This window comes from Loxodonta africana, chromosome 2 (genome assembly GCF_030014295.1).
Source record: "Loxodonta africana isolate mLoxAfr1 chromosome 2, mLoxAfr1.hap2, whole genome shotgun sequence".
NCBI classification, from domain to species: Eukaryota; Metazoa; Chordata; class Mammalia; order Proboscidea; family Elephantidae; genus Loxodonta; species Loxodonta africana.
This window is the reverse complement of record NC_087343.1, coordinates 186,033,951-187,187,383: the sequence shown is the minus strand read 5'-3', so window position 1 is coordinate 187,187,383 and position 1,153,433 is coordinate 186,033,951. Positions and strand designations below refer to the sequence as shown.

General features: G+C 43.2%; 4 protein-coding genes and 2 non-coding genes across 9 annotated transcripts; 3 read left to right on the top strand and 3 right to left on the bottom strand.

Moving 5' to 3' along the window:
• Window positions 1-193,439: 193,439 nt before the first annotated feature.
• SLIT3 (slit guidance ligand 3) lies at window positions 193,440-947,949 on the top strand. Of its 2 annotated transcripts, none has more exons than XM_064279080.1 (36): window positions 193,440-193,651; window positions 267,101-267,172; window positions 275,750-275,821; window positions 335,236-335,307; window positions 708,445-708,516; window positions 752,643-752,714; window positions 776,839-776,910; window positions 784,046-784,209; window positions 795,788-795,929; window positions 807,504-807,575; window positions 813,619-813,690; window positions 818,191-818,262; window positions 832,160-832,303; window positions 833,844-834,007; window positions 845,452-845,602; window positions 846,846-846,920; window positions 852,403-852,546; window positions 853,349-853,492; window positions 857,245-857,408; window positions 858,466-858,598; window positions 873,606-873,674; window positions 875,550-875,621; window positions 876,240-876,311; window positions 889,370-889,441; window positions 891,198-891,361; window positions 894,634-894,758; window positions 906,457-906,554; window positions 911,087-911,226; window positions 914,576-914,669; window positions 919,597-919,734; window positions 921,083-921,323; window positions 925,591-925,721; window positions 940,576-940,730; window positions 942,224-942,509; window positions 943,924-944,132; window positions 947,336-947,949. In XM_064279080.1, the coding sequence occupies exons 1-36, from the start codon at window positions 193,455-193,457 to the stop codon at window positions 947,569-947,571; spliced, it is 4,572 nt and encodes a 1,523-aa protein (XP_064135150.1). In that variant the 5' UTR covers window positions 193,440-193,454; the 3' UTR covers window positions 947,572-947,949. The 2 variants fall into 2 exon arrangements, with proteins under 2 accessions (XP_064135150.1, XP_064135151.1); XM_064279081.1 differs by having other exon boundaries at window positions 193,455-193,651; window positions 894,598-894,758.
• Window positions 924,330-924,401, bottom strand: TRNAG-UCC (transfer RNA glycine (anticodon UCC)). Its single transcript has one exon. It is a non-coding gene; the product is annotated as a tRNA-Gly (tRNA).
• An 89,580-nt stretch (window positions 947,950-1,037,529) lies between the features above and the next one.
• Window positions 1,037,530-1,069,024, top strand: PANK3 (pantothenate kinase 3). 3 transcript variants are annotated; one of them, XM_003404878.4, is made up of 7 exons: window positions 1,037,530-1,037,682; window positions 1,049,758-1,050,110; window positions 1,050,874-1,051,127; window positions 1,053,430-1,053,606; window positions 1,054,846-1,054,969; window positions 1,056,981-1,057,106; window positions 1,058,115-1,069,024. In XM_003404878.4, the coding sequence occupies exons 1-7, from the start codon at window positions 1,037,655-1,037,657 to the stop codon at window positions 1,058,163-1,058,165; spliced, it is 1,113 nt and encodes a 370-aa protein (XP_003404926.1). In that variant the 5' UTR covers window positions 1,037,530-1,037,654; the 3' UTR covers window positions 1,058,166-1,069,024. The 3 variants fall into 3 exon arrangements, with proteins under 3 accessions (XP_003404926.1, XP_023407095.1, XP_023407089.1); XM_023551327.2 differs by lacking the exon at window positions 1,053,430-1,053,606; XM_023551321.2 differs by lacking the exon at window positions 1,056,981-1,057,106.
• LOC111751842 (U6 spliceosomal RNA) lies at window positions 1,065,073-1,065,180 on the top strand. The gene has a single exon (XR_002786907.1). It is a non-coding gene; the product is annotated as a U6 spliceosomal RNA (small nuclear RNA).
• A 15,889-nt stretch (window positions 1,069,025-1,084,913) lies between the features above and the next one.
• FBLL1 (fibrillarin like 1) lies at window positions 1,084,914-1,086,709 on the bottom strand. Its single transcript, XM_010594181.3, has one exon. The coding sequence runs from the start codon at window positions 1,086,707-1,086,709 to the stop codon at window positions 1,085,738-1,085,740; it is 972 nt and encodes a 323-aa protein (XP_010592483.2). The 3' UTR covers window positions 1,084,914-1,085,737.
• A 24,351-nt stretch (window positions 1,086,710-1,111,060) lies between these two features.
• On the bottom strand, window positions 1,111,061-1,148,820 carry RARS1 (arginyl-tRNA synthetase 1). The gene is made up of 15 exons (XM_003404647.4): window positions 1,148,721-1,148,820; window positions 1,146,680-1,146,814; window positions 1,142,596-1,142,784; window positions 1,141,227-1,141,335; window positions 1,140,068-1,140,168; window positions 1,138,096-1,138,217; window positions 1,136,636-1,136,756; window positions 1,134,823-1,134,952; window positions 1,133,620-1,133,724; window positions 1,131,845-1,132,023; window positions 1,131,147-1,131,256; window positions 1,122,166-1,122,271; window positions 1,112,734-1,112,906; window positions 1,112,112-1,112,359; window positions 1,111,061-1,111,278 (listed from the first exon to the last, which is right to left on the bottom strand). Exons 1-15 carry the CDS (start codon window positions 1,148,763-1,148,765, stop codon window positions 1,111,169-1,111,171), a joined length of 1,983 nt encoding a protein of 660 aa, XP_003404695.1. The 5' UTR covers window positions 1,148,766-1,148,820; the 3' UTR covers window positions 1,111,061-1,111,168.
• Window positions 1,148,821-1,153,433: the final 4,613 nt, after the last annotated feature.

Sequence of the window (1,153,433 nt, the reverse complement as noted above, 5' to 3'; positions counted from 1 at the left end):
GATATTGACAGAATCTGAGGAACAGGAAAGGCGTGTGCTATGATCCATTTCACAAAGGTGTGTCGCTGAAAGAGTACAGGAGACTGGGCTTTGGGTCTCAGCTCTGACACTTACTAACTTTGTAATCTTGGGCAAAGCAAATTAACTTGTCTGAACCATGATTCTTCATCTTTAAGATCAGAGTGATAAAGCCTACCTGACAAAATCTTCCTCCACACAACACATAGCAGTGGCTGAGTGGTGCAAATAGTTAACACTCTTCTCCACTAACTGAAAGATTAGAGGTTCAAGTCCACCCAGAGGTACCTTGGAAGAAAGGCCTGGCAATATACTTCTGAAAAATCAGCCATTGAAAGCTCTACAGAGCATAGTCCTACCCTGACACCCATGGGGCCTCCATGAGTTGGAGTCGACTCCACAGCAGCAGGTTAACTGGTGGCAGTACCTGATACTCCTTTGTGAAAAGCTTTCTTCTCTTGGTATCTGTGACATCATCCTCTGCATTTTATTCTTACCTTCCTGGCTCCTGCTTCTCCTGTCTCCTATGCTGGTCCCTAGACCAGCTTGAGTAGAAATTCCTCAAGGTTTGAATTTAGAAAAACTTGTCTTCTCCCTGGCTATTCTGTCCCTGGATAATTTCATTCATACTCATTTTTATTACTCTACTGGAAGAGGCGGGGAGAGAATTTTCCCATTACTTGATGGAACAGAACCAAAAGGAAGGGAACATATAGTAACAAGTTGGCACCTTAAGAGGTTTTTGCATTTGGGATTTTTCCAGAAAACAGCACCCTTGGTAGGTCAGAGTCTCCTAGAGGAGCAGAGGGGGTGGACTAGAATGGGAACATACTCAGCTGGCATGGCCAACATCCTATATTCATGGCAGATGCATCCAAAGATCATGGACCACCCATAAGATACTGTTAGTGACTTCTATGAATGAGGGGGACTCTACTGTGGGCTAAAGTCCTGCTGCTATGCAGGAGCCGGTGGGGGCACTGAGCTGCAGAACATGGCTACTAGTGCCAACTTGCCCAAGTTTGTCCCCACGGGTTCGTGAGCCCAAGAACATTAGGATTATAAAGGTAGAATGCTTAACCTATAGTAGACATTTCATGTATTTTAAGTCCCTCCTTTCTCCCCTATTTGTTTGGATGGCAGAGTCTCTAGATATGGCTTAGAGCTAATCATTTTGCTCTAATGATTGAGTTTCGGTAAAGATTTCATAGAATTTTCGAGCTGAAAGAGCCCTTAAAAGGTCAGGTGACCCAACTCTTCCAGGAGGATTAAAGAAGCTTCCATATGCAATCAGAATAAAATAAACCATTTAAGGATAAAAGAAAACTGGGAACATCTGAAGGACATGGAAGGAGTTGATGTCTCTAGGCACCTGATTTGGACTAATTATAACACTTGGGTAATACATTTTTGGCACCAGCTTCCTGGCAGCCAAAGCAAAGTAGAAACATGTTGGGTTACTTAGTTTTAGTTTTCTGACAATGGAAAACATACAAATTTTTTCTGTACAGACAAACTTTTTCCTGGAACCAAACTTAGGAATTTATCACATGAGTCATGTGTAAAGGACACTGAGGGACAGAATGAACAATATCTCCCACTGTGGCATTTTATCAAATTTTCAGTTTTTCCATCTGGATGTTCACATCTTGACCATTTGTAAAAGCAAAGGGCATACATTCTCTCTCTAGTAACTAGTAATCCCCTTTACTACACACTGAGAGTCTGGAATAAACTTAAAAAGGAATTCCTTATGCTGTTCTCCTCACCGCTAACCTATGGTGAGAAACTTTGGAGGCAAATCTATTTGTTTGATACAATCTGAAGGCAATAATAATAATAGTTCTTGTAGCTGCCGTTTAGGCGGCTCTGATTCATGGAGACTCCATGCAGAACAGAATAAAATGTTATCCAGTTCTGTACCATCTTCATAATTATTGCCATGCTTGAATCCATCGTTACAGCTACTGTGTATTTTGAGTACTTTCCAACCTAGGGGCTCATCTTCCAGCACTATGTTGGACAATATTCTGTTGTGATCCATTGGATTTTTATTGGCAAATTTTTAGAAATAAATCACTTGGCATTTCTCCCCAGTCTGTATTAGTCTGGAAGCCCTGTTAAAACTTGTCCACCATGGGTGACACTGCTGGTATTTGAAATACCAGTAGCATAGCTTTCAGCATCACAGCAACACACACACAATGTCAAGGGTTTTATAGACATTTCACCTTCAAAACTAATCAGAACGTAGATATTATTGTTCCCATTTTATAAGCAAGTTAACAAAGGCTTAGTAAGATTAAATAAGTCTTTCAAACTCATACAGTTATTAAACGGAACTTATCCTGGTTACAATTCTATTCCTTTGATGATGGGTCCCTGAGGTACTGTGTTGAGGAGGACTCTGAGGTCACATCTGCTTTCAGTGGGAAAGAGCGCCATGATCAATTAGCAATGTTTGCATGTGGGAGGGGACTGAGACATGCCTGCCATGCATTTGCCATCACTGTGTGATTACATGTTCCTGCCAGCAAAACAAATTTCATATGACAGTAATTAGCAGATAAATGTGTTGCCTATAATTCCTCTACATTTGTTAGTGGAAATACCCCCAAGATGTAAGTTACTTGCCTACTTTTTATTACCTACCTCTTGGAACTTCAGGGTTCCTAGAAGCTGATATACGCATATAGGAACCAAATTAAATTACCCAAAATTCCAACCATAAACCCTTCCAAAAAAAACCCAAACAAACCCAATGCAAATTAGAATTATTAATATGAAAATTAAATATTTCTATATAATTCAATTCACAAATGATTAACCTTTTTTAACTTTCTCCATAGCTAATGACTATATGTGTGTGTGTGTGTAACTTACCTAAGTAGTAGAATCCATTTGGAGTTGGAAGTTTTACAAGGGCTCTATGTGACTTCTTTAATGATTGTGTGATTCCTTGAATGATTCATTGATTGCAGGTTGTATATGCCAGTTGAAATATAGTGAGTTTGCAACCTAAAAGATTGTGGTCCTTCAAGATGAAACTTTATTCCAAGGTTGTCCAAGGCAACTTCTTGACCTGAGATGGGCAGCTGCTGCTCTTGCCTGTCCAGCCACTCTTCATCTGGTAACAGAACCACCTCTTCCCCATTCTGGGAGCATTTGGTTGTGGTTATGGTAGAACTGACTCCTCCCCTACAGTAGGCATGTGACCCAGCCGGGCCAATAGTGGACCACACTCCCAGTGTGAATCGGAGGTGGGCACATGTCAGACCAATTAAACCCTAATTTGGACTTTTGCTGGAAGCAGAAAGTAAAGGCTCTTAGAGTCCACTGAGGTTGCTCGCTGGTAGAATATACGCCAATACATGCAGATGAATATACCCCCTGAGAATGAATTCAGTGCAAAAGAAAGTAGAATTGAATGGAAAATTAGAAATTCCTGAAAATGTTGTGTAAGCACCTGGATCCAGCCGAACCTGAAGCCAGAAACTTCTCAGTTGTGTGAGGCCATACATTTTCTATTTTTCTAAACCCATTTTGAAGTGATTTCTGACAGTTGCAACTGAAAGAGTCCTGTTAAACAAATGGCTGTACTCTATGGGAGAAACAAAGCTTGTACACAGGAATCCACAGAGACAGAATATATATAAGGTATAGAAATGCATTTCTACAGGGCAGATCACAGGTAAATTAACTGGAGGGCTTAGAAATCTTGTCCTGCATTTGTTTTTGAGGCAACAGGACTAGGCCTACCATACGTCCCCGACTCTTATGCTATTCATGAACTGAGAGCTCCTCTATTCTTTCTGGTCTTTCATATTTCACAGCTCTGACCACCCTGACACCCAAATGCACCCCTTTGTGGCCTGACTCCTTAAGGTGTGAAGTCCATATCTTAGTGTTTGACCATTTCTGTCATGCCCAGATTATGTGATTTGAGTTTCTCTTATGGATTTGCCAAAGCAAACGTAATAATCCCAATTGCCTAAACAGAAAGGTTGCTATAGGAGGGGTACCATATATGTTGCAAAGATGAGGCCTAGCTAGGGGGCTGGGACACATGCTCAGGGTCTCACTTTTGCTACTGCTACAATATTGGTGGTCAAGCATCTATACCCTAGAGCTCAGGCCAGAGAGGGAACTCAGGAGCTGATGGTCTGCTGGTTGGACTGACCCCACGACTCTCATACTTTCTGCATTTGGATCTGTTTTATAGTTTCCATAGGATTGGAAAACTGTCATTCAAAATGGCCCTGGCTGACTATTCATTGATCAGTAGAGGCATAGGGAACAATTGCAACTTCTCTTACTATTAAGCAAGAAGGGAGTGGTTAAGTCATCTATGGGTGGGACTGCAGAAGTGGAGAAGACTTGGATTGGCTGTTGCCGTTTACAATGTTGGTTGGTATCATACATAGGAATGGTAGAGAAGAAGGAATTAAAAGCAAGCAAGAATAGAGGGCTTAGAGAAATGATACCCCTGCCCGTTATCACCTGCTGAGATGTTTCTCTTGTGGGCCACGTATCTTCTGTTTGCCTCTCTGAGTCACTCCCCGCCATGCTCCATGCTCTGGGAAGCTAGCCAGTATGTACCACATCAGGGGGCTCCTTGTCCTCTTGCTTATGGGGACCAGGAGATCGGATTTAGCCAATGGGCCAGAGGCCAGAGGCCAGGGGCCAGAGGCAGGGAGAAAAGTGAGGTTGGAATATACATTCCTCCTCTCCCTCCTGTTAGGCCAGTGTGGACTGGCTGCATCCTGCACCAAAGCTCTCATCTCCTGTCAAGTGGTCACATCTACCTAGCCTTTCCTATCTCTGATTCCAGGAGCCTCTCTTTCCCTTTGCCCTCCAGGCCTACAGGGGGTGTTGGAACCCTCATAGCAATCTTTATGTCTCATCGTAGCCCTTATAAGAATTAAAAATTTTAACTTCTGTATGATCACTTGTTGAATGTCTATCTCTCCCATTAGACTGTATACTTCCACTAGGGCACAAAGACTGTATTATCTAATTCATCATTGTACCCCTACCCAGTGCCTAACCGAGTGTCTGGCACCACAGAATATCAAAAAACCAGTTGCTGTTGAGTCAATCCTGACTCATAGTGACCCTATAGGACACAGTAGGGCTGTTCCATAGGGTTCACAGAAGCAGATTGCCGTATCTTTCTCCCACAGAGTAGCTGATGGGTTCGAACCAGCAACCTTTTAGTTAGCAATCAAACACTTAAACCACTGCACCATGAGGATTCCCTCACCACAGAATAGACACTTAACAATATTTGCTCAATGAAGAAATGAAAGAATGGATGGTTGAATGAATGAATGAGATACCTACCCTGAAGCTGCTAGGATATATCCAGAAACACCAGCCTATTAGTTCGGCAAAAGAGGCTGATCCGGTTAACATACTGCAAAACCAGCTCCCCGTGTTGATGAAAAAGAGAAATAAATATCGACTTGAAAAGAGAGAGTGTGGTTACACATGCAGATGTGTAATATTTGTGAACAAGAAGTGGATTGTTTGTGTATAGGAATGGTGAAGGGAGAGACTCGGTAAGCTGGACCGAAGTTAAAGTAAACTATTCATTGCACTAACTAAGCCGCAATGTGGTTGCCAACTGGTCACAACAGCAGTGGTTCATTTTTCTTTTCCTTTTTTTTTTTTTGACTTTGTTCTCTGCAAGATAGACTGAGTAATAGGGAAGGAAGAGATCGTGATGCTCATGACTTGCTTGTGGCATCCTCAGCTGTTTAGTGCCTTACTCTGTGAATGTTTAGGTCTGTAACCAGACGGGGAAAGAATGGGATGGGAGAGAAGCCAGATGCATACCTTGTTACTTGGGCGAGCAGCTTGCAGAGTGGGTCTTATGCACTTCTAGAAGCTGGGGCTTGGCAAAGCTGTTCCTGAAACCATTGAACTAAATAAACGACAAAATATAGACGGAATGCACAAAAAGTCATGAAAAACAAGCTGGTGATTCATAGAGATTACGGTCTAATGGCTACAAGATTTCCCCAGCTTTGATTTGACCTTTTTCAAGAAATCAGTTACCATAGAAGCTCCCTTGGTGATTTGAGATGAGAGGGGATTTTCTGGAAATAATGGGTTTTTGTTTTGGGTGTTTATTTTATTTTTAATAAAGCAAATATAGATTTTTTTCTTTTGCTCCTCCAGTGAAGAAATAAAATCTCTAAGTAATTCCAGATTCTGGATGCAGGCAGCAGAAAGAATTATCTACACAAAAACAGGGAGGTTATTTCAGGGATGGGATGATTTTTGTTTTGGTCATTCACGAGCACCTCAACAATCACACAAGGAGTTACAAATGCCAAATGTGGAAGTAAGAGGCGCAGAGATGTGTATTTTTTTCCTTCCCTTTTTTTTTTTCTCTTGTACCCAATGAGTCCTTGATTAGAAATGCGGTAAGATCGATTCCTTAAATGAAGATCTCTATTTATGATAATCCACAGGATTATAATTGATTTAGAAAAACAAAAAAAAAAGATTCAAATAAAGAAGTAACCAGGGCCTCATTAGGTCTGTCCTGGCCAGTGGGGTACTTAGTAATGCATTTTTATGAGCACGCACTCCAAGAATTGTAGTACTGATGGTACAAATGGTTAACACACTTGGCAGCTAATCAGAAGGTTTCAATCCATCTAGAAGCACCGCAGAAAAAAGGCCAGACAATCTGCTTCCAAAAAATCAGCCATTGAAAACCCAACGGAACACAGTTCTACTCTGACGCACATGCGATTGCCATGAGTTGAGTTGCCTCCACAGCAAATGGTTTAACTACAAGAGTTCCTGGATACAGTTCAAATATCCAGCCTAGCTTTGCCCAAACCAAAAAAAAAAAAAACCTAAATCTACTGCTGTAGAGTCAGTTCTGACTCACAGTGACCCCTGTAGTGTTTTGCTTCACCCTCTGTCTCCAACCGAAAGTCTCCCACTTGTCTACTGTTTTTGCTGTCAAATTCACCAATTATTCTTCATTTCTTTCAGATAATCCCATTGTTTCTAAACCCTTCTGATCATGAAAATCACCTGGGATGCTTGTGACAATTACACATTCTAGGTTCCATACATCTTTGCTCTTCAAGATGTCACCCTTTGAATTGTGTTGGCGAAGAATATTGAATATACCATGGACTGCCAAAAGAACAAACAAATCTGTCTTGGAAGAAGTACAACCAGAATGCTCCTTAGAGGCAAGGATGGCGAGACTGCGTCTTACATACTTGGACATGTTGTCAGGAGAGATCAGTCCCTGGGGAAGGACATCATGCTTGGCAGAGTACAGGATCAGTGGAAAAGAGGAAGACCTTCAACAAGGTGGATTGACACAGTGGCTGCAACAATGAGCTCAAGCATAACAACGATTGTAAGGATGGCGCAGGACCGGGCAGTGTTTCGTTCTGGTGTGCATGGGGTCACTATGAGTCGGAAATGACTTGACAGCACTTAACAACAACAACAGGTTCCATACACAGAAACAGACTCCTTGAACAAATCTCTATTTTTAGGAAGTGCTCCTGGTGAAAAATGGAGCTAATGATAACTTTTTAGTTTCACTTTATAACATAGCATTTTCATAAAACTCTTTTATGAGATCATCACTATAAATCTCTGACTAAAAAAAAAAAAATTCTTATTCCGGTTTTACATAAAAGGAAACTGAGCCTCTCAAAGGTAAAGTAGCCTGACTGAGGTCACTGGGGGCTGAGTGTTGACTCCAGGTCATGTGGCTGCTGACCCAGACCCTCGCCACCCAGCCCCATGGCCTTCCTACAGCACATGGTGATGGGTGATGGAGATAATATTGGTAGAGAGAAAGCCTTGTGGTAGCAAAGAAAGGAGAGAAGGAAATTATGATGGAGCTCTGATAATACCCAGTCTAAGCCTTGAAGAAAGAACAATCATTTTACAGTTGAAGATGAGGGAATGATGACAGCAGGCAAAGAGAGTAAGTGAATAAAATCCTGGAAATGGGAAAGTCAGCATATTCTTGATTAATGAGAAGAGATTGAAAATAATTGGAGCCTGTGATAGAGTTTTGAAAGTTCCTTTCACGGAACAGAAGTTCTCCAAGATGCTCCATGAAAACGGAATTCTGGACTCAAATAAATTAGGAAAACACAGTGAACTTTACTCCAGTCAATTGATTCCCAGAGCATGCGGGAGGTTTGGAGAAGTCCTGTTGCAAAGAAATCATATTAAAAATTTAACCTGAAATATCCCAAACTTATATAACCTCTTTTTTTTTCTTATAGAATATACACAAAGAGCAGTCTGAATACACTTTGGAAAATGCTGGCCTAGGTATAGATTTAGAACTGGGAGTATATATTGACAGCCTTCAATACTAGGTCAAGGGCTCTAGTATACTCTATAAGCCATGTGGAGCTGTATTAATGGTTTGGCTAGAAGAGTGACTTAATTGTAGATGAAATGTAGAAGATTTCACTAGGACAAAGGTTGTGGAGTGACAGTGCACAATGGGATATAGCCTGACAAAGGATTTTTTTTTTTTTTTTTTTTGCCTATGCATTATTAAAGGAGCACTGGTGGCACAATGGTTGAACTCTAGGCTGCTAATTGAAAGGTCAGAGGTTTGAACCCACCAGTGGTTCTGTAGGAAGAAAGACCTGGTGCTCTGTTTCCATGAACATTACAGCCTAGGAAACCCTATGGGGCAGTTCTACTCTGTCCTATCAGGTCACTATGAGTCATAATTGACTTGATGGCATCCAACAACAACATACCTTGTTAATTTGCAGTGTTAAGTTTTACATTGCTATGGTCGAGACTGGATTCATTCAGCATGACAGTTAATTTCCCCTTGCACCTACCTACCCCCCAGTATGTAGACATTGTGGTTGTTAGGTGCCTTCGAGACAATTCTAGACTCATAGCGACCCCATGTGACAGAATAGAACTGCCGATAGGGGTAGTAATCTTTATAGGGGCAGGTCTCCTGGTCTTTTCTCCTGCAGAGTCACTGGGTGGGTTTGATTCAGCAACTCTTTGGTTAGCAGCCAAGCACTTAACTGTTGTGGCTCTCTATTAATTGGTCTTTCTGACAGTTTGGTGCCATAATGTGCTTGAATTAGGGAAAAAGAATGTGAACAAAAATGGTGATTGCCACATACAGGTCTAAGTCTTAAAAAGGTCTCATGCAATCTTCCACACTCTCTTTTCATCCAGCTCCTGGAAGGAAGTAAAGGAACCTGAAGTACTAGGGAAAGGTGGAGCTCCAAGAGTGAGGAGTCTCAGTTCCATGGTCACTGTTATTGTTGCTATTGTTGGCTGCCATTGAGTTGACTCTGATTCATGAAAAACTAATGTAGAGCAGAATGAAATATTGCCCAGTTCTGTGTCATCCTCACGTTCACCAGCATGTTTAAGTCCATCATTACGATTATTGCGCCAGTCCATCTCACCAAGGGTCTCTCACACCCTCATTGGCCATGATATTCTCTTCCATCTATTGATTGCTCCTGATGACGTGTTGAAAGCAAGAGAGTAGGACAACGTTATGTTGTAATCAATAAGGTCTTCATTGGCTGGTTTTCAGAAGTAGACCACCTAGCCTTTCTTCCTAGTCTTTTTTAGTCTGGAAGCTCTGCTGAAACCTGTTCACCATGAGTGACCCTGCTGCTATATGACATACTAGTGGCATAGGTTCCAGCATCACAGTAACACACAAGCTATTACAGTACAACAAACTGACAAGATAGGTGGTGACCTGGGTCACTACTTGGAGAATATCTGCATGGCCAAAAATACCTGCCTTAGACTGTTAGAGGAGTGAGAAAGAAACTTATGTTAACCTTAAAAGTTTTGTGATTGTTTGTCACAGTGCTTAGTCTACCCTGATTAAATTATTCTACATAAAAATCCTTATTTCCTGATTGTCTTGAATAATCGGAAGATACGACAAAAAAAATTTTTTTTATGACATGCTGGGGCTGACCCACATTCTTACATGACAGTTACAGTGGGTGCTGAGATGAGGCCACCGTCTTTAGATGAGCCATACTCTCTAGTTTTCTACAGTTTCCACCACTCTCTGTCACTTCCCCAAACAAATGCCTAACATGCTATATTTTTTCTTATGGTAGAGTTACAAGGAAAGCAAAATGTTTTTTGTACTATTAAAGGGTGGCACCTTATGAGAAAAATGTGAGAGGATGTATTTCTCTGTGGAACTTAACATTGTTCTATGCATGTAACGTATATTTGGAATGAAAGAAATCAAAGTATAAAGACCACTATAAAGTAACAACGTGCTTTACTTATTTGTTACTTGCCTTGCTTTTTCATCTCCTCTAATTACATCTAAATATGAAGTTTAATATCCTACAATTGGGGTGAAGCTTCTCCTAATTTCTTCCCTCTATTTAAAAATTGAGATTCTGTTGTATCTTTGCTCATTTTGGGGCTTGAGGGTTGAGAGAGAGAGAGAGAACCTGTAAAGTAAGCAACAGAGTACTTATTGCTCTAAAGTTTGTTGATTCTCTCTTGTTACTAATACAAAACAAGTGTATGGCATGAGAACCAAGCAGGAGCTGAGCTAAACCCAGAATGTGGGAACCCGGCCTGTCTGGAGCCCCTGGCTCTTTCCAGGCATCTGGATTGAAGGCCCTGCTTGTCTTCCTTAACTACCCTTTCCAGTCTGCTTTCTGAGGACGGGACAGGCTAAAAATGTTGCCTCATTGACGTGCTTCCTGCTTCTCGTGTATTTATCCATGAAGATTCAGAGGGATCCTTTGTTGCAGGGCCCACAGCTGCCCTGAGCAGAGCTCATGTGCCTCTGGTCAGGGAAAAGAGCAGCAGAGGCATAACTAGGAAGGCTCTCCAACTGTGTTCAAGGTTCCCAAGATGTAACACTACTGTGGTAAGAATAAGGATGCTATCTGCTTATGGTTATGAGTCCCATATGTCAGAGCCCGATGGCACCCAGAGACGCCTTTCAGCTTGGGTGGGTAACTGGGTGGAGATAGGTGTGGGTATGTAATAGTTCAAATGGTTGGATTGGCTCACAAAGACGGTGAGGGACTGGAAGGGAGTGATTTTGTTCCTTTTATTCTTTTTAAACTTAGCTTTTAAGCAGGCAGAAAATTTATTTCAGTTGCTTGTGTTTAGATGCTTGGACCTGCTTGATTTCTCAGTAGTGTGAATCCTGTCGTTATTGCTCAATTGGACTCTAACCTTGCCTTGTCCTGTATCAGAGACTGCAAAATGGCAGTTGAAGACCGATGGGTTAAAGTTTTGTTTGGAAGGACAGTGTTTAAAAATACGAGTTGAATTTGAATGCATTTTTGAGGAACAGTTTACTACCATCTCGACATTTCCTGTGGTTTGCTGATTAATACTTAACAACAAGCTCTCCAAAAAATAATAAAGTGTGTGTGTACACATACATATACGCATCGTTTATTATATTTTTCAGATATAAAGGACACATAGTATAGAATTTATAAATAATAATAAAATACGTATTACTCTTCATTATAAAGTTTATTATAAACCATTTGATTCTCCCAGGATTATTACATTGGTTTTTATCAAACTCTTGTATCCTTAGCCAACCTATGGATGCATCTGACAAACAAGTGTAGTTTAAACATGAATGTTTGTTGACATTTTTGTTTCTGTTAACAAGTAAGAAAGTGAAACAATGAAGGCATATGTCTGGGGTTGCCAGATTTAACAAACACAAACGTAAAGCTTGAATTTCAGATAAACAACAAATAAATTTTAAGTGTGATTATGTCTTATACAATATTTAGGATATACTTATGCTAAAATGGAAACCCTGGTGGCATGGTGGTTAAGTGCTACAGCTGCTAAACAAAAGGTTGGCAGTTTGAACCCACCAGCTGCTCCTTGGAAACTCTATGGGGCAGTTCTACTCTGTTCTATAGGATCACTATGAGTCAGAATCTACTTGAGGGCAATGGGTTTGGTTTTGTTAATGCTAAAATAGTCATTGTTCATTTGAAATTTAAATTTAACTGGAATCCTATATTTTGTCTGGCAACCTTACATGCCTTGGAACTTCACTCATTCTTCGAGGATGTGAGTAACTTCTTTCTTGAATCACTTAATAGTTTTTTAATACTGGAAGACTATTCCCTCAATATTTTGTGTGGTTCAGAATGTAACGACTATAAATGCAACACGATTTTAAGCTTTCTTAATGATATTTTCTCCATTGCTCTCTAAAGTGGAGAAAGCCAACAAAACAATATACCAAGTCCTGATATGTAGCATTTGCCAACTTCTGAAATGTATATACTCTCATCATGGCCAATTTCAATCTACCAAAGTGACATCACTGAATGAGGAATTGACAAGAGATGTATAGTAAACCTGGTGGTATAGTGGTTAAGTGCTATGGCTGCTAAGCAAAAGGTCAGCAGGTCAAATCTACCAGGCTCTCCTTGGAAACTCTATAGGGCAGTTCCACTGTATCCTATAGGGTCACTATGAGTCGGAATCGACTGGATGGGTTGGCGTAGTAAACCCATTGCCGTCAAGTCGATTACGACTCATGGCAACCCTATAGGACAGAGCAGAACTGCCCCATAGGGTTTCCAAGGAGCAGCTGGTGGATTCGAACTGCCTACCTCTTGGTTAGCAGCCAACATCTTAACCACTGTGTCACCAGGGCTCGATATTCCCACCATACAGCCGCAATTTATGTAAATAACCTTTGTTGTTGTCGTAAGTTGCTGTTGAGTCAGCTCCACCTCAAGGTGACCCCATGTATAACAGAATGAAGCCTTCCCTCGTCCTGTGCCATTGTTGCAATTGTTGGTATGGTTGAGGCCATTGTCATGGCCACTATGTATTTTGAGTTCCTTCCAACCCAAGAGGTTCATTTTCTGGCACCATATCGGACAATATTCTGTTGTGGTCCATAGGGTTTTCATTGGCTAATTTTTGGAAGTAGATTGCCAGGCCTTTCTTCCTAGTCTGTCTTAGTCTGGAAGCTCTACTGACACCTGTCCACCATGGGTGACCCTGCTGGTATTTAAAATACTGGTGGCATAGCAACACATAAGACACCACAATATGACAGATAGGTGGTGGAAATAGCCTCCAAAGCATAGAAGAGAGAAAAACGTAGCAAAGTTAATTCAGAAGTGACTTTTGAGTATATATTACCTTTGTTTCTAATATAATTTATTCAATGGTCAGTTAATAAAAGCTTTGCTTGAACTGGCTCACAAAATTCCTGACAATATAACAATGGGCTCTTGTGAACTGGTAACACTGGCTGGAGCACATTACTGAACCTCTCCATATTATTTTACACCTGGCCTATTTAACGCATTTGTAATATCTGTGTCCTCCTAAAGGTGTTTAAGTTTGTGACCCTTGTTAAGTTGTTGGAGAGATTTAAAAGAAAAAATAACATAACCCTTCTCTAGGGAGCCTAAAGCTGCTCAAGTGAGTAATTAACATTTATAGAGCATCTTGTCTATTCAAGACATTGCCCTCTGCTATGGATTTAAGACTACAATCTCATAAAATCTCACGTTATGAAAAACCAAAAAAATAGAGGGGACATGCACTCTAGAGATAAAAATGTCATTAACAGTGTAAGGTGGAAAGTCAGGAGATGAAATCAAAATTCTTAACCACGGTTGCAATATTATTGATCATCTATACCCAGAGTTAAAGATTGGAAGGGATTATGCATAAATAATTGCTCTCTTATAGCAGTAGCCTTAAGGGGTGATGCATTTTCTTCTTCATTTTTCTTTAATGTCATTGTGAAGATTTTCTGGAAGATAAGCACTAAATCTATGATGCACACAACAAATGCATTAAAGTCAGCAAAGGGGCATTCCGCCTGGCTGGGACAGCTTTTATGGAGTACGCAGAGCATAAGCTAGGCCTCAGAGGATGGGAGGGATTTAGACAAGTGGGGGAAGCATTTCGGGCAGGACAAACTGCCTAAGCAAAGGGTTAGAAATTCATATTTTGAAGGGATAATAAATAAAATTGTCTGGCTGAAGAAGAAGGGTTGGATTTATACATATATATGAAAGCCATATAAAACCACAGCCAATAAGTCCACTCTTGGCATGGAATCAAATTCAAAGAACTATTAGTTGACAATTTTGAACCAAATTTAAATCTTTACCCCAGCTTCTTAGGAAAACACCAAAATGGCATACGTCCACCCCTCATCACCAGTCTTTCTCTCCCCTGGATCCTCATCTCTCCTGGTGAATTATTTCCTACCTTCTTCAGCATGTCTTCACTGTTTACCCCAGTTTTCCCTTTAAGTCTCAGGAAGAGAAGGGAAAAGGATGTGTGACAACCAGAATTTTCCTTAGCAGTCAGGCGAGGAAAATAGGCTATGGATACTAACGCAAAAATATGTTTTGTCTGACACATCTAATAATAATAGTCATACCCACGCCTAACAATTACATCAATGAGTAATTTCTTTATGCTCCCTCCTGTCTTCAACTCTGCAATATTAAATAACGCTTATTTCTTGATTTCCTTTGGTGTTCTCCTTTGCCTTAAGCCTTTGTATCGGCTGCTCCCTCTGCAATAGAATTTGTTGTTTCCTTTGTCTTTTACCCACCCAGTTCCTGTTATTCCTGAAAGATCCAGTTTAGAAGTGAGCTCACCTGGAAGTCTTCTTTGACCACTCACAAGTGGATTAGTTTCCCCTCATCTGTGAACCCAAGTACTGTGTCCTTTCTCCTGTTTTAGTGCTCACTACATTATAATTGGAGCCCTGGTGGTACAGTGGTTAAGAGCTTCGCTGCTACCCCAAAGGTCAGCAGCTCAAATTCACCAGCCACTCCTTGGAAACCTTACAGAGCAGCTGTACTCTGACCTGTAGGATGGCTATGAGTTGCAATCAACTTGACAGCATACCATGATAACATGTCTATTTTATCTATCTTGTCCCTCACTGGGAAACCCTGATGGTGTAGTGGTTAAGTGCTACAGCTGCTAACCAAAGGGTTGGGGGTTGGCATTTCAAATCCGGCAGGCACTCCTTGGAAACTCTATGGGGGCGGTTCTATTCTGTCCTATAGGTTCGCTATGAGTTGGAATCGACTCGACGGCACTGGGTTTGATTTTTGTTTTGGTCCCTCACTGGACTGTAAAACCTTTGGGTGCAAGGCGTAGGTTTTAATTCTTGTGCATGGATACACCTGTGCGTGTGCGTGCGCGCGCACACACACACACACACACACACACGTATCTACTTATTTATTTAGCATTCTTTTTATATTTTTGCATGAATGAATTCATCAATTTGCATCTCCTATGTGTCAAACACTGTATTAAGCAATTAGTAAACAAATCTCTTTTCATTCTCAGACCAACCACATGAAGTCGGCATTACCCTGAATTCTCAAAAGAGAAACCCAGGACTGAATGAGGTGAAATGGTTGCCCAAGGTCACATACCAGGAAATGACAGCATCAAGATTTGAAAAATTTGAACCCAGGGCTACGCGATTGGCCCATGGGATTGCTGAGGCATAAGAAATCCATTAAGGAGCTTGTTTTCCATGGGGTGAGAGGAGATTTGTGTCACCAGATAGGGAAGTAGGGGGCTGTGTGGGTCTGTCAGCCAGGCTCTTGGTTGGCCATGAAAAGAGGCGCTTGTGCCAACTAGCTGCTGCTGATTCAGTGAAATGGTGAGGAAAGGAGGAGGGAAAGCAGATGCTAAGCACACAGCCATTGCCTGCAGTTAAGAGGCTCTTATTTATTGACTTTGCTTTCCTTATTATCTTGTTGTTGTGTGCTGTCAAATCGATTCTGACTCAAAGTGACCCTATATGATAGAGTAGACCTGCCCTCATAAGGTTTCCTAGGCTGTCATCTTTATGGGAAAGGAGCCCTGTTGGTGCAGTGGTTAAAAGCTTGGCTGCTAACTGAAAGGTTGACAGTTTGAACCCACCAGGCTGCTCTGTGGGAAAAAGATGTGCAGACTGCTTCCATAAAGATTATAGCCTTGGAAACCCTATGGGGCAGTTCTGCTCTGTCCTATAGGGCCACTATGAGTCAGAATCTACTAGACAGCAACAGGGATTAATCTTTGCAGGGCAGATGGTCAGATCTTTTCTCCTGTGGAGTGGCTGGTGGGTTTGAACCACCAACTTTTTAGTTCGCAGTTGAGTGCTTTAACCATTGCCCACCAGGGCTCCTTCCCTTATTATGAAACATTTGAATATAAACGGCATTTCTTTTCAATAATGATCTCCTGCTGTCCTTCAGGAAGCCCTTGTTCCTGGTCAGAGTGGGCAGGGATAAGAGAGGTGGAGGCTGTCTTAAGGGGTTGTCAGTTATTTCTGGGTCTGCTCCAATCTTCACTGAAGTTATGAGCTCGTGGAGGGTAGGGACAACCACAGGAGGACTGTGAATAAGTGGGGTGTGGTGGGCCCCTAGGTAACAAGCACATCGTTTCTTTTGCAAATTTATGACAATCATGTGAAGTTGTATCAGTTTCCTGTTGTTGCTATAACAAATTACCACAAGCTTAATGACTTAAAACAATACTTTTTTTTTTTTTAAGTTCTGAGGGTTAGAAGTCCAACTCAGGTCTCATCGGGTTAAAATCAAGGTGTCAGCAGGGCTGCATTCCTTTCTAGGGGCTCTAGAAGAGAATCCATTCCTTGCTCTTTCCAACTTCTAGAGGCCACCCACATTCCTTGACTCGTGGCCCCTTCTTCCATCTTCAAAGCCAACAGCAGTGCGTTGAGTCCTTCACATGCTGCCATCTCTCTGGGCATTGTTACAGTCTTTTCTGACCACAGCCTGGAAAAGTTCTCTGCTTTAAGTATTCATGTGATTAGATTGAACGCACCAGGTGATGCAGAATAATCTTCCTATTTCAAGATCCTTAACCTTCTTCACGGAAACCCTGGTGGTGTAGTGGTTAAGAGCTATGTCTGCTAACCAAAAGGCTGACAGTTCAAATCCACCAGGCGCTCCCTGGAAACTCTATAGGGCAGTTCTACTCTATCCTAGAGGGTCACTATGAGTTGGAATTGACTCGATGGCAATGGGTTTGGTTTTGGGTTTTAACCTTCTTCACGTCTGCCAAGTCTTTTTGCCATGTTAGGTAACGTAGTCAAAGGTTCTATGGATTATGGTGTGAATGTATTTGGGTACTATTATTCTGCCAACCACAAATTAGCTCCATTTTACAGATGAGGACATCAACAATCAAAGAGGGAAAGTGTCTCTCCTGGAGTCACAGATCTAGTAAGTGACAGATCTGGAATTCAGACTTGGGTCGGAGTGACCCAGAAATGCTTGCTCTTTTAGGGTAGCAAGTGGCATCCTCTTACACTCCTGCCCCAGTTCCAGAGCTGGACAGCAATGTTGAATAGGTGTCAACTTGTACAGTGTAATGAAGCAAAGAAGCATTCTTAGATAATGAGAAAACAAAGACTCCTCAGTGGTCATGAAGATATTGTTCCGTTTTATCCCAAATGTCTTTTCATAGTTTCCCAGAGCAGGTTACAGTTGAGCGTGAGTACTATCACACATTAGCTATAGGACTTTGGCACATGAGGGGCACTCCTTAAATATTAGCTGAGTGAATGAATCTTATTTTCTAAACAAATGTACTAGACGTTTACCAGGACTTAACATTTATTGCTTTTTATCCTTAAGACAACCTATGATTTTATATGTATATACGTAATATATATATACACACACCCTCTCCTCACTTATCGACATGGTTAGTTTCCAAAGACCAGGTCATTATGCGAAATCTGCGTTACGTGAAAATGAAGGATCAGATCTCAAAATGGAAGATGATTACATCATTGCATATCTGCCAGATTACATCATTACACAACTGCTAGACCACTGAGAGGAGCCTTGGTGGCATAGTGGTTAAGAGTTTGACTACTAACCAAAAGATCAGCAGTTCAAATCTACCAGCCGCTCTTTGGAAACCCTGTGGGGGAGTTCTACTCTGTCCTGTAGGGTCACTGTGAGTCAGAATCGACTCCACAGCAATGGTTTTTTGGTTAAACCCCAAGCTGACATATAACCTTAACCATCATAGCCAGCCCTACTCTCATCTCTCAACTTGGCATTCATTACTGACAGATGCACATCATTAATGTGCAAAATAGTTGCATAGTATATTTTTTACTATGATCGTAAATGCAAAATGTCAGATAATGAGATAGTAAGTGAGGAGACCCCCCTCCACCGCACTACCCACTGCCGTCTAGTCGATTCCAACTTATAGCGAACCTATAGGGTTTCCAAGGCTATAAATCTCTATGGATACAGACTGCCACGTCTTTCTCCCGTGGAGCCACAGGTGGTTTCTAAACACTGACCTTTTGGTTAGCAGTTGATCGCTTTAACCACTGCTCTACCAGGGCTCCTTAAGTGAGGAGAAGGTGTGTGATCCTGTTTCTGGTCTGTTGTGGGTTGTTCAGGGCCATTTTCTCCTGATACCTCTGACCAGGAGTTAGGATTGTCAAGTCTTGGCTTCCACCAAACAAGTCTTATAGGTTATTTTCCCTCTATCCTGTATAAAGGGCAGCCTTCTGTAAGAGGGGAAATACAGTAAAACCTGAGAAAGCGGGAACCTGTATAAGGTGGAAACCTGTCAGAGAAGGGAGATTCATGTATTTTCCACTAATAGCTATATAAAAATGGTAAGACATCACCCTGTCAAAGGCGGAAAACTTGCGAGACCCGGAAAAACAAGGAAGTCTGTGGAGTTCAGGCTCTCGTAGTGTTATGGATTGAATTGTGTCCCCCCAAAATGTATGTCAACCTGGCTAGGCCATGATTCCTAGTATCGTGTGATCGTCTACCATTTTGTCATCTGATGTGATTTTCCTATGTGTCGTAAATCCTTCTTCTATGGTGTTAATAAGCCAAGACTCAATCTACAATATTAGGTTTTGCCTTAAATCAATCTCTTTTGAGATATAAAAGAGAGAAGCGAACAGAGAGACAGGGGGACCTCATACAACCAAGAAAGTAGAGCCAGGAGCATGTGTGTCCTTTGGACTTGAGGTCCCTGCTCTGAGAAGCTCCTAGAGCAGGGGAAGATTGATGACAAGGACCTTCCTCGGAGCCAACAGAGAAAGCCTTCCCCTGGAGCTGGCACCCCATATTTGGACTTCTAGCCTCCTAGACTATGAGAGAATAAATTTCTGTTTGTTAAAGCCATCCACTTGTGGTATTTCTGTTACAGCAGCACTAGATACCTAAGATACATAGGTTTCACTGTACTAGCCCCCAGGCCAGCACTTCCACTGGCCTCGTGGTGCAGTGGTTAAGAGGTTGGCTGCTAACCAAAAGGTTGGCAAGTCAAATCCACCAGCCCTTCTTTGGAAGCCCCATGGGACAGCTCTTCTCTGTCCTATAGGGTCACTATGAGTTGGAACCAACTTGACAATTGATTGTTGCTTTTGGTTTAGAGATCAGTGAAAGGGCTGGGAGGATCCCTCTGGAGCACATCACCTGGAGTAGTTATGATGGAGGCCCATGTTCACTGTATGTGCTCTTACATGGACCACACATGGGGTACTTGCTTTGCATTCACTCCATCAACCTACTGAGTAAGGATTATGTGCCAGGTGCCGGGAACTATACAGATTATTCTATCCTTAAGGTGTTTCTAGCCTAACTAGGTAAACCACCGGGTACAATATGCTATGCTAAATGCTATATTAGAGGGAAGGGTAAGAGGCTATGAGAGTATGAAAAAGGGGCCTCTAAGCCAGGCTGGAAGGAGCCCTGGAGGGGCAATGGTTAAGCACTCACCTGCTAACCAAAAGTTGGTGGTTCAAACCCACCCATTGGTTTCATGGGAGAAAGACCTGGCAATCTGCTCCCGTAAAGATTACCTCTTTACTGTCAAGTCCTTTCCAACTCATAGCAACCCTATAGGACGGGGTGGAACTGCCCCATAGGGTTTCCAAGGCTGTGAATCTTTATGGAAGCAGACTGTCGCATCTTTTTCCATGGAGTGGCTGTTGGGTTCCAACCATCAACCTTCAGGTTAGCAGCCAAACACTTTAACAACTGCACCACCAGGGCTCCTTCCCATAAAGATTACAGCCTAGGAAACTCTATGGAACAGTTCTACTCTGTCACATGGGGTTGCTATGGGTCAGAATTTACTCCACAGCACCAAACAACAAGTCAGGCTGGAAGGTTGGGTAGGGCTTCCTGGGGGTGGTGATGTTTGGGCCCAGTATAGAAGGATGTTGTTGTTGTTAGGTGCCTTCGAGTCAGTTCCGACTCATAGCGACCCTATGCACAAAAGAACGAAACACTGCCTGGTCCTGAGCCATCCTTGCAATCGTTGTTATGCTTGTGTTCATTGTTGCAGCCGCTGTGTCAATCCACCTCGTTGAGGGTCTTCCTCTTTTCCGCTGCCCCTGTACTCTGCCAAGCATGATGTCCTCCAGGGACTGATCCCTCCTGACAACATGTCCAAAGTATGTAAGGTGCAGTCTCGCTATTCTCGCTTCTAAGAAGCATTCTGGTTGTACTTCTTCTAGGACAGATTTGTTCATTCTTTTGGCAGTCCATGGTATATTCAATATTCTTCGCCAACACCACAATTTAAAAGCATCAACTCTTCTTCGGTCTTCCTTATTCATTGTCCAGCTTTCACATGCATATGATGCGATTGAAAATACCATGGCTTGGGTCAGGCGCACTAGTCTTCAGGGTGACATCTTTGCTCTTTAACACTTTGAAGAGGTCCTTTGCAGCAGATTTGCCCAGTGCAATGCATCTTTTGATTTCTTGACTGCTGCTTCCGTGGCTGTTGATTGTGGATCCTAGTAAAATGAAATCCTTGACGACTTCAATCTCTTCTCCGTTTCTCATGATGTTGCTCATTGGTCCAGTTGTGAGGATTTTTGTTTTCTTTATGTTGAGTTGCAATCCATACTGAAGGCTGTGGTCTTTGATCTTCATTAGTAAGTGCTTCAAGTCCTCTTCACTTTCAGCAAGCAAGGGTGTGTCATCTGCATAACGCAGGTTGTTAATGAGTCTTCCTCCAATCTTGATGCCCGGTTCTTCTTCATATAGTCCAGCTTCTTGGATTTTTGTTCAGCATACAGATTAAATAGGTGTGGTGAAAGAATACAACCCTGACGCAATCCTTTCCTGACTTTAAACCAATCAATATCCCCTTGTTCTGTCCGAACAACTGCCTCTTGATCCATGTAAAGGTTCCTCATGAGCACAATTAAGTGTTCTGGAATTCACATTCTTCGCAGTGTTATCCATAGTTTGTTATGATCCACACAGTCAAATGCCTTTGCATAATCAATAAAACATAGGTTAACATCCTTCTGGTATTTTCTGCTTTCAGCCAGGATCCATCTGACATCAGCAATGATATCCCTGATTCCACGTCCTCTTCTGAAACCAGCCTGCATTTCTGGCAGTTCCCTGTCAATATACTTGCTGCAGCCGTTTTTGAATGATCTTCAGCAGAATTTTGCTTGCGTGTGATATTAATGATATTGTTCCATAATTTCCACATTCAGTTGGATCACCTTTCTTGGGAATAGGCATAAATATGGATCTTTTCCAGTCAGTTGGCCAGGAAGCTGTCTTCTATATTTCTTGGCATAGATGAGCGAGTACCTCCAGCCCTGCATCTGTTTGTTGAAACATCTCAATTGATATTCCATCAGTTCCTGGAGACTTGTTTTTCACCAGTGCCTTCAGAGCAGCTTGGACTTCTTCCTTCAGTACCATCAGTTCCTAATCATATGCCACCTCTTGAAATGGTTGAATGTTGACTAATACTTTTTGGTATAATGACTCCGTGTATTCCTTCCATCTTCTTTTGATGCTTCCTGCATCATTTAACATTTTCCCCATGGAATCCTTCACTATTGCAACTCAAGGCTTGATTTTTTTCTTCAGTTCTTTCAGCTTGAGAAATGCCAAGCATGTTCTTCCCTTTTGGTTTTCTATCTCCAGCTCCTTGCACATGTCATTATGATACTTTACGTTGCCTTCTGGAGAGGCTCTTTGAAATCTTCAGTTCTTTTACTTCATCAATTCTACCTTTTGCTTTAGCTGCTCGATGCTCAAGAGCAAGTTTCAGAGTCTTCTCTGACATCCACCTTGGTCTTTTCTTTCTTTCCTGTCTTTTCAGTGACCTTTTGCTTTCTTCATGGATGATGTCCTTGATGTTATTCCACAACTCGTCTGGTCTTCGGTCACTAGTGTTCAATGTGTCAAATCTATTCTTGAGATGGTCTCTAAATTCAGGTAGGATATGCTCAAGGTCATATTTTGGCTCTCGTGGACTTGCTCTGATTTTCTTCAGTTTCAGCTTGAACTTGCATATGAGCAATTGATGGTCTGTTCCACAGTCGGCCCCTGGCCTTGTTTTGACCGATGATATTGAGCTTTTCCATCATCTCTTTCCACAGAGTATAGAAGGATAAGACCTATTTATCCAAGGTAAGAAAGTAGAGGAAGGAAGGAAGGAAGGGTGTTATATTTTCATGAGCTTTTGCTTGAATTATGACTGTGCCATTCCTCTGTGTGTGTGCTTTCATACCAAGGAAAAGGGTAATATGTATCAAGAGACTTCAAAATGAGTATAACTCTTGATCCGGTAAATCCACTTCTAGGAATTTGTCCTAAAGAAGTTAATAGACATGCACGTAAAGATTTATGTATAAGGATGCTCATTGCTGCATGATTTATAATAGTAAAAAATTAGAAACAGCCTAAATGTTTATAGAAAATTGGGTAAATGAATCCATATGATGGAATATAATGCAGCCATTAAGAGCCATAGTTAATGAGGGGAAAGTGCTCAAGCTGTATTAAATGGGAAAAAGTAATTTAAAATGTGATCCAAATATTGTTAAACTTGTATATAAAGTGAGCTCAAATGCATATTATGGGTATAAGTTGTGCATGGAAGAAAAAAAACGACTGGCCTAAAATATACCAAAATTAATGATTTCAAAGATTTTATTTTCTACAGAAGGCTTCATTATGTTCATAATTTTAATGTAATTTTTAGCCCCTTAAACATCCAGAGAGTCATTTATCCCATCCACACATCCCTCTAACACCCTGCCACTGTCATGTCCTTTCTGTGGCCGTTGCCCATGCCTTCATCTCTACCTGTGTACAACCTGCAGGAAATACAAGAGCACAATTTCAAGAAGGCACTTTGACTTCAGTACCCCCAGGTTTTTCTTTTTCTGTGTCCTTTTCAACCCCCTGCTCTGTGCCTTTCCCCCAGAAGGATCCATTCTGCCCAAGTGTCTCTCTTTAACAAAGGGTACCTTAGAAAATAAAATGAGTACATTTATTGAGCACTGACTGTGTGCCAGGCACTGTTCTAAGCACTTTACAAGGATTAACTCAATTAATCCTCACAATACCTTATACCAATTACCAGTTGCCATCCTGTGAATTCCTACTCATAGCAACCCCATGTGTGTCAGAGCAGAACTGTGCTCCATAGGGTTTTTCAGAGGCTGGCTTTTCTCAAATAGATCACCAAGCTTTTCTTCTGAGGCATTTCTGGGTGGCCTTTACCTTCAGCCTTTCAGTTAGCAGCCAAGGGTGTTAACTGTTTGAAGCACCCAAGGACTCCACAACACCCTGTGAGGTAGTTATTATTTTAACTTCCATTTTACTGACGGGGAAGCTGAGGCCTAGAGAAGTTAAAGAACATGCCTAATTTACCTAATTAGCAAATTCTGGAGCCTGAGTTTGAATGCAGGGAGTTCTCTGTATACTCAACTGCCTCCCCAAGAGATGCTGATAACTAAACAGGAGCCAAACCTTTCCCAGATAGATGTGTGTTTTAGTAGAAGACCAAATTCTCAGCTGGCTTAAGCCAAGTCATGGGATCGGGGTGGGGAAGTTAATGTTTAGGGTGTGTTGGACCTCCCATTCCAATGAGATTCTCAGGGTATTCTATGGACCTGTTGACATGTGGATCTTTATGTTTCTATTTCTTTGAAGTTAGCTTCTGGGCAAAAAGCCCTGGGAATAATGAAGAACTGGGCTCCTGCATCGAGCTGAGAGGGTGTGCCTGGAGAAAGGGCACAGAGAGCTGTGTTCTGTGATTCTGCAATTTCATAAGCCTCTGTGCTATTGTTTTACCTCATGTCAGGGAGGGGAAAATCCAATCTGTAAATGGTTATATGCAGAAAGAAAAAAGCTAGCTCGCAAAAGGCCTGGCCAGAGTTTTTATCATGTTGAGAACCCGGATAGACAGGTTCCTGTGTGAACAATTCTGGAGGGATCCCTTAGTGAGGCAAACCCTTCCTACTTCAGTCAGTGTGGGTGGCAGAGGTGGGGGCCTGGACCCTGGTGCCCAGCATACATAAGCTGAGTTTTCAGGTGCTACAGCTCGTTGGCATTCACCAGTCAACCGAGCCCAAAGGTGACCTTTTGCTTTTGTGTCAAAGTGTTCCGTCGGGCACAGAGCACTCAGTGGTTTATGCAGCCCTTGGAGGGAATTCTTTGACTTGTCTGAAAGGACATTGTTAGAGGGGCAGGCTTCTGGCCAGGAGATTTCTTTCAAGCTTTAGTAAAGGAAGACTAAAGCCAGGATAATTGTGCAGTAATATTAATAAGATCTAGGTCATTCACATACTTTCACCCAGGGGTGAGAAGAAGTGTTTTAAAGGCCACGTGGATGTTCTCAGCCTATTGTCTTTGCCACAGGGAGGTGTTGCTTTATCAGTCATCTTGGTTTCCTCTTCATATTGGGCCTGTATCCTGAGTCAGTAGGGCAAGATGTGTAGGACCCAGAAGGCTTGTTCTCCCTTGGCCTTATTCCCAGCCTAAGGCATGAGTCACTCACTGCAGAACCAGCAAAGGCCACAAACTCATGCTACCATTTTCCAAAATGTGAGATGGAAGGAGGATACTACTGGATGTATGCAGATAAGTTTTCCCACTTTAAGATGAGAGAGAAGACAGGTGAGTTGAGGAAAAAGGAGGGAGCCCTGACAGTGTGAGACTGATGAACGAGGAGCTTCCAATCCAACAGAGACTTCTCATCAGCAGAGCCAAGGGGCAGCTAAGACAGCACCCACTTGTCTTTGTCACTGCCAACCAGTGAGGGTGACCAACCAACAGGTCCCTGATAATTGTAGAGTCAGACGTAATGCTTGTCTGGACCTAAGGCTTTATGTGGACCCCATCCATCTACCTCTTGCAGATCCTGCATGTGGAGAGGTGGGTTCAATTCCCAGCCAGTACACCTCATGTGCAGCCACCACCCCTACCCCTCCATCAGTGGAGGTGTCTATGTTACTATGATGCTGAATAGGTTTCAGCAGAGCCTCAAGACTAAGATGAGATCATATCAGGGCAGATGCAGCCAGATGTGTCCAATGGCAGAGGAGCTCACACCCTCATTGAATGGCCCTGGACACTCATCCATCTTTGAGTAAAGGAGGACCCTGCTACGCCAAGAGGCCAGTGGCTGGCATGAGAGGATGTTCTAGCATCTCACCAAGGTGGGACTAGACAGAACCAGACCTGGGATGTTTACTGAACCTGGGTCATAGGTAGAACTCACAGCCCCAGCTTTTGTGTAGGTGGGTGATGGTAATTGTCCTCCATGATCCTCCCTGTCTCAGCAGCAGGGTGTTCCTGGAAAGAGCCCAAAGCAGAAAGAGCCCAAAGCAAAGAACCTCATCTTGGGAAATGACTCAAGTCAGAACCTCATCTTGAGAGCTAACCAGCCTGGGCCTTGGAATAAGTCCTGCCAGTGCCCTCTCTGAGTATCCGCTGCTTCCAGTAAAAATATCAAGTCAAGTGATTTCAGTCAAATCTGACTGAGGTTCAATCACCTGCTCTCCCACTTACGATCCTATGACCTTAGGCAAACAGACTCTGATCTCTTTGAACCTCAGTTCCTTCTCTATGCTAATGTTTGGGGATTGAAATCCCTACCTCAGAGAATAAAATAAGAAAAAACGTAAAATAGTCGTTTTCAGCCCTGGCTGCACATTGAAATCATCTGGGGAACTTTAAAAATTAGTGATACCTGAGTTTTATCCCCCAAAATATGATTTAATAGGTCAGGGGTGCAGCTCTCAGGTGATTCTACTCTTTAGCCAAAGCTGAGAACCCCTAATGTGAAAGAATAGCACACTTTCCGGGCCCCAAATCTACACTCAGTAAATAGCAGTTCTTGGATAATGCCTTGTTCCTCTCAGGCAGTAATTTCCTTAATACGCATGAGACTCCATAAGATAGTTCCTGATGGCAAAAACCTCAGGTCAGGTGGCTTTTTGTAACCGCTAAAATCATATCAACTCCACATTTTTGGGTTAATATCACATTGAGAGCAGTAGTAGTTCAGTGCTAGAATTCGTCCTTCTACGCGGGAGATCTGGGTTCAATTCCCAGCCAATGTACCTCGTGTACAGCCACCAGCCCTCTGTAAGGAGAGGCTTGTGTGTTGCCGTAATGCTGAATAGGTTTCAGCAGAACTTCCAGACTAAGACGAGATCATATCAGGGCAGATGCCGCCGGATGTGTCCAATGGCAGAGGAGCTCACACCCTTTCTAAAAAATAATTTAATTTTCAATGGAGAAAATTTGGAAACCATAGATAGTTATCAGGAACTGCATCACTGAGAGCCAACAAAAAGTTAATTTTTTCAATCAACTTTAGATTCCCTGGTGGCAGAGTGGTTAAGAGCTACGGCTGCTAACCAAAAGGTCGGCAGTTCGAATGCACCAGGAGCTGCTTGGAAACCCAATGGGGCAGTTTTGCTCTGTCCTTTCGGGTCACTATGGGTCGGAATTGGCTCGATGGCAAAGGGTTTGGTTTTTGGTTTTAGATTCAACAGTTACTATTTATTATGTGCCTACCATGTATCAAGCACTGTTCTAGATGCTAAAAAGGTTATTGCAGTGCACAACGCAAACTGCGATAGAATTTTTTGTTCTGTTTCCCTTCTCAACATTTTGAGTGTGTTTGTCAAGTTTGCGACCTTACTAAATATTCTTCCAAATCCATGTTTGCTAGTGACTAGACTATAAGCCATTTCATGGTTGTGCCACAGTTGGATATTTATGTAATTTCTTGTAACTCATCAGATCTTGGAAATTAATTTTAAAACATTTTATTAGAGAAATTCTAAAACATTGGTCCTGCATCTGAGCCAGCCATCTAGTTCCACCTAGGGGGAACTAGCTAATTCCCACAAAGATGCTTTCCCAGACATTTGCAGGGCTCCCTCCCTCGCTGCCTTCACATCTTCACTGACGCTTCCTCTCTGCTATGAGGCCTCCCTGACAACCCCAGCTCTCCCTATCCACATCCCTGCTTTATTTTTCTCCATAGCTCAGGTATCATACTGTATATTTTACTTTTAAAATTGCATTTGTTTGTGCATGTCTACTTAAGTGTAAGGAGTCCCTGGCTGGTGCAAATGGTTAACACGTTTGGCTACTAACCGAAAGGTTGGAGGTTTGAGTCCACCAAAGGTGCTTCAGAAGAAAGGACTGGCAAGCTATTTCCCCAAAATCAGCCATTGAAACCTTGTTCTACTTTGACACACACGGAGTCTCCATGAGTCGGCGTTGACTCGACAGCAACTGGTGTAGTCTAGCTTGAGTGTAAAGTTCATGAGAGCAAAAATCATTTCTGTTTGGTTCTGTTCACTACTATATCCTCTGTGCCTAGACAGGGACTTGCTGCATGAATAGACAACATTTATCATGGATCATTCCCAATAGAGATGGGAGGGAGGGAACATATGCTGTTGGAGGAACTGACCAAAGCCCTGAGCGTCTGAAGCACACAGCACAAGAGAGCCCAATTTCAGAATAAGGAGTAAAATCTTCTCTACACTTGACTGTACTCTCCCTTACCTTGTCCTAGGACATAGAGCTACAGGAAGCCGCTCTTTAATGCTGTGCTCTGGGGGAGCTGAGAGCTCAGTTTTCTGCATTAGTATTGGAGTTTCTCCTTCTTTAGGAAGGTTTACCCTGAGATTGTCTGTAGTGACTGGCCCAGCTCAGTATCCATGGACATATGTTACTCCCAAGAATTAAATGACCTGAAGGAGACAGAAAGACCTGTTATGTTCAAGGCACACCTGATCACTCTCCTACCTCTGGACTTGTTTGGTTACATGAGAGGGCTTTCAATTACTTGCAGGCTAACATGTTGTTGTTGTTAGATGCTGTTGAGTTGGTGCCGACTCATAGCAACCATATGTACAACAGAACAAAATGCTGCCCAGTCCTGTGCCATCCTCACAATCATCTCTATGTTTGAGCCCATTGTTGCATCCACTGTGTCAATTCATCTCGTAGAGGGTCTTCCTTTTATTTGCTGACTCTCATCTTTACCATTCATGATATCCTTCTCTAGAGTCTGGACCCTCCTTATAATATGTCCAAAGTACATGAGACATAGTCTCACCACCCTCATTTCTAAGGAGCATTCTGGCTGTACTTCTTCGAGGGCAGATTTGTTGTTCTTCTGGCAGTCTATAGTATATTCAGTATTCTTTGCCAACACCATAATCCAAAGGCATCAATTCTTCTTTGATCTTCCTTATTCATTGCCCAGCTTTCACGTGCATATGAGGCAATTGAAAACACCATGGCTTGGGTCAGGCACACCTTAGTCCACAAAGTGACATCTTTGCTTTTTAACACTTTAAAGAGGTCTTTTGCAGCTGATTTGCCCAATGCAATACGTCATTTGATTTCTTGACTCCTGCTTCCATGGGCGTTGATTGTGGATCCAAATAAAATGAAATCCTTGACAACTTCAGTCTTTTCTCCATTTATCATGATGTTGCTTATTGGTCCAATTGTGTAGATTTTTGTTTTCTTTGTATTGAGGTATAATTCTTACTGAAGGATGTAGTCTTTGATCTTCATTAGTAAGTGCTTCTAGTCCTCTTCACTTTCAGCAAACATCGTTGTGTCATCTACTATTCCAGGTTGTTTCTGAGTCTTCCTCCAAACCTGATGCCCTGTTCTTCTTCATATAGTCCAGATTCTCAGGCTATTTGTGCAACATACAGATTGAATAAATATGGTGAAAGGATAAGCCCTGATGCACACCTTTTCTGGTTGTAAATCATGCAGTATCCCCTTGTTCTGTTTGAATGACTGCCTTTTGGCCTATACATAGGTTCCATCTGCATGAGCGCAAGTAAGTGTTCTGAAATTCCCATTCTTTGCAACGTTATTCATAATTTGCTATGATCCACATAGTCGAATACTTTTGCATGGCGAGTAAAACACAGGTAAACTTCTTTCTGGTATTCTCTGCTTTCAGCCAAGATCCATCTGACATTAACGATGATACCCCTTGTTGCACATCCTCTTCTGAATCCATCTTGAATTTCTGGCAGTTCCCTGTCGATGCACTGCTGCAGCTGCTTTTGAATGATCTTCAGAAAAATTTTACTTGCATGTGATATTAATGATATTGTTTGACAATTTCTCCACTCCATTGGATCACCTTTCTTTGGAATGGACATATATACGGATCCTCTCCAGTCGGTTGGCCAGGTAGCTGTCTTCCAAATTTCTTGACAGAGACAAGTGAGCACTTCTAGCATTGCATCCATTTGTTGAAACATCTCATTTGGTATTCCATCAATTCCTGAGCATTCTTTTTTGCCAATGCTTTCAGCACAACTTGAATTTCTTCCTTCAGTACCATCAGTTCTTGATCATATGCTACCTCCAGAAATGGATGAGCATCAACCAATTCTTTTTGGTACAGTGATTCTGGGTATTCTTTCCATATTAATTTGATACTTCCTGTGTCATTCAATATTTTGCTCATAGAATCCTTCAATATTGCAACTTGAGGCTTGAATTTTTTTCTTCAGTTCTTTCAGCTTGAGAAATGTTGACTGTGTTCTTCCCTTTTGGTTTTCTAACTCCAGGTTTTAGCACGTTTCATTATACTATTTTACTTTGTCTTCTCTTGCCAACCTCTGAAATCTTCTGATCGACTCTTTTACTTCATCATTTCTTCCATTCACTTTAGCTACTCTACATTCAAGATCAAGTTTCAGAGTCTCTTCTGACATCCATTTTGGACTTTCTTTTCTTTCCTGCCTTTTTAATGACCATTTGCTTTCTTCACATATGATGGCCTTGACATTGTTCTACAACTCATCTGGTCTTTTGTCATTAGTGTTCAATTCATCAAATCTATTCTTGAGATGATCTCTAAATTCAGGTGGGATATACTCAAGGTCATATTGTGGCTCTCATGGACTTGTTTTAATTTTCTTCAGCTTCAGCTTTAACTTGCATATGAGCAATTGATGGTCTCTTTTGGAGCTGACGCCTGGCCTGATATTGAGGTTCTCTGTCGTCTCTTTCCACAGATATAGTTGATTTGATTCCTGTGTATTCCATCCAGTGAGGCCCATGTGCAGAGTTACCATTTATGTTGTTGAAAAATTTTTTGCAATGAAGAAGTTGTTCGTCTTGCAAAATTCTGTCTTGCAATCTCTATCGTCATTTCTATCACCAAGGCCACATTTTCCAACCACCGATTCTTCTTTATTGCCAACTTTTGCACTCTAATTACCAGTAAGTATCAATGCATCTTGATTGCATGTTTGATCAGTCTCAGATTTAAGAAGTTGATGAAAGTCTTCAATTTCTTCATCTTTGACATTAGTGGTTGGTGCATAAATTTGAATAGTAGTCATATTAACTCTTCTTCCTTATAAGTGTTGTACTTGAAGGATAGATCTTGAAATGTTCTTTCGGAAGATGAATGTGACACCATTCCTCTTCAATTTGTCATTCCTGGCATACTATAGCATATGATTGTCTGATTCAAAATGGTCAGTACCACTCCATTTCAGCTCACTAATGCCTAGATTATCTATCTTCAAGCATTCTATTTCATTTTTGACAACTTCCAATTTTCCTAGATTCATACTTCATATATTCATTGTTCCAGTTATTGATGGATGTTTGCAGCTGTTTCTTCTCATTTTGAGTTGTGCTACATCGGCAAATGAAGGTCCCCCAAACTTTCCTCCATCCACATCATTACAGTCAACTTTACTTTGAGAAGGCATCTTTGCCAAGTTGTATTTTGAGTGCCTTCCAACCAGGGGGCTCATCTTCCATCACTATATCAGTGTTCTGCTGCTATCCATAAGGTTTTCACTGGCCAATTTTTTTTTTCAGAAGTAGACACTCAGCTCCTTTTTCCTAGTCTGTTTTAGTCTGGAAGCTCCACTGAAACCTGTCCACCAGTGGGTGACCTTGCTAGTATTTGAAATTCTTGCAGCATAGCTTCACCATCAAAGCAACATGCAAGCCACCACAGTACAACAAACTGAAAGACAAGCCTGACATGTACTAACAGATATTTTTAAAAAGCAGTGCTTGAGGTTTGGCTTTCCCTGATCTCCCCTTTTCCTACTCAATTCCCCATTACCTGCCCAAGGTGACATGAAGATCAGGAGAGTGGTCTACCCTGTCTTTCCCCCCTCACTTGGAAGCTGCTCTTTCATTGCTTCATTCTCTTTTGGCAAACACCCTACCCCACTGACCTGTAATGAAGAGAGGGCCTGATTGTTGTTTCAACTGACTGTGATTTTCGCTCTGGCCACTCATAGCTGCTGAGCCTTCCAAGAGAAGTTAAGTGCAGCTTCCCAGCTGTCCTCCAGAAACTTACTCTTTGAGCATTTCCTGTTGGTTTTCTTGACAAGTTCAAAGTTGTAAGCATTTAGTATTAGAGTAGAAAGGGCTCTTCTAGAGTATTTCCCCCTAGGAAGCCAGGATGGCTTTGGATAAGTCATCAGGAAAGACCAATCTGTAAAAAAAGACATCATGTTTGGTAAAGTAGAGGGTCAGCAAAAAGGAGGGAATTCCTCAATGAGATAGATTGCCACAATAGCCACAACCATGGGCTCAAACATATCAAAGGGCATGAAGATGACATAGAAGAACCAGGCAATGTTTCATTCTGTTATATGTGGAGTCAACATGAGTTGGAGCCAACTTGAATGCAACTAACAATGATAATGCAGGGAGAGTGGAAAGCAGAAGTAAGGACACCTGTGCCTTCCTCCAGTTCCACTGTAGGCTCTGCTCTTTTATGCCTTTGCCTGTGCCCTGGGAGACTGACCCCTGCAGAGTACGCCAACCAAGCCCTCTTCCCTTCTGGCTTCTATATTGGTTTGGCCAATGGGAGACAGCAATAGGAAATCAGAAAAAGAGACCTGTAAGGTACAGGTGTTATTTTCCCCTGCTCCCTCCCTGTCTCATTGCAGTTCTGGCAGGGTGGGTATTCTCTCAGGACCATAGTTCTTGCTAAGTGAAACTTCTTCCATGTCTCCATCTCTCACTGGGATCTGGTAACAGTTTTTCTCCCTTTGCTCCTTCAGGCCAGGAGTGGTGATGGCTCCCTGAATTTATAGTCCCTGGGTACTTCATCAGCCCTGTGCATTCCCTAAAAAACCTGTCCACACTGCTATGAATAGAACAATTAAACCCCTGCAGTTAAAACCTTTGAGTATGCGCCTGTTTCCTGCCAAGACCCTGACAATTACAACAATTAACATTTATTGGTGTGCTCACCGTGTACCAGGCATAGCTGCTATACACCTATCATTTATTACTTAACTTAACCTTTCTATAATTTTACCCCTATTTTACAAATGGAAAAGCTGAGGTTCAGAAAGTTTACATGACTTGCCTAAAGTTCCACTAGCAATAAATTGTGATACTAGTTTGAGACCCTGTCTTTCTGACTCCAGGTTTTTTACTTGATCTCCTTGGCCCTCTATTCCCGCCTATCTTCACTGGACATCAAGAGCAAGAGTCATGAACTAGTGGTCCTCTGATGAGTTTAGTTTGATTTGTTCCAGGCTTTAAAAAGTGGAGAATTTCACAGAAATCTAGCTTTATGGCTTCTACCATAAATTGCTACCATCTGGCAGCAATGAATTTGCATTTTGTGTGGAAACAATTGTCTGGAACCGAATAGCAACTGCCCCTTTTAGATGCGGCATGAGATCTCCAGTTCCCACAGTCCCCACCACTCCTTATTGTCTTGCAACTAGATCACTTTGCACTTGGCTGTTGCATATCCATGAGCCCTGGTGGTGTAGTAGTTAAGCACTCAGCTGCAGTGGTCCAAACCCATCAGCCAGTCTGTGGGAGAAAGATGTGGCAGTCTGCTTCCGTAAAGATTTACAGCCTTGGAAACCCCATGGGGCAGTTCCACTCTGTCCTACAGGCTCCTATGAGTCGGTATCGACTCAACGGCAGTGGATTTGGCTTTTGGGGTTGCATATCCAGCCACTAGAAGCATTGGGTTTGTGAATCCAGTCCTTGAATCTCAATATTGTGTTTGTTGCATGTTAGCTAGAGAAGAGTGCCTCACCAGAATCTAACCTCCACAAGGACCGGGAGTGTTGTCTATTTTCTTAACTGTATCTCCAGGACTTAGAATATACCTGGGGGTGGGGGGCGGGGAGTGCTAAACCAACAATAAATGTTTGAGAATAAATGAATGAAGAATGTTTAATCCATATGGCCCAGATGTTTTGAGGCTGATGGCTTGCCAAAAATGCCAGGTGAACATTCAGTCCGGTAGGGGGCTCCTAGTAGCATCACTAGGTAGGAAAATCCCTATGACAGAGAAAGATTTGCAGGGCCATCTCATACTGAATCTCTTTCCTTGTCTGGATTCAGACCATGGAGATCTTACCACTTTTACCCATACTGAACTTGGGGTTAGGGACAGATGCCCTGAATGTTGCAAGCCCACTTCTCATCCTTTACATCCCTGCTCCACTGGCACATTCTATCCATGGCCCCTGAGCACCACCCCCCCACCACCATCTGACTGTAATCCTTTAGGTCTCTGAATCCCCGCCAATCTTCAGCATCTCTCATGGGTTCTTTCTTCACCACCCTATTTAATGAGATTCTACACACAATATACCTGCTTTACTTTCAGAGCTCCAGATGCTTTGGGTGGGTTCTTGGGGAAGGAATGGACATTTGGACCTAGATGAAATGTGTTAAGGATAACTGGGTTTGGAAATCCCTGGGCTACTGGTTTAGGGGAGAAGAGGTGGTTTGGCTTCAGGGGAGGTCTTTGGGGACTTTCTCCTCCTCTATTTGGGTTCATGTGAAGCTTAGAAGAGGCTGAATTTAACCCTCCTGGCTCTTCAGTGACTCCATCCAGAGGGAGCCAGGCTCAATGGGGCAGCAGATCTTCTACCTCACCTATGCAGTGTAAGGTGTACAAAACATTTTGCTGGAACTGAAGTGGGGGTGCTTATTCCATGACATCTGCTGGTGGAAGTAGTTTTTGCTACAACTTAAGTGCAGCTTTCTGTCAACAATACAGGGGGTTGCTTGGGAGGAGGTGAGCCCCAGTCACTGGAGGTTCGCAGTGCTTTTTTCCCCAGAGCCATATATCGAGGAAGAGAGTTGGAGTTTGTGAGGCAAAAAGCAGCTCTCCACAAGCGCATGCTATATGCTGCATATCTGTTATCCCTTTTTATAAATAAGGAATTTTATAAATGAGGAGGCTGAGGCCCAGAGAGTTTAAATGATTTACCCTAAGTTGTATAACCAGTATGCAGGAGAGCCAGAATTTGAGCCCACCAGTACCAGGTGCCATTTAATCAATTCTGAGTCATGCCAACCCCATGTGTGCAGAGTAGAACTGCACTCCATAGGGTTTTCAAGGCTGCGAGACCTTTCTGAAGCAGACCACCAGGCCTTTTTTCCAAGGCACTTCTAGGTAGGTTCTAACTGTTAACCTTTTGGTTAGCAACTGAATGTGTTAGCCAGTCACACTATCCTGAAACTGAAAACCAGCCCTGTTGCTGTGAAGTCAATTTTGATTCATAGTGATCCTATAGGACAGAGTAGAACTGCCCCATAGGGTTTCCAATGATATAATCTTTATGGCAGCAAATTAACACATCTTTCTCCCACTGAGTGGCTGGTAGATTCTAACCACCAACCTTTTGGTTAGCAGCCAAGTGCTTAACCACTGAGCAAACAAGGCTCATTTTGCACTACCAGGGACTCTGAATTTGAACTCAGAAGTCCAAAATTCCTTGTTCTTTGTGACAGTGCTTTGTTAAAGAAAAGTTGAAAGATAGTGTCTTAGTTATCTAGTACTGCTATAACAGAATACCACAAGTGGATGGCTTTAACAAACAGAAATTTATTCTCTCACAGTGTAGGAAGACAGCTCCAGGGGAAGTCTTTCTCTCTCTGTTGGCTCTGAAGGAAGGTCCTTGTCATCAACCTTTCCTTGGGTCTAGGAGTTTCTCAGCACAAGTTCCCTGGGTCCAAAGGATGTACTCTGCTCCTGGCTCTTCTTTCTTTGCTAGTACGAGATCCTTCTCCTCTCTCTGCTTACTTCTCTCAATTATATCTCAAAAGAGATTGACTCAAGATACAGCCTAATCCTGTAGATTGTGTCCTGCCTCATTAACATAACTGCCTCCAATCCTGCCTCATTAACATGATAGAGGTTAGGATTTAAAACACATAGGTAATTACTTCAGATCACAGGATGGAAGATAACCACGCAATACTGGGAATCATCGCCTAACCAAGTTGATACACGTTTCTGAGGGACAAAATTCAATCCATAACAAATAGTGTATAAGAGGAGCAATTTACATTCACAAGACAAAGGTGTGCAGGAACAGAACATGGCTAGGGAACAGCAGGAAATTCAGTGTAGCTGAGCTAAGTGGGGAGATTCATAAGGAGACCAGATTGCAAATGGCCTCAGAAATATGTGTCATGGTGACTAGCTTTTTTATTTTATTTAAGCAATTTTTATTATATTTTTAGAAATATAGAAAAAAATACATAAGCTGTTCTTCATGGATATTGGTGTAACAAAGCTGAAAGATTTTGAGATCTAGACAATAAATCAGGAGTCCATATTCACTTAACATTTTTACCACTTAATCCTTAAATCATCCCTCACCCGCCCACAGTCTGCAGCCAGGGCCAAAGGGGTCTTGGCTCCTCTTACACAGAAACCGAAGCTGCTTCTGTGGTGAGCCACAGCTCCCTGGGGTCGGGCCTCTGATGAGGGCTAGTGACATCATCTTCGGCTGGTGTTTCAGCTGGAGAATTCCCCAGGGACCTAGCAATAGATAAGTCTCTTGCCCCCTTTGCCTTCCCAGCCAGAAAATACGTCCATTCCCTGAGTCTTATATGTTGTTCTAATATCTCAGCCGGCCACCAAGCTGGACACCCCTCCTTACTCTCATCTGCCTTCCCCATGCCATTGAAGTCAGGCTCAAATTTGGTGAACTTCGGAGTATTTCAGCAACACACATTCCAAAAGGTAGAAAAGTCATTTTCCGTTTTTCCTCTTGGCTTCCTCAGTGATTAGGGAAGAGGGATCAGGGGCTTCAGTGAACACTCCCTCTCTTTAAGGACAGCAGACACTCTTTTATCTGTTTTAGATTTTGAGCTTCTGCATATAATTATTTTCAAACTGGGACTGAAAGAGTTCAAAACCTAACTCCTTGCAGAACCTCTCCACGGAGGTGGCAGAGGTGCTGGGGAAACTGATTGAACAGCATTGCTCAGTCTTCCTCTTCCCTCCTGGTTTTCCTTTTTCTGGGCAAAGCTATTTGAGGCCCATCTGGCAGGACAGACGGGAGTCATAATGTGAACTCATGGAAGGGGCAGGAATAACGTTCTCTTCCCAGCCTCACTTTCATTACTGGAAAGATGTATGGTAGAGAATTATCATGCATCTCATTCGATAAATATTTTATTTCTTCCCTCCCCCAAGATGCCCTCCTGGCTTTGATCTCTTTGCCTCTGGAGTGGACTTCATGATGCAAATCAGGGTCAGCCTGGCTCCCTGCCCAGGCTTTGATCCTCCACTGAAGGAGAAGGCTGGTGGGAATGCCGTGGGTCCTGGTCCCTGCTTAACCTCTGCATCTCTGTGACCTTGGGTGAGGTTGGGCCTGTGGAATGGCTTTCCTTTTTGCCGTATTGAAGAGTAATATGAGTTGTAGCAGTATTCGTCAAGCTACCTGAGTTACAGTAATTTAAACCACATGAAGCACTGGAAGAACTAAGGAGGAAAGGAAGTCTTGTTTAAAAGATTTCAGCTATTTACTTATTTTCACTCAAATACAGGCTAAGAAGCTAAGTTTAGGGCAAGGCCAATGCATTGAAAAATGATAGGTTTTCCACCTGTCTTACAAAGGGAACTTCTATTGAATCTGAGAAAAGCTTTCTCCCAGTCCCCAAATGTTCGTACTTCTTGTAGCCCCTCTTATCTTGTCAGCCATTGATGCTTCACCATGAGTCTGTGGTAGAGAAGAAAAAGGATACGACATGCAGGAGGTGAGAGGTCTGAATCCACCCTTTCCTTCAGGGAAGTACAGGTTTATCAGGAAGAACCAAAAAAAACAAAAAACCCAGGGCTGTCAAGTCGATTCCGACTCATAGCGACCCTATAGGACAGAGTAGAACTGCCATATAGGGTTTCCAAGGAGCGCCTGGTGGATTCGAACTGCCAACCCTTTGGTTAGCAGCTGTAGCACTTAACCACTATGCCACCAGGGTTTCCTTATCAGGAAGTGGAAATAAAAATAATTTCTAACCTTTCCAATCCTGAGGCTTGTAGGGAGAAGAAAGGAGGCAGAGGGAAGAGAGGCAGGGTAGAGGCATGAATGTCCCAAATTTTTCATGACCCATAATATGATGATGAGCCCTGGTGGTGCAGTGTTTAAGCTCGGCTGCTAACCAAAATGTTGGCAGTTTGAATCCACCAGCTGCTCCTTGGAAACCCTATGGGGCAGTTCTACTCTGTCCTATAGGGTCATTGTGAGTTGGAGTTGACTTGAAGGCAATAGGTTTTGTTGTTTAGTGCAACTTTAAAAGGAGCCTGGGTGGTGCATGTGGTTTGCGATCAGCCTCTAATCTGTTAGCCATTCGAACCTACCCAGCCACTATACAGAAGAAAAACCTGACTATCTGCTTCCAAAAGTAAACCCTATTGAGCAGTTCTACTCTGTAACACATGGGGTCACCATGAGTCAGAATCAGCAACAGGCTTGGTTTTTTTGGTCTAGTGCAATTTTAAAGGGACCAAGAGTCTGAAGAGGTCAGTTCCAGTCCCCCTGTCTTATTCTATCTAACGTTCAGTTTGCAGCTTTTCAGTTCTGCCACATAATTCTATTATGACAGATGGTACAAGTTCTGGCATTTAACCCTGGCCTTTTTTTGTCCACAACTCAAAGAATACATTCAAGTGTCTTAGACCTTGAAAAGAGCATGAACTCTGGACCTCTCATTTTATAAATGAGGAAATGGAGATTTTAGATGGGTACTGTTCAAAAATCCCATATATACATAAAAGCAGAGCCAAACTAGAACTCTTTTCCCATGACTCCAATGCAGCACTTTCCACTGAACCAGAAACAGGCTGGAATTCAGGGGCCAGCAAAAGTGGGCACATGGAACATCAAAGATACAGGTGGGCAATTTTCACACCACCAAGCCCCATTTAAACAGAAAACATTGCTCGCTTTCACACAGGTTAGCAACCAGGTTTCTCATTCTTGGTGGGCTGCTGGCACCTGTAAGTCCAGCTCACCTCACTCTAAGCTTATATGTAGACTTTGCTTAGCCTAACTCCCTTCACATTCCAGTGACAGGCATTGACTCAGTATCCTCCATTCCCACTATTTGCTTCTCAAAAGGAAAGGGGTTGGGCATCTTGGCACATCTTTTTAAAGGCGGTTCCACATGTTTTTGTAAGCTTTCTAGGAGCATGGCAGTATTCTGAGCTCAGGGACTTCAGCCTGCATAAGCTCCTCAAGTGTTTACTTACATGGGTTTTTTCAACTGCTTTATCTAATCTGGCCTGAAGAATTAGGCAAAATGACTTTATCTTGGGCATAGTAAAATGGATTCTGCAAAGTGCTATTGGTTAAAAAATAGCTCTCCATATTTGGAATGTAGAAGTGTGCTAGAGAACCATCTTTATAGAAGGTTTTTAAGATAAAAGCAGTGATGTTTGTGGATTAGGGATAAGCTGGGTGGCAGGAGAAAGAAGCAAGATTTCTCATGATTCTTTCTAGCTGCAGCTCTTAAGAAATAGTACTTTCCTTAAATATCATAAAGAGGAAGATACATTTCCTGATTTGGGATTTTTTTTTTTTTATTAAGCCCTTGAGGCAGATCTGTGACTTACAGGTCAATCAACTTCTGGGTCTACTTAGTCAAAATTGTGGATTCAGCCAGTCCTGTTTTCCCTACTCCATCATTCCTTTCAGCACATTTTCATGCTCATCATAAAAACTCTTTTCTCTTTCTTCATGTGGAATTCCATTCCTTTCTTTTTCTCCTCCTACCCTCCATTATCAAAGCCTGTACTCAACACAAAGTCTGCTAGACATCAAGGACAGCCTAAGGTCTACTGAGTGATGCTCATTAGCTAATATGTTAATTAACTTTAGAGGGACTTCTCCGGTATTTCTGAAAGTATGAGAGGCAGGAGGGATCCTCTTACACTCTAGTTACACATTGATCCTGGCCCTCTTTGCCTAGAGCAGTGTCATGGAAATAGCACCATCTTCGGAACCAGAGAGACCTGCATTGTATTTCTGACTCAGCCACTGATTATCTGGATGACCTTGAGCAGTTGTTAATTTCTTTGAACCTCAGTTTCCTCCTTTGTAAAACTATAGCTATTAGGGTGAACTCTGTGAACTTGTCATTTTAGTATGTCAACTTAATATCTCCCAGTGCTGTCCAGAGTTTTAAATGAGATAATGTATGCCAAGTGCAAAGTATTTAGCACACAGCCTGTCACATGTGAAATGCTTGTCCAGTGTTAGTTCATTCGCCTGACTCATTCAGTCTATTCCAATGTAATGACAATGGTATGACCCTTTCTTTGTAAAAATGAAAAACAAAGCACGACTTTCCATGGAAATTCCCTTCATCTTTCTGTTTGTGGTTCACATGTTGCAATATTGCTCATCTAAATAGCAGAGAGCTGGTAGGATTTCCTTACATCCAGGGTTTTCCTTTAGTAACTGATAATGGCCTCTTCCCCTTCCCCCTTTTAATTTTTTTTTCCTCCAAAAGATACTCTGCCCTAGAAACTGGCTATTCACAGCGTGTATGTTCCAGAAACCCCTTGTAATGAACCATACAAATCTATTTGTCCTGCTGCTACTATAATTGCCTATATCTTATTATAACTTAATATGTAACAGATTTTTTTTGGTGAGGCCAGAAGCAACTGAGCATTCACTGAAAACACAGATGCTGAAGGTTGCCGAGGAGCCAGTGAACCCACTAATTGGATAAAGGGGGGTGGTGTGGAAATTTAATTAAACTGGCATTTGCTCTAGCTGCTGAAAATATTAATCAGAAAATGAGATATATATAAAAAAAGTAAAAGGTGGGGGGGTGACATTAAAAATGCCATTGGTGCCATCCTTCCTGGCACTGATGAGAAGGTGCCTCTTTTTCTTCCACAAGGTGTTGGTCATCTGTCCATTGAGCTCTGACGACAGCCTGCTTGGGCAGTGATCACAAAGATGCTTGGAAAGCTGGAAATTGGGAGGAGGAGTATGAGATTTTTGATTTGGGGACCAGATGCATCTCTTGGCAGCCCTTGGTACAAACATAAAGATAAAATATGTGTTTAAGAAAAAAAAGGAGAAAAAGGAAGCCAGTTTTTCCTCTTCTTCTTAAGAAACACTCCTCCCAACAAAAGATGATCTGAACATCTGCATCTATTCAAGCAAGAATACTTAAACAATTGTCAGATTTGAGAGGAGTGGACAAGGGTTTTGAACCAGGCATTTAAATACATTCCATAACCCAGGAGCCATTGGGAAGATAACACCCTCCCAAGACTTGAAAACAAAAGTGGGAGTGCAAACACAGATGGGAACTCTTGTTTTTGGTTTGAGAGGGTCTCTGGTAGGTTTATTTAAGTACTCTGAGTGGCCTGCACGTTGTTCCCCTAGAGATCATTGCCCTGTCGACTACTGGAGACAGCTGGGCCCTGCAGGAAACTCTGGGTTAATGGATTTAGCTGAAGAGCCTGTGAGAGAATTCTGCACTCAGGAGGCAAATGGCCCCAGAGCTTTCTCCTCAGTCTTGGCCATTTGGGCTTAGGTTTTCAGAAGAGCCTCTCTTATCAATCAGGTTTTCCAGTTCCAGGGTGTCATGCTTCAAGAAAACCTATTACATGAAAATCAGACCTTAAAAATGCACAACATTCTTGCTACTTTTTCGTGATTGATTGTTTGTTTTTAATCCATTGAGAAAACTCTGAAGACCAGTGCTGATCGGGGACAAAATTTGTGGCAATTCTTTTATGGGTGACCAGGGTGCTGAGAACTGCTGCCCCCATGCAAGCAACTGCTGAATGGGGCACACCTCATGGCCTCTTTCCTGCAGCCTCCAATGTCTACACCCCTGGCTGCTTCTTCTCTTTCCTTGACCATGTAGCAAAAAGGGAGCACAAGCAACCAGAAGGATGGGAGCTGTTCTTATTTGATTTCTCTCAGTTCACCCAGAATAACCTCTGTATTAATTTCCTAGGGCTGCCATAACAAAGTACCACAAACTGGATGGCTTGAAACAGAAACTTATTATCTCAAAGTTCTAGAAGCTGGAAATCTGAAATGAAGTTGTCATTAGGGCCATGTTTCCTCCAAAGGCTCTAGAGAAGAATCTTTTTGCTTCTGGTGGTTGCTGGCAATCCTTGGTATTCTTTGACTTGTTGAGTCATCACTCCAACTTCTGTGTCAGCTTTCATACAGCCTTCTTTCCTTCGTGTGAATCTCTGTATCCAAATCTTCCTCTTTTTCCCTTGGGGAAAGACACCAGTCACCGAATGAGGGCCCACCCCAATCCAGCATGATCTTATCTTAATTACATCTGCAAAGACCCTATTTCCAAATAAGGTCCCATTTACAGGTGCCAAGGGTTAGACTTCAACATATCTTTTGGGGCACACAATTAAACCCACAGTCTCATTGAAAGACATAGCAGTGTTTGGGTTCACATGCCTATGTCACCGTTTTGGTTCACCTGCCTATGTCAAGTTTACAAATCAGGTCAGTCTCTCATACAAAAATTTACATACACCTTGCTATACACTCCTAATTACTCTCCCTTTAATGAGATAGCACAGCTCTTCCCTCCACACTCTCTCCTCATGTCCATTCAGGTAGCTTCTGGCCTGCTCATCTTCCCTCCAGACAGGAGATGCCAACATAGTCTTATGTGTCTACTTGATCCAAGAAGCTCATTCTTCACCAGTATCATTTTCCCTCCCATATTCCAGTTCAATCAAGGTCTGGAGTTGGCTTTTGGAATGGTTCTTGTCTTGGGCTAACAGAAGGTCTGGGGACCATGGTCTCTGGGGTTCTTCTAGTCCAAGTCTGACCACTAAGTCTGGTCTTTTTATGAGAATTTGAGGTCTGCACCCCACTGCTCTCCTGCTCCCTCAGGGATTCTCTGTTGTGTTCCCTGTCAGGGCAGTCATTGGTTGTAGCTGGGCACCATCTAGTTCTTCTCATCTCAGGTTGATGTAGTCTCTGGTTTATGTGGTACCTTCTGTCTCTTAGACTCTTATTTACCTTGTATCTTTGGTGTTCTTCACTCTTCCTTGTTCCAGGAGTGCTGAGACCAATTGATGCATCTTAGATGGCCACTTCCTAGCTTTTAGGACCTCAGACACCACTCTCCAAAGTGGGATGCAGAATGTTTTCTTAATAGATTTTATTATGCCAATTGACCTAGATGTCACCTGAAACCATGGTCCTCAAACCCCCACCCCCTGCTACGCTGTCAACCTGGTATTTAAAGAAGGTCCATGATAAAAATTGAGTGTTTGCACTCTTCTTTGTGTATGCTAGTGAATGTAGATTTCCTAAGTAGGCTAAATTTTGTACCAAAAAAATAAATTACATGCAAAATAACATTGCAAATTAAAATACATCTTACAATTTTTCTACATTTAAAAGGAATTTAATCTCTATTTTAAAATCGATGTTCTATTGCCAACTGTTTTTTCATACTTCATTGCGACTTTATAGCAGGACTTTCAACTGGTTCTGCCCTGTTCAATCATGGCCGATGAAGCGAAACCTGAATCGACCCAACTTTTTAAATGTGGGAGAGCTGTACCCATAACTGGAACGGGAAAAATTACCCACCCAGCTAGAAACTTAATCACTCTCTTAGAAAACAAGGGCTGTGTACACACTGAAAAGCAACCAAAGCTCTTGACTGGTAGTCAGAAACAGCGGTGTCCTGCTCAAAAATGACGTCCGACCATACTGTTTTGAATGTGTTTCGCTCTCCCCAGTCCTAGCAATAATCCAATCTCCGCATCAGGTGTCTGAAAGGCCTCACTACACCTCTTCCAAGGCTCCCATTCCAGGACTTCAATCTGTAATTTTTCCCTTTCTGGTTACCAGTCCAGATCACCCAAGTTTTAAAAAAATCGGGTTTGTTCTGGTTTTGCTTCATCGGCCATGACTGAACCAGGTTGAAATGGTTTGAAACTCTTGTCTATAGCCTTAATGCATTTTGCTGTTAAAATGTCCCTTTTATTATAAATAATGATAATTATAAATTGTATATTTTTCTTAACTTTTAAAAAATATTCTAACTTGGCAAAATAAAAAGTTGACAATCCTCTGTCAGTTCCTAAAATATTTTTGGGCATTTTATGATCCAGTAGAGTCCAAAAGTATGGGAATCATTGTAGTAGGAGATTCTTATTTTCATCCTTTATGCCTAAAGAGTTTCTTTTATGAAAGTAATCTGCTTTTAAATAGCAGCCATCACAAGTTCCACAGGTTTCGGGTTTTGTTGTTCTTGTTGTTGTCATCCATAATATTAACTATTCATCCAGGGATGGAAGAGGGTGGGAATTTGGATACAACCCTGAGACTGACGACAGTAAATTAGAAATTAAGGATCTTTAAAATTTAGTTGTCAATCCATATGGAAAATAAATTCTGCATATTCTCAGCTTTTCAGGGACTCACCTTCTTCATCAAACACACTGTGTTATTTTCAAATTGTGATGTCAATGCCTGCATGCGTATTCAGTGTTTGTCTGGAAAAAAAAATTCTACAAGCCTCCACGTAAGTGGTCTGAGCCAAGGAACATCTCTCCTTAGCAGGCATGAGATTGGAGGGCCCAGCCCTGCACCTGTCAGGAGTGAAATAACAAGTTAGCAGGTTACAGGTAGGATAGCTGATGAACAATCATCTAAATAGTGGATATCTAGACTTTTTATGAGAAAAAGTAGTTCACATCTACACATTCCAGCAGGAACTGTGTCTTATAAGAAGGAAGCTCAGAAAGCGTTATACCTAATGGTCAGACAAGATTGACTCTGGATATTGTTGGTTAAGCTTATCAGAGTTCTTCATAACTCTCAAAAGAAGCTGATTAATTAGTTACAGGTAGGATATGAAGAAATGCTGACTAGATTGTGGTTACCTAGTGACAGGCATCAATGCCAGAATGGCTTAATAAAATTGATCTGCTGTTCTAATGGTTTTCCATTACTGAGTGGACAACTGGAAGAACTTCCTATCAGGACCTGGAGAAGAGTTTTTCCCAGAGATTTTTTGGTTCAGACGAAGTGATGTATGTCTGGGATGGGTAGACAACTTCCCGCCAAATGGGCCAGGAAAGAATGTCCAACTTGTATCCCAATGTATACCAATGATCATGAAGATGGCACCAGGTAACATTTGGTTGCCATGAGTTGGAGCCAACTGATCAGCAGCTAACAACACAACAACATTCCATTGTGATGGCTGTGCTGGAATTTTCTCTCTCTCTCTCTCCTTCCACGGTTTCCATTTTGTGTTACTGTGAGTGCAGGGAACAAAAACATGGCTCTCTCTGCCATGACTCTCTCAAGTTGTGTTCACAGAGAGAGTATGTGTACTTACATGTAGACATGCCCTCCCTCACCTATACATGGCCCATGGTCAGTTTTAATTCTGGTGAATTATCATTTTTAGATTAGGTCTTTTTTCAAATGTAGTAGGCTTTTTGGGGGCATCCTAAACTGAAGAAATGCCTTTTTATGGAGAAGGGAATTTTGACTCTTCTCCCTACAATTCTACCTAAGCACAGAGGGAAGGAAACTCAACCCACCCCCCTCCACCCCACATCAATTTCATCCTCCCCAAGGAAGTCCTGCATACTTGATTGGCCAGAGCAAAGAATAATCACTGGGCCACCTTATGGCAGCGGGCGAGTTATCTGCATCAGGCCCCAGGTTTTAAGGGCCTATCTAATCTTTGGCTAAAGGGTAAGTCTCAGGAGTGACTTCATTACTGAGCTAAAAGGGTGTCTGGGGGCCATGTTCTCAGGTTTCTCCAGTCTCTGTCAGGACAGTCAGTCTGGTCTTTTTTTGTGAGTTAGAATTTTGTTCTACATTTTTCTGCAGCTCTGTTTGGGACTTTCTATTGTGATCCCTGTCAGAGCAGTCAGTGGTGGTAGCCGGGCACCATCTAGTTGTACTGGATTCAGTCTGGTAGAGGCTGTGGTAGTTGTGGTCCATTAGTCCTTCGGACTAATCTTTCCCTTGTATCTTTAGTTTTCTTCATTCGCCCTTGCTCCTGAAGGGGTAAGACCGCTGAGGTATCTTAGATGGCCCCTCACAGGCTTTTAAGACCCCAGACATTACTCATCAAAGTAGAATGTAGAACATTTTCTTTACAAAATATGTTATGCCAATTGAGCTAGATGCTCCCTGAGACCATGGTCCCCACAGCAGATGACTGATTTTTGTCTATTATATTACTAGTAAGTTTTCGAAAAAGATTTGTCCTGAAATTTTATTTTTATAAATTAGAAGTTCCACTATTCCTCATCTTTCTGCCAACCATCACCCTGTGTTACTGAATGGTGGACACATTAACTCTTTGAGTGGGAATGCTGATATTGTGGAGAAATTAGTCTTTAGTCTTCTCGTGTGCATTGGGAACCAGTTGAGGAACAGATACAGAGAGCAGAGAGGAATCAATATTTCAACCTTATCACTTATTGAGAATGAGTTCCCCTCTTTCCACCTAAACTTTGACCAATGTATCCACACATTTACAAGATGGAGAAGCCCTGCTCAGTTGAGTTTGTCTTTGACAGGACTGCAGGAGGAGAGAGAACAGAACACACGTGCTCTGTGGACAGACAGATCCCAGAAAGTCCACCCAGAAGGGTCTAGTCCTACAAGTTCTGCTCTGGCTTTCCATCTAATAAGTCACATAAACCATTCTTTCTTCTTTGATGAGTGGTAGAGGGAGACATAAAAGGAAGAGAGGAAGCAGTCTCAGAAAGGGGAGAAGTTTCTATTTTATGGGCAAGGTAAGATACTGGGAGAAGTAAATATTTTAAAAAAAGAATTTCTGCATATTAATTATGTGACCTTGGGCAAGTCATTTGACCTCTCTGTGCCTCAGTTTCTTCAACTATAATGTAGAAAATAACAGTACGGTACCTCAAAAAGATGGTGTGAAAATCAGTGACTCAATATATGTAAAGTGCTTAGAATAGTACCTGGCACTTTATGTTTAAACATAAAATATTGAAGTTGTCAAGGATTTCATTTGAGTTGGATCCACGAACAACACCATGAAAGCAGCAATCAAGAAATCAAAAGCTGTATTGTTTTAGGTAAATCTGCTGCTAAAGACTTCTTTAAAGTGTTGAAAAGCAAAGATGTCACTTTGAGGACTAAGGTGCACCTAACTCAAGCCATGGTATTTTCAGTTGCCTCATATGCATGCTGGACAATGAATAAGGAAGACAGAAGAAGAATTGACACATTTGAATGATGGTGTTGGCAAAGAATATTGACTGCCAGAAGAACGAACAAATCTGTCTCGGAAAAAGAACAGCCAGGATGCTCCTTAAAATTGAAGATGGCAAAACTTCATCTCATGTACTTTGGACATGTTATCAGGAGGGACCAGTCCCTGGAGAAGGACATCATGCTTGGTAAAAAGAGAAGGACCCTGGACAAGATGGATTGAACACAGTGGCTGAAACAATGGACTCAAACATAGCAACGATTGTGGGGATGGGACAGGAATGAGCAGTGTTTTGTTCTGTTGTACATAGAGTCACTATGAGTTGGAACTGACGCAACAGCGTGTAAGAACAACAAAGTACTTAGTACCTTATATCCTTACTGCTAAGTTCCACGATGGTAAGAACACAATGAATTCATCTTTGTATCCCCCATAGCATCTAGCACAATGCATAAGAGATGCTAGATGCTAAAAAAAAAATGATGACATAAATTGTATTTGAGATATAAAAACTGGATGCACAAGAAAATTAAGGTATGTAAAAAAATATAAATGCAATTAGTTTAAATAAAATTGTTCTCACAAAAAGAGAAAAAGAAAAAAGGTTTCTTCTATACAGAAACAGTCTCCTAGATTCAAAACCTTGATCTCAGTTGATTCTAGGTTGACAACGATGTGGTTTTTCTCATGTTTTAAAATGAAAAGCTTTTCATCTCCTACCCGCCCCCCCCATTAAGTCCCCATATGGCGGGGTTGGGGAGGGGAGTGTATCCTACCCTGGGTTGTTTTCTGTCATGGATTGAATTGCATCCCCCAAAATATGTGTGTCCATTTGGCTAGGCCATGATTCCCAGTATTGTGTGATTGTCCACCATTTTATCATCTGATGTGATTTTCCTATGTGTTGCAAATCTTACCTTTATGACATTAACAAGGTTGGATAGGTGACAGTTACATTAATGAAGCAGGACTCAATCTATAAGAATTGTGTCTTGAGCCTATCTCTTTTGAGATATAAAGGAGGGAAGAGATCAGAGAGACATGGGGGCCTCGTACCACCAAGATAGCAGCACCAAGAGCACAGCGCATCCTTTGGACTCAAGGTTCCTGTGCAGAGAAGCTCCTAGTCCAGGGGAAGATTGATGAGAAGGACCTTCCTTCAGAGCCAGGAGGGAGAGAAAGCCTTCCAATGGAGCTGATGTCCTGAATTTGGACTTCTAGCCTGCTAGACTGTGAGAAAATAAGTTCTCTTTATTAAAGCCATATACTTGGGGTATTTTTCTCAGAGCAGCATTAGGTAAGTAAGACACTATCATAGTCCTATTTTAGGCCAAACAATTGAGATCTCACAGCTTGGACACCTCTTGAATATATATGGTACCATTATTTTTCACTAAGAACAAATAAATAAACATAAATAAGGCAATAAAGTCCTCTTTAATTCAACAGACTTCATTGAATATCTGTCATATGCTAAGCTCTGTCCTAGGTGGGTCTATCCTAAAGATGCTTACAGACCAATGGGGAAGAAAGGTACATAGACATAAGATGACAGTAACAAGTGGTGAGAAATAAGAGTATTTATTGAGCACTGAGTCTGCCACATACTGATATAAGCACTTTACATGTATTATGCAATTTAATCTTCATAACAGCCCTACAAACAGAATACTTTTATTATCCCCATTTTACAGATGAGATACTTGAGACACTGAGATATTAAGTAACTTGCCCAAGAGAGCATCATTAGTAAATGGCAGAGCTGGGACTTGAACCCAGGTAGTTGGACTAATGGCCTACGGTATTGATTAACACAGAAGAACTATGCTACGGATAAGCATGGGTAACTCTAGGGCTCAAAGGGATCCTCTCAGGGGAGCCTCAGGGGCCATAAGTTGTTTCTATAGCCATTGTTTGGGGGTGGCAGGAGCAGATTGCTGTGGCGAGCAGAGCTTTCCCTTTCTCTTGATGCAAGGCCCAAGGGAGTCTGTGTCTCCTCAACAACCTGCTTGACCTTGTCCTCACTCCCTTCCTTCCTGGAGATGGGTCCAGGGAATGGACCAGTGAACCCATATTCCTCTTCCTTCAAAACACTCCCAGGGTGAGGTGGGTCCAACATGGCGGAATAGCCAGATGCTTCTAGCAATCCCTCTCACAACAAAGGCTCAAAAAATCAAGTGAAATGATTATGTTTATGACAAGGTAGGAGTCGTGAACATCAAAGGCAAAGTCAGAAAATGGTCTAAGTGGCAGGGGGAGAGTGAGACCATTCAGAAGCAGAGAGGAGTTGCCGGACCTGAATCACTGAGATCCCTGAGGTACCATTTCCGGCAGCAGCTGTGGAGGGCTGGTGGTAGCATTTGGCCACAGTTTTCTCCAGCAGAAGCAGCCAGCCACACAGCCTACTCACACCTGCAGAACCAGGGAAGAATGGCATTCTCAGCAAAAGCTAAGTACTCCTGTATATTTTACCGTGCCCCTTCCTCCAAGCCAGCATCAGTGGCTGTTGATTTCCCTTGGCCTAAGATTGGCCCATTTGAGCACGCTGAGCCATGCTCCCGGACTTGGAGAAGGAATCAATTCACAACGGGAGAAAAGATACTTTGTTAGCTCCACTACCCTGGGGAGCTCAGGACAGAAAGCAGCTCCTGTCCAAGCATAAACGGTCTGTGGACTTTGAATACCTTTCACCCCTGCATGGACCTGTGTGGGCCTATTCCAGGAGAATAGGTCCTTGTTGGCAGACTGTGAGTATTTAAGCTCTTGGTGGAGAGGTGGGTGTTTGATATTTGACATGGCTTTGCCTATTAAACAGGGTCCTCACCTACCCACATCAGGGGCCTAAGCACTGGTGGCTTCTCTCAGGTCACCCAGCCCCTGCAACAGGGATCCAAGGATAAATGGCACCTCCCAGTCTTTACAAGCAAAAGCATTTGGTGCCCAGGGTCTGTCTGCAGAACCCACCCACCTGCATGCTCTAGGGAAGAGGGATGTGCTTTCCTCAGAGACACTTGGGGGATAGTTCTCATCCCCCTACCTTGTTCAGAGCATGACCCCCTGCTGCAGCCAAATACTCGTACCTACATCAAACACCCCTGTCCCTCTAAGACTGTAGGACAGGGCCTGTACCATACACTTAACGACCAGCTACCTGGACAACCGAGCTGAATCCACACAAGAAAAGTGAATAGACTCATAAGCTCATATACCTGATAACAGCTCTAACCATCTGGTGACAGGACGTCAGATCCCCAAAGGTGAGAATAGTCAAGCTGGTTCACTCAAGCAACCCATGTGGGCATATCAAAACAAAACAAAGTGAGAAAATAGGAAACAGTAAGCAAACATAAAATAAACTAATACAATAACTTATAGATGGCTCAGAGACAACAGTAAGTATCAAACCACATAAAGAAACAGACCATGATCGCTTCAACAAGCTCACAAAATAGAGAATCAAAAGATCTTATGGATGAAGATGCCTTCCTGGAATTACCAAATCCAGAATTCAAACAATTAATATACAGAACTCTTCAAGACGTAAGGAAGGAAATCAGGCAATACATAGAACAAGCCAAGGAACACAGAGATAAAACAATTGAAGAAATTAAAAAGGTTCTTCAAAAATATAATGAAAAATGTAATAACCTGCAAGAATCCATAGAGAGACACCAATCAGAAATTCAGAAGATTAACAATAAAATTACAGAATTAGACAACTCAAAACAAAGTCAGAAGAGCAGAATAGAGCAAGTGGAAGGCAGAATTGGGGACCTTGAAGATAAAGCACTTTGCACCAATATATATGAAGAAAAATCAGATAAAAGAATTAAAAAAAAATGAAGAAACCTTAAGAATCATGTGGGACTCTATCAAGAGAAATAACCCAAAAGTGACTGGAGCACAAGAACAGGGAGCGTTAGCAGAAAATACAGAGAGAGTTGTTAAAGATTTGTTGGCAGAAAACTTTCCTGTTATCATGAAAGATGAGAAGATATCTATCCAAAATGCTCATCGAACTCCACATAAGGTAAATGTTAAAAGAAAGTCACCGAGACATATTATAATCAAACTTGCCAAAACCAAAGAGAAAGAGGGAATTTTAAGAGCAGCTAGGGATAAACGAAAAGCCACCTACAAAGAACAGTCAATAAGAATAAGATCAGACTACTTGGCAGAAACCAGGCAGGCAAGAAGGCAATGGGATGACATATACAAAGTTTTGAAGAAAAAAAATTGCCAGCCAAGAATCCTATATCTGGCAAAACTGTCTCTCAAATATGAAGGTGAAATTAGGACATTTCCAGATAAACAGAAGTTTAGGGATTTCATAAAAACCAAACCAAAACTACAAGAAATACTAAGGGGAGTTCTGTGGTTAGAAAATCAATAATATCAGGTATCAACCCAAGACTAGAGCACTGGACAGAGCAATCAGATGTTAACCCAGACAGGGAAATTGCAAAAATAAATCAAGAAAAAAAAAATGCTCAAAACAGAGAAACAGCAATGTCATTATGTAAAAGAAGGCCACATTAAAATAATAAAGAGGGACTGAGAAATGTAGTCATAGACCTTTCATATGGAGAGGAAGACAAGGCGATATAAAGAAATAAAAGTTAGGTTTAAATTTAGAAAAATAGGGGTAAATATCAAGGTAACCACAAAGGAGACTAACTATCCTACTCATCAAAATAAAATACAAGAAAAAAAAGACTCAGCAGAAACGAAATCAACAGCAATGAATAAGAGGAAAAGACAATACATAAAGACAAACTACTCAGCGCAAAAAATTAAGTGGGAAAAAGAAACTGTCAAAAACACACACACAAAAAAAAGACATCAAAATGACAGCACTAAACTCATAACAAACTCATACCTATCCACAAATACGCTGAATGTTAACGGACTAAATGTACTGATAAAGAGACAGAGTTGCATAATGGATAAAAAAACACAATCCATCTATACGCTGCCTGCAAGAGACACACTTTAGACTTAGAGACACAAATAAACTAAAACTCAAAGGATGGAAAAAATATATCAAGCAAACAACAAGCAAAAAAGAGCAGAAGAGGCAATATTAATTTCTGACAAAATAGACTTCGAAGTTAAATCTACTACAAAGGATAAAGAAGGACACTATATATTGATTAAAGGGACAATATATCAGGAGGATATATCCATATTAAATATTTATGCACCCAATGACAGGGCTGCAAGATAAATAAAACAAACCCTAACAGCACTGGAAAGCGAGATAGACAGCTCCACAATTATAGTAGGGGACTTCAACAGACCACTTTTGGTGAAGTACAGGACATCCAGAAAAAAGCTCAATAAAGACACAGAAGATCTAAATGCCACAATTAATCAACTCGACCTTATAGGCATATACAGAAAACACCCAACAGCAGCCAAGTATACTTTCTTTTCTAGTGCACGTGGAAAATTCTCTAGAGTAGACCACAAATTATGTCATAAAGCAAGCCATAGCAGAATCCAAAACATCAAATTATTACAAAGCATTTTCTCTGACCATAAGGCCATAAAAGTAGAACTTAACAACAGAAAAAGCGGGGAAAAGAAATTAAACACTTGGAAACTGAACAATACCCTGTTCAAAAAAGACTGGGTTATAGAAGATATAAAGGATGGAATAAAGAAACTCATAGAATCCAATGACAATGAAAACACTTCCTATCAGAACATTTGGGACACAGTGAAAGCAGTGCTCAGAGGTTAATTTATATCAATAAATGCACGAATACAAAAAGAAGAAAGGGCCAAATCAAAGCATTATCCCTACAACTTGAACTAATAGAAAGAGAGTAACAAAAGAAACCTTCAGGCACTAGAAGAAAGGAAATAAAAATCAGAGCAGAACTAAATGACACAGAAAAGAGTTAACAAGACCAAAGCTAGTTCTTTGAAAAAATTAACAAAATTGATAAACCATTGGCAAAACAGAAAACAGGAAAGGAAGCAAATAACCCGAATAAGAAATGATATGGGTGATATTACAACAGACTCAACTGAATTAAAAGAATCATATCAGATTACTACGAAAAATTGTACTCTAACAAATTTGAAAACCTAGAAGAAATGGTTGAATTCTTAGAAACACACTACCTATCTAAACTAACACAAACAGAGGTAGAACAACTAAATAGACCCATAACAAAAGAAGAGGTTGAAAAGGTAATCAAAAAACTCCCCCCCACTCCCACCAAAAAAAAAGCCCTGGCCGGGACGGCTTCACTGCTTAGTTCTACCAAACTTTCAGAGAGGAGTTAACACCACTACTACTAAAGGTATTTCAGAGCATAGAAAAGGACAGAATACTACCAAACTCATTCTATGAAGCCACCATATCCCTGATACCAAAACCAGGCAAAGACACCACAAGAAAAGAAAATTATGGGCCTATATCGCTCATGAATGTAGATGCAAAAATCCTCAATAAAATTCTAGCCAATAGAATTCAATAACTTATCACAAAAATAATATACCATGACCAAGTGGGTTTCATACCAGGTATGCAGGGATGGTACAACATTCGAAACGCGATCAATGTAATCCATCATATAAAGAAAACAAAAGGCAAGAACCACATGATTTTATCAATTGATGCAGAAAAGGCATTTGACAAAGTTCAACACCCATTCATGATAAAAACTCTCAGCAAAATAGGAATAGAAGGAAAATTCCTCAACATAATAAAGGGCATTTATACAAAGCCAACCGCCAACATCATCCTAAATGGAGAGAGTCTGAAAGCATTTCCCTTGAGATCGCGATCCAGACAAGGATGCCCTTTATCACCACTCTTATTCAACATTGTGCTGGAAGTCCTAGCCAGAGCAATTAGGCTAGATAAAGAAATAAAGGGCAGCCAGATTGGCAAGGAAGAAGTAAAAGTATCTCTATTTGCAGATGACATGGCTTTGTACACAGAAAACCTTAAAGAATCCTCAAGAAAACAACTAAAACTAGTAGCAGAGTTCAGCAGAGTATCAGTATACAAGATAAACATACAAAAATCAGTTCGATTCCTTTACACCAACAAAAGAACATCAAAGAGGAAATCACCAAATCAATCCCACTTACAGTAGCCCCCAAGAAGATAAAATACTTAGGAGTAAATCTTACCAGAGATGTAAAAGAAAACTACAAGACACTACTGCAAGAAACGAAAAGAGACCTACATACGTGGAAAAACATACCTCGCTCATGGATAGGAAGGCTTAACATTATAAAAGTGTTTATTCTACCAAAAACGATCTATAGAGATACAATGCAATTCCCACCCAAATTCCAGCGACATTTTTTAATGAGATGGAGAAACAAATCACCAACTTCATATGGAAGAGAAAGAGGCTCCGGATAAGGAAAGCATTACTGAAAAAGAACAAAGTGGGAGGCCTCACCCTACCTGATTTTAGAACCCATTTTTTTTTTTATATACCACCACAGTAGTCAAAACATCCCGGTAGTGGTACAGCAACAGACACATGGACCAATGGAACAGAATTGAGAATCCAGACATAAATCCATCCACATATGAGCAGCTGATATTTGTTAATTCTTTCAATTGTTTTTCTGTTCTCTAATTCATTTAGTTCAGCTGTAATTTTTATTATTCGTTTTCTTCTGGTGCCTGATGGACTCTTTTGTTGCTCTCTTTCTATTTGTTCAAGTTGTAGGGACAGTTCTCTGATTTTGGCTCTTTCTTCTTTATGTATGTGTGCATTTATCGATATAAATTGACCTCTGAGCACTGCTTTTGCTGTGTCCCAGAGGTTTTGATAGGAAGTGTTTTCATTCTCGTTGCATTCTATGAATTCCTTTATTCCCTCCTTAATGTCTTCTATAACCCAATCTTTTTTAGGCAGGGTATTGTTCAGTTTCCAAGTATTTGATTTCTTTTCCCTAATTTTTCTGTTATTGATTTCCACTTTTATGGCCTTGTGGCCTGAGAAGATGCTTTGTAATATTTTGATGTTTTGGATTCTGCAAAGGTTTGTTTTATGACCTAATATGTGATCTATTCTAGAGAATGTTCCATGTGCTCTAGAAAAAAAAAGTGTACTTTGCAGCTGCTGGGTGGAGTGTTCTGTATAAGTCTATGAGGTCAAGTTGGTTGATTGTAGCAATTAGGTCTTCCATGTCTCTATTGAGTTTCTTACTGGAAGTCCTGTCTGTCTCTGAAAGTGGTGTGTTGAAGTCTCCTACTATAATTGTGGAGGTGTCTATCTCACTTTTCAGTTCTGTTAAAGTTGGTTTCATGTATCTTGCAGCCCTGTCATTGGGTGCATAAATATTTAATATGGTTATACCTTCCTGGTCTATTGTCCTTTTGATCATTATGTAGTGTCCTTCTTTATCATTTGTGGTGGATTTAACTTTAAAGTCTATTTTGTCAGAAATTAATATTGCTACTCCTGCTCTTTTTTGCTTGTTGTTTGCTTGATATATTTTTTTCCATCCTTTGAGTTTTAGTTTGTTTGTGTCTCTAAGTCTAAGGTGTGTCTCTTGTAGGCAGCATATAGACAGATCGTGTTTCTTTATCCAGTCTGAGACTCTCTGTCTCTTTATTGGTGCATTTAGTCCATTTACATTCAGCATAATTATAGATAAGTATGTGTTTAGTGCTGTTATTTTGATGCCTTTTTGTGTGTGTTGTTGACAATTTCATTTTTCCACTTACTTTTTTGTGCTGAGACATTTTTCTTTGTAAATTGTGTGTTCCTCATTTTCATAGTAGTTGAATTTATGTTTGCTGAGTCGTTATGTTTTTCTTGGTTTTTATTTTGAGTTATGGAGTTGTTATTCCGCTTTGTGGTTACCTTAATATTTACCCCTATTTTTCTAAGTAAAACCCTAACTTGAATTGTCCTATATCGCCTTGTTTCCATCTCCATATGGCAGTTCTGTGCCTCCTTTATTTAGTCCCTCTTTTTGATTATTGTGACCTTTTACATATTGACTTCAATGATTTCTGTTTTGAGTGTTTTTTTCTTTTTAAAATTAATCTTAATTTGTTTTTGTGATTTCCCTATTTGAGTTGATATCAGGATGTTCTGTGACCTTGTGTTGTGATGGTATCAGATATTATTGATTTTCTGACCAAACAGTTTCCTTTAGTATTTCTTATAGCTTTGGTTTGGTTTTTGCAAATTCTCTAAGCTTGTGTTTATCTGTAAATGTTTTAATTTTGCTTTCATATTTGAGAGAGAGTTTTGCTGGATATATGATTCTTGGCTGGCAGTTTTTCTCCTTCAGTGCTCTGTATATATCATCCCATTGCCTTCTTGACTGCATGGTTTCTGCTGAGTAGTCTGAATTTGTTCTTATTGATTCTCCTTTGTAGGAGACCTTTCTCTTATCCCTGGCTGCTTTTAAAATTTTCTCTTTGTCTTTGGTTTTGGCAAGTTTGATGATAATATGTCTTGGTGATTTTCTTTTTGGATCAATCTTAAATGGGGTTCGATGAGCATCTTGGATAGATATCCTTTCATCTTTCATGATGTCAGGGAAGTTTTCTGCCAACAGATCTTCAACTATTCTCTCTGTATTTTCTGTTATCCCTCCCTGTTCTGGGACTCCAATCACACGCAAGTTATTCTTCTTGATAGAGTCCCACATGATTCTTAGGGTTTCTTCATTTTTTAAAATTCTTTTATCTGATTTTTTTTTTCAGCTATATTGGTGTCAATTCCCTTGTCCTCCAGATCCCCCACTCTGCATTCCAATTGCTCGAGTCTGCTCCTCTGACTTCCTATTGAGTTGTCTAATTCTGTAATTTTACTGTTAATCTTTTGAATTTCTGAATGCTGTCTCTCTATGGACTCTTGCAGCTTATTAAATTTTCCACTATGTTCTTGAATAATCTTTCTGAGTTCTTCAACTGCTTTATCAATGTGTTCCTTGGCTTTTTCTGTAGATTGCCTTATTTCATTTCTGAGGTCATCCCTGATGTCTTGAAGCATTCTGTATATTAGTTTTTTATATTCTGCATCTGGCAATTCCAGGATCGTATCTTCATTTGGGAAAGATTTTGATTCTTTAATTTGGGGAGTTGTACAAGCAATCATGGTGTGCTTCTGTATGTGGTTTGATATCGACTGCTGTCTCCGAGCCATCTCTAAGATATTGTAGTGATTTATTCTATACTTGCTTACTGAGTCTTATCTTGTTTTGTTTTCTTTCAATATATGTAGATGGGCTACTAGATTGTGCTGTCTTGATTGTTGTAGCCCTTGAATCACTTATGTCCTATTACCAGCTGGTTTGGGCTGTTACCAGATATATAAGCCTAAGAGTCCATTCACTATTCTTGAGTAGAATCTTGGGTCATCAAGTGTGTGGTGCAGACTGTCACCTATCCACCTAGAGGAGTAGTGGTGATAGTTGTGTGCACCAGATTCTAGTAGCAGCAGGGGTTCACACTCCAGGGGGGGAGGATGCTGCCAGGCTTCCCCCAAATGCCAATGAGGTAGGTGTGTCTCTATTCCTATAGCACTTTGGTGGGTGGGCCCTGCAGCTGTACCTTAGGCACCCAATGCAAGTACCTCTACAGATTGGTAGGTGTCACCCTCCTTAGACCCCTAAGGCAGGAGGCTAGGTGGTCTTGGGGGAGCTTCAGCCCTCAGTTCCCTGTTGTGGGTCAGTGAGGGCTCTGTTGAATACGCAGAGATACCAGACGTGGGAAACTTGTCTTTCCAGTAATCCGCTAAAACAATTACAGTCAGATCCCTATCAGAATTGCCTTTGCATTATAATAGCCACCTTGTTCCCTGTAGGGATGAAAGCCCAAGGCTGTAGATCACATATGCTTGGCTGGAGCTGGTTCTGTATTTTTAGTGCAATTAGGGAAGGATTTTTGGTCCCTGGGTTTTTTTGTAGCTGCTTCTCTCAGGCCAGGATAATGCGTTAGGGAAAGACCAAAAAAAAAAGAAAAAAAAAGAAAAACCACAGCACACTTCACTCTCTGGCTCAGGAAATTCCAATGTTATTGAAGCCACCTGAGAAGAGGAGGGGAGGGATCAGATAAATAGGAGAGAGTAGCACCCTGGAATATAGACAAAGTTACTCATCTTGTTTGGCAATGACTATTTTATCTGAAATTCCCAAGGGGTGTGTAGCCTGTGTGCATTGGCTGGGTCGAGATTGTCCCCAAGGGTCAGGCCCGCGTCCCGTGCTTGCGCTGTCTCAGAAGCCGTGGTCAGTTCCTCTGCTCCCAGTCCAAAGCCCCATGCCAAGGTTCCCTGGCTGGGATGCTGCACTCCAGACTCCAAAATCAGTCGCTGCCTCCCTGTGACTTCTCCTCCTGTCAGCTGCGCATCACTATGCTGCCTGCGTGCACTGGCTGGGCTTTCTCCGAGGTCACTTCTGGGGGCTAGGGCTGCGTCCTGTGTTTGCGCCATCTCAGGATGCCATGCTCAGTTCCCCTGCGCCCAGTCCAAAGCCCAGCACCAAGGTTTCCCGACTGGGACGCTGGCTCCAGGCTCGGAAAGCAGCCGTTGCTTCCCCATGGTTGTTCGTTCTCAGTCTCTGTCACCCAGGTCAACTCCTTAGATCTGTGTTTGATGGTCAGGGTTCGTAGATTGTCGTGTATGTGATCGATTCACTTGTTTTTCCTAGTCTTTGTTGCAAGAGGGATAGAGGTAGCTTCTACCCAGTCAGCCATCTTGGCCCCCAATCAGCAGCTGATATTTGACAAAGGCCCAAAGTCAGTCAAATGGGGAAAAGACAGTCTTTTTAACAAATGGTGCTGGCATAACTGGATATCCATCTGCAAAAAAATGAAACAAGACCCATACCTCACTCCATGCACAAAAATGAACTCAAAAGGGATTAAAGACCTAAATATAAAATCCAAAACAATAAAGATCATGGAAGAAAAAACAGGGACAATGCTAGGAGCCCTAATGCATGGCACATAAACAGTATACAAAACATTACTAACAATGCAGAAGAAAAACTAGATAAATGGGAGCTCCTAAAAATCAAACACCTATGCTCATCCAAAAACTTCACCAAAAGAATAAAAAGATTACCTACAGATACAGACTGGGAAGAAGTTCTTAGCAATGACATTTCCAATCAGCATCTGATCTCTAAAATCTACATGATACTGCAAAAACTCAACTGCAAAAAGACAAATAACCCAATTAAAAAATGGGCAAAGGATATGAACACACACTTCACTAAAGAAGACATTCAGGTGGCTAACAGATACATGAGAAAATGCTCACAATTGTTAGCCATTAGAGAAATGCAAACCAAAACTACAATGAGGTTCCATCTCACTCCAACAAGGCTGGTGTTAATCCAAAAAACACCAAATAATAAATGTTGGACAGTTTGTAGAGAGTCTGGAGCACTGATACACTGATGGTGGGAGTGTAAAATGGAACAACCACTTTGGAAACTGATTTGGTGCTTCCTTAAAAAACTAGAAATAAAACTACCATATGATCCAGCAATCCTACTTCCTGGACTATATCCTAGAGAAATAAGAGCCTTTACATGAACAGATACATGTACACCCGTGTTCATTGCAGCACTGTTTACAATAGCAAAAAGATGGAAGCAACCAAAGTGCCCATCAAGGGATGAATGGATAAATAAATCATGGTATATTCACACAATTAAGTATTACGCATCGGTAAAGAACAATGACGAATCCATGAAACATTTCATAACGTGAAGGAACCCGGAAGGCATTACGCTGAGTGAAATTAGTCAGCTGCAAAAGGAGAAATATTGTATCAGACCACTATTACAAGAACTTGAAAAATAGTTTAAATACAGAAGAGAATATTCTTTGATTTTATGAGAAGGTGAAGGGAAGGAGAGAGGGAGAGGGTTTTCACTAATTTGATAGTAGGTAAGAACTATTTTAGGTGAAGGGAAAGACAACACACAATACAGGAGAGGTCAACACAACTGGACTAAACCAAAAGCAAAGAAGTTTCCTGAATGCTTTGAAGGCCAGCGTAGCATGGGTAGGGATTTGGGGGCCATGATTTCAGGGGACATTTAAGTCAATTAGCATAATAAAATCTATTAAGAAAACATTCTACATCCCACTTTGAAGAGTGGTGTCTGATGTCTTAAACTCTAGCAAGCAGCCATCTAAGATGTATCAATTGGTCTCCACCCACCTGGAGCAAAGGAGAATGAAGAGCACCAAAGACACAGGGTAATTATGAGCCCAAGAGACAGAAAGGGCCACATAAACCAGAGACTACATCAGCCTGAGACCAGAAGAACTACATGGTGCCCGCTACAACTGATGACTGCCTGACAGAGAACAAAAAAAAGAACTCCTGAGGGAGCAGGAGAGCAGTGGGATGCAGACCCCAAATTCTCATAAAAAGACCAGACTTAATGGTCAGACTGGGATTAGAATGACCTTGGAGGTCATGGTCCCCAGACCTTCTGTTAGCCCAAGACAGGAACCATTCCTAAAGCTAGCTCTTCAAACAGGGATTAGACTAGACGATGGGATAGATAACGATACTGATAAAGAATGAGCTTCTTGGATCAAGTAGATGCATGAGAGTATGCTGGCATCTCCTGTCTGAAGGGGAGATGAGAGGGTAGAGAGGGTCAGAAGCTGGCCAAATGGACTCAAAAAGAAATAGAGGAGGGAAGGAGTGTGCTGTTCCATTAGGGGGAGAGCAATTAGGGTATATAGCAAGGTGTTTATAAATTTTTGTATGAGAGTCCAACTTGATTTTCAAAGTTTCACTGAAAGTACAATAAAAATTAAAAAAAAAAACAAAACTCTCAGGGTCCTATTCAATGTCTCTTTGTTAGGAATCCAGAAATGGATTCTCTCTTTTTGCCAGCCTTTGTCACAAAGAACAGAGTTTCACGTGTGATTCTGGCTGCTTCCTGCCTAATAACAAAGAGGTAAACATCTCCCCACCTCAGTCAAGTGTGGGGTTTATCTGACTAGATCAGCTTCATATTCCTTGGAAGATGCTTGGGCCCATACAGCATTCTGGAGAACATTGGTCCAAGTTGCTTTGGAAATGGAGTGGGAGTCCTGTGAGGAATTTCATTCAAATCCATCCATGGACTGAATGCAGGCTAAATGCTCTCAGTCACAAAGTACAAATGTGGTTAGTGTCTGAGTAGGGTCTGTTTATCAGCTCCAAACTCAGCTTACTGGCATCTGCAGACCAAGGCTGTTCATTATATCTAGGACACACTTTCTGTTCTCACACTTTCCCCTAGCACTGAGGTGAAGAGAGTAGGTTTTGGAATTATGGAGTCCAAGCTTGACTCCCATTTCTCTACTTACACAGTTGGTGTTATCTTATAAAATAACGCCATAGAATTGTTGGGAAAAGTCTATGAGCTAATGCAGGTGTCTTAGTCATCTAGTGCTGCTATAACAGAAACACCACAAGTGGAAGACTTTAACAAAGGGAAGTTTATTCTCGAACAATCTAGTAGGCTAGAAGTCCAAATTCAGGGCGTCAGCTCCAGGGAAAGGCTTTCTCACTCTGTTGGTTCTGGAGGAAAGTCCTTATCATCAATCTTCCCCTGGACTAGGAGCTTCTCTCTACAGCATCCCCAGGTCCAAAGGACTCACTCTGCTCATTGTTAGATTCTCTTTCCTTTTCTCTCTTGTAAGGTAAAAGGTGGTGCAGGCCACACCCCAGGGAAACTTCCTTTACATGGAATCAGGGATGTGACTTAGTAAGGGTGTTTCAATCCCACCCTAATGCTCTTTAACATAATCTGATCTTGCCTCATTAACCACAGGCAGAGATTAGGATTCACAACACGTAGGAAAATTACAATCACAAAATGGACGACAACCACAGAACACTGGGAATCACGGCCTAACCAACTTGACCCATATTTTTGGGGGACAGAATTCAATCTATGACAGCAGGTTAAAAACTGTGCTCTATATGTTGTCAGCTCCCAATAAGCAGTGGAGAGCATTGTTACTACTGTGTAGTTATCAACTGTTGACAAGTGAGCGTGCATAAATTTCCTAAATTTAAGATACAGCCTTATCATATGGAATTCTCTGAGGCTGCCTTCCCATCTTTCATTTCTCCAGGACTGTGTGTGGCAGGCTGGTGGGGGCCCAGGTAGAAATGGAGCTCCTGATGTCAGGTCTATATCCCAAACCTATTGATTTTTATCCAGGAATTTACCTAATCACTTTTGGAGTTATTTATATTTTCAGAAGCTAAGGATCCCAGAAGTTTCCTGCTGCTTTGTAAAGAAGCATTTCGGCTGTTGCTGATATGTATGGATTATATGAGCCTTTCTCTGTTCACTTCACCCATGCCCAACGTGCTTTTATACACTTGCCTTTGTTTTATTTCCTCAAAGGAAGAACTTCTTCACAAATACAAATGTGTGTTTAAAGGGCCACTCACACATCTTCTTTCTTGCCCTAAGAGAAGTGGGAAGGCTCTAGAATTTGGATTGTCTTCTTTACTAAATCTTAATTCCATTCTTTCTCCAGATGCCTACATCCCAAAAGACAGTATGACCTGGTGGCCGAACATGTGTTTCAACATCTTACTATCCAAGCCCCTCAAGCACCAGCAGTATGACCTCTCCAGCCATAGATACTAATCTGCAAATGGGGATGATATTAATAATTTCTACTTCATAAAGCCTTTATAAGACTTAAATGAAGCAATTGATATAAAGAGTTTGGTATAGCACAGAATAGCGTAATCCTTAATAAATGGAATATTAGTACTAGTATTGCTAACTGGAAATGAAATTAGAAATAGGATGAATATTAAAATTAGTACTTTATGTCTTTGCACATTCTATACCTTTGTCTGGATTGGCCTTTCCACTTGTGTACCTAGCAGACACCAACTCACCCTTCAAAACCCAGTTCAAATATTGCCTCTTCTAGGATACCTCCTTTCCTCTCTGATGTAGTACCTTTGAACATTCCTTCATTATAATACTGGTCCCCCTAAATGACATTCATTTATTTACATGGCCATCTCTCCCACTGGACTGTACTTTTTGAGAGTGGGCATTGGACTAGGCCATATCCCCACCACCCACAGCACCTACCAGAGAACCTGGCACAACTGGACCCTCTTAAATGCTTCCTAAGGAACTGAGGAAGCTGCTGAGAAGATAAGCAGACCCAGAAGTGCAAAGAGGTCTGATTAATAAAAGAAAATCAAGATGAAGCTCTCCAACCTAGTTGCTCTGTGCAAATTACAGAAAATGTTTCCTTTCATAGGAACTGGGCCAACAGTGCTGGGTTTGGAACACAGTGAGAAGGTTTAACTTCTGCAAGTTATACCATGTATTGCCCTTCCCAGAACAACAAGAGCCAGTGAGGGACTACACCTTGTCGTGCTGTCAGATGCAGTGGAGACAATTGAGCGTATGATGGTGAGTGTGGCAAGAGGGTAGTTCACTTTTAATTTGTTGGCATTGCTTGATTTGTTTACTTTGTAGGAAGGAGTTGTTGTTAGGTGCTATCCAGTCAGTTCCGACTAACAGCAACCCTACGTACCACAGAATGGAACACTGCCCAGTCCTGCACCATCCTTAAAATTGTTGTTATGCTCGAGCCCATTGTTGCAGCCACTGTGTCAATCCATCTCATTGAGGGTCTTCCTCTTTCCCACAGACCCTGTTACTTTATCAAGCATGATGTCCTTCTCCAGTGACTGATCCCTCCTGACAACATATCCAAAGTATGTAAGACGCAGTCTCACCATGCTTGCTTCTAAGGAGCATTCTGGTTGTACTTGTTCCAAGACAGATTGGTTCATTCTTTTGGCAGTCCATGGTATATTGAATATTCTTTGCCAACACCACAATTCAGAGGCGTCAATTCTTCTTAGATCTTCCTTGTTCATCATCCAGCTTTCTCATGCATATGATGCAATTGAAAATACCATGGCTTGGGTCAGGTGCACCTTAGTCTTCAAGGTGACATCTTTGCTCTTCAACACTCTAAAGAGGTCCTTTGCAGCAGATTTGCTCAATGCAATGCATCTTTTGATTTCTTGACTCCTGCTTCCATAGGTGTAGATTGTGGAGCCAAGTAAAATGAAATCCTTGACAACTTCAATTGTTTCTCCATTTATCATGATTTGGATTACTGGTCCAGTTGTGAGGATTTTTGTTTTCTTTATGTTGAGGTATAATCCATACTGAAGGCTGTGGTCTTTGGTCTTCATCAGTAAGTGCTTCAAGTCTTCCTAACTTTCAGCAAGAAAGGTTGTGTCATCTGCATAATGCAGGTTGTTAATGAGTCTTCCTCCAATCCTGATGCCCCGTTCTTCTTCATATAGTCCAGCTTCTTGGATTATTTGCTCAGCATACATATTGAACAGTATGGTGAAAGGATACAATTCCGATGCACACCTTTCCTGACTTTAAACTACTCAGTATCCACTTGTTCTGTCCAAGATCTATGTATGGGTTCCTCACGAGCACTACCAAGTGTTCTGGAACCCCCATTCTTTGCAATGTTATCCATAATTCGTTATGATCCACAGAGTCAAATGCCTTTGCATAGTCAATAAAACAGAGGTAAACATCCTTCTGGTATTCTCCGCTTTCAGCCAGGATCCAGAAAGAGAGTTGGATGCTTATTCCAGTCCTGGCCCTTCCCTTTTGAAAGGCTCCTTTCTCCTTGGTATTATTGTCATGAGTCACTTCTCTGAGTGCCAGATGGGAGATGCAGAATTTCCTGACTTCCTGTGTAGAAACGTGATGTTTAAGGTGGAGGATCAGGCTGAGTGTGGAGGGGAAGCAGAACTGGGCTGCAGACATCTAGATTTGCTTTTAGACAGAATCGTGCATTCCATCTCCTCCCTTTGGTCCCATAGAGTTTGATCAATTCTCTAGAGATGGTTATTCTCATGTGTTTTCCCTCTTGCTCTTTGAGCTCATCTGTAAATTTGCAGAAGAAATGTAATCCGTATGGGCTGGTTGATTAAACTCATTGAGCTGTTTGTTTAATGAGAAAAATTTTGTGGCTACAAATCATTCAAAGTTTACTCCTGGCAGCCACAATTTCCTGTTTGTGAAAAACTTGGGCACTCAGGTCTGAGGTGGTTGTTCTGGGGTCCTCTTGTTTTGAAACAGAGGCTTATCTCAATTTCAGATAGGACTGACGAGGCTGTGTCTCCAAGACCAGATGCAGCACTGACATCATATTTGTCTTTCTAGGTCAGGATGGCCACATCCATCTAGGCCTGGAAGCTTTGAGACTCCACAGATGCTATGGTCTTTTGGACTTAGAACAGATTACATCACTTCCATGAATCCTGTTCCAATAATCTGGCTGGATATCATCTCTTCTTTAGTATGATTCTCTTTCTAGCCACGCCATCACCAGTTGCTGTCAAGTTGACTTGACACTAACTCAGGGCAACTCTGTGTGTGTAAGAGCAGAACAGTGCTCCATAGGGTTGTCAATGGCTGGTTTTTCAGAAGTAGATTGCCAGGACTTTCTTCCAAGGTGCCTCTGGGTGCACTTGAACCTTTAACTTTTCAGTTAACAGCTGAGCACAATAACCATTTGCACTCCCCAGGGGCTCCGATGATCTTTCTACCTCTCTTCTATAACTGTTCATTTTCTTTTTAGTATTAAAAATACAACTGATATCCTCTACTAGATGATGAGTAATTGGTAGATAGTGCTTGAGAGCACAAACTTTGGGGTCAGGGAGACCAGGCTGTTTTGAGTTGATGGGCATGCCACATTGGAAAAGTCAATTAAAATCTCCAAGCTTTGGTATCTTATCTTCATTCAAAACCTCTTTTAAAATTGTACAATACAAAATAGACAAACAAAAAATGTATAAAACATAAACACACAGCTGAATGGGTTCTTATAAAGTGAATGCACCCAGGTGTCTACCAATCGGGGTGCGATATAGACCTTGACCAGGACCCTAGAATACCTCCCTGTGCCCTTTTCTCGTTATTGCCCCCTCTTCCCACCCAAATTTTATTTTTAGAAAAATAATTTCTTTGCATTTCTTTGCAATTTTACAACCTAAATATCTCTAAATACTATATTTTTACCTGTTTTCAGTTCTGTTAAAATGAAACTCTGTAGTATGTATTCTTTTGGACTTAACCTCTTTTGCTCACTAACATTTATTTGTAACACCAAAATAATACTTGCAGTGCTTTCACAGTCATTTGTAGACTTTTGTGGAGCAGCAAAAAATTTGAATTGAGAATCCAGACATAAATCCATCCACATATGAGCAGCTGATATTTGACAAAGGCCCAAAGTCAGTTAAATGGGGGAAAAGACAGTCTCTTTAACAAAAGGTGTTGGTATAACTGGATATATGTCTGCAAAAAATTGAAACAAGACCCATACCTCACACCATGCGCAAAAACGAACTCAAAAGGGATCAAAGACCTAAATATAAAATCTAAAATGATAAAGATCATGGAATAAAAAATAGGGACAATATTAGGAGCCCTAATACATGGCATAAAGAGTTTACAAAACATTACTAACAGTGCAGAAGAAAAACCAGATAATGGGGAGCTCCTAAAAATCAAACACCTATGCTCATCCAAAGACTTCACCAAAAGAATAAAAAGATTACCTACAGAAAAAGTTTTTAGCTATGACATTTCTGATCAGTGTCTGATCTCTAAAATCTACGTGATACTGCAAAAACTCAACTACAAAAAGACAAATAACCCAATTAAAAAATGGGCAAAGGATATGAACACACACTTCACTAAAGAAGACATTCACGTAGCTAACGGACACATGAGGAAATGCTCAAGATCATTAGCCATTAGAGAAATGCAAATTCAAACTACAATGAGATTCCATCTCGCTCCAACAAGGCTGGCATTAATCCAAAAAACACAAAATAATAAATGTTAGACAGTTTGTGGAGAGACTGGAACACTTATACACTGCTGGTGGGAATGTAAAATAGTACAACCACTTTGGGAATCGATTTGGTGCTTCCTTAAAAAACTAGAAATAGAACTACATAAGATCCAGCAATCCCACTCCTTGGAATATACCCTAGAGAAATAAGAGCCTTTACACAAACAGATATATGCACACCCATGTTCATTGCAGCACTGTTTACAATAGGAAAAAGATGGAAGCAACCAAGGTGCCCATCAGTGGATGAACGGATAAATTATGGTATAGTCACACAATGGAATACTACGCATCAATAAAGAACAAAGATGAATCCGTGAAACATTTCATAACTTGGAGGAATCTGGAAGGCATTATGCTGAGTGAAATTAGTCAATTGCAAAAGGACAAATATTGTATGAGACCGCTATTATAAGAACTCGAGAAATAGTTTAAACAGAGAAGAAAATATTCTTTGTGGTTATGAGAGTGGGGAGGGAGGCAGGGAGAGGGGTATTCACTAATTAGATAGTAGACAAGAACTATTTTAGGTGAAGGGAAAGACAACACACAATACAGGCGAGGACAGCACAACTCGACTAAACCAAAATCAAAGAAGTTTCCTGAATAAACTGAGCATTTCAAAGGCCAACATAGCAGGGGCAGGGGTTTGGGGACCATGGTTTCAGAGGACATCTAGGTCAATTGGCATAATAAAATCTATTGAGAAAACATTCTGCATCCCACTTTGGAGAGTGGTGTCTGGGGTCTTAAATGCTAGCAAGTGGCCATCTAAGATCCATCAATTGGTCTCAACCCACCTGGAGCAAAGGAGAATGAAGAGCACCAAAGACACAGGGTAATTATGAGCCCAAGAGACAGAAAGGGCCACCTAAACCAGAGACTGCATCAGCCTGAGACCAGAAGAACTACATGGTGCCCGCTACAACCGATGACTGCCCTGACAGGAAATACAACAGAGAACCCCTGAGGTATCAGGAGAGCAGTGGGATGCAGACCTCAAATTCTCATGAAAAGACCAGGCTTAATGGTCTGACTGAGACTAGAAGAACCTGAGAGGTCATGGTCCCCAGACCTTCTGTTAGCCTGAGACAGGAACCATTCCCAAAGCCAACTCTTCAGACAGGGATTGGACTGGACTATGGGATAGAAAATGATACTGGTGAGGAGTGAGCTTCTTGGATCAAGTAGACACATGAGACTATGTGGGCAGCTGGTGTGTAGAGGTTAGATGAGAGGGCAGAGGGGGTCAGAAGCTGGCCGAATGGACACGAAAATAAAGAGTAGAAAGAAGTAGTGTGCTGTCTTATTATGGGGAGAGAAACTAGGAGTATATAGCAAGGTGTATATGAATTTTTGTATGAGGGACTGACTTAATTTGTAAACTTTCACTTAAAGCACAATTAAAATTAAAAAAAAAAAAAAATTGAGTTGCCCAACATACATGTTCCCAGATGAAGACAAACAAGGGAACTAACGCTCTGCCTTCTTGTTTCAGCTCCACACTGTAAACACTTATCTTTTCAGAAGCCTATTTAATGCCACATTTTTTGCATTTTTGTGCTCTTTGTTAAAGATTTTGCACAGTGTTAAAGTGCTGACTGGTGTTCCTATGCCCAAGAAGGCTGTGATGTGTCTTAAGGAGAAAATATGTGTCTTAGATAAACTTCATTCAGACATGAGTTACAATGAGTTCAATGCTGGCCATGATTTCAGTTTAATGAATCAACAATATAGTACATCCAGGAAAAAGAAAGAGGAAATTTGATCATGTGAATGTGAGGCTGCTCCAGAAAGTGTTAAAATAACATCCACAGTGTGTGATGAAGCTATGGACAAGATGGAAAAGTGGCTACATTTGTGTAGTCACAAGATTACAACTGATTTAAAAAAAAAAAAAAAAACTCAAAAAAAGGATAATTAAAAACATTGTTATGAGGCCAAAAGGCAAAGAAATTTTCAGTCACTTTACCCAGGGTCAGGAAAATGTTAAACCCTTCTCAGCTACTGTTTTATGATAAGGAAATACTAACCAAACCAAAACCGAATCCATTGCCATCGAGTCGACTCTGACTCCTAGCGACCCTATAGGACAGGGTAGAACTGCCCCATAGGGTTTCCAAGGAGCGCCTGGTGGATTCGAACTGCCGACGTTTTAATGGTTAGCAGCCGTAGCTCTTAACCACTATGCTACCACGGTTTCCAAGGAAATACTACATATAATTAGTTATTTGTAAAATATTTATATATATGTATATGTGTTGTGTGTATATAAACCCATGTGTGTATATATATGTATACAGAGAGAGAGAAATAGAAAGAGAGAGCACCCTGGTGGAGCAGTGGTTAAGCACTCAGCTGCTAACTGAAAGCTCAAACCCACCAGCTGCTCTGTGATAAAAAGATACAGCAGTCTGCTTCCTTAAAGATTACAGCCTTGGGAACCCTATGGGGCAGTTCTACTCTGTTATATATATATATAATGAGTTGTCTTTAAACAGAAACACACATGAAACAAGGTTATGTATTGATCAATTGACAAAGACATTTTGACCAGAGGCTTGCAGGAAACCAATCCTATATTTCCCTTAGGAGCAATGGCACAGTATTTGCTAATTCAGTGTTTGTTATGATTTTATAGAACATATCTGTAAAAGCCAGTTACCATTGAGTCAGTTCCAACTCACGGCAGCCCCATGGTATCAGAGTAGAGTTGTAATCCATAGAGTGTTCAATGGCTGATTTTTCAGAAGTAGATCACTAGGCCTTTCTTCTGAGGTACCCCTGGGTGGGCTTGATCTCCAACCTTTTGGTAGGCAGCCAAGCACTTAATGTTTGGACCATAGAATGTAACTATCATGGATAATGAGAATCAAATGTATGTAGCTATAATCCATTCATTTTTGTTTTGCATAGTATCCCATTGTACAAATATACCACTATTTACATCATTCTGCTTGGGATAGACATTTTCTTTTCTCCTTTCCAATCCTTCTGGAACCCCAGTTACAAGTATATTAGACCTCCTAACTTGCATCCTCTGTAATTCTACCTGCTGTTGCCTATTTTATGTACCGTTGCCTCTGTCACGGATTGAATTGTGTTCTCCCAAAATGTGTCAACTTGGTTAGGCCATGATTTCCAGTATTGTATGGTTGTCTTCAATTTTGTAATTGATATAATTTTCCTACATGTTATAAATCCTAATCTTTGCCTGTGGTTAATGAGGCAAGAATGGATTATGTTGAAGAAGATTAGGGTAGGATGTAACACCCTTGCTCAGGTTATGTCCCTGATCCAATGTAAAGAGAAGACTGATGACAAGGACCTTCCTCTAGAACCAACAAAGAGAGAAATTCTTACCCTAGAGCTGGCACTCTGAGTTTAGATTTCTAGCCTTCTAAACTGTGAGAGAATAAATTTCTCTTTGTTAAAGCCATCCACTCATGTTATTTCTATTATAGCAGCACTAGATAACCAAGACAATCTATGCTATTTTCTGAATACTGTAGTTTCTTCCAAGCTCTCTTCCAGTTTTCTTATTCTCTTTATATCTGTGTCTAATAAGCGAGTCCCTTTTTTAAGTTCTAAATTTCTAGTTAGTCATTTTCCAAATTTGTGAAACCATCTTTTATAATTTATAAGACCACTTTTTTAATTTATAAATTTTTTATTAAAGCCATCTTTTACAATTTCTAGTTCTTTGATGAAAATATTAAGTTCAGCTTTTAATTCTATGCAAGTAGTTTTTTCTTTTAGTAAGCTAGTTGTTTTACAGTCTATATAAAATAGTAGTAAGCAAGTTGTAGTATAGTCTATCTGGGTCACACAGATGATTTAAAATTAAGCAGCATTCCCTATGAATATAATTTGGTTGTTATTCCTAGGATCTAGTTTATGTCCCAATTCTTAGTATAGTACTTTTACCCCTAACTGCGGCAAGCCCTGGACTTGAACTCTTGTCTTCTTAAACCTATAAGGCTGCTCAGTCTCTCAGTTAATTCTTTTGCATTAGTGAATGTCCTCTAGGCTAAAGGAGCCCCAAATCCAGGCTCACCTTTCTGGATGTTTGTTTCCTCCCAGATCTTTGCCCAGTAATTCCTCTCTAACTTGATTGCTCTTCAATGCTTTTAAGAAGGTGTTTTACATATTCTAGCAGGAAGATCAGTCTGGATTACCTAATCCACTACTATTCAAGACTTGATTTCTTCATCTGTAAAACAGGGTCCACAATATTGACCTTGTGATGTTATCATTAGACTTAAAAAAAAAAAAATCCATTGCTGTCAAGTAAATGCCAACTCATAACAACCCTTTAAGGACAGAGTAGAATTTCCTCACAGGGTTTCCAAGACTTTCTTTACAGAAGCAGACTGCCACATCCTTCTTCTGTGTAGTGGTTGGTGCATTCGAACCACTGACCTCTTGGTTAGCAGTCAAGCACTTTAACCACCATGCCACCAGGGCTCCTTGAACCAACCCTTACTGGCAACAAGTTCTTCATCACAATGACCTTCACTTGCTGTACATGCAGCTTTTAAATTACTGAAAAGACTTGGAGATTTTTCTTGCACTATAGTAAGGCTAAATAAGAACCATGTATACCCGGCCCAACTTACCTATAAATTATTAAAGACACAGTTAGGAATGGATCACATTTGTAACCTGGGCACTACCTGTAATCAGGGACAGATTAACCAGTGAGCACGGTACGCACTGGCTTATAGCAAGCAAGATATGCACAGGATTAATTGTGCTTACTTAATAATCTGTAGTGAACAATTTCGCCTGGCTTTCACCACATCACCAGGTAAAATTGTTCACTACAGTTTAGTAAGTAAACACAATTCAGCCTGTACATACCTTGCTTATTGGGTAATCTGTCCCTGCTTGTACCTGTGTAATAGAATTATTATTGTAATTACAGACATGAATTGCCAAGCACTTTACACATTTTAACTCACTGCAATCATCACAACTGTCATTTGTTGAATGTTGTTATTATACTCATGAAGAAATCAAGGCATGGGAAGTTTAATTAATCACCCAAAGCTACACATTTAATAAGTTCTTACTAACCTTTCTAGTCTTTATGTTTTCCGTATGCAAAATGGTCAATAGTAATTAAACTTGCTGGGATAATTGTTATTATTAGTGCCTGGGCTTCAAACTGGTTCATTCCAGTTTGACCCTCTGCTTAGAAGTTGCATTTCCACCCCAGAAGGATCTCGTTAAAATATAGATTCTGATTCAGTATATCTGGGGTGGAAACGCAAATTTTCAGCAGGCAGTCAAACCAAATGAACAGGTTTGAAGCCCTAATTATTGCTGTCGAGTCAATTTTAGCCTCATAGTGACCTGATGTGACAGAGCAGAACTGCCCCATAGGGTTTTCTAGGCTGTAATCTTTAATTATTTATTTTTTTAAATCTTTATGGGAGCAGATTACCAGGTCTTTCTGTTGTGGAGCTGCTAGGTGGGTTGGAACCACCAACCTTTCTTTTAGCATCTGAGTGCTTAACCGTTGTAGCACCAGGACTAAAGTAATTGTGTGATATGCCTGACATACAGAAAGTAGTCAGTAATTGCTAGTTTCCTACATAGGCAGAGACATTTCATAAAACTGTAAATCCACTAGAGTTCTTTTCCCTTGGGTGGGCTACCTTGCTCACTGTAGTATCTCGGCTCATTGCACGGTGCTGGGTACAGCATTGATGCTCTATAAACATTTGTTAAAAGAGTAAACACCTGAATCTTAGAGTTAACAAAGGGCCTTAGAAATCACCTACTCTAACCTGACTCCATGAAGGAATTCATTTTTAGGGAACCTGCAAAGAGGAAGGGCAACTAATTCACCATTTTCACAAGCCAACCCATTCTTTTGTGTGCGTGTCAGGCTAGAACTGTGCTCTGTAGGATTTTATTTTTTTTATTATTGTACTTTAGATGAAGGTTTATAGAACAAATTAGCTTCTCATTAAACAATTAGTACATATAATGCTTTGTGACATTGGTTACCAACCCCACGACATGTCAACACTCTCCCTTCTTGAACTTGGGTTCCCTATTACCAGCTTTCCTGTCCCCTCCTGCCTTATAGTCCTAGTCCCTGGACTGTTATGCCCGCTTAGTCTCATTTTGTTTTATGGACCTGTCTAATCTTTGGTTAAAGAGTGAACCTCAGAAGTGACTTCATTACCAAGCTAAAAGAGTGTTCAGGGGCCATACTCTCGGAGTTCCTCCAGTCTCTGTCAGGCCAGTAATCTGGTCTTTTTTTGTGAGTTAGAATTTTGCTGTACATTTTTTTCTAGTTCTGTCCAGGACCCTCTACTGTGATCCCTGTCAGAGCAGTCAGTGGCCGTAGCCAGGCACCATTTAGTTGTGCTGAATTCAGCCTGGTGGAGGTTGTGGTAGATGTGGTCCATTAGTCCTTTGGACTAATCCTTCCCTTACGTCTTTGGTTTTCTTCATTCTTCCTTGCTCCCAATGTGGTAAGACCATTACAGTATCTTAGATGGCCACTCATGAGCTTTTAAGACCCCAGATGCTACTCATCAAAGTAGAATGTAGAAAGTTTTCTTTATAAACTATGTTATACCAATTAAGGCTAGATGTTCCCTGAGACCATGGTCCCCACAGCCCTCAGCCCAGTAATTCTGCCCCCCAGGGAGTCTGGATGTGTCTACGGTGCTTCTATGACCTCGCCTGCAAGGCAACCTATTCTATTTTTGAAGACTCTTTATTCACAGAAAATTATTCCTTTATGTTAATGCAAGCGTTCTATAATATGGGCCATCAACTCTGATTCTGCCCTCTGGAGGTGCACAGAACAAGCCTAATTTTCTCCTCAAATCTCCTTTCAGGCGTCATGCTATATAGCTCATAGATCCAGGTGGTACCTTACATTCTAAGCCAGATATGCCCAGCAACTTCAATCATCCCTCATGTAAACCAGATGTCAACTGAGGACAGTCTGTCCTTTGAGATTTAAATAAAATTGGCTAGCACCTCCTATCCCACATCCTGTGGGAAATCCAAAGCCCAACCCAAGGTTTCTGTGAATTCCTGGGCATTTATATCGTTAAGGTGACCTCTGGCTTTGGGTTCCTAATTCCACAGAACTCTGTCTCACTTATGCTTCTTTGTCTTAGATCTTCTGAACTGTCTACTTGATCATGATCTTGACATGGAACTCAGTCTTTTCAATGCCCTAAACCACAAACACTGAGCATTCAGGTGCATGGCAAACTTCACCAATGGTTGTGATAGAGGCCATTTCCAGTGCCAAACACAAACAATTTGAAAGTAAATACTTGGCATTATAGTTCTTCAAACCCATTATCCACTCTGCCACCAGAAATTTCTTATTTGCCCCTCTTTCCTTGAGCCATGTTTTCTAGCATATTGCCCTAGATCCTTCACTTCATTAATCTCCCCCATATTGCCCTAGATCCTTCACTTCATTAATCTCCCCACTTCCTACTCCTTTCTTTAACAGCATACAAATTTCTGCTCATTACTTGCACAGACCTCTCTCCTTCCCAGCTGTGACCACTGGGTCTTGTCTTCCATACCAAAGCTATTTGTAAAAATATTTTTCTAGACAACAAAAATCGCCTTCTTACAAGAGCCCATGATACATATTTATGATATGATTTTAACCCTTCTCTCTCCTGGATGTCTTCATTAGACAAGTTTTATTTGTCAATATCTCCCTTGGAATAGAGCTCCCAGAAGGAACATGGCGAAGCCTGAGAAGACATTTCTAGTAATGTAAAAATGTACCTGATGGAATTCCAGAATGGTGTGCAGGCAGGGCCCTGCATGTAATATAAATGCTAGACATGAATAACAAGGTGTCTGTTATTTATTCTCCCTCAAGGTGTTTCAGCCAGCTTGAGGTTTGATTTACATATGTATGCGCCAGCAGAATCCTCAGCTGATACTCCAGCAAATATTCTGCACCAGGAATGGGATGCAGATGCCTTGGGTACATGATTCCCATTCCAAGTGATGAACATGTTTTCTTCATCTTCAAGTACCTGGGAAAAGCTCTATTAATGTTGCATGCATACTTTCAGATCTATACGTGATTGCTTATGGATGTCAAGATGCGACTTGGACTTTTTAGAACATGAGAAAGCAGAGAGCCAAAGCTCCAATTTTGGTCCACCAGTTGTTTTGGAGTTCCCTGGAAAGCTAACTTTGAGGTTGTATTCATGACTGATGGCATGAAGGACATGGGGAACTGAGATACTTTCAGCAGTAATAGTATATATTTCCCAGGTACTTAGTTTTTTTTTTTTTTAGGCCAGGTACTGTGCTAAATGCATTAAATACATTATTATATATGAATATACATGTTGTCTCATTTCCTCTCCTAAGGCCCTGTGTATGTTATAGGTAACTTTATTCTACCCATTTTATACATGAGAAAACTGAGATATAGAGAGAGAAAATAACGTGCTCAAGGTGACACAGCTAAGAAGTGGGAGAGCCAGAAGGCAGTTTGAAAGCCAGTTTGTAACCACTGTCCTGTTCTTGCAGCCCTTCCATCTGGAGAGGAGGGAAAAAAGAGACTGGCTGGAGCATTCCTCTTTTTAAGTTTTATTTTTTGCTGGGCACCTCAACAGCCTCCTTTTGGGTCTCTAACATACCACTACTGGCAAATCTAAACCAGGTGCCCGGTCAATTTTTTAAAAGGGAGCCTGGGAGAGAAATTGCTTCTTTGCCTATCCCTTCTGGAAACCAGAGCTGAAAGAAATAATGAGTGGGTTCACTGAATTTTAAAGAGGAAAGGGGCAATAGCTCAGATGGAGCATGAAAAGGTTACCAGGGGGATGCATGGGGTCACAGTTATCAGAGATGAGCTGGCCTCCATCTTGGTCTCTGTGGAAATGTCAGTCCCTTTCAGAAAGGATTATTTTGCATCTTGATTAAAGTGTCTCGGGAGATGAACCTCATTAAATAGAACCAATGGATTGGAAGTGTGTAATTAAACTAAACCATTTTTGTTCTTCTTAATGTCTTAAATACCTGTTTGTGTGGAGGCCTGAACATCAAATAGCTTCCTCTGGCAAAAGACAATGGGAGCCTGCAGAGCTACTACAGTAGTAAGAATTCTCTGAACGATTAAGAGTCCTCGTATTTCCTCAGGGGCAGACCCCTCCTTCCAAAACTCTGTCCTCCAAATCTACTTCACAGAAAACACACGTGCACAGTCACTGAGTCTGGAATAGCAGAGTCACAGACATTTCTTGGAATTTCACCTACTTCAGGGATTCAGTCATCCACTCATCTATTCATTCAACCTTTAGTGAGTGCCTACTGTGTGTCAGAAACTAGGAACCAGGAGTGAGTAAGACATTGCCCTTGTCCACAGGGAATTTACGTGCTGGTAAGAAAGACAGCAGGCTTCTTTTAGTGTTCTTCAGGGACTCATCCTGAGTCCCTTTTCCTTTCCTTCCTTTTTCATGCTAACCTCAGCTGGTCAAGCTTAGCCATTCCTATGGTTTTATATCTTTTCTATGAATATGTGTACATATATATATATTCAAAGATATAGCACCTGTCCTGTCCTCTCTTTGGAGCTTCCCACCCATACATCTAACCATCTACATGTTCTCTCAACTTACATGACTCACACGAATCTCAAAGTTCACATGTCCAGAATTCAACTTTCAATCATCCTCTAAAACCTTTTCCAATCATCTCCCATCTTGGTGTCCAAATCTGAAACTTGGGAAACACTCTGAACTTACTTCTCTTTCTCACCCCTCCATATCCAATGAATTCACAAGTCTCCATCTTACTTCCAAAATTCATCCCATTAGATTTACGTTCTTCATCCCATTTGCTGTCTTACTCTAAATCTTCGTCATCTTTCACCCAAGCTACTACAATAAACTTCTAACCAGTCTTTACACTGCATCGTTATCCATCTTCTATCTGTTCTTCACACAATGGCCAACGTGGTGTTCTCAAAGTATAAATTAGACCATCTGCCTATTCCATGTAAATTAGAAAATTTTAAAGCCATTTTAGTGATCTACCAGGCCCCTCATATCTAGCCCCTGCTTACCGTCAAACTCGTCTTAGAAATATCAGACTTCACAAGCCTAGTTGGGCCGATATTAGGCTGTGGTGGGGAGAATAAAAGATTCTAAAGTCCTTATAACAATAGCTACCATGTGTTCATCCTTATCCTAAATGGTTTACCTATGGGATCTGTAACATCAAACCACACCTTCCTACAGTGGAGGCTTTCATATATACATTTTATTGATAAAGAGATGTAGGTGAGAAGTCATATAGCTAGTAAATGGAGGATCCTAGACTCGATCCCAGGCCTGTTTCATTTCAGGGGCACCCCGTGTCTGATTTATCTTTATCTTTCTGCTTAGCATTCAACAAATATACTGCCTTAAGTAGTACAGTCTCAGGAAATATTTAAACTGAAATTTGAACCCAGGACTCCAAAGCATGGGCTCTTTTCATGCTACTGCGATGATTCTTTCTCTTCTACTGGAAGCCTTCCATGGTGACCTGGAGCTATGGGGATAGTCCTGGCTATGCAGGAGAATGTTCTTAACTTCTGTATCAGTGATTTCATCACAAAAGAATGAGGCCCAGAGCCTACCTCAGGAAGTCTGACTTAATTGGACTGTTGTAGAACCAGGGTTCCAGGTATTTTCAAAATGTGTTCCAAGTGATTCTAACATGAAACCACAGCTAAAAACCTCTGTCCTAATTTGACTGGAAAGAGCCTGCCTGTGTCAGGTTGAGATGATCCTCTTGAATTCTTTCTCCTTCTCCAAGCCCACTGAAGAGTACGTAGGCGGCTTTGGTGCCTGAGTGACTGGAGTCTCATGCGGAGCCCACAAAGTGCTCCCTGAATGGCATTCTTGGCGGGGAGAGCACTTTAAGAGAAAATGACAGTAAAGAGGATGCGCTTCTAGAGGCTTTTTGGTTACACAGAATCATGTAAATGATAGTTTCAGATCTATTTCAAAATGTCATTTCATGCTGATCAGCCCCTGTGGAAATGCCATCCACATCTCTTTTCCCACTTTCTTCTGGCAGTTTCTGTTCAAGCAAGGAATGGTTCTTGAAAGTGGAGGTGCCCATTATTTGCTCCAGGCTTCACTGACAGTAACTTTGCAAGACTGATAAAGTTCTACAAGGAGTTTGGGAGAAAGTATGAAGAGTTAAGGATGAGGGTTGGATAGGGAAAGAAGATATTACTAAGCTCTCTCTTTTCTCTCTCTTTTCTATTCCATTGAGCTGTCCCTTGGGCAGATTTTGGAATATCCTTAGCAGGTTAAACTGAGAGTTAAAAGACACTCCATTTTTAAAGAAAGGAGAATAGCAGTCACATTGTTTTCAAGTTTCAGATCTTACCTAGTGGAGTAAAGATACCATGACAATGAACACCATCTTTCTCCTTACTTACCATCATTACATCATCATTCTTCACTATTATCCACCAGATTCGAAATAACTGTGGTTACAAGCACTGCCTTTATGATGTTAGAACTGTATAGTTAGGAACCTGAACCCTGGAGCTTGATTCTCTGGGTACTGAAAATCTGTCCCTTACTAATGGAATGACTTTACGCAAGTTACTTTGCCTCAGTTTCTCCAGCTTAGAATGAGAATTCTAATAATGGCTATCTCACAGGTTGTTATAGGGATTAAAGGAATTGATATGTGTATAGCACCTGACCCTTAGTAAATACTGTATGAATATTTGTTTTAACCTGTCACAAAATACAGCCCACAACCAGGTGGATTAACTGCCAGCTTATCAAACTCCCACGAGGGATCCAGGAAAATGATCAGTGATTGAGTTTGGAGGTATTTTCCATGTCCTGCACACTCTCCTACAAGGTGGAGATCTGGAGACGGCTTTTCTCACCATCTCTCAGTTCATCCGACAGGCATGGATATTAGTACAGGCTCTTGGGGTGTTTTTTTTTTTTCTTGGGGTGCTCATGCGGCACACTCAGTGATCATCAGGAAAACCTCACATGCCTTCTTAGTTGCTGCTTGTCCCTCTGCTCCCACACTTTCTAATCCTTCCAATTCCTTTGTTTCCCCTACACTCTACTCCCCACTTCCCACTGAGGTTCTGCCTATTCATTTGCTCAGTTTGTCAATTATCCAGCTCTCTGCATCTACCATCACATAGAGGGAAGAGGTAGGATCTTGAGAATGGAGGTAGGAAAGGAAGAAGATGTTAAACCCGTGCTGGTATATTTGGTGTTGTGCTAATAGTCCTTCTGTGGCATTATTTTCCTGGCTTTTCATGGGCCAGCTTCCATGGGAGTTGTATCTATCCCACCATGAAATCGTAAACAGCAGCTACCACTTATTGAGCGCCTACTATGTGCCACAGACTATAGTGATGCTGTAACTTTTCAGACCCCTCAAGAGGGCTATTGTTTCAACTTAGAGTCAAAGGAATCAAAGATCGTAAGGGATTTCTTCCTCCACATGATGCTGCTTTTCAAGACATCAAAAAGTGAGTCACTTTAAGAACCACAGGCATCAAAATAATTAAAGACTGCTCTAGCCACATTTGTACATCTATTCTTTGAAACACCAGTGAAGCATTAAATCTTTCCCATTCTGCAAATGAGAAAACGGAATTTCAGAGAATTTAAAGGACATGCCCTGGATGACACAGACAGTACAAAACTGGGACCAAAAGCCAGGTTTCCTGACTTGAAACCCATATCCTGTCCACTAGACCAATTGCAGTTATTACTTGTGGATTCTCTTAGCACAAAACATCAGGTGGGAGCCTGGCATGCACTAGACAAACATCGAATACTTGTTGAATAATGAATGAAAAAGTGAAGGCTGTCTTCAACCCCGTCTCCATTTTTTTTTCACTCTGTAGCCCCTAGATGGCTAATCTTGGCTGATACTCAGGAATTTTCTACCCTATGGCCTCCAGGCGGCTTCCTGTTCTCCAAGTCTTTAAAAACTTACCCTTCTTTTATATCATTCTTTGTAGGTTATAAGAATAGAGGTTTTAACATCAGTTGCCATTTACTGAGTATACTGTATGCATTAACCCCTGCTGTTGTTGAGTCAATTTTGACTCATAGCAACCCTATAGCACAAAGTAGAACTTCTCCATCAGGTTTTCTAAGCTGCAGTCTTTATGGAAGCAGACTTCCACATCTTTCTCTCGTGGAGTGGCTGGTGGGTTCAAACAGCAGATTTTTCGGTTAGCAGCAGAGTGCTTAACCACTGTGCCACCAGGGCTCTTTCACTATTCATTAACTACTTACAAATGTAAGGGTTTAGGATTACTATTTCCATTTACAGATGACAGAACTTGAGAACTTGAAAATTACAACATGAATTACAAAGTTAGTAAGTGTGGGATCTGGTCTTCTATCCCATATTTATCAGACTCCCTAAGAACTCTCCTGCCCCAATGCAAAGCTGACAGTGACTCAGTGACTGCCAAGAGCTTTTCTTTATAATGCATCCGTCCCAGATGGCATTGCATTTTAATTGAATCCTTCAATGATTTAGCCCAATGGCTTTCAAAGTACAGTTCTGAAAAGTCAAAACTAGTTTCATAATAATACTAAGATGTTTTCTTCCTTTGTCACTGAGTTAAAATTTGCGCTGATGGTTCAAAAGCAACAGTGGGTATAACTGGTGTCACTTTAGAACAAATCAAGGCAATAGCACTAAACTGTCATTGTATTCTTCAATACCACACATGGGGAAAAAAGCCAATTTTCTTAAGAATATTTACATGATAAGTCAGGAAATATTGTTAATTTTATTAAATTCTAACTTTTGAGTAGACATATTTTTAATATTTTCTATGATAAAATGGGAAACTTACATAAAACACTTCTGCTGCAAACTGAATTCTCAAGGACAAGCACTCAGCGATTGTGTTTGCTGTGAGCTGAGTTAGCCCCTTTTTTCATGGAACACCATTTTTCCTTGGAAAAAGTAACTGACAGACAAACTGGTTATTCAGACTTGGAAATTTGCCAGACATTTTTTCAAAAATGAACAAAGTGAGCCTGTCACTTCAAGAAAAACAAAACCCTCAACATTTGATGCCAATGATAAAATATGAGCTTTCGAGCAAAAATAAGAATTTCTGAAAAATTTCTGTCACCATGAACTTGACAGGTTCCCAATACTAAAAGGCTTTTCTGATGAGATTAGTGGAGATATTAATTAAAGAATACGACTTTTTGATATTGTATAATGAGGGATGCAAGTATTTGTAAGATCTGTATAACTCAGTGAGACATTATTTTCCAAATGACCAATGGAGGTTGTTACAAGATCATGCATGGGTAAAAAAATCCATTCAAAGTAAAGTATAGACCAACTGAAAAAAAAAGAAAAACGGTTGCCATCGAGTCAATTCTGATTCGCAGCAACCCCATGTGTGTAAAAGTAGAACTGTGCTCCTTAGGGCTGATTTTTCGGAATGGCTGATTTTTTGGAAGTAGATCGCCAAGCCTTTCTTTTGAGGTGCCTCTGTGTGAATTCGAACCACCAACTTTTTGGTTAGTAACTGAGCGCTAAACCACATTTGCACTACCCAGGGACTACTGCAAGACAGACCAGTGGATTTGAATGTAATGGAGTATACAAAGTTCACTGATGTGCTTTCATGTTCCCCACTACAACTAACCTGTTCTGGTGTAGTAAAACAAAACAAAACAAAACAAAACTAAACAGTCATCTGAAAAAGCAATCGAAATACTTCTCCCTTTTTCCACCTATGGTATTTTTTCACAAATAGTGTACCCACATAAATAACACACGCACATATATAACACCCAGAGAAATGACAAAATTATGTTTAAAAGTTCTAGCATAGTGCGCCCATGCATACACTCATGATATTTTTAGAAGTGAATTTTGACCTCATTCACCCTCATTCGATAGCCTGAAAATGTTAGTTTTGATCATATTTGTACAGTAAAAGTTTAAGCCATGGCTAAGAAGTCATGAATCAAGTTTGGTACTAGCCCAGTAATTAGAAAATAAACAACTGAAACTGTGTTTTTCTTTTCTTTTTTTTTTTTCTGTTCATAATTACATCCCTGTCGCTTTTGAGTCGTCAGTCAGAACCTTGAACCTACTGAAGCCTGTCCATAAAACATGTGCTATCAGTTGGAAGCAGGAACAAAGAGAAGCCTGCACTGGCATAAATGGCATTGAGTAGCTTTCAGTAAGAATCTCGATTCAATCTGCATTGAAATAATTATCACAGTCTGGCTTTTAGTTGGAGGAGTAAACAAAGCAAAACTGATACATGATCGCTCTTGGCTCAACAGTTGAATGTGAAACTTATCCGATCATCTTAAGTGAAACGATTAAACTATGTTAGGTCTGCTTATTTCATAGCCTAATTATGTCTTATGAGCGCCAATATCTTTGATCAGTGATCATGAGTCACCTTAGTCATCTGCTTGCCAGCATATAAAAAGACACTTGCTTCTTGGATACATCCCACATTTGAATTTTTGTTTTTTTTTACTAGAACTACCAGTTATCAACTATGTTGTGCACATTTTTTCAGTTTATAAATCGAAATCTTAGAATACTTATAGAATCATATCAGGAATTAAACGCAAGTCCTATACCACTGACTTCAAACTGAAAGTCCCTGTAAGGGCTGAAGGAACAGGCAACAGAGAGGCAGCGAGAGAGATCTAGGTTAGAGAATCGTCCATTCACGAATGGAGAAGGAAGAAAAAGCAGCTGGAGAAAATGAACCTGTAAAAATATGCAAGTCATGGGCCCAAAGTGAAACGGCCCAAGTTGGAAAACGACTTGAAAGAGTGAATTATTTCTCTAAAAGAGCAAAATGAAGCTATCTCTACTGTCAAAATTCAGATCAAAAAGAAGATTCTGACAAATGAAGGACGGATCCCAGATTGAAAGGTGGGTTTCACCTGGATTTCAAAATTCATGAAAATGAATAGCCTTTCTGGGAGGATCAGAACCACTGTAGGCCAGGAACTTCCAGATGACTGGGAGCAAAAGATGCTCAGCTTTTATGAATTCGTCACCAAAGAAATCTCTGAACTTGGTATCTCTGCAATGGACGTAATTAATATGGACAAGGTTTTGATGTCTTTCGATATTCTGGCCACCAGTACTGTAGCAACTTCAGGTATGAAACGTATAACTGTTACAACCACTGGGCGAGAGGGCCTGCTTCACTGTAGTCCTTGGTTGCACTGCAAGTGGGATGAAATTAAAGCCGATGGTGACTTTCAATAGAGTTACTGTGTCCCACGAAAACTGCCCGCCAGTGTATTTGCTCATTGTAATAAAAAAAGATGGATGGACTGTGATGTTATGAAAATATATGTAGATAAATGTTATAGCCAGGCCGGGGAGGGGGGGATTCTTTTCAAAGAAGTCTAGTAATTTTCAACACCATGACTGCTCACGAAGTAAAAAAAAGCTTCAAAATTATATTAATTCAACTGGTACCCATATAGCAGTCATACCTGGTGGCTTTACCTGCGAGCTGCAGCCACTAGATATAGTGGTCAACCACGCATTCAAGACTTTTATAAGAAGAGTGTGGGATGAAAGGATGAATTCTGAAATTCATGAGTTCACACCATCAGGACAACCGAAGTCGGTGACTGACTGAAGTCTGCAAATGGGTGGCTTCTGCTTGGGGAAAAATAACCTCAGAAACCATCAGCAATGGCTTCAGAGAGGCTAGGACTGTGTGGCAGCAGAATACTGATGACAAAGATGAAGATGCTGAAGGCAGTGATGATGATGGCCTCAGTTCAGAAGTCACAGAAGGGCATCTGCAGGCAGCTCTGAGATATTTCAGCGATGATAGTGATGAGGGATCAGATTCTAAAGTGTTCTGGGAGTAGGACGGTGATGATGACAATGAATAAATGAACTAAAATAGTAAAACGGCCTATTTTAAGATAAAAACACAATTTCTTCTGGTGACTTTTACTAATTTCTAGCTCTTTGTGCATTCATACTCTGGTGTCAACATGGTGTCCCATGTCCCTCAGGGGCCCGTTCAGTTCACCATTGATTACACCTGGTTTTGGGAAATACCTACCTTAAATGAAGTTTCCATGATCATTTTTATCGTGGTAACATTAAATTCACTGGACAGAAAAAAAAAAAAATTGAAATTGAAGTCAGTCAGCAACATGTAAAAAAACATTGGTAAAGCATGCTTATGAAAATAATGCATTGGGGGGGACTGCACAGTTTGCAAAAACATATAACATGTGTGTTAATTGTGTGAAAATACAATACATGCTGTGTGAGGCCAGATTTCCTTCATCAACTTCAACCAAAACAACATATCTCAACAGATAGAATACAAAAACAGATATGAAAACCCAGCTGCCTTCTATTAAGCAAGGCATTAAAGATATTCACAAAAATATAAAACAATGCCACTCTTCTCACCAATTTTTTTTTTTTTAAAACGTGTTTATTTTTCAGGAAAAAAAATCATGTTAACCTATAATGGTGTGTTATTTTTACAATGAATTAATAAATTAACATTTTAAACATTTCTCGTTTTTAATTTCAACTATGATACATATTGAGAGGTATAACCCACATAAACACAAGCTCTTTGGGGTTCTCAATCATTTTTAAGACTGTAGAGAGGATTTGAGACCAAAATGTTTGAGAACCCCTGCTTTAATCCAAGGAAATGATTATTTATTTCGTTGTTTTTTCAGACCAGTGCGGCAGGCACCAGGTGAGAGGAATTTTAGCCTCCCTCCAAAATTGAATGGGTAACCTAGTCCTACTTCTCTGAGAACACTTGCTCCCAGGGACACCCCCAGTCTAGTCCTGGGTTAGGTCCTCTCACTACATCACCATTTCACAGCACCAGTTAAATTCTGTGTTCAGGCATAAACTCAATTTGGTATGCATTTAATTCAGATTTTGTTCATGAATCATGACCTTTAGACTGCAGGAGTGCAGAAGGGAAGTGGGTTTCTACTTCATACTGCTGGGAGGGTGTCCGTCATCCTCAGTGTGAATTTTAGTCAGAGAACATTTCTTGCCTGGGTCTGAGAGCCTGTATCCAATTAATCACCTTGTTGGTCACTCGAGTGGACAGCCCTCGGGGCAGAAGGGAGAGGCCTGGGAGGCAGAACAGAATAAAAAACTTTATCCAAATCAAGAATGAGACCAGCTGCCCAGGTTGTTATTGTGGCCGCAGCTCCTGAGGCTGCTGCCCATGGCTGCCCCTACTTACTCCACTGCCCCTTGAAGGTGCCTCCTTCCCACGCAAGCAGCCAGTCCAGTGCATGAATTTGTGGGTTGGACTCTAATTGCTAGCTGTGCTGGGAAGCCCGCCTCCCTCTAATTCAACCTTGACACAAATAGCTAGAAAGCTCACTTCCAAAGCCACAAATCCCACAGCAATGCACCAAGGGGTCCCCTTCTGGAGAACAGACTTCTATTCCATTCAACAACTACTTACTGAGTGCCTACTTAGTTCTTGGCACGCTCTAAGAAGGGTGAATTCCAAAGGCAAACCTGACAGAAACATAAAGGCTTGGCATTTCCAGGCTTCTCAGTTGACAATTAACCCACCCACAGAAGCCTATAGCCTCCACTTGGACCACTTTAGCAATGAGGAGCTGACTGCCCCCTGAGGCTTTTTCAGAGTTTTAAGCAATTGTGGTCTTATTGAGTCACACTCATGGCAACCCCATATGTGTCAAAGTAGAACTGTGCTCCATAGACTTTTCAATGGCTGCTTTTTCAGAAGTAGATCACTAAGCTTTTCTTCTGAGGTGTTTCTGGGTGGACTTGAACCTCCAGCCTTTTGGTTAGCAGCCAAGCACGTTAACCATTTGCACCACCCAAGGACTCCTTGCTTTAGTTGACAGAAAAAGGTTTCTGCTTGTTTGGGAGAGTCTGTGTAACAGTGGTTAAGCCCACAGGTTTTGCAGCCACATAAGCTTGGGTTTTAATCTCACATTTTTTTCAGTCACTTGCTATCTGTTAGATCTCAAGCAAGTTGCTTTATCTATCTATGCCTCAGTTTCCTCATCTGTAAAAAAGGAATAACAATACTCATCACAAGCCATTGTTGTATTTTAAAAAAATGATGCTTATAAAACATTTTGCCCAGGTTCTGACACAAATTAGGTGCTTATGAAACCATTTCCACCATATAATCGCCTTTGGCCTTTGGTAAATTTGGTAATCCCAGGCTTTTTTGTAAATGAAGTAATGCCTACATCATAGGATTATGAGGATGCGTCCCTGCTCAGGAATGTACTGGTTTTAATACCTTGGGCATGTTACTTTAAATTTTCTAAGTGTCAATTTGTTTCATTTGTAAAATGGGGGTAGCGATTCAACTTAATGTGTTTTGTGAGAATTAACACATACGAGTATGTGAAGGAGTCCTGGTGGCACCAGGGTCAAGCTCTCAGCTGCTAACCTAAAGGTTGGCAGTTTGAACCTACCCACCAGCTTTGAGGGAGGTAGACCTGGTGATGTGCTCCTACAAAGATTAAGAAAAAGAAAATTTTCTTTTTATAGCCTACAAAACACTATGGGACAGTTCTACCCTGTCACATGGGTTTGCTATGAGTTGAAATCGGTAACAGCAGTAACAAGATACCTGTAAGCTTAGAGCCTGGCCCCCTATCTGTTTCTGTGCTCTGTAAATAGTAGTCTTTGTTATCATTCAATTTCACCAATGTGTCTTGATAAGCTGTTTCCCTTAATCTGTGATCTTCATTTTGAATCTACACAGACTAAGTCAAATCTTTCTTCTAGGTGGATCTTTCATTAATGTCTCCAGTTTAGACCTCCCAGTATTTTCAAGGCATTTCTCACAAGATATGGTTTTGAATACCTTTCGCCATCCTGAGAATGTTCTCCAGATGGCTTTATGTTTGCCAAAGTTCCTTTCAAAATATGGTGCTTACATTGAAAAGTGCAACTCCGAGTGCAAGATGACCAGCTCAGAACACTTTGAGACCGTAACCTCCATTGTGTGTGATGTTACGCTGCCTGAATGCAACCAAAGTGGTAGGCTCACCACGTTGCTCATCCATATTGTACTTGAAATTGATTCAAATTCTGAAGTTGTTTCACATTTGCTGCTTTTAAGCCACATTTCCCCAGTTCCATACTCATGTGGTTTAATTTTTTTGTTCATAAATATAGGACCTTTTCTTGATCCCTGATAAAATTGTTCTCATTGTTTTTTTCCCGTTCTTCTTGTCTAGTTCCTTTAAAATGAACCTAGATTTTTTTATCCAGCATATTAACCTACTTGTTATAATCTCAGTTCATAGATTTAATCATAATGCCCTTTGTTTTCACTAATTAAACTGTTGAAGAGGATAAGCCAAGCCAGGGCTCTGTGGGGTGCAATGAGAAGCCCCTCCAATCCAGGTAGATTTTTATCAACATTATGGAGGTCTAGTCAGTCAAAGAGGAGCCCTGGTGATGCAGTTGTTAAGTGTTGAATCCACCCGCCTCTCTGCAGGAGCAAGATGTGGCAGTCTGCTTCCATAAAGATTCCACAAAAACCCAAAACCAAACCCAGCCCCATCGAGTCAATTCTGACTCATAGCGATGCCGAACCTTTGGTTAGCAGCCATAGCACTTAACCACTATGCCACCAGGGTTTCCTATGAGCCATAAAGATTACAGCCCTGGAAACCCTATGGGGCAATTCTACTCTGTCCTATAGTGTCGTTGTGAGTTGGAATTCAGTCAATGGCAATGAGTTTGGGTTTTTTGGTTTTAGTCAAAGAAGGAGCCCTGGTGATGCAGTGGTTAAGAGCTCAGCTGCTAACCAAAAGATTGGTGATTCGAACCCACCAGCTGGCTCTGTGGGAAGAAAGATGTGGCAGTCTGTTTCTGTAAATATTACAGCCTTTGGAACCCTATGGGGCAGTTCTATCCTGTCCTATAGTGTCACTACTAGTCAGAATTGACTTGGTGGCAACAGGTTTGGTTTTTGGTTTTAGTCAGTCAAAGGAATATAAACTCTCTACCCTGTGTTATCATCCATCTCATAGTTGCTTATCAGTTCACATATTCAGGGCTTGCAAAATCCAGAAATGTGAAGGTGATCACATTCTTCCACCGCATAAGGGAAAAAGTATAGCAGAGAACAGGGGTTCAGATTTCTGTTCTTTAACATATTTGTTGTGTCTCTTGCGGAAAATTACTTAAACTTTACCCTCAATTTGCTCATACGCAAAAACAAAAACAACATGAATACATTCCTCAGAGTTTATTTAGAAAATTAAGAATGGTCGTAATTATGATAGATTTTCCATAAAAGGCAGGTAATTCTGTGTTTCAGTAAATGTGATGGAACATAGATTGACTTTTATTCTTATATATATTTTAAAGATATTACACAGCTGAGAGAAGTAAAGTAGAACTAAGACTCAAACGTGTGTGTCTTCCTTAAAAATTCATCATCTTTCCAAAATGCCATGGTACCTTGCTCAGATAATGTATGTGAAACACGTTTTGTATTATAAAACTCTAGATTGTTATGAATTGTCATTATAATTTAGTTTACCAGCTTAGAAATTCCACTGAAAAGTTCAATTAGGTTCATTTGCTGTGTGATTTGTCCTCGGTGAACCAAAGTGCTCTCTGATGATTAAAAATTCACCTTTTTTTTATATTCTTACAAATCATTTTCATTCCTTCATTCTAGAATTTTGACAGATTTTGACTTTAGTCACAATAAGTTCAGAACTTCTAGAATCATCCTATCTTTCCTTTTCAGAAAAATCAGAACAGTTATCATTCTCTAGGTTTTTTTGGCAACTTCTCCCATCCAGGAATATGACATGTTCTCTGCATACAAAATCCTTTCATGAAAGTGAGGGAAACTAGACAATAGGCAAAGATGAAATGAAATATAGTCAGGTATTAAAATGAATGACAGAAACAAACAAACAAAACAGGTTTGGGTGGTCAAAAAAGTGGTTAATGTGGGCTACAGGTATCAAGGCATGCCTTGTGATAAGAACCGTAACCCTGAATTCCAAGAGGTTGGTCCTTGATTTTAGGCCTTTCCAGAATCAAACACGGAGGCACTCTTTGCACTCCTTGGAGATTCCAGGAATTCTGTCTTCACTCTTCCGTGCCTGCTCAGTCTCCCTGCTGTCTGCGTTGGGACCCAGCAGCAAAGCTGACCCTCAGGGCTTTCTAGTTCACTCCCATTGAACTGTGGTCAGTGAACTGAGACACAAAGAGCTGGCAGACACTGTCAGAGGAGCCTGTGTAGAGTCCTGTCTAAGAGGAAAATGCTGACTAGGAGCAGGGAGGAAGTCATTACCTAGAATGTCTGCAAAACGGATCTGTAACAGGCCTGGGCACTTCTACTCAACCACAGGTTTTCAACTGATTTATATTACAAATGTACATTGACTGTGTACTCTATATTAAGCACTGGACTAAGTGCTGGAGATAAAAAGTCAAGCTTAACACACTCTCAGAATGTTACTCACAGAAGGAGGTGCTTGAGTTCAGATTTGAGGAACCACTAGAGGTTGGTTAGGTGAATAAGGGTGGTAAGGAGTGGTAAGGCATGTCAGATATAGGAAACAGCTTGAACGAAAGCAAGCAGAAAGCCCTGAAATAACTTGACAAATTTGGGAAGCTGCAAATGCTTCTGGATGACAGACAATACATTGACTGTGTGACAGTGAAGGGAGCAAAGCTGAAGAAATGGACAGATGATGAAAGATTTTGGTAGATAAGACAGGGAGTTTGGACTCTTGTCCTGAAAGCTACAATGACCCCAAGTGAAATGATTATAACTGTGTCCTAGAAAGATGGCTCTTGTGAGGTATGTGGCTAACAGATTGGAAAAGAGCCATTCTGAAAGCCAGAGAGTCCAGTTATGAGGCCATGGTAGTGACCAAGGCTGGAGGAGATGGAAACTGACTAAAGCAGTGGCCATCAGTGGGGATGGAGCAGAGGTGACCAGTGCAAATGGATGTTAAAGAAGCTGAAGCAGTGACCTTGGTGACAAACAGGAAGAGATGAGACGAATGGAGTTCAGTTCCTGAGAAGAGAGTAGGGCAGGTCTCACATTTTTTATTTGGTTGACTGCACCGATCATGGTTCCTTTCCCTAGGTGGGAACATGAAGAGGCAGGACCAAGTTTTGGGGATAAGATAAGTTCCGTCTTTGACATGTTGAGATTTAGGTCCATGAGATTTCTAAGGAGATATTTCCAGTTGGCAGTTTTACATAGGTGTCTGGAGCTCCCTTGAGAATCTGGAGGAGAGATTTGCCAATGAATAAAAATGGCAGTTTGAAGCCATGGGTTGACGCAGGAAGTGCAGGTATTGATAGCCAACACTTCAGAGCATCTGTCCAAACCACAGATTTCTCCTCTACGAACTTTTCCTCACTTTACCCACAAGTAGGCCCTGTTTGTCCTATGTGATACTGTCAAATTGTCCTAATAGTCATAGCTGATTGGATCAACCAGATAATGTATGTCAGGAAATCTGGAATTAAAATATTCTTGTACAATATATGGAGGAGCTCTGATGGAATAGTGGTTAAAAGCTTGGCTGCTAATCAAAAGGTTAGCAGTTCGAATCTACTAGCTGCTCCTTGGAAGCACTATAGGACAGTTCTACTCTGTCCTATACAGTCACTATGAGTCAGAATCGACTCGACAGCAATGGCAACAGTTGTACAATATATCTGTAAGTTGTTTTTGACTATGGAAATGTAAACTCAGATAATGTGGGCAAGCCACAGTTGGCTATGAAAACACTAAGCACGTTAAGAGGAATGGGGATGAGGCTGGAGAGGAGGGGAGAGAGAAGCTCTGTGTTTCCTTTTAGTTTTCAAGGCTCTGATAGTGCATCCTGAAGCCTTGGTTCCCAGACATATTTCAGTAACCTTCCAATAAATCCCACCTCCTTCTGCTCACACATCCTTGTTTTTCTTAATCTTGTATAGAGTGAAAAGTGTTACTTAAAACCAGAAGATAATTAAAATATTATCATTTTTTTATTGTAATTTAGACAAAGGTTTGCAGAACATACTAGCTTCTCATTAAACAAGAATATTACCATTTTGAATCCCCTAGTGAAATTATGTGGGGCATTGGTTGTTCAGTGATAGAATTCTCACCTTCCATGTGGGAATCCCTGTTTCAATTCCTGACCAATGCACCTTACGTGTAGCCACCACCCATCTGTTAGTGGGGGCTTGCATGTTGCTATGATAATGAACAGGTTTTAGCAGAGCTTCTAAACTAAGATGAACTAGGAAGAAAGGCCTGATTATCTACTTCGAAAAATCAGTCTTTGAAAACCCTGTGGATCACAACGGTCCAATCCGCAACCAGTCATGGAGAAGTGTTTTGTTAAGTTGTACAGAGGGTTTCCATGAGCCAGGGACCAACTCAACAGTAGCTAACAACAGCAACAAATGAAATTATGAAGTCAGGCAGAGAGTATTAATAGCTGGTAACATCACAAGAATTAAGTATGCATATAAAACCAAAAACCAAACCAAACCTGTTACTGTTGAACCGATTCTGACTTGCAGCGACCCTATAGGACAAAGTAGAACTGCCCCATAGAGTTTCCAAGAAGCAGCTGGTGAATTCAAACCTTGACATTTTGGTTAGCAGTTGAGCTCTTAACCACTACACCACCAGGCTCCAAATATGCATATATAAATATTTAATTTTTTAGGAGAAAGAGAAATAACATAGAAGAGTCAATTAGCCTTTGCCAGCTTTAGAGTAGTAAGTCTCAATGGAGAGATGGGTGCAACAACCAGGCCTCATGAGCTAAGACAAGAAAGGGAGGTCACCATTATGGTGGCCCCAGGTTCCCTCCCTGGTCTGATAGTACTTAAATCTGAGTGTGTGCTGGGGGGCTTAAGGATCTTTCCAGAGTCATCTCTCCTAGTAAATACTTCCAGTGTCCATTATTAGGCTGCAGTAGAAGAATTTTGCTAGATATCAAGAGTATACTGGGCTAGCACTTGGGGCATCTGTTTTCTCTGTGTCATGGGTTGACACAGGAAGAGAAGATACCAACAGCCAACACTTTGGAGCATCTGTCCGACCCGCAGACCTCTTCTCTAAGAACTCTTCCTCACTTTACCCACAAGTGGACCATGTTTGTTCTATGTGACCCTGTCGTGTGCCCTAATAAAAAAAATAGTCATAGCTAATTGGCCCAAACTGGACCAACCAGATAATATATGCCAGGAAATCTGGGATTAAAATATCCTTGTACAATATATGGAGGAGCCCTAATGGCACCTAAATGGCTTTTCTTTGCTATTTGACTCATCTTTTTTTAAGCAGAAAATAAATGGAAAATTACTTTGGAATTTAGATCATTCAGAAGAATCCCTATCTCCTGATTCCCAGTACAGTGCTCTTTCCATTGAAAAACACCAGCTGAGAGAACGGAGTGGTCCCTACTGGGGATGATGGGTGGGTTGGAAGGAACTGGAGGGGGCCAAATGGCTCTACATAATTTTGTTGGCTGTAATATAACCCATTCTAGAAAACACTTTCCCGTGAGTAAAAGAGTTCATGAAATTCAGAGCAGCCAGAAAAGGGAAACAGGAAAGAAGACACTAACTACAACTACAAGAAAAATGACAACGCTGATGACAATAACCAACACTTTCATAACTTTTATTAAATGCTGAACACATTTCTAAATGTTTAGAATTCATTAACACATTTAATACAACAACGATTTACAGCAAGTATTATTACTGTTTTCATTTTATAGATGAGAAAGCTGAAGGACAAAGATTTCATTTGACTTGCCCACAACAAAAGAGTTGGAACTGTTAAGACAGTGATTTTCAATCCCTATGGCACATCAGATTCCCCGTGGGAACTTGTAAGCCTCTGATGCTTAGGCCACACCATATGCCAATAAAATCAAGCTCTCTGGTGGGTTTTTAGATCTTGCCAGGTGAATTCAGTGTGCTGCCAAGGATAAGAACCATTGCAGTTAAAGTACAGCCAGTTCTTACACAATGAACAGGGTAAGAAGCCTGCTAGCCTGATATTACAGTATTCTCTGGGTTTAAAGACAGTAATACTCAGAAGGTGGTTCCTGGAAACATTGGCTGGGAACTTAAAAGTGAAAATTCTCAGACCTCAGCCCAGACCTACTGTATTGGTTTTCTAAGGGTGCTGTAACAAAATACCAAATTGGGTGGCTTAAAACAACAGAAATGTATTCTCTCACTGTTCTGGTGACCAGAAGTCCAAAATCAAGGTGTTGGCAGGGTTAATTCTTTCTGAAGTGTGTGTGGGAAAAGCTTTTCCATGCCTCTGTTCTAGCTTCTGGTGGTTGCTGGCTGACCTTGGCATTCCTTGGCTTATATCTGCATCACTATAGTCTCTGCCTTTGTTTTCTTATGGTCTTCTTCCCTCGGGTTCTCTGTGTCCTCTCCTCTTCTTATAAGGACACGAGTCATTGGATTTAAGGTCCACCCTAAATCTAGGATGATCTCATCTTGATATCTGCAAAAAAAAAAGTCCTTTTCCAAATAAGGTCTCATTCACAGGTAACAGAGGTTAAGGCTTGAAAATCTTTAGGGTAGACAGAATTCACTCCACTACACTCACAAAATCAGAAGCCTTTGTGTGGGATCTAAATACCTTTGTTTTAACAAGTCCTTCAAAGTGATTCTGATGCTTGCTCAAGTTTGAGAGCCACTGGTATAAGAAGTATGACATTTTTTCCCTTCTTCCCTTGGAACATGGTTTAGCGGTCTGCAGATCTGAACTGAGTGCAAACTTTGCGTAGAGCTGTACATCCAACTGGGTCCTCAGATTCTTCATTTGTAAAGTGAGGAGAAAGACAAGAAAATCTCTAAGTGTGTCCTCATCTTAAAACTCTATAATTCCATAATTCCTCCCTACTTCTCAGGATTCATTCAAGTTCCCTGAAAGAAGGGGGTTTGCCTAAACCATAAACAAACACACTCTAATTCCCAGGCATACGAAGTCAGTATAGAAAAGAAATTAAGAGTGTGAACTTCTAGCTCAATCTGGGTTTGATGCCAAGTTTCTCTTCTTACTGTTTGACCTTAAGAAAGTTTCTTAATCTATGTGAGCCTCAGTCTTCATTATAAAATTCAGCTAATATTCATAACTACTTCATAGGCTTGCATGCCCTTGTTTAGTACAAATAGTTTGCTCTTGGCTACTAATCAAAAAGTTGGCAGTTCAAATCTACCCAGCGATGTCACAGAAGAAGGTCATGGCAATCTACTTCAGTAAGAATATAGTCATTGAAAACCCTATGGAGTGCAGTCCTACTCTGAAATATATGGGGCCACCGTGAGTTAGAATTGACTCAACGGCAACAGGGTGGGTCTTGGTCATAGTCTTGTAGTAAGGGTGTCTTAGTTTCCCAGGGATCCCATAACAAAATTCCACAAACTGGGTGAATTATCAGAATAGAAATTTATTTTCTTATGATTTTGGAGGCTAGAAGTCTGAATTCAGAGTGCCATCAGGGTCATGTTCTCTATAAAGTCTTTAGAAGAAGATCTTTTCTTGTCTCCCTCAGCTTCTAGGAGCCCCAGATGTTCCTTGGCTTGTAGGTGGATCTTCATATGACTGTCTTTCCTCTGTCTCTGTGTCTCCACCAATCTTCTATCAGTGATTAGAACCTATCCTACTCTGGTATGACTTCATGTTAACTTAGAACATCTTTGAAGACCCTGTTTCTAAACAAGGCCACATTCACAGATACAGGGGCGGGTGGGGGCAGAGAGAGGCTGGGATTTCAACATATCTTTTGGAGAACAGAATTCAATCCATAACAGAGAGCTAAAAAAAAAGTGCTTACAAGTACTTCCCACCAAAGGGGCACACAGTGACTCCTCAATAAATGGAAGCTGTCGCCAAAATTATGAGTATTGTTCTTCCACACTTGGTGTTGCGTGAAACTAGAAATTCAATCTTGCCCCCATTTCCCAGCACTCCTCAAGGGCAGGTATGGAATGCAAAAGAGCAGAGACAAGATGGTAGGAGTGGAATCCTAGGATCACTGTGTCTTAGAGTTGATGGGGACTTTAACTGCTTTAGACCACCTCATGCAAAACCCGTGGAGCAGGAGAAGAAGGGCCAGGTTGGGGCAGATTCTTGCCTTGGGGAGCAATAATTTATGAGGCATTAATAGATGGAGTCCTCTGAATGGATGTGCATGGAGTTGGGCTCTCCAGAGACCAACAGCCTACAAATATTCTGTCTGCTATTGCTTCCAAGGAGAATGAAAATCTGATGCGGGGAGTGGAGAGGAGATTTTTGATGGAAGAAGACCAACATCGTCTTAACCACCAAACTATCAAGTGGTCCTCGTGGCTCACCAGGATGGCTCCTGGAAGTAATGTGGCTTGCTTACTGACAGGTCACCTGTCAGTCAGTTAGTTATGTGTGAGAGTTCCAAAATTGAGGTTCTTGGCTCATATCAGAATGATTGGCCCAAGTCTGAGCCCCAGCTCCATCTTAGCTTTTGCTTCTCTCCCCTGCAACTGTCAAACCCTCAGACTTAAAAATAAAAAAATCATTGCCCTCCAGTCAATTCCAACTCAGAGTGACCCATAGACAGACTTAAGTATGTAGAAAAGGAAACTTTTTTCTCTGTGGTTAAACTAAAGATATGGAAAGAATGTTTCTAAGGGAGGGCCTGAAACAAGACCCTTATCAGAAATCCCCTCAGCAGCCCTCAGGAAGTGTTTAAAATAATTACCTTATGACCACCCTGTAAAGTCCCCCTTAGTCACATATTTAAAGTAACCAATTCAAATAGCCTACATTCATGTTTTCAACCAAAAAAACAAAAGAAAAAAAACCCACTGCCTTCGAGTTGATTCTGACTCATAGCGACCCTATAGGACAGAGTACAACTGCCCCTTAGAGTTTCCAAGGAGAGCCTGGCATATTCGAACTGCTGACCTCTTGGTTAACAGCCATAGCACTTAACCACTACACCCCCAGGGTTTCCTGTTTTCAACCAGTCACCATAAATCACCTGCTTTGAGTTCTCCCACCTCTAGCTTCCCTGACCTTACAACTTCCAATCAGAATGCTGTACCTATAATTCTTTGATTTTACCTCATAAATATGCCTCTATTACTCCACCATTTTGGAGTGTTTGATTTCACTTTGTAAGATCAGACACATCTCTGGTTTGAACTCTTTTGAACCTTCAGTAAATCTCTTTGCTTTCATTTTAACGGAGTACACATTCTTAATCATTGACAGTTGTGTGTCAGATACCCACAAAATACCTCTGCTACCTAAAATTTCCCTGTCCCTTTCCTGTGCCAAATAATAATTTTTAAAACAAACATGAGTTGAAGGCAAAGGAGAGAAGAGGATGCAGAATGGAATTAAGGTTCAAACAGTTGTATGTGCAGGGCCAAGGAGGGCACCAGGAGGCAGGAGGTGTTCTTGGCTATGGGGAGGCAGAATGGGAAGCTGGATGCTCACCGCCAGAGGCAGGTACAGAAGTCAGATACGGGAGACTGTTGAGGACAAATTTTACCCTTTTAATTTTTTTATTCTGTTGTGTTTTAGGTGAAAGTTTACAGAGAAAATTAGGTTTCTATGTAACAATTTTTATACAAATTGTTGCACAACATTGGTTACTATTTTCGCAGTGTGTCAGCATTCTCATTATTTCCATCCGTGTGGTCTGTTTCCACTGATCTAGCTTCCCTGCCCAACTCATCTTTGCTTTTTTGGGTAAATGTTGACCGTTTGGTCTCGTATACTTGATTGTTTAAGCGAGCACTTTCCTTATGGGTGATATTGTTTGTTTACAAGACAATCTATTATTTGGCTGAAAGGAGACCTCCAGGAGTGGCTTCAGTTCCCAAGTTAAAAGATTTCTATCAGTCCAGCTGTCTGGACTTTTTTAGGAATATGAGTTTTGTTCTACATTTTTCTCCCATTCTATCGTTCTATTGTGTTTGTAGTGAAAATGGTTGGTGGTGGTAGCAGGGCACCACCCGGTTCTTCTGGTCTCAGGCTAGAAGAGGCCTAATTTATTTTTTTTTAGTCCTGTGAACTAGTTTCTTATTCTAGTCTTTGGTTTCCTTCATTATCTTTTGTTCCAGACAAGAAGAGTCAGTAGTTCTATCTTAGATAGCCACTCACCAGCTTTTAAGATGCCAGATGCTACTCACCAAATTAGAATATAGTACACTAGCTTTATGACAATTGACTAAGTTGTCCTATGAGACCATGGTCCCAAGCCCTCTCACCTAGTAAACCAGTTCCATGAGGTGTTTGAATATGTCTAGTGGAGTCTCTGTAACTGTGCCCCCATGTGCTTTATCATATATATGAATGTATATGCAGCACACCCAAACATGTATATATGCAGCACACCCAAACATGTATATATGCACATACATGTACTCACATATACCTTCCTCTACACATATAGCTTACGTTTCTATCTCTGTAACCACACACATACTTTGTGGTTGTTATTGCTTTTGTTGCAAAATTGTATATGTTATAACATTTACTGTATTTGTCCTTTATTCTTGTGTACCTCTCAGTGTCTTCATTTACCTTGGTCAAGTTGTGCTGACCTCACCCATATTGTATATTGCATTTCCCACCACCAAAAATAACAGATGTCTACTATACAGCAAGTGATTCCCCCTCCCTCCACTCCTATCTCTAAAAAAAAAAAAAAATTAACCCTCAAATTACATTGCTTTCTGTGTGTATACCTATTCTTGACTTTTTATAAAAGTAAGATTATACAATCTTTGTCCTTTTGTGATTATTTCACTTAGCATAATGCCCTCCAGATTCATCCATGTTACAAGATGTTTCACAGACTCATCATTATTCTTTATAATTGTGTAGTATTCCATTGTATGCATGTTCCACAATTAATTTATTCATTTATCTGTTGATGGACACTTAGGTTGTTCTTTAAGTTTTTGTGTAAGGTGTGAGGTATGGATCCTTTTTGCTGTTGTGAATAATGCTGCAATGAACATGGGTGTATGTATGTCTATATGTCTATTCATGTCACTGCTCTTATATCCCTAAGATACATCCCCAGGAGTGGGATTGCTGGATCATAAGGTGATTCGATTTCTAGCTTTTTGTGGAAATGCAATACTGGTTTCCATAGCGGTTGTACCATGTTTCAATCCCACCAGCAGTGTATAAGAGTTCCAATCTCCCCCACAACGTCTCCAGCATTTGTTGCTTTCTTTTTTTTTTTTTTTTTCCCACTGCCATTTTTGCAGGAGTGAGATGGTATCTCATTGTAGTTTTGATTTGCATCTCTCTAATGGCTAACGATTGCGGGCATCTTTTCATGTGTTTGTTAGCTGCCTGAATGTTCTCTTTGTGAAGTGTCTGTTCATGTCCTTTGCTCATTTTTTGATTGGATTGCTTGTCTTCTGGTTGTTTAGTTGTTGACATTTTCTGTGCATTTTAGAGATTAGACCCTTGTCAGATATATCAGTACAGAAGATTTTTTCCCAGTCTGTAAGTTCTCTTTTGGTAAAGTCTTTTAATGAGCATAAGTATTTAATTCTTAGGAGGCTCCAGTTACCTAATTTATCTTCTGTTTTCGTATATTTTTAGTTGTGTTAAAAGTCCATTTAAGCCAAAAATTAGGACCCCTAGTTTTGTTCCTATGTTCTCTTCTAGGAACTTTATAGTTTTAGCTTTAACATTTAGGCCTTTGATCCATTTTCAGTTAGTTTTTGTGTAAGCTGTGAGGTATGAATCCTGTTTCATTTTTCTGCAAATGGATATCCAGTTTTGCTAGCACCATTTGTTAAAGAGGCTGTTTCTTTCCCGTTGAATGGACTTCTTCCCATTTTTGAAAATCAGCTGCCCATAGATGGATGGATTTAGTTTTGGGTTCTCAATTCTATTCCACTGGTCTATGTGTCTGTCGTTGAACCAATACCAGGCTGTTTTGATTACTGTGGCTGTATAGGTAAGTTTTGATATCAGGAAGTGTGTTCTTCTTCAATATTGCTTTACCTATTCGAGGCATCTTTCCATATAAAGTTGGAAGTTAGTTTTTCCATATCATTAAATAATGTTGTTGGAATTTGGATCAGGATTGCATTACATCTATAGATCACTTTGGGTAGTATTGGCATTTTCACAACGTAAATCTTTCAATTCATGAGCAGGGAACGTTTTTCAATTTATGTAGGCCTGTTTCGGTTTCTTGTTGTAGTGTTTTGTAGTTTTCCTGATTTAAGTCTTTTACGGCCCTAGTTAGATTTATTCCTAGGTATTTTATCCTTTTGGAGTTATTGTAAATGATAGTGTTTTTTTCTTGGTTTACTTTTGGAGTTTTCCTTTTTAGGGTAGAGGAATCTAACTGATTTTTGTGTGTTGATCTTATACCCTACGACTTTGTTGAACCTATCTATTAGTTCCAGTAACTTTCTTGTAGAACCTCTGGGATTTTCTACATACAGCATCATGTCATCTAGGAATACGGATAATTTTCCTTATTCCTCCTCAATTTGGATACGCTTTATTTCACTTTCTTGCTTTATGCTCTAGCTAGGACTTCCAGTATAACATTGAATAAGAATGATGATAATGGCCATCCTTGTCTCGTTCCCATTCTCAAGGGGAATACTTTCAATTTCTCTTCATTGAGAATAATGTGGGTTGTTGGTTTTGCATATGCGCCCACAATTATGTTGAGGAATTTTCATTCTATTACTGTTTTGCTGAGAGTTTTTATCAGTAACGGGTGTTGGATTTTATCAAATGCCTTTTCTTCATTGACTGAGATGATCATGTTATTCTTTTCCTTTCTTTTATTTATGTGGAGAATTACATTGGGTGATTTTCTAATGTTGCACCACCCACGCATTCCTGGTATGAATCCCACTTGATCATGACTCATGATCATGTTTCATGATTTTTTTGTGTGTGTGTGTGTGTGCTCGTATTTTGTTGGCTAGAATTTTGTTGAGAATTTTTGCAACTGTGTTCATGAGAGATATTGGTCTGTAATTTTCTTTTTCTGTGGTATTTTTGTCTGGCTTTTGTATCAAGGTCATGCTGGCTTCATAGAATGAATTAGGGAGTATTCCTTCTTTTTCTATATTCTGGAATAGTTTGAGTAGAATTGGTGTAAACTCTTCTCCGAATGTTTGGTAAAATTCTCCAGTGAAGCCATGTGGGCTGGGGCTTTTCTTCATTGGGAGGGTTTTTCTTTTCTTTTTTATGACATCTTCAATTTTTTTTTTATTGTTGTTATGTTTCTGTTCAGATTTTCTACCTGTATTTGTGTTAGTTCAGGTAGGTAGAGTGTGTTTCTAGAAATTTTCGCATTTCTTCTAGGTTTTCAAATTTGTTGGAGTACAATTTTTCATAATATTCTATTATGTCCCTCTTTGTCTCAGGTGTTTCTGTTGTAGTGTCACAGATTTCATTTCTTATTTTGGTTATTTGCATCTCTCATTTTTTTGCTTTTCCTTTTTCAGTTTGGCCAGTCGTCTGCCAATTTTATTGATCCTCTCAAAGAACCAACTTCTAGTCTCGTCGATTCTTTCTACTGTTTTTCTGTTTTATATTTCATTTGTTTCTTCTCTGATCTTTATTATTTCCTTTCTTCTGGTAACTGTGGTCTTCTTTTGCTGTTCCTTTTCTATGTGTTTAGGTTGTCAGGTTAAGTTTTTGATTTTGGAACTTTCTTCCTTTGTGAAATGTGCATTTATTGCTATAGATTTCCCTTTGAGTACTGCTTTTGCTGTTAACCAAAGATTTGGTATGTTGTATTTTTATTCTTATTTGATTCTAAGAATTTTTTAATTTAATTTAATTTTTAATTTATTCTATTACCCAATAATTTTTTTAAAAAGGTATTACTCAGTTTCTAAGTATCTAATTTTTTTCCTTGCTCTTTCTGTTATTAATTTATAGCTTTATAGCATTACAGTCAGAGAAGTTGCTATGTATTATTCCAATTTTCTTGAATTTATTGAGGTTTGGTTTGTGGCCTAAAATATGGTCTCTTCTGGAGAATAAAACATGTGCGTTGGAGAAGAATGTGTACTGTGCTGCTGTTGAGTGGTGTGTTCTATATATGTCTATGCAGTTGAGTTGGTTGATTGTGTTATTTACAGCTTCTGTATCTTTGGTGAGTTTCTTTCTAGTCCTGTCCATCATTGAAAGTGATGTGTTAAAGTCTCCTACTGTTACTGTAGAACTATTTCTTTTTTCAATTCCATTAGAGTTTGTTTTATGTATTTTGGAGATTTGTTATTGTGTGCATGCATATTCCTTATTGTTATTTCTTCTAGGTAAATTGACCCTTTATTCATTATATAATGCCCTTCTTTGTTTCTTATAATGGATTTTGACTTAAAGTCTATTTTATCCAAAATTATTACTGCCACTCCTGCTTTCTTTTGGTTACTGTTTTGAGTTGTTTGATGTATTTTTTTTCCATCCTTTGATTTTTTAACCTATTTATGTCTTTTTGTCTAAGGTGTATCTCTTGTAGGCAACGTATTGACGGATCTTTTTTTTTTTTTGTAATCCATTCTGCCACTGTCTGCCTTGTAACTAGTGCATTTAATCTATTTACACTCAGCATGATTATCAATAGGTATGAATTCACTGCTGACTTTTTTATACTGTGTGTGTGCGTGTGTGTGTGTGTGTGGTGTTAACAGTTTCTTAATTTTCTGTGCTGAGTTCTTTTTGCATGCGGGTTTTCTTTTCTTATCATTTGATTGTTGTTGTTTTTGCGTTTACTGGGTCTTTTTGATTTTCTTCTTCTTTATTTTGGTAAGTACCCACCCACCCACTGCCGTCGAGTCGATTCAGACTCATAACGACCCTATAAGTAGGTTTATTAATTTTCTTTGTGGTCACCATGAAATTTACCTTTTACCTCCTAAGTTCAGAGCAGTCTGTTATATCTTGAAATCACCTTCACTTCCTTTCCATATGAAAGTTCTATAACTACACCATTTATTCTCCCTTTTTGTTTTTAAGTTTTCATTGTTTATGGTTTAACATCTCTGGTTCTCTGCAATCTGTTTTACAGATTTATTTTACTTTTGTGAAGTCTTTATCTGGGTTGGTATCTAGTTGATGCTGTTGTGTGTCTTTATCTCAGTTTGTGGTCTGATGCCATTAGTTCTCTGTCCAAAGGGCTCCCTATAACATTTCTTGTAAGGCCAGTATGATTTTTACAAATTCCCATAACTGCTGCTTATCTGGGAATGTCCTACTTTTGCCACCATTTTTGAAAGACTGTTTTGCTGGATGTATGATTCTTGGTTGGCATTTATTTTCTTTCAGGATTTTATATATGTCATCCCATTGCCTTCTTACCTGCACGGTTTCTGATGAGAAATCAACACTTAGTCTTATTGGTGCCCCTTTGTAAGTGATATTTTATTTTTCACAAGCCACCCTGAGAATACTTTCTTTGTCTCTTGTATTGGGAAGTTTGATTATTATATGTGTTGGTGAATTTCTTTTGGGGTCTACCTATATGTTGTTTATTGAGCTTCTTGAATGGAAACCTTCTCATCTTTCATGATATTTGGGAAGTTTTCTGCCAATATATCTTCAAAAATTCTGCCTGTACTTTTTTTTCTCCTCCGCTTCTGAAATTCCTATTATGTGTAAATTATCCCTCTTGATGGTGTCCCACATAACTCTTAGCTTTCTTCATTCTTTTTTTCTGATTGTTCCTCAAACAGGTTAGTATCAAAGGAATTGTCCTCTATTTTGCTGATTTTTCTTCCATTGATTCAATTCTACTTCTATGTCCTTCCGTTGAGTTATCTATTGCTGATATTTTATTGTTAATCTTCTGGGTTTCTAATTGTTGTTTTTGAATGGTTTCCATTTGTTTACTTATCTTGTTCTTGTATTGTTTTCCTGAAGTCTTTAGGTTTTTTTTTGTTTTGTTTTCTTTGATCTATTTGAGGAATCTAAAAATAAGTCTTTCAAATTCCTTATCAGGTAGTTCTATTATCATTTCTTCCTCAGGAAGGTTTTTGGCCCCTTTATTTTGCTCACTTGTTTGAGCCATTTTATCATATTTCATCATATGATTTATTATTGTCTGCTGTCTCTGATGCATTAAGGTGTTAATTTATTGATTGCATGTTTGTTTTATTCTGATTTTTTTTTGTTTGTTTCTTTTTGATATATCAGGATCTTTATTTCTTCGCTTTCTCTTTAGAATGTCTTTCTTTCTTTGTATTCTTTTGTTGTTTTGTGGTACTGATCTATGTGTGAATTTGGTGGTGTCAATTGACTAGGTGTGATTTCCTCTCACTAGTGGGTATGGTGGGTCACATCCACTTGTGAATGCTCTGTGGTTAGGTTTGTATGTCTTCCCTTACAGGATCAAGTGGAGGTAGGAGAACAAGTTCTATCCCTGATGTTGGGTGACAAATATTGGGTGGTCAGGGTCCCTCCACAGCACTTGTGGGACCACTGAGTCCTTCTAGGTTGGTGCTAGCAGTTTTTGCATGCTCAGGTAGGGAACCTCCACAGCCACTGTGAATCAGTACTACCCAAATGGACAGGATAGGTCCTCCATGCATGCACAAATTGGCATTACAGTACATCGTGAGAGATCAAAAGGTTCCAGTGCATGTGCAGTAGGCCTGCAGGAACTGTCTGGATGTGTGATGTGTGCTTGTCACTTGGCACAAGTGCAGATGGCGACGGTCAGGAAGTGATGGGCACTGCTGATGAGGTGATGTGCCTTCTAGGCGGTCACCAGATGAAGGTGCAGGGAGCATTCTCACCAGGTTGTAGGCACAGTGGGTCCACACTACCAATTGCCAGGTGTTCCAGGCGGGGGTGCATGGGTCACCACTCACCAGGTGGGCAGCACCAGAGCTCGCATCACCAGTTCCTGGATGAGGGAGGGACTTGCACCACCGCTTGCTAGACAAGTGGTGTGGAAGCACTTGCTGCTGGTTGCCAGCCAGACAGGGCAGCGGGAGGCTGAGGGGGGGTGTCAGGGAGGGTACCTACCATTTGTCACCAGTCTGCTGGTGTGAGACCACATGACTCTGACCACTAGTTGGGCAGGCGGAGCAGCAAAGGTGTGTGTGGTGTGGATATAATCCCCAGTCACTGGTATGGTGGCGCAGGAGCGTGCACTGCTGTTCATTGGTCTGGCAGCACAGGAGTGCATACCACCGGTCACCAGTCACCAGTCTAGTGGCTTGGAATTGCGCCCTGCTGGTTGCTGGGCAAGGAGTATGGTTGCTGGTCGCCAGGTAAGTGGGATGGTGCATGTTGCCAGTCATGAGCAGGGCAGGGGAGAGGGGAGGGCTTGCACCATCAGTCACCAGGCAGGTGGGGGGGTGGTGAGAACACTACTGGTAACCACGAGAGCTAGTGCAGGGGAGAATGCTTCTCTGGTCACTGGCTCGGGCACCAGGGTACTTCCTGTAGGCTGCAACTGGAGATCAAGACCTGGCCCCAACCAAAAGCAAGGAGGAGGGATGCTTCTCAGAGTCCAGTCAGGAGGGGTATCTCCAGCTACCACTCTATGTATCCACTACTCTGTGTGCGCCACACACCCAAATGATTAGGGACTACTGCTATGAGTAGTCTTGTCCCTAGTTTCTGACTCCATCCCTGCTCTGTTGTTACCAGGAACCTGTATCTCTTACCCACCTTCCTGCATTTTCCCTCCTTAGGTCTGGTTCACGTTCTACTCATCTTGCTTCATTCTGGGTTTGTCTACACAGTATCTATGTCTCTCTCCTATTGGGAATTTCATGAAGTTGCCTTTCTATGCTCCTCACCCAGGAATGCTGCTTGATTTGTCTCAAGATGGCCATGCTGCACCGGGCCAGCTGGCAGAGCGCCTACTATCCATAACTCTCCGCGTTCACTGTTTTCATTCAGTTTCTCTTTTCATTTGGCGTTCCATCTAATTCTTCACCCTTTTGTTTGCTGTTCAGCATTCCAAGACTATCATCTGTATCTGTTTCACTTGGTTTCTCAGGTCTTTGATGTATGGGGACAGCACGGTGTGTGTGACTAAGCCGCCATTTTGGGCTGTCTCCAATTTTACCCTTTTAACAATTTCATGAACTTCTGACCCCTGGTCTGTGATAATCTGTTATTCTCTCAGAAGCAGAGAAAGATGGAAAGTAAAGACTCTGGATCACTGAGGTAGCATAATCCTTTCAGGAAACAGTCCATACTCTGCTCCCATTTCTGGTTAACAGAGGTCCCACAGACACTTTCTTTGGTCACTGGATTTCTTGAGTCTTCAGTTTTCGTCTCTAGCTCAGGGCTGTGTGGCCTCTGGGCACAATTCCCACTGCCTTCTTTTTCTCCCTGGAGAAGTACAGAGGGGTTCCTGTAGCTTCCTGTAGAAGGAGTGCACTGCAGCAGAGGAAGGCCTCAAAGTGGTCTTCCTGGAGCTGCTGACAGATGATTTCTGTGCAGAGAAGTTGAGCTGGAATGAACCTCATAGCATAGTCATCATATGGTCATTTTATGGAGGAGTGGATTGGGACCAAAAAAGGTTAAGTAGTTCTTGCCCAGGTACATGGTAACCAGAATGCAAACTTCAGTCTTCTCACCTGAAGTCTAGCACACTTATAACAAACTCAGCTCTGTACTAGCCACTATAGGAGAGCCAAAGGAAGTATAAAATTTCATTCAGTTAAAGATGCACATTGTTTCACATTTTTAAACCTCTGGAACCAAGATGCCATTTACAATCAATGGCCCATCTAATTGGGAGTGTTTTCTCTTTCTTTCTTTTAAATTTTCTTTTACATTTTTTTATTGTGCTTTAGGTGAAAGTTTACAGAGTAAAGTAGTTTCTCATTCCACAATTTATACACAAATTGTTTTGTGACATTGGTTGCAATTTCTGTGATGTGTCAACACTCTCCCCTTTTCCACCCCAGGTTCCCCGTTTACATTCGTCCAGTTTTCCTGTCCTTTCCTGCCTTCTCATCTTTGCTTTTGGGCAGGTGTTGCCTATTTGGTCTCATATACATGATTGAACTAAGAAGCACATTCCTCAAGTGTATTGTTGCTGTTTTCATAGACTTGTCTAATCTTTGGCTGAAGGGTGAATGCTTTCTCTTTCTTAATGGAATATAACAGTAATCATGCACCTCACTTGGGTGTCTTAGATCCAATAAAATACTATTTAAGATATAGCCCTAATCTCCAAGGAGTCTCCTCTCAAATTAAGAAGATGAGATTTTTGTCACTTAGGTCAAATAAACAGTGTAACGCAGAGTATAACTGAGAACTTCATATTGTCGGCTTTGACTATGGAAAGCAAGAAAAAGAATCAACTGAAAATTCAAAACTCATAAACTCATCACCACTTCTTTTCCAAATCCCTCGAATGGCTTCCCCCTGCTGTTAGGATTTTGTTAAAACTCCTTATATGGGTCATAAGGCTTGGCAGGTACTGGTTCTTCCTAAATATCCATCCTTATCTTGGGTCACATTCTCCCTCACTCTCTCACTGTGGTCCTCTTCCAGTCCATCATTCTTGCCGTGCTTCTCCCCACCAAGGGGACGTAGCCCATGTTGTTTCCTCTTCCTGGAGTGCCTTCCTTCCATTCATCAATCGCATAAGTCTTAATTGCCTTTCTTATTTCTTGACAAGGGTCACTTCCTTGGAGAAACCTTCCCTAATTCTATGACTAGGTCAAACCTATTCCACATATGGTCTAAGAGAAACTCACATGTTTTGTTTGTAGTAGTTTCCATGGACACATACAGTCATATATTTGTTTGATCATTCAGTTAGTACTAGTTTCCCCCACTAGACTTGAAGCTCCTTGAGGATGGGTTCCTGTCTGGTTTTCTCATCATTGTATCTTGGAGCCTGTATATAGGTGATGCCAACAAATATTTGTTGGATGAATGAACAATGAACATGTACATGCTTATAGAATATTTCATGGTGGCTGTATGATTTGACCTTCACCTTGAAAAATAGTAGGCAGTAAGCATAGAGGAATAGCAAGAGGCATTGGCTCACACAAACCTGGAGTAAAATCCCAATGCTGCCTTCAATGGAATTATTGGTGATAATATAATGAAATAGCAGATAAAGTACTTGTGCAGTGTCTGGCATATGGATAACACTTAAAAATTGTAGTTCTTGTTTTTAATATTATGTGCTCATCTTTACAGGCTGCTCAAGGTAAGGACCCAGTGTGATTCAATTTTTTATGTACATTTCTTGTGCCCTGTACCTACCAGGTGCTCCATAAATGTCCACTGACTGAATGAATAGCAGTAAGATTTAAAAAATGAAAAAAAAAAATTTCCTAGGGTAAGTACAAGGATGATCGAATTTCCTTTGTACCCAGATCTACTCTGTAAATGTTGCCTTCGTGGTTTTCAAGGTACTGTTAATGGATGATAGGAAACTTAATCCAGTCTCTCTTTCAGTGGGAATGTTTCTTCTGTAGTATCTGTAATTCAGCAGCAGTTTCAGGTTTGTTACCAGTTCATAGCCCCAAGGGGGTGGTGAAAAGAAACCAAACCCTTCACCGCAAGTTGATTCCAACTCATAACGACCCTAAGGGGGAAGAAAAAAACCAAATCCATTGTCATCGAGTGGATTCCAACTCATAGCAACCATATACGACACAGTAGAACTGCCCTATAGTGTTTCCAAGGAGCACCTGGTGGATTTGAACTGCCAATCTTTTGGTTAGCAGCCGTAGCATTTAACCACTATACCACCAAGGACTCCCTAAAACAAGTGATGGGGGAAGGTTTCATCAGCAGCATTGATCTATGTGCTTCCACTCTGGCCCCAGGGCTGCTCACCCGCTCATGGTTCCTGGCTGCTTCTGACTGTCATTTTTGACTGCAATCCTCATAATATAGAACATCTGACACTATGTATTTCAGAATAAACTTTTTTCTTTCATTATGCCTGGTTTTAGTGAACCAATTAGTAAATATTGGCGAGATTTTTTTTTTTTTTTAGCATAGGAACATTGTTTCTAGCTTCATTTCAAAACACAGTTTGTATTTTGAATCTTTATTCTCTTGTTTCCAACTTTCCCATATATGTATATATATGTATGTGTGTGTCTTTATAACTTTATCTTTTTTTATTAATTAAACTTTTTATTTCAAGATAATTGTGGGTCCTCGTACAGTTGTAAGGAATAATAGAGATCCCATGTATACTTTATTCTGTTTTTCCCAATGATAATATCTTATAAAACCATTGTATAACATCACAATCAGGATATTGACAGGTATACAACCCACCGATCTTATTCAAATTTTCTGTTTTACTTGCACTTGGGTGTGTGTGTGTGTGTGCTTAATTTTATGCAATTTTATTACATGTGTAGGTTCATGAATCTACCACCACAGTCAAGATGTAGAATAGTTCCATCACCACAAAGATATTTTGTATTGCCCTTTTATAACCATACCCACTTTCCTTCTATTCTTTTTCCAATTTTATCTTTGTCTCTGCATTATTTTTACGTTTGTCCACTACATTACGCAATTTGATTTTCTGCAATGTTAATTCTGTTCTTTACTGCCTCCAGTATAAATGTTAATTCTACTATTATATTTTGTTTTCTCACAATCCTTTTTTTAAAGTCATATTCTTGTTCCTTGTTTTCTTGTCCTCTTTCCCTGGGGCTTTTTTCCCATGAGCATAAAATTGTGTGAGAGCCTACAGGATCATCTAATCCAGGTGAAAATTCTTGGCAGATATGCTGACACACACTTCTCTCCAATGGCAGACATTGCTCTTCAAATACTGCTTATGGTTTGCAGTATTCCAAGCAAATACAACCAATTGATTGGATATGGTCTACAAAAGAAAAACTCTTTGCCATTTGTGGTCTTTTCCAGTCTTTTATTTTACATATGGAGAAAATAAGGTAAAACATAAGAGAGTATGTGCCAAAATCACGAAGGTAAATTAGTGTTCAGATTGGAAATAGACCCATGTCTGACAATAATAAAATAGTAACCAATGCTGTTTGCATTCTGATAGTTCCAAGTTTTCGCTTGGCCTCGGGGATGTTTTGCATCCTTGCTATGTGTGTGGTACTTCTAGAAGGCAGAGAGCTCACAGGAGAGAATTGCTGATAAAGCTGTTTTTCAAAGAGTTCTCTACCTGAAGATTCTCTTGCCTAAATAAGAGAGGAGAAATAAATACAGAAGATCGCATCTGTAAGCCTTTGTTTATGTTATTTGAAACTTCCCTCTCCCCGCCTTTCTTTTCAACTAGTCAAATCATGCTTTAAAAGCAATAGGGTTCTATCTGGGTGCATGTGACTAAGAATACAAAATAGCACTGCCTTTAATAAATAATGTTTCTCTCTAGTATAATAAAATAAATATAGAAGTAGGTAGTTTAGGTCCAGTATGGCAGCTCCAGAATGACCAAGGACACAGAACTCTTCAACCCTTTTTCTACCATCCTAAAAACATAGCTTCCACCTAATGGCCTAAGATGGCTGCTTAAGCTATAGCCATCGTGTACACATTCCAACAGAAAGACAAAGGAAGGCTCAAAGAAGAAAATGCCCTCTTTGTTTAAGGACAAGTCCCAGTAGTTGTTAAGGACATTTCTGTAAATATTCCATTAGGTATTTATTCACATAGTCACATGTTACCGTAAGGAAGGCTGCAAAACATAGTCTTCATTCCCAGCAGTCATGTGTCCAGCTAAAATTCAGAGGTTCTCCAACTCAGGAAGAAGGTAAGAATGGATATTGAAGGATAAGTAGCAATCTCTAACACAAAGAATACTACCGTATATGTAGTCCTCACTTCAGAAGAGAAACAGTATTACTTAGTGGTTAGGGGCATAGACTCTGGATCCAAATTCCCAGGTTTAAAGCCTAGCTTCAGCACTTGCTATCTGTGTGACCTTGAGCAAGCAACTTAAACTCTTTGTAACTCAGCTTATTCATATTTAAAATGTGGAGTATACCATCAGTTCTAAGATGCCCTGGTGGCACAATGATTAAGTGCTTGGCTGCTTATCTAAAGCTGGGTCGTTTGAACCCACTCAGAGATTTTGCAGAAGAGATTTTACAGGATCTGCTCCTGTAAAGATTACAGGCTAGGAAACCCTATAGGGCAGTTCTACTCTGTCACATAGGGTGGCTATGAACCTGAATCTACTCAATGGCACTTGAAAGGGGTCCTGGCATATAGTAACTGTTTGCAGTTATCATTTTGACTATGTTCCAGATCCAATGCACATAATGATACTATAAAATAGCTGTTATTTTTTTCCATTTTACAAAGAAGGAAACTAAGACTCCGGGAGTTACATAATAAAAACAAATGAGTACTAAGTTAGGAAACAGAAGAGAAAGCTATTATTTCCAGCCTGGGGAAGTCATAGAATGCTTCTTAGAAAAGCAGATATATGAGTACAGATTGAAGAAAGGAGAAGATTCCAACATGCATAGATGGGGGAAAGAGAAAAACTTTCCATGCAATATACAAAGCATCAGTCTCCTGGCGGAGGAAACTAGATGCAGCAGGCAGGTATCAGCACTGTCATTCTGTTCATTACACACTTACTGAACATCAGCTAAACCCATACTATGATACAATATGCATAAGATATGATATCATAGTATGGGATACTATGATGGGATATATAAGGTAAAACAATAAAGAAAATATAAGCCCAGCCTCACAGGTGTCTACTACGCATTTTGTCTGGAGAGAAGAAGGAGAATGGAGATAGATGCCTCTCATGCCTTTTCCACCACCCCCCCCCCCCTTGGCATTATTTTCTACTGAATTTCTGAGCATTGAGCAGGTAAAATTTTATAAACAGATAATCTTTTGAGGTCCACTCTTCTGTTAATGAAAATGTCATCAGTTTGATCTCTTGGTTATGGGTTCAGAATAAGGAATGCAAATTCAAATGCCCACAGGGACCAAAACGGTGCAGTAAACCAGTGAAACATTCTGGGCATAAGTGCAAGGGCAGGCAAGTGTGAAAGTTGGGGTGGGGACTATATGAACCTGGGGAGCATATAGCCTGTATAAGGAGCACCGCTCTTCCCTCACAAAGAGTTATTTTACAAAGGACTTTTGAATCTTTGAGACAATCCAGAAGTCTAGAATTTAATGTGAAATCTCCGTATTTTTAAATATTGGATCAATTTTTGTAAACGAAACCATATGTGCCAAACAAAACATGTTTGACGGTCATTTTTTGCACTTGGCTACCATCTGGAGCTTAAACAAGCAACAATATGCAATGGACGCTGTTGTCCTTTCCAGCTCAGTGAGCAAACCCAAAGACCCTGCCTTTGGTCGCTCCCCTGCCCCCCAGATAAGTGCCTCACTCCCACTGGCTCCTGGACAAAACCAAACCTATTGCCGCGGAGCCACTTCTGACTCATAGAAACCCTACGGGACGGTGTAGAATTCCTCCATAGGGTTTCCACGGCTGTAAATCTTCATGGAAGCAGACTGCCACATCTTTCTCCCACAGAGCAGCTGATGGGTTCCAACTGCCAACCTTTGGACAATTTGAGCCAAGAGTCTTACTGCCAAGGTATTGCTGCTGAGGTTTTCAAATCTCAAGTCCTGAGTTTAGAGTGAGTCATCTCAAATTCAATTACTGGAGAGTTCTTTTGGGTTCAGTCACCATTGGCAGAGGAGGATATGGCAGACAGTGGAGCATGCAATGCCTAATTGGTCCAGCATGTGAGGCTTTTGAAATCACTGGGCATGGTGCTCATGGTGCCCAGGGGAGCACAGAGGAAGGCTGGAGGTTGCAGCATACTCCCAGCTAAACTCACTGTTGGCTCTTTTGTACTAAAGAGAATTTGAGATTTTTGCCTCTGACCTCAAACATAAAGTGGGTCTAGCACCTCAAGGAAATGTATTATTATAAGCCCTTGTCCCCTTCTTTAACCTTGTTTTGTTCTGCCTGCCCAAACCATGTACTTTGCATTTTGCCCTTATCAAACTATTTGCAGTTCCCAGACTCTGTCTTGCCTTTATACCTTTTGTACATGTCTTTTTGTCTCCTTGGAATGCCTTTTGCCTTTATGTCCCTCTGGCAAACTCCTATTCATGCTTTAAAGGCCAAAATAGACATCACTTCTTTTGGGAAATTATCTCTAACACTTTTCATTTGGAGTTAAACTTTCCTTCCTTTCTACATTGATAACTCGTGCATATTGGGGCTGCGGCACTTTTCACATCACGTGGTAATTATTTGCTTATTTACTTGTCTGTCTGATTAAGGACTGGCACTTGAAGTCAGGAAACTTGTCAGATCCCTCTTTACATTTCACAGTGCCTTACATGGGTAGGCAGTCAATACTGGTTTACAGAACTCTATTGGATTGAAATACTATGCAGTTCTGAAGTCACCACAATAGGACCTGTCTCAATCCTACGGTCCAGACCTAGGGCATTATTAGCTCAGTCCTTCTGAGTTTTCTGTAGGTATGTGTGATGTGGTTTGAGCAGGGAGAGCAGGAATACACAGATAATCCAAAAGTCAATAGTTTCACTTTAGCCCTATCATTTACTCAAATTCAGCAAGCACTCATTGAATAAATTCTCCATGTCAGGTGCTGTTCTAGGCACTTGGGATATAGCAGTCAAAAAGAACAGCCTGGCCCCTACTCTTATAATGCTTATAGTATGTGTGGTAAGGGAGGACAGAATAAATCAGTAAATATAAACAAGAGAATATCAGGTAACATTAAGTGCAATGAAGAAGTCACACAGTATAATATGACAGACTGATGGAGTGGGGTAGGATTTTAGGTAGAGTGGCAGGTTTGGTCTTTCTAGGTAAATAGCATTTGTTCTGAGACTTAAGTAATGTGGTATCAACAATAATAAGATGCGAGGAATAGAAGAATGTTCCTATAGAGACAGCAATGACTGGACATGCTCTGAGCTGGGAATGTACTAGGTATGTTCAAAAATAAAGAAGGCAAGAGTGGCTGTGGAAAAGTGGAAGAGGCAAGAAATAAAATCTAAGTCATAATCAGGGGCCAGATAATGAAGGGTAATGAAAAGAATCTGAATTTTTTGAGTATAAGTGTTTTATACAATATTCTTTTATTCCATGACTTTCTTCCAGATGGAATGGGTTGCTCCATGACAGAAGGAAGAGAAACAAAGGAATTGAGTAAGTGAGAGCTGAGAATGAGCATGGAATGGGCCAAATTTGTGACCTAAATCAGTTGCTGTCAAGTCAATTCCAACTCATGGCAATCCCATGTGTGTCAGGATGGAACTGTGCTCCAAAGGGTTTTCAGTGGCTGATTTTTCAGAAGTAGATTTCTTCCAGGTTCCTCTGGGTGGACTCTAACCTCCAATCTTTTGGTTAGCAGTCAAGCACATTAATCATTTACACCACCCAGGGGTTCCTAACCGGTGACCAAAAGACCTTTATTGCTGGTATTGAGGCCGGAGTTTCTGGCAGTGCTATTAGAACCCTTGTAGACTCCATGAGGCACAGTATTATGAAAAGATTAGACATCCTAAACAAGCAATGTCCTTTCAGATGGATACAGGAATCTTTGTGGGCCTACATCGTTCTTTCGCCTATAAAATCCACTAGAACATTGCTTCTTAAACTTTAACATGCATGTGAAGCACCTTTGTATTGTGTTAGAATGCAGAATCTGATTCAATAGATCTGAAGTTCTGCATTTCCAGTAAGCTCCCAGGTAATACTGAGGCTGCTAGTGTGAGGACTACATGTTGAGCAGCCCTGGAAGTAAGGCCCCATTGACTGGATGCAGCCAAGGCCCTTGGATCCAGTTCACCTGTTTAGAGTCAATCACCTCGATTCTAGGACTGGAGTGACCTCATGTAAGTAGAAAAATAAGATGAAAAGGGACCAGGAGCAATTTGAAGACATACCTAGGCCCATGGATTTCTGAACCACGCAGAGAGGCCAGCTGCACTACATCAAATCAAAGCCCTGAACATTTCAAGCAGTCATTCCAGGTGCCCTACTGAGGCTACCAGACCAGAGATATTTGTTCCAGAATCTCCAGGAAGACAGAAAGCCATATGAAATCATATCTGACCCCTGAGCACCCAGGATTGGCCAGTGGGGCCGACTGACCTTGATCAAATAACACCCCATTCATTTATCCTAGAAACGCCAGGCTTCCCAAGGCTGCCCCTTCACGGAAGGTTCAAAGTCTTGCACAGGATATTAACTACTTCCTTCTCTATAATTCATCGTTTCACTTTGCCATCTGGAATATTTCTCTTTTACAAGTGCCTAAGTTGTTACAGTTTGGAGCAGTTGAATCTTAAATTTGCCATTTTGGATTATTTATTGTTTTTAATGCTTTCTTCCCAAAATTCAAATTCTGTGGTTTGGAAACTAATTCAGCCAGGATTTCTGCTTCCTAGTTGGACATCTGGTGGTCTCTTCTGTCCAGGTCTTCTATGGGGTTATTTTTCCACCTCTCACAGATGACTGCTTGAGGGTATCCTCAGCTCACTCTTCCTACCACATTCCCATACCATTCTGTCCTCAATACCAAGGTCAGACTCCTTGTTGTGGGAACCAAGGAAAAGTGAGGGGGAACCATCAGGATGTAAATTTCAGTTGCAACCAAAAGGACTTCCTGTCCCTAAAACATCTTCCTATTCATACCCCAAGTTCTACCTTTAGAAATCCTTTGGATTATTAGTTACCTTCTTGATGCATGGCAGACAAACAATAGTTGGAAATATGTGCAAGGAAAAAAATGAGGTTCAAGAGGAAGAGGATCTAACATTTGTTGAGTATTTACTAGGTGTCAAGCACTAAACTGACAGAATAGGTGATGTTACTATCCCTACTTTACAGATGAAGGAACCAAGGCTCAGAATAACTTTCCCAGAGTATCCTGAGTTACAGAGCAGTAAGGTCAATATTTGAACCAGATCTACCTCAAAGTCCGTGGGTTCTTCATTTCTTCGTGCTATCAGGTTAGTATTGGAGGGTTAGATGAGGAACAGGAGACTGGGCAGGTGATAAAAACCAGGTTCTGGGAGTATCAAAGTGTGGGGTAGCTGAGCACAATCAGGCAAGGAGGAAGGATGGGCAATAAAATTTCAGGAACTAGGCACAACAACCAGACAGAAGCCCCATATTGAACACTATTGCAATATTATTGGCATTATTAAAGCATTTTATGAGTTTCTTATTATGGAAAGAGCCACACCCTAAGTTTGGCTAACTTGAAGCTTCCAAGTGAAAGTGAATAGCAATAGCATGCTTTATAGAAATTTTGAGTAGGAGTGGGGCAAGATTAGTTCATCCCTGGAACCTGTTCCATGATATTCTTTGACTTGGTGTTTTTAGGTAAAGTACCCGTCCTCAACCTAGTTGCGTGCCAGAATCCCTTTTTGAGTTTTGAATAATTTGTATACCTGGGGCCCATCCAAGACCAACTGAATCAGGTGTCTAGGTGTGGGGTGCTGGCCTCTGCACTGAATTAAGCTATCCAGGTAATTCTGACGAGCAGCCAGGGTTGAAACCAGAGCCCAGGACACATGAGCTTCCTATTGTTCTTTTCCTTGGCCAAGAGACCAGAGCTGCAATGCTGTACAACTCTAGGGGGTAGAGGGAGAGTGGGGAAGTTTTCTTGCTGAAAGCTGGAGAAATGAGTTTTTCTCATTTTGGAATGAGACAAGTTTTACCCACCTCACAATTTTGCTAAAGCTCCTCAGAGGCTCTCTTCATTCTATGGTTTGGTAAGTCTAACTCCCAGTGTTTAACTTAGTGAAGTCAAGGTAAGGATTTACTTTGATAATATCTGATATCCACTTTAAAAGCCCAATTTTAAATCTTATTGCACTATGGGGTCTCTATTTGTCTAAAGTACTAGAATCCCGGGAAAATGGTGTTTTGTCAATTTTAGACCCATAAAATCTTAGAGACAGAATGGTAATTTGTCCTCACCAAGGTTGCTTACTGAGCCATCTAGGAACCAGAGCCATCTTCTTTAACTGGAGCAACATTTAAAATGGTTCTGGAGTGTGATGATAAATACAATCATCCCTATAAAATTAACAACAGGTGATTCTGAGGGGGGACAGCCTCTGTGTGCCCAGCTTCATGATGGCTACCAGAGAGTCCCAACTCTTTTGCAAGTCATCTCTCTTTTATGAATTGCTGTACATCCCCAGGAAAATGAACTATGTCCTATTGAATCAGAAATAAACTGTAAAGGATGACGGAAACTTCAGAGCAAAATTATCCCAGCTAACATCTACCCTTTCCTGACTTGTGGTGGGTCTATTTCATGAATTTTATTACAACTCTGAAAAAAAGAAGTGATCTAGATCTACTAATATCTAAATTAGATCTTTGCCTAAGAGAAGGTACAGCCAAGATGAAAACATCCAAGCCCCACAGAGCTGAACTAGGCTCTAGAGATCATCTAGGATTCACAACCAGAAACACAAACAGCTTCCCTTTCTCATGTTGGTGGAATGTTATCTAAAACGGAACCCTAGCTGCAAAGGAGTCTGAGAAATAGAGTTTATTGTTTCCCAATACCTCTAGAAAGGTGAAAAAAAAAAGGTTGAGAGAGGCAATCTAAGTATCTCACACAACCAGCAGTTCTCTACCTGTTCTCTACAGCATAGAATGGAGTACCGGTGGTGCAGTGGTTAAGAGCTACAGCAGCTAACCAAAATATCAGCAGCTCGAATCCACCAGCCACTCCTTGGAAACCCTGTGGGGAAGTTCTACTTTGTCCTATAGGGTCGCTGCGAGTCAGAACTGACTGGACAGCAATGGGTATACCATAAAATAGTGACATGTGACTAGATGTTTGTTTTTAAGAAGTTTTGTTCTTAAATAAATTTGAGCCATGCTTGACAAACCAATGTTAAACATGCTTCTTTATTGCAATATATCTTAGTGTCTTTAATATCTATATGTGCACCCCAGTTTTTAATATTTGGAGGAACATGAATTGAGGAAATACTAATCTAAGCCCATTACACAGATAAGAAAACTGGATTCCAGAAAAATTAAATAATTGGCTTAATGCTGAACAACCAGTTATTAGTAAAGTGTGAACAAGAATCTGTGTCTCTTGACAATCAGTCAAGAATGTTCTTTCTGCTAACAGGGAATGAGAAGAAGGTTAGGGAGGCAGGCAAGCCAGACAGAAGAAAGATGAACCTGATAGACAGGTAAGAGGGGCTAGAAATCTAGAGGAAGGCTTTGTATCTATGTGTCCCCCAGTTATTGGAAGTAGAAAGTCAAGGAGTCTGCATGTGTCCTGACCCAGGGCCAGAATGAATTAATAGAAGAGGTCAGAGCACTGAACCCACGTCTTGGTCCTTTTCCACATGTGCCTGGAGTATGTGCTTTGGACTCAATTAGCAACAGGGAAAACTGTATCTGTAGGACATGTTTTTATAAATAGAACCAGAGTCCAGTGGTTTCTAAACAGTCAGGGGACTCTCTGTCTTCTAATGTCAGCTATTTATTTATTTCCGTTTCGTAAAAAGCATCTTTACCAGTTGTAGGCTCTGACCCATTTAAGCATCTGCTTCCCCACCCTAGATGTGTTACATATATTCCTGGGCCTCTTGACTCAACTCCTCGGGGGGTAGGGGGGACGGGGAGTGGGTAGGAACAGTGGGCATTTTCTCCTCTGGTCCTACGAAGATTGGCACTGTGGCGAGGATGTTTTTTTGTCAAGATGTTGGGAGGACTTTGGACTTTAGCAGCAACTCTTCCCTAGACTGTGCACTTAAGGAAGAGAGGAAAAAGAAAAATACCTTTCTCCTGCCCTCTCAGTGTCCACATCTCAGCTGCCACATCCTTTTCTCTCAAGCAGCCTGCACACTTCATTGGTTTCTTTTTCACAAGTATTTTTGTGTGTGTCAGTTCCTTTGGTTTGGGCCAATCCTGTCACTCACCAAAAATGCAGAAAGTAAACAGTAATTCTGAAAGGATACTTTAAGTTGAGCATATCTTACCTTTCTTAAAAGCCTTCTGGGCATTCTGGTTGATATTATGCTGTGGGTTCCCTCCCTCTACTCCTCCCTTTTTCTCTTTTTTTCATATTCACTATCTGCTTCAGGCAACAGACACACACCTCTGGCTTCAAACAGTAGGACTGGAAAGGATTTAGAGCTCCCCAGTAAAACAGCATTTCCTTCTATAATTGTTGTCTTGACTCTACGTGGGCCATTCTGAAAGTGAGAACTCACTACTTTGTGAACCAACTCATCATATAGTTAACTATTAGCCGAGAATGTTTGAGTTGCAAGTGACAGAAAAGCCAACTCAAACTGGCTTGACAGTCCCTCCCAAAGCAAAGCAATAGTGATTACCTAAAGAAAGGATAAAGGATAGAACTATTTCTTATATTGCTAGATTCGGGAGCTAAAGTGATGTCATCAGGACCCTATTTCTCTCTCCCCCTCCAACTCTTAGCCCAGCTTCCTCTATGTAGCTTCACGCACACGTAAATTCTTTCCATCTCATGGCCCCCAGATGTCCCCAGGCTGACATCCTCACAGCTCCAGGGCCAGCAGAAAGAGAGATTCTGTCCCCCACACTGGTCAACCAAGGCCTGGGATTGAGTCTCACTCACCCAGCTTAACCACATCTGGACTCCTGACCAGTCACTGTGGCCAAGACCAATTTATTGTGCTATTGGCAAGGCCCGGGTCACATGCCTACCCCGGGAGGGGTGGAGGACCCTGTTACCCGAAGAAGGGGGAATAGATCCTGATCTGGAAGATAACACTCTCAGCTACACTCTGCTTATTCATCTTCATTCACTCATTCATTCATTCACTCATTCATTCCATTTGCAGAGATGAATTGAAAGCATGCTTTCTGCTGGAAACTGGGGATAAAATCCTGAATAATGTCTACTCATCCTTCAAGATACAGCTCAGGAGTGATCAGTTCTCTGGTGTCGTGTCTCACCACCTCCCACTAAGCAGAGTGTTCCCTCATTGATGCTCCTGGCCCTCCCAGTAAATGCCTCCACTGCAGCACACGTCATCCAGGATCACATTGATATGTCTCTTCATCTTTCTCCCTAATTTATTATTAGCACCTGGAGGATAGATCCTGCATCTTATTTATCTTGGCACCCCCAGGTACCAACAGTAGGCACAGACAAAGTGCTCAAAATTTTTTTGCTGAATGACTACATGAACGATGAGTGATATATCTAATTATTGAATTAACATATATAATCCCAGTCCTTGGAGATTTTTCAGACTATCAGGAGAATAAATCCATAAATAACTAGTTGTAATACAGTGTGACCAATGGGGTCACAGTTGATTGAGCAAAGGAATGTCAAGCACAATAGAAGGTGAGATGTGTTTGGCCTGGCAACAGAATCATTGAACATTTTTGGGATATTCACCTATTATCCTATGACTTCGACTCAGATATTCTTAGTCCCTCATTGTTAAGTAACTCCAAATAAGTCTACCTGCTGTTCTAGCATCTGTGAAAATTACTGACAACACATAATGCTCTTAATAAGTATTTCTGAAAATAACTAATTGCACCTTTTCAGCCTCACAGCAAGATCCATTGCACGAAAGTAGATATTTCATCCTACACCATCAGAAGAGCTAAAATATTCTATTGGTAACAAGCCTGTGTCTGAATGTTTGCATCCCCAAAGTCCAATTGAAAATTGTTGTTTGGAACCTGAGTTACATTTTCTTTTAGGTAAAATGTGTTAAATGATGCTTGCTTCCCAGGCTAGCATACAGTAGATGAACTAGGATTCTAGTGTTAACCTGGGACATAGGAGTCAGAAGCTGAAAATATAGCATCTCTCATTCAAAGTGTGAGTTGGGCTCTGGGCAATATTGGGTCAAATGGGTCTTTAGCCCCCCACTCCCCTTACCTGTTGGTAATCCTCTCCTTTCCTCTTCACTCCTGTTCACCCATGGGCTTCTGCTAAATGAGACTTGCACAGCCATGGTGGCCACTCAAATCTCCTGCTGCACCACGGGAAGCAAAACTGATGGAAGCCCCAGCTGTTACACTCTGAATCCTCTGTGCCATTTGCTTGGAGGCTTTGCTTCCTTTGGCTGCTCTTAGCCCATGATTGAGCATAAGAGGGATCTAAGGCAGGCCCATTCCTACAAGATACTGAATGACTTGACCCTAGGACTCTCCATCAACCTGGCCAAAACTTTATTAGAGCTGAAGACTGAAACCCCACCTATGCAACCCTCCTTCCTTCCCATTCTCCTTCACAGGGACCAGACTTGCACTGCAGTTTGACAGCTCTCCCTGATTCCTCCAGCTGCCTCCTCTGTCCCCATCACAGGCATTTCCCTAGTCTCTTACATAGCTAATACCCGCTTGGCCTCTGCTTCTAGGAGGACAAGGACTGATACGATTGCAGTCTTGTGATTGCATGTGGGAAACATGCAGCAAGGGAACTTCCCCACCCCAACAATGATAAGCACTCCCCAGTCATAATTACCTAGGCCAGAGAAGTAGGGAGAAAGGCTAGGCAATGACTCAGGGAAGTATTTCTTGTAGCAAGAGGAATTGGAACGACATAATAGGTTTCAGTGAAGCTTCCAGACTAAGACAAGGTAAGAAGAAAGGCCTGGAGATCTACTTCCAAAAACCAGCCAATGAAAACTCCATGGATCACAACGGTCCAATCCTGTTGTGCATGGCATCACCATGAGTTAGGGGCCACAACAATGACAACAACAACCTAGCTGAAAAAGATCTGAGGTTCCTACACATGCAACTAGCACAAAAACCCCAAGGCCAAGTAGATGGTCTGCTCTTCTCTATTTCCTGACCTACATTCCAGCCTGTTTTTTGTTTTTCTTTGTTTTAACGTCATTTCCACCTTAAGGCTACTGTTGAGATTGGCTTTACTCTGATTTTACTTGGAAATAAATGGTTATGGAGAGAAAAGGTTTACAGTGCAATATCCCTGAGTTTCTGTCCCTCTGCCTCCCACCACCGGTGTCCATGATCTCTCCGCCCAGGCCAGACTGAGCCATGTACTTCTCAGGGCAGTAATTTGGCACATCTTTACGCTCTCATTCTTTAAATGTCTGTTCAACATTTTGTAGGAGTGGAAAAAATTAATAAATGTGTAGGCCTCTTCATACTCAAAATAAAGATTTGTTTTCCATATACTTATTACATGCGATTTTCTGAACTGGACTATTTCTTGAGAGGCATATTAAACTATTAAAATGTAGACGTTCTAATAAATCATGCCCAGTAAAGAGCGCATACAGCACCATGAATTTTTCCATTTCAGAATTTCAGCTGGCTGGACTGTAACAAGCAACTCTCAGAAGGCTGGTCTCAAAGTTGTGGTGAGGCTTTATACGCAGCATGTACATTGCACGTACTTGCCTCAAAACACATCAATGGAGATAGGTTGTCAGCTGTAGAGAGTGTTTAATTGCAGCCAAACCAATTTATGTTTCACCAGTTTTGTCAGCAGTCATGTGGAGACTTGAGTTGACTGATTTCCTACTCTGGCTTTATCCCAGCGACATTTTAGTTGGGACAATGATTAAGTGCTCCGCTGTTAACTGAAAGGTTGGCGGTTCAAACCCACCCAGCCACTTTGCAGGAGAAAGGCCTGGTGATCTGCTTCTGTAAAGATTACAGCCTAGAAACCCTATGGGACAGTTCTATTCTGTCACGTCGGGGGCTCTATGAGTTGAAATCAACTTGACAGCACCTAGCACCAACAACAACATAAATTGGTGCCCCGGTGGTTCTCCCCTGAATCTGGCTCTTAAGCCTGGAGCGTAGAATATACTCAGTCTGCAACACCACACCATTTGGCCAGGGGAGGACTAGGGAGAGGGGAGCCTGGTGCGGGTAGATGAAGGGACACTCTGCTGTTTCATGCACCTGGAAGGTAAAGGAGGGATGTGACAGGGAGCCACAAGATTTTTCTCATCACCCTAGAGGGAAGGTCTTAAGATTAGAGAAAGAAGGAGGGGAGTAGTGGTTCTCAACCAGGGGCAATTTTGCCCTCAGAGAACTTTTGGTAATATCTGGAGAATTTTGTGGTTTTCACAACTGGATGGGGGTTGCTACTGGCATCTTGTAGGTAGAAGCCAGAAACCAAAACAAACAAACTAACAAACCCATTGCTGTCGAGTTGATTGTGACCCTGTAGGACAGAGTAGAACTGCCCATATGGTTTCCAAGGATCACCTGGTGGATTCAAACGGGCGACCTTTTTGGTTAGCAGCTTTAGCTCCTAACCACTATGCCACCAGGGTTTCCAGAGATGCTACTAAACACTCCACAATGCACAGGGCAGCCCCAACAACAAAGAATTATCCATTCCAAAATGTCAATAGTGCTGTTTAAGAAATCCTGCTAGACCCAAGTTTAAAACCAGGCCTAGGATTTTCTTTCCTTTCTAAGATTAAAACTTTTCTATAAAACAGGCATCATCCTCTGCTCAGCCCTGGCTTGTCTTCTTCTCTCCTAAGATCTGCAGCTTCTACAGTCTGTTTCAAGTGCTCAAACCACACTGATGGAGAGCCTGCAAGACCAGAACCTGGGAGGGAGGGGATGGCAGGGAAATAAGAATTAAGGAGCTTTCCATCCCCCCTGGTGGGACCTCTGACTTGTACTCTGAGGCATGCACAGGAAGGGAAACCCTGCAGCCTGAAGAAGGGGGATGAAATCCAGAGCTAGCAGGATTGAGATTTATGCAGAGAAGGGAAAGCTTTCCAGGAGAGTGGCACCTCCTTAACAATTGCTTGGGAGTGGGAATGTGTGTGGTATGCTTAAGTTCCATTTGTTTAAAAATTGTTCCATGAGATCAGAGACCTATGTTTTCATGATTCTATTAATGCATAGCAAACCACCCCTTGAAACAATTTATTAGTATCTGTCACAGTTCTTAAGTCGACTGGGCTCATCTGGGTGGTTCTTGCTTGGACTTTTTACATGTGGTTATGGCCAGATTGACCTGAATGTCCAAGGCAGCTCGCTCATGTTGCTTGCAGGTCTTGTTGCCTCAGTGGGACTTCATGTGGCTTGGGCTTCTCACAACATGGCACCTGAGCTCTAAGACGGAGTGTCTCAATAGCAAGCTGCAAAGCTTCTTGTGATCCACCTCAGACGTTTCAAAATTCTTTTAAGACAAGTCACTGAAGCCAGCCCAGATTCAAGGGAAGGGAAACTAGACTCTTCCTATTAAAGTGAGGAGCAGCATGTGCACAAGAAGGGAAAAGATTGATGCTCATTACCTTGGACTATCTACCACTTCCTATTTTTTGATGCCTTTAACTCACCCCACTGCTCCCTGCCTTCCTGAACAAGAGGGCCTAGCATATTGTGGTGCCAAGGAGATAAGAGCCAGAATGATTTATTGGTGAAGAACAAGGATTTTTGGAGGCAGGGAAACCTGGGTTTGAGTCTGGATTTTCCACTTCCCAGTATTGAACCTTCAGCAAGTTGTCTAACCTCAGTTTGCTCCATGCATGGTTGTGAGATATAGATTTGGCAATGCATATATGCTGCCTGGAATAGATGAAGCATTCAATAATGGTTTGCTAATAAATGTAAAAGTGAAAAGAAGCTTGCTTCGCTTCTTCAGCAACCATTGTATATCCTAATCCATCATTAAGGTAAACTCAAAGTATAAAGTCCTACAAAGCAGCTAATGTTCAGGGACCCTCCCACCCCCCCCACCCCCCCCGCTCCCTGGCAAGGAGGCCATGAACTCCAGAAAGTTAAAGCCAAGGCTCTGGGAGTGGGCATTGCCAAGATGACCCTTAGGAGAGTTAGAGAAGGAAAGGAATTTTTCCAAGATAGGAAAAATGGAACAGCAGGGTCTAACCTAGGCAGAGCATACTAACTGAGGCAGTGTGGCAGAGGGGGGTATAACTCTGCCTCTGGCTCACCTTGGATAAGCCCCTTCTCTTTTCTAAGCCTCAGTTGTCTCACATCAATGGATGGTGTGACTTGAAGATTACCACGTTCTCCCCGTCTTGGCCAAGAGTTACTGTGTTAGAAATCCCCAAATCTGCCTACTTCTGTCCAGCAACTGATGCACTGTTCTGACTCAGGCTACCATTATTGCTCCCTTGATTACGATAGATGCCTCTTTACAAGTCCTCCTGCTCTTAATCTTTGCCCATCGGTTCTCTACAGAGAAGTCAGAATTATCTCTTGTGTAACGTAAATCTAATCAAGTTCACAGGCAAAAAGCCTTCTATGTTGGTTATTCTCCATTTGCCCCTGCAATGCCATTCTCCGTTCTTCTCTGCCTCACTTCGTGCACTGGTTGGAAAAGGAAGTGCTGATCTACTTTGGGTTTTTGACTTCTGTTTGGATTCAGTCAATTGAAGAATCTGGAGATGGAAGGCAGGAGGGGAGAGAGTTTGAAGTCTTTATTCCCCCAGTTCCCTCCCCACTTATGTGCTGTGGTCTGTCACTAGCTGTGACTTCCTGCAGTGCTGCTCCTTCTTCTAGGCTCCAGCTCTCGCTGAGCTCTGGTATCACTGTCCCTCCCCTCACCTCTTCAGACCTCAATGTAGTAATGGCTTCTTCCCATTGCTTTTCTTGGTTACCTTGCTGGCCTTCTTTGGTTTCCTTAGCTCCACCCATACAGCTAAAAAAAATCCTTCTTTGTATTATCTACAGCATTCCTATTGAATATGGCTCAGGGAAACGAGCTGTTTCCTGGTGAGCCCCTAACAAGCCACAGCCTTCAATGACTTTCTATTAGTCTCAGGATGGAGAAAAATCTCTTCACACGACCCCTATAAGGGATTGAATTGTGTCCCAAAAGACATGAAAGTCCTAACCCCTGTACCTATAAATATGCCCTATTTGGAAATAGGGGTTTTCAGTTGTTATGTTAATGAGGTCATACCAGAGTAAGGTGGGTCCTAAACCTAATCACTTCTGAGTGGTGTCTTATAAAAAGAGCAGAACATGCATGAACATATACGCATGGAGAAGACAGACACCATATGAAGACAGACACACACAGCAGATACATCTACAAGCCCAGGAATGTCAAGGGTTGCTGGCAGCTGCTAGAAGCTGAAATAGATGAGGAAGGACCTCCCTTACAGCCATGCCCTGCATTCGGACTTCTAGCCTCACGAACTTTGAGAAAATTAATTTCTGTTCTTTAAAGCCATCTACTTGTGGTGTTTTTTTGTTGTGGAAGACTAGGTAACTAAGGCGACCCCAAGGCCCTGCTCGATTTAGACCATGCCCACCTCACCAGCTTCACCTATGCCACTTCTGTCTCCGTCTCTGCATCAGCCACCCCAGCCTTCCTTCAGTTCTTATAATGCACCATGCTCTTTCCTACTGCCCAGTCTTTGTGTGTGCTTTTAGGCCCTCCTGCAAGTTTCTTCCCATTTCCATTGCCCCTCTTCCCTTGCTTGGTTAATTCTAGCTATCCTTTGGGTCTCAGCTCAAATGTTACTTCCTTAGGAGACTAGTCATGTATCACAAGGATTAGGCCCTTATCAGTTTCTTAAATTTTCTTCTATATCCTGTATCACAGTTTATATTAGATCAGCCTGTCTCCCCCACTAGACTGAAAAATGAAGGAGAACAGGCACCACATCAATTTTTGCTCACCTTTATAACCCCACAATCACCCATCTGCCAGTTTGTCACATTGCAATGCCTTGCATTGTGCTGTCATGCTAGAAGCTATCCCTCTAATATTTCACATACCTGCAGGGTCACCTATGGTGGACAGGTTTCGGAGGAGCTTCCAGGCTAAGATAGAATAGATAGAAAGGCTTGGTGATATACTTCTGAAAATGAGCCAATGGAAACCTTATGACACACAACAGAACATTGTTCGACTTGCTTGCTTTGGACACATCATTAGGAGGGATTCGTCACTGGAGGAGGGTATGTTCGGTGAAGTAGAGGGCCAGCAAAGGTGAGGGAGACATTCGGTGAGATAGATTTGCACAATAGCCACAATGATGGACTTGAACCTGCTGGAGATTGTGAGGATGACACAGGAACTGGCAACATTTTGTTCTATTATACATGCGGTGGCCGTGAATTGGAACTGACTCGATGGTAGCTATCTATATATCCATCTTATATTCCCAACATCTAGCATGGCTCCTGAGTCCGTCATAGATCCTCAGTAAAGAATTTTTGAATCAATAAATATAATTCCAAATCCTACATTTCATTACTGGAGGTCAGAAAATGTTCGACGCTTCCAAGGTCATTTTATGAAGATAGAAGCTGTGATGAGGACTTGAGTCATCAAACCTCATACAACTTAAATTGCTCCCCCCACCTTCAAGTCCTTTTGGATATTTTTAGAAATACTGTGTCCAAACAAAGCTCTGCAAGGAAAATTTATTCTCTTTCCCCTCCCCCCACATGGGTGGTACGCAGTGGACCAGAAAAACAATCAGAAATGCTCTTGATGAAGGAGAAAACAATAACACTTGAGTCCCTCGGCAAGGCATCTTGGGGAAGGCAGTCGAAAAGCTGCTTGCATTAAAAATTATTGCTTTATATTTATGGTGGGCAGGCAACAATAAGTAGTTTATAGCCTATAATCTAACACAAATGACTTAGGAAAACATTCTTAATGGATCGTTCAGCTGAGTGTCCCAGGGTGTTAGGAAGAGCAATGGGGAACACTCAGAACTGGCCCTCATTGATCTGACAAATATTCACTAACTGGGTGGGTGTTAAACCATTTCTCTGCACAATTTTATATTCTCTCACTGTGCAAGACTCTGTAAAATATTCACCAAATTCCGGGGGCACAGGCTCCACCAGATTCCTCAGCCCCCAACCTCCCTGCTGGCTTCTTAGAAACCAAGCCCTCAGCCTTGAGCCACAACAAGCAGGGAAAATGAAGTGTGACCTTGTAAAATATCAGTTCTGTGTTTTTTATCTCCCCTCTAATTGTAGGGATGTTATCAGGATAGAAAAAATATATCATTTTCTGCACTCCACTCTGGAAAGCGATACCCATCTGTGGGAATGCTGAGCAGGCATGTTTGCTGTGGCCAGGCGTGGTATCAGGCTGACAGGCTGGGCAGCAGTGTAGGTTACGCAAGCGGTCAGTGGGAATAAAGGAAGTAGGCTTTGGCAGAGTTTATATTCTCCATGAAATGGACACATGAAAGACCTGAATAACCAAAAGAGCCAAAGGCCAAATGGTACAGGCAAGTTGGAAACCAGTGCCCTTTCCAGCCTGGCGATACTCTTTTTTCTGGCCCTTTCCCCAATGCCCTTAGCCTTCTTGCTGCCTCCACTATCCCCATTTGAGGCTGTAACATCACCTCCCATGCCTGACCATGGGCAATACCTTGTGTGGCTACTTTCACCAATCCCCTCACCCAAGTTGTATTGGTCTGTCCTATGCTCTCAGCTCTCTTTCTTCTTAATAGCTGAAATTTTAAGATCTAGAATCAGAGAATTAGAGGCTTATGTTCCAGCCCTCTCATTGTAGTGTGATCTTCCAGGAGTCATTTAACCTCTCAGAGTCTTGGTGTTCTTCTCTGTAAAATGGGAATAATACTAATACCCACCTTACAGCATTGTTGTAAAGACTGAGTGTGATGTGTATGGTGTTACAGCTGTTTGCACAGTTCCTGTCACATAATAAGCACTCAGTAAATATTAGCTTCTCCTCCTTTTCTCCCCTCCATCCTTCTTCTTATCATGATAGCGTAATCTCATCTTGGTCTACAAATACTTATGACAATCTATAAGAAAGTAGGTGCTTTCTACTGGAATAATTTCCTAGTGGCATTAGGTAAGGAGAGACACAGAGATCTGAGACATGAACCTGGCCTTGAAGAGCATGTAGTAGACTAGTAAGAAATGTATATAATACAGGAGCCAAAAATATAAGGTAGTTAAGATCTAAGCTCCCAACTGAGGGGAAAAATGCTTTGAACATAGAGGAAGGAATAAGCTTAGAGAGCTTGGGAAATCATATCAGGGAAGTAGGGTCTTAGAAAAATTAAGAGGAAGAGAATAAGTATTTTGGATTAGAAAATGGCATCAATAGAGATGAGTTAAGAAATATAGTAGCAAGTTCAAAGGGCAATAAATAGACAATGTGACTAAACTGTCCTGCGTGTGTTTGGAATATGGTGGATCATATGCCTACAGGAAGCATTTTCTCCAGAAACCATAGCCCCGTGGGTGCTTTGCACATGAACTAGGGGTACTCAAAGTCATAAGTGTGATATCTCTACATGGAGGGTCAACTTACTTGAGAAATAAATTTCAAATAACATTATTTTTCTATTAAAATAAATCCAGGTACAATATGGAATAGATTGCAAAATTCACATCAAAATTTAAGATGAAGATTGAGAATTTACAAATATTTTGCATTGCAGGAGGCTGCTTAGTGCTATGCTCCCAGGCCCTAAGGGGAACCTTCCATTAGAGTACTTGGGGGGGCAAAGTTTGAGACTCACAGCTAAACCAGACAGGTGTTTGTAATGACAAAAATTGCATGGGACCAACAGGGAAATATTTTAGGTAAGAGGAAAACAGAATGGTAAAAGTCTAGGTACCAAATCCTTTTCTCTAATTTTGAAAGGTGTTCGGACTGAATGCAGAAATTATTAATATCACACACAAGTGAAATTATGCTGAAGATCATTCAAAAGTGGTCGCAGCAGTACATCAACAGGGAACTGCCAGAAATTCAAGCCAGATTCAGAAGAGGACATAGAACCAGGGGTATGATTTCTGATGTCAGGTGGATCCTGGTTGAAAGCAGAGAATACCAGAAAGATGTTTACCTGTGTTTTACTGACTATGCGAAGGCATTTGACTGTGTGGATCATAACAAATTATGGATAACATTGTGAAGAATGGAAATTCCAGAACACTTAATTGTGCTCATGAGGAACCTGTACATAGAGACAGTTGTTTGAACAGAACGAAGGGGTACTGCATGGTTTAAAGTCAGGAAAGGTATGCATCAGGGTTGTATCCTTTCACAACACCTATTCAATCTGTATGCTGAGCAAATAATCCAAGAAGCTTGAGTATATGAAGAAGAATGGGGCATCAGGATTGGAGGAAGACTCGTTAACAACCTGCGTTATGCAGATGACTCAACCTTGCTTGCTCAAAGTAAAGAGGACTTGAAGCACTTACCAATGAAGAGCAAAGACTACAGCCTTCAGTATGGATTACACCTCAACATAAAACAAAAATCCTCAAAAGCAGACCAATAAGCGATATCATGATAAAGAGAGAAAAGATTGAAGTTGTCAAGGATTCAATTTACTTGGATCCACAATCAACATCCATGAAAGCAGCAGTCAAGAAATCAAACAAAGCACTGCATTGAGCAAATCTGCTGCAAAAGAGTTCTTTCAACTGTTAAAAAGCAAAGATATTACCTTGAAAACTAAGGTGCACCTGACTCAAGCCATGGTGTTTTCAATTGCCTCATATGCATGCAAAAGCTGGACAATGACTAGGAAGACCCAAGAAAAATTGACACCTTTGAATTATGGTGTTGATGGAGAATATTGAATATACCATGGACTGCCAAAAGAATGAACAAGTCTGTCTAGGAGGAAGTACAGCCAAAATGCTCCTTAGAAGCAAGGATAAGGAGATTACATCTCATATACTTTGGACATGTTAGCAGGAGGGATCAATTCCTGGAGAAGGACATCAGGCTTGGTAGAGGGTCACCAAAAAAGAAGAAGACCCTCAAAGGAATGGATTGACACAGTGACTGCAATACTGGGCTAAAGCATAACGATTGTGAGGATGGTGCAGTACTGGGCAGTGTTTTGTTTTGTTGTACATAGCGTCACTATGACTCAGAAGTGACTTGACAGCACTTACTGATGACAACAATTTTGTGTATAATGAGGTTTCAAGGAAGAAGGTCTTTGCCTATGCCCTTTAAATAACAACCCAGAGATAGTTCTATGTAGGTGGCTCTAATACAAATCGTTCCTCTGCTTCTGTGATGTTCCCTTAAAATTAAACATTACGACTTGTGGTAGAAACCTAGTGAAATGGTTTTCATGGATTGGAAGTTTCTGTGCCAGCAGCCTAATTGTCCATTGACAAATGAATGGATAAACAAAATGTGATGTATACATACAATGGAATATTACTCAGCCATAAAGAGAAATGTAATTCTGATGCATGCTACTATATGATGAACCTTAAAAACATTAAGCTGAGTGAAGTAAGTCAATCACAAAAGGACAAATATTACATGATCTTACTTACATGAAATACCTAGAAGAGGCAAATGTGTAGAGATCAGAGTTTATTAGTGGTTTCCAGGTGCAGGAGGGAGTGGGAAAGGGTAAAATACAGTTTAGGAAGCACTGAGTTTATAGTGATGGAAAATTTGGCAATGGATATTGGTGATGGTTGTACAACATGACTGATGTAACTGGTGGCACTGAATTAAACACATGAAAAATGTTGAGTTGACAAAGGTGTTATATATATTTTACAGCAATAAAAAAAAGTAAAAAAAAAAAATCTTCCCATACATGGATCCTGCTTCTAGATACCATTTCCAGTCTATGAAAGGTTGGTAGGAAGTCTTTCACATGGCTGCTAATAGATTTTTGCTCAGGTTATTATTTTATAAAAGCCTCCAGCATTTTCAGTTCTCACTGTGATGGAGGTAGGTGAAGTGCCTGTAGGAAGGTGACCAGTTTTTCCCTGATCTTGCTGGTATTCAGGAGTCCCAGAGACCCAGGTCAGTGAGGAGGCCAACTCACTCAAGGGCAGTGTCCTCCCAGGTTCCAAAAACACATGGAAATATCTTCAATTTTTATGGTCCCCATGTTGTGCTGTAGGAAGGTAGAAAAAACATGAACAATAAATTAGCAAACTGACTCCAGAAATCATGACCAAGTAAGGTTTTCAGGGAAGCCTAAGAATGGTTTCCAAGTCACAAAATGGGAAAAAATACTTATGATGCACATAGCTGACACAGGATTACATCCAGAAAATATAAAACTTTCTCATAAATTAATAAAGGAAAGATCATATTACAATAGAAAAATGATAATTCACAGAAGAAACTTGGAAAGCCAATGGCCATGAAAAAAAAAGTCTTACCCTCATAGTAAACATGTAACTGTAAATTAAAATCACCATGAGATAACATTTTATATCTACCATATGGGGAAAAAAAAAAAATTAAAGGTCTATGACACAGTAATTCCACATCTAAATATATAACTGAAGTGCATGTATACAAAGAACATTTATCTAGCAGTATCTGGAATAGCAAAGAATTAAAAAACAACTTAAATTTCTGTTAATAAGGAAATGGGAAAAAATTGAATCTTTTTGCAGCAATTAAAATGACTAAGGTGGATCTATATTTATCAGCATATTTAAATGTCAAAAACATGTTTACTGGAAAAAATAAATTGTAGATGATAATCACAATATGATGCCATTTGTATAAATTTTAAACCACAGATCAATAAAATATACTATTTTTAGACACATACATACATACATATTGAAAGTCTAAACACATGGGTGGGAAAGATACAGGCCATCTTCATGTTCCTTTGAGACCTGTGAAGACACTGCACTTGGGTTGGATTGGTAATCAGAGGTAATACTGATTACTTCTGGGGAAGAGAGTTGGAAAATGAGATTGGAAAGGACACACAAAAAGCTTCAAGTGAGCGCTGGGTGGCTCAGAGATGTCAGAAATTTCCCATGAGAAATCAAATCCCTAAGCTTGTGCTTGGGTGAGTGTGAGTCTAAATGTATAGCCCCCACATGGCATAAAAATCTCCAACTGAGAAATTAATGTTTAAAAAAGCAGTCCTGGACTGATGAATCCTCTAAAGTGCTTGGCAGAAACACTTTCACAACTTGGGTAACAAATGAATGACCAGCACACTCACACACAAATAATTCCCTACTGATGATTAGCTCACAAACAAAAATTATAAAAGACTTAAGAAAGTAGTCCATCCTAAGGGAGAGTCAGCAGACACCATTTCCTGGAGGATTAGCCCTCCAAGAATCTGATATTATAGAAAATTGCTAAAGATACCATAAATAGTCAAGGAATTCCCATCCCTAGTGTAGGGGACCCTCACAATATATGTCCAATGCTATTCCAGAATTGCCACAGACCAATGACTAGAGTGTCTCCCTTTCCCCCTTTCTATATGGATGTATTCACTGAAATATCCTGTTGGTGTTCCACCCCTGTGTTGGGGGGTAGGGCAGATATCTGGTCTTCCTTGTTCATAGACCTCAAGGCCAAAAGGAGCCATGTCTGGATCTGATGGAGAGGCTAGGCTTTGAGCTGGGTGAAATGACTAAATGGATCTTTGAGTTGCTTCCTTTGGATGAGCCGGAGGGGGCGGGGGTAGGGGCTTGAATGTGTTCCATGACTGAGAAGAAGGAGGCAAAAGAGTATTTCGGTGACCAGAAGAGAAGAGGCGTTTACTACTCACCAAATATCCATGTGTTCCCCCACATCTTCCAGACCATTTGCAGTCAGCAGAACCAGGTGACTATTTCTGGACAATGGGCTATAAGTAGAAGTAACAGGTGCTACTTCTGGGCAGAAGCATAGAAGACAAGGCATAAGATCTCCTACTCTCCCTTCTCCTTCCTTAGTGACAGTGGCAGCATCTGCATCTTGAAATGATTTAGCAACTAGATGAAAACAGCTGGATTGCTGATTCACTGCTTGAAGGAAACTGCAGAATTTGCATGAGAGAAAAATAAACTTTCATGTGTTAAGTCAAAACTGACATTGCGCGTGACTCTTATACACACACACAATGCCCATTGAAGATAAGCTTATTTAAAAAATTAAAACCATATGGGAAGGCAATCCACTATTGGGGGAAATAGCAGACACAACAAACTGGATAATTAATGTCCCAAGAACCTGAAATAATGGAACAATCTGATAGAGAAGATATCTGTTGTTGTTGTTGGGTGCCATCAAGTTAATTCCAACTCATAGTGACTCCACGTGACAGAGTAGAGCTTGATTGTAATCCTTATCAGAGCAGATCATCAGGTCTTTCTCCTGCGGAGTAGCTGGGTGGGTTTGAACACCAACCTTTCAGTTGGCAGCCAAGTGCTTAACCATTGAACCACAGGCTCCTTAAAGACAAAATTATAAGTACATTTTGAATATTAAGAATCTTTTAGAGAAACAAAGTACTATATGGAAAATTTAAAAAAACCAAAAACAATATTTGAAAAAGAAACTGGCAGATCTTCTAAAAATGAAAAACTTTGCATTTTAAATTAAAAGCCAGTGAAAGACATTCACTTGGATGTTCATTTGTTTTATGACAAAGGTGAAAGTGAAATGCAATGAGAAGTGAAGGGTCTTTCCAAAAAAGTCATTCTTCATCAATTGGATACCCATATGAGAAAATGGGATTTTGATCTAATCTTTACACGTTACAAAAAATTCCAGGTGCTAAATAAGAAAACAAAGTTTCTAAAGGAATGTATTTACTCCTTTATTCCTGGAAGAATAACTTTATGCAAAGATTTCTTGAATAGCATACTAATCACAAATACTAACAATAAAAAAGTTGGACCATGTTAAAATTAAGAACCTCTCTTGAGTTCTTAAATAAAATTTTAAAAAGGCACCATTATGGTAAAAATGGGCAAAGGACTTGAACATACATTTCGTCAAAAAAGAAATAGACAACAAGCACATGAAAAGATGCTCACCTTTATTAGACATTACCAAAACCAAACCCATTGCCAATGAGTCGATTCCAAGTCATAGCCACCAGGGAAATGCAAATCTTAACACAATGAGACATCACTTCACCCCCACTAAGATGGCTACGATTTAAAAAAAAAAAAGGAAAATAACATGTTGGCGAGGATGTGGAACAATTGGAAACCTCACCCATTGTTGGGAATCCAAAATGGCATAGCCTCTGTAGAGCACAGTTTGGACGGTCCTCAAAAAGATAAACTGAGAATTATAGAATCCAGCAATTCCACTCCTGGCATATACCCAAATGAATTAAAAGCAGGAATACTAACAGATACATATCCATCACTGTTCATTGCAACACTATTCACAATAGCCAAAAGGTGGCAACAACCTAAAGGTCTATCAACAAAAATGTGGTACATATATACAGTGGAATATTACTCTGATAAGGAGAAATGAAGTCTTGATACATGCTGCAACGTGGATGAAAACATTATGAGTGAAATGAGTCAGTCACAAAATAAAATTTTTTTAAAGAATTGTATGATCCCACTTATATGAAATATCAAGAATGTGGTGGAGTAGTTAATATCTCAGGCTCTTAACCAGAAGGCCTGCAGTTTGAATCCACCACCCACTCCTCGAAAGTCCTATGGGGCAGTTCTACTCTGTCCTATAGTGTCACTATGAGGTGGAATCCACTCGATGGCAATGGGTTAGAATAGGCAAATATATAGAGACCAAAGTCCATTAGTGGTTACCATGGGTGAGAGAAAGGGGGAAGGACAGAGTCATCGTCTGGGGGGCACTGAGCTTCTGTTAAGGATGATGGAAAAATTCAGGAATGGATAGTAATGATGGCTGCACAACATGATGAAAGTAATTAATGTCACTAAATTGAACATGTAAAAAATGTTGAAATGGCAATTTTTTATTATATCTATACTCACCACAATAAATGAAATTTAAAAATAAATAAAAGCTACCTCTATGAGAGGCAAACCACACAATGGGAGAAGATATAGTACATAGATCTGACTAAGGATTGGTACCCATAATATCTAAGGAAATCTTACAGATTAATAATGAAAAGACATAATACCCAGTAGAAAAATAGGGAAATGACACAAATAGGCAGTTTACAAAAGAAGCTTTCCAAAGGCCAGTCAATAGGAAAAAGAAAAAAAAACTCAACATCATTAGTCATTAGGGAAATGAAAATTAAAACTTCAGTGAGATACCAGTACAACTTGACCAAAATGAATAAAATTTTAAAAAGTTAAGTTAATAATGTTGGCAAAGATATTGATCAACTAGAAAACCCCTAAACTGCTGTAAGAGTCTAAATTGGTACAGTCACTTTGGAAAACTATTATACAGTAATATAAAGCTGAACATATGCATACTCTATGTGGTAGACAGAATAATGGCTCCCAAAACAGGGATCCCAAGGAGGGATCAGTCCCTGGAGAAGGACATCATGCTTGGTAGAGGGTCAGCAAAAAAGAGGAAGACACTCAATGAGATGGATTGACACAGTGGCTGCAACAATGGGCTTAAACATAACAACAATTGTGAGCATGGTGTAGGATTGGGTGGCGTTTCATTCTGTTGTACACAGGGTCACAATGAGTCTGACTTGATTCGATGGCAGCTAGCAACAACAAAGATGTTCACATCCTAATCCCTGGAACCTATGAATATGTTGGAGTACATGGTAAAGGGGAATTAAGGTTACAGGTGAAATTAAAGTTGCTAATCACCTGACCTTACAATAGGAAGATTGCCCTGGATTATCAGGGTGGGTCCAGTGTAATAAAAAACTGAATCAAACCCATTGCGGTGGAGTAGATTCCAACTCATAGCAACCCTACAGGACAGAGTACAACTGCCCCATAGAGTTTCCAAGGAGTGCCAGGTGGATTCAAACTGCCGACATTTTGGTTAGCAGTCATAGAACTTAACCACTACGCCACCAGGGCTTCCCTACTGTAATCACAAAACCCAAGGATCAAGAGTTGATTCTGACTCACAGCAGCCCTATAGGACAGGGCAGAACTGTCCCACAGGGTTTCCAAGGTTGTAATATTTACAGACGCAGACTGCCGCATCCTTCTCCCATGGAGTGGCTGCCTTAAAAGTGGAAGAGAAAGTGAGAGAGATGGCAGCATGAGAAGACTTCATCCCAATGAAGGAGGAAGGGGGTCATGAGCCAAGGAAAGGGGGTGGCCTCTAGAAGCTGGAAAAGACAAGGGAAGGAATTATCTCCTAGAGCCTCCAAAAAGGAATGCATCCTGATGACACCTTGATCTTGGCCCAGTGAGAGCCAAGAGGGACATTTGATCTACAGAACTGTAAAATAATAAATTTGTGTTGCTTTAAACTACTAAGTTTGTGGCAATTTGTTACAGCAGCAATAGAAAATTAATCTACTCTGTTGTTCTTAGGTGCCATCGAATTGACTTCAACTCATAGGGACCTTACATATGACAGAATGAAATGTTGCTGGTTCTGTGCCATCCTCAAAATCCTTGCTATGTTTGAGCCCTTTGTTGCAGCCATGTGACAATCCAAATCTACTCTATGTCTCAGTAATTCCTCTCCAAGATATATACTCAACAGAAATGCTGAGATATGTACACCAAAAGTGTGTACAAGAATGTTCATACGGCATTATTCATAATTGCCTCAAGCAGGAAGATTTCCAATTTCCATCAATGTATGCTAGATAATTTGTAGTGTGTTAATACAATGAAATAATAAACCACATTGAGAAATAAGTTCGACACACAACACTATGAATGACCCTCAGAAATACAATGTTGAGTGAAAGGAGCTAGGCACAAAAGAGTTCAGACTGAAAATTCCATTTATCTTAAGTTCAAAAACTAGTAAAACTAATCTACAGTGTTAGAATCAGGATTGTGGTTGTCTTGGCAGGGGGTCTAGTGAATGAGAGGGGTGCAAAGAGGGTTTATGGGGTGCTGGTAACATTTAATTTCTTGATCTGGGTGCTGGTATCACAATGTGTTTTATTTGTGAAAATTATTTGAGCTAACATTTATGATTTATGTATATTTGTGTATATATGCTATGCTATGCTTTAATAAAAATTTTTACTGAAAAAAGGCAGTGGATTGCTTAAAGAAGACATCAGACACAGCTGAGGTGAGAATTGAAAATTTAGAAACGGGTGTGAAGAAATTCTCCAGAAGGCGACTTGAAGATAAAAAGATGGAAAATACAAAAAAAGAATTTAAGAATGGGAAGAATCAACTTTATCTTTAATAAAATCAAACCCATTGCCATTGAGTTGATTCCAACTCGTAGCTGCCCTATAGGACAGAGTAGAACTGCCCCTTAGGGTTTCCAAGGAACGGCTGGTGGATTTGAACTGCCAACTTTTTGGTTAGTAGCCGAATGTTTAACTGCACTGCCAGGGCTCCTTATCTATGATAGATGCTCCATAAAGAGAGAATATAGAGAATGGGAGATGAAAATAATTAAAGAGATAATGGTGAAATTTTTCCAGACTTAATAAAAGATACGACTCCTCAGATTTGGAAGGCAAGATAAATACAAATGAAAAGAAATGCATTCCTTGATATATTGTAGTTAAGATAAGAAGTATCGTTACCAACAACAGAGAATGGAAGGCAGTGAAGTAATAATTTCAAAGTGCTGAGGACGAAATAAAACAGTCGACCTAGAATTTCTTTTTAACTCAGGTTTATTGAGGTATAGTTTCCATAGGGTAATATTCTTTTTTTTAGTGTGTAGTTCCATGAGATTTGAGAAATGCATAGAATCATGCAACCTCTACTACAATCAAGATATAGAATAGCTTCATCACACAAAAGAATTTCCTCAAGTTTCATTGTGGTCAACCCCTCCTCCTGCCCCAGTTCACAGCAACCACTGATTTATTTTTTGTCCCTATAATTTTCATTTTCCAGAATATCAAATAAATGAAATTATACAGAATGTAGCATTTTCAGACAAGTTTATTTCACTTAACATAATGCACTTAAAACTCATCTATGCTGTTTATGTATCTGTAGTTAATTTTTTTTGTTGGTTAGTATTCCATTGAATGGATTAACAAAGTTTATTTATCTGCTCACCAGTTGAAAGGCATTTGAGTTGTTTCCAGTGTTACCATTTATGAATAAAGTCTCTACAAGCATCTGCATACAAACTTTTGTGTGAGCAGGCTTTCATTTCTTTTGGGTAAATACCCAGGAATGGGATTGTTAGGTCATATGGCAAGTGTAAATTTAACTTTATAAGGAAACTAGTTTTCTAAAGTAACTATACTATTTTGCATTCCTACCAGTAAGACATGACAGTTCTAGTTGTTCCACATCTTCGCCAGCACTTTGTATTATCAGTATTTCCCCAATCTAATATGTCAGTAGTGATATCTCACAGCAGTTTTAATTCACATCGTTTCGTATGCTCGTTTGCCATTGGTACACTCTTTGGCTAGTGTCTTTTCAAATCTTTGCCTATTTTAGCGAAGTTGCTTGTTTTCTCTTTTGATTGTTTTAATTGTATTTTGAAGAACAGAGGTTTTTAACTTAGATGAAGCTCAAGTTATCATTTTTTATTTTATGTACCATGCCTGTGGTGCCATATCTAAGAAATCTTTGCCTAATCTAAGTTCAAAAAGATTTTCTCCTACTTTTTCATATAGGAATTTTAGAATATTAGGTTTTACATTTAAATCCATGTCCATTTTGAGTTGCAAGGAAGGAGAGGAGGTTCTTTTTTTTTTTTTTAATCTTTTTTTCTTCATATGGCTGTACCATTAATTGTTCCACTACATTTGCTAAACGACTATCTGTATTGAACTGCCTTTGCAGCACCTTTGTCAAAATCGATCAACCATATACATGGAGGTCTATTTCTAGACTCTATACTACTGTTCTCTGGGTCTGTCTTTTCACCAATATCACACTGTTTTAATTACTGTAGCTTTATACTAAGTCCTGGGATCAGATGGTCCAAGTTCCCCAACTTTGTTTTTCTTTTTAAAATTGTTTTAGCTATTCTAGTTCCTTTGCCTTTACATATAAATTTTAACCTCAATTCATCAACTTCTAACAGAATTTTGATTAAAATTATTTTGCACCTTTACGTCAATTTGGGGAAGAATTGATATCTTTAGAATATTGTGTTTATCTATATATGGCTTTGATATATATCTTTATTTATTTAAAAAAAAAAAGGTCCCTTTAAATTGTGGGTTTTTTGGTATTTTGTAGTTTTTAGCATACAGATCTTACACACAGTTTGGTAGACGTATGCATATTTATTTCATCGTTTTTGGTGACATTATAAATTGCACTCTTTAGAATTTCAGTTTTTCTTTACTAGTGCGGCATACATTACATAATGTCCATTCAGGCAACGTCCCACCATATATATGTCCGTGGTCTCATAAGGTTATAATAGAATTCATAAATTCCAATAGGACAACAAGACATAGTGGATGTAACTGGACATAGCGAATGCAACAGCTTCCTGCACACAACACTTGTATCTCATGTCTCTTGAATACAAAGTGATTGCACTGCCAGGTATATGATGGTACAGTGCATATATAACCTATAGCACGTATGTCTTGAAAGTCATAATAAACAAAATGTAATAAATGCCTATGTTACTGGCTTACGTATGTACTGTACTGCACTTTCTATCTTTTTTTAAATATGAACTTCCCTATTTACAAATAAAAAGTTCACCATGTAACAGTGTATGCTTCATCTCATAGGCAGCAGCATCCAATCTCATGTATTGCACATCTCTTGAGCGTTGTAGCGTTATTTCTCTATTAATTTTCTTTTGAAAATAGTACAGTGAAGTGCATCACGCCTCCCAAACACAGCAAAGCCAGTGTTAGTGATAGCAGCAGCAAGAGGCAAATGAGAACTATCAATTCAGAAGTGAAATAAAAGGTTATTAAACAACATGAAGATGAAATATCAGTGAATGCTATTGCTAGCCATTTAGGCATGTCACACTCGACAGTCACAATGATCCTCAATAACAAAGAAAAAATTCTCCAAGCTGTTAAAGGATAGGCTCCACGGAAAGCTCCAAGGCTAATGAAAATGTCAGAGGGAACTACATCAGATACGAAGAAATCACTAATGACATAGATTGAGGACCAAACAGAAAAGCAAATCCCTCTCAGCACATTGACGATCACTGTTAAGACGTACTTAACCCATGTATTATTACCTTGCCAAATACGTTAGCTGAAATACAGTACTGTATGTGTACAGTACCTTGGCTATTTAGTCAATACAGGTACACTATAGTATCCCATGTAGCTTTGTTAAGTATATAACATGGTGCTCACGCAACATCCAAATTACATAATGCCCTATTTCACAGAGTGTATAGTGGACATTAAGCAATACATGACTACATAAACAATTAAATTTTTAATCCTTTTATCCTATAACATATTAGTGCTAGGGTTTTTTTTTTTTTTCTTTTTTGCAGGTTCCTTGGTATTTTCTGTTTAACAATCATATTATCTGTGAATAGAGACAGTTTTATTTCTTCCTTTCTAATGTAAAAATTATTTTTCTTCCCTAATTGCACTGGCTAGGGCCTCAAGTATGATGTTGAATAAGAGTCAAGAGAGTGAATATTCTCACTTTGTTCTTGATCTGAGGGAGAAAGCATCCAGTCTTTTAGTAATAATACATCTATAAAAACCTGCAACTAACATCACACTTGTTGGTAAAAGACATCAATATTAACAGCAGCAACCAACCTTTATTGAGCATACCATGTAAATGGCACTGTGCTAAGCTCTTTGCCTATACCACATAATTTAATTTTTCTACAATGGCTCTATGTAATAGGTGCTACCACTGCCCTTTTTTAGTAGTAAGGAAAATAAAGCTCAGAATGGTTAAATAATTTGCTCTAGATCACCAAACCCACTGCTGTCAAGTTGATTCCAACTAGTAGTTACCCTATAAAACAAAGCCATGATATTTTCAATCACCTCATATGCATGTGAAAACTGGACAATGGATAAGGAAGACCAAAGAAGAACTGAGACCTTTGAATTGTGATGTTGATGAAGAATATTGAATATACCGTGGACTGTCAAAAGAACGAACATATCTGTCTTGGAAGTGCAGCCAGAATGCTCCTTAGAAGCAAGGATGGCAAGACTATGTCTCACATACTTTGGGCATGTATGTTATCAGGAGGGATCAATCCCTAGAGAAGGACATCATGCTTGGTAAAGCAGAGGGTCAGCAAAAAAAAAAAAAGGAAAATCCTCAACGAGATGGATTGACACAGTGGCTGCAACAATGGGCTCAAGCATAGCAACAATTGGGAGGATGGTGTGGCACCAGGCAGTGTTTTGTTCTGTTGTGCCTGGGGTCACTATGAGTTGGAACGGACTCAACACCTAAGAACAACAACATAGGACAAAATAGAACTGCTCCAGAGGGTTTCCAAGGCTATAAATCTTTATGGAAGCAGACTACCAAATCTTTCTCCCATGGAGCAGCTGGTGGTGGGTTTGAACTGCCAACCTTTTTTGGTTATCCACTGTGCCACCAGAGCTCCTTCTGCTCTGGGCCATACAGCTAGAAAATGGCAAATCTGGGTTCCCAGTCAAAGTCTGATTGACTCCGAGGTCACACTCTGAAGGACTACCCTACCTGCTTTCCTGAGTTCATGGGTCTTCTCGCTAAAGCTAGGCATAGTCTCATGGACCTGAGCTCTTTCAAATATCTCATTTGAAAAATTCCTTGCTTATACCTCACTCCATGGACAACCATTCTCACACACCTACATTCAGAGGTGAATGAAAAGGAATGGTTCCAATTCCAGAGTCTGGGGTAGAGGTCTGGGATTAAGATGTAAAATTTAAAGTCCTCTGTATAAAACCCCAAACCAATTGCTGTTGAGTCGATTCCGACTCATAGCGACCCTGTAGGACAGAGTAGAACTGCCCCATAGAGTTTCCAAGGAGCACCTGGCGGATTCAAACTGCTGACCCTTTGGTTAGCAGCCATAGCACTTAACCACTATGCCACCAGGACCCTCTAGGACAGAGTAAAACTTCCCCACAGAGTTTCTAAGGCTGTAAATCTTCATAGAAGCAGGCTGCCACATCTTTCTCCCTCAGAGCCTCTGGTGGATTCAAACTGCCTACCTTTTGGTTAGTAGTCCAGTGCTTAACCACTGCACCACCAGCGCTCCTCCTCAGCATATAGGAGTAAAGAAGAATTTTCTCCATTTTTAATGGAATAAAAACAAAGGATGTTTGTATCCTGAAGAGAACGGCACAGTAGAAAAATGAAATGGCATAGGAGAGAAAGGAAAGGATTGCTAGAATGATAAAGAAAGGAAAAGGGGGAAGCATAGGAATAGGAGCCTAGATTTAGATGGAAAAATGGATACTTAACACTTAGCCGAGAAGGCAGGGTGTATGGATGGAAATCGTAGAAGGTGCGGGGCTAGATGTGGTGGTGGGAATCTGTAGAAGTTCTGTTGTGATTGGTTTGATTTTCTCAGTGACATAATAACCAAGTTCAGAGACAGAAAGAGATTGAGAGGACAGGGGAGAGAGATACAGAGTTAGAAATAGAGAGAGGGAAAGAAATTGAGAGAGAAAGCCAAAGAGAGAGATTTCTTTGTGTGTTTGAGGAGACAGAAAAGGAGAAAATCAGATATATCTTTTGAGTTTCAGTTATATTAGGGAGAAGAATTAATAAACTACATAGACTTTGTAAAGGTTGGCAATAATGTATCAAAAACCAACGTTAAAAAAAAACCTCATAATTATCATTATCATCATCCAATCTAGTGTATCTGCTTCACTCTCGACACCAGCTCTCTGAGCGCATGAATCATGTGGTACTATTTTCTTTAAACATTACCTAGAAAAGTATGGATTCTATTTGATTTCCTAATTTTAAAAATCATAAGAAATTAGAACAAAAAACTGCAAAAAGAGAAATCAGCCATAATTTTGCCACATCTTCTGGTGTTTTGCTATTTCCTTACAATAGTTTTTATGCTAACAGCCCCATAATTTAAGTATCACATATACATCCAATTTTACATACTGCTTCTTTCAATTAACATTATGCATTAAGCATTTTCCAAAATGTTAATCTTCAAAAACATATTAATGGCTGCATAATTTAATTTTCATCATATGAATGTACTATATTCTACATAACAATTTATTACAGAAAATTTAAGTGTTTCAATATGTTATGAAATATATTATGCTGAATGTCTTTGAGCATATGTATTATTCCATAATTAGTGGGTTTATAATAAAGCTATGTATCATTTAATCCCCAATTACTGACTGCCATTTATTGAGTATTGTGCTATTTTTCATCTCATTTGATGGTCTTAATAACAGAAACAATGATTTTTATGTTGAAATATTTTAATCCTACAAAAAAGGTGGAAATAATATTTTTAAAAACTCCTAAACCCACCAAACACCTTTGGTAAATCCTAACATTTAGCCATATTTATTTTAGAATTTTCTAAAGAAATAAAATATTACAGACAGAATTGTGGCTCCTCATCACATTTCCCTCCCTCCTTCCCCATAGTTGCCATATTTTTAGGGAAATAGTGCTTGCCTTCTGTATTTGTTTACCAGCCACTCCCTCCGCACAAGAGATTAGGCCCATACACCACCTCCCCCCATATTCTGCTGGCCCCCAGTCCACCCCACGACAACCCACCATCTACCCTTTTTTTTTTTCTTTCTTACTCTTTCTTCCTTCACTAAGCCCCATATGCCACTGGGCCCACACTGCCCCTCCCTTCCTACCTCTCAACTAGCTGCTGAACATTGGGAGCCAAGCCCATACCAACCCCCATCTCACATCCTAGCCTATGTGGCAAGATGCTGGGAACACTCCCACATCACTGGACAAATATCAGGAGGCAGACAGAGGCCACCCACTTAGGCCTCAGCCATCTCACCAAACCAATGTACAGTGGAATCAGCTTGTCCTGCCTTCTACCACCCTACTCACCCAAAGTGGTGAGAGGTATCATGCCCACAGATAAGCAAGCAGCAAAACAAATCTGGCCCACCCACCCTGATATATTAAAACAAAACAAAAAAAAAAAAGCAGGATGAAACAAACTAACATACAATCAATAAATAAAGAAAATAATGCCATAAGGTCTCTTAGACAGCAGACAATATCAAAGCATGTAAAACAGTGGGACAACATAGCTCTAGAAAGTGACCACAATAAAAAATCAAATGACCTTCTGTTAAAAGAAAAGGCAGTGGAACTACCTGATTTGGAATTCAAAAGACTAATATTTTGAGATTAGGAAGGAGATCAAGGAAAACACAGACAAAACCAAGGAAAAAATAGACAAAATCATGGAAAACACAAACAAAACTAACCAAAACATAGACAAAATCAAGGAAAACACAGACAAAGCAATAGAGGAATTCAGGAAAATAATATAAGAATAAAATATCAAAATAAATAAACAACTAGAAATCATACAAAAAGAACAATTAGAAATACAAAAGATAAAAAAACAAATTTCAGAAATGGACAACTCAATAGAAGGTTTTAGGAGCAAATTTGAAACAATGGAAGACAGAATCAGTGAAATTGGAGACAAATCCATGGATGCCACTTTAAAAATCAGAGAAAAGAATGAAGAAAAATGAGGAAAACCTAAGAATTATGTGGACATAGTCAATCAAGAGCAGAATATGCATATGCTCACAGCTCCAGTACAGGGGGGAAAAATGGAAAACGCAGAGAAGATTGTTGAGGATTTGCTGGCAGAAAACTTCCCAAATATCATGAAAGAAGAAAAATTGACCATCCAAGAAGATCAATGAACCCCATGTAGGATAGACCCCAAAAGAAGTCACAAAGACATATCATAATCACAATGCCAAAACCAAGCAACAAAGAAAGAATCCTGAGAGCAGCTCAAGAAAAACGCAAAGTCACTTACAAAGGGGAAGCAGTAAGACCAAACTATGATTACTATTACTCAACAGAAACTCTGCAGGCAAGAGGACAATGGGATAACATGCATAAAACCTTGAAAGAAAAATAACCGCCAACCAAGAATAATATATCTTGCAAAACTCTCTCTCAAATATGATGGCAAAATTATGACAATGCAAAGCATTGTCTCTGATCACAATGCCATAAAAATAGAAATTAATAAAAGGAAGAACAAGTGAAAAAAAATCAAACACATTGAAAATGAATAATACTTTGCATAAAAACAACTGGGTAATAAAAGAAATCAAAAAGGGAATAAAAAAGTTCCTAGAATGAAATGAAAGTGAAAATACATCATACCAAAACCTTTGGGAGACAGCAAAGGCAGTCCTCAGAGGTCAATTTGTAGCAATAAATGAACAAATAAAAAAAAGAATGGGTCAAAATCAAAATGTTAGCCCTACAACTCAAGCAAATAGAAAGAGAAAAGCAAAAGAAGCCCATAGCCAACAGAAGAATGAAATAATAAAGCTTAGACCAGAAATGAATGAAATAGAGAACAGAAAAACAATAGAAAGAATCAACAAGACCAAAAATTGGTTCTTTGAAAAGATCAACAAAATTGACAAACCACTGGCCAAACTGACAAAAGAAAAAGAGGAGACAAAGCAAATAACTCAAATAAGAAATGAAATGGGGGACATTAAAACAGACCCAACTGAAATAAAAACGATCATAACAGAATACTATGAAAGGCTGTACCCCAACAAATTTGAGAACCTAGAGGAAATGAACAAATTTCTAGAAACATACTACCTACCTAAACTAACACAAGCTGAGATAGAAAATATGAACAGACCCAGAACAAGAGAAGAGATTGAAAAGGTAATTAAAAAAAAAAAAAAAACTTTCAACAAAAAAAGCCCTGGCCCCGACAGAATCACTGGAGAACTCCACCAAACATTCAGAGAAGCGCTCATACCAGTACTACTCAAACTATCGTAGAACAGAAAAAAGGAAGGAATACCCAGGAATCCATTCTATAAAGCCAGTATAACCCTGATACCAAAGCTAGTCAAACACACCACAAAAAAAGAAAATTACAGACCAATATTAAAAAAAAAAAACTAAACCCACTGCCATCAAGTCGATTTCAACTTATAGCAACCCTATAGGACAGAGAAGACTAAGGTGTACCTGACCCAAGCCGTGGTATTTTCGATCACATCATATGCGTGTGAAAGCTGGACAATGAACAAGGAAGACCGAAGAAGAGTTGATGCCTTTGAATTGTGGTGTTGGCAAAGAATATCGAATATACCATGGACTGCCAAAAGAATTAACAAATCTGTCTTAGAAGAAGTACAACCAGAATGCTCTTTAGAAACAAGGATGGTAAGACTGTGTCTTACATACTTCGGACATGTTGTCAGGAGGGATCAGTCCCTGGAGACGGACATCATGGTTGCAGATTACAGGGTAAAGGAGGTGGATTGACACAGTGGCTGCAACAATGAGCTCAAGCATAACAACAATTCTAAGGATGGCGCAGGACCGGGCAGTGTTTCGTTCTGTTGTGCATAACGTCGCTATGAGTCAGAACCAACTCGACGGCACCTAACAACAACAACAACATAGGACAGAGTAGAACTGCCCCATAGAGTTTCCAAGAAGCAGCTGGTGGATTTGAACTGCTGACCTTTTTTGGTTAGCAGCTGTAGCACTTACCCACTACAGCACCAGGGTTTCCCCCGTGAATATAGACGCAAAAATACTCAACAAAATTCTAGCCAATAGAACTTGGCATCATATAAAAAAATAATACACCATGATCAAGTGGACTTCATACCAGGTATGTAAGGATGGTTCAATATTAGAAAATCAATCAAGACAATCCACTGTGTAAATAGAACAAAAGAATCATGTGATCTTCTCAATTGACACAGAAAAGACATTTGATAAAGTCCAACACCCATTCCTGATTAAAAACTCTCAATAAAATAGGGATAGAAGGGAAATTCTTCAACATTAATAAAGGGCATCTATATAAAACCAACAGCCAACATCATTCTCAACAGAGATAGCCTGAAAGAATTCCCCCTAAAACAGAAACAAGATAAGGTTGTCCTTTATCACCATTCCTGTTAAACATTATGCTGGAAGTCCTAGAAAGAACAACAGAGCAAGAAAAAGAAATAAAGGTCATCCAAAACAGAAAGGAAGAAGTAAAACTATCCCTATTCACGGATGATATGATCCTATACATGGAGAACCCCAAAGATTCCAGAAGAAAACTACCAGAACTAACAGAAAGATTCAGCAGGGTTGCAGTATACAAGATCAATATACAAAAATCAGGTAGATTCCTATACACTAACAAAGAGAATTTTGAAAAGAAATCAGGAAAAAAAAATACCTTTTATAATTGCCCCTAAAAAGATAAAATATTTAGGAATAAATCTAACCAGGGACATAAAGTATCTACATAAAGAAAACTACAAAACACTATGCAAGAAACCAAAAGAGTTCTACGTAAATGGAAAAACATACAATGCTCACGAATAGGAAGACTCAACATTATGAAAATGTCAGTCCTACCCAAAGTGATTTACAGGCATAATGCAAGCCCCATCCAAATACCAACAGCATCCTTTAACAAGATGGGGGGAAAAAAATCATCAACCTTATGTGGAAAGGAAAGAGGCCCGGGATAAGTAAAGCACTATTGAAGAAGACCAAAGTACCTGACCTCAGAACCTACCATGCAGCCGCAGTAGTCAAAACGGCCTGGTGCTGGTAAAACAACAGTAACATATGCCAAAGGAACAGATTCAAGAACACAAATGTAAATCCATCCACCTATGGCCAGGTTGTCTTTGACAAAGGACCAATGTCCATTAAATGGGAAAAGACAGTCTTTTTAACAAATGATGCCGGCAGAACTGGATGTCCACCTGTAAAAAAGTGAGATAGGACCCATAACTCACACCATACACAAAAACTAACTCAAATTGAATTAAAGATCTAAATATAAAACCTAAAGTGATAAAGATCATGTAAGGAAAAAATCGGAAAAACGCTAGGTGCCCTTATACATGGCATAAATACAATACAAACCATAACTAACAATGTACAAACACCAGAAGATAAACTAGATGACTGGGAGCTCCTAAAAATTAAACACTTCTGCTCATTGAAAGACTGCACCAAAAGAGTAAAAAGAGAACCTACAGGCTAAGAAAAAAAAATTGACTATGACATATCTGACAAAGGCCTAACCTTTAAAACCTGTAGAACAAAAAGACAAATAACCCAATTAAAAAGTGGGAAAAGGCTATGAACAGACACTTCACCAAAAAAAGACATTCAGACAGCTAATAGATATATGAGGAAATGCTCCCGTTCATTAGCCGTTATAGAAATGGAAAACAAAATTACAATGAAATACCATCTCACTCCGACATCACTGGCACTAATCAAAAAAACAGAAAATAACATATGTCGAGAGGTTGTGAGGATATTGGAACTCTTATGCACTGCTGGTGGGAATGTAAAATGGTACAACCACTATGGAAAATAATATGGCACTTCCTTAAAAAACTAGAAATAGAAATACCATATGATACAGCAATCCCACTCCTATATCATAGAGGAATATGAGCCATCACACAAACAGACATATGCAAACCCATGTTCATTGTAGCATTATTCACAATAGCAAGAGGATGGAAACAGCCTAAGTACCCATCAACAGGTGAATGGTCTTAGCTACCTAATGCTGTTATAACTGAAATACCACATGTGGATGGCTTTAACAAACCGAAATTTATTCTTACAGGCTAGGAAGCTTGAAGTCTGAATTCAGGGTGCCAACTCCTGGGGGAAGGCTTTCTTTGTTGTTTCTGGGGGAAGGCCCTTATCATAAGAATTCCCTTGGCTGAGGAGCTTCTCTGTGCAGGGACCCTGGGTCCAAAGGATGTGCTCCACTCCCGGTGCTTCTTTCTTGGTGGCATGAGGTCCCTATCTGCCTGCTTGCTTCTCTTCCCTTTTATCTCTTGTAAGATAAAAGGTGATGTAGGCCACACCCCAGGGAAACTCCCCTTACATCGGATCAGGGCTGTGACCTGAGTAATGGTGTTGCATCCCACCCTAATCCTCTTTAACATAACCTAATCTTGCCTCATTAACCACTGGCAGAGATTAGAATAATACAAGAATTACACCAGATCACAAAATGGAGGCCAACCACACAGTTCTGGGAATAATGGCCTAGCCAAGTTGATGCATATTTTGGGGGACATAATCCAATTCATGATGAATGGACAAACAAATTATGCTACATACACACAATTGAATAGTGTGTAATGATAAAGAACACTGATGAATCTGCAAAATATTTCACAACATGGATGAATATGGAGGGCATTATGCTGCATGAAATAAGTCAATCACAAAAGAACAAATATTGTATGAGATCACTATTATAAAACCCAAGAAACGGGTTACACACAAAAAATAAACTTTGATGGTTACAAGAGAGAAAAGGGATGGGGAGGGGGATTCACTAACTAAATAGCAGACAAGTTAACTTTGGTGAAGAGAAAGACAACACACAGTATAGGGAAGGCAGCACAACCTGACCAAGACAAAGTCATAGAAGCTCCCTGGACACATCCAAACACCTTGAGAGACTGAGGTACTGAGGCTGGGGACCATGATCTCAGGGGACATCTAGGTCAATTGGTATTATATAATCCATAAAGAAAATGCTCTACATCCTACTTTGGTGAGTAGTGTCTGGGGTTTTGAAGGCTTGCTAGCAGCTGTCTAAGATACATCTATTGATCTCATCACGTTTATGGTAAAGGAGAAGGAAGAAAACCAAAGACACGAGGAAAATGTTATTCCAAAGTGCTAATGGACCACATGAAACACAGCCTCCACCAGCATGAGCCCAGGAGAACTAGATGGTGTCCAACTACCACCGCCAATAGCTCTGACAGAAATCAAAATAGAAGGTCTCTGATAATGAGAGAAAAATGTAGAACAAAGTTCTAATTCACAAAAAAAGACCAGACTCACTGGTCTGACAGGGACCGGAGGAACCCCCGACACCACGGCCCCTGGAAATCCTGCTAAGTCAAAACTGAAGCCGCTCCCAAAGTCCACCTTTCTGCCAAAAATTAGAAAGACTTATAAAACAAACAATAACACACGTGAGGAATGTGTTTCTTAGTTCAATCAGGTATACAAGACTAATTGGGCAACACCTGCCCAAAAGCAAAGATAAGAAGGCAGGAAGAGACAGGAAAACTGGGCAAATGGACACAGAGAATCCAGGTGGAAAGGGAAAGGGGGGGAGTGCTGGCACTTTGTGGGGACAGCAACCAATGTCACAAAACAATTTATGTATAAATTTTTGAATGAAAAACTAATTTGTGCTGTAAACTTTCACCTAAAACACAATAAAATAAAAAAAAATAAAGAAAACGTGCTCAACATCATTAGCCATTAGGGAGATGAAAATCAAAACTACAACAGAATATCACCTCATCCCCGTAGAATGGCAATGATAAAAAAAAAAAAAAGGAAAACAAGTGTTGACGAGGTTGGGGAGAACCTAGAACCCTTGTACATTGCCGATGGGAATCTCAAATGGTGCATCCACTGTGGAAAACAGTTTGACAGTTCCTCAAAAAGCTGAATATAGAATTACAGTATGACCCACCCATCCCAATCCTTGGTATATACACAAAAGAAGTAAAGGCAGGAATGAAAATAGAAACCTGTCTACCAATATTCATTGCAGCACTTCTCACAATAGCTAAAAGGTGGAAATAATGGAAATGTCCATCAACAAAAGAACAGATAAACAAAATGTGGTATATGCATACGAGGGAATATTAGGCAGCCATAAAGAAAAATAAAGTTCTGGTCCATGTCACAACATGGTTGAACCTTGAAAACACTATGCTGAGTGTAATAAGTCAGTAGCAAAAGGACAAATACTGTAGGATCTCACTTATATGAAATAAGTAAGTATATAGAAACCAAAGATTATGATTACCAGGGTGGGAGGGAGAAGAAAGGAGGAGTTTTTGTTTGGGGAGCATTGAATTTATGTTAATGGTGGTAGAAGGTTTTGGTTGAGGATAGCAATAATGGTGGCACAACATAAAAAATATAATCAATGTCATTCAGTTGTAAATCCAGAAATTGTTGCATTGGAGAATGCAGACTTTCTTAAGTAAAATCTACGGACTTTGTCACTGTCATGTATTGAACTGTGTCTAAACGTATGTGTCAGGTGGATCTTAGCTGAAAGCAGAGAATAACAGAAAGATGTTTACCTGTGTTTTATCGACTACGTGAAGGCATTCGACTGTGTGGATCATAACAAATTATGGATAACACTGCAAAGAATGAGAATTCCAGAACATCTAATTGTGCTCTTGAGGAACCTGTACATGGATTAAAAGGCAGTCATTCGAACAGAAGAGGGCATGGTGCGTGGTTTAAAGTTAGGAAAGGTGTATGTCAGGGTTGTATCCTTTCACCATACTTATTCAATCTGTTTGCTGAGTAAATAATCAGAGAAGCTGGACTATATGAAGAAGAACGGGGCATCAGGATTAGAGGAAGACTCATTAACAACCTGCATTATGCAGATGACACAACCTTGCTTGCTGAAAGTGAAGAGGACTTGAAGCACTTACTGATGAAGATCAAAGACCACGGCCTTCAGTACGGTTTACGTCTCAACATAAAGAAAAAAAAATCCTCACGACTGGACCAATAAGCAACATCATGATAAACGGAGAAAAGATTGAAGTTGTCAAGGTTTTCATTTTACTTGGACCCACAATCAACAGCCATGGAAGCAGCAGTCAAGAAATCAAACAGCATATTGCATTGGACAAATCTGCTTCAAAAGACCTCTTTCAAGTGTTAAGAAACAAAGACGTCACCTTGAAGACTAAGGTGCACCTGACCCAAGCCATGGTGTTTTCAATTGCCTCATATGCATGTGAAAGCTGGACAATGAATAAGAAAGACCAAAGAAGAATTGACGACTTTGAATTGTGGTATTGACGAAGAACATTGAATATAACGTGGATTGCCAAAAGAACGAATAAATCTGTCTTGGAAGAAATACAACCAGGATGCTCCTTAGAAGCAAGGATGGCAAGACTCTCACAGGCTTTGGACAGGTTATCAGGAGGGATCAGTTCTTGGAGAAGGACATCATGCTTGGTAAACTAGAGGGTCACCTAAAAAGAGGAAGACCCTCGATGAGATGGATTGACATAGTTGTGGCAATAATTGGTTCAAGTATAACAACGATTATGAAGATGGCATAGGACTGGAATTAATTTGATCACTTGTACACAGAGTCTGCATGAGTTGGAACCAACTCGCCAGCACCTAACCACAGCAAAAATATGTGTATCGATTTGGCTAGGCCATGATTCCCAGTACTGTGTGACTGTCCACCATTTTGTCGTCTGGTGTGATTTTCCTATGTGTTCTAAATCCTGTCTCTTTGGTGTTGATGAGATGAAATCAGCAGCAGTTACGTTAATGAGGTAGGGCTCAATTTACAAGATTGGATTGTGTCTTGAGCCCAATCTTTCTTGAGATATGAAAGAGAAAAGAGAGCAGAGAGATTTGGGATCCTTACACTACCAAGAAAGCAGTGCTGGGAACAGAATGTGTCCTTTGGACCTGGGGTACCTGTGCCTAAGAAACTCCTAGACCAGGGAAAGATTGATGACAAGGGCCTTCCTCCATAGCCAACAGAGAAAGAAAGCCTTCCCCTGGAGCCAGCACCCTGAATTTGAACTAGCCTCCTAGACTGTAAGAGAATAAATCTCTGCTTATTAAAGCCATCCACTTGTGGTATTTCTGTTATAGCGGCACTAGATGACAAAGACAGTCATCAATAGACTGGTCTTGCAAGAAATATTAAACGAAGTTCTTCAGACAGGGAAAATTATATAGGCAGAAACTCACACCTTACAGAAAGAAAAAAAGAGCATTAGAGAAAGAATAAATGAAGGTACACTAAAATCTTTTATTTTTGTTATTCTTAATTGATCAAACAGATAAAAGTTTGTTCAAAATAATAATAGTAACAATGTACTTGGTAGTTATACCTTATGGATAAGTGAAATAAATAACAGCCGCCAATATTATAAAGGATGGGAGAGTTTTTAAAACTCAAAAATAAGAAAACAAACAGCCCATTTAAAAATTGGGCAACTTTATCACCGCTCTTATTCAACATCGTGTTGGAAGTCTTAGCCAGGGCAATTAGGCTAGACAAAGAAATAAAAGGTATCCGGATTGGCAAGGAAGAAGTAAAGTTATCACTATTTGCAGATGACATGATCTTATACACAGAAAACCCTAAGGAATCCTCCAGAAAACTACTGAAACTAATAGAAGAGTTTGGCAGAGTCTCAGGTTATAAAATAAACATACAAAAATCACTTGGATTCCTCTACATCAACAAAAAGAACACCGAAGAGGAAATAACCAAATCAATACCATTCACAGTAGCCCCCAAGAAGATAAGATACTTAGGAATAAATCTTACCAAGGATGTAAAAGACCTATACAAAGAAAACTACAAAGCTCTGCTACAAGAAATTCAAAAGGACATACTTAAGTGGAAAAACATACCTTGCTCATGGATAGGAAGACTTAACATAGTAAAAATGTCTGTTCTACCAAAAGCCATCTATACATTTAATGCACTTCCGATCCAAATTCCAATGTCATATTTTAAGGGGATAGAGAAACAAATCACCAATTTCATATGGAAGGGAAAGAAGCCCCGGATAAGCAAAGCACTACTGAAAAAGAAGAAGAAAGTGGGAGGCCTCACCTTACCTGACTTCAGAACCTATTATACAGCCACAGTAGTCAAAACAGCCTGGTATTGGTACAACAACAGGCACATAGACCAATGGAACAGAATTGAGAACCCAGACATAGATCCATCCACGTATGAGCAGCTGATATTTGACAAAGGCCCAGTGTCAATTAACTGGGGAAAAGATAGCCTTTTTAACAAATGGTGCTGGTATAACTGGATATCCATTTGCAAAAAAATGGAACAGGACCCATACCTCACACCATGCACAAAAACTAACTCCAAGTGGATCAAAGACCTAAACATAAAGACTAAAACGATAAAGATCATGGAAGAAAAAATTGGGACAACCCTAGGAGCCCTAATACAAGGTATAAACAGAATACAAAACATTACCAAAAATGATGAAGAGAAACCAGATAACTGGGAGCTCCTAAAAATCAAACACCTATGCTCATCTAAAGACTTCACCAAAAGAGTAAAAAGACCACCTACAGATTGGGAAAGAATTTTCAGCTATGACATCTCCGACCAGAGCCTGATCTCTAAAATCTACATGATTCTGCCAAATCTCAACCACAAAAAGACAAACAACCCAATCAAGAAGTGGGCAAAGGATATGAACACACATTTCACTAAAGAAGATATTCAGGCAGCCAACAGATACATGAGAAAATGCTCTCGATCATTAGCCATTAGAGAAATGCAAATTAAAACTACGATGAGATTCCATCTCACACCAGCAAGGCTAGCATTAATCCAAAAAACACAAAATAATAAATGTTGGAGAGGCTGCAGAGAGATTGGAACTCTCATACACTGCTGGTGGGAATGTAAAATGGTACAACCACTTTGGAAATCTATCTGGCGTTATCCTAAACAGTTAGAAATAGAACTACCATACAACCCAGAAATCCCACTCCTAGGAATATACCCTAGAGATACAAGAGCCTTCATACAAACAGATATATGCACACCCATGTTTATTGCAGCTCTGTTTACAATAGCAAAAAGTTGGAAGCAACCAAGGTGTCCATCAATGGATGAATGGGTAAATAAATTGTGGTATATTCACACAATGGAATACTATGCATCGATAAAGAACAGTGACGAATCTCTGAAACATTTCATAACATGGAGGAACCTGGAAGGCATTATGCTGAGCGAAATGAGTCAGAGGCAAAAGGACAAATATTGTATAAGACCACTATTATAAGATCTTGAGAAATAGTAAACCTGAGAAGAACACATACTTTTGTGGTTACGAGGGGGGGAGGGAGGGAGGGTGGGAGAGGGTTTTTTATTGATTAATCAGTAGATAAGAACTGCTTTAGGTGAAGGGAAAGACAACACTCAATACATGGAAGGTCAGCTCAATTGGACTGGACCAAAAGCAAAGAAGTTTCCGGGATAAAATGAATGCTTCAAAGGTCAGCGGAGCAAGCGCGGGGGTCTGGGGAACATGGTTTGCGGGGACTTCTAAGTCAATTGGCAAAATAATTCTATTATGAAAACATTCTGCATCCCACTTTGAAATGTGGCGTCTGGGGTCTTAAATGCTAACAAGCGGCCATCTAAGATGCAGCAATTGGTCTCAACCCACCTGGAGCAAAGGAAAATGAAGAACACCAAGGCCACACGACAACTAAGAGCCCAAGAGACAGAAAGGGCCACATGAACCAGAGACCTACATCATCCTGAGACCAGAAGAACTAGTTGGTGCCCGGCCACAATCGATGACTGCCCTGACAGGGAGCACAGCAGAGGACCTCTGAGGGAGCAGGAGATCAGTGGGATGCAGACCCCAAATTCTCATAAAAAGACCAAACTTAATGGTCTGACTGAGACTGGAGGAATCCCGGCGGCCATGCTACCCAGACCTTCTGTTGACACAGGACAGGAACCATCCCCGAAGACAACTCATCAGAAATGAAAGGGACTGGTCAGCGAGTGGGAGAGAGACGCTGATGAAGAGTGAGCTAATTATATCAGGTGGACACTTGAGATTGTGTTGGCAACTCTTGTCTGGAGGGGGGATGGGAGGATAGAGAGAGAGGGAAGGAGGCAAAATTGTCAAGAAAGGAGAGACTGAAAGGGCTGACTCAAGAGGGGGAGAGTAAGTGGGAGTAGGGAGTGAGATGTATGTAAACTTATATGTGACAGACTGATTGGATTTGTAAACGTTCACTTGAAGCTTAATAAAAGTTATTAAAAAAAAAAAATTGGGCAAAAGATCCAGAAATGGCAAATAAGTATATGAAAAGGTGATGAGTATCATATATCATCAGAGAATTGCAAATTAAAACAACCATGAGATACCACTTTTCTTGGTTATCTAGTGCTGCTATAACAGAAATACCACAAGCAGATGGCTTTAAAAAAGAGAAGTTTTTCTCTCACAATCTAGTAGGCTAGAAGTCTGAATCCAGGGTGCCAACTCTAGGGGAAGGCTTTCTCTATCAACCTCCTTTGCTCCAGGAGCTTCTCAGTGCAGGGATCCTGGGTCCAAAGGATACACACTCCTCGCTCTACTTTCTTGGTTGTATAAAGTGCCCATGTCTCTCTTCTCACTTCTCTCTTTTATGTTTCAAAAGAGATTGGTTTAAGATACAACCTAGTCTTATAGATTGAATCCTGCCTCATTAACATAACTGCCTCTAATCCAGCCTCATTAATATCATAGAGGCAGGATTTACAACACATAGGATAATCATATCAGATGATTAAAAGGTGGACAATCACACAACTAGCCAAGCTGACACATATTTTGGGGGGACACAATTTAATCCATGACACCATTACACACATATTAAAAAAAAAAAAAAACACTTATTAGAATAGATAAAATCCAAAACGCCAAAAGCATCAAATGCTGTCAAGGCTGTGGAGCAACAGAAATTCTCATTCATTGATGAAGGAAACGCAAAATGATACAGCCATTTTGGAAGGTAGTCTGGAAGTTTCTTACAAAGCTAAATGAAGTCTTACCATATGATCCAGCAATTGTGCTCCTTGGTATTTACCCTGATGAGCCGAAAATATGTTCTTAAAAAAACCTGGACACAAATGTTTACAGAAGTTTTATTCATAATTGCCAAAGCTTGGAAGTAACCAAGATGTCCTTCAATAGGTGAGTGGATAAACAAATTGTGGTACATCCCTACAATGGAATATTATTCAGCAATAAAAAGAAGTCAGCTGTTAAGCCACAAAAAGACATGGAGGAAACTTAAATGCATATTGCTAAGTGAAAGAAGCCAGTCTGAAAGGGCTACATATTATTTAATTCCAACCATGTGAGATTCTGGAAAGGGCAAAACTATAGACAGTAAAAACATCATTGGACTCCAGAAGTTCAGGAGGAGGGAGTAAGTGACGACTAGGGGGAGTACAGGCAATTTTTAGGGCAGTAAAACTATTCATGGTACTGTAATGTTGGATACAGGACATTCCGCATTTGTCAAAACCGACAGGACTGTAATACACAAAGAGGGAACCTAAATGTGAATTATGGACTCTAGTTAATAATAATGTGTAAATATTAGTTCATCAATTGTAACAACTGTACCAAACTAATGGAAAGTGTTAATGACAGGAAAAACAGTGTGCAGGGGTAGGAGTGGATATGCAGGAGTTTACTTTCTGTGTAATTTTTTGTAAATGTAAAAATGTTCTACCAAATAGTCTATATAAAAAACAGAACAAGCAAACAAAAAAAGCAAAAAATCTTGAGTTAGAAAATAAAGAAGGGAGCCAACATGGTACTATAGACAGAAGCACTATGCCATGCCTACACAGCAAAGACCAAAAAAACTAAGTAAAACAGAGACAAACATCAATTCTGAAACCCTAAGCATCAAACAAAGAGGTAAAGAACTCAGCCAAGCACCGAATGGAATAAGAAACTGACAGAGAATAGAGTGAGAAGAGATATGTTCAGAGGTCCCCTATCAGCTAACGCAGCACAGATTCATCATCTTGGACTCCTGTCAGAGTTTGGTGGACAAGGAGTATGGGAAAGCAGTTTTATGGAGCTCCCAGAAGGAGAAGGAACACCCAGTAATCAGTGATGTATGCTTTTCCACCTCCTATCCTTCTCCCCACCCCATGCCCGGCTCAACCTCCTCTGCTGTGGTTGCTTGGCTGGCCAGGAAGTGCAGGGTCTGTGCTGCTTGATTTGCCCCACCCACATTGGAGCTTGGCAGACAGGGAGTACAAGAAAGCAGATTCACGGAGCTCCCAGCAGGAGACAGAGCACGAGGTAACCAGAGATATACGCTCCCCCCCCATTCTTCCCCCCAGTTCAGCCTCCTCTGCTTTCTGCTGGCCAAAGTCTCTTGGCCAGGAGGCACCAGCTTCAGCCCCATGCCACTTGGATTTGCCCCGCCCACACTGGCCAGCTCCCTGAGTGACATTTTTGTTGCTGGTGTTGCTTTATTCTGCTCTTTTGGTTTCTTAAAGCCTCTCACCACCTCCCCCCTCCATTCTCTCAAACAGCTGGATCCATATGCCATCTTTGCTTCTTGGAAGGCTATGAACCACCACTTGACTGGGGAACTCCCTCCCCAGCCCACACCACCATGTTGGTGGGGTCCCTGGGTTTTTTTGTTTGTTTTGTTTTTGTTGGTTTCCTTTGTTTGTTGGTTTGTTTTTCTTTTCATAGCTCAGGAGCCTCTTCTAGCTGGGCGGTGCCATGCAACTTGGGAGCCACTTCATGGTCTGCACAGCCATGCCGGTGCGATCTCTGGGGGCATTTCTTTTTCCTTTTTTTTTTTTTTTTGTCTTTCTCCATTTCTCAGTTTCTTGTCTCTCTATATTTACCTTGTTTTCCTGTCTCCTGAATACTTGGCACTGTGTGACATCTTTACCCCTTCTAACCAGGATGTACTATGTGGCCTGGGAGTCACTTTCCTGGTCTCACAGCTGCACTGGTGGGATCCCTGGGGGCTTTTCTTTTCTTCTTCTTTTTTTTTCTAATTTTTATTTCTTTTTTCTGTTTCTCATTTTTTTTTTTTTTTGCCACTTCTTGGTTTCTCATCTCTCCACTCCAAAATGGCAAGCTCCCTTAGCACTTTTTTTGTTTGTTTTTGGCTCCTGTATCTCTCTCCTCTCTCTCCTCTTTTCCATACCCATCTTAGCTCCACATATCATAACTTCTCCCCTACCGGCACCATGCACTGAACATCACACCCCCAAGCAGCATAGGCATAGCCTACCAAAACCTGCCCACACTGATTCCTGGCCTTCCCTGTCAGCCCTAGCACATGCCACAAAAAACCCATCCCAGCCCCTCCCCTTCAGCTGGACATGCCCTGCTGTAGCATAGCTGAGTGACTGGCCCTGCCCATTGAACAAGGAGGTGAACAGTATCATGCCAACAGATAAGCAAACAACAAAGAATGCACAGCCTGCCTACTCAGACATAACCAAATAAATCAAAAAAGCAGGATGGAACAAACAAATCTACAATCAGTAAATGAAGAAAATAACTACTGAATGTCCAGAAGGTGGGAGACAATATCAAAACATATATATGTGTATATATTATATATATATATATATATATATATATATATATATATATATAAAAGGACAGAATTGTTTGAGTAGGCTTCCAAAATAAAACACCAGATGACCTTCCAGTAGAAGAAAAGTCATTGGAACTACCTGACAGGGAATTCAAATCTCTAATATTCAGACCTATCCAAGAAATGAAGCAAAAAGCAGACAAAAATGAGGAAAAAATAGATAAATTCATAGAAAATATGGACAAAAAATGGAAGAATTCAGGAAAATAATACAGGAACAAAATGCCAAAAATAAATTCACAACTAGAAATCATACAAAAACAACAAATAGAAATCCAAAAGATAAAAATATTTCAGATATGGACAGTGTCATAGAAGGGCTGAAGAACAGCTTTGAAACAATGGAAGACAGGATCAGTGAAATTGAAGACAAACACATGGATACAATTCTGTTAGAGGAAAAAAAAATCAGAACAAAGAAAAATGAAGAAACCCTGAGAATTACATGGAATACATTCAAAAGCAAAAATTTGTGATTAATCGGAATTCCAGAACAGAGGAAGAAAACGGAAAACACAGAGAGGATCATTGAAGAATTGCTGACACAAAACTTCCCTAATACCATGGAGATGAAAAGCTGACAACCGAAGAAGCTCAATGAACCCCATATAGGATAGACATCAAAAGAAAATCACCAAGGCATAATCACACTTGCTAAAACCAAAGACGAAGAAAGGCTGATGAGAGCACCTCGAGAAAAACGAAAAGTCACATACAGAGGAGAAACACTAAGAAACTAATTATTTGGCAGAAACCATGGAGGCAAGAAGGCAATGGGATGACATAATATAAAACATTGAAAGGAGGCCTTCTGGCCAACATGGCACCATAGATAGAAGAACCATGCCATCCCTCCACCACAAAGACCTGAAAAACTAAGTAAAACAGAGCAAAATGTAATTCTTGGAACCCGAAGTGTCACTCAGCTATGGTGTGGTATGGCAGTGTCAAATGAAGTGTCAAATGAAGAGATAAAGAACTCAGCCAAACACCGAATGGAATAAGAAATTGACAGAGGACAGAGAGCTAGGAGAGATATGTGTGGGGCGGGGGCCCTTTCAGGTAACACAGCATGGATCGGCCATCTTGGACTCCTGTTGAGGATCAGCGGACAGGGAGCATGGGAAAGCAGGTTCACAGAGCTCCCAGCAGGAGACAGAGCACCAAGTAACCAGTGTTACACACTTTCCCACCCCCCATCTTCTCCCTGCTGCCCTACCTCCAGCACCCAGTAACAAGCCACCCTTCTTCCTCTCCCCCTTCAGCTTCCACTGCTTCCTGCCAGCCACAGTCTCTTGGCCAGGAGACAACTGCTTCCACCCCAGGCCACTTGGATTCACCCCACCAGCCAGGTTCCTGAGCTGGTGTTGCTCCTTTCTGTCTCTTTGGGCTTCTTCAGTGCCTCCCACCACCTCCCCCTACTTTCTCTCAAACACCTGGCTCTGTGTGCTGTCTTTGCTTCTTCTTGAAAGGCTGTGAAGCCCTGCTTGACTGGGGAACCACTCCTCCAGCCCACAACACATGCTGGTGGGTTCCTTGGGGCTTTTTTTTTTTTTTTAATTGTTTTGCTTTGTTCTGTTTTATTTTGTTTGTTTGGTTGTTTTCTCTTTTCGTGCTTGGGAGCCCCTTCTAGACAGGCTGCACTGCACGGCTTAGGAGCCACTCTCCTAATCTGCACAGCTGCGTAGGTCGGATCCCCAGGGGCATTTCTTTTTTTTCTCTCTCTCTCTTTTCCCCTTTCTGTCTTTCTTCATTTCTCAGTTCTTGTCTTATCTATACTTACCTTTTTTCCTGTCTCCTGAATACCTGGTATTGTGTGACTCCTATATCGCCTCTAGCCAGGCTATACTGTGCAGCCTGGGAGACTTCCCCGGTCTTTGCAGCCACACCCGTAGGACTCTTGGGGGATTTTTTTTTTCTTTTCCAAATTTTTATCTAGTTATTTTTTCTCTTTTTCCTTTTCTCTATTTCTTGGTTTCTCGTCTCTCCACTCCAACAGCAAGCTGCCTTTGCACTCTTTTTTTTTTACATTTGTTTATTTTTTGGCTACTGTTTCTCTCTCCTCTTTCCCACACCCATATTAGCTCCATACATAACAACCTCCTTCCTGTTTCTTGCCTACCTGCACCATGTGCTTAACATCACACCTCTGAGCAACACAGGTACAGCCTACCAGAACCTGGCCTGCCCTGTTGGCCCTAGTATGTGACACAAACAACCTACCCCAGTCCCTCCCTTTCAGCTGGACCTGCCATACCGCACCATAGCTGAGTGACTGGCCCCACCCATTGGACAAGATGGCAAAAAGTATCGTGACTACAGATGAGCAAACAAGAAAGAACCCACAGCCCACCTGCTCAGACATAACCAAACAAAACAAAAAAACAGAATGAAACAAACAAATCTACAATCAAGAAATGAAGAAAATAACTACTGAATGTCTGAAAGACAGGAGACAATAACAAAACATGTAAGAAAACAGGACACAGTGGATCCAGTAGGTGTCCAAAATAAAACACCAGATGATGTTCCAGTAGAAGAAAAGGCACTGGAACTACCTGACAGGGAATTCAAATCTCTAATATTCAGAGCTATCCAAGAGTTGAAACAAAAATGAGGAAAAAAATAGACAAATTTATGGAAAAGGCAGACAAATTCATGGAAAATACAAAGCAATGGGAGAATTTAGGAAAATAATACAGGAACTAAATGCCAAAATAAATTCACAGCTAGAAATCATACAAAAGCAACAATAAGAAATAAAAATGATAAACAGCAAGATTTCCGAAATGGACAGTGTTGTAAAAGGGCTGAGGAGCAGGTTTGAAATGATGGAAGACAGGATCAGTGAAATTGAAGACAAACACTTGGATACAACTCTGTTTGAGGAAAAATCAGAAAAAAGAACAAAGAAAAATGAGGAAACCCTGAGATACAATCAAAAGCAAAAATTTGCGAGTGATCAAAGTTCCAAAACAGGGAGAGAAAATAGAAAACACAGAGAGGATCACTGAAGAATTGCTGACAGAAAATTTCCCTAAAATCATGAATAATGAAAAACTGACCATCCAAGAAGCTCAACTAGGATAGATCCCCAAAGAAAAACACCAAGGCATATCATAATCACACTTAACTAGGATAGACCCCAAAAGAAAAACCAAGGCATATCATAATCACACTCGCTAAAACCAAAGACAAAGAAAAAATCCTGAGAGCAGCTCAAGAAAAAAAAAAAAAATCACATGCAGAGGAGAAAAAATAAGACTAAGCTCTGATTATTTGGTGAAACCATGCAGGCAATAAAGGCAATGGGATGGCTTATACAAAATCTTGAAAGAAAAAAATTGCCAACCACAAATAATATATCCTGCAAAACTTTCATTCAAATGTGGTGGTGAAATTAGGACATCTCCAGATAAACAGAAATTAAGGGAATGTATAAAAAACCAAACCAAATCTAGAAGAATTATTAAAGAGAGCCCTTCAGCCTGAGAACAAACAACGTCACCACAGCCTGAATCTAGGATGCAATACTGAACTAGCCAGATACAAACATAGGAAATGAACTCTGAAGGACTATCCAAAACAAAAAGAATTGCAACAGGGAACCAGACAGGTTAATCTGTACATGACAACAATGTCAGAACAATAAAAGAGGGAATAAATGGTGTAGGTATAGAACTTTCTAATGGAGAGGAAGGTAAGGCAATATCAAGTAATGATAGACTGGCACAAACCTAAGAAGATAAGGGTAAATTTCAAGGTAACCACAAAGAAAATTGACAAACCTACTCATCAAAATAAAGAAGAAAAACATGAAGTCTCAATAAAACAAAATCTACGAAAACAAAAGAAATCCACAAACAAAAGGAACTCAGCACAGGAGAGTAATGGGAACAAAAAAAAAAAAAAATGTTAGCACCACAAAAGAAAAAAAAAAAACTACAAAATGAAGCAATAAACTCACACCTATCAATAATTACATTGAATGGAAATAGTCTAAATACACCCATAAAGAGACACAGAGTGACAGAATGGATTAAAAAAAAAAAAAAAGATCCATCAATATGCTGTCTATAAGAGACACACCTTGGAAACAAAGATGTAAACTTATTAAAAACCAAAGGATGGAAAAAAAATATATCAAGCAAATAACTTCCAAAAAAGAGCAGGAGTGGCAATACTAATCTCAGATAAAATAGACTTTAAAACAAAATCCACCATAAAAGACAAAGAAGGGCACTGTACAATGATTAAAGGGACGATCCATCATGAAGACTTACCATAATAAACATCTATGCACCCAATGGCAGGGCTCCAAAATACATAAAACAAACTCTAACAGTACTGAAAAGAGAAATTGACAGTTCCACAATAGTAGGAGACTTGAACACATCACTCCCGGTAAAGGACAGAACATCTAGGAAGAAACTCAACAAAGATACAAAAGAGCTAAAGGACACAAGCAGCCAACTTGACCTCACAGACATACATAGAACACTCCACCCAACAGCTGCAAAGTACACATTCTTTTCCAACGCACATGGAACGTTCTCCAGAATAGACCACAGAGCAACCCTCAACAAAATCCAAAACACTGAGATAATACAAAGTATCTTCTCTGACCACAATTCTATCAAGGTAGAAATTAACAACAGCAAGAGTGAGGGAAAAAAAAATCAATTACATGTAAACTGAATAACACTCTCTTAAAAACCACTGGATAATAGAAGAAATCAGAGATGGGATCAAAAAATTCCTAGACTCAAAGGAGAATGAAAACACATCATACTAAAACCTTTGGGACACAGCAAAGGCAGTCTTCAGAGGTCAATTTATAGCAGTAGATGCACACATCAAAAGAGAAGAAAGGGACAAAATCAAAACATTAGTTACACAACTTGAACAAATAGAGAACAGCAAAAGAAGCCCACAGCCACCAGAAGAAAGGAAATAATAAAGATCAGAGCAGAAATAAATGAAGCAGAGAATAGAAAAACAATAGAAAGAATCAACAAAACCAAAAGTTGGTTCTTTGAAAGGATCAACAAAATTGACAAACCACTGGCCAAACTGACAAAAGAAAAACAGGAGGTGCACCCTTCAGCCAAAGATTAGACAGGCCCATAAAACAAAGCAAGACTGAAGGGGCACAATAGCCCAGGGGCAAGGACTAGAAGGCAGAAGGGGACAGGAAAGCTGGTAATAGGAAACCCAAGATGGAGAAGGGAGAGGGTTGACATGTCATGAGGTTGTTAACCAATGTCATGAAACAATATGAGTACTGTTTAATGAGAAACTAGTTTGTTTTGCAAACCTACATTTAAAGTGCAAAAAGTTAATTAGTTTAAAAAAATACCAAAAAAAGTTAAAAAAAAAAAAAAGAAAGGAAATGATGAAGCTGCAAGTCACAGGTGCTCACTAAATACCAGGCAAAATTAACTTAAAAAGGTAGATAACAAAAAAAAAAGGCATATCTATATTGACACATAATGCTGTCATTAAACTGCTAGTTTTCCACTATATAAATACATAAAAATTTATTGATACTTTATTTTAGTGGGCATTTAGGTTTTCTCAATAATTTGCATTTGAAAACAAATTATAATTGTTGTTGTTAGGTGCCATCAAGTCAGTTCCAACTTGTTGCAACCCCAAGTAAAACAGAACAAAACACTGACTGGTCTTGTGCCATCCTCACAATTGTTATGCTTAAGCCAATTGTTGCAGTCATTGTGTCAATCCATCTCTTTGAGGGCCTTCCTCTTTTTTGCTGACTCTCTACCAAGCATGATGTCCTTCTCCAGGACAGATCCCTCCTGAAAACATGTCCAAAGTCTGTGAGGCAAAATCACACCATCCTGGCTTCTAAGGAGCATTCTGACTGTACTTCTTCCAAGACAGATGTGTTCGTTCTTTTGGCAGTACATTCAGTATTCTTCCCCAAAACCATTATTCAAAGGCATCGGCTCTTCTTCGGTCTTTCTTATTCATTGTCCAGCTTTCACGTGCATATGATGCAACTGATCAGGTTCACCTTAGTCCTCAAAGTGATATCTTTGCTTTTTAACACTTGAAAGAGGTCTTTTGCAGCAAATTTGCCCAATGCAATGCATCTTTTGATTTCTTGACTGCTGCTTCCATGGGTTTTGATTGTGGATCTACATAAAATGAAATTTGGGCATCTTGGGTCTTTTCTCTGTTTATTATGACGGTCCAGTTGTAAGGATTTTTGTTTTCTTTATGTTGAGGTGTAATCTGTACTGAAGGCTGTAGTCTTTGATCTTCATCAGTAAATGCTTCAAGTCCTCTTCATGTTTATCAAGCAAGGTTGTATCATCTGCACAATGCAAGTTGTTAATGCATCTTCCTCCAATCCTGAGGCCTCGTTCTTCTTCATATAGTCCACTTCTCAGATTATTTGCTCAACATACAAGTTGAATAAGTATGGTGGAAGGATACAACTCTGATGCACACCTTTCCTGACTTTAAACCATGCAGTATCCCCTTGTTCTGTTTGAACATCTTCCTCTTGATCTATGCACAGGTTCCTTATGAGCACAATTAGACGTTCTGGAATCCCCATTCTTTACAATGTTGTCCGTAATTTATGATCCACACAGTTGAATGCCTTTGCATAGCCAATAAAACACAGATAAACACATTTCTGGTATTCTCTGCTTTCAACCAGGATCCATCTGACATCAGCAATGATATCCCTGGTTCCACGGCTTCTTTTGAATCCGGCTTGAACTTCTGGCAGGTCCCTGTTGATATACTGCTGTAGCTGCTTTTGGATAATCTTCAGCAAAATTTTACTTGTGTGTGATATTAATGATGTTCGGTAATTTCTCCATTAGATTGGATCACTTTTCTCAGGAATAGGCATAAATATGGATCTCTTCCAGTTGGTTGGCCAGGTAGCTGTCTTCCAAATTTCTTGGCATAGACGAGTGAGCACTGCCAGCCCTGCATCCCTTTGGTGAAACATCTCTATTGGTATTCTGTCAATTCCTGGAGCCTTGTTTTTCGCCAGTGTCTTCAGTGCAGCTTGGACTTCTTCCTTCAGCACATTGGGTCCTGATCATTTGCTGCCTCCTAAAACGGTAGAACGTCCACCAATTCTTTTTGGTATAGTGACTCTGTACTTCTTCCATCTGCTTTTGATGCTTCCTGCATTATTTAATATTTTCCCCATAGAATCCTTCCATATTGCAACTCGAGGCTTGAATTTTTTCTTCAGTTCTTTCAGCTTGTGAAATGCTGAGCACGTTCTTCCCTTTTTGTTTTCTATCTCCAGGTCTTTGCACATGTCATTATAATACTCTGTCTTTCTGAACTGCCCTTCAAAATCTTTTGTTCAGCTCTTTCACTTCATCATTTCTTCCTTCTGCTTTAGCTACTCGATGTTCAAGAGCAAGTTCCAGAGTCTCTTCTGACATCCATTTTGGCCTTTTCTTTGTTTCCTGTCTTTAGAGTGACCTCTTGCTTTCTTCGTGTATGATGTCCTTGATGTCATTCCATAACTCGTCTGGTCTTCAGTCATTAGTGTTCAGTGCATCAAATCTATTCTTGAGATTGTCTCTAAATTCAGTCGGGATATACTCAAGCTCATATTTGGTTCACCTGGACTTGTTCTAATTTTCTTCAGTTTCAACTTGAACCTGCATATGAGCAATTGATAGTCTGTTCCAAATTTGGCCCCTGGCCTTGTCCTGACTGATGATATTGAGTTTTCCATTGTCTCTTTCCACAGATGTAGTCGATTTGATGCCTGTGTATTCTATCTGGCAAGGTCCCTGTGGATAGTCACCATTTACGTTGTTGAAAAAAGGTATTTGCAATGACAAAGTCATTGGTCTTGCAAAATTCTATCATGCAGTCTCTGGTATCGTTTCTATCATTAAGGCCATATTTTCTAGCTACTGATCCTTTCTTTGTTTCTAACTTTCACATTCCAATCACCAGTAATCACCAAAGCATCCTGATTGCATGTTTGATCAATTTCAGATTGCAGAAGCGGAAATCTTCAATTTCTTCATCTTTGGCCTTAGTGGTTGGTGTGTAAATTTGAATAATAGTCATTATTAGCTGTTCTTTCTTGTAGGCATGTGGTTATTATTCTATCACTGACAGTGTTGTACTTCAGGATAGATCTTGAGATATTCTTTTTGACGATGAATGAAACACCATTCCTCAAGTTATCACTTCCAGAATAGTAGACCACATGATTGTTAAATTCAAAATGCTAATATCAGTCCTTTTCAGATCGCTACACTCTAGGATATCGATGTTTATGTGTTCCATTTCGTTTTTGATGATTTTCCTAGATTCATACTTCATACATTCCATGTTCCGATTAGTTTGCAGCTGTTTCTTGTCATTTTAAGTTGTGCCACATCAGCAAATGAAGGCCGCGAAAACTTGACTCCATCCATGTCATTAAGGTCGACTCTACTTTGAGGAGGCAGCTCTTCCCCAGTCATCTTTTGAGTGCCTTCCAATCTGAGGGATTCATATTCCGGCACTGTATCAGACGATGTTCTACAGCTATTCTATAAGGTTTTCACTGGCTAATTATTTTCAGAAGTAGACCACAGAGTCCTTCTTCCTAGTCCTTCCTAGTACGGAAGCTCAGCTGAGACCTGTCCTTCATGGGTGACCCTGCTGGTATTTGAATACCACAGTGGTAAAGCCTCCAGCCTCACAGCAACACACAAGCCCCCAAAGTATGACAAACTGACAGACTCCTGGGGGAAATTATAATTAGTATCTTTATATATGTCTACATGTAGGACTCCTTTGTTCATGTGTGTGTGTGTGTGCATTCACCTAGTGCTTACATATAGATGTAGAATTGCTGGTTTCATTAGGATATATATTTAACCCATTGCCATCAAGTCAATTCTGACTCCAAGGAGTGGCTGATGGATTGGAACTGCCGACCTCTTGGTTACCAGCCAAGCTCTTGACCACTGTTCTACCAGGGTTCTGGGCATGTGTTTAGATGTGAAATTAATTGGTCTGGGTTGAGGTTTAGGAATTAGTACTATTTAAAAGCTTCCCAGTGATTCTAGTGTGTAGTCAGGGTAGAGAACTGCTGCTCTAGATTTTATCCATCTCAGGTATAGTGAAATTGTCTCCCACTGTTTTTTCTCTTCGTAAATGTAGAACCAGATGCATAAAATCCTGATTGCTGAAGATGCTGCCTCACTGGTCTGGGGTTGATGGGTCTTAACAGCAGATGTAGATATGGTCTTTTAGAGATTTCAAAGCAGGGCTTCCAACTGATTCATTCTGGTTACACCCCTGCTGAGAATTTTCATTTCTAACAAGTCCCCAAGTGATGCTAATACTGCTGGTTAGGGACCAATTCTGAGAACCACTAGTAGGGCCACCCACGGCCATAGAGTCAATTCCACTCATAGTGTCTCCATAGGGTTTCCAAGGCTGTAAATGTAACGGAAGCAGATTGCCACATCTTTCTCCCACAGAGCCGCTTGCTGGTGGTTTCGAACCGCTGACCTGTTGGTTAGCAGTTGATCACTTTAACCACTGTGCCACAGGTCTTAGTAGTAGGGTAGTGGTTCTGAAAATTTATTATACAAAAGAATCACCTGGGGATCTTGTTAAAATGTAGATTCTAATTCAGTATATTTGGGGTGGAAATGCAAATTCTCAGTAGATGTTCAAACTGGAATGAACTGGTCTGAGGCCCTGTTTCAAAGCCGACTTTGGTCACTAAATAACGCCTCTTCAACTAGTCTGCCACCTTTGTCTATGCTTTTACTTGTAGGAGGTAAGACTCAAACATAAACCAGACAAGCTCAGTTACTACAGAGATGACAATCCATTACTGGAGGCCATCTAAGGAGAGTAATTAGGATGGTTGTGAAGCTACCTGGGGCTCTGTGTTGATGACTGCTGTGATTGATTAGTGATGTCTGCCATAGGTTAGATAGAGGGAAGTGGCAATATGGGTGCATAATTGCCAACCTACCAATAGGATTTGCCCACCAGCAGTCATTAAGGAAAAGCAGATGTCTGGAGATAGGGGCCTGACCTAATTAAAGAGGTGATCTAAAGTAAAGCTGAAGAGGAAAGTTTAGCAAAGTATTTACTGACATTTCATTTCTTTCTCTCTTTCCAAAGTTTGACCTGAATTAATTCCTGAAGCCAATATGTTCTTGCTGAGGCAGGGCGAGCTCTTGATCCTTCTCTCCCTTCTTCTCTGGGAAAGAACATGGACTGAATGGTGTCCCCCAAGTATATGTGTTGTAAATCTTAACCCCTATACCTGTGGTTATAATTCCAACTGGAAATGAGTTTTCTTTGTTATGTGAATAAGGTAGTATTAGTGTATGGTGTGTCCTCAGTCAATCTCTTTTGAGATATTAAAGGAGCAGATTAAGCAAGCAGAGATGGAGAAAGACAGATGTCAAGCCACATGAAGACCGCTGAGGAACAGAACCTCGAAACAGTCGAGGACCTTCCTCCAGAGCCGACAGAGAGAGAAAACCTTCCCCTAGAGCCGGCACCCTGAATTAGGACTTCCAGTCTCCTAAACTGTGAGAGAATACATTTCTGTTTGTTAAAGCCACCCACTAGTGGTATTTCTGTTATGGCAGAACTAGATAACTAAAAAGACGCTGGAAATACAGCCCAGGCAAAGCCATCAAACCACTCAGTGCTTCAATTCTTCATTGAAAAATGGGAGTCATACCTATGTTATAGGTAATTGAGAGGGTTAATTATAAGTATTTCTCATTGTCCTGAGCCCAGTTAGTAGATAATGGTACTGGTTGCTATATTTTCCACATCATCTTCATTATTATTATTATTAAAAAGAAAATAATGATCATGGTGATGCAGTCTGCACATATGGCTCGTTTAGAAAATCCAGATATGGATAAGTTTAGGGTTTTTTTCCTCCAGTTGAAATAAATGACTGGAAATTGGGACCTATAAAATGAGATGAACAAGAATATTTGGGGTGGTGGAGTTTGAGAGGGTGGTAGACACTAAAATTGAACAACGAGAATAACAGTTACAGTTGGATTGGGATGAGAACCCTGCTCAACTCTGAGGCCTAGTGAGAAATTTACTCAATTGCAGAGGAAACGGAACGGAAGAAAACACAAAACAGATTCGATTACTCCGAGTGTAATTATGTCGGCTATGAAAACGCATTTACAAGTTGCACTGCTTTGTGTCAGATCCCTCTTACCGCCTAGGCTGTGAGAAATAAATAGAAACTTCTTTGAGAATTCTTCCTTCAACCCAGTCAACATTCCATTGCTAGCTAAGAAAAGAGGGCAGGGCATGAGTTAGAAAAGCAAATTGTTCTCACAGTCTGGAGTCTGGCATGTCTGTTTGGATTCTTAGAACATTTATTGACTCTTTTCTACCTCTTTTATTAAATGTCATACTCACTTAAGTATTGTGAAAGCTACTAATACATATGGAGCATAGTAGGAGATGCATGTCATAAATGTGTTTTAACTTTATCAATGACACAAAACTGCAAAGGGTGATCAAATCCATTGCTTAGGAATCAGGGCTAAGATATTACCATAGAAAAGGGACATTTTTAAAGACAAAGGTAATAATAGACGTTACAAATTTATAGATGAGGAAACTAAGGATTAGCCGAGATTTTTCTTTTGGGTTTTTTGATGAATTTGCCTTTTTTTAAAGAGTATCATGTGATGAGTTGTGACAAACATATATGGTCATGTAACCAAAACTATAATTAAGATAGAGAACATGTCCATCACTGCAAAAAGTTTCCCTTGTGTCCTTTTGCAGGCAATCACCTCCCTTCACCCCCAACCAAGAAAAAAAAAAACCACTGCCTTCGAATTGATTCTGACTCATAGTGACCCTATAGGACAGAGTGGAACGGCCCCATACGGTTTCCAACGGTGTAAATCTTTACAGAGGCAGACTGCCAGGTCATTCTTCTACAGAGAAGCTGATGAGTTTGAACTGCTGACCTTTTGATTAGCAACTGGGTGCTTTAACCACTGTGCCACCAGGGCTCCTCCCTTCACCCCCAGTCCTAAAAATCACTGATTTGATTTCTAATCTGCTTTTGCCTTTTCAGATTGTCACATAAATGTAATTATTGGTTATATAAGTTTTGCACTTTTTTTCACTAAAAAAAAAGTTCCTATCGAGTCAATTCATGTGACCCCATGTGGTCAGAGTGGAACTGTATTCCGTAGGTTTTCAATGGCTGATTTTTTGGAAGTGGATCACCAGGCCTTTCCTCCCAGGCACCTCTGGGTGCATTAACTGCACAATCCAGGGACTCCTTTCTTTCACTAGAATACTTCTTTTGTGAGTCATCCAGTTTTTTGCCTGTATCAATTTTATTTTTTAAATGCTAAGTTGTATTCCACTGTATGAATGAACCATAAATTGGCTATCTATTCACCACTCAATGAAGATGTGAATTGTTTCCAGTGTTTGATTATTATAAAGAAAACTTCTATAAGCATCTGCATACTGGTGTTTTGTGAACATATATTTTAATTTTTCTTGAGTAAAATATTAAGGGTCCGACTGTTGGGTCATTTAAGAAGTATATGCATAACTTCATGAGACTTTGAAGACTTTACCATTTTGCATTCCCACCAATAATGTAGGAGGCTTCCAGTTACTCTATATCCTCACCAGTGCTTTATAACTTTAGTCTTCATCTGGGTGTATAGTAGTATCTTGTTGTGCTTTAAATTTGTATTTTCATAATGACGAAATGATATTTAGTTACTTTTCATGTTTTTAATTGCCATCTATATCTCTTCTATGGTGAAGTGTCTATTCAAGCTTTACACATTTTTTTTAATTGGCTTATTCATCTTACTGAATGTTGAGAGTTGTTTATATATTCTATACACAAACCCACAATTAGGTATGTTTTACAAATATTTTCTCTCAGTCTGTCACTTTTTTTTTTTTCCTTTTTCTAACAATGTCTTTCAAAGAATTGTTAGGTGCTGCCCAGTCGATTCCAACTCATAGCAACCTCACGTACAACAGAAGGAAACACTGCCCAATCCCACGCCATCCTCGTAATCGTTGTTATGCTTCAGTCAGTTGTTGCTGCCACTGTGTCAATTCATCTCATTGAGGGTCTTCATCTTTTTGGATGACCCTCTACTTTACCAAGCATGATGTCCTTCTCTAGGGACTGGTCCCTTCTGATCACAAGTCCAAAGTATGTGAGACGAAGTCTTTGCCATCCTTGCCTCTAAGGATCTTTCTGGGTGAACTTCCAAGACAGATTTGTTCGTTCTTCTGGCAATCCATGGCATATTAAATATTCTTCACCAACACCATAATCCAAAGGTGTCAATTCTACTCTGTCTTCCTTATTTATTGTCCAGCTTTCATGCATACGATGTGATTGAAAACACAATGGCTTGGGTTGGGCACACTTTAGTCCTTTAAGTGACATCTTTGCTTTTTAATGCTTTGAAAAGGTCTTTTGCAGGAGATTTTTCCAATAAAATGTGGCAGTTTGATTTCCTGACTGCTGCTTCCATGAGCATTGATGGTGGAACCAAGTAAAATGAAATCCTTGACAACTTCAATCTTTTCTCTGTTCATCATGATATTGCTTATTGGTCCAGTTGTGAGGATTTTTGTTTTCTTTATGTTGAGTTGTAATCCATACCGAAGGCTGTGGTCCTTGATCTTTATCAGTAAGTGCTTCAAATTCTCTTCACTTTCCACAAGCAAGGTTGTGTCATCTGCATAACACAGGTTGTTAATGAGTCTCCCTCCAATCCCGAAGCTACATTCTTCTTCAGAAGGTCAAGCTTCTGGAATTATTGCTAAGCATACATATTGAACAAGTACAGTGAAAGGATACAACCCTGACACACACCTTTCCTGGTTTTAAACCACACAGTATACCCTTGTTCTGTTGGAATGATTACCTCTTAATCTACGTACAGGTTTCTCATGAGCACAATTAAGTGTTCTGGCGTTTCCATTCTTGCAATGTTATCCATAATTTGTTATGATCCATACAGTAGAATGCCATGGCATAGTCAATAAAATACAGGTAAACATCTTTCTAGTATTCTCTGCTTTCAGCCAGGATCCACCTGACATCAGCGATGATATCCCTTGTCCCACATCCTCTTCTGAATCTGGTTTGAGTTTCTAGCAGTTCCCTGTTGATGTACTGCTACAACCAATTTTGAATGATCTTCAGCAAAATTTTACTTGTGTGTGATATTAATGATATTGTTTGATAATTTCCACATTCTGTTGGCTTGGCTTTCTTTGGAATAGGCATAAATATGGATCTCTTCCAGTTAGTTGGCCAGGTAACTGTCTTCCAAATTTCTTGGCATAGATGAGTGAGCACTTCCAGCACTGCATCCATTTGCTGAAACATCTCAATTGGTGTTCCTTCAATTTCTGGATCCTTGTTTTCACCAGTGTCTTCAGTGCAGCTTGGACTTTCTTCCTTCAGTACCACTGGTTCTTGATCATATGCTACCTCCTGAGATGGTTGAATGTAGACCAATTCTTTTTGGTGCAGTGACTCTGTGTATTCTTTCCATCTTCTTTTAATGCTTCTTCTGTTGTTCAATATTTTGTCCATAGAATCCTTCAATATTGCAATTCGAGGCTTGAATTTTTTCTTCAGTTCTTTCAGCTTGAGAAATGCTGAGCGTGTTCTTCCCTTTTGGTTTCCTAATTCCAAATCTATGCACATGTCATTATAATACTTTACTTTGTCTTTTTGAGCTGCCCTTTGAAATCTTCTGTATAGCTCTTACTTTATCATTTCTTCCATTCGTTTTAGCTACTCCACGTTCAAGAGCAAGTTTCAGAGTCTCTTCTGACAACAATTTTGGTCTTTTATTTCTTCCTGTCTTTCTAATGACCTTTTGTTTCTTCATGTATGATGTCGGTGTCATGCCACAACTTGTCTGGTCGTCTGTCATTATTGTTCAATGCATCAAATTTATTCTTGAGATGGTCTCTAAATTCAGGTGGGATCTACTCAAGTTCATAATTGGTTAGTATGAACTTGTCCTAATTTTCTTCAGCTTCAACTTGAACTTGCATATGAGCAATTGATGGTCTGTTCTGCAGCTGACTCCTGGCCTTGTTCTGACTGATGATCTTGAGTTTTTCCATTGTCTCTTTCCACAGATGTAGTCGATTTCATTCTTGTGTTATTCCATCTGGTGAGGCCCACATGTATAAAAAAACATGTATAGTCACCATTTATGTTGGTGAAAGAAGGTATTTGCAATGAAGAGGTCGTTGGTCTTGCAAAATTCTGTTATGTGATGTCCTGCATCATTTCTATCACCAAGGCCATGTTTTCCAACTACCAATCTTTCTTCTTTGTTTTCAACTTTTGCATTCTAATCACCAGTAATTATCAATGCATCCTGATTGCATGTTTGATCAATTTCAGACTGCAGAAGTTGGTAAAATCTTTCATTTCTTCATCTTTGGCCTTAGTGTTTCATGGGTAACTTGACTGAGAGCTGTACTAACTGGTAGTCCTTGCAGGCATATAGATATTATCCTATTACTGATAGCAATGTACTTCAGGATAGATTTTGAAATGTTTTTGACGATGAACACAATGCAACACCATTCCTCTTCAGTTTGTCATTCCCAGCATAGTAGACCTTATGACTGCAATTCAAAATAGCCAATACCAGTCCATTTCAGTTCACTAATGCCTAGGATATCGATGTTTATGTGTTCCATTTCATTTTTGATGATTTCCAATTTTCCTAGATTCATACTTCATACATCCCATGTCATGGTAATTAATGGATGTTTGCATCTGCTTCTTCTCATTTTGAGTCATGCCACATCAGCAAATGAAGGTCCCAAAACCTTGACTCCATCCATGTCATTAAGGTCAACTCTACTATGAGGAGACAGATTTTCCACAGTCATATTTTGAGTGTCTTTCAACCTGAGGGGCTCATCTTCCAGCTTTATGTCAGCCAATTGTCTGCTGCTATTCATAAGATTTTCATTGGCTAATTTTATTCAGGTCCTTCTTCTTTGTGTGTCTTAGCCTGGAAGCTCAGCTGAAACCTGTCCACGATGGGTGAACCTGCTGATATTTGAATACCAATGACATAGCTTCTAGCATCACAGCAACATGCAAGTCACCACAGTACCACAAACTGACAGACGTGTGCAATTTTCAAAAGAATAGATGTTTTTAATTTTTATTAAGTCCAATTTATCAACTTTTTTTCTGTTATGGTCCATGCTTTCTATATCTTATCCAAGGAATCTTTACCTAGCTCATATTCAAAAACATAGTCTCCTATGTTTTCTTTTGTAATAATTTTGTTGAATATTTTTGAGTCAATGTTCATGAGAGCTGTTGGTATATCCTTTTTATTTCTAATAACATGTTTGTCTGGTTTTGGTATCAGGGTAATTTTGATCTCATTAAATGAGTTGGAATATGTTCTCTCCTTTTCTGTTTTTTAGAAGAGTTTGTGTAAACTCGTAGTATTAATCAGTGAAGTTTTATATAGGGTTGAATTTTCTCTATGGGAAATTTTTTCAATCATGTCTTCAATTTCTCTAATAGATGTAGGACTAGTTAGGTTATTTATTTCCTCTTGAGTTAGCTTTTGTAGTTTGTGTCTTACAAGGAGTGTGTCCATTTCATGTCAGTTATCAAATGTTTTACATAAAGGTTTCATGTTAATTGGCTGTTAATTGCCCATATATTATTCCTCATACTTATTTTTTTAATTATTACTATTTCTCTCTTTCTCTCGCTTTTTTTCTCTCATTCTTCTTCATGATTAGTCTGGCTAGAGGTTTTTTTATTTTATTTATCTTTTCAAAGAACTAGATTTTGATTTTATAGCTTTTCTCCTTGTTTTCCTGTCTTTAATTTTAATTTTCTGCCCTTTATTATTTCCTTCCTCTGTTTACTTCGGGTTTAATATGTTCTTCTTTATCTAGTTTCTTAAAGTGGAAGCTTATGTTATTCACTTCAAACTTTCCTTCTTTTCTAATATAAGCATTTAATGCTATAAAGTTACCTCTAAACACTGCGTTAACTTTGTTTCACAAATTCTCATATGTTGTGCTTTTAGTTTCATTGAATTCAAAATATTTTCTAATTTTCCTTGTGAATTTGTCTTTAGCCCATAATTTATTTAGTAGAGTGTTGTTTAATTTTCAGAATTGTGCTGATTTTCCTTATATCTTTGTGTTTTTTATTTCTCATTTAATTCCGTTGTGGTCAGAAAATACTTTTATATGATTTCACTCTTATAAAAATTATTTAGTGTTGCTTTACAGTTCAGAATATAGTTTATCTTGGTGAATTTCCAAGGGGGCTTGAACATAATGTGTGTTCTGCTGTTGTTGGGCGAGAATTCTCTAAATGTCAAGTAGGCTTACTGTATTTTTACTCAAATAACGCATGCCTTCTGGGGTTGTCTACTGGGCATGCTCTCCCCCGTGAGGTATGTTCATGGGTGCCACTATGCCATTTTTTTTTTACATGTTGCTGTAGAGAAAAATTAGCATAGCACATTTTCAGGAATCCTTGGGGAGGGGGGCAGGGAGGGCAGCAAACAAATGTAGAAGGCACTTGTTATTTGTGCAAAAATACAGTATTTGATGGGTATTTTTCAAGTCTCCTATATATCCTTACTGATTTCTTGTCTACTTGTGCTAGCACTTACTGACATAGGAATATTTATATCTCCAACTATAATTGTGGATTAGTCTATTTCTTTTTTTAGTTCTATCAGTTTTTATTTCATGTTGTTTAAAACTCTGTTGTTGGTGTATACAAATTTAGAATTATTATGTCCTCTTGGTGAATTGCTCATTTATCATTATGAAATGCCCCTCTTTATCCATGGAAACAGTACTTGTTTTAATACCTGCTTTGCTATTTGGAAACACTGGTGGTGTAGTGGTTAAGAGCTATGGCTGCTAATCAAAAGGTTGGCAGTTTGAATCCACTAGGTGCTCCTTGGAAACTCTGGGGCAGTTCTACTCTGTCCTATAGGGTTGCTATGAGTCAGAATCAACTCGATGGTAAGGGGCTTCATTTGGTTTCGGTTGTCTAATATTAATATAGCTACTCTAGATTTCTTTGAATAGTGTTTGCATGTTGTATTCTTTTCCATACTTTAACTTTTAACTTATTTGTGTCTTTATATTTAAAGGAAATGTCCCATGGGTATCATCAGTTGGGTCTTGCTTTTTTATCAAATCTGGTGCATCTTGGCCATTAAATTGAATTGCTTAGACCATTTATATTTAAAAGTTAATTATTGATATATGGGTTTAAATCTATCATCTTACTATTTTTTCTCTTTTTCTCATCTATTTTTTCTGTCCTTTTATTTTTCAATTTCCTTGCCTTATTTTAGATATACTGAGAAATTTCTCACTTCATTTTGTTTTCTATATTAGCTTTAGGCTGTATTTCTTTGTTTTTTTACGGTTTTCCCAGGGATTACAATATATGTGGAGCCACTAGTTGCTGCAAACAGTTAACACACTCAGCTGCTAACCAAAAGACTAGAGGTTCAAATCTACTCAGAGGTGCCTTGAAAGAAAACCAGGGTAACTTACATCTGAAAAATCTGCCATTCAAAACCCAATGGAGCACTGTTCTACTCTGACACAGATGGAGCCACCATGATGCAAGGTTGACTCGATGGGAACTAGTTTACAATATATATATATTTAACTTACAGTCTATTTTCAAGTAATATTATACCACTTTACCTAAATGTAATAATAACCTTACAACAGTATACTTCCATTACCTTCCTCCTATCCTTTGTGCTATATATGTTACAAACACATCGATATATTGTTACTGTTTTACTTTAATAATAAAATTTACATTAAAATAAAATAACCGATCTTCAGTTCTGTTTGATTAGTTTTAGGAAGTTTATACAGGTGTGTGGCTAAGACCACAATCCACTTTTAGAATTCTTCCATCATCCTAAAAAGTTTCTTCATGCCTGTTAGCATTCAGTTTCCTCTTCCCACCTTCCCTCAAGCCCCACGCAATCACTATTCTACTTTCTATCTCTGTAGTTTTGCCTTTTCTTTAGATTTCATACAAATGCAATCATATAATACATAGTTCTGTCTTTTCATTTGCTTTCTTTCACTTGACAATATGTTTTTGAGGTTTATCACTGTCATTGCATTTATCAGAAGTTTATTACTTGTAGTTAGTAGCATTCTATTGTATGGTCATACCACTTTTATTTATTTTTAATCTAGTCACCAGTTGATATATAGTTTCCAATTTTTTCCTATTATGAATAATGCTGCTTTGAGGATTCACCTACAAGTCACTATGTAGATAAATATTTTCCTTTTCCTTTGGGGGACATTTAGGAGTCAAACTGCTGGGTCACATGTTTGTGTATGTTTAACTTTTAAGAAACTGCCAAACTGTTTTCCAAAGTGAGTGTACCATTTTATATTGCTTCTAACAATGAATGAAGATTCTAGTCTCTCCACATCCTCACCAAACCAAACCCGCTGCTATCGAGTCAATTACAACTCATAGCGACCCTGTGCGACAGAATAGAACTGCCCTAAAGGGTTCCAAGGCTGCAAATATTTATGGAAGCACTGTTACATCTTTTTCCCTCAAAGTGGCTGGTGGGTTCGAACCACCAACCTTTCAGTTTGCAGCCGAGTGCTTAACGGCTGCAATACCAGGTCTCACATCCTCACTAAAACTTAGTAATTTCAGTCTTTTTTATGTTGGCCATCCTAGTGGCTGTGTAATGATATGTTATTGTGATTTTATTCACATTTCCCTATTGACTAATTATTTTTAATATTTTCCCATGTAGTCAATTTCTATTTCTATCTCTTCATATACCTTTTTTGATAAGTGCCTCTTCAAGTGTTTTGCCCATTTTTTATTTGGCTATTTGTCTTTTTATTATTGGGCTGTATCGGTTGGTTGTTTTTGTTTGTTTGCTTTACTAAATTCTGAGTACAAGTCCTTTTGCTGGGGCTTACCTGCCATTAATTCTATCCAGTATATTAATTTTAGATATTGTCTTTTTACACTTCTAGAAGTTCCATTTGGTTCTTTTTTATAGCTTCCATTTTTCTCTTATCACCTAAACATGTGAATAGTATTTCTGATAGCTGTTTTAACATCCTTATCTGTTAACTACAACATCTGTATAATTTCTGGATCTGTTTCTATTGATTTTATTTATTTTTCCTTTTTATAAATCATATTTTCATTTCCTTTGTACTCTTAGTAATTCCTGATTTATGCCAAGCATTATGAAATTTACGTTGTTTGGTGCTCTTGTTATATTTCTTTCAAGACTATGGGACTTTTTATTTTTTTATATCACAGTTAGGTTACATAGAATTAGTTATATCTTTCTAGGGTTTGTTTTTAATCTTTTTTTAAGGGTGGGTCCAACGTATCTTTAACTCCATTACAAAGGCAATATTCTTCCGAGATCTCTACCCAAAGCCCTATGTTTTATGGGTCTTTTCACTCTGGCTAGTGACAACGTTATTCCCAATCTTGTGTGAAGTCTGGGAATTATTCAGATACTGCTCTCTGGTAGTTCTTCCTATTGCCTCAGGTTTTTTTTTTTTTTCCTTGCAAATACTTAGCTGAAGACTCAAGGGCACCACTCTGAAGATCTCTGGAATTCTTTCTCTGTTCAGCTCCCTCCTCTCAGGTAGGTAGACTTACAATTCTAGACACATTATCCTCTTCAGTCCCTATCTCCGCAATTTAGACTGCTGAGTTTTCCCCCATATTGCCTGGAAATTATCCCTAGGCAATAAGCTGGCATAATCGTACATCTTACCTCATTTGTTTCTTTTATTTCAGGATCATAGTCATGTGCTTCCTATTTTCTAATGTTTGATAGCCATTTCACTCTGTTTTTCTTTTTTTTCTAACTTTTTAAGGTGGTAGGGAAACCCTGGTGGTGTAGTGGTTAAGAGCTATGGCTGGTAATCAAAAGGTTGGCAGTTTGAGTCTACCAGGCACTCCTAGGAAACCCCATGGGGCAGTTCCACTCTGTCTTGTTTGGTGGTTATCAGTCAGAATCAACTCAATGGCAATGGGTTATGGGTTATGGGCTATGGGTTAAGGTGGGAGAGTAAATCCAGTCCTTATTATTCCTTCATAGTTAGAAGCAGAAATCTCCACTGGAAGCTTTTGATCACAAGAGTGACATGAACTGACACAGGTTTTAACAGGATGCTGGCTCCTCGGTGAAAAATTGACTCCAGGAGGTGGGCAATGTTGGAAGCAGGGAGTTATAATACTATTATTATAACCCAGGCTAGAAGTGACAGTCACTTGGACCAGGATGGTAATTGTAGAAATGAAGAAAGTGGTTGAGTTCTGATTTGAAGACAGAAAAACAGGGTTAGCTGATTGTTTGGAAGCTGGATATGAAAGAAGGGGAGTAATGAAGGATGACTCTCAGGATTTTGGCCTGAGCAACTAGAAGGATGGAGAAGCATTAAAAAGAACAGTTTTCAGGGAAAAGACCTAAAAGGGGCGAGTTCAAGGAAGAATAGAAGAAAGGAACTGTACACAATGAGGCTAGATCACTCTCAAGAAGTTCAATAACTCACATTCCTTGCCCTCAAGGAACACACAATCTAGTTGGGGAAGGAAAGAAATGTGTAAAGAGTTAGTTATATTTGTGTAAGGAATACAGTCCACCACGTTTGTCCGTTTGTAGTACTGTGATGGTTTGCATGTTGCTATGATGCTATGATGGTATTTCAAATACCAGCAGAGTCACCCATGGTAGACAGGTTCCAGAGGAGCTTGCAAATCAAGACATTCTAGGAAGAAAAGACTAATGATCTGCTTATGAAAATTAGTCAGTGAAAACCTGATGAGTTGTAATAGAACTTTTGCTTTGGACACTGTCATGGATTGAATCGTGTCCCCCAAAATATCTCTATCGACTTGGCAGGGTCATGATTCCCAGTATTGTATGATTATCTACCATTTTGTCTTCTGATGTGAATTCCCTGTGTATTGTAAATCCTATCACTACGACGTTAATGAGATGGATTAGCAGCAGTTATATTGATGATATCTGCAAGATTAGATAGTGCCTTAAGCCATTCTCTTTTGAGTTATAAAAGACAGAAGTGAGCAGAGAGACATGGGGACTTCATACCACCAAGAAAGCAATACCAGGAGCAGAGCACATCCTTTGGACCTGAGGTTCCTTTGTGGAGAAGCTTCTAGAGCAGGAAAAGATTGATGATAAAGACTTTCCTCGAGAGTCAACAGAGAAAGAAAGACTTATCCTGGAGCTGACACCGCGAATTTGGATTTGTAGCCTACTAGACTGTGAGAGAATAAATTTCTCTTTGTCAAAGCCATCCCCTTGTGGTATTTCTGTTATAGCAGCACTAGATGACTAAGACAGACACGTCATCAGCAGGAATCAATTGCTAAAGGAGGGCATCATGTTTGGTAGAGTGTCAGTGAGGGCATGGGAGGCTCTTGGTGAGATGGACTGGCACAGTAACTGCAATGATAGACTTCAGCACGCTGATGATCTTGACAATGACACAGGACTGAGCAATGTTTCTTTCTGTTGTGCATAAGGTCACCATGAGTCTAAGTTGACTCAACAGCAACTAATTAAAAACAACACCAAGGAATACGATAATAGAGGTTTCGGCAGGCATGGATAAAATGAAGAAGTCTCTAATTTAGTGAAGATATTAAGGAAGGAGAGCAGAAAATGCTTCACAGAGGTGATGTTGAGCTGAGTGACAAAGGACCAGTGGAAGGAGGTGGGAAAGTGTATTGCAAAAAGAAGGAAGAGTATGGAATAAGTTCAGAGATGGCAAACATCAAAATACATTCTGGAATCTTTAATTCTCCATGCCTCAGCCTAAGGTGGGAATGGTGTGTGAAGAAATGACAGGAAATAAAGACAAGGACAAGATTAGTTGATAAAGATCCTTCTTTGCCATGTTATGGACTTTAGACTTTATTATGGAAGTAATACAAGCCCCTCTAAAGCTCTGGAATATATCTGGACAGCTGTTGGGCTAGGAAACCAGTTAGAGTACCTGGGTGAAAGGCCACTGAGGCCTGAAAAAAGGCAGAGAAAATGGGGCATTGGGATTGGGAACTCAGAAATTTAGGTTGGGCAATCAAAAGGTCTTGGTGAGCTAATGGATGGGGTGAGTGAAGAGAACAAACCGAGAGGAGTTAAGGGTAGCATTAAGGTTTTTGGCCTAAGCATCTGGGTAGATGGTAGTGTCATTAGCTAAGCTTGAGAAAGTTGAAATTTGTACAATAAAATATTTCACGGATACACATATGACTTACTCAGGATTAAGCAATCATTCAGTGAGGTAGTGGCTCCAAGGACTGATTTAAAGGAGCTGTGGCATCCTATCCCAGTGGTCTCCATGTAATATACTCCACCCCCCAAAACCACATCAAAAAACTTAAAAGTTGTGGAAAAATATGTTGCTGCTTATATGAAATAGCTTTAATACAAACCCCCTAACTAGATTGCCTATTATCAAACCCCTGTATACAAATACCCCAGGACTGCAGTAGACTCTATGTTAGGTCAGATTCATCTGAAAGTTCAGGCCACTCTTCATACACATAACTGAAAGGGGACTATTACTCATCCTACTTCACCTACACTGGGGTCCGTACAGCAGGGAAGGAGAAATAATTCTGACCTTCCCCCAACAGATCTCCCCCACTTTCTAGGTTTCAGTCACAGTGTCCTTCTTTAAATTCTTCCAACTAGCTAAGTCTTATCTTAGGGCCTTTGTATGTGCCCTTTTCTCTTTTGAAATAGTCACCCGTGCCACTCCATACCTTATTATATCATAGCTAGATTCTGCTTGTCCTTTGGGTGTCCTTCCCTGACCATTTTTTTAAAAGCTTGGCAAGCTTCTGCTTTCCTTTATCACATTACCCTATTTCTTCCCTTTCCAACCCTGTGTAATAAGTAATTATATATTAATTTTTTTAAAGGAGCCCTGGTGGCACAATGGTTAAACATTTGGCTGTTAACCAAAAAGTTGGTGGTTTGAACCCATCAGTCACTCCTTAAGAGAAATATGTGGCAGTTTGCTTCGGTAAAGATTTATAGCCTTGGAAACCGTATGGGGCAGTTCTGCCTTGTCCTAAAGGTTTACTGTGAGTCAGAATCGACTCCATGGCAGTGGGGCAGTGGGTTTGGTTTAGTTTTTTGATATATTAATTTTATCGTTTAATTGTTTTACACCTGTCATTCATAAAAGACTCCTTGAGAGCAGGGATAATATTTGCTTGTTCATTACCATAATGCTTACAACATTACCTACACCTAGAAAGTACTCAGTAAATGTACGTTGAATGAATGAATAAGAGGGAAGCAAAGGGCAAATAATGAGGATAACTATTTAAAAGCATTTCAAGGATTAATCAATAGGAAAAGACACTGTTTTGGGATAGAGGAAATTTCCTGTTGTTTCGGAAATCACACCATATAGGCAGCAACTTGCTCTACGATTGGTCCTGTGTTATTTGGGGGAACATAATTGTCAAGATTGGATTGGTGTAGACTGAGTCCAGTACAACTAGATGGTGCCGAGCTACCACCACTGGCTGCTCTGACTGGGATCACAATAGAGGGTCCCCGACAGAGCTGAAGGAAAATGCAGAATAAAATTTTAACTCAAAAAGAAAGACCAGACTTGCTGGCCTGACAGAGACTGGAGAAACCCTGAGAGTATGGTGCCTGGACACCCTTTCAGCTCAGTAATGAGGTCACTTCTGAGGTTCACCTTTCAGCCAAAGATTGATCAGGCTCAGGGAACAAAACAAGACTAAAGCGGGGCACCAGCCCAGGGGCAAGGACTGGAAGGTAGGAGGGAACAGGAAAGCTGGTAATAGGGAACCCAGGGTTGAGAAGAGAAAGTGCTGACATGTCGTGGGGTTGTTAACCAATGTCATACAACAATGCGTGTACTGTTTCATGAGAAACTGGTTTTTTCTGTAAAGCTTCATCTAAAGTTCAAAAAATTTTAAAAAACCATAAAGATTGGATTGGTGTATGTGATGGTTAATGCCATGTGTCATCTTGGCTAGGCTTATGATTCTCAGTGGTTTGGCAACACTAATGTAATCACCCTTCATTTTGTGATCTGATGTGAGCAGCCAATCAGTTGAAAGGGGTGTTTCCTTGGAGGTATGGTCTGCCTCCAGTATATAAATTGAAGTTCTGGCAAAGGTCTCTCTCTCTATCCCACACTCTTCTTGTTGCCTGACCTCTAGTTCTGCAGATTTTGGGTTTGTCAACACCCACAATTACATGAGCTATTTCCCCACAATTGCGTGAGCCATTTCTTCGAAGTAAATTTATATACGATTCAGGGTTTTGCTCCTCTAGAGAACCCAGACTAAGACAATGTGTCAGGCAGGGAGTCAATGCAAACTGCTACATACACTGCTATACACCCCAAAATGTCAGTGAGTGGTTTAGGTTTCTCTCATGTTATAGACTATTTAGGTGTTTGGCCACTGGCCTTCTATGTGGTGATTTAGTATTTTCAGTGCCCTCATTTCTGTGGCTCAACCATCCTCTCAGACACACTGGCGTCCTTCACTGTGTCCCCTCCATTTGTCTAGTTAACAAGCAAGGAGAGGCTTGGTTGATTATATAAGGTTTCAAAGGCCTAGTCTGGAGGCGGTATGCATCACTTCTTCACATGCCCCATTTTTTAGAATGAGGCACATGATCCCAACCTAACTGCAAGGGAAGCTGGGAAATATAGTCTTCCTCTGTGCCCAGGAAGATGAAACTGGATCTGTAAGCACCTCATCAACTTCTGCCACCACAGAGGATTCTGTCTGGTTGTTGTGAGAATTAGAGAGTTAATATATGTATAGCATTTAGCACATCATAGGCATCCATGATTCTAGGTAAGTTGTGAAAGGGGTTTCTCTGAGTTCATACTAGTCATTGCTTGCTAAACAAGCCTGGTGTTCTGAAAGGCTCTGTCAAGCCCAACAGCTGGCTGGAGAGTGTTGGGAGCTCCAGTGCCCAAGGAGGCCAGCCAAGGCTGCAGATGCCACCGCCAAGTCTATGCAGCACATTCTCACGCTTTGTTTAATTTGGTTCCCTGGGTGGGATGAGTTTTATGAGCAGGTGTTCTGGTTAATTAGGTGATTAATACTCTTCAAATTGGAGAGCCATTTCCCCAGTGACAGTCCTTACTTTGCTCAAATATGAGACAAATCTGCACTATATAGTTTGGGGACCACTCACCTGTCTGCCAGGCCTTTCAGGTCAGCCCTCTGGCCCTGAGAACGAAGAGCCTGACCTCACACCTGGCTGATTTGCCATCTCAATGCACCAGTTTAGGGAAACAAGAGCTCCCCAGATCATCTGGCCTCCTCTAAGAACAGGGCAAAGTAGATCTGGGGGCACATTTCTGGTTCCCTTCTGGGGATTCCAATCCTTATCATCTCTCAAGGTCAGAGCCATTTCCTTTGCACAGAGCCCTCCAGTTTCTAAAGCAAGATGGCCAAGCCACAGTCAAGGGGAATATTAGGCCAAGCTCCCACCCTCCACCCCCACACATCATTCTATTGTTAACTCCTTGCCTTTGCTTCCCCCAGTGCTAAGACCATTCTCCTTCCCATTGAGCTCATCAAATCCATGCATCCTTCAAAAGCCAGACTGCATTCCTCAGTCCAGCTTAGCATGATTTCTCCATCTTCAGAATTTTTGTAGCACTTACTATCTGATTCATATAATCTAGCATTTAATTATATACCATATCTTTTCTCTTGCTTCATATATTTTAATCTTGTCTTCCTAATTAGATTGTTGGCAATTTGCACACTGTGTCTTCTCCTGGGAGTAGATGAAGTTCTCAATAAATTGTTGTTTGTTAAATTTAAGCTAGATGCCACTAATACTTCTGGAAAATGGGCCACATTCATTTTCTGACCCTAGCTTGGTCCACACAGCTGAAAATATGGCCACTCATTCCTGTTCTTCACATGTCCCAAACTGGCAATCATGGAGGGCCTGGACCTCTTTCTCCAGTTCTAGTTGGAAAAATCTCAAGGAAGAACTGTGTAAAAATGGCTTGGGAGCAGTGCCTGACCTCCTCCAATCCCATAAGTGGGAAGGAAGGAGAACCAAGATCAATGACGCAAGCCTGACACCCATGAGGTAGAGGCCAGACAAGCCTCCTCTCTCTGCTATTTTTACCAATTCTGTCACCAACCATCCCAAGCAGAGCACTCTCTACTTCTCTGCGGGGTTCAATAATTCATTGCAATGGCCACACAGAACTCACAGACCATACTCACAATTTTGGAGTTTATTAGGGAATTAACAGTTATAATTCAGGCTTAGAAATACTCAGGATACAGTTCTTCCATCAGGATAGCCTTTTCCCAGCCATACTCACAGGCATGCCTCTCCCTGGCCCTCAGACTCTGCCCAAAGGAACTCAGCTTTCTCTCTCTCTGTGGGCTGGGAAGCCCACTGCATCGTCTCCTGCTGCCAGGTCTCAGCTGCCGGGTCTTTCCTACCACCGCTTCCCATTGTCTTCAGGGTTAAAGCTTGCCCATTCTCTCTCTCTCTCTCTTGCTCTTGCTCTCCTGCTTCTAGGAGCTTCTCAGCACAGGGTTCCTGGGTCCAAAGGATGCACTCTCTGCTCCTGGCTGCTCTTTCTTGGCGGTGGTAAGATATTCCTCTCTGCTCTGGAATTGGCTCTCTTTTAAGGCAAAACTGATTAATCCCCTTGGTGGGCCACAAGTACCTTATCACACAGTCCCATCCAATCACCTGGGTGGGAGTTACAAGACCATGGCTAGAAAGGTCATGGAAAAGTAATCAGTCACACAGTAGACTCTGATTGCCCCACCCCCAGAAAAATCACTGTGTTTATGTTCAAGACCATATAAGAACCAGAAAGTTTGAACCACATGGTTGGAGTGGGAGGACTACTTTTCAGTAAATGGATGGGTTTCCCAGAATGAAAGACCAAATAATACTTGTTCGCTACTGGATTTTCCCAGGTTTTTTCCTCTATCTTCTTCTCTGAGACAGGCTATTTATTTTTAAATTACATTTCCATTCATCAAACATTTATCTAGTTAGAATAGATATTCTGCCCCTTGAGAAGGCTCAATAAATTAACTGGAAGTAAACCTTTATTGTTCTTTCTTTCTCAGGCGAGAGAGAAGGATGTGCATTGAACAAATTGGCCTCCCAGGTCCAACTGATGGTATGTTTCCCTTAACCTTGCTCTCCAGAAGTGATCTGAAGTTCATTTACTTGAGCAGTTATCTCTCACAGGAGGATTGGTACATTCATAGGAATGATAGTCAATCTCAAAAGGGGTTTTTGATCTCCCCCTCACTAGCTTCTTCCTGTTCACCTACTCTTCAGCAATCTGCCTCATTGGTTCAGTGAGGCAGTGTGTCAATTTCAGGGTACCTGGTAGGAAACAGATGACGCAACTCAAAGGGGGTTATTGAAGAAGGTAAAGGGACCATTCAGAAAGGTGAAGCAGGTGAAGGAATCAACAAGGGATGAGAACTGCCAAAAGCGTCTACCCCTAAATGAGCAAGTGAAAGGGCGTGGTTATCCAGGAGAAAACCATGTGGAGGAGAGGGCTGCCTGACATGAACTGTGACCTTCAGGAGAGGAGGGTACTCAATGCCAAATTGCAGTCCTATGGCCTCTCTCCTCCAGCTCTTTGATATTCTGCTGGTTCTCCAGGCTCAAGGGAGTGCAGGTGCCTAGGAAATAGAGCAGGGTGATGGTGGGCAGAGAGGGGACCTGGAGGGACCATTGGAGAATGTCCAGCACAACTCTTCATGGGATGGGAGCAAACATACCCTAATGTAAGGGCAGGGTGGGTAAGATGTGTACAATTTGCAAAAATCCCCCTCCCAGAGATTCTGGGAGAATGTAGTTTCCCTTCCCCTGAAAGATTAAGACACACTGATCAAAATAAATAGAATGACAAAATAACAAAAGAACCAAACCAGGTTATCAAGTCAGTTCCAACTCATGACACTCCCACATGTGCACAGCAGAACAGCACCCCAGAGAGTTTTCAAGGCTATGACCTTTCAGAAGCAGTTTGCCAGGCCTTTCATCCAAGACAGCTCTGGGTGGGCTCGAATTGCCAATCTTTTGGTCAGTAGTTGAGTACTTAACACTTTGTGCCACACAGGCCTCTAGAACTGCAAAAGGAGAATGTCAAATAACCTAGTTGATTAGGAAGACCGTTCACTCATTCACCAATCATCAAAGGTTAAGGTGCACCTCTAGGCACCATGCATGCAAAAATGGATTAGACATTTCTGCATTTTTAAAAATGTCTTAATAAAATATTGGAAGAAACAGGTTATACAGGTCACTGTCCTCAAAAGAATATAATAGTCCAGACCAACAAGGTTTCCTGGAGGAGTTGACAGCTAAGCTGATTCTGGGTTAGCCAGATAGGAAAGAGCAGGGAAGAGTGCTGACTGGGTACAGGAGAGTGATGGGAGCTAAGGCAGTGTTACCCAATTAGGGTCACAGTAGTGGAGGCAGAAATCTGCCCAAAAGTTCAAAACTGCATTGTCAGGGTCTGAGTTTTAGAAAGACCCTTTGATCATCATGGTGTCCTGAGTGGTACAAATGATTAACACACTTGGCTGTTAACCAAAAGGTTGGAGGTTTGAGTCTAACCAGAATCAACTTGGAAGAAAGGCCTGGCAACCTATTTCTAAAAAATAGCTGTTGAAAATTCTATGGTACTTTGATACACATGGGGTCACGCTCAGTTGAAATCAACTTGACAGAAATTAGTTGGTCGTTAGAGCAAAGGATGGATTGGTAGAACAAAAAAAATCAAAGTAGAAAAATGAGTTGGGAGGTTATTGTGAGCAGTGACTAGGATCTGAACAATGGCAGAGCCACCAAACGTGAAGAGGGGCAGAGTCAAGAGATACTCATGGGGAAGCATTGATGGGACTCCATCATGGAATGGCACTGTGTGAGTCCGAGGTAAGATGCTCAAATGCTATTCAGTACCCGACACTGGGTGCTGTTTTGCCTTCTCATCCTCTTCAACCACTTTTCAGCTAATAGCTCCCCACTTTTCCTTTGAGAGAGCATCTTCAACCTGCCCAGCTGACTGTGGTTTCTGTGGAATTGTCAACCATAGCTTCTTGTCTTCTCTGGCCAAGGGGAAAACCATGTGACCTGTGCCAGATCACTCAGTCCCTCCCTTCTGAGAATTTGGAAATCTAGGGCCTGGTACATAAATCCTGCCTTGATTCTTGTCTTCTTTGAAGCCTTCTTCCACAGTTTTTCCTTAAATTTTGTAAGCTTTTCAAGGTCTTCTAAAAAAAAAGTCCTTATTTTGGCTTTAATTAGCCACAGTTATAATCTGTTGTTTGCAACCAAAGAACCTCAACTGATTAAGGTAGTCGTGTGAATGGTGGTGCCTCCCACCGAGAGACAGAGAACAGGTGTGGGGGGGGGTGGGGGGGGAGGAGTTTAAGAAGAGCTTTCTTGGGAAGAGGGAGGGTAGGTGTGGGGTGGATTGTTTTTGAGAAACCAGTGGATAAGGAAAGTAAAATATCCAAAAGTTGGCCAAGGAGGCTCACAACTGTTGTTATGCTTGAGCCCGTTGTTGCAGTCACTGTGTTAATCCGTCTCGTTGAGGGTCTTCCTCTTTTTCACTGACCCCGTACTTTACCAAGCATGATGTCCTTCTCTAGGGACTGACCCCTCCTGACGACATGTCCAAAGCATGTAAGACGCAGTCTTGCCATCCTTGCTTCTAAGGGGCATTCTGGCTGTATTCCCTCCAGCACAGGCTGACATATTTTGCAGATTCCCCAGAATCTGTGTGGGGAGTGGATGGAGCCCTGCTCTGGGCAGTGGGAGTCCTGGGTCCTGGCTCTGGCTCTCTCACTGTCTTAGTCAGGGTCCTCTAGAGAAACATATATGTATGTGAGCATATATATATACATATACACACATACATACATATACATATAGAGAGAGAAAGACACTGAGCAAGAGAGCCATTTTCTTCAAGGGACTGGCTCACATGATTGTAGTGGCTGACAAATCCAAAATCCATAGGTCAGGAGGCAGGCTGGAGACTCCTGTAAGCTTGTGTCCCAAGTTCTGTAAGTCAGGCAATGGAAACAGTGCAGAGTGAAGACAGTTTTGCCAAAATATCTATTTATAGTTTGGAGATAGAACACACCTTAAGGAAACTCCCTTTTCAACTGGCTAGTTGATTATATTAGTTTACATTGTGAAAAGTGATTACATTATATTGTGTTACATCATATTACATTACATATGGAACAGCAAGTAGACTAGTGTTCGGCTAAACCACTGGGAACCATAGCCTAGCCAAGGTGACACATACAATTAACCATCACACTCACTAATTAGCTGGGTGACTTTAAGCAAGTGCCCATCCCTCTCTGACACTTGGTTTCCTTGGTTGTAAAATACAAGGGTTGACTTGTATTGGGGATTCTCAAACTATGTTCCAAGTAAATCTTAGGTTTACTTGAAAAGGGGACAAATATACTGAGAAACTGAGTTAAACGAATCTTAAACAGGTTTTCTTATTGCAGGACTTCTCAGGGTCTTACATACCTTCACCTACAATGCATATCTCCAAGAAGGGTGAAAGTATGCAGTATTTCTCACTCTATTTTTACAAGGAAACTTTTTCTTTTTCCTCCTGAAGAAATATATGGAACTACTAGTTCTCAGAACACGCTGGTAGAAATGCTTGAGTAGGTGGTTTCTAAAGTTGTTCCAGGCCAAACGCCCCAAGATTTTGTGCAGCCGGGTCTCTGTACTCCTTCTGTCTCTTCCACTTGCACCTTCCTCAGGGATGATTTCCTCTGATGGATTCCCCGGGTCTGTTCTAAGGTTGATTCTCTAAGGGGAATGCAGACTTAACTGTCTATGAAAGTCACTTAAAGATCTAGTCAGGCTAATGAAATCCCTCAGCAGCTTCAATGGAAAACACAGCCCCCCACTGTGCTCAGAGCACAGACCCAGGCCCAGCCTGAAGGGATTGAAAAACATGCTCTAGCGTGCTTTGGGGAAAACAAAGAAAGCCCTACTCCTTTCTGCTCCAGACAGTCTGAGACGCTTTTGTGCCCTTGGGTCCTTGCCCGGTTCTCTCATCTGCCTCCGTGCTGGTACTAAATTGGTTCAAGGTTTGGGGGAAAGCTTCAGAGGAAAGAGGGAAAAGGATGTTTAGAGTTCTTAAATGCTGAAGTCACCCTGAGGACCAGAGCAAGACCCTCTCTGGCCACCAGAGGGCGATGACAACAGCATCTGCACAGAAAGAGTTCCCAAGAATAACAGCAATAAATCGCACCTAATGTGTTTATGAATGATGGAGAGACTGGAGTGATGTGTGCGTGCGTGCGTGCGTGTGTGTGTGTGTGTGTGTGTACACTTGGGTGCCTGGGGCTAAGAATCTGAAACTATGCTCAGTGTAATAAAATACAATCTGCCCCTCTATTATATATTCACAGGACGTGGTCAAGTAGCTGAAAGTTTCCTTGAAGGAAGATGAGGTAGGAGGAATCAGATTAATATGTATGCAAAGGAGAAGGTAAATGCAGTCCTCAGAACAGTGTTGTTGCCCTGTGTGAGTGCATGTGTGTACACAAGTATGTGACTGTACGCATAGGCATGACTGTATGTATAGGCATGTGTGTGAGTGCATGTGTGTACCCCGCTGTGACTGTGTTTGTGTGCAGGCATTGCTGTGTGCGAGTGTGTGTGTCACTGCATGTGTGCACAGGTGTGTGTGTAGGCATGGCTGTGTGTGACTGACTGTGTGTGTGCACCAGTGTGTGTGTGTGTAGGCGTGGCCATGTGTGAGTGTGTATATATGTAGGGCTCATTCAGACTTTTCCACTGTGAGTGAACCTCACGGAAGTCTGGGCAATACTTCCTCCAGTTCCTGCCCTCTCCAAACAAACAAACAAAATCATTCCTACAAGTATTTATGGAGCCTCTAACATACACACACCCCTCCCCACGGCATCTGGAAAAGCTCAGACCTGGCCAATTTAGAGCCGGTGCTGCCAAAAGGAAGGCTACGGCGCTGGGGGCAGAAAGGATGCCTCTCAGGCAAAAGACTGTTGCGCAAAAACACTTTCTCTTCTTTGATGCTTCAAACAACCCAGTAAGGTGGATTCGGATAGGGCTCTGGACCCCTTGATTTACTTGAGGCAACCAAGGCTCAGAGGTGAAATGATTGACTTAGGGTCGCCCAGTCAGCTTCAGCTGATCTGAAAAACCTGGACAACTGCGCTTTTTTATGACATGCGTGACTGAGGTGCACTGGTGTCAAAAAAGTAGGTCCTCTTGGAAGAAGCTGTGGTCTTTGCCAAGAGGACTGGATGATGTAGGGGCACAGCTTCGATGAGCTCTGATGTAAAATGCGGGTGAATAAGAGTGCTGTACTTGGAGTTCCTTAGAAGTTGGGTGACCTCAGGCAAGCCACTTCACTTCTCTGAGCGTTGTTGTTGTTGTTGTTGTTTTTTAACAAAACGAGAGTACTCATACTCCCCTTTGGGTGACCGTGTTGGGGTTGAAGGAGAATATATGAACAGAGTGCCCAGCTCCGGGCTAGGAATAAAGAAGTGCCGCAAGCCCTATCTGCTCTTGGCTCCTAGGAGTGAATGAATGTTTCTTTCCCGGGGCAAGTTTCCTGAGGCCCTACTCGCCGAGCCCCTGAGTTCCCCCCGCTCCTTCCCTCTTGCCTCTCTGTTGCCTCCTCCCTCCTGGCTCTCGGCTGCTCCAGCAAAGTTCCCAACTTAGTCGACATGACGCGCGGGGCAGCCAATAGGAGGCGAAGCTGGCGTTTTTGGGGGAGTGGGAGGGGTGGGCCCCGCGTCTCCGGTGTCTGCCCTGCTCAGTGAATGGAGAGAGCAAGCGCCGGCCAGCTCACCCGGACGCCCTGTGCCCCAGCCGCCGCCGCCGCGCTCCGGAGCCCAGTCCCAAGCCGGACCTCCCCGGGCGCCGCGCTCCACTGGGCTCGCCCCAGGTCCCCGACCCGGCCCACGCTCCGGGCTGCAGGCTAGCGGGGCCAGGGGGCGCCCGGCACCTGGACACTTGGAGCGATGCGCAGCGGGGCAGCGCCGGCCCCGCCAATGGAGCTGCTGCTGCTGCTGCCGCCGCCCGGCGCGCCCCTCTCCGCCCGCGCCCCGTGCGCCTGAGCGCCGAGCTCGCCCCTCCTCCGCGACAACTCCGCCGCCTGCTCCTCAGGCCGCCCGCGCTCCCCGCGCGCCTCCCAGGTCTCCACGCTACTTGCCTAGCTGAGGCAGCCTCTTCAGAGCGCGGGCCCCTACACACCATGGCCCCCGGGCGGACAGGGGCCGGCGCCGCGGTGCGCGCCCGCCTGGCGCTGGCCTTGGCTCTGGCGAGCGTCCTGAATGGGCCCCCCGCCGCCGCCTGCCCCACCAAGTGTACCTGCTCCGCAGCCAGCGTGGACTGCCACGGGCTGGGCCTCCGGGCGGTTCCCCGGGGCATCCCCCGCAACGCCGAGCGCCTGTGAGTACCCCCTGTCCGCTCCGCCCCACCCGGGCCACCCACCTGGGCCCCAGGGAGGGGCTCCCAGGCGCCAGATCCTTCCTTTCTCCTTAGCCGCGCCGGATGCCATCTCTGCTCTCACCCCTTAGGCGATCCGACCCCTCACTCTCTGAGTTGGGGATTTGAGGCTTTGGGCAGGTACAGGGAGAAAGGTCCCGAAGTCCCCCACGATGGGCACAGGGCAGCGCCCCTCCAGCGGCAAGGGCTCCCTCGGCAAGGGCTCCAGCCGCAGGGCCCGCTGACAGCTTCTAAGGAGACCGCTGGTAGGAGGTAGAGGGGAAGAGAGGACACTGCAGCCAGCTAGGTCTTGGGGTGAGGGTAAAGAGCCCGCGCTCATTACAGAGGGGGCCAGGAGAAAGCCGAAGGGTGATGAGGCGTCAGGGTACGTCAGGAGGCTGGCGAGAGGGCCCCAGACTGTGACCCGCTTGGAGACAAGAATGGGCCATCCGCTCACTGGCTGCCCTTGCAAGGAAAGTTGAAAGTGTGCGTGAAGGTCTAACTTCTGAGGAACCGGACGAATTGAGAGCGGGTGCTCACAAAACCCGCCCTGCGTGGAGCGCAGCCTCGGAGATGCCAAGTTGCAGCCCGGGTGCATTTTTTATGGCTCGGTTTTAAATGCCTCCCCAAACGGGCCGGAGAATGGAAATGCTGACAGCCCTTTAAATGAGACCGAGCGCTATAATCTTACAAACCGCACTGAGCCTCCGATCCTGGGCTTGGCAGCTTGTGGAGAGACGCTTGGAGAGCAGGGTGGATTGACCCTCGTTTTAACCCCAATTGTGCAACCAAATATTTACTTTTCATATGTCAACGTTTTGGAAACATTTATCATTTTGATCCTCGGACCAAATTCAAAACTTGGACTCCAGGGGTGGGCTCCTCTTTAGCCCGCACTTGTGGGGGGTAGGGTAGGAAGGAGAAACGGTGGAGGGGGTGGGAAATGTCTTGGGAATGGAGCTGAGAAGTGAGTGAGGGTTTGTTGGAATGTGATCATTCACTCTCGCCATGTCTCCCTCTCAGTCTCTCCCACTTTTCTCACGTGTCTTAGGGGTTAGTGCCTGGGTCTTTGATTCTGTCTACTGGCATAGAGTAGTGATGAGACTAAGATGAATTCTCGTAGAATGTGTTAATTCCTGTTTTCACCTCCTAGCCCCGTCAGCCCAGTTCTTCTCTTCCACTTTATGTATCTCTGGGTGGAGACTTAATACAACTGCCTTCCTTATTCCTAGAGCTTTCCTTTGGCTCAAGACATTTCTTTTTTAAGCACAGTGATTGTTTCATCAGGCCGAACCATACAATCCTAGAGGGTCAGAGCAGAACCTTCTTTAGCATTTGTAGAAAACCAAGCTCAGAAATGTGATTTGCACAAGGTCATACAACGAATTTATGGCAACAAAGGGGCTAGAATCCGTTATTCAGACATTATACCATGCCTGTCTTTGCAGAGACAAACTTGTTTTAGTGGTATTTTTGGATACCAATAACATTTAAACTAAGTCCCCCTCCTCTTCACACCAGCACCAGCCACTGCGTTAGTGAAATAGTAACTGTACCTTATGTTTAATGGATGCTTTCCATGCCCCAAGTTGTTTGTATGTGTTTTCTCCTTGAATCTCCTCAACAGTCCTATTTTATGTTGCTGTAGTTCGTTGCCATCAAGTTGGCTCTGACTCATGGCCACCCCATAGACAACAGAAAAAACACTACCCAGTCCTATGCCATCTTCACAGTCATTGGTGTGCTCAAGTCCATTGCTGTGGCCTCTGTGTATTTTGAGTGCCTTCCAACATTATAGGGGGCTCATCTTCCAGCACTGAATTGAACAGTATTCTGCTGTGAACTGTAGGGTTTTCATTGTTTAATTTTCAGAAGTACATCTCCAAGCCTTTATTCCTAGTCTTTCATACTCTGGAAGCTCCACTGAAACCTATCCACCATGCATGACCCTGCTGGTATATGAAGTAGCATAGTTTGTGGCATCATAGCAACATCATTCAAGCGGGTGGTGGATTAGTTGTATAAACTAAAAAGAAAAAAACCCCAAACCCACTGCTGTTGCATAGACTCTGACTCATAGGGACCCTATGGGACAGAGTAGAACTGCCCCGTAGGGTTTCCATGAATAGTCTTTACAGAAGCAGACTGCCACATCTTTCTCCTAAGGAGTGGCTGGTGGGTTCGAACCACTGACCTTTTGGTTAGCAGCTGAGCGCTTAACCACTGCACTACCAGGACTCCCTATTAATTATATAAACCAAAAAATCAAACCTGTTGCCATCAAGTCGATTCCAACTCATAGCAACCCTATAGGCCACAGTAGAACTGCCCCATAGGGCTTCCAAGGAGCCGCTGGTGGATTTGACCTTTTGGTTGGCAGCCGAGCTCTTAACCACTGTGCCACTAGGGCTCCTATTAGTTATATATCAATAAAAACAAAAAACCTGAACCCACTGACATTGAGTCAATTCTGAATCATAGCAACCCCATAGGATTTCCAAGCCTGTAAATCCCTACAGAAGCAGACTGCCACATCTTTTTGCCACAGAGCCACTGGTGGTTTTGAACCCTCATCCTTTTGGTTAGCAGTCCATCGCTTTAACCACTGTGTGACCAGGGATTCTATTCCTTATATAGGAAATGTTTATTGCCGCATTTTACAGTTAAGTCCTCTTGACATTTGCTTAAGGTCATGTTGGCAGTAAGTGTTTTAATCCAAGCCTGCCTGGCTCCCAAGCCCATGCCCCTTACCACTCTGCTATACATCTTTGCGACAAGGGTCCATTCAGGCCAGATCTGTAAACAGACAGTCCTGGGAGGGCTCCGGATGGCTTTGGGTCTTAGAATAGGCTGCTGCTGTTGAGGCTAGGAATATACCTTGCAGATATTCAGCTTGCTTTAATAGTAGCTCTCTTGCTTGGGGTCTTGAGGCTGCCTCTTTCCCGTCTTCGAAATCATGTTGCATGTTTGGGAAACCAAGGAGAGTGGGCCCCTCTCCTCCTGGTATGTTGGAAGTTTTCAAAAGTTGCAGGCACAGCATTGCAGCCAGCGTGCCACCCAGCCACCTCCCCCAGGAGACCCAGGCAGCTCAGCGCTGCCCATCTGCTCCACAACTGGAGACACTAGGTGGAGACTGGAGTCTAGGGCGCTCCCATGAGCTCCCTGCTGCAGTCATGGTCCCTGACAGACATTGGCAGAGTAGGAGTTGCTTCGAAATATCCAGGTCTCATCTGCCTTGGTTCTTGTCACTGTTGCCACTGTGGCTGGGATGCATGAGGTTGATGGGGATGCCAAGACTGGTTCCTCTTTCTACTCTTCTTCCTCCCTGGGGTGGGGGGCTGGGGTAGCTTTCAGGAGCAAACTGGGTCAGATTCAAGGCAGCCCACCAACAGTCTTTCACCACCCCCACACCCTTTCTTGATCAAGTGAGATGTAACATTTCAATTCTGCAGGCTCTTGGGGGTATTTGACATTTCTAAGCTATGCCAAGGATTTCTTGAGGGAGGCATTCCTCATTCATCCCTCCCTTCACTCATTCAACAAACATTACTGGAGCGTCTACTGTGTCCCAGTAACTGTATATAAAGTTATTGCATATACAGAAGAAAACCAGCAATTCAACTGAAAGAATGTAAGCAGAAGATGGAAGGAGGAAACTGCCCTTGGTGAGACTTTTAAACTTCACAGCGCTCATTTTTCCATGGGGCCTTAGTTTTGCCAGCACTATAGTCAGAGGCACAGGATTTCCTACAATCCAGTTTTTTTTTTTTTAATCACAAATATTTAAATTACATTTTAAAACAAAGAAGAAGCCTTTTTCCCCTTCTCCATTTCTGCATCTCTGCCTCCCAAAGACACTTTTATGAATGGATTTTCTTTTTTATTTTAGGAGGGGGTGGTGTTGCTCCTTTGGATGCTTTTGATATCCGAGACCTGTTTGCTCACGGTTCAACATTCAGGAGAATCGAGTTATAATGACAATGTGGTCACCATTTGATCTTTGCTTCAGGCCTGGAAAGGGGCCTGTTAAATTGTTCATAATTATGCCAGTATCAGAGCTGGGGTCTGTGTTCCAGCTTCTTCCCCATAATGTCAGCACATCACACAGAAAGAGAAACTCTCTGTCTTTTATAAACTACTGACAATTTTTCCCCCTTGTTGAGGAGGTGACACCCACAAGAAAGCTAAATAAATGCTGAGGAGAACTCAGTGTAATTTATTATCTGTGCAGCAAAGATAGAGGAGAGAGGGAAGGAAGTGAATGGTGGTGCCTGAAACAAAACATTTACCGTGGAGCACAGAGTAAACAGATGTTGCATTTACCCTTCTGAGCACAAAAGGAGCCCCCAGATGTAATCCTTCTCCAGCCACAATCTCAGCCTGGAAAAAGAAGAGACAGATGAAAACGAACTCTCATGCACAGGGCCTCTTCTCCCTGTCCTGCTTGAGAAAGGCAGAGGCCCCTTTCTCACCCTCAGAGAGGTGGCGGCCTGAGCACCAGAGTGGGGCAAGACTGGACATCTTTGGTTTTTCACTTGGCTCCAGCACATGCTGGAGACTGCTGTATTTAAATAAACATTTCCTGTTTGCGAAGGAAAACGGGCGAAAGGCTGAAACGTGAGAATGTGGTAACTTAATTTTCTCCATCACTCCAGATGACGGCAAACTTCCCCGGTGGTTGGGTCCAATAAAAACCGACACCGTGTCATAGGCTTTCCCTCACTTGACCACAGAGGTCCCAAGGTCAAGTGGGAGACTTTCCAAGATGTTCAACAGCCAAGCCCTACGTCCTGGTACTCCCAGCCCTCTGGGCCAGCTCAAAGGACAAGGGGCAACCTGGTGAGTTATGGAGCCTCTCAGGGCTAGCCTTGGTGACTTGACCTTTCAGGGAAGCAGTATACTCTCCTGGTGAGCCTACGGGGCTGGGCGTGAGCGCCTGAGCCTGCCCACCTTCAGGAAACCCTGATGGTGTAGTGGTTAAGTGCCACGGCTGCTAACCAAGTGGTCAACAGTTCGAATCTGCCAGGGGCTCCTTGGAAACTCTATTGGGCAGTTCTACTCTGTCCTACAGGGTCGCTATGAGTTGGAATCGATGCGACAGCAGCCGTTTGGTTTGGTTTTTTTACCTCCAGGATGCTGTGCAACTCTAAACAGATTACTTTACCTCTCTGGTCCTCATTTCCCTGAAAGTGGGCTTCTAGTATAGTCTAGTGGTTTTCCATGTATGGTCTACAGACCACTGCAGAACTGTCAGGGTTCTCTTCCCCAGTGCCTAGAAGGAATGCCTGGCACATAGTAGATTTCCAACTATGGCTTCCAACCAGTTCAGTCATGGCCGACACAGTGAAATCGAAACAGACTCAGATTTGTAAAATGTGGGTATACTGGAACGATAACCAGAACGGGAAAAATTATGGGTCAATGCCCTGCTAGAAACATAATCTCCCTCCTAGAAAATAGTGGCAGAATGTGCACTGCATAGCAACCAAATCTCTTAACTGGCAGAATCAGGAACAGTGGTGCCCAGCTCAAAGACGGCGGTTGATTGCAGCACTTTGAGTGTGTGTCATGCTTCACAGTCCTGGCAATAATCCAGACTCCTATATCAGGCTCCTGAAAGGGCTCACTATGCCTCTTCCACGTCTCCCATTTCAGGGCTTCAACCCATAATTTTTCCCAATCCAGTTATCATTCTAGTATACCCCAATTTTAGAAATTCGGGTCCTTGCCTGTTTTACTTCATGGGCCCATGACAGAACTGGGAAGAACTGGTTCGAAGCCCTGTTTCCAACAAATATGTGTTGAATAAGTGAAAGATGAGCCTCAAAAATCATGTGTCTTTAGTTCTTACAAGTGAAAGATGGAAATTATAGGTATGCATTTTTATATTGACTAAGGATTACTTACTAGTAACCTATTACATGAGTTATGAAAGCTTCCCAAAATTTGGCTTTCATAAACTAAAATTATTGCCTTACTAGAATTACCAAGGACTCCTATTGAGTGATCCACTCTGTGGTCTGGTTGCCAGGCGTTGCTTAGCAACCTTGCAAAACTCCTACTGTGCACATGCCTATGAAAAGAGCTAGAAATCCTGAACACTTAAACCACAGGATTTTCTAATCGGTAACTTATCAGTGTTGTTACTCTTCTTGTATTAATTGATGTGTTTGAAAGGTCATTATTATTAAGTTTTCTTTGGCCAATCATCTGGGTCTTATGTTATTTCTGCATTTTTGCCATTTTGGGTTTTATTTTGTTTCTCTCCTATTCTGTTTGTTGTCAGTGAGTTCTTTTCTCCCCTGGAAAGTGAGAATGGTAGGGTCTGAGAACTGTGGGGTCTTTTACCTTGGCTAAGTGGGCTGTGGGAAGAAGGTTTCAGAGCCCTGACATTGTTTTGGGCTTGGGTTCCAGAGACAGACAGAGCTGGGTTTGAATTCCGGCTCTGTTACTTCCTTGCTGTTGTACCCTGGGTAGGTTACTCTACTCCTCTGGGCTGCTGTCTGTGTAATCCTTTTGAACCTTCTTTCCTGAGGCATTGGTGGTTCTGTGGTAAAATTACCATCGCTGGATCATTAAGAGGAGCTGTTGGGAGCCTGATTGGCCTAAATTTGTGTCTAGCTTCTGCTCCTTCCACCTCTGTGACCTTGGGCTTCATGATTCTGATGTTCAGTTGTCTCACTTTGAAGTTGGGAATAATGGCAGATATCATCTCATTTAATCCTTTTTACAGACTCTGCGGCACAAGTATTATTCCCATTTTACAGCTGAGTAAAATGGTTCCCATTTTACACATGGGTGCAGTGGTGGTTCAGTAGTAGAAGTTTTGTCTTCTCTGCAGGACATCTGGGTTTACTTCCTGGCCAGTGCACCTGAGGCACAGCCACCACCCACCTGTCAGTGAAGGCTCGTGTGTTGTATAACGCTGAACAGGTTTTAGCGGAGCTTCCAGACTAAGAGGGACTAGGAAGAAAAGCCTGGTAATCCACTTCTGAAAATCAGCCACCGAAAACCCTATGGATCACAATGGTCTGATCCACAACTGATCACAGAGATAGTGTGGGTTCAGAGTTTCGTTCATTGTGCATGGAGTTGCCACGAAGCCAGGATGATTCAGTCTTAGCTAACAACAGCAACAAGTTGTTGTTAGTTGTCATCAGATTGATTCTGACTCATGGCGACCCCATGTGTGTTAAAGTAGAACTGCTCTATAGGATTGTCAAGGCTTGACCTTTCAGAAGTAGATCGCCAGGAGTGTCTTCTGTGACACATCTGGGTGGATTTGAACCACCGACCTTTTGGCAAGTAGTCGACTACTTAACTGTGCCACACAGGGACTCCTACAGCAACAAACCAAGAATGATAATTGCATGGTCCCTTGAGGATGCTGTGAATGGGAACTGACACAACCTCTACAACATACTCGACACAGTGCTTGTCTAGTTCACTCATTATTATTGCTATGATCCTTTCCTCGACTGTAAAGTGTCTATAATGAATGTTGCTATTTGGGAGGGCTAAACAAACTGATGTATGGAAAGCATGTAACAGCACCTGGCTCGTAGTAACCCTTCCCAAACTAGTAATGATAGTGACTCTGGTTATTATTTCGATTTCATCTTGGGCCCCATCCAGCTGGAACATCTGAGAGTGCCCACTCTAAATTTGCTCCAGCCCAGAGCCTTGTCGAGGCAGGTTTCTCGCCTGCACGGAGGCTGTGCCTAGCACCCTCTTGCCTGGGCCTCTCCCTCTCCCTCCTGCCCCTGCAGCTAAGACCAGGTTGGCCTCCATTCCATACAAAAGGGGATTACAATTGAAGTGGTTTATATCTTTTCCATGGGCGTTCTGCTTTGTGGTCTATTTAAATAGACAATGCATTTTATTTATTTATTTATTGGGGGGGCGGATTTGCATGGGGAATTCTGGGTTCTGACTTTTTTTTTCAATGCTCATTCCTTCTATCTTTCCTTAAATACCTTTTTTTTACTGACTTCCCGTGTCTGCCTGTGTTACTGCTTTTACTTGAAACAGCTGTATTTACTAGCATGCTCCACCCTCATTACACAAGATGGTCTTAACCCTTTCGAGCACTGCTAAAAAGAAAATAATAAGGGTGTGGAGGCTTTTCCAGACAGCTTTTCTGGACTACCACCAGTCCTGAATGGATAGATGCAGAGGGTTCCTGCTGTGGTGCACTGTGTTAATTTCTCATTTTCCTCATTCCCCATCCTTAATTTTAAGTCAGCCTTGCCAGATGGGAATAGTTGTATCAGGAGACAACACAAGACCTGGACTGCATTTTCTAACTACTGTTACTGTAAGTCTGCCAATAGGCTATATTTTCTTCCCCACTCACTGGGGTCTTCATAGTTCTGTTGGCAGCACCATATTTGATACATAGATGCCCTGGGAAGCATTGCTCTTGTAGCGGGTGATTAAAGGGTCTTACTCCTGAGCGGACAGGCAGGTGGAAGAAGTAACATGGACTCCAGAGCCAGGTGAGGTTCACATTCTGGTTCTACCACTTATAAACTGGGTCACCTCAGTTTTCCCATTTGTAAAATGAGAATAGTAATAGTACCGCCTTCATAGGATGCTGTATTGAATTATCTTACATAGACTGCCTGGAAAATAGTGAACCCTCCATAGAATTTTCTGTCATGATTGTAATTGGCTCTAGCCCTCCTTCCAGAGCATGCTGAAGATAAAGCCCAATTTGGAAAAATATAGATTGTTAGTTTTGAAAGGGCTCATCCTGTCCAAAGGTCCAACCATACCACATGCAGGTTGATCTTGCACCAACATAACTTTGGGGAAAGTGTTCATCCTCCCTTGCTTGGTTACATCTAGTGGTGAGGAACTCAGTACTACCTAAAGGCAACTTATTCCATTTTTAAAATACAGTTCTAATGAGAGCTTCCCCCCGCCCCCCAGGTTGGGTGGAAGCTATACCCCATTGATGGTTGTTACATGGAACAAGTATAATACTTTTTCCAAATGATAAGATTTTAAAAATCTTATTACTCTTGTGTTTCTCACCTCCCACTTATCCAGGGCTTCCCTTTTATTCCATGAACTTTTTATAATTAAGTATCCAGATTTGTTAGAGTTTTGAAACAGGCCCTTTCCCCCACTCCTAGTTATCTTCTAAATAGATTCCAATCTTCTTTGACCAGAGGCCACACACTAGTTAGGTTGGGCCCTTCTGCTGTCTTGCTGTCTTATTTGACTTATACGAATACATTTTAAACCAGCATTTGGGCACTGTACAGCTATGCCCCTGAATTGACTGCCGAATCCCGGTCGGCTCAGTCTTCACCGTTGCTGATTCTTTTTTTCTCCCATCCTAGACTGGTGCACTTGGCTTTTTGGAGTCTAAGTGCAAACTTTTCATTTATCTCAATTAAATTTTGGCAAATAGTTTCATTTACCCAGCTTGTCAGGAAAATTTTCTGTTTCCATATTCTCATCTAGCACACTAACCCTTCCTTCCTCCATTGCCCACTATTTATTTCCTCTGCAGATTTGGTGCGTTTTCCCTATAGATCTTTATCCACGTTGTCAATATAATCAGCAGAGTCCTTGCTGCTGTCTTTGAAGTCTTCTATGGTCCAGGATGTGGATTACATGAATATATTGTCTTGTTCTTTCTGGCTGGGGTAGATATAAATCTGAGATCTTATTGACGTGTAGCATCTTCTTTCACTAGGGTTCTGTTGTTCAGATTTTCCCTGGAATGATTTCTTATTAATGCTTAATTCCTCTATTTGTCAAATTTTCTCTAAACCCTTGGTTTTTCATAGCACTTCCCATCATGGCTTTAGGGTCATCCTCATCCTATGTGGCTGTTATTAGAAGCCTACCAACATGGAATGTGGGGTGTGTGTGTGTGTGCGCGCGTGCGCTATTCTCTCCCGGCAAATAGTTTAGCCTGAGGAATTGGGCCCTTCTGGCAGCAGCAGAGTTCAGGTAGCCTTGGCTTTTAAATACAGTGATTTCCTTTGACATCTTGGGTGACCGTTGGACAGATGGCGTGGGACACATTTACTTCAGTAGTGCTGGGAATCGGTGTGATGGAAGATGGAGCATGGAAGACTGAGGCCTATAGGCTCCCAAACCTTTGTAAATGATAATAATGATGATGACAACCATAATAATAACAACAATCATCACCACAACAATGTCGATGTTGTTAATGGCCTTCAAGTTGGCTGTGAATCATAGCAACCTTGAGTATATCAGAACCAAGCATTGCCTGGTTCTGCACCATCTTCATGATTGTTGGTATGTTTGAGTCCATTTTTGCAACATTGTGTCAATCCATCTCAGTGAGGATTCCCCGCATTTTCGTTGGTGTTGGCCAAGAATATTGAATATATGAGGGCTGCCTAAAGAATGAACAAATCGGTATTAGAAGAAATATAACCAGAATGTTCCTTAAAAGTGGGGATGGTGAGACTTCAACTTGCTTACTTGGAACATGTCATCAGGAAAGACCAGTTGCTAGAAAACGATATCGTGGTTGGTAAAGTAGAGAGTCAGCGAAAATGAGGGAAACCCTCAGAGAGGTGGATTGACACCACAACAATAGCTAACATTTGTTGAGCCCTTCCCTGTGCCTGGTACTGCTCTCACACATTACATGCATGAACTCGTTCAATCCTCCAACAGCCTTGCGAGGTAGGTGCCAATGCTGCCCTCATTTTACAGATGAGAAAACTGAGGTCAAAGAGGCGAAGTAATTTCCCCAGCTAGTAAGCAGCTGGAAACCTGGTGGTGTAGTGGTTAAAAGCTATAGCTGCTAACCAAAAGATTGGCTGTTCCAATGCACCAGGTGCTCCTTGGAAACACCATGGGGCAGTTCTCTATGTGGTAGGGTCGCTGTGAGTTGGAATTGACTCCATGGCAACAGGTTTGGTTTTGGTTTTTTTTAAGCAGTTGGAGGCAGGGTTCAAACCAGGCAGGCTGGTCTCAGAACCTACATTCTTAACCACTGGTCGTGTCATTCCTCCTCAGATCTTTCAGGTCAGCCCCATTCTGTCTGTCTTCCAAACTCAGTTCTGAAAGAACAGCCAGAAGAAGAAAGCATGCATCCACCTTGAATCAGTGAGCACCTGTTTGATGCAAGGCATCATCAGAGGAGTATCATAGATATGTTCTGGGCACCTGGCGGAGGTGCAGTCATGTCCAGTTTGGGGAATTGAGTGGTATTTGAACTGGAGCTTGTAGGATGAATAGAATCCACATAGGTTAAAATGAGAAAGTGGTACAGATTCACAGAAGTTATTGGTTAGATGGAAACTAAGAGGGTCTGGGCCCAATTTAAAATGATAGGCGCTGCACTTCAGGAAACTATCTAAGAGGGGCATTTAGAATAGAATCCAGTAGGCCAAGCTTAAGAAAAATATTCTGATGGTCATATGGATAATTATTATTATTTTTTGTTTGGGATTTGAGGGGATAAAGCCTTCAAGAGCAATTCTTACAAGCTTTGTTGATCAGTCTTTCCCCCCTCATGTATCTGCTGACAATTTTAGCAGAGATTGTCTTCCTTTCCAGTTAGAAGGACCACTCACTTAGCTCTGAGCTCAGGGTTCCTCCCACCCTGGGATTGGATCCTACGAGAACGGGATATATATAAAATCCATCCTGGCTGGAGTAGAATGTGACTTCACTTATCACAGCCTTATCACAGCTTGTGTGGGCTTTAGACCCCTCCGCTGTTGTCTGGAATGGTGGTCTGGGTTCCTGACGGACATACCCACTTGTGGCTCCCCTGCCTTCTAGAATGAGTGTGTGCCCTGATTGAGGCTGGTCTGCAGGGCATGAGGTCCATGCTTCTCATCCAGTCTGAAACTTTGATCCTGACCATGGACTTGTATGTCTTGTGGACCTCTACCTGAGCCTGAACAGCACCTGGCCTTGACTTCTCACCTTGACTTCTTGCCCCTTCCTACCCTCCATGTGGCTTCCATAGCCTTGGTAATGAATTTGGACTGTTGCCATCCAAGCCTTAGGTCCTGAGATTGGATTTCGTGAGAATCTTTATGGCTTGAGTTTCATCGGAGACTGGCGAGTCCAACTCATGTCTCTGTCCTGGAAAGAACCTCAGACTTGATCTTCATAGCCATCTGAAGCCTTTTATGATGCCCATGGTGATGTGTGGATGCTCTGTGGCTAGGCTTGGTACATGATGAATTACTCAGACATACTCTGAGCTCCCTGCACCCCAAGCAGAGAATAGAGCAAATGTTCTGTAATTGGAAAAGTGCAGCAATAATGATGTCACTGGAGAGCTGTCCTGCTCAGAAATGTGCTGCAGAAGTTTCTGGACTGTCTAATACTTCACTGACATACTTTTTCCTCTTCCACAACTCTGCCCAGCTCTAAAATATAGGTAGACAAGTATAATATACATGAGCGTTCTAAGTGGTATTAGTGGGAAACCACTGGGGAGTGCAATTTGGACGTAAGCTTAAATGAGTGGAAAGACCTAGGTGGAATGCTGGTTTCCATCATTTTCCAACTGTGGAACCTTGTATGAGAACCTTTCTGAACCTTAATTGTCTCATCTATAAATTTTGGAATGGTAAGAATAACAGTTCCCTCATGGGGCTGATGCAAGGTTTAAATGAGATCAGATGTCTACAAATGCCTAGTAAAGTGCTATACAAATACTTTAATGAGTCCACCCACATTATCTGATTTTAACCACTAAATCCTGTATCTGCAGGGCAATCCGAGCATATTTTAGGTTCTCTCATTTACAGATGAGGAAACTGAGGCTCAGAGGACTCAAAAGCCTTGCTCAGAGTCAGCCACGTCTTCCAAATCTTATTCCAGTTTTCCTTTTCACCCATCACGGTGCATCTTTTACAAATGCACGTACAGCCTCGCACTCGTCAACAACACTTCCTGGGTAATTAGTAAGTGACAGTGTTCCAGACCATAGGACAGAAGAGTAGCCTGGAGGTGCAGTGGTTAAGCACTTGGCTAATAACTGAAATGTTGGTGGTTTGAATCCACCCAACAGCTCTGCAGGAGAAAGACTTGGCCGTCTGCTCTGATAAAGAAAACCCTATGGGGAAGTTCTTCTCTGTCACAGGGAGTCGCTATGAGTCAAAAATCAACTTGACGGCATTCAACAACAACAACAGGACCAAGTAAGGGGATCCATGAAGGATGGAATCGTTTAAAGATGCCACTTATTGAATGCCCACTATGTGGCAGGAACAACAATGAATAAAGTGAGTGAAATGTCCTCATTGCCAGAATAGCTCAAAATAATATGAAAATCAGTCTGGGCTTCCCCCTTTCCCACCAAATGACAGACATGCTATTTGACAAGGCTGTTTGTGATGCTAGATTCAGAGAGGAGATTTATGGGATGGTTGGGAAAATGCTAGAACAATGACGGGTGCAGTACCAAGCCCTCAGGAATCACTGATGAAAAGCAAGTCCTGCTCATCCCTTTTAGTGGGTACAAGTATGTAGCAAAACTTGCACATCATAAAAAAATAGTACAAATGGAATTAAAAAAAAAAAAAACTCATGGGGAAAATATTAATCCGAGAACAATTGTATCTGAGAAAGCATTCAAGTGTGCCTCTGCAGCAAGTTGGCAAACAGCACAAGTTCTGCATTTTATTAGAGTCCTAATTCTGTGTAGAACACTGACCTTATTTGCAAAGCATTTCATAAACACAAACACACTGTATAGCAGCATTTGAGGACATGAGGAGTTACAGATTCCCCTCTGGGAAGCCAGCTCCCTCTCCCCACCTGGGCTATTCCAGCTGCAACTGGACCACTGAACATTGTTGCCCTGTGGTGGTCACTCACATATACTTCTCTCTTAGATTTAAACAAGCAGGTAGGATATTTCCCAGGGAAAAACGAGGGATGGGGCTTTGGAATGATAATTGGCCCATTGGGCAGGTTTGGCCAGGAGTTGGGTAGGCGAAGGGGAAGACGTGGCCCTGGCGAGAAGGGCCTGAGAATGCTCATTTGGCATACAGTAGGGTTTCCTTTTGGAGATCTCGCCTTGTACCTGAAGACCAGTGATGTGTATGTGTGCAAGAGGGGGCTTCTCAGGCAGCATTCACCTGGCTTTTTGCAATGGAAGACATGTGACTCGCAGTAGCCCTAAGAAACACGTGCATGACATCTCTTCTTGCTAGAAGCTGGCACTTTCCTTTCCATCTGCTGTCAGCTTACAAGTCCTGAATCTCTGCCATGGAAATCAGTTCTGTTCCTCCCTCCCCCTCTCTTTTCCCTCCCTGGCCAAATGATTTTCAGACTTTTGAGGTATCTCTGGAGATCATCTTGTCTACCCCCTTCCCACTGATCTCAACCCATCTGGAAAGATGAATGTCTTAGATATGTAATAGGAGGGGTCGTCAGCTTCTGGGTGTGATCTGAGAAGTTAGCCCTGCTTCCACTTCAGCCTCGTTCACAGCATTTGGTCCTCAGTAGAGATTGCTTAGAGCCATAGGAAGCCTCAGCCAATCCAGGAAGCTAGGAAGACACAAAAGGGAGCAAATCAGGTACGCAATAATAATAAGGAGACAGGAGGAAGAAGCATCTTAGATGGGCAACTTGGAACTGCAGATGATATTATGAGAACTCTAAGCACTAACACTGTAGCTTGTTTAGGGTCTGGAGAGGGAAGATCCCAGTGGGAAGACTGCAAGAGAAAGGACGCTGGGGAGCAAGACTGGAGCAGGAATCCAAAATGGGAAGTTCATTTACTTCATGGGAGTTTTTAACGATTCTATCCCCCCTCCCCCCATTCTAATTACTTTATACCACAAGATGGTAACCAATCTGCACTGTTTACTCTGCTTAGATTTAATACTTTCTGAAACATTCCTCATACCCTTCTCCTACCATGCACCCTCCTTGCACATTCTAGAAATTTCACAAGGCCCTAAATCTCCTCTGGGTTCTCTCCTGACTGGAGCTGCATGCTGATTTGAGCCATATTCAGCCAGGAAGTTCTCTTCCAGTCTTTAAAACGAGAAACATCTCCTTCCAAGAAGACTGCACTACAGTTTTCTTTGTGTTGCTAACGAACAAAGAGGCCCCATTGCAAAACAAAATTTCATGAGCAGAGCGGGGCTGATAGCACCTCTTGCCAAATGTGACTGTGTGTAGTTGTGTGGGGGAAAACAGCTTTGTCAAGAGGAGGGCTGAAGGAGGCAGCTCCGGGGAATTTATAGCAAGTACAGCATGGTGTAGTGGAAAGAATGCTTGCCTGGGAATCTGGAGACCTGGCTGTGCCTCTGACACACGGTGTGACCTTGGACAAGTCATTTGACCTCTCTGGGCCTCAGTTTCCTCACCTTTAAATGAGGGGAATAGACTGGATAATCTCCAGGGATCCTTTTAGCCCTAGGCACCCTCACTACTGGGGGCTGGGATTTGGGGTTTATACCAGAGCCAACATCCAATCAACCCAACTTCTAGAGGCAGTAGAGAGGCCAGGACAGCTGCTTCAGGGAGTGGCTAGTCCTTGATTAAGGCTCAAATAATTAGCTCAGCTCCACCATAAACCTCCTGAAATTAAGAAAGAAAAATACGTTTAGTTTTAAAAATAGCAATTGGTGTTTCTTAAAACTGATTGGCTTTGGGCTTTGTAGGCTCCCTACAAAGACAATTTCCCTTTGTGAAGGAGCCTGGTAGTGCAGTGGTTAAGTGAACAGCTGCTAACTGAAAGGTCAGCAGTTCAAACCCACCAGGTGCTCTGCAGGAGAAAGATGCAGCAGTCTGTTTCCGTAAAGATTACAGCCTTGGAAATGCCGTGGGGGAGTTCTACTCTGTCCTTTAGGGTCACTATGGGTCAGAATTGACTCAATGGCAATGGGATATTGCGGAGTGGTTTAGAGTATAGATGCTGGAGTCAGTGAGTCCCTGATTTGAATGGCGTCACTAGCTGGGTGATCTTGGGCACATTCTTTAGCAATACTACCTGCTTCATTGAGTTACTGGGAGGATCAAATGAGGTCATACACATCAAGGTTAGAGACAGTGCCTGGCATTAAGTAACTTCTCAAAAAGCCATTCCGATTACCTATTACTGCGTAACGTACCACTCCAAAACTTAGTGGCATAAAACAACCATCTTATTAAGCTCACTGATTCTTTGGATCAGGATTTTGGACAGGGTTCAGTGGGGATGGTTTATCTCTGGTCTGTGATGTCTGAGACCTCAGCTGAGGAGATTGTAACTACTGGGGGCTGCTTGAATGGCAGTGCTGGAATCATCTGCAGGCTGTCCACCGATGTCTGGCACCCAGGCTGGGATGACCTGAAGGCTGAGAGTGTTGACCAGAGTGACTATATGTGACCCGAGTTTCCTCACAGCATGGTGGCCCCAGAGTCTAACTTCTTACAAGAAGACCCAGGGCTCCAAGAGCAGGTGTGGCGTGAACAACCTAGAAGGTGCATGGATTTTAAAGAATTAGCATTAAAAGGGACATTATATCCCTCCTGTTGTATTCTACTGGTCTAAGCAGTAGAAGCTAACTCAGATTCTAGGGTAATTGCCACCTCTGAAAGGAAGAAGGGTCAAAGAATTTAAGACCATGCCACAGCCATATGATTGTCATCATTATTTTCTGTACTTTCCTAATCTCTGTACTAGATTAAAAGCTTCTTGAGGGTAGGTTTGAGGGTAGGAGCTGTGCATTTCTTTACAGAAGCTCAGCACAATGAAAATAAGACTGAAGTCAACATCTTCAAATACAAAATTGAATTGGGCAGGCAGCAGCTTTTGTGGAAAGACCCTGGGCTTTAGAGCCAGAAGTCTGGATTCAAAATTTGGATTCAAAATGTGGCCCTAGGCAAATTACTTGTCTTTCTAGACTCAGTTTCCTCATCCTCCCCACTCCCCAAATGGAGATAATAATACCTATCTCAAGGATTATTGTAAGGATCAGGGAAAATATTTGCAAAATGCCCAACACATCGTTGATGCCAACAAAATTTTGGATGTGGCAAGGTAGCGTGGTATTGTGGCAAGCACACAGATGCTTAAATGAGATAGATCTGGTTTCAGATACCATCACTTATGGTTGTGAGACTGTAGCTAAGTCCCTTCTATTCTATTTGAGTCCTCATCTGTAAAATGGGTATGATAGTAACTGCCTTTTAGAATTATTATGAGAATAACAAATGCATCATGTAAAGCTTCTAGCTGAGCCCATGATAATAAAAAAAAATGTAATGATAATGATAATGTAGTAGGGATTAAATGCGTATAGTACCTATAAATTGAATAGCCAAGTGACAATTTTTGTTTGTATATTCATTTATGAATTTATGCATTGTGAATTTACCTAACTTACAATGGCCTTGTTTTCCAAGTCCCTGCAAGCTAAGGTATGTTGATGCCTAGAACTGGGAAGATACCCTCATGGGATAGAGAACTGGCCCTTTGGAAAGGAGCTTAGAGGTCCAGGCAATCTCCTGGTGTCAGTACTCTATATTAACGACACCTACAACTGAGCTTTAATTGCCCCTGCTAGCTTTTGACCCCAGAGCGCCCCCTGGCTTCCCCTGGTTATAACCACTTTGCTCAGAGATCTACATGCTCCTTTCCTTTTGGGACGTATCCTATACTCTGACTACTGTGTGACTGTGGGCAGGTATGTTAACTCTTACCTAGTGTCTGTTTTTATTGCCTTTTTTTAAAGTATTATTTTCCTGGCTTGAATTTGGTCAACCCTACGGGACAGTTCTACTCTGTCCTATAGGGTCACTATGAGTCGGAATCGATTCAACAGCACTGGGTTACCAGCCTTGTCTGTGTGGTACCACACCAGGACATCAGGTTTAACTTTTCTGGGTAGTTCCTGGGACTTGAAACTCTGTTAGGAACCATAGACTGTGAGCTTTCCTTTTCTTTCCTCAGCTCTCCTGAAAGCCTCAACATTAGCTTTTTTGAAAAGTCTAGATAATCTGATAAAAGACATTGACCTTATTTTTAGAAAAATGCACAAGGTCACAATTTTTTTACAAATGGTTTTTAGGACATTCCTGGCTTCCTCCCGGGTTAAGAGCAACCTTCTTCATATTTCTCCTGCATGACCCTATCTCTCTCCAAGACTTCTGGATTTTTGCTGAGTTCTAGTGAAGGTCCTTGAGTCATGGAAACGGTTTGCTCTCGCCTACTAAACTAAAGGTTGGCAGTTCAAACTGCTGTGGAAGAAAGGACTGGTGATCTGCTTTTGTAAAGATTACAGCCAAGAAAGCCCCATGGAGCAGTTCTACTCTATATACACATGGGGCCACCATGAGTCAGAATTGACTCAACAGCATTTTTTTTTTTTTTTAACTTGGAGATAATAGTATACTTGTGAGAATATCTTGTATCTTCTTGCTTTTATAAGTCCCTCCATCCCCTCCATTTTGGTAGATTTTTTTTTTTTTTTTTTTTGGCTGTCCGCAAAATATAAACTATATTTGGGATTCAGCCCCCTTCTTAGCAGCAGCCTTTCTTACCTGACTGGAATATTGCCTTCTGCACCCCAGGGACACAGTGTGGTGGATTTGTAATCAGGAGCCTTGCCATCTCCTAGTCAAGGGATGATGAGCTCATGACCCAAGTGAGGGCAATGGGGTGCTTCCTCCCTGAGGAAGGCAGGGATGAAGGTATTGAACAGGGTGACTTTCCGTTCTTCTAAGTGCTTGTACAGTGACCAGACCATGCCTGGTTTCCTTTTTCTTAGTCCCATTCTCAAGATCACAGTTGAATCCAGAAGTTCCTCAAAGCCTTCCAGCGGATTCACTTTTGCCTAATTTCACAAACTCGCAACCAAATCACCCTAATTGAGAAATCCATGGACAGTAAACTTCTGGGGAGGAAGTGACACGATGAAAAAGATTATGGCCTTTGGAGAAAGGCGGCTCTGGATTTGAATCACACTTTCACCATTTACCAGCTGGGTGCCCTTAGGCAAGTTAATTTTTCTCTTGGGATGTCAGTATCGCCTTAAAATAAGACTAATGATTCCTGAAACCCTGGTTCTCAAACTTGGCTGCATATTGGATTCACCTAGGGAGATTTCAAAATTACCAATGCCTGGGTCTTATCCTCAGCGATTCTGATTTAATAATTCTGGGATGCAGCCTGGGTGTTGGAATTTTATAAAACTCCCAGAGCTTTCTAATGTGCGGTAGTGTTTGAGACAACTGACCTAAAGAAATCCTTCAAATTGTAGAGGAGATTAAATGAGATAAGATGTGTGAGACACTCGCACATGTAAGGATTGATAAAGTCACTCTCCTTTCCTTTCCTGTCTAGAGGGGAACCAGAATCACTTGTTTTTGCTTCTAGCACAAATTTCTTTGTTTGGAGTCATCATAGTAATGCACGACAATCACAGTGCAATATAACCTCGCTTATTTATACCATTTAAGGTGAAGGCCCATCATAAGTGCAGCCAGAATTATAGAATGTACAAAAATGTGATTACTTTCACATCCATGGAATAACGAGGGCAAGTTCAACAGTGCTTTGTGAGAGCGTTCTATGGAGTAACTGCTTTTAATGGATAGACAGAATTGATTTATAATTACCATGGCAACAGCAAAATGGAATGATGTCTTCCTGAAAACCTGGACCAAGACCTAGGAGGAGTCTCTCCCAGGTCTGCCCTGCAGCTGCTGAGTGGCCTTGGCTCAAGTAGTTCATCTCTCTAAACCTCAGTTTCTCCAGAGCTCACTTTGCACATTGGTACTGCTTCAACAGAATTTTTTTTTAAGGAAATATGTTGAAGTGACAGTTGTTAAGACAATGACGAGAAGATGCTGAAGGAAGCCAAGTGAAAGCAGGGCCTTGAGCCTCACAGAGGAGATAATTATAGATGCTGGTTCTCCCACCTGCCATCCCCCTCCTCCCTCCACCCCACGGCCCCTCCCATACCCTGTGGTGTGGGAACCTATCCAAACCTCTGTCTCTAAAGTCCTTTCTGTAAAGAGCATGCAAATGGAAGCTTCACCACTTTGGCGCCATTGATGTTTTGGGCTTGATAATTGTAGGGGAGCTGTCCTGTGCACTGTAGGATATTTAGCAGCATCTGTGGCCTCTACCCACTAGATGCCAGTAGCAACCTTTTCCCTAGATATGACATCCCAAAGTGTCTCCAGACATTGCCGAATGTCCCCTAGGGAGCAAAATCACCTCCTGTTGAGATCCACTGCTCTAGCCCAATCCGAATGAAGTATGTTTAAATCAATGAAGCAGTGTATGTGTCTTGCATACGCACTGTTTAATCTCTGTCGCACCCTCACAGATTTTTTCAGATGTTCATAAACCAGGTGGCTATCAGGAATCCTTAAATCCATTGTTACAGATGGGGGTTCTGAGTTACAGAGACGTTAATAATAATAATAATGACCGCAGCTACCATTTATTGAGTGTTTATTATGTGTTATGCACTGTGCTAAGTGCTGCTTTATATATTACATTGTTTCACATAATCCTTGCATTGACCGAGTTTGCAAACCAGTGGCCAGTTGGCCAAATCCAGCCCTGCAACATGTTGTGCTTACAATATATTGGCACTTGCAGTGCTTTTTTTTGTTTTTAAATGTCAATTTCTTGCCAACGTTTAAAGGCAGGGTGATTTTATAAAAATCTTGTCTCTTTCCAACTTTTTAAAAAATTGGAAAATCTGGCAACAGGGGGTCTGTTTGTCTCTATGGCAATAATTGTCTAGCTTTTAGATGAGGCATGTTGCTAGTTCACCACAGTCCCCAGCACTCCCTATTATGACTCTTCATGCTGAGATTGTATATCAGCTGCCATTTAGCGTCGTGTTGCTTTTCTCTTGCTCATCCTAATTCGTCCATTTACATCATCTGCATGGCTTCTGTATTTGTGGCTCCTGCCTTAAACCTCACTATGCTCATTTTAAAGATGGGAGAACTGAGACTTAGCAAAATGAAAGCTCTTGTCCAATGTCACACTGCAAATAAGCAGCAAAGGAGGGAGTGGAATCTGAGACTTCCTGCCTCACCAGCAGAGCCCTGCCCAGGATCCCAGAGGAGCTGCTGGCAGAGCCTCCTTGCATCTTGAGATGCCCCAGCCGGCTCTTCTGCATCTTAGGATTTCCTTGGAGAACACCATCTCAGAGTCTCTTTGTTCACCAGGAAATCCACATGTCACCAGGATGGGAAGAGAGGCCTCCAAGTGTAGCTCCCTGAGCTGCGTTTCTCCTGTGTCTGTGCCACTCTTTGGGCTGAGTCCAAGGTCTGCTCACACCCTCCCACGTAGCTGAGGGGCCAGCTGGTGTGTGTGCTTCTGCCTGAGAGGAGGCTGCTTGCCTGCGGGGAGGACGGGATTGCTTTAGGAAATTAAGTGGGAGTGATTAATTAGGAAATGTACTGAGGACTCTGGAAAGAAATAGCAGAAGTGAAGAGAAAAAAAAAATTGGAACTCTAAATACGGAATGCTTTTGGCCACACAGCTAACGATACTGCCCTGAATGTGACCGGAAGCATTTGACCCTGTTATTTCTGATGCTGCTGGTTTGACACAGTCCCCTTGATGAGGATGCCAGAGGAACGATAAAATCAGCTGGTGCAACTTCTCTCCTTTCACCAAATGGCAAATGAAGGTTTAAGGAGACCACCAGGAGAAGGTGGGGAGCTTAGAAGAAACAGCAGGGATTTAGACTCAGAAAGACCTGAGTTTGAATTCCTGCTGTGTCTTTCCTAGATGTATAATCCTGAGCAAGTCTTTTCTGAGTCTCACATTCCTTGTTGTGTTCATAGCATTGACTATTGCAAAGGGTTGTTGCAAGGAACTCATGAGCAAAAGCAGGCCTAATGACAGCTACCCATTGTTGTCGAGTCAGTTCTGACTGATAGCAACCCTGTAGGACAGACTAGAACCACCCCATAGGGTTTCCAAGGAACAGCTGGTGGATTTGAACTGCCGACCTTTTGGTTAATAGCAGAGTTCTTAACCACTGTGCCACCAGGGCTCCATGATGACAGCTAGTAAGTAATATATGAACTCAGGCATACCAACAATCATGAAGATGGTGCAGCGCCAGGCAACGTTTCATTCTGTTACACATAAGGTTCCTGTTACGAATTGAATTTGGTCCCCACCCAAATGCTGTTGAATCAGTTTGGCTAGGCCATGATTCCCAGTACTGTGTGGTTGTCCTCCATTTTGTGATCTGATGTGATTATGCAATGTGTCCTAAATTCTAACCTCTATCATGTTAATGAGGCAGGATTAGAGGCAGGTAGGTTAATGAGGCAGGACTCACTCTACAGGATTAGGTTGTATCTTGAGTCAATCTCTTTTGAGATATAAAAGAGAGAATTGAGCAGAGAGGAGAGGGACCTCATACTATCAAGAAAGAAGTGACAGGAGTAGAGCTCATTCTTTGGACTGGAGAACCCCCTGTGCTGAGAAGCACCTAGACTAAGGGAAGATTGATGACAAGGACCCTCCCCCAGAACCAACAGAGAAAGCATTCCCTGGGAGCTGGAGCGCTGAATTCGGACTTCTAACCTCTTAGAATTTCTGTATGTTAAAGCCATTTACTTGTGGTATTTCTGTTTTTTTTAGATCACCAACACAGTCACCATGAGTTGGAGCCAACAACAAAGTGATATGTACCAGGCACTCTTCTGCCACTTCGCTTGTGTGTGCTTAACTCTTAAAACAATCCTGTGAAGTTGGTACTGTTGTCTCATTTTATAGATGAGGAAGTGAGACACCGAGAGGATGCATAACTTACTCAAGGTACCATAGCTAGTAAGCGTTAGAGTCAAGATTCCTATCCAGTCTGGCTCAAGAGACCACACTCTCAACCACTAAGCCCTCTGCATCTTACCTTATTATATAATTTATAGATAACATTATATAATCAATCATTAGACTGTCTTTATATATTTTTTGTATATAAAAATATATATGCATATATATATATATATATGTTAGGTTCAACCCTATGGAATAGCCATTTTTGTAGATAGAAAAAGGTTGAATAGTAGCAATTTCAGAGTTCATCCTAAGAATACATAAGTCACAGAACGTTCTCTTTGTCTTTCTCACCTTTTTGCATTTATATACATGCACACTCAGTGAGTTCCTAACTTTGAAACTCAGTTTCCTCCTCTATAAAATGGGACTAATACTCCCTAATGCATGATGCTGCTTGCTCTGTGCTATCAGTCAGACAATGTGTGGAAAGCACCTAGCACAGTGCTCAAAAAATAGGATCCGTTGTTATTATTCAGGGTCACAGCCACAGTTCCCACACACCTGCAGAGTCTTGCTATATAATACTCTTTCTATTACCCCCCCCCAGCCTGGCTTTTGGTTTGAGGGTCTCTATGTGCAATAAAACTTTTAAGTTTTAGATGAAGAATTGGGCCCAGGAGTTATTTTTTTTTTTTATTCCGTGGGACTTTGATATTTTCAATATGCTTCAGTCTAATACAAAGCTCCCCGTCAACCCAAACTGAATGTTGTTGCCTTCCACGTACATAAGAATTACGGTGCTGCCAGCAGGAAATACCACCCTGCCCAGCCTCATAGCTCAGACTTTCTATATTTTCTCTGGGGTCCTCAAGTACAGGTCCCCCAACCCCCACTGTTCTTGCTGAATTTTTGGCGTCTTTCAACCTTCTCTTTGGAAACCCTACCCAACTCCAGCTCCATCTGTGTGTTTTAATACAGTTCTTTCTGATCTCTTGGGAGGTGAGTGTTGGGGATTGTCAGGACAGCTTTGTGGCGATGGCCCTACTCTCTCCCCACCCCAGTTGCCATTGTGTTGATGCCAACTCATGATAACCCCATGTGAGTCAGAGTAGAGCTATGCTCCATAGAATTTTCAATTGCTGATTTTTTGGAAGTAGATTGCCATGCCTTCCTTCTGAGATGCCTCTGGGTGTACTGAAACCTCCAGCCTTTCTGATATCAGCTGAGCACGTTAACCATTTGCACCACCCAGGGACTCCCCCTGAAATAAAGCTCCCTGATATGTGTGGTCTCAGCTGCTACCTGAATTCCTTTTGGAACCTGGGCTTGCTTGTGTGAATTCTGGATCCTAACCAATAGAAGGCTTGGGCAGAGTTGTGTAAGACATCAAATCCAAGGGGGTAATGCAGAGCTGTACAAAGGAGCTCCCGTTCATTCATTCATTTGCTCACTCACTCATTCACTGATGATCAGTGGGTTACAAGCTCTGTCTTGCCTCAACAACTTGCTCTTACAAAAAACACCCTCATCGAACGAGAAACAAAAAGTCTTCTTTGTAAAGGGGTGGACTTGTATAGAAGTCAGTTTCTCATTCATCTCAGCACCCAGGCCGCATGCCTAGTGCAGGGCCTGGTGTGTAGTCGATACACATTTCTTTTTTGCTGAGCCAATCTGGGAGCACAATGATTCCATTTGTGGTTGAAAATGGCAGTGAGGCTGAGGAGTGTAAATTTTACTACCATGGCAACTGTGGAGCACAAAGATGATAAATATAAAAAAGGCATTCATATTTTTGGCAGGTGGGGTCACATGGAGGTAATGTGTCCCATTGCAGGTAAATATAAGATTTGAGGGAGAGTGAATTATTAGTAATTGTTACAAAAACTCAGAATCCCAGGTAGGCTGTGTCCTCTTTGTTCTACTTGAGAGCACCCAGGCAGCACTCTGGCCCAGTTGAACCAGAAGGGATGAGAGGATGAAGTCCATGTTGGTGGTGGACTCCAGGATTCTTTGTTAGAAGTCTCAAGGGAAGGTTTTGAAGACAGTTGTACTTGGCTCTGTTTCTTTACAACACAGTTTGCATCTTCAGCAAGAGGCAGTGTGGCCCACATATCTCCTTGGCCATTAGCAGAGACACAGCTGGGACCTGGGAGGGAGAAGAAAGAAGACCACAATTTGGCATTTAAGAAAATAGACCTGGGAGGAAATAAAAGGGGCTCAGGTTACTGTGCCGTTTCATAGGCCGGAATGCCTCTTTTAGAGGAAGAAAATGATTCTAAACGCTGGCGTGAATTTTGTGTTGTGTTCTGTTGTTTTGGGTTGGGAAGGAAAGACCTTGCCCCTCTCCCCCTGCCATGCACACACATGGACAACACAGACATGCACACATGTGCACACTTAATCATTAGCATGGGGGAGGAAGCAGTTTTAGAACCCAAGAGAATGTTCTCCTACAGACCCACCATCCTGTCCTTCACCCACCAATGAAGTCCTCCTTCCAGACTCAGAGTTCTGAGCTATATCCGTTTCCAGTGCTTTGTGTGACATAGTCACACCATGAAGGAGCCCAGCCCTTTGGCACTGGGACTGGGCAAACCTCATTTGGAAAGGTCTTTAGGCAGCCTCTGGGGGAAGGTTGGGTGACTTTATGGTAGAGTAGAAAGACTGAATTTTGGAATTAGGGCTGAATTTGAACCCAGACTTTGAAACTTGTTGGCTTTACTGTGTAACTTTGGCAAGTCACTAAACCTATGTGACCCTCAGTGTCCTCATCTGTAAAATGGGACCTACAGCCCGGGGTTCATGCACAGCACTCATATGTGTGAAGCTCTTCAACAAAACCTGCATGAAAGCACCTGCCCAGTACTTGGAAGCTACTGTAATTATGGAGAAACCAAGCAACCATTTTTTGTTAATTGGATCTGGCAGTAAAGTGTACTGACACACATCCACTTGAAAAATCCCAGCCAGCCATCATTTAGCAGAAGTCAAGACAGGACCCATCTGTATGCCATGATACAAAAAGCAAATGTTAATAAATCATTTACTATATTTAAAGCCCAGGAGCCCTGGTGGCTCAGTGATGCAGAGCTACAGCTGCTAACTAATAGGTCAGCAGTTCGAATCCATCAGCCGTTCCTTGGAAACCTTGTGGGGCAGTTCTACTCTGTCCTGTAGGGTCACTGTGAGTCGGAATTGACTCCATGGCAATGAGTTTGGTTTTGGTTTTTTATATTTAAAGCCCCATCTGTAGGGGAGGAGAGGGAGGAAGGAGGGCCTGACAAAATTTTAGTAACACCAAGAAAACATCAAAAGCAGTATTTTAGCAATCTTAAAAAAGTGGCTAAGTGCTTGACTGCTACCCATGGTTGGCCATTCAAAATCACCCAGAGGCATCTCCAAAGAGAGGCCTGGGAGTCTGCTTCTGAAAGATCACAGCCTTGAGAGCCCAGTTCTACTCTGACACACGTGGGGTTGCATGTGTCGGACTCAACTAAACGGCACTGGCTTGGTTTTGTTTTTTAAGAAAATATCCTGTTCTTATGAAAAAATAAGAACAAGTAAAAACCAGTGAATTAAATCCATGGGGTTAGTGTTTTAAAGTTGATTTTCCGTGTAATTATAGTTAAGTCTTGTAATCACTGCATTTGTGTATTGTTTAAAAAATATTCAAAAAATCCATTATATTAAATTTGTAATTGCAGTTTAAATGCTTAAGAAAATTTAATTAGTTTGCAACCAGTGCTTAAATATTAAAGAAAATTGATTTTTCAAAATTCTGTTTATGGATATATAAGTTGAATAAATTGAGCATTAAATTAAAAAAAAGCCCAAGCTAACTGCTTTACATGCATTGTCATGATAAATTCTCACAACAGCCCTATAATAGTGGTATTATCGTTATGCCCATTTTTCAGAAGAGAAAACTGAGCCTTAAAGAGACTGACCCACTTAACACTACCCAACTAGTAAGTATTTGAACCCAGACAGTCTGACTGTAGACCCAGGTGCATAACCAACGCACTGGATGCTGTGGGCAAGAAAGCCTACTTTGAGGCCTCTTTTGAGGCAGAGCCAGGAAGGCACCACTCTCAAGATTTGAAACGTGTTCTCTCAATCTTTGACACTCTAGTTATATCATGAATATCTCCCCATTTGCCCATAGGATGAAGTCCTGTTTGTTGCTTTTCCAGGCTTGTCAAATCCAGTCCTCATCAGTTGTGCACTAATTAATTCATTCTTTTATTCATTCCATCAGCATTCACTTATTACCCTACAGTTGACAAAATAGAGGCAAAGGAGGTGAAGGTCGTTGCCTAAGGTCCCCTGTCAGAGCCAGGATTCAAGACCTTCAGCCCTAGATCAAGGAGATGTCTTCTTTTTTAAACTCCTGTAACATTATCAGTCTTCTAGACTTGCTGTTGTTATTAGATGCCACTAGTTGGTTCTGACTCATAGTGACTGTATGTACAACAGAATGAAACACTGTCCTGCGCCATCTTCATGATCATTGTTATGCTTGAGCCCATAGTTGCAGTCACTGTGTCAATCCATATTGTTGAGGGTCATCTTCTTTTTCTCTGACCCTCTACTCTACCAAGCACGTTGTTCTTCTCCAGGGACTAGTCCTCCTGTTAACATGTCCAAAGTATGTGAGATGAAGTCTTGCCATCCTTCCTTCTAAGAGCATTCTGGCTGTACTTCTTCCAAGGCAGATTTGTTTTGTTCTTTTGGCAGTCCCTGATATATTCAATATTCTTCCCCAACAGCATAATTCAAAGCATCAGTTCTTCTTCGATCTTCCTTATTCATTGTCCAGCTTTCGCATACATGTGAGGCGATTGACAATATCACGGCTTGGGTCAGGCGCACCTTAATCCTTAAAGTGACATCTTTTCTTTTTAACGCTTTGAAGAGGTCTTTTGCAGTAGATTTGCCCAATGAAATGTGTTGTTTGATTTCTTGATGGCTGCTTCCGTGGGCGTTGATTGTAAATCCAAGTAAAATGAAATCCTAACAACTTCAATCCTTTCTCTACCTATCATGATGTTGCTTATTGGTCCAGTTGTGAGAGGAATTTGTTTTCTTTATGTTGAGGTGTAATCCTACTGAAGGCTGTGGTCTTTGATCTTCATCAGTAAGTTCTTCAAGTCCTCTTCACTTTTAGCAAGCAATATGTCATCTGCATATTGCAGGTTGTTAATGAGTCTTTCTCCAAACCTGATGCCACATTCTTCATATAGCCCAGCTTTTCAGATTATTTGTGCAGCATACAGATTGAATAAGTATGGTGAAAGGATACAACCCTGACTCATACCTTTCCTGACTTTAAACCTTGCAGTATCCCCTTGTTCTTGTCAAACGACTGCCTCTTGGACCAAGTACAGTTCCCTCAAAAGCACAATTAAGTGTTCTGGAATTCCCAATCTTCACAATGATGTCCATAATTTGTTATGATCCACACAGTCAAATTCCTTTGTGTAGTCAACAAAACACAGGTAAACATCTTTCTCTTCTTTTAGCCAAGATCCCTCTGACATCAGCAGCGATATCCCTTGTTCCATGTCCTCTTCTGAATCTAGTTTGCATTTCTGGCAGTTCCCTGTCACTGTGGTGCTGCTGCAAACGCCTTTGAATGATCTTCAGAATTTTTCTTATGTGTGATGTTTTAATGATACTGTCTGATAATTTCTGCTTTCTGTTGAATCACCTTTCTTTGAAATGGGTACAAATCATGGATCTCTTCCAGTTGGTTGGCCAGGTAGCTGTCTTCCAAATTTCTTGGCACGGATGAGGGTGCACTTCCAGCGCTGCCTCCATTTGTTGAAACATCTCTATTGGTATTCTGTCAATTCCTGGAGCCTTGTTTTTCACCAATGTCTTCAGTGCGGCTTGGACCTCTTCTTTCGGTACCAAAGAAGTTGAACGTTGACCAATTTTGGTACAGTCACTCTTTGTATTTCTTCCATTTTCTTTTGAGGCTTCCTGCATCATTTAGTATTTTCCCTGTAGAATTCTTCAATATTGGTAGAGATAGAAAACCAAAAGGGATAGAGGTAGAAAACCAAAAGGAAAGAACATGTTTGGGATTTCTCAAGCTGAAAGAACTGAAGAAAAAATTCAAGCCTCTAGTTGCAATACTGAAGGATTCTACGGGGAAGATACTGAATGACACACCAACCCTCAGAAGAAGACGGAATACACCAAGTCACTGTACCAAAAAGAAGTGATCGACATTCAACCATTTCTTCTAGACTAGTAGTTCCCAAACATTAGCAGGTGTCAGAATAACCTGGAGAGCTTGTTAAAACAGATTTCTGGCTCCACCCCTAGAGGTTCTCATTCAGTAGGTTGGGGAGAGGCCTGAGAATGTGCATTTCTAACAAGCTCCCATGTGGTGTTGATGCTGATGCTTCTTGTTCAGGAACCACATATTGGGAGCCCTTGCTCTAGCCTAAGGAGCCCTGGTGGAACAGTGGTTAAACCCATGGCTGCTATCCGAAAGGGCTATGGTTTGAACCCACCAGTCACTCTGCAGGAGAGAGATGTAGTAGTCTGCTTCCATAAAGGCTTGGAAACCCTATGGAGCAGTTCTGCTCTGCCCTGTATGGTTGCTGTGAGTCAGAATCGACTCAATGGCAACAGGTTTGGTTTTTGGTGATTTTTGGCACAAGGTAGTTGCTTCATATGTATTTGTCTGAAGTGTTCAACCGCACATTCGTATCTTCTTTATATACCATCTTGTGTTGTGATTTCTCCATGTGCATATGCTTTGTTGTTGCTGTTGTTAGTTGCTTTTGAGTTGCCCCCAATCCCACTCACAGTGGAATGAAATGCCGCCTGATCCTGCATTATCCCCATGACTGGTTACAAATTGGACCACTGTGATCCATAGGGCTTTCATTGGCTGATTTTTGGAAGTAGATCACCTAGCCTTCCTTCCTAGTCTGTCTTAGTCTGGAAGTTCTGCTGAAATGTGTTCAGCATCATAGCTACACACAAGCCTCCACTGACAGACAAGTGGTGGCTACAGATGAGGTGCATTGTCTGGGCATCGAACCTGGGTCTCCAGCTTCTCGGATTATTTGTTCAGTGTACAGATTAAATATGGTGAAAGAATACAACCCTGACGCACACCTTTCCTGACTTTAAACCAATCAGTATCCCCTTGTTCTGTTCGAACAACTGCCTCTTGATCTATGTAAAGGTTCCTCATGAGCACAATTAAGCGCTCTGGAATTCCCATTCTTCAGTGTTATCCGTAGTTTCTTATGATCCACACAGTCAAATGCCTTTGCATAATCAATAAAACACAGGTAAACATCCTTCTGGTATTCTCTGATTTCAGCCAGGATCCATCTGACATCAGCAGTGATATCCCTGGTTCCAAGTCCTCTTCTGAAACCAGCCTGAATTTCTGGCAGATCCCTGTCAATATACTGCTGCAGCCGTTTTTGAATGATCGTCAGCAAAATTTTGCTTGCATGTGATATTAATGATATTGTTCTATAATTTCCACATTCGGTTGGATCACCTTTCTTGGGAATAGGCATAATTACGGATCTATTCCAGTCAGTTGGCCAGGGAGCTGCCTTCCATATTTCTTGGCATAGACGAGTGAGCACGTCCAGCGCTGCATCTGTTTGTTGAAACATCTCAATTGATATTCCATCAATTCCTGGAGCCTTGTTTCTCGCCAATGCCTTCAGAGCAGCTTGGACTTCTTCCTTCAGTACCATCGGTTCCTGATCATATGCCATCTCTTGAAATGGTTGAATATCGACTAATTCTTTTTGGTATAATGACTGTGTGTATTCCTTCCATCTTCTTTTTTTTTTTTTAATTAATTTTTATTAAGCTTCAAGTGAACATTTACCATTCCAATCAGTCTGTCACGTGTAGGTTTACATACATCTTACTCCCTTCTCCCACTTGCTCTCCCCCTATTGAGTCAGCCCTTTCAGTCTCTCGTTTCGTGCCAATTTTGCCATCTTCCCTCTTTCTGTATCTTCCCATCCCCCCTCCAGTCAAGAGTTGCCAACACACTCTCCAGTGTCCACCTGATTTAATTAGCTCACTCTTCATCAGCATCTCTCCCCCCCCCCCACTGACCAGTCCTTTTCATGCCTGATGATTTGTCTTCGGGGATGGTTCCTGTCCTGTGCCCTCAGAAGTTCTGGGGAGCATCGTCTCTGGGATTCCTCTAGTCGCAGTCAGACCATTAAGTATGTTCTTTTTATGAGAATTTGGGGTCTGTATCCCATTGGTCTCCTGCTCCCTCAGGAGTTCTCTGTTGTGCTCCCTGACAGGGCAGACATCGATTGTGGCCGGGCACCAACTAGTTCTTCTGGTCTCAGGATAATGTAGGTCTCTGGTTCATGTGGCCCTTTCTGTCTCTTGGGTTCTTAGTTGTCGTGTGACCTTGGTGTTCTTCCTTTGCCTTTGCTCCAGGTGGGTTGAGACCAATTGATGTATCTTAGATGGCCGCTTGTTGGCATTTAGGACCCCAGGCGCCACAATTCAAAGTGGGATGCAGAATGTTTTCATAATAGAATTATTTTGCCCATTGACTTAGAAGTCCCGTCAAACCAAGTTCCCCAGACCCCAGCCCCTGCTCCGCTGACCTTTGAAGCTTTCATTTTATCCCGGAAACCTTTGCTTTTAGTCCAGTCCAATTAGGCTGACCTTCCTTGTATTGAGTGTTGTCTTTCCCTTCACCCAAAGCAGTTCTTATCTACAGAATGATCAATAAAAAGCCCTCTCCCTCCCTCCCTCCCTCCCTCCCCCCTTTGTAACCACAAAAGTATGTGTTCTTCTCCGTTTTTTCTATTTCTCAAGATCTTATAACAGTGGTCTTATACAATATTTGTCCTTTTGCAACTGACTCATTTCGCTCAGCATAATGCCTTCCAGATTCCTCCATGTTATGAAATGTTTCAGAGATTCGTCACTGTTCTTTATCGATGCGTAATATTCCATTGTGTGAATATACCACAATTTATTTACCCATTCATCTGTTGACGGACATCTTGGTTGCTTCCAGCTTTTTGCTATTGTAAACAGAGCTGCAATAAACATGGGTGTGCATATATCTGTTTGTGTGAAGGCTCTTGTATCTCTAGGGTATATTCCCAGGAGTGGGATTTCTGGGTTGTATGATAGTTCTATTTCTAACTGTTTAAGATAACGCCAGATGGATTTCCAAAGTGGTTGTACCATTTTACAATCCTACCAGCAGTGTATGAGAGTTCCAATCTCTCTGCAGCCTCTCCAACATTTATTATTTTGTGTTTTTTGGATTAATGCCAGTCTAGTTGGTGTGAGATGGAATCTCATCGTAGTTTTAATTTGCATTTCTCTAATGGCTAATGATCAGGAGCATTTTCTCATGTATCTTTTGGCTGCCTGAATATCTTCTTTAGTGAAATGTGTGTTCATATCCTTTGCCTACTTCTTGATTGGGTTGTTTGTCTTTTTGTGGTTGAGTTTTGACAGAATCATGTAGATTTTAGAGATCAGGCGCTGGTCTGAGATGTCATAGCTGAATATTCTTTCCCAGTCTGTAGGTGGTCTTTTTACTCTTTTGGTGAAGTCTTTAGATGAGCATAGGTGTTTGATTTTTAGGAGCTCCCAGTTATCTGGTTTCTCTTCATCATTTTTGGTAATGTTTTGTATTCTGTTTATGCCCTGTATTAGGGCTCCTAGGGTTGATCCTATTTTTTCTTCCATGATCTTTATCATTTTAGTCTTTATGTTTAGGTCTTTGAGCCACTTGGAGTTAGTTTTTGTGCATGGTGTGAGGTATGGGTCCTGTCTCATTCTTTTGCAAATGGATATCCAGTTATGCCAGCACCATTTGTTAAAAAGACTATCATTTCCCCAATTGACTGACACTGGTCCTTTGTCAAATATCAGCTGCTCATATGTGGATGGATTTATATCCGGGTTCTCAATTCTGTTCCATTGGTCTATGTGCCTGTTGTTGTACCAGTACCAGGCTGTTTTGACTACTGTAGCTGTATAATAGCTTCTGAAATCAGGTAGAGTGAGGCCTCCCACTTTCTTCTTCTTTTTCAGTAATGCTTTGCTTATCCGGGGGTTCTTTCCCTTCCATATGAAATTAGTGATTTGTTTCTCTATCCCCTTAAAATATGACATTGGTATTTGGATTGGAAGTGCGTTATATGTATAGATGGCTTTTGGTAGAATAGACATTTTTACTATGTTAAGTCTTCCTATCCATGAGCAGGGTATGTTTTTCCACTTAAGTATGTCCTTTTGAATTTCTTGTAGCAGAGTTTTATAGTTTTCTTTGTATAGGTCTTTTACATCCTTGGTAAGATTTATTCCTAAGTATTTTATCTTCTTGGGGGCTACTGTGAATGGTATTGATTTGGTTATTTCCTCTTCGGTGTTCTTTTTGTTGATGTAGAGGAATCCAAGTGATTTTTGTATGTTTATTTTATAACCTGAGACTCTTCCAAACTCTTCTATTAGTTTCAGTAGTTTTCTGGAGGATTCCTTAGGGTTTTCCATGTATACGATCATGTCATCTGCAAATAGTGATAGCTTTACTTCCTCCTTACCAATCTGGATACCCTTTATTTCTTTGTCTAGCCTAATTGCCCTGGCTAGGACTTCAAGTACGATGTTGAATAAGAGCAGTGATAAAGGGCACCCTTGTCTGGTTCCCGTTCTCAAGGGAAATGCTTTCAGGTTCTCTCCATTTAGAGTGATATTGGCCGTTGGCTTTGCATATATGCCCTTTATTATGTTGAGGAATTTTCCTTCAATTCCTATTTTGGTTAGAGTTTTTATCATAAATGGGTGTTGAACTTTGTCAAATGCCTTTTCTGCATCTATTGATAAGATCATGTGGTTTTTATCTTTCGTTTTATTTATGTGATGGATTACATTAATGGTTTTTCTGATATTAAACCAGCCTTGCATACCTGGTATAAATCCCACTTGATCAGGGTGAATTATTTTTTTGATGTGTTGTTGGATTCTATTGGCTAGAATTTTGTTGAGGATTTTTGCATCTATGTTCATGAGGGATATAGGTCTAAAATTTTCTTTTTTTGTAATGTCTTTACCTGGTTTTGGTATCAGGGAGATGGTAGCTTCATAGAATGAGTTGGGTAGTATTCCGTCTTTTTCTATGCTTTGAAATACCTTCAACAGTAATGGTGTTAAGTCTTCTCTGAAGGTTTGGTAGAACTCTGCAGTGAAGCCGTCTGGGCCAGGACTTATTTTTGTTGGAAGTTTTTTGATTATTATTTCAATTTCTTTTTTTGTTATTGGTCTATTTAGTTGTTCTACTTCTGAATGTGTTAGTTTAGGTAGGTAGTATTGTTCCAAGAATTTATCCATTTCTTCTAGGTTTTCAAATTTGTTAGAGTACAATTTTACGTAGTAATCTGAAATGATTCTTTTAATTTCATTTGGTTCTGCTGTGATGTGGTCCTTCTCGTTTCTTATTCGGGTTATTTGTTTCCTTTCCTGTATTTCTTTAGTCAGTCTAGCCAATGGTTTATCAATTTTGTTAATTTTTTCAAAGAACCAGCTTTTGGCTTTGTTAATTCTTTCAATTGTTTTTCTGTTCTCTAATTCATTTAGTTCAGCTTTGATTTTTATCATTTGTTTTCTTCTGGTGCCTGATGGATTCTTTTGTTGCTCACTTTCTATTTGTTCAAGTTGTAGGGACAGTTCTCTGATTTTGGCTCTTTCTTCTTTTTGTATGTGTGCATTTATCGATATAAATTGGCCTCTGAGCACTGCTTTTGCTGTGTCCCAGAGGTTTTGATAGGCAGTATTTTCATTCTCGTTGCTTGCTAAGAATTTCCTTATTCCCTCCTTGATGTCTTCTATAACCCAGTCTTTTTTCAGGAGGGTATCATTCATTTTCCAAGTATTTGATTTCTTTTCCCTAGTTTTTCTGTTATTGATTTCTAGCTTCATTGCCTTGTGGTCTGAGAAGATGCTTTGTAATATTTCGATGTTTTGGATTCTGCAAAGATTTGTTTTATGACCTAATATGTGGTCTATTCTAGAGAATGTTCCATGTGCACTAGAAAAAAAAGTATACTTTGCAGCAGTTGGGTGGAGAGTTCTGTATAAGTCAATGAGGTCAAGTTGGTTGATTGTTGTAAGTAGGTCTTCCGTGTCTCTATTGAGCTTCTTACTGGATGTCCTGTCCTTCTCCGAAAGTGGTGTGTTGAAGTCTCCTACTATAATTGTGGAGGTGTCTATCTCACTTTTCAATTCTGTTAAAATTTGATTTATGTATCTTGCAGCCCTGTCACTGGGTGCGTAAATATTTAATATGGTTATGTCTTCCTGATCAATTGTCCCTTTTATCATTATATAGTGTCCTTCTTTATCCTTTGTGGTGGATTTAAGTCTAAAGTATATTTTGTCAGAAATTAATATTGCTACTCCTCTTCTTTTTTGCTTATTGTTTGCTTGATATATTTTTTTCCATCCTTTGAGTTTTAGTTTGTTTGTGTCTCTAAGTCTAAGGTGTGTCTCTTATAGGTAGCATATAGATGGATCGTGTTTCTTTATCCAGTCCCTGACTCTCTGTCTCTTTATTGGTGCATTTAGTCCATTTACATTCAGCGTAATTATAGATAAATAAGTTTTTAGTGCTGTCATTTTGATGCCTTTTCATGTGTGTTGTTGGCCATTTCATTTTTCCACATGCTTTTTTGTGCTGAGACGTTTTTCTTAGTAGCTTGTGAGATCCTCATTTTCATAATGTTTAACTTTGTGTTTGTTGAGTCGTTATGTTTTTCTTCGCTTTTTTCTTGAGTTATGGAATTGATATTCCTTTTTGTGATTACCTTATTATTTACCCCTATTTTTCTAAATAAAAACCTAACTTGTATCGTTCTATATCACCTTGTATCACTCTCCATCTGGCAGTTCAATGCCTCCTATATTTAGTCCCTCTTTTTGATTATTTTGATCGTTTATCTATTGATTTCCATGATTTCCTGTTATGTGTATTATTTTGTTTATTTATTTATTTTTTAGAATTAGTCTTAATTTGTTTGTTTTTGTGCTTTCCCTATTTGAGTTGCGTTGATATCAGTACGTTCTGTTTTGTGACCTTGTATTGTGCTGGTACCTGATATTATTGGTCATCAGGCCAAACAATCTCCTTTAGCATTTCTTGCAGTCTTGGTTTAATTTTTGCAAATTCTCTAAACTTGTGTTTATCTGTAAATATCTTAATTTCTCCTTCATATTTCAGAGAGAGTTTTGCTGGATATATGATCCTCGGTTGGCAGTTTTTCTCGTTCAGTGCTCTGTATACGTCGTCCCATTCCCTTCTTGCCTGCATGGTTTCTGCTGAGTAGTCTGAACTTATTCTTATTGATTCTCCCTTGAAGGAAACCTTTCTTTTCTCCCTGGCTGCTTTTAAAATTTTCTGTTTATCTTTGGTTTTGGCAAGTTTGATGATAATATGTCTCGGTGTTTTTCTTTTTGGATCAATCTTAAATGGGGTTCGATGAGCATCTTGGATAGATATCCTTTTGTCTTTCATGATGTCAGGGAAGTTTTGTGTCAGGAGTTCTTCAACTATTTTCTCTGTGTTTTCTGTCCCCCCTCCCTGTTCTGGGACTCCAATCACTCGCAAGTTATCCTTCTTGATAGAGTTCCACATGATTCTTAGGGTTTCTTCATTTTTTTTAATTCTTTTATCTGATTTTTTTTCAGCTATGTTGGTGTTGATTCCCTGCTCCTCCAGAAGTCCCAGTCTACATTCTAATTGCTCGAGTCTGCTCCTCTGACTTTCTATTGCATTGTCAAATTCTGTAATTTTATTGTTAATCTTTTGGATTTCTACATGCTGTCTCTCTATGGATTCTTGCAACTTATTAATTTTTCCACTATGTTCTTGAATAATCTTTTTGAGTTCTTGAACAGTTTTATCAGTGTGTTCCTTGGCTTTTTCTGCGTTTATCCTAATTTCATTTGTGATATCTTTAAGCATTCTGTAAATTAGTTTTTTATATTCTGTATCTGATAATTCCAGGATTGTATCTTCATTTGGGAAAGATTTTGATTCTTTTGTTTGGGGGGTTGGAGAAGCTGTCATGGTCTGTTTCTTTATGTGGTTTGATATGGACTGCTGTCTCCGAGCCATCACTGGGAAACTAGATTTTCCAGGTAATCAGCTAAAAAAAATGCAGTCAGCTCCCTATCTGAATTCTCCCTCTGGCTCCGGGTATTCGGATGTTAATGGAGCCTTCTGGGGAGGGTGGGGGAGGGATCAGAGAGCTAGGAGTGTAGCACCACAGAATATAGAGCTGATCACCGTGTTCACGCTCCGCCCCCGTCCACCAAAATCCGGGCGGGATGGCTCCCCGGTTGGGACGCTACTCTGCCCGCTCCGAGACCAGTCACTTCCTCCCAGGGACTTCTCCCTCTGGTGCACCGCACCGCTCGCACGAACTGGGTGGGCGTCTCCCACACGAACGGGTGGGCCCGCCCCCAGGGTCTATTCAGGAGAATATAATTGGACGCCGCGCTCACGCCCCGCCCGCTTTCGCCAAAATCCCAGCGGGACAGCTCCCCGGCTGGGACGCTGCTCTCCCCGCTCCAAGACCAGTCACTTCCTCCCAGGGACTTCTCCCTCCGGTGCGTCGTGCCACACTCGCGAACTGGGTGGGCGTCCCCCCCCACGAACGTGTGGGCCCTGCCCCGGGGTCGCTTTAGGGAAATATAGCTGACCCCCCCCTGCTCGCACCCCGCCCGCTTCCCGCCAAACTCCCGGCGGGACGGCTCCCCGGCTGGGATGCTGCTCTCCCCGCTCCAAGATCAGTCACTGCCTCCTGGGTGCTTCTCCCTCCGGCTGTGCCACTATGCCGCCCACGCCAACCAGCTAGACTCTCTCCCGGGATGGGTTCGGGGGGGTAGGGCTGGGCCCCTTGTCTGTGCCGTCTGCCCCCTGGGCTCTGCCCCAGATCGGGCTCCAAAGGTCACCTGCCTGGTACGCTGGCTCTTAGTTCTGGAAACGGTCGCTGTCTGCCCGGATTTGTTCGTTTTCCGTCTCTAAGTCTGTGCTTGTTGTTCAGAGTTCATAGATTGTTATGTATGTTATCGATTCACTTGTTTTTCCGAGTCTTTGTTGCAAGAGGGATCCGCGGTAGCGTCCACCTAGTCCACCATTTTGGCCCCGCCTCCTCTTCCATCTTCTTTTGATGCTTCGTGCATCATTTACTATTTTCCCCATGGAATCCTTCACTATTGCAACTCGAGTCTTGAATTTTTTCTTCAGTTTTTTTCAGCTTGAGAAATGCCAAGCGTGTTCTTCCCTTTTGGTTTTCCATCTCCAGCCCTTTGCACTTGTCATTGTAATACTTTATTTTGTCTTCTGGAGAGGCCTTTTGAAATCTTCTGTTCAGTTCTTTTACTTCATGAATTCTTCCTTTTGCTTTAGGTGCTCAACGCTCAAGAGCAAGTTTCAGAGTCTTCTCTGATATCCACCTTGGTCTTTTCTTTCTTTCCTGTTTTTTCAGTGACCTCTTGCTTTCTTCATGGATGATGTCCTTGATGTCATTCCACAACTCGTCTGGTCTTCGGTCACTAATGTACAATGTGTCAAATCTATTCTTGAGATGGTCTCTAAATTCAGGTGGGATATACTCAAGGTCATATTTTGGCTCTCGTGGACTTGCTCTGATTTTCTTCAGTTTCAGCTTGAACTTGCATATGAGCAATTGATCGTCTGTTCTACAGTCGGCCCCTGGCCTTGTTCTGACCGATGATACTGAGCTTTTCCATCACCTTTTTCCCCAGATGTAGTCAATTTGATTTCTGTGTGTTCCATCTGGCGAGGTACATGTGTATAGTCGCCGTTTATGTTGGTGAAAGAAGATATTTGCAATGAAGAAGTCATTGGTCTTGCAAAATTGTATCATTCGATCTTCGGCATTGTTTCCATCACCAAGGCCATATTTTCCAACTACTGATCCTTCTTCTTTGTTTCCAACTTTTGCATTCCAATCGTCAGTAATTATCAATGCATCTTGATTGCATGTTCGATCCTTTTCAGACTGCAGCAGCTGATAAAAATCTTCTATTTCTTCATCTTTGGCCCTAGTGGTTGGTGTGTAAATTTGAATAATAGTCAGATTAACTGGTATTCCTTGTAGACATATGGATATTATCCTATCACTGACAGCGTTGTACTTCAGGATAGATCTTGAAATGTTCTTTTTGACGATGAATGCAACACCATTCCTCTTTGACATGTCATCCCAGCATAGTAGACTATATGATTGTCTGATTCAAAATGGCCAATACCAGTCCATTTCAGCTCACTAATGCCTAGGATATCGATGTTTATGCATTCCATTTCATTTTTGACGATTTCTAATTTTCCTAGATTCATACTTCATACATTCCAGGTTCTGATTATTAATGGATGTTTGCAGCTGTTTCTTCTCATTTTGAGTTGTGCCACATCAGCAAATGAAGGTCCCGGAAGCTTTACTCCATCCATGTCATTAAGGTCGACTCTACTTTGAGGAGGCAGCTCTTCCCCAGTCATCTTCTGAGTGCCTTCCAACCTGGGGAACTCATCTTCCAGCACTATACCAGACAATGTTCCGCTGCTATTCATAAGGTTTTCACTGGCTAATGCTTTTCAGAATTAGACTGCCGGGTCCTTCCTCCTAGTCCGTCTTAGACTAGAAGCTTAGCTGAAACCTTTTCTCCATGGGTGACCCTGCTGGTATCTGAATACCGGTGGCATAGCTTCCAGCATCATAGCAACACACAAGCCCCCACAGTACGACAAACTGACAGACACGTGGGGGGCAAATGCATAGGCTCTGCCATTTAGGTTTCAAGCTCTTGGGGGAGAGATTTCACCTTATACTTCTTAGCACCTTGTGCAAAGCCTTGCACACTCTGGGTGTTTGGTAAATGTTAGCCGGTTGGATAGTTGATTCAGAGACTAAAGTCTCTAAGACCCAAATTACCAAACTAGATGGATTCTGAGAGGATAACTCTTGAGTCAATCCCTAGATACCCTGAAGAGGGCCTGCTACACAGTTGGTGCCCAGTAGTGTTTGTTGAATGAATAACAGTGGACGCTGTAACTTTGTGGCCAACAGCCTGAGGGTTTATCTGATCTCTTGAGCCCAGTTCCAGCTTGGGAGCTCAGCCTGGAAACATAGGTTGGTGGATGGGATTTTCCAGGGCTTGGAGTTTACTGACAGCAGTGATAATTAGCTCTGGCTGCATATCACCAGGGGGCTTTAAAACAATATAGATACCTGATACCTACCTTCAGAGAATCCAGTTTATTTGGTCTGGAGTGAGGCCTGGGAATCAAATTTTTTTAAATCTCTCCAGGTGATCCTAATGTGCAGCCAAGGTTGTGAATTTCTGGTCTAGGGCACTTGGCTACTTGATTTTCTCTTCTGTATTTACAGAGGGCTATGCATGTATAGTGGAAAGCCTGGTGGTGTAGTGGTTAAGTGCTATGGCTGCTAACCAAAAGGTTGGCAGTTCAAATCCAGCAGGCGCTCCTTGGAAACTCTATGGGGCAGTTCTACTCTGTCCTATAGGGTCGCTATGAGTTGGAATCGACTCGACGGCAGTGGGTTGTTGTTATTTTGTATGCATATATAGAGTCATTATAAGTCAGAATCAACTCGATGGCAGCGGGTTTGGTTTCTTGGTTTATGCATGTATGAGGAGCCCTGGTGGTGCAGTGGTTAAAGCGATCAACTGCATACCGAAAGGTCGGTGGTTGCAAACCACCAGCAGCTCTGTGGGAGAAAGATGTGGCAGTCTGCTTCTGCAGAGATTTACAGCCTTGGGAACCCTGTGGGGTTGCTATGAGTTGAAATTGACTCAGTGGCAGTGGATTGGGGATGTATGTGTGAGGAGCCCTGGTGGCAAAGTGGTTAAGAGCTGTGCTGCTAACCAAAAGGTCGACAGTTTGAATCTACCAGTTGCTCCTCGGGAACCCTATGGGGCAGTTCTACTCTGTCCTGTAGGGTCACTGTGAGTAATAATCGACTCGATGGCAATGGGTTTTAGTTTCTGATGCATATATGAAGGAGCCCTGGTGGTACAGTGGTTAAAGTGCTTGGTTGCTAACCAGAAGATTGGCAGTTCAAACCCAACAGCTGCTCCATGGAAGAAAGATATAACAATCTGCTCCCGTAAAGATTTAAAGTCTTTGCAACCCTATGAGGCAGTTCTACCCTGTCCTGTAGGGTCTCTATGAGTAGATTTGGCTTGATGGCAGTTGGCTTGGTTTTTTGGTTTGGTGCATGTATGGGAGTCCTTGGGTGGTACAATTGTTAATGCACTCAGCAGCTAAGCAAAAGGTTGGAGATTCAAATCCACCTAGAGGTGCCTGGAAAAAAAGCTCTGGAAATCTACTTTCAAAAAATCAGCCATCAAAAACCCTATGAAATGCAGGTCTACTCTGACACACATGGAGGTGCCTTGAGTCAGAATCGACTCAACAGCAATTGGTACTGGTACTGGTGCATGTATGTGCATGTGTGTCATGTTAAAACTATTATTATTATTTCCCAGCAATAACAATTTCCTACCTTTGTACAGCCCCTTTTAGTTTATAAAACATAGAGAAGCCCGTGGCTCAGTGTTCTTCTCGAGTGGTGCAGAGTGAGCATCTGTGTCTGACTCTGGGATGAGGATGTGGTGCCGGAAGTCATGCCTCAGATGAAAACTGGCAAAGTCAGTGCGTATTTGAGAGCCTCAAGGATGCCTGCCTCCCGGCCACCTTTGCCCAGCTGCTGGCTGCCACATTCCAGGGCAGAGGGGCTCTGTTTCAAGGACGAAGGCAGCGGGTGGTGGGCTGAAGGCAGGTGGTGTGGATTTTGCAAGGCTCTTTTGTTCTCTCTTGGTTCGGAAGGAGCAAACCTTCAGAGGCTGAGGTGTGGGGCTGAGCATTTGGTATTCTGTGTATCAGTGAGGAGTTTATTCTTAGGTTTCTCGGTGGAAATGCACATGGCTACTTGAGACCCACGAGCTGGCTGAGAGCAATGGGAGAGGTCATGACTGGGCCCCCATCTCAGCAGGCTGCTTGACTCAGCACAATCCTGGTGTAATTAAGCGTGACAAGAAGAAAAAGGGAGAAAGGGCTGGTGCTTACCGGTGAGCACTCAGCCCAGGTCCCGGGGAGGGGCGGGGGTACGAGGGTATTCAAAAGTGCCAGCTGTTCTCAATTTTTTTGGAGCCAAGGTTTGGCTCACCTACAGCCATCTCCATCTCTTTGTTCCCGGTAAGCTGGGTTCTACTTCGGTGGACCTGCAGGCTTCAGTCTCCCAGAGAGACGGTTGAGTGATCACTCCCCATTCCTTCCCTTCATGTGGCCTTGGAAGCTGTGAGTGAGAGACAGGATTGTTAGCACATTCAAGTCATCCAGTGACGTTTGGGCATTGTGTACGATTCTTTGCTGGGTACCAGAGCAAGGACTGGCGTGGATAAGACTTGATTTCTTTCCTAACTGAGCTTTTACACAAGGTAGGAAAACATTTAGTCATTATAAAGCCTTGAGTCAAAACCAATTACCTCCCTGGGCCAGCCAGTATGAATGGATGAATGGAGCTGCCTATGAAGCCATAAGAGGTGAGGGGGCTGTGGTGAACTAGGAACCACGTGCTCAGCCAAGAGGCATTTAAAAAAGCCTCATTCTCAGCCAAACAAAACAGGGTCTGTACAGTGGGACTCAGCTGGTGGGCAGCCAATTGTGGTACCCACTTCTGGCCACTTTGGGTGGTGAGCACCCAACTAACGGGTCTGGAAACTCAAAGCCTACATGACTGGGTAATGGGTAGGGTTATCGTGATCCTGGGGATGTTCTCTTCCAAAGCCAGCTCCACCTACAATGGCTGCTAAAGGAGCCACTATTTACTGAGCACCTCAGGAAGCTTCCAGAATAGGTGGATAAACAGCTGCCATTCAGTCAACTCCAACTCATGGCAACCTTATGTACAATAGAATGAAATGTTGCTTGGTCCTCCATCATCCTCATGATTGCTGCCATGTTCAAGCCCGTCATTCTGATTACTGTGCCAATCCATCTCCCGAAGGTCTCCCTCGCCCTTTCTGGCCCTCTGCTTCACCAAACATGACGCCCCCCACCAGCGTTTGATCTCTCCTGATCACATGTCCAAAGCCAGTGAGCTGGTCAATGTTCTGTTGTGATCCATAAGATTTGCGTTGGCTAATTTTCAGAAGTAGATCACCAGACTTTTCTTCCTAGTCCATCTTAATCTGGAAGTTTCACTGAGACCTGTCCACCATGAGTGACCTTGATGATATTTGAAATACTGCTGGTATGGTTTCCAGCATCACAGCAACACACCAGCCACCACAGTAGGAAAAACTGATAGGTGGGTGGTGGTGAACAGAATAGAACTAGCCAAGCCTGGAATGTGCGTGTGTGTGTATGTGTGCTTGTGTATGTGTGTACATATGTACGTGTGTGTGTGCACGCACATGTATGCATGTGTGCCTGTGTGTGTTCGTGTGTGTCAGCCTCAAGGGTCCTTCTTCTAAGAGACTGAAGAGGAAAATCAGACTTCAACTCTGGGAGAGAGAGTGAGTCCCTTTCTTTGGGTCTGAAGCACTACCAAGCTTCCAGTGCTCTCTTGCTTCTGACATGGTACTATTTTTAGCATCCTTCTCCAGATATATAGGACCCTTCCACTGTTGTTTTCTTTGTATTCATCCATGTGCTTGTGTTTTCCGTGGAGATGTGTTGCAGTGAAATGGTTCTTGCAAAGCCCCTTGTCTTCTTCCTAAAACAACCCCCTCACCCTTGCAGTGCCCCACGTACCAACACCATGGCCCCATGCCACGTCAGGGTAAACAAACCACAGGCTGAAATTGCAGCCATTCAGAAGAGAGGAGCCTTTAATTTGGGCTTAAAATAGCCCGCAGTCTGAGAGTTTGAGGGACCAGGAGTGAGATGTAATCACGGGAATGGGTGTTGGGGCCCTACTCCATCATTATTGAGCAGGAGCTGTGGGTTGGGAGAAAGGCAGGCGTAGGGATCAGGGGCTGAGCTGGAGCCCCCCAGAGCTCATTTGAAATTGTCCTCTTGGATCTTTTTCATAATGGAAGAGTGAATGACTTAACAATAAAAATGCATGGAAAATGCCTCCTCCGTCTAGAATGCCTCTCTCTTCCTCCCTTTCCTCAAAATTCTGTACCATAATCACGGCCACCATGTTGCTGAGCTCGTGGGTCACCATTCCCCTTCGCTTCTCCAAGGGTGCCATTCTCACTGTGCACTATTGCACAACGGCCCTGGAGCTGTGTAAGCAGTACTACTGGAAACAATATGAGCAAAGAGATGTTGAACATTTATGTACTAGGCATTGTTTGTGGCGCTGTTTGCTGACCCCTGACTTAGAGTGCAGGGATTGGGAAGTTATGTGTTTATTTTGGAATCCCTGGGTGGTGCAAAGGGCTAACATGCTCAGTTGCTAAATGAAAGGTTGACCATTCAAGTCTACCCAGAGGTACCTTGGAAGAAAGGCCTGGTGATCTACTTTGGAAAAATCAGCCACCGAAACCCCATAGGGCACAGTTTTATTCTGCACACATGGGCTTGCCATGAGTTGGAATCAACTTGATGGCAACTAGTGTTTATTTTAATTGGCGACTTCCCAGGGTGTATCTCTTCCATAAATGCTGAATGAATTCCCCGGTGGTGGGCTCTCTCAGGTGTGTTGGTTGACTCAGGGATGCTACTTATATTCAGAGGATCAGTAAAATATTCTCTTTCTCAGAGCAAGTGATGGAAATTCAATCTTTGTCACAATGCCTGAGGAGAGCTCACTTGTGAGTCTCATAGAAGTTTGTAGAATAATGAAGAGAGGTTCTTCTCCCCATAGGGTTGCTATGAGTCGGAATCAACTTGATGGCAACGGGTTTATATAAAGGATAGAGATTTATCCTTCCCAAATAGACCTACAGAATGTGATCCATAATAGGAAACAGATTTTCCACTCAAGATAAATGGAATGTCCCCACCTCCCAAACTGAGAAGGGAATTGTTTCCTCTTCACAAAGGAAACAAATTGGACTCTCAAAGGAATAATCAGAGACATTTTTTAAATTGTCATAATAAGCAAGATATGGTTTCATGGATGATGAAAGGGAGATTTGCCTTCTTTGGGCCTGGACATGCAGGGCTGGTTGGAGATCAGATGGGCCCTTCTCCTTCTGCCTAATTTCTGTCCCTTGGCATTTTATCAGTGCCAGATGGGGCAGAGTGGCTCCCACCTGGGCTGGCTTGGTGGGCCCACACCGGTCCCAGTCTCACTATAAAGACATTCTCTTCCTTTACAACTCTTCTTCAGCACGCTGCTGAAGTAGGTCCTCATTCCTCAGCCAAGCTCCCTGACAGCTGCAGTTCATTTTGATCTGTGGGAGAGGGCATTGCAGACGGAGACCTGCCTGAGCGGGGCATGGTGCTCAGAATGAGCCTGGTGGGTGCATGGGGACCTGCCGGGATGGATGAGCTGTTTGGGCTGCGTTTCCAGGTGGCCGAGGCATTAGGTGAAGGCAGGGAGCGTGGTGGGTTGTGAGACCAGTTCCATGCACCTGGATGAAAGTCTGTGTGTTTGGCCAAGCGCCGTTGTGCATAGGTGAGAAGAGCTGGTATATAAGTGAGACCGGTCAGGGCAAGGGAGGAACTGGAGTCATTTATCCAAAAGCTTTAACTCCCCAGTTCTTTGCTGAGCCCTGGAGACATGGAGGGAATTCTGCATAGCCCTCGCGCTAACAGGCTAGTAAGGGAGGCAGAAGGTACTTACTGGGAATCTTCAACTTCCTGGGGGCTATGGAAGCAACGAGCAGGAAGCCCAGACCATCCAGATCTGCCCTCTAGCATCATTACCCTGTGAATTATACAACATGTGTGAACCGGGGCCAGTTACTTAACCTCTCTGGACCTTAACCAGCTGAACCAAACCAGTTGCCATAGAGGTGATTCTGACTCGTGGTCACCCCATGTGTGTCAGAGTAGAACTGTGTTCCACAGGGTTTTCAATGGCTGTGATCTTTTGGAAGTAGATTGCCAGGCCTTTCTTCCAAAGCACATCTGGGTAGGTTTGAAACACTAGCCTTTTGGTTAGTAGCTGAGCTTAAGCTTAACTGTACCACCCAGGGACTCCCTCTGAACCTGAGTTTTCCTGTCAAATAGGTTTAATAATGGTATCTACCTCATAGGATTGCTATGAAGATTCAGAGGAGTTGAAGAGTGCCTAATACTTTGTGAGAACTCAATACATGTCAAAACTATTATTATTTCTCAGCAATAACAATTTTTTACATTTGTGCAACCTTTTTTTAATTTATACAGCTCTTTCTCTTACATTACCTCATTTGATCATCTCAAAAGCCCTCTGAGGTTTAGCAAGTGCTGTGAACCCATTCTGCAGATGAGAAGCATGGCTTGCCCCAAACCGTTCAGTTAGTAAGTTACGGAACTGTGACTTCAGCCCTGGTGCTACAGCTCTTGGCCTTCTTATCATCGAGTCTGTGCCCTTCTGCCTTCTCACAGGGGCATGGGGCCGTGTCAGCACTGTCTGTGATGCACAGATGTGTGAGACATATTCTCTACTCTCAAGAAGCTTATGGTCTAGTTGGAACTTGAAGAGCCTTGGTCTAGAAAGTGGAGAGTCCACGTTCAGGTAGACGCCACTTTTGATGCAGTTAGAGAAGACAGGCCAGACATCAACCAGCCAAGAGTCTTGTATGGCGCCATGGGATGACACCCAGAATGTTCTTGTGCTGAACCTGCAAAGACCTGCCTCTGATTTCCTGCATGTTGCTCGGCAAATTCCCTCCATGTGTGAAATGAGCCATGGAGCCAACTCTCTGGTGGATGGTGTGAGCTCCAAGTTGCATCACATCCCCCCTCCACCACTCCTCCTTCGCAACAGACCTTCACATTATTCTGTGATTACTTCGCATCATCCTTCCCAAATGTGCATCAAATTAAAGAGTTATTAGGGCAGGGCAGGACATGTTTATGGGGAAGAATTTCCTTTAAAGTCACAGCTCAGCCTGAACTCACTTTATTAGTGTTTATACAAAGTATGTAGTCTGTTCCAATGCAATCCATGTTTATATTCCTGCAGCAATCATTGCATTCCATGGGCTGCTCTTTCCTGTTTTCTAAAGCTATTACTGCACCTATATTAAAATTTAATAGTGGGCGTGCTTTGTGGTTGTCCAGACCTGGAGATGTGCACCAGTTAGAGAATGACAACCACGATGCGTCTTGCAAATAGCCTTAGTCTTCCAAGTGGTCGGTGGTCCAAGAGGACTAGAAGAGAGGCTCCTTAAGATCAAAGACATGATGGGCAGCCATACCCCTGAGTACTTCCTTTGTCACTTGCCTCTCTCATAGGCATTTTGTGACTCTAGCTAGGGTGATCATTTGCGTTGATATGCCCAGGAGTGTCTCAATTTCTGCTTGTTTTTCTGGTGTATTTATTAACTGCATCCCCTTTGACTCACAAAAGCATTCAAGTCTGGATAATAAATTATATAATTCGTGTAGTTCTAACCGATGCCTAGACTTAGTGGTATAAATGAAATACTGACATTGACTTTGGGTCTAAAGCCATTGTCAGCGAAGCTCAAATGTAATTCAGTTAAAACGGTTGATACAGAGTGCAAGTTCAGATCATTCAGTCATTCAGTAGATTTTATTTGTGCCTTCTGTGGGCCAGGCATTGTGCTGAAGCCTGGAGATACGAATATAAGACATGGCCCTGGCTCCCAAGAAGTTGGAGTTTATCAGTTTGGCTAAAATTTTGATTATGTTACTAATACTCAATTTGTCTTTGACCTGTCAGGACTCTGTATTTGTTCCTTGCGAGTTAACTGGCTAAAGTCTCAGGCACCGACAACTAACTGCATGGATAAAAATGTCAATTTGGTACGTAATGGCTTATGTGCATCAAACCAAAAGCCAAACCCATTTCCGTCGAGTCACATTCTGGCTCATAGTGACCCTATAGGACAGACTAGAACTGTCCCATAGAGTTTCCAAGGCTGTAATCTTTATGGAAGCAGACTTGCACATCTTTCTCCCACAGAGCAGCTGCTAGATTCGAACCTCAGCCTTTCGGTTAGCAGCCCAGTGCTTAACCACTGTACCACCGGGTCTCCTTTTATACCCATAGACAAGTACTTTATTCTTCACGTTCCTCCATTTGTTCATTCATAAAGTGGGAATAATGATAGAATCTACTTCCGAGTCCGGTTATGAGGATTAGAAGGAGCACTGAATGTGAAGTACTTGGTATAGTGTTTGGCACTTGGTAAGCACTCAATACGTGTTAGCTCTTGTGTGATAATTACTCATTCAGCAGATATTTATTGAAACCCTACTGTAGGCTGGCAGCATCATAAGTACCTCTGTTGACTAAGAGTTAAGTAGACTTCTTATAGGAAGTATCATTTAAGAAAATGTATGTTCATAGGATTCAAAGTCAATGACAATTATATATTGTGACCCTGGGAATCAACCAGTTAATTTCCCTCCTTTTATAGATGGAGAGGTAGATTTTCCAAGATCATGTTATGAGTTAGACACAGAGCCTGGAGAAAGATCAAGGAAATCTAACTTCTAGGCCAGTTTTTATTGCCATGGGTATCAGTCAGCATAGGTGAAGCTATGTTGTGGGACAAAAAAGCCTAGACTTATTTCATCCTAACAACACCTCAGGAAGTAGGTACTGTTATTTATCCCATTTTACAGACAAGGAAACAGAAGCTTAGAGGTGGGTTAAGTAACTTGCCCAGAATCACGTCACTTTTCATTTGGGTTTTGAGCCCAGGCTATCTGACTCCAGGACCTGCTTTCTTAAGTATTATGCTCTGTAGCTGGGATCTCAACCTCAAATAACTACAGGGACCAAGCAGGTAATATGAGTGAATGAAGCAGATCAGGTTGACTGGTGCATTGTGGAGCACATGCCTTGTCCAAAGTGGCCAGTTGCCCTTAGTTTCAGCTGATGGTGGTCCCAAAGGCCCAGGGTTATCAGATCACTTTATTATTATTTTAGATAAGCCAGAATTCCAGATCTGTATGTAAAATGTTCCAAAATTGGCAATTTATTTACAAATGTTAAAATCACAGTGCAACTAAAAACCAAACTAAACCTGTTCCTGTGGCGAGTCGATTCTGACTCACGGCGACCCTATAGGGCATGATAGAACTGCTCTTGAGAGTTTCCAAGGAGCACCTGGTGGATTCGAACAGCTGGCCTTTTGGTTAGCAGCTATAGTTCTTAACCACTATACCACCAGGGTTTCCAATCACAGTGAAGGTGAGACTAATATGCCTGCAGGCTAGAATTGCCTGTGGGCTACTGGTCTGCAAGCTCTCCTGTACTACATCTAGCAAAGAGCGAGATCAGCCCCCTTCCACGTATGCCCTTTTCTAATGCAGCATGAAGCTGAGCAAAGGAAGACAGGGGCAGGGAGTTCTCCTGCTCCACTAGAAGAGAGCTCAGAGACCCCACACCCACCTCCTCCTTGCAGGCCCTCAACACCACCACATCCCAGCCACCCAATCTGCCCCTCTCTTGGCCCATTCTTCTCCCTGCAGGTAGCTGTCTGCACAGTGCTGGCTGCAAGCTTTTGCAGGTGTAAAATTATATATGCGAGAGTGTTGCCAAGCCAAAAATTTAGCCTAGGGAGGCCTAGTTCCCAAATAACTGAGGTAGTGTGAAGCCAGTTTTTTAAATCAAATTCAGCCATTTCTTTCCCAAATGCGTGTGTTTTTAAACTTGTATGTGGTTATGTAACTGAGGAGAATGAAGTACAAAACTCAGGAAATAATTGAATAACACCGCCTGTCGTGAGAGTCAGGAGAGGTAAAGCATGAGATGGGAGCTCTGTGAGGGTGATTCACAGGGAAGTCTGGCCGCCCATGACCTTGGTGGAATGGTAATTTGAGGGTTCATGAACACACACTGTTTTCTGTCTTCAATCAAGGGAGGTAGATGGATGGCATTACGCCCTTTGGGCTGGGACAAGGAATGAAGAAAGAAAGGCATCCATTGTTGTTAGGTGCCCTCGAGTCATGTCTGACTCATAACGACCCTATGTACTCAACCAAAGCCAAACCCATTGCCATCGAGTCAATTCCGAATCATAAAGACCCTGTAGAATAGGGTAGAACCACCCTGTAGAGTTTCCAAGGAGTGACTGGTGTATTCGAACTGTCAACTTTTTGGTTAGCAGCTGTAGCACATAACCACTAGGCCACCACGGTTTCCACTCTATGTACAGCAGAACAAAACACTACCACATCCTGCTCCATCCTCACAGTCATTGCTGTGCTTGAGCAGTCACTGCGTCAACCCGTCATGTTGAGGATCTTCTTCTTTTTCACTGACCCTCTACTTTACCAAGCATGATGTCCTTCTCCAGAGACTGGTCCCTCCTGATAACATGTCCAAAGTATGTGAAATGAAGTCTCACCATCCTTGCTTCTACGGAATGTTCTGGCTGTACTTCTTCCAAGATACATTTGTTCATTCTTCTGGCTGTCCATGGTAAACTCAATATTCTTCACCAACACCGTAATTCAAAGGCTCAGTTCTTCATTGGTCTTCCCTTATTCATTGTCCAGCTTTTTAATGATTTTTATTGTACTTTAAGTGAAAGTTTACAAATCGAGTCAGTCTCTCATACAAAAATTTATATACACCTTGCTATGTACTCCTAGATACTCTCCCCTAATGAATCAGCACACTTCTCCCCACCCTGTATTCCCTTTGTCCATTCAGCCAGCTTCTGTTCCCCTCTACCTTCTCATCTCCCCTCCAGGCAGGAGCTGCCCACATACTCTCATGTGTTTACCTGAGGCAAGAAGCACACTTCTCATCAGTGTTATTTTCTATCTTATAGTCCAGTCCAATCCCTGTCTGAAGAGTCGGCGTTGGGAGTGGTTCCAGTCTAGGGCTAACAGAAGGTCTGGGTACCATGACCTCCGGGGTTATTCTAGTCTCAGTCAGACCATTAAGTGTGGTCTTTTTACAAGAATTTGAGGTAGCATTCCACTGCTCTCCTGCTCCCTCAGAGGTCCTCTGTTGTGTTCCCTGTCAGGGCAGTCATTGGTTGTAGTCAGGCACCATCTAGTTCTTCAGGTCTCAGGCTGATGTAGCATCTGGTTTATGTGGCCCTTTCTGTTTCTTGTGCTCATAATTACCTTGTGTCTTTGGTGTTCTTCATTCTTCTTTGGTCCACATGGGTTGAGACCAATTGATGCATCTTAGATGGTGACTTGCTAGCATTTAAGACCCCAGACACAATTCACCAAAGTGGGATGCAGAATGTTTTCTTAATCGATTTTATTATGCCAGTTGACCTAGATGTTTCTTGAAACCGTGGTCCCCAGATCCAGCCCCTGTTACTCTGACCTTAAAAGCATTGTTTAAGTGCACTTCCGATCCAAATTCCAACGACATTTTTTAATGTGATAGAGAAACAAATCACGAACTTCATATGAAAGGAAAAGAAGCCCCAGATAAGTAAAGCATTACTGAAAAAGAAGAAAGTGGGAGGCCTCACTCTACCTGATTTTAGAACATATTATACAGCCACAGTAGTCAAAACAGCCTGGTACTGGTACAACAACAGGCATATAGACCAATGGAACAGAATTGAGAACCCGGATATAAATCCATCCACATATGAGCAGCTGATATTTGACAAAGGCCCAGTGTCAGTTAATTGGGGAAAAGACAGTCTTTTTAACAAATGGTGCTGGCATAACTGGATATACATTTGCAAAAAAAATGAAAGAGGACCCGTACCTCACACCATGCACAAAAACTAACTCCAAGTGGCTCAAAGACCTAAACATAAAGACTAAAATGATAAAGATCACGGAAGAAAAAAATAGGGACAACGTTAGGAGCCCTAATACAAGGTATAAACAGAATACAAAACATTACTAAAAATGACAAAGAGAAACCAGGTAACTGGGAGCTCCTAAAAATCAAACACCTATGCTCATCTAAAGACTTCACCAAAAGAGTAAAAAGACCACCTACAGATTGGGAAAAAATTTCCAACTATGACATCTCTGACCAGCGTCTGATCTCTAAAATCTATATGATTCTGTTAAAACTCAACCACAAAAAGACAAACGATCCAATTAAAAATTGGGCAAAGGATATGAACACGCACTTCACTAAAGAAGATATTCAGGTGGCTAACAGATACATGAGAAAATGCTCTCGATCATTAGCCATTAGAGAAATGCAAATTAAAACTACGATGAGATTCCATCTCACTCCAAGAAGGCTGGCATTAATCCAAAAAACACAAAATAATAAATGTTAGAGAGGCTGTGGAGAGATTGGAACTCTTATACACTGCTGGTGGGAATGTAAAATGGTACAACCACTTTGGAAATCTCTCTGGCATTTTCTTAAAAAGTTAGAAATAGAACTACCATACAACCCAGAAATCCACTCCTCAGAATATATCCTAGAGAAATAAGAGCCTTTACACGAACAGATATATGCACACCCATGTTTATTGCAGCACTGTTTACAATAGCAAAAAGCTGGAAGCAACCAAGGTGTCCATCAACAGATGAATGGATAAATAAATTATGGTATATTCACACAATGGAGTACTACGCATTGATAAAGAACAGTGATGAACCTGTGAAACATTTCATAACGTGGAGGAACCTGGTAGGCATTACGCTGAGTGAGATTAGTCAGAAGCAAAAGGACAAATATTGTATAAGACCATTATTATAAGAACTTGAGGAAAGTTTGAACTGAGAAGAAAACATTCTTTTGTGGTTACGAGAGAGGGGAGGGAGGGAGGGTGGGAGAGGGTTATTTATTGATTAGTTAGTAGATAAGAACTACTTTAGGTGAAGGGAAGGACAACACTCAATACAGGGAGGGTCAGCTCAACTGGACTGGACCAAAAGCAAAGAAGTTTCCGGGATAAACTGAATGCTTCAAAGGTCAGTGGAGCAAGGGCGGGCGTTTGGGGACTATGGCTTCAGGGGACATCTAAGTCAATTGGCAAAATAAATTCTATTAAGAAAACATTCTGCATCCCACTTTGAAATGTGGCGTCTGGGGTCTTAAATGCTAACAAGCGGCCATTTAAGATGCATCAATTGGTCTCAACCCACCTGGATCAAAGGAGAAGGAAGAACACCAAGGTCACAAGATAATTATGAGCCCAAGAGGCAGAAAGGGCCACATGAAGTAGAGACTTACATCATCCTGAGACCAGAAGAACTACTTGGTGCCTGGCCACAACCGATGACTGCCCTGACAGGGAGCACAACAGAGAAACCCTGAGGGAGCAGGAGAACAATGGGATGCAGACCCCAAATTCTCATAAAAAGACCAGACTTAATGGTCTAACTGAGACTAGAAGAATCCCGGCGGTCATGGTCCCCAAACCTTCTGTTGGCCCAGGACAGGAACCATTCCTGAAGACAATTCATCAGACATGGATTGGACTGGACAATGGGTTGGAGAGAGATGCTGATGATGAATGAGCTACTTGTATCAGGTAGACACTTGAGACTGTGTTGACATCTCCCGTCTAGAGGGGAGATGGGAGAGTAGAGAGGGTTAGAAACTGGCAAAACGGTCACGAAAAGAAAAACTGGAAGGAGGGAGTGGGCTGACTCATTAGGGGGAGAGTAAATGGAAGTATGTAGTAAGGTGTATATAAGTTTATATGTGAGAGACTGACTTGATTTGTAAACTTTCTCTTAAAGCATAACAAAAATTATTTTATAAAAAAAGCGATGTTTATTCAGGAAACTTCTTTGGTTTCGGTTTAGTCCAGTTGTACTGACCTCTCCTGTATTGTGTGTTGTCTTTCTCTTCACCTGAAATAGTTCTTGTCTACTATCTCATTAGTGAATACCCCTCCCTCCCCACCCTCATAACCATCAAAGAATATTTTCTTCTACTATTTCTTGAGTTCTTATAATGGTGGTCTCATAGAGTATTTGTCCTTTTGCAACTGGCTAATTTTACTCAGCGTGAAGCCTTCCAGATTGCTCCATGTTATGAAATGTTTCACGGATTCATCATTGTTCTTATCAATGCGTATTATTCCTTTGTGTGAATACATCATAATTTATTTGACCTTTCATCCATTGATGGGCACCTTGTTTACTTTTTGCTCTTGTAAACAGTGCTGCAGTAAACATGGGCGTGCATATATCTGCTCATGTAAAGGCTCTTTTTTCTCTAGGATATATTCCAAGGAGTGGGATTGCTGGATGGTATGATGTTTCTATTTCCAGGTTTTTAAGGAAGTGCCAAATTGATTTCCATAGTGGTTGTACCATTTTACATTCCCACCAGCAGTGTCTCCACAACCTCTCCAACATTTATTATTTTGTGTTTTTTTAGATTAATGCCAGCCTTGCTGGCGTGAGACGGCATCTCATCGTACTTTTGATTTGCATTTCTCTAATGGCTAATGATTGTGAGCATTTCCTCATGTGTCTGTTAGCTACCTGAATGTCTTCTTTGGTGACGTGCCTGTTCATATCCTTTGCCCATTTTTTGAGTTATTTGTCTTTTTATAGTTGAGTTTTTGCAGTATCATGTAGATTTTAGAGATCAGATGCTGATGGACAATGTCAGAGCTAAAAACTTTTTCCCAGTCTGTAGGTAATCTTTTTACTCTTTTGCTGAAGTCTTTGGATAAGTATACATGTTTGATTTTTAGGAGCTCCCAGCTGTCTAGTTTCTCTGCTGCATTGTTAGTAATGTTTTGTGTACTGTTTATGCCATGTATTAGGGCTCCTAGCATTGTCCCTATTTTTTTCTTCCATGATCTTTATCATTTTAGATTTTATATTTAGGTCTTTGATCCATTTTGAATTAGTTTTTGTACGTGGTGTGAGGTATGGGTCTTGTTTCATTTTTTTGCAGATGGATATCCAGTTATGCCAGCACCATTTGTTAAACAGACTGTCTTTTCCCCATTTAACTGACTTTGGGCCTGTGTCAAATATCAACTGCTCATATGTGGATGGATTTGTGTCTGGATTTTCATTTCTGTTCCATTGGTCTATGTATCTGTTGTTGTACCAGTACCAGGCTGTTTTGACTACTGTGGCAGTATAATCGGTTCTAAAGTCAGGTAGAGGGAGGCCTCCCACTTTGTTCTTCTTTTTCAGCAATGCTTTACTTATTCGGGGCCCCTTTCGCTTCCATATGAAGTTGGTAATTTGTTTCTCCATCTCATTAAAAAATGTTGTTGAAATTTGGATCTGTATTGCATTATATCTATAGATTGCTTTCGGTAGAATAGACATTTTTACCATGTTGAGTCTTCCTATCCATGGGCAAGGTATGTTTTTCCACTTATGTAGGTCTCTTGGTTTCTTGCAGTAGTGTCTTATAGTTTTCTTTGTATAGGTCTTTTACTTCTCTGGTAAGATTTGTTCCTAAGTATTTTATCTTCTTGGGGGCTACTGTAAATGGTATTGATTTCGTGATTTCTTCTTCAACATTCTCTTTTTGGTGTAGAGGAATCCAACTGATTTTTGTATGTTTATCTTGTATCCCAATACTCTGCTGAACTCTTCTATCAATTTCAGTAGTTTTCTTGAGGATTCCTTGGGGTTTTCTGTTTATAAGATCATGTCATCTGCAGATAGAGACACTTTTACTTCTTTCGTAGCCATCTGGATGCTCTTTATTTCTTTATGCAGTCTAATAGCTCTGGCTAGGACCTCCAGCACAATGTTGAATAAGAGTGGTGATAAAGGGCATCCTTGTCTGGTTCCTGTTCTCAAGGGGAAAGCTTTCAGACTCGCTCCAAATGGATGATATTGGCTGTTGGCTTTGTATAAGTGCCCTTTATTACGTTGAGGAATTTTCCTTCTATCCCTGTTTTGCTGAGAGTTTTTATCATGAATGGGTGTTGGACTTTGTCAAATGCTATTTCTGCATCAACTGATAAGATCATGTGGTTCTTGTCTTTTGTTTTATTTATATGATGGATTATGTTTGTTATTTTTCTAATGTTGAACCATCCCTGCATACCTGGTATGAATCCCACTGTGTCATGGTGAATTATTTATCATTGTCCAGCTTTCACATGCATATGAGGCAATTGAAATCACTATGGCCTTAGTCCTTACAGTGACATATTTACTTTTTAACACTTTAAAAAGGTCTTTGGCAATAGATTTGCCCAATGCAATGTTTCCTTTGATTTCTTGACTGCTGCTTTCATGGGCCTTGATTGTGGATCGATGTAAAACGAATTCTTTAACAACTTCAATATTTTCTCTATTTATTATAATGTTGCTTATTGGTCCAGTTATGAGGATTTTTGTTTTATGTTGCGGTCCATTAGGGCAGGACATTATGAGCTGTAATTGACTCGATGGCAACAGGTTTATTAGGGCAGGATAATCTGAGCAGTTCTGAAAAACTCTCCTTGCAGCTCACAGGATTATGCAACACAGAGAGTGAACCCTAATGTGAATTATGGACATTAGTTAAAAATGTTGTAATTAGCTGCCATTGAGTCACCTTCAACTCATGGCAGGTTTATGTACAACAGAATGAAACATTATTTCGCTCTGTGTAATCCTCACTGTCACTATCGTGTGGCTATTGTGTTAGTCCATCTCATTGAGGGTCTTCCTTCCCCTTACTGTCCTGCAGCAATTTTTCCCTCCTGATGATACGTCCAAAGCAAGCATGTTGGACTGTGTTCTACTGTGACCCACAGGGTTTCTTTGGCAAATTTTCAGAAGTAGATTACCAGGCCTTTCTTACTAGTCTGTCTTTGACTGGGAGTGCCACTGAAACCTGTTCACTATGAGTGACCGTGCTCTTGTTTGAAATTCTAGTGGCTTAACTTGCCAGATCACAACCATACTCAAGCCATCACAGTAGGCAAGCTGACAGTGTTGTTATCATGTGCTGTCGAGTTGATTCTGACTCCTAGTGACCCTATAGAGCAGAGTAGAACTGCCCCCATAGGGTTACCAAGGAGTGGCTGGTGGATTCGAACTGCTGACCTTTTGGTTAGCAGTTGTAGCTCTCAACCACTGTGGAATCAGGGCTCCAGAGAGACAGTGGTGGTTAGTTAATAATAATGTATCAATATTGTTTCATCATTTACAACAAATATACTACAGGAAAGCATGACCTTAATAGGAGAAACTGCAGGGGGAAGGAGTAAATGGGAATTCGCTGTACTTCTTGCACAGTTTTCCTATGAACCTAAAACTGTTCTAAACAGATAAAGTTTTAAAAAAAAAGTAACAAGATTTTAAAACAAAACAAAATAACTTCCCTTGGGACCCTCAAGAATCTTCTTTCTTTTGCCAGATTTCTGGAGATGTAAAATGTTAAAAAAAAAAAAATGCCACCCTTCCAGAGAGATAGTGTGTGTTCTGAAGTGTCCCCAGGGGGTCTTACTTTATCTGAGGGGTCCAGGAGGAAGTACAGGAGGAGAGTTTGTGGTCTTGGCTCCCACTGAGCTTGACGATCCTCTGGGAGACAAGGCGAACACACAGGAAACAGGCCGCAACACATGAGGTGGAAGGAAATGTGATCAAAGGCCAAAATGAGTTGTGCAGAGGCTAAATGATTCTGAAGTTCAGAAGTTCAGAGCAGGGAGAATCAGCGTGGGAGGGAGTGACTGGGGAAAGGTTCAGAGAGGAGGGGGCTTGGACAAAGCCTAGGGGTAGGGATAGGATTTGAGTGGAGAAGGACCGTGGAGGGCTTTCAAGGCCATCAAATCACAGGAACATATATGTCGATGGGAGGGCAGTGGTGGTTCAGTGGTAGAACTCTCACCTTCCATGAGGGAGACCCTAGTCAGTATATCTAGTGAGCAGTCACCACTTGTCTGTCATTGGGGGCTTGCGTTTTGCTATGATGCTGAACGGGTTTCAGCAGAGCTTTCAGACTAAGATGAGCTAGGAAGAAAGGCTTGGTGATCTACTTCTGAAAATCAGCTGTTGAAAACCTTATGGATTCTAAAGACATTTTTTAATGAAATGGAGAAACAAATCACCAACTTCATATGGAAGGGAAAGAAGCCCCGGATAAGTAAAGCTTTACTGAAAAAGGAGAACAAAGTGGGAGGCCTCACACTACCTGATTTTAGAACCTATTATACTGCCACAGTAGTCAAAACAGCCTGGTACTGGTACAACAACAGGCACATAGACCAGTGGAACAGAATTGAGAATCCAGACACGAATCCATCCACATATGAGCAGCTGATACTTGACAAAGGCCCAAAGTCAGTTAAATGGAGAAAAGACAGTCTGTTTAACAAATGGTGCTGGCATAACTGGATATCCATCTGCAAAAAAATGAAACAAGACCCATGCCTCACACCATGCACAAAAACTAATTCAAAACGGATCAAAGACCTAAATATAAAATCTAAAATGATAAAGATCATGGAAGAAAAAAATAGGGACAATGCTAGGAGCCCTAATACATGGCATAAACAGCATACAAAACATTACTAATAATGCAGCAGAGAAACTAGATAGCTGGGAGCTCCTAAAAATCAAACATGTATACTTATCCAAAGACTTCAGCAAAAGAGTAAAAAGATTACCTACAGACTGGGAAAAAGTTTTTAGCTCTGACATTGTCGATCAGCATCTGATCTCTAAAATCTATATGATACTGCAAAAACTCAACTACAAAAAGACAAATAACTCAATTAAAAAATGGAAAAAGGATATGAACAGGCACTTCACTAAAGAAGACATTCAGGCAGCTAGCAGACACATGAGGAAATGCTCACAATCATTAGCCATTAGAGAAATGCAAATCAAAACTGCAATGAGATTCCATCTCACTCCAACAATGGTGGCATTAATGCAAAAAACACAAAATAATAAATGTTGGAGAAGTTGTGGGGAGACTGGAACACTTATACAACTGCTGGTAGGAATGTAAAATGGTACAACCACTTTGGAATTCGATTTGGCACTTCCTTAAAAAGCTAGAAATAGAAATACCATACGATCCGGCAATCCCACCCCTTGGAATATATCTTTGAGAAGTAAGAGCTTTTACATGAACAGATACATGCACACCCATGTTTATTGCAGCACTGTTTACAGTAGCAAAAAGATGGAAGCAACCACGGTGTCCATCAACGGATGAATGGATAAATAAATTATGGTATATTCACACAATGGAATACTACACATCGATAAAGAACAGTGAAGAATCTGTGAAACATTTCATAACATGGAGGAATCTGGAAGGCATTATGCTGAGTGAAATTAGTCAGTTGCAAAAGGACAAGTATTGTATGAGATCACTATTATAGGAACTGGAAAAATATTTTAAACAGAGAAGAAAATATTCTTTGATGATTACGAGAGTGGGGAAGGAGGGAGAGGGATTTTCACTAATTAGATAGTAGATAAGAACTATTTGAGGTGAAGGGAAAAACAACACACAATACAGGAGAGGTCAGCACAACTGGACTAAACCAAAAGCAAAAAAGTTCCCTGAATAAATCAGATGCTTCAAAGGGCAGCGTAGCATGGGCAGGGGCTTGGGGACCATGGCTTCAGGGGACATCTAGGTCAACTGGGATAATAAAATCTATTAAGAAACCATTCTGCATCCCACTTTGGAGAGTGGTGTCTAAGGTCTTAAACACTAGCAAGTGGCCATCTAAGGTGCATCAATTGGTCTCAACCCACCTGGATCAAAGGAGAATGAAGAACACCAAAGACACAAGGTAATTATGAGCCCAAGAGACAGAAAGGGCCACATAAACCAAAGGCTACATCAGATGGTTCCTGGCTACAACCAATGACTGCCCTGACAGGGAACACAACAGAGGACCCCTGAGGGAGCAGGAGAGCAGTGGGATGCAGACCTCAAATTCTTGTAAAAAGACCAAACTTAATGTTCTGACTGAGACTAGAACCCTGGAGGTCATGGTCCCCAGACCTTCTGTTAGCCCAAGACTGGAACCATTCCCAAAGCCAACTCTTCAGACAGGGATTGGACTGGACTATGGGATAGAATATGATACAGGTGAAGAGTGAGCTTCTTGGCTCAAGTAGACACCTGAGACTATGTGGGCAGCTCCTGTCTGGAGGGGAGGTGAGAGGGCAGAGAGGGTCAGAAGCTTGCTGAATGGGTACGAAAATAGAGAGCGCAGGAAAGGAGTGTGCTGTCTCATTAAGGGGAGAGCAACTAGGAGTATATAGTAAGGTGTACATAAATTTTTGTATGAGAGACTGACTTGATTTGTAAACTTTCACGTAAAGTACAGTAATAATAAAAAAAAAAGAAACAGAAAACCTTGTGGATCACAGTGGTCTAATCTGCAACCAGTCATGGGGATGGCACAGGTCCGTGCAGTATTATGTACTGTTGTGCATGGGGTTGCCATGAGTTGGGGGCCAACTAGATGGCAGCTAAGAACAACATGTGTCAGTGGGGTGCAGAGCACAGTGCCTGTACTTGGAAGGGGCTCAGTAAATACCTGTGGACGGAAAAAGGGAAGAACTAAGTGAGGCAGGCTAAGGACAGCGACGAGACCCACCTGGCTGGAGGCCTATCAACCTGCGGAATGATGGGCATTTTGGGGAAATTAATCAGATTGCACATTAATTAATTAAATGGGCAGGGTTGATGTCAGGGGAAAGAAGCTGACAGCTATTAAATCAGTCATTTCCCTGCTTGACCCCTTCCATGGTTCCCAATTGCTAAGGATATGAAATCTGCTCCATGGACCCTCCACAGTCAGAGGCCATCTGCCCTTTTGATATCCTTTGGTGCCATTCTGCTCTGCCCTCACCTTGCCCCAGACACCTGAGCTCCTTTCTGTTGCGTGCACCCTCCAAATGCTTTCTTTGCTCATGAGCTTTGTGTTTCTGTTCTTCCACCTGGAAACTTCTCCCCTTGGCTTCTTGCCTCAGCTGGCTCCTTTTTTTCTTTCGGCTTTCAGACCAAATATCAGTCCCTGTCTTCATTGCTCTGCTTCCTCTCACCTTCATTCTGTTTGCCTCACTCTGAAACTAATTCCTATTTATCTACTTACTGAAATCTGTACTTCTGGTGTTTACCTGAGGTTGCTATGCTATGTAGCTATTGGTATGTAACACTGTTACCGCCAACTTAGTGCTTTGAAATAAAATGTATTTATCATCTCACAGTTAGCTGGGTCCTCTGTTCATTATCTCCCAAGGTTGTAATCAAGCTGTTTGTTGGGGCTGTGGTCTCATTTCTCAAAGCTCAACTGGGGAAAGATCCCTTCCACGCTTTCTAGGTTGTTGGCAAAATTCTGTTCCTTTCAGCCTGTTAGAATGCGGACCTTTGTTTCTTGCTAGTTGGTTATTGCTGGAGGTGGCCCTCAGTTCCTTGCCACATGGATCTCCCTGATATGGCTGCTTGCTCGTCTTCAAGCAAGGCAGGTGTTACAATCTTATGTGACATAATCACAGAAGTGACACCTCATCATCTGTGCATATTGCATTGGTTAGATGCAAGTCACTAAGTCCTGCCCACACTCTGACACTCTGACACAAAGGTGTTACTACCAGGAGGTAGGGCTTATGGGGGCCACCTTAGGTCTTCTGTCACACCTTCCAATAGCATAAACATTTCTTGAAGGCAGAGGACTTGTTTGTTTCTTTTTTAGTGCTCTAGTCTTATCCACAAGGAGCCCTGGTGGTACAGTGGTTAAAGTGCTTGGCTGTGAACTGAAAGGTTAGCACTTCGAACCCACCAGCTGATTCAGGGGAGAAAGATGTGGCAATCTGCTTCCTTAAAGATTACAGCCTTGGAAGCCCTATGGGACAGTTCTGCCCTGTCCTATAGGGTTGCTATGGATGGGAATAGACTGAACTGCAACGGATTTGGTTTGGTTTTATTTTATCCTTATCCACAAGCACAGTGCCACGTCCAGAGTAGGTGTTTAATAAAGGCTTGTGAAAAGCGAGAAAGGAGAAAGGAGGGAAAGAAAAAAGGAAGGAAGGAAGGAGAAAGACACCTCTCCTGCTACGTGCTTTACCAGCTAAACAAATCTACTTGCAGCTACCCTAAGGCAATGCCTCTGTTTCTTTTACCTGGAATCCTTTTTCTCCCTCTCACAGATTCCCATGCATACCTGGTTATGGACAGCTCATTCTTGAGGTCTCAACAAAAATGTCACCTCTTCCTGGAAGCCTCCCCTAGTCCCCTGTAACCTAATTAGATGCTCTTTCTCCACACTCCCCCATAAGCTTCTGTTTACACCTCTGGCATAGTGTAGTACAAGAGTCTGTAAACTACAGCCATGGGTCAAATCTGGTCTTCAGCCTGTTTTTATAAATAAAGTTTTATTGGAACACAGTCACACTCATTCATCTGCGTATTGTCCATGGCTGCTTTCACACTACAGCAGAGATGAGTAGTTGTGACAGAGGCAGTCTAGGCCGCAAAGCCTAAAATATTTGCTCTCTAGCCTTTAAAGAAAAAGTTTGCCAGTCCCTAGTATACAGTGTTTACCATACTTTATGGTAATTGCCCTTTTATTTATTTCTTCCCTACTAAGCTATGAGTTTTTTAAAGGTAGGGACCATGGCGGTGTTGTTCATATCTTTATTCCCAGCATTTATCACGGCACCTGAAACTTAAGGATCAAGGTGTATTTGTTCAATGAATGAATGAATGAATGGTATATAAGTCAGAAACAGGAAACAGGTAGAAAATGCAAATTGGGATTTTTTAAGGAGGGTTGACTTACAAAGGGACTATTTCCCAGGTGTGGATGGGGTGCGGGGGAACCACAAGCATACTGTAGAACTCAGCACTAGCAGCAATGGAGCTGTTATCACCCTACAACCAGAAGAGAAGATAGGAGCTTTCAGGAACCAGGAGGGAGTCCTGAAGAGCAGGAGTTGTGATCTTTGGTGGAGAAACTAGCTCACCCTCAGGGACGGAACCAGGAGAATGAATTCCATTTCCTCTCTCTGCTCCCTTTCTCTGGTCTCCTGCTGAACTCAAAGGGAAATAAAAGGGCCCGGGAGCCAGCCTTGTGATGTAGTCCATTCAAGTCAGCCTCTCAGGGCACAGAGCAGGCTGGAAAGTGTGGAGAGCAGATACCTGAAACTAAGGCCAGAGTCCTCTCTTTAATTGGCTCTGGCTTGGCTGAAACCTCTCTGGTAGTAATGGGGTCAGGTTGGATTGTAAATCTTTTTAATCCTGGCATGTTTTACCCCTTTCCTGAGCCGGATTCCCTAAATCAGGTTATGCGGTCTCAAAAGTGAGTGCACCACCCCATGGAGGCTTTTTCAGGAGCTTCAGTGACAAGGATCTGCCTTGTCCTCAGACCCTTTGTTTCCCTGTGACTTCCACCATCACCCCTGCTGTCACCACTCCTCCATAATGGCTTCCTTCCTGTCTCCACCAGGAGGTCTTCTCTCTGCCTTCTAGCTCTCCATGGTCTCTCAGGTCCCCACGCCCACTGCCCACGGACTCTAGACCACACTCTTAACATTTAATTTTGTGTGTTTTTTCATCATTCTCTAAATGTCTCGTGAGCCTTAATCCATTTCCTCAACTAAACTTCAGGCCAGAGGTATAACGAGAGTAACGAACACCCAGGGCAGTCTCTAAGTTTGCTTGTCCAGTTAGGGGTAGAGGGGTGATTCCCAGGCTGGCGTCATCTGGCTCCCCCTTGGATTTGTGCCCAGGGACAAATCCCCCCCCGCCCACCAACCTCCCTTTACTAGATCTCTGTTTCAAGCTTCTTGAGGGCACAGACCAAGCTGAGTTCTTTTTTCATTTAACCTTTTTGTTTCTGGGCCCCACAAATAAGAGAATTACAGATTTCAAAATTGATAGGACTCAGTAGGTCATGTGATGTCCCCCATGCAAATAGTTAAAGTGCTCAGCAGCTAACTGAAAGGTTGGTGAGTTGAGTCTGCCCGGAGACACCTCGAAAGAAAAGCCTAGAGATCTGCTTCTGAAAGACCAGCCATTGAAAACCCCGTAGAGCCCAGTTCTACTCTGACTCACATGGGTCACCACGAGTTAGAAACGAATGAACGGTAACTGGTTTTCTAGGCCATGTAGTCCAGCCTCGTATCTATCACAAGGGCCCTAAGCGTCGTGCCCAACATGAGTTAGCTGCTAATCGCTGTTCGCGTTACCCTTTGTAATAGGGAACCATTACATCATAAGGCAGCCCTTATAAGTTCGTCTTACATTGAATCCCTATCTTCTTTCCTGCAACCCGGAAGGGGCTCCCTGTACACAGTCTGTCCTTGGAGGCAGCTGGTCTCCAAAGTCAGCTCTGAATCCATGGTGGATTCTGTAACAGTGGAACGTTCGCCATCACAGATAAACTTGTTTTTTTTAAAAGCTTTTTTAACCTGTACCATTGAATCCTCTTTCTATCATTGTTGGGTGTGGGAGGAAAATGAACCATTCCAAATGCTATTTAGAAAGCACTGCCTTATAACACTTTCTCACTTGAGTCTCACGGTAACCCTGTAGAACTGGAATTTTTGGTCATGCTTTACAAAAGTCACAACTCCACAATCAATAGTTGGGCTTGATACATTTAAGTGGCTTTCCCAAAGTCAGACAGCTAATAAGGGAGGAAGCTGAGACTCAAGTCCACGACTTCTAGGCTGACAATTGAAAGCCTTTTCTCCACGTTATGCTGCTTCTCTGGAGGCCGTTTCTTATGCCTTCCCTTTCCCAGATGTTCCCTGGCAAAAAGAAAATTTTGCAGGAATGCCACGATGAACAAAAAGAAGGGTATGTGCCAAGATAGAGACAGTGGCCTGCCCTAGAAAATGTCATTTTTGTTTCAATTTTTCCAGTGTTGTTCTGAATTCTCCTTCCTCCCCACCCCTCCCAAGGTGTCAAACAGATGTGAAAATGCCACAAAGATCCAAGTCACAGCATTGGTTTGTGATTCATTGATTGGGATGGGGAAAAATAATGCGGGAGATTACCACAGCAATGTCTGTTTATGCAAGCAGTATGGTGGATAATGAGCAACATGATGAAAACCAGACATGGGCAAAACACCCAAGACAGCACTTCCCCTAAGTTTACAGAGGGACTCGGCACTCCCACTAGCTCTGACCTCATGGGGAGAAATGTGCCCTCTTGGCTGGAGTGGGGAGCAGAAAAGTCACCAGGAAGTATCTCTTTGCTTTTTTCAAGACACGTAGGTGGCAAACTCTGTTCTCTTCTAGTCTGATATTTATTCATTTACTTTTTTTTTTTTTTAATTCAGAAGATAACATGATGCAGTGAAAAATACTTTGGTTCTAGAGAGAAATGAGCAGCATGATATGATGGTTAAAACATGGCCTCCCACAGCATAGCAGGCGTGGGGGCTTGGGGACCGTGGTTTCAGGGAACATCTATGTCAACTGGCATAATAAAATCTATTAAGAAAACATTCTGCATCCTACTTTGGAGAGCGGCGTCTGGGGTCTTAAATACTAGCAAGTGGCCATCTAAGATGCATCAATTGGTCTCAACCCACCTGGAGCAAAGGAGAATGAGGAATCAAAGACACAAGGTAATTATGAGCGCAAGAGACAGGAAGGGCCACAGAAACCAGAGACTACATCAGCCTGAGACCAGAAGAACTAGATGGTGCCCAGCTACAACCGATGACTGCCCTGACGGGGAACAAAACAGAGAACCCCTGAGGGAGCAGGAGAGCAGTGGGATGCAGACCCCAAATTCTCGTAAAAAGACCAGACTTAATGGTCTGACTGAGACTGGAAGGACCCCAGTGGTCATGGTCCCCAGACCTCCTGTTAGCCCAAGACAGGAACCATTCTAAAAGCCAACTTTTCAGATGGGGATTGGACTGGACTATGGGATAGAAAATGACACTGGTGAGGAGTGAGCTTCTTGGTTCAAATAGACACATGAGACTATGTGGGCAGCTTCTGCCTGGAGGGGAGATGAGAGGGCAGAGAGGGTCAGAAGCTGGCCTAATGGACATGAAAATAGAGAGGGGAGAGAAGGAGTGTGCTGTCACATTAGGGGGAGAGCAACTAGGATTATTTAGCAAAGTGTATATAGATTTTTGTATGAGAGACTTGATTTGTAAACTTTCACTTAAAGCACAATAAAAATTTTTAAAAAAATGGCCTCCCACTCAAAAGCCTGGGTTCAAATCCCAGCCTTGGCACACTTGCTGGTTGTGTAACCTCACAGCAAATTTCTTCACTGGAAAAATCTAAGCTTCTAAACTGGAGTGAGGGGTGGGAGAAACTATCCTTATCTGGAAAATGGGATAATAATAGTACCTACCACATACTTACTGTCTTGATTAGGGATAATGAGCGTAAATTGCCACTATGCACAGTGCCAGGGACATAGTTTGGGCCAAATAAATATCAGCTCTTATTAAGGCTTATCTACAACATTTTGACCTGTTCACAGAAGATCATAATACCTACCTTTCATAACTTGTTGCAAAGAAAAGAAAAAAAATGAACGGAAATCTCGTGATGCATAGATACTGCATTTATCAGTGTAGACTAACTGCTGGAATAAGTACTCCCCAGACTTCAGTGGCTTATTTCCTGATCATGCCTGAGTCTTATACAGGTCAATGGGGAGGTGCGGGGGGGCGTCTCTGTTCCACATAGTCATTCAGGGACTGAGGCTCTTTCCATCCAGAAGCTCTGCCATCCTTATGATCCTCCAGTGGGTCCACTGAATCCAGCCCAAGATGAAGGAAGAGAAAGAATGTGGAGGATTGTGCAGGAAGTTTTAGGGATCAGGCATATGCTTCTGCCCATACAATATTGATGAGAACTCATTCATGTGGCTACACCATCCTACAAGAAGGCTGGGAAATGTAGTCTATTTGTGTACATAGGACAAAGGGAAATGGTTTGGTGGGCAACTTGTTAGTCTCTGCTAATGCTCAGTGAATGCTAACCACTGTTATGATTAGTAAGATAGCATAATGGTTATTCCCATGATAGCCTCAGCCCTACTTGTGGAGATGGATACCCCTAATTATGCAGTGTCTGCCCCTCAGAAATTGAGAGCCAATTCTTAACTTATCTTTAGGCTGACATGGCTGTCTTCGGCCACTGTGGGACACCCTTGACCATAATGACACGAACACACACAGATCTGACTGAGGGTGGAGGGTAAGTCTCATAAATAACATGCCCTTGAGAGCCATGTGAATGGAGTTCCAATTGTTAAAGGTATATTAAATCATGCAGAATATGGCTTCCTCATTCTTTCTGTGCCACTTATCTACTGTTGTAAAATGAATGACCCCAAATCTTAGTGTCTTAGAAGAGCAGCCATAATTATTCTCTCTCACAATTTCTGTGGGTCAGGAATTCAGTAGAGGCTCAGCTAGATGGTTCTAGGTAGCTGGGGCCGAGGTTTCAAAAGTGTCTGCACTTACATGTCTGATTGGAAAGACTCAAACATCTGGGGCTGGAATAGCTGGGGCTCCTCGGGCATCTTTCTCTCCCTCTATCTGTGGTCTCTTTCTGTGGTCCACCAACATGGAAGCTTGGGGTAGCTGGTCTCCTGGTCTTCTTACATAGCAGCTCAGGGCTCCAAATAAGTGTTCTTATGAGAGAGAGAGAGCCAGGCAGTCACTGTATTGCCTTTTCTAACCCACGCTCAAGTTCCCCAGCATCATGTCTGCCTCAGTTGTATTCATCCACACAATCACAAAGGCCAGCCCAGGTTCAAGGGAAAGGGGCATAGACCCTACTTCTTGGTAGAAGGGGTATCAAAGAAATTGCAGATGTGTTTGAAATCTACCACACTTCCCCATGCCACATTTAACCTGTTAACCCATCGCCACTGAGTTGATTCCAACTAGTGGTGACCCCTTGTGTAACCGTAAAACTATTCCACAAGGTTTTAGGCAGTCTTTTCAAAAGCAGATCACCAGGCCTTTCTTCTGTGGTGTTACTGGGTGGGTTCAAACTGCCAAACTTTAGGTTTAGCAGTTGAGTGCAAGCTGTTTGTGCTACCAGGGCCCTCTCCCCACATTCAGTGATCCCCACATAGGATCACTCCATATGGGATCACACTGCCCACCAGTGATTCAGAATGCCTGCTAGACTGAAATGTACTGATTCCCTCAGATTCCAAACCTGAAGGTTCAGAAATCTCTCCAAAGGTCCAGAAGAGCCTGGATAGGATGATGTGGCTTGAGGGAAAGATGGGCACACCAGGTAGGACAGCCTCTCCACAGTGCCAGTTTAATTAGTTCCCATTGTCAGGCAGGCATGTTTGGAGCTCATTATATGGTCTGCAAGCAGGAAAGGGTTTCGTAAAGCATGGAGGTTCAGAGAAGTTAAGTACGTTACTCAAACTCACACAGCTGAAGGGGAGTAGGGCAGAGCCAGGAACCTAGAACTGCCTTACCTCAAAGCCCACTTGCTCCCCTGGCCTTCTCCCTACAGTGTGTGTGTGTGGGGAGGGGGCTGTGAGGCAGTAGATTCCATCCAAGCGACAGCCCCGCCCTCCCCTATGGTTCCCCACACCACTGTCTCTGCACCCAGGTACCATGGAATCAGTGTCACAGTAATGCTGTGAGGGAGAGGCAGCACGAGGGAGCCGCTCTTGGCACTGTCACTGTATTTATCAGCCACAAAATACACCCCTCTCTTTACCTGTAGGATGGTAGCACAGCAGCAGGGAGTGTCTGGAGGAGGATCCCGGGATCCATCTGTAGGCACAAAGTTTGGGGACTGGGCTGGTCAGCTCCTCTAGATGTACTGAAATTTCAGAGTGGAAGTGAGGAGAGGATATAGTTCAACTAAATATAATAAAAATACCTGCAATTTAGTGAATATTTAACAAGTGTAGGGTCAGCCCTGGGTATGCATCATCTCAGAGGGCAGTGGTAGTTCTATGGTAGAATTCTCACCTTTCATACAGGAGACCCGGCTTCGATTACCAGCCAGTGCACCTCATGCATAGCCACCACCTGTCCACCCATCTGTCAGTGGAGGCTTGGGTGTTGCTGTGACGGTGAACAGGTTACAGTGGAGCTTCCAGACTAAGATGGACTAGGAAGAAAGGCCTAGTGATCTACTTCTGAAAATCAGTCAGGAAAAACCCTATGGGTCACACCATGGGGCTGCCATAGGACCAAGCAGCATTTCGTTCTGTTGTGCCTGGGGTCACCATGAGTAGGGAGCTGACTCCACAACAGCTAACAACAGCAACAATACATCGTCTCACTTAACCCTCATAAAGACGCCTCAGGTCAAGGTTGAGACCTTCATTTTGCAGAGGGGAAACTGGGCCTCAGAGATGAAGTGAATGCCCTCAGGTCACTCAATAGGCGGCAGGGCTGGGATTCAGTCAGGACTGCTTGCCTCAGACAACTCAGGCTTCCAAACACTGACTCTGTGCTGAGGCCACCCCTGCAGCCTCCTCCACCCAAGTCCTTAGCATTTCCGTAGCACACTCTGTGCCCCTTTACATAATAAACATTAATTGAAAATATTGGTGCTGCAGCCACTAGCACAAACCACCAAGATACCATGCTGTGTCCTGGTAATTAAACCTGTGGTCGCATTGTCATATTCACAGTTGTTAGGGTCCCCAAACATCCAACCCAATGCAGACGGGAGGTGAGAAGGATATTCGTGGTAATTATGAGCACTCACAGATTCCTGTCTGTGTGCTGGCTTCTAATCCTTGCATGAGTACGTGTCCCATTTATCTGTCAGTGTAACTCTTGCTCCGCCTTTGCCAGCACTCAGCTTAGTCTTAGAATTCCAGATACTCCCTCTCTCCATCACAGGAACAACTTCTGGTTAAAAAACAACTTTTGTTGCAATGTTTTGTTGTTATTGTTGTTGTTAGCCTCTGTGGAATCAGTCCCGGACTCATGGTGACCCCAGGTACAATGGAACAAAACCCCGCCCAGTCATTTACTATCTCCACGATCGGTTGTGGGTCAGACCGTTGTGATCCATAGGTTTTTCATTGACTGATTTTCAGAAGTAGATCACCAGGTCATTCTTCCTAGTTCGTCTTAGTTTGGAAACTCTGCTGAAACCTGTTCAGCATCATAACAACACGTAAATCTCCACTGACAGACTGGTCGTGGCTGCTCAGGAGGTTTATTGGAATCAAACCCTGGTCTCCACATGGAAGGCAAGAATTCTACCGCTGAACCACCAATGCCAACAACACTGGCTATTTTTAGGTATTGGAAAACTGGATGAGGAAGGGAAGAGGGTACCCGGGTAAGATAAGGCAAGGACTCGCTTGATTTTTATTTCAGCCTGATTTCTAATACCAGGGCAATAATCCCTACTCAAACTTGACTTTTCCTCACATGCCAGAATCTGAATATTATTTTCCTGTTCTTTCTATGCAGCTGTATAACTCACAGGTTTTTCTGTGGCATTATTGCAGGATGGCTGCTTTAGGACCTAACTAGGAACACCAAGAAGTAGTGAACCTTTAGATGGAAATCCATCACGGGGAAGATAGCCCCTTGGTATCTAAATGTTCAGGAGGAAATCAAAGCCAGTTTACAGACACATTGCTGACACTTCAAGAGCCAAAATCCTGAAAAGTTTTTCATAAGGAAGTGTCTTAGTTATCCAGTGCTGCTATAACAGAAATACCACAAATGGATGGCTTGAACAGAGATAAACTTATTCTTTCACAGTCTAGTCGGCTAGTAGGCCAAATCCAGGGTGTCAGCTCTGGGGGAAGGCTTTCTCTGTCAGCTCTGGAGGAGGGTGTCAGCTCTGGGGGAAGGCTTTCTCTGTCAGCTCTGGAGGAAGGTCCTTGCCATCAGTCTTCCCCTGGACTAGGAGCTTCTCTGCACAGGAACCTTGGGTCCAAAGGACACGCTCTGCTTCTGGCGCTGCTTTCTTGGTGGTATGAAGTCCCCCTGTCTCTTTGCTCGCTTCTCTCTTTTGTCTCTCAAAAGAAACTGGCTCAAGACACAGTCCAGTCTTGTAGATTGAGTCCTGCCTCTTTAACATAACTGCGACCTGTTCCACCGCATTAACATCACAGAGGCAGGATTTACAACACGTAGGAAAATCACATCAGATGACAAAATTGTAGACAGTCACACGATACTGGGAATGATGATCTAGCCAAATTGATACACATGTTTTTGGGAGACACCATTCAATCCGTGACAGGAAGTTATGGTAAATGGAAATTGTTTGGTATCCATTATTGTTGTTGTTAGGTGCCGTTGAGTCAGTTCTGACTGACAGTGACCATATGTACCACAGAAAAAAACATTGCCCAGTCCTGCGCCATCCTCACAATCACTGTTATGCTTGAACCCATTGTTGCAGCCACTGTGTCAATACATTTTGTTGAGGGTCTTCCTCTTTTTTCTGACCCTCTGCTTTACCAAGCATGATATCCTTCTCCAGCGACTGGTCCCTCCTGATAACATGTCCAAAGTACATAAGATGAAGTCTTTCCATCCTCACTTTTAAGGAGCATTCTGGTTGTTCTTCTTCCAAGACAGATTTGTTCATTCTCCTGACAGTCCATGGTATATACAATATTCTTCGCCAAAACCATAATTCAAAGGTATCAATTTTTCTTTGGTACTCCTTATTCATTGTCCAGCTTTCACATACATATGAGACAATTGAAGACACCATGGCCTGGGGCAGCTGACCTTAATCCTTAAAGTGACATTTTTGCTTCTTAACGCTTTAAAGAGGTCTTTTGCAGCAGATTTACCTGATGCAATGTGTCTTTTGATTTCTTGACGGCTGCTTCCATGGGCATTGATTGTGCATCTAAGTAAAATGAAATCCTTGACCACTTCAATCTTTTCTCTGCTTATCATGATGTTGCTTATTGGTCCAGTTGTGAGGCTTTTTGTTTCCTTTATGCGGAGGTGTAATCCATACTGAAGGCTGTGGTCTTTTGATCTTCATCAGTACTGAGTTTCAAGTCCTCTTCACTTTTGGCAAACAAGGTGTGTCATCTGCATAACCCAGGTTGTTTCCAACTTTCACATTCCAGTCACCAGTAATTATCAGTGTATCTTGATTGCACGTTTGATTAATTTCAGACTGTAGAAGTTGGTAAAATTCTTCAGTTTCCTCATCTTTGGCCTTAGTGGTTGATGCGTAAATATTTGAATAATAGTCGTATTAACTGTTCTTCCTTGTAGGTGTGTGGATGTTATCGTATTACTGACAGTATTGTACTTCAGAATAAATCTTGAAATGTTCTTTTTGATGGTGTATGCAATGCCATTCCTCTTCAATTTGTCATTTCCGGCAGAATAGACCATATGATTGTCTGATTCAGAATAGCCAGTACTCATCCATTTCAGCTCGCTAATGCCTAGGATATCGATCTTCAAATATTCCAATTCATTTTTGATGATTTCCAGTTTTCCTAGGTTCATACTTGATACGGTCCACATTCTAATTATTAATGCATGTTTGCAGCTGTTTCTTCTGTTTTTGAGTTATGCCACATCACTTTTTTTTTTTTTTGCATCCAGTCTTCTTAGATAATTATAGTGAACACAGAATATTTGTACAGTTGTTTATAAGTTCATTCCTGACTTCAGTATGCCCTAAGCCTGGTTTTCCACCACCAGCTGTGCCCTGTCACCCCCAACACCCGAATACAACCATAAGTTTTTAAGCTCTTCAATGGCAAAAATTCTTTTCTCCGGGGCCATTTTCAGAAGCATAACCCTACAACTTCAGGCAGAAATAAGCCCTGCACATGTCCTTACCTAATGCATGAGATTAGCAAAATCATCTGCACTATGTGCAGGGTATATATTGTGATATGGTCTTTGGCCTTAGGGAATCTGGCATCTAACTGGAAAATAGACAAGCACTTAGCTAGGTTTTAAAATCAGTCAAGATTGTCTGGGTTTCAAGTGAGTAGAAAATTCACTCAAATGGGTTTAAGCCAAAATAGAAGGGAGATGGGATAGATTGGTTCCTGTAACCTTGAAGTCCAGAGGTATTTGGGTCCAGGCATGGGTGGATCTAGATCTCATATGTTATTATCAGCAGTCATTCTTATTTGTTTATTTATTTATTTTATCTGTTGGCTCAGGCTTCCAGTGTGTTGGCTTTCTTCTCATGTAAGTTCTCTATCCATGATGGCCAGATGATGTGGCAACCCCCAAGAGCTTAGCAACTCCAGTAGAGAGAGAACTATTGGGAATTTGAGCCATGTATCCATTCCTGAATCAATCAGAAGGATGGAAGCTGCTTATTGCTTATTTGCTGTATCAAGTGTCTATCTCTGGAGCTGGAAAGAGGGGTCAGCCCCACTTACACTACGTAATCTGAGACTTTGTCGGGGGAGGGGGGCTCCCGAAGGAAATTTGTTACCTGAAAAGGGGGAACAGAACCCAAGCAGTTAAATAAAACAGAGCTCTACTACATACAGAATGAAAAACTTATTCCATACAATGTCCTTAAGGTTAGTTGGGCACGCTCAGGGGATATCATTAATCATTGGAATTACCTTTCCTCCAGTCCAAGCCAGTCTGCATTGAATAGACCATAAGTCTAACCTGCAAAATCCTGACAAGCAACATCCCTCCATTCCAAGCCAGTCTGGGTTGAATAGACCATAAGTCTAACCTGCAACAATCTGACCCTAATTTGTTCTCCATTGCAGTGACCTGGACAGAAATAATATCACCAGGATCACCAAGACAGACTTCGCTGGGCTCAAGAATCTCCGTGTCTTGTAAGTAGCAGATGGCTCTCCAGTGCATTTTCATTTTCAGCTCTTCAGCCTTGTGAAAATGTTTCACTGCCCTGACTTCACACCCCAAAGCCCTGGGCAACAGGGATTCACCACTCTGCAGCAGAAGGCCCTTCATTAGAGTACCCAAGTGCCCACAGGTATCTCATCCTGTGTCTCTCTGCGCTGGCTGCAGAGCTAGACCGATGGAAGCAGTTCCAGTGACAGGGAAAACAGAAGGCTGTAAATGAATAAATCAACATGCCCAGCTTCCAGGATGACAGCAATGTCAGGTTGACTAACCATGCTTCCGTTCCATAGAGATTATAATTTCTTCTCCAGTCTGTGCATTAAAGGGGCAATCAGAACAAAAGTTATTTATCTTGTTACTTAATGGAGAGAAGGGGAGGAGGGAGAGAGAGAATCAGACAGGGTCAGAGCCCTTGCTGAACACCCACAGCTGTGCAGACAGGTAGCAAAATTTGAGATGGGCATTGGTGGAATGGAGGAGCAGGGAGTATCAGGTTTCATTGTTAAGTATTGAAAACTTTCACCCATTCTTAAGTCTGTGAGTAATAAGAAGCTGCCCAAGTGCTTGTTCATTGGAAAGTCTAAGACACTCAGAGACACAAAAGAGGAGTAATTGGATCCTTTTTCCTTCTTGACCCAGAGGTTGATAATTTTGGCTTCAGACCTGGAAGGCAACCTAGCTAATCTGGAGACTGCCTTTTTTCTTATTGTATTTGTGGAATCTTGGTTGATAAACCTTTAGCTGCTGAAGTCTTGGTATCTGAAGTCACCATCTTCTTTTCACCAATAGCCTTTTATAATAGAATGAATTTTATACTAGGGACTGGAAGTACTGGGTTCTTATCTTGACTCAGAATTAACTCCATGTGTGACTTTGGACAAATCACTGTATCACCTTGGGCCTCAGTCTTCTCACCTATAAAATAGAGAATGAATAGTTAGAGGTCCCGTGTAACTTTGACTGGTATGAGTCAGAATCAACTCGACGGCAATGAGTTTGGTTTTGGCTTGGTTTTATAATTTCCGTAGTTACACATATAGTGCTTTACGGTTTTCATATTTTCATGAACAGTCTTTGTTTATCCTCACTACAATTTGTGAAGTATTACTTTTGTAATTGAAAACAAAAAATTGTTTTCCTGATTGAGAAGCGGTAGTAGCAGTGATGATGATGATAACCAACATACACATGGCGTTTACCATGGAACAAGCTCTATGCCATGTAGCCCTGGGCTGTCTCTGAGGTAGGCACCATTATTAATGCCTTTTTACAACAGAGGAAACAAGGCACAGATAGGTTAGTGTTACGGATTAAATTGTATCCCCCCAAAATATGTGTTGAATTTCTAGCTCTCGTACCTGTAGATGTGATCCTGTTTGGAAATAGAGTTTTTATTTTCTTATGTTAATGAGACCATACCAGTGTGGGGAGTAGGTCCTAAACATAATCACCTATGAGTTATAAAAAGAGCAGATTAGACACAGAGACACACACATGGAGGAAGACAGGTGCCATGTGAGGATCGGCTATAAGCCAAGGAACCTCAAGGGACCAAGGAACCCTCGGGGCTATGAACAAGGAAGAAATCAACATGGCCAAGAACTCAATTTGCCTTTTAGCCTTCACAACTATGAGAAAATGCAGTTCTGTTCTTTAAAGCTGTCCACTTGTGGTATTTGTGTTGTAGCAGCACTAGCAAACTAGGACAGCTGAGTAATTCCAGCTCCACAGAGGCGACTGAAGAAGTTGAAATTAGAACCCATGATGTGTGCTCTCTAACCTCCTTGCAGTGCTCTGTTCATTTGCAGTTTGGAATGTTTAGAAAACCAAGTGGGTAGTGGCATGCCCCTTATGTACTTGCAGCACTGATGCGCAGCAGCTTACGGGAGTTTCCTGAGCACCAGTGTGAGGGGACCTGGGATCCTACTACTGGGCCCACAGGTGGCAGGTGCTTTCCCCACTGACGTGCTCTCTGGTCCTCTCTGGAGAGCTTGCCATCCTAGGAGGGAGACCAGACTCTGTGATGAGTCTGTCTTTTGCCCTAAGCAGTCATTCCTCTGCCAAGTGACCAGCAGCCCTGACCAGGGTATATGGGGGTCATGGGGTTGGCACCAGGGGTGGGGGAATTCTTTGGTTCAGTTTTAGGATGATTTTTTATTGAAGAGACATAGGCAATAAGCTCCTGGTCCCAGGTAGTTTGCCAGTTTAAAAACATAGACATTTACCTTCTCCCTTTTCTTTACTTTTTCTTCGCCCTGCATCTGTAAGAGATCGCCTCTCTCACAAGTCAGAAATTTCACTTAATGTTTCATTTTTGAACAAAGTCAAAAATAACCCTTTGATTTTCTTACTGTTACATCAGAAAGGCTAATAAAAATCCTAATTTCCATATCTGCTCTCAGTGAATAGAACGTTTAAAATAATCACAAAAGATTGTATTAATATCTTCTGGATGGCTGACAGCATTCCTGTGACTAAAGTTTATTTTTTTGGTTAATTGGCACATTCTTCTTTTTTTGATAAGCAATGTCAAAAAGCCAATATACCGTGTTTCATTATCTTCTTTATCAACTCAAAGACAATCCCATTCAAGTGGCCCTTTATTACTGTCAAAGAATCTGCTAGGTGGGATAGCTGAAATGCTTTCTAACTAACACCAATAAAATATCCAGACATTTTACCCGTATTTCCCCTCCATCTATTCTTTTTAGCTGAGTAACTTAGACAACTATCTTTTTTGAAAAGCTTTCATCATACCTTGGCACACTCCCTGTATCTGTTTCTTATTTACAATTTATAGCAAAGCCAGAAAAGACTCAATTGTCTTGAATAATTTGAGCTTGCCACCCATTTCCATGCAAAACTCTTAATACAGTGCAGGTAACCTGAATAGGCAAAAGCAGATAAAATGGATTAGGAATCTTCAGTCTCATCCCAAGGCAATTTTCCAAATGAAGTGCATTTAAGGAGAAGATATAAGAATTGCCCATAATAATTCTTCCTCCCCCAGGGTGGGAGTAGGAAAAGGTCTCTTCTGGTGGTATCAATTATATTCCCATTCTTAGTCGTCTGTTCCAAGAATTCCTCTATGCCCACAACGTGGGAGCCAGCTTTATGCCAAATGGGGTTAATAAAACAGTTGAACTCTGCCCTAGCCATCATCACATGGGGCAATTTCCAATTCTGATCCAGTGCTTAAACTAAAAAAGTATATAAAATAAAATAACGATGCCAAAAGGGCTGAAAATGAACACAGCCTGTGCCACTCTAATTCAGAACACAGTCAAGGCATGGACAGCCCTTCTGGGTGCCCAGCTCTCCCTGGGTCTCCTGTCCTCCTGCATCTGGTCAGTAAAATGAAGGTGAGGTCATTGGCTTTAGAGCATGCTTGTAACATGCACTCAGCCTAGAAGTCTGCAGAGATTCTTAGCTCCTTCATTCATTGATTCACTTGTTCATCAAATATTATTTATTGAACCTTTAAGTGCTAGATATTAAGCTGGGCTCTGATAGATCTAGAAGGTAGATCTGGAGGAGACCTACATACCTTATCAGTCAGGGCCCCAGCAGGAAAAGATGGCACTCACAGGGGGAAAAGGAAAGGAGCTGCCTAAAGGAGTTATTTACAAAGGTGTGGGCAGGATTAAGAAACCAAGAAGCCCTCAGGGAACAGCTTAGTCAATTGGCATTACATAGTTCACAAAGATAGTGTTCTAGCTTGCGAGCTACCCTCTAAGATACAACTATTGGTCTCCACTCATGTGGAGCAAAAGAGAATGAAAGAAATCACAGGCTTAAAGAAGAAACTAGTCCACAGGACTAATAGCCCACTTGAACCACAGCCTCTTCTAATGTGAAACCAGAAAACCTAGATGGTGCCTGGCTACCTCTACAGACCGTTCTGATCAGGGGCACAATAAAAGGTCCTAGGTAGAATGGGAGAAAAAGTAGAACAAAACCCAAATTTCTAAAAAAAAGCCCTGGTTACCTACTGGGCCAGTAGAGACTAGAGAAACCCCAGAGATTATTGCCCTAAGATACCCTTTGAACTTGGAATTGAAGCTATTTGTGCACATCACCTTTCAGCCAAATAATACGTTGGCTTATAAAATAAACAGTATCACCCATGAGTAATGTGCTTCCTTAAACAATTAACTGTATGAGACCAAACACCCAACACTTACCCAAAGGCAAAAATGAGAAGGCAAGGAGGGGAAGGTAAGCTAAACCAGTGGAAACAGAACAAACAGAATGGAAATAATGAGAGTGCTGACGGATAGTAAAAATTGTAACCAATGGCACGGAACAATTTGTATAAAAATTGTTAAAGGGGAACCTAATTTGGTGTGTAAATTTCACTTAAAACACAATAAAATCTTAAAAAAAAAAAAAAAACAAAGAAGCCATGGTATAGTTCCCTGGGCTAGCAACATTGGAAAGCCACTACTACCCCCTGGCCTGAAGGAGCAGCAGGAGGAAGTGGTTACAGAGCTCAACAAAGTAAGGACTACCTAACAGAACCTGTGGCCTTCAGTGGAGGGATACGGTCAACTTGAAAGTGACTTGGAAGAGAGGGAGCTGGGGAAGATATCCCCCATCCTTGCTCTTCCACCGTCAGATGTCCTGCTGGTGACTCCTACTGGCTGAATGCGACAGGATCCAGAGGTCGAAGAAGCTTCTCGATTACCAACAACAATAACCAGCTGTGGCTGAGTTAACTCTGACTCATGGTGATCCCATGTGTGTCAGAGTAGAACTGTGCTCCATAGGGTTTTTTTAAAAATAATTTTTATTGTGCTTTAAGTGAAAGTTTACAAATCAAGTCAGTCTCTCACACAAAAACCCATATACGCCTTGTTACACACTCCCAATTACTCTCCCCCTAATGACACAGCCCGCTCTTTCCCACCACTCTCTCTCTTCGTGTCCATTTCGCCAGCTTCTAACCCTCTCATCTCACCTCCAGGCAGGAGATGCCAACATAGTCTCAAGTGTCCACCTGATCCAAGAAGCTCACTCCCCACCAGCATCCCTCTCCAACCCATTGTCTAGCCTAATCCATGTCTGAAGAGTTGGCTTCAGGAATGGTTCCTGTCCTGGGTCAACAGAAGGTCTGGGGGCCATGACCACTGGGGTCCTTCTATTCTCAGTCAGACCATTAAGTCTGGTCTTATGAGAATTTGGGGTCTGCATCCCACTGCTCTCCTCTTCCCTCAGGGATTCTCTGTTGTGTTCCCTGTCAGGGCAGTCATCGGTTGTAGCCAGTCACCATCTACTTCTTCTGGTCTCAGGATGATGTAGTCGCTGGTTCACGTGGCCCTTTCTGTCTCTTGGCCTCGTAATGGCCTTGTGTCCTTGGTGTTCTTCATTCTCCTTTGATCCAGGTGGGTTGAGACCAATTGATGCATCTTAGATGGCTGCTTGCTAGCGTTTAAGACCCCAGACGCCACTCTTCAAAATTGGATGCAGAATGTTTTCTTAATAGATTTTATTATGCCAATTGACTTAGATGTCTCCTGAAGCCATGGTCCCCAAACTCCTGCCCCTGCTACGCTGGGCTTCGAAGCATTCAGTTTATTTAGGAAACTTCTTTGCTTTTGGTTTAGTCCAATTGTGCTGACCTCCCCTGTATTGTGTGCTGCCTTTCTCCATAGGGTTTTTAATGGCTGATTTTTTTGGGAAGTAGATTACCAGGCCTTTCTTCCAAGGTACCTCTGGGTGAACTTGAACCTCCAACCTTTTGGTTAGCAGTGAGCACATTAGCCGTTTGCGCCAACCAGGGACTCCACCTTCTTGATACATCCACAAAGGTCAGTTTCCCAGGGGCTGAGAACGATGGAGAAGGGACGGGTATAGATGCAGATACCAGCCCTTCACATTTGCATTTCTTCTACTCATCTTTCTGACAGAAGCTAGCAAGGTTAGATCAGTTAGTAAAAAACAAAGAGATTTATTGTGGGAAGTTGGAGAGAGGCTCCTCTAGAAACCCAGAGGGAATATGACATCACTGCCCTAGAGTTGGTCCTTGTTAAAATTGAGAAATACCAACAAACAAGCTCTGTGATCGACTGAATGATTGATTGATTGATTGAGTGAGTGAGTGAGTGAGTGAGTGAGTGAGTGATAGTAAAAAACCCAACTTAACAAACCCCCACTTACTAATTTCAGACTGGTTCAATGTTTATCAAGATGTATTAGTATGAGCCTATTAGCATACCAAGGCCTTCCTTGCCATATGGCCGAACAGAAAAGGAAGAAGAGGGAATGGGCATTTATTAAAGCTCTACTTGTACTCCAGATCCTAGGCTAGATGTTTTACATCCTTTATTCCTTTTTTATTCTTGCCAGAACTTATGAGGCACCTTATTTTCATTTTATAAATGAGGAAACTGAGTCTCAGAGGGGTTGACCAGCTAGCCCAATATCATGCTACCAGTTAGTAAGAAAGCAAGATAGGAATTTCAAGCCAAATCTGGAAAGCATACCAGCCCAGGAGGAAGAGGTCCACCCCATCTAACTGTGTGACTTAATACAAATAACTTCTCCTTGGGCAAGTCTCTTACCCACTCAGCTCAGTTGTTTGGATATCTGTTAAGCAAGGCATCTGTGAGAGACCAGAAGTAATATAAGTGTGTGAAGAATTAGAGTGGTTGAAGATCTTGGCAAATTGGGGAACCCGTGAGCCCTGGCTGACTGTAGCGGCGATGCTCAGTTCTAGCCAGTCATTGATACTTGGGAACGCGAGAGCTGATTTTTCAAAAGGAGCACGTTTTGTGGCGTGTGTGCTTGTGTTTCTGTGTGTGTGTGTAATATTGTGATTTTTAAATGTTGGTAATGAATTCAAGAAGTCCCTGGGTTGTGTAAACAGTTAACGCGCTCAACTGAAAACCAAAAGGTTGGTGGTTCGAGTCTACACAAAGGCACCTCTGAAGAAAGGACTAGCAGTCTACTTCCAAGAAATCAGCCACTGAAAACCCTACTAAGCACAGTTCTACTTTTACACGTAGGGGGTTACCATGAGTTAGAATCAACTGATTTTTTAATGAGTTCAAAAAAAATTTGAAACATCACTGAAACCAAATAAAATGCCCTGTACAGCTCTGCTGGACCAAGTCTGAGAAACTTCATGGGTCCTAGACCAGCCTTTTCCTGTGCTTTGGCCCAGTGTTCCCTTTAGTTTTTCATTCTTCCAGTAAGCATCTATTAAGTGGCTGCTGTGCTAGGCAGCTAGGTTAGGACTGGGAGTATGATGATGAACAAGTTCCTACCTTCTTGGTCTTGAGACGTAATGGAAGATGGTTATGGACTTGAGAATTAAGCTCAAGGGCCTGAGTGTTATGCCTAAGAAGTGCAGGGGCTTATGAGTGTCTGAGAGGTAAAGGAGTATCTTGGAAGGGTTCCTTTTGAGATGAAGACCTACCTTCCCAAGACTACTCTTCCCTCCCTGCTTTTCCTTCAGGTGCTTCAGGAGACCTTTTCTTCTGCCTGATCCAGAGAAACCCACAGTCCTTCCCAACCTCCACCTTCCAAAGAAACATTCTTAATTCACAACCGCATCCCCCTAAATTCCACTCACCCACCAAGCAGAATCAGTATCTTGCCCCAGCGCAGAGTCAGCCCAGATGGAAACTATGCAGCTTCATTGCTTCCCTTCCCTACTGTTCAGCTAATCCATTTGCAGCTACCTTTTTATTTTTTTAAGTTAGGGAAACAAATGTTTCTTTGTATGTTCAGTCCGTAGGCTGTGCCGCATGCATGAATCAAACTCACATAGGCAGATTGTTTAGGTTTTCTAATCACCTGCTTGGAGGACTTCTGCGGTCAGCAGAGTCCATGGCTGGGGGTGCGGAGACCCAGCCTTTGTGACCACTGCTAGGAAACCCTGGTGGCGTAGTGGTTAAGTGCTACAGCTGCTAACCGAAAGGTCAGCAGTTAGAATCCACTAGGTGCTCCTTGGAAGCTCTACGGGGCAGTTCTACTCTGTCCTATAGGGTCGCTATGAGTCGGAATCAACTTGACAACAGTGGATTTTTGGTTTGGGTCCTTATGCTGGGAGAAGCCAGACCCTGGGCATGGGGAGCTGGAGGGCCCAGGCTGGTTTTCTTGCCACAGGCAGTTGTCTAACAATAGCATCACCCTTTCTACTCAGGAGGTGACCCAGCGACAGGGTGAGTAGGGAAGGAGGCCCTTTTTGGTGAAGTATTTTTGAATCCTTGGAGGAGGGAGTTCCAAGGGAAGAAAGGCTGAATATACATGTGTGGTTTTTATAAGGAGCAGTTTTTACCTCTCCCTTTTCTGTGCAACATCCTGCAGTGCTTGGGGGGACATTTGCTGAGAACATTCTTAAAATAGAGGCATGGAAACCAATCTGTCAGGTAGAAGTGTGCAGGCGGCGAAACCCTGGTTACCGTGACTCCAAGCTGGGATGTGAGTTATCTTGTCCCACCAGCCTGGTCCTGGCTGTAGGGGCCCCGGGGGTCAAGGGAGGGGTTGCGTGACCGTGCCTGCATGTCCTTTGTCCTTGACCGTTGCTGCCTTTGTGGTTCTAGGCATCTGGAAGACAACCAGGTCAGTGTCATCGAGAGAGGCGCCTTCCAGGATCTGAAGCAGCTGGAGCGACTGTAAGTACCGAGTAACCTCCTTTCTTGAAAAGTCCTTTTTTTTTTTTTTTTTTTTTAAATTGGCCTCATTGTGACCTTGCTAAAAACAAGTCTCTGATGTTTAATAAAGTTTTGGCTACTATATTTAAAGCACATTAGATGCATGTTAAAGAGACCCTTACATCTACTTCAATTCTTTTTCTTTAGAAGATCCTATAATTGGCATCTGGGGGTTGTTTTTCTTCTTCTCAGGCTTGAATTCCCTCTTGGTATCTACATGCGGGGCTGGTTTTTGCCCAGCCCCAGCCTTCCCTTTCACGGAGAAGGGAAGCCTGCAGTTATCCCTGTCATGGAAACCAGCAAGAGATACTCCCTCCTCCTCTGCACTGGGAGCAGGCTCGCTCTGGGGCCTCTCCTCCCAGCGCCCCCTCTGCCCCATTCTCGTGGGAGAGGAGGGACGAGCGAGTGGGCGAAGTCTTCAGTGTGCTTGTGTCTCCTGAGTGAGCATCAGCTGTGTCAGGAAGCCCACACGTTTCCACGAGAGAATACATTGCCAGTGGTTTAAAAATAGGCCGGCTGTTCTGACTCTGTCAGAGGGATAGAGGAAAATGGGTGGGTCTGGGAGATGAGGGAGCCGCCATTTGTTTTGTTGATTAACACTTTTGCAGAAAACTCTTGGGTCACTTTGATGATTGGGGCTGCTCAAATGGTTAAGTGGGCAGCTTCACCTTTCCTCAGTTAATCACATCTGGCAGCTCATAACATCTGGATATGTGCTTTCTGCCCTTGAAGCAGATATTGTCCCCAGGAGCACTTAGTCATACTGGTGGGCGGCTCTCTTGAATGCTCTCCTCTGCATCCTGGATGACCTGCCATTTTAGCCTCCTCCTCCTCCTGCAGTTTGGGGACGTGGCTGCCACAGCTCACTGCTCCACCAGCTTACCTAGAAGGTAGTGTTCTATTTACCTGCCCTGTTGACAAATCTGATTTAGAGAGATGGGCTTGATGGCTTGTCTGCCACCAACTTGTCAGCCTTATGATCTGCTGTCTTTTCCTATGGAGTCGTTCCATTGGAGATGACATGGGAAGGAGGAAGGTCCTTATTTCTGTCAGTGGAAGCTTGCATGTTATAATGATGGGGAATAGCTTTCAGCTGAGCTTCCAGACTAAGACAGACTAGGAGGAAAGGCCTAGAGATCTACTTCTGAAAAATCAGTCATAAAAACACTATGGACCATAATGGTCCAATCATGTAGATAGTGCAGATCTGGGCAATGTTTCAGTCTGTTGTGCTTGGGGCCACTATGAGTCAGGAGCTGACTTGGTGGCAGTTAACAACAACAACAACATTACTACTCAGCAAAATTCTTCACTTCCCCTCTGTTGTATGAAACGTCTCACTTATTGTTCTTCTGTGTCAAAAGTCAGCATATGGTGTGCTGTTGTCCATTGGAAAATATGACATGTATTAATTACTGTTGTTAGGAAAAATAGTGATAAAAATAATGAATTTTGCATCTGTTTCAACATTCATTTTTAAGTTTCTAAAAACTTAAATTCTTCTCCTGGCTTAGAACAAGGAAAAAATACAACTATTCGTTGAACCTGCATCCTTTGAGTGAAATATTCAACATTTACATGGAAAGACAAATACACAGTCATTTATGAAAAGGCCACTTCTTGCATAGACCTCTGATTAGAAGAGTAAATAAATTCTCAATTTATTACATTCATGGTTGTTGGGAGGGAACAAATAGAGTGCCTAGGACATGCCAAGAACTATGCCAGTATTTTATATGCTATATGTTATTGTATTGTTATTGTTGTTAGGTGCCATCATGTCAGTTCTGATATACATAGTGATGCTATGTACAACAGAACAAAATGTTGTGTGGTCCTGCATCATCCTCACAATCATTGCTATATTTGAGTCCATTGTTATAGTCACTGTATAAATCCATATACTTGAAGGTCTTCCTCTTTTTCGCTAACACTCTACCAAGCATGATGTCCTTCTCCAGGGATTGGTCCCTCCTGATAACATGTTCAAAGTACTTGAGACAAAGTTTCACCACCCTACCTTCTAAGGAACATTCTGGCTTTACTTCTTCCAAGACAGACTTGTTCATTCTTCTGGCAGTCCATGGTATATTCAATAATCTTCACAAACACTGTAATTCAAATATATTAGTTCTTCAGTCTTCCTTATTCATTATCCAGATTTTGAATTCATATGAGATGGTGGAAAACACCATGGCTTGGGTCAGGAGCACCTTTGTCCTCAAAGGACATCTTGCTTTTTAACACTTTAAAGAGATCTTTTACAGCAGATTTGCCCAATGCAATATGCCATTTGATCTCTTGACTGCTGCTTCCATGGGTGTTGGTTGTGGATCCAGGTAAAATAAAATCCTTAACAACTTCAATATCATGATGTTGCTTGTTGATCCAGTTGTGAGGGTTTTTGTTCTCCTTATGCTGAGGAGTAATTCCTACTGAAGGCTGTAGTCTTTGATCTTCATCAGTAAGTGTTTCAAGTCCTCTTCACTTTCAGCAAGCAAGGTTGTATCATCTGCATATCACAGATTATTAAGGAGTTTTCCTCCAATCCTGATGCCACATTCTTCTTCATATAGTCCAGCTATTTGGAGTATTTGCTCAGCATACAGGTTAAATAAGTATGGTAAAAGGATACAACCCTGATGCATACCTTTCCTGATTTTAAACCACACAGTATCCCTTCTTCTGTTTGAATGATTGCCTCTTGGTTTATGTACAGGTTCCGCATGAGCACAATCAAGTGTTTTGGAATCCCTATTCTTCAAAATGTTCCCCATAATTTGTTATGATCCACACAGTTAAATGCCTTCGCGTAGTCAATAAAACACAGGTGAACATCTTTCTCGTATTCTCTGCTTTCAGCCAAGATCCATCTGACATCAGCTATGATAGCCCTCATTCCACGTCATCTTCTAAATCCATCTTGAATTTCTGGCAGTTCCCTATCAATGTACTGATGGAACCATTTTTGAACTCTCTCCAGCAAAATTTTACTTCCATGTGATATTAATGATATTGTTTGATAATTTCTGTATTCTGTTGGATCACCTTTCTTTGGAATGGGCACAAATATGGATTTCTTCCAGTTGGTTGCCCATGTAGCAGTCTTCCAAATTTATTGGCATAGACGAATAAACACTTTCAGCATTGCATCAGTTTGTTGAAACATCTCAATTGGTATTCCATCTATTCCTGTAGGCTTGTTTTTTGCCAGTGCCCTCAGTGCAGCTTGTACTCCTCCCTTTAATTCCATTGGCTCTTGATCATATGCTACCTCCTGAAATGGTTGAACGTCAACCAATTCTTTTTGGTACAGTGACTGTGTATATTACCTCCATCTTCTTTTGATGCTTCCTGCATAGTTCGATATTTTGCCTGTAGAATCCTTCAATATTGCAATGCAAGGCTTGAATTTTTTCTTCAGTTCTTTCAGCATGAGAAATTCCAAGCTTGCTCTTCCCTTTTAATTTTCTAACTCCAAGTCTTTGCACATTTCATTGTAATACTTTGTGTTCTCAAGTGGCCCTTTGAAATATTCTGTTTAGCTCTTTTATTTCGTTTCTTCCTTGTGCTCTAGCTGCTCTACATTTGAGAGCAAGTTTCAGAGTCTCTTCAACATCCATTTTGGTCTTTTCTTTCTTTTTAATGATCTTTTGCTTTCTTCGTATATGATGCCTTTGATGTCATCCCACAACTTGTCTAGTCTTCAGTCATTAGTGTTCAGTGCATCAAATCCATTCTTGAGATGGTCTCTAAATTCAGGTGGAATATACTCAGGGTTGTACTTTGGATCTTGTGGACTTGTTTTAATTTTCTTCAGTTTCAACTTGAACTTGCATATGAGCAATTGATGATCTGTTCTGATCTTGGCCCCTGGCCTTGTTCTTGCTGATGATATTGGGCTTCCCTATTGTCTCTGGAAACCCTGGTGGCCTAGTGGTTAAGTGCTATGGCTGCTAACCAAAGGGTCGGCAGTTCAAATCCACCAGGCACTCCTTGGAAACTCTATGGGGCAGTTCTACTCTGTCCTATAGGGTCGCTATGAGTTAGAATCGACTCAACAGCACTGGGTTTGGTTTGGTTTTTGGTTCTATTGTCTCTTTCCACAGATGTAGTCAGTTTGATTCCTGTGTGTTCCATCTGGCGAGGTCCATGTGTGTAGCTGCCGTTTATGTAGCTGAGAAAAGGTATTTGCAATGAAGAAGTCATTGGTCTTGTAAAATTCCATCATGTGATCTCTGGCATCATTTCTATCATTGAGGCCATAGTTCCCAACCACCAATCTTTCTTCTTTGTTTCCAACTTTCACATTCCAATCACCAGCAATTACCAGTGCATCTTGATTGCATGTTTTATCAATTTCAGGCTGCAGAAGTTGGTAAATATCCTGAATTTCATCATCATTGGCATTAGTGGTTGGTGCATAAATTTGAATAATAGTAGTATAACTGGTTTTCCTTGTATGCCTATGGATATTATACTATCACTGACAGTGTTGTACTTCAGTATACATCTTGAAATGTTCTTTTTGACGATGAATGAGACATTGTTCCTCTTCAAATTGTCATTCCCAGCATAGTAAACCATATGATTGTCTGATTTAGAATGTCCAATACCATTCCATTTCAGCTCACTAATGCCTAGGATATCGATGTTTATGTGTTCCATTTAATTTTTGAAAACTTCCAGTTTTCCTAGATTCATACTTTGTACATTCCATGTTTCAATTATTAATGGATATTTGCAGCCATTTCTTCTTATTTTGAATCATGCCATAACAGCAAATGAAGGTCCCAAAACTTTCACTCCATCCATGTCATTGAGGTCAACTCTACTTTAAAGAGGCAGCTCTTCCCCAGTCCTCTTTTGAGTGCCTTCCATCCTGAAGGGCTCATCTTCCAGCACTATATCAGACAGTGTTCCACTGCTATTCAAAATGTTTTCACTAGCCACTTTTTTTAGAAGTAGATCGCCAGATCCTCCTTTCTCATCTGTCTTGGTCTGTTACTTTATCCCCATGCAATTCCTGTGAGGTGTTATTACCCTCATTTTGCGAATGAAGAAACAGAGACCCAAGGAGGTTAAGCCAAAGAATTGTCAGGGGTGGAGTCAAAATTCAAAGCCACATCTGTCTGACATCAGAACCCACGTCTTTTCATACTCCTGTGTTGTAAACTTTTGATGAAGTGTTATCTTTAGCAATAGCCCTGCAAATAGCCTCTCACATACCCATTTAACTCCAGGGCATATCAATGAGATATTTTGGCAAAAGGCTCTTTTCTATGGCTTTGTGAACAAGGCTGAAATACCATGCATATCTAGGGAATGGAAGAGATTACAATTCCAGAGTAAACCTGGCTGTTTCTCTACTTGAGAGTAATAGTTCAGTAATGCTAACTGCTGCACCTGATAAACCCTCAAATTTCAGTGACTTAACACAGTGGAAGTTTACTTCTTAGTGATGTAAAATTCAATTTGAATGTTCCTGATTGATGGGCTTCTCTCCTCCAGGTGGAGATTCAGGACTCAGGTGCTTCCATTTCTTGGTCCTGCCATCTTTAAATCTTGGTTTCCATGGCAGCAATGTCTGTCTGCATCAAGCCAATGGAAGGGCAAATAGCATGAAGGGTTTGATTTGGGAGGTTCTCAAGGGCAAGACCTAGAAGAAGTACATGTCGTCCCTTCCACTTACATACCTCGAGCTAGAACTTAATCACATGGCCACAGTAAACTTTAAGGAAGGCTGGGAAAGGTAGAAGAGCTGTGTGTCCAGGCGGAGAGGAAACAGTCTTAGTTAACAGATAGTCAATCTCTGACTTATTTTACAAAGGAGCTGAAGAAGCACTTGGTCGGGAAGAATTATGGAAGTACTGACAGCTGGTCTAGTGTGCCCAGCTGGGTTTGTTGTTGTTGTTGTTATTAGTTGCCTTTGACTCGTGGTGACCCCATGTGCAATAGAATGAAACATTGTCTCATCCTGTACCATCTTCACAATCATTGGTAAGCTTGAGTCCATTGTTGTTGCCACTGTGTATTTTGAGTGCCTTTCAATCTAGGGTGCTCATCTTCCAGCACTGTATCAGACACTATTCTGTTGTGATCCAAAGGGTTTTCACTGGCTAATTTTTAGAGGTAGATTGTGTGGTCTTTCTACCTAGCATGTTTTGATCTGGAAGCTCTTCTGAAACCTGCCCACTGTGGATGATCCTGCTGGTATTTGAAATACCAGTGGCATAGCTTCCAGTGTCACAGCAACACGCAAGCTACCACAGTACAACAGACTGAGAGATGAGAGGTGGTTCCTGGGTATACACCCCACAAGAAGACATATACAAGGATGCTCGTAGCAGCACTGTTGGTAGTAGCTCCAAACTGGAAATAAGCCAAATGTACATCAATATTAGAATATGTAAATATATTTTGCTATGTTCATACAATGGAATAGAGAGATGAAAACAATAACACAGAAAACTACTGCTACATTAACAACAGGGATAAATCTCAGAAATATAACAAGTGGCAAAAGGTAGGCATGAAAGAGTATATATTACTGATTCCACAGATATAAATTTCAATAACAGGGAACACTAAGCTATGGTGTTAGAAGTCAGGGTAGTATTCATCATTTGAGGGTTATGAACGGAAGGGGCCGTTAGGGGGCTTTGGGGTATATAATCATCTGTTTCTTGATCTGGGTAGAGTTTTTATGGATGTGTTCACTGAGTGAAAATCCTTCAAGCCATACAATTCTGATTTGTGCATTTTTCTATACATATATGTTATACTTTGAAGGAATAATTTATTTTAAAAAGAGGCTTAAGAGACAGATATAACAACCAAATGAATGCATGGTTCTTATTTGAAACCTGGTTTGAAGAAAAAAATGTTTAAAATAAAATTTCGGGACAAAAGAGAAATCTGAACGTGGACTTGGTATCAGATGATGGATTTGAACTGCTGACCTTTTGGTTAGCAGCCATGGGTCTTAACCACTACACCACCAGGGTTTCAATCAGATGATGTTAGGGAATTATTATTAATGTTGTTAGGTGTGATAATGGTACTACTGTTAGGTAGGAAAAGTTCTTTAATTTTTTGGAGATTCATGAAGTATTTAAGGATCAAGTGTCTTGATATCTATAATTTACTTTCAAATATTTGTAAAGAAAACAAAATATTGCAAAGTGAAAAGAATTTTTAAGTCCAAGTGATGGGTATATGGATGTTCAACACATATTTCTCTTTTTCTGTATGTGTGAACATTTTCATGATTTAAAAAAAAGTAAAAAACAAGTCTTTTTAAATTACTATGTCTTTCCTTTTTAGAGAGAGACACTGAAAGGTCAAGTAACTTGCCATGCTGAGATCTGAACCAGGGTTGTTCTAAATCTGGGTGATATGAAAAGAAAAACATAACATTCAGGAGCTGGAAGGAGGGTGAGATATTGTATTATCCAGTTTCCTGATTTTACAGACAAGTAAACAGGCTAGAGAGGAATTTGACTTCCGTGAAATTTTAATGCAGCATGCAGTGTTTGAGATGTTGAGTTGCCTCGGTGTTAGCTCCATTCTTCCAAAGAGCAGAAAAACAATGATGTTTTCCTTAGCTGTAGCCCAGCATTCACATTTACTCTTTAATTAAATGTGAAATAAATCATTACATTATATATTAAAATGCATATATGTGGAAAATATATATTTTTAAATTACTGCAAGAGTTATTTTGTTCCTGGTGCATAGAACCCCGCTTGTCCCACTAGCACTGACGTGTTATATTTCTTGAGCTGATCATTTAGAGTCCAGACACCCAAACAGCCCATGAATGTGGCTTTTTCTTCATTCAGCCTCATTTGTATCAACATCAAAGCCTTACCATTGTTATTAACTCAGAATTATGGACAGGGTTTTCTTTGTGAAATATATAGCCTGCGGTGTTTACCCTTAAATTGCTCTAAGTCCATGAAAAACACTCCAGTGTCTGTGTGGGTCTAAGCTGCCAGCACCAGAAACACTACTGTTGACAGATTTCTGATTGGATTATTTTATTATTCCTTATTAAAAAAAAAAAAAAACTTCTATCTGAGAATATATTTTCCATTGGTTCCTTAAGATTTGTAAGACAGACTGAAGGGAAGCTGTAAAACTAGGGAAATGTTGTGGGAAAAATAAAGCTAGAGTAGGTTTCCAAGGCCATTGGAAGGTCCAGCTGAGATGGTAGCCCTCCAGTGGAAGGCCAGCCCTACTTGGTTCCCTCCTAGTGAGCTCTCTTTCCCAGATGCACTGGGGACCAAGACAGATGAGGAGGAGGTTGTTGGAAGACTTAAGCCTAAAACCTTCAGAGGGTTATCTAGTGGAGAATGGAACCATCTCCCTTGAGAACAAGCCTTGGGGATGCACTCTTAATGATGGTGGGGATTTAAGCGAGTAAGTAGAGGCAGTAGAATAAGGAGCACAAGCTCTGGATCCCTGGACCAAACTTACTGGTTGTTAGAACGTGGACAAATTACTGAACCTCTGAGCCTCAGTTGCCTCATCTATAAAACATCTATATATCTACCTCATAGGGTTGTTGGAAGAATTAAATAGCATATTTACAGAGAGATTTACAAGGTATCTGGCCCATAGTAAATGCTCACAAGTATTTCACTGTTGTTTCGGAAGCAGGACTGAAAAAAAAAATTACTACTTCCATGTTCCTGGGAAATCTCTAAGACAGACATTTTTCCAGCAATTCCCTCTTTCACCATACATCACAGGAGTCTCCCCATTAATGGAGGCTCTAGAAATATTTTTCATACTGTGTATTAGACAGTTCAACTTCACCAATATTTATTGGTCATCAACTATGTGCCAGACGGTATGTTAATATTAGAATTTTTGAGAAGAATCCAATGAAATCGTTGCCTTCAGGGAACTTATAGTCTATTAGGAAGTTGTTGTTGTTGTTAGGTGCTGTCAAGTCGCTTCCAACTCATAGCGACCCTATGCACAACAGGACGAAACACTGCCCGGTCCTGCACCATCCTTACAATCGTTGTTATGCTTGAGCCCATTGTTGCAGCCGCTGTGTCAATCCACCTCGTTGATGGTCTTCCTCTTTTCCACTGACCTGTACTCTGCCAAGCATGATGTCCTTCTCAGGGACTGATCCCTGCTGACAACATGTCCAAAGTATGTAAGATGCAGTCTCGCCATCCTTGCTTCTAAGGAGCATTCTGGTTGTACTTCTTCCAAGACAGATTTGTTCGTTCTTTTGGCAGCCCATGGTATATTCAATATTTCTTTGCTAACATCACAATTCAAAGGTGTCAATTCTTCTTCTGTCTTCCTTATTCATTGTCCAGCTTTTACATATTGAAAATACCATGGCTTGGGTCAGGCGCACCTTAGTCTTCAGGGTGACATCTTTGCTTTTCAACACTTTGTCCTTTGCAGTGGATTTGCCCAATGCAATGCATCTTTTGATTTCTTGACTGCTGCTTCTATGGGCGTTGATTGTGGATCCAAGTAAAATGAAATCCTTGACAACTTTAGTGTTTTCTCTGTTTATCATGATGTTGCTCATTGGTCCAGTTGTGAGGCTTTTTGTTTTCTTTATGTTGAGGTGTAATCCATACTGAAGACTGTGGTCTTCGATCTTCATTAGTAAGTGCTTGAAGTGCTTTTCACTTTCAGCAAGCAAGGTTGTGTCATCTACATAACACAGGTCGTTAATGAGTCTTCTTCCATTCTTAATGTTCCGTTCTTCATATAGTCCAGCTTTTCGGATTATTTGCTCAGCATACAGATTGAATAAGTATGGTGAAAGGATACAACCCTGATGCACATCTTTCCTGACTTTAAATCACTCAGTATTCCCTTGTTCTGCCCAAACAACTGCCTCTTGATCTATGTACAGGTTCCTCATAAGCACAATTAAGTGTTCTGGAATTCCATTCTTCACCATGTTATCCATAATTTGTTACGATCCACACAGTCGAATGCCTTTGCATGGTCAATAAAACACAGGTGAACATCCTTCTGGTATTCTCTGCTTTTAGCCAGGATCCATCTGACATCAGCAATGATATCCCTGGTTCCATGTCCTCTTCTGAATCTGGCCTGAATTTCTGGCAGTTCCCTGTCGATATACAGCTGCAGCCACTTTTGAATGATCTTCAGCAAAATTTTGCTTGTATGTGATATTAATGATACTGTTTGAAAATTTCTGCATTCAGTTAGATCACCTTTCTTGGGGATAGGCATAAATATGAATCTCTTCGAGTTGGTTGGCCAGGAAGCTGTCTTCCATATTTCTTGGCATAGACTAGCGTGCACTTCCAGTGCTGCATCTGTCTGTTGAAACATCTCAGTTGATATTCCATTAATTCCTGGAGCCTTGTTTTTCACCAATGCCGTCAGTGCAGCTTGGACTCCTTCCTTCAGTACCATTGATTCCTGATCATATGCCACCTCTTGAAATAGTTGAACATCAACTAATTCTTTTTGGTATAATGACTCTGTGTATTCCTTCCATCTTCTTTTGATGCTTCCTGCATCATTTAATATTTTCCCCATAGAATCCTTCACTGTTGCAACTTGAGGTTTGAATTTTTTTCTTCAGTTCTTTTGGCTTCAGAAACGCTGACTATGGTCTTCCCTTTTGGTTTTCCATCTTCAGCTCTTTGCATGTGTCATTATAATACTTTACTTTGTCTTCTTGAGCTGCCCTTTGAAATCTTCTGTTCAGTTCTTTTACTTCATCAATTCTTCCTTTTGCTTTAGCTGCTCAACATTCGAGAGCAAGTTTCAGAGTCTCCTCTGACATCCATCTTGGTCTTTTCTTTCTTTCCTGTCTATTCAGTGTCCTCTTGCTTTCTTCATGTATGAAGTCCTTGATGTAATTCCACAACTCATCTGGTCTTCAGTCATTAGTGTTCAATGCATCAAATCTGTTCTTGAGATGGACTCTAAATTCAGGTGGGATATACTCAAGGTCATATTTTGGCTCTCGTGGACTTACTCTGATTTTCTTCAGTTTCAGCTTGAACTTGCATACAAGCAATTAATGGTCTGTTCCACAGTTGGCCCCTGGCCTTGTTCTGACTGATGATATTGAGGTTTCCCATTGTCTCTTTCCACAGATGCAGTCAGTTTGATTTCTGTGTGTTTCATCTGGCAAGGTCCATGTGTATAGTTGCCGTTTATGTTGGTGAAAAAAGGTGTTTGCAATGAAGAAGTCATTGGTTTTGCAAAATTCTATCATTTGATCTCCAGCATTGTTTCTATCACTAAGGCCATGTTTTCTAACTACCAATCCTTCTTTGTTTCCAACTTTCCCATTCCAATAACCAGTAATTATCAATGCATCTTGATTGCATGTTCCATCAATTTCAGACTGCAGAAGCTGATAAAAATCTTCTGTTTCTTCATCTTTGGCCTTAGTGGTTGGTGCATAAATTTGAATAATAATCGTATTAACTGGTCTTTCTTATAGGCGTATGGGTATTACCCTATCACTGACAGCATTATACTTCAAGATATATCTTGAAATGTTCTTACTGACAATGAATGCAACACCATTCCTCTTCAAGTTGTCATTCCCAGGAGAGTAGACTATATGAGTGTCTGATTCAAAATGGCCAATACCTGTCCACTTCAGTTCACTAAAGCCTAGGATATCGATGTTTATGCGTTCCATTTCACTTTTGACGATTTCCAATTTTCCTAGATTCATACTTCATACATTCCAGGTTCCGATTATTAATGGATGTTTGCAGCTGTTTCTTCTCATTTTGAGTTGTGCCACATCAGCAAATGAAGGTCCTGAAAGCATTACTCCATCCACGTCGACACTCTTCTTTGAGGAGGCAGCTTTTGCCCAGTCGTCTTTTGAGTGCCTTCCAACCTGGGGGGCTTATCTTCCAGCACTGTATCAGACAGTGTTCTGCTGCTATTCATAAGGTTTTCACTGGCTAATTCTTTTCAGAAATAGATTGCTAGGTCCTTCTTCCTAGTCTGTCTTAGTCTGGAAGCTCAGCTGAAACTTGTCCTCCATGGGTGACCCTGCTGGTGTCTGAATACCAGTGGCATAGCTTCCAACATCACAGCAACACGCAAGCCCCCACAGCATGACAGACTAACAGACACACGGGAAGACAAGTCCATGAATACATACCATTCAACATGGTGGATACCGAACCTTGGAGTGTGCCAAGGAAGTGATTGCTCTACTGGTGAGTCAGGGAAGGCTTCACCTTCTGAATTGAGTCTTGAAAATCTAATAGGAGGGCATATTAGGACCACTAGTTTAGAAAAGAATTATGTATCTAGGGTTGTTTAACAGGGGGGCAAGAGCAGCAAGGCCCATTCTCCAGAAGTTTCCACTATTTGATGTGCTAATTTAGTTAGCGTGCTTGTGTGGTGGACACTTAGCCTAGAGATTAAATGCATGAACTTTTCAGTTAGGACAGACTTGGATTTAAACCTGGATATACTCATTTCACTTATCAGCCAAGAGCCCTGGCATATTTTTCTCATAGCTCTGAGTACCATCTGTTAAATAGGGTCAACCGTTGCTAAGTGCTCCCTCTACTAGTTGCTGTTGAATCAGTTCTGGCTCATGGAGTTCCCATGTGTGTCAGAGTAGAACTGTGCTCCATAGTGTTTTCAATAACTTATTTTTCGGAAGTAGATCAATAGTCCTTTATTTTAAAGCACCTCTGGATGGACTTGACCTTCCAGTTTTTCAGTCAGCAACTGAGTGTGTTAGCTGTTTGCACCACCCAGGGACTTCTCATTGAGTGCAGTTACCTGTTAAACATTGGTTTGTCTCTAATGTTAGCACGGAAGATAAAAAGTGAAAACAATCAAAATTATTGGCAGTTATATCTCCCATAAACAGTACACATAAGGGCCCATTTTAACTGAAAAAACCGTTGGACACCAGAATCACCCTCACCAAAATGTTCATACCATGAGCAGCACATGGGAACTGAGAGACTATGGGAAGAGCAGATTCATATCCCTCATCTCAGGATCACTCAGGGGTATGTGTTCATTAAGTATGACTGGTAGGACCTTCTGCACCTTTTATTTCTCACCTTCTCTTGCTTCTTCAGTTTTAGGATGGGCAGTTTAGTGACATGATTCTTCAAGTTGTACAATCATTCTCACCCTCCATTTTTGAGTTGTTCCTCCCGTGTTCACATAAACTGACTGCCCTCCAAGGCTCCTATCTAATCTTTCAAGTTGTTGTTGTCAATTTGATCCCATATATATAGTTCTTAAAACAGCATAATACTCAAGGCAGACCTTTCTTACTAGTTAAGCTAAACTACTGTTCAGGTTTAAGATGACTTTAGGGGATATTTTTGGTTTAAGGTTTAAAGATTATCTCAGGGCAGTAGTTTCAGGGTTCATCCACCCTCCAAGCTCCAGAAAGTCTAGAGTCCGTGAGAATTTGAAATTATATTCTTCATTTTTCCACATTTGAGCAAGATTCTTCTCTGGAATCTTTGATCAGAGTGTTCAGTAATGGTAGCTGGGCACCATCCAGTTCTTCTGGTCTCATGGCAAAGGAGGCAGCTGTTCATGGAGGCAATTAGCTACATGTTCCATATCCTTCTTCTTTTCCTGATTCTCCTTCTTTCTGTGTTGCTCCGGGTGAAAAAAGACTGATTGTTGTGCCTTGTAAACTTTTAAGACTCCAGGCACTATACAATGAACTGGGAGGTGAAATAGAAGCACCAAATACGTTATTAGGCCAATTAACTGAGATGTTCAATGAAACCATGACGCTAAACCTCCAAACCAAGGAACCAAATCCCATGAGGTGTTTGATTATACATAAGCAGCCTTAGCAGCTATTCTTTTTTGTTATTGTTGTTGTTATAAATATATCTATTGTACGACCTTTGCCAGTTCAACTTTTTACAGGTGTACAACTGTAAAAAAGGCTTGGGGGCAGCATCTGACCTCCTCCAACCACACAAGGGTGAAGGAGAACCAAGACCAACAGCCCAAGGCTGATTCGCATGAGGTGGAGGTCAAACATGCCTTCTTTCTTTGCCATCTTCACCAATTCTGACACCAGCCATCCCTCCCACAGCAGTCTCTACTGGGTTCAATTATTCATTGCAGTGGCCACACAGAACTCACATACTATATTCACAGCTATGGGGTTTATTACAGAAGTAACAGTTACAGGTTCAGAAACACTCAGGATACAGTTCTTCCATCAGGGTAGGCTCTTCTCAGCCATGCCTGCAGGCCTGCCTCTCCCTGGCCATCAGTCTCTGCCCAGAGGCACTCAACTTTCTCTCTCCTTGGGCTGGGAAGCTCACTGTGCTATCCCTTGTTGCCAGGTCTCTGCTGCTGAGTCTTTCCTGCTGGCCTCTCCTTCCTTGGTGGTAGTGGGTTCTTCTTCTCTGCTCTGGAATTGGCTCTCTTTTAAGGCAAAACTGGCCTATCCTCTTGGTAAGCTACAGTTATCCTATCACACAGTCCTGCCCAGTCACCTGGGTGGGAGTTACAAGACTGTACGTAGCTAGAAAGGCCACACACAAAAGTAATTAATTGTACCACACCAACTTATGGACAGCAATTACAATAATCGGCTGTGCAATACCCTTAATCAATGCGATTTTCCATCCTCATTAACCCTCTTTTCCCCCTTCCTCCTGTCCTTCGTAACCACTAATAAACTTCGGTCTCTATACATTTGTCTATGAAAACATGCTCAGCCTCATTAGCCATCAGAGAGATGTAAATCAAAACCACAATGAGATACCATTTCACTCCCACTAAGATGGCTAAGGAGCCCTGCTGGTGCAGTGGTTAAGTGTTTGGCTGCTATTCAAAAGGTCAGCAGTTCGAACCCACCGGCCACTCCTTGGAAACCCTATGGGGCAGTTCTACTGTGCCCTATAGTGTTGCTATGAATTGGACTTCACTCGATGACAATGGGTTTGGTTTTTTGGTTAAGATGGCTAAGATTAAAAAAAAAGAAAATAACAAATATTGGCAAGGATGTGAGGAAACTGGAACGCTTATAAAGAAAAAAAAAATTTTTTTTTTTTCTTTATCCATTGCTGGTGGGAATGCAAAATGGTACAGCCATTGGGAAAAGCAGTGTGGCAGTTCCTCAAAAACTAAAAATAAAACTACCATATGACTCAGCAGCTCTGCTTCTCCGTATATACCCAAAAGACTTGAAAGCAGAGACTGAAAAAGAAATTTGTACACCAGTGTTCACTGCAGCACTGTTCACAGTAACAAAAAGGTAGAAGCAATCTAAGTGCACATGAACAGATGAATGGATAAACAAAATGTGGTACATACATATAAGGGAATATTACTCAGGCAGCAGGAAAGATGAAGTTTTTGACACATGCTACAGTATGCATAGAGTCTGAAGACATTCTGCTGAGCGAAATAAGCCAGTCACAAAAGGACAAATATTATATGACCTCATTTCTCCTTTAATCTTTGCTGTTAGTAGATTCACTTATAAGTGAATATTTGTACAGAGTCATCACTCAGTAAATTTAACCTCCCTCCCCACTCTCCTCCTCCTCTTCTTTTTCTCCACCATCATCAACACAGGTCTCACAAGAGTGATAAATAAGGAAAGACAAGAATAAATTATTTGACAAGTAGACCAAAGGACTACATTTTTACTCGTTGGCTTTTTGCCATCTCTTAGGCCAAATGCCCCATGCCAAATGCATGCCAAATTGGCTCTCTGTCCAAGTTCTCCTGTTAACAGTTCTTGAAGCATGTTTCCTTATCTGAAAAAATGGGTTGAGTGATATTTTCTCTCTGATAGGAGCCTGGGCGTTGTCAGAAAGTAGGTATATGTTAAAGTCTTCTAAAAAGGCAAACAGACAAAACAATGCAGATCAGCATAACATTTCTCTATTTACTATTTTTTTTGGGTAGAGGGCATATGACCATCTTAGAATTGTGCCCACCTCTTTTCCCTGAATGCCCGAAGACCAAAAGAACCATTTTTTAAAACCTTTATTTGTATTATTCCCTTTCTTTATATCCCATTTTTCGCTGGAATTAAAAAAAAAAAAAAAAGTGCTGAAAAATCAATTTTCTCATTTCTAAGTGTAACAAGGAGAATTCCTCTAATCTGGGAATATGCCAGCAATGTTTTGAGTCTCAAAATGCTTGTATGTTTCTCTCTGTGTCTCTGTCTCTCTGTGTCTCTGTCTCTCTCACTTTCTGTGTGTGTGTGTGGCTTCTCCAAGATGTAGAGGTTTGGAATAAAAATGGTAATTGACCTTTAATGAGAGAGCCGAGAGAACCGCTTCTGTATATTATATGGCTGTGAGGTGGATTTTAAATGTTTGATTAAGTTATTAGAGTGTTTTGCTTTGGCATAATGTACTATAAATTCACGATTGCTGGCCAAAGCAATTAGTAGAGAAGAATAAATTGTTTTGAGAGGTGCTTCAAAACCTGGATTTTATTCTCTTGGAAAGACAAGGCTTTAAATAAATCACATAATACAAATGAGACTTTCCATAATTAAGGTTCTAACTAGGAAAATCCCTAGGAGCTTTAGAGCAGGAAAATGAAGGAGGACATGCCAGGGTGCTGTGATTTTCTTTCTTTCGTGTTTTAATTTGTTTTAAGCGTGCTACTTGGTTTTTCAGTGATCCAGAGACCAAACAGCACAAAACAAGCGTGTACTGAGTACATGAGGTTAAACAGTTTATCTATGAAATGTGAGGGCTAGAGGGAGATCTGCCAAACAAATACATTAAAATGGGTCCAGGAGGCCTTTTGCTTCCAGTGATTCAAATAGTTATAGGCCCTGGCAACTGCAGCCATGTTGTTACCTGGGAATTTCTACTTGGCCATCCTCCCTTCACGTTACCCAGTAATTTCACTCCTTGACGGCTTTCAGCTTTCCAAAACAGATCCCCCCTGCTTCCCTCACTTTAGGAAATCTCCTAAATGGCAATGCTTTTCTCTTGGGCGGTCTTTCTGGCTCTTGGCCCCAGACCTTCTCCCCAAGGTTCTTCTAGCTGTTTCCTCGAAGTCCCACATCCTCTCCCCAGCACCGCCAGGCTCTTCTCCCAGGAGTTCCTGAATAAATAAAATGTAATTACATTTATGTGATCAGCTCTTGTGCTGCTCTATTTCTTTGATATATGTACACACTAGAGAACTTTATACTGTACAGTGTACAAATAGACCATTTATAATTGATTAAGTAGGGCAATTGCGGTCATTTCTAGAAAAAGTATGCCATCAGGCCCTTCTCTGGGATCCGGGGCCCTTATAATGACATTTCTATGGGATCAGAGGACAAAGTTGGGACGGAAGCCCTTTGTGGAAAACTGTAGTGTTACCCAAGTAGTATTGCCAGGATGCTGATTTTTGTTGGAGATTAGGAACTCACTCGGGCTATGTCCTCGGGCTACCTCTGTCTGAGTCTCAGCTCCTCCACTGTGAGCTGTGCAGGCTTGGGCAAGGGCCTTCATCTCATCTGTAAACAGGGTAATGGTATCACCTGCCCTGGAGTTGTGGAGGGGATTAAATGAGATAATGCATGTAAAGTGTTAACAATGTACCTGAAACACAGTGCTTAATAAGCATTAACCGTTAATTCCATCATCACCTTGATTATCCAGTTGATTTAAGTGACATAATTTAGTCTTTCAAATTTCTTGCACGAATATAAGCAATTGTAGGTTTGAAGATTGACCGTTCAGCTATTCCATGTCTCACGAATGCTCAAGTGTGTGCATCTTTTATATAACAACGGCCAGCCAGGGGTGGCCACCATGGTAACCTGGGCATAGGAACACTCCTATCTTTCTAGTGGCCTCCATGCCTCCCATTTACCCATGATTCTACAGACTTGCTGCCACCTGGGGGACCCAGTCTTTTGCATTCTAGCCCTCACTTCAGGACTGAAGGAAGTGGAGCCGAGGGGAGTGGAGAGATCAGCTAAAGTCCCTGCCTCTTCACAGCCCTGGTACACATCTCACGGAGGACATCCCCTGGCTCAGAATGTTCAAATGCTTCCATCCAGCATTCTGTGTTGTGAGATATCTAAGGGAATCTAGGCTGATATTAGCAAAAAATGAAGTTGAATCTTACTTGAGTCTTTGTGTGAACTCAGACCATCATCACCTCCTCTGTAGATTGTGACAAAGCAAGAGGAAGGGTTGAGGATGACATTGGAAGGTGTCTTTTGACTTTGGCCTTAACCTTGCCCTTAAGATGAGTGAATAACACTATTATTAAGCACCTACTCTATGTCCAACACTGTGCTTGGTGCTTTGCACATACTGTCAGATTTCATTCTGAGTTATCCTGCAAGGCAGGTATAGTGATCAGCATTTTACAGATGAAGAAGGTGAGTAACTTATTCCAGTCCCATAGAGCTGAGGCTGGCCCCTGGGCCCAAAGCATTGGCTGTATTTGGTGTGCCTCCAGGTCTCCATGGGAGTCTGCTTTTGTGTCAGGGACTAAGTTGTGGAGAGAGGGAGGCAGAACTAGTTGTAAGTTCACTTCCTTTTCCATCCCCCAAAATGGAGAGGGGGCAGAGAGAAGAAAAGAGGCTGAGAAGAAGCCCACCCCCCTCCCCACCGAAGGTGTTGGAGGCTGGAGATTTCTCCCCCACAAAAGCCCAATCATTCAGCTTTGCTCTCTAGTCCTTCCCTCCCTAAGAACTCTTGGGTTCACTGGCCTTTGTACCTTCGTGAGTGCCCATTCCCCAGCTGTGAGTGGCTAGTGGGCATGGAGGTGGGGATTCCACATACTGAGGTGGTAGAGGAAACCCTGATGGCATAGTGGTTAAATACTACCCAAAGAGTCAGCAGTTCGAATCCGCCAGGTACTCCCTGGAAACTCTATGGGGCAGTTCTACTCTGTCCTATAAGGTCACTATGAGTCTGAATCAACTCAACAACAATGGATTTGTTTTTTTTTGGGGAGGGGGTGGTTGAGACTGGGGGTGGGTTGGGGGAGGGGAACATAGAACAATGACGGGGAGAGGTAAGGGCTGCGTCCTAACTGCCCTCTCTCAAGGCTTCCCATCATCTCCTTCTCCACGGCTGCTCAGCTCACCCAAGCAAAGATCATCTCTTGTGTGAAGAACCACAGACCCCTCTTTGACCTCTCTGCTTCCACTCTGACCCCAGGCAAAATGTTCCCACACTAGAGTAACCAGAGTGAGCTTATCGAACGCAGGCTGTGCCACTCTCTTTAAAATCCTTCAGTGGCTTCCCTTGGCTTAAAATCAAGCGTTAGTTCCTTGCCTTGGTCCTCAGGCCCCTGAGAACTGGCCTCTGCCTCCCTCTCCAGCCCCATCACGCCTCCTCTCCCCTTGCTCTCTGCTTTCGCTCTACCCGGACATCTCCCCCGCTTCTCCTCACTTAGCGGACGGTGCTGATTCAGTGGTAGGATTCTCACCTTCCATGCAGGGGGACGTGGGTTTGATCTCCAGCCAACGCACCTCATGTGCAGCCACTACCCATCAGTCAGTGCAGGCTTGCATGTTGCTATGATACTGAACAGGTTTCAGTGGAACTTCTAGACTAAGATAGACTAGGAAGAAAGGCCTGGTGGTCTTCTGAAAATCAGCCAGTGAAAGCCCTATGGATCACAGTGGACTGATCCAGAACCCATCATGGGAATGGTGCAGGACCAGGCAGCATTTCATTCTATTGTGTATAAGGTTGCCATGAATCAAGGGCTGACTTGATGGCAGCTAACAACAACAACAACCTCCTCACTTAGTAACCACCGTTCATCCATCCTCTCTCAGCAATATAGTCACTTCCTCACAGAAGCCTTCCTGACCCTCCATGCCCAGTAGAGTTGCTCTCAAACATTCTTATAGGACTGTGGGCCTTTCCTGATCTCAGGCTGTATTAATGCGTTCGCTGGTGATCTGAGATTTACATTTGTTTCCCTAATCGGACTCTACACCTCTTGAAACAGAAGCCACATCTGTTTGGTTTGTTCTCATCAAGATATCACCAGTACCTAACATTGTTCCTGGCCAGAGCTGGCACTTAGTAAATGTCTTAGGCTGGGTCCTCTAGAGAAGCAAAACTGGTGAAGTGTATAAATACATACGCGCGCACGCACGCGCACACACACACACACACACACAGAGATTGATTTACCTCAAGGGAATGGCTCATGCAGTTGTAGAGGCTGGCAAGTCCCAAGTCTGTGTGTCAGGTGTCAGGCTGGAGGCTTCTCCTGACTCACATAGCTGCAGGGACTTACCAGCCCAAGATCTACAGGTTAGTTGGCAGCCTGCTGGCTCACAGCTGCAAAGGCTGACGGATCCAAGACCAGCAGGTAAGAGGACACGCTGATGGCCCAAGTCTCAAGAACTGGAGGTCAGATGCTGATGAGCCGTATGCAGGATCCGGAGCAGAACAAAAGCCCAAGAGCTTTGCTAGAAAGTCCACATATATTGGATGCAGGCCGCACCCCCAAGGAAGCTCCCTTTCAACAGATTGGCTACTCATAGCAGATCTCATCATAGAGGTGATTACATTATATCAGATCTCACCACGGAAGTGATTACATCATTATACGACTGCCAAACTACATTGTAACTGCCAAGCCACTGAGAATCATGGCCCAGCCAAGTAGACACACAACCTTAACGATCACAGTAAATATTTGTTGCCTGAGTAAGCGGTGTCCTGTTTTGGGATCCCAGTTAGAACGCTGATGCCTGAGAGCCCGGTCAGCACCTGAGTCCATCTCCCTTACATCTCTACTTGCATAGGCTTTGCTGTTTATTCTAAGGATTCCTCCCAGTCAGAATGACAGTTTTTAGAACTTCCTTCTGAGCATCTGCCTGTTACAGTAGTTACCTTGAGAGGCCATACACTTATCCTAGTAAGGAACCCATTTGTGAAACACCTATTTTAGAACTGCCTTCACGTTCTCCAGGCTGTGGTATAAGACCTGGCACATAGTAGGTACTCTGGGAACATTTGTTGAGTGGTCAGCCACATATCATTTTAAACACCCTTATTAATTATATAATAGCAAACACTTCATTTTCATTGAGGTGTAATTTACATAGAATAAAATACATAGATTTTAAGTGTTACATTACTTTGTGGAGTACAGACTTAATTTTGAAAGTGGATAAACCATTTGGAGCCAAAAAACCACAAAACCAAACCTGTTGCCATTGAGTCTATTCCAATTCATGGTGACCCCATATGTTACAGATTAGAACTGCTCCACAGGGTTCTCTTGGCCTAATCTTTATGGAAGCAGATTGCCAGGCCTTTCTTCCATGGGTGGGTTCGAACCACCAACCTTTAGGTTAGCAGCTGATCACACACTGTACCACTCAGGGAAATTTATCTTAGAACCAGGTGGAGTAGATATAGTATGTTGGTATGCTGAACAATGTCTTGTCACAATAATTTCCCATATACCATCTGATTTCTGTATTGATATCCTGTTATAAGTCTGGTATACATATATTTCCTTATTTAATCCTTACTGTAACCCTGTGATGAGCCCTGCTGGTGCAGTGGTTAAGGGTTCAGCTGCTAACCAAAAGGTCAGCAGTTGGAATCCACCAGCTGCTCCTTGGAAACCCTATGGGGCAGGTCTACTCTGTCCTATAAGGTCATTATGAGTCAGGATCGACTTGATGGCTACAGGTTTTGGTAACCCTATGAGGAGCCCTGGTGGCACAGTGGTTAAGCACTTGCCTGCTAATGGAAAGGCTAGGGTTTGAACCCACCAGCCGCTCCATGGGAGAAAGATGTGGCAGTCTGCTTCCATAAAGATTACAGCCTTGGAAATACTATGGGGCAGTTCTACTCTGTCCTGCAGGGTTACTATGAGTCAGAATTGACTCCACGGCAGTGAGTTTGGCTTTTCGGTTTTGGAAATCCTATAAAGTATGTAGTGTTATCCCCCCAATTTACGGGTAAGGACACTGATGTCCAGAGAGGTTAAATCATTTGACTAAAGTCATGTTGCTGTGTGAAATGGAGGCAAGATGTGAAAGCAGCTCTCTTTGCATCCAAAGCTGATGACCTTGCTATTTCTTAACCCCAGGTATCTTCTTAAGCCCTAAGTGGTCAAAGCAACGTGTGATTATAAAGTCAAAATCCTACTTGTTTTGTGTACCTTATAAATGGGCTCTGATGGTAGTACCAAAGCTGGAAACCCACCTCCCAGCCCTCCCTGTTCAGTGGAGCTCTCACTTCCCTCCCAGATATTCCTGCAGATGGTCTAAGACTTAGATACACAGGCATTTCTGCAGAAAAGGTTCTCTGAGTCAGCTCTTGGGAAAAGAAGAAACCTCTTTGCCAGTTTTGTTTTTCTTGGTTGATTTATTTGACAAGGGCCCATTTTGTACATCATTTTGGAATTTCAGAATCTTTTTTATTTCCAAAGGTCCCTCTTAAAAGACCTAAGGAGAAATAAAAGAGAGGCTGTGTCTGACTCCTAATGTGATGCGTTTTGAACCTTAGCTCTGCCTTTTTATTTTAGCTTCTGACCCTGAGATCACACAGGCTGCAGTATAGGGGCCGGAGCAAAGCTAAATTCCATCAGGTGGGAGTCCAATTTGTGTTCATCCCTAAAGACACATCTCTATCAGTTTTGTTTGGCTTGGCAGGACACGGATGTTGCTAAACCCCATAGAGGAAGAGCACATGAATTATTCACAACCTAACGGGGCTTCTTTGGTGAGATTAGGTGTTACAACCAGCAAGCAAAAGGAAATGTTCCCAGCTCTGGCTGGCTGCAGATTCAATTACTGTTCGTCTTCTTTACCTGGAGGTCAAAGAAACCCCACTCCAAGGCCTTCTACGGAGATTCCAGGCTGGTGTTCCTGGGGTCTTGGCTGAGGCAACAAGTCATTTACAGAGGCATCAATCATGCTGGCACAAGGCAAGTCCGATGCGATCAGAACAGGACCACACTTTCCTGGGAATGCGGTCTGCCTTAACATGTGTTTCAGCTGTGGGAAAAGCTCAGGGAAAGAAAAAATCCGGACTGAATTTACAGTTGCCTTTTATAATGCATGCAGCTAAATTTATTAGGTCACAATGCCCCCTTTGAACTGTGGCGTGGAATTTTCCATGGATAGTCCACTTTCTCTGGTGAGAAGCAGACCTTCGCCTTCAGTTTCGTTGGCCTCCTTGTTGAGTGAACTCCCCTGCCTTGACCACTTTGGTTAAGAACCAGCTTTGATCAAGGGTGGGTTGGAGGCATTTCACTGTGACTCTTGTTGCTTTTATCTGGATGACAAGGACTAAAGTACTTATGTCTCCTGCCATGTGGATTATCATCCATCTACCAACTCTACGTGAAAGGTCTGGACGTGCAGACATGCCTCCTCCTAAAGATACTTAAAAGCAAAGTTCTGGAACCTTTTTTGTTAGCTCTGCTTTGCTGAGTGCTTTCTTGTTTTTACTAAGTGTAAGTTATGGCATAACTTTGTCAGTTTCCCTAGACCCTTCTAATTGAACCAAAAAATTCAGGGCTAAGATATTTTTTCAGTAGCTTCTAAGCCTCCAGACCTAGATATCAGGGAAATAATTTGCTTAGATCCTGGGCTATTTTTTTTTTTCTTTCATCACAATCCTGACAATAGAGTAAAATTTGGTTAAGTGGCAAATGAACATCAAATCAAAAGAGCAAATTGCTAGGGAGTATCTACTGGGCAGAGCCCTGGTGGCGCAGTAATTAAGAATTTGGCTGCTTAACCAAAAGGTTGGCAGTGTGAATCCACCAGCCACTCCTTGGAAACCCTATAGGGCAATTCTACTTTGTCCTATAGGGTTGCTATGAATCGGAATCAATTCAATGGCAACAGGCTTGTTTTTTTTTTTTTTTTTAATCTACTGGGTACATGATTCCTGTTAGCAATGGTAAGAAATAAGAAGAGTTAAAGACACAGTGGGGTTATAGGCTTCTGTGTGATTATTCTCCTCCCAAGTGTGCCATGGTATGGCAGACATAACATTTTAATTTTAATTATTATTTGTGATATTTATTAGGAAACAACAGATAAACACATGCCCTCATGGATATTTTTCCTTAGGATGAGGGTAAAGCAAGCATTTAAGTAAAAATTTAAAAGGTGAGTTAACAACAACAAAAAAACAACCCAGCCAAAAAATGGGCAAAGAAATTGAATGAACATTTCACCCAAAACCCAACCCACTGCCGTCGAGTCAATTCCGACTCATAGCGACCCTACAGGACAGAGTAGAACTGCCCCATAGAGTTTCCAAGGAGCACCTGGCGGATTCAAACTGCCGACCTCGTGGGTAGCAGCCGTAGCACTTAACCACTATGCCACCAGGGTTTCCATTTCACCCAAGAGGATAAACAAATAGCTAACAAGCACATGCAAAGGTGTTCTACATTATTAATCATTAAGGAGATGCAGATCAAAACCACAATGAGATACCACTTCACCCCCTAAAATGGCTATGGTAAAACAAAAACAAAAACAAAACAAACAAACCAACAAAAAATAAATAAAAAAGGAAAATCATGGATATTGGTGAGGATATGGAGAAATTGGAACCCTCTTCCATTGCTGGTGGGAATGCAAAGTGGTACAGCTGCTGTAGAAAACAGTTTGAAGTTCTTTAAAAAGTTTAACAAAGAAATACCATATGAACCAGCAATCCCTATTCCAGGTATATATCTGTCATGAATTGAATAATGTCCCCCCAAAATATGTGTTAACTTGGCTAGGCCATGATTCCCAGTATTGTGTGGTTGTCCTCCACTTTGTGATCTGATATAATTATCCTATGTGTTGTAAATCCTAGCCTCTATGATGTTAAGGATTAAAGGCAGTTATGTTAATAAGGCAGGACACAATCTAAAGGATTAGGTTGTATTTTGAGTCAGTCTCTTTTGAGATATAAAAGAGAATTAAGCAGAGAGGGAAGGGACCTCCTATCACCAAGAAGGAAGAGCCAGGACCTTAGTGCATCCTTTGGACCCTGGGTCCCTGCACTGAGAAACTCCTAGACCCAAGTGAAAATTGATGACAGTGACCTTCCCCCAGAGCCAACAGAGAGAGAAAGCCTTCCCCTGGAGCTGACATCCTGAATTTGGATTTCTAGCCCCCTAGACTGTGAGAGAATAAATTTGTTAAAGCCATCCACTTGTGGTATTTCTATTATAACGGCACTGGATAACTAAGACAATACCCAAAAGAATTGAAAGTAGGAATGGAAACAGAAACTTGTATACCAATGTTCACCGCAGCATTATTCACAATAGTCGAAAGGTGGAAACAATCTTAACGTCCATCAACAAATGAATGGATAAACAAAATGTGGTGCATACGTACAAGGGAATATTACTCTGCCATAAAGAGAAATGGAGTGGTGATACATGCTACGACATGGATGAGCCTTGAAAACATTATGCCGAGTGAGACAAGCCAGTCACAAAAGGACAAATACTGTATGATCCCACTTATATGAACTAGGCAAGTGCAGAGAGCAAAGTTTGTTAGTAGTTAACAGAAGGAGACGAAGAGAGGGGGAAAGGAGAAGTCTTAGCTTAGGGGGTGCTGAGTTTCTGTCAATAGTTGTAGAATAATTTGGGAATGGCTAGTGGTGATGGTTACACAACATGAGGACCATGACCAATGCCACCGAACTGTACATGTAAAAAAAAGTCAAATTGGCAAACGTTTTGCTCTATGTATTTTTACCACAATAAAACTAAAAAAAAGAAAAAGGCAAGTTAATTTACAGAACAATATTAATTAAATAGTAATAGAAATGAAACCTAGAAATGCTCATAAGGTGGTACTTGAGTGACGAACACCTTGAAAAGCACCATCCTAGTTGTACTTAAACACACAGCCCCAAGGAAGCAAGTGCGTTTATCATTCGGGGAGATAACCCAAGGGCCCTTTTGATTTGACAATACCTGGTCATTAGCTTGCATGGCTCACCACACAGCCAAACCATAATGGACTTTTAATGAAATTGCTCTCACACACATCCCTGTGTACTCCCCATTGTCCCCACAACAGTAACATTACGATGTAGAGTGCACCCTGTGACCTTGAAGAGCTGGGTGAGGAGGAGACGTGGTGGAAAGAAATGAACCTCCCATTAAACTCTGCACATTCCACTCTGATGCGTTAGGCCGGACCGGAACGATGCAGATGTGGCAAAAGGCAGACTCGGGGCACCAAGGGCGCTGCTGTCCAGAGGTCAGGGGAGGGACAGGGGGATAAAGATGTCTTGAAGCATGGGGGCTGCTGAGCTGATATGCCACAGCCGTAGTGGAGCCAGGCTAGCCACGGCCCTGCCCCTGCAGCTGAACAGTGAATAAATACCACCATGCGCCCCTCTGAGGAGCAGTTTAAAGCCATTCAGATGTGTAATACTGTTGAGTGCAGTGAATAGACTAACATCGTTTTGGCATCTCTTCAGTGACTAATTTGTGGGCTCCCTGATTTTGTTCTGAGTTAAGTGGTCTTTATGTTCCAATTCTGGCAGCGCTGAACAGTGATATATTGTGGCCACGATCTCGCCCGGTTTATTGGCGCTCACATAATGACAGCCTGTTGAATGGGAAGAAGTAGTGCGTAAACAAAGCAGCCCGAGAGGAATGGGAAGCACTGATTTTCCAAACCGTGTTTCCTCTGATTCAGTCATGAGATTTTCTCCTGGCGGCGTGAGCCTGGGTTTTGAACCCTGAGATGTGGGTTCGTTTTTGCACTCTGAGCTCCCAAAGAGCTAAAGTTTGATTATACAAAGAAACCAGGAACTAGCAGAAAGGCAGCTTTGCCTGACAGAGAGAGTGGAGTCTGGGGTCCCGGCCCCTCACAGTGACTGCGTGGGACCTCTGGGTTTGGGATCTTAGGAGCGAGCATAGGGTGTACCATTCTAAGGAAAAGCCTGAGCATGCATCACGGGACAAAGTGCTTAGTCCCAAGAAACCAGATCAACTGATACTAAGATTAATTAATAAATAATTGATGCATAATGATGTTTAAGTGTTATGTATTAATAATATACAAGTATATAATACTTGGAGCCCTGGTGGCACAGTGATTAAGAGCTTGGCTGCTAACCAAAAAGTGAGCAGTTAAATCCACCAGCCGCTCCTTGGAAACCCTACGGGACAGTTCTGTTCTGTCCTATAGGGTTGCCATTGAGTCAGTACCAACTCATGGTGACCTCATGTGTGACAGGGTAGAACTATGCTCCATAGGGTTTTCAGTGACTGGTTTTTCTGAAGTAAATTGCCAGGCCTTTCTTCTGATGTGCTTCTCAGTGGACTTGAACCTCTGAACTTTCTGTTAACAGCTGAGTGCATTAACTGCACCCAGGGACTTGTATACATATATCCATATACATACTCATATACATAACGTATAAATGGTTCATACAAAGAGTGGGAGCTGGAAATAGGAGCCAAGTGATGGATCAGACACCAGAGGGGCTGGCATGAAGGGGAGCAGTTGAAAACGGTGAGTGTGCTGTGTTTGCCCTGAAGGGCACTGTCCCTAGTTGGTGCACCGTGCTTGGGGATTGGAGTTGGTCTGAAGAACCAGTTTGGAATGGGCAGTGACATGACCATATTTCTCTCACCAAGTTCACATAGTTTTTATTGTTACTGCTGACTGCATTTGAAATTGCAAGGTATTACGTATTCATGACATGAAACTATGAAGAATAGAGTACATGTATAGAACAGACGGCAAGCCTCCCTGCCTTACCAGTCATAGCTTCCTACCCACATGTGACCATTATCTAGGGTTTCTTTTGTACTCTTGCAGAAATTCTTTTTACACAAACTTAGAGAGAAAGAGAGAAGGAGAGGGAGACAGAGACACACATGTAGATCTTGTCTACCAATCAGAGCCAACTTCACCCATCAGTGGGGAAGATAATCATTTATTTGGTGTGGTTGAGGGAAGCCAGAAGGTCCCATAGCTGAAAAATACATTTCCCTGAGGCTTTCCATGGTTCCAGGGGTTTTCTTTGTTTTAATCTTTTGAGAATTATTCTTCAAGTGGATTTTTTTTTTTTTAAACCTCCAAATTAAGACTTTTCTTACATTTGACTAGGCTCCATCTGCCAGTCTGTATTGAAGAGGGCCTGTTTGCAAGTGGGTGACTGGGCGATCTTACCTCTGCCTGTGGGGCCTGTGGGGACACTGTTCCTGTAGGGCACTGTGGTACCCAGAGCTGTATGGGGTCCCAAACTCAGGGCAGGGGCTGAATGAGAAGAACATGAGTTGAACAGTGTCCAAAGGTGAGAGTGATGCTGTGTCCAAGGAGGGGAGTCAGGAAGCACCCTGGAGAATTGGTGGCAGGGACAGGAGCCCCAGCCCATTTGGAGTGGCAACCTGGAGTGTGAATGAGTAGACTGGGGTGGAAGAGGCAGGTGTGGAGCAGTGAATCTTGGCATCCATGTTGGACTCTACATCTCTCTGAACACATGCATAGAACATTGAGTCTCAGCAACTAAAGACTTCTTGAGGTCTCAGAAGGCTTCTGAGAGCAACAAAGGAAAAGCCGCTCAATGAGCACTCAACAATAGTTGCATGCCTTTGCTGACAGATCCCTGTCTTTGTGCTTTGTACTTGCTTCTCTGATTCCATCCATGGAATTCACACGTTGCTGTTTTTCAACTTAGGAATAGGTGTCCCAGAAAGGGTCATTACTGGCTTCTAGATAAAGCTGGCTAAAGTGAGATAGCCTCCCTCAGGTAGGGCCAGGAGTCCCCTCTCGGGGTGGAAGCACTGCTCCATCCTCCACCCCCAAGGCAGAGCAGGCCCCCTGCTGCACGCCCAGGCACAGCACGATGCCCTTGCCTCTTCTGTGGCAACCCAGATGCTATCACCGGTAAGAGACAGGCAGGCATAACCAATGAAGGCACAGATGAGGGAAGAGATGCATTTTACACCTGATAGACAGCATGATGCAAAGAATGGCAACCTTGGAGCTCCTGGACCTGCGGTGGAGTCCTGGCTTTGGCACTGGACAATGCTAAGTGGCGTGCCTCTGTGCATCCCATAGGAAGTGGACAGAATGTTTCTCACTTATGTATTTATTTGCTATGGTTGTTGTGTGCTGTCGATCCATTCTGACTCATAGTGACCCTATATGACAGTGTAGTGCTGCCCCATAGGTTTTTCTAGGCTGTAATCTTTATGGAAGCAGGTCTTTTCTCCTGGAGAGTGGCTGGTGGGTTCAAACCACTGACTTTTTGGTTAGCAGCTGAGTGCTTAACCGTTCCACCGCCAGAGCTCCTAACTATTTATTTAGTGCCATCTATGTGTCAAAAAAAAAAAAAAAAATTTTTTTTTTTATGTGTCAAGGGGAAACCCTGGTGGCATAGTGGTTAAGTGCTACGGCTGCTAACCAAAGCATCGGCAGTTCGAATCCGCCAGGCGCTCCTTGAAAACTCTGTGGGGCAGTTCTACTCTGTCCTATAGGGTCGCTATGAGTCGGAATCGAGTTGACAGCACTGGGTTTTTGGTTTGGTTTATGCGTCAAGGAAGTCCTGGTGGCATAGTGGTTAGGTGCTACGGCTGCTAACCAAAAGGTCGGCAGTTCGAATCCACCAGGAGCTCCTTGGAAACTCTATGGGGCAGTTCTACTCTGTCCTGTAGGGTCACTATGAGTCAGAATTGACTCAACAGCAGTGGGTTTTGGGGGTATGTGTCAAGCTCAGCAACAGATTTTTTTTTTTAAACGGGTTATGTCTCAAGCATGAGTTGCTGGGTAGTGCAAACGATTATGCACTCGACTACTAACTGAGAGGTTGGCAGTTCAAATCCACAGAAGCGCCTCTGAAGTAAGGCCTGGAAATCTGCTTCTGAAAGGGCACGGCCTTGAAAATCCTATGGAGCAGTTCTGCTCTGCGCACCTGGGGTTGCCATGAGTCGGAATTAACTCAACTGGCAACTAACAACAACAACATGTATCAGGCACACTGGTCAAGAAAAGAGATGAGTTCCCAACCTTTCCTTGAGCTTACAGCTCCTTGGGAAGACAGACAATCAACAAGTAAATAAACTAAATATATAAGTTCAGAGTTTCTTAAATGCTCTGAATTAAATAGGCAAGGAGTGGAAGGCAAAACTAGGGTGGGTGAGATTTACTTTTGATAAAGTCTTCAGGGACAGTCTCTGAGGAGATGACTTACATTTAAATCCAAAACCTAAACGGTGACACAGGTTCTTATAAATATGAAAGATACTTTGTGAAGTGCCTGAGACTGTATCTGGTTCATAGAAGATGCTCAAGGAAAGGTATCATTATTGGCAACCTGATTTTATACATTGGGGTGCATGCATTTCAGGGCTCAGGGAGGTGAGAAATGGCTTGTTGTGCTTGCCAGAAGGGAAGGTGAGGCACAGTCTTGTCTCTCTGGTTTGGGGTTTGGGGTTCAGAGCCCTTCTTGGGACAAAAGCTGGTGTTCACAGGGTAGAAAGGAGTCAGAGTCCCTTGCTGTTTCACTGTTGCCTCTCCTACCCCAGTTACATTTTCAACTAAAGTGCCTCTGTCTCCTGGGTCCCTTTTGCCTCCTTCCCCATCAAGCTGAGCTCCAGGTCCTCCCTTCCATTCTTTTCCCCATCTCTTGCGTGAAGCTGGCCCCATATTTGTGCAAATCAATTGGGAACTGACTCTCTTCCTTTGGCCTGACCCCCAGGACTGTTTGTCGCCCTCTCTGTCCCCTTGCCTGAGCCTGTTCAGTATTTCCCAGGTAAGCTGACTCCTTTTCCACAGGGCCCCAGTTCCTCTTCTGAGCTCATACTCAAGCCATGCCCTCTGCTGTGAATCCTAGACTGTGGGAGACAGAATGGACTGTAGAGATTTTCCAGCTCTCTCCGAGTGCAGGTGAGGAATGGAAGCCCAGTAAGGTAAAGCCTTTGCCCAAGGTCACCTGGGCATGAGTACAGCCTTGACCTGCTCACTCCAGGTTAGTTTGCTTTCCACTCTTAGGTGGTCTCCACCCACCACCAGCCTTCTTGGGCAAATGAGAAACAATACATGCATTTCTCTCTGATGTCACCTGAGGGAAGCTCTGGACTATTTCCACGAGTTCTCATGTAGTGTCTCAGGGCTAGGCTGTCAGCCAGCCCTGGCTGAGAGGGTCACATCCTAGTTCTTTCCCTTACTAGTGGCGTGACAAATGTATGACAGGTAACTGAAGTTCTCCGAGCCTCAGTTTTATCATCTGTAAAATGAGATTAATAATGGGTTGTACCTTATAGGACTGTTGGATGGATTCAGTTAGTTAAAACTCATAAAGCACTGCCAGTAAGCACTCGAAAAAGGTTAGTTGTTGTTTTTATTCTGGAACCTTTTGTTATAGCTCTTGTTAGTTGCCATTGAGTTGGCTCTTGGCTCGTGGTGAACCTGTGTACAACTGAATGAAACATTGCCCAGTCCTGATCCATCTTCATGATCATTGGAATGCTCAAGTTTATTGTTGTGGCCACTGTGTGCTTTGAGTGCCTTCCAACCTAGGGGGCTCATCTTCCAGCACTATATCCGACAATCTTCTGTTTTAATCCACAGGGTTTTCGTTGGCTAATTTTTGGAAGTAGGTCACCAGCCTTTCTTCCTAGCCTGTCTTGACATAGAAGCTCTGCTGAAACTGATCCACTATGGGTGACCCTGCTGGTATTTGAAATACCACTGGCACAGCTTCCAGCATCACAGCAACACGCAAGCCACCCCAGTACAACAAACTGACAGAAGGGTGGTAACCTGGAAGCTTATTCTACTTCTGTTGTCAGCCCAGTGCCAAGGTCTGTGCTGGAGGTGGATCATTTCTTTCCTGTGGTCTTTCTGTTCCTTCTGGTCAAAAAAACACTGCTGGGCAGGGCCTGGGGCTGACCTGCTTCATATCTGCCCCTGACCACAGAGAATGTGTCCTGTTGTGGCCCTGGCGTGTTTGCTGATCTAATCAGGAGAGTGATTCAGGGCCCATTCCACTGTTTACATTGGCTCTGGGCCTAATTTTTTCTGTCTTGAACTCTAAGTTCAAGAGGGTGGGACAGATCTGGTTCAAGTACTCTGTGGGGTTAGAGCCTCCCAAGCTGTCGCAGTGATACATAAACACATCTGGAGAGGGTGGTCATGTTGGGCAGCCTCATCTTAGTTTTTAAGATTCTGTTCATTAGTGAACATCTTGTTACCTAAAGAGTGGTCACATGAGTTTTTTTTGTTTGATTGCTTGTTTTTAGCATTTATTATTATTTTATTCATTTATGGGTTCCCAGAGTCTCTTATTTCTTCCTGCTAATAGTGCTTTAAAAAAAGATTATTATGGTAAAATGTAAATAACAAAACATAAGCCATTTTAACTATTTTTTAAGTGTACAGTTCAGTGACATTAATGACATTCACCATGGCGCGAGTTTTTAATAATCATTGCAACAATTAACTGAGCATTGACCAACTGCAAGCTCTGTGTTAACCGTATTTATATCCGTGATCTTGGCTGAGCCTCCAAACTACCCAAAGAGTCAGCTCGATTGTTTTCGCCTTCGCCCAGATGAGGAGATCCAGGCTTGGGGATGTTAAATCATTTGCCTAAGGTGCCGATCCGGGATTAGAATTCAAGCAGTCTTAAAAAAAAAAAAAAGAAGAAGAAGAATCCAAGTAGTCTTTGGCTCTCAAATTGAACGTGCACACAGGTCACCTGGAGATGTGCTTAACCACAGAGCTGGATTCAGTGGGTCTGGGTGGGGCCTGAGATGCTGCATTTCTTCCAAGCTCCCAAGTGATGTCGATGCTGCTGGCCCGCAGACCAGACTTTGAGTGACAAGGCTCCCAACCTGGAAGTCCCATTGCCCTGGCTTGGTTTGTTAACTCTGTTGTAGAGCCTAAGCTTTGACCTCATACACAATTGCCTGACAGCCATCCCCACACCTCCTCATGGCAATGATGATGTCAGGTGGGGCTCTCAGCTGGTAAGAGCTAAACCCTGTAGGGCTTCGGGTGATGTGCTTTATGGGGTGGTGGCTCTGCTCTCAGAAGTTTAGGCAGAGTAGCCCCTCTCCCTTCTGTCTTCAGTTAATTCTGCTCGGCTGAGAGGGGGGCCCTCTCTATGCCTGAACGTGCCTCTATTTTTCTAGCCTCGTCTGGGTTTCTGGGTATGGGGCCCAGGGAAAGTCACTGTGACCTTTGTTTTGCACCCTAACCTTTTTCTTCTCTTGTGCTCCTCACCTTTGATCATAGTCTCATGTAGCCTTCCATTCTCTCAGGTTCTGATCCCCCTAGGAGTATTTGGTTCCTTTCTTCACCCCAACTTTCCATTTGTTGTCTAGTTCCAAAATGATTCAACCTGCATAATATCTCTGCCATCTCCACCATCCAAAACCTAGGGACAGGAAAAGGCCCTGATCATCTCTTAATAATTAAACCAAAAAAACCAAACCAGTTGCTGTTGAGTCAATTCCAACTTACAGCAACCTTATAGGACAGAGTAGTAGAACTGCCCCATACGATTTCCAAGGAGTGCCTGGTGGATTCGAACTGCCGACCTCTTAGTTAGCTGCCGTAGCTCTTAACCATTATGCCACCAGGGTTTCCCTCTCAATAACAGAAGCTATTATTTATTTGATAGCTGATAAATGAATTACCTATTTCATTAAACCCTTACCACAATCCAGAAAAAAATGCTGTTATTATTGCTACTGGTCAGATGGTGCACACACAAAGGTCAAGAGACTTGCTCAAGGTCACCAAAGAGTAAGTTTTAGCACCAGGACGAAACCCAGAGAGTCTAACCCAGCTCACTCCTAACCCCTAAGCAATACTGCCTCTCTCAGTTCTACCTCTCTTGCGCTACAGCTGGAGGCCAAAAAAGAGGCATCTCCATAAAACAAATATTTGCTCATTTATTCATTTGACAGCTGTCTGTTTAGCATCCAGTATGTCCCAGCGCTATGCAAGGTGTTGGTGATACAACGGGGAGTGAGACAGACATACTGCTTTCCTTGCTGGAGCTTCATTTCAGTGATGGAATCATTGCTACTTATCAGCCAGGTGACTTTGACCAATTTTTTTTTTTTAACTCATATGAACCTTAGTTTTGTCATCTACGAATAGAGATCTTGATAGGGTCACTATGAGTTAGAATCAACTAGATGGCACCATGTTTGGATTTTTTATAGTATCTACCCCACAAGGATGTTGCCAGTATCACATGAGCTATCGTGTGTAGTACTTAGCATGATGCCTGACACATAGTTGGTGTATAATACTCTTACCTGAAATTGTATGAAACTAAATCCAGGCTTCCTACATGCTATTCGAGACCTTCATTCAGCCCAGGAGGAATCACTGCTCTTTCCCGAGCATGACACATGCTTTTCTGATTCTGTGGTCCTACTCCAGTGCTATTTTCTTTTGCTGTTTATAATACCTTCCCTCTTCTCCGCTGTCAAACTCCTACTCACTCATGAAAATCCAGCATAAATGTTGCTTTTCCACTAAACCTTTGTCAGTCTTAACTATCAGCAGAACTCTGTGTTCTATGATACTCTTGTACTTGGGTTTTTCAGATAGCACTGCATCGTGCTGCCTTGTGTTCTAGTTTACGAGTCTGTCTTCTTCACTCACTTGTAAAATTACTCATTCAGTAAATATTTAATGAGCACATGCTATGTGGTAGGCGCTATACTACCTATGGCAGCATGTAACAGAGAGTAATCACTCTCATGGCAACCATCTTCACACAGTGTGCACTCTAGTGCAGCGCTGCCCAGTAGAACTTTCTGTAGCCGTGGAAATATTTTATCTTTGTACTATCCAATATGGTAGCCGTTAGTTACATGTGGCTATTGAGCACTTGGAAACCCTGGTGGTGTAGTGGTTTAGTGCTATGGCTGCTAACCAAAATGTCAGCAGTTCAAATCTACCAGACGCTCTCTGGAAACTCTGTGGGGCAGTTCTACTCTGTCCTGTAGGGTCTCTATGAGGTGGAATCAACTCCACAACAACTAACAACAACAACAACAATGCAGCCGAAGGACTGAATATTTAATTTTAATTAAATAGCCTCACATTGCTGGTAGCTACCATATTGGACAGTGCAGGTAGTGAGAGACTCATGTTAATCAAATAATCACAAAAAAATCAGTGGACAGTTACAGTTATAATAAGTGATATGCAGTAGAGGTACATGGTAACATAAAAGCATACTGGGGGAATTTGACCTAGTTTGGCAGAGGGGGTCGGGTATGGCTTTCCTGAGGCATTAACAATAGAACAGAGATCTGAAAATATTCAAAAGAATGTGGAGAAGCATGAAGGGCATGCAGGCAAGCCAATAGCACATGCAAATGGCCTGTGGTAGAGGGGAGCATGGTCTATGAGAAGGTCTTTAAGAATGCCCAAGAGCAAACACCATCTCCTTCCCTCTTCGAAATCTCCAGAGCACTTAGCAGCATTCTGTGCACTTGTAGGCACTGAGTAAGAGCAAGTTAGACTCAATTACGTTTCAAGTTTTGATGTCAGACACCAAGGTCTTGCTTCCTTTGTAACTTTACCCATTTCCTCATCAGAAATGCCCCAGCTGGAGAGGCAGGAGATAGGAGCACCTGTTCGTCTTTGCTCTCTATGTTCCAGTCAGTAAGGAATCTTGTCTCTTTATCCCAAGGACCCTTCTTCATAGTATGGCTAAGGCTACCTGCCTCTCAGGATTGTGAGAAATATCCTGGGTGTATATTGGAAGAGACGGACCCAAAGGTTGGAACTGGAGTCACCATGCAACCCCTGTTTTGTATTTGAAATCCCTGGGTGGTACAAATGGTTAAACGTTTGGCTGCTAACCGAAAGATTGGAGGTTTGTGTCTACCCAGAGGCACCTCAGAAGAAAGGCCTGGAGATATACTTCCAGAAAATCAGCCATTGAAAACCCTGTGGAGCACAGTTCTACTCTGACACACACGGGATCACTATGAGTTAGAGTCGATGGCAACTATTTTTGGTTTAATATTGTATTCATTTGTTCAGTCGTTCAGCAAACACTTGAGTTCCTACTATGAACAAATACTCTTTTAAGATGTTGAAAATGTAGTAAAGAGCAAAAGATGTAGTAAATGCTCCTGGTTACATGGAGCTTATATTGTCATGGGAGCCCCAGGCACCCCAGACTGTAGGTGGCCAGCGCCACTAACTCTTCATTGGACCTGCAGAGCGTTTGTGGCAATGGTATCATGTTCTCCTGGGTCAGTGCACTATTCATGCATGCTCTCCAAACCCAGTCATCCTACACTGGGGTCTTAAATCCCTCAGCCACGAAGTCAAGTCCTAGGACTGCGAAGTCCTTTAGCTGCAGGCTCCGGGGACAGACACATAATTTGCTATACATTCTCTCCAGGAACTGTGCACTGCTGGTAAGTGGGGAGTGTGTGAATTCTTCAGAGTCACCATCTTTTAATAAGGAGAAACAAATAACTCCTTGTTTACACCCCAGCTTGCAGTCACTGCACCAATTCCTTATTCACACTCTTGGCTCACAAAAGAACTTAAAGTTTAGTTCCCCTAAGGCCCCGTACAGAGCAGGCGTGGGGGCTGGGGGGCGGATGGAAAGTCTAATTTTTTTTTTAACCTACTTAAGGTCTTGTCCAAACTAGTTGTCACCAAAAAATGAAAGCCAGATGTTATTTTAGTGAGAAATAAATATGTGGCCAAGCTGCGGATTGAACCTGAGGTCTCCCCGGATGGTTTCCACGTGTGTCGGTAGCAGGACTCCCAGGTATTGGGGGCTCACATTCTTTCTCTTGTCTTTTAACGGAGGCACAGCACGCACAGACGGTTAATGAGCAGTTAACATCCAAGCCACCATCCTGCCATAGAGGTACCCGATTGAGCCTCCTAACCCAGATGGAAACGAGTGCTGTGAGCCACAGGGTGAGAGACAAAAAAACCATTTCCGGAAAAGGGAGAAAAGACAAATGCAGCTGAAAGTGCTGCCTCCAGCTTCTCAATGAGGGATCTGCTTTTGCTGGGACCCTTACATCCTCATGGGTAGCATACTTCAGATAACCATCGAGGAATTACAGATGAAATCAGGGCCTCGGAGCAAAGAGCGGCCCTTTGGGGTTTAACGTTACAGCGCTTTCTTCCCCAAGTCTGATTCAATGGTGAGCTTTTCAGCCAAAGGAAGTGTTTTCAGTAATTGGCCCAATCTCCATAGGAAGACCGCTAAGCTTGCTACAGCTTCTATCATAGCATTTCTTATCTCTTGGATTTTTCTCACACTTTTCAAGTTCTAGGCACAATCCACTGTACATTGGTCTTTGAAATGTGTCATGCTGGTATTAGAATGTCCTTGGAGGGAAGAAAAAAAGGTGAGAGAGGGAAAATGTGATAGAATGATGCTCAAAGGGGCAGTGACGCCTAGAGCGGAGATAAACCCGCCGGAGGTAGGCCAGCAGCATTAGACCTGGAGACTGTGGGATGGGAACCAGAGGGTTTGGGTGGGGAGATGTTCTGCTTTGGGGATGTCCAACCCAAGGCTGGAAACCCTGGTGGCATAGTGGTTAAGAGCTACTTCTGCTAACCAAAAAGTCAGGGGTTTGAATCCACCAGGCACTCCTTGGAAACTCTATGGGACATTTCTACTCTGTCCTATAGGGTTGCTGAGTCGGAATCGACTGGACGAAGATGGATTTGGTTTGATGTTTTTTAACCCAAGGCTGGGTGTCATGGTGTGTGGGTGGAGCACAACGATGGGAAACATGAATTCAGGCAGACTGTGAAGACCGTGGAGGAAGATGCCCAACCAAAAGACTAGATTACAGACACCTAGGGAGGGTAGCTCAAGAGAGAGGGGTTTGCCAAGAGCAAGGCAGAGCCTCATCTTTGAGGGACCTCTCTGAGGTTTCCTCCTTTGTAAATTGGGAATAATAATAGTTTCTTAGTTTAGTGCGGCCGTAACAAAATATACCACAAATGAGTGACCTTAAAGAACAGAAATTTAATTTCTCACACTTTTGGAGGCTAAAAGTCCAAATTAGGTCATCAGCTTAGGAGGAGGTTCTTTTTTTGTCTCTTTCAGCTTCTAATAGCTGCTGGCCGTCCTTGACATCCCTGGGCTTGAAAGTGTATCTCACATAGTCTCTTCTTCCTGCCTGCCTCTCTGTGTCTTGGTTTCCCTTTTTGTAAGACACTACTCAGAAGGCAATAATTTTAGGAACCACCCTTCTCCGGTATGACCTCATTAACATAATACAAGAAAGCTCCTATTTCCAAATAGTGTCATATTTATAGGTACAGAGGTTAGGATTTCAGCATAATTTTGGGGAATACAATTCAATCCGTAACACAGTTTATAGCCCATAGGGTTATTATGAGGGTGAAATATATTAACCAATGTGAAGTATTAAGAGCATAGCACTTGATACATGTTTTTATTGTTATTCCTGGGCAAGACCTTAGATATGAGGGAACAAGACCATACATGGTTCTTAAAAAGTGAATTTATCCTAGGAAAGAAGTTTTTTAAACAAAGTCATCTAGGTCTGCAAAATATATCATTCATTTCTTCCTATATTCATTTAATCTTTCCTTCTTTATTTAAGAAATCTTTACTGAGCCCCAATGATGTGCAAGTTTCTCTACTAGACCCAGAGATACAGTAATTATCTAAAGAAGGGATCACAAACTATGGCCCAGGAGGCAAATCTGGCCCACTGCTTGTTTTTGTAAATAACGTTTTATTAGAATATAGCTGTGCTCATTCACTTATGTATTGTCTATGGATGCTTTTGTACTACAAGGGCAGTACTGAGTACTTGTGACTAAGACTGCAGGGTGTACAAAGCCTAAAGTAATTAACCAGTTAAACCAGTTGCTGTCAGATCAAATCTGACTCATGGCAACCCCATATGTGTCAGAGCAGAACTGTGCTCCACAGGGTTTTCAGTGACTGATAAAGTAGATCAACAGACCTTTATTCCGAGGCTCCTCTGAATGACTTACACCTCCAATATTTTGATTAGCAGCTGAGCATGTTAACTGTTTACACCACCCAGGGATTCCCCTAAAGTAATTACTGTCTGGCTTTTTAAGAAAAAAGTTTGCTGACTCCTGATCTAGAGACATCTCCCATTATGCTGCTCCCTCTGTAATGAAAAAGACAGATAAACAGGAAATTGCAATATAGCGTGATAATTTCAGAGTACTATGTGAGTTCGAATCCATCAGGCGTTCCTTGGAAACCCTGTGCGGCAGTTCTACTCTGTCCTATAGGGTCGCTATGAGTTGGAATTGAGTCAATGGCACCGGGTTATGGGAGTAGAGAGGTGTCTCTGATAAGTCTCCCTAGAAGAGATGCCCTTTCACCCGAGACCTGAAAGCTGAATAGGAGTTAATGAAGAGGAGAAGGAAAATATTCTAGACAAGGGGAGCAGCATTTGCAAAGTCTCAGAGGTAAGAGACAGCAGGGTATTTTCAGGGGTTGAACAAAATTTATCATGCCTGGAGGGGTGGAGGTAGGTAACACAGGGCTTTACAAGTAGTAATAAGAAGTTGTGATGACTTTCTAAGGGCAGTGGGGTGATATTGTATGATTTCCAGCAGGGAAGAAGATAACTGGTTTTCTATTATAGGGAGATCAGCACACCTACAGTATGGAGGGTGGACTTAAAAGTTGAATGGGAGGGTGAGGAGTAAGTCTGGAGGCAAGGAGGCCAGTGGGGACCCCATTTCAGCAATGCATGAAGGAGACCATGAAAGCCTGGACTGGGGGATTAGACATAGTTAGGAGAAGAGTATGGTTTGGAGACACTGAAGAAGCAAAGCTCATTGCACAAAGTGATGGGCTGTATGTAGGCAGTAACAAGAAAAAGGATGAGTGAAGCTTGGAAAGAAGCCAGTCCCTGAGATGGGGACCACATGGACAAGAGCAGATTTGGGGTGGAGGGAGATGATGTCCACTTTGGATGAGCCTATGGGACATTCATGAGGAGATATCAAAGCAGCACATGTCATTCATTCCACTGCTCTAAGACAGTCAGGGGTTCCCTGTTAAATGTAGGGCAATACCCAGCAGCTTCAGGAGGCTGGCATAAAAGAACACCACCCAGATGGCTGCACAACATGATGAATGTAATTAATGTCGCTGAATTGTAAGAATGGTTAAAATTGTAAATTTTATGAGATTTATATATTTATTATGGTTTATGTATATACATATGCATATGTGTATACATAAAAGCATAATAAAATTAAACAAGACCACCACCCATTTCCTCCATCCCTCTCCTCTACGCCAACACCACAAACAAATTTGTCCTGGTTTCTTTGTTGGGCTTTACTGAAACTCTTCAGACAGACCCTCCAGCCGTACTGGCTTTCTCATAGTCTCCCAGAAAAGCCTCGGTCATTCCTACTTTTTCACTTTGGTTCTGGGATTTCCCTCTGCTTCTTTTCTCTTTCTACATTCCAACTCTCCCTTTAAGGCCCTCCTGAGACTCTTTTGTAATCCCTGCTTCATAGAGTGCCCTCCCCGAGACTAGTCATTTGGCATCTACTGCTTACAGCCTTACAGCAGTAACGAACTTCTCCTGAGTCATCTTCTTTTCCTACTGAGGCATATTCCATGACATGGAGTGGGCTGCCTAATTTGGCTCCATTTGCTGAGTGCTTCCTTTACAGCAGGCAGGGTACTGGACCCTTTACATTATCTCAAGCCTCATAACTCCCCTAGGGGAGATATTTGTATTATTTTCATTAAACAGTTGAGGAGACTTAGTCAATTGCCCTTAGTAGTCAATGACAGGTTTTCCCAATGCTCATGGATTATTTCTCACCTCCAAGTGGATGATGTCCTTTGTGTCTTTAATCTTGACCTATTACTCACCATCTTGGTAGGTTCACTTGGCTGTTATTTCTTCATTCCACACCATTTCCCTTTATAAGCCTTCTAGTATATCAGGGATGTCACTGTTAGAAAGTTTGGATGAATCTCTGATTCATTTAGTCAACGAATATTTATTGAGCTTTACTATGTTTTAGCTACTTTTCCTGGTGCTGGTGATACAGCCAGAACAGGGGGGAAAAATCTTTACCCATATGGAAATTATATTCTAGTAGGGGAAGAAAGACAGTAACAAACAAGTAAAATATATAATTGATCAGATGGGAATCGATTCTTTGAAAAAAAAATTAATAGGGTAGTCAAGGAAGATTGGAGAAAGGAATATTTGAACAAAAATCTGAAGGAGGTGAGGGTGTCAACCTTTGGGATATCTGAGGGAAGCATTTCTTAGGAAGAGGAAAGCAAGGACAAGGCCCAAAGGAGGGAACACCATGATGTGTTCCAGGAGTGGAGGGAGGCCACGAGGCTGGAGCAGTGTGAGAAAGTGAGAGAATGAGAGGAGATGAAGCCTGAGAGAGGTCAGGGAATAGGGAGATGGGTAGACCACGTAGGTCCATTGGAAAGGCATAGACTTTTCCTCTCAGTTGATGGGAGCCAATGGAGGGTTTTGACCAAACAAATGACTTGATTAATGTGGGCTTAGAAAGGCTCACCCTGGCTGCTAAGTGGAAAATAGGATGAAGGAGGGCAAGAGTACAAGCAAGGAGACCAGTCGAGAGACAACTACAAAACAGCCTCCTCCTTTGTATTAGTCAGCTTTCTCTTCTATCCAAACAACCTCAGTATCTGAGTGGTTATTTACATACATAAATACATAAATGAATATGTATTTATCTCACTCATGGGTCATGGATTGGCTGACTCTGGCTGATTTCTGCTGATCTCAGCCAGGCTCAACTTGGCTTGGATTCAGCCTGTGGATTGGGTTCAGGATATTCCATGTAATTTGTAATTCTCCTTGGACTAGTGGCTACCCGAGGCGTATTTTTCTCTTGGCGGATGGAAGAAGAAAGAGATCAAGCCAAGTCACACAAGCATCTCATCAATCTACCAACATTCTATTGGCCAAATCAAGTTACATGACCAAGTCCTCCATCAATAAGACAAGGAAATATATGCCGTCCACTTTAATGGGAAATACTGCAAAGACACATGGCAAAAGTCTTGGGTGCATAATACTATAACAAGAAAGGAAGGGAAAGATGGAAACAATAATCTGATCCACTACATCATGTCTGTATTCCAGTTGTCCTCATTGAATATGTCACCAAGTCTTGCCTTGTCATCTTTCTGCTTCTTTCACCCATTTCTAGCTCAGGTTCTCTTTGACTCACACACTTACTCACACAATGGTCTCCTTCATGTTCTCCCCCCACCCACCACGACTCTCATTTCTCCTCCGAGCCTCCCACAACACATCCTGCATGCCGCTGCGTGAGCTTTCTTTTCACAATGTGGCTTTCTTCACACCAATTCTGCTCAAGAAACTTCAGTGATCCGCCACTAAGCAACACAGTGTTTCCCAAATGTCAGTAAAGCCTGTATGCTTTCATGGTTGTTGTCAATCTGTGTAACACCTATACTGTTATTATTTAATATCTCTTTAATTTGACTTTAAGTCAACTTCCTTTTTTCCTTAGCTTCCTCTTAAGTAATAATGACTATGAAAGAGCTACACATTTTTCTAAAAACATAAAAACTACACACCAATTAAAATAAAAATGCTTATTCATTTACCTTCTGAAATCACAGGGGTGATAACTGCATTTTGGGACCCACTGTCTTCCCACAAGCCCCTGCAGCTTCATCTCCTACCCCTTCCACCAGCCTTTTTAATCTCCATGTATTTGTATACAATACAAATGTGACATCTACCAGCTACAGTATTTCTCCTTCAATTTGTACCTTTCAGTTTCCTACCTGTGAGTTGAAGGGGTTGGAGACCCAGATGATGGCCTAGAATAACCAAGAAAGAACCCACTGTTGAGATCATGAGGGTCCCCTCACCATCTATGCACCTGTCATGGAAAATCCTTTGCCTGTAGCTTTGCTCATACTGCTCTTTGAGCCTAGAATACCCTACCCCTTTCTCGCTGCCTGTCTTCCAGGTGTATAAAGACCAAAGTTTATTAGTGATTTCTAGTGGTAGGAGGGAGGGCGTGAAAAAGGGGGACTCACTGTTTGGGAAACACCGAGCTTCTGTTAAGAGTGATGGAAAAACTTGGAAATGGGTAATTGTGGTAGTTGAACAACATGATGAACATAATTAATGTCAGTGAATTGTTCATGTGAAGAAGTTTGAAAGGGCAAATGATGTGTTGCATATATATTTACCACAATAAAAAAATTTAAAAAAAAAGGAAAAATAAAATATTAAAAAAAAAATTGTCTCCTCCATGAGTACCCTGGTCTCTAGGGGACTCTCCCTTCCTGCCTCACTTACAGTCCATACCCCATTACCAACTATACCAACTCATGCTCCTCCCCCAATATTCCAGCTAATCAAATCCCTTGAGGTAATCTAGGAGCTTGGCTCACTAGTACCCAAAGCATCGCACAACCTGTGCCTGTCAAGCCTCTCACCTTCCTCCCATGGGCATTCCTCATCCTTCATTCTGCATCTCAAAAGAGTGGTTGTTTCTGTGGCATCCCAGCTAGGTGCCTTTGACTATACATTTTCTCTACCCCTTCTCTTTTTTCCATCCCCTGGCTCATTCCTCTTTTTTTTTTTTTTCAAGGTGTTAATCAAATATTGCCTTTTCCGTGAAGCCATATAGACTTCTCTAAGCCCCTCCCACAGCTGCCAGTATTTCCGTTTATCTTAGCACATCTCATGTGATCCTGTGGCTATCAGCGTGCTTACCTTCCTCCCCCACTAGACTGGCTGTAAACTGCTTAGGGGCTAGGAAGTGTCTTGTTAGATGTGGTACACCAGAGCGTGACACAGAATGGGCACTTAGTAAACATTGAATTAACTAATCAAATTATTAAGTGACTTGAATTTTGCTTTTTCAACAGGACTGTAATTTCTTTGAGGGCACATATCACACCTTCTCTTTTACCTTTCCAACATTGCTTGCCCAGGTAGACAAACAGTAAATGTTTGGTAAAGTTGCAATAAGATGAGTTATGTAGGAGGCAGCTAAGGTTAACAATGAAAATTGACATCAGTTCAGATTATTTAGCGATTCTAAGCTCGTTCAGCCCTAAGCTGATTTCTGAACACCAAATGCATCATGATTTTGATCATAGAAGGCAAAAGGTAGGCGTTTTGGAGCCCCTTGCTTTCTTCTGTGATTGAAAAGATATAATTCACATTAGGTAACTAGCCCTGTCCATTTTTCCACATCAGCTGTACATCTGGAGATGGTGTCGAATCTCTTCCAGAATATATGGTATTGGTATTTTCTGTGTGTGTGTCAGTGTGTGTGTGTGTGTGTGTGTGCTCGTGTGTGTGTGTACAACAGAAAGAGAGAGATAGCAGTCCAGATGCCAACACACCTGGAATCTATTTGTGAGGATCACTGGTTCAGTCCACATCTTGGGCCATTCATTTAATTCTCACTGAGTGAACATCTGGGATTCAGTTTGAGACGCCAGCAACTTTGGATGGGATCTCGAAGCTGTGGTTGGGATGGGGGAACTGCTCGCCTGAGGTTGGAGTGAGTGAGGTGAGCAGGGGCTCCTAAACTATTCTGCAGACTTCAGTTCAGATGCAATAGCCAGGGAGCTGAGAAATCCCTCAAGTGCTGGAGAAGCATTCAAACAAGAAGTTAACCAAGGAAGATTCAATCAGATCAAAGCAATAATGAATCTGAAAAGTGCTCCTTTTCCCTTTGCACCCTGTTCCCTTCCACCCTGCAGTTCTAATAATAGCCACATATCTTCCTTATATTGGGGCGGGGAGTGGGGGGGAGAAAAAAAAAACTTGGACAGGCACCAGGAAGGAAATGCTATGAGAAAGTAGAATTCTAATTAGTTATAGATGAGAATTGGTCACAGATAATTACTCTACATTCCTTGGCTCGTTCCTGAGAAGGTTTAAAAGATCTTTTTTTTTTTTTTGGTTGCTTTTTTTTTAGATATGTAGACATATATCTAGATGTCTAGATAAACACACAGAGAAACGCACCATCATTAACGGATCTTGTAGAACGTGAGTGTTTAGAACAAAAATGAAAGGGAAATTTGTCATTCACGAGCTAGGAGTGTTTGAAACTTTTGCTGTCGGGCTTTTTTTTTTTTAAACTTTGAACTTGCTCAGAACAAAAGAAAAGACCAGTGGATTCAAACACGATCATTTTAAACAGTACACTTCCAGAAAATTTGTGCTGAGTTGCATCTGCCCTTCGTGACATCCACCAGCTAGAGGATTTCTCCTTCAATTTGCATCTGTCAGTTTCTTACCTGTGGGTCGAAGGGGTTGGAGACCCAGATGACAGCCTAGAATAACCCAGAGAGAGCGCAGAGAGTCTGTAGCAGGCTGTGCTCCTGCCGTCCTACTTCGAACTAGCTTTGCTGCATTGTTTTGGGAGTATAAGGGGGAAAAAAATCCTCATAGCTGCCTAAAGTATTTTCTCTGAATTCCTAGTAATGACTCTACCTCAACCATAGGGTACTCAAAGCATGTTTCATGTCATGGTGGAGTGTGCTTTTACAGAGCAATGTGGACTTCTGAAGAATTCTCAATCCCCCTCCCCTGCCTCCCATATATCTCTCTCTCCCATATTTATTCACAGGCAGAACAGAGAAGAAGAATTTAGCCTTTGGGGGTCTTCTGCCTTTTCCTTTTAGCACTCCGTCCAAACCACCCACTCATTTTGCTGACATAAAAACCTCACTCTGGTGCCTCTGCTGATGTAGGGACCCTCACCTCGTCTCTGGCTTTACTGTTCTGAAGCTACCCGTTTTTCCCATCATCCCACATACCGGTCAGGTGCCTCATGCTCCATATGTTAGGACCTTCTTTTGCGTCCTGTGGCAATGATGTTTTGTTCCTGCTATTGGGATTGCGACCCTCCAGTAACCTGGTTGCAGTGCTCTGCAAAGTCCTTAAGGAGATACTCTGGATTCAATCACCTGTTGCCATCAAATCGGTTCTGACTCATAGTGACCCTACAGGGCAGAGTAGACCTGTCCCATAGGGTTTTCAAGGAGCGCCTGGTAGATTAGAACTGCTGACCTTTTGGTTAGCAGCCATAGCTCTTAACCACTGTGCCACCAGGGATTCAATAGCAGCAGTGAAATAGCTAGCATAGGGGTGTTCGGGCAGCATTGCACAGTTCCTTGTAGCATTTTAGATTTTTTACAAGTTTTACCATCTCTCGTCTCATTTATTCTCATTAATTCTGAGATAGCTGAGGGAGGTAGTCACTCATTCAACCAACCAACCAACCAACTGACCAACAAACCAGTCAGTATTTTACTGAGCACCTACTATTTGCTACAAACTATTCTCAGCTCTGAGTTGTAGTGGACAAAATGGACAGAAATCCCTCTTCTCATGACATTTAACATTTGAGTGGATATTCTAGTATGTATTATTCCCATTTTGCACCTGAAGAAACCAAGACTCAGAGAGGTTTACTCCTAAGGACATGCAATTCTTTTGGAGCTGGACCTAATGGACTAAAACCCAAATTGCACATCTAGCTCTCAGAATAAGGAGATGAGAATAGGAACTTTAAGAATCATGTTATCCAAACTACTGATTTTTTTGTTAATATAAAAAATTAAGGATCAGAGAGGGGTGGTGGCTTATATAGAGTCACAGCTCTTGTCGGCAGAACTAGGACTATAGTACAGTTTCCCTGAGCCCCAGCCCCATGCTTTATGGAAGAGTTCTTAGATGTTGCTGGGGCCTGTAAGTCGTTAACTCTATCATCTTGTCACTATCCTTTTCTCACCTGATAACCTCCCTTCCCTCCTATATGACGTAGCACATTATTATAACCAGTATACGCACATTCCCTCAACTCCCTTGCCTCTGTCTCACTAATCATTAGTTGTTGTTAGTAGCTGTCCAGTAGCTCCAACTCATTTATCTAGAAATACTCTAAGCCTGGTTGAATTCAGCCTTCTGTCTGCTGTATACTCTTACCCAGGCAGTTTGAACGTGGCTGGAGAAAAACAGAGGCTCATATGGACAAATCTCACTTACAACTCATGATCTCTAATCTCAAGTGGATGTTTGCTGCTGCCTGGCCGCCCTCCAGCCTTTCCTAGACAATTCACACCTCCACTCTTTCCTAGACCACTATTTCTCATCTTCTCCCCTCAATCATCTCATACCTCCTTCCCTCTTCTCAGTCTCTGCTGATGGTCTTGCTTCCTTTTTCACTGAGAAAATAGAGACTTTCCCCAGGCTCCCACCACCGCATTTGCCACACACTGCCCTCCAACCTCTGCCTTCCCTGCTGTTGCCACTGACAATCTGTCTTTGGCCCTGTCAGAGGCCATTGCCATCACCTGTGCACTGGAACCTTCTCCTGTCACTGATTCAAGAGCCTCACTCCAAACATTTTTCCCCATCATCTGCATCATCAGCTTTACCCTCTTCCAGAGCATTCTCATCAACAAATAAACATGTTGCAGTTACTCCCACCTTAAAAAAAACAAACGCAGCAACAAAACCTTACGTGACCTCATATCACCTCCTAGCTACCAACCCATTTTTCTGTCCTCTTTGTAGTAAAACACCTCATAATCATTGTTTTTCCTCATTGTATTTGTTTCTTCTCCTTCCATTCTTTCTCAAATCACTCCAGTCAATAGTTCATGCCTATCCCTGCACCAAGATTCTCTTTCCAGGGGGACCAGTGAGCTCCATATTGCTAACTCCAATGCTCAGTTGTCCTCCACAAGCTTTCTCTACTTTTCATCAGACTTTGACAAGCTGGTCCCTCCCTCCCTCCTTGGAAACCTAGCTTCACTGGGTTTCCACAACCCCACTCTTTCTTGCTTCTTCTCTTACCATATTGGCTGCTGGTTCCTCCTCTTTTCTCTGGCTTCTAAAGGTTTGTACAGCCCAGGACTCAGTCCTTATTCCTCTTCCCTCTTTATCTTCATCCCCCATGGTGACCATATTGAGGTACATGGCTTTAAATACCATCTACATCTCTAGCCTGGTCTTATCCCTGAACCCCATATTCATATATCCACATGTCTATTGGGCATCTCCACTGGATGTTTATGGGCATATCAGATTTAACATGTCCACATCTGAACCCTTTGATCCCTCTCCCAAAACGTGGTCTGCCTATGGTCTTCCTCTATCTCAAGTGACAGCAGTTACAAACTTTCAGTTGCACAGGCCGTCCTTGACTCTTCTCCCTCGGGCCTCACCTCCAGTGCATCAGCAAATTCTATGTGTTCCATCTTCAGATTGCTTCTAGAACTTGACCACTTCTCAACATCCCTGCAGCCACCCTGGTAGCAGGGTAAAGAGCATTCCCAGAGAAGGGATCAGCATGTGCAAAAACCCTGAGGCAGAGAAAGTTGCAAGACCAGATTATTTTAGAAGGCATCCAGGCATCTTGAGCCTGGGGACATGCCTGCCCTACTGGCACTGTTGAGATGTGGAATGAAGAGGTCACTATGAGGATCTCAACTTTGGCCACTGTCAAGTGGCCTGGCTGCCTGGAATGGATCTGGCCAGCTCTGAGGGATCTACGGGACTCTGATAAGTTGCATGGATATTATATCTGGGATGTGCTGTGTGTTTGTGTGTGTTTTTGCTCACTCTACACACACTTTCATGGGGTCTGAGCCCTGACTATATTAATGTAATTCCATGTACAGTTTGCTGGGGGATCTCCCAAAGATTCTTGCTCATGTCTTTAGTCCTGGAGAATGCAGCCCGTTGCCCACAGCCGCTGGGCTTCCACTGCGTTGTTCTGGGCAAAATGACTTCAGCCCATGCGGGGCAGCCACTCGGAACAAGAGGACTCTCGGCGCCCTTTGGCTCACTCACTGTGCAGAACCAGTTGTATTCCACTGCAGCTGCCCTTCTCTCCCACCCTCCTTCTCTCCACCTGAAATCAAAGTCTTCTGGATGTGGAGGTATTTGGGCATAAGGCAGCAGCTGGGGCAGGGGTCAAAGGCAAGGCAGGCTCAGAGTACAGGAGTGCCCGCTTTTTCCCTAAGAGCCATGTAATTGAAGGAAAATTGGTCCAACGTGAGGTGCAGGAAGTTCAAAAGGAGTTATTTGGGGGGCTTTGTGCTTGTTTTCAAAAGAGCCCTGGTGGCACAGTGGTTAAGCACTTGGCTGCTAACTGAAAGGTTGCCAGTTCAAACCTACCAGCTGCTGTGCAGAGGAAAGATGTAACAGTCTGCTTCCATAATGATTACAGCCTTGGGGACCCTCTGGGACAATTGCAACTTGACACAAATGGAAAACGGGGTAGGGGTGGGGGGTTGCTTGTTTTCTTTTCAGGCTGGGGTTCTGAGCTAGATTCCAGCAAGGTGAGATCCTGGACCAAGCAGGCCCCAGAGCCTTCTAGAACTGCACATCTATCTCAGCGTAAAGTCACCTGCATGGGCAGGGAGAGGCTGAGTACAGCCTCAGAGAAGCTTTGAATGGACAGACCCACTGGGCCTGAGAGTGGAGCAGAGATGAATGCCCTCCCCAGATGGCTGTGGCATCCTTCCTGTTCCAGGACAGTGATTTCCTGGGGCCCTCAGATTCTTCTCTCTGAAACCAGCAGGACAGGACCAGCAAATTGGCCTCAGATAGTAAGACCAGGAGGGCACAGGGTCAGTTTATGGGTCTGGCGTGACTCAGTTTCTCCAGCTATAAAATGAGCAAATACTCCTTATTGCATGCCTCCCTCCTAGGATTGCTTAGAGATCTCATGTTCAAACCGAGCAAGAAAGAGTTAAGGAAGCAGAATGATGAGGAGTTAAGAACATGGATTTTGGTGTCAGAGAGACCTCCGTCTAAACCTAACTCATCAGCTGTCTGTGTGTGTGACCTTGGACAAATTACATAACCTCTCTGTGCCTCAATTTCCTTATGTAAAATGATGAAAATAACAGTATTTATTTCAAAAGTTGCTTTAAGGGTGAAATGAAATAATGCATATAAAACACCAAGCATAGCCCTTAGCACATAGTAAGTGCCATATGTGAGCAAAGAAAAGGAGGGAAGGGAAAGAAGACAAAGAAGTCCTTACTGCCACTTTGATGTTTAAGGCAGTTGCCGCCAGGTTGACTCCAACTCATGACGAGCCCATAAGTCAGAGTAGAACTGTGCTCCATAGGGTTTTCAATGGCTGGTTTTTCAGAAGCAGATTGCCAGGCCTTTCTTCCAAGGTGTCTCTGGGTGGATTCAAACCGCCAACATTTTGGTTAGTAGCAGAGTGCTTAGCCATTTGCACCACTCATCCTTATTATAAAACCAAACGCAAACCCACTGCCATCGAGTCAATTCTGACTCATAGCGAACCTGTAGGACAGAGTAGAACTGCCCTATAGAGTTTCCAAGGCTATAAATCTTTACAGAGGCAGACTGCCACATCTTTCTCCTGTGGAGTGGCTGGTGGGTTCAAACTGTCGACTTTTTGGTTAGTGACTGAGCACTTTAACCACTGCTCCACTTGTAAGACCAAAACCAAAAAACCAAACCCATTGCCATTGAGTCAATTCCGACCCGTTGCAACCCTCACCAAATACCTGTGTGCTCCTGTAGATTTCCCAGCTTCCTTTGCACTCAGGTTTGGATCATGTGACTAGTTCAGGCTAATGGACTGAGAGCAGACATGATATGAGTCATTATTAGGTCAGGGAAGTTAAGAGCTGCTCTGCCTCCCCCCTCTTCTGCTTTTCCCTGGCTCAGCGATCTTGGAGGTCACATGTTCTCTACAGCATCATACAAAGTGGAGCAGGTCCTTTATGTGAGTTAAGCCAGTGAGGTTTTGGAATTCATTTGCTGCTGCCAACAGCCTTGCTGACCAATATAGCCAGCTCTGAAAGAGAAATAAATCTCCGTGTATTTCTGACCACTTGGGGTGTCTAGGGATGATGATAATGGTAATAACAATAGCAGCAACTGCTACCATTTACTGAGCACTTGCAAAGCACTGTAAAGGCCTTTACAGATGTAAAACCATTCAGTCCTCTCAGGTATCCCATGCGGTACATGGTTTGCTATTACATAATAATTGTATTCTTAAAATTAATCTTCAAGTTATTTTTAAAAAGAGTTCTCACAAACAATTTTGTTAGGAGAAAAAACTGCTTAGGGGCAAGAATTTTAGGCTATGAAAACAAATTATTTTTCCAGAGAAATGTCAAAAATAAAGGTTTTTAATTGCCATTAGGAGATTTTGAAGTTGCAAACTAAAAATAACATTTCAAAACTGACATAAGCCAACCTGAATGTCACTGAGCAAATCCTGAACACCATGGAAGACAAGACCAAAAACAAGTTGCTTCTAAACTGTCCGAATAAATCGTAGCTCTTGGCCCATTATTGCTGTTATTTATTGTTAGTTGCCATCGCGTCGGCTCTGACTCATGGCGACCTTATGTATAACAGAATGAAATGTTGCCCAGTCCTGTGCCATCTTCATGATGGTTGGTATATTTGAGTCTATTGTTGTGACAGTGGTGTCAATCCATTTCATTGAGGGTTTCCCCCATTTTCGTCGGTCTTCTGCTTTACCAAACGTGATGTCCTTCTCTAGTGATTCGTCTTTCCTGATGATATCTCCAAAGTAAATGAGTGAAAGTCTCGCCATCCTCGCTTTTAAGGAACATTTTGGTTGTATTTCTTCTGAGCAGTTAGCTCTTTTGGCAGTCCACAGTAAGCTGTTACAAAAATAAATAAAACGGGGAAACCAAAAGAAGCCCCAATACCGAATAGCAGCCAGTCACCTAACTGAAGTGGCTGTGGATGTTGGCACTGCAGGCTCATTGGCTTCCTCCTTCACATGTAGGCACAGATTTCTGATCATGACGGTCAGGTAACGAAGAACTGTCACAAATTGAGCTCCTTAGTGAATAGATCAGCCCAAATTCAATTTGTATTATGAATATTTGCATAGCACGACAAATGCCTGAATTTGCTTTGTTTGGCAGGTGAGGAAACCAGGCAAATGTGGGGCTATCAGTGGTTACAGCAAGGACCTGGTCAAGCCAGCCCCATATCAGGGCTCTCTGCTCTTTGGACTTTCCAAAGTTACTGTTTTCCCCTTATGTTCACTGATTGCCTCTGACTTACAGGGCCATCTGCACATCCTAGTAGTTCAGGCTGAAAAGTAGTATGTCCTTGTAATTCAGAAGCCAATGGATTTTTTGCCTTCACATTCCCTGTTACCCCAGGAGGCAAGCAGTGGAAGAGCTTGATCTTAGAGAGAAAGGGGGCATCTGTGTGGGCTTTATCTCATCATTGGCCAGGCCAACGTCCTGATTCCTGACCTTCTGGGAGCCTGTCCTCGTATAGGTCTGAATCAGTCCGCTGGGATTGGCAGCCTCTATGGTTCTGACCTTCCGCCAGAGCCTATGTGGCCAGTGAGACTGCCTCATCCCTAGGGTTTCCTGGCCCTGAGCCACAGGCACGGGAAGTCCTGTGTCTCTCAATTGTGCGGGAGGTTTGGTAGCTGCTTCTCTGGATAACAAAGGCGCTTTGGCCCTTGTTGCTTAGACGTATTGGTGTTCCTGAAAGTACCAGTAAAGTTGGAAAGCATCCAGGCTGCATAAGAAAGTACCTGGGGAAGGGGAACCAACTGATTTCATTACTAAAGCAAACAGTGCCCCTGACCTTTAGAGTTATCACACTTTGACTTTCTGCCCCTCCAGGCCTTAGTCAGGCAGCTGGACATTCTGCACCTCCCTGAGAAAAGGAAGGGACTGGCTGTGCTCCTGCCTGGCCCTGACATACCAGCTTCCTTCCGCCTAAAGGCCCCTCATCCTGTCATTCACCTAGTCAGAGAGAAGCAGGGACCCCACCCCCTTCTGGCCTTGCCAGGCTCTTTGGCTCAGGTTGATAAGGCAGATGCATCTGGAAACTGAATTGTCAAGAAGTTTCTGAAGGACTCAGACAGACTCAGGTATGCTGGGCCCTTTGGAAGCCATGTTCACCTCCAGACAGCATGGCTCCTTTTGCCTAGCCTAGAAAAGCTGTTTATTCTTCAGGTTCCCCAAGTTGGCAATTTCTGCCTTGTGATTTGTTCATGAAGTTCAATAGGCTCTTCTTGAGAGTCCCTTATGTGCCTGGTGCTGTTGGACGCTGTTGGTACACAAGGACATGTTAGATCTATTTCCTACTCTCAAGGATCTTAATGGAAAGATGAGACCCACATTAGGTAATAAATCAAGACAGTATTAAAGTCTTGGTTTCGGTATATTACTACTAGCTGTTGCTATTAATTGTCAATATTTGAGAGACCTCAGCAGTATAGAAATGCTGAATCTAAACACACCTTCTGATAGTGTTCAAGTCTTAGTTTTTTTCATCAGTGATAGGTAATTTTGACTGATCAGTTACCTAAGCCAGATCCCTAGGGACTACTTTTAACACCTCTACTCCTCTAACCCCCTCAACCCTCACATGCAATCACAAAATACCGTTTATTATGCCTCGAATCTGTCTTCTTCACTCCGTAACCTCTCACTCTTAACCAGGTCCTCACCATAGCCACATTGACTACCTCAAGATTCTCCTTAATTGGTCTCCTTGTTTCCGGTTTCACCCTCTACCAAACCAGGTTTATTGCATTGGAGAGAATGTCTAAAATCGAAAACAAATCATCACTCCATTGCTCGAAACCTTTCTATGGCTCCCAATGACCCTCAGTGAAAACCTGAGCCCAAATCCTTTATTATGACCTACAGGGGCCCTCAGGTTATGACCTCTGCCTACCTCTACAGCTACTCATTTGTGTTTCTCAAGTCACTTCCATGTTGCAGCAATTTAAGACTGCTCCTCAAGTGCTCTGCGGTCTGTTAGACCTCCATGGTCATGTGCATTCTGCTAAGTCCAGAGCTCTCTGTTTCTGCCTCCTGAAAAGTTACACTCATGCTTCAAAACTAAGTTCAAAACCACTTTCTTTGGGAAGCCTTTCTTCACCCAGGCCTGGGTTAGCTGCTCCTTCCCTGCGTTCCCACACCTTTGCTTACAATACTTTTTGTTTTTTTATCTGTCTTTTTCTCCGCCAGCATAAAGAAAAAAAAAAAAAAAAGACACCCTTAAAGAAAGGGATCATGTTTTAACCATTTGTGTGTATTCAAATGACTGGAATGATAGAGGGATGGAGGGATATATAGATGGATGAATGGGTGGGTAGGTGGATGGATGGATGGATGAATAGGTGGGTAGGTGGGTGGTTGAATGGATGGATAAATGAATGAATTCAGGAAACAAAATGGTAAAAACTTCTCAAGAAAACCGTCCGCAGTCTCACAAAGACAAGTTTTTATTTCTTGGATCTTAATAGTTCAGGCTAGAAAGCAGTGTGACGTTGTAACTCAGAAGTAGTAGATCTTTTTGCCTTTATGTTCTCTGGAGAAAGCAGAGGAGTTTCAGTCTTAGAGGGAAAGAGGGCGTCTATGTGAACTTTATCTCATTGTTGATCAGGCCCATATCCCGATTCCTGACCTCCTCGGAGTCTGCCCTCATGTGGGTCCCGTTCAGTCCTGCTTTCCATCCGGGCATCAGGTCTATACTGCCAGTTTCAACTACAGCAGAAGGTTTCCACCTGTGGGCCCAGGTGCCAGAGCAGCAGATGGCACAAGTGATGGAGTGTGCCATGGGTAGTAGCCACTGTCTGTACCCCAGTGCTTACCTGTCCCTCTATCAGGAGAGGAGTGCATTTTTCTGCCCAGGTGCTGCTCTCACATCAGCAACATGGGAAGTATACTTTCTGTGGCCTGGAACCTTCATTCGTTTTTGGAAGAAGACCTTTTAGGGTGACTTGGTTTACTAAGTAAACATGAACAAATCCTGGTATAAACTGGAAATGAGATGTAGTATCGAGCTTCTTCTGATAGGGAACAAGCATGAGGCTGCCCAAGCAGAGGAGGGAGAGGCTCAGAGGCTGTTGGAAGCAGAGCCCAGCCAGGCGGCCTTGGAATCCTCATTCAGGGTTTGCAGCAGCAGGCAGAGAACTATTGGCTAAATTTGGTTGTGTTTTTATTTTTGTCCAGCCACAAATACCGGCAAAGAGAACTGGAAATGATTCCTTCCCTTCCTGGAGTCTCAGAGCCAAGCTGGTTTTATTTTTAACTTCAACTCTAGTTTAGGGCTTTTCACACACCAAACACCCTACCCTCTGCTGGCAGTGGTGGACCAGAGTATAGGACTTGTCCCTAGGCTGGAGTGTCGGTTGTCTGAATGTAACTCCTGCCAGTCTTTGTACAGCTGTGACAATAGAGGGTGGTTCCAGACAGTCCCACATAGAGACCCAATTCTTGCTTGGGGGACCTCCAGGGGAGCCCTTTTCATGGAGGGCAGATATATTCAGAGTGGCTCATTCTCAGGGTTGGGGTAGAGAAGGTGGCAACCCTGGATGAAAAGAAGCAGAAAAAGAAGAAAGGGGAAGGAGCTGGCGTTATTGAAAGACTTCGAGGAACGTAGTGGTTCAGAACCAGTGCTCTGGAGTCAGACCACCTGGATTCACATCCTGCTTCTACCACTTTCTCACACTGTGCCCTTGGGGAATTTGTTCAACCTCTCCAAGACTCTGTTTCTCTGTCTGTGAGAATAGGATAATGAAATACCTGGTTCCAAGCACTGCTGCAGTTGGGATCATGCACACTCAGCTTTTAGCACAGTGCTTGGAATGCGATTGGAGTCAATAAGCATTATTTTTACTACCGTTGCCCTGTTCTTATTGTTGAAATGTTGGCAGTTCAAACCCACCCAGAGGTGCCTCTGAAGACAAGCCTGGAAATCTCCTCCTGAAAGGTCACGGCCTTGAAAACCCAGCGGAGCACTTCTACTCTGCATACCTGGGTTGCCATGAGTTGGCAACAACAAGTTCTTACTGCACATGTGTAAACACTGTGCCATTTAAAACCCACTGTGACCCTGGAAAGTAGGATTATTTTGCAGATAGGAAACTGAGGCCCAAAGGGATAGATAACTTGCCTGAGGTCCCACAGTGGGTGCTTGATACAGCCAGTCCTGAGCCAAGCCCTGGCTAACCCCCAAATCCATAACTCCATGCCTTCTCCAGGGCCAGTGGCTTCCAACTGTTGTAAAGGATTGATTATGACTATGTGTGAAGAAACATTTGCTTAGTGCCTACAATTGTGCTTGGCATTTTGGTAGAAATTTTCAGTGTCATGGATAAAAGCTCAGACACCACACCTCAGTGGTCTGAATTTGAATCCTGGCTCTGCTGCCTACTGCTGTGTGACTCTGGGCAAGTTACTTACCCCCTCTGGACCTCAGAATTCTCATCTGTAAAGAAGAGATAATAATAGGGCTGAGCTTGTATTCAGATTAAGTGAGTACATGTAAAGTCCTGTAACAGTGCTCTACTTAGAGTAAATGCTAATAAGTATTAGCTCATTATTTTGATTGGAGGCATTGCTGGATCAGTGGTAGAATTCTCACCTTCCGTTCAGGAGACCCAGGTTCCATCTCTGGCCAATGCACCTCATGGGTAGCCACCACCAGCCTGTCAGTGGAGGCTTCCATGTTGCTGATGTTGAACAGGTTTCAACGGAGCTTCTCGACTAAGACAGACTAGGAAGAAAGGCCTGGTGACCTATTTCCGAAACTTAGCCAATGAAAACCCTATGGGTCACAACGGTCCATTCCCCTACTGATCATGGGGGTGACACAGGACTGGGCAGCGACTGCCATGAGTCATGGGGTTGTCATGAGTTGAGGACCGACTCAATGGCAGCTAACAGCACATGTGAAATATAGGAACAAGTAACTACATTCCTTCTCCTTGTCTCCTCCCTTGGGCCATTCCTTTCTTCCCCTTTCAGTGACAAAGAGGGGCCCCTGGAGCGGTCAGAAGAGTGTTGATGAGGGAGTCAGCTGCCTCGGAGGTGGGCAAGGATTAGAGGCTGTCTCATCCCACCTTCCAGCCTTGCCTCCTCCTGAGCAGGAGTCCCACTGGCAGCCTCTCTGCCCAGTGCACACGCCCCCACATACTGTGGGAACCCCTCAGGGCTGAGGAGCAAGCTTCTGTTTCCTGCAGGAGGCTTATCATAGGAGGTCTTCAGTGCTCCTGTCTTGTATGCTCGACTTTTTTTTTTTTCACCTTCTACCCAGTTTTTCCTCCTTAAGTTTTCAGCCCTCAACCTGGGATGAAAGTGGAAAAATAGGAGCAGACTCTCACTTGGAAATCATGTCTGTTTGGAATGGTGCAGAGAACATGGGCTTTGGGGCCAGAAGCTGGGATGAAGCTACTGCTTTGCTTTTTCACTTTGCTTAGCTCTCAGATAGGGATAATACCGTTATCCCATGTAATTGGACATATTTATTTCACTCTAAGCAGAGCATTACAGCCATGCTGTATATGGCACCCACTTGTTTGGGGGTTAGTATAAAAAGAGTTGCTAGCTGCTGTCAGGTCGGCCTCTGACTCATGGCGACCCCATGTACACACAGAATGTGAACGTTATGATCCATAGGGTTTTTGTTGGCTGATTTTCTGAAGTAGATCGCCAGTCCTTTCTAACTACTTCCTAGTCTGTCTTAACCTGGAAGTTTCACTGAAACCTGTTCAGCATCACAGCAACATGCAGACCTCTACCGATAGAGGGGTGGTGGCTGTGCCTGAGGTGCATTGGCTGTGAATCAAACCCAGGTCTCCCACACGGAAGGCGAGAACTCTACCACGGACCACCACTGTCCCCTTTCATTGATTATGCAGTTTCAAGATATCTGAAAGAGACCCATTCACACCTCCACTGGCATGGGGGCATGGAGCAAGCATGGAACAGGGTCTCCATCTTGGACTAAAAGTTGCTCTCAGGAGAACAGCTTTCATAGAGCTCACAATAGCTCGGTGTCATCAGGAAACTCAGATGGCCTTTTTTCTCTGTGAACATTTAGTATTGAGAATTCTCAGGAGAGACTCTGATTAGGTCTGTTGGCTACCATCCAATGTGAAACATCCCTACGGGACAGAGTGTTACCTCGAGTTACCTCAGAGGCCTCCCTGTGCCCATACCTTGCTCCCTGAACCAGGGCCGACTTCTCCATTAGGCCAAGTGAGAACAGTGCCCATAATGCTTTTAGAGGCCCACAAAAATGTTTTAATTTCTTTTAGAATTAGAAGAAAAACTGAACTTTTAGATTGACAAAGGAGCCCTGGTGTGCAGTGGTTAAGCACTCAGCTGCTAACCAAAAGGTCAGCAGTTCAAACCCACCAGCTGCTCCGTGGGAGAAAGAAAAATGTGGCAGTCTGCTTCCGTAGAGATTACAGCCACGGAAACCCTATGGGGCAATTCTACTCTGTCCTGTAGGGTTGCTGTGAGTCAGCATCAACTTGATGGCAATGGATTAATGGGTAAGACTGAAAAAAAATATTATAACATACACTGTTGTTGCTGTTAGCTGCTCTCAAGTCAGCCCCTGGCCCTGGCAACCCCATGCATGATGGAAGGAAACCTTGCCCAGTCCTGTGCCATTCCCATGATGGTTATAGACTGGACCGTTATGAGCCATATGATTTTCATTGGCTAAGTTTTCAGAAGTAGATCACCAGGCCTTTCTTCCTAGTCCATCTTTGTCTGGAAGCTCTGCTGAAAGCTACTCGGTATCATAGGAGCACGTAAGCCTCCACTGACAGATGGGTGGTGGCCACACATGAAGTGCGTTGGCTGGGAATCGAACTTAGGTCTCCCACATGGAAGGTGAGAATTCTACCAATAATATTAATATATTCATTTTTATGACTACATGGTTGTAAAATATACTTTTAAAATATTTTCTTATGGAGGAATGGGCCCTCGAAGGCAAAAGTGCCAATGACCCATGAAAGCTAACATGCAGCCATGCATTGGTCCAAAGAGCCAGAAAAATAGCAGGGATTCCGCATGGCCTCTCAACCAGTGGGGATCTGCCTTACCTTCTTCTTTGATCCTATAGCAACTGCTGTCTGCCACCACCACCCTTCCATTTAGGATCTGGAATATTCTCTCTGGTATTTTATTTATGTTTTTCGGGGCCCATTTTACATTCCAGCTCCATCAGGTTATAAGTGCTGCCTGGAACACATAGTAAGAGAAGTTTAAAATCCTAGTCAGGACTCTGTGGTAGAGAATGTTGTGATCAGTGAGTAATGTTTGTCCTGGGCTTGGGACAGGGGGGTGGCAGCATGCATGTTGTGTTTTTGCTTATGACTGACCTTTGTCCCATACACCCTTCTTGACTACAAGCTCCGTAAAGACACCATATACCTTAATGCATGATGCCCATTCCACCCTGAAAGATCTGGAGAGTCTTTTAATACCTGTTGATTGATTGATTGATTGAAGTGATACCTGTGATTACACTTGATGCCATTTAATGTCCTCTTGACATCCTTTCATTCTTTTTTCCATCTTTAGGCGCCTGAACAAGAATAAGCTCCAAGTCCTTCCTGAATTGCTTTTCCAGAGCACCCCGAAGCTCACCAGACTGTGAGTAGAGTTGACTTGTGTTTCCTACCCTGTGCCTTGGTTTACTTTAGTGATGTGGAGACTGTGGTTGTCTTTGTACGTGGAGCCCCATCCAGTGGAACCTGGCATGGAGACTGGGAGCAGGACAGTGGCGTGCCTGTGGAAGGGAATGGAATTGGAGGAAAATAAAGGAGCTTCCTACACATACCTCCAGGCTCAACTTTCTTGTTCCCTTCCTTCAGAGACTGACAACTTAAATGGGCAGTGAAGACTAGTGACTTCTGGTAGTGGATCATCCCTTGCAAGGAGGGAGGAAACTTTTCCATTTTACTTGAATCTGAAATGCCCTGAGTGTGGGATTTGAGATGAGTTTATTAATAAAAGATTACCAATGGTCCCGGAGAGCATTGGTTTGGAGTAAACATTCAACCTCATCGCTATGCTGCCTGGAACAACTCCTGCTCTTTGCCTGCTTCCTACCAGTACTAGTCATGGAACCTTCGCTCTGAGGTCTGTGATTTTGTGGGAGAAGGAAAAAACACCTTGACTTTTGCTTTATCTCCTGGAATGGTCCAGGCTATAAATGAGGAGGGAAGAGTTGGAGATACTTCGGTGCATTTATTCAGTGTGAGAGTGTGGAAGCTCAGGGGCTGGAGATGTATGTTGGCTTGGAAATTGTGATTCATACATTATGGCTGTTAGCAAAGTGCTAATTATTGAGAGTGAACAGATCCATGATTTTGAACCTAAAAGTCCTGTGGGCAGTGACTAGTGTAGGTCATGGAGTGAACTGGATTGCCCCAAGCTTGACTTCATGAGTAATGTGATACATGGTCTGACTGCCTAGAATTTAGGCAGCAAGATTTACAGCCTCGCCGGTAAGACTCTAACGTGACTGGGGAGGCCCCAAGGTTGTGGCCACCATGCTCATGTCCAATGGCTGTGTTTAATACCTACTTATGCAGTCGAACAATGCATATAGACCCTGGATAAATTGGAAAATGTAAAACACATGTCAGCGTGTTCACTTAAGAATGAGTTCTGAATTAGGAATACATACACACACACGCGGTATATACATAAATGTATTTTAAAAGGGCACTTTGTTGGAACAACGACAGGAAAGGGTTAGCTGATGTTCTGGTGGGGCAGTGGCCTTGCTTTCCTTCTCTAGGACACACCTGTGTTTTGTCAAGGTCTCCTCTTGCTGTGCACTCAATTCCTCTTGTTCAGTCACCCTAGCTGACTTTGCTAAAGGGTGAAAGGACATGCCCCTCCCCTTCCACGCCTCCAATCTGCATCCACCTCGGTAGGTGTGAGGTGGGTGAGTACAGTTCTGCAGACCTGAGTTCCTAGCAGACCTGAATAAGCAGTACAAAGTAGACATATGGGAAACCACCCTGGTTTTTAACTTCCACTTCCCTGTGTACCTCTTTCCTTAAATGTTCCCCTAATAGCTTTCTCTCAGCCGAGTGCTACATTCCACCTTCCCAACCTGCCCTTAACTAAATCATGCAGATTTTATGCTAGTCATCTGGAATTTCAGTATCAGTTTCTAGGAAAAGTGAGGCTGGAGCTGCTGAACAATATTGAGTGGGTAGGATCTGAGTGGTCCAGTTGTTGCAGGATTCTAGGTGGGCTGGTTCTTGTTCACAGAACCTGTGGCCTTTCGTACTGGTCTTGATCCAGGCAGAGATGGGATTTCAGGCTGTGATAAGAAGTCTCTCAGATACTGGAGGCCAGGCCCAGGCAGGCAGCATGGGGGCCTGGAAACACCTGAGCTGTGTTCTAACTGCCGTTTTCTAGCTAAGAGAGCTTGGGAAAGTCACTTTCCCCGTCTGTGCCTAAATACCCAATAACCTCATCAGTAAAAAAATGACCCCCTCCTCACCGTTCTACCTACTGAAGAGCTATATAAAAGTATCCTGTAGTATAATGGTGTGTGTGTATCTTACAAGGTTTAAAGTGCTTTATTTGTATAATCCCCAAGATAATTATTGTTATTCCTGCAGTTCCAGTCTTCACAACCTGTTTATGATCTCCTTTCTCTGCGGGCCATGGAGAGATTCGGAGTTGCTATGGGCACTGAGATAAAGCTCACAGAGCTTTTGCTTCAAGCCAGAGAGCTGTGGCCCTGAAGGCAGGAACTGTACTTGATTCATGTTGGTATCCGTCCCACTCCATGCCTCCACCAGGCACAATATAGGAAACTAGTCAATGATAGTTGAATGAATGAATGAATAAATGATTGAGATAGGCCTGTGTATATAACAGTGCTCTCAGTGAGCCTTAGTTCTTTTATCCACCATTCATTCATTCAGTTAGCTTTTCCTAGGTACTTGTTCCAGGCTGACCTCTGTGCTGGGTGTTGGGCTGCGGACATGAAAGAGACCCCATCGCTATACATTCTGAATAGCTGACAAAAAGCTGAGAGCTAAATACATATTTATTTATCTATTGAAACAACCATATTAACCCAGGTTTGAGCTATAATCAGCAGTGCCTTTTTTCCTTTTGGGCTTGATCTTTGATTTTTCTTAATGCCCCTATTGTGTCTCTGTCTTATTTTGTCAGCCACTCCAGGGCCTTTTTGGAAGTAAGCAGGGTACAAATTAGAAATCAATAACTGTGCAGTCATGAGTGTGTATACATCTGCCATGGGCTGTATTTTCAAAGAGCACTATGTCTCAACAGACACAGCGAGCAGTTTTCCTGGGAATGCTAAATGTGGACACTCTGTGGCTGGCCACTCCCTAGTGCACCACGTGGAGAAGCAGTGATTCTGGACTTTCTCTCTTGTATTATTAGACCTAGAGACCAAAGCTGCTCAATACTCAATACCTTTTGGAAAGGCTATGGACTTGAAATAAGGCATATTTCAGTTAGTAATGGGAAAAGGAAATAATATTTATTGAGAAAGAATATTTACAGTGATCTACTTCTGAAAAATCAGCCAGTGAAAACCCTATGGATCACAATAGCCCAGTTCTGTTGTCCGTGGAGTTGCCATGAGTCAGGGACCAAGTTGATGGCAGCTAACAATAACAATAACATACTATTGTAATACTACTATGTAGCAAGAGGCAGAAATGAGAAAAAAAAGTGAGTTTAATCTAAGCAGAAGGTGTATTAGTTCATGTAATGGAAAAGTCCAATGGTAGTTAAGATTTCAGGTACAACTGGATCCAGGGTCTCGGTGATGTCATTAGGACTTCATATAGCTCCCTCTGTCCCTGGGAGTAGGGGACATGAAGGCAAGCAAGAGTAGAAGACTCACAGCAGAAAACTTAGCAACCCCGGTGGAGTGACTGAGATCATCAGTAGTCCTATAGAGAAGAAATGGAGTGAGAAAATCCAGGTCCTCATACTGGCTCTGCCACCCACAAGCTGTGTGACCCTGGGCATGTTTCTTCATCTCTCTGGTCCTCAGTTGTCTCATTTAGACAAGATAGGATGAAGTGTGGTCTGTTATGTGGTCCATACACTATTGACCTCTCCTGTTCACTTCCCCTTCCAGCTTCCTCTTTTCCCTACACATGGGAGAGGTAGTGAAGGATTTCTGGTTATTTGGAGGTTAACTGGTTAATGTTGCCAGGAATTCTTTAGAAGGAACTGAAAGCTAGGTGAAAACAGTGATTAAAAGCCCTCACCAGATGAGAGAACTTTGGGTGGGGTGAGCCAGACAGTGGTTCACAGCTGTTTTGTATGAGTTTGGCTTTACCATAGGAAGATGAACAGGCCACTGGGGCCCTTTGGGCCCACCTATCCCAGATTCAGGTGCAAAGAGTTCATAAAATACTTGGTAATGGCTTAAAACTGTCGCTAAGTAAACAGTTGTGCTGGTGGCAGGACAGGGGCCTCTGGTTATTCTCCAATCGGTTCTACATGGTATTTGACAGCTTTACAAAAATGCCACTGGGGTTAAACCTGCCAGTGCTCACTTGGGTCAGTAGAGTTGCAAGAGGCTTGGGAAGGTAATCCCTAGGCAGCTGAAACAATGTGAAATGTGGCCAGCCAGCTTAGCCCTGGAGTTACTGGGGCTGTTGTCATGGTGCACCAGCTTCCCTACCAAAGAGTAAAGACTGTTAGACTTCAATTTCCAGGGAATTTACTTCCAAAGAAGGAGCCCTTCTCCAGGTTCTCATTACTGCTAGTTTGAACCTCTTTTACGTCCGTTACCATTTTTGCTTTTATCATAGCTGTGTGTACACATAACCTCTATCCCCTAAATAAACCAGAATGTTCTTTCAGAAAGGTAACAATGTCTCTGTGAGGCAGCCACGTACTAGGGGAAGTAACAGGGACTTTGGAGCTATATAGAGTTGGGTTGGAATCTCACTCTCTGGTTTCCCTGAGCAAGTGACCAGACCTTTCTCCTTTTCAGTTGGTTATAAAATAGGGATAACAAGCATAGCTCCCAAGTAGATATTGCATTGTGATTGTTAAGGTTATGTGTCAACTTGGCTAGGCCGTGATTTTTAGTGGTTTGTCAGATATTATGTAATCATCCTCCATTTTGTGATCTGATGTGAATAGCCAATCAATTGAAAGCCAATCAGTTGAAAGCCAATCAGTTTCCTTGGGGGCATGGCCTGCATCCAATATATATGGATGTTCTAGCAAAGCTGTTTCTGGATCTTGCATTCTACTTGTCATCCTCTGATCTCCAGTTCTTGGGGTGTGAGCCAGCAGCCTGCTGCTTGATCTTCAGAGCTTGGGATTTGCCAGCTGCTGCAGCCCCCTGAGCTAACAGCCTTCCACCTGAGCTGCTGATTTTTGTTTTCTTAATCCCTGTAACCACACGAGTCAGGAGAAGCCTCTAGACTGATGCCTGACCCACGGTTTGGGACTTTCTAACCTCCATAACTGCATGAGCCATTTCCTTTAGATAAATCTCTCTCTATTCTATTTATATAAGGAGCCCTGGTAGTTCAGTGGTTAAAGCGCTCAGCTGCTAATCAAAAAGTTGGCAGTTCGAATCTACTAGCTGCTCCACTGGAGTAAGACATGGCAGTCTGCTTCCATAAAGATTTACAGCCTTGGAAACCATATAGGGCAGTTCTACTCTGTCCTACAGGATCGCTATGAGCTGGAATCAACTTGACGGAAGTGGCTCTGTTTTTTTGTTTTTTATATGTATATATATATACATACATCTATCTCACTTGTTTTGCTCCTCTAAAGGACCCACCCTAAGACGTCAGATGCTCTATGAAATGCTAAAGAACCCACCCTAAGACGTCAGATGCTCTGTGAAATGCTACGTATATTATCTCACTCAATCTCAAGATGAGGAGGTTAGATACTGCATTATCCCCATTTTAGAGATAAAGAGTTCTAGAGAGGTCAGACATCTTGCTCAAAGTCACAGACCCAGTAACTGGCAGAGTCAGATTCTAGACCCAGACTTGTCTCCAGAGCTCCTCCTGTTTCTAACCACAATTTCTATACCATAGTTATGAGGGGTTAGTAACTAAAGTGTCAGATACTTACTAACTAGATACTTAGTAGGAGCTCAATTAGTGCTGTTTCCTTGATCTCTTTGAAGTCCTAAATAAGCCCAGACTTGTTGGCCGACTGGAGCCCGATACCTACTCATAGATGTCTTTTGCAGCCCACCTTCATCTACTGATCCCGCACGAAACTTTAAAATGTAACTACATGCAATATGTGCTTCTATAAAGCTCTGCATTGATGTGAAACAGTTCTATAAAAGTGAAAACCCAGTGGAGAAAACAAAGACCATACTACACAATTTTCCAGCAGAGTTGTTATCTGGGGTGGTGAAATGATAATAGGGCGATGGGAAAACCAGCCCATTAGGATGGCTTGGGCTTCTCAAGACTGTCCGCCTGCCTGGAGCTGGGGTCCTGGAGACCTGCTCCCCTCCAGCTGCGCTGGCCCAGCCTGCAAAGCCCGGGGCATAGCGAGACTGGCCTCAACGTTGCAGACATGGGTCACTTTTTCCAGGGCACAGCCACCCAGAGCTCATGGAAAATGTCCCTGTAAACTGAGTCTCCATTTCCTCTTCCTTCTTTGCTCCCTCAACCCCCTGAACACTTCAGCAAGGCCAGCCTTCTGTTTGCTTTATTGCACGCTTCATCGCCTGCCAGTTCCATCATGTGCTTGAAGACAGGTTTAGCTTTAATCTGGGTGTGCACAGATAATGGATTACAGTGGGTGCAATGTCACTCTTGGTGTTTCCATTTTGTGTGAGCTGAGTTTTTTTGCACTGTCTCTGTAGTACCTCAGGCCCCTGACAGAGGCAGCTGAGGCAAGTCAGAGCAGAAGAGAGAAGGCATAGAAAGTTTCTTTTCTCCTCTTTTCCACTGTGACTTTATCCAACTGAGCACAAAAGCAGCGTGTGGTCTTACCTATTGAGTTGATTACAAGGCTGATAGTTTTAATTGTCAAATCTTCTACCGTAGAATTTTAGAGCTAGGAATAAAAATTTTCCAGGCTAGCACTTCTCAAACTTTACCATGCGTCCACATACCTAGAGACCTTGAGATTCTGGTTCCACAGGTCTGCGTTGGGGCTAAGATTCCACATTTCTAACAAGCTCTCAGGTGATGCCATTGCTGCTGGCACAAGGACCACACTTTGAACAGGAAGGATCTAGGCTAGAAGGTTTCTCTAATTTTAGCATATAGAAAAAAAAAATCTCTTGAGGTGCTGGTTAAATGTTCATTTTCAGGCCGTGCATCCAGGAATTTTGGTTCATTATATCTGGAATAGAGCTAGCTAGATATTTGACATTTTTAATTGGCATCCTAGTTGATTTTGATGTACTTTATCCATGAGGCATACATTGAGAACATGGATCTCCTGTAGCCTCTGTTATTTCATGGATTTAGGAGCAGGAAAGGATCTAAATGTTTGTTGAACACCTACTGTGTGCTAAGTACTTTATAAATCATCTCCTTCAATCCTCCTGCAAGGTATGTATCTTTGTCCCCACTGCACAGATGAGGAAACTGAGGCTTAAGGAGTTTAACTCACCAGGACTGAACCCAGGTCTTCTGATTCCCGACTCATTGTTTGTTTTGATTGTGGTGAAAATACACACAACAAAGCGTTCACCAATTCAACAATTTTCACGTGTACAATTCAGTGACATTTGTTACGTTTGTCACGTTACCAACTCCTTGTCTCATTGTTTTGTTTCTGTTATATCCTGTGCTGCCTCTAATGAAACACACCTTGAAAGAGGGAGAGAGAAATAAATTATGGATCTCTGAAGCTTTCAACGTTTGATCTTTTGTACCTATATACAAGCACATGCTCATATCTGAGATCTAGGGTATTATTAAAAAAGAAAAATTTATAGACTTAAATAAATGCTTGCAAGTGAACCTTTCTAAGTTCCTTGCAATTAATCAAAGGTAGAGTTGGGTTTTATATTTTTTAGAGTTGGGTTTTATATTTTAAAATTCTTTAGCCCTTTGGGCCAGCAGAATTGTTCTAAAGTAATCATGTACTGAGAATGTTCTGCCAGCTTGGAGATTGTTTTAAAAAAAAAAAAATTTTTTTTTTTTTTTTTTAAAGAGAAAGAAAGAAAACCAAGCTGTGACTTTACAATGCTTTGGAATTACAGAATATGCTTGTAATTTTTACAATTCTGCACAGGCTTCTTTGCCACATCTGGTTGATATTACTGGCAGGGATATATGGGGGAATAAACCATGGGCTGGAATGTGAAACATCCCACAAAATGAGTTTCTTATAGGTTGCTGCATAAAACATTTTAAGTCTCCCTCTCTTTGGAAGGGTGGCTTAAGTGATTTCATGGATTTAGTATTTTCTTTGGTTCGAAGGTAAGGGTTTTTGCTTGTTTTCTTGGTGGGGGTTCCAGGATGACTTTCTGAAGATGTGTGCACGGGGTTAATCACTCTAAGTCATGCCATGGACCCGGGTGAGAAAAGCCACCCTTGAAGAAAGTCAACCAACCTTTGGCCAATAACATTGGACTACTGTGATAAAGGTGAAACCCTGGGGCCAACTGAGTTGCTCCAGAAAAAGGAAGAATGTAGACAGAAGGGGATGTATGTGCAAGGCCTTCAGAACTCCCCCTGAGTCTTAGCTCTGGCCATGGAATAAATAACTTATAGCAAGAAGAGCTCAATTCCTCACATGCTCAGCTGAAAGCCTTCATATGTTGGTGCATTCTCTTTGCAGTATATAAAAATAGTGGGTTGGGGAAATGGAAAAATAAAATAAACAGCCAGCCATGCCTGGAACTGAGTCAATTCCCTATTGGTGACATTCCTTCGTGGTTCCCAGGAAGAGAGCTGGGCAACCAGGAACAACTAACACATCTGCTGAACACCTACTGTGTGTGTATGTGCACGTGCACACGTGTGTGCCATTCCAATATGCCGGTGGTTGGGATGCTGAGTACAGAATGCAAAAAAAAGTCTAATCTGGGCCCAGAGGGTGTGAGTGTGGGCTTCTTGCCACCTGGCTCCTTCTCCGACTTCCTTGGCTGGAACCCACCTGCAGAGTTGGAGCCTTGACAGCCACGTCCTTTCCTGTACAATACCATGTGCTGCTCTCAGCACCCTGTAGTGCATGGTGGAGGCCGCCAACCTGGGCAGAATTTTGTGACCATCACCAGGGTGCTCAAATAAAGACTGCTCTCCAGTGGCAACACAGCCCCTTTGTATAGAATGAGACCTAGCAGCCAACCTTCGCCTCCAATATAGAATCCTCATTCTCCATATCTGTAGTTAGAAGCCATCAAAGGAATTGAAAATGTCAAGGAAATACCACATTGTGTATAGAAAAATATTAGCCTTTTGAGATGGGCAGACCCTAAACATACATTCTTCAATTGTCTGAATGATGCAAATGTACCCACATCTAATAATCTTAAAATACTTGTTCTTGAACCACATTCAGCATAAACAGAAACATTTCTAAAGAGTCTGTCTAATCACCTCTCATTTTCAACCAGCATTCGGGAATCTCTCCAGGGAACAAATAGGGTTTTAATTGGATGTCCCAAATCCTAGCATAATTTCAGATCACACACACGTACAAAATCCAACTTGGTCTTTCTGCTGGCTTTCCTGTGGGCTTGGTATCCTGGATTTTGAACATTAAATTCCATTTGTAAGATTTGCAGTTCATTTACAAACTCCTGGAGACTGTATAATGAAAATGTTGACGCAATATTAACAACAGCAAAACTATGATAACACAGGACTGTCCAAACCAAATAGAAATGGAGAAGTTTAAGTAAATTTCATGCTCCTTGCCTGAATTTGGTGTCCTGGACCTGAGTTTTGATTCATGGTTGAGAATAATATTTTAATGTTTTATTCATGTTGCTTTTTTCCCCTTCATTCCTTCCCTAATTCTCCTTACCCTACTTGCGGTGATGAAGCATGCTTGGAAGCAAGGCCTCCTTTTGATTGGTGCTGCCTGTTGCATGGCCAAGAACTCTCCCTGATATTGGCTAAGTCGAGTATCCAGCTATTGAACTGATTATTTGGACTTTCATTGGTGTGTTGGGGACTCTGGACATGAATTTTTAGCCAATGAGTCAGTTTTTGATTGAAATCTACGTGGACTCATGCCAACATTTCTCCAAGTGAAGGAAGCATCTTTACTTTTTGAGATCAAAATGCCCTGTCCAAGGGAGAAAACTAGATTTCCAAGTGGGTGAAAGGGTAACCCAAGACTCATCCCCTCCATCTCCATCTCATTTAATTTGGAATTTGTGAAACTCTAAACTGCGTATCAAGATGCTCTGAAAGATCTAATTTCAGTAAGTTTTTAAAATGAAAATCAGTAGTAGTGATATAGAAATACATAAATACTGGATCATCAATTTTATTAATACTATCACCCTAATCATCCCCTTTATGTGTCTCCACATCTTCCTCTCTCCATCTTTCCATCTCTTTTGTTGTTATTAGCTGCCATGGAGTCAGCCCCTGACTCATGGCAACGCTATGCACAGTGGAATGACATGTTGCCTGGTCCAGCGCCATCCCCGTGATCAGCTGTGGATCAGACCATTGTGATCCATAGGGTTTTCATTGGCTGATTTGCCGAAGTAGATTGCCAGGCCTTTCTTCCTACTCCATCTTGGGCTGGCAGCTCTGCTGAAACCTATTCAGATCATAGTAACATGTAAGACTTCCCTAACAGATGGGTGATGGCTATACATGAGGTACATTGGTCAGGAATAGAACCTGGGTCTCCCACATAGAAAACTAGAATCCTACCACAGAGCTACCAACAACCGCCATCCATCTCTACTTCTCCTTTTTTTCAAAAGCATCCACACATGCACGTAAAACCCTCTTTCTATAGGAGAATCCCATACAGATACATGAAGATGTTTTCCAGGCTGCTGAGTCAAAGTACATGTATAATTTCAATTTCGTGCAAAATACTGACTGTTAAACCAGCTCAGAGTACTGAGCAATGCTCTGATGAATATCAGGGGTCGGAAAGGTGGCAGTGTGGTGGTGGTGGGAAGGCTCTTTGTCTCCTGGGCTCATAACTGGTGTTTTTGGTGCATAGTTAGTAGGGGCAACTTTGTGTCAGCAACAATAATTTATTCTTGTGAATGTTTTCTAGTCTCTAGGGAGAGCTTTCCTTTTCCCTGGAAGAGATTTGCATAGGTCAGGCTTCTACCAGAAACCTTGTGGGGACTTTCATTCCATTTTACAATGCAGAGCAGAACATTGTCAACCAGTAGTTCCCAAGGGCTCAGCCACTGAACAAAATTATCTTAAGAAATAATTGTTATGGTTTCCATCGCTAATGGCCTTTTCTACAGATCCTCTTCCCTTGAGCATAGCACTTCCTTTATTTAAATGAGAGTGAAGACTAGGAGATCATTAGGCCTAATGAGGCCAGAAAAACAGCAGCAGGGAAAGACGGGGTTGGCCAGAGAGTACTTTACTTCCGAGCTGAGAGCCGTTGACATGATGTCGTGGCAATCTGGTAGGATTTGTCAGTCTACCTTCATCATGCACTATTGACTTGCCTCTTCCCTTCCATCTCTACTGCTATCTCCCTAGTATGAGCACCATCACATCTTGAATAGATGACGGCAAGGCCTCCTCATCATCTTCCTCCTGCTGCTCATGTCCCTTATCATCCATCATCTACTCCACAGCCACTACGATTGCTTTAAAATAAATCAGATGTGGTCCCCTCTCTAAAATCAACCTTTCAGTGACTTCACCTTCTCTTTAGAGGACATCCCTAACTCCTGGCCCCTGTTGCTTTTCCTGGTGCCATCCCAGGCAACCTTCCCCACAGCACCACACTGTAACCACATGAGCCTTCTTCCTGTTGCCCCAGCTCTCCAATCTGTTTCTCATCTTGGGACCTTGGCCTTGCTGTTTCCTCTGCCTTGGTACCATCCCAATGGAGCACAGTGACCCTGAATGTCGGTATGGCCATATCCTTTTTGAAATTTAGGCCTCACCTCAAATACCATTCCCTCAGAGAGCCCAGACCTTTCCTGACCACACAGTCTAAAGTCTGTTCCCTTCCTTTCAAGTCACTGTCTCTAACACGACCCAGGTTTTTTCCTGCATTTTTTTAGCATTCTCACTACCTGAAATTCTTTTTTTCTTTTGTTTGGTAGTTTTCTGCTCTTTTGTCCCCGAGTAGGATATGTTGTTGTTGTTGTTGTTGTTGTTGTTAGGGGCCACGGAGTTGCTTCCAACTCATAGTGACCCTATATACAACAGAACAAAACACTGCCCAGTCCTGTGCCATCTTCACAGTCATTGTTAAGCTTGAGCCCATTGTTGCAGCCACTGTGTCACTCTACCTCATTGAGGATCTTCCTCTTTTTTCCTGACCCTTTACGAAGCATGATGTTCTCCAGGGACTGATCCTTCCTGATAACAGGTCCAAAGTATGTGAGCCATAGTCTCGCCATCCTTGCTTCTGAGGAGCATTAGACTATAAGCTCCTTGAAAACAGAGATTTTCCTGTCTTACTGACTCTGTAATTGCCTACTACTGTACCTGGCATTTGGAAACCCTAGTGGCTTACTGGTTAAGTGCTACAGCTGCTAACCAAGAGGTCAGCAGTTCAGATCTGCCAGATGTTCCTTGGAAACTCTGTGGGGCAGTTCTGCTCTGTCCTATAGGGTCGCTATGAGTCGGAATCGACTCGATGGCGGTGGGTTTGGTTTGGTTTTGGTACCTGGCATTTAGGGGGCACTGAAAAAATACTCCGTAAATACTCTGTAAAATGAGTGAATGAGAGAAGGAACATGGCCTCTCCAAAACCTGCTTTTTCCTCTAAATACGTGGTCAGAGGCACCTTTTGTTCTAAACTTGAGCTCTCTCCTCATTGCACTGCAAAATCCTCAAAGGCATACATAGTAGCATGCTTGCACATACGTGCACACTCATAAGAGTGAGGAGAAAACTAGCACACAGGATTTCATTCCCCAGTTGCCTGCCTCTACTTTTTTCACTCTTCACAAGACAAATCACCTGAGTTTAAACATCAGAAGGCCTTTCTTTCCCTGCAGTTCTGAGATGGCCTTCCTGGGATGACCCATCCACACTCAGGTGGACCAATATGGACAGGGAGCATGGAGGCCGCTGACTTCTAGGCCAGGGGAACCAGATTTCACACTCCAATGGTGGGTCTCCCTCTACAGGGAGAGAAACAGCCCCGGCCAGGATCCTCTGCTAACATTGCTGAGCCAGTACCCAAGACTAAGTGCCATGTAGGGGAATGTGGATGCTTATATCACACATCTGGGGATAGTATTCTGTGATGCAATGAAATGAAAAGGTAAACTCTGCTGTCCTCAGCTCTATGCCTGGTTGACTTTTGACTTGTAGTGAACATCGAAAACAATTGTCTAGCTATTGGAAGCCTCAGCTGAGTGAAGGCTTAAACAAATAAACAAACAAAAAAAAACCTGTGGGGACTCAAACAAAAAAATAAACTGTAGTTTGGGAAAAAAGAAAAAAAAAAGACAAAAGAACAAATTAAACTCTAATTTTCTGGACATTGACCTAAACCTCCAAATTATTTTCTTGATCTGAGATCTAAATGAAAGGTTGTTTGAAAGACATCTAGTAAATTAGTCCAAACCTGAAATGAATAATATCTTTTGAAATAATGGAACCAGAACCACACTGGAACATCAGAATATTAATACTGTCCAAACTAATGCTAAGACTCTGCATTGGCGTTGTATAAAGCCGCAGCATCAACTCACTCCGTGTTCCTCTTCTCTCCCCATCCTACACTCCTTCTCCTTTCCGCAAACCCACCTTCATTCAAGAATGGGTCCACCCCGTCACCCATGCTGTGTTGTGGAATTGAGGCTTCTCATACTGTCTTATTGCTCCCATGATAATGAGAGATGCTGCGGTGATGAGTGGCTTGACCCAATCACCACCTTTAATTCCACATCTTCAGGGACAGAGGAGATGTCTTTTTCAGTGAGGATATATTTATTAGATGGGTGGGACTAAGGGATGATCCAATGGAAAGAAAGGAAGAAAACTTGGAATAAGGAGGTGTCTTTGTTTTAGTGCCGCTGTAACAGAAATATCACAAGTAGGTGGTTTTAAAGAACAGAAATTTATTTTCATACTGTTTCAGAGGCTAGAAGTCTAAATTCAGGGCACTGGCGTCTAGGGGAAGGTTCTCTCTATCGGCTCAGGGAGAAAAGCCTTGTCTCAGTTTCTGTAGCCCTGCCGTTCCTTGGCGGTCTCCACCTCTCATCTATCTTTCTCCTGTTTGTACTTGCTTCTCTCAGTGTCTTATCTGCTCTTTTTGTATCTCTCATTAACATAACAAAGAAAACTCTACCTTTACATGCAGTTATATCCACAGGTTAGGGTTAAGGTTCCAACACCTATTTTGGGTGGACACAATTCAATCCACAGCAGGTGAAAAGAGGGAAATACAGTGAAAGAGAAGGAAAGCGAAGAAAGGAAATAGAAATCCCTGGGAGGAAAATGAAAGGAGCCCTGATGGCACAGTGGTTAAGTGCTCTACTGCTAACTGAAAGGTCGGCAGCTGGAACCCACCAGCTGCTCTGTGGGAGAGAGATGGGGCAGTCTGCCTACAGCCTTGGAAATCTCTTGGGGACAGTTCTACTCTGTCCTATAGGGTCACTACAAGACAGGGTTGACACGAAGGCAATGGGTTTGGTTTGGGAGGAAAATATATCTCAGATATTTTTGTCTTTTCCTCATTCCTCCCAAGGCAGATGGAAGAATTTCTGACCACACATCTGCCTCTCCATCCTGTGTAAGCTCTTGTCTCCACAGCAGCTCCTCCAGAGGCCAGGGGCATCATCTTGATAGAATCAGAGAATGCCAGAGCTGAATGGCACCTTCGAGAACTTCCAGACCAAAGCCCTCCAATTTTACAGTTGGGAAACTGAGGCATGGAGCAGTCCAGGACTCACAAGCCCTGGTACTTGTATTCCTGGTCTAGTGCTGCAAGAATGGCCCAAAGAAACTCTCTTACCTTGATCATGCTTTTTCATTAAATGTCAGGGGAAAGCGACCATGTCTGAAGGAGTGATGATTGATGCTTTCCAGTGGCCAGGCTGGCTTGGGTAGCAGTTATCTTTTGAGAAAAGGGATATTGATCTTTAAAAGAGCTGATAATGGTGATAGACTTGGTGGAAAAAATAAGGATTAGCAAGTCTTATAAAAGAGTTGTTGTTGATTCTAGTGCATTGTGAGTCTCTTCACGTGGTTACCATCGTGATTTGCATGAGAAAGGGAAAGGATAGGAAAAACCTGAGGTGAGAGCCATTCCAATGGAAGAATCAACAAAATTGGCAATCCAGAGGAAGGAGTAAAGGTGGACTCCCCAAGGCTTACATCCTAGTGCTGTGAGAATGGCAGTGCCATCAAAGGAAGGGAGGAGAAGTCTTGGAGTAGAGGTGATGGAGACTCCTTCTTAGAGCTTACATGTTTGAATTTCCACCTCCTAGGAATTTCAGAAGGGGCAGTGGTGGTTCAGTGGTAGAGTCTCTTCTTCATGTGGGAGACCCAAGTTTGATTTCCAGCCATTTCACTCCATATGTAGCCACTACCCGTTGGTCCGTGGAGGCTTGTGTTTTGCTATGATGGTGAACAGCAGAGCTTCCAGACTAAGATGGACGAGGAAGAAAGACCTGACCATCTGCTTTGGAAAATCAACCAGTGAAAGCCCTATAGATCAAAATGGTTTGATCCACAAGCTATCACAGGGATGGTGCAGGACTGGGCAGTGTTTCCTTCCGTGGTGCATGGGCTCACCATGAATTGAGGGTGTACTAGAAGGCAGTTAACAGCAGGAATTTCAGATGTTAAAGAATAAAGTCAGCCTTGAATCATCTGTGAGTATCATCGGCAGCATTTTCTTTCCCATCCCAGCTAGTTACTTGTCTAAGGACACATCTCGTATAAGGAGCCTGTAGATTTGCCCTTCTAAGAAAAAAGTCCCCAGCCTGCTACAGTCCAGCAGCCACTGAGATGCTGACCAGGTTTTCCTAGTGGGTCAAGTCACCTTACCCTGGCAGGGGTGGATTAACCAGTTAGCAAGGTACGCACAGGCTTACTTGTGCTTATTTACAAATCTGGAGTGCACAATGTTACCTGTTTTTCACCACATCAAAGATGCTTATTGGGTAATCCATCCCTAGATTACCCATTTACCTGCAGCTAATTATCCAGACTTCAGTGTGGAGTCCCAAATTGCTGTGCTAATGATGGCGGTGCTCCCCTCCTAAGAAGCCTGATTTCCCAGCTCAGTATGAAGGACTTCATTAATATCTTTCCAATGATATAATTTGATTCCTCCCTGGGAGGCTGCTCTGGTCCTAGCTCACTTAGCACTAAATCTCTCGCTAGATACTCTCATTACTTAATCTTTTCAGGCCCCAGACCAGCCAGGGCCTCTTATTTATTTATCTGGGGCCCTGTTTACTTCCCTGTTGTAAATTACTTCTGGCTCCTGACCGTCTGATCGGCTGCAGTGATAGACTAATAGCTCGGAGCTACCACATTTGCCTTGTGTGATGAGGCGAATAATACGCTTAACTTATGGGAGAGAAGTGCACCCTCCATTTATTTCAGTGGGGGAAATATTACTCAGGGGAAAGGGCCAAACCATTTACCTAATGGCTGCTGGTGCAAGTTGGTGTAATTACTGACAGAATTACGTGAAACAAATTTTCATGCCCATAAATCTAAACCTGCAGCTTCTCAAATGCAAAGAGGGGATTTCAACTCCTTGTCTGGTCTTTGCCTCTCTCTTAGAATGAATTTCTAAGAGGGTGCTAGCAGAAAGAGGGGAAGTTGATGCCCTTTGGTTTGCAAGTGGTTTGCTTGCGAGGGGATACTCTTGCAGCTCTGAACCCTCTAAGTGTCTGAAGCAAACTATGGCCCTCAGGCTAAATCCAGCCTACTGCCTTCTGTTTTTGTAAATGAAATTTATTGTAACACAGCCCCACCCATTTATGTACATACTATCTATGATTGCATTGTGCTACAATGGTAGAATGATGTTAAACAGTGATCACAGAGACCTTACGGCTCCCAAAGCCATAAAATACTTACTATGTGGCCATTACAGAAGAAGTTTGCCAACTCTGCTCTACCAGAAGAACCATCAGCAAACATTTTATGTGACGATAGAGGGATCACTTTCTCCTTTCAAACAATTCTTTCCCAAGGCAAGTGAGTTGGAAGGGAACTAGGATGGTTATCACTTACTGCGTAGCACTTCTGTATCCATTCATTGTGGCTTCTCTCAACAGTCCTGTGACTTTGTAGGAATTATAAGCCTACTTGACAGAAGGGAAAACTGAGACTCTGGAATGTGAAGTGCTTGCCCAGGGTCATTCAGTGAGGAAAGTGCTGAACTGGAATTCATACCTTGTCTGCTTGGCTCCAAATTCTGTCTTCTTTCAGCTAAGTCTAACTGCTTCTCAAGAAAAAGAAGGAAGCAGGCATTGGCAGTGGGGCCAGGATTTATCTAGGTCTTGCCTCTCTCCACAGAAGGGCTGCTGAAAGGGAACGTGGGAGCAGCCAACTCACAGGAAACACTAAAGCAAGAGGGAAAGTGAGAGGGTCTTATTTTCTTCAGTTCATGCTGGCTGCAGGGTAGATGGTGGAGCAGGCCCAAGAGCACTTCATCATGTTGGGAAACGTAACAAATGTATGTCACACAGCAACGGAAACCCAAAGAGAAGGCCTGGGTGATAAAAAGCTTATTCTGTGCCCTTTGCTGCCTGTGTAGTGCTGATTCCTGGAGAGAGAGCATAGTCCATATGGCCTCCTTATGGGGAAGGTAAAGGCCACCAGCTTGGGTGCAGCCATGATGGAAAGACAGCCTTGGCTCCTCGCAGCTCCTAAGAGCAGTTCTCCAGGCCTTCGGGTTGCCTGGAGCCAGACTCAGTTGCTCTGAACTTCTTGGGGGGCTGTGGGAGGGGCGATGTGTCCACAGGCCTGGGGACATGCACCAGTGCTCTGCTGAAGCTGTAGAAACCTCAGGTTTAAAATAGGAACTCAGAGCACCTCTTGCAAAATAGGCTTTGGGTTCTGCACCTAGGAAGAAATAATAGCAAATAACGCAACTATTGGACAGCAGCTACCATTTATTGAGTGCTTATAAAGTGCCAGGCACTGCTCCAAACCCCATATATATTTTCCATGTATTCGTCACATGATCCAGTGTGGTGGGTATTATTATTATTTTATTTAAGTGAAAACTGAGGCTCAGAGATGCGCTCAGGCTCATATATATGTGATGGAGCTGAGAACTCAATCTGCCTAACTCCTGAACCATTCTGTATACTAGTGGTAGGGTACTGAGGAGGGTAAGGGGACCACATGCATGGAACCAAATAACTGTATCCTAGAACTCCTTTTCTGAGATTCAGAGACCAATTTTCAAGCCCTGAGCCAGGGTTGTGGCAACATCAAGGATGATAGTGGATTTTAAGCATGAGCCTACTGTCTGACTCCTAGTAAGAGCTCAGTACCAGTTGCTGTCCAGGTAGTTCTGACTCATGGCAGTCCCATGTGTGTCAGAGTAGAACTGTTCCTAGGATTTTAATGGTTGATTTTTCACAAATAGATCACCAGGCCTTTCTTCTGAGGCACCTCCAGGTGACCTCGAACCTGCAACTTTTCAGTTAGCTGCTGAATGTGTTAACTGTTTGCACCATCCAGGGACTCCAAGAGCTCAGTTGTTGTTGTTAAGTGCCTTCAAGTTGGCTCTGATTCATAGCGACCCTATGTACAACAGAACGAAACACTACCCAGTCCTGCACCATCCTTACAGTTGTTGCTATGTTTGAGTCCATTGTTACAGCCACGTTGTCTATCCATCCTGTTAAGGGTCTTCCTCTTTTTTTGATGACCCTCTACTTTACAAGCACGATGTCCTGCTCCAGGGACTGGTTCCTCCTTATAACATGTCCAGAGTACATGACATGAGGTCTTGCCATCCTCGCATCTAGGGAGCATTCTAGCTGTGCTTCTTCCAAGACAGATTTGTTCTTTCTTCTGGAAGTCTGTGTTATATTCAATATTCCTTGCAAATACCATAATTCAAATGCAACAGTTCTTCTTCCATCTTCCTTATTCATTATCCAGCCTTTGCACGCATATGAGGCAATGGAAAATACCACTGCTTGGGTCAGGCACACCTTAGTCTTCGAAATGACATCTTTGCTTTTTAACACTTTAAAGAGATCTTTTGTAGCACACTTCCCCAATGCAATACATAGTTTGATTTCTTTACTGCAGCTTCTATGGGTGTCGACTAAGGATCGAAGTAAAATGAAATCCTTGACAGCTTCAATATTTTCTCTGTTTATCATGATGTTGCTTATTGGTCCAGTTGTGAGAAATTTTGTTTTCTTTATGTTGAAGTGTAATCCCTGCTGAAGGCTATAGTCTTTGGTCTTCATCAGTAAGTGCTTTAAGTCCTCTTCACTTTCAGCAAGCAAGGTTGCGTTATCTGTATATTACAGGTTGATAATGAGTCTTCCTTCATTCCCAATGCCATGTTCTTCTTCATATGGTCTGGTTTCTCAGATTATTTGCTTAGCATACAGATTGAATAAGTATGGTGAAAAAATAAAACCCTGACTCACATCTTTCCTGACTTTAAACCACTCAGTATCCCCTTCTTCTGTTCAAACAACTACCTCTTAGTCTGTGCACAGGTTCCACATGAGCACAATTAAGTGTTCTGGAATCCCATTCTTCTCAATATTTTCCGTAATTTGTTATAATCCGCACAGTCAACGGCCTTTGTGTAGTCAATAAAACACAGGTAAACATCTCTCCGGCATTCTGTGCTTTCAGCCAAGATCCATCTGACATCAGTAATGATATCCCTCGTTCCACATCGTCTTCTGAATCCAGCTTGAATTTCTGGCAGTTCCCTGTCAATGTACTACCGCAACTGTTTTTGAATTATATTCAGTAAAATTGTACTTGTGTGTGATATTAATGATATTGTTCAATAATTTCCACGTTCTGTTGATCTCCTTTCTTTGGAATGGGCCAATTTCTTGGCATAGACAAGTGAGCACTTCCAGTGAGTATCCATTTGTTGAAATATCTCAGTTGGTATTTCAGCAGTTCCTGGAGCCTTGTTTTTTGCCAGTGCGGCTTGGACTTCTTCCTTCAGTACCATTGGTTCTTGATCATATGCTGCCTCCTGAAATGGTTGAACGTCAACCAATTCTTTTTGGTACAGTGACTCTGTGTGTTCCTTCCATCTTCTTTTGATGCTTCCTGCTTTTTCAGTATCTTGCCCAGAGAATCCTTCGATTTTGCAACTTGAGGCTTGAATTTTTTCTTCAGTTCTTTCAGTTTGAGAAATGCTGAGCATGTTCTTCCCTTTTGGTTTTCTATCCCCGGGTCTTTTTACATTTCATTATGATACTTTGTGTTCTTGAGTTGCCCTTTGAAATCTTCTGTTCAGCTCTTTTACTTCATCGTTTCTTCCTTTTGCTTTAGCTACCCTGCATTCAAGAGCAAGTTTCACAGTCTCTTCTGAGATCTATTTTGGCCTTTTTTTTTCTTTTCTTTTCTGTCTTTTTAATGACCTCTTCTTTCTTCATGTATGATGTCCTCCTACAACTCATCTGGTCTTTGGTCTTTGATGTTCAGTGCATCAAATTTATCCTTGAGATGGTCTCTAAATTCAGGTGGGATATACTCAAGGTCATGTCTTGGCTTTCGTGGACTTGTTTTAATTTTCTACAGTTTCAACTTGAACTTGCATATAAACAATTGATGGTCTATTCTGCAGTCGACCCCTGGGCTTGTTCTGACTGATGATATTGTGCTTCTTCATTGTCTCTTTCCACAGATGTAGTAGATTTGATTCCTGTGTATTTCATCCGGGGAGGTTATGTGTATAGTCACCATTTATGTTGTTGGAAAAAGGTATTTGCAATGAATAAGTCATTGGTGTTGTAGAATTCTATCATGTGATCTCCGAAGTCTTTTCTGTTACCAAGGCCATATTATCCAACTTCTTATCCTTCGTCTTTGTTTTGGACTTTCATATACGTCAAGCCATGGCTGCTAACCAAAAAGGTTGGCGGTTCAAATCTGCCAGCCACTCAACAGCAATAGGTTGGGTTTGGTTTTTTGGATCCTTCTTCTTTCTTTCCAACTTTTGCATTCCAATCACCAGTAATTATCAATGCATCTTGATTGCATGTTTGACCAATTTCAGACTGCAGAAGTTGGTAAAAATCTTTAATTTCTCCATCTTTTCCTCTTCTCCTATGTCTGTTTCTCATACTGTGGTGGCTTGCGCATTGCTGTAATGCTGGAAGCTATGCCACCAATATCTCAAAAACCTGCAGGGTCACCTAGGGTGGATAGGTTTCAGCAGAGCTTCCAAACTAGGACAGACTAGGAGGAAGTACCTTGCCAACTACTTCTCAAAAACCGACCAGTGAAAACCTTATGAATAGCAGCAGAGCATTTTCTGGTATGGTGCCAGAAGATGAGCCCCTCAAGTTGGAAGGTACTCAAAATATGACTGAGGAAGAGCTACCTCCTCAAAGTAGAGTGAACCTTGATGATGTGAAATGAGGCAAGTTTTCAAGACACAACTCAAAATGAGAAGAAACGGCTGCAAACATCCATTAATAATTGGAACATTGAATTACGAAGCATGAATCGTGGAAAATTGGAAGTTGTCGAAAGTGAAATGGAACACAAAAACTTCGATATCATAGGCATTGGTGAGCTGAAATAGACTGGTATTTGCCATTTTGAATAGGACAATCATACAGCCTATTTTCCAGGAATGACGAATTGAAAAGGAATGGCGTCGCATTCATCATCAAAAAGAAAATTTCGAGATCTATTCTGAAGTACAGCACTGTCAGTGATAGGATAATATCCAAACTCCTACAAGGATGAGCCAAGCAGTGCCTCTCATTCTCTTCCCTCTTCTCATTCTGATACACACAAGCCCACCTTTTCCATCACTGCCATCATTGTGCTTGGTATCCTGGCTGAGCTCTGCAGGAAATGGATACACTGGTCCAACCTGTGCCCTTTAGGCATTATCAGTCTAAAATGGATGTACGTTTATGGGCCATGCAGCAGGTGGAGAGAACATCCAATGAAGCATGAATGGAGAAAAAGGTGTTTACATCATATGCAAGAAATGGAATCTGTACTTTAGAGGAAGGCATTTTTGCAATTCACTTGTCTTTGCTGAGCTTCTGCTCCTTGGATTAGGAAACAGAGAGATTTGGAAATGTGCAGCTGGGACAGGTGAGGGCAGGCTGTTACTTCTCTTATGATCAAGCTGGGAAAGTTCTTGGTTGAGGAATCACCTTTCCTGGAGTTTACCTGAATTGTGAGGTATTGATGAGTTGGCCTTCAATAGGAACTTCCAATGAAATAAAATTAACATTGTTTTTCATTGTGCTAAGTTAGGGGCCTCAGAAGACAGGCCTGGCCATCTGCTTACAAAAGGTCACAGGCTTGAGAGCCCTTTGGAGCAGTTCTATGCTGCACACATGGGTCGCCATGAGTAGGCATTGACTCGACAGCAACTAACAACAACATGTGCTGGGCAAGTTGTATGTTTTCTCTAGCATTCTCATTTTATCCTCATAATTCTGTGAGGTGAGTATGTCTTATCCCCATTTGACATTGAGGGAAAGAGTTTAAAAGGAGCTTAGGGTCTCAGAGTTAAGAAGAGATGGAAGCAGGATCAGAACCTGCGTCATTCCAACTCAAGCTTATTATACACTACACATCGGATGACCAAAGTCTTCACTCTGTGAGGAAGAGATGATACTGTCTTTACTTTCACCACCTTTCCCAGAACACCCCAGCTGGCCATCATTCCAGTGGCCCTGTGTGGCTTCATGGAGTCTCACCAGTTCCATGCAGAAGTAATGGAGCTTTTTAGTTTTCTCAAGGTTACCATTGATAGAAACAAAGTGGAATAAGGATAAACAAACAAATAAGCAACAACAATGACAACACAAAGCCATGAGGTAGAAGTGGCCTTAAAGACCACCTGACCCAGACTCAGAACCTACTCGGTCTCTTTCTACCTTCATGTCTTACCTTTGCATTTCTCTGGCTAGAAGCTTAAGTCCCTCAGATGTTCCCTTGTGGTGGAGCCCCAGCAACCTGACATCATATCCTTACAGCTCCGTGACCAGAGTGGAAAGTTTCTTCCCTGCTGGTTGCACCAGAAAATTCTCAGGGCAGCGCTCTTGTTGGGCCTGCCTTAAGCCACATGCTCCTCCCTGGACCAATCTGTGTGGCCGGAGCCTCGGGCGTATGACTAGTCCAGTCTGGGCCACATGCTAACCTTTGGGGAGGAAGGGGGATGGGTTCTGGGCATACAGAGACTAGAGCCATCCTATGTCAGCCAGGAGGAGCTCTGGTTATGAAGCAGAGTCAACCTTATATCCAGAACACTAGGCTTCTGCAAGCTGGAAAGACATGCCCTAAGTGCCTTGCAATCTAATTTCTGGGCCTTCCCTAAACTAGGGAACACACATCAGCAGTATTCTGAGAAATGACCTAAGGGAGCTAAAGAAGGGGGTATTTAAGATGATGGAGGGTACATCAGGCTGCTGAAAGAGGAGTGACTGCCAGCAACAGATCATTGACTTTATCCGGCTGGGGAAATAATGGAAAAAGGGAGGCAAACTCATGAAGGGCATACCCTTGCTTCCAGATCTATGGGGCAGCATGCCTTAAAGCGTAGAAGGGCTTTAGGAGAATATCGGGGTCCTGATGGTATTCTAGGTCTCATCTCAGCTTTCCTCTTCTCCTTTAGCTTCTGCCACTTCCCTGTACACCCACCTTCACAGCCTGCCCCATCTAGTTTCTTGTAGTCCAGAAATTCACCATGTTCCCCCCGTCCCCCCGCATCTTTATGCCTTCTTACATGTACCTGGCTCTTCTCACATCCTGTTATCTAACTAAATCTCACTCTTTAAACCCCAGCTCTCATCTCACCTCCTCTAGGAAGCCCGCCCTGAACACAGGTCTTATTTATGAGATAGATTTCCTCTGGCCCCAGCCTCCTGGGCAGACTATGATCTGAGTGTCAGTTGCATTGCAAGAGTGGTACTTTGTCTGCCTTCCACATCAGACAGTGAGTTACTTGTGGGCAGGGAATTACATCTTTATATTTATTCACAGGGTTTGTTGTTGTTATTAACTGCCATGCAGTGGGTCCGGACTCATGGCCACCCCATGCCAACAGCATCAGACCGACATGATCCATAGGATTTTCATTGGCTGATTTTTGGAAGTAGATCTCCAGGCCTTTCTTCGTAGTCTTTCTTATTCTTGTAGTTAACGTTAAGACTAGCTCAGCATCATAACAACATGTAAGCCTCTACTGACAGACGGTAGTGGCTGTGTAGTGAGGTGCGTTGGCCAGGAATTGAACCCAAGTCTCCAGCATGGAAGGCAAGAATTCTACCACTGAACAACCACTACCCCCTTTACAGGGTTTCGTACAGGGCTGTAATATCAACATTTAGAAAGAAATGAATGAATGGAAAGTAGTACTATAGAGAGAGCAGAAGGTGGTTTTATGGAATTCATTACCTCAGAGCTATTTAAGACTGAGGATATGAACAACTTCCCAGATGTTTAGATTTGCATTTCCCAAAGTGTGTTCCATCTTAATAGGTGTTCAGCTTAAGGATACCCTGGTCAAATATGTTTGGGAACTGTTGTGTTACAGAATGTATGAAAAGCCTCTTTATTATAGGACTTCTCAGAGCCTTTGCCATATTAATATTCACTGTGAATTTCCAAAAGGTGAAAAGAAGTATGAGCTAGTTCCCCCCAATTTTTTTGACTGTGGAATCTGTATTTATGGAGCATTTGGTGAGACTTGAGTTTTATAGAACTAGTGTTTCATAGAGCACACTTAGAAAAATGTGTGAGTCTAGAACTTTATTGCTTTTTTAATTAGTCAATTTATAGGTAAAATGGTCATAAGCAGATCCTAATAGAAATATCTGAGGCCAATTCAGCATTTCCCTTAAAACCTCATGGTGATCAAAAGGGACCAAAGGTTGATCAACGTAGGTTGGTGATTCTGAGTCACCCATTTAATTGCAATCTCAACTTGGCCCTTGAGAGCCTTCTGATTACTGGTCCTGATACTATACCAAGCAAGGTCTCTCTTGGGGTCCTTCCTTCCACTGAGCTTAGGAAACATTTCAGTGGCTTTCTTAATATGTCACATCTTTCTGAAAGCTTCCCCTGATTTCCCACAAGAAAAGTGGTATATCAACTCCATACCTGTTTTTGTTGTTAGCTGCCTTCAAGTTGGCCCCAACTCGTGGTGACCTCATGTGTAACGGAACTAGACATACCCTGGCCATGTGCTACCCACATGATTGGTGGTGGATCTGGCCATGGTAATCCATAGGGTTTTCACTGGCTGATTTTCAGATGATCACCCAGAGCAACATGCAAGCCTTATCTCCCTCATGGAAGGCAAGAATTCTACCACAGAACTACCAATCTGTCCCCCTTCTCACCCATCCTGTCTAAACTTTCTTGTCCTCTTCCTGCCTCTCCTCACCCACCACTCTCAGCACTTTCTCTTTGCCTCTCTCTCTGGGGGATCTCCCTGGGCCCAGGGGCAGAAAGTAGCTGTAGGCCCCTTAGGCATTCTAGGAAGGTTGCTGGAACCCAAATCCCTGCCTGAATCCAGCATCCCAACTTCCACTCCGTGCTGTTTCCCTCCAAGGGTGGAGTGAATTCTTCCCAGCTGAGTCAAAAAAAAAAAAATTTTTTTTTCTTTGAGTCCTAGGAGGCAGAGGTCTGCAAACATTCTGCAGCTTCCCCAAAGCAATGAATATTCATGCATCCATATGGTGGGCTGCATTCCAGCCTTCGGGTAGGGACCTTTCCTGCTCTGCCACCCTGGACTAGAGTCTGATCTGGGCAACTTCTGGGGAGAGGCCCCATTATCAGCTGAAATCTCTTTCCTGAGGTTTCAGATCAAGGAAGTGTTACACCAACATCAGGACTGCTGCAACCTCCGGAAGCTTGGTGTTGGACTCTTGCACTAATCACAAAAGCCCTAGGGAAACCAGAACCACACACTCGCTTTTCCCTCCCGTTTTCCTCCCCTCCCCACACACATTTACGATGCCCATTCCTATCGCCATACTTTTGCTCATGACCATCCCTCTGCCTGGAGTGTCCTGCCTTCTCTTCCAAAGCCTATGCAAGTCTAGAGACAGTGGTGTATGTTATTACGAGTGAGAGTTCTAAGTCAGAAGGTTACTGCAAACATTATTTACGAAGTAATGCCTGTAAACCGGAAGCCCCGGTGGCGAGGTGGTTAAGTGCTACGGCTGCTAACCAAGAGGTCAGCAGTTCGAATCTGCCAGGCACTCCTTGGAAACTCTATGGGGCAGTTCTACTCTGTCCTATAAGGTCACTATGAGTCGGAATCTACTCAATGGCAGCGGGGTTGGTTTGGTTTGGGCCTGTAAACCATTTAGCCCAGTGCCTGGTTTCAGTAAACATCAGCTGTTGTTGCTATGACGCTGAATAGGTTTCAGCAGAGCTTTAGACTAAGGTGGACTAGGAGGTAAGGTCTGGTGATCTACTTCCGAAAATCAGCCAATGAAACTGTATGGATCACAATGGCCCGATCTGCAACCGATCACGGGGACAGCACAGAACTGAGCAGTGTTTTACTCCGTTGTGCCTAGGGTTGCGGTGAGTGGGGGCCAGCTCAAGGGCAGCTAGCGACAACAGTGTAGCCTTGCAGTAAAGATTTTGCCATCTTCTCGACTTGCAGAACTCTCTCCATCAGTCCCTGGAATTCCACAGCCGGGTTGTTAGAACCGCGTGTTAATCACATCCCTGGGTTTTTTTTCTTGTGATGTTTGCATTGTGCTAATGAACTGCTATTCATATTTGGTGTTATTATATAAATGTTCCCCTTGTTTCTGCCCTTTTTTTCCCACCTTTTTTTTTAGATGGTTAGTAACCATGTTGTCTGCTGGGGTAGACTTTTGCCTAGAAGAGCTGGTTAATTTATTTGTTTGTTTAATTGAGCCACCTGATTGGTTAAAATTAAGGATTTGGAAAAATCTCCTCTGTTCTTCCTCTCCTTGCAACCACCCTTGCGTTTAAGGAGATTGCAAAATGGCAGTAACGCAGATAGAATCCTGCCAAAGGGATGTGTTGTTTGGCCTGAACAATTAAAATAAATAAATAAATAAATAATACAGTTATCCCCCGCGTTTTGAAAGTTCACTTTATGCCACTTCACTTTTATGAAAGAGATACATTTGTACGTGTTGTTCACTAACCCAAAGAAATCCGAAGAGGATTTTTGCTTTTACGAAAAAAAGGCGAGCAGTGGATTTGCAGCAAGGCAATGTGTGTACCCTGAGAGAGTGGCATCCCAAACTCCTTCCCTGGGAACTACACTCAGCATTCCTGCTTTTACTGTATGTTAGTGCTATTTTAAGTTTTATGTGTTATTTGGTATGATTTGGTAGGCTATTTTTTGAGTCTGGGAATACTCAAAATTTTTTTCACATATAAGGTTATGGTAATTGCTTCTCTTTATGCCACTTCTGCTTATGAAAGTTTTCATAGGAATGCTTTACTTTGGAATAGCGGGGGAAACCTGTACTTAAAAATTAAGAGATTTCAAATGAAAATCCAAATTGCTTACCTGTCCCCCAAAATCGAGAGCTCTGGCAGCACAGGGTCCCAGTCCCACAAAGTAACAGTCAGTAGGATATTTCTTGGGCATTTATTTAGAAGGACATGCTTTATCCAACCTGTTGAAATTCATTGCTGTCCAGTTGATTCTGACTTATAGCGACCCTATAGGACAGAGTAGAACTGCCCTATAGGGTTGGTTTCTAAGGAGCAGCTAGTGGATTTGAACTGCTGACCTTTTGGTTAGCAGCTGAGCTCTTAACCATTGAGCCACCCGGGCTTTATCTAATTTGCTAAAATTCTCATCTCTCTCACTGCCCCACACAATCCTTGCTCTTTTATTTTCATAATTCTTAGAGTCCCTGGGTGGTGCAAACGGTTAAGTGCTTGGCTGCTAACTGAAAGGTTGGAAGTTCAAGTCTACCCAGAGGCATCTTGAAAGAAAGGCCTGGTGATCTACTTCCAAAAAAATCAGCCATTGAAAACCCCATGGATCACAGTTCTACTCTGACACACATGGGGTCGCCATGAGTCAAAATTGACTCGATGACAACTGGTTACCGGTGGTAGTCTTTTAAGTTTGGGGACCTGACTTTCTTCATTCTCCAGCTGCACTTCCCAGAAGAGATGGCTGAGCCCACAAGGCTAAAGCCAGCAATGGGTCAGGTGGTCTGCCCATCATGCCTCTTCCTCACTACTCTAAATGACTAGCAGTGCCTAGCAGGGCTTTCTTTTTCTTTATTGGGTTTGAAAATTGTTTCATACTCTACTTGACCTTCTGTAACAGTTTCCGTAGTACTTTCATCCTGGAATAGTAGGCTGGGCAGACATCGTGATCTCCATCCCACACATAAAGGCATCCAGCCATTTCAAGGTCTTCTCAGGACTCTGAAGGCCAGTGGGTAGGGTGGCGGCATCACCCTTTCAAATGCGGGGGTCTCTGTGCTCTGTAGACCTTCATGACACATTTGCCACCGCCAATCCAGCAAGGCCAAATTCCCTCATCCAGGTGCAGTCGGGGGCGCATAGAGAGGGTCCACCTGAACGTCCATCCAGGAAGCCCTTAACCTGTGTCACTGTTCCTTGTCAGAGGAAAGGCCTTCCCGAGCCGCCTGCCCCACATCACAGGCTCTCTGCCCTAGAGGGAGGCTGGACTAAGTCTCTGTGGCTGGTCTGTGTAGCTTACGTCACCTGGTCAAGATCAGGCCTCCAAGTTCCTTTGCCTGGTGGGGTTTAGCAAATAGGGGGTTTAGAGATATGGTTAGGCCTGTTTTTAATTGAAGCATTTACTTCATTTCATCTCAGAGTTCCTTGGCCAGGGCCCTGTTTTTGTGGTGACACAGCTTCTCTCTCAAGGTTATGCCTCTCTTGTCTCCAGGTCTTAGTTATATTGTTGCCAGCAAGTGATTTGGGGTGTGCTAATTATGGTCTGAACCAAGCAGCAATCCTCTGATGGGGACCAATTTGTGGTGAGGAAACTTCCCTGGTCAAAGAGCCCTTCTCTAATTTTGTGAACCGTGAAAACGCATCTACCATTCTCTCTAATTTGATCCCTCTGGGGCCTCTAAGCACAGGGCCTTCTCAAATGGAAAGGTTGGGAGAAGCCAGCTAATTTATTTTCCCGAGTTATGTCATAGAAAGCTGATTCCATTATTTATTTCAGAAAAATGTGTGTTTTCGTACACTTCATGGGTAGACATCCCATAAAATGACATATTAATCTGGAAGGGTCCTTTGAGAACCGTGAGTTAAGGCATGGCAAATAGATTACATTTGTAGTGCCAACTCTGATTAGATCATTGGTGCCCAGAGTAATATGTTGAAAAGGGTGCCAAGGCCCAACCCAGCTGGGAAGGCATCCTAGGCTATATTATGCCTGTTTGTCACGGACTCAGGAGGGGGAGTGGAGCACATTCACAAGCTATTGCTACCCTCAGTGAAGCTCAGTCTCCTCATTTGACAGATGAGGAAACCTGCGCTCAGAGATTGGCGGTAACTAGAGTGCAGCCATGAAGCATTAGTGGTTCAGTGATAGAATTCTTGCCTCCCATACAGAAGACACAGGTTTGATTCCAGGCTAGTGCACCTCATGTGCAGCTGCCACCCATCCGTCAGTGGAGGCTTGCCTGTTGATATCATGCTGAACAGGTTTCAGCGGAGCTTTCAGACTAAAATGGACTAGGAAGAAAGGCCTGGCAATCTACGTCCAAAAATCAGTCACAACAGTCTGATTGGCAGTCGGTCCTGGGGATGACACAGACCAGGCCGCATTCGTTCAGTTGTGCATGAGGTGCTAGGATCAACTGGACGGCAGCTAACAACAGCAACAACATGGGGGAGCTAGTCCTTATGGCACCTTTGTGAGAGTTAGAAAAAGGTGCCCTCTCTGGATAGGTACTGCTCCGGGTTCACTGGGCTTGAGATGAATCTTAAGTGAATGACTCTGCCATGGTGAGAGAGGGGAGGCTTGGAGCTGGGCTGTCCTCCTCACCCTATGTGTCCCAGCAAGGTGTCTGGCCAGTGGCAGAACCCCTGGGATCTGGGAGCTTCTACACAGTTTGCCTCCAGTGACCATTTCCTTTTGTTTCTCCTGAAGGATACAGGCCTGGCAGAGATAACTGTTAGCAGCATTCCTTATCATTAAGGGGCTGAAGGGATTTCTGTGTAACTGAGCTGTTTAAGTAAGAAATCCAGACAGATCTGGGTTTGACTCCTGACTTTTTGCCACTTTGAGTCCTTGGCCAAGCGACTTCATTTTCCTGAAATTTGCTGTTATTTTCTTTTCTTTTGCAGTAGTGATACTAGCCCCTACCTCAGAGAGCTGTTGTAAAATGAAATGAGATGCTGCATGTCAAGCTCCTACCGCACTGCACGCTGTGGAATTAACACTTTCTCAGTAAACCTTTGCTATTTTTGTCATCCCCTGACTTGGATGGAGAGCATTTTCCTCTATCAAAGGCTCCAAGGCAGAGGAGAACTCAAAGACAGATTGCTGGGGAGCCTCTGTGCTCCGGCATGCTGCAGTCTGGGAATGATAGATAATAAGATTGTGGAATATTTATTTTTTTAAACAATCACTTTTCACCTTATTAAAAATGATTTGAGTGAACAACTTTGGAAATAAGTACTAAATCACAGTTTTATCAAATGTCTAATTCACTTTCTGGAAATGGTTTTAATTACCACAAGGTTGTAGAATGAGTGGCCCAGGAGGATGCTAGGGATTGGGGTCCTGTTGACCTATGGTATAGGAGAAATGCTTGAAGAGGTGGAGAGGAACTCCCACAGGAAATTCCCTGCTTAATGCCCCATCCTCCTTGCCAGAAACCTCAACAGAACATTAAAGTTCATACCCTCAGTGTGGAGAGGTTAGAAAATTCTCAGGTAGTGTTCCAGGAGAGCTGGTGTACCTCACCCTCCCCGCAGGCTGGAGCCCTAACTAGGAAGTCCCAGGCCAAAGCACTTTCCAGAGTTCACCCCTTCTAGTCCCTCTTCCCTTCCATCCCTCCATCTCCTCATCAGTCATCTCTAATTACTACAGTCAGAGAATCAGTGAAGGATGTGGGTGATAGGAGGTAGATAGGGTGAGCAGAGGGTGCTAGGAGGCAGGTAGGGTGAGAAGGACCTGCGCCGGAAGCCAGCCTGCCTGGGTTTGATTTCTGGCTCTGTTATTTACCTTGGGCCTCATTTAATATCTAATCTAATATCTCAGGGCCTCAATTTCATCATCTGTTAAATGGGCATGATAATAGTACCTAGCTCCCATGATTCTTATGGGGATGAAATGAGTTAATTTGCTTAAGTACTTAGAACAGAGCTGGAACCAAATATGCATTCCGTTCCCGTCGGCCAATGTCATTATTCCTAACACAGGATGCGGGAGGAAGTGGGACAATATTCCAGATTCTCCAAGTGACATGGGAGCACGCACAGACCTTTGTGGATCGTTGAAATCATTTTTCTTATTTCTACCATTCCTGAGGTTGTCTGACCTGGACTTTCAGTGCCATTATTGAAATAAACTGAAAATTGGAAAAGATGAGAACCTACTGCATTAGAAAGGGGGATATTGAGGGGCAGGACAGAGTAAGCCAGAGAAATAACATGTATGGAGCACCCACCACGTTCCCAGCCCTCCGCTGAGTGCTTATGGGATTAGCCTAACCACACAGCCCAGCAGGTTGTGATTATTTCCACTAGTTCTGTCAGTGAGAAAATAGATGCCAGGAGAGGTGAGGTGATGAGACCAAGATCATGTTATAATAAGGTCTCAGCTAGGATTCAGACCAAGGTGTGTGTGGCTTGGGACCCACGAGATTTCTGCCATCCCACTCCATTGCCCTGTTACTTGAGAGGATCCTGGCTGCCGTGCCAGCAACAATACCACTGCTGTGTACCTTGATGTGTCCGCTGCTAAATGAAGCATCTGAGCGTGAGCATGCTGAGTGAATCATCCACTAGGCAGCAGTTTTCCCACTGTAAGGACATGCGTCAGCAAATAATTCTCCATCTCGGCATGGACAAGTCCTTTGGGGGCGTCACTGGCCTTCATGGAAGAGAAGTCTAGAAGGCACAAGCAGTGACCCCGGGAGAGAAGGAGGAGGAGGAGGAGGAAAAACAGTAGCGATTTTCCAGACACAAATCTTAGATTGAAAGGTAGAAGAATATAGCGCTTGGTTTCTAGAGTCAAATCCTGGCTTTGATCTTTACTGTGTGATGTTGGGTAAGTTAAGTAACTTCTCTGTGCCTCAGATTCTTTATCTGCAATACAGACAAGATGCTACTAATAGTACCTACCTCACAGGCTTCATTCAGTCAGTATCTATTAAACACCTACTCTAATTTTTTTTTTTTTTCCTGACACTACACTGTTCCAGGTGCTGAGATGCAGATGGAATTGAAACTGAGTGAAATACCTGCCCTTATAGGGCTCAGGAACTATTAGGGGATACACATGATGAACAAGATAAACAAATAAAGCGATGAATATATTATATAGTAATATGTTCTAAGGAGAAAAATAAAGCAGAGAAAAGTTGAGTTTTAGATAAGGTAGCCAGGGAAGGCCTCACTAACAAGGTAACATTTGAGTAATGACTTGAAAAAGGTGAGGGAAGGAGCCATTTGGGTATCTGGGGAAAGAGCAATATTGAAGAAGTGAGTGAATGAATGAATGAATGAATAGGGTTGCTGTATGTATGCACTGTGATCATTATGTATGTAAAGCACTTGGAATAGCACCTGGCACATAGTATGTGCTCAGTAAATATTAGCCGTTTTTATATTTAGTAGATTAAACAATAAAGTTGCTGTCACACCACGACGTCTGGCTTTCTGCAAAGTCACTTTTCAAGATGTGCAGAAAAGAAGGCCACAGAAACCTCCTTTGATTCTGTTGGCAGGCAGCATACAGTAGAGCCTCTCTTCATGCCAGCCTGAGGACAAGGCTCGTCACACATACATGGTTCATAATCATGTCTCCTTATATATGCAGCCCGACAGGTTTTTCATAACTTTCATATATTTTGCATTATTTCTTCTTCCAATAGTCCTGTGTTGTATGCAGGGCAGGTGTCATTGTCACTCCAGATTTAACTCCCAGCTGCCCACCTCCCCAGGAAATGTAAAGGGATCTAGCATTTCCTGAGCAGCTCCTTTGTGCCAGGCATTCTCCTGTTTGCTTTACATATGTCCCCTCCCTTAACCCTCCCCAGAGTATGGTAGATGGATGGACCTACGGACAGAGGGTGGACAGACGGATTAGATAGATAGATAGATGGCTAGATGGACTGATTAGATAGATAAAAAAAAAGATTAGATAGACAGCTGCCCTCAGGTCAACTCTGACTCACAGCAACCCAGTGTATGAGAGTACAGAACCTTTCTGGGTCCTGTGTCACCCTCCCGATTGCCGGCATGTCTAAGTCCGTCATTGCAGCTACCGTGCCAATCCATCTCCCTGAGGGCCTCCCTTACCCTTGTGGCCCTTTACTTCACCAAATGTGATGTCCTGGACTAGTGACTGATCTCTTCTGATGACATCCAAAGCAAGTGAGTGAGCTGACAGCGTTCTGTTGTGACTCATAAGGTTTTCATTGGCTAATTTTCGGAGGTAGATCACCATGCCTTTCTTCCTAGGTGCCTTAACCTGGAAGCTCCATGGAAACCTGTCCACCATGGGTTACCCTGCTGGTATGTGAAATACCAGTGGCATAGCTTCCAGCATCACAGCAACTTGCAAGCCCCCACAGTACAACAAACTGACAGAGAGTAGGGGCAGAGTACAGTAGGATGGGTGTTATCACTGCTGTTTGGAGATGAGAAAACCAAGGTACAGCTAGGCCTAGGGCTAGCCCAGAGTGGCACAGTGATAAGTGGCCCTCCTAGGCTGAACCCCAGGTATCCTGTGTCTTCTGTGGCTCACACAGTGAGCCTGTCCCCATCTTTGTCCCTGTGTGAAGCCTTGGGGGTACTACCTCAAGGGACTGGCCCTGTATGGGAGGCCTGGGGCAGGGTCTGTGGTTGGCTTGCAGTTGAGTTGAAGTCAAGCGGAAAGCAACCAAGTGAGACAGGCACAGATCTGTTAATCCTGACTGTAGGCATGCTGGAGATAAAAGCAGGGATAGACCCAGAGTACAATAGCTCCATATCCCTAGGGGAAGGGCACTGTCATTGTCCCCCACCCTAAACAACTGCTCTTTATCCAGCAGAACCAGGCCCTGGAGGGTTTGGCTGTGGAAGGCCCAGGAAAAGGCTGACTCACAGAGATGGCAGAACAGCCCAGAGAGAATGGGAAAATGCAGAAGCCAAGTTTGCCCCCAGCGGTGTATACTTTGGGGCTGAGTAATGCGGCCGACAAATAACTCCCTTCACCATCCCACCCATGGTGGAAGCACACCCCGAAGCCACAGGGATAATTTTTACTAAAACAATAGAGTAAAATGGAACCATGGACTTTTCTACTTCTTCAGGAAAAGATGCCGCGGTCCTGGGCATCCCACCCTCTCATTCTAGAGTGAGATGTTTGGAGGAAAGCTTTCTCCAAGTGAACTGAATTTGCCAGAAGTATTTAGGGTCACATTTACCCTCCCATTGACTTATATTTACTGGTCTTGGTGGGGAATCTGGGATGGTGCTTAGAGTGACTGTGAGGAAATTGTAAAACAATAGGCTAGACTTTCAAATATGTGGTCATGGTTAGATGTCTTGGGCTGCTTTTCCCCAGGCTTTGAAAAGGAGCAGCCAAAACATCTTGATTTGCTAAAGTCCTTCCAGAACATCAATCACTGGCTGGGGGTGGGGCCGGGTCTCTCAGCTCATTGTGAGGTGGGTCCAGTGCCCCATGGTCATCCCGTTGCACTCTGCCCTTGGCCCCAGGATGGCTCTGGGCTGCACCCACAAGCACTGCCTCTCCCCAGACCCAGAAGGAACAAAAAGGGCAAAAGTCAGAGGAATTTTCATTTGTGAGTTTTACCAGAAAACTAGTGCTAAGATTGAAAGAGGTTGCAACGGCACCCATCTTTCCATTGTCCAGGAGAATAACACCTAGTTTCCGGACCTCCTTAGTAACCTATGCTCCATATCCTGGGCATAGGTAAAATGAGATGTCTCATTTCTCACCTTTGCTCTGGGCTAACAGCTCATGGTATCTGCGTAATCACTTTGATGGGGATTTAGGCCTCCAGAACAGGAAGAAAATATGGAAATCAGATTTTGCATTTTTTCCAGTTTTCTTTCTTACCCAGGAGTTATATTTTGGGCATTCCTTCAGAGAAAGGGCACCCAGAGTGAAATCCACGGCCTTCTTCCCAAACATCTAGTGATTAAAGCAAGCCTGGCTCAGTGAGCCTGTGTCTGGGATCTTGAGTGCACTTTGGATGTCCTAGTTTAAGACTAAGTTTCTTGCATTTGAGTCTGCATGCTCAAGGTGAAAGTCATGTAAATAGACTGATTTGGCCTAGTCACTGTGGGGGGGGCCTGGCATGTCTTTTAATTTTCTATTTTATTGATTCATGGCACTATTTCTTCTTCTCTCTCCTGTCCATCTTCTGAGATTTTTACTGGCATTGAAATCCAAGCTCAAGGTCCCCATCCTTTGCAGGTCTTCCCTCTGCAGAGCTATCTCCCCACCCCCCACCTTCCCTTTCTATCATAGTTTGGCAATAAATCATGTACCACCTGGTGACAAATCTTAATGATGAGCCTGGTCACTCAGTAACCAAGCCCATGCCATGTGCCAGCCACCATACATGGTAGTTGCCCTAGCTTCATTTCGTTCTTAGAGCAGCCTGGTGAGGAGGCAAGCTCCATTTTACAGGTGAAAGAAGCCAGGTACAGTGAGGTTAAGTGCCCACATCAAGGTCCCGGCTCCTAAGAATGGGAGCCAGGATTGGCACCAGCACTGTTTGACTTCAAATCCCTAAACGCTGATGTTTTTGACTGCTAGTGTGGACTGTGCTGTCGCATAACTTTGCGCACATGCTTGTCTGATCTTTATAGCTAGGGTCTATGCTCTGTAGACAGGAAGCTCACATTTATGTCCTTTATGGTGTCGAGCATAGTTTTTTCTACCCAGGAGACCTGTGTTAAGTGTTACTGTGTGTTTGAGCCATGGGTATAGCCAGTGTTCACTTTGTACCAACTACCTAGAGATAGGAAGGAGAGACACTCCTTCTGCTGTGAAGGGAATGTGAAGAATGCAGTGGATCTCAAACTCTGTGCATCAGACTCTCTCTGAGAGCCTGTAAAAAAAAAAAAAAAAAAAAAAACTGTACAACAATTGGTCTCCATTCATCTGAAGCAACAGAGGAAGAAGGGGAGTCAGGACTCAGAGGAGGAAATCAAAGCTGTATCTGGTTGCCTTCATGAGCAACTGCTTCCTCTGCCATGAGACCAGAAGAACTTGATGGTGCCCAGCCACCATTACTCAATGTTTTGATCAAAGATTCTGTAGAAGAACCCTGATCAGAAGGGGAGGAGAGGAATGTGGAACAGAATTTCAAATTCTCAGTGGAATCCAGACTTTTTTGGAGCCACTGAGGCTGACTCAGCCCTCAAAGTCATTGCCCTGAGATAATCTTTAAACTTTAAATCTTAAACCAAAACTATCCCCTGAAGCCTTCTTTGAACCGAAAAATAGCTCATTTTAATTAGTAAAATATGTCTGTTTCGATCAATGTGATCTCTAAAAGAATTGTCTACATGAGATCAAATTGACAATGACAACTCAAAAGGTTGGATGCGAAGCTTAGGGGGCAGTGAGATTAAGATAACGGTGGTAGAATAATGTGGAAAAGAATAGCGAGAATGGTAGCACAACTTGAAGAATGTCACTGAATTGTACATGCAGAAATTGTTGAAATGGCATATCTTTCATCAAAATTATTAAAGAAAAAAGAACTACTCGACCCCATTCCCAGAGTTTCTGATTGGGTAGGTCTGGGTGGGGGCTGGATAATTTGCATTTCTTCCCAGGTCTCCTTGTGATGGTGACATGATGAAAGTACGATCCAAATTCAGATCCCAGCTCTGCCACTTACCAGTCTGACCATGGAAGTTTCTAAAACTCTCAGAGACCCAATCTGTCCTCTGTTAAAATGGGCATAACAGCTTCACCGAGTTCTGATAATTAACTGATGTCACACATATATGTAGCATATCTCCACCAAATATGGCTCCAGCATTTACTATGAACTTGGCACTACGTGGAAAACACGGAAGAGTGCACCTTCAGAGTAAATGAGCTTAGTGTCCTGGCCCATTCTGGGTTCCCCTGGAGGGATGGGGTTCTGTCGTTTGATTCAGGCACGCTTTATAAATACAAACTTACTTAATTCCCATAACAACCTTAAGAAAGTTGTCCTCTCATTTTCTTCATTTTAGAGAGAAGGAAACTGAAGCCCAGAGAGGTTCCGTTACATCCCCAAGGTCACCCAGCTAGTAAGTGTGCAGGGCTGGGTTATCAAGCCAGGCAGCTGGCCCCGGGGTCCAAGATCTCAACTGCTATGCAGTGTACAGCACTACTATGCTGTAGTTGGCTCTCAGCAAATATTCTTTCCCATTCCCAGCTAAGCTAAGCATGAGCCGGACAAAAGGGCAGAGACTGGTTTTCTAGTTCATGGGCAGATTAACCAGAAATGACAAAGAAAAGATGACTGTTTTATGACCACAGCTTAAAAATCACACGCTTGGCCTCCCTCCTGATACTGAGATGGTCTATTGGGAGAGGCCATTTCTCTTTAAACTTCTCTGGCACTGAGGTTTATCATTGCTCTAGAGGAGGGTGCTTGAAAGAGGCCTGTGGGCTGAAAGAGTGTAGGAGGCAGGTTGCGGGTCAGTAATAAAAGTGGAGAAAGGTTTCAGTTCCCCCGGTGAGGGGTTCAGGAGTCTGACCAGCAGACGGGGGCAGAGGCACAAGCTGAGGAGGGGCAGTGATGGACAGGGTGGGAGTGGAGCAAATAGTTTCAGCCTGGCTGGGTAACTGAAGCTGAGAGGGCGGGCAGTGGGAGAATTCCAGCTATGTCATGGGAAATGGCTATGGCCAGGGCTCTGATTAGCAGCGACCACAAATCCCCTGGGACCCAGCCAGGGGTCAGGAGACTGGGGCGCCACCGGGATGCCTAACGGTTACTGTATTTTATTGTTAGAGAAGAGGGAGGTGATGTTGACTGTTATCCCTGGATGTGAGGGCTGGCACTGCCAGGAGCCAAGAGCCGGGTGGGGACGTGGGAGTGAAACGCAAGCTAGAAAAATCACATTTCATTCCAGGGAACGTAGAGGAAAGACCAAGCCACACAGAGCTTGCTTGGCATGATCGCAAAGCTTTTTCAGCTTCCATCTCTGAAGCATTTCTGTCCTTTCTTCTCCTCTCCACAAGGTGAGACCTCAGAGTCTCCTGTTGCCATGTTAGAGGCCTAAAAAGGAAAATTTGACCTGGATCCCTCAAAATATAGGCGGAATGGGACAATGAAGGCTTTAGGAGAATGGACTTCACGTGTGAGCTTCCACGGTCTGTTCGGCATCTTGGGCTTGGCGCTAAGAAATGAAACACAGAAAAATCCACCTTCAGAGTAAATAAGCTCAGTGCCCCGGCCCATTCTGGGTTCCCCTGGAGAGATGGGGTTCTGTCATTCGATTCATTCCTCTAGTTTATCTCAAAGCCTGCTACGATGTGGCATTTATAAATGTGTGTTGAATGAATGAGAAGGCTAATTATTATACTGAAAAGGCTAATTTAAAAAAAACCAAAACCAAGCCCATTGGTTCCTGATTCCGACGGATATCAACCCTACAGGACAGAGTAGAACTGCCCTATAGGATTTCCAAGGAGCAGCTGGTGAATTCGAACTACTAATCTTTGGTTAGCAGCTTAGCTCTTTACCACTGTGCCACCAGAGCTCTGAAAATCATAATAGATTCAGAAAAGAATCTCAGCTAACACTTTAGAAATGCTTGATGAACAAAGGCTTTCTGGGACCTCATCATGGTCTGACGTGACTGTGGAAGGAAGCCTTTTAGCCAGGCTAGAAGGAATTGGAGAAGCATCCCCCCCGGCTCCTTTTAGGGTTTTTCTGGAAAAAGGCAGTAAGGTGGTTCCCAATTTACAACATATTTGAGTTACGATAAACCACATTTACCACTTTTTTTTGTACATATTATCATTAGCAATATGTACTACTACAATGTTGCAGTGTGTAATTTGCTGATGTTATCGTTCTCAGATGTTCACTCACAGATATTCAATGTATGATTGACTGTTCAAAACACTGCCATGTAGATTAAATTTTCTAAACTAAATCAGGTGCTTCAGTTGCTTGAAAACATGGACCCAAACGCTGATCGCTTTGCTAAAGTCAGTAGGCACATTTGGGAAGCAGTGAGATGTTACCACGAATTATATGAAGAATAAAACAAAAGGACTATAAGATAAAACCAAAAAACCAAAACCAGTGCTGTCGAGTCAATTCCGACTCATAGCGACCCTATAGGACAGAGTAGAACTGCCCCATAGAGTTTCCAAGGAGCACCTGGCAGATTTGAACTGCCAACCCTTTGGTTAGCAGCCATAGCACTTAACCACTATGCCACCAGAGTTTCCATACTATAACTCTCACTAATTTTTTGACTAGAAATGCCATCCCCATTCCCAGGAATAATCCAGATGATCCATAACCTCCCACAAGTGGAGTTATTACCACAGCTGACAAAATGCCAACCAACGCCATCCAACTCTTCATCGTCAGAGTAAATTTTTATGATTTGTGTATTTTTTTATGTATGTATTAAAATATATCTGCAAGTTTATATGTAATGTTTCTAACCCCCAAAGACAAATAAAGATTGGATTTATAAAGTTCACTGATGATAAAAGCCCAATAATAACGGAAATTATATTGAAAAAAAGAGGTATTCAACTTACGTCAGAACTGACTTACGTCGTCAGAACGGAACTCTGTCTAAGTCGGGGACTACCTGTACACTATCGAGGTTAAGAGCCCAAGCAAGCCCTAGACTAAGATTTACACTGACTGGATGAGATACATGACCTTGGGCAAGTCACTGAACTTCTCTGAGCAGTGGTTTCCTTCCTCATCACTATAAAATGAGGATAAAAGTAGGACCTTTCTCCTACTTTCATTAAATCTCTGTGAAGGGCTTGGCACAGTGATAAACACAGAGTAAGTATACTGTGGTATTAGTGAGGATTGGGTTTAACTGCAAGGAATAGAAAACCCCATAATAACAGGGCTCAAACAAGGTAGAGATTTATTTCTCTGAACTAAGAATCTGTGGATAGGGAGCCAAGAGTTGGTGTAACAGCTCTGCTCTGCCACATACTCAGAGACCCAATTTCTCTAGCTTTTGTTCGATTATCCCTATGTTGTGGCCTCATCCTCATGGCCTAATTTGGAGTACTAGCCATCAAATACATTTTCCAAGTGGTAGAATGAAGAAAACTTGAGAAGGGGAAAAGACATGTGCTAGATGCTTTTTAAAGGAAGCGGCCACCTACTAGTTCTCCTTATATCACAGTAGCATATAGTTGGGTTAAATATATATATATATATATATATATAAAATAAATCCACTTCACCTATGTCTGTCTTAAGTCTGCTATTTTATTTTTGCTTTGTTTGCTCTACTTTTTGTTTCTGTTTTTTTTTCTATCCCTCTTTGAACATTTTTTTAGCATTCCCTTCTAATTTATCCACAGTGTTTTTGAGTGTATCTTTTTACAGCATACGTATTACATTATATATACATAATTTATCAGAGCCTACTTGTGTCAGCCATTTACCAGTTCAAGTGAAGTGTAGAAACTTTACCTCCTTTTATCTCTCTTTACCCTTCTTGTTTGATTGTCTTAAATATTTCCTCTACATACACTGAGAGCCACATCAGACAGTGTGATAATTTTCACTTTAACCATAAAACATAATTTAGAAAACCCAAGAGGAAAAGGAAATATTTACCCATATTTTTACTCTTTCTGTTGTTATTCCTTTTTTTTTTTCCTGATGTTCTAAGATTCCTTCCTTTATCATTTCCCTTCTGTTTGGAAAATTTCATTTAACTATTCTGAAGGGTATTTTTGCTGGATATAGAATTCTGAGTTGACAGTTCTTTACTTTTGGCACTTGGAAAAATGTGTACTGTGTCCATCCCGACTTTGTAGTTTCTGATGAGAAATCTGACGTCATTTGAATTGTTTTCTTCACCTATAGGTAAAGTGTTGTTTCCTTTCTCTGCTTTGAAGATTTTAGTTTGTTTTAGTTTTCAGAAGTTTAATTATGATGTGTCTTGGTGAGGATTTCTTTAAATTTATCCTGTTTGCAGCCTGTTCACTTTCATGGATCTGTAGGTTTATGTTTTGTTTTTTAATTTGGGAGATTTTCAGCCATTATTTCTTCAAGTACTTTTTCAACCTCACCCTCTTTCTCTTCTCCTTCTAGGTCTCTGATGACACAAATATTACCTCCTCAAGGCTCTGTTCATTTATTTCTAGTCTATTTTCTCTCTGTTGTTCAGATTGGGTCGTTTTTATTGTTCTATCAAGTTTAGAGATTCTTTCCTCTACCTCCTCCATCCTTAGCAAGGAATAGAAAACCCTATAATAAAAAAAAATAATAATAGGGCTTAAACAAGGTAGAGATTTATTTCTCTGAATTTATCATTGAACCCATCATTGAGTTTTTTATTGTGGTGGTTGTGTTTTTCAGATCTAAAATTTCTATCTGATTCTTCTTTGTTTCTTTGCTAAGACTTTCTATTTTTTCATTTGTATCAAGCATTTTCTTTATTGATCATTGGATATTTTTTATAATAGCTGCTTTCAAATCCAGGTCTGTGTTGGCATCTTTTGATTGTCTTTTCTCATTTAAGCTGCGATTTTCCCAGTTCATGGTGTGACGTGTGATTTCAATTGAAACTGGACATTCTTGACGTTATGAGACACTTCATCCTATTTAAATTTTCAGTTGAGCTGGCTACTGACACTGCTCTGGCAAGGGGGAGGGAGAGGCATGTCTTGTTACTGCCAGGTGAGAATGAAAGCACAGATTTCTCACTTGACTGCCATTGACATCTAGGGTGGAGGACTCCCCGTTATTGTTGGGTACAAGTGGGAATTCCAGCTCCCCACTGGGCCTCTGCTGATACTACCCTGGCTGGGAGGGCAAATGTGCCTTGTTACGGCTCCCTATGTGGCCTCCCTAATAGCACTAGGAGGGGGTGGCAGGGGTGAAGTCCTCACTTTTCACTTAGACTCTTCTAATACTACCCAAGTGGGGATGCAATGGGTGCCTTGTTACTGCCAGGTGGGAGATGAGGTCTGGGCTCCTCACATAGTCTCCGCTGACACCATGGGAGGGGTTTTGTTACTGCTTAGCAGGGATAGCAGTTCCAGCTGCCTCTTGGCTTTCTCTGATATTCGGCCAGCAGAGGTGGAGGGCTGGGATTCTTTTTTACAGGCTGGTCAGTGTACAAGTCTAGGCTCTTCACTCAAGTCATTGCTGGTGGGGTAGAACCATAATTTTTTTCCCCTGTGCTGTTTGATTGGAGTAGAGCAGTCATCTTCTAAAGGTTTTCTGTCTTGCTAGGCTACCCCTTTCCTGATCTTTTGACTAGAAAGTGAAGACTTTTCTTGGGAATATTTTTTGTCTGTGCCCATTGGTATTTTTGGGTTTCTGGCTTCTACAGCACCAGGTCCAGGATATATGAGATGTTAAAAAAATAAAGAACTCATGACTGTACTTCCATAGGTCCCAAGGCCCCAGCTCAACAGCTTTCTTCTGTCTACCTTTTAGAGTCTTATGATATTTATTTTATATAATGCCCAGGATTTTTAGTTGTACTTAGTGGGAGGAATAGGGAAAAGTATGCCTACTCCGTCTTCTTAGAAGTGAAAGTCCTCTCAGATGGCTTTTTAAGCATTTCAGCAGATACCTCAGTAGTTCTGACATGATGGGCTTGAGCCATTAATGATTTGAGCCATAGGATGTTCATATATCAATCCAACTTTAAATACCCTGATGAATATTTTTAAAGATTCTGCCTGGTACTCATAAGTACCAAAACCCAAAACCAAACCCATTGCCATTGAGTTGATCCCAACTCATAGCGAACCTATAGGACAGAGTAGAACTGCCCCATAGAGTTTCCAGGGAGTGGCTAGCGCGTTCGAACTGCCAACCTTTTGGTTAACAACCAAGCTTTTTAACCACTGCGCCACCAGGGCACCACGCATAAGTAACAAGGCAGAAGATACCCTCCACCAAACTGCTAATGAACAGCTATGGCCAAGAGGAGTAAATAATCCAGGACAGGGCAGAGGATGTGCATAGATGTGCCTCCCTGCCTCCATAGCCAGGAAGTGCTTCTTCTCCCACCAACCCCAGGACCAGGCTGCTGGAGCAGGGAGACCGTTGACTGACCTGAGCGTGCCACTTGCCAGATTCGTTGTTGAGGGTGGGGGTTGACTTAGGGCCTTCTCAGTTAGAGTCATAAGGCCATTAAATGGTATGCTGTTTGGCCCTGCGTGTACATGTGTACATACACATGCATTGTGTTGTGGCTTTCTGCGAGGTATCTGTCCTGGAAGAAACCATGTGTTCAGAGGCTTCCCTTTACCATCTTATTATTTGCTTGATCTTTTCTAGAAGGGAGTAAGATGGGCTGAGAGTGGTTGGTTTTTCCTTTAGCAGTCAGAAAATGAACTGGGAATTATAATACCAAAAAAAAAAAAAAAACACCCCATTGCTGTCAAGTCAACTCCAACTAATAGCGACCTTATAGGACAAAGTAGAACTGCCCCATAGAGTTTCTAAGGAGCGCCTGGTGGATTCAAACTGCCGACCTATTGGTTAGCAGCTGTAGCACTTAACCACTACACCACCAGGGTCTCCGGGAATTATAATAGTAAGCTTTTATTTCCCTGTATGTTTCCTTGGCTGCAATAATGGGCTCAAACATGGCAACAATTGTGAGGATGGCACAGGACCAGGCAGTGTTTTGTTCTCTTGTGCCTAGGGATGCTATGAGTCAGAACTGACTGGAGGGCACCTAACAAGAGCAGCATGTTTCCTGGAGCTTCTACAGGCTATTAAATTAAAAAATTGTGTGACCAAAAATATTTGAGAAATACTAGGTTAAAAACCAAACCAAACAAACAAAAAAACCCAAGCCTGTTGCCATCGAGTCAACTTCGACTCATAGTGACCGTACAGCACAGAGTAGAACTGCCCCATAGGGTTTGTAAGGAGCAGCTGGTGGATTTGAACTTTCAACCTTTCGGTTAGCAGCCGAACTCTTAAGAACTGCGCCACCAGGGCTCCAACTAGGTTAAAAGAAGTAAAACTAATTTATCTATTCTAGGACTTCCCAGAACCTTTAATATGCTGATATACATTATAAAACTCTACAGTGTTTACCAAATTTACCCGATCATGGCTTCTTTTTGTTATGGAACGTTGCTGGAGACTGGTGTCCCAGGAAGGCAATTTGTGGGAAATACCATGGTAGACAAAATTGAGCATTTCACAACTTTGAAGCAAAGGAATAGTGATTGTTCTTCTATAACAAAGATGCATAAACAAACTCTGCTCCCATTTGTGTCCACCTCTGTGTTATGTAAAAAATAAAATAAAAGCAAAGCCAATTCCAGTCTATCACTTGGCAAATCTGAAAATGAAGTGTTAATCAGATCCATGTACCCTGTAAACCTTTATCTTAAAAGAAAGGAATAATCCCGGGACTCTGCCTTGAGTTTCCCCCCAAAAAGGCAAGTCCCCCAAGTTATATGCAAGTAGTACTGGCTCATTTCACTGATGTGAAGACTACATTTCATATCTTCTCCCTACCTTCTCTTGGTCCCACGCTGTGTCCATATTAGAACTGAGATGTCTGCTAACTTAGGGACCGTTTATTGCAGTGATTTGATTTTACTTAGGACAAAAGGTTTATACCTTTAGCAGCTTGTGGGGCATTGGTGTTTTTGATAAATGAATTTCAGATTCAAATTGCTAGTGATATTGCATTATGTAAACGTGACTTGGGCCAGGGATAGGCACTGATCGCTATCGGGTGCAGACACCGTGGTGTTGACAGTGGTTGGAACAGTCCCGCTTTGTCTGCGTAGGAATGCAATCTCCAAAAGCTGACTGTGTTGATAGGGAAGACTTGAGTGCATTGTCCTTTTGTCGAGGCAAATATGCGGATGTGTTTCGCAAATTGGCCCTTATCTGACTCGCAGACACAGTGCTGATCAGCTCAAACACTAGACTACCAAAACCTGCAACTCCTGTGCACATTGTAATTACTTTAACCAGGTCTGTGGTGAGGCTGGTAGGGCAGAATGTTTGTCTCTAGTTTTCCCATCGTACTTGCTTCTTAGGGCTGATGTTTAGGTGGTTTCCTCTGTTAATGTTCCTAAGTAAAGCATTCTTTTGGCCATGAGATACGCCCAGAAGACAACTTTGTTGAGATTGGTTTAAAGGTTAATAATTTGGAAAAGCCTTGGTGAGTTCCTAATATTCCCAAAGAATGTCCCCCTGATCATGCTTATCTTATCTGATCATGCTCAATTTGCTCTGACTTCATAGTAAGTTATAGAATTCCCAAATACCCACACCACGCAATTCACGTAATAGCTAATGTTTATCGTGCACTTAAAAGATACCAAGATTTGCGCAAGCCTTTATCAAATATAATTCTCTCATCAATTGCCTGAGGTTATCTTGACTTTATCTGTGAAGAAGCTGAGGCACAGACTGTTCACGTTTGCACAGCCAATGAAGCTCTGGGACTCGGATTCAAAATCAGGCAGGCTGACCCCAGAGCCTGTGCTCCTAACCGTATGGCCTCCTTTCTTAGGCATGGCCGTGTTCCCTCAATGAGATGATCCAGGTGGCCTGAGGCTGGATTAGAACCATAGGAATAGGCAGAAGGGACAGATTCACTCCTAGCTGTCATTGATGACAACAGACAGAACCCAGGAAGTGGTGTGTATGGCTTCAGATAGGTCCAAGGAGCTATGAGATTGGGAGGTACAATTAGGAATAATGGAAGCAGAACAATGTGTTGGAGGAGTCAGGAGACTATGCTATTCAGAGATCTAGAAGAGCTGGCAGCATTAGGGAAGTCAGCCCAGGGTTTCAGCTGGATGGGTAAGGCTCAAGGGCAGGACTCCACAAATAAAGGGACTGAGACACTAAGTTAGTTCACCTTGATGGAGTCACACCAAAGGAAAATGCCTGGAACCAATAACCAGAACCTCAGTACAAGGTAGAGACTGGGCATTGAAGGCTAAAGGTGAGCTATAACAACAAGGTTAGAACCTGAGTTAAAACAACTCTGGTAATGAGGAGCCCCAACATCTGAGGCAGAAATCCCAAGATCCTCTCTGCCCAAAGTGATGATTAACTCCTAGTATTGATCCAGGACGAGACCCCCAGGTAGACTGCAAGGAACTTTCACTGGGTGGGGAATGAGACCCTGGCTGACACCCAGCCTGACCTAGAACCAAAGATAAAATCCAGGCCTGGGAGTTCCCAGAAAAAAATGCCAAGTATCTGAATATTTTTGACTGTCTAGAGATAGAAAAATGATAGACTTGGGTTTTGCAATACCACCCTGCCACTCACTCAATAAAATACTGTCTGCTGACAAAGTTTACAGGATATATTTATCAAGAGAACAGGAATTCTACAGAGGGGCCTATAAACTGCCCGATACAATTTCCATTGCTTTGTAAAGTCTGGAAGTTGGATATGAAGTTTTTGGATTTAAAGGGTTGTTCAGGGAGAGAAAATGTTGAAAACTTGCTTTGAGTTAAGTGCCTGTGGGGGGGGGGGCGTGCCCTCTTGACCTCCACGTGGATCCAAATGGAGGTAGGGGTGGGCAACATAGCTTGATTTGAAACAACCTGTCAATATTCAGCTGTGAGTTCTGACCCAGCCCACATCAGCAAAAGTGATGTCTTACCCAGACACACAGCATAGGACATGTGAACTTGATTGAAATCAGAGCAGGGAATGCTGTAGGGACAGTAGAGCCTTCTGAAGGTATTTTTAGAATGCTTTTAACCTGAAAAAAGGGAAAGCACCACCCTTCTAGAGACCATGAAGCTGAGAGTGGCTCATAGCCAAACTAGGCAATACCTAATTTGAGGGAGGGCCCCTATCTCCATTTCCTAGGACTGCTGTAACAAAGTACCATAAACTAGGTGGCTTAACTTTTTGTTATTATTGGTGTAACTGTATGCCAGCCATTTTGTATGCCTATGGACCTTGTAGGTAGTACATTATTCAGGTTCTAATGCATCTAACCTCAAGATGGGTTTCTTTTGAAATGCATGAAGCTCAGCAGACCAGAGTTGGAGCCTCCTTGTATAGGTTGAGCATTCTATTAGGAGATGCTTTCTGGATATATTAGTTTTGTAAACTTTTGTGTTTTTTTTTCCCCCTTTATTTCTGTGAGATAAGGCTTGCAAGCATGATTATGGCTTTCCTTTGTGATATTTAGGGAGCCCTGATGGGTTTTAGTTTTTCTGTGTCATATTTGAAAAACCAGAGATTCCCCATGTAATGGAATGGAAAGATGCTTGTGATAAACTATTTACTTCTTATTGGTATACTGCCACACCACAGATCTGTGGCACATCAGTGCCACTCGCCTCATTGGTGGCTTGTATTACCAGATCATGTAGCTCAAAATCTATAACTTGTGTCAAAAATTCAGAATTGGTCTTTGAGTCAGCATGCCATAATTAGTGAAAACACATAGCATAAAAAAAAAAAAAGTAATGAAAGGGTTAAAACAAAAAATGTATTCTCTCACAGTTCTGGCGGCTAGAAGTCTGAAATCAAGGTGTTATCAAGGTGGATTCCTTCTGAAAGCTCTGAAGGATTTGTTGTGTGTCTCTCTCCTAGCTTCTGGTGCTACCAGCAATCGTAGACAGTCGTAGATACGTCACTTCACTTTCTGCCTCTGTCTTCACGTGGCTGGCGTTCTCCCATGTGTTTGTCTGTGTCTTTTCTCCTCTTATTAGACCAGTTAGATTAGGGCCCATCTGACTCCAGTATGACTTCATATTAATTTAACTAATTACATCTGCAAAAATGCTATTTCTAAATAAGTTACCAGATTTGGGACTTCAGCATATCTTTTGTGGGGGACACAATTCAACCCCAATATCACCTTTGGCTGTTTCCCTGGAGTCGGGGTGGTTGTGCCTGCTTTCTGACCTCACCCGTCTATATAGCCTGAGACTAGGACACTCAATCACAGCCTCAGGGAAGGGCACAGTTATTCCCTATATATGTGAATGTGGTTTACAATGCACAGGGACAGATTTTATATCACTGTCAGCACTGGGTACACTGGTCAGGCCTAATGGTCCTTATTTTTCAGATGAGAATCTTGAGGTTCACATCACATGTCTACACAGCTCTACAGTAGATGCTCAGCTTCTGTATCAAGCTCTTTCTACCATCAGCACATAAGACAAAATATTATGTGTAGTCAACATTCCCCTTAAAAATGCTGGCAATCACCCCTCAAAAGCCATCCTCAGCCAGTTTGCCCTCCGGAGTTGGAAATACCAGTGTTTCTTCAGTGGACTACCAGCTGAAGTTGTTGACTTGCACGTAGACATCGTGTTTAATGAAAAAAGTTGCTTCATACTCAGTTCACTAAGGCACACGCTTGAGAAACACATGGGAGCTGAAACTGCCCCAGGGGTCAGCAGGTCTGAGTCTCCCATTCCGTGCTCCCTGGGGCCGTTTGCTTTCTGAATGGTGTGCTAAGTAACTATTTCAGTTTTTAACTTTCGTCTCCTCCATAAATCCAAGTAGTTGAATTTAAATGTGTGTTTGCTGCTATTGCACTCCAAGTTACAGAGCAGGCATTCCAGCCAAGGCCCCTGATTTCAAATCTGGGGTTCTTTATACCGCAGTTACGTGGCTTCCCTTGGTGCAGTGTTTCCTGGCCAAGGGCAGAGTCATCTGACCTTTCAGTATAATAATAATAATGGCAACATCAGTTATTGAGATTTGATTTGTGGAGCCCTGGTGGCCTAGTGGTTAAGAGCTCAGCTGCTAACCAAAAGATTGGCAGTTCGAATTCACCAGCCACTCCTTGGAAACCCTGTGGTCAGTTGTCCTCTGTCCTCTAGGGGTCTCTATGAGTCGGAATCAACTCCACGGCAACGGGTTTTGTTTGTTTGTTTGGTTTATGTCCTTTACCTTTCAACCAATGCCCTGATTCAGCTGCTTTGGTTATCCCCATTTTATAGATAAAGGAACATGGGCAGGATTTGAACCCAGACCGTGGCATCCCCAAAGCCCATGCCCTTAACCACTTTATTCTTCTGCCTCTTTCTCAGCCTTTTGCTGACTGCTGGGCTGGAAGGACCAGACCTGAGCACTTTACCCTGAGTTCTCTGGCTTCCTCTTGATCAGAAACCTGGGAAGTTAGTAGCAAGTGACTCTGCCAACAGACCAAATAAAGTTCTCAAGAAGGAGGACACTAATGCCACTTGAAAGCCTGGCTAGACCACTTTTTGACAGTGCTGACAGAGTGCTCAGATACTGTATGCTGTACTTTTGAGGAAGCTCATTTGGGTTCGTGAGGAAAGAGTTGTCCCAGCATTGATTTTTCTCCTGCCAAAGCAAGTTATTCCAGGCTGGTTTTAAAGGGAGTAAGCTCTTTGGAGTATGGCACCTTCCATGTAATGGGCCATTAAAAGCCCGTCCCCATGCTGCTGTGGTCAGGGCTCAGAGAAATCTCAGAAATGAGGGCAGGAGGTTTGATCCCAATAAAAAGAGAAGCAGGACCTTGCAGGGTAGAGGGAAGTACATTCCCAGGCAGCAGTGGGCTACAAACGGTGCATTTAATGAAATGGCCACCTCCTGTGCTAAGAGAGAGATGGCCAAAGCAAGGCCAGGAGCCGCTCGCTCAGTGGGATGCAGGGGTGATGGCTGCTTCCATTTACGGCATCCGTCCCAGTGTCCCTTGCACTTAGCTTCTCTCCCTCACTCCAAGCCCTGACTCCTGACCTGCCACTTGGCTCCCAAGTCCCAAGTCGTGTTAGTGGGGTTTCTTCCACAGCTGGACCCCTCACATCTGGAAGTCTAGATGCAGAAAACATGGAGGTCCTCTCTCTCGGAGTGGGAAATGTTTGAGCTTTGCTTTCTACAAATGCTAGGGAATTAATGTCAGTAGATGTTTCCAGCACCCCTGGCATGAGTTCAAGTTACCAATTCCCAAGCCATATGTAAGGGTGGCCCTTTATGAATGACAGGTAATTTATGGAGTTATAGCTGGAAGTCACTATATTCCAGGATCCTTTGGAAACAGGTAAATAAGATTCCTCTTGCAATGGAGGCTCTGAGACCCAGAGTATATGAGTAAATTGTTCAAGGCCACAACACTTTAGTAACAACAAACAAAAATCAGAAACTGGGTACGTGATTCCTAAGCCACCATCTCACCCCCTACATCATGGTGCCTTCATAAGGCAAAGAGTGCTGGATTGGTTATAAGAGACATCTCTATTCCACCCAAAAATTCTTGCATCCCTATGTGAGAGAGGTGTGTGTGTGGGGGGAAAAGTGTGGGGGGGGTGGGGGGGCATGTGCATGTGAGAGAGATAGAGAGAAAAGATGTGCGTGTGTGAGAGAGAGAGAAGGTATGTGTGTGTGAGAGAGAGAAGGTGTATTTGTGTGTGTGTGAGGGATGGAGGAAGGGAGAGAGAAGGAGGGAGTTCGTGTGTGTGTGTGTGAGAGGGATAGGGAAAGGCAGAGAGAAGGAAGGGGTATGTGTGTTTGTGTGTGTGTGTGTGTGTGTGTGTATAAATGAAGTAAGATGGGAAATTGTTCCTTGATCCCAGCCAGGGACAGGAACAATTTTCCTTTCCTTATTTAGACTTTTGTTTAGAGCCAAGTGTCATCTGCTTGTCCCCAAGAACCTGCACAGCCTCACGGCTTTGCCCTTATCTTACTTTATATTTAACCCCGTTAGCCATTTGTGGGCCTCGCCTGGTTCAGATCATGATGGCAGACACACAAGGCAGGGGGCTCTGATGTTTATCTCTGCCATGGAGCATCTGGTAGAGTAATTAACTTTGAGGTCTTGAACACAATAGGATGTGAAAAAATATCAAAAAGCTCTTGGCAATTTGCAGAGTTCTTTAGAAAAGAGAAACCTATTATTATTATTTTATATATAAGGAGTATTTATAATAATCAAACTGTACAGCAAAATATAATGGTGAAGATACTGGTTGGAATCCCTCTTACTGGCTGTAGCATCCTGAGCAAGTTACTTTATCTCTCAGAGCCTCAGTTTCTCCATCTGTAAAACAGGAATGATAAAATGAGGATTAAATGAGATACACAGTTCAAACACTTGGCACAGTCCCTGCATATAGGGAGGTCAACAGAAGTATGGGTCCCGTCCAGCCTGTCATCTTCCAGTGCTGGATTGCACCCACGGTGCCTACAGCTCAGGTTCCTGTTCAAGTAGGACCATCTCACATTGATCATTCCTGCCTCAGGAGAGAATCCTAGTAGGGACACAATTGCATAACCAGATTTTAAAAATTGTTTTACATTACTCATGCCTTTGATCTTTCAAGTTGTACAACATCAGAGAGTTTGCCATTCTTCCCTTTCAAGGGCCAAAAAAACCAAACTGTTTGCTGTGGAGTCGACTCCAACTAATAGTGACCCTGTAAGACAGAGTAGAACTGCCCCATAGGGTTTACAAGGAACAGCTGGTGAATTCAAACTGCCAACCTTTTGGTTACCAGCCTGAGCTCTTAACCACTGGGCCACCAGGGCTCCACCTTTCAAAGGCAGTTGTTAATAATTAAATGTGGGCCTTTTGTGGTTCCCAGGAGCCCTGTTGGCATAGTGGTCAAGAGCTCAGCTGCTAACCGAAAGGTTGCCAGTTTGAAGCCACCAGGCGCTCTTTGGAAACTCTATGGGGCAGTTCTACTCTGTCCTATGGGGCCGTTATGATTTGGATTTGACAGCAGTGTTTTGTTTTGTTTTGTTTTTCTGGGGGGGGTGGGTGTTTAGCTCCCAGTTTCCTTGATTCTACCGACTCGTGCCGACAGCCACTAGAGGGAGCACCAGGGGCCTAGGTCTCCTGCTGATGGATTTTAATGGCAAGGGATGTTGGTGAGGGTTGCGCAACATGACCGATGTAATTGGTGCCACTGAGTTGTATGTGTGAAAAATGTTGAACTGACAATTGTTATGTTATACATGTTTTTTACAGCAATAGAAAAAGGGAAAAAGAAAGAGAGATTAGGCCTCAGATTCAAGATTAAACAGAATCAAACAAAAAAAAAAGTAAATGATCACAGAACCATTGAAGGTTAGACTTCATGGTCAGACTTCAGAGCAGATCACAGAGGCAGAACTTGGAGCTGGAATCGATAAGGAAACTTAGCATGTGATAAACTTCTTTTCTAGCAAGACCATTTACACTTAATTTTACCCCCAAACAATCATTAACTACAAAATGCCTTTCTATAAGCATTCAAATAAAATGCCTTAATATCATTTCTCTTAATTTGTCAGGCATTTAGTGTGTGATTAGGACTTCCCAGGCTGTGTTTCTTTTGTCTTAGGAGGCTGCGTGGCAATAGATACCCTGTGGACTTCAGTGTTACCAAGAACTGGCATCAGATCCCAGCTTCCTGCCGCTGACTATCTGTTTAGCTTTCTCAACCTCAGTTTTCTCCTCTGTAAAATGGGGATAGCAACACTACTTTAAAAGATTTCTGTGAATACTAGACATACACTGATTACAGTGTCTGGGACATAGTAGCTTTTAAATAAATGGCACCTATTAAAAGTATTTTGATTTTTTTAAATGACAGTATTAATCACCAACATCGATCTACCTTGAGGAGCAACTTAAGGTTTTCAGGATATAATTAAATATGTCAGGTCCACTACTGTCACTGTTTAAATGTTATCCATCCTGTTACCTTGTTAAATGTTTAGGAGACTATTTAATAAGTAACATATTATATAGAACACCAATACCAAATCATAATTAGTGACAATTTTCATACAACGCGTAACGGAGGTCAGGAACTGTTTATGCAAAGCAACAGCAGCCACCAGAACAATGTGCAAAGAAAATATTATGCCTGCTTGGCCATTCCTAACATTTTAAGTCAAGGTGTTGCATTTCATTAATCTCTAGAAGATTTAATCTCAGACTTATTAAGAGCATTATTTTGTGAAGGCAAACAAACAGCTCTGCTCACGGCAACAAATGTGTTTATTCTAAATAGTTAATTAAATTGTGTCAGTTCCTGCCCTGGAGCTTTCAGGCTATTCTGTTTTTCTACCCATGTGGACATTTTGTCATCATTCATTTTTACTTCCTCTCCAGCCTTTGAAAAAAGAGGCACTGAACAGCAGCCCAAGCGTGTGTGTAGTTGGAGGCTTTTGCAAAGTTAAATTGGTTAAAGACGGGCCCAGCACTGGTTGCTGGAACTGTCTCCATTTTTCGTCTCCTCTGGGGTTTTCCAGCAGCATCAAAACATGCCTGAACAATTTTGACCCTGGACACGAGCAGCAGTGATGACCAAGCCTTGGATGACTCTGGAAGGTCCTTGGAGCTTGGAAAGAGGGGGGTAGCGTAGAACCTGGGTGCAAGGAGATAGGATGGTTGGCCTCCAAAGCTGTTAACTCACATCTCTTCCTGTGTCTCCCTGACCCCCCAAAATAGACAGGGGTATACCAGCTTAAGGAGCGTTGATGGTGCAGTGGTTAAGCTTTTGGTTGCTGGTTTCTCTGTGGGAGAAAGATGTGTCAGTCTGCTTCTCTAAAGATTACAGCCTTGGAAACCTTAAGGGGCAGTTCTACTCTGTCCTGTAAGGTCACTATGAATAGGAATTGACTCAATGGCAGTGGGTTTACATCAGCTTAGGATCTTTCTCTAAGAAGTATGAGGGCTTCCTTTTGGTTTTAGGGTTGCAAATTCCAGCCCTGTGGGGTGCAGGGAGATGATGGAGGCAGAAGGATAAGTTCACAGCTGTGCTTGCATGGTGGTAGGCAGTATGGTGAGTAAGCCTCAGGAAGACACCAGTTCTTGGACATCTATGGCCCAGGTACTGCTGACCCTCAGGGCAGGCTGCACTAAACACTCTGAACTAAGAAGCAAGAGGCTCCAGGTCTCTTCACACCTTCCAGCCTGGCAAACCCACACCTCCAAAGCTGGATTAAACAGAAAGGTGCAAAGGGCCAAGGTACGCTCAGATTAGTCCATAAAGGGATACCCCCCCCAAAAAAAAAAAAAACCATTGCTATCGAGTCGATTCCGACTTATAGCAACCCTAAAGGGCAGAATAGAACTGCCCCATAGGGTTTCCAAGGAACACCTGGTGGATTTATACCACTGATCTTTTGGTTAGCAGCCGTAGCTTTTAACCACTACGCCACCAGGATTTCCAAAAAAAAACCCGTTGCTGTTGAGTCGATTCTGAGTATAAAAAAAAAAAAAACAGCAACCTTATAATATAAATATAAATAATAGCAATCCCATAAAGGGATACTTACTTATAAGTCAGTACTAATAATACTAAAAATATTAGTAAAACTACCTTATTGGTGAATTTTTGTTGTTGTTAGTGCTGTCGAGTGGGCCCCCAACTCATGGCAACGCCATGCACGATGGAACAAAACGCTGCCTGGTCCTGCACCATCCCTGTGATCAGTTGCAAATCAAAACATTTGTGACCTATAGGGTTTTCACTGGCTGATTTTCAGAAGTGGATCTCCAGGCCTTCCTAGTTCATCTTAGTCTAAGACTAACATATATAAAAGACTAACATAGGGCTGTATAATATACACTGTACTGCCAAATATTTATTTCTTAATTCCATAAATGCTTGTCAAATGCCTACTATGCACCAGACCCTCTGACATCCTGTTGTGTGAAAAGCGTGACAAATCCAGTGAAAAGTGTGTCGACCCACAGGTGTGTCTAGCCTCAGAAATTTTTCAGTGCCAGGCCTGCTGCAGGGTCCACAAGGGGATGTAGTTCCATCCTCAGTGAGTTGTAATCCAGTAGGAGAGATAATAACAGCAGCTAATATTTCTAATATTTATTGAACACTTTCTATGAGCCAGGCACAATGTTAAGCAGTTTTTCTGTATTAGCTGCAAACACCCCTAAGAGGTGGGCAGACTATCTCCCCTTTACAGATTAGGAAGTTAAGGTACAAAGAAGCTATGCAACTTGCCCAAAGTCACTCAGCTAGTTCAATGGCAACTCCAGGATTTTTCTGCATAAAAAGATAATGTACTAGCACCATGCATTTAAATACATACATACATGTATTTATATATATACATTTGTTGTTGTTAGGCACCATGCATTTAAATATATATATGTTGTTGTTAGGTGCCATCAAGTTGGTTCCGACTCATAGCGACCCCATGTACACCAGAATGAAACACTGCTTGGTCCTGCGCCATCCTCATAGTCGTTGTTGTGCCTAAGCCCATTGTTGAAGCCACTGTGTCAGTCCATCTCATTGAGGGTCTTCCTCTTCTTTGCAGACCCTCTACCAAGTATGATGTCCTTCTCCAGGGAACTGGTCCCTCCTCACAACATGTCCAAAGTCTGTGAGGTGTAGTCTCTCCATCTTTGCTTCTAAGGAGCATTCTGGTTGTACTTCTCCCAAGACAGATTTGTTTGTTCTTTTGGCAGTCCACAGTGTATTCGATATTCTTCTCCAGCACCACAATTCAAAGCCATTAATTCTTCTTTGGTCATCTTTATTCATCTTCCAGCTTTCACATGCATAGGAGACGATTGAAAACACCATGGCTTGAGTCAGGTGCCCCTTAGTCTTCAAGGTGACATCTTTGCTTTTCAACACTTTAAAGAGGTCCTTTGCAGGAGATTTTCCCAATACATACATTTTTTTTTAATACATATATATAAATATATGTATATATATATGTCTACTGGAAACCCTGGTGGCATAATGGTTAAGTACTACAGCTGCTAACCAAAGGGTCGGCAGTTTGAATCCGCCAGGCACTCCTTGGAAACTCTGTGGGGCAGTTCTACTCTGTCCTATAGGGTTGCTATGAGTCAGAACTGACTCCACAGCACTGGGTTTGGTTTGGTTTTTGGTATATGTCCACTATTGAAACTGACCTTAACTTTGTCTCTTTTCTATGTGAGTAAAGCATTGTTCCATCAAATACCTATGTGTAAGTTGTATCTTTCTTGGCAATATTGAACTTTAGCTCAACAATGAAGTTGCTAATAATAGTAATAATTATGACATCTAACACATATAGAGTATGGGAATATATACCAGGTTAGCAAGTTTATGTGTCAAGGAAAAGATGTCTCAAGGAAGCAGGGTCTCCATGAGCTGAGTGTTGGGTAAAAGTGTCATAAGACACCAGGGTGCACCTTTGGGTTTGAAAGAACTTGCATACATGGAGAGAAGCAGGGAGAGTGTCTTGGTTGGCCCAAGTTGTGCACGTGGCAGTGGAGGCAGGAGGAGCTGTGTGATCTGAGCAGGTGGGCACTAGAGGAGGATGTGTGCAGGCAGGAGGAATGGCTGGGGCTGGCTGGCTTGTGAAGGGACTTGAACTGCAAGCCACTATCATCAGATCTGAACGAGGGAAATGAAGTGATTAAAGCCCTGGCAGCTGACAAAATATGGAGGATATCAGGGTTCATCAGGGTAGTAAGTCCCCTGTTGTAGAGATGGAAATTGCCTTTATTTAGCAGGATCATGGGCCAAGCACTGAGTCGTTATTTTACAACATCACCAGCCAACACTTCAGACGGAACACATTCAGTGGTTAGGAATCAATGCCCAGCAGCTAGACGGCCTGCATTTGTCTTCTGCTTCTGCTACTTATTAGCTAAGTGACCTTGCAGGAGGAAGTCAACTTCTCTGTGCATCAATTTTTTCTGAACTGTCAAATGGAATAATAGTACATTCCTCTCTAGGCTGTTGTAAGAACTAAAAGATGCCTAGCATATAGTACATTCTCAATATGTGTTAGATGTTATTCTTATCAACATCATTGTTAAGCCAGAGTCCAAGGTCGCCAAGAAAGATACAACTTACACAAAGGCATTGGGTAGAACAATGCTTTACTCACATAGAAAAGAAACAAAGTAAGGTCAGCTTCAATAGTGAGCATTGGTCCCCCATGGCCAGCGGTCACTCCTTGCAGCAGCTGACACAAGGATGGTGATCTGCACTCACCCCTTTTGTGCAACAGAAGAGGAACCCTTTCCCTCCCTGCTGGGAACAGATATAGCAGTGGGATTGGCCAAGTACCGTGTGACACATACACAAAAGCAGAGCAAGGAAAATTTACTGTGTATCTAGAACAGGGAGGAAGTTTCCGTGATAAGGAAGAAGAAGACAGGGGGAGGCTTAGTTCCTAGTCTCCATTATCAGGGAATGTTCTGGGCCCAGGGCTTCTGATTAGGCAGTCCAATTGGGAGCTGGAAGGCTGTGTGACAGGCCACTTTCCCACTTTCCTCAACAACCATTTTCGTCATCACCATCTTTAGCTCTACGACATGAGCATTATTCCAAACCCAGAGAATGGCACTACCTAAGATATGTTGCCTAAGAGTGTGGAGCTTCCTCCATACAGTGCAAACCAAAGACCAAACCCGTTGTTGATGAGTAAATTCCAACTCATAGTGACACTACAGGACCAAGTAGAACTGCCCCATAGAGTTTCCAAGGAATAGCTGGTGGATTTGAACTGCTGACTTTTTGATTAGCAACCAGGCTCTTAACCACTGCACTACCAGGGTTCCCCATACAGTGCATCTCTCTCTATTTCTCAGCAATCTGAGGTCATTAGCTCTGCTACAGAGTGACAGGGTGCCAAATGCACGTGGCCCAGCTGCGTGGCTATGAAGAACTTTATTGCACCGCTTTACTACAAGGCTAATGACTTAGGTGTGCTTCCTTTTACACTCAGAGGCTCATTAAATGGAGGTCTATGGGCTTGGCCTACAGCTCAGGCTTTCTCTGGCATCTACATATGTGGACCTCAGGAGCAGTGTGACCACAGGGGAGGCCAGCGCGTGGCGTGATGGCTCTGCCGGGAAGGCCCCTGTCCTCAGCAGTCCTGGTGGACATCAAGCAATAATAAATAGTGTTTCCTTTACAGTCCAGCATACAGGAAGCTCCAGATTGGGCTCCAATTAATGCTGAAGGAACAATGGGCTTCTCCACAGCCCAGCGGTCTGACCAGGTCTAAGGAGGTATCCTTCAGTCTTGGAAAATAATTACTGCTGTAGCGACAATGCCTCAGAAGCCAGGATCCTCACGATATGCCATGAACAAATATGTGCTTCTCCTTCTTCACAAGGTTCGCTGCCCTTAATTGCTACCTGGATTCATTAAGGGGCAATTAATTTTGCGACTCCATTAAAAAAGGCAGTAATTATAAGGCGAGGACAAAAGCCCATGGTTAAATATAATCAGACTGGATGTAAAAGGTGCTCACTGGCAGATGAAAGAGGGAGTGAAGGAAGGAGCTTGCGTCCTAGGCAGGCAGCGTTTCCCTTCTTGGCTTTCCTTTTCTTGAATCACAGCTTCTTCTACTCTTGCAGGGTCTGGTGTGTCTTTCCCTGCTCAGGCCACCAACAAGAGCAGGTTATAGGATTGGGCATCTTACAGGTCTTTGGTTCTGAGGTCTTGGCCAGTGGGCCTTCTGCTGTAGAGGTGGATCGGAATGTCTGGGCCCAGCTCTAGGTCAGTGCCTTGGGTGGTGTGCATAGTTTCCCAAAGTCACTAGACCCCTGTCTTAGGTTCCTAGTGCTGCTGAATACTGCAAGTAGGTGGCTTTAAAGAACAGAATTTATTGTGTCACGGTTCTGGAGGCTAGAAGGCTGAATTCAGGGCAACAGCAGGTCTGTACTCTCCCTGCATCTGCAGCTGTAAGGGGAAGATCCTTCATAGTCTTATTTGACTTCTGTAGTGCTGGACTTTTCTTGGTGTTTCTTAGCTTGTTGGTGGATCCTGATGTGCTGTCTCCCCCCCACCCACCCACCCCGCCGTGTGTGTCTCTTCATGTCTGTTTTTCCTTTTTATAAGACACCACTCTGAAGGAATTTGGATTAGTGAGTAGGGACATACCCTACTCATTAACCTAACAAAAGAAAAACAGTATTTCCAAACAAGATCACATCTCGCAGGTGGGTTAGGACTTCAGTATCTTTTTAGGGGGACACAATTCTACCCATAATGCTCTTCCTTTGGGATTTTACAGGAGAGGGGCAGCTTTTATTCCAGCATCATCCTGCACACACAGTTATTAATTCACTCTTTGTTCATTAAATATTTCTCAAGCTCATTCTAGGCACTAAGCTAGGCTCTTGGGATAATGTGGTGAGCAAAACAAGCATGGCCTATGCTTTCATGTAGTTTATTTTATGGTCAGGTGAGAGAGTTAGATGTTAATGAAATAATAGCCCAAATCAGTAATTAGAAGCAGTGTTACATGCTAGTTGAAATCAACACGATGGCAAAGGGTTTGATTTTAGTTCTGTAAGCATAAGATGGGGGCCCTGATGCCATCAAAGTGGTCAGGGAAAATGGGCCTAAGGAGCAGACTTTCAGACTGAGATCAGGAGTGGAACTCAGTTAGTAAGGTAAATGTGGGTGGGGTGGGGGGGAAGGAGAATTCTGGGCCCAGGGAAGAGCATGTGCAAAGACCCTGAGACAGGAGTACACGTGACACCTTCAGGGAACTAAATGAAGGTCAGCAGACTGGGGCATCAAGCTAGAGGGGGTGAGTGTCACAGGATAAAGTGAATATACTGGGTAGCTCAATAGACCTCAGTTTTCCATCCATAAAATTAAAAAAAATGGTATTCTCTTCTCTTGTCTATTCTAAAGAGAAAGCGTGAGGATAAAATGATTATGAGTCAATCGTTTGGCAAATCACTGCATTAGCTGCGCAACAGTACTAATTGAGACCCTTCCAGCACAAGGCTTTTCCCTTAGTGGTGAAGAGTCAAGGCTGAGTCATGGTCCTCAACTTAATGACACTTTTTAATGCCAGCACTATGGGATAATAGGACCTCTGGTTGGATATTTCTGTATTGTTGTTGTTGTTAGGTGCCATCGAGTCGGTTCTGACTCATAGCGACCCTATGCACAATGGAATGAAACATTGCCTGGTCCTGCGCCATCTTTACAATCGTTGTTATGCTTAAGCTCATTGTTGCAGCCACTGTGCCAATCCACCTCGTTGAGGGTCTTCCTCTTTTCTGCTGACCCTGTACTCTGCCAAGCATGATGTCCTTCTCCAGGGACTGATCCCTCCTGATAACATGTCCAAAGTATGTAAGACGAAGTCTCGCCATCCATGCTTCTAAGGAGCATTCTGGTTGTACTTCTTCCAAGACAGATTTGTTCGTTCTTTTGGCAGTCCATGGTATATTCAATATTCTTCGCCAACACCACAATTCAAAGGCGTCAACTCTTCTTCGGTTTTCCTTATTCATTGTCCAGCTTTCACATGCATATGATGCGATTGAAAATACCATGGCTTGGGTCAGGCGCACCTTAGTCTTCAGGGTGACATCTTTGCTCTTCAACACTTTGAAGAGGTCCTTTGCAGCAGATTTGCCCAATGCAACGCGTCTTTTGATTTCTTGACTGCTGCTTCCATGGCTGTTGATTGTGGATCCAAGTAAAATGAAATCCTTGACAACTTCAGTCTTTTCTCTGTTTATCATGATGTTGCTCATTGGCCAGTTGTGAGGATTTTTGTTTTCTTTATGTTGAGGTGTAATCCATTCTGAAGGCTGTGGTCTTTGATCTTCATCAGTAAGTGCTTCAAGTCCTCTTCACTTTCAGCAAGCAAGGTTGTGTCATCTGCATAACGCAGGTTGTTAATGAATCTTCCTCCAATCTTGATGCCCTGCTCTTCTTCATACAGTCCAGCTTCTTGTATTATTTTTTCAGCATATAGATTTTTTTATTATATATATATATATACAGATTAAATAGGTATGGTGAAAGAAAACAACCCTGACGCACACCTTTCCTGACTTTAAACCAATTAGTATCCCCTTCTTCTGTCTGAACAACTGCCTCTTGATCATTGTAAAGGTTCCTCATGAGCACAATTAAGTGTTCTGGAATTCCTATTCTTCGCAGTGTTATCCATAGTTTGTTATGATCCACACAGTCGAATGCCTTTGCATAGTCAATAAAACACAGGTAAACATCCTTCTGATATTCCCTGCTTTCGGCCAGGATCCATCTGACATCAGCAATGATATCTCTGGTTCCACGTCCTCTTCTGAAACCAGCCTGAATTTCTGGCAGTTCCCTTTCGATATACTGCTACAGCCTTTCTTGAATGATCTTCAGCAAAATTTGGCTTGCATATGATATTGTTCTATACTTTCCACATTCGGTTGGATCAACTTTCTTGGGAATAGGCATAAATATGGATCTCTTCCAGTCAGTTGGCCAGGAAGCTGTCTTCCATATCTCTTGGCATAGACGAGTGAGCACCTCCAGTGCTGCATCTGTTTGTTGAAACATCTCTGTTGATATTCCATCAATTCCTGGAGCCTTGATTTTCGCCAATGCCTTCAGAGCAGCTTGGACTTCTTCCTTCAGTACCATTGGTTCCTGATTATATGCCACCTCTTGAAATGGTTGAATATCGACTAATTCTTTTTGGTATAATAACTGTGTGTATTCCTTCCATCTTCTTTTGATGCTTCCCGCATCATTTACTATTTTCCCCATGGAATCCTTCACTATTGCAACGCGAGGCTTGAATTTTTTCTTCAGTTCTTTCAGCTTGAGAAATGCCAAGCATGTTCTTCCCTTTTGGTTTTCCATCTCCAGCTCTTTGCACATGTCATTATAATACTTTGTCTTCTCGAGAGGCCTTTTGAAATCTTCTGTTCAGTTCTTTTACTTCATGAATTCTTCCTTTTGCTTTAGCTGCTCGAAGCTCAAGAGCAAGTTTCAGAGTCTCCTCTGAAATCCACCTTGGTCTTTTCTTTCTTTCCTGTCTTTTCAGTGACCTCTTGCTTTCTTAATGGATGATGTCCTTGATGTCATTCCTCAACTCATCTGGTCTTCGGTCACTAGTGTTCAATGTGTCAAATCTATTCTTGAGATGGTCTCTAATTTCAGGTGGGATATATTCAAGGTCATATTTTGCCTCTCGTGGACTTGCTTTGATTTTCTTCAGTTTCAGCTTGAACTTGAATATGAGCAATTGATGGTCTGTTCCACAGTCAGCCCCTGGCCTTGTTCTGGCTGATGATATTGAGCTTTTCCATCGTCTCTTTCCACAGATGTAGTCAATTTGATTTCTGTGTGTTCCATCTGGTGAGGTCCACGTGTATAGTCGCCGTTTATGTTGGTGAAAGAAGGTATTTCTGTATTATCCTCCTCATTTTTTACTATGTGCCTACGTGAGCTTATCTGCTATGAGTATTTGCTCTGTCTCCCCCACACACATTTTTTTATATAAACAAAATTGAAGTCATACTGTATAAATAGAGCATGGTGGTTAAGCATGGACTTTGGTGTCAGACTGAGTTTATATCCTGGCTGTACTAATCACTAGCCACATAACCTTGAAAAATGTTTTCTTTACCTGCAAAGTGGAGGTGGTGTGATCTATCTCATTGATGTTATTTGGATCAACAATGCAATTCATGCAATGCCTTTACCCAACTGTAGATTCTCAATAAATAACAACAATAATAGTAATATTATTACTACTGAATGGTTTAGTTCAATGCCTGACAGTAGGTGCTCAATAAATGAAATTATAGTTACTATTTTATAACCTTTTTTTAGCTAAAAATTGTATTATTGAGGACTATTTGTGGTAAAGAGTCAGAAACACAACTTATACGAAAATGGCACTAATTGACTGTTAGGTCTCATCTATCCTCCTCTCTGCTTCTTTCTGCAACTCAGATTCATTTTCTCCAGGGAAGATGGGCTTTCTTCACGTGGCAAGAAAGGTGGCCTCTGGCAGCTCCAAAGTCAAGCTTTTCCATCGAGTGACCGACCTCGAGAGGGATGTTCTCTTCTAGCTCCAATTTAAATGATCCCCCATATAGACTAGCATTGGCTATGCTTGGGACAAATGTCCATCCCTGGACCAATTGCTGTGGCCCTGGGATCTCAGCTGGTGCTATCGGCAGCCCCCACCACATGACTGGAGTTGAAGGGCGGGTGGTAGGTGGTGGGAGCATGTTCTCCCATAGAGGGTGGGCCGGTTTAGCAGAGATAGGGGCACCAGGAGAGTTCCCTGATTTGGGCCTACGTCGAGAGTGTAACACAGGTTCAACCTACTGGTGATTTTGCCCCAGCTCCACAGTCAGACAGAGCTGGGAAGGCTGGTGCACTGTAGTTTGACTTGGGACCTAGCTGTTTCAGGAGTCCCAGATTATAATCAGTCTCGGAGCTAATGAACTGCTTTGCTATTTCTCTCTGTCTCTGGGCTGAATCCAGTGGGCAGTGACCCAACACCCAAGTGATTTGTGGGCCTGGAGGAGGAGGAGAGAGACTGATTATGGAGTCAGCAATTACTCTGCCCAGGCCCATGCCTGGCAGGGCCTTATCTTTATTTATAGCAGGCTGAGCCTCCCAGAACCCAATTTTTGCCCTTGAGTGACTGGTGACTGCAGTTTTAGTTCATAAAACACTGTTTGTTTATAATCCTTAACGGATCCTGTTTTATTAAAAGAGAAGCCTCCAACCAGAGCATAAATAAAGTTAACTGGTTAAGTTTTAGTTTATATTCACAGTGAGTATGGGATGGATGGGAGACTCACCACGGAATTATGCACACTCATGACCTGACTTTATTTAATAAAAACATCTTAAGGGTCCCTGAGGCCTATACAAAACCTTTTTCCAATAGAGGAAAAATAAGATCCTAAAATAAGCTTTGTTGCTGATTTTTGTTGTTGTTCTTGTTTTAGTTTCTTTTCTTTTTTGTTTGTTCGTGGGATAATGTAGCAGGCAGTATGCCTTTGTGTACAGTTCCATGATTTTGTGGATGGAACTGGGGTAGAGGTAGGTCTATTTCTATTTGAATGAGAGAGAAAGAGAGAGGGAAGATCTCAGCTCAAGGGAATGGGGAAGGCTTCATGAAGTAGGTCGCATTGAGCTGAATCTTGAAGGATGGGTAGAATTTTGACAAAAACAGATCAGAAACAAAGGAAAAGAGAAGACATGAGTCAAGTTCATGGTGATAGGAAAAGGTTGGGGCTGTTAAAGGTTATAAGACAGCCAATTTTCACATGGCAGGAAAAGAACACAGGAGAGATTAGATTCAAGGATAGCATGCTGCTGGAGGGTGGTGGCCAGGTCTGAAGGGTATTAATGCTGGGTTGAGAAGGCAGTGGGGAACCACTGATTTTTTTTTTTTAATTGGGCAGGGTCATGATGGCACTTATTTCTGATGTGTGTGATTCTTGATACCCATCAGACTGATCCAGTTAGTACCAACTCTCAGAAACTGTTCTGCCCTTCTCTAACTAGTATCTTCCCTGAACCCAGGAGAACATCCCCATACAGAGCTCCTGTATCTTCCCTTCCTAACCTCACCGTCCTTGCGTACCTCCACTTCTTTACGTGTGCTTCAGCCCATGGGCAGAGGTGAGGCTCTGTGTGAAGATCTGACCTTGGGAGAAAAAAAAGAGGAGCTTGAGGGTCTCTGTGCAGTGAATGGGCTCTGAGTTTCTTACTCAAGGCTTGCTGGTTGCTTCAGGAGTTTCTACGTAAACTTTGGCCCCTAGTACATGGAACAGTTGTTTGGGGACTGCCCGTTGCAGCCTTGGAGAGAGGAAAGAAATTTGAGGAGTGAAGGTGGAGTTTCAAAAGGCAGTGAGACTCCAGGGGATTCTGGGGACATTGCCTGCATTCTTCTTTTTTTCTTCCTTTCTCCCTCTCTCCATCTTTTCCTCCTTCCCATCCAACAAATATGTTTTTTAAGCTCCTATTATATGCTTCCGGAGCCTTGTTGGTATAGTGGTTACAAGCACAAGCTTGGCTGCTAATCAAAAGGTCGGCAGTTCGAATCTACCAGTGGCTACATGGAAAACCTATGGGGCAGAATCTACTTTGTCCTATTGGGTTGCTATGAGTCAGGATCGACTCCACAGCAATGGGTTTAGTTTTTTGGTAAGTGCTTGGCCTTATGCATAGAATGTTTCGTTTTCTCCTTAAATGGATCTAGAAGAATTTCTTGGGAAAGAAAGATCACAACCTCAAGCATCATCATTGTTCATAAATACTTAGGAAGGGTTGGCAATTAATTGGCACATTGGTTGAGTCTCTTCTCCCTGTGCCCATGGCCAGCATCACATATTGATCACAGAACTATCCTACAGAACCTAGAAAATACATAAGAACGATTCTTGATCAAGGGCTTCAGGCAGTATCTTCCGGTTGGCCAGAGTTGGGTCCTATGATCTTTTCTGCTTGTCTGATACCCTGACCACAAGCCTCTGGGCATCCTTGATTCTTCTACACAAAACTGCCCAGCAGCACCCCTTGAGGCCCACACCCACACCTGCCCCACCCCACCTGCCACCCCTTCCCCATCATTGCTCTACCTATCCAGCCCTTCCCATACTCACTCAAAGCTGAGAAAACAGAATGGCTACATCTGGACACGGGCAGTGATATTTTTGAGCGTGGAGATGGTGTTGAGCCAGGGTTATAAGCCAGGGTTAATGCTTCAGTAAAAAGAAACCTGGCTTGGAGACAGGAAACCTGGGTCCTGATTTGGGCATGCCATTTACAAACTGGGACCAGGGGAAAATTAGTTAACCTCTCTGGGTCTCGGTCTCCTTTTCGTTAAAATGAGAGTTTGGATGAGATGGATTTTTGGGTCCCTTCCATGTCTTTTTTTTTTTTTTTTTTCCATGTCTAGCATTCTGTGATCTAATTAATTAAACATTACTCTTTTAAATCTAAGAAACTGAGTTTCAGTCTTTGGTGATAGAACGAATAACAAGGAAAAGAGGTAAAACAGGTTTTATTTTTTTGTTTATTTTTTTGTTACCATGTATATGTGAACTCCATCATCCATAACTGAGCAGAACTCAGTGTTGGGTTTCTATTTCAACTGTCAGCATCGCTTTCACATCTCTGGAGCTTGGCGTTCCACAGGTCCCTGCTCTTGGGCTAATTTGCACATCCCGGGAGGTGATGGCAGTCCTTTTTTATGAACAGACTGGCTCATCCACACACCGGCTTGTGCTACTTTCCCATTACCTGGACTTTCTCACCATTCTTGTATTCTTGCCCCTGACCAACCCTGACTCAGGGATCCTGCGGAGAGTCCTCCACCACGAATGAACCATTTCTGACGCTGACATGGCCTGTGGGGAAGTGGCTGTAGGCCAGCTGGCCCCTCCCTGCGGGGGCCTGTTTACGCACTCACAGTATTTGCACTGTGGTTCTTACATCAATATTTGCTTGGGAGGGCATTTGGCATGGAGTTGGTCCCTGGGAGGCTGGCAGATAGATTGCCTTTTCTTGTAGCGTTCTTCGTTTTCTTGGCAGGGATGGAGGGGGCTTACTAGGTGCTGACAAGAGCCTGGAAAAGGAGCCCCAACTTTTCCCATAAGTGCCTCAGTCTCACAATTTGGCAGCGTATGATGTTGTCAGTGCCTTAGGTTGTCCCATCACTAATCATTTCCTGGTATATTTCACTCGCTCCAGCTTTGCAGCATTGTGTCCTTATATCCATGTCCCTTTTCACCACCGGATTGGAAGCCCCTGAGGGGTTGGGCCAGTGCTGGGAGAAAGTGCTGGGAGAAGTACAGCTTAATAGCTAAGAGCGTGGGCTGTAGGTCAGACAGCCTGAGTCGGAATCCTGCTCCCTGACTAGCCATATAGCCTGGGCAAGCACTCTAACCCCCCTGGGAAATGAGGGTGATGATGACAGAAGAGCTGTAAGAACCAAATAACGTTACACATACAAAGCAGTTAGCAAAACACCTCTTGAAGAGTAAATGCTCAATAAAGGTTGGATATTCTTGATCATAGTTTTTCTCATTTAATAAAAGTCTGGTGATTCTTGGACCCTATTGCCTTCCCGAGGTAAATTATAAGTTTCTAATAAGACAAGGACTCTATCTTTTATTTCTTCAAGAGTTTTTTTGTCTTTCTCCTAACTACATAGTGTTTTAACCAAAGAAACCAACATCAAAGGGCTTTTGCCTTCATAGCAGTGGCCAGTAGTTGTTATTAATTGCTGTTGAGCCAGCTCCAACTCATAGCGACCTTGTGTATAGCAGAATAAAATAATGCCCAATCCTGCATCATCTTCATGATTGTTGGAATGTTTGAGTCCATTGTTGTGGCTCTTGTGTCAATCCATGTCATTGAGGATTTCACTCATTTTTGCCGATGCTGTACCAAGCATGGTGGCCTTTTCTAGAAGTTGGTCTTTCCTGATGATGTGTCCAAAATAAGCAAGTCGAAGTCGCACCATCCTTCGTTCTAAGGAACATTCTGGCTCTCTTTCTCCTAAGACGGATTTGTTGGTTCTTCTGGCAGTCCACAGTAGACTCAATATTCTTCGCCAATACCACACTTTGAATGCATCACTTATTCTGTCTTTCTTTTTCATTATCCCATTTGTACATGCAATACCCAAGATAAAACCACCAGTGGCAGAGGACGTGCCCTTGGTCTTGGGAAAAGGTTTGCTAGTCAAAACTGAGAAAGAGACATTCTCTCTGTGATTGCTTTGTGAAAATGGGGAAAAAAAGAATCTGGAAAGGTTTTCAGGAGAGGGCAGGAGCAGCTGGGGCTAGCTGTAGGCAACAGTTCTCAATTGTGATCAACCATGAGTAACCTGTTACTTATAATAGTACTAAAGCTTTCAAATGATTACTTGAAAAATTAGACCAAGTCCCTGCATGGTAATATCATGTATGGCCATTTCCAGTCTGAAGTACTTTTTTGACTTGGAAGTCGGGGTTGGCATCCCAGCTGGCATACCAGGAATTTGGCCTATCCCTGGGTATGCCCATGCTAGTGTGTCCTGCAAAAGGGCATTAGATAACAAAAGTATTGCTACAGGGAAAGAAATGGCGAGATTTGCAGTTCCATGGGGTAAGACTAAGTCAAGAGGTCAGGACAAACTGGTAATAATGGGGGCACTTATTATGTGCCAAGCTCTGACACAAGCATTCTTTTTTTTTTTATTGTGCTTTAAGTGAAAGTTTACAAATCAAGTCAGAATCTCATACAAAAATTTATATACACCTTGCTATATATACTCCTAGTTGCTCTCCCCCTAATGAGACAGCACACTTCTTCTCTCCACTATTTTCATGTCCATTCGGCCAGCTTCTGACCCTCTCTGCCCTCTCATCTCCCCTCTAGACAGGAGCTGCCCACCTAGTCTCATGTGTCTGCTTGAACCAAGAAGCCCACTCCTCACCAGTATCATTTCCTATCCCATAGCCCAGTCCAATCCCTCTCTGAAGAGTTGGCTTCGGGAATGGTTCCTGTCTTGGGCTAACAGAAGATCTGGGGACCATGACCTCCAGGGTCATTCTAGTCTCAGTCAGACCATTAATCTGACATAAGCATTTTATGTGCATTATTCTGTTTAATCTTTTCAGCAATTCTATATGGCAGGTGTCTATGGTCAGGTTTCCTACACACAGAGCCTGTGCCAGGGATTCTTGTGCAAGTGATTTGGTGAGGGAGTACACTAAGGAGAAAACTTTAAGGGAGGGAGGTAGAACCAGGAGAAGGGAAGGGCCAAGCAAAGAGCACTTGCAGGAAAAGTCTAGCCTCAGCCTGATCCCATGGGTAGCACTGGAGTATGAATGGCACTGTGCTCTCACTTGAGGCAAGAGGGCTGGGCTTCTATTTCCTGTATCAGTCAATGGCTGTAGGCCATACTTCCTGGGAGAAGATGGTGCATAAACTCTGGGAGAGGGGCTCTGTATTCCAAGGGCAAATTTGAGCCATTAGCAGCCAAACCTCATAGCAGCTTGGAGATGAGTCTACCAGCCTGGTAAAGGGCATTTGAGGGGGGTAACAATAGCATCTACTACTGTAGTTATAATTAATAGGCCTATTTTCCAGATGAGGAAACTGAGGCCTAGAGCATTTATGTAATTGGCCCACAACTATGTAAAGCCAGGACTCAAACACAAGCATCTATCTCCAGGGCCTTTGGTCTTATGTGACTTAGGCTGACTATATTGTAGCACATGTCCTAGTGGAGGGCCAGGTAGGAACCAGTAAGCCAGAGACAGGTAAGTGAGACAAAGTTCAGGAGTCCTGGAGAAAAGGAAATGTCATGGGAGGAGCCTGAGGGCCAAGACCAGACTTTAGGCTGCTGTAGTGTGACCAACACATCCTTTTTTTTCTGGGACTTTCCCAGTTTTAGCATCCAAAAAACCTGTTGTCATTGAGTCAATTCTGACTGATGGCGACCCCATGTGTTACAGAGTAGAACTGCTCCATAGGATTTTCTTGGCTGTAATCTTTACAGAAGCGGATTGCCAGACCTTTCTTCTGTGGTGCCACCCAGCGGGTTTGAACCTCCAACTTTTAGGTTTGTAGTCAAGCATAAACTCTTTGTTCCACACAGGGATCTGTTTTAGCATCAGGACTGTTGGTCACCCTAGGTGACTGGGTGGGAGCAGGATATGGATGTTTATATGGTGTTCATGGTGCCGGGGGAGGGCAGTTGAAAGGTAATCAGAGCTGTCATTTCCCAGGGCCTCTGATATCAGAGTCATCTCATCTAGTGGCTATATGGGGGACATGGGCGAGGGGAGCAAGCCAGGAAAAGCCCCTGGTAGACAGGGTGTCCTGGCCTAGTGCTGAGCAGAGAGGGTGGTCTGATTTCCAGGGTGGGCTAATGAGTGGGGAGACTTGGATTGATCAGGGAAGGCGAGGCGAGTCAGTTACCAGCCCCCTGAGGCCTCCTCAGGGAGCTTGCCAGAAATAGATACCCTTCTCCTGCCTCCCACTTTGAAGCAAGCTGTTTTGCTCAGTGTGTGTGTGTGTGTGTGTGTGAGAGAGAGACAGAGTGGGGGGAGAGGGAGAGGAGAGGAGTATGTGCATTTCAGTCCATTCAGTGAGTAAAATTTATCCTTTCAAGTTCCTGCCCTATCCACAGGGTTGGATGAGGGGAAATAGGCTCCTGTCCTTTTGAAAGGCCTGGCCATCTGAAATGGAAACCCTGGTGGCGTAGCGGTTAAGTGCTTCTGCTGCCAACCAAGAGTTCGGCAGTTCGAATCCACCAGGTGCTTCTTGGAAACTCTATGGGGCAGTTCTGCTCTGTCCTGTAGGGTTGCTATGAACTGGAATCAACTCGATGGCAACGGGTTTGGTTTTGGTTTTGGTTTGGCCATCTAAAACAGCATCTTATGCAAGCCTGACAAACAAAGTTATCATGAAGCCAGGAGCTATGAAATTCATGAATAATCTTGCACTTTGGGGAAGCTTTCTAGGTAAGAGGCAAACGAGACCTTTAGAATCTGAGGGCCAGAGGCCCAAAAGTGGATGCTGGGTCCCCAGGTTTGAGCCTTGGGCTGCAGTGGCTCAGCTCTGAGTTACGTGTCACCTCCTCCTAGCTGGAAGAATACCCTGGCTCATTCTGCAGAGGGGAAAGCTGAGACCAGGCCCAGACTAGGGAATTAGACTTATTTTTAGGAGTTGATAGGAGGGGTCAGGGGTCACCACCTTTAACCTCCCAGATGGTCAAATTAGGAAACCCCTCCACAGCATCGTTGACATGTTGTTCACTCTGACCCTCAACTGGACTACTCTGTTTCCTGCCATTTCAGTGAGTGATGAGGTTGATCAAGTGATGGTCTTAGGTTAGAGGAGTGGTTACAGCAAAGTTCTCGTGGCCAGTTATCTGCTCTAGCAACAACAGATGGGCACCTTCGCTTTGGTGGCAGGAAGACTGTGTAAGGAAGTAGACAAGGTTGGTGGTGTGGGTTGGGGATGGTGGTGATGTTGATGGATAGCAAGCGCCTGCAAAAGACGATGCATGCTGACTCCCTTTTATTTAGGCTCACCTCTTTAGGTTTACCACTGTTGTTTCAATCCTATATTCCATGCTTCTTTTTCTAATGTTTCCTAGTCAGTGTTAACCACTGAGAAGTCTGCCACTTTGGTAGAATGGTCTGGGGAGGTGGTTACTCCTCCATCTGTCCCTCACCTCCCCAACCTAGGTTCTAACTGTGATGTCCAGCCTTGCTCCTCCCCATTTGATAGAAAAATTGAAAGTTAGTTTTATTTCTAGTTCTTCCCATCTGTTATTCAGCCTCTTTTCCTTGTGTCTGGGAGATTATTCCAGAAAGTGTTGTTATCTTTGCCTGTTTGGGATACAGAAAACTGATCTATCAAGCGAAGGGTGGAAAAGGCAGAACTGGACGGTGATGCACTTTCTTGTGTGCCAATGCTGTTTGCGAAATCTCCTCTCAGTCTCTAGGGGGCAAAGAATGCTTCTGTCCCAGTTAAAAAGACCTTCCCAGACCTCTGGACATGGAGAAGCAGAGTAGGAGGGAGGATCCTAGAAGCCAAAGCTGGAAGTGATCCTAGAGATCTTAAAGGCTGTTTAGTTTAGTCATTTTTCCAACTTTCAAGGTTTTTAAAACTTTCTGACATTTTTTGCCTGAGCCCTGCAGAAAGAGATACATGTACTTTATGTTGTGACCCAGTAAACAAATGCTTGTAAATGCACATGAGAACTGAAAGCGTCATGAACCAATTCCTGCCCTCACTACCAGTGATACACTCTGGTATTTTCTATTCTATGTTTTAAAAGCATTAGTCTTGACCACCCACTGAATTGGTTTCACGAGACCAGTAATAGGTTAACAACTCACAGATTTAAAAAAACAACAAACACTGATCTATTCCGTCCCTCTAGTTTTATAGAAAACGGATACCCAGTGAAGGGAAATGACTTACCTAGGGTCATGACGTACTCAAAAAACCAAACCCATCGCCATCTAGTCAATTCCAACTCATAGCAACCCTATAGTCAATGTGCATTTATTGAGCAACTACTTACTACATGCCAGGAACTGTCTTAGACACTGAATGTACAGTGATGAGCAAAACAGGTATAATTTATGCCTTCAAGATGCTTAGAGTCTAGTGAGGGAGATAGACATTAAACAAATAAAAAATTAAACTTACATATACGATTGTGGTATTAAATGTGCTAATGATATGGAGGACACAAGCAGAGTGCTCTAATAGCACTCTGGGGGCAGCGAGGGGCAGGAACTACTTTGAGATAGTATGGTCAGGAAGGGTGTTGCTGAGGATGCAAAATTTAAGTCCAGTGGAAGATAATGAGCCATTTACAAAGAGGTGGGAGAGGGGCAGGACAGGAGAAGAGGGTTGGGGAGGAGTGTTTTGAGCAAAGAGAACTGCAAGTATAAAGGCCTTGAGTCAAAGAAGACTTGAAACCCATTACCATTGAGTCAATTCTGACTCCCAGTGTCCCCAAGAATTTCAGAGTAGACCTGTGCTCCACAGGGTTTTCAATGACTGACTTTTCGGAAGTAGATCACTAGGCCTTTCTTCAGAGGTGCCTCTGGGTAGATTTGAACCACCGACCTTTTGGTTAGTAGCTGAGCACTTAAAAGAAAACTTGAATCAGTGTGGCTGGAGTGTAGTGAAGAGGGGTAGGGAGTCCCGAGATGGTCGCAAAGGGACATAGTAGCCTACTCTTGTTAGGTCCTATTGGACTTTAGTCTAAGGCCAATGGGGAGCCATTGAAAGATCTTACAGCAGGGATGTGACATGATCTAATTTATGGCTTTAAAACATTCCCTTGACCACTGCATGGAGAAAAGATTGGAGTGGACGAGTATGGAAATAGGAAGACCAGTTGATTTTTGTCTGCAGAGTCTCGAGAGGGAGGGCAATGGATCTGCCTCAGCAGTGGCCGAGCACTTTGCAAATTTAGAGAGACTGCATTATTAAAGAAACATTTGCATCTTAGGAAATGATAAAACAGGCTGCTACATGTAAAAATTAAGTAACTCAATTTGTTTTAACAGCTTGTGCTCTAGTAGAGCAATTTGTTTGGCATATACACAAGGCTCCATCTGAACAGTAATTATGCCAAGCTAATTATTTTACTGCATTGTGTACATCTGACATTTAATTACGGGAAAGCGTGTGAGGGTAGATTTTCTTCCTCCCTCCGCCTGCCTGACAGGTAGTTTTGTTTCCCATACCTCTTTTTCACCTACATTGTCTTGATGCCAACTTGTCATCTGCAATGAAATTGTGTTTCCATGACAGCTTTGCTCAGCCATGTTGCTTGCAAGTTGCAGACAGTCACGAAAATAAACAATTGACACAGATGTCATTCTCACCCTCTCCACTCTGCCTCCCCCTCCCCCCTTGATCAGCTCCTACTATAAAGATTGCAGTTTTTTTCTCCTCCCTTGAAAAAAGAAAATGATCCCTGTCAACCTTGAACATCCTTTGATAAGTTGGCATGTCTCTGGGTGGCTTCTCTGGTGACCTGTGCCCTTCTCCATGGAGACCGCTGGCAAGCCAACCCTCACGGCCCTATGTATAGAAGATACGGCTCAGTAGCAGTGGGTGGTAGACCAGCAGTCTCTGGCTTTGCATTCAGGGGAGGTGACAAAGGTGGGGTCACCACTCAAGTATCCAGGAAGCGGGGACAGGACCATGGCTCCCTCACAGGGTGCTATTGACAAGTGCTGTAAAGCCAAGTCAGGCTTGGTGCCTGAGCCATGGTTACAGAGATAGGCCTGAGGGATAGAGGTTAGGGAAGGGGATGAGGGGATATAGGAAGCTCCTATCTATGGACAGAAATTCAAAAACTCAGAAGTCAGTGAGTGGTACAAACAATTAACACGCTTAGCTGCTAACCAGAAGGTTGGAGGTTTGAGTGCACCCAGAGGCACCTCAGAAGGAAAGCCTGGTTGTTGATTTACTTCTGAAAAATCAGTCATTGAAAACCCTATGGAGCACAGATCTATTCTGACACACATAGTGTTGCCATGAGTCAGAATCAATTCAATGGCAACTTGTTTTAGGGGAAAGTGGTGGTTTACTGGTGGAATTCTCGCCTTCCATGTGGGAAACCCAGGTTCCATTCCAAGCCAATGCATCTCATCTGTAGCCACCATCTATCTGTCAGTGGAGGCTTGCATGTTGCTATGATGCTGAACGGGTTTCCACAGAGCTTCCAGGCTAAGAAAGACTAGGAAGAAAGGCCTGGTGATTTACTTCTGAAAATCAGCCACTGAAAACCCTGTGAATCACAATGGTCAAGTCCACAACCAATCATGGGGATGGCACAAGACCAGGCAGCCCTTCCTTCTATCGTACCTGGGGTCACCATGAGTCAGGGGCTGACTGAGTGGCAGCTAACAACAACTGAGATAAGAGGGGTGAGGGAGGAGGATGCAGTGCAGACCCATAAACCCTGAGCACCTCTTCCTAGCCTGTCTTCTTTGCTAGTGTCTCTGTAACAGCCTCCCCACCAACAGGAAAGGGCTGTCTCTGTCCCTTGAATGGAGGGAGGTAGTTGAAAAGAGAGAACTTGTGAGAGTTGAACAAGAAAGAAGGCAAGGGCTTGAAAATGAAAGCTACCAGAACACTAAAGGCATTTTGTTAAAAATGTGCCTTGGTACATATCTCGAAGTATAGCAAAAGCACCTTAAAATACTCGCACAACTCGGCTGTGGATATAAACTAAATGGCCAAGGGCATTCAAGCTCACAGGTGCTCTCCCAGGGCTAAAGTAGCAGCCATCCGTACCTCTTTGTGTTCTTCAGACTTCCTTGGGTACTTGGGCTTAGCCAGGCAATTTCGTGCACTTTACAGAAATATGCAAAGACAGTGGACATCAAGACTGTCAGCTTGAGAAGCACTGGTTCCTGCTCACTTCAAGCTGTCTTAGATTTGGATGTTTCCAGTGTATGTTTTGCTGTTTCAGACCTAATGAAGCCACACACCCTCTGGCCCAGGAATTTGTATTCGTCAGCATTCTCTATGAGTGCCAGGCGAACTCCTGTTGGTTCACAGATGATTTTTGGTGGCACATGGACCAATTTCTTTTTATTTTAATAGTAATGTGTTTATTTTAATCAGCCCCATGATTTAATGGGTATAATAAAGTTTGCTGTATAAATACACGTTTGGCATGCCTTCATCTTCCTCTCTGCCAGGCCTTTGCTTCTTTACAGACTTGCTCAGAACTTACCACCTGTAGGCATCCTGCCTGTCAGTAATTCTCCCTGGCCTGGGTGGCCAAACAGTTAAGTGCTGAACTATTAACCAAAAGATTGGCAGTTCAAACCCATCTAGAGGTACCTTGAAAGAAAGGTGTGGTGATCTGCTTCTGAAAAGTCACAGCCTTGAAAACCATATGGAGCCGTTCTACTCTGCACAAATGGGATTGCCAAGAGTTGGAACTGACTCAAAGGCAACTGGTTTGGTTTTGGTTTTCTCTTTAACCTTCTTTGTTCTACTTCTCCATTTCTTCTCTTCCTCCTCTTTCTTCTTGCTGTTATCACCCACAGGCATTCCTTAGAGCCTAATGTGTCCTAGGTGTATGGGGGAAAACAAGAGTATGTTGGGCTGAAGTAACAGAAAAGCTGACTTCAGTGACTTAAAGAAATCAGACTTTTGATTCTGGGAGGAGGTAAGACAGAGCTGATACAACCACTACAGGATGTCATGAAGGGCCCAGACTCCTCTTTCTCCCTGGGCCTCCTACCTTGCCATATGGCTTTCATTTTTAATGCTTGCAAGAAGACTGCTATGTAAAAGTGTTACCTGTTCAGGGCCTTCTTCCTTCAACTGTGACTTATATTTAGAAAGTGAAACCCTTTTACTCATATCTCGTTGGCTAGAGCTGTTTCACATGGGTGTACCTAGCTGCAAGGAAGTAGGGAGATAGTGCTTTTTAGTGTGATAGGCTTAAAGTAGAGGAAGGCAAGGAAGAACAGGGTTGTGAGTGGTTTATTTTTAAGCCACAGTTTGCCAAGGAGGGGGATAGTAAGAAGTATAGATAATGGTTTCCAAAAGGCATTGCAAGTTGAGAAAGTTAAATACCTTATTCACAATAGCCAAAAGGTGTAAACAACCCAAGTGTCCATCAACAGATGAATGGATAAACAAAATACAGTATTACCTATACAATGGAATATCATTTAGACTTAAAGAGAAATGAAGTTCTGATACATGCTATAACATGGTGAACCTTGAAAACAATATGCCAAGTGAAATAAGCTAGACAAAAAAGGCCACATAATGTATGGCCCCACTTATATGAAATACATAAAATAGGCAAATACATACAGACAAAAGTAGGTTAGTGGTTACCAGGGACTAGGGGAGGAAGGAGTGGGGGGTTATTGCTGAGGGGTACTGAGTTTCTGTTTGGGGTGATGAAAGAGTTTTGGAAATAAATAGTGGTGGAAGTTACATGGGAGCCCTGGTGGCGCAGTGGTTAAGAGTTTGGCTGCTAATTAAAAGGTTGGCAGTTCGAATCCACCAGCCACTCCTTGGAAACTCTCTGGAGGCAGTTCTACTTTGTTCTATTTGGAATCGACTCGACTGCAATGGGTTTGGTTTGGTTTTGGTTCGAGTAGTTCCAGTAATGTGAATATAATTAATGCCACTGAATGGTACACATAAAATGACAGTTTTATTATATATACACATATACACGCACTCCTCGCTTATCGACATGGTTAGGTTCCAAAGACCAGTTCATTATGCGAAGATCAGTGTTATGTGAAAATGGAGGATTACCACATCAGATCACAAAATGGTGGATGAATACGTCATTATATAACTGCCAAACCACTGAGAATCATGACTTAGGCAAGCTGACTTATAACCTTAACCATCATAGTCAGCATGACTCTCACCTTGCACCTCTGCATTCATTACTGCCAGACGTATGTCGTTAATGCTCAAAGCAGTTGGATAGTAGATTTTCACTGATAAGTCCAACCCTTTCTACCATTCCGCCAGGATTGCTGGTGAGCCTATCATCAGTGAGCCTAATCACAATTACTGTGGTACATCTTCTCTTTGGAGGCCTTGGTTTGGTTTTTTTTTTTTAATAATCTTCTTGTTTGGAAATAATTTCAGGTGTGTGGAAAAGTTACAAAGATAGTATAGAAAGTACCCTTGTCTAATTTCTCCCATCGTTAACATCACGCTATCATAGTACCTCTGTCAAAACTAAGAAACTGACATTACTATTAATGAAACTCCAGACGTTATTTGGATTTCACCAGTTTTTCATTAATTTCATAATTATTTATGGATCCAGTCCAGGGTCCCGCATTGCACTTAGTGCCCAAGTCCCTTCTGGTTGGTGACAGTTTCCTTTTTTCTTCATGACATTGAAAATCATGGGTAGTAGTAAGGCCATGATATTGTTCAGTTTCCCTCAGATGTCCAAAACAGATAGTGTCGAGAATTTAGATGGCCACAACCAACTCATCAGAGAATTAGGCTTTGGTGGGTCTTGGCAGTGAAGGGAAGTTGGCATTTCAGCACATCAGAAAGGGGCATCTTTTCAACACTGCTGCCTGGGTGTTCTCCAGGTGCAGGGACACAGGGAAACAATGGACTAACACATTGTTGGTGAGGCTAAAGGGGCCAGACGTTTGCTGAGTGTGGCAAATTGTAGGTTTTGGTGAGCAAGGAGCTTACCAAGGAATTATAACCCCCTCTCTACCAGTATCCAATTCCAGGGTCAGCTTTTGTCTTGTAACCGCAGCCTGACGCTGCTCCATCTCCGTCAGCTCTGCCTTTTTCCATGAATATGTCTCTCTCAAATTTTATTTATGATGACTTCAAATAAAAGCCTTTTTTCAGTCACAAAGAGTTGAAAGTGAGCTTCTGTTATCTGGGTTCTGTGTTGCTGTGACCAGAGAGGATTTCATAATTACGTTTGCCAGATCTGCTGTCTATGTTTTCCAGCAATATGGAGGGACCAGAGAACTCTTTGAAACAATATCCAAATTGTTGGTTAAAAAAGATATTAGGCTACCAGACAGAAGAGACTAGAAAGGGTTAATTCTTACAGCCTACTATACTGCTGGCTGCTTTGTTTGGGACACTTTCTACAGTTCAAATCCACCAGCAGCTCCTTAAAATCCTGTGGGGCAGTCCTACTCTGTCCTATAGGGTCTCTATGAGTCAGAATCGACTTGAAGGCAGTGGGTTTGGTTTTGGGTTTATAATTATGTTTACTTCCTTCACCCCGCCCCCCATCTTAGTTATCTAGTGTTGCTATAACAGAAGTATCACAAGTGGATGGATTTAACAAACAGAAATTTATTCTCTCACAGTCTAGGAGGCTAGAAGTCCAAACTCACGCTGCCAGCTCCAGGAGAAGGCTCTCTCTCTTTCTCTGTCAGCTCTGGGGGAAGGTCCTTATCATCAACCTTGCCCTGTTCTAGGAGCTTCTCAGCACAGGGACGTCAGATCCAAAGGATATGTTATTCTCCTGGCTTTTGTTTCTTGGTGCTATGAGATCCCCATGTCTCTTTGCTCATTTCTCTCTTATGTCTCAAAAGAAATTGATTTAAGACACAACCTATTTGTGTATATTGAGTCCAGCCTCATTAATGTAACTGCCACTAACCCCACCTCATTAACATCATAAAAAGAAAAAGATTTATAACACATAGGAAAATCTTATCAGGTGGCAAAATGGTAGACAACCACACAATACTGGGAATCATGGCCTAGCCAAGTTGACAGATATTTTGGGGGGACTAAATTCAATCCATGATACCCCCTTATAAAATGATATGTCTTCACTCCAAAAATTTTAGAAAATTTTCAGAAAATTGCATATTAAAAATAATTATTTATGGACCTGCTTCCTGAAGACAATTATTGTTGATATTTTGCCTGTTTCCATCCATTGTATTTATTCTCTTTTTTTAAAAGAGCATCTTATATACCTTTTAACATTTTTCACTTAATACATTATAAGCATTTTACCTGTTTCTTATAAATAACTATTAGATAAATACATAATAGTTTCTCACTGAGATAATCTTTAGTTCACGTAATCATTTTATGGTGCATTTGGTTGATTTCCAGTACTGTAAAAGCTATTTTTGTAAATAGAGCTCTCATCTCCATATATATTAGATGATTTATATAGGATAGTCTAAAAAATAAACAACAACAACAAAAAAACAAACCCATTGCCGTTGAGTCGATTCTGATTCATAGTGACCCTATAGGACAGAGTAGAACTGTCCAATAGGGTTTCCAAGGAGTGGCTGGTGGGTTCAAACTGCCGACCTTTTGGTTAGCAACCTGAGCCCTTAACCACTATGCTAGTCTAGAAGTGGGATATTGGGTCAAAGATTATAAATATTTTTAAGAGTTTTGATACATTTTGGGATAGAGAGAAAACATCTTATTAGAACTGAGTGGTAATGCTAAACTTGCTAACTTTGCCTTATGTCATTGCTTGCTCTCTATGCTTAAACAAACGGACTTTGACTTGTCCACAGCAACTGAAGTTGTATTGCTTCCGTCCGTCCATCCGCCCGCCCACCCGTCTGCCCGTCCGTCTGTCCATCCATCCATCCACATAATTGAGGGTGTCAGGCACTCTGCTAGGTCTGAGGACAAAATGCTAAGTAAAAGCAGTTTCTGCTCTCATGGTCAGAACAGCATCTGACTCAGGAAGACCCTGATTTGTGAAGAGAATTAGATCAATCTATTCAAAAGAATTTCTTTCTACCAGAGTTTCTATTATTTAATGCTTACTGCCAACTTCTGGTTTTGCTTTCCTAATTAAGATATTCAGATTTTAGGGAAAGACGGTGTCTTAGTCATCTAGTGCTGCTAAAATGGAAATACCACAAGTGGATGGCTTTAACAAAGAAAAATTTATTCTCTCACAGTCTAGTAGGCTACAGGTCCAAATTCAGGGGGTCAGCTTCAGGGGAAGCCTTTCTCTCTCTGCCAGTCTTGGAGGAAGGTCCTTGTCATCAATCTTCCCCTTGGTCTAGGAACTTCCCAGCACAGGACCTGCTGGTCCAGAGGATGCGCTCTGCTTCTGGCATTGTTTTCTTGGTGGTATGAGGTCCCCATGTCTCTCTGCTTGCTTCTCTTATTTATATATCAAAAGAGATTGTATTAAGACACAATCTCATCTTGTAGATCTCATCAACATAACTGCTGCTAATCCATCTCATTAACATCATAGTGATAGGACTACAATGCATAGGGAAATCACATTAGATGACAAAATGGTAGATAGTCATACGATACTGGGAATCATGACCTAGCCAAGTTGACAAATATTTTAGGGGGACACAATTCAATCTATGACAGATGGCCAATCCACAACTGTTGTTGTTGTTGTCAGGGGCCGTCAAGTCGGTTCTGATTCATAGTGCCCCTGTGTACCACAGAACAAAACACTGCCCGGTCCTGCACAAATCCTTACAATCATTGTTATGCTCGAGCCCATTGTTGCAGCCACTGTATCAATCCATCTCGTTAAGGTCTTCCTCTTTTCCGCTGACCCTGTACTTTATCAGGTATGATGTCCTTCTCCAGAGACTGATCCCTCCTGACAACACGTCCAAAGTATGCAAGACGTAATCTCACCATCCTTGCTTCTAAGCAGCATTCTGGTTGTACTTCTCCCAAGACGGATATTTGTTCTTTTGGCAGCCCGTGGTATATTCAGTATTTTTTGCCAACACCACAATTCAAAGGCGTAAATACTTCTTCGGTCTTCCTTATTCATTGTCCAGCTTTCACATGCATATGATGCGATTGAAAATGCCATGGCTTGGGTCAGGCACACCTTAGTCTTCAAGGTGACATCTTTGTTTTTCAACACTTTAAAGAGGTCCTTTGCAGCAGATTTGCCCAACGCAATGGGTCTTTTGACTTCTTGACTGCTGCTTCCATGGCGGTTGATTGTGGATCCAAGTAAAATGAAATCCTTGACAACTTCAATCTTTCCTCCATTTATCATGACGTTGCTCATTGGTCCAGTTGTGAGGATTTTTGTTTTCTTTGTGTTGAGGTGTAATCCATACTGAAGGCTGTGGTCTTTGATCTTCATTAGTAAGTGCTTCAAGTCCTCTTCACTTTCAGCAAGCAGGGTTGTGTCATCTGCATAACGCAGGTTGTTAATGAGTCTTCCTCCAATCCTGATGCCCCGTTCTTCTTCATATAGTCCAGCTTCTTGGATTATTTACTCAGCATATGCAACTGGTGCATTTGATTTGAGGCCCAAAAGACAAAACTAAAGCATTTTGTCTGTGCGTGGACAAACCATTTTGGTTAGAAGATTGATATTCATGGGCCTTGCTGCTGCTACCTCCTTTTTTCAGCTGAAATGCACTCGGATTTCTGATAATAATTGAAAGTATAATCTGGAGGATTTCTCCAATTGTTTTGAGAACAGTGCCTGTTTTACTGCATTGGAGAGTAATGTCCTGGATTTCATGACGCTACCATTCAGATTCTCCTTATGGGTCCTCCTAACCTCATACAAAGGTTTTTCATTTCCCTTTCCCCTCTTTGTGATGACTGGTGTGAGAGGTGCCATCTTGAAGTGGCTTCCCAATAGGATTGGAAGAACAAATTTCTGCCTATTAACAGCCTGTTCCTGAGGTCAACAGGGGTAGCTCTCAGACCAGCTCTCCAATGAAGTCACAGTCAGTTATCTGGGGAACATTTTGTCTAACTCAATTGAATCACTGAAGTCATCCCAGACTTTTCATTGTAATTATGTGGATCATAAAGCCCTGATGACTCCCAGGGGATCTCAGCAAAGAGTGACTAATGGATCATGGGGTCTTTCGGTTACATTGGGGAGAAAAATCTGGCAAGCGAAGGACAAGGCTTGAGGTGGCCCCCATCTGTTGCCTCACCTCTGGCAAGTGCTGCTGTCTCTTCTGTCACCCAGGGGCTCTGACTCATCAGAGCTGTCTCCCCAGCCCTCATTAGAGGAAAGCTGCAGACAATCTGACAGGTTCATGCATTTCCAGCTTTGCTTCTTGCACCCTGGTGCCTCGAGTTGTTGATATTCTTGTGTCGAGAGAGCAGAGCCTATGTCTGCAAGCTCAGCTGGTGATGGAGTGTTGGTAAAAGGCAGTGCTCTTTGTCAGCCATGATGTCATTTGAGAGGGTCACCTGACTCAGGCTCTGCTTTTTATGATGTCACCACTAAAGTCCCTTGGCTCGGAATCAAAGTTGATTCACTTATGTTAACTTTTATTTATTTTATTTATTTATTTGTTTTTAAATTGGGAATAAGAAAGGAAAAAGGCTCTGAGAACTACTATATATTCTATCATTTAACAACATCATAGTGTTCACTGGGTACAGTCTTTCTCTTCCCCTTTCCCTCTCCTTCTCCCTCTCCCTGTCTCTATTACCCTGCCCCCTCCTTCTTTCTCTCTTCTTTTTTCCTGTATATTTATTTTTTAATTGTTCAGAGAATCTGTCACTTCAGAACACACACACACACACACACACACACACACAAATAGTTGTCATCTAGTAGATTCTGACTCGTGGCAATGCCTTGTGTTTCAGAGTATAACTGTGCTCCATCGAGTTTTCAATGGCTGTGATCTTTCAGAAGCAGACCACCAGGGCTTTCTTTTAAAATGCCTCTGAGTGGACTTGAAATGCCAACCTTTCAGTTAGTAGCCAAGTGCTTAACCACTTATGCCACTCAGGAACTCTAACCCAATGCAAATAAAATGTCCAAAGTGTATACATTTTAAAGTAAAAATTTATCAAAGGTTCTTCCACGAGGAGGTACTCCCGCAAGGTCCTTTGAGACCCAGCCTTGGCCAGCTGGATGTCAGCATTTCTAGAGTAAATGTAGTGTCTCCTGCTGTAATTCCATGGGTTCCTTTTCTCCATGGGGGCCTTTCTTTTTGTGGGTCCCACTGCTAACACCTAGTCACGAGACGAGCCAAAAAGCAAGCTTCCCAAAATGAAGTCCCTGGTGACTGTGAACTGTGAGACACCGATGACTTACCCTGCCTACAGCCTGGCTAGGAGTGTATTTCATCTTGTAGCAAGCTAGTTTCATCTCTACCTGAGGAAAGATAAAGAACTTTGCTTAGGAAATTTAAGCCCTTCTTCCCAGGCCTCATTCCTCTCAAGCTGATGGACAGGTATGGAAGGAATGTATTTGTTGGGGACAATTTAGTTGGTACCCAGGCACAAATGGAAGGCACGTTGGTATCTTCCCTCTCTGTTTTGGGGAAAAGAAAGTGGTGGGAGGGGGATGCTTTAAGAAGAGGGGCACAGAGCAAGCTGTCTCAGCTTGAGCCAGCTGCCACTTGTCAACAGATTCCAACAACGGCACCGGGCCCAATGAGTGTGTAAGCCAGGAACATGCCCAATAGTGGAAGTGGTGGTGTGGCCAGTGAGAGAGGAGGTAAACCTTTACTGCAGGTCAGGAACAAGCTGTGAAGACTTTGCCTACCTTGCGTATATTCTCCTGAAGAAGACTTTGTCCCCACCCTGAGTTGTCAAACAGTCATAGCTCCCTCCTTACCTGGATTCATGATGTTCCCTTTGCTTCTGTTTCCAGATGAATTTTCATGACAAGCAGGTGGCTCAGGCAGGAACCTGAAGGTCCAGCCACAGCATTGGCCAAATACGTTATGGTTTAAGAGACTGCAGCATTGCTGTTGCAAATGTTGCAGAGGGTATAACTTAGTTCATATGCAGCATGAACAGGATACAATAGGCAAGAAGCAAAGGCCATCAAACAGCAGGTACAGTACAATATCATGTCTGTATGCTCTCTACACTTGCATTTTAAAAAGAAGAATGGAAATGCTATTACCCAAAGATGGTAATAGCAGTCATTTTTCAGGGTGATATGACTAGTGATTTTTTGTTCCCTTCTGATGTTTTCCCTCTATTTTCCAAGCTTTTTCTTTTGAAAAAAGGATGGGAAGATTTAGCTTCTTTCCCCTAATGGTTTATAGTCATTCTTGTTCTAGCAACCTCCACCTATATCCATATCTACATCTATGCTTCTCTCCAGGGTGGCTGGGTACAGTGGGGTGGGTAATGCACTGCACCAGCACCTGGTTTAGAAGGGCTAAGTAGGGTTTGACATCCATCTCTTGACTCACTTGCCAAGCTTTGCCCTGGCATAGGGCTGTGTCTTCTCAAGGAAAGGGAGCCTTTTTCTAATTTGTCTGCCCAGAGGGATGCCTTTTGTAATTCACAAAGTGACACTGGGTGAAATTCCAACAGCCCTGATTCTCTGTCTCTGTGGATATGATTTTTTTTTTTCATGTTCCATCATTTCAGCCCTGTATTGGCCGTCTCACATGACCACCACAGTGTACTACATGGCCTCTGAAATCAGAGGAATTATTTCCCAGTCCAAATGTTACAGGATTCTTTATACTTAGTGTCAAGATTTTAGAAATGTTTTTCTGTAGGGGTTAGTCAAGTTCAAGGGTTTTGCAGAAGGTCCAGCTTCTTTGGGCTTTGCTACTACCCATTTTTGTGCTTAAATCCATACTTCCTAGAGATGGGAATGGGTTGTGGAAGGAGCAAGAATATTTAACTTTGAGAGGCCACTAATACACGTTGCCCCCTGAAATACCTCAGTAACCTCCAAGCACCAGTAGGATACAGGCAGGCTTCATTGTCCCAATAGGTAATGATGGTGTCACCAGTGACCTTAAATAAATTGATGGACCATGTGACTGTACTCTGGGGTGGAAGACAGTCACATTCTTTCATTCTGCTCTCAATTTGCAGCTCTTTGTATGGTCTCGCCTTTGTTACTTGGGGCAACTGAGGCGGCTTCGAGGCAGCTACTTTGAGGTAGCTTAGCAGAGAGAATACCCAGTAAGCATGAAATGGTGAAACGGAATGGCTCTCAGAGTTCTTTCCTCAAATCAGAGAAACATTGGATGAACCAGGAGGATGCCGTGTACCAGAGCCCAGGGCTTTGATACACATGTGAAAGGCAGGCGTGTTTCAGAAATAGCATCCCTGACCCCAGAGACTGGGGAAGCCTTGTTTTAATTTCAGGGTTGGAATAATGACAGTTTTATGAACAACCAAACAGTTATTCCAGGTTCGGCCCTTGAGAGTGTGGTCGGAGACCTTGGCTTGTGTAGTCTAAGTGTGTAATAACATCTGATTGTGCTCCCAAAAATCCTGTGACAGCCTTCACTTTGAGTTCTATTTTGGAATGTCTTCCTATCTGGAAACACCTAAATATAGGCCCTACCAGTTGCTGTGGAATTGTCTGTGACCCATGGTGACCCCACGCATATCAGAGTAGAACTGCGCTCTGTAGGGGTTTCAACAGCTGGTTTTTCAGAAGTAGATCACCAGGCCTTTCTTTCATTGCTCCTCTGGTTAGACGTGAGCCTCCAACCTTTCGACTAGCAGCCAAAGGTTTTAATTTTGCACCATCCAGGGGCATCATAGGCCCTGGGGAGGTGGAATTTAGAAGCAGCATTATCTGCCAGGCACTTAGGGCCAATTTGGTCAGCTCCCCACTCTTGGCCCAGTAAAAATCAACAGGAGATCACCCCTCACATTTTGGGAATGTAAAAAAAAAGCTACCATTTAGCACGTATAATGAGTGTCTCAGCGTGACTTATGAGCAGCTCTGGAATTCTCTGAGAAAAGGGTAGAACTGGAGTGTCAGGTGATATATTGGGGCACAGGAGAGAACACTGAGCTGGGAATCAGCCAAACAACCCACCAGTCATCGTCGAATTGACTCCAACTCATAGCAACCGCATGTGTGTCAGAGTAAAACTGTACTCCATGGAGTTTTCAATGGCTGAGTGTTCAGAAGTAGAGTGCCAGGCCTTTCTTCTGAGGCACCTCTAGGTGGACTTAAACCTCCAGTCCTTCGGTTAGCAGCCCAGCACATTAACCATTTGCAGTACCCAGCAACCCCAAGAATCACAGCAGCTCCTGGGTAACCTGGGGTATGTCATAGTCCCCAGTATTATCATCTCCAGTTCATTATCAGGAGCCCTGCCTACTCTATACACCGCATTACTTTCTGAACAGAGCCACTAGCTTAAGGATGCCTTAAAGAAGAATTATTCACAAGCAAGAGCCTTCAAACCGGAAGAAAGTGTTGAATTTTTTTTTTTTTCCTTGATTTCTCTTCTCAGAGCAAATGCCTCTGGTTTGTACTGATAATGGGATTTTTTAAATGTTAATGATGAAATTATTCTCACCTCATAGAATGGCTTTCAAAAGTAAATGCAGAGCAGCAAGGAATATGGAAATGAATGATCCTTTGAACACTGGTTGACTTTGAAAACTAAGCCTTCTCTGTTCTAACCATTGACAGGACTAGCCGGTCTTGATATCAGTGAGTGGCTGGGGCAGACAGGCCATCAGGGGTCATGGGAGAGGCTCCTAGTGGGAAAGTCAGGTCTTTGGGGGCATGTGTACATGTCCGTGGGGGTGGTAGTGGTGATTTTTTGCATCACTGTGCCCCATGCGTTGAAAGCCACGCAAAGTATGCCACACTGGAACTTAGCTCTAATTTTGTTGTCTGTTGAATGAAGTCAAGGAGAGAATAAGTTAGTTTTGACTCTCATCAGAAAGGTTTTAGGTCCTAAAATTAATTCTGAAGGAGCCCTGGTGGCACAATGATTAAGCACTTGGCTGCTAACCGAAAGGTCAGTAGTTCGAACCTACCCGTGGCTCCATGGGAGAAAAGACCTGGTGATCTGCTTCCATGAAGATTACCCGGTGACGTCGAGTCGATTCCAACTCATAGTGACCCTATAGGACAGAGTAGAACTGCCCCGTAGAGTTTCCAAGGTGCGCCTGGCAGATTCAAACTGGCGACCCTTTGGTTAGCAGCTGTAGCCATGAAGATTACAGCCTAGGAAACCGTATGGAGTGGTTCTACTCTGTCCTTATAGGGTCGCCATACATTGGAATAGACTCTACAGCACGCAGCAACAGCAACAAAATTAGTTCTGAGCGACTGAGGTTAAGAGGTTAGGCTCTGAACCACACAGCAGCTGGAGTCTCCCATGGGGTGGTTCATGAGAATGGCCATGCTGAAGAGTCTTGAGAGCATAGATTTTGAAGTTTCTAATCCTGAATTAGATTTACTTAGTGGCTGTGTAAATTTGGATAAATGAATACCTTTCTAACATTAGCCTTCTTATTTCTAAATGGGGAAAATATTATTGTTGTTAGCTGTTGTTGAGTCGGCACCCAACGCATGGTGACCTCATGCACTAGAATGAAATGCTCCCAGTCCTGCACCATCCCCATGAGCAGGTGTGGATTAGATTGTTGTGATCCATAGGGCTTCCACTGACTCATTTTCAGAAGTAGATCACCAGGTCTTTCTTCCTAGTTCATCCTGGTCTAGAAGTTCCACTAAAACCTATTCAGCATCACAACAACATGCAAGCCTCCACTGAGAGATGGGCAGCAGCTGCGTACGAGGCGCATTGGTCAGGAAACAAACCTGGGTCTTCTCCTTGGCTCATGGCCTCTTCCTTCATCTTCAAAACCAGAAGCATAGCATCTTCAAACCTCTCTCTCTCTACTTCTGTTGCCACATCACCTTCTATCTTCTCCTGGACCCATAGGTTTTCTCCAAAGCATATGTTCCAAGACCAACTGTATGAGAAAGATGGAGAAAGCCTAGAAATTAGGTCCTTGTTGGTCCTGCTTTCTTATGCCACTACTCCAAAGCTGAGCACTGTGACTTTATCTTTAAGATAGATTGTGCTTTTGGAAAGATCAGATTAAATCTCATTTTGAATGGGAAGAAAGATAGGACTCTCTTTCCATTCCTTCCTTAAGAAGTTATTCTTCTTGGTTCTGTTCTGCTTTTGCACATGAAGTAGTATTTGAAGTAGCCGGTTTAGTTCCAAGGCTGAATTTGAAAGCTGATGAGCACAGCTATGAAGTCCTTCAGGGTGGACTTTTCTTGGCCTCCATCCAGTTAGCTCCCCTTTTTTCTTTCTTTAAATAACATGGCAAACAAGTGTTCTGATGCTGTTATCTTTGGTGTGATTTCATGAGTTGATATAATTAAGAGTAATTTCCACTTGGCCATGCTGCAAGAAAACCGTCCAAGTCAGACAAACAAGGAAATTATTTTGATTCAGCAACTCAGGTGAGCACTTGCCCTTGAGAAAGTGGGTGTTAAGATCCTTAGAGGAAAGACAGGAGACCCATGGAGGCAGATTCGTGGTTGGTTATTCAGCCAAAGACAAGTTTCCCCATCCCCTTTCTCTTGCCCCTGTGTGACTATTTCCTGAGTGCACACCTGAAATAAGACACGGATGGACTCTGTCTATGTGGCTGCTGCCTACCTGTCAATGGAACATCAAGATCAAGGAAAAATGGTTGTGCCTTTGGTTCCCTTCAGTTCTCACAGAATACACATTACTTGAATTCCTTTGAGATCGATTAGTCCTTATTTCATTCTTTTTGGTCCTTCCTGCTGGGTTAACCATTGTTCTGCACAATGGCAGCTTTAATCAGTGTGATAACAGTTTAATCAACAGTTATTAACAGTATAACCGGACTTTTGTGGCCACCACCAAACCATCATGAAGATTCTTAACTCATTCTATGGTAGATGCCATTTTCTAGGAGAGTCACCTGTGCCCATGCCAGGGGAAATAACCCTGGGGATGATTTCATTTTGGATGCATTCCAGGGGGTCATCTGCAAGGCAAGGTTGTTCTGGTGGTGTCCTGGACCTGTGCTATGGGTCAGCCAGTGCCTTTGACTTCCATACCAATCAGTTTTGGAGTTTTTAAAAGCTGCAGAGGCAGGGCAAGTGTCATGGATCAGTCGACAGACTTTGGATCCAGAAGACTTGGGTTGCAGTATGAGCTTCAGCACCAACTGGTTGTGGGACCTTGGGAAAAATTTAACTCCCGAGAATAAATATAATTTATATAGGGTGCTTTAGCTTGGTGCCTGATACACAGTAAAAAAAAAAAAAAAAAACATTGCCATCGAGTTGATTCTGACTTATAGTGACCCTATGGGACAGAATAGAACTGCCTCATAGGGTTTCCAAGGAATTGCTGATGGGTTCGAACTGCCAACCTTTTGGTTAGCAGTCAAATGCTTAACCACTGTGCCACGAGGGCTCCTGATATGTAATAAGTGTTCACAAATAATAGTTTAAAAAATGAGAACCACGCTGTAATTGTTAAAAAAAAAAAAAAATTGTATGACATCAACCTGTGTTCTGGGGCTTTGACAGCCATGGGGTATATCCTGAGGGCCAGAAATGAAGAATGTTATAAATGCCATTCCAGGTAAAAAGGTGGCTAGAGTGTTTTCTGCTCTCCAGGTGAGTTACTCTCAGAGTGACAGGTTACTGCAAATGCCAGATGAAACACCCACCTCTTTTAACAGCTGTTGTTTCCTCTCCTAGCGATGGCCAAGGTTCTAAATTCCTAGACGCACGCCATCCAAATCCCTGGGCGTTGTCTCTTCTCTAGAGAACCAGAATTTGGGTGACCACATCTTATACCTTTAGCTGCTCCATAATCCTTTGCCCCTGGGTTAGTGACTGGGCTTGGGACTGGTCCTGCTGAAGGACCTTGCAAAGAGCAGGACTAAACCATTATCTTCAAATTTTCTTTCTGTTTCTTGGCCTCACTTAGCCTCTCAAAGGTCAAGGAGCCTTCAAGGACCAAAAGGTTCAATAAGGCCAGAGTTACCTTCAGACACTGTCATAAGGAACACAAATTCAAGGGTAGACTAGTGCATGGGCTTAGCCCCTTCTGCCCGGCGTTTCTCCCAGCACCATCCATTTAAGACTTCATTGACTGTAACATACGTCCTTTCTAATACAGATTATTGGGGGAAATAAAGATGATTACACATATACATTGGAAACATGGACATTCAAAAATGTTAAAGTGCAAAAGCATGCATCTTAGAAACACAGAACTGCGACATGTGTCTGTAAGGCCTGTGTATCGTCCTGGGCCCATGTCAGAGCTTCTTCTCTTTGTTATGCCAATTCAGGCTTAGGAAACAATGAGGAGAGTCATAAAGAACCATGTAAAGGGCCAAAGGAGAGAAGCCAGAGGTTCCAATTCTGTTTCTGACTTCCTTGGCAAAACTCGGAGCTTACCTTATGTCAGAAAACAAGACCATGAGAATTGATATCCTTGGAGTGGCATGGAATAGCATTTGTCAGATGTCGCAACAAAATGGGAACCTTTGGCTGCATGTTGGGTAAGACTTTTCAAATAAACATAATTCTGGCTAACACCTTCCATAAGTCCCTAGAAACCCTCCATTCCCTTTCCCCACATCAAACTCGAGGTGACGTTCGGGTTGGCAGCAGCTTGGCTTTGCCATGCTGTCTACATTCCACCATTTGTGTCCTAAATTTGCTTTTCCTGACGGATTTGAGCCAAGTCCCAATGAAACATATCCAAGGCTTTCAAAATTAGAGGCAAAATCGGCTGGCAAGAGGTGTAGGGGGGATGGGGGAGGGAAAGGCCTGGGAGAATGATCCCTGGCAATTGCTGTGAATGGCCTAAGTGATGTGGATCTGGACCGAGAAAGTAATTTCTCATGATCTTTGCTCAGTAACTTCCAACTTGGCTCCCCTGGCTTCCTCGAGCTGGGCACAGAGCCTTGCTTTTTATGGACTGTAAGTCTATTGTAAAGTTATGTATCCTGGCAGTTTGTAGAGTAGTATTTTCTTTATTTTTATTGGTGCCCCAGGACAACACAGACTCACACACGTTTGTTGATGCCTTGATTGATCGAGAAGGACTCCCCGAAACCTTACCCCCTTCACAGGAAGCCATGTTTCTTCTAGACCCAGGAAGAGATTCCCTGTGTGACCCTCACTGAGTCAACACCTTAGGGCCCCCTCAGTCCCATCCCAGATGCTGTGGGAATGAATGAGTTGTGAGGACAAAGCCCTCCCTGAAGAGTTATGTAAATCTGGAAGGCTCTGTGGACTTTGAGGCTGGCCCAAGGAAACCTCAACAAATCAGCTACCCGTTGTTTTTTTATTAGATTCCCTGTAAACAACCAGGCCTTGATTATGGTGGGAATCAGAAGACAGGAGGCTGTTTCATGCTTGAGGACTTTTCTCCAGTGCTCATGCCAAGACATTGTAATCTCTCTTCATAATGGAGCCTTGATTAGCCTGGCTCTCCCTCAGACCTCAACCTCTTGTCGAGAGAAAGAAGTACTTGTGGAAAACAGAAACTTAATTAAATGAGGAAACTCTAGACCAGCAAGATAAAATAACTTGCCCAGGATTGCACCTTACGGTAGAATTTAAGCCACAACCCTCCTGGCACAGAAAGATCATTTTCACCAATTATTATCTTATCAGTAATAATAATAGGTCTGGTTGTCTTCATTTTTCCAATGGCCACCATGTTCTATCAGCAATTCCTTCAAAATATCCTCTTTATTTCATATCAATGTCTTTGGTCCTTTATTCTTTCCCTCCTCAAGTTCATCCTGAAACCATAACCAGATTATTCATCCTCAAGAGCCATCTTGGTACCTTGTCCCAACACATTCAGTGGCTCCCTATTTCCCAAGGGTAAAGCATTAACTTTGTATTTCGATGTCCAAGTCCCACACGGCATGGTCCCAACACACGCCCTACTCTTCCTCTGTAGAAGCCAGACCAGATTGCTCGTGGCACCTCAGACTCCTGCCTTCCCGCATGTCTGTGTTCAGAATGTCTTCCCTTAGCCAGACTGTCCCGGGATGTTCTATTCAAATCCTCATTCCTCAAAGAGCATTCCTGACACCTCCAACCCCATAGACTGCTCATTTTCTCTATCTTAGAACTTCTTTAGCATTTGCAGACTAGAAAAATTACTATTCACTGCTTTTTATTATTATCTAACCACTCATGGGATCCCTGGGTGGTGTACATGGTTAGCACGCTCAGCTGATAGCTGAAAGGTTGAAGGTTGGAGTTCATCCACGGCCACCTTGGAAGAAAGGGCTGGCAGTCTACTTCTGGAAAATTAGCCATTGAAAACCCTATGGGGCACAGTTCTACTCTGACACACATGGGGTCGCCATGAGTTGGAGTTGACTCAATGGCAACTGGTTCTGGTTTCTTAACTGGCTCATGTGAAGGTAGAATATCTACTTAAAGGATCAGGATTGTTCTCTGCCTTTCTGCGGGTTACACTGTGCCTGAGATGCTGGGTGGGCCATGCTGAAAGTGGAGGTCGGCTTACCTGGTGGTCAGGAGCACTGGTTCATGCCAGGAGGGTTGTGGCTTAAATTCTACCATCAGGTGTGATCCTGGGCAAGTTATTTTTTCTCGCCGGTCTAGAGTTTCCTCATTTGCAAAGTAAGGGTGATGACTGTACCTAATAGAAATAGTTATAAGAACTAAATTAGGTATTTTGGGCTAGACCCTTGGCATAGTGCTCAGTGCATCGTCATCATCAAATAGATGTTTGTTGATTAGTAGGAATTCTGGTAATAGGAACAGTGAACAAGATGAAGGACCTAAGGAATGCCTGGCCTAGCTTCTGTAAGCATGATTAAGCCTCAGTTTCCTCATATATAGAAAGGATAGAACAAGAGTACTGACTTCATACGGTGGTTAAAAGGATTGAATGTTACAGATGTGAGATGCTGTGCTTAGGAAAGGATCAGTAAATGAGAAAACTATGGAATTCTGGGAATTACTATAGCTAAACAGTCAGGAATTCTGGCCCCCATACCATCTTAGGCTTGCCTTGTTGCGCCTCTGTTTCCCCACCCCTAGGCTGAGCTTAGGAGTCTCTGGTTGTTAATGTACTTGGCTGCTAACTGAAAGGTTGGAGGTTTGAATTCACCCAGAGGCACCTTGGAAGAACGGCCCAAGGATCTACTTCCAAAAAATCAGCCATTGGAAACTCTATGGAGCAAGTTCTTCTTTGACACATGTGGGGCTACCAAGAGTTGGAATTGACTTGATGGCAGTTTTTTTTTTTTTTTTTGGGATGAGGCAGGGAAGCTTCCTTCGTTCCAGCTCTGACTATGTGATTCAGCCCTTATGCCCCCATTTGCCCACTCATTCCAGACCAGAGCCAAGAAAGCTTTGGGATTTCTGGAGAATGGTCACAGTCCCAGCTTAGAATGGCAGGAGCCCTTCATGTGACTGAGGTGGGTCAGATCACAGGTTTCCCCGTCAGACAACTCATCAGACCCCTGCAAACACTTCTTGAGCAGAGTGCTGGTGGAAATACATGCTCTGGGCTGTGGAATCCAAACCAGATAGTTTAGCATCCCTCCTCTTCCAACTCTCCCCCCTCCATTTCATCAGCTTCATCCTGGGGTGGATAATGTTTCTCTAACTGCCTAATTGGGAGAATTTAGCTGGAAAATTGCCACCATGTTTTCTTTTAAAGGGTGCCAGCAGCCGGAGGCTGCCAGCTGTAATGTCAGTGGGTAATCCTGGCTTTGCAGCCCTCTCTGTGGAGCCAGGGAGCGTCCCTTTTTCTTCAGCCTCCTTCCCAGGTGGCGAGAGCAGGCCACCAGCTCTGAGAGAAAAGAACACCAAATAGCAGGACAGAGGTGGCCAAGAAGACTACTGCAAACACTGATCTGTTTCCCTCCTGCACCACCATTCCCCTCCTCTCACCCCAGCCTGTGCCGCTGGAAAATGAAATGCACTCAGTTGACATGTCAGATGCAGAAACACCTTGGCCCTCTGGTATAGTGTTTAATTAGCTCCATGGGCTCCCAGTCCAGCAATCCTGAGTTTAGACTGGAGGGAGCAGGAGACGGAGGGAAAGGGAGATGTGATTTCTAAGCCATATTCCTAGTTTGAGAGAGAGGCAGTGCAGAGTAGTGTTTAGGGGTATGGATCCTGGAGCCAGGTTGCTTGGGCTCAGATCTGGACCCTACTACCGGGTGGGCAAGTAACCAAATTTACCAGTTTCATCATCTGTAAAATGGGGGTGATAATGCTAGCCCTGCCTCTGCTCCAGACATTGAGGGATTCAGGCTAATGGAAGCTCTACTGTCTTGAATACGTGGCATCCAGGGTCTTCCTGTGAGGTGGTGGCTAGTCCATAAAAAGGGAGAAGGCAGAGAGGACTCATTGGGAAAAGTTTTTATGGGCCAGGCTTGGAAGGGGGGTGCTCTCCACTCCTGGTCACATTCAACTGGCTGAAGCACAGTCATGTGGTCCCAGGCTTACTAAAGGAGGCTGGGGAAGGTAGTTTAGCTGGTGCTCAAAATGAAGAGGCATCTCATCAAGTCTCAGCCATACAGATAAACTGTCCTAATGACAACGGTAGCTGACATTTACTGAGTATTTCATGTGCAGTACTATTAACTCAATCCTCAAAATGTGATGATACTAGATAGATATTATCTATCAGTCAGGTCCTGGTAGGAAACCAATAGAATCCTCAAAGAGACTATTGAAGAGGGTTGAAGGAAGGGGATATTTACAAAGATATGGAAGGGTTATAGGTGCCAACAGTGAAGCATGGAGGAAGTAGCAACCACGGGAGGTTGTGTCCATAGCTAGGCCTGAGAAGTGAGCAGAAGTGGCTGTTACCAGAACAAGGTGAGAGTGGTAACCGTGAGAAGGGACATCCAACAGGAGCCATGGCCTTAGGTATAGGAATCCTGTCACTTCTGAACCACAGCCCAGCAGAGAGGATCTCAGGGGATTAAATACCCTGACCTCTCTCTTCCTGCCCTCTGATCTCCGTCTCATGATTCCCACTGGCTGCACCCAACTGGAAGTCAGAGGAAAATGAAGATGAGTGGTGCAGTCCATACATGTCAGTCTCCCCAAGGCTTGGAGAAGGGCAAAGGGTGGAGAGCAGACCCGGACGGTGCAGCTACTATAATTCGCATTTGATAGATCAGGAAACTGAAGGGGAAATGAAGTAAGTAACTTGCCTAAGGTCCTACAACGAGTGAATGAAAACCAGGCTTGGAATCCCAGATGGCTGGCCGCAGAGCCTCTGAGAAAAAAGGGAGAAACCAAAGTCAGCCATGCACCAGGCACTGTGCTTTTTCTTCCCTCTAATGAATGAGGAGGCATTTGTGGTTCAGCAAGAATTCTTGCCTTCCATGCGGGAGACCGGGTTGGATTCCTGGCCGGCGTATCTCATGCTCAGACACCACCCATCCATCCATGGAGGCTGGCGTGTTGCCATGATGCAGAACAGGTTTCAGTGGAGCTTCTAGACTAAGCCAGACTAAGAAGAAAAGCCTGGCCATCTACTTCCAAAAATCAGTCAGTGTAAATCCAGTGGATTACAACTGTCCAATCCACAATTGATCCTGGGGATGGTACAAGACTGAATAACATTTTGTTCAGTTGTGTGTGATGGTGCCATGAGTCAGGGACTGACTTGACACTAGCTAACATGTTGTTACACAGTGAATGAGAACCAGGAGGCTCAGAGAGCATAATTAAGCAACTTGCCCAAGGTTAGGCAACTAATCAGCTGCAGATCCAGGATTTCAGACTCCAAAGCTGAGCTTTTTCCACCAATTGCCATGACCTTCAGGCAGACAGCAGCTCACTGTCACCACCATCATCACCCACATCAGGAGGCTGTCACTGAGCAAGGGCCGCATTGTGCTATGTAACTGTGTGCCTGGACAAAGGGAGCTACTGTGCACAGACCCAGGACCTCTGCCCATCCCCCTCAGTCTTCAGGCCCAGGCACCTACTTTGTAACAAGCTACACTAACACAGACACCTAAATGCTATCCGTCCCCCATCAACAGGCACCAGAATGCTGGAGCTGAAAGAGACATTTGAAACCATCCATCAAACCCCTTCATTTTGCCTGGGCCAAAATGACCTGTTAGTCCACAGTGAGGTCAGGTTCAAGAGTTCAACATTTACTAAGCACCTGGCTGGGCCCAAGCCTGAACTAGCCATAGAAGAAACCCACGATGCAGAGGGTACATCCCCCGAATACCTTGCACACATCATCCCTTTCTTTTCATCTGCACCAGCCCCTAAACCCCCCAAAAAAGCCAAACCCAGTGCCATTGAGTCGATTCTGACTCATAGCGACCCTATAGGACGGAGTAGAACTGCCCCATAGAGTTTCCAAGGAGCGCCTGGTGGATTCAAACTGCTGACCCTTTGGTTAGCAGCCGTAGCACTTAACCACTAGGGCACCAGGGTTTCCACACTACTCCCTACACCAGCCCAAAAAACCAAACCCATTACCGTGAAGTTGATTCCTAGACTAGGGGTCCAAAAACTACAGCCCATGGGCCAAATCTTGCCTGCTGCCTGTTTGAGTAAATTAAGTCTTACTAGAACCCAACCATGCCCATTTGTAGAAGTACGATCTATGGCTACTTTCATAGGAGTCCTTGGGTGCATTAAATGGTTAATGCACTCGGTCGCTAACTGAAAGGGTAGAGATTCGAGTCCACCCAGGGGTGCCTTGGAAGAGGCCTGGCTATCTACTTCCAAGACATCGGCCATTGAAAACCCTATGAAGCACAGTTCCACTCTGACACATGTAGGGTCACCGTGAGTTGGAATTGACTCAGCAGCAACTGGTTACAACCGACTCAACAGCAGCTGGTTACTTGTTATGGCTGTTTCACACTACAACAACAGAGCTGAATGGTTACCCTGGAAACAGTGGGACCCACAATGCTGAAAATATTTACTATCTGGCCCTTAATAGAAATGTTTGTTGACCCCTGACCTAAACCAAGCTACCTTATTGCTCATATGGACTATTGCAATCACTTCCTTGCAGGTCTACCCACACCAGTCTTGTATTCTACCTCCCTCTAGCCCCAACCTCAAACCCTTTCTCTACAACCCAGTGTCCACATGTCAGAATAATCATTTCACAGTTTACATCTGATTGTGTCACTCTCTAGCTTGAAACCCTTCAATGTGTTCCCAGTAGATGAAGGTTGAACTCTTTAACATGGCCTGCAGTACCCGGCTTGGTCTAGCTGTGACCGACTTCATCGCCTCCTCTTACCCCATGCACCTCCATCTTCTCTCGGCTGCAGCCTCACTGGCCTTTTATCCAGTTGTTCACATTTGCTTTGCATCCTTCTCCCATAGGACCTTTGCATAAGCTGTCCCTGCCTAGGACATTCTTCACTCTGCCTCTGCCTGTTCGACTCCTACTCGTCCTGCATATATCATCGTAAGAAGAAGAAGAATCAGTTATAGAGTCAGTTTCACCTCCTGGTAACCCCGTGTATGTCAGAGTAGAACTGTGCTCCACTGGATCTTTAAGGACTGTGTTTTTTTATAGATTGCCAGGCCTTTCTTCTGAGGGACCTCTGGGTGGACTCATGTCTCCAACCAAGCGTGTTAACTGTTTATAGCACCCAGGGACTCCGTATATCATTCTAAACATCCCTTTCTCAGGGAGACTTCCCTGACTCTGTTCGCTAGGCTACCTAGCCCATCGTAAGCCTTATAGGACCTTCTAGCATTTGCCCGCACCTGCAGTGCTCCAGGAGTATTTGTGTGAATCTGGGGCTGATCTGTCTTCATCATTAGGTCAGAATCTCCATGAAAATAAGAGCTAGGTCTTTATGATCCTGCTGCTGTTTGCCTTTGTATCCCAGCAACTATTACACTGCCTGTTATACACTAGGCCCTCCAAAACCATCTGCCAAAAGCATGGAAGAAGGGAGGAAGAAAACAGAAAGACAGTCGGGATCATTTGCCCTTGAGGAGCACAGAGCCTAGTGAGTAGAATCAGTGTAGAAACAGAAAATGACAATATAGTGTCCAAAGTGTTATTACAGACACACAAAGCCTCCACCTCCTGGGGCACTTGTGTGTGCAATGAGAGGTGGGAGGTGACTTTCAATGGGGTGGTCTTCCGGCATCTTCCTTCTGACATGTAGAGGGCCTTCCTTTTCAAAAGCCCTCCTGCATCCGCCCGCAAGAGCATAAGGCAGGGTCCTTGGCCAAGCCATTGGTTTAGCCATCCCTCAGAGACCTCATGGGTTATGGGTGTGCCCAATCATCTCTAGCAGTTAAAGCTCCCATTGTTCACTGTTTACAGTAATTGAGCCAAACCTCCCTTGGCCTTCTGCCCCTATAATCTCTCTAGTCTAGACTTCTTTCTTAGCCTCAAGGAAAGATCCCTGAAAAATTCCTCCACACTTCAGACCAGTGATGAAACGCTGTTGTGCTTTTTGTCCTTGGACCTTCCAGAGCCACCAGTCTCTGGGTCTGCCAAAAATCTGTGTTCAAATGTAGTGACTACAGCATGTGAGTGTCAGGGCTGGGATTTGAACCTAGGCTGCCTGGCCCTGAAGGCCTTTCTCTTCCACTGTACCCCACTCTCTGGGGTTGAACATTCTTCATCCTTGCCTTCCATCAGGAGAACTTTTGACATTTCGTGTACTCTGCAAGTATTCACTGGGTGCCTGTGGGGATCCAGACTCTGTACTGGGGGCCCTGGAGTAAGAACAAGCAGAGCTCCTGGCCTTAGGGAGCTTACAATCTAGTGGGGGAGATAGCTATGAATGGAATAATCACTCATGAAAGTGAGCATGACAACTGTAATATGTGTTTTGAGCGAGCAGTGCATGGTGGTCCATGGGGAGCAGCCTTGAAGCTGGTCACTGAGGTCGGGGAAGCTTCCCAGAAGAGCTACATTTGAGCTAAAATTGGGAGGACAAGTTAACTAAACCACGGACAGGAGGGGAGATAGAGGGCACAGTGCCAGCAGATGCACTGAAGTGGGAGGACTTCCAGAAGAAGAAAAAAAAGGTTCTTTGGGCTGGAGAGAAGAGGTCCAGGTGGTTGTTCTTGCTGAATCTGAAGTTAGGCAGCCAGACCCAGACAGAGGATGGAAAGGCCCCCAGCCCGGTGCATTCCCAGGCTCCCTGTGATCCCGACATGGCAGGGCCTCCCATTTATCATTCTGGAGAGCCCTGCCATGCCTCCTCCCTGGGGCTGTCACCCCTTGGGAGAGGTTATCACCTCGCAAAAATTCAACTAGTCCCTTTACCGTGTTCAAGGCACACAGCTTAGAATAATAACATTTTTTTTCCTAAGCCTTCAGAAATGTCCAAGCCCAGAGCCACTTGGAATGAAAGACCATGGAGGTCTGCAGGCCACAGCCCTTATGAAATTAAATAAAGCCAATAAGCACACCCAGCTCTGTCAGATATGAGAAGAAAACTTGATTTTCTACTCTTTCTACCCACACCCCAAACACCTTTGGGTTTGGAAATAAACACTTGAGCTGGGAGGAGCTTGAGCTGCAGGGCTTATCCATGCAAAAGAGAAAGGGACACAGACAGACTGGCTCATCTTTCTTGCTAGCAGCAAGGAGCAGGGTCCAGCCATATGGGTAGCCACAAGGAGGCAAGGGCTGTTTAGCCTGCTCGGTGCTGATTAGAAGCAAAGTAAGGCTTGGCTGAAGTGACTGCAAGGACACCCAGCAGGGACCATTTCCTGCTCAGGGAGGGTGGCCCTGGCTCAGGGGCTGACAGGTGCTGCCTCTTCTGACTCTTCTTGGCAGCGTCCAGGCTGCTCCTACAGTTCCTCCCTCACTGACCGTGACCTTGGACTGCCCAGGGAAGCTGGGCTTGGCTAAAGGTCCTAGAGGCAGTTTTCTGAAGGGAACGACTGCCTTACCAGCTCTCTTCAGGATTTATCTGCAGAAGCTGAAGGACTTTTGCTTCTTTCCAAGTTCAGTAGAGGGATGAGTGATGTTCTGACCCAGCTGTTTGACTTAGAAGTCAAACCAGTAAATTGTCAGCGTATGTTACTACTTAGCAAGCTGTGACCCCTCGGTGTGCCACAGGGAGTTGGGGAAGGAGTGACAGGACATGTGCAGTAATGTCAGAGATGGGCAAGGCTTAGACATGGGGTGGAGCTCGAGGCTGAGACAAAGAGTGAGGAGGAGGTTGGAAATGGTAAAGGGGCGGGGATAAGATGATGATGATATTCAATACTGGTAATTTTTTAAAAGAGTGTTTGACATGTTGATACAGCAGTTTTGACATCTTATGACTATGTGAAGATGGTCACGTCGAAATGACAACTTCGATATTGGAGATATTGAGGAAGGGTCTGTTTGACAGAAATCTCCATAGAGTTCCCTCATCTCTCCTCTCCTTTCACTTCCTTGGTTTAGACCTTATCATCACTCACTCATACTATTTCAAAGGTCCCTCCACTGGCCTCTCTGTGGTCTGTTCTCCATACTAGAACCAGATGGATTTCCCTAAAGTTGTTGTTAGCTGCTGTCGAGTTGGCCCTGACTCATGGTGACCACATGCACAATGGAACAAAATGCTGCCCAGACCTGTGCCATCCCCATGATCAGTTGCAGATGGCACCATTAGGAGCCACAGAGTTTTCACTGGCTGATGTTCAGAAGTAGATTGCCAGGTTTTTCTTCCTATTGTATCTTAGTCTGGAAGCTCTAACGAAACCTGTTCGGCATCACAGCAGCACAGAAGCCTCCAGTGGCAGACAAGGGGTGGCTGTGCATGAGGCGCACTGACAGGGAGTTGAACCCAAGTCTCCTCCAGGCAAGAATTCTACCACTGAACCAGCAACCATTTAGAGCATTCTTGGCTTCTGCATCCTGAAACAGACTCAAATCTATTCACCCTGATCCTGAATCCTGTTTTTTCTACTTCCCTCTGCTCCGGAACATGTTTGTCTATCCAAGAATGAACGTGGAGGAAATTATCTGGTGGGTAAGTCTTATCTTCACAGTCTGATGTCCCCTGAGGGTGCCATCTACCCAGAGGGCTTCCTTGGCCTTGCTGACGCCTGGCTTGCCTTTAAGTAGGTGCATTCTCCGTACAGTCAAGTGTGGCCCTCCTGCCTTTCTCTGCCTGAGAACTGCTTTTCCCAAGAGAATGAAGACCGGGCCTGTGGCTGTCCATTGGGTATTTCCTTGATTTAAAAGGAAAAAGAAAAACCTATTCAATCTGTGTGAGCATGTACATATATGTACATTAGAATCGTTAATGTTTCTTTGGAGAGAGGTTAAATTTATGTGCGGTTTAACCAAACGATATGTCTCCAGAGGGGGGAAAGCCTCCCCACCCCATTTAACAGTATTTGTGACGCATGGAAAAAAATAAAGAACCCTGAACTCTACAAGCGTGAGAAAACAAAGGGGAAATCGGAATTGTGGATCTGCCAGAAACCTGCCATTCACAGAGCCCACAAATCACTGGGAGACAAAGAGAAATGGAAAGATTTGGTATTAAAAACCCATTCCTCCCTGAACCTGTGCCAGCATCTATAAAACAATTACATGGGATCATACTTGAGGTTTTTCTGAGACACTAATTCTCTTGACATTAAAATGTTGTGTGTGTTCCTTTCAAAATGTCATACCCAGTAAAGAAGGGCACACCGTGAACGGGCAGACACAGAGGGCAGGGTGGGTTAGCCCAGAGTCTCAAAACTAGGAAATCTCGCTGGTTTTACTTCCTTCTTCCTGCACCTCCCTCCCTCCTGCTCCCAGGAGTATTCTTTTGGGCTGTTGATTTTTTGACTGAGGTATGACATCTTTGTCTGGCTCCCAGATGCCTCCTCTGTTGCCAAGAGACCAGACAAGGAGGGGCTCGAGAGCTCCATAAAATGCCCCCCTCTAAAATCTAAGAAAAATTCACTGGAACTCATGACCAGGAGAAGGTGATAAGGCTGGAAGCTGGGCTCAAGGTAGAAGTTACTGAGGAGAAAGCTGACACATGAATCCATTCCTCAATCTGAAGTTCATTGACACGTTCAATGGGCCTTTGACTTAAGATTAAATAGGGCCCCTGTGTGAAATCGGCTGTTAGTTTTAAAAGCCTTTGCATTTTGACAGGTGAAAACCTCATCAGAATTACCCTATGCAGAGATGTCAGGAAAAATATACAAGAGGAAATTGGAAAATGTGATTGAGTGAGCAGCCGCTTCCTCTGCCCTGCCTTTCTGCACAGATGTATTTATTCCTCTCATAGTTGCTCTTTGGGCAGTTCCCCTAATTGAGGCTTTGGTGTAAAAATGTATAAAGGCAGGTGATGCCGTGGATTATTGCTCCTTGCTGGCACAGCTTCATGGGTGCACCTCTCGGCAGGGGACCCATCCTCAGAACAAATGTGGGGGTATTTCCAAATTGAGCGTCTAGGGGTGGAGCCCAGAGTGGGAGAGGCAAGAAGAAAAATAGGTGAATTAAGTGAAAAGCGTGTTGTGGGCCAATTTAATCAGGGCTAATATATCAGGCCTGGTATTGTTTTTGGAACTGGATTCGGGAGTAACAGGATCCCTGACAAGTCGTAGCCAGTCCTGGTAACGTGTGTCTCCAGAGTTCACAGACTGGGACTTTAGGGAACTCCAACCCAGACCCACAGCAGCGAGTCCCACTCTGGTGGCAGGGCAGACACAGGGCCCACAGGGGCTTACTTTGTCCTTGATCTTGTTGCCCTTCGGCTGGTCGGAGGCAAAGGCTGTGAGCCAAGCTGGGCTTCTGGGTGGTGTGGCTGGCCCCTGGCCTGGAGGGTCTGCTTTTGAGCTGAGGAGTGGGGAGGGGTAGGGTGGGGTGCCAGCCCTACTCTCAGAAAGCTTCTGTGCAGCAGACTAAGAGCCATTTGATTCTGGGTTTAGAAAAGGGAAGGCCTTCCCATCTCTCAGTCACAGTATGTGCACCCTGGGCAAAGGTCTTTGAGGAGACAAAGCATCCCAGAGAGGAACGGGGTCTCACTCTCCACATACGCCACTGGCCCCAGCCACAGGGATGAGGGGCACTGAGAGCCGCTTGCTTTCCGAACCCACTGACGAAGTGACCCTCGGTCACACCGAGGACCACAGGATGGTATGTCCCTGGCTTGGTCTTCTTCAGGGGCCCCCTTCCCCATCTCAGGCTGCTTTCCTCATATACTGAGAATCACCTGGGCCAGGGCTTTTCCAGCTCTTCTTCAGAAGCTACAGTTCCAGGGCCATTGCTGTAGCTCACACTTCCAGTAGAACGGCCCTTCTTTGTCTACTTTATATACTGCAGTGAACAAGACCATGGGCTCAGGAGCCCTGTTCCTTGGGTTCAAACGCAGCCTTCAGTATTTGTGAACCATGGTACTTTGAATATGTTACCTAACTCCTCTCTTTGGCCCAGTTTCCACCTCTGTAAAATGGGAATAATAATAATAATGGTACCCATTTCACAGGATCACTATGGAGAATAAATAAGTTAATACATGTAAAACACTGAGTAGGGCTTGTACATAATAATCACTCAAAAATGTTACTACCATTTGTTATTATTATCATTGCCATTATTCTATTGGAATTGTGGGTAAGTGGAAAAGATTAAGTTTGGGAAAAAAGGGAGGAGTTTCAGAAGGATAAAACAAATTCAAAATCCATTGATATGGGACAAGGTGGCTTAGGGGCCAAATTTGCCCCTCAGGAGTGTGTGTGGGTATGTGTACGTATGTACATGTGCCCCCCTCCCTTTACCTGTCCACATTAAAAATTATCCAGAATTCCAGGTTCTTCGAAAAATAAAATTTGGCTGTGATAGGCTCAAATTGACTAGAGGGCACATGGTCTTCAATCCTTGCCCCACCCCGACACACACACTCCCTTTTATTTTTTATTTAGCTTTTCTTTTAGATCCACATAGACATAGGAGAGAGAATTTGAGGGATACTGGGAAAGTTGGCTGCCCTCTCGAATATAGGATTCATTCATTCATCTAGTCCGTATCCCCTGATAGATGGCAGGGAAATCAAGGTGAGTAAGACATGTGCACTTCACTCAAGGAGTGTACAATCTATTGGGGAAGACAGATGTGTCAGTGGAAACCTGCAGTGCTGAATGCTAAGTGCTGGGACAGAGGTAAGGCCAGGTTTTCAGGGGTACCTACTCCAGGCTGGGGCAAAGGGGATGTTAAAGAAGGCCTCTGAGAAGTAGGGAACCCTTGACCTGAGCCGTGAAGGTTGCATAGGAATTAGACAGAAGGCGAAGAAGTTAAAAGATAACTCTGAGCAGAGGGAGTAGCATGTGCAAAGGCCCTGTGGTAAGTAAGAGAAGCAGGATGGGTAAAGAAAACAGTTCTCCATGGCTGGAGGATATGGTGACCCCGGGATTTTGAGATTAGAGAGATAGGGAGTGCCAGGATCATCAAGGATCATTTTTCTTGAAAATGTTTCAAGACCACTGAGGGTTTTTAGCATAGAAAATGACTGGAATGGCACATTTCCATTTTGGAAGACCTCTCTAGCTGCATCGTGTAGAATGAATTGAGAGGGCAAGGTATAGGCAAGGAGACCAAAGAGTGTCAATTGGAGATGCCTGGAGTCTAAGACTTCCATCCTGTTAGTTAAACAGTAGATTTCTGTCCTATTATTTACGGGGCAAGAATCTAATCTCTCATCACACTTCAATGTGAATGAGTTCAGGGGCCTTCCCCATGAACAGGTTTCCATGGTGGAGGGTGGAGAGTATACTAGACCATCAAAATCAAAGTTCACTTGCTTCTTGATTTTGCCCAGGTCTGATTTTGTGAAAAGAGACCATTCATGGGCTCAGTAATGACCTTGGGTAGGACTTCTGGAGTAAGTACTGTGCAACAAACCAGAGAAATTTCATGGTCTTCTGATACTGGCTCTCTTCTTGGAAGGTGACAACCTGGTTTCCTTTATTCCTCAAGACCATCAATGTGAAAACAAAACAAAAACCCAGTTCCAGACGTCCATGGGTCTCAGATGAGCCTGAATGCTCAATAGTCACTTTTCCTTTGTCAAAACAAACAGAACTCAAAACCAGTTAGCCAGGATGAGCCCCAGGGAGAAGGACTCCAATTGTCAACTTTCGCTTTGGCTCCCACGCTGGGCTGTTTGTTTTAAAAAACAGGAGGACATTTGAAGAGGCAGCAACTAGCATTTTCTTGCCAGCAGGGTTCATTGATAAATGAGATTTCCCTGTGTCAGCATGTCCTCCTTCAGTGACCAAGGAGAACCCTAATGAGTCAGTGTGTTCTTAAACCTCGAGGCATCCCTGGTCCTTTGGTGATAATGGAATTATCACCTGGAATTAGCCCCAGGAGCCCTGGGAGATGGATGAGTCAGCGTGCAGGGACAGCAGATCTTTTTTTTTGGTGTCTTCTTATCCTCATTCTCCCCATCCCCAATGTCTGACACTGAAGTAATGACTCGGCATCAGAAGAGATCTTACACATTGTTTTTGAGTCACTAATTACATACTCTGCTTACAGGGGAGCACGGACCCATATTCCTGACTCCCCTACAATTGCAGAGTGCCTTAGCTGCTTGCACTTACAAAGGACTTTCATGCCATTCTTCCATTTGTGCCTACAACAACCCTGTGAAGTGGGTATTATTTTCCCCATTTGACATACTGGTAAACTGAGGTTTATCTAGTTGAAAGGATTCAGCCCAAGGACACAAGGCTTCCAAGAGATGGGACTAGGACTGAACCCGACTGGTAAGGCCAGACCTTTCTGCTGCCTTCTCCTCCCCCTCCAGCTGGTGGTGGTCATCATTCATTCCTGGGCCCAGGAGAATCCTTGCATTTGCCATTCTTCCTAGACCTTTCTGGCATTGGACTAGATCCGGCGCTCTGCCTGGCTGTGTTTATCTGGGCCAGCACCCTCTGCTCTGTGTTATCATTGAACCTGCATTAGCGGTGCCAGAGCAGGGTTTGACAGGGTGATTAGATAAGTGGAGGTGAAACAGAACAAGGCGTTCCAAGCTAAAGGCCAGTCGTCTTGCTGACATTTGCTCCCCAGGGAAGAAGCTGCTTTCTGGCTCATGATCAGTCTCCCATCGTTTAAATAAATCCAGCCAATGGGACTGCACTTTCCTCTCCCAAGCAGGCAAAAGTCCTACCTGCCTTTCAGCATGCACGTTAGATGTCACCTCCTCTTTGCAACCTTCCTGTCTTCATCCCCCTCAGGCAGGGTTAGATGCCCCTCCATGGCACTTACTCACCTGGTAGCACTTGTCACAGTGTGTTGCAATCCTGGGATTACCTGTCTACCTTGCCTACTACATTTCAAGCACATAGGTTGACACCAGGGTTCTCTGGCGGGCCATTGTCATAGTTAGGGCTAGGATGGGCTGTGAAGTCAGACTGCCTGGATTTAAACCGCAGATCCAGCACTTAATTGCCATGTGACCACTTAGAGACTCAGTCATTGCATCTGTAAAATAGGGCCAGTACTTTGAACGTGTTGTCACGAGTGGCCAGTCCCTGGGGAAGGACATCATGCTTGGTAAAGTAGGGGGCCAGCAAAAAAGAGGAAGACCCTCGACAAGATGGATTGACACTGTGGCTGCAATAATGGGCTGAAATATGTCAATGACTGTGAGACTGGCACAAGCCTGGGCAGTGTTTTATTCCGTTGTGAAGGGTTACAATGAGTCGGAACCGACTCCATGACACCTAACAACAAAAGCAATGATCATACCTAGTAGGTCCCTAAGTGGCACAAATGGTTTGCTCCCAAAAGGTTGCTGGTTTAAATCCACCCAATGGCACCATGGAAGAAAGACCTGGTAATATGCATCCAGAAAGATTACAGCCAAGAACACTCTGTGGAGAGCGGTTTTTCTGTGTTACACATGGGGCCACTATGAGTCGAGTGCCAACTTAACTGCAGCTAAGAACAACAACAATAACAATCACACCTAATCAAAAAGGTATTTTGAGAATAAAATGGCATGTCTAAAAGATATTCAACAATATAAAGTAGGTGCTTGGCACATATTATATTTGTATTCCTCAGTATCTAGTAAGTGCATAATAAACATGGAAGGAATGAATGAGAAGTAATTGGATGGATGATGGACAAGTCGGCCAGGTATGAGGATAAGAATGGGCCCCCAGTAACACCCAGAGTCCTTCCTACCAGCCTCATGTGCTGTGGCTGCTGCCTTTGGGAGCTGCTGTTCCTATAAATCACCTACTTTGTGCAAACACAGACTGTAACGTGAGAGGCGGAAACCCTGGTTACGTAGTGGTTAAGTGCTACGGCTGTGAACCAAAGGGTCAGCAGTTTGAATCTGCCCAGTGCTCCTTGGAAACTCTATGGGGCAGTTCACTCTGTCCTATAGGGTCGCTATGAGTCGGAATCGACTCAACGGCGCTGGGTTTTTGGTTTGGTTAATGTGAGAGGCATATTCCACACTAAGCAGAGAATTTCCCAAAGCTGTTTTGTCCCTCCAGAAACAAGGAAGGATAGGTCAGAAGAGGATGAGATGGCAGAAGCCTGAGGAGAAGGGGTAAATGGGGAAGGTGCTTGCTTAAGCCCTTAAGCAATCTCTGGAGACGGTCAAGCAGAAGGCAGTGGATTCAGGAAACCTTCAGCTTGGCTACGGTAGCAGGCCCTGAGCTGCTAGGAGAGGGTAGGCACCTGAGATAGGACCTCAGAGTTCAGTGCTCCGGCCCTCTTGTGCCTGCCCAGGTGTGTGACCCTCCTACTCCCTGGAATGTGGCTGTGCTGGAGATGTAATCAGTGAAATTCCTCTGGCTTCACAAGAAATGCCCCTTCGGGAGGGAAAAGTACAAACAGGTTGGAAAAATGTGACTCCTGTTTCTTGTGCCTGAACAATTGCCCCATTGTGATGACTGTGTCTAGTAAAGTGGAAGAGCGATCAAATGACATCTTCGTCAAAAGCCGTCCACGCTCAGTCCTTCTATCGTTTGACGCACGTGTAGGTGGGCACGTCAGCCTCACCCACTTTTGCTGTTGTGTTTAATTGTTCACCAGGTTATTTCATGTCTACCAAACTAAGTTTCCTGGGACATTTTCCTTTCTGGAATGATAAGAGGTGTAAGTATCCCAACTGGAGGCATGGGCTATGTGGACTAGATGGTGAAGCCACTGATAAAACAGAATCCTCTCAGGCTACCAGCAGTTGTTCAGATTCTGGTTTAATGTCATTAAAACAGTCTATCCTGAGTCTCTGGACTTAGGAATGAAAGCCTTCAGCATCTGCTAGGGATGGATTCTCACTCAGGCCAAAAATACGCCTAAGCTTGAGCTTAGTTATTGGTTGTATGTGTACAGTGTGTGTGTATATATGTCTGTGTGTGTGTGTGCGCGTGTGTGCGTGCACATGCATGGTCTGGCCGGGGTGGGGGGCATTCATAAGATGGGGTTCTTTGTGTAGAAGGAAAGGCACTTGGTTACTTGGCTCCATGGAAAGAAAGTTCTTCCTGGGGTAATTTGTGACTGAATAATGAACCCCAAGTCATGAAACACTACGTGTGAGAAGAAGCCAGCTCTCCAAAAGAAATAAACCCAAGCTGGGACCAGCGGTGACCACTGGGAAGGAATGGGCTGCTTGCCTGGAGTCAGTTTTTCTTTGCTCTCTAGGCATCCCTCATGACAGGTTCTCCCCAAGCTGGGAGTAAACACTTGTCAAATGTATTAGAAAGTTTAAAAAGGAGGACAACATTTTGAATGGCCCCTGGAGCTGACACACTGGGGTTTCCCCACTTATATTTTTAAGAGCTCAGGCCTTGGCAGGTCTTGGCTGTTCAGTTGGCATGAAACAGAGTGGAAAATACACTTGATCCTCCAGGTTGTGTCTGGGGAACCAGGTTTGGACTTAACAAAGGGCAGATGAGGAGTGACCTTTGGGGACTCTAGGGCAGGCTGCAAAACACCAGTGTCACACCGACAGCACTCCTGCTCCTGCCACCTCACCTGACTGCTCTCCCCAGTAGTCCCCTACGGCCAGAAATGTCCATGGCTGCTAAGCTCACATTATCTTATAACTGCTTTTCTGGAAGAATAAACATCACCTGATAGACTGCCCTTGATACTCTTAACAGGTCCCCAAACTGTCCCTAAAAGGTGAAAGCTTACTGGGTAAATACAATTTAAAAAAGGGCATATACATTTAGCAATGGGATCCTTCCTTCCTTCCTTCCTCCCTTCCTCCCTTCCTCCCTCCCTTCCTCCCTCCCTCTCTTCCTTCCTTCCTTCTTTCCTCCCTCCCTCCCTTCCTCCCTCTCTCCCTCCTTTTGTTTCTTCCTTTCCTTCCTTTTTTCCTTCCTTTCTTCCCTTCCTTCCTTTTTCCTCCTATCTTTCCTTTTTTCTCATCCATCCATCCATCCATCCATCCATCCATCCATCCATCCATCCATCCATCCATCCATCCATCCATCCATCCTTCTTTAATACGTGAAACACAAGCAAGCTTTATTGCCACTTCTCAAGCTTACTGGATGAAGGGGGGAAGAAAAGTGAGGATCCTCAACCAAAGATGGGGGTTAAGAGTCATAGTTTCTTTGGCAGGGTACAGTGTACACTGCTGGTATAGAAGACAGGTGGTGTTGTTCAACATTGGACATGTTCCCAGCAGTGTTGTTGTCGTTAGGTGCCGTCAAGTTGGTTCTGGCTCATAGCGACCCTATGCACAACAGAATGAAACACTGCCCGGTCCTGCGCCATGCTTACAATCGTTGTTATGCCTGAGCTCATTGCTGCAGCCACTGTGTCAACCCACCTTGTTGAGGGTCTTCCTCTTTTCTGCTGACCCTATACTCTGCCAAGCATGATGTCCTTCTCCAGGGACTGATCCCTCCTGACAACATGTCCAAAGTATGTAAGATGCGGTCTTGCCATCCTTGCCTCTAAGGAGCATTCCAGTTGTACTTCCTCCAAGTCAGATTTGTTCGTTCTTTTGGCAGTCCACGGTATATTCAATATTCTTCGCCAACGCCACAATTCAAAGGCGTTAACTCTTCTTCGGTCTTCCTTATTCATTGTCCAGCTTTCACATGCATATGATGCGATTCAAAATACCGTGGCTTGGGTCAGGCACACCTTAGTCTTCAGGGTGACGTCTTTGCTCTTCAACACTTTGAAGAGGTCCTTTGCAGCAGATTTGCGCGATGCAATGCGTCTTTTGATTTCTTGACTGCTGCTTCCATGGCTGTTGATTGTGGATCCAAGTAAAATGAAATTCTTGACAACTTCAATCTTTTCTCTGTTTATCATAATGTTGCTCATTGGCCAGTTGTGAGGATTTTTGTTTTCTTTATGTTGAGGTGTAATCCATACTGAAGGCTGTGGTCTTTGATCTTCATTAATAAGTGCTTCAAGTCCTCTTCACTTTCAGCAAGCAAGGTTGTGTCATCTGCATAACGCAGATTGTTAATGAGTCTTCCTCCAATCCTGATGCCTCTTTCTTCATATAGTCCAGCTTCTCGTATTATTTGTTCAGCATACAGATTAAATAAGTATGGTGAAAGAATACAACCCTGACGCACACCTTTCCTGACTTTAAACCAATCAGTATCCCCTTGTTCTGTCTGAACAACTGCCTCTTGATCTATGTAAAGGTTCCTCATGAGCACAAGTAAGTGCTCTGGAATGCTCATTCTTCGCAATGTTATCCATAGTTTGTTATGATCCACACAGTCGAATATCTTTGCATAGTCAATAAAACACAGGTAAACATCCTTCTGGTATTCTCTGCTTTGGGCCAGGATCCACCTGACATCAGCAATGATATCCCTGGTTCCACGTCCTCTTCTGAAACTGGCCTGAATTTCTAGCAGTTCCCTGTTGATATACTGCTACAGCCGTTCTGGAATGATCTTCAGCAAAATTTTGCTTGTGTGTGATATTAATGATATTGTTCTATAATTTCCACATTCGGTTGGATCACTTTTCTTGGGAATAGGCATAAACATGGATCTCTTCCAGTCAGTTGGCCAGGAAGCTGTCTTCCATATTTCTTGGCATAGACGAATGAGCACCTCCAGTGCTGCATCTGTTTGTTGAAACATCTCAACTGATATTCCATTAATTCCTGGAGCCTTGTTTTTCTCCAATGCCTTCAGAGCAGCTTGGATTTCTTCTTTCAGTACAATCGGTTCCTGATCATATGCCACCTCTTGAAATGGTTGAATATCAACTAATTCTTTTTGGTATAATGACTCTGTGTATTCCTTCCATCTTCTTTTGATGCTTCCTGCATCGTTTAATATTTTCCCCATGGAATCCTTCACTATTGCAATTCAAGGCTTGAATTTTTTCTTCAGTTCTTTCAGCTTGAGAAACGTGGAGCGTGTTCTTCCATTTTGGTTTTTCACCTCCAGCTCTTTACACGTGTCATTATAATACTTTACTTTGTCTTCTTGAGAGGCCCTTTGAAATCTTCTGTTCAGTTCTTTTACTTCATGAATTCTTCCTTTTGCTTTAGCTGCTCGATGCTCAAGAGCAAGTTTCAGAGTCTCCTCTGACATCCATCTTGGTCTTTTCTTTCTTTCCTGTCTTTTCAATGACCTCTTGCTTTCTTCATGGATGATGTCCTTGATGTCATTCCACAACTTGTCTGGTCTTCGGTCACTAGTGTTCAGTGCGTCAAATCTGTTCTTCAGATGGTCTCTAAATTCAGGTGAGATATACTCAAGGTCATATTTTGGCTCTCGTGGACTTGCTCTGATTTTCTTCAGTTTCAGCTTGAACTTGCATATGAGCAATTGATGGTCTGTTCCACAGTCAGTCCCTGGCCTTGTTCTGGCTGATGATATTGAGCTTTTCCATCGTCTCTTTCCACAGATGTAGTCAATTGGATTTCTGTGTGTTCCATCTGGCGAGGTCCATGTGTATAGTTGCCATTTATGTTGGTGAAAGAAGGTATTTGCAGTGAAGAAGTCACTGGTCTTGCAAAATTCTATCATTCGATCTTCCGCATTGTTTCTATCACCAAGGCCATATTTTCCAACTACTGATCCTTCTTTTTTTCCAACTTTCTCATTCCAATCACCAGTAATTACCAATGCATCTTGATTGCATGTTCCATCAATTTCAGACTGCAGCAGCTGATAAAAATCTTCTATTTTTTCATCTTTGGCCGTAGTGGTTGGTGGGTAAATTTGAATAATAGCCGTATTAACTGGTCTTCCTTGTAGGCGTATGGATATTATCCTATCACTGACAGCGTTGTACTTCAGGATAGATCTTGAAACGTTCTTTTTGAAGATGAATGCAACACCATTCCTCTTCGAGTTGTCATTCCCAGCATAGTGTACTGTATGATTGTCTGATTCAAAATGGCCAGTACCAGTCCATTTCAGCTCACTAATGCCTAGGATATTGATGTTTATGCATTCCATTTCATTCTTGATGATTTCCAATTTTCCTAGATTCATGCTTTGTACATTCCGGGTTCCGATTATTAATGTAAATTTGTAGCTGTTTCTTCTCATTTTGAGTCGTGCCACATCAGCAAATGAAGGTCCCGGAAGCTTTACTCCATCCATGTCATTAATGTCAACTCTACTTTGAGGAGGCAGCTCTTCCCTAGTCATCTTTTGAGTGCCTTCCAACCCGGGGGGCTCACCTTCTAGCACTATATCAGACAATGGTCCACTGCTATTCATAAGGTTTTCACTGGATAATGCTTTTCAGAAGTAGACTGCCAGGTCCTTCTTCCTAGTCTGTCTTAGTCTGGAAGCTTAGCTGAAACCTTTTCTTCATGGGTGACCCTGCTGGTATCTGAATACCAGTGGCATAGCTTCCAGCATCACAGCAACATGCAAGCCCCCACAGTACAACAAACTGACAGACACGTGGAGGTCCCAGCAGTACTGGGTCCTAATATAGGGAATAAGTCTGGAGCTCCAGTGTGGCCTTCAAGAGCTCTGAATGCCCAAAAGTTGTAGGAAAACTCTGTACATGCATATTCCTGGAGAGAGGGTGTACCAGAACCACCAAGATCTGCATGTTCAAAGCCATCAATTACAGGATCCAGGGACTTCAGTTAGAGGATTCATTCTGTCTTGATCCCTCCATATGCTGCCTCTTCTTCCCTTAATGGTAGGAAAACATTCTAGTGTGGTGGTTAAAAACACAGGCTTGCAGTCGTGCTACCTGGATATGAACCCTAGTCACACCCGTTACCAGCCATGTGATCTTAAAGAATGATTTATTGTCACCGAGCTTCATTTGACACAATGGGAATAGTAATTCTACTGGATTAAATGAGATAATGTTGGCAAAGCGTGTAACATGGGCATGGTACATGTTAAGGGTCTCTGCAAATGTTAGTAATTGTTGGTGCTGTGGTGTCATACCTGAGAAATGCAATAAAACACCAGTCTTCTAGCCAGGAGTTGATGAACCATGGCCTATGGACCAAATCCTACCAGATAGCTGTTTTATAATAAAGTTTTATTGCCACACAGCTGCATCCACTCATTTACAAATGGTCTATGGCTGCATTTGCACCAGGAGTTGGTGCAGATGCTTAATGCACTGGGCTGCTAAAAGGTTGAAGGTTCGAGTCCACCCAGAGGTACCGTGGAAGAAATGACTGGTGATCTACTTCCAAGAAATCAGCCCTTGAAAACCCTGTAGAGAGCAGTTCCACTCTGGCACACATAGGGTAGCTATGAGTTGAGTCAACTTGATGCCAGGTAATTGTTTGGTTTCACACCAAAAGGACACAGTTGAGTAGTTGTGACAGAGACCTTATGGCCTGGAGAGCCTGAAATATTTACTATTTGACCCTTTTCAAAAATATTTGCTGGCTCCTGCGCTAAACAATTAGAAAACAATGAATAGTATATAACCTGGAGAAACGCACAGTGCACAAGAGGCATAGACAAGATGTTAGGACATCATTATTTTACCCTAAAATAACTGAAAACAATCTGAATGTCAATCAGAATTGGAATGCTATCTTCAATACCATGGCAGTTAAAAAGGGTGCATTTTCTCAATGTTGTGTCATGTGGAACATTCTCCAGCACAAATCGTTGAGTGGAAAAAAAATAAAAAAGCAGGAATGTTACCATTTGTATAAAACATGCAAAACATATTGTATATTTCCTTCCAGTTCATATGTAAATAAGCAAATGCATAGGAAGGACTCTGGAAAGGTATGCAACAATAATAATACTTGCCTTTGGGGAAAGAATGGAACTTACAGGTTTTTGTCAATAGAGAATTTCACCTTATCTGTAATGCTCTTAAGGAGCCCCTTGGTGGTACAAATGATTAACTGCATTAGGCTGCTAACTGAAAGGTTGGAAGTTCGAATCCATCCAGAGGTGCCTCGAAAGAAAGGCCTGGTGACCTATTTCTGAAAAACCAACCATTGAAACCTCTGTGGAGTACAGTACGACTCTGACACATATGGGGCCAGCACAAGTCAGTATCACCTTGATGGCAACTGATTTCTGGATTGTAATGCATTCATGCATTTTTTTTCTTTAATTAAAATATTATACAGTAAAACCTGTGAGAGCTGGAAATTGATGGGACTGCTTTGTTTTTCTGGGTCTCACAAGTCTTCCATCTTTGACAGGGTGCAGCTTACTACTTTTCTGTTGTTCTCTATTAGTGGAAAATATTTGAGTTTTCCTTCTCTGACAGGTTTCCACCTTACACAGGTTCTGGTTTTCACAGGTTTCACTGCATATAAATTGTAGGAAACTTGGGTAGAATGTTGCAGGATGGGTGTAATTCTGATAGGCATAAAGTGGGGGAAAGAGCAAACCAAGCAGGGGACCCTCAAGAGCAAAAGATCAGACACTGAAAAGGCAGTGATGTCCCTGGACAGAGACAACATCGTCCTGATTTTGCCTGACACCATGGAAGGCAAGAAAAGGCGAGGGGTGTGGAGGGGAAGCCATTCATTAGATGGGGAAAAGTCATTTGTCACAGTAGAGGTTGCAAAGGGGAATTAAAGTGTCACACCTGGTGCCATGGTGGGCCACTCCTGAGAGAAGTGTCACTGAGTAAGCTGCACAGAGCCCCGGAGTCCATCAGCCTGGCAGATGAGGGGCGCTGACCCTCCTCAGCCCCCTTTTATTTTTCTAATTTCTTCAGATTATGTTCTAGGAATGGGAGGCCAGAGAACTCATTCTGCTACTCAGGGCTTCAAAAAAGTGACTGGATAATTGGATTTGGTTTCTAGCATTAGGGGGGAAAATGCCTGTTTCTAAAACAGTTGATATTAACATGTAAAATTGCCAGTCAGATGTGGTTTGGGGCGAGATTGCCATGCATTCATATTTTTAACGTTAGGAAATCAACCCAGTTGGAGGAGAAGTTAAATGTGCTTTTCGGGTTGAGCAGTAGTTAGTTATACAGTGAACCAGAAGAAACTGAGTAAATGGCCAGAGTTGGGGCTGTAATTTGAAGCAAGGGTGTGCTCTGGCTATTCAGACTTGGCAGAAATCGGAGGTAGGGCAGGGAAATAAAGTTTCAAAGCCACAGGGATTTTTAAGACTTCATTTCTGTGAGTCGGTATTAGGGAAGCTGTTATTCATTGCTGTTCCTCTCCTCCTCATCGTGGTCCCTGAGCTGTTAGGTAGGTAGAACCAGTGAGGTAGGAGTCATCCAGGCGGGGTTGGTCAGTATATTTTTTTCTGTAAAGAACCAGAAGGTAAATGTTTTCTGTTTTGTGGGACATATGGTCTCTGTTATAATTACTCAATTCTACTATAGTGCCAAAAAAGCAATCCTAAAGCCAGTTGCCATCAAGTTGACTCCAAATCATGGCAATCTCTTGTGTGTCAGAGAAGAACTGCACTCCATAGGGTTTTCAATGACCGATTTTTTGCAAGTAGATTGCCAGGCCTTTCTTCTGTGACACCTCTAGATGGACTCAAACCTCCACCATTTCAGCTAGCAGCTGAGCGTGTTAACTTTTTGTACCACTCAAGGACTCCAAAGCGACTATACCAAAAAAAAAAAAAAACAAACCCTATACCTGTTGCTGTCGAGTCAATTCCAATTCATAGCGACCTTATAGGACAGAGTAGAATTGCCCCTTGGAGTTTCCAAGGAATGCCTGATAGATTCGAACTGCTGACCTTTTGGTTAGCAGCCATAGCACTTAAGCGCTACACCACCAAGGTTTCCAAAGCAATCATAGATATTACATAAATGAATGGACATGCTTTATTCTAATAAAACTTTATTTATAAAGACAGATGGTAGACTGTATTTGGCCAAGGCTGGAGGAGGGGCCAGGGCTGGTAGGATATAAGCCTGAAGGAGCTGGAAACCACTATATGAACAGAACTTGCCTAAGAATAAACCTAGTCAAGAGGAAAGGAATAAAAACAAATTGACATTACTTACCTCACCAGATCCAGCTATACCTGGATCCTATTAATGCCCATACTTTACAGTTATAAATTCCCATGGTTCTTAAACCAGTTTCTGTCACTTACACCTCAAAGAGTCCTGACAAATATACCCAATGTATGTGTGACAGAAAAAGAAAATGAAAATCATTTTCCTAGAACTCTGGATAAAACTCTCCCTACTTCCTCTAAAAACTCTAGCCACTTAAAAATAAGCCCCATACATTCTGGATCCGGCCAGGTTTGTAGTTCCAAGAAACGAAAACTCACTCTGGCTAATGTGAATTGCAAATTGATTTTAGAAATTAAAGCAGTGGGTCTCAGAATTGCCAGAGATCTGAAGAATTGGGCAGAAGAAAGGGGTGGGAATGAGGGGAGTTAGTGCACCAAGACCACAAAGGGCCAGTGTGGAGAGAAGGGCGCTGCCAACCCTGGGTGCTGGTCCTGGATGCGGAGAGCCTTCTCAGTCACTGCTGCCTCAGAAATGGTGTGTGCTGACTGGTACTGCTTTTTGCCTCAAATATTCCTGATTTAAACTCTGAAGAAGGAGTGCCTGATTGGCTGAACCTAGGTCACGTGCCTGTGATCCAGCTGCAAAGGAAGCTGGGGATGTGAGGCTATTTTGGCTTCTGAAGTGGAGGGCAGACTGCACATCCCCCTGAGACATTGGGTAGCAAAATATAAAATAAAATAAAAAGGCACATGGTCACCTTGGTCTGTCCTCCAAGGTGTCTGGATTCCTTCCCTTTCCTACAAGTGCTGTCACCTCCTCAGGGATCGCCATTTTGGCCCTTAGAAACTGCCATAGCTCACCTCCTGCCCCCTGTAGTTTACCTAGAACCCATGCCTGACCATCCTCCCTCCTCAGAGTCACTTTTCTGAACATTCAGTGATTTCGCTGAGACACGTTATCTCCCTGGGCTGTCAGCCTTGGGCAACATAATTTCCAAAAGGCCCTCAGCCTGGCTCATGCCATCTGTAAGCAGATTCTAAATCATCCAAGCACTGAGAGATAACTAATTATCAGGCCCGTCCAGCCCTCCCCATGAGGCTTTCTGAGTCGACTGCTCTGCGTTGTGGGGAAAGGGAGAGTTGGGCACAGAGCAACAGTGAGGAAGCCACAGGTCCCATCAAGCCTGCCCTCCTTGTCATTTCCCCATTGTCTCCCTGGAAACTAATCCCGTCCCTCTTGACGACTGCACAGGGAGGCTTCTTGCTCCAGTGATTGTCAAGGTAGCTTATCCCCTCGTTAATTAACTACTCAGAAAAACACTGTACAACACTGTGCTGTTTAGTTTCCAGCTTGTTAACACAGAGGACTCCAGAGAAACTTTGACCTGGCCCATGGCTGTGAGTTGGATAACTTGAGAGAAAAACTGTACGGAGGAAGTGCTTTTTTTTTCATGCCTCATCATACTGTCAGGGATTATGGGCTGGGTGGGCAGGAAGAACGGGACCAGCACTACCACTGGAACTGTGCTTTCTGTGCCCTAAAGCAGAGAGTGTCCCTTGCAGAGCCTTAATGGTGGGGTCTGGGTTACAGGGTGGAGAGACCTGCACTGCAGAGTCTGGCTAGATGGCTAGAAATAGTAGAATGTATTAACATCTTCATTTGGTCAATGTTGTTGTTGTTGGGTGCTGTCGAGTCGATTCTGACTCATAGCAACCCCATGTGACAGAGTAGAACTGCCCCATAGTGTTGTCTCGGCTATAATCTTTATGGAAGCAGATCGCCAAATCTTTTTTCCGGAGGAGCCACTGGGTGAGTTCGAACCACCAACCTTTTAGTTAATGTCTGAGCACTTAAGTGTTATACCATCAGGGCTCCTATATTTGGTCAATACTGTCCTCAAGTCAGAGATTAAAGCCCAGGTGTTGCTTAAGAATTAAATTCAGTTTAACAGTACAGGCGGTCCCCAGGTTACGGATGAGATCCGTTCCTAACTGCGTCTTCAAATCGTATTTGTAGATGAGTCAGAACAGGTGCATACGGTTCTTATTTAGCCTTTCTTTAGTGCAAGAAACGACTTGAAGCCTTTTCAGTGATTTTAAAAGCTGCACATGCGGCTAGTGAAGGTGACTGTGATGAAGAATTTGTTGCAAGTAGGGGTCGATTCCATGATCTCAAAGTGAAGGCAAATTTGTTGCTGTTGTTGTTGTTGTTACTAGGTGCCTTCGAGTGGCTCCGACTCATAGCGACCCTGTGCACAACAGAACGAAACACTGCCCAGTCCTGAGCCATCCTTACAATCGTTGTTATGCTTGAGGCCATTGTTGCAGCCACTGTGTCAATCCACCTCGTTGAGGGTCTTCCTCTTTTCTGCTGACCCTGTACTCTGCCAAGCATGATGTCCTTCTCCAGGGACTGATCCCTCCTGATGACATGTCCAAAGTATGTAAGACGCAGTCACTCCATCCTTGCCTCTAAGGAGCATTCTGGCCACACTTCCTCCAAGACAGATTTGTTTGTCCTTTTGGCAGTCCATGGTATATTCCATATTCTTTGCTAACACCACAATTCAAAGGCGTCAACTCTTCTTCGCTCTTCCTTATTCATTGTCCAGCTTTCACATGCATATGATGCGATTGAAAATACCATGGCTTGGGTCAGGCCCACCTTAGTCTTCAGGGTGACATCTTTGCTCTTCAACACTTTGAAGAGGTCCTTTGCAGCAGATTTACCCAATGCAACGCGTCTTTTGATTTCTCGACTGCTGCTTCCATCGCTGTTGATTGTGGATCCAAGTAAAATGAAATCCTTGACAACTTCAATCTTTTCTCCGTTTATCATGATGTTGCTCGTTGGTCCAGTTGTGAGGATTTTTGTTTTCTTTATGTTGAGTTGTAATCCATACTGAAGGCTGTGGTCTTTGATCTTCATTAGTAAGTGCTTCAAGTCCTCTCACTTTCAGCAAGCAAGGCAAATTTACATACCATTAAAGGGCAAGTATGAGTTGTCAGTAAATCCGATGTTCTTAGCCTGGGGACTGCCTGTATTTATTTATTACCCATTATGTGCCAGCCACTCTGCTGAAGACTGAGGAAATAACTATACCCAAGACATAGTCCCATCCTCCAAGAGGTCAGTCTGGTAGGACAAAGAAGACAGACAGTGGAATAGACTTTCAGTTCAATAGAACTTACGGGAGCATGATAGAAGGGCACAGTATTAGTTTCCCGTAGCTGTTGTAACAAATTACAACAAACGGGTTGGCTTAAAACAACAGAAATTTATTGTTGCACAGTTCTGGAAGCCAGAAGTCTGAAATCAGCATGTTGGCAGGGACATGCTCCCTTCAGAGGCTCTAGGGGAGAATTCATTCCTTGCCTCTTCTAGCTTCTCTTTTGGCATTCCTTGGCTTGTGGCTACGCCTCTTTACATGACTGTCCCTCTTCTGTGTGTCTGTCTCCCTCTTTCTCTTTCTTATAAGGACACTTGTGATGACTTTTAGGGCCCACCTGGATAATCCAGGGTAATGTCTTCTCAAGATCCTTGACCTAATCATATCTTTTGTTATGTAAGGTAATAGTTCCTCTTTTGCCATATAAAGTTCAGGGATTAGGAAGTGAATGTATCTTTGGGGGTCATTTTTGTGCCTATAACAGACGCCTAAGCCAGCCTGGGATGGCAGCAGGAAAGACTTCCTAGAGGAATTAAGAAGTGCTGGCCCTAGGCCTCGTTGCCTTCAGATCATTTCTCGACCATCTTCTACTCTGCGTCTCAGGGACCTACCCTTTGCAGGCTGCAGTTCCCAGGGTCCCATGCGGGATGCCCGCTATCTGGGTCCTGCCAAGGGGAGGCATTGATGGAAGATTGGGGCTGGGACTGTGAGGAAAAAGCTGCAATGTTATTATTTCTTCTTTTCCTCCTCTGTTTTCATCTCCTCCTCCTTCATCTCCATCTACTCCTCCTCTTGCTACTGGGTTTCCTCCATCTCCTCCTCCTCCTCGTCTTCCACCTTCTCCTTTTCATCTTCCTCCTTCTCCTCCTCCTCCATCTCCTTCTCTTCCTCCTCCTCCTCCATTTTCCTCCTTCTCTTCTTCCCCAACAGCCTCTCTGTAGTGCCTGTGTCTCCTTGGTGGTTCCATCTCCTGCCAGATAAGTCTTTGAACTCAGGTAACATCCCCTGATCCCTTTGTCCTTCCCTCCTAGGGATGAGAACACCTTCTGCTATTGTTTATCTGAGACATCCTAAACTCCTCTGTTGGGCTCTCAGCTCTTATATCACCTGCATAACCAATTCCCCTGCATTATATTCCCTCTATAGAAAATACTTCCCATTTCCCTAGTAGGACCCTGACTGATGTAAGTCCAAGCTGAGATTTGAAGGAGAAATAGAGTTTGTCTAGTAGAAGGTAGAGGAGAATTATTATGCCAAGAGCAACTGTGTTCAGCCAGCCAGCCAGGCCCTGCCCCTTTGGAACTTTTTGTTGAATGGAAAAGAAAGACGCTAATCAATTCATCACCCAGATAAATTTATGATTAAAAACAGTGGTAAGAGTATGAAGAAGGGAGTAGGGTAGCATTAGAAAAATACAATGATGGAACATCCAGTCGAGGCTGGAGGGTCTTTAGGGCTCCCTGAGGAAATGACATTTATACTGATATCTGAGAGCTCAGTAGGTATTGACTGCCTGGCCAAGGCATTCCAGAGAAAAGGACTTCATCAGGAGGGGCAGAATAGGGATGCAGGGAGGGTGGACATTACAGGGCTTTGTGGGATTTGGGCTCGGGAAAAGGGGTCAACTGATATTGTTTCCTTGGAGCAGAAGAGAATACAGTGTGGGTTAGCAGTTACCTAAGTCAGGCCTTAGCTGGGCGAAGGGGAGCAGGGACAGATGTCCCCCTCCCCGACCCCCAACCTTGTTGAGGGCTTTGAGTAACTGGCTTTCTACTTGAGAAGTGGCGGATAATGGACACTGTGGCCATGTGAGAGAACCTCAGGATTTAGACACCAAAAATAGATTTCTAGAATTTTATAGCCACAGAGGGGCCTACCACCCTCAAAGAGGCCCTTGAACCCAATGCTGGATGGCCAGAGTGAAGGATGAGAAGGTTTTGGCTGAGCCCAGTGCTGGATGGCTACAGTGAAGGATGAGGACGTTCTGGCTGCGCCCAGTGCTGGATGGCCACAGTGAAGGATGAGGACGTTCTGGCTGAGCCCAGTGCTGGATGGCCACAGTGAAGGATGAGGACGTTCTGGCTGAGCCCAACGTTGGATGGCCACAGTGAAGGATGAGGACGTTCTGGCTGAGCCCAACGCTGGATGGCCACAGTGAAGGATGAGGATGTTCTGGCTGAGCCCAATGCTGGATGGCCACAGTGAAGGATGCGGACGTTCTGGCTGAGCCCAACGCTGGATGGCCACAGTGAAGGATGAGGACATTCTGGCTGAGCCCAATGCTGGATGGCCAGAGTGAAGGAAGAGAAGGTTCTGGCTGAGCCCAATGCTGGATGGCCACAGTGAAGGATGAGGATGTTCTGGCTGTGGCTGGGAAGGGGTCCTAAGGTTCCTTTGTGCTCGTCTGCAGGCCAGGAGTACAGGGCTGGCTGCATCAGAATCTTAAACATGTTTATTCAAAACACAGATCTCCTGGCCCCACCCTGAAAATTCAAATTCAGTTATTTGTGAAGCAAAGGAGCCCTGACAATGCATTGGTTAGGCGCTTGGCTGCTAAGGGAAAGGTTGGTGGTTCGAACCCACCCAGCAGCTCTGGGGAGAAAGATCTGGCAATCTGCTTCCATAAAGACTACAGCCTGGAAAACCCTATGGGGCAGTAGCTATGAGTCAAAAATCTACTCGATGGTACCTAACAACAAGCACATTTGTGATTCAGGGCCTGGAATCTGTATTCCTGACAGTTGCCTGGTGATTTTGATGAGCAGCCAGGTTTGCGAACCAGTGCTCACAGTGTGACTCTTTGAAAGACTCTTGCTCCAAGTCTTGTTTGTGGGGAAATTATTAGTCCCTCCAGACTACATTCCTCTTGCTCATTCCGGGACTAGCTGTAGATCTGTAGATCGGAAATACCGTTGCCGTGGAAAGGATGGTATGCTATAGTTCTCTTCGGTTTTGATGTTCCATTGTCAGTTGTTTTTGTTGTCGTGACTATTGTTGTTTTTTCCTTCTCTGTGGCAAAGGATGGCTTTTTTAAGAAAGAACTTTGATAGGAGGCTGTGGGACAAATGGTGCAGATTTCAACATTTTGCAAACTCTGTGTTGGGTCCTTTTCAACACACGTTGTGCTTTCTGAAACTTCCAAAGGACCACGTACCGTGTTACTTGGCTAAGACGAAGACAACTTAGGAAGAAAGAGAGTTTTACCTTCTTATACTTATAAACACCTGACACATATAGCCAGGCCCACACACTCTGGGGGCTGTAGTTGCGTATCCCACCTTGTCTAAAGGAATTGTCCTTTGCTTCCTACTTTAAAGTAGCTGGGGAGTAATCAGCCTAAAAAACTGCACTAGGGAACTTGTACAAATGTGGAGAGTCCTAAGATATTGGTATCTAGGGCCAACCCCTGCCCTCCTGCCTCCACTGCCTATACCTTCTTGGAAGCCAGAGAAGCCCCACGTGTAGGTATCAGAGAAGGAACGGGTGTTAGGATAAAGAGAATGGGATCAGGACAGGGAGGAGAATACCAGCTTAGAACTCTATACGTTTGTCTACAGAGGCCATTTTTTTTCCTTCCATAGAGATTTGTTTTCATTTGATTGTGAAAATTATGCATTCCTCAGTGCAGAAATTACAGGAAATACAAAAAGTAGAAAGGAAATAGGAAAAAAAATTACTCATGATGTCATCAGCCACTCTTTGTATTTTGACCTGTTTTGGGGGGGTTGTGTGTATGTGTATTCGTTTCCCTTTACTTGTTGTGTAGTTGTACTACAAGTACCTTTGCTGATTTTCTGAGTTTTCATTTAACAAAAAGTATACCAAGAACATATGTTATTAAAAGCTTTTTGTAACAATTTAATGGCTATGGACGATTTCACAGGATAGGTGTGCCATGGTTTACCTAACTAGTCTCCTCTTGTTGGACACACATATAGCTCCTAACATTACACTGAAATAGAAGCTCCCGGATGCTCTCTGAAGGAGTCCTAGTGGCACACTGGTTAGGGCTCAGCTGCTAACTAAAAGGTCAGAGGTTTGAACCCACTAGCAGCTCCACAGGAGAAAAGACCTGGCGATCTGCTCCAGTAAAGATTATAGTTTAGTAAACCCTGTGGGGCAGTTCTACTCTGTCCCACAGGGTCGCTATAAGTCAGGGAATCAGTTTGTTTTCTTAAATGCTGTCTGTACTGACAGGGCAAATCACGGCCTCACATTTCCCCAAGGCAAACCCAGATCCATAAATCAGTGGCAGGCCATATAGATTTGCCTGCAATGCTCTGGGCCCACCAAGGAGATGGCTGCATTATTGGCCTAAAAGCAAAACGTATACAGTTCTGCACTAGACATCTCCGTCCTCCCTCCCCACGATATTTTGAGCACCAGCCCTCTCACCACCTTCTGCACTCTTTCTAGACTCCTGCCTTCTCACCTCCTTCTGCCCAACCCCCTCAGGATGTCTCCATCGCAGTCAGTGCTTCACAGACTTTCTGTGTGGGAAAGCCAAGTTTTTGTTTGTTGAGGTTTTTTGTTTTTGTTTTTTTGTATCAGGTGGACACTTGAGACTGTCTTGGCATCTCCTGTCTGGAGGGGAGATTGGAGGGTAGAGAGGGTCAGAAACTGGCAAAATGGTCACGAAAGGAGAGATTGGAAGGAGGGAGCAGGCAGACTCATTAGGGGGAGAGTAAATGGGAGTATGTAGTAAGGTCTATATAAGTTTACATGTAAGAGACTGACTTGATTTGTAAACTTTCACTTAAAGCACAATAAAAATTATTTTTAAAAAATATGAAATAATGTCAAATTTATAAATATTTACTCCAAATTTCTATATTTTTCTCATCACTGACTGGTAACAAGTCCTTGGACCATGTTTTGTATAAGGCTGATCTACAGTGTTCCCCTTTTATGCTGAGCAGCTTAGCACTTTCTTAGCTTCTCCAAACTTATATCCTTACACCCTTACCCTGTCCAACCAAAAAAGAACTCTCCTTTGGACACTGAATTGTTAGAGAGCAGTGAGGAGTGCTGCAATGGACATTCGGACCTAAATCTTTGTCCACATTTCTGGTTAGGATAGATTTCCAGAAGACAGATTAAGGGTCAGAGAACATGTACAATCTTAAGGCTCTTTTGGTTTTTTTTTTTTTAAATAATATTTTCCTATGTTTTTGTGAAAGTTTACAGAGCAAATTAGGTTATTTAACAATTTCTACACAGTTTGTTCAGTGACATCGGTTATATTGTACACAGTGTGTCAACTTTCTCATTATTTCTGTTCTGGTTGTTCCATTTCTAGTAATCTAGTTTTCCTGCCCGCTTGCCTTCTTGTCTTTGTTTTAGAGTAAGTGTTGACCATTTGGTCTCACATAGACGATTTTTTAAAAGGAGCTCAGCACTCATGGATGGTATTTTTTATTTTATGAGCCAATGTGTTATTTAGCTAAAAGATAACCTCACAGACTAGTTTCATTTCAAGGTTTAAAGAGTATCTCAGGGCGATAGCCTCAGGGAGTCCTCCAGTCTCCACTAGTCCGGCAAGCCTGGACTTTTTAAGAATTTGAGTTCTGTTCCACATTTTGCTCCCATTTTATCAGGATCTATCTGCTGTATTCCCGATCAGAACGTCAGTAGTGGTAGCTGGGCACCATCTAGTTCTTCTGGTCTCAGTAGATAAGGTTGTAGTTTGTGTAGGCTATTAGTCCTGTGGACTAGTTTCTTTTCTGAGCCTTTGGTTTCCTTCATTCTCTTTTTCTCCAGATGCGTAGAGGCTAATAGTTGTATCTTAGATGGCCACTCACAAGCTTTTAAGACTCCAGGTGCTACTCACCATAATAGGATATAGAACATAAACTTTACGTACTATATTATGCTACTTGACCAAGTTGTCCCATGAGACCATGGTCCTAAGCCTTCAGACCCTGTAAACCAATCCTTTGAGGTATTTAACTAATATCTGTGCTTGTGCCCCCTATGTGCTTTACTGTATATATGAATATATGGATGCATACACTTACACATATATACACCTGCATATAGATTATATATGCCCACCTATAAACACACGTATACATACCTGTACACTTGTGTGCATACCGACACACATACAGGTGTATCCACACTCCTATGTTTTAGTTGTTGCACTGTTGTATGTGCCCTAGCATTTACCAGAAAAGCCTTTTTTTTTTTTTTTTGCATGTTTCTTAGTGACATCGTTCACCTTGGTCAAGCTGTGCACACTTCACCCACATTTGATGTTGTATTTCCCATCCTGCAAAACATCCCACAGAAGAACAAGTGTCTACTATCTAGAGAGTGACCCCGCCCTCCCCAACTATCCCTGGTAACCTCCAGTGGACATGACTTTCAGTGTGTGTACCTATTCTTGTCTTTTTTATAATAGAGAGATCCCTACAGGATTTGTCCTTTTAAGGTTCTTAATGCATTTTACCAAACTGCTTCCGGAAAGTTTATTTTTTATTCTCACCAGCAGAAATTGAGAGGACCAGCTTAACGAACCCTTGCTAGTATTGAGATCAGTTTTGTGTGTTTTTTTTTTCTTTCATCTTTGCTGTATGCACAATCAAAAAACTATTTTCTCTGTATGGTTCTAATTTACATTTCTTTGATTTCTAATCAGGCTGAATATTTTTCATCTGATCATTTTACAAATGACTTTTTGGACACAATGGTTTAACCAGCTGTTAGATATAGATGAAAGAAGCTCACTGGAGATCTACTGCAGAACGCTCTTCATTAACTAGGGAGGTATCTATGGGCTGGGAGTCTGGTCAGACCTTTCCTTAAGAAGAATCACTGGGAGATGCAAACAATTCACCAACACACTTTTAAAACCTGCTTCTGGGTTCTAATACTCGCTGTTTGCCCTCCTGCAAATCATTTAAACTCTTTCTTGTTTTGTTTATGTATATAATGGGGTGGTTGGCCTGACTAACCTCTAAGATCTAAAAAAAAAAAAAAGTGGTATTTGTGCTCCTTGGCCTTGACCGTTCTCACAGTAAAAAAAAAAAAAAAAAAATATGTATATATATATATATATATATATATATATATATATAGGATGCAGGAGCTTCTGAAGGACAGCTTGTGGCTGGCTGTGAGTGGAAATGCCATTGGCTTTAGAGAAAGGTTGGCATTTCTGCCAAGGAAGCTGCCTATGGGGAAATCCAGGCTGCTGAGAAGTGACTTCAGAAGTACCTGTGGCATAAAGTGTAGGGCTGACTCTCTGGGCTTCAGGCTGGTGCTCAGTGCCCGAGCCAGGTGGATCAAAGAAACCAACATTGGAACAGCTTCAGCAGAGGGCATGATGGTGCTGCCCACCTGGCAATACCCTTGTCCTTTCTGCCTGTGGCTGGAACACAGCCTGGATAACTACAGAAGGAGTTTTCATGCACTCTGAAACCTTTCAGGAGAGGGTAGTTTGGTGCTAGGACTGGGGTGAGCGTTGCACACAATATACTCAGGTCTCTTTAAGACTGGGATTCTTCTTACTGAGCTGCAGCAGGCTGTGGAAGTTGTGTTTGCTTTAGGTATTGACACCAGGCAGCTGTGATTCACAGCAGTGACCCCCTTCTTGTTTCCATTCCATTAATTTTCACTAAGGCTTAAACAGCCATGCATGTGGCCTGGATTTGGGGAATTGGGGTGGATCCGGACAATTAAAAGTCCTTTAAGTTTTGCAGGTTATCTCTGGGTGGAGAAAGACCAGAGAGAAAAACTCTTTTCTTTTTTCCGCCTTCTTTATGGTCGTATTAGAGGAAGCGATTTCAGTGGGATTAATTGACTGCCAAAATGATTTGCATTTTATTGCCCTGGTCTGCTTACTGGGTCAGAAGACATTGCAAAAGCAGAAGCCCAAGGTTGCTGATGGCTTCAGAGACAGCAGGCTGCTCCACAAAGAAATTGGACTGGCCTCTTGCCCTCTTTATCACTTGGTGGTGTGATAAGCTACCTGTGTTTCCAGCCGACCTGCTCTGGCTTCAAGAGTCAGATTTTGTGTTTTTCCAGGAGCTGGGGAAGCAAATACGCTTGAGCAGAAATAGAAGGACTGAATTTAAGAAAACAAGAAACCTGGGGCCTAGGAAGGATTGGATGTTGATGGCAACCCAGTAAGAAATTTCTCTAAAGCCTGGTTAGAAATCTAATCTTGGTGCTGTTGAACCTGTAAAAAGTTTATAGGTATAGGTTCTTGTTGTCTATACCCACCAAAACCCATTGCTGTTGAGTTGATTCTGACTCATAGCAACCCTATAGAACAAAGTAGAACTGCCTCATAGGGTTTCCAAGGCTTTAAATGTTTATCGAAGCAAACTGCCACATCTTTCTACCGTGGAGCAGCTGGTGGGTTCAAACCATTGACCTTTGGTTAGCAGCCGAGCTCTTAACCACTGAATAAACCAAAGAACAACAACAACAACAAAGTCCAAACCCATTGCCGTCAAGTCAATTTAAACTCCTAGGGACAGAGTAGAACCGCCCCATGGGGTTTCCAGGGAGCTGCTGGTGAATTCAGGCTGCTGACCTTTTGGTTAGCAGCCATGCTCTTAACCACTGCACCCTGCTGGGAAAGGCAGGTAACAGGAATGGGTAAAGTTGGTCAGGTGGCCCATGAAGGGAATTGGACCCTGGAAACCCTGGTGGTGTAGTGGTTAAGTGCTACAGCTGCTAACCATAAAGGTCAGCAGTTCAAATCTGCCAGGTGCTCTTTGGAAGCTCTATGGGGCAGTTCAACTCTGTCCTCTAGGGTCGCTATGAGTTGGAATCGACTGGACGGGAATGGGTTTGTTTTTTATTTGTTTGTTTAGCCTTTGTGTAAATTAGGAAAAGGGGCTTCTTCCTCTGAGTGGAAGCAGGCTCAGCCCATCCTTGAGCTCAGCCCTTCTGTGCCCCCTCAGCTGGGCACAACCGACCCAACCAACTTCAGTGGCCCGCCCACCTTTCATGCCAGGGACAGTCCCACACAGCTCAAGCCAACATTTGTGATGCAGAAGTGTGGACTGCATGTTGTTGCAACGTCTAAGTTTTAAATTTTTTCAAAAGAAACTGGTAATGTAGGGCTTTTTTTGTTGTTGGTTTGTTTTTGTGTGTGAAGTCTCCCAATTTAAAGATGTTAGCCAAAACTTCAGGTGTTTTTTATCCTCCTAAATGTTGTTGGAGTCAACCACCAAAGAGGCATGTGTGAGGGGTGGGTTGGGCTTATATTGTAAAGCAGTTACTATTATACCACTCCCAGCCTCCACCACCCCCATAACTGATACAAAACATTTACAGATTCTACGATTCTTTTCATTATTTCTTACACCCAAATGAATACACTTTGGAAAAAGAACAAATGCCAAGCATGATCCTGTTCAGACTGGTAAGGTGAAGAAGGCCCCCTGAGAGAAGAGAGTAAAATGCTGAAGAAGTGAGATTCAGGGCCCTGTAGTGAGAAAATCAAACCAAACCAAACTCTTTGCTGTCCAGTCAATTCTGACTCATAGTGACCCTATAGAACAGTAGAACCGCCCTCACAGAGTTTCCAAGGAGCGCCTGGTGAAGTTGAACTGCCGACCTTTGGGTTAGCAGCCATAGCACTTAACCACTATGACACCAGGGTTTCCCCTCTAGCGAGAACCACTGCCGTCGAGCGAGAGGGGTTATTAAATGGGGCACGCAGAGGTAACAATGGGGGACAGTTCTGCTTTAAATGGTGGTCTATACTGAGCATGTTCTCTTTGATTGCCAGTCAGACTGGAAGAATTCCAGTCTCCCTCTGGGGGTTTTAAGAATTGGGAAATGGAAGAATTCCTGGAGGGTGGCTGGTATGCCACCTCTGTGGTGGACAGCTCTGAGCAGTGCTGAGAGCTTCCAGAGGCCTCTGCTGGCTGACTCCAGCCTGACAGTGTTTGGTCTTCCCTGCTGAGCCCAGATTGAGTGCATATAGATGGCTAATTAAACTCTGAGCTGTCAAACACACTGAAGAGGCTCCGCCTTTGAAGAGCTGGAGATTACAAGGACAATTTCCTGTTTGCTGGTTTGCAGCCCCAGCTCTCAGCAGTTTGGGATTGTTTTAAGTTTAACTAAGGCATGTTTATGGCACTCAACACCAATTGCCTTTTGCTGGGAGGTTCTAATCATGGATTGGTGGTAATCTCTTTGTTTTTTTTGGTTCCCTGCATTTCATTTTCAGGTGTGTGTGCTTTGAAGGGGGCAGAGGACGCTAGATCAGTTAAGCTTTAAAGGACCTAGTTAACCCAGAGTCTTTTTGTGAGAATTAAGGGAGCAGGTTTATGTCCTTCTCCCGTACACGTGTATTCATCCATATATCCAGATTAGCACTGGCATTTGACAGGTAAATGCATATAATCATATATGGAAGTAGAGTCAACAATAAGGTTGGTTTGGCCTGGGGCTTTGGTGTAACTCAATACCCTTTTGGGGTGCGTGAATTGGTTCCCAAATAGTAGCGAAGGATAGTTCTTTTCGTTGCCAGCAAGCAAGGGGGCCAAATTTTTATTTTGAATAAGGTATGCTACATATGGTAGGCATTTAATAAAGATCAGTTTATCTTATTCTACAGTCACTTTATTTGCTCTGGAGCAGTGTATATGTTCAGATTGTGGATTGTCCTATTTTGAGCGGCTGGGAACACATTCACCAATAATTTATCAGTGTTGTTGGAACGGGGCGGGAAACAGTGATCAACTTAGCCAAAAGAAACAATGAAGTGGCCTAGAGCAGCTGATGTAAAGTGAGAGTCATTGTCAAAAGATTAACAGTGGGTCTTACAAACAAAAAGTATTAAACAACATCAAATCTTGATCTATCATTTTCCCCACTTTTTTCCTGTAGTTGCCATGATACTCTAAAGCAATTAAATGACAAATTGTAATAATTCTTAATTTTTGATCCTGGCACAGGGATTTCTTTCATTCTACTGCATGATTTTGGATTTTTCTAATCTTTTTTTTTTTTACTTGACTCATCTATCCATCTATTTACCTATTTTTGTCTTCATTCTTTCTCTCAGGAGATACTTTTCCAAACCCTATATTAAAACCTGTGGGCATTGGGAGTGGGGAGTGTAGGATACAGAGATTAAACTAAACGTCCGACCCTTTAAAAGTTTGCAGTTCAGTAGAAGAAGCTCATATGTTACTATATATATATATATATATATATATGCTGTCTCATTACTCTTTTGCATATAAGCGAGGTATGCAGTATAAAACACTAGTAACTTCAACGTTACTAGCTAGGAAGGACTTAACTGGGTCTTTGCCCAAAAACTCAAACTAGAAGTCCTGTAGGTTAAAAAAAAAAAAAAAATCCAGTGAATGAAATACGTGCCCTGTATCTTCAGTATCAGTGAGTTCCTGAGGTATAAAGGAAAATGGAAAAAGCTAGAAAAGATTGAGGATGATAAACTAACCAAAAGAAAGTAGTGGTTTGTTCAGGCTTGTATTCCACTCAAGGGCTGGTCTGCTGGAAGGGTTCACAGGAGTCCTAGCTAAGGACACTTACTGGGTTATTTCCTGTAAACTCCAGCACCCCCTGAGTTTTGTTTTCCTTGTCTGGAAAATGTGTTAATAATAAGGCCCTCACAGAGAGTTATGTTAAAATGGATCATGAATATATATTTCCTTGTACCAAAACCAAAACCTGTTGCTAATTGAGTCGATTCTGACTCGTAGTGACCCTATAGGACAGAGTAGAACGGCCCGATGGGATTTTCAGGGAGCAGCTGGTGGATTTGAGCTGCGGACCTTTTGATTAGCAGCCAAATACTTAACAACTGCGCCACCAAGTCTCTGTTTCCTTGTACAGGAAGCTGTAAATGTTATGGCATGTGGGGCTCCAGAGTCACACTGACCTGGGTTCAAGTTCTAGCTATGCTACCTACCAGCCATGTGGCCTTGGGCAAATCACTTAGCCCCTCTGAGCCTCCATTTTCTCACCTGAAAAACTGGGCTAGTAATGCCTTTTCAAAGGAGTCCTGGTGGCACAATGTTAAGCGCTCCACTGCTAACCGAAAGGTTGGTGGTTCCAACCCACCAGTGGTTCTGCAGGAGAAAAGACCTGGCAATCTGCCCTTCATAGAGATTATAGCCTAGGAAACCCAATGGGGCAGTTCTACTCTGACCTATATGACCTCTATGAGTCGGAATCTACTTGACAGCACACAACAGCAGCAATGCCTTCTCAGAATTCTTGTGAGGAATGAGACAAGTGTGTGTAAAAGATAGTGTCTGTGCACCTGCTACATGTTCTAGATATGGCCTAGAATGACTTCTTGGTAAATACTGGGTGTTATTAGCTGCTTTGGACCTCTGGTGGCATAGTAGTGAAGAACTCAGTGGCCAACCACGAGGTCAGCAGTTTGAATCACCAGCCACTCCTTGGAAACCCTATTGGGTAGTTCTACTCTGTCCTATAGAGTTGCTGTTGGTCGGAATCAACTCAATGGCAATGGATTTGGTTTTGAGTCACTAGCTGCTTTGAACAGAATTCATCCTATCTAGCCACCGACCACCAGCCTCACTGCCCCTACTTATGCCATACTTAGAGGCTGAAGAAGGATGCGTGTTGCTGACTGCAAGAGCTTCTGGTGGCTTCCAGAACCTTCCCAGAGCAGGCCCCTCAGTTTAACATCCCACTCTCCTTGGGGGCATTGATGGAAGAAGGTTTGGAAGCATCCAGTTGCTCCAAAACATACCATAAAAACCCCAGAAGGAAAGAGCCCTGTTAGCACCTGCACATTTGGGGACCCACGTCAGCAAAATGGCCAGGAGCTTCCTGCCAAAACCTGAGGGCACAGCAGGTTTACGGAGGCCCCTCATTAAGATGAATTATGAACCTGTGGGTCTCTCTGGCCCAGCCGGCCCCCTTCCTGCACTGCGTGAAACCCTCTTCTGCTCCTCCCCTCCCAGGCTCCCCCCGGCCCTGCTGTGCACCCCTACACTTGTTAATGAAAGAGAAAGCTATCTCATCCCTCCAGGGGGACAGGGGAGCAAGAAGCAGAGTTCAGCCTTAGAAAATTGTTTTCTTGTAAATGGCAGGCACCTGGCTGACCAGACCTAGCCCAGGCCCTTTGTGACTATGCAGAGCTCTCTCCAGTCCTCCCCCAGCACCCTCCTCAGGCCATTAACAAGTCCACACAGGAGTGTGGGGAGAGGGGAGGAGAGTGAGGCAGCCCCAGCCGTGAGCAATCTGTGAGTTCACCCTTGTCCTAAGCAACAGGTCAGGGGTTATCTTGTCAGCTCCTCCAAGGTACCAGACTTTTCATGGTTTTTTAAAATCTTCTTTAAACCATGAAATATAAATGGTCACTCAGAGAAGCCAAGCATTAATGCTTTTTAGAACTGTGGTTCTTAAATGTTAATGTACTTACATATCACTTGGGATCTGGGAGCAGCATGGAAAGCCCTACAGCACAAAGGTGAAATGTAGAGACAGCCAGCTGAGGCCTCAGAGGGCTTATCCTGCAGCAGAAGAAATGAAAGTTAGACAGTAAAATCACCCAGACGGGAGAGTTGGTTGTATTGTAGAATGGTACAACAATGGCGTGGGGGCATCTGACCTCTTCATCTAACTTCACAAAGGGAAGGAGAGAGAATCAAGATCAGCATCAGCTTGTCTGATTCCTATGAGGTGGAGGTCAGATATACCTCTTCTCTGCAACCTTTTTCCCAATTCTGACACCAACCATCCATCCCATGGCACTCTGCTTCTCTGCTGTGTTTGATAATTTGTTGCAGTGGCCACAGAGAACTCAAAAACCATACTTAACGATTATGGGGGTTGTTAGGGAAGTAACAGGTTACCATTCAGGATCAGGAATGACTCAGGATACAGTTCTTCCATCAAGACAGCTTCTTTTCTGGCTGTTCCCCGCTGGCAGGCCTGTGCTGACAGGCCCTGCTTGGACCTGGCCTCTCATGCTAGGCTGGGGCCCTTGCTCGTGGTTTGGGGCAGGTGTTACAAAGCTCTGTATCTCCGCCAATAAGTGCACAGAGGCACCCCACTCCACTAGCAAGCCTCCTGCCCAAAGGTGCTCAGGTCTCTGGCTCCATGGGTTTACATACCCGCTGTAGCCGCCTAGCTCCATGGGTCAGGAACCCCACCATGCTGTCTTACACTGGTCTCCTGGTTTTGCTGCTGCCGCTTCTTGTCATCTCCAGTGTTACAGCTCTGTCTCCTGGGTATAGGAGGTTCTCAGTGCAGGGACCCCAGGTGCAAAGGATACATTCAACTCCTGGCTCTTCTTGGTGGTAGTGAGGTCCTTTCCTGCAGCCACTGGGATTGGCTCATTTTAAGCCTAGTGGGATGACAGAACTGACCAATCCCCTTGTTAGGGTTCCATACACCTTATCTGCATTATTTGCAGGCAGTCGAATCCCCTCTGTGGTCCACAAGCACTTTAATTCCATAGTTCCACTCCATCACTGTGGGAGTCACAAGACCACGAATGGCTAGAAGGGCCATGTTAATAAATCACTGCCCTGCAAATGGTAGAGCGGCTGATGAGGTTGAAGGAAAGGGTAATTATGTGAAAAACAACTTCCTCAGAGGTGTTTGAAAAAGAAGAAGAAACTAACATTTATTGAGTGCCTACCAGGTTCTTTATATGGAGGCAGTATAACATAGCAGTTGAGTGTACAAGCTCTGGAGCCAGACCGGTAAAAAGAAAATTGGTTGCCATGGAGTCGACGCCGACTCATCCCAACCTTGTGTGTGTCAGAGTAGAACTGTGCAGCATAGCATTTTCAGTGGTTGATTTTTTGGAATTAGATTACCAGGACTTTTCTTTTGAGGTGCCTCTTGGAGAATTCGAACCTCCAACCTTTCAGTTAGCAACAGAGAGAGCGTTATCTGTTTACACGACCCAGGGACTCCTGCTAGGTTCAAATCCTACCTCCATTGTTTACTATCAGGATCTTGGGGAAGTTGCATCATGTCTCCAAGCCCCAGACTCCTTGCCTTTACAGTGAGGATAATGGTAGTGTCTACCTCACAGAATTATTCTGAATAAATGAGATCTTACATGTAAAAGCACTTAGCGCAGGGCTTGGCACGTAAATGCTCAATAAATGTTATTTTTTTTAATTGTTATCTTGTTATGGTTCCTCAAAGCCTAGGGATCCTGCCTCTGACCCTGTTCTCTCTTGGCCTTGTTAGTGGGAATCTTCCTTTTAGCTGAAGGAGTTGAAATTCTCTCTGCCTAGAGACCAAAGATGAAAAGTAAAGGCTCTTTGTTTAGCTTGAGGCTGTGAAATCAGAAAACAAAAAACTGCTGAAAGGAGGCAGGTGTAGAACAACATGCCTCACCCCTTTAATTCTCTGATTTATTCAATCACCTGGGCAAACTCTGGCCTCAAAGGCTTGGGCTCCTTGAAGCGTTTTCTCCCAGAAAGAAAAGGAATAACTTCATCAGGGAGGCAGTGTTTTGGGATACAGCAGGCTGAGGGGCCAAGGGTGCCTCTCTCTCTCTGTCTTTCTTTCACATCTCACAATGTGTGTGTGAGAGAGAGAGAGAGAGAATGTGTGTGTGTCTACGCTCCCAACTCTCTCCCCCTGCCTTCCTTCTTTCTTGTTTAGAAAGCTAAACAAGAAAGAAGGATATCCTGATATCCCCCAGAATTCTTTACCATTAAAAAGCTTGAAATTTGGAGTAAAAAAGGATTATGTGTTTGAACTATGACATTAAGGAAGCTAAACTAATCTTCTAAGCCTTGGCTTCTTTCTCTTGGAAAACAAATGATAATGAGAGTCTTCACTAGACTGTAAGCTCCTTGAGGGCAGGAGTTAATTTTTTTTTTTTAAGCTATTTCACATAAGGTGTCTAGTGTGGTATCTGCCGCACAAGTAATGTCCAAGAAACATTTTAATGGATGAATGCCACCTACCATGTGAGCTATTATAATTATTTAGTGGGATACGGTGTGTGAAAGCTCTTAGCCCAGTTATTTTCGTCATATGTCCATGTTTTCTAATTCTAGATATGCTCATTTGAAGGCTGAGATGAAGGGTAAAGAAAGGAGGGTGATGGGAAGGGGAAGCTGGAGAATAAACAAACAGGTAGTGAAGTAGGGAAAGTTCTGGATTTGGAGGAGGCCTGCCTTTTATCACATACTGTAGTTGTTGTTAGCTGCTGTCAGGTCGGCCCCCAACTCATAACAACCCCACACAGTACAGAACGAACTGTTGTGATCCACAGGGTTTTCACTGGCTGATTTTTTGGAACTAGAAGGCCAGGTCTTTCTTCCTAGTTTGTTGTAGTCTGGAAGCTCCACTGAAACCTGTTTACCATCACAGCAACAAATAAGCCTTTTTTTGACAGACAGGTGGTGGCTGAGCATTGGGTATATTGGCCTAGAATCGAACCCAGGTATCCTGAATGGAAAGCCGGCTATTCTACTACTGAATGACCACTGCCCCCATTATCGCATTATCACAGGTTGCTGCATGGTCATTTGACTACTCTGAGCCTCTGGTTCTTCATCTGTAAGATGGGAATAAAAATAAGTCATTCATCTTGTGGTGTGTATCCAAGGAGATGGCATGTATTCGGTATAAAATGATGAAATCTGAAGGTGGAAAGGAAAAGAAAAGGGTAGAAAATAGGAAGAAGTGGGATATGAAGCAGAGAAAACAAAAGGAGGGAAAAGGAGAGGTTGGGTCTTCTGCCTGAGGATACAGCTACTTCCTGCTGCTTCTGGCTGTTTTGCATTGGACATGAACCTGAGAAGTCATTGCACTTGGAAAGAGCCCCTTATCGATGAACCCTGTATTATGTAACCTGATGTGGTTAAATTGAAGCCGTGGATGATTGAAATCAGGACCAGGTAATGTACACACAGGATACAAATCCCATGGGTGAAGTTAAATGAATGTAAGTTCCCAGACCACACTCCTAGAAAGTAAAATGAGGTTTCCTAGGGGTCTTCAGCTTCCAGAGTGCCTGAGTATTGATCCTGGATGGGTCGGAAGTTCTGATCATTAGTTCAGCCAGCGAGTTAGGCAGCCAACTGGTTGTGTGTACAAAGAGACATGGCCCAAGAAAAATAAACCTTGGAAGTATTTTTATTTCTTAAAATAACATTTTTTATAATAACGTCTTTGTTTTCAACAATTCAGGAAGTTGTGGACCTTCGTTCTGGAAATTTTGGAAAATGTACGAAAGTATACTTGTAAGTCCACCAAAATATAATCTACTATGGATATTTTGGTATATCTCTCTCCAGGGGTGTGTGTGTATAGAAGAAAGTTCCTTTTTAATTGGGATCGTGTAAAATTCAGATATATCTTTATTATTTTCTAAGTACTTAGATGTCCCAAGATCAATCAGTTCAATAATATTTGATCTATTGTATATCAGGTTCTGTATGTGATGCAATGAACTAGTTAATATTTCTGATTTGTTCTTTTCAAGTTCTTGAAGTTAAAAAGAATACTCTTGAGAAAATTTGTTAGCAGCAATATTCTACAACGTATTCTAGAAATCCCAAGGACTGAGTGACAAAATGTTCCCTGTCACTCTAAAACTCTCAAGATAAATTTATGTGCCTCTCTTTCCTCTTAGAGTAAATATGAGAGCAGGAAAAACCTAATTCTGACAACAATTTTCCTGAATATGGAAACCCTGGTGCTATAGTGTTTAAGAGCTATGGCAGCTAACTAAAAGGTCGGCAGTTCGAATCTACCAGGCGCTCCTTGGAAACTCAATGGGGCAGTTCTACTCTGTCCTATAGGGTAGCTATGAGTCAGAATCGACTTGACGGCAGTGGGTTTGGTTCTTGAATATGCTCTATAAAAGAGAGATTTTAGCAAGCTGGAGAGAGGGGGAGAGAAAGGAAAAAGTAGAGAAGAAAAGGGAGGTAGAGAAGGGGAAGAGAAGACAAAGAAAATGATAGAATGAAGAAAATGGAGAATCTGTGGCAGTGTCTTCCTCTGCCAAGGACCTGCAGTAGTCCTCCGTCCAACTAATATTTCTTGAATACCCATTGTATGCCAGCTCTGGGTAATAATCAAAGCCTCCTGACAAGCCCTGGCCCTAATAATGGGTCTCTTTTACTCCTTTTCACTCTGAAAAGGACTCACAGACATCTTGGCCTATGAATAGCACTGTTCATAATCTATTAGAGAAACTCAACTCATTGTCTTTCCTTTAATCCCCTAGCAACTCACTACCACCAGTACCCAACCAAGCCAACACAAGAGACAGTGCCAGGCCCACCTTCTCCTGAATGAAACCTTGCTTGAGGGTGCTGCTCTTGTTGGTTGGCCTCCTTCAAGGAGCTCTTGCCCAAGTGGGCAGAAGGTCCCAGCTTTGTTTATTAATCCCTTCCTGTACACACCTCCCAACCATAACACCTCTCTTCACAGAGGTGGGCTTATCCTCCACCCAAAAATGTAGATACATTTCCCTTCATGCTTCTGGTGGACATTTGGCGAATTAAAGCCTGCAGAGACCAAGACTGAGAAAAAAAAAGAGTGAAAGAGAGAGGGGTGAAGGGAGATAGGGAGGTTGTATTTTGTAGTAAATGGTTAGTTGACTCATTCGTTCATTCAAAAAATATTTGAATGCCTATTCGAATTATGCATCAGGCACTGTCCTAGGCCTGAGAACACTAAGATAAACCAGACAAGTTCTGTGGTTTCATCGAGGCTTCAGAGACTGCAAACATACAGACAAACCAAAAGTAAAGTGGAAATTTCAAGTTTTTTTTAATAAGTACTATGCAGAGAGTGAAGTAATGTGAGGTGATATACTAGTAGTGGTTAGACATGGGGAGGACACAGCTTCAGGTGGTCAGAGTAGGCCTCTGAGGTAATGACATTCAAGTGAGTGCTAAATCTTGCCTTTCACATTTGAATGTGGAAAGGCAACACCTGGGAAGCTTGTTGAAATGCAGATTCTGATTCTGTAGGTCTGGGTGGGGCCTGAAACTTTGCATTTCTAACCAGCTTCCAGGTGATGAGGAAGTAGCTGGTCCCTGGACCACACTTGGAGTGACAAGGAGGCTTAAAGCTCTAAAGACCAATGAGGAAGAAGCCTGCTTAGATGAGGGGGTGTTCTGGGCAGGGAAATAGCTTCCGCAAAGGAAGGTGAGAACTAGCTTGGCTTGTTAAAAAAATTTTTTTTTTTTTTTAGCTTGGCTTGTTAGAGACACCAAAAATAGTCTAATGCAGCTGGAGAAAGTAGTAAGTCAGATCCTAGAGAGAGGCACAAGGATCAAGATCATGTGGGTATTTACATGAAAGGCAGTGAGAAGCCACGAAGAGAGTGCTGTTGCTCACCATTTTCATCTCTTTTGTTCTGTTTGTATAAGAAGCCAAGTCTCTAATGTGCTTCTGCCTAGAACATTGCTGGGTGTGAAGCAGGCTCAGTCAGTCAACCCAGCGCAGCACTTGGCTGCTAACCGAAAGATTGGTAGTTGGAAACCACCAGCCGCTCTGTGGGAGACGGATGTGGTGGTCTGCTTCTGCAAAGATTACAGCATTGGAAACCCTATGGGGCAGGTCTACTCTGTCTTACAGGGTCACTATGAGTTGGAATCCACTTGACGGCAGTGGGTGTTTTGGTTTTGCAAAGAAAGCTTGCATATGGCCCACTCTGACATATCTAAAATTTAGGCAAATGCTTTGCTCCTTCTAGAGTCCTAGAAGGGTGAATTTCTTAATGAAATGCTTTCAGCTTCATAAAAGCTTGTTGTTAGCTGCTATGGAGTCTTTTTTTTTTATGGAGTCAGCTCCCGACTCATTGCTACGCCATGCACAATGGAACTAAGTGCTGCCTGGTTGTGTGCCATCCTCATCATCAGCTGTGGGTTGGACCATTGTGATTCAGAGGGTTTTCATTGGCTGATTTTCAGAAGTAGATTGCCAGGCCTTTGTTTCTAGTCCATCTTAGTCTGGATTCTCTGCTGAAACCTTTTCAACATCATAGTAACACACAGCCTCCACTGACATACGAGTGGTGGCTGTGCATGAGGTGCATTGGCTGAGAATCAAACCCAGGTCTCCCACATGACATGCGACAAATCTACCACTGAACCACCAATGCTGCATCACAAAAGTTTAGAGTACAACCTTTATTATTTCCCAGGATCTAGACACACATACACCAGCAGCACCGACACCAAAAAGCTCCAGGTCTTCACTCAGCCCTGCTGCGGAGAAACTTGCTCCCCAAGTACACACTTTTTTCTAATTGGTTCAAGAAAAATAAATGCAAAAATCCTGGCATCAACAGACCCCCTCCTTCCTTCCTTCCTTAGTCATAGTTAACTTTAGACTTTCTTGTGGAATGAGAAAAGAAGACTAAAATGTCCAAACCAACCATCATCCCAAAGCATCCAGTCCAAAATTAGAACAACAAGAAGCCCATCCATCACTTCCAGGTTACGAATCATGACCTAGCCATAACCAGAGCTCCTGGGTGATGTATTGTGTTTATATCCGACGCTCCTTCTTGACAGTTGGCCTTCTGCGATTAGTTTCCTGCATTATAAAACTACTCCAGATGTGAGAACAGCTCAATATGAAGAGCTCTCAGCCTAATTAATTCAATCACTGTATGATGATTAAGAGGTCAACAGTGACATTTCCAGAGAGCACCTTCTGTCTTCCCAGCAGCCAGCTTGTCCTCGGGCTCCAAGCCCTGCAGGGCACTCTGAAACAGAAGGAGCCAGTGGGGCCCTATCCCACTCTGGGCTCTTGCTCCAGCTGTTTATAGCATGGCTGACCTAGGGAAAAGGCCCTGGTTTGGTGCTGCTGGGAGAAATTTCTCCTGCGCAGCAGAGAGCACTTGAAGGGTGGTAATATTCTCCATTAAAGAATGGTCACCCCAGCTCCAAACACAAAGGATCCAGAGTTAACAGCCCTGAGTGTGATGGTATTTAAGCCAGCTTCTTAGGAGGTAGTAAGAAGGAAAGGGTGAAACTTGAGACTTTCAGAAAGTTACTTACCTCTGTGGGCTTCTGCTTCCTCAACTGTAAAATTGGGTTACTGATAAAAATGTGTTTTAGGGATAAATGAGCTAGTAGATGAAAAGTTCTTGGGACAGTGCCTGCCATGTGGAAACACTCAGTAGATGCTAGCTGTTATTATTATTAGTGTCGTTTGGTGTATCACCCAGGATTCCTAGTTTCAAACCACAGAATTAGACTAAGCTGATTTAAGCAGAAATGGGAGGCATCAAAAATGATAATGAGTGGCCCACAGAATGTCAGAGAGTTGGAAAATGAGACCCGGAGACCACCCAGCCAGTAACAACACCCCAAATCACCCTGGAGTCATTCCTTGTGAGGCAACCCTACTATCCCCACTCTACTCCAGAGATTGTATGTTATGTGTCAGACATCACCAGCCTGGGACTCTGATGACCATGGCTCCTTCCGGCTACTGTGGACCCAGAACTCGATCTTGCTCATCCAGCTGTTACCTCAAAGAGGATTTTCCTGAGTCTCCGCTCTTTGGGGTACTCACTCCTGATTCACCTGTGGAGCTGGTCTGTTTGATTGGTAGGACCTCAGTGGCGTGCCCCTGTCATTACTGCAAGGGAGTCTGGGAAAGCAAACACCTAGCATTTTCTAGTTGTACTGTAGAAGGGGGCTTTGCCTCCCACCAAGACTCAGGAAAAAGAGAACTGCCCCAGCATTGGAAAATGGAGGTACAATACCAAAAGGAGAAAAAGATGACAAATGTTTACTACAGAGGAGACTGCTGATGGGGTAAGGGTACATGCAGGGTAGAGCTTGTGCCTAGGAGTGGTCATCGTGCTGTCCAAGGGCTGGAATGCCTGAGAGCCATCCCTCTTCTTTTTCCTTACACAACTGTGGCACTCCTTACAGCCAAGCCACCACCCATGCTGCTGGCTTCAGGACTGCCTTCCCCCTCTTTATTGTGCTAGAGCTTCTGGAAACACACGAGACTGAGGAGACTTAGTTGCCCACGGGAAGGAGAAACCAAGTAACATGAGGTTATCACTGGGGGTGGGCAAGTGGCAGTGTAAGAAAAGGAGTGTTAAAGGCTTAACAGCCGGATGTAGAGGGTGGGGTCTGATGGATAAATTCCCCATGTTTTCTATGCCCCCTGTTCTACCTGAGCAGTTACTTACGAAGTAGAAAATGAATGTGCTGTAATTGCTGGTTGAGCCCTCTGGCTGCTGGAAGCCGCCTGAGTATTTAAGGTAGGCTGGGGTCTGCTATGGAGGCTGGCAGTATTTCAGCAAGTGGAAGGTGCCCTTTGCTAGGACAGTTTGGGCTCCTGCAGAGTAAGATGCTGCTAATCCAGAGAGAGGTGTGGGAGACTGAGAATGGAAGGCAGCAGGAAGTGCGTCTCAGATCCTCGGTCTAGAGTTGGGAGTAAGGTTGCCTGGGGAACAGCTCTGGCTGGTGACCCAGCTGGGTGGATGGACTGGTGTGAATTTTCTCTTCCATGGCTAGTGTGTTAGTTACCTAGTGCTGCCCCACAGACATACTACTAGTGAGTGGCTTTAAAGAACAGAAATTTATTTTCTCACAGTTCAGGAGCCTAGAAGTCCAAATTCAGGGTATGGCTCTAGGAGGAGATCCTTCCTTGTCTATTTCAGCTTCTGGTAGCTTCCAGCAATCCTTGGCGTTCCTGGGCTTGCTGTCATCTGTCTTCTTCCTTTTCCCTCTGGGTGTGCCTCTGTGTCTAATCTGTTCTTTTTGTAACTCAGACGTGATTAGGTTTAGGCTCACCCTACATTAATAAGACCTCATTAACATAACAAGAGAAACCCCCTATTTCCAAACAACATCATATTTACAGATACATGGGTTAGAGTTTTAACACATATGGGGAGGGGGGCGGGGAATGCAATTTGGTACATAACAGCTAGGCCCTAACTGCTCTGTGCTGACCTCTGCCCAGCTGGAATCCAGAAACCTCCCTAAACCTCTCCGTGGGTGGTAAAATCTCTCCAGACAGGCTAGACATAGCGCTTGCGCGGTGGCTCTGTTCAATCCACCTGAGACTCTTTAGCCTTGAATAATAAGTCACATCTTCATTTGTACTCAGCTTTCATCATAGTCCCCTTGAAGCTGAAGAGACCTGATGTGAATAATGGAAGATGGTGACTTTGTACAGAGGCACACATGCTTAAGCCATTTGCTCATCTCTGTCCCTTGGGGAAGGGCCAGCAGATACTTACAAACCTCATTTGGTAGACAAGGCATCTGGGGTTCAGAAAGCTTACGTGACTTCTCCCAGGTCACAGCAGTAAGTAGAAGACTAACCTCAGGTCTCCTGCCACCCAGTCCAGAGCCAGTGTAGTTGTCACTGTCCTTAGAGACTGGCTTTCACCATTATAGACATATCAGTGAGGACGCAGGGCTTGGTAGCCCTGGGACTGGGCTTGAACTGCTAGGTCTCTGTAAGGTCTTAGACTTCCTAAGTCTCTGTGAGGACTTGGACTGCCTAAGTCTCTGTAGGGATGAGACCGCCTAGGACTGCCCAGGAAGACCAAACAAGAATTGACATATTTGAATTACAGTGTTGGCCAAGAATATTAAATATACCGTGGACTGCCAAAAGAACAAACAAATCTGTCTTAGCAGAAGTACAGCCAAAATACTCCTAAGAAGGGAGGATGTCGAGATTTCATCTTGCTTACTTTGGACATGTTAGCAGGAGGACCCAATCCCTGGAGAAGGACATCATACTTCATAAAGTGGAAGGCCATCAAAAAAAGAGGAAGACCCTCAACGAGATGGATTGACCCAGTGGCTGCAACAATGGGCTCGAACACAGCAACGATTGAGACCATGGCACGAGACTGAGCAACCTTTCGTTCAGTTATACATAGGGTTGGTGTGAGTCAGAACTGATTCGACGGCACATAACAACTTAACACGTCTCTGTGATGACCTGGTCTGCCTAGGTCTCTGTGAGGACCTGGACTGCCTCGGTCTCTGTGAGGACCTGGACTGCCTAGGCCACTTTAAGGACTTTGCCTAGGTCATTATAGGGATAAAAAGAGATAACACATGTAAGACACTTACCACAGAGCCAGGCACATGATAAGCATTCAATACTATAATTATTTTTCATGTTCATTATTACTGGCTGCTACTCTCTGGCATACTCCCAAATGTGCCAGCCCCCACCACTAACACGCCATAGTCCCAGGAGGAAGTCCCTCTATCTCAATGCAATACTTTCATGTGGGGTCATCTTCCTCTTCCCCCAACTGGTTTCAGGAATCTGGATGTGGGAATTCTCTTGCATCCTGATAAAGGTCTCTTTGGCTATTGGGGGATCAATACTGAGCTATTGTTCTAGTCCCAACTCAAGCCAACTTAGATCCAAGGAACATCAAAGGAGCTTTTGTTACCTTCTGGTGTTTCCCTCTAGCATTCCAGAGAGCCATGCACCTGTCATTTCCCCCCTTTCTCCTCAGACCATAATGACCCAATACCTCACTCCTTCCCTCCCTGTCCCACCCTCCCAAACACTCACACAAGGAGTAAGGAAGGCAAGAGGAAGGGTGGCTGTTTCCTGAACAAGGGGCTGAGTCAGTCATGGTGGTAACTCAAGAGCACAAGGGCCCATGGAAAGGAAGAGGTTAGGCAGGCAGGGTTTCAATTCGTCACTCGTCCTGCATTCTAGGCTCATACACAGCACTGATGCCACGTCAAAGTGCTACCACAAAGCCCCCCTAAAGTGGAGGCTGGGGCCAGTGGGGGGGTGGGGAATAGAGAGCACAGTGTGTTCTAACGGGATGCAGCTTTGTTAGAGGGCCTGAGACCAAGAAAAAAACTTTGAAAGAAAAAGCCCTCTTCTAATGGATAGTCATTTATCACCCCACATGCCCTCCACCACAGTAATCAGTGTTTTATAGAACTGCCTTTCCCTCAAAGGCTCTTTCTATTTCCTTATTTTGCCCAAAATAAGAGTTTAATTAAAATCTGGATTGCTCCGGCTGCTATTTCTTAGTGCAGCGAAATTTAGTTGGAGGTACTGGATTGTGTAGAAATGATTTTATCTGTTGCTTCTGTTTATGAAGAAGAAGAAAAACAAACTCTGTTCCCAAGTTTTGTGTCAGTCACATGGGCCCCATTCAGGGACTGAATCTAACACAGCACCTTCTGTGTGAGACAGGGTAATAAAGTCTCTCTGATGATGACAGCCACCCATACCTAGAACTTGCCAGGTACCGGGGCCTGCAAGGAGCCCTGTCACATTGAATTAGTCTTGTAATTAATTATGAGATTCATTAACCATTAATTATTAGTTAATCTCATAATTATTCTTCGAGGTAGGCTCTGCTGTGAGCCAAGTCTTACACATGAGGAAACCGAAGCTTAAGTAGGTTAAGTAACTTGCCCAAGGCCACACAGCCAGGAGGTGGGGAAGCCTGGATTCAAACCCATTGCTCTGATTCCAAAGTCCAAGTGCCTCACCACACTGCATGCTTCCGTTTAAGGATGAGAGCTGGTAATGCTTAATGTCTGTCTGCAGAAAGTTTAAAAAGTCAGTTTAAAAGTTAGGGCTTTGGACTTTGTTTTTGGAGGACAAGGGAGAGAGAAGGCCTAGGCCATGTTGGTAGACATATTGCTGTGGCATTCAGGCGATGGCTTTGGGAACTCAAGTGATGAATCTGGCCTTTGCATCTTTAAATACCTTGGAAGGTCAGATTAGCACAGAAACCCTGATGTGGAGCTGAACACTTGGTCCTTCCAGTTGGCAAACATTAGCTGGTTGAAGTACTTCCTGATGGAAATACCGATAACTCGCTGACAAAAGTTCAAACTTGTTTCAAAAGGTCATCTCACCCGGCAGAGCAATTAGTTCAAGTTTGCCTTTTGCTTTTCCCTGGTGAGGATTTTAGCCGAAACCTCAAATTTGAGTCGTCTTTGCAACGTCTGGCCAGTGACAGGAGACAACCTGAGATCTTACCCAACACGGAGAGTGCACTGATCAAAAGCTCTTCTTCATCCGGGCTGAAGCATCCCATACTGGGCAGCGCAACAGGCACCAGGCTCTCTAAGGGAGACCTGGCTTCATCCCTTACATGGATTATTCCCCCAGAACACTCCCTGAACCCCAGAAACCTCCAGCTGCTAACTGGACACATCACATGAATACCCCACAATCTTACTCTGTCAAAACCCCCTAAAGCTCCCACTCTCCCTTTTTTTTTTTTTTTAATTGTGGTGAAATATATATAATGGTTGCCATTTCAAACATTTTTACATGTACCGTTCGCTGACATTAATTGCATTCACCGTGTCCTTTAACCATTACTGCTATCCGTTTCCCATTTTTTCATCCAATTATTCATTTCCAGTTGTTTCATCTCATGCTGAATTTCATTAAACAGAAACTCAGTATCCCTTAAGCAGTACCTCCCATTTCCCCCTCCTACCCATCCCTGGTAACAACGAATAAACTTTAGTCTCTCTGCCTTTTACCTCTTGTGGCTATTTCATGTAAGTGGGATTGTACAATATTTGGTCTTTTGTGTCTGACTTATTTCACTCAGCATGTTTTCAAGGTTCATACATCTCATAGTGTGTAACAGAACTTCATTTCTTTTCAATGGCTGAGTGATATTCCATTAAGGAACCATGATGGCACAGTGGTTAAAGCACTCAGCTATTAACTGAAAGGTCAGCAGTTCAAACTCACCAGCGGCTCCATGAGAGAAAGACATGGCAGTCTGATTCTGTAAAGATTACGGCCTTGGAAACCCAATGGGGCTGTTCTGCTCTGTCCTATAGAGTTGCTATGAGTTGGAATGGACTCAACGGCAACTTTTTTTTTTTTCTCTAATATTCTGCTGTATGGAAACCCTGGTGGCGTAGTGGTTAAGTGCTACAGCTGCTAACCAAGGGGTTGGTAGTTCGAATCTGCCAGGCACTCCTTGGAAACTCTATGGGGCAGTTCTACCCCGTCCTATAGGGTCTCTATGAGTCGGAGTCGACTCAACAGCACTGGATTTGGTTTGTTTTTTTTTATCCTGTTGTATGGCTATATCACATTTTGTTTATCCATTAATCTGTTGATGGACATGGGCTATTTCCGCCTTTTGACTATTGTGAATAATGCTGCAGCGAACATTGGTGCGCCCCCTTTTTCTTCTGTATCACGCAGCACCATTCAGCCAGAACCCTGTGAATCCACTTCAGCCTTCCCTCTTCCCCAGCATCTGGTAAGATTGATCCCACCTCCCTAGTATCTCTCTTGGAAACCCTGGTGGCACAGTGGCTAAGAGCTACCACTGCTAACCAAAAAGGTCGGCAGTTCAAATTCACCAAGTGCTCCTTGGAAACCCTAAGGGGCAGTTCAGTATCTCTTTTATTTTCCTTTTCTTTTCTATTCCCACTGCCACCACCCTCATTCACAACCTGTAACCTTTTGCCTGGCCCATTGTAACTACTCTGTCTTCAGTTTCACCCTCCTATTCATCTTCCACATTGCAGATGGAATAACCTTTCTAAAACCCTTATCTGACCTTGACCTGACCCTTCTTGAAGTCCTTCAGGAGTTCCCCACTGCCCTCAGAATAAAGCTCAAACTCTTCAGTGTGGGATTCACATTTCCGTGGTCTGCACTGACCCCTGCTTCCTTCTCTAACCTCATGTCTTATACTTGCCCCACATTTTTTTTTTTTTTCATATTTGCTCTGTCTGTCTGCATCCCTACACTTTTCCCCCATCCTTCTTTTCTCCTCACTCCACCTCCTCTCCTCCTGCCAACCTCTGGGTGTTCCCTGAATGAGCCATGTTCTCTTACACATTTGCGCATCATATTGCCTCTACCTGCAATCACCTTACCCGACTTGATGTATGCTGAGCGCCCAGTGGAGGTTAGACATGTTTCTTCCAGGCTCCCAGAGCCTCTAGGAGACTGCTTATACAAGTCCAAGTTCCTCAGGGACCAAGGTCGGAGGCCCTCTCTCTCCCAAGAATTGCCTAGCACCTGGTACTTAGTAAGTGCTCAGGACCTGTCTGCAGAACTAATAGAGGTTGAAGGTGGCCTAGATGCTGCTGCTCATCTCGCTGACTCTGGTATGAAGGTGGACCCTGGTTGTAAATCTTCTAGCTTGCATCTTTTGTGGCCCTCCACAGCAGTCTCTCACACAAATGTCACCTGCCAGCCACATGCCACCCTTCTACCCCTGTTGTGTGGGAACATATGGAAGATAGCACTGGGCAGTGATAACAGTCTCTGGAGTTAGATTTGGCTTCAACTCCTGTCTCTGCCATTTAGGATCTATCTGTCTTCCACACATGCCTAACTCACTGAATATCAGTTTCCTCATCTGTAAATTGGGGGTGGTTGTTGTAACTTAGCTGTAATGGTCATTTGGAGGATTAACTGAGATCATTTGCAGAAAGCACGTAGCCCGTGTCTTGCTATTCAATGAAGGGTAGCCGCTGCTGCTGTTATTACTGTCAGTCTTCGTTATTCGTGGATTTCGTATTTACAAATTCACCTTCCCTCTACAATTTGTCTGTAGTCCCATAATCAATACTCACGGTGCTTTCGTGGTCATTCATGGACATACACAGAGTGGCAAAAAAATTGAGTCTCTGGACCTGCATGTTCACAGCCGAGGTCAAACAAGACAATGCTCTGTCTTCTTGTTTCAGCTCTCATACTGTAACCAAGTGTCCTTTTCATGGCCTGTTAGGGCCACTCGTTTTGCATCTTTTTGCTCTTTTGTTGGTGTTTAAAACGGCCTCCAAGTGTTGTGCTGAAGGGCTGCCTAGTGTCCTAAGCACAAGAATGATGTGCTGTGCCATATGGAGAAAATATGTGTGTTAGATAAGCTTTGTACAGGCATGAGCTACAGTGCTGTTGGCATGAGTTCAATGCTAATGAATCTTCTCTCTATATGTGTGTGTGTGTGTATATATATATAAACATATATATACATATATATATATGTATATAGTATCTTTAAACAGAAGCATACATGAAACAAGGTTACGTACTGATTGGTCGATGAAATTGTTGTGACCAGAGGCTCGCAGGAACCAAACCCTGTATTTTTCCTGGGAGCAATGATTCCATTTTCACTAATTCAGTGTTCACGGTGACTTTATAGAACAAAATGACTGTGAATAACAAAGAGTCAACTGTATCCATATATACCATCTACTCATTGGTAGCAAGGTCTACCCTCTATCCGGTTATTTCTCCTGTACATTGCACGGGCTAAAAACAAAACAATATAAACTTATTCATTGAAATTGAATTGCCCATGAGCTACCACAACTTTAGACGGTAACCTTTTCCCCAGGTGTCATATGAAATGAACTGTCCTGTACTTTTGAGACTTTTAAGATTTGGATGTTTAATAGGAGTTTTTCCATTATAATTAGGGTAAAACTGCTATGGCAGAGCTTCTCTGGCCAGCTGGGCTGTGTGCGCACATGTGCACATTCATGAGCATGCTCTCGTCATCGGGCGTCTCCTCACCTCTCTCGGCATACACCGAGGCACTTAAAGCACTTTGCTTTGAGCTCTTAAATAGCAGCTGTTGCTGAACTGTTTTCTAGTGCTATTCATTCAGCTTGTGCTGAGAAGTGCCATAAGAAGCACATGTATGATACATGCTGTGATCTGGGCTCTCTACAGGTGCTGTTTGGGACATGTAATTTTTTTTTTTTTTTATTGTGCTTCGGGTGAAAGTTTACAGCTCAAGTTAGCTTCTCATTCACAAATTTATACATTGTTATTTTGTGACAGTGATTGCAGTCCCCACAATGTGTCAGCACTCTCCCCTTTTCCCTTTCCACCTCAGATTCTCTGTGTCCATTCGTCCAGTTTTCCTGTCCCTTCCTGCCCTCTCATCTTGCTTTTGGGCAGAAGTTGCCCATTTGGTCTTGTATATTTGATTGAACCAAGAAGCACATTCCTCACGTGTTATTGTTTTTTTTTTTTTTTATGGCCTGTCTAATCTTTGTCTGAAAAGTGGACTTCGGGAGAGATTTCAGTTCTGAGTTAGCAGGGTGTCTGGGGGCCATAGACTCAAGGGTTCCCCCAGTATTGGAGACATTTTTTGAGGGCTCACTAGAGAATTTTTTTTCAGCCTTTGGTTGCCAGGAAACACGGTATTTTTATAGAATGGTTGGAGTGTTTTGAACTTTCTACTCTCTCTTTGCTTTGGCCACCAGGAAGCTTAGAGTATAATTTGAAGCCCACCTTAAACAATGCCTTCTGGTGATTCTTATTGTCTTCTGACTTTGCTCCAGCCTTCATCTTAGTGGTCTGCCTCAATTTCTTTTACTCTAATCTCTTCATCTCAGCACCTAGCTCAGTGCCTAAAAAAATTAAAAAATTTATTTTTTTTTTATAATTGTTGTTGTTATTGTTGTTAGGTGCTGTTGAGTCACATGACAGAGTAGAACTGCCTCATCGAGTTTTCTAGGCTGTAATGTTTACAGGAACAGATAGACAGGTCTTACTCGCACGGAACTTCTGGGTACGTTTGAACTTCTTTTGGTTAGCACAGAGCACTTGATCGTTGTGCCACCAGAGCTCCTAAATATTTATTAACCACAGCCTATTTCCGAAAGTCTATTACTAACCGGCTACTCCTCATATTTTTTTCTCAAGAAATATACATGCTTGGAACTTTTTTGGAAAATGGCAGGATATAAAAGAAGAAATGTTATGATTAACATTTCTTCTCTCTTTTTCTCCCTCCCTCTCTTTTTCCCTCCCTCATTGTCTCTCTCTTCTTAAAACAGAAAGTTCTTTTAAGCAGAATTTATTGTACTTTTACAACCAAGTGGGGAATAATGCTTACCAGCTCAACTGGTGGAAAATTTCCAAGCTGTACAGTTCACTAGTTTATATTACCTAATAGAGAGATAAATAAGCCATGATTCTTCTTAAGGACTAGCTTTTAATTAGATTTTTAATGGATCCTCTTTGACTCTCCCAAGCATAAGTACTGCTGTATTAGTTCATTATTGTGATTAAAAGCAGCTAATAATGATCATAAGAAAATAATTTTCCTCCAGTATTCCAGCCCAGTTTGATACCCTGGTGTTAGCAGTAGCTGGCCTGCATCTATCTCTTTTTCTTCGCGGTGCACAACAGAGCCGTTGTGTTAGGCTGGAGACTGGGAACCTGCAGCTACAGGAAAGCACAGACAACAAAGACTACCACTCTCAGAGTCTGTATTTATGTGAGCCTACTTTTTTTACTCACAACACCCTCCACTTCTTTCTTGTGATGTCGGAGTCCTCTAATAGGCCTAGCTCAGTCAGAACACTTCCTCAGGTATATTTAGGTCTCTAGCATTATTGTAGGAGTCCTAGTGGTGCAGTGGTTAAGAGCTATGGCTGCTAACCAAAACGTCATCAGTTCAAATCCGCCAGCCACTCCTATAGGGTGTCTATGAATTGGAATCAATGTGACAGCAGCGGATTTGGTTTTCTTTGTTTGTTTAGTGTTGTGTGCTGTTGTGTGGATTTCAACTAATAGTGATGCTATAGGACAGAGTATAACTGCTCCACGGTGTTTCCTAGGCTGTAACCTTTACGGGAGCCGATCGCCAGATCTTTTCTCCCTTGGAGCTGCTGCTGGGTTAGAACCACTGACTTTGTGGTTAGCAGCCAAGCATGTAACTATTGTACCACCAGAGCTCCTTAGGTCTCCAGTAGAGGGGACAATAGTGTCTCAGTGGTAGAATTCTAGCCTTTTATGTAGGAGACCTGAGTTTGATTCCCAGTGAGTGTACCTCATATGCAGCCACCACCCGTCAGTGGAGGCCTGAAGGTTGCTGTGATGCCAAACAGATTTCAGTGGAATTTCCAGACTAAGACGGAATAGAAAGAAAGGCCTGGCAATCTATTTCCAAAATTCACCCAATGAAAACCCAATGAATTACAGTGGTCTGATCTGCAGTCGACCATGGGGATGCCTCAGGACCAGGCAGTGTTTCGTTCTGTTGTACATGAGGTCACACCATGAGTACTGGAGGCAAACTTGACAACAGCTAACAAACAAAAAACAAAAGCTGGAGTGTAAGTTGTGATGCCCAACTAGCTGGAGGTTTTTGAGCTGGGAACTGGCCGATCCACAGAGTAGTAGCATCGGCCTTTAGCCACTGGGCTAAAAGTTGTAATTTGTTGCATCTCCTCCTCTACCCCGCACTTCTCTTCCCTAAGAGGTAGACAGGTGGATGGGTTGGCCTTGTACATAGTATAGGGATCCCCCTTACCTATGTGAGGTACTTTTTCTTCCTTTTTTTTTTTAATTGTGCTTTAAGTGAAAGTTTACAGTTCAAGTTAGTTTCTCATACAAAACTTTATATGCACATTGTTATGTGATCCTAGTTGCTCGCCCTATAATGTGACAGCGCACTCCCTCTTTCCACCCTGGATTTCCCGCCGTGTCCATTCAACCAGCTCTTCTTCCTTTCTGCCTTCTCGTCTCACCTCTAGACAGGAGCTGCCCATTTAGTCTCGTGTATCTACTTAAGCTAAGAAGCACAGTCTTCACAAGTATCATTTTATGCCTTATGGTTCCAGTCTAATCTTTGTCTGAAGAGTTGGCTTCAGGAATGATTTTAGTTTTGGGCTAACAGAGAGTCTGGGGGCCATGTCCTCTGGGGTCCCTCCAGTCTTAGTCAGACCATTAAGTCTGGTCTTCTGACTAGAATCTGAGTTCTACACCCCTCTTTTCTCCTGCTCCATCACAGACTCTTTGTTTTGTGTTCCCTGTCAGGGTGGTCATTGGTGGTAGCCAGGCACCATCAATTTTTTTCTCTTTTTTAGAATATATATTTTATAAGCAAAAGCATGGTCATTGTGGAAATTCACATACAGCTTTACTATTAATATTGCATGTTTTTGTTAATATTGCATTTTTTGTTTTTTTTTTCCCAGGTGTGTATTTATCTCTACTTTTTTTTTTTCCCCCAGAAATGGCAGCATGTTGTTGCCTTAGCAATGTATCAGGAACACTTTCCCATGTCATTAAATCATCGTCTATAAGGTCATTTTTTTAAGATCTGCAAATATGTCAATACAAAGATGTATCATAATGTATTAATCTATGCCCTATTGATAGAAAATTAGGTGATTTTAAGAGGTATTACTATAAGCAATGCTGCAATTAATATTCTTTTAGAAAAATATATGAGCTTAACCATCATTATTTCCTTGGATGGAAATTTAGATATGTCAATGCTGGTCAAAGAGAAGAGAGAATTTTAATGCTTTTGCTATGTACTACCATCTAGAAAGATGGAGCAAATTCCAATCTAGCAGTGTATGGGGATTGAGTCTTCATATTTTCCAAACTGGAAATTATCATTTTTATGATTAATATTCTTTCCTCAGTTTCAAAGCAGGGAGAATGGTGGTTGATTTAATTTGCACTTTTGTTTGTTGTTACATCAGTCAAGTTGAACGTTTTTTCATGCGTGTTTCTTATTTTGTGAATTGTTTCTTCTTGGTCTTTGCCCATTTTGTGTTGTGATACTTATGTTGGTTTGATTATCTTTTTTTTTTTTAAATAATTTTTATTGCACTTTAAGTGAAAGTTTACAAATCAAGTCAGTCTCTCACACAAAAACCCATATACACCTTGCTACCCACTGCCATCAAGTTGACTCCGACTCATAGCGACCCTATAGGACAGGGTAGAAGTGCCCCATAGAGTTTCCAAGGAGCGCCTGGTGGATTCGAACTATCAACCCTTTGGTTAGCAGCCGTAGCACTTAACCACTACGCCACCAGGGTTTCCATACACCTTGCTACACAGTCCCAATTACTCTCCCCCTAATGAGACAGCCTGCTTTCCCCCTCCACTCTCTCTTTTCATGTCCATTTCTCCAGCTTCTAACCCTCTCTACCCTCCCATCTCCCCTCCAGGCAGGAGATGTCAACATAGTCTCAAGTGTCCACCTGATCTAAGAAGCTCACTCCTCACCAGCATCCCTCTCCAACCCACTGTCCAGTCCAATCCATGTCTGAAGAGTTAGCTTCAGGAATGGTTCCTGCCCTGGGGCAACAGAAGGTCTGGGGGCCATGACCACCGGGGTTCTTCCAGTCTCAGTCAGACCATTCAGCCTGGTCTTACAAGAATTTGGGGTCTGTATCACACTTTTTTTTTTTTTTTTTAATCCCACTGCTCTCCTGCTCCCTCAGGGGTTCTCTGTTGTGTTCCCTGTCAGGGCAATCATCGGTTGTAGCCGGGCACCATCTAGTTCTTCTGGTCTCAGGAATGTAGTCGCTGGTTCATGTGGCCCTTTCTGTCTCTTGGGCTCATAATCACCCTGTCTCCTTGGTGTTCTTCATTCTCCTTTGATCCAGGTGGGTTGAGACCAATTGATGCATCTTAGATGGCTGCTTGCTGTCGTTTAAGACCCCAGATGCCACTCTTCAAAGTGGGATGCAGAATGTTTTGTTAATAGATTTTATTATGCCAATTGACTTAGATGTCCCCTGAAACCATGGTCTCCAGACCCCTGCCCCTGCTATGCTGGCCTTCGAAGCATTCAGTTTATTCAGGAAATTTCTTTGCTTTTGGTTTAGTCCAATTGTGCTGACCTCCCCTGTATTGTGTGCTATCTTTCCCTTCACCTAAAGTAGTTCTTATCTACTGTCTAACTAGTGAATACCCCTCTCCCACCCTCCCTCCCTCCCTCCTCTTGTAACCACAAAAGAATGTTTTCTTCTCAGTTTAAACTGTTTCTCAAGTTCTTATAATAGTGGTCTTATACAATATTTGTCCTTTTGCAACTGACTAATTTCACTCAGCGTAACGCCTTCCAGGTTCCCCCATGCTATGAAATGTTTCACAGATTCCTCACTGTTCTTTATCGATGCGTAGTATTCCATTGTGTGAATATACCATAATTTATTTATCCATTCATCCGTTGATGGACACCTTGGTTACTTCCATGTTTTTGCTATTGTAAACAGAGCTGCAGTAAACATGGGTGTGCATATATCTGTTCGTATAAAGGCTCTTATTTCTCTAGGATATATTCCAAGAAGTGGGACTGCTAGATCGTATGGTAGTTCTATTTCTAACTTTTTAATGGTTATTTCTAACTATTTCCAAAGTGGTTGTACCATTTGACATTCCCACCAGCAGTGTAGAAGTGTTCCAATCTCTCCACAGCCTCTCCAACATTTATTATTTTGTGTTTTTTGGATTAATGCCAGCCTTGTCGGAGTGAGATGAAATCTCATTGTAGTTTTGATCTGCATTTCTCTAATGGCTAATGATCGTGAACATTTCCTCATACATTTGTTAGCTACCCAAATGTATTCTTTAGTGAAGTGTCTATTCATATCTTTTGCCCATTTTTTAATTGGGTTATTTGTCTTTTTGCAATTGACTTTTTGCAGTATCATGTAGATTTTAGAGATCAGGCGCTGATCAGAAATGTCATAGCTAAAAACTTTTTCCCAGTCTGTAGGTAGTCTTTTTACTCTTTTGATGAAGTCTTTGGATGAGCGTGTTTGATTTTTAGGAGCTCCCAGTTATCTAGTTTTTCTTCTACATTCTTGATAATGTTTTCTATACTGTTTATGCCATGTATTAGGGCTCCTAACGTTGTCCCTATTTTTTCTTCCATGATCTTTATCATTTTAGATTTTATATTTAGGTCTTTGATCCATTTTGAGTTAGTTTTTGTGCATGGAGTGAGGTATGGGTCTTGTTTCATTTTTTTGCAGATGGATATCCAGTTCTGCCAGTACCATTTGTTAAAAAGACTGTCTTTTCCCCATTTAACTGTTTTGGGGCCTTTGTCAAATATCAACTGCTCATATGTGGATGGATTTATGTCTGGATTCTCAATTCTGTTCCATTGGTCCATGTATCTGTTGTTGTACCAGTACCAGGCTGTTTTGACTACTGTGGCGGTATACGGTTTGATTATCTTTTGAGGAATTCAGAGTTCCTCCTATTTTACCAAAAATATCCTCCCTCCCCCATTGAATGGACATATTACTTCACGCTGAAGATGAGGATAAAATCAACTCTGGATTTGGGATTGGGAAAATATGATACCACCACCACTAAGTCTGGTAAATTATATGTAATAAACTCCAGGCTGCCCTTAAATATATATATATTTTTTATTTTATTGCTAGTTTTGGCTTTTTTGTAGTGTTATAGTTAGATCATGCTTGAGTCTTGGCTCTGTCACTTTTTGAGTTTGGGCCAACTTGCCTTACCAGTCTGGGTCTCAGTTTCTTCATCTGTCAAGTGGGATAATGAAACCTGTCTCCCAGAGTTCTCTCTAGTAGCAAAAGTGATAAAGCTTATAAAGCATAAAGCATAGTGCAAAGATGGTATCCGTTGGCAAATGACATTACTATCCTTATTATCATGTAAGAGACCATGCAGACCTATGTCCACTTTTCTATTCAAACATGTCACTTGTGAGTAGCCTTAAGGCCTCGCTTACCCTCTGTCTCTCTCTCTTTGCTGATGGGACGAGGGAAGAGAGGTACATGCTCTGTTAGAAAGAACTTTTCAAGCTTCTATGGAACTGGCCGTCTTGGGAAATTGGCGGCATACCCACTTCCATGTGGGCCCACAGTGCCATGGGAAAAGAAGAGCTCCCAGGACCCAAGGACTCCTTGGGGAGGCTGACTTGGCCTCCACATTCTGCAGCAAAGAATTGGGTGCCTGATGTCATCAAGTCAAAGGTCAAGACAAAGATCAAGTCAAAAAGAGGATTGCTTGATGGTCATGCTTCTCCCATTCATTCCCAAGGGGCACAGGCTTAGAATTTCTGGGGACACCAGGATATTGGCTTATCTCTCCAAACACTTCAGAGGGGCCACCCAGGTGGAGGGAAATGGATTTATGAGAGATCTGACATGAACCTTGGGCTCTTATCTGTGTGATAGTTTCCACATGATTCATCTGGAATCTAGTAGAGCATATTGCTTCTGACTTTTAATCTAGCACCTTATATGGTACAGTATGATGATGATGAGTGATAGGCAGTAAAAAAAAATAAAATTGGATGCTGAATGTTTACCTTGTAGTTGGAAAGGAAATGTAACTATACTTGAAGCTGGTTAGAGAGGGACATTATTCTTACTTTTATTGAATCCTCTTTGAGGAATTTTGGATCCTCTTTTGAGGATCTGAGGTAATATCTACAGGTCTAGCTTTGACCTTTCACCAGTTAGTACAGTTTGAATCATGTGAACTTTGCTCTTCGGTTTCTTTAAGGAGTATGGTAATTTCCACGCCTTCCTCAAAGGCGAAATTTTGAGGATAAAATTAAATACAGGTAGTTCCTGACTTAACTATGTATTTGAGTTAGGGCAACCACACTTACGACCACCTTTTTTTTTTTTTTTTTTTGTATATCTATCATTAGTGATATGTACTACATACAGTGTTACAGTGTGTAATTTGCCGAGGTTATCATTCTCAGATGTTCACTCACAGATGTTTATATGTAATGTTTCCAACCCTCAAAGGCAAATTAAGATTGGATTTATAAAGCTACTGATAATAAAAGCCAATAATAATGAAAATTTTTTTTAAAAAAGAGGTATTCATCTTACATCAAAACCAACTTCCAGTAGAGTCATCAGAATGAGACCCCATCGTAAATCAGAGACTACCTGCAGTGGAAGTGAAAGGACAAACCTCATAGTGCCATGGTGAGCAGATAGGCTGGTTTTTCTTCCCAGAACTTCCAGGGAAGAGCCCTCTGAGGAAGTTCTTATTGCCCCATCTTTAAAATGAGGAGGTTAAACTCAAAAATCTCTCAAGCACCTTATAGCTTCAACATCCTGTGACTCCAGATGAAATGTCCGAAAAGCCTTACCAACAGAAAACCCCTATGACATAGTGCTCCTCAACTGAGTCAGTATTAAAGGTACTCCAGCTGCGAGGGACAGAAGATACACAGGGAGGTGATGGACTGCTCTTTCTTGCACTGCAGTAAGGCACAGAAAAAGGTAATGCTGCGCATACTGGCAGCCATTGCATCAAAAGTGTGTTAAATTTAGCAGCAGAAGACCTGAATTCAAATATTGGCTCAGCCGTGTTCTAGCTTTGTAATTGGAGCAAGTCATTTTACCTCTCTGGCCTCCGTTTATGTTTCTGTTTAAAAAATAAAAGAGGATACCACTCTGCTGGGCATTGTGAGTGGCAAATAAGATAGTGTATCTATCTAAAATCATTCACTAATTCAGGGCGTCACATATAATGGACAGTCACTAATGTGACCACTGTTGTTATTACTGGATGAAAACAGAGAAGACAGATTTTCATTTCAGCCACCTAAGGAACCAAGAGGCAGTGGTCCCGAATCAAGAAGTGCTCATGCAGGCAAAGGTCTTGTTCATCCCTTGGTATCTCCCTCACCATCTCCACTTCAGTTAGGGTCCTTCCATAAAGCCACAGGTGAGTCATAAGGATTGCGTTTGGCTTTTAATAATCCAAGAAAGTACATATGTTTAAAGGAGAGCAGTGGAATCCAATTTTCTGGCACCGAGCAGAATGGAAAGGTGTTCATTTGTAATGGGCTGGTTTCGTGCCTTGAGCCCTTCCCTTATAAAAATAATTTACCCTGCTAATTACATCATATTAACCAACTACTCCCGGTATAGATTAAAGGACTATTTTTTCAAATCATTCCATAAATTAAAAGCAGCCCTCCCAGATCCATGATTTCATGGATAAATACTCTATTTGTGTTGTCAGAATTTATGTTGAGAGGAAATGGAGGAAATGTATCCTTAAAGTAATATTTTGCAGTAGTTGTTAACACCTTCCACTCCTTGTGCTCCCTGCTTCTAGTACCGTAATATAAATGTGCAAGCTGTTAGCGTAAGATGAACGTTCCGGAGCGTCAGGGCCACCTGCCTGCGTTGCTGACTTGTTATTTCAATTCCCTTTGCATTTCACAGATTTAAATACTGACAGGGTCCTGATTTATGCTGTCTGCATCATACACATAAAACTTTCAGTAGGATCACCCTCTTTCTCACCAGCAGAGGAGAGAGTTGGTTGCAGCTGCAGGTGGAATTGATTGTGAAGCAGACGCATAGTGACCCTATAGAATAGAGTAGAGCTGCCCCATAGGGTTTCCAAAGAGTGGCTGGTGGATTTGAACTGCCAGCCTTTTAGTTAGCAGCTGAGCTCTTAACCACTGCCCCCCGCCCCCAGCGCTCCAGGTAGTACCCAGCAGGGGGTAAAGACAAGAGGGGGGCATCCAAGGGGCCAATTGGAATGCGACAGTGTTCAGGGGCATCAGCTCCGATAAATCTGTCCTTAACATCTCCCATCAAGGTCATTGGTGGTTCAGTGATAGAATTCTCACCTTCCGTGTGGGAGACCCGGGTTCATCAGAGTTGTCACCCCATCTGTCAGTGGAGCCTGTGTGTTACTGTGATGCTGAACAGCTTTCAGTGAAGCTTCCAGACTAAGAGGGACTAAGAAAAAAGGCCTGTTGATCTACTTCCAAAAATCAGTCTATGATTTTTGGAATCACAAGGGAATCCAGAACTATGGATCACAATGGTCCAATCTGCAACTGATCATGAGGATGGTACAGGAGCGGGCATCATTTTGTTCCATGGTGGCTGGGGTCCCCATGAGTTGGGGGCTGACTCAACAACAGCAGCTAACAACAACCCATACCATCAGGCACAGAAGAATCAAGAGAACATGGGAGGATTAAAGGGGCAGAGACATATAAGAGAAAAAGGGCTAAGGTGTGTCACCGGCTGCTGGTGGGGATGAAACCTGCAGCCCCTGCTTCCAGAGATGGGTCATGAGGGGTTCAGAGAAGTGCGTCTGTAGAGGAGGTTGAACCAAGTGACCTTGGAGAGTATGGAACTGACCCTTGAGGTCCTGCATCTGCCTCTATGGTGAGTTATGGCCCTCCATGCACAGCTGGCACTGGGGCTCGGTTGGCATTTAAGATTACAAAGTTCCCCCCACTGGGTATTTGCAGCTACCAGTTGTGTTAATTTGTTCAAGCTTTGTATTTAAGCTTGCCAGACAAACAGGCAGGTACAGTTTTAACACAATTCAAACAAGTAAAGCTTCTCTTCCAAAATGTAAGAAACATCTTAGGAAAGGAACACCTTGATTTTGAACAGGTTTATACACACACACACCCCCTTATGAAGGAGTTGTTCATCTTCATGGCCATTCCCTTTGTTCATGTTTGAAGATCTTTCTCCTCTCTGGCTGTGCTGAGAATCTCTCCATATGAGAAAGACAGGGAGGGAACATTAATAGGAAGATGACGATAACAATAATAATTTATTGGGCCTGACGCTTTGCCAGGGGAATTCACGGGTGATGAAACCTCACAGACAAGGTCTCTGCTCTCACGGAACGTACTTTGTGTTGAGGAGAGAGAGACTATAAAATCAAACAAATGACTAAATGAAATAATTTCAAAAAGTTTAAGATACTAAGAAGAAAACAAAATAAGATGGCAAGATAGTGATTGGGGGCAGGGGCAAGAAGAAGGGGATGAGCTTGGTGAGTTCAAGGAACTGGAAGGAGGACAGTATGGTGGAGCACGGTGAGTGAGGGGAGGGGAGAGGAGACAGAGGAATTCAGAGAGGTAGGCAGAGGCCAGACTGTTTAAGGCCAAGGCAGGGACTCAAAGGTGTTGAGCCTACACCATGAAGGTAAGGAGAAGGATCAAGCAATTACCAAAGTCTCTATAGACTCAATGAGCATAATGTGGTTCCTAAAACCTGAGAGAGCAGTGAACAAATTGGGCGGCTATATTTTACAGCAATAAAGGGTCTGCTTAGAAGACTAATTTGCAAATGCCAGTCAATCAACTACTGAGAGTTCTGGGATGACGTAGACTCTAACTACCCCCAAAACAGAGTGATGGACTGCCTCTCTGTGTGCCTTTCTGGCCCTGGAGGGTGGATGGTGGGCTGGGAAATGATTCTATCATCATGACACTCTTCTCCAGGCTGGAAGGAGAGGAGAGTGTTTTCTAGTAAGTAAGTCATGACCCTAGATGATTAATTTTCCAGCATTTTCTCAGGAAGGCCTGGAAGCATCATGTTGATATCTTCATCAAAATCTTCCTAGTTCAAGCAAGCATGGGTCCTCAAGCTACGTGGTAAATGGTTTATAGGACAGAAACATAGACAATTGGGCCTTCCCAGCATCCTGGTTGGGGCTCAGTTGTTTTTAGTTGCCATCAAGTTGGCTCTGACTCATGGAGATCTTAGTTATAACAAAACGAAGCAGCTTTGCGCAGTCCTGTTCCATTTTCATGATCATTGGTATGTTTGGGCTTATTTTCTAGCACTATATCAGACAGAATTCTGTTGTGATCCATAAGGTTTTCATTGGCTCTTCTTCTGAATCTTAGCCTGGAAGCTCTGCTGCAACATGTCCACCATGGCCGACCCTACTGGTATTTGAAATACTGGTGGCATAGCTTCCAGCATCATAGCAGCGTGTACACAGTACAACAAACTGAAACTGTTAGAGCCCTGTCATAAGGTCCAGTGGAGATGGAACAGGGAGTCAGGTGCTACATAGAGGTGTCTCTGCAGCAGCCCTCTCCTTCTGTGGCTAACAAGATGTTCCTTCCAGTCAATACTGCCACTACCAGGTGAACAGTAGTTGGCGAGAAGCAGGTAGGTGGGTCCCTGCATAAGAAGAATGGTCTTTATAGTTATGGGTGAATGAGGGGGGAATTATGCAGAAAGAACACAGGTCTGAGTGAGAGCAGACCCAAGGTCTAGTCCAAAGCCTGTCACCAGTCAACATCTGGCCACTTTCCAGCATCTTTCAGCACATGGAGACAGGCATGACTTCAATTCAGAACTTCTCTTCCCCAGCCCTGTGCACCAAACTGCTGAAACCCCAGTGACACCGCCAAAGCCACACACAGCATCAACATCATTATAAACGGCCATTCTCCTCCCTGGACTGAATTGAAAACCCTTCTAAGTCTGCCAAGGAGGAAACATTAATGGGAAAATGATCAATAGCTTCTATTGATGGAGTGTTTCATCCAGACACCATGCTAGTGGATTATCTCCTTTAATACCTACAGCATTCCAATGAGGTAGATTCTCTTACTAGCCCCACTTCCAAATGAGGAAACTGAGGCATCAAAAGGTTAGAGTTTCTCAAGGACACACAGCTTAGTGACTGTGCAGGGATTGAGCCCCAGTGTCTAAATGTAGATCCCATTTGGGATGGCTTCAGGGTTCATCACAAGCAGACAGGTGGAGGGTCGTGATTTTCCTAGCAGCGGTTGGGCAGCTGCTCATTTTTCTAACCCAGGCCCCAAGTGGACACAGTCCAGGCTGTGGCCACAGCCGCTGCACCCCAGTGAGCCCTGCTCTGGCCCTGTTGTTCTGTGCCTGCAGCTTCTGGGCAATCTCAGGCTGGAATTGTGCTGGTGGGCCAGGGACTGGGGCTGTGTCATTTGGTGCAGTAGGAAAGAGGACATGTTCAGAGTCCTAATACAAACTCCCAGCCGGTGACACTCACAGTGCAGTGACAGCTCATCTCCAGGGTGGTGGTGACATACAGCAACGCGCATGACTTGGGAACTCAAATACCTGTGGGGCCGGGCAGGTAATCTGAGTGACTGAACCCAGCCACATGGAGAGTCAGTCCCTCTGCCACCGAAGGGGCAGCTGCTCCTGGGCTTTAACCTGCGGGCCCTGTGGTAATGTATGGCTGGTAGACTCAGGCCTATTCATTTTGTCTTAAATCGAGCCAGAAATCTAGATTCTTGAAGGTGAAATCTCTCATCTTGAAAATATTGGCAACCAACTGAAAAAATCGGTTATAATGTGCTGAGCAAACTGATCACATTCGTGGGCCGAAGGAAGCCCACGGGCAGCCATTCGAGACCTCTTAAGTATAGTAGTAGTGGATGAGAGCAGGGACTCTGGGACGGACGGATGGCCCTGTGTTCGAATCCCTGATCTTCTTAAGTTAACGATTTGGCCTCTCTACAAAATGGAATCCTAATAACCTGAGTGGTACAAACTGTTAATATACTCAGCTGCTAACTGAAAGGCTGGAGATTTGAGCCCACCCAGAGGTGCCTTGGAAGAAAGGCCTGGTGATTTACTTCTGAAAAACCAGCCATTGAAAACCCTACAGACACAGTTCTACTCTGACATGCCTGGGGTCAACTGGAAGGTGTGCTGTAGGATTAAATGGGTAATGCTTGCAAAATGCCTGACACAGTACCTGGCAAGTATTACATGCTCAAAGAATGTGGCTACTGCCGTTGTCTCTCTTGTCACTTATGTGTGGAGGGTGAGCTGCCTCTGTTTGTTTCCAAGAAAAGGGGGATGTGTATGGTGTCCCCTGTGGTCTCCTGGAGTCTAATTGCCGCTTTCTGGGTGTCCAGAGGACTGTGACAGTGGTTTTCTTACCAAGAAGTCCAGAGGATCCCATGATCTTGTGATCAGCCCCTTTGGCACCAGCTCAAGGACAAAAGCAAATGTTCTTGGAGCTGGTGCTTTAAAGAAAACCTCTTAGGCAGGGTTTCTTCCCAGGTCTCTTGGCCAAATCTCTATAACACCTGTGTTCCTTACTTTGGACGTTGTAACATCCGACTATGTTTGATCGATAGGAAGGTGCTTGAGCGGGTTGCCTCATGGCCTGGAATATTCTGGGAGCTCTGGAGCAGCAGAGAGTCCTTTCCCTGGGGAAATGCACTTTCCACACCTGAGACCATCTTCCTCTTCCCTCTAGCCTCAGAGTACTCTCTGAATCTCACAAGTGGAGGTGTGAGAAATAGCGGAGGGCTTGCCTGCAGAGGCGCTGTACAGGAAACAATTAGAAAGTAATACAATCCATATAAAGACTATTTGCCCCACGGCCTGTCCTAGCATAGGGAAACATTCAGACAGAACCACAGACTGACACCCAAAAATAAGATCTTTGCTCTACACACACACACACCAGTTGCCATGGAACCTATTCCGACTCATGGTGATCCCATGTGTGTCAGAGTAGTACTCCGTGGGGTTTTCAATGGCTAATTTTTCCGACCGTTCTTCAAAGGTGCCTCTGGGTGGACTCAAACCTTCAGCCTTTCAGTTAGCAGCCAAGCGTATTAACCGTTTCCACCACCAGGGAACTCCTGATCTTTGCCATAGCTTGTTTCACAGTTTATGATTTTTTGATAACAATTTTTTATAATCTTTGCTTTAGTTTATCAAAAATGACAGCACAGGATTTCATTCATAACACATCACAACATTTCTCTGAATTCTCTCTGTATCTCACATATCAGGCAGCTGGACCCTCTTCCCCAATTTCCCCCAGATATTGTCTCAAATGTAGCCTGAGCAGCTCTTGCTCCCTCGACCTACTTTCTTACTTTTCAGATCGAGTTTCTTTCTTTCTAGCTCTGCCTTCCCAATGTAATTCAGTCTCACCTTCTTGGCTTCTCCTCTTCTGTGTCTCCCCCCATAACTCCAAGCAGGGCAGTAAAATCCAGCCGGCGCTCAAAGCATCTGTGTTGGAATGCTAGTGGGGAGCAAGGCTGTGAATATATGCATCAATATTCTGCCCCGTCACATTAATACTGTGAGTGCCACAGGGCTCAGGAGAAGCCATTGAGGGCAAGTTCTTCTGATAAAATATTTGAGAAGCAATATGAAAGACTTCTAGTGCAAGAGCGCCTTGGTCCCCTAACACTGCAGTAGTGCTTACCTCATTTGGCACCAGAGGACATTCTATGCTTTCTATGGAGTAGGGCTGATGATTTAACTCACTGCACACTGGGGCAAGCAACCAGGGTTGCTTATTTCTTCATCTTGATCTGAAACCCCCATCCTGCTAAAAGGGAAGGATAAAAAATCCCAAACCTTTCCAATTAAAAGGAAAGCAATCTCTTTCTTGCTTAAAGCATTCTCTTTTGGGTTAAAGATTCCCTTTGGGGTGAATGCTCAGTATTTCAGGGTTACCAACCAAGAAGGTATAGAGGGAGATGTATGTAGCCTCTCCTGGTGGGGAATCCATATAAAATCCTTAGAACCATGTGCTGGTCTTTTTGCTGGCTGCTTGACACTCCTTGGGCCTTGAAAGAGGTGATCCATCCCACCTGTTCACCTGGTATCCATTGCTGAAGTTCATGGCTGATGAAACTTGTGATCTCTTCTCTGATGACCTCCACTCTCAGTGCACCTGGTCCCCACCGCCCCAGCTAAATTCTCAGGCACTGCAGGTTCTCTGCACATATGTTTTCCTTCTAGCCCTGTGGCTTATTCCTCCCTCTGCTTCTGCTACATGGTCCTCTCGCCCCTGGTATAACATCACCAGTGATCATGATGGACCCACACTGGCTCACTGCTCTCAGCCACCTTCCCCCCACCCCCACCAGGAGCTGCTGTGCTATTCTGAAGCTCTGTCTCTGGATTCTGTCTGTCTAAACACACCATACCACTGTTTCCAGACTTCCATAGCTGCTCCATTGCTGGTGCCAGCACACTTAACAAGGTGGTCTCCTTTCAGAAGAGGGAAAGGCTCTCTGCATTCAGCTTCTTCCCAGCCCATCTGGAGTTACTATCCTTGGCCCGTTTTTCCAGCTCAGCTCAGGGTTATGGGGTAATTGGACATCTTCCCTTTTCCCCCTGAGTCTCGTCCTCTCTGAATTTCTCTCCTGTGGTCCAGAGAGCTTCCTTTTACCTTCCTGATTGAGGGGAACTCACCACTATGTCATATCCTCCTTCTCACCCTCTCTGTGTTTCAGGTGGTAGCTGCCCTTTTCCTTCTGGAATATCAAACCTCTGTGTGGTCTTAATGGCAGATAGGATGTACCAACCAGTTACCGTCAGTCGATTCCAGCTCATGGCAACCCCGTGTGTGTCAGAGTAGAACTTCACTCCGCAGGGTTTTCAGTGGCTGGTTTTTTGGAAGTAGATCACCAGGCCTTTCTTCTGAGCTGCCTCTGGATAGATTCGAACTGCCAACCTTTCGATTAGCAGCTGATGATTTTGCTTACCAGGAAAAGGGAAATACACCAGGGAGTCTTTAAAAAAGATTAACCCCATTTCACTTATGACAGGCTTGCCCTTGTCATTTTAGAGATCAGTTAGCCATTCCTTATTTTGCAGTTGATAAAACTGAGGCTCAGAAAGGTTAAAAGACCTGCCAAGGTTACACAGCTGGTGGGTGGCTCAGTCAGAAAGAGCATGTGGGTGTTTTGACTCCCGGTTGAGTGCTCCTTCTCTAGGTACCGTGCTCCTCCCCTGGTGGGGTGTCCTTCTCCTCCATGGGGCTGTGAAGTCAGCCGTGGGGCACCATCAGCTCCACCAATCTGCTCCCCTATCTCTTAAAGTGATTATAAAGTGGAAACCATGAAATCAGCAGCTGCGGAAACGGCAGGAATGCTGCTCCAAATAGGCACGGATCCTGGAAGCCAGCAGTTAGTGCTGAAGTCACTGTGAGCTTCATTTAATCTCTCTCTCTTTTTTTTTTAAAAGAGATTCCCAGCTATGAATGTCTGGGAGGTGGCCAACGATCCGTTGTAAGCGCTAAATAATTTGTAAGTCAAACCTCTCTATTGATGGCAGTGCGATGTCGAAATCATTCAACTTAGCAACGCATGTCGAAAAGACAAATCAATTATGCCTGGGCCTCCCCAAAGGTGGTTTGGGGAAGGCAGCACATAGTTCTGTAAGTGTGTGTAAACATATACATTTAATGCAGTGCAGAAGGAACAAAAACCGGCATTATGATGGAGAAATCCTTTAGACGCTACCTTTTTCCTTGCTGGGCTCCGAATCAAGTTTGTGCCCCTCCTCGCCTGCTCGCCTTAGACTAGAGTGAGGCTCCCATTGATCAGAGCAAAGGCTCTGGAAGCTACTCAGGCCCCTTTATGCCTGAGAAGGAAGGAATACGTGCCCCCACCCCCATTGCCTCCTCCAAGCCCCCTTCAGCACCCACCTGGGCTTTCTGAAAGCTACTAACTAGCCTCCCTGGTTCTATTCTGCCCCCTCTACAATCCGATGCCCACAGAGAAGCCACCGTGATCTTTTGAGAACCAGGGTCAGGTCATGTCATCCCTCTGCTCAAGTCTGCCTCCACTGGTTTCCCACTGAATGTAGAATAAAATCCCTGTTTCATACCATAGCTAGTAAATCCCTACTTGTTTTGACCATCTGCCTACCTCTCTGATTCCTCATACCTTTGCCCACCTTTCTCCCTAAGCTGCAGCCACTTCTGGCCTTCTGGCTCGTATCTGAATAGGTCAAGATGACCTTGCCTCTGGGCATTTGCTTAGACTGTTTTGTTACTCTGCCTGGAATGTCCTCTTGACTTTATGTATCGTTTAGCTCTCATCTCAAATGCTACCTCCTCAGAGAGGCCTTCATAACCATCCAAAAGTTACTCTCTGATGTATTACTGTTTTATTTCTTTTATCACATATCTCTATCTGAAATATTATTCACTTGTGTATTATCCATCTCCCTCCTCTGCAATGGAAGCTACCAGAAAGCAGAGACCTTGTCTCTTTTCGTTACAGCTGTAGCCCCAGCACCTAGAGTGTTGTTTGACTCAATGGTTGCCATTCCCATGAGACTTGTTTATTAATTAGACTTATCTCCCTAAATGTGGTCTCCTTTACCAATTGAGAAACAGCCATATTGAAGTTCTTAAGATCCAATCTTTTTTTTTTTTTTTAATTCATTTGTTCAACAAACATCAACTCTTTCCTTACTGTTTGTCAGCTGTTTGTCAGCCTGTGTGCTAGCCTTTGAACTGCAGAGCAGTCTCTGCCCTCAAAGAATTTAGGATCTAGAAAACTCCGTAATATCTGTTCCACATGGTAAGAACTTTAACAGAACTGTGCATCATGTACTCAGAAAAAGGAGCCCTGGTGGCACAGTGGTTAAGAGATCAGCTGCTAACCAAAAGGTCAACACTTTGAATCCACCAGCTGCTCCTTGGAAACCCTTCGGGGCAGTTCTGCTCTGTCCTATAGGGTCACTATGAGTCAGAATTGACTCGATGGCAGCAGAGTTTTTGGTATATCAGGGGTTTCAAGAAAGGCTTTCGAAAGGAGATAAACCTTGAGCTGTTTCTTGGAGGATGAGTAGGAGTTAAGCAGACAAGGGGTTGAAGTATTCTAGGCATAGGAAAAGCAAATACCGAGAGACCCAAGAGAACCTGGCATATGTTGCATCATATGTCTGGGGTAAAGGACTCCTGTGAAGGAGAAGCCAGGGTTGGAACTAGAGGGAGAGAGGGGCTAGATTAGGACGGACCTTTATAACATTAAGGACTTTGGACTTTGTCTTGAAACAATTGTAAATTTTACAAAGGGGAATAATTTAGGTTTGTGTTTTAGAAAGATCACTTTGGCTACAGTGTAAAGGACTGTCGTTGCCATAGAGTCGATTGTGACTCATAGCAACCCTATAGGACAGAGTAGAACTGCCCCATAGGGTTTCCAAGGCATTAATCCTTATGGAAACAGACCGCCACATCTTTCTCCCACAGAATAGCTGGTGGGTTAGAAATGCCAGCCTTTTGGTTAGCAGCTGAGAGCTTAACCACTATACCACTGGGGCTTCTTAAAGGATTGTCAGAGGCTGGAGATGAAGAATATGTAGATCATCTAGGAATAATGTTAGTTTTTAGAAAAATAATCCTATTACCCTGGATTATGGGAATGAATAGAAGGAGGGAAATTCCAGAGTTGAATTGAGATGGACTGAATAATTCTTGGGGGCTAAGTGGATGTGAAAGTTTGAAGGAGAGGGGGACATCTAGAAAGAGTCCCATGTTTTTGGTTTGTGCAGTTGGATGGGGGGGCGGGGTGAGGCCATTCACTGAAATATAGAAGATGTTATACAAGGCATAGAGCCCAAGATCCCTGTTTCCCTTCTGCAGTTACTTGGCAGATCATCCAAAGCAATCATAGTAGCCTAAAGAACTCCTTCATAGAGGAGGAAGTGGCAAAGAAGGCCACTTCATGAATAAAGCAAGAGGGTACATTAGCTTCGTCAAAATTTGGACCAGAAGCCGAAACGAAAATTGAATTACTGAATTCAATTGATTTCTTAAAAGTTAAAGGCACAGAAAAGCAGGGTTTTCCTTGTGGAGAAAAGGGAAGGAAACCTGTTTTCCTAGCCAAATCTATTGACCCTTCATTCATTCTGGAGCCAGGTTGCAATAAATAGTGTCTTGTTTGGTTGAAAAGCCTTGGAAAAGGGAGGCTAACCCAGCTGCAGAGTTTATTTCAGAAGGGCGTTAACACGCACAGGAAGCAGCGGGCTCTACAGGTATAACACCCTCTGCTTTAGCCCTGATAATTCAGGGTCTTGTGCTGACGTGGTTCATTCGGTGCCTATTGCTGAGCCTCTTTGAAGTCCAAACCAAGCGCGGCCTGCTTTCCCATGGGCATCTGTGCCTTTCAGCACGTTTACCTGGAGGCAGCGGTTTTGTGCAACATCCGCCTCCGCTTTGAAACAGAGTGGGCTGGAGGGTGAGTACTGCCCATGAAAAGGTCGATTGAATTTGTAGGCACAGGCAGAGGCAATGATAGGGTATTTCAGCAATAGTCTGAGAGGCAGCTTGGAAGGCATGGAAGGAAATCTACCTTTTCCTTCTACTGAGAACCCAGTTCAACTTTGGAAGACCCCGACAGTGTGATGCCTTGTTGGGGCTGAGATATGGCCAGGGACAAGGCCAAAGAGGAAGTGACCTACCATATTTTGGCAGACACAGGCAGGCATACTGCCCCTCACACTCCGTATTCTTTTTGACATTTTTCCTCCCTCTAGTTCTGACAGTTGGAAAGTCTGGCATGGCGTAGCTGACTTTGAGGAGCTTTCTGTTGCCTAAGGCGGGGAAACAACCACTGCTCTTAATCTGACCTCATTAATTGACCCCGGGGAAGTAAATTCTGTAGAAGAGCCGTCTATGACTCTCACCGCATATATCTCCTCATCCAAGACACAAAGAGTGACCACAGCCTCCTTATAAATCTGTTATGTCTTCTTGACCTCTGAGCAATAATAAATAGTATTCTCGCAGGCTGTCCCGAAGATATAAAGACGTTTTCTGAGAACATCTGGCTTCCATTGACTCAGGAAAAGGAAGAAAAAAATCACAAGCCCTGGGACAGAATTTCATTTTCTTTTCATGTTGCCATGTGGGTGAAGGAACCCTCTCTGTCTTTGAGCAAATATGGAGGGAGGAGTGGTGATATGTGAGCTCCCTTTCAAGTTTTAAAGGGGGACATAAAAATGCACATGCATTTCTGTGAAGAAGTTCTCTGGTGGGGCAATCTTTTTGAAGGGGGCCAGGGATGTCCCGTTTTTGTAAATTGCTGTCAGGATGTCTTCTTTCCTTCTGCTCCCGTGAGGTTTTTTTTTTTTTTGCTGCCCTCCAGGCAGGCCTGGGTCACAGGTTACGGACTCTGTTGGTTGGTTAGAGGAATCCCTGGGTGGTGCAAGCGTTTAATGCACTCTACTGCTGACTGACGGTTTAGAGGTTCGAGTCCACCCAGAGGCACCTCAGAAGAAAGGCCTGATCATCTACTTCTAAAAAACCAGCCACTGAAAACCCTGTGGAGCGCAGTTCTGCTCTGACACATGTGGGGTCAAAATGAGTCAGAGTCAACTTGACCGTATCTGGTTGTATTGGTAGGTTCATTACCAGACACCAGGGTGACCAAGCCTGAAGTGGATAAGAGCTTCCTGAGTGTTCTCAATCTCTCTCTCTCTCCTTCCTCTCTCTTGTCTCTGTAGAGTCTGTAATACTGTAGAACAGACTGGCTCACAAACCGTAAAACCAACAAATTTAGACTCATTATTTTTTTTTTTTTTTTAGAATGCAACGAAAATTCACTTTGTAAAGGTGGATTTCGCGCTTTCCCACAGGGTGAGCAAGGGCTCTCCTTCCCCCACACAAAAGGTGGCTGCTCTTTGATCAGCAACTTTAAATCAGAATAGGTCTTAGGTAGCCAGAGTGGCTTAAAATGTTAGCAAACAGTGGGATCCCTTTTAATTTTTAAAGGGAACTCTAGTTCTACCCTTTATGAGTTGCTTAATTATCCTGGGCCCCTGAACAGCTGTCTGTTGATTCCAATTAACATGATTGACATCTCTTCTGGAAGGTAAAAGCTAATCAACTACAGGATCCCCCACTGAGAATTCATTTCCTTCTTAGAGTCACTCCTGGGCAGGAGGAAACTTAAATAGAGAATTGAGATTCAGCACCCATAGCTGTGATTTACTCTTTTATATACAGTCCCACAGTGTCTTCTTGGAGTGGAAGGAAAGGCTAGAAATTAAAAAAAAAAAAACAAAGTAGCAATTTTTTTTTGGATCAAACTAGAGTTAATTCTTTTGGTTTTCATTTTCCTTCCTTTCTATCTCTTGTGAATCTACAGTTGATTCCTTGAATGTTTGATTTCCTTTTTCTTTCTCCTTTGAAGGACCCACAAAGTCCATTCTTTACTACTTCTGACGACAAGTGCAGAAGTTGACATGAACTTCTAGTACAGTCACCTTTCAATTTTCCATCCCCCCCTCTCCCCGATTTGGATGTAGATCTTGATGGTTTGCTGGTGATGTTTTCAGATAATACAAAAGCAAGTAAAGAGAGAGGTTATGTCAAATAATAAACCAGGCACCACAAGGATATCAGGGGGATGGAATGATGCTGAGTTTAAAGATGGGATATAAAGGGAATAAAGTCAACACATTCACTCAGCACATACTTCTGCCTAGTATATGTCAGGTACTTGGAAACTTGTGGAAGGGGTGAATGTGATCTGGCTGTAATACCTACCTGTGGCATCCCCTGTTTCCCCCATGTGTATCCCTCCTAGTCTGAAAGGAAGTCTTAAGTGTTACAGTTGGCAGCAAGCTGAATAAGAACAAAGCGTCATGTGGTTGCCAAAAAAAAAAAAAAAGTGCTATTGTAAGCAGCACAGTATCTTGTTCAAAGAGGCAGTGGGGCAGCAAATCCTAACATTAATTGGAATTTTATTTGACTATAAATTTCACAAGGGCAAATACAGTGTTGGTCTTGCTGATCACCACATTCCCATAGTGCTTGACATATCACAGACACTGAGTAGATATTTGTTGAATGAATGATAGTTGTTGAGACCCAATAATTGCAGAGAAATGTGGGTCAACTTTTTGCTTGGTGATGGGACAGCTGGTCAGAGAGAATAATTATTGAATGGGCGGATGGATGGATGTATGGTTAGGTAGAATGGAATGGATGGGATGAGGTTACATGAGAAAAGGGAAATAGTATGAGATTTTGTTTTGGACAAACAGCATGAAATAACTGATAATGGGCAGATAAGCCATAATGTTCTCTCTCAAGAAAGAGTTTATAGACTCTGGGTGTTCATACATAAGGAAATATAGCGCTGCATCCCTAACTGTTTAACTCTTCTTTAGTTAGGTTTGGGTAATAAGTGAGAAGAATGGTAAGGCAGCTCATGAGGTCAAGCAGAATGGTCCTGCAAGTTCAGGGTTTGCTGATGTTTTTATTCCCCTCCATTGCTGACTGTAGAAAATGGTTTCGTAACCCCTTCCCCTCTCCCCCATTTTTTCTTCTTTCTGCACTCATCTCAATTTACTTAGAGGAGAAATGGGGAGGAGAAGCACAGCCGAGAAGGAATAAATGGCCCAACTATGCTAGGAAACTGGTGTCCAAGGCTGACTTTGCAAGCCCAGCATCTCCCTGGTAAAAGATCCAACACTCGTAGCAGCATTTCTTAGCCAAAATTGAGCCAACGCAAACAAATAAAAACAATACCGCAAACCCACCCTGGGAACTACAGAACAACTTTGTTTCTCCTTCACCAATTTCCGAATTTAGGTTTATGTCTACAAGATTTAAGCGTGTTGCCTATCATTTGTCAACCCCAAATGCCAGTTTGTATGTCTTAATGTCGCTTCCTCTTACCACTACAATAAATCTGCAGACAATTAAAACCTTCTCAGAGTCCTGCAGGGCATCTGGGGCCCTAGAGTGGACTTCCTGGAGAGAAGCTAGAGTACTTCTGGTGCATCCCTTCATGGCTACTTGAAAAATTACAGCGCTCTCCACATTCTAGATTACCCTCTCTGCTTCTCCTCTTTCACTGCATGTTGTTTTTTCTTCTTTATATAGTTTTTTTTTTTGGGGGGGGGGCGAGGGAGGGGAATTAATAACATAACCTAAGAGACCAAGAATCAAACAAAGTAATAACTGATTCCAGTAAGCATGTAGGTTGATTCCTGCTTACCTACTATGGCCACCTGTGTAAGCCCTGTTGTTGTTAGGCGCTGACGAGCCAATTGCAACTCATAGTGATCCCATGTAACAGAGTAGAATTGTCCCATAAGGTTTCCTAGGTTGTAAGCTTTATGGGAGCAGATCACCAGGTCTTTCTCCCGTGGAGCCACTGGATGGGTTCAAACCGCCAACCTTTCAGATAGCAGCCGAGCTCTTAACTGTCGCACCACTAGGGCTCCTTTTTATAAGCCCCACGAGCTTAGTTTTGGAGGGGGTTCCTCCAAACTATCCACTTCCCACTCTCACAGTAAAGTCACTATATCTCACATTAAACATAATAAATATACAGAAAACTTCAAATGATTTTTTATAATTTTGATTTTATACTTTTTATATATTGGAACCCATGTATTTTTTTTTTTCCTAGCTCCCAAACATTTCCATATGCTCTCAGAAAGCTCATAGGACGTAGGTATAGACTATGTCTATACCAGGGACTGGTTCCTCCTGATAACGTGTCCAAAGTACATGAGACCCAGTCTCACCATCCTCACTTCTAAGGAGCATTCTGGCTATACTTTGTCCAAGTCAGATTTGTTCATTCTTCTGTCAGTCCATGGTATATTCAGTCTTCTTTGCCAGCGCTATAATTCTAAGGTATGAATGGCCCTGCCTGCCATGGAGGTTCCAATAGCCCCTTCACAAGCTGTCAGCATTGATGAGAACACTTCCTGACTGTTCTTTCTATTCAGTCAACCAGAATTTTCAAGCCGCCACTAAGGGTCCAGCATTATTCTGGTTATGGTGTCACTCAACTCTCAACGGACCCCCAGTCTAGTCTAACCTGGCACTCCAAGTTTCATGAACAATATCTTAACTAGGTGGGGAGTTTTTCCAAACAGCAGAACCAGTGGGGCAAAGGAGCTGGGTTTGCTTTTCCAGATTGTGATTTCTTCCAGAAGAGTCCCATGCTACCTCCAGAGATGAGATAGAGGCAGTAATTATAACAATTTAATATGGTTATTACTATCTGAAGCAAAAATACTTGTGGCATTTCATATGTATTACTAGACTGGAATTTTTGATCTGATGTTGCATTTTATACTCTAAAGCTAAAAAAATAAAAACCATTTTGAGCACTTGGCAGCAACTTTGGAAGCACTGTTTAGGCAAACTGAACGACTACTGCTGCAAGTGGCCGTATCCATTTTGATTCATCAATTCTGGTGTGTCTGCTTTGAGAAAATCAGTCTCCTTATGAAAATCACTTTCTTTATTTTATTGTCATGCCTCAGGTGTTACCCTAACTACATTACTAGCTTCACCAGGGCAGAGATTATCTAATAGCATAAGGCGGTGTAATTAGTAAAAGATCACTAAGGGTATGCCCTGGAGAAGGACATCATGCTTGGTAGAGAGTAAGTGAAAAAGAGGAAGACCCTCAACAAGATGGATTGACACAGTGGCTGCAACAATGGACTCAAGCATAGCAATGATTGTGAGGATGGCACAAGACCACCAAACAGTGGTGGCACTTAATAATAACAAAGAGGACAGTAATAACAAAGTAATACTAATAAAAGTAATCAACAGTTGAATGTTTTCTATATGCCCGGGTCTGACACAAGAAAGCTGTATGCTTTGCCCCACGAGTCAAACCTTAAGGAAACTTTATGAAGACAAATTTATAATTCTCCATTAAAGGATGAGAAAACTGAGGCTTAGAGGAGTTAGGTAAGCTGTCTGAGATCGTCTGTGGTAACAAAAAACCAACCAAACCCATTCCGTTGAGTCAATTCCGACTCATAGCGACCCTATAGAACAGAGTAGAGCTGCCCTATAGAGTTTCCAAGAAGCACCTGGTGGATTCAAACTGCCAACCTTTTGGTTAGCAACCATAGCACTTAGCCACTACGCCACCAGGTTTTCCCACCTGCAGTAAGAGGGTGAATATTGAAACCTAGGTTTGTCTGCGCCAAGTCTGTACTTTTGGGCACATACATTTCTCCTTCCTAACTTGAATTTCATTCAAGGAGCATTGTTGTTGTTGTTGTTAGGTGCCATCGAGTCAGTTCTGACTCATAGCCACCCTGCGTACAACAGAACAAAATGCTGCCCAGTCCTGTGCCATCCTCACAATCATTGCTATGTTTGAGCCCGTTGTTGCAGCCACTGTGTCAGTCTCACTAGGGGTCTTCCTCTTTTTCTCCAATCCTATACTTTGCCAAGAATGATATCCTTCTCCAGGGACTATTCTTTCCTGATAACATGTCCAAAGTGCATGAGACCAAGTCTCACCATCCTCACTTCTAAGGAGCATTCTGTCTGTACTTCTTCCAAGAAAGATTTGTTCTTTCTTCTGTCAGTCTGTGGTACATTCAGTATTCTTTGCCAACACCATAATTCAAAGGCATCAATTCTTTGGTCTCCCTTATTTATTGTTCTGGTTTTGCATGCATATGAGGCGATTGAAAATCCCATGGCTTGGTCAGGCACACTTTGGTCTTCAAGGTGACATCTTTGCTTTTCAACACTTTGAAGACGTCTCTTGCAGCAGATTTGCCCAATGCAATACATCATTTGATTTTTTTGACTGCTGCTTCCATGGGCATTGATTGTGGATTCAAGTAAAATGAAAAGCTTGACAACTTCAATCTTTTCTCTGTTTATCATGATGTTGCTTATTGGTCCAGTTGTGAGAATTTTTGTTTTCTTTATGTTAGGGTATAACCCATACTGAAGACTGTGGTCTTTGATCTTCATCAGTAAGTGCTTTAAGTCCTCTTCAATTTTAGCAAGCAAGGTTATCTGCATATTGCAGGTTATTAATGAGCCTTCCTCCAATCCTGATGACATATAGTTTAGTTTCTTGAATTATTTGTTCAGCATACAGATTGAATAAGTATGACGAGAGGATACAACCCTGATGCACACCTTTTCTGACTTTAAACCACGCAATATCCCCTTGTTCTGTTCGAACAACTGCCTCTTGGTCTGTGAACAGATTTCACATGAGCGCAATTAAGTGTTCTGGAATTCTCATTCTTAGCAATGTTATTCATAATTTGTTATGATCCACACAGTCGAATGCCTTTGCATAGTCAATGAAACACAGGTAAACATCTCTCTGATATTCTCTGCTTTCAGCCAAGATCCATCTGACATCAGCAATGACATCCCTTGTTCCAAGTCCTCTTCCGAATCTGGCTTGAATTTCTTGCAATTCTCTGTGGATGTACTGCTGCAACCACTTTTGAATGATCTTCAGCAAAATTTTACTTGCATGTGATATTAATGATATTGTTTGATAATTTCCGCATTCTGTTGGATCACCTATCTTTGGAATGGGCACAAATATGGAGTATTAGGAGAAACTAAATGAAGTTTGAGGGCAATATGTGGATCTTGAGAGTCCTGATACAGCAGAGTTTGACATTTTTCTTCCTTTTTGTAGCTTTCTTTCCTTTCTTCCTCCCACAAACATTTATTGGGCATCTTGCTAAGTTGCCGGGACACAAAGTTGACTGTAACCTGGTCCCTGCCCTCAAGTAGTTTCCCACTTAGAGGCAGAAATGGAGGTGCATCCTTACACAAAAAGGGCAGTTTATCCCAATAGAGCTCTGTCCAGTCATGCCCAAGCACAGAGGAAAGGCCAGCAGGGAGGCAGGCAGCAAGTCTCCCAGCAAAAAGAAGACAATGTTGTGTGCAGAAGCCCAGAAGCATGAAACACTTGACACGCTCGAGGAGGACACTCTAATCAGGGAAATTCTGTAAGACTACATGAACTGAGGAATCTCTGAGTGGTGCAAATGGTTAAAGCGGTCTACTGCTAACCCAAAAATTGGAGGTTTGAGTCCACCCAGAGGTGCCTGGGAAGCAAGACTTGGTGATCTCCTTCTGAAAAATCAATCATTAAAAACGCTATGGAGCACAGTTGCTCTGACACACACGGGGCTACCATGAGTCAGCTTGAGGGCAACTGTGATTTTTTTAATATGGTTTGAGGGGTAACGGGAGATGATGGAGATAAGAGTAAGTGGAAAGACCCATGAGAGCCACGTCACACTGTGAAGACCTTTGGAAGAGGCTGAAGGCAGGAAGACCAATAAAGAGGGGAATAAGGGCCTGGATCAGGAGAGAGGGCAGCAGAGATGGAGACAGGGTTGGATTCAAAAGACATTTCATCTGTGAAATCAACAGGGCTTAGAGACAGATTTGAAGGGTAAGGATGGAAACATGGGGGGAAATGAACCAGGGGATTTTAGCTGAAACAGCGGGGTGGCTGAGGAGTGCTGTTCGCTGGATGAGGATTACCTGCGAAGGAGGGGGAACAGGGGGGCTGAGGAGGTGGTTGGGAGGTGGCAACAAGTGCCATTTGGGACATGTTGAGTTGAGGTGCCTGCAGGACGTCCAGGTGGGGAAGTATATGTTTTTGGCTATGCATTGTTGAGCGTGGTTTTTTTTTTTTTTTTTTAAATCTACAGGTAGAACTTGAATCTTCAAGAAGTAGAGTCTCCAGTAAAAACAATATCAGAATTAGTGTGTCTTGACTGTGGCCCAAGTAGATCCCCTATGGCAAGAACCCTGAATATAGAAAGCAAATGGTGTTTTTGGCAGTCTGGTACAGGCATCCCACTGCTAAATAGGGGCATAGGCCTGGAGAGGGGTCCTAGGAGCATAGGGGTATTGGGGAGGGTGGAAAAAAATAGGGGAGGGGGCACAGGAGAAGTATCTCTAAGCAGAAATCACTTTTGTTTTTAATTTTACACATATGGGGCTTGTAATACTTGCAAGAGCAGGGTTCAGCGATGGGGAGAGATGGGGAGATAAGAGTGAGCCTAACTCCACAGGAGGCTGGGGGGCACTGTTGCTTTCTGTTGAACAGATTCCATTGCTCTAAAGAACTTACTTTTGGTGAAGGCCAAGCAGAAAGTGATTTCCAGTGCTTTCCCGGCTTTCTCAGTGCTTTGGAACCTCGCGGTCCACCTCTCAGTTCTGATCTGCACAGGTGTGGGGGTGTGATTATACATAGATCTGGAGAAATTTCCAACCTGCCTCTCTTGTGCCTTATTTTTACTTAACCTACTCACTTTTCAAGCAGTGCCAAAGGGAACCCGTATCCTCGCAGAACTGATTCTGGTAGCCTCACCTTCCTTCTTGTATTAATTTGGGAATATTTTATTTCTGCAAAAGTAGTGCTGTGATCTTTGCTTTTCTATGTATGCCTTTCATCTGGCACTCACAATGTGCTAGACAGATGTTCTGCAGCCAGACCCTGGTGCCCCCTAATTTGCTTTTTGATCCCTGGCTAGTTACAGCGCCTCTGGGCAATACCATCTCTTTACCTGCATCTAAGCACACAAATCAGATACCATGAGGGCAAGGGATCTTCCTCTGTACACTGCCTCCTATTTCTTTACCATGGCCCATCAAACCCTTCTCATGCTGCACCCTCTTTGCTCAGTCTGTACAACTCCTACTCATCAATTCATCACTTCATTCATTCATTCACTACGTCTAGATTGAGTGATGCACTAAGTACTGTGCATGTGGTATCCCCAGGGATACAACAGTGAACAAAACACAGTCCAAGTCCAGGAGCTCACAGTCTAGCGGGGGAGATGATAGAAAGGTGAGCCCACACTTACAATTTGGCATGGTGGACACCAAGATGGGGGTTAGGGCTGGGTACTTTGGGAACACAGTATAGGCCCCTTACTCACCCTGGTGAGACTGAGAATGCTGCTTGAGGAAGTAAGAGTTAGCTTGCCAGGGTTTGGATCCTGGATCTAGAATTTATAAGCTGTATTGCTTTGGGCAAGTCACTTAACACCTCCATGCCTTTAAAATGTGATAATGAATAAAAAACTTAGTACCTATCACATAGTAAATACTCAGTAAGCACCTGTTACTTCATTCATTCACTCCTTCTTTCAGTAAATATTTGTCAAATACCTACCACGTGCCCAGCAAGGCTCTTGAAGGTGTTTGGGATTCAACAGTGAAGAAATTGTTTTTTTTTAATCTGTAGAGCTGTGCCTGGGGCCTCAAAATATCATTATTCCCAGGAAATAAATTACATCATCTCAGGCCTTTTTCTTCTACATGGACTATATTTAGAGAAACTCTTAGAAATGGGATGAATAGAAGTTCTTTTTGCTGCCTGGTGAAGCAGCAACTAAGACTTCCTTAAGGGTAAGGGAAGACCCAGTAAGAGACGAAGTGTCAAGTGTAGCTGTGCTCAACATTCACTCTTAGGGTTTTCATCTCAACAATAGCTTTAAGCTAGTTCCCTCCAGCTCCAGCCCAAAGGGAATCATTCTTTTTCTGCTTCCCATCCCATTTCAAACTGAAGTCTGTGGTGTGCCTATGTGGCCATAGCCCATCTGTCAGTGGAGACTTGCGTATTGCTGTGATGCTTTCAGACTAAGATGGACTAGGAAGGAAGGTCTGGCAATCTACTTCTGAAAATCAGCCTGTGAAAACTTTATGGATCACAATGGTCTAATCTGTTACTGATCAAGGGGATGGTGCAGGTCTGGGCAGCATTTCATTCCGTTGTACATGGGGTCACCGTGACTTGGGGCTGAATTATGGCAGCTAACAACAACAGTGACAACATGAAAAGGCACGTAGGAATGCACCGTCATCCTTGGTTGCTGTCAGAAGTCCTCTAAAGACCAAATGGGATGCCTTAAAGTTTTACAGTCACCCACTGTTGCTGAATACTTGGGGTTTCTGCAGATAAAATGCACTGCTCCCTCGAGCTTTTCCCTCAAAGAAAATCCAGGGCTTCGAGTTTTCCCCTGAGAGAGCTTGGCTGTCTCATTCACGTGTCCATCTGCAGCTGCTTCAGAGCCCCCCACAGAGCGAGGAGGCTGTACACCACTGACCCAGGTGAAACCTTAGTATGACCCAGCGTCTCTAGGGCCAGCTTGCAGAAACAACTGTAACCCATGAACCTTAGCGGAGTCCTCCCCATCCCGTGATAGGCAGAATGCGGCTTCTCCAGAGAATTTTAGCTTGGGCTGTGGGGGAGCTAAGGCAATTTATGTTTACTGCTATTGTTGATGATCCAAAAATGCAGCAATAAATAGTAGCCTTCTCTGGGTCCAGAGCACAGAGCTGGGCTCTCCAGCCCCATGAAGTGAAAGACAGTAAAGCACAGTGGGGCTGTTCTCTTGTCAGCAAACAGTCCGCCCTTTTTTTCTTCCTTGAGATGTATTATAATTCATATAACATAAAATTCACCATCTCAAGGTATATATTAAGTGGCTTTTAGTATATTCACTGTGTTGTGAAACCATCGCCACTAATTCCAGAACATTTCCCGAAAAAGAAACTCTGTACCATTCGTCCTGGTGGTGCAATGGTTAGGTGCTCAGCTGCTAACAAAAAGGTTGGTGGTTCAAACCCACCCGGCAACTCCGAAGGAGAAATACCTGGCGATCTGCTCCAGTAAAGATTACAACCTAGGAAACCCTGTGGGGCAGTCCTACTCTGTCAGGTGGGGTTGATGCTATGAGTCATTATTGACTCAACGGCACTTAACAGGAACGGCCCCATTAGTAGTCACTCCTCATTCCCCTCTCCCCTGAGCCCCTGGCAACCAAGAATCTACTTTTGTCTCTATGGATTTGCCTATTTTGGATATTTCATATAATGGAATCATACAATATGTGGCCTTTCGTGTCTGGCTTCACTCACTGAGCATGTTTTCCAGGTTCATCCATATTGTAGCATGTAACAGTAGTTTATTCTTTTTTATGTCTGGGTAATATGCCATTGTATGGGTATATCATAGGTGTTTATCCATTCATCAGTTGATAGGCATTTGGATGGTTTCCATTTTTTGGCTATTATGAATAAGGTTGACATGAACCTTCATGTCCAAGTTTTTGTGTGGGTATATGTTTTTAATTATCTTGAATATATACTTAGGATTGGAATTTCTGGGTCACATGGGCTAGAATCGATAGGATGGCAACTAACAACAACAACAACGATAACTCTGTTTCACTTTCGAGGAACTGCAAACTGTTTCTACAGAGGGTGCATCATTTTATATTCCCGCCAGCAATGTATGAGGGTTCCAATTTCTCCATATCCTCACCAACATGTGTCCTTGTCCCTTTTTACTATTATTGTTATTGTTGCCATTGCAGTGGATTCAAAGTGGTACACTTTCTCCTGTGTGTTAATTTGGCCCCTCTGGGCTTCTTCCACTTCTCTCTACCCATTGTTCTGTCCGGATAAGATGGAGCCAGAATTTTTCTTAGAACAGAAAGGAAGATGATGGATGGTTTTTAGTATTCTGTGCCTGTCATAGTTACATGATTTTTGTGTTGACCTGGTTGGAATCTGAGTCATCCCAAGGTTGAGCTTCCAATTCAGATGCACTCCAAAGATCAAGATGCCTCTTCACTAATTACAAGGTCTGAATTTGATAAGGCAGAGAAAGCTGCTCCTTCTTAAACCAGCCACCCATCCTGCCAGGGGAATTGGGGAAAGGAAAGAAGGAGTTCATTGCTTTCATATCCAGTCTCTTACTTCTCTTTATTTCTAAGCCAAGGGGGTTAATAAAATAGACAAAGACCCTGGTTTGGAAGAAATTAAAAGCAGAGCATGACCATTACCAGTTCAGGCTTACTAGTCAGGAATTTGTGTAACATGCTGTAAAGTGTCCCCAAAAGGGAGTTAGTTTGATTTGCAAGTTATCAAGTCATACTTAACCAAGTTAAGGGAACCAGGTATTTTTGTGTTCTTTAGTTGTGTGTTTTCATACCTCTAGGCATTGGGAGGAGCCCTGGTGGCTTAGTGGTTAAGTACTGTAGCTGCTAACCAAACGCTCAGCAGTGCAGATTCACTAGCTGCTCCTTGGGAACCCTACGGGGTAGTTCTACACCGTCCTATAGGAATTGACTCAGTGGCAATGGGTTTGGGTTTTATGCATTGGAAATTATATGCCTTATAAATTGTTCTTATCATTAAAGTTAGTTCTGAAGGCTCTCCAGCAAACAGTGAAATCACCAACTCATGTGTACTTGTGGGTAATCTAGGTGTATTCTGTAATTCAAACTTTTCCAGCAAATTTAAACTGTCATGTGTCTCAACCGACCCAAATTAATAAGGCTTTCCAGTATGCTTATGGAATCTGGTTCCCACCAAGACCAGAATTTATTGTTGTTATTTGCAGTAGAGTCAGCTCTCATAGCAATCTTATATCTAGTAGAACAAAATGTTGCCAGGTCCTGCACCATCCTCACAATCGTTGGTATGTTTGAGCCCATAGTTGCAGTTATTGTATAAGAATAGTGGAGTGGAAAATGGACAGACTTGGACTTTGAATCTCAGCTCTACTCTGGCTATATGACCTTGGGCAAATTATTTTTCTCCAGTATAAAATGAGATTCGGATATGTAGGTTACAGAGCTGTCTGGAGAAGTAAAGGAGATTCCTTATGCAAAGGATCAGCACAGGAACAGCCACGTAAATAACAGGTATTCGTTAGTACCGGGGAAACCCTGGTGGTGTAATGGTTAAGTGCTATGGCTGCTAACCAAAAGGTCGGGGGTTCAAATCCGCTAGGCGCTCCTTGGAAACTCTACAGGGCAGTTCTACTCTGTCCTATAGGGTCGCTATGAGTCGGAATTGACTCGACGGCAGTGAGTTTTTCATTAGTACCAGAAGCCGGTCATAGTAGTAATGGTACTCAAAGAATAGATATATCTTTCTTTAAGTAGTAGATACCCTCCAAAATGTTGCAGGTAAGCACCTTTTTATTTTTGTTTTGTGGATAGTAAAACATATTAACTAGATTAGGAAACTGATTTTTAATGAACCTCATGGTGAGTTCTCTTTAGTAAATGGGCTAATGACTTCTAGTTTTGTCTGGTTTATACATTCTTACTTTTGAATAGTAGTTTTTCTTAAAATGGGACATACCTGTCTGGGATCTTAAGCTTCCACCTCCCGTCTCTCCTCGAAAAATGGCACAATTTGATTCTCGTGTTGGCAAAGGCTGGGGCAGTAAACAAACAATTGAAAAAACACACCTTGATGTGATTGGACCGTGTGTGGGAGCAAGGGGTTCCTGGGTGGAAGGAGGTCCTGACTCCTGGGAGAAAAAGACTGATTTCACTAATCTTGCTCTCCATTGGGCTTTTAAGGGAAATCTCACAAAAACATTCAGGTTAAAAATGAAAGCAAAAGTGCTCGAGCCCTAATAAGGATCGCAATTATAACCCTGGGAGAACAGATGGGCACCGGATTTGATGGAGAGGACCCTTTTAGCACATCTGTCTTTGATAAGTTCTGATGCAGAGCGTGGAGCCTTTGAAATTAATTGGTCGTTCCAAAGCAGTGTTTTTAATAATGCAACTGAGAACTTTTTGTTATGTAGAACAGTCCTTGCTGGTGCTAACTTTGAGGACTGAATTAATTTTTCATGAGTTCTTAGTGCTCCAGGCTACCATTCCATCCTCTTCTAATTTCTGACGATTTTTTTAATGTGTAGGGTAATTTGTTTTAAGTGCCTCCATATGAAGAAAGGTATTTGAGGGGCTCTATTTTCACCTTAAGGAGACCTAGTGCCTCAGTGGTTAAAGCGCTTTGCTGCTAACCATAAGGTCAGCTGTTCGAACCCACCAGCCACTCTGGGGGAGAAATTTGTGACAGTCTGCCTTCATAAAGATTTACAGCCTTGGAAATGGTGTAGGGTCCCTATGAGTAGGAATCAACTTGACGGCAGTGGGTGGGTTATTTTCTCCCTGGTCACTATCTGATTCTGGAGAGTTTGAGAATTCTCCAGTAGTACCTTATGCACTGGACATCTCCTGCTTTGCTACCATGTGTTTGTGTGTGGTAAATATATATGTAACAAAACATTTGCCATTTCAACATTCTTCACATGTACAATTAGTGACATTATGTTCATCATGTTGTTTATCTATCACCATCATCCATTTCCCAAAATTTCCATCACCCTTAACCAAAGCTCAGTGTCTCCTAAGCAATGCTACCAAGTATTCTTACTCCATCTTCCCTTCTCCTTACATCTACCCTGTGTACAAGCAGTATACACACAACCGTCCAACCAAGAAGGCACTAGGGAGGAGCAGGCTGCACTCTTGGAGAATATGCCTTCTTTAGAACTGGATGATTTGGATGAGGGAGATCAATAGCTTATTTTTCCCATTCATCCCTGGGAGGTGTCTTGGGGCACTCTACAGAACCATCTGAGTTCCTAAGAGGACCTGCCCTCTATCTGGTTGCTAGAAACAAGGGCTTTGTCTAATAGAGGTGGAATGTACTGACTTCACTCACAGCTGCTCGTGGAAACCAAGCTCAGCCTCCTTGTTTTCTGAAGCATCTCCCAAATTCTCTAATCCATACGGACTCCCCTCATTCTCTGAACTCCTGTAGCACCATACTGTCTGCAGTGTTCGGTATGGCACTGAATCATCCATAGCCATTAATCAAGGAATATACATTCTTGGCAGGAAAAAAATGTAAAGTAGCTTGATGCCTGTCTTTCTTTTCCAGCATTTCATGAACATATTGCATTGCTCTAGATTACTAGTGCAAGAAATAAGAACATCTCACGTTATTTATATATCTACAGTAATCAGTAGAAAGGAAGGGAAGGGGAGGGGAAAACAAAGGGGGAAGAAAGGGAGAGAAGAAAGGGAAAGAAAAAAGTGCAACAGTGTACAAAGTTTATATGGTTGTTCTATAGTTTAGAAAACTTAGTCTAAGTGCCAAGAGCCATTGCAAATGTGATGAAGAAGAAAAACTGGAAAGCTTTCCTGCAAGTCCCCCTGAGTCTGAGGTGGATACTACTTCTGCATGTTCCCACGGTATCTTATACTTGACTCCTTCCAGCACTAATCACACTCATTTCTAATTCCCTGTGTGCAGGAGTGTCACTGTTACTAGACCTTGAGTTCCCTGAGAACAGGAACTGTGCATGGCATACATGTTCACAGGTATCACACACCACCTGACTGCTGAGTACATGTCAAATGCGTGATTGAGTAATGAATGAGCGAACCACGTAAATTAGTTTGGGCCTCTTTGCAAAAGAAATGCTCCTGAAAAAATAACATCCAAGCTGTTCAGAATTGATTCAGACACTATTATATGACACTATTTTTCTGTAGCTTACCAAAGCTCAGGCTCAATGATACCAGTATCATGGGAAGAGTGACAAGTACGGAATATTGGCCTAGGGAAGAAAGCGTGGGTAGCTAATATGATTTTGAAACCTTCTTCATGCTGTATTGGCCATATGCTTATTAATCACCACCTGCGTCAGAGTGTACAAGCTACGTATCATGCATCAATCATCATTTGCAGAGGTGGGGACTACGGGGAAGGAGTCAGCTGTAAGAAAGATCTCCGCTCTTTGAGGGTAACTCATCACCAGTGGGCTGATGCCTATCGGTAACATCCTTCGGGTCATAATGTGTATGCACAAGCCCATTTTTTTCCCTTCATTAAAGGATAATTGATTGAGGTCAGAAGTTTTGCAGGGTCCTGGGAGATTTTTAATCCAGTGCCATCATGCAAAGATTACTACGTCAATAAGACAGCTCCATAGAGGGATGGAGGAGTAATTGAGATGCCACACCAGCTGGAATCCAGATGAAGGTACATTTGGAAGCTTAATCACAATCATGTTCTACACTAAATATTCATCCATCTGTCTCCCAAAGAGGACAGGAAATTAAGTTGTCAAGGGCAGGGGGGATGAGGGTTTAACTGAAAGAAGAAACCCACACCTCAACCTTAATCTCTAAATATGCAAGACTGTCTTCAGTGGTTGAAATAACAGCCTCTTCTTTCCAGTGTTACTTCCTGAGAAATATTTGAGCTGCTTATACACAATTTATCAACTTTATAGTTACCAAAATGGGCCATTAAAATAATTCAGCCTTCTCACTGTAGGGTAAATACAGGTGAGCAATGCCATCTCAATAGAAAAATGCTTTATTGAGCCAAAGTATTAAAGTTGTGTAAACATGTTGGAAGGAGCAGGGGAATTCCTAAACAGAGCTGAGATTGCACATGCCTTGAGGTACTGCAACCTGAAAGGTGAACCAAACCTTTGGTGGTAGTCAGTAGGAATTATGTTACAGGTTGTGGATTTTCTTTTCCTTTTTCTTTTGGTCCCCAAGTTAAACTCTTTATGGTTTCATCAAGAAGTCCAAATTTCATTTCAAAGGGTGATTTGAAAACTTATGTTGCTGCCATGAATTAGGCGGTAGTTTTCTTCCAAATTCTGGCCCAGCAGTGTGAATCAAACATTGGCTTTTGTTAAAAGGGACAGTGAAGTTCAATGTCATATTGCTATCATGTGAGGAGATTGCATTAGGCAGGGTGTGTTTGGCTGAAAGAAAAAAAAATCACCACTTGAATTAATTTTAATAAGCAGATATACTATCTCTTATAAGGAAGCTTTATCTGGGGGATGCTTCAGGTACAGGATATTAGGATTCCTGCCCTGCCTCTGTGTGATTCACTTGGCTTTCTGCCCTCCTTAATGTGTTGACACCTTCTAAGAATGGCGTGGTGGCATCTTACCTCCTCTAACTTCAGTGAGAGGGAGAGAGAATCACCACCAACATCAGCCCAAAGCTGATTCCTGTGAGGTAGAGGTCAGACATACCTCCACCCTCCAATCTTTTTACCAGTTCTGATACTAGCTGTCCTCCCCACAGCACTCTACTTCTCTGTTGGGTTCTATAATCCATTGCAATGACCACACAGAACTCACAGACCATACTTATAGGGTTTATTAGGAAAATAACAGGTTACAATTCAGGATCAGGACCAACTTGGAAATAACAGGAACAACTCTGGATAAAGTTCTTTAATCAGGACAGCTACTTCTCAGCCATGCCTGCAGGCAGGTCTCTCCCTTGGCCCTCAGCCCTCATTCTGGCCTCTGCCTTGCTCTGGCAAGTGTTACAAAGCTCTTTAGCTCCACCAGTAAGTGCCCAGAGGCATCCCACTCTATCATCAAGTCTGCTACCTGAAGGTGCTCAGCTCTCTCACTCTGTGGGTCGGCATATCCACTGTAGCCGCCTTGGTCCGTGGGCTGGGAAGCCCACTGCACCATCTAGCCCTGGTCTTCTTGGTCTGCTGCCACTGTTTCTCTGCCACTACTTTCTCCCTGTCTCTTACTGTCTCCAGTGTTATACCTCTCTTTGTCCCTTGGGTCTAGAATTTCTCAATGCAGGGACCCTGGGCCCAAAGGGCACGTTCCATTCCTGACTCTTCTTGATGATAATTAGCTCCCCTTTCTTTCCGCTTTTGGGATTGTGTCCCTTTAAGCCTAGTGGGATGGCAAAACTGACCAATCCCCTCATTAGAGTTCTATAAACCTTATTTTTTTTTTTATCCCCACAGAAGGTTCCCTGTACCTTATTTGCATTGTTAGAAAGCTGTCCAATCCCTTTGGTGGGCTACAAATACCTTATTTGCATAGTCCCACCTAGTCATTTTGTGGGAGTCACTAGACTGTGGCTAGAAGGGCCATATTAAGTTAATTCACTACACTGTATACCTTCCTCCAATCTAAGATGGCTGTAGGACATTTCAGGTGCCATATCCAGACATTTCATCTTCAAAAGAAGAAGGAGGCATCTCTTCCCTGTCTTTTTCTTAGGAAGAAGTAAGATTTTCCTGGAAGCTCCTCACTAGACTTACTCTTGGGTCATGATGACCGGGATTGGGTGGCATGTCCTTCTTAAATGATGCTTGGCTGAGACTAATTGTCTATTGTAGAACAGATGTTGGGGAGATGTCCTGAATCTCTACATTGTTTTCTTACCCCTACCTAAAAGTATTTTTTCCTTTTGTCTAGATGTCTTCACATTACTGCAAAGTACCATAAAATTGTTCCACTGTACTAGAAATTTGGTCCTTTGGGGGACCAAATAATGTCACATTGTAGTTGAGACATGAATTCTATTTGGATAAAAGCAAATGTAGTGGTTAAAAACATAGGCTCTGAATCAGAATGGGGCATATCCCAGCTCTAACACCTTGTTGGTGATATTACATAGCTCCTCTATTACTGTTTCCTCATTTTTAAAATGGGTGTTGTTTACATGTGATACTGTATAGGAAGCACGTAACATGACACCTGGCATATAAGTGGGCAAAGAAAGAGAAATAAATTATTACTACATTATTTGATGCATAATACATCCCTTTTACTGCACCACACACACACTTAGAAAGTATGTGGTATCCTGATGGCCTCCAAAGGCATAATCAAAAGCCAAAACCAAACCTGTTGCTGTTGAGTCAGACTCATAGCGACCCTACAGAAGAGAGTAGAACCACCCCACAGGGTTTCCAAGGAGCACCTGGCGAATTTGAACAGCCAGCCTTTTGGTTAGCAGCCAAACTCTTAACTACGGTGCCAACAGGGCTCCATAATAGTTTCTGCTTAAGTAAGTATGAGTGTGTGAGGAATCAAGTCAGAATCGACTCGACGGCAACAGGTTTGATTTTGGTTTTGGTGTGAGGAAGGGGGCAGGAACTAAATTACTCATGTAATTTAAGGCCTAGAGGAGTGAAGTGACTGTCTCATGCAGCAAGTGAGTTAGAGATAAATCCAGAACTAGATCCCAGGCCTCCAGACGTCCTGAGTTGACCTCTTAATAATACCACAAGATTCCTCTTAACCCCTTCAGCATGGATTATTGAAGCATTTTTCAGTGGTTTCAGTTCAGTGGTTCCCGTATAAGTAAACGGAAACTTCTATTTTTGTGGCAGAGCTCAGCAGGTAGAATTGGTCTCCTCCAGACAATGGAAAATTTACCTGTTACTGTCTTTCTAGGACAGAACAAATTCTTTGTTTCCGTGTCCCAGCAGGAATGACTGCGGTCAGTTGTGAGTAAATTGTGTTGCAAATAACTTGTTGATAAATTTGAAGGCATACAATCTGCAAATCATTTACTTATTTAATAGATTAGAATGAATTAAGAGTTAGTCCTATCCTGATGTCCTTCTCAATCAATTTCACTCAATTTTGTTTTTTTGAAGGGGAAAGAAAGGGCTCATGCTATAGTTAGCTCTCCGGGTATTGCACATGACCGACAGTCTATTTTATCAATACTGTGGCTCTGGGGATTGATGCATGTGTATGAATTTCATTTGGTTTGTGTGTCACAGTAGTCAAAGAAAAAAAAAAGCAAAATGACTGCTTGGTTTGACAAGTTGCTCTGACCCAAGCTTCTGTCTGAGAGGAGTGAGAGGGGTTCAGGCTTAGAAGTACAAACTTGCCCTCTACTCAGCAGATCCCAGCTCATAACTTTTGCCCCAAAGCTCAGTTCCCTTTTGCTTTTCTCATTGTTCTGAGTGATCTGCAGTGAGGAAATGGGGAAAGAGAGCTATCAGCGAGTGAACTAGGTACATGTACCAAGTTGGTCACAGCATGAAGTTTTCTCTTCTGCCGAGGACATTCTAGAGCTCATGACACCCTGGACACATGATGGAAGTGTCCTCTTGATTCACATCACCTGCTTTCGTCTTTTTTTGCATAACCCAAATCAGATTTTCTCCCCTCCATGAATCCATCTCATAGTCATTTTGCTATCACTATAACATTATTTCTAATTTCTAATCACAGGTCGTTACTTCTTTTTTTTTTTTTAATTTGATCTATGTTGCGAATAAGTGCTCCATCCACTTCTCTGGTTAAGTTCTAAGGTCTAGGCTCCTTGGTATAGACTGGTCATTTTGTGTGCATATGAGTATGACCAGGAGTGTGGAAGATGCCAGATTGAACTCCTTTATGTTCCCACTGGTCCCCAAATCAAGCAGTGATGTTCCTTTATAAGAAAGTAGTTTACAGTAATAACTTTCTGGGTGATGTCATTTAGAGGGCATTTCATATGTTTGGCAGAGAGCACTGTCATTTTTATTTATTTTAAGTAAATATTTGATAATGTTATGTTGAGCAGATTCCACCCCAAGCCTGAATTCTCCCCTATGTGATGGCTAGCAATATATGTGTGATGTAGTTGAGTTTAACCAAACCATACTTGTGTAAATAAAGTATAAATTGTCCATGTGCCACAAGGAAGTTGTCCATATTTTTGTGTGATGCTAGGGACTGTAAGGAGCCCTGGTGGCACAGTGGTTAGGGGCTTGGCTGCTAACTAAAAAGTCACCAGTTCAAACCCACCAGATGCTCCTTAGAAACTCTATGGGGCAGTTCTACACTGCCCTATAGGGTTGCTATGAATTGGAACTGACTCGATGGCAATGTGTTTAGGGACTAAAAATGTTTGTCCCAAGGATCACAAGCCCCAAGGTCTGATAAGATTTTTGGGACTCGAGGCTCTGGTGCATGTTATAGTACATCTTCCATTCTTTAGGTCTTTACTTTGAATAGCCTGTACAGGAGATACCTGCCTATGCACTACTGTCACGCTGAAGATGGTCAATATGACTATATACTGAAGACGGCACAGTCCTGGTATCTGATGGAAAGTTGGTTGCGTTTCTTAACTTGAAGAATAGCTTATACAGAATCCTCAAAATAAGCGCTTTGAGTGGCTTCCTTGGTATAGTTAATCTTCCAGTCCCTGAACTGAATCTTTAGCTCTAAGTGATGTGCAGCCTTATGTTATTACTTTACCCTCAAAACTTTGCCTCCTGACAGGATGTCCTTAAGCAAGCACAGCTTGCAGAGGTTAGAGATGGCCTGAAACCTGCCTAGGCTGGCTGATTTGTTTATAACAGTTACACATTGAGGACAGACCTTGTTACCACCTTGTTCCAGGTCCTCAGCTGCTCTTAGTGCAGTGCTACTCAAAGCATGGTACACGGACCAGTGCCAGGTGGCAAACTGTGTTACTGCTCTGTGACAGTATAACCAAAAGAAAAAACCATTGCCATCAAGTCAATTCCGACTCACAGCGACCCTATACGATAGAGTAGAACTGCCTCATTGGGTTTCCAAGGCTGTAAATCTTTACAGTAGCAGACTGCCACGTCTTTCTCCTGCAGAGCAGCTGGTGGGTTTGAACTGCTGACCTCTTGGGTAGCAGTCAATTGCTTTAACCTCTGCACCACCAGGGGTCACCTTATCTGTGACAAGATAAGTACAGAAATTAAGGGTAAGCATTTAGACACATTCATAGTAATGTGACCCTGGTATGATATCCAAGCCTGTTTTCTTTTTTCTAAGACTTCATATTTATTATATTCTACAAAAGTATTCGCGTGTGATAGATTGGCAATTAAAAAAAAAAAAATCAAACTGGCCCTTGCCTACAGATAATTTGAGAAACGTGCTGGGATGCAGACACATATAGAAGCTAGTCTTTGCCCTACAGATGCTAAGGTTTATTTGGGGCAAAAAGAGACAGTTACACAAAGTTGTTAAACAACAGTGCAAAAACAATAGTGAAAAATAATGTCATCAGGCAATCATAAATGGCCCAGTGCCACATCAGTGGCCGCAACGAGACTTGCCAAGGATGTCCGCAGGAGGAAGAGGTCGCCGTGCGGCAGTCGTCAGAAAAGTCTTCCCTGAGCAGGTGGATCTGTTTTGATTTCCACTGCATCCTGGCCCTGTCAGGGCCTGCTCTGTCCCTTCTCACTCAGCGACCTGACGGGTTAATCTCCTGGTGAGCGAGGGCCTGCGAATGAAGCTGGATGGAGTTATATGTCAGACTACAACGGGCACACTCTAAATATCCTACTCCATTATCCTTGACGGGCCTTTGATGTTAGCATAAAGCACGTCAGATTACATGGAACGTCATGTCAGGTGTCAGATTGGTGTTGGGGCTCCATCCTGACACTTTAATTAGTGGGGGTGGAGGGAAACCATGTATTATTTTTCTGTTTCAGGGCAAAGGCCCTAACACCCACTGAGAAGTGTTTGCTTATGCCCAAGCCTAAGTGCAGACTCTTCACCTTTTAAAAACACAGCCTATACCCCCTAGAATAATGGCCAAAGGGTCAGCTAATGAAAGAGCTGTGGGCCAGGAGGCATAAACCTCACTAGACTCTGGTCTACCAGGAGCAGCTTGTGTGGGTGATAAGCCCCCAAGTGTCCTCATCTTCAGCAGCATAAATGCTTGTTGATAGTTGACTTTTCAATTTCTTCAACATTAAAAAGTTTAATGTCCCTGTGTGGCATGAACAGTTAAGCGCTTGACTACTAACTGAAAGGTTGGTGGTTCGAACCCACACAGAGGCGTCTTGGAAGACAGCCCTGGCGATCTGCTTCCAAAAAGGTCACAGCCTTGAGAACCCTATGGAGTAATTCTACCCTGACACGTAGGGGATTGCCATGAGTCAGAACTGACTTGATGGCAACTCACAGCAGCAGTGCTTTTAATGGAGGCAGTGATGGTAGAACCTGCCTTCCATGCGTGAGACCCAGGTTTGACTCCCATGCAGGCTTGCATATAGCTATGATGCTGGACAGGTCTCAGCAGAGCTTCCAGACTAAGATGAACTAGGAAGAAAGCCCTGGTGATCAGCTTCCAAAATCAGCCAATGAGAACCCTTTGGATCACAGAACCAGGCAGCGTTCTGATTCATTGTGCATGGGGCTGCCACGAGTCATGGGCGGCCTTGACAGCAGCTAACCACCACAACAAAAAGGATGCCCTCAATTACCGTAGTATTCGTTGCTGAAGTGAGACAATGCCTATGACAGCGCTTTAGATGTCCGGAATGACGCTAAATGGATGGGCAGGATAGAAGCTTGTAGGGAAGGTAACCAAACCAAACCAAACCCACTGCTGTTGAATCAATTGCAATTCATTCCAACTCCTAGTGTCCCCACAGGTTTTCCAAGGCTGTAAATCTCTATGGAAGCAGACTGCCACATCTTTCTCTGGCGGAGCCACAGGTGGTTTCCAATCGCTGACCTTTCGGGTAGCAGTCGACCACTTTAACTACTTTGCCACCAGGGCTCCTTGGGGAAGGTAAAGACCTCTGCTTTTAAGAGCCCTTCATCAACTGGCAGCAGTTTACCCTACAACTGAAAGCACCTTGCTTTGTTTCTGCCACTGCAAGCAGGCATGGGTGTTGGAGTTCAGGGATTTATTTCACTTAGACATGACCAAAGCCCTTTGCCATTTGTGAGCATGGCCCTGAGTAATGAGAAACCTGTGCTTTGCTCTCTGCTCCCGGAAGAAGGTCATCCAACTTAATACCGAGTGAAACCTCTGAACGTCAATAAGCCGCATTCATTTTGACATCTGGACTCCTGTGTAATTAAGACCTCAGGCCTGGCGCTTGGTTTATCAGTGTGTGTCGTTTCTCATTTACATAAGACTTGGGTTTTTCCCACATCTCTATACAGATGCGCCAGAAAAATACGATGAACAATGAAAGGGCTGAGGATAGAGTTACAGCCCATAGTATCGCTAATCCCTGTTTAACATTTCCCTTCAAAAGAACATTACCCTATTCGGAAATTAAACGCTATGTGTTTAGATGTTCTTTATGGAAGGAGAAGGGAGGTCGGTTTTCCACTGTTTTATTTTGAGCTTGAAAAACATCCGATTTCATGCCTCTTAGTCAACTGTGAAGCAGAATCTGCTGCATAAATGGAAGGTTTCTTCATCTTTCTTTTAGAAAACAACAGGCTGAAGCTCTTCTCTCCTCCCTGTAAAACCAAAACCATTGCCGGTGAGTCGATTATGACTCATAGTGACCCTACAGGACAGAGTAGAACTGCCCCATAGGGTTTCCAAGGAGTGGCCGGTGGGTTCAAACTGCCAATCTTTTGTTTAGCAGCCTGAGTTCTTAATCATTGTGCCACCAGGGTTCCTCTCTGTAGCTGGATGTTAAAAACGAAGGCTGAACTCATAGATGCCCTAGGTGTGTTCATCTTGTCTTGTTTATTCAGATTGAAGTCTGTGGGGTGTAACTGGATCCTACTAAGGAGAAAAGTGACTTCTGGGGCTGCTGGAAACTGTCCTTCCCTCCCATCAGAACTTTCTCCAGGGCAAGAAGCAGGCAGGACCCAGCACTTGGAATGCCTCTTACTTTTCTAGCATTAACAAAGCAGAAGGGTTTATTTTTGCAACTCAAATAAGAAACACCATGTCCAAGTTGGGTGAGGGGACTTGCACATGACCACACATTTAGTTGGTGGCATGACCTTGGAAATAAAGTAGCCTCCATAGGTCTTCATTTTCACATCTATAAAATGTGCTCATCTGTAAAATTAGGAATGGGAAGAGAAGTCTAATAAATAGGCAGTGTTTATAGAACAGAGTTCTAGGCTCTAAAATACCTGTTTTATATAGGAAGCAATCAAGAAAGGATAGAAATGTGGGATTGCTTTTAAAAAGTCTCCAATCCTAGCTCTACCGCTTACTACCACAAGTTGCTCCACCTCTCTGGGATTCAGACTCCTTTATCAGGGAAATGGATCATTGCAATGCCCACTTTGTAATTTTGCTGTGAAGAGTAAATGAAATAATTGATATAACGTTCTTAGAAAAGTGGCTAACATCAAGGTAGCTCTCCACAAACGTTGTCTACTATTAGTAGCCCTGGTGGTACAGTGGTTAAGCTCTGGGCTGCTAACTGAAAGGTCAGCAGTTTGAACTCTTTCAGCAGCTTCATGGGAAAAAAGACCCATAAGACTATTGTGGTAGTTGTTGGGTGCCGTCGAGTCAGTTAAACTCATAGCGATCCTATGTACAACAGAACAAAATACTGCCTGATCCTACACCATCCTCACGATCATTGCTATGTTTGAGCCCATTGTTGCAGCCACTGTGTCAATCTATCTTGTTGAGGGTCTTTCTCTTCTTCAATGACCCTCTACTTTACCGAGCATGATGTCCTTCCCCAGGGACTGATCCCTCCTAATAACATGTCCAAATGAGTAGTTCTACTCTGTCATATAGGGTTGCTATAAGTCGGAAATGAGTTGACTGCACACAACAACAACAATTAGTGGTAGTAGCAGTGTTACTGCTGCTGATGGTGCTACTACATGGAGCTAGCTAGCTGTCAAAATGGCTGCCCCCTTCTGAATGAGACGGAAACAATGGTTAATTCCACTACCGCCAGGTTCTCCCCTTACAGCCTGTCCTCAATATCCATCTAGTATCTCTAAGATTGGACAGTCCTAATAGGCATTCAAGAATCGAGGTCAGTAGTTCTCAACCTAAGTTCACATAAGAATCATCCCAAGGAACTTTAAACAATACCCACGCTTGGGTCTCATGCCCAAATATTTTGATTTAATTAGTCTAGGGTCCAGCTGAGCATTAAGAGTTTTAAAAGCTTCCCCAGGTGATTCTAATGTTAAGAGACCCTGGCCTAGCAGAAGACCCTGATTTTTTTATATTGAAAAAAGACATGAAATAGGAATGGTATAAACTATCATTCCCCAAGTATGGTGTATACCGTTGGTGTTATGTGAGATCCTGTTAGGTAGTTAACATTATTTTTGTGGTAAAGGCCTTGCAACTATTTTAATGTGAATTAAAAAAATATATAACTAGCATATACCCTATGATTTCGCAGGTAATATTCTCCAGGTTGCAATTTGTAAAGAAAAAATATGGGGAGTGGAATATATATAAATCTAATTTAAATAAAATACCAAATAAATATTTATACATTTATGGTAAAAATATAATGGCAAGTGGCAACTACATAAATGACTAAAGTTTGGGAAACATGGTATGAACCAATATGAGAAGAAAACTCTAAAAATTATTCTATGTCAATATATACAACTAATTATGGTTCTAAGTAAATATGATAATCTTAAAGAGTAAAAATGATTTTTATTCAGTAATTGTAAAATTTTTCAGCATCTAAAAAATTAAAAGTAGATGTATGAAATATGGTAAAATGTCTACCGATCTAAGAACATAAAATTTTTGGTTTCTAGTAACCTATTTTCAGGATGCAATCAGAGAAAAAAATATTATTCCATATTTACTTAGAACTATAATTACAATTACTTTGTATACATTGATATGGTTAATGATAATGATATCCTGCATTTTAATAATGTTTTACTGTTTACAAAGCACTTTCACCTACAATATTTAATTGTGCTTCCTAACAACCCACTGTGGTTGGATCATTATCCCCTTGTCACAAATGGGAAAATAAGATCCAAAGGGGTTAGTTAAATGGTCTCCCTATATCACACAGTTATGAAGTTGTGGGACCAGGACCAGAACCACATCATCTAAATCCCCCCAAAAAACAAAATAGTTACCATTGAGTCAGTTCTGCCTCATGGTAACCCCAAGTGTGTCAGAGCTGAACTGTACTCTGTAGGATTTTCAATAGCTGGTTTTTCGGAAATGGATTGTCAGGCCTTTCTTCCAAGGTGCCTCTGGATAGACTCGAACCTCCAACCTTTTGTTTAGCAGTCCAGTGTGTTAATCATTTGTACCACCCAGGTCCCAAACCAAACCCACTGCTGTCGAGTCAATTCAGACTCATAGCGACCCTATAGGACAGAGTAGAACTGCCCCATAGAGTTTCCAGGGAGCACTTGGCCGATTGGAACTGCAGACCCTTTGGTTAGCAGCCATAGCACTTAACCACCACACCTTCAGGGTTTCCACCACCCAGGAACTCCAGCCTAAGTCCAAGGTAGTGTTGTGTTTTGTTTTTTTAATTTTCTACTACACTTGCTGATTTAATTCTTGTCCATGTTGCCAACCCTCTCTTCCATGTTAAATTATAAAGTAACTCGATGGCACCTCTTAATGTGTAACTGTGTATTTCTTTTCTCATAACTTGCATCGCATTCAAGAGCACTACTGAGTGTAACTTCCAATGCCAGAAATTAATTGGGACAGTTAGGTCTCATACAAAGGAAAACCACCTTAATTACCTCTTCAAAGGTTTCTCCACTTATAATGTTGACCAACTCCAGTTATTTTTCCAGACGGTAGCCAAAATTATCTTTGTAAAAACATCAATCATGACATTCCTTACTTCAATCCCTGTGATGGTTTCCCATTGCGCTCTGCGTGAATTCTGTGCCCTGCTCCATGGGACCCCCGTCTCCTATCTCAGACTGCTCTCCTTTTGCTCATAGTGTCCGAGCCAGCCTGGGCTCCGTCACATTCCTCAGACAGGCCAAGCACTTTCTTCATCCCCAGACAGCACTGTTCTATGTGGCACGTGTGGTCTCCCGCTCTGTTTCTACTCTGCCAAGAAAACCTAACTTCAGCATCACTTCTATGGAGTGGTCTTTCCTGACCTCCTAGTTAGAATGAACCTCTCCATTCTCCCATTTTTCTTTCGTGCAGCAAACAGATCTTTGCTCTGTGCTCTTATTGTGATTTGGAATTATTTATTGGTTTGACTGTCTTATTTTGGCTTTCCTATGAGTTTCATGGGGGCAGAGATGGAATCACTTCCATATTTTTCCACCATTTTATTCTCGGAGCCCAGTACAGTGCTTAGCACATAGCAACCATTCAACAGATACTTGTCGAATTAATGATCAGAAGATAAAAAGGTGGAGGGGTAGCTTGCCCTCCCTGAGGTCAGGCTGCAGTTTTCACTGCCTGCACTGAGAGCAAGCCAGGATGGATGGGCTAATCTCAGAAGAATGATTTCAAGAACTTCAAGGTTGATTAGGGCCACCTGTAGCTGTATTATCCTGAAGCTGCTGCCTACACTGGACTAGTGCTATGCTGGATACTCCAGAGAGGAAATGGGAACCTGTTTAAAAAAAAAAAAAAAACGTGGTTCCAAATGGTTTTCTAGGGAGGGAACATTCTAGTTGAACCAGGAGTAGGATACCCAGAGCCCTGACTGTCCTGTCTTTCCATGCTCCCCTAGAAGCTCCTGAGGTACCATATAAGAACCCTAAGGCTCTAAGGAATACATCTTAAAACCATGTATCTGATAGATAAATACAGAGCCAACCATCAAGCCAAACCAGTTGCCATCCAGTCAGTCCTGACTCCTGGTGACACCATGTGTGTCAGAATAGAACTGCACTCCATAGCGTTTTCAAGGCTGTGAGCTTTCAGAAGCAGAGCACCAGGCCTTCTTCCAAGATGCCTCTGGGTGGGTTCAAACCACCAACCTTTCAGTTAGAGTCAAGCACTTAACCATTTTCAGCAACCCAAACCAAACCAAACCCACTGCCGTCAGGTTGATTCTGACTCATAGTGACCCTATAGGATAGAGTAGAACTGCCCCATAGAGTTTCCAAGGAGCACCTGGTGGGTTCAAACTGCTGACCTTTTGGTTAGCAGCCGTAGCACTTAACCTCTATGCCACCAGGGTTTCCTTTCAGATCCAGAAATTGGAAATCTGTATTCTATTCCCAACCATGTCATTTTCTACTTCTGGGGCAATAAATTATTTCATTGATCAAACTTCAGTTTCCTCATAATAAAATAGGTATAACAATGTTTACCCTACTGAACACATTGGATTGTTTTATAGATAAAATAAGTTTAAAATGAAAATATTTGAATAGATAGGAGCACTTTACGTTATTATGTGAGCCCAAGTTACACAGATGTGATTTCTTCTCCTTAAGGGGGTTTAAATTAAGTAAGATGAAAGATACAAAGACATTCCAAAGACATAAATATAGTGAAAGAACAAATACATTATTCATTTGCATTATGGATTTAGGCAGGTGGTCAGAAAGAGACAGTGTTCTGTAATAGAAAGATCTTCGCCCACGGCTCAGGAGACCTGGATTTGAATCTACCTTGTCATCCATTTATTAGCTGTGTAGGTTTGGTATGGCACATAACCACTCGAAGCCTCAGTGGTCCCATTTGTCAGTCACAGGGGGTGGGAGTGGGTAGGAAAGTGGGGGCATGGTAATGACAACGTGGCAGTTTGTAGGATCAAATCAAACAGAGACTATGAGAGGCTTTTGGAAACAGTGTAAGTGCCTTAGCTATGCGAGGCATTAATATTATCCAAGCACTTGGGTATTTAGCCAACGTGCAGTCAAGAAGTTGTCAGGGAAAGCTGCCCAAAATAGCAAGAGTGACTTAAATAATGGCAGGGAGAGGCCAGGCCTAGCCAGAGAATGGCTGCTTCAGGCGAGGGTGTGGCCTGGGTCAGGGCTTTTTTCCAAGGGGCTGGCAAGATTCCACCAAGTTAGTGGGGTTGTTCCCCTTTTCCAGGATCTGAAGTGGTTCCTAAAAGCTCTGGATTACAAGGCAGAGGACAGAACCCAGGTGGGCAGAACGTGTTAAAAGGATCCCAAGTATACTCAGGGATGTTTGTTTTTGATTAGAAGATAAGGATTAGCTGGATTAATGGAGCCTCATTGATGGAGAATGCGCAGACGCTAATTGCCCCTAAATTACCGTGGATTCCATTGGAATTGTGTATTCTCCTCTGCATACATAATCACCGCCCGAGGTCTCCTCTCCCTCCCTCCACACACAATGCTAAATGAACATGTCATTGTTACTGAGATGAAAGGCCTTGAAATTTATTTTCCACTCCCTTCCAAGATTTCTTCTTCTTTGCAAAATACTGGGGGAGCTAGGTGACTAATCTGTTGTTGTTAGTTGGACTTGACTTATGGAGACCCATGTGTGGAGAGTAGAACTGTTCCATAGGGTTTTTCAGGCTGTAACCTTTTGGAAGCAGATTGCCAGGCCTGTCTTCTGAGGTTCCTTTGGGTGGGCTTGAGCCACCGACCTTTCAGTTAGTAGTGGAGGGCTTAAACTTTTGGTCTACCCGGGGCCTCCAGGTTATTAATCTAGTTCCAGTTTATTTCATACAAAAAAGAAAAGCATTCCAGGGACTCAAGTTTCTGGAAGACTTTTCTGAGCCCTTTTCCTTCTTGGTTTCCCTACCACACCAATGATCCAGAGCAGTGGCTCCTACACTTGGGGGTGCATTAGAATCACTGGAGACCCCATTAAAACACAGATTGCTGGGTCCACCACCAGAGTTGCTGATTCAGTAGCTCTGAGGAGGGGCCTGAAAATTTGCATTTCTAACAAGTTCCCAGGTGATACTGACGTGCTGGCCCTGGAAGCACATTTTGAAAAGCAGTGAACTAGGGAAATACCAAAGTATTTTAAAGAACCTGGTCAGAGAAAAGAATTTGAGTGCACACCTCTAAGTTCTGTGGCTGTGTCTCCTTGAAAGATGAGGCACAATCACTCAGAGTTTAAATATTATTTCTATCTTAAATATGTGTATAGTCTCATGGATTTTCTAGTTTGAGGATGGCTTATGAGAGAAATGCAAGAGCAGTGTTTGTTCATTGGTAGAAGTCTCACTTTTCATGTGGGAGACCCCAGGAAAAAAAAAACAAAAAACCCAAGCCCATTGCTGTTGAGTCGATTCCAACTCATAGCAACCCCACAGGAAACTGTAGAACTGCCCTATAGGGTTTCCAAGGAGTGGCTGGTGGATTCAAACTGCCAACCTTTTGATTAGCAGCCATAGACCCCAGACCTAGATTCAATGCCAGACCAACATCAAGCGCAGCCACCATCCATCTAATTAGTGGAGGTTCACCTGCTGCTATGACGCTAAATAGATTTCAGTGGAACTTCTGACTAAGAGCAACTGGGAAGAAAGACCTGTCAATCTACTTCCCGAAATCAGCCATTGAAAATCCAATGGATCCCAACAGTCCTATCCCACTGTCCATGGGGTTGCCATGAGTCAGGGCCAACTAACTCAACAGCAGATAATAACAACATCATGGGAGAAATACTTCAGGAAATGTAAATGTCTTTGGAGCTAGGGCAGGTGAAGTTGCCCTAATAAAAGAAAGTTCCTTCCTGGTGGTCCCCACCATCCTTCTGTCTGGTTTGCACGTCCTCTTTTGTTAATTACCATTGTCAAGTAATTTCTGCACAGCTCCACAGCCATCACACTTCCAGAACTTCAATACTCCCTCTGCCTTAAGACCACCATATGTGTCTAATTCCATTCCACATTTACTTATAGATTGCTTCCTTGTTCAAGGCTGGGTAAATAATAGTTTTGCTATTATTTCCAAAACTGGGCCAAACACTGGACAGTGAGGCAACGGATTTGGGGGTGTTAACTCCGGTCTTGACTCTGGCTTACCACGTGACTTCAGAAAAATCACTTAAACCTCTGGGCAGGATTTTACTCGTCAAGTAAAAGAGAGGGTTAATCCAGTTAGATTAGTGGTTCTTCCCTCCCCCTGTTTTTTGGTGGGGGAGGGAGTTATAGATTACTTAAGAAAATGAAATGTTTGGACCTCTTCCCAGGAAAGTGTACATGTGCACGTAAATGCAAAATGTTGTATACAATTTTCAGACTGCCTAAATGATAACCTAATAATAACAAGCAGTAATACTAGCTGACATTTATCAAGTGCTAGCTATGTGCCAGGCACTGTGCAAAGCACTTTACATGTGTTACCGGATTTCAACTTTGGAACAATGCTATGAAGTCATAATGCACAATTTCTAGATGAGAAAGCCATGGCAGAGGCAGGACCAGGAATTCACGTCAGATCACTCAGCTAGTAAGCAACAGAATGGGATTTGAGGCAGTTTACACTGTCCTGAATGGGGGCATTGGTGGCTAGTGGTGGATAAGGCTGGCTTATGAGAGAAATGCAGGGGCAGTGGTGGTGCAGTGGCTGAATTCTCACCTTCCATGCGGGAGACCTGAGTTCGATTCACAGCCAATCCTCCTCACATGCAGCCACCACCCTTCTGTCAGTAGAGGCTTGTGTGTTCCTGTGATGCTGAATAGGTTTCAGTGGGGCTTCCAGACTAAGAGGGACTAAGAAGAAAGGTACGGCAATCTACTTCTGAAAATCAGCCAACAGTTGGCTCTGTAACTGATTGTGGGAATGGTACAGGACCAGGAAGAATTTTGTTCTGTTGTACATGGGGTTGCCATGAGTCAGGGGCCGACTTGATGGAAGCTAACAGCAGCACTGTCCTGAAGCTGACAAACAGTCCCCTCAGCCTGTATGACCCTGAGTTATGAAGGGACCCTGTGTTAGGTGATATTTCACGTTTCCCTGACCTCTGAACTCCACGATTTAGAATTTTTTAAGTTGTAAGAACCAAACATTGTGGAAATGACCCACAGTGTTCTCAAGGCTTTTGTGCATCAGAGGGGCGTCCCAAAATTTAGAATTTAAAGGATATTTGGGGATCGAACTCAGGAGAGCAAGCCATCATTTGAGACACACTCTGCCCTTTGTGTCTGCCTTAAAAATGAAGGCTTTCTTGTTGTAGTTTCTGACCAGAGGCAGCCTCCTTTAAAGGCAAGGGGAAGCACCCCATCTCGGCTTGGCCAGGTCAGTAATGTGACGAGATAAAGGGCAGCTCCTTAATGAAAACCACCCTGCCTCCTGCCAGGAAAGGAGTTTTCTTAGTGCATTTCAAGTCCTATAACACCTCTTCCCAGATCAATGGCTTTTCATAAATGCACTAGGAGATCTTTGAACCACTAATGCTTCGAGGGCTGTTTAGGTTTGGAGTCAAACTGTTTAATATAACTCTCCTCTGAGTCTGGCTGTATTGAAAGGTCTCAGGAAACAAGGCGGAGTAATGTATAAAAAGCAGAACCACTATGGCCAAGTGACATCCCCCTTGCCTTGGCCTCTTGTTTATACAAGCAAATTGGACCAGGCTGATTGCGTTCAGGGAGAAAGGAGGGATGAAATGACATTCGGGCCATGGGGGAGAGTTGAGTGAAAAGGAATCCAATTAAAGGTACCTTTTGATTGAGTGGAGCAAGCCATTTGCTTATGGGGGGGGCATTGATTGGCTTCATCAACAGATTAAGCATTACAATAAAAACGGCATTTTGCCAGGGAAGTGGGGGCCAGACTTCCCATGATCCAGGGAAAATAAGTGTCATTTAATTTAAATAACTTGTTTAAACACTTTAGCTAAAGGAAGGGTCTTTTCAGAAGGTAAATGGTTGAGCATGCAGGAGATGTTAAACCAAAAGACGATCTTCTCCTACCTAAAGCCATTCCCCACATTTGCTTTGACAGAGCCCTTGGTCGGAGTGATAACGAAGTAATAATAACAGTTGGCATCTCTCAGATGTCCCGTGTCAGCCACTGGGCTACATGCTTGACCTCATGTAATTCTTACAACAACCCTGTGAGGCAGATCCTTTACTGTTATTGAACTCACTTTCAAATGAGGAAGCTGAACGTCAGGGCAGATAAGTAACTTGACCAAGGTCACACCAACCTGGAATGGGAGCCTTAGTCGTCTCTTACTCTTAGCAACCATCCTATTACTGCCTACCCATGTGAACATGATCCACCATCAGCCTTTGTTTCACTCCTTTAGTCTGAAAGATCTGTGATGGTGACTATCTCATGTGTTGGCACATGGTATCTATCTCCTCATTTATACTTCAGATTCCTGGAGAGCAGAGACCATGCCGCTCTTTAATTTTGCCTCCTACGACAGCACCTGGTACTGCAGAGACCCCATCCCTAGTTTTTATTCTTGGAAAGTCAATTTCAAAGTTGCTTTGGTTTGTTTGTTTCTCTTTTTTTCTGATTATAATATCAAGACAAGCTCACTGCATGAAATAATTGTTCTAGGACCAGAATTATATGAAGATAAAAAGAATAAACCACCAGAGGAAACAAGCATTAACATTTTGATACATAGCTCATAAAGATGTGCTTTAAAATACTAGTTGCTGTCACATTGATTCCAGTTCATGATGACCCCATGATAAGTGTCAAAGTAGAACTATGTTCCATAGGGTTTTCACTGGCTGATTTTTCAGAAGTAGATTGCCAGACTTTTCTTCCAAGCTGTCTCTGGGTGAATTCAAACCACCAACCTTTTGGTTAGCAGCCGAGGGTGTTAACCATTTGCACCACACAGGGACTCTATACATTAAAATAGGCTTATACTCTGCATGTTGTTTCATAGCCTCATTTTTTGGTAACAATGTATCATGAGCATCTTTCCATGTCCAATACTGTAGATCTTCAGCATTTTGGGTTTTTTTGTTTTTTAATCTTATATGGTACTCCATTGTGTGGTTGTGCCATAATTCACTAAATCAATCCCCAGATGAAGGACTTAGGCGATCCCTAATACTTGCTTGTCTATGTAAAGGTGCAGCTGACATTCCTGCACTTACAACTTGGCACACGTGTCTTTCGATCCCTGTTCTTCACCCAACTTTGTAAAAACTTCATACTTAGGACAGTTGCTTGGATTGCATTTCTCCTAGGAATGGCAACACATATACTTCAGCCCATTTCAGGATGCCCCAGAGCTTTATACAATTCCATTTTTAATGCAAAAATTAGACTGTGGCATTTCCCTTAGAATGGGAGGAAGTCACAGGTGCCCGTCCTTGACTCAATCTTCTGCTGTTGAACACTCTCCTCCAGGAGTTACCACACCGTGGGGCTTGGAGTCATTTCCATAAATGTCCAGTCTATGAAATTGCTACGGACAGCCAATAAACCCAGGGTCAAAGGTTAATGAACACCAGGAAGAGCCTGGGGAGAGGAGGCAGGCTGGTGATGTGGGAGCCTGAGGAATAATTCATTCTCCTTTCAAGTTCTCGTGCATCCTAGGAAATCACAGGTGGCAACAGCTCTGCTAGGACCAGGCCAGTATAAACCGAAGCTGGGAGAGAGTAGCAAGGATGGTACTGGTAGTTAGTACAAAGCATGGACCCCAGGAACCCTATTTATTATTTCCTGTCAGCCAAATGAAGGCAATTTTTAGGTTTAGATTTTTTTTTTTTTTTTTTTGGATGAGCTATCACCATGGTGATGGAATTGGAAATTCTTACTCTGACAACATTGCTGCTAAACCATTCATTTAATTATTTGCATACTATGACTCTAGGAGGTCCTTATAACCATGTATTTTCCTTACTATCAAGAAAAGAGTTGACCTCAGCCATCTCTCAAATTCTTTACAACAGAAGGGCATGGGTTTCCTATATGCCTGGTCCCTGCCAGGTATGGAATGAGGCTTCTGGATTTCCCACAGCCCATCACATAGAAGGAACTCATGAGAGAACAAGACCAAAGACAACAAAAAAAAGCGAAGAATTTACCATTTGTTCTAGGGAAATGGTTTTGAGCCTCTCTGCTTCTTCTCTGGACCCACTGATTCTGGTGTCTTGCACAACACATCTCTAAAATCTTCCACAGAGATGTTGGAAGGAGACATTCAGTAAGTGTGACCTTCTGGAATGCACTGGGAACTCAGAAGGCCAGGTTACTATGCCCATTACATGGACAGAGCCATTTCTGAATCCATCCTTTTTCTTCCTAAATGCTAATTCCTTTCATTAAGATTCCAGCTGGACTCAAGATAATTTTTTTAAGGATCACCTTTAACTCTCTGGTTTATTCCAGAACCATCTCTAGAGAAGTCCCTTGATCTACCATAGTGAAAAAGAAGGGATTGCTTCCTGAAAGTTCCAACACTTTGCTCTGGCTCACTTCCGTTCAGACATGTTTCTCTAAAGAAACCCCAGCCCCAATAATGGAGAACAGTGTCCTGATGAGAAGTAACTTAATTTTACAAATGGCTTTTTGATTCGGTCTTGGTTGTCCTCTAACCCTATAGCCCTGTGAGGATTTCACATGCCTAGGGAGGAATTGCTTGAAGCTGAACCTGTGCCTTGGGTTTGCATCTTTTCTTTCTGTCCACCTTTTCCTGATTTTTGTCTTTTTTGCCTTGTCACTCTGCTGCTCTTCTCTGAAGACAAGCAGTGGGTTGATTCCCTCTGGGCTGTTACCCGTTTGCTTCTGGAGGATGTGTGTGAGTGACAGCTTGGGCGAGGCATGGAGCCCAGCCTGTTTGCGTCACACTTCGTTCCCACTAAAAAACACGGCTGCTCGCCTCCCTGTCCCAATCTGATAACACGCATGTTCTTCCAGTCCTCTGCTGTTGCTCTGGAAACCGAGAGATCAGCTCGATTTGGAGTGGAGTCATGGCCTAAACCAAACAAGACCACTTGCCATTGAGTCAACTCCAACTCATGGTGACCCAATGTGTGTCACAGTAGAACTCTGTCCTGTAAGGTATTCAGTGGCTCATTTTTCAGAAGTAAATTGTCAGGACTTTCTTCCGAGGCACCTCTGGGTGGACTGGAACCTCTAACCTTTTTGTTAGAAGCCCGGTGTGTTAGCCATTTGCACCACCAAGGGACATATAAAAGCCTCATAGCCATTCGGGTATCTCACAGTAGGAAAAGTACGTCTGTTCCCGCTGCCCAGGGAGAGGTTTGGACTGCTAGTTTTCTCTCTCCAGGAAAAGTTTGCATCCTGAAGTTAGAAAATTTGCACTTGCCCTCAGTGCGTGCTAGAGTCAGGTTAGTTTACTGGATGGGAACTCTGGAGTCTCAGCTGGCTCCCAGCCCTGCTGCTCTCTAGATAAGGCACATGAAAAAAAGTGCTCAATAAATAGGAGCTGTTATCATGATAATTTTTGTTATCATATCCCTTTCTGGTGCCTCTGCCTCCCCCTGGGGGTCGGCTGGCTGTCTTAGAGTCCCCTGTTGCTAAATCCTCTGCTTCCCAGACCTCAGTTGCAGCCATACCGCCTTCTTTCCCTCCCACCCACATGGAGCCCTGGTGCTTGGTGGGGGGCATTAGGAAAGGAGTCTCTCATCAGGCACTCCCTTCCTCGCCCCTTTAATATTTTCTCTAGCCAGAGAACTCTGGGCAGGAGGAGGGTTACAAATTCTGACTAATCAAGTATGCCCGAATAGACTTAGGGTCTGGATCAGTACTGTCCTGTAGATCAGTACTGTCCTGTAGCACTTTCGGAGATGGAGAAATGTTCTAGATCTGAGATTTCCATTCCTTTCCGGCAGTGCTCAATGTGGCGACTGAGCACTCCAGATGTGACTAGTGTGACAGAGGAACTGAATTTTTACTTTTAATTGATTTAAATTTAAATAGCCACAGGTTACCGAATTAGATAGGGTAGGTCTAGATTTTTGACACTTAGAAGTAAAGAATTAATGTGTTTGTTACCTCTATTGTGCCCCTAAGGCAAAAGGTAGAATATGTCCTATATGCCTGGGCGCTGTGTGTTGCTATGATGCTAAACAGGTTTCAGCAGACCTTCCAAATAAGATAGACAAGGAAAAAAAGGCCTGGCAATCTCCTTCCAAAAATTAGCCAATGACAACCTCTATGGATCACAATGAGCAGAGCCCACTATACACTGGTCACCATGAGTCAAGAACCCGACTAGGTAGCAGGGAACAAACAACAACAAATACGGCCCAGGTACAAGAGAATATGTATGTCTCAGAGAGGGCAGCGTGGAACACATCAGTTACCACTTAAAAATGCTACCCCAGCATAAATAAATAACCTGTTCACTGCCTGTCCTTAAACATTGCAGGAGACAGGAAGGGACCTTTGAAGGATCACAGGGCTCCTTAGAACTTGGTTTGGAAACCGCCGAGCTAGTTATATCTAAACCCCAGTCTGGTTCTGACGTTCTAAGATGTAGGCTCATAAAGATGAGGAAGTCATGACTCCAGAGGGGTGGTGACTTAAGCCACCCAGCTAGTTTTTGCAGGAAACTTTTGAAAGCCAGATCTGCCACACCTTATTCAGAACTCTTTCCCTTATACTTCATTGTCTTCTGTATGATTCCAACCCTGATCCTAGACTGTTCTATCTCCTCTGGAAATAATTATCTCCTGGAGGAAGGAGCACATTTCCTCCTCTAGGCACTGTGTGTGGTAGGGCATATACTAGACAAGGATGGGGAGAGAAACTCATTATGCTGGGTTTTGTAGAATGTGAATGAAGACCTCAGGCAAAAATAGTTTCCATTCTGGTTCTCCTCCAGCCTTCTCTTTCCTCTGTACTCAGTAACAGCCCCTAAACACACACACACACACACACACATACACACACACCACCCAGCTTTTTGCGATGCTAAGGGCCTTCTGAATAAGGAAAAGACCTCACTCTTCAACTGTCTCTAAAATCTAGCCTAAGAGAGGAGGCTCCATGTTTAAGCTAAATTAATTCGAGCTGCTGTAACAAATGAATTTAAAATAAGGTATAATGACTCAAGCTGATTAAGGTTTGTTTCCCCTCTCATATAAAGTCCAAAATGACTTTTCCTGATAGGTGGGTGGCTTGACTCCAAGTGGTGATTAAGAGATCTAAGATCCTTCATGAGGCTCTGTCACCTTCAACATGAGGCTTCCTTGGTTTAACAGTACACTTGTCTGCAGCATGGTGGTTGAACTCAGGGAGGTTTTATGGGCTAGGCCTGGAAATCATTTCTTCTCAAATCTCATCGGCCAGGACTCAGTCAGTCACATGACCATGTCTAACTGCAAGGGAGGCTGAGAAATGTAGTCTAGACATGTGCCCAGGAAGACAAGAAAATGGGTTTGTTGAAAGGCTAGCCAGTCTGTGCCACTCTTCTAGACCAAAATTCGCAAACTTTTTTTCATAAAAGGCCAGATAGTAAATATTTTAGGCTTTTGCAGGCCATATAGTCTCTGTTGCAAGTACTCAACTCTGCCACTGCGCCAAGAAATCAGCCATCCGAAAAATCCAAACCCGTTGTTGTGGAGTAGATTCCAACTCACAGCACTCCTACAGGGAAGTATAGAACTGCCCCATAGGATTTCCGAGGAGCAGCTGGTGGATTCGAACTGCCAACCTTTTGGTTAGCAGCTGAGCTCTTAACCACCGCGCCACCAGGGCTCCAAAATCAGCCACAGATCATACATAAACACATGGGTGTAGGCTATGTTCCAATAAAACTTTACTTACAAAACAGACCTTGGGCCAGATTTGCAAACCTCTGTTCTGAACTAGGAAACCCTAGTGACGTAGTGGTTAAGGGTTACGGCTACTAACCAAAAGGTCGGCAGTTCAAATTCACCAGGCGCTCCTTGGAAACCCTGTGAGGCAGTTATACTCTGTCCTACAGGTCGCTATAAGTCAGAATCAACTAGATGGCAATGGGTTTGGTTTTTTGGTTTGTTCTGAACTAAGGAAAATACTTATTCCAAAGCAAAATACCATTCAAGACTATTTGCAAAGAACTGGAAAAAAAGCATGCCCATTTTTTCCTGAGTACTAGAGACAGAGAAAGAAAATGGATCCCCCCCCAAAAAAAAACCCATTGCCGTAGAGTCAATTCTGCCTCCTAGTGACACTATAGGACAGAGTCCAACTGTCCCATAGAGTTCCCAAGGCTGTAAATCTTTATGGAAGCAGACTGCCACATCTTTCTCCCATGGAGCGCAGGGCAGCTGCTGAGTTTCAACCACCAACCTTTTGGTTCGCAGCTGAATATTTTAACCACTGTGCCACCGTGGCACCTTAAAGGAGTAAGGGAACTTGTTTAGTTAATTTTTTATAAAAGAGAAATGTTTTCAGATGTGCTTTGAAGAAAAGGAGTGATAGCTCTGAAAAGGAAGTTTATTAAAAATGCAAATGTCAGGATTCCTATAGGGTCAATTATACTCTGTTCTATAGGGTTGCTATGAGTCAGAATCTGTTTTTTTTGTTGTTGTTTTTTTTGGTGTAGGGTCACTATGAGTCAGAATCCCCTGGACGGCAATTTTTTTTTTTTTTTTTTAACCATCAGAGGCTATGGGGTGGAACCCAGAAATCTGCATTTTCTACATGCTCTCCAGTTGGTTGTGAGCAGGTGGTGGGAGTGGTGGGTGATTACGATTTAATAAATATGACAAATATGAAGACATTAGTTCTCCTGTCTCTCATGGATGTGACCAGGCAAGAGTCTCCAGGATGCTTACGAAATAATACACGGTATATGCACAATTCCGGTAATCTAGGTAAGCCTAACTTTTATTTTTCCTTCAAGGAAGACTATGAGAATGCAAGGGAGTGGGAGTGTATTTTAGGTCTTCCTAATTTATTTAAAAAAAATTTTAAGTGTATTAACCTCAACTTACTAGTAACGAATTTTACATGGTGCAACCCGCATTGAATATATAAAGCCAAGGGTAGAGAGTCAGGACTTCAAACCAGACAGTTGTGCTTCTTTTAGGGATTCCATCCCTGGCTTCTGTCCTCTGACAAGTGTTGGCCCCAGGTCTGAGAAGGGACAGGGTTTGTGCTGGAGAGAGAGATTCACAGTCGTGTGGCAGATTTGACACAGCTGGAAGACTCAGATTCCTCATGTCATGTCACTTCTCTTTCCCTCCCCGTAATTGGGCTTTGCAGCCGGTGAAACATTTAGCTGGGGCAAGTGGTGGTTCAGTGGTAGAATTCTCACCTTTCCTGCTGGAGACCTAGGTTCGATTCCCAGCCAACGCACCTCATGTGCAACCACCACCTGTCTGTCAGTGCAGGCTTGTGTGTTGCTATGATGCTGAACAGGTTTCAGGGAGCTTCCAGGGATCACAATGTCCGATCCCCAACGCAGGACCAGGCAGCGTTTCATTCCACTGTGCGTTGGGGCTCTGTGAGTTGGGAGCTGACTCTATGTCAGCTACTAACAACAGCTGGCTTCCCCATCCTCTTGCCCAACAACCCTGAATGGGAGGGGGCAGCCTGGCCTGGGAGTGCCAGGGCGTAGCAAGGTGTCCGTGGAAGGTGCTGAGGACCACTCTAGCAGAGAGAGGCACAAACGCATTCCAGGTGACCTTGAGAAAGTCACTGCAGGAGGACCTATGGAAGGGAGTCCCATGTGCCAGGCTGCTTGCTCATGTTCCAAATATGTAGTAGAAGCAGAAGGAAAAAGAAACCTGCCTTCCCCTAGAACTAGCAAGAAGACTGCAAAACATTGAAGAGTGAACAGCAAATCAATAAGTGTGCTTCAGCAGCTCTCTACCCAACCTCAGAGATAAGAGGAAGAAAAACATTACTCAAAGATTTCTTTTTTCTGGTAGAAGATGAGAGTCTTATGCTCGAGTCTGAGGTCTGGGTGTGGAAATTTGTCTTGCACAGACCTGCGTGTGTCTCTGGTTCTGGCAGCTTCCTTTCAGCTCCCTCTGTGTGAAGAGGGCCTGCCAAAGCAGAACCCTATACTTGGTGACTTGGCAGTACCCTGGGCTCAGGATGGTGCGCTGTCAGCAGAGCAAATCTTTCTTCCTGGAAAAGGCAGCTCTTATTTTTATTTTAGAGGCCTGTCTAGGAGTTCTCTGATAGGTAAACTGTACAGTCAGTTCCTAGGTTACGAACGAGATCCAATCCCAAGTCTGTCTTTAAGTCAGATTTGTAGGTAAGTTGAAACAGGCACATATGGTTCTTATTTACGGTCAGTTAGTCAAATGTTTTCTTAGTATATAATATATATTTTACCTTTTTATGCATATAAAGGAGCCCTGATTGCATAGTGGTTAAAAGCCATGGCAAGCTATGGCTGCTAACCAAAAGGACAGCAGTTCAGATCTACCAACCGCTTCTTGGAAGCCCTATGTAGCGGATCTATTCTGCCCTATAGGGTCACTATGAGTTGGAATCGACTCAACAGCAATAGGCTTAGCTTGGGCTTGACATGCATATAAAACTCTTAAGAAACACTTCTGAACCTCGCATTGTTTTCATGGGTATCACAAGGAAGTGTGTGCGTTCATTCGTTATTATAAACCATTGTATTTAACTCAAATTTTTAACATAATAGGCTTTATTGCAGTGGTATATCTAAGATATTGCACCAGCCCTGGGCACGTGGCACCACTGAGCAGTTTCTATTAACCTGGTATGGAAGAGTTAGTAGGTGCCATGCACCCAGGGCCATTGCAATGCCTGCCATTCCTGCCGTACCCTGGATACGCTTCTGCTGAGTGAGCTGCACTGGTGGTCATTCTTAAGTAAAAGTTGTTCATGAGTTCGACGTTTATAACCCTGGGACTGCCTGTGTAAATTCAGAAAAGTCAAGCAGAAAGGGGCTCGCACAAGCATTGCTCACTCCACTTATGCAGACGCAGGGCTGCCCAGCAACTTCAGGTACAATCACCTCAGGAGCCTGTTAGAAATGTGGGTTGGGGCACCCCCCTTCTTTCCTCCCCCCAGAATTCTGACTCAGTAGTCTGGGGTGGAGCCTGAGAATTTGCATTTAAACAAGCTCCCTGAGTTGATTCTGATCCAGACGATATAAGTGCTGTAGGTAATTTCTGGACAAACATATAGAATTCTGGGGCGGGGGAGGGGGTTGTTTTGTTCGGGGTTTATTTTGAAATTATTTTTTGAGGATTTATGGGTGGAACCCTAACCTTATTCAGCAGTGGACTCTAACAATTTTATCAGCCTGCATTCAGAAAGAACTTTCTGTTGTCTAGTTGGAACACTGGCGGCACAGTGATTAAATGCTCAGGTGCTAACTGAAACGTTGGTGGTTTGAACCCACCTGCTGCTCCAAGGGAGAAAGATGTGGCGGTCTACTTCTATAACATTTATAGCCTTGGAAACCCTATAGGGCACTTCTACTCTGTCTTACAGGGTCTCTATGGTTCAGAATCGACTTCTCAAATGTTTGGACATGCTAAGGCATTCCTTAGACTTCGTGTGTGTGTCTTACAAACAAAACTTTACTTCCTGGTAGGACTGATTATCCATTCCGTGTTTGTCACCCTTCCTGGAGTTGCTGGTGCAGCACACACCTTTAGGTCATTGGTTTCTCTTGGTAACTTGGCCCGATTGCCGTGAGGAGGTGGAAGCATTTTGTTGACTTTGTGGAACTGGCTACAGATGGTATGCAGTTTGGCCTGCCCTTTCCATCCCTGTTGCCTGCCTTATTCCAGCAGGGGCTGGAATAAGTGTTATGAATGTCCCTCAAACTGCCAAGGCAGCTGCTTTCCTTTCCTTAGAAGCTGACTTTGGTGAAAGCCTCCTGCATTTCCAGGTTTGGCTGTTTCCTGCCCCATTCTATGCCATTGCTCTTCTTGGCTCCTCCCTCAATGCTTCTGTGTTAGGCACCCCAGTGCCTGATGGGACCTGGGTTATTAAGGAAGAGCATGAGGAAATGGGAGTCCCTGGGTGGTACAAACAGTGAACCCCCTTTGCTGCTAAACAAAATGTTAGAGGTTCAAATCCACCCAGATGGGCCTTAGAAAAAAGGACTGGCAATCTATTTCTGAAAAATCAGCCATTGAAAACCCTATGGAGCACAGTGCTACTCTGACAGACATGGGGTCGGGAATGTCCCAAAGGAGTTTGGAATGGGGGCGGGGGTGGGTAAGGAACAGCAGTTTCTGGAATCACAGATGATGCATGAAGCAGTCAGATCTACCTATCTCAAAATAAAGTCCAGAGGCCTCTCTAAATCTAATGAAGGCCTGACTGTATATGCCACAAGTTTGACCTTTCCAGGACAAAATTATCTGAACTGCAGATCCATAGTGACTGTTAAAGGGGAATTTCAGGCTAAGTCTCAAGGAAGGTGCTGAGTTTACTTGAATATTTATAGAAGTTGCCATCCTGAAAACTTGAGTTCTTTTAAAGATATGTATGTATATATACAGAGAGATATATATACATATATCTCTCTCTATATATATGGAGCCCTGGTGGCACAGTAGTTAAGAGCTCAGTTGCTAACCAAAAGGTCAGCATTTTGAATCCACTAACCACTCCTTGGAAACCCTATAAGGCAGTTCTGCTCTGTCATATACAGTAGCTATGAGTCAGAATTGACTAGATAGCAACGGGGTTTTGTTTTATATACAGAATAAAACAAAGAGGGGCCACAGAAACTGATACTTCTTAGACATAACCAGTCATCTCATGGGATTAGCTATCTCAGTTCGAAGACTTAGGCTCATAGTCTCGTGAGACATCTTGGTCAACTGACATCCTACGGCTGATAAAGTTATGTTCTACATCCTAGTTTGGTGACTAGTGTCTGGGGTCTTAAAAGCTTGCAAGCAGCCATCTGATCTCTACTCATCTGGAGCACAAGAGGAAGAAGGAAACCCAATATTCAGAGAAGAAACCAGTCTACAGGACTAACTATCTGCATGAACCACAGCATCCTCCCTAAAACCAGAAGAACTAGATGGTGCCTGGCTACCACCAACGAATGTTTGGGTCAGGGCCACAATAGATGGATCCCGATAAAAAGGGAAAAAAGTATGGAACGTCTTCAAATTCTCAAAAAATCCAGACTCACTGAACCCATTGAGACTGGAAGAATCCCCAGGACTATTGCCCTGAGATAGTCATTAAGTCTTGAACCAAAATTATTCCCTGAAATCACCTTTAAGCTAAAGAGGAGGTCAGCTCATCAAGTAAAGAATGTCACCCTGGAGTACTGCACTCTTTTAAAAAAATCATCTGTATGAGACTAAGCGGTCAACAATTACTCTGAAGGGCAGATGAGAAGGTTGGGGGACAGTGAGACTTAGTAGGAATGGAACTAGAAGGGAAATAATGAGAATGTTGACACAATGTGAAGAATGTAACCAATATCACTGAACAGTACGTGCAGAGATTGTTGAATGGGAACCTGTTTTGCTGTATACACTTTCACCAAAAATACAATAAAATATTATTAAAAAGAAAATAGTTTATCTATGTCACAAGGGACAGCATAATATAGTGCTGGGAGAGAGAGAACTGGATTCCAGTCCTGGTGCTACCCCATACTAGCTGCGTGACTTTGGACAAGTTACTTACACTCTCTAGGCATTAACCCAAAAAAACCAAACCCAGTGCTGTGGAGTCGATTCAGACTCATAGCGACCCTATAGGACAGAGTAGAACTGCCCCATAGAGTTTCCAAGGAGCGCCTGGTGGATTTGAACGCCGACCCTTTGGTTAGCAGCCGTAGCACTTAACCAATACGGCACCAGGGTTTCCCTAGGCATTAACAGCCTGTGGAAAATCATACCAACAACAATAACATTTATGGAACATTTACTACGTTCCCAACATTGAGTTAAGTGCTTTACGTAATTATGCAATTGAAAAATCACACCAAACCCGTGAGGTATTAACTTGGGACTAGTTGGTCTGATTTTAAAATAACACCTGGTGTGATTTTATTTGTCCCATTTCACAGATGAAAAATCGAGGTGGGAAGAGAGGCAGAGTCTGTGTGACCCTTAGCATGCTGTTATCACCGTGATAACAGCGGTCTCATTTTACTGTGAGGATTAAATGAGGTACTTAGTACAGTTCACAGCACACTGTACCCAGTTAATGATAATTACAACTATTATGTATATTTAATGGAAGGGTGTGTTCCAAATGGAGTGACTTCTCAATTTACAGGATTGGTCATTATACTTAATAAAGAATGATGACATTAATCATCAGTTTCACTAAACTTCCGTATTATGCCACCTTTCCTAGGAAGGCTTTCTAGTCTGCAAAAATTCACTCCCTCAGAATCAGCCTGATTCTCTAATTACTGAACCCTTTCACTCATCATTAGTTATGTCTTGATTTCTGCAGGAGAAATTCTGCATTTCTGTGTACACATGTGTTTCTGTATTAGAGTCAACTTTCTTGGAGCTGTGGCTATCTTTATTGTTCTGTATCCCCAGGACTCAAATCGGGAGGCTCTTCCTTGCTGACTGGCTGATTTTTCTTATTCATAGCTCAACAGGATACTTGGGGATTTGTCTTAGAGCCTAAGAACTAGATTGCTGAATCATAATCGTGGGATATCAGCTGCTCCAAACCTTGTAAAAACAATTCCGGATTTGATGGGTTCCCTGGTCTGCTGCTGGGGGTCACTGGCCCTTGTGAAGCAGACGAAGGCAATTTGGCAAAAAAAAAAAAAAGAGGAAGAAAGAAAAGCAGAGATGAGATGGAAAGAGCAAGAGAGTGATAAAGAAAAGAGAATAAAGTAGTGTTTTCCATAGAATTGTGGAGTTTTTAAACTAGAAGACCCTTGTTGTTGCTGTTAGCTGCCATTGAGTTGGCTCCAACTCATGGTTACCTCATGTATGGCAGAACTAAACATTGCCGTGTCCTGCACCATCTTCATGATCATTGGTATGCTCGAATCCATTGTTATGGCCACTGTGTATTTTGAGTGCCTTCCAACGTATAGTGCTCACCTTCCAGCACTATATCAGATGCACTCTAAGAAAGATCCTTCAAAAAAAAAAAAAACCCAAACCCATTGCCATTGAGTTGATTCGAACTCATAGAACTGCCCCCATAGGGTTTCCAAGGAGTGGCTGGTGGATTTGAACTGCCAGCCTTTTGGGTGACAGCAAAGCTCTTCACCACTGCAGCATCAGAGCTCCAGGAGTATCTATTCCAATGTCTTAATTTTATTGACAAGGTTATAAAGTTTCAGAGAGGTTCATTGTACAAGGTTACACAACTGTGGTTATAGGTATTATTTTTGGGCAATCCTGGCAGAACCGTTGCCCCTGCCTTTCCATGCACACATAATGCATGCATATTATCACCCATCTCTGGTGTCAGGAAACCTATTGCCAACTGGTTCCTGGATCTTGGTGTTCCAGAGACTGTACTCAGAGGTACCCACAGCCGTTACCATACACCTGCAAGTGCTCTCCCGCTGGATTCAGGGTCACCAGAAAATATGCCCAGAACGTGATTTTGTGAACAACCACCATGTTGTAGTGATGGTTACCATGTCAAGGGAGATGGGCCAGAACTGCTTTTGTTTTGTTATTTCATAATACATAGAAAATATATATATTAAATATATGTATATTTTATAGGTTAAATATATCAACCTGTAGAGGGTGTCTCTGTTTTTTGTTCACTTGGTTGGTTTGTAATTTGTTTCTGTGTGGATGTGTAGCCCTTGTTAATGACCAGGTTTTGTTTTCTGTAGCCTACGCAGTCATTACTGCCTTCTGAGGTTGCTTCTTAATCCTCCTGCAAATACAGCTACCCCATCTTCTCTGCTCAGAGGAGGAAAGGAAAGCATGGGTATCCACATGAGGGCTGCTGTCTCAGCAGTAGCCTTGACCTATCCTTTTTCTTAATCTGTCTTAAACTACAAAGGAAAGTCCTGATTCCTGGATATTCCTGTTCGTTCTCCTCTCCCCCATCTCATCATCCTCTCTCCCCACCTATACTTCAGGTTTCTTGGCTCGCATCAAATTTATATTGACTTTGCACTCCATGTGTCCAGACCCTGGATAATTTTGGTTCTGAAAATTTGCTGGATATAGCTGAAGAAAGAGAGAGAGACAGAGCATGAATGAATATGTGTAATGGCAAGTGATACTACCAGATAAAACGGTCTTCTTGAATTGCTCAGTCCTTGCCTATCATGTCATAAAGAGTGTAGGCAGTCCATGAGTGTGTCATCAGTCTTTGGGATATCAAAAGTAAAAGAGCGTAACTGTCCATCCATGCTCCCTTCATTCTGTCCATTCATTCTTTCCTTCATTCCTTCCCTCCTTCTTTCCTTTGTTCGTCCCTCCTTTTCTTAGCACAGCATTCACTGTGGTGTATAATCTGAACCCCACTGGCTGGCCAGCTTCTTTGTTTTTGTGTGGTGTATAATGAACTGTTCACTCTTTCTTCCCATCCACTCAATGCAAAAACAGTCATGTGCTGGGCAGATAACGAGAATAAGATAGGTGGAGGGTCTGTTCTCACCAAGCTGAAAGTCCGGGACCCCAGCAAGCAAAAGAAAGGAAGCAAATATAGAAATGAGATGTTCCTGGAGAAGTGGCGCAAGAAAATAGAAAAGGGAAATGTGCAGAAAGAGATCACAGGTTTGCACCTTCATATTGGGAGGTCCAGGAAGAATTCTCTGAGGAGTCAACACTGGGCAGAGACCTAGATGGTGGAAGGAGCCAGCCTTGCTCAGAAATACTTGTCGACCAAGGAACTGCCTCAGGAACTGGCTGCCCTGCTGGGGTCTAATTCCATTTGAGTCTTCACCTAAGATGGGGCTTAAGAAGCAGAGGTCAAGCAGCTGCTGAAAGTGAAGTAACCTAATCTTGGGGACGAGTCAGCCCTTAATAAACATCCAGGTAACCCTTTGAAAAATGAAACCTGTGGTCAGGTCTCCTAGAGCAAAGGGGTCATGTTTCAGTTTTAATTATGAAACCAAAGCGATGTTCCTGCCTAGAACCCATTTTGCCAAATTTCAGCTTCCCCCGGAAGAGGGTGTCCTGTCTCGGATCCAGGAGAGCCCTTATGTGCTTACCTGACGCAGATACTGGCTGCTCCAAGTTAATGCCGAACATGGAACTTGGTCTGAAAGGGCGCATGGAATGGTAGATGGAAGCAGAGGCCCAGATGCAGCCCGCGAGTGGGTGGTGAAAAGCGTGTGGGAGGTGGGGACTGGTTTAAGTGATTGTTACAGTTCAGATTTGTGGACAGCCACTCAAATTATGACATCACAGAGAGATGGGACAACTTTCAAGTCCAGAGGCACATTTTTTTTTCTCTGCTTAGTTTCCATGCATCTGGCAAAAATCTCTGTTAACCAACTAGAGGAATAAAATGGAAATACAGGCACTGCCAGCAAAGGAATCCCTTTTAATAGCTCATAATTCTCAGCACTTGTTATGTGCATTGGTGGCTCAGTGGTAGAATTCTCAGCTTGCATGCGGGAGACCTGGATTCAGTTGCCAGCCAATGCACCTTATGCATACCCACCACCCATCTGTCATCAGAGGCTTATGTGTTGCTAGAATGCTGAACAGATTTCAGTGGAGCTTCCAGTCTAAGACTAGGAAGAAAGGCCTGGCAATGTACTTCTGAAAAATCAGCCAGTGAAAACCCTATGGATCACAATGATCCCATTGTGCATGGGGTCTCCATGAGTTAGGGTCCAACTCTATAGCAACTAAAGCAAGAACAACATGTGCAGTACATTGCATTACTTTACTAAATCCTCCCAAGAATTCATATGTGGGTAGTAGTACTATTCTCATGTTATAGATGCAGAAATTGAGGCTCAGAGAGGTAAGTAAGTTGCCTAAGGTCATCCAGCCTATAGGCAATGGCCAGGATCCAATTCCAGATCGGATTCAAGAATCTGTGTTCTCAACCACTTTGCTTTACTGCCTGTTAGTGTAAACACTGAACTTACCTGATAAGCAACTGGAAAGAGGTGAGGTACCTTCCTACAAGCGTTTTCTGCAGTAATTTCTAAAGGCATTTGATATGGGTAGCTTTCCAGAATTAGCTCAGTTGTTCGGTGTTTAATGGATGAATAAGTGGTATTGGGGGTGCGGACGGGAAGGCGTGAGAGTCAGAGACATGGGTGGAGAGTGATTTTCAAGGCTGGATCCTTTCTTTATTTGACTCTAGTAAATTTTAATGAGGCCCTTAATGAAATCCCAGGGTTTAGCAGAGCCTCTGCATTTACAAGGTACCGGCAGGGCAGAGGAAGGGAACTTGGAAACCTGGTGCTGAACTCAGTCTAGCTGACCTTTTGTCAGCTCAGGTGAGCTGGGCTGGTGAGACTGGGCACCACCTCACTCTGAGCAGGACATTTCAGCTGGAGAAAACGGCGGAGGTCCTGACGATGATACAGGCTGGCCTCGGCTTCTGAGATGGGCCACTTTCCAGGCTCGTGCCTAGGGGACAGCTGCCAATTAGTGAGACTCTTGAGAGAAAAACTCAGACACAGATATCGTAGGTCTGCAGAGCTTCATGGCATTTTGCTTCAGAAACTTTGCAAAACGGAAACCTCTTGGTGATCTCCGAAAAATCTTCATCTCATTTAACAATCTTTTTTTTTTCCCATTTGCTATGATGTCGACTCAGACTTACAGCCACCTCATGTATGTCAGAGTAGAACTGTGCTCCATAGGGTTTTCAATGACTGACTTTTCAGAAATAGAGATTTCACAATCTAGAGGAAATCTTCTTCTATACCCACCCCCTCCCCCCCAAAAAAAGCCTCCACCATCAAGGAAGAGTTACTGCTGTTTGTATTAGCTATTTAGAAGTCCCTAGCTGGCCCAAATGGTTAAGCACTGGCCTACTGGACTACTAACTAAAAGGTTGGTGGTTGAAATCTGCCCAGAGGCACCTCGAAAGAAAAGCCTGGTGCTCTGCTTTCCAAAAGCTCACATTCTTGAAGACCCTGTGGAGCAGTTCTACTCTGCATACATGTGGTCACTGTGAGTCAGAATTGACTCCATGGCAAACAATAATATTAACTATTTAGTGAATGATAAATAATAGTATAGAATGACAATAAAACTGATTCCTACCTTACCACACTCAGTTTAATATATATCCAAAACACCAAACCGAACTCATTGCCGTCGAATTGATTCCGACTCACAGCGACCCTATAGGACAGAGTAGAACTGCCCCATAGAGTTCCCAAGGAGCACCTGGTAGATTTGAACTGCACCCCTTTTGGTTAACAGCTGTAGCACTTAACCACTGTGCCACCAGGGTTTCCTTAATATGTGTGCGTGTGTGTGTCTATATACATATGTACATGTGTATATATGTATTACCATGTTCATATATATATATATATATAGAACATTACCCTTAGATGGACTTCTAAGTTCTTCCTTCTAAGAACAGGTCCTTAGAAGGAGCCCTGGTGGTGCAGTGATTAAGCACTCAGCTGCGAACCAAAAGATTGGCAGTACAAACCCACCCAGGGCTACACAGAAGAGACCTGGTGATCTGCTCCCATAAAGATTACAGCCTAGAAAACCCTATGGGGCGGTCCTACTCTGTCACCTGGGGTCGGTAAGAGTTAAAAATCTACTTGAAGGCACCTAACAATAACAGTAATAACAGCTTCCCCTCAGGAGAGTAAAAAATGAAGTTTTTATCAAAGCGGTACAGTGGTGTACAAGGGGCTTCTCTAGACACTTATTCTTTTTTCCTACAACATACTAAAACACACACACACACACACACCCGTCCCAGCTTGTGTAATGATGAAAACAGCTGCAGCACATTTGCTGAACAACAGCACCAGGTAACTTTTCAAGAATGGTTGAGTTTTTTCCCTTCCCTTTGACCTGAGGTCCATAAGTAAAGATTTTAGGATGTGTAAAGCCCTGAGCTCTGACAGAATGGGCCCTCCCCCAGGCAATGACTGCCTTGAGTGTGCTGAACATACATTCCTCAGCCTCGTCTCCTCGGGGGGCTACAAGGCACTCCCGGTGGGTTGGCCTCCTTTGCACAGCTCTCTTCTCCATAAATCACCATCCACAACGGCCTCGATGAGCTGCCGAGGAATCAAGCCAGCTTACTTATAGGTGGTGTTGCCTGGCCTGGAAGATGATGACCCTAGATCTAGATCAGTAGACAGACCTGGTATAAGCCTTATCACCCTAGAACCACAAGCAGTGGAGACCTAACTGTAGTCACCTCATCAAGGAAAATCACCTCATACTCTCACTCTTCTGCAAACCAGAGAGAGGTAATCTGGAATCAGACACACCTGAAAACTTCGGGGTTCACAAAAACTTGTGAGAGGTATTTTGGATCTGAATTGGATGCATTCAGTGGTGACACTTCTGGGAGCTGGAGCCTGGGCAGGCCTGGGACTCAGAAGCAGTGCAGGGTTGTGAGGAGCGCTGGACTGAGAGCTGGAGTAGGTTTGGGTTACAGCTTTGGCCCGTATGGATTTAGAATCTTAAGTGGGCTTAGCTTCTCCGAGCCTTGTTTCTTTTTCTGGAAATAATTAGACCTACATTTCTCATCTCATCAGCTTATTGTGAGAATCAAATGACACAGTATATGTGAAGGGGTTTCATAAACTGCAACATACTCTCAAAATAAAAAACATTGTTTTCTAACGGGTATGAATCTCAGTCCACAAGTTCAGTTTTAGAAACTCAGGTATGATTTTTAGTCCACATCATTTTGCCCACTTTATTTCTATTTTAAGCCTTATCTAAGATGGCTAGATATATCAAATAAAAACACAGGATGCCCAGTTCAGGGCATTCTGTATTTTATATGGTAGCCCTTCTCCTATCCTGCCAGGCCACCAGGAAACTATGGTAAGAATTGCTTGGGTTCCACTCTCCATCCAGGCTACAGTTCTAGAGACCTGTGCAGGATCAAAGTAATGGGGAACCCAAACAAGTGATCTATAGGATGCTCCTTATCCCTGTCGATATGGCATCATTAGAGCTAGATGCTCTCTGTGGTCACACTGGGGACCAGAGAATTTCTTGTAAAATCACCTCTGATCCTGTTTACTTAGACATACTACATGCTGTTATTGTTGGGTGTCATCAAGTTGATTCTAATTCATAGTGACCCCATGTGTTACAGAGTAGAACTGCCCCATAGGATTTTCTTGGCTATAATCTTTATGGAAGCAGATTATAAAGTCTTTCTCCTTGGAGAGCTGCTGGGTGCGTTCAAAACACCAACCTTTTTGTTAGCAGCCAAGCACTTAACCATTGTGCCACCAGGGCTCCTTAATATACCACATAGCAGCCATTCCTTTTTGGGGTCTTCCCCAGGCATGAATCATGAGGTTAGGCCACCTTTGCCTAAACACTGAACAATCTCAATCCCAATCTCCATCAATCTCTCTCTGTCACACACTCTCTCATTCTCTTTCTTCTTCCCCTTCTCCTTTTCCCTCTCATTCTCCCCCATCCCTCCATCCCTACCTAGCCCAAGAATATTTCTTTCTATTCTGGAAGAAAACCTTTCTACCTTGACTTTCTCCAATTCACTTTACTTCTTCCCATAAACTCTCTTTTGGCCTTCTTTGTTCTCCATAAACCCTATTGGTTCAACTCTGGGCGTGAGCTTTTGGGATGTAAAAGTTAAGAAGTCTTGCATGCTACTTCCCTTCCTTCTCTGCCTTGTTCCATCCCTGAGGCAACAGAGATGGGAGGAAGATGACAGGAAAAGAGACGAGAGACGAAAAATAAATACAAATTAATAGTTCAAAGTGTGTTCCACCCATAATTAAAATGTATTTATTTAGCATGCATTTCCTTACACCTTAAATTGTGGCATTTCTTTACTGGTCTTTTCAGGTTCTACATTTATAATTTTGGGAGGGATAGACACCATACTTTATCTGGTCTGCTATCTTGCTTAAAATAATAAGTGGTCAGTGAGTGTTTGTTGAACTTGTTTTGGTAGATTATAGCTACTTAGTGTGATGTTTAAGAACCGTGGTGATGTAGTGGTGACTTGCTTGGCTGCTAATGGAAAGGTCAGAAGTTCAAACCCACCAGCTGCTCTTGGGGAGGAAAAACCTGGTGATCTGCTCCTGGGAAGATTACAGCTTAGGAAAACCTATGGAGCAGTTTACTGTGTCATATAAGGTAACTATGAGTAGGAAGCAACTCGATGGCACACAACAACAACAGTGTGATATTAGGATGCAGCATCAGTCAGATGCAGGGCCGTCACCATCTGGATCCTAAGCACCTTTCAGGAAACTTGGCTGTTCTCAGATATAACAGCAGACCAAATATTACTTCCCTGGTGAGCCACTGGTTTGCTCTTCATCAGCATGGATGTCTGGGTGAAGTCGGGGAGCCTGGCACAGAAAGATAACCTGGGAAGTAACTGGTGACTACAGAAGGTGCTCGCTCTTTGTCAAGGAGGGAAGAGTGTGTTTGTAAATGCACTCCCTGTGTGACATTTGGCATCATTTCCAAATAATGATATCTTTCCAAGTGTCTTGCAGACCTTGCCTGCTGTCTCAACCAAGTTATGATCACCCAGAGACGCAGTTACATTGGATCTGGGAAGTGAATTAGCAGGTTGCTGGTCTCCAAGGTTGCGTGGGAGTGAGTGAGTGTAGACTGGAAGTTTCAAGGGAAGGAAAACGATCTTCTGGTTTAGTACCTTTTGAAGACTTTTGCTATTTGTTTTGCATTCCAAGGTGATGAGTCTCTTCTAATTTATCTTTCTTGGTTTTTCCTTAAAAAAAGTAATTTTTTGCTTGTATTAAAATATTACCTTGGGTATAGAAAGATCAGGCTGCCTTTGCTCAAATGCCAGTTCTGCCACTTAACAGCTAGATTAACGAGCAAGTGAATCTCTGAACTTCAGTTTTCTCATCAGTCAAATACAAATAATAACAGCACATACACATTAGCATGAGGTGGCTGGGAGGGTCACATACGGTAATGTGTTAGAGTGCTTGCCACAGTACCTAGCACATAGTAAGGGCTTGGTGAATATTCGCTATGATTACTTCTAGGGTAATTTATCTGCCAGTGCAAAGGAAGGACAGAAGTATTTTCCATTTTAAAATGGGGAAGGTGAGATCCAGAGAAGCCATCTGACTCGTCTGACTTACAAGGGAAGTCAGTGACCTTGGAACCCCTCTTCCTCCATGAAGAGGTGGACCTGGCCAGGGTCGCAGGTCTGGGCTGGGACCTACAGGCCTGCAAGCTCTGAATATTTCCCTGGCTCTTTCCAAATGCAGCCCTAGCTGTTGTACAGCCTCTTCTCCAAGCTTCTGTGCTCCTCTGCTTGACCAGGAAAATCAGGCCCCATTCTCTATCCGCTCCTCCTTGTCTTGTCTTAAAGACCTCCTCCTGACACGCGGCTCCAGAGCTATAGGTTATGTGGTGACACAAAGAAGAGCCACCACGGGGATCATTTGCCTCGTTTTGTTGGAGTCTAGAGACTCCCTTCTCCACTGGACCAAGAGTTTCTTCCAACTCATGTCCTGCTAGATATGACTTCTTTCCATCACGAAGAATTATTTTTGTTTTGCTTTGTAATCTATCTTTCCTTGTATGGGCTTTACCCAGGAGAGGGATAAAGTTGACATCACTTCTCCAAAAACCATGTAAAGCTGAGACTGTATGCCCAACATCAGTGCTGAGATTGTGCTTTCTACCTGGTAACACTAAAGGAAAGTGGCCAGTTCTTCGAGGACTCAGCTCCGTGAAGCTCAGCTCAGGACCAGAGCCTCCCAGCAGGCTCTCTACTTTAGAAGGAGGCCACAGTTCGTTGTCCATCAAGACAACAGGAAAGAGGGAGATTAACAGGGGCGTTAACATACAAATTTACATTGAGGGATGACTTCCTCACCCCAAGTGTTCCAGCAAAAGAAGTCATGGGGACTCCAAGATTTCTAAAGACAGTGTGTGTCCGTGGGTGCATGTGTGTACATGTATGTGTGTACACCTGCGTGTGTAAACACCGACTTGTGTGTGCACAGCATATCTGCATTGGGAAGGGGTCCTCCTCAGCTCTGATAAACCTTGGGAAGAAAAACTATGGAGAGGAGCTTTCAACTTTGAGAATGTACTAAAACCCGCTGCCATCGAATAGATTCCAACTCATAGCGATCCTATAGGGCAGAGCAGAACTGCCCCACAGGGTTTCCCAGGGGCAGCTGGTGAATTTGAACTGCTAGCCTTTTGGTTAGCAGCCATAACACTTAACCACTGTGACACCCAAAACCAAAAACCAGACCTGTTGACATCAAGTCGATTCCAACTCATAGTGACCCTATAGGACAGAGTAGAACTGCCCCATAGGGTTTCCAAGGAGTGGCTGGTGCATTCGAACTGCTGACCTTTTGGTTAGCAGCCAAGCTCTTAGGCACTGTGCCACCAGGACTACTTAAAACTGTAGCAATGCAAGTAGATATGTATTCAGTTAAACAGTGACCGCAGTGTATGCAGACAAACACACACAATCTGTGCACCCCAAAACACTCACTGTCAAGTGGACACATATGTTCACAGGTATCATGCAAATGCATTGGCACACATATTCAGAAGCTTCTAGATACTCTCTACCTAGTTTCATTGTAAAGCATGTAATTTGGGGATCAAAGAACATGTAAAATGAGATTAGGGCCAGAGAGTCAGCCTGATGTCTTACTGCTTCACCCTTAATGATCTGGGTAGGTGCCCTGGGATTTTCAGTGAATCAAGAAGACTTGAAATAGGAGAAAGCTCAAAATTCTGAGATGTGGCAGGTATCCAAGGTGGTAGTTGGGTGAGGGGGCCAGGCTGTGTGATAGGAATGGCTCCCTACTGCCTGGGCACCATTCAGATCCTTGCCCTCTACTGGGTATGACAGCTGAGAAGGCCAAGGGGGTTGACTATTAAATCTAGTCACAGAAATGCTTGGGCAGGAGGTACTGAGCATGCCTGGTAGAGCAGTCTGTCCTTTAAGGGAACTTTGGGGAGGAGAAACTAGCGGAAATGAAGCACTAGGTTTTCTCTCTTTGGATTTTCAAATCCTGTTTCTAATAGTAAAGTCCTCTGCTCTTTGTGCTCAGAAAAGTGGAAGAGTATGTGTGTATGTGTGTGAGAGAGAGCGAAGGAGGGAAAGTGTGTATATATGAGAGATAGAGAAAGTATGTATGTGAAAGAGAAAGAGAAAATGTGTGTGAGTATGTGTGTGTGTGGAAAAAAGTATTGTGAGAGAAAGTGTGTTTGAGAGAGTGCATGTGTACAGGAGAGAAAGTATGTGTGTGAAAGAGAAAATATGTGAGTGTGTGTGTGTGAAAGAGTGTGTGTGAGAAAGTGTGTATGAGAGAGAGTATATGTACATGTGTGAGAGAGAGAAAACATGTATGTGTGTATGAAAGTGTGTGTGAGTGTGCAAGAGTGTGTGTGTACATGAGAGAAAGTATGTATATGAGAGAGAAAATATGTGTGTGTGTGTAAAGAAAGTATGTATGTGTGAGAGAAAGAAATTTGTGTATTGATAAACTGTATGTGTGAAAGAGATAAAGTATGTATGTGTGAGAGAAGAAAACTTGTATGTGTGAGAGAAAGAAAGAATGTGTGTATGTGTGTGTGAGAGGAGAGAAAGAGACTTTAAATTTTAATTGGTCTGCAATGAAAGATTTAACTGTTTAAAAAACAAAGCACTCTTAGTCCCAGACCACAACTTAAATGGTGACGTGGGAGGTTAGGGGATAGTGAAGAAAGAAGGAGAGGAGGGGCAGATTCCTAAGGGGTCCCCTGAGGAGTCCTGTTGTTACGGGATGTGGGAGCCCCGCCAGGTGAATGGTAGAATGAATACAGCCAAGATCCACTCACCGTCTAGTTGTGGGATCACAAAAAAGTAACTTCTCAGGCCTCATTTTTCCCATGTCTTCAGTGGGAAAGGTAATCTTTGCTTTCCGCTTTTAAGATTAGAATGAAATAGATGTTTAGGAAGAGAATGCAAAGTTATTTCAAGGTGTAGCATATACCCAGCTTGAGAAGTTGAATGGGTAGGTTGATGGGTGTGCTATGAGGCTGGGAGGAAACACAGCAATTGCAGCAGAGGCCTTGGGGGGTTAGGTATTACCACAAGGTAGGATGATTGTTTCTCATCCCTTTACATTACGGGCCCTGCAAGGCTGGGATTGGGCCCGCCTTTTCAGCACCGCACCCCCGGGCCTAGTGCAGTGCCTGACACTGAGAAGACAGCAGATATCTGCTGTTTTTTCTGAGGGCATTTGGGGACAGGATGGCCCCTAAGTTCCTGTGGTCCTGATAACTCCTGTGTTCTACCATTTGGTTGCAACACTAACCTTGAGCAGTAACTCAGGCTACCTTTGAGATGCCTTGTATTATGTTTGCTGAGCTGTCCTTTCGGCATATCCCATAGCACAGGGTCAGAGGTGTACTGTACGCTCCAGAAGGACAAGGACTGCATCTGACTGTGTAGCTGTATCTACAACTCTAGAAAAGTTCTGGAACATAGCAGGTACTGTAAATATTTGTTGTATGAGTAAATGTTACGGCTGTGTCTTTTCCTATATCCTGACTGCCTGGCTTAAGAATACTGAGCTGGATAATTAAACTGGGGGTGTGCATACTGGTAATATTATGAGGGAGTCACTGGGTGGTGCAAAATGTTAATGTACTTGGCTGCTGACCAAAAAGCTCAAGTCCACCCCAGAGGCACCTTGGAAGAAAAGCCTGCAATCTGCTTCTAAAAAATTATCCATTGAAAATGCTATGGGGTCATCATGAGTCATATTCTACTACTCATTGGCAATGAGTTACTATCATGAATGCCATTTGTAAATCCATTGTAAATGGTGTTGTGTTGAGTTGAACTCATATGTGGATTTCTTTTCTACCTTGTGATGGAAAGTCTGTTCCCATTCAACCCTGACCCGGGTCATCATGGAACGTGGTAATGGTCATGGTGAAGAAGATGATGATGATAGTAACCACACCACTGTAATGGTTAGCACTGAGAGCTTTACCTGTGTCAGGTCCTGCTCTGTGCATCTTGAATGCGTCATCTCATTGAATCCTCATAACCATCTGTAATGCAGATATTGTTAGTTGCCATCTAGTCGATTCCGATTCATGGTGACCCCATGTGTACAGAGTAGAACTGCTCCATAGGGTTTTCAAGGCTGTGACCTTTCAGAAGCAGATCACCAGGCCTTACTTCTGAGGTGCCTCTGGGTGGCTTTGAACTGCCAACCTTTTATTTTAAAAAAAAAAATCTGTTGCCATTGAGTCGATTCCAGCTCATAGCGACCCTATAGGGCAGAGTAGAACTGCCCCAAGTTTCTGAGGGGCAGCTGGTGGATTTGAACGGCTGATCTTTTGATTAGCAGCTGTAGCTTTTAACCACTGTGCCTCTAGGGTTCCAACCTTTTATTAGATCCTCTATTTTACAGAAACAGAAGCTAAGAGGGGTCAACCCACATGTCCAAAGTCACATAACAAGGAAGTCATAGAGGCAATATTTTAACTCAGGCCTGTTTGACCCCAAGGCCCCTTCTCTTACCTCCTCATCATACTGAGCAATATCAGGCTCCATACTAGATGAAGGCCCACAGGGCTCAGTAAAAGCAACAGCAAAAAAAAAAAAAAAAAATCATAGGGAGTCTATTATGGTTGATCCTAAAGGACGTGTGTGACCTTATTTTCTCCAGAGGACATTGTGAAAGCCAGTGATTTAGCATGACTCTCTGCCTTGGGAGTAAGGTCCAGGCAGCAAGTCCTCCGTACCTGTGCCTGAGGCTTGGCCGAAGCTAACCCAGATGGACTCACCAAGGAGCCATTCCCAGCCACTTCTATTTCTCCTAGATGTACAGAATGGAAGTCCCTTGGATTTGTTTTTTTTTTTTTTTTTTCCTCCCCAAGGCAGGCCATGGGCGCCTGGCCAAGAATCCTTTCGATTAATGGACTTAGAAGCAGCACCCATGAAGAAAATTAGAAACAGATAAGAAGAGAAGGGCCCTGGTACTCCAAGCAGAGAGAGGGAATAATTCTTGGATTATGCTGATGATTTACCAATGTTTTCCTAACGTGAGAATCGGTCAGCAGGGGCCTCAGTTCTTTATGAGGGAGGAACTTCTTCCAGACAGCTCACTCTGCAATGGCCCCAATAACCCCCCACCCCCCACTTCCAGAGAGAATGTTGCCCTCTCCAGAGTCACCGTGTCAAAGCCTGTTTAGATGTTCTTTACTTATCAGCTGCAACCCCAATATTAGTTCATGCTTGGAATATGAAGCCGTTTCATATTTATTCTTGTTATATCTGGCAAAGAGCCTTTTTTAAAAAAAAAGAGTCCCCCGCTGGTGCTGTTCAGCTCTTATATCTTTATAGTCTCTTGAATTGATTTGACAGAGCAATCACAGGCCACGGGTGAGAGCAAACTTCTCTCTCAGCAGTGGGCTGGGAGAGCAGACAGAACCACAAAGCCACGTCCAGGTCTGCCCTGCGGGTGTGTGTGCACACCCTCCACTGCGATGACCCATGCAAACCGGCACCATAGAAAGACTCTCCCAGTGGCAATTGTCTGGTGAGAGCCTTGGAAAAAAGCCAGGGTGTCCGGGGAGCCATGTGATATGGTTTACCACAAAACATTCTTCAAGCTGAGTAGGGTCAGACCATCTCGGAGGTCAGGGCCAGCTTGGTAGGGCTTCAGCAAAGCCACGGTGAGCTTTGGAAGGTCTGCCTATTGACCTGGCCTACTGTGAAGCTCAGGTTTCCATTCCGTAAGCCCCAGATAAGTGGGTTTTTTTGCTGCTGCTGTTTGTTTTTTAATTTTATTTTTGTTGTTGCTGAGAATATACACAGCAGAGCATACACCATCTCAACAATTTCTTCAGTGACATGGATTACATTCTTGGAGTTGAGCAACCATTCTCATCCTCCTTTTCCGAGTTGTTCCTCCTCCATTAATGCAAACTCACTGCCCCGTAAGTTTCCTATCTTTTAAGTTGCTATTGTCAATTTAGAGCCCTGGAGGCTTAGTGGGTAAGAGTTGGACTGCTAACCAAAAGGTCAGGAGTTTGGAATCCACCAGCCACTCCTTGGAAAATGGGATAGTTCTACTCTGTTCTGTAGTGTCACTATGATTCGAAAACGGCTCAACAGCAATGGGTTTGGTTTTTTCGTTGTCACTTTGATCCCATACAGATAGATTTTAAAAGAGCACAGTGAAGTCAAGTGAGTTTCAACCCAAGGCACAGTGACAATTTGAAATGATATGCAAAATTGTGAGTGTGTAAAACACAGTTTTCTGAAAAAGGACCTGTAGATTTTAGTAGACAATCAAAGGGATCTGTGACCCGAGCAGTTTAAGAACCTATGAAGTAAGGCACCCTCCCCCAAAGTGTAAGTAGCCCTACTGGCGGGTTGAGATGTTTTTAGGTGACACTCAGAGAAATTTATTCATAGTCGTGTATTTGTTTTCATACGAGTTAAGAAAACAGTTTAACTAATTACACCTAGTTTGTGATTTCTCTGCAGATCCAAGTGATGCTAAAATAGATATTTAAGCAAACATGGGAGTTAAGTTATTAGTGAACGTCAAGTACCAGTAAATGGAAATACAAGTTCTGTACATCAATGTCAAAATTCACTAGTGGTGAGAAGTGACTGCCATTAGGGAAATACTTCGATCAAGGAAGAAAAGCATGAAAGAATCTAGCCCTTATCACATCTTGTCCCAATTACTGAGGTGCCTGAAAATCAGACCTTCTGATTCTAGTCTCTTCCACCAGTTACCTAAACACCATTGCAGTTCTAATGCCCACTCAGATCGTGTGACTTCCTTGCTCTAGAACACACTATGGTTCCCTATGGCCACCACATCATGTCCAGAGTCCTCTAGCCAGGTTTTCAAGTCCATCCTTCCACCAGGACGTTATCTCCGCTCTTTCCTAATTCTGAAACTCTTCTCGGCCAAACCAATCTCTGTACTATCCTCCCGACCTCCCCACATTCTGTGCTCATTTCCGCCTGGTTGCTTTTGCCCATTTAGTTACCTCCATACCCTCTCTTGAGCCTTTCCCCCAAATTTCCTGCTTTTGGTTCCCACTGATTAATCCCCTCCCTGCAATGTTGCTGCCGTGCAATTCTGCATGTCAGAAAAAAAGGGGACTTTCAGTTACTTCCCACTTCCATTTGGCACCCGTAAGCCGCCTAGGCTAAGAAGCCAGGAGTCTGAAACTTCCCTTTTGTCTTGCTGAAATTGTTGACGAAATAGGGTAAGTTTGGGATTAATCATTGAAAAACAAGTGAGATAAACTCCTGGGTTCCAGAGATATTAACTCCTTGGGCCTCATCCCAGCTTAGGTTATCAAAACCAAGCATTGTTCATTTTTCATAGTTTATGAAGTTTATCTTTGGGCTGTCATGAGATGCTGACAGAGAAATGAAATTGGTCTGTTTCTAGTCTATTTCACTTTCTCGTTCCCACTATCTTCTATCAGGTTGAAACACTCCATTGTAAACACTTGAGGGGGAAAAGAGAGACAGGGCCAGCAGATATGCATGTACCTCTTGTAGTTATTTTGCATTTTTATCTCAATCTTTTTATTATTAAGGCCAAACTGGGAAGATGGAGGTGTCTCTCTTCATTTGAAGTGGAAGGTGGATTTTAAGTAACTTAGTTGGTTGGGGGGGGGTGACTGCAAATTACTAAGTGGGGGTGGCTTGAGAACATTTTATTTTATCAGGATAAATCAGGGAAGTTCCAGGCTCAGAAAAAAATGAGGAAGATGTGCTGGGTGTGAGAAACTTCTCAAAGGGCTTTCTGAGATTCTTTTCATTCCAACTCCATCAGACATTCATTAAAAATAGCAAAGCATTTGGATAAATGTGGCAGTGGTTTGAAATGTGAAAAGCGCTATGTAATTGCAATATATCTATGTCTATATATATACATATTTTCAATTAAATGGGATTGTTTATATCCCTCTGACATATCACAACTTTACTAATAAATAAGATGACAAAGTAATAGACTTCTTACTGGTGCCCCGTGAAGTGAATAATATGTGACAAAAGGTTTCTGAAACAACTCAAATGACAGATCAGAAAGGAAAGTTATTCAAGGGAAGTCTTAGAGCTAAAACTTCCAATAATGAGTATCTAACAAACAAACAAAAACAAACCAGTCACCATTGACTCAGCTCTGACTCCTGGTGACCTCGTGTGTTTCAGAGTAGAACTGGTCCACAGGGTTTTCAAGGCTATGACCTTTCAGAAGCAGATCGCCAAGCCTTTCTGCCAAGGTGCCTCAGGGTGGATTCAAACCACCAACCCTTTAGTTAGTAGCTTAGCACTTAACCATTTTCACCATCCAGAGACTCTTGACAAATGTCTAAGATTTAAAAAAAAAAAAAAATGGTTTAAAGAACAATATCCCAAACTGTTACCATCAAAGGAGCCCTGGTGGTTCAGTGGTTAAGAGCTATGATGTGCAATGGCTGCTAACCAAAAAGTGTCAGCAGTTCAAATCCACCAGCCGCTCCTTGGAAACTCTGTAGGGAAGTTCTACTCTGTCTTCTAAGGTTGCTATAAGTCGGAATGGACTTGATGGCAATGGGTGTTGTTTGGTTATTGTCAGTCAGTTTGTCCATCAGTATTTATCGGCTTCTTACTGTGTGCTCAGGTTGTTATAACTGACAGGTGTGTGTCTTTCTTTTTGTGGCTAGGTTTGTAGTTAAGGTAATTTCTGACCATTCCCTAGTATGTTAGATGCCTGCCAGACCTATTATATTTAACTCTGTTATATTTTTAATCTCATGTCCTGACTCTTAATACCATTAAATTTATATTATGTCTTAGCTAAAATTTTTTGTTGTCTTGCTGCTTTTAGGTTATTGTACATTTCCTGTGATCAGAAGCCTAACTGGGGGGAGAGGGGTTGCAGGTAGGATGTGTGCCCTGGGCACACCCTGGGTGTCCTTGTGTTCAAGCCCTGGGTACTGTGGAAGGTGGGGTGCCACTGAGCAGTTTCTAGTGGCCATCACAGTTCCCCTTGCCAGCCCGTAAGAGATCATTTAGCAGTTTAACACTAATTGCCCTAGGCGCTATTTTCTGTAGTTAGTCCCCTCCCTGTGATTCTTTTATTGTTTTTCTTTGAGTAATTCTGAATTGTAGACTTAAGCATTAATATCACTTAAGGACTTTCCTGTTCTAGAAAGGGTCATGTTAACATCTTTTACAGTTTTTTTGTGTTCTTAAGGAACTTTTTCTTACGCAATGCTCGCCTGTGCTACACACTTCCCATCTCGCCCCAGCATCTGTGGAGAGGTGGTATGGTTCAGTGGTGAGGGCCACAGGACCTTCACGAGACTACATGGGGCTCTCCTACTCCTCGGCTCTGCCATCGTTGGCTACGTACTTAACATTTTGTACCTCAGTTCCCTCATGTGGAGAACAAAGAGAATAATATTAAACCTACCCCACAGTGTTGTGAGAATTAAATGAATTAATACAGAGATTAGTACACACCTGACCCCTACTCAGCTCTCTATATGTGTTTACTGCTGCTCTTCCTATAACAGCAAACTTTCAGTGATACTTTTTTTTCTCATATATTCTAGCAATATAACTTATTAATAATGATCACAGCATTTATTGAGTACTTATTTTTTCAAATGATGGGGAATACCCGTATTTCTCCTATTTTCATACAGAGGCGGGAACATCCAAGTCCCAGAAAGGAAAATATAGGCGAGGCATTCAGGATGTCCTTCACGCCCCTTCACTCATCCTCCCTGTCTAGGAGCAGTGGCCCACAGAGTTGGTGAGCTCAACAGTACCAACTAAGCCTGCAGAGAGTCTGGTTCTGCCAACTTGACGATGGGCATAACCTCTGTTCCTGCAACCTCAGACCCTGCCCCTGGGGTGGAACCAGGACTGCCTTTGTGCCTACCCTTTGTCTGCTCACACTTCTGGGATTTCACAGGATGAGGCAGCAATTTGAGCTTAGCTGCCTCCTCTGCAAACCTTTCTGGGGGTGTCATCTGTAGCTCTTGGGGAGCAGCACTAGGAAATCTGGAAGTGGTCACACACCTAGTGGAGCTTTATCAGCAATGAAGCCAACATTCTCGACTCCATCTGCCTCACTCACATTGGTTTGGAACTTGGAAGAGGATAGGGCTGTAATTAATTATCACACATAGATAGCTGCCATCGAATCGATTCCAACTCATGTACAACAGAACAAAACACTGCCCAGTTCTGTGTCATCCTCAAGACCACCGGCATGTTTGAGTCCATCATTGTGACTGTTGTGCCAGTTCATCTTACTGAAGGGTCTCCCTTACCCTCAGTGACCCTCTACTAAACATGATCTCCTCCAGCGATTGATCCCTCCTGATGACATGTCCAAAACAAGTAAGTCGAGCAGTGTTCATTGTAATCCATAAGGTTTTTAATGATGAATTTTCATAAGTAGATTCTCAGCCCTTTCTTCCTAGTCTGTCTTAGTCTGGAAACTCCACTGAAACTGCCCACCATGGGTGACCCTGTTGGTATTTAAAATACCAGTGGCTTAGCTTTCAGAATCACAGCAACAAGCAAGCCATTACATACCACAAACTGACAGACGTATGGTGGAATTATCACAAACCAAAAAAAACAAACCCATTGCCATCAAGTCGATTCCAACTCATAGTGACCCTATAGGAGAGAGTAGAACTGCCCCACAGAGTTTCCAAGGAGCACCTGGCGGATTTGAACTGCCGACCTTTTGGTTAGCAGCCGTAGCGCTTAACCACTACACCACCAGGGTTTCTGAAATTATCACGAGCACCCCAAAAACACCCACACCAGGCTCTATGTGGCTGTATTATTTCATTTGATCCAACAACCTCATGAGATGGCAATTATTACTGTTTCTCAGATCAGTAAAACAGGCCAGCAGCTTGAGATGAACAGCAGATCTGGGATTTAAACTCTGGTCTGTTTGACTCCAGTGCTGGGGGCAGGGGGCTTGAACTCCTCACCAGAGGCTCTCATCCCTGAACATGCATCCGGTATTACCCAGAGGGTAAGTGCAAACACAGATCACTGGGCCCTGCTCCAGTGATTCTGTCATTAGTTCCGGGGTGGGCCTGTGAACCTGCATTTCTGGCAACTGCCCAGGTGACGCTGATGCTGCTGGCCCCCAGGCCCCTCTGTGAGAACCACTGTTCAGCCCTCAACTGCATACGGTCGAATGGCCGTTTCTTATTTCCATGTTTCAGCATTCATTCATAGATGGGGGTGGAATAAAAATTTGGTGTAAAATACTAAAATAAGGAAAGTAAGCTTATTTCAATGATTAAAATATCTCTGATCTCGCATAAAATGCAGCTTTTTCTGAAGGTATTTTGGAGTCTTTTTTTTTTTTCCTTTGTCCTTTCTAAAGCTAAAAAGAATCTAGAAAAGAATGAATGGATGTGGCAATTTAACCTATGACAAAGTATTTCTTCAAATGCATTTTCTGGTGATGTTTTAGTCTAGTGCCAATCTGAATGACTTTCCTATTTGTAACTCTGTAAACCAGAGACCATCTCTGCCCTGAGTGATTCCCAGAATGTGTGACTGAGCACTTCCACCTGGTTTTGAATATGAACAGGAGAAAGAGACAGAGACAAGAGAGACAGAGAGAAGTGGGCTATTGGCCCCAAATTCTTGGGCAGGTGATTACATGGAGGAGAGAGCCCCTGGTCTCTTTTTAGCCACCACAGATAAGGCACAATGAGGGCTAGAAGCAAAATGAGTTTCAGGTGCCAAGGTCAAACTCAAACGTGCAAAAAAATACCACTTCCATAAACCCGACTTGGACTCTCAAGTCCTGCCTAACCAGGCTGATTGGAGACTCCTTGCCGGTCACCAATGGGGTCTTCTCGCTTTCCCCCTTCCAGCATTCCTCACAGCAGAGTTAGGAATTAGCATGGTGCCCAGGAAGTAATGAATGACCAGCACTGGCCGCCCCCCCCCCCCCCCCCGGCCCAGAAACGCAGCAGCTTTGTTCCTTCTGAGCTTTTCTGGGAAAGGGTCTTTTGGGCGAGGCTCTAGACAGGCCACACCACTGTGACTTTCCTGGGGCCTTTCACTCTCTCAGGGGCACAGCAGGGAGCAGGGCCTCCCCATGCCTTCCTAATTTGGGGGTAAGAAGCCGCTCTTGGCCTCTTTTCCGGGGCACTCTGTCTCCATTCAAATCCTATGCTTTCCCAATAGGACTCAATGGCGCACTAAACCCAGAGCCCCAAATACTCGACTGCTCCAGGAGGTGCAGAAAAATAATTGAATTTGCTAAAGTAGGAGTAAAGGGGTAGGAAAAACAGTAGAGCTAGCTTTGCATGCTAAAACAGTGTGACTGGCCATAGATTAGTGGATCGCCTCATGGGAGGGTGCTCCCCACACCTACCACCCATACCCTCAGGGAGTGTCCAGTACAGCTTTTTCCAGATTGTGACATGATCATGAACCCTAAGGAGACCAGTCCAGGCCTTCCCTCCCAGAGAGTGCAGATGTTACTTTTGGGGAAGGGCATGGCAATGTGTCACATGCCCTTAGCACACTGAGGTGTAAAGTTCAGGGACACTTGGATAGAAATAGGGAAAGCAGGGTGTGTTAGTCATCTAGTGCTGCTATAACAGAAATACCACAAGTGAATGGCTTTAACAAAGAGAAATTTATTTTCTCACGGTCTAGTAGGCTGGAAGTCTGAATTCAGGGCTGCAGATTCAGGGGAAGTCTTTTCTCTCTCTGTTGGCCCTGGAGGAAAGTCCTTGTGATGCATCAGTCTTCCCTTGGTCTGGGAGCATCTCAGCACAGGAAGCCTCGGGTCCAAAGGACCCACTCTGCTCCTGGGACTATTTTCTTGGTGGTATGAGGTCCTCCTGTTTCTCTGCTCCCTTCTGTCTTTTATATCTCAAAATAGATTGGCTTAAGACACTATCTGATCTTGTAGATGTCATCAATATAATCGCCACTAATCCACCTCATTACATCATAGTGATAAGATTTATAACACATAGGAAAATCTTATCAAATGACAAAATGGTGGACAATCACACAATACTGGGCATCATGACCTAGCCAAGTTCACAGACATTCTTGGGGTATACCATTCAGCCCACGACATAAGGAAACTGAGGAATCTTTGTCCTTGGGGTAGCCCCCCGCCCAATGTGTTCTTGAGGATGCTTTACCCTTGTCTCACAGCTATAACACACTTGGCTACAAAAACAAAGGTTGGTGGTTCAAGTCTACCTAGAGGCACCTCAGAAGAAAGACCTGGCCATCTACTTCCAAAAAATCAGCCATTGAAAACCCTATGGAGCAAGCTTTACTCTGACACACATGGGGTCACCATGAGTCAGAATCAAGTTAACTCATGGGTTAACTCACACAACAAAGGTGGAGCAGTCACCTGCTAGTCCAGCAAATACTGAAGGGGTCCTGAACTTGCCTAGACCGTGAGCCAGATTCTGTGATACACCAGTTCTCCTCAGCCCAGGCCTCTCTGGAACAAGTCCCACCTCAAGAGGCAGGCCTGGGTCTCATTTGCTTTGGAACCCCCACAGAGGCCATAAAAACATTGAGGGCAAGGACCCCTCAATGTTGGGAGCCCCCATCCCATCACCCTGTGTAGGGATTGGGTGGAGTGGCCTGACTCCAAATCACAGACCAGCCCAGGTAACATCACCATGTACAAGGGCCATTAAAAAACCTGCTGCTGCAACGTTTCCCAGGTAAACCGCTACAAGCCAAGGGTTGCCCAGGGTCACAGTGGACAGAGCTTCTTACTGGTTTCTGAATGAACCACTTTTGGAAAAGAAAGAAAACAATAGCATCATGAAGGGCTTTGAAGTTGTAGCTGATACCTCCAAGGAGTATCTCAGAAAGCCCAGGGTCATTGGAAGTCATAGATTATTTCTCTTGGAGAACTTTGCAGTGTGTGAGTACCTGGGGAAGAATATTTTATTGGTGTTCATTAAAAATAAAATGTTAGCTCCATCCCCCCATCCCACTTCAGCTTAAAATGGAACCATTTTATGTCGCCCTGGTGTGAAATGGGAAAGGATAGTTGTAGCTCTAGTGTCCCCAGGTTGCCTCCAGCCTGGGTAAATCGTGTGTCTCTGGGGAGGAGGACAGCAGGCTGGGCTCTGAGAGGGTTGTGCTTGCAGACGAAGCCTCTGTGTTTGTTCTTCCTGCTTCTCCAGGGCCAAGGACATCCCTTGAAGCTTGTCCCAAAGTAGCAGTTTATTCAAACCTGCCCTTTCCCAGCCTCTACCAGCCACACTGAGATTCTACAAGCTTTATAAAGCACCTACACTGTGCCTGCTGGAGGAGCAGTGATGGCTCAGTGGTAGAATACTTGCCTTCGATGTGGGAGACCCAGGTTCAACTACCTGCCAAAACACCTCATGCCCAGCCACCACCCGTCAGTGGAGGCTTGCATGTTGCTATGATGCTGAAGAGGTTGCAGCGGAGCTTCCAGACTTAAGATGGACTAGGAAGAAAGGCCTGGTATCTACTTCCTAAAATCAGCCAAAGGAAACCCTATAGAATCCAATGAACCGATCTTGTCGTGCATGGGGTTACCATGAGTCCAGAGCAGACTCCATGACAGCTAAGAACAACAACAGCGCTGGGCCTGGCTCTGTACTAAGTGCTTTCGCGTGTATTAATGATCTCCATGTTGGATGTCTTTCTTTCTTGACTGTCCCATTTAAACATCTGGGGATGGGTGGGTGGCAGGATACTCCCTGTTGGTCCAGAGGAGCCATAGAGAATACCCAGTACTTCTGTTCTCCTCTGCTAAATGACCTGTATTCCTAAAGCTGTTTCTGAGAGAGAACGGGGCCCATATGTCCAGTGAGTTTTGGCCTTGCTTTCAGGGAGCTGGGCTGCCTGCTTAGTTGGCAAGCGCCGACTTGATGCTGGTTTGCCAGGTAAGCAGTTATGCCAGAAAAGGGGGGGTTGGTAGCAAAGGAAGATGTCACTGGAGACCACACATTCCCAATCCACTGGAACCGTTTTTATCTAACTAAAGAGAATCATTTATTTTGCAAATGTGTCAAGTGGATCCTTTCAGGAGGAGAGCCTTCCTAATCAGGATGATTCTCAATTTTCTGACAGTAGGTTAGCCAGATTTTTTCCCTCTTATCACCTAACACAATTCAAATGACCTTCTTTCATCACTTAATCATTGAATACCCAGGGAAGGCAGACCAGTTCTATTGTGAACTTGTACAAACCATGACTAAGGTATTCCGATGAGGAATGAAATGTGAATGAGAATCATGTAATTAACGTAACAGAGCCAAAGTGACTTTTGGAGTGTCCATCCTGTTGGATGAGCCAAGGGGCTAATTTTCCTCTGGAAGGACTGTCCAGCACCCCTCTTGGCAGCCCAGTTCTAAGCAGCTCCTTTGTGAACGTGTTTCTGCTGTGAGTGTCAGAAAGCGTTTGCTCTCATGCTGTGTCAGTTTGCTTCTTTGCACCATGAAGGCCCTGAAGGTATACTGTGCCCGCTGCAGATGACTGAGGTGGGTGGAAGCCTGGGCTCTGAAATAAGGCCGCCTGGTTTGAATTCTGCCTGTGTCGCTTTCTAACTGTATAATCTTAGGCAAGACACTCAATTTCTCTGTGCTCCGGTTCCCTCATCTAAAAATGGGTATAATAACAGCTCCTAAACTAAAAAATTGCTCCTAGGTTTGTTATCAAACTTAAATAAGATAATACTTGTACACTGCCTAATGTAAAAACCAAAAACCATTTACGGCTGACCCTGACTCATAGAGATCTCATGTGTCAGAGTAGAACTGTGCTCCCTAGAGTTCTTTTCTTCAAACTTCAAACTTTTCTTCAATGGTGCCTCTGGATGGTCTTGAACCTCCAACATTTTGCTTAGCAGCAGAGCACTTTAACCATTTTTGCCACCCAGGGATGCTGCCTGACACATAATAAAAAACAAAAAAAAACCAAACCTATTGCCGTTAAGTCGATTCCAACTCATAGTGACCCTATAGGACAGAGTAGAACTGCACCATATAGTTTCCGAGGAGTGGCTGGAGGATTCCAACTGCTGACCTTTTGATTAGCAGATGTAGCTCTTAACCACAACACCACCAGGGTTTCCTGACACATAGTAGAGCTTAATAGTGTTAGATATTATTATTCTGTTCACCATTTTGACCAAAGGACGGAAATACTGTTATTCTTGAAGAAGTAGGATTTGTATGGGCATGTGAAGAAATAACTTGGGTGGGATTGGGAGGTGATCAGGATGGACAGATAACTGAGTCCTGTGATGGTGGCTATCACCCTTATTGGGATATCATTAAGTTCCAAGTACTTGTGGGAAAGTGCGGGAAAATCAAGGTGTAGGACCATGTATAACTTAGGATTCTTTTTCTGTCTGAAGGCAGAAGATGCCCTTTGATTCTGAGTATATCCCAGAAAGCCCCTGAAAAAAAGGAGAGTCTTAATCAGCTATGGCCGCATAGAAGCATCTTCTTTCCCAGGACTGATGATCCCATTTATCCTGTCCAATGGGCTATTTGTTCTTCAGGGTCATTAGTCTTACAATCCATAGGGCTCTGGGCTATGGGGTCTTCAAAGGACCCCACCTAGCCTTGCCACTCCGGTGCCTTCTGGGACACGCATCGCCAAGCGTGTCTGTGGATATCCTGGTAAAGGCTAATTCTTCTTCACCGTGTCTTCCCAAAGCCAGAGCTAGCCAGTCACGGGCAAAGGCATTCCTAGAACCCAGACCTTCAGATGTCTAGTCTACATTCCACATGGCCATCCTTGGAGCCCCAAGATCCTAGCTGACTCCCAGAAGCCCTTGGTCAACTGCTGCTAGAACCTTACATTTGGTAGATTTTGTGTTTTGTCTTTGTTTCGTTTATGTCCTAACATAAAGAGAAATCCAAGGACCTTGCCAGCATAGGGAAAAAGTAAGATGATTTGCCTGCTTTTCTCATGTAGCTCCACAGCTTTTTCCATAGAGAATGTCAGCAGGAACAAGGTGACGGCTTTCTACATCAGTCATCACTTTTTTCTTATTTTTATTTTCTTTCCTCTCATCATTTAATCAGGATTATTTTCCTAGTTACTTAGGAAGTAAATGAGAAAGCAAAATCCGTAAGTCTTGGTGAGAAGCTAGAGAAGCAGGTAGGTAGTTTTAATGGAAAACCCTTCTAAGACTAAAGCACCTTCTGAGCAGGACGAAGGAATGGAGCCTCATCCATTGCTGGTGGGGATGCAACATGGTGCGGCTGCTGGGGAACACAGTTTGACAGTTCCTCAAAAAGTTTACATAGAGTTACCACCTGACCCAGCAATTCCCCTCCTGGATATAGACCCAAAAGAATTGAGAGCAGGAACTCACAGATTCTTGCATATCAGTGTTCATTGCAGCATTATTCACAGTAGTCAAGGGGTGGAAACAACCCCTGTGTCCACCAACAGATGAATGGGTAAACAAAATGTGGTATTATCTATACGATGGAATACCATTCAGCCACGAAAAGGAATGAAGTTCAGAGACATGCTATCATTGAAAACGTGATGCTGAGCGAAATCAGTCAGATACAAATGGAAAAATATTGCATGATCCCACTTATATGAAATACCTAAAATAAGCAAAGACTTAGAGACAGAAGTTCCTCAGTGGGTACCAGGGGCTGGAGGGTGGGAGAGTTGGAAGTTTTTGGCTAAGGTGTACTGAGTTTCTGTTAAGGGTGATGAAAAACATCTGAAAATGGATAGTAGTGATGGTGGCACAACAGGGTGAATGCAATTGATGCGATTGAATTGCACACTAATAAATGGTTAAAATGGCAAAAATTGTGTGTGTGTGTATATATATATATTTTTAACCACAAGTTTTTAAAAAGTAGGATAAGGGAGCACAATGTGCTAATGGAGAGAGATTGACGTGGGGGATTTTGTTGTCTGAAGTTTCCTTTCATGCTGCCTCCTTCTCCTCATCCATACAATGGGTTACTTCTGTCCTGCCTGCTTCAGAAGGGTTATGGGAGGAGTCCCTGAAAAAACAAGGGATAGGATCCTTGCAAGTGGGGGTCACACAGCCCTGGCCATGCAAGCGCTGTGTAAGTGAGGAGTGACAAATCAATATATCGTAGCTGCCGACCCCAGAGCCTGGTCAGAGCACAGAGCCCCCATTTGCTGCTCCGTCACGTCAGCCTGTCACCAGACTCCCAGGGAACTGGCCATTCTGCACTTGGCTGACATCTCAGGTTTCCTCAGTCTAGGGAGACTGAGAGGAAATGTGCTTTTTTGGTTTGAGAAGGAAGATAAATCTCTACACGGCAGTGCTTACACTGAATACATAACGACTGTTTTTATTCAGGGCCTGGAAGAGCCAACCCAAACGTGTGGGCTTCCCAGCCCCCAAGCACCACCTACTCAGGCCCAAGAGGCTGACTCTCCTTGAAAGGTTCAGGGGTAAATACTGCTATGTGTCACCCTTCCCAATAAAGAGAACTCTTTGAAGCTTACACCTGGTTCTGGCAGTCATCGTTCGACGTGTGAAGAGCCTTTGCTAATTCCCACTGGCATTTTCTAGTATAAGGAGGGCACTGTAAAACGGAAATGCTAATGACACTGGGATATGAAACAGTAGTTCCCCTTCTGTACTCTGTAACCCTGAAGACAGCAACTAGAAAATGTATTCCAAGAAGTATCAATCCATTTCAAGCTGTGTCGTTCAGGCCATGTCCCTTGGAATGCCCAGATTCCATGGAATTCTTCAAGAGCTGGGGCAAAAGTCCGGAGGAAGATGGTGGGCAAATGGGAGGCCCAGTGGGCAGAGCTCCAGGCATTCCTCCCCATTGCCGCCAGAGAAGTCCACTTTCCTCTGTTCTTTCTGTGTGGTTCTGCATACTCTTCCATTTGACAGAAGGTTCCACTGCTTTTAAAAAGAGATTGAAGACCACTGACTGATTTAGAGGTTCTATCCACAGGATTTAAGCTCTAATGATGTTTACAGGACAAAATAAATTAAAAAACCTATTTACAAACTTAGCTTAATTAGCCCTTACACCAAGTGAACATAAACCTCAGCAGAATTCTACAAGATTCTGAGTCACCATGGTTCTTTTTGATGACTTGGATGTAGTTGAGGGTCCTTGCATCTGGCATCAATCCCCTTGCTCCCAATTCATAAAGTCATCTTGCAATGATTGTCAGTAATGTCCACGGACTCTTTGGTGAGGAGGGAGCAGATGCGGAAAACTTTTGCCAGCCCCTGTGAAGTGTCTGATTGAAATGCAGGGGTTCATTATCTTTTCTGCAAGGGGCGACTTTCCAACCACTGGCTAGTGGCCTAGGAGGGGAGGTGAGACGGAACAAGTCCAATGGCAAATGCACTGGCTTTGGGCCAAACAAGAAAGTGCACGTTTTCCGGAGAATTAGAAAAAACTGCCCGAGGCAGGTCCTCCTTGCACACTGAGTTCTTATATGGGCCTTTTTATATTGCTGTTTACTTTGCTTTTAAATAAAAAATAAAACTAGATAACTGGGAGCTCCTAAAAATCAAACACCTATGCTCATCCAAAGACTTCACCAAAAGAGTAAAAAGACTACCTACAGACTGGGAAAAAGTTTTTAGCTATGACATTTCCGATCACCATTTGATCTCTAAAATCTACATGATACTGCAAAAACTCAACTACAAGAAGACAAATAACCCAATTAAAAAATGGGCAAAAGATATGAATAGACACTTCACTAAAGAAGACATTCAGGTAGCTAACAGATATATGAGGAAATGTTCAAGATCATTAGCCATTAGAGAAATGCGGATCAAAACTACAATGAGATTTCATCTCACTCCAACAAGGAAGGCATTAATACAAAAAACACAAAATAATAAATGTTGGAGAGGCTGTGGAGAGATTGGAACACTTATACACTGTTGGTGGGAATGTAAAATGGTATAACCACTTTGGAAATCGATTTGACACTACCTTAAAAAGCTAGAAATAGAACTACCGTATGATCCAGCAATCCCACTCCTTGGAATATATCCTAGAGAAATGAGCCTTTACACGAACAGTTATATGCACACCCATGTTTATTGCAGCTCTGTTTACAATAGCAAAAAGATGGAAGCAGCCTTGGTACCCATCAACAGATGAATAGATAAATAAATTATGGTATATTCACACAATGGAATACTATGCATTGATAAAGAACAATGAGAAATCTGTGAAACATTTCATAACATGGAGGAACCTGGAAGGCATTATGCTGAGTGAAATTAGTCAGTTGCAAAAGGACAAATATTGTATAAGACCACTATTATAAGAACTTGAGAAATAGGTTAAACTGAGAAGAAAACATTCTTTCATGGTTACGAGAGAGGGAAGGGAGGGAGGATGGGAGAGGGGCATTCACTAATTAGATAGGCGATAAGAACTACTTTAGGTGAAGGGAAAGACAACACACAATACAGGGAGGTCAGCACAATTGGACTAAACCAAAAGCAAAGAAGTTTCCTGAATAAACTGAATCCTTTGAAAGCCAGCATAGCAGGGGCAGGGGTCTGGGGACCATGGTTTCAGGGGACATCTAAGTCAATTGGCATAATAAAATCTATTAAAACATTCTGCATCCCACTTTGAAGAGTGGCATCTGGGGTCTTAAACACTGGCAAGCAGCCATCTAAGATGTATCAATTGGTCTCAACCCACCTGGATCAAAGGAGAATGAAGAACACCAAGGACACAAGGTGATTACAAGCCCAAGAAACAGAAAGGGCCACATGAACCAGCGACTACATCATCCTGAGACCGGAAGAACTAGATGATGCCTGGCTACAACCGATGACTGCCCTGACAGGGAACACAACAGGGAACCCCTGAGGGAGCAGGAGAGCAATGGGATACAGACCCCAAATTCTTGTAAGACCAGACTTAATGGTCTGACTGAGACTAGAGGGACCCTGGTGATCACGGCCCCCAGACCTTCTGTTGCCCCAGGACAGGAACCATTCCCGAACACAACTCTTCAGACATGGATTGGACTGGACAATGGGTTGGAGAGGGATGCTGGTGAGGAGTGAGCTTCTTGGATCAGGTGGATGCTTGAGACTATGTTGGCATCTCCTGCCTGGAGGGGAGATGAGAGGGTGGAGGGGGTTAGAAGCTGGTGAAATGGACACGAAAAGAGAGAGTGGAGGGAGAGAGCGGGCTGTCTCATTAGGGAGAGAGGAATTGGGAGTGTGTAGCAAGGTGTATATGGGTTTTTGTGTGAGAGACTGACTTGATTTGTAAACTTTCACTGAAAGCACAATAAAAATTATTAAAAAAAAAAAAAAATGAGAGCCTGCCAGCCAGGGGACCTCTCCCGCCCAGAAAAGGTCTACACAGACTTGCCCCTGCTCCCACTTCCAGGCTCCTGGGTGAGAGACAGATGGGAATTGCAAGGTCGGTGTCAAGATGGAAGTGTGCAGGTTAGCCGGTTAGACACAGACATGGAGTCAGTTTGCTCTTGTCGGGTAAAGGACGAGCAGGGTGGACACCCTGAGAAAGGGGCTTTCTCCTCTCAGGTTTGGAGGCAGGTGCTTGAAAGCAACTTGCCTGCTGGAAAGACTCAAATTATCTTCACTGTGGTCTCAGGCAAAACCCGGGCAGAGGGCGAGCCTTTCCTGGGTCTCCCAGACAGATTACCCCAGCACTGTGTTTTCCTAGGCCATCATTCTGCATTCCTGGTTACAGGTTTCCTGGTGGAAAAATGGCCAAGGCCAGCAGCCACTATCTATGAGGCTGTGACCCAGCCTCAGCTCCTAGAAGGCTCAGCCAGCACAGTACCTGGGGCCACGGTGCCCCCTCCTGAGCCTAGCCTTCTGCTCGATTGATTGCCAGGCAGGTGGCAAGGCAGGTGCCAGTGAAAGCAGGGGCCTCAGAGTAATTCAAACCCTAGCCCAACCACTTCCTCCTCTTGAGCCCTCTGAGCCTCAGTTTCCTCAGCTCTAAATGGGAATAAGATAAAAACCAGTTGCTGTCGACTCTGGCCCATGGCAACCCCACGTGTGTCAGAGTAGAACTGTGCCCCACAGGGTTTTCAATGGCTCATTTTTCAAAAGTAGATCACCAGACCCTTCTTCCAAGGCACCTCTGGATAGACTCAAACCACCAACCTTTCAGTTAACAACCGAGTACGTTAACCATTTGCACCACCTGGGGACTCCTGGGGATAAGAATATAACCTGTTTTATAAGACTGTTGGAAGGACTAAATTTTAGAAGACCATCTGTATGAAACCCACAGCTCAGTCCTTGGCACATAGTAAACACACATAAATATTAGCTAGTATTAGTTTAGTTAAATATTTTTTATTGGGAAACACTAAGATAGCTTTTAATAAGAGCTCATGGTTTGGAACAATTTAAAAAAAAAAAAAAACTGGGTTCCAGTCACAGCTCTGCCAATTGCAAGCTGAGTGATTTTGGATAAATGACTTGACCTCTCTGAACTTCACTTTCCCTTTTTGTAGAATAATAATGATAATGCCCATCTCACCAAGGCAGCAGTGACAATGAAATGAGATGATGTAAACCAGTGCTTAGCACAGGGCCTGGTACTTAGTAAATAATAAATGATAGATATCATTATTAATGTTAGCTCTCAGAGTGTATTCTCCTGGCTGGGCCTTGGTCAGCTGACAGATATCAAGACTCATGCACTCAAGAGCCACAGGTTCCCTTGCAGTCCCTGTGCCTGGGTACAGAATTTACATGAATTTTGGAACTATGCTAGTCAGGCTCCTGGCTCGGGTAGGTACACGATTGTTTTAAAATTTTTGATTCTCATCAAGTTTCACAAAGGTAATATTTTGAAGGCAGCAAGGTGGTAGTAGAAGGTAGGTAGAGAGCTGAAGACCTAGATCTGAAAGTGAGAGAGAATCAACAGGATTGGACAGGATCTGGATCATTAAAAAAATAAAATTACAGCGAACAAACAGACCAAAACAAAGCCAAAAAACCCAAGTCTGAGATAAAAACAAAAGCTTTCGATACATGTTCCAGAAGGCTGGGCCTGGAGTTCCGTGGCCTGTCCCACCCTCACCACTTACCTTTTGCTGTCCCCCATGTTGGCTGGTGGGGGGTGGGGGTAGAGGGAGGGAAAAGATTGTGGAAAGAGAAGGTGGCCCTTGACTGAGATACCCTACAAAGCCGTAGTCCCCAAAGGCACGAGACAGACAACCTGACAGAACCTGAAGCAGAAATACATCTCAATTCAGTTTGACTGTGGATTCAGTTCACTAGTCAATCTGTCCCTCCCCCATCATTAGGGGAAAGGAGCTACAGATCTGCTGGCAGCGTCTGAGAACAGGAGCTCAAGACACTGTTCAGAACTCAAACAAATAGGAGGAGAGGCAGCCGTGAACTTTTCATAGTGTGGAATTGAACTTTCTTGTCTATTCAGCTTGGCCTCTTGACTGTGATGTGCCAGCTACGTATTTTTTCACAGAACTGTGAGAGATAAAAGGGGCCTCAGAGATCATTCAGCCTGACCCCATCACTTTACGGAAAAAGGAAGACGGGCCTCAGACGGGTGAATGATATGTTCACGGGCCCACAACCGGCTTCCAGCATCCCTGGGGTTAAACTTGGGATCTCTTAGCTGATTATCTATGTTTTTCAATCATTCTTTTTGGTCCTCCTGTTTTACTATACCTATGAGTTCCTGGGTCGTGCAAATGTTATTGTGCTCAGCTGCTAACTGAAAGGCTGGAGGTTCTAGTCTATCCAGAGGCCCCTTGGAAGAAAGACCTGGCATTCTACTTCCAAAAAATCAGCCACTGAAAATCTTGTGGAGCGCAGTTCTACTCTGACACACACGTGGGGTTACGATGAGTCGAAGTCAACTCCATGGCAACTGTTTGTTTTTATGGGTGCGTAATCACTAACTCTTATTGTTCCAGGGTTTTTGCCTGTACTGCTTACATTTAGTTTGTATCTGCCTTCCCATTCTTGTTGGTGTTGGTCACCGCTTGGACTTGCCTAGCTCTTTTAGGATTCCGCTAGCTCACACAGGAAACTTTGGAAATTACGTTTAATTAGATGGCAGTGAAATTAGCTGCGGCTCATACCCACATTCTTGACCGGGTTGCGTTCTTCTTCTTACCGACCCTGAGGATGGAGGCAAGTGTGGCAAATCTCACAGGAGATTTGAGAGGAAATCTCTACCACGTTTGTAGCAGATTCCTTCCAGGCACCGTAAGCCCAAGTTTGCAGTTCATTTTCTATTTTCTAGAAAAATCACTCGCGTTTCTCGTAGATACTTCCATTCACTGCAAAGCTGATTTTGGAAAACCAATTTCTGAAGCTTTATGTTACTCATAAGACTTTTGTTTTGTGAGGATTTTTAACAAAAAAAAAAAAAAGGTATTTCTGAGAGATGTGTATTTATTACATTTAATCGTTTATGGATTTGCCTGGTTTTCAGGGCTTTTTAAAAGAGGTATTCTTCCCCTTCTGTTTTGCAAAGCTTTCCTGCGTTCAGTTTAGCTTTCTAATAAAAAACGTGAGCACAGTGGTGTGTCTCTGAGGCAAATCAATTTAGTGCCCAGGCTGAAACTGTGGAGATGTAAATGTCCGATAACATTGAAAGCAGGAGTTTGCTTCAGCAGGATTTATTAATGAAAATAAACACAGAAAATTTTACTTTCTGAAGCGAACAGTAAGCGGCACAGCAGAGATGGAGAGAATGCCAAAGAGATTCCAGGAGAAAGCGGGTACGTTCTTTTTTCTGAAGGCATAATCCCGGGAAGGCTTTCTTGGCACCACTCTGGCCCCACTGGCCTCAGGGAATCTTCCAGTTGATTCTCCTCAAGTCTACTAAAGTAAGATCTGCGAAGGTTTTCTCCATCCAAGTTAAATATAAATCCCACCCACTATGCTCAGCTATAGGGAGCCTTGGTGGTGCAGTGGTTAAGCGCTTGGCTGCTAACTGCAAGGTCTGCAGTCCAAACCCACCAGCCACTCCATGGCAGAAAAGACCTGGAGATCTGCTCCCACAAAGATTACAGCCTAGAAAATCCTATGGGGCAGTTCTACTCTGTCATATAGAGTCAGAATTGACTCGACCGCACACAACAGCCCTCACCTATGACGTGTACAAGTTGTGGTCACATTAACTGCATGCCTCTTGTTTGGTTTGCAGTTTGCTTTAAGTGAGATCATCCAGTCTCCCTGGGTGCATCTTGTGGTGGGTTACTGTTTTCCAAAAGCTCTTCTGAGGGTGTGGCCAGAAAGACAGACACCCCTTCTTCCGTACCCTGTGGTTCTAAGCGGACAGGGAGCCTTTGGGAAGAGCTGAGGACGTGACTCAAGGTTCTGGATCTTTCCTTGCCAGCCCTGCCGTAAGCCACCCATGTGACCTGGGCAAGCTGATTCCATTCTCGTGGTCCTGGGCAAACCGAGTGTGGTCTGTGTTCCTTTCCAAGTATAAATTGGAGAATTCTATGACATTGGCCAATTGTGTGTCCATGTCATTAAGAAAGAAAACAGCACCAAGTCTGTTGAGTTAAAGTAAGAATGTGGCAGAGAGAAGCATTAGGGTGACTAGCTGTCCACAGTTGCCCGAGATTGAAGGTGTCCCAGAAAGCAGGACTTTCAGTTTAAAAACTGGGAAAATCCTGGCAAAATGGTCACCTTACGTGCACAGTAAGCCACACATCAGCCTCCCTGACCCCCTTAATGTAGGTGCAGGGTAGGGGAAGCCCAGTCTAGAGGGGATTTCTTAACCCAGTGGGCTTTCTAATGGAGTCTGGATGGATGGCTTGAGGGGGAAACCCCACCTCAGTGCCAACCACATTCCTCAAATGGTAATACCTTAAAGTGCAGTTGACTTGTTTAATCTGTCTTAGCAATGTCCCTATGGTCTGGCATATACTAAACTCGTATAAAATGGAACCAGTAGCCAGCACCCCCTCCCACCCACCAACACCAAAAAAGAAAAAGACCTCTCTATACATTTCATTCTCTTTCACTAGTCTGGAAATAGGAGCTTCCTCTATAATGGATAGGCTGCCACCTTGTGGCCTTGAGGGGGAATGTGGGAAAGTCCACATAACCACAGAGAAACAAATGCCTCTAGGTTAAAATCAGTCAGTAATTATTCAACTCCTGCCAATATAAGGCAGCGAGCTAATTGCTCTGTGTAACTAAGACTCTAATTATGTTAGTAATGGCAGGACTTGCTATGTGCATGTGATAAATGATCGTGCTAAGCACTTTCACACAGTATCTTCTATGGTATCCACAATAACCCTGAGAGGTAGGCATTATTAGCTCCATTTTACAGATGAGAAAACTGAGACTGAGAAGTTGTCACTTTTTCTGAGGTGACACAGCACAGAGCTCGGCCCAGAATTCTTGGCCCTAAAGCTCTTGGCCTTACCCACTAGGCTATCCTGGAGGCAAGATTGGCATGAGCAGGAAAACAAGACCACACTTTAAGGGTTACTGTCAGAAGCGCCGATAATCTGGGACAGAGAATTTATGGGAGAAGTTAACGTGGGGAACATAAAGCATGAATACCAGTCAGGGAGTGGCTCTGATATCAAATGCAGTGGGAGTCCGGAGTACAGGGGAAGAGAGACCTGACAGCTAGAGTTGTCAGGATCAAGGGTTCACAAGGAAGGCAAGATGTGAAGTAGCCACTGAAGGACCAGTAGGAATTAGCTAAACAGAACTACCATTGAAAACCAAAACCAAACCCATTGTCACTGAGTTGATTCCAACTCATAGCAACACTATAAGACAGAGTAAAACCACTCCATAGGTTTCCAAGGAGCAGCTGGTGGATTCGAACTGCTAACCTTTTGGTTAGCAGCCGAGCTCTTAACTAGTAAGCCACCAGGGCTTCAAATGATGTGCTGACAGTCAGAGCTCAATAAATATTAGCTTCTATTAACAATGTTTATTGTTAAACCCATGCCAAGGGCTTTCCATGTATCTCATTACTTCCCAGAAGCCCTGCGAGGTATGTTATTATGATCTCCATTTGAGAAATGAGGGAACTGAGCCTTAGAAGATGTCACTCAGCCAAAGTCACATGGATAATAAGGGAAGGAGTCCCAATTTGAACCTAGGTTCTGCTGAGCCACAGCCAGTGCTAAAACCTCTGCAATGTTTGCTGTTACTGTTGATAGCTGCCATCAAGCCGGCTGTTGTCATCCATAGGGTTTTCACTGGCTGATTTTCAGAGGTAAACCGCCAGGCCTTTCTTTCTAGTCCATCTTAGTCTGGAAGCTCTGCTGAAACCTGTTCAGCATCATAGCACTGACAGGTGGGTAGTCCCTGTGTAAGATGTGCACTGACTGGTTATCGAACCCAGATCTCCTTCATGGAAGGCGAGAATTGCACCACTGAATCACCACTGCCCTCTCTGTATGTTTACTGGTGGAGGGGAAAAAAAACTGGCACAAACATGTGGGCAGTGCCAACAGCATGTCTGAAAGAGTAGGAGCAATTTAAGCTATAAAGAGGGTTTGTGCAGGGGAGAGATGGGCAAGGGAATTGAGACGTGGGCCTGAATGCCAGCATTCCAGTTCATGAATGTGTGGAAAGCCTGTCCCTCCAGCCTCCAGTGTCGACTGTGAACCGCCTCTCTACCTCCAAAGGGACAAGAGGGTTTTGGAGCCCAAGAGAGAGGGACCCCACATTCCAAGTGCTTGCTTCCCTTTATCCACACTGCTGGGAAAGGCGTAGGCTGAGCCTGCACTGCGTGATTGACCTCAGGCAGGTTAAGTTACTTCCCTGGGTCTCAGTTTCCTCATCTCTCATCTGGGGATCATCATTTTAGCCCTACATAATGGAATTTACCTACTTCTAGCACCGTAGGAGGGGAAACCATGAGAATCCAGAACAGATGTGAAAGAGCTATGAACGAGTATGAGGTATTATTATATATTCTTATTTACTAAGCTGAAAGTACATGCCTCACCGGAAAGACTGTGTCAGCATCCTGTGTGAAAAGGTTGAAAGTAGTGTTTTCTTTGGGACACTGAATAGCTTATTTTAAAAGTATTATTATATTCGTTAGGTATCTTTCAATTACAAAGTTTTAAGAACAGCAAACTTAAGTATATTTAAAAGAGAGATGATTACCTCATAGATCTGGAAAGCCCAGGAACAGAGAGCGCTCCTCCAGGCCCTTGGGTGGTACAAAGGGTTGACACACTCGGCTGCTGACCAAAAGGTTGGAGGTTTGAGTCCACACAGAAGTGCGTTAGAAGAAAGGCCTGGTGAGCTACTTGTGAAAAATCAGCCATTGAAAGTCCTGTGCAGCAGAGTTCTACGCACACGTGAGGTCACCATGAGTCAGAATCAACTTAATGGCAACTGTTTTTTGTTTGTTTGTTTTGTAAGGTACCTCTCAGGTGTGACTTGCCCAGTGGTTCAAATGTAGTCACTACACCCACTTTTTCTGTGTGTGTGTGTGTGTGTTTGTCTGTCTGTCTTTTTGTACATCCCTCTCTTCCTCTCTCTCTCCTATCTTTATCTCTCTCCTCTAGTTTTCTCTGCACTGACTCCATTTGCAGACAGGCACACCCCTCATTGTGGCAAGATGGCTACCAGAGCTCCAGACCTCACATCCTCCAAGTTCAAGTTGAATAGAAAATAGCACCTTCCTTTGTTTCAGCAGTCCTCTAAAAATACCCCCTCCCATTGGTTCCAACTGGGTCATGAGACCAGGGAAATGGGAAGCACTGATTGGCTTAGCCCAGATCACATGCTCCACCCACCCCTGCACAGGAAGTGAAACATGGGCATTGTGGATCTGCCAGCAAAAATGGGGAAAGAAATGCTGAAAAGGCAAACAGTCAGTCAACAAATGCCCACCATAATTGCCTTTCTCTTCAGGTTGTGATCACTGGGATACAGACCACTCCTGTGGAATGTAGGCCCCTGCGCCTGGGTTGCTCATTGTGCCAAAGCCCAGCCTCTTTGTAAGATGTTACAAAGCCCAGGAAAACGGGCACAATAACTTTGGGGGCTAAGATGCATGGTAGAGTCCTGGCTCAGCTCAGATGGCAACTGTAGGAGGAGTTAAGTCCTGACTCCCAGGCCGGTTGTAGGAAAGTTCAGGTGCAAATTTGCTCCCCATTGAGTTTGATTGCAGCATAATTCCACACCCAGGTGTTGTCTTCCTCCTACAGGGTGCAAAGCCCAGGTGGCAGTGAATACAAAAATGAATATCTCTGACCTCAGGGAACTCGGTTAGTAGGGAAGGCAGTTGAGGGACAAAGCACTGAACTTCGATGAAATGACCTGAAAATTTTAGACAACTCCTTTACTGGTGTCTTGTTTTCCTCTTAGCCTTGCTTTCCTCTGTGTGATGTTTCTGGACCAGTATCTCTTAAAAGTATGGCATGTTGTTATTGTGTGCCATTGAGTCAGTTCCTACTCGTAGCAACCCTGTAGAATAGGGTAGAACTGCTCCACAGTGTTTCCTAGGTGGTAATCGATACAGGAACCGATCTCTAGGTCTTTCTCCTGCAGAGCCATAGGTAGGTTCTAACTGCCAATCTTTCTGTTAGCAGCCAAGTGCTTAACCACTGTGCCACCAGGACTTCAGGTATGGCATAGTGCTATAATAATAATTATGATCACCAGGGAGCTTGAAGGTGCAGAAACAGAAGACTAACCTTAGACACACTGGTTGAAAATAGGGAGGGGGCAGGGATCTGCAGTTTTAATAAGCGCCTTCAGTTAGTACATCTACTGACATTTGAGGCATTGTTCTATGACGTATAAAAGAACCCTGTAACTCACATTTTACCAGCACTTAACTGAAAATCAGCCTCATATTCCAATTATTTTCCTCTGAATTCTAGAAGTAGTCTATTAAGGAGTAGAAAACAGTGTAAACAAGTTCCCACCTCTTGGAAAAAGAGGTCACAGGTATGGTTCTCTGTGTTACCCTGACATTTCCCCAGGAAGTCATTAGGACCCAGTCTGTCTTGCCTTGATCTGGATTTTTCAGTCTGTCTGGAAAAAGCTTCCCTATATTGTTGGCCTTTGTATACACAGCTTGTTATTATTTTTGTTGGCTGCCCTTGAGTTGGCCCTTGATTTATGGTGTCCCCGTATGCAACGAGATCTAATGGGTTTTCATTGACAGATTTTCAAAAGTAGATTCCCAGGCCTTTCTGCCTAATATAGACAGCTTGTTGTTGTTGTCAGGTGCTGTCAATTCGATTCCAGCTCATAGCAACTCTATGCACAAAAGAACAAAACACTGCCCGGCCCTGCGCCATCCTCACAATTGTTAGTATGTTTGAGCTCATTGTTGCAGCCACTGTGTCAGTCAATCTCATTGAGGGTATTACTCTTTTTCAGTGACCCACTACTTTACCAAGAATGATGTCCTTCTCCAGTCACTGGTCCCTCCTGATTACATGTCTAAAGAAAGCAAAACAGACTCTCAATAACCTTGCTTCTGAGGAGCATTCTGACTGTACTTCTTCCAAGACAAATTTGTTCATTCTTTTGGCAGTCCATGGTGTATTCAGTATTCTTCACCAACACCATTAATTCAGAGGCATCGATTCTTCCTTCTTCCTGGTTCATTGTCCAGCTTTCACATGCATGAGGTGATTGAAAATACCATGGCTTGGGTTAGGCACACCTTAGTCCTCAGGGTGACATCTTTGCTTTTTAACACTTTGAAGAGGTCCTTTGCAGCAGATTTACCCAATGAAATACGTCATTTGATTTCTTGACTACTGCTTCCATAGGTGTTGACTGTGGATCCCAGCACAATGAAATCCTTGACAACTTCAATATTTTCTCCATTTATCAGATGTTGCTTATTGTATGTTAAGGCGTAATGCATACTGAAGGCTGTAGTTTTTGATCTCCATCGGTAAGTGCTTCAAGTCCTCTTCAATTTCAGCAAGCAAGGTTGTGTTGTCTGTGTATCACAGGTTGGTAATGAGCCTTTCTCCAATTCTGATGCCAACTTCTTCATATAGCTCAGCTTCTCAGATGGTTTGCTCAGCATACAGATTGAATAAGTGTGATGAAAGGATACAACCCTGATGCACACCTTTGCTGATTTTAAACCACACAGTATCCCCTAGTTCTGTTTGAACAACTGCCGTTTGGCCTATGTACAGATTCCACGTGGGCACAATTAAGTGTTCTGGAATTCCCATTCTTCACAATGTCATCCATAATTTGTTATGATCCACGTAGTCAAATGCCTTTACATAGCCAATAAAGGACAAATAAACATCTTTCTGGTTTTCTCTGCTTTCATCCAAGATCCATCTGACATCAACAGTGTTATCCCTCATTCCATGTACTCTTCTAAATCCAGCTTAAATTTCTGGCAGTTCCCTGTTGATGTACTGCTGCAACCATTTTTTAATTATTTTCTGCATTATTTCACTTGTGTGTGATATTAATGATATTACTCAATAATTTCCACATTCTGTTCAATCACCTTTCTTTGGAATGAGCATGAGTATTGATCTCTTCCAGTCAGTTGGCCAGGTAGCTGCCTTCCAGATTTCTTGGCATAGACGAGTGAGCACTTCCAGCATTGCATCCGCTTGTTGAAACATTTCAATTGGTATTCCTTCAATTCCTGGAGCCTTGTTTTTCACCAATGCCTTCAGTGCAGCTTTGACTTCTTCCTTTAGTACCATCAGTTATTGATCATGTGCTGCCTCCTGAAATGGTTGAGTGTCAGCCAGTTCTTTTTGGCATAGTGACTGTACATTCCTTCCATCTTTTGATGCTTCCTGCGTTGTTCAGCTTTTTGCTCAAAGAATCCTTCAACATTGTAACTTGAGGCTTGAATTTTTTCTTCAGTTCTTTCAGCTTGAGAAATCCTGAGCATGTTCTTCTCTTTTGGTTTTTTAACTCCAGATCTTTGCACACTTCATTATAATACTTTAGTCTTCTTAAGCCACTCTTTGAACTCTTCTGTTCAGCTATTTTACTTCATCATTTCTCCCTTTCCCTGGAGCTACTTGATGTTCAAGAGCAAGTCCCAGAGTCTCTTCTGACATCCATTTTGGTCTTTATTTCTTTCCTGTCTTTTTAATGAGCTTTTGCTTTCTTCACGTATAATGTCCTTGATGTCATCCCACAACGCTTCTGGTCTTTGGCCATTAGTGTTCAATGTATCAAATCTATTCTTGAAATGGTCTCCAGATTCAGGTGGGATATACTCAGGATCCTACTGTGGTTCTCAGGACTTGTTTTAATTTTCCTCAGCATCAACTTGAACTTGCACATGAGCAATTGATGGTCTGTTCTGCATTCAGCCCCTGGTCTTATTCTGACTGATGATATTGAGCTTCTCCATGTCTCTTTCCACAGATGTAGTTGATTTGATTCCAGTGTTTTCCATCCAGTGAGGTCCATGTGTGTAGTCACTGTTTCTGTTGTTGAAAAAAGGTATTTACAATAAACAAGTTGTTGAAAACTTCTATCATGTGATCAGCATCATTTGCATCACCAAGGCCCTATTTTCCAACTTTGTTTCCAACTTTTGCTTTCCAATCACCAGTAAATATCGATGCATCTTGATCACATGTTTGATTAATTTCAGACTGCAGAAGTTGGTAAAAATCTTCAGTTTCTTCATCTTTGGCATTAGTGGTTGGTGCTTAAGTTTGAATAACAATTGTATTAACTGGTCTTCCTCGTAGGCATATGAGTATTATCACCGACAGCGTTGTACTTCAGGATAGATCTTGAAAGGACCTTTCTGACGATGAATGCAATGCCACACCTTTTCAATTTGTCATTCCTGTCATAATAGACCATATGGTTGTATGATTCAAAGTGGCCAATACCAGTCCATTTCCACTCACTAATGCCTAAGATTTCAATCTTTATGCATTCCATTTCATTTTTGACGACTTCCAATTTTCCTTGATTCATACTTCCTACATTCCACGTTACGATTACTAACGGATGTTTGTAGCTGTTTCTTCTCATTTTAAGTCATGGCACGTCAGCAAATGGAGGTCCCGAAAGCTTTGCTCCATCCATGTCATTAAGGTTGACTCTACTTTGAGGAGCCAGTGCTTCCTCAGTTGTATTTTGAATGCCTTCCACACCGAAGGGCTTATCTTCTGGTACTGTATTAGACAGTGTTCCAGTGCTATCTGTAAGGTTTTCACTGGCCAGTTTTTTCAGAAGTAAATCTCCAGGTCCTTCTTCGTAGTCTATCTTACTCTGGAAGCTCCGCTGAAATCTGTCCACCATGGGTGACCCTGCTGGTATTTCAAATACGGGAGACATAGCTTCCAGCATCACAGCAACATGCAAGGCACCATAGTGCAATAAACTGACAGATGCATAGTGGATAGACAGCTTAGCTTCGATCAGAGGCAATAACAGTTAAAAGACAAAGCCCGATGAGAGAGGAGAGTATTAACAGGAAGCACACCAGGTGACTTAATTGAATTTGGGCAATTCAGATGGGGTAGCTGGTTCTCATTTAGGAAATTCAGTTTGAATAACCAGTCCCCTTGTTAAAGAGGGTGATGCAATTTGAAGAGTTCTGCATTAGGCACTAACAACCAGCCAGTCCCAGCCCCCAGTTACTGCCCCTACTCATGTTCACTGGTACTTTCAATTCACTTCATCTTTATTTCCCTCCTCCCTTGGGATTAAAAAAAAAAAAAGTTCTTTTAGTCTTTTAATTTTATAACACTCAATTTCAAAATCAGGTAATATTCTAGTTTGTTTACAAGTGGGTTTTACCATATTTGGCTTCTTTTATCCATTGTTTTTTCTATTAAATTCTCCATTTTTCTTTCCCTCTTTCCTTTTTTTCTTTCTTGGCCTCTTTTTAACGTCGTAACTGTATCCTCATGTAGTTTCAATCCAAGACTCAAGTTTGGGGAGTTTGGTTCTTTTGAGAAAGGAAATAGTTGCTGTGATCCCTCTGTCCATTTTCATTCTGTTGCACATGGGGTCGCCAGAAGTCGGGGGCCAAACTCAACAGCATCTCATGCCAACAACCATGGTCCTCAAAAAAGTATTTTTGGAATTAGCTTATGCCCTTTTAAATAAGTAAATAATTACAGGACCTAATATTTAATGTTGCAAGCACTGTTCTAAGTTATTTATAATTTGACTTTTACAATAACCCTGGGAGTTAGGCTTCCCCATTTTGCAGATGAGGAAACTGAGGCACAGAGAAGTTATGTGATTTCTTTTGGGGACCCATAAGTAAGAAGAGGTTATGCACCACTCCCTGCCTGCTCCAGAAAATAATCTTAGCCTCAGAGGAACGAGGCAACATCAAAGTCCCACTTAGGATTTGAGACATTTCTGATGAAGAAGATATTTGCTCTCATCCTAGGGGACTGGATTGCAGGGCTTAGGTAGAGAAAATGTTAGCACTAACCTACTATTGATTTATGTGAAAAGATAAATTGGCACCAGACAGGGAAATCCCTGGCTTTAGGTAATCTTGGGGAGTTTACCTGGGGGATAAGGCTTGTGAGATCTCTGCAAAGTGAGCTGCATTTTATTGTACAGAGAGCGATGTTTTGATGGCTAAGTTTTCTGGAGCCAGTAGATATGAGGAAGTCAGACTTAGCCTTTTGACGTTCAAATCTATCTCAAATGCGAATGGAGATGTTGCAAGAGACAGGGCCATCAATCCATCTAGGTCACCAGGACAGCAGTATGACCACTTCTCCCCTTTCAGTTTTGATTATTCCATGGCTTAGATGGCCTGGCCTAAAATGTGTGGTTATCCTTTTTCAAAAGAAATTAAGGAAATCCTTTTCATTCCCTTGCTGGTGGGAATGTAAAATGGTGCAGCTGCTATGGAAAACAGTTATATGATCCAACAATTCCATTCCTAGGTATACATCTAAAAGAATTGAAACAGAGACCAATATTCATTGCAGCACTGTTCACATAGCCAAAAGATATAGACAACCCAAATGTCTATCAACAGATGAATGGATAAACAAAACGTGGCACATACAAAACCAAACGTGTTACCATCAAGTCGATTCCGACTCACAGCGACCCTATAGGACAGGGTAGAACTGCCCCATAGAGTTTCTAAGGAGTGCCTGGTGGATTCGAACTGCCAATCCTTTGTTTAGCAGCCGTAGCTCTTAACCACTATGCCACCAGGGTTTCTGGCATATACATATAATAGTATATTATTTAGCCATAAAGAGAAATAAAATTCTGACACATGCTACAACAGGGATGAACCTTGAAAACATTATGCTAAGTTAAATAAGCCACACCCAAAAGGACAGATATTATATGATCCCATTTATACAAAATACCTAGAATAAACATATGCATAGAGATTAGTGGTTACCAGGAACTGAGGGGAGGCGGAAGTGGGAAGCTGTTGGCAGTGGGCACCCAGTTTCTGTTTGGAGTGATGAAAAAGTTTTGGAAACAAATGGGGTGATGGTTGTACAACACTGTGAATATGATTGATGCCATTGGATTGTACTCCTGACAGTAGTTAAAATGGCCAATTTTATGTTGTGTATATTTTACCACAATAAAAAATATACGTATTGAAACGAAACTAAGCAAATAAGTTAATTGCTACCAGCAGCGATATCTTATCCCCTCCCCATTTTTATATATAAATTTTCTTGCAGCAGAAGTTGCTTTAAAGAAAATTGCAATACTGCTTTGCATAATTATGCAGAGCACAAAGTTTGAGTGAAATTGCAAGGAGGCAGCATGTGGTGGGGATAAAGACTGTGCTCAAAACAAGGATGTTAAAGCCAGCAGAATAGCCAGAAGCCTCTCAGCACAGACTAATAAGACTATGCCCCCCGGACTTCCCTCAGTCCATTGACCTTCCCATCAACTTAGCCCAGAGAGATTCCTAGAAGGGCCTCATGATCCTTGGAGGTGCCCCTCAGCTAGAGTTCTATCTCAAAAACAAAGCTTGTACCCCAAATGTCAGCTCTATTCAACTCTTAATTATTGTTCCTGGTGTTGTTAGGTGCCGTCGAGCTGATTCCAACTCATAACGGCCCTATATGTCCGAGTAGAACTGCCCCCACAGGGTTCTCTAGCCTGTCACCTTTACAGGAGCAAATCGCCTGGTCTTTTCTCCGGCGGAGCCTCTGGTGGGTTTGAACTGCAGATCTTTCTGTTAGCAGCAAAATGCTGAACCGTTTTGCTGCCAGGGCTCCTAACTCTTGATTATCTTATTAGTAAGGAAGCTGAGATGACTAAGTTCATGAGTCACAGACCCAGCCTACTTAGTACTTCTCAAACTATTTGTTTAGATAACCCTTTTTTTTTTTTTAATCTCTAATCTACAGAACAATTCATTTGTAAAATATAATAAAAATGACTTACTGGAAATTTTTTTTTTTAAGGACACATAAGATACAAGCCCAAATCTTTAATTACTGGATTAAGAAGGCATAAAACTACATTTTAATAAATACTATCAGAATCTACATAATTAGATAAAAGGAAAAGAATTACAAAACTATACATGTTGGCCATGAAAAGGGTGTGTCTAGGTAATTAGTATCACATAATCAGATGTGGCAATGTCAAATTGTGAAAGTTTCTAAACTCTCTCTCCCAGCTGCTGTATTTATGTCTTCAGGGACCAGTAACCACTAGTTCATGGACTGCCAGTGATCACCTAAGAGTTAACAGGACTTCAGCCTTAGCACCAGCCTTCAGTGCTGTCGGGCTTCTTAAATATCTGGGCTTCTAGAAGCTTCTTGGGAAACCAGAGGCCTTTGATACAATAAGTCAGGCTCTAGGAATAATGTGCCTAACATTGATTCAAACCAGTCATCAGAGAAACGTGAGAGAAAATGATGTATCTTTAGAACGCAGGCTTGAGGCTATTGATCGAAGAAGAAATTAAGACTTATGGTTATTATAGTAAAGGGCAGAGGGGTGGGGCCAGCAGTGCCTGGAGGAACCCACGCTGTGTAACCCGTTCAACTTGATCCACTATAATTAAAGTCAGGGAGTGCTGATGGGGATCAGAGCCAGCTGATTAGATCTGCTCTCAGCTCGGAGGGCTCCGCTGGTCCTGCCACCTGAGGATTTATTTATTTGATTTGATTTTGATGGGCATGAGGGAAGGTCTGTATATGGAACATCACTATATACTTTGGCACTACTGTTTAAGCGGAGGCAATAATCCTCCCACCCTCGTCCCCCTAGGCCCTCCAGTTTCCTTACAGTCCTGAAATCCTCTGTCTTCTCGACTCCGTCTCTATTCAAATTCGACCGCTTCCTTCCTCAGATCCACCCATTTACCAAAATTTGACCTGTTGTTTGGTCACATCCCTGTTGGCATGCACCCTACAATGTGCTAAGTGCATGTTAATGAATAAACCAATTCAAGTTCAAATTGGAAAGTGGACGTTCAAATTTGGACGTGTTATCAGGAGGGATCAGTCCCTGGAGAAGGACATCATGCTTGGTAAAGTACGGGGTCAGAGAAAAAGAGGAAAACCCTCAACGAGGTGGATTGACACAGTGCCTGCAACAGTGGGCTCAAGCATAACAACGATTGTAAGGATGGTGCAGGACTGGGCAGTGTTTTGTTCTGTGATATATAGGGTTGCTATGAGTCAGAACTGACTCGATGGCACCTAACAACAACAGCAACAATGTTCAAATTACATCTATATTGATAGACAATAGCAGCCTTGCTCCTGTATAATACTGCCATCATACACATAATGAATGACAAAATCACATACTGAGACCGTTTCTAAATAGCACCTTCTGCATGAGTCTTAACGTTGTTTTCAATGCTTTTTTCTTATTAAAAAAAAAAATCTTTTTGAGAAAAATGCAAATTATCATAAAGAAGAAATCCTTTTAAGTCAGTGCTTACGTCGACCTAAATCACTCTTTTTCATAGCTTTAGGCAATTCCATCGCACAGATGTACCAAAATTAATATAAGCGTTACTTTACTGATGGAGATTTTGGTCACACATTCATTTTTTCACTTGACATTACATTGTAAACATTTTCCCATATCATTAAATATTCTTCTACCCTAATGTTTTTTAATGACTGAATAGTGTTCTATTGTATGAATATCATACTTTGTTTAACCAATACCATATAATTAAATATTTGTTTTTTCTCAAATTTCTGCTGTTATCAATAGTGTTGCTGAATGTCCCCATAAATAATATCTTTGTGTACCTTCATGATTATTTCTTTGGGGTAAATCCATAGTCTTGTAAACACTGGATTAAATGACATGGAAAGTTCTGGGGCCTTCATTAAACCTTGCCATGCTGGGCCAAATTGAAAGGTAGTACGTGCACTGGAAGGAGCCCTGGTAGTGCAGTGGTTAAGAGCTTGGCTGCTAAGCAAAAGGTTCGAGGTTCCAACCCACTGACCGATCCGCAGACAAAACTGCTTCTGTAAAGATTCACAGCCTTGAAGAGCCTATGGGACAGTTCTGCCCTGTCCTACGGGGTCACTATGAGTCGGAATTGACCCAGTGGCGGTGGGATGTGCACTGGATGGTGCAAACGGTTTACATGCTCAGCTGCTAACCAAAGGTTGAGATTAGAGTCCACCGAAAGGTGCCTCAGAAGAAACGCCTAGTGATCTATTTCCAAAAAATCAGCCATTGAAAACCCCACGGAGCACAATTCTACCGTGAGCGTCACCATGAGTCGGTGTCAACTGGTTTATGTGTAGTAGAAAGAGCAGGACAGCGGAGGGTGGCAGGCTTGGTTCTAATCCTCTCTGCCATTTATCTGGCTGGCTGACTTTGCTAAAATCTGACATTCTCTGAGCCTCAATTTTCTTGATATAGGGATGAAAGTAAAAGCATTTACTTTCCAGGATTGTTTTGAGGCTCAAAGAAAATTGTGGATTTCAAGCCCTCAGCAAAGTACCTGGCCTAGGAAGAGGTCTTCCCCTTGGTCTTTCTGAAATGGTGTATGAGCAAGCGTGTCCTTTTTACTCGATCTGCCATCTCCACCAACTGTTACACAAGTCTCACAACCCCAGCTCTCCTGGATAGCACTTTTTAGGCAGGTGAGGGGGTTGTCGAGGTTGGAATTTCAAAGATGTACCAAAAAAAAGTTGCCGTGGAGTCAACTCTGCCTCATAGCAGCCCCACGTGTGTCGAAGCAGAGCTGTTCTCCGCAGGGTTTTCCATGGCTGATCTTTGGGAGGTAGATTTACTGGGGCTTTCTTCTCTGGTGTCTCTGGATGGACACACGCTGCCAGCCTTTCAGGTAACAGCTACGCGTGTTAACCTTTTGCGCCACCCAGAGTCATCACAGAACTGGTCTAGATCTTCTGTAAAGCAAGTAAAATCTCCCATGAACAAAAAAGTTACTAGATGGAAACGGTTTGGGGTTTGCGTCTTGCAAGTGTTGTGTTTCATTCTGTAGAAGTGGGGAGCTTTAGGGTTATGTTTTCCCTTCCTGGATGAGCAAGATGATAAGGTCAGATCCTGAAATCCCAGGAGCCGAGGAAAGCTCAGTTCCCAATCTCCCTCCCAGGGTTCTTTGGAGGCTGAGGAGAGAGCTGGGGCTAAGAAGAGAGAGAGGAATGACTCCTGCTGCAAAACTACATCCACCTCTCTTTGATCTGTTTTGGTTGAAGCCTGCAAGGTTACAACTGAGAAAGCCTCCAGGGAAGGTGAGTGGTATGCGGTTAGCTTTGTTTGGGAGCCTGAGTCGGCCCTTGCTCTTGCAGCAGACACATTTGTATGTTTGGATTTTCCAGAAGGGATAAATCACACAAACAGAGCACCTTGGGAATCCTTCAGGGAGTCCAACTCTGAGCCAGCCCTCTGCTGTTAAACACATGCCCCATTCTCCAGGCTGCAGGGAGCATTGCACACACAACATCGTTGTCTGAGGAGCTTTCTCTGGAAAACTCATTCTTGCAGAGAACTTTCTTTGTGCCATAGTTCAGCCCTTTAGACTAAACAGACGATGAGAAAACAGTGAAGTATAGAAAAAGAGTTCCTTCTGGTAAATAGAGAAAGGCAAGAGTTGCTTTTGGTTTGAGGTCCTCTGCCCCTCTGATTCTGGAGCTCCTTGTTGACAGTGGCATCAAAGCCAAGGATATTGAGAAGCAGATCTTCTTTTTCACTGTGTCCTGCTTCCTCTTTGTTTTCTCATTGCTTGGATGGCGCCACGGGCCTGTCTGGCCTTCAAGTGTGCATGTTGTCCTCTTCAAGCCCCAGCATAGGTCTGTGGTATTTGGCCTGCAGAGCAACACTCATTTAAAATCAAAGCTTCGAAGGTTGATCTGGTTTGAGAACAAACCCAAACATGGGACTGTTTGGCATGTGGGCCTCTTGAAGCTGAGTGGAAAGAGGAGAGTCAGTTTCCCCAGGATAAGCCCAAAGCGATTTTGAAGGATAATCTCCTTGTTGATGGGCCAGGCTGGGAAACCAAAGCCAGGACAATTTACCCCTGTCCTGCATCCCTGTCCTTCCTGCAGGGGGGCTGGTCTGTGGTGCACACATCCTGTTTTTATTATGAGGTGCATTTTGCTTACAGACCTTTCCACCCCAGCCACCCCTGGTGCCCCCCACCTCCTTCTGATGAGCCTCAGTTCCATTAACGAGTGATGGAGCTCAGAGCAGATGACAGCACCCACCCAAGGTTAAGCTTCCAACTGAGGAGGGAGAGAATCTTGGACCAGCAATTTCGGGAGACAGTTAAAAGATTAGATAGTAAATTTACTTAACAGAGACTAATCGCCTGGGACTGGGTTTCATATCCTGTTTTGAAATAATGTATTTTCTTTTGTGCTCTGGTCTGAATCTGTCATCCCTCCTCTAATAAGGAGAGGCAGCGGATTTTTAATCTTTGACCCCCTTCCATATAATCTAATCACAGTGGTTTTCTGATCCTCTTCTCCTTATTTGGTGAAGTTCTGGAAAGAAAAAGAACTTATTTCTCTGGCATTGCTGGGCCATTCTCTACCTTTTTTTTTTTTTTTTGTAAGGGGTTTGATTGACAGGTAGAAATCAGATTCTACCTGTTAGATGTTCAACTCTAAACCAAAACTAACCAAACCCACTGCTGGGAAGCCGATTCCAACTCGTGGCAACCTCATGGATTACAGGGTAGAACTGTCCCATAGGGTTTGGTTGGCTGTAATTTTACGGAGGCAGATTGCCAGGCCTTTCTTTTGCAGCATCACTGGGTGGGTTCGAACCACCAACTTTTAGGTTAGTAGTCGAGCCCAAACCAGGCACCTACTGTTCAGCTTTCAACGCTTTAAAAAAGAGGGAAAAATGATAAGGGGAAAATGGAAGGAAAGTTAAGGCCAAAGACTTTTATGTCTGAATTGGGTGAATGAAAGCTGGCCATTAGGAATTACAGTAAAATCATCATGAAACCTGTTTCATAGCGAGGCGGAGCAGTGAGCTGTGAGTCACCAAGTGGGAGCAGCCTTAGGTGAGGCAGGCCTCTGCCCATGCTATCTCTGAATTTAATAGAGTTAGGAATGAGACCAAGGTAATCCTCCAGTTGTCTACACATGGAAACTTTTACGCACTTATCATCCTCCCCTTCACTTGCAAGCTGGGAGGTCTTTGGGTGTCTCTCCCTCCTCTTTGGGTTTGGCTCCTGGGCGGGTGCTTGACCCCACGCAACCTGCTCTGAGGTCTTCCCTTTGTGTGCCGGATGGGGTGTTTCTTTAGGCTCTCTGACTTTGGGAGTTGCCCCAATAGGAATCCTGGAGGCCGTAAGCTTGGATTCAGTTCTACCTAGAAATGGGAGAAAGCAGACAGAGAAATGCTTTCACTTTCTCCACTGTTCATCTCCCCATGGGATTGTTGTTTGTTGACTGTGAGAGGTGTAGATAAAATCTATCACATTCCCTTTTCACCCAGTCCATCTCTCTTGGCTCAGTGACACTTCAGATAAAGCCGTCTTTTGGCTGCTTTGGAGTCCTGTGGTGTACTGGTTGGCAGTTCAAATCCACCAGCCACTCTTTGGAAACCCTACAGGCAGTTCTACTGTGTCCCATAGGGTCACTATGAGTCGGAATTGATGAGACAGCAAAGGATTTTTTTTTTTTGGCTGCTTAGCTAGAGGTCTCTGGTTGAAAGCAACTAAAAAAAAAAAAATCTAGCTTACTAGATACAAAAGAGATTTGTTTAAAGCAGATGGGGTGTGGGGAGAACCTAGAATCACTGGAAGGTTGAAGAACAAGATTGGCAAAGAGAGGCACCAATCATCTTCCAAGCATCTTGAGAGCAGCAGTCCCTCAGCAGTCATACCCAGGCAGCACTGCTAGTGAGTAGATGTCAACCACAGTCGGTCTTCTGGTCCCTTTGCCTATAATTCAGATACCATGGAAGGAGTATCTCTTTGGCCCAGCTTGGGTCATGCACTTGGCCAAGGAAAGGTAGGGCATCCTGATTAACAGTCCTACAAGCCTGTATCCAGGGAGAGACAATTCATTGGAAGGTAATTAATGGAAAAGGATGTCACCCAAAGAAGATGAAGGGAATGCTGGGCACCCAGAAAACAGCCAAGTTCCACCAAAGATCTACCAATCCATGTCTCACTGGGAGTCTGATCTTATGAGGCAGTTTTTGTGATGCAGCAAACAGGGCCATATAAAAGCGACTACAGTAGACACTGCTGTTGCTCTATTCTCCTCCCTCTTTCCCTTTACAGGACACCATCACCTTCTCCTCTCTCATACCCACATCCATCCTCCATCATTCTCAGAATAGGCAGATGGACTCCTAGAATTTGAACTTCTGAGTTGAGGTTATTTTATTTCATTTGACTCTCCCGGGTTCTAATCTTCACTTCTTTTTATTAAATTCCCTCCTGGGCCCCTTGGCTCCCTACTCAGATACCTGCCACCACTCACAGCCCCTGTTCCACCCCCTCCCCAAAATTCAGAACTGAGATAAATAATTCGTTGGTAAAATAAATATCCATCCCCAGCTTTGCGTAATTACCTCCCTGGCGTGTTTTGGCTTTGCCCTTATGGGAAATGTGAGAAGGGAAATGGGTCCTTTTAGCCTGTGAGAGGTGCTTTATTATTTTGATGCATGAATGCGGAAGGAATAAGAGACAAAATAAAGTTAATAATACATTGCAGTGTCGATAATTCATCACTTAAATCAATAGGAACTGCAGGTCACTGAACTCGAACGGGTGTTACAGTGATCCAAACATGGAATTAATAATTGAAACTACACTGATCTGTCTTCCTGGAATGGGAAGACAGACAACCCCAGGGATAGATACATCCACCCCAGGAGGAACAAGGCAATAGAGATAGACAGATGATTCGTTTAATTCCTACAGCTGTCACATACAGTAAATATGAAAATCTGCTTTCTATCTGGAATCAGCCTCATTTGGGAGCGAGGTTAGCTGAATTATATCCTCAGCTCTGTGTTTATTTTTTCATTTATTGCAGGAATTTCAAATGATTGGTTAGCATGAAATGCCACATTCTCTGAGGTTGAAAAGACTCTAGCAATGACTGGGCGGTGGTATGTGGAGCATGTGTGGCCCCATTACTGCCTCTACGCCCACCTGAAAATCCCAGACCCCCCCATTTCCCAATAACTTGGTTGGCAGCCATGTTGAGGACAATGGAATCCGTGATCTGTAGAACATAACAGAAGAGCCAAGAGGACAAACTCTAATGAAGAGCCTTAACTCTACAGCCTTGTTGTTGCAAGATTGTGATATGCAAGTTACACATTCTCTCTGACCCTCAGTTTTCCTCCCTGTAAAAGGGCATATTGACAGCATAAGTGTGCTTGAGGAGGGAATGAGAAAATGAAAGAACAGCATTTAGAGTCATGGCTGACTCTTGGTGTCCGGTAATGTAGGACATTGCTCTCGATGGGGGTCATGAGTTCCTGGACCAGGGTAAGGCTGAAGTTGGTGGTTTATGGAGAGGTATTTATTGGTGTTTAAAACTGAAACTGATTGTAGCTGCCTTGGGCCCCTCTACCCCTTTAACGGGTAGAATCTATTGTAGAAGCTCATTTCTGCTTGCAGAGGATCGTGTAAGAGTGAAAATGAGTGGGACCACTGTTAGTCTGGATGCATTGCAAAACTAGGAACTCCATTTGGAGGTGGGCATTGGAGACAGGTAAATTGTCCTGCCTAATAAAATGGGACTCCTTGGGTGGGGCAAATGGTAAAAGCACTCAGCTGCTAACTGAAAGGTTAGAGATTCAAGTCTACCCAGAGGCACCTCAAAAGAAAGACCTGAGGATCTACAGTACTTCCAAAAAATTATGGAGCACAGTTCTACTCTGACACACATGAGGCCGCCATGAGTAGGAATCGACATGACAGCAACTGGCTTAATAAAATGGGAGGAAGTGCAGTAAGGAGCAGATTCTTAGAGGACTTCCAGAGAGGGAAGCCAAGGAGAGGATACAGGGAAGAATGCAGGAGGAGGTGGAGCCTTACAGAGAAAAGTGGCTGATTTTTTTTTTTTTAATAACAAAACCAAAAAAGCAAACCCCTTTCTATCGAGTTGATTCCAACTCACAGCAACCCTATAGGAGAAGGTAGAACTGCCCCGTAGGGTTTCTAAGGAGCACCTGGTGGATTTGAACTGCTGACCTTTTGGTTAGCAGCCAAAGTCTTAACCACTACACCACCAGGGTTTCCACATGTTTTGAGAACAGAGATGCTTGAAATTCACTTTTAAAACTTCCTCCATCTCCACGACCTTTAGAATAGTCTGCAGCCTGTGCAAATGCTGTGTGTGTGTGTGTGTGTGTGTGTGTGTGTGTGTGTGTGTGTGTTCTGTTTATAATGAAGACACAGAGGCTGGGTCTCCTGGCTGGGTAACATGGTACATGACAGGGACAGCACATATAAGATCAGCCGGATCATCCATAAACTCATGGCGTGCAGAAGTAGGACTTTAGAACCAGACTAGGAAGAGCCCCAGTCTTAGCCTCAACCCCACATCCCTAGAGAGACTGTTGTTATTAGGTGCTGCGGAGTCGATTTTGATGTATAGCGACCCCGTGCAATGGAATAGAACTGTCCCATAGGGTTTTCTAAGCTGTAATCTTTATGGAAGCAGATCACCAGGTCTTTCTCCCTAGAGCCGCTGGGTAGGTTTGAATAGCAAACCTTTCAGTTAACAGCAGAGCACTTAGCTGTTGTGTCCCCTGGGCATCCTCTAGAGAGACTAGGGTGATGTGAGGCTTCCTCAGCACATGTGGCTAGTGTCACACCCACTTCATTTGCTCCTCCATCTACACCTATGCAGGTTAAGAAGGGCCTGACTGGGTATCTTCTGACACCAATGGGGAGGTACTTTGTCCAGGAAGTCACTGTCTATGTTTAGCTGCATTTCTGCTCTATTTAGAGCCTGTTGTCCCTTGTAATGACATTTGTACCTAACTGAAACACTGGTCTGATGTGTCACCAACCCTGGGAAAGAGGATGGTGATAGACCAGCCCCGTGATGCCAAAGAGGACTCAGCAAATGAGCATGATTTCTAGAGAGGATGCTTCCAGTCCTTTTCTCATCCTCAGAGGAGAGGATAGAGGTATGTCAGAAGCGCTCCTGAACATCTCACGGCAATTGGGATCAGATTCACGGGAGTTAGGCAGCCAGAGTGCCTTGGAGGAGGAGAGACTGGCCAGGCGGAGCCTTAGCATGTGGTGAAGGGCCCCAGGGCAGAAAGCAAGTAAAAGACAAAACAAACAAACAAACAAACAAAAAAACCCATTACCATGGAGTTATTTCAACTCATGGCTACCCCATGTGTTACAGAGTATTAGAACTGCTCCATAGGGTTTTCTTGGAGGTAATTCTTACAGAAACTGGTTACCAGGCCTTCCTTCCAGGGAAGCCACTGTGTAGGTTCGAACCGCCAACCTTTAGGGTAGTAGTAAAGAGCAAACTGTTTGCACCATCAGTGACCTAGATGTGTGATAGCCCCTCCCAGAGGATAAAGGTGACCACATTTTGAACTGGTGTTTTTAAATAACCAGTTCTTCTCTTCCCTCAAGATGATTCCAGAACCCAGCGTGCTCTTCTGAGTGAAACTATGTTTGTGGAAATATAGTATAGTCCATTTAATGCAAATGTTTGGTTCCAAAATCAGAAGTGATGTGAAAATCTGTCCGGTCAGTGTACCCTGGAAAATCCCTTAAACCTCCAGAGCCTGGTCTCTTTGAAATTCAAAAGCCAGAAAGAAATTTGCTTTTATAAAGTTCTGTTTTCTTTTGGGCTTCAGCTTTCCCTGGAGTGGTGGAGGCCAAGATCTAGTTTGAGCTGGAAAGGTGGTGGGGTCAACAAAGGTTTTTTTTTTTTCTTTTCCTGAGCAATATAGTTCTATTTCACGTATGATCTTTCTTATGACTGCAGTAAATTGTGGTAAGAGTGAGGAAGAGTGAACCAAGAAGCAGAAGACCATGGTTTGAGGTCTAGTTCCACTACAAACTAGTTCTGTGACCTTGAACAAGACATTTCACCTCTCTGGATTTCAATTTACCAAACATTAGAATAAACTCAGTGAAAAGATTTTAGAAAGATAGGTAGGTGGACAGACAGACAGACAAAACAGACCTCAGCTTCAAACATCTATAAAGTGACCTAAACAAGGGGAAAATAGGGTCTTTTTATAATTATGGCTGTATAGTTATTTGTATTTTTCATGAAAGTTCTGTAAGCTAGGAATCCAACTTTTCCCCTTGATATCATAGAACTGAATTACTAGTGGCCAGAATGTATTTACAAAGTGTTAAATATATCCCATTTTAGGATTGAAATCAGCTAATATTTTGAAGTATTTCTTGTCAACTAAGAAAAATCCAAACTTACTATGTTCTAGATCCTTGAATATTGGGGATAAATAAGATAAATTAGAGGCTATTTTGTATCTCAAGTAGACAACTTGGAGGAATCATAGTATTTTACAGAATTTGGAAGACTCTATTATTTAGGACTTTGTTAACTTACACTTTCAAGGAATTTACCTCCCTGAGTCTAAATTTACTCAAGCAATGAAGAGGTTGGGCTAAATCAGTGGTCTTCAAATTATTTTCCGTTGATCTCTTCAGTTCTCTGGACATTCTCCCAGGGCCTTTTCAGGAGTGGGATGGGGAGAAAGGACTTGTGGAAAACCGTAGCTATCCAGACTCCAGCTTCCCCTGGGCCCCTTCTTTCAAGGAACTACTCTACTTTTACCTGATTTATGTATTAAGACTTTCAGGCCAGATGTCATTTAGAGAAAAGAGTCATGGTCAGGAAAAAAAAAGAAAAGAGGCAGATGATTTTTAAGGCTAAGGTCTCCCATGTCCAAATTTTTGTGATGCTTAAATGGAGAAACACAGAAATCTGAGTTTATCCAGATGAGTCCTGGGAAGAATACCTATCCCTCTACTAGTTTTCAAGGATGGATAAAGAGTCCTCTCCACTATCCAAGCCAGTATATACGTGGTGCCAGCCATTTGCCACTCTTCTGCTATTTATGTGTGGAATGCATTTTATATATCTATTTTCTTGTCATGGTAATCCATTGGTCAAAAGATCTGGGTGGGACCCCTTGAACAAGTCAGAATCTCCCCATTCCTACTAATGAAAACATGGAGTGAACAATGAGTGTATTTAGTTACATGTTCCCTCCATTTCTTGCCCTTCCCTTTTCCCTGCCCCACCATTCTCTGTTGCCTCCTCCTGCTTCCACTTGGCCAAGGAAAATTCTGTCTCTACCAGCCTTGTCCCTAGATGTCTAGTGATGTAAAATCTGATGAATGGGTAGAGTGATAGGACCTGAGGAGTGGCAAAAAGGTAGGATTGGCTGAGCAATGGGGCGTGTTGGCAAGAAAGAGTGTTCAGAGCATCTGTGAGGTACGTGACACATGGAAGTCCGGAGAAAGGGCTTCTGAAAAGTCTTCCTTTGAAATTAACCAAAACCAAACCAAACCCAGTGCCATCGAGTCGATTCTGACTCAGAACAACCCTTTGAAATTACATTCAGTGAAATTTAAGAGATTCGAGTAAAGATTGAACTTCTTTAACCATCTGTAGTTGACTAACAGGGTTCCCTGGGTGGCGCAAATGGTTTGTGCTAGGTTGCTAACTGAAAGGTTGGCAGTTTATATCCACCAAATGGCGCCATGAAAGACAGGCCTGGTGATCTACTTCCATAAGATAACTTACAGCCACTGAAAACCCTGTGGAGCACAGTTCTACTCTGCCACACATGGGGATTTTTAGTTGCCTAACTGCTTCTTTATATATAACTCCATGAAGAAACTGGGCCACAGGGACCTTGGTTTTATCAGGGTGATTGGAGAGACCTAAAAGTTTCTATGTCTACTGACACATCTGTTTATTTATGTAGTCTTTGCAGTATCTTTTTATATAGAAGTCAGGTTATTAGAAGACAGGGAGGTGGTGGCTTTGGATGCAAACTATGGCAGTTTTTTGAAGAAAGAATATAGAATGTTTTAGGGTCACTATGAGTTGGAATCGACCTGACTGCAATGGGTCTGTGTCACAGGGAATGTGACCCATTGAAAGAAAAATTTTTCTTGGTCAGCTTAATTTTAAGCCTTTCATGTTTGGTTCTCCTAAGAAGGGAAGTAAACCTGGATAATATCTAGAAGTTTCCCTTTCCCCTTACTTTATTTAGATTTTATAAGCCTCAGCTTTTGTTATCTTAAACTAGAGATAATAATTGTGCCTATCTCATGCCTGTGGTATGAGGATTTAATGTGATAAACTTAGCCTGGCTCGTGACACCGAGTAACAACACAATATATAGTAGAGTTGTTATGATAGTGGTTATTACCATCCTATGTTTTAAAAAGTTGCTTCTAGATGATTTTGCTTTTGAGAAGCAAGCAGATAACTGTAGTTATCTTCATGACAGACATGGAAACAAGACAGCAGGGACCTATCTATATCTCTTCATTGCCTTTGGACTGTGCAAGGACAATACCCAGAATCGATGTTAAGCTGAAGCTTAGCATCCTTAAATAAGAAAGACTTTCAAAGGTCATCTAAGGAAAGCTTGCCCCAGTCACTGTCAGCGTTTCAGCTCAGCCAAACACTTTTAATCTCTGCTTTTACCAGGAAATTACACCTAGAGAGGAGAAGGGAACCTAAAGTTCCATGTGGGGGATATTTGTGGCACAGCTGGGAGGCAAGAATGAACTTGGGAAAGAATGCATTTGACCCTGTGAAGGGGAGGAGAGAGTTGAGTGACAACAGCTGCCCCGAAGTGTGGATGAGATGTTGCATGCGACTCACACCCAACGCAAGGCACAGCCGACTCTGAGTTAAAACAGGTATGGGTCTATGGAGGGCAGCAAAAGAAGAGAAAGAAAGGGAACCAGCATGCATGGGCCACTCTTGATGAGTTCCATACCATGCCGGGCATTTCACAAAGGTTATCTCACTTAATCCCTACAACATCCCTAAAAAAAACAAAGCCAAATCATTGCTGTTGAGTTGATTCTGACTCATGGTGACCCCATGTGTTTCAGAGTAGAACTACACTCCATGGGGGTTTCAATGGCTGTGATCTTTCAGAAGTAGATCTTCAGGACTTTCTTCCATAACACTTCTGAGTGGACTCGAACTGCCAATCTTCTGGTTGGTAGCCAAGCAATTATTCATTTTCTCCAGGCAGGGACTCCTACAACATCCCTAAAGGTAGGTGGTATTATACTGTTTTCACAAGTAAGGAAACTAAGGCTCAGAGAGGCAATGTAATTTGTCAAGAGGTACTCAACTGACAAGTGGGGAAACTGAGATTCACACATAAGTTAGGCAGTGTCATCCGAACTCCCTGAGGGGCCAAATTACTGGGCCAAGGGCTGTGGAACATCTAGCTCAACTGGCATAACATAATTTATAAATATTCTACATCCTACTTTGGTGAGTAGCATCTGGGGTCTTAAAAGTTTGTGAGCAGCCATCTAAGATACTTCACTGGTCCCACCCAGTCAGGATCAAGATAGAATGAAGAAAACCAAGAAACAAGGGAAAGATTAGTCCTTTGGACTAATGGACCGCAACTACCACAGCTTCCACCAGATTGAGTCCAGCACAACTAGATGGTACCCAGCCACCATCAACAACTGCTCTGACAGGGATCACAACAGAGGATCCCAAACAGAGCTGGAGAAAAATGAAGAACAAAATTCTAGCTCACAAAAAAGGACCAAGCTTACTGGTCTGACAGAGACTGGAGAAACCCTCAGAACATGGCCCCCGGACACCCTTTTAACTCAGTTCTGAAGACACTCCTGAGATTCACCTTTCAGCCAAAGATTAGACAGACCCATAAAATAAACAATAATACATGTAGTTCAACCATGTATATGACTAAATGGTCACACCAGCCCAGGGGGCAAGGACAAGAAGGCAGGAAGGGACAGGAAAGCTGGATGAATGGAAATGGGGAACCCAAGGTTGAGAAAGGGAAGGCGTTGACATCTTGCCGGGTTGGCAACCAATGTCACAAAACAATATGTGTATTAATTGTTTAATGAGAAACTAATTTGCTCTGTAAACTTTCATTTAGAGTAACCCAGTACCCAGTGCCGTCGAGTCGATTCCGACTCATAGCGACCCTATAGGACAGAGTAGTACTGCCCCATAGAGTTTCCAAGGAGCGCCTGGTGGATTTGAACTGCCAACCCTTTGGTTAGCAGTCGTAGCACTTAACCACTACGCGAGTACTATTAAAAAATAAGTTAGGCAGTGTTTATGGTCTAAGGGTATCCTCATCGATGTTGCCCCAAAGCAGGCCTACGAAAAGGGGCCACCGTAATCCACCCAGCTGCTCCAGTCAAAAACCAAGGAGTCATTCTGCACTCTCCAATTCCTCCTCCTGCTTTGTCCCCAGCCAGTTCCCAATCAGCAACTGGGTTGGACCAAACTCACCACCTGGTCCCTCAAGTCCGTACATGGCCTGGCTCCTTCCTTGTCTAACCTCATCCTCTATCATCTCTGCCTCTTGCTCACGCTTTTCTCAGTCCACTGGGAAAGCATCTGTTTTTGCTGTGCCCTCTGCTTGGCAGGCCTTTCCAAGTCTTCTCACCACTGGATCCTTCTCAGTCTTCAAGTTTCAGCTCAGGAGTCACCACCTCTTGAGGGGCCTTCCCTGGCAGTCCCATCTAATAGGGCCATCACCCATCACCATAATCATGATTATTCTCTATGTAACACTTATCTTAATCTTCAGTTGTTTGTTTATTTACATATAGTCTTATTTGTTCCCTATCTCCCTGACTATAACATAAATCCAGGTGCGGCAGGGGTTTAACTCTCATTCCCCCAAGATAACCCCAGAACCTAGAGCTGTGCCTTTCACTTGGAAGATGCTCCAAAGAGGGAGGGTCGAAGGAGAGAGGAAAGGGTGCTGTCTGCAGGTGCTCTGCAGAGAAAAGAGCTCCAGGGACAACCTTTCTGTGGAGCAGAGGGCTCTGGGATCCCCTAGTCTCCTGCTTGCTTGCTGTGGGCATCTGAACACCATTCCCTTGTGTTTGTTTCCATGTATATTTATTGAACACTTTTTATTAAAATTATAGTCCACTTCTTGATGATTGAAAACAGATATCCTGGGACTCAGGAAATATACATGCTAAAGTTTAAAGCTGGCCATAAGGTGCGGTTATGAAAATTCTATGTTCCTGGATTGGGGGTGGGAAGGAGCAGGACTGTCAGGGGAAAAAAAAAATCCAATCTATTTTAGTTTACATTAGGTACAACCATACAGAGAGACAAGGGAATGGAGGAAATGACTCTTCTGATCCCTGGAACACAGTGCAGTGGAATCTCCAGGCACTCCAGCCAGCGTGTCCTCTCAGACTAGATTCAGCCAACCTCAGACATGTCTGATGTAGACATAGAGCATGACAGCCCCATGTCCAAGCCATGCTGTAACAGGAGACTCAGGTGAGTCATACATGATAATACTGAAGATGGTGACAATAAGAGCAATAAAAACCTTTTGCCATTGAGTCAATTCTGACTCATAGCAACCCTATAGGACAGAGTAGAACTGACCCATAGGATTTCCAAGGAGCGACTGGTGGGTTCCAGCTGCTGACCTTTTGGTTAGCAGCTAAGCTCTTAACCACTATACTACCAGGGCTCCAAAATAAGAGCAATGGTGACCATATATATATTACATGTGTAAAACATGCCAGTCCTGGGCCTGCTTTCCTTGCGTGATCCCATTTAGTCTCCACATGATTTCAAAATGAACATAAGCTCCATGAGAGTAGGAATTTGCCTTTTTTGCCATTGAATCACCAGCGTTTAGTATCTGGCTTATAGAAGAAGATGCTCAGTAATTGTTTGTTGGGTAAATGAATAAAGGCAGTGGGTCCTATTATTACCCACTACGAGGCAAACACTAAGGAGCCTGGTGATGTGGTGATTAAGTGCTCAGCTGCTAACAGAAAAGTCAGGGATTTGAACCCACCAGCTACTTTGTGGAAAAAAAGATGTAGTAGTCTGCTTCCATAAAGATTACAGCCTTTGAAACCCTATGGGGCAATTCTACCCTGTCCCATAGGGTCGCTGTTAAGTCAGAATTGACTTGATGGCAACGAATTTAGGCAAACTCTGTTAAAATAAGGATCTTGTTTGTCTGGTTTACCCTTTGATGTCTAGAAAACTGGTTCACTCCAGTTCAAATTCTTGCTGAGAATTTGCATTCCCACCCCCAGATATACTGAATCAGAATCTAAATTTCAATGAGATCCCCAGGTGGTTCTTATAGATCCCCAGGTGATTCTTAAGCATACATAAAACTCACCTGGGGATCTTGTTAAAGTATTCATCCTGATTCAGTATATCTGAGGTGAAAATGCAAATTCTCAGTAGGGGTTCAAAATGGAGTTCAAAGTCCTACTCTAGAAAATACCAGTTGCTGTCAAGTCAATTCTGACTCATGCCAACCCCATGTATGTCAGAGTAGAACTGTACTGCATAGGGTTTTCAATGGCCGATTTTCCAATCTTTCTGTTAGTTGCCAAGCATGTTAACTGTTTATACCACTCAGGGACTTCCTCTAAAAAATGCTTACTCTAGAAAATACCTGGCATAAAATAAGTGCTTAATAAATATTTGCTGAATAAATGACTCCATTTCACAGATGAAGAAAATGAGGTCATATAGATGGGGAGTGGTGAAGTGGTGACAATCCAGGGTCAGGTTATAAGAAAAGAGGATCCTTCTGGTTTGGGTGTGGGAGTGAGAATAAGGAGAAAGAACCTATCTGTGAGGTTAAGGATTCCCTGTATTCAGAGAGAAACTGTGCAGAACTGGATGGGTGAGGGTGGAGGAGTTTGTGATAACACACAAAAAAAGCGCTATAGCTTGGTGTGATGGCTTTAAGTGATGTAATTTGTGGACAGAAGGCAGCTCAGTGTTGGACTCCCACAACGATGATCCCGCTTCTGGTTTTTCTTACATAGCTTCAGTTCAGAGAGTTTAAAAAAAAAAAAAAAAGGAAAGAAAAGATGGTGAGGAAGAATTAGGCTGTTAACTAATCTTCCATCACTATGCGAAATGTTGTCTCAAGGCCCCCCAAAGCGAACCTGAGATAAGCAATCTCTGCCCCCTCTCTAGGAACTGGGGCTGCTACAGGGGGTAAAGCAAGTTCATGGAAACTGCACCTGTCAGAGACAAATTCAGGGTGTCTCGTTCCCATTTATCAAGCTGTCAACTCCTAACCTGTCAGAAAACCATCTAGAGGTGTTTGAGTTTATCAGCCAGATTGAGCGGAGCTGCCCCATCCGGTTGCTTTTCTTGCTGATAGCTTTATGGCTGATTTCAGGTTGTCCTGGGAGAGAGAGGGATTCTTTCCCTGCTGCCGTTTCCCTGAGCCAGAGGGGAACAGAAAACAAACAAAAGCCCACAACTTCAAGTAATGTAGATATCAACAACAGAACCGCCTGTGGTCAGAGACAGCCCAGTTAGCTCTGTTTTCATCCAGTTAAATGCCGGCTCCGGCGGTAAGCGGCTCGGGGTATAATATGTCAACTGAGGAGAAAATTAAAGCCGAAAACCTCTGTATAATTTATTCATCACAACCTAAAATTGACTCCCTGCTTGCCTGCATTCAGGTTGAGGCTCATTTAACTGCTTCCACTGTGTCTGTTTAAATAGAAAACAGAGGAATCAGCGCAGGGGGTAAGATAAACCAAAACACAAAAATTCCAACAACAGTTCTCTCACTTAATTCTTCAGATGACATTGTTCCTCTCTGCTGGTTAAGACAAGAATGACTCTGCATCGAAATCATTAATCGTTATCATTATTTTAAGTTTGATGTGTCTTGAAAAAATAAAAGTGCTCTGTCTTTTGTTTGAGCAAAAATCCTAAAGGCCAGGACAGCAGAACCCCAGTCACAGACTCCAATCAGAGTTGGTTCATTTCTTTAGCTTCTGAAAACATCAGTGCGCAGTAGGCATTATTGTCATTTTATAGCTGAAGATCAGAGAGGTAGACTAGCTTACCCAAGGTCACACAGCTACAAAAAGTCAGAGCTAAGACAGACATTAGTCTGTCTGAGTCAAAGCCTCTAAATCTCTCTGAGTTTCATGTAGGAACTCTTGATCAGTAGGGCACAGACCACAGAGTCATGTAGTTGAGACCCTGTGAAGTAGGAGATGGATTTGGTCAACAAGAGAGGTTACTCCTTCACTGAGTACTTTTGGTTGGCAGGTGAGATGGGAGCCAGATTGGTATGGATGATCAAATTAATGTCATATCTCCCCAATGAGATTTATGCTCCTTGAAAAAAGTACTTCAAAGGGACATATAATTATGTCCATGGAAAGATTTCCTTTATAATACACCCAGCAGAGCAGACCACAAAGATACCTTCCAAAACAGACAGTGATCCTATTGACAACGATGGCAGCCAAGGATGGTGTCTGCCAGGTGACGACAGGGACGGGATTCCTCTCTGCTGCTGCTGAAGGACAGAGCCTGGAGCTCCTATCTCCAGCCATATTTGGAAAGAGAATGAGCTTCAAATTCCAGGATAACAGGGAGAGGTGAATGAGGAGATTTACATGTTGTGTTGGGAGACACAAGAAGAGTAACCTTGATTAGGGGTATGGGGGCAGCGAGAGGGGAAGAGTGATGAGCGATAACCCCAGCTCCACTGACCTGGGAAAGCAGAGGAGGAAATAGGCTGTGAGAGGCGAGGAATGACATATTTAATGGGAGGGGAGAGATAAATAATTCTCTGTCTTTATGTTCAGGGAGTAGGGTGGTGAGGAATTTTAAAAACCCACTGTCTTTTCCAAGACCTAGGGAGTGCAGTGAGGAGGGAATGTGAACGTCAGCCAGAGCAGGTGAGCAAGGCTTGGGAAGGGAACCGCACGCAGGCACGGAGATGCTGGCAGGAGGTGGGAAAATGTCTGAAACTTCAGTCTGAGCTTGCAGACCTCATCTCTTCTGCCCGCTTTGCCATAGTAGGAAGTAAAGTGGGAAAGCAGTGTGTTATTCTTTCTGCAGATGAAGGCTGACCACATCAGATATCGTAGTTGTAGAGAGATGAAAACGGCAGATGTGGCTGAGACCATGGAAAATTCTTCTGAAAACTGACATGGGGGTGCCAGAGGAATGCAAGGATTTTGAAATATTTTTTAAACAAATATTATATATTCATTGTAGAAAAATTACATGATACAGAGAAGCCAAAAATATAAAAATAATTTACCCATGATCCCTCACCTACCGGGGGCATTGGTGATTTAATGCTATAATCTTGGCCTTCTATGCAGGACACCTGGGTTTGATTCCTGGCCACTGTACCTCAAACACGGCTACCACACTGTCAGTGGAGGCTTGTATATTGCTGTGATGCCGAACAAGTTTCAGTGGAGCTTCCAGATTAAGGCAAGCTAGAAAGAAGGATCCAGTGATCTACTTCCAAAAATCAGCCAGTAAAAACCATATGCATCACAATAGTCCGATCGGCAACCCATCACGGGGATAGCTCAGGACCGGTCAGCATAGTTCCATTGTACACGGGGCCACCATGAGTCAGGGACCAACTTGACATCAGCTAACAATAGCAATCCCTCACCTAGAAATGATCTCTGTTAATATTTTTGTGTGATTTTCCCCAGACCTTGTTGTTGTCTCTTGGACACACACACACACACACACACACACACGTATATTTATAGCATTGGAGTATACTATAAATACTCTTTGGAAACCTCCCCTTTCACCTAGAAATATATACTGAGCATTTCTAAGTTTTTGAATAACATCCTCCTTTTAAATGGCTGCATGGTCTTCTAGTATAGTAGTGGACCATGACAACCAGCTCCTACAGTTGGGAACTTTAGGCTGTTTCCAATTTTTTCCATCATAAAAAAATGTTCCAGTGAAGATCCTTGTACATATATATATTTTTTTAGCTTGTCATATTATTTCCTTACAAGCAGAGTTGCTAAATCAAAGGTTACACACACATTAAGAGCTTTTAAGATATATTGCCAAATTGCCCAACTGAAAGGCATTTCCAATTTATATTCCTTCTAGAAGTGGATAAGAGCATCTGCCTCTCCCCAACCACATTATCAGACGGTATCATCATTCCAAAAAAAAAAAAAAAAAAAATTTGCTTATTTGAAATTTTGAGAGTCTCGAAGGAACACCATGACCTAACTCGGCCTTAAGCCTCCTACTTCCGTCTTCAAGTAGAGAAGGTTTAGGCATTGGGGATATTTAGAGTCCCCGGTAACGGATTTGGGAGAATCAAACAACATATGAAAAACCTAAACCCATTGCCATCCGGTCGATTCTGACTCATAATGACCTTAGAGGACAGAGTAGAACTGCCCAATAGGGTTTCCAAGGAGCAGCTGGTGAATTCGAACTGCTGACATTTTAGTTAGCAGCCATAGCTCTTAACCACGGGTAAATGCATTTAGGGTATGCGGTGCTGGCACTGATTGGGATGTTTTCTCTGTCAGGTGTAATATCAAGAGAGAGCATCTGCCATCAGAGCTGACATTTTAGAGAGAGTTCACGCTTCTAATTGGTGAAGGCAAGGAGTAGCACTGTGGTGGTGTGCTGAAACAAAGCACCGTTCTGATTTTGTGTAGTCCTCTTCTGTCTCAGACCTCCTGCATTCTAACCCAGGCTGCCCCTTTGATTCCAAGTAAGGTTCCTGAGTTTTGTCTTTCTCTTATAAAACCCACTCTGGTTTTAAAATCAAGAAATCCGGTGAACACCTCAGATTCTTCTAGGCAAAAGATCGAGCTTCATCTGGATCCCATTTGAGAAGAGCTGGCGTATGAAAGTCTGACATAAATGGCACAGATAAGATCGAGAGCTCACCTGGGGAGACATACAAGTGTTTCACATTCAAAGCACATGTCTCCAATGCTAATCAGATAACCATAGCGTTTCGTTCTTACATCTGGCGCAGAACTCTTGCTTTTATGTTTCCTGTTTTTTCCCAGAAGGTAATAAAATTCACAATTGTATCTCATAATCAATACGGCATCTCTTCAGGCACTTCTGCACATTACGAGCGCCTGCGCTTCGCCTGCCTCAGATAAGGAAACCATATGCTATTGCTGACTTTTCCTGGTTAAGATACTCAGTTCTGAGGTCTTGCTCTTGGGTGACTTAGAAGGCAGATCTTGTTTCCCCAGCTAAACAGAGTAGGATGGGATAGAGTGAGAGAGCTGGAGTGAGTTCACAAATGGGGAGGTAGACATATCACAGTACATTCCAGTTGGAATCTTTGAGTTATTTCCCTAGAAACCAGAAGCACTGTCTCAGAGTCAGGTGAAAGGTTTGCCCTCAGAAAGACAGTGAACTTCTAAGTGCCATTGTTGATAAGTGATAGAAGAGAATTTGGTCTGTACTTAGAGTAGCCGTATAATATCAATTGGCAACACTGGTGTGTCAAAGTGCTCTTGGCATGAATTTCATTTGGATGACCAACAAGAGAGATGCAGTAAGGGACCCACACTGGAATAGGCAGAACTCATCATATTTTCCTGAACTAACATAATATTGGTTCAAACCCAATGAAAGTCACAATTACATATTTGGGGGGCTATATAGACAAAGTAATTTAGTATTTTATAGCTATCTCAAGTTCATGTTAGAGAGTAAGAAAAGGAAAAGTCCCGTCAAAGCCTGTAAGTTTGCTTCTAGCTATTATGGTCTCGAAATTCATCACCCTGTTTAGTGTTTTACTTAAAGTGTTTGAGTCTTTCCTTGTTAAAGTAATCAAATTCTTACACCTAATTAACCTGTTTACTTATTTATCTCTTAAATGCTATGAGAACAAATGTATGCCTTAATTGTGTTCTTACCCATTTTGTCTTCCAGTAGATATTTATAATTGCATCTGTTTCCTAGGGCTGCCATAACAAAGTACCACAAACTGGGCAGGTGGCTTATGAGAACAGAAATTTATTGTCTCACAGTTCATTCTGGAGGCTGGAAGTCTAAAATCAGGATGTCGGTCATGTTGATTCCTACTGAGGGCTCTGAGGGAGAATCTTTTCTTTGTCTCTCTCCCAGCTTCTGGTGACAGCCAGTGATCCTGGACATTCCTTGGCTTTATAGACGCATCACTCCAGTCTCTGCCTCTGTCTTCACTTGGTCATCTTCCCCCTGTGTCTCTTTTATAAGGACACCACTCATGATGGATTAGGATTCAGCATACTCCAGTATGACCTCAAATTAACTGATAACATTTTCAAAGACCCTATGTCCAAACGAGGTCACATTCACAGGTAGTGGGGGTTAGGACTTCAGCATATCTCTTTGGGGGACATAATTCAATCCATAGAAATGATCTTAAAACAATCATGATACTAAGTGAAGAAAACCATCACTTCTCCCCTTAGAAGAGTGTGGCCCCTATGGGCTCAGTTGTTCTGAGAAGAACTAGCAGTCCTGGTCAGAGCCAAGAAGAGGGTAAGACAAGCTCCGTGCCTGGAAGGCACCCAGCATTTAAGGAGGCATTCACTCTCAGGGAAAAGCAAGTGCAGGATGGGCACCTGCGGGTGAGGGCCTCCTTAAATGTGGCCCCCTGAATGCCTTGCTTGCTTGACCCTCATCCTATCTCCAGGCCTGGTTATGGTCTCCAGGCTTTTTATGGACACATCAGTGATACTTAGTTTTGAGAGCCTTCTTCACTAGAAATTTACTAAGAACTCTACTGTTGTGTACCATCAAGTCAATTCTGACTTCATAGTGACCCTATGGGACAGAATAGAAATCCCCCATAGGGTTTCCTAGGCTGTAGTCTTTATGGGAGCAGATCGTCAGGTCTTTTCCCCGCATGGAGCTGGTTAAGATACTCAGTTGGGTTTGAACTGCTGACATTTCAGTTAGCAGGCAAGTGCTTAACCACTGCGTCACCAGGGCTCCTAGGACCCTACTAGATGTCAGGAGATGTACTCTGTGGTGCATGCAGGTGATGAAGAGCAGACATGTCTTAGAGTAAAGGGGTCCCTCTTTGCTGATTGCCAGATGGCTCAGCTACTTAACAACACAGACTGCTTTTTCTTTGATGCCTATCCCGGTTGATGTTGTAACTTTGCCTCCATTATAACATTTGATCCAAAAGATTTTAAACACCTAGAGATTTTATCTCTAGGTGACCAGACAGCTCCAAAGTTGACTGTGTTGAGCTGGATTATAGCACATTTTCTCAATTTGTGCTTTATTTACAAACAGCAAAGCACTCAATCTACTTGACTTCTCACCTTTTGTCCAGCTTGAAATGTGTTTATATTTGGCACTATATACCCATCAGACTCCTGATCTCCCCTCATATGTGTTGTTGGCCAATAATATGTGAAAGCGTGCCCTGGGCTTTCTGGAAGTACATGGAAATCTCTCTCTCCCTTATCGCCCATGGTAGTAATTTATCCACAAAACTTCTTTCCAACAGGTTAGGCATTAAACTCTCCCTCACATAAATCCACATTGGATGTCTCTGATCAAATTATAATTTTCAAAGTGTTCCAGCACTGATCCCAGTTAAATCGTTGCTAATATTTCCCCATGACTGGGTGGCTTTACAAATCTTGATTGTGCTACAACCTGTTTTCCCAAATGCTTTATTAAATTGGGATTCGCATAAATGCTTACCATTTATCAGCAGGAGATCTTTGCCCACTTGGAGGAAGATCAAGGTAATGTGTTTGGTTTTTTGTTTTGTTTTGTTTTCCCATCTCCAGCCCCTGCATTTCTCCCCTTTGGGCTTGCCTTCATAGAACTTGCTATTGTTACGAGGGACAACTCCTTGTGGCTTCATAAATCAGAATTTTTGATATTTATTGCTTTGTAGGTCTTTTAGAATTCAGTTTGAGATTTTCTTTTTCCTCTCTTAAAACTTTTTAGAAACCCCTGTGGCGCAGTGGTTAAGAGTTTGACTGCTAACCAAAAGGTCAGCAGTTCGAATCCACCAGGTGCTCCTTGGAAACCCTATGGGGCAAATCTTCTACATCCTATAGGGTCGCTATGAGTCAGAATCGACCCGACGGGAATGGGTTTTTTTTTTTTTCTTTTTTTAACTTTGCCTTTTGTTCTTTTTTTTTTAATATTATGAAACTAGAGAATCTTCTCCTAGTTTTTAACTCTAAAGTACAAGGCAAGACTTAGATAAAAAACGGAGAGGAAGAAAGAAAGAAAAATGAAGAATCTGAGGTTTAAATATGACGGTCATGCCCTTGGTCATTGACTCAGCTATTCTGCCCTGGCATTTGCGGGGGTCTGCCTTTCAGCAAGTGCTTATTGAGTACCTAGTATAGGTCAAACTCTGGGCTAGGCACCAGGAATACACTGATGAATAAAACAGACTTACTCCTCTCTGCAAAGCACTAGTTTTTTTTTTTTTTTTTACTCCTCTCTGCAGTCACAGAATGTACAGTCTAATACATGGGCCAGTAAACTTTTTCTGTAAAGAAGAAGACCAGTTGCTGTTGCCATTGGGTCAGCTCTGACTCATGGCGACCCCATATGTGTCAGAGTAGAACTGTGATCCATAGGATTTTCCGTGGTTCATTTTCTGGTAGTAGATCACCAGGCCTTTCCTCTGAGGTGTGTCTGGGCACACTTGAACCTCCAACCTTTCAGTTTGCATCCAAGCATGTTAACTGTTTACATTACCCAAGTAGTCAATATTTTTCACTCAGTGAACCGTATGGTCTCTGTCACAATGACTCAACTCTGCCATCTATTAGCAAAAGCAGCCACCAACCGTATGTAAACAAATATGCTTGGCTGAGTGCCTATAAAACTTTATTTACAAAAACAAGCAGAGAATCCCATTTGGCCCACGGGCCATAGTTTGCCAACGCCTGACCTAATGAAAGAAAGAAGGAAAAACAGGGAACTATATAATATTGTCATGTGTGATGATTGCCATGGAAAAAAAAAGTCGGGGGGGCGCTGAGGTAGGCAGCTTCAGGGGAGACTTGCTTTTTGGAGAAGGAGGTCTAAGAAGTGAAGGCTGCTTTGTAGAGATGTCGTTTAAGCAGAGTCTTGAAGGAGGCAAAGGAGCCAGCAACATACATAAAGAGTAGGCAGTAGAGGGTTTCAGGCAGTGAGAGCTGCATGTTGAAAGCCCCCAAGGAGGGAAAGTGCACAGTGAGTTTGAGGAGCTAAAAGGCCATTGGAGCCAGCTCTAATTCCTCCTAGCTTCTTCATGAATGAACTGGGGGTGTTCCTGTGAAACATGGGAAGTATTTTGGCATACTCCAGAAACTGGCCATGAAAGTAGCTATTTAGGCTGCCCTGGGGGACTCATTGGCACTTTCAGAATATGGATACTGACCTTTCTTCAAGCCTTCCGGGGAACATGGGTGCCAGGCTCACTGTTTTTTCTTCCTTTTACTTCTAAAGGGAAGACTTTTCACCAACACATGGAATACAGAAAGCTTGCTCGGAATGTGTCAAGCTAAGCAAAAACACATGGTCTGAATATATTCTCCTAAAATAGAACAAGAGAAAGGCGGGAAACAGGGCAGCCTCCCATAAATCATCATTTGTCCAGGGAAAAGGTCTCTGACAGTTATGCAGGGTACTGGGGTACTGTTGTACATACGTGTGTGCACGCGCACAAGCATGTGTGTGTGTGCATGTGTCGTTTGATTTCCAAAGCAGAAATTCACTGTCTGGTCTTATCTGGAGAGTAAGATGCTTGCGCTTCCTACATCTGGAAGCCACTTCTCCAGTATGACTGGTGACTTGAGAGAAGCCCTGAGCCCCATGGTGTACTGAGTGCCAGAACTGGACAGAGATCCTTGGTGGAGGCAGAAACTGAGAGCGTGGACAGCCATGGATTCTAGAGCGTTGGAATGCGGAAACACTGACATCTGGGGTCAGTGCAGGTGCCGGTAGAATCACTGGGCTCTGTGCCTGATCTTGCCTCCCTGACCTTCTCTTACCCATTTTCCATACATCACCAGGGTGATCTTTTCAAAGCGCAGATATAACCAAGTCTGTCTCTCTTTATCTCTCTCACACACATACACTGTTGTTGTTGTTGTTAACTGTCATCGAGTTGACTCCCAACTCTTCACAACCCCAAGCAGAAACAGAGCAAAACACTGCCCCATCCTGCACCATCTTCGTGACTGGTTGAGGACTAAGCTATTGTGATCCACGGGATTTTCATTAGCTGATTTTCATAAGTAGATCACCAGGCCTTAACCTGTTGCCGTCGAGTCAATTCTGACTCATCGCGACCCCATAGGACAGAGTAGAACTGCCCCATGGAGTTTCCAAGGAACACTTGGCAGATTCGAACTGCCAACCTTTTTGGTTAACAGGCGTAGCACTAACCACTATGCAACCAGGGTTTCCACCAGGCCTTACACACATACATAAAACCAAACCAGTTGTTGTTGAGTTGATTCTGACTCATACCAACTGCATATGTGTTAGAGTAGACCTGTACTCCATAGGGTTTTCAAGGCTGTGACCTTTCAGAAGCAGATCTCCAGGCCTGTCTTCTGAGGTGCCTCTGGGTGAGTTTGAACTGCCAACCTTTCATTTAGTAGCCACGCACTTAAACATCTGTGCCACCCAGAGACTCCTACACACATACATACCAAAAACCAAACCAAACCCATTGCCGTCAAGTCAATTGTGACTCATAGCATCCCTATAGGACAGAGTAGAACTGCCCCGTAGGGTTTCCATGGAGCAGCTGGTGGAGTCAAACGGCTGACCTTTTGGTTAGCAGCAGAGCTCTTACCCCTGTGCCACCAGGACACCACACACATACATACGCATACCTAAATGGTATCCTAGTGCTCTTAAGATAAAGATAAAAGCTCCTAACATGGTGTGAGATATCCGTATAGTTCGGCCCCTCGCTTCTTTCTTCTCCAGACTTATTTTGCACTATTCTCCAACCATACTGACAATTTTTATCAATTCTACCAACTCTTCCTGCTCCCTCAGCCACAGAGTCTTTGCACATGCCACGCCACCTATGTGAAAAGCTCTGTTCTCTGTTCACCTTGTTCTCAGCTCAAATATCTGGCCTTCTAATTAGGTCAATTTTCTGTTCTGTCAACTCAAAACATCCTGCATTTCTCTTTTGAAGCACTTGTTATTATAGTTTTATATTTACTTGTATTGTTTGATTAATTTTGATTAATGTTGGTTGTCACACACCTTCCCCTCCCACCCCACATTCTGCACCAGTCTTGGAGGAAGAAACAAGGCAGGGTCTGTGTGTAGCTTTTGGTTTTGTTAATTTGTTTTTGTTACATTTGTTCATCATTGCACCTAAAACAGTATCTGGTACATGTTTGAAACTGAATACATATTTTTTTAAATTAATGAATGAATTTTTAATGAGTGAATTTGATGGCTGTTTCCACCTGATGTGGACATCTAAGCAATCTTCAGTAATCATGTCCTATTACCTGGGGGGTTTCCTTTAACTAAGGCTTTATCCCATCAAAGTTGAATTAATCCCTGACTATTTTTTTTTTTATTTCAACAGTAGAGGGAACAGGGAGGAAGAGATGGCAGTCCTTTCTGGAAATCTAGATATTATGAGCCAAAAGGCGTGTGAGAGATGATCCATTGACTCCTCATGACCCAGGGGAGGAGATGAAGTTTTCAAGATCAGTGGCTCAGTAGATTCCAAGCCAGCTTTACAGCCCAAACTGCCGGTTCAGAGGACACAGGATCTTGTCATAGTCATGCTGTCTGGCCTCTGTCTCAGCCAAGGACTTTTCTGATTAGAGTGCCCTCCCCCTTTTTTTTCCTTAAAGCAAAGTTATTATTGTTGTTGTTAGTTTCTGTAGTCAGTTCTGACTCTTGGCAACCTATCTATGCAGAGTAGAACTGCTTCATAGGGTTTTCAAGGATGTGACCTTCCAGAAGCTGATCACCAGGCCTGTCTCCTGAGGCACCTCTGGGTAGGTTCAAAACACCAACCTTTCAGTTAGTAGTCGAGTGCTTAACCGTTTGCACCACCTAGGGACTCCAAAGCAAAATTGTTATTACGTGTTGTCAAGTCCATTTCAACTCATAGCGACCCCAAGTGACAGAAGACCTACCCCGTAGGGATTTCTAGGCTGTGATCTTTACAGGAGCACATTGCCAGGTCTTTCTCCCACAGAGCCGCTGGGTGGGTTCAAACCCCAGCCTTTCAGTTAATAGCCAAGCACTTAACCATTACACCACCAGGGCTCCTCAAAGCATGGTTAGCTCCCAGGAAAAATAAATAAGTAAATAAAGCTCCAACTCCCGTTCCTCTTGGATTTGTCTTCTCCTTTTGGACTCCTCCCCACTTTCAGTGCCCACCCAACACTGGGCTCGAACTCCCTTTCTGCTCTGTGGGTGCCTGGCATCCTCAAGGGGGTGCCCCTTTGCTCACTTTTCCTGATCTATATCATCTTTCAGAGCTTACCTATCGTATGTCCAATTTTTTCAACCAAACTGGCAAAGAAATCACCTAGATGTATTCATGAGTTCCTATGTAGAATGGCTAAGTTAACACCCCTATTTTATCAGGGACCTCCTGGAGCTGCTTAGCAGCGGGGCTGTTATAAGTCACTGTTACAAGCCAATATGGGAGCTTTCTACCCTACTTATGTTAGTTTGGCCCTGTTCTCAGCAGAAAATGTATTGAATTTCACCTCTAAAACAGGTATTACCCCCAGCACTGCATATATGGATGCTTCTGCTTGTCACTTTCCATCTATATATGGACTCAAAGATAAATCTTGAGTTAGATTTATCCCATCCAAATGGATCATAAGTCATTCAGGGCTTCATCAGGTTTGCCCACATGTGGACAGTGCAAAACTCCCTAGGCTCTGTCATTGGCTCGGCCATGCCTTTTGGACTCAACTCTCAGTGGCTGACCTGGTACCTGTGGGATATGTCCCAGGTCCCTGGGCCTTAGCTTCCCCGTCTGTAAAATGATTCTTACTCAACAACTGCCTTTTATGTGTTTCTGAGTGCCTAACATGTTCTTTCATTAATTGGGGCTGGTAGGTAGGATGGTGAATTAGATTCATTGCCTAATATCTGGCAAGCATGGCTAAAATAAGCCAGGTGTCAGACAATGTGGAATAGTAAGTACCATGGTGAATTGGAAAGCACATGCCCCACACAGGGAAAGTTGCTGTAAGTGGTTTCCAAATCACCCCAACCCTTCTCCACTGAGTAGCAAGCCGTGTGCTCATGATGTTATGTACCTGACTGGCATAAACCAATCAGGAGAATTCCATATGCCTTGCTTGGTTTCAGGTAATCCAGGTTTAAGCCGACCCATAGTATTCCCAAGGCCACCAGGATTGGTTCCAGGTGGCCCTATCAGCCTAAAGCTCAGGGTCTTTGCTGGAAATTAAGTAAAGAAATAGCCACATAAAGATTAGTTTCTTCTCAGTGGTGTATTGTAGAGTGCAGTTGTGAACTCAAGAACAACAACCACCATTCTGCTCCCATGAGAGAAGCCAGCTTTATGGTGAAGTCAGCATCTTAGGAGGAAGAATGGAGAAGCAGAAATTGTGGCCCTGATGACATTATTGAGTTCTAAATCTAACCAGTTTTGCCTGCGAATCTACCTCTGTGCTTTTGAGGCATTTGGCTTGGGTTTTCCTTTGCTTGCAACATATTCGTACCCAATTCAGCTCCAGCCCATATTTCTCAAGTGAAAATGCAGCCCCATTGTTGCCAGGTCTTCCTTTTTTTTCCAAGAAAAGATGAAAGTTTACATTTTTAGCTTAAATTTCATTATTAAAATACCATGTGGGCCAAACAGAAGCATCTCTGTAAATCCCGAGTTTATACTCCCTGATGGTTTAGAGATCTGACTTAAATATTCTCAGGTTCTATGACTACCATTCATTCATATATTTTCCTCCCAATAGCCAGGCAGATGCTGGCTCCATTTACAGGCTCCATCTTACACTCTTAGCACAGAGGAAACAGCCACCAGTTTCTGTCACTGAGCTAGTAAATGTCTGAATGACTTAAGGGCTTTGAAGGTTCACAAGATTCAGGCATGATGAGGAAAATTAGGGGAAAAAAAATCTAAGGGTGGCATATCTGCCTTCTCATTGGTATCCTCATCACACCTAGCTTCAATTGTCCAGAGAAAGAGTACCTTCTCCTGGCTTTAGGGAGACCACTGCTATATCTCCTGGCCCTCTTGTAGGGTCTGTTTCTTCCACTAGTCAGAGAACATTAGAATTGGAAAGGATTTTAATAGTCATTTATTTGAGACGGTGGGAAGAGGTCCTAGGAAAGAGAGAGACTCCTCTATGGCCATGTGACTGGTTTAGTACGATACCAAGCTTAACATCTATGACTTCTGATAATCAGCCTTTTATTGTCTACATTTGTATGTTGTGCTACTTTATTTTCTCCCAAACAAGACCATCCAGGCAAAGAAGGTATCCTTGGCCAAGAATGGTTTAATTTTGGACTCATGGTAGTAAGCACACAACCTCCTATCATGAAATGATCATGGTGCTTTGGAGCTGGAGAGTCCTGAGTTTAACTCTTAGATCTTACGTTTAAATCTATGTGATCTTGGTTAATTTACTGAAGTTCCCCGAACCTCAGTTTCCCATATGCAAAGCGGGTATGAAATTGTATCTCATTAGATTGTTGTAAAGATTGAGAGGAGGACTCACATAAAACATTTAGCACAATACCTGGCATATTCTGTTGTCATTGTTGTGTGCTGTCGAGTTGATTCTGCTTATAGCGACCCTATAGGACAGTAGAATTGCCCCATAGGGTTTCCTTGGCTGTCATCTTTACAGGAGCAGATCACCAGTTCTTTTCTCCCACGGAGCTGCTTTTGGGTTCCAATGGCTGACCTTTCGGTTAGCAGCTGAGTGCTTAACCATCATGCCACCAGGGCTCCTTGCCTGGCATATAGTGGACATTTAACAAGTATGTCAAAGCTCTTTCTTTTCACAAAGTTTATAATTCTAGGAAGGAGGTCTTGCCCCTTAACTTCTACCTGCTGGATTTTATGTACTTGCCTATTTATTCATGCATTAATCAGAGATTTACTGAGCACCTAGTATGTGCCAGGTAGTTTGCTAGGCATCAGAGGTACAGTGGTGAATCACTAAGGCATGGCCTATGTCCACCTCAGGTTAATAATCCGTCAGGGAAGACAGCCATTTAAGTAAGTGTATAAAATACACAACAGAGTCCATTAGACTCTCTGGAGCCACTGTCCCTGTTAGGGAAACTATAATATGTGGTTAAAATGAAAGGCTCTGGAGTCAAGCCACCTGGGATTGAATCCTGGCTCTGCCTCTTACCAGCATGTCGCCTTGGGCAAGTTACTTAACCTCCCCTGTGCTTTAGTTCTCTTATCTCTAAAATGAGAGTAATAATAGTTCCTACCTCATCGGATGGTTGCATGGAATCAAGTGCATATCATAGAGTCTGGCTCAAAGAGAACACTCAATGAAAGTGAGCTGTTGTTATTATCTGGGGTGGTGCAGTCCTCACTTATGCCAGGCTTCTTGATTTTCTCTGGGAAGCTACAGCACAGTCCCACATGTCTGAGCTCAACGTAGGAGAAGCGGCTCTGAGCTGGCTCCCAGCCCCGAGGAAGGCAGAGAGCCGGGGGCCTGTGGGCTGCAGAAGAACTAAGCAGCCATGGCCTCAAGGCTCTGAACCCGTCTTCCCACATCGGTCGGGACGGATTCTTGGCCCCCACACCTGAGGATCCATTCCGGAGAGACCACCTGCTCCAGACAGCCAGGGTGTGGGGCCTCTGCCAGATTGTCTGTCATAATTTGAACAAACGATATTATGTTTGCTTTTTCTTCCACTTACAGACACTTTATCCTGTAAAGGCGCAGGCAGTGTGGAATAGTGGACTCCCCAGGGTGGTGTTAACATGTGCGCAGGTATTTTCTTACACAAGTTTGGCTGCACTCTCATATTAACGCAGACAGAGCCTTTCCCCTGATGAGCTCCACCTGCCTTTGAATACCTGTCGGACCCTAGGATGTTGTCCTTGGGAGAGGCTTCAGGATCCCTAGAGTGTTGGCCCACATCTTCGTTTACTGATGGATAAACTGAGGCTCAGAGTGAGAAGTAACTTGTACAAAGTCAAGTTAGCCTCAGAGCCTGGATTAAAACCCAGGCTTCCTGATCTTCAGGCAAGTGCTACTTCTGCTTTGCCATGGTGCTGTTATTGTGTGCCATCAAGTCAATTAAGACTCATAGCGACCCCATAGGACAGAGTAGAACTACCCCACAGGATTTCCTATGCTGTAATCTTTTTTTTTTTTTTAATCTTTACTGGAGCAGATCACCAGGTCTTTTCTCCAGCAGTTAGGTGGGCTCTAACCACTGACATTTCAGTTAGCCAATGAGCACTTGACTATTGAGCCACCAGAGCCCCTTGCCATAGTGCTAGTAAAGCTTAATAATGCAAGGCAACCACTTTGTTCTCCGATCTCAATCCAAATCGATTGACCGTGCCTGCCTGGAGTCCTCTGCAAGGAAGGGTGGTATGGCCTCATTCAGCCTCATTAAGAAGAGAGCGATGATCATTTAGCAATGTCTGCCTTGTAGGGGTGCATGGGGGCATGTATTGCACACATTTATTATCCTTAGCTTAATGTAAGCCAAAAGAGGTACCGTGTAGGATTTCAACCATAAACGATAGGTAGCAAGATGTTCTAAGGTGTTAGGTAAGATCTGCGAGGTATAAGAGGGAGTATGAAGATGTCAGTGCCCCGCTGCACCCTGTCCCCTCAACACATAATAGAATTGCCCCTTTCAGGCAACCATCTAATCTCCCTCCTCACCACCTCCCTCCTTTCTCCACAGGTAGAAATCTTCCTAATCTATGTCCAAGACTTGCCATGGGTTGTAAATAAGAAAGGTGGAAATGTGCCTAGTGGTTGAGGGCATAGAATTTGGAGGCAGAGAGCTCAAGGTTTGAATCTGCTTGCTAGTTGGCTTATACTGGTCAAATTATTTCACTTCTTTGGCCCTCAGTTTTCTCATCTGTAAAGTGGGGATGATATTACCTGTCTCACAGGGTTTTTGTGAGGAATTAAAAAAGAGAATGCATGTAAAACACTGAGGACAGTGCCTGGCATATCATAAACTCTCAAAAATAGCAGTTAGATATGAATGTATCTTGAAAATACAAAGCACCATGCAGAGTTCCCTCGAGCTATGAACTATCAATCAGTCATTCTTCCAGTTGGATAACTGATGTTCATGCCCTATTCACTACCATAAGGCTTTCTGAATCGATACTGAAAGCAATAAAAAAAATTTTTTGTGCTAAGTTCATCTTATTACGTTCCAGTTCCTTGAAATATATGATGAGTAAATGGCTTATTGATGACCATACATGGCTAGTTAGTATTTGCATTTATCAGAATACTCTATCCACTAAAAGCACTGTTATTTTATTGTTGTCAGGTGCTGTCGAGTCGGTTCTGACTCATAGCGACCCTATGCACAACAGAACGAAACACTGCCCGGTCCTGCGCCATCATTACAATTGTTGTTATGCTTGAGCTCATTGTTGCAGCCACTGTGTCAGTCCACCTCGTTGAAGGTCTTCCTCTTTTCCACTGACCCTGTACTCTGCCAAGCATGATGTCCTTCTCCAGGGACTGATCCCTCCTGACAACATGTCCAAAGTATGTAAGACGCAGTCTCGCCATCCTTGCTTCTAAGGAGCATTCTGGTTGTACTTGTTCCAAGACAGATTTGTTCATTCTTTTGGCAGTCCGTGGTAAATTCGACATTCTTCGCCAACACCACAATTCAAAGGCATCAATTCTTCTTCGGTCTTCCTTATTCATTGTACAGCTTTCACATGCATATGATGCGATTGAAAATACCATGGCTTGGGTCAGGCGCACCTTAGTCTTCAGGGTGACATCTTTGCTCTTCAACACTTTGAAGAGGTCCTTTGCAGCAGATTTACCCAATGCAATGCGTCTTTTGAATTCTTGACTGCTGCTTCCATGGCTGTTGATTGTGGATCCAAGTAAAATGAAATCCTTGACAACTTCAATCTTTTCTCTGTTTATCATGATGTTGCTCATTGGCCAGTTGTGAGGATTTTTGTTTCCTTTATGTTGAGGTGTAATCCATACTGAAGGCTGTGGTCTTTGATCTTCATAAGTAAGTGCTTCAAGTCCTCTTCACTTTGAGCAAGTAAGGTCTTGTCATCTACATAACGCAGGTTGTTAATGAGTCTTCCTCCAATCCTGATGCCCCGTTCTTCTTCATATAGTCCAGCTTCTTGTATTATTTGCTCAGCATACAGACTGAATAGGTATGGTGAAAGAATACAACCCTGACGCACACCTTTCCTGACTTTAAACCAATCTTGTTCTGTCTGAACAACTGCCTCTTGATCATTGTAAAGGTTCCTCATGAGCACAATTAAGTGCTCTGGAATTCCCATTCTTCTCAATGTTATCCATAATTTGTTATGATCCACACAGCTGAATGCCTTTGCATAGTCAATAAAACACAGGTAAACATCCTTCTGGTATTCTCTGCTTTCAGCCAGGATCCATCTGACATCGGCAATGATATCCCTGGTTCCACGTCCTCTTCTGAAACCGGCCTGACTTTCTGGCAGTTCCCTGTAGATATATATACTGCTACAGCCATTTTTGAATGATCTTCAGCAAAATTTTGTTCGGGTGTGATATTAATGATATTGTTCTATAATTTCCACATTCAGTTGGATCACCTTTCTTGGGAATAGGCATAAGTGTGGATCTCTTCCAGTCAGTTGGGCAGGAAGCTGTCTTCCGTATTTCTTGGCATAGACCTCCAGCGCTGCGTCTGTTTGTTGAAACACCTCAACTGATATTCCATCAATTCCTGGAGCCTTGTTTTTCACCAGTGCCTTCAGAGCAGCTTGGACTTCTTCCTTCAGTACCATCGGTTCTCAATCATATGCTACCTCTTGAAATGGTTGAACATCAACTAATTCTTTTTGGTATAATGACTCTGTGTATTCCTTCAATCTTCTTTTGATGCTTCCTGCGTCATTTAATATTTTCCCCGTAGAATCTTTTGGTATCACAACTCGAGGCTTGAATTTTTTCTTCAGTTCTTTCAGCTAGAGAAACACCGAGCATGTTCTTCCCTTTTGGTTTTCCATTTCCAGCACTTTGCACATGTCATTGTAAAAGCACTAGAGTCCTCTAAGTGGCAGGTATGAAGCCAACAGTTCCTAACAGCCCCTCAAAAATTTTTTGGAAATGCAGTTGCAGGGGGAGAAAATGAAATGGTTTGGCGATTATTCCATTGTTTAAAATACTTTTACTAAAAGTAGGAAGGACCCAACAATATTTAGTTAACCAGCTGGACTATTTTTATCTCACCCCACCCCAGTGTTTTGAGTTAAAGAACTTGAGACTCAGAGTTGTTAAGTGACTTTTGTCAGGTCATACGGTGAATAAATAGCAGAATAAAGACTAGAAGCCATGACATCTGCCTCCTGGTCTAGGTCCCCTTCCACCCACAGTAAAAATCAACCAGTTGCCATTGAGTCAGTTTCAACTTATGGTGACCCCATGTGTGTCAGAGTAGAATTGTGCTCAATAGAGCTCTGGAGAGTTTTCAATGGCTGATTTTTCAGAAGTAGATTGTTAGGCCTTTCTCCGAAGTACCTCCGAATAGATTCGAACCTCCAGCCTTTTGGTTAGGAGCCAAGAGTGTTGACTGCAACACCTAGGGACTTTACACATGCAGTGTTGTCGTTTGTTGCCACTGAATCAATTCCAACTCATGGCAACCCCATATGTGCAGAGTAGAACTGCACTCCATAGGGTTTTCAATGATGGTGACCTTTCGGAAGCAGATATCCAGGCCTTACTTCTGAGGCACTTCTGGTGGATTTGAACTGCCACCTTTTTGGTTAGTAGTCCAGCACTTAACCATTTGTGCCACCCAGGGATTCTTTACACATACATTAAAAAAGAAATCCAAATCCATTGCCATTGAGTCAATTCCAACTCATAGCGACGCTATCAGACAGAGTAGAACTGCCCCATAGGGTTTCCAAGGAGTGGCTGGTGGATTTGAACTGCCAGCCTTTTGGTTAGCATCTGTAACTCTTACCCACTGTGCCACCAGGACTCCTATAGCAACCCTGGAGGTTGCTAAACCTGGCTTTCAACAAAATCGCCTTAATCAGCTTCTTAAAGCTACACGTGCTGAGACCACACCTCAGGACCAGGTAATCAGAACTTCTAGGAGTAGGGCCCAGGAACCATAGGTATGACTAAACCATAGGTGATCCTGATGCGCAACCAAGCTTGGCAACCATTGCTAAGGCCCTGGCTACTGAAAGGGGGTCTGGAAACTTGCAGCATTGGTAGTTACCTAGGATCATGCTAGAAATGCAGGATCTCAGGCCCCACCTAGACCTACTGAATTAGAATCTACATATGAACAAGATCCCCCCAGAGTAGCTGGTGTGAACATTGAAGTCTGAGACACCCTGGTCCATGGGACACTGGAACACAAGGCCGTGCACAGCCACTTCCACCATCATCACACTTCAAAAGGGACCAATATTCGCAAAAATATCAGACTTGAGTAGAAGAGACTATACGGGCCTAGAATGAAGCAAAATGAGGCCTTGGACCTTTCAGGCTTCTTAGCAATATTTTCCAAAACCAAACTGCTTCAAAAACAGATCTCCTCGAAGATTCTTAATGGGTCAGCTGATTGAGCCTTCTTACAGTAGGTCAAAGGGAATTTGATTTCTTCCAGTGTACTTTGCATCTGTCTTACTATTGCCTACATCAAAGTAGACAGGTTCTCCAACTTGTCCGTATATCACATACAAAGAGCATCTTTTCCTTCGCTTTCCTGTACTATGATTTCTCAGGGACTCTAATAGCTTTTTATGCCCTTTGGAATAATGGGTTGTTGTTGGAGAAGAGTTTTGTTCTAACGTTATTTCTAATAGTGGGAGCATGTGAAGTGCGTGATAAACAACTCTTACATTTGAAACGAGGTGGGAAGGAATTTGATTTCTCTTTGGGAAATTTTGTTTTTCTTTTCTAGTTTTACAGGTCCCATTTGTCTATTTTTTCCCCATTAAGACCCAAGATGAATTTCCATTGTGTGTGGTGTGGTGCATCGAGAATTTGAATTGCACACACCAGCAGACCACTGCCACCTCTATTTTGCTGGCATAGATATAACCCCAATTTGTTTTTTGTTTTTTAATATAGCCTTTCCTCTTGCTTCTCGAGTACCATATGACCAGATTCAGCAGTATGTCTGTTAAGATGTGTTTTTTTGTTGTTGTTGTTGTTGGGAGGGGAAGAGAGGGCAGGAAGGAAGTTTCCATTACATGCCACAAAACAAAATTTAAACAGAGTTGCCATTAGAGATCTCTAACCTGTCCATAAGGAGCTTTGGTGGTACAGGCCTAAGTGCTTGACTGCTCACCGAAAGGTTGGCGGTTCGAACCCACCAGCTGCTCCTCAAAAGAAACATGTGGTAGGAGAAAGATAGCTTAGGAAACCCTATGAGGCAGTTCTACTCTGTCCTATAGGGTCACTATGCATCAGAGTTGCCTCTACAGCAATGAATCTGGCTTTTTTTTTTTTTTTTAACCTCTCCATACTCTTATCAGGTCTCTCTCCCTCCCTCACTTCAACACACAGTCTCTAAAATCTCCGTTATTACCAGTCAACCCTAAGGCTTTCAGCCCTAAGGCTATTTTCCTTTCTGGGTCCAAGAAAGATTTGGAAATTGGTCCAATAGTGACAAGTTTCCCAAGCCTGCCTCTTGCAAGTCCCAGCTCACAGGGTCATATAGTCAGTACTTCAGTGTGTCTACCAGGATGTCACCAGGGCCGTGGAATTTAAGCTCATGTCTTCCCTGTCTCCCCAGTGCCTAGAAACAGCCTGACCCAGGCCAGAAAAGGGGCTAAATAAACTCTTGGGACCTGAACTAGTGAAAGTGAACAGGCTTGAGCCTGCTTCAAGGCAGGAGAGGGTGGAGTGCAGAAGGGAGAGTGAGATGCAGTTTAATCCTAACCATAAGTGTTCTTCACTTCCAGAAAGCAGCTACACAGAATCGCCCTTGGGGGAGCTTCCAGGGAGCATTGCTGTCTAACCTGCAAAAATAGAAAAATAATTTTCTTTTCAAAAAAAAAAGCCACACTACCCAATTGATTTGCTAATGGGTTCTGGCAGCCTTTGTATTAGTCTGAGAAGCCATTCAGACCACCACTGACAATGTCAAACTTATAAATTGCTCTTGTTAAAACCTGCACATCAAAATTAAATAGGAAACACCTGGTTAGCTGGGCCTCAGCTATTGGGTAGACCACACGTGCCACTAGGTGGCCAGAGAAGTATGGCCAGAGAAGAGTCTTTCTCCAGAAGGCCCAAAGACAGTCTGCAGTTTGCGGCAGAGGTGGAGGATGGAGGCGGGAGCCTGGAGAACTTTGATCTTTGGGACAAATCAGCCACACAGGCACTTTTATTTTTAAGTTGTTACCCTTAGAAATCCAGAGTTTTTGTTTGGCTTGAGACATCAGAAGATCCGACCACCCTGGCCCACATTCTTTCGTGGTAACAATCAGCTGGAACAACTGTCTTTGTTAACCAAGCCTGTCCTGTCCTGTTTGCCACATAATTGCTTTACCCCCAACCACCTTACCTGCCTGGCCCCAACTGGTGTGTGAGCTTGAGCTCCCTTAGTGCTAAGACCTTAGACTTTGGAGATACACCTTGGCTTCAAATGACCTTGGAAAGGTCACATGCTGGTTGCAAGTCTTGGTTTCCTCCTGTAAAATGGAAGTGACAGTGCCCACCTCATAGGGCATGTAGATTAACCAATATAATAATTACCTTTAGGAACATACTTTGCCAAGGGATGACCACCTTAAAGCTGTGGAACAAGAATTTTGGAAGCTTAAGGAATTAATATTCTCCTTTTACTCCCAAGGAGATTCCTAGTGTTTCTGCTGCCCAGGCCGCATCCAAAAATAAGTCAGTATTCCTATTAAAAAATTAATAATAAAAAAAAAAGTTGCTGTCAAGTTGATTCCAACTCGTGGTGATCCAACGTGTTTCAGAGTAGAACTGTGCTCTGTAGGGTTTCCAATGTCTGTGATCTTTTGGAAGTAGATCACCAGGCCTTTCTTCCAAGGCACCTCTGGGTGGCTTCAAACTGCCAGCCTTTACAGTTAGTAGCAGAACACTTAAATATTTGCACCACCCAGGGACAGGATAATAATAGCTAGCATTTTTTGAGAGCCTTTTATGTGCCACACAGACACACCAATGTGTCTGTTTTCTGTGTCCTTCATGGTCTGGCAAAGCAGAGGTCATTATTCCCAGTTCATTGATGAGCAACTAGGGTAAATAAACTCTGGTGGCATAGTGGTTAAGTGCTACGGCTGCTAACCAAAGGGTCAGCAGTTCGAATCCACCAGGCACTCCTTGGAGACGCTATGGGGCAATTCTACTCTGTCCTATAGGGTCACTATGAGTCGGAATCGACTCGATGGCACTGGGTTTGGTTTTTGGTTAACCTACCCAAGGTTAACTCCCTTTGAGAAGCCAGTGCCGAAGCCTTCTACTACCTTGCTGCCCCCTGCCTTCTCCATGCTTGATCGTCTAGAATAAGACAATTTTCAGTGAATTGCTGGGCTGTGGAATGACACCTGTTTCCCCAGAGCAGAAATGACACCTTTGAAATAAAATTTTCTCAGCTCCCAGCTCCACAGGAGAAACCTATTTGAAGGCCCATTATGGCTGTATTCTAGAAGCCTGCAACTCAGATGCTTAAATATAGCATTTCTTTGGTTCTCAGCCACATGGCAGCAAGGAAAACATTTTGAAGGGCAAATAAATATTTATGTATGAGGGCTCTTCTGTCTACAGTAAATGTTTGATTCTGTTGCCCCAATTCCCTGGGCTGAAAGGAAATTATGGAGCCCAAAAAAGAGTGTGGGAGTACATATGCACTTGGTGCCTGTATTCATTCAGCAAGGACGTAGCATGCATCTGCAATGAGCCGGGCTCTGGGCCCTGCATGGACGCTACCAGGCTGTGGAGTACTTTGTGTGCTGAAGACCTGTTTAGTGCTCTACACTAATTATCTCTTTTAATTGCCTCAACCCTGCAAAATGGTTATCATCAGTTTCAGTTTATAGGTGAGAAGCCACTGAGCTTCTGTTTCTCTCTGACATGTTGTGTGTGGACACGGACCAAGAAACCGAAGTTAATATTCTCACTTCCTTTTCTCCCTCCTCCCCAGTAAACTGTGGGCCCATGAGGAGTGACTGGAATGATAATAGTAGCCAAGATGCTGTTGAGCCCTTCCTAGCGGCAGATGCTTTGCTGAGCACTTGGCATGCCATTTCTTTGCATCCTCCCAGTGACCAATGGCAGGGGATTCTAAATTTTTCAGAAAGACACGCTAAGTGAATGAGTGAAAGTTGTTCCAATCTGCTCACAGCAATGATAAACTAAAAACCAAACCCGCTGCTGTCAAGTCAACTTCAACTCAGAGCAACCCTATAGAACAGAGTAGAACTGCCCTGTAGGGTTTCCAAGGAGTGACTGGTGGATTCAAACTACCAACCTTTTAGTTAGCAGCCTGAGCTTTTAACCCCTGTGCCACCACTGCAGTCGTAGTGGGAGGGAAAACATTCATTTGGATTATACCTAAATCCCTGTGGAGAAGGTGTCAGAGCAAAGAAACCCTTCCATCAGAGCAGTCTATTATGGAAAGAGCATTCTCCTTGGTTGGCTTTGCCTCTCCATTCTTTTAGCTCCTTCTCATCTTTCCTTCTCTTACTGTCTCTTCCCTTGTCCTTTCTTCCTCCTTCGTAGTCCTTCCTTTTTCCTTTTATTCTCTCACTCTTTTTTTTACCCTTCCCCTTCTAACATTTCCTTTCTTCCTCTTCCTCCTCCTCCTCCCTCTCGTCCTTCTCCTCTTTTTCCTCATTTTTCTTCCCTCCCCCTCCTTCTCCTCCTCTCTATTCTTCCCCTTCTCCTACCCTTCTTCCTTCCTCCTCCCTCTCTCCCTCCTTCCCCTTTTCCATCACCTCTCCACCCCTTCACTTCCTCCCCTTCTTCTCCTCTTTCTCCTTTCCTCCCCTTTCTCCTACTCATCTTCCTTTTCCCTTCCTTTTTCTTCTCTTCCCCTGCTCCTCCTCTTCCTCTTCCTCATTTTCCTCCTTATCTTCTTCTCCTCCCCAAAGACTCAGCCCTCTGGCCTCTGAGATTTTAGGGGAATGTTGGCGGGAACTTCCAGGGGTGTTGGGTAGGGAATGCAGCGACTTGGGAGAAGTAATACCAGATGTGACGGGGGTACCAACAGTCAGCCTGAAATGTAAACGTGTAGAGCTCCAGTCCTAAAGCTCTTACAGCTGGGGCGCTGGGAGCGCCAGAAGAAGAGGAAACGAGGCCTTGCTTCTCAACCAGAGATGGAACAAGACTCGCCTTTGCATATATTTATGCCTCCAACATCCTTTTTTTGCTATTTCAGAAAGGTGATCCATCTTCCCCCAAGTTTATTAGAGGCGCTTTTCCAACACCACTTATAAAATATTACAGGCGGCCCCGTGATTCATGGCTTCATTTATAACCCACAGCACTGGAGAACTTTGGGGGAATATTTCTCATTAAATCTATTTCCCAACTTTTGGGAGCTACATCCTACTTCCCCAAGAAAATACCAGGAAACACGGGATAGCTTTGAAGAGTGGGGTGAGGTGGATCTCCTGGGTGCTGAGTCTGGGTAGTGGAGCTAAGGGAGAATAATGATAAGGGGAGGCACACAGCAATCTCCCAGCTGGGTGTCTCACGAACTACCTGGTGTGTTTCCCACATCCATTATAGCCTTGTGCATCAAAGACCTTAAGTCATGGGTCCATTTACTCCTTCCTCCCTTTCTTTGGCAGAGCTATCTCTTCATTGTTGTTGTTGTTGTTGTTGTTAGGTGCCGTCGAGCCGGTTCCGACTCATGGCGACCCTATGCACAACAGAACGAAACACTGCCCGGTCCTGCGCCATCATTACAATTGTTGTTATGCTTGCGCTTATTGTTGCAGCCCCTGTGTCAATCCACCTTGTTGAGGGTCTTCCTCTTTTCCGCTGACCCTGTACATTGCTAAACATGATGTCCCTCTCCAGGGACTGATCCCTCCTGACAACATGTCCAAAGTATGTAAGACGCAGTCTGGCTATCCTTGCTTCTAAGGAGCATTCTGGTTGTACTTGTTCCAAGACAGATTTGTTTGTTCTTTTGGCAGTCCATGTTATATTCAATATTCTTCGCCAACACCACAATTCAAAGGCATCAATTCTTCTTCGGTCTTCCTTATTCATTGTCCAGCTTTGACATGGCATATGATGCAATTGAAAATATCATGCCTTGGGTCAGGTGCACCGTAGTCTTCAAGGTGACATCTTTGCTTTTCAATACTTTGAAGAGGTCCTTTGCAACAGATTTACCCAAGCAATGCATCATTTGATTTCTTGACTACTGCTTCAATGGGTGTCGATTGTGGATCCAAGTAAAATTACTGTCTTCATTAGACAGGTTTATAGGGATAGACAGAGAGTGACAGAGCAGGCCAGGCCTGGGGTTAACCTACTAATCAGGAGGAACCCCAATATTATGTGAGGGCCCCCTCCTACAAGGAATAGGCTTATTTCTTGGATTTTCCCATCAAATTTGCAGGTCCTTCCGGTGGCTTGAAACGATATTCTTCTTAATCCCTAAGCCTTTGTTCACAGGTGGAAATCAGTTGTTCCTTTAACCAGTGTTGACATTAAGTCACTATGCCTTACATACTAGGCCAAGTATCTTTAAGTCTTTCATGAAAACTTTTTTTGTTTTGACCATTATTAAAACAAACCAAAAAAAAAAAAAAAATAATAGAGTAGTGCTATTCTCTTGCCAAATGTAGGCAAAAAGAAAATCCTGGACTTCCCTGCTCCTATGGCTGCCTTTAGCTGATCCTTTACACTGGGGCTGACTTTTCCCTCTGTTGCTGTCATCTCCAGAGATGGAGGGTTACCTGATGTTTATAATATTTCCTCCTCCTGCCACCCATGATTTAGACATGCCATAATCTAAGTCTACAGGATGCAATACAACTCACTGAAATTAGAAAAACTACATAAATAATCAGATTTGGGGGCTTGATTATGTTTTTATATATATTTGGGGCTTTGAAAGAGAATGTATCTGCATTTAACTTATAGAATTCAGCTCTGTGTACTAGCAATGAGAGGTGCATAAATAATTGAAATACTGGGTGATTTTATCTGCCTTTCTGGTCAGTATGTACCTGGGGTGAGCCTGAGATGGAGACATAGATCACCTCCTCACCTCGGCCCCAATGCTTGTTGGCCTTCATGGTGCAAACATAGTGAATGTGATTATACTGCTTGGAGATAAGTTTCTTTCTTTTCTTAATAGGTCCTTCTCTCTTTATTATGTTTTATACCAAAGGTCAGAAAACTATCGCGTGGGAAACTATGGCCCATGGTCCAAATCTGGCCCAATGCTTGTTTTTGTAAATAAACTTTTATTGGAGCACAGCCGTGCTCCTTCATTTATGTTTTTGTCTCAGGCTGCTTCCTTGCAACAGCAGCAGAGTTGAGTCATTGTGACAGAGACCGTGCGGCCAGCAAAGTCTAAAATATTGACTATCTGGCCCTTTAAAGCAAAAGTTCTCTAACCCCTGCTTTATATATTCACATGTACATATTATTCTACGGAGCTGTCTACACAGAGCTATCAAATGCTGTACTTTAGGGGTGATTTAGGAGATTTTCAAGGGCGATTTTAACTAGTTGTAGCTGTGCTGCCTTCTGAGCCTAATCCCAGCAATTTTTCACCTCCACTATGGCAGGCATGAGATATATATATATATGACTTTATATAAAAATCAAAATTGACTCAATGGCAGTGGGCTTGATTTTGCTTTGGCGTATGTATGTGTGTTTGTGTGTGTATATGTATATATATATCTCAGAACCGACTTGACAACACCTAACAACATATATATACCACTGCTGTTGAATCCATTTAGACTCATAGTGACCGTGTAGGACAGAGTAGAACTGCCCCATAGATTTCCAAGGCTGTAAATCTTTATGAAAGCAGATTGCCACATCTTTCTCCCATGGAGTGGCTGGCGGGTTTGCACCACTGACCTTTCGTTAGCAGCCTAGCACTTAACCACTCTGTCACCAGGGCTCCTTATATATACATACATTTTTTTTTTTTCTTTTAAGTCAATCTGGTCAGCTCTTTTTGACCTCACGTGTGTATTGTTACGGCACACACTTCTGAAGGATTCTGAAAGGACTCCTTGGGAGGCTGGGCCAGCTGTAACAAGAGTGAGAACATCTCTGTGATGTTTTCCAGGGATACTGGGGTTTTATGGAACCACATGTGAGGGACATACCACAGACAGAAAATGTCATCAAAGACCCCGTCACTTTGTATTTTTTTTGCTATCCTTCCTCTTGGAGTGTGTGTGACCCATTGGCCCCAGTTGAGTGACCTGTGCCCTGGGGACACATTATTGGAGGGTAGCCTGGCTTTGCCAAATCCTGTCAGATCTGTCCATGTTTGAAAGCAGGACTGCAGGGCCTTGGTGAACTCACAGGTGAAGAGACCTGACAGGTCAGCTTGTCCAGTGCTTCCCCAATCCTGATCGTCAGAGTCCTCAGCTGCTCAGGTGCTGCTCTAGGAAGCTCAGGAAGTTCAGATCCCTGAGATGTGAACTGGGGCATAGGCGTTTGAACAACAGCCAGGTGTAGGAACTGCTAATCTAGTCCATACCCCTCACTTGCTAGCTCATAGCAACCCATGCATAATGAAACGAAATGCTGCCTGGTCCTGCACCATCCCCGTGATTGGTTGCAGATTGGACCATTGTGATCCATAGGGTTTTCACTGGCTGATTTTCAGAAGATCACCAGCCCCTTCTTCCTAGTCCGTCTTAGTCTGGACACTCCACTGAAACCTGTTTAGCATCATAGCAACACACAAACTTCCACTGACAGATGGGTGATGGCTGCACATAAGGTATTTAGCCAGGAATCAAACCCTGGTCTCCTGCACGGAAGGCGAGAATTCTACCACTGAACCGCTGCTGCCTCCCTAGTGCAAGAATGTGAGCCAAAGTGGACCCAGCTGTGTACTAGCTAGGAGCAAATCCTGGGTGCCTTGGCAATAAGCTCACCTCCCCTGAAACCACACCCCCAGAGGTTTTCAAACTAAGGTTAGCAGAGCACTGGGATTTACACAAAGATGCTCCTGAGACCACCCTGGAGGGGGAGGGGTTAATAGCAGAGCTCTGGCCTTCCCCACGTTCAACATGAGTCGCTCCATCTGTAAGTTTTATGTATCAAGCTCACAATAGATTTTATTCCCAGAGCAAGAGCACACAAGAGAAAATGTGCTAATGGGAAAAAAATGGAAAATCTTGGCATTGTATCTCTCAGCAAATCAACCCACTGAACCTTTTCTACCAGAGTCTCCTTTCTTAAGAATCTCCAGGGAGGGAGAGTCCATCACCCAAACCTGCATTGGAAGTACCTGCAAAGAGTCTCCCAGCCTTACCGTCATTTCTCTCAGAAGTCAAGAGAACGCTGTTACTTGGAGCCTTACGTCCATCACTGCTCCACAGACCCCAGCTCTGTACACCATTTGCACTTACCTCGGTGGTGCAAACCATTAATGCACTCGGCTCCTAACTGAAAAGATGGCAGTTTGAGTCCACCCAGAGGCACCTGAAAAGAAAGGTCTGGTGATCTACTTTCAAAAAAAACAGCCATTGAAGTCGTACGGAGCACAGTTCTACTCTGACACACATGGGGTCGCCATGAGTTGGGGTCAACTCCACGGCAACTGGAAAAAAAAATCTAACCTAAGTCATGTCTACTCCAAATGGAACCCATTCCCTTTCTGATTTTTGTGTAGACCTGGAAAATCACTGCTTGCTTCAGCTTCTCCAACGCCCTTCTGTGATTATACCAGGTCATGCGTGCATCACCAATAGACATGGCCGAGCACCTACTATGTGCCAGGTGTGATGCTTACATGGAGCCCCAGTCTGGAGGAGAAGGAAAAAAGAGGGGTGTGTTCATTCACGGCCCTTCTCCTGGGTAGCACTTTTCAGTGCATTTCCCTACCGCATTTCTCCCAAGATGATACAAACTACCAATTGGGCTTCTTCCCCATTCCCAGCCCTGGGGTCTCCACCCAGCCTCAGGCCCTGACGTGGTGGACATGCTCCAAGGAGGAGTCCTCCAAACCAGCTGTACAGGTCCCGCTGATAACCCTGGGAACCCAGGAGTTTGCTCAGCCAGGACAGAAAGTAGCTGCTCCTTACCTGGGAAGGGATGTGTGGCGGAAAGTACCAGGTCCCAGCACCCCAGTCTAGTTTTCCTCTCATGCTGCCACTTTGGGCCACAGTCTTACATAGCATCTCTGCCCTGCCACCTCCTGGTCAAAGAAAGTACCAGGTAGGGGCTGCAGAAGTGGAGTCCAGACACCCAGGCTGCAGACGGCAGCTCTTCCTGCAGCTCCTGACAGATCCAAGGAGCATACCAAGCTCAATCTGCAGGGACCTACAGGCCATGGACAGGTGATGGGCAGACGTCAGCCCAAATGCTGCCCAGAAAAAGGCCCCAGAGGAGGCAAGGATCTGTTTTCTCTCTTGTTGCGTTTCTATTTAAACCTCTTTCAGTTTATATTGCCCCTGGTTTCTGTTGAGTTGTTTAAATGCATGTGCGTATGTATATTTAGGGTGTAATTCTCTGTGTGTTGTGTGTGTATGTTTCAACCCTTCCTCTTTAGAGTGCAGATCAAACCAAAGGGAACAGCACAGTGGATATTTACAATAAAATGGTGGTGAGAGACATAATAGCAATAATAACAAGCCACCAGAGCACATTTGCCATTTGCTTGGGAAACCTTTTCTCTTTGAAGGAAGGACTGAGCTAATTTTTAGTTCCAGAAACTTGTCCTCTATCATCAGGTGGTACTGACAAAAGACTTCATGACTACAGAGGTATTTGGCAGGGGCGCTGTGTTCAACTAGGTCAGGTTAGAGGCGCCTTCCCTAAACCTTGGAGTAATAAGCCGAAGGGTAGGGGTAGGGTGAAAGTAAGAGAAGGAGGGCTGAGTTGCACAGTGGGCATGTGTCAGACCCTGGGCAAGTCGCAGGGCAGGTGCTGACCGACAAGCCCCCAGATGCTCGTCCTCTGGTGGTTCAGGGTCTGTGTGCTTGTCAGGCTAGCCTGGCTCAGGAGGCAGCCCTGAAACCCAGCGGAAGATGCTGGAGCCTGGGCGGTCCCTGCCATCACCGGGCCTCTCCCCTGGATGTCACTGTTGTGCTGTGTGAACAACGCTGGGGAGCACTTATGGGGCCTTGAAAAGCCCTCTGTGGCAGCCACTGCCCCTTGAGACAGGGGGAGACTCAGTAGGAAAGGCAGGGTCAGGCCTATTCACAGGTGTTTGGAAGATGGGGGCTAAATGTCCCCCAGGCTAACACAGCTGCCCCGATAGTGGCTGGTGGTGGCACCAGGCTCTCTGGCTCCACTGGTGTTGGGGAAGGACTGATTCTCCTTCACAAAGTGGCCTGAGTGGGTAAGAGATCTGGCGTCAGCAGGGCTCTCAGGCCCTCGGGCAGAGGCTGTGAGGTCAGCTGCCGTGGGAGAGCATTAACAGGGTCCAGTGTGTGTAGTGGATAAGGTCACAGACCTGAATCCAAACCCAGTTTTACTATCAACAAACTGTGTGGACTTGGGGAAATAATTTCACATCAGTTTTGTCATATGCATTAAATGGGACTCCGTCACAGCATTGTGGTGGGAATTAAATGATAATAACACATGGAAGGAGTCCCTGGGTTATGCAAATGCTTAATGCACTGCTAACGGAAAAGTTGGTGGCTCAAATCTACTCAGAGGCACCTCAGAAGAAAGGCCTGACGATCTACTTCTGAAAAATCAGCCACTGAAAACCCTGTGGCGCACGGGTCTACTCTGACACGCATGGGGTCGCCTGAGCCAGAGTGGGCCCCACAGCAACTGGCTGAGCACGTGTGAAACTCTTACTACATAAAATGCATCTATTATTACAACAAAGAATTTGGAAGCAGTATGCAAAGGGCGGTCCACGTCCTCAGCCTGGGAGGAAAGTCTTATTTTTAATCCAATCATGAAAATAAGCACTAGCCCAAAGAGTAAAACAAATCAAAAGAGATTTGGCCCAGACCTAATGGAATCAATGCCCTCACTTCCTTTTACTTGATTTTGGGTTTCCATGAGGTGCTGGCCGCCACATCCCAAAGCACATATGCATTTGTTTTGATCCATGTGCTGAGAGGAAACACCCGAGTTTACCCCTGAAGCAGTCAGGGGATTTTTTTCCTCCCACCTCAGTGTTGATATATTTGGAATAACTGAAAACAGACTTAGAACATATTAAAACTAGAGCATGTGGAGACCCCCACGTTGGTACCTCTCTCCAGACAGCAGCTCTGCAACATGGATGCTTAACTTACGGAAAGGGTATGGACCCTGGTAAAATTGGCTCGTTGATACAGTGGCTGCAACCATGGGCTCAAACATAGCAACATTGGGAGGATGGTGCAGGGCCAGGCAATATTTCATTCCATTATACATAAGGTTGCTATGAATTGAAGCCAACTCGATGGCGCCTAACGACAACAACAAACACAAAACTGGCTAACACCATCCAAAGTTGTACCCCACTGATTTGTACCAGGTAATTGTTTTAACAATTCAAAATGAGAAATCTCATTCGAGGGAAGAAAACCAAAGGAAGATCAAAGTCTTCTTGATCGGTTGGGTAAAGAAGGTACTGAAAAATTCTGGCCTGGCCACAGAAGTGTCTGTAACCCCTAACCCCAACCTCAACCCCAACCCCAACCCCAACCCCAACCCCAACCCCAACCCCAACCCCAACCCCAACCCTAACCCTAACCCTTACCCTTACCCTAACCCACAGTCAATCAAAGAACCAACCAGGAGGTGGAATGTACCTATTTAATTTTATCGTGCATTTGAATTTTCTGTTTTTTAGGAAAACTTTTGGCAGTTTAATTCCATAGTCACTTCCTCTTTCGAGGGTTTTGGAATTATTGCCCCAGGAGAGGTGTTGCCTGCTGCAGGGTAACGGGGAGGAGGCGAGCAAGGCAGGCTTGGGTGGGGGAAAGGTAAATTGGAAAATAAGGAGGGAAGTGGTGCCCAAGCAGCTGCAAGATTGTTGGAAACCATTTTCTCAACTGGGTTAATTGTTCTTCCCCATGGTGCAGAGACACCTACGCCTTCCGAAGTCTGCCTTTCTTTATTGCAAGGAGCAGCCTATTAAGAGAGACAGATTGTCTACCAGGAGCAGCAGACTCCCCACCTCTCTTTCCCTTCTCTCCATCTCAGTTCTCTCCTGCTAATGTCCCTGCCCCCCAAGACAGAGCTCATCTGCCTCTCTCCCCCTTGGTATTAGCTTTATCATTGGCAAGGGTTGTCAGGGATAGGAGGAGGGGGTGTGCAGACTCAAACCAGCCCTGCTTGAAGAGTAGGAATAATTACAAAATCTCAGGCTGTTATCCAATTACTTTGACATGTGGCCATTCTAGGGAGTTCTAACTGGATTAAGTTCATTATAAAAAGATTAGTCCTAGGATGGGGACTGTGCATAACAAAGTGAACCTTCAGAATGTACGCTGCTGGGCCACCAAGGACTTTGGGGGTAAAACCGAGTGAATAGCTTTGTTTATTGAATTACTGCTTAGGGATTCGCCAAGGAGTTTTGTTCAGATAGAGTTTGTGGCTTAAAGCAACTGTCAGCAGTTTCTTGTTTGTTTTCCTTTCTTCAACACTGTTCTTCAATGCCATTCTAGTTATTGTCAAAGCACTAATCCAAGGTTTTTTTGTCCCTAATGTTCTATGTGAGCGTGGAGGTGAGATTATTGATCAAAATGGATCTGAGCCACACGGAGCTCATATATTATTCATAAACTGTGTGTATATGTGCACATAGAAAGACAGTGTGTGCCCATACAATACCTTGAATTTGCATAATGCTCCATATTTTTATAAGCCACTTTCATATTTCGTATTTGACCCACACAGCCATGCTTTGGGGTAAGTAGGCATTATTATAATGATTTTACAGATAATGGAAGTGAGATCACAGAGGTTAATTCATGGTCACCTAGCTAGTTAGTACCAGAACTTAGTTTACTACCTAGCACTCCACACACACACACACACACACACACACACACACACATACACGGACTCAATTTACCCATGTATTTTAAACACACAGCATGTGTTCGGCCCATCATAGTTGACTATTTGGATTAGCCACACTGGTTGAGATTAGTATTCTTCCTCTATCTGTCATAGAATTATATTGGATATCAGTTTCGAACACCTAGTTTAGTTGCTAAAGACTTTCTTCTACTTCTTCCTAAGTTCAGGAAAATTTTGTGTGCAGAAAACATCATGGAACTCCCTGTTCTTTGAGGTTATCCCAAACCCTTCTTCTGGTGTATTCACTAGAGTTTGTCCTGTTTAAGAAAATTGGCCAGCACTTCAGTATCCTTCTGAGACTTAGGGTAAGTGGAAAGATGTAAATTACCAATCCCTGATCATTTTACTTAGCATGACTTAGATTCTTGGTCCCTCATCTCTCCCAGTGAAGCAGTAAGAGTTAAAACTCTAAGGAGATAAATCTGAGTTCCTGTTAGTTAGAAGGAGCCTGGGTGGCACAGGTGGTTTGTGATTGGTTACTGACTCAAACGTTGGTGTTTTGAACCCACCCAGTGGCTTTGTGGAAGAAAAGGCCTAGCAAACTGCTTCTGTAAAAGATGACAGCCAAGAAAACCTTATGGAGCAGCTCTACTCTGTAACACATGGGGCCACCATGAGTCAGAGGCTGACTTGACAGCAGATAACAACAACATTAGTTAAGCTTCTCAGTGTTTCCACTCTCCCCACTCCAAAGTCCATTGAACATCCAGCCAGTATCAAAGTAGACATCCAAATAGACACCATGAAGAGTCAGGAATTGACAGATTAAGACGGCACCATCCTGATTCTAGACTCTAGGGATCCCACAAAGATCCATAGGATTTCAGAGGTGCAACTAGGTAAGCCAGCCAGTCAAATACCATCTCTATGGCTCCACTGGGTGACCAGCAGTTCAAGATGCTGAGGCAAGGTCAAGAAGAATGTGGAATGATCAAAAGGGCTTTAGATATAAGAGCAAAATCCATGAATATATTGAGAGTACAGTTGCAGTAATGATTGGTGCAGAAGTCAGTTTGCCAGAAAAGAAAGGAGGATCGTGTGGCAAGCAGAAATCTAGACTCTTTTCCAAAAGGAAAAACACAGACACGACATCTTGCACAAATTTCGATGATCTACAGAATGACTCAGATGTGATTTAAATCACATTTAGTTTATATTTCCAGGTTAAAAACAAACAAAAAACCAAGATAGACTATTGGTGAAGTATAATTAGTCAGGATTTGCATTTGTAAATAATAGAACCCTAACTATTACTGGCTTAAACAAACAAAAATAAACAAACTGAGTTTGAAAATCCATTGCCTGACAAAACTAAAATCCAGCAGCTTCAGGCAAAGCTGGATCCATCAGCTTAATAACGTCGTTGGGACTTTTTGAGATGGTGACCTCCTGCAGCCCCACACTTACTCTTTAGCAAGCAGTTTGGCAGGAAAAAAAAAAAAAAAGGAGCTTTTTCCCCAATTAAAAACAAACAAACAAACCAATCCACTGCCATCAAGTCGACCCTATAGAACTGCCCCTTAAGATTTCCAAGGAGTGACTGGTAGATTCAAACTCCAGACCATTTGGTTAGCATCCAAACTCTTAACCACTGCACCACCAGTGCTCCTTTTTCCCAGTAACCACAAAAAACCAAACCCATTGCTGTGGAGTGATTCTGACTGATAGCAACCCTGGTTCCTGTAAAAGTTTTAGAACTTATTCTCATTGGGCCTACTTTGGTCATGTGCCCATCCCTGAACCAATCACAGGGGATGCAGTATTCCGATTGGCCAGACCTAGGTCATGTGGTCTCCTTGGCACTCAGCCTCTTCCTTTAGGATCACTTACACTAAAAATGATGCAGATAAGGTGGGTTGCAGGGAAAGCTGAAAGCCTTTCAACTGATTGCTTGCTATGTACTAGACCTAGTGCTAGATGCTAAAAGATGTTAAAAATAAGTCCAAAGCTTAACAGTTTGCACTCTCTTTACATAAATAATCTTATTTGATCCTGACTCAAACACCAGGAGATAGATGTCTTCACTATCATTGTTATACAGTTATGTTAGAGAGGCTCCCTACCCCACTCAGGTAGACCTGATACTTAACCTTAAGATTTGTTTGACTCCAAATTCTGTGCACTTTCCATGCCCTTCCTCACAGTAGGTAAAAATATTAACATAAACAATTGAAATCCCTCAATCATGTACCTGACAGAGGTTAGGAACAAACCGTGAGCCCCAAATTTATGATACTATCTCATTTAACTGTTCATCAATAGTTAGATAACACCAGTTGCCATAGAGTTGACCCCAACTCATAGTGATCCCTTGTATATCTGAGTAGAACTGTGCTCCATAGGGTTTTCAATGACTGGTTTTTCAGAAGTAGGTTACCAGGCCTTTCTTCCAAGGTGCCTCTGAGTGGACTCAAGCCACCATCCTTTTAGTTAACAGTCAATCATGTTAACTATTGATACCTCCCAGGGATTCCTGTATACCATAGAAATAATTTGGAGTCCCAGAGTGGTGCAAACAACACACTCAGCTGCTAACAGAAAGATTGGAGGTTCGAGTCCACGCAGAGGTGCCTCAGAAGAAAGGCTTGGCAATCTACCTCCGAAAAATCAGTCATTGAAAACTCTATGGAGCACAGTTCTACTCTGACACACATGGGGCCATCATGAGTCAGAGTTGGCTGACTGACAACTGGTACTGGTTATTTTTTGTTGAGCACTTGCTATGTGCCAGCCACTATGCTATGCAGTTTAAAAAGAACATACTACTTAATGCTAAAACAACCCATTGAGATAGGTACATCTCCTTATCCCTGCTAGACAGCTGAGAAAAATAAGTCTCAGAAGGATGAAATGACCTAATCAGGGCAGTCTGTGGAACCAGAGTTTGAACCCTGCTCTGATTCTACTATGTTCTTCCTTCCAAGAGATGAATGGGCCTAACATCTTTGATTTCAGTCACTGACTGATTAGAATTCACTAGAAAACTGGGTAGAGACAGGAGAGGAGAAAGACATCAATCTCAACTTTGTAGGAACTCCAGAAAAAGTGAAAGAGAATCAGATTTTAAAGAAATTCCTGGCAATTCAAGAGGTCTCAAACAAAAATAATGAGAAACAAAGAAGCAGGCAAACTACAGGCTAAAACAATATCATCTTCCAAAATTTCCAGAAGTTAAAATTGACTAGGTTTTAATCGTCCAAGCCCTGTGGGCTAGTTTGCTTTCATAAGAGAGTCTTGTGTTTCCGGTGTTCCTTTAACTCATTCAGGAACAACAGTCCCTGGGGGCTCATGAGTGATTCCATCTGGAGAGCCGGGCAGGCCAGCCGAGCTTCCCTGAAACACAGCACACACACTCCTCCTCACAGCCCCGCCTTTTGCCACGTCTGCTGCTGCAAATCCGCATTTTCACATCGTTTATACTTTTCAAGGTACACGTCTCCTGACAACACTGGCAGCCTTCAATTTATTAGGCTTATTAGCAAATAAAACTGTCCTGAAAAGCCCAGATTTGATATCTCGAAGATTCATTTCAGGATTGATTTAATGCAACCTGCCTCGTCGTTTATTTCACAGCTCCAGGTTAGGACTAAATCACCCTCATCTTGTTGATACCCTTAATACAATGGTTGGTGTTTGCAAAATAGGACAGGCTGTAAAAGAATTTGAAGACTCCAGTTGCTTCCAATTTTTTTTTTTTTAAACAGAGATGATAAAATACTTTATAACTTTATGTCTAGGAGATTCTTGGGTCTCCCATCTTCTTTGCTATCAGTAATGCTGCTTGAATATAAATGTTCTAAATATACTCAAAGATACATTCCTTCTTCACTGTTGATTTGCAGCAATGGGAAGTCACCTACTTTCTGTGGAATCACCATTCTGCATGAAGGACTGGTGACACCTGGCATTCAGAATGACAAACGTATAGAAGTGCCGTGCAGAAACAGCCCATCATTTGAGTCTTCTTGTTCTTAAGCCCTGGGCCGCTATCATACTTTTTCAAAATGAAGAATTGAACAGAGCAAACCTGTTATTACCAAACCAGCCAGTGGCACTTAACCAAGGACTGTTATCCTGTGTTAGCGTTTATCACCCGCATCTCATTTGACACTTATCATTTATTGCCTGACAGTTTTATTTATCTTTTCTTTTATCCTGCACCACTGTATTGCCCTCTGCTGCTAGTTAGTGCAACCCAGTTCAAATCCTGTCGCTGCCACTTATTACCTATGTGACCATTGGCATACAACTTAACCCCTAATCTGTTTTCTAATCTCTAAAACAGGGATAAGAAGAGAATAACAGGACTAAATTAAGAAATGTATGAAAAATCTCTAACACAGTGCTAGGCACATGGACAGTACATAATAAATGCGCTGTTATCATTGTGATTGTTGTTTTTAGTTGCCCTCAAGTTGCTTCTGACTCATGTGTGCAGAGTAGAATTTCTCTGTAGGGTTTTCAAGGCTGTGGCCTTTCGAAAGCAGATTGCCAGGCTTGTCTTTTGAAGCACTTCTCGGTGGGTTCAAACCAACAACCTTTCAGCTAGTAGTCAAACGCTTCACGGTTTGCACCACCCAGGGTCTTCATTGTGATTATGACAGGGATAGTGGTAAGGATTCTAATAGCATAAAAACCAAAAGCAAACCCGCTGCCGTCGAGTCGATTCCAACTCATAGTGACCCTATAGGACAGAGTAGAACTGCCCCATAGAGTTTCCAAGGAGCGCCTGGCAGATTTGAACTGCCAGCCTTTTGGTAAGCAGCTGTAGCACTTAACCACTATGCCACCAGGGTTTCCAATAGCATAAAACATGGTCTTAAATATTAATTTCTATTTTGTATACCAAAGTGTCTTGCTAAATATAGGTAATGGACATCTGTGAAAAGTCTTGATTATAGAACATTTGGGGAAAACAAAGATCCATTTCATTGCATTTTAAAATTATATATATCCTAAAGTGAAATGGTGACCACTAGGGATGCTTCAGAAATCTCACTTTACAGAAAGAGCTCTCTAAAGTTGTTGAACTTGCTTCCAATGCTTGGTTTTCCTTGCAGCTTAAGTCTTCCTCTATCTTGTTTGAACTGTTAAAGTGTTTATCCAACTCTTCCTTCATAGTATTTTTACGCAAATAACGTGTTCTGTGTTTTTTTGCCAACTTTGCCCTTCCACCTCAAGGTATTTTCCTAAGCAAACTGCAAACTATGCCGATTTTTTTTTACATATTGCAGTAAAAAAAAAAAAAAGCATAGCACACTTTTGAAAATAATGAGGGAGAGAGGGCACGGTTGGCAAACAAAGGTAGAATGTGAGCGTTAGTTGCATAAAAATATAGTACTTAGATCATCTTAAGCTTTTCAGAATTAGCAAAAATTCCAAATTTCAGAACTGTGAAAATCCCTCAATTTTACTGTATTGTCGGAATATATTGTACTCCAAAAATAGTACTCAGGTAGAACTCTGGTTACCTATCCTAATAGAGTGGAGTCCTGGTGGCACAGTGATTAAGAGCTATGGCTGCTAACCAAAAGGTCGGCAGCTCGAATCTACCAGCCATGTTTGGTTTAGTTTGAGTTTATTCCAGTATAGTAAGTTAGACCCCCATTGGTTACAGCTCTCCCTGCATCAGGTGTAGCCTCTTGTTTGAGTTTACATTATTGCCCAGTTGTCCACCTCTGGCTGCTGCTGCTTAGTCTGCCCTGGGTGCTCCTTTATTTTTTATTTCTGATTCCTCTCCACATGCCTCCCACGGTGTCCATTCCTGTCTTGCCTACCCCTCCATTTGCCAAGTACTCTTTGGCACATGAAGCAGAAACACCCGATGATGACATTTGTCCAAGTCATTGTCCTGTAGGGGGACTGTAGGTACATCTTGGCTTCCATGTTGAACCAGTACTTCTGACTTCCTAATTCAGTTAGATTAGTTTCTGCTACAATCATTGTTATAGAAAAAGGGACAGAGCAGAAGAGAAAAAATTAAAAACCAAACCATCATGTCTAAATACCCTAAAAGGGTCCCTATAATTACAATACCAAGGAGCCCTGGTGGTGCAGTGGTTAAGTGCTGGGCTACTAACTGAAAGGTCAGCAGTTTTAACCCACCAGCTGCTCCACGGAAGAAAGATATGGCAGTCTACTTCCTTAAAAATTACAGCCTGGGAAACCCTATGGGGCATTTCTACTGTGTCCTATAGGGTCACTATGAGTCAGAGTGGACTCGACAGCACACAACAACAACAATTACAATACCCAGATATCAAGGTTTATTATAGAACACAATATCATCAACAGCAGCAGCAGTACCATCATGACCTCATGTATTTGCCCCTTACTGGATACCAGTCAGTGGCCTAAGCACTTTGTATACACTTCTCACCTGCTTCCTGCTTAAATGCCCCTTTCTATCACCCACTGATGTCTGGTGTTAGAATCAAACATTCTCTATAAAAGTCAGGTGCGAAAATCCAGCCACACTAGCAGTTAAGTGCTGGCAGGATTTTTTAGAGGCTTATTTTACCTAGTATTTACCCAGAATATATCTCATGTCTTCTCAGGGACAGAACCATTAGCAGGTACAGTAAATTTTATGTCCACTTTACCTTCCCACCCATTACCTTCCCAGGTCAGGCTACCACTCCCTTTGGCTTGAACTACCAAAAAAAAAAAAAAAAACCATTGCTATTGAGTCAATTCCGACTCATAGACACCCTATAGGACAGAGTAGAACCGCCCCATAGGGTTTCTAAGGAACAGCTGGTGGATTTGAACTGCTGACCTTTTGGTTAGCAGCTATAGCGCTTAACCACTGTGCTACTATTGCCTCCAAATGGCTCTTCTCTCACACACTCTTCTTCTTACCCGATTCATTCTCCACAGAGTGAGCGTTCCAAAACACACGTGTGATCCCCTTTTCTCTTGGGTTAGAAATGAAAACTTCCCATAAGGCCTACAGGGGCCTGCATGATTTGGTCCCAGCCTGCCTCGCCAGCATCATCTCCACCCTCGCCCACTTGGTCTCTGCTCCAGACATCCTGGCCTTTCCCCAGTCCCTCCAGTGTGCAGGCCGCCTTCCTAACTCAAGGGCTTATGTGAGCTGCTTCCCTGATTCCACCTGGTTGAGTCCTACTCATTCTTCAGTCCCTAGTCACTTTCTTCAGGAAGCCTTCTCTGACTGCACCCTTCCTCCCATATATACCTCCAACCAAACCCATTATCATCGAGTCAACTCCAACTCATAGCAACCCTAAAGGACAGAGTAGAACTGCCCCATAGAGTTACCAAAGAGTGGCTGGTGGATTCAAAGTGCCAGCCTTTCGCTTAGCAGCTGAGCCCTTAACCACTGCGCCACCAGGCCTCCATATACACTTCCATGTGTGATAAAGAGTTTGAGTAATTGTTTAATTTCTAAGTACTCTCACCAAACTGGAAGCTCCATGACAGCACAGATTATATGTAAATGTCCATACTGTAGCCCATAGCACAAAGGCAGCTAGGTGGCACAAACAAGTGCTTGATTACTAGCTGAAAAGCTGGTGGTTCAAACCCACCCAGAGGTACCTAGGAAGACACTGGCAATCTGCTTCCGAAAGATCACAGCCTTGAAACTCTATGGAGCAGATCCACTCTGCGCACATGGGGTTACCATAAGTCGGAAGTGACTCAATGACAACTAACAACAACAGCCTCTAGCACAGGACAAGTAGGTGCTCAAGAAATGTGTTGATTGGCTGAATGATAGAATGATTCCAAAGCCCCTCGCTTTGCCGGACGTCTGCATCCTCTGAGCATCACAGCCAGCATGTTACCCTGCCTGAGGATGGTGCATTACTGGAAGTCATAGGACATGGAAGGCTACGCTGCTGATTATTCTAGCATTGGCTGCTGATAGTGTTGATTTCCTCCCTTCGGGGAGCATTCAGTCTTTCTGGGCAGACACTGTGGCTTCAGAGATCTTTGCCGTGACCACTTGCCTTGAGTGGGAAAGCTGTGGTCCAAGAGGGGCATGCAAATCAGCTGGCCCCATCTTTGGTCTCAGCTGAATGGTTGTTGATTTCCCATCCACAAGTAATGGGATTTGAGGCCCTTACTGCCATGGGGCAGCTTTGGTTAGAATCTCTTTGCTCCGTTTCACTAATTTCACATCCACTTGGTCCTCCCTAGGCTAAGCATCCCTAATTGTGTGGGGGAAACTAATTATAACTGTGGGATTGTGGAGTCTTTATTTCAGAAGCCAGGTCCAATTCATTGTTTGAAATTTGCTTTCACTCTGATGGTGTTCTTTTCTTTTCTTTTTTTACTTGCTAGACAAATATAAACATATTTGCTGCTTTAATGTTTGCCATCTTGGAAAGAATATTCTTTAAACAAAAATCAGACACAAAGGATGCTTCCCGAAGAAACCACACCACAGGGCCTTTGAGCGCTGGGATAGGGTTGCTCTGAGTTTCTCCAGGGCCCTGGGAGTACAGAGCAGAATGTCATGATTTAGTGCTGAAGCATTCTTTCCTTGCTACCCATCGTAACCTTCTACATCCCAGTTTATGAAAGCACCATGAAAGCTGGAACGAACTCCAAATTCCCTTTTGGCCGAGAGCTAGAGGCATGTGTAGACCCAACAGGCTTTTCCATTTAAAAAGATCATTTCATCAGTATGGCACCAGGACAATCAACAAATATGTATTAAGGTGCAGTGGGAAAATTAAAGCAAAGGAATGAACCAACATACCGAAACAATAGGGTGAAGACTGCTGACTTTGAGGAAGGGCTCTGGTTGTGGAGACAAGATATAACCCCAGAGCTCGCCAGGGAGGGGGCAGCTCATCCCTGCAGGCGGATGAAGTCCAGAAAGGCATGCTGGAGGGGGTGTGGCCAGGGAAGACCCTCCATGCACAGGGAGGTGGTTCAGATTTTAGGACCTGGAGGGAGATGACCCGAGTCTGAGTCACAACTTCACATTTCAGTATGTGGGACCTGGGACAAGTCAGCTCCCCTCTCTGAGCCTTAGTTCCTCATCGGCAAAATGACAGTAGTACCTCCCTTATAGGATTATTATTCCTTTTTATTGATTTGTTTTAACTATATATGGCATAATGTGTATAAAGCATTTAGCATAGTGCCTGGCTCACAGTGAACGCTCAAGAATAATTACCATGAAAAAACCCAGTTGCCGTCACGTGGCCACCCCATGTGTGTCAGAGTAGAACTGTGCTCTGTAGGGTTTTCACAATGGCTGGTTTTTCAGAAGTAGATCACCAGGCCTTTCTTCCAAGATGCCTCTGAGTGGACCCAAACCTCCAAATTTTTGGTTAGCAGCCAAGCGTGTTAACTATTTGCACCACCCAAGGTCTCCCAAGAATAATTAGCTATTATTAATTATTGTTGTTATTATTTTTAGTTCCCAAAATAGGCTCTCCCTTGCCTCAGACCTTTGCATAGACTCCCTCTGCTGCCTAATCCGCTCTTCCAGAGCCTGAGAGGCTCCTTGTGCTCTTCTTTCAGAACTGAACTTGAATGTCAATGCACCCCCCTCGTCCTGCTCCTCCCAGAGCCACATGTCTTCCTCATGATCACAGTGGGGTACTGTCCTGTCTCTTCCACCATCCTGGCACTTCCTGAAGGCAGACACTGTCAAATTGACCTCTGTTTCTTCCTCCAATAGGTTCAATAATTATTAGTTGGATGAATGAATGAATAAATGAATGAGCTGTTTCTCTCTTATAACTTCACTCCCTGCAGAGAAAATGTGAATGGGGAAGCAGATCATTAAAGACTGGCTATAAGTAGAATCCCAACCGGCAGGCAGGGAAAGCAGATTTGGGTGGCTCAAAATTATCAGTCTGTTCAGCTCTCCAATCTCTTTCCCAAAGCAGAAGTTTCCAGTAGGTTAATTACTCCTTTTGGAAGCCCTCAGTGGGTGACTATTGTTGTGCCATCTGCCAGGACAACATACCTGAAGCCCTGGTGGGCTTCCTGGAGGCAAGTGGAGCCCCTCACTCTCTAAGGAATACTACAGTCAGTATGTTTGATCTGTCACAACTCCAGAGTCACTACTGTCTATCAGCATAATACAAGCTCCTGGTCAGAAAGAGAGAGTCAAACTAGCAACACCAGCTCAGCGCCATGCTCAGTACAAATAGGTCGAATAGCATTCTTGTTTCGGCTCTCCCTACTCCATGGGCCATTCAACCCATCCTGGCCAGGCTCATCCCCCGACAACATCCCTGTTATCATGACACTCTCCAGATGAAAGAACTTCCTTCCCTTAACATTGCTTATTTGATAAGATCCAAACTCCCCCATTTGGCCTGTGATAACCTCCAGGGCCTGACCCAGACTACCCGTGCAGCTTTCTCTCCCACGCTTTACCCAGCCTGATGCTTTGCAGCCAGAGGTCCTGTGCCCACTTCCTAGTCTCAGTACTTACTCATGATCCTATCTTGGGGAAGGTACCCAGCTCTTCGGAGCCTCAATTTTTGCATCCCTAAAAAAGGAATCAGAGTCCCTGGGTAGGGCAAATGGTTAACATGTGTGGCTGCTGACTGAAAGGTTGGAGGTTCAAATCCACCCAGAGAAGAAAGGCCTGGGGATCGATCCACTTTTAAAAAATCATCCACTGAAAACCCAGTGGAGCCCAGTTCTACTCTGACACACACAAGGTTGCTGTGAGTCAGAGTCAAATCTACAACAACTGGTTCTTTTTTTTTTTTTTTTAAAGGAATCGTAATTGTTGCCTCCCCTTGCTATGGCAAGAATTAGGAGAGATGCTTGTCAGGAACACTTAGCAGACTGTAAAAGTACTTTCTAATGTGCTGAGCAAAAACCAACCCCGTTGCCGTTGGTTTGATTCCAACTCACAGTAGCCCTGTAGGACAGAGTAGAACAGCCAAAGTGTTTCCAAGGGGCAGCTAGTGGATTTGAACTGCTGACATTTTGGTTAGCAGCTGAGCTCTTAACCACTGTGCCACTAGAGCTCCTTCTAATATGCTAAAAATGATTATTAAATACCTTCAGGGTCAGCCCAGTTGTTCTAGTTAATCACCCCCTGCACATCTTTGCCTTGCATCTTTGCTTATGCTGTTTTCTCTCCTATGATAGTGAATATTGTTCATCTCTATAAACCGACAGTTGTCATAACTTGCCTGGTATGCTTAGTGGTATTAGTCATATGGAAAATTTGACTAAATATGCCTCTGAAGACAAGGACTACACCTTATAATAATAGCTGAATTGAATGAATTCATACTAAGGGCCAGGCAACCACATAAGGTGGAGTCCCTGGGTGGCGCAAACAGTGAAGTGCTCAATTACTAACCAAAAGGTTGATGGCTTGAATCCACTCAGAGGCACCTCGGAAGGCAGGCCTGGCAATCTCCTTCCAAAAGATCACAGCCGTTGAAAACCCTACAGAGCATCGTTCTACTCGGAAACACATGGGGTTGCCGTGCGTTGGAAGTGACTTCACGGCAACTGGTTCGATTTTTGCTTTTTTTTTTTTTTTTTTACCATAGAAGGTAATGCATTTTGTGCAGTTTTCAACTCTAGAGGGCGCTACTCCTACCGTAGCTTCTGCTGCTGAAGTCTCTATCTGCATGGTGATGATTCCTATGTGCATAACCAGGTGCTGTTAAGTCGACCCTGACTCATGGTGATCCCATGTGTGTCAAAATAGAACTGAGTTCCATAGAGTCTTCAATGGCTGACTTCTCTCCCACCCTCCTACCCTCCAAGTGGCTGAGTGGACTCAAACCTCCAACCTTGTGGTTAGCAGCTGAGTGTGTTAACTGTTTGCACCACCCAGGGACTCCCATATGTGCACGACCACACTTTAATTCACACAATGTTCCTGGGTGGCAGGTGTCCCCATTTTACAGTTATGGAAATGGAGTCTGAGAAGGTAGGGGTTTGCCCGAGGTCACACAGCGAGGCTGTAGAGAAGCTGGAATCTGACCTCAAGCCTGTTTCCCTCCAGACTCATATCCTTGGCTGCTCTCTGAGTGCATGTGCCTCACAGGGTGTCACTGCACAGTTGCCTACCCACATTACACAGGTTGATGTATTGGCTGAGGTGAGCATACTTATACTTCACCGTCTGAGGGAGATCTTCCCATTTCCAGAAAACAGATTTCTGTCCCCTGTGTTCTCTCTACCTCCTGGAAAGGTAGGAGTCCAGGAAGAGAGGGGAGTTAGAGAGAAGAAACCCCTGTGTATGTCATTTCTTCCTTTTCCCCTTTCTCGCCCTCGTATCTAGCCCAGAAGAATTATTTGAAATTTTATGGTGCTATCTACCAAAAAGGAAAGTGTCAGTCAGGAAAGAAGGAAGGAGCTGAGATCTGGGTTGAATTGCGAAAAGTGGTCCAAAACGGTCCCTGGCCACCTACCAGGGAGCACCTGGCACGTGGCAGCTGCGCACCCCTCCGGCAGGCAGCCTCCCCTCTCGTTGCAAGTTTGTGGTTCTTAGTGTTGATACAAAGCCCCAATCCCACTATATTTGAAACTACCTATCTCCACCGTCCCACCCATCCCACCCAGAACATTGTGTTGTCTACAGACCTGGCAAACAAGCAGCACTTACTAAGAAGGGAGGCAGGATTCTCTTCCCTGCAGTTCTGTTGCTGAGAGTGGAAAGGGAACGTTTTAAAAGTCTGGCTCCAGCTCTTGAGTATGTGGTAGTAACATCTCCAGGAAGCTATTACAGCAGCTGTTGGAAAGGGAGCCTCCAGGAGTCATCTCAGGCGGGAGTGTCCTGGGAAGTCGTTCTTGTGCAGCGATGTGTGCTCACAGACACTCTTGCCTTAGTCCTTCCTGCTGCAAGTCACTGCTTTATTATCCAACACTCACTCAGTACAACCAAGGGGTAGAGCCTACTGCCTTGAAATTCCCTGACCATCCAAAGGCACACCACCCCACCCAGTCAAGGTCATATCCTCTTATTATATCCTCTGAGAACATGCTGTCCCTTTCCTTCCCAGGAAGAACTTTTATCATACCTACGAACTTGTAACTTGAGATTATTTGGGGGGAGGGACAGGTGGGGTCAAGTTTTTTCTCCTACTGCAACCTTAAGCTCATCAATGTCAGGGACGATGTCTTTATTCTGCCCATCAATGAATCCCCAGATCCTAACACAATGCCTGGTACAGAGTGTTGTTGTCATTAGCTACTGTTGAGTTGGCCCCAGCTCATGACGGACCCCGTGCACAACAGAACAAATCACTGCCTGGTCTTGCGCCGTCCCCGTGATCAGTTGCGGAATGGACCATTGTGATCCACGAGGTTTTCATTGTCTGATTTTCAGAAGTAGATTGCCAGGCCTTTCTTCCTAGTCCGTCATAGTCTGGAAGCTCTGCTGAAACTTCTTCAGCATCCTAGCAACATGCAAGCCTCCACTAATAGTGGTGGTGGCTGCCCCTGAGGTGCATTGGCCAGGAATTAAACCCGTGTCTCCTGCATGGGAGGCGAGAAATCTACCACTGGACCACCAATCCCCCAAAGTGGATGTACAAAAATATTTGCTAAATGAATGAATACATGGATGAAATGAATGAATCAGTTAGTCAATCAATCATTTGTTATTTCAGCTCTTCCATCTTGCAGACTTTTTTAACTGAAAAGGCAACTGCCAGCTAAAAGGCAGTCTGAACCTCCATACATAACATAAGAGAAAGGGAAAAATGGAAAAAAGTGCAGTCTTCCTCTTTTTGGGGCATCTTTTTAGCAGCTGCAAACCCTAATGGCATAGTGGTTAAGAGCTACAGCTGCTAACCAAAAGGTTGGCAGTTTGAATCCACCAGGCATGCCTTGAAAACCCTATGAGGCAGTTCTACTCTGTCCTATAGGGTTACTATGAGTTCGGAATCAACTCGATGCAATGGATTTTTTTGGTTATTCAGCAGCTGCTGTGACTTGCCCTGAGGCCTTTGATCAATGCCTGTGTCTCCTTCCTGCCAAATCAGGGGCAATACCAGAACCAGGAGATTCTAGGTGGCTTTGCAGGCTCTCTGTGGATTTGCTGCATTTATCCCCTGAAATAGGATGGTTCATGTTTGATGGACCCTAAAGCCCACAAGTTATTGTCCAGGAGGTGCATCGCTCATGGCGTGTGGCACCGTGAGACAGGACAAGGACTCAATGACAGGTGGATCAGGCCTCTGGAGGACTCCTGGTGAGAATTTCCAGCCCTGAGCCTCAGCTTCTCATGCAAACAGAGCTACAGAAGTCAACAGCTGACCCTTTACCAGGATTCCGTTTCTAGATGTGACGAGGAGGAAGATAGTGCCTCACTTCCTTATTAATCGTAATATAGCGGTAACAGTGCTTAGGTTTTGCACTTATTGAACACTTATTATGTGCCGGATGCTCAGCTCAGCCCTTTCCATGCTTGATCTCCTTATATCCTCTCAGTGACTCTAATGAAGTTGGAACAAGTATTCTCTCCACTGTAGAGATGAGAAAACCAAGGCTATGAGAGGTCTGAGAGTAGCTTACTTAGAGGCACAAGTCCAGGAAGTGCCAGTCCAGATTGGAAACCAGTTGCCTAACTGAGAACCTCAAACGATAAACTATCTGGCTTCCAAGTATGTCTGCATGTTTTATTGTTTGCTTAAATGTGTGCCTATCTCCCTGGAGAACGTGTATAGGGGAAATTGTTGTTGTTAGGTGATTTCAAGCTGATTTTCAACACATAGCAACCACACATGAGAGAGTAGAACTGCCCCATAGGGTTTTCTAGGCTGTAATCTTTACAGGGAGCCCTGATGGTACAGTGGTTAAGGCCTCAGCTGCTAACTGAAAGGTTGGTGGTTCAAACCCAACAGCTGCTCTATGGGAGAAAGATGTGACAGTTTGTTTCCATAAAAATTACAGCCTTGGAAATGCTGTGGGGTAGTTCTGCTCTGACCCACAGGGACATTATGAGTTGGAATCGACTTGACAGCAGTAGGTCTGGTTTGGCTTAGTCTTTATGGCTGTAGAATGCCAGGTCTTTTCTCCTGCAGAGCTGCTGGACATTTTGGTTAGCAGCAGAATGCTTAACTAACATTTGTGCCACCAGAGCTCCTGGTAGGGAAAATTAAAAAGAAAAAAAAAAAAAAAAAAAAAAACCATTGCCATCAGGTGGATTCTAATTCATAGCGATCCTATAAAAAAAAAAAAAAGGACAGAGTAAAACTTCCCCATAGATTTTCCAAGAGAGTAATCTTTATGGAAGCAAACTGCCACATCTTTCTCCCACAGAGTGGCTGGTGGGTTCAAACTGTCAGCAGTTTGTTTAGCACTGGAGTGCTTAACCACTGAGACACCATGGTTCCTTGTAGGGAAGACTAACAAGGGTTTAATCTTGGAATCAACTTGACGGCAGCTGGTTTGGTTTCGGTTTTGGTCATCTTCATGCTAATGGCCCTTTGTAGAGGGGATGATACTCGCCCCACCCCCGCCAGTCTGTGGTTCTGAAAGCTGAGAGGGATAAGAATCGCCTGGGAACACTTACATTTCCAGCTCCCACGCCCCACAGTTGCTGTTTCCTCTGGGACCAAGCCCATTGCTGTCAAGTCAATTCCGACTCATAGTGACCCAATAGAACAGAGTAGAACTGCCTCATAGGGCTTCCAAGGAGTGCCTGGTGGATTCAAACTACTGACTTTTGGGTAGCAGCCATAGCTCTTAACAACTACACCACCAGGGTTTCCTTCCTCTGAGACGAGGCCCAGAAATCTGTACTTTGACTTCTCCCCCGTGACTTTGATGCAAGTGGGCCACCTCCCTCACCTGATTAACACTGACTGGAACCTAATTTCTGTTTCTCCTTAAGCATGCTGTCCTTAAGTGCGGACACAGGGCCTGAAAGTGGGTGTGGTCCCAAACCAAACCAAACCGGTTGCCATCGAGTTGATTCAACTCATGGTGACCCCATGTGTGTCAGAGTAGAACTATGTTCTACAGGGTTTTCAGTGGCTGAGTTTTCAGGAGTAGATCTCCAGGCATTTTCTTTTGAGGCCCCTGTGGGCAGACTCAAACCACCAACCCTTCGGTTAGCAGCTGAATGTGATAACCATTTACACACCCAGTGGCTCCTGTGGTCCCTACAGGATATACCAGGCCAGACACCAGCTGTGAGGAAGTACTGCCTCCTCCCCTGCAGTAGATGCCAGCTCAAGCCAGCTCTCCTGTGTTCATACTCTATAGCAACTTCTTCCAGCTGTAGCCCAAGAGCCGGTGTGAACTATCTGGACAGTCTCTCCACATATTGCCCTTGCCCATAGGTGTTAGGCCTTGTCTGTCCCTGTAAGACAGACTTTTCAGGCAGACTTCAGATAAATAACCTGCCAGTTGGTAGAGACAGCTATCCCTCCAGATTAACCGGGAAGAGTTTAATTCTGAGAAGCCTCATTTCAAGTTGTACAGAATCCCCTCCCTTTCTGAATCCCCAGGCTAACTCTGGCTCCAGAGCATGTCTAGGTTTGAATATTGCCGCTGCTCCTGTTCAGTTGCCAACACAGCTTTGGAACTGTTGGTCAACCACTCTATGCTTCAGTTTCCTCATCTGTAAAATGAAGGTCATACCAGCACCTACTCATAGGGTTATCGTGGTGACTAAATGATTTAAAACAAATAAAATGTTCAACACGGTGTTTGGTACATAGTAAACCCTGAATAAACATTATGGCTATTAACATTATAGCAAAACCAAAAACCAAACCCTTTGCCATCGAGTCGATTCCAACTCAGAGCGACCCTATAGGACAGGGTAGAACTGCCCCATAGGGTTTCCAGGGAATGCCTGGTGGATTTGAACTGCCGACCTTTTGGTTAGCAGCTGTAGCTCTTAACCACTACACCACCAGGGTTCCCATTAAAACTATAGCAACAATGATCATAACTCTTAGTATCATCATTACAGGACAGTGGGTGGAGTTTGGGGAGCAGCACTGGTGTAACCTTGAGCATGTAGTCTAGCCTCTACTTACCCTGGTTTCCTCACCTAGGAAATGGGGACAGTAATACCTCAGGTTGTTATAAGGACAGAATTAGTTCTTAGAACAGTGACTGGCAATAATAAGTGCTCACCAAGTGTTAGCTATTATATGATCATCATTATTACACAGTATGGTTGATGGATATTTAATATTTATTACTATAAATAATAGTTACTGTATAATTTATAGTAATTGTTATAAGTAATAATTACATATTGGGTCCAGACCAGTGACATCACCTGATGGAAAGAATCTCATGCTAAGATCAGAGGCGTATGCCCTGGACTAACCTAGGGTGTTTGGGCAGTGGTCCTTGGTCTGTCTCAGCATGCGTTACTTTCTCCATCCATGAAATATTACCTGTTTCTCAACTTTCTTCCAGAGATCTTATGAAGAGAAAACGGGAGGACAGGTGTGAAAGTGCTTTGGCTCTAAAAGTGCTATTTTCAGTAAAGTAGTACCTAAAATATTAATTGCATTCACTCCTGGATATTTAAATGCTCACACACACACACACACACACACACACACACACACACACAAATCCTCCAAAGGAGAAGGTAGAATTGTCAAGCACTAGACCAAAAAAACAAACCCTTTAGAACTACCCTATAGGGTTTCCAAGGAGTGGCTGATGGATTCGAACTGCCAACCTTTTGATTAGGAACCATAGCTCTTAACCACTGCACCATATGTTCAAAACATGTTAACCACATCCTCCTTCTAGGAAGACTTGAGCATGCAAGCAGCCCACCAGGCCAGGTTTCTAAGCAAAGGGGGGAAAGGTGGGCAGGTAGGGGACACACAGCAGTCTCTGTTGCCTTCTTCCTGGGCTTGGCCTCAAATCCAGTCCTTGCCAGAGGTGCTAAAGTTATACCAGAGTAGCATGGGATCAAGGCCCGTAAAAACCCGTTGCTGTCAAGTCAATTCTGACTCATAGCGACCCTAAAGGACACAGTAGCACTGCCCCATGGGGTTTCTAAGGAGTGCCTGGTGGATTCAAACTGCTGACCTTTTGGTTTGCAGCCATAGCTCTTAGCCACTACACCACCAGGGTTTCCTGGGATCAAGGCAGTTGTTTAAACCAGTGTTTTCCAAAGAGTGATAATCCTAAGTTTATGGGCATGTGGAAGAACTTTTTAAAAATTTAATTATTATGCATTTAATTTAATGCATAAGAGAGAAAAGTATAACTAGCACACTAAACTCTTGATTTCACTATCTTTTTTTTTTTTTTTTAATAAGAGCCAATTTAAAGGAAAGTGCTTTCAGTAAATAGGACAAAAATCTTGAAGGTGAAAAAATGGCAGAAATTTGGAAAATGGAGTATTAAACAAACATTTATGGAGCACCTGTTATTTGCCAAGAACTCTCCTGGGTGCTGGGAATGTAAAAATTAACCATGTATGGTCCCTGGCTTGAAGCTTTTCATATGGTGTGAGAAATAGCCACATCCATGCAGTGTGGTAGGTGATATGCTAGCAGTTCAAGTAACTGTGACCAAACCAGATAATAAAGGGATCCATTCTGCTAGGACAGCTGAGAAAGGCTCCAGAAAGGAAAAGACTTTTGAACTTGGTGTTAAACATGGGTCAATCATCAGGTAAATAATTTTTTTTCTGATACTGCCGTGAGCAATGTCATGGAGCTTACATTCTCGCAGGTAAGACAGGCATAAGCCTACTGGACAAGGAAATATGTGATTCGATTGCAAGTTAAATAAGTGTCATAAAGGAAATAAGTTAGGAAATAAGGATGGGGCTCAACTATGGTGGAGCGGTCAGAGAAGGTCTGTCATACAAGTGAAGCTGGTAAGTAAATGGCAAGAAATCACTAGCTACAGAAAGGATGGTGGAAGAGTATTCCAAGCAGAGGGAAGGACATGTGCTAAGTCCCTGAGGCAGCAAAGAACTTGACATGTTCTGGGAAATCAAAGAAGGCCAGTGTGGTCACAGCACAAGGACAAGATGGCAAGGGGTCCATGGGCAACATCTTAAAGGGCCTTGTGTGCCACAATAAAGAGTTTAAATTGTATTCTATACTCAGTGAGAAGTCAAGAGAGTGAGTGAGGTGTTGTCTAGCAGCCATCTGGGAAGATGGGCATTTGAGATCAAGAGAACTGTTCAAGCAAAGGCCCAGAGATGTGAAAGGACATGGTGAGCTTTGGGGCTGGCCACTTGGCCAGTATTAATCTCCACAGGAAAAAACAGGGGATAAAGCTGGGATCACAGCTTGGACTCATGGTATAAGGCATTGACTGCCACACCTGGTACCTTGGACTTTATCTTGTAAGCAACAGGGACCTGAAAGGTTTTTAAACAGGGAATTCACATTGTTATATCCAAATTTTAGCAACATGGGCCCGGCAGTATGAAAGATGGATTGGAGGGCAGAAATGCAAAGCAACACTCCCAGGAAATTGGCTTTGCAATGTCCAGCCATTAAAGGATAAGAGCCGGAACAAAGGCAGTAGGATGACTAATTGAATAATTAATTACTATCTACTCACCCCTAAAAATGGCCCTCTATAATTAAAGGATATAAGTTTCTTCCTTGAGAAATGAGCTCTCCAAGGACCTCATATCCACACCTTCGCCACAGTTGGATGGATCACTCAGCATTCCACAGTTTGGGAACTGTGACTTGTAGTTTTGTGATTAAGAAGCGCACTATTGTCACTGAGCTCTCTGTTGGGTGAAAACATGTCCTCTGTGGCTCACTTTCTGGAGGGTGAGCTGCTGAAAAAGCTGGCGGAGATTCCAGGATTCCACCCAACCTGGCTTATGGGTTGACCCTTGTCAGATGACTTTTAATCAGTTTTCCAGAAGCTGGCTGAGCTCTGAAAGGCACGTTTTGGCAGTAAGAAGACTGAGACCTCACTTGGTTTACTGCCTTTGAATAGAAACAAATGACATTCTTTTTTCTTTTATTGGAAAGAGCGATGGGGTTTCGATCTAAGTTGGCAAATGTGGACTTGACATGGGGACTGAGCACATCACTCTCAGAACCTCATTTTCTGCTTCTGTAAATAGGGGAAGCAGCCCCCATTTGCTAAGGCAGAAACTACAGATTGCCTCATTCGACATTCATGGTAACATCTTCCCCTCACACCTTCCCACACTGCAGAGATGGAAAAGCTAAAACCTGCATTCCCTAGACTCCCCTGCAGCCAGCATTTGAGATGTGATTTAGTATCTGCCATCTTACGTGCTTGTACAAGACTCGAATCCAGAACTGAGTTAGGTGGGAAAAGAGGAGGCCTGCCAGGGATCCATCTGACTGGTGTGGATCACACAGGCTTTCGGGCCAGCAGCTCTGGGTGTAGCATCCAAATCTCCACATCGCGGCTAAGACGATCTGTTTCTGGAACCAGCAGCTGAGGCAGCTGCTGCCTGATCCCCCAGCAGGTGCACAGTAGCGGTTCCCTTCCCAGGCAGCTCTGCAGCGTTATTCCTGGGAGTTACTCCCAGAGGTGCACTCTGGAGCCTGCTCCTCCAGCCCATCCGATAATTACGTAAGCCTCTAATCCCCTTTGCTGCAAAATTGACAGATGGCTACAGACTCATTGGACTTCCTGCTTAAACTGTCTAGAGTGGTTCCTGCAGAGGCGTAGCGAGAAGGGCGGCAGAGGGGGACACTTGCCTCCAGGTGCAAGTCCAAGAGGGCACCTGACGAGGCACAGAATAACATTCCGAAGCGCCACAAAGATGAAAGGCACCTGACTGAGGCAGCCGGACGAGAGGGGGGAAGGCATTCCCGCTGAAGTAGCACTGCTATCAATGTTTGTCCATCTTGAACCTGGGCTGGTGGCGGGGGGTGGGGAGCACAACTTAGAGATCGCCATGGGTTACCCTTGCTACGCCTCTGGGCTTCTGTTAACTGCAACTGAGTTTAGACTGTTTACAAGGTTTAAGAGGATAAGACAAAATCACAAGCAGACATTCCTGGGACAGTTCCTGGTTCATAGAAGGTGCCCAGTAAATAGTAGGTGGCTCTGAACCTGAAAAAGTCAGAACGGATCTTCACCTTAGCAGCATGGTGATGCTAAGAGGCTACTGAGAAGGGCTTTCTCTACCTTCTCTCCTCCACGCTGCAAAATCCTTCATCTGCTCGTTGCTCTCTGGAAGTTTTTGTAAAAGGGACAAAAAAAAAAAAAAAACCCTTTGCAGTCGAGTCGATTCCAACTCATAGCGACCCTAAAGTACAGAGTACGACTGCCCCCATAGGGTTTCCAAGGAGCACCTGCTGGATTCCAACTGCTGAGCTCTTGGTTAGCAGCTGTAGCTCTTAACCACTATGCCACCAGGGCTTCCAAAAGAAACAAAGCCTTCCTCAATGAGAAATAAGGCTCAAAATCCGCGGGCTTGAATTGAACTGAGGTGTAAGTGATTGCTTTGAGCTTCTTTCCTAAAACAATGATTTGAGGGTGAAAGAGCGAGAGAGAAGGAGGCTACTGGCCCCACAGAATGGAGAGCAGCAGGACACAGGAAGGGAAAGCCCAGCAAACACTGGAACTAGAAGTGCCCTGGATCCAAAAGACCTGCCCCCAAAGCACATGGAATTAGGATGCCCCACAGGTAATGCCAAAGCATGACTGCTTAGCTTAGCCCCATTCCTGTCACCCCTCTGAGCAGACGGAAGTTGGCCAGTCTGAGCGAAGTGCCAACGAGAGTGACCTGATCATATTTATGTTTTTAAAGGTCCCTCTAACTTCAGCATTGAGAGTTGATTGGAGGGGAAGAGCGGGACTTGAGCAGCCCAGGAAGAGATGATGGTGACTTGGATGAGCACGCTGTCAGTGGACGTGGACAGAAGTGAGTTAGATAGATATTTGGGGGTAAAAAAGATAGAAGTTGGTGATTGGACAGATATAAGAATTAAGGAGATGGATGCATTAAGGATGACACTCAGATCTATGACTTATGGAATGCTCTGGAAGTCATATACTCTTCTTTTTCCTTCTACCTAATGATTGCTTAAAGTAAGCTATTTCCCCCCAAATGTTCTCAATCCAAGTATTTCTCTTGTGTGTATGGATTCACTATCATTGTCGCCATCTCAAAGGCTCCAGGCTGGAGTCACCCTGGACTCTTTTTTTCCTACCAGCCCCAATTCTCATCTAATGAAGCACATGGTCTGTCAACTCCGCTAGTCAACACCTCTTAATTTCGAGTATCCTTGCCTTCCATGTCCACTCAGTTCCTGAGTTGAGAGAGACTCCCAATAACATATCCAGGTGGTGAGGGCATATCAAAGTATTTGTCTGAATCTATTCAGTTCCTGAGTTAGGATGGTGAGAGTTCCCTTAGCGAGTGATGTTGTAGTATCTTACTCATTCCCAGTGCCCAGCCCTAGCCTGGTCCTCTCCTGCACAGGCCCAGCCCCCTTACCAGTATACTTACCTCTAGCTTTTCTCTCTTAAAGTCATTTTATACATCATTGCCTGATCAAACTTCATGAAGCATGTTTTTCAGTGCCTCCCTAAAAGCCTTTGGTGTTTTGCTGTTGCCTCCAAAATGAAGCTTTAACCCGGCATTTCAACATCTGCAGCTGCAGCTGCAGCCCGGCCTGGCTCTCTCTGGCCTTTATTTCCTTCTTCCCTTTCAAGGCACCTCGGTACTAGAAGAGTCTCCTTAAATGTACTGTGCACAGTCCCACCTCTATAGATTTTAATCACATCAGTTCCCACCCTCCACCTTTTGTATTCTATACAGGATTGCTCTATTTGCAAAGAGAAAGACCTCAGTTTGACATCTTGCTCCTTGACTTACTAGCACTGCAGCATGGGGTCAGAGCCTCAGTTTGCTCACCTGTAAACAGGGTTCATGTTATTAAACTCGCAGGTATGAGGATTAGGAGACAAGAAAAAAAATTAGGATGCGATCAAAAAAAAAAACCAAACCCGTTACCATCGAGTCGACTCGGACTCATAACGACCCTAGTGTTCAATAAATGTTGCTTTCCTTCCCACACACTGCCTAAGAGTGGTTTAAATAATAAAATGAGCTTTTATGTATCAAGTGCTTAGAACAGTATGAGCTTAATAAGGGTTAATCATTTTCTTTTAATTGAATTGGAGAAAGTATCAGGCAGAACTTATAAACAAAGTATTCTGCCTCAGCTTGTCATTTCATCATTATGATAATCAGTTTATGGTTTTGAAGCTCAGGAATGGTGCCTGGGTGGGGGTGGGTAGGCAGCTTGGAGTGGGCCCAGGACAAGATGGAGCCAGAGGCAGAGAAGGGCACTAGTGTGTGCATTTCCCAAAATCAACTTCACCTAATTTTTAATTTTGCTAATGGCTAGTCTTTATTTGAGATGTCATCCTGAAATAACTCTTTTAATAAAGGAGAACTAATGCACTCATTTTTTTTTTCCTCCTTCCTTCCCCTACATCAGCAAGGACTTGGTGTAATGATGTATATCACCCTTTTATTTTAATTAAGCATATAGCTGTGAGAGGCTTGTAAAAACGTTGCCAACAGAGAAATGCTTTAACGGATGTGAACTTGAGGTTGGCTTGTCCCATATATCTTGACTACATAAAATTGCCCTCTTCATCTTGCACGTGAGATGAATGGATGAGCCCCGGTGCGCGCCGCTGAGCGGAGGCGCTCAGGGAAGTAAAGTGTTTGGGAACATGAAGAATGTGGGATTGTGAGAGTTTTCAAAAGGGCGGAGATAAAGGAGGAAGGAAAAGCTTGTTTTCTGTGTGATCGTATACAGGGATATAACCTCTGGTTCCCTGCACATGTCAGGTGACAGATGAGGTCAAAAACACACACAGATTTTGAGGAAAAAAATTTAGGGTTGTATACTAGGGACCTGGGATTCAAACTCTAGCAATCTGACTCTGGAACCTCTATACTTAGCCATTATTCTAAACTACTTCTCTGCTGAAGGGACACAGCAATGTGTCATGATACCAAATAGGGAGCAGTTATTCTATAGTTTGTAAATGAATGCGTGACGTGTTGTGAGTATATTTGCGGTATCTTATATCTCATTTATCGGTGGGTGCACTATATAATGATTAGTGGATGGTGTTTCTGATTCCAATTTTTTAAAAATTAGGGAGAGTGTGTATACACAAATACGTGTGTGTGTGTGTAGAGCCCTGGTGGTGCAGTGGGTAAAATGATCAACTGCTAATCAAAAGATCAGTGGTTTGAAACCACCAGCAGCTCCATGGGAGAAAGACGTGACAGCCTGCTTCTGTAGAGCACTGCGGGGCCTCCATGAGTCAGAGTCAACTCAACCGCAGTGACTTTTTTTTTTTGGTTTGGTGTGTGTGTGTGTGTGTGTGTGTATACGTGTGCATATATCTTTGCACATCACTAAGTAAATCTGTGTTGTTGTTGTTGTGTGCCATTGAGTCAATTCCAACTCATGGCAATCCTACAAGACAGAGTAGAACTGCCCCATAGGGTTTCGTAGGCTGAAATCTTTACGGGAGCAGATCACTGGGTCTTTTCTTCCATGGAGCAGCTGGTGGGTTCAAGCGGACAACCTTTTGGTTAGTAGCTGGGTGTTCAACCATTGCACCACCAGAACTCCAACTACATCTATAGGATAAATTCCTGGAAGTGGAATGGCTGGGGCAAAAACATATAATAATAACATGTATTATATATATACATATATATGTATAGAGAGAAATTTAAATAACGGAGGATTTAAAGTCAGAAGAGAAGAGACTTCACCCACATCCAGTGGAACCAAAAAAAAAAAAAAACCAAACCCATTGCCGTCAAGTCGAATCCAGCTCACAGTGACCCTCTAGGACAGAGTAGGAATACACCATAGAGTTTCCAAGGAACGCCTGGTGAATTCAGACTACTGACCTTTTGGTTAGCAGCTGTAGCACTTAAACTACTACACTACCAGGGTCTCCACATGGAACAGAGTAAGCTTGAACTAGAAGATGGAGAGGCAAGGCAGCAGTTTAGAGTCAAAGCTCTCCGAATGTGAATACTCTCAATCACAATGGCTGGGATGCTACATTAAAACTGAATAAGGAAGTTGGTGAGATCTTGCCCCAAAGCAGACATCTGTATTCCCTCTGTGCCGCTGTGATTGTCTCACTTGTGAATAATTCATTCTGAGATTATCCTTCCAGCCTCTAGTTAAGTTGTTGCTGTTGCTCTCTGCAAAACTGGTCAGGGCTGTGAAGCTGTTGTGATTCCTTAAGTGTGAGGTGCCCTGGAGAGGGGAAGTTAACACCCTGTGAAGTCAGGGGTACCAGGCCTCCACAGATCTGGGGGGCTGGCAGGGAAAGGGTCAGAGACTCCAGCTGCTGGGATCTTTGGCCCCCAAAATATAAACCAAATTTATCAGATAAGTATGCAAGCATAACTTACCCAAAGGCGAGGCTGACTTACTCACTTTGAAGCCTTTTATTGTTTTCTTCGAGAATCCTGCCCAAATGAGGACCAGGTATCCAAAAACCTTTATCTTCTAGAATCAAGGTCATTATCGCAGACAATGTGGTGTTCCATCGGTGCTGGAGATCCCCCCTAGAAGGAAACAACACCCAATTCCATGTAATAGAAGCCAAAATCTCCATTTGTTTTTGATCCCTCTGAATAGGATAAAATAGCTAAATAGAAACGAGTCAGTTCCATGTAGTAGAAGCCAAAACCCTCACTTGATTTTAACCCCCTCTAAATAGTTAATTGAAATGAACTCCTTTCAAAGCAATTGAAATGAACTCCTGTCAAAGCAAAGTCCTTGAAGAGAAGAAAGTATGTTGAATATTATTTTCTAATATGTTCCCACCTTTTATCAATGAGAGAGTGACTCTTAATGATAAATCTATGGAATATAAGACTGAATTTTTTCTATTTTCTTTCCTTTTTTTATTTATTAATATAAAGTGTGAAAAATTAAAGCACTTGGCGTTTGGTGCAAACAGACAAAAAGACTAATAAAGGGTGATTTGATATTTTAGCTTCATTTCACAAGGTTTTTTTTGTTTTAGTTTTAAAAATAATTTCCTTTGTTTAAAGAAAATCACCTATTACCTAATTTTACGATATGAAGCTCCGTGTGCCCGGCCTCACTCCCCTCCTAGAGAGGTAGCCATTGTTAAGAGCTTGTGTGTCTGTCCATGAAGTTTCTATGCATAATCAAATGGAATCATACTGTGTACTATTTTGAAGTGTGCCGTTTCAGCTTAACAATATATCATGGCTATTTTTCCATGTCAGAACATAATTCTTTTTTTAATAAACTGCATAGTATTTTGTTGTCTAAAACTCGTATTTAGCCTTCCATTAGCCACGTAATCACTGATAGAGATTTAAGTTATTTCTGGTGTTGCTAATACAGTGCTGCAATACACATCCTTACACACATGTATTTGCACATCACTGTGAGTACATCTATAGGATAAACCCCTAGAAGTTGAATGGCTGGGGCAAAGGGTAGGAACACGTGATATTTGGATAAGTATGGCCAAGTTGTCCAGCAAAGGCTTTTGTTTTGTTTTGAGATGGATGTTGATAAGCCTGCAGAAAAATTTTAAAACAGTGAAACAGGCACAAATTAAAGCCTGTTCCTTGAGCTAGACAAAAAGTAGAACTTTTCCATCCATGGATAGATAACCTTGAATGCATTACTGAGACGTCTCCTTTTCTAAAGAACTCCAAGAAGAGCCATCCTTTGTCCCGGCTCTGAATGTGGAATGTCCACAATTGATGCTTAGGAAGGTCGTAGTCATGCCACGGGTCCGTCCAAACCACTGAGAGCTGAATTCTTCCACCTGACCATAATTAATGGCAAGTGCAAAGAAGTTGCTGGAAACATAAATCGGGTTTGCAGTCCTCTTATAAAGTGTCTTCTAAAAGCCCTCACCTTAGCACAGTCGTTGACAGCAGGGCTGGAGCCCTCAATGACAACTGATATACGAACTTCCCTTACCGAAGTATTACTAGCCCCAGGGACCCTTTCAATTTCATTTTATTTTTCTTTTGCCCAAGTCAGACCATCAGGCAGAAATGCATATAAATGTAAGATGAATGCCGTGCACAGTTGAGATTTCCCCTGCTATGAGTCTCTCCACACCTTGAATTTTGGACTCTCAAGCCGTTTTTAAAAATGCGGCTTCATTTTTCTTCCCTGTCATTACCTGATTTCATCTGAAAGTCTCAGCATGTGGTTCTCTTTTCCCTTAATTCATTAAATTTGGCATTGCTGTTTATTATATCAACTTGACATTTTTGACATCTGTCTAATATAACATCTTTGAAGCATCACGATGTTTAAAAAAGGAAAAAAATAGGATTTAACTCTTCAGGGCTAACTGGAGACTGTTTAAATTTATAGAGGTGACTTTAGCCCTTCGTAGATCTTCCTCCAGATAGAAATATATTTGTAATCAAAATGATAATCCGTATTCCCTCATTCCGCTGCTGAGATGGCGAGAAAGAGACTTGGGGGAAGACTAAGCTATTTATTCAGATTGTTTAAAGTCAGAGTTAGACTGTCCTGGGAGAGAAGATTGTATTAGCTTGATAAAGCTCACCCCTTCAGCCTGAGGAAAAAAGAATTACACAATAGAGCTGCAGTGGTTCCCTTGGCCTCTCCAAAAAGGAATTAGATTTTAACATGCCAAACCCTTGCAGATTGGAGGGTATGCTTCTAGAGATAACATGGACATAAAAGCAATGCTGATTTCTTTTTCTTTTTGACTAGATCCAGGAGACAGTACAACAGACCCTCAGCTTGAGAGAGAAGGCTGCCAGGGAGCCACAGGGGAAGGCTGGAAGGGCTGTAGCCATCTTTCCTCAATTTGGGGAGAACCACGTAAAAACTTGTCATTTATGACTATATGTAAAGATGTGCCCTGTTTGAGTTCTGGCTAGAATTCTTCAGCATGGAATATCAATGAAAACAAATAGGGAGTCTTGACTGCATTCTGTGTCAGAAGACTAGTTCTTTATTTCCCTGCAATGCCACACACACAGTTGGAAGTTAGCAGAGAAATAGCTGATGTATACAGCCCAGGCACACAGCCCTCCACGTGGGGCAGAGCAGGAAAGGAGCTGGAAGCAGTTAAAACCCAGCTCTTCATTCTCCAGGTGTGATAAGACTGGGACTTATCTGTTCTTGACTCTGGCCCCTGGAGCCTAAGGTGGTTGTTGTTGGGTGCCATCAAGTCAATTTTAACTCACAGCAACCCCACATGACAGAGTAGAACGGCCCCATAAGGTTTTCTAGATAGGGTGTTGATTTTGGATTCTTTCAAGAGTCTATCAAGCCCTAAACCTAAAGATTATTATGCAATGATGGTCAGAGCTATCTGTTCCTACTTACCCACCCTCCCACCAGAGAGACAGAAGAACTCCTATTTAGCAATCCCTTCATTTATTTCTGTCTCCTGGGTACCTCTGAAGCTGAACATATTGGTCATGTTGTATGACAAGGATTGCAGGGATATTCCCAGCTGTTCGGAAGGAGAGAGGGAGAAGTGACAGGCAGAGAAGCCGCTATCAATAATACAAAGCACCACAGGTGAGGTGTGCAGCATTATGGAGTTGTCAGCAATCTAGCCAGAACCCAGTCAGCCTCCCTGTATGAAACTTTCCCAGTGGAGCTGAGGGAAAGTTACATGGAGAAAGAGAAGAAGAAGAAGAAAAAAAAAAACTCCGTAAGACTAAGAAATGCATTATTTTAAAAATTGGCACTCCTTTTTGATGAGTTAAGTGGAAGCGAGTTATGATCTAAATCGATAGGATTGATAATGTTTTTTTCATCTTGAAAGGTTAACTGCATTTTTGACACTGCCCTATCTCCCAAGCAACTTGGCTTTTAAGAAAAAAGAAAAACTCCTCTGGGCACGGAGCCTTGGATACACTTAATTTAAGACTAATGTTTATGACTGGTCATTGACCTTGAAATTCCATTAGCGCTAATGAAGGGCAGTGCTGGATGCGTCCTGCCTGGAGTCCGGTAAGTGACGTGCTTGGCGCCTACAGTGGTCCTCGCCCCTCCAGCTGCACACTCAGCTGGGGATCTGATTCACCGAGACCTGCTTCCTCGGCCGCGGTTCTGTTGTGCTGGGCTTGGCAGAGAGCCGGTCATAGTTGGAGGTTCTCCTAGGCCTTTCTTCCCAAGGGAGAGGAGAAAACCCTGTTAGGGTGAGAGTTTACTGCATGTGCTTCTCCCTGTCCAAACCAGTTGCCACTGAATCGGTTCCAACTCACGGCAACTCCCCGTGTGTGTCAGAGTAGAACTGTGTTCATGGAGTTTTCATGGTTGTGACATTTTAGAAGCAGATCGCCAGGTCTTTCTTCCATGGCACCTCTGGGTGGGTTCAAACTGCCAACCTTTCAGTTGCAGCCAAGAGCTTAACCATTCGTGCCATCCAGGGACTCCGTGTCCCTTCCCAGGCCAATGGAATTCAAAGGCGGAACATGCAGGCAGCATCCTAAAACTTTCATTCTGGAAGGGACCTTAAAGCTCATTTAGACTGAGATTCCCCACTATACCCATCTAGATTTAATGATTAGTAATATTTTGCTATTTGAGGTGTTGTGGGGTTTTTTGGCTGAAGTATTTTAAATTATTGACATTGTGACACTTACCCCAAATATTTCAGTGTGTCTCACTGAAAAGTAAAAATATATTCTTATGTAACTACAATACCATCATTACATCTCACAACATGTAGAAAAAAACCAATTGCCATCAAATTGATTCCGACTCATGGCGATTCCATGTGTGTCAGAGCAGAATTGTGCTCCATAGGGTTTTCGGTGGCTGATTTTTTTGGACTTTAATCACGAGGCCTTTCCTCTGATGCATCTCTGGGTAGACTTTAGGTTAGCAGCTGAGTTTGTTAACCTTTTGCACCAGCCAGCGAATGAATAATAATTCCTTAATACCATTCAAAATCGCATCCATATTACAAGTCCCCCTTTATCCGAGAAATGTTTTTTAGCAATTGGTTTGTTCAAGCGACAATCTAAACATTGTACACACATTGCATTTAGTCTCTTTCAGTCTAGAACTGTGCTGTTCAACACAGTACCATCTGGTTACAGGTACCTATGAACACTTAAGATGTGGCTAGCCCAAATAAAGATGTACTGTTGGAATTGACTCAATGGCAACAGGTTCGGTTTTTGCTTTTTTTGGTAAGCATAAAATACACACCAGATTTCAAAGGTAGAATATTAAAAAAAAAAGGGGGGGGGAGTGTAAAATATCTCATGAACAATTTTATATTGATCTTATGTTGCAATTACAATATTTTGGATATGTTAGATATAATAAACATATCAAATATATTTAATGTATTTCTTTTTATTTTTTTAATGGGGCTACTAGAATTTTTTTTAATTACACGGGTGGCTCTCATTTGTGGCTTGCCTTATATTTCCGTTGGATAGCGCCGTGCTAAAACACTATCCTTTTACCAGCTCCTTCCTTCTTTTTACTCCTCATGTCATTGACTTGTTGAAGAAACTAGGCCAGCTCTCCTGAAGCATGTCCCACCTTATCGGTTTGTCCGATGGCGTCTCCATAATATCATTTAACTTGTTCTTCTACCCCCCCCCCCCCCCCGTATTTCTATCAACTGGTTAACTGCTCAAGGTGTGCTTGGATTCAGGTTTAAACCTTTGACAAAAATATTCCATAGAGATGCTGTGTATTTCGGGGGTTAACACATCAGTACGCACGTAACGCTAATTGTTTCACTGTCCAGGATGCTAAGATTGATGAGTGGGTTCCGCCTCTCTGTTGTAAAGTTGCTTTTCTACCCTCACTACCAGCAATAATCTGTGACTAGTAATTTGGGACTCTTGAAGATCAACCTTGAGCCTAATGGTTTTAGCATTTATTGATGACAATTGCCTGAATTATCTAATTGAAGTTTGTAAAATGAGGATTTTTCTACCATTCTCTTTCTGTTTATGAGCTAGAATTCATATGTAAAGAAAAGTGCAGAAGCCTGGGCTATTTAGCTGCTGTGAAATGCAGTTTTTATAGGAAAGGCGGGATAAATGCTTCTTTCCCCCTTATCAATTTTCAGAATAAAGGGATGGTGTAAAAGCTATCTGTAGTGGTAACAAATGAATTTTTTTAATCTTATTGTGGTAAAATACATATAACAAAAAGTTTACCATTTTCAAGTGTACAATTCAGTGACATTAACTCACCGCATTGTACAACTACCACCACTATCCATTTCCAAAAGTTTTTAATCACCACAAACAGAAACTCTCTACCTCTTAAGCAGTAACTCCCCATCCCCCTCTTCCCAGCCTCTGGTAATTACCAATTTTTTTTTTTTTTTTTTTTTTTTGCCTCTCTCTTTTTAAATATTTTTATGAACTCCTAGATTTTTGTATATTAAATACCCAGTAGAATTTTAAAATTTTTATATCAGCTTCCAGCGTTGAAAAATCTAGTAAAAGAAATCTAGAAATTTCACACATAAATCCTATTTCTGGATTCCCATGGGAAACTGGAAGCCCTAGCAGCAGTCGTCCACATTTTTACACTACACAGTTCTTAGGACCGAATCTCTGGCTCCATCCTTAGCCGGGCGCGTTCTCCTCTGTTCACCGCCGTCCTCCCCCAGCCACTGAGCCAGGTTGTCTGCCTCCTCCCTGTGAGTGTGTGAGCTTATGATCCCTCACGCAACCTCCTTATGTGATAAAGAAGGAAAAGGAAGTACAGAGAGTAGAAGGGACTGGGTGACGGTGAACCAGCAAATAAATGGAGAGTTGGGACTAGAATCTGGTCTCCTCCCTCCCAGACCATTGTGCTCATTCTCAGTTACCAAGAGAATGTTTCCAGAAAGCCCAAGAAATAGCAGCAGGAGCTAGTGGAAGGTGTCTATTTGGTATATACTCTGCATTTCCTATATGCAGAGGAGGCCCTAACGCTGCTACCACTAGGGCTCTCCCTGACCATGCTTACATTTTTCCCAAACTGTGGGCAGATTAAGTTCTAGTTCAGGGCCCAATAAGTCAGGACCCTCAGGGACTGTGGTCTACAGAGTCGCTGTGAACTACTCCAAGTAAATATGATTAGCACAATCTCTTTGGTGACCCCTTGGGCAATATTTATCAAAATTTTAAGTGCATGTGCTCTTTTTGACCCAGCAATTCCACTGACAGGAATTTTCCTAACAGATCTATTCATAAAATATGTCAAGATATGTATACCTTGAAGTTCTCTGTCCTCACAGAAAACTGGAAGTAACCTTCAATAGGGAACCAGCTAATAATTCATAGTATGTTTATGTAAAGAAATAGTTTTGTTTTTTAACGAGTTAACTAGAGCTATATTCCTGATAGGACAAGATCTGCAAGAGAGTTAAGTAACAAAAGGAAGTTATAAAACAATGTGTATGTTATTTTCTTTCATGTATCAGTTTTAAATAATATGTGCATATACCAGTATTATGTTTAAACATTTTTTAACAAATATACACAAGAAAATACTAAGATCTTTAGAAAAAGGGCCCAGAGGTTAGAGGGAGAAAAAAATAGTTTTACTGTTCGTTATATATCTAGCTTATTTATTATTTTTCTAGATCTGTTTTATTTTATATGTAACTTTTTAATTATTTTTTTTAAATCATGGACATGTATTAATTTTTTTAATGAAATTTCTAAGCAAGTTTGAATGTTCAAATAATGCAGCTGGGCTAGGGTAGAATTAATGGTGTAATTTTTTAATCTGGTCTTTATTTATTGTGAGGGCATTCATAGTGCTTTTCAAACCAGCAACAGCCAGTTACGTTACTACTGGGCATCCACTGAGCTCGGTAAGTGCTGGGCCCTGCACAGAGTGCACTAAGAGGCTTGGGTAGGTGGTAAGGAGCTTGTAGGTGAGTTAGGGAGAAATGACCAATAGAACTGGAATGACTCAGAACAATAGCGGATGGTCTGGGGTTAAGTGCGGATCGTGGCGTCTAGATTCTCGGTGTTTCAGAATGCAAGAGAATCTCCTATCAGGAGACCAGCGAGGTAGAAGTGGAAAACATAAATCAAATGACCTGTCATGGATTAGTCAGGCACAAAGAGGAGGGGGAGCAGTTTGGGGAAAGGATAGGCAGGACCAGAACACTGGAGACAAGAATGACTGTCAGGAGAGCTATGCAGAAGAGTGGGAAAGTCAAGGGCTTTGATTAGGGGAGGACGTGGTTTTACCACCCAGCTTGGCCACTTGTTGAGAGGTCATAGGCGAATCTCTATGTCTAAGTTTCCTCTTTGGTAATATGTGTAAAATGCATCATAGAGATGTTGTAAGGATTAAAGGACATAATGCACATTGAGTGGTCATCTGCGGTCAGTATGTATGTAATATCCAAAACTTGCTGGCTCCGTGCAAGTACATATGGGAAGGGAGAGAGAAACAGCAAGTGTAGAGGCAGCATATGGTAAAGAGCCCTGACTTAGAGGTCAAAGGGTTGGGTGCTAATTCTTGACTCTAGCTGTGTGATACAAGGCTTCCCTGACTTCTTGGAGTCTCGATTTTCTTTTCTGTTCAGTGGGGATAATGTGAAAAACCGGCGCATATTCAATGTTTGATGTATGGTAGTGGTTGTTGTGTCAGTGAAAGTCAATTCAAAAAGTCAAGGTGGTTGGAGACAGCCAACTTTTATTCATGCAGTCTAGGTTGCAGGCAGTTTTTACACGTTATTACACAGTAAAGCCTGTTAAAGCCAGAATGTATGTAAAGCAGAAACCTGTCAGAGAAGGAAAACACAATTATCATCTGCTGAAACGAGCAATAGAAAAGTGGTACGAATGACCTTGTCAGAGGCGGAAAATTTGGGAGACCTGGAGAAACAAGGTAGCTGGCCGAGTTCCGGCTCTCACAGGTTTCACTGTACTGATCCGCTCCAAGACTCCTCAAGTGAGACAAAGGAGTGAAGGCTCAGTGAAGAAAAGCTTTCTCTAAAACGTGCTGTAGCTCAGCCTTGAACCTGAATAGGCCATGCTTTACAGCGCTGGCTTTTCACGTGTTCATCCTGACTTCTAACATGCCATCTGATTCCAGCTTCCTTTATTCTGAAAATCAGAGCCTGGAATTATTTAGAAAGGTAACCAGAGGTAGTTCAATGATGGCCACTTATTACTGCCAGAGTGCATATATATATTTTCATTATGCTACTGAGACTTACACATGGTGAGATGGTTGCAAGCAAAGATTTCCTAAGCTGTGCATTTAATTTAGATATTGCAAAACCCCCTTTTTAATCAGAGGCTCTTCATTAAAAGCATCCCCATCGGGAGCTAATGATAACTCATAGAAAATAAGTTTAAATCCACATTGCAGCTGTTCTCCCATGAGTATGACTCACGGCAGCATTTGGAGATTGTACAGAGAAGGGTGAAGGGAAGTAGAACAGTGGCCGCAGCTCAAATACCCCATCAATTATTCAGAACTCACGCACTGCAGTCTAACATACATATATCTGTTACATACATAATCGTTATGCCTTCACAAGTGTTTTTAATAGTCATCTGGTATTTAATTAGGGCGCACTATCTGTCTTGGGGGGTAAGGGAGTCAGTGGGCTGACACGAGGGTTAAGGATAGCCAGAGGAGCCTGGCTTTCAGCAATCCCGCTGAGAAGCAGTTTGGCTTTAAACCCAGCTTTTTCTGCTTTTGCTTTTGTACCTGGTGCAAAAGAACAGGCTGCACTCGCCATTTCCTGAGGGATGAGGACTGTGATTTTCCTCAGTCTCATAGGTACGGCTCCAGAGGCCCTTTTAAGGAGACAAAGAATAAAATGTTCTTGTTTTTTTTTTTAAAAGAGGTTGTATAGGCAGGGATCATTTTGATCAGGTATGCAGGCACGTGTTATGACCATCAAATTTTGCAAGTGTCGTGCTGTGGTTTAATCCATCACTGAGGCATGGTGTAATATGTGTGTGTGTGTGTGTGTAAATGTGTAAACACACAGATGTATGTGGGTGATTACATAAATATGCGTGTGTGTGTGTTTATGGATAAAAATATTTCTTTAAACAACCGGAGTGAGCTAATGTACTGGAAATTCTGCTCGTTTAGATATTTTAGTCTTGAAGTAGCTTGTTCTGTGACAACGTAGAATAAGTTACACGGAACCTTGAATGCCATTATCATGTAAGCAAACAGACTTGCTCTGCATAGCGAGACTGAATCAGCCAAACAGCTAAATACCCTTATGTGATCCACCATCAAAGGGAGAAGACACTTATTTTCAGAAGCTTGTTTTCAGCCCAGATGGTTTGGTTCTGCACAAAATCATTTGATTATGTACCTCTCTCGGCCTTGAAATCATGCACCTAGCTGCCCATGTTTAACAAGAAAAGGAATGTCACACATTAGTAACAAGTTCAGCTAATGGGCTTAAGGCAGATCCTGTCAAAAGGGGAAGCAGGGCTTCTTTTGGGAGATGACTGGAAGGTGAGGCCAGGTCTACCTTCAGTGGACAGTGAGCTTCAGTCCCAGACCAGAAATGGGGTTTTGATGATAGGAATTGCTGAGTTTGGGGAATCAACATAGTAGAGAAGAAAACTGGAGGCATTGTTTTGTTCTTTGTCTCTCTTTTTGTAACGCTGAAATAAATCTTCAAGCCATATTCTCAAAAGTCTAGGCCAGGGATTACAACTCAAATGCCTTCAAGTAAAGTAATTGAGTGAAGCGGGCAGGCATAATAAAATTATTTCTCTACAATAAGAAAAACAACAATGCAAGCTCGATGATAAATGGCAATGGACACAGGGACCTTAGTGTTAGGAGACAATAGGGAGTTGTGTGGACTCTGCTGAATGTGAACTAAAACTCGCCTGCACCTCTCAGGGAGGACAGCTGCCACTGAGCCACTTCATCTCATAGTTTCCATGGGGAAAGAGGACCTCATTGATGAATATTCTGAGTTTTCAAGAGATGCCAAAAATCCAGATGTTTATGGGAATTTCCCAATTTTAAAATGTTGGCTTAATATATATATATTTTTAAGAACATGCAAGTCAAATTAAACACCAGTTTGCAATGTCCACTATACGCAATGGGAGAATTCACATTATACCCAAAATATTGGCCTTATGTATGAGAACAGCTCAGAGATTGTTCTTTGCCCTCTGATGTGCTGTTTATTCACATGTACACATGACATGATGGATGTGTGACTAGAGGACGTGTGTGATATGGGTTTGCACAGAAAGCCCTTGAGTGTACTGGAAGAAAAGGCAAGAAGGCTGGGTACCCTGATATGGTTTTTAGAATTATATGGGAAGTCACAAATCAAGGTAGGGGATACCAAACTAAACGCATTGCCATCGATTCCAACTCATGGTGACCCCATGTGACAGAGTAGAAGTGCTCCATAGGGTTCTCTTGGCTGTAATCTTTATGGAAGAAATTTGCCAGGTCTTTTCTTCCACAGTACCACTGGATGGGTTTGAACTTCCAACCTTTAGGTTAGCTGCCAGTCACAAACTGCTTGCGCCACACAGGCTACTTAAGATAGGGGATAGGCAAGTTTTAAGAGTATAATTGCGGTGCCTCTTGTACACAGCTTATGAGGTATGAGCCTCTGGGTAAGAAATGCCTGCAGTTCCTCCACAGATCTTTCATGTGAAGCATTTTCATTTGAAATAGAGGTTGGATGCCTTTATCAGTCTTAATACATAGTATAGCATAATCAAGATTGGAAGAATTGCAGTGAACTTCTCTTTATTATTTAGTCTGCTTTTTTATATTATTTCAGGAGAAAGAAGACCTGTAATAAGCCGTCTTTACTGGTCTTCAGAATTCCGTGTTCAGATCCTTGCTGTGTTCCCCTGCCCAGTTTGTTACCCTGATTATAGGTGTCCCAAAGTCTCTTGTCATAAGAGTGAGGAAAGTCTCTGGAGCCAGATTAGAGGCAATCAATCCATAGCGCTGTGTCCCTTCTCAGCTTAGCAGTGTGGCCTGTGAAAGGTCTGGGAATCAGAGACACTATTAATTCAGGCCCTTCGGAATCCCCTATCCTCCCACACCCCCTCATTCTTCTCGACATCAGGACTCATTCCCATAGGTGACATCATCTCCGCTGGAAGCCTGCCCTCAGTACTCCGCAGACTGAGCCTTGGACTGCATGCTATCTGGACAGATCAGGTGGATAGATTGGGCAAGGGTGTGAGAAAGGCAAGAGTACTAAGGTGACTTGTCCAGCACCAGTGTGCATCTGACAAGGTCATTGTCCCTTCTAGAATGTGTGAACAGAATATAATACACCCATTTAAAAGATGAGCATAGAGAATAGAATAACATGGAACGTGCTTATCAGTACAATGCAGAATTTTATTTTATTTTAATCCATTTATTTTCAAATGGGAAGTACATTCAAATGGTTCAAAATTCAAAAGATACAAAAGAGTATACAATGAAAAGTCTCCCTCCCACCCTGTGCCCAGTCACCCCGCTGGTGAGGGAATAGTATGTAAATAAAGAAGAGTATAAAACTCTCTCTCTGTCCACACACAGGCACACACACACACACACACACACACACACACACACACGCTCATAAAGGCTGAAAAAATAAACAAAAATGTTTATAGCGACTTTTTGATTATAGGCTTATGGGTATTATTTTGATTATAGGCTTATGTGTATTGCTTTGAGGAAATAATAAATTCCTTTATTACATATGTAATGCAACATCCCTGAAATCACTGAAGCAAGATTGGACAATTACTAATCATCAAAAAGGACAAAATGAAAGTCACTCATTTCCTCACAACCCAGAACTCACAAATGATGGTGCTTAATATTTTGGTCTGCCATCTTCGTGGCCATCCTTGCATCTACATGATCACACTGTAAACCCGTTTACTAACTTTAAGAACATCTCTTCTGTTACTTTTATTACGGAAAATAACTTTTACAAGACGAATGCCGCATCTACCAGCATACATGTGCTGAAAGAAATGAGAGAGAAAGGCCCTCTAACTGGGGAGGCAGTAGGTAAATTTGCACTCTCATAAACTAGCCTTTCTGTGTGAGGCTGTGGGGCCAAGGCCACTCCTCCTATCTCATCCTCCTCTGGGCTTCTGCCTGGACACAGGGCTTAGAGGAGCAAAAACCACCCAAACCCAGCCCGTTGCCATCAAGTTGATTCCGACTCATAGCCACCCTACAGGTCAGAGTAGAACTGCCCCATAGTGGTTCTGAGGAGTATCTGGTAGATTCAAACTGCCAACCTTTTGGTTAGCAACCAAACTCTTAACCACTATGCCACCAGGGTTTCCTAGAGGAGCAAAGAGGCTTAAAAATCCTTGCTGAGAAACCATTTAAGAAACCTCTACTTGGTTCCCAGGGACAGTAAAAGGGAACTTTGAAAGGACAATCATTAATTTTCTTTTTGAATTTTACACAATAACCTATTAATACTTTATTATAATTTTTTCCTAAGTACAGAAATATCTAAGAGTTAAAAAAAAAAGAGAGAGTTTAAAAGTACATGGTTATTGTCCTATATATATATATATATATATATATATTTTTTTTTTTTTTCCTGTTAAAACAAGGTGTAGATGATTCCCCCTTAACCCTCTTGTCCCAGTCCCACGCCTCGCTGAAAATATAACCACTGTTAGGGCTAGACAGAACTTTCCTCGTGCCCTTGTGTCCAAATCTGTACTCATGCATAGATGCATAATGAATGCATACTTTTTTTTTTTAATTAAACTTAAACCCTCAGGTTGTTCATCCCCTGGGCTCTAAGCCTCGCTTATTCTAAACTCTTTTCCAGAGCAATAATGTTTCCCCCGTATAAATCACCACATGCTAAATGTGCTCTTCTCAGCAAATGCAATTCATTCGAGAATAACTCCCAATAAATTGCCTGTGATGTTTCTTCTTGCTAGAGACAATGGGCAACGCCAAGGCAATGAAGGGTCGCAGAAAACCAGTCATTAGTTTTAATGTGATCTGGCAGTTTTAATCCTTTCTGTATTTTTAAGTACAATAGCATGGGGTGGTGTGTTAAGATTTTTTTTTCTTCTTCTTCTTCTTTCCTTTCTTGAACATTAAAATATAGGGGGGAAGCAGGGAAGGGAATGTACTATTATCATTAGGAAAAAACACATTGCTAACCCTTTTTCTGTAGGCTCTGAGGAATGGGGAGTGGAAATCAGGACAGGCCGGTAATTTGGGTTCAGGGTTTGCTGTCTTTAGCTCCAGCTGAGTCCTCATACCAAATCAAACCCATTGCCATCGAGTCCTTGCCCCTGGGTTGGTGTGCCCATTTAGTTTCGTTTTGTTTTATGGGCCTGTCTAATCTCTGAGCAGCCAAACTCTTAACCATTGTGCCGCCAGGGCTCCTGAGTCTTCCTTTAGCTCTCACCCCTTCTTAGTTTCTTTGATTCCTTTCACTCACTGCCTCAACCAAGAGCTAACTCAGAAAACCAACTTGCGTGTACAAGTTTATGCTACATTATATGTTGTTGTTGCTGTTAGCTGCCATGGAGTCAGCCCTTGACTCATGGTGGCCCCTTTGCACGCCTACACGGAAACACTGCCCACTTCTGTGCTATCCCCATGATTGGTTGTGGATTGGACAGTTGTGACCCATGGGGTGTTCACTGGCTGATTTTCATAGGACATGAGTTAAAAATCTTCCCAAAAGCAATCAAGTGGACACTTGAGACTACCTTGGCATCTCCTGCCTGGAGGGGAGATGAGAGGGTGGAGGGGGTTAGAAGCTGGCGAAATGGACACGAAAAGAGAGAGTGGGCTGTCTCATTAGGGGGAGAGTAATTGGGAGTGTGTAGCAAGGTGTGTATGGGTTTTTGTGTGAGAGATTGACTTGATTTGTAAACTTTCACTGAAAGCACAATAAAAATTATTTTAAAAATGTCTTCCCAAAAGCAACTGCTTCTTCAACTTCTTTTATGTCCCCAAAACCTCATTAATGTGAGAGCTTTTAGCATGGTCCCAATAAATGTATGGAAATAAAATACAATTTTTTTCCAAACTCATTGGCAATATTAAACCAGGCAGACATCATCTTCCTTCCCAGGTCTAAAAGTCTAAACTTCATCTCTGTACTCGTAGGTACTTAACTTTGTCCTTCTTTCTAACTGGGGTGATGGCCGGGGTGGTGTGCAGGATCAGCATGGTGAAGCAGGCTCCTCCGAGTAAATGTTGTGTGGTTTAGCAAGGGAAAACAAGGTCCTGGGGTCCGACAGACAACCTCAACCCCAGCTTCTCTTACTCTGTGCCTCTGGGCAGGTTACCCGATCTTTTTGTATAAAATAGGAGTCACAGCACCTACCACCTAATGTTTTTAAGTTGAAATGAACACATAATGGATGCTCATCAAATGTTAATCCTCTTCCTCCACCTTCTGAGTGTGAGTGCAGAGCTAAGCCATGCTTCCTAGCATTTTCATGGTGCTTTTTGAACGTGGAGCCCTGGTGGCATAGTGGTTAAGTAATACGACTGCTAACCAAAAGCTCGGCAGTTCAAATCCACCAGCTGCTCCTTGGAAACCCTATGGGGCAGTTCTACCCTGTCCTCTAGGGTTGCTATGGGTCGGAATAAACTTGACGGCAATGGGTTTTGGTTACAAATGCACCCCTGTCGATGGGTAGAGTTTGGAAATGCCTGTATCTTTTTTTTATATATTTATGATTATGGGATAATGGTGATGGATACACAACACGATGAAAGTAATTAATGTCACTGAATTGTACATATAGAATATTTTAAAATGGCAAATGCTTTGTTAAATATATATTTACCACAATAAATTAAATAAATAAAAAGACTATGGAATTAAAACAAAGGCAGATTATGGGATTATCCAGAATTTCCGTGCCAGCCCAGGGCACCCTTGCGCTGCCAAAACTCTGGCATCAAGGAACTGCCCTAGCTAGAGACCAGTGGTGTGATCCCTTTTGTTATGGGTTCCTCTAATTACACACGTGTCTACCAGAACGCATTATCTCCATAGCAAGTCACCTCCCTCCCATTATCCTTGTCCCCAGAGATGGAATTAGCCTTTTACAGTGAAGTTGGGGAGGTTTTTTGTGTTCTCTTAATGTTGTTGGTGGTTAATGTTGTTGTTAGGTGCCATGGAGTTGTTTCCAACCCATAGTGACCCTGTGTTCAATAGAACAAAACACTGCCTGGTCCTGCACCATCATTACAGTCATTGCTATGTTTGAGGCCATTGTTACAGCTACTATGTCAATCCATGTCATTGAGGATCTTCCTCTTTTTTGCTGACCATCTGCTTTACCAAGCATGATGTCCTTCTCCAGGGGCTGATCCCTCCTGATAATATGTGCAAAGCACTTAAGACAAAGTCTTGCCATCCTTCCTTCTAAGGAGCATTCTGGCAGATGTACTTTTTCCAAAACAGATTTGTTCATTCTTCTGGCAGTCCATTGTATATGCAATATTCTTCTCCAGCACCATAATTCAAATGCATCAATTCTTCTTTGGTCTTCCTTATTCATTGTCCAGCTTTCAAATGCATATGAGCCAATTGAAAATACCATGGCTTGGGTCAGGCACACTTTAGTCCTCAAGTGACATGTTTGCTTCTTAACACTTTAAAGAGAACCCACAATCAGCACCTATGGAAGCAGCAGAAATCAAATGACATATTTCATTGGGCAAATCTGCTGCAAAAGACCTCTTTAAAGAGTTTTAAAAAAAGCAAAGCATTCCCCTAATGGAAAAGAGAAATTTAAGCTTATGTCAAAATGCTTAGGAGAATGCTAGCATGTGATAAACTGTAGTTAAGTATATGCTGGAAACCCTGGTGGTGTAGTGGTTAAGTGCTATGGCTGCTAACCAAGAGGTTGGCAGTTCAAATCCACCAGGTGCTCCTTGGAAACTCTACGCGGCAGTTTTACTCTGTCTTATAGGGTCACTATGAGTCGGAATCAACTCGATGGCAGAGGGTTTGGTTTTTTTTGGTAAGTATGTGCTAGGTATTATTACTATTATTATTACCGATAAAGTAAAATTTTCTGGATGATCCACACATGGGAGACAAAAATCAGAACCCTTTGGAATTTCCCAGCTCCCTCTGCTTTAATCTTTATGGGAGCAGAATGCCACACCTTTCTCCTGCTGAGCAGCTGGTGGGTATAAACCACCGACCTTTTGGTTAGCAGCCAAGCTTTAACCACTATGCCACCAGGGCTCCTGAGAAAGCAAGTATAGATGAGGCAAAACTTTGAGTCTTCATTGACTATGGTTTTCCTTACTCTGAACATTTCTAAGCCCCTGGGACTGGGGTGATTCTGATTCGTGGCACCTCCATGTGTGTCAGAATAGAACTGTTCTCCACAGAGTTTTCAATGGCTGATTTTTCAGCAATATATTGCCAGGCCTTTCTTCCAAGGTACCTCTGGGTGGACTCGAACTTCCCACCTTTCTATTAGCAGATAAGCACATTAGCCATTTGTACCACCCAGGGACTCTCCTTAACAGACTTTCCTGGGGCATCAGGTCTATACCCTTAGGAAGCCAGGCTGCTGGTAGGTTCTTTATCTGTCCATCTGCTGCTCCACATCATGTGTGGAGACTCAAGGCGTATTCCTTTTCTGCAGAGAAGTGAATAAAGAAGAGGTGTATGCTGAGATGGTGGCAATTTGTGGCTTTTTCAATGGAAATTCATGTGTAAATGTGAATTAGTTAAAATATCAGTTATTTTTAATTGGCATCCAAATCTGGTGTAAGGAAGGTCTATTTCTGTTGGTCTGCTGGCTTCACGATGCACGCTTCTCTTAAACATTCAACGAAGAATGGGCCTCTCTCCATTTAAACCTTTCATGGTCCTCCTCGTCCTCCCACGATGTCCAAATACCTTAATATGGCGTATAAACCCATATAAGGAGGCAGATGCTCGTTCCTTCCAGCATCGTGTTCAATGGGCTTTAACTATTATTTAAATGCAGAATTGTTTTGTCAAATGGACTTCTCCATAGAACTCTGTATTATACCAGCACCAGTCCATAACTTCCTGCCTTCCTAACCAGCCTTCACTCCTGCTAATTCTTATCAGTCCCCCACCATTCGAGCCTCACTAGCCACTTTCTGCTTCTCAAATACCACATGCCATGTGCTTAACCACCTCAGGGTCCTTGCTCACACTGTTCCTGCTGCCCAGCATGTCCTGCACACGTGGTCGTCAAGCTTCAGCGTACATCAGCATCACCTGGAGGGCTCGTTGAAACACAGATGATTTCACCCAGCCCCCAGAGTTTCTAATCTCTAAGGTCTGGGGTAGATAGAAGATTTTGCATTTCTGACAAGTCCCCAGATTTTACTAATACTCCCGATCCAGAGACCATACTTTGAGAACCATTGCACCATCTACCCACCAACACACACTCCCCTTTGTATAATCCCTACTCATCCTTGGGTCTCCATTTGAGTTTCACTTCCTCTGGCTGCCTAGCCTATGCAAGCTTATACTGTTTTGTGCTTTTTCATAGCACTTAACAAATTTATAAATGTGCACCTGTATAATTATTTGCTTTTGTTTGTCTTCCCTTAAATTCTATAAGCGCCATGAAAAAGAGCTGTAATATTTACCACCTGGCCCTTGTGCCTAACATCATGCCTGGCATATAGTAGATGCTCAATACAAATATTTGTCGGATGAATGGATGGATACAAGGAAGAAAGGAATGAGGGAGGAAGGGAGGGAGGGAGGGAGGAAGGAAGAAAAGAAGGATGGATCTAGAAAGACTACCCATTTTGAATGAGGGCAGAGCATTAGGAGGGCTGTCCACATTGTTGTATGGTAGGTTACAGAGAAAAAGTGAAGAAGGAAGGGCACCTGACCAGTTAGCCATATCAGCCAGGCACACCCTGGCAACTAGAGAAATGACAGCTACCACACCCAGACCTCCTTCACATCCACCCTTTTTCTATAAAACAGAACAATACACCGGGAGGACAGGAGCACTCTACACAGAGTGAGTGGTCCTGTATTCTTGCCCCAGGCTGTGTGACACTGGGCAAGTCTTTTCCTTTTGGGCCCCAGTTTTGCCGTCTGTAAACCAGGAAGATTGGGTCTCTTAGCTCTAAAATTTGCTGAGAATCATGCCCTGAACAAAGACGCTTCATTCTAAAGAGGAGCCAATAACAATTGGGGTATTTGGTCCTTTCCCCTAATCTTGGCCAGATCATATCAGCCTCAGGGGAACCATGGAGCACAGAAGTCGAAGGGGACCCACATCTTACCTCCTTACCCTGCTGTGGGGCAATGTTCAACCCAGTGGCCTGGCTGAGATTTAAGGACTGAGGTATTTAACCAAGACTTGAAATGAACTTTTATATTTCTGATTAGTGCCCTAGAAGAATGTATACTCTTTCTCTTTCTTTTTCTTTTTTGCAATCACAGCTTTAGATAATAAGTCTGAGTCCAGACAGCACGGCTCACAGCTTCGCTCATTCCATCTGCAGCTTCTTAAGGAGGAATTCACAGCAGTAGACCCAGTGCCCAGCATCACTCCCTCAATGATCTTGTCTCTACTTTGAGTCTAAGTTTGTGCATGTCCAAAAGGTTTTCACTTTATTGTCTGTTCTGAAGGAAACAAACCGTGGTTATATGCAGACTTAAATTGAGTAAGAAATGATTCAGAAAAGTTCAGAGACAGGGGGAAAAAAAAAGAGTATAAGAAAAGTGACGTTAGAATCTTACTGTCTTTGCCATGTTGTGTAGTTAGAGAAAATATGCTTTTAGCCTGGGTTTTACATAAGGGATGAAGAATACTTTAAGTCCGATGTTTTGATGTTACGGCAATAACCTTCTTGTTTAATGCCTTTTAGCCTTGTGCCTGTTTGGTTTCGGGTTTGTTTGTCAGGGGACAGAGTATGTTTTTCCTTTCTGTGGGTGTACCAGGGAGCTTCCATTGCAGATTATCACAAAGCAAGCTCCAAAGGACCAGAAGAAAGTAAGGGCGTTTGCAGGTTCAATGGTGTGAGGCTTAGAAAAGTTGAGAAGAGGGATTAGAATTGAAGGATAAAAAGACTCTTAAAAAGCAAAGCCGTCATAGGGTCCATCACTTTATATACTTTCTCCAAAATCACATGAGTGAAGGGGACAAAAAGGAAGGGGGAGAGAGCTGGCTTCAGTTCAGAAAGTCAATTATGCCTTTTTTTAATCCCCTTTTCACAATTTATTTGACATTTTGAACAGTGGCCAAAAAAGCTATTATAACTATAAAACATATTCATTGGTATAAATCTCATTAAGTTGAGCCATTTAATTAAGGTATTGACATGCTTAATTGATACATGTAAGCCAAGACCATTTTCATATCTCATTTCCATATGCTTTCTGCTTTAAGAGATACGAGGAGCTGGATCTCAAAAAAAAAAAAAGCTTCCCTCCATAAAAATGCTATAGATTCATCTGTGGGCTGAGGTCCCAGGGGACCACTTTCTGCCACTCTCCTTGATTCTGAGCCAGCTACTCCTCTAAGTGGCGCTGCTCTGAGGGAAGGTGATGTATCCCCAGCTTGAGTGCCTGTCAGGCCCTCTTATGATCAATAGGAGAATATTTATATTAATAAAGCACCAAGTTAATTAAATAAAACGGTCCTCTGGGTAAACTTAAGATACTAGAGGATGGGCAAGGAATCGATATATCCTGCTATTTGAACATTAAGTATGTGCCTTGAATTTTATGGAGCTTTTAAAAACTAGCTTTGTAATGTAAAAAGTTTGAAATCTCTGCAAGTTTTCTCTGCTAAAACCTTGTGTCTGGCTTCCGGAGCCAAGGGAGGCCAGAAGGGCTGGAATGGTAGAGAAGAGAGCTTAGGAGAAGCCCCCCACTGCCTTCCCAGCATCCTGGGTCATTCCCGTCCTTGGGACTTCATCTTGGAGGACAAGACCAGGGGCAGTGCAGGGTCCGGGAATGGAGGGAACTAATTCCCAGCCCCCAGAGCAGCCTCCAGAGTTAGATGTGACAAAGATCCTGAGAACTTCCGCCTGTTCTTGCTCCCCCACGTCCAGGTAAAGCCCAAATGCTGGGGTCTTTGGGAGAGAAACCTCTGTCTACCAGCCTCACAAACCCCTGCCTGGCTTCTGCCTGCTCCTCTTCCTCTTGTTTTTCTCTGTCTCTCATTCTGTCTCTGTCCTCTCTCGGTCTCCTGTCTGTGCTTCTTTTTCTGTGGGACTCTGCCTTTCATGGTCTCCTGTGAGATTACAGTGTTTGAGTATTTCTGTCTCTGACTTTTTTTTTCTCTCTCCCTTTCGTTCTCTCCGGTATTATTCTCCCTGTCTCACTGTTGATCTCTCTTTCTCTCTCTCCTTTCTCTGTCTATTCATCTCTCCCTGTCTCTCTCTATCTTTCTTTCCTTCTAGCTCTCTCAGTCTCTGTCTCTTTCTGCTGTATATGCAGACCCCCCTGCACAGAAGCACTCTGGGCTGACTTTCTGCTCCTGTTCCTTGGCTCCTGGAGCAGCCTCCACCACCACGTTTGGAGATAGAAGGCCCAAGCAGCTGGGTCCACTTGCTGAGTCTTGCTTTCCTGAGAGGTGACGTAATGCTCGCTGTCCCCCTTTGTCCTCTCCCACAGACAGTCTTTTCTGAGGTCTAGCCCACAATGCCTGACGCCCTGGGTATACCACAGTCACCTTGCTAATGACCACCCTTCATTGAAATGTAAGCCCTTGGACAGTTTTAACAGGGTCGTGAGGATTATGCTTTCAAGAGAGTGACAGCCAGGGAAATTGCTTTGGTAGCAACAAATTCAACTCTCCTTCCCACCTTGACTGATCTCAGTCTCTTGTCTATGACTGTTTTCTGCTTGGCTCTGGACCCCTCTGAAGCTCACCCAAGTCCTTAGTTTCCTTTGGAAGTCAGAGGGATACCATGTCTGCCCTAGTCTGTGAGGAGGCGGCTGGGTCAGCATTCTGCTCTCAGCCAGATCCCATGTCTGGGTTGAGGTCACTTCCCAGCCTAACCCTCCCTCCTGGGCTTTGACCTTGAAGCTGTTCTCTCAGCCTCCCACCAGCTGCCCTCAGGCCCCCCTTCTATTCCCTCCTCATGTGAGGGGGAGGGTGTCCTGGCTACTTCTGCTGCACTGTCAATGATTTCCAGCTACCAGCTTCCCAGGGGATTTACAGAGATGTGGGCGCTTTAACCTATGTCCCCATCTTCGCCATCTCACCCCGCATCACAGGGAGATCATGGCAGAGTCCATGAGGTAGAGTCCCACATAGAACCCAAGGAAGCTTTGAGGCACAGCAGCCTGAGAGGGACCTAATTATTGCTCTCCTTGTTATTTTTTGGTATTGAACTTGACCTGGAGTTGCTGCTTTAGTTTCACCGTACTTGTGTAGCATTGCTCTGAAGTAAGGAGGCAGGGGTCTTCTTGTCATCTACTCATAGTGTTTGGATGCAAACTTGAGCAGGTGTACGTATTGATAAAAATGCTTATTAAGTGCTTATTATGAGGCAAATAATAGGCAAAGGTGAGGGAACTCTGGTGGCACAGTGGTTAAGTGCTTGGCTGCTAACTGAAAGTTTGGTGGTTCGAACCCACCAGCCGCTCCATGGGAGAAACATGTGCCAGTCTGCTTCCCTAAAGATTTACAGCCTTGGAAACCCTATGGGGCGGGCCTCTCTGTCCTATAGGTCACTATGAGTCTGAATGGACTCCACGGCAATGAGGTTTGGGTAATATGCAAAGAGCTCTAAATGCGTTGTCTCATTTGTTGTTATTGTTGTCGTTAGTTGCCCTGAGTCAGCTCCTGACCATTGTGATCTACAGAGTTTTCATTGTCTTACTCTCAGAAGTAGGTCAAGTAGGTCTCCGGGTCTTTCTCCCTAATCCGTAATAGTCTGAAAGCTTCACTGGAACCCGTTCAGCATTATAGCGGCGCACAAGCCTCCACTGAGTGCAGATGGTGGTTTGCTACACTTGAGGGGTATTGGCGGGAAACTGAACCTGGGTCTCTCAGGTGGAAGACAAGAATTTTACCACAGAACTACCCTGCCCTCTTATATCATTTAGCCATTTCATAATTTCCCAACATAGGTACTTTCATCACCTCCATTTGACAGATGAGGAAATTGAGGCTTGAACAAAGTAATTTACTCAGACAAAATCACACAGCTAGTAAGTGGCAATGCTGAAATACACTCCTGAGCCAAGCTTCTAGTACGGTGCCCTCTGCCTCCTGTGGTCTCAGCCATATGCAGGACTTCTGGGGTCAGGTAGGACAGGAAAGGAGCTGAGTGACCAGGAAAAGTACGGCTCAGGCTGTAGTAGACAAACAGCTTTAGAGAGGCAAGGGACATTCTAGGTCTAATCAAAGGGGGGTTTCAGAAGAAGCTTCCCTTTTATCCTTTCTCTCTGCCCCCCACCTCCTCCCATGGAAGTCCTTTCCTCTTTCCTGGGACAAGGGAGTTGAGTGTATTTGGCACAGGACTAGTGGCAGCAGTCTCACATTTGTCACTAATTAATTTCAGCTTTGCAGTTTACTGGGTTCTCCCAGCGCTCATGTCCCTTGTCTAGTACCTTTCGAGCTGAACGGCTAGAAGCAGGTCTGGGATTAAATATTAGTGTGAACTTCAAACTTAGTGTAAATCTATCGAACTGCATCCATTTTTACGTAGATAAGCAAGAGAACAGCATCTATTCTCCTTTAGTCAATACCGGGGCATCCACAGGTGTGAGTTATTAGCAAGAACGGTAATTGCTTTGAATGGAACAATAAATAGTTTAGGGGATCATGATGAGAAATGTCGCTCTATGGTATTAACATAGTTTACTGGCTTAAGCTGCTCTGTACTTCATCCGACACAGAGCTTTGAGAAGCTGGCCTTGCAACCCCGGGTGCTGAGCTCTTGCTGAATCGCTTTCCCGCTTCAGTAGAAGAAAATTTTGAGCTTTTCTGAAGCCACATTGATTTTATTGGCAGATGGCCCCATGACAGCATCTCACCTTCACCACAAGGTTTCACTTGCTTAATGGGGTTCTGAAAAGTTACAGGAAAGAACAGGCATATACAGGCCACATTCCCTTAAGTTATAGCCTTACATTCCAAATTCCAACCTCTGGGTAGCCTTGGCCCTAGGCACCCTCCCTTCTCATACCCTACCCTGCCCCTGAGTGTTCACATTTCTTCAGTAAAACAGAATGAGCCACAGAAGAGTAAACCAGAATCAAAACCAAACCAGTTGTCATAGAGTCATTTCTGACTCATGGAGACCCCATGTGTGTCAGAGTAGAATTGTGCTCCACAGGGTTTTCAATGGCTTTTTCAGGAGTAGATTGACAGGACTTTCTTCCAGGGTACCTCTGGCTGGGTAGATTTGAAACCACCAACCTTTTGGTTAGCTGCCAAGGGCATTAACCATTTGTACCTCCCAGAGACTACCATAAGAGTAAACACAAGGCCGTATCCCTTAGTGTGGAAGGGTAGAGCTGTTCAGTCCACAAGACAGTAGTTTTAGGGTTGGCTGGTCTGGCACACAGAAGGGTTTCAGAGACATGTTCAAAGAATCTTTTTCTCATGATCAAGTTGTATTTGTAAGGTTACAGTGAGGTGGAGATCAAGAAGTGGCTTCAACTTTTCCCAAACTACAACCCTTAGACCCGTGGACTTTCCCTCTTCTCCCCATTCCCTCCTCCTTTTCCTCAGGTGCTCTGTGCATCTCCAGATCCCATAGACACTTGGGCAGGGAGGAGTCTGATCACAGTGCAGATTACCCCAAAGATGATCGAGACTCTCTCACTGCCAGTCACCAGTTTATGATATCCCCTATAGGTTACTGCTAAAAACGTCTCCTCCCTTACCCAGGGCTTCATTATCTGCATTATTCCAAGTGCCAGAATCCAGAAAGGGGGAGGGGATGGTGTTGTTCGTGGAGATGAAGCATTGCCAGACACACAGCCCTTTTCTGGATTGAATTCATTTTCCAAATCTGTCATATCTTCTCAAGCCAGGCTTAAACTTTATTCAAGAAAAAACCGATAACCTCCCAATATAGCCGCTCCTTCCCACACTTCAACTAAGCTCAGTAAAGCCTTCTCAGCTGAAGGCTTTCTCTGTTGTCCTAGAGTCTGAGCTCTCAAGCATGCTACCCCATCAGGAGGTATACATAGAAGAGTAGAGGGAGAGGGTAATCGCTGTTTATAATCTGAAGGGGAAAATTGCACTTGAAAAAAAGAATCTCCATAGCTTGAGAGTGACTGGATTGACAAAGTGGCTCCAACAATGGGTTCAAACACAGCTACCACGGTGAGGATGATTCAGGACTGGGCAATGTTTTGTTCTATTATACTGAAGGTTACTATGAGTCAGAGCCAACTCAATAGCACCTAACAACAAGCTTGAGGTTTCTTCTCCATCAATCGGGAAACAGGATATGGCATGCAATCATTTGTTTATCCATTCAACAAACGTTTTTTAAGCTACATGTGAAGTTCTGTGCTCAGCAAAATTCCCTGTCCACACGAAGCTAACAATTTACTGAGGAAAATAGAAAAGACCATGTGACCTTTCAAGTTCAACCTCCAATAAGCATGTAGGTTAGCCACGAGCAACCTCTTCAGAACCAAACTCACTTTTTCTCGTGCTCAGGTCTGTAAATGACCTTTAGCCTTTTAGTAAAGTCAAATTGAACAGTGGCCTGGGACCACATTGGTGGATGATCTACCATTTTGCTTGGGCTTCCTTTTTTCAAGGAAAGGTAAGAGAACTTGGAGGAGAGATTGAGTCAACCACAGACACTCTCTGCTTCATGACACCGGCAGAAATGGGCTCAAGCAGTAACTGAAAATAGAAATTTAGAAATCTGCAAGGAAAACGTGTTAGAAAGCACACTCCCTAGCCACTTAATTTCACTAACTATTGCATAAGCAGATCTTCGCCTATGGAATATTAGGCCTCCGAACCAAGGATATCAGGGCACAGACTGGGAGGCAAATGAGGGTGCCCAAGTCAGCCATTAATCGCAAAGCAGACCAAATGTACACTCTTCATTTCTTAACAATTCCGTAGACGCTCCCCTGGCCCTGCCACCTCCCCCTTGCTCACAAGGTTTCATCTCCTAATTGCAAAAGCTTTTTGGCATGGGGATGCCTTTGTGAAGAAGAGAGGACTCAATTTGGGCCATCTCTCCAAAGAAGACAAGGGAACAAGGACGCTTCTCCAATTAATCAACAAATGCCTGGCTCCAGCTTTCGGGCCAAAGGATCGATTTACATAAAGCTACTTCTCGAGATGAATTTGCCTCCCCCTCTTCTCCTCCTGCATTCCCCTTGTCCAGCCAGCATTAGACATGCTACTGGATTTCAGATTGACAGTGTCAGCTACGACAATCAAATTAGGGATGAAAGCCTCAGATGGCTGCCAAGGGAGAGGGATGGAGGGGAACAGTGGGTGGGAACAATATGTCAGCCTCAGAGGAGAATGGATTGCACAGAAATTACTCCCTTTCCCAGACTCCACTGGACAGACACAGAGCATCAAAGAGAAAAAAAACAAAACACCAGTCTCCATCCTTTTGAACCAGGTGGAACCCCGCCCCCCCCACCAAGGTTGATAAATAAAACCAAAGCATCCCATTGGGCCTCCAGATAAGTAGGGTCTATCTCAGGTATGTACTTGGATCCTTACCATCAGATGCTTTTCAGCATCAAGCTTCTACTCACAATCCAACCAAACCCATTGCCATTGAGTTAATCTTCACTCATGGAGACCCTATAGGACAGAATAGAACTGCCTCATAGGGTTTCCAAGGAGCTGCTGGTTGATTCAAACTGCTGACCCTTTTGGTTAGCAGCCGTAGCTCTTAACCACTGTGCCACCAGGGCTCCATACATAACCTAAGGACGCCAAAACCATTACTGTACTCTTAAAAGGTCCATGATGAGGGAGCACGCAGACTCTATAGTTAAACTGCCTGGGGCTGGAATCCTGTTGATGTTTCCCATACCACTTAATGACACAGGGAGGGCTGGACCAGAACAGAAGGCACAACTGGGCTAATAATGAGAGCTCCCCAATGCCATGTAATGTAACTGCCTTGTTGCTAGATTGTGATAATCCCAGGGATTAGTGAGCTGTTGAGAAGCTCAGCCCCAGTACCATTTGCTGGATATGATCACTCAATTATCATGCTGTTTCATGAACACAAAGAGCTTTAGTTGGAGTTGCATATGATAATTAAGTGAAGAAAGCTTCTGTTTGGACTGGAAGCATTGGTTAACCCTGCCAGCCTTGGAGGGGTTGTGGTTTGGGAAGACTCTGAGTAAGTCCCGTGACTGGAAGGACATTCTCTGCTTTGGGAGGGATTGTGGAATGACTGGAATATGTCAAGCTATCACTTGCTTCCCTGGAATAGGTATTTCAATTTTGATTGGTGCCCCTCCACATTTAGGGAAACTGGTATAGCCAAACCCCTCAAGTGGGCCTGCATTGGGTTCATTTAGATTGGCTCCAACATATAAAGAATTTTTCCCTCTCTTGGCAGTGAGAGGGCACACAGCTACAGCATCCTGTTACAAGCCCTTATTCTAGAACTGCACTATTCAAGACAGTAGTCACGAGCCATGTGTGGCTATTGAGTGCATGGAATGTGGTCAGTCCAAATTCAGTAGTATGTCAAATGCACCCCAGATCTTGAAGACTTGGTATGAAAAGAGTGTAAAATATCTCATTAATACATGTTTATAACGATTACATGAAATAATAGTGTTTTGGAATATAGGGTTAAATAAAAATACATTATTAAAATTAATTTTACCTGTTTTTACTTTTTTATTATGGCTAATGGAATGTTTAAAATTGTGTACATGGCTGATATTATATTTCCATGGGACAGCACTGTTCTAGAATTAGCAGATCCCTCCTGAAGAGGCATGGGTGCAGGTCACTAACCTGTGCCTGCAGGTCACATTCAGCCCAGGACTGAAGCCCAGGACTATTTTGTTTTGATTTTTAAAAACTGATTTAAATGGACTTGACCTTCCTTCAGCTCACCTCCTCACTACTCCTACTATCCACACGCAGCCTACATAGCCCTGAAGCATTTGTGTTTGTGATCTCTAGAACATCTGCCCATGAAGACACAAAAAGTGCCCACGTTGGTAAATAATCATAACCACTGGTTGCCACCAAGTCGATGCCAACTCATGGAAACTCCATGCGTGTCCGAGTAGAACTGTTCTCCATAGGGTTTTCAATGGCTGCTTTTTCCTGAAATAGATTACCAGGCCTTTCTTTCAAGCCACCTCTGGGTAGACTCAAATCTCTGACCTTTTGGTTGGCAGCTGAACTCATTGACCGTTTGTACCTGTATCACCCAGGGATCCCAACTAATCACAGAGCAGCCCCAAAACCCGTACTCCATCTGCAGCCTTTTGTATCAGCTTGCAGCCTAACAGGCTCTTCCCTTTTTCCCTTTCGTCAGGAAGTTCCCTGAGAGTAAGCATCGGCAGCCCTGGCCCTCCCCAGACTTTTCAGTCCTTCAGAGTGATCCTTAGCTCTGCTTCGTTTGCTTTCTCCTGGGTCACAACTGCAGATCTGTATCTCAGCCTGGCTGCTCATTCCTGCTCATCGCCTGCCTGAGAGTGATTCTCTCCTAGATTGCAGCTGCCTAGAAAACTGTGGGAAATCACTCATCTGTGAGGCTCTCCTGTGAACACTCTGATCCCAAAGCCTCCCCTGCAGATTTGAGAGAATCTGGAGAGCAGGGTGCTTGGTCTACTTCTGCCATATCTCTGGGATCCCAGGGCCAACTGAGGGTATAACCTTCCATGAGACTCTTACCTCTTCTAGATCAGCCTCCCAACTGGGCTATTGTGTGACTTTCTAAAATACAAATTAGAAGACCAGACTTAAGGGTCTGACCGAGACTGGAAGGACTCTGGAGGTCATGGTCCCCAGACCTTCTGTTAGCCCAAGACTGGAACCATTCCCAAAACCAACTCTTCAGACAGGGATTGGACTGAACTATCAGATAGAAAATGATACTAATGAGGAGTGAGCTTCTTGACTCAAGTAGACACATGAGACTATGTGGGCAGCTCCTGTCTGGAAGGGAGATGAGAAGGCAGAGGGGGACAGAAGCTGGCTGAGCGGACAGGAGGAATATAGGGTGGAGAAAAGGAGTGTGCTGTCTCATTGGGGAAGAGCAACTAGGAGTGCATAGCAAGGTGTATATAAATTTTTGTATGAGAGACTGACTTGATTTGTAAACTTTCACTTAAAAAAAAAAACTTTCACTTAAAGCACAATAAAAAAATAAAATACAGATTAGATTTTGTTACTCATCCACCTTCAACTTTCTGCTGCTCCTCTACCTATCCTGTAGGTATTTTGTCCAACACCAGCAGTCTTGACACCTGAGACACAGGAAGCCTTTGCATCTTGCGTCCAAGAATTTCCCGAAAACCAGGCTAGAGACTTAAAGATAATAAGACACTATATTAGTTAAATTGATGCTAATGAAATGAAGATAGTAATTTGCATTTATATACTGCATTAGCATTTGGAAAGCCCTTGCTTGTCCATGATCTGTGATGCTTATCCCAATTTCATAGAAATACATATTAAGGCTCAGAAAATTGAACTGATGTTCTTAAAGACACACAGCCTGTAAGTAGCAGAGCCAGGATGCGAACTTGGCACCTAATCCGATACACTAATCATTCTACCCATGGTCCTTGGACTTGCTCAAAGTATATTCCAGGACCTATCTCCAGGGTTTCTGAATCAGTAGGTCTGGGTTGGGTCCCAGGAATATATATTTTAAAATATTTTTTCTATGGAAAATTTGACACATATTTAAAGGCAAAGCACATATTATAAATGAACCCCCTTTGTACCCATCATCTGCCTCCAATAATTGTCAAATCAGGGTCAATCATGTTTCATCTGTGCCCTTGCCCACTTCTCTGTCTTCTGTGTTATTGTAAAGCAAAACCCAAACGTCATCGTTTTGTCCTTAAGTGTTTCCATATCTAAAAGAGAAATACTTAAGAAAAGGAAACAGAGCCACAATATCGTTATTATACCTAAATTTAAAAAGAATGATCAGTAAGGACTATGTAGATATTTTCAAAGTACCGTAAGGACAAGGACGTTCTGATCAGGGGGACTATGAACCCCACGGGGAGCGGAATTGCAGTATAGCATGTCTGCTCTTCATGGCCCTTTCGCGCTGCCTGATCTTTATCAGACTGTCCACTTAGAAATAAAAAATTTTTTTAAAAAGTACCTGATGAAACAAGCCTGCCTTCCTCTGAGTACCAGTGATTCAGATTGGCATCTTTACCTTCTTTCCCTAAAAAAAAAAGATTTTGTGTTCCGAGTAAAACAAAACTGTTCAATCCAGTCCTTGATGGTTGAGAGCAATCTGCAGTTTGAGTTTAGATCTAGGGCTGCTTCTTGTTGAAAAGGAAAAAAAATAACATGAAACCATCCTTCTTACTGTTTTTGGTATCTAAATGTTACATGGATCCCTGGTGGTACAGTTTAAGAGCTCGGCTGCTAACCAGAAGGTTGGTAGTTTGAATCCACCAGGGTCTCCTTGGAAACCCTACAGCACAGTTCTACTTTGTCCTATACAGTTGCTGTGAGTGGGAATCAACTCAACGGTACCAGGTTTGGCTTTTGGTTAGATGTTACATAGGCAGCGGTGGTTCGGTGGTACAAATCTCCCATTCCATGTGGGAGACCTGGGTTCAATTCCTGGTCAATGTCGGTCATGTGCAAACCACCACTCATTTGCCAGTTGCTACGATGCCGAACAGGTTTTAGCAGAGCTTCCAGACTAAGATGCACTAGGAAGAAAGGCGTGGTGATCTACTTGCAAATATTAGCTAACAAAAACCCTGTGGATAACAGTGGTCTGATCTGCAACAGATCATGGGGCTGTATACATAAGAATCACCTGGGGATCTTGTTAAAATATAGTTTCTAATTCAGTATATCTGGGGTGGACATGCAAATTCTCAGCAGGGGGTCGAACCAGAATGAACTGGTTGGAAGCCCTGGTGTATATGTAAGGGGGTCCGTTTATTTGTATACAAGGTAAATGTAAGCTCCCTGAGGACTGGAAGTTGGATCTGGTCACTTTTGTGTCTCAGTGCAGTGCAGCACACAGTAGGTGTTCAATGCCTTTTTGTTGAGTGAAATAGGAATCTGAGCTGCCATTTCATCAGCCAGTGTTAAATATCTGAATGGTGTGGCTCAGACTTTTCTAATCAACTTGTCAGAGAAGGCAGAAGGGAAAGAGCTCTTGTTGATATCTTTCATTCAGTAACTTTTTAACACCAAGGGAGCAAGCAATGTAAACTCCTGCTGCAATGAAATATTCAGAAACACAACTGGAGCAGTGGGAAATCATTGGGGTTTTTTTGTCCCCCGTTGATACTTTGATTCTCTGGATCCCTGAGATACGTGGCAGTTCTTTCAGGAAATCATTCAGTGACTGGTGTAATCTCCTGCGGACAAAGGATGCCATTGACTAGACACCCAGCTGGAGGCACCAGGGCTTCTTAGCTGGGACATATGTGTGGGGCTCATTTGGTTTTGACAGTGACCCAACTGCCTACGATAATCTTGTTTATTAAGATAAATTGCCTGCAGAGGAGATTTACCTATTAAGATAAATCCTCCCTCAAGTCCACATTGTGAGATCCCCAGAGAACAATTTTTCCTGCATGTCTGTCCCTCCTGCTGTATAAAATGAAAGAAAGCAAAACAATAATATCTTTCTTTTTAGTTCCTGGAGCAGACTGATGTGTCACGGGATTACTATATGTTAGGAGTTGGGCGCAGGATTTAGTTTTCTATAGATAAAGATAGGTAGACAGAGATTGTCAAGTCGATTATGGCTCATAGTGACCTTATATACTGCAGCAGGCAACCATGCCTGGTCCTGCATCGTGGTCACTGGCGTGTTCAAGTCCATCGCTGTGGCTATTGTGCCTACTCATCTCAACGAGAGTTCCACTCACACTCACTGGCCCTCTGCTTCACCAAACATCATGTCATCCTTCAACAATTGATCCTTCCTGATGCCGTGTTCAAAGCAAACCAGTTGGACAATGTCCTGTTGCAATCCATAAGGTTTTCATTGGCTAATTTTCGGAAGTAGATTGCCAGGCCTTTCTTCTTAGCCTGTCTTAGTCTAGAAGCTCTGCTGACACCTGTCCATCATGGGTGACCCTGCTGGTATTTTAAATTCTGGTGGCATAGCTTCCAGCATTGTATGACAGTTTGACAAACTGACAGATGGGTGGTGATCAGCTTTATAAAGGATGGTAGTCTTGTGAGTACAAGAAATTTTAAATTCATGGATTATCCATCAGAAAGTTTAAAATCCCTAAATGAATTTCAGTTGATACCTAACACACCAATGAGCTAGTTTCTTCCTACTAGGCAGTGAATATGATCGTAATTTTAATATATACTCAGGCCAAAAAGAATCAAAAATGGCAATCCACAGCCCTAATCCCAAATCCAATAATGGCTACAAATATAAATGTTTTTTAGATCATCCCTATTTTAGTTTAACAAATCAAGAGTTGGTGGATTTTTTTAATGTTACTAAGAAGGCACCATGATTGTTCTCAGTGCAAGGGGCTTGCAGAGGTAGACAAAGAATTATCAACCTCATGGGGTACCGGATTGAGTTGTTCCCGTTTTCTTTGGTCGATTAGCTTCTTCTGTGGCCTCCTGGGAGTCTCTGGGTGGTGCAAACGGTTAACGTGCTGGGCTGCTAACCAGAAGGTTGGAGGTTATGGTCCATCCACAGGCTCCTTGGAAGAAAGGCCTGGTAATCTACTTCTGAAAAACCAGCCACTGAAAATGCTACGGAGCACAGTTGTGCTCTGACACGTACAGGGACCACCATGAGTCAGCTGGATGGCGACTGGTTGGTGGTCTCTTAATTCTTGGCCCTCAATGTCTCATCTTTTTAATCTTCTGAGAACATCCTGATTCAGAAGAATGGTCCTTGAAGCATTCTTATGAAAGCTTTGGGTTGGATCCCCTTGGGTCCCTTTTACTGATATTAGGGCCTTTCCTCCCTGCTTCTTTGTACTTTGCTGCTAAAAGCTCATAGCTGGGAACCTCTTTAGCAGCCTATTTTTGGGTTGCTGTGCTCACCTCACCCCCCCCCAATGGAGAACAGGGAGAGCCTAGGAATTTGTACTTCTCTTGGCTGCTCCCTCACCAAAGACAGTCTGTTACAGGACTGCAAAGGCCCAGCTTCCTTGCTTGGAGGTGCTCAGTGGTAGACCTGATCACATCTTTTTTCTCTTCCCTATCCGGCCTCCTCTATCCCTCAGTGGTCTCTCCTGGGAGCACTTCCCTTAATCTGTCACCTACCCACTGACACCTTGGCCTGCTGTGTGCTTCTGAGAGAGCCCAACCTCAGACAGACCTTGTTCCTGAATCAAGCTCTCCTGTTTTTCACACAAAAGGATCTTAAATCCAATATGGATACTCTTGTCTAGGTAAAAATTAATGAGAAAGCTCTAATCCGTCCCTCAGATTTGATTAAAAAAAAAAAAGTATTAGCAACACTTATGCATTTTATTCATTGCAGAGTTGGAGGTTTATGTCCTGGGCATCATACAAAGGGCCCTTTCAAGGAGGCAAACTCAGGGTTAAATGGGAAAACATCCAAAAAATAAATGCAGCCATTCACTGAATGCTTGTTCCAGGTGCTGTGCTAAGCGCTTCACACATATGAACTCATTTCATGTTCACATTTAACCTATGAAGTCAGGAATACTAGTAGCCCCACTGTAAAGACACAGAAACTGAGGCATAGAGCATTTAGTAGCATGCATGTTCATACAGCTAATAAGTGGCTCCACTCACTTCAGAAACAAGAATTCCCCAAGTGTCAGGAGGCTTCCTAGCCCCATTTTGTAGCTTTGGAGTAATTGAGGATTGGTACCTTAGAGCAAATCCCCCACAAACTGCCATATAACCCAGACAGGACTTCCTGGTAGCATGAATGTGACCAAGACAAGTGCTCTGTCTCCACTGGAGCAAAGAGGAGACCATTTTCCTGCTCCTTGCCTCGTGACCTAGCCCTGGTAGACATGGGGTGGGCAGGGCAGGGGTGAGAGTGGGGACTGTCACCCATGGTCACTTGGAGAACAAAGCCTGCCTGACGTTGCAGTAAGAGCTATGAGAAGCATTTCAAAAAAAGCTCTCCTGGAACTAGACAACCTTTCAATCCATTTATCAAAGTGTCTGCACTTCCCGTTGCAAGGTAGATGAAGCAATAATAAATTTGTGAAGAAAGTTAATCTGTGTCCAAAGCATTTTAGTAAATTAAAAAGGGGGCGGGGGAGTTGGCTTGAAGGGGGATATATTGGTCCTTGCCAGCTCCCATTTGACTTACTGTCTCCTTAATAAGTCCTCTTTGGTCTTGTGTTTTTGGATGGAATAATCAACCGGTTAATCATTTTCCAGAAGCTGGAAAATGCACTTAGCTAATGGGGTTCTCCTTTTCTTCCAGAGCCCTAATTATTTAAAAAGTCTTTCTAATCCCTAGCCCTGCTTTTCAACCAAGGAAGCCTTTCCCACCACCCATATTTATTTCCCCAGAAGACCCCAGCATATTTCCACCCAACTCCATCCTCATACCTTTCTTCTAATGTTAAGAAAAGATCCCTATCTCGGGTCACTTCCGAGCACTTCTGCCCTGCTCACCGTGAGCTGTCTCCCTCATGAAGGGTGAGGCACTAAAACCCGAACAAGCAATTGGCCAGAACTAGGCTCTTGGGCATTACAGATAGATTTTGTTATTTTTATTTAAGTGTCAGCTGAAAAAACGGTAGCTCTTGTCTTTCTCAAGGATAGTACTTAACAATAGCTCCATGGTCCGGCATCCCGCTGAGATAAACACACCATTAGGGAACCTCACAAAGGCCCTGCGATAATTGTGAAGGGACAGTTACCGAAAATGAAGCCTCCAGCCCTGAACCCTCCTCCATGCCCCATCAGTAACACCATTAAAGCTGTCACTTTGTCAGCCCACTGGAGGTATTTATGAAATCAATATACAATCCTGCAGATGGATGGCAGCTGTATTGTTAGCCGGAGAAGAGCGGCTCAGTGGAAAATAAAATTAATAAAAATTTACAAGCAGATCGTCCTGGGGAACAGACAAATTTCCTATCATCTACTATTTTGCTCAGTTGGGACAGGAAGAAAGCAATGGTAGGGAGGTGGAAAGGAAGCACTGCTTTATACTGGAATCCTTAATAAACTGTGAACCCACTGCCGAAGAGTCGATTCCGACTCATAGTGACCCTGTGGGATGGAGTAGAACTGCCCCATAGAGTTCCCAAGGAGCGCCTAGTGGATTTGAACTGCCAACCTTTTGGTTAGCAGCCATAGCTCTTGACCACTGTTCCACCAGAGTTTCCTTAATAAACTAGGAGTACCAAAAGAAAAACAAAAAACAGTTGCCATCAAGTCAGTGCCAATTCATGGCAACTCTATGTGTGTCAGAGTAAAACTGCGATCCATAGGGTTTTCAATGACTGTGACCTTTTGGACGTAGATCACCAGGCCTTTCTTCTGAGATGCCCCTGGGTTGATTCAAACTTTCAACCTCCCTGGCAGTAGTCAAGTGGTTAACCATTTGCACCACCCAGGGACTCCCGAACTAGGAGTAAGGCTGGGTATATTTACAGAAAGAAAATGGTGAACAGAAAACGAAGTAGCCGTCCCACTGAAGGGCAGGATTTTGTCTGTGTGATTGCCTTTGTTGGAGGTCTCCCAACATCACTACCAGATTATTTTTAAATATCAATGTTCATCTATCACCCTCCTCTCTTCATTCCACCATACTGCAAACCAGAGGCTCTGTGCAATAGCTATCCCTTCCAGTTTGTTTGGGGACGCCTTGTACTCAAACAGTTAATGCATTACAGGAATACGTGTCCCTCTTCCAGCTTCCCCGCCATGGTTAGAGCTAGCCATTCTAAACCTCTTTCGTTTTTGCTCCCCCTGCTTCCAAGTTTGGTCATCACCTGTTTACCAGAAGTGTGGCTTTAGCTCTCCTCTCAGAGTGGCCAAAGGCAGCCTGGGAGGGTCATAGGCTGGGGCTTGGTGGCTTGGAGGCAGCCTTTACTTGGCAGGAAAGACTGGGCCCGTAGGGAGTGGCTGCCAGAGCCTTGGGTGTAGCCCAGATGCTTGGTAGAAACTGAATTAGTCAGATGACAGGACCAGGGCCCCCTTCTCTTGGAGGCTGATGGAGAGCAGTGGTGTGGCCTTGGTGACACCGCCTGACCTCTGCTGTCATCGTGGGCTTTGTTCAGCGCCCGACTCTAGGCTGGAGCCCTGCTCATTGAATCAGGCCCAGCCAGGGAGCCTGCACTGGGCTCATTGTGCAGCTAAGTGTACTTATATCAGTTGCAGGCACGGGAAACTGTGTTTGAGATGGGGAGTGCCCTACTATTCCGCCCTAGAAGCCTAGGTGTTCCTACACCTGCACCTCACCCCAACTCTGAGCCTTGCTTTGGTGCCTAAAATGCCTACAGGTGGCCCCAGACAATCTTCAAGTATACATGAGAGCAGATAAATGGATACCTCCCTTCTACTTTCTATTTTCCTCCTGTCCCCGTACAAAAGGCGAATTTCAAAGGCCCGGTTTTAGTGGAGGTTGGTTGTCTGACCTCTCCTCCCAAATATATTTGGGCATATCTATTTTATAGCTTTTGATTAGGTGCCTTTGGAAAATCAGTGTGGGACTGTCCAATGGTGCAACCCATGTATAGGACGATTCAGCAACTACAGATGTGTTTTTACCTTGTGATCCAGCAGGTTCTACTTATAGGACTTTGCATCAAGGAAATCGTTGGACAGCTGCCCCAAAATCCACCAGCAGGGAAATTTGTCCTAGTGTTTCTTTAAATGGCAAATAAATAAGTAACTAAGTAAATAAATAAATGCATGCCTAACAATTTGGGAATGTAGAGCAATCTGTACAACTGGATGACAAACAGCCACTTAAAATGTTGTTGTAGGTGTACCGTTAAAGACACGGACAGATGACCTCAATACAGTAAGTGAAACAGTAGGTTATAACAGACTGTTGTATGTCCTAATTTGTAAGACTGGTGATCTCTGAGTAATTCACTTTTTTTATCTTAATATCTGACAAGTTTGTGTGTGTGTTCTCATCACAATGTATCTTTTATAATCAGAAGAGAACATAAAGATATTTCTATTTCGAAAGGGAAAATATAGACTAGCAGAACCCTCCATTTGCAAGTGAGAGCTGACTGTGCCCCTAGCCCTGTCTCTCCAAGCACTCCCTCCTCCAGCAGCTTCTGCAGCCTGAGGCTGGCTGTGCAGGAGAATCCTGGGTGAGACCTGGCATGAGTGCTCCGCAGGGTTGCTTTGTACATCCTGGAGGCCTGATGGGTCTTTGCAGATTGATTCCTCACTGAGATGAATGAAAAAGGTTCGTGTGTTGGGTCTTGCAAAATGAAACCTGCATGGGTCCTAGGAAGGGAACTTGAGGCTCTGGGGATGGTTAAAGAGGACCCTGGGACAAGAACACAACTTGGGTTTAAGCCAGCTGCAAACCCCAACTGTTCCTTACCCTCCAAAAAACATATTAAAGCTACTTAATGCTAGATGAGGGACCAGTGCCACCCCGACTGTGGATGCGTCTATGGAAATGTAATTTGAATTCATCATGCCTGTCACTGAAAAGATCCAGGAGGCCCCTAGAGGTCTCGGGTACTCTAGAATGAGCTGAGGCGGCCACCCTCCATCAGAAAATCAGAAGGGCCAGCCTCTGTTCCCATCCCAGATGACAAAGGCAGGGAGTCCTGAGCAGCCCTGTGAGATGGGAGATTGAGTAGTGTTGACCCTGCAGTGGGGGAGGAGGGCCATGGGGGAGGGGACGGGGTCATCTCTGGGAGGTGGCAAAACAGAGCACTGGGTGCAGTGTTGCAACAAATAACCCAGCATCTTGGCTCGTGGCCTGGAGGTGCGAGACCACCCACAGAGCCCGCCCGGGAGCGCGAGCTGCTCCCCGCCTGGTAACCATTTCAGCAAAGGCCATCACTGGGGAACAATGTGAATGCTTGTAGCAGCCTGGGCCTGAGACTAAACAATCCCCAAACCCTCCTGACTGCAGAGGAAACCTCCAAGGGGTTTTGTTATCTTAATAAGATGCAGATCGAGTTGGGCCTGGGTCTTTAATGCGGTGTACTTCTCTTCTTGTTTAGAGACCTGAGCGAAAACCAGATCCAGGGGATCCCGAGAAAGGCGTTCCGCGGTATCGCTGACGTGAAGAACCTGTAAGTGATGTTTTTGTTGCTTCTCTACAGATATGGCTAATTTGGGCTCTCTGGCCAGAGCAGGGTGGGAAGGATGGGGCATCACTGTGCTTTACAGTGCTGCTGTCCAGGCGCCTGGGAGACTGGTTGAGGGATGCGCTGCAGTGGTTTCCAGGGAACACACCTCGGATGCCACAGCAGCCTGACAGAGCCCTCTTCGTCCCTGGTTATTTGTCCCCATGCGTAAGCATGGGAGTCACAAGCCTGGGTCAGAGCCTGTCCCCACAATAGCTCTTGGGCCCTGGTTGCAATTTCACTTCTCCCAACATCATTATCTTATTCTATAAAATGGAGATTATGACCTTGTGGGATGTTGGGTGTAACTGAGTAAATGTTTAAAAAAAAAAAATTAGTGCCTAGTGCATAGTAAGTGTTCAATAAATGGGAGCCTTGATGATGATAACGGAGATCTCACTGTTATTAATATGATCATAATCGGCTCCTTCCAGGCAGTATTGGGAAGTCCAGGGAAGACATAGATCCATTGCACTAGGTGGATTTTTTGTTTGTTTTGTTTTTTACTTTTTATTTTGAAATAAGTATAGATTGAAGTTAAAAAAAAAAAATCTAGAGGGGTACCCTTTCACCCTTTTCCCCCAATGGTAACATTTTGCCTAGCTATGTATAATATCAACACCAGGACATTGACATTGGTACAATCCACAGATTTTCTTCCTCAGATTTCACCAGTTTTACACACAGTCGTATGTGTGTCTGTGTGTCTATGTGTAGTTCTGTGCCATTTTATCACAGGTGTAGATCTGTGTAACCATCACCATAATCAAGATGTAGAACTGTTCCATCACCACAAAGATCTACACTATGTTTTTGAACTTGCCAAATAACCTTCATCATTTCCTACCTGGCTTCCACTGTTTGCCGTTATCCCTGGGCCCTTACTTTCATGCGGAGCTTGTGCTCCTTCTGAATTTTCTCCCCAAGCAACTGTTGTCCATGTGCTCAGAACCTGTGTTTGGAGAGGGGCATGGAGAAGGTCTGGTTTGCCTGAGCAAGCATTTCTGCCCGCTGGCCTCCTGCTCAGGCTCAAATTCAGCTTGAGAAGTCTTGGAGGAGGCTTTTCTTAAAACTACTTTAACTGTCACTTTCCCTATAATGAATGCAGGGATTTTCGTTTACTGAGATCCTGAAAGGTAGCTGGCGATGGTTTCCAGATGTAGGTTAGCTGCCTCCCGTGTTGCTGAGGCCTTAGAGAAAAGCTTTTGTTGTTTAACACACAAGGCACACAAGAGGGCAGAGGCATCTGGGAGGGAAGGAAGGGAGGAGGAAGGTGGTGAGAACTTTGCAAGGGGCTCTTAGACTAGAGGGCTGTCTGCTGCTTCCTCTGGGAGTGTTTGCGGGAGAGGAACAGAGCGCGGGGAGCAGCTAAAGAGACATAGAATGTGAGTTCCTTTGCAAGACAGGTGTAGACCCCACTCAAGGAGTAACTTGCTGACTCTGTATATCTCCCTGTGAAAATGAGATGGGAAAACCAAACCTTCAGAACCGCTGAATAAATAATGGTGGGTGATCTCTCGCCCTCCAGTGGCACTTTTAACATTTCAGAGTTGCTTTTATAGCATTTTGTTCCTTGGATTCCAGGAACTTAAGAATGTGCAAGTGAACCAAAACCAACAGATTGTATTAATTAACATCCCAGAATATCAGGTCAAAAGGGAACTTAAAGATCCTCTAAAACCCTACAGTTCAGTGGTGAGAAAATTGAGGCCCAGAGAGGGACAATGGCTAACTCAACGTCAGCCAGCTTCTTGATGATGGGGTCTAGCGGGAACATTTTACTATAAGGCTATACATCTGTTAGATCTCATGGCTTTCATTTTAAATGGGCCAGTTGACAAAAGTAAAAATAAAAAACCATTGCGATGATGTATAAGCCAACCAAAAACCACGCCAGTAGCCGTGGAGTCAATTCCGATTCATGGTGACCCCACGTGTGCAGTCTAATTGCTCCATAGGGCTTTTATGGCTATGACCTTTATGAAGTAGATCAACAGGCCTTTCATCCAAGGAGCCTCTGGGTGGGTTTGAACTGCCAACCTTTCTGTTAGTAGCTGAGCACTTAACCGTTTGCTCCAACCAGGGACTCTGGTGTATAAGCAGGGCTTTATAATTACCGATTACATTTTGATTCTCAAGAAAGTGACAAAATCCCACAGAAGTCGTCTGTAGTTGCTGAGATTTTTTTTTGGTTCTGTTTTGTTTTCTTTTTTCCTGTAATATCTTTAAACCCACACAAAGGCCTCAGGAGATAAAAGGTTCAAGAACACAGACACCTGAGCCACTCCAAGAACTACCGTCAGGCCCACCTTCTCCAGGCCATACAGATGCGCAATCATCAAGAGTTTGAAATCAGCAAGGATCTTCTCTCTGTTTATTCCCAGGATTGGGGAGGACGGGCATAAACTCACTGCTTAAAAGAAGAATTAACCGACAGAACTAAAGGAGGATTGATTACTTTGCATTTTTTAACCAGTTCTATCAGCATGTATTTGTTGGGCAGAACCTAAACGCCCGGGAGTACAATTCATATTCTCAGGTGGCTTCCAGCATAACTGGGGACAAAAAACCACATGGATACAAGAGAATGTTAATATGTATCAGAATCAACATGAAAGCTGGCAAATGAGTGGCTGCGCATAGTAGGGGGCTGTCAAGAGTTACAGGGAAGAAAAGTAGCTTTAGGCAGTACAGTCTAGAACTAAAAATATGGCTTTGGAAGTTTGATAAATTTCATCTGAATTCCAGTTGCTCTACATACTGTGTCTCTGACCTTAGGTACATCACTTGACACCTCAGAGCCTAGGTTTCCTCCCTTGTACAATAAGGATAACAATTGTATTTGCCTCGTAGAGTTTTTGTGAAAGTTAATAAAGTAATGCATATAAATAGCCTAGTACTATGCTATAGGGTCACTATGTAAAAAAAAAAAAAAAAAAAATTTTTTTTTACTCAATGGCAATGGGTTTGGTTTGGTTTTTTTTTTTAAGTTTATGCTTGACACATGGTGGATATTTAGAAAGTTCTAGTTATTGTTGCTGTCACATTTCTTTGTTGTTGTTATAATTGTAAAGACTTTAGCTGAGCCTGAATGATGATTGGAATTCACAGTGTAAACAAGACAAAGTCTGTGTGCAAATTGTGGAGGCAAAGCCGTATAAGGTGTGCTTCAAGGGACAGGAGCAGAGACATCTCATGGGAGTGGAGGGGCTGTGAGGCAGAATAGTGGGTAATAAGGTTGGAAAGAGAGGTGGAGGCTAGATTGTGGAGACCTTGACTGCAGGAAGTATGGACTTTAGATGTAGCTACTGAGAATGTGGATGGCTTCTAGCCTGGTAATGGTCATGATGACATCGTGTATTCTGGAAGAGAAACCTAGGACAGCATAGGGGAGGACGAGGAGGAAGGAGAGGCTGGGTGCAGGATGATGAGTCTGTAGTCCAACACGTGGGATCTAGGCTGGCACTTCAGGGAGAGCAGTCAGAACCGAGAGGACAAGTCCAAAGTAAGAAGCCCTATGAGAAAAATGTCAACAGAACATAGCCGTCAAGGAGTTATTTAGAGGCCAGAGGAAGAAAAGTGAAAAATGATGAGCTCAAGCTCAGATAATACAGAGAATGATAGCACATTCTCATATTCATCTATCCATCCATCCATCCGTCCGTCCGTCAAAAATATTTTTGAACTCCTACTAAATGCCAGTTCAGAGGAAAAAGAGTAGAGAATAAGATATATAGATCTGTGAGCCCTGCCTTCTTGGCGCTTATCCTCCATAGAGATAGAGTGCTCAGGAGGAAGAGAAAGGGCTGGCTTGTGGTCAAGTGATGTCAAGCCTTACGTGGACAGTGAGGACAGAGCATCTAGTCTTTGTTAAAAAATTGTTGAATCTGACAGCCCATCCTGTTCCTGTCAAGTCTGAATGACTTTAATAAAGTCCTACTTCACATTCATCTCTGGGTCTCAGTTTCCTTTGCCTTAGTAAGAGGGAGGTAGATTAAATAATCTTACAGCCTTACGAGGAAATGGCATGTGGGTAATTGGAGATACACGACTGGAGCTAAGGAGCCAATTCAGAGAAGGCAAGCACTGGGGTAGAGGTGATAATTGAGTTTGTACATTTAAATATGCATCAGTGCATGTAAAATAGGAGATGCTTTGCAGAAATTAAGTTTGTATAAAAACTATTAAGAAAACACTCCTACTACCAAACCGCGATTTCCCACATGTGAATTGTCTGTATTGTGGATGAGCTATAGCAAATTTTAAATCTCAGGAACACAGATCTCTGTCATCAGCATGTTTAAGAACTACCTCCCAGCCCCCAGTCTCTTTCATCACGTCACCTTGTGTGAGCTCAGGGAATTTAACGCTATTCTACCACACCTACTCCTCACTTATCGGCTATCTCATTATTCAACATTTCACCATTACAATAATAGTTAAAAATCTACTATCCAGCTATTTTGTGCAATAACGACATATGTCTGGCAGTAACATTTTCATGACCGGTGGGACATATAGTCTCTATGAGTTGGAATCCACTCGATGGCAGCAGGTTTGGTTTGGTTTTGGGGACATATAGCGCCTACCTACATTTTCGCCTCTCAGGTCCAGAAGGACATATGTGTCCCACATAATATCGTGATCTGATGTGGTCATTCTCCATATTTGCCATAACGCTGGTTTTTGCATAACAACCTGGTCTTTGGAACCTAACTATGTCAGTAAGTGAGAAGTGGGCGTATTACCTTGAGTAAATAGGAGAAAAGATAAATTATTGGAGTATCAGGCTTAAAATTAAATAATACATGAAATGACGATTGATCAGACCTATCCATGACACCATATGCAACATTAAGAAGAGAAAAATCAAGGATTGTCTATTTTATTTACAATTTTATAGCTTTGACACGGATTTTCCTTGCTTGTCCTGACATTTTTCAGGAAGAAATAGTCCCTATTTACCTTTGTTTACCAGGTGACAAAATTAAGTCTCAATTAATGTATGTAATTTGGTCAAAGTCAACAGAACAAATTAGACCTAGGACTACCCACTTAGCACACCCTGAGTAACAGATGTTATTGTTGTTGTCAGCTGCCATCAAATTGGCCCCCAATTCATGGAGACAATTGTGATCCATAGGTTCTCACTGGCTGCTTTTCAGAAGTAGATTGCCAGGCCTTTCTTCCTAGTCCATCTTAGTCTGGAAGCTCCACTGAAATCTGTTCAGCATCATAGCAACACTCAAGCCTCCACTGACAGGTGATGGCTGCACCGGAGTGCATTGACTGGGACTCAAACCTGGGTCTTCTTCATGGAGAGCCAGAATTCTACCACTGAACCGTCACTGCCCGTTTAATAACAGAAGCCACTATCTTTTGGGCATTGTTGTTGGTGGTGTTGTTAGTTGCCATCAATCCTCTTCCAAATCACGGCGACCCCATGTGTGCAGAGCAGAACTGTGCTCCATAGGGTTTTCAAAGATGTAATCTTTAGGAAGCAGATTACCAGGCTTGTCATACTAGGCACCTCAGGGTGGGTTTGAACTGCCTACCTATAGACATTTTTATAGACCTTGATTCTTCCTGATTTGGCCATACCAGCAACAGGAACAATGAAACAGTAACCAAGAAGGCTGCTAGAAAATGGAGAGCCTGATTGACCTAAGCAAGCAGGCAAGAGTGCCACTTTTAATGCAGCAACGAGAAAGGACATAGCTGTTTGAGCCCAGTGGGACTGGAGAGCCACCAGCGTAATGCTCACACCTAAGGGACTTGGTGCCCTGCCCGCTAGACAGTGGAAGGAAGCCCCTAATTGCTTCCTACTTCTCCAGAGAAGAGAAAGTAGTTAGCTGGGGATGCCACTCTATGCGATTACAGAAAGATCCAGCTGATTTTATGGGCTGGTCCCCTTCTCTGCTGCCTGTCTATAAGGGCAAGAAGTGCTGTACTTAAAGATATACAGGCAGTTAGATGGACAAATGGATCTGAAGAAATACACTCAGAGAGAAACAGCCTCTAAACAGACCAACATTTGACACATCAATATGCAAACAGTGGACTAAAGCACAGCGAGAAAGAAAGAGAGACAAAACACAGAGATACAGAGGAGAGAAAGGGAGATAGACAGAGAGAGAGATAGAGACATGAAGAGGCAGAGAGATAGGCAGAGACATAGAGGGAGATACACACAGAGACACAGAAAGAGAAATAAATACAGAGACACACAGAGAGACACACAAAGAGGTTTTGAGAGAGGGAGAAAGAATAATCAGATAGGCATAGAGATAGGAAAAGAGAAATGAGTTGGAAAAAAAGAGATAGAGAGAGATGACAAGGCACAACCCAACAAAGCATAAAAAGAAAAAAGACAAAAACCAGTATGGATTGCTTTAAAAAAAAAAGTCCCCTTGCCCTGTCTTTCTCAGCAGTTATGTTTTCCTCTGTTTTTCGGTTTCTATTTGCGAGGACTCTGTAGGACATGCATTCCAGAAGGGAAAATCAATAACCCCTGTCTTTGCCAGCTAGCAGAATTTGGAATTGACAGTTTCAAAACAAAGCTGGGCAGGCGGCCTTTGTGTTCTCTAGTTAGTGTGTGTTGCTGCACTGCCTGCGTCTGCCCTCCCGCTTCCTGAGATTAATGAGGGCTGTCTCCGCCCTGGTGAACAGGAGGTAATCTTGTGTGAGGGTGAGGGAAGTGTGGGGAGGGACACGGAGGGACACAAAGCACCCAATCACTTGTAGCAACTCTGTGAATCCAGGTCCGCCCCTCCACCTGGGATAGTGTCCACACTCCTGGTCAGCCCTGCAGGATCTGGGTCCTCTCTCTTTCATATTAAGCCTCTCGTGCTCCTTTCTGCCCCTCCAACACCCCAAGCTCCTTCCTGCCTCAGAGCCTTTGCACTTGCTGCTCCCTTTGCGTGCACTGCTATACCCTCCGCACAGCTGGCTCCTTCTGACCACTCAGGTCTCAGCTCACATGTCTCCTCCTTAGTGTCCTTCTCCCACTGCCACTGCCCTCCTTTCAAGCCCATTACTCAGTTGTATTTATTCAGAGCACTTACCACCCTCTGAAATTATCTTGTCCATGTATTTGTCAACATGTCTCTGTATGTCACACATAATGGACATACGTACAGGGACCTTGCCTGCCTCAATCACTATTCCATCCCCAGGACCCAAACAGTTCATGGCAGTAAGTTTCACTAAAAGTGTATTGATGTCATTTCACAAGTATTTGCTGGTAGTATATTACATACAGGAAATTATGTTTGTTGTTGTTGTTAGGTGCTGTTGAGTTGGTTCCAACTCGTAGAGATCCTATGTACTACAGAACGAAACACTGCCCGGTCCTGTGCCACCCTCATAATTGTTGTTATGCTTGAGCCCATTGTTGCAGCCACTGTGTCAGTCCACCACGTTGAGGGTCTTCCTCTTTTTCGCTAACCTTCTGCTTTACCAAGAATGACGTCCTTCTCCAGGAATTGATCACTCCTGATAACATGTCCAAAGTATATAAGATGTAGTCTTGCCATCCTTGCTTCTAAGGAGCATTCTGGTTGTACTTCTTACAAGATAGATTTGTTCATTCTTTTGGGGGTTCATGGTATATTCAATATTTTTTGCCAACACCACAATTCAAAGGTGTCAATTCTTCTTTGGTCTTCCTTATTCATTGTCCAGCTTTCACATGCATACGAGGCTGTTGAAAATACCATGGCTTGGGTCAGGCGTACCTTAGTCTTCAAGGTGACATCTTTTCTTTTCAACACTTTAAAGAGGTCTTTTGCAGCAGATTTGCCCAATGCAATTCATCTTTTGATTTCTTGACTACTGTTGCCGTGGGTGTTGATTGTAGACCCAAGTAAAATGAAATCCTTGACAACTTCAATCTTTTCCCCATTTATCATGATATTGCTTATTGGTCCACTTGTAAGGATTTTGTTTTCTTAATGTTGAAGTGTGAGCCATACTGAAGGCCATGGTCTTTGATCTTCATCAGTAAGTGCTTCATGTCCTCTTCAGTTTTAGCAAACAAGGTTGTGTCACCTGCATAACGCAGGTTGTTAATGCATCTTCCTCCAGTCCTGATGCTCTGTTCTTTATGGAGTCCAGCGTCTCGGATTATTTGCTCAGCATACAGATTGAATACGTTTGGTCAAAGGGTACAACCCTGACGCATACCTTTCCTGATTTTAAACCACAGAGCATCCCCTTGTTCTGTTTGAATGACTGCCTCTTAATCTATGTACAGGTTCCTAATGAGCACAATCAAGTGCTCTGGAATTCCCATTTTTCGCAATGTTATTCATAATTTGTTATGAGCCACACAGTCAAGTGCCTTTGCAAAGTCAATAAAACACAGATAAACATCTTTCTGGTATTCTCTGCTTTCAGCCACGATCCATCTGACATCAGCAATGATATCCGTGGTTCCATATCCTCTTCTGAATCTGGCCTGAATTTCTGGCAGTTTCCTGTCAATATACTGCTGCGGCCACTTTTGAATGATCTTCAGCAAAATTTTACCTGTGTTGATATCAATGATATTGTTTGATAATTTCCGTATTCAGTTGGATCACTTTTCTTAGGAACAGGCAAAAATATGGATCTCTTCCAGTCGGTTGGACAGGTAGCTGTCTTCCAAATTTCTTGGCATTTTGGTATAATGACTATGTATTCTTTCTGTCTTCTTTTGATGCTTCCTGCATCGTTTAACATTTTCCTCATAGAATATTTCACTGCTGCAACTTGAGGCTTGAATTTTTTCTTCAGTTCTTTCAGTTTGAGAAATGCCAAGAGTGTTCTTACCTTTTGGTTTTCTATCTCCAGCCCTTTGTACATGTCATTATAATACTTTGTCTTCTCGAGCCGCCCTTTGAAATCTTCTGTTCAGTTCTATTACTTCATCATTTCTTCCTTTTGCTTTAGCTACTCGACATTCAAGAGCAAGCTTCAGAGTCTCTTCTCACATCCATTTTGTCTTTTCTTTCTTGTCTTTTTATGACCTTTTGCTTTCTTCACATACGATATCCTCGATGACATTCCACAACTTGTCTGGTCTTTGGTCATTAGTGTTTAACGCGTCAAATCTATTCTTGAGATGGTCTCTAAATTCAGGTGGGATATACTCAAGGTCGTACTTTGGCTCTCATAGACTTGTTCTAATTTTCTTCAGTTTCAGCTTGACTGCGACTGTTCCACAGTCGGCTCCTGGCCTTGTTCTGACTGATAGTATTGAGCTTTTCCATCATCTCTTTCCATAGGTGCAGTTGATTTGATCCCTGTGTGTTCCATCTGGTGAGGTCCGTGTGTATAGTCACCATTTATGTTAGTGAAAAAAGGTATTTTAATGAAGAAGTCGTTGGTATTGCAAAATTCTATTATTCGATCTCCAGCGGCATTTCTGTCACCAAGGCCACATTTTCCAACCACCTATCCTTCTTCTTTGTTTCCAACTTCCGCATTCCAATCACGAGTAATTATCGATGCATCCTGATTGCATGTTTGATCAATTTCAGACTGCAGAAGCTGAGAAGAATCTTCAATTTCTTCATCTTTGGCTTAGGTTAGTGGGTAAATTTGAATATTAACTGGTCTTCCTTATAGGCTTATGGATATTGTCACTGACAGTGTTGTACTTCAAGATAGATCTTGAAATGTTCTTTTTGATGATGAATGCAATGCCACTCCTCTTCAAGTTGTTATTCCCAGCGTAGTAGACCATATGATTGTCCAATTCAAAATGGCCAATACCAGTCCATTTCAGCTCGCTAACGTCTAAGATATCGATGTTTATGCATTCCATTTCATTTTTGATGATTTCCAGTTTTCCTAGATTCATACTTCGTACATTCCATGCTCTGATTATTAATGGATGTTTACGGCTGTTTCTTCTTATTTTGAGTCATGCCACATCAGCAAATAAAGGTCCCAAAAGCTTGACTCCATCCATGTTGCTAACATCTACTCTGCTTTGAGGAGCCAGGTCTTCCTCAGTCGTCTTTTGAGTGCTTTCCAACCTGGGGGGCTCATCTTTCAGCATTATATCAGACAATGTTCCGCTGCTATTCATAAGGTTTTCACTGGCTAATTCTTTTCAAAAGTAGACTGCCGGGTCCTCCTTCCTAGCCTGTCTTAATCTGGAAGCTCAGCTGAAAACTGTCCACTGTAGGCGACAGTGGTATCTGAATACCGGTGGCATAGCTTCCAGCATTACAGCAACACGCAAGCCCCCACAGTATGACAAACTGACAAACAAGTAGAGGAAAATCTCTTACAATTCTTGAAATGTTTAATATGAGAATAAAATCATGGAATGAATAAGACACCATCCTTGTATTTTAAGCATTCACAGTCTAGCAAGGGGGCAGATGAGTAAACCAGCAGTGTCAGGACATGGGCTAAGGGCTCTGTTGACATTATGATTGGATATGGGGAAGCCCAGAGAGACAGGCCTGATTCTGGCTTCACTCAGGAAGTGACACGAGTTGAGTCTTGAAGGTTGAATAGCAGTTCTCCCAGGGGAAGGGCATTCCAGGTGGAAGGAACAACATGTGAAAAATCACTAGCATGTGTGAGAGATTGATGCTTTTAGAGATTCATAGCTGGAACACAGTCAGCAAGGGAGGCAATGAAGAAAGTTAAGTTTGGTAAGGCTGGAGGAGAGAGAGAGGGAGAAAGAATTATTCTTTCTATGACTTTATTTTCATATTAAACATTTTAACAATCATATATGATTTTTTGTATGTCATATGCCACCAACAAATACTTTTAAAATTACATCACTACATTTTTAATGAACACCATGATCCACATGGCAATGGGGAGCCACTGGAGAGCTTTTAACAGGGCATTGGCATGATCAGATCTGCATTTAAGAAAAACTGTTCCAGCAGCAGTGTGGAGAGTGTATTGCTGAGAAGGAGAGCCTGAAGTTAGGGTAGCCAGTAAGGAGACTTTTGCAGTCATTCAGAGAGTATGGGGCCTGAATCAAAAAGTGAACCTAAAGGGGCAGAGTCTAACTGGAAACACATATAGGAGGTGGCTCATGGGCCTTTGAGGGCTAATGGGGGGGCGGGGGAGATGCATGCCCATCCCTAGGGCTTATTGGGATGATCAGAGGGGGACTTCAGGGCAAGTCATCTCTGTCGATGCCAACACAGGAACAGTGCCTGGCTTTCATCGTGGAAACCATGCTGTATCTTCGAAGGCAGACTTGGGAAATTTGCTCATATGAAGCAAGGCAGATGCTAATTTATCACCTTCCCGAGGTGCAGCAAGTTTTCTAGTCTTTCCTCCTTTGTATTCCTGGCTGTGAGTGTCCAGCTTAGAATTGCTGCTGGAGGAAGTTGGACTGAACCCCAATCTGATAAGTGCGTGCTACCCAAAGACACTATCTAAAGAAAGGGAGCAAGTGTGCCTGCCTGCTGGCCTGCCTTCCTCCCTCCCTCCCTTCCTTCCTTCTTCTCTTTTTTTTCCCATTTTCCTCCCACAAACCATCACTGAGCCCTTACTATTATGTCCGAAGCAAGTCCTGAAATAAAAAGATGACTAGACACAGTCCCTGCTCTTAAGAAATTTTGTCTAAAGAGGAAGACAGACAGATCCACAAAGAGCATGTGTAATATGATAAGCTCTCCCCTAGACCACTCTTCTGTATTTGCCTGATGCCCAAGAGAGTAAGTGCTCGATAAATACCAGCTGATTTGTTAAAATAAATTCACTGAAATGAGAAAAATAGTAGAAGAAACAGGTAAATGAAACTCCATTAGTCTGGGAAAGATATGATGCGTCATTATCCAAAGGAAAGGAGACGGTGATAGTAAGTGCCTCATCCCAGAAATTATGCCTGGGATTGTGTAAAAGTGGCATGGTGGGGCCGTCTAACCTCCTCTAACCTCACAAGGGGGAAAGAGAATCAAGATCAACAGCCCAGGGCTGATTCCTATGAGGCAGAGGTCAGTCATGCCTCTACCCTCCAAACTTTTCACCAATTCTGATACCAACTGTCCCTCCTAGCCACTCTCTGCTTAGCTGCTGGGTTCGATAATTTATTGCAGTGGCCATGCAGAACTCACTGACAATACTCACAATCATGGGGTTTATAAGGTTACAATTCAAGTGCAGGAACCAGGATTCAGTTTCTTTGATCAGGACAGCCTCTTATCAGCTATGCCTGCAGCCATGCCATTCTCTGGCCCCTCGGCTTCTGTCCTGCCCCAGCAAGTGTTACACAAAGCTCTTTTAGATCCAACGATTAATGCCTGGAGGCATCTGACTCCACCAGTAAGCCTTGGCCCAAAGGCACTCAGCTCTCTTGTTCCGTAGGCTGGGAAGCCCACCATGCTGTTTCCTGCTGGTCTCCTAGTTCTACTGCTTCTGCTTCTGCTGCTGACATTTCTCTGCTGCTGCTTCTTGCTATTTCTTGCCATTTCTAGTGTTACACCTCTCTCTCTGTCTCCTAGATCTAGGAGTTCTTAGCACAGTGATCCTGGGTCCAAAGGATGTGCTCCACTCCTGGCTCTTCTTTCTTGTTGGTAGTAAGATACTCCATTCCCACATGTAGGATGACTCATTTTAAGCCTAGCAGGATGGCAAAATTGACCCATCCCCTCATTAGGATTCCATATACCTTATCTGCATGGTCACACCCCCATAAGGGTGCCATGCACCTTATTTACATTATTAGCAAGCTATCCAATCCCCTTGGTGGGCCACAAGGACCTCATTTGCATAACCCCACCCAGTCATTTGTAAGGAGCCAGAAGATCCTGACAACTGGACCAATAGGCAATATCATGATAAATGGAGAAAAGATTGAAGTTGTCAAAGATTTCATTTTACTTGGATCTACAATCAATGCCCATGGCCCCAGCAGCCAAAAAATCAAAGAATGTGTTGTATTGGGCAAGTCTGCTGCAAAAGACATCTTTAAAGTGTTAAAAAGCAAAGACGTCACTTTGAGGGCTAAGGTGTGCCAAGGCATGGTGTTTTCAATCATCTCATATGCATGCAAAAGCTGGACAATGAATAACAAAGACCGGGGAGGAATTGATGCCTTTGAATTAGTGTATTGGCAAAGAATATTGAATATGCCATGGACTGCCAGAAGAACAAACAAATCTGTCTTGGAAAAAGTAAAGCCAGAGTGCTCCTTAGAGGTGAGGATGGCGAGACTTTGTCTCACATGCTTTGGACATGTTATCAGGAGGGACCAGTCCCCTGGAGAAGGACGTCATGCTTGGTAAAGTAGAGGGTCAACAAAAAAGAGGAAGACCCTCAACAAGATGGATTGACAGAGTGGCTGCAATGATGGGCTCAAGTATAGCAACGATTGTGAGCATGGTGCAAGACTGGGTAGTGTTTTCCTTTGTTGTACATAAGGTCTTGACAGCTCCTAGCAACAAAAATAACAAAGACTATATAGCTAGGAGGGCCATATTAATTAATTCACTGCACTGTCAATTGGAAGTTACCTAAGGGGTAAGGAAGATCTCTTCCAAGCAAAGATTACACAGTTTTATAGACTTAGTTACCAGCCCCTGTGCTGGGCATTATATTTCTTATAATAACCCAACCTAAGTTATAATTGTCTGTTCAGCCCAATGCGACTGACTTAGGACTCCTGACCTCTAAAACTGTAATATAGGAATTTGTGTTGTTTTAAGTCACTACATTTGTGGTAATTTGTCACAGCAGCAATAGGAAACTGATACCAAAATAGGCAGTTCCCGGATTACAAATGAGTTCTGTTCCTAAATCTGTCTTTAAATCGAATTTATACCTAAGTCAGAACAGTTAGGTAAGGTTCGTATTTAATGTCAGTTAGTCAACTGTCTGTCTTAGTATATAACAGATACTGTACTTTCTATGCATAAAAAAAGTTAAAGAAATACTTCCAAAACAAAAAAAACCTGCTGCCGTCAAGTCGATTCCGACTCATAACGACCCTATAGAACAAAGTAGAACTGCCCCATAGGGTTTCCAAGGACTGCCTGGTGGATTCGAACTGCTGCCCTCTTGGTTAGCAGCCATAGCACTTAACCACTATGCCAGCAGCATTTCCGAAATACTTCCAGATACACTAAAACATCTTTAACATAATGTTGTTGTTGTTAGGTGCCTTTGACTCAGTTCCAACTCATAGCAACCCTATGCACAAGAGAACAAAACACCGTCCGGTCCTTGCAGCCACTGTGTCAAGCCACCTCATTGAGGGTCTTCCTCTTTTCCGCTGGCCCTGTCCTTTGCCAAGCATAATGTCCTTCTCCAGGGACTGATCCCTCCTGACAACATGTCCAAAGTATATAAGATGCAGTCTCACCACCCTTGCTTCTAAGGAGCATTCTGGTTGTACCACTTCTAAGAGATTTGTTCGTTCTTTTGGCAGCCCATGGTATACTCAATATTCTTCGTCAATACCGCAATTCAAAGGTATCAATTCTTCTTCGGTCTTCCTTATTCATTGCCCAGCTTTCACACGCATATGATGGGACTGAAAATACCATGGCTTCGGTCAGACGCACCTTAGTCTTCAAGGTAACATCTTTGCTCTTCAACACTTTAAAGAGGTCCTTTGCAGCAGATTTACCCAATGAAATGCGTCTTTTGATCTCTTGACTGCTGCTTCCATGGCTGTTGATTGTGGATCCAAGTAAAATGAAATCCTTGACAACTTCAATCTTTTCTCCATTTATCATGATGTTGCTCATTGGTCCAGTTGTGAGGATTTTTGTTTTCTTTATGTTGAGGTGCAATCCATTCTGAAGGCTGTGGTCTTTGATCTTCATTAGTAAGTGCTTCAAGTCCTTTTCACTTTCAGCAAGCAAGGTTGTGCCATCTGCATAACACAGGTTGTTAATGAGTCTTCCTCCAACCCTGATGCCTCGTTCTTCTTCATATAGTCCAGCTTCTCGGATTATTTATTCAGCATACAGATTGAATAGGTATGGTGAAAGAATACAATCCTGACGCACACTTTTCCTGACTTTAAACCAATCGGTATCCCCTTGTTCTGTTGGAACAATTGCCTCTTGATCTATGTAAAGGTTCCTTATGAGTGCAATTAAGTGTTCTGGAATTCCCATTCTTCTCAGTGTTATCCATAATTTGTTATGATCCACACAGTCAAATGCCTTTGCATAGTCAATAAAACACAGGTAAATATCCTTCTGGTATTCTCTGCTTTCAGCCAGGATCCATCTGACATCAGCAATGATATCCCTGGTTCCACGTCCTCTTCTGAATCCAGCCTGAATTTCTGGCAGTTCCCTGTCTATATACTGCTGCATCCGGTTTTGAATGATCTTCAGCAAAATTTTGCTTGTGTGTGATATTAGTGATATTGTTCTATAATTTCCACATTTGGTTGGATTGCCTTTCTTGGGAATAGGTATAAATATGGATCTCTTCCAGTTAGTTGTCCAGGAAGCTGTCATCCATATTTCTTGGCATAGATAAGTGAGCACCTCCAGGGCTGCATCTGTTTGTTGAAACATCTCAATTGATATTCCGTCAACTCCTGGAGCCTTGTTTTTTGCCAATGCCTTCAGAGAAGCTTGGACTTCTTCCTTCAGTACCTTCGGTTCCTGATCATATGCTACCTCTTGAAATGGTTGAACATCTAACTAATTCTTTTTGGTATAATGACTCTGTGTATTCCATCCATCTTCTTTTGATGCTTCCTGCATCGTTTAATATTTTCCCCATACAGTCCTTCACTATTGCAACTCGAGGCTTGAATTTTTTCTGCAGTTCTTTCAGCTTGAGAAACGCTGAGCATGTTCTTCCCTTTTGGTCTTCCACCTCCAGCTCTCTGCACATGTCATTGTAATACTTTACTTTGTCTTCTCGAGCCGTCCTTTGAAATCTTCTGTTCAATTCTTTTACTTCATCATTTCTTCCCTTTGCTTAGCTGTTCGATGTTCGAGAGCAAGTTTCAGAGTCTCCTCTGACATCCATCCTGGTCTTTTCTTTCTTTCCTGTCTTTTCAATGACCTCTTGCTTTCTTCATGTATGATGTCCTTGATGTCATTCCACAACTCATTTGGTCTTCGGTCACTAGTGTTCAATGTGTCAAATCTATTTTTCAGATGGTCTCTAAATTTAGGTGGGATATACTCAAGGTCATATTTTGGCTCTCGTGGACTTGCTTTGATTTTCTTCAGTTTCAGCTTGAACTTGCATGTGAGCAATTGATGGCCTGTTCCACGGTCGGCCCCTGGCCTTGTTCTGACTGATGATATTGAGCTTTTCCATCGTCTCTTTCCACAGATGTAGTCAGTTTGATTTCCACGTGTTCTATCTGGCAAGGTCCATGTGTATAGTCGCCGTTTATGTTGGTGAAAGAAGGTATTTGCAATGAAGAAGTCGTTGGTCTTGCAAAATTCTGTCATTAGATCTCTGGCATTGTTTCTATCACCAAGGCCATATTTTCCAACTACTGATCCTTCTTAGTTTCCAACTTTCACATTCCAATCACCAGTAATTATCAGTTCATCATACTGTGGGGGCTTGCGTCTTGCTGTAATGCTGGAAGCTATGCCACTGGTATTCAGATACCAACAAGGTCACGCATGGAGGACAGGTTTCAGCTGAGCTTCCAGACTAAGCCAGACTAGGAAGAAGGACCTGGCAGTCTACTTCTGAAAAGCATTAGTCAGTGAAAACCTTATGAATAGCAGCGGAACATTGTCTTTAACATAATAATACAGTAATAATAGTGTTTTGATGCACGTCGCAAAGTTGTGCCCATCTATTATCATGAATCATTGTATATACCTCAAATTTTTAATATAACAGGCTTTATGGGGTTGGTTTGTAACTGCAGGCGGTACATAAATGGGTCATTCATAAACTGGGGAATGCTTATATTGCCTTTAGGCTGTTACTTAACCTTTAGGCTTTGGTTTCCTCATCTGTTAAAATAAGGCATTGTCTGTAATCAGTGGAATACAAAGCATGTACTGAGACAGTACTGCCTCAAGATTCCGTAAATAAAAAGTTACTTTCGATAACAGTAACGGTTTAAATTGTGCATTTTCTTCATTGTGATCTAACATGAGATTTTACATGACAGTACCAGTAGAAAAAGAGTCTAGAAAAATCACTGGACCAGATAGATAATCTTTCAGATCTGTTCAGGTTATAAAGTTTGATGATTGTCTAAGAAACTCCTCCACCAGGGAAGAGCCAGGCTCTGTCAGCAAGAGAAAACTCAGCAGCAGAATCAGGAAGCCAGCTCTGGGCAGGAGGCAGTGGGGGCAGATGGAGGAGAGGATCAGGATGACTCTGGGTCTCAGCTCCTGGAAGTTCGAGCCTGAGGTTAAGGGGCTGGGCTGGACTCACCCTTAGAGGAAAAGAAAACAGAAAGGTAGATGTTGATAGGGAGATGATTTTCTGGAATGCGGTGGGGGGCTTCTGAAATGTCTGGGACATCCTTGGGACTGGTTAGGGATTTCTGCAGCAGGGTGAGTTGGCCAGCTTTCTTGTCCGACCTCCGTTCCTGCTTGCAGCACCAGATAAACTGCTGTGTCTGGGAGAGATGTCTTAGGTTAGGGAAGGCGAATTGTTGCCACTCCAGTGAGGAAGACTTTGTCAGCCCCCGGGCTGAAAAAATATTTGTTAGCTAGATGAAGAAGTTGTTTGGGCAGGGGACAAGACAGTGGCTTTCCGAGCCCAGGGCCTCAACTTCGAACAGCACGACTCAGGGTGTGTGTGGACGTTATATCAGAGCTGGTGCTTCCGTGCGGGCTTGTTGTATCAGAACTGACAAATCCATCCGCGCAGCGCCGGCCATGCCAGAGAGAACCACTTCCCGGTCCGCCACAAGTGCTCAGCTCTGTAAATGGACGTGTTACAATCTGTCCATTTACACAGACAGCTATTATTTGCCATTGTTAACATTTACCTTTAAAGCTCTCTCTATAACCAGTCCCCAGGCACAACTGCATAAACCTAAATTACTTCTAAATGCCGATCATCAGTTCTCAGGCACTACATCTGCCAGGAAAACTACCTAGCCAGGCAAGCAACTACCTGGTGGATGAGGTCTAGCTTCCATGGTGCGTGGTCTGTAGCATGACTGAGGTTTTACAGCTAATGAATATTCTATTATGGAAATTTACATTCCTTTTTTCAGCTTGTATAGACAACGCCGTTTCTGGGGCTCTGGGGCTCAGGAAGGGTACTTCTTCTGACCAAAAACCTAAGCCCACTGCTGTCAATGCAGTTCTGACTCGTGGTGACTCCATGGGTTACAGAGTAGAACTGCTCCATAGGCTTTTCTTAGCTGCAGTCTTTCTGAAAGCAGATCTCGAGGCCTTTCCTTCATGGTGCTTCTGAGTGGGTTCAAACCACCAACCTTTAGCTTAGCAGTCAAGTGCAAACCATTTGTGCCACCCAGGGGCCTGAGATCCCGCTAAAGCCCATAACTTAACCTGAAATGTTCATCTCTTTTACTCTCTCTAACTCTCTCTGACTCTCTCTCCCTTACACACATCCACACGTACACAGAATAAACACAAGCTGGCTCAAGAAAGGGGTTGTACCCTCAATCAGAGACACTCCAATTCTTCTCAGTAGGCAATAAGTTTTTCTAGAGCCCCGACTATGTGCCTATGTGCCCCTGGGTGGTATAAACAGTTAAGCACTCAACTACCAACCAAAAAGGCTGGCGGTTCAAACCCACCTAGAGATGCCTCAGAAGACAGGCCAGGCAGTTTGCTTCTGAAGGTCATGGTCATTGAAAACCCTATGGAGCACAGTTCTCTTGGTTGACTCTACAACAGCTGGTGGTGGTGGCTATGTGCCTGATATGGTTCTTAGCAATTTCTACCTGTTATCTCAGGTAGTCCTCACAACAGCCTTATGATTATTACCATCAGTTTACAGATGATAAAACTGAGGCACAGAGAAGTGGCCTGATTGACCCAGGGTCCCATAGCTAATAAATGGCAGAGCTGGAATTTGAACTCCAAGAGTTTAAATTTAGAACCTGTAACTTTAACCTCTATATTATGCTGCCTACGTTTAGAAAAGCATTTAATGAAGGTCAAAAACTTTGAACCAAATCCCACCTCCATATACATTTTATATATATTTTTTTTAAATCAGTTAATTTTGCACAAAAATCTGGATTTCTGGCCTCTCTTGAAAAATCAAATGTACTAACACTGGTTGCTCAATCTTGGCAACAACTGGCCAGAGCCGACTTACAGCTTCCCTTGTAGACATAGCTAGCACGTGCCCTCCAGCACTCAGCGGGCCCTCTTCACTGCCTTCCTGCAAGCTTCCACAGAGTCCCATTGACACGCAGAACCGTCTCAAAGGAAGAATTAGCAACCCACCTCCTACCATAGATCATCAGTCTTCAGCTGAAAGTTGGGGTTTCCTCTTTGTGCTTTGTGAGTTGGTGACCTTGGGCAAGCATCTTCTCATCCCTGACCTTTATTTTCCTCTCCAGTAAAACAAGAATGATTAGACCATAACTAAACCAAGTGTTAAAATATAATGAAAGATGTAATGTAAAAAAAGGAAAACAAAGTTCGAAAATTTTTTTAAAAAGTGGAAAGAACTTAAGATAGAGCTTGGCACAAAGTAGGTGCTCAATAATTATTAATATTCTGCATCCCATCTGCACACAGCCTCCTACCTTCATTGATAGAAAGAAAGATTATTTCACATTTAGGCTAATGGCATGGGAAGTTGGGGGGAGGGAGCATTTTGGGGTTTGATTTGGTGGTCATGGGGATTTTCTCTGATCTGTTATATTGAAGGTAAACCCTTAGATAAGGGATTGCAACCTCAAATACCGTGGGTTGACTAATGGCAACTGGACTCAGGCTGAGTGCTGGCGAGGGAGTAATAGGGAGTGGTGGGGACTATGGCTAACTGGAGAATGTGTGCTCTATCTACAGGTCACTGCAGGTTGGTTCTAGCAAATGCGTACAGGTCCAATGTTAACTTTTCTTTTTTTAATTTTTCCAAAAAGAAGCAAGAAATTTAGATTTCTATGTACAGTCATCTGATTTTGAGATGTTGGCATCTAATGCAAAATCTTTTAAACACTATGTGTCTATGGAGCCCTGGTGGCAAAGTGGTGAACTGTTGGGCTGCTAACCAAAAAGTTCAGCAGTTCGAATCCACCAGCCGCTCCTTGGAAACCCTATGGGGTAGTTCTACCCTATCCTATAGGGTCACTGTGAGTTGGGATCAACTTAACATAATGGGTTTGGTTTTGGTTTTGTGTCTACAGTGCACAGGCCAAATCAAATCATCTGCAGGCCAGACTCAGCCACAGCCCTGTGATGTATATCATGCCCCTACTCACTGGGACCACCCTGCAGGAGGCAGCGGAAGTGAATGGAAGATGCTGGTGGTTTGCCCCTCAGCCCCATATGTCAATAACCTGATCCTTGCTAACAGGCTGGCAGGTCGAGTGCCATAATTCCTTAAAACAGCTGAAATGCACCAGAGGCCTTGAGAGAGTGGCTGTAATGGTGGTAATCAGGAGGGCCGAGGAGACACAAATTCGGGGCAGAAACTTCTGAAACCACATCATGTGGCTAGTTGTCAATTGCACTAAGCGGAGCATTGACTCTGGACTTGAACTTCCCTTTCTCCTGCTTCCTGTAGTGTTTGAAGGCCACTCTACCAGGAACTGGGTTTGCTACATCAGTTTATGTCTCTGATGCATTTCTGATGTGGGTGACTTTGCCCTGCTTCTCTCGAAGTCACACCCCAGCAGTCATCTCTACTGAAGCTTCCCAAAGCCTCCAAATCCCGAGGGACTGACACATTCTTTAGCTTGACTCATGGTTATTTATCTAGACAGATGTTTACTCAATGCCCCCACATCTCTCTGTGCACCCACACTGTCACCAAGATCATCTGGACTCTGTCATCAGCTGCTGGGTCTTTGAGAACCAGGCAGAGTTGGGGGCTCCCAAGTCTATAGTTCACCTCCTTCCTCTATCCCTGACTCACCCTTGAACTTCTCTCTAGAACTCCCTTTGCTTCTTAAAGTAATAATTGCGTTAACTGTTTCATTATAGCTATGTGCAGTGTTTGCAAATTGTGATTTGAAGACTGTCTGCTTCAGAATCTCCTGGGATCTTAACAAGCACACAGATTCCTGAGCCCCGCTGACGACTAAATTCTGTATGAGACCCAGGAATCTTCATTTTCAACCTGCTACTTAGCTGATTCTTACGCACATAGCATTTGAAAGCCACTTACCCACTGAATAAGGACTTGGGCTTTGGAGTGAGGGACACCTGGGTTTCAGTCCCAGCTTCATCACTCATCTAGAGCAAGTTGCTAACTTGTTCCTCTCTGAAATAGAGAATAAAATTATTACCAAAATCAAATAGTTCACAACCCATCTGTCAATTTGTCATGGCTTGCATGTTGCTGTGATGCTGGAAGCTATCCCACCAGTATTTCAAACACTAGCTGGGTCACCTATGGTGGGCAGGTTTCAGTGGAGCTTCCAGACTATGGTAAACTAGGAAGAAAGGCCTGGCAATCTAATTCCAAAAATTAGCTACTGAAAACCCTATGGATCGCAATGGAATATTGTCCAGCGTAGTGCTGGAAGATGAGCACCCTAGGTTGGAAAGCAGTACAATGGCTGCAACAATGGACTCAAACACACTGACAGGACAGTATTCTGCTCTACAAGGGGTTGTTCTGTGTCAGCACCAACTCGACGGTAACCAACAACAAATTAGATCATGCTTGTACAGTATTTAGCATTACCATATAAGGAAACACTTCACATTGAAGTAAGCACTTTGAATGTTAAATAGTATCTTTTAGTTGCTGTAACAACCCAGCGGGGTTGCTGGGATTATTCCTCTTTTAAAGATGAAGAAACGTGGACTCAGCAAATTTAGGTAAAGTGTGCAAGGTCATGCAGCTACGAAGTGGAAGAGCTGGAATTTGAACCTACATTAATCTGACTTGAACTGTTAACTTTTCATAAAACAGTAGAGGGATATCAGTCCAGAATTATAAGGAGAGTTAAGAGATCTGGAGGATAAACGGGAGAACGTACAGGAATGCTAGGCAAGTGCCCGCTGAGAATGTTGGCATTTCCGAAGGGCTGCATTGGGATGAGAGAGGTGGTGGTATTGGCTGACATCACCCGTTTGTGCCTAATGCCTTTGCTGCTCTTAATTTGTCAGTCTCTCTGAATACTGTCAGCTGAGGCGTCCCATGTCATCACAGTGAATTGCAGAATGTGGGAGGGCCTCGTCTGGAGCAAAGCTGGGGAACAAAGGCTCCCTTTCAGCTACTTTGAGGCTTTTGTATCACCAGAACAGTGGCCAGTGGAGGGTCTCTGGTTTTCTTTGGACCCTTCTTGCTTTCTCCCTGTGAATGTCTCTACAAAGCTGGGGGTGGAGTTTGGCCCAGCTTCCAGCTAATGCTGACTGTGTCTGCCCCCCTGGAAGTCCCCTGACCCTGGTGAGGCTGTGAGCGGATTGCCACCTCCTGAGGGCAGTTTAACCCACAGGTCTTGTGGGGAGAAGGAAAAGGGATCTGAGAGAAGAGATGCCAGAACTCAGAGGTTTCTCAAACTTGCTTGCTCCATCAGGTTGGTTTTTGCACGTGATTTGAGGAAACCCTGGTGGAGTAGTGGTTAAGAGCTACGGCTGCTAACCGAAGGGTCAGCAGTTCAAATCCACCAGACGCTCCTCGGAAGCAGTATGGGGCGGTTGTACTCTGTCCTATAAGGTTGGTCTGAGTCAGAATTAACTCGACAGCAACGTGGGTGGGAGTCTGTCCTATAAGGTCAGTCTGAGTCAGAATTAACTCGACAGCAACGTGGGTGGGAGGGAGGTGAGAAGGTGGAGTTTCTTAACGTTTCTATTAGGAATCAGAAACAGTTTGAGATAAACTATTAAAGAAGCTAATCAACACATTGTTAAGATAAAAAAAAAAAATAGATTACCAAACCAATGCTACCATTTAATTAGAAAATAAAATTAAAGGTACATTTAAAAGTCTAAATAGATTTTTTATATATGTGTGGATATTTGCATGACAGAGTAGAACTGCCCCGTAGGGTTTCCTAGGCTGAAACCTTTATGGAGCAGATTGCCAGGTCTTTTATTTCTCAGAGCTACTGGTGGGTTCGAATCACTCATCTTCCAGTTAGCAGCCAAGCATTTAACCATTGTGTCACCAGGACTCCTTAAAAAACACTCCTTAGCAATGGTTAAATGTGAGTGGTAGGAATTTAAGTGAATTTATTATTTTTTTTAAATCAACTTTGTTGAGGTATAATTTACCCACAATAATGCAAATGGTCAGCATGCTCATCTGCTAATCAAGAGGTTGGAAGTTCAAGTCCACACAGAGGCACCTCAGAAGAAAGTCCTGGCAATCTACATCTGAATGATCACAGCCATTGAAAACTCTGTGGAGCACAGTTCTACTCTGACACACATGGAGTCACCGTAAATCAGAATCAACTCCACAGCGACTGGTTGTTTAAATATACTTATTTTAACTGTACATTTCAATGCATTTTGACAAATATGTAATCTTGTAAACACCACCACAGTCAAGATATAGAATATTTTTGTCTCCCAAAAAGGTCCTTCATGCCTTTTTGCATTCAGTCACTACTTCTACCCCTGAACCCTGGCATCCACTGATCTGCTTTCTGTCACTGTAGTTTTGCCTGTAGAACTATTTCATAATGAAATCACACAGCATGTTGTCTTAAATACCTTTCACTCAGCATAATATACCCTCTTCTCACTTATTTACATGATTAGGTTCTAAAGACCGAATCATTATCCAAAATTGGCACTATGGGAAAATGAAGGATTACCACATCAGATCATAAAACAGAGGATGACTACATCAATACAGAACTGCCAAATTGCGGCATTATGTAACTGCCAAATTATATCATTACATAACTGCCAAACCACTGGGAATCATAGCCTAGCCAAGGTGACACGTAACCATCACAGCCAGCATTACTCTCACCTCAGACCTCAGCTTTTGCCAGCTATATGTCGTTAATGCACAAAGTAGTTGGATAGTAGATCTTTTACCACTGTAAATACAAAATGTCGGATAACAAGATCGTAAGTGAGGAGAAGGTGAAATTCAATCATGTAGTTGTATATATGTCAGTAATTTGTTCCTTATTATTGCTAAACAGTATTCCATTGTAAAGATATACCACAATATATTTATCCATTCACCTGCTGATGGCATTTTGGTTGTTTCCAAGTTTTAACTGGTATGAATATAGCCGCTATGAACATTCACCTAGGAGTTTTTGTGTGGACCTGTGTTTTTATTTCTCTTGGGTAAATTTCTAAGGGTGATTTGATGTATTTATTTTATCTGTCTTCTAATATTTCCGCGATGAACATACATTACTTAACAACAATGGCAAAAAATACTAAAGTGGGGAAAAGCCTGTCCCAGGGGTTTTAGAAAGCTGACATACATCGGGAAAGAAATCCTTAATCAGCATTTATGGGCCATGGCTGTCTTCATTCCAGGAGAAATGGATCCAACTCCTTCATCTAGATGTGACTGGAGAGATTTCCTTTCTTGAGTGCTTGGTAAGAATTCGTAGGACACCGAGTTAATTAGGGTATGGGCAGTCTTGTACACTGACGGTTGGGGTGTCTATTGGTGTAACCCTCTTAACAGGCAATTTGGCAACAGCTATCAAACCCTGGTGGCATAGTGGTTAAGTGCTACGGCTGCTAACCAAGAGGTCGGCAGTTTGAATCCGCCAGGTGCTCCTTGGAAACTCTATGGGGCAGTTCTACTCTGTCCTGTAGGGTCACTATAAGTTGGAATCGACTCGACGGCAGTGGGTTTGGTTATCAAAATTGAAAATACACATATGCTTCAACCCATTGATTTTAACTTTTGTGAGCTTATTTTAAATATAAACTCACAGAAGTTCCCAAGGATATGTAGGTAAGTGTCATTTGTAGAGAGAATGTTTTGAGAATCACCTAATGGCCATCAGTAGGACACTGATTAAGTGCATCACTGTATAGTCATTTATTGGAATATTATAAAGTAATTAAGAGAAATGAGATTGCTCTTTATATATGGTACAGAATAGTATCCAGAACTGATAAATGCAAAAAGCAAAGTACAAAACAGTGTGTATGGCATTTTACCGTTTGTATATTTAAAACAGTGTACTTGTATTTGTTCTCATATGCTTTTTATATGTGTGACATATTTGTGGACAAATTCCTGGGAAACTCTAATAGTAGTTGCTTTTGGCGAGGCAAATTGTAGAGCTGGGGATGGGGGATGGGGGTAGAATGGGTGTTGCTTTTCACCCTATACTCTTTGATAGTCTCTGAACTTTTTTATCAGGTACATGTATTTATTTATTAAAAATATGTCTGTGTTAAAGAAATCCATCTGCTCCCAAATCAAAGCATGGGAGCTCTCCTGTTTCACTTGAGGCGCTGGTAGCAGATGCCAGAGCGCACTTTTCAGGGCAAGAATTCATAGGACTCTGAGCCAGCCGAGCCCCACATCACCTCTGCCTCTGCCACAGCTGACCCTCCGTAACTGGAGACTGTGATCATTACCATTTGCATAAGTACAGCCACATTGACCCACGTTGTGGCTGCCAGTTTTGAATGAAGGGAATTATTTGTATTCCATGGGCATCTCTGATTGTGGCCTTGACCAGCCCTGAGATATCTTTCAACAACGAATCACCAGCAGCCAACCCCATGACCTTTGAAAAATGAATTTGCCTGCCATTGAGCCAGCCCCAGTTCTCTTGCTCAAGTAAAATGTCAATTAGATCACTGGCTGAATATGGCTTTTGTCCACTTAAACGTATTCTGCTCGCAAACATGTTAATGTTTGCTTGCTTCTTTCTGAAAAAAGACTCCACACCCAAGTTCGAAGTGTGCTCCTGGCTCTGTGTGGTCAGTGAAAAAAGCCAGTGTTTTGATTCATTGGAGGAGAAACAAATACTGAGTCATTATTCAGTTGTCAGGCAAATCAGACTTTGTGGGCTGTGAACAGACTGCATTTGATTTGGGTTGGTGAATGCTTCTGGCCCCTTAGTTTGGAGTCTCGATTTTGCGTGGCATCTTTCTCTCTCTTCACTCCCGGCATGTATTGTTACCTAAGCCAGATCGTGAAGAAGACAAAACCCATCTTTCTCTTGGATGGCCTTTACAGCAAGAGAGAAACCAATGGGGAGGGTGGCGTGCTGGGGATTTGACCCAGAGCAATAGGGTAAGGAGGATACCCAGGCAATAAAACCTCAATTACCTGGAATCAAATGCCTGGAGTTTGCTGCACTCAAGTTTTGCATTTCACAGTGATTGAAACAAAAGCATTTTCCAAAATTTTCTTTCAGCTGAATGTCCCTGCCGCCATTTTCTTTAATCTATCTTTTACTGCCCATGCCTTATTTTAAATATCCCAAGGGGCTGCATTTGACCCCATGTCAGCCTTAGGCATGTTGTCCATTTACATGAAAGATAAATAGAGCACAGAGCTAAGTTTATCAACTTTAACTCTGCTTTGGAAATGGTCCTCCTGCTCTGTTCTCTCCAAAGAGAACGCAGGCTTCTGCAAGTGCCAAGTTCCCTAGCCCTTATTAAGTGATGCCCTGTTGCTGCTAGGTGTGGCCGAGTCAATTTCAAGTCACAGTGACCCCATGTGACAGATTAGAACTGTCCCATAGTGTTTTCTAGGCTATACTCCTTATGGGAGCAGATCTCCAGGTCTTTCTTCCTCGGAGCCATTGGATAGTTTCAAACCAACAACCTTTCGATTATTAGCCAGCCTCTTAATCGTTGCTCCACCAGGCCTCCTTAAGAAATGCTAGCTGCTGTTAACCAGCTGCTAGTGTAAGAAAGGGCTACCTTTGCCCCACACACCAAAACACTAAGGTGCCCAAGCTTAGGGTCCTCCTTTTGCATTTTGAGGGGCTTTCCTATTGTGTGGCTTAAAAGCTGAATAGTTTGGATCAAATCTCCTTAGACCCTCTTTATATGTCTCAGGCCATTTTAAGCTAGAGCTGACACTGTTTGGGCCCATTGTGAAACTGCTTTCCAACCTTTATACCTTTCCAGCAATAAAGATGGCCTGGGTGCAGTTTGAGGAACCTGCCGTCAACCAGTGTAATTGAGTTGTGAATGTGCAGATGTTCTCTGTGGATGCTTGGACCATTCATTGTGGAAGACAGGTCTTCTCATTAGACTGTCACTCCAAGACCCTTTCTGGAATCAGATCCTGTTGTTGTCGATTCCGACTCATAGTGACCCTATAGGACAGAGTAGAACTGCCCCATAGAGTTTCCAAGGAGTGCCTGGTGGATTCAAACTGCCAGCCTTTTGGTTAGCAGATGTAGTTCTTAGCCACTATGCCACCAGGGTTTCCAGTTAAAGAAATTAGGTTTCCTAAAATGAATTCCTTTCATTGCTCATTATACAACAGAGGCAGGTATGAGATACGCTTTTGTAAGAAGCGGTTTGGTTAGCTCCTCTACTGCAGCCAGCCCTCACTGCCTGAGGTACTTGACTTGTGTGGAATCAGGGACTTAGAATTTAGGTCACTTTACTTAGAGTCATAGACTTACCAAGGTAGGAAGGACTTAAGAAATCGCATAGTCCACATTGTTTTTTGTTGTTGTTGTTTTTTTAATGTAGAGATTAAACCTGTCCAGGGTTATTCAGGCTGTTGGCAGGAGTTGTAATTAAAATTCAGATCCCATAAATCCCTGGGATTCCTTGATCCTTACCCATTTGGCACTCCCACTCACCACATTCAAACGTCTGTGAATTCTAGTGACACTTCCAGATTTGACAATACGATTTAATCATCATTTGCTGTCTTAGTCTGTTCACTAGTGGATCAGGTCTCATTCTTGCCTCCCCAAACAGTATGACCTAGTGGCTTAGTAATCAGTTCCTGACTACTCTGCCAAATGCTATTTGTAGGGTTTTAAGCATTTCTTCCTCTCTGTAATCCTCATCTTCTACTGTAAAAAGAGTTGTACTTGGACCTAATGATTTCTAAGATTGCTTCCAACGCTGACATTCTGTGAGCCCACAGTTATAAGCACCCAGAGGGCTAGCTCCTAGTGTGGGGCCAAAGTCCATAGTAAGGGATGTTGTTAATAATCTAAACTCAAATAGTAACGCTCTGAAGTTAGACAGGTATGTAGGTGGGTAAGTAGGTAGATAAGTAGGTAGGTGGATGTTTCCTGAGAAATCTCAATGTATAGCTTGGATTCAGGGCTCAGCAAATAAGTCCAGTGAAGACAGCTCCTTAGGATTGGAAAACTTGCAAATCCCATCCCCTTCTTCTGCCTCATCCTACTCCCATTCCCAATGAAATACGAAGTCCATAGCTCCCTCCTATACATGCACACACACATACCTGCACACACACACATACGTGCACACACATACATGCACACACACGTACACACACGTTCACGTGCACGTCTAGATTCTCTTCAGAAATATGTGGGATGCATAAAACAGCGAATGCATCACATCTCAAGTTGGGTAAATACAGAGACAGCATTTTTGGTCTCATTGAAAAGTAGTTGTCAAAAATATGCCATTCATTCAGAGTCTCTAAGTGCTCTGTCAAGCTTTAACTTGATTAAAATTGAGAATCACATCGCTTGAAAACCAAACGTGAAATCGAAATCTCTTTACTCAGTGCTTTTACATTCTGAAGCCCGGGCTTATGGATTATCCCCAGTTAATTTATGCCATCTTGGTGCCATACATTAATTTTGAATATATTTGTTGAAAATTTCCTGTAGCTTGCATTTATGGTTGTCAAAGGGGCTTTTATCTTGAAAAAAATGGTGCTGGTTTTAATTACAATTCTAAATAGCTTCATAACCATCGTGAACCCTGGATTTACATCATCTTTATGACAGCCGCACAATTCCCGCTTTATTGATTTTGTCATTTGTTTCATTACAGTTAATGCAAACCTTTTGTACAGAGACAATTCTGGTGCTGCTCTTTTCTTGGAGGGGTCCGTATAGCCCATCATGACCAAAAGAGACCCCCTCTCTCCACCCCCTACTTCCACCACAATGCTGACCCAAGAAAAAATCAGTCCGGGAAATACTTCCAAAGTGGCTATCCATCACAGGCAAAGGAAATGTTAGCTGTAATTATCCAACCCTTTTTTTTTATTATTTTTTCCTCTGGTCGGATGAGTTCACACTTGGCAGTTTTCAAGTCCCATGTAATGGGATCACTTGATGTGGCAGAACTGTTGGGTTCACCCCACACCAGCCTCATTCACCTCTGATCAGAGAAGACTCTCAGCAGTGGCCACCCTCTTCAACATTTTACATGCAAATCCTGAACCCCCGTCCCCCGGTCTGGCCAGGGACAGAGGCACCAAAGTGTACTGGGGATGTAGATATGTCATCCATGCTAAGGCCAGTCCCTGGATGTGAGTGCCCAAGAAAGGATGTAAGTAACCCAGGATGGAAAATTAAAACCTTGGGTGATGAATTTGAGAAGGAATTTTTAAGGCAAAAAATAGAACTAGGGAGCTTAGAAGTATAAGAAAATGTAGCTTATCCATTTGCATCCATTGAGAAAGGGCACAGGCTCCAGAAGGCTAGGAACAGTTCAGGGAGAGATGCTGTTTCTGAGCCATGGGGTAGCTGAGCAGGAAAGGGAGGCTTGCCAAGTCAGTGGGGTAGAAGGAGCTACAGTAGCCTGGCCCCATATTTCTATCCCCATTATTGGTGGTTCGGTGGCAGAATTCTCACCTTCTATGTTTGGTTTTGGGTTTTATGCCAAAGACACAGGGTCAATTCCTGACCAGTGCCCCTCATGTGCAGCCACCACGCATCTGTCAGTGGAGGCTAGCATGTTGCTGTGATGTTGAACAGGTTTCATTGGCACTTCCAGACTAAGATGGACTAGGAAGAAAGGACCGATGATTTACTTCTGAAAATCAGCCCTTGAAAACACTATGGATTACAGTCTGCAACTGATCACGAAGATGGTGGAGGACCAGGCAGCATTTAATTCTGTTGTGCCTGGAGTTTCCTTGGGTGGGTGGCCAACTCAATGGCTGCCAACAATAACAAACAGAGAAACCTGAGACTGAAAGGGCTGACCGTGCCCTCCCCCAGAGTTGCTACATGGCTCTCTGTCTGGTAGGCAGCGCTGAGAGCATCTGAGCTGGTGGTTTTCTGTGGTGCACTTTGACAGAAGTTAATACTACATTTGTGTACACATGTGTTTTTTCCCAACCTGCTGTTCATTCCAATCCATTGAAGAGATGGGAGCAGAACAAACTGTCTTTATTTTTTTCTACTAAACCACACTATCTCAGGTAAAACCCTACTGCTGGCAAATGAGGAAGAGAAAATCCTTTTCTTTTTTCCTGTAGAGCAGCACCTCTCTGCCTCAGTTCTAAAGTGTGAGCGATGTCTTTATTTCTCTTTTCTGGAATCAAAGGAGGGATTAGCAATATTCATCTCAGTTTTATTCACAGTAAAACCAACGAAACACCAAACCCATTGCCGTCAAGTCGATTCCAATTTATAGCCACCCTACAGGACAGAGTACAGCCTCTTCCAAGGAGTGGCTGGTGAATTCGAACAGCCAAACTTTTGGTTAGCAGCCAAACTCCCAACCACTGTGCCACCAGGGCCCCTTACTCACAATAGGAAGTATAAAAAAATGCAGCTCACCCATTTGCATCAGTTGAGAAAGGGCTCAGGCTCCAGAAGGGTAGTTGTTTCCAGAAGATGGACACAACTCAAGTATCCATCAACAGACGAATGGATAAGCAAAAAGTAGTGCATACATACAACAGAACGTCACTCAGCCATAAAGAGAAAAGAAGTCCTAATACATGGTACAATGTGGATGAACCTTGAAAACGTTATGCTGTGTGAAATAAGTCTGTCACGAAAGGACAAACTGTATGATCCCACTTATACGAAATATCTAGAACTGGCAAATGCGTAGAGACAAGAATTTATTCGTGGTTTCCAGGGGTAGGTAGGAGAGGAGAAACAGGCAGGTATTGTTTGTTTCAGGGGCGCTGAGTTTCTGTTAAGGGTGATCAAAAAAAACTGGAAACGGGTGATGCTGATGATTGCGCTATATGGCAGATGCAGTGAATGTCTCTGAATTGTACACGTAAAAATGGTTGAAATGGCAAAGGTTTTGTTATATGCATTTCACCACAATAAAATGTTCTTAAAAATTAGAATCAGAAACTGCTTTCAGGCTTGATGTGGCCAGTTAATTAGCAGCAGCCCAACCAAGAGCCAGAAATTGTTGCTCCAGACACAGACACTTGTCAGTAGAGCTGGCCCTCATCTTGGTAACCAGGTGGGAACCCTCTCAGTGGGCCCCTTGGCCTTTAGCCCTAACCCCCTCGCACCCCCATGGTTTTTGTTTTTCCTTTTTTGGCCTCTTCTTTCTGGTCCATCTTTTCTGGATCCATTCAACTCAGCAAGCCCAAGGTGGCTGCTCCTGAAAATCCTGTGTGGATTTGGAGACAAGCTGGAGGGAAAATAACTTACCTTTTCCGCCTGACCCTTCAGCCCCATCTATTCCCCAGGGGCCTTGGCTGTGGGGCTCCATGGTCCCCCCAGACACGAGGCCTAAGCAGGAAAAAAAATTTTTTGATGGAGGCATCCTCCCTCGCTGCCCCGGGGGTGACAGCCAGACCTCCCTTCTAGCTTTCTCAGAAAGGGAAGGAAAAGAACTCATCTGGGTAAAGGCAAAAATAAAATGAGGAACTCCGCTCTGAAATGCAAATACAATCTACTGAGTTATCTGTCTGGGTAGCGATGGAGAGGAGGGAGCAGCAGTGTGGAAAATATACAAGAGTGGCTAATCCCACAACAGTTTATATTGCATCTGGGAGCCTAGCAGGTGATTTTTCACCCCCTTCCATCTTTTTTTTTTTTTTTTTCCATCAAGTTTGCCATCCCCATCATCTTTGCTTAAACCGATATTTTTTTTTTTTTTTTTTATAGCAACTGGCAATGTCCCCAAAGCAAGCTAGGCAAAAGAAACAGGTTTAGGGTTTTCAAATTTGCTATAAAGAATCCCCAAAAGTAGATGGATTAAATCTTCCCTGATCCCTGCCCCATGTTTCTCTCCTTTGTTCTCCCTTTTCTTCAAATGCCAAGATAATTTCTTTGCACATGCAGACAGAATTGGGTTTGCTGCCTCACCTTGCCAGGTAGATCTGGCCCTTGGCTTCCCTGCCTTTCTCTGATATTGTCACATGGAAATTACCCTCCTGATGTGACGCTCTTAAGAGGCTCCTCCCTGCCACAGGAAGAGAAAGCTGCTGACCCCTAGGGCTAGGGATTCGTTTTTGTTGTTGTATTGTTTGACATAAAATTCATATAACACAGAGTTAACCACTTCAAGTGTACAGTTCAGTGGCAACTAGAACATTCACAGTCTTATGCAGCCATCACCTCTGTCTAGTTCCAAAACATTTTCTTCGCTCCAAAAGGGAACCCTGGGACTCTTAGGCAGTCACTCTCATTTCCAAGCTCCCACCCCCGCCTTTAACAACCATTAATCTCTTTCTGTTTCTACAGATTTACATGTTCTGAATATTTCATATAAGTGAAATCATACAACATGTGGTCTTTTGTGTCAGACTTCCTTCATTTAGCAAAATGTTTTTTGGGGTGTATCCACATTGTAGCATGTGTCAGTGCTTCATTCTTTTTGTGTCTGAATCATATTGCATTGTAGGGATACGCCACATTTTGTTTCACTGTTCGTCAGGTGGTGGACATTTGGGTTGTCTTTTCCTTTTTTTTTTTTTTTTTTCCTTTTGACTATTGTGAATAGTGCTGCTGTGAGCATGCGTGTACAACTTTTTGTTTAAATACCTGTTTTCAGTTCTTCTGGGTTTATACCCAGGAGTGAAATTGCTGGGTCGTATGGTAATTCTGTGTTTAACTTTTTAGGAACCACCAAACTGTTTTCCATGGTGGCTGTAGCATTTTACATTCCCACCAGCAGTGGATGAGGGTTCTAATTTCTCCACACCCTCACCAACCCTTATTTTCTGTCTTCCTTTTTTTTTTCCTGATCATATCCATCCTAGTGGCTGTGAAGTGGTATCTCATTGGGATGCCTAGGGCTTTGTACTGAGCACCTTCTATGTGCCAGGCACCTGGGCCAGGGATACTAGTGAGCAAGACAGACCCTGACCTGTTCTCCTGTTGCTGAGGAGTCCAGGCGTGTCATCATTCACTGACGGTGATGGTAAAGAAAAAGAAGCAGCTGGCCTTCTCCCGGAGTATTTCAATCCTGCACATTACTGGATTGAATGTAGTTATCAGCACTGCCCATGTTGCTGAGTATTGATGTCCCTTTTCTCAGCAGTTAATTACAGGGGCCTTGATATTCCAGTTACACTGAGCTTACAAGACACATTTTAATTGGCTTCCACTGCCACACAGATACCTCTGAGTGATGCCTCACTAATGGCCACTGACCCCAAACACCCTAGTACACGATCTGGTTAAGGCTGCCCGGTTGTTTTGGGACCCCCTGCTTGTACCCCTTTGGAAGACAGGCCTATCTCACCACTCGGGAAGCTCCTGTGCAGGAAGACCGATGAAAAGTCTGTGCAATTTACAGCTGGCCTGGAGCAAGGAAAGCCGTTTCTCTGGATGTGGCCCACCCCTGCTCAGGAAGCATTAAGCAGTGGCAGCCCTGTCAGGAAGCCACCAGCCGGGCCCCATTAGATGACCTGGAGCTACAGTATTGCCTCAAGGTAGAGGCGCCTGACCATTATCCTCTGTGATGAAAGCTAAAACCAATCTCCTTCCTGGATGACCCTAAAAAGTCAAATGGCCTGGGATTCCCAGGGAAGCTAAGTGAGAGAGAAAAAGACAGAGGCACTGTTGAATGTGCTACCCTCACCCCCCAGCTTCTGGGGAAGAATGCCTGCAGGCCAATGAAAGCAACTGAGTCCCAGTGATAATACCAAGGCTGATAACAACTTTTCCCACCAGTCTCTTCCCAGCCTAAGGTAACTAAGGTCAGACCAGAGTCATAAGTTCCGTGTCTTTGCACTTTGAAGGTCAGAGGGAGGTGGAATAGCAAGGCGAATAAGCCCCAGGTATTCTGGATGAGGAAGACTTAGGTTTGAACCTGACTCTGCCGTGTATTAGCAAAGTTCCCTTGATGATGTTACATGACCTCTCTGAACCTCAGTTTCCTTATATGTTCATACCTAGTCCTAATGCTGTCAAATAAGTGCTTGAATGGAGGGATGGCCAAAGGGTCATGAGAGTTTTGAGAGAGCAGTTCATTTAGCTAAAGTCTGTACAAGAAGTTTTCACAGAAAATGTGGCCTTTGGGGGGGACTTGATGGATGGGAAGGAATTTCCCATACAGAGGAGAGGGAATGGAACAGCATGAGCAAGGCATGGAAACATGGAAGTTCTTGGTACATTCATATGCTGGGTAAAGAGCCGCGGAGGAAGAGATACACGAGGGCCTTTAAGGCCGTGCTGTGGAGTCTGGGCTGTTGACAGAGAAGCAGCATCACCACGTCATTACAATCATGGACAGACCTAGGTTCGAAGCTGAGCTTAAAGATCTAACCCTCAGTATCTCAGTTTCCTCTTCTGTAAAACAGTGGCTGTGTCGTTGTGAGAGCCAACTGACATGAAACATTGTAGTTTCCCAGGGCTGCCATATCAAAGTACCACAAAGTAGGTGGTTTCAAACAACAAAAATGTATTGTCTCTCAGTTCTGAAGACTAGAAGTCCAAATTCAGGGTGTTGGCAGGGCCATGTTCTCTCTAAGGATTCTAAGGGAAGATCCTTTTTTGTCTCTCTAAGCTTCTCGTAGCCCCAGATGTTTTTTGGCTTGTAGATGCATCTTCATGTGGCCACCCATCTGTGTCTGTGTCTCATCTCCTCTTTTATAAGGATACCACTTACAATGGATTAGGACCACCCTACTCCAGTACAACCTCGTGTTAACTGATAACATCTTCAGAGACCTTACTTCCAAACAAGGTCATGTTCACAGATACTAGGAGTTAGGATTTCAACATAAATTTTGGGAGGAACGTAATTCAATCAATAGCAGACATGGAAGGTACTCAGTTCAATACTTGATGCCTACCAAATGATGAATAAGTGGTATGTGCAATTATTATTGTGGTTGTGTTGTTGAGGTCATTGTTAAAATTTATAGTGTAGGCCACAGAGAGTCACTGAAAGTTCATATACAGATTAGAATGTTAAGAATTCTTCCCCCTCCTATAAACTTCTTAAGGACAGGACACTATACACCATAGTGTTGACTAGATTGTGGTGTGGCATTTGGCATTTTTAGGTACTCAATACATTACTTCATTGGTTATTAATTGAAAATATCCATGAAGAAATGGGATTAATTTTGCAATCACCATCCTTAGTGGTTCTCACCTGTGGGAATTGTGACTATGTTCACATGTCAGCATCGTTCACTCAGTAAGAGAAAAAAAAAATTTGTCCTCTTTTTTTTTTTTTTGGTGTAGGTTTTCAGTAACGTCTTGTATTTCAGCCTCATCAGCTGGTGAAGTACAAAAACCATGTGAGTCTGAGCTGCGACCCTCAGTCCAGAAAAAGTATATTAAGTACCTCAAAGAATAGATTCCGTGGTCTGGGATGAGGAAGAAGAGATAGGCTCAAATCACGGAAGGATCTGGGTAAAATGAACAGGAACTTTTTCTTAAGAATCTCATGAGAAGTCCATCTCAGGCCATAAAACTTCAGAGTTGAAAGAGACCTTAGAGATTATCTAAAACAAATTCCTGTATTAGATATTATCTGTTTGAAAGCAAATAAAATTAAACAGTGATACAAATACATTTTCAGAGTACTTGTATTCCATTTCTTTAATACTCAAAATTCCTTTTGGGCTAGATATTATTTCCATTTTACAGATGAAGAAACTGAGACTTGGGGACATGAACATGAATGACTTAGTTCACAGTCAGAAATTACTAGAGCCCTAGTCTTCTGTTTTGCCAAGACTGGGTAGCATATGTTGAGAGCCTCCAAGGATTAGTTAGTATGGACTGGAAATATGAATTAATTCAAGAACAACTGAGTTGAATTTCTAGATAAGAGATCTGTGTGATTCTTTTAAAAGGAAACAAAGATCTTTCAAGGGCTAAGGAAAGAGGCAATCCCTGCTCTCCCTCGATGCAGTCATAGTGCCCCGTCAGGGAGAGATCCCCAGGCCAGGCTGAGCCAGGGCTTCAGCCCAGAGTGGTGATGCTTATGATCCTGTATTTGACTGAAAACCAGCATCTAACCTGGCCACCAGGGCCTGCATCTGTTTCGGCCTTTCCTGTCTAGGAAGAAACACCTCTGCTCTAACTTGTGCTCATTGGTCATATTCATATGCTGGTCTAGTTTATCTCTGTTTTCCAATGGGGAAATTTCTGAAATCCCCATGGAGCAGAGATCCGCTACAGTTTATGCTGGTTGATTTAGAAAAGGAGTAAAAACCAGAGATGTGGGAGATAACTTTTCATGCCTGTTAACAAAAGCACATTTCATCTTTCCGGTGTCTCACTCCCTTTCTCCTCCTGCACCTCTGCCAGGGAGGAACCGCAGATGGTTATCGCTCAAGAGTGTAACTAGGGAAACCACAAACCTGCCCCAATCGCTATGGAGACAGCCATTTATTTGTTCGGCCTCTGAGTATTCGTGACATCAGCAAGGCCGGCGAGTAAAACACAGATACTTCTTACAAAGACATTACATCCCCAATGAAGAAGGTTGAGAATTGATGTGAGAACATTCCAGCCACTTCCAGGGCTCCTACATGCCTCAGTGCAGGTGGGTTTGTAAAGGAACAGCTCATTTTGTGGAGGATGCAGTAAGGAGCTTTTTAGAGCCATTGTGCCTGAATGCCAAGTTCATGAACAGTCATTTTAAGGATTAGGGACACAATGTGAAGGAATGATGCACTGAGTATAAATCTATTTCCAACTGAGTCAGCCCCAGGGTTATAATAGTTTGCCTGGGATTGATGGGTTTCTTAGAACAGATGGCAACTTTCAGTGCTAAAACAGGAAAAACCAAAAAAACCAAACCCATTGCCGTCAAGTTGATTCCGACTCATAGTAACCCTAGAGGACAGAGTAGAACTGCCCCATAGGGTTTCCAGGGAGCACCTGGTAGATTCAAACTGCCGACCTTTTTTTGATTAGCAGGTGTCACTCTTAACCACTCCACCATCAGCGTTTCCAAACAGAGAAAGTCCTGGGCAAATCTTGGCAAGTTGGTCACCCTAGGTATAAAGCCCTTTGGTCCTAATATCAGATTGGCACACACACGAAAAAAAAAAAAAAAAACAGGTGGATTTGAGGCAAGCCTTTTTTTCAAAATGTAAGGGCACATTTTGCAAACAGAAACCACACTTTCATTTTAGTCCCCGAGTCTACAAGTTATTGGAAAACAAATGAAGCACTCTCATCATAGATATGAGATGTTTCAGTTTGATTTCGCTTTTTGTTTTGTTATTGTTGTTTTATTTATCTAGAAATGCCAGAGATTCATTTCAAATTTAAACGCCTCCAAATTCAGTGGGAGCTCAGCTTTATCCCAATAACTAATCTTAATGCAAAATTGGTTGGCAAGGAGTGTTTTCCCCTACATTTTCATCACAAATTCATTTGCCAAACTCCAACATACAGGAAACTATGTAAACACAGAAGCGGAGTTATTGGTATTTCCCAGCGAAGCCCAAAGCCTCCGTTGATTCTCCCAGGTCTGGTGTGCCTCTGTGTTACCAATCCATCATCTGTGTTTGCATTATTGCAGAGTGTGCTTTCCGGAGCATCTACTAGAGAGGATGCGGTTTTCCTCCTGCTGAGAAGTTGCATATGTTGAGCGGCAGTATTATATATACTAAATAAAAGGCATTATGCTAGCCATGTGGCAAAGTATGCATAATGATGCTTGTTAAAATAGATTCATGCGTCCATTTTAAACTAAGTTCTAGGCAAGACGTTCTGATTAGTGAGCTTAATTAACCTAGGACTATGCCCCTTACCAAGTAGGTTTCGTTGGTCGAAGTTTCTAGAATGCTAACAATCACTTAATTACCGACATATTTCTGTAAATGTGACTGGATATGGATAAATGCACATTAAATTTCAGAGGTCCATAATCATTTGCTTTACCTATCTCGTATCTTTGCATTTACCTGCATATAATAGGGAGATATTACGTGTAATTATGTATGTAGAAAAAATAGGCATAAAGCGTCAGTTCTGTAGACAGGGGTCTGCGAGGATGCTTAAATAATTCATCGATCTGTAAACTGAACTCGATGCATGTATTCTCAGGTCTGGTGGACAAGTGTACAAAATGTGCAAAATGATAGATTCACCTCTTTTTGTTCATTTGAGATATTATTTTAATGTGGCATTACAGTAGCTCCTTAATAATGAGAAGTAGTAACATTTCATTAGCAGATTGTGGCTTAGATCAAGTGTTTGATTTGCCTGCAAAGTGTGACCAGTACTCAATTATATGAAGTGTATGCATTTCTTTTGAACGTACATTTTTTTCCTTTTTCCAGCTAAAATAACCTTGAGTTTTTTTTTTTTTTTCTTTTCTTTTCTTTTGAAGACCCCAGCCGGCAGCAGACAAATGCTTCTATAATTTGTTCTTCAATAATGATTTTTTTAGAATCTTAAACTGTCATAAAAAAAAAAAAAACAGCCTTCAGAGGCATTACCGGATTTCTTGTTTGGGGTTTAAAGGACAACTGGATAATAGAGAGAAAAGAAAGAGCGTGTCAAGGCGACTTCACATTTTGTCTTCTGATTTGTTTCATGAAAACAGGGATTCCCCAGGTTTTTAGAGTTGCAACATTCTGTTTCTCTTCGGTGTAGAAAAAGTAGTTCACCTGAAATATGTGTGTGTGTGGACAGACATATTTCATCAAAAACAAATTCAAGTTAGCTCAGTGTTTAGAATCCTTTTATACCTCTTAAGATAATTGAGATGTAAACGCCCACAAGTGGTAACCTTCTTCCAAATATTTTCAAAGGAAGTCTCATACTTCATTCCATCTCTCGGGCACTTGATACAGTGCGGACATCTAACGATGCCCAGTTGCTCTCACGGGCTATTTAATTGTTGGATTCTGAGACCATAGACTTGTTCTGAATTCCTGGTAAGGCTTCACTTGTGGACTTCACGCGGAAGTCCTTCTGTCTCTTTTGCGTGTTTTGTGTGGATAGTTTTGTTCAGAAATTAGCCAGCTATTTAACTCCAAAAGGTGCTGTGCTTTAGCTCCTTAGAACCGCAGCGGCTCTAGCTGAAATCCTAGAGCAAATTGCTACTCCTGGGTTTGGGGCCCTGGAGTGACAGTGTCCTGTGGCTCACAGCTTAACCATTCATCTGACCAGAGGCTGAGGCTGCCAAAACATCTGGATGAGAAGTCAACAGTCCTGGATGTGCCCCAGTGTGTAGATCTTGCATCTAGATGACTTGTTGGGAATTCTACGTTTCTTCCAGATCGTCAATGCCTGTTTTTCAGGAGATTTCTATTTTCAAAGTATTCCTCACTGGGACTCAGATACATCGTTGGAATCATGAGTTTTTGTTTTCCTTTCTTCTTCCTTCCTTTCCTTTCCTTTTCTCGTCTCCTCCTCCCCTTCCTCCTCCTCCTTTTTCTGATTGTTGGGAGAAACATGGATTGCTTTTACTGTTGTAGTCAGTTTTGTGTGTATGTATGTTTTGTTTTGTTTTATCTTTAACCCCAGGATTTAGGTGCGCTTCTTTAAATTGCTGAACCACAAAAATGTTTTCATCCTGCTTCAATGATGAAATTTGAAGTTGTAATTGAAAGAGATGCGTACTATGATAATAGGAGTATATTATACTTATGAATGGGAATTCTTATAAAAGTGCAGTCTCCCCGTCTGCTATTTGTGGAGATTATTTTAAGCCCTCGCTCATGCTGGCTTTCCTTTCTGACTTGTTTATCTTCTCAGAGTATAAAAATACCGTAGTCAGAAAGCTCTTTTCAGGGCATCCACATTTGCTTCTTGACTAAGAGTTGCTTTCTAAATGGGCTCTGGAACCATTTTAATACATTGTTTGCTGAAATCTGAGCTTCCCAGGAAAATCAGAGCAGTTCATTTAATATTATGAACATTTGGGGGCTGCTCGGCTTATTCCCAGGCAAGAGAATGTAAACCAAACTAAGAATTCTTTTTAAAGGGCAACTAAAGTTGCCTCCAAAAAGTAGCGAGCCCTCCCTCAATCCACTGCCCTTCTGCTCCTTCTCTTCACCCTGTGCCCATAGGGAGCTCACGTTCTTCCTACTCTCCTTCCCAAGTGCACCCTGGGTCTCAGGAAGCCTGGAAGGCACTTAGCCCCATGTGGGCATAGAGGAAAGCTCGGTCATTACTCATGATTGTTACTAGTAGGTCCGTAGGGTCACAGCCAGGACAGTATGGCTCGTGGCTCACAGCTTTTATTCCATATGGTCCAGCTCAGCCTGGCACACCATCAATAGGAAGACTTGTTCCGCAATCTTTAGTGACCACTTGCAAAGACCAGGCACTGTGCTAGGCCCCAGGAAGGTTATTTTGTGTGATAAGAAAGGATCCAGTAGCAGTGGGAAATACACTTCTTATTGCCAAGGAAGAAAAGAAAGGGAGCTGTTAGGCGTCCTAAACTGCTGAGTTCCTTTTGCGCATTGCCTCCTGAGCGATGGTGTGCTTGGTGCAGGGTGGGCAGCGGGTTTTCTGATTTGTTTTGGAGAGGGTCATTGAATGAGCTCTTTCAAAGGCACAGTGTGGACCTCTGACATGAGAACTTAGAACACACATCAGCGGCCTCTGGTCCCATCGACCCCCAGAAGCAGACTGCTAAGTCAAATGCCATGGCCTCAGCTCCGGAAGGTTCTCTGTGTGTTTAGTAGTGCTCCATTCAAACACGCTCGAAGAAAAGCTAGGCTTGTGTATATTTCGCACACCCCTCTCCGTGCTTTAGACTAATTTTTGTGTCTCTGGGCTGTAATTTCAGAAAGAAAAAGAAACCTTATCTAAGCCAAGTGTGTATTTATTTTGTTTTAGGGACCTAGCTATTTGCCCAATGTATCAGGAATGATTGTAGACAATTGATTAGGCTTTTTTTTTCTTTTCTTTTCTTTTTTTTAACACTCTGATGCTTGGTGCTATGAAGGCATGAGAGCTGGAAAGTAAAGTAACCTTTGCAGTTTCGTTTGTCCGACTGGACCCGCGTTGGGATCACATTGCTATGTAATGGTGTGTTTTAAGAATGGCTCTTTATTGATCGAGGCTGGGATACAGCTCTTGTTTATAGATCTATAGCAACAACAAAAGGAGACAATTCTACTTATAATAAATGTCCTCTAGACAAGCACACTTAAGCATAAATATTTTAAATTTTGATACATTTCATATGTTTTAAAATTGTCTTCCAAATGCACCATAGAGATGCTTGTATTTATAGTTAAAGCTCAGTTTCCTTGTTGCCAATAACAGTTAGGTGTCAGTTTGTGCTGCCAGTGAAAATAGTTAAACATCACATAATTGATAGTATATTAGACATCTCTCCTTTTAAACTTAAAATGATCATGGCACTCCACTGAGACTCTTTGTCCCCACTGCTTCAGTCTCCTGGGTTGCAGAGACCCTGATGGGACATGGAGGAGTGGATATTTTTTTCTATCTTTTTCCCATCTCTCTTTCTTTCCTTTTTTAAATCTCCTTCCACCACTTCATTTTTTCGGTTCTTCCTGGGACTTTTTCTTCGCCCCTGCAGGTTTCATCTTTTCCCATAAAATTCTGTACATTTAAAGTGTGTCCTGTTTGGTTCCTGGTGCTTTGAAAAAGACAAGGAGTGGAAAAGTCTTCATAAATCCAGCAAATAAATAACACAGGAGTAGAAAGGACTTCTCCAAATGTCTGCTCAAAAACAGATGCACCACAAATTACCGTCGTCTCTGCACACCGCGGCAGACGTCCCAATTTGATGATTTAGATACTTTTCGCCTTAGGCGGATGGTGCCGTTTTTGCCGAATTCAGCAGGTTCATTGAGAAGTTTCTTGGAGCCAAAAGCTAAGTCCACAGCATTTATGCTTGGTAAGGCTTGGTGGCCTTGGCGTGGGGCAGGGGTAGTTGATTTATCGGCCCTTAAATGGACGATAAATCTAGAAGCTGGATGGCAGTACTAGACTGTCTTAATAGAACCTCTGCAGGGAATCAGCAGCCCGACACTTGCGAGAAACCCATGAAAAAGATGTTCAGCAGGCTAACATTAAGAAGGCTTCCTGGAGAATTTGGGGCAAGGAGGACTCAGTGAGATCCCATGTGGCATCAGCAAGAACCTTGAACGCTTCATCAAAGATATAGAACTCATCAACCTAAGGGATGCTTCTGCTTCTTGAGATACCCATTTCCTGGTTTTGTTTTGTTTTGTTTTGTTTTGTTTTAAATCCTAAATGTCTAACTCTTGTATCCTGTCTGTTGAGATGATGCAATTCCCTACAATATCATAGCAGTGCCGTCTGTTGTGAGACACGATTATCGCTCCAATTGTACGTACTTCGTTCATGTGCGTCGCCATAATCCTACATCTCATTTTTCAGTGACAATAGTATTTTAACTTTAATTCTGCATTCCTTCTGCAAAATATGAAGCCCTCTATGGGGGTGACTTACCCAACTTTGCTGCCCTTTTTGCGGAGAGTTGTCTTGGGATGAATTAGTGAGAGTAACAAGTAACAATTGTAGTAACAGGAAATCTCTTCACCTGAGAGGATTTTATTTGTTCTGAGAGAAAAGGGGGAAAAAAAAAATCTATAAAGGAGTGTTTTCAGTACAGCCCTCTCTTTTTTGGCCAGCCCGGCCAAAGACGGTGATATACTTTGCAGACAAAGTACAATAGACAATCTTGTGTTAATAACCATTTTCTGTATCACATCTTCTTTAAAAAAATCAAAGGGGTTATATATGATATTTAAGTTGGGGTATCTTCACAGTAAATATCCTGACTTACATATCATTATATATTTTGCTTTACATATAATTTATATTATTTTCCTTCAACCAAAATACCTAAGCCCCAAATGAAAGGTATATTAGTTAAGCGGTCTTTTTTAAAAGACATTATTTTCATACTCATAGGATAGAAAGGGAAATTCTTAAAAAAGGCTGAAATAGGTGCATTTAATTCTCCCCAATTTAAATGTAAGTGGTACATCTTTAAGGCAATAACGATACTTTTTTTTCTCCCCGCCATAAGCCCTTCCGTCAATGGATTTCTTTAATGTTAATGATGGTTGGTGCAGTTTGAGGGAATCTGTATTTAGTCAGAAAATGCTTCCATAGAATGACCTACCAGATGGGCCCCATCACAGAGCAGGAGGCATCAAACCACCACAGACATTTGGTGCTTAGAATAATAAAAAGACTATAAAATTAGATTAGTTGAGTCTAATTTGGAATTGGTATATTCCCCATGCACCCTTGCCGCTCTTGGGCAGATAAAGCCTTGAGATTTAGCACTGTGTCAGAGCCGAAGACTGCAACTTCCAGTAAAAGGGAGGAGAGGGAGAGGGAGAGAGGAGGAAAGCATTCTGGGAGGTCGCGGAGGGCAGAGCAGTGACCTCCGATGATTTACAGGCCTTTAGTTTAATGAAATTGTTTCAGTGACATGACGGTAAAAGCTCGTAATGGATTGGATGCCCTAATGTAATGAAATTACTCCCTTCTGCCTAAAAAAAAAAAAAAAAATGCGCAATTAATATTTACTGAGACCTGACAGCCTTTGGTGTGCTCGTCTGTGCAGTTCTCTCAGACAGTCAGAGAGGAGAGACGGAGCAGCGTGGCAGACAGGCTGGCTCGGCACGAGCTCCTGGCGGGGACGAGCAGAGCCTGCAAGGGGGTGGAGGGACAGGCGCTCGGTGGCCAGGGACGCCCAGCCCGGGCTGCCTGGCTCCCCGGCACTGCCCCCACTCAGCCCTCATGCTGTCCCCTTGCTTTTCCACAGGCAACTGGACAACAACCACATCAGCTGCATTGAAGATGGAGCCTTCCGAGCACTGCGCGATTTGGAGATCCTGTGAGTTGATTCTGCGATCGTTGCCTTGTGTGTGCGAGTGTGTGTGTGTGTCCGGGTGAGGAGGAGAGAGGGGGAGTGTGTATGCAGGGGGGTCCATGTAGATGCATCTCGGTGTCTTCTGCTGCAGTGCTGTTAAAATTGGGAACAGGAGATTCCCTCAGGCTCACCTTGGCCAAAGTGTTTGTAGGCAGCAAAGTGTGATTTCTCACCTCCCACGAACTGGGGTTCCTGCTAATTAAGTCTCAGCTGAGTCCTTTCTCCCCCAATGATGCTCCCGCTGTATTTGTTGCTGGGTAAAGCAGATGGGCTGGAGTAGCCCCCCAGCGCCTGAGAGAGCATCCGGGGAGTCTGTGTGAGAGTGGGCATGCGGAGAGACAGGTTATAGGTCCAGGGAAATGGGAGCGGGGTTAGCGCCCTGAATCAGAAAGGGACCTTGGCACAGGACGAGAAGAAATGCCAAACAGCCTGGTAAAGTCTAGTCATTGCCACTGCTTCTGGAATCTCACCTAGGGTTTTATATTCAAACTTTAAGCAGTAACCTTAAAGTGGCAGAAAAATTAAAAAAAAAAAAAAAAAAAGACAGACATGAGGGGGTGGCCCCCCCATAGTCCTACCCCTAATACCTTGTGGAGAAAAATGTGTAGCTGTCTTTCTCCATTCTGTATTTTCCAATGAGTATAACTAAGGAAACATGGTTTCTGGGGAGGAAAGTCTACTGGGAGTCGCCTTGGGGTCATTCAAACTAAAGTTGAATTGTGTAAGAAAACATTTTGATTGTCCTCACTGAAAGCTACACTTCAAGCTGCCCCTGATTTGGGAAAACACCCAGAGGAAGACAATAAAGCATAGTCTAACTTGTGTCAGGAGACTTGTGGTTTAGTCCTGATTCTGCCACTAATTGGCTGGGTGACCTTGGGCGAGTCCCTTTAGCTCTCCGAGCCTCAATTTTATTATTTGTAAAATGAAGGGATTGGTTGCTATATCTTGGAGGTGATGTCCCCTTGCCAAGTTCTATAATTGCTTGGTTCTAAAAATAATTCAGGTGGTACAATTCTATCCAGGGAACGACAAGAAAGTAGGATTTGTTGAGCATCCACCTAAATAAAAAATTACATAGTCACGGGTTACCAGTCTCTGACTTCTAGAAGAATGAATGAATGTCAAACAAATGCATGAATGAATATATTACAGTGTCTCTTTGTACATGAAGGAAAAAGGAGGGAAGGAAGGTCTTCCTTCCACCTGGCCCCGCAGGCAGTATCATCTCCACATTGTTGAGATGAAGGTGATTCCAAGAGGAATCACGGGAAATAAGGGGGGATGCTGATGCTGCAAGCTGCTTGAAATCTGATGAAAGCCAAGAATTCCTAGTACAGAAAAAGCAGGACATACAGCCAGAGGTCAGGTTGTCATTCTTAAGATGGATGGTCTTTCCTCACCCAAACTCTGACCCCGGAACCGGCAACAAATATATGTCTGCTAGGAAAAGGATGCCAGCCCAAATTTAGTAACCGAGGACTTCTCTTAGAGGGAGGCTAGGGCTGAGAAGGAGAGGCACAATTTTCCCTCCCTAAGAAAAGCCTTTGTAGAAAGGGCTGCTAGGAGCATATCACCTTTTTACTCCCTTGCAAGAGAGAATAAGAACAATAAGAAAATTCCTTGGGAAGGGACCGGGAAATGGAAGTCACCAACAGGCTGCCATGAAACAGCTGTGATGACTTGACAGCTGCATGTTAGACCTCTGTACTGGGAGTGGTGTGGTTTCACCTCAGCCAAGAAGGCAATCTGGGGTAGAGAAGGGAGCCTTCCAGTCAGACACACCTAGGTGTGGAATTGTAGGGGCCAGAGGACTTTGGGTAACTACTTAACCTCTCTTGAGTTTCTGTTTCCTCGACTTTAAGAAGAGACGACTTATGTTCTACATAGGAGGTGCTTCTGCTTCCCTAACTTTCTCTGGGTGCCACAAAAGGGTTTGTACTCAACAACTAACCAAAAGGGTTAGTTGGGTGGTTCAAACCTACCCAGCAGTGCCACAGAAGAAAGGTTTAATGATCAGCTTTCATAATGATCACAGCCAAGAAAACCCTATGATGCACAGTTGTACTCTGTAACAAATGGGGTTGCCATGAATTGGAATCTACTTGATAGCAACAGGTTTGGGGTTGTTTTTTTGGTGGAGCTTTCTCCCCACCGTGGCTTTATCTCCTTCACCCCTTCTCTGAGACAGAGTTGGACAGCTCCTCTTTCCTCAGATTTTTAATCTTAAAAAATATATATTGGTACCCAGGTATACCAGCTCTCTCAAACTGGAGACTTAAGAACCTATGGGGGGAGGTGGGAGGTAACAAAAGAAGTTCTCATTCCCTGTCGTTGCAAAGAGCTGACAGAATCTGATTAGTTTATCTTCTCAATTCCAAATAAAGCCAGATCAATAGCTTTGTTTTAAAGATGCCCTCATTTGGCTTCACACAGCTAAGTACTTAAAATTAATCATAATCAGTTATTCCATGGGTTTTGAATTTCCAGCAGAGGCACACAGCTTTGACACCATCAATCTTCATGGTGAGCCATTCTGAAATTGGCTGGAGCTGACATCTCCATTTAAAAAACCTCCCCTCCCCATCCCCAGGCCTTCAAGATCTCATCCACACATCCACAGTTGATAACACTTCTCTGTAATCACAACTTAGGCACCATAAAGAATCTTGACAATGACATAATAAATAGGAACCAAGTGAGGACATCGTACGTTACCTTAATACATTCCTCAGAGAGTGTGAGAGAGAGGAGAGTTCAAAACGCCATATCCCCGGAAAGGTGTTTCTTAAGTATCTAAAGCTTCACAGTCTATATATAGATTAAGAAGACAGAATAGGATAGGTCAGGTGCATTTTTATCTTTTAATTTAAACAATATGAAGTAGAAAACAAGGATTCTAGGAAACTCATGATTATCTCACGGAACATTTTCTCAAAATGAAGTTTTTGGTCCTCAAATACTAGTGGAAATAGTTTACATGGGATAGCCCAGTTATTCCATCCTTCCTATAGATGGATATCCTGTAAAACTCTCCACTGAGGCCAAGGTTGTTTTCACCAGTTATATTGAATGAGAATTTAGGAGGTGAGCCTGGGAGGGAACCGCTGGCTGTAAGAGAAAGGAAGTATCATAAGTTTAGAATGCACTCTGTGAAATCTGCCCATCTAAACCCCATTTTTGGCTTATGTCCAATGGGGAAAAGAGTGCCCAGCACAGAGCATAGTGGACAAAGGAAGAGAGCCACCACCCCGCCTTCTCAGGTAGTCAAAGAAGGAAGTAAGAATAAATGTTTATGATGGGCAAAACTTCTCAAGGCTTCCACTCAACTTGTTGTTGTTGATTGCTTTCAAGTTGATTCTGACTGATGGGGACCCCACATGTACAGAATAGAACTGCCCCATAGGTTTTTCAAGGCTGTGACCTTTCAGAAGCAGATCACCAGGTCTTTCTTCCAAGGTTGGGTGGGTTTGAACCGCCAACATTTTGGGTAGTAGTCAAGAGCCTAACCGTTTGTGCCACCCAGGAGACTGTTTCACTTGACTACAAGGCAGAAATCATAGTGATGATGATAATAGCTAGCATTCATTGTGCAGTTACTCTGTGCTGTCGTTGTTAGTTGCCATAGCATTGGCTCAGACTCATGGCATCCTTACTTGTAACGGAACAGAACGTTGTCCTGCTTTGTGCCATCCTCATAGTTGCAGCTATTGTTTTTCTGTACCCAGCACTAAACCTAGTGCTTTTACATACACTCTGTGTCCTCACGACTACTTGCTGAAGCTATTATATGATGGCCCTCATTCTACAGAGGAGTATACCACCTCAGAGAAGCCTAGTAACTGCTTAACTAGTAAGCAACAGAGCCAGGATTCTGAAAGCCAGGGAAAGACTGTGTGATTAACCATTCTTCCAAGCTGCCATTTTTATCTGTGATGCCAGGGCTCTCTCGGTGCTTGACCCCCACCAAATTGTGGCCAAAGTGTGCTGCAGTGTGAACCATCTCCAAGAACAGAGCTGGGCCAACCATCAGTGACCACAGTCCTGCCAGGGAGAATGTCGGGGCCTCCCACAAGCTCATGAAATTGACCTTGTGATTCGATTTACGCCGTGAACCGGTCCCCACAAAGCTGATGGCAGTTCAAACTCACAGGAAAAGAAAATGATCCTGTTTTTTGCAGTGAATTTTATGTAGCCCTGACCAAAAAAAAGTTGCCATCAAGTCATTTCCAACTCACGGTGACCCCGTGTGTTCAGAGTAGAACTGTACTCCATAGCGTTTTCAAGGATGTGACCTTTCAGAAGCAGATCCCCAGGCCTGCCTTCCAAGATGCCTCTGGGTGGGTTCAAACCGCCAACCTTTTGGTTAGTAGCTGAGTGCTTAACCAATGGTGCCACCCAGGGACTCCATATGTAGTCCTAGAGATGCTTTATTCTCACTCTGGCTGTTACCAGTTGACACTGGCACTCAACAGTTTTGGGGGTCCATTCTCCAGACGTTCCCCAAAAAATATAATCCCAGCTTTCTGTATGACATGTCAGGTTCTTAACTGAAGGGCCTGACTTTCTGTGCTATGGCTGCTAACCAAAAGGTCAGCAGTCCGAATCTACCAGCCGTTCCTTGGAAACCTATGGGGCAGTTCTACTCTGTCCTATAGGTCACTATGGGTTGGCTTTCTGTGAGTCAGACTCCCTTCTGTTACCCAAATCATTGGCCCTTAATTTCCACCTGTTCTATACATTCGGTGATTCACATGCCATATTATTACACAAATAACGCACACCTTCTATGTCTGTTTGCCAACCACACCCTCGCCCCCTCAAGGTATTTTTGTAAGCATGCTGTGCTAATTTTTTTTTACAGCAACATGTAAAAAAAAAAAAAATTGGCATAGTGGCACTTACAAAAATATTTCATGGAGGGAGAACGCAGTTGGCAAACACAGAAGGCACATATTATTTGTGTAAAAATACAGTACAAGATTCTTTGTAAATAAAACCAGTTGCCATAGAGTCAACTCAGACTCACGATGACCCCATGTGTATCAAGTAGAACTGTGCTCCGTATGGTTTTCAATGGCTGGTTTTTTGGAAGTAGATTGCTAGGCCTTTCTACCAAGGCAACTATGGTGGCCTTGAACCTCCAGTCTTTTGGTTAGCAGCCCAGCGTGTTAACTGCATCTTCGAGTGACCTTTTTCTAAGTAAGCCGTGCTTATGCTGTAGCCAGATGTGCCGAGACTACATTCCTGACTCTGTGGTCGGTCAGGAATTATTGGTGGGGGAGCTTCGAGCCATAGGCTTCTAGCCCCTACCAGCTAGGCTGAGGGTAGTCAATCCTTCCACTGGTTACACCAGGCACCTTTCTGCTCAAACCACGCCATCCTGGGTCAGGAAAAGGGTTAATTAATGAGAAAAGAAAAATTAGGAGTATGAACTAATGAAACAAAAATGAGAAATCCTGGTTAATAAAATATTTAATTTTTTTTGAATAGTATTGTGAGAGAGGAAAAAAAGATTTTCAGACATTGTCTCCTGACTGTAAGTAGCAAGTCTGAAGTTCAATAGGTAAGTTGTCAAAAATGCCAGACCAAAGATGTCAGGAACACTTCCAGAAAACGCTCTCATCTCCCAGTGAGTGGCCTGCCCGTGATAAATCACTTGTCCCAGCTAAATTGCGTGTAGATCCAAAAGGTCTGCAGATAACCAGCGTGTGCTGTCTTGAAGGTCTTGCTCTTCTTTTATGTCACTTACCAATTCTGGAAATTGAGTTGCATTATCCTAGGCTGGCCCTGGAAGGACCTGAGCTGTCTCCAGGACTACCCTCCTGTTGTTCAGATAAGATACAGACAGGTTGAGAGCAGGGTGGGGACGAGAATGAGGTATGTGCCCCCTTTAGTTTGTTCCCCGGGCACTGCATTTGCCTCACCCTACTCGCAACCGTAGCTAGAAGACTTGCCTAAGGTCACACAGCACTTTAGGAAGACAACCTGGGTCTCCATATTCCTAGTTGTATGTTGTTTGCCCACATTGGACACCTCCATGCAACTAGGCTATTCAGAAAGAACCCCCTCATAAAATTGTCATCCTGTAGAGTCACTATGAGTCGGAATCAACTCGACAGCAACAGATTTTTAAGCACAGTTTGGGGAGCTCTGGTGGAGGAGTGGTTAAGAGCTTGGTTGCTAACCAAAAGGTCGAACGTTCGAATCTACCAGCTTCTCCTTAGAAACCCTATGGGGCAGTTCTACTCTGCCCTGTAGGGTTGCTGTGAGTTGGAATCAACTTGAAGGCAATAGGCTTTAAGCACAGTTTAGAGCTCTAGTGGCACAGTGGTTAAGAGCTGACCGAAAGGTCAGCAGTTCAAATCTACCAGCTGCTCCTCAGGAGGAAGATGTGGCAGTCTGCTCCCCTAAAGATTACAGCCTTGGAAACCCTATGGGGCAGTTCTACTCTGTCCTGTAGGGTTGCTATGAATCAGAACTGACCCAGCAGCACTGGTAATAGGTAAGTAATTTGTCCCTTCAAAACCCATTGTTAGGTTTTTTATATTATTTTAGGGGTTGAGGGAGGACAAACGATCTTGCTTTCTGCTCTCTTTAAGCCAGATGTCGCAAACTGGAGGCCACAGGCCATACATATTGGCCCCGCAGAAGAGATTTTTTGTCTTGTAGAGTGATTTTTTTAAGTTGAAATTAGCATCTCACATTTTAAAAGTGTGATAGTTCACATAAAAATCCAGATTCCTAGTTTCTGTTGACACACCAGAATGTCTGCATTTTCACATTGCAACAGTGGCTGAGGAGCACCTACCCTTTTCAGCGGGGGGCATGTAGACGCCACTTCGCCACCAACACCCATTCATTTATTTTAACTGCCACCCCAAACAACCTCTGCTTTAACCCACCAAGAAGCAAGGACGCACCACAGGCCCGGTGCAGTGCCTGATGTTGGGTTCAGAAAAGCCCTAAATAAGCGGGGTGCTTGAAGAGAGCAAACTCTGAGCCAGGCATACCAGAATTGTTAAATGGACATGCACAAAGAGACAGCAAAGCAACTCGGAGGCCAAGACTCCCCACACCGAGCAAGAACACCTCAGAAGCATTCAGGAAGACCTCATGCCTTATCTCCTCAGAAGTTCTTCTCAAAAGTTGAGCTCGCCTCATGTTCCCTTTCATTTTAAAGCAGTTCTGAAATGGGTTTGTGCATGTGAAGATGAAAAACAAGATAGGAACCCAATTCCAAATCTTCATTGCAAGAGCCCCACCCCCCACCCCGCTGCCCAGTTTCTTGCTCCCCAGATCCCTCCTAAAACTCATGTACTGAGCTCCCTGTCAGCCCACATTTAGAGAAGAGAGATTCAAGAGTTAAAGTGGTAGAGGGACTTAACCAGACTTTTAGGGTATTTCTAATTCAACCACTTCCAGACGGGTAGGATATGTTCTGATACTTAGCCTCACATGTAGATACAGAGGAGTGGAGAAGTAAGTTGTCTGGTATAAAAAGAAGGCAGTGAAGATAAATCCACAGTGGTCTTGATATTCAGATCAAGGTTTCTTTATTCTCCTAGCATGGGATTGTAGCTGGGGTAAGGTGTGCTGGGCACTGGGTGTTGGGACATTCAAGGACATTGTCTGTTGAGTCAGAAAACCCAGAGCTTCATGTGAGTGGTGATCTGTCTTCCACTTCAACTGAGCTTCCTCTGTGTGTGGAAATAGCTGCTCTGATTAATGAATAATAATGTGAAGATAATAATATATTGAATAATACAATGATATTATAATAATTAGGAGTATGTTGTTGTTGTTAGGTGCCGTCGAGTCAGTTCCGTCTCATAGTGACCCTGTGTACAACAAAGTGAAACACTGCCAAGTCCTGCGTCATCCTCACAATCGTTACGCTTAAGCCCATTGTTGCAGCCACTGTGTCAATCCACCTCATTGAAGGTCTTCCTCTTTTTCAATGACCCTCTAATTTACCAAGCATGATGTCCTTCTCCAGGGACTGGTCCCTCCCGATAGCATGTCCAAAGTATGTGAGATGTATTCTCCCCTTTCTTGCTTCTAAGGAGCATTCTGGTTGTACTTTTTCCAAGACAGTAGTACAGTTATTAGTAAATAGTAGCATAAAAAAAAAACAGTGCTGTTGAGTCGATTCTGACTTATAGCGGCCCTATAGGACAGAGTAGAGCCGCCCCACAGAGTTTCCGAGGAGCGCCTGGCGGATTCGAACTGCCGACTCTTTGGTTGGCAGCCGTAGCACTTAACCACTATGCTACCAGGGTATAATACTGATATTATGATTATTAAGTCTAGTTATTATTAATAATAATAATATCAGTATTACAGCCCTCATTTTTTTAACCACCTACTATCTTCCAGGTACTGATAAGACTTAGAATGCAGCATCTAAATTCAGTCATCACCGTAACCTTATGAGGTGGTTCCTTAATAATCTCCTCGTTTTACCAGTGAGGAGGCTCGTCCTGAGCGACACTGGCCAGTAACAAGGGCACTCCTCTTCCAACACTCAAATCCAGTTCTGCCTGATAGCTGCACTCCTACATTTAACCGCTCTGCTACAAAAAATAAAAATGAAAAAATACCTACCGGAGCACACATATAAAAAAAAAAATATTTACACATATAGAAGCAATAACGTGCCTTAGTGAGATTACTGGCTACAGAGCGTGCTCAGAATTGTTCAGAAACCCTAGTTTTTCTTTTTGTAAATTTGACCGATAAACCACAAGCCAAGCCCATTGCCATCAAGTAGATCCCAACTCATAGTGACCCCACAGGACAGAGTACAACTGCCCCCATAGGATTTCTAAGGCCGTAAGTCTTTACGGAAGCAGACTGCCACATCTTTCTCCTGTGCAGCCACTGGTAGGTTCAAACCACCAACCTTTCGATTAGCAGCAGAGCACCTAACCAGTGCACCACCAGGGCTTCTAAGTTGACCCATAGGGTGCTCAAATCTATACCTATGACATCAGCCTAATTGGCACCACTTCCCAATCCACAAAACTGCTTGAGACACAGAGATAAGAGGCCAAGTTGAGGTATGAGGTCAAGGGTAAGCTCCAGGATGTTTGAGTCCTCCCGTAGGACTGGCTCCCTGTCCAGCTCCACCAAGCCAGGTAGTCCTGGGTTCGTTTCCTTATTGAAAAAGGGAGAGAGTAATATCGACTCCTTAGGTCTGGGATAGAAATTAAAGACGATAGCACAGGCATGTGCCTGGCACATAGCAGATATTCAGTCAGAACGTCTGGGAAAATTGAAGTTGGTAAATACTCCCATAAATACATCCTTATCTTAGCACCTTGCACAAGCCTGGCACATAGTAGGTGCTCAGTTAACATGTATTGAACCAAACCGAGTTAAAATTAATTGATTGAATTGAAGCCCATCCCACTCAATTTCTAAGTTTTCTGTTATGTCATAACCCTGAACAAAACTAAAGTTGTGGTTGTCCCAGAGTATTTTAAACATTTAACAAGGTAGTATTTTACTGAGACAGTCCATTTCTCACATTACCTTTGGTTTTATATTCCTCCAGCTAAGTAGTGATTTTTTTTCCTCTTTTTAATAATGAACAAAATTAGAGCCGCAGTGAAAATCAGTGTGTTCTACTAGATGCATTTTCATTTATTTACAAAATGTCTCACCTGGATTTCTCTGGGAGATGCAAATATTTTATTTGTTTTAACAGTCTTTGGAATCAGGGTGTTTAGTCATGACATAGCTTTGAATATAGAACTGTCATTGCTTAATGAAAGTCTTAAAACATCTCCAGAATATGATTTTTTTTTTCGGTACTATGCTGCAAATTGTGATTTGTTCAGGCAATCAGGATTAAAATTGCACTTTGCGGAAAGCATCACTAACTTCCATTCAACCCCCAGAATACTAGGAAAGGAACTGGGTTTTCTATAAATGTTCTCTTATGCTACACAACACACCCCTCCTTCACATGCACTCAGAACCAAAATTTGATGATAGTAATGCTCTTAAAATAACTAGCTTGGTTTTGAGAAACACTAGTTTAAGGAAAAAGTGAAAATTACTTTGAAACATTATTTTTTCCCATTTAAATAAGCAGCACTTTAACCTTTGAAGTTAACTAGAATTTAGAGGGTTCTAATGGTTTTTTGTTTTTTGTTTTTTTTTTTAACGGTTTCCAAGACCTCCGGTGGTGCAGTGGTTAAGAGCTAACCAAAAGGTCGACAGTTCAAACCCACCAGCTGCTCCTTGGGAACCCTATGGGGCAGTTCTACTCTGTCCTATAGGATCACTATGAGTCAGAATCTATTCAACTGCAACGGGTTTGGTTTTGGTTTAGTCATTTCCAGAGGAGTCTTTGGATGGCGCAAACGGCTAAGCACTGGGCTACTTACTAACTGAAAGGTTGGTGGTTTGAACCCACCCAGAGGCACCTTAGAAGAACGGACTGGCAATCTACTTCCAAAAGGTCACAACTCTATGGAGCACAGTTCTCCACTGAAGTATATGGCTTCTCTAGTGTTTAAAAACAATTAGAATTAGTTGCCAACATTTAAAACTCAAGTAATTTTATTGGCAAGTGTATCATTTCAATTTTTCTTGGATACCTGGAAGCTGTAGCAGCCATGGTTCTGCATGTGGCAGTGATCACCTAGAGTCACACTGTCCAATAACCTTCCTGTGAGAAAGGAATTGTGTCATATCTGTGCTATCCAATATGGTAGTTGCCAGCCACCTGGTGCTGCTGAGCACTTGAGATGTGGCTAATGTGACTGAGGAACTGAATTCTTCATTTTATTCGATCGTAATTTATTTTAATTTAAACTGCCATACGAAGCTCTCACTAGGCAGTGCACATTTAGTGAGTAGGATTTGTCCTGTTTAGACAGGGTGTGTCCCCTCCAAATCTCCATAGCTCCCGCCAGACCTGCTTCCCTACTCACACGGCTCCCAGCCTCTTGAGCGATTTCATATCGATTAAGACGCAGAACAATCAGTGTATTTTCTAAGAGTAAATGCTTTGAAATACCTGCCTTACCCTCCCCCCTTCCCTTTCTCTATCTTAATTGGAACATCTGGATCTTGTACGTGCAGAAGACCCATTTTCATTGACACGGGGGTATGATTATTAAAACTATCTCCCACCAATGCAAAATCCTCTCTCTGTGAATTAGTTTCCTGATCCCAATTATTTACTTCTCTCAGCCTTTGCAAATGATTTCCACCAAGTCAGCGGGGTGGAAAAATTGCCCCGTGTCTGTCTGAGCCCGTCCCATTGGCCACTGTCAATTAGGGAAGAAAGCCCATTAGCCCTACGGAAGCTGAGCCAGGTATCTGCATAAAGGGAGAAAGAGATCCGATTCCTACATAACGATTTTCAAACCCTATGTAGTGGGGCCAGATGGAACTTTCAGATTTGGCCAATGATCTGTCTTTGTGCAGATCTGGGTACCCATGGCCACTTCCACAGCTGTATGGTTAACTAATCCCATTCCAAAAATGCCATTTTAGAGCCAGCACAGCCCAGTTGGAATCATAGACTGGACTCAGAGGCTAGAAAGATCCTGGAGGTCAACTGTACCTGCCACTTCATTTTAAGAGAAAGAAGCTCCCCCAGAAAGGTCAAGTGACTTGCCCACCACCATAGAAAAAAATCATGCAAGAACCAGGCTAGAAAAAAGCTCTACTGGCTTTTTATCCAATGCTTTTATTGCCGTCTGCCTTTCCCCTATATTAGCAGGCAGGAAACAAAAATTAGTTAAGCCGCCTTTTATATCCTGTCCATCCCTTGCTGGTAGGTGCCGTCGAGTCAGTTCGGACTCACAGTGACCCTATAGAGCTGCCCCATAGGGTTTCCAAGAAGCAGCTGGTGGATTAGAATTGCCAACATTTTAGCTAGCAGCTGAGCTCTTAACCACTGTGCCACCAGAGCTCCCAAGCATTTTGCCAAAGGAAAGACTTTACGTTTAGCATGGAGACCAACACCCTCTCTTTCCAGGGCCTCCCAGTTCTGCAGCACTGCTTGGGGAATGGTCCCAGTAGATTGCTGTGTAGTCAAAGGGAAATCTGGGAAGAGAGCAAATTCCACATTATTAATTCCGATGCCAGTGTTGGCACTGGGAGCCCCTGCCCATTTGTAAGCCCAAATAGCCCAAGGTGTCAATTGTACCCAGCCCCCTGAGAGACTCCCTCCCTTGCAAATATCAGAGAGTAACAGCAAGACTCTGGCGTCCCAGCCTGGGAACAGAGCTTCATGTGCCCTGTGCAGTTTTTTCCTGCTAGCAGCTTGACATGGCTCAGTTCTCAACTGTGCAACTGAGAAATGACTTGTGTGTTTCAAAGAATATAGTGTGGTACCCAGACAAGAGCACACCTACCTAGCTGAACACAGTCTTAGCCTTATAATCAGAAATTTCTTCAGGCCTCTTTGTCCCTAAGCAATGATTGGGGGGGGGGTGACAGTAGGGGGGAGACATTAAATGATTTTTAATGGCTTAAAGAATTGATTTGAATAGTAGACTGCTTGAGCATACCTCAGCTGGCGGACACCCTTCAAGAGTCTGAGTACATGGAAGAAAGACTTTAACTACATTTCAGCCACAATGCCATTGAAATACTTTGATTTTATGAATATATTTTTTTCTGATTGATACATTAAATGAGTCTGTTTGGTTCAGAGGCTGAAAACTGGCTCCTGCAAGCCAAATCTAGCCCCCAGGTGTATTTGGTTTGGCCTGTAAAATGTTTTGTGATTTGGTTCCTCAAGGTGATTTAATTGTCAGTATTAAAAAAACAGGAGAGTTTATATAAAAATTCTAGATGTCTGGCTTTCTCTTTAAAAAAAGGGCATAAGGGTGATGGAAAAACTTGGAAATGGATAGTGGTGATGGTTGCACAATGTAATGAACATAATGTCACTGGATTATATACGTAAATGAAACGTATCTGTGTATATAAATAAAACGTTGAAATGGCGAATGTTTTATATATATGTTTTTTTATATATATATAGTGTTAAAATATATAGATACATGTAAATGGCAGAACTAGCAACACTGCGCCCCCATTCCAGCGTAGGAACAATCGTTTAAAACAAGAAGTGATGATCCCATTGAGTAAGGTCGTGTTTGCCATTGCCCCCAAGCAGCCCACTATGACAATCCTCACCCTCATAGGCAATTGAATTTGCACCTTTGGATTAGTATGGAAGACTCTTCAGAGTGGAAATTTATTTTTGTCAAAAGATGCCAAAAACCTGACCCTTAGCATTTTGAAACTCTTCCATGCACTCAGTAAATATTTATTGAGCACGTGCGTCCTATAAAAACACTGGGTAGGCCCTGGCTATGCAACAGGGCACAAAACAGACTTGCTCTCTGCCTTCACTTAGCATACAAGTAAATGCTTTAAAAACCTTCCCCTTCTTCCAGTCTTACTGAGGTAGGCATCAAGTGCAGCTAAAATGGAAATTGCTGGGTTCTCCGCCTCTCAACTGCAAACTCACCTGTGCAGGTATATAAGTCAGAAGTCACACTTTCTTCCTCAGCCCATCACATGTGTACCAGACATCTCGGCACACTGGTATCTGCCGGATTTCTCACTAATATAGTGGACAGGATTGATGGCTCAGGCTCCCAGTTTACGTATGATGAAGTAGAATTTGGAGGCGGGCTATCTCATTGATGCTTTCATTTAAGGCACATTTTATAATTCAGTCGGTCACCAGGAGGCTGTTGAGGCATTCTGAATCACCACCAGGCAATATCTGTGATCATCTCAATGAATGAGTGAGGAGCTCTTCAGGGTCTAGGTACCACAAAAACACTGGGGCACTGTAAAGACTTGCCCCACCAAGCACCTGACTGAGCAATGGCAGGATTTGAGGATTCATCTTTTTTTTTTTTTTATCTTTCACTTCACTTTGTACTTTTTTTTTTTTTTTCTGGAGGCATTTTTTTTTAACACCAAGAATCTGCTGGGTAGGAGATGAGTTTCTGCCTGTCACAATATGAATATATAATGAAGGAATGAACCCAAGGCGAGCCATTTTGTTAAGGAATCTGTATCATCAAAGGCCCAAATTGACAGCTGATTGTTTTTATTTATTTCTGTAGGTTTTACATGACACCTGGAGACCATTTAAAATGTTACTTGGCAGTGAGAACTCTGTGTTTAAAAATAACGCTCACCCGGTGCCAAATCACTTTAGAGTTGGGTACAAATATTGAGACAAAAACCCCAGCTGCTATTGCTTTGGCTGCTAATTTGAGGTGTCAAATGAGAGCTCAACTGCTATACGTCAGTGAATAAGGCCCCTTGTGAGATCATTATGTTTTCTAACAGTTGAGAGTAATGGACTAATCAGTGCAGCATCAGTTGTTTTCATTATATGCCCACACAATGGTTATGAGCTTTAATTTAAACGGTCCACAGGGAGATCAAGGAACTCAGTAATATGCAGCACCCAGGATAGTCCAGGAGAGCAGGTAATGTGGAGTGGTGCCTTCCCACCTTCCTTCCTCCTCTCTCTCTCCCCGTCTCGCTCTCGATCCTTCTGCCCCATCTGCTCACAGAGACTCATTGCCTGCTCCTAACAGGCAAAAGATGAGCTTTGTTTAAGGAGCAGGACTGTACTCTCAGGTCTTTGAAGAAGTCTTAAAAATTCCAGTCAGCCAATCCAACAGTAAAGCCTGGCTTGGGCATTGGACTACACTTAGATGTGTTAGCTAAACCTTGACCTTGGAAGGCTTTGAGACTTAGTTGCCCTTTTTCCACGTACCCTTCCTCACCCGCCACTGCCTTCCATGCTGAACTCCTTTTGTTCCTTGGACAGGAGGACGGTTGAGTAATGCTATCACTTTTGAACAGCCTCGGGAGTAAGGCAAACACTGGGGAAGCCATGGTGCCCACCACATAGAAGTCAGTGAGAGGTGAATCTACCACTAACCAACTTGGTTCACCTTCACCTCAGGAGACATGCAAATTGGACACCCAACGCCTTTCTGAAGATAGTCCAGTTTTGTGTTATGGTTGAAGATACAGCTCCTAATGTCACACCTCCTGAATTTGAACATTGGCTTCACAACTCAATAGCTGGGGAATGCAGCCTGGGCATAGTTAGTTGATCTTTTTGGCTTCAACTTAAACCAAAAAAAAGACAAACCCATTGCTGTTGAGTCAACTCTGACTCATGGTACCCACATGTGTTACAAAGAACTGTTCCACAGGTTTTTCTTGGCTGCAGTCTTTACAGAAGCAAATTGCCAGGCCTTTCTTTGATGGTGCTGCTGAATGGGTTCAAACCACCAATCTTTAGGTGAGCAGTCAAGTACAAACCATTTGTGCCTCCCAGGGACCACGACTTATTAACTATACAATGGAATTAATAATAGTAACTCAGGCATATGGGGAGAATTAAATGAGCTAATGTAAGAGAAGTACTTGGCCCAGTGCTGGCACATGGTAAGCAGTTAATAAATAGTACCATTATTATTATTGTTATTGTCATAGACATCTTTATTGAAAGAACTTGGCAAGCTTACCCCAAAGCAATTCGCTTTACTAGTCTAGCTCATTAGAGGAAAGTAGAGCATTCATGGAAGAACCTATAACATCCAATTTAGGTTTTCCCAAAGGATGCGCTATTGCACATTATTCTTTCTGATTTCTGGAGTTTCCTAGAGCCCCCAGCCAAACAGAGCATTGTACAGCTGAGTGAGAAAGGCAGGTTCAACCTTGATAGCAGAGAAAACAGTGAGTGGAGCATCATCTAAAAATGACTGAGCTGATGCAGCTGGGAGGATGGCTGAGACCTCAGACTGGGGGAGAATCTTGGGGATGCCTCTCTCAACTTCAGCAGGTCCGTGGGTAACATTCAGTGGGTGTTCTCCTGGGGCCAAGTCCACAAAGAGGAACCCTCCACACACCTCCTAATAGAGCTGAGTCAGCCAATAGCATTCACATTCCCAGGCTCCTGGAGAGTGTTGCAGGGCCCGGTCATCATCAGCAGCCATAGTGCCATGATGGCTGTCAATCAGCAGCCCTTACACAGGACTGAGAAAAGCCAGGCCTGATTTGAGGTGTGTGTCAAGGAGGACAGCAGGCCCCTAAAGCATCTGAGTGTCCTTGATTCCATTCCTCTGGCCTGTCTGAGCCAAGCAAGAAAGGGGAGCAGAAGTGAGCTCCCTCCTCTCCCCTGAGGTCCACGCACTTTCCAGCCCCCGAGCAGCGGTTCAGATTTTTCTCTCAAGGTACAGCCACAGTGTTTGCACTCAGCCGCTCTTCAGGAAATGATTCTGATGACTTTGGTCGTGTCCGCCCCTGTGGATTCAATATAGCCACTGCTGGAGGCAGTTGTATTTCCAGGACTTAGAGTGCTGGCCATCAGACACGCACATTTGTGGGTACAAGTCAGGCCATCTCCAGGCTCACTTGAAAAAGACATCCTGTTGCTATGACTGCTGATGACTCACCAAGAGTCTCCTTCCTGGGAACAGTTACGGAGGGAGCTACCTCATTTATCTGGATTTAGGGAGAAGTCACCCTGCCTTGAGACAGGGGATGAATGGGCCAATCTGACCAGAGGGCCCATGTGACCCAAAGGGTCCAGGAGCTCCACCTGTGTGATGGGGGGGCACTATCCCAAGAGTGGCCTGCCCAGGAATGCCGGCCCCCAGAGAGGCTGCAGTGGCACTTAATGCAGATGCCTGGTTTTGCAATTATGCGATACATGCTCACAGATAATATCATTGTATTAGAGCCAATTACATGGTGTTATGGACACACAACACGCAGATTACACCCAGAGCCAGGAAAGCACAGAGTGATAAAGCGATGGCCTAATCGGAGGAGACAGAGGGAAATGTCAGCCTTATTAAGGTTGCCAGAGTGGTGTGGCTGCAGCTAGACTTAGCTCCTCCAGATCAAAGATGGCTATCTTGAGTGATGCCAGGAAAAACCACACGTTAGCACTCAGCAGAGAACAGTGGGGACCTGGGAGCAGAAGCCAAGTTGGAGCTCCCCAGGGGTGATTACAGCCACCTCCAATGAGGGTTGTCTGCTATGTCAGAGTATGGGCCTCTTTCTAAGCAGGAAAACACCAAGTCTTCTACAAAAGAGGTCCTCTCCCCCAAAAGTAGCAAGAGAGCAGCCTATATACTGTCCCTTATGCTTGGGTAATGGTTAAGAGGCCAACAACTAAGTGAAAGGTTGGCGATTCGAACACCCAGAGGTGCCTCAGAAGAAAGGCCTGGTGCTCTGCTCCGGAAAGGTCACTTGAAAATTGTTTTGAGCAGTCCTACTCTGCACCCATGGGGCCACCACATGTCAGAGTTGACTAGACAGCAACTGCTTTGATTTTGGTTTAAACTCTATACTTAGCCTTCTCCCTGGTTCAGTGGCTTTCCAACCTGAGCTTGCATGAGAATCCTCCAGAGGGCGTGTTGAGACACACAAGGCTGGGCCCCAGCCCAGTGTTTCAGATCACAGGTCTGGAGTGGGGCCTGAGAATTTGCGTTTATAACGAGTGCGCAGGTGATGCTGCTGGTCTGGAGACCACACTCTGAGAACCACTGCCCGAGATCATTCCACGCCCGACCCCAGGTGGACTCACCTGCCCTATCTCTTGAACGGGACCTTTCCCTAGGCTCTGACTCCATCACAGCATTGCAGGTTCCAGACGAAGTGGGGTCAGTGTGAAGCACAGTACGGGCTAGGAGTGTGGATTCTAGAGTTAGGCTGCCTGCTTTTGAGTCCCAGTTCTACCACCTGGGCTTTGCTGCCCATGTTTTTTGTTTTGTTTTTTAATTTTGAAAGCCTCCAACCTAATTCCCTCTTCTTACCGCCCAGTTCTAGAGCAGCCAGGACACAAGTGACATTTTCTGTAAAGAGCACAAAAGTAATTATTCTAGGCTTTGTGGGCCATACAGTCTGTGTCAAAACTACTTCACTTAGCAGCCGTAACACAAAAGCAGCCCTAGACCACACATGAACAAATAGGTAAAACTTCGTTCACAAAGTAGGCTGGGCTGGGTGGGATTTAACCTGTGGGCAGTAGTTTGCCAGCCCCTGGGGCAAATCGTTGCCTGTACCCCCGCCCCCTAATGCATTCATCATTACTGGGGAACATTAGCAGAGGGACAGGAGAAATCACAGACTCTTTTGGGGTACTAAGGTTCTATTTGTACACTATGAGAGCAATAACAAACTCCTGAGTCCCCTAGTGACTGAGGAAGAGTTTAATGCCCCCTTTTAGTGCTCACTAGAGAGAAAGGGGCCCATTGGTAGGACTAGCATCCTCCAAATGAATCATTTTAACAGGGAAAATGATTCCTTTTTATTAGGCATTTATGCCCCAATGAAATGTCCTGGGTGGCACAAAAGTTTAAGTGCTCAGTTGCTAACCTGAAGGTTGACGGTTTGAGTCTACCCAGTGGCACTGAGGAAGACAGCCCTGGAGGTCTGCTTATGTAAAGATTACAGCCAAGAAACCCTGTGGAGCAGTTCTGCTGTGTAACAGACGAGGTGGTCATGAGTCAGAATTGACTGGATGGCAACAGGTATGCTCCAGTAATGACAAAGCAGAAGAATGACTGGACAGAATATAGGTCAGACTTGGTCTCAGTATAAATATGACACTTATAACAAGGTAAGGGCTTCTTGAGAGAGGAATGGACTGTCTTTTAAATCTCATGCTGGAAAATGGCTTTATTTCTGTTTCATACTGAAACGTTTGTTCCATAACTTGTGGTAGTACAAAAAGAAAAAGGAACCCAGAATGGTCCCGAAGTTTATAGAATTAATTTGACCTTGAACTTGAGCCTGACCCCTTATAGGAAATGCTAAATTAAGAGCATTTACCTGAGGAAAAACCCGGGTGATTTGGAGGAAAGCACATTTTGTCAAAATATCTCCAAAGGAGCAGAGCGGTGAAGTTGAAGCTATAGAACTAGCAAAAATCCTCGAAGAGATGGGGACAGTGACCTTGCTAAGGTAGAGAAGATGAGGCTGAGGAGGTCACCATAGCTCCCCGGGTCAGCAGTCCAATGGGGAGTGGTGGGAGGTCACTGTCAGACATACCATTTATTTTTCTGTTGGTTCATTTTCAAGGGAGACCCTGGGTGGTGCAAACGGCTAAAGTGCTCGGCTGCTAACTGCAAGATTGGTAGTTCAAGTCCACCCAGAGACACTTCAGAAGAAAGACCTAATGATCTGCTTCCAAAAAGCAGCCACTGAAAACCCTGTGGAGCACAGTTGTACTCTGAAACACATGAGGTTGCTGTGACTCAGAGTCAACTCGACAGCAACTGACCTTTTTAATAGAACAGAACAAGCAAGAGGATGCTTGTGCAGTTATTTCAGTGCTGGGGTGGAGATGACAGAGAAGGTCCACGCTGGAGCAGCGGACTTACCCTGAAGGCGGGAGGAAGTGGGTAAGTGGGGGATATTGTGGTATGAAGAAAGAACAGTGAGTCCAAATCCACCAGGAGCTCCACTGGGATTTGGCAAATCCTTTGACTTCTCCTAACCTCAGATCATGCATCTCTAAAATGGGAATGATAATTCCAACCTCAGAGTGCTGAGTACCAAATGTGATAAATGTGGAGATGTACTGTAAATTTTAAATGTCTAACCAGACACAAGCTACAATAACAATAGCTACTAATTATTGAATGGGGGCAGCAGTGGCTCAGTAGCAGAATTCTTGCCTGCCACGTGAGATCCAGATTCGATTCCCGGCCAGTGCACCTCCTGTGCAGCCACCACTCATCCGTCAGTGGAGGCTTTACGTGTTGCTAAGATGCTGAACAGGTTTCAGCAGAGCTTCCAGACTAAGACAGACTGTGAAGAAAGACCTGGCAATCTACTTTGAAAATCAGCCAATAAAAACCCTATGGACCACAGGGGTACAATCCCATTGTGCATAAGGTTGCCATGAGTCAGATCAATTCGACCTCAGCTAACAATAATTATTGAGTGTTTACTATATACCTGGCAATGTGCTAAGGGCTGTACGTGCCTTTTCTCTAGGGCATTGTTTAAACAGAATAACCACCTCCCGAGGATGTCCTCGTCCTAATCCCCAGAACCTGTGAATGTTACTTTATATGGCAAAAGGACTTTGCAGATGTGATTAAATTAAGGACCTTGAGATGAGGAAAGCCTGGATTATCCAGGTAGGCTCTAAATTTGATGATGTCCTTAAACGAGGAAGGCAGGAGATTCGAGTGAAGTAGTAGGAAATATGACCATCGAAGCAAGAGGTTGCAGTGATATGAGGAAGGGGCCACAAGCCAAGGAATGCAGGCGGCCTCTACAAGCTGCACAAGGCAAGGAAGCCCTCCTGCCTTCTGAAGCCTCCAAAAGGAAAGTAGCCTCACAGATCCATTTTAGACTTTTAACTGCCAAACCATGCTGTTGTTGTTGTATGCCATCAACTCATAGCAACCCTGTAAGACATAGTAGAACTGCCCCATAGGGTTTCCTAGGCTATAATCTTTATGGGAGCAGATCATCAAGCCTTTCTCTCAAATGGAACCACTGGGTGAGTTCAAACCACCAACCTTTTGGTTGGCAGCTGGGTGCTTAACCATTGTAACACCAGGGCTCCTTCAGACCATAAAAGAACATATTTGTATTGTTTTAAGCCATGAAGTTTGGGGTAATTTGTTACAGTAGCAATAGGAAACTAACTCAGGCATCCTCCCTGGAGCCAGGCTTGCTTGGATTCAAATCCTGGTACCACCACTTTCTCCATCCATGAAATGGAGATGACATCAAAAGTTCCTGGCTGATAGTGACTGGAGGAATTAAATGGGATGATCCAAGTAGAACTCTTAGCCTAGTGCCAGCCTGGTATACAATTAAACCAGTTGCCATCAAGTTGATTCTGATTCATGGTGGCCCCATATGTGTCAACACATCCATAGGGTTTTCAATGACTGATTTTTCTGAAGTAGATCACTAAACCTTTCTTCCTAGGTGCGTCTGGGTGGACTCAAACCTCCTACCTTTTGGTTAGCACCTGAGCACATTAACTATTTGCACCACCCAGGGATTCCAGTATAAAATTAGCTCTCAGTTAATGTGGGCAATTACTAGTATCATCTCATTTAATCACCACTCAAATTCTATGAGCTTGGTGCTGTTAATCTCTCCAGGAGAAAACTTAATGAGGTTTAAAGAACTTACCCATGATTGCCCAGGCTATAAGTGACAGAACCAGAATCTGAAAGAGCTCTCTGCCTTAGGGGCCCATGCCACTTTAGGGTTACGACAATGAAACGTCCTCTGAATGCCAGTTACCTAGATGGGGGCACAAGAACCAGATAGAGCAGGGTGCTCCCTGCACAGGCAATAGCCGCCCAGGCTAGAAATCAAGTAAATGTATGTTTAGCAGGGAAACAAAACCATAGCTGCCATGGAGATCAACATCCAAGAGGTTACCAGCCCTCCGAAATCCCTGGGCTAGCCATCCCCAAGCAGCAAATCATGAAAGTCTGAATACTATGTTTAGTCATCTTGGTCCTGGAATAATTGCTATTATCGTAAATGTTTTATAGCTCTCATTATGGTTCACATTTAAATATCAGTGTAGTAAGGCATTAATATAGACTCATTAACAACCTGCAATATGCAGATGACACAACCTTGCATGCTGAAAGTGAAGAGGACTTGAAGCACTTACTGATGAAAATCAAAGACCACAGGCTTCAGTATGAATACACTTCAACTTAAAGAAAACAAAAATCCTCACCACTGGACCAATAAGCAACATCATGATAAATGGGGAAAAAAATGAAGTTGTCAAGGATTTCATTTTACTTGGAACCACAATGAATATCCATGTAAGCAGCAGTCAAGAAATCAAATGATGCATTGATTGCATTGGGCAAATCTGCTGCAGAAGACCTCTTAAAGTGTCGAAAAGCAAAGATGTTACCTTGATGACTAAGGTGCACCTGACCCAAGCCATGATATTTTCAGTCACCTCATATGCATGCAAAAGCTGGACAGTGAATAAGGAAGACTGAAGAAGAATTGACTTCTTTGAATTATGGTGTTGGTGAAGAATATTGAATATACCACGGACTGCCAGAAAAATGAGCAAGTCTGTCTTGGAAGAAGTACAGCCAGAATGCTCTTTAGAAACGAGTATGATGAGACCTCGTCTCACAGAGTTTGGACGTGTTATCAGGAGGGACCAGTCCCTGGAGAAAGACATCATACTTGGTAAAGTAGAGGGCCAGTGAAAGAAAGGAAGACCCTCAAGGAGATGAACTGACACGGCTGCAACAATGGGCTCAAACATAGCATCGATTGTGAGGATAGCGCAGGACCTGGCAGCTATATATGGCGTTGCTATGAGTAGGAAACAACTCGGTGACATCTAACAACAATGACAAAGGCATTAATAAGTCATCTCCCTTCCAGACTATTGCCAGATACAGTTACCGTGCAAGCCCTGTGTGTAACTGTTCTGTATATTCAGCTAAATTAGGACTGAGCTGTGAACTCCACCTGCTGTTGAGTTGCTGGGTGTAGAAGCAAGCAAGCCCTTTCTCCACAAAGGCTTGTTCTTTGCCTTTGAGAGATGAAGAGAATGCTCAGATTGCTAACCAGTAGTCAGTGAGCAGCCCTGAGAGTTTTCCCCAAGTTGGCGCCTAGAATGCTGGGATGGGTGGAAGGGGAAGTGAAGGCGCCATTTCTGCCCTAGAGGCGTTTCTAATCTTACAGAGAAGGGTGAGGCATAACCCTTGCCCTCAGGAAACTCCCTGCAAAGGCAGGAGAGCCTGGTTTAATGGCAGTAACAAATTTTTCAGCCATGTCTAATGAGATATTCTGAAGGCATCCTGGGTCCATGGGGACAGGATGGATAACCCCTTCCAACCTACCCAAAACAAAACAAGCTAAGTAGGTTCAACCTGATAAAGTGCCAAGTGTTTGCATTAGCATATTAGTAAGATTACAAAGTGGGCGGAACCAAGCATCATTAAGTTTAATCTGTTCATTCTTCTCTCTCATACTAAATGCTTCAAATCTGACACATGATAGGTGTGCAATAAATATGGGAAGGGGAGAGAAAAAATTATTAGTGCTGGATTCAAATTCCCTCTCCAGAGCTGACGACCTGTGGGTCCTTGGTACAGTTATTTTACCTCTCTGAAACCCTGGTGGTGTAGTGGTTAAGTGCTATGGCTGCTAACCAAAGGGTCGGCAGTTCAAGTCCGCCGGGTGCTCCTTGGAAACTCTATGGGGCAGTTCTACTCTGTCTTGTAGGGTCCCTATGAGTCGGAATTGACTCGACGGCAATGAGTTAGGCTTGGTTTTTTGTATCTCAGCCTCCTCATCTGTAACACCAAACCAAATGCTTTTTGGTCAATTTCAATTCATGGCGACCCCATGTCATAGAGTAGAGCTACCCCATGTCATAGAGTAGAGCTGCCCCATGGGGTTTTCTTGGCTGTAATCTTTATGGAAACAGATTGCCCGGTCTTTCTTCTGTGATCCCCCTGGATGGGTTCAAACTGCCAACCTTTAGGTTAGCAGTCGATCGCAAATAGCTTGCACCACCCAGGGACTGCCTCATCTGTGATAGAGGGATATTAGCGGTGCAAACAGTTAAGCACTCAGTAGCAGCTAACAACCACTACCACCTTGTAGAGTGTGTGTTCATAAGTAAAATGATGTACATCTGTTTCTTCTCTAAAATGAGGGCGCTAATCCCTAACTGGCATTGCGGTTGTAAGAATTAGAGATATTATAGCAAGGCACCAGCACATTATAGGATTGCAGGAAGAGGTGTTTTAACTCAAGGTGGATAAGTACGAACTGAGAGGGAAGCGGAGGGGAGCAGTGATCTACCTGAACAAAGGAGTCAGTGGATTGCCTTATCACCTGGACATCTGTCCACCTGTCTCTCGCTGCCTCACTGACTGGCCCTTGGCTGCTGATTTATGACCCTTCTAACAGTCGTATTTATCCTCCCCACCCCACACCTCTATAAGCCACTTGGTGTCCCCTTCTGCTGCCACCATGCTGCTGCCCTGGTGACCTTTACTGTTTTGTTTTTTTTTAATCTCTGCAGCACCCTCAACAACAATAACATCAGCCGCATCCTGGTCACCAGCTTCAACCACATGCCGAAGATTCGAACTCTGTGAGTAAAAGCCACTGCTTCTTCCCCTCCCATATCTAACCACCCAGGCCCAATATTCAGCGCTCTAAGCTGCTCATCAAACCCACCTCGTGAGGATTTGGTCAGCAGGCCGTATATTCGATGTGTCCTCCTTCTGCTGTTAACCATGGGGTGTGTTGGTGAGCAAGGGAGGGTGGGGGAAGGTGTCATTTTTCCATCCGTGGTTCTTAATCGCCCTTCTGTATTCATTGGACAGAGTCATCGCTCTTCACCTTGGGATTGGGGAAATTCTTCATATATTGTATTTGCGTGTTTTCCATTTTGATGGAAAGTTTATTATTTTTGTTATCACAGAACATATAGAGCTGTGACTTAATAATTCACCATTTGCTTAGCTAATTTCCTGTGCCATTGGCAGTTCAATGGTAACAGTTGTTTTCCCCTCTGGGAATGGTGGAGGTGAGGAAACCTTAGTCCTTCCCTCTCCCCATCCTGTCCAATCCCCGTGGACAACACCCACCACCCACCCACCCACCTACCCACCTGCTCTCTGGATGGTATACTAACATTAGGATGCAACAACTTGGTTCTTTATCTTTGGTTCTTTATCGTCCTGAGTACACACTCTGAAAAGCTTGGTGGAACTCAGGAAGCAAATCTCCCTGTAATCTTTAATACCTAGAGCACGTCTCATGCCTTATTACCTGGGGAGTTACCCTCCACATTCAGCCCATGACCCTTTGTCAGTTTATCTGCAAGTGGATTCTGTGGGCTTTTCCAAACAGACCCTGACTTGATGCTCTTCTTGTGTCAGTGGAGCCTCAGGGGTGTTTGCAGCACAGTAGTAGGGACACTCAGCTCCCAAGAGCTTTCAGGCAAATGGCCAAGGCCAAGGGTTGAATTCCTGCTGTGCCCTGCATTACTTCTGTGACCTCAGCCAACCTAAGCTCTGATGACCTCTGTTCCTCCTCTGCAAGTAGCACTACTAGTGAGGGTCAGATGAGATTAATATGTAAAGTACCTGGCCAGTAGTATACAGTAAATGATATTCTTATATTATTACCACACTATCCAGAAATCTGGACTGAAAGTACTAAACAACCAGCTTATTTATGACCCCCAAGCAATACAAAATCCAAGATTTGAAAATCTTCAGAGCAGTGGTTCACCAAAATGGTGTCCCAGACCAGCAGCATAGCTTGGAACTTGTTAGACTACCAAATTTCAGTCCCAACCCCACACCTATTGAATCAGAATATCAAGGAGTAGGGTCCACAGTCTGTTTCCACAGGACCTCCAGGTGATTCTCATGTCCATACAGGGTGAGAACCATGGCACTAGAGGAAAACCAAACCAATCACTATCAAGTCAGCACTAACTCATGGCGCCCCATGTGCGTCTGCATAGAACTGTGCTCCATGGGCTTGTCAGTGGCTGATTTTTCAGAAGGAGATCACCCAGCCTTTCTTCCAAGGTGCCTCTGGGTAGGTTTGAGCCATCAGCCCATCAGTTAGTAGCCAGGTGCCAGGGAAGGTAACCTTATTTCCAGGTGAGAATGAAGCAAAGACCAGTGGAGCAATTTATGAGGAAACCATATTGTACACCCTAAGAAAGATCCAGAGTTTTGAGTCAACAGAGCTGAGTTAAATGCAAGCTCTGCCACTTACCTGTAATATATACTTGGAAGTTTATACGTAAAATAAGTTCATGCCTACCTTAAAGTTGTATTGAGAATGAAATGCACTAACATGTAAAGTGCCTGGTACGTGCTGTGCACTCGACAAATACCCATTAGTATAAAGGTTAATAATCCTAACCCAACTTCCAACTTTACTTCCTAAATTCTTCCTTTGGTCCTTCATGTTCATATTCATAATTCAGCCAGGAAAATCTGTCCTTTCCCTTTCCTCTTAACCTGGAATAGTGCAGTAATGGGATTTTAAGGAGAAATTGTTTGGTCTTTAAAGACTTCTTTAAAGACCACAGCACAGCTGCCAGGGTGGGTTAACCAGTAAGCACGGCGTGCATTGGCTCATTGGGTAATCCATCCCTGATAACCACAGATGAGCTAGAGGAGAGTGTGGCCCAGGGCTCCTGGTCAGGTAGCTGAAAGTGAGCCTTATGATGGTAGGCCTGCAAGTCCCCAGACAGGTGGGCTGAATCAAAAAAAAAAAAAAAATGACTCTCACCTGCAGAAATCAGCAGTCCAACTCCTGGGGACCTCTCATTCATGATTTATTAAAAAATAAAAACAAAAAACAGTGGCCACTGGGTCAGTTCCGACTCATGGAATCCTGATGTGTGTCGGAGTAGAACTGTGCTCCATAGGGTTTTCAATGGCTGATTTTTTGAAAGTAGATCACCAGACTTTTCTTCCAAGATGCCTCGGGGTGAACTTGAACCTCCAACATTTCAGTTAGTAGCAGAGCACAGTTAACTGGTTTCACAACCCAGAGACTCCCTGTGATGTATTCTTCCCCACTTTTGTTATTTTCTGTTTAGGAGCAGGAATAACAAAAACTGGGGCTGGCTCCATAGAAGTGAGGGAAGGAACTAGGCTTAGGTCTTGGGTGCTTTGTTTGGAGTGTATAGAGGTGGGGGAAGAGGGCGGGAGGATTTTTCTCTCCTGTCTCTGTTGTCATTCTTCTCTGTGGTCCTGAACACTCACCTGATGAGCTTGAATCAATCAATCAATCTCGTCTGTTCTCTTTGCTCCCTGCCTGCTGCCATTTTGTCTTTAGTTTAATTTCAGAGATGGCTCTGTATAGAACTCCCTGGAGACTTGAGCTGACTAATCCCCCTTCACTGTAATTAAAGAGAGGGAACTGGTGGTGGTGGAGAAGAGGGGGAGATGAGAGAGGAAGGAAGTCATAAATGGGATTTCTAAAGGAAAGCTTTTATATTGAATTCAGAAAGCCACATTTTATAGAAAATGAACACTGACCCTCTCTAAAAGGATTTGCTGGAAATTTAATTTAGTGTCTGTGGCTAAAAGGCACCTTTTATAAATTGGCATTTGTATTCATTCACCTTCTGTTCTGTAAAGGTGGTTTCATCAACATTGAGTACGGTGTTTCCATCAGCAAAAGATTGCAGAACAACATGCGGGAACCAAGTAGCCACCTTGATGCTTTGATGTCTAAAGAATTATAGCCTTGGACAGGCAGGTCACAGGTTGGGGAGAAACTGGAGTCTGGAGCTAAATGCACGCACTCTCAACCATGACAATGGTAAACATTTCTTCACTGGTTTACTATGTGCCAAGTCTGTGCTAAGCACTGTGTATGAATCATCTCAATCCTTATAGCAGCCTTAGGTAGGAGGCACCATGAATATCCCCATTTTCCAGGTGATAACACCAAGGTCCAGAGTTAAATAACTTCCCAAAGTCAAATTTGGAAAGCATAGAGTCAGTGTCCAAACCAAACCTAACCAGATGCCATGAAGTTGATTCCAACTCATGGCGACCCCATGTGTGTCAAAGTAGAACTGTGCTCCATAGTGTTTTCAATGACTGATTTTTTGAAAGTAGATCACCAGGCCTTTCTTCCAAGGTGCCTCTGAGTGGACTCAAACCACCAAGCTTTTGGTTAACAGCTGAGTGTGTTAACCATTGTACCACCCAGAGCCATTGTCTGACCTGAGCAATTTGACTTCAGAGCCAGTGCTCGGACCACCATCCAGAAGGAATAGTAGCAGGAGAGCAGGTGCCTGGGGAGCAGAGGAAGGGGAGACCAGATCTTCCACAGAGCCCAAGGCGCAACGGAGACCCCTTCCCCCATATCTTTGCCATCACAACTCATCAACATGATTTAAAGTAATTAAAATCATTTCCCTTCTCGCTCAAGAGGACTAGGAATATTCCTGGCAGTCCCCAGGCTCAAATTTCATAATCATCATGGTTATTTTTCTTTTAATATTAGTGTTTGGGGTAAAGCTGCCCAATTTAATCTCCCAAACACAACACGAAAGGTGGCTTGAAAAAGTCCCCCCAGCCTGACTCTCCCTACATTTCTGGTGGGTGAAATTTCAAGACAGGTACTGAGCCTGTCCACTGCCCTGGACCTTGGATGAGAGCCTTCATGTGCCTTCCAAGTCAGCTTTGGTCACCTCTTTCCCATGGTCCCATTTGGGGTGGAGGGGGGGGCGGCAGGAAGAAACTCCTAGAAAGACCAACAAAGGGATGGGGAACATCTGTATCAGGGAGAAGAAGAGAGAGAGCTTGGAGCTGGGTGGTAGAGATTGAGAACCAACCTAATACAATCTTCCAAAATGGAAGCCTCTGACATTTTGATTATCCCAGAAATTAATCAGCTCAGTAAGGATCTGGCTTACCTAAAGCCCCTTTGTTGTAATATTGATCTCTTACCTTTGACTGGAACTGACAGGAATTTGTTCGCATTGATCCGCCTCATGGGCCCGTGCTCAGTGCCTTATAGTGAATCCCTGTGGCCGTACTGCCAAAGAGGACAACTGCCTTTCCAAGTAAAATCCAGACTCATTAAGAGGCTCCAATTTTCCTGGCACACAAAAGAACATCTGTACCTCAGCGTCCACGTGCCGCTGCAGCCTGCCTGTGCTCCATCTTGTCACCAAGGACTAACTCCTGGTTGCCATTTGTCTAGGCAACCTTTATCTTGTGAGGCTCATTGGCCATGGAATTCTCTCAGGGGCAGCTCATCGGTGGGACAGGAGACAGATATTTTTGCTCATGCTGAAATTTCCCATGAAGGCCTAGTGCAGAAAGAGAGCCCCCTCCTCTTCTCCATGCTTTTTAGGAAATACTAGCCCGCTAAAATGAGGCCCTGGGTGATGCGAACAGTTAAGTGCTTGGCTGCTAACCAAAAGACTGGAGATTCTAGTCTATCCAGAGACACCTCAGAAGAAAGGCCTGGCAATCTACTTTCAAAAAATTCACCATTGAAAACCCTGTGAAGCGCAGTTCTACTCTGGCACACATGGAGTCGCTGTGATTTACAATCAACTTGATAGGAATTAGTTAACCGATAACCAGCTTAAAGTCTACTACCAGGCCTCCTCTCTGCTCCTGATACAAAGTGGTCGTGTTTGTTAAATAAAGAATAGAGATCTTGGTTTCCCTCTTAGAACTTCCCGCCAGCTTAGGATTTTGTCCTCCTCTCTCCCCTCCACACACCACCACCGCCCCACCTCTTCCCAGAGTGCCAGGCTAAGAGGAAGCTGTGATTGCCTCAGTGGCACAGGGGGCTGGTGAGCTGGGAAAGCAAAGCAGAGAGCAAAGGCACCTACCAGAGGCACAGTAGCTTGGTCCTAGGATCTTTTCAAGGGCCTATGAGAATGTGTTCAACCTGAAACTATTGCCTCTGAAATGCAAAAAGAAAATTTCCAAAATCAAAATTAGTTTTAAAAACACAATCAAAAAGTTTTCATTCTTTTTCAGCAGAAAAAAAATTATATTTTACATACGATACAGGTCCATATTGTATGTCTGATATGAAGGGGTGTGGGGCTTCCTGGAGTGGGGGTTGCCTGAGGATGTCCCTGGCCACCCGGGGTTTGCATCCACACAGCGGCAGGAAGGCTGTGCTGGCGTGCGCCACAAGTGAGCTGCACTTGGCCTGTGCTGAGCAATGTTGACCTTACGCTAAGTGGAGTGTGGTCGAGAGCCCTCCAGCTCTCTCCATTCTAGGCATGGAGGTAGCCTAAGCTATTCCTTCGGGCTGCCACTCAGTATTAACTGGTTTGACGCAGAATACTTGAGAGTCCCAAGATACTACTAGCTGATTAGCATGTCCAGGATTGGGAGCTTGAAATTGGTATCAGAAACTCAAGTATATGATGAGCCGATAGAACTAAGGAGTCCCCTGGGTGGTGCAAATGGTTAGTACACTCAGCTGCTAACAAAAAGGTTGGAGGTTCAGGGCCATCCCGGGGCACCTCAAAAGAAAGCTCTGTCAATCTACTTTGGAAAAATCAGCCACCGAAAATTCTATGGGTCACAGTTCTACTCTGACACACATGGGGTTGCCAGGAGTCAGAGTTAACGTGAGGACAATTATATTACTACTTATATTTTTTATATGGCTAAAACTTACCTACCATCACTTCTAATGGCCTAGGGTTGTAGGGAATGTGGAGGTTGGAAAGATTAGTAGAAACCCAGTAGAAAGACCTTGTGGAATCACTTAGAACCCCTGTTTATCCTCAGTTTGCCTCCCACTTAGTGGGAGGAAGTTCAAGTCGTTTAACCAAGTGTGATTCCACTCACAGTGGGACATGCAGATCCCTCTAGGGAAGTCAGATCTTATTCGCTCAAGGGCAAAACAGTAATCTGGAGTCACAGCTACTACAGGGCTAAAGTCACCGAGTCCTGGAATTGGTTGGGAAGTTTATGAAGATGCACCTGAGCCGGACAGAATAACAAATATGCCAAGTGGAATTGAACTTGGAGAGGAAAGGCACTATAAAAAGATTACTATATTTACAAAGAGTCTGGTATGGACAATACCTTACTTAGCTAGGAGGAAGGTAAGAAGGTACATCCTTCAAAAAGTGCCTTTCTCTCTGTCCCCTACTCACCCTGGTTAGTCCACACAAGTAGCACTGGTTTTAGGCCCACTAGCATTACATGCATGCAGTTTATTAAAGGGATATTTAGGGTGGGAATGGGGAAGGAGAAGTAAAGGGTAAAGGCAACATCAGGCCTCAGCCACAATGTTGTCACAGATTGGGCGTTGAGAGGCGTGTTTCAAGCTACCTGTAACTGATGCTAGCTAAAGCACTGATGTTTGCAAATGAGTCACCCCTTTGTCAGGATTTGACTCAAGACAGGATCATCACTATAATAACATCACTGTCTCCTCTGTGTTGAGAGGCTTTCTTGAATGGGAAAGGAAGGCGTGGAATTACCGCTACTAAGAAATGGGGAATAGCACAGAAGCCTGGGGACAGCCATTGGCCGTGCCTCGCAATGTGAAGATAACTGTCATTTGTGGCTTGGCAGTGAAAGGGTTGGGGCTCATGTAGTAATTCAGCAGTCCAGAGGGAAGTGCTTCCCTGAGCTCATAAGGACCATCACGCTGGAGGGAGGGGACACAGAGGTTTTGCCCACCCTATTCGGCCAGGCTTCCCACTCCACTCTGTGACCATGTCTTCCCTCTGCCTCTCTCTCTCCCAGGCGTCTGCACTCCAATCACCTGTACTGTGACTGCCACTTAGCCTGGCTCTCTGATTGGCTGCGACAGCGGCGGACCATTGGTCAGTTCACACTCTGCATGGCTCCTGTGCAGCTGAGGGGTTTCAACGTGGCAGACGTGCAGAAGAAGGAATACGTATGCCCAGGTGAGACTGCTCCCTACCTTTCCATCCCATCCTGTGCTGTGACTCACCCATCCATCACCCCACTATCACCAGGCCTTCAGCACACACCCCAGCCCGGAATGGAACCACATACTCTGTAGTCATTTAAAGAAATCTGGAGTGCCTCAAGGGGTTAAGCACAAGAAGCGTTTGGCATCTGGTAAAGGAAAATGCTAAAGAAACTCGTGAATCACTTTCTGCTAAGCCCATCGTCCACTGATGCTAAGAAACCTACATTTGTTGAGCCTCATGTAATCCGGAAACAGGTGTAATGGAAGTATTTCAGCATTTGCTAAACACGTTCCAGTTGTCCAGCTACTGAGAGAAATCGGGAGATGCAGTAATGCAGGCTGTGGAGTCAGCCGGCTTGGCTGGAAATCTTAGCTCTGCCCCCTTACTAACTGTGTGACTTTGGCAAGTTACCTCTTGTCTGCAAAATGGAAATAATAATAGTCTAGAACTCAAGGGATTGGAGGGAGGATTAAATTAAATAATGCATCTAAAGCACTTAGCATAATACACAGCACTTGGTAAGAGCTAAATAAGTGGAGCTTAATTATTATAGTTTAGTGGGCCCACCAAATGTGCTGAGCAAACACACAAGTTTGATCTGTGGGTAATTGAAGTGTAATGGAAGCACAGATTGCCTATGTAGTACAGGAAACAGAACCATGAAGACACACATAACTGAAGGCAGCTTAGATCTCCAGGGATGGGAGGTGGCTGGGTTACTGGAGAGACTTTCCCAAGGACGTAGCTTTGAAACCAGGCCCCGAATTTTGCTCACTTGTTTGATTTTACTTTTCCTGTACATCCTTCCCTCCCACCAATTCTTCCCTTGCCTGGATTTCCTCAAAAAAAAAAAAGAAAGCATTCACTGGGGACACTAAGCTTCTGTTTAAGGTGATGGGAAAATTTGGGAATGGATAAGGGTGATGAGTCCCTGTGGGTGGCTCAAACATTTAAGCACTGGACTACCAATGGAAAGGTTGGTGGTTCAAACCCACCCTTCCAGGTGTGCCTCGGAAGACAGGCCTGGCTATCTGCTGTCTGCTTTCAAAATGTTACAGCCTTAAAAACTCTATGGAGCAGCTCTCCTGTGCTCACATGAGGGCGTCATGAGTTGGATTTGAACACAACTAACAACAAAGGGTGATGACTGAACAACATGATGAACGTAATTAATGTCACTGAGCTGTGCATGAAATGTACACTGAAATGACAAATATGTTATTACTTATCTATTTGCCATAATAACAAAATTACAGACACTAATAAGTTAAAAAGAAAAAAGGAAAGCATTCAGCTGAGGCATTCCTGAAATCCAGGGAACCCAGACCTGGAACGGGGAGCCTGGGGAGCCAGTGTGCAAGAGGAAGCAACGACAGCAGGGAGCTTGTCACTGTAGGGGTCTGCACACCCTTACCTTTCTTAACTGCTGCCCCTTTTCAGTGTTGAGTGTTCATAGAGCCCAGTATGTACCACCAGCCCCGAGACAGCCAGCAGTACAAATCGGTCCCCTTGTGCTCTTAGGCTGTATTTGCAACATGCAAGAAAAATCCCTTGAATTCAACTTCAGCCCGCTCTCTGCTGATGTCTCCTGTCACGAGGTTAACTTCATCAAGTTATTTGTTATCCGAAAACATTTTAACATGTCTCCTAGCAGTACTTCAATAATTTCCCATAGACGCCCACTTAGAAATCACTTGCCATCAAACACATATAATAAAACCGTTTATCACACAGGCACCAGATTCAAATATAGTGACTGTAATTACAGTAATTATTAGGCAAAGAGTACGATATCGGCATAAGTGCCAGTGAAAGAAATAATTATATAGTGCAGGAGTCATCCAAGAGCTAGTGAGAAAAACTAATTAGAGAGAATGTTAAAACACATCATTATAGGTGGGTACCAAGTTTAATGCAATGCGCAAACGTGAATACCACTTTGTCACAAAAGTACCTTCCCATATAAGGAGTGGCAAGACATTGCTTACCCAACAACAGTCAGGATCCAAAACCCATGGGACTCAGTTCTGACCCTCCTAAATTATGGAAAGATGAATGCCCCAAATCTCCCTCCTTTGACAACTTCAATATTTTCTCTATTTATCATGATGTTGCTTATTGGTCCAGTTGTGAGAATTTTGTTTCCTTTATATTGAGATGTAATACATACTGAAGGCTGTAGTGTTTGATTTTCATCAGTAAGTGCTTCAAGTCCTCTTTGCTTTCAGCAAGCAAGGTTGTATCATCTGCATATCACAGGTTGTGGATGAGTCTTCCTGCAGTCCTAATACCACGTTCTTCTTCATATAGTCCAGCTTCTCAGACTATTTGCTCAGCATACAGATTGAATAAGTATGGTGAAAAAATACAACCCTGACACATAGCTTTCCTGATTTTAAACCACACAGTATCACCTTGTTCTGCTGGAAGGTGTGGCTGACCCAAGCCATGGTATTTTCAGTCGACTCATATGTATTTAAAAGCTTGACAATGAGCAAGGAAGACCAAGGAGGAACTGATGCCTTTGAATTGCGGTGTTGGTGAAGAATATTGAATATACCTTGGACTGCAAGAACGTACAAATCTGTCATGGAAGAAGTACAGCCAGAATGCTCCTTTGAAGCGAGGATGACAAGACTTTGTCTCGATGTACTTTTTATCAGGCGGGACTAGTCCCTGGAGAAGGACATCATGCTTGGTAAAGTAGAGGGTCATCGAAAAAGAGGAAGATCTTCAACAAGATGGATTGATGCAGTGGCTGCAAGAATGGGCTCAAACATAGCAACTATTGTGAGGGTGGCACAGAACCAGGCAGTGTTTCGTTCTGTTGTACACGGGGTAACTATGAGTTGAACTCTACAGCACCTAACAACAACAAGAAGCAGGAGGGCTAATAGTGACACAGAAGCATCTTAACCGTCTCTCCTGTTTATAGCAATTAACCTTAACTTGTGATGGTCCTCACAGCATCTTAATACACAGCCAGGTGTCTCTTGAGGACACGAGAATTTAGTCCAGACACCAGACATCAATATGCATATTGATGTCACCACTCTCTCACCTTGGTCCGAATATTCAGGAGTGACATTATTAGGACTTGTGTGCACAAGGCACTCTTTAAATGTTTTACCAAGCTGTCAAAACCAAAACAAACAAACAACCGCATTGCTGTTGAGTTGTTTCTGACTCACAACGACCCAATAGAACTGAGTAGAACTGCCCCATAAGGTTTCCAAGCTGTAATCTTTATGGGAGCAGACTGCCACATCTTTCTCCCTCTGAGTGCTGATGGATTCAAATTGCCGACCTTTCAGTTTGCAGCTGAGTGCTTTGACAACTGTGCCACCAGAGCTCCTTATCAAGCTGTTACCAAAAATCCAAACTCATTGCCACCGAGTCGATTCCAACTCATAGCAACCCTATAGAACAGAGTAGAACAGCCCCATAGGATTTCCAAGGAGCAGCTGGTGGATTTGAACTGCCGACCTTTTTGGTTAGCAGCTGTAGCTCTTAACCACTATGCACCAGAGCTTCATGAGGGGTTACTTTCTGAAAAGTTTCAAGTCAGACATAATGGTCTGGGGGAACTGGAGCACTGAACACCCATGATGAATGGACCACCAGCATCACTAGTGGGGTGCAGGAGGAACACAGCCCCCAAAAGCACTGCCTTTTCAATAATGGTTAAAGGGAGTATGTGAGGCTGTCTAAGAGGATGTCAGAGGAAGACCCACTCTGTGCACACGCAGTTGAAACACCAGTGTTCAGTCTCTGCACTCCTAGAGAAGGAAGTCAAAGAGAGGGTCCTCTTTTATGTCCTAATCACCAGCCCCCCTCCACACACACACACCTCTAAGCATGCAGGCCCCACCTCAATGCCAGAGCCTAGCAAAGCTTCTGAATGAACCCAGGAGGCTGTCTGGTATGGACCTGATTATGGTTGTTTTGAAGTCCCTGGGTGGCACAGTTGGTTAAGTGTTCAACTACTAATCCAAAGGTCGGCAATTTGAACCCACCCAGAGGCGTCTTGGAAGACAGGCCGGGAGATCTGCTTGCGAAAGGTCACGGCCTTGAAAATCCTACTGAGTGCAGTTCTGCTTGGCACTCATAGGATCACCATGAGTCGGAATAGACTCAATGGCAGCTGGTTTGTTTTTGTTGTTGTTTTGGGTGGTTGTCTGAAGCTGAAAAACCGTGAAAGTGCCTCATTCGAACTATTCCCCTAACTCACAGGAGGAGGACCTCAGTCAAGAAAGGAGAGACAAGAACTTTTGTTGAAAAAAATACAGATCATCTGCTGAGGAGAAGGAAAGGAGTCGGGCACCAATTAAGCCATCCCTGCATGTAGCTTCATCACTAGCAGCCTCTGTCAAGGCAGCCTAAGAAAACCTCCCTGGGCCCTTGATGATATCAAGAAATTCATGAACACATGACTCCAGAGAAGGCAAAGAGCTTTATCTCGCTCAGCCTGTGAGGGTCGTGCCTGCCCAAGTCCCTGATATCTCCTTTGAATTAAATCCAGCTGTCTGGAGGCCAGCCTTTTCTCCCCAGAAGCCCTGAATATGGGTTCCTTATCACTCCAGCTAACCCAGAAATTTGCAAGCAGCGCACTTTGGCAAAATTCATCTCCTCTGTCAAGTGTACCCTTCCAATTGAAGGCATTTATTTTCTTCCTCTAGGGGAACAATTGGGAATTTTTCACAAAGGTGGAGAAATAAGTATTTTTTTATTAATGTTTTTTTCTCTGTTATACAACTTGACTGTTTAGTTTTCTTCAGCTCCTGCTGAAAGAATTCTGTTGTTAACTTCTGTGGTTTCAAGAGGAAGGCAAGAGTCCTAGGTCTAGAAGAGTCTGTGTTCCATGGCTCTGGCCTCTTGTTGTCTGGAGTAGACCTGAACTTCACAAGAGTCCTTGATGATAACAGACCAGGAAAAAAGTTCCACCTTGGTCAGTTACTTGCCTCATGTTTTGAGAGTTGCAAGGTTTTTTTGTCTTGTTTCATTTTTTCCTTTTTTACCATCACCCTAGAGAGTTTATTTTGGGGTTTAAACTCCAAGATTTATCTTCCATGTGTTAATTTCCTGAGACCTTAATCAGGAAGGTACAGGTCACAACTGATAATTCATGGTTATTAATTAAGCATTTGACCTCTTAAATCAATTATCTTTTTCCTTTGAGTATCTAGTAGCCATCAGTGCTTGTTCCATCCATTTCGCATTTATCTGCCTATGGCTCGTGAATGGGAGATTCATCTTTTCATAAAGATTGATCTTGTCTTCTAGTGGTAAGCAGCCACATCTAATATTTTTTCTGATGCACAATTCCTAGAACACTGTTTGAACCTGATATCCTCTCAATAAATACTTTCTCATTTGTTATTAAAAACGAAATAGGCTTATCTCCCTGGAAACCAGAAACTTTCCCCATTCTTCCTTTTTTTTTTTTAATTTGGGACTAGTTACTAAGTATAAAGATAATTAAGGTAAGCCATGACTAGCAACCCATCTCCTTAGGAGATTTTAATTAAAATACCATAATTAGGCATTGCAGGAACAAGATTATTAGGTTTATTTAGTCATTCCCAAAATTATCATGCCTCTGGTATTTAAATCACGTTCATTTATATTCTTATCATAATTGTTCAAGTCCCATTGTCACCGCAGTCTGTTGTTGGCTTTTGAAAGGCCAGAGGCCAACAGGGATGCTTAATTTGAATACTGGAATTAATTTATTTCCGTGCTCATGAGGCCATTGGATTTTTCGACTCTCTGTACTTTACTGGCTGAGTTTTATTTTTTGTTTGTTTTTAAAGACAGAAAGAAATAAATGCAACTCTAACACAAGAGTGTTCAGCTATCCCCAGTGCAGCTTACACAGTCCGTGTCTTGGCCCCTGAGCCTGCTCTTCCCACCTCCTGAGATCTCCAGACTCTGTGGTTTTCAATTTTATGACAATAAGGAGAGGTGCTTGGGGCATCTTTTTGGCAGAGAAGACGTTGAGAACAGCCTTGGACTAAAAGTTAGAAGGTTGTCATTTAGTAGCTCTGTGATCTTGGGCAGTTTGTTTAAACTCTCTATTCTTCAGTTTCTTCATCAATGTAATAGGAATAATAAGAATAGAGTCCAAATTGTGGGTTTTATGGGAACCAAATGAGATAATATATGCAAAGCACTTAATGTAGTATCTGGCACATAGGCAACATCCAATAAATGTTAGCTGCTATTATGAGATGATAATTACTTTTAGCCTGGCCAATACTGTGTCCTTGGGCAAGTACTCTCCTCTCCCTGGGCTTCCATTTCCATCTCCATGGGCCCTTCCAGCTCTAATGTTCTGTGATCTTTGCCCCACTTATCTGGGCAAACAAGTAAGGGCTCTTCACTTTCACCACTATAGCCATCCTTACTTTGACAACTAAGTGGAAAACAAAGGTGACATGGCATCTGGGGCAGGAGCCAGTACCCCTGCTCATCACTCCATCTTTTCTTCTCTCTCAGAACTGGAGGGGAGCTTGTCCACTCAGCAGAGATAGGATAGCATGTACAATGCCCATGCTAGTGATCACAGGGACGTTCCCTAGGAGAAGCTTGGCTGGCAATGCACCTCTGCTCCCACTCGCAGAATGCCCCCCGGGTGGGACACACCCCTTCATGATCAGTGAGGAGCGGGGACAAGCCAGCTGCCTCCACACCTGGAGCTCTGCCCTCAAGATATCAGCCCAGTCCAGGAGTATTGCAGAGAAATCAGAACTTTACTCCTTATTTGGCAACTTTGGCTCCAGAATGAGATTCCAGAGCTGAAGCAGTGGCAGTGGTTAAGAAAAGGGGTGACAGACCCCCAGAAGGAGACGAGAAATGGCTCAGATCTCCATCTCCCTATTCTGGATAAGCACATCCTTCCACCTGAGTGGAGAAGCATGTTAGTGCCACTGCGAGAGCTCCAAGTGCAGATGGCATGGGCACTTATGTAGAAGTGAAGAGCAAGTCCACGTGCATGCCTAAGTGGGTAATAGAACATCTTAGCAAGTAGATTGCAGGGGTTCTGCATACCAGTCCATCAGTTTGCTTTGATTTAAGGCCACTTTCTTTGCCTGAGAGAGGAGGAAGTAGGACCTAGTGGACAGATTCACTCAAGAACAATGTAACTTCATGATTCCCCACGAGAGCATGTTACATAAAAGAATACACGCAGGCATGTATTCAGATAGTTCTCTTTCATCAAAGATATCCTGATATAAAAACTCCATGCCCACACCTCTCTACTTTGCAATGTATAGTTAAATAATCTGCTGGGTAGAAAGGTAGCTATTTTCCTACTTTGTCCTCCTTGGAAATCCACTACCTCCTGTACCCTCCCCACCCCCAAGTGTGGGCAGGAAGGGATGGGAGAGATGGACTTGCTGAGAGAGCTCAGCGGGAGTGTGTAAAACACCCTGACCTGTGCAGGTAGGATCAGGCTCACAGGGAGCCCCAGGTGACAGGGCAAATGGCCTTTGTCAGCACTTAGAGCAGTGGAGAAAGAAGTGAGCTTCAGGAATGAGATTCCCATCTCTTGTAGCCACTATATTCCTGGGGTGTTGCAAAGAGTTAACACACTCAGCTGCCAACCAAAAGGTTGGTGATTCAAGTTCACCTAGAGGTGCCCTAGAAAAGAGGCCTGGTGATCTGCTTGCAAAAAGTCAGCCACTGAAAACCCTATGGAGCACAGCTCTACTCTGACACATAAGAGATCACCACAGGTTGGAACTGACTGGACAGCAACTGGTTACAGGTTATAACCACTCTATCCCACCATCCTGTGGCTGATCCTATCTGCAAAAGACCAGAGCATTTAGGACTCAGGGAGCACCCCCTCAGGACCCTTCCAGAAGGACGTACCTGTATAGCTTGGTGAGGCTCAAGCCTCAAGTCTGACAGGTTTCTGGGTCAGTTTCATTCGTTCATCCTCTCACTCACCCAATGTCTGTTTAGAGTTCGTATTTTGTGTCAGGCCATGTTTTAGGCACTGGGGATGCAACAGTGGGTAAGACAGACAAGGCGGCTGCCCTTGTAAAATCAACATTCTAGTCTCAGTCTGTCCAGAGACAGAAAGCTAAGGGGAGGGGACTTCAGATGGCAGGCAGAGGCCCATAGGGGAATGAGCCTGGTTCATGGGGCATTCATCAGGAAGGAATGTTTCCAGGGGAAGTAGACCCATCTTTCAACCCCATCTGAAACCTGAAGTATTTTGTTTAAACAAGACGACAACATCTTCACCAATCGTGAATGCCTGGCTGAGATGCTGACAGCCGGAGGTGCTGAGAGAGACTATAATTACGTTGTTTCCCTCTGTGTAATTAAAGGTGTTGTTAGTGACCTGGTTCAGGCATCTTTCCTAGAGGTTTTTTTTTTTTTTAAACCTTGACAACATCCCTTGAAATGTAGTGCACACTGCCAACAAAACCAGAGCCACCCTGTGAGATCCCCAGCTAAGTCCCAGAGGGACTCAAGAGTACAGTCAGGGTCTAGTTTGGTCTGAATTAATTTCTGCATGAAGTCAGAAGGTGCACCTTTCAAAAAGCTCCATTTCAGAACTTCCTGTTGCCAATATGTTGAATATATTGTTCTTCCCCCTCTTTTCCTACACATTGCATCCAAGTGATATTGGCAGATCAAAAGAGGGACGGCCAGCAGATACCCTCAGACTGAGCAGGTGGGAATACAGGAGCTCAGACTCCAGTGCTGCATGGGGCCCCTGACATTTCCCAAACAGGAGGCACAGCTATTCTCCCTGGCTTTTGTCAGAGGCACTCACCTCCTTGATGTGGAGGACTGGGCAGCCAGCTTTCTTTGGGGAGCTCCATCTGCATTTCAAAAGCCCTGACATTTTAAGCCAAACTGCTCCTAGTCTATCTCTGGGTGTGGGTGATGGATGGGAGCCCTTCACACTGTGGACCCTCTTTGTCACCCACAAAGAGAGGAGGAGGGAAGGAGAGAAAGACGCTGCTATGTATCTTACTCTCTTTCATTTTTCTGGAGAACAGAAATAGGACTTCAGAAATCATGCATTCCCAACCCCTTATTTGCTGAGATGATAACAAAAGACTCCCAGAGAGGTACTGTGCCTTTCCCGAGGTCTCACAGAGAAATAGTGGCAGAGGCAGGCCTAATGGTAATAATAATAGTAATAATAATAACAGCATCTAATTCACAACAGAGGGTCCCAGACAGAGCTGGAGAAAAATGTAGAACAAAATTCTAACTCACAAAAAAGGCCAGACTTACTAGCCTGACAGAGACTGGAGAAACCCCAAGAGTATGGCCCCCGGACACCCTTTTAGTTCAGTAATGAAGTCATTTCCGAGGTTCACTCTTCAGCCAAAGAGTGAACAGGCCCATAAAACAAAACAAGACTAAAGAGGCACACCAGCCCAGGGGCAAGGGCTAGAAGGCAGGAGAGGACAGGAAAGTTGGTAATAGGGAACCCAAGGTCGAGAAGGGAGAGTGTTGACATGCTGTGGGGTTGGTAACCAATGTTACAAAACAGTATGTGTACTAATTGTTTAATAAGAAGCTAGCTTGTCCTGTAAACCTTCATCTAAAGTACAAATAAAAAATAATAATAGCATCTAACATGACCAAGCCCTTACTATGTGCCAAGCATTCTTCTAAATACCTTACCCACATTAGCTTGTATTTGACTTCACAACAAAGCCATGTTAAGAAGTAAGTATGTTATGAAATAAGACGGGGAAAATTGAGGCGTGGGGAAATAAGAATGAAATGATAGAGTTAGGATTCAAATTGAGGTGATGGCACTCCAGAGCCCACACTCAGCCACAACACTTTCTGATCCCTAATCCGAGACTCTTGCAGGCTAGCTCTCTGGTGTTGCCATTATCTTAGAAATTTAAAGGCTTTCCCAGTTTGGAGCAAACTGTATCTCTAAGAGGGTGTTCCAAATTGGGATTTCAGTATGGGTCACCAGCTCTCTGAGATTTTCCATGGTCTTCACAGGGTCCTTGCCACTGGTAACTTTGAGGTACTGGCACTATGGGCAAGAATATTTTCTCAAACATCCAAGCTTACAGAATATTTAAAATTTTCGTTTTATGTAAGTGAGCAAGGGAGGCAGGAATCTTTGATCGCTGAGTTGGCATTTTCCAGGAAAGTGTTCCAAAGTAAGTGGCAGGCATCAATTTGAGCTCCTACAGAAAGAACACCCACAAGCATGGGGACGTTGAACGTGGAGAGCTGGTCCCTTCACTTTGCCTCACCCAGTGTCCTGGTTGGTCCTCAGATTCAACCGCTGCAGCTGGCCTTGCTCTGGCTTCCCACACTCAACTTCTCCAGTGAACAGTGGCCAAACTAAAATAAGCTTATCCGTGCAGACATTTTCCACGTTGCATATTTAACCTGTATCCGAGAGCTTCCAGTCAGAGGCCCCATGTCCAAACAGCGAGGGAGTCTGCAGAGTTAGACTGAGTTTGGTCTCAGCCTGTGACCATTTGCTGTGGAAGGAGGATCTAGAAAGACAACCTCTCTTGGCTGGAGCCAGCCAAGGGGTGGGATGAGATCTTGGGAGGGCCGTTGGGTTGGGTTTGCCTTTTGGACCACAACATCTCACTTTGAAAAACTAACCACATGTTTAAGAGTCTTACTTGGCTTTGAGGAAGGGGTCATACCATGAAAATTTTATGTCTTTAATAAGTTTGATCTTACTTCTTGTATTAGGGATTTGATGTGACCACCAAAGAAAGTGCTTGGCAGGTCTTTGAATCTTGTGTTAGTTTAGTAATGTGTATGTTTATCTAGCTTTGCCTTTCTAAATAAGCTCCCTAGATGCCATTTCCTTGGGGTTTTATCACTTTATGTTAAATTCATACTGGTTCTCGCCACACACAAAATTAAGAGCCAACTCCAAAATTTGTAATAACTTATTTGCCTTTTTCCTAATGAGATAAGTTTTATTTGCCTCTTTCCTAGACATACAAGCTGTTTGGAAATGTCCTGGGTGTCACTGCCGATGGCTGCATTGCCACTTTAACAGCACCAATGCCCCAAACGGGGAAACTCTGCCACTTTCATTCCTCCCACCTGGTGTTGATAGCTATAGTGGCCTCTAGCCACCAGGGAGAGGGTTGATGGTATATAAACAGTCAGCATCCAATTGCCAGATTAAAGCCGAAACCCCTCGGGTGCCCTTTAGACACCAAGCATCCTGAGAAAAGTGTTCCCCATGTATGCTTTTTGGATTTCAGTGGCATATTTCCATGCAAGGTTGGCTCTGAGAACTCCTCTTTTTCTGAAGGAATAGGATGATGGGATTACAGAGCACGTGGAACCATCGAAAAATAGCAATGTCAAGGTCAGAATCACTCTACTTTGCTGAATATTTAGCCGGTGGCAGCTGTGTCTCCCAGGTGAGGAGAGATGTCAGCTGGGAATAAATTTTACCAGGATAGTGGATCTGGTACTGCTGCATTCTTGAGAAGCTGGTTAAAGGGCACAAAGGTCCAGGAGGCCACTGGCACTGACAGAAGCTGACCATTGTGTTCTGGCCCCACAGGCCCCCATTCAGAGTCTCCATCCTGCAATGCCAACTCCCTCTCCTGCCCTTCGGCCTGCACTTGCAGTAACAACATCGTGGACTGTCGAGGAAAGGGCTTGATGGAGATCCCTGCCAATCTGCCAGAGGGCATCGTTGAAATGTAAGTGTCCCGTCTGCCACTTCTCAGTCCCTGGCGAGCTCACCTCTCTGTCTCAGGCAATCCCCCTCCAGACTGCCAAAGTGTTGGGCTGTTAGAACTGACCACAAAAACCAGTTTTAGGAATCTTTTTGCTGTCTGTCCCAGCTTTCCCAGGGAGCCTGGAGTTTAGATATGATAGCACAGTGGTCAAAAGCATAGACTCTGGAGCAGAGTTAGCAAATGCCAGCCCCTGGGCCACTGCCTATTTTGTCAATAAAGTTTTATTGGAACACAGCTATGCCCATCAGTTTATGTATTATGTATGCCTTCTTTCATACTATAAAGGCAGAACGGAGTAGCTGAAACAGAGACCTGTACCCCACAAAGCCTAAAATATGTACTACCTGGCCCTTTACAGAAAATGTTTGCTGATCCCTGCCCTAGAATCACACTGCATTTTTATCCTGGCTCTGCCATTTACTAGCTGTGTGACTTTGGACAAAATAATTGCTCCCTTTCATCCTGTTTTCTTATCTATAGTAATATGATAATTATAGTATTACCTTTCAATGGGTCATTGTGAAAACTAAATGAAATTCTGCATGTGAAGCACTTAATATAGTCCCTAAAAAAAAAAAAAAATTTTTTTTTTTTTTTTTTTGTCCCTGGCACATGGCAAATGCTCTATAAAATGGTGGCGGTGGTGGTGGTGGAAGAAGAGGAAAGGGCAAGAAGGCTGAACTACCACTCTCCGAGAAAGGGCCTGAGTTCCTAATCATTTCAAATCAGATTTTTGTCCTCTAGGTAAAGAGAGGAGACTGTGTTTTTCTATGTATGTGCACACACATGTCCAAAATTAGAGTAAAATTGGTTTGCTCACATAGCTCAGTCTTGTACGCTCTTCCTTCATACATTAGAAAATGGCCAGTGTCTGATTCTGGGTGGAGTACAGGGCCAGTCATCATTGAACTTGAGATGACAGCTGGAGGATGCTTATGTGACCCTTCAATGATAACAGTTGTTTTCATTTTCTAGCTCCACCTTTGGATGGCTTTATTAAGAATATCATTAGATGGGACTTCCAACTGAAAACATCATTGGATAAAGCCCATCCAAAGAAAAGGCACACATGGCCCTCACCTCTCTGCATCATCTCCTCCTATGTATGCCCCTTCTACTTCCAACTCCTTCCAGTCAGATTGCCCCTTGATGCTTTCATTCATTCATGCATTCATTCAAGTGTCTATTGAGAGCCTACTGTGTTCCAGTCATTGTCATGTGCTGTGCAGAGTCAGCAACAAACAAAATGGACAAAATCTCTACCCTCATGGTGCTTGCATCCTAGTGAGGAGAGATAAACAATGAAATAAAGAAGTAAATTAGATACTATGTTAGAAGGTGGTAGGAGAGAAATGAAGCAAGGAAAGGACTTGAAGTGAAGTGGGTGAGAGAAGAAAAAAAAGAATAAAAAAAAGAGGTTCTGGAGGATGAGTGTTACAGGTAGAAGGAATAATGTCTGCAAAGGCCCTACAGTGGAGGTGTGCTTGGTGTGCCAGAAGGCTGGTGTAGCTGCATGCAGTAAATAAAAGAGAGCAAAAGGGAGATGGCATAGGCTGGGTTCTCTAGAAAAGCAAAACCAGTGAAGTGGATATATGTGTACATATGGAGAGAGAGAAAGGTTTATCTCAAGGAAATGGCTCTAGCAGCTGTGGAGGCTGGCAAGTCCCAAAGTCCATGGGTCAGGCCTGTGCTGAAGGCTTCTCCTGACTCGTGGTTATAGGGGCCAATGAATCCAGAATCAGCAGGCCAGATGGCAGGCTACTGGTTCACAGGGCTGCAGAGCTGGCGAATTCCAAAGTCAGCAGGTCAGAAGACAAGCTGCTGGCTCAAGTCCCAAGAACCAGAGGTCAGATAATGATGAGCTAGAAACAGGATCCAGAGCAAGCACTTGAGCTTTGCCAGAACATCTATGTATACATTTGGTATAGGCCACACCCCCAAGGAAACACCCCTTACAATTGATTGGCTGTTCACATCAGATGACATCATGGAGATGATTACATTATATCACAAATTAGAGGATAATTACACTGGATCACAAAATGGAGGGTAATTACATAATACTAGAATCATGACATAGCCAAGTTGACACTTAACATTAACTATATCACAGGAGAATGGTAGGAGATGAGGTCAGAGAGGTAATGAGGGGATACATCACAGGGCCATCCTAAGGACTTTTGTTTATCCTGCTTGAGATGGGAAGAACGTGTGACTTGCAATAGTGGAGCCTCGATTTCTTCTCCTTTCATCATTTACTTTGCCAGCTTTTCTTTGGTTCCCTGTAAAATTTCTTTTCCAGCCCCAGTGCCTCAAAATCCATGCCTCCCCACCCTGCAGCCTGGAGCTAGCAGTAAGGACGCTTTTTTGCCTGATGCCCACAATTCCTGTGGCCTTGATCCATCTTCACTCAGCCCTCAGTCTACCTTTCAGCCAAGCACCAACAATTAATCAAGTTCATGTTTTACTGTAACTCTTCACCATGCCTTGTGATCCATTGCTGTAGCCTTGGAGATCCACTCCTTCCAGGGAATTTGCTTATACCTCACCTACCTCTCCTGCTCATCTCTTTGATTTCCTACTTTCACCATTTCTACCTAGTCCTGTCCTTGCTGTCTCTCCCTTTATCTACCATTTCTCCGTTTGTTATTTTCTCCCTCCCTTGATCTACCACTTTTTCCTCCTTCTCTCCCTCTTCCTGCCCATGGTCTTTCCACTTCACTCCTCCCCTCCCACCCCACCATTTCTTTCTCTACCCGGTTATCCCTTTTCTCTTCTTTCTCGTAAAAGGCCCTCCTTCCCTTTCCTTCCATGCCAGGGTAGGATTCTGGTCCTACCCAGATCGATGTTCAAGACAGAATTCCTACCACACACCCATCTCATTTCAGATTCCCATAGATTGTTCCTTTCTTCTGCCCCACTTCATTTCATTCTCCATCTCCAGGTTTTATCTCTTCTTGTTGACAGTCACAGAGTTAACCTGGCCTGGTTTTAAAACCACACTCTGAAGAAAGAATCCAGTCTAGGTAGTTAAGCTGTAGCCAATGGCCCCCACCCCCTAACCCTGATTCAGAAGCTCTGGGCTCACCCACTGCCTCACCTGCTTGGACCTCACACATTGACACAGCTCGAGTCTCTGGGAGAGAGAAATTGCAGATACCCACATCACAGGTGGGACCCATGCTGGCCAGACCAGACCTGCACTCTTGGGCTCATGGTCTGACATTGAATTTTAAAAGGGGCATTGACAACCTACTATAGTGATTACTAAAAGATTATCCAGTTATTACTGAGTTTTTCCTGATAGAGGTAAAATGAGAAAAAACAAGAACATTGTAACGAATTTTTCCATTAAACAAAAATATTCAGTTTAAGGTAGTATCCTTTATTGTGAGTTCATGGACTTCCTTGTTCTATTATTGTTGTTATTAAAAATCCCCTTTGTATTATAAAATGATGACCATTGAAGGCAGATTAGCAGGTGAGTGCTTTAACCATTGTTCCACCTGAGCTCCTTAGATTTTATATATATAAACAGTTGCATCAAGTCAATTCCAACTCATGACAGCCCCATGTGTGTCAGAGTAAAACTGTGTTCCACTGGGCTTTCAATGGCTGATTTTTCAGAAGGAGATCACCAGGCCTTTCTTTTCAGGTGTCTCAAGGTGTACTCCAACCTACAATCTTTGGGTTAGTAGGCAAGTGCATTACAATTAGCACCACGTAGGTATTTTATGTATTTATATCTAGCTATCTCGCTGTCAAACTTGCTATTTCTCGCTATCTGTCTCGCTATCTATATATATACACACATATTTATATAGATATGTATATATAGATTATATATATATATATAATGCACACACACAGAGATTGCCTCACTTGTCAAAGTAAAAGTTCTATAATCTCCTACCCTATGAAATCCAAAATCCTGAGAATGACCAGCGAAGCTAGACAATTTCCAGAAATAAGGAGCCACAGACAACAACTTGGCAGTGAAGAGTGTAAACCCAGGGGTTCAGGCCTACTCACATTCTATCTCTGGTTCTGCCTTGTAGCCACAGGCAAATAACTTTTTTGAGCCTCAGTTTCCTCAGCTGTCAAATGTGGAGGCTAATAAAAAAACAGAAAACCACACCCACTGCCATCGAGTCAATTCCCACTCATAACAACCCTATAGGACAGAGTAGAACTGCCCTATAGGGTTTCCGAGCAGCTGGTGGATTCGAACTACCAACCTTTCTATTAGTAGCCATAGCTCTTAACCACTGCATCACCAGGGCTCCAGACCTCCTTAATGGTTCTTGTAAAAGTTAAATCAGTGTATGCTGGAAAATGCTTAGCATCATGTCTGGCATGTTGGGTGGGTGACTTAGCCCACAAAAGTAATGGGTCCATGAAGTGAGATCAGTTTCTTGAAGGGCCGTGGTTAACAGAATCGGTTCTACAAGTAGACTAGCTACTTGCATTATAAACTGAGCCTGGTAGTAGCTCATCTGCGTGGAAATGTATATGGATGGGGTAATAAGCCTGCCCCTGCTTACCTGGCACCCACAGGCTACCAGATGGATCTCCTGGGCCTTCTTCCTCTCTTTCTGTACTTGCACGTTCTCTTCTGTAGTGAAATGAAGCTGCGAAATGAATGCAGATGAGGCAAGTCTCTATGGTTAGGGTAGTGGAGCCATGCCATGTAAGAGAAATTCTGGGAGGGAAACCTGCTTACTCCTTTGGGCAGCAAAGCCTGAGCCTAGGGACCTGTATGTTGGTCTGTTGTTGTTGTTGTGTGCCATTGAGTCAGTCCCTACAGGACCCAGTAGAACTGCCCCATAGGGTTTCCTAGGCTGTAATCTTTACAGGAGCAGCTCGTTCTTTTTTCCTGCAGAGCTACTGGGTGGGTTTGAACCGCCGACCTTTCAGTTAGCAGCCAAGCACTTAACCTTTGCAGCACCTGCAAGTCTTTAAAGTAGCTAAAACGCACCCTCTGAGCAATGAGAGAGGACCAGCAGATGGGGGAGGTTGAAAGGCATGAAAAAAGGGAATGGGGAGCTGAAACTGCAGGCTGAGCCCCAGGATGAATAGAAGGTATCTGATTTATCATCCAAGACACCTGAATTTTACTCTCTCTCTCTTTTTTTTTTAAATATTTTATTGTGCTTTAGGTGAAAGTTTATGTAGCAAATTCATTTTCCAGTCAATAGTTCATATACAGATTGTTCCATGACATTGGTTGCAATGCACACAATGTGTCAGCACTCTCCCTATTTCCTCCCTGGGTTCCACTTTTCCATCTGGCAGGTTTCCCTGTCCCTCCTTACTTTCTCTTTTAATATCAAGAATCCCACCTCTTCTCCATAAAAAAAAAAAGTCCATACCACCTGTGTAATCCAGAGTTGTGCTTTTCCCTTAGGATGCTTGGCACCATATCAGCCTTCCACCCCCGCCCCCTCAATCCTTAGCTGTTAGCCATTCTCCTAAATCACCTTAACCTGGGGAGGGTTCTGCGCTTCCCCAACATTTTAGGTGGGACACCTCTCATGCAAAGCAGACTGGCAAACTCTCTTAGATTTTTTCAAAGCCAAGGCAGCTCAGAAGTATGTGTGCTGGACTCCCCACATAGCAGAGCCAGTTCCCCTAAAAATAGCTTTCTTCCCAAAAACCCGCGGTGAGATGGTTCACTGCAGATTTTTCTTGAACCTGAGCTCCATCAGCTGCACTGTTGCTTCCTGCTGCTCACTGGTGTTTTTCTGAACTGGCTCTATACTCCAGCAAGGAGGGATTCTAGTAAGAGCCAGAGACCCACATACTCTTCTGTTTTGTGGTCTTCAGACTGCCCTCCAGGGTCCTGCCCTCTTGGGTCCTCATGGCTCCGGAAGGCATCTTGACCTAGAGCCCCATCCTCAACACTGCCCCTACCCTGTTCAATTTTTGTTCTACTCTTCTACATTGTGTTATCCAGAGTCTCATGCCCTCTACCGTAGCAGGTACATTGAGGTGATAGGGAATTAAACTCCTTTCCCAAAGGCTGTGGAGGGGATTAAATGCTGAGTCATATGTGAAAGCATCTAGGGAAAAAAAGTAACCTCACTGTCCACCCTGTCCCACCTCAATACCATTGTTTATCTGAGGTGGGGAGACACCTGCTGAATAAAAACAAATTATTTCCGCCATTACACTGGAGTCCTGGGTGGCGCAAACAGTTAATGTGCTTGACTGCTAACCAAAACGTGAAGGTCTGAGTCTACCCAGAGGTACCTCAGGAGAAAGTCTTGGTGATCTGCTTCTGAAAAATCAGCCACTGAAAACCCTATGGAGCACAGTTCAACTCTGACACTCATGGAGTCACCATGAGTTGGAGTCAACTCGAGGGCAGCTGTTTTTTGTTTTGTTTTGTTTTACACTGGTCACCAAGGAATTGAAAAGGGGGCAGGGTGGCTAAAAAGAAAACAGCAAAGGTAATGAAATGGCTGGAGGGCTCTGAGAGCCCCTATATCAGTGATTCTTGAAAAGTTCTGGGGGACTGTCACATAGAAGGTGAGGAGATGGGGTGGAAATGGGACAGGTGGTACAGAAGAGAAGCTGATCAGGTAACAAAATAGTTAGGAAGAGAGGCTTAGAGTGAACAGTCCTGGGTTTGAATGACAGTTCTGCCTCTTTGGGCAAATTTCTTAACATCTCATCCCTCAGTTTCCCCCTTTGCAAAATGGGAGTGATAGTACCTACCTAAAGATTTTCAATGCAGAATAAGCAATAAAATGTGTAGAAAGTTAGCACAATGTTTAGAACCTGTTAGATGAAATCTCCAAAGCAAAAACAGGTATGCATATGTAAACATGTGTGTACCATAGAATGGTTTTGTCTCAAGTTTCCATTCCATCCTTCATTCATTTTTTATAAGACGGGGGGAAAATTTTCCTCTGTTGGAGGTCTCTGAGATGTGGGGACAAGCATACAATAAAAATAGCAAACCTGGCTCTGTGTCTGCACCTCTGTTTTCCATAGGCAGTGCCAGGTGTTCTGCAGACAGAGGTTAGAAGTGGCTCATGTCAGATATGTCTACATTCCTCACCTTTGCTGTTGTCTAAGCATACAAACTCATTCAGGATGTCTAGGATTCACTGCCCTTCTCAAGAACCACCAGGAGCAAAGGTACAGAAAACGAGAGGCCAGAAAGTGGCGGCCCCAGAAGTTGATCCCAGAGTGTAACCTTGAGGGGAGCCTTCCCCTCTGCTCTATTCCAGGCACAGGAAACCATCAGGGACTGAACCTCTAGGCTCTGAGCTGTTATCTGGTCACCACCAAATGGCCCAGGATGACTTTGGGAAAGGATAAAGCTGGAGCTTCTTTTTTTCAGCAGAATCTAGGTGTCCTAGCAAAAGTTCACAAGTCAAAGAAAACCTAAGACAGACGGGAAAGAGTTAGGAATCATTGTTGAGTACCACCAAAGTGGCTTCTGGGTGTAGGCAGTATAGCCTAGGGGTTAAGAACTCAGGCACTGGAGTCACGCCGACCTGAGTTCAAGTCCAGGTTCTGCCATTTACTGCTACCTGACTTAGGCAAATTGACTTCTCTGTACTACAATTTCTTCATCCATGAAATGGAGATGTTGATACAAAACCTGCTTCACAGTCCTGTTGAAAAGAATAACATGAGCCAGTGTGTGAAGGGCACAGTATCTGACATATAAAAAAAAAAAAAAAAAGCCCCTAATAAATGGTAGTTGTCCATCATCGCCACCATTCTCACTATACTATCACCACCACCACCATTAATATTTCATCCCAGCTCCAGAGCCTCTTTATAGAGGAACTCACAGCCAGGCCCCTCCACTAATCGTGGCCCTGCCATTCTCCCTGGCATTACGTTGACTTATGTATTGCCAGAAATGTAGTGTGTTCAGTCACATATTTGCAAATGACAGATCGTTAAGGAAGCATCCAAGGAGCTGGGGCAAATCAACACAGAAAGCAAATGACTGTCATTCCCATCAGATGTCCCCATTGCTTTTGCTGGTGCAGAAAGATGCTCGGATGTTTGATCTGTATGTTCATTTTTATGCTAGTTCTATTAAATCAGTTTGCAGCTTGAAGAATGTTTGCAGACAAAGAAAGACTCATGTGCCAGTTAAGGGAGACCTGAAACAGCTGTTGGCTTCAGACACATCCCAAAATGTGACAGTTTGTGCTGATGCTAATACTTCTTTTTTGCCCTTTACAACTGATTTTTTCCACTGGGAGTATGGAGCATCATATCCTTTTTCCAGTCTGCAGGACTGGGCTCTGTGCAAACCCTGCTGGGGGGTCCGGGTTACATAGAGACTTCATGTGTGAACATGCATTCACACACATATTTGTGCACACACACACACATGCTTGTGCACACACACCAGCCTTAGTCCCTTGACGGAGCAACTGTTTTCCCTGACCATAAGCTGGCAATGACCCAAAGGTGAAGGTGTCTCAACTCCAAAGGGGATTCAGTAAAGCTCAGTGAGGTAGTGTTTGGGCTTTGGAATCAGATGGATTTGGGTTTGAGTCCCAGCTCTAGCTCATCCTGGCTTTGTGAAGTTGGACAAGTGACTTACCCTCTCTGAACCTTGAGTTTCTCAAGTTCGAAGTGGGTCTGGTAATAACTACTTAGATCTGCCTCATGGAGGTGTAAATTTCTAGTTAACAATCTATGTAAAACTCTTATCCCAGTACCTGACATATAATAAGTGCTTGATATATATTAGGTCTAATCATTGTTGTTATTATCCACATCCTTGCCTTTACATTTAAAGTATACCCACCATTCGTGACTACCCACAGACAAATCCCTAATGCCCTCTCAAGCAAGGTTAACTCAAATCATGCCGTGACTTTGGCACTTGCTAAGAGGACAGATGTTCGTCCAGTCACCAAAGCAGCATCAGAAGCTGAGCGACAGTAGAGACCAAAACCATTCCCCAGAGTGAGCAAGTCTGGAGAGTCCAGGCCACAGACCGATGCCTCTGCCGGGCTAACAAGATAAGATTTGAATTCTTTGTTCAGAAATGACACCTGCACATCTATATCCATCTTCCCTCCCCTCTAAAGCCTTTTTACCTACTTCTGCAGAAACTGCAGAATATATCAGAATCAACGCTGTGGTCTTAATCCTGTAAACCTTTCTGTGACTTTGGGGAAACCTCTTTAGCCTCTGGGCCTCTGTCTTCAAAAAGAGACAGAGGCAGTGTGTCTACGAGGTGGAAACAGGGGGTCCTCAGTTCTGCTATTCCCAGCCCTGTGACTTCGGACAGGTTATTTGATCCCCCAAGTTTCATTTTCCTTACCCAAAAAATAGGGCCAGTAAGCTTACCTTGTACGGTAAGGATTAAAAGAGATGATAGCTGTCAACTAGACTCCCTAAAGGATAGTTCTTGTAAACATGGAAGCAATATAAATTTGATTCCGTAATAGACTAAGATAGACCATCTTGGGTTGGTCCTCCCTCTATCACTAGAGGAATTAAACTCCTTGGGAACAGCCACCACATCCTGCTCATTCTTAGTTTTTCTACCCATCACTAAAATGGCCATCAGCTGATTATGAACTACACAGAGAGCCAGCGTACCTCACACACCCAATGTTGACCTGGCTTGCATGGGCTCTTGGCCTGCAGCTGGGAGCAGTGAATCCTCTTGCCAAAGCTGAGCGAGTCGCCATCCTTCCAGACTGTGGCTCTGTCCAGAGGCATCATCCAGCAGAAATCTCTTGCCAAAGTGGCAGGTGAATCACAGGATTCCCAGGGAGCATTAGCCACCTGACTGGCAGCCCCAGAGATCCATGGAGCTGCAGCCTTGGCTGAGAAATCCCTGCTGAACTCTCCACCCAGCTGGAAAACAAGAATGTCCTTGGAGCTTCTCAGGCAAGGCAGCCTGCCTTGTGGGTGGCTGTATCCAGTAGCCCAGAGTCTCTGAGACCATGTGGCCAGCTTTCGTGGCCCACTGTGAGCCAGCCAGCCAGGCCCCTGCCCACTGGGCCTGCCCAGCCACCCTGTGCCCACATTCCCAGCAAAGCACCCTGCCCACCCCCCTTCAGCAGGGCACAAAGGCATTGTTAATAGACAGTGGCAGTCTCATTTGTAGACTCTATTCATCTGGCATCCAAGAATGATCTGTCCTGATGCTCCCTCTCTCCCCTCACCCGCCCTTCCTCTTCCCCCTTGTCCCCCCTTCCTTTTGCCTGGAGAGTGATTTGTCTGTGTTATGGGTAGGCCTGACAAACCATTCCACATTAGCAGCTGAGATGTTGTTTGAAATGGGAAAATTGCTGGCAAACTGCTCCATTAGCTGTTCCAGTAACAAATACTCTGCTCCCCCAATGAAGATGAGATCGCAGAGGCACAAATTAATACGACTGTCTCCCCCACTCTGCAGTGGGGATTACTCTTCAAGATGAATGGGTTGGTCCCAGCTGAATGTGTATCCACTAGCAGTAGCTTCGGAGGGAGCTGGCCCTTCCCTGTATTGCTTCTGCTCCACCCCTTCACCCCCCGCCACACACACATTTTCGGTGTCTCCCCATCTGAGGGTTTGGGGAATATCCACACCCAATAAGGATGTGATGAAAAAATCCGCACCTGGGACAGAAGGAAGATGGATGGAGATGAGATGCTGAGCGTTCAGCCTGGACCAGGGCATCGTTCATCACCTCTAATCTAGGACCCACCTCCCCCTCACACCTGCTACTCACCACACCTGTTCATGGTGACGGAAAGTCATTTGAGGAATGAAAGAATAGAGAATGGGAAAGCTCACTCACTCCCCACAGCCCCATCTCCTCCAAGGAAGTCCTCGGCCCCAGGCCTACAGAATCTCTTGTTCATTTCAGAGTAGTAGGAGAGGAAACACTTCAAGGAAATCCCATGAGAGGTTAAAGCCCCAGACCTAACCCCAGTAGTAGCCCAGGGGGTGGTCCAGTCTGGGCCCAGGGGCCTACAGGATGTCAGGGAGTGGCTTGATGAATGTCCGACTGGGAACCTAAAGGCTTTAAGGCTGTTCCTCCACCATATCAGATCAGTCCATTGAAAACCCCAGCAGTGAAGTGAGCCATGGACATCTCTGCTGCACAATACCCCCATTAGGAGTGTGGTTGGGTATTTAACTGAAGGGTAACATGGTTCCATGACAGATGGGAATGGTTGGCCCGTGGTCCATCTCTTTTCAAAACTCTTCCTTCTCTTTATCCTTTTGATTTTTTGGAACTCTGGTTACTTCCTGAAGGTTTTTCTGAAGATGATGGCTTCCCCCAAAGGAAGTTTTTAATAAGCAACAACCGCAAGTCCTCAAGGAGAAGGCCCCTTTTGTAGTTCTCTTCAAGAAGCGTTAGACCCTTGAATGAGTACTCTGTATAACAGAACATGAGCTCTCTGGCTTCCTTGTCTCCTCCAACCAGAACTCCTGCCCTGTAATGAGAGAGACCATCTTGTCCTAAGGCCAGAGAAAGCAGTAGGCCTTCTCTAGTTACTTGTGGACAGGTGGCTGGTTAATTGACTGTCCTTTTTTCTGTTTCCTAGACGCCTGGAACAGAACTCCATCAAGTCCATCCCTGCAGGAGCCTTCACCCAGTATAAGAAACTGAAACGAATGTGAGTTTCCCTTGAAAAGAAATGGGCCCAAATGTTTTGTGCTGGGGTAATATGTAGTGTATAATGGCATCTTTAATGGCATCACATGTCTCCTAGGCAGTTCAGTTTCAGAGCTGGAATGCTGTCTTCAGATTGGGAGGTAAGGTTCAGAAGTGTTTTGTGTGAAGTGTGTCAGCTTAGACATGTAGATTTAAGGGCTCTCCAACCAGAAACCAAAAACTCAAACCCATTGCCATCAAGTTGATTCCGACTCATAGCGACCCTATAGGATGGGGTAGAACTGCTGCATAGGGTTTCCAAGGAGCGATTGGTGAATTCAAACTCTTGACTTTCTGGTTAGCAGATAAACACTTAACCACTGTGCCACCAGGGCTCCTCTCCAACCAGAGCAAAGTAAAATTGTCAGTGTGGAAGGTGGAAATGAGTTCGCCTAAAAAAACCATATCACAATTTTTATTGTCCCTTGACTTTGGCAGTTTCAGTAGAAACTTGTCAATGGTCCAGCATCTATCTACACTGCTGTTACTAGCAGCCCTACAACTGAGCATACATTCGCTTAACAAGTACCTACTGAATATCTACCATCTGCTGTGTGCAAGGTACTGTGCCAGGAGCTGTGGATGCAGCAGTGAACAAAAACAAAATCTGCTCTCATGGAGCTTACATTTGAGTGGGAGAACACAGAAAATAAGCCAATAAATATCAGAAAGCGATAAGTACCAAAAAAGTAAAACAAAAGAAGAGGAGAAGTGAGGGTGGAGTAACATTCTAGGCGAGTTAGCCAATGAAGGCCTGTATGTGCAGGTGACTTGAATGAAGGGAATAAATCATGAGGATTTCCCAGGAGAGAGGGTCCCAGGCAGTGGGAAGTGCAAATAAAAGGCCCTGGGGAGGGTACATGGATGGTTTTCAAACAGGGAGTAAGACAGCGTAGCTTGAGTGGAACGAGTGAAGGGGAAAGTATGTTGTGTTGGAGAGGTAGGTAGGGGCTAGATTGCGTGAAACCTTTAGACCATGATGAGGACTTTATATTATATTCTGAGTGAGATAAGAAGTCTTAGAGGTTTCTTATTCTCCGACAACATATGAATTGGCCATGATTATCCCCAACATCCCCATTACCGTTGTAACATCATACCAATGCCTGGTGACACCAACACTGCTGAAACTTCCTTCCCCCAGCAGCCATTGACAGCATCATTGCATCTGTGACCTCATTCCAATCATTGTGACAGTGTCATCATCATCCTTCCCCATCACATGATGACCCGGAGCACTACTCTGTGAGTCACTCAGAGCTGGGCTCTCTGAAGAGAGGGCAGTAAGATTCAGAAACAGCCTAACCATTGCTCTCATAGATTTTGAGAGTTTGGAATGAGACTCCTATCCCTTTTCTAGGGGAAGAAATCATCTGTCATAGCCCAGTAATCAAGGTACCATTTCCATTCTGCTCACTTTCTCTCTCTGGCCCCTCACAGAGGGAAGAGAGAGGGTGGGTAGAAATTTGCATAGACTGGATCCTGTGTTTTGCTTCCACTCCAAGCTGATTCATTGGTTTCCCTTGAGTGGGAGGGCCTATATTAAGTATTTGTCGATTCCTTTCATGTTAAAAATAAACATCCCAGCGAAACAGTGGCATTGGTAGGCTTTACCCTCAGATCTCAGGAAGCCAACTTCCCATCTCTGTGGAAATCCAAACCAAATAAGATTTTCTCCTGGTGCAATTTCAGAAGTGGAAACCAGCATAATGAGCCAGCCCTAAGCATGTACTTCTTCCCTCCCCTTGGCAGTATTCCTGCTGGAGGAGCTGTATAAATATAGGTCTTAATATTTAAAACCTTGGGCCATTAATCTCATGGTGTCCCTGCTTCCCCAGCTCGTTCCCCAAGCCCCCCCCATTCATTTTTAAAGCCCAGCTTGATTATGCAGCCAGATAGTAATTTCAGTGAAAAATGACAAGTTCACTCACTGCCCCAGCCTATATCTCTTGCATGATTTAAACTACTGCTCTAATTTTTTGTGAAGTCCAGGTAATTTAAAGCTTGGCTATGTTTCACTGTCCTTTCTCTGTCCTATTGGAGTCGCCATGATGTGTGCATTCAAAATTCATAAGACCTTCTCATTCAGGACCTGGAAAGTGAACGCAATTTTTGATCATTCCTGATGCTACTGACATTTATCACGATGCCTCTTTTTCCCCCAAGGGGATGGTGGTAGGGAAGAGAGATATCACTTGAAAATATTTCAACTAACAGAATTTCAGAAAACCAGACTGAAGTGCAGTGACTTGGGAAAAGTGAGGTCCCTGGTAAGAATGGATTTTAAAACCCTAAGTGTGAATTCCTCCTAGATGTGTCTGCCCAGTTTATCTCTAATATCTTACAGGAAGAAGTTTCCATCAACTTCCGTCAGTAGAACCACATCCCAGTCTTGTCTCAAAAAAAAAAAAAAATTCCCCCTGAATGAATGGCTTTGTCCCCACTTATTAACGCTACCTTAGTATAAAAAACAGTGTCGAGGTAGAGAAACCACTCATAGGGAGAAGAGAAGACTATGGAGAAATTTCTTGGTCTTACAAGATTGGTGAGCACTGACACCCGGAGGTTACACCTGTGTTGTTTGGCCAGCAGGGTCAGTTAAGAGTTCTTTTCATTTAAATACCTGTGTTTTCATAGGCTCTAGAACTTCCTGTTGTCTCATACAGACCAAGCAATTTACACATTATGTTCCCTGCTGGGCCCTTGAAGGCACCTGAATTTTTCATCTCCATTCTGCACAGCCTGGAAAGGCTATTCCCTCTTGGCCATCCAGTTTATAAGCCCGAGAGGACTGGGACAGGTCCTGAGATGGACCAAATTCTAAAACAAAGGCCTAAAGTATGGCCCAGGGATCACCTGCATAGGAATCACCTGGAGATTTGTTAAATATGAAGATTCCCACCACCCACCCCTGCCTACTAAACCAGATTCTCTGTGGGTGCATTTTAATAAGCACCCTAGTAAGATTTGAAAGAGGGAAGTGCTGGTTCAGAGGTAGAATCCTCGTCTTCCATTCTGAGCCAGTGCACCTTATGCGCAGCTATCACCCATCTGTCACTAGAGGCTCATGTGTTGCTATGATGCTGGACAGGTTTCAGCAGAACTTTCAGACTAAGATAGAATAAGAAAGAAAGTCCTGGCAATCGACTTCTGAAAAATTAGCCAATGCAAACCCTGTGGATCACAACAGTTCAATCCCTTTGTGCATGGGGTCACCATGAGTTGGGGGTCAACTTGACAGCAGCTAACAACAGAATTTGTGAACCACTGGTCAAAAGTGACCAAAACACCCGAGATCATTTCCAGGACCACCTGGCTGTAAATTGGAAAGGCCCAATCACAGAGATCAGCAGGTAGCTGAAGCCCTCCCCAGGTCTGCCTTCATGCCAAGGCCCACTGCATTCCATCACAGTGAAGTAGAGAGGAAGAGCCCAGAGCTGAGAGTCAGGAGACTTGAGATCCCTGCTTTGTACCTAAATAGCTGTGCAAGTCTCCTGTGCCTCAAGGTCCTTCACCTCTCAGGGCTGCTGTTTACTCCCTGTAGGATTCAGACTAAGTGACCACCAGGGTCAGTTCCCAGCTAAAGTATCCTGTCACCAATTTCCACTCACCATCATCTTCAAAACCACATTCCGCCCCATGCTGTAGGGAGAGAGAGGTCAGGAAATCTAGTTGTGGACTGAGCACCAGTTTCCCTTCACAGGGCTAAAGCAGGGAGTTTCCACACTGCTCACAGAATTTCCTCTTCATGTTAGAAGTCTAGGCACATCCCAGGAGCAGGGAAAAAAACAGGGCTTCCAACCGGTTCATTCCAGTACAACACCCTGCTGAGAATTTGCCTTTCCACCCCAGATAGACTGAATCAGAATCTACATTTTAACAAGATCTTCAGATGATTCTTACAGGCGTATACCTAAGAATCACCTGGGGATCTTGTTAAAATGTAGATTCTAGTTCAGTCTATCTGGGGTGGAAAGGCAAATTCTTAGCAGGGAGTAGAACTGGAATGAACTGGTGCGAAGCCCTTGGAAAAAAGCAAACCCAGTCCCTTTCAATAGCCTGACCAGAGCACAGAGCAGTGCACTTGCCTGAAATGCTGTGTTAGGAAGCCACGCTGCAGGCGAGCGAGATTAGGCTAATCCTGGGGCATTTGCTTGTTAAGATCCTTATACGAAAATGGAGAGCTGAAGAAAAGCCCCGTGTAAGCTGGCGTGTTTGCAAGCACAATGTGGATTTGTTCGAGGCGATCTTGCCAGCTAAAGGGATAAGCTCGACAGCTGTGCCGAAGAAGTCTTAACCTGTGACGTATCTTTCAACTACAGGCTTGGGAAGCTGGGTGAGAGGGAAGCAGAGGCCCAGGCAAAGGTGGTCACGCGGCCCCTTCGAAGGCTATTAGGAGAAGGATGGAAACAGGCCTGAGGAGCCGCCCCCAGCGAGTGCTTAAGAGGCTAGGGGGCTGGGGGGGCTGGCTCGCTGGAGGCAATTGCTCAAGAATCTGCTTAGATGCGCGTTCTTCTCAATATTCCCTCATCTCCTCTTTGTTGACCCTCCAAGACCCCAGCTCTCCCTTTTCTGCTCAAAAGCAGAGACCGATTGATTTATGCTGTTAAAGAAAAAGAACTGAGAGGTTTGTTGTGGCTGTAAATTGGAGCTCCCCTCCTTCCAGTGACAGGAGCCCAGAGGCCATCCCTGAGCTAATGGCTCTGAGAGAAAGAATTCCCCTCAGTAAAGGGCCATTCCCAAGAACTGGGTGACCGGATCTCAGAAGTCGTGGGGTGCTGAGCAGCCTCAGGGCCTCTGAGGAGGAGCTGGGGTGGGAGCGATTCCTTCAGCCAGGTTAGCTGCCCGTGGACCGGGGTTTGTAAGATTCTAACACACAGCATCCCTCCCCATCTCCTTACCCCACAGCCCCAGACATCACTGCCCTGGGCTTGCTCTTGTGTGAGCAACACTGGCAATGACAAACCCACTTCTCAAAGGTGTCCCCGGAGACTCTCATGATGTGCTTACATCACACAGCCCGGAGGCTGCACCAAGCCAGACAGATTCTTAAGTCACTGCCCCAAACCTCCTTTCAGGTCAGGAAGGAAAAGTCACTGGGGAGGTGAAATGACTCAGAACTTTTCAGAGAAAAAAATAAACCTTTCCTGAGGCATAAAGCAAGAAAATGATGTTAAAGGGAACCCTGCCTGTAGTGGGATGAGGCAGGTTCCTATTTCATTGATGCTATTAATTGCTTAGTAATTTGACCCAGAAGGGAGCCCTGGTGGCACAGTGGTGCTCGGCTGCTAACCAAAAGGTCGGTAGTTCAAACCCACCAGCTGCTCCATGAGAGAAAGATGTGGCAGTCTGCTTCCATCAAGATTCCAGCCTTGGAAACCCTGTGGGGCAGTTCTATTCTGTCCTATAGGGTCACTATGAGTTAGAATTAACTCAATGGCTGTGGGTTTGGTTTTGGTTTAATGTGACCTAGAAGGTCCTTGAGTGGTGGGGCAAACAGTTTGCACTTGACTGCTTAACCTAAGAAGGTTAACAGTTTGAACCCACCCAGTGGTGCTGCAGAAAAAGTCCTGGCAATCTGTTTCCGTAAAGACTACAGCAAAGAAAACCCCATGGAGCATAGTTCTGCTCTGACATACATGGGGTCACCGTGAGTCAGAATGAACCTGATGGCAACGTGTTTAAAAAAAAAAAAAATTTTTTTTTTTTTTTTTTTAAGACAAGGTCCTAATTTGACTGGGCTCACAGACTCGTGGCCATATGTCAAGGTCAAGATGCCATAAGAGACCATTCTTTGAAAATCAAGAAGTGTGATACAAGCGCAGTATGTTATTATCACGAGACAGTTAAACTGAATGTTCTTCAAGCACCTTCTATTGCACTATGAACAAATACATTGATTAACTCCTCCAATTCTCAATGCCTGAAAAGCTGGATTCACACATAGGAATGGCCTCATCACGCTTATGACCTGTGCTCTCAGACTTTCCCATTAATGTTTTCAGAGACATCAGCAAGAATCAGATCTCGGACATCGCTCCGGATGCTTTCCAGGGCCTGAAATCGCTCACCTCGCTGTAAGTGTGGAGCAGAGTCGCAAGGAGGGGTGGGCAAGGGACAGACGTGTCTATATTTTTCAAGAGGTGTTTATCAAGGCTTTATGTTCCCGTACACACTTGTGGCAACCTGGTAAAAGAAACAAATATTTCTTCAGGGGAAATTGATCCTGGGGAATATTTCTACAGCCCAAATGCATTATTTTTATTGATTAAGTGCCCGGCAGCTTTTCCCAGTTATTGGCTTCTAATTCCAATGCATCTTCTCTCTCTTCTCGCTCCCCCTCCCATCCCACATGCTGCAAAGTACTGTCTCCAGGGAGAACGGAAGGAGAGAATTTTACTATGTGTTTATTACCAACATACCCGTTTCCTTCCCATTTCTATACCTTTTTCAAGGAGGGAGCCAATTTTCTTCCCCTGGTTTTCAGGCTTTCTCTCCGGACCAACCTTATGGCCATGGTTCTGAAAAAGCATCCACTCCCTCTTGTAACCCTGCCTTTCCTTGATTTTGAAAACCCTTGGGCAGCCTACTGGGTAGAACCAAAGCCTCACCCAACGGTAGGCTCAGAGACCCACAAGGGGAGGGAAGTGTGGGGTGTTGTCCTGATTCTATCAGTGAGTCCTGGTGTGACATAGAGAATGTCAGTTGGGTCTTCTATGTGTGTTCCCTCACAGGTGAAATGGGGACGGTGATACCTTTCCTACACCCAATGTGCATTGTCCTGTAGTTGTTCTCCCTATGTACCATGGAGTCAGTTCTGACTCATAGCAACCCTATAGGACAGAGTAGAGCTGCTGCATAGGGTTTCCAAGGAACAGCTGGTGGATTCGAACTGCCAACCTTTTGGTTAGCAGCCAAGCTCTTAACCACTGCACCACCAGGGCTCCCTAGAGAAGAAATTAAATAATGATTTTTATGATTACAGTAAGAACAATAATTGGCAGCACTTACTGAGCACTTGATGTCCCTGGGTGGCACAAACGGTTCAGAGTTTGGCTGCTAGCCAAAAGGTTGGTGGTTCAGGTGCACCCAGGTGTCTCAGAAGAAAAGTCTGGCGATTTATTTCTGAAAAATCAGCCTTTGAAAACCCTATAGAGCATAGTTTTACTCTGACACAGGATTTCCAGGAGTCAGAGTTGACCCCATAGCAACTGGTTTGTTTTGGTGTTTTGGTTTACTGGGTACTTACTGTATACCAGGTACTATTACTGGCACTTACTGTGTACCAGGTACTATTCTAGAGGCTGACAGGTTTAATCTTCACAACCATCTTGTAACGTAGAATCAATTGTCATCTTTTACAGAGATTGGGTAGCTTAAGTTCCATTAAAGCAGGAATTTTTATTTCTTTTGATCCTGGCCGTCTCCCTGGCACCTTAAACAGTACCTGGCACATAGTTATTGTATCAAAAAAGTTTGTTGAACAAATGAATGTAGCTTATCCAAGGTCCACAGTAACAAGTGGGAGAAGCAAGATTTGGGCCAAGGAACCCAAGCTCCTGATCCCCATGGTATGTTGCCCCAGAAGATAATGTGAAATGAGTATCAAAAGGTACAATGAAGGTGTCGTAGTTGATGCTATGTATATCATCTGGTACCCTGCCCACCTAGGGAACAGCAAGGACCCCCCAGAGACAGGATGTTTACACCCTGCATCTCCACGCAACCTGTCTGCTTTTGTTTATGAGTCAGGAGGTAGCAAGAGACACGCTTTTCCCCCACCTGCCCCATCCCATTGGCAAAGGGCTGAGAACAGGGCCAGGGAAGTCTCTGATTTAGCTGCTGCCTGCTGCTTGCAGAGTAAATTAGTTTCATTTATCGAATAGAACATCTGGCTGGGATATCAAAAGACAGGATTGTGGGTGAGATTAGTGCCTGCTTATTGTGCGAAGATCACAGAGGAGAAGGGAGAGAGGCCACCCGCCACCAGGATCCTCTCCCTGTCCCCGCCATCCTATTCCCGGTGTCTGCTTTCCCTCTGCCAGGATTTGGGAATAGTCTGGGGATAGTGAGATGCTTCCTGTCTTGCAGGAAAAGAAATTCTAAATCCAATGGTCAGTCATGAAATTGACATGCCACTGGCCCATTTTGAAATATATTGGGGCATTGTTTATGGGAAGTGCCTCTCACTCTCAATTTATTCATTCATCCATTGAGTAGATACCTACTGTGTATTAAGAGTATTACAGGCACTGAGAATGTTTCAGTGGACTCAACAGACAGGACCCTTGGTCTCGTGATGCTTACAGCTGAACACAAACACACTCAATTCAAGATAAGGAGTGGCCGAGGTAAAGGGTCAGAAAGCATTCACTCCATCCATATCTGTGTTCATTCATCCATCCATTTGACAAATAGTTATTGTGCTAGTCCCTGTTCTAGGCTCCAGAGACCCAGCCACAAACAAGCCACATAACGTCCCCACACATTCAAGGGGTGAGGGCACAGAAAACTTTAATATATATGTACTGTGATGTTCAGTGGTAGAATTCTCACCTGCCATGGAGAAGACCCTGGTTGGATTCCCAACCAATGTAGCTCAAGCACAGCCACCACCCATTTGTCACTGGAGGCTTGTGTGTTGCTGAACAGGTTTCAGCAGAGCTTCCAGACTAAGATGGACTAGAAAGAAAAACCTGGCAATCTACTCGCAAAAATCAACCAATGAAAACCCTGTGAATCACAATGGTCTGATCCACAAACCAATCATGAGGATGGCGCAGGACGGTGTTTCATTCCATTGTACATGAGATCGCCATGAGTCGGGGCTGACTTGGCAGCAGCTAACAACAACAAGATAATGTGACATAATGATAAGTGCTATAAAGAAATGGAAACAGGGAGACAGGTGGGGTGAGAAGGGTGAATATCAACTGCAATATCCAGGGAAAGCCTCTTGAGGAGATATTTGAACTCAGGCCTTAAAGGCAAGAAGAAGGGAGTCAAGGAAAGATCTGGGGAAAGCCAAACAGGTCTACACTCAAACACCATGAAGTGGACAAGTAGCAAGTATCAGGCCCCTTCAGGCCACCAGTGAGTGGTCTTGACCCACAAGCTCAGAGACGGCCAAGACTGAGGAGTGATGGCTGCTGTGAGCACCCTTCACTCCAAGGCCCCAACCTGACACGCCACCAGCTTCCGACACACTAGAAGTTCTGACATCAGCCGAGACAAGCAGACAGACAGGGACATTACCACATTTGGCACAGTGAGTGGTGGAACATTAATATGAATTACAAATGGGAGCCTAAGCCATCATGCTGACTTTTATTTAGTCATTAATTTGTTGAAACATTAATGAAACACACCCGCAGGCTGAGGGAGATGCTCACTCTTCACTCCCAGCGACATCTGGAAATGGGGGGTTTAGTTTATCGCTCCCATTTACTATTTCCTCATCCTAATATTTTGCCTCCTCAAAGAAGCATAATTGCCTGGATTTGCAATCCAAGTGGAAATTGAATATTACATTCACTCAGGGCACTTTGAGGACCAGGAGGAGATTTAAAAAAAAAAAAAAGGCATGCTCCTTAACCCAGTTCCCTCCATTTCTGAGGAGGCTGAGCCCAAGAGACAGCAAAGTCTGTGCTGTGGATGAGAGCAGAGAGTCCCACAGAGTACCCTCAGCTTCTGTGCTGAAGACCAGCAAGGCCAGTCACAGAGATCCCAGGCCTCACAGATGTTAGTCACCAAAGACCTGGCCCAGGGAGATGGTAGATTGGAAAGAGAGAGGGGTAAAAGGACCCGGGATTCCTAGGTACCTGGAGTCCAAAGGACAGAAAAGGGGATGGAAAGTAGAGGCTGCCGTCACTCCAACACAACAATTCCTTGCTTCTTAGTTTTTCCTCAGAGATAGTCCTTGACTCCGCAACCCCAGAGCCATCTGGATATGACCCCAGATGCCCAAAAGCCCTGTCTAGATAGATGATTAAAGGACTTGGCTCAGGAATTCCTAGGATGCAATGGGATATTAAAAGGAAGCGTTCCATAGGCTGGGCTCGGCCTGATCGATACCCATTGAAGACGAGAAGACACAGGGCCAGCCAGCTTCCCACGCACCTTGCTTATTGTCAGGGTGTGAGTCATATTAGCAGCTCAGGGAGACACCACAAAGGGGCTGATTCTTCCTGTTGTGGATTATTGATTGGGCCGGGCTGCTCAGGAGTGAAGAGGATGCAGCCTGTTTCTCCTTGTCTCCCACATAGCCTCCCCCCGCCCCACCACCACCCAACCCAGTCCCTGCCTCTGTCTCACCGAATCCCTGGAAGGGGAAATGGGAGGGGAGAGATTGGCTTGGACCCAGGGCTTCCGTTAGAGCCACACACCCACTGAAGTCTAACAGCGTAACCTTCATGTGCCATGACTGCTGGGGAAAGGATGAGATGGGGCGGGGAAGGAGATGTCCTGAGATCCTGCATCCAGGGTGAATAGTTAGCCAAGGTGACACCCTTCTACGTGAGGGGGTTCCAGTGGCCTCATACCCGTGATGACCTCTGTCTTTGCCCACTCTCTTTCAGGGTGCTCTACGGGAACAAGATCACCGAGATTGCCAAGGGACTGTTTGATGGGCTGGTGTCCCTACAGCTGCTGTGAGTAGCAACCTTGTCACTGTTGTGTCTCTGGGGCTGTTTGCAGGCTCTGTCCTGAACATTTTCAGCAATACTCTGGAGAGTTCTTCTTATGATTTGATGCACTCCAAAAGGAAAAAAATTCTGAGCTGCCCACCTCTCACCTCCATCGCCTCATTTTTTGTGGGAGACCCAGGAGTTGGCCAGGGAGAGGGCCAAGGTCAATATGAACAAACGTAATGATATAGCTCAGGACACTGGCTTAGGTATGACTCACTAACCATAGGGCTAGAAATTAGGAGGAGTTGAATCCTACAAAGGGAAGCATCTTGCAGGGATGTGCTAGGAATTTAGGGAATTAAAACATTCTCACATCAAATTCTAATAACAAAAGCTGAAACAAAGCTATTGATGGGCATGTGACCTTGAATGTGGGTTGCTGGTGGGGAGGGGTGGTGGAGAAATAATTAGAGAAGAGCACAGTCAGTCACCCAGGCGACTCTATCTGGCTAAGATCCAGCGGAGGTGGAGAAGAGTTTATTTGATTTAAAGGAAGATTTGTTGCCTGGAATTTTAAGCTCTGATACTATTTATTTGCATTTATTTCACTCTGGTCAGTTGAGCTTAAATGTTTGAGGAAGATAATTGAACTCTGATGTGGAGAGGCAAGAAAAGGAATTGAGCTCCTACTATTTATTTTAAGATTTTATGATCAGAGGAAGGTTGTGTCTGATTTGTATCAGGTAGCTACTGTGAGTGTGGGAGCGTGTGTGTATCCACACAAGTTTGTGACTGCTCTGCGACTGTCACAATTCCTATCGGTAACTGTGCAAAGTCGGTTTGATCTTGAGTAACCTCTGAGCAGAGGAGAATACCAAGTCTCAGAGAGGTAGATGACTCACCCTAGGTCACATAGCAAAATGGGTTGGAAACTGGCGTAGAACTTCTAAGGTTCTGTGGCTCAGAGTGAGCCCAGCTTTCTGAACAGCATATGATGTATGTTCAAAAAGGTGTGTATCTTCTTTTCTTAGTGCTGCTGTAACTGAAATACCACAAGTGGGTGGTTTTAAAGAACAGAAATTCATTTTCTCAAAATTTAGGAGGCTGGAAGTCCAAATTCAGGGCTCCATGTCTAGGGGAAGGCTCTGTCTGTCGTCTCTGACGGAAGATCTCTCAGTTCCTATAGCCTGGGCATTCCTTGGCCATCTCCAATGTGGCATGTATCTCCTCCTCTGTTTCTGCTTGCTTCTCTGCCTGATTTGCTCTTTTTATATCTCACAAGGAAGTAGATTTCAGATACACCCTACACAGATACGGCCTTATTAACATAACGAAGAAAACTCTTGTTCCCCAAATGGGATTCCCACAGGTAAAGGGGTTAGAATTTCAACACATATTTTGGGGGGACACAATTCAATCCATAACTGTGCATCTGAGTATAGGTGTGAGTGTGCATATGTATGTGTGTGTATCTTTTTAAAATCACCTCTAGACCACAGACAGTGAGGAAGGGGCCTGGGCCTCCCTGCTTCCCAGGTGCAGCTAAGAGAAGCTGCATGATGAGTTTGCAGGCCCTGCAAGTAGTCAAGCTGGGTCCCTAGGAGTAGGTGGGAGGTGCAGGAGCAGGGGCGGAATAGCCTGTAAGCAAGGTACGCACGGGCTTACTTGTGTATCCTTACTAACCTATAGGGCACAATTTCACATGGGTTTCACCACATAGCAGTGGCTAGGCTTGTTTCTATGAAACTGAAAGCAAGAGAGAGAAAAATCTTGATCTTTTTCTCTGCATCTGTCCCCATCCCTTGTCTCCACAGCAGTCTCACTCTGTGGGTCTCTACGTGTGCAGATTCATGTACAAAGGTGCCAGCCCTCAGTGGGCCTTTAAGGCTATTAGAATGGCAAGCCAGCACTCTGTGGGGAGCTGGGTGTTTCACAGATGGTATTTTTTGCTTGCAGCAAAGAAACTGTAAGTTATAACTTTGACCATAAGGCTAGTTAACTGTAGCTATTAATCCCTTGAAAGAAGAATAACAATAGCATCCTGCCTTTACGTAGATTTTCGGGTGGTACGTTCCACTGGGCTGGTGTGCCTGTCCTTTTACAATCTGTGTGTCTGTGTGTGCAGAGGAAAATGCCCTTTGCAAGCATTAAGGAGACTCACAAGATAACACACATCTAAGTGCCTACCGCAGTGCCTAGCATGAGGCAAAAACTCAATAAATGCATATTTTTTAAAAAATGACACTTAGCCCAGCTCCAAGCTGATAGCAGTCGTGAAGTTAACAAAACTTTGCACGAGCTGGAAAGGCAACCCGGCTCACTGTCACCGTTTTGAGCAGATGGAATTGAGCAGCTGAGGGGTAAAGACAAAGACCATCTCCCCTCTCTCGAGACCACAAGTTGAAACAACTCAGACAGACTCCCTTTCTGGACAGAACCAGCAACCCAGGCTTGGGTCGCCATCACTGTTGTTTGACCTGCTGTTAGGCAGTTGGAAAATGGGTCCTGATTAGATCTAATTTAGCGTTCATTCCGCTGTAGATTGGATTTCTCCTTGTTAGACTGGAGACACTCTGATAAGAAGGTTCTGATTAGAATACCCCGGTAGTCTGGGTAATTTCCTCTTCTTTGACATGAAGGGGTTTATGTGAGAGGTTTGTGTGTTTTCTTCTTCTGTCTCATTTAAGTTACAGGTCCATTGCAGATCCAAGGCCTCTTTGCCACACAGAGTGGTCCTGAATATTTCCTTTTTGGCTCTTGCCATAATGCTGTCAGTAATACAGTGGGACAGTAGAGTAAGCTTGTCCCACCGCCCCTTCCCCATTTCTCTGGACTTCCCTCTATTCCCCCAAGCTTACCCAGCACCGTGTGTGTGTGCGCGCACGTGGCCAGCCCCCCTGGTGGTTTACTTGGCGTGTTCATTGGGGCAGATGGCCAGCACTAATAGTAGAATATCTCAGGCTTAGAGATTCACAGAGGCGAAAGCAAATGAATCCATATGGACAAACTTCCATGGTCTTGGGAGATGCCACTCAACCTGACACCCTGTCCTCTGGAGCCTCACGAGCGTCACCTCCTTTAGTTAAATTTCCAAAATCTTAGAGTTCAAAGGGACCTTCGGGCTCCGAGCACAGCCTCCCACCCAGCTGGTGCAAAGATCTCTCCATGCACTCAGACTAAGCCTCCTATCGCTGATTTGCTGTTGGTTTCTGTGATAAGTTGTCACTGCACACTTAAAGGTTAGAAAACTCTTTCTTATATTAAACCTCAAGAACGGCCTCTGGGAAACTCAGAAAAGTCTATTATCACCGTCTTCAAATGTTTGAAAATAGCTAGGATGTCTCCCTGTAGTTAATCCTAAACAGGCTCTGTTCCTGCAGCCATTCATTATATAAACACACATTCATTGTTAATTACTAACAACTCTTTTCTCTTTGAGGGGAGGCAAGGTAGGCTGCCAGCTTCCCTCCTTAGAGCGGGCTGCTAGCAAGTGAGTTGGGTGCCCATTTGGACAAGAAGAATTATGTTAAGAGACTTCCTCCTCAACCACTAAGAGCTGAAATATCCCCGAAGGAGGCATCTCAGAACCCAAGGTTAGGATAGGACATGTCACCAGGTACGTGGCCCCCACTCCAAGGATGGGAGCAGGTGAATTGCCAGAGAAGTGACCTGTACTCTTCTTGCAAACTCTATCCTTCTCCTTGCTGCAAGCTCAAGGTCAATGTTCTTGCTCCTCTCTATTCCCTTGCCCGCCCAGACTCAGAGGCTCTGGGATGACTGTGGAGATGGTGAGCCTATATGGGCACCAGCTGGATGTGTCCCACATCCCTTGCCTGACAGCTCAGAGCTCTGTCCTCCCCAAAGCAGGAAAGCAGTCAGTGTGTCATGGGGCTGTAAGTTCCTCCCCTGATGGACAGCTGCAAGCTGTGCTCTAACAGCTCCCCAAGGGAATAAAAAGCACGCATTTAGCCCTCATTGATGGCGTGCATGGGAAAGTCACCTGAGTGGGGAGTGCCGTCATTTGAGGGGGAAGCTTTCGTGCAAATACTGGCCACAGTAGATTTTAAATATGCTCCAGGAGGTCTTAAAACAAACCCAGCTGTCTTAGGACTGGAATAAGCAGGGCTTTGAACCAATTCATTCTGATTCAAACCTATGCTGAGAATTTACTTTTCCACCCCAGATATACTGAATCAGAACCTACATTTTAACAAGATTCCCAGGTGATTCTTATGTATAATGAATTTTGAGAACCACTGCTCTACTAGTGCTTCTCAGAATTGGTCCCTAACTAGCAGCATTAGCATTGCCTGGGAACTTGTTGCAGCCCTCATGGTACAGCGGTTAAGAGCTCAGCTGCTAACCAAAAAGTTGGCAGTTTGATTTCATCAACCGCTCCTTAGAAGCCCTCTAGGGCAGTTCTACTCTGTCCTATAGGTTGCTATGAGTCAGAATTAACTCAAAGGCAACAGTTGTTTTTTCTAGGGGCGGGGTATAGCTTGTTAGAAATGCAAATTGTAAGACCGAATTGGTTGGAAGCCCTGAAAATAAATTAAGACAATGGAGACACCTATTGTTCAGTTTTCTTGGAAGGCAGACAAGACCATTTGAAGAGCTTGGTGTCTGCCAAGCAACATGTCAATTATAGGGCAGTGAGTAACATTTCACTGCTACTGCTGCCATTACTGCGGATAATAATAGCAGCTAACAATTATTGAATACTTAATATGCTGCAGGACCTGTGCTAAGCAATTTCGTATGTATCATCTCATTTCATCTTTACAATGCTTGTTGTTGGTGTTAGTTGCTGTCAAGTTAGCTTCAACTAATGGGGACTCCATGTACAACAGAACGAAATGTTGCCTGGTCCTGTGCCATCTTCATAAATATTGGTATGCTCAAGTCCATTGTTACAGCCACTGTGTATTTCGAGTGTCTTCCAACCTAGTGGGCTCATCTTCCAGCACTATATCAGACAGCATTCTATTATAATCCGTAGGGTTTTCAGTGCCTAATTTTCAGAAGTAGATCACCAGGCCCTTCTTCCTAGTCTCTCTTAGTCTGGAAGCTCTGCTGAAACCTGTCCACCATGGGTGACCCTGCTAGTATTTGAAATACTGGTGGCATAGCTTTCAGCATCATAGCAACACTCAAGCCACCAGAGTCTGACAAGCAGGTAGTTGACAACAATGCTAAGAGGAAGGTATTGTTGAAAGGCCCATTTTATGTAGGGAAAAACAGAGGCACTGAAGAGTTAAGTATCTTGACCATTGTCACTCAGCATGTAAATGACAGAGCCAGGATTGGAACCTAGGCAATCTGACTCCAGAGTCCATGCCGTTTATGACAATACCATCCTGTCAGAGAGTTGTGCTTCAGACTCAGTCACCAGCAGATCTGCAGAGCCAGTTCTGTGATAGGAGAACAACTGCCTCACTAGCTCTAACCAAGGAGAACATGCTGCTGAAATGATTGTTAATCAACCCCTCTTCTTACGATTCAACCTAAGTGATAAGTTGCTATCTCCATGAAACTTTCTCTGGGTTCATTGTCATCACATTAATGTTTGTCCTGATACCAGGCAACTGCTCGTGTTTAAAGACTCAGTTGAGGTGGGATGCTAAGAATTCTCTCTACCAGTAGAAGCCAGCTTACTTGGTGACAGATTACTGAGAGGAATCTTTATTCACCTGTGTACCTGGCGCTTCCTAAGGAAAGCCCGTGAGAGACTTACATTCTGGAATCATTCCATGCTTGGTCACTGAGGAAGTGGTTCACTCCTCTTAAAGGACTGAGTAGGAGCCAGGTGGCAATCAGATAAGAAAGTGTCTACCCTAGTTGCTGTTGGGGGAGGGAGGAGGCAAGCCATTCACAAATGGGTGAGGCCTGTTCTTCTGATAGCCAAGCAATTGGCTCTCCCTGTCAGGTCTCCCTATGACTCTATAGGAAAAGCGCACTTACACCTTCTTCACATGCCCTGCTGTGTCAGGGAGAGTGGAAGAAGGTCTTGTTTTTCTGACGGGCCACCCGAAGGCATTGCTGCATTTGAGATTTCCCTCAGGTCAGGAATCACCATGACAACCTTCAGCCCATGACAAGCAGTGCAGTCATTATCAGGAGCAACAGGAAGAGCCATCTTTGCCCCTCCTTTGGACTCGGAGGACACCTCAGTTTCCTCGTATGAGCGTTTAGCATGAAGTGGCCCAGAGCACCCATTCACAAGCACAGAAAAGATTCTGGGCAGGGGGAAGAGCTACCTGACATCCTGGCACCACTAGGTTCCTCCCCATATCTGGCCTCAGTAGGCTGATGGAAGTCAAAGTGAACTCTCTATATTTAGTAGAGGAAGGATGAGAGCATAATATTTTAAGGCAATAGAGTGGTCATTATCACAACTAATAGATAAAGAAATCCGGGACGACAAAGGGTTAATTCTAGAGAAATCAAAAAGAGGGAAGACACGTTAATAAGGGAGGCTTGACTCGATATCCTGCAGCTTAATCAGGGGCCCAGAATAACTCCCCTAATCCATGTCATCACTAATAGTTTATGCCAGTGTGAATGGTGGTGAATACTTCCAGGACCACACTGGCCACTTTTTTTTTTTTCTTTTTTTTACATAACAAAGAACCTTTATAACCCATTCTTTATAAAAATCATTCTCCAACTGGAGGACCCAAAGAAAGGATTATGCCAAACAGCTGTTGGTAACATCGTTTTTCCTCTAATTTGCATCTCAGTAAGCGTGTGAGACAGAAACTAACCTCCAGCCTTGTCTTAGGAAAAGAAGGCTCCAGGAAGAATCCCCCTTGGCAGGATCTTGGGCCCCATCTCCTGTCCCATGGTCTGTTCCCTGAAGGGCTTCACCCATTCCCCAGCAAAGAGCTACTCCACGCTTTCTTGGCACCAATTTTCTAATAAAACCTTGCCCTGTGGCATTTGGAATATGCTTTGGCATTTCCAGACAAGCACCATATGAGTATGAGCAGTAACATAACCAGTACCTTCCTGCAGACCCGTGGGCAGCTGTGGAGAATATAAATACCAGCCAGAATGATAGCTCTGAGCCACTGAGTCAACATGTGAATCGCTGGAGTTGCCAAGGTGATTTTAATGCAATTTATCATTAAACCTGACTCCAGATGTTTGTGTTTTCCAAATCCTGCAGCAAAGGCCTTTGAGCCCCAGGGGAGTCTTCACTGAGGAGAAGCTATGGCCAAGGACAGTAGCTAAAAATAGGTCCTTGCACCTGGGATCCAGATAAATTGTCTTCTGCTCCCATTGGCCTCTCTAGGGAGACTCAGGGTAGTGGGTTCTTTTTTACAGATCAAGGTAAGCCTCATTGTCACTCTTGTGGCCCATGCCCCATGTTGACCCAGATCCTGAATGAATGAATCTGGAGCTCCTTCAAGTGATGGGAACACCTAACACTTTTCTGGGCAGACCAGTTCAGTCCAGGATTTAAGTTACATGACCCGTGTGTAGCCTGGGTAGCACAAATGGTTTGTGCTAGACTACCAGCCTGGAAGTTGGCGGTTCAAACCCACCCAGCAGCTCTGCAGCAGAAAGCCCTGGCAATCTGCTTCAATGGAGATCATAGCCAAGAAAACCCTGTGGAACAGTTTTACCCTGTAACACAGGGGGTTGCCATGAGTCAGAATTAACTTGATGGCAACAGGTTGGTTTTTTTGGTTCAGAGTATTTCATTTCCTTCAGCTTTATAACTCTCAGTGGCTCCTGTTTCCTGCCTTGCTCTTCCTGAAGGCAGCAGCTCCTGGAAAGGATTATCTCTCAGCAGCATCGTTACATTTGTTAGTCAATGGGCTGAGTGTTAATACCTCGACACAGAACATATGTGGAAGCCGAGAGTGCTCCTAGAAGAGGAGGGTGGCAGAGTACCTCACCAAGCTAACGCTTAGGAATAAATTTAGAAGGTGATGTAAGAGCACACCCACTCTTGAATGTGCCACTCACCTTAATTTCCTCTAACAGGAGCAGAGGTCTTCTTTTATTTCATTGTAGAATCATCGCTGAGGTGATAGTGACCCTATATGACAGAGTAGAACTGCCCCATAGAGTTTCCAAGGAGCAGCTGGTGGACTCGAACTGCTGACCTTTTGGTTAGCAGCCAAACTCTTAACCACTGTACCACCAGGGCTCCAAGTTGATGTGACCAGCTAAAAATAAGGTGTCTTCCACCTCCTCCCATAAGCAGTAGATGACTCTTATTGAGAGGTAGCAGGGCACCTTGACGGTTGGGAGTCAAGTCTTTGGACTAAGATAGCATGGATCCAAATCTCAACTCTACCGCTTCCTCATTGTGGAAGTTTGGTTAAAGTTGCTTAAGATCTCTGAGTCTCAGAAGTATCACCTTACCAATGGAGATAATACTTACCTCGTTTTTTTAGGGCTATTGAAAGGAGTCCCTGGGTGGCACAAAGGATTAAGCGTTGGACTACTAACCAAAAGGTTGGCGGTTCAGAGCTTCCCAGAGGCACCTCAGAAGGAAGGCCTGTTGATCTGCTTCCAAAAAGTCACAGCATTGAAAACTCTATGGAACAGTTCTTTTCTGCACACACAGGGTCGCCATGAGTAGTCATTGACTCAATCGCAACTGACAACAACAACAACAGGGCTGTTGAGGGTGGGGGATTAAATGAGTTAATATTTGTAGAGTGCTTGGTGAGTGCCTGGCCACACTAAGTGGTTCGCACATATTACTTGTTCAGTGATTCACCCCCTGCTGTTCACCTGGCCTGATAGTCTCAAGCCTTCCTTCTCTTTTTATTCATATGACCTCTGAGGTGCATTTGGGAGTTGGGTCCGGGAGCAGGTGACCCAAAAAGATGGATGGAACTGCTTCAGTAGAAATAGTTATGAAAAGGGTATGCCCCCAACCACCCAACTCCCTGGATCCAACAGCAGATCAGGCTGAGATCAAGTTGAGCATACAAGTTTTGAGTTTGGGTACCAGGCAGCCTCTTGAATGGGGCAAGATAGAGTATTACAGCTTGCATGAGGGCTGCTATTTTCTATGTCTCACTGTTTGCCCCTGGTCTTGCCAGAGTACAGGGAGAATTCAGGGTGAGGGGAGCACAGAGCCAAGCATGCAAACACCCAAGTCAGCATTTAGTTAGTGATCCCTGAAGGCTGAAACCCTGCTTTGTACAGGTGCACGCCACTCAGTGAAGATACCTTGTGCCAGTGCCAATTTGGTGAGCATTCCAAGCTGAGGCTCTCCTGGTTTGGTGCCAGATCTTTCCTAAGGGTCGATAGGACTCCTTATGCCTCTCTACTCCCAAGAGACAAACAGGGTCTTCTAGACCCAAACAGACCTCCATACCCGGGTACACTCCAAGGCTAGCAAAAATAGCCACTCCCCAAAGACAAGGGACACCTGACACTGGACAAGGAAATGAGAATATGGATTTTATGTCGTGGATAAGAAATGAGCTTAGGAGTCAGACAGGCTGGAGCTTCAAACCCAGAATCTTTACTTACTGCTGGGTGACCTCTATGAACCTCAGTTTCTTCATCAGTAAAATGAGGCCAATCATAGTGCTGCTGTGAGGTTTAAATAAGAGTGCATAGGAAGTACTTTGGGAAGTGCTCAGCACGGGGCTGCACTCATAGATGTGTTCTCTATGGATGGAGGCTGCCGTTGTTATTATCATTTCATACAGCAGTTTCCCAGCTGCTCCTCAAAGGAAGATGAGCCAGGACAGATAAAGCATGCTGAGCCTCCACTCCTAACAGGGAGGCGCAGTCCTCCAGTGAAAGAAGGGGAAGGTGTGTATTTAGGACTTCTTATAGAACTGCCAAACCTCCTTTCAAACAGTTGTTTTCTCTCTACGTGCTCCATAATACGGTGTTTTTTTAATGTCCCTCCAACTCTTGTCCCTGGACCGATAGCTCAAAGATCCTTTCATGGAAGCCAGATTGAGTTGAGTAGCTGCCAGCCTTCCTCCCAAAGGAAGGGACAGAGGGACTGACTGTTACATCTCGCTGGTGCTGTGAAATCAGAGGATCAATGAAACCGTCTTCAGCATCTAAATCTGGATAAGCAGCTTAATGTTATCTCACCCTACACCTACATGTCTGGCCTTAGAGAGCCAAGCATCCTGGAGGAGAACGAGTGACAAGGAGACTCTGCCCTTTTATATTTTCTTTTGCTCCCAGCTTCATGAGCTCTGCACCTTGTGCTGTCTTTCCTAGTAATTCTGCCAACGTCGGTTGTTTCGATGCCTTTTACGTCTTTGAGAAAGTATCTCATGCTGAGAAGTCTAGGGGCAATAGGAAGCAAGAAAGCATCGGACAAGAAAAAGCAGCCTAGATAGGCCTGAGGGGTAAGGAGGGATGCCAAAGGAGCAGTCAGTTTGGATACCCTGTGGAGAGAGGTAAGGATTGCCACTGCTCTCTCCCTGTCACTGGCTCATTCCTTGTCCAATGTCTAGCACTCCTCAGAACCAATACCACAACTAGGCTCATGCCTCTGCACTGGGCTCTCAAACCAGACTGCCTACTCAGGAAAGATAGATAAAATACACTAGTGATGGGTAAACAATAGGGAGTGCTGAGGACTGTGCCAAACAGAGAACATATGCCCTATCTAAAGGGGCAGCTACTCCATAGTTGCCTTCTGTGGACCCAATGTTGCCAGAGTCTCTGAATTTTTTTTCTAGGAGAAAATAGAAATCTGGTGTGTGTGTGTGTGTGTGTGTGTATGTGTGAAATTTCCCAATTTTAAGAACACTGGAAGGGCTGAACAAAACATGGTTGCTTGTGGCAATATGCCATTGCAGGGAGAATTCTATCCTCAGGCCATCAGATGGCACCTCTGACCTCATCTTTATACTGAACAGTTCAATATTTCCTGGCAGGCCTCAGCAGATGCCCTCAGGAGGCCTTGAATATCTAGGTTTGGAATACATCATTTACCACATACTTTGTTTTCCTTTTTAAACAAACAAAAAATGTGTGCATGTGAAGAGTCCATTCCTGACCCCTGGTTGCTTGACCCTGTTGGGTCCTTCAGCTTTCCCCCTGTTTCTCTGCTTCATAGCAAACTCCTTGGACTGCCCCCAAAATGGAGTGACTTTGGCTAAAATTTAATATACAAAGCACAGGAAATTCTTGAGAGAAATGTTGAAAGGGGGATAGGTGGGTGGGTAGGGTAGATTAGGCTTTCATCCCAGAGAAGCTGAACCCTTTAGAGACCTAAATTATCATAAACGACTTCCAGCAATGCTCCTGGAAACACGCATGACCTTGAACAAGCCCGCCACACTCACAGCCTTGGTTTCCTCACCTGTAACTTGTGAGGTTGCCTCTGCCCATCTGCCCAGGTTATTGTGAGAGTAATAGGATGTCAGGAAAGCATAAAAAAAGGATTTTGGAGAACAAAAAAAAGTATTCTATCAACGTGAGCTTTTTTCCACTAGAGGCAGGAGGACATCTGTGTGAACCCTTGGGACTTTGCCCATTATTAGCCAGATTAAACAGGCAGTTCTTCTTCCACTTGTCACTTGCTGCAGCTGCCTACCCGTCTGCCTGCCTGTATGTGGGGTGTGCAGGGGGCTTACTGGGGAGGGGGGCCTGCAGCAAGGGAGAAGTGGTGTGGGCGATCTAGCACACATGGGCAGCCCCATAGTTCCAACTAAAGTCCCCTTGGGCCCAGGCATTGAGAGTCTCCTGAGACAAGCCAGCTCATTACAAATCTCATGGATCACTCACCACAAGGAAATGTCTGAGCCAGCCTTGAAAATAGAAATTTTAAAAATTCAACATTTTTGCTGGTTAGTTTAATTCCTCCACTCCCCGCACGTTCCTTCAAGAGTGAGTGAGACATGATTTTATGCTTGTTTCTAGGGCATAACTAGTTGGTCTAGGATCATAAAGAAATTCTTAGGTTTGCTTGATTTGCCAGCCCCACTCTGGAAATCTCTCCTATAATTGGTATGGCATCCTCTGTGAGGGACCAGAGTTTCACCTAAAAGCCAGCTTCTTATGATGCTTCTGGGTCTACAGAGCTAAAAACATGGTAGAATGGGTCCCTCGTGGGTAGGAAGTTTGAACCCGGGGGCATTGGTGCCATCTTGGAGGATTGCAACCTCCTGAAGTCGCATATGGAGTTGTGTACATTGCTTTAGAAGTCCCTGACGTGCTCAGCCAGTAACCAAAAGGTTGGAGATTTGAGTGCCTCAGAAGAAAGGCCTGATGATCTACTTCTGAAAAACCAGCCATTGAAAATCCTGTGGAGCACACAGTTCTACTCTGATGCACATGGGGTCACCGTGAGCTGGAAACAACTGGAGGGCAACTGGTATATTGATGTAACAAATTCTTGTGCTAAACACTAAGGATAAAGGGACAAATAAAATCGATGTTGTTTGTGTTGCCATGGAGTTTACAGCCTTGCATAGGAGATGATCGTCAAGAAAACAAATATCCTATAATCACAAATTGACAAAGACTAGGAAGGAAATAAACAAGAGGCTGTAAAGACAATGGGGGGTTGGGAGGCATACTGTAGTTGAGGGGTCAGGACAGGCCTCTCTGAGGAAGTGACATTTGAGCTGAGATGCAAAGAATGAGAAGGAGCCAGCCTGGCCTGAATGAAGTGCACTTTCAAAGGACCTGGGCATAGACAAGCTTGGTGTGTTTGAGGAACTAACAGAAGGCCAGTGGGGCTGAAGGGCAGTGAGTAAGGGGTCGAGTGGGATTAGGATGAGGTTGGAGGAGGGGACAGGGGTCAAATCACACAGGGTTCCATCAGTGTTTGTGAGAGAGAGAATGTGTGTGTGAAAGAGAGTGTGTGTGAGAGAGAGAGAAAGAGAAGGGGAGGGAGAATGTGTGTGTGAAAGGGAGTGTGTGTGTGAGAGAGAATGTGAGTGTGTGTAAGAATGTGTATGAATGTGTGTGAGTACGTGAGAGAGGATGTGTGTGAGAGAGATAATGTGTGTGAGTGTGTAAGACAGAGAATGTGTATGTGAGAGAGAGGATGTGCGTGTGGGAAAGAGTGTGTGAGGATGCGTGTGTGAGAGAGTGTGTGTGAATAAGAGTGTGTGTGAGAGACAGAATGTGTGTGAAGGAGAGAGTGTGTGTGAGAGAGAAGAGGAGGGAGAACATGTGTGTGAAAGACAGAAAGGGAGGGAGCATGTGTATGAGAGAATGTGTGTGGGAAAGAGAGTGTGTGTGAGAAAGAAGGGAAGGGAGAATCTGTGAAAAGAGTGTGTGTATGGGAAAAAGAGAACTGGTGTGTGAAAGAAAGGGATGAAGAATGTGTGTGTGTGAGAGAGAATGTGTTATGTGTGAGAGTGTGTGTGTGAGAAAGAGTGAACGTGTTTGCAAGAATGTGTGTGTTTATGTTTGTGTGAAAGAGAAAAAGAGGGAGAATGCGTATGTGTTTCTCGTGTGTAGGAGTGTGCATGAGTGCACACACCTACACACAGGTGTGTTTTTTTCTGGGGAGATGACATATAACTCATCAGATTTCCAGTGGGATCAGTGATCCAAGAGAAGTCTAGAGAATTTTCTGAATCAGAATTGCCCTCAGTCAGTCAACTAAAGTTTTAAAACAATTGTGCCGAATTATTTTTTTCATTGAGATTTCTAGGAGCACTGAATTCTAAACCAGAAAGCAAAGCACATGGGGTATCATTTCATGGCTTACCCTGTGTGGGGGGACAAGAGGAGGTTCCAGGTGAGAGCAACATGCCTCACAATGTCCATGGTGACTGGGTGTAAGGTATTGGTGGCTGCAGGGAAGGCTCCAAGTTCCTTTCTTCCTCTGGTGGGCAGCAGGAGCCCAAGGCTGTGAGGATGAGCGATGGCAACTCTGCAGCTATCCTCCGCCAAGTGCAACCCTTGCTCCGCTGTAATTATCAGGGTTAGTGAATACCGTCCACTCTTCTTACAGCCTCCTGAACGCCAACAAGATCAACTGCCTGCGGGTGAACACATTTCAGGACCTGCAGAACCTCAACCTGCTCTCCCTGTACGACAACAAACTCCAGACCATCAGCAAGGGGCTCTTTGCTCCCCTGCAGTCCATCCAGACGCTGTGAGTATGCCACCACGCAGGGCCTGACACTGCTTACCTGGGAGTGTCAGCAGCTGCCCCGACTGCAGGAGACCCCAAACACCCAGTCACAGAGGACACCAAAATGAGGACAACAATGAGCATGTGCAGGAGGATTTCTAGAGCCTGTGGTGAGGGTGGACTCATACAGATAGTAATAAAGGCAGTTGCCAAGGAGTCAGGGCTAACTCATGGCAACCCCATGTGTGTCAGAGTAGAACTGTGCTCCATAGGGTTTCCAATGGCTGATTTTTTGGAAGTAGATCACCAGGCCTTTCTTCTGAGACACTGCTGGGTGGACTCGAACCTCCAACCTTTAGGTTAGCAGCTGAGCGCATCAACTGTTTACACCACCCGGGGACTCCACGTATAGCCCCAGCTTACCTACACCGCACTTACTCAGTACCCGACATTGCACTGACTACTCCCCCTGTTTTAAAACTTCTGCAACTTATAGCAACCCTATGACTACCTCAGTTATTATTATTATCCCCTATTTACGTGTGAGGAAACCAAGGCACAGAGAGGTGAAGTAACTTACTCAAGGTCACACAGCTAGTGAGAAGCAGGACTTGAATTCAAGCAGAGGAGTTCCTGAGCTTTCTTAACCACTGCTGCTACTGTATTCTGAGCAAGTGCCGTCTCTGCTTAGACCCCATTGCCGACCACCAATACCACCACCCCCACCCTATAAACCAAGCCTCTGATGTGGGCACACTGAGGGCATTCACTTCCCTCTCTGGGAAGCATTTCCTTACTCCCAAGCACTGCAGATGTTATAAATATTTCAGTTAAATAGATAGCATCTGAGTACAGATCAGATCTGAGCCCATGATTTTGATGGCTCCAGCCCGAGACCTGATCATTAGCCTGGAATCTTCCAAAGACCAGCTAAGTCATCTGGCACCCACTGTCCCCGCAGCCGGATCAGAAACCAATATGGAGTGAGAACAGGTGCGATATATATATTGAATACCGACCAAGTACCTGGCACTGTGTTTGGGGCTTTGTAGAGTCGTTCTTAACGAGCCAGTGGGAGCAAGACCCACAGTGTTCTAGTGATGATGATAATAATAACAACAATGCCTGCTACTGTATATATGGAGCACCGACCACATGCCAGTCACTGTGCCAGCTGCTTTCTGTGCCTGGTATGACTGAGCTTGGAGGAATAAAGTGCAGTGTAGACCCTAGGCACTTGACTTGCTGTGCCCGTCAGAGTGGGTGTGGGGAGAGGAGGGGACAGGCAGTGGTGATCCTGCCGCAAACAGTGAGAGCTGGGAGGCTGAGTCCCCCAAACCAGATGCCAGCTGCATCTTTGACGGTCTTTTGCAGAACACAGGGGTCCCCTCTCTGAGTCACATCTGAAAGCACCCTTCCCCCCTACCACCCCAGCCCAGGCCTCCTGGGGAAACAAGGGAGGGAGCCTGGATCTGGATCGCCAGGACCCAGCACCAGGAGGGCAGCAGTGGAGCATTGCACCACGGGTCACTCCTGATTAACAGCCCCCTCCCTCTCCCAGCCACTTAGCCCAAAACCCATTTGTGTGTGACTGCCACTTGAAGTGGCTGGCCGACTACCTCCAGGACAACCCCATCGAGACCAGCGGGGCCCGCTGCAGCAGCCCACGACGGCTCGCCAACAAGCGCATCAGCCAGATCAAGAGCAAGAAGTTCCGCTGCTCAGGTAATCAGGTTACGGGGGCCAGGCCCCACCTTCTGACTCAGAATCCAGCAACCCCAGAGAGGCCAGTAATCCAATCTGGAGGACATCGAGCCCTGTAATGGCTCCTGGGGAGCATCTTTGCAAATTAAATTGGGGAAATTCAGTTAGCCCTGCAGAAAACCAATTACCTTATGGATTTAAAATAAAACACACACACACACACACACACAATAAAAGCAGTGGGATGGGGTGGGAAGAGGCAGTTTCAGGGAGACAGAATCCAGGCAGCTGCTTATCTCTGGGGCTAGTTGGAAGCTAGAGAATGAGGCAGCTTTTTGCACGTTGGCCCTTTAAAGTCTAAGATTTATTTTTCAGTTTCCAAAGCATGATCCCCAAGTCGCAGATGGAGAAATAAATATGCCCAGGCTAGGCTGCAGGTGACATGTAATCTTGGGACTTCCCCACTTCCCTCTAAGATCAATTTTTGTTCAGCCCTGGATGAGTGCAGAAACCCTGGTGGTGTAGTGGTTAAGAGCTATGGCTGCTAACCAAAAGGTCGGCAGTTCAAATCCACTAGGCATTCCTTGGAAACCCTATGCGGCAGTTCTACTCTGTCCTATAGGGTCGCTATGAGTCAGAATCGACTCAAAGTCAATGGTTTTGATTTGGTTTGGTTTTTTAATGAGTATACAGTATACTGTAGATGTCAAAGGCATTTATGCTATCTCCTCCATCCCACACCAGAAGATTATAATTATGGAGAAAACAGCAAGGAGTTGTACTTCAGAAGAAAGTAGAGCCTTGCCTACTTGTTCCCACTTCAAGCTCTCCCTAAAAACCACGCCCCATGCCATCCCCAGTGCACCCAGGAAGGACAGGGAGAGTGACAGGGCGTTCTCAGCTGGTCTTTGCAAAAGAAGGAGCTCTCTTTGACCCGTTAGTGAAAAGAACAGGCAGTTAAATATTACTATCATTTGTGTCCTTTTCTACTGGAAAAAAATCACCAAGAGAGACTGAGCTCCCAGTGGCAAAAGATCGATAGCATGAGGTGGTCTATGCCGGGTTGGGACCAACCCTGGCAGTCTGTGTTTCAGCAAGAACAGTGCTTCTCCCCCAACCTGAAAGCCCAGCAAGAATGCCAATGTGGTGATGGTCACCAGAGAGGCCAGCAGGCCTACTTCTGCTTCTTGGAAGTTGTGTTGTCATTTCAGTGAAGTCTTTCAGTCCAGTATTATCAGTCCAGGATGACAAACGTTAGTTGTTGTCTCTCTGTTTTAACAGAAGCAAATACCTCAAGAGGGGTTGGAAATATCACATGGACTTGGTGGCAATATGAGAAGTTGGTCACAATTTGTCTGTCCCAGAATAATGATGGCAATTGTGAGGGCAATTTCTCACCTATGATGAGCACTATATTGAGGGTTTCCACCTCTATTCTCTAGTGTAATTTCCTTCCTCCCGTGGTCCTATGAGGCCAGCAGAAGAGGTGCCCATTCTGCAGCAGAGAAAGCCAAGGGCTTGGAGGTGAAGGGGCACCCCAAGGTCACAAGCCTGGAAGTGGTGGAGGCAGGGCCGGACCCTAGGTCTGCTTGCTCCTTGAGGCCATGGCGCAACTAGGAGAAAAGGAGCTTTTGAAAGGGAGATCCAGCTGCTTGAATGACTTCCCCTTCCTCCCCTCATTGGCCCACCCCGCCCACCCCCCGAACTCTTCTTTCCTGGGTTAGTCAGCATCTCTGGGTAAAAACCTTCTCTCAGCCCAGAGCTGTCTCCTCAGGTACCACAATCCTTTCCCAGAGGCCTTTGCTCATGACTGACACCAGCTTTATCCATCTCTTCTACCCCTATTTGGACAGGGCCGATTTAACTAGCTCTGCCAAGCAGTTGTGCCCAAAGAGGAGGAGATACGAGACAGAGCAGGGCCAGGTACCATCTGCCAACTCTGACCCCGTGGTCTCACATGGGTCCTGTCACTAACTTGGGTCCCCATTTGAGGCCAAGGCCCTGGATGGCAGCTCAGGAACAAAGTCGGCTCAGGGCCAAAGGACTGGTGTCTCTGACCAAGGCCATCTCGGCAATTACTTAGGAATGGTTGTAGACTGGGATGGAGGGATGGGGACTCAGAGGAGAGCTACAGAGAGAACTAAGTAGGAAAAAAGGAAAATAGAAAGTGGGCCAAGGAAACAGTACAGCTTAATTCTAACTCCAGCTCTGCCACTAACTACCTACCCACCTACCTACCTAACTAAATAACTAACTTTGCATTTGAGGGATACTGACTTCTTTTCCTATGTGGGGTGGGAGTGATTGGAATTAAAAAAAAAAAGCAAACAGAGAAAAGGGGCAGGGTTCTTGGATTGACCATGCCTGAGACATCTCTCTCTTTTGTTTAAGCAATACTAAGCAGAGAGAAAAGAGCCCTGTTAGCTCAATGGTTAAGCACTGGGCTGCTAAGGAAAGGTCAGCAGTTCAAACCCAGCAGCCACTCCACAGGAGAAAGACTTGGCAGTCTGCTTCTGTAAAGATTACAGCCTTGGTAACCCCATGAGTCAATTCTACTATGTCCTACAAGGTTGTTGTGAGTTGAAATCGACCCAGCATCAGCGAGTTTTTTGGTTTGGAAGCGGAAAGAACCTATAAAGGTAGAGAAGTTTAAGAGCTGTGGTGAGCCTGACATCGAGAGCTCTGTATGCTTTTATTTTACCTAGCTGTAGAAAAGAGATCGAGGAGTAGAGACAGCTACTGCTGAGGTCCAAACGCCTTGGCTTTTAGAGACCCTAGGACTCAGACCCGCCTTGGCCTTGGGGGTACAGAAGCTATAGATCTAACGTTCTGTGTTTCCAGGAAGCTCCAGACAAAAGAGGGGGGCTAGTGACACATACTGGGTTTGACAGATAATAAGTCTGCATTTTACTTTCCCTAAAAGCACCCCCGTTGGAAAGACAGCTGATTTAATTAGGCACCAATTTGAGGGCTGTTTCTACAATGCAGAAAGCCCTCCTTTGGCGAGGTACCTGCTCTCCCAGCTGCCTCACGTCTGCCTCTCTCTATCAGCTGCATCCAGCGCCCCTGGGCAGCACGATCGGGTTAGCGGTAGATGCCGCTGGCTAGGGTGATCTGCCCATCAGATTAAGGCCTCCTGAAAAAGCACTGTCTGGCTGCCTTGGACCCTAAGCCCATCCCCAGGGAAGCATTTGGCATTTGAAGGATGGTGTCTGTCTTCCATCATACTACACCTTTGTGTGTGGAGAAGGGCAAGAAGAAGCTCTCATACTGAAAAGTACAGAGGGTGGTAACTCAGTGTGTCCAGAGGTGCCAAACAGCAAGGTATTTCTTAGGGAATTACAGACTTTGAGAAACCCATGGGATCACTATGAGTCAGAATGGACTCGATGGCAGAGGGTTTGGTTTTGTTTTTTAGAGACCTTTGTGATCATCTAGTCCATTTTAGAGATGAAGAAATACAGGACCAGACAACAAAAAAGTCTTATCTATGGTTGTTGTTGCTGTCGAGTGGATTCCAAGTCATAGCAATTCCATGTGAGCAGACTAGAACTGCTCCGTAGGGTTTTCATGGCTGTGACCTTTCAGAAGCAGATCACCAGGCTTGTCTTCTGCGGTGCCTCTGGGTGGGTTCAGTCTGCCAACCTTGCAGCTAGTAGTCAAGTGTTTTCCCTTTTGCACCACCTGGGGACTCCTTATCTAAGGTTACAGAGTATTACTTTCAGGACAAGATCCGAAACTCAGGATTTCTGACATACTGTCAAGTTTCTTGATAACTTACTCCTTGTTCACCTCCATTTCCTTTTGTAGAAGGAGACCAAAGAGAAAGAGAGTGAAATTATAAGGCTTGAGGGACATGGAAGGGGTAGATTTTCCCCATTCTGGTACCTAGTTCCTGATCAAACCTAAGTATGAAATCCCAGCACCAGAGTGTTCACTGAGCCCTGTGCGTCTGGATTTCAGAGTAGAGTAGAGCCCAGATCACAGCGGAAGGCTCTTGCTGGTGACATTGGAGAGCTTAGAAAGGAGGCGGGCCAGGCCCAGAGCTATGCACAGGCTCTTCCCAACTGGACAATCATTGCAGACATCCTATGCAATATCGAGATGCTAAGACCATCTTGTTGATGAACCCACTTCCAAAAACACTTTGGCGAGAAGTAGGTAACCCTATCCCTTTTGTCAGAGGTCAGAGCAGGGTCCCAGTCACCAGGCACTGGTTCCATCCTCTTCAGGGTGCACACATCTCCAGCACAATCACACGCGGGAAGGAAGCCGTAAGCCAGCAAGTACGTGAAAACTGCCCCAATCCATTGAGGAGAGGGTTATAAAGAGGCGGTACCCTCACCTGGTCCCCTGATCATTCAAAACAGTTGATTGTTGGCCCCCACCTCCATTGTGATTCCCAGTCTTGGAGGAAACCAGGGAATCAGATACCTTCCACTGAGGTTAATCATTGGCTTACTGTTTCCTTCCTTTGCTTAGTTTTGGAAATGGTAATCTTGAGGGGCACCAGTCATTTCCTTTGTGACAGTCAGGGTTCCGAGACCATTGTGACTGTAGGCTTTCCAGTCCCACACTTAAGGCCCCATTGGCTTCCCTGTCTTTCTCTTTGGCTAGGGAAGATTATTTTCTTTTGATACCACATCTCTTCTCTACTATACTTCAAATGATCTGGGTTGATCGTCTTGTCAGCCAGAGGGTTCCTGGGGAACCCTAAGGGGTATGGCGAAGACTCCTGAATTGTGGAATGCCAAAGGGGGCTTTTTCCTAAAGAAAACTGCAGATTTGCTAGGTTTTGGCAATGGAACCATGGACTGTTCCTTCATTTAAGGAACGATGGAGCAGATAGGTACAGGATGACTTAGCTGTTTGGATGGGTCCTATGTTGCAGTGCATGTAGAAGTTGCTTCTACTAAGTTTGATGTCAGATCAAATGTGGTAACCGAATGGAGTTTTGAGACTCATTTCAGGCCTATGACATGATAACTTTAATTCTCTTGGGAGGTCTCTATTCTGCCCTGATTCTCTTGAGTATAGGTGTCCAATAGTCCCCTCCCTCCTCCCTTTTGTGTCTCCCCTGGGGCGGGGTACAAGGGCCGTGGGACTGCTGTCTTCAGAAGCGTTCCAGTGGAACCCCACTCCTGGTACTAATCATGCTCAGTGGGGGCCTGCTCCGGCTTCCGCTTCTCCACGCTGCTGCTTCCTCTGAGCGCTCCTGTCCTTTCTCTGATGCTGCTGCCTGACCTTGACTCTGACCAGTCGCCGCGAGGCTTTCCTTTGTGCTTGATCTAACCATGTGGTGGAACGATGGAAACGGAACATGGTTCTGTCAAGCACCGCGGAAAGCACCGTGCTCTCCTGCAGCATGGCCCACCGCCGCCGCCACAGCTGCCACCGCTGGACACCTCTTCTCTGCTCTGGAGCACCGCAGCCTACCACCTGCCAGACCCACCTCACCCAGTCTAGCATCACAAAGGGCGGGGTGGCGGGGGGAGGGAGCCTCGAAGGATTCACAGGGTACCTCCACGTCCAAGTTGCAGACATGGGGTTAAATGAGTACAGAGAAGCTGTTGGAGGCATCCAAGGTCACACTGCACATTGGGGGCAAGCTAAGATCTGCATCCATTTTTTCTATCCAAAATGGAGTGATCCCCCAAATCTAGTCTGGATGCCAGATAAGGGGTAAAGTAGCTAGGTTCATCTCAGAAATCACTGTTACATCTTCTTCCATTCAAAAAGAGCAAGTATACCAAGGCATATGCCTCGTTGTTTCACGGGAGAATCCTAGCCCCAGGTCATTTCCCCAAGTGGTAGGTAACCCAAAGGGGAAACCCTACTCTTGTGACCTACCCACCCCTCTCTTCCTCCTTTACTGGAGGCATTTCAAGTAAATGCCAGCATGAGAATGGGTGAAACTGAAATGAGTGTGAGATTTTAAGTTTAACGTGGGGCTTCTTCTGAATCTGACCTCCACTCCTCATGAGTACTTTTTTTGGCCCTAGCCCCCATGCAGCCTCAAGTCCTTGACCTTCAGTTAGCAGGGAGACCAAATTGCTGGGCTCCTCGTCTGGGTGGTAGTTAGGATGCTGGGTGGGGGCTACATAGACAAACCTGCTTTCTCTGATAATAAAGAACGGGATCTTGGTGCCTCCCATTTTGCTTGTTTCTTGATAAATTCTAGACCCAGTGTAACCAGAAGATTGCACTGTTGGTTCCTGCCGTGGAGACTATGTCCTATCCCATGAGAGAGAGCCATGGTGGGAACCAAATCTTGACTTAGAACTAAGAGCTGGGCTCTGGGCTCCCAGCTCCAAGTGTGACGCTCATTGTCTTATCTTTCCCAGGTTACCCCTCAGAGCTAGGAGCCCAGTCATTGCTGAGTAATGGGAAGCCCTATTTACCCCTCTCAATGTTTTTTTGTATGCGTGTGTTTTTTTTTTTAAACATATATTGAGTGCTTACAATACGCCAGACGCTGAACTGTTTTACATCATTATTTTCTTTAATTTTCACAACAACCCTATGTAAGTACCATTTTACATATGAGGGTATTTAGGCTTAGAGAGATTAACTAACTTGTTCAGGGCCAGGTGTTCAGCCCAGGTCACCTGTTTCTAGAATGCCTGCTCTCTACTGCCTCCCCAGCTATGGACAATCCCATTGCCTGGATTTTTTTTTTTTTTTTTTTTTTTAATGTTTCGACTTGCATTGATAGAGAATTAAAATTTTTCTAACAATCCCTTTCAGGCTTATCTGTTAATAGAAAATAACTTGAACAAAAGAAAGAGAAAAAATCCTGTTGAAATGACCCTCCCATTCCAGCAAGAGCATACCAAGATCCCATTTGCTGCAGAACAAATCTGTGTACCTGGAGAAACTCTCTCTTGCTCTGAACAGAAGACACATTCTGAGATCCTCTACACTGCCCCTACCAGCTCTGGGGCCAGACCTCTGGGAGTGGTCCTTTGCCCATCTCTGTCTCCCTGGTCCTGCAGCAGCAGGTTTGTACCCAGCTGCAGATCATCAACGTCTCCCTCTGCCTTCTGGCAAATGTCGGCACTCACATTAGCCTCTGATGAGGATAGCTTAATAGGATAGCCACCTGCCCAACTGACTGCCAAACTCCTGGTAAAACAATGCGATCCACCCCTGGTATCTGTTCCCCCAGCCTTCACCCACAAATGGATAACCGTATGCCTGGCAAGGTTCTCTTGATTCCATTCATCACTTCTGACCCTTTGTCCAGATCAGTTCCTTTTAAGCTGAGACTACAGGCCTCCATACTCCCCCAATTCCTCTTTTCCTCTTTCTGTACCTTTCATTCTTCCTTTCATCCCACTCATCTTAAGGATGTTAGAGGTAGAGGAGGAGAGCTCTGGACACACGAGTTGGTAGATGCATGTTGATCAGATAACTACTCATTTGTGACTTCTGCTCTACAAACTGGTTGCCCAAAGAATGAAGCAAGACACAGACTGCTGGAGACAGCAGCCACCGTGGGCACCATGCTGGCTGCTGGTCACACCCAGTCATGTCCACCCAAAGAGTGGGAGCCATGGCTCCCTACCTGCCCCAACCTTGATGACCATCCCAATGGTACATACATTCCTTGCTGGAAAGAGGTAAGAGGGCAAGAATTCATAACAAAATAGCATTGCTGTTGGAAACACATGGATTTTTCCTCCTCATCTATTAAAGCTCACCTATGATCACACACCAAGTGTCGTTCTGAGCTGTCCGTGAACAGGGAGAAGGGCCACAGGGGGAGGAGCAGGCAACGTGCCAGATGATCTCAGCCTTCCAAAGGTCTGTTGCAGCCGGGGTTTTAGTTTTATGGCCCTTCTTCAAACCCTCTGAGATCTCTCTTGTCTGAACTTGCTCCAGAGAGGGGAAGCGGCGGCCTATTTCAGTTAGCCTTCTCCTACTAAACATTTCTGGCAGTGACAAATATGCATTGAGATTGAAATTGACTTTTAAAGCTCTGGAAAAGTTAAAAATACTTTTGGGTAGTTATGAGCATTAGGCATAACAAATGGCTCCGAGAAACCCCGGGTAGTTTCGGTAATGAAATATGAAGTGGTGGAGGTGGCATTTCAAGCTGGCTATGACTGGGGAACGGACTCTTTCGGTTAAATACATACACTTTTATTAACATTTCTGGCTCCCACTCATATAAAATATCATACTCCGACCCCCTCGTTATTACAAACCAGAGCAATAACAAAAACGGCAGGGGGGGAAATGCTGGAAAGAACAGATTAGCCCGTTGAATCTAATTGCAAAATCATTTCATTAAAATGGGTCAACGGCTCCATTGCAAAGGTCCGCCAGTTATAATCTAACTATTCTACAGAGAGTGATTCCTGTTAACTATAGACTGCTCACACCTTGATTAAAATGAAAATGTATTTAATAGGCTGCTATCCCCGGCCTTGGCCCGGCCAATGTACGTCTTCAGACTCACCGTGTTGAAGGGCAGACTGCTCCTTCGTGTCTGTCTGCCTTTAATCTGCAGTCAGGTTTCTTCTGCTTTGCAAGAATCCCATTACAGACACCTTCTGAAGGAAAAATACATGTCTGTGTACAAAATGCCCCTTCGCGTCATCGCCATGTGTAGCCATTGGCAGAAAACAAGAGAGGGGGCAATGGCTCCACATGATAACAACGTGAAGGAGCTTTTCATACATAAAAACACCCATTGCCCATGAGGCGATTCCGACTCAGCAGCTTTATAGGATAGAGTAGAATTGCCCCATACGGTTTCCGAGGCTGTGAGTATTTATGGAAGCAGGCTGCCAGATCTTTTTCCTGCGGAGCAGCTGGTGGGTTCGAACTGCCGACCTTTCAGTTAGCGGCCGAGCACCTAACCACTGCGCCACCAGGGCTCCTAGTCATTTCGTAGGGTTTGCAAAGTGAAATTTGGCCAGGATTCGGCAAGCTCACGTGTCTGGAGAAAAATGGTCCGAGTCATTCAATGAGATGAACACTGTCAAGCCAAGGGCAAGAGATTTGCATGATACATTGGACCAGGAAGCCCATAACTGCACATGTCCAATAACCGTGCAGACATGTGCACAGATTTTGCTAACACAAGCCTAGGAGTAGGAGATGAGATAAAGGAGAGCAAGAGTAGGTCCTTGACCCCCTGTTTTAGGTAGATGGTGTTGCGTCAGCATCAGAGGCCACCAAGGTCATTCCTAATCAAGGGTTACCATGGGAACATAAAGTGAGGAGTGAGAAACCAAGAGCGTGAGAGACATCTGCCCCTTGCCTCACTGTAGCCCACTGCAGAAAAAAATGCCATTCGATCCACCTCCACCAAGTTTGACTTTATGATCATTCCTGGAGGAACTAGGATAAAGGTCTCGTCAAAAGCACGTCTGCCGTAGAGCTCTGTGTTACTCAACTAGGTCTTGGCAGCACACTGCCTGGGTTTGTCCCTCTGCCACGTACTGAGTGACCTGTGTGCCTTAGCTTTCTCATCTCTAAAATGGAGTCATAGCAACCTCAGAGTGTTGCAGAGATTGAATGGACTCATCCATGTAAAGCTTGCAGACTAGTGCCTGGCTCATCCTACATGCTCAATAAATGTCAGGTATTATCACTAGCTACACATATGGAAAAAACCAACATGTCTTAGTGGCCTCTCACATGCCCAGTGCTCTGCCAGGTACTAGGAAAAAACAATAGTAATGTCACAAGTATTTGCATAATTCTTGACCCTTTCCCAGAGGTTCTCCACAGCTGGGATCCTACTTTAACAATTCCTGTGAGATTGGGCCAATTATTTGATTCCCGTTTTAACATGTGGAGAAACTGAGGCAAAGTGGCAAAGCCTGGACAAACCCACGCCCTCTAATGCTAAACCCTGTGTACAACTAGTGCCTCATATTGCTCTAATGCAATTAAGCTGACCAAGGTACTACCTGAACTAGTTAGGCAAATAAATTATTTTCAGTTTCTGAAATAGGTGTGAAATATTCACATATAGGACAATGTTTGTGCAAATGGCACCCATTTATGCACTGGGCGAATGTGGACCAAGCTCCTGTTTTGTGCCTACCATTGTGCTAATGAAACATTGAAGGTGAAAGAGTGAATAAGACTGACTCCTATCTACCAGCTCAGGTCTAATGGGAGAGACAGACTTTTCACAGTTAGCCTGTAGTGGATTGCCAGATGTCGGGGAGTTGTTTCTGATCATTAAAGCAGCTCCCCGGGGCATCTCTCCAGTACATCAAGCATCAGTCCTGTTACCATTGCTGTGTGACCCTGAGAGGAATTCAGTTTCAAAAAAATAAATAAATCTTAGCTCCAACTTTTAGTTCATTGGAGTTCAACAGAACTTACTCTCTAAGACAGAGGTCGAAATCCGATTCTGTGCGTGTTTTACTTGTCTTCACAGCTTTTAAAATCTGAATCTGTTGTCAATATTTAAAAATATTTGGCTTCTCTCGAAACCGTGGTGGCATAGTGGTTAAGAGCTATGGCTGCTAACCAAAAGGTCAGCAGTTTGAATCTACCAGGCACTCCTTGGAAACCCTATGAGGCAGTTCTACTCTGTCCTATAGGGTCGCTATGAGTTGGAATCAACTCAACGGCAGTGGGTTTGGTTTTTTGGTTTTTCTCTTGGCGGGGGGAAGGAATATCAGGCCACTTTGTATCAAATTTTCAAGCATTATGGCTATGGGCTCCAGTCCTCCAGGTCCCCAGCCCTCATTATGGGCTTCCCAATGTAGAGCCCAGGCATCAATGGTCACTGATCACCATGTGCTCAGCCTCCTTTACAGGTAAGGTAAAGACATTACCTGCCTGGGTGCTGTAGACAACTGAGGTTGTGTACCCATTCCCATCCTCATACCCACCCCAAGCATAGCCTCATCAAGCTCTGTTAAATCTCATTTGGGCTTTCATGAACATCTAGAGGTTTTCATGAACATTTAGAGGGTCAGTAGATAGGTGTCATGGAGTTGGTAAACCAACCAGTAGCTGTTGAGTCAATTCTGACTGATGGCAACCCCATGTGTGTCAGAGTAGAACTGAGTGCTTTTGTCCAATGGCTGACTTTTCAGAAGTAGATCACCAGGCTTTTCTTCCGAGGTGCCTCTGGGTAGACTAGAACCACCAACCTTCTAGTTAGCAGCTGAGCATGTTTACTATTTGCGCCATCCAGGGATTCACCAAAAATTGCAGACAAAGTTCTGTACATGTGTGCCTAGGAGTACTTCTCCAAGGAGAGCTTCCATAGCTTTTATCAACTTCTTACAAAGGCTTGTGACCCACAAAGCTTAAGACCCCATAGATCCTTACCCCTGTTTCCGCCTGGGCTGAAAGTAATGAATAACAAAGACCAAATGAAAACATGCCTGTCACCTGAGCACTTCCACACACACCCCCCTCCCCACAACCTCAGTGCCTGTGCCAGCAGCCTGGGTGATACTGATGCCCCTCTTTGGCCCACCCAGGCTCAGAGGATTACCGCAGCAGGTTCAGCAGTGAGTGCTTCATGGACCTCGTGTGCCCGGAGAAGTGCCGCTGTGAGGGCACCATCGTGGACTGTGCCAACCAAAAGCTGGCCCGCATCCCAAGCCACCTTCCTGAATACGTCACTGATCTGTAAGTCTCACTTAGAAGTGAATGCCTACTCCTCCCCCATACATCCAGTCACCCCAAGCCAGCCCGCACAGGGTCTCAGGAAGTGTCCCCTCTTCTTGGCTGTCCTCTAGGTGTCAGGCTAAGGGAAGACCCCCGGGCATCCCCCATGGACAGCTCACTCTCAAATAAAGATAGTACATTTATTCTGCAAATATTTTCTGAACACCCACTGTGAGCCAGGCACTGTGCTATGCCTACCAGTTTGAACAATGAACAAAGCAGATAGTCCCTGCCTGCCTTTTGAAGCTTACAGTACACCCAGAAAGATGCATATTCAATAAGTAACTGTAATAAAGCAAGGAAATAACTAGAATCATTGTATCTCGACCTCCTATCAATTGCCCAGGCCAATAAAAGGATGTGTTGGATCATCCAAAAGATGAGGAGCTAAAAAGCTATTGCATAATGGGTAAGGGCACAGGTGTGGGGGCTGACAGGCCTGGGGTTGACTGTTGTGTCCAGTCTTCCTGAGACTGGGCAAGTTGCTTCTCAGACCCGAGCCTCAGTTTCTTGGCTATAAAACGGGGATGATCATACCTACTTCTTAGAGGGGTTGGGAAAATGAAGAAAGAGAAGGCTAGTGGAGTGTTCATCTTGAATCCTGGACAAATGATAGTTATCTTCATTATTATTATGTTTTTCATCTTTGCCTTCATACATCATGGTGGGATGCAGCCAGGCACAGTGTCCTAGCCCTAGTGCTCTCCCTGAGTTGATATCAGTGTGGGTATGGAGGGCCTGAGCAGCCCCTAGCATGGAAGTGGTCAGGAAGGTACTGAGGGGCTTGGAAGATTGGGGAAACCTGCCTGGGGATTTTAAGTTGCCATTGGTACCCCACCCTACATACACACAAAATGAAGGCAGATCATTGGTGATTGATTACTTGGGTGCTGAAAAAATGCATGCTTGTGCTGAGTATTCAAAAAGCCCAATACACCCCAATCAAGGGGGAAGGAGGAATACCCTGGTTTTCTGTCACTCTTTTCTCCCCTTCCCACACTCCTCCTCTCCCTGCTGGGCCCCTGAGGCTGATGGGGCAGATGCTGACATTTCCTATGGCTTTGGTGACCTTCACTGGTGTGAGGTCCAGGCAGCAACTCAGCTAAAGCTATATGGGGGTCCATGGGGGGACCAGTGGAGGGCAGCTAAGAAGGCACCTCATCCATAGCTAACCCACCACCTCATCTTCTTGCTTTCCACATAGGCGACTGAATGACAACGATATATCTGTTCTAGAGGCCACTGGTATCTTCAAAAAGTTGCCCAACCTGCGGAAAATGTAAGTCAGCCTCAAGAACTTGATGGCAGCCTCCCCTCCCTGACTGGGGTCTGTGTTCCAGACTAGAGCAGAATGCCAGGGCATTGTGGCCTCCTTGCCCTCTGCCCCAGCTGCTCTCAGCCTCCTCCTGACCCCTGCTATGGAGCATATTGGGAAGCAGGATATTTAGATAGACACCCCTGTTTTTTAACTGTGAGGTAATAAACATGTATTCCCCACCACGTTGACCCACCCCGTGGTCCCTCTGCACATCCCTATCCCCCATCCCTCGCTTAACTTTTACCCTGAGGCCTAGTGGGAGGGAATCAGTTAAGGACCAGCAACGAGATGCAGGTGTCTGGGGTGCATGTTACTTAGTAATGTTTACGAAAAACAAATTCACCGCTGTCAAGTCAATTCCAACTCATAACAACTCTATAGGACAAAGTAGAACTGGCTCATACGGTTTCCAAGGAGCAGGTGGTGGATTTGAACTGCCGACCTTTCAGTTAGCAGCTGAACGCTTAACCACTGCACCACCAGGACTCCAGTGTTTACAATGTGGCAGTTAAAGGTCTGTTTTTTGAGGAATCCAAAGGCTTTACATCAGGGTGGCTTGATCAGAGTGAAAATGCCAGCTACCTATCATGCTGGGTTTCAGCCTAGGATTTTCTGGGTCTGGGCAGAGCCTGTGCAAAGGGCCCACGTGCTTATACTGGCTTCTCCACTCCCACGGCTGCCCATGGTCATAACTCTCTCCTTACCTAGGAGTTAGGACAAGTCACTCAGAGTCATGTTTCTGCTGAGCTACAGGAGCACTTAGCATGGGTCAGGGGGCATGTCCTCACTCCCCACGCGTGCTCTCACTGAGTTCTTACACCCCCTCTGGCCTTGGCTTCAATGTGCAGATGAGGAAACTGAGGCTCAGAGAGTTTCCCTGACTTCTCTAACACCACACAGACAACAAGTGTCAGAGCTGACCTTCTCACTTGGGTCTGTGGGATACCAAAGCCCAAGCCTGTCATCGCACTAGTGTGAGGTAGGGCTTGCTCCTCGCCCCCAACCCCACCGCCCGCAACCCCACCCGCACCCTTCCTTTCCCACTTGCCCCAGCAGAGGCCCTGGCTCATTACTATCTACTTCCCAGAGGCACTCACTTTTAAAAATCAGGAGTTTTCATACACACACACCAAAAAAAAATAATAAAAATCTGGATTTCTGGCATCTTCTTGAAAAATCAAAAGATCTGGCAAAACTGGGCCCACATTCCCAAATGGTTCCAGTTGAGTTAGGCTAGGCTGAGAAGCAGCTGCCTCCTTAGATGGAATAAGTGGTTTCCTGATCACTGGGGAGGGCGGCGGGGGTCGGGGGGGTGGCCTGGGCCTGTCTCTGGCATTAAGTCACCTGCCTGGACCCTGCAGAGACTTGAGTTTGCAACCCCAGATTGAAATAACATTTCCACCTTAGCGGGAGGGAGCGGTCCACTGGAGGCAGATAGGACCTCACTCTATCATGACACGGTATCCTCAGTTTCTAGAAAAAAAGTAATATCCAATCCCTTAGTGCTCCCCTGTTGCATTTCCACCTGGGACTGGGCTTTAAACAGGATCACAGCTCCTTCCCTATTGTCAGACAGAGTTGATGGCCTGCCCTACAAACCTGAAGAGACATGGGCCTAGAGGAGGTCACGCTTGCCTTGTTGGACTCAGGCTTTCCAGAGGCAGCCAGATGAATCCCCCAGCCTTAGAGGCCTCAGCGTCTCTTGGGAAGAATGAGAACAGTCTGAAAACAACAGCTGTGGCTTGCAGAGGCAGTGGGGCTGAGCGCGGGGTTTGTCTTGCTACTGACCCCTGGAAACCAACCCTGGGCTAGGGTGGGAGTTCTGAGGCTTGGTTGGCTCTGGTATGAGACCCACCCTCCTCATCTGATTCAAAGCTGTGATTAAGCACAGTTTTCCTCCAGGTTAGTCTTCAGAGGTGAAGATGGAAGGATGCCCCCTGGATGGCCCTGGTATTGTTACATTTTGGGGTTTCCTGGGATGATGACGCTCTGAGAATATAAGTGAACTCTTATAAAACCCCAATACTATCATTTTGTTTCTGGAGTGCTTACTCCAGACTGTGTCTTCTGGACTCTACCCGCTGGCGCCTATGCGTTTGAGCACCACTTTGACGGGTGGAAAGAGAGCTGCAGCCAGGTCTTCTGGAACATTCGCTCCCCCCCTTTTTACTCTCCCTCTGTTTTCTATTCTCCCAGCCTGAGCAAATCCATTTCGCAAACCTTGCAGTAATATGATGTTAATTTTACTCATTTAAAGAAGCAGATGTCAGGAAATGGAGGCCCTGTCACATCATGGCTGCTGTAACTCATCTTCATCGCCCATCCCATGCTCTTCAGTCCCCCAAGAAGCCCAACTCTCTAGAGCAAAATCTTTCTCCTCTGGCATTCGGGTGACTTACAGCTTCTAGGAGAGCTTTTATCTCTCCTCCCATGTCTAATTTGGGGGTAATTTGCAGTCTCCCTAGTGCATTACCTTCATCCCTGGATTTTCCTGGACCAGGACTACTAGATTGATAAGAAAACTGGCTGAGTTGAAGGAAAGCCAGGCGAGGAACAGAAATCCAGCTGAAGAGTCTCCTGACTCTGTCAGACCTTGAGGGGAGTTCGGAGTATTTGCTCGTGTTTTCTTGGCAGGAGGAAACAGGGAGGAGGAAAGCACAGTTATGATGAGGAACACAGAGGGTGGAGAAGATTCTAGAGAGGGAACTGAGGCACCCAGCTGTGTCTGCCACACTAAAATGAGGTGCAAGCAGCCCCTACTTGGGGAGAGGTGAAGTTGAGCCCAGAGGCTCCAGGTCCATCACTTGCTTAGAATCAGTCGCTTGGGTGAATGTGGGTCAGTCACCTGGGTGACTGTGGGTCAACCTGGAGCTCAGTGGGGAGGGGAGCAATGCCTTTAGGCCTCAGGATCTGCAGCAGTAAAATGGGGCAGCTGGTCTATCTCTGGATTTCTTAGTACGAATGGTTAATATGCTGGCTGCTAACTGAAAGATTGGAGGTTCGAATATACCCCTAGGTGCCTTGGAAGAAAGGCCTGGCAATCTACTTCTGAAAAATCAGCCATTAAAAACCCTGTGGAGCACAGTTCTACTCTGACACACGTGGGATCCCTGTGAGTCAGAAATGACAATAACTGGTTTTGGTTTGGTGTCTCTCAAATGAGCCCCTAGTTCCAACAGTCACAGGGGCATAGTGAGTTAGCAGGCTTCATCTCCACCTGGGGATGTCCCTGTTCCCAGAAGACGGGTCCCTAGGCGAGGCTGTGATAGCCCGTTTGCACAGGAGACTGGGTTCTTCCCTTCGCTTATATAAACATCATCACTTTTGGTTCCATCCATCCATCCCGGGATGTCTTTTGGGCCTGAGGAGATCCAGTTCACAAACCTTGCAGTAATGTGATGTTAGTTTTGCTCATTTAAAGATGCAGATGTCAGGAAATGGAGGCCCTCTTACACCATGGCTGCTCTAACTCCTTCATTGCCCATCCCATGTACTTCAATCCCCCAAGAAGCTCAACTCTCTGAAGGAAAATCCTTCTCCTCTGACTGCCCAACTGCCCAGCTGCCGGAGGGAACCTGGGAACTCACAGCAGGAATGGCTCCAGCAGGCTCTGCTTGCTGTTCCGATCTCTATGAGGTCTGTGGTGTGCAGTAGGCGTTGGGCACTGGAGAGAAAAGCTGCTCACAGAGCAGAGTGCACCAAGGACTTGAGAAGAAAACACAACGTCCCTTGAATTCTGCAAAGCCGTAATATAAGTCACCCATGGAGCATTCACTTGCAAAAGAGGGTGTTCATCGTAGTACCTTTTAATGTGCCAACAAGCCTGGCCTCGAATTCCCTTTCTCTCAGTTGTGTGACTGTGGACAGATTACTTAACTGCTTGAACTTTAGTCATCTCATTTATCAAATGGAGACAAAAAATAGTATCTATCTCACTAGGATGGCTATTATTCAAACAAAAAATAATAAGTATTGGAGAGGATGTGGAAAAATTGGAATCCTTGTGCATTGCTGGTGGAAATGTAAAATTCTACAGCCCCTGTGGAAAACAGTTTGGCAGGTCCTCTAAAAGTTAAATATACAATCAACATAAACAAAAAAACCAAAGCCATTGCTGTCAGAGTCAACTCTGACTCATAGATTCAACATATGACCCAGCAATCCCACTCTGAAGTATACACCCAAAAGAATTGAAAGCGGGAACACAAACAGATACTTGTCCACCAGTGTTCACTGCAGCAGCATTCACAATAGCCTAAAGGTGGAAACAACTAAGTGTCCATTAGTAGTCAAACAGATAAACAAAATGTGGTACATACATTCAATGGAATATTAAAACCAAAAAAACTAAACCCAGTACCATCGAATCGATTCCGACTCATAGCAACCCTATACAACAGAGTAGAACTGCCCCATAGAGTTTACAAGGAATGCCTGGCGGATTCGAACTGCCGACCCTTTGGTTAGCAGCCGTAGCACTTAACCGCTAAGCCACCAGGGTTTCCAATGGAATATTACTCAGCCATAAAAGCGTATGAAGTCCTGGTACATGCTGCAACATGGATGAACCTTAGCAACAATATGCTGGGTGAAATAAGTCAGGCACGAAAGGACAAATATTGTATGATTCCACATATATGAAATACCTAAAATAGTCAAATGCATAGAGACAGAAAGTAGATTAGTGGTTATCATAGGCTGCAGGGAAGAGGGAATGAGAACTTGCAAAGAGTTTCTGTTTGGCTGATGGAAAAGTCTCGAAAACAAATGGTGATGGTTGCACAACATTGTGTGATTGACATCATTGGATTGTACAGTCGAAAATGGTTATAATGGCAAATGTTACCTGTATATTTTACCACAGTAAAAAACATTCAGTACAAAAATGTACCATCTATCTGATAGGTGTTGTTTTGAGGATTTTATGAGTTTATGTTGGCCAAGTTCCTCACGTGGTACCTGAGACCTGATAAGTGCTCAGTAGGTAGTAATGACAAAGTGTCTATTTATGTCAGTGATTCTCAACCAGTGAGAGATCTAGAAGTCCCATAGATGCCCTGCCCTGTAGGCATCAGGGAGGGAAGGGGGGGTGTTCTTCTACCCACCCCTTGAGAAGCGCTGCTTAATGAGAGTATCTGTGGAAGAGAGAAAATCCCTTTGAGAATCATTATTTTAAATATACCAGTCCCCTGAGGCATTGAAAACATGATTTTATTGAAAACACTTCAAATCCCATACAGCTGTTCCACAAAGTTAGTCACACCTGTGTGGGGCTGGAGTCCCCACCCCCAAGGCACAGGTGTGTGTTTGGAGCTCCCACTCCCTCCCAGTTCTCAGCCCAGGTGTCCCTACGAGTCCACCAGCTGGCTGTGGTGCTAGTAATTCCTTCCTTCCTGACCCTTTGCCCCCTTGACTCTCTCCTTTTCTGCCCCCTTCCCTCTAGAAACCTGAGTAACAACAAGATCAAGGAGGTGCGTGAGGGCGCCTTTGATGGAGCGGCCAGCGTGCAGGAGCTGATGCTGACGGGGAACCAGCTGGAGACAGTGCATGGGCGCATGTTCCGCGGCCTCAGTGGCCTCAAGACGCTGTGAGTGCCCAGAGGCCCAGGCCAAGACCCTGAGGGAGGTAGGAGGGCAGGGCCATCAGAGCTGGGCTGTGGCTGCCCCGCAGTGGACCAGACCAGGAGCTGGCCGGGCCTGCTGAGCCCCTTCCTTCTTGGAGCCAGAGAGTCATCAGACGTTTTTCAGCCTTTGATGGGAAAGAACTTAGCATGCTGACTACCCCCTACCACGCACATTTCACACAGACACTCACACACACATATGCGTGCACACACACTCTCAAAGGCATTCACCCAGATGTACAGAAGTATACAGACTCATAGCAGAAATACTCTGACAGAGGTGCACAAACACTCACGCATGTACCCTCAAAAATAGACATATATACATGTATGTAAAATGACATAGACGCAGATACATGCAACTTGCACATAAACATATAAACAAGCATGTGCACACAAACACACACAAGCTGCAGTGCAGAGCCACTCCTTGATTCTCCCTCTCCCCCTGGAAAAATACATGCACACATTTACAACCTGACAATACGTGTGTGTACATATGTGACACATGCTTCTACCATAAATAAAGCACACAAACAAGAATGTTCAAACACATATACATATAGTCCAGCTGGGGATCCAGGCCCTGCTATCCCAGGACAAACCTGAGCAATGTGGCTGGTCTGAGCTGGGAGTTGGCGAAAGTACCCACCTACACACACGCACACTCACGTGCACATGTACACCCCCCCCACACACTGTGGTGCTGTTGTGGGAGGGAAAGGCAAATGACTGTGCTCCCTCATCCCTACCTCTGTCCTTGTAGGATGCTGAGGAGCAACTTGGTCAGCTGTGTGAGCAACGACACCTTTGCTGGCCTGACTTCGGTGAGGCTGCTGTCCCTCTATGACAACCGCATCACAACCATCACCCCCGGAGCCTTCACCACGCTTGTCTCCCTGTCTACCATGTAAGTCTTTCTGCACGCACTGCCCCTCACTCTGGGATTCTCCTCTGTAGACCTTTCCCTTCCCACTCCCTGCTGTCTTTAGCCAAGATCAAGTATCTGTCTATTTAGTAAACATTCACTGCTACACTACACTCGTGAGCAAAGCAGATCTGGTCCCTCCCTCCAGAAAGTCACTGCATAGTGACGTGCCACAGAAGGGAGGTCCATAGTGATGTGAAAACCCCACATAGGCTTTGTTGAGGAACACTGGAACTGTGTTCTGGAAGGTGAGTGGGAGTTAGCTTGTTGAGGAAAGTGAGATATGTACTCCATTCCGAGGGAAAAGCATGTGCAAACGCCCTGTGGTGGGGTTGGAGGTGAACAAACAAGCAGGACTGAGCAAAGTCCTACGTGGCCATAGCTCAGATTGAGAGAGGGTGTGGTATGAGGAGCGGAAGGCTGAAGAGAAGGTCAGACCAGTGATAGGATCAGAGAGGGGATTTGAAAAGATGCCACTGGGTGTTTCACACAGCAAGGGGCCTGAGATATAGAAAGTACCTACACAGATTAGCTTTTGTGATGGCACTTATTATTTCCGTGGGACCCTGTTAACCTTGGCTGCTGGTTCATTCTACCTTTCCTTCCCTTCCCCAATGACAGAAAAGCAGTTGCTGCCCATAGTCTTGCTCACATGGGCCCATCTCGCTCCAAGTAAAAGCCAAAGCCACATCTACTAGATCCAGCCCCCTCCATTCCAGCCCCTGGCCTCCTCACTCTTCCTCTTCTACCCAGGCACACCCCCGCCTTAGAACTTGGCACCAGCAGTTCCCACACCCCAAACGCCCTTTCCTCTGACCTCCCTCCCTTCCTTTCATTCTTTGCTCAAGTGTCCCCCTCTGTGATGCTGGCCTCACCCTCATTCCACTCCTCTGCCTCACTCCTAGTTCTTCTAACCCTTCCTGCTCGCCTTAATTTTTTCCATATTGTTGTTGTTGTTAGCCGCTTTTGAGATGGCCCCTGATTCATGGCTACCCCATGCACGGCAGGATCAGACCATTGTGATCCATAAGGTTTTCCTTGGCTGATTTTTGGAAGCAGATCACCAGGCCTTTCTTCCTAGTCTGTTTTAGTCTGGAAGCTCCACTGAAACATGTTCAGCATCATAGCAGCACACAACCTTCTAGTGAGAGATGGGTGGTAGCCGCATATGAGGTACATTGGCCAGGAATTGAACCCAGATCTCCTGCGTGGAAGGTGAGAACCATAGCACTGACCATTTCCTAATATATAATTTACTTATTTATTGTTAATTGTATATTGTCTGTCTCCCTTCAGCTAGAATATAAGTTTCTTTTATTCATTGCCTTGGTGGTACAATGGTTAAGCACTTAGCTGCTGACTACAATGTGGGTGGTTCCAACCCAGCAGCAGCTCTGGAGAAAAGACCTGGCAATCTGCTCCCATAAAGATTACAGCCTTGGAAACCCTACCGAGCAGTTCTACTCTGCCATATAGGGTAAAAGGGTAGCTATAAGTTTTTTTGTTGTTCTTATTGTTTTTATGAGTCACAATAGACCCGACGGCACACAACAGCAACATATCCTCAATGTCTAGATCTGTGTCTGGCACGTAGTAGATGCCCAATGTGTAACTGTTGAAGAAATGAATGAACTAGCAACAAGACAAGGGGATGATGGGTTAGGAACTAGCACTAGTGAGTTGGTTCATTTTAGCCAACATGTACCCCTCCTGTGTGCCTCCACACTAGGAATCCAAAGACAAATAAACTGCCAAGAGGGGGCAGAGTCACAAAGCAGGAAGGGGACCAGTTTTGGCATGTGAAGTAACTTGCCCAACTTGGCACAGCTACTGAATGTCAGAGCCAGGATTCAAACCCAAGAATACCCGACTCCCAAGCTCTTAATTGCCATGTCATACCACACCCTCTCAGGTGCTGTCTGGCCCTCTTATTCAGCCTTTCTAAGCTTTACTTTCCTCATTTGTGAAATGAGAATGATGTTACCTCCCTTGTAGGATTGTTGTGACAAGTATGAATGAGATAATGGATTTATAAAGTGCTTAGCATGGTTCCAGAAACTCTGGTAGTGTAGTTGTTAAGAGTCGGGCTGCTAACCAAAAGGTCAGTAGTTTGAATCCACCAGGCGCTCCTTGGAAACACTATGGGGCAGTTCTGCTCTGTCCTACAGGGTCGCTATGAGTCAGAATCAACTCAATGGCAATGGATAGCATGGTTCCAGTCCTATAGTTTTTGTTGTTATTGTTGTGTGCCGTTGAGTCGATTCTGACTCATAGCAACCCTGTAGGACAGAGCAGAACCGCCCCATAGGGTTTCTGAAGAACAGCTGGTGGATTCGAACTGCCGACCTTTTGGCAAGCAGCCTGAGCTCTTAACCACTTCGCTACCAGGGCTCCAGGCCTATAGTAAACATGCAGAAAATGATAGCTGCTCCCATCTATTCAGCCCTCCATCAATCCATCCGTTTCATTCAATAGATATGTACAAAATACCAACGATGATGAAATGCCAGTTTCTGAATATACAGGGGCAAACATACCTGGTCCCTGTACTCATGGAACTTAGAGTCCATTGTGGGAAATGGACATTAAACAAACCCAGAAACCAATCATTACAAATTCTCCTGGGTCCTAGGGAGGAAACAAAGGTGTGGAGGGCAAGGGATGGGACCGGGCTGAAGGTTCCTACTTTATTTAGATGAGGGGCTCAGGGAAGGCTTCTTTGAGGAGGTGTCTTTTAATATGAGGACTAAAGGAGGGGGAGGAGCCAGCCAGGTAAACTGTAAGGGGGGATGCATTCCAGGCAGGAAGAACAGCAGGTGAGACAACTCTAAGTGGAAAAGAGTACCTGCTGAGGAATTGAAGGCAGCTTCACAAGGGACTCAGTGAACAAGGCAGGCCATGTGTCTTAGTCTTCTGGGGCTGCCATAATGAAGTACCATGAAGTGGGTGCCTTGTAAGAAGAGAAACTTATCATCTCACAGCTCTAGAGGCTAGAAGCCCAAGATCAGGGTGTCAGCCATGTTGATTCCTTCCAAGAGCTGTGAGGGAGAATCTGTTCCATGCCTCTCTCCCAGCTTCTGGTGGCTGCCCCCAGCAATCTTTGGCATTCCTTGGCTTAACAGTGCATCTGCCTGCATCGTCAAATGACCGTCCTTCCTCTGTCTCTCATTATAGGATCCTGTTCAATGTAAGTGAGAGCATGTTACTCGTCTGCATTGAATCCGCCAGGGGCTCCCCTCTCACTCAGAGTAGCAGCCGAAGTTTTGACAGTGGTTTACCTGGTCTGCTCTGCTTCTCAGCATAATCTCTGATTTCATCTTCTCATCTTTTATAAGGACACTAATGGTATAGCATTAGGACCCACCCTACTCCAATATGACCTCATGTAAACTAGTAATATCTTCAAAGACCCTATTTTCAAATAAGGTCACGTTCAGAGGTACCAAGGGTTATGACTTCAGTATATGTTTTGGAGGGATACAGTTCAACCCATAACAGTGTGGTATGGTCATGTCCATCAGTGCAAGTTTGGATGAGACACTTGGAAAGACTGCATCTGAATTTTAGAAGCTAGTCTGCATTCCTTTTCCTAGGCCTCCTCCTTCTCCCTCAAAGCCCACAGCAGACCCCACCTGGACAGCTGGGGCCCAGGGTTACAGAACCAGATCCCAGGGCCAGCTCACACAGTAGAAGAGTCGAGGCTAACCACTCAGAGAGGGCTTTCGCTCTTCCAGCAACCTCCTGTCCAATCCCTTCAACTGCAATTGCTACCTGGCATGGCTCGGCAAGTGGCTGAGGAAGAGGCGGATCGTCAGCGGGAACCCCAGGTGCCAGAAGCCTTTCTTCCTCAAGGAGATTCCCATCCAGGATGTGGCCATCCAGGACTTCACCTGCGACGGTGAGAAGACGGGTGGGGGGCACACCTGGGAACACAAGGAAGATGCAGAAGAGGAGAGGTGTAGCTGGTAGCTGCAGGCCAGGACTCACTAAGATATGGTTCCACTCTGCCCTTGGGCACACAGCTGGAGCTCTGAAGGGCTCTGCACATCTGCTCTAGCCCACTGGGCTCCTTCATGCAAATTGAGAAAAGATGTCCCTTTCTAAAGAGATTTTACTTTCATCGGTAGGAAATGTATCATAATACACTGATTTTGTTGAAATAAGACACTTTGCTGTCATCTCTGATAACACTGTTGTGCCAGATATAAGGATCCATCCTGTCCACAGTGAAATTGGTGCCCCCTAGATGTGGTACTTTGTGCCGTACACAACCATACATGGGAGCCGTGGGACTCAGTCTTCTTGCCTGCAATATGATGAGACTCCAGCTCCTGGAAAGTGCTGTCACTGGGTAGGGGGCATGTACTGGAGACCTGAGGCTTTGAGTCTCAGGAACCCACAGAGCACTTTGTTTGCATAAATCAGGCCAGCAGCAATTCTTTACTTAATCAACTATGGGTTATCTACACACAGGATTAACTGGTTTGCAAATTAACTGAGGTTATGGTATAATCGGGGCTGGAGACTCAGAAGCCCAGAGGGACAATGCAGTTGAGGGAGGGGAGAAAGAGGAAGGGAATAGACAGGGCTCTGTCCCCCACCCCTGACTGCTCCTTCAGTTATTTTTCTTATTCCTGATTGGGTTAACAGTGACCTCTTTCCTATCTGTTACTCTAGTTAATCAGGTCTTAGTTAGCCTCCTTTATATTCTTCATTTTATGTCTATGCGGTAGAAGGCAGGCAACCCTCCTCCCCACCCCAAGCATGTATCCTTTCTCCTCCATCCATGGATGAGGCCAACAGGTAGTTTATTCCTGGTTCTGGCTCAAAGGAGGCAGGGGAAGCCGTCCCTTTGCTAAGGCAGCTTGCCCGGGGTCATCCAGCCTTGCTCACCTGCTACCCCTAGTCAAGTATGTCTCCCGCCACACTCACCCTCTCTGGGGCTCTCTCCACAGGCAACGATGAAAGCAGCTGCCAGCTGGGCCCACGCTGCCCGGAGCAGTGCACCTGCGTGGACACGGTGGTGCGATGCAGCAACAAGGGGCTCCGCACCCTCCCCAAAGGCATCCCCAAGGACGTGACCGAGCTGTAAGTAGCCTCACCCCACCGTGAGTGTGCTGCCGTCCCCTACCACCAACATCCTTCACTCATTACCCCCAGTACCCCAAGCAAGAGAGATTCATGGAGGATGCCTCCTGGGGTGATCCCAACAAGATGGGGGTCGAGCTTTACCCAAGGTGACAGCAGCTTTGATATGGCAATAGGAAACACACCTTCACCTCCACCCAGCAGGTGAGGCATATCTGACCCTTCTCTACCTAAATGTACTCCAGAATACAAGTAGGAAGGTTATTGTCTCATTTTCTACATAATCCCCCAGCCCCCTGCTCTGCACTCTGTCTGCCTGTACCTCCCGCCCTTGGCAGTCTCTCAGTGTGATGATACCAGCGTCCACGCAGGATAGTTGTAAAAACATTGTTCAGTGGGCACCACGGCTTACAAAGTGCTTTCACCAGTGTATTTCTTCTCCACCTTCAAAACCTCCCTATCAAACACGCCACCCATTCCCTAGATGAGGAAACAGTCTTCATACTGAGTCCTGTTAATACTTAGAGCTGGAACCTTCTTATCCCACAACCCCAGCTCTTGACACTAACTCCTTAGGTTTTGGTGCTGCCCCAGAAGCTCCAAGTTAAGTGAAAGACATGCTGTTCCCATCCTGAAGCATTTTTCATATTACGGAGAAAATTTTATTTCTGCCCCTTTAGAAAGCTCAAAGAGATGGACAAGGCATAGTTCCACAGTCAAGGGGGACTTTCTGGAATGTCTCAGGAGCCATGCAGCTGGGGCCAGACAAGCATTGCAGGCAACACAAAGCGTATTCTTATTGGCATTCATTTATTCATTCGTTCATTCAGTTGTTCAGTCAACACTATTATGGAGTGCACCTGTGTTAGGTGCTGTGCCAACACTGGTGAAGCAGTTGTGAGCGAGACAGGTGAGCTCTGTGTGCCTGGAGTTCCCAGTTTACTGGGGGAGGCAGACCTTTACTCAGTCATTTCAGAAGCACAATGTAAAGTGACAACTGTAAAAAGTTCTACAAGAAGAGGTGCAAGGTTGCTATGACACCCGAAAGTAGAGTAAATGTGAAGATCAGAGAAACATTCTCCAGGAAAGGATGCTGGGGCTGCAATCTGAAGGCGAGTAGAAGAAAATGAGAAGGGAGGGAGGAGTGGTCCAGACTGAAGCTGCTGCTGAGCAGAGGCCCTGTACTGGGAGCTAGCAGAGCCAGCGTGAGTGGCTGAGAGAAGCCCAAGTGCCCAGCAGAAAGACACGCTAACACACACACACACACACACACACACACATACACATACACGTGCACCCACATACATACACACACATCTCATGTTTGTACTCCCACTTTCTCACAATCACAATGCACACATCCTCCAGCTTAGCAAACAGAAGCCAAAGAATGAGCTCCAGACTCCTGCTGGGAGTGTTGCTTTGACGCCCCCTACCAATGCTTCTAAGGGTGGAGTCTGAGTGTGCCAGTTTCCTAGAATAGCAGATAGATTCTTGGGTGGGTTTTGTGGTTCCCGGCATTTCCCAGTGCTCAGGGAAGCTGTAACCAGAGCTGCCAGCCTGAAGGAAGGAGGGGAGGTCTTGACAGTTGCGAAAAAGTCTTTGTCAGCCCTGGGTTTGGGCAGGTGCCGTACCCTTGAAGATCTGTGTAGCCAAATGCAGCGGAGGGAGCACCACAGCCTTTCTTTGGGCCGGGCTGCGCCACAAGTGGACGCTGCAGAAAATGACTCAGCTGCACGCTTCCCTCCTGGGCTAATTGAGTGCCAAATGACACATGTCAAAGGGAAGAAAATGCCATGAAAACAAGGCCATGGATGCTTTTCTCCAAAGCTCCTGAAACAAAGGTTGAAATAACAAAGATAATTGGATGTAATTATAAAGTCAACCTCAGAGCTTTGGGAGGAGACCTGGCCTCCTGCTTTGGAAATGGTGATGCTTTCCTTGGCTGGGTATAGCTTCCAAAACTCACCAAGGTAGGCAGCCCTCGATTCAGTCCCTAAACCATCTCTTCGGCATCCTTCAGGGTAACGAGGTGCTGGGGAGGAGTAAGCAGGAAAAGCGGTGTCGGGGAAAGTGAAAACTGGCAGGCCCAGAAAACTGCCACATGGTGGCCTCTGGTTTAGGGACTTCGGCTGAGTCCTGACCTGGGGTTGCCACTTGCTTTCCAGCACCCTCTGGCATTGTTACTTTTCTCAGGCAGAGCTGCCAACTCAAAAAAAATTACATCTAATTCACTAAAAGAAAGAAAGAAAGAAAAACAACAGTTAGCCGGCTTTTCACCAAAGGGTAGGGTGGGGGAGCCTGCTGCAAAATCGAAAGGACAAAGCAGTCCTGAGTGGGAGTGATTTTTCCTGCCAGCCCTCTGTACACCCCCAATGGCCCTCACTCCGGGTGCCCCGCTCTATTCTCTCGTCTCTGGTCACGGGTGAGTCTGGCCAAACTGAGCCCTTGTTCATGTGCCTTAGCACATTTGGCCCTTTTGAGTCCTCGTTGATCCAGGCCTGTGGTAACTTTGCCCTCTTTTTTTCTTTTTGATTGGGGTAAGTATGTATGTAACAAAACATTTGCCATTTCCACATTTTTTTTACAGGTACAATTCAGTGACATTGGTTACATTCATCATGTGTGTAACCATCACCACTATCCATTTGCAAATTTTCCATCCCTCTTAACAGAGACTTAGTGTCCCCTAAGCAGTGAGTTCCTCTTCCTCCCTCCTTCGCACCTGCCCCTGGTGACCACTAATAAACTTTCTTCTCTATATACTTGTCTATTCTGTAGACTTCATATGAGTGGGATCATACAGTATTTGTCTTTTTGAGACTGACTTATTTTACTCAGCATGATGTTCTCAAGGTTCATGCATGTTTAGGGATGAGGAACTGTTCATCGGTAACTGGTTGCTAACTCATGGCGACCCCACGTGTATCAGAGTAGAACTATGCTCCACAGGGTTTTCAATGGCTGATTTTTCAGAAGTAGGTTGCCAGGCGTTTCTTCAGAGGCTCCTCTGAGTGGACTTGAACCTCCAACCTTCCGGTTAGTAGCCAAGAGTGTTAACCCTTTGCACCACCCAGGGACTCTGAGGAACTATTACTTGTTGTCTGTTGTTGTTGAGTCCTTCCGACTCATAATGACCCTATAGGACAGGGTAGAACTGCCCCATAGGTTTCCAAGGAGTGGCTGGTAGATTTGAACTGCCAACCTTCTGCTTAGCAGCAGAGCTCTTAACCGCTGTGCCACCGGGGACCAAGGAACTATTAGGAAGATCAAAATTACTTGCCCAAATTTCATCATCGTTAGGTGGCCCAGTGAGAATTAGGGAATATATTTGCCACAGAAGCCCAGGCTCTTATCCTTTACACCAGCAGTTCTCAAACTTTTGGGTCTCAGGACCCCAAGAAGTTTTGTTTATGTGTGTTATATCTATTGATACTCATATTAGAAATTAAAACTGAGAAATTTTTTAAATATATATTATTTAATATATATTTAAAATATATTTCAAAATAACAATAAATACATACCCATCACATGCTTATATAAATAATATATTTTTATGAAACAAAAGAAATTTAATTGAGAACATGGCATCATTTTACATTTTGCAAATCTCTTTAGTGCCTGGCTTAATAGAAGACAGCTGGATTTTCACATCTGTTTCAGCATTCATTCTATTGCAATATGTTGTTTTGGTTGAAATACAAAAAGGAAATCTGGTTTCCACACATACGTGTTTGGAAAAGGAAGGAGTATTTTGATAGTCTTTTTGTGGATATTCTTCTTTGATGCTGTACCAAAACCTGACAAGCGGTAGCTTCTTAAAGGTTAGCTGCAGTGTGGAACCTGAAACCCTATCAGTGAACTTTTTACACTCTGTTACATTAAACTACACTGGTCTGTCTTGCAGGCTAAAGAGAATTTTTACTCAGACTTGATCTTGTAACATCACACAATGGTCATTTGGAAAATACTGGTTCACTGAGTTATATAGATCTTCCCAATGATACAGTTTACGTGTTATATTAAAAAAGTAACACATCCATTAATATCAACACCAGTCTTATCAGAAGAGTTTTTAAAGTGTGGTGAAGCTGTCAGGCTTATAGTGACAATTACAGGTTTCCCAAAATTTTAATTTTCACTTGAAAGCTCAAATGTTATCATTGACCACAAATACCGTCAGCTGTTTTCCAGGAAGTGATTAGGCTGACTTGGTTCATTTTTGAGAAATTGTCCGCTAAATACCAAGTCTGAACAACCAGCTTCTCGCCCTTTGATGTTTCCAGGAAGGAAAAAAAAAGGCTAATTCAGCTCACAACTCACTCACAGGTGATTCTCCTCAAAGCAACCATCGTATTCATATGTAGCATCAGTGCTTATGTGCAAGCCCCATGTGACCACGCAGAATAGTAAAAACATGTATACTCAAGGGTTGAAATTTAATACAATTAATAATTTTTACTGCTTTATCAAAGAAATTCTTAAATGAAACTGGCTTTTTTTTTTTTTTTAATCAACCTACAAGTACAGGGAGATAACGAATATAGTGAGCTTTAGTGCTGCTAACTGAAAGGTTGGAGATTCAAGTCCATCCAGAGGTTCCTTGGAAGAAAGGCCTGGCAATCTACTTCTGAAACTTAGCCATTGAAAACCGTGTGGAGCACAGTTCTACTCTGACACAAGTGGGGTCACCAAAATCCCTGACACAATTATTCTCTGCAAAAGAAAGACCTCAGCCAGCTTCAGAAAGTTCCATTATTCCTGAGCCATTAGCCTTGTAAGCTCAAGCTTACCTCACCACTCTGGAAGAACTGAAACCTCAAGTCTGTGTGCTTCCATTTAAGGGAATGTTTGCTAAGATCAGACTGTCCTGGTTCTGGAACAATTTCAGCAAGCCTTCATCTTCCTGAGGGCTAGAGAAGGGAAGTATCTAGTGCTGGGAGCAGTGTCCCCCGCAGCCCACCCTGATGAGTACCCTTTATCCATGCAGTTCTGCTACTGAGTTTTGATCTGTTTTCCTGTAACTGATGTCCTAGGGAGAAGATAAAGGAAGGATGGCACGTCTCCTCCCCACTAGACACAACTATTGGCAAAATGGATTAGTATTAGGATTTGGGGGTCTGAGGATATCGTGGGAAACAGGCTGGCAGCATGTGTGTGTGCATACACACACGCACACACATGCACAGGGGCTTACCCTGGACACAGGGCTAAGGCACAACTCTTTGTAAGTGTGGGAGGGTGTGATGACAAGAACAGATTGACTGAGGAGACTGACACCGAAGAGGCTAGGGGATAGGGGTGTGGGGTACAGAAACTGCTCAATGGAGTTTTCTCCTCGTCCGCGCTTCAAGTAGGGTGACGGGCACCCATGCAGGAGAAGGGCCAAGCAGTGCAGGGAGTGGTACCGGCAGTATGTGCTCTGGGATAAGGAGGAACCTAGGAAACTCTGCCCCTCTCCCTTTTAAGAAAGTTAGACTCTCCTTGTCCGCCCTGAAAACAAAGCAGCGGCCATTTATAGCATCATGGGCTTGGTGCTGTGCTGAATTTTTTTCATATGCTATTTCCCATCATCCTCCCAACAATGCTACAAGGCAGGTACTATTATCATTTTGTAGATGAGGTAACTGAGGCTCAAGAAGGTTGAATAATTTTTTATGATCACACTGCCAGTAAGCAGCAGAGCTCGAATTCCAACCCTGGTCTGTCCAACCCCAAGGCCCTTCCTTTAACCACTAAACCACTGCCTCCCATAGGGAGGGGCCCAAGTCTCTGGGTGTTCAGCCCAGTGGCCTGGCTTGTTGGGGATTTGCAGTAGACAGTCACAGGTCTCCTTGGAACCTGCTGCCTGCCTTCAGGCAGGGAGAAGGCAAACCCAGGGCACTGCCACAATGCCATCAGGTACCTATTAGTGGTTCTGGTGGTGTCTGTCCTGACAGCTGGGTTTTCTCTGGTAATGCCAGCTGAAGCCTTCTGTGCCCCTCATGCTGGGAGGCTCCCTGAGCACTTTATAGAGCAACTCTTCGGTGCTAATTACACACTTGCCCTTCTTTAGCCAGACAGAGGGACAGAAACATGCCTGAAGCCAGCTGGAGGGGGCTGACCACATCTTTGGAGAGTGGCTGGCTTGGGCGCAGCAGCCCTTATGAGTCCTGGCACAAGCCCTGGCCCAGAGCAGCCCTCAGCAGATGGCAGCAGTAGAGGACACTTCCAGGCACTGTCGGGTGTGCACCGCATCTGTGGAAGGGGCCATGGGAGACCTGAGATCAGGCCAGGAGTTGAGAGAGCCCTTCACTCATTCAGGTGTTTGTTGGGCACCCACCCTGTGCCAGGCGCTATTCTGGGAGCTGGGAGTACAGCGGCTAGCAGGACAGATGAGGTCCCTGATCTCAAGAAACAAGGAATGAAGGAGAAAGACAATAAAAAAGCTAACTAGTAAATTAAGAATTTCAGATAGGGGGTAGAACAGGATTTCCCAGGTAAAGAAAGGAGAAAAAGGAGTAGAAAGAACATGTTTTATGAAGGCCCCAAGGTGGAAAGATCATACATTCAAGAAACTGAGACAGCCATGAGGTGGAGCGAAGAGAATGAAAAAGAGGCTGGCGTAAGCCGAAAGCTTGAGAAGGGGTGTGAGAGGCCTTATAGACCTTGGGGAGGACTGGCTGTCTCACAAGGGATATGTAGGGGCCAAGGAAGAATTTTAAGCAGGAGAGTGACATGATCTGGTTATCACTTTAGAATATTGCTCTAGAAAAAGAATAGAGAATGGAAAGCAAGGGGATCGTTATGGATCTTTCAATATTATATGCATGATGAATGTGTGTATGTGTGTGTGTTCAAATTTGACTGAACCCTAATGTGCCAGGAGGAACCCTGGTGGTGTAAATGGTTAAGCACTCAGCCACTAACCGATGGCTACAGGGGAGAAAACCTGGCAATCTGCTTCCATAAAGATGACAGCCAAGAAAACCCTACGGGGCAGTGCTACTCTGTCACATGGGGTTGCTATGAGTGGAAAGCAATCGATGGCACCCAACAACAATAATGGGCCGGGGGGACACCGGTGATTCAGTGGTAGAGTTCTCGCCTTCCAAGCAGGAGACTCGGGTTTGAGCCCGGCCAATGTACCTCATGCGCGGCCACCACCTGTCTGTCAGTGGTGGCTTTACTGTTGCTGTGATGCCGAACAGGTTCCAGTGAGGCTTCAAGACTAAAGATACACTAGGAAGAAAGGCCTGGTGATCTGCTTTCAAAAATCAGCCAGTGAAAAGCCTATGGATCACAATGACCCAATGTGCAACCAATCACGGGGATGGCACAGGACCAGGTGGCATTTTGTTCCATTGTGTATGGGGCCACCATGAGCCTGGGGCTGACTGGAGGGGCAGCTAACAACAACAGCACAACAGTGTGCCAGGCACTGCTCCAAGAGGTTTCCACAGAGAGTCTCAGTTAATTCTCATAATCACATTTCAAGGGGGTTATTATCTCAAGACCCTTTTTACAGATAAGGAAATGTAAGCTCAGAGAGGTCCAGTAACATGCCTAAGGTCACACAGCTTTTAGGTGGTGGAGCCAGGCTGTGAGCCTCTGCTGCCTCCCGAGCTGCTCGTGTGTTGCCCCAGGCCTCTGGTGGGAATCCAGCCTACAGAGGGGGCTCCTAGGGGGTGGCTACCCTGCCTTGCCTTCCACATTCAGCAGGCTCACGCCTTCTTTGTGGGACACATGTCTATACTACACAGCTGGAAATAGGAACGGGGAGCATGCACTCACAGAGATCTGTGTGAATTTTCATGCGAGGCAGACGTGTTTCAGGTACTTGTGCTGGGACAGAAACAGAGCATTTAAATGCAGGTCGGCACGTAGGCTGACCCTCTAGAAACGCTCTGGCAGTTCTAAGGCTGGCGGGCAAGAGTGCAATCTTCTGAAAGGGTCCCTCTGGGGGGCTGGGCTGCAGCTACAGGCAACTTTGGAGTTGAAGTCTTCACGAAGGGCTTCCTACAAAGAGAGCTTCCTCCCACAAGTGCATCTGCATTTCTGAATTGAAACTTTTGATTTGAGGCTTCTGAGCTGCGAGGCCAGGTCGCTGGGGACTCTGCACTTAAAGCAGTTCCCTCGCATGCCCAGCTCCGGCCCACAGTGCCAAATGCAGCTCCACCTGGGGAGCTCTGGGGCTTCTGTCTACACACGATGTTGCCTGAACATCCACGGGAGTCCCTGGGTGACACAAAATGTTAAGCGGTAAGCTACTGCTCAAAAGGTTGGAGGTAGAAGCATTCTTTGATGGTTATGAGGCAGGGAGGGAGGGAGAGGGGAATTCACTAACTAGATAATAGACAAGGATCAACTTCGATGAAGGGAAGGACAACACAATACAGGGGAAGTCAGCACAACTGGACCAAAGCGAAGGCTAAGAAGTTTCCTGGACACATACAAACACTTTGAGGGACAGAGTAGCTGGGGCTGGGGCCTGAGGACCATAGTTTCAGGGCACAGCTAGGTCAATTGGAATAACAGAGTTTATTAAGAAAATGTTCTGCATCCCACTTTGGTGAGTGGCATCTGGGGTCTTAAAAGCTTTCAAGCAGCCATCTAAGATGAGTCAATTGGTCCCATGCCACTTGGAGCAAAGGAGAATAAAGAAAACCAAAGACACAAGGAAAATATTAGCCCAAGAGACTAAAGGACCACATAAACCAGAAACTTCACTAGCCTGAGACCAGAAGAACTAGATGGTACCTGACTACCACCAGTGACTGCCCTGACAGGGAGCACAACAGAGAGTCCCAGACGGAGCAGGAGAGAAGTATGGAGCAGAACTCAAATTCATGCAAAAAGACCAGGCTTAGGGGTCTGACAGAGACTGAAGCAACCCCCAAAACTAGCCCCCGGATGCTCTGTTAACCCAGAACTGAAACCATTCCCAAAACCCACTCTTCAGACAAGGCATAGACAGGATTATAAAACAAGAAATAATACACATGAGGAATGTGCTTCTTTGTTCAATCAGATACATGAGACCAAGTGGGCGGCTCCTGTCCAGAAGCAGAATGAGAAGGCAGGAAAGGACAGGAACTGATTGAATGGACACAGGGAACTCGGGGTGGAAAGGGGGAGTGTGCTGTCACATTATGGGAATTGCAACTAATGCCACCATACAATATGTGTATAAATTTTTGTATGAGAAATTACCTTGAGCTGTAAACTTTCACCTAAAGCACAGTAAAAAAAAAAAAAAAGTTGGAGGTTCAAGCCAACCCAGAGGTGCATCAGAAGAACGGGCTGGTGATCTACTTCTGAAAAATCAGCCTTTGAAAACCCTATGTAACCCAGCTCTGCTCTGACACACATAGGGTCACCATGAATTGAAGTCAACTCAATGGCAGCTTGGCAGCTAACAACAACGCAGACAGGCAGTGTACGGGGAGGCTGCTGTGAGCAAAACAGATGCAATCCTGCTGCCATTAATCACACTGAGGAGTGTCACCATGGGCTTAAATGCTGGGAAGGAAATGTACCGAAAGCTTTGGGAACCTGTAATGTCTCCAGCGGGTGTGGGAGTTGATAACAGGGGAAGTGATGCCTGCACTAAGATTGAGTGTCTGTAGACAGTACCTAGGCAGTGAGAGAGAAGGGGGTTCCAGGCAGAGGACCAGCATGTGCAAAGACCTGGACCCTGGAGGAATGGGGGCTGTTCAAGGAAAGGAAAGACCAGTGACGTTGGAGCGAGGGGTCAAGGGAAAGTTTGGTGAACGATGAAGCCAGACAGGGAGGCAAGGGAGACCTTGGAAAGCCTTGTAGGATTTGGGCAGGAGTCAATTGTCCTTCTCTAACAAGAAATAGAGGCCACAGAAGGGTTTTAAGCAGGGAGAGAGGCACCCCTCAGAGCCAGGCCAGCACCCAGGGGAGCTAGCACTGTGTGTCCAGAGGCTACCAAGCAGCTGTGTGACATTACTTCCCCTCCAGGACCCTGAACCTTCCAGTCTCAGTAGGGATGCTATCAGCATCCCTGAATCCAATGGTCATTTATGCATTTATCCAGCTGGTCAGCAAATACATGCAGCTCTGGAGTCTCAGGGTGGCGCAGACAGTTAATGCACTCAGCTGCTAACCGAAAGGTTGGAGGCTCAAGTCTAACCTAAAGGGGCCTCGGAGGAAAGGCCTGGTGATCTACTTCCAAAAAGTTAGCCATTGAAAACCCTATGAAGCACAGTTCTACTCTGACCCACGTGGCGTCGCCAGGAGTCGGAATTGGCTCCACAGCAACTGGTTGGTTTCCTGTTTTGTATGGAGCGTTTACCTGTGCCAGCATAGAGCATTCCTTCAGAACACTGTAGACTGTTGTTTTTTAATCCGGGGTCCTATGAATAGCCCTTCCGAACACTCATTTATTCATTCAACAAATATCTGAGCCATTAATAGGACCAGGCACTATACAGTCAGCCCTCCATATCCACAGGTCCCACATCCGCGGATTCAACCAACCACAGATCAAAAATATTCTAAAAAAATTAAGTTTCAGAAAAGCAAACTTGCATTTGCTGCACGCCAAACACTATATTGAATCCACACAAATAAAATGATGTGCAGGCATCCCCTGCTGTAGCCTCCTGCCATGTCACAGCTCCTCAGTCTCCAGCACTCCTTGTTTGAGCATTGTTATCCTTGTGTCTCATTCATTCCCTGCCTGTGTAGTGTGCACCCTTTGTTCCTGTGAAAAAAAATAGCTCCTAAAAATCAGTGATGTAGTCAAAGCAATCCCTCAAAGGCTAAGTGTGAGGGGGTTGAAGAGAGTGAGAGGAAGGACTTTAAGGCTGATAAGGGATGGCTGGCTAGCTATGGAAAACGGTACAGACTCAAGAACTTCAAGATCATGGTCAAACGGCATTGGCTTAGGTTCAGGCAGCATCACCCATCCCCGAAAAACTCAAGAAACTCATAGAAGAGAGATGCTGCCTTTCCAAGCAAGTCTTCCATTGTGATGAAACAACTATTTACATAGCATTTACATTGTATTAGGTATTGTAAGTAATCTAGAGATGATTTAAAGTATACAGGAGGATATTCATAGGTTATATGCAAATACTACACCGTTTTATATAAGTGACTTTAGCACCCTCAGGTTTTGGTATCCCCAGGGGATCCTGGAACCAATCCCCCTAGGATACCGAGGGACAACTGTACTATGCACCGGGGTTACAGCAGTAAACAAAACTGGCAAAGATTCTTGCCCTCGTGGAGCTTACATTCTAGTGGGGAGGGGAGAGAAAATAAATTATATAGTAAAGTATATCCTCTCAGGACTGAGATGGCTGAAGTGAAAATAAGGCACTCAAGTAGAGAGGTAAAATAGCATGGGGTTGACTTCTCAGCCTCCAGAGCCCAGCAGATCTGAGTTTAAACCCTGGCTCCTGAGCTTACTACTTACTTCTCTGAGCCTCAGTGTTCTCGTCAGCAAAATGGACAAAATACCTAGCAAAATGTCCCCACAGTCTCAAAGGATTAAATGAGATAACAGACCAGAGCCTCTCTATCCCAGAGGCTCAGATAATGCTCATGAATCTTGTTTTATTGTTTTGTTATTATCCTTGTCATGGTGTTATCTGTGAACTTAGGTACCTTGTCTCAAGCCAAACAGCAAGCCCAACCCACAAGCCACCTTTAGACGTGCTTATCACAGGGCCTTCTGTCAATATCCCCAAAGCGAGACTTAGGGTCTGGGTATATTATCCTGGTTTTCATCTTAGATGCCTCAACTTTGCTAAATAATTGTAGCAAGCAAATGAGAGCGAGAGAATGAGCAGAAGCCAAGAGGCTGAGCTGTCTCTGTCAGTCTGAGATCAGACTTCTTTCAGGCAGCTCTCTCGGTGTTAATTAGTCTCCTGCAAGGATTTTTTTTAAGGAGAGATGCTCTCTGGTCTGGCACCTTCCCCCAGATTCTGCTCATTCTTCCAGCCACTGCCTCCAAGCTTCCTCTCATACCACACTGTCTAGTTAAACACCCCCTGCGGCCCGGCACTGCACCCCCTGCCCACCTTCAGCCTGTCCAGAGCCCGGGAATCCTCCTACCCCAGAGAGCCGCCCTGCCCCACTGAGAAAGCAGGAAGCCTGCCCTCTGCATCCCTGCTCCTCCCCACCACACACCAGCCACACCCCACCCTGTTGCATTCCCAGGCCAGTATCACACAGAATGGAGATGCCCTCCTTCAGTCTCTCAGGGGAAGGCAGAAGGGTGGACATCGACTTAGGGCACCCAGGAAGCTCTGCAGCACCTCTCCTGTACCCGTCTCCAATCCCCATCTCATCACACTTTGAATAAAATGACCTGAAGGCACAGCACAATCTGCCGTCTCCCACTGTAGTCCCCTGGCCCCTGGCCTTCTGACCCTGTCCCAGCACTCCAGCTCAGGACCCAACTCCAGGTGCACTCTCGCTCGGCTCCCCCTCCTCCCCGCCCTGCCCAAGGCGTCACCCCTTTGCATCCATCATCTCATCTTAAATAAACTAAAAAAAAACTGTTGCCATCAAGCCAACTCAGCTCCTAGCAAGCCCATGTATACAAGTGTAGGACAGTGCTCCATAGGGTTTTTGTTTTCTGTTTTGTTTTGTTTTGTTTTGTTTTAATATAAGTATACACAGCAAAGCATAGCCAATTCAACAGTTTCTACATGTACAATTTAGTGACACTGATTACATTCTTTGAGTTGTGCAACCATTTTCACCCTCCATAGGGTTTTCGATGGCAGATTTTTCAGAAGTGTATCTCCAGGCCCTTCCCCTGAGGCTCCTCAGGGTGGATTTGAACCTCCAACATTTCAGTTATCAGCCGAGCGTGTTAACCATTCCCACCACCCGGAGACTGCCCTCATTGTAAATAAATGTCTCACATGTCTCCTCCCCGGCCACAGCTTTCTGCCCAGGCCCCTTGGCCCTCTCCATCCAGCACCCAGTTCCTTTCCTTCAAAGCACAGATTGCAGTGTGTAATGTATATCTCTCTATGTATACGGTGGAAATCCTGGTGGTGTAGTGGTTACGTGCTATGGCTGCTAACCGAAAGGTTGGCAGTTCAAATCCACCAGGTGCTCATTGGAAACTTTGTGGGCCAGTTCTACTCTGTCCTGTAGGGTTGCTACGAGCTAGAATCGACTCGACAGCAACAGGTTTTTGTTTTCATTTCATGTATATGTTCTGTCTCCATCTCTTTGTCTCTTGTCTCTCTGTCTCACACACACACACAGCACATACACACATACATATTAAATTTTTAATCACCAGAAAGCAGGATTCGTGGCTGTCCTATTCACTAATATATACAGCATCTGACACGTTGAAGTTGTTCCATAAGTATTTGTACTTGAACAAATGCGTGAATGAATGCTCTTCTCTTAGCTCGTCTTTCTCAGGGCAGGATCTAAGTGAGTGCATGGCTAAATTTCAGGCCAGATGATCATGCTGCCTAAAGACAGCATGGGGTCCGGTCATCTGTATCTCTACCCCAGCATCTAGCATAGCCCTTGGCACATAATGGGTACGCAACAAAGGTTTGAGGTGCCATACAGACATTAACCCAGTATGCCATGGCCACCTAGTCCATATTGAATCCTGCCCAGTGTTCTATGCCATGAGGGTCCCTGGGGGCCAGCCAATGGGAAGAGAATCTCTTGGCCTTAATTTAAGGTAATATGCATTCCAACTTGTCCTTAAAGCTAGGCCTGGTTCAGTCATTGACAAACTTACCCATATCCTGTTTTAACTCATTTCTATTCCATTCAGTCTTTTTTTTTTTTTTTTTTTTGTGAGTCTACTGGATACCAGGCAATGTGTTAGTACCTTCCTATTCAAAATGTGGTCCTCAGACTAGCAGCTGCCACCATCACCAGGGAGCCTGTTAGAAATGCAGAGTCTCCAGCTTGCCCCAGACCTACTGGATCAGAATCTGCATATTAGCAAGCTCCCAGGTGCTTCACAGAGCTTAAGGCAGACACTGGACAAATGACCAGCAGCCACTGGGTATTGACTGTTACAAGACACAGAACAGATCAGAGCAGGTCTTGTAAGCCATTGTAATCAGCAAGGAGGAGGGGGTCTAAATAAATTGGCTCTCCTCCCTCTAGAGGGTAGTAATGCACTTGATAACTTCATTTTTTGTGATTGAATGATGCCTCCTTTTAAGTCACACTCTCATCTCCAAGGAGGTTTTCTCATCCTAGATGAGCAGGTCAGTGCAGGACCTGAGTTCAGACAGGTCTGGGCTCAGCCTCTGCCTGTCAGGGAAAGTCTCTACCTGTTAGGTGCATCCATATCTGAACCTCTGTCCCTGTCCCTCCTACTGTGAAGCCCTCTTCCTGGGAACAGGAACACCTGGCCCAGGGTAACAGACGTATCCGCTCTTTTCCTTGGCTTCCAGGTGCACGTCAGAGATACTCCACATTGAACTAGGGTTCTTAAGACCACTCACGGCTCAGCTCTCACACTGCCCTTTCGTAGCTAAGTAGAGGCTGTATGGAATAGTGGTGAGAATATAGGCCTTAGAGTCAGAGACCGGGGCTCAAATCTTAACTACTTGCTCAGTGTGTGACCTTGGACAAGTATTTTAAAATCTCTGTACTTCGGTTGCCTCAACTGTGAATTCCTGTTATGTAAGGTTATTGTGAGGGCTGGGAAGAAAGTAGATGCTTTAGTGAACAAATATTTAGTGAACACCTACTGTGTGCCACTCTGTACACAGTTTTAGGGAGATCTGACAAAGGGCAAATTTAGACAAGATCCCTGCTATCATGAAGCTTATTAGTCCAGTGGAAAAATAACTCACTAGTTGAGTAATCACACATATATTAAATGACAAGGGTGGTATGTGCTTTGAGGGAAAAATAAAAGGAAGGAGCTATGAGAGAGTAAAACAGGAATCCAACCTAGCCTGAAAACTCAGAGGAGACTTTCCTGAGAACGTGACAATTTGTGTAGTAGCTCTTTCCTGGGTGTCACTCTGTACCTCTCTTTCAGGTACCTGGAAGGAAACCACTTAACAGCCGTGCCCAGGGAGCTGTCTGCCCTCCGACATTTGACGTTAATGTAAGGAGCCCGGCAAGGGTGGGATGCATGTTTTTCTCTCCTATGATAGCTCAGGAAACTGATATGGAGGTAAGGGAGACTGATGTTGGATGCTGACACGGAGTTGCCACACATTCTCGCTGGGCAGAGCAGGAAGAGGCGGTGGGGAGGAGCAGCCCAGCTTGACATCCTGGTCTTACGCAGAGATACCAACAGTCAGAGCCAGAAGGCTGGTATCATTTACCCTTTGAATCACCTTTCTGCTTGGCTTTGGGGAAGGGGGACCAGTCTCTGACTTTCTGGGCTCCAAACTGAATTCCTGAACCTCCTTAGTCTCCAGTGTCTTACAAGTTATGACCACACTTAGGCTTCTCAAAAGCAGAAATGGGTATTTCTTTTTCCTCCCTCTTTAGTTCCCTAGAAAATATTCCAAGTAGGTGATTCAAATTGAGCCTCCTTCAATCAGTAGCTGCTATGGCTCTGAATGAGGAGCCAGGCTCCTGGATGGGGGTAGAGCCCAGGAAGCCAGGCAGCCTGGGAGGTTCATCCAACAGCCTCACTGTCTTGCCAAGCCAGGACCCGTGAGGGTACAAAATGATCCCTTGGGCAAATGGCAATGGAAGGATGTTCCTGTATGTGTAGGGAGGCAGGGAGCCAGTTCACAAAAGGGAAAATGAGAGTTCTTTCAGAATGAAGCAGTGTTACCCTTGGGAAAGTGGGGGACCCTTTGAGGAGAGGCAAAAGAAAGCCACCTGTCACCTCATTAGTCCTGGCTTCCTAGCTACCCCTGAACCGAGCCTCGAGATCAGAGTGTCTCAACAGCAGCACTACTAACGTTTTGGTCCAGGTAGTCCTTTGTTGTGGGGCATGTTGTGTACATCATGGGATGTTTAGCAGCACCCCTGGCCTTTACTCACTAGATGCCAGTAGTGCCCCCCACCCCAGGTAGTGACAACCAAAAATATCTGCACATATTGCAAAATGTCCTGGGGCAGAGAGGGAGCAAAATTGCCCCCAGTTGAGAACCACTGCTCTAGATCAATGAACATCAGCTGGCTATAGGAATCACCTGGACACTGATTTTTTAAAAATAATGATGCTCAGGCCCACCCTTCGACCAATTAAATCAGAATATCTGGGGGTAAAGCCCAGAATGTTTAAAAGCTCCTCAAGTGAACCTAATGTGCAGAAAAGTTTGCAAACCACCGTTCTGGATATTCATCCCCGAGCAGAAGCCAGAGGATGTAGTTGTCAGAGGACTATACCTCCACCAACCCCGTTCCCCCTAAGAGGGAATCCGATAAGGAATAAGTGAATGCCAGAAGAGGGGGAGGGTAGAGGGACAGAGAAAGGAAGAATTGATCAGGAAAAAAAGTACTAAAATAAGGAGAGATTATCTTAATGTTATGTTTTGCTGGTACAATGAATAGATGAGTAAACATGTAATTGAATGATTGAATATCTGAATGGATAAATGATGGATGGATGAATGGATGAGTGAACGAACAACAATTGCTCAAATGGTTGACTGAATAAGTTCATCAATGGAAAAATGAAATGGACAGTTGGATGAACAGGTAGACAGGAGACTAGATAGGTGGGTGGGTGGATGGATGGGTGGATCAATGGATTGGTGAATCACTGGATAGATGGATGGGTGGGTGAATAGATGAGTGAGCAGATGATAAGCAGATGGGTGAATGGACGAATGAGTAGGTGGGTACATGGATGGATGGATGGATGGATGGATGGATGGATGGATGGATGGATGGATGGATGGATGGATGGATGGATGGATGGATGACAGGCATGTGTGATACTTGAGAATGACCCCTTCAGATGCAACTGACAGTAAACCCAGGAATTATGGTGACCCTTTCGTTTTGCTTTTCCTAGCGACCTGAGCAACAACAGTATCAGCGTCCTGACCAATTATACCTTCAGTAACATGTCGCACCTCTCCACTCTGTGAGTACAGTGAGGCGCCATATTAACCATGGCCACAAGCCTGGCAGTAAATGACTTGTGGCTGTCCTTTCCCTTGGTCACCCCAGGCCTAGGTTCTGCGCTGTAGTGATCTTCAGGCCTGTGGTTGTCCCAGTATCGGGTAAACCTTAATCACTGGAAGGAAAATAAAGTAGGTTAAGATTCCAGTGCCTGGGCAGTTAGAGAAGAGCTGGAACCTAATTACTCCTGAAGAAAGCCCTTATCAGAATGCCCTCTGTGATTTGTGAATTTTCTTTCCCAGTGGAGGGTTTCCCTACCTAATTATATTTTGCTCAGACCCATTTCTTTCCAATTAGCTTTGCACATTGTGAGCACTCACCATTTAGTAACAAAGGGAGGTGATGGAGAAGCCGGTTAGAGAGCCAGCCTGCAAGAGAACCTGGGAGAAAGCTGGGAAAGTGAAGCCAGTGAGCTTGCTGGGGTGGTAGAGAGATTTCTCTTCCTTTTATGGTTAGGGTGTGTTTTGTCAGTATATTAAAATTGCGTTGATAAGAAGCCATTTACTGTGATGGGTCCACAGGATGGACAACACACCTATGAGTAAGAGCCACCCACAGAGCTTTGTCTGCTTTCCCACAGGATCCTGAGCTACAACCGGCTAAGGTGCATCCCCGTCCACGCCTTCAGTGGGCTGCAGTCTCTCCGCGTGCTGTGAGTACCCAGAGCGCCAGGTTTCCACCTGTAATTGATGGGGTAACAGCAGGAGTCCTTGCCTTCCTCAGGCTCCTTGGTTCAGTCCACCCTCTACCCACATACGCAAATACACTTCCTCACCCAGCACCCATACTTGCTCAAAGGGCTAGAGAGGACTTTTGCTTGAGAGTCAACCAGACCTGTCATCCAGCCCACCGCCGCTTGTGGAGGCTTGAGCAAATCACTTCGCTCTCTGAGTTCTTCTTCTTGGTTTGTAAAATGGGATCAATAACACCTCCCTTGTGAGGATTAAAACCAGAAAAACCAAACCTGTTGCCGTTGAGTTGATTCCAAGGCAGTTATATCCTTCACCCTCAGAGCGGGCACGGTGCGTGGCACGCAGCTGCTGTTTGGATAATCATTATGTTCACAGCTGGCTCCTCTGGCTTCAGGGGGGCGATGCCATGCTGTGAACCTCTGCAAGGAAACAGAGCTTACGCACCAGAGCTGGCAAACTGGAAGCCCAAGGGTCCAGTCCAGCCCAGAGCAGACAGCCAGTGTTTAGCAATCCTAGAGCTGGCTCATGGAATGTCTAAAAAAAAAATTAATAAGTTGCCAACATTTGCCCATTGGGAGGTTTCTCATAAAAATGCTAATTTACACATTCAGAAAATGGAGAGACCTGGCCATACCAGGAGCCCCTCTGCGTTCCTGTGTGGCAGCCATGGGGGCTGTTGAGTTTCTTTGGACAGGGTTTCACAGTCCGAGCCTCCGCGCCCACTCCACCCCCATCCCCTTACCTTCCTTGCCTTGTCCTACACATGGGTGGGGGATGGCTGACTGAGGTGGATGAGCTCCAAGTAAAGGCTAGGTAGTCCTGGGGTACGCCTGCTTTCCAAGCTTGGCTCTGCTCCTTCCTAGCTGTGGGAGTCTTCCCATCCATAAAATCGGATAATAATAGTAATTGCCCTCATAAAGCCTTGCAAAGACTAAATGTGATATTCTGTGTCAAACACTTATCAAAGGCTCTGGAGCATGGTAAACACTAAACAATATTTATTTGTTATTACTATTCTTGGAATCCCTAAGTGGTGTAAACAGTTTACACACTCAGCTGCTAACCAAAAGCTGGCTATTCGAGTCTATCCAGAGCCGCCTCAAAAGAAAGGCCTGGCAATCTACTTGCAAAAAATCAGCCATTGAAAATCCCATGGAGAACAGTTCTCCTCTGACACCTGGGGTCACCATGAGTTGGAATCAACTTGATGGCAACATTTTTTTTGTTTGTTTGTTTGTTATTATTACTCTTCTCATATCACAGCTTGCAAGAGCTGGAACGAAATGGCACCTCACCACCACCTCCAACCCAAGGTCCAATTGTCACCTAATTTTTATGCCTGCCTATCTTCACCTATTTTGTTGGTAAAGGAAGATCCTTTGAGTGATATTCACATGAGAACAGAGAAGCCAGACACTCTACCCCCAAATCTGTCAGCTTCTTGCCTTTCTGGCCTGTTACTACTATAATGATAACAGCGTTTTTATGAGACTTTTCATGGCCATTCTTTCATTTAATCTTTGCTGTGAGATTGTGAGGATTATGCCCATTTTAAAGTTGGGAAAATTGAGGTCCAGACTGGGGAAGTAACTGGCCCAAGGTCCAGGAGTCAGGAAGTTGCAGAATCCGGCCTCCTGGCCTGGAGCCCTGGGACCTTTGTCAGGACCTGGTGGCAATAGGCAAACAGCACTTAGTGAACTGGTCCATTCTGGAGCTCCAGGCTGATGTGATTTATTGAGGCCCACAAAATTTCAGTGTCAGCGACAACTCCTACCACATGTCATCTGCACTGTTATTAAAAATCAATTCTCTGGGGGCAAAAAAGTGCCCTCGCTGACAGTGTGCAATCTGTTATTGTCACTTATTTATTATCCACCTTCTCTGGGGAGGTGGAGGATGGAAACATAAGCAAAACCATTTCTCTGTTTCCAGTTGAACACAACGGGAGATGGACACATCTCATTGGCCAGTGCTCGTCCTGTCCCCCCTCAGTCTCAGTCCATTGTCTTTCATCCCTGTCTCCCAGCGTCTGTGCATGCCATTGACTCAGTTCCGACTCCTGGCAGCCCATGTCTGTCAGAATAGAACTGTGCTCCATAGGGTTTTCAGTGGCTGATTTTTCAAAAGTAGATTTCCAGGCCTTTCTTTCATGGTGCCTCTGGGTGGGCTCAAACTGCCAACCTTTGGGTTGATAGCTCAGCACATTTGCACCACCAGAGGACCCCGACAGTGGTAGGACCTGCCAACTTTAATGGGACCTCTGGTGTACGTTAATAATGAGGGTAGTTCTGGTTGGAGCAACTCAATATGTGAGCAGGAGAGACCGAGAACATCTGCCTATCCATCCGTCTGTCTATCTATCCTTGGGCTGGGGTGAACAGCCCCAGCCTGTCCAGGTTTTCTCCTTCCTCGACACCTTCTTTGTTCCGCTCCAACCCTACTATTATCATTAGTTCATTAGAAGTACTTGTGAATATATAATAGTTACTATCCTTTCTCCTTGAATTAAGAATTAGTAGGCTTTTAGCACCATCATTTTAGAATCATCAGATCTCATCAATTAAAAAAGGAATCTTAGAGCCCTTCAATCCAACCATCTACCTCACTGGGGAGCAACCATTTTCTCTATAAGGACCAATTCAGGAAAAATAAAAATGTTTATGGGCTATATTTCTTTTATGATATTTGTATCCTTTCTCCCAATAATTGCACATCTAGGAATTTATATTCAAGAATAATCCAAAACGAGGGAAAGGTTTTGTGCATTAAGATTTTTGTTGCACTTTTATTTTTATCCTAAATTTTAAATACAGCCTCCAATTGCCACAGTGGGGAAATGTTTAAGGAAACGTGAGACAACCAGCTGATAAAGTGCAGTTATTACAAGAGATAAAGATGATAACTGGATAACAATGTGCAAAAGTGTTTACCACAGAGCATCAAGTAGAAAAATTAACTAAATGTGTGTATATGTTACAATTATAACTTGTAAACATTTATGGATACTTAAGAAGGACTGGAGCCCTGGTGGCACAGTGGTTAAGCATTCGGCTGCTAACCGAAAGGTCAGTGATTCAAATCCACCAGCTGCTCCTTGGAAACCCTGTGGGGCACTTCTGCTCTGTCCTACAGGGTCACAATGAGTTGGAAGGTTAAGAAAGACTATAGAAAACATTGAAAAATGAAAAAATCATTGATAGCTATTAGTATAAAATTATTTTTGTAATAAATGAGGGCAAACCTAAAGATTAACAAGGACAGTAACATTTATAATTTAAGGGTGGGGAATAAAACATATTTTTGAAACCAGGAATTGTAATATCTGCAACAGCATGTCCCTGGAGAAGGACATCATGCTTGGCAGAGTACAGGGTCAGCAGAAAAGAGGAAGACCCTCGGCGAGGTAGATTGACACAGTGGGCTCAAGCATAACAACAATTGTAAGGGTGGTACAGGACCAGGCAGTGTTTCATTCTGTTGTGCATAGGGTCGCTACGAGTCAGAACCGACTCGACGGCACCTAACAACAACAACATGGTGAGATCTGATATAAGGTAATCACCCCACTCCCAGTACCAAATGTCTTAGGCTGGGCTCCCTAGAGAACCCAGCCTGAGACACCTTGGTTCAATTGATTTCACAGCCATCCCTGGGACTCTTTCAATGTGTGCTCATGAATGAGCCAGTATTTTAGTATTTTTAGATCCTTAGTTAGTCTAAAGTAAGACTCCTGTTTACACACATGCTCTTCATCACTGTTCGACCAACTGCGTGAATCCTCCCTATAGCATCCTTGAAAGGGGCTCCCTTTGACCTTTGCTTGATTACCTCTGGAGACAAAGAGTTCACTCCCTTACAGGGCAACCTCTTTCCATTTTTGACCAGATGTTGAGCATTAGAAAATCTCCCTAGTGACCCAAAAGGTACTGCTTTTCACCTCCAAAGCACAGTCCTGGTTTCGCCCTTTGGCAAAACCAGAGGGTGAACAAAAAGTTTCACTATAGAATTTTAGAAATGTACATTCTCCGAAATTATCCACCCAAACCTGTCATTTATAAGGGACAGAGTCAGAAAGGTTTAGTGACTTGCTCAGGATCTTTTGCTTCTTCATCCTTTCCTGAATGCCATCTGTGGATTAGATGCCACTATGGATAAAAAAAATAAAAAACAGTGACTACAACACACCCCTGCCCTCAGGGCGCTCGTGGTGTAGAAGGAGAAATAAACAAATAAGCATGTCATGTGCAGGCCCTGGGTTGAGTCCTACATCATCTGAACCACTTATATCATATCTTTAAACTCTCGCAGCTAGCTTATGAAGTGGGGGGATATTAGAAGTCTTCTAGTCTAACGGGAAAGAAAATCAGTTCAAACCACATTAAGCATCGAAAGAAAATGTATTGACTCAGCAACTCAGTGGTCGATAGTGGACTCTAGGTATGACTGTATGCGGGTGTACCAAAGAAGCACTCAGAAACCTGTCTTTCTGTCTCTCAGCACTGCTTTCCCCTGAATAGATGTCACTCTCAGGCAGTCTGTCTTAGTTATCTAGTGCTGCTATAACAGAAATACCATGAGTGGGTGGCTTTAACAAACAGAAATTTATTTTCTCACAGTTTGAAAAAAAAGTTGCCATCAAGTCCATTCTGACTTATAGCGACCCTATAGGACAGAGTAGAACTACCCTATAGGGTTTCCAAAGAGCAGCTGGTGGATTTGAAAGTTGGAATTCAGGGTGCCAGCTCTAGGGAAAGGCTTTTTCTCTCTGTCGGCTCTGGAGGAAGGTTCTTATCTCTTTGAGCTTCTGCTCCTGGGCAATCTTCATGTGGTTTGGCATCTCTCCCCCACCGCCCCCCCCCCGCCCATTTCTGCTTGCTTTCTTGCTTGTTGAATGTCTTTTATATCTTTAAAGAGACTGACTCAAAATACACCCTAATCTTGCCTCATTAACATAACAAACATAACCCAATCCTTATTAACATAACATAACCCTGCCTCATTAACTTAACACAACCCATTCACAAATAGGATTATAACCACAGGCAAAGTTAGGATTTACAACACATATTTTGGGGGGACACAATTCAATCCATAGTAGTCTTTCTCCATTCAGGCACAGATGTTACCAGGTGGAAACCCTCCGTTCTTGTCCAGAAATGTTACTGGGTGGAAACCCCAGGTTCTTGCTTGGCATGACTCATATTGGCCAATTAAATGAGAGACAGAAAACACCTTTATTTCGTTACGCAGAGCTGCTGCAGCCAAAATTGTTCCCTGAGGGTGAGGGAAAAAATTACTTTTAGGGGTTTACAAGCAGGGAGTTCATGCAAGTTAAGTCAGCAGCGTTCTTTATCATATTATGAAGACGCAATGGGGTTTACATATAACTTCAAACCTGTGGGGAAGGAAGCCAAGCAAAGAAAACAGGATTCTGATGCAAAACTGAGGGCTCTGAGAGGCTGCAGGCTTACAGTCTAGCCATGTAGCAGCCCCGCAAAACGAAACTGCATCTGTCCCAAGTAGTTCAGGAGAAGGTCCTAGAAAGCTTTCTCATTGGCCTGCTTAGGTCACATGCTCAACCTGGACCCCATCATTATGACGCTAATTAGCCAAACCTGAGCTGTAGCTCAGCCCATGAAGTGAAATCACTTGGACTGAGTTTGGGGGGGTAATATCATAATGCAAAAGGGAGAAATAACTACTGAAAAAGAGGGGATTGATGATGAGCAACATATCCCCCCCCAAAAAAGTTATCTACTAAAAGTGCCAGTTGCTAACTTGAGGTGACTCTGACTCCTAGGGCCCTGTGTATGCAAAGTAGAACTGTGCTCCATAGGGTTTTCAAGGGCTGATTTTTTGGAAGTAGATCACCAGGCCTTTCTTCCAAGGCACCTCTGGATGGACTTGAACCTCCGACCTTTTAGTTAGCAGCTGAGCTTCTTAACTGTACGAGCTACCCAGAAACTCTTACTAAAAGTAACCTGTAACCCATTGCCCTTGAGTCAATTGCAACTCATAGCAACCCTATAGAACAGAGTACAATTGCCCCATAGTTTCCAAGGCTGTAATCTTTGCAGAAGCAGACTGCCACATCTTTCTCCCACAGAGCCACTGGTGGATTCGGACCTCTGACCTTTCACCTAGAAGCTGAGCACTTTAACCACTGTGCTAACAGGGTTCCTTCCTACTAAAAGTTGTTGTTGTTAGGTGCCTTCAGGTCATTCCCAAATCATACCCACCAGAAACCCAGTGCCATCGAGTCGATTCCGGCTCATACTGCCCCATAGAGTTTCCAAGGAGCGCCTGGCGGATTTGAACTGCCGACCCTTTGGTTAGCAGCCATAGAACTTAACCACTATGCCACCAGGGTTTTCCCCGAATCATAGCACCCTATATAAAATAGGATGAAACACTGCCGAGCCCAGTCCTGTGCCATCCTCACAATTGTTGCTGTGTTTGAGCCCACTGTTGAAGCTACTGTGTCAGTCCATCTCGTTGAGGGTCTTCCTCTTTTTCACTGACTCTCTACCCTACCAAGCATGATGTCCTTCTCCAGGGTCCAGTCCCCCCAATAACATGTCCAAAGTATGTGAGATGAAGTCTCACCATTCTTGCTCTAAGGAGCATTCTGGCTATACTTCTTCCAAGACAGATTTGTTTGTTCTTCTGGCAGTCCTTTTTTTTTTTTCTGGCAGTCCATAATATATTCAATATTCTTTGCCAACACCATAATTAAAAGGTATCAATTCTGCTTCAGCCTTCCTTATTCATAGTCCAGCTATCACATGCATATGAGGCAACTGAAAATACCATGGCTTGGGTCAGGCACACCTTAGTCCTTAAAGTAACATCTTTGCTTTTCAACACTTTAAAGAGGTCTTTTGCAGCGGATATGCCCAATGCAATGCATCTTTTGATTTCTTGACTGCTGCTTCCATGGGTGTTGATTGTGGGTCCAAGTAAGATGAAATCCTTGACAACTTCAACCTCTTCTTCATTTATCATGATGTTGCTTATTGGTCCAGTTGTGAGGATTTTTGTTTTCTTTATGTTGAGGTGTAATCCATATTCAATGCTGTGGTCTTGATCTTCATCAGTAAGTGCTTCAAATCCTTTCAGCAAGTGAGGTCATGTCATCTGCATGTTGCAGATTGTTAATGAATCTTCCTCCAGTCCTGATGCCCCCTTCTTCTTCATATAGTCCGGCTTCTCGGATTATTTGCTCAGCATACAGATTGAGTAAGTATGGTGACAGGACACAACCCTGACACACACCTTTCCTGACTTTAAACCACACAGTATTCCCTTGTTCTATTCAAACAACTCTTGATCTATGTACAGGTTCCTCATGAGCACGATTAAGTGTTCTGGAATTCCCATTCTTCACAATTGTTATACATAATTTGTTATGATCCACACAGGCTAATGCCTTTGCATAGTCAATAAAACACACATAAACATCTTTCTGGTATTCTCTGGTTTTGGCCAAGATCCATCTGACATCATCTATGATATCCCTCATTCTACATCCTCTTCTGAATCCTACTGGAATTTCTGGCTGTTCCTTGTCAATGTACTTCTGCAACTGTTTTTTAACTATCTTCAGCAAAATTTTACTTGCATTTCATGTTAATGATATTGTTTGATAAGTTCTACATTCTATTAGGTCACCATTCTTTGGAATGGGTACAAATATGGATCTTTTCCAGTCAGTTGGCCATGTAGCTGTCTTCCAAATTTCTTGGCACAGACAAGTGAGCACCTCCAGTGCTACATCCATTTGTTGAAACATTTTAATTGGTATTCTGTCAATTCCTAGTCTTGTTTTTCACCAGTGCCTCCAGTGCAGCTTGGACTTTTTCCTTCAATACTATCGGTTCTTGATCATATACCACCTCCTGAAATGGATGGACATTGACCAATTCTCTTTGGTACAGTGACTCTGTATTACTTTCATCTTCTTTTGATGCTTCCTGTATCGTTCATTATTTTGCCCATAGAATCCTTCAGAATTGCAACTCGAGGCTTGAATATTTTCTTTAGTTCCTTCAGCTTGAGAGATGCTGGGTGTGTTCTTTCCTTTCGGTTTTCTAACTCCAGGTCCTTGCACATTTCATTATAATACTTTTGTCTTCTCGAGGTGCCTTCTGAAATCTTCTGTTCAGCTCTTTTACTTCATCTGTTCTTCCTTTCACTTCAGCTATTCTACATTCAAGAGCAAGTTTCAGAGTCTCTTCTGGCATCCATTTTAGACTTTTTTTTCTTTCCTTTTTAATGACCTTTTGCTTTCTGCATGTCTGATGTCCTTGATGTCATTCCACGACTTATCTGATTTTCGGTCATTAGTGTTCAGTGCATCAAATCTGTTCTTGAGATGGCCTCTGAATTTGGGTGGGATATACTCAAGGTCATACTTTGGCTCTCACGGACTTGTTTTTGTTTTCTTCAGCTTCCACTTGAACTTGCATATGAGCAATTGACAGTATGTTCTCCAGTCAGGCCCTGGCCTTGTTCTGACTGATGATATTGAGCTTCTCCATCATCTCTTTCCACAGATGTAGTAGATTTGATTCCTGTGTATTCCATCCAGTAAGGTCCACATGTATAGTCACTATTTATGTTGTTGAAAAAAGGTATTTGCAGTGAGTAAGTCATCGGTCTTACAAAATTCTATCATATGATCTCTGGCATCATTTTTATCACCAAGGCCATATAGTCCATCTAGTGATCCTTCTTCTTTGTTTCTAACTTTCGTGTTCTGATCACCTGTAATTATCAATGCATCTTGATTGCATGTTTGATCAATTTCAGACTGCAAAAGTTGGTAAAAATCTTCAAATCAAAAAACCACTTGTCTGTCAGTTTGTCGTGCTGTGGTGGCTTGCATGTTGCTGTGATTCTGGAGGCTATGCCACCAGCATTTCAAATACCAGCAGGGTCACCCATGGTGGACAGGTTTCAGCAGAGCTTCCAAACTAAGAAAGACTGGGAAGAAGGACCTAGAAGTCCATTGCTGAAAACGTTGGCCAGTGAAAACCTAATAAAAGTAGATATTTCTAATTTCTTCATTTCAGAGTTGAGAAAACTGAGACAAAAAGATTAATTATCCCAGTTCACCCAGCGAGTGAGTATCAGAGATGGAATTCAGCCCCAGGCAGTCTGACCCCCGAGTCTTAGTTCTTAACTCCCAGGTCACCTGGAGTGGCCTAGCCTGCTCACAACCAAGTTCACCTTCCCCAATTCACATTTAGGACCAACCATAAGTTCCTAACAACTCAGAGACTTAAGGTACAGACAGCCGAGAACTGACAAGGAATGGTTATGCCCCAGTGTTACTCTAATGGTACTGTCATTTGCATCCCGAAATTCCCAAGTTTGGCTTTAACATCCCCCAAAGAGTCAGGAGCCCTAGTGGCACAATGGTTAATCGCTCAGCTGCTAACCGAAAAGTCAGAGTTTCGAACCCAACTACTCCACAGGAGAAAGATGTAGCAGTCTGCTTCCATAAGGATTAGAGCCTTGGAAACACTATGGGGCAATTCTACTCTGTCCTATAGGGTCGCTATGTGTCAGAATCAACTCGAAGGCAATGGGTTAAGAGTCAGAAAAGGAGTCCCTGGGTGGTATAAATGGTTAAGTACTGGCCTACCAACTGGAAGGTTGGCAGTTTGAACACACTCAGAGGCACCTTGGAAGAACGTCCTGGTGATCTGCTTCTGAAAGGTTACAACCATGAAAGCCCTGTGGAGTGGTTCTACTCTACACACGTGGAGTCTCCATAAGTCAGAATCCATGGCAACTGAATAAGAAAAGAGGAGGAGGAGAAAATGAGTCCAAAGTGCTTGAAGATGGGCTCTTTAGAGTTGTGAAAGTTGCTTGCCAGCCCAGCCCTGAGAGGTGCAAGAGAGAAGGGGCGAAATGAAGGAGGGGACAACGTAAGTGTTTCCTGGGAGGGCTCTTTGCCCTGCTTTCCTGGCATCATTTAGCGAGGTTGTTTGACATGCAAGAGGCCTTCTTTGGAGGCCGAAGCTGGAGTGAGCACCTGCAGCGTAGGCAGATTTCTTTAGCGTCATCCCAGTAAATTACAGCCCCGCTACTCGGCAGTTTATAGAGATCTCAGCGGCCCAGCTCATAATAAATGGGAGCGTGACTCACAGGAGCCCCAGTGCCAATACTGCGTTTGGGTCATTTGGTGTTTTTAAATTAGTGCCTCGAACCTCTCCAGGGGCCCAGGCCTCGTTCAGAAATGATTAACAATGGGGCTGGGTGCATTTGCAAAACAGCAAGCAGCCATTAAGTCATCCAAGTCAATAGCAGGCAAGGGCCGGTGTGATTCATAAATTATCACAGGAACTTGAGACTAAAGGAAGCTGATAAAAGTGTTAGAAAGTGCTTCTAGCCCCTTCTTACCAGGGAGGTGAGAAGCCACCATGGATGCTCTTTGGAGGACTGTTTACCCCCTTCCTGTCATGCTGGTTGTCTAAGAATTGAGGACAGCTTTCACCCTGGAGATGAGGTCTTGTCTTGAAACAACATGAGAAAGTTTTCTAAACCCTTGCTATTCACAGTATGGTTCCTAGACCAACACTGAAGGCAGTGGTGGTTCAGGACTAGAATTCTCACCTTTAATGAGAGAGACCAGGGTTCGATTCCTGGACAATGCACCTCATGTGTGGCCACCATCTGTCTGTCAGTGGAGGCTTTCATTTGCTTTGATGCTGGACAGGTTTCAGCAGAGCTTCCAGACTAAGGTGGACTAGGAAGAAGGTCCTGGGGTTCTATCTCTAAAAATCAGACAATGAAAACCCTATGGATCACAGCGGTCCCAAAATCAATCATGGAAATGACACGGGACCAGGCAGCATTTTATTCTATGAGTCAGGGCCTACTGGACGGCAGACCAGCAGAATCAGTGTCACCTGGGGGCTTGTTAGAAATGCCCAATCCCAGACCTACTGAATCAGAATCTCTGGGAATGGCGAGCAGGAAGCAGCGTATTTCCTAGCTCGAGTTCTCAGTGAGGAGCCCTGGGGCACAGTGGTTAAGAGCTCATCAACTAACCAAAAGTTGGCAGTTTGAATCTACCAGCCATCCTTGGAAACCCTATGGGGCAGTTCTACTCTGTCCTATAGGGTCACTATGAGTTGGAATCAGCTTGACGACAATGAGTTTTGTTTTTTTTAAATGCTCGCTAAGCTTGAGAACCACTCTTCTAAATTAAGTGCAATTAAGCTCCTGTCTCTATTTCAGCAGAAGACCCAAGGCAGGCTAGCATCAGCTAAAAGGAAAACAAAAGAGCAGAATCATTAGTTATTATCCTGCTTACACTTCCACTGTCAACACTAATCATCTCTTTGTTTTGCTAGGCTTCCCCGCCTGGTTACAGTCATTAGTCCTTACCCATAAGGATGCTTTATCACAGCCCAGGTGAGGGTGCCCAGCAGTCATTAAAGAAACATTCGAGTTTCAACGAATTTTACCCATCTTGCATTTCATAAGCCAGACCCGAAGTGAGTCATCAGTTTGGGATTTTTTTTTTTTTTTAATGCAGTTGAGGATTAATCCTTCAGTGGAGGGAGTAATCCATAAATTGTAGATTCGCTCATGTTGTTACTTGAGGAGCAGAGCAGTGGTCGTTCACTCTTTGCGTGGACATATTTTTTTACTCTATAGCCGGAAACGCTGGTGGCGTAGTGGTTAAGTGCTACAGCTTGTAACCAAAGGGAAGGCAGTTCGAATCCACCAGGCACTCCTCAGAAACTCTGTGAGGCAGTTCTACTATGTCCCATAGGGTCGCTATGAGTTTTATTCTACAGCCATTTATTGAAAGCTCAGTATATGCCACCACTTGGCAAGTGAAAATAGCTCCCAATCCCTGGGTAAGGCAAACGGTTAAGCCCTGGGCTGCTAACCAAAAGGTCAGCAGTTTGAATCTACCCAGAAATGCCTCAGAAGAAAGGTCTGGTGATCTGCTTCTGAAAGATCAGCCATCAAGAACCCTATGGAGAACAGCGCTACTCTGACGTATGTGAGGCCACCAAAAGTCAGAGCCGACCCCGCGGCACCTGGTTTCGTTTTGTTTTGGTACCTACATCACAGAGTGGAGAGAGGTAGGATCAATACCAAACCGGTTGCCTGGCCCTTTGGACATGCTGTTGAAAGATGCACATAAGTCCAGACCCATATGTGTGTGTGTGGCTGACTTCAAACCCTGTTCCATAAAGACAAGTGTCCAGCTCCAGAGAATCTCCCTGGGAGCTGAGGGCCTCCTCCCTCTACTGCCTGAGCTGGGATTGACAGCATTTCTCAATTCCCCTAGTATTTCTTTAGGTGAATATGAAGAGAGCCAATTTATTGAGCTCTTTGATTTGTATCAGTTAATACTATATTAATATTAATATTTCCCAATATTAATAATAGCTCACAAATATGAATAATAGTTAACCATTTAGCACTTACAAAATACCAATCTCTCTCTACGGAGATTAACTCATCCATAACAACCTTCTATGGCAAACCTTACCGCTTTCATTCCCATTTTACAGTAGGGAGCTAAGGCACAGAGAGGGTAAGTAACTTTGCCCACAGTCACACAGCTGGTAAGTGGAATAGTCAGGGTTTGAACACAAACAGCCTGACTCTTAACCACAATTCTTCACATTATCTCTAAACCTCCAATGACTCCATTGGGTAGATATGTCTCTCTATTTTTCAGGCACAAAAATGGAGGCCCAGAGAAGTCAAATAATGTGCCCAGTGTTCCATGGCTAATGGGGACTGATTTCTGATTCCATCCCAAGTCTGTCAGATTCAAAAGCCATCCTCTTCCTCCCTGAGTCCTCTATCCCTTACATCCCTGCTGCTGAACTGGGTATAGAAACATTTATGAACTGCCTCCACTGCCATCAGCAGTGGGTAAAGCTGAAGGGTGCCTCGGCCAGGCTGGGAGACCAAGAGACGGCACTGTGTTCAGAGCTGTTACGGGTTTTAACCTTCTGATCTGTGCCTTCTGCCTCAGAACCCTCCATGGCAACGACATTTCCAGCGTTCCCGAAGGCTCCTTCAATGACCTGACATCTCTTTCCCATCTGTAAGTAGCCATATTTCTCCCAGTGCACATCCTCTCTAAATGGAAAATAAGTTATAGTGCACAGCACAGTGTCATCTCTGTTAACATTCTGGTATATGTTTTTCAGGTATGTGGGTGGGTTGGATACAGTCTGTTTTTCAAAAAGATATCCATGTGGTGCATGTTGTCTTGCTACCTGCTTGAAATGGCCTTCAATGGCATCATCAATTATGTAAAGAATATAAACATTTAATAACAACAACTAATATAAAACAGTTACTATGGGCTAAATCCTTTAGCTGGATTATCTTGTTTATCTCTTACAACAATAAGGCATTTTCACCCTTTTTATACATGATGACATTGAAGCTTAGAGATGTTAAAGAACTTGTCCAAGCTAGTAAATGGCAAAGCCCCAGCTTAATTCCAGGTTTGTCTGACTCCAACGCACATGTTCTTAGTCACTTTGTACTCTGCCTCAGGTATCCCCTTCCTATTCTAGAGAGGGGAAACTGAGGCCCAGAAATATTAGGTGACTAGCTGTAAACCACCTGTGAAGTCAGTGAGACATTGGACTAGAACCCAAGTTTCCTAACTTTCAGGCCTATGAAAGTCCTAAATTTTGGAGTGCTTGATGGTGAGAACTGCTAGCTCAGACTTGGGATCGATAACTTACTGCTTTTGTTAACTTGTAACTTTCATACAGACCTAATCTTGTAAATAAAGAATTGTTTTCTTTGTAACTAAGCTAAGAAAGAATGTTGTCAGTTTATCCCCAAGGAGCTTTGACACAAACAGTATATCTAACCTCTGTGTTCCCAGAAAGGAATGTCTTGCAAGTGTCTTGTAAGCCCCCTATAGCCACCAATTGGTACTTAATCAACACAGCACAGGTATCACCAAGAAGTAACTAATCAACAATGACTCTTTAAACCAATCATGTAAACCCACATATCTTGAGTTCACCAATCTCTGTAAAGTCCTTGCTTTTGTTAACCCACCTTTGACTTTTACAAATCACTAGTAAGCCAAGCAGAATATTATGGTTGCTCGTTCCTGGTTTAACAATATAAACATTGCCTGGATGCCTGTAGCTCCTTAGAGTGTGCTGGATTCCACATTGTGAGACTCCCAGTGCCTCCCCAACTCAAGCTGCTTTTGCTTCCAATAAATCTCTCTTAATTTTATTTTAAATAGAGCACCATCATTACCGTACAACAGGCCAGTCCTCTCTCCCCTAGGTCAGGGACCTCTCCATCTTTTTCTTTTAATCACATACCTCTATCAGTGAAAATTTTGAGCTTGTCCTGCTACTATATACGTATTTAATTATTTTTATATTACGTTCATATATAATACTAATATAATGTGTATGTTATAAAACATTAAAAATAGACATTTTAGAGCATATGACAAAAAAATAAAAAGAGGGTCTAGTATTTTCTTCCTGGGCACCACTTTGGAGTGTCTGCACTGGACCGTGTCCCTCCTCCCCTGCATCTTCAAGCTGAGTGACCCTTCAAAGAGAGCCAGATCGTCACATGGCCAGAGGTCCAGGAAGCTTCCTAGAGGGTCTGGGTTGGGGGTGGAGTTGAGGATTGATTCTGACAGCTGAGAGCAAAGCCTCAGAGGTGGGAGGGGCACCAATGGGGCTGAAACATCTGCAGGGATTGGAAGTGCAGTATGGAGACATTGATTTTGCCCCAGTGGAGACTGCTTCTCCATAGGCTCTCATATCAGACACCCCTAATCTAGCCTGATATCCTCTATGTCCTAGGGCCCTGGGAACTAACCCACTCCACTGTGACTGCAGTCTGCGCTGGCTGTCCGAGTGGGTGAAAGCGGGCTACAAGGAGCCTGGCATCGCCCGCTGCAGTAGCCCCGAACCCATGGCTGACCGACTCCTGCTCACCACCCCCACTCACCGCTTCCAGTGCAAAGGTAGGTGCTGCCCCTGTTCAACCCTTCCCGGCCCCTCATGGGGTCCTCACAGTCTCCAGTAACCTGTCAGAGCTGGGCATCTCAACAGATGTGACTTTTGAAACCATCACCCTGCGTCTTCCTTGAAGGAGCCCTGGTGGTGCAACAATTAAGCTGCTCAGCTGCTAACTGAAAGGTTAGCAGTTCGAACTCACCCAGCAGCTCCATGTAAGAAAGACCTGGTGACCTGTTCCTGTAAGGATTACAGCCTAGAAAACCCCATGGGGCAGTTCTGCTCTGTCACATGGGATCGCTCTGAGTGGGAATTGACTGGACGGCACCTGACAACAAAAACATCTCTTCCTTGGTTACACAAAGAGACTCAGATGCTGAAATCAATGCCGAGCTGCATCTAACTGCCATCTGTCATTCTCTTCCCCAGGTCCCTCTGCTGGTATTTCTGCCTATTTTCTAACTGATTTCTTTCTGTACAGATTTTTGTGGAGTTGAGAAAATCTTTACCTACCGTTTTTTACCCAACATTTCTGCTAGAACCTGAGCAGTTTCCCATTGTACTGTAGCAGACTTTCCTACGTGTGATTTTATTGACTACACCATTATAATAATAACAGTAAACTAGTATTGAGTCTTACTATGTAGCAGGCACTGTGCTGAAGCACAGTGTTACTTAACGTGTTATTTCATTTAATCCTCATTTCTCATGTCTTAATTTATTTAAATCTTCAGCACCTCTAAGGGGTAGACTTTAATATTACCCTCATTTTAAAGAAGATGAAAAACTGAGGATTAACAAGGTTAAATGACTTCTGAAGATCACAAAGTTAGGAGAATTCCAGGTCTTTTTGACTCCACACTGTTGACCAGCAAACTGTAATATTTCATTGCAAGTTATTTAACCAGTTCAATTTATTGACCCCTTAGAGTATTTCCTTTTTTTTTCCAAATGATGCATAAGGAGTCCCTGGGTGGTAAAAATGGTTAAGTGATTACCTAATAAGTAAGATGCTGGCAGTTTGAATCCGCCCAGAGGTACCGCGGAAGAAAGTCCTGGCAATCTACTTCCAAAAAATCAGCCACTGAAAACCCTGTGAGTACAGTTCTACTCTGACACACATGGGGTGACTCTGACTCATGGCAACTGATTTGGAGGCTTTTTTTTGTTTGTTTTGTTTTTGTTTTTATTGATGCATAAAGGTCTTCTATTTGAACTTATGTTCCTAGGTAAGATTCAGAAAAGAGAAATTACTGAGCCACAGTATGTGATCTTTTTTAAGATCTTCACCCATATTGCCAAATTTATTTCCAGAAAGGACTTTTACCAACTTATGCTCCCAATAGCATCACTTGGATGCCTTTTTCACTAGATCCTATCATTATCATTGCTAACTTTTTAATCATTGCTAATTTCATCAGCAAAAAAAAAAAAAAAAACATTATTTCTATTTATTTTGTCTGTCTTTGATTCTTGAGGAAACTGAATTTTTCTCAAAAATTTATTTTCATTTGTATTACATATTTTTCTGTTAACGTCCTTTGCTCATCTCTTTGAGCCTTAATATTTACTTTTGATTTTTAAATGTACTTAGTGTGTAATACCATTTTCCATGTTTTAAACGGAAGCAATATGGAAGACATTTTGGCATCAATAAATTTTCTCAGGATTCAGGTAGCACCCTCTACAACCTCACTGTGTCCCATACTTCTGCAGGAAGCAGAAAGAATTCCATTGATTTAAAGCTAATTTTTAATTTTCTTCCCTCTACTTCCAAAACTCTGGTCTGATAATAGCCCAGCAGCAGTGGTTCTCAGACTCGGCTGCACATTTTAGAATCACCAAGGAACTTAAAAAAAATACTGGTGCCTGAGTCCCCCTGCAGAGATTATGATAAAATTGGTTTCGGGGTGCAGCCTGGGCATGGGATTTTTAAAAGCTCCTGTGCTGGTTCTCATGGAAGGTGACCAACTCGTCCCAGTTTATCTGAGACCTCCCTGTTTTAGCACTGAAAATTCTGTATCCCAGGACTCCCTTCCATCCCAGGCAAACCAGGACATTTAGTCACCCTTTTCTAATGTGAAGCCAGGATTGAGGCTGCTGGTGTAGGTTCTCCATCAACCATCTGCTCACCCCACCCACAAATGGTCGGACCCATACTGGATTAATCCCCACCCAGTCTCCAAATTGATGACTATGATCCTGTAACCATTTAAAGTCCTGTTGTTGTTAGCTGCCCTCAAGTTGGCCCCCACTCATGGGGACCCCATGCATAAACAGAATGAAACGCTGCCCAGTCTCACACCATCCCCATGATCGGTTGCAGATCAGACTGTTGTGATCCATAGGGCTTTCATTGGCTGATGGTTTTTGGAAGTAGATGGTTAAACCTTTCTTCCCAGTCTGTCTTAGTCTGGAGGCTCCACTGAAACATGTTCAGCAGCATAGCAACATGCAAGCCCCCACTCAGACAGGTCGTGGCTGCACAGGAGATGCATTAGCCCGGAATGGAATCACACGGAAGACGAGAATTCTGTCAATGAACCACCAGTGGCCTCTTGCATTAAATAGGGACTGTTTGTCTAGGGCTCATTGTCAAATCTGACTGCAGCATCAGTACAAAACCCTGTTTATAAAGTTCTGTGCAGGGACCAAGACCTCCCTCCAGCCCTTACAGCTGAAGAGAGTGGGACACAGTCAAAACTGTCCTGGTTGGGAGTGTACCTGGACAGTTTGCCCTCCATCGTCAGCATCACCACTGTGTGCTCTGGGGAGAGCTTTAACTTCCTCCTGCCAGTTCAAGGAATCTGGAAGGAGGGTGTTCTCAATGCTTTTGGCTCTGGCACCATGCCCTCGTTAACCTGGCAAAGACTGTTTGTGGAGAGGCGTACTTGGGGGTGGATGAATGGGAGGTCCAATGGACCCTGGGCCCAGAGCTTTCTGGAATATGAAAAGATACACAGGGTCTTCCTAATTACAGTGCATTGTTTGCAGATTAACACCAAAATTAGATTAGGCTAATTACAGTAATTGACTTGACTGCCGAAGTGCTTCTGAATGAGGTCCCACTGTGATTCTTCCTCACTGGGCAGTGGCTGAATGAATGGGCCTCTTGCTGGACCAGATGTGCTGTCTAAGCAGGGCCAGCTGCCCTCTGGGCATGGAGATGGGGAGCGGCCGGCAGCCGGCTTAGGAAGGTACCAGAGCAGAGGAGGTGGGAGGTGTGATAGTGACCTCACCTGAGTACCTACCACCAACATAATGTGGTTTTGCTGCCCAGGGCCAGTGGACATCAACATTGTGGCCAAGTGCAATGCCTGCCTCTCCAGTCCATGCAAGAACAACGGGACATGCAGTCAGGATCCAGTGGAGCTGTACCGCTGTGCCTGCCCCTATGGCTACAAGGTATGGACCGAGGCCCCCATCACGCTTCCCTAGACTCCTCCTTCAGCCTTTATTTCCAGGATGTGCACTCTTCCCTGCTGAACCACGTTTCTCCTAGGGCAGCCTGGACAACTTCGTTTTATAGGTCACCCCAGAGTCACATTCACCAGTAACGCTGCTGTTCTACCCTGAACTGGTGGGGGCTGCTGTGTCATATCATGTGCGTGCCGGTCAGGGTGGACCCCATATAGTCTTGACAATCATGCTCTGAGATTAAGAAGGAAATGTAATATTTGTATTTTCTTTGGTAAGCATGGGGAAATTGAGACTCAAAGAGAGTTAAAGGGCTTCCAAGTAGAGGCACCCGTTGAACCCACTGTCCTGACTTCCCTTCCCAGAGAATTTCCAGACCTCGCTCTAACCGTACCCTCAGATGGCAGCCCTGAAATAGGGCTAGATCAATACTAATAAGGAGCCAGGGGTGAAGGGTTAAGAGGCCTTACAATGCAGAGCCAACCTACACTACAAGTCGATTCTGACTTGTGGTGAGGCCATGTGTGTTAGAGTAGAACTGCTCCATAGAGTTTTCAATGGCTGATTTTTCAGAAGTGATCACCAGGCCTTTCTTCCAAGGCACCTCTGGGTGGACTTGAACCTCCAGCCTTTTGGTTAACAGCGAGAGTGTTAACCATTTGGTCAGCCAGCAAGGGGGTGGAGGCTCCAACTCTCCCATCTGTTCTTCCTAGAAATCCAGGCTAATTGCAGAACAATTCTTCCCTCTCTCCTTCTCACCCAGCACCATCTGATGCCACAGTTATCCTGCCTCCCTACTAACACCTATAGGGTACGGACTGTGTGCCTGCCACTCTACTTGGCATTTTACTCAACTTTTCTTTTTAAACACCTCCAGCAAACCAATGAGGAAAGTCTCATTAATTCCCATCTTACAGGTGTGGAAACTGGGCCTCAGAGAGTTGAAAGGGATTGACTCTGTGTCCCAAAGCTAGTGAGTAGTAGGTTTGGGACCCAGGACTGTATGATTCCAAAGCCCGAGGCTTCTCCCCTGGGGGATCTCCTGGGTAGATGAACCCCTTGCCTACCCTCAGTGGGGTCAGCAAAGCTATGGTGGATCCTTTTCTCTGAACCCTTCCAACTTCCCGGATTCCAACCTTCCCAAGCCACCCATCAGAATGCACTGGGCAAAAAGCTTCCAGGCAGCCCCAACACTGAGCTAATGCACGTAGCCCACAGTAGCCTGGAGCAGGCCTGTTACAGGCTGACTGAGAGGGGCCCTGGCATCCCCAGGTCTTATGTGTGTGTATCAGCTTGAGAGGTCCACTGGTTCTGGGGCACAGAGCTACCTAGTGACTTTCTCAGCTACAGGCACTACCTCTAGCAGACAGTGTCAGAGCGCCACCTATGGGCCTGGGACCAGAGGTTCCCTTTGAAGCTAGCCAGCCATTCCTGCCCTAGATAGCCACCCCCAGGGCCTCAAACCCACCACAGAGTCCCAGACCCATGCACACTACACACACGCACACAGACACACACTTGACTATTAGGAAGCAGGGGTACAGATTAAGCAGATACACTCAAGAGGCATGGGCCCTCTGAAACTCTCTTGCATTGATTCAGTGGAGAAGGCACAGGCTGCAGAATTACAGAGGGGCCAGCTTGGATCCCAGCTTTGCCATTCACTGGCTGTGTGGCAATGGCCAGGGACCTAACGTTAGCGTTTCTGTCTGCAAAATAGGATAAATAAGCCTGTTCCGCAGTGTTCCTATGTAATCAGATGTACAATAATGTACGCAGGGCATCTAGGACAGTACCTGACATTCAGTAAGCACTCAATAAGCTGGCATATTGCTACCTTTTACCATCTCTCTCACACGCTGGCCCCTAATATTATAGTGTTGGGTGGGCCATCAGTAACAGGTTGTTGCTGGTTTCACCAGGAATTATCAGACTATGACACTGTGAACCATCAAGGACAACCAGGTGTTCTCCTAGAACTGTCTGTGACATGTGTATTTATAACATTCCTAACTCTATACCCGTGTAATTATCTTTTTAAGAATCAACTACATGCCAGGTACTCAACTGGACCCTATGCTTTTATTCCCTTTTTAAATTTTTATAACCACCTTAAAAAAAAAAAAAAAAAAGCAAACCCATTGCCATCAAGTCGATTCCAACTCATAGCAACCCTATAAGACAGAGTAGAACTACCTCACAGGGTTTCCCAGGACTGGCTGGTGGATTCGAGCTGCTCACCTTTTGGGTAGCAGCCTAAGCTCTCAACCGTTGCAGCACCGGGGCTCCATAACTACCTTAGAAGGTGGGTAATGGCATCCCTATTTTAAAGAAAAGTAAGCTACCTCACATTCTGAGTTTTTCTTCCTTCTCTTTAAAATAGACCTGAGCTGTCTCCTGTCTGGAGGCAGGATGAGAAGGCAGGAAGGGATAAGAACTGATTGAAGGATACAGGGAACCCAGGGAGGAAAGAAGGAGGGTGCTGTCACATTGTGGGGATTGCAACTAACGTCACAAAACAATATGCGTATAAATTTTTGTATGAGAAATTAACTTGAGCTGTAAACTTTCACCTAAAGTGCAATAAAAATTTAAAAATGACCTATGTCTGAGAGTAACGGAGCTGGATCTGAAGCCCGAGATTGTCCCTGACCATCAGTGGCAGCGCAAACAGCCAGTCCACAGGGCTACCAGGGGATCGAGTCACTTGCTCAGACTGTATTCACAAGATTCTGAATATCTTGTAGACTTCAGAAGAATTGGAACAGAGATTTTGACCATTAGGAGGACGTTGGGGCCTAGGCCATTCTGGGGTACAGGATGATGGTGGTGACGATGAGATGAATTTAGGCTCTTAGGAAGCCCATGCTCTTTCTGAAGGCCCTAGGGGAAGATTATTTTTTCTCTCTCCCAGTTTCTGGTAGCCCCGAGCATTCCTGGGCTTGTGGTGGCATAACTCCAACCTCTGCCTCCATTCTCACCATATGGTCTTCCCATGTGTCTCTGTCTGTCTCTTCTCTTTTATAAGTTCACCAGTCAAAGAGATGAGGGCCCATTTTAACAGATTACATCTACCACACTCTGTTTCTAAATAAGGTCACATTCACAAGTACATTCCAGGTTAACACAATTCAACCTATAATGGTAATATTCCAAAAAAAACCACCCACTGTTGTCGAGTCGATTCCAACTCACGGCGACTCTACGGGACAAATAGAACTGCCCCATAGAGTTTCCAAAGAGTGCCTGGTAGATTTGAACTGCCAACCTTTTGATTAGCTGCCAAACTTTTAACCACTATGCCACCAGGGTTTCCATGGTCATATTAGCAGCAGACATATATGAAGTGGCTCCCATGTACTGAAGAGGTTCCTGGGTATTGCAAACAGTTTGAGCTCAACTACTAACCTAGAAGCACCAGTACCACAGAAGAAAGGCCTGGAGATTTGCTTCTGTAAAGATTACAGCCAAGAAAGCCCTATGGAGCAGTTTTACTGTAACACATGGGGTCGCTAGGAGTCAGAATGGCCTCCATGGCACCAGGTTTGGTTTTTGGTGCAGTGTATTAAAAGTGTACCAAATGAGGTAAATGGATTATCTTGTATACCTATCATCACAGCCCTAGCAGGCAGGTCCTAAAATCATCCTCTTTTACAGTTGAAGAAACTGAGGATAGTAGGTGAGGGAGTTGGAATTCAAAGCTCAGAACATTTTCCAGAATCCGTGCTCTCGGACACCACATTCACTGCCCATTGGCAAGTACTGTGATTTCAGGACCTGTCTGAAACTCCAGGGTAGGAAAAAGGAGGAAGTGGCAGCGGAAAGAACACCAGGCAGGACCCTCTGGAGCCTGTTCCTACCTGACTGCGTAACTTGGGGCAAGCCCCCACTCTTCTCCTCGCCTCAGTTTCCCCAGTTGTGAAACAGAGCAGGTTGAGCCAAAGGGGTCCTTTCATTGTGGATTATATCACACCTCCTTCCTGAGTTTGTTCCTCCTGCTTTCCTTCCCACCGAAGCAGAGCAACTGGGGTAGTACTTTTGGGAGGGCTACTGAGTTGGCAACAATCACCAGACACTCACAAAACTAAACTCAAAGTTCAGGTATCTGTCTAGACATTTCCAGATATCTCAATTTTTCCACAGACTAGCTGGGTGACCTTGGAAAGCCACAATACAGGTAGTCCCCGACTTACGATAGGGTTCTATTCTGACTCCACTGTTAGGCAGTTCTGATGTAAGTTAAATATCTCTTTTTTAGTTTTTGTTATTATTATTATTATTGCCTTTTATTATAAGTATCTTTATAAATCCTATCTTTGGACATCTGCAAGTGAACATCTGAGAATAATATCAGCAAATTACGCACTACAACATTGTATGTAGTACATATTACTAATGATAAAGTGTATAAAAAAAGATGCTCGTAAGTGCATTTCGTCATAACTCGAGTACATCATAAGTTGGGAACTACCTATATTACAAAAAATCATAGCAGCCACTGTTTAACATTTAATAACTGTTATTGTTAATCTATGTAACGCCAGGCCTCTGTGAAACAGGTTAAGTGCATTTCCTTTAATACTCTTAAATACCCTATGAAACGAGTTCCTTTACCCTCCTCTGGGAACCCTGGTGGCACAGTGGTTAAGAGTTCAGCTGCTAACTAAGAGGTCAGCAGTTTGAATCCACCCGCCAGTCCTTGAAAACCCCATGGGGCAGTTCTACTCTGTCCTATAGTGTTGCTATGAGTCGAAATTGACTTGATGGCAATGGGTTTGGTTTTTGGTTACTCTCCTTTGACCAATGAGGAGTCCCTGGGTTGTGCAAATGGTTAAGCACTCAACTACTAACAGAAAGGTTGGTAGTTCAAACTCACCCAGAGGTACCTCGGAAGAAAGGCCTGGCACTCTGCTTCGGAAAGGTGACAGCTTTGAAAATTCTATGGAGCACTTCTACTCTGCACACATGGGATCACCATGAGTTGGAGTCAACTTGATGGCAACTGGTTTGGTTTCTTGGGTTGTTTTTGTTTTGACAGATGAGGAAACTGAGGTTGAGAAAGATCAAATAACATACCCATGCTTCCATAAATAGGAAGTGCATGACCTAAAACCATAACCCAAGGTATCCCTTACAAAAAAGTCTATACTCTTAACCACTCCACCAGTCACCACTTCTCTCCAAGCTTCACTTTCCTTACCTGTATGTGGGAATAATCACACTTACCAGCACAGTGTGTGAGACCTAAAGGGGATCATGTTCTTAATCTGCCTACTCAACGCCAAGATTCAGTAGACACTTCACAAAGGGTAACTATTTCGCCACTAAAATTTGGGGAAATGTCTTAGTTACCTAGTACTGCTGTAACATAGATACCACAAGGGGTGCCTTGTGGTACAAAATTTCTCTTGTCACAGTTCTGAAGCCCAGATGAGGGTCTCTGCCCTGTGGATTCCTTCCTTGTCAGTAGCCCTGGGCGTTCCTTGGTGTTCCTTGGCCCGTAGATGGTCTTCATGTGCCAGCTATCTTCCCCCATGTGTGTCTCTGTGTCTATTCTGGTTTTTTAATAACTCAAAAGTGATTAGGTTTAGGCCAGAGACTTACATCATCCTGAGACCAGAAGAACTAGATGGTGCCCGGCCACAACCGAAGACTGCCCTGGCAGGGAGCACAAAAGAGAACTCCTGAGGGAGCAGGAGATCGGTGGGATGCAGACCCCAAATTCTCATAAAAAGACCAGACTTAATGGTCTGACTGAGACTAGAAGAATCCCGGCGGTCATGGTCCCCAAACCTTCTGTTGGCCCAGGACAGGAGCCATTCCCGAAGACAACTCATCAGACATGGAAGGAACTGGACAATGGATTGGAGAGAGATGCTGATGAAGAGTGAGCTACTTGTATCAGGTGGACACTTGAGACTGTATTGGCATCTCCTGTCTGAAGGGGAGATAGGAGGGTAGAGAGGGTTAGAAACTGGCAAAAACCATCATGAAAGGAGAGACTGGAAGGAGGGAGCGGGCTGACTCATTAGGGCGAGAGTAAGTGGGAGTATGGAGTAAGGTGTATATAAGCTTATATGTGACAGACTGACTCGATTTGTAAACTTTCACTAAAGCACAATAAAAATTATTTTTTAAAAAAAGTGATTAGGTTTAGACACCACCCTATACTGGTGTGGCCTCATTAGCATAACAAAGGAAAAACCCTATTTCCAAACAGGATCACATCCACAGGTACAAGGGCCAGGAATTCAATACATATTTGGGGGGGACACAGTTCAACCTATAGCAGGAGATAAAGCATATATGTTGGCTGATTTTTTTTCAGCCCCTTAGCTTCATGCACATGTTGAGTGTCTCAGAACAGTGCTTCTTAAACTTCAAGTGCACAGGAATCACCTGGAGTCTTATTAAAATGCAGGTTTTGATTAAGTAGTTCTGAGTTCAGGGTGAGATGCTATATTTTTTTCTTTATAAACAGATAGTATTTACTGGGCACTTGCTATGACCGAGGTATTATACAAAATGCTTTACATAAAGGGCCTCATTTCATCCCCGAATCACTGTCTTTAATAAAGCAGCCATTACCATCCCCATGTTACAGTGAGGAGACAGGCTGAGAGAGTGGGAATCATTTGCCCAAAGCCACACAGTCAGACAACCGCAAGGGCCTGGCCCCAGGCTCTCTGAACCCATATTGCCTGCGCTCTTAATTTTTAACAGCTTTTTAGAGAGAAAATTGACACACCATAAACTGCCACATATTTAAAGTGTATATTTGCATATGTATTGGCACGTGGCCAGCCCCGTGAAACCATCTTCACAATTCAGATAATTAACACAACCTCCAGCCCCAAAAAGATTCTTCTCCCCTACACTCTTTTTTTTTGAGGTGAAATTCACATAACAAAAAAGTAACCATTTTTGGTGAGGTAAATAATATCACTGAATTGTACACATAAAAAGAGGTTGAAATGGCAAATGTTTTGTTGTAATTTTTTACCACAATCAAGAAAATTAGCCCTTTTAAAGTGTACAACTCAGTGGCATTTAGTACATTCACTGTGTTGTGCAACTACCCCTCTATCTAGTTCCAAAACATTTTCATCACCCCAAAAGGATACCCCAGAAGACCATTAAGTAGTCTCTGCATTTTAAATAACTTCCAGGGATTTCTAAAGGCCTTAGGGAAGCCCACCTGCCCCCATCTCAGAAAGAGGTTCCAGAGAATGTAGCCTTTTGCCATTGAGTTGGTTCCAGCTCACAGTGACCCTGTAGGACAGAGTAGAACAGCCCCCATAGGGTTTCCAAGGCAGTAATCTTTACAGAAGCAGACTGCTACATCATTCTCCATCGAGCGGCTGGTGGGCTCCAGCTGCCAACCTTTCCGTTAGCAGCCTACCTCTTACCCACTGCGCCACCAAGGCTGCTTCTCCAGAGCAAGTTATTGTTGTTAGGTGCCGTTGAGTCAGTTCCGACTTATAGCGACTCTACGCACAACAGAACAAAACACTGCCCGGTCCTGAACCATCCTTAAAATCGTTGCTATGCTTGAGCTCATTGTTGCAGCCACAGTGTCAACCCACCTCGTTGAGGGTCTTCCTCTTTTCTGCTGGCCCCGTACTCTGCCAAGCATGATGTCCTTCTCCAGGGACTGATCCCTCCTGACAACAAGTCCAAAGTATGTAAGACGCAGTCTCCCCATCCTTGCTTCTAAGGAGCATTCTGGCCGTACTTCTTCCAAGACAGATCTGTTCATTCTTTTGGCAGCCCATGGTATATTCAATATTCTTCACCAACACCACAATTCAAAGGCATCAATTCTTCTTCAGTCTTCCTTATTCATTGTCCAGCTTTCATATGCATATGATGCAATCAAAAACACCATGGTTTGGGTCAGGCGCACCTTAGTCTTCAAGGTGACATCTTTGCTCTTCAACACTTTAAAGAGGTCCTTTGCAGCAGATTTACCCAGAAAGAGTAGCTATTCCCTGTTCCCTTAAAGCCAGAAGCCCAGCCATGTCCTTCATGCACCCACTGGGAGGACAGCCAAGGAGCAAAATGAGGCTAAAGAAGTTGAATCAAGTGCCAGGCATTGACAATGGCAGCTATTTCTCAAGGAGATGAAAGTGACAGATATCCCCACCCCCAGGCCCAATTACCACATCATCAAGCGCTAGGCTCTGCTTCCTGGAATTCTGTGCTTGGCATTAAGGCTCTGAAAGAGACAGTCCTACCTCCACCACCATCACCACCCTTGTCACTCACAGGGGAACATTTGGCTGGAAGTCCCTGATACCTGAGAGCACCCCAGAACATAGAGATTGGCCAAAGACAGGGGCTAGGGGCACCCTGCCTTGAGCTTCTCAAGGTTCTCCCTTGTCCTGCCCTTCATGGGCCATTTGTCTACCACCCCACAGTCCTGAGTATTTTGGTACCAACCAAAGACCAGAAGAAAAGTATTTTAATTACCCAGACTCTGCCTCAGACCCTTGGTCATCATTTAAAAAAAGAAAAAATTTTCCATGAAGTTGATTGCAACTCATAGTGACCCTATAGGACAGAGTAGAACTGCCCCATAGGGCTTCAAAGGAGCAGCTGGTGGATTCGAACTGCTGACCTTTTGGTTAGCAGCTGAAGCTCACTGTAGGTCTTAACCACTGTGCCACCAGGGCTTCTCCATAAACACCATCATTATTATCATCATCAGAATAGCTTTTATTTATGGAGCTGCCATTATATGTGAGGTGCCTTACATATTTATGATTTCTAATCATTGCTGTTGTTGTTGTTAGCTGCTGTCTAATCAGCCCCTGACTCATGGCAACCCTGTATGTTACAGAGTAGAAGTATTCCATACAGTTTTCTTGGTTGTAACCTTTACAGAAGCAGGTTGCCAGGCCTTTCTTCCTCAGTGCCACTGATCATTAGTTAACTCCATAACCAGTTGCCATGGAGTCTACTATGACTCACGGCAACCCCATGTGTTTCAGAGTAGAGCTGTGCTCCATAGGATTTTCAATGGCTGATTTTTCAGAAGTAGATCACCAGACCTTTCCAAGGTGCCTCTGTGGAGACTCGAACCACCAACTTTTCAGTTAGCTGAGCCCATTAACCATTACCACCCAGGGACCCCAGTTAAGTCCATACCAAAAACAAAAAACCAAACCCATTGCCGTAGAATCAATTCTGACTTGTAGCAACCCTATTGACTGAGTAGAACTGCCCTGTGGGATTTTCAAAGAGCGTCTAGTAGATTTGAACTGCCGACCATTTGGTTAGTAGCTGTAACTCTTAACTAGTATGCCACTAGGGCCCCAGTTAACTCCATAGGAGAGTAAAAACATTTTATAAATGATAAACACAAGGCTCAAAGAGAAGTAGTAATTTCATCAAGGTACACAGCAGCTGAACTAGAGCTTGTGTACTGAGATCTGCCTAACTCCAGAGCCCATGTTCTGAGAGGGGCAGAACAAGTGGATTAGCATAGAGCTTCCCAGTGCAAAGCCAGCCTGGGCCATTTGGGTTCAGATACTGCCTCTTCCACTTAGCGCTGTGCGGTCTTGGACACATTACCTCACTCCCCCAGTCTCCCTTCCCCTATCTGTAAAAATGGAGATAATAACAATTGTACCAATCTCGCAGGGCTATTGTGAGCATTATATGCAATCATGAATATAAAACTCTTAGCATGAGGTCTGCAGTGGAAAATATGCTCGATGAATGTTGGTGAGAATTAGTATTGCAGTTTCCATTCCACATGCTGACTTTCTAAAGGGAGCCACTTATTGCTGTGGTTTAGGATAAACCCAGACCCTTCTGCTTTCCAAGAAACCCCTGATGGGCCCATTAACTGTGAGAGGCATGAGGAGAACCAGACAGACATGGCCTGTGCCTGTGGATGCTCAGGGCCTGTGCCTGAGGCTCCAGTGTTTGAGATCGCAGGAGAAAGGCAGCCCCTAGCAGTGGCTGTCCTGGGCCTGAAGCTGCAGGCCCCATTGGAAGCAACATCGCAGACAGGAAGCCCCAGTCCAGTTCCATCACCAGCACTGGGGCTGCAGACGAGAGAGGAGGAATTTCTCAGACAGATGGTGAGCAGGTGGTTAGGCAGTGGGAGGGCTCCCGTTATCACTCACACCTGGCATGGTGGCTGAGCCACTGAGTCCACAGCCCAGAAACAAACATGGCAGACACCTCCCCAGGCTCCACCTTACCAGGCCCTGCAGGGGCTGAGTGCCAGAACTGGGGAGCAACCTTGGCCCAATGTCCCAGAGGAGAAGTTGAAGCCATGAGGCCACAGGTTTGGCAGCTTCTTGGGACATTGGATCTTAAAGTCCACAGTCTCTGCCTCCCTCCTTGCTGCCTTGACCTCGGTGTTCCTTCTCTTCACATGTTCCTCCCCCTCCTACCAGCTCAAACGTCTCCCTCAGAAGGGCTTGCTTGGACCACTCAATCTAAAAGAACCCCACCCTACCCAAAATGCTCTATCACAGGAGTTCTCAACCTAGCTGGCATGGATTGAATTGTGTCCCCCCAAAATATCTGTCAACTTGGCTGGGTCATGATTCCCAGTACTGTATGATTGTCTACCATTTTGTCATCTGATGTGATTTCCCTGTGTGTTGTAAATCCTGTCACTATGATGTAATGAGCTGGCTTAGTGGCCGTTACATTGATGAGGTCTACAAGATTAGATAGTGTCTTAAGCCAATCTCTTTTGAGATATAAAAGAGAAGAGAGCAGAGAGACATGGGGACCTCATACCACGGCGAAAGCAGTACCAGGAGCAAAGCACGTGCTTTAGGCCTGAGTTTCCTGTGTGAAGAAGGTCCTAGACCAAGGAAAAATTGTTGACATGGACCTTCCTCCAGAGCTGACAGAGAAGCCCTCCCCTGGAGCTGACGCCCTAAATTTGGACTTGTAGCCTACTGGACTGTGAGAGAATAAATTTCTCTTTGTTAAAGCCATCCACTTGTGGTATTTCTGTTATAGCAGCACTAAATCACTGAGACGCTAGCCTAACGTTGGAATCACCTGAGGGACTTTAGAATCAATACCAACCTGAGCCCCAGTCTAGTCCTCTCAAAGATGAGTCCACGAGGTTGTCACTTTACATGGGGCAAGGTCTGTTGGCCACACTTCAGCCTACAGTCCACCCAACTCAAGTTGTGGAATATATTAAGCCTCAGTGAGGCTAGTAATAATAATAGTGATATCTACTAGCACTTACAGAATGCCTACTATGTGTTAGACATGTCATGTAATGTTAAACACTTCCTTATGTGAAAGGTCTAATTTAATTTTCATAGCAGCCCTTTGAGGTAAGCTTGGAGTAGTTAAGAGGTTTATGCAAGGTCATCCAACCAGAAAAACATGGAGCCAGAATGTGAAGCCAGATTTTTTCCCTGTAGTTTGGGATAGAAAGAAGGTTGTAGATTCTAAGAAGTAGTGAAGCTAGAGCCCAGGCTCCTGAGTTTTCAATATTCCTCTCCTTTCTACTATGAAGTACCAGAGGGAAGGGATCCCTTTGGCTTTCTCCAAGCCACATGACAAACTTGTCCCAGGATCTCCTTGTGCCATCTCCCTGGCTTCATCATAGAGGATGCTGGAACTCCCAGGGGCTCCTGGGTCATGGCCACCATGGAAGACCTCCCTAACCAGGCGCTTCTCCTTTTCTGCTCCTCAGGGCAAGGACTGCAGCATGCCCATCAACACCTGCATTCAGAACCCCTGCCAGCGCGGAGGTACCTGCCACCTGAGCGAGACCCACAAGGATGGCTTCAGGTAACAGCTCACCTTTGGGTCTTTCATTATTTTCTAGGGCTTCATCCACAGATTCCTCAGGGCAGGTATGAAGAAGCATAGCCACGTTCACTGAGGGCCTAGTATGTGCCCTTCCTGTGAATGATTTCACACACTACCAGAGGGGTACTAGTATCCCTTACCCTGCAGATAAGAAATTGAGGCATCAAGGGGATAAATGCTTTGCCCATGGTCACACAAAAAGCAGTGGTACAGGGACTTGAATCCACGTAGACTGTCTCCAGAGCCAGGAGGACTCCAAGGGAGGTTCTAGTTGTTGACTAAAGGTAGAGAAGAATGGGATGATGGCTCAGAGACCCACCAAACCTGGCAATTTGACCATTCCTTTCCGTGTTGTGAAGAAGGATAATAGGTGGCATTGATCATGTGCCCACTAAGTGCCAGATACTAACTCGTCTTGCTTTGTCTCATCTAAATCCTTATAGCAACCATATCCAGTAGGTTGGTAGGTGCTATCCCCATTTAACAGATGAAAAAACTGAGCCACCAAGACGAATTTGCTCTAGACCACCTATCCGTGGAGCAGTGAAGCTGACACTCACCTTGTTCCTGGGTCTTTCATCCTTATGTCCAGTCCTTTTTCTTCCCCAGCATTTAGATCTTAGGAATAAAAGGAGATAGAAGCCACTTAAATTTTTCTCATCCCGGTCCTAGGAGTAGGATCAGGCCCCCACCCAAACCTAAGGTGCCCTTTCTGCCACCCACCCTCCCCAGATGGTTTCAAATGCCCACTTTCTCCAGTCTGTGGCCCTGCCAAAAGCAGACAGCTGGGGACTGGCTCCTTTGTATCCCTCATGTGACAGTAGGTTAGGCGGCAGCCCCTCAGTAGTAAAGGAGGGGTCATGGGATGCCAAGCTCTGTGCAAATGTTGTGGAGCTCACATTGCAAACAGCTTATTACCAAAGGCCCTGTGGCCAGAGGCCCCTCAGCGTGGCTGCTGTGTGGTCTGTGAAAGAAATCAGCTTCTGGACTCCCAATTCTTCTCCCCAGGGAACTCATCCCACCCACATGTCCACCTACCAAGCCAACCCCATCAAACTCTGACTCTTGAAAGTGAAATTCAAGGCAGAGTTCATTTTACTGCCTGGAGCCAGCCAAACCACCCACCTCTGGCCTGCTCACTGGTGGGAAGAGGCGGAGAGAAGAAACCACAGGGGAATCACCACGGTGCTGACCTGGCCCCAGCCAGCAAACATACCTCCAGGCTAAACCCAGGCTCTGCCCACCCCACAGCTGAAGGAGGAGGCTCAGAAGAAGAAAGAGCTCCCCTCTGCAGTGATGGCACTCCTCCCACCTCAGCTGGAGTTGTTGAGGAGTCAAATGAGCTTGAAATATTTTGAGTGTTTATTTTTAAAGGAAAAGGTCCCAGATCTATGGGTAAAGAGCTGGAAATGGAGTGGAGGGTGAAGGTAATGAGGCCGCAATACTTGGGGATGGCATGGTTTGTGCATGTGATTTATACGTTCCAAAGGCCAGGGCTGAGCACCGCAGCCACTGGGCCCTGAGGCCCTGGAGATGGACTAGTTTTCCGTCATCAGGGCAGAACCTGGTAGGTTGGCAAAGGGTTGACAGGGAAAGCTTAGCTCACTGCTCTCTCCTAAGAGTAAGAATTCTGAAGCCATCATGTACCCCTTCGTATGGATGGGTCTCTGATCTTGACACATCTTCTGCTCGCAAAAAGGCTGGCAAGCTGGCTGGACAGAAGATGACCAAGGCAGGAGATGAGACTGCCTAAATCACTGCAGTTAACTAGTTCTTAAAGTCTGCCCGAGCCTCACCAAGGTTTTCCGTGAGGGCAGGGGAGGCTTTAGCCTCTTTCCCACCCTCTGTCCATTCCACTAGCAGCCCCGGGACCAGCCAACCACAGCCCACTGCCAGGCAATGCTCAGACTCTGGGGAGAGCCAAAGTAACTCATCTTCAGGAAGACAAATGGGCAATGCCATGGTTTACTAACCTGTGAAAACCTATCCCCTGTCTGGCTCTGAAGAAGTAGCCTTTTTCTTGAACACCCGAGGTCCCTAACAAAAATGGGGATATGAAGCACTTTGCCGTACCTCAAGAGCTCAAGAACCCGTGCTTTTTATAGAAAATGTGACCTGGTTTTCAGGTTGTAGAGGAAAGGTTAAGTAAGATTCAGTTGTTGTTGTTAGCTGCGATTCAGTTGACTCCTGACTCATGGCAACCCCGTGCACAACAGAACAAAACGCTACCTGATGCTGCACCATTCCTATGATCAGTTGGTGTGATCCACAGGGTTTTCACTGACTGATTTTCGTGAGCCGATCACCAGGCCTTTCTTCCTGGTCTGTCTTAGTCTGGAAGGTCCACTGAAACCTGTTCGACATCCTGACAACACACAACCCTTCCCTGACAGATACATGGTGGGCTGCACATGAGGGGCATTGGTGGGAATTGAACCTGAGTCTCCCACATGAAAGGGGAGAATTCTACCACTGAACCACCACTGCCCCCGCTTAGGATTCTAAGAACACAGAAATCCATTTTCTACTAGTTGAGATTTAAAGAAAAAAAAAAAAATCAGAACAGTCTCTGAAACAGAGGTCTAGAATTGCAGATCTGAGCCAGAGCACACTCCTGTGGACAAGCGTAAGTCCCTGACTAGCAGGTTGGGCCGTGAAAGAACCAGATTCATTGTAGTGCTTATTGAATCAGACACTGGCCTGCCATCCATCCCCAAATGCCAACCTCACCCCTCTCTCCCATCTGCCAGCCTTTATCTGTCCTGACTTCCTGCTTAATCCTGGGTATGTGACCAAGATCAGGCAGAGGACAGGTGGGTTGAGTTTTTACCCAAGAAATTGGACACTCCAGAGACAAATTAAGGAAATACATTGTGCTGGTTTATGGTGCTTTAGGCCAAGCCCACCAGAAGACCTCAGTCTTGGCACCAGAGGGGTCCTCCCACCCCATCACCTTCCTGTCCCTCCCCCCACCCAAGCTGGAGGGAGCTCAGAAGGGGTAGGAATGCCTGATAGGGAGAAATGCCATCCCTGAGGAAAGGCTAAGGAGGTGGGGTGGTTTTGTCTAGAACTAAAGGTAATTGAAGAACCCTGGTGGCACAAATCATGGCGCAGTGGTTAAGAGCTCAGCTGCTGACCAAAAGGTTGGAAGTTCAAATCCACCAGCTGCCCCTGGGAAACCCTATAGGGCAGTTCTACTCTGTCCTATAGGGTCACTATGAGTCAGAATCAACTCGACAGCAAGAGGTTTTGGTTTTGGTGGTGAAAATGGCTAAGTGCTTGGCTGCTAACTGAAAAGTTGCCGTTCAAACCCACCCAGCCACTCCAAGGGGGAAAGACATGGTAATCTGCTTCCATAAAGATTACAGCCTAGAAAACCCTGTGGGGCAGTTTTACTCTGTCACATGGGGTTGCTATGAGTCAGAATCAACTCAACAGCATCTAACGACAACAACAAAGGTAACTTTCTGAGCAATTTCTATGTGCTGTGTTCCCTTCTGGGGACGGTGGTGGTTCGAGAGTAGAATTCTCACCTTCAGTATGGAGAAAATGGAGACATGGGTTCAATTCTCATGTGCAGCTACCACCCGTCTGTCAGTGGAGGCTTGCCTATTACTGTGATGCTGGCCAGGTTTCAGCAGAGCTTCCAGACTAAAGCAGACTAGGAAGATAGGCCTAGCAATCTACTTCTGAACATCAGCCAGTGAAAACCCTATGGTTCACTACAGTCTGATTCACAAGTGATCATGGGGATGGTGCAAGACTGGGCGGTGTTTCTTTTGGTCACGCATGGGGTCGTGTGTCGGGGCCAACTCAATGGCAGCTAATACAACAACATGTACCCTTCTAAATGTCTTACTCGTATAATCTCATTTAATTCTCACGATCACCATTGGGATATAGTCAACAGATAAGGAAGTTCAGAACAGAAAATTGCAGTTACTTTCCCAAGGTCAAACAGCTCGGAAGCGGCAGACCTTAGAATTCATTCCCAGGAAATCCTGTTCCAGAGACTATGAGCTTGACCTCTGTGCTCTGCTCCCTCTCAAGACAGAAGGGCTGCCTTAGAGTGAGAAGGTCACTCAGTGGGGATATTTGTTATACTCTATTTCTTTGTATACAAAAGAGACAGCACTCAGAGGAGCTACAGGAAGGGAGGTTTGGAGGACTGCTGGAAGAATTCAAGTTACAGCAGGGAAACTTTAATTTCTGGGTGGAAATAGCCCCGGGGGCAAAGCAGCCACCCAAGGCCTGGGGAGATACCATATTGCCCTGAGACAGGGGGCTAGATGAAATTCCACATAGGCTCCTAAGCATCTGATGAACTAAGAATCTTCCTGCCCAGGACCTCGAGGCCTCTCTTCTCCAAATGTGCTACTCTCCACCTCCTTCCAGAAGAGGAGCCTGACTAACTGTATCTCATCCCCCTTGCCTACCCTTCACTCCCTGCTGTCATTCCAACCTACCTTGGCACCTGGCTCCCCTCCTCCCCAACCCCCATGACGCTAAAGCTGCTCCTGCCCCCTGGGCTTTGAGGGCCAGCGGTGTGAGGTCAACCCAGATGACTGTGAGGACAATGACTGCGAAAACAATGCCACCTGTGTGGATGGGATCAATAACTACGTGTGTGTCTGCCCACCGAACTACACTGGTAAGAGCCCCGTGGCACCTGAGTGTGTGTGTGTATGTGCATGCGTGCATGCAGCTGGGTGGGGCGGGGTGTCATACACCAGAAGAACATCATTTTCTTAGCCTCTTCCAGTAGCCTCACCTCTTTACCCCCTGTGGACAAGGACTTAAATCTCTAAGGCTCCAGATATCCCATGAGAAGCTTCCCAAAGGCCCTATCCATTTGCTCCAGTCTACCTTCCAGCAAATCACTAGCTCCCTTTGAAGCAGCCCCAGGGCTCTTTCAGCTGTCTGTTCACTTAGTTGATGGCCATCCCCTCCTTTGGGGACCCTAGAGACCGAATGGTATTTGAGGCAGGCAGAACGGGACTCACCCTGGGTTTATACTTTATTCAGGTCTAGTCAACCTTCTCTGGAAATCTACATTTTCCAGACACTCTGCAGGCACTGAGGATACGACAGTAGGCAAGACAAATTTCCTTCTGATATGAAGCTCATAGTCAAGGATAGAGAGACATGCGTTCAATAGAATAAGAATATAACATCTGTAAACCCACGGGGTTGTAGGATCACAGGAGGAACCTAACCCATCCCAGGAGTTCAGAAATGTGTCCCACAGGAGATTATCCTTCAGGATAATTGTTCTACCCACCCACCCCCAAAGCACAGCAACTTTATTTCCTATGTTAATAGCCTGTAATGAGGACAGTTACAAGTATACCACTAGATCAAAAAGCAAAGTGTCACTTAGTTATAGGATCAACCTAAAGTGGCATATCCCAGACTGGAATTCCATAAAACCTCAGCCCCATGAATTCTTCAAGGAAAAGGCTCCATGGGCCAAAAAGCTTGGGAAGTGCTATGTATAATAATAATACCCTTCTTCTCAGAGCTCCAAGGTACATGTTAGCATATTAGGGGTTCTGAAAAGCTCTGCTTTGAAGAAAATCATTTCACTTTGTTTAACCCAGCAGTTCCTCAACTTATTTGATGGTGGTGCTGTTTTTTTATCCCCCTGGATGCCATTACCAACCCAGAGATACTGTGTCAAGGAAAATATTGTAGGAAATACCAGCCTAAGGCAAGAATGAAAACAAGAACGGTACAACACCGGGACTCCCACACCCTAGCCTTTTGGAACCTGGCTTTGATGCCATGAGTGAGGTGGGAGGATGGAAGGGCATGGAAGATGAATAGGAGCAGTGCTGAGACCCACAGAGGAGGAAACCACGTAGCTCCCATCACCCCTCAGGTTCTGTGTCTTCATCAAGCCTTCAACACAATAGCCAGGTCCCCAGGCACACTCTGGGGACCGCTAGAGTGTGCTGAGGATGACTGAGAACACCACCTACTCTATCTAACACTGGACCTCTGGGATCCCAAACAAGCCTTCGTGCAGGGAGAAAGCACATGGGAATTCCACTGAGGGTTTTTCTCCCTTATATCTCCCACCTTTTGAGGGTAGAGTTGTCATCAAGAGTTGAATTAACAACAGGCAACGTTTATTGTATACCTACTATATGCAGAGCACTGAATTAGCCTCTAGAGATATAAAGAAGTCTAAGGTATGCCCTGGTGGAGCAGTGGTTAAGCGTTTGGCTGCTAATCAAAAGGTCAGCGGTTTGAACCCACCAGTCACTCCGGGAGAAAGATGTGGCAATCTGCTCCCGTAAAGGTTACAGCCTCGGAAACCCTACGGGACAGTTCTACTCTGCTCTCTAGGGTCACTATGAGTTGGAATTAACTCTACAGCAATGGGTTTGATTTGGTTCTTGTTAAGGTATGCCCTCAGCTCACCAGGGGCTTCTGGTCTATGTAAGATGAGATGAGTCCTTGTATAGAGTTAAATCATTGGTCCCCAAGAATCTATTCAGTGCCAGAAGAGAGATGGCAAAAATCCCAGCAGTTAAGAAAAAGGAGAGGGCAAAGAGGGTTAAAAGCTTTGTGGCAGAGGAGCGGTTTGAACTGAATTTACAGGGGCTGAGAACGGGCAGTGGGAGGCAGAGCTGAGGAGTGGGGGCTGAGAAGCCACTTGCTGAGGGGGCTTCTTGCCCTCAGTGGAGCACTCGCTGCTACCTGCAGTGGACTGGGTACACTTCTGATTTCAGAAAGAGAAAATTTGCTCCTCAGAGGGGGCATCATACTTTTCTCTGTCCCAGAAAACATCCCAAGTCCCACGAGGACACTTGTCTGTGTCTCTGGATCTCTCCAGGTGGGAGCAAGAGGGAAAGCATATAAACAGCACAGTCCTCCCTGCAGTTTGGAGAGGCTGAGGGGGACATATGGAGAGGAGGGACTCGTGGACACCTCCCAGAATGGGTTAGGGGTCAGTTTGTCCCCACCCAGCAGATGGCTGAGTCCTAGGCTGTGTCTGTACTCGTTTGCCTCCAGCCAGCCCCCAGGACCCCCTCTGCTCTGTCCCCTGGGAGCAGCAACCCAGGCAGCCTTCTCTGCCCCTGCTCCCACCCTCACCCCTGCCAGTGCCCCCAAGAGAACTTCCATGGGTAGGAGTTCCCTCACTTAGATTACTCTCCACCTGGCTTGACTGTGTGGAATTTGAGGAAGCCCAGAGCTCCGGTTCTACCACTGACCTTAAAATCCACATCACTCAGAGAGCTGCTGTTATGTCTCACCCCACATTCCTAAAACACATGTTCAGGTGGTGTGAGCTTTTCAGGGCTTACAGGCGCAGGTATTTATGATCCGTTAGGCATTTCATGGCACTGTGAACTTCAGAGGAAATGTATCCAGAGACCAGAGCTCCACATTCCTTTCATATTTGCTTCTCTGAGAAAATCCAAGGGGCTTACTTATCTCTAACAGGTGGATGATGCTGCTAAGACATATGAGTCTCTCCAGGAAGCCTTCCCTGACCTGCTAGGCAGGGTTATGGGTTCCCTTTGTGCTTCCCATGACCACACTTAGAACTCTGTGTTGTAATTGCCTGCTTATTTGTAGATGTACCCATGAGGTTGGAGGAGGACAGGACTGGGTCACTGTTGTGTCCCCAGCACATGGCTCAGTACCTGCCACACAGGATGCACTCAATGAATGGGTGTGAAATGAAACAAGTAAGCACAGAACCCAAGGTGGGGGTCTGGCATCCTATTGTATTCAGCTCCAGCAGTCCCTGAATAATCAAGCAATTGATGATGCGATAACAATACCTGGGGAGGAACTAGAATCTTTCCATTGTCACTGCTAGCTAAACTGAGGCAGAGGTACAGAAGAAGGGATAAGCCAAGGAAGAGAATGCAAGGTTCTTAATATCCATGATCTCCTGACTGGGGTTGAAATGAGTCTGATCCTCTGGCCAGGGTATCCCCCCAAGACCCTCTCTGAGGCCTGAATTCTTGACCCCACTCCTCCAGGTGAGCTGTGTGATGAAGTGATTGACCACTGCCTGCCTGAGGTAAACCTCTGTCAGCATGAGGCCAAGTGCATCTCCCTGGACAAAGGATTCAGGTAAGACCTAGCTTCATGCTTTCAACCCCCAGCACATGGATCCCGGAGAACTCTGCCTGTAGCACTCTAGGTTTGAGGTTTGGGGGTTGTGTGTCCGTGTCTATCTGTCTCTTTCTCTCCCTCCATTTCTCTCCTTTCCAGAGCTAGAAAAGTAGAGCAATCTAGAGCCCAGAGGGTATCCAGTCACCTTCCCTTGTGCAACCTTCACAGCGCTCTGCCTGCTGTGGCTACACCAAGTTTGCCAGCGTGTGTACCTGGGTGGGGGGGGGAGGATTTGAGGGCAGGGAGAGTGAGCTCTGACTGGTTCAGCAGCCACAGCCATTGGTGGAGGTGTCTCCGTGGCAAGCAGCTGAGCCAGTAGGAGCTAGGGGAACACAGAGAGCAATTCCAAGGGTGGATGTGAGAATGCCTGAGAAGCTCTTGTAGTTCCTGGGCCTGAGAATCAAACAGTGCCCCTGGGAAATTCCTCCTGGGCTCTGCCCCGTCTCCTCTCTCTACCCTCTTTCATGGAAATTTGTACCAGTGTCTCTTCTGGAGAAGTCCTAAGACCCTCAAGACCCAGGATTTTTCTGACATCATGGGGAGCATTCTAGAACCCTGTGGCTGAAAACGCTCTCACAGTCCCCAACCCTGCCATCCACACAGTTATCCCCTTCTCCTCCCCCAGCAGGCTCTGTCCAACACCTTAAGGGAAGCCTCTAGTGCCCAGGAGTCAGGGCTTGGGGAAGTAGCAGAGACCAGAGCAGCTGGGAGGACCCCAGGATTGACCCTTGAGAACGACATCTGAAATAACCCTACAGAGATATTCCCTGGCGAGGAGGGTCTGGTGTGCGATGCATATCCTGAGGAGTCTTTAAGGAGAATCCTGATGCCTTTTGTCTAGTGGCATTTCCAGTCTTGGCCGGATGGTAGCTCACGTCTAGATCTAGATGGGCCCCAGGAGCTGTCACTATTCAATCTGCCCAGTTCTCATCAGAAGGCAGATTTCTCAGACTCTGGGGCTTTTGAGACTATGATTCTAAGTTGCAAATATTAGTATTTCATAGCAAATCCCCTCCCACCAAAAAGAAAAAACTAGTTGCTATTGAATTGACCCTGACTTACGGAGACCTCATGTGTGTCAGAGTAGAACTGTGCTCCATAGAGTTTTCAATGGCTGACTCTTGAGAAGTAGATTGCCTGGCCTTTCTTTTGAGGTACCTCTAGTTGGACTGAAACTGCCAACCTTTCAGTTAGCAGTTGAGCCTTTAACCATTTGCAACACCCAGCTTCTGTGATTTTTTTTTTAATTATTATTATTTCATTGGTCTCAGGATCTTTGAAAGTCTGAAACTAATGAAATCATAAAAATCATAGACTATTAGGAATTTAGAGCTGTGGGCTCTTAGAGTCATAGAATCTCAGAAACTTGAGCTTGTGAACTTTTATAATCTCAGAATCTTAAATGAGAATGTAAGAATCTTAGAAGCTAAGAACCGTGGTTCTTTTAGTTGCCTCCCTCCTATGCCCTCATCAGTCTACAAATGCCCGTTGCGTTGAGTGCTGTGGGGAGTGTAAGAGATCTGTTATTTCTCCCCTCGAAGCCCTTGCCATGAACCTAAGAAAGGAAAACTTGACACAAAGCAAACATTTAGAAAAGAGGGAATTTCCAAGAGACAGAAAGGGTCATGTACACCAGAGACTACATCAGCCTGAGACCAGAAGAACTAGATGGTGCCCGGCGACCACTGATGACTGCCCTGACAGGGAACACAGCAGAGAACCCCTGGGGGAGCAGGAGAATAGTGGGATGCAGATTTTAAATTATCTTAGAAAGACCAGGCTTAACGGTCTAACTGAGACTAGAGGGACCCTGGAGGTAATGGTCCCCAGACCCTTTGTTAGCCCAAGACTGGAACCATTCCCAAAGCCAACTCTTCAGACAGGGATTAGACTGGACTATAAGATAGATAATGATACTGGTGAGGAGTGAGCTTCTTGGCTCAAGTAGACACATGGGACTATGTGGGCACCTCCTGTCTGGAGGCGAGATGAGAAAGAAGCGGGGACAGGAGCTGGTTGAATAGACATGGGGAATATAGGGAGGAGATGGGGAATGTGCTATCTCATTAGGGGGAGAACAGCTAGAAGTACATAGCAAGGTAAGCATAACTTTTTGTATGAGAGACTAACTTGATTTGTAAACTTTCACTTAAAGTACAATAAATTAATTAATTAGAAAAAAAAAGAAAAGAGGAAACTTCTGGGCCCCATGGTTCTGGCTCTGAGTGCTGCTGGGATTCTGAGGAGGGGAGAGAAGATCTGCCGGACGGAGAGGGAAGGCTGCCTTAGGAGGTAGGCTTTAAGCTGAGCTTGGAAGGTTGGGTAGACTTCAGATAGGCTGAGAGAAGGGAGTCTAGAGTAGGTGACTCTGTTGGCATCCCAAACCTACGGCTCATCACCAGGGAAAATGCAAGTGGCATGTTAGGGCCTCTGGTTTTGCTAAGACCAAAGGAAGCATAGCATCAGCCCTTCCATGCCTACACCACATTCAAATCCACCTTATCTGTCCCTGTCCCCCTCTGAGATATGCCAGGTGGGACTTTAAGGCAGCTGAGTTATGACAGTGCCTCCGGGAATCCTCTCCCCATCCTCTTCTATCTACTCCCAAAGAGGGAGGAGTGAGGAGAGAGGAGGCAGAACCATCCCTTTGTCTTAAAGTTTCCCATCAGGCTTCTGTGTCCCATAAGTATTCAGAGATCTTGCTTCCCTTTCCACCTGGGCCACCTGAACCACCTTCCTTCGCTCATACCACTGCCTCTGCTGACTTGGATAATCTGTGGTTATTATTTTGGCTCTGCCCAGTAGAATTCTGCTGGTGGGCCCAGAAAGAGGTATAGGCCTTGCAGGAGACGGAAGTGCCAGCAAGTGTTTGTGTTTGCATGTGCCGGCGTGTGCCTGAGTCCCTGGGAGGAATTTGGTGCATTCAGGATTTCTGCACAGAGTTACCCCAGGCCAGAGATGCGTGGCCCACATCAGGGAGGCAACATTTCAGCTGGAGCAGATTTCTCTAGTGAGGTTTTAAGCCTTGGCTAACAGAGATGGTCAAAAGGTCGGCAGTTCGATTCCATCAGGCACTCCTTGAAAACTCTATGGGGCAGTTCTACTCTGTCCTATAGGGTCACTATGAGTTGGGATCAACTCCACAACGAATTTGGTTTGGGGGTTTAACAGAGATGGTAATGGAGCTGCTGACACGTTGCTCTTCAGGGAGGGGCGGGATCAGGGTACAGGGCTGAGTTGGGGCAGTAGCCCCCATCCTCTTGCCTGGGAAACATGAGCCATTTATTTAGGACAGGAGGATTTTACCCATTTTATTTCAATCCTAATCTCTGGAGGGGGAAAGTGAACAAACAAACAAAAGTCAAGGGGCATGCTCAAAAGTGATAATTATTACCATTAGTGATAACCATCATTATCATCTTCGACTTACCATATTGACTGTTTGCTCCATGTTTATCCAGTGGTTTCCACAGAGCATATCGTTTGTTTGTTTGTTTGTTCTTTTAACAGATTTTTTTATTCGTTTATTTTGGTAAAGATATAACAAAACATTTGCCATTTCAGCTTTTTTTTACTTGTACAATTCAGTGACATCGGTTACATTCATCATGTTATGCAACCATCACATTGTCTGTTTCCAAATTATTTCATCACCATTCACAGAAATTCAGTGCCCCCCTCAGCAAAGACTCCCCTTTCCCTCTTCCTTCTACCCCCAGATAACCGCTAATAAACTTTGGTTTCTATAAACCATAAACTCCTTGCCATCGAGTCGATTCCGACTCATAGAGACCCTATAGGACAGAGAACTGCCCCACAGAGTTTCCAGTGAGCACCTGGGGGATTCAAACTGCTGATCTTTTCGTTAGCAGCCGAACTCTTAACCACTATGCCACCAGGATTTCCTTGGTTTCTATACATTTGCACATTTCAATTAAGTGGGATCACATAATATTTACTCTGTTGTGACTGACTTATTTCACTCAGCATAATGTTTTCAAGAGTCAGCCATGTTGTGGCATGCGTCAGGACTTCATTTCTCTCTATGGCTGAGTACTATTCCGTTGTATGTATGTACCACGTTTTGTTTATTCATTCATCAGTTGATGGGCATTTAGGTTGTTTCCACTTTTTGGCTATTTTGAATAGTGCTGCAATGAACATTGGTGTACAAGTTTCTCTTTGTGTTCCTGCTTTCAGTTCCTTTGGGCATATATCTAGGATTGGGATTGCTGGGTCATATGGCAGTTCTACGTTTACGTTTTTGAGGAACTGTAATTTAATTTTTAAAGCAAAAATAAGAGGTGACGTTATTTATCACCTACGCCATTTCAGAATGAGGAAACTTAAACTCAGAGAGGTAATGAGTGGCTAATATACTTAGAACAGTATTTGACACAGTATGTATAAACTAAATATTGTTATTATTGTATACGGGGCCTGGGGGAAGAGACTTCAGCTCTCTCTCCTGGTCTCCTCCTTTTAATGGAGGATGATAGAATGTCTCTTCCAGGCCCCAGTGAGACACTCAGCAAAAGGTGTTTAGCTGAGCACAGGGCTCTGCACAAAGGAAGTACTAAAATGAATGTTAATTCTGTATAGAAAGTAGCAGCTCCAAGTGCAACCTGTGTGACTCCAATCCTGTGGCCCACAGCCTGGCTCCTGAAAACAAGACCACTCCCACTTGAAACACACCATCATTAACTCGTAGGCAGCAAAGGCTGCGTGCAGACCACCCATAAAACCTAAGGTGGAACCAGGCTTTGCAGAGCCTGTGAGAGTTGAGGGGAGCTGTAAGGAAATTGGGTAGGTAGAGGAGAGAGGAAGAGGCCGCCTGGGGAGGGCTACCACCTGGAAACTCACGCTTGTTCTGCCTCTGTTACAGGTGTGAGTGCGTCCCTGGCTATAGTGGGAAGTTCTGCGAGATGGACAACAATGACTGCGTGGCCCACAAGTGCCGCCACGGGGCCCAGTGCGTGGATGCGGTCAATGGCTACACCTGCACCTGCCCCCAGGGCTTCAGGTATGGCAAAGGGCCACCACAGGAAGGCGACAGCCTGGGCCAGACAAGATGGGATGGGGACTGGTTGGCCAAGGCAACGAGGCTGGAGACCCAGGCCCAGGAGCCCTCGCCCCAGCTCTCAGTGGTACCTTTATTCTTCAACCCTTACAAGTCTCATAAGGAAAATAGAGCAGACGTTAGTCCATTCTGGACTAACAACTCCACATGGGAGTTGCACTTAGGTCCCAGCTCACATATGTCAAGATGGGACAAGATTCCATCCAACAGAAGATGCCACGTCTTGGAGCCCAGCCTGAGACATGGGGGTAGCCAAGTAGCTACACTGGCAAAAATCATTTTTCTAGGCTGGAGAGAAAAAACAGTATGGTGGCCCAATGGCAGAAAAGTGGAGGTGAATGGGAGGGTTGGAGTCAGTCTCTAGAATCATGAAGTCAGGAAGAGAAAGGGGAGATGGGAAGCACTGGCCAGGGGGCCAGGAGTTGTCTGTTGGGGACAGTGGAAGGAGAGGCTTGGGTCCCAGCTCCTTCACTAACTGTCAGGGGAGGGTGGGGAAGGTGGAGGGCCTAAGGGGCCACACTTAAGGGGGCCAGACTGAGAGACATTTCCATGTATGTCAGTACTCGCTAGATGACATAAAAGTAAATCTGGATCCAGTGGATGGCATAAATGCACAACATGCAAAGGAGCTTTGGTCACAGACTAGGATGTGAGCCTAGAAGGAACCACAGGCTTCTCAGATCACTGTTTCTCCAAGCCCCACTTAGACCATTTGCATCAGAGGCATGTAAATTGTAAAAATGTAAATTCCCAAGCCCCAGTGAAGAGCTACTAAATTTGAACTGGAGGGGCTAGGAATCTGAACCCTCATCCACAAGGATTCTGATGACACTGACATTTGGGGACCTGTACTCTAGTCCAACCTTATCATTTTATAAATGGGGGAGGGGCAAGGACTGAGGCTTAAAACCAATTGTCCTGGAGGTCGATTCTGACTCATGGCAATCCCACATGTGTCAGAGTTGGACTGTGCTCCATAGGATATTCGGTAGTATTTTTCAGAAGTAGATTACCAGGTCTTTCTTCCAAGGCACCTCTGGGTGGACTCGAACCATCAACTTTTCAGTTAACAGCTGAGCACGTTAACTGTTCGCACCACCCAGGGACAGCGGGGGCTTAGAGAAAGAAAAGGACTTCCCCCAGTTAGAGGTCGGACTGGAACTGGGCCTCCCAGTTCCCATCTTGCCCCACTCTCTCTGCTAGGGGCTCTTAGGCCAAAATAACTGTGATTGTCTGCTCTCCTGCCTTCTTCCTCTCCTCCCTCCTGCATGCTCCTCTGCCCTCCTGCCAGCGGGCTCTTCTGTGAGCACCCCCCGCCCATGGTCCTGCTGCAGACCAGCCCCTGCGACCAGTACGAGTGCCAGAACGGGGCACAGTGCATTGTGGTGCAGCAAGAGCCCACCTGCCGCTGCCCGCCAGGCTTTGCCGGGCCCCGCTGTGAGAAGCTCATCACCGTCAACTTTGTGGGCAAGGACTCCTACGTGGAACTGGCCTCCGCCAAGGTCCGGCCCCAGGCCAACATCTCCCTACAGGTGCGCCCCCACCCTGCCCTGCCCTTGGAAGGACCCCAGCCTGACCCCACGCTCTGACTGTTCAGAGAACAGCTGGCATGCCTCAGACCGTGGCATCCTGCCCCCTCCCCTAAAGCATCATCAAGGACGACACTCGGATTTGGGGGATCTGAGCCAGCTCTGTCCAGAGGGTTCTAGAAACAATTCGTGACCAGCTCTCACTGTAAACAGCAGCCCCCACTTTCAGCCTCGTTCATTCATTCCTCTAGAAAATATTTGTTCAATTTCTATATGCCAGACAAAGCCCCTTGCCCAGGGCAGGATGACAAGGAGACAGACAGACAGTGACAATGCTGGGTGCTGTGGGAATATACAGGAGGGGCAGTGATCCCAGACTGCTGGGAAGAATCAGAGAAGGCTCCCCAGAGGCCATGATACCTAAGCTGGGATCTGAAGGACGAGTAGGAGTTTGCCTGATGAAGCATAGCAGCGTGGAGGCCTAACAGACAGCATGAAGGACAGAGGTGGGGGTGGTGGTGGGAAGCCTGAGGGATCAGAATGTGCAGAGGCCTGGAGGCCCAAGCAATCAGGCCATTTTCAGGGAATGGAAAACCATTTCGTAGGAGCCAAGTTCTTTTCAGACTAATTTCTTTCAGGCTCCTCACATGTAGACCTGAGCACATTTATTTCTAACTACATTTCTGGAGGACCTGAAGCTATCCCATAGGGTAGAAGCAGCCCCAGTGGGGTTTCCAAATAGCCGCTGATGGATTCGACCTGTTGACATTTTGATTAGCAGCCATAGCTCTTAACCACTACACCACCAGGACTCCAGAGAAAGAATAGGCCCCACCTTTAGGCTTACCGGGCAGGAGGAACCCTGGAGACACCACTAGAGGGCGCTGGCCAATAGGTGGCCCATGCCAGGCTTGGGGGCTGCTGAATGACACCTGGGACCCTCTTGGATATGGCCACATAGTCCCAGGTTAGATCTGGAGCTTTTGGAGAAAATATTCATTCAACAAAGGTCTGTCGAGCACCTGTACATGCCAGGCATCATTGTAGGCACAGGCATTGCAGAAATGTACAAAAAGTTAAAAAGGCGTCTCATCAGGAAAATTGTAGTCCAGTGACAGGCCTTCTGAGATGAGGGTGGCCCTGGGCACAAGTGAGAAGGAAGTCTGGTTACCCTCACCTGTCGCCTCATTACCCTTCCCTCCCTCAGTCCTACCCACTCAGGGACCCCATTATTGGGTCTCAACTAACCAGAGCATCCCTTGGGCCCCAGAAGTCCTATCAGAGCTTACCTGCTCTACTTTCCGTTCCATCAGACTGATGCGTGCCGGGGGTAAGAGCTGATAGCCTAATCAGGTCAGGTGTCTGGCAAATGGGTGCCCTCCAGTTTCTGAAACCAGTGCTTCTCAGCCTTGATAAGATAGTAGAATCACGTGGAGAACTTTGTCAACTCTGTTTGCCAGGGACCCAACCCCCAGAGATTCAAGTTTAATTGGTCTGGGGTGAAACCCAGACACCAGTATTTGTAAAAATTCCTCAGGTGACTCTTGGCACAGTGCCTGGTTCATAGTAAGTGTTAGTAAATGGTAATTGTTAGCATTTTGTTTATAGTTATTATACTTCCTCTCTATACAGAGACTTAGGCCCCCAGAGGGGAGGGCCTGGGCAGGATCACATTGTCATGACGCTAGAGGCTAGACTGGAGCTCCAGGTTCTGACTCTCAGCTCAATGGTCCTTCTGTACTGCCAATCAGGAGTTCTACTCCACGGACTGAGGGTGAAGCAGGCATCATGAGGGCCCTGAAGGCAGAAAGAACAAGGACTTTCAGCCTTTTCCCTGGTACAGGCCAGGCCACCTGGCAGCCCTCAAACCCACCAACCCACCTAGGCCGGGAAAATGCAGCCAAGACCACCATCTCCCAACCTAGTGCTGCTTAGGGCCTAAGACGCACAAAGATGAGAGATTTGAGTCTCTGCCTCTTGCTCTTGGCTGCATTCCCACTTTGAATTTATACTGTGTGTTGTCTGCAGAGCAGGCCCCGGGGGAATCAAAAACAAATATGTCCCATTTGTTCAACCAATATTTAATGAGGCCTACTCCATGCAGTGGTTAAGAGCTCGACTGCTAACCAAAAAGTTGGCAGTTCGAATCCATCAGCCACTTCTGGGAAGCCCATGGGGTGGCAGTTCTACTCTGTCCTATAGGGTCACCGTGAGTTGGAACCAACTCAACAGCAACAGGTTTCGTTTTGTTGGTTTTACGCCATGCCCAAGAATGGAGAACTACGGTAAGAATATCACAGTGAGCAAGACAGATAGGAAGGCCCTGACCTGATGTTGCTTATGGACTAGGGATGAGACAAGCATTAAACAAACCTCTCTGCCAGCCATTGTTTAAGTCTGATTGTGTTGGGTACCAAGAAGAAAATTTCGAGGTACTGGTGGAACTCCTTACGGAGCTGAGAGGCAAGGGAATATCTGACCTACTCTTGGAGAAATCAGGGAAGGCCTCCAGAGGAAAGTGACATTTAAGCCAAGATTTGCAGGGTGAGTTGGCCGCGGCCTGCAGAAGCTGAACAGGTGATTCCACCTGAATTTCTAGCCCTGTGTCCACTCGTTCCCCCCAATACAAGCATGCACCTACCTTAACCAGTTGCTGTCAAGTTGATTCCGACTCATGGCAACCCCCGTGTGTCAGATTAGAACTGTGCTCCAGAGGGTTTTCAATGGCTGATTTTTTTTTAAAGTAGGCCTCCAGGCCTTTTTTCCAAGGTACCACTGGGTGGATTTGAACCTCCAACCTTTCAGTTAGCAGCTAAGCACATTAACCATTTGTGCCACCCAAGGACTCTTTGTTGAGTTTATTCTGACTCATAGCAACCCTACAGGACAGAGTAGAACTGTTCCACAGGATTTCTAAGGAGGGGCTGGTAGATTCAAACTGCCAACCTTTTGGTTAGCAGTTGACCTTTTAACCACTGTCCACCAGGAGTAACCGAAATGTCAGCCCACTGCATTGGCCAGGAATCGAACCCGGGTCAACTGCTTGGAAAGCAGCTGTGCTCACCACTATACCACCAGCGCTGCAAAAGGGACTCTTACACATGCCTTAAACCCAAACCCATTGTGGTCAAATCAATTCTGACTCGTAGTGACCCTACAGGACAGAGTAGGACTGCCTCATAGGCCTTCCAAGGGTGTAATCTTTATAAAAGCAGACTGCCACGTCTGTCTCTCACAGAGCAGCTGGTGAGTTCGAACTGCCAACCTTTTGGTTAGCAGTGAACACTTAACCACTGCGCCACCAGGGCTCCTATACTTAACCTTACCCACTTCCAAACTTTGGTTGATGCTGTTCCCTCTACTGAGACCCCTTTTCCCCCATCTCTCAGCCTGTTGCTACCAAGGAATTTTCCTGTTCTCCTTTCAAAGCCTAGGATAAATCACGTACCTCCTCTTTAAACGGATCCGGGAGCCACACACACACCCATCCGCTGCTCCAAGCAGAATTAACGGATTCCCCTTCCAACTTCATCTACCCATTACCATCAAGTCAAGTCCAACTCATCATGACTCTATAGGACAGAGTAGAACTGCCCCATAGGGTTTCCAAGGAAACCCTGGTGGATTTGAACTGCCGACCTTCTGGTTAGCAGCCATTTCTTAACCACTGCACCACCAGGGCTCCCCAAGTTCATTTAGACTAGAGCATTACGCTTCATCTATTAACACGCCCATCACCTACTTCACCACTATTTCTTTCTCTGTGTGACTCTGCTTCTATTCTGGGAACGCTGGAGGCCAGCAACCCTGTTGATCTCTGTATTCCCAGTGCTGAACACAGAGTAGACACTCAATAAATGCTTCAAATGAATGAATGAAAGAATGGATGAACGGATTAATCCATAATTAAAGCTAATGTGAGTAAATATCAGTCTAGGGCCTGGCTCACAGTGGCACTTGGAGCCGCCTGTTGAATGAACTGATAAAGGAATGAAGAGTTAGGAGATGGTATGAGATATATAGGCACACAGTGGCATATAGTTGGTGCTCAATAAATATTTGTTGAGTTGCTCAGTCAGCATTTTGCTAAAGTAAAAGTTATCAGCCCTGCCTTCTGGGAACTCACAGACTAGATAGAGGAAGAAATGTGGATAGAATTCAGATCAGGGTGGGATCAGAAGCTGCCACCTGGAAGAGGGCTCTGAGGTGGGGAGGGAAGAGGTTAACCCTCAAGTGGCCCCAACCCATACACCCTGGCCAATCTCTCCAGGTGGCCACTGACAAGGACAATGGCATCCTTCTCTACAAGGGAGACAACGACCCCCTGGCTCTGGAGCTGTACCAGGGCCACGTGAGGCTCGTGTATGACAGCCTGAGCTCCCCGCCAACCACGGTATACAGGTAAGGACGTGCACCCTCCCGGCCGCTGCATTCGTGCGTCTGGGCCAGGGGGGACTCTGCAGACTCTCCACCCCCCACCCACAGGCTGGCATAAAGTGGGGGTGAGAAGGGGTAGGTAGTGCTGTTGGAGGAGGCAGGAGAGGAAGGCAGGCCCACGCAGAGAGATGACACCTCATTAAAAATAAGATAAATGGCCAGCTGGCTACTTTGCACAGAGCGGGGTGCTCCAATGGGGATGAGGCTGCTTAATGAGATGCCCTTTTCAAAATGTCATCCTAATCTTTTATTAGTTTAAGAAAGAAAACGGGGAGATGAGCATGAAACTCAAGGGGAAGAAATCCGAGAGCGTTAAGGGAGCAGGGCGACTTCTTAAGTGACTTTCAAACTGTTCTCAAGGTCGATTTTTCCTTAATTCAGGCCTTCAATCCATCACCGTGGTTTTTGCCTTATCAGTATGCCAGCTGTACTATGGCTGAATATTTTACCGTACATCAATTTTAAATCTGCCCACTTTAAATTTAGCTTCATCTAAGTCACATACGCAGGTTCAATATGCTAGTTTTTTTCTACTTCTCAGTAAAATAATGCATATTACATGTAACACATGCAATACATACAGAAGTTATAATGCAACAAATCAGCTGCTGTCTAGTCGACCCTGATTCATGGTGACTCTGTGTCAGAATAGAGCTGTGCTCCACAGGATTTTCAATGGCTGAGTTTTTAGAAGTAGTTCACCCGGTCTTTTTTCCAAGGTACCTCTGGGTGGACTTGAACCACCCACTTTTCAATTAATAGCTGAGCACATTAACCCTTTGCCCCACCCAGGGACATTAATAATGCGATAATACATGTTAAATACATAACTGTTAAAATAGAAAATGTTCATCTGTGTTACACCTAAAATTATGTTGCATGCCACGAGTAGAATGAGAGCCATACTTGGGGAAGACACAGTACGAAAGATAGACCAGCATCCAGAGGCCACCCCTCCTCCTTTGGAAGCAAGAGCACGTTTGGCTAGGATTAATGAAGAGCAGCCATTTTCAGACTTTGTTCATTTCCTTCAACTGAAACTTGATATTGAACTCGAGAATATCAAGTAAATAAATACAAAACTTCCCTGCAGGCTTGGAAGGAGTGGAGTCCCCCTTCACACACACCCTCACAGAGACCCCAATACACCTCCAACAAACCCTGTTGGAAATAGTCGGTTTAAACCCAACCAGAGCAGTTGCCATCAGCTCCAACTCATGGTGACCCCATGTGTTGCAGAGTAGAACTACCCCATAGGATTTTCAAGGCTGTGACCTTTCAGAAGCAGATTACCAGGCCTTTCTTCACGGTGCCTCTGGGTGGGTTTGAACTACCAACCTTTCAGGTGATAGTTGAGTGCTTGGCCATCTGTACCACCCAAAGACTCTTGGTTTAAGCCAGTGGCTTTCCAGTTGTGATTCCCCAGACTAGCAGGATCAGCATCACCTGGTTACTTGTTAGAAATGCAAATTCTCAGACCCCACACCAGACCTGCTGAACCAGAAGCTCCAGATTGGGGCCCAGGAATCTGTGTTTTAATGAGCCCGACCTCCAGGTGATTCTGATGCACAGGTAAGTCTGACACCGGGCTTTAAACTGGTTTGTTCCAGTTTAAATCCCTGTGGAGAATTTGCCTTTCCACCCCAGATATACTGAGTCAGAAGCTACAGTTTAACAAGATCCCCAGGTGATTCCTATGTAAAATAAATTTTGAGAGCCACTGCTCCACTGGTGGTTCTCAGAATTGGCCTCTAACCAGCAGCATTAGCATCACCTGGGAACTTGTTAGAAATGCAAATTCTCAGGAGGGTTTCAAACCAGAATGAACCTGTTTGAAGCCTGGTCTGAGAAGCACTAGTTTACCAGGAGAAAGCTCCCTGGAGGAGAGGCCACTGGAGTCGGGCCTTAAGGAAAGGGAAGAATATGTATGAGCCAGAAGACAGGGGACAAGCCCAGCTAGGACAGCAACAAAGACAAGCACAGGAGACAATAACCCAGGTAGACGGTTCCCGGTGGAGGGCAAGTACAGAAGGACCAGCAAGTCAGGTGCATTCAGGGATGGGCCAACACCAGAGAAAGAGGGCGTACCCTAGGGGCCTCAGTCTTTTCTGGAGTCTGGGCCTCTAAACATCGGTGCCCCTGGAGCCACTAGACATGGTGGAAGTGGAAGTCGAAGGACAGACAGCTGAGGAGAGAGGGCCAGGAGCAGCCCACAAACCAAGCAGCTCCAGCATTTGGGGTCAGACAGACAAGGGTTTCCGCAAGTTACTCAACCTCTCTGTGCCTCAGTTTCCTCCTCTGGATAATGTGGATGATAACAGAACTTGCCTCTTGGGTACATTGTTGCAGGTTGAGGGTTGATCTAATCACAGTGGTAGCAAATTGAGCCTTTATATGGGCATGTGAAGAGCCCAGCATTCCCCTGCGCTGATGTGAGCTGTTAGGGGTGGTTTGGTAAAGGCTAGAGTGTTAAAACATTCTGCTGTTCCCTAATCAGTGCCTGAGGAATAAAAGGGGAAACCAGAGAATTCCTGTCTTCTAAAACCCTTGTCGGGGTATCAGAGGAGATGGAGCAGGTGGCCCAGGGCAGGCTCCCAGCTCTTTATCCATGGGAGAAACCAAGTGAAGGATGCCCCCATGTCTGAGAACGGGTCTTTAGTGCCTTTCAGCTTCAAAACCCTTAAGTCTCCCAGAAATCCCATATTAAAAATGGGTTTGTTCCCAAGCACTGTTCTCTAATGCAGCCCTGTTTCTGCCCCAGTAGTGCACTCTCTCTCTCTCTCACTCACTCACTAAACATCTGTCAAACACCTTGTAGGGCCAGGCCCTGGGCTAGGTGTAGGGGGCACGGAGTTAAACAAAACATAGCCAGGGAAGAAGACAGGCATGCAAACAAGCAATGGTTCCACAGGCAGAATAAAACGATTCCATATGCTGCGGGGGCACGGAGGAAGGAGCTGATATTTCTGCTTGAAGGATCAGGAAAGCTTCCCTGGAGAAAGAGGCAGTGTTTGAGTGAGGCCTGCAGGGCCAGGAGCATTTCCACAGGCTGAGGAAGCCCTGCGGAGTGGAAGCCCCATCAAGATGTCTGGAAGCAACTGCTGGAAGGGGCTGAGGGTCACATAGGGCACTAGCTGAGCTGACCTGCAGCTGGAGGGACCAGGAGGCCATCACAGCCAAATCAGGACACCTCTTCCTCAGAGTCACTGCGGCCACCTCCAACCTCCCAGGCAGTCCTCCTCAGCCTCAGGCCAGAGCCAGACCAAACCTGATCTAATCAGGGGCACTGGCAGCCTGCAGGCTTTTCAAGGCCCCACTGACCAGCTCCCAGAGTGAGGTGAGCAATCCAAGGACCCCAGAAAAGGAGTACAGGCAGGATCCCATGGCATCCTGTGTGTCTGCTGCCTGATCTTATTCATCTGCCCCACTGTAGTCCCAGGTGGCGAGGAGGGTACTTCAAGGTTCCTATTAAACCACAGGGCAAATACACAGGAAAGCCCATATGAGCCCTTCTTGGGCCCCAAATGGAGACAAATTTTATTATTCCTTGGCTCCAAAACTCGTCAAAGGGGCAACCTTGCTGCCTTCTAAGCTGAGATGCCAAAGAGGTGACAGACATGAAGGAAGTGGGCTGAGATCTGACAGAAAGTGGTGGGGACCGAGGTAACCTCCAGGCCCCATCCAAAGGGGCAGCTGACCTCAGCTCCAGCAGATGCTGCCAGGCGGGGATGCAGATTCTGAAGAGAACTTGGAAATTCAGGGTTTCTATGTGAAACATCTTAGATTCTAAATGTCCATTTTAAGATGCTGCAAAAGAGCTCTGTTTGGCCCGTAGTGCATGCTCGTTGTTGTTGTTGTTAGGTGCTGTCCAGTTGGTTCCAACTCATAGCGACCCTATGCACAATAGAACGAAATACTGCCCAGTCCTGCACCATCCTTACAATCGTTGTTATGCTTGAGCCTCATTGTTGCAGTCACTGTGTCAGTCCACCTCGTTGAAGGTCTTCCTCTTTTCGGCTGACCCTGTACTCTGCCAAGCATGATGTGCTTCTCCAGGGACTGATGCCTCCTGACAACATGTCCAAAGTATGTAAGACGCAGTCTCGCCATCCTTGCTTCTAAGGTGCCTTCTGGTTGTACTTGTTCCAAGACAGATTTGTTTGTTCTTTTGCCAGTCCATGGTATATTCAATATTCTTCGCCAACACCATAATTCAAAGGCATCAATTCTTCTTCGGTCTTCCTTATTCATTGTCCAGCTCTCACATGCATGTGATACAACTGAAAATACCATGGCTTGGGCCAGGCACACCTTAGTCCTCAAGGTGACATCTTAAATTTTCAACACTTTAAAGAGGTCCTTTGCAGCAGATTTGCCCAATGCAATGTGTCTTTTGATATCTTGACTGCTGCTTCCATGGCTGTTGATTATGGATCCAAGTAAAAAGAAATCCTTGACAACTTCAATCTTTTCTCTGTTTATCATGATGTTGCTCATTGGTCCAGTTGTGAGGATTTCTGTTTTCTTTATGTTGAGTTGCAATCCATACTGAAGGCTGTGGTCTTTGATCTTCATTAGTAAGTGCTTCAAGTCCTTTTCACTTTCAGCAAGCAAAGTTGTGTCATCTGCATAATGCATGTTGTTAACCAGTCTTCCTCCAATCCTGATGCCCCATCTTCTTCATATAGTCCAGCTTCTCGGATTATTTGCTCGGCATACAGATTGAAGAGGTATGGTGAAAGAATACAACCACGATGCACACCTTTCCTGACTTTAAACCACTCAGTATCCCCTTGTTCTGCCTGAACAAGTGCCTCTTGATCTATGTACAGCACAATTAAATATTCTGGAACTAAATGAGCACAATTAAATATTCTGGAATTCCCATTCTTTGCAATGTTATCCATAATTTGTTATGATCCACACAGTCAAAAAAAAATTTTTTTTTTTTACACAGTCAGATGCCTTTGCATAGTCAATAAAACACAGGTAAACATCCTTCTGGTATTCTCTGCTTTCATCCAGGATCCATCTGATATCAGCAATGATATCCCTGGTTCCATGTCCTCTTCTGAAACCTGCCTGAATTTCTGGCAGTTCCCTGTTGATATACTGCTGCAGCCATTTTTGAATGATCTTCAGCAAAATTTTGCTTGCGTGTGATATTAATGATATTGTTCTGTAATTTCCACATTTGGTTGGATCACCTTTCTTGGAAATAGGCATAAATATGGATCTCTTCCAGTCAGTTGGCCAGGAAGCTGTCTTCCATATTTCTTGGCATAGTCAAGTGAACACCTCCAGCACTGCATCTGTTTGTTGAAACATCTCAATTGATATTCTATCAATTCCTGGAGCCTTGTTTTCTGCCAATGCGTTCAGAGCAGCTTGGACTTCTTCCTTCAGCACCATCGGTTCCTGATCATATGCCACCTCTTGAAATGGTTGAACACCGACTAATTCTTTTTGGTATAATGTGTATTCCTTCCATCTTCTTTTGATGCTTCCTGTGTCATTTCATATTTTTCCCTATAGAATCCGTAACTCAAGTTGCAATAGTGAAGGATTCTATGGGGAAAATATCAAATGATGCAGTGCATGCTCACTGGCCCTTAATTACCATTGTCAAGGTCTTTGTCTCCTGTGATCCTCGCCATAACCCCCAGGCAAACACCTTCACTCCTATTTTAGGGATGAAAAGCAGGACACTCAGACAGCCGTTTACTCAAAGGCCCTTAGCTAGGAAGTAACAGAGCTGGGATAAAAACCCAGGTTAGGCTTCCACCCCAGAACTGCTCTCCTACCACGCTGACATCAGGACAGGAGGGCTGGGCCAGGAGAGAGGCTGGCGACAGGGAGCCTTTCTGCAGAGGGAGTCTGAGGCCTCAAGCTGTGGCTTCCCTGAGAGCTAGAAACTCTTTGTTCCTGTGAGGCTCTACCGCCACCTAGTGGTTACCATTCAGCAGCCAGGTCAGCACAGCCAGTACTTGGAGGAATGAAAATCAAAAAAGCCCAAACCTGTTGCCATTGAGTGGATTCCAACTCACAAAGACCCTATAGGACAGAATAGAGCTGCCCCATAGAGTTTCCAAGGAGCAGCTGGTGGATTTGAACTGCCCACCTTCTGGTTAGCAGCCATTGCTTTTTTTTTTTTTGGGAGAAATGAGAACACTCCTAATCCCCCTTCATCTTTGTCTCTCGGTGGTGTAGGGTCCTGTGGGCTTGTGAGACCTGAGTTTGAGTCCTCTTTCCTTCACTTCTACTTTAAGACACTGGGCTGGATACTTTAAGGCTCAAGGCTTCAGACTCATTGCTAAAATGGGGAAAAAATTGTACCTCCCACCCAGGGGTTCTTAGGATTAAATGAGAGAATGTGGGTCAAGTACCCAGCATAGACTCACACAATATCTGGCTCAGCACATGCCTACCTTGTTATTAAAAGCAAAGGAGAACTGGATGGGCCCCTCTGGCCAGCTTTTGTCCACATGCCAGCCCCAGACAGGAGCCTTCCAGCCCAGCCCAACACCTCTACTCTCTCAGCTTGATGCTGCTTTATTCTAGCCTCATGAATAGCCAGGAAGACACAGAGTCCCTTAAATCTCTCTCCTGGGGATGAATTACTGGGGCTTGGAACCACTATAGTGTCATTTCTTTTTAGAGATAACAGCAGTTTTTATTTTTTTTCTTCCAATTTTTCTCTTCTATAATTGTTGTTATGTGCCATGAAGTCAATTCGACTCATGGCAACCCTATAGGACAGAGTAGAACTGGCCCAATAGGGTTTCCCAGGCCGTAACCTTGATGGGAGCAGATCACCAGGTCTGGTGGGTTCAAATTGCTGGTCTTTCAGTTAGCAGCTGAGTGCTTAACCATTGTACCACCAGGACTCCTTTTTTTAATAGTAGCAGAATCATTTTTCCCGTTGATATTTTACTTAAACACAAGGACAAGATTAAAAAAATAATTTTTTTAAGCAAATAGAAATGGAACCTTCCTGATTTTCGGATGGTGGTGAGAAATCAGCCTTCAGTGCCGACCACCCCCAAACCTGCAGCTACCCACAGTTTGAAAACCACTGGCTTTAAGCATTCTTCCCAGGAAACCCTGATTAAGATGTGGCAAGAAGGAGGCGACCTGTTAACCCGTAAGCACCTCCTGGCAAAGACAAGGTTATGGGAGGCTCAGTTTGGGAATCAGCTCTGACTTTGAACTGCAGTTTCACCACTTCCTAGCAGTGTGGCCTTGGTCAAGTTACTTAGGATTCCTTCCCTGCGAAATGGGGTTCACAAGAGTGCCCTCCTCAAAGATGGCTCTGGGCCCACAGAAGCATCCGTAAACTGCAAAGCTCTGGGCAGCTATAAGGGTGAGAAATTGGTGTAACCCTTTGTCAGGGCCCACCCACCTGCTCCCCTCCTCCAGGCCCTCCTTCCACACTCAGCTCCTCCAAGCTCAGGGTGAGGGTCAAGAAAATAATCATTGGTATTTTTCTTTTTTTTTTTTTTTTATTTTTCTGAGCACTCACTAGGCATCAGAGGCCATGCATTACCCATTAAAATCCAGTGAGGTTGGCACTGTCACCATCCCCATTTTACAGAAGTGGGAACTGCGGCTTAGAGAAGTGATGTGCAGTGCCCTGGCTCCCTCAGTGGAGGACCCAGTGTGATACCAGGTCTCTGTGGCCCCCAAGCTGGAACTCTTACGGCTGAAGAGCATACCAGGAGGTGGGGCCTGCCCTTGGCCTCTTCCATGTGGGCATCAGGCGAGGGCCTCCATGGAGTCTGGTGGCTGGGGCACTGGGGAGCCCAGCACTTTGTCAGGGGCAGAGGTTGGCACCACACAGGCCTCTCTGCCTGTGGCTCCTGCTCCTGCAGCTCCTGCCAACGGCTGTCTCCAGGTGGCTGCCTGGGGGGCAATGCACCAGGGCCTGGGCCAGTGGAGGAGCACAGAAAGGGGGGGGAAAGGGAACAGACTTAGAGCCAGCAGCCAGGAAGGGGTTAATGGTGTGTGTTTGCTGTGTCTGTGTGTGTCTATAATGGGAATGCAGCTGCCCCAGATTCTCTGAATCTTAAAATTGGAAGGTACTGCCAAGACCACCCACCCAGAGCTGTTTTTTCTCTCCAACGTTCCTCTCTGACAGGTGGCTGCCCAGCTTCTGTTTACACACCTCCAGCGATGGGAAGCTCATTAGCATTCAGGGCAGCATCAGTTTACTGGATGGTTTGGGGGTATATCTGAATTTTTTGCATGTGTGTTTAGAAAGCTGTATGTGAGGGCTCAAAGTCAGAAGCTTGTGGACTCTCACACCAGACCTCATTCCCCCACCCACCATCACCACTAACAAGTCTGCAAAACCTGTCTGCTATCTTGCCCTCGGTACACTACTTGGAGCAGCTGGTGGCTTCTGAAATAGAAAAGCTTTTGCTTTGGATAGCGTTTTGGCTTCTCATCACAAAACCAGATCCCTCAACGGACTCTCTTGGCTACCACTCCAGCCCACGCCCCACTATCCTATTTCTCAACCAGGCCTTACTTTGATAAGTTGGACATTTGATTTAGAGGGAAGGATAAAGAGAGCAGAACGTGAGCTCTGTGGGTGCAGGTTCCTTGTCTGTCCTGTTAGTCAGTGATCCCTAGAGTAATGTGGCTTATACAGATACTCAGTGGACAGTGGGTGGGTGGGTGGATGGATGGATGAATGTGAATGGATGGATAGATGGATGGATAGATGGGTGGACGGATGGATAGGTAGGTGGGTGGGTAGGTAAGTGAGTGTATGGGTGGATGGATGGGTATGAGAAAAGAGAGTTCCTAATGGATTTGGGAGGGTCCTAGGCTCCCTTATATTCCCCTCTGCCATCACTTTCTCTCAGAGATTACCATTAGAGCAGGGGTCACTTTTTTTGAAGGCAATGGTAGGTTCCATTTGTTGCTTTTAATATTATTAATAACACTAATAATGATTGCTTATATTTTCCCTATAATGCCACATTCAGTTGGACCACCTTTCTTGGGAATAGGCATAAATATGGATCTTTTCCAGTCAGTTGGCCAGGAAGCTGTCTTACATATTTCTTGGCATAGATGAGTGAGCACCTCCAGCACTGCGTCTGTGTGTTGAAACATCTCAATTGATATTCCATGAATTCCTGGAGCCTTGTTTTTTGCCAATGCCTTCAGAGCAGCTTGGACTTCTTCCTTCAGTACCATCGGTTCCTGATCATATGCCACCTCTTGAAATGGTTGAACATCGACTAATTCTTTTTGGTATAATGACTCTGTGTATTCCTTCCGTCTTCTTTTGATGCTTCTTGTGTCATTTAATATTTTCCCCGTAGAATCCTTCACTATTGCAACTCAGGGCTTGAATTTTTTCTTCAGTTCTTTCAGCTTGAGAAACACCGAGCGTGCTCTTCCCTTTTGGTTTTCCATCTCCAGCTCTTTGCATATGTCATTATAATACTTTACGTTGTCTTCTCAAGACACCCTTTGAAATATTCAGTTCTTTTACTTCAATTCTTCCTTTTGCTTTAACTGCTCGACATTCGAGAGCAAGTTTCAGAGTCTCCTCTGACATCCATCTTTGTCTTTTCTTTCTTTCCTGTCTTTTCAGTGACCTCTTGCTTTCTTCATGTATGATGTCCTTGATGTCATTCCACAGCTCGTCTGGTCTTTGGTCACTAGTGTTCAAGGCATCAAATCTGTTCTTCAGATTGTCTCTAAATTCAGGTAGGATATACTCAAGGTCATATTTTGGCTCTTGTGGACTTGCTCTGATTTTCTTCAATTTCAGCTTGAACTTGCATATGAGCAATTGATAGTCTGTTCCACAGTCGGCCCCTGGCCTTGTTCTGACTGATGATATTGAGCTTTTCCATCGTCTCTTTCCACAGATGTAGTCAATTTGATTTCTGTGTGTTCTACCTGGTGAGGTCCATGTGTATAGTCGCCGTTTATGTTGGTGAAAAAAGGTGTGTGCAACGAAGAAGTCACTGGTCTTGCAAAATTCTATCATTAGATCTCCGGCACCATTTCTATCACCAAGGCCATATTTTCCAACTACTGATCCTTCTTCTTTGTTTCCAACTTTCGCATTCCAATCGTCAGTAATTATCAATGCATCTTGATCAATTTCAGACTGCAGCAGCTGATAAAAATATTCTATTCATCTTTGGCCCTAGTGGTTGGTGTGTAAATTTCAATAATAGTCGTATTAACTGGTCTTCCTTGTAGGCGTATGGATATTATCCTATCACTGACAGCGTTGAACTCCAGGATAGATCTTAAAATGTTCTTTTTCACGATGAATGCAATGAATGTGGAAATTATAGAACAATGTCATTAATATCACACGCAAGCAAAATTCTGCTGAAGATCATTCAAAAACGGCTGCAGTAGTATTTCGACAGGGAATTGCCAGAAATTCAGGCTGGTTTCAGAAGAGGACGTGGAACCAGGGATATCACTGCTGATGTCAGACAGATCCTGGCTGAAAGCAGAGAATACCAGAAGGATGTTTACCTGTGTTTTATTGACTATGCAAAGGCATTCGACTGTGTGGATCATAACAAATTATGGATAACACTGCAAAGAATGGGAATTCCAGAACACTTAATTGTGCTCATGAGGAACCTTTACATAGATTAAGAGGCAGTTGTTTGGACAGAGCAAGGGGATACTGATTGGTTTAAAGTCAGGAAAGGTGTGCGTCAGGGTTGTATTCTTTCGCCATACCTCTTCAATCTATATGCTGAGCAAATAATCTGAGAAGCTGGACTATATGAAAAAGACGGGGCATCAGGATTGGAGGAAAACTGGTTAACAACATGCATTATGCAGATGACACAACTTTGCTTGCTGAAAGTGAAAAGGACTTGAAGCACTTACTAATGAAGATCAAAGACCACAGCCTTCAGTATGGATTGCAACTCAACATAAAGAAAACAAAAATCCTCACAACTGGACCAATGAGCAACATCATAATAAATGGAGAAAAGATTGAAGTTGTCAAGGATTTCATTTTACTCTGATCCACAATCAACAGCCATGGAAGCAGCGTTCAAGAAATCAAAAGACACATTGCACTGGGTAAATCTGCTGCAAAGGACCTCTTTAAAGTGTTGAAGAGCACAGATGTCACCTTGAAGGCTAAGGTGCGCCTGACCCAAGCCATGGTGTTCTCAGTCACCTCATATGCATGTGAAAGCTGGACAAGGAATAAGAAAGACCGAAGAAGAATTGACACCTTTGAATTGTGGTGTTGGCGAAGAATATTGAATATACTATGGACTGCCAAAAGAATGAACAAATCTGTTCTAGAAGAATTACAGCCAGAATGCTCCTTAGAGGTAAGGATGGCGAGACAGTGTCTTACATACTTTGGACATGTTGTCAGGAGGGATCAGTCCCTGAGAAGGACATCATGCTTGGCAGAGTACAGGGTCAGCCGAAAAGAGGAAGACCCTCAACAAGGTGGATTGACACAGTGGCAGCAACAATGGAACCAAGCATAACAACGATTGTGAGGATGGCTCAGGACCGGGCAGTGTTTTGTTCTGTTGTACATAGGGTCACTATGAGTTGGAACCGACTCGACGGCACCTAACAACAACAACATATTTTCCCTGTAATTTATGTTCTACAAAGCACTTTCATGAACCTTCTCTTATTTGATCACCAAGAGAATTTTGTGAACTTATTCTCCTCTTTTATAGATGAAGAAACTGAGACCCAGTTGGGTTCTGTGATTGGCCGTGGTCCCACCCAGCAATAATGAGCTGGAATGAATGCTGTGCTTTCTGCCCTACACCCCAGCTTAGCCTGTCTTCTCCCAAGCATTTCTCTGGCCTGCTTAGCTGCTAAAATGTCTAATCTGAGTTGGTCACTGAAGCTGTACCTGCCTGCCTGGGTAATCAGTGCCACCTGCATGCTGAGTTTCTCCTATTGAAGCCAACAGGAATCCACTGGAGAGAGCTTAAAGGCAAAGGAAGTCTCTACACCTGAATGGATAAGACAGAGCTCAGCCTACTCCTCAATGAGCCTTTTCTTAAGGGAAAGAGGTGTCACATCCCCAAAGTCCTCTGTCACCTCCCATCACTGCTCTCTGCCAGCCACTGCCAAGGTCCTTTTTGTTGTGTACCATTGAGTCGATTCCATAGCAACCCCATGTGACAGAATAGACCTGCCTCCTAGAGATTTCTGGGCTGTAATCTTTACGGGAGCAGATTACTAGGGCTTTTTCCCCATGGAGCCACTGGGCAAGTTCAAACAGCCAACCTTTCGGGTAGCAGCTGAACACTTAACTGTTACGCCACCAGTGCTCTTTCTACCGAGGGTGGGGAAAAAAAAAAAAAAACCCATTGCAGTCGAGTTGATTCTGACTCGATTCCGACTCATAGCGACCCTATAGGACAGAGTAGAACTGCCCCCACGGGACTTCCAAGGAGCGGCTGGTAGATTTGAACAGCTGACCTTTTGGTTAGCAACCGAGCTCTTAACTACAGTGCCACCAAGGCTCCAGAGTAGTTGAAAAAGTAGAACTTCAAAAGTTTTGGCTAGAAATTCTGCCTCTGGCACTTACTAGCTGGGTGAGTTCAGACAAACCACTTAACCTCTCTGGACACCCACATCATAGAATTGTCATAAAGCTTAAATAATATAAGCAAACCATCCGACACCTTATCTTGCCTGTTGCAAGCCCTTAGTGAGTGGCATCTGATACTATCACAGGCAGCATAGGGAGAATGCAGGTGGTTTCAAAGCTGGAAGGACCTTGGTTCAAATCCCTGTTCAATCACTTATTATCTGTGGGATTTACCTTAGGTAAATTACCCTGGTCACTTAGTGGTTAAGAGCTACAGGTGCTAACCAAAACTTTGGCAGTTCGAGTCCACCAGGAACTCTTTGGAAACTAAATGGGGCAGCCCTACTCTGTCCTATAGGGTTGCTATGAGTCGGAATCAACTCGACGGCAATGGGTTTGGTTTTTGTTAAATTACTTAACCTCACTGAGTCTCTGCTCCTCATTTCTGCAATGAGAGCAACAAACCTGGCTTGTAGGATTGTTGCATGACATTATATCCCACTGATGGGGCATGAGATGAATTTAGGTGGGACAAAGACACACGATTGAAATTTTAACTGTGAAGTAATTTTTTTATTCATATGTACCAGGAAAAAATATGAAAGTCACATCAAAGCTTATTTCTTTGTGCATAATGTTCCTTAGAAAAATTCTGACCTTACATTTTTACTGATATTTGAAGAGAAAAAATGGAACAATTGAAGATAAAGATGTTAAATAAATAATGGTCCAGGTGGTGTGCAGGTAGAGCAACAACTAAGATGGTGTGCTGAGGGTGGAGTTGGCTTAACTCTGGGGAAATGACAGAAAAGAATGCAAATAATGACAACCAAATGCAATACCTGGCCCTAGACTGGATCCTATACAGGAAGAAAAAAAAAAATGCTATCAAGAACATCATTGAGTCAAGTGACAAATTAGAATATGATGGCAGTTTAGATAAAAGCAAGATATCAATGGTAAACTTGCCAAAGTCGATAACTACGCTCTGCTTTTGTAAGAGATTAGCCGTATCCTTCATCTAAGGGGTAAAGGGCCCTGAGGTATGTAACTTTCCTTTAAATGGTTTAGAAAAAAATCATGTGTATATGTATATATTATGGAGTTCCTAGATGGCACAAATAGTTAACATGCTCACTGCTAACCAAAACATTGGTGGCTTGAGTCCACCCAGAGGCACCTCAGAAAAAAAGCCTGGCCATCTGCTTCTGAAAAATCAACCATTGAAAGCCCTATGGAGCACAGTTTTACTCTGACACACATAGGGTTGCCATGAGTTGGTTTTGGTTATGTGTGTACATATATATATGTATATATATATACACACACACTGTCTTAGTAATATGGTACTGCTGTAACAGAAGTATCACAAGTGGATAGCTTTAGAGAACTGAAATTTATGTCCTCTCGGTTTAGGAGACTAGAAGCTCAAATTCAGGGTACCGGCTCTAGGGGAAATCTCTGTGGGCTCTGGGAGAGGATACTTGTCTCAGCTTCCATAGCCCCAGGTTCCTCAGCTCCTTGGCAATCCCACGTGTGCTTCTGTCTTCCCCAGTTTGTCCTTGTCTGTCTCTGTGTCTCTGCTGCTCTTTATATCACTCAGAAGTGATGAGGTTTGGGACATACCCTACACCAATACGGAAACCCTGGTTGCGTAGTGGTTAAGTGCTACAGCTGCTAACCAAGAGGTTGGCAGTTTGAATCTGCCAGGCACTCCTTGGAAACTCTATCGGGCAGTTCTACTCCATCCTATAGGGTTGTTATGAGTCTGAATTGACGTGAAGGCAGTGGGTTTGGTTTTTTATTTGGTTCTACACTGATATATCCTCATTAACATAACAAAGAAAACCCTATTTCTAAGCAGGATTACATCCACAGGGTCAGGATTCCAACACATATTTCCAGGCGGGACACAATTCAATCCATAACACACACATATACAAATGTGCATACATGGATATATGCATGTATATGTAAACATGTGTATGTGTTTATTCATTTTTTCATTCATTTATATGGAGAAAAAGAACAAATGAGAAAGCAAATGAGCGCACTAAAGGAATCTAGGTGGTAGATGTCCTCTGTGTTATTTTTGTTTTTGCAACTTATACAAGTTTGAAATTATTTCCAAATAAAAACTTCAAGAAAAAAAAATGCAAGTCAAGTTCACAGCACTGTGCCTGGCTGAGAAAGGCACTCAGCGAACCCTCTGGCTCTCTCTCCTTGTCTGCTGCCCAGCGTGGAGACGGTGAATGACGGGCAGTTTCACAGTGTGGAGCTGGTGATGCTGAACCAGACCCTGAACCTGGTGGTGGATAAAGGAGTCCCCAAGAGTCTGGGGAAGCTCCAGAAGCAGCCAGCAATGAGCATCAACAGCCCCCTCTACCTTGGAGGTAAAGTCCTCCTCCCCTACCACCCCTCCCTTCTCTACCACCCACCTGCCATCTGTGTACCCACACCCAGGCCACTGGCAGGGGTTCCCCTGCTCTCCTCTCTGTGCCCCCTGCCACAGCCAATCAAGGAAGGCTTCCTGGAGGAATGACAACCAAGCTGATTCCTAAAGGGTGAATAGGCATTAACCACACCAGGTGAGGAAGAGTCGCCCAGGCAGAGGAACACAGTCTGTGCAGATGCTTAGAAAGGAGAGAGAAAGAAAGCATGGCTCCTTTGAAATTACAAGTGGGGAGGGGGTGGGGGCTGTGCAGATGGAATGGGAATGGAGTAAGAAAAGAAGAGAGAGGCAGGAGATGGAGGCAGGGGTCCGGGCCGTCTGTAGACCTCAGGCCACATTCCCTCTGCCCTGCCGCCTCCTCTGAGGCTGTGAGGCTCAGCTCAGGAACGCAGCAGAGCAGGTTTGAGATTAAGGTCATATAAAGGCCAAATGGAAAAGTAACCACCTGTCTGGCAGGACCTGGGCCAGTAGTTCTCAAAGCTTTATGGGCAAAAAGTCACCTGAGCAGCTTGTTCAACACAGAGATTCCTGAGAATTAGCCCCAAGAAATTCATCTCCAAAGGGCTGGAATTAGTCTAGGAATCGACATTGTTAACAAGCAGTCCATGCTCAAGGGGTTCCAAGAATGCATTTGGCCCAGAGCAGTCCCAGAGGGTAAACAGCTTCTCCCCAGATAAAGGCTATTGCTCCCCAAAACTGGGTCCTCTGGGTCCACTTTCAGGCCTGTCTTAGGCTCCCATCAGGAGGGAGGGGCTTTAGAAGGGGAGACAACACAGAAACTTCATTGGAAGGCAACGTAGGTCTTTATCAATTGCTCCCTTACAGACTCTGAGAAGGGCAATGGGCACCAATAGCCCCCTCTATCTTGTAGCACATAAAGCAACAAAACGGCCTGGAAACATCTTTCTCCCCAAAGTTCCACTGATCAAGGCTGCTGCCCCAAATCTCTCCTTTCTCCCCCAGACTGTAGCTCGCCCAGCCTGTGTTCTCTCAGATTCTGCTGGGGCTGTAACCAAGGTCTGAGGAGACTGGTGGGGTCAGTTGAGTCATCTGGTACCCCCTCCCGTCCAAAGGGAATAGTCAGTCCAGTCAACTGCGGCCACATGGATAGCGGTGGGCCATCAGATCGCCTCATTGTCCTGGGGAAGCCTGAAATTTGGATTCATATGTTAAGCTTTCTATATTTAAATATTGGCAGTTAACACAAGTGTTTTAAAGAGTCAATGTGGGGCAAAGAATCCATGTCCTTGTGTGGATAAGACTGAGGGGGGCCAGTTTGGCTCATGACCTTGATCTGAGCAGCAGAGGCCCAGCACTGTGACTACATAGCCATGAGCACCATAGAGACCTCTTCCTCGTTCTGAGGGGAGGACTGGGTCAGGCAGTGAACAGGTGAGGGTATTCAGGCCATTGTTCTGATGTCCCCTTCTGTAGGTATCCCCACCTCCACCGGCCTCTCTGCCCTGCGTCAGGGTGGGGACCGGCCACTGGGCGGGTTCCATGGCTGCATCCACGAGGTGCGCATCAACAATGAGCTGCAGGACTTCAAGGCCCTCCCACCGCAGTCACTGGGGGTCTCACCGGGCTGCAAGTCCTGCTCCGTGTGCAAGCACGGCCTGTGCCGCGCAGTGGAGAAGGACAGCGTGGTGTGCGAGTGCCACCCGGGATGGGCTGGCCCGCTCTGCGACCAGGAGACCTGGGACCCCTGCCTCGGCCACAGGTCAGTATTCCGGGAGCCCGAGGGCATTCTCCTCGGGCTCCCACCATGGACTCAGGCCCTGCCCCCTACCACTGCCCTGCCTGAGAAATGGCACTAGTGGAAGCCAGGGACATTGTGGTTCAACTCTAGATAGGATCCATGTAAGGTGCAGCTGCTTAGAAGGTAGAGATGCCAAGCTTACACACCCAAAAAGCAGGCCTCTCTCAGAGGCATCAGTATGAGAGGGCCTTGCTGAAAACAACCCAGGGACGTCTCTGCCAAGCGCCCTTTAGAACCTGAGCAGAGTCGCAGCAAGCCCCTGTGCTGCCTCTCTGTGAGGAAGAAGAGTGTGCCGCCTTTGAGCCAATGCAGCCCCGTGGGCACTCAGCATGGTGAGTGCAGCCAGAGTGAATGTCAGCCCCAGCCTGGCTACCTCCTGAGCTGTTGCCCTGTGTAGACATGCACGGCGGCCCTGAACTGGAATCACAAAGAATAATTTAATCATTCATTCATTTATTCAACAAATATTTCTTGAGGGCCCACCATTCTCTGGTTCAGGGTTAGGAAATCTGAATCAGCCAAAAATAACACCAGAGCCAATACTGGTAATTTGGTTGGCCAAGCAAGTTGGGAAATGGTATCTTGGATCGGGAATAAGGAGCAGTTATAAAGGGTTTGAGTTTCCTGTGAAGCTCTTGAGTATGTGTGTGTGTGCACGTTGGTCTATAATTAATATGAATCTTGACTTTGAATGTCATCCCAGTAGGGAGAATAATCCATCATGGTTCAGAATCTAGGCTTTGAAATTACACTCCTGGCCTCAGTTTCCTCATCTATGAGATACGGATAAGACTCTCCACTACATAGAAGCAGCAGAGGGTTTTTGTGGAAATCAAGAGTGATGCTAGTTGTAAAGCACTTAACACCATGCTTGGCACATAGCAAGTGGTGCTCGCTGATGGTAGTAGTCATCATCGTGGTGGTGGTAGTGGTGGTGGTAGTCATAGTCATAATAGGAGTGTTATTATTACCATTTAAGGTAGTAGAGCCATTAAAATGCTTAGAGTAAGCTTAGATTCTTCCAAGCAGTGGCTTGCCATTTGGATGTGAAAATTCTAATGTCTGTGTGTAAAAAAAACCACCCAGCCAGTCTCTGTTGAGGTCACAGCTGGCAGTGAACATTAGGTGATGCTAAAGAGCCTCCAGCAGCCTGGACACTGGAGTAGGGTATTTCAGAAAAGAGAAAGACTCAGGCACTGGGCCGAAGGAGGGCGGACCATGGGATAGAGAAGGCTACACTCAGCCCTGGGTCCCACAGCCCCTGAAAGTGGGCCAGGCCTGGCAAAGCCTCGTCCCTGGCCATGTGGTCAGAGGAAGCCTCCGGCAGTACCGACTCTGCTCTGCTTCCCTTTCTCACTCTCTCCTCTGTCCCCAGCTGCAGCCATGGAAAATGTGTGGCAACTGGGACCTCATACACGTGCGTGTGTGCCGAGGGCTATGGAGGAGCCTTGTGTGACCACAAGAATGACTCTGCCAATGCCTGTGCAGCCTTCAAGTGTCACCATGGGCAGTGCCACGTCTCAGATCGAGGGGAGCCCTACTGCCTGTGCCAGCCCGGCTTCAGTGGAGAGCACTGTGAACAAGGTGAGACCCCTGTGCATGTGGAAGGGAGGATGTGGGGGTCAGAGCTGAACTCCAGAGTTGGACTGCCTGGGTTCCAGTTCTGGCTGTGCCACTTAGTAACCTTGGTCAAGTCACTTAATCTTTCTAAACCTCAATCCCCTTGTCTTGAAAGCTAGAATGAAACAATACTTTGCTGTATCAGTTATCTATTGCTGTGTAATGTGTTACTCTAAAACATAGCAGCTCAAAACCACAATAAACATTATTTATCCTACACAGTTCCTGCAGACCAGGATTTCAGAGCAGCTCAACTGGGTAGTTCCAGTTGGGGTCTCTCTTGAGGCTGCATTCAGTGCAGCTTAACTGAGGCTGGAGGATCTGCTTCCAAGGTGGTACACCCACATGGTACTGGTTGTTGGCAGGAGGCCTCAGTTCCGCCCTATGTGAGTGTCTCTATACGCTGCTCAAGGGTGCTCTCAACAGGGCAGCTGGCTTCCCCCAGAGTAAACAATGAAAGAAAGAGCCAGAAGGAAGCCACAGTGTCTATGTGAAGTCACTTACACCATCATTTCCCCAAGATCATGTTGGTCACCCAGGTTAGCTGTATTCAGTGTGGGAGGGAACAACATAGAAGGCATGAATACCAGGAGGTAGGGATCACCGGGGTCATCTTGGAGGCTGGCTACCCTACTTCTTATAAGGTTCATTGTGAGGATAAAATGAGATGTAAAGTACCTGGCACTGTCACCCAGTACTAGGAGTTTGGTAGGTGGACTATATCATAGCCTAGCTCCATAAAAAATTCACGTCAAGATTCTTAAAGTGGGAGGCAGAATTATCAAGACGACTGAGCTTTGCATTTATAACCCGTCTGACCTTGAGCAACATACTTCACTTCTCTGGTCCCCACTTTCCTCGTTAGTAAAGTACAGATAATTCATAGCACCTACTCCATAGGTTTATTGTGAGGACTAAGTGCTATACTAAATAAAAGATCACAAGTTGAGACAGATTCTTCAAGTTTGGATTTTTAACATTTTATAATAGGATGATAAATGACATAAAAACCAAGGATCAAACTAATTTAAAAATAAAACAAATAAGTGTCGAAAATGATCATCTGTGGACTTTTCTGAGCAGGAGGAACCACGAGCCTTTTGCGTGGTTGAACTTTTCTCTTCTTTAACAACTATTGGTCCCTGAGATGTCATGCCTTCACAGCTAGTCTACACCCTAACCATTCTGTGTGACCCTCTGACCAGCAGCCTTGACGTCACCTGCGAGCTTGTGAGACATGCAGATTCTCAGGCCTCAGCCACCATCTCTTGAGTCACAACTTGCATTTTAACAAGAGCTTACAGTGATTCATATGTGCCTTAATGTTCCAGAAGCTGCTCTACGGGCTTGTCCCAGTCCTCACCTCAGGAACAGAAGACAGTTCCTTGGTCTGACCTGTCCTCATAAACATCAAATTTCTTATCTCAGTTAGTGGCCCCATTATTGTATTAATTCCAGCTGCTTTCAAATTAAGATTGTTCTGTCTTACCATGGGGTCTGTTCTCCTGTAAGGAAACTGAGAAGGTTTCCTCCCTGACACCAGAGTCCCAGACAGACCACCCCCTGTCACTAGAGAACTCTTTTTATACCTAGATTAAATACAATTCTTAACCAAAACTGATCTTTTTTTTTTAATGTTTTAATTAAATAATTTCTTTTGAAATAAATTTAGACTCACAGAAAAATCACCAGGACAGCATTAAAAAAATAAACCCATTGCTGTCGAGTCAATTCCGACTCATAGCAACCCTATAGGACAGAGTAGAACTGCCCCATAGGGTTTCCAAGGAGCAGCTTGTGGATTCAAACTGCCACCCTTTTGGTTAGCAGCTGAGCTCTTAACTACTATGTCACTAGGGCTCCAAGGACAACATAAGCAGCTCTCATATCCCCTTCACCCAGATCCCCCAATGGTTAATATTTTACCACAGTTGCACTCTTGCTGTCTCTCCCCTCACACATGCACACTCACACACACACTCTTATTAGCCTCTTTCTGATCATTTTAATAATTTCGTAGTTTAAAAGACTATACCAAGCTTAACCAAATTCACATGACATCGTATTAAAACACCTAAAGCTTTTAAATGCACAAAGCACTTTGTCATTCTCAGTCTCCTCTGATGCTTCTAACAGCCTTGAAGAAGTAGGCAGGACAGGAAAACGTGTCACAATTTTCCAGGCAAGGAAACTGGGGCTCAGGGATGACAAGTGATTTGACTGAGGCTGGGTGACCAGGGAGTCTGGCTGTAAGTCCATTGCTCTCATCCTCAGTGCCTTGCTGCGGGCTTTCTCCCAGTGGAGTGAGGACAGCAGAGAGATCAAGAGGAAGAGTTGAGCCAAAGTTAAGGATATTCAAGCAGATATAGGGGTCCCCTCCCCCTCCTTCCAGTAATTCCTAGGACTTCTGGAAAAGTCTCTTTGCCTCATTAACTCCTACTCCTCATCACTTCTCTAAGCCAAGTTCCTCAGCTCTGTGCTCATGTAGAAACAGGTTCCTTGACTTTGTAGCATCTACCTCAGTTTCTCATTACAAATATATTACTTAAATGATTATATAATCAGTGTCCAGACTCTGACCAAAGAAAACAGATATTAGGGAGTGGTGGTGACTGGGGCAAAACCAGAGGGCTCCTGCTCTATCTAAAGCACTCAACTTTAGCCCATCGTTGCAATGCAGAGATGCGGGATCAGATCTCTCATTTTCAAAGAAACCAGAAATCCAAAATTTTAGATGAAACTTCCTGGTTTTTAAATGTTCCATTCAATTTCTTTTTCGAGCTTGTGTAGGCCAATCAAAGCATGTCTGAGGAGAGGATTTAGCTCAAGTCTACTAGTTTGCAACCTCTAGTTTCGACTTCAAGTTCCTTAATGGCAGGGACCAAGCCTGCCTTGGGTACCGTTATATTCTCAGGGCTTAGTTATATCCTCTGGGTCTAGTATAGAGTCTGGCACAGAAAAAGCGCTTAACACTTGTAGAGTAGTTGGATGGATGGATGCATGGATGCATGGAACGACTCATGGGTATATGGACAAGTGAATGAATAAGTAATGTATGGTCTTCAGCTCACCAAGTGTTTCAAAGCAGCCTACCTAGGAACTGCCCACGGTCCTGCCAGCCCTCTACACTGCCAGAACCCTGACCCACCCTCTTCTGCCCTCTGCAGAGAATTCATGCCTGGGGGAGGTAGTCCGAGAGGTGATCCGCCGCCAGAAAGGGTATGCCTCGTGCACCACAGCGTCCAAGGTGCCCATAATGGAATGTCGCGGGGGCTGCGGGCCCCAGTGCTGCCAGCCCATCCGCAGCAAAAGGCGGAAATACGTCTTCCAGTGCACGGACGGCTCCTCGTCCGTGGAAGAGGTGGAGAGACACTTAGAGTGTGGCTGCCGCCCGTGTTCCTAAACCCCTCTGCCCACCCACCCACCGCCTTTCAGACTCCAGCTTGGTGAGGTTGGGACAGCAACGTGGAATTCCCTTGAGATTCAGAGTGAGAAAGAGGAAGCTGGAGAAGAGAATATTAAGTATATTGTAAAATAAACAAAAAAAAATAGAACTTATTTTTATTATGGAAAGTGACTATTTTCATCTTTTATTATATAAATATATCACACCGTCTGAGTATATGTACCAAATACTGAGTTATTTTTACCGCGTTTTGTTTTGCGTTGTGTATTTGTTGTGTTCTGATAAACAGCTGTTAAAAATTTTAAGGAAAAAAAAAGACTAATAAAAATGTTTTAAAATAAAAGGATTAGAATAAAGAAGTCATAGACCGAGGAAGAGGAAGGACATTTTTATGTTCATGAAATACTATCACGGCAACAGAAACTAAGACCTGCTTACGGAACTCAGGAAATGGAATAATAAGAGAAAGAGAGAAGGACAAGTTTTCTTTATTTCTTCTTGTTTTCATCCCTCCCCCCACCCTTTTTTTTCCTTCCTGCCTTAGGCACCCAGCTCTTATAAGAGTGCTGGTTGTCTGTGCCCAAGCTGCCCAGGAAAAGCTACGACCCAAAGCAGCTTCTGCCCTCGTCTACCCCAGGATTCCCCAGCAGTATCTGAGCCCTCTGGGAGACCTCTCTTCTCCCTCCTTGGCCCTGGTCTGAACTCCGCCTCATGTTTAATCTGTGCCTGTTTGCCAAATTTTGAAACAGCTGCTCTTTTCCTGCCCCTCCCTGCCCGGAAGCAGGATCCTCCTGAGAGGTGGGAGAAGAGCTGTGCTGTCTCTTCAGCCCCAGTCGCGGGCACGCTTCCTTAGCAAGTTCTGGCCCACCCTTTTCCTTCAGCTACCTTCCCATGGGAATGCGATACTAGAAAGGCAAGTGATCAGGGCTGCTGAGATGAGGAAGGCCTGGAGCCAAGCCTGCCCACAGCACTGGGGGGGATCTGATTCCAGAAGGTTCTTGGAGGCTTTTGCTGTGCTACAGATAGGCTTCTGCTGCCTGACCTTCCAGGCCATCCTCATAATGACAAAGACCCCTTGCCCACGTGTAGCGCTCTTAGCTTTGAAATGTACATCACACTATGTCTCATTTTATCCATGCAACCCCCATGCCCTAGGAAGGGTAAAGTAGTGTAGCCCCTTCAATAGAAAAGGGAGTGGAAGCCTCCATGAGGCTCTGTCACTTGTCTTAAGCCACATGTCTGATTAGTGGAAGAGCCAAGCCTGGAGCCCAGACTCAAAGCTCCAGATCCTTTCTCCAGAATGGTGTAAGTGTAGGAAAGTCGCTGTTTTCTCCTGCTATTATTTCTGCCCTTGTTCTACCTAGTTCATTCCTTGTTCTGTCTCCCCACTATCCAGGAAGATTCCAGAAAGTATTGAGGCAATGTGGGCAGAGGCAGCCACTCCAGCCTTCTGAATCCATCCCGAGAATGTACATCCCTTCCTAAAGGGAACTTCCTTGCCACCTGTCTCTTTCCATCTCTCCCCGCCCCCCGCCCCCGCCTGCTGTCACATTAGTACATGTTGCCCAAGGATCTCAGCTGTTCAAACCAACTCCCTGTCTCTCACTATCCATCTCATCTCCCTTAAAGAATCGCTATGGCAGAAGTTTCAGGGAGCATTATTTGGGACTCAGTCATCTGTTATCTCTGAGTGTCCCCAGAGAAGCCTAGTTGTCCTGTGTGGACCAGTGGTGGGCCAAAGGCGCAAAGAATAAAGAAGGGATAAAGAAAAGAAAGGTAGATGGAGGAACATAAGCCAAGTGGAAGATGGAAGGAAGGAAGGAAGGAAAGAAGGGAGGGAGGGAGTTTAAAAATGTAAAGAAAGGAAGAAAATATGAAGGAGGAAAGAAAAGAGGGATGAAGAAAAGAGGAAGGGAAGGATATGATGGAGGAATTAAAAATATGCATGTTGATATATATTATGATCCAGGTACTGTACCTTATGATAGGTTTGTTTTAAATATTAATAGCTAGCATTTATTTAGTACTTACTACATGATACATCGGATACCATTCTAATTGTTTTATATATATATTAATTCATTTAATTCTTAAAACAACCCTATGGTAAAGGCATTGTTCACCCATTTCACAGTTGAGAAAACTGAGGCACAGAGAACTGAAAGAACTTACCAAAGACCACATATCTAATACACTGTTGAGCCAGGATATGAGTCCAGGCTGTCTGGTTCCAGAACTTCCTCACTTAAACAATCATATTGCCTCTCATGGGAAAGAAACATGACCCGCCACTAAGAAGCCTCTAGTCAGGGACAAAACAGTCATGGAAATGGACAATTGCTTTATCATACAGTGAGTTCTCTAATGACAGTATAATCAAGGAAGTGGCTGTCCAGAGCAGGAGATTCCAATCCTGAGCCTTGAAGGAGGCACAGGAGTTTGCCAGGGAAAAGGAGACACATTGGACATCCCGGGGAATGGTCTATTAAAAAGCAGTGAGATATGAAAGGGATTGGCATGCTTGGGGAGCAGTCAGAGGTCTGGGGTAGCAGGAATGTGGGATGCATACTGGGGAGCCAGATAAACGGAGTGGACAGGAAAGCCAGGGCTGGACCACAAAGTGCTGTGCATGCCAAGCTAGGCCATGGAGAACCAGCGAGGGCTTAGAAGCAGGGGAATAGCAAGGCAAGCTCTGTTTCACGGAGAAAACTGGTGTCAATGCAGAGAACCGCTGAGCTCTGCCACCTAAAATGGCCTTGGGGGTCCCAGTTGTTCAGTTTGTTGTTACTAGAAAAGGCCTATTTCCAGATGGGTCACAGAAGTCTTTGTGGTAGCTCAGATGCTTTCCCCTGGAAGAGGAGTCCTGCCATTTACCCCATACCCCGCCTCGTCCCCCATGCCCACCAGCCCACTACATCCAGGCAGAGGCAGACAGGTGGGTGGGCCTTATTCCTAGCTAGCCTCTCCCAACCCTGCACAAAGCCCACTCACCTGCCATCTCCAGAGCACCACCCAGGGTCACTGGCTTCTGGGAGGGCTCACCAGGCTGGCGGTTTCCCTCCACCTTCCCAAAGAACCTAAGGCCTCCCTCTGCCCACCATCCCTTGGGCCCAAGCCTGAATCCAGCCGCAGGCAGCCAAGACACCTAAAGAACTGGTTCTTTCTCTCAGCGTGACTTAGGAGAGAGAGAGTTTTGACTCTTCCTCCAAGTTTGGAAGCCCTAACTTTAAGAAATTCTATACACAAATACCATTAAGACAATTTTCACCAAAATGAAATTTCTCCAACAAATGGAGATTAAGACTCTCCTGGAGCAGCCAAGTTCTAGAAACAGAAAGCCCCAAAGGGGCAGGAAGAGTTCAATTGACTGATTTGCACCATAAAAATGATGCTGTGATGTTTGTGTGTGGGGACGCACACATGTTAGCTTAAGCTCGGTTTCCTGCTGAGCAGGATTCAGAGAAAGGGGAAGGGAGGGTCCCTCTTTGCCTCAACGAAGGAATCCTAAAATGGCTGATGTGATCATGTATTTAAAAGCTTTTTGTAAAGTATAAACTAAAAACCTTAAATGTAAGATGCTGTTGTGATTATTACTGTTGTTACTGCCTTTACTGACATGCCAAAAGGCCCTTTTTAGAAGTTGGCTTTGTCTTTGCAGTCCTATAGCAAAGAACCTGAGTCTGAAGCTTCAGAAAGAGGAAAGAGAGAAGGACAAGGAGAGGAGCCAAGGAGAGGAAAGGCGATCTCCCAAGACCAGGGATGGAAAGAAGGAAAGCCCCCAGGTGATCCTCAGGAAGCCAGGAGTAACCAGGTCCAGGATTGGGCCAACTTTGCCTTTCACCAGAACCAAAGAAATTACCAGACTGTAACCTAAAACTGAGCAGTCATCCCCTGCTTCCCTGGGAGTAGAAGCCCATAGCATCAAATGATCTGTCCTTCAAAGACATTATCCCAGATGTCAGAGCTTGAGAAACACTACAGCATCCCTGGTGGGTGGAGAAACTGAGGCTCAGAGAAATGAGTGAATAGATCATAGATCAAAGTCAGACAGCAACTTAGTGCCAGAGGCAGAAGTATACCCAGTGCCCACCCAGTCCAAGCAAGGTTCTTTCTGCTGCTCCACAGTGGGCGTCCAGGCAGGGTCAAGACCTGTCTCAAGGCCCTCCAATACCTCTTGGATGGCCAGGAGAGGGCCCTTGCCCTCCCCCACAACCATCTTTATGGGCATTCTCAATGACCAGGAAGCTAAGGGAGTTGTCTGGCTTGGAGGCATTTACCCATGTTTTCTAGTGTGGGGTTAAGCAGTGCCAAAGGAGACTCTTGGAAAAAGTTGGTGAGAGACAGTAGCTACGCAGGACCAGCAAAGACTGAATTGGGCATTTGGCAAACTTATTTCTCTAACTCAACAAGAGGTTCTAGTAGGAAAATACTTAAGACTTTTTAGAAGCAATGTTATAATGCTACTTCCTTAGTATGGAATAAATAATGTGCATTTTTTTCAACAGACTGTCATACTCTGATGTCATTAAAATAAATGGATGGGTCACAGAAGGGCTATCAGATGCTCTTGTGAATAACCATAACTCGGTGCTGCTCCATGGTGTGTGTTTTATTTTACCGATGACCCTCACCCTCCCTGGGGCAGAGATTACTGCATTCATGGGGTTTGGGCAAGTCCAGTGCAGAGTTAGACAAAAAATCAGTTTCTTGGGCCATGACCTGGGAGAAATGGATCCAGAGTTCCCCAGACACATGGGAGAGAAGACCCAACACATGGTTTAGGGCCTGTGGGGATGTGGTTTGTATGGTCATAGACTGGGTGCCAATGGTCATAGGGGAGAAAGCCACTCCAGACCAGGGGAGGAGAATGCTTATTAAGACATGAAGGAAAATTCCTCCTAGGAATTCCTGTGCCTAATTAAATTCCCCCCACTTAATTCATTCCTTCAATAAGCATTTATTGAACATCTACTATGTGCCAAGTACTGATCTAAGCACTAAGGAATACAGTAATGATCAAGACAAAATCCTTGTTCCACTGGATCTTTAACTGAGGGAGCGTCTGTTGTCAACCAGCAAATAAATAAGCAAAGATAATGTCTGTCTTAGGCTGGGTTCTCTAGAGGAGCAAAACCAATGAAATGTACATATATAAATACATATAGATATAAATATAGAGAGAGAGATTTATTTCAAGGAAATGGCTCACACAGCTTGGAGGCTGGCAAGCTCCAAATCCACGGCTCAGAGGTCAGGCTGGAGGTTTCTCCCTCCTTGCGTGGTTGCAGGGGCCGATGAACACAAAATCGGTAGGTCAGACAACAGGCTGCTGGCTCACATCCCAAGAACCAGAGGTGAGAAAATGACAAGTCAGATGCAGGATCCAGAGAGAGTGAGCTTTGCCAGAATATCCGTATATATTGGATACAGGCCACATCCCCAAGGAAACGCCACTTTGAACTGATTGGTTACTCATGTCAGATGATGAAATGGAGGATGATTACATAATATCTGCCAAACCACTGAAGATCATGGCCTAATAAAGTTGCAACATAACCTTAACCATCATAGTCCACCCCTTGTCACCTTGGCACTTATACACAACTACACATCTCCTTAAACCATACATAATCTCTAAATAAAGACAATTATAAAGTCGTACTTGCACCTAACCTGATACAACTAACATGAATACAACCAAAAACACACTAACCCCGTTTACGTCTTATAATTTATAATAAATAATGGAATGAGGGAGGGAAGAAAACAAATACATTTGAGATATATATATGTATATGTGTGATACACTCGTAAGTATAAAATAAGGAAGAAATACTAGAAACAATTACCCTCCTTGTTTCTGCAACTGGTCACGTGGTTGTAGATGGTATTTAGAGCTACCTTCTTCCACCACCCATTCCATATTCCCTTTGCCTTCGGCAAGCACCTCAGTTGACTGTGGTTCTTTGCCTGGTGGGGTGACTCAAGCCTTTATTCCTAAAGGGTCTGGGCCATTAGTAACCATGTCAGAATTGAGTTACTATAGCTTTCCATTGACTTTAATCATAGGGCATGGTCGTACTAAGAGACATCCTAAGGATCTTCTGCATTGCTGACATACTTTTCTTTACCTCCATTAAGTCGTATCAATCCGATTTCCCCTTGGTAATAAGGATCAATCACACCAGCCATTATGGTTACTTCCTTCTTTGCCTGTTGATCCAGAGGCATGAAGAGCCCAAAGTGACCAGGTGACATTCTTAACATCCAGTTCAATGGAACCAGTGTTGTGTCTCCTGGTGGGAGCATTCCTCTTTTTGGAATTAAGACCTCTAGACCCACAAAGCATAGGGTTGCAAGGACAGGATGCAAAAATTTTGTTAGTGGGTCACTAGAAGTAAAAGTGAGCAGGACCACTTCCACTTCCACCCCTTGATTCCTGGACCCATGAATCCTGGCTATGGGAGATACAGCACCATATAGTGGACACTGGTTTAGAGAATATACAGCCTTCTAGAGAACATTGCTCCAACCCTGCAAGGTATTGCCACCCAGCCGGCGCCATAATTGTGCCTTTAGAAGGCCATTCCATCATTCTAACAAGCCAGCTACTTTAGGATGATGGGGAATATGGTAAGACCAGTGAATTACGTGAGCATGGGCTCATTGCCACACTTCATTTGCGGTGAAGTGAGTTCCTTGATCCAAGGCAATGCTGTGTGGGATATCACGATGGTGAATAAGGCATTCAGTAAGTCCATGGATGGAAGTTTTGGCAGAAGCATTACAGGCAGGGAAGGCAAATCTGTATCCAGAGTAAGTGTCTATCCCAGTAAGAACAAAACACTGCACTTGCCATGATGAAAATGGTCCAATGTAATCAACCTGCCACCAGGTTACTGGCTGATCACACCTAGGAATGGTGCCATATCGGAGATTCAGTGTTGGTCTCTGCTGCTGGCAGACTGGGAACTCAGCAGTGGCTGTAGCCAAGTTGGCCTTGGTAAGTGAAAGTCCATGTTGCTGAGCCCATGTATAACCTCTTTCCCTGCCAGCATGGCCACTTTGTTCCTGAGCCCATTGGACGATGACAGAAGTGGCTGGGGAAAGAGGCTGACTGGTATCCACGGAATGCATCGTCATATCCACTTGATTGTTAAAATCCTCTCTACTGAGGTCACACTTTGGTGATAATACACATAAAACACAAATATTTTCACTTCTTTGGTCCATTCAGAGAGGTCTATCCACATGCTTCTTCCTCATACCTGCGTGTCACCAATTTTCCAATCACATTCCTTCCAAGTCCCTGACCATCCAGGCAAACCACTGGTCACAGCCCATGAATCAGTACACAATCACACATCTGGCCATCTCTCCTTCCAAGCACTGCTCAAAGTTCTGCCAACTGGGAGGATTTTCCTTCACCACTGTCCTTCCGGGAGGGCCCAGAAAGGGGCTGCAGTACTGCCAGTGTCCGCTTCCAAATTGTGCCTGCATATCACACAGAGCAATCTGTTAACCAGGCACATGTTTTCTGTTCCTCAGTCAACTAATTGTAAGGAACTCCTTATGAGGCCATAGGTGCAGACTGGGAGAAGGAAAATAACGTGACAGGAGTGGGAACCATGGGCATTTGGGTCACTTCCTCATGTAACTTACTTGTGCCTTCAGGTCCTGATCGAGCCCAATCTCATATACACCACTTCCGTTTAATAATGGAGTGTTGCTGTGCATGTCTGACTTTATGACTGTGTGGGTCAGACCACACCCAGTTCATCATGGGCATCTCAGGCCACATAGTGACTTGGCAACCTATGGTTAAGCAATCTGTCTCTACTAAGGCCTAGTTACAAGCAAAAAGCCGTTTCTCAAAAGGAGAGTAGTTATCTGCAGAGGATGGCAGAGCTTTGCACCAAAATCCTAAGGGTCTGCATTGTGGCTCACCAATAGGGGCCAGCCAAAGACTCCAAACAGCATTTCTATCTGCCACTGACTCTACAAAAACCAATGGATCAGCTGGATCATATGGCTCAAGTGGCAAAGTGCCTTGCACGGCAGCCTTAATCTGTTGCAGAGCCTTCTCTTGTTCTGGGCCCCACACAAAACTAGCAGCTTTTCAAGTCACTTAATAAATAGGCCTTGCCAGCTGAAGACAAACTGCTTCTGGTGGTCCTTCAAAAGCAAATTTGAGAAAAAGGCATTTGCCAGCTCAATAGCTGCATACCAGGTACTAGATGTATTAACTTGCTCAAGCAATGAAACCACGTCTGGAACAGCAGCTGCAATTGGAGTCACCACCTGGTTAAGTCTATGATGATCCACTGACATTCTCCAAGATCCATCTGGTTTTTGCATGGGCCAAAAATAGGCAAGCTGAATGGAGATGTGGTAGGAATTACCACCCCTTCCAGTCCTTGATGGTGTCACTAATCTCTGCAGTTCCTCCAGGAATGTGGTATTGCTTTTGGTTTACTATTTTTCTAGGTAGGAGCCGTTCTAATGACCTCCGCTTGGCTTTTCCTATCATAATAGTCCTTACTCCACATGTCCGAGATTCTGCCCATTGCTAAGTATGTCTATTCAAGTTATGCGTTCTGGAACTGGAAAATCACTACAAGGTAGGTTCAGGGACCCATGTGACCACCTGTGAGATGGACCTGTGTTAAGACTCCATTAATAATCTAACCTCCATACAACCTGTAATGGATTGAGTTGTGTCTCCCCCCCAAAAAAAAAAAATGTGTGTCAACTTGGCTAGTCCATAATTCTCAGTATTGTGTGATTGTCCACCTTTTTGTTATCTAATGTGATTTTTCTATGTGTTGTAAATCCTACCTCTATGATGTTAATGAGGCAGGATTAGCAGCTATTATGTTAATGAGGCAGGGTTCAATCTATAAGACTAGGTTTTCTTAAGCCAATCTCTTTTGAGATATAAAAGACAGCAGCAAGCAGAGAGACTGGGAGACCTCATTACCACGAAACCAGAAGAGCCAGGAGCAAGTGTCTTTGGAACCGGTGCCGCTGTACTTCTTAGTTGGCCAGAGATGACATCATTGGCAAGAGAGTACAAAATGGAGGTAGGGAGGGAAGAGCCTCAGCTCTCAGCTTCTCAGCTCTGGGGTATCCTTGAGGGGCTGTGGACTTTCTGAATGAGGATTGCCAAAGGGTCTGAAGGTTACACCTGTGGACTAAAGGTCACCCACTTCCCTGGCAGATGTCTTTTCCTCTCTCCTGAGGGGAACCCCATTGACCGGTAGGCAGCAGATGCCTTAAGTTGGAAAGAGGCCAGATCCTGTGAGCCCAGACCTGTATTCATCGAGCAAAACAGGGCCACACAGGCCAGGTGGGTTCAGAGACACCCTTGACATTAGCTTCATACCTTTCAGCATGAATGAGTCTGAAATGGTGGGGGGGACTTTGTGCTGACACTCTTCCAGGGAGTCAGACAGCTTGGGTGTCCCTGCCGTGAGGAGCTTCTGGCCAGGAACCCACCACCTTCATTGCCCATTTTAGACCCGTATCCCCTCCACCGAGGCCAAACATTATGGAATAAGATGCAGTGATTGGCCAGGCTGGTGTCACGTGACCACCTGTGGAGCCAGAAATAGGTAGTTGAAGGTAGGAGGGGTGTTTCCCCAAGGAAAAGAGGGAATAGATGTTGGGTCAGCAAAAATGGCAGATGGTAACTATGGCAGTTATTTAGAAAATAGAATATGATATCGATATGATATGATAAGGAAAGGCTGTTGAATCCTTTGTGGACACCAGCACACCAAATAAATATAAATGATAAATGCAGGTGCCAACATTTTGGCAGCTAAAAAATAACGCCAAATTTCTCATTAACATTCTTGAAAGTCTAAAATTTCTTCATGGAGTTCAACATGCTATTTTTATTGGAATTATAAATTAAATTTTAAAATGCAGCCTAGGAGGAAGGGACAGGGAAACTGGATGAACAGAAGCAGAGAACCTGGGGTAGAAAGAGGGAGAGTGTTGACATATTGCAAGGATTGCAGCCAATGTCACAAAGCAATTTGTGTATAAATTTTTGAATGAAAAACTAATTTGCTCTGTAAACTTTCATCTAAAGCACAATAAAAAAAATTTTTTTAAATGCAACCTAAAAATTATCTCTTTACCTTAATCGGAGAGAGATTGGAGAAAGACAAAGACAGGCAGAGAGGGAGAGAGTAGTATTAAATGCTGCTCTGTGCCTTAGGACAAAGTATAATTACTGAAGAGGTGTTCATTCACCCTTCAAGTGCATCTTACTCCAACACTGCCCTACCTAGGGTACTACACCAGCCCTGGGTGCATGGCACCACCGAGCAGTTTCTATTAACCCAGTGTCATGGATCTAATTGTCCCAAAAATATGTGTCAACATGGCTAGGCCATGATTCCCAGTATTCTGTGGTGGTCCTCCATTTTGTGATTGTAATTTTATGTCAAGAGGACTAGGATGGGATTGTAACACCCTTACCAGGTCACATCCCTGATCCAATGTAAAAGGAGTTTCCCTGGGGTGTCGCTTGTACCGCCTTTTATCTTACAAGAGATAAAAGGAAAGGGAAACAAGCAGAGAGCGGGGGACCTCATAACACCAAGAAAGCAGTGCCTGGAGCAGAGCTCGTCCTTTGGATCCAGAGTCCCTGTACAGAGAAGCTCCTAGTCCAGGGGAAGATTGATGAGAAGGCTGACAGAGAAAGCATTCCCCTGATGCTGACACCCTGAATTTCGCCTACTTTACTGTGAGGAAATAAACTTCTCTTTGTTAAAGCCATCCACTTGTGGTATTTCTGTTATAGCAGCACTAGATGACTAAGATACCCAGTAAGGCCCAACATCCTTCCTCAAGCAAGGTAATGTGTTAATTAAAAGATTAACCAGCTTGACTTGTATTTTTGAGCTGATATCATGGTTAAGTTATCTAAAAGATGAATGTCAGATGTTTGGGCAGGGGCACAATTTCACTGTTTGCTATAGGTGCGATTTTCCATAGATACACCCTTGGCTATACTGGATTAATAGAAACTGCTCATGGCGCCATGGGCCCGGGGTCGGTGCAGTACATGCCATACTGCCATACCGTAGTTAAGCCTCTGTTAAAACTCAAGGTAACTATTCTCCAGGGACCTTGCTTTGAAAATGATTTTGTCTTCCATCACCTTTTGAAGGTGGCTGATAGCATGGAGAAGTGAAATGTTGCCTAGTTATAGGTAAGAAGGTGAATTGTTGGAAGAAGAAGGTGAAGACACTGACATTTATCAAGCACACGCTCTTTATCACACATTTATACACATCCTTTCATGTAAGCCCAAAGTAATGCTGCCAGCAGGTTCTGTTCTCCCCATTTAACCAATCAGGTTGAGTGAAACCAGAGTCGCACAACTAGGAAATGGCAGCAATGGGATTTGAACCAGGTTTGCTGACCCCAATGCCCATGTCCTTTCCACTACAACACCATGATTTGCACATAATAAGTCCTTGATAAACGTGGATTGTTGAACACTTTCCCAGCTACAGGGTGTCTTGTGAAAGTCACTGGAGCTCATGGGATTAAGGAAAGCCGACAAGCTAATAAATCAGAAGACTGAAACCAGACCTGGTGTGAGCATTGACATAAAGCCAATGCAGCTATTGGGGAAATGAAGAGAGCAGTTCCCTTTTATAGAGTGACTGCAGTGTGCCAGAAGTTTTGTACGTTTATCCCCCATTCTCACAGAAATTCTGCAAGGTAGGTATTGGTATCCCCATAACATAGACGAAGAACCTGAGTTTAGAGAAGTGAAGTCACTGCCCAGGATTACACAGCTAGCAAACTGCAGAGCTGGGCTTCCAGTTGGGTCGGCTGAGCCTAAAACTGTGCTTTTCCAGTCCACCAGGCTGCCCCACCCCCATTTTGGATATGAGAACAATGATCTCTATTCTATGTTTTCCGTAGGGGTGGGGAAAGGTGAGCTGCACGAAGTATTTCTAAAGATAGGAGGAGGTTGTGAGCCCAGGAAACCAAGGTCAGTGACCTGAGTCTCATAGGCAGACCTCAGCCCATGACCACCCAGGCACAGCTGGAGAGGCTAGTCTTTCCCCAACCAGCCTTCAGTTCACGCCCATCACGGTCATCTTCCATATACATCCTCCAGGACTCAGAACTTTTCAGCTGATGGTGCCGATGCAGTGTTATCACCAATGTCCTCTCTCTGCTCACGCACGAGAGCAAAAGCACTGGAATTAAGAGTTTAAAACGCCGAGCTTGGGTGTCCTAGGGCTGCCGCTGACTCACTGTGTCACCTGGATAAATTATGCCATCTCTCTGAGCATCTGCAAAAAAGGGAGTAGAATGATAAACTCTACTTGCAGCCCAGAAAAGTTACCTGGCAAGAATTTACAATGAGGAACTAATGTGAAAACACTTTGTAAAAACTATGAAGCACCCTGAACTTAAGAATTAATCCCAGAAGCAGGATCTAATCTAATGTCTTTATTTACAGCTGAGGAAACTGAGGTCTTGAAAAGAAAAATGACTCGCCCCAGGTCACCCAGTTTCCTGGGCGTAAACGATGTTAAAGAGGGGAGAGGCAGGGCAGAGTGTGATTTTCAAGACCCCATATCAGTACACCAACCTTCATTGTTATTGCTGTTAGTTGCCTTCAAGTCGGCTCCAACTCGTGGCAACCCCAAGTACAACAGAAAGAAATATTGCCTGGTCCTGTACCATCTTCTTGGTCATTGGTATGCTTGAGTCCATTGTTGTGGCCACCATATATTCTGAGTGTTCTCCAACCTAGAGGCACATCTATCAGACAATGTTCTATTGTGATTCATAGAGTTTTCCTTGACTAATTTTCAAAGTAGATCACCAAGCCTTTCTTCCTATTCTTAGTCTGGAAGCTCCACTGAAACCTGTCTACCATGGGTGACCCTGATGGTATTTGAAATACCAATGGCATAGCTTCTAGCATCACAGCAACGCGCAAACCACACAGTACAACAAACTGACAGGTTGGTAGATAGACCTTCACAGATGGAAAGAAATACATCCAACCAACACAAAGAAAGTCCACAGGGATCTTGCCCAAAATATGTTCTATAACTCTATCCTGTATTTCTTCCTCCTGGGGAACAGAAGAAGGTACCCTGGTGGTGCAGTGGTTAAAGCACTCAGCTGCTAACTGAAAGGTTGGAGGTTCAAACCCACCAGCCACTCCACGGGAAAAGACATGGCAGTCTGCTTCCAGCCTTTCAAGATTTACAGCCTCGGAAACCCTATGGGACAGTTCTACTCTGATAGCGTCACTGTGAGTCAGGAGCAACTCAACAGCAGTGGGTTTTTGGTTTGGGGAGCAGAAGAGGGTAGGCATTTAGCTCCACGGGAAAATTATTGAAGCCAGAGAGGAAATAGGCAGCCAGCAGCGCCCCATGAGCTAGCTCTTTATCCAGACACACAGGGAAGAAAAGAGACGCCTCCATCTCCAATTTCCTCCACTTACAATTTCAAAGCCCTGCCCATGATGTCAATCCAAGAAATGCCCGACCTAGCCCGAGTTTATGATGTGTGTCTCCAAAGTGCTGCCCATTCCCGAGGCCAGGTGTAGCCACTTGGAATTTAAGGGGCAATTTGATCCTATAGCTGTTTCCCCATGCTTTTCTGCCTGATTATAAATACAGCTTTGTGAAAATCCAGTGGCACCACAGGCTTCAACTGGGCTGCATTTCTTCAAAATGCAACTTTCCTTCATGGGCACAGAGCATCAGTTTCAAGTCAAGGACCAGGGCAAGACTGTCTCCTACAAAGCTTGGAACAGAGGCCTCATTTGTGGGACTTGAAACCTAGTGGCCTGAGATAATTGGCCTCCAAACCAAATCCAGCTGCCTGGCCCTGATCAGAAACTGCTGGGTGTCTTTTTTCTAAATTGATTTAATTCCTACCCCAAGCCACCTAACTTTGTCTCCTTTCTTTCTCTGGCCTAACTAACTCCTGGAAAGTGGAATCTAGAAAAGGCTGGGGACTACCTGGGTGGGTCCCAAGGCTTCAGTAAGAAAAGGCAGTGCTTGAGGGTGCAGAGGGTTGCGGGGGGGTGGGTGGGTGCCAGTGGTGGTTCAATGGTAGAATTCTTACCTTCCTTATGGGAGACCCAGGTTCAACTCCCAGCCAATGTACCTAATGTGTCTTACTACCCATCTGCCAGTGAAGGTTTGCATGTTGCTATGGTGCCAAACAAGTTTCAGCGGTGCTTCCAGGCTCAGATGAACTAGAAGGGTAGGCCTGGCTATCTACTGAAAATTGGCCAATGAAAACCCCATGGAGCACAATGCTCTGATCTCGTTGTGCACGGGTCACTGTCAGTTGGGGGTGACTCGAGGGCAGCTAACAACAACAAGGGTGCAAAGGAATGTGGAAGAAACCCAGAGACAAATGATCAGAGATTGTATGAGTCCATTTATATGAAATATCCAGAATAGTAGTTGCCAGGGGCTGGAGGGAGGGGGAATGCTGAGGGACTGCTCAACAAGTATAGGCTCAGGTGATGTAAATGTTTTCTACACGGGTGTGTGTGTGTGTGTGTGTATGATGGTTGCACAATAATGTGAATGTACTAAATGAGACCGAATCGTACACTTTAAAATGGTTGATTTTATGTTATGTGAATTTCACCTCAATAAAAAACAAAAAAAGACGGAAGAAAAACAAAACGAATGAGGAAGGAAGCTCTACAGCTCCTGGCACTTTCACAAGAGAAGGCAGAGACACCCAGACGACAGCACAAGACCTTTTCTAAATTAAACCCCTCCCTTTCCAATCCCAACTCTGGCTTAACACCCTGAGCAGGTTCCCCGGGGGTATGGCTGAGAAACTGCACCTTGAGCTAGCTGGTTGGCCTCCCAAAGCTAAGAAAGTTCTGCCTCTTTGGTGAATCAGGTCAGTTATGGACTCTTTTCTCTGATAGATCATGTTTTTAAACAGAGGTGCACTTCCTATTCCAGGAGCAGAAAATGAAATAAAATGGAGTGAAGCACAGTGAGACAAAGAAAATGTTCTGTTTTTATTTAGGACTCTCTGTCCACCTGTTCAGAAGGGCTATAAATGTACATTCATTTTTTTAACTTGAAATTTATTCCTGTTAGAGTTCCCGTTCTGCTGCATAGCACAAACATAATTTCAGTCAGGGTCAGTCTGTGACTCCCTTCCCCCAGGGTTATACCTAAACCCCAAGGTCTCCTGTCTGATGAAGATGTCAGCTCCTTCCTGTCATCAGATAGTCATGCTAGCTGCGAGATGTCCTGATATTCATTCGGACATCTGGGTATCTGATCTGTCTTGATTACCGTTACCTGTCTATCTGCTAAGTCTTCTCCAGCTTCTCTTGCCTCTTCTCTGTTCCCTTGGAGTGTCTGGGAATACTTGGTAGCTTCTTTCCAATGCTGGCACTATAAGAACGAGGTGCAGCTAAGTCCTTGTTGCTCTTAGATATAAAAGAAAATCATTGTGCTGTTCCCCTAAACTATCCTGGGCACTGGAAACTCTTCAAGGATTACACAGACACAGGATGCAGCCATTTGTATTCTACTTCTTTCATGGACTGAATTATGTCCCCAAAAATATGTGTCATAAATCCTAACCTTTATACCTGTAGATGTAATCCCATTTGGGAATAAGTTTCTTTGTTATGTTAATGAGGACATGTCAGTGTAGGGTGTCCCTTAAACCAATCACTTTTGAGATATAAAAGAGCAGGTTAAGCACAGAAGGAAGAAAACACAAAGGGGGAAAGAGAGATGCTAGCTGGTGATCACCAAGGAACACCAAGAACTCTGGAGAAGCTGAGACAAGGATTTTTCCCCAGAGCAGACAGAAAGAGCCTTCCCATAGAGCCCGTGCCCTGAATTTAGACTTCTAGCCTCCTAAACTATGATAAACAAGGAGCCCTGGTGGTGCAGTGGTTGAGCGCTCAGCTGCTAACCAGAAGTTTAGCGAACCCACCAGCTGGTCCTCAGGGGAAAGATGTGGCAGTCTGCTTCCGTAAAGATTCCAAAAAAACTCACTGCTGTTGAGTCGATTCCAACTCGTAGTGAACCTATAGGACCGAGTAGAACTGCCCCTTAGGGCTTCCAAGGGAGTGCTGGTGAATTCAAACTGCTGGCCTTTTGGTTAGCAGCCAACCTCTTTAAGAACTGTGCCACCAGGGCTCCCCATAAGATTATAGCCTTGGAAACCTTATGGGGCAGTTCTATTCTGTCCTATAGGGTCACTATGAGTTGGAATCAACATGATGGCAATGGGTATTGGTATAAACCATGAGAAAATAATGTTTGGTTAGTTGAAATCACCCACTTGTGGTATTTCTGTTATAGCAGACACCACCATATGGCGCAGGAAGTTCTCTAGGTATTTGCCCTTTTTCCAAGTTCAGCCTGCAAAGTGGGCACAAGTCTCCTCTACTCTCAGATTCTCAAAAACTATGTCAAATCGACATCTGACTTTAAGGCAGTTACTTCCTGCTGCACAACATTATCTCTTTGTATTGAATTGGTGTCTTAGAACGATATCAATCTTCTTTTTTTTCTTCATTAACTTTTTATTGCTCTTTTCAATGTACACAGCATTCACAAATGCAGCAATTATATGTTGAGCAGGAAAGGGGAAGGCTCTTTATGTTCAACGTACTGTATATTAGAACTCATTACTTCACTAGAGCTGTTGGAAAAACTCAAAATAAGATCAGCTTCTTACAAAACAAGTGTAATTAACCACAAAAAGTAGGTGGGCTCAGTTACTAAGCTACTCAGCCCAGAGTTAGTTTCTCTTACATAAATAACACGATATAGATTAGACTGCCTAAATAAGTGGTAGTATGAGGGTGGACCTACTTTATAGCAAAAAGTGAACTGCATAGTTTTGTTAATGGTGAAAATTAAAAAATTTTTTTTCTTAAAGGAGGACTATACATTGATTACTAAGAATCCACAGTCAAATGCAATGTATAATTTTACACTTTAAACAGTGCTTAATTCTTGACATGCAGTATAGTAGACCTGTAGTCACTTAAAATGTTTAATGGCAGAGTCAGCTTCATAGCTTCATGACTCATTGCTGTCCCTTGGAACTCAAACTTAAGGCACCCCCAGCGGTAAACAGTGTGATGTAATAGAGACATGGATAAAGGGCCAAAGATCTGGGTTCTTGTCCCACATCTGTAACTGAGTAGTTATTTGAATTTGAAGAAGTCACTTAACCTCACTTTGATTATTCTTCTATAAAATGGGGACAATAACGTATTTCAAAGCAAGGAACTTAACTAACAATCAGCTATATTCAAGTAAGCTGTGGTCTGATATAGCCCATTCTTACTACCTCCTCTCTGCAAGGCACAGGCTGGGCATTGAGAGAAATGAAAACATGAATAATAATTAGTTCTTCATCTCAAGTGACAAGGTCAGGAAACAATTTATACATCTAGTAGACTTGCTGACACAACTTTTTTTTTTTTGTATTGTGCTTTAAGTGAAAGTTTACAATTCAAGTCAGTTTCTCATACAAAAACTTATACACACATTCTTATATGACCCCAGTTGCTCACCCCACAATGTGACAGCACACTCCTCCTCTCCACCCTGTATTTCCCATGTCCATTCAATCAGCTCCTTTCCCCCTCTGCCTTCTCATCTCACCTCCAGACAGGAGCTGCCCAAATAGTCTCATGAGAAAGACATCAATCCTTTAACAGCAGTTGGGGTGAAAAACTGAGACTTTCCAACACTGAATAGCCAAAGTGTTGTTAATGGGGTTCAAAAACAGAAACCTGCTGTTACAGATTAAATCGTGTGTCCCCAAAATATGTGTTGGAATCGCAACCTATGGATGCTATCCTGTTTGGAAACAGGTTTTGTTGTTGTTATATTTAGATCACACCCAAGTAGGGTGGGTTCTAAATCTAATCATTTCTGAGCTATAAAAAGCCATAATAGACGCAGATATACATATACACACACACAGTGGGGGAAACAGATGCCATGTGACAATTATCAAGGAACGAAGGACCACTCGGGGCTACCAACAAATTGACATGGCCAAGACCCTAATACGAACTTTTAACCTCCAGAACTGTGAAAAAATAAACTTCTATTCTTTAAAGCCACACTATGGTATTTCTGTTACAGCAGCACTAGGAAACTGAGACACCTGTCAAGGAGACGTATATCACTGTGTCTCTGCCTGCTGTGTACCCACTATCACTCACCCTCACTTGGTCAAGGTTCGTTGTTCCCTGTAGAAAACCTGCGTGAAGGAGTTAATATGAGGAAGTAAAAGACACCAGAGTTTATATAAAAATGGCTATCTAAAAAATTCAAGGCGATGCATAAATCTTGAAAACACTATGCTAAGTGAAAGAAGTCGTACGCAAAAAGCCACGTATTACATGATTCCATTTATATGAAATATCTCTAATAAGCAAATCCATAGAGACAGAAAGCATATTAGTGGTTGCAAGAGGTTTGGAGGAGGGAGTAACAGGGAGTGATTGCTTAATGGGTAGGAGTCTTGGTTTCTTTTTAAGGTGATGAAAATATTCTGGAATTTGATATCGGTGATGGTTACTCAACATTGTGAATATAGTAGAAGTCAATTGAACACTCTAAAATGGCTAATTTTATGTTATGTAAATTTTATCTCAATAAAAAAAAATTCAGGGCATGCTTGGGTTTGGTAATTAAGACCATTTTATCACAGGTTGGAGAACTCAGGGAAGGGATCTGTATTGGAACAACGCTGGTGGGGGAGGTGTCAACTCCTAGGCTTCGCCCTGGGATGTGTAGCTCAGGACAGCTTCTTGCTTAACTCCATCATCTTGAACACTCTCCTTTAAAATACTTGATGTGTCTGGTTCAGATTCTTCAATCCCTTGGTAAGTCTTAACTGGAACATAAGGGAATTCTGAAGTTGGGGAAGTTGCTTATTTTCAAACAACTAGAAATGTCTAGCTCTGAAAGCATAGACTTATAGCCCCAACAGAAGGCATCCACCTACTCTGGGAAAGAGCCTTCTAGTCTTATCTCCCTCTCCTTCAAGCCCTCCACGAAAGAAAGAAGACAGTCTCTAATAAGAGTAGTGGCTACCTCTGGTTAAAGTCTTACTATGTGCCAGGTCTGGTGCTGGGCATTTCTTTTAATTCTCTCTCTCTCACACACACACGCACGTACACACACAACTATGAAGTTGGTATTATCATTCCCCTCTTACAGATGAGAATACAAGGACCCAAGTACTTAAGTGACTTGTTTAAGATCACACAGATGTTAAGTGGCAGGGCTGGGTTTCAAATCTAATATTGCCTCCACAGCCAATATTCTTAATTATTATACTATACAGCCTCTGCCCTGGTGAATTTATCTTAGGGCTTTTTGTCATTGCGCCATTAGTTGCTTAGTTCTTCCATATTTACTGGTTTGAAATGCTAGAGGGAAAATTTCTGGTTCTTGTAACAGCAGAATAGCTTATATCAAACTAACTCTCTCTTATGTAACAATTCTATAATCTAGACAAAATATTTTTTTAAAAAGCAACAGCTTGAAGATGCTGGTCAGCAACCAAAGCAGGCAGAAATGGGAGGTGGGGTAGGAATTAAACTTTTAAAAGAAAGGAAGCATGTTGGGTGAGAACCAGATTTAACTGGCTCTTCCTCTGAAGGCACATTCCTTTTTGCACTGTGCCTGGGGGATAAAGTGCCTGGAAGTTAAGGGAGAAAATCTTGTAAATGAGGGAACTACAGAAGATGTGCCCTAAGATTTACGTACAATTTCTCTTCAAATTCTTGGCCAACTTCTGAATATTTGTGGGATGAGACTCTAAGTTACCTGGAAGAAAGCAACTGCAGGAAGACTAAAGAGCTGGCAGAGTTTAGAATTCAAGTTCTGCCAAGTTAGAATAGTTTGGTAAACACTGTGACCTTTTCAATGAAACCCTTTCAGGGCCACACCTTAAGAGTAAGAACCACATCCTAGAACTATGATCTACACCTAGGAATATGGACAAAACTGAAAGAGACCTGCTTCAATAAAAGCTAAAAACAAGCTTTCACAGGATTAAAGTGACCTGTCACCACTACGCCACCAGGGTTTCCATTGTTTTTGTTTGTTTTGGTCAGCAATTTAGCCATCTTCTAGAACAAAACAGTCTTCAGAGGAAGATAACAGAATCCAGAGACTAGAGAATACGTTACTCACAATGTCTAATGTACAATTAAAAATTACTTGGCATACACCAAAAAGTGGAAACAACTCAAGTGTTCATCAACTGATGAATGGATAAACAAAACATGGTATATTCATACAATGGAATATTATTCAGCCATAAAGATAAATGAAGTTTTGATACATTCTAAGACATGGATGAACCTTAAAAACATTATGCTGAGTGAAATAAGTCAGACACAAAATGACAAATACTGTACGGCTCCACGTATATGGAGTTAGAATAGGAAAATGTATAGATACAAAAGTTTATCAGTAGTTGCCATGGGCTAGGGTAGGAGAAATGGGGAGTTATTAAAAAAAAAAATTACTTAAGGGGTACTGATTTTCTATTTAGGGGGATAAAAGTGGATAGTGGTAATGGTTGCACAACACATTGAAAGAAATTAATATCACTGTATTGTACACTTAAAAATGGTTTAAACGGTAATATTTTGATATATATGTTTTACCATAATAAAAACATAAATAAAATGTAAATTACTTGGCATACAAATAACCGGGAAAATGTGTCATTCAAGAAAACAAACAGGGAGGCGGAGCCAAGATGGAGGACTAGGCAGACGCTACCTCGGATCCCTCTTACAACAAAGACACGGAAAAACAAGTGAATCGATCACATACATAACAATCTACGAACCCTGAACAACAAACACAGATTTAGAGACGGAGAACAAACTAATACGGGGAAGCAGCGATTGTTTCCAGAGCCTGGAGCCAGCATACCAGTCAGGTACGGCACAAGCACAGAGAGCTACTCCACCCCCCTGAACTAACCCCGGGAGGGGGACCAGCCAGTTGCACGGGCGGCGTGGGACGCAGCCGGTAGGAGAAGTCCCCGGGAGGCAGCGACTGGTATTGGAGCGGGGAGAACAGTGTCCCAGCTGGGACACTCGGTCACGGCACAAGCACGGGGAGCTGTTCCACCCATCTGAACTAACCCCGGGAGGAGGCCCAACTGGCTCTCGGGTGTGGCATGGCCACGCGGCTGGAGGGACGAGAAGTCCCCGGGAGGCAGCGACTGATTTTGGAGTCGAGACTGCACCGTCCCAGTAGGGGAGCCTTGACGCTGGGCGTGGGGCTGGAAGCGGAGGATCTGACCGTGACTCCAGCGGGCCAGACCCCCTGGGGGCAATCTCCACACAGCCAGCACACATAGGCGACGCGCCCCGTGGGAATCTCAGATATAATAGTCATTCCAAGCAAGACAAGCAACTCTGGCAATATTCTGAGGTGCTACTCTCCTATCTCTCTGTTCCCTCCCCCACCCTCCCCAGGCGGCTTCATTAACATCTGAATAGCCTGAGCCAGAGGGAGAACTCTGATAGGGATCTGACTGCATTTTTTTTTAGCGGATTTTCTGGAAAAACTAGTTTCCCAGTGATGGCTCGGAGACAACAATCCATATCAAACCACTTAAAGAAGCAGACCATGACAGCTTCTCCAACCCCCCAAACAAAAGAATCAAAATCTTTCCCAAATGAAGATACAATCTTGGAATTATCAGATACAGAATATAAAAAACTAATTTACAGAATGCTTAATGATATCACAAATGAAATTAGGATAACTGCAGAAAAAGCCAAGGAACACACTGATAAAACTGTTGAAGAACTCAAAAAGATTATTCAAGAACATACTGGAAAAATTAATAAGTTGCAAGAATCCATAGAGAGACAACATGTAGAAATCCAAAAGACTAACAATAAAATAACAGAATTAGACAACGCACTAGGAAGTCAGAGGAGCAGACTCGAGCAATTAGAATGCAGACTGGGACATCTGGAGGACCAGGGAATCAACACCAACAGAGCTGAAAAAAAAATCAGATAAAAGAATTAAAAAAAATGAAGAAACCCTAAGAATTATGTGGGACTCTATCAAGAAGGATAACCTGCGGGTGATTGGAGTCCCAGAACAGGGAGGGGGGACAGAAAACACAGAGAAAATAGTTGAAGAACTCCTGACAGAAAACTTCCCTGTCATCATGAAAGATGAAAGGATATCTATCCAAGATGCTCATCGAACCCCATTTAAGATTGATCCAAAAAGAAAAACACCAAGACACATTATCATCAAACTCACCAAAACCAAAGATAAACAGAAAATTTTAAAAGCAGCCAGGGAGAAAAGAAAGGTTTCCTTCAAGGGAGAATCAATAAGAATATGTTCTGACTACTCAGCAGAAACCATGCATGCAAGAAGGGAATGGGGCGACATATACAGAACACTGAAGGAGAAAAACTGCCAGCCAAGGATCATATATCCAGCAAAACTCTCTCTGAAATATGAAGGCGAAATTAAGATATTTACAGACAAACACAAGTTTAGAGAATTTGCAAAAACCAAACCAAAGCTACAAGAAATACTAAAGGATATTGTTTGGTCAGAGAACCAATAATATCAGATATCAGCACAACACAAGGTCACAAAACAGAACGTCCTGATATCAACTCAAATAGGGAAATCACAAAAACAAACAAATCAAGATTAATTAAAAAAAAAAAAATACACATAACAGGGAATCATGGAAGTCAATAGGTAAAAGATCACAATAATCAAAAAGAGGGACTAAATACAGGAGGCATTGAACTGCCATATGGAGAGTGATACAAGGCGATATAGAACAATACAAGTTAGGTTTCTACTTAGAAAAATAGGGGTAAATAATAAGGTAACCACAAAAAGGTATAACAACTCTATAACTCAAGATAAAAACCAAGAAAAACGTAACGACTCAACTAACATAAAGTCAAGCACTATGAAAATGAGGATCTCACAATTTACTAAGAAAAACGCCTCAGCACAAAAAAGTATGTGGAAAAATGAAATTGTCAACAACACACATAAAAAGGCATCAAAATGACAGCACTAAAAACTTATTTATCTATAATTACCCTGAATGTAAATGGACTAAATGCACCAATAAAGAGACAGAGAGTCACAGACTGGATAAAGAAACACGATCCATCTATATGCTGCCTACAAGAGACACACCTTAGACTTAGAGACACAAACAAACTAAAACTCAAAGGATGGAAAAAAGTATATCAAGCAAACAATAAGCAAAAAAGAAGAGGAGTAGCAATATTAATTTCTGACAAAATAGACTTTAGACTTAAATCCACCACAAAGGATAAAGAAGGACACTATATAATGATAAAAGGGACAATTGATCAGGAAGACATAACCATATTAAATATTTATGCACCCAATGACAGGGCTGCAAGATACATAAATCAAATTTTAACAGAATTGAAAAGCGAGATAGATACCTCCACAATTATAGTAGGAGACTTCAACACACCACTTTCGGAGAAGGACAGGACATCCAGTAAGAAGCTCAACAGAGACACGGAAGATCTAATTACAACAATCAACCAACTTGACTTCATTGACTTATACAGAAATCTCCACCCAACTGCTGCAAAATATACTTTTTTTTCTAGCGCACATGGAACATTCTCTAGAATAGACCACATATTAGGTCATAAAACAAACCTTTGCAGAGTCCAAAACATCGAAATATTACAAAGCATCTTCTCAGACCACAAGGCAATAAAACTAGAGATCAATAACAGAAAAACTAGGGAAAAGAAATCAAATACTTGGAAAATGAACAATACCCTCCTGAAAAAAGACTGGGTTATAGAAGACATCAAGGAGGGAATAAGGAAATTCATAGAAAGCAACGAGAATGAAAATACTTCCTATCAAAACCTCTGGGACACAGCAAAAGCAGTGCTCAGAGGCCAATTTATATCAATAAATGCACACATACAAAAAGAAGAAAGAGCCAAAATCAGAGAACTGTCCCGACAACTTGAACAAATAGAAACTGAGCAACAAAAGAATCCATCAGGCACCAGAAGAAAACAAATAATAAAAATTAGAGCTGAACTAAATGAATTAGAGAACAGAAAAACAATTGAAAGAATTAACAAAGCCAAAAGCTGGTTCTTTGAAAAAATTAACAAAATTGATAAACCATTGGCTAGACTGACTAAAGAAATACAGGAAAGGAAACAAATAACCCGAATAAGAAATGAGAAGGACCACATCACAACAGAACCAAATGAAATTAAAAGAATCATTTCAGATTATTATGAAAAATTGTACTCTAACAAATTTGAAAACCTAGAAGAAATGGATGAATTCCTGGAAAAACACTACCTACCTAAACTAACACATTCAGAAGTAGAACAACTAAATAGACCCATAACAAAAAAAGAGATTGAAACGGTAATCAAAAAACTCCCAACAAAAAAAACCCTGGCCTGGACGGCTTCACTGCAGAGTTCTACCAAACTTTCAGAGAAGAGTTAACACCACTACTACTGAAGGTATTCCAAAGCATAGAAAATGACGGAATACTACCCAATTCATTCTATGAAGCCACCATCTCCCTGATACCAAAAGCAGGTAAAGACATTACAAAAAAAAAAAATTATAGACCTATATCCCTCATGAACATTGATGCAAAAATCCTCAACAAAATTCTAGCCAATAGAATCCAACAACACATCAAAAAAATAATTCACCCTGATCAAGTGGGATTTATACCAGGTATGCAAGGCTGGTTTAATATCAGAAAAACCATCAATGTAATCCACAACATAAATAAAACAAAAGACAAAAACCACATGATCTTATCAATTGATGCAGAAAAGGCATTTGACAAAGTCCAACACCCATTCATGATAAAAACTCTTACCAAAATAGGAATTGAAGGAAAATTCCTCAACATAATAAAGGGCATCTATGCAAAGCCAACAGCCAATATCACTCTAAATGGAGAGAACCCGAAAGCATTTCCCTTGAGAACGGGAACCAGACAAGGATGCCCTTTATCACCGCTCTTATTCAACATCGTGTTGGAAGTCTTAGCCAGGGCAATTAGGCTAGACAAAGAAATAAAAGGTATCCGGATTGGCAAGGAAGAAGTAAAGTTATCACTATTTGCAGATGACATGATTATATACACAGAAAACCCTAAGGAATCCTCCAGAAAACTACTGAAACTAATACAAGAGTTTGGCAGAGTCTCAGGTTATAAAATAAACATACAAAAATCACTTGCATTCCTCTACATCAACAAAAAGAACACCGAAGAGGAAATAACCAAATCAATACCATTCACAGTAGCCCCCAAGAAGATAAGATACTTAGGAATAAATCTTACCAAGGATGTAAAAGACCTATACAAAGAAAACTACAAAGCTCTACTACAAGAAATTCAAAAGGACATACTTAAGTGGAAAAACATACCTTGCTCATGGATAGGAAGACTTAACATAGTAAAAATGTCTATTCTACCAAAAGCCATCTATACATTTAACGCACTTCCGATCCAAATTCCAATGTCATATTTTAAGGGGATAGAGAAACAAATCACCAATTTCATATGGAAGGGAAAGAAGCCCCGGATAAGCAAAGCACTACTGAAAAAGAAGAAGAAAGTGGAAGGCCTCACCTTACCTGACTTCAGAACCTATTATACAGCCACAGTAGTCAAAACAGCCTGGTATTGGTACAACAACAGACACATAAACCAATGGAACAGAATTGAGAACCCAGACATAGATCCATCCACGTATGAGCAGCTGATATTTGAAAAAGGACCAGTGTCGATTAACTAGGGAAAAGATAGCCTTTTTAACAAATGGTGCTGGCATAACTGGATATCCCTTTGCAAAAAAATGAAACAGGACCCATACCTCACACCATGCACAAAAACTAACTCCAAGTGGATCAAAGACCTAAACATAAAGACTAAAACGATAAAGATCATGGAAGAAAAAGTTGGGACAACCCTAGGAGCCCTAATACAAGGTATAAACAGAATACAAAACATTACCAAAAATGATGAAGAGAAACCCGATAACTGGGAGCTCCTAAAAATCAAACACCTATGCTCATCTAGAGACTTCTCCAAAAGAGTAAAAAGACCACCTACAGACTGGGAAAGAATTTTCAGCTATGACATCTCCGACCAGCGCCTGATCTCTAAAATCTACATGATTCTGTCAAATCTCAGCCACAAAAAGACAAACAACCCAATCAAGAAGTGGGCAAAGGATATGAACACACATTTCACTAAAGAAGATATTCAGGCAGCCAACAGATACATGAGAAAATGCTCTCGATCATTAGCCATTAGAGAAATGCAAATTAAAACTATGATGAGATTCCGTCTCACACCAGCAAGGCTGGCATTAATCCAAAAAACACAAAATAATAAATGTTGGAGAGGCTGTGGAGAGATTGGAACTCTCATACACTGCTGGTGGGAATGTAAAATGGTACAACCACTTTGGAAATCTATCTGGTGTTATCTTAAACAGTTAGAAATAGAACTACCATACAACCCAGAAATCCCACTCCTAGGAATATACACTAGAGATACAAGAGCCTTCATACAAACAGATATATGCACACCCATGTTTATTGCAGCTCTGTTTACAATAGCAAAAAAATGGAAGCAACCAAGGTGTCCATCAACGGATGAATGGGTAAATAAATTGTGGTATATTCACACAATGGAATACTACGCATCGATAAACAACAGTGATGAATCTCTGAAACATTTCATAACATGGAGGAACCTGGAAGGCATTATGCTGAGCGAAATTAGTCAGAGGCAAAAGGACAAATATTGTATAAGACCACTATTATAAGATCTTGAGAAATAGTAAACCTGAGAAGAACACATACTTTTGTGGTTACGAGGGGGGGAGGGAGGAAGGGTGGGAGAGGGTTTTTTATTGATTAATCAGTAGATAAGAACTGCTTTAGGTGAAGGGAAAGACAACACTCAATACATGGAAGGTCAGCTCAATTGGACTGGACCAAAAGCAAAGAAGTTTCCGGGATAAAATGAATGCTTCAAAGGTCAGGGGAGCAAGTGCGGGGGTCTGGGGAACATGGTTTGTGGGGACTTCTAAGTCAATTGGCAAAATAATTCTATTATGAAATCATTCTGGATCCCACTTTGAAATGTGGCGTCTGGGGTCTTAAATGCTAACAAGCGGCCATCTAAGATGCAGCAATTGGTCTCAACCCACCTGGAGCAAAGGAAAATGAAGAACACCAAGGCCACACGACAACTAAGAGCCCAAGAGACAGAAAGGGCCACATGAACCAGAGACCTACATCATCCTGAGACCAGAAGAACTAGTTGGTGCCCGGCCACAATCAATGACTGCCCTGACAGGGAGCACAACAGAGGACCCCTGAGGGAGCAGGAGATCAGTGGGATACAGACCCCAAATTCTCATAAAAAGACCAAACTTAATGGTCTGACTGAGACTGGAGGAATCCCGGCGGCCATGCTCCCCAGACCTTCAGTTGACACAGGACAGGAACCATCCCCGAAGACAACTCATCAGACATGAAAGGGACTGGTCAGCGGGTGGGAGAGAGACGCTGATGAAGAGTGAGCTAATTATATTAGGTGGACACTTGAGATTGTGTTGGCAACTCTTGTCTGGAGGGGGGATGGGAGGATAGAGAGAGAGGGAAGCCGGCAAAATTGTCAAGAAAGGAGAGACTGAAAGGGCTGACTCAAGAGGGGGAGAGCAAGTGGGAGTAGGGAGTGAGATGTATGTAAACTTATATGTGACAGACTGATTGGATTTGTAAACGTTCACTTGAAGCTTAATAAAAGTTATTAAAAAAAAGAAAACAAACAGTCAAGAGAAACAGAGTCAAAGACAACACAGATATTGGAATGAGCACACAAAGACCTTAAAATAACTTATAAATACATTTTTTTTAATTTATAGGAAAAGGTGAATATAAGAGGTAAAAAGCCAGTAAATTTCAGAAGTGATAAGAAAACTCTAAAAATTAAGCCAAATGTAAATGTAAAAACTGAAAATACAGTGTTTAAAGTTAAAAATTCACTGGATAAGATAAAAGCATACTAGACACTATAACAGTATAAGTAAAATTGAAGACAGATCAATAGGCTATCTAAACAACAGGGAGAAAAAATATTTTTAAAACATGAAAAGATATTGATGGTTGCACAACATTGTGAATATAATTAATGCCACTGAATTATACACTCAAAAATGGTGAAAAAGGCAAATTTTACATTTTATATATTTTACAAAACAAACAAAAATGAACAGAGCCTCAATGACCTACGGGAATATCAAGTGGCCTAATGCCTTATATGCGTCATTGGAGTTCCAGAAGGGGAAGAGAGAGAAAATTGGTTAGAAAAAAATATCTGAAGAAATAATGGCTTGAAGGATATCAAGGTGCTGTGCTTTCAATAATGATTCTAGAATAGTTCAGCGCTCAACACTATGTGAACATATCAAAAAATAATAATAATGGCTGAAATTTTTTGCATGCTCAATAGAAAATTTCAATCTATAGACTTAAGAAACTCCAAAAAAATCTCAAACATGGTAAGTACAAAGAATATCACACCTAGAGACATCATAATCTAACTGCTGTCAACTGAAGATACAGAGAAAACTCTTAAAACTACCCAGAGAAAAAAGACACATTACATACTAAGGAACAAGTATAAGGCAGCTTACCACTCATTAGAAACAATGGAGGCCAGAATACAATGGGATGACATCATTAAAGTGCTAAAGAAAAGTAAGAGGTCCACCCCTGCAACACCTGTGAAAAACCTACCCACGCATCAAAATTATTTTCGTCATCCATTTGGTATCAATAGAAAAAGAATTTAACATTTTATCATTGATACAAAGGCAACCCTGAGCTTTTAGTTCAAATACCAGCTCTGCAAGTTCATTATCTATGTGTCATTTATCCTCTGTGAACCTGAGCCATCATCTGTAAAAATGGAATGATAATAATACCTATACTTCATAGGGTTGCTGTGAAAATTAAATAAGATATAAATGTAAAGTACTGTGAAAATTAAATAAGATATAAATGTAAAGTACTTAACACAGTATCTAGTATATAATGGGCTACAGACAACACGGTAGGCAAGGGTTGCAGAAGACATAGAAGATGTTATCCATGCCCCTCTAAGTTACTTTCTGACTAGCTCAGTAACCAAGCTCCATGGCCAAAGATACGGGATATGCTGATAGACTGAGACCTTGATCACAATCACATCTTTGATGCCAGTGGGACCACATCTGAGCTATATGGGCTGAGGATATAAGGCGAGAACTACCTAGTTTAAAGCTAGAGGTTGTTGTTAAAAGAATGGATAATGGAGGTGGGAAGGCAAAGAACAAATGTTCACATTGGACTCTAAAGGTAAATCACAATCCTTTCCTCAAAGAATGCACGCATAAGGAAACAAAGTGTTATACAGACAGAATTCAAGATGCTAAGCATTAGGATCCAGGGCTAATGTTTGCCCAATCCAAGAAAATATTACAGCATAGTCAAAAGTGGGAAAACGGACAAGCATGCTGCTAGATAAATCCATGTCTGTTCAAGTCCAAATAATATTACAGAATAGGTGAGAGTTGGGAAATGGACAAGCATGCTGCCACAGCCTTGTCTGCCTGAGTCTGAGCCCAAGGAAATTACGGAGTCTTCAGTATACATTAATGTTTCAAAATGGGCAAAACCATTGAAAGCTTCACCTTTTCACAGATTGGCTAGAAACTATGATCCTACATTTTGAATTGTCTTTCTTAACAATCATTGTTACAGGTTTCAGTAACAACAATCAGAAGAGTCTTCATTGGTCCAACAAATTTTCTATTCACTAAATGCTAATAGAAAAAGATAAGAGTGAAAAGTCTTTTGTGTTCTGTTTGATTGGCTTACAGTGAACGGTTCCCTAAAAGATATTTTCCAAGATTATCCTAGCTATTGTCTTTATACCTCAGGGCTCAGTTGATGTGTCCTTGTGAGTCCTTGTGAGCCTTGTGAGCCCTGCTCCAGCTGGGTCACAATCTTTCTGCTCAAGGACAGGGAATAATGATTTCAGTGTTATTTCCTAAATTGCATGCATGTATAAAAAATCTGAAGTGTAATTACTTTGAAAACTCTTTCACAGTTTTAATCATTATCATATACCTACCTTGTGATCAAGAAAATTTTATTCACATTAGAATGACCAAAAGATATAAGTACTTATGGACACAAAAAAGACATGTACAAGAATATTCAAAGGAGCTTTGTTTATTATAGCCAAAAACTGGAAACAAACCAAATGTCTATCAACAGGAGAAATGGATTAATAAATTGTGGTATATTTGTACAATGGAATACAACAATAAAATGGACAAACTGCAGCTACAGGCGACATCATGAATCCATCTTATGGACATAATGCTGAACAAAAGAAGCCAAATCCCAAAGCAGTATATATTCTTAGATTCCATTCATATAAAATTCAGGAACAGGCTAAACTAATTGATGATTCTAGCGGTCATAATAGTGGTTATCTCTAGGGAGTGGGGGATTTTGACTGGGAAGTGGCAAGAGGGAATCTTCTTAGGTACCATATATGTTTTATATCTTGATCTAGGTGTTACCAATCGCCAATCTGACACAAATGATTCTTGTCTTTTCTGGAGTAAGAATACATGTGAAAGACAAACTTTATCATCAGCAAGCTTTATTTTGCTTGAGTCAAGCAAAAGGAGTCAGCGGAAGACTAAGCCTCTCCAAAAGGCTGACTTGAAAAGGGAAGCAAGGCTAGGGCTTATATGTGTTCAATGGAGACAATAGAGTAATGAATATTTAGTGGATTTCTTTCAAGGGGTGGGTAATTCTCAGAATGGCAGTGCATGTTAATTAGGTTGCGTGGGCATCTGGAATCCAAGATGGAACCCGCTGTTATTCAGGATGGAGTCTTCTCGGCAGCCCTTGGCATCACTCATTATGGGATATAGTACAAGCGCACTGATCTTTGGCACTACATCGCCATCTTCGGAGGGCTAAGGAAGGTTAAACAGTGGTCACATTTTGTTCTTCTGTGCATGCAGGAACCTATAAAGGAGGAAGGGACTAGAAAAATGCTAAGAAGGAGATAGTAATTCACTGGTTGTTTCAACCTTATCTCATGTTGACAGGGTGTGGTTCCTGTTTACCCAACTCCTAGATGATAATCTTTTAACAGCTCTTTTGTTCCACCAGCAGGATTAACTCTAACTGTCTCACAGGTGATGGCTAAATAAGAGTATGCATATGTAAAAATCTATTAAGCTATACACTTCGGATCCGTGCACTTTACTGAATATATGTTATACCTCAATAAAAAGATGTTAAAAATTATACATGTCAAAATACTCTGAATAACATGTCAAATGTGGTAACACAATTTTCACTTACAGTACATGCTTAAGTTTAAAAAAATCTGAAATAATGTTTTGCAAAACAGTACTTCATGTCGTTCAGGATGATATTTAGTCTATTCAATTTTTTTTTTTTTTTTAATACTGGTCACAAATCACTAAATTGATTTCATCACTCACTAATAGGTCATAACCCATTATTTGAAAAATATAGTTCTAAATAACAGGGAGCCACTGAAGGGTTTTAAGAAGAGGAATGAGTGTCATGAATGGGTTAATGTTTAGAAAGCTCCCTTTCGGACAATGTGAAGAATGAATTCAAGGTGTGAGACTGGAACCTTGGTTCAGGTGAGGATGTCATTAGGTTTGGGCAAGGGCCATGGAGGAGAAGGCCTTGATCCAGGCCTTTCTTTCAGGTTGAGGGTTGTCTGTCTGTCCCTTTTTGCCTCAGCATTGACCTCTCACCCTACATCACATCTCGTTCCTGGTACCCTATATGGAGTCAACCCCACTTAGTTCTGCAGGTGGGATGGCATTTCCCATTGGGAGCTGACAGCTGAAAGAAACCATGCCCATCCCTTCTATTATCAAAGCAGCATTATAAGGCCCTGAGGCAGAAACCTTCCCAGCCTGTCTCTTCACAATAGACAATGGTTGCCTCATGAATACTATTAGAAGCTGGAATCTAGGTAAAAGCTGACAAGGAAAGAAAGCAATCATCTGTGTGTATTCCTTTCCCAGATACTGTGCAAGACATTTTAGGTGTATTGTCTCCATTCATTCCTGTACAACAACCTTTTGGAATAAATATCATCATAGATGAAGAAAGTGAGATTCAGAGACAGGAAACGACACACCCAAGGTCCCACAACTGGGAAGTGATAAAACCAGCCTTAACACCCAGTTCTGCCTGACAGAAAGCTCTAAGCTCTCTCTGAATGAGAGTTCAAATCATGTGAGTGTTTCCTGTCTTGGTCTGAGATGCCACCTGGAGAGCAAAGTACAGTTCGTGCCAATGCCCAAGGGCTCTGTGAAACCTTCCAGGAGGATGGAGAAACCTCAACTAAGCAGTCGGATCTCTGAAGTGGGATTTCATACACTCTGTCTGAAGTGTGCTATGGCTTTTCCCCCACATACGTGAACCTTTTTTCAGCTAGGTCAGGAGTCTTGAGGGTAGCAATTCTTACCACTCTAGCACATGGCACTGAGCAACTTATGCAGTGGCTCTGTTGCCCCATCTCTCTGGCTGTGGAAATAAGGCCAGAGAACTGGGGATGTGTAGCAGGAATTCTGGAGGCTCGAGGAGAGTGGAGGTCTTTGAGGGCTATGCCCAAAGCTGGACTGGTCTGCCCTGCATGGTAGGCCCAGGCTGGCCCAACAACCATTCCTGTGCTTCTACCCGAGTATCTCAAGACCAGGAGAAACCAGTGAAATGCCTTGGCTCTGTCAAAGAAAAAATTACACCGGACAATATTTTGCCAAAAGGCAAGGATGACTTTTATTTGAAAGCAAGTTGCAAGAGAGGGGAAAAGAATAAGGGAAGGAAGGAGCACTGTAATAGGGAAAGAGGGACCACTACAGTGGGGAGAGATCCCAGACCTGTGTCAACTCCAGGCCACTGAGACACAGGACTGTGAGCTTTTTATTTTTATTTTTTATTGTATTTTAGATGAAGATTTACAGAACAAACTAGCTTCTCGTTAAGCAGTTAGTACACATATTGTTTTATGACATTGGTTAACAACCCCACAACATGTCAACACTCTCCCTTTTCCAACTTGAGTTCCCTATCGCCAGCTTTCCTGTTCTCTCCTGGGCTGGTGTGCCCCTTTAGTCTTATTTTGTTTTATGGGCCTGTCTAATCTTTGGCTAAAGGGTGAACCTCAGGAGTGACTTCATTACTGAGCTAAAAGAGTGTTCAGAGGCCATACTCTTAGGGTTTCTCCAGTCTCTGTCAGGCCAGTAAGTCTGGTCTTTTTTTGTTAGTTAGAATTTTATTCTACATTTTTCTCCAGCTCTGTCAAGGACCCTCTATTGTGATCCCTGTCAGAGTGGTCAGTGGTGGTAGCTGAGTACCATCTAGTTGTACTGGACTCAGTCTAGTGGAGGCTGTGGTAGTTGTGGCCCATTAGTCCTTTGAACTAATCTTTCCTTTGTATCTTTAGTTTTCTCCATTTTCCCTTCCTCCTGAATGGGTGAGAACAGTGGAGTATCTTAGATGGCCACTCATGAGACAGTGTGCTTTTTAAAAGAAAGTTAAGAGGGGACTGGGTGCATTATAGAGGAGCCCTAGTGGTACAGTGGTTAAAGCACTTGGTTGCTAACTTAGAGGTCAGTAGTTTGAACCCACCAGCCAATCCACGGGAGAAAGATGTTGCAGCCCACTTCCGTAAAGATTACAACCTTGAAAACACTGTGGGGCAGTTCTACCCTGACCCATAAGGGTCACCATAAGGTCACTATGAGTCAAAATTGACTCAACAGCAATGAGTGTGTGTGTATGTGGGTGAGCTATGCATTGAGGTTGCAATTAGGGCCAGTTTGCTGTAAAGGTTTCTTTTTTTTTTATGGTAAGGCCACCTGGATCCTGGAAGACTAGAGGAGAAGGAGGGGGAGATGGGAAGGGGAAACTGAAGTTGTTCAAACAGAGTAAATCATTAAGTCCTGGTCAATTCCTTGCAGTAAGCCTTGACATTTTCCAGAAGGTAAAATAGCAGGAGGATTTCCTTAACAAAGGGCTTGAGTAAAATTAAATTTTTTATCAGCTCTGAGATAAACACCATGTTTTTTTTTTTTTTCAAGTCACCTCCAGAAAATGCTGGAGACAGAGGAGACACTAGTTGGAAGTCCTGAGGTCATTTCAGGCTGGAGTTCACTGAAGGCGGAAGCTAAGAATAAGGAGTATCCCAGCAGCCCCCATCAGTGCTGGGGATAGACCTCCAGGGCTCCTCCATTTACACAGCCCCTCCCTCCCCAACACCATCAGCCAGCCCAATCTCTACTGTCTCTGCCCTGTTCTGTGTCCTGAGAAGCCAGTCTCTGAGTATTGCAACACGTAGGCTCCCTCCCCAGCTGGCTTGGTGGAAGCCCAACTTGCTCTGGTTGTAGCCTTGTTTATTCACGGAAGCTCTTGCCTCCAGAGAGATTTAGGTTAAGAGTCAGGCATCTTGCCCACCCCACCCACACCATCCCCACTTCCTTTCTCCTACTGAAGTCCCTATTAGGCTAATGGTTAAAGGCATCACCACCAACCCACTCACCTAAACCCATAACCGGAGAGTCAACTTGGAGGGCTCACACTCCCTCATTCCTATTCCCCAGTAGTTCCCCCATCTTGATGACTCTACCTCTAGAGTGGTCTTGAATTCCTCACTTCTTTCTATCCCCACTGCTGCAGACAATGCAAGGGCCCCAATCATTCCCCTTTTAAATGAGTACAGTAGCCTCAATCTTGCACCCCCTTCCCTTTCCTATGCATACCACCTGCCAGAGTGATTATTCTAAAATATAAATTGATTTGTATAAGTCCCCTGCTTAACAGTCTTTCAGCAGCTCCCCAAAGTTTAAGTTCTTTAAATTGGGCCTAGCATCTTCACCATCTGGCCCTGCCTTTCACTCCAGCCTCACTGCCCTCTGTTATGGATTGAATTATGTCCCCTCAAAAATGTCTGTATCAATTTGGCTGGGCCATGATTTCCAGTAGAGTGTGGTTGTCCTCCATTTTGTGATTATAATTTTATGTTAAAGAGGATTAGGGTGGGATTGTAACACCACCCTAACTCAGGTCACATTCCTGATCCCAAATAAAGGGGGTTTCCCTGGGGTGTGGCCTGAACCACTTTTAATGTCTCAAGAGATAAAAAAGAAAGGGAAGCAAGTGGAGAGTCCAGGACCTCATACCACAAAGAAAGCACTCCTGGGAGCAGAGTGTGTCCTTTTGGACCCAGGGTCCCTGCACGGAAAAGCTCCTAGTCCAGGGGAAGAGTGATGAAAAGGCTGTCTGACAGAGAAAGAAAACCTTCCCCTGAGCTGATGCCACGAATTTGGACTTTATCCTACTTTACTGTGAGGAAATAAATTTCTCTTTGTTAAAGCCATTCACTTGTGGTATTTCTGTTATAGCAGCATTAGGTAATAAAGACATCCTCAAAACAATGGCCCGATGGACTTTTTTTTTTTTAACAAGGAGACACTTGGCACATTCTGTGATTGGTTCTTAGGAAGCCCTTCATTTTACTTAAGGTATGAGTGGCAGAGGGAGGAAATAGCAACTCTCCAAGAAACTCCTGCTCTTGGTGGTCTCTCTCTTCTTCATTTACTTGGCTCTTTTATACCCTCAAAGTTGTCATGGGTAAAAGTCAAGGGACCAGGGTTTTTTTTATCCCCACTTAACAAGTTCGGCAATAGCTTGTCTAGCACCTCCCTTTAGAAACTGAGATCTCTTAACAGCTTTTGTCCTCATCTCTTAGGACCTCAGCCAAAAATGGGACAACAGGAAAGTCCCACTTTAACACCATATTCTGTTGTACAAATTAAAGGAGAAAAAAATATGGTCATCTCAATCCAACAAACCCACTGCCATCAGGTAGAATTCTGACTCAGCAATTCTGTAAGACAATAGAAGTGCCCCCATAGGGTTTCCAAGATTGTAATCTTTACAGAAGCAAACTGTCACATCTATCTCCCACAGAGCAGCTGGTGGATTCGAACTGCCAACATTTCAGTTAGCAGCCAAGTCCTTAATCACTACACTACCAGGGGTCCTCGATCATCTTAATAGATGCAGCAAAAGCATTCAGTAATATTCTATACCCATTTGTCACTAAAAAGATAATTCAAATAAAAACTTCCCAAACTAGAAATACAAGAAAACTTCCAAATTCAGTAAAGGTTACCCAGACCCAGTGCTGTGACTAGAAAATATTCAGCACATATTATCATTAATGATGAATCGTTAGAAGCATTTCCTTTAAAGTCAGGATCAAGACAAAGATGCCCACTGTTTCAATTTGTGTTCAGCACTGAACTGGAAGTAAATGCCCTGGGGTCAGCTCCCCACCCAGTACATTCACAGGGTTCAGCACTTCCACGGAGGGGCGGAAGTAGCTTCAACAATAAAGTCAATGTTCAGTTCTGACTTTCAACTTGGGCTTTGGTCTATAACAAGACTATGGTTCTGAGAGTCAGGGTTATTTTGAGAGATGATGAAAATTCTCTCTACATATAAAAAGCTAAGGTTATAGAGCTTTTCAATACAGTATATCAAAGTGAACAGTGTGGTTGGAGGATATAATGTGAGGAAAGTCCTAACCAACAAGAAGGTGCAGGAAAAGCCCTGTCCACTGGGAAGGGAGGCCAGGAGAGGAGCGGGGAAGAAGGAGGTAAGAAGAGGCCAGCTTCCCCCTTAGGGGAAACACAACTGGGCCTGGGAGAACTGACTAGAAGTTCCACCTTGAACATCCCAGCAGCCTGCCCAGAGCCCAGACAGGACAAGTCCAGACACCAGGGCAACCGCTAAGGACAGCACATGATTCCCAAGATCCATCTCCACAATCACAAACACACTTAACCTCCCTCCTACACCCTAATACCATCGTGGTTTAGAAGAAGGGAGAGGTTGGGCAGAAGCCTAAAATCTAAGCATCTACTCCACGAAGATCAAGTTAAAGTAAAAGAGTCTGCTTTAAACCAAAAGAGGTTGATTAAGTTTTAATTGGCAAGTTTAGGTTCCTGCCCTGACCCTACTGCCCTCAACCCTGGTGCAGTAAGGAGGAATTGGTACTTACGAGCAAGATAAAGAGAATATTAGAAAATAAGTATATACCCAGTTTTTTGGTCCTGAGTATGGTGAGTAAATTCCACCCCATGCACCCATACACACACCACTCACACACACACAAACACAACAAATAGCTGCAAACAGAGTCTAAGAGATGTGGGTTGGGTGGAGGTGGTTTTATCTCCACTAATATCATCTGGGTTCAGAATACCCTTTCACAAGGAGACCTGTTAAGAAATGCAGCCTGGGTATGGTGGAGTGTTGCTGCCAGTTGCACTTTGTGTTGGTTCTCCTGTTGGGCTATGGGAGAGCAGTCTGATTCCTTCATTTCTAAGCTCCCAGAGGCCATTTCACAACAGTCCCCTGGCACTTACAACAAAATCACTCCAAAAATGGAGTGTTGGGACCATGACCCCTCTGTGCCTGAGTCCCCAAAGGCCATCATTGGAGCTGGGGATTGAATCACTGAATGCTGGCATCATCTGAGCTAATAACCAGGCCAAGCTGGCTATTTTAAATGAGTGTCTTTCTTTGTCAAGCACTGCACAACTCAAGTTCACCAAGCCCTTCTGCACATTTCATCTTATCTCATTCTTCACAGAGCTTAATAAGAATATTATCAGTCTAGGAGAAAGCTGAAGATTCTCTTTTCTAAGTCTACTGAGGTTTGTAATCAACCAAAATGAATACAATAGAAAAAACCCTGATCAAATTATTCCTTGTTCTCCCCATTGCAAGTCTACACTGACACTCATTCTCCCCTCCCCTCCCCTGCAACACTGGGCAAAGACCCAAGGCCCTTCCTTCCATCTGGGCTCTCCACCGATCCCTCCACCTTCTCAGGGAAAGTCCCCATTAACCAGTTACTCCCTCTCAAATAGTCTCTCTCTCTCTTTCTCTTCCTCCGTCTCATCTCTCTCCTCCCTATGTTTCCATAGTAATATACTTTGGGGCAGGATAGAGCAATGCAGCACTGGCTGGGGTGGGGAGAAGACAGCAGCAGATGCTTGTAGACTGCCTGGCTCTGAGCATTCTTCCGCACCCCCATATTCTGAGGACATAGAGAGTTCTGCTAAGGAAGACAGTTCTTAGAAACAACAGTGCTCAAGGGTAAGGTACAGGAAGGTTCCCCAAGGACAGGGAAATAAGCAGTGGTCGATTCCAGATCGTAAGGCTGGAGCACTCACCCTGAGGTGTACACCTCATCACACATGCTTCAATTCTCAAAAGTTCTCAGGACACAAGTCAGGTTCTGGCTTTTAGTTCCTCCCCCTGGATACACTTTACCAGGCAAGTTAGATAAGACTTCCACAGGAAGATTAGACTGTATGGGCTCACAAGGTGAAATAACATCTGAGGGGGCAACACAATGAAAGAACCTTTCTCCAACAGGTAGACAAAGAACAACAGATAAAGCACAACTGATGGACCAGAACAGGCAACAATCCAAACCAAGCACAACAAATCTCTTCAAAGACACAAGACAGTACAATGGTTTATACAACAACGCAAGAATAAACACTTATATTGAAAACCCAACAAGCAATACCAGGATGGACAACATCAATATTGAAAAAGGGTACTCAATAGATTGATGGAATAGCAGAAAGAATACAGCTGAAGAACGAATTAGTGAGATGGACGTTCAGTAAAGACAAGCTCCCAGAGCATATTGGGAAGAGATAAAGTGTTGTAAAATATACGGGAGAAATTAAGAGGTATGTAGAAGTAGAAATGTCAGCAATTACATAATAAAAATTCCAGAGGGGAAGAAAAATAAACATAAGTAAGAAAGTATTTGAAAAAATAACAACTAATTTTTTTCCAAGATTAGGGGGAAAAAAAGATTTTAGATTAAAATATTTTATAGAGTGATAAAAAATAGGTAAGAATAAGCTACCCCTCAACACATTATGGACCTCTGGTGGCGCACTGGTTCAGAGCTACGGCGAGCTACAGCTGCTAACCAAAAGGTCAGCAGTTCAAATCTACCAGCCACTCCTTGGAAACTCTGTGGGGGCAGTTCTACTCTGTCCTATAGGGTCACTGTGAGTTGGAATCTACTTGTCAGCAACAGATTTGGTAGACATGTTATAATGATATTTCACAATATCAGAAACAAAGAGAAAATATAAAAGCTTCCAGGTAGAAAAGGTAGACCACTTTCTTAAAATCAGACAATGAAATTTTGAAAAACTTGTATTCAAGCATAACATAAACATAAAATATGCACCAGTTATAAGGCACAACTTGATTTTCACCACGTAAACACTCATGTGTAACTAGACTCCCATACTACCACCCAACAAGTTCCTTTCTTGCCCCAACTCAGCCACCATTTGGGCCAGACAATTCATTGTTGTGGGGGCAGTGCTGTGTATTGTACAATGTTTAACAGTCCTGTCCTCCCCATTGTGACAACAAAAAATGCCTCCAGATCTTGCCAAATCACTCCTGGCTGAGAACCATTCCTGTATAGTTTTCCATCACATGAATCTATCAAAATTTATTTATCTATTCTACTGTTGATGGAAAGTGTCTAGCCTTGAACTACAATGAATAGTACTGACATGCAGAGGAACAATATTTTCAAAAGTTTTAAGGGAAAAGAACATCAAATCCAGAATTTTAATCAATATGAAAAGCCTCAGTTTTATCACTCAAACACCCTCTTTGAAAATACTTTCGTAAGAAATACTCCAGCAAAAGAAAAACAAATCCCAAGGAACACTTCAAGCCATATGTGAAACAAAGGTGAACAAATAACTTAGCAAAATTTAACCAACCTGTTGGCATTGAGTTGTGTCAAGGATTGAATTATGTTCCCCAAAAAATGTGTGTATCCACTCAGTTAGGCCATGATTTCCACTAATGAGTGGTTGTCCTCCATTTTGTGATTGTAATTGTATGGTAAAGATGATTAGGGTGGGATTCTAACACCACCCTTACTCGGGTCACCTCCTTGATCCAAGGTAAAGGCAGTTTCCCTGGGGTGTGGCCTGCACCACCTTTTGTCTTAAGAAATAAAAGGAAAGGGAAGCAAGCAGAGAATTGGGGACCTCATACCACTGAGAAAGCAGCACCAGGAGCAGAGCGCCTCCTTTGGACCTGGGGTCCCTGCGCCTGAGAAGCTCTTTAACCAGGGGAAGATTGCGGACAAAGACTTTCCTCCAGAGCCGACAAAGACAGAAAGCCTTCCTCTGGAGCAGACACCCTGAGTTTGGACTTATAACTACTAGACTGTGAGAGAATGAATTTCCCTTTGTTAAAGCTATCCACTTGTGGTATTTCTGTTATAGCAGTGCTAGATAACTAAGACAAGTTGATTCCAACTCATGGTGACTTCATGCATGTCAGAGTATAACTGGGCTCCATAGGGTTTTCAATGGTTTACTTTTGGGAAGTAATTCACCAGGCCTTTCTTCCGATGCACACCCAGTTGGAATCGAACCTCCAACCTTTTGATTAGCAGCCAAGCACATTAACTGTTTGTACTACCCAGCAAAATATAGTGTTATGTAAAATAATCAGGACAAAGAACTTCCATTTCTGGATAGGATGTAGGAGGTTGCAGCAGGCAAACATTGCTACTGATAACAACCATTAAGACCCAAATAAATTATAAAAATCAAATTTTAAAGATGTCAAAGGGCTCTGGAAGCAACGAAAACTAGAGAGACTAAAAGTGCAAGAGAGAGAATAGTTGTGACGTGAGCTGTCAGGTTGACAGCTGATTTCTCAGTTGAAATCTTACAGAAAAATCGGATGAATAATACAAAGAACTCCTATATATCCTTTATCCAGATTCATCAATTGCTTATATTTAGCCCCACTTGATGGCACTGGGTTTGGTTTGGTTGGTTTTTATTTTGTTGTTTTATCTTTATAATAATCTCTCTATATTTTTATATCATTTTCTTCTGAGCAATTTGAGAGTATATTAGACATATTGTGCTCCTTTACCCCTAAATGCTTCAGAGTATATTTCCTGGAAACAAGGACATTCTTTTACATAAGTTGTTAGGTGTCATGAGTTGGTTTTCATTTATAGCAACCCTATGTATGGCTTAATGAAACATTAAGTTCCAGTCCTGAACCATCCTCACAACTGTTGCTATGTTTGAGCTCATTGTTGTAGCCACTGTATCAATTTATCTCCTTGAGGATCTTCCTCTTTTTCACCGGCCCTCTACTTTACCAAGGGTGATGTCCTTCTCCAGGACATCCAAAGTACATGAGATGAAGTCTTGTCATCCTTGCTTCTAAGGAACATTCTGGCTATACTTCTCCCAGGATAGATTTATTCGTTCTTCTAGCGGTCCGTGATACATTCAATATTCTTCACCAACACCATAATTCAAAGGCATCAACTAACTCTCCTTCAGTCTAGATTAAAATCAGGAAATTTGACATTGATATGATGTAATCCACAATCCATGTTCAAATTTCATCAATTGTCCTAAAAATGTTTTTTAGAGATATTTTATTTCTCAGTCCAAGATCCAATACAGAATTACACATTGCATCTAGTTGTTATGCCTCTTTAGTCTCTCTTAATCAGCCTTTCATTCTCTTTCTTGACTTTGACATTTTTTAATTGTGCAAGTCGGTTATTTTGTACGGTGACCCTCAATTTGTGTTTATCATGTTTCCTCATGACTAGGTTAAACTTCTGCATTTCTGGCAGAAATATCAGTAAAGTGGTGTCCTCTGCATTTCATCAGTGGGCAAGTGTCATGCTAATGTCAACTTCGATCACTCGGTTAAGGTAGTATCTTGCAGGTTTCTCTACTTTAAAGTTAGTATTTAAGCATTTTGTTTTTAACTGAAACCAGCTAAGAGTGCATTCATTTACCAATCTTTTGATTTAGGGCCAAAGATTTTTCTTTAAGTATGGTTCACCTAATTGGATCTCTAAGCCACTTCCTTTGTATAAACAACACCCATAATGCATTGTGTAAGATTCTTGATTTTGTTTTCTTTAAAGAGGAACAAAAATCTAAAGCCACCTACAAAGCAATCTGAGTGCTGAATTATTCTGGAGTTATTTTCCCCATTGTTTACCTAATTCAGAAGTCCCTGAGTGGTGTAAATGGCTAACACACTTAGCTACTAACCAAAAGGTTGGAAGTTTGAGTCCACCAGAGACACCTTGGCAGAAAGCCCTGGTAATCTGCTTCCAAAAATATCAGCCGTTGAAAATTCTATGGAGCACAGTTCTACGCTGATGCCCATGGAGGGAACTGGTTTTTTTTATTAGATTCAACAGCCCTGTTTTAAGCAACTTGCCTTTATTAAAATTTTTTCCAAAGTTTTAAACTTTGTTTTCGTGGAAATAACTCTTTTCACACTCATATTCGTTGATAGATATAATTTTTAATGAATTTATATAATCACAGTAACAAGCACAGTGTGTTTAATAAATAGGTTTGGGAACAAATGCGATATTAGTAAACATAAAACCCAAACCCACTGCCGTCAAGTCAATTCCGACTCGTAGCAACCGTCTAGGACAGAGCAGAACTGCCCTACAGAGCTTCCCAGGAACTCCTGGCAGATTCTAACCGCTGACCTCTTAGTTAGCAGCCATAGCACTTAACCACTGTGCCACCAGGGTTTCCTTAGTAAACATAAAACTGAATCAATGGGAACAAAAGTTGTGAGTACTCTTATTAGCCATGAGTATTTAGGATGATGTCGGGATCAGTCAACATATTTTCTTCAGAGATAATGGATGGTGTGGCTTAATCTAGAGGTCAGTTATTAGAGTTTGTGCGGTAAATTAAATTTTCCAGAATTGAAGGGCGAGAGATTTCAGAGCAAAAAGACCCACCAAACACCCAGCAAAATGAACTTAAGGTCTTTTCCGAAGGTTCATCATTGTGAAATGTTACTAGTAAAGCAAAAATCCTCACAGAATCCAGAGAGAAAAAATACTCATAGACAAAGCAAAGGGAGTCACAATTGCATCAGATACCTCAACAGGCTTCAAAATGCTGCTGGAAAATGATTTTTGAACAAGACCTTTATACAAAGCCAAACTATCAGTCAGCTGTGAGGGCCACCCAGTGACACGGTCAGTTGTGGAAGACCTGCCGAGCAATCTTTCTTAGAAAAGTAGTGAGGATAGTGTAAGGGATACAACTGCACAAAGGAAAACAGGGATCCAGGAAACAGAAGACCCAGCCCAGGATCGTGGCAAAGAAGTGGCCATTCAGACTGGACAAGGAAATTGTAGCGGAGCATGGGAGTGGTCTCCAGGAAAGAAGAAAAACAAAACAAGGAATTGATTATTTGATGTCTCTCAGCCTTTACAAAACTTACTGATTCGTGTTTGATGGCTCTGTAATAGCACTGGGGAAGAAAAAGAGCATAAGTGCCTTGAAAGCTAAGCAGATGGCCAAAACTGAGGCACCTCATTAACTAGAAAAAAGAAAATTATACCAAAAAAAAAAAAGGAAACATTCATAACACACTTTTGTAGCTGAACAGAGAACCATATTTATAGTTATAGTAATGCAAACTGACTACTGACTTAAAAAATGATATGAGAGTAGAATGTAAGCTTTGGGAGAGCTGAAACCTTGACCTATTCACTGCTAAAAAGGGGTTACTTTTCTTCTTTAATGATAGTATTTCAGCCCAAAGTGTTCTAGCAGAGGTAACATAGCTTTTTTTCTTTTTACTTTTCTAAGATCTCTAATTTGAGAAGACTTCCTAGAGATATACAGAAAACCAGCAAGTGAGAAGCGAACGGCATTTCTTCTGTGTGGAAACGTGGTGCTCTTGCAGATTGTCTACCCCCACATCAATTTTCTATCATGGGGGCCATCATCCTTATCTTGTGCTATTATAACATAAATACTATAGTCGGTGGCTTTAAAGAACAAGTAATTGATTTTCTCGTAATTATGGAGGCTGAAAGTCCCAATGAAGGTCTAGGCCTCCTGAATTCCTTCCATATCAGTAACCCCGAGCATTCTTGGTTCTTTCCTGGGCTTGTAGACAATCCCAGTCTTCACTTGGCCGCTGTCTGCCCTCTCTGCCTATGTGTGCTTCTTTGTAATCAGCTCTGTTTTTAACTCAGAAGTGATTGGGTTTAGGACACACCCTATCCTGATACGGCCTTCTTAACATAATGAATAACCTCCATTTGTAAACAGGATTACATCCACAGGGACAGAGGTTAGGACTCCAACACATACCTTGGGGAGGGGGATGGGGGGCACCATTCAATCCATAGCGGCAATCCAGCCTTGGATGGTCACACTTGGATGGCTCTACACGTATGCTGCACCTGTCAGAATAATTCACTGGATTCAAAACCGATGGCAGTCATCAGGATTGTTGTGAATGTCCTGGGGTCCTGTTCTAAAGACACACTTGTTTGTGAGGTACTGTAGAGCCTATTTCAGACAAAAAAAAAAAATCCAAACCCATTGCCATCGAGTTGATTCTGACCCTACAGGAAGGACAGAAAAGAACTGCTCCATTTGGTTAGCAGTTATAGCTCTTAACCACTGCACCGCCAGCCAAGACAAGATCCTACTTCAGACAAGACAAAAAAATTTTCTAAGGTTTTTTGTTGCCCGATCTGTGTTTATTTTTTATACAGTTGTAGACTTCTGATGGCTAACAACATAGAACGTCATTTTCTCAGATTCTTTAGACTTTTGTTCTTCTTAATTACCAATGTAATAAATGAAAATTGCAGAACATTTGAAAAATGTAATGCTATGAATTGAAATATGGCCTCCCAAAATATGTGTAATAAATCCTAACCTCCCCCCCAAAAAAAAACCCCTATACCTGTGTGGAAACCCTGGTTATGTAGTGGTTAAGAGCTAGGGCTGCCAACCAAAAGGTCAGCAGTTTGAATCTACCAGGTGCTCCTTGGAAACTTATGGGGCAGTTCTACTCTGTCCTACAGGATCAGGGTAATGGGTTTGGTTTTTTGTTGTTTGTTTGTTTGTTTGTTTACCCTGGTGGCATAGTGGTTAAGAGCTACGGCTGCTAACCAAAAGGTCAGCAGTTTGAATCCACCAGGCTGCTCCTTGGAAACCATAGGGGGCAGTTCTACTCTGTCCTATAGGGTCGCTATGAGTCGGTATGGACTGGATTGTAGCGGGGTGGGGGGGGGTTGTAATCACATTTGGGAATAGGGTTTTCTTGTTATGTTAATGAGGCCATATCAGTGTTGGGTGTGTTTTAAACCCAATCTCTTTTAAGATGTAAAACAGCAGATTAGGCACAGAGAAGTAAGGACAAAAGAGATAGATGCCTGGTATAGATCTGTCAGGAATGCCGAGAAGAATGCTGTCTGAGACAAGGATTTTCCCCCAAAGTGAACAGAAAGAGGCTTCCCCTAAAGCCTGTGCCCTGAATTCAAACTTCTAGCCTTCTAAACTATAAGGAAATAAATGTCTGTTCATTAAAGCCACCCATTTGTAGCATTTCTATTATAGCACCACCAGGAAACTAAAATATGTAAAGAAAATAATCTTCCCAAGTACACTGAGACAACACTGTTAACATTTTCTTTCCCTAAGTGACTTTATTTTTTCCTATCAACGTTGAGATCCTACTACTATGGGTACAATTTTGTGTCTGGCTTATGAACCATAAAGGAGCCCTGGTGGCATAATGTTAAGTGCTTAGCTGCTACAGAAAGGCAGGCGGTTCAAACCCTCCAGGTGCTCTGCAGAAGAAAAGACCTGGCAATCTGCTCCCATAAAGATTACAGCCTTGGAAACCCTATGGTGCAGTTCTGCTCTGTCCCGTAGAGTCACTATGAGTCAGAATCAATTCGACAGCAGTGAGTTTGGTTTGCGAACCACAGGAAATAAGCATTTCTCCACTCATTATAACTCTTGCAAACAATATGAAAGATGGTCAAAAGTAATCCTTTTAGAAGAGAATTTTAGTTGCTAGGCAAACATCTTTCTTACAAAGTGATAAGAGATTCAATATTACCTTTAGAAGCCCTCTCAAAGGGTATTTCCTTGAAGTGCTGACGCTTGAAGCCGTTGGGATAGAAAGGACTACTGTTTATGTAAGACCTGGGCTCTGTACTCAGACAGACTTCAATTCTTATACCAGTGTGCCAGTTATGAGCTGTGACCAAGGAAGTTCCCTTCTCTGAGAATCACTTTCCTCCTCTGTGAAATGGGATAACCTCTCCCTCATAGGGTTATTAAGAAGATTAAAAGAAATATGCCGTGTCAAGTGCTTAGCACCATGCATAGAAATGAGTAAGGGCTCAGTGACTATTAGTGGCTACCATCATCATCTTCTTCATCATCATTGTCATGAAGGCCTAAGAGAAGCAGACATTTCTAAGGGTTAGTTATATCTCTGACTGTTATAATAGCAGCTCAGAGCTTGCTGTCTCCACTTACTTTATCCTGAATATTTCTGTTTCAATTAATACTCAGCTTCTTCTTGGAATGCAGGAGTCCTTTGCTTTCTAAAGTGAGCATTTAATTAATGCCCTCAGCCATTTTCTTTCCTACCTTTCTTTTCTTGAGGAATTTCAAAAATTTTGTCTCATTTCCAACTTTGGCTTCAAGCCAGATGTGAGAAAATAAAGATGTGACCTAAATATTATGTGGTAGTAAAAGGTAAAAGGAGACAAAAGAGAGCTGACATTTACTGAGTGCCAACTGGTTGCCAGGATTGTATCCTTTCATCATACTTTTCAACCTGTATGATGACCAGATAATCCGAGAAGCCAGATAATATGAAGAAGAATGGGGCATCAGGATTGGAAGAAGTCTCATTAACAACTTGTGTTATGCAGATGATACACAACCTTACTTGCTGAAAATGAAGAGGACTTGAAGCACTTACTGATGAAGATCAAAGACTACAGCCTTCAGTATGGATTACACCTCAGCGTAAAGAAAACAAAAATCCTCACAACTGGATCAATAAACAATATCATTGTAAACAGAGAAAATACTGAAGTTGTCAAGGATTTCGTTTTACTTGAATCCACAATCAACGCCCATGGAAGCAGCAGTCAAGAATTCAAACAACGTATTGCATTGGGCAAATCTTCTGCAATTAAAACACCTCTTTCAAGTACTGAAAAGCAAGAACATTACTTTGAGGACTAAGGTATGCCTGACCCAAGCCGTGATATTTTCAATTGCCTCATGTGCATGCGAAAGCTGAATAATGAATAAGGAAGACCACAGAAGAATTGATGCATTTGAATTATGGTGTTGGTGAAGAATATGGAATATACCAGGGACTGCCAGAAAAATGAACAAATCTGTGTTTGAAGAAGTACAGCCAGAATGCTCCTTAGAAGCGAGGTTGGCAAGACTTTATCACATGTACTTTGGACGTGTTATCAGGATGAATCATGCTTGGTAAAGTAGAAGGTCAGCGAAAAAGGGGAAGACCCTCCAGGAGATGAATTGACATAGTGGCTGCAACAATGGGCTCAAACATAGCAACCATTGTGAGGATGACACAGGAATGGGCAGTGCTTTCTTCTGTTGTATATAGGGTTGCTGTGAGTCAGAACCAACTCGATGGCACCCAACAACAACTGGGAGCCATAATCTGGGCTAGATGCTTTTCTCACCAAAATTTTGCAATGCAAGTATATTAATCTTGGCAGTTGAGGAAACCTTGGCTCAGAGAGGGGAAGAAAGGTACCCAGAATCACACAGCCAGGAAGTTCAGACTCAGAAATGGAAACCAGTTCTCTCAGATTTCAAAGCTCTTGCTCAAAACACCAGCTGCCCAAAAGAGCTCAGATAATGTTCCACTATCAATAATCATTAACATTTACTAAGCAATCACTAGATGCCTGGCACTGTGCTAAGTGTTTCCCATGTATTATCTCATTTAATTCTCCTCTGAACACTATGAAGTAATGTCATCCTCATTTAGCAGATTAGGCTCAAAGAAGTTAAGCCATTTGCCCAAGATCATGCTGTTACTAAGAGTCATTGCTGGGATTCCAAACCAGGTCTACCTGATTCCAGTGATCAGGATTTGAGCCACCACACCCTCTTCCTTCTCTACTATTGCTGCCAAAGCATCTGGTTGAAAAATAGAATATTTGTTTTTAGGTTTCATATTGATTCTCTCAATCAGTGACCATGTACGTGTAGAACTGTACATGTAAAAATTGTTGGGATGGTATATGTTTCGTTACATATACTTCATCACAATAAAAAAATAAATCAGTGACCATGTAGTGGACATCCCAGGAATTCAGAGAGAAAAAGACCTTTCAGGCCACATGAACCAGAGACTCCACCAGCCTGAGACCAGAACTAGACCACCAATGACAGCTCTGACAGGGCTCACAGCAGAGTCCTGGATAGAGCAGGAGAAAAACGTAGAACAGAGTTGAAATTCACATAAAAACACTAGACTTACTGGTCTGGCAGAGACTGGAGGAACCCCTGAAAATATGGCCCTCGGTGCTCTGCTAACACAGAACTGAAACCATTCCTGAAATCCACTTTTCAGACAAAGATTAGTCAGGCCTATAAAACAAAAAATAACACATGTGAGGAAGGTGTTTCTTAATCCAATCAAACATACAAGACCAAATGGCCAGCTCCTATTCAAAAGCAGGACAAGAAAGGACAGAAGCTGGACAAATGCAGACAGGGAACCTAGGGTAGAAAGGGGGAGCATACTGCCACATTGTGGGGATTGCAACCAACCTCACAAAACAATAAGTGTATAAATTTTTGAATGAGAAATTAACTTGAGTTATAAACTTTCACCTAAAGCACAATTTAAAAAAAAGACCTTTGAAACGCAATCCCTGAGGTGTCCATAATTATGCAACTATAGGATCCCAGAGAGTAAGACTGGGTTTACAACCATATTTTTCCAGGCCTCGTCATAGTCCGCATGCCAACAGCCATCCCAGTAGAGATGGCATCAGTGACATGGCATTGCAATGAATTAAAATGTCTTCAAGCCTATACTTGGTTTCCAAAGAAATTGAGCCAAAGGCCAAACCTTTTCTTCTAGCCTTTCTTCCCTGAGGCTGAGGGATCTGCCTTTCTCTGAGACAGGTTTCTGAGAATGAGAAAAGAACAGGATGATTCCTACTCCTTCTAGGACAGGAAGTCCAAGACTGACTAATCCAATAAACCAAACCAGTTGCCCTTAAGTCTGATTCATAGCAACCCCACATGCTTCAGAGTGGAACTATGCTTCATAGGGTTTTCATAGCTTTGACGCTTCAGAAGCACATTTCCAGGCCTTTCTTCTGAGGCATCTCTAGGTGGATTTGAACCACCAACCTTTCTCTTGGTAACCAAGCACTTAGCTGTTTGCACCACCCAAGGATTACAATTGACTAAAAGGGGGGATATTAAAGGCAGGCTCTCTTGCCTAAAGTTGGGAACAACTGAGTTACAATTTGTACTCCAGGGCACTCCACTGAGATCAGGCTGAAGCTAAACTCTCGTGATGAGATGGGTTGGCACAGCAGCTGCAATAATGGGCTCAACCGTAGCAATACTTGTGGGGATGACACAGGACCGGGCAGTGTTTCATTCTGTTGTACACAGGGTCGCTACAAGTTAGAACCAACTCAACGGCACCTAACAACAGCAACAAACTCCCATTGAGACTATATTCTTGCTTCAATTTTTACCCCAGCCTTGTCTTGCTTTCTTCACTCCCCCTTACCTTTTTTTTGCTCCCTCAAAACAATCACTTGAACAAGAATCCTCACCTCAGGCTCTATTTCTAGGGAAACCAATTGTTATGGACTGAATTGTGTCTCCCCCCAAAAACATGTTGAAGTTTTAACTCTTGGTACCTGTGAACACGACCTTGTTTGGAAACAAGATCTTTGGAGATGATAACGTTAAATTAACATGAGGTCCTACTGCAGTAGGATGGATGCTAATCTGATTCCAGTGAGGTCCTTACAAAAGAGGAGAAGAGACAGAGATAGAGGGACAAGAGCCATGTGACAATGGAGTTATGCTGCAGCTGCAAGCCAAGGAACACTTGAGGCTACCAGAAGCTAAGACAGGCAAGAAAGGATCTTCCCCTAGAGACTTCAGAAAGACCATGGCCTTGCTGACACTCTGAATTTGTGCTTCTAGCCTCCAGAACTGTGATACAATAAATATCTATTCTTATAAACCACTCAGTTTGTGGAATTTTGTTACAGCAGCCCTAGGAAATTAATATACCAACACAAGACAGTTGGTACCAGAAGTGAACCTAGGAAATAAACCCTGGGGTTGGGCCGCTCTTCAGCTAAAAGGTAGTGAGCACCCCATCACTGGTAGGGGAGCGTTGATAGCCTCTGGCAGGCTTTGCAGTGCAATTGCTAAGACTTTCACCTATGGGGAACAAGACAGAGTAAGGTTGGAAGGGCACGCACTAGCTGATGCTGGTTGCTGGCATTTTAGAGTTCTGGGGGAAATAGTAACCAAACGGAAGTGGGTGGCTCTTTTTAAACAGGACTAATTCACTGAAGAGAGAAAATGACTCATTGGTCAACAATTTAAAGCAAAGAGTGATACTCAAAAGACTTGCCTGGCATCCTTTAAAGAGATCCCTCTCCTGCAGACAGACGGGCTTGAAGAACAGGCACAGCACTGAATTGTAAGGGTAGTAGAACTTCAGAGAATGCCAATTCTCTGCTGGAATCTCTGCCAATTATTGGCTTTGTCTCTTTGCACTGAAGACAAAGCCATAATAGGGAAGAAAAAGAGCCAGAGTTTGGGGAGGTGATATCTAGAGAGATAAACTTGACAACCCTGAATCCCCAGATAATCTTGAATCCTCTGGGCCTCCAGAAGTCCCTTATCCCCCCTGTTGGAAGATAAATCTCCCACCACCACGAACACCACCTAGCTTGAATATTATGACAAAGCCTCAAATGAGGTAGATGCTTGCCTTCCTATGAATTTGTTCCACCTCCTCTCCTGGCCACCAGATGGATAATAAGGATAAAATCTCAGAATGGGCCAACTCAGGACGTGCTAGGTTTGCTAAGCAAAAAGAGGGATTATACCTACTTCTCACTTATGAACTCTCATTACCCGCCATTTCACATTTACAATGATAGTAAAAAATCTACTATTTGAGTGTTTTGGTCATTAACAACATACATCTGGCAGTAATGAATGCCAAGGTGCAAGGCAAAAGTAACACTGGCTGTGATGGTTAAAGTTATGTGTCAGCTTGGCTGGGCCATGATTCTCAGTGGTTTGGCAGTTATGTAATGATGTAATTTGGCAGTTATGAAATGATGTAGTCATCCTCCATTTTGTGATCTGATGTGGTCATCTTCCATTTTCACATAATGACCTGGTCTTTGGAGGTTAACCATGTTGATAAGCGGGGGAAGAGTGTGTATGTTAAAGCTACACCAGATCTGGTTAACATGTCTAAGCAGGAACTGGAGGAGCCTGCCTATGGATGATTCTGAGGGTGATAGGTTTTGATCTATGAATGAAGTATAAGCTGGATAAGGTAGAGTATGTTGATGTGGAGGAAACTTCTTTAGTTTCATAGGATTTAACACCCTGGAAAGAGCCACAGAAGATGGTTCTAATACACTGATAGATGGGTTCTTAAAAGCTTAGAAAAAGCAACGGCTCAAATTGAGCAATGTAGAGATGCCAGAGCTTCCATTACAAACTGTGGAGGGAAGGATGAAAAGGCTTAGAGAAGTGGTCGTGCTAGAGTGGGTCTTATATAAGACAGGAAAACTCACAATATGACTATGTTCCTTGGGAAGACCTGGACGCCCTTGACCAAGGTGATAATAAATGTGTTGGTGAGTTGGGCAACAGTATCATGAGGTGGTTGCCCTCCATAGGAGATGCTGTTAAGGAACTGGACCCCCTGGAAGAAAACGGATGGTCAAATTCCAGAATAGCAAAGATCAGCTGACGTATTTAATCATAAGAAACAAGATGGGTACAATTACCATAAAGGGTAGCAAGGTTGGAATGGCACCCAGGGACCCCTGACCTGCAGAGACCTATGCAGATGGATCACAGTAATCCTAGGGGAGGGGCAAGTTAGAAGGGCAGTCAACTAGGGTACTGCTTACTATACAAAATCAAAAGAGATCAAGAATGGATGAGCAAAAGAATGAGGTCAGCTCTCCAATGGGAAATCAAAACCTCTTGCTCAGCTTCCAGATCTGAGCCAGTTCCCAGATCTACAGCACATTGGCTAAAGGAAAGACTGGGCCTTCATGGGAAAGAATACTGCAAAATCACCACAAGATTATATAATAGTATATGAGGAAATGTTCACGATCATTAGCCATTAGAAAAATGCAGATCAAAACTATAATAAGATTTCATCTCACTCCAACAAGGAAGGCATTAATCCAAAAAACACAAAATAATAAATGTTGGAAAGGCTGTGGAGAGATTGGAACACTTATACACTGCTGGCGGGAATGTCAAATGGTACAACCACTTTGGAAATCGATTTGGCGCTTCCTTAAAAAGCTAGAAATGGAACTACCATACGATCCAGCAATCCCACTCCTTGGAATATATCCTAGAGAAATAAGAGCCTTTACACGAACAGATACATGCACACCCATGTTTATTGCAGCACTGTTTACAATAATAAAAAGATGGAAGCAACGAAGGTGCCCGTCAACGGATGAATGGATAAATAAATTATGCTATGTTCACATAATGGAATACTATGAATCGATAAAGAACAGTGAGGAATCTGTGAAACATTTCATAACATGGAGAAACCTGAAAGGCATTATGCTGAGAGAAATCAGTCAGTTGCAAAAGGACAAATATTGTATAAGACTGCTATTATAAGAACTTGAGAAATAGCTCAAACTGAGAAGAAAACATTCTTTCATGGTTAAGAGAGGGGGGAGGGAGGGAGGATGGGAGAGGAGCATTCACTAATTAGATAGTAGATAAGAATTACTTTAGGTGAAGGCAAAGACAACACACAATACAGGGGAGGTCAGCACAATTGGACTAAACCAAAAGCAAAGAAGTTTCCTGAATAAACTGAATGCTTCCAAGGCCAGGGTAGCAGGGGCAGGGGTCTGGGGACCATGGTTTCAGAGGACATCTAAGTCAATTGGCATAATAAAATCTATTATGAAAACATTCTGCATCCCACTTTGAAGACTGGCATCTGGGGTCTTAAATGCTAGCAAGCAGCCATCTAAGATGCATCAATTGGTTTCAACCCACCTGGATCAAAGGAGAATGAAGAACACCAAGGACACATGGCGATTAAGAGTCCAAGAGACAGAAAAGGCCACATGAACCAGAGACTACATCATCCTGAGACCAGAAGAACTAGATGGTGCCCGGCTACAACCAATGACAGCCCTGACAAGGAATACAACAGAGAACCCCTGAGGGAGCAGGAAAGCAGTGGGATGCAGGCCCCAAATTCTCATAAGACCAGACTTAATGGTCTGACTGAGACTAGAAGGACCCCAGTGGTCATGGCCCCCAGACCTTCTGTTGGCCCAGGACAGGAACCATTCCCGAAGCCAACTCTTCAGACATAGACTGGACTGGACAATGGATTGGAGAGGGACGCTGGTGAGGAATGAGTTTCTTGGATCAGGTGGACACTTGGGATTACGTTGGCATCTCCTGCCTTGAGGGGAGACGAGAGGGTGGAGGGGGTTAGAAGCTGGCGAAATGGACACGAAAAGAGAGAGTGGAGGGAGAGAGCAAGCTGTCTGATTACGGGGAGAGTAATTGGGAGTGTGTAGCAAAGTGTATATGGGTTTTTGTGTGAGAGACTGACTTGATTTGTAAACTGTCACTTAAAGCACAATAAAAATTATTTTTTTAAAAAAAGATTATATAATAGTGGTTTTCCCCATTTTCCCAAAGGAATGTAGGGCCATTTAATCGGATATCCATACACTGGGAAAAGGAGAATATTAAGATATTTTAAAGGCTGTTAGATACTGGGTCCAAGGTGTGGCTCATATCAAATAGACCCAAAGTGCCATCATAATCCCACTTTTAGAATAAGAGGAGGCCACATAATAATTGAAGTCCTGACCCATGATGCCTTTGCAGTGGGTCTGCTGGGCCCATGTACTCTGTCTTAGTCTTCTAGTGCTGCCATAACAGAAATACCACAAGTGGATGGCTTTAACAAAGAGAAATTTATCTTCTCACAGTCTAGTAGGTTACAAATCCAAATTCAGGGTGTCGGCTTCAGGGGAAGGCTTTCTATCTCTGTCAGCTCTGGAGGAAGGTCCTTGTCCTCAATCTTCCCCTGGTCGAGGAGCTTCTCAGGTGCAGGGACCCCATGTCAAAAGGATGCACTCTGCTACTGGTGCTCCTTTCTTGGTGGTATGAGGTCCCCAACTCTCTGCTTGCTTCCCTTTCCGTTTATCTCCTGAGACATAAAAGGTGGTGCAGACCACATCCCAGGGAAACTCTCTTTACCTTGGATCAGGGAGGTGACCTGAGTAAGGGTGGTGTTCAAATCCCACCCTAATCCTCTGAACATAAAATTACGATCACAAAATGGAGGACAACCACACAATACTGGGAATCATGGCCTAACCAACAGTACCATAGTGTGCCCCATACTCGGAGAGCTTTATCCCAAAGCGGGTGCCATATCTGTACCTCCATTGCTGTACTAGTCTGGCAGCTTATGGGTGGTCTGGTTGACACATATTTTGGGGGGGAAACAATTCAGTCCATTACAGACTCCAGGAATGAATCTGCCTTTCTCGCCCGCAGTGCCTTGGCCAATACCACAATTCAAGGCCTCATAGATTGTCTGAGGTGGCAACGTGAGATCCTGCATAATATTGTCTCAGCCCAAGACTCACTCAAAGCAAAGGAGATGCACATTACTAAGAAATCCATGGTTCTACTGTTCCAGAATAAGGTCCTTGCCTCCCACTGGTCAAGAATGAGCAGGTAAGGCATGTAGTTTTCAACACAAGCAAAGCTTTATTGAAGAGGCTTACTAGTGGAGATGAGGAGGGCCTAGAGCAACTTACCCCTGTCTCAGAAAACAAAAGACGGGCATGTTTATTCATAGGCGCAGGCAGGGATATGTTAACTAAGGTGCCAATGCAGCAGCTTTCCAAGATGGTCTGTTACTTTGTTTGCAGATTTGGGGGTCTTTTTTTTTTTCTGCTCCCTGTTTTACTAAGTCTCTAGGTTCCACACTCAAGCCCCTACTTTTATGGTCTATTTCTCTTTTACTTGTTTCTCCTCTAACCACACCGGTCTCTTCGCTATTTCTCAAACAGGCACCCTCCGATCTCAGGGCCTTTGCTCCCTGTCTTACTATCGCATACCATACCACCCATAAGCTGCCAGACTAGTGGAGAAATGGAATGGCATCCTGAAGTTATAGATATGGCAGCAGATTGGAGATAAAACCCCTGTGAGTATGCGGCACAGTATGTACCTTAAACCTATGGCCGTTATATGATATTGTGTCCCTAACACGTACATTGGTCTGAGAAAATAAGATGCTACCACTCTTAGGGACCTACTTGGGGAGTTTATGCTTTTGGTCCTTTGTAGGTCTAGAGGCCTTTACTTTACCTTTGTGGGTCTAGAAGCCCTGGTTCCTGGAGGAGGAAATCTTTCCACCAAACAAAAAGGACATAGTAATTGTCCCAATAAACTTAAAGCTATGACTGCCACTTGGCCACTTTGGGCTCCTTGTGCCAGTAGACTAGCAGACACAGATAGGGAACCACCATACTGGCAGGGCTTAATGTCCCTGATCATGATGAGGAGGTAGGATCACGGCTACATAATGGGGGCAGGGAGGAATATGTTCGGCACTCAGCTGCTCCACTAGGCATCTTGTATATTCCCATACCCAGGGGTAGTTGTAAATGAACACATACAGCAACCACAGCCTGATGATAGCACGGTAATCAGGAGCTCACATTCACCAGCCAAGAGACCTAGACCAGCAGAAGTGTTAGCCAAAGGAGCAGGGAATCTGAAATAGTGGGGAGGGGGAAGATGAGCATCCATTATACCTTGGGAACTGCAGAAGTGGGGCTATGATTTGTCCGACTAGCCCTCCTCTTTATTAAGTTTCAAAATTATGACCAACAAGGAATCCTGTGTGCAGTAACCTTAATGTGAAAAACAAGTAGAGCTGAGTGATGCAAGGGGTGGACTGTAGTGGCTGTTTTCAGTGCCCCACCCAGATTCCCTTTCCTGGGACTGTGTACTCATCACACAGCAGTTAACAACTCTTAACTCTCAACTGCTCTCTTCTCCAGAGAATTGCCCTCAGCCATCCAGGAGCCACCTTTCCAGGGAGGCTACGCCCCCACAGACACCTGCAGAACACATAATGGGCAACGACTGACTGGCCTGGGGTTATGGGAGGCCAATCCCCCGCTTCAAGGTGGGCCTAACAATGGAGTGCAATTTGTGCAGACCGAAGCCAGTGTCCACGTGAAGCAGCATTCTTGCTTAGATTTCCCCCCGTCCTGTGTGCTTCTCTTACTCCCAGAATGGGCTTCATCGGCATATGATCAGCCACACAAGGCCCTGTGCTCAGAAGGGCCTGTGCTTGCGGTTTAAGGCTCTGCAGTTGCCATTCTGAAATGCTTGATCATTTTGACTTGGAATTTGTTTTGCAAGTGAAGTCCTGTGGGACAGGGAGCACACACAGGGGCTTGGAGCGTGAGCCCACGCATGGTCCCATCTCTTGCCTCTTTGCCACATCCCCAGGACCGGTTTTCAGCTGCCCAGCTCTCCTGTCCCCTGCTGTCCTACATCCTACCCAACCTCTCCCTCCCTGCCCTGTCCACTGACTACTGCTGCCCTCCACCCGTGGCTGGGGCCTGAGTGCAGGCACAAGGAGGGTTAAGGTCGGGCACACACACTTCTTGTGCCTGCACTCAGGCCCCAGCCAGGGTTGAGGTCGGGCACACCCCTGGCTGGTAGCATATCTGGCAGGTAACATGGTGGTTGCAAGCCTCTTACCTACCCCCAATCTTCATACCTAGATCTCACAGTGCAGAGGTTGCAACAACCTGGGGTCATTTGTCCACTGTGGGTTGGGCAGGTGGCCTGGGGAGAAGGAGGTTCTTGGCTCAACTCCCTCAGGCAAGATACAGAATGACAGATGAACAGCTGGCAGGAGGGGAAACCTGGCAACCATAAGCCCCAAGCAAACACACCCCAATTCTCAGGGTGGTCCCCCACACCTGCAAGAATCTTCACTTGCTGGTGTATCCCCTGCCTTGGGCACCCTCTCATCCTCCTCCCTACCTTCCTGAGTCTGGCTTGTGTTGGTCCTTCTGGCCAGTTCAAAGCACCTTCTGAGGACAAGTCAAAATATGAATTGTGTAATTTTGGTGATTCAACATCTGAGTCAAGTGCTCTGCTATTTGCACTTAAAACTGGCATTGCACAATATAAATGGTAAAATTCTTGCTAATTCTTTAAAGATTTAATGACTCTTTAAACACCACGCCACAGCAAATGAAAAACACCCGGACAAGTTGAAAGGAAGAAAGGAATAGGTTTTATATGTATCTTCAACATTTTTTTTTCCTGTTTATCGAACAAGGGCACTCATATTTTCATCTTCCTCTGGACTCCACAAATTGTATAGCCAGTTCAGCTCCCTCCTCTTCTCCTGAGATCACTCGCCGAATAAATCACTTGAACAAGAGCCCCTCTCTTCTAAGGAACCTGACATTACATACGTGCCAACCAGAAAACTAGAATTCCCAAGGAAAAAGCCATGGAAGCAGCAAGAGACTGGGCATGGCACAGGGAAGAATCCAGCTCTCTTCAACTCTCAGAGCTCCTCCTCCCAACACACCCTGACTTCCTCTCTGGAACTAATTGTTAGCTTCTCCCCTGGCACCTTTGTTCACCCACTCTGTAAGGAATTGTTGAGTACCTAATAATAACAGCTATTATTTACTAAGCCAGTCCCACATGACAGGCAAGTGCATTACACATGCCTTATCTCCAATCCACAGGTCAACCCAAAGCAGTGGGTAATGTGTTGCAGAGTGGATACTCAGCCTCACATGAGTCACTTGCCCACAGCCACTCATCTAACAAGTGACAGCCCCAGGGTCTTTGCTTTTAATCAGTACACTACTCCGTCTCTCTGCCCTCCATATGCTAGCACTGGAGCTAGAAAGCTGAACAAGACATGGTCTTTATGAAGGCACATTTGATTAGTGCGATATTTATTTGTCATTTACCTATATTCTAGGCTGAATGATGCTTTCGAACATTTTGCATTCCATGAGAAACTCCCAAAATAGAAAGAGAGCACAAACTCAGTCCAAATTTGGCCCTGACCTTTGGCCCCGACCTTCACCCCCCCCACCCCCCACTCCGCACTGTAGCATTTCTGGCTGGGGCAGTTCTGCCTCCTCTTAAACAGGTCTAGTAACCACTTTCACTCCCATACTGTGGATTTCCATTTATTTTCTCCAGCAATTATTACTGGGAATAAAGTTCTTACCATCTGTTCCTCTGTAACCTCACCTCTTTGGTTGAGTTCAGCCCCCAACGAGCACACCTAACCAGGTCGCTGCCCAGCAACTGTACTCCCAAGAGAGGAAATCTTGTCTTACCTCATAGTCCTAGGTTCCTTAAGAGTTTCTGCAAAGAAATGGCTCTGAGGCATCCTCATCCACTCTAGTTTCACAGAGGCTGGTCTAATATTCCCGGCTTTCTTGATTTCAAGTGTGAAAAAAACAAAATCTGACTGATTAAATGGAGAGAGTAGGTTGATTGGCTCAAGTTACTGATGATCTAGTCCTGACAAGATGGAGGAGCTCAAGCGATAACATGAGCATGGCGTCTTTTGTTATCATTGGTCCTGACTTTGCCTTGTTGCCTCACTCGGACCTAAGCTCTGTCTAGAGGGTTGAAGCAGAAGAAGCAGGCTTATGCCCCCAGAATTTAGCAATCCCTTGGGTAAACAGAAGTCAATAAAAGCACTGGAATTGAGCCTCCTCGGCACCAGCTTTAAGGTCCCTGGGTGGCACAAACCGTTTGCACCTGACTACTAACCTAAAGGTTAGCAGTTCAAACCTAAACAGCAGCACTGTGGAAGAAAGTCCTGGCAATCTGCTTCCAAAAATATTATAGTCAACAAAACCCTACCATGCATTTCTACTCTGTAACGTGTGCAATCCCCATGAGTCAGAGTCGACTCGACAACAGTGAGCTTGGGTTTGGTTTGCTTTGACCCAGCTTTGGATAATATTACCATCCCTGAACCAATCACTGGGGCCAGAGGAATGGACTATGCTGCTTGGCCAGGCCTGTTTACACTTACCTAGAACTGGGCGCAGGGGCTGAGAGTGGGAGGAGGCTGGTTTCTCAAAGGAAAAAAAGATAATTTTGTAAGAAGTGAGACTGGATGCTGGGCAGGCAAAACTCACAGGTGGCTTCCAAACACCCGTAGCTGAAAGCATGGCACCATGTGGTCTGCGAAGCCTAATGATGGTGAGACATTAATTCTTTTTGTCTTGCCCAAAAGAAGAAGGTGGTTTCTTGGGTTCCCGTGAAAGCTAGGTATAACTTGGCTTCGAGTTCAATTTTTTCCTTTTTTCCTCTTCTCACTTCTTCTTTACCCAACTCGCTACCACTGACCCAGATTCCCTCCTGTTGAAATAGAGGCAAAAAGAAAGGAGATATTCTGTAGGTATGTCAGGAAACCTGGACTCCTTTTACCTCCCAGAACCTTGCCAGACCACTAGTCCAGAAGACAATCCTTTCAGTGAAAAGGAAGTCGGGAGAACTGATGGGATTATTTTGAGGCATTCAGAGGAGCTAATGGAGAAGGAGCTGTTCCAAGTGATCAGTTTACGCACCTCACCCTTCCAGGTTGGCCTCACTTTGTGTAATATGAATGCTCTGTACAGGTTGGAATTTCAAAAACATCCAGTTACCATTTGTCTTAGTTTCCTAGTACTGCTGTAACAGAAATACCACAAGCAGTTGGCTTTAAAGAAGAGAAATTAATTTTCTCACAATTCTGGAGGCTAAAAGTCCAAATCAGGGCCTCAGTCATTTGGATTCCTTCCTTGTAGGTAGTCCTGGGCATTCCCTGGTTCTTTGGCTTATAGCTGATCCTCACATGGCAACTGTTTTTCCCTCTGTGTGCATGTCTCTGTGTCCACGCTGTTCTTTGCGTAATTCAGAAGTGATTAGGTTTAGGATCCACCCTACACTGGTACATGCTCTTAACTGATTACATTACATTAGATTGCATTATGGAAGATCATTACATTACATTACATTACATTACATTACATTACATTACATTACATTACATTACATTACATTACATTACATTACATGAAAAGTGATTACATTATATTATTTTAGATTACATCCACAAATCTAGGTATTAGAATTTCAACACATATGGGGGGGCAAAATTCAATCAATAACATCATTTAAATGCACCTTGAGCATAATAATACTCTAAAAATTAGCTACTATTTGTTTAGTATCCTCTATTCACAAGGGCACTTTACAACTCTAACAAGTAGGTGTTATTTTTCCATTTCACAGATTTGAAAACTAAGCCTCATAACCTGTCTGAAATTCCATGGGCAGTGACACAGAAAGGATTTGAACCCAGGTCTGTCTGCTTCCAAAGCCCCCATTGTGTTTTCCATTGTGCACTCTAAAGTAAAGGAATCCTATGGCAATGATTTTTATAACATTCTTGATAATGCCTCAGAATATCAGTCTTGTGCATGCAGGCTTTTATACCCAAATTCATTTACAGTGAAGTGCACCTGTGGCTTGGCCTGATGGTTAACAGGAATAATCATATTGCTTTTTTTATATTGATATTACAGCTAAATATGACCTTGTTTATCCCCTCAAACATGTTCTGAGCTTTGTCATGCTTTCCAGATGCAGCTTAACATAATGGTAAGAGCATTACCTGTGGAGCCAGACTGCAAGACTCAGCTCCAACTCACTGAATGACCTTGAAAAATGGCTTCTCCAGCCTGGGCCTTAATTGTCCCTTCCATAACACTAGTGCAAAAACAATAGGACTTTCCACCTAGGGTTTTTATGAAGATCATCTAAATAAAATTCTTAATGCCGTACCTAGCACATACCAAATGTTCAGATTTTTGAAATGTCATATCACAACAAAGATTAAAGCAAACAAAACACTGCAGCATATTCAATCAAATTACTCTCATCAAAATACTACTAGCAAAAAAAAAAAAAAGTGTCTGCACCATAACAAATAAAATTCTTCTTCTTATTAAAAAAAAAAGTTTCCCATTTCATAACATGGAGGAACCTGGAAGGCATTATGCTCAGTGAAATTAGTCAGATGCAAAAGGACAAATACTGTATAAGACCACTATTGTAAGTTCTTGAGAAATAGTATAAACTGAGAAGACCACACTCTTTTGTGGTTATGAGAGGGAGGAGGGAGTGAGGGTGGGAGAGGGTTATTTACTGATTAGTTAATAGATGAGAACTACTTTAGGTGAAGGGAAGGACAATACTCAGTACAGGCAAGGTCAGCTCAGCTGGACTGGACCAAAAGCAAAGAAGTTTCCAGGATAAACTGAATGCTTTGAAGGTCAGTGGAGCAAGGTGGGGGGGGGGTGGTCTGGGGACTATGGCTTAAGGGGACTTCTAAGTCAATTGGCATAATAAACTCTATTATGATAACATTCTGCATACCACTTAGAAGTGTGGCTTCTGGGGTCTTAAATCCTAACAAGCGGCCATCTAAGATGCATCAATTGGTCTCAACCCATCTGGATCAAAGGAGAATGAAGAACACCAAGGTCACACGATAACTATGAGACCGAGACAGAAAGGGCCACATGAACCAGAGACTTACATCATCCTGAGACCAGAAGAACTAGATGGTGCCTGGCCACAACTGATGACTGCCTTGACAGGGAACACAACAGAGAACTCCTGAAGGAGCAGGAGAACAGTGGGATGCAGACCCCAAATTCTCATAAAAAGACCAGACTTAATGGTCTGACTGAGACTAGAAGAATCCCCGTGGTCATGGTCCCCAAACCTTCTGTTGGCCCAGGACAGGAACCATTCCCGAAGACTACCCATCAGACACGGAAGGGACTGGACAATGGGTTGGAGAGAGATGCTGATGAAGAGTGAGCTACTTGTATCAGGTGGACACTTGAGACTGTATTGGCATCTCCTGTCTGGAGGGGAGATGGGAGGGTAGAGAGGGTTAGAAACTGGCAAAAGGGACATGAAAGAGAGACTGGAGAAGGGAGCAGGCTGACTCATTAGGGGGAGAGTAATTGGGAGTATGTAGTAAGGTATATATAAGCTTACATGTGACAGACTGACTTGATTTGTAAACTTTCACTTAAAGCACAATAAAAATTATTTAAAAAAAAAAAAAAGTCTCCATCAGACAGTAAGCTCCATGAGGGCAGGGAATATGTGTGCTTTTCTTCACTACTGAAATCTTAGAGCCTGGTACAGGGCCTTGCACATTGTAGGCACTCGATAAACACTAATTGAATGGGATACTTTAAGCTAGCTCATTTAATCCTTAAAATAATCCTATGAGGTAGGGACAGACAATAAACATGATACTTTTTTTTTTTTAATAATTTTTATTGTGCTTTAAGTGAAAGTTTATAAATCAAGTCACTCTCTCACACAAAAACCCGTATACACCTTGCTACGCACTCCCAATTATTCTCCCCCAATGAGACAGTCTGCTCTCTCCCTCCACTCTCTCTTTTCGTGTCCATTTCGCCAGCTTCTAACCCCCTCCGATACTTTTTAAAACTCACAATAATTTTAGGTAGTGTTAAGTGCCACTAAGAAAAATAAAGCAGAGGAGAAGGACAGACAGTGACAGATAAAGGAGGGAGATGCATGGTAGATAGCCAAGAGCAGAGTCAAGTGAGGAACAAAGCCAAGAGAAGGCCTAACGTGGAGTGTTTCAGAAGGAGGGAATGTCAAGTGCAAAGGCCTTGAAGGAGCTTGGCATTCAAGAAACATCAAGAAGGCTAGTAAATGAGCCAGGGAGAAAGTAATAGGACATGGGGTCGTCAGTAGGCCATGCCAGTCCTAACCTCACAGAATCTCATAATAAAATACCAGGAAAAAGCACCCACCCAGATAAAATAATCACCATCACCGTAATATTTACTATGACCCCCAAGACTTTGGCTTTAAGATGTCCTTCTGAACTGTAACTGAGGCCATTCCCAGAGGCCACCTTTCAGCCAAACCATGGACAGGCCCATCAAATAAACAATAACACCCAAGAGGAACATGCACCTTACCTATTGCCGTTGAGTTGATTCGAACTCATATCGACCCTACAGGACGGGGTAAAACTGCCCCGTGGAGTTTCCAAGGAGCACCTGATGGATTCGAACTGCCAACCTCTTGGTTAGCAGCTGTACCTCTTAACCACTGTGCCACCAGGGTTTCCTATGCACTTTAGAACAATCAATTATACGAGATCGAAAGGGCAAAATTTGCCCAAAAGCAAAGATGAGAAGACAGGAAAGAGTAGAAAATTAGAACGAAATGAAACTGGGAACCTGAGAAGGAAATGAGGGGCATGCTGACACATTGTGAGGAATGAAACCAATGTTGGAGCACTTTATGTACAAACTATTGAATGGGAAACTCTGTAAACTTTTTCTATCTAATGCATGATAAAAACTTTTTTTGATATATTCAATATGAACAACAGACTTTTTCTGAATCTTTATGTAAAGTGTAAATAAAGCCCTCTTTAGGAAACTAAGATTTTTTTTATAGTTTTAGAACACATAATCTATGGGTAAATTTTATCTTTGCCACACAAATTCAGCTTCTAGACAAATCAGATTGTTATAGTCAAGACTGCCTTATAGTGAAATTCTGGAGCAACCGCTGGCAACACGACCCCTCCCTCTCCCTCAGGCAATGACAAGTGTGCTCCTGCTATAAGCCACTGAAGCCACCTTTCCCAAGCCCCAGCTGGGGCCCGTGTAAAAGGTACTAGGGAAGGCTCCAGTTTCTCAGCGCTATCAGATCTGGCCGAGTCTGTTGTTTTTCTTGCCAGGGTGGCTCAACAGACATGGTCAATGCTGAAATCACTGGTGGTAATTAAACAGGCAGGACTGGACTTAGCCTCAGAGAAGGAAGGAGGGAGGGGGCTGTGCAGGTTTCCTTTCTGCAATGCCAGTACCGCAAAATTGGCTCCTAGTATCTACTTTTCTTCTGGTGCCATCTAGTTTAGAAGGCAAAAAACCCAGTGAAAATTAGATGACTTGTGAAGTCCAATACAGAGGTAGATGTTGGAATCCAGCTTAAGGCCTTTTGTCTAAAACAGTAATTCTCAGCCAAGGAGAATTTTTTCCCCCAGGGAACATTTGGCGATATCTGGAAACATTTTTATTGTTACAAACTGGAGTGAGTAGCACCTAGTGGGTAGAGGCCAGACACTGCTAAGCAACCTACAAGGTACAGGACAGGGTCCCTAAACAAAGAATTACCCAGAGCAAAATGTCATTCCTGACCTAAAAAAACAAGAACAGGAAAATAGAAACTCAAATATTTGAGGGTCTGTTGCTGTTATGTGCTGTTAAACCAGTTTTGACTCGTAGCAACACCGTGTACAACAGAACGAAACACTGCCTGGTCCTGTATCAGCCTCACAGTCATTGCTATGTTTCAGCCCATTGTTACAGCCACAGTGTCAATCCATCTCTTTCGGGGTCGTACTCTTTTTCACTGACCCTCTCCTTTACCAAGCATGATGTCTATCATAGACTGAATTGTGTCCCCCAAGAATATGTGTATCAATTTGGCTAGGCCATGATTCTCAGTATTGTGTGATTGTCTACCATTTTGACATCTGATGTGGTTTTCCTTCATGCTGTAAATCCTATCCCTATAATATTAATGAGATGGGATCAGTAGCAGTTATGTTAATGAGCAGGACTCAATCTACAAGATTAGATTGTGTTTTAAGCCAATCTCTTTTGAGATATAAAAAAGAGAAGCAAGCAGAGACATGGGGGGACCTCATACCACCAAGAAAGCAGTGCTGGGAGAGAAGAGCGCGTCCTTTTGGCCCAGGGCTCCTGCATGAAGAAGCTCCTGGACCAAGGGAAGATTGATGACAGGGACATTCCTACATAGCCGAAAGAGAAAAAAAGCCTTCCCCTGGAGCTGACACCCTCAATTTTAACTAAGACAATGTCCTTAACCAGGGACTGGTCCCTCCTGATAACATGTGCAAAGTACATGAGATAAGGTCTCACACATTCTCCTTTCTGAGAAGCATTCTGGTTGTACTTCTTCCAAGACAGATTTGTTCATTCTTCTTGCAGTCCATGGTACATTCAATATTCTTCTCCAGCATCATAATTCAAAGGCATCAATTCTTCTTCAGATTCCTTATTTCATTGTCCAGCTTTCACGTGCATATGAGACAGCTGAAAATACCATGGCTTGGATCAGGTGCAACTTAGTCCTCAAAGTGACATCTGCTTTTTAATGTTTTAAAGAAGTCTTTTGCAGCAGATTTGCCCAATACAACACATTGTTTGTTTTCTTGACTGCTGCTTCCATGGTTGTTGATTGTGGATCCAAGTAAGATGAAATCCTTGACAACTTCAACCTTTTCTCTGTTTATCATGATGTTGCTTGTTGATGCAGTTCTGAGGATTTTTTTCTTTATGTTGAGGTATAATCCATACTGAAGGCTCTAGTATTTGATCTTCATCAAAGGCCACTCATCTGTCAGTTTGTCATACTATGATGGCTTGAGTGTTGCTGTGATGCTAGAGGCTATGCCACTGGTATTTCAAATAGCAGCAGGGTCACCGATGGTAGACAGGTTTCAGCGGAGCTTCCAGACTAAAACAGATTAGGAAGAAGGGGCTGACGGTCTACTTCTGAAAGTACTGGCCAGTGAAAACTTTATGAACAACAGAGTAACATTGATATAGTGCCGGAAGATGAGCCCCTCACATTGGAAGGCACTCAAAACAAAACCGGGGAAGAGCTGCCTTCTCAAAGTGGAGCTGACCTTCATGACCTGGATGGAGTCAAGCTTTTGGCACCTTCATTTGCTGATGTGACACTACTCAAAATGAGAACAGCTGCAAACATCCGTTTATAATCAGAACAAGAAATGTGTGAAGTATGAACTTAGGAAAATTAGAAGTTGTCAAAAATGAAATGGAATGTGTAAAGATTGATATTCTAGGCATTAGTGAGCTGAAATGGACAGACAATGGCCATTTTGAAGCAGATAATCATATAGTCTACTATGCCAGGAATGACAAATTGAAGAGGAATGGTGGTGTCACATTCATCGTCAAAAAGAACATTTCGAGATCTATCTTGAAGTATAACACTGTCAGTGACAGGATAATATCCATAAACCTACAAGGAAGACCAGTTAATATGCCTAGTATTTAAATTTACATACCAACCACTCATGCCAAAGATGAAGGAATTGAAGATTTTGACCAACTTCTGCAGTCTGAAATTGATCACACATGCAATCAAGATGCATTGATAATTACTGGTGATTGCAATGTGAAATTTGGAAACAAAGAAGAAAGATCAGTAGTTGAAAAATACGGTCTTAGTGATAGAAATGATGCCAGAGATTGCATGATAGAATTTTTCAAGACCAATGACTTATTCATTGCAAATACCTTTTTTAATGACATAAACAGTGACTATACGTGCGAACCTCTCAGGATGGAATATACAGGAATCAAATTGACTACATCTGTGGAAAGAGACAATGGAGAAGCTCAATATCATCTGTCAGAACAAGGTCAGGGGCCAACTGCAGAACATACCATCAACTGCTCATGTGCAAGTTCAAGTCGAAGCTGAAGAAAATTGAAACAAGTCCACGAGAGCCAGACTACGACTCTGAGTATATCCCACCTGAATTGAGAGATCATCTCAAGAATAGATTGGACGCATTGAACACTAATGACAGAAAACCTGACAAGTTGTGGGGTGACATCAAGGACACCATGCATGAAGAAAGCAAAAGGTCATTAAAAAGACAGGAAAGAAAGAAAAGAACAAAATGGATGTCAGAAGAGACTCTGAAACTTGCTCTTGAATGTAGAGTAGCTGAACAGAAGTAAAAGAGCTGAACAGAAGATTTCAAAGGGTGGCTCCAGAAGACAAAGTGTTGTAATGAAATATGCAAAGACCTGGAGTTAGAAAACCAAAAGGGAAGAACATGATCAGCATCCCTCAAGTTGAAAGAACTGAAGAAAAAAAATTCAAGCCTCGAGATGCAATACTGAAGGATTTTATGGGTAAAATGTTGAAACATGCAGGAAATATCAAAAGAAAATGGAAGGAATACAGAGTCACTGTACCAAAAAGGGGAAACCCTGGGAGCGTAGTGGTTAAGTGCTACGGCTTCTAACCAAAGGGTTGGCAGTTCAAATCCACCAGGTGCTCCTTAGAAACTCTATGGGCAGTTCTACTCCGTCCTATAATGTCGTTATGAGTCGGAATCGACTCGACGGCACTGGGTTTCTGGGTACCAAAAAGAATTGGTCAGTATACAGCAATTTTAGGAGTTAGCATATGAACAAGAACCAATGGTATTGAAGAAAGAAGTCCGAGCTGCACTAAAGACATTAGAGAAAAACAAAGCTCCAGGAATTGACAGAATGAATACCAATAGAGATGTTTCAGCAAAAGATGCAATGCTGGAAGAGCTTACTCATCTATGCCAAGAAATTTGAAAGACAGCTACCTGGCCAACCAACTGGAAGAAAAACATATTTGTGCCCATTCCAAAGAAAGGCGATCCAACAGAATGCATAAATTATTGAACAACATCATTAATATCACACACAAATAAAATTTGGGGGAAGATCATTCAAAAGAGGTTGCAGCAGTTCATCAACGGAGAACTCCTGAAGTTCAAGCCAGATTCAGAAGAGGATGCGGAAAGAGGGATGTCATTGATGATATCAGATGGATCCTGGCTGAAATGAGACAGTACCAGAAAGATGTTTACCTGTGTTTTATTGACTATACAAAGACATTTGACTGTGTGAATCATGACAAATTATGGATAATGTTGTAAAGAACGGGAATTTCAGCACTCTTAATTGTGCCCATGAGGAACCTGTACTTAGACCAAGAAGCAGTTGTTCAAACAGAATAAGAGGATACTGCATGGTTTAAAATAAGGAAAGGTGTGCGTCCGGGTTGTATCCTTTCACCATGCTTATTCAATCTGTAGACTGAGCAAATAACCTGAGAAACTGGACTGTATGGAGAAGAACGTGGCGTTGGAGGAAGACTCATTAACAACCTGCAATATGAAGAGGACACAACCTCGCTTGCTGAAACCAAAGAGGACTTGAAACACTGATGAAGATCAAAAAACTACGGTTTTCAGTATGGTTTACAACTCAATGTAAAGAAAACAATAGAGACTTACTTAAATTAATAATGGATAGATAAATGAATGCATAATGGCCCTTAAGTACATGCTTGTTTCTTCCCATCACTATTTGAGAACAATAAAGATCACACCACCCACAAGGATGTGAGAGACACCCTCTAAAGTTCTGTTCAATGCAATGTGTTACATGCCAGGAATAGAAATCTCCCCAGGCCAACTTAAGTCAAGATGGGGGTTTATGGTGAGGATGCAGAGGTATTACAGAAATCAAGTACAGCCAGTACTTTTGGACTTGGAAAGCCACCAGGAGCCAAATAGTGTCTCTGTAATCTCTGCTTCTCTGTTTTCTCTCCCAAGCAATGACTTCGTTTAACCATGTTGCACATGGCCCAAAATAACAGTCTCGGCTCCATTTTGACTCTAAAATCTCACATGACCTCTCATCTTGGCTCTCCATAACAAACTAGCTTAGTCTGCAATATCCTCGTTATACATTCCAAGAGGAGGGATTTGATTGGTTTAGCCTGGGCTAACCTTCAAGATGACTCTGGCTCCAGGCATAAAACTACAACTTCATGAGTGTCTCTGAGAACTGGCTAAAGGAGCCTAGTCAAGTCTGTGAACCATGATAATCAAATTATTGTTGTTTCGAGCCACTGAGTTTTCTTTTTTAGTACTTTATTGAGTTTTAGGTGAAAGTTTATATATTAAATTAGGCTCCCATTTAACACTTTTTATGCAACTTGTCCCATGACATTGGTTACCTTCTTCACGATGTCATTTCACATTCTTATTATTTCCATTCTTATTGTTGTTTCCATTAATCTAGCTTCCCAGCCCCTCCTTACCATCTTATCTTTGTTTTAGGGTAAATATTGACTGTTTGGTCTTATATAGTTGATTATTTAAGGGAGCACATTCCTCAGGGGTGATACTGTTTATTTTATAAGCCAATCTATTATTTGGACAAAAGGTGACCACCTGAAGTGGCTTCAGTTCCAAGTTCAGAGGGTAGTTTAGGGCAATAGTCTCAGCGGTTCCCCCAGTCTCCATTGGTCCAGTAAATCTGGCGTCTTTAGGAATTTGAGTTTTGTTTTACATTTTAGCCACTAAGTTTTGAGGTGGGTTGTTACAAAGCAATAGATAACTAAAACAGATACTGATACTGGAGGTAGGTCATTGATGTAACAAAAACCTAAACATATGGCATTATCTTTGTGTTTGAGCTAGAGGGACCTTGAAGAACATGTTAGTGAAAGCCTCAAGGATCTTGACAATGACTTAAAGGAAAGTATTATTGGAAGCTGGAGGAAAGGGGCTCCTTATGTGTAGTCGTCGCTCTGAGTCGGAATCGACTTGGCTGCAGTGGGTTTTTGTTTTTGGTATGTGTAGTGGAAAGTTTGGTGACACTGCTGTAATATGGAAAATAGAGGACGTACATAATGACCATGATCTAGTCAAGCTGCCTAATAGTAAATGCAGAGGAGAGAGATGAGCTGAAAGAGGAACTTTTTAGGCTTTCAAGCAAAATTTAGAACCCATATAAAAGAGTCAGAGTTTTCTGGTTTTGAAAAGAAAACTACTTCTCACTTCAGCCTCTCCAGAGGGCAAACTGTTCTCAAATTAAGAAACGGCTTCCCAGCAAATGGTGGGCTTAAAACATCTTTTTTTAAGACCTCATAAAACTTTAAGAAGGTGCCCAGGACAGGAACCATTCCCAAAGCCAACTCTTCAGATAGGGATTGGACAGGACAATGGGACAGAAAAAGATGCTGGTAAAAAATGAGCTTCTTGAATCAAGTAGACACTTGAGACTATGTTGGCATCTCCTGTCTGGAGAAGAGCTAAGAGGGCAGAGGGGGTCGGAAGCTGGTGGAATGGACACAAAAAGAGAGAGTGGAGGGAAGGAAGGGGCTGTCTCATTAGGGGGAGAGCAATTAAGAGTATATAGCAAGGTGCATACAAATTTTTGTATGAGAGACTGACTTGATTTGTAAACTTTCACTTAAAGCACAATAAAAATTAAAAAAAAAAAAAGTTTAGGAAGGTACCTGATAAACTCCTTCAAATAAACAAAACACCTCTAAAGAGTTTAAGGGTATGCCTCACAGACTCTCTTATTAAACAGTAGGATTTCTGAGAATCTTAAGGGTGGTGTCCCAATAGGAGTCTCCAAAGGAACCTAAGGCAGAAAAGGATTTATCTCAAACAGAATTGTGGTCCTGGGTTTTGTCTAACGGAATGAACCCCAGTAATATTCATAGAAAATCTTCAAAATTTTTAAGAACCAGCTTGGGCTAAAAGGAAGAGAGTAAAAGATGAAAATAGGGCTTTGTATCCCAGAACTTCTATGGGCAGGAAGCTGACTGAGAAAACTACTCAGGCAAATACAAGTTACCTTTCATGGGGTAAAAAAGCAAAGCAAAATAGTTGCCATCTTGTCAACTCCAATTCATGGCAACCCCTACTCATGGTCACCCCACGCGTGTCAGAGCAGAACTGTGCTCCACAAGGTTTTCAATTGTTGATTTTGGGGAAGCAGAGACCTTTCTTCCAAGATGCCTCTGGGTGGACCAAACCTCTGAACTTTCCCCAGCAGCTGAGAGAGTTAACCATCTGCCCTACCCAGGGACTCCACATTTCATGGAAAAGGAAGGCTAATTCAGAGAGTGGAACCCAGAGCTCAGAAGGCACAGCTGCAGAGTATCATTAAGTAGTTGTTGTTGTTAGATTGTTAGGTGCTGTCAAGTCGGTCATAGCGACCTATGCGCTTCAGAACGAAACACTGCCCGGTCCTGAGCCATCCTCACAATCATTGTTATGCTTGAGCTCATTGTTGCAGCCACTGTGTCAATCCACCTTGTTGAGGGTCTTTCTCTTTCCTGCTGACCCTGTACTCTGCCAAGCATGATGTCCTTCTGCAGGGGCTGATCCCTCCTGACAACATGTCCAAAGTATGTAAGACTCAGTCTCGCCATCCTTGCTTTCAAGGAGCATTCTCGTTGTATTTCTCAGGCAGATTTGTTCGTTCTTTTGGCAGTCCATGGTATATTCAATATTCTTCACCAACACCACAATTCATAGCTGTCAACTCTTCTTCCGTCTTCCTTATTCATTGGCCAGCTTTCATATGCATATGATGCGATTGAAAATACCATGGCTTGGGTCAGGCGCACCTTAGTCTTCAAGGTGACATCTTTGCTCCTCAACACTTTAAAGAGGTCCTTTGTAGCAGATTTGCCCAATGCAATGCGTCTTTTGGTTTCTTGACTGCTGCTTCCACGGCTGTTGACTGTGGATCCAAGTAAAATGAAATCCTTGACAACTTCAATCTTTTCTCCATTTATCACGATGTTGCTCATTGGTCCAGTTGTGAGGATTTTTGTTTTCTTTATGTTGAGTTGCAATCCATACTGAAGGCTGTGGTCTTTGATCTTCATTAGTAAGTGCTTCAAGTTCTCTTCAGTTTCAGCAAGCAAGGTTGTATCATCTGCATAATGCAGGTCGTTAATGAGTTTTCCTCCAATCCTGATGCCCCATTCTTCTTCATATAGTCCAGCTTCTCTTATTATTTGCTCAGCATACAGATTGAATAGGTATGGTGAAAGAATACAACCCTGATGCACACCTTTCCTGACTTTAAACCAATCAGTATCCCCTTGTTCTGTCTGAACAACTGCCTCTTGATCTATGTAAAGGTTCTTCATGAGAACAATTATGTGTTCTGGAATTCCCATTCTTTGCAATGCTATCCATAACTTGTTATGATCCACACAGTCGAATGCCTTTGCACAGTCAATAAAACACAGGTAAACATCCTTCTGATATTCTCTGCTTTCAGCCAGGATCCATCTGACATTAACAGTTATATCCCTGGTTCCACATCCCCTTCTAAAGCCAGCCTGAATTTCTGGCAGTTCCCTGTCTATATACTGCTGCAGCCATTTTTGAATGACCTTCAGCAAAATTTTGCTTGCATGTGATATTAATGATATTTTTCTATAATTTCCACATTCGGTTGGATCATTAAGTAGTATTGGACCCTAATTAAGGAACAGGCAACACATGCCCAGCTGGATTTCAGGGTGGGAGAAAGATGTGGTAGTCTGCTTCCATAGAGATTTATAGCCTTGGGAACCCCATGGAGCAGTTCTACTCTGTCCTATAGAGTCGCTATGAGTCGAAATCGACTTAATGGCAGTGGGTTTGGTTTGGATTTTGGGTTTCAGAATTGCCATGAACTGCTGTGTGCCTCCTGTTTTCTCCCTTTTAATGGGAATGTTTACTTCAGCTACTTTATGCCTATCCCACCATTGTATGTTTGAGGAGCAGATAACATCTCTCTACTTGTGTAGAACTCAACACAACTCACCCAAACGTAGAAGTGATTTAGATGACCATATCCTGGACCTCAAACTCGAAACTGAAGGGATGAGATCTTTGAGAGAGCCTTGGGATCAGATGAGTATATTGCATGAAGGAGGAATACAGATAATTTGTGGCTAGAGGCAGACTGTAGAGGTTTTAAAATATGACCTCCAAATTCTTGGACATTCCTATCATCAAGAAGTAGGGTCTATATCTCCTTTTCTGAATCTTGCTTCTGCAACTGCTTGATCAATAGAAAATAGCAGAAGCAACATTGTGTCAGTTTCTGGCACCAAGCCTTAAGAAATGGACAGCTTCTACTTCCTCTTTCTTGGGATGATAGTTTTTGAACCCCACCTAGCTTACTGTGAGGAAGCCGGACCACAGGGAGAGGCCAAGCATGTGCGTTTCAGCAGACAACCCCAGTCGAGGTCCCAGGCTATGGCCATTATCAACTGTCAATACAAGAGTAAGAAAATTTTGGCCAATATCCAACTACAGCCACATGAGAAACATTGAGGGAGACAGGGCTGACTGAGCCCAGTCAAGCCTGAGAACCATGAGAGGTAATAATTAAACAGATTGTTAGTTTTTTAAGTCACTAAGTCTTGGTGTGATTTGTTACACAGTAATAGATAACCAGAACAGATACTTTTAGTAGTTACCTTGTATACTCCTAAATTGTTTCAATGTATGACAATATACACATACATCTTCAACAATTACAAAAGGTCATTAGAATAAAAAAATTAATTAAAATCTACTACTAAAATGACAGGGTGTGCTGGAATCAGAAGAAACTAGGTTTAAATCCTAGTCTGGCAACAAATTTGCTGTACGATACTAGCTTCCACGATTACTTTAAAATGGAGTTAATTAAGAACATCTATTTCAAAGAGTTGTGAAGTTTTAAATCAGAGAATGCATGTAAATCCCTTAGCTCAGTGCCTGGTACGTAGTGGGCATTCCATAAACAGTTCTTATCATTGTTACTTGATAATTCATATTAATTGAGCCAGTGTTGGCTGGTGGGCCCTCAGAAAATGAACAGGCCTTCTCTTGTGTACATGCACTAAGAATTCTATTAAGCAAGCTGGTCAAGTGCCAGTTTGCCTTGTGCAACAGGCTCTGTGGCTGGATGAATCTGGAGCAGAAATTCCAAGCAGGGCTTACCCTTTTGTTGGGTTCCAGCTGGAAATTGCTCCAGTTCAGTTGCTGTTGAAAATTGACTCATCTTCTAGCCTTGAGCATTGATGGGCGTGAAGGTAAACAAGTAAAAAGCAAACAAGGTAAAGAAGACAGACTTCTATACCAGAGGCAAGATTGTCATGATGGGCAAGGATTCAGCTTCTATAGGTGGATTATCTGGTTCGATTTTATGTTACCTAGTCTATTTAGCGGAAACCCTGGTGGCATAGTGGTTAAGAGCTACAGCTGCTAACCCAAAAGTCGGCAGTTCAAATCTGCCAGTTGCTCCTTGCAAACTCTACGGGGCAGTTCTACTCTGTCCTGTAGGGTCGCTATGAGTCGGAATCAACTCGACGGCACTGGGTTTGGTTTGGTTTTTTAGTTTATTTAGCTAAACTAGCACAAATGAAAATTTTATGTTAATTAAAATTTTACTTGTACAAAGATCTAAAATTTGTGCGATAGATCATCCAAAGCAAGGTGTGGTGAGGTCCCTGCCATCAGGAAGCTTGCAATCTAACTAATGATGTTAATTCAACCAGTCTTACATTGATTCACTCATTCCATCTACAAAATGTCTTCCTCTAGCTGGTTTCTTTGCCTCATCCTGCCTAAAGTTCCCTGGGTGGCACATACAATTTGCTCTTGGCTACTAACCAAAGGACTAGCAGTTTGAACCCACCCAGCAGCACAGCAGAATAAAGGCCTAGTGATCTGCTTCTGTAAAGATTACAGCCAAGAAAACCCTGTGGAGCTCAGTTCTACTCTATAACGCATGGGGTTGCCATGATATGGAATTGACTCAAGAGCAATGGGTTTCTTGCTGTTTTTCTTTAATCCTGCTGAAGCTGTTATCCTTACCACAACCAAGGCGAACTTTCCAAAATGCAATTCTGATCCTGACTCCCCTGCTTTTAAAACTCTTTGGTGGGTTCCTGTTGTTCTTTGGGTAAAGTCCAAACTCTTTAACATGATTTAAAGAAACTTTATGATCTGGTTTAACACCCTCCAATGGTAGAATGGAATCCATACTCTTCAATGTGTCCTACAAGGGCCTGCATGAACTGGCTCCTGCTGGCCTGCCCTCACCTATCCCCACCCTCTACTTTGCTCACTCCACCCCAGCTAACACTGACTTTCTTCACATTTCTTCAATATGCCTCAGAGACTTTGCACTTGCTATTCACTATGCTCAAAACACTCATCCTTGAGTTCTTTCTTTGCATAGCCGGCTGCTTCTCAAAATTCTCAAGTCAACTGTCTTTTAAGAAAGGCCTTCACTGATCGTTCAGTCTGCCACACACAAACCAAAGAGTTACTATCACTTTGCCTTATTTACTTTCTTAACAACATTTATCATGAGCTGTAGTTACTTCTTTATCTGTAGTCTCTTTGAAAGCAGGAATCCTATCTGCCAAGGTCACTACAATATCCTCAATTCATAGAACAGTATCTGACATATAGTAGGTACTCAGAATTTTTGTTGAATGTATGAATCTCCAAATTCTAGATTTGTAATCCAAGGCTCAGAGAGCACAGAGGACTTACCTAAGTAGTAAAACTAGACCTGGCTGATTCCAAAGCCCATGATCTAGATCAGCGTTGTTCAAAGTAACTGGTCAGTGAATTATTTGTCAATAGTCTAAGCCTAGGGCAGTGACAGCTTGAACCAAATGTAAATCAAGGCAATGCCACCTGCATCAAGAAAGTCTTGCTATGAAAAAATATCAGCTGAACTAAAAACGATGTGCTTAGCGATTGTCTTAGTTATCTATTGCTGCTATAACAGACATACCACAAGTGGATGGCTTTAACAAACAAAAGTTTATTCTCTCACAGTCTAGTAGGCTAGTAGTCCAAATTCAGGGTACCAGCTCCAAGGGAAGCCTTTCCCTATCTGTTGGCTCTGGGAAAAGGTCCCTGTTGTTAATCTTCACCTGGTCTAGGAGCTTCTCAGTGCAGGGACCCTGAGTTCAAAGGATGTGTTCTCATCCTGCTTCTTCATTCTTGGTGGTAGGAGGTCCCCCTATCTCTCTGCTGGCTTCTGTCTTTTACATCTCAAAAGAGGCTGACTCAACAGAGAACCCCTGAGGGAGCAGGAGGACAGTGGGATGCAGACCCCAAATTCTCATAAAAAGACCAGACTTAATGGTCTGACTGAGACTAGAAGAATCCCGGCGGTCATGGTCCCCAAACCTTCTGTTGGCCCAGGACAGGAACCATTCCCGAAGACTACTCATCAGACACGGAAGGGACTGGACAATGGATTGGAGAGAGATGCTGATGAAGAGTGAGCTACTTGTATCAGGTGGACACTTGAGACTGTATTGGCATCTCCTGTCTGGAGGGGAGATGGGAGGGTAGAGAGGGTTAGAAACTGGCAAAAGGGTCACAAAAGGAAAGACTGGAAGGAGGGAGTGGGCTGACTCATTAGGGGGAGAGTAAATGAGAGTATGTAGTAAGGTGTATATAAGTTTATATGTGACAGACTGACTTGATTTGTAAAATTTCACTTAAAGCACAATAAAAATTATTTTAAAAAAAAGAATGAAAGAAAAATAAAAATATTTCTCAGGCATGCAAAAAAAAAAAAAAAAAAGGGCTGACTCAAAACACAACCTAATCTTGTAGATTGAGTCCTGCCTCATTAGCATAACTGCTGCTAATCCTGCCTCATTAACGTCATAGAGGTAGGATTTACAACACAGAAGAAAATCACATCAGATGGCAAAATGATGGACAATCACAGGATACTAGGAATCATGGCCTAGCCAAGTTGACACACATTTTGGGGGGGACACAATTCAATCTGTAACAGTGAAGTAGTTGCTTTACATTTTGCTGCAAGCTCCATTTTTCATAGAGAGCCAATTAGAAACAGTTTTAGGGATTAGCACCCCTCCTTTTTTTTTTTTTTTTTTTTGTTGACCACACTTTGAATAGTAGTGGTTGAGTCTGGCAACCACACAGCACTTCTTACTCTTTATCCCTTGGACTATGAATTCATGTGAGACACCTGGTTTATGCCTGGCTCCTTCCTGCCATCTGTGGGTTTGTGCTCAAGAAGTGTCAGATAATTTATATCACAGATAAAGTGAATATTGATAAGGTGATTTAAAAAAATTCCGCTTTTCAAAGCCAGCAAGAAAATCTTTTTGTAGATTATTCTGAGTTTTGGAATTTTTATAAGGTTCTAAGCTCCAGAAAGCTCTCCTTGCTGGCTAGTTGGCTAAGTTTTCATTCTAAGCCCTAATTTCCAAGTTATTCCCATCGCACACACTGGCCTCACAGCCTATGGTAGTGACAGCCAAAAATACTCTGACGCAAGGGCCTGTCCTTATGTGATCTTAGTCTCCTATTTCACTGGTGCTGGGTCCCTGAACCAGAGTTTATCCCCATTTGCCATTACCACTAGCTTTCTACCAGCATTTTCACTTCTGATCTCACCAAATATAACTACACACACACACACACAGAGAACAAGAGAGAGATACAAATGCACTATGCCAACATTTTTAGAGTAGCAGCCAGTAGGAAGGGTTTGTTCATTCATTCATTCAATATATCCAACATTTGATGTGCCAGGAATTGTGTTAAGAGTTAAGGATATATCTCAACCCACCTGGAGCAAAGGAAAATGAAGAACACCAAGGCCACACGACAACTAAGAGCCCAAGAGACAGAAAGGGCCACATGAACCAGAGACCTACATCATCCTGAGACCAGAAGAACTAGTTGGTGCCCGGCCACAATCGATGTCTGCCCTGACAGGGAGCACAGCAGAGGACCCCTGAGGGAGCAGGAGATCAGTGGGTGCCTGGCCACAATCGATGACTGCCCTGACAGGGAGCACAGCAGAGGACCCCTGAGGGAGCAGGAGATCAGTGGGATACAGACCCCAAATTCTCATAAAAAGACCAAACTTAATGGTCTGACTGAGACTGGAGGAATCCCGGCGGCCATGCTCCCCAGACCTTCTGTTGACACAGGACAGGAACCACCCCCGAAGACAACTCATCAGACATGAAAGGGACTGGTCAGCGGGTGGGAGAGAGACGCTGATGAAGAGTGAGCTAATTATATCAGGTGGACACTTCAGATTGTGTTGGCAACTCTTGTCTGGAGGGGGGAATGGGAGGATAGAGAGAGAGGGAAGCTGGCAAAATTGTCACGAAAGGAGAGACTGAAAGGGCTGACTCAAGAGGGGGAGAGCAAGTGGGAGTAGGGAGTGAGATGTATGTAAACTTATATGTGACAGACTGATTGGATTTGTAAACGTTCACTTGAAGCTTAATAAAAGTTAAAAAAAAAAAAAGGCACTACAAAATAACAGCAAAAAAAAAAAAAAAAAAAAGAGTTAAGGATATAATGCTGAATCAATATGCACAGAGTCCCTGCTCTCTTAGAGCTTTCTGAGTTGAGTGAGGAAATCAGGCTAAATTTGACGGAAATGATATTTAATTAGCTATGATAAATGCTATCAACAAAATTTATAAAGTTCTAAGAGACATTAAAATGGGGCCCCCAACCTAGTCTGGACCAGGAGCCCTGGAGGCGCAGTAGTTAAGCACTGGGTTGCTAACCAAAAGGCTGGCTGTTCAAACCCACCGAGTGGTTCTGCGGGAGAAAGATCTGGTGATCTACTGCAGGAAAGATTGCCCAAGCCCAGGCCCATTGCTATTGAGTGGATTCCAACTCATAGCAACCCTATAGCGCAGACAGAGTGGGACTGCCCCATAGGGTTTCCAAGGAGCACCTGGTGGATTTGAACTGCTGACCTTTGGTTAGCAGCTGTAGCTCTTACCACTACCTCACCAGAGTTTCCGCAGTAAAGATTACAGCCTAGAAAACCCCATGGGGAAGTTCTGCTTTGTCACATGGGGTCACTATAGCCATATTGAAAACCCCAATCAACATCCCTTCCCCCCCTCTTTGTCTTGCTAACCACAAGCTTGTTTTGAGCAGGAAGTCTCAGCAGGTAGTGTCTCCATCCACTGACTGGCCCTAGTTATACCTTGAAGGTGCACAGGTTGAAGTCACATCCTTCAGCTGAGCTCCCCCCCCCCCCCCGGCCTCCCACCTCCAAATATAGGCATGGGAGGGCTAAAGGCAGAAAATTCCGGGTACCAAACCTAACTCCCTGACGCCACTGGGAACAAAAAGCTCCCCAGCCCCCTTAGTCAGCGAGTACATCGCCTTAAGGTCACTAGCCCCCTCGTGCTCCTTGTGTGCGCAGACAATAAACTTGCCACTTTCTGTTTCCGTTGCAATCAGTGTCCATCTTATTTCAATTGGCTAATAAGACAAGAACCCAAGTGGCATTGGGTTACATCAGCATGAATACTTTCTCTCTCTAATACTTACCACTGAGACCATCCTTTTGTTTCCACTGCTAGGTACTGTGTTAAGGACTTTACGTACAGGAAGTCATTTCTTCCTCTTTTTTTAAGGCTCAAAGGCATAGGAGCCAGTTTTATCACCATTTTACAGATGAGGAAACCAAGACACAGAAAATGCTATGGATTAAATTGCATCCCCCTACTGTGTCCTATAGGGTCGCTATGAGTCAAAATCAACTTGACAGCAACTGGTTTGGTTTATTTCTTTAAATAAATGTCAGAATACTGATTGTTAAACCGGAGGATGTAATTCTGTTTGGAAATAGGCTTTTCTTTGTTGTGTTAATTAGACCATGGCCAAGTAGGGTGGGTTCTTAATCCAATCATTTTTGAGTTATAAAAAGAGCAAATTAGGCACAGAGACACACTCACACACAGGGGAAGACAGACACCATGTGAGGATTGTCTGTAAGTCAAGAAACCAAGGAATCCTCAGGGTTACCAACAAGGAAGGAATCTATACGGCCAAGACTCTGATTTGAACGTTTAGCCTCCAGGTCTGTGAGAAAATAAATTTCTGTTCTTTAAAGCCACCCACTTGTGGTAGGTCTGTTATGGCAGCACTAGGAAACTAAGAAAGTTACCTTTCCAAGGTTGCACAACCAACCAATCAAGGATCAGAAACTAGTAAGTCTGCCTGATTATAGTGCCTTGTTTTTAGCCACTCCAACTGAGTCAAAGCCTTACTGAATACATTTTAATAGGTGTCTCAGGCCCAGAAAGAGGCCTAACTGTAATTAGAGTCAGCCTTGATTTAAAGTGGAGTTTGGAAGCGCAGGATGGCTTCCAGGCCATACACTCCTTAGTGCCACCCCCAGAAAGTATGGTGATTCACTCCTGCCAGAAGTGCTAAGCTGCCTTTATGTTCATTAAGTACTGGTTCCTGAAAGTTTCTATAAGGATGAGGGTTTCCAGATTGAGTCTGAAGGACCTGGGCCCAAACTCATCCAACTTAATTATTTGTGATGTTGTAGGGTAAAAAAAAATCACAAAGTTTAGTAAAACAAAAACAAAATTTTATTCAGCATATATTCTTTTTATATATATATATACTTTTTGGCAAAAGTAGGAAACCAACAAGAATGCTGCTAGAGCTGTGTCTTCCTGAGTCCAAGGAAACAGTACAGAACAGACAAAAGTGGGAAAAAGGACAAGTATGCTGCTAGAGCCATAAACATTACAGAGTCATCGTCATCAGTATATATTAACATCATAAACGGGCAAAACCATAGAAAGTTTCACCTTTTCAAATTGGCTAGAAATGGTGATTCTACATTTTGAACTCTGTTTTTTAACAATCATTGGTATAGGCTTCAGTAATGACAGTCAGTAGGGTCTTCATTGGTCCAACATATCTTGTTGTTCTTAGGTGCCCTCAAGTGGGTTCTGACTCTTAGGACTCAAAGGGACCCTATGCTGGGTCCTGCACCATCCTCACAATTGTTGCTATGCTGGAGCCCACTATTGCAGCCACTGTGTCCATCCATCTCCTTGAGGGTGTTTCTCTTTTTCCATGACCCTCTATTTTACCAAGCATGATGCCCTTCTCCAGGGACTGATCCCTCCTGATAACATGTCCAAAGTATGTGAGACTAACTATGCACTTAAAGCTAATAGAAAAAGATAAAAGTTGAAAGTATGTGAGTCTTTTGTGCTATGTTTTAGGATTTGTTTATATGAAAGCTTCCCTAAAAGATGTTTTCCAAGATTATCCTAGCTATCCATTTTTTTATCAGGGCCCAGTTGATGTGTCCTTGTGAGTCCTTGAAAGTCCAGCTCCAGCGGGGTCACATTTTAGGACAGGGAAAATTGACTCCAATATTATCTCCTAAATCAGTGAGCACACATTCTGGGTCTGACCATGTGCTAGGCTTGGGGACATCAAGCAGAATAAGTCACAATCTCAGCCCTGCAAGAGTTTATCTGGTAATTAGGGAGATAGGCAAATAAATGGATCACTGTAGTATTATGCAGTGATTAGCAAAGGTGGAAGCACGTACAGGGATGAGAAGTAGCATACAGGAAGGAAGTTGTTCTGGAGGAAGAGATTTCTGGGTTGAGTTTTAAAGTATGAATAGGCATTCAACCAGAACTCAAGAAGAGAGTCTTATCCATGCAAAAGAGGTAGGGGTATCAAGCAGTAGCACACACTCTGCTTTGAGCAATTTTCGTCCTGAGTATCTAGGAGCCCTGGTGGTGCAGTGGTTAGACCTTCAGCTGCTAACCAAAAGGTTGGCAGTTTGAATCCACTATCTGCTCCTTAGAAACCCTATGGGGCAGTTCTACTCTGTCCTATAGAGTCACTATGAGTTGAAATCAACCCAATGGCAATGAGTTTTTTTTGTTTTTCCTGGCTCTGAGTGTCTAATGAAAGGTGAGTAGAGGCAGGAGTTGCAGCTAAGAAAGTATACAGTGGCCAGTTGTGATAGGTTTCACATCCCGGGTTAAGGAGCTTGGATTTTATCCTGAAGATGTGTTCTAAGCCCTGGAAATGATACAGTCTGGCTTGCTTTGAAGAAAACTCACTCTGGCATCAGTAAGGTGAGTGGATCTGATTAAGCTAGACAAGAGGTAAAACGAGGTTTTAGGAGTATAAATGAGAGATGCAAAGGCTGGAACTTAGAACAAAAAGGAACAGACAGGAGGATAACAGAAAGAGGACCTGGTGACTGCTTGGAGTGGGCTGTGATGGGGGTTGGAGGAATCCAGAATGAGTCCCAACTTTCTAGCTTGGATGAGTGGATGGTTGCTCGTACCACCAGCTGAGACAGGGCCTTTAGGGAAATGAGCAGACAAGAGAAGAGGAGGTGGGAGGATAGTGAGTTTTCTGGTTTGGACTTGATGAGGTTGAAGTGTCAAGTGGCAGGGATAAGTAGACCCGACAGAGCTCCAGAGAGAGACTCTTCCTTATTCGTAGAAGGAAATATCCAGAAGGGTTCATTCCTGGGCCATGTAGAAGTATGCCAACACCCAAGCTGGGGGTCTTTAAGATGCAAATTGCCAACTGCTGTACAAGCTGGTATCTATGACAAAACTGGATTGCATCCTCAGCCTGAGCAGTGTCCTGGAGGATCAAAAAAGCCAAGTGAAAACTTTGATTTCCCACTTATTTATCCCCCATGCTTCCCCTTCTTAGTAAATAATATTACCATACACCCTAAAGGTCAAGCCCAAACCTGAAAGCTACCCTTCATGCCTCCCTTTCCCTTCCCTACCCACCTCATCTAATTCATTCTCAAGAACCACTGTGTCTCAACCAGCCCTGGTCATTCTTGATCCCCTCCATCCTGCTTCCTCATCTTCATAGCATTTACACTAGCTAAAATATATATTTTTTAAATATTATTTATCTGTCTCCTTGTCTACTGTCTACTTCCCCTCTGGGATATAAGCTCCAGGGGGTAGGAACTTTGTCCTACTCACTACCATACCCCTATTCCCTAGAACAGTGCCTAGTACATCACTGGAGCTCAATAAACACGTGTTAAATGAAGTTCTAGAAGGAGTCTTGGTGGCATAGTTGTTAAGCGCTCGGCTGCTAACCAAAAAGGATGGCTACTTGAACCCACCAGCTGCTCTGCGGGAGAAAGATGTGGCAGTCTGCTTCTGTAAAGATTACAGCTTTGGAAACCCTACGGGGCAGTTCTACAAGACAGAATTCACTCAATGACATCAGGTTTGGGTTTTATTTTTTTAAATTAAGTTCTCGATCTGAGCACTCCTCTCCATCTCTGCTGCTACCACACTGATTCGAACCTCTGCACAGTTCCTAGGGTGTCCCCAGCACCCCCATACTTGGTGATGGGTTGTATTCGGTGGGCAAGGAGGGCATGGGAGGAGTCTGAGATGACCGGTCTTTTGTTTTCCAAGTCATGGCGCCTCTCCAGTTAATCCGTTCTCCACAAAGCATCCAGAGTGATCCCCTAAAATCGTAGCTCGCACCATTCCCCTGCTTTAAAAATCTTCCAGTGCCCCTCAAGGCCCAGCATGTCCACCTCTCAAAATTCACCTCCTATGATTTCCCCCTTGCTTTCTATTCTCCACTCATTGCTCTTTTGTTCCTCAAACACATCATTTTGGGTGCCTCAGGATCTAACTAAAGTACCAGTCACACCTCTCGTGGGACACTCTTCTCAGCAATTTGCATGGGTCCTAGCTCATATGTTGCCTCCTCGGAAAAACTTTCCCTGACCATCCCATCAAAAATAGAGTCCTCCTCCTCCCCTGCAATCCCAGGCACTCTTTAATCATCAACCTGATTATTTCCTTCACATTGTTCATTGCAGACTAATCTTTTGTGTGTGTGTGATAAATATACAGGTAACAAAACATGTCAACTTTCTTCACACATACAATTCAGTGACATTGATTGTGTGCTTCATGCTGTACAACTAACTAAGACAGCCTATTTTTGTGTATTGGTTAACTTATTCTTTTTCACCTCTCTCCCCCCAGCATATATTCCAATGGGCACAGAGTGAGAGCTCAATATATATTTGTTGAATGAAACTGTGCTTCCACTATGGTGATGATGGTAATGATGTTGATGCTAATTGTCATGGATTGAATTATGTCCCCCCAAAAATGTATGTATCAACTTCGTTAGGCCATGATTCCCAGTATTGTGTGGTTGTCCTCCATTTTGTGATTGTAATTTTATGGTAAGAAGATAAGAGTGGGATTGTAACACCACCTTACTCAAGTCACCTCCCTGATCCAAGGTAAAGGGAGTTTCCCTGGGGTGTGTCCTGCACCACTTTTATCTCTCAAGAGATAAAAGGGAAGGGAAGCAAGCAGACGGGGACCTCATACCATCAAGAAAGCGGTGTCAGTAGCAGAGCACGTCCTTTAGACCAATGGTTCCTGCACAAAGAAGGTCCTAGTCTGGGGGAAGATTGATGAAAAGGCTGATAGAGAGAGAAAGCCTTCCTCTGGAGCTGACACCTTGAGTTTGGACTTTTACCCTACTTTACTGTGAAAAAAATAAAGGCTCTTTTTAAAGCCATACACTTGTGGTATTTCTGTTATAGCAGCGCTAGATGACTAAGACACTAATATACATACTGATATTAATGATGCTGTTCCATGGTAAGATGCTGGTTTGAGTTTGTGGATCCACAGGCTAACAGGAGCAAGTTCACGGCCATCTCATTAGAGGGAGAATTCCTTGTAACAAGCTTGGTCTGGGCTTGAAGGATATGCGTGTATCTGTGTGTGTGTGTGTATTAAGGTGAGCTTACTTTACATCAGGAGACTTCATAGTCCTCGTTAGGTACAATCCTCCACCTGTCTGTATGGATACTCACTCAGTAACAGCAAAATGAGAATGTCAGGTCTTCGGACACTTTGCAGGATAGGTGGATTTATTGTGTCTGGTAGACAATAAATATTGAGATAGGAAGACAGTCTCTTGGCCCCTCTAGATGCTCTTCCCAGTTCCCTCTCTCTCTCTGCCGGGAATGGTTTTGAGGACATGCTAGAAAAGAGAGAAAATGCAATTAACCAGATGGTGCTGGGGGAGGCATTAGGACTGAGAGCCAAAAGGGGCTACAGAAGAAACTCTGGCCAGGAACTGAAGCTGGATGACTGTCAGTTTCAATGCCACTAAGGAAAACTTACGGAAAAAAACATGGTTGAACGCATCTCACATTGCTCCCCAAAAAGGGGTCAGATTCTAGGGAACCTCAAAAGGCAGAGATGGAAGAAATCTTAGACAACAATCTCATTTTTACAGATCAGTAATCTGAGGCCCTGGATGGTACAGATAGTTAAGCACTCGACCACTAGCAACAGAGGTTGGCAGTGTTGTAGGATAAAAACATCACAAAGTTTAGTAACGCAAAAAGAAAGTTTTATTCAGCATATATTCAAAAAGACAAAAATAGGAAGCAGACAAGCATGCTGCCACAGCCATGTCTGCCCAAGTCCAAGGAAATATTACAGACTAGGCAAGAAGGGGAAAATGGACAAGCATGCTGCCCCAGTCATGTCTGCCCTAGTCCTAAGAATGTTACAGTCATCTGTATACATAAACATTACAAATGGCCGAAACCATTGAAAGCCTCACCTTTTCACAGATTGGCTAGACATTGTCATCTTACATTGTGAATCATCCTTCTTAATAATCATTGGTACAAGTTTCAGTACCAACAGTCAGGAGGGTCTTCATTGGTCCAACAAAATTTCTACTTACACAATGCTAACAGAAAAAGATCAGAGTGGAAAGTCTTTTGTGTTCTGTTTGTTTGGCTTATGTGAAATGTTCCTTAAAGGATATTTTCCAAGTTTATCCTAGCTATTGCCTTTATACGTCAGGGCCAGGTTGATGTGTCCTTGTGAGTTCTTGTGAGCCCAGCTCCAGCTGGGTCACATTCTCTATGCTCAAGGACAGGGAATAATGATTCTAATATTATTTCCTAAATCAGAGGCTCAAACCCAGAAAGAGGTACCACTGAAGACAGGCCTACTGTTACTGGAATAAGGTTCTTGCCTTTCACTGGTCAAGAATGAGCAGGTAAGGTACATAGTTTCCCACATGAGCAAAGCTTTATTGAGGAGGCTTGCAAGTGGAGATGAGGAGCGCCTAGAGCAATGCTTACCCTCATCTCCCAGTACTAAAGACAGGCCTGAGTTTTTAAAAGTTCTTGGGGTGGGGGGAAGATTTATGTTTATTCATAGACACAGGCGGGGGATATGTTAACTACGGTGCAAGCAGCAGCTTTCCAAGATGGCTCCTGTCCTGGAGGCCTCTGGGATTCGTAGCAGGACTTATGGGGTGTTGTGCCTGCGCAGTCTCCAGCTCCCCAGGTTTGATTACCTGCCTGGGGCTGTAGGCCCTCACTGCCCCTGCTGGAAGGGCACAAAGCAGTCACAGGCGGATGTTCTGTGCATGTCCCTGGGCCTGGTTTTCTCCAGCTGCTTCTGAAAGGCAACTTTAAAGAAGTTTGCAGGCTATTTTTAGATACCCTGCCCCATTGTTCTGGGGAATGGCTTTGTTTCTGTGCCCTGGCCCATTTCTTGTTACTTTTTTGCAGATTTGGGGGCCCCTCTGTTCCTCGTCTTACTAAGTCTCTAGGTTCCACACTTAATCCCCTATTACCTCCTTTATAGTATAGTCTATATCTCTTTTACTTGCTTCTCCTCTAACCACACCAGTCTCTTCACTATTTCTCAAACAGGCACCCTCTGATCTCAGGGCCTTTGCTCCCTGTCTTACTACCAATCTGCTTCTGAAAGGCCACAGGCTTGAAAACCCTTTGGAGAAGTTCTACTGTGCTTATACAATGGGGTCACCATGAGTTGGACTAGATTCAACACAACGAACAGCAATAACAATTTGAGGCCCAGAGAGGAGAAAGGACTTGCCCAGGGTCACACAACAGTTTGTGACTAAGACTAGAATTCCTCACTATTAGAAGTTCAATGTTTTTCTAGCATATAATGTAGCCCAAAGAGCAGTCCCATTTATGAACAGAGAATAGGTTAATTACTCCAGTAACATCACAGGTGTAAACCTAACCTTCAAACTAAATGTCATCTATGTGTACACTCATCTCTGCGGCCACAGAAAGTGGCAAGAGCTTTTGTCCCAAATTCACCCAGATTTTTATAGCTTCTCATTTCTAGCTCTCTTTCCCATCACCTCCCCCTTTGACTTCTAAGCTGACACTATTAAAGGGAGGGAGGTAACAACCCAAAGATATATGTTGGGAAAGGACAGAGTGTGCACAAGAGACTTGCAGAAACAGTGGGTGACTCATATTAGAGGTAGAGAACACTCTTTGAAGAAACCATGCTCCTCATCCAATAAAATTATGGAAAAATAGGACCATTTTAGATTATGTAGGGTTCTGTGTGGGATGGAGCAACAAGAGGGAAAAAAAGAGGACCTTCAGGGTAAGTCTGACACTCAGAGCTCTGAGTTGCAGGTAACTGGGAGCTCAGAAGGATGTTTCAATAAAAAAATTAAACAAAAACATATTTCTACATAACAAATATGGAACCTGGAATCAAAATAAAAGATAAGGAAACATAAGGTAACAATCAGACCTGGGGTCCAATCCCAATGAATTTTACCTTGGGCGAATAGTCTAGATAATTAACCTTTCTTCCTTTTCTGTGAACTGTCAATAACAATAACAATAATAAATACAGCTGGCACTTACTGCTCACTGTGGTTCAAGGCTATAATTCTTACCTTCCATGCAGGAGACCTGGGTTCATTTCCTGGCCAATGCACCTCACGTGCAGCCACCAGCCATCTGTCAGTGGAAGCTTGTATGTTGCTAAAATGCTGACTAGGTCTCAGCAGAGCTTTCAGACTAAGACAAACTAGGAAGAAAGGCCTGGTGATCTACTTCCAAAAATCAGCCTTTGATACCCCCATGAATCACTATGGTCCTATCTGCCACTATTCATATGGATGGTGCAGGACCAGGTCTGGTCCATTACAACATGCATGGGGTCACCATGAGTCAGAGGCCAACTCAACGGCAGCTAACAACTAACAACAACTAATCACTGCCCATGTCGGGCAATATGCTTAGCAATTTGTACACATTCTTTCTTTTAATCACCACATCAATCCCATGAAACATGAAGCCAGTGAGGCTCAGAGAGATGAAGTAATTTGTTCAAGCTTACTGCCAAGTGGTAGAATCAAGATTCAAATTCAAGCTTAAGCTCTTAATCATTATATTCCAAAGAGCTGTTATGAGGATTAAAATTATGTTTAAACTTAAAAAGTAAGTAACCCCCAAAAAACCAAACCCATCACCATCAAGTCGATTCCAACTCATAGCGGCCCTATAGGACAGAGTAGAACTGCCCCATAGAGTTTCCAAGGAGTGCCTGGCGGATTCAAACTGCGGGCCCTTTGGTTAGCAGGCATAGCACTTAACCACTACGTCACCAGGGTTTCCCTAAAAAGTAAGTAAAAAAAGTAAAGCACGTTACAAACTGCCAGCTCATAGTAAGTACTCCATAATGGTAGTTTGTTCCCCTTCCTGTCCCTCTTCACATGCCTTGGCTTATTCCTCACAAATGAAAGGGGCAATGAGGATTTCTGAAGATGCTTTTTCACCCAATGCCCAATCCTCCACTGCTAACTCTCAGACTATCCATTTGCCAGTCACTGAATTCCTGGTTAGCTAACTGGGGGACAGAAGTAGAGGGGAGGGCTTAAGATCCCCAACGTCATCCCTTCCTGTTCTACAGGCGTCTACAAGGCTTCACAGAAGGAGTGTCCTGGCTTCGCTGTGAGAACTGGAGCATCTCGTTCTCTTCTCTGGGAATCAGTTTCCCTTTTGGAACAAAGGGAGTAAGAGAGAAGGCAGCTGGGCAAGAGGGCTCCTGAGGGCAACATGGAACCATAAGTAGGAAAGGGCACGTGCTCAGCAAGCCATTTAACCTCCCAGGCCCTGCCCCGTCTTTAAAGGAAGTGATAATAAAACGAACACTATTTGTACGTGGCTCACAAAGTTTCTGAATAACTCACGAAAAGTGCTTAGCAGAGTGCCTGGCACATGGCACTCAATAAATGTTACCTACTAATTGTATTGTCCTTTTTGTTATTGTCGTTATCATCATCATCATCATGCCAACCCCTCTATTAAGGAAGGGGATTCTTTTGTGAATGTCTTTAATTCACGAAAGTACTTAAGAGTCAATGCAAAAGGACGGGTCTAGGACCCTGAATTTAGCGCTTCCCATGGCACAATAACCAGTCTTTTCGCCTCAGGAGGAAGCCTGCTACTGATAAAACAGCCATCGCAGGACAGCAGACACTGCCCACCCCCTTCTCTTTCCGCCACCGGGCGAGGCCTGAGCTCTCGACTTCCCCAGCCCGCCCACCTCAGCCACCATTGGTCACCATCTCGCTGGCGTGATTAAGGCCCCGCCCACTTATCTCTGGGCCCACTCTGAGGCGATCGCCGGAAACGGAGGGGCCGCAGATGAGGAATCGCGATGCATCCTGGGTTTTGTAGTCCACATATACAGCTGCAGCCAGAGAGCAGGGCCTCACGACTCGGAGAACTACAATCCCCAGCAGCCAGTGGAGAGCGGAGGGACCGGGGCTCGCGTCACGTGGGCGCTCGGCCTGGGCGGTCTACTTCTCAGTGCGGCGGCGGTGGCGGCGGCGGCTCCAGGGACCGGGGCCCTTTGTTTGGAGCAGCTGCGGGGGGGCCCCGGAGCGGCGAGGCCGGCGGCCTTCCCCAGCTCGCTCGGTCCCGGCCGCCCCTGGCGGGGGTGGGGGCTGCCCCGGGCCAGGCGTCGCCTCAAGCGCCGCCGCCCCGCCCCGGGCCCGCCCCGCCTGGCCTGAGGGGAGGAACTGGCCGGGTCTTAACGCGCGGCCCCGGCACCTCCGGAGTCGCTGCCACTGCCTGCCGAGCGCTGTAGTCGAAGCTGCTCCCTTGCCCCTCACGCCGACGCCATGAAGATCAAGGATGCCAAGAAACCCTGTAAGATGGGGGCTTGGGCTTGGGCTCGCCGGGTTGGGAGAGTATCCCCTGGGCCCCGTCTGAGAGTCTTTTGGCGGAGCGGCCGGGTTCGTAGCCCGTCGCTGCTTGCCCGCGCTTAGCACAGAACGGGGGCGGAGGGACCATTTCAGTCCCGGGTTCGAGGCGTCCTCCCCAACCCCCCATACATGCCTGAAGAACGCTTGCGGCGCCCTCCCCCAGAGCCCTTTCCCGTACTTCCTTCTCGACATCTGGGAGGTGTGAGAGGGAGTTTTTGATCCGGGTTTTGCCACACAAGACTGGAGATACTAAATCTCTCTCCCGTCTTCCTCAGAAATCTAATTGAAAATTGGTGGTTATGGCTGTCAGGTGAGCGGGGGGCAATTTACACCGTTTTTACTGATTTGCAGGCTTCCTCCCTGTGTCCTTGAAATCCCCGTGGATTCTGGGAGTTGTCACTGTAGTTACAGTCGGAGCTTTTAAACGCACGTGCTTGTTACCGGCCAGTTGATAATTGCTTTGGCTTATTTTTATTTTGAAGAACTAGTTCATGTTTTAGAAAACGCAGATAAAATATATAAAAATCACCCGCATTCCCGCCACCTGGAGCCAACCACTATTCCTATTTTGGTGAATACCCATAGAGAATTTTCTGCGATTCTCTGTATGTATTTTTCTTAAAAACATTATTAGCGTGTTCTAAGAAAGCAGATCAGTTTTCATTTGCGTCCTTTAAAAAACCTCTTATTCCTGCAAATACTTTACTTAATCACCAGCCATTGCGATTTTCATATTACAAGTTCAGTCTTTGAGAACAATGAGGGATTTGGGCATTCATGCTTGTATCTTAGAGTTGTGTTGATACTTTACAGATTTTATAGTCTTTTCATATACAGTGTCTCATGTGATCTTTCCAACAGTTCTAAGAAATCTCCAGCTGTAAAATGGGGCACTGACATGACGCCCCTACCTGTCCATCTGGGTTCTTGTAAAACAGCATGTTAAAGCACTCTGAAAACTGTTCATTGTTTGGTCTTCATTTTACAGTTGAGGAAATCCAATTTATTGAGCTCCACAGTAACTTTGCCAAGGCTACACGACCCCTGTACTGTTGAGGCTCATAGTCCAATGATCTTTCTCCTGCATCCGTAGGGCATAGTCTAAGTACTTAGGGAAACAAACTTTCCAATTAGGTAGTTTTTTCTGCTATCGAAAAAAAATTTTTTTTTTATCATGATTTCTTGTGATAGCTGAAGAGTTCTAATAGTTCAAAGACTCGAAAATTAGTTACTGAATTGAACACGTATTTTGAGCAGGTGTGACAGTGTAGAACACGTGGATATCTTCCCTCAATGCATTTATTTTTCTCTAAGAATTTGCATTTAGCTGAATGAGTTTATGACAAGCTCATGTTCTGACTTTCATGGTGTTACTTTCTTTGTGCCATGGTCGCGATTTGGTTTCTTCGATATGGGTGAACTAATAATCAGGTGTTGATACCAGATCTGTCAAAGATGTTTCAGAAAATATTATTCAGAGTTCATAATATAAACACTTTTGTGTTGCTTCTACATAGTGGTACATTGTGAGATCATTAATCTTAGGATCATGTTGAAAACACTGGTCAGTTAATGATTTATAAGTCTAAAACAACATTTCAAATTTCTTATGTAAATATCGAATGAAGACTTTATTGCCTATTTAATTAATTCTTCATAGTGAAAATAAAGAGCATCTTGTGTTTTGAGGGTGGGAGAAAAGGCTATCTCAACCATGAACTGTCCTGGAAAGTATTTCTAAGTTTTTATAAGCTATTCGTGTTAGTTAAGTATGCCTACTTGTTTTGTTCTTGAGTACTTTTATAGGTTTTTTAGCCTATGCTCTCCTTACCTATATGACATGTAACTTGATTAACAAGATAAAACCCAAACCAAACCCATTCATTGAGTCAGCTCTGACTCATAGCAACTCTTTAGGACAGAGTAGAACTGCCCCACAGAGTTTCCAAGGAGTGCCTGGTAGATTTGAACTGCCAGCCTTTTGCTTATCAGCCATAGCTCTTAACCACTACAAAACCACTGAGGTATGTATATATTTTTAACTTGATGTTTTGTAGGGTTTTGAGCCTTCTTTGCTAACCCAGGAAACCCTGGTGGCGTAGTAGTTAAGTGCTACGGCTGCTAACCAAGAGGACGAGGACGGCAGTTTGAATCCGCCAGGCCTCCTTGGAAACTCTTTTGGGTGGTTCCACTCTGTCCGATAGGGTCGCTATGAGTCGGAATTGACTCTACGGCATTGGGTTTGCTAAACCAATCAGTAAGATACTTAAATCTTTGTCAAGACCAGAGAGAAGCAGAACATGTATGTGTAGCTTGCTTCTGTATAACTTGGCCTGTTTGCAAAGTGAATTACTTAAATTTTAACACTTTAAGAAATATTGCCTCCATTCTTACAGCAGGTAATAAAGTGCATTTGGAGGTGTTGGTTTCTAAGATAGTGCCTCTTAGATGTAACTAATTTACTAAAGAAGAGAAATTTATCCAAAGCTCTTCTAAATGTAGTATTAAAGATACGAAGATGGTTATTTAGTCTGTTTCAAAACAGCATTTTTTTTTTGTAATGATAATTGGAAAGACTGAAATGTCTTTTATCCATGAACCTGAAGCGTATCTGGAATTTAACAGTACACAATCTCCATTCTAGAATTTTATTCCTTAAAATAACCTTCTATATGTTAGGAAGATTTTCAGCATTTCATTTCTCTTTATTCCTAAAGAACAATTAAAGAAATCCTAATTTGGCATAGAGTCCTTTTTGGCTTAAATCTGTATGGTGTCAGTAGAAATTAATAGCTCTTTAGCGTTGCTCCCCCACCTCCTTACCAGCATTTAGCAAGATATCAAATTTATAACACACTTTGTTAGAAATTCAACAGTCTGACCTTGAGACTAAGTATCTTCTGTCTAAACATTGAAAAAGGTCATTGGACATGCACGTTTCCACTTTTAAATATATAATCGACCTGGTAAGGAAGGTGATTCTTGGTAAAACTATTCTGTGGTTATTTGGGATGTTTTTGTTACATATGGGGGAACTGATGGCAGCTTTCATAGGACCAGGTGAGAAATAGAATAGCTATTATTTTGTTGAAGGCCACATACTCAGGTCATGAGAGATTCTAGGAAATTATTTATCTGGAGAATGTACTGTGTATTTGTCATCAAAGTACTTTAGCACTTGTATTAATGGGAAGTGTGTTTTGCTCTATTTTGTTTTTATAAATGTGTGTTTTGCTTAATATTTTCATCGTGGGAGTGGAATGTTTTATTCGCAAAAGAGTAGGAATAGGTGTTAAATTATGCGGTAAGTAGGCTCTTATGCACTGGTGACCTACTTTTAACCTGTTCCTTGGCTAGAAACAACAAAGCTATAAATTTAGATACTTGAGTGATTTCTTAAGAAACTGGTATTTTTCTTACCACGTGGAATTATTAAGCTCTGGTGGCGCAGTGGTTCAGAGCTTGGCTCCTAACCAAAAGGTCAGCAGTTTGAATCCACCAGCCGCTCCTTGGAAAACCTATGGGGCAATTCTGCTCTGTCCTGTAGGGTCACTGTGAGTCGGAATTGACTGGAGGGCAACAGGTTTTTTCATTGCACATAAATAAAGTTTGTGTTTCATACACGTTTGCTCGCTTGCATGCTTTCTCACTCTCTGGTTTGTGCACTCTCTCAACACCCTCTAAGTGTGACAAAATAACAAGCGTGTGTATTTTTTAATACACTGGAAAATGTAAAAGTTGGTAATTAACACCACTTGCTAAATGATGTGAGTCGACTGTAGTTAAGAATTTGTGTCCTCTGTGTTCTTGTTGCCTCCCCTGCACTTTTGAAATGGTGATTATTTCTCTGGCATAAGGAAATGAGTTCCAGAACCCTGCTGAGTTGGGGAAAAAAAAAAAAAGGTGGCTATTATCAAGCCCTCCCCCCTCCCCCTTTTAATTTGTTTGGAGCCATTAGCAAGACTGAGCTCTTTCATTCAGTCCCTACCTTCTTGATTTTAATAAGTAAATTGTCATAATTGATACCTGCTAGAAATGGAAAACTGGTTGCCATTGAGTCAATTCTGACTCATAGTGACCCTATGGAACAGAGTAGAGCTGCCCCATAGGGTTTCCAGGGAGAGACTGGTGAATTTGAACCGCTGACCTTTTAGTTAGCAGCTGAGCACTTTAACTACTGTGCCACCAGAAGGGCATGTAATTTTTTAGTTTGCATATTATGATTACTGAGAAATTTACCATCTGCAGTATAGCATCTCTAAGTTAACCTTTACTTGAGAACAGACAGCACGAAAAGAACAGATAGATCTAACAAGCCAGGTATGCGATTAGTTTCAGGCTTTTTAAACGTTGATTTTAAGAAACCTACACTCTTGAGGAAAATCACATAGTCTTTCCAATTTACGGTATGTTTATACCTGTATCTGGTCCAAAATACAAAAAAGTGTGTCACACAGGTTTAAAAAATTATTTTTAAATATTGGGTTTTTGGTGAAAGTTTACACAGCGAAGTTAGGTTCCTGTTTGATCATTTCAACACAAATTGTTCAGTGACATTAGTTACATTTATCACAGTGTAACTGGACTGCTCTGTGTGGCTACAAAGGCATGAAGCAGATGAAAGCAAAAGAAGCTTTATTTAGTTGGCCGAGTAAAGGAGCACACTGGGATGGCTCCTTCAGCAGCATCTCGGGGTTTATATGGGTAAAGTAAGTTGGGTCTGGGGCCTTTGAAATGCCTTAAGGCAAGGTCAGTTTGCGGCCTGGCCCGAAAAGGCATTCCTGGGGTGGTCCGGCCCCTGCTCAGTCTGAAAAGGGAGCCACGGAGATGACATTTTGCCTACATCCAGGTGTAGATGGGGGTGTGCCTCTGAAGTCAGTAAGTCATCTAAAGGGCACAGTTGCTGGTACTGCACTTGTCAAGTGGGCCAGACCTGGTTCTTGCCAGTTTTATCTGGTCCTGTGACCCCAGTCTCTTGTTTTTCCCATCTAGGGTCAAAACATAACCAATAAGGAGATAGCTTGAGGGGGAGGGGGGGTGTTAGTTTTTTTTTTTTTTGCGGAGAATGGTACCCATAGCCTCTTGTCTACTCAGGATGGCAGGCAAGCTGCCAGCCTCAACAATGTGTCAACATTCTCTTTGTGTTCTCTTCTTTTTCCAGTACTCTAAGTTCCCTGCCCCCTTCTTTGTTTTTGACTAATTGTTGACCTTTTGGTCTATACTGATGGTTTTTAAGTAGGTCACTTTTGTGTGCCACTGCCTTTCCTCTAAAAGATGGTCTTAGAGGATAGGCTCTAGGTTTAAAAAGTGCCTCAGGGTAACAGTCTCAGGGAGTCCTCTGTCTACTCTTCCAATTTGTCTGGCCCTTTTTTTTTCTTAATACATGTATAAGAATTTGAGTTTTGTTCCATATTTTTCCTCCCATTCTATCCATTAAACTATTGTGAGACTCCAGTCAGAAGGGTCAGTTGTGATAGCTGGGCACCATCTAGTTCTTCTGGTCTCAGGGCAGATGAGGTTGTTACCTCATGTAGACTTGTTTCTTCTCTGAGCTTTTGGTTACCTGCTTACTGTATTGCTCCTGACGAGTAAAGACCCAAAGTTTTGCCTCACATGGCCTCTCGCAAGCTTTTAAGACCCCAGATGCTATTCCGCTAGGATGCAGATCATGATTTTTGTGAACTGTGTTAATGCCAGTTAACTGAGTTCCATGAGACTATAGTCCTAAGCCTGCAGACCCAAAAAATCAATCTTTGAAGGTGTTTGGTTATGTCTGAGGAGTATTTGTATCTTCAGTGAATATATGTACCTGCACTCAACGTTTGTATTTACATCTACCGATAGATACTTCTAGAAACCCTGGTGGCATAGTGGTTAAGTGCTACGGCTGCTAACCAAGAGGTTGGCAGTTCAAATCCACGAGGTGCTCCTTGGAAACTGTGGGGCAGTTCTACTCTGTCCTGTAGGGTCGCTATGAGTCGGAATCGACTCAGTGGCAATGGGTTTGGTCTCGGTATAGATATTTCTATCTGTTCTCACCTGTGTACAAACCTGTACCTACCTGTATACCAATTTGCCTATATTCGTCTGTATGTGCTCAAATGCCCCTTTTTACTTTGGTTGTGCTGCGCTCACTACATCCACATTTGGTGCCGCTTTTCCTATCACCAAAAATAACTAGTCTCTACAGTCTAAAGCATACTTTCCCTCTCCCCCTCCAACCACCAATGAGCATTGGTTTCTGCATTTATTTTTCTTCCTGTAAAAGGGGAATCATACAATATTTGTCCTTACATGCTTGACTTATTTCACTTAGTATTCTGCGTTCCAGGTCCATCAATGTTAAGTTTCCTGAACTCATCACTGTTCTTTATGGTTGTGTGGTATTCTGTTGTATGTATGTGTTGCTATTGTGACTAAAACAGCAGTGAACATAAGTAGGCATATGTCTGTTCGTGTCATTATTTTTAGGTCTCTAGGAAACCCTGGTGGTGTAGTGGTTAAGAGCTATGGCTGCTAACCAAAAGGTCTGGCAGTTAGAATCCACCAGCTGCTCCTTAGAAACCTTATGGGGCAGTCCTACTCTGTCCGGTAAGGTCACTGTGAGTTTAATAGCTAGTTAAACCTTTTTTTCATATGTTTGTTGGCTGCTTTTGGATGTCCTCTTAGGTGAAGGAAAAGTTTAAGATTTAATGGTAATGTTCTGTTTCTTAAAATGGGTGATGAATTCCTGGTTGTTGATGTTTGTGTTTTTTATGCCTTGCACATTTCATAAATACTCATTTGGTTCTATTTAATATACCAAAAATCCAGTGCTGTCGAGTCGATTCCGACTCATAGTGACCCTGTAGGACAGAATAGAACTGCCCCATAGTTTCCAAGGAGCACCTGGTGGATTTGAACTGCCAGCCCTGTGGTTAGCAGCTGTAGCACTTAACCACTACACCACCAGGGTTTCCTCTATTGTGTGTGTGTGTATATATATAACTGTAATATAACATAGCTTTGTTTAGGATTTTTTTTTTTCTTTTTGTGTGAAGGTTTCTTTTTGAGATAGGTCTTAGTTAATGGTTTCATGAAAAGAAATAAGCATGCCTGAGAAACCTTTTTTAAAAAGCAGCAATGGAAGGTTATGTCTGTTTTCTTTATCACTTTAATTATATTTGTACCTAAACAGTTGCTTTCTTTGGAAAATATTCTGTAAAACTTAACACTTCCGTATTCCAGACTTTAATTCAGTGGAGGGGTAGACCACCATTACATACAGATGAAATTAGCCTTTGTGCTGCCACATCAAGAGCAAATATTTTGGAACTGGCTGTTGATACACCTTTGAGGTCAGAAACTTAGAGCGCACGCATAGCTTTAGAAAAAGTAGATGTTCCATCTCCTGTAGTGTTTTTATCTTTATAAAGGAAATAATTTCCTAGGCAGTAAGGTTCCCTTGAAACTTGATGGTTTTGTGTAAAACATTTAGCATTGTTCATGTAAGTGTTAATTGGGATTTTTGCTTTCAAGAATGGCAGTAATCCTAGGAGCAGAGGCTTCTGACTGAAAATGAAAGTGGCAAGAACTTTGAACCTGGTAATTGCGTTAGCTTTGCAGTTTGCTCCCTGAGTAACATTTTTATTTGCATATGTATCTTGGCCTCTGTTTGACCTGAGGCACAGTAAGAAAAACTGTAAACATTGAGTCCTTAATGTGTTTTGAATTTTGGGAAATACAGGTTTTTGCTTAATAAGTCTGCGGCTTAGTACCTTGTTAGAGATTTTTCTCTCCCCAAAAGTATTTCATGTGGCTATAGTGATTTCCACCACCCTTCCGCCACATGAAATCTTATAGACTCAAACCATAAACCCATTGCTGTCGAGCCAATTCTGACTCATAGCGACCCTATAAGAATAGAGTAGAACTGCCCCCATAGAGATTCCAAGAAGTAGCTGGTGGATTCGAACTGCCAGCCTTTTGGCTAACAGCCAAGCTCTTAACCACTACGCCAGCAGGGCTTCTTATAGGTCCAAGCTACCATCAAATTGGAGATTAGATTTTGATAATAATAGTATCGTAAGGCTGTCTTTGTTTCATCTAGTGCCATTGGAAGGTATTCTAATCGCATATCTGTCCAACTGATTGGGAAAATTCTGAAGGAATCTTTTTGATTTATCGGGTCATTTGTCTGTTCCTCCTTTTTGTAAGTATCTGACTAAGCAAACATTCTAGGTGTGAATTTCTCCTCTGTAATTGTTAGTATTGCTGCTTGCTACTACTGTTTATTTGAACAAAGGAGGGAAGGGTAATAAGTAACTTTTGCATGAGTCTCTTAAAGGAGAAATTCTAGGTTTCATGAACTAAGCAGTGAAATTTAGTGGTGCCACATTTTTTTAACCTAAGAGTATATTATTGTATAGCTTCTGTAACTTAAAAATTGCAAATGGCCTGTCATTCATTTCAAGAATGTCTTACTTATTTGAGATGGCCTCTGTTGTAAGCCACCCAACAAGATTAAGAAAATTTAGTCAGTTTCTTCTGCATCTTAGTTGTTATACCAGTCTGTAAATAAAAAAAAAAAAAAAAAAAACAGTCTGCTTCTGTAAAGATTCCAAAAAAACTTACTGCTGTTGAGTGAATTCTAACTCATAGCAACCCTGTAAGACAGAGTAGAACTGCCCCATAGGGTTTCCAAGGCTGTAACCTTTTACAGAAGCACACTGCCAGATTTCTCTCCCACAGAGCAGCCGATGGGTTCAAACTTTTGGTTAGCAACCCAGAACTTAACCACTGTGCCACCAGGGCTCAAAGCATAGTGTATGTTCGAAGTCTTGCTGCCTCTGATGTTGTTGGTCATTCAGTCGATTCCAACTCAGAGCAGCCCTGTATGATTGTAGAACTGCTCCAGTAGGGTTTCTTAGGCTGAAATCTTGACGGGCAGATCTCCAGGCCTTTTCTCCTGCAGAGCCACTGGTGGGTTCAAACCACCGACCTTTCCGTCAGTAGCCAAGCACTTAACCATTGTACCACCAGAGCCCCTTTAAATCATTTTACTTTTTTTAAACAAGTTTGTTTTGTTTCGTTTTTCACTAGGGTTGTCTTTAATGTAGACCTGGATCGGCAGTTAGGGTTTCAGATATAAAAGCAAATGAGCTATCTCTCTAGAAGAAGAGAATGAGAATCACTCTTTTTCTATATTCAAAATCATTTACTAATTTTAGTAAATGTTAAATTCTAAAATGGAGAAATGTATAGCGTCTTTTCTCATTGAATCATGTTTCCCATCTTCTGTTGGTACGCAGGTACTTATCAAATAAGTAAAATGTGGAATTTTTTTTGCATTTTTTTGTGCTTTAGGTGAAAGTTTACAGTTCAAGTTAGTTTCTTATACCAAAATGTATAACATGCTGTTATGTGACCTAGTTGCTCTTCCTATAAAATGACAGCACACTTCTCCTTTCCGCACCGAATTTCCAGCGTCCATTCAACCAGCTCTGGTCCTTTTACCTTCTCATTTCACATCCGGACAGGAGCTGCCCATTTAGTTTCATGTATCTAGCTGAGCTAATAAGAAGCACTCTCTTCATGAATATCATTTTATGTCCTATAGTCCAGTCTAATATTTGTCTGAAGAGTTGGCTTTGGGAATGGCTTCAGTTCTGGACTAACAGAGTCCGGGAGCCAGGTCTTCCAGGGTCCCTCTAGTTTCAGTCAGACAGTTAAGTCCGGTCTTTTCACTAGAGTTTGGGTTCTGCACCCCATTTTTCTCCTGCTCTGTCGGGGACTCTCTTTTATTCCCTGACAGGGTGGTCATTGATGGTAGCTGGGCACCACCTAGTTCTTCTAGTCTTGGGCTGATGGAGTCTTTCTGGTTTATGTGGCCTTTTCTGTCTCATGGCTCGTAATTTTCCTTGTGTCTTTGGTGTTCTTCATGCTCCTTTGCTTCAGGTGGGCTGGAACCAATTAATGTATCTTAGATGCTTCACACTAAGAATATTTGTAACTCATAATAATAGAATATTTTTTTCCCTCAGCCTTGGGAATGATGGTAAAATACTGTCTTGTATCCATAGGGAGAGTAAGACCAGTAAACAGGAAATAACATTGTGGAACTTAATGTCATAGGATGAAGGAGTCTTAGAGATGACCTAACCCCCCAAAAAGTGACCTAACCCAGTGATTCTCAAATGCCATCTACATCTAGCCGTAGAAGAATCACCTGGATTTTTTTCCCAAATAGATTCCTCACCTTTCTTAATGGTTATTGTCCACTACCTCTGAGGTGAAAGCTCACAAACTGTCGATTCCGACTCATAACAACCCTACAGGACAGAGTAGAGCTGCCCCCATAGGGTTTCCAAGGCTGTAAATCTTTACAGAAGCAGACTGCCACATCTTTCTCTCGTAGAGCAGCTGGTGGGTTCGAACTGCTCACCTTTTGGTTAGCAGCTAAGCACTCAGAAATTTGTATTTTAAAAATACAAGATTTAGTACACTTTACCCTTACTTTACAGGCAAATCTAAGCATCTCTTGTACTCCAGAGTCATCTTTCTAATTCGTAGCTATGACTGTGCCACTCCTGCTCGGAATATCAGCAGTGCTCTGGTGCCTGCAAGTTCAAGTCTAAGCTTCTTAGCCGAGAATGCAAGGCCCTGTGTGATACAGCTCATGCCTACTTCAGCCTCACTTCTTTTCCTAGTTTGTTCCCTAAACCACTGACTTAAGACTCTTTGCTTTTGGATAGGCTGCTTTTTGCTTAGAATTCCCTTAGTCATGATAGGCACCGAGTTTAGCAGTTCTCTACAGATTCTGTGCTTTGCGTACACTTATATTTCACCTATTGCATTTTGTATGTATTTGTATTTATATTCCCCTACAAGTCCCTGGGTGGCGTAGTTCAGCGCTAAACAGAGGTTGGTAGTTTGAAACCACCCAGAGGTGCCTCAGAAAACAGGCCTGGTGGAAAAATCACACCCTTGAAAATCCTATAGAGTAATTCTGCTCTGGAATCCACTCATAACAAGATTGAGCTCTCCTGGAGGGCAGGAAATTTCTTAGACACTTCCCTGGGGGCAGTTCCCTTGCCTCATAGGGACCCTATAGAATAGAGCAGAACTGTCCCATAGGGTTTCCAAGGAGCGGCTGGTAGATTCGAAAACCTGACTTTTTGATTAGCAGCCAAGCTCTTAACCACTGTGCCACTGGGGTAAAACCACAAAACCCAAACCCATTACTGTGGAGTCAATTCTGACTCAGAGCGACCCTATAGGATAGAGTGGAACTGCCCCATAGAGTTTCCAAAGAGCAGCTGGTGGATTCGAACTGCTGACCTCTTGGTTAGCAGTCTGAGCTCTTAACTGCTGTGCCACCAGGGCTCGTGAGTAGAGAAGATGTCAGTTATTTACTGAAGGGAATTGAGGAAACTAAGAAATGTTGATGACTTTTCCAGTCATATGGCCTACTGAGAACACCAAATGCCAAACCCAGTCATTCCACCACACCTTACTGCCGGCTAGAATGTGCTTGTCTCAGTAGACTTACCTTCAGGGTTATTAATGTTTAATTATATTAACCAGTTGTACCAAAGAAACCTAATGTGCTTAATGGGCAAAGAAAAGAAAATTTTTTAAAGGAAGTACTTGTCCCTTGGGTTACTTGAAGTGATTATAAGCCAATTTTATTATATTAAAATCTTTTAAAAAACATTTTCAAGCACTAGGTGATGACCTGTGTATTGAAAGAAAACTTCCAAATTCTGTTACCTGGATTACATGATAAGTATTTAATAAATGAAAAGGGATGCCTACCAGATCAGGAATTAAAAGACCTTTTGCCAGCCCTAAGCACTCTGTTATGGGCTTGTAGAAAAAATATAACACTTTGAAGAAAAAAAAGTGAGTGGTAAATAGAAGATTTTCTATGAGTTTTATTGAATGAATGATTCAGGATCAATGAAGTGTGCGGCGAATTAAACTAGTTCCTAATTTGCATTTCTGAAATTAATACATATATATTTTTTTATACCCACAGCTTTCCCATGGTTTGGCATGGATATTGGGGGAACTCTAGTAAAGCTCTCATATTTTGAACCTATTGATATCACAGCAGAGGAAGAACAAGAAGAAGTTGAGAGCTTAAAAAGTATCCGGAAATATTTGACTTCTAATGTAGCATATGGATCCACTGGCATTCGCGATGTACACCTGGAACTAAAGGATTTAACACTTTTTGGCCGAAGAGGGAATTTGCACTTTATCAGATTTCCGACCCACGACCTGCCTACTTTTATCCAAATGGGAAGAGATAAAAAATTCTCAACATTACACACGGTGCTATGTGCTACAGGAGGTGGTGCTTACAAGTTCGAAGAAGATTTTCGCACAGTAGGTATCTGTTACTTAGTTAAAACTGAACACTGATACGCATTTTGTTCAGTTTTGAAATATGAGACTAGGCTTTCGTCTGTCAAGTTCCTTAGATCGTCAGTTCCCCCCCAATGATACAGACATGGTAGAATTCATGACTAATTTTTTATTTCATTTATTTTTTTATAGGATGATCAAAATTGCCCAAATTTTGGATCATGAATTAAATCATGATATAGAATATTTGGTAAAACCTGCTAAGCCTAAGACTGTGCTACAAAGCTACAATAAAAAGGTAGCTTCAATGAATTTGGTGTACTATGCCCATTGTCACATAATGGGACTTGAATTATTTTCACGGTTGCATGTTTTTATTAACCAAATAGTCATCTCCCCCAGCTCCAGCTGAAGCCACAGTCTTGGTTAGTAGATAACTGAATGAAAATCCCTGTTATCCCTTTGTCCCTGGTTCTACACCATCAGCCTTACCATGTTTCTAGCTCAAAGTGGGTGTTGTGGTTATGGCAGGGGGACCGTGAATAATAGAGACTACCAGGGGCTGGAGCAAAGGGAAAATGGAAGAGTTATTGCTTAATGGGTACACACTTTCTGTTTAGTGTGATGAAAAGATTTTAGAAATAGATAGTGGTGATGATTGTATAATACCTTGAATGTAATTACTGCTGCTGAACTGTACACTTAAAATGGTTTAAATGGCAAATATTTTGTTACATATATTTTACCACAAGAAAGCATGATTTAAAATTTTTTTTTTTAACAGATTGGAAACCTCCACCTGCACAAACTGGATGAACTTGACTGCCTTGTAAAAGGCTTGCTGTATATAGACTCTGTCAGTTTCAATGGACAGGCAGAGTGCTATTATTTTGCTAATGCCTCAGAACCTGAGCGATGCCAGAAGATGCCTTTTAACCTGGATGATCCCTACCCACTACTGGTAGTGAACATTGGTTCGGGAGTCAGTGTTTTAGCAGTCCATTCCAAAGACAACTATAAGCGAGTGACTGGAACAAGGTAGTAACCTTTTTCATCTTATTGCAGCATTCAGATTATTTTCTACACAGAAGCTGTGAAATCAATATATCAATGCCAGCCTCACCAGGAAAATAACATGTATTTGGGCAACAGAAAAATTGTAAGGTTAAAATGTTGCAGGTATTGTCATTTTATAAGGTATGTGTAAGCAGCCACCTAAACTATAATCATTAAATATTTATCATTGGTCATTATCAGCATCAAAATTTCCAGAGTGGTGAGAGCGAATTTTTATCTGGAGTTATTCCAGTAATTTCCAGTCTTTAACCAAAGAGCATTTTCTTGTAAGAGACAGTGTCCTTTTGATTCCAAAGCTGTACAGACAGACATATAGATAGCTGCCTGTGGCATCGGTGCCAGCTCATGGTGACCTGCGTACAACAGGACAAAACGTTGCCCAGTACTGCCTCCTTTTCACCATCACTGACGTGTTCAAGTCCGTTATTAAGGCTGTTGGGCCAATTCATCTCACCAAGCGTCTTGCCCACTCTCACTGGTTCTCTCATTTACTAAACATGTCCTCCAGCAGTTGATCCCTCCTGATGACGTGTCCAAAGCAGGCGAGTCGGACAGTGTTCTGTTGTGATCCATGAGGTCTTCATTGGCTATTTTTTTGTGTGTGTGCTTTAAATGAAAGTTTATAAATCAAGTCAGTCCCTCATACAAAAAATTATATACACCTTGCTGTATACTCCTAGTTGTCCCCCTCCCCAGTGAGACAGCACATTCCTTCTCTCCACCTTGTATTTCCGTATCCATTCATCCAGCTTCTGTCCCCCTCTGTCTTCTCATCTCCCCTCCAGACCGGAGCGACACACAGTCTCGTGTCTGCTTGATCCAAGAAGTTCATTCCTCACCAGTTATCATTTTTCATCGGCTAATTTTTGAAAGTACATGCAAACCTTTCTGTCTTAGTCTGGAAGCTCTGCTGAAACTTGTCCACCGTGGGTGGCCCTCCTGGTATTTGAAATACTGGTGGCATAGCTTTCTAGCATCACAGCAACACACAAGCCACCACGGTACCACAAACTGACAGATGAGTGGTGGCAAAATTGTATAGCGTCTGCTTTATATATATATATTTTTAAACATTTTCCATTTTCCCCCATTGTTCCCTTTTTTGTAGATGTATTCAAGCGTAAACCTCACGACGTGCTGAATAGATTGACATTTAGTTGGCATTGTTGGGCGGCATTGTAATGAATGCTTAAGGGATTAATTTATTAATGTGATTTTTTTATGGGACAGCATTAATGCTCTAAATACCACAAAAAAATTGAATATGAATGTGAAATGAAGTGCTTTATTGACGTTTAAGAGGAGGTGGAGACTCCTGTTTATTTAACGGAGGAAGAAAGATTATGGGATACTTTAGATTGACTCGTGAAAAAACTAATTTTAGTTTTAAAATAGTACTCTTGCTTAAATTATACTTAAATGTAATCAGTATTTTATTTCTATGGAAGTTAAAAGTGTATCTCCATTGGAATTTTCTGTGCCAAAGAATTAGAGGAGCAAGCACTACCTACCTCAGCTGATTTTAAAAGACAGAAGTTAAGTGTGTCAGCTAAACAGGTTTAGGGATAGAACCTGTTAGAAATTAAGATGAGACTAGAGAGCAAAGCTTTTGTTTTTAAACCCATTGCCGTCAAGTCGATTCTGACTCGTAGCGACCCTATATGATAGAGTAGAACTGCCTCATTGGGTTTCCAAGGAGCACCTGGTGGATTCAAACTGTGGACCTTTTGGTTAGCAGCCGTAGCTCTTAACCACTAAAATGGTTTTGTGAAAAGTTTATTTACTTGGCCTGACAGTTGAAATCATTTCAGTGATAATATAACATGATCTGCAAATAGATACAGTGAGAAAGGAGCTCTGGTGGAGTAATGGTTAAGAGCTCAGCTGGTATCCAAAAGGTCAGCAATTTGAATCCACCACCTGCTCCTTGGAAACCATATGGAACAGTTCTGCTCTGTGCTGTAGGGCTGCTGAGAGTTGGAATCAATAGCAATGAGTTTGGTTGGATAAAGCATAACTTCTTCTGTGAAGGCTTTGGAAGGTATAGAAGATACCCTCCTGTCCTCATGTCACTTCCGCTAAGTGGTTTATTTGTTTGGGTTGTCCTTAGACCTGACAAGTTTTTACTTCATAATGTTAGCATTTCAGCTCTTAGTAATGTGTTCATTCTATGTTTAATAAATGTTAAATACGCAACTGCTTTACTTTGGAGAATGAATACAGTATGTAGATGTAACTCATCAGGTTTCTTTATTTTCTTTAGCCTTGGAGGAGGTACCTTTTTAGGTTTATGTAGCTTATTGACTGGCTGTGAAAGTTTTGAAGAGGCTCTTGAAATGGCATCCAAAGGTGACAGCACCCAAGCAGACAAGCTGGTCCGTGATATTTATGGAGGAGATTATGAAAGATTTGGCCTGCCGGGTTGGGCTGTGGCATCTAGGTAAGGTTAACATTTATGTTCTGGTTCAAGTTGTTTATTTAGTTGTTGGAGAGCAACATATCAGGCAATTGTAAAAGGATTTTCTTACCCTTAGTTTAGGTTACAGGTAGTTTTAAACATTCATATAATTTAAAAATCAAGTGTACCGTTCATTAAGATGTCTACCCTGAGTGTAAGGACCCCTCATGGCACAATGGTTAAGCTGTCAAACATGAACCAAGAGGTTGGCAGTTTGAACCCACAAGCTGGTCCTTGGGAAAGAGATAGCAGTCTGCTTCCATAAATATTTCAGTCTTGGAAACCCTCTGGGGCAGTTCCAACAGGGTCGCTGTGAGTTAGAATCAGCTTGATGGCAATGGATTTGGTTTTGGTTTTACCCTGAGTGCCCCTTAAAGGTGCGCCATTTTTATTCATCCTTGAATATCCTTCATTGTTTCTTTACGCAACTACAAATGGATATTCTTATTAGCCCCCTCGTAAACAAAAGGTAGCGTACTTAATATACCATTACATAGCATACTGTATAAACCCTGGAGGTGTAGTGGTTAAGTGCTACTGCTAACCAAACGGTCGGTAGTTCAGATCTGCCAGGCGCTCCTTGGAAATTCTGTTGGGCAGTTCTACTCTGTCCTGTAGCGTCGCTATGAGTCGGAGTCGACTCAGCGGCACTGGGTTGGGTTTATATACTTTTCAACCAGCATATTTTAGAAATTATTCCATATCTATAAATACCTCTTTTTAACGGAGCCCTGGTGGTGCAGCGCTTAAGAGCTACGGCTAGTTGGCAGTTTGAATCCACCAGCTGCTCCTTGGAAACCCTATGGGGCAGTTCTACTCTGTCTTGTAGGGTTGCTAAGAGTCAGAATCAACTAACTCAGTGGCAACAAGTTTGGGTTTTTTGGTTTACTTGTTCCTTGTGTAGATTTTTGTTAGTTTGTTTTGATTTTACCCTTGTTCGTTTTTATTCTTTCGGCCCTAATTTTAGAAAAATATCCAGGATTATATGTCTGCTAATGTATGAAAGGAAACCCTGGTGGCGTAGTGGTTAAGAGCTACGGCTGCTAACCAACAGGTCAGCAGTTCAAATCCACCAGGCGCTCCTTGGAAACTCTATGAAGCAGTTCTATTCTGTCTTATAGGGTCGCTATGAGTCAGAATCGACTCGACAGCAACAGGTTTAGTGTATGGAATGTTGCTGGTTAACAGCAGGTTTGATTTTTGTTTTCCATTTCTCTGCAGTTTTGGAAATATGATTTATAAGGACAAGCGAGAATCTGTTAGTAAAGAAGATCTGGCAAGAGCTACTTTAGTTACTATCACCAATAACATTGGTTCTGTGGCACGGATGTGTGCAGTCAATGAGGTAAAAAAAATTACATGATAAACATGAATTTTATATACATCCTGTCAGACTTCATGTTCCTTAAGGAGGCCTCTAGGATTGAGCCCTCTTACTCCATTAAAATCCCGTGACGAATAAGTATGTATGTTATATACCTTGTTACATTTTCTTTAAAATGGCAGTGTAATTCAGGTTGGGAATAGGACGTAGAGATATTTACATTTTACACTTATTCAGAGATACATAGCCTTAAATCTCTTGAGGATAGAAAAATCCTTTTTTTTCTAAGCACGAGTTATTTTAAGGTAACTACTCATTTAAACCTTTTTTTTTTTTTTGCGATTAATGTTGCATTTGATTAGTGAAATACTTGGAATTTTTCTTACTGCCCTCGGCTTCTTTACAGTGCTGCCTTGTTGCATATGGATCAAGCAGCATTGTACAGGGCTATGAAGGCATTGAGACTTGTTCTTCACAAGAAATTTGAATGATGTTTTCTTAAAGAAAACTGTGAACAGTTTATATTGCAAGAGGTACCATGTTGGGTTTTTTATTTGGAAGAGAATATATATGTATATATATATAAAATTCTACCTTCATGTAAGATAAATGTATTGGTCCATTGTAAGCATAATTTTGTAAATACTAAATACTTAAAATGAATAAGTATTTATAGAGTACTGGGGGCGCTGGTGGCATAGCGATTAAGCACTCAGCTGCTACCTGAAAGGCTGGCGGTTCTAATCCACCAGCCACTCTGAGGAAAAGTGGCCATCTGCTTCCGTAAAAATTCTGGATTTGGAAACCATATGAGGCAGTCTACTCTGTCCTGTATGGTCGCTGTGAGTTGGGTTTGGTTTTTGGTTTGTGTGCACCAGCCATTGTTCCAGGTACTTGGAATACAAAGATCCCTGGACTTTGTGGAGTTTACAGTCATTTATTAGTGACGTAATAAGTGGATTATTATGTCATTAGATGATAAATGATATTTTTTAAAAAGAGGATCAGATGGGATAAAGAGAATAGAGAGTAGGGCAGGGAGTTGCAGAGGACAGACTGCCAAGTAAGTAGAGCGGTTAAGGAAGGCCTCATTGAGGATCTGACCCTTGGGTAAAGAGGGAGGCGAGAGAATCATGCATACACAGATATTTGGGAAAAGAGAAAAAACTGCAAAGGTCCTGATTTATCTTCTGAATTATTTTATGTTTAAATCTAAAATTTTACGTTAAGTTTTTCAGTAACAGTGCGAAAAATTGGTTGACAGAACCACTTAGCAGGCCTTTTGACTTAGATTTGGGGAATAATTTATTTTTGTGGTTAGCAGTAATCCGGGACCTTTGTTCTTAGCTCTCTAGGTCTAGATTTTCACTGGCCAATTGGTAATTACCAAGGTCCTTGGTTTACATTATCCAAACTTGTGCAAAAATTTATACTCAAAAGTTGGTGTATTGTGAGGGTAGGAATAGGTTTTCTAGAGATTGAAACACTAGTTCCCTCCTTTAAGGATTTCCTGATCATAGAGGCACCTAGGAAACCAAATGAGTGAGTACGGAATCTTAGCAGAGAAAGTGGCTTGATGAGCCATGCCGGGACATAGAATGCCTGTGACCCTGGGGTCTGATGCACATGCTGCCTTGTGAGTCAGTGCTAGCTACTTCCCAGTTCTATGTAGATTCTATAGTTGTGTCTCACTGAACATGCCATTGCAATGTACTGGCCAGATTTACAGCTCATTTTATCATATACACTTTACTTTTCCTTGATTTGACTCCTTTAATCTCATCAATAATGTGTCTCCAAATTATTTTGTTAAATGGACTCTTTGGCCATTTTAAAGAACAAGTCTCAACCAAAAATGATTTGCCCAGGGTCTTTCTAGAACTGATTTTTAAATATTCAGCATTATTGAGCCATGTGCCAGAAATATAGTAGGCATATAAGTAGGGATGTAGTAGTTCACATTTTTAGATAAAGATTCTGCAAACTTTATTGTAAAATTTTCATTCTTTTTTATGTCACTTCATTCTTTTAGAAAATAAACAGAGTTGTCTTTGTTGGAAACTTTTTACGTGTCAATACTCTCTCAATGAAACTCTTGGCATATGCACTGGATTATTGGTCAAAAGGTCAACTGAAAGCATTGTTTCTAGAGCATGAGGTATGATGGGAAAATGATGTTTTGTGAATTTCAGTAACAGCATACTTTTTATATGAAAATTTAATAATTGCTTCTTACTTCATAAAATTGTTTACCTAAGTAGTATATTGACTCCCTCACTTCCATTAGAGTTGGGGAGGGGAGTATTACGGTAACCTGGTAGGCACCCCCTTGAGATGAGAATTTCATGGTTTTTCACTTCAAACATCGAGAACAGTATCAGGTCTGTGAGTTGCTCAGATACTGAGACTGCTGTTCCTCTTCATGGTTAAGGTTTTGCTTTGTTGAATTGTTTTTCTTTTGTTTCTTTCTTTGTTTTTTAATTCCCTGAGATCAGAAAAGTTTAAAAATTAGATAATTTAGCAAATAAAGTGTTCTTAATTCCTTCCATTACAGCCTTACCCCCACTTCCAGAAGTAACCATCGTTAGAATTTTGGAATTTATTCTTCCAGATTTTTTTTTTTTTTTTCTATTCATTTGCTACATCCAGTTAAATTCTGGTCTGAGCAAATATTAGTTCAAATAATGCTTGCGCACATACTTTTGAACTTGAATCATTTTGTTTACAGCCAGAGTCAAGTAGATATTACCAAAGGTTAATAACACAGGTTCGAAGTGTTTGCTCTACTCCTGTAAGCTTGGTGTCTCATTGTCCTGTTGTCGCTGTCTGAGTCAGAATGGTGTACTCTTGAGCAGTTCCATGTGGTATGCTTCGTCTGTGTCAGGTAGAGCCGAAGGAAGTTAGTTTATTGAGTAAATGGGAAAGGGAAGCACAGTGTTATAATAGCCCTGGACACTTTATTATGTAAAAGCCTCACTTAAAGTGCTTGTTTTAAAGGTGTATATAATTTTACTCAAAAAATTTAAATTAGAATAGCTAATGCATTAAATTTCCCAATAAATATTCTTGAACAAATAATATATAAATGTGTGTTTTTCATAGTAGTTAATACCGTATACTGGTTTAAAAGCTGCACTACATTAACACTTGTTTACAAATTTTACAGGGATACTTTGGAGCAGTTGGTGCACTTCTCGGACTGCCAAATTTCAGCTAAAGCGTCAGGTTTCTCTCTGCTAATAAATGTCACCCAAGAGGAACTGAAAACCAGAGGCATTATTACTGCATTGTTTGTCACTGGGAACCAAAGGATAGAGATTAGCACTATTCCTGTTGGTTTTTAAATGTCAAAGCGCTAAGCTGCTGAATGTTGCCATAATACAGTAAAGGAGAGAACTCCGGCACATGTCACGTATCCCTAGTTGAAGTGCTTTCCCCTCTGTATATAGCCAGTGCTTAAATCCTTAAATGCAATACAGCCTCTGATTATTGAGCTTCCTCTGAAAAAGGTTTTTCTATTTTATGTAGCCAGCATTGCAGCACTGTCTGCTCACACACAGAATCTTCAAATCTCAGAAATGTTTAAAAAAGTTTAGCTTATGAAAATAATTCTGAATATTTGTTACAAGTCTGTTTTATGTGCATTTTGGTTATTAGTGAGCAACTGTAATATACCCAGTATCAAAAATTACTGAAAGTCAATCAAATATGATCATTTTTATGTGATTTTAGAAATATCAAGGCAATATTAATTATTCATTCTTACAGTTTTTCTAACATATCTCCTCCCAGAAAGCATGTTTACATGATCTTTCCCCCGAAGTATAACCTTTTGCAATTATTATTAAATTTTAACCTAACTTTTAAAATAAATCTAGAAAATGCACATATTTGGTGATACTGCACTTTCTGTATTCTATTAGTTATAACTAATCGATACATTTAAAAATGTTTTGAATTTGGAGACTTCATTACTTGTTTGGAAGTCTGTGTAATAGGCCCTAGGACTGTTCTCTTATGGCCTGAGTGTATCAGAGTTAGTGCTCTTTCTATACCAGATTATTACCTCAGGCCCAAACTTAGTCGTTCCTTCTGAACCGTCAAAGCTAAAGACTTTATTCTGCTATGAACTGCAGCAACAGAATCATTTATTCTGAAAGAATGGTATGGAAATCTGAATGATGAGTTGTTTTGAAACTTTGTGGGTGTCAGGCAGTATCGCAGAATTATGAAAGGATCAATGTTTTCGCGCATTCTGGTAATAAAAGCATTACCGTTCCAAAATGTGTAAATCCACTTGCCTTGGAAAATATGCTCTATTTTGAAATCATTATTTTTTATAATGTTTTAAAGGTTTTCAGATTTTTACTTTGAACAGTTAATAGTTTGGAGGTTCCATAGTTCAGTGAGGTTGTTGGGGTCTGCTTCTCATGGTTTTGGAAGTAGAAAGACTTGGGGAAAAAAGTTACCTCCATAAATTACCAGTAAATCTGGATGGATTTTGAAGAGTTTAAAAATTGTTTATGTGAAGAAATATATTGTGTTTCTGTGGGCCATAATTTTGCTCAAGTGTGCACAATTGAGAGCAATTTTCGGTAAACCTGAGGTGCTTGGTAGAGATTTCTCTGTGTACTTTTCCAAAATCATGCTCAAATACTTAAAACAGTTTTCTTTATCTAAAGACATGAACATACAGATAACGAGAGTGAGTGTTTAGAGGGGAAAGTATGTAGAGGTAATTTTTTAGAATTTAGAATTCGTGTTAATCAGTAGCCGATTTAAAACCTCAGTGACTTCCTTCTCCTTGGTTTAATGTTTCTGTTGTAGCAACTAGATAGTTCAGTCAGAATGCCATTGTTTTAAATAAAGTTTATGTATCACTTCCCATTGATACTGATTAGGCAGTAAAATTGCTGAGGACACATCCTGGCAGTTTCTAAGAATCTTTTTCTCTTCTTTATAAAACTGATGACTTGTATTCCTACACCCAGACAGTTTTAGTCTGTTTTATTCCCCAAAGACCAAAGTATTAGTAGACATACTTGCCCGTTGATATGGGTGTCCCTTACTCAGCTACTCTAAATTAAATAGATGAGAAATAGGCTTACTTTCTTTAGTTTAGGAAAAGCCAACGCCATTTCCAATTATATACATAATTATTGAAAGTCCTCCAAGAGGCTCAAATATTTTTGCCAAAAAGTCCATAAAGACTTCTGGAATGCAGATGTGATCGCTATATTGTGAGTACCAGTTCCTGAAACACTCAGTCCATTTCTGAAGCAGAATGACGCAGCTTTAAGTGGAGGTCTTCTTGTCCTGTGGTGCTCTTGCCTTTTAAAGAGTAGTCTGTCGCATCTTGCCTTGATTTTTAAGGTTGTGTTCTTGTGTGGGAGACCTACCCAGGCAATAGTTCCAGATGTCCTTTATAACCACTCTGCTTTTACACACAAAATTTTTTTCTATTTTTTTTTTCTGTCATGCACTTTATGCTTTTTACTCTCTTGAATTTGAGAATGTAGTTTAAAAATTCTTCTTTAAAAGCTATGTAAGAACTGAAAGGATAATGACCAGGAAAATGAGTATATATAGTATTTTGATTTGACTTAATGTTTTGTGGTATTTGTAAACAAAATACCAGAAACATACTGCCTTTTGTAATAATGACATTATTTAAGATGTTTTGCCATGAATGTCAGTACTGTTCTATTTCCCAGTAAGTATGCATATTAAAGTGTTTATTTTAGTGTGTTTTATTCTAACACAAAAGGGATTCATACAGCTTTATTTCTTCAGCGTTATTATTCAAAGCCCTATCATCAGATGAACTCAGAAAATAATGTGCTTTTCTGTATTGCTGCCTGTTTTCAATATTTGGGACAGTAGCTGTCTTATTTTATACTGAGCCAAGTAATAATCAGTAAAGACCCAAGAGGACTGAATAGTTTTAACTTTAAAATGTATAAGTAGGTCATTAAAAATAATGGTGGCATGAAAAGTGAATTCATTGTAACTTTTCTGCCACATTTAAATTTAGTAATTTTCACTTGCAGAAAGTTAAAGTGGTTTCTTAAAACTTAGCAGTCCGTGTCTTGGGTTATGCGGTAGACATGAGGTCATAATTTGATGTTGCATTAGACATCGCACTGTCACTGTTCTCATTTCCCTAAACATTAATTCATTTGTAGAATGAGAGAATTAAACTGAAACTCTTGAGGTCTGTTCTAGCTCTAAGATGTTTTGTTAAAATGGGAAATAACTCGTATTATCCCAAGAAAAGACAGTTGTTTTATTCGTGGCAGTATTTGGGATAACTGAAACAGTTTGTTCAGATATTTGAGGTCATATTTTACAGTTTAGTGCTTATGTAGCATTTTTATAATTACTACATAATTTTTATTTGTATGTGTTAATAGGTACTAGATTTTGGATTCTCACCAAACCAATAGAGTGGATAGCAATTACTTCTCTCATAATGTTGTTATTGTCAAGTAGATGAATCTTAATATGAAGGTTTTACGTGTGTGTACACAAACACATCTTAGTGTTCAGTAACTTTATAAAAGTGTCTGGAATTTTTACTGTGTTTATGCTAAAATCATGGGCATTATTATAACAAGTTTTTCACTGTACAAAAAAACATTCCACTAGGCATTTGAAAATCAGGTCTATGTATTTTTTGTAGCCCTTTCCTTTAAGCTGTTTTTATTTCAGATTATTGTAAGTACAAACGTGGAATAAATCTATGCTGGAATTATTTGTTGCTGTTGTCAAACACAACTCAGCAAAATTTAAAACAAGAGTTTAATTACCTGCAAGTGAGTTGAAATACCATCGGTTACAGACATATCCACATTAAGTGTTGAAGGCTCAGTACTTTTATCATTAGGACTGTCTGGGTAATCAGATGGACACGTGTTTGACATTCCTAACTACTAATGACAGCAAACGGACCAGTGAGCTGGTGCTGGGGCTTTTCAAGTGCCACCGTTAGTGCCGAATGATGTGTTTGGGGGAAAATGGTTTTTATTTTTTTAGGGGGAAAAAAACTTTAAAATTCTGGCCCCAATAGTCCCAGGTTGTTTTTGTGTTCTCTTGTAGATTTTATTTTAGTCTTTTCTTTTACTGCAAATGCTACGAATTTTATGTTTAAAAAACTAAGGAGGAATGTATTTTTCAAAGGAATGAGTGAAGTGAAAAATTAAGGTTTTTAATTTGAATAAATATGCAACTAAATTCAATCTCCGATGTTACAAATAATGTTTTTGCTACTTCTCAACATATTTCATATACAGCAGTACTTACTGTACCAATCAAGGAACATTTCAGTTTTTACATAATTTGTAAAGTGCATAGAAAATGCAAATAGCATTGTACCTGCTGCAGTCAGTAGTTGTTGCAGGTGTTAAGCCATGTTGAAATTTGCCACAAAATGAATATCCTACTTTTCCCAAAAATAATTGTTGAAGTTAGAATGCGAGTGATGTTAAAATAGTTTTTCTTTTTTTTTTTTTTTAACATTGTGTGCTTTTTATTTGAACTACAGTAAAACTTTTGACTAACTGAAATTGAATGGCATTGGTCTTAATTCTGCCCATTTATCAACCGAATCATACCTAGATGTTTTATATGTCCCGGCCTAGAAAAGTCCTTTAATCTTGGTGTTAATTTTGCTTATACAAACCACTTCAGTTTAGTTGCCTTATTCTGTTGATTACATTGTTTTTGTTAAGTCTGAGCTTTGTCATGTCTGAATTCTTCTAACACTGAATCTGTTGTAAAAATGTATATGTGCTACAAATTTTATTCATAATAAAATAAGTTATAGCCTAATGTAAACTATTAAACATTTTTTGTAAATTGCCTAATTTATTTTTTCATTTATGTACAGTTTCTTATGTAAATTTTTAAAATACTTGTTGCGGCCTGTTCCATAAACATTCCGGTACCCTTTTCCTTAATGCTTACTTGCATGAAAGAAACTTGGGTTTTATTTGCTTGTTTGTATTGTATGGCCATTAAACCAACTTCAGTACTCTGCCTTCTTTACTCTGGTTTAGTTTTTTCTAGTTTTGTTTGTATTCTAAATGAATATTAGAACCAGGCTTTTTCCTACTTTCCAAATAAATTCTCTAAATTGTTTACTATGTGTGTCTTTTCATTTTTTTTATTTTGTATAATACTCCTGCTTTTCTATTGTGATTAAATGTAAGATTGTGTAGTTTTAGCTGAACCTAACTGTAATAGAATATAAGTTCAATAAGAGCAAGGACTTAGTGGAAGTTTTTACCTCTGTGTCCCCAGTGCCTGGCACAGAGTAAATACTTGCTGAATGAGTTACAGAAAAAGTGTCCTAATTGCTAGTCCACCTTTACAAAATAGAAGTGATTATAATTGTCCCCACCTTCCACTCCCCCGCATTAGAAAGCACAAATGTTAGTTCTCAGAGCTGCAAACTCCCAAAATTGAAGACTTCCTCAGAGTCATTAAGATGTGAAAACAATTTCTTTTCCTTGAAATGAGGCCATATTAAATATATCCTAATTTTTTTTTTAACAGGAAGTGAATGTCTACAACAGAGTGGCTCTTACAGATTCTTAGACGTTCTCCACAGGAGAGATGCTAGCGCAGGTGTGGTAGGCAGTTTGGGAAGGCTGATTTTATACATGTTTCCTCTAAACCAGAACTTCTTTTTCCCCCTCCGTAAAAACACCAACACTTCCTATGAATTTTAAACTTGAATAAAAAACATTAGGTATGAACTGCTTTAAAAACACACCCCTGGACACCCTTTTATAGCTCAGTAATGAAGTCATTCCTGAGGTTCACCCTTCAGCAAAAATTGAAAAGGCCCATAAAACAAGACTAAATGGCCCAGGGGCAAGGATGAGAAGGCAGGAGATAGGAAAGCTGGTAATGGGGAACCCAAGGCCAAGAAGGGGAGAGGGTTGACATAGGGTTGGCAACCAGCGTCACAAAACAGTATGTGTATTGTTTAATGAGAAACTGGTCTGCAGCCTTCATCTAAAGTACAATATAATGTATATTTTTTAAAGTAAAAAACTTTTTGCTGAAAATTTAGTACAGAAAAATACAAATCATAACAAAAATCATAATATGTCCATGTGTGAGCAGTTGAAATAAATACGTACATGAAAATGAGTTAATTCTAGTTTGGATTCATTTGTCCTTAAGCAGTGGGTAATATGGATTTCTGTACAATGTTTATTAAATCTGAAAAAGACCCCCCCACAAGAAAAAGTTAGAAATTTGACCTCTGCATTTTCAAATTATCTATTTGATTGTTTAGACTCCAGGCGTTTAAGGTTAGGAATTTGACTACCATGTGAAGTACATAGGAACTGTTGTGTGCTGTCCAGTTGATTTTGACTCAGTGACCACATGTAAGAGTAGAACTGCCCCCATAGGGTTTCTTAGGCTGTAATCTTTACAGGAGCAGATAACCACTGGTGGGTTCGGACCAGCAACATTTTCGGTTAGCAGCCAAGTGCTTACCCATTATGCCACCAACCAAAAAAAAACCAAACTGTTTACATGGAGTCGATTCTGACTCAGTGACCCTATAGGGCAGAGTAGAACTGGCCCATAGGGTTTCCAAGGAGTGCCTGGTGGAATCGAACTGGCCACCTTTTGGTTAGCAGCTGTAGCTCTTAATCACTACACCACCAGGGTTTCCATTATGCCACCAGGACTCAAAATAGAAACTAGGATGGCTAAAGTATGAGATGGGGCTAAGAAAAGAAACGATGAGTTTACTGTGGAAATGACAGATTTTCAGTGTAGTGTAGATCTCCAGGTGTCAGACGTATTGCAGGCAATTGGAAATACGTACTGAAGAGCAAAAATTCAAGGGTACAGAAATAATTGAAAATCCATGTTATCACCCACATCAGGGACTTGTGTCTGCCATCTTAAGAATCTTATTTTTTTAAGGCTTTCATTCAAAATAAACTTATTCAGGAGAAGGGGGGGTGGATTGTATTAGCTTCTATGCACAGAGCTATGTAAATTTTGAAAGCAAAATGTCTGTGTTTCATGTTTTGTTCCAATCGGTGCATTTATTGAGCAAACAAAGTTAATGTTTCTACATCTAAAGTTATTTGGCAGTGCTCGCTTCGGCAGCATATTTACTAAAAATTGGAATGCTACAGAGAAGATTAGCATGGCCCCTGTGCAAGAATGACATGCAAATTTGTGAAGCGTTGCATATTTTTGTATGAGACCACTACTACAAAAACTCATGGAAAAAAGATTTACATAAAAAAACAATCTTTGAATGGAAATTAAAAGAATCCTATCAGATTATTACAAAAAATTGTACTCTAACAAATTTGCAAACCTAGAAGAAATGGATGAATTCCTGGAAAAACACTACCTACCTAAACTAACACAATCAGAAGTAGAACAACTAAATAGACCCATAACAACAAAAAAAGATTGAAACGGTAATCAAAAAACTCCCAACAAAAAAAAGCCCTGCCCAGATGGCTATACTGCAGAGTTCTACCAAACTTTCAGAGAAGAGTTAACACCACTACTACTAAAGGTATTTCAAAGTATAGAAAATGACGGAATACTACCTAACTCATTCTATGAAGCCACCATCTCCCTGATACCAAAACCAGGTAAAGATATCACAAAAAAAGAAAATTACAGACCTATATCCCTCATGAACATAAGTGCAAAAATCCTAAACAAAATTCTAGCCAGTAGAATTCAACAACATATCAAAAAAATAATTCACCATGACCAAGTGGGATTTATACCAGGTATGCAAGGCTGGTTTAATATTAGAAAAACCATTAATGTAACCCACCATATAAATAAAACAAAAGACAAAAACCACATGATCTTATCAATTGATGCAGAAAAGGCATTTGACAACGTCCAACACCCATTCATGATAAAAACTCTCAGCAAAATAGGAATTGAAGGAAAATTCCTCAACATAATAAAGGGCATCTATAAAAAAAAAAAAAAAACACACTTTTTTTTTTTTATGCAAAGCCAACAGCCAACATCACTCTAAATGGAGAGAGCCTGAAAGCATTTCCTTGAGAACGGGAACCAGACAAGAATGCCCTTTATCACCGCTCGTATTCAACATTGTGCTAGAAGTCCTAGCCAGAGCAATTAGGCTAGACAAAGAAATAAAGGGCATCCGGATTGGCAAAGAGGAAGTAAAATTATCTCTATTTGCAGATGACATGATCTTATACACAGAAAACCCTAAGGAATCTTCCAGAAAACTACTGAAACTAATAGAAGAGTTTGGCAGTCTCAGGTTATAAGATAAACATACAAAAATCACTTGGGTTCCTCTACATCAACAAAAAGAACACCGAAGAGGAAATAACCAAATCAATACCATTCACAGTAGCCCCCAAGGAGATAAAATACTTAGGAATAAATCTTACCAAAGATGTAAAAGACCTATACAAACAAAACTACAAAGCTCTACTACAAGAAATTAAAAAGGACATACTTAAGTGGAAAAACATACCTTGCTCATGGATAGGAAGGCTTAACATAGTAAAAATGTCTATTCTACCAAAAGCCATCTATACATACAATGCACTTCCGATCCAAATTCCAATGTCATTTTTTAAGGTGATAGAGAAACAAATCACCAACTTCATATGGAAGGGAGAGAAGCCTCGGATAAGCAAAGCAATACTGAAAAAGAAGAAGAAAGTGGGAGGCCTCACTCTACCTGATTTCAGAACCTATTATACAGCCACAGTAGTCAAAACAGCCTGGTACTGGTACAACAACAGACACATAGACCACTGGAACAGAATTGAGAGCCAAGATATAAATCCATCCACATATGAGCAGCTGATATTTGACAAAGGCCCAGTGTTAGTTAATTGGGGAAAAGATAGTCTTTTTAACAAATGGTGCTGGCATAACTGGATATCCATTTGCAAAAGAATGAAACAGGACCCATACCTCACACCATGCACAAAAACTAACTCCAAGTGGATCAAAGACCTAAACATAAAGACTAAAACGATAAAGATCATGGAAGAAAAAATAGGGACAACCTTAGGAGCCCTAATACAAGGCATAAACAGAATACAAAACATTACTAAAAATGACGAAGAGAAACCAGATAACTGGGAGCTCCTAAAAATCAAACACCTATGCTCATCTAAAGACTTCACCAAAAGAGTAAAAAGACCACCTACAGATTGGGAAAAAATTTTCAGCTATGACATCTCTGACTCTAAAGCGCCTGATCTCTAAATGATTCTGTTAAAACCCAACCACAAAAAGACAACCCAATTAAAAATTGGGCAAAGGGTATGAAAATGCACTTCACTAAAGAAGATATTCAGGCAGCTAACAGATACATGAGAAAATGCTCTCGATCATTAGCCATTAGAGAAATGCAAATTAAAACTACGATGAGATTCCATCTCCAACAAGGCTGGCATTAATCCAAAAAACACAAAATAATGTTGGAGAGGTTGCGGAGAGATTGGAACTCTTATACACTGCTGGTGGGAATGTAAAGTGGTACAACCACTTTGGAAATCTATCTGGTGTTTCCTTAAAAAGTTAGCAATAGAACTACCATACAACCCAGAAATCTCACTCCTCGGAATATACCCTAGAGAAATAAGAGCCTATACATGAACAGATATATGCACACCCATGTTTATTGTAGCACTGCTTACGATAGCAAAAAGCTGGAAGCAGCCAAGGTGTCCATCAATGGATGAATGGATAAATAAATTATGGTATATTCACACAATGGAATACTACGCATCGATAAAGAACAGTGATGAATCTGTGAAACATTTCATAACATGGAGGAACCTGGAAGGCATTATGCTGAGTGAAATTAGTCAGAGGCAAAAGGACAAATATTGTATAAGACCACTATTATAAGATCTGAGAAACAGTTTAAACTGAGGAGAACACATTCTTTTGTGGTTACGAGAGGGGGAAAGAGGGAGGGTGGGAGAAGGTTATTTACTGATTAAATGGTAGATAAGAACTGCTTTAGGTGAAGGGAAGAACAATACTCAATACAGGGAAGATCAGCTCAGCTGGACTGGACCAAAAGCAAAGAAGTTTTCTGGATAAACTGAATGCTTCGAAGGTCAGTGGAGCAAGGGCGGGGGTTTGGGGACCATGGTTTAAGGGGACTTCTAAGTCAATTGGCAAAATAAATTCTATTAAGAAAACATTCTGCATCCCACTTTGAAATGTGGCGTCTGGGGTCTTGAATGCTAACAAGCGGCCATCTAAGATGCATCAATTGGTCTCAACCCACCTGGATCAAAGGAGAATAAAGAACACCAAGGTCACAAGATAATTATAAGCCCAAGAGACAGAAAGGGCCACATGAACTAGAGACTTACATCATCCTGAGACCAGAAGAACTAGATGGTGCCCGGCCACAACCAATGACTGCCCTGACAGGGAACACAACAGAGAACCCCTGAGGGAGCAGGAGATCAGTGGGATGTAGACCCCAAATTCTCATAAAAAGACCAGATTAATGGTATGGCTGAGATTAGAAGAATCCCGGCGGTCATGGTCCCCAAACCTTCTTGTTGGCCCGGGATAGGAACCATTGCCAAAGACAACTCATCAGACATGGAATGGACTGGACAATGGGTTGGAGATGCTGATGAGGAGTGAGCTACTTGTATCAGGTGGACACGAGACTGTGTTGGCATCTCCTGTCTGGAGGGGAGATAGGAAGGTAGAGAGGGTTAGAAACTGGCAAAACGGTCACGAAAGGAGACACTGGAAAGAGGGAGCAGGCTGACTCATTAGGGCGAGAGTAAGTGGGAGTATGGAGTAAGGTGTATATAAGCTTATATGTGACAGACTGACTTGATTTGTAAACTTTCACTTAAAGTACAATAAAAATTATTTTAAAAAAAGAAAGAAAAAGCAGGACAAATGTAAACTAGAAAAGTCAGAGCAACAAGTGGAAATATTTCCACAAATAAATACAAATGGACTAAATTTGCCTATTAAAAAGACTGTTTGATTCGGTTTGAAAGTTAAAAAAAAAAAAAGGGGGGGCTTTTATAATAGATATGACCAAAGTAAAAGCACCTAGACAGTTTGAAAGTAAAAGGGTAGAAAAAGATCAGACAAACGCTAACCTAAAGAAGACCTGTGCAACTGTATTAAGAGAAGCAAAATAAATCTGAAGACAAATGTTGTCATTAGGAATAGAGATTATCACATAATCATAGATAATCCAATTTAATCAAGAAGACATAACTTAAAATACATATGCAATTAATAAAGTAGCCAGGAAATAAAGTGAAAGTTGAAGTAACAACTAAAAGGAAGATTTCAACACCTCATTCAATTCTTGTTGGGTCAAGCAAACAAAATATCAAGAAAAACATAGACAGAAGGAGGTGGAGCCAAGATGGTGGAATAGACAGACACTTCCAGCGAGCCCTCTCTACAACAAAGACCCCAAAAAACAAGTGAAACGAGTATATTTGTGCCAAGCTGGGAGCCCTGATCTTCAAAGGCAAGCTTAGAAAATGAACTGAGGGGCAGGGGGAGGAAGAGACCTTTCAGACGCGGAGAGGAGTTACCGGACCTGAATCACGGGGAGCCCTCAGGCGCTATTCTGGGAGCGGCTGCGGTGGTGGGCTGGTACTAGCGTTAGGCCGAAGTTTCCTCAGGGAGAAGCAGCCAGCCGCACAGCCTACTCACATCTCCAGAACCTGAGGAGAATGGCGGTCTCTGCAAAAGCTAAGTAAAAACCAAAAAACCCACTGCTGTCGAGTGGATTCCAACTCATAGTGACCCTGTAGCGACCCTATAGGACAGAGTAGAACTGCCCCGTAGAGCTTCCAAGGAGCACCTGGCGGATTCAAACTGCTGACCTTTTGCTTAGCAGCAACAGCACTTAACCACTACACCACCAGGGTTTCCAAAAGCTAAGTACTTGCGTATATTTTAACGCGTCCCCACACCTGCAAACCAGCTTCAGCGGATGAATTCCCTGGGCCTGAGATAGGCACTGTTGAGCACGTAGAGCCATCCTCCAGGCCTCGGGGAAGGAAAAAATTTGCATTTAAGGGAAAAGATAATTTGCCAGCTCCACTAACTGGGGGAGCTCAGGACAGAAGCAGCTCCTGTCCAGGCATAAATGGTCCGTGGACTTAGAGCACCTTTCCCTTCTGCATGGACCTGTGTGGGCCTATTTTGGGAGAATAGGCCCTTGTTGGCAGACTCCAACCATTTCAGCTGTGTGGTGGAGAGGTGGGTGTTGGATGTTTGACATTGCTTTGTGTATTAAACAAGGTCCTCACCTACCCACATCAGGGACCTAAGGACTGGTAGCTCCAGCCAGATCACCCAGCCACCCGTGACAGGGGTCCAAAGGTAACTGGTACCTCCCAGTCCTTACAACCAAAAACTTTGGGTGCCCGTGGTCCCTCTGCAGAACCCACCCACCTGCATGCTCTAGGGAACAGGGATGCTCTTTCCTCAGAGACACTCGGGGGTTGGTTCTCAGCCCCCTGCCTTGTTCAGAGTGTGACCCCCTACTGCAATCAGATACCAGTATATATGCCAATCACCCCTGCCCCTCTAAGACTGTAGGACAGAGCCTGTACCACACACTTGATGATCAGCTACCTGGAAACCCAAGCTGAATTCATAAAAGAAAACTGAATGGACTCCTAGACTGATATACCTGATAACAGCTCTAGTCATCTGGGGACAGGACATCAGAGCTCCAAAGGTGAAAATAATCAAGCTAGCTCACTCAAGCAACCCGTAAGGGTATACCAAAACAAAACAAAGCGAGAAGGTACGACACAGTAAGCAAGCAAGCATAAACTAATACAATAACTTATTGATGGCTCAGAGACAACAGTCAGTATCAAGTCACATAAAGAAACAGACCATGATCACCTCAACAGGCTCTCAAAACAAAGAATCCAGGGATCTTCTAGATGAAAGTGCATTCCTGGAATTACCAAATGCAGAATACAAAAGTTTAATATACAGAACCCTTCAAGACATCAGGAAGGAAATGAGACAATACTCAGAACAAGCCAAGGAACACACAGATAAAGCAATTGAAGAAATTAGAAAGATTATTCATGAACATAATGAAAAGTTTAATAAGCTGGAAAAATCCATAGACAGACAGCAATCAGAAATTCAGAAGATTAACAATAGAATTACAGAAGTAGACAACTCAATAGAAATTCAGAGGAGCAGAACTGAGCAAGTAGAAGCTAGAATTTCTGAACTTGAAGATAAATCACTTTGCACTAATATATTTGAAGAAAAGTCAGATAAAAGAATTTAAAAAAATGAAGAAACCTTAAGAATCGTGTGGGACTCTATCAAGAGAAATAACCTACAGGTGACTGGAGTACCAGAACAGGGAGGGATAACAGAAAATACAGAGAGAATTGTTGAAGATTTGTTGGCAGAAAAGTTCCCTGATACTGTGAAAGATGAGAAGATATTCTATCCAAGATGCTCATTGAACTCCACATAAGGTAAAAAAAAAAGGTAGATGTTAAAAAAAAAAAGTCACCAAGACATATTATAATCAAACTTGCCAAAACCAAAGATAAAGAGAGAATTATAAGAGCAGTGAGGGATGAATGAAAATTAACCTACAAAGGAAAGCCAATAAGAATAAGCTTGGACTACTCGGCAGAAACCATGCAGGCAAGAAGGCAATGGGATGACATATTTAAAAAATTGAAGGAAAAAAAATTGCCTGCCAAGGATCATATATCCAGCAAAACTGTCTCTTAAATATGAAGGTGAAATTAAGACATTTCCAGATACATACAAGTTTAGGGAATTCGTAAAAACCAAACCAAAACTACAAGAAATACTAAAGGGAGTTCTTTGGTTAGAAAATCAATAATATCAGGTATCAACCCAAGAGTAGAACACTGGGCAGAGCAACTAGAAGTCAACCCAGACAGGGAAATCCAAAAAAAAAAAAGCAAGACTATAAAAAAAAAAAGCTCAAAACAGGGGAACAGGATGTTATTATATAAAAGAAAACAACGTTAGAATGATAAAGAGGGACTAAAAAATGTAGTCATACACCTTCCATATGGAGAGGAAGATACGAAAGTTAGGTTTAAATTTAGAAAAATAGGTGTAAATAAAGTCACCACAAAGGAGACAAACTATCCTACTCATCAAAATAAAATACAAGAAAAAAATAAAGACTCAGCAGAAACAAAATCAACAACAAATATGAGGAAAGGGCAATATATAAAGATAATCTACTCAGCACATAAAATTAAGTGGGAAAAAGAAACTGTCAACAACACACAAAAAAAGACATCAAAATAATAGCACTAAATTCATACCTATCCATAATTATCCTGAATGTAAATGGACTAAATGCACCAATAAAGAGACAGAGAGCGGCAGAATGGATTAAAAAACAAGATCCATCTATATGCTGCCTATAAGAGACATATCTTAGACTTAGAGACAAAAACAAACTAAAACTCAAAGGATGGAAAAAAATATATCAAGCAAACAATCAAAAAAAGAGCAGGAGTAGAAGTATTAATTTCTGACAAAACAGACTTTAAAGTTAAATCCATCAGAAAGGAAAAGGAAGGACACTATATAATGATTAAAGGGACAATACACCAAGAAGATAAAACCATATTAAAATTCTAGCCAATCGAATTCAACAACATATCAAAAAAATAATTCACCATGACCAAGTGGGATTAAAAAAAAAAATTTTTTTTTTAAAGCAGGGATGGTTCAACATTAGAAAAACAATTAATCTACCACATAAATAAAACAAAAGACAAGAATCACATAATTTTATCAATTGATGCAGAAAAGACATTTGACAAAGTTCAACACTCATTCATGATAAACACTCTCAGCAAAATAGGAATAAAAGGAAAATTCCTCAACATAATAAAGGGCATTTATACAAAGCCAACAGCCAACATCACCCTAAATGAAGAGAGCCTGAAAGCATTCCCATTGAGATCGGGAACCAGACGAGGATGCCCTTTATCACCACTCTTATTCAACATTGTGTTGGAGGTCCTAGCCAGAGCAATTAGGCTAGATAAAGAAATAAAGGGCATCCAGATTGGCAAGGAAGAAGTAAAAGTATCTCTATTTGCAGATGACATGATCTTATGCACAGAAAACCCTAAGGAATCTTCCAGAAAACTACTGAAACTAATAGAAGAGTTCAGCAGAGTATCAGGATACAAGATAAACATACAAAAATCAGTTGGATTCCTGCACAACAACAGAAAGAACATCGAAGAGGAAATCACCAAATCAGTGCCATTTACAGTAGCCCCCAAGAAGATAAAATAGGAATAAATCTTACCAGAGATGTAAAAGACTTATACAAAGAAAACTACAGTACACTTCTGCAAGAAACCAAAAGAGACTTACGTAAGTGGAAAAACATACCTTGCTCATGGATAGGAAGACTTAACATTATAAAAATGTCTGTTCTACCAAAAGTGATGTATATACATTTAATGCAATTCCAATCCAAATCTCAATGACATTCTTTAATGAGATGGAGAAACAAATCACCAACTTCATAGGGAAGGGAAAGAGGCCCTGGATAAATAAGGCATTACTGAAAAAGAAGAACAAAGTGGGAGGCCATACTTTACCTGATTTTAGAACCTATTATACCACCACAGTAGTCAAAACAGCCTGGTACTGGTACAACAACTGATACATGGACCAATGGAACAGAATTGAGAATCCAGACATAAATCCATCCACATATGAGCAGTTGATATTTGAGATGAGAGGGTAGAGGGGGTTAGAAGCTGGTGAAATGGACATGAAAAGAGAGAGTGGAGGGAGGGAGCGGGCTGACTTATTAGGAGTAAAGTAAATGGGAGTATGTAGCAAGGTGTATGTAAGTTTTTATGTGAGAGACTGACTTGTAAACTTTCACTTAAAGCACAATAAAAATTATTAAAAAAAAATAGAACACTATAGTTTACAAGCTTGAGTTAAGGGACATGTGTTGAATTCTACATCCAGCAAAAAGAGGACACATTCTTCTCAAGTATACTTAGCACATTTACAAAAAAATTAATCATGTACAAGTCCATAAAGATTGAATAAGTTTTTCTAATAAGAAAGACCATATTTTTAGAGTACATCGTAATTAAGTTACTTGATAATAATAAGGTAAAAGTCCTTACCTATTTTCTGATGGCTAGGGAGTCAGTACAGGGCAGTGCTTAAAGCAAGTATTCTGGAGCATGGGCTCCAATCTTGCTCTGATGCCTGCTCAGCACATGATCTTAAGCAAATTCCTAAACTTCCATGTGCCTCACCATATACGTTTTTGTAGTAATCATTACCATTGTTCAAACATTTTCAGTTTTCCACCTTTGGAACAAATGGCATTGCGCTTCTGGCTCTCTTGTGGTTAAATAGGTTCATATGCTTAGTTCTGGCCAACTAATGAGTTGTGATTGGAAATTATGCTTGTCACTTCTCAGCTAGACCATTTAATCACCTGTCTGAGATCATCCAGAGGCCTTTTTTCCCGCTAGTATGACAACCAGCGGCATTCAAGATGGTGGCTGCTCTGTCAGACTGGATTCCTGACTGACTAAGATTAGCAGAGCCTCTCCGCCCCAACAAAAAAATGAAGGAACCATAGTCTGAAGAAGAAATAAAATTTTGTTCTTTGGGGCCACAGAGCTTGGGGACTATGTGTTACCACAGCATAACCTGGCCTATCCTGACTGATAGAGAAACTGGTACCAGAAATGGAATGCTGCTGTATAACAGAAATGTAAAATATGTGGCATTGGATTAGGGGCTGGCAGCAGGTGGCAAAAACAAGTTACCAGGGAGTGGAGGGACGGCAATTCATGTTATGCTCAGGTAAAACTTCAGTAACACGTGATAACTTGGAAGGTCGGTAAAGTTCCAATGAATTTGTACCCTTAGGAGAAGATGGAGAACACAATGTTAGTAGCATGTATTGGCAATTCTGTTTTTGATAACTCCAAAAAGAGATGATTTTGAAAACAATTGGGTACTTCGCAAGCAAAAATAAAGGGAAAGAGCCCCCAAGTAATTATGCAAGGAAGTAGTAATAATGTTGGACCATGGAATCTCAACCAGGTAAGAAAGGAAGTTGAAGGGATAGTGAAAAGACAGTGGATCAGTGAATTGGAACTCTTTATGAGGGTGACTAATAGTTGAATTTGGGGTTCATAGAGGCAGTGAGAGGATCCTGATGGTGCAGTGGTTAAAGCCCTTGGCTGCAAACGAAAAGGTCGGCTATTCAAACCCACCAGCTGCTCCGAGGAAGAAAGATGCGGCAGTCTGCTTCTGTAAAGGTTTACAGCCTTGGAAACCCCAGTGGGCAGTTCTACTGGCTCCTGTAGGGTCACTAGGAGTCAGAATCAACTCAACAGCAGGGGGTATGGTTTTGAGGCAGTGAGGTAGACAAATAAATGGAGAGGAAGGAAGTTTGAGGTGGGAGGAGGTTAAAATCACACGAGGGGAAAGACAGTGTTCTCCATAAACACAACCTCAGGTTTCTTCCTCAGCTTCTCTTGTCCAATGTCTCTGGAAGTCTTCCTGTGTGGCAGAGATCAAAAAAGAAAGAAAGAAAGAAAGAAAATCTGCCAAACATAATGACTGCTAGAGGCAGCCAGAGTTCTTGCATTGTTTTCAGGCACCTGAGTTCTTCGGATAGGAAACAGGGGCTCAACTGGGGCCAATGAATGGAAAGTGTCTACTGAGCAGAGGACTTAGAGCCACAGCTGATGTGGGCCTTGGTGGCCACCAGGGAATGGAAATGGCAAATGTAAGAACTAAGAGAAAAATGAAAAGACTTTGGAAAGATATCCGTAAATTTTTTTGCTCAAGAGACAGAAAATTCCACTTAAACCAACTTAAACGAACAAACAAAAAAAGAGTATATTGGTCCCTGTCTTAGTTATCTAGTGCTGCTCTAACAGAAATACCACATGTGGGTGGGTTTAACAAACAGACATTTATTCTTTCACAGTTTAGGAAGACACAAGTCCAAATTCAGGGTGCCAGCTCCAGGGGAAGGCTTTCTCTCTGTCAGCTCTGGAGGAAGGTCCATGTCATCAATCTTCCTCTGGTCTAGGAGTTTCTCAGTGCAGGAACCCCAGGTTTAAGGACACACTCTGCTCCCAGCCCTTCTTTCTTGGTGGCATGAGGTCCCTCTCCTCTCTGCTTGATTCTCTCTTTTACATCTCAAAACAGATTGACTCAAGATACAACCTAATTCTGTAGATTGAATCCTGCCTTAATAACGTAACTGCCTCTAATCCTGCCTCATTAACATCTTAGAAGTTAGGATTTACAACACCTAGGATAATCACATCAGATCACAAAATGGTGGATAATCACCCAATACTCGAAATCATGTTCTACCCAATTTGATACACATTTTTGGAGGACATAATTCATAGCAGTCCCCATAAATAAAAAAAATTCATAGGTTTTCTGGTCTAAGGTGCAGCTTGATCCAGGGCTTGAACAGTGTCCCATGGGATCTTTTTTATTTTATTTTTATAATTTTTATTGTGTTTTAAGTGAAAGTTTACAAATCAAGTCAGTCTTTCACACAAAAGCTTATATACACCTTGCTACATGCTCCCAATTACTCTTCCCCTAATGAGACAGCCCGATCTCTCCTTCCACTCTCTTTTCGTGTCCATTTCGCCAGCTTCTAACCCCCTCTACCCTCTCATCTCCCCTCCAGGCAGGAGATGCCAACATAGTCTCAAGTGTCCACCTAATCCAAGAAGCTCACTCCTCACCAGCATCCCTCTCCAACCTACTGTCCAGTCCAATCCATGTTTGAAAAGTTGGCTTCGGAAATGGTTCCTGTCCTGGGCCAACAGAAGGTCTGGGGGCCATGACCACTGGGGTCCTTCTAGTCTCAGTCAGACCATTAAGTCTGGTCTTTTTATGAGAATTTGGGGCCTGCATCCCACTGCTCTCCTGCTCCCTCAGGGGTTCTGTGTTGTGCTCCCTGTCAGGGCAGTCATCAGTTATGGCTGGGCACCATCTAGTTCTTCTGGTCTCAGGATGATGTAGTCTCTGGTTCATGTGGCCGTTTCTGTCTCTTGGGCTCGTAATTACCTTGTGTCCTTGGTGTTCTTCATTCTCCTTTGATTCAGGTGGGTAGAGACCAATTGATGCATCTTAGATGGCTGCTTGCTAGCATTTAAGACCCAGATGCCAGTCTTCAAAGTGGGATGCAGAATGTTTTTTCCATAGATTTTATTATGCCAGTTGACTTAGATGTCCCCTGAAGCCATGGTCCCCAAACCCCTGCCCCTGCTACACTTGCCTTGGAAGCATTCTGTTTATTCAGGAAACTTCTTTGCTTTATTTTGGTTTAGTCCAATTGTGCTGACCTCCCCTGTATTGCATATTGTCTTTCCCTTCACCTAAAGTAATTCTTATCTACTATCTTTTTTTTTAATCTAATTAGTGAATGCCCCCTCCCTCCCCACTCTTGTAACCACAAAAGAATGTGTTCTTCTCAGTTTAAACTATTTCTCAAGTTCTTATAATAGCGGTCTTATACAATATTTGTCCTTTTGCAACTGACTAATTTCACTCAGCATAATGCCTTCCAGGTTCCTTCATGTTATGAAATGTTTCACAGATTCCTCACTGTTCTTTATCGATGCGTAGTATTCCATTGTGTGAATATACCATAATTTAGTTATCCATTCATCCGTTGACGGGCACCTTGGTTGCTTCCATTTTTTTGCTATTGTAAACAGAGCTGCAATAAACATGGGTGTGCATATATCTGTTTGTGTAAAGGCTCTTATTTCTTTAGGATATATTCTGAGGAGTGGGATTGCTGGACTGTATGGTAGTTCTATTTCTAGCTTTTTTAAGGAAGCGCCAAATTGATTTCCAAAGTGGTTGTATCATTTTACATTCCTGTGGGATCCTTTTATTCAGCTCAGCTTTCTCTGGGTTGGCCTCTTGGTTCATTTCTCAGACTGGTGTCTTCTGAATGTTTCAGCCTCACCCCGTCATGGTCTCACAGTGGCTGTAGCAATTCCAGAGCTTACTGCCTACCCCCACACCATTGAGGGAGAAGAGAATGTGTCTTCCACAGGCTTTCTTAGAAGAGGGAGCTTATCTTTCCCACAAGGTCCACATAGCTCACTAGCTCAGTCTGGGCTCTCTGCTCTTTTCTGAACCTACCACTGGGCCAGAAAGGCAGGATATACTGTTTGGCATAAGCAAACCTGGGCCCTTCACTGGAATTGCAGGTAGAATCAATCCCATGGAAACATAATGAGGGAGGGGTGGTTTTCCAGAGGGAATTTGAGTTACAAGGGGATTGAATGATGGGTGGCCAAAAAACAATGAATGGCCCTCATTAATGCTTAGGGAAGCGCAGCCTTAGAGTCTGGATGAGAAAGTAACATAACCAGCAAGCAGTGCCCGGTCAGGAAAAGGAGCATCAACAACTGTGTTTCAGGCTCTAAGTTCAACCCTCATCCTCTTTAGAATCTAAAGGATTGCATCCTGGGTTGTCACAGATGCCCCAAGTACCAGCAGGAATGCTCAACTGTTCAAAATACTGTCCTAAATCTGCCTTTCTCAATCTTTGATGGGAATAGTACTGGACTTTAAATAGTATCTGAGCCCTGGCTGCACATTAGAATTACCTGGGGGATTTATGAAAACACCAAATTTAATTTCACTGACTTAGAGAAGGAACACAATTCTGCTCCTGAATGTCCCAGATGATCCACTTTCCAGCTATGCCACCTTGGCCGACTCATGTCACTTCCCTGAGCCTCAGGTTCCTCACCTGCGATATGGGGGTGACACCTGCTTCTGAGGGTTAAGTAAAACAAGGTGTATGGAAATACCTAACACATCTTATGTGCACATTAAATGGCAAGTAACTCGGAATATACCTCAAGAGCTATGATTTCAGAGGAAAAGGAGGTCCCTGTGAGCCAAAGGGCATGGAAAGACTATTGGTTTCTTCTTAAGGGGGGCATGTTGAGACTGGAATGGGTGGGGAGGCAAAAGGGACATACACTGCCATGCTGATCAGAAATGTGTGAGCTGTACCCACACACTCAGCTGTGCCACCACCCACCACACTGCCTCCTCCCACTAGCTCTCCCAGACTTCAACCATTTTAATGGCACTGAGCCTCACTTTCCTGATGTGTAAAATCACGATTAAAATAGAACTTTACCTTGCTGGATTATTGTAAAAATCAGATGAGTTAACCCACGGATTCAAAACAAAATCTAAACAAGGGGAGAGGTGTGTAGGCAGGAAAGGGCACCTTGACTTGAGGATAGGAAAATTTTTTCTTATGTGTACAAAAGTGCTAAATATATATGAAAAGACTGATACATTAACTACATTTAAATAAAGAATTTCTGTTTGTCAAAAGGCTCTGTTAAGAGAACCAGAATATAACGTGCAGACTGGGAAAAATTTTTGCACACATATAACTGATAAAAGGCTTGTTTCTCACACATATAAAGAACTACCACAAAATAAATAAGACAATGACAAGTAACCTAAAATTATGCCAAAGATCCAAATAAACTCTTCACAAGGCTAGACGTCCGAATGGCTAATTAACACGATAAGAAAAAAAATTTTTTTTTTTTTTTTTAATGTGCTAAAGATATAAACTAAACCCACAATTGATCAAGCTTTGAAAGTGTGTTAATGCCGAGGGTTGGTGAGAATGGGAAGCAAGAGGATTCTCACACTGGGGGAAAAGGGCTGATAATATCTAATAAACCTAAACATAAACAGACGCTATACCCAGGTTCACTCCTACTTGTGTTATTATATAGAAATGTGAGTTCATGTACACCAGGATACACACACAAGAATGTTCCTAGAATCCTTGTTTGTAACAGCTGGCATCCAAAAGCAGCCTCAATGTCCATCAACAATAGAATGGGTAAAGATGCTATCTATGGTAGACTCAGACAAATAAATATTGCATAGTAATAAAAACGAGCAAACTATGGATACATGGGACAACATGAATAAATCTCACGGACATCATGTTGTGCAAAAGAAATGAGGTACAACAGGATATAACGTGGTCTGATTAGATTTCTCAAGTTCAAAACCAGGGAAGTAAATATTTTAGAAGAGTGAATGATTAGGTAATAAACCTATTAAAAAAAAAAAAAGTAAGGTGGCTAGGGATGTGGTTACCACTTGGAGGGAGGGGAAGAGATGAGACTTGGGGAGGGGCATGCAAGTAACATTCAATTCCTTACCTGGGCAGACAGGACGTTACACCAGTCACTCCGAACCTTTAAGTAGGGCTGCAGCCCCAGCCCCACACTTAAGAAGCCTACTCTGGCCTTCCTTCATTGGCATCTCACCCCCTGGACAAAGGACTCCACAGGGACCAGACTAACATGCCCCAGGAGCCCATGCCCCCCTTCTAGATCATGCATCAAGCACCCAGAGCCCTGCTCACCAGCTAGAGCCTGCTTCCAGCCTCTTCTCAAGGCCAGTCCTCCAGAGAGAAACCCATGCTCCCAGTTGCACCTCTAGTCCCAAGGGTTGGCTTAAAGGATGGTGTTTGAAGGGGATGCAGACAGATCTTGGACTTGAGAGTTGGATGTCTACAAACAGGTGCATAAGTCCCTTCAGGAAGAAGAAGGGGCAGGCCTGGGGTCAGGGGCCTTCACGTGTTCTCTTCCCCTGGGTCACACGAATGTTAGGGACAATGTTGATTTTACAGCAATTCATTAAGCTAAGCATTTATGTCTTCAGCACTTTCTTGTACATTTATTCTCATTATTAATTTAAAGTAACAATTTTTAAAATCAAATAAATGCTTAGCTTTACACCTGGGAAGAAGGCAGGGCTTGGTAAATATTAGTGTAGCAGGATCCAAATTTACTTACTACAACAAACGTGCTCTTGCTCGGTAGCAGGATTGGGGTTGGGAAGGGAAAGTGCCGATTGAAAGGAACTTCATTTCTTTTAGATAAATGTTCAGTTCTTCAGATAGTCTCCCTCCCCATTCTCCTTCCCTCCATTCCAGGAGGAATCCGTGCAGGGGGAGGCTGACAAGCATCCCAGTGAGGAGAATGGGTGGGTGGAAAGACGCGGTGGTGTACCTTTCCCTGCTGGTTCCTGTAACTCCACTTGGCCTGGGGTCCAGCCTCGCCACATCACCGCTGAGGTACCTGCAGCTGAGACTGCACGGGTACTTGGACCCGGCTCACTACTGCAGCCCCACAAGAGCTGCTGGCCCTCTGAGACTCAGCAGCAAGCTACCTCCAGCTTCCAGCTTGAACCAGCCTTCAGGAGCCCTGCTAAGTTCCCCACACTTCAAGACAACCCCTAGCATACATATTCTTACTTCTCTTAATTCTCAACACCTAACTCTCAGCTATCTTATTATCTTATTGTTATGGACTGAATTGTGTCAAAAATATGTGTTGTACAACTTCTACAAGGCAATGTCACAGAAGCTCCATAGACACGTCCAAACTCCCTGAGGGACCAAATTGCTGGGCTGAGGGCTGTGGGGACCATGGTCTCAGGGAACATCTAGCTCAATTGGCATAACATAGTTTATAAAGAAAATGTTCTATACTCTACTTTGGTGAGTAGTGTCTGAGGTCTTGAAAGCCAGTGAGTGGCCATCTAGGAGGCTCCACTGTTCTCACCCCTTCGGGAACAAGGGAGAATGAAGAAAACTAAAGATGCAAGGGAAAGATTAGTCCAAAGGACTAATGGACCACATCTACCACAGCCTCTACCAGACTGAGGCCAGTACAACTAGACGGTAAACGGCTCCCCCTACTGACTGCTCTGACAGGGATCACAATAGAGGGTCCCAGACAGAGCTGGAGAAAAAAGTAGAACAAAATTTGCGCACACACACGCACACACACACACACAAACAGACTTACTGGCCTGACAGAGACTAGAGAAACTTCGAGAGCATGGCCCTTGGACGCCCTTTTAGTTCAGTTCTGAAGTCACTCCCAGGGTTCACCCTTCAGCCAAAGATTAGACAGGCCCATAAAATAAAATGAGACTAAAGGGGCACACCAGCCCAGAGGCAAGGAAGAGAAGGCAGGAGGGGACACGAAAGTTGGTAATAGGAAACGCAAGGCCAAGAAGGGAGACTATTGACATGTCATGGGGTTGTTATCCAATAAAACAATATGCGTATTAACTGTTTAATGAGAAACTAGTTTGTTCTGTAAACATTCATTTAAGGTACAATAAAAACAAATATATAAATGTGTGTGTGTGTGTGTGTGTGTGTGTTTTAAACACTAACCTGTGGGTCTAATCCCACTTAGGAAGAGAGTTTTCATATGTTAATGAGGCCATATCAGTGTAGCCTGCGCCATAAACATAACCACTGTTTGAGATATAAAAAGAGCACGTTAGGCACAGAAGCAAGCAAGCCTGAGTTGGGGAAAGATGGAGCCATGCGGAGAGCTCCACAGAGAGTCAAGAAGAACGCTGCAGAAGCTGATACAAGATTCTCCCCCAGTGGACAGGGAGAGCCTTCCCCTAGAGCCGGTGCCCTGAATTTGGACGTCCAGCCTCCTAAACTGAGAGAAAACAAATTTCTGTTCGTTTAAGTCACCCGCTTGTGGTGTGCATGTTACAGCAGCTCTAGGAAACATATATTTGTTGATAAAGAGAGGAACGACGGGAGGAGGGAAGAGCACGCAGAGCACGTGTTTTGTGCCAGGCGCTGTGCAGATATGTTCACATGGCCTTACTGCGCCAAGGCTCACAATCCACTAAGATAGGCACTTTGAGCTGAAAGTTCCCTTGCAGACCTCAGATGGTCACTGCAGCATTCCAGGTCAGGTACTCATGCCACTTTGACTTCTAGGTCTTCTGGATCTCAGTGCTCACCAGAGTGAGCACCATCCTTTGCCCTGTCCTCATTCTCCACAACCAGGTGCTGGCTTTCCTCCTGTACTTCCTTTGGGACTTATTCTTGCATTTGCCTTGGTACATACCATTCCATTGGCCCATGAACCCATGTGCAGCCCAGAGAAATTCTTTAGGTTGTTTTCATGCTGCGGTGGCACAGTGGTTAAGAGCTTCGCGGCTAACCAGTTCAAATCCACCACCGAATCCCTTGGAAACCCTATGGGGCAGTTCTACGCTGTCCTATAGGGTCGCTATGAGTCAGAATTGACTCAACAGCAATGAGTTTGGGGCTTTTTTGGTCTCTGTGGATTTTTTTTTATGGATGGTCCTCATTCGAGAAGCTCAGATGTAGACTGTATATACTGGGGTGGGAGTGGCTGTGGAGTGCCTGTGCCAGGAAAGAGGTACAGTTTCCTCTAATTCCCTCCTTCCTGCTCTATCCCCACCCATAGGGAGAAACAAGGAGTTCCTTATCAAGGCTGAGTTGATTCTCAGGAGGGGCTGGATCCTGTACTCCAGTTGTTACAGAGACCTTCCCTTCTCAATGCCCTGCTCTTATAATCTTCCTCTACTGAGAAGGTTTTTGTCCCCTCTGAGTCCATTCCCAGCCTCAGGGCCTCCTCCTAGTGATGAGTTAATTAGCCTAGGATTAGAGAGGAGCCCCTGTGTGGTGCAAATGGTTAACACACTTTGATGCTAAATGAAAGGTTGGAGGTCTGAGTCCGCCCAGAGGTGCCTCAGAAGAAAGGCCTGGCAATCTACTTCCCCCAAATCAGCCGCTGAAAACCCTGTGGAGCACAGTTCCACACCAACACACCTGGGGTTGCTAGAGTTGGAACAGACTCGACGGCATCTGGTGGCTGGTTAGGATTGGACAGAAGATTTTTCAAAGCAAAGGAACCAACATAGGCTTCAGTGTAAAAGGCATAGATTTTGAAGTTGGACTGACATGGATTTGGTTTTAGGCTGTGAACTTTTCTGAGGGATCTTAAGCAAGCCTGTCATCTCTCTGATCCGAATTCTTCTCATCTGTTAAATGGGAATAATGACCCTTACTTCGTAACGAAAATTTCATCTTGTTTATGGAAATGCCTGACTGAATTGTTGGAGACATTTACCCCTTCACCCTCCTCTTCCTGAGTCAGCCTTACCAACAAATCTAAATTGTAGCTCTTCCTTATGTGTGCAGGTGGGGAGAAGAAGATGGCTGCCCTTAAAAAAGTCTGATTCACCTGCCTTTTTGTTCAGATTGTACGCCTTTGAAAAGGGCAGACTAACCACAATCTGTGCCCAAGCACATACCTAGGAAGGCAAACTCATTCCCCAAATGATGTGTTAGTGAGCAATCATTCCCTGACTAAATGTCAATGACCTTGGCAATTGACAATGGGTGTTTCTTGAATGTGAATGAATGAATAAATGAAAGGCCTTTTTGAAGGTGGACTTTGGAGGGATTTACCAGGCTTTGGAGCATTCCCAGCTCTCCTGGGATGACTCACTTTCCTGCTTCCTTACACCTGGTTTGGAGACCCAGAGTGCAAGGTACTGAATCCAGCATTGAAGGGTGTGCAGGAAATGCCCTTCAGAGACTGATGCTTTCTGGCAGTCATTTTTCTGGCGGTTCCTCAGACACTTGGTGATGCCACTCTGGCATGTTGAGCTCTGCAGTGTGAATACTCCGCCAGGCGGACCATACGCTATCTCCCTGCCTTATCTTGCTACTTTGAAATCTAAGAAAGAGGTGAGACTATAAGGTGGTGATTAGGGGGACACACTGAGGACCATGGACCTCTGCTCTGGGTGTGTTCCTGTGTTTGACTGAAAGTGGGGACCCTCATGGTCTGTTCAGTGTGTGCCATGTGGGGGAGAGGTAAGATCACTCTGCTGTGCAGGAAATAGCAATGGATTTAGAGCCTCAAAGACTAGCAGTTAAGTTCCACATCCTTACTGGCTGTGTAAACTAGGGCAACTGTGTTTCTTCAAAAGGCCTAGTCTGTCACATATAAAATCGAAAGGGTAAAAAAAAAAAAAAAGCCATCTCAGAGCTGGTGTGATGGCTTAATGTAATAACGAATGTGACAGGGCTTAAATAGCAATGTAGTAAAGACCCTATTGTGGTCTCTGAGTCAGACAGGGTGTGTTAGACTCTATTACTGTCCGTTGATATCCAATACCCCCCTCCAAAGTCAGGTGTCGTCAAGTGACTTGGCCAATGTGAGCAGAAGTACCCCATCAGTTTCAAGGGAGACTTTAAAAGTTTATTAGCAGTTCCTTAGCAATCTTTTCCCTGCTCCTGTGATGGAGGAGGAGTCACTGGGTGGTGCAAATGGTTAACATGCTCTCACTGCTAACCAAAAGGCTGGGGCAGTTCAAGTCCACCCACAGGTACCTCGGAAGAAATGCCAGGCAACCTACTTCTGAAAAATCAGCCACTGAAAACCCTACGGAGCACACAGCTCTGCTCTGACACACACGGGTTGCTGTGACTCCACAGCAGCTGTTTTTTCTCTGGTGATGGAGGAAGCATGTTTGGAGATGGGTGCTAGGGAGACAGGTCCCTGAGTGATTAGAATAAGCAGAGCTCCCAGGCTGGTCCTCGATGGGCCCCTATCGTGAGTTGTTTTAGGTCACTGGGGCTTGGGGATTGATGTTACTGCACCAAAACCCAACCTGACCTCACTGACGCCTGGGTACAGCTTCTTTACGCCGTTTAATAGGAAACAAACAAACAATCAAAAACCCAAAAGGCACACAAAGAAAACATACAGAGTAACACTGAACACAGCATCGTCTTGAGGAGACCTCAGGGACAGCCTGAGCTCCCTACTACTTGCTGCTACTCTTGGGAGGAGGTCGGTAGACCCCAACGACCACAGCGTGGTCCCTCTCATAGGGCTCCAGGGTCAGCTGTTCTTGCGGCTTCAAATTCTCCTGCTGCAACTTCCTCACCTCAGAAGCAAACACTGCCTCGGCAGATGCCGTGGAGTCGATGCAGTTGGCCTTGATGGAAATGAGGAAGTGGCCGCCATTGCGCAAGTAGGTGTGGGCGTTCAGGGCCAGGATGCGAGACTGATCCGGCTGGGCCACATCGGCGAAGATCACGTCCACCATCCCGATGAGCATGCGGTACTTGAGCGGATGCCGGGCATCCTCGAGGACCGGGATGATGTTGGTTCGCTTCTTGGCCACGTTGACCAGATCACGGCCGGCACGATGCGAAAACTCGACCGCGTAGACCAGGCCATCCGGGCCGATGATGTCGGAAACATGGGAGACAGTGGTCCCCGAGGCGGCCCCCAGGTACAGCACTTTGGACTTGGGCTTAATGTGGATCTGGTCGACCCCGCCCAGGATGGCCGCGGCCAGCTTGGAGCGGAAGGGGTTCCACGTGCGGTACTCCAGCTTCACGCCGCCCTCGGTCACCGTGACGCGCCGCTCGCCGTACACCGACTGGCCCGGCACCAGGTTCAGCGTGACCAGCGCGTCCTCCGCTCCGCGGTAGATGAAGACGCCCTCGTGCCGGTGCGGCTCCACTGACACCGCGCTCGCGGCCTTCCTGCGGCGGCTCTTGCTCCTGGCCACGCCGCCGCGCCGCTGCCCGCCGCCACCGCGGTCCCTGCCGTCCCCGCCGCCGCGCCCCCGGCCCCGGCCGCCGCGTCCCCGCGCCCCGAAGCCGCCCTTGCCCCCCGGGCCGCCGCCATCTCCTTCTCCTCCCTTGCCCGCGCTGCCGTCTCCGCCGCCCCAGCCGCCGCCCGACCCCCCGGACCCGCCCCCGCGCGAGACCAAGGCCGACTTCATGGCGCGGGCTCGGCGCCCCGGTGGCTGGCGGCGGCTGCCAGGCGTCCCCGGTAGGTGAGCGCGGTTCTCAGGGGTTACCGGTAGCTGGGGGCGGTTTCAGGGGTCCCCGGTGCCTCGGGCGCTAGGGAGTAGGGAACGAAGGTTGGCGGCAGCGGTGGCCCGCAGGGTTAGCAACGGCGGAAAGCGACCGGTGGCAGCAGGTGGCGGGGCGCGCTAACCGGTGGCTGGCCCAGCTCTACCGCAGTTCCCGCATCCCCGGAGCCGCCCCTCCACGCAGCGACTGGCGTGATTGCATCACACCCGCTCTGGCGGCCCTACAGTCCCGGGCAGCCGCTTCCCAGGCCGCGCGCAGACGCAGCCTTCTCTGAAGTAACCCTTTCTCCTCCCTGCCCCCTTCTGCTTTTTTAGGGATCCCTGGCCCTTCCTCTGGGCCACCGGGAAGGCGGTGTCTCTGAGACAGCACAGGGAAAGGTCCGCATCGGTTTCATTTATTACTTGCTGTGTGGTCTCAGGAAGTTTACCCAACCATCTCTGAGGATCTTGTCTGAACTTGGGCAAGTTTCTTGATCTATTTGGGTTTCATCATTTTATCTGGAAAATTAACTCGACGGCTGCTATGCTAACAACAACAACCAAAAAACACCAAACCTGTTGGCCACCAAGTTCATTCCGACTCACAGTGACCCTATAGGACAGAGCAGAACTGCCCCATAGGGTTTCCAAGGAGCATCTGGTGGATTCGAACCGCTGTTTTTGGTTAGCAGTCATGTGCCACCAGGGCTCTGATCACAGCATCTGGAAAATATAACGTATCTCATAAGTTTGCTTTGAAGCACCACGTACACGTATCCCAGCCATGGCACATGCTAAGTACTCTATGTTGTTGGTTGCTGTCAAGTTGATTCCGACTCATGGTGACCCCATGTGTGAAAGTAGAACAGCTCCATAGGGTTTTCAAGGCTGTGACCTTTTCAAAGCAGATTACCAGGCCTGTCTACTATCTAAGTGTTAGTTTGATTTCTTTTGGCCAATCTTTTTACTGAAGTATAGTTTATGTACAGTAAAAATGTTATCACATTAAAAAAAAAAAACAAATGCATTGCTGTTACAGCACTTGCAATCTGAGAGTGGCACTTGTTCTATTATACAAGGTGGTGGGAGCGCAACTTGGTGCAGATATTCTGACAAGATATTTTCACAATGTACCTACACTTTGACCCAGTCGTTCCACTTGGAAAATTTTATTCTAGAGAGATGACCCAAGCGAAAAATGATGGTAACTAGTGGTGACGGGAGTGATGGTGATCACCGTCATCGTGGAAATGGTGGTGGAGGTGAAAACAAGTGGACTAGTGCAAGCGATATCTAGAAGATGGAATTCACAGGACTTCCTGATAGATTAGGTATGGGATGTCAGCAAGAGGGAATTTTCAAAGTGTGGTCGCTTCCTTGCTGTGGTTAATGGCCTGGGAGATCTAACCTTATTTGCTGTCTGCTTAGCTCTGCTCTCCTCCATCAACTGTACTGAATTCCAGAACTTGTTCTGGAAATATGGAGCAGGAAGAAGTGGTGATTCTTTAGTATTGATGGGTAATACACAGGCTGATATCTTAAATCCTATAATGCTCCTCAGCAGGAGCCAAAGTTTCCTTTTCTGTGCCTCAAAAGTTTGCCCTTTCAGCCAGCGGCATCTTCTTGGACTTCAAAAAGAACCATTGGTCAGTACCACGGACAGCAAAAAAGACTGGGAGGCAGAGGCTCCCACTTGGTCAGCACCAGAGACAGCAATTGGGGCTGCTAGAGTTGGCTTTAGGCTCATCCAAGAACAAGGGAAGGCAACATAGGTGGTGTAAGCAACTGGCAGACTTCCTCATTAGTCAAACTAAGGGATTGGTCTAGACGGAGAGAAAGTGTACCTGAGGATTAGGGTGTCAGACAGGAAGTACTGAACAAATGTGCACTCATTCCATCCTGGACCACCACTCTTCCTGTTTCAAATGCATGGACAGTGACACCAGGTCTGGTTTTCCCTGAGTGTCAAAGTGCCTCCTTAATGGGGGCCAGAAGACTATGCATTGGAATGTGGATAAGGGGTCAGAGAGTGCAGTTACTGTTCTTGAGGTAGATGGTTCACATAGAACACTCTTTTGAGGCTTCCGCCTTCATTTGAAATTGAGGAATCATCTCCAAAGTGTTGAGCTAGGCTTAGTGCCTTGGTTTGGGAAAGTCAGACTCTGAGACAAGGACTTGGGTCCAAGTGGTTTATTTGGGAGATCCCAGGAGGCACTAGTGGGAGAGTGGGGGAAATGAGACACAAAAGAGAGAAAAGCCAAGGGGGGAAACGTGCATTAATTTAGTAGATTACCACCGGGGGCAACTGAGCCTCAATCCCTCTGGGCACCCACTGAGAAACAGTATGGACGGCAGCTCAGACTTGTTCCATTGGAGGCTAGGAGGCTGGCCTCCACCGTTCTCCTTTTCCTTGTTGTCAGGAGTTGTGTCTGGAACATTAACTCCCCTGCCCTGGGTGTTGCTCTTGTGCATGGCTCAGCAAACTTCCATGATGCTGCAGAAAGCCCTCAGGCAGAGAAGTAGGCACTCGAGGTGGTGCCAGAAACTACCCACCTGCAGGTGAACACAGCGGTGGGCCTAGGACATATGGGGTGAGGCATCAACAGTGTCTGCTTCACTTGGTCAGTACATCTCATATGCTGTCAGAACTTTGTAACTTAGACAATGTGCACGAGCCCATAAAGTTGACTATATCAAGAAAGAAAGCCATATCGTAAGTGTACCAACACTACATGTAATACAGGTATTCAACTTAGCAGTATGGAAAAAGCATTAATATTTTTCACTTTAATACACAGTATCATAGAGGTCTGAATAGTTTCTCCCTTCTTTGTTTTTGTTCATGGTTCTAAAGCCCAATCCCCCACAATGAACCTTCTTCATTATGCCTACAGGCTATGGGAGGGGGTCTGAAATTTAACATTAAGGGATCCCTCAAATTTTATCTAAAATATTTTAGATAATCCTTTCCTTTTCTCCAAGTAGAATCTTTAAAGGGAATGCCTACTGACACATTCTAACGTGTGTCTTACCTTTTTCTGTTATGTTGTTATTAACTGTCCTTCACCACAATACAAGCAGTCCCTGGGTGGTGCAAATGGTTAACATGCTTGGGTTCGAATCCACCTAGAGGTACCTTGGAAGAAAGGCTTGGTAATCTACTTCCCAAAAAATCAGCCACTGAAAACCCTATGGAGTGCAGTTCTACTTTGTCACACGTGGTGTCTCCCTGAGTCAGAATTGACTTGATGGTTACTCGTACTGATACCACAATACAAGCATCTCCCAATCCCTGGTTCATAGTCTCTATTTAAAATGGACTGAAGTGGCTCTTTTCCAGCACATTTGCTGCTCACTTCAGAACTCATACCCTCAAGATGCATTCCCTTGTGATTCATTAAATGAAACCCACTGGGAGGGTGGCTAGTGATCACAAACTCTCAGTCTAACATGGGACACCTTCATGAATTTAGAGTAGTTCTTTGGGAGTAATTACTGTCACCTACCAATAAGAGAGGGCCACCTTGCTGGTGGTGCCCATTTCCTCAGGTTTTGGCAACAAATCCTATTCACCAGATCTCATAGCAGGCCTTGAACTAGCCACCACTCCGTTGTGAACAGTGACAATTTCTCCATACATATCCTCCTTCTCCTGTCTTCAGCTGTTCATCAATTCCATCATATTACTGCTCTCATTTTCAACAATCTGCAAAGGGTTTCAACGTCAGAATCATCCTCTCCTCCCTCAAGGTATGTAGGCCTAAGGTGATTCCATAAGGCCCTTACCCACTACCTCATTGCTTGTAATAGCCTCAGAAACAATAAAAACCACGTTTGCAAATCTACTTCTAACCAGAGGTGTCCTTTCCCAGGGCAGTGTTTGATGACTCCCACAGAGACCTTCTCTGCCTCCTGGCTTTGAGTCCTACCTGGCATAGCCATTTGTTACAGGCTGCCTGTTCGGATGCTATAGTCTGGGAGCACCCATCAGCCAGCAAGACTTTCAGACCAGTTGACTATGTCCCACCCATCCTGTGGATGCCCCCAGAATGCTACCAGGGCAGGGACTCATGCCAACTACTGGCATCATAAGGGGATTGAGGTGTCAAAAAACTCTTCCACTAGTGTTTTCATCTGGGGTTACTGATAACATTGAAATCTGTCACATTCTCCACGGTTCTTTAGCAGTGGGTCTAATCTGCTTAAGATGTTTCCCATGGGATAAGTTAGCATCATGACCTGTACATTTCTCTCTGGCAGCCAATAAGAACAATTATAGCCACTTCAACTTTTATTTCCAATTGACTTGTTACTCCATAAGACATGCCCTATATTGATGTTCATAATTTCATACATGACTGGGCCTCAGTGGTTAATACAGGGTAGATTAATCCTACCAATAGACCTAAAAAGTCTATGATGAACTTTGCTATATTGTTCTCAGATACCACTCTGGCAATCACCTAATGAGTACCTAGCTAGGATTTAGGTAAAACCAGCTAGAAGGCTGTATGACCCCATTCTCATGATCACTTAACCATTCACGCACAAAGCAGCTTTCCCAATCTGCTTTCTATAAGCCATGATCCACTTCCAAAGGTGACTCTAGGGATCTACATCCCCTACACCCACGCATCCATGCTGTGACAGGTCCATCTGTATTTGGTCAAGATGGGCTGGGTTATGATGTGGTAACATATTAAGCCCCAAATCTCAGAGAGTTAACACAATTGTGTTTATTTCTTGCTTACATTTTATGACCATTGAAGATCAGTGAGAGGGGTACTCCACACAGTCACTGAAAGACTCATCTCATAGCTTTGAGGAAAAAGAGGGCTTCCATGATTACCAGATAGGAGAAGAACGTGCATGGAGAACTATTTTTCCTATGCTGTGGCCTGTATCTTGACTCATTTCTACTCATAGCTCATTGGCCATAACTAGTCACATGCCCTACCTAACTGAAAGGTGATTAAGCAGTATGAGTGGGTGTTTTCACTGAAGTGATCCATTAATACTTGTCACTGTCGGGTCATTCCAACTCATAGCGACCCTGTAGGACAGAGTAGAACTGCTCCATAGGGTTTCCAAGGAGCAGCTGGTGGATTCGAACTGCCAACCTTTTGGTTAACAGCCTGAGCTCTTAACCACTAAACAGAATCCCAGTGTCTGGCTGGCACTCCTGAGGTCAGTGTGTCCAACAGAAACATCACAGAAGACAGCATTCGATGTGCACATATTTAAATGTACTCATCAAGACAATTACCTTACTGACACATGCCTAAAACTCAGAATCATAATCAATTCTCAGTCAACACATACCTAATATAGCTTGCTATACCAAAAAACCCCAAACCCATTGCTTTCGAGTCATTGATTCTGATTCATGGTGAGTTCATGCGTTGCAGGGTATAACTGTCCCATAAGGTTTTCTTGGCAGTAATCTTTACAGAAGCAGATAGCCAGGCCTTTTTGTTGTGGACCACTGAATGGGTTCGAACCACCAACCTTTAGGTTAGGTTAGTAGTCAAGTGCAAACCGTTCGCACAACCCAAGGACCTTTAGCTTGCTATATAAGAGAGAAAATGCTCCCTTTTTTTAGCTGGAGAATAGCTGAAGTCCCTTATTTGGGATCTCATTAACATTTGGCCATTATCTCTGCTGAGTGTGGTGTTTCATCTCTGGGGTGACTCAGACTCTCACTCCATGTTTTCCTGTGGAATTAGTGACTGGCACTTGGTAAATGCTCAAGAAGCTTAGATGGGCAACCATTTCAAAGCTTTTCTTTCTAAAAGAAACCCGAAACTCCACACCCATTGCCCTCGAGTTGCTTCTGACTCATAGTGACTTCTTAGGACAGAGAAGGTTTCTAAGGCTTATGGAAGCAGGCTGCCGCGTCTTTCTCCTGTGGAGTGGCTGGTGGGTTCCAACTGCTGACCTTTTGATTGGCAGCTGAGCGCTTAACCACCTTGCTATCAGGGTTCCTCTTCCTAGAAGAAACCCCAGAAATCATCTGTACTTTCTCCTTTTCTAGAATAAGAAATTAAGATTCAGACATTTATTAGCTTATCCACACTACGAATCTGACAAATTATGTACAAATTCCTTCAAACAGCCTGAAATCTAAAATCCTGTACACACATGTACAAAAATTCAGTGAGTTTAACTGCAGTCCCCTTCATGTGTTTACCTTTTGCAAGCACCATCTATACTTCCCTCATGTAACTGTTGGCCAGTATGGAAATACAAAACCAAACAACAAAGCAAAGTTTTTATCTCTGATGACCCCCATGTATGCACACTAACCTCAATGAACATTCTAGGGCTCCAAACTAAAAAGAAAACAGTTGCCATCAAGTTGATTCCAACTCATAGTGACCCTATAGGATGGTAGGCTTTCCAAAGGAGCGACTGGATGACTCGAACTGCCGACCTTTTGGTTAGCAGCTGAGCTCTTAACCACTGTACCACCAGGGCTACCCTGAGGCCCAAGTGAATATTATTTGACCATTTTTCTAGGGTAGTTGCTGACTATTTTGGGCCAACAAGTCAAAGACTGACAGGGAAAAATTAAAGTGAAATTTACATTTAAACTGACACATTTTAACAGTTACCTTTTTTTTTTTCATTAAAATCAATTTCCATCATCTGATACCTGTAAGAAATTCCAAAGGTATCATCAAGGGGTCAGCAATTAACTTTGAGTGACTCTTCTCTGATACTATTCTTGCCCTACTTTAATGCCTCTGCTTTCTAAGAACTTTTTGTTCAGTGGGAAAAAAATCAAAACTGCCAGCTGACCTCTCATTTCCCAATGTATCATAATCTCTCTGTGACCCAGTTTGTATCATTGGTTCCCTCTGCTTTCTAAGAATTTGATAGTTAGAGGAGTCCTTGGGTGGTGCAAAAAGTTAACATGGTAGGCTGCTAACCAAAAGATTGGAGGTTCAAGTCCACAAAGACCTGGCCGTCTACTTCTAAAAGATCAACTCTTGAAAACTCTATGGTTTTTCAGATCTACCCTAACACACATGGGGTCGCCATGAGTTGGACTCAGTGGCAACTGGTACTGGCATGGAAACCTCAAATAAAGGTATAAAAACGAAAGCAACACATTTTGAGTTCTGTTGCTCTCACAGCTCCTCTTTGACCCCAGCAAACTTTAAAATAACTTCATTCTTCCCTCATGGATTTCTTCATCTCTCTAGAAATTTCTTGTTTTGTCCGTGGGGTCAAATCAGAGCCAAATAGAAAATTTCTTCTTAAATAACCCCATGATTCCTTGTTAACCCCAAGTATCTCTGACTGCAATTGAACTCCATTTATCACCTCATTTTGGCATCTCTGCTTTTTAGGAATTTCTAGGAGGATGGGAGAAAATCAAAAGCTTCCAAAATGATATAATTAGAAGGAAGTTGGTCCCAGTCTTGTCTCTACTTCACTGCTGACCCCAGGATGATGCCTTTGCAGGTTCTCACAGGTGTCAGAAGACGGAAAGTGTTTTCAATGGGGTGGTGGAGGGGGGGAACTTTACTAAGACAGACATCATTTCTTTTTCTTTTAATAATTTGTCCTTTATTTGTGTTGCAAGGGTGGGTATTTATCAGGCAATTGTTACAGTTGTTAGGTGCCATCAAGTCAATTCAGACTCCTAGTGACCCTCTAAGACAGAGAAGAACTGTGCCATAGGCTTGCAAGGCTGTGATCTTTACAGGAGCAGATTGCCACATCTTTTTTCTGCAGATCAGCTGGTGGGTTCAAACTACTGTGCCACCAGTGCTTCAATTTTTTTTTCTTTTTTATTACATATTTTTAAATGCACTGATCCTGCCTGCACACAGTACCTTAATTCAACTCTTTAATTCAATTTCCTCGGTCACAATGTCAAATTGTGTGGGAAAAAATATTAAAGTTCCCCAAACAGGCTATTTTTTTTTTTTTTGAACAGTGCCTTTTATGCATTCTTTGTGTTTCCTGGCAAGGGTGAGTCCTTTTCCAGAAATATCTGCTTTGTCTTCAGTGACTGAAGGTGGCTCTAACCCTCAGGAGCCCTCAGCTCTCAGGCATCCACACATGTTGGTGTACTACTTAGGATTCTGTGCCCTGCAAAGAGAGAGCAGATGACATCCCTTTCAGCACACAAGGTACAGGGTAATGGGAGCACGTGACCTGGAACCATGGAACCCTAGACCATAGACCATGGACACCCATGGCATGGTGCAAAGGCTAGCTTGAAGTCCAGTGGGAGGGGAAGAGGCTAGAAGAAAAATAGGGAATCTGAAAAGTAGTAGAGGAGAAAGAGGAAGAAAATTAGAGTGGGAAAATAGAAAAGGAAAAACATATTTGGAGGGCAGACAGACGTGGGTCCTAGTTCTGGCTCTATGAATTGCTAGCTCTGTATTCGCAAATTGTGGTCAGGGTTATAGAATCTTACAACAGGTGCTCAGTAAAGTGTAGTTCTTATCAAGCTATTAAAGGAGAGCAGGTACAGAAGGGCATACGGTGTTGAAAGCATGCCTTTGCTGCTAGATATTGGTACATCTTTATTTAGCTATGCTTACAACCTCTTGAAAAGCCAAGAGAAGGAAAGTAAGTGGTTGAGCTGGGTAAAAACTAGCCCATGTTCTGTGAACTCCTTGATAGCTTATATATTTCTATTCTCTTGCAGAGTTAAGGTGCAATGATTATTTGTAGGCTGGTTAGTTTTCCCAGCATTAACCTTGCATTACCAAACCTTGAAAATGTGCCAATATCCAACATTGGCAAGGGTGCAGGGACATAGAATTTCTCATTCATTGTCAACAATATATTCCATACATTCTCTCTCTAGGAGCAGTTTGGTAATGTGTGTTGAATTCTTAAATATATGCATAACCTTTGACTCAACAATTCCACTTCTAGGCCTTCATTTGAAGGAGATGATTGTGGAGATGGCCAGAGATTTTGCTCTAAGAATATTCCCTGCAGTTTCATTTAAAAAAGCATAAATTAAGAAATAAACTCCAGGTTGAACAGTAAAAGATTAACTAAATAAATTCTAGTGTATTCATACAACCCATTGTATGAATCCCAATATATTTGGCTATAAATTTGATGTTTGGAAGAATACACAAAACCATGGAACAAGGCCCATTAAAAAAAATTTGGTTAAAAATATGCTTCTTTGTCATTAAAAATGCACACACATATTTGAATACATTAACACCATTTATCAATGGGCATTAGACTTTTTGGTAACTTTTCTGTCATTTTTTTTGTTAATTCTATTTTCTAAAGTTAGTTTTGTAGCAGGAAAAACAACCAAATTATTTCTTTAAAAGACCAGCTATATTGCCTCTGAAACTACTTCGATTAAAACAATTTGGGTATCCACAGAAACGAAGGGACTATCACATTGGCATGGGGTCAATAACAAGATAACGAAAAATTAATCCACATTCCAGCTTCAGAAAAATGGGTTCCAGTTTTTCTCTAATACACTCACCATCCCTGGGGACAGGAAACGGCAACATAGAGTTCAACCAGGATGCAAAGCTGAGCCAACTGAGTAGCTTACAAAAAAAAGGAGAACGCTTTTAAGAGCTGGGAGTTTCTTGAATGGTTGACTGGAACTCTCTGCTAAGTTTGCCCATCATGTTTGGCAAATTCTTTACACAAAACAAACCAAGGAGAGAGTATGCCGGTCTAGAGGTTCAAGGAAGCCGCAGTTAGCAGACAGCCCTCATACAGTTCCTTTTAACTCACAGTTTCTATTTGTCACTGGCGCTCACTGGGAAAGGTGGAAACAATGGCGAAGCTAACTGGAGGGAAGGGAAGAATGGCGCTCTTCTTCCATTTTTTCTTACGCAAGGAAGGTGGGAAAGGGTGGCGCGATCTGAACAAAGCAAGGGTTCCCCAGGGGGTGGTCTAGAATGGGATCTGCCCTTGGGCCCCCGCCCACCCCCCACTCCTCCCCCACCCCCCACTCCTCCCCCACCCCCCACTCCTCCCCCACCCCCCACTCCTCCCCCACCCCCCACTCCTCCCCCACCCCCCACTCCTCCCCCACCCCCCCGCAGCCAGGGCACTCACGTCATTTCCGGACTTTACTGCCTCAGGCAGGCACCAACACGGGAGATTGGTCGCCATACTCCTGTGGTGTGGTGGCCTCTCAGTCCACTGAAGTGCATATTGCCTGTCTAGCCTCTCAGTCCAATGAAGAAGACGATTACCAGTAGCATTCTTTGGGGGTGGAGTCTGCCCTTCCTTCCACCTTCCAGGTTTCAGGAAGAAATTCTGGATGGCCTTCTTTATGCCCCAAATCTCCCTTCTGTGCCACATGAGACGCAGTTCACATTTTCTGAAAAGTATGGGAATGTTTGTCTCTGGTCACCTTTTACTGCCTACCAAGTTGTTGGTTGCCATCAGTTGATTCCCACTCATAATGACCCCATGTGGCAGAACAGAACAGAACTGCCCCATAGGGTTCTTGGCTGCTGTAATCTTTACGGAAGTAGATCACCACACCTCCCCCCACCCCCAAGAGCTGCTGGAAGGGTTCAAACCTTTTGGTTAGCAGCTGAGGGCTGAAGCATTGCGCTCCCAGGGCTCCTTCCCTACCAGGTTAACTGCATCTACTCTGCCCTGTATGTCCCTGTTCAAGCCTCTAATCTCCAAGATTGCACCCTTCTCCTGCTCTGTTCCTGCCTCTTTATACTTTTGTATTGACATGTATATATATATATGCCATTGGTATATTTTATAATATGCTTACCACCCCTTTCTAAAATGAAGAATTTTTGTTCAGATCTATTTTGAGGAAAGTGAGAGAGAAGGGACACCTTCAACCTTACTCTTTACCTCAAGGTTGAAGCCTTAGACCTTTTAAAATAATGCATTTATTTATTTTAATCTATCTATTCATTTAAAAACTAGATTAAAATCTATCTAATCTATTTTTTAAATAAAAAAGTGCCATCAAGTCAATTTAAAGGAATAGATAGATTAAAAGAGATACATGCATTATTTTTAATCTATCTATTCATTTCTGGGAAAGCCTGGTGGTGTAGTGGTTAAGTGCTATAGCTGCTAACCATGAGGTCGGCAGTTCGAATCCACCAGGAACTCCTTGGAAGCTCTATGGGACAGTTCTACCCTGCCCGATAGGGTCGCTATGAATTGGAATCGACTTGATGGCAATGGGTTTGGTTTTGGTTTATTCATTTCTGATCTGGTTCTCAAAAGTTCATAAGCAGTTTAAAACATCCCTTAAAGAGAGATGTCAGAAGGGGATTGAGAGAGTCTGCAATGTAGTTAAGAAGTCTTGGGTCTTCTGGAGCCGTTTCCCATGTCACGCTGCCCCATTTCAACCAGCAGCTCCTTGATGTCTGAGGTTCTAGGTTACCCTGGAGTAGGTGCTCTATAGATGCTGTCAGCCGCACCTGAGTGCACTCAGGCACTGCAGCAATGAGGCAAAATCACTCCCCTCAGACTGCTTTTCACTAAGGAGAGTTTTGCAGTTGTAGAGTACACCTGCAGTATCTCTCAGATCATCTAGTGAGGAAAAGCAGGTATCACTGCACCCATTTTAGAGATGAGAAACCCGAGGCCCTGAGAGCTTGGGTGCTTTGCAAAAGGTACACAGCAGAGCTGGAAACAGAGTTCAGTCTCCTGACTCTTGATTCCTGCTCTGGCCTCTAAAGTGTGCCACTCTGTCTCAGAGATGGGCACAGCCTGCCCAAGTTCAGCTGGAGCATGAAACCTCAGGGAACAAATGAAGAAGTCCAATGAGACTCTGAGCAAGGGCATTCTGCCCACAGAGCACATGGACAGAAGAGACTAGCTGTAGTAGGCTCAAAAATCTCCCCCAGAGATACCAAGTCCCAATTCCTGGAACCTCTAAATGTTATATGGGAAAAAGATCTTTGCAGATGTGATTAAGTTTCTCGTGATGGAGAGATTATCCTGGGTTATCCAGGTGGGCCATAAGTGCAATCACGTGCATCCTTGTAAGAGGAAGACAGAGGGAGATTTCACAGACAGAAGAGGAGAAAGCAACGTGACCACAGAGGCAGAAATTGGAGTGATGCAGCCACAAGCCAAAGAACACCCAGAACCACCAGAAGCTGAAAGAGGAGGAATTTTCTAACTCATTCTATGAGTCCATAATTACCCTGATACCAAAATCAGAAAAAGACGTCACAAGAAAACAATAGGCCAATATCCCTTGTGAATGTCGATGCAAAAATCTTCAACAAAATACTAGCAAACCAAATCTAGCAGCACATTAAAAGAATAATATACCATGACTGAGTGGGGTATTCCTGGATACAAAGGTGTTTTAACATATGCAAATTAATCAAGTAGTACACCATATTAGAGTGAAGAGGAAAAAACCACATGAACATCTCAATAGATACAGAAAGAGCGTTTGATAAAATCCAATCCCTTTTATGATAAAAACACTCAACAAACTAGGAATAAAAGGGAATTTTCTCAGTATATTAAAGGTTACCTATGAAAAAGCCATAGCCAGCATCTTACTTAATAGTGAAAAAACCCCTAAGATCAGAAGCAAGGCAAAGCTGTCTGCTCTCACCACTTCTATTCAACATTGTACTGAAAGTTCTACCAGGTTAATCAGACAAGAAAAAGAAAACGGCATCCAGATTGGAAGGAAAAAGTAAAATTTTCTGTATTCACAAGTGATATTATCTTGAATATAGAAAACCCTAAAGAACTCGCACACACAAAAAAGTATTAGAGCTAAAAAATGCATTCAGCAAAGTTGTTGGATATGAGATTATTGTACAAAAATTAGTTGTATTTCTATACACCAGCAATGAACAATCAAAAAATGAAATTAGGAAAATAGTTCCATTTACAATAGCATAAAAAAGCAAACAAATAAAATACTTAGGAATACATTTAGCTGAGGAAGTGAAAGACTTGTACACTGAAAACTACAGAACATTGCTGAAAGAAATCAAAGAAGACCTAAACAAATAAAAAGACATCCAGTGTTCATGGATTGGAAGACTTAGTATTGCTAAAATGGCAGTATTTCCCAAATTGATCCACAGATTGAGCCTATCAGGATTCCAGCTGACTTCTTTGTAGAAGTTTACAAACTTACCCTAAAATTATATGGAATCTCAAGGGTCCCCGAATAGCCAAAACAACCTTGAAAAAGAACAAAATTGGAAGACTCTCATTTCCTCATTTTAAAACCTACTGCTGTTGCATATCTCTGGTTCCATGTCCTCTTCTGAAGGCTGCATTCAGAAAAGGATGTGGAACCCTGGATATCATTGCTGATGTCAGATGGATCCTGGCTGAAAGCAGAGAATGCCAGAAGGATGTCTACCTGTGTTTTATTGACTATGCAAAGGCATTTGACTGTGTGGATCATAACAAATTATGGATAACATTGCAAAGAATGGGAATTCCAGAACACTTAATTGTGCTCATGAGGAACCTATACATAGATCAAGAGGCAGTCATTCGCACAGAACAAGGGGATACTGCATGGTTTAAAGTCAGGAAAGATGTGCATCAGGGTTGTATCCTTTCACGATACCTATTCAATCTGTATGCTGAGAAATAATCCAAGAAGCTGAACTATATGAAGAAGAATGGGGCATCAGGATTAGAAGAAGACTCATTAACAACCTACATTATGCAAATGGCACAACCTTGCTCAGTGAAAGTGAAGAGAACTTGAAGCATTTACTCATGAAGATCAAAGACCACAGCCTTCACTATGGATTGCACCTCAACATAAAGAAAACAAAAATCCTCACAACTGGACCAACAAGCCAGTTGTAATAAACAGAGAAAAGATTGAAATTGTCAAGGATTTCATTTTACCTGGATCCACAATCAACACCCATAGAAGTAGCAGTCAAGAAATCGAAAGATGCATTGCTTTGGGAAGATTTGCTGCAAAGGACCTCTTCAAAGTATTGAAAAGCAAAGATGTCATCTTGAAGACTAAGGTGCACCTGACCCAAGCCATGCGGTTTTCAACCCCATCATACGCAAGTGAAAGCTGGACAGCTAATAAGGAAGACCAAAGAAAAATTGAAGTCTTTGAATTGTGGTGTTGGCAAAGAATATTGAATATAGAACAAACAAATCTGTCTTGGAAGAAATACAACAAGAATGCTCCTTAGAAGCAAGGATGGTGAGACTGCGCCTTATATACCTCGGACATGTTGTCAGGAGGAATCAGTCCCTGGAGAAGGACATCATGCTTGGTAAAGTGCAGGGTCAGTGGAAAAGAGGAAGACCCTTAAGGAGATGGACTGACACAGTGGCTGCAACAATGGGCTCAAGCGTAACAATAATTGTAGGGATGACACAGGACCAGGCAGTGTTTTGTTCTGTGGTACATGGGATCACTATGAGTTGGAACCGACTAGACAGCTCCTAACAACAACAACTGTTGAATAATTTCTAAGTGTCGGAACAAAGTGAAAGCAATGCTGGGAATTTATTAGTGGATCATAAAATTCTCGAACTGGACAACACACACCATGAGACGGGGTGTTGCACCTGAGATGAGGCAGTGTGGGGTTTTTGTAGTCCAAGGAATAAAGAAAGCCAGGGAAGTCCAAGCGGTTTCGATGAATCTTTTGGACATTCATCAAAATGTCTCTTGAAATACTGTCTTCCTCAGAACTGTGTTTGGCTAAGAAGACAGACAATGCAAGTCTGAGGGGCCGGTGTCTGCCGACCAGGTTTCCAAATAGCTAGACACCAGCTTGTCTGGAGTGTGGGGCGGTTAGTTACGTGTAAACTTAAAGAGACAAGCTAGTTATTATCTCTTAAGGTTTAGGTTACTTAATATCTTAAAGGTTTGCCCTGTGAAACCAAATAGCTGTCGTGCCCTTCCGGGCTTGGCATAAGTGACTCCATCTTGTTTTTAGTTTACACAGCCACACTACAAAATTACAGTAATCAAAACATACTGGCATAAGGATATAGGTAAGGTATAGATCAAAGGAACAGAATTGAGAGTCCGGAAATAAACCTATACATCTACAGTCAATTGATTTTCAACAAAGGTACCAAGACCATTTATTCAATGGGGAAAGAATAGTCTGTTCAACAAATGGTGCAGGGACAACTGGATCTCCACTTACAAAATAATGAAGTTGGACCCCTAATTCACACAGTGTACAAAAGATTATCTCGAAATGGATCAAAGACTTAAATATAAGAGCTAAAACTATAAAACTCTTTTGAAGAAAATATAGGTGTAAATACTCACAGTGGTTTCTTAAATATGACAAAGCATAAGCAACAAAGGAAAAAATAAGTAAACTGGACTGCTTCAAAATTAAAAACTTTTGTATAGCAAAGTATACTATCAGAAAGTGAAAAGACAACCCACAGAACGGAAAAAAATATTTGCAAATCATATATCTGATAAAAGAGTCCTAGTGGCACAGTGGTTAAGTGCTCAGCTGCTAACTGAAAGGTCAATGGTTCAAACCCGCCAGCAGCTCCTTGGGAGAAAGATGTGACAGTCTGCTTCTGCAGAGATTATAGCCTTGGAAATCCTATGGGGGTAGTTCTACTCTATTCTACGTGATCACTCTAAGTCTGAATTGACTTGATGATGGCAATAGGTTTCAGTTTTTATATCTGAAAAGGGTTACTAGACCCTTATCAGATATAAAAGGTTTCAGTAAGGACAGTCAGGAGGGTCTTCATTGGTCCAACAAATCTTACTACTCACTGAATGCTAATAGAACAAAATAAGAGTGGGAAGTATGTGGGTCTTTTGTGCTCTGTTTTATTAGTTTATGTGAAAGATTTCCTAAAAGATATTTCCCAAGATTGTCCTAGCTATTGTCTTTATACCTCATGGCCCAGGTGATGTGTCCTTGTGAGTCCGGCTCCAGCTGGGTCACATTCTTTATACTGAAGGACAGGGAACAATGGGGTCCAATATTATCTCCTAAATTGCTAAGATGTGGAAAAATTGGAACCTTCACACATTGCTGGTGGGAATGTAAAATGGTGCAGTTGTTGTGAAAACATTTTGGCAGTTCCTAAAAAAGTTAAACAGTTACCGTATGACCTAGCAATTCTGCTCCTAGGTAAATGCCAAGAGAGTTGAAAACAGGTGTTCACTCAGAAACTTATACACAAGGGTTCACAGCAGCATTAATCATAATAGCCAAAAAGTGGAAGCAAGCCAAATATTCATGAATAGCTAAATGAAGTGTAGTGTGTACATACAATGGAATAAGGAGTAAAGAGTAAGGAGCCATAAAAGGAATGAAGCACAGATAATGCTGCAAAATGGATGAACCTTGAAAACATTATGCTAAGTCAAAGAAGTCAGACACAAAAGGCCACATATTGTATGATTCAATTCTATGAAATATCCTGAATAAGCAAAGCCATAGAGACCAAGAGCAGATTAATGGTTGCCAGGGGCTAGGCGGAGCCCTGGTGGTGCAGTGGTTAAGAGCTCAGCTGCTAACGAAAAGGTGGACAGTTTGAATCCACCAGCCACTCCTTGGAAACCTTGTGGGGCAGTTCCATTCTGTCCTATAGGGTCGCTATGAGTCGGAATTGGTTTAGGGGCTAGGGGAGCAGGGCATGAGGACTGCTTAATGGATACAGTTTCCTTATGGGGTGATGAGAGTGTTCTGGAATCAGATAGTGATGATGGTTGCGTAACATTGAGAATACACTAGACACCACTGAATTGTAAGCTTTAAAATGGTTAAACTGGTGAATTTTATGTTATGTGAATTTTACCTCAGTTAAAGAAAACCTTTTCTAATCCTTAGTGACTGTTTTTTGTCTGATTGTTTTATCAGTTGCTGACAGCAGTTTGTGAAAATCTTCCACTGTGCTTTTGGATTAGTCTATTTCTCCTCTCAGTTCTGCCCAACTTTGCTTTGTACATTTTGAAGATATATTTCTTTTTTTTTTATTAGATATTTAAAAATTTAAATTGTTGTATCTTGCTGGTGACTTGATTTTCTGTCATTCAGAAATGTTCCTCTGGACTGCACAATCTCCAGTGGGCCCATGTAGCTCTAAAACTCACACGCGCACACACATACACGCACACACACACAGGCATCATTTCTAAAATGGCAATGCTGCTGGGTAGGTAGCCTGCAGTTTCTGCCCATGGAGCACGTATTCCTTTATAATAGCCATGCCCTCATTCCTTAGCATACAGTTCACTAGGGCTGTTGTAACCAGTGACCACAAACTTAGTGACTGGAGGCCTTCTCAGGTCTTGAATATGTAGACGGTCCTGGCCATGCACACGGCCTTCTAGATTCTCAGGAATATGCAGGGGCTTCTCAAAGCCTTTATTCCCCAAAGCATCTCATTCCTTATCTTTTCCTCCTAAACTTTGTGGTTAGTCTATTGTTTGCCACAACTGTTATCTATTACTCCAGGTAGCAGCAACTAATACATTTGCCTGTATATGTGTATGTTGATAAATGGGTCCTAGGTGACTCTTCAGGACTGGAGAGTTCTGAGATAGGCGAGACAAAAGCAAGCCCTTTGAACTGATACTCCAGAGAACCACCAAACAGGCCAAAAGACTTGCAATTCTTTGTGAATGAGGCCTGTGCTGCACCCTCAAGTACTGGTACCTGTACCAAGAATGCAGGCTATTATTTTCAAGGCCACCACTGAGCTGGGGAGCAGGAGATGGGACCAGGATAAGTTAAAATGCCACAGAGCTCTCTGTTCTTACTGAGATTCATCTGGTTTTCTTCAATGTTTTCCCTTGGTTGCTGCAAGGTTTTGGTTTACTTCCAGAGCATTGAAAAAGTTTATCCCGACAGCTTTTGTCAGCTTCTTAAAATTCCTTTATGGAGTGACAGACTTTTGGAGTTTCTTACTCTGCCATTTTTGCTGACATCTGGATAGAAAAGATTTAAATAACAAGAATAACAAATGAACTAATGGATTTACTGTATTGAATAGGGCATCCAACAAACTGCAGAAATCACATTCTTTTCAAGTGTACATGGAGCGTTTACAAAAACTGAACAGTTGCTGGGTGGTAAAGCAATTCTCAGCAAATGTCAATGGATTGAAATAATACATTTCAGAACAGAAATGTGTAAGTTTTCCAACAGTAGTAGAATTCAAAAAAGAACTTCATAACCAAAAGACAGCTAGAATCTGGCACTCAGTCATTTACTAAACCTGGTTTCAGAGGCGGTCATGGACAAGATGACTTCCTGGGGCTCTGGGCATGTTCATGTCAGAGTCACCAGATGTCAGGATTTGAAGGGAGGGACATTAGAGGCTGAGGTCCAAACGTCACAGAGGGAGCTGTGTTGTGTCTGTTTCTCAGCCTCAACCCATTGTCAAGAAAAACTAGAATGCTGTTTCAAGTTAAGTCAGACAGGTTTATTATGGGTTTAAAACAATTGCAATTGGGGAACCACGTAGCCCATTGAAAATGCAACCGGGTAGTCCTAGAGCTGTTTTGTTATACAAGTACTTTTATGGAATAAAAAGAGGAACCAAACCATAAAAAAAAATTCAGGAAAATCAACGAATATTGTAGTGACCACACTCTGGTTAGTGAGTATTCATAGTATAGTTAGTGATTACAGATAGTTTCACAGGGTGCTTACTTACGTCATAGTCACCAGAGAGTTACAAGTATTTTGTCTGTCTTGCAAAACTATCTTGTTGGCAGCAGCACCCAGTCAGCACTCTTCCTGAGTACGTGTATTTTGAAGGATGCAGAGGGTCACTTGGGTAAGACACCTCAGGGCGTATGGTTTCACACCCTGGTTTTGACCATGAAGGAAAAACATGTTTTTCTCAAAAAACAAAGCCGTTAGTCTAGAAATCTTGATTAAAACTAGATAACATGGTCAGCATATTATGCCTATCTCACTGACTACACGGAACGTTGTCTTTTCCTGAGACATGGTAAACCAGTTGTCCAGTTGACTCTGGTTCATGGCGATTCCATGTGTGTCAGAGTAGAGCTCTGCTCTGTAGTCTAAAAAAAAATTTTTTTAAATTGTATTTTTGGTGACAGTATACACAGAAAAACAGGTTCCCATTTAACAATTACTCCATAGTTTTCAGTGGCTGATTTTTCAGAGGTAGATTGCCAGGCCTTTCTTGTGAGGCATCTGTAGTTGGACTCAGACTGCCAAACCTTCAGTTAGCAGCTGAGCATGTTAACCATTTGTTAACCTCCTTCTCAGGCTCAAACCTTCTGTAATCCAGAAAAGCTTGCTTTGCCAGTCATTCTTCCACAGCCCCATGCCCCTCACTGAGAAGTCTAACCCCTAACCTGTATCTTAACATTTTAACACTTCACAGGACTGCTGGCGATCACACAGTTGGGTTTTTAAGTCCTTGCTTCAAAAAACTCATAGTTCTGAGTCGGAATCGACTCAACAGCAATGGGTTTGGGTTTTTTTTTTTTTTTTGGCTTCGAAAAAAATCTTGTCTTCTCTCCAGCTGGAGGGGTGGGGTGAGAGGGAGAGGGAGGAGTCTTTGGGCTCAGAGGTGATTAAGTAAATTACTTGGTGTAAGACGTCTTCAAATTCTTGTGGTCTGGGTATCTTTGCAAAGGAAAGAACCTTGGCTTTCAGAGAAGAGCAGCCATGGATATTTTCCAATTTTTCCCCTTCTTTTTGCAAATGTGACAAAATGTTAAGGATCAGTGAGTCTGAGTGAAGGGTGCAAAGGGGCTGTTTGTGCTATTGTACTTTTCAATACATTTAAAATTATTTTGTACTCTAGAGTTTAAAAATTTGTTGTTTCATAAACTTGAGTTTTGCCTAAAATAATTTCATATTGAGACCAGGAAATTAAATGATAGTCGAATGTAGAGAATTTGTGTTTGTATGCAAAAACCAGAACCCACTGTCATCCAGCTGATTCTGAGTCCTAGTGACCATATAGGACAGAGTAGAACTGCTCCAGAGAGTTTCCAAGGTTGTAAATCTTCACAGATGCAGACCTCCACATCTTTCTCCCAGTGAGTGGCTGGTGGGTTAGAATCTTTCAATTAGCAGCCGAGTGCTAACCACTGTACCATCAGGGCTCCTTTATGCTTGTATATTGATCTTGTTTAAAAGAAAATTTTAAAGCCTTTTCTTGAGAACACCTGGTAGATCCTTCAGAGGTAACTGAGTTCAAGTGGTCAGTGGTACAGAGCAGGCAACACTGGGTTACCATGTGGGGCATTTTAAGTGCTGAGATCATTTCAGGTCAGCTTCTTTTTCTGACAGTCTTCTATTTCTTTTACTTACCAGCAATCATCTAGAAAGCATAAGGGGCTGACAGTGAGGCCACGAATGGAGGAGGTTAACTATAGTCCATGAAGGGACGCTACATCAGACCAGGTCAAGGTTTTCCTCGCAAAGTTTATTTCCCTTATTTACTATTGTTTCATTGATCCTAGGAGGCACATTTCAACATCTCTGAAGTTGGGATGTACCTTACAATTGCCATTAGCCTGGTAATGGTTGTAACATGTTTGTCACCGTCACATCAAAACCCAAAGGCATCAGTGATGTAGAAATAATCCTAAGGACAAGACTGGAACATTCCAAATGCTGCATCATCAGTGTTTGGATAGCAGAGGATGATATTATGTAAAAAAGACAGACACTGAGGACTGCGTCAACCGAGGTCTGCATCCCAGCTGTCACAGAGGAGTGGGACACTGATGGTTTAGGACTACTTTAACCAATTTCCTTTAATGGAAATTTCCTTTTCTTTTAAAACCAATGATTGTTATAAAACTATAAAGAACACAACAGCTGGCAATTCAACATTTTTCACAGGTACAATTCAATAAAATCATGTTATTACAGCTATCATGTTGTACAACCATCATCATTATTCACGGTTAAATTTTCCATCTCAATAAACACACGCTCTATGCTATCTAAACAGTGCCTCGCCCTTTCCTCATCCCTCCTGCCCCTGGTAACCACTTCTAAACAAATACCTTTGCCTAGTCTAGGTATTTCATATTAGTGATATGTCCTTTTTTGATTGACTAATTTCACTCAGCCTCATGTTTTCAAGGTTCATCCATGTTGTGGCATGTTATCAGGACTTGCTTTCTCTTTACGGCTGGGTGATATCCCATTGTATGTATGGACCACTTTGTTTATCTGTTCATGTGTTGATGGACATTTGGGTTGTTTTCACCTTGTGATGATTGTGAACAGTGCTGCAGTGAACCCTGGTGTACACATGTCAGTTTGCATCGCTGCATTCAAGACTGTTGGGTATATACCTAAGAGTGGAATTGCTGGATCTTATGGTAGTGCTATACTTAACTTTTTGAGGAACCACCATAGTGTTTTCCAGAGTGACTATATCATTTTGCGTATGCTAAAAACCCAACTGTAAAAGGCTTGTTTTATTAAGTATAAAATAAAAATTCTAACTTAGGTGGAAGTTGTGTCAGTTTAATTGGCCAAGTTTTCTTCTCAGTGGTGGGAATAGAAAAAATTGTCTCACGATCCATGGTATTTTAGATCTGATGACTTTACAGTACTGTAGTTTCCTGAACTGAAGAATTGATGCCTTTGAATTGTGGTGTTGCTGAAGAATATTGAATATACTATGGACTGCCAGAATGAACAAATCTGTCTTCGAAGACGTACAGCCAGAAGGTACCTAAGAACCAAGAATAGTGAGACTTTGTCTCATGTACTTCGGACATATTATCAGGAAGGACCAGTCCCTGGAGGGCATCATGCTTGGTAAGATAAGAGGGTAAGTGAAAGAGAGGAAGACCCTCAACAAGATGGACTGACAGTGGCTGCAACGATGGGCTCAAGCTTAGCAGTGATTGTGAGGATAGTGCAGGACCAGGCAGTGCTTTGTTCTGTTGGAACTGACTTGGTGGCACCTAACATTTTCCTAAAAAGCAGAAGTAGGCTCGGGCCCACAATATCTCAGTCTCAGGAGGTGTATGGTTATGGCTAAGTTTTCATGGCTGTTACCCCTGTGTGCACTATTGCATACATGGGTATATTCACAGCATATCCACATATATATGTATGTGGGTGTACTTTCTCATGCCCTCCCACCCCCGATCAGCTTATGTATCTATGTATCCACTCATACATTGTTACTACTGTTACTGCAGGATCGTTATCAGTATTTACTTTCGTTGCCTTTTACTCTTGTGTACCTTTCAGTCTTTCCTTACCTTGCCACGTTGTGCTGATTTCCCCCATATCGTGTATTCTCTCTCCCTTTACTATAGTATGCGTCTACTGTCTAGTGGTCCCCGCCTCAATCATCAAAGAATGTTTGTGTGAAAACCTTGACTTTTTCTAATCATGGCCTCATACAATGTTTGTCATTTTGTGGTTGACTTATTTCACTCAGCATAATATCCTTAAGGTTCACCCATGTTGTGAGATGTTTTGTGGATTCGTCATTATTCTTTAACGTTGTGTCATATTCAGTTGTACTAGTTTGTTTATCCATTCATCCATTGGAGGACACTTAGGCTGTTGCCATGTTTTTGCTATTATAAATAATCTTGCAATGAACATGGCTGTGCATGTCTATTCGTGTCACAGCTCTTACTTCTCTCGGATATATACCTAGGAGTGGGATTGCTGGATCATATGGTATTCCTTGCTTTTTGAGGAAATGCCATATAGTTTTCCGTAGTGGTTGTCCCATTTTACATTCCTACCAGCAATGTATGAGAATTCCAATTTCCCCACAGCCTCTCCAGTATGACTTTTTTTTTTCCTATCAGGCCATTACTACCAGTATGAGATAGCACCTCAGTTTTGATTTGCATTTAATGGTTAACAATTCTGAGCATCTTATATAAATGTTGGCTGCCTACATATCTTCTTTGGTGAAGTGTCTGTTCATGTCCTTTGGCTGTTTTTGAACTGGGTCATTTTTCTTTTTCCTGTTGAGTTGCTGGAGTTCTCTATTTTCTCCTATACTTCATTGAATCCTGTTTTTAACTCAATCTCCAGGATCTTCCTGACCCATGGACTCAATAGCATAGACAACCTGTCTTCTTTATAGTTTGAAGACTAAGAGGAAACTGCTTAACCTCTTCAGGTCTGTTAGAGGGAGCAGTGATCTACTACGAATATGTCATATTTTTACATACGGGTGTTTGTAAATGGCAGCTATTATTATAACTCATTAAGATCATCTCTAACATTCCTTTGAGCTTGGAAGCCTCTGGAAACAGCATGATACAATAGTTTGTTTACTAAGCACTTATTTCTCCAGGAATTATGATAGCTTCTTTACATGAATCTCATCTCACATTTACAAAATTCTGAGATAGAGTTGGCAAACTGCATTAACTACTGACTCAATAATTGTTATCAGCACTCCCCCGCCCCGCCAGCAACCTCCGGCTTGTTTTGCTAAAAAAGCTCAAGTTTCATGGAGTGAGACAATGTGCCAAGCCCAGGGGATGATTCTTCATTGTCCAAGCAAATGATGGCAATCCTATTCTTTGCTTATTCATGTTTCACCTTTCTTTGCAACTAGGATTGGACACGTGAACAAGTTCTAGCACTGAGATGTTAAAGAGTTACTCTTCAGGAAACTGTCCTGCCTCATACTTCTTTGTCTCCTTCCCTTGAGCCCTGGTCTGTTATTTTGCCAATGTCATCTTCTGCTAAAATGGAAAAAGCTTGAATTTGGGAACCAGACACACCTGGCTATACATCTTGATATTGTTCTGAGCAGTACAGGCCAAGTTACTTAGCTCTGTGGTGCCTCAGTCTCCTCACTGTAGGACAGGGATAGTATCTACCATAAAGCAATGGAATGAGGAATAAATGGAACGTTGTTGTTGTGCGCCATCGGGTCGATTCCAACTCATAGCGACCATACAGGACAGAGGAGAATTGCTTGACAGCGTTTTCTAGGCCGTAAGCTTTACAGAAACAGATTGCTAGGTCTTTCTTCCACACAGTTGCTGGGTAGGTTCAAACTGCCTACCTTTCGATTAACAGCCCAGCACTTAACCACTGGACCACTAGGGTCCTTAATGGAACAATAAAGGCGTGTAGTTTCTGGAGTCTAAGATAGGGCTCAATAAATGGGATTCTTTATCTAATTAAAATGAACAGAAAACATACCCCTGCCAAGCCAGTAAACTCTCACTCTCACTGTGGTACACAAATCCTATGTTACTTCATGGCCTCCTCTAAGCCCTTTCGGTTTAATACTCAGTAGAAATAAGCGTATTTATGGAAGTGTTTTTTTCCTTTTCAGAGCACTGGTTGTTACAAAGAACCACATTTTATAAGATAGTTGACAAATTTTCTTTACTTGTTTTGTATCCACGTGATTGTAAAAAAGCAAACAGTGCTAATGGCCACTTTGGTAAAAACACACAGTGTTCAAACCTAAGAAGGATCACATCCTTTCGACAGGTTTTATTCCCAGGATATCAAAGCCCTTGGCCATGACAGCAGCTACTGCTTCACACAGCAGCATACGCCACATGTTCACCTTCAGCACTTTCCCTGAGAAGAGAGAAAAAAGAAGGTATTAGGTTTATTTTTCCACTTGAAAATCACTATTAAAGAATCTGTTATTTCTGGATTTTACTGAGAATAATAGCCCAGCCCATAAATGTTTTTGGGCTTTAACTAGGAATACCTTCACCTTACACTAAAAAGAAAATCTAAGAAATAAAGGTATTTCTATTCAAGGAATCGGTTTTTAGCTGATAATCAAGACAATGATAATCTGCAAGATTAGAACTATACATTTTACATTTCTTTATAAAATTCAGAGTTCTTTCCTAGGCTTCACAGTCTGAAATGGTAACTACAAACTGTAACACCATAATCGTGGTGAGATTTTTTTTCCTAATAAAGTTTCAGTTCTCAGGCATGACCCTCAGATGCCAATTTGCCCTGCAGCACATTCATTTAGTCTACTTCATTACCCAGATGTAACATGACACAGAGCAGAAAGCCTAAGGTAAGAAAAGATTTTTTCCAAGGTTGGTTTTCATTATAAAGAAGCCCCAAAGAGTCATTTTTAACATTCTGGGACCTTTCTGTTGGAAATGTCCCATTCCCAGTGGTCTTCCATGGCTTTCTTTGGAGCCTGAAGGTTCTATTCCATGTGCCCGAGGGTGGGGGGACAGACTAAGTGAGCAGAATGTTATTGCTGCTTATATCAGAGCTAGTTCAAATTGTGTCTGTTATATATGATACGGTTCACGGTGCAACTGCTTGGAAAAAAAGCATGTGTTTCCACAAATAAAACAACTTTGAAAACCACTCCCACCCATTAAATGCCTCGATGGTGCCCTATCGCCAATACAGCCAGTGGGTGAGACACTCACCAGTCTGCCGATCTTTCTCCACACAATAACAGCTATCATAAAATTCTGTGAATGTAGTTGCCAGCTCATAGATATAATCACAGAGCGTATGGAGAAGTAAGTCATCTAAAATCTTTTGCAGAATCTCAGGGAACCGTAAAATGCACCGGCCTAGTTTCCATTCCTTCTCATGGTCCAAGATGATCTTGGTCTCTTGAGCAGCTTTCTGGAGCATCTCGTCGTCGATACTGGCCAGACGGGCAATAGACCTGAAAAACCAGTAACAAGAGATGACTGATATAAACCAGAAATTATCATCAATTAAAAGGATTTCTTATAAAATGGATGAAATATTTTATTACAGAGCACAGTATTAGATAAAATTAATACTGTGGTCTAAAGCATTTCATAATATTAAACATGGGAGAATATAATCCTTTTACAGGGTCCCTTCCCTGGTACTTAAACCAAGAATGCCTGGGAGAATACCTGCCAAAGCACACAGGGATGGGTTAGGGATTCTAAAAGAATCCCTAAGGTAAAACTTGTAATTCTAAAAGAGAACATATTAGCAAAGATGCTCTCACACAGCAAAACAAATTGGGTAAAAAAATCTTTGGAGCCCCTGAGTATCCACAATCACCTGATTCTAGTGAAGGCATACAACAAGTAAGCAGCTGTATTTCCTCTGTCATCTAGCATTTTGTCAAAGGAGAAGATGTAGTCATTCAGTCGGTTATGGGAAAGATCAGCGTATTTGATACAGCCATAAGCAACAGATGTCTGAGCAGCCTTCAGCTCCTCTGGGGTTAAGACCTTTGGGAAAAACAAAATAAAGACTTCAGAGCTTACTGATCCTGCCTTGGTTTCAGTGTCTCATAGGGCAGAAGACTGAGGCAAGGGGCATCTAGTGACACTGTTTTATCCATAAACTTTAACGAACACTGACATTGAAGTAATACAGTACAGGCCAAAGTACAAAGAAGAGAATAATGAAAGTATAAAACTTATCAGCTCTGCACAATGAAGGATGTTTCTATAAGAAACTTGATTTGTAAAATGTCAAGTATCAGCTTGACTACTCCCCCTGCCCCACCTCATGTAATCAGTAGATGCGAAACTAAAAGGACCAATTAGTAGTTTATATTCATTTCATCCTGGGATTCTGAGGTAGCTTACAGGGAACAAAATAATATAGTACAATAAAAACAAAAAATTAGGGTCAAGTAATTAATTGACAAGACCCTGAATGGTGCAAATGGTTAATATGTTTGGTTGCTAACCAAAAGGCTAGAGGCTTGGGGATACTCAGAAGTGCCTAAGAAGAAAGGCCTGGCAATCCACACCCAAAAATTCATCACTGAAAACCCTATTTAGCACAGTTCTACCTGACACACACGGGATCACCATGAGTCAAGGTTGACTTGACAGCAACTTTTTTTTTTTTTTTTAAATTAATGCAATTAGGACAGGATGTGAAGAGTAGAAGGAAGAACTTATACACTGTTTTGTTAATATTTGGTCATGGACTCTGAAACATTATTAGGTACATATAAGTGATTAAAAGTTTCTGTTCTGGTTTATAGCAGACTAACCCTTAAAGTAACTATTTAACCCAACTATTTAAAAGTGGGATAAAAGAGTTCCAGTCAACATGGCGCCACAGACAGAAACACCACGCCGTCCCTCCATCGCAAAGACCCGGAAAACTAAGTAAAACTGGGAAAAATGTCATTCCTGGAACCTGAAGCGTCAAATGAAGAAAGAAAGAACTCAGCCAAGCACCAAATGGAATAAGAAACTGACCCAAGACAGACAGTGAGGACAGAGATGTGCAGAGGACCCCAACAGCTAACGCAGGAGTCCAAGATCCGCCATCTTGGACTCCTGCTGGGGACGGCAGACAGGCACCACGGTGGAAAAACAGCTTCGCAGAACTCCCAGCAGGAAAGAGCGCGCCCGGCAACCAGCACTATGTGCTTTCCCACCTTCCATTCTCTCCTCGCAGCTCCACCTCTGAGCTTGCTGGCTGGCTGTGGTGGCTCGGCCGGCTGGGAAGTGCAGCATCCGTGCGGCTTGGATTTGCCCCACCCATGTCGGAGATCAGTGGACAGGAAGTATGGGAAAGCAGTTTCACAAAGTTCCTAGCAGGAGACAGAGCACTCGCTGGACCTGCCCTGCTGCACCATAGCTGAATGACTGACCCTGCCCACTGGACAAGGAGGTGAAAAGTATGACTACAGACAAGCAAACAACAAAGAACGCACAGACCGCCTGCTCAGACGTAACCAAATAAAACAAAGAGGCAGGACGAAACAAATCTACAATCAAGAAATGAAGAAAATAACTACCGAATGTCCCAAAGACAGCAGATAATGTCAAAACATAAAAAAAAAAAAAAAACAAAAACAGGACAGGATGGTTCCAGGTGGTGTCCAAAATAAAACACCAGATGACTTTCCAGTAGAAGAAAAGGCCCTAGAACCACCTGACAGGGAATTCAAATCTCTAAATTCACAGCTAGCCAAGAGTTGAAGCAAAAAGGAAACAGAAGAGAGGAAAAAATAGACAAATTCATGGAAAATACAGATAAAAGCTAGATAAAATATATTAAACAACTGTTTGGAGACAATGAAGAACATCCGCACAAAGAAAGTTAGAGGAGCTATAACCATGAAAAAGGCAAACACTGAGCACCGAGAGAGGGCAAAAAAATTCCAAGGTCATTTTCCCAATCACTGTGTGGCTGGGTGAGGGGGAAGAGAATCCAAGCAGAAACAAGTGGTCTTACTGAGATAAGGAGACAAGTCAGAGTATGGCATTGCCAAAGAAGCTAGGACAAAAATCCCAAGAGGAGGGAATCCCAGAAAAGAAATGAAAAACTCCGTGAATAAACTTCCTTCACGTTGTCATATGGCTGACACGCACAAGGTGTGATTACAAAAAAAAAAAAAAAGTTCAGCAGGAAAGAGAAGCTGGGTGGTTGAAAAGCTGAACAGAGATGTGCGTAGTTGTGTGAGCTGGGGTGCTAGAACTTGGGGGCCTGGCAGTGGAAGAGCACCAGTAAATACTCCGGGCCTTTGGTTTTGAAACTAAAATGGCCAATTCAGGAGGAAGATCTTTGCCCTAGGCAAAAAACAAAAAAAATCATTGCCGTCCAGTTGCTTCCATCTTTTAGTGACCCTATAGGACAGAGTAGAACTGACCCATACGTTTCCAAGAAGTGCCTGGTGGATTCGAACTGCCAAGCTTTTGGTTAGCAACTGTAGCACTTAACCACTACGCCACCAGGGTTTCCCTTTGCCCCAGGATGAAGATAACAACATCCAAAACTCCTATAATTTTTTGCCTCACAAAGCCTAGCATCCGATTAAAAAAAAAAAAATGATGCTTGCTAAAAAAGCAAGACCAAATAATTGCAAACCAAGGGAGGAATGGGGTGCGAGAACAAAACAATAGAAACATTGGGGAAAAAAAGACAATAGCAACTTTACAGTATGAAATTGTTTTAAAAAATTATTTTAACATGTTTGTCTCCTGATACAACAAATTGGGAAGGGCCATATGTCTATCCTTGTTAAGATATATATAACCTGAATTTAATCACAAGGAAACATCAGACAAGTCCAACTGAAAGACATTCTATAAAATAAATGACCAGTCTTCCTCTAAAGTGCCAAAGTCATGAAAGTTAAAGAAAGACCAAGGAAGTGCCTAGATTAAAGATAAAGGAGCCCTGACAACTAAGTGCAACATGTGATCCTGGAGCAAAAAAGGGCATTAGTGAGACAAATGGTCAGCCCTGAATCAGGTCTGCAGACTAGTTGATAGTATTGTAGCAACGTTAACTTCTGATTTTGATAATCGTGCTGTGGCTGTGTAAGACATTACTCTTTGGGGAAGCTGTGTGAAGGACATACGGAAATTCTTTGTACTCTTCTGCAGCTTTTTTGTGAGTCTAAAATTATTTCAAAATGAAAAGTTAAACTATGATTAATATGTTCAAGAAATCAGAAAAGATTAACAAAAATGGATAAAAAGTAGCAAAATTCCAACAGATATTTGAAATACATAATAGCAAAATATAACATCTGAAGTAGAAAACATTCAAAATGAACCAGACAGAAAAAAAGTCGGAGTGTAAGAGACGTGTTGTTGTTGTTAGGTGCTGCTGAGTCGGTTCTGACTCATCAACCCTACGTACAGCAGAACGAAACACTGCCCAGTCCTGCACCATCCTCACAACCGTTGCTATGCTTGACCCCACTGTTGCAGCCACTGTGTTAAGCCATCTTGTTGAGGATCTTTCTTTCACTGACCCTCTACTTTACCAAACATGATGTCCTTCTCCAGGGACTGGCCCCTCCTAATAATATGTCCAAAGTATGTGACATGCAGCCTTGCCATCCTTGCTTCCAAGGAGCACTCTGGCTGTACTTCTCCTAAGATAGACTTGTTCATTCTTTTGGCAGCCTATGGTATATTCAAAATTCTTCGCCAACACCATAATTCAAAGGCATGTTCTAATAATACATGTACTTAGGGTTTTTTAGGGTTCCATTTTTTTTTTTAAAAAGAACATTGTATCTGAAGACATAATGGCTGAGAGTTTTCCAAAACTAATGAAAGAACACAACTTATAGGTTCAAGGAAGCTTAGCAACTTCTAACTAGGTAGGAACTTCAAAACAAATAACAACCAAAAAACCCCTAAACCACATTTAGGTACTTCTTAGTCAAAGTACTGAAAATAAAGCCTAAGAAAAGTATTAAAAGTAGTCTGAGAAAAAGAGACATTACCTACAAAGAAGCAACGAGACTTAGCACTGATTTTCAAAAGAAACTATGGAAGCTGGAAGATAGTGGAATGCCATCTTTGAAATGCTGAAGAAAAACGGCTGCCTACCTATAATTCTATATCTAATAAAATACTGTTAAAAAATATAAAGGCAAAATAAGATGTCTTCAGACAAACAAATGCTGACAGAATTTGTTACCAGCATACCTGCACTACAGAAACACTGAAAGGAGTACTTCAGCGTGAAAGTTTAAACAACCCCAGATGGAAGCAAAGAATTACGAAAAGGAATAAAGTATACAGGAAAGGGTAAATACATAAGTATATATAGAATGGGTTATATATAAATTATATATACATAAATACATCATTTATATATAAATATAAATGAATATTGTTTAAAACAAAAACGATAATACAAAATGGGCAAAATACCTGAACAGACCCTTCAGAAAATAGCCAAATGGCACATGAAAAGGTAATCAACATCACTGCTCATCAGAGAACGTACATTTAAACTACAAGCAGATACCGCTATATACTCACCAGAAAGATAAAAAAAAGCTCACAAAACCAAGTACTGGTAAAGACACGGAGCAACTGGAACTCTCATGTATTAGTGGTGAGAATGTATGACTTAAGTTACAACTTTCTACTTGGCAATTTTTAATAAAGTTAAGTGGTAGAATTCTCGCCTCCCATGCAGGAGACCTGGGTTCGAATCCTAGTCAATGTACCTCACGTACAGCTACCCCCAGTCTGTCGGAGGAGGCTTACATGTTGCTATGATGCTGAATAGGTTCCAACAGAGCTTCCACACTAAGATGGACTAGGAAGAAAGGCCTGGCGATCTACTTCTGAAATCAGCCAATGAAAACCCTATGGATCACAGCGATTTGATCCACAGCCAATCATGTAGATAGTGCAGGACCCGCCGTGTTTCATTCTGTTGGGCATGGAGTTATCAGGAGTTGAGGTTGACTGGAAGGCAGCTAACAACATCAACGAATGAGCCAACCCTCTGAACCAGTAATGTAATTCCTAGATATATATCTGAGAGAAAAAATACATGTGTCCAAAAACGGGGTTGAAAAACAATGATCTAATTAGCTTTTCAGTCATAACAGCCAACCCTAATGTCCACTAACAGGAGAATGGATAAACAAAAGTGGTACATTCATACAACAGAAGACTGTTCAGCAATAAAAATAAATTAACTATTGATACACATGGAAAAGAGCACATACTATGATTTAATTTACATAAAGTTCCAGAATAAACACAAAAACTGATCTAAGGTGGAGTTAACTTCGTAGGGTGATGAAAATATTCTGTAACTTGATCTAGGTGGTGGTTACCATGTGTACATATGTGTAAAAATTTATCAAGCTGTGTATTTTACTGCTTGCAAATTAACTTAAAAAAACAAAAACTAGCTGGATTGGTCAAATAAAAGAGCCAAAGCAATTTTTGTCATTAGGCAAACTAAACAAATTGGTCATATGACCAAATTTTCCACTTTTCATCTGACTGTGCTGGATGTGCCTGAACAAAAACCAAACCCACTGCCATCACGTTGATTCCAACTCATGGTAACCCCTTATGTCACAGAGTAGAACTGCTCCATAGGGTTTTCTTGACTGTAATCTTAATGGCACCAAACTGTCAGGCCCTTCTTCTATAGTGCCGATAGGTGGGTTCGAACTGCCAACCTTTAAATTAGCAGTCCACTGCAAACTGCTTGCGCTGCCAGGACTAAAAGGCAAAACTACTTTGGAGATACCAGCGGGGTAGACTTGGATACCACCTATCGGAAGTAGGGAGAAAAGCTACATTTCATTTTGCCAGCAATGGAAATGGAGCAAGTAGAGAGGATGTAGTTATTACTGCCTACCTTCAAGTTCCCTGCTTGCAAGTTATCTTTGAACCAAACGAGAGTGTCTCCTCAAATGATCTTTTTTTGTGTTTGGCTCTTTCATGTTTATATCTCATTCTATTTTGCTTCTCCTGCAGTTTTATTCTTTTGTTTATGGTAATTGTGTTCATTCAAAAAATATGACTTCACTTGAGGGAAAGTAAAAGACATAAGAGCCTCTGACTCATTCCCTGACTTCTGTGCTACACCCATCTTAAAAAACTTATTAAAAATTTTTTTTATTTTGTGCAGTTTTCATTTTGATTTGTTGTTGTTAGGTGCTGTCGAGTTGGTTCCTACTCATAGCGATCCCGTGCACAACAGAACCAAACACTGCCCGGTCCTGTACCATCCTCACAATTGTTGCCATGCTTGAGCCCACTGTTGCAGCCACTGTGTCAATCCATCTCGTTGAGGGTCTTCCTCTTTTTTGCTGACCCTCTACTTCACCAAGAATGATGTCCTTCTCCAGGGGCTGACTCCTTCTGACGACATGTCCAAAATATGTGAGATGCAGTCTCGCCATTCTTGCTTTCAAGGAGCATTCTGGTTGTACCTCTTCCAGGACAGATTTGTTCATTCTTTTGGCAGTCTGTGGTATATTCAATATTCCTCACCAACACCACAACTTAAAGGTGTCAATTCTTCTTTGGTCTTCCTTATGCATTGTCCAGCTTCCACATGCATATGAGGAGACTGAAAACATCATGGCTTGGTCAGGTGTACCTTAGTCCTCAAGGTGACATTTTTTATTTTTAACCCTTTAAAGAAATCTCTTGCAGCTGATTTGCCCAATGTAATGTGTCTTTTGATTTCTTAACTGCTGTTTCCATGAGTGCTGATTGTGGATCCAAGTAAAATGAAATCCTTGACAATCTCAATCTTTTCTCCGTTTATCACGATGTTGCTTACTGGTCCAGTTGTGAGGATTTTTGCTTTATGTTGAAGTGTAATCCATACTGAAGGCTGTGGTCTTTGATCTTCATCAGTCACTGCTCTAAGTCCTCTTCAAGCAAGGTTGTGCCATCTGCATAACGCAGGTTGTTAATGAGCCTTCCTCCAATCCTGATGCTCCATTCTTCTTCATATAGTCCAGCTTCTCAGATTATTTGCTCAGCATACAGACTAAGTACAGTGAAAGGATATAACCCTGACATACACCTTTCCCCGCCTTAAACCATGTAGTACCCCCTTGTTCTGTTCGAACGACTGCCTCTTGATCCATGAGCACAATTAAGTGTTCTGAAATTCCCATTCTCCACAATGTTATCCATAATTTGTTATGATCCACACAGTCGAATGCCTTTGCAGAGCCAATAAAACACAGGTAAACATCCTTCTGGTATTCTCTGCTTTTAGCCAGGATCCAACTGATATCAGCAATGATATCCCTGGTTCCAGGTCTTTGCACATGTCATCATAACACTTTTGTCTTCTCATGCTGTCCTTTGAAATCTTCTATTCAGCTTGTACTTCACCATTTTTTCCTTTTGCTTTAGCTACTAGACTTTCAAAAGCAAGTTTCAGAGTCTCTTCTGACATCTGTTTAGGTCTTTTCTTTCTCTCCTGCCTTTTTAATGATCTCTTGGTTTCCTCATGTATGATGTCCTTGATGTTATTCCACAACTCGTCTCGTCTTTGGTCACTAGTGTTCAACACGTCTAATCTATTCCTGAGATGATACCTAAATCCAGGTGGGATACAGCAAAGGTCGTACTTTGGCTCTTGTGGACTTGTTCTAATTTTCTTCAGTTTCAACTTGAACTTGGATACGAGTAATTGATGCTCTGATCCACAGTTGGCCCCTGGCCTTGTTCTGACTGATGATATTGAGCTTTTCCATCATCTCTTTCCACAGTTGTAGTCGATTTGATTCCTGTGTATCCCATTTGGCGAGGTCCATGTGTAGAGTAGCTGTTTATGTTGGTGAAAGAAGTATTTGCAATGAAGAAGTCATTGGTCTTGAAAAATTCAATCACATGATGTCCACCCTTGTTTCCATCACAAGGCCATATTTTCCAACTACCAATCCTTCTTTGTTTCCAACTTTTGCATTCCAATCACCTGTAATTATTAGTGCATCGTGATTGCACGTTTGATCAATTTCAGTCTGCAGAAGTTGGTAAAAATCTTCGATTTCTTCATCTTTGGCCTTAGTGGTTGGTGTGTAAATTTGAGTAACAGTTGTATTAACTGGTCTTCCTTGTACGTATATGGATATTATTCTATCGCTTTCAGCGCTGTACTTCAGCATAGATCTTCAAATGTTCTTTTTGATGATGAATGCAACACCATTCGTCTTTAAATTGTCATTCCCAGCATAGTAGACTATATGATTGTCTGATTCAAAATGACCAATATCAGTCCATTTCAGCCAACTAATGCCTAGGATATTGATGGTTATGTGTTCCATTTCATTTCTGACGATTCCCAATTTTCCTAGATTCATACTTCGTACATTCCATGTTTCGATTATTAATAGATGTTTGCAGCCATTCTAATTTTGAGTGGTGCCACATGAGCAAATGAAGGTTCTGAAAGCTTGACTTCATCCACGTCATAAAGATCAACTCTACTTTGAGGAGGCAGCTTTTCCCCAGTTGTATTTTGAGTGCCTTTCAACCTGAGGGGCTCATCTTCTAGCACTACATCAGATAATGTTCTGCTGTTATTCATAAGGTTTTCACTGGCTACTTCTCAGAAGTGGACTGCCGGGTCCTTCTTCCTAGTCTGGAAGCTCAGGTGAAACCTGTCCACCACGGTTGACCCTGCTGGTATCTGAATACCAGTGGTATAGCTTACTGCATCACAGCAACACACAAGCCCCCATGGTACAACAGACATGCGTAGGGGTCATTTTAACATAGCTCCTCCAAATTCCACACAAACTCAATCATAGCTCTTTCTATGGATGCTCAGAAAGTCCATCACGTTGCCTGCTCTGATGGCTCATCAGGAATTTGGGTGGTGGGTGCTGGCTATTGCGACTACTCCACACATGCCCCCACAGGAAGGAGTTCAGCAAATGTAGACTCTAATGTGGGCTAAAAATCACACCTTCTCAGTCTACAATGTTCTCCCATCATCAGTTGAAAGTAGAAACAGGTGAAATGGCATTAAGTAGCAGAGATACTATGCCACATTAACAAAGGAGGAAAAAGTCATTGCCTTTTGTAAAAGCCAAAAACTGTTATTTTCAAAATATACTCAGCAGTTCACTGAACACACTTACTGTGCAATACAACTGAGCAGCATAAGCCTGCCCTACGAGGATTCACTCCTCCAGTTCTCTTGGTGAGAACAAAAATGAGAAATCACAACACAACGCATGGTACACATTATGCAAATAAAGCCTATGATTACCTTGTCTCTTTCTTTTTCCTTCAATTTGTCCATGGATCGTTTCAGTCCTTCTTCCAAAAGGTCCATGAGGCGCACTGTTTCACCTGAACGTGTCTTAAACTTCTTCCTAAAAACATTTAAAAGCCCTGATTCTGATTAGATTCTGAAACAGATCTTCTGACTCAGAAATCTCTGAAATTAAAGGTTTGAGGAATCTAACCATGAACTGCAACATACGCCTGCTTCAAGTTTTCAAGGTATACATTCCCTGAGAGCTACTAGAGAGGGTTCGAAGTCAGTGGTGACACTCACTCCAGTTGGCAACCAGGGAAGGTGCCTAAAGAAGGAAATGGGGTTGCTTTTGAGGGTCTCTCACCTGAGCCCTCAACTCAAAGCATCCTATGCTTCAGGGTTCTTAATAGCACCCTCTAATTGTTTATCTTTAATAGTCCCTGAAAGAGAAATAAACACTTATCCGTTAGTTTGCTCATTTTCCTGGAACACAAAGTTCAGCTTGTTTCATCCTTTGAGAAAAATTAATACAATGGACATTTGTAGAATTGTTTGGAAAGGGAGCAAATTCTTAACTAAAATCTCATTCACATTTCTCTATAAAATGATGCCTCTTATTCAGTGGTAACCAAGCCTGGATACACATTAGAATCAGCTGGAGAACATAAAAGACTAGGATGCCAGGGCCCCATTCAGATCTACTGAAATCAGTGTATCTGTGGATGGGGCCAGGTCACTGATAAGCACTGCCCTGGGTAACTTTACTATAAAAGTGTGTTGAAAAAAGTGGATTTTATTTATTAAACAGAATGGAGGTTCACACGGCTCTATGCACATAATTTGTCTCTTTTTTCCTTTTTAAGTTAAAAATCCTTCAAAGGTATCAAGGGTACAAATTAAGCATGCTTTTCTATCTAACCTACCAAAATAATGGCAATACTTGTTATTAAAGTTATATATTCAGAGCTTGGTTTAGAAAAGACCTACATGCTTTTTATCACAGAATTAAAACTGCTTTATTATTCCCAAAATACATAAACTACTTCTGTGGCTTTCCTTAGGCTATCTATTCCCTGGAGTGTTACCTAACCTCCAGATCCATCTGAGGGATGCCTTCCTTAATGTCTCTAGTTCTCAATTCCTGGTTCCTTCTGATACTCCCTACCTATGCCTGCCTTATATTTTCACTTTTTGCCTGTCTATCCCTCTGACCAGTGGTTCTAATATAAGCGATGCATATCAGAATACAAATAGAGTTTTTTAAAAAAAGAGAGATGCCCAATATCCATGTTAGCCCTAATAAATCAGTAACTCCCAAGACAGGGACTGGCATATTTATTTTAATAGGTTACACAGGAAGCTGCTCTGCTTCAGGAAAGGTCAGGCTTTACGTTGTATTTATACACACACTTGTAGCACCTAGCCAATATCATGAACAGGTACTCAGCAGGCAGTTGTTCAAGGAATAACAGAATGATGATGAAATAAACAGATAAATTATTTATAGTAAAAAACCCAAAAACAGAAAATTTCACTACCAAATTGGCAGAACCTGTTAGCATTTTAACGTAAATATTTTAAATATCATAAACTGCCACTGGTTAACTACCATGTAAATTATTCATCTGAAAAAAGGCGCAAGGATGGTGTAATTACATGGCTTTAAGAGTGCAGAGACAAAAAAAATTATCAAGAAAAGCATACCTTAGCCATTACGCAATGAGTTAAATGCCAAGATACGAATGTTGTGATAACTGTCAGGTATAGAACGTAAACTTGATAATTTCACCCAACTGTCGAACTAATCATCTAAATGTTAATCCGAGTTAAAAAATTGAAACTAAGATACTATAAACAATACTGAATTCTCTGGTTAGTTTTTAAGTACTTTCGTAGGACCATGAACACCATATAAGGACCCAGTATGTCTTGTCTTTTTTTTTTTTATTTTTTATTGTTTTAAGACAGCACACTCCTTCCGTCCACTCTCTATTTTCATGTCCACTCGGCCAGCTTCTGACACCCTCTGCCCTCTCATCTCTTCTTCAGGCAGGAGCTGCACACATAGTCTCATGGGTCTACTTGGTCCAAGAAGCTCACTCTTCACCAGTATTAGTTTCTATCCCATAGTCCAGTCCAAACCCCGTCTGAGGAGTTGGCTTTGGGAATGATTCCTGTCTTGGGCTAACAGAAGGTCTGGGAACCATGACCTCCAGGGTCCTTCTAGTCTGTCAGACCATTAAGTCTGGCCTTTTTATGAGAATTTGGGGTCTGCACCCCACTGTTCTCCTGCTCCATCAGGGGTCCTCTGTTGTGTTCCCTGTCAGGGCAGTCATCGGTTGTAGCTGGGCACCATCTAGTTCTTCTGGTCTCAGGCTGATGTAGTCTCTGGTTTATGTGGCCCTTTCTGTCTCTTGGGCTCATAATTACCTTGTGTCTTTGGTGTTCCTTCTCCTTTGCTCCAGGTGGATCGAGGCCAAATGATGCATCTTAGAAGCCACTTACTAGCGTTTAAGACCCAAGATGCCTCTCTACAAAGTAGGATTCAGAATGTTTTCTTAATAGATTTTATTATCCAAATTAACTTAGATGTCCCCTGACACCATGGTCCCCAAACCCCTGCACCTGCTACACTGACCTTTGAAGCATTTGGTTTATTCAGGAAACTTCCTTGGTTTAGTCCACTTGTGCTGACCTCTGTGTATTTTGTGTTCTTTCCCTTCACCTAAAATAGTTCTCATCTACTATCTAATTAGTGAAAACCTCTCTCCCTCCCACCCTCCCTGCTCTCCTAATCATCAAAGAATGTTTTCTTCTCTGTTTAAACTATTATTCAAGTTCTTATAATAGTGGTCTCATACAATATTTGTCCTTTTGCAACTGACTAATTTCACTCAGCATAATGCCTTCCATATTCCTCCATGTTATGAAATGTTTCACGGAGTCATCATTTTTAATGATGAGTAGTATTCCATTATGTGAATATACCATAATTTATCCATTCACCCACTGATGGGCACCTTGGTTGCTTCCATCTTTTTGCTATTGTAAATAGTGCTGCAATGAACATGGGTGTGCACATATCTGTTCGTGTAAAGGCTCTTATTTCTCTAGCATATATTGCAAGGACTGGGACTGCTGGGTTGTATGGTAGTTCTATTTCTAGCTTTTTAAGGAAGAGACAAATTGATTTCCAAGTGGTTGTACCATTTTATATTCCCACCAGCACTCTATATGTCTTCCAGTCTCTCCACAACCTCTCCGACATTTATTAGTGTTTTTTGGATTAATGCCAGCCTTGTTGGAGCAGGATGGAATCTCGTTGATTTGCATTTCTCTAATGGCTAATGGTCGTGAGCATTTCCTCATGTATCTGTAAGCTACCTGAAGGTCTTCTTTAGTGAAGTGCCTGTTCATATCCTTTGCCCATTTTTTAGTTGCATTATCAGTCTTTTTGTAGTTGAGTTTTTGCAGTATTGTGTAGATTTAGATTTTAGAGACCAGATGATCAGAAATGTTACAGCTAAAAACTTCTTCCAAGTCTGTAGATAACCTTTTTACTCTTTTGGTGAAGTCTTCGGATAAGCATACGTGTTTGATTTTTAGGAGCTCCCAGTTACCTAGTTTCTCTTCTGGTGTTTGTGCACTGTTACTGCTTATGCCATGTATTAGGGCTCCTAGCATTGTCCCTATTTTTTTCCCATGATCTTTATAGTTTTAGATTTTATATTTAGGTCTTTGATCCATTTTGAGTTAGTTTTTGTGTGTGGTGTGTGGTATGGGTCTTGCTTCATTTTTTGCAGATGGATATCCAGTTATGCCAGCACCATTTGTTAAAGAGAGTGTCTTTTCCCCACTTAACTCACTTTGGCCCTCTGTCAAATATCAGCTGCTCATATGTGGATGGATTTATGTCTGGATTCTCAATTCTGTTCCACTGGTCTGTGTATCTGTTGTTGTACCAGTACCAAGCTGTTTTGACTATGGTGGTGGCATGATAGGTTCTAAAATCAGGTAGAGTGAGGGTTCCCACTTTGTTCTTCTTTTTCAGTAATGCTTTACTTATCCAGGGCCTCTTTCCCTTCCATATGAAGTTGGTGATTTGTTTCTCCATCTTATTAAAAAATGTTGTTCACGTTTGGAATGGAATTGTGTTGTTTCTATAGATGACTTTTGGTAGAACAGACATTTTTACAATGTTAAGTTTTCCTATCCATAAGCAAGGTGTTTTTCCACTTATGTAGGTCTCCTTTGGTTTCTTGCAGTAGTGTCTTGTAGTTTTCTTTGTATAGGTCTTTTATTTCTCTGGTAAGATTTATTCCTACGTATTTTATCTTCTTGGGGGCTACTGTAAATGGTATTGATTTGGTGATTTTCTCTTCAATGTTCTTTTTGTTGGTGTAGAGGAATCCAACCGATTTTTGTATGTTTATCATGTATCCTGAAACTCTGCTAAATTCTTCCACTACTTTCAGTAGTTTTCTTGAGGATTCCTTAGGGTTTTCTATGTACAAGATCATGTCAACTGCAAACAGACATACTTTTATTTCTTCTTTCCCAATCTGGATGCCATTTTTTTTTTTTTTTAATCTAGCCTAATTGCTCTGGCTAGGACCTCCAGCACAACGTTGAATAAGAGTGGTGATAAAAGGCATCCTTGTCTGGTTTCCGATCTTAATGGGAATGCTTTCAGACTCTCTCCATTTAGGATGATGTTGGCTGTTAGCTTTGTATAAATGCCCTTTATTATGCCGAAGAATTTTCCTTCTATTCCTATTTTGCTAAGAGTTTTTTTTTTAATCACAAATGGGTGTTGAACTTTGTCAAATGCCTTTTCTGCATCATTTGATAAGATCATGTGGTTCCTGTCTTTTGTTTTACACATAAAATATATTACATTAATTGTTATTCTAATGTTGAACCATCCCTGCATAGCTGATATGAATCCCACTTGGTCATGAACTATTTTTTTGATATGTTGAATTCTATTGGCTAGAATTTTGTTGAGGATTTGTGCATCTAAATTCATGTGGGATATAGGTCTGTAATTTTTTTGTGGTGTCCTTAACTAGTTTTGATATCAGGGATATGCTGGTTTCAGAGAATGAGTTTGGGAGTATTCCACACTTTTCTATGCTCTGAATACCTTTAGTAGTAGTGGTGTTAATGCTTCTTTCAAAGTTGGTAGAACTCTGCAGTGAAGCTGTCTGGGCCAGGGCTTTTTTATGTTGGGAGTTTTTTTAATTACCTTTTCAATCTCTTCTTTTGCTATGGGTTTATTTAGTTGTTCTAAATCTGTTTGTGTTACTTTAGGTAGGCAGTGTGTTTCTAGAAATTCATCCATTTCTTCTAGGTTTTCAAATTCGTTAGAATATAATTTTTCGTAGTAATCTGACACGATTCTTTTAATTTCAGTTCAGTCTGTTATAATATCACTAATCTCATTTCTTATTCGTGTTATTTGCTTCCTCTCCTGATATTCTTTTGTCAGTTTGGCCAATGGTTTATCAATTTTGTTAATTTTTTCAAAGAACCAGCTTTTGGTGTTGTTAACTCTGTCAATTGTTTTTCTGTTCTCTATTTCATTTAATTCTGCTCGAATTTTTATTATTTGGTTTCTTCTGGTGCCTGAGGGTTTCTTTTGTTCTCTCTTTCTATATATTCAAGCTATAGGGAAAATTCTTTGATTTGGGCCCTTTCTTCTTTTTGGATGTGTGCATTTATTGATATAAATTGACCTCTGAGCACTGCTTTTGCTGTGTCCCAAAGGTTCTGATAGGAAGTGCTTTCATTCTCATTGGATTCTATGAATTTCTTTATTCCATCCTTGACGTCTTTTATGACCCAGTCTTTTTTTAGTGGGGTATTGTTCAGTTTCCAAGTGTTTAATTTCTCTTCCGTGCTTTTTTTGTTACTGATTTCTACTTTTATGGGCTTATGGTCATAAAAGATGCTTTGTAATATTTCGATGTTTTGGATTCTGCTAAGGCTTGCTTTATGACAACATATGGTCTATTCTAAAGAATGTTCCACGTGCGTTGGAAATGAAAGTATACTTGGCTGCTGTTGGGTGGAGTGTTCTGTATATGTCTATAAGGTCAAGTTGGTTGATTGGGCATTTAGATATTCCGTGTCTTTATTGAGCTTCTTTCTGATGTCCCGTCCTTTACTGAAAGTGGTGTGCTGACGTCTCCTACTGTAATTGTGGTGTTGTCTGTCTCACTTCTCAATGCTGTTAGTTTGTTTTATGTATCTTGCAGCCCTGTCACTGGGTGCATAAATATTTAATATGGTTATCTCTTCTTGGTGTATTGTCCCTTTAATCATTATACAGTGTCCTGCCTTATCCTTTATGATGGATTTAACTTTAAAGTCTATTTTGTCAGAAATTAATATTGCCACTCCTGCCATTTTTGATTGTTGTTTGCTTATTTTTTTTCCATTCTTTGTGTTTTAGTTTTTGTCTCTAAGTCTAAGGTGTGCCTCTTGTAGTCAGCATATAGACGGATTGTGTTTTTAATCCATTCTGTCACTCTGTCTCTTTATTGGTGCATTTAGTCCATTTACATTCAGCATAACTATGGATAGGTATGAGTTAAGTGCTGTCATTTGATGTCTTTTTTTGTGTGTGTTGTTGACAGTTTCCTTTTCCCACTTAATTTTTTGTGCTGAGCAGTTTATAGTCTCTTCCTCTTTTTCGTTGCAATTGATTTTGTTTTGCTGAGTCTCTATTTTTTTTCTTGTTATTTTATTTTGATGAGTACGATAGTTAGCGTCCTTTGTGGTTACCTTAATCTTTACCCCTATTTAAATTTAAACCTACTTTTTATTTCTTTATATTGTCTTGTTTTGCTCTTCATGTGAAAAATCTATGACTACATTTCTTAGACCCTCTTTGTTTTAATGTTGTCTTCTTGTACATAATGACATCGCAGTTAACCTGCTTTGAGTGTTTTTACCTTGATTTATTTTTGTGATTTCCCTAACTGGGTTGACATCTGATTGCTCTGTCCAGTGTTCTAGTCTTGGGTTGATATCTGATGTTATTGATTTTCTAACCAGAGAAGTCCCTTTAGTATTTCTTGGGTTTTGGTTTGGTTTTTAAGAATTCTGTAAACTTCTGTTTATCTGGAAATGTCCTAATTTCGCCCTCATATTTGAGAGACAATTTTGCTCGATGTATGATTCTTGGCTGGCAATTTTTTTCCTTCAATGCTTTATATAAGTCATCCCATTGGCTTCTTGCCTGCATAGTTTCTGCTAAGTAGTCCGAGCCTGTTCTTACTGGCTCTCCTTTGTAGGTGACTTTTCATTTATGCCTATCTGCTCTTAAAATTCTCTCTTTTATCTTTGGTTTTGGCAAGTTTGATTATGTCTTGGTGACTTTCTTTTAGTATCTACCTTATGTGGAATTCAATGAGCATCTTGGGTAGACATCTTCTCATCTTTCACAATATCAGGGAAGTTTTCTGCCAATAAATCTTCAAGAATTCTCTCTGTATTTTCTGTTATCCCTCCCTGTTCTGGTACTCCAACCACTTGTAGGTTATTTCTCTTGATAGAGTCCCACATGATTCTTAGGGTTTCTTCATTTTCCAAAAATTCTTTTATCTGATTTTTCTTCAAATATATTGGTGCCAAGTGCTTTATCTTCAATCTCACCAATTCTGCCCTCCACTTGCTCAATTCTGCTCCTCTGACCTACTGAGTTATCTAATTCTGCAATTTCATTGTTAACCTTCTGAATTTCTTACTGCTGTCCTTCTATGGATTCTTGCAGCTTATTAAATTTTTCATTATGTTATTGAATAACCATTTTAATTTCTTGAACTGTTTTATCTGTGCGTTCCTTGCCCTGCTGGGCGTACTGCCTGTTCCGGGCTTCTAGCTTGTCATAACTGTAATCGTTTCACTTGGTTTTTTGGTTCTTTGTTGTAAGAAGGTTCACCGGAAACGTCTTACTACTCCTCCACCTTGGCCCCACCTCCCCCAGCATGTCTTTTGATTCAAAAAAACTGCTACTCCATGAAAGAGTCACATATTATAATGAGGAAACGTATGTGTAATGAGATCTCTGACCTCCAGATAATGTGTATCTAAAATTATACCATACCACAGCTAATCTGCCTTGTATATTTAAATTAGGGCTTTTGTGCATTGGCTTTTATGCTTTTCTTACTAGGGGAAAGTCTGATGGAGGACTTTATGGATAGACAACGTTCTTTAAGAAGCTCTACAACCGTTGTATGATGATAACATTTGGGCCTTGTCACCAAATCCAAAATGCCACAGAGTTTAAGAGGCATGCTAATTAAATACCTAAATAATCCTAAAATACTACTGAATGTAAGGCATTCAAATGTGAAAAAAAGGTTTGCCTTTGAATTGATGAATACTGTATATAAATATTTGATTATACTTACATTTTTATTTTATAAATATGGAGCAGAAAATAAATGATTGGAAACTAGAGAAACTGAAAGCATGGGTATCAGTATGTAGGCCTCAATAAACTTAATATATTTGAGAGGAAGATTAAAATCTTTAGGTGTGTTGAAAGCATAAACCTCAACTGGAACCTCAATGAACTTTAACCCTTTGACCAGGTTTTCCAACTGTGAATAAAAAAACAAAGATATTTACATAACGCTTGAAAAAAATTCTTGAATATTTTGTCTGAAACCTGAGGAGGTACTGTTACAGATTTTATGATTCAGATCTGTGGAAATGGAAACCCCTTATAATCTGTTAAGCTTACAGTCTGGCTTTCATCCAGCTTTTGTACAAATTTCCGTAATGGGCTATTCTCTTGGTAGTGATGAGACACAGCACAAAACAGCTCAGTGGGGCTCACCATTATCGCATATTTAAGACTAAAGAAAATTAAGAACTTTCTCATTTCTAGTATTGTATCAAATGAAACATGGATTCTCCCAAAGAAATCTGGGAGGCTGGTATATCATTGACATTTTCAGGTTTTCCAGACTTACTTGTCTTCCCCCAGTACCACACCAAATCCAGCATGGGACACACGAGTCACTTTAGGGTCATACCAACCAATCATCTGAGCAGCAGCAAATATTGTCTGGAAGTGCATGGACTACAAAGGAAAAGAAAAATAAAGTCACTTGCTAGATTTTCTAATAATAAAAACTGATTTAAGGCTCTGTTTGTGCTTAGGAATAAAGGTTTGTAAAATTTAAATCATTCACCAATCTTGTGAGGCAATTATAATTATAAAAGCTCTTTTAGTCCCTACATATGGGAAACAGTAAAAGCAAGGCTGTTATCACAATGTCTATGTTCAAAGATGCCACAGAGTTTAAGCAGCATGCTGATTAAATGGCTAAGTAATATTAAAATATTATTGAATATAAAGCATTTAAATGTGAAAAAAAACTGAATTAAGGCCAGGATCACATGCAATAATTTGAATTAAATTTTAGGTGTGACAACAACCCTATCAGATAGGGAATGGTCACTGAGGTTCAGAGAAGTAACCTTTTCCAGCTTACGACCCCAAGCTGGGAAGTGTCCAATTTGCCTGAGTCCAAACCCTGTTCATTCTTCTAAATCTTGGGCTTTGGGAGAAATTTACACTTTCCCAGTGCCAAATGCCACCAACCCCACCACAGTGTCTGGCCTCCAATCAGACAATTTATGAACATATACAAATCTACAAACTCACTTGTCCATTGTCCACCACATATATAATCATGTCTGCTTTTTCCTCTAATAGTCTTTGTTTAATTGCAGCCAGGTCAGATGTATCATAGGTATAACCTCCATCTGATTTTACTATGGTTAATGGTACAGAATACCCTGGGACAAACACAATCTTTCTGCCATCATCTACTTGTACAAATCCTAGGGGAAAAAAAAAATATTAAAAATGTTAAGAGAACCCTGAAGACATATATATGCTTAGTCATTGTAGGGTATCTATTAGAGCCGATAAAAATCACAACTTTTTTTTTAATCACCACGACCTACTATGAGCCTTGGAAAATGGCTGTCAAGGTTGCTGGGGGTACCTGGGTGTTTTCTGGGCCTACCCAGATATCCCGGCAGCTTTCTGGGCTAATACCACACCTTTGCCCCTGCACTCCTAACACATCACTGGAGCCACCTGCTTGCAGACCCAGAACATGGAAATCTGTGGATTGCTTTTAAGCTGGAGCCATAACCTTCCTCTAAGATGCAATTTTATAGCTGCTTTGTACACTGTACTAAAAAGAAATTAAAAACTACAGGGTTCCAGGAACAAACATGGCAGGATTTAGCATTTGAGTGCGAAGTGGAGAAATGGCTAAAGCAGAAACTGTACAAAGTGAGCCTGGAATACTGTACACCAGAAAACAAGGAACTATCAAAGGCTGTAGGGGTCAAGGGGAAAAAAACAGGACTGCAAATTTGAGGGGGCTATCATTGGCCAAAAATGGGCCAATTTGAGCACTGAAAATAATAAAGGCAGTTGATTAAAAAATTTATTAAAACCCATGAGTTCATAATAATGCTGAAGTCAAACAACTCACTTGTCAGATACCAGGAAACTAACTTATTATTCCAAAGACTGACTAATAATAGAAAAGAATCAAGCATTTACACCACATGTCTCATATGAACTGTACCTCAGGATAACCAAAATAATTATGTGACGTCCTGCATAGGAGAATTCCAGGTTAACAAACAGAGAAGGAAATGACGGAACACTACCATTTTCTGGCCTCTAATGAAATAATGGATCAAGTAATGAACATCGATAGCTGCTAAAACCACTAGGGGAAAATCTGAAGGGGAACTTAACTTTATGGATATATAAGGATGACAACACCTGGGCCCACTAATTCAGCTTAATATCACAAAAAAACAGCCGACCAGACACTGTTTGCCTTCTTGCAAATAAACAGAGTAAAACAAACAAAATAAAACACAAGCCGGAAACTAATCAAACTTGTTCAGAAAACAGATGATTATATTAAACGAAACTCTATGGAAAATTCTATAGGGAAATGGCCCAGTTTCTTCAAGAATAAAAGAGGGAAAAAAGGGAGGGGGAAACCTATGGATTTACAGAAACTTAAAAGATATATAGCAAGCAAATGTAATATGCGGACTTTAAACAAGTTAACAATTAAAAAAATTATGAATCAACTTGGGAAATTTGAATTCTATTTGATATTAAGAAATTATTACCAATATTTTTAGTGTGATGATGGTACTGTGGTTGGTGTATGTGTGCTGATATTTTAGAGATAGGTATGCGAGAAGTTACAGATGAAATTATAGGATGTAAGCAGTGTGTATGGGAAGGTATAGATGAATAGGGTAGCCTAGAACTCATAACTGTTGAAGCTGGATGATGGGTACGTGGAGCTGGGGTCACTATTCTTTCCACTTTTGTCTGTTTAAAAATTTCAATAACAAAAAGTAAAAAAAAAAAAAAAAAGCAATAATGCCTACCTTTATCTTCAAATTCCTTTACAACATCATTCATCCTATCTTGATAGAAGGATTCTCCCCTCTCTATTAAAGAGATGTCCAACGCATTATAGATTTTATTAAACTCTAGGGAAAAATTTTGACCAAATAAAGAAAATGTATTAGAATTTAAACAAACAGGAAATATGCATCCTACATTAAAAGCCAATTATTTAGTTAATTGGGACATTTGGAAGGAAGGAAATTAATTACATAAAAAGCATGATATAGAGTCATTACATACAAACTCTATGTTTGGAAAAGATGAAAGATACACACCACAAATATTGTCAGTGAGTGGGACTGTAGATAATTTTTCTTTAATTTTTTCCTGCCTACATTTTTTTTCTACAAGGAGTATGTACTTCTGTAACTTTAAAAAACGTAAATGAGAGAAAAAAGCTCTTTCTATTTGAGGATCAAATATTTACTAAAATTTCTTAAGTTTTTCCTAATCTGTACCATTTACCTGTCTGTCTAGCATTACGTACTGTAGCATTATAAAACATTTCAATACCTAGTGCTGCAAATCAGCCATCGTTAGTCTTCTTTTCAAAGATCTACTGATTAGTTTATCCATTTATTCTTTAAAGTGACTTTGTCAAGTTTGCGGATTTTGAAACTGTCTTTAAACTATAAATGAACTTACAGAACAAGGGAATGTGGAATGACACTCCATTGAACATTCTATTATCTCCTGTTGTATATTTCTGTTCATTTTGGTTTTACACATTTCTTGATACTCTGTTTTACAAATAGGATCTTTTCTGTTCAATTCTATTTTCTAATTAATTTTTGCTGACTTGCCAGAAAGTTAAATCTTGCACCCCCATGTCTTACTAAACTTCCTTACTAGTTGTTTCAGTTTTAGAAAAATATTTTAAGGAAAAAAAATCTATTTCCTAACACTTAAAAGTTTAGAAATGTCATTCGAGGTCAAATAATGACTCTACGAAGGTATACGCAATCGTGTTTGCTACTGCTATGTGAACAAGGAGCCCCGGTGGGTCAGTGGTTAAGAGCTTGGCAGCTAACCCAAAGGCTGGCAGTTTGAATCTACCAGGCATTCCTTGGAAACCCCATGGGGCAATTCTACTCTGTGCTATAGGGTCGCTATGAGTTGGAATCGACTTGACAGCAATGGGTTTGGTTTTGGTTTTATGGGAACAAAGTCCAGAAACTCACCTTGGCGGGAAACATCACAGATGAGCTTCCAAGCTTTTATGATATCTAGATTTTTACTCTGAAGCAGAACCACACACTGATATGCTCGTCTCTTAAACTCTTCCTCTGTATCAAACCTCTTTTTGGATTCCTGTGTTTTAAAAAAAGTAAGGTTTATAAAAAGGTCCAACTTTGTATTTCCAGAGGTAGGGGAAGAATATCATTTCTTGGAAAAGAAAGTGAAAACGTAGAACACCAGAACAAGTGCTCTACCTCGGTACTCAAAGTTAAGAATGACGTTACAAATGACTGTGCCAAAAAACATACTATTATTTCTGTGAAATCATTTTTCTTGAAAATACAAAAATTTCACCATAGTCCCCTCTCCACTTTTCCAATTCACAAATGGCTACTTCAAGTACTTTTGTGTTCAAGGAGTGTAATAAAGAGTAGCTAACAGGTACAGATAATTTTTTGGGTGCTCCACTCCAAATATGGTCCCAGATGAGTAATTTTTTTTTTAATTAAAAGAAAATTGTCTTCATTATTTCTATTTTGAAAACAATACGTTTATTGCATGTTAAAAAAAAATCATTGTTAATCCCACACTATTTTTACTACCAACTAACCAATGATAATATTTTAATGCATAATTCCAGACATAATTTTAAAAAAGTACACATATATGTATTTTAACAAACACTGGTATATCTTTTCTTTAAATTAATAATGTATTATAAACATTTTCTTGCATTAATAGATCTGCCTCATTATATTCAAAGCACAGAATTCAGAATTCAAATGGATGATCACAACACTATTTTGCCAATCTAACGTCAGTGAACACTTAATTGGTTGTCAACTTTCCTTAGAAAATACCAAGACAAAAACAAACCAAACCAAAAGAAAAAAAAAAAAAAAACCCACAAAAGTTTACTCTTACAATAATCCTATTCCTGGAATGCTATCTGTCACGAGAAAATAATCTTAAGGGAAAAAACCTATAAAATATGTACCTACATATTCAGTAATATATCTATTACTGAAGAGATAAAATTTGGGGAAAAATAATTCAGCAAAGAGAATTAATGTAAACTACTTTGGTATACCAATCCAACAACACAATGTATAGTCATGCTACGCAGCAACATGAAAAAGTTTATAATAAAATGTCAAATAAGCACAATACTAAAATAAAAAACCACAAGTGATTTAATAAATGTTGGTGAGTGGTAAGTTAAGGAGTCAAAAAAAGCTAACAACATTTAAAATTGTGGATTATGTGTAAATTTATCTTTTAAAAAACTATTCTCACATTAACGTTTCCAAAATACTTAAAATAAAAAAAATTAAATAAAAAACACATTTTAATTAACAAATTCCTAACTCCACGTAACGATAGGTAATGTCACAGAACTGAATTTTTAGCATACATTAATAACCACAGAAGATGTAAGTGCACGTGTGTGTGTGTGAGGGAGTGGTGTGATGGCTGCTCCTATATACACTCAAATAGAATGGGTCTCGTAATAAAAGCTAACTCAGTTTTCCAAAGAGGTTAATTCAACGAAATGGCCTTTATTTTCATCTGTGTGATTCAGTCTCGTTATGGCTAAGCCAGTGTATGTGAGCAAAGTTTATACATTTATTAAGTAATTTAAATTCAAGAGTGTCATTTATGTCAGGAGAACAGGATATGGGTGGAACAAAAGCCTTCAGAAGATTAGCAACTTTAACCCCATAGTAGCCTTAAATCCCATTTTAAGCTCCTTAAGTAAAATAATTATGACGAATGGTAAACATACAATTAAGATAATAATAAATGGTATCACACCCTATAAAAGGCCTGAAGATCCCCAATAGGAGGTGAAACTGTTAGATAATCTGGAAATTTATCTTGCAGGTGAGCGATGAGCATGCCAAACTGTGTTCCCCAATCTCCAATGTGGTTTAACCTAGTAACAGAGAACATAAAATCATTTAAAAAATGATAAACATGTTTAAACGAGAAGAATTATATTCCACCAGGAATCACCAGGAAACCCTGGTGGTATACTGGTTAAGTGCTACGGCTGCTAACCAAAAGGTCAGCAGTTTGAATCCGCCAGGCACTCCTTGGAAACTCTACGGGGCAGTTCTACCCTGTCCTACAGGGTCGCTATGAGTCGGAATCGACTCGACAGCAGTAGGTTTGGTTAGGAATCATTAACATTTAAGTGCTAGTATATCACATTTAGGAGCCCTGGTGGCACAGTGGTTGAAGCGCTTGGCTGCTAACTGAAAAGTTGGCAGTTTAAACCTACCAGCTCCTCTGCAGAAGATGTGGCAATCTGGTTTCATAAATAAAGATTTACAGCCTCGGAAGCCCTATGGGGCAATTCTACCCTGCCTATAGGGTCACTGTGAGTTGGAATCAACTCAATGGCAATGGGTTTTTTCTTTTTTTAAATATTACATTCAGTAATAAGTTGTTTACTTCATTGTTTCCACAATTAGTTTGCAAGCTTCAAATGACAGGCAAAGACTATGTCTGTTATGTTTAGCAAGAGCCCACGAACAGCGGCTGCATGTAGCAGGCAGCCAAGATTTGCTGAATGAATGACGTTCCTATCAATGAACCGTGATCTGTTCACTGTGTAGCTAAAGCTGAAGCCAATGTCGTCATTACTACAATTTTATGGAAATTTAACTTTTCAATCAATTATCTTGGTGAATTTAGATCAGTAGTTTCCAAATATCCATGGACAAAATTTTTCAAAATATGCGTCAATCCAACCACTTCTCATCCCTCTTTATCTCATCCCAAACCACCAGATGATTTGTGAAATGGATGATTACGAGAGCCTCCTAACTTATTACAAGAGTTTCCCTTCTTTGCCTAGCTTATTCACAGCAGCCAGAGTAATCTTTCATTAGATCACACTGCTCCCCTAATTAAAGCTTTCGAAGGCTTCCCATTACAGTGAGAATAAAATCGCAATTTCCAATCATGACCTACAAAGCCCAACATAATATTCTTCTTGCCTACTTCTGCCCCTATTAGAATCAAAGCTCTTGGTATACAGGAGGCATTCAATAAATATTTGTGGAATAAATGGGAGAGCTTTTTCCCTCTTCCACCCTCACAGAATCTGAAAAATCATTAGTTCAAAGGAGGGGCCCAGGATATGATTTATTTAAAAAAGTTTACAGGTGATTATGAAACAGAACCAAGCTCAGGAACCACGAGGGATATTCGCTCAAATGAGACCCTTCACTGTCTACAGAAACCTCTGGACAAAGCCGAGCGCATACCTGAGCACGCTATAGCCTGCGAATTCGAAGAGGCGGCACATGCTCTCTCCTATGATAGTTGACCTGAGGTGGCCCACGTGCATCTCTTTAGCTATGTTGGGAGATGAAAAGTCAACTACAACCTGGGGACAGACAATAAAAAAAGAGATTTTGAAAAGGGGATAACATTTTATTCTAATACAAGCACATCCTTTTTTTTTTTTTTATGATATCATCCTGTTTTTTTTTCTATTAACTTTTATTGAGCTTCAAGTGAACGTTTACAAATCCAGTCAGTCTGTCACATATAAGTTTACGTACATCTTACTCCGTACTCCCACTTGCTCTCCCCCTAATGAGTCCGCCCTTCCAGTCTCTCCTTTTGTGACAATTTTGCCAGCTTCCCACTCTCTCTATCCTCCCATCCCCCCTCCAGGCATGAGATGCCAACACAGTCTCAAGTGTCCACCTGATATAATTAGCTCACTCTTCATCAGCATCTCTCTCCCACCCACTGTGCAGTCCCTTTCATGTCTGATAAGTTGTCTTTGGGGATGGTTCCTGTCCTGTGCCAACAGAAGGTCTGGGGACCATGGCCGCCGGGATTCCTCTAGTCTCAGTCAGACCATTAAGTATGGTCTTTTTATGAGAATTTGGGGTCTGCATCCCACTGATCTCCTGCTCCCTCAGGAGTTCTCTGTTGTGCTCCCTGACAGGGCAGTCATCGATTGTGGCCGGGCACCCACTAGTTCTTCTGGTCTCAGGATGATGCAGGTCTCTGGTTCATGCGGCCCTTTCTGTCTCTTGGGCTCTTAGTTGTCATGTGACCTTGGTGTTCTTCATGCTCCTTTGATCCAGGTGGGTTGAGACCAATTGATGCATCTTAGATGGTCGCTTGTTAGCATTTAAGACCCCAGACGTCACATTTCAAAGTGGAATGCAGAATGTTTTCATAATAGAATTATTCTGCCAATTGACTTAGAAGTCCCCTTAAACCATGGTCCCCAAACCCCCGCCCTTGCTCCGCTGACCTTTGAAGCATTCATTTTATCCCGGAAACCTCTTTGCTTTTGGTCCAGTCCAATTGAGCTGACCTTCCATGTATTGAGTGTTGTCCTTCCCTTTACCTAAAGCAGTTCTTATCTACTAATTAATCAATAAAAAACCCTCTCCCTCCCTCCCTCCCTCCCCCCCTCGTAACCACAAAAGTATGTGTTCCTCTCAGTTTTTACTATTTCTCAAGATCTTATAATAGTGGTCTTATACAATATTTGTCCTTCTGCCTCTGACTAATTTCGCTCATCATAATGCCTTCCAGGTTCCTCCATGTCATGAAATGTTTCACAGATTTGTCACTGTTCTTTATCGATGCGTAGTATTCCATTGTGTGAATATACCACAATTTATTTACCCATTCATCCGTTGATGGACACCTTGGTTGCTTCCAGCTTTTTGCTATTGTAAACAGAGCTGCAATAAACATGGGTGTGCATATATCTGTTTGTGTGAAGGCTCTTGTTTCTCTAGGGTATATTCCGAGGAGTGGGATTTCTGGGTTGTATGGTAGTTCTATTTCTGTTTAAGATAACGCCAGATAGATTTCCAAAGTGGTTGTACCATTTTACATTCCCACCAGCAGACAAGCACATTCTTTAATAACATAACAACTCAAACAAAAATTAGCTTGGGTTGTAATTCAACTGTGTTAGATTTCCTGATGAATCTACTACTACATTAACTGAAAAAGAATCAAGTTCACTTATACAAATTATCTATTTCGGTGTTACTTCATAAATATCAGTTGGCTTTTCAAGCGCCTTTATAAAAAAAAAATCCTAACAAGACCCAAGAGAAAGGCTACATTTCAGTTATGGTCATAATTTCACACATTAATGATAAAACCTCGATATAAAAAGTGAAAGGCATTCCCAGTTACAGGACTTTCCACACAGTTCTAAAGTATTAATATTTCAATAGAAGGTTGTACCCATACCTTTTTATTCTCTCCAAGAGCAGGTAGCTGAACTCCATTCACCAGGAGACTGGTCAACTGTTCTGATACAAAATCCTTCCTTAAGTGGACATTAATAAAACCTAATGGACAGCAGATGAGAGAAAACATCAGGCAGCCTCATTTTAAATGTCTTTCTCAATTTCACAGCTGTCTCCAGAGCGCTGATCTGGCTCTGGCAAAATTCTCCACGATTCCAATACCACTTGGGGCCTTGACTTCAGCCCTTCTGTAAGCTCCCTATTTCGGCATCCATTTCAAACCTCACCATTCTCCTGAAAACTTCCTACTTAATTCAGGGCCCCTTCACTCTCAGCAAATGATGTTTGCCTCTTACGAGAAAATAGGGGGCCCCTTTGCCAGAGATTTACCTGCCATTATCCATCCATTCTTGCTCATGAAAAAACTGAATCACGGGGAGGCAAAGCAACTCACCAAGATCAGGAAGCTAAATGGTAGCTAAGTCTAGACTAAAACTTCAGTTTCCTAACTCACAACCCAAGGTGCTTTCAACATCTTGTTCAGTACAGGTAGCCCCTGACTTGTGACGGGGCTCCGTTCCGATGACCCTCTTATAAATAGGTTTGATGTAAGTTGAATCCCTTTTTCAGTTTTCACTATTATTACCTTTTATTACCAGCATCTTTATAAATCCAATCTTTTGTCAGCATCAGTGTTGTAACAATGAACTCAAAGTCTTAATGGCTGTTGGGTGCGTGCACAGTTCAGTTGTTGTATGTCATTTGAGTTGAACACTGCCCAACTTTCTATCTGCTAGGACACCCTACACCAACAAACTTCACTGTAGACCCGGCCACAGCCTGCCACATGGCAGTGTTTTGATCAGTAAATGATAACGGTGAACATATGTGAGTGAACATCTGAAAGTGATATCTTCAGCAAATTATGAGCTGCGACACTGTATATGGTACATAACACTAATGTAAGATGTACGAGAAAAAAAGAAAATGGACGGTTTTAAGTGCAGTTTGCTGTAACTGAAACATGTCATAAGCTGGGGACTATCTGTATACAAGTTTTTACCCTGCATTGATATTTAAAAAAAAAAAATTGTTTTTTGTTGTTTAAATTTCAAAAAGGAACTAGCCATCAGTACAACTACATCAGAAGTATAACATACCAGGGCCAGCAATTTCAACTTTTTCAATACACTCATTGGGTGGAAGGTGCTTGGTAATGTTTTCAGCAATTTCTCTTGGGTTAACTTTCTGTTCCTTGGTTCTGAGCATCTATAATACAAGGTAAAAGAATTCATTACACAATAGCTTTTAGCAAATTCCTGGGAAATGCACAACTGACAAAGCCATCAAAAGGCAAAAGCAGAGACGTCCAACCATCCTATAATGCACAAATTTAAGTATCAAGAGTGCCAAGAGGAAGACCAAAGTACTAAATCCATGATCTCCATTTCAAAACGGGTTGTGGCATACACACTTTCGTTTTATTAAGGCATAACCAAACCTACAGTTACGAAGCCTGGTTTGGCACATCTACATTTCTTACTTTCAAGTCATTGAAGCTGCAATTTCAAATCTGGATGCTAAATACCTGTTGCTGTGGAGCTGACTCTGACTCATAGCAGCCTACAGCACAGAGAAGAACTGCCCCACAGGGCTTCCACAGACGGAATCTGTACAGAAGCAGGGGTGATAAACTGCACTCTCTTAATACCTAACCCTAATGAAGACACATAAAATTACTCAGGAAAAAATCCAGACTCTTTTAGGTTAACTCTCTTCTATTCAGCAAAGGAAAGAAAATCAAAACACCCAAGCCAGAGGCAATTAACCACTAATACATGAGACAATGTTCCTATTAAAAATGGAGAAATCTTTTGAGTGCAAATGAAAGATGTAAGCACCACCTCAAAAACACCACAGTGGCATCAAATATTTGCCAGGCATGCCACCTGATAGATGGCTAGCTTTTAATCGCTGACCTTCTGACACTCACCAATAAGACACAGTGATCCCGAACACACGAGGGAAGTACTGAAACTTAGGGAGTGGTCTGAATCCCAACTATTGCCCTCAATTGCTCAAACTTGTCTGATTTTATTGTGAAAAGGTAACTCTAGGTTTTGAGTAAAAAATCTGTAGTAATAGAAGAACAGGATGATGATGGTATAAGACAGTCTCATATCTTTACACTGACACCTAGAAATTATATGTTTAATTTAAAATAAAAACGGGAAGCACACACCTTTGGGTAATAGAGCAAATTTAAGACCTCGAATTAGCTCCAATTATATGTAATTACTTTATAACGTTATATTGAGAATACATGCAAAACTTAACTAAAAATTCAAATTTGTGTTTTTTTAATTAAAAGCATACATCCCCTTCTCTCAAATTTTTCAGAACTGTTGAAAATGCCCTTTTCACTGAGGATTCAGTTTGCTATTACTTATACGATGATAATGATAGTAATGATGATGATAATACTTAATGAGATCTAATCACCAAGAGTGATACATAATAATACGTCACCTGAGAAATACCCATAGCACTGTTACACTGATAGTCTCCGAACTTGGGCTGTTGACTTGGTGTGACTATCAGAGGTGGATTTTCCAAATCTGGATATGCCGCCTTAATGGCACAACCAAAGACCTCTTGTAGGCGGCTATTGATGTTAATCATATTTTTAGTTGGTTTATTCCTTTCTGCTTGAAGACTCTATAGGGAAAGAATGGAAATATGTTAATAAAGTGCTACATAATCACCCAAAACTTTCTCAAATATTCTGAGAAGCCTCCAAATGTCTTGAGAAGAACCAAAAGATAACATGCACTCATAGTGCAATGCTCTTATCTGGGATATGCTGAGACACTGCATAGAATAAGTCCATCCCACAGCATCTACGACGTACGTGGGAAATGCCCTGAGTTTCTTCTTTCTGTGTTTGTTTTGTCAGAAGACAAACTGAGTAGGGAGTAAAAAGGGCTGACTGAATCTTCTTTTTAGATATTCTTTCCAAACTCTGAGAAAACAATAGTATAAAATCAGTCCTAAATAACTTCATATCAAATGGTGGAAACCTCAATGGACAGAAACAAATACACATTCTATCAAAACGTTGACCTCTTTAAGGCATGACATGAAAGGGAGCAGCGCTGGTAGTATCAATACAGAAACATCAGAAAAACAGTTTATCTTACTGTTCGATAATCTCCTAACTACCTGTTCTCCTCCTCCTCCTGCCTCCTGTTTCTCATTTTCTTTGGAGTGCAACATATTCATTTAACATGGCTTATAATTACCCCTACTATTGCACTTATCATCTCAAAATTATTTGTCTCCTCACTAGACTTCTGGATGCAGGGAAAGTATCCCGTTCATGGTTCTATCCCTGACACCTACCATAGGAGCAGCCATGTAGTAGCTTATCAAGAAATGGCGAAAAAACATGGACTGAATTATGTCCTCCAAAAAACATGTGTATCAATTTGGCTAGGCCAGGATTCCCCGTATTGTGTGGTTGTCTTCTATTCTGTGATTGTAATTTTTTTGTTAAAGAGGATTGGGGTGGGCCTGTAATACCGTTACTAAGGTCACATCACTGGTCCAATGTAAAAGGAATTTCCCTGGGGTGTAGCCTGCACTACCTTTTATCTTATAAGAAACAAGAGGAAAGGGAAGCAAGCAGAGAGTTGGGGACCTCATACCACCAAGAAAGAAGCATCAGGAGCACAGCACGTCCTTTAGACCCAGGGTTCCTGTGCTGAGAGGCTCCTAGCCCAGGGAAGATTGACAAGAAAGATCTTCCTCCAGAGCCGACAGAGAGAAAGCTTTCCCTGCAGCTGATGCCCTGAATTTGAACTTCTGCCTGCTAGACTGTGAGAAAATACATTTCTCTTTGTTAAAGCCATCCACTTTATTTCTGCTACAGCAGCACTAAATTACTAAGATGATGGTTATATCCCTGGTACCTACCATAGTAGCTGCCATGTAGCAGGTTATTGAGAAATGGTGAATGAACACTTACATGCTTTTTACAGAACACAAATGAAAATACTGCCTACACGAACCACAATTTGGTGTTAACCACAACGTCAGTGATGTGTAGTATTAATGGCAACAACCAAGGAAAGCTAATATTAGAGTAAGGACTGCATCAAGAACCGAGCAAAGCGTTTTATATACATTATCAACAAAATTGAGTTTGTTACTATTATCACCATTTTCAAGAGGGCTAGATTAAGAAACATGCCAAAGGTAAAAAAGACTAAGTGACAAAGTCAGGATTCAAAAACTCAGGTCTACTGAGATACAGAGCCCAAGTTCTCTGCTCCCTCATCATCCCTTTCTGCTGTATGAAAGGCATTATACTCTTAAAACGCTGAAAAAAAATTCTTACTCTTTTCATAAACAAAGTCAGTCAATAACTGACTCCCCTCTGTAGTGACATACTCAAAAAAAGGGAAGACTGCATTTCACAATCTGGAGGTCTCCAACAGCAAATGCTAAAGTTATTTAGATATAATCATAGGACCACAAACCTATGATACTAAATCTTAATCGCTGTAATTTTAACGAACAGGGTACAGGTGTGTGCATACGTGGGTGAATACATGTATTCACCCACATACACATATGAAATCCATTGTGCTTGATTTTTGCACCACGCAATTTAACATTTGATTATAATCAATTTAACACTTTTTCTCTACTTCTTTTATATACTGAAGTCTTTTCTTCCCCAAAATGATAACCTCCACGAAGTTAAAGAATATTACATACAGCATATCTCTGGTGTATCTTGTTAAGCATTCAGAAAACTTCACATTATGAAAAAAAATTATATTCTAAAAATAACACACCTTCCGAGCAAAAAAAGAAAAAAAAAGGATTGAAGACTACTCAAAATCTATGTGATTCTGTACCAAAAGCACTACCACAATAACAATTTTAATTAAAATAAAAAATCATCACTGTTAAGCATGTGGCCAAAGTGAGCCAGGCGAAGAAGGTAGGGATGAATGGGTATTACACACAGGGCTTGAATCCTCTGTGGATCCTTTGTTTTCAGTTGTGTTTGTGGCTCTAGTTTTTGTTTTTTTTTGTTGTGGACCTTGGGTTCAGCGGCTGTTACTCAGTGGGGCAAAAATATTCGTGAAAGAATTAATGTGCCTTTCACGTTACATTGGCAGCATTCCCCTATTCACCAATCACACGTGACGGCTAACTGGCATTACAGACACATGTGTAATAGAATAAACTGTACTTCCTTTTGTATCTTTTCCTTCATAGCTCTTGCACATATTAAAAAACAAAAACAGCTGCCATCAAGCCGAATCCGACTCCTGGCGGCCCCCTGTGTGTCAGAGTAGAACTGTGCTGCAGGGGGTTTTCAATGGATGATTTTTCAAAAGTAGATCACCAGGCCTTTCTTAAAGATGTCTCTGGGTGGACTTGAACTGTTAACCATTACCCCACCCAGGGACTTCCGTGCAAGTATTAGGCATTTAATACTTGCTGAATTGAAATAAAATAACAGAAAAAAAAGTAGAAACAAATGCAGAATGAATGAGGTAATCAGAAAGGTGAAATTCCCGTGGGAAGATTCCATGAAAAGGGAATTTCATGATTCTAGAAGACTCAAAGACAAAGCTATTTCAAGCACAGCAGATCACAAAACCGCTAAAAAAATCCATTGCTGTTTAGTCAATTCCAACTCATAGCAACCCTACAGGACAGAGTAGAACTGCCCCACAGGATTTCCAAGAAGTGCCTGGTGGATTCGAACTGCTGACCTTTTGGTTAGCAGCTGTAGCTCTTAACCACTATGCCACCAGGGTTTCCATCACAAACAGGTAATAAAAGAGATTTCATGGGTAGGCAGTCTATGAGTGAATGAGGTCACTCTGGGATAAAGTCATAATGCCAGTACAGCTTGGCCGAAAGCAGTATACGTATACAGAACAATTACGGGCGTGAAGCCACGCTCTGGGATGTGTCATTAGCAGACCTGAAAGACAGGCCAAATAACCCACACACCAACCGAAGCACTTTTTTGACAAAAATGTGATACTAGTTTAGATTAAGAGATCATTATGTAACAAATACAGCACAGGCTACATCGAAAAAAATATTTATTTTGAAATATTAAGCGAAAATGTAACGAATATAAAAATAAGATTGTAAAATAAACAACGTAGGGCAGAGAAGGAATGTAGGTGTATTTTAAAGTATTTTCTTTAAAATAAAAGTAATGACTTAATAATTAAAAAAAATACATAATTTAAAAAGGCACAAGCATAAGCTGGTGAAAGAATGTCTCAACTCTACTAGAATCCTACTCTAAAAACAGCTTCAATGCCATTAATTATACTGTTTGGTAAGCCTAAAGCTTACTAAACTAGCCAAACAGTATGAGGTAACATTTCAAAGGGCCCCAGACAACATTAACTTCTCCATTATATGAGCCAACTAATAACTGTCATAAAACCTGCCTAATGCAGAGAAAATACTGGCTTTTTTCTAATTCTGCAGGGTACGCTTTCAGACTTCTCAATGACAAGGGTTTTAAAAGATATACGATGGAAATTGCAGAATAACCCAGAGTACTCACCCTTCGAAGAATATTCAGTCGATATTTTAATTTTAAATTCTCTGCTCGCAATTGCTCCAAATCTGGTGAAGCTTCTAAACAGCCACAGTTTTTCAACCGATCAATTTCAGCAGTCAGAAACTTAATCTCTTTCTCCTATGAAAGAAGTGTAACTTTCTTCGGTCCAATATAATGACTTCCATGACATAAACTGTACCGTAAACTATACTGCCCTATTCCCCCTCTCTGTCAGAGCATGGCAGAGGTGGTTAAGACTGATGGACTTTCCCTTTCAAATACTGTGATTTTTTTTCCTTCAAAGTTTTTACTGAAATCAGAGTATTATCCTTGATATTAAAAAAAAAAAAAAAGTATATGTGTTGGGGAAAGAAATAGGAACACTAAGCATATAATGGGATAAACCTCTCATTCCTGGTTTCTTCCTTGTCTCAAAAACTACTTTGATTTAGAGTACTAGTTAAGTTTAAGGGTGACCAACCTGCTTTTAAGGAGCTCTGGCAGTGCAGTGGTTAAACATCTGGCTGCTAACCGAAAGGTCAGTGGTTCCAACCCATCAGCGGCTCCACAGGAGATGTGGTGATTTGCTTCCATAAAGATTCAAAGTTGTTGCTGTTGAGTTGATTCCAACTCACAGAGTCCTTACGGGACAGAGTAAAACTGCCCCATAGGATTTCCAAGGCTGTAATCTTTACAGAAGCAGACTGTCATATCTTTCCCCCCTGAAGAGGCTGGTAGATTCGAACCGCCAACCTTTTGGTTTGCAGCCCAGCGCTTAACCCCTGCACCACCAGGACTCCTTTCTGTAAAGATTACAGCTTTGGAAACTCAATGGGGCAGTTCTACCCTGTCCTTATAGGGCCACTATGAGTTGGAAATGATGGCAATGGGTTTTATTCCCAAATTCTATGACTTGGGATCTTTTAAAAAGCAAATGCCTTTTGCAACATTCAAAATAGCTCTAGTACATGCCTTTTGGCTTTTCTGGGACTAAAGGATTTCCCTATTTCTGCCTGTCCTCTTTGTTGCCATTGTCTCAGGTCCTAGACTAGGCTTTTTACTCTAATACCTAAAATTAACGACATGTGAGTTCATCAGGAAATAAAACTTCCAACCCAACTGCAAAACTTAGAAGGAGAGTCCTCACCTGAAATTTCAGAATGTTTAACAGCCAGAAAAAGTGGCCATAAATGAACATGTTTCAGACACTCATCTAATTAAACACTTTTTGAAGAAAATTTCTTAGTAATTCTTATCACAATCCAGTGAAATGATAATTATATCTCCATACTGACAAGAATATGTGACTCTGAATAGTTAAGGAACTTGCCAAATCACCTGGCTAATTTGTACTTTGAAACTGCTGATTTTGGTTTAAAGCAGCTCCCACAATATAAGACAACTGTAAACTACCTTTCTGTCACCTCTCCCCACCAGGGCATAAAAGATAATGGATCTACTACTTTTTATTAGCTGCGAGTGTTCTCTCCCTATAAATACTGAAGGCAGAAAACTCCCATTTGTCTGATGATGAAGCCTGCTCGGCTTTTTAGGAATTCTTTTGCTCAGTGTCATATAGAGAACGACGGCTGAGCTGCAAACCGGACCCAGGTCTACTGATATCCCACTGACCAAGCTCCCCCTCTCCTCCGTCCCCTAAGAATGTGTGTGTGTGTATATACAGGGAACGGGGCTGTGGACAGATATGCACACCAGATTCCTGCCCATCGGAGACAATGGATTGGGGAGGTCTGGGTGAGGTCGGGACCCTTCACTTCGCTGCAAGTCACAACCACACGGATCTCGGAATAATGAGCTCTTCCTCTCCCACCCTTCCCTTCTCCGTCAGAAGAGGAAACTGGGTTCCGGGGAGAGCGTGCGCCTCCAAACCAGCGCAGGCCCGGGTCTCGAGGAAGCCCTGCCCACGTCTGAGGGGACCAGGACAGTCCCCGCCTCGCTGCCGGCGCCCTCGACGCTCCTCGGACCAGAATCTAGGCCAGTTCCCTTCCCTCCCCGGCTTCCCCACCGTCCCAAGTGGCCTGACCTGCTGCAGCAGCCGCGCTGAGCACTGAGCCACTTGCTCGTCCATCCTCTTGTTAGCGCCTCACAGACCAAGTGGCAGGAAGCGGAAGCGGCTGGTCCTGCCCGGAAGCGGAAACCCCCTCTAGCCCCGCCGTTTGGGTGGCACCAGGTGGCTTCGTCTCTGCTGCCCCCTGGTGGAATCCTGGAGCCACTGCGAGGAGAACCAGCGGGAATGTCTGTCTTGTCTGGAGCCGGGGCTGTAGCCCTTGAATTCCCTTGTTGGGTAAGGGAAGAATAAAGAGGAATCAGATCAGAGTTCCCTTGTGCTTGGACTGCTTGGACAAAGATTCTCTCTCTCTCGAGCCTCAATTTGCCCCTCTGTGAACTGGGCACGGAAGTAACAAAATCAATTCGTTTATTCAACGAGCATTTATTGTGAACATTAATATGCCAGACACTCTTCTAGGCGCTGGGGATACAGAAAAGACAAGACAGACAAGGTCTCTCATCTCCTGGAGGCTACATTCTGGAGTGGAGAAATATAACAGACAATAAAAAAAAGTAAATAACAATTTCAGATAATTTTAATTGCCAGGAAAGTAATATGATAAAGTCACTTGAGTCAGGGAAGTCCTCTCTGAGCGTGTGACGTTTGAGTTAAAATCATAAACGGCTAACCTGGAATGTACGTTCTGAGGGGCGGGGATGTTGACTGTCTTATTCACTCTTCCCTGTATTCCCAGTGGCCTGCACAGCGGTCTCTAAATTTTTTTGCTTGAATTTTTTAGAAGAATTAAACAAATTCAGACTCCAATGTAGATTTTTTTAAAAGTTGAAATTTGTATTAGTTTCCTATGACAGCTGCAACAAATTGCCACAAATTTTTGTGGCTTAAAACAACAGGATTTTATTCTCTCACAGTTCTGAAGGCTAGATGTCCAAAATCAAGGTGTTGAAAATGTCGGTTCCTTTTTGGAGGCTCTGAGGGAGAATCTGTTTCATACCTCTCTCCTATCTTCTGGTCGTTATCGGGAATCCTTGATGCTTCTTAGCTTGTAACGCACTGCCGCCTTCACACGGTATTCTCTGTGTGCCTGGGTTCAAATTTCCCTCTTGTTATAAGGACACTAGCCATTGAATTAGGACCCACCCTACTCCAGTACAACCTTACCTTAACTTGACTAATTATATCTGCAAAGACCCTACTTCTAAGTAAGATCTGGGTAAACAAAATTTTAGGGGACATTATTAACTCAGCACGACATCTAAAAATACCTATCGCAATTTTAAATAGTAGCGATGGATTATTTTCTGGCGTGCTATTTCTTGCATAAGCGCTCTCAATATATATTCGTCAAAGCTGCAAACCTGCAATATATGTACATGTATATATTACTCCAAGAAGCTGGTGGATTTCAGAGGGTGAGGTGCCTTTTATTTTATATCCTTCTGTGGTGTTTGAATTTTTTACCATGTGTATTAATTACTTAATACACATGGTAATGGTTTTTTTTTTTAATTAATTACTTACATAATAATTGAAAACAAAATCCTGAATTAAAAAAATAAGCACCACCCACCCATACTGAGGCTCAGAGCCAGGGCAGGCCCCCTTTCTCATCTTCCTGTGCACAGTGAGAACTCCCTACACAGCAGGTGACTCCTCTGGAGAGAAGGGGGACTGAGACTAAGCCCTGTTGTAGTAGGAAGCTGGTTCTCCCCACTCCTCAAAGCCTGTCTTTGCCCCTTCCCCCATCTGCTGTCAGAGAGCTGGTGGGGAGGCCACCCAGGGCCCCAGGGCCCCTGTGCCTCATTACTTACTAACAGTCAGCATCTCTGTCTGGGCCCAGGGTCATGCCAGCCTGGGCTCTCACTAATGCAACAGGGGCTAACTCAGGCAGAAGGAAGCCATAAAAAGCTTGGGAGCCCTGGAGAGTGGCAGCTTTCCCACAACCTCTCCCAGCTTGGAAGAGCACCCTTGGGACTTAGGTTTAAAGAGCAGAGGAGAGCCTAGCTCAGCCCCAGAGCCCTCCTGACCTTTCTTCCTTCCTTCACCCACTCACTTAGTCATTCAGCAGTCACCAGGCCCCAGGCTCAATACTGGGCGCTGGGGACACAGATGAATTAGATAAAGCCCTTGCCCTACTCTAGTCTAAAGAGAGAAATCAAGTACAAAAAAAATCTTTAAGAAATGGGAGGAAATATACATGGGTTTGTGGTGGTGACTGCAAGGGGGACGTGATTACCGGACTGATGGGTGGTGAGTTGGAACTGTTTCTACAGGTGGTATTTGGGCTGTATCTGGGATGGAGAAGGGTGTTCCAGATGGAGTGTGGCATTCTAGGTGGAGAGAGGGAGGCTGCATCCCAAGCCCCAAGGCCAGGTTGAAGGCCCTGAGGTCAACATTCTCTCTGTCCTTCTGGGTCTGCACTTGGATATAAGGAGTAGAGGGCAGCAGTGAAGGAACCCGGGGGGCACAATGGTTAAGTGCTTGGCTGCTAACTGAAAGGTCGGCAGTTTGAACTCAACAGCCATGCTGCAGGAAAAAGATGTGGCAGTCTGCTTCTGTAAAGACTGAGCGCTGGAAACTCTATGGGGCAAATTTACTCTGTCCTGTAGGGCCGCTATGAGTTGGAATCAACTCGAAGGCAACAGGTTCAATGGGTTGGGTAGTGGAGGGGAAACTGTGGTAGCAGGGTTACCGTCACCATTTCTGGAGCCCTGTGATAGAAATGGAGCCCTGGTGGCACAATGGTTAAGTGTTTGTCTGTTAGCTGAAAGGTCAGTGGTTTGAACCTAGAGACATTCTTTGGAAAAAAGATGTGGCAGTCTGCTCATGTAAAGATTAGTTTTGGCAACCATATGGGGCAGTTCTACTCTGTCAACTGGAAAGCGATGGGTTTGGTTTTGGGGTTCATGACAGAACCGGAATACCCACTGTCTATTTTGTCTTTCTCCTGCTGGTGATGTGAGATGACCTACTTGGTGGCCAGTGTGAATGCAGAGGTTAGGCTTTGTACTAGGAATGCGCTCCCAGTGCCACTGCTCACTCTTGAATTTTTAACTAGGTCAGTAATGCTTAAAAGTATGGGTGGGGAAAAAGAGGAGTCTATCAGAATTTCTAGGGGATAAAGGGGATGTATTAGAAAGAAGCATATTCCATATTGTAATTTTATATTGGGAGGAATGCCATTGTTTTACTAATATAAATTAGAGCAGATATAGCTTTTAAAAATGGGCAGAGGGATTACAAAGTGATACAGTGATAACTAACCAAGGGCATGCAGATCTAGGGAAAACAAATCAGGATGGGATGGTGTGAAGGGAGTCAGAAATGCTGTCTCAGATACACCCAGGTGGACCTCGTGTGTCAGACAGTCCAGGAAGCTCCCACATACTGATGGAACGAAGGGGACAGACAATCCAAAACCTGCCTAAACATCACTGCTCCTTTTCCTATGTTACTAAGAGCTCGGCTTGCTTTTAGCAAGCCACTTCCCTGGGCCTCAGTTTTCCTCATCTGTAAAATGGGGAGCTTGTCCTAGGTGACTGCAGAGAATCCTTCTAGATACATGTCTTAGGTTGGATTCTCTAGAGAAGCAAAACCAATGAAATCCAAATCCGTGAGTCAGGTGTTGGGCTGAAGGCTTCTTCTGACTCATGTGGTTGCAGGGGCTGATGAATTCCAAATTGGTAGGTCAGATGACAGGCTGCTGGCCTACAGGGCTGCGAAGGCTGGCAAGTCCCAGAATTGGCAGGTCAAATGATAGGCTGCTGGCTCAAGTCCCCAAAACTGGAGGTCAAAGGATGACAAGCTGGATGCAGGATCCAGAGCGAGCTTTGCCAGAGTGTCCATATATATTGGCTGTAGGTCACACCCTCAAGGAAACTCCCCTTACATCAGATACTTAAGTAAGGTGGTGACTTGAGTAAGGGTGTGTGTGGCCTGAGTAAAGTGGTGACCTGAGTCACACTAATCCTGCCTCATTAATATATAGATGTTTAGGATTTACAACACATAAAATGGAGGATAATTACACAATACCATGAAATGGAGGACAATTACATCAGATCACAAAACAGAAGACAATTACACAATACTGGGAATCATGGCCTTGCCAAGTTGACACATAGCAGTAACCATCACAATATAGTAAATGAGTCTTTTCCCCATGTGCTTTCATCATCACTATTTTTGTCATTTGTTCATGTCATCACATCATTTATGTGACATTTTTCTTTAAATTGATTCACTCTTTTCAACTTAAATATAATTCTCATTTTAAGCAATGATATCTGTGAATTCATGGATTGGTGGGCTAGTTATATATATAAAACCTAAGTTATGTATATAATCTAGATATAAATATGTAAGTTATATACAACCTAATGTATGTACAAATAAATGTATAAATATAAAAAAATTAACGCATGCATCACCTAAAATTTTCACGTGTGCCAACAAAGGCACCAATGCCTCCTTTGGGAAATGCTGTACCAAGTCACAGCTGCCTGTAAAGAGTGGAAAACCACTGGAAAGGTCAAGTTGTTACTCAGGACTAGGATTAGAACTTCGGCCTTAGACTCATTCATTTACTGAACAAAGGTTTGAGGGCCTGCCATCTGTGTCACGGTGTGTCCTGGGGCTCAAATAGTGAACAACATATGCATAGTATCTGCCCTCGTGTCTCCAATGTCCTAATAAGCAGACAGACCAAATAAAAAAATTGAATAA

Coding starts and splice junctions, on each gene's coding strand:
- SLIT3 (XM_064279081.1), top strand. CDS start 193,455: ATGGCCCCCGGGCGGACAGGGGCCGGCGCCGCGGTGCGCGCCCGCCTG. Junction 795,930..807,503: donor CCAGAGGGCATCGTTGAAAT/GTAAGTGTCCCG, acceptor TCTGTTTCCTAG/ACGCCTGGAACAGAACTCCA. Junction 925,722..940,575: donor CCGCCAACCACGGTATACAG/GTAAGGACGTGC, acceptor TCTGCTGCCCAG/CGTGGAGACGGTGAATGACG.
- PANK3 (XM_003404878.4), top strand. CDS start 1,037,655: ATGAAGATCAAGGATGCCAAGAAACCCT. Junction 1,054,970..1,056,980: donor GGATGTGTGCAGTCAATGAG/GTAAAAAAAATT, acceptor TCATTCTTTTAG/AAAATAAACAGAGTTGTCTT. Junction 1,057,107..1,058,114: donor CATTGTTTCTAGAGCATGAG/GTATGATGGGAA, acceptor CAAATTTTACAG/GGATACTTTGGAGCAGTTGG.
- FBLL1 (XM_010594181.3), bottom strand. CDS start 1,086,709: ATGAAGTCGGCCTTGGTCTCGCGCGGGGGCGGGTCCGGGGGGTCGGGC.
- RARS1 (XM_003404647.4), bottom strand. CDS start 1,148,765: ATGGACGAGCAAGTGGCTCAGTGCTCAGCGCGGCTGCTGCAGCAG. Junction 1,132,024..1,133,619: donor AAAGGAATTTGAAGATAAAG/GTAGGCATTATT, acceptor TTTTTCCCCTAG/GATTTGTACAAGTAGATGAT. Junction 1,112,907..1,122,165: donor AGGAAAAAGAAAGAGACAAG/GTAATCATAGGC, acceptor TTTTTCCCAAAG/GTCTTAACCCCAGAGGAGCT.